The 1,119,091-nt window shown below is 62.8% G+C and overlaps 14 protein-coding genes and 1 pseudogene across 21 annotated transcripts in view; 9 read left to right on the forward strand and 6 right to left on the reverse strand.

Moving 5' to 3' along the window:
• Positions 1 to 42,123: 42,123 nt before the first annotated feature.
• On the forward strand, positions 42,124 to 549,197 carry DPP6 (dipeptidyl peptidase like 6). Of its 4 annotated transcripts, none has more exons than XM_056134830.1 (27): positions 42,124 to 42,258; positions 237,522 to 237,636; positions 254,457 to 254,555; positions 267,284 to 267,378; positions 269,164 to 269,238; positions 279,130 to 279,182; positions 287,231 to 287,312; positions 293,725 to 293,845; positions 294,700 to 294,854; positions 296,013 to 296,110; positions 299,491 to 299,614; positions 300,642 to 300,680; positions 303,972 to 304,079; positions 304,955 to 305,046; positions 305,579 to 305,626; positions 306,285 to 306,403; positions 309,235 to 309,282; positions 310,987 to 311,085; positions 312,368 to 312,437; positions 314,093 to 314,287; positions 316,858 to 316,912; positions 317,377 to 317,488; positions 317,787 to 317,845; positions 318,572 to 318,644; positions 318,768 to 318,841; positions 319,091 to 319,238; positions 549,187 to 549,197. In XM_056134830.1, exons 1-26 carry the CDS (start codon positions 42,199 to 42,201, stop codon positions 319,235 to 319,237), a joined length of 2,415 nt encoding a protein of 804 aa, XP_055990805.1. In that variant the 5' UTR covers positions 42,124 to 42,198; the 3' UTR covers position 319,238; positions 549,187 to 549,197. The 4 variants fall into 4 exon arrangements, with proteins under 4 accessions (XP_055990805.1, XP_055990808.1, XP_055990804.1 ...); XM_056134833.1 differs by lacking the exon at positions 42,124 to 42,258 and adding an exon at positions 87,824 to 87,945; XM_056134829.1 differs by lacking the exon at positions 42,124 to 42,258 and adding an exon at positions 130,308 to 130,592.
• PAXIP1 (PAX interacting protein 1) lies at positions 324,936 to 340,057 on the reverse strand. Its single transcript, XM_056134816.1, is given in 22 exon segments — positions 324,936 to 325,349; positions 326,027 to 326,087; positions 326,164 to 326,239; positions 326,309 to 326,443; positions 326,916 to 327,016; positions 328,204 to 328,372; positions 328,742 to 328,844; positions 329,222 to 329,292; positions 329,446 to 329,489; positions 329,665 to 329,849; positions 329,976 to 330,097; positions 330,275 to 330,412; positions 330,508 to 330,603; positions 331,169 to 331,263; positions 331,360 to 331,603; positions 331,606 to 331,845; positions 331,985 to 332,623; positions 333,118 to 333,231; positions 335,328 to 335,391; positions 337,017 to 337,060; positions 338,855 to 338,989; positions 339,927 to 340,057. Coding segments are annotated over 22 exon segments (2,967 nt in total). The 5' UTR covers positions 340,002 to 340,057; the 3' UTR covers positions 324,936 to 325,333.
• Positions 364,838 to 370,701, forward strand: HTR5A (5-hydroxytryptamine receptor 5A). The gene is made up of 2 exons (XM_056134817.1): positions 364,838 to 365,599; positions 370,360 to 370,701. The coding sequence occupies exons 1-2, from the start codon at positions 364,838 to 364,840 to the stop codon at positions 370,696 to 370,698; spliced, it is 1,101 nt and encodes a 366-aa protein (XP_055990792.1). The 3' UTR covers positions 370,699 to 370,701.
• On the forward strand, positions 408,023 to 412,315 carry INSIG1 (insulin induced gene 1). 2 transcript variants are annotated; one of them, XM_056134837.1, is made up of 5 exons: positions 408,023 to 408,382; positions 409,802 to 409,926; positions 410,333 to 410,499; positions 410,638 to 410,737; positions 411,324 to 411,487. In XM_056134837.1, the coding sequence occupies exons 1-5, from the start codon at positions 408,070 to 408,072 to the stop codon at positions 411,351 to 411,353; spliced, it is 735 nt and encodes a 244-aa protein (XP_055990812.1). In that variant the 5' UTR covers positions 408,023 to 408,069; the 3' UTR covers positions 411,354 to 411,487. The 2 variants fall into 2 exon arrangements, with proteins under 2 accessions (XP_055990812.1, XP_055990811.1); XM_056134836.1 differs by lacking the exon at positions 411,324 to 411,487 and adding an exon at positions 411,495 to 412,315 and having other exon boundaries at positions 408,026 to 408,382.
• On the forward strand, positions 440,332 to 443,009 carry EN2 (engrailed homeobox 2). The gene is made up of 2 exons (XM_056134835.1): positions 440,332 to 440,941; positions 442,693 to 443,009. Exons 1-2 carry the CDS (start codon positions 440,380 to 440,382, stop codon positions 443,007 to 443,009), a joined length of 879 nt encoding a protein of 292 aa, XP_055990810.1. The 5' UTR covers positions 440,332 to 440,379.
• On the forward strand, positions 491,078 to 544,927 carry RBM33 (RNA binding motif protein 33). The gene is made up of 18 exons (XM_056134828.1): positions 491,078 to 491,140; positions 503,171 to 503,249; positions 504,129 to 504,177; positions 508,646 to 508,722; positions 510,428 to 510,737; positions 518,010 to 518,181; positions 521,690 to 521,898; positions 522,961 to 523,231; positions 523,681 to 523,739; positions 530,349 to 530,481; positions 530,568 to 530,899; positions 532,127 to 532,426; positions 533,785 to 534,072; positions 537,694 to 538,356; positions 543,558 to 543,743; positions 543,976 to 544,164; positions 544,325 to 544,413; positions 544,498 to 544,927. The coding sequence occupies exons 1-18, from the start codon at positions 491,098 to 491,100 to the stop codon at positions 544,544 to 544,546; spliced, it is 3,498 nt and encodes a 1,165-aa protein (XP_055990803.1). The 5' UTR covers positions 491,078 to 491,097; the 3' UTR covers positions 544,547 to 544,927.
• LOC130042687 (40S ribosomal protein S20-like) lies at positions 494,966 to 495,384 on the reverse strand (annotated as a pseudogene).
• A 3,690-nt stretch (positions 549,198 to 552,887) lies between the features above and the next one.
• On the reverse strand, positions 552,888 to 559,077 carry SHH (sonic hedgehog signaling molecule). Its single transcript, XM_056134834.1, is given in 4 exon segments — positions 552,888 to 553,331; positions 553,334 to 553,617; positions 555,741 to 556,002; positions 558,771 to 559,077. Coding segments are annotated over 4 exon segments (1,287 nt in total). The 5' UTR covers position 559,077; the 3' UTR covers positions 552,888 to 552,896.
• Positions 559,078 to 732,946: 173,869 nt separating this feature from the next.
• Positions 732,947 to 760,982, forward strand: RNF32 (ring finger protein 32). Its single transcript, XM_056134818.1, has 10 exons — positions 732,947 to 733,049; positions 751,971 to 752,294; positions 754,765 to 754,841; positions 754,916 to 755,192; positions 756,066 to 756,208; positions 756,614 to 756,646; positions 756,746 to 756,870; positions 757,338 to 757,446; positions 760,478 to 760,645; positions 760,767 to 760,982. The coding sequence occupies exons 1-10, from the start codon at positions 732,947 to 732,949 to the stop codon at positions 760,980 to 760,982; spliced, it is 1,575 nt and encodes a 524-aa protein (XP_055990793.1).
• LMBR1 (limb development membrane protein 1) lies at positions 746,243 to 978,924 on the reverse strand. Of its 3 annotated transcripts, XM_056134845.1 has the most exons (18): positions 978,918 to 978,924; positions 819,677 to 819,743; positions 813,504 to 813,576; positions 812,448 to 812,487; positions 811,099 to 811,238; positions 799,238 to 799,341; positions 789,588 to 789,714; positions 789,389 to 789,457; positions 788,765 to 788,829; positions 787,073 to 787,145; positions 778,775 to 778,855; positions 776,117 to 776,193; positions 775,743 to 775,820; positions 774,681 to 774,754; positions 774,526 to 774,616; positions 774,066 to 774,132; positions 765,630 to 765,791; positions 764,184 to 764,319 (listed from the first exon to the last, which is right to left on the reverse strand). In XM_056134845.1, the coding sequence occupies exons 2-18, from the start codon at positions 819,740 to 819,742 to the stop codon at positions 764,234 to 764,236; spliced, it is 1,473 nt and encodes a 490-aa protein (XP_055990820.1). In that variant the 5' UTR covers position 819,743; positions 978,918 to 978,924; the 3' UTR covers positions 764,184 to 764,233. The 3 variants fall into 3 exon arrangements, with proteins under 3 accessions (XP_055990818.1, XP_055990820.1, XP_055990819.1); XM_056134843.1 differs by lacking the exons at positions 813,504 to 813,576; positions 819,677 to 819,743; positions 978,918 to 978,924 and adding an exon at positions 746,243 to 746,252 and having other exon boundaries at positions 764,214 to 764,319; positions 812,448 to 812,484; XM_056134844.1 differs by lacking the exons at positions 811,099 to 811,238; positions 812,448 to 812,487; positions 813,504 to 813,576; positions 978,918 to 978,924 and having other exon boundaries at positions 819,677 to 819,742.
• NOM1 (nucleolar protein with MIF4G domain 1) lies at positions 832,534 to 840,183 on the forward strand. The gene is made up of 12 exons (XM_056134819.1): positions 832,534 to 832,618; positions 834,274 to 835,271; positions 835,501 to 835,625; positions 836,025 to 836,220; positions 836,312 to 836,635; positions 836,705 to 836,815; positions 836,899 to 837,060; positions 837,758 to 837,879; positions 838,694 to 838,826; positions 838,904 to 839,035; positions 839,738 to 839,847; positions 839,922 to 840,183. Exons 1-12 carry the CDS (start codon positions 832,534 to 832,536, stop codon positions 840,091 to 840,093), a joined length of 2,670 nt encoding a protein of 889 aa, XP_055990794.1. The 3' UTR covers positions 840,094 to 840,183.
• MNX1 (motor neuron and pancreas homeobox 1) lies at positions 846,596 to 849,519 on the reverse strand. Its single transcript, XM_056134820.1, has 3 exons — positions 849,021 to 849,519; positions 847,430 to 847,590; positions 846,596 to 846,937 (listed from the first exon to the last, which is right to left on the reverse strand). Exons 1-3 carry the CDS (start codon positions 849,517 to 849,519, stop codon positions 846,596 to 846,598), a joined length of 1,002 nt encoding a protein of 333 aa, XP_055990795.1.
• On the forward strand, positions 877,832 to 915,747 carry UBE3C (ubiquitin protein ligase E3C). Of its 2 annotated transcripts, none has more exons than XM_056134840.1 (23): positions 877,832 to 877,940; positions 883,279 to 883,332; positions 884,377 to 884,451; positions 884,723 to 884,869; positions 885,983 to 886,098; positions 888,419 to 888,576; positions 890,888 to 891,041; positions 891,114 to 891,334; positions 891,412 to 891,566; positions 891,742 to 891,926; positions 892,006 to 892,092; positions 894,116 to 894,273; positions 894,366 to 894,598; positions 898,188 to 898,292; positions 898,995 to 899,082; positions 900,052 to 900,149; positions 901,246 to 901,378; positions 902,998 to 903,245; positions 909,827 to 910,039; positions 910,632 to 910,820; positions 910,909 to 910,975; positions 911,550 to 911,680; positions 914,975 to 915,747. In XM_056134840.1, exons 1-23 carry the CDS (start codon positions 877,875 to 877,877, stop codon positions 915,143 to 915,145), a joined length of 3,252 nt encoding a protein of 1,083 aa, XP_055990815.1. In that variant the 5' UTR covers positions 877,832 to 877,874; the 3' UTR covers positions 915,146 to 915,747. The 2 variants fall into 2 exon arrangements, with proteins under 2 accessions (XP_055990815.1, XP_055990814.1); XM_056134839.1 differs by having other exon boundaries at positions 877,839 to 877,940; positions 891,739 to 891,926.
• DNAJB6 (DnaJ heat shock protein family (Hsp40) member B6) lies at positions 930,052 to 966,402 on the forward strand. The gene is made up of 10 exons (XM_056134841.1): positions 930,052 to 930,125; positions 940,216 to 940,302; positions 943,903 to 944,012; positions 945,959 to 946,018; positions 946,482 to 946,592; positions 952,973 to 953,104; positions 953,960 to 954,101; positions 954,489 to 954,559; positions 963,774 to 963,965; positions 966,274 to 966,402. Exons 2-10 carry the CDS (start codon positions 940,238 to 940,240, stop codon positions 966,354 to 966,356), a joined length of 966 nt encoding a protein of 321 aa, XP_055990816.1. The 5' UTR covers positions 930,052 to 930,125; positions 940,216 to 940,237; the 3' UTR covers positions 966,357 to 966,402.
• PTPRN2 (protein tyrosine phosphatase receptor type N2) overlaps positions 978,298 to 1,119,091 on the reverse strand; it is a 174,951-nt gene continuing 34,157 nt past the window's right edge. Inside the window, exons 3-20 of the mRNA XM_056134846.1 lie at positions 1,107,541 to 1,107,657; positions 1,080,173 to 1,080,370; positions 1,078,781 to 1,078,821; positions 1,078,271 to 1,078,455; positions 1,075,924 to 1,076,010; positions 1,071,654 to 1,071,733; positions 1,053,271 to 1,053,335; positions 1,017,355 to 1,017,558; positions 1,011,467 to 1,011,661; positions 997,554 to 997,701; positions 993,126 to 993,199; positions 992,298 to 992,375; positions 989,816 to 989,935; positions 989,144 to 989,310; positions 986,480 to 986,533; positions 984,896 to 984,960; positions 978,936 to 979,009; positions 978,298 to 978,375 (exon numbers count right to left, since the gene is read on the reverse strand). Of these exons, the coding sequence (XP_055990821.1) occupies positions 978,304 to 978,375; positions 978,936 to 979,009; positions 984,896 to 984,960; positions 986,480 to 986,533; positions 989,144 to 989,310; positions 989,816 to 989,935; positions 992,298 to 992,375; positions 993,126 to 993,199; positions 997,554 to 997,701; positions 1,011,467 to 1,011,661; positions 1,017,355 to 1,017,558; positions 1,053,271 to 1,053,335; positions 1,071,654 to 1,071,733; positions 1,075,924 to 1,076,010; positions 1,078,271 to 1,078,455; positions 1,078,781 to 1,078,821; positions 1,080,173 to 1,080,370; positions 1,107,541 to 1,107,657 (2,024 nt within the window). The 3' untranslated portion in view covers positions 978,298 to 978,303. The remainder of the gene's footprint in view (positions 978,376 to 978,935; positions 979,010 to 984,895; positions 984,961 to 986,479; positions 986,534 to 989,143; positions 989,311 to 989,815; positions 989,936 to 992,297; positions 992,376 to 993,125; positions 993,200 to 997,553; positions 997,702 to 1,011,466; positions 1,011,662 to 1,017,354; positions 1,017,559 to 1,053,270; positions 1,053,336 to 1,071,653; positions 1,071,734 to 1,075,923; positions 1,076,011 to 1,078,270; positions 1,078,456 to 1,078,780; positions 1,078,822 to 1,080,172; positions 1,080,371 to 1,107,540; positions 1,107,658 to 1,119,091) is intronic.

Below are 1,119,091 nucleotides of genomic sequence, written 5' to 3' on the forward strand. Positions count from 1 at the left end.
GAAAACAAAATCTAGCCCTCCATGGCCTTGCTGTTCTTCAGAGCCTGGGTCACTGTTCCAGGGTCCTGAGCTCTGGGGCAGGCAGGACGTGTGGACCCTAACCGAGGTCTATACACACACCTACATATCCCCCACGCACCATCTGGCCATCCCTGCTAACATGAGCTCACTTCGAGGTCCCCAATTCCGGTTCCCTTGAAAGAATCCATATTAGGGCATCAGATTTTTGTGTACTTTAGCTAACTTGCAACATTGCTTTCTGTAAAACTGCTTGGCTGCTTTGCACCTGGGGGAGAGGGGACTTGGAAAGTGATTTACTGTCCCTGAAATGTATTGTCTCAGTAAAGCACCCTGCAGATTTGGGTAAAGGCTAACTCAGGATGCTGGTGGTTGGGGGAAATTGCCCTTTCCTGGAATGTATTGTCTCACTAAAGCACCCTGCAGACTTGGGTAACACAAAACGAGGATGGTCAAGGGAGATTACCTAAGGCTTAATGATTCCCGCTATAACCTTGCTTGTGCTGACAATCGATGTACTTAAATGCTGATCTTTGAATCTATAGGCTAAGGAGTGAGGTACTTTTGAATGGATTGGTTGGGAAAGTATATGTTGTTACAAATCTATTGGCTATGAGGTGCGTGGGCTTTGCTGTAACGGCCAGTGAAGGCCTATATAAGACCCCCTTTGAAGAAGTTCGGGGCTTTCAGCCACTGCCCATTTTGGGGTATGCTGCGGAGCCCCAGCATGCTGGTCTAATAAACCCCGTTTTTACTCCTGCAGGAATTGTGTCTATCTGGTCTCTCCGCGCCTCCCAGGGCTAGGGAACTCCCGATCCCAACACCCTGTCTCGTGGATCATTTTAATGTGGGGGGAGGGATTTGAAAATGAGATCGGGAGATTAATGCTCCCCACGGCCACAAGAAATTACTTTGTCATGGTTACAGAGAATGATTAGGTCGTGTCACAAATCTCTCGACATCTGACATTATAGACTTTTCTCTGAGCTACACTCATTTGCCTCAGTCAGGAGAGGCTTGTTATTTTTAAATTTTTATTTTCACAAGGTTGCTCACATTAATTGATTGCACTCAATATTTCAACACCAATCCCGCCACCATGACACCTTCCCATCACCATCCTTTCAAATTTTCCCACCACCACTCAAGCCTGCCTGCCAGGGGCAGATGCTAGATCATTTATTTTCTATTGCTTAGTGTGAATATTCTGGGAGGTCGTGTGGCCTCTGGAATTCTAACATTGTGAATGGTTGGGGCCCAGAGGCATCTCTGAAGGGAGCTCATCCCCTCGAGATTCCTTTGAGAGTCTCTGGATCGAGGCAGTGGCGGCTGGAGGCAGATGGCGGGTGTGACAGCCAGGACCCCGAGCATGTGGGGAGATGGGAAGGGCCGGCCCGTGTCCGCTGGCACCATGTGGCCTAGATAGTCTTAGACCCTGAACCCGTGTACCTGGGTTCTCCTTCTGGAAGCTCATGGCTGCCGGCGTTTCATCAGGAGTGGGCGGAGAGGCACACCCACTCCATCTGAGCTCAGGAGCACTGTAGCACTGTCCTCCCGTTGCTCATTGATTTGCTCGAGCGGGCCCAGTAACGTCTCCATTGTGAGACTTGTTGTTACTGTGTTAGGCATATCAAATATGCTACGAGGAGCTTGCCAGGCTTTGCCTTGATGGCGCGATACTCTCGGTAGCTTGCCGGGATCTCCGAGAGGGGCGGAGGAATCGAACCCGGGTTGGCCGGAGCACGAGGAGAGGTTAGTTTTATTGCAAGGTAAGACTGATCTGTACATCCCAACGGCTTCCTATGTCAGTTCTTCTTTATCACGAGACCTGCATCCCCCTTCCCCACTGAGGCTCTGATCACGGACAGTGGAGCCGGGACACGGCAGAGTCACGAAGATATGACCAATCAAAAAAGCAAGAAAAAAAGGTCTGGCCTAAGTCCGAGAAACATCTGGAAGGTTTTATAACAATACCAGAAAGAGCAAAAGCAGTTGGTTTTTTTTGTCAATGGCTTTAATAATTACCAAATGAAGGCGAAGACCCTCTGTTTCAAAATGATTAAAATAGTTTTGATTTATAACGCCGTATGGCTGGAGCGATAGCACAGTGGGTAGGGCGTTTGCCTTGCGTGCGGCCAACCCGGGTTCAATTCCTCCGGCCCTTTCAGAGAGCCCGGCAATTTACCGAGAGTATCTCGCCCGCACAGCAGAGCCTGGCAAGCTACCCATGACATATTCGTTGTGCCAAACACAGTCACAACAAGTCTCACGATGGAGACGTTACTGGTGCCCGCTTGAGCAAATCGATGAACAACAGGAGGACCATGATATAACGCCGTATCGGATTTGAGAGTCCAGCATTAGAGTTCGCACCTAATTGCTGTCTGAAGTCCAGCTCACGCACCTCCATGCAGCTGACCCCTCACCTCTCACGGCGCCCCCCCATCCCACCCCCGTCCCATCCCTCTGTGCCCTCTGCTCTGCGCTCAGAGTCCAGGGGACCCTTCGTGCCTTTGCTCTGTCTCGTCCTATTTCACATCAGATCAAAATCACGGGGGTGAATTTTCTCTAACACTCACTTTGTCTTGCATAAATTACTGAAATAATTCATGTCCACGTCTGTCCAGGCTGTCACACAGAGCAAGGTTTCATCTGCTTCCCCAGCCGGGTGTTCTATCGGATACGCAAACCCCAACTTCTTCGCCACGGCCCCCATATAATCCCCATACCTTGACTATTTTGGGGACTATTGCTATGAGTGTAGGGTTATATATATTTCTTCGAATAGTGTTTTTATTTCGCTTCCAGAGCGGATGGCTGGGTCATAGGACGTGTCTGTTGGTAATTTTCCTAGAACTCTCCATGCCGTTCGCACTGTGGCCAAACCAACAACAGACCGCAAGTGTCCCTGTCACCGACGTCCTCGGCGATTCTCTTGGTTCCTTGTCTTTCCTCACTGGTGTGAGGTTGAGATTTCACACCAGCTTATGTGAAATAACAAATTTATTAAAACTACGGGCAGCCAAGTCAATATACAAAGTCCCATGGCTCTGTACAAATATGTTTCTGCATGAGAAAGAAAACTATCAGAAAGAGAAAGAAGAAAATAGTGCCACTTAAAATCATGCCAAAAATAATAAGGTGCCTGGACATTTAGGTAATCAAGGAGATAACATGCTCGTGCACAGAAAACTGATATTGTTGGAAAATGTTGAAACTGCCTGAAACCAGAACAACATTCTATGCTCATGGGTTAGAAGAACTAAAAATGGTAAAAATGAAACATAGTGAAAAGGATCATTTTACTTTAGGTCACACGCAGATTCAGTGCAATTGTACCAAGGTGCTGCGATTCTTCATCCAAACGGAACAGAAAGTTCTTGATTTTGTGTGGAGCCGTAATAGTTGATGAGTTAAAGGTATCTTGAGAGAGCACAGGTGGAGGCATCACGCTCCCTGGCCTCCAAGCCTCGCAGAGCTACGGTAATAAACCACCCTGCCTCTGGGATGGAAGAAGACGCACAAAAGGAACAGCAGGGGGACAGACCTGAGACCCGAGAACTAAACCCACACGTGTACAGACAAGTGAGAAGGGAGCGAGAAGCCACCAGGGAACAAAGGATGTTTGTAGAATAACTGTGCTGGGACACGATGCAGGCGGCAGCAAGGGAACATGCCCAGCCCACTTCTACACCCATGGAGGACGGGGGTCCAAACGGAGGCAGATTGGACAGGACGGCCCACACCCACGGGCAGAGTGGCTGGGTCAGCGTCGTGGAGTCTAGGGGAGTTTGACTCCAGCAGCGAGAAGTAAAAGGCAGGGGCTGGAGTGATAGCACAGCGGGGAGGGCGTTTGCCTGGCACGCGGCTGACCTGGGTTCGATTCCCAGCATCCCACAGGGTCCCCTGAGCACCGCCAGGAGTCATTCCTGAGTGCAGAGCCAGGAGGAACCCCTGAGCATCACCAGGTGGGACCCAAAATCCTAAATAAATAAATAAGTAAAAGGCAAACGGGGCAAACTCTGACCACCAGCTTCCGTCCAGGAAAGGTGCCAACGTGAAAAGGGCACTTAGGGGGGGAAAAGGAGCTTACAACCACCCCCCAGGTGAGACGGGCGCCCCCGATGTGCCCGTAACACGCATGACTCCCCCCTCAGAAAGCACCTGATTCAGGTGAGGGCACAGGATCAAAGACACATTTGTCCGAGGAGACTTGCAGGCGACCAACAAGCCCATGGAAGGTGACGCTGCCCGTCACCTTGGGAGGCACGAGGGCCTCCTTCCCTGGGGCCGCAGGCTGGAAAGCAGACCGCTCGAGACCCTCAGAGCGGCGCCACACACGGACGGCTGGGGGCTTGGTTGGACCCTCAGAGCGGGTCCCGCACACGGACGGCTGGACCTAGAGCCAGGACACCCAATTGTCCAGTGATGAGCCGTCTCCGCAGGAGGGAAAGAGAGCAAACATTTGTTCTTGCCGTCCTGAGGACTTCCTGGCCAGGCATTAAAAATGCAAAATGAAATTGCTGCAGTCATTTCAGGCTCTCACATGTCGCTCCCTAAGTGGATCTTGGAACGGGACCACCGTGGCTTTTATCTCCTGGCGGTTGTCCGGAAGCGCCGCCCCTCGCCACTCCAGCCCAACCGGTCCAGGCACGGGCACAGGGTCCTGCCACCTCGCTACAATGACCATGGTCCCGGGTCAGGGTGGGGTGACCGTCCTAGGGCCTCAGGGTCCAGGGCACGGCGAGGTGGCCGTCCGAGGGCCTTAGGGTCCCAGAGACTGTAGGGTGAGGGTCAGGGTTAGATTGGAGAGGCTGGCACTAGGCCTGCCACAGAGAGGGGTGCGGGTGGCCATGAGGAACCCAGCAGGTCTCTATACTGAGCACGCGGATTGTCACCTTCACACAACAGGACACGGTGTCCGGGAAGTGGGTCTCAGGGTCCAGCCTGCGCCCCCACCCCTGCCTGGGGAGAAGGGAGACAGACTGGGCTGCAGCGACCTTGCCACGGCTGTTTGGGCCCTGACGGCCGTGTTCTGGAGGGCCTCACTTCCTTCCTTCCTTCCTTCCTTCCTTCCTTCCTTCCTTCCTTCCTCTTTCCCTCCCTCTCTCATTCCTCTCTCCCTCCCTCCCTCCCTCCCTCCCTCCCTCCCTCCCTCCCTCCCTTCCTTCCTTCCTTCCTTCCTTTCTCCCTCCCTCCCTCCCTCTCTCCCTCTCTCCCTCTCTCCCTCCCTCCCTCCCTCCCTCCCTCCCTCCCTCCTTCCTTCCTTCATTCCTTCCTTCCTTCCTTCCTCCTTCCTCCTTCCCTCCCTCCCTCCCTCCTTCCTTCCCTCCCTCATTCCTCCATCCCTTCCTTTCTTCCTTCCTTCCTCTTTCCCTCCCTCTCTCATTCCTCCCTCCCTCCCTTCCTCCCTCCCTCCCTCTCTTCCTTCCTTCCTTCTTTCCTCCCTCCCTCCCTTCCTTCCTTCCTTCCTTCCTTCCTTCCTTCCTTCTTTCCTCCCTCCCTCCCTTCCTTCCTTCCTTCCTTCCTTCCTCCCTCCCTCCCTCCCTCCCTCCCTCCCTGCCCCAGAAGAGATCACGGATCTTTCCTCTTGTTCATAAACTGCTTTTCTAGTTTCCACTCCCAGGGGTTTGGAAGTTGCCTCCTGCGGGGTTTCTCCGAGGGGAGCGTGTCTCTGCCTCTTGGGGGCACGTATGTGTTTTCCCCACCCTGGGATGAGTCGGACACTGACTCCCCAGTGACTAGGCGGCAACTCCGCGTTTGGTCTCTAGTCTGGCTCCCTGTGATGGCGGGGGTTAGCAAGGCCCCTTCCTCTCTCTGAGAGCGGTTCCACAGGGTCTCTGCGCACTGGGCCCGGCAAGTTGGCTGGCCCTGGGCCTGGGAGGGCCTGAGAGACCTGAGTCACCTCTGGAAAGTGGAGGATAAGCCTCTGGGGGCGGGAGGTCAGCCCGGGTCGGGGCAGCGCTTTGAGACCTGTGGGTGGGAAAAGACCCTATTGGGAGGGACCTTGGGGGGGTGCAGGCCTCCTGGGCATCGGGAGGGGCGGCCCAGCGTGTCTGCAGAGGCTCCTGGATGGAGCTTCCCAGGCGGAGAAGTCGGCATCTCCTCTGCGTGGGGCCAGGGCAGGGGCGGGGGAGATTCCTGCTGTGTTTCAGCACATGAGGCAGTGCCGGCCACCTTGGGGCGCCTGGGGCCCACCCAAGGAGACAGGTGTGAGTCTGGGCCAGGCTCATGCAACCCCGCAGCCCCGTGCAGTGGGGAGGAGAGATGGATGTGGCCTGTGTCCACCTGTCGCTGTGACCTGTGCGAGTCTTGTGTGGTGGACCCAGGCCTGGTCTCTGCGTAAGCTCCGGCCGCCGCATGCCGGGCCCCAGGCGTCCTCCCGAGGCAAGGACGTGACCTCCTTGGGAACTCCCGTTCCACATGGACGGTCCCGCCTCAGCCTTTTGGGTCAGTGCCAACTCAGAGCTGTTCCCGGAGTGCCCGTGTTTGTGGTTCTGTCTCCAGCCTGTCTCCCCCATGGACGCCCACAGCCATCGCCCCCGAGTTACTTCACACCCACTGACCCTCGGGGTTTCCTGTCCTACCTCAGCACACCCCCAAGTGCACAGGCACCGACTGGCCTGGCAGCATCCACAGGGATGGGCGGGCACTGGCCCAGCCCCAAGTAAGCGTGTTGACCCAGGCAGCGCCTGCCCTGCCCAGATCAAACTGCGGTTTATTTACCCAAACGAGGAAATTCCATGACTAAAGTATAGAGTCAGGGGTTGCTCTTGTTTCCAGAAAACTGATGGGACACACTTTTTTTTTTAATTTATTTTTTTTAAATGAATCACCGTGAGGTACAGTTAGACTTGCAAACTTTCATGCTTACTTTTCAGTTATACAATGGTCAAGTACCCGTCCCTCTACCAGTGCCCATTCGCCACCACCAATGGTCCCAGTATCCCTCCCAACCCCCAACCCCCCATCTCCTATCCCCCGCCTCTGTGGCAGGGCATTCCCTTTTGCTCTCTCTCTCCTTTAGGGTGTTATGATTTACAATGGAGGTATTGAGTGACCATCATTTGGTCTATAGTCTACTTTCAGCACTCATCTCCCATCCCGAGCTGGCCCTCCAAGCACCCTACACTTGGTGGTCTTTTCTCTGTCTGAGCTGCCTTTTCCCCCAGCATGTGAGGCCGGCTTCTAAGCTGTGGAGCAATCCTTGTGGTACTCATCTCTACTATTCTCGGGTCTTAGTTTCCCATTCTGTTACTTTATATTCCCCAGATGAGTGCAATCTTTCTATGTCTGTCCCTCTCTTTCTGAATCATTTCACTTAGCACAATACTCTGCATGTTGATCCACTTATATGCAAATTTCATGACTTCATCCTTTCTGACAGCTGCATAGTATTCCACTGTGTAGATGTATCAAAGTTTCTTTAACCAGTCATCTGTTCTCAGGCACTCAGTTTTTTTCCAGATTCTGGATATTGCAAATAATGCTGCAATGAGCATACAAGTGCAGATGTCATTTCTACTATACTTTTTTTTGCATCTCCGGGATATATTCCCAGCAGTGGTATTGCTGGGTCAAATGGGAGCTCAGTTTCTAATTTTTTGAGAAACGTCCATACTGTTTTCCAAAAGGGCTGAACCTGTCGGCATTCCCACCAGCAATGAAGGAGGGTCCCTTTCTCCCCACATCTGTGCCAACACCAGTTGCTTTTGTTCTTTTGGATGTGTGGCCAGTCTCTATGGTATGGGTGATATCTCATTGTTGTTTTGATTTGAATCTCCCTGATGATTAGTGACGAAGAGCATTTTTTCATGTGCCTTTGGCCATTTGAATTTCTTCTTTGAGAAAGTTTCTGTTCATTTTATTGCCCCATTTTCTAATGGGGTTGGATGTTTTCTTCTTGTAGAGTTCAACCAGTGCCTTGTATATCCTTGATATCAGCCCCTTATCAAGTGGGTATTGGGTAAATATCCTTTCCCATTCTGTGGATTGCTTTTGAATTCTGGTCACTGTATCTTTTGAGGTGCAGAAAGAAGCGCCTTAGTTTAAAGTAGTCCCATTTGTTTATCTCTGTTTTCACTTGCTTGGTCAGTGGTGTGTCATTTTTGAAGATACCTTTCAATGTCATGGAGGGTTTTGCCAACCTTGTCTTCAATGTTCCTTATGAATTCTGGTCTGATGTTGAGGTCTTTAATCCATTTTGATCTGACTTTTGTGCATGGTCTTAGGTAGAGGTCTGCACCCATTTTTTTGCATGTAGCCGTCCAGTTTTGCCAGCACCATTTGTTAAAGAGGCTTTCCTTGCTCCACTTCACATTTCTTGCTCCCTTATCAAAGATTAAATGATCATATATTTGAGGGTGTGTGTAAGGATATTCAACCCTGTTCCAGTCGTCTGCGGCTCTGCCTTTGTTCCAGTACCATGTTGTTTTAATTATTACCACTTTGTAGTAGAGTTTGAGGTTGGGGAAGGTGATGTGTCCCATGTTATTTTTCCCAAGAATTGCTTTAGCTATTCGTGGGGGTTGTTGTTCCATATGGATTTCAGGAGTGTTTGATCCATCTTTGAAGAATGTCCTGGGTATCCTAGGTGGGACATACTTGTCTTGGTCTATCTTTGTAGTATTTTTTACCCAAGCTCTGATAACCTGCTTGGGTTAAAGCAGGTTATCAAACAAGACTGACCTCGTGTCAATCAAGAGAATTCTATTCTCTTCCCATATTTCTGAGGGACCAGGATCCTGATAGGAACAGATGGGCGTTGCAAGGAGTGCACAGGGTCCTCTGCCAAGAGCAGCTCATGCCGAGAACATTAGCATTCGGATCATTAAGAAGTCTGCTCAAATATTTATAATGTTCCTTATGTTTAATGGAGGTGAATGGATTCACAATAACCAAGACCATTTCCTCTCTGACGCCAAGAAATATGTGGGCTTCGATATGAAAATAATTCAAAAAGTCCCTTTATAATTACTTTATGCGTGTAGACCTTCTGTTGGTCCTCCTGGCCCAGCTGTGGGACCCACCGCACAGTATGGCCTGTCCTTGGAGTTGGCTGTCGGGGAGATGGGGCCAGAGTCATGAGTGACCAGATCCTGGGGCCAAAGTATCTCCTGTGACCCAGACGTCACCCTCCCAGAACATCTGTCCTAAGACCAATGTCCTTCCCAGCTGTCCTGAGGTTAAGTGGCTTCAGGGTCCAATACATCACCTCTGCACGGTGGGTCTGCAGCGCTGAAGAGGGCAAAAGAGATGCGTCTGGGGGGGAGTGGGGTTGGGGTCCACCAGGCGGGAAGGACTCTGTTGAGCCTGTGGAAGGCTACTGCAGAGAGTAGACGCACCTGGGAACTGTGTTTTGTAGGAAGATGACTGGAGCTCAGTGGAGGTGGACACGAGGGCAGGGGTCATCCTGGGAGAGAGCGGTCAGGGTCAGCAACAGGGAGGCCTATTGAAAGAAGGATGTGGGGGTGGAGCTGAGAGGGAAGGTGTGTAAACTCACACAAGAGGGGGCACGCGGCACTCACACGGCGGCTGTGGCTCTATCTCTCCCACCGCCCGCGTTCGGTAGTCTCACCCTTCTCCCACCCCGGAGAGGTCGATGGCGATGGTCAGGCAGAGGAAGGAACGAGGGCCAGGCTGGTAGGCATTAGTCGTAGTTTATTCTGATTCTCTCTTCATCTGTCTCTGCTCCTGTCTCTCTCTGTCTCTCCTCCTCTTCTCCTTCTGTCTCCTTCTGTCTCTGCCCCCCCCCCCCCGCCCCGCCCAGTCTCCTTATATCTTTCTCCAAGAGGAATTGGGGAAACAATTACAGATAGGTGTGGTCACAATCAATAGGGGTAGAAATCTTAGCCTCAGGGAAGGCCGCTCCTAGGACAGATCCTTCCTCAGCAGGAGGACCCACCCTAGAGCAGAATCCCACGGGCGTGCCTCTCCTCTCCTTGTCTGACAAGCATATAAGAATAATATAAATCATTTTGTATGGATACAGTAAGAAATATCTTAAACTTATAGAATTGCTCTCCTAGGGCCATCTCGATCTCAGACTACGGTGCTCAGGCCAGATAGTCTTTCCCACCCCTAGCAGGATCCTAGTCTCGTCGTTACCTTTGGATCATGACAGCATTTGTCTATGATCAAACTCTTAACTTATAGTTAAGAATCGTGGCACTTTGGCCTGGCCCATTTCGCTGCCAGGGTAGCTCACTGCTTGCCCTGGGTCCATTCAGTCCCTCGTCGGGACCCTGCTTTTGGGGTGTTAGGAACTATGGGCAACTGAGGCTTAAGTCGAGAAAGCAGATGCCCGGGAGTGAATAATATTCAAGGCCAATCAAATCCTAAGTTACAAAGCATAATGTTAACGGTCTTCCTGTAGCTATACAAAAAGGATATTACTTTAAGGTAAACTGTTCATAAGGCATAAGGAGAGGAGAAAAGCAATATTTCACTCATACATATAAAATCATATACCCTCGACCGAAGACCGGTTCGTCTCTACCGACCCGAGTTCGATTCCTCCGCCCCTCTCGGAGAGCCCGGTAAGCTACCGAGAGTATTCGATATGCCAGACACAGTAACAACAAAGTCTCCAACGGAGACGTTACTGGGCCCGCTCGAGCAAATCGACGATCAACGGGAGGGCCTTTACCTTTTACCTTTACATATAAAATCATAGATTTCTGGGAAACTGATCTTATAAATTAACAAAGTCTGATTAAGGGGAAAGCTGATTAACTGGGTGGAAAGGAGAGCATAGGGAAGACTGCTTACAGATAAACACAATGGAAGTGGAAGTGCTTCAGGAGCACTGTGATGGGTGTAACCAGATAAACCTAAGCTTCTTGTAGAAGGACAAAGCAATGTTACCCAACAGGAAGGGGCTTTGAGAAACTGAGTCTAGAGTTTTATTATGACTAAGAATCTGGAGAAATGCTGGAGCAGTTCGGGTGTAGAAAGGGAAGGAGAATTCAGCAAAAGACTATTAGATCTGCAATTAGATCTATAATTCATTGATTGTACCTGAAAAACCTACAGCATCCAATGTAGTCATCAATACATATTACATCTTCATCCCGTGAAAATATGGCAGCGTGTGCACAGTTGGGTAGAGTTCAGACTTGTAGAGGCATCACTGCAGCCAGATCACGAACACGCCGTCATTTGCTGGTGGAATCCCAAGGGTCCCGTTGCTCCTCTGGGGCCCTCTAACTCGTCTCCCCACTTCTCCACGACGCCTTCCCAACTATACGCCCAAAAGGCCCCTGTGGGAAGCCAAGAGCCCTCTCACAGACCCTGGCCGTGGTTCCCATGTTAGGAACTGCTTGGGACAGACATTGGTGACAGTCTCCCAGGACTTCCTGACCTCAGCGGATGCCTGATCTATAGCCACACATCAGGCTGACAGTTATCTTATCTGGCCTCATCTATAGTGACCTCCAGGATGGACCTACTGCCATAAGACCCTTTGATGTACAGATGTTTACCTTGAAAGCTAGGTAAAGCTCTTGTTGCTGACCTTACCATGTATGGTGACATTGCTTCTGCTCCTGACTGGGCTGCCCTGACCCTATATAAACAGCCTGTAGCCCTCAATAAAGTTCTGTCCCTTTTTCTCTCTGTTTCTAAACTGCACTCTGTCTCTTGTGTCTTGTGTTCATTCGGTTGGTCCCTCCTTGCACCAACGGATCAATCCCTAGGGCCACCTCCGCGGGCCGGAGAGTGGTTAAGCGGGTCCCCCCGCAGGCCCCTTTGTGTTTCTGGAGTCAGAAGACAAACACAGTCTCTCTGCGCTTACCGTCATCTGGGGCGGCATCCATGCCATCCTATACAGCAACGTTATTTTCCTAATATTTATGAGGTTTCCATATGCATGTGTCCCAGGTTTGGCCCCGATAGGAGGGTGTTCCTCTGTCTCTCCCAGAGGCGTCTGTCTCTCCATTCCCTTAACCCGCCTACTGAAGGGCAGAGGATTGCGTGTCTAGTGTTGACGGATTGAGCAAAGCTTTAGATACAGATTATGTTGTCGTCTCTGAGAGATCTGTGCCCAGTTGGCTACACAAAGACTGTCTCTGATCGTTCCTTCTTGGATGTCATAATTTAGGAAGTGTGCCAGTGATTTTCTTCTAGGTATTTTTCGTGTGGGAAGAGGCATGGGTGGAAACATATTGCGTTTTCACAAGTGGATAAGTGGATAAATAGTCACGTCGGAAGGATTTATTAGAAAGAACAAAGGCCACCAATGAGTCTATTCTCCCGTGAATTACCCTGACGCCATCAGAAGCCGAAAGGGGCACGGGCCCAGTGACAGACATGTGACAGTCTTCAGAGAACAGGGCGCTGGGGGCATGAGGGTCGGCACCACCCTCCCTCACTGTCCCCCACCTCATCAAGTGACACCCAAGCCGCTGTGTCTGGGAGACTGGGAGCCGAAACAAAGTGTGTCATTCCCAGTACCCACAACCACGCGTCAGCGTCACCCAGGGGTGCACACACCCATCCTAGAGCAGCAGAAATGAAGGGGAGGAAATACCCAGGACCTTCATTCTAAAGAAAGGTCAAACTGGGGAGCCTGGAAACTGCCATTTCTCTGTGGAATGTAAGAATTTTCACTTCTTGCTTTTGAAGTTACTCGCTTTTGAAGTTAGCTACAGAAATGTTTAGAATATAAATCCCTTTGATAAATCAATACCTTTGCCATTTTTGAATCAATTCCGTTACTGTTATAAAATTACCCATGTTATTATTCACAGTACTCTTAGATCTGAACGCTATTTTGTTTATTATCAATATGGGCACTTCAGTTCAGCTTGTAAAGCCCTCACAAAACCCGACAGCCACAACAAAGCCACTGACTCCAAACACAAAATGGGGTGAGGAGGTGAGCACTTTCCCCAAGAAGGGGGATAGATGCGAGAGGCATCTAAAAAGTGCTCATTGTCACTCACAGTTAGAGAAATGAAAACGAAAACGGCAATGAGATATCCTCTCCCACCTGGCACATGTCATAAGACTGGGGACAGTAGAGCCCTCAGCCTCTGTGGGCGGGAATGTCGTCTGTTCAGCCTCTGTGGAAAGCAGTATGGAGATCTCTACAAAAATGGGACGAAATCCCATAAGACCCTGCAGTACCCTCTTCTTGGCATCAAGCCCCCAAACACAAAAGCATTAGCTGAAAAGGGCCTACACACACTATGCTCAGCACTGCACTCAGCACAATAGTCCAGATATGGAAACAACCCAGACGCCTAGTCATGGGCAAAGGGATCAAGAAGTTGTGGTCTATCTACACAGTGGAATACTATGCAGCTCCGAAAAAGAACAAGATCGTGCAAGTTGCAGTGACAGGCATAGAGCTAGCGGAGAGCACACTGAGTGAGGTCAGTCAGGAGCAAAGGGGCAGAGAGAGAACAATCTCTCTCACCTGTGGGACTTATGGACACAGCCAGGGAGCAACAAAGGGCCAAAGGCAACACAATGAGAGAACTAATTCAGACGGGTGAGTTGGGGGAGGTGGGTCCCTGGGAATGGGGGTGCTGGTGGAATCACGTGCGTGATGAACCACTATAAACAATATTGTTGACCACAAAATCTCAGATCAACATTTTTTCTTACAGTTTAGCTTGCTGTGTACTTGTACTCGTAGTATTTTCACTCTAGGGTTCTCCTCTGAACCCAGCATGGCAGCTCTTGGCCTGGCCTTCTGCCCCTGTGACTGCCTGTGCTGTCGTCAGTTGCGTGCCTCATTTAGACGGTGGGATTAAACCACATCCTTCTGCTCTTGGTTCTTTGATTTCCTGAGGTTTCTGTGTTCGATTGCTTTATTTCTCTCTCGTTGTTTGCCTTCTTTGAGGAGGAAATCAGTGTCTTTTGTAGCGCCATTTCACTGCATTGGTTGACTTAGCAGCTGATGTTTTTGTTGTGTTAATTTTGTAGCAACTGCAGGGCCTTTGGTAAACGTCTCAACAGGCCTGGTCGGTGGGCACGGAAGCGCCACGTCCCTCGCCACACCCCGCCCGCCGACGGCACCTCTGGTTCCTCTCTCCTCCTCACGTACCTCACGTCTGCAAGATGACAGAACTGCAAATACACAGCGAGCGTTAGTTTACCTCCAGCGGCGTCCCGAGAGTGTGCAGTGACAGAACACAGAGCGGCCCCCTCGCTGCACAGCCGCCGCCGCTGGGGACCCTCGTTCCTTCGCAGAGACTGAAATGTTTCTGTTGGTCCCTGCAGAGTTTCCTTTCACATTTCTTATTAAAGAAGCAGTTCTCCTGGGGCTGCGGTGTTCACACTTTGGATCTGAAAATCTTTATCTTTGATGTGGGAGTAAAATTCCATCTAAAATTCTGGGGAGTTTCAGCTTTCCGGGCCGACTAATATGTCGAGAGCTTTTCTCTCTCTTTGTGACTGCGCTCTCTCTCCCGGACACATGCCTCCACGTCTTCCTGCTGTCATTAGCCTGTCTTTTATGTCTTGCAGCTCAGGCTGGTCAGACTCACGTAACCTCCTCTGTCACGGTTCCTTTAGGGGGTTGTGGCCCAAATTCCTTGAGAATCTCGTCTCTGTTGTTTCTTGGCTTTTTCAGTAAAAATTTGATAATGTGGGGAGCGTTTAAGGGCTACACTTGGCAGTTCTCAGGACTTACTCCTGTCTCTGCAATCAGGGGTCACTCCTGGCGGTGCTCAGGGGACCATACGCAGTGCCAGGGATCAAACCCAGCTGGCCACAAGCAAAGCCCACCCCCTACCCCTGGAACTGTCTCTCCAGCCCAGAATGGTGTGATTTTTTTTTCACGTTGCTCCTGACCCAGATTCGTGACTCTGGCTGTAGGCGTGTTTTTTCTCCCCCACGGCTCCATTTCCTTCCCCGGCTTCATCTGGGACCGCATGTCAAGTCCCTTCCAAACACCCGTCTTTCCTTCCGCAACATCTGCCCTCGGCCGAGTGCACATTTCAGGTCAAGCATCTTAGTTACTGGTTTCAATGCTTGCTTTGGGTTTTTGTGTCTCTCCACGCCTCTCCTCAGAACGCACCGTGCTTGCCTCTGCTTCGTGAGCTCCTTCCTGGGTTCACAGCAGAAATCAAGCAACTGGGGGCAGCTTGGATGGCACCGGGGAATGGGGGGGGGTCACATGAAGCCAAGTAAGCCAGAAGAAGAGAGACAAAGGCCGGAGGGTCCCACTGACCCCCGGGACACAGATGTCCCCGAAGTTGACTTAGAGTGGAGACCATTTAGGTGTGAGCAAAAAGGGAAAAGAGGGAATTGTGCTGCGTGAACTTTCTAGAAATCTCCCATCATCGAGGAAGGATCATGTCTGATACAGGGCAAGTGGTACAGGACAGAGCAAAGCCGGGAGGTGGAGACCAGCCAGGGGGCAGAAACGGAACTGGTGCTTGGGTCTGAGTTGTTCTTAAGTGCGTGAGTGAGGTTTCAGCGGTCCCGGAAGAGACACCAAAGCTGTGAGTTGATTTTCTGACAACGTCAGCGTTTGACCCTTCCGGGTGCAACCTTGGTCAAGTGTCTCAGGAGCTGCGTGACCTCAATGGCTTTGTGTCCCCGGGGAAGTGGCTTCGTCTATAGAGGAAAAGGTCGTCACTCCTTCCAGAACACTCTGGTCTGTTTCCGACATGTCCCTGGTGCCACCCGAGGGGTCGTCTCCACAGGGTCTCAGCTCAGAATGGTCTGACCTTGGCTCTGGTGGCTCACAGCCCCAGGTGGCCCCAGGCGTCCTGGGGGGTGTCAGAGCCAGGACCCCACCCCAGCCCTGCACACCAAGCCTGCCCCTGCCCTGTGCTGTCTCCAGGCCTCACCGTAACCTGGGCGCAGGCGTGGTCAGGCCCAGAGAGGGGATGGGACCCTCCCACTGGACCGTTTCCTCGGTGCCACCTCTGAGACTGCAGAGCCTGGGGGAGCCTCCTCCCTAGGGACCCGGGGGCACCCATGACGAGTGAGCAGGGGATGCCTGACGCTCTCCACACAGCAGAGCAGGAGCAGAGAAGAAGATCTGAAGTCACGTGCCCACCCTCAGGACCTGCCACTTTCCCCATGGGCTGTCAGACAGACACACAGAGACAGAGAGACAGAGAGAGACATATAGACAGAGAGACAGAGAGAGACAGACAGAGAGACAGAGAAACAGAGAGACAGAGAGAGACAGAGAAACAGAGACAGAGACAGAGAGACAGACAGACAGAGAAACAGAGACAGACAGACAGACAGACAGCGGCTGGCCTGGAGCTGCTCACCCTGCCTGGAGCAGGTGCAGGAATTTGTGTCACAAAATTCTCAAGGAACATTGGTCACGATGGACAGAGAAATGCTGGGATCTCTTCAGCAGGGTCGGGGACAGGCAAGGACAGCAGGGCTGGCCACGGGTGGGCAGGGGCAGGTAGGGAAGGGTGGGGTGGGTAGGGCTGGGCAGGGCGGGCAGGGCAGGCAGGCCTCTTCCAGAAGGACCTGCCCCTCGGGCTGCAGGGAGGACGGTGCTCGCCGACCCCCTCCTGCTGCTCATTTCGCTTTGGTGGCGCATGGGGGGTACCCGGTGTCCAGCCAGGTCGCAGGGGCCTTGATGGCTCAGACTGTTCAGTCTGATCCCCAGGTACTAGCCACGGGCAGCCGCAATGTGAAAAGTGGAAAACCAGCGTGGAGCGTGGATTTGACCACGTGGCCAGAACACAGCCCGAGTCTGTCCGCTAAAAATGATCGGATCGTTGAGAGAAACGGCAGGATCCTACATGAATGTAGATATCCAGCCCCTGTGGATGAAAACAGCTCAACACCCTGAAGGTGCTGACTCTCTTGTTTTCGTTTGGGGCCCACGCCTGGTGGTGCTCAGGGGTCACTCCTGGCTCTGCACTCAGGAATCACTCCTGGGACCCTAGGGGCTGCGGGGGTCGAACCTGGGTTGACCGCGTGAGGGGCCAATGCCCTCCCTGCTTACTATTGGCCCCTAGTACATTAAACCCCGCCGTCCACCCCGGCTGATGGCCGCACACAAGCAAGCCCGCCCACAGCGCTGGCCCTTTCTTCTCTCTGGGTACTGTGGTTCTTGCCGTCACTGCTGCTGGCCTCTGCCCGGAGGCGCTGGGGGACCTGCCTGGCCACACCAGCCAGGCAGGTTCCCACGCACAGGCTTGGCGCTCTCACACCCACGCTGTGCGCCTGGCCTGGCCTCTGAGTGTCTCAGGGAAAATGGAAGACAAAAGTCAAGGTCAAGTATAAAACAACCTAACATGAGGCTGACACCTCAGGACAGTAGATACCCGGGACAGGAGGATCGCTCCACAGCCGGAAGCCTGCCTCATGATCAGAGGGGAGAAGGCAGCTGGAATAGAGAAGGGATCGCTAAGAAAAAGAGGCTGGAGGAATCGTCGGGATGGGAGGTGAGTTCAGAAAGTGGATAAAGGACCCAACGTGATAAACTCTCGGTGTCTGTATTGCAAAACATAATGCCCAAAAGCAGAGAGAGATTATGGGGAATCATGTCCGTCATGGAGGCAGGGGGAGGGTGGGAAGGGGGGTATACCGGGGATATTGGTGGTGGGGAACGTGCACTGGTAGAGGGATGGATGTTTGATCATTGTGTGACTGTAACCCAAACATGAAAGCTTGCAACTATCTCACAGTGATTCAATAAAATTAAAAAATAAATGAATTAAAAATAAAGTCAAGGGCCAAAGAGCAAGTTCCACAGGCCAGAGCCGCCAGCGTCCTTTCTGGTCACACCAGGGCCACTGGCTTCTTTCCTGGTCACACCAGAACTGCCGGCGTCCTTCCACACTCTCTCACCCGCTGGCCAGCCCCTGTGCTGTGTGCAGGCCCACAGACTGGCAGTGATAGCCGCGGTGTAGACCAGAGGTCTTGACCCTTGCTACATCCGTGGGCCAGCAGATTGAAGACAACTGCGCTAGAATACACGCTTTGCATGCAGCAGACCCCGTTTGACCCCCGGTTTGATCCCCTGAGCATGACCAAGGGACCCCCAACACTCGGGTGCAGCCCCCAAGCACTGCTGACAGAGACCCCCACATGAAAGGGAAGAGAAAGGACGGTCAACTTTTGGGCCGGAGCAACAGTGCAGCAGATAGGGCATTTGCCTTGCATGTGGCCAGTCTGAATTCGATCCCCGGCATCCCATAGGGTCCCCCGAGCACTGCCAGGAGTAATTCCTGAGTGCGTGAGCCAGGAGTCAGCGCTGAGCATCTCCAGGTGTGACCCAAAAAGAAAAAAAAAAGAACGGTCAACCTCATTATAGGGAAAATGAGATTGCAGGGAACGTGGGTGGCCCGAACACACCCGCAAAGGACCCGCAGGGAGACTCATGCCTCTGTCTATTCTTTTTTTTTTTTTTTGCTTTTTGGGTCACACCTGGCGATGCTCAGGGCTGACTTCTGGCTCTGCACTCAGGAATGACTCCTGGCGGTGCTCAGGGGACCATATGGGGTGCTGGGAATCGAACCTGGGTCGGCCACATGCAAGGCAAACACCCCACCCACTGTGCTGTCGCTCCAGCCCCCATGCCTCTGGTTTTAAGGCTCGCTGTGTACCGAGACACAAAGACTGGGCAACATTTGCATATGCCACAGAGATGGCACCGCATAAATCCGGATGTGTGCTGGGCGGAAGAGTCAAGATGCGTCTCACTCAGGAAATCAGCTAGTTCTGACAGAGTCCCGAAGGGGAAGATTGTCTTCAGCAAATTCTGCAGCATGAGTGAATGGATAAGCATGTGCATAAAAATTAGCCCCAATATTTACTTGGCAACATTAAAGTGACCTTGACCTGCTTCGTCAATCTAATTGTCGGACCTGAAACACGGAGCTTCAAGATGAAAGCACGGGAAACGTCCTTTGGACTTGAGGGAGGCAGAGAGTTCTCAAAGATAGCCCTGAATTATAATACCCCTGACCACGAGCCATTCCTGCTGCCCAAAAAGGAGATGGAATTAGGCTTTACCAACTGTCACCCTCAGTCACATTTGGACAGTATCGGGGGAAGGGAGGGTCAGTGCGACTCCACTGCTGGACACGGAGCCTTTATTCTGGGGGACGCACACACGCTGCTGTTCCCTGAGGCACTGAGCACAGTCGTCCAGTGACAGTCGATCCAGTAGCAAAGTTGGCAAGTATACCCAGTGGGGCACGACACTGTTCGAGAACCACAGCAGAAATCAAGCAACTGGCTGCAGTTTGGATGGCACGGGGAGGGGGGGGTCACATGAAGCCAGAAGAAGACAAAGGCCGGAGGGTCTCACTGACCCATGGGACACAGAGTGACAGGCAGAAGACACAAAAATCAAAGGCAGTAGAGAGCGGAGAAGGACAGGGAAGGGAAGGGAAGGAAAGAGGAGGGAAGGGGTGGGGAGGGGAGGGGAGGGAAGGGAAGGGAAAGGCATGAAATAAAAAAAAGGGTCTGGGGGCTGGGCCACAGGGGAAGGGAGCAGGGCCTTGGGCACAGTGGTGATGCAGAGCTGTGGTATATCCACGTATCCGAGCCACAGAACCAACAACTCTGAAATGAGAACAGAACCACAAACACCAAACTTCAAAAACGTGCCTGTCCAGGAGGCGGGCGTGGCCGGGGGAAGTGGACACTCACGTGGGGCTGTTGCTGGAGCTTTGTAGCCTGAACTCGACTGTGGGTAACTTTGTAATACGATCATGATCACGATCACAATCATCCTGTTGTTTGTCGATTGCCTCGAGCAGGCCCCAGTAACGTCTCCTTCGCCCTAGCCCTGAGATTCTAAAAAGTGCCACATTCAAGGCTCTTTCAGGGTTAGGAGAATGAGACCCATCACCGTTAGTGGTATTTGGTATATAAAACCCAGGAGCTGGGTTTTATAGTCTCTGGGTCTTGGCCGTTGATGGGATTACATGGTGCTGGGGGCCAGTTGGTGGGTGTGACCCCTGCCTACTGGAAGGTGGAGGATCTGGGTGGAGGATGCTCAGCCCCGATCCGAGCAGGCTTGGAGATCTCAGCCCCGGGACCCACATGCCTTTGTTCCTCTGCCGGTACCTTCATGCATGTGGAGAGTAATAGAGGGGGCCTTAATAAAAATGACATTTTTTTAAAAAGGGAGAATTAAGCCATGAACTGGGCAGCACTTGGAAAACCCCCAGGCTAGAGGCCTCACCCAGACACAGTCCCGGAAGAAGAAAATTAACAGTCTATTAAAATAAATAAAACTAGGAAAATCAAAGGAACTCTTGGGCAAAGTAGCTATGGTTACCAAAACATGCTGATTGTTTAAGACATGTGGGAAAATGTTCGTTCCAAAGGCGCTCGTGACCTCGAGGAAGTCTGGAGTTCCCAAGACCTACAAGGCCGGCAGAGACTCAGACTAAGCAGGACTCTGACCCCCTGGCGCGGCCGCTCTGGAAGACAGAGGGTTTCTTACAGAGCTGATGGACACAGGACCCACAGCCCGAGGAGTCCACTCTGATTAGCCCTGCCACGGAAGTGGAAACACCCAAGCAAATACTCAACACTCATCATACAAATACTCAACACTCAGCTGTACTCACTTGATCACTTGATCACTTGACTTCCCATTAATCATCGATTTGCTCGAGCGGGTGCCAGTAACGCCTCCATTTGTCCCTGTCGCGTGCTAGTGTAGCCCAATGGCATCTGTTCGCTCCAGGAACATGAAGAGCCCCAAACCGATCGTTCATGATCTTCATGAAGAAGTCTGACCATCTGGTAGGTGGGCGGCCACGCGGTCTTTTGACATCCCGTGGAATCCAGTCGGTAATAGCTCTAGTCCAGCGGTCGTCTTTAAATCTCATTACGTGACCAGCCCATCTGATTTTCGACACCTTGGCAAACGAGACAGCGTCCCTGATTCTTGATCGTCGACAGAGGTCGGAACTCCGGATTCTTTCTCTCTTTTGAGTGAAACGTGATACTCAAAGCTGTACTCATCTTAGCCCAGAGGAAGCACGGCCACAAGCCTCCCACCTGGTAAGTAGTGAAAGTGTAGAGGTCCGTAAAACAGACCAATCAAATTACAGAAACGATTTTGGGGTAGGGCTGGGGCCACACCGAACAGTGCTCAGGGCTTACTCCTGTTCCCAGCTCAGGAATCACTCCTGGCAGGACTTGGGGACCCTATGGGGTGCTGGGGGTCCAACCACGCTCGGTGCCATGCAAGACCGGCGTCTCCCTCCCTGCCCTTGTCCCCAGCCCTCACGGCGGCTGCAGACCCCAGCGGTCATGGGGCCAGAGGCTTCACTCTCCCTGGACGCGGAGGAAGCGGATGGCAGACTTCCCCCGAGAGCAGACACAGACGCCCAGGAGCGGTTTGCAGGGACGGACCACAATTGTGTCCCTGCCACAATTCTGCTGATGGTCCTGATGTGCCCATTCACCAAGGTCGCCAAAGGGGACCTTCAAAGGGGCGTTTCAGTTCCGAGCCGCGTCATGGCGCTAAGCCTGTGTTGAGCTGCACGATGGTGAGGAGGCCAATTAGCTGCAGGCGACTCTCAGGCCCCGCGGAACGTTGTTCTCTCAGAGAGCCGGAGCGAATCTTCCCAGCACAAACAGTTACAATTCCTATAAATAAACAGAGCCAAGGAGCCAGCTCTCAGCAGGGCAGAGGGCGCTTGGGGACAGCTGGTGGTGGCCCCTGGTGCTGGGTGGGGGAACACGGTGACACCAATACAGGGGCCGTGATGGTGACCGGCCCCGGAGCCCCCCTGTGCAGCACTGAGCGCAGGCTCTGTGTAGCCATCAGGCCGGGGAGAGGGGGTCCCGCCTCCGGGTACCGTCAGCAGTCACTGTTCCAGCCTCCTGCCCTCCTGCTTGGTCACAGGTCCTCCTGTCCTGGCCTCAGGGGGACGTTGCCCTGAACTCAGGGTCAACACCCTACTCATGCCCGCCAGGAGGCCCTAGGGGTGGCCAGCCCATCCCTGCCCCCTCTGCTGGGCAGTCCCGGCCGCTGAGCCCATGTCTGGGTGCCCAGGACTTGGGGCCCTCACTGCATCCGTGTGTCCTGTGTGTGCTTTTTCCCTGCAGTGTCTCCCAACCCCCCTCCAGCCCTTCCTCTGGTGGCCTGACCCCCGGAAGAGTGACGCTCGCTCTAATTAGGAGACAGTTGGTGTCCCCACGGTGCTGGTCCTGCCACAGTGCCAGGATACCACACATGCATGTGCAGCAGTGCTGGCGCCAACACCCAGCACACTGAGTGTACATGTGTGCACGCCAACACATTTGTGTCTGTGCATATGTTGTGTGTGTGTGTGTGTGTGTGTGTGTGTGTCTGCCTAGCCCCTGTGCCTGCAGCTAACGGCTCTCTTCAGCAGATCACTCTCCAGAGCTGGTGTTCTAGACGCGATACGGGTGACGCCTGAGCAACCGGAAGGGAGAGTGACCCAGGCGGGCGCGTCTTCCCCTCTGCCCCTGAGACCCGGGGCACAGAGGAGGAGACAGGGGCTGGCATCTGTGCGGGGACGGGTGTGGAGGCACTTGGGGACTCTGTGTCAGGCTGCGGAACCCGTGGGGAGCACAAGCCCAGGCAGGCTGTGACAAGACTCCACCCTGCACCGGCACTCCACCTTCCTCCCCACTGCTGCCCTGGCAACAGCCCATGGTCCCCACCCTAGGCTCCCCGGGAGCCACTCGGGGTCCTGCTCTCCAGCATGGGACGGGCGTGCCCTGCCCCAGGCTCCCCCAAGCGGGGCAGGAATAAGTAACCACATCGTGTGGCTCCAAGGGAGTGACCGGCAGGGACTGAGGGGGCAGGCTGGGCCTCCGTCCTCTGCCCTGCACCCAGGGGCAGCAGAGTCCAAGCCGTGTTGGGTCACCAGGTCCCTTGCGGGCCCTCAGCCTTGCTCTGCAGGGACGCAGGGTTAGGACACGCTGCAACAACAAAGCTGCTCGGTGTGGCTCAGGTGACAGAGAGGAAGTAACTGTGTGTGTGTGTGTGTGTCTGTGTGCGCGCGCGCGCGCGTGCGAGTGTGTGTGTGCATGTGTGTGCGTACGCATGTGTGGACATGCGTGTGTGTGCGTCCGTGAGTGCATGTGTGTGTGTGTGTGCACGTGTGTGTGTGCGTGTGTGTTGTGTGCGTGCGTGTGCCCATGACCTCTTGGCCCGGAGGCAGGAAGTGCTCTGAGCTGGGAGGGGGGCGCGTGCCGGCCCCTGCTCTGGGGTGGCCTTGTCAGGGGCCACAGGACTGGATGGCCCCCGGCTTCCCTCGGGGACGGCACCCCTCCCCGAGGAGGCGGAAAGCACACGCTCAGGGCTGACCCCCGCCGTGACCCTTTCCTTGTGACCCTCTGACGGCTTTTAGAAGAGGTCGGGCAGCAAAGGGAATGAGAAGAAATGAATTTGTCAGAAGCACATCCGGTTCCCGTTATAAAAAAGCCGGTAAATACTCATTCGCGACTCGAGGTCCTCATCTGGCAGCAATTAGATAAGGGATTTGTCTGTGCTTCGGGGACTGACTGATAAGGGCCACCGGGCGCTCGAGAACATCATTCTGGGGCTCGTCTGCAGCAGGCCTGAGGCGGGGAACCCGGGAACAGCCAGAGCCAAGGAGGCGCCCACCCGCGCTGAGGGGGACACGCCTGCCGGGGACGAGAGGCTCCCCCAGGATCTCACATGCAGCACTGATGCGTGTGCACGTGTGTGCTTGCAGCCCAGCTCGGATCTGTGTGTGTGTGTATGTGTGTGCGTGTGCTTATATGCTCACACACGGGGGTGTTCCACGCCAGCCTTCACTCTGTGTGCGCGTGGATGGCATCACCCTTTGCTCTGAGTGTGTGTGCATGTGTGTATGTGTGTGTGTGTGTGTGTGTGCATGTGTGTGAGCAGCTGAGAGATGGACAGACAGGCAGAGACTCCTTCCCGCAGGCTGCTGTTGAACGGACAATGTTCCCCGTCTCCCGCCAGCGTCTGCAGGTCCTGGCCCACCTCACGGTTCCCACAGAGCTGGGTGGCTGCTCCCAGCACAGTGCTCAGAGCTCACTTCCTGTGATACCGAGGAACAAACTCTGGGTTCCCCTGCAGAACATGTGCCCCAGTCCTCCGGCCCATGAAGTTGAGTCTTCGTACGAGATCCACTCGCGGCTCTCCAAGAGTCCCCAGAGGGCGTCACATCCAGGCATGAGTCCCAGGACTCAGTGGCGCCCAGGCTGGTGGGCAGTGCTCGTGGGGGGTGGGCGTAAGCAGCCCCGGCCACGGTCACCCGAACCCCACCTGAGCTGTGAAACAACAAGGACGGCAAAGAAACGGTGTATGTGGATCATGAGGGTGAAGGCAGGAGCACAGGCTGGGAAGGAGCCCCGTGGCCCTGATTGGGGCAGGCCACCATGGCGCGCCCCCCGCGGGTCAGCCTCTTGAGACCCACCAGCAGGGGGACACTGACTCCATCTTCCTCCCCACTGCTGCCCTGGCAACAGCCCATGGTCCCCACCCCAGGCTCCCCGGGAGCCACTCGGGGTCCTGCTCTCCAGCATGGGACGGGCGTGCCCTGCCCCAGGCTCCCCCAAGCGGGGCAGGAATCAGTAACCACGCAGGTGCGTGTGCAGAAACCCAGGCCGGGGCCAGCCCCGAGCTGCGGTGTGGGAGAAGCTTCTAGAAGTGAGGAGCAGCTCCCATGACAGAGCAGATGCTACGAGCCTTGTCGGCTCGGGACACTGCCTGGCCCTAAGAGAGGAGGGTCACGCGGTCAGCTCCACAGAGGGGCCAGTGGCGGACAGGGAGCGTCTCACTGTCGGGGATCTCAGAGCACGGCTGGGAGCTAAGTGAGCGGGAAGGCGGTGGGGACCGGCACCCGGAAACCCGCGCCCAAAGCGGGCAGCCGCCCCTGTGGTGCTGAAATCAGCTCAGAACCGACCACAAATCCCCCAGAAGGGAAACCTACAAATAACTTGTGTGTAATTAGCTTTAAGGAGCTTTGTGCAAGTCTCGGGAACGTCCTCGAAGTGTCTCGAAGCTCCAGACTCATTATTCCGGGATTATCTGGGACTGGAGAGGCCCGACGCCCCGGCCAGGCAGCCCTGAGCACCGGCACCAAACTGGCGTCTGAGGCTTCCAGAGAAACGCTTTGCCCCAGACCGTGATCCATCTCACTGGGGTTCGAATAGTCCCCAGTTTCCACTCTCACGGCAGCTGCGGATCACAAGCGTCACTTGCTTTAATCCTGGGAGATCATCTACGCCAGATGCGAATGACGAACTTCGTGCAAAGGACGACTTCCTGTTTCCTGGCTGAGTTCTGGGCCTGACCGTCCACTCCGACCCTGCATTCCGATTCTGCTTCTTGTCCCTGCTGAGAGCCGCCCTGTCACCCTCCACACGTGATGCCCAGCCCCCAGGAGTGCTGGTGACGGGGAATGGGGGGGGGTGTTGAGCAGCTTGGCTGCAGTTACTGGGGGTTTGCAGAGGGGATGCTGCCCCACCATGTTCAAGACAGCTGTGTGTGCCTGTGTGTGCCTGCATGCTAACACGCGTGCATATTAGGCTTGCATGTGCCTAGAGGTGTGTGTGTTTCCGCACATGCCTGAATGTGCACATTTGTGCATGCACACACATGTGTCGCTGAATGTGCATGCGTGTGCCTCCCATGTGCTCATATGCATAGAGGACGTGTGCGAGCTCGTGTGTGAGCCCGTGTCTGCATGTGTCTAAGTGTGTGCTCGTCTGTGTGTGTGTGGCTGTGATACTTGCACCTTGGAATCTCTGCAATGCTCACACACGTGTGTGCTCGTGTGCACGTGTGTGCAGGTGTGCCAGCAGACGAGGCAGAGACCACTGTCTGCCTGGGGAGCCTCAGCCTCAGTCCCGACTCAGTCCCACCTCTCAGGCAGGGCTGGGCGCACCTCGGGGTGTGGGGGGGCGGCAGACACTTTCCCCAGAGGCCTCTGAGGAGGGCGGCTGCTCTGAGGGGCTTCTGTGAGGCAGCAAGTGTGGGCAGCTGTGAAGAGGGGAAGGGTCCCTAGGTGGGGAAGTCTCTCCCAGGGGTCCCCTCCCACCGGCAGGAAGTGGGAACTGAGTCCGGCTAAGGAGCAGCTTCACGGCCGTGCAGCCGCCATCCGGCTACTCTGCGCTCTTGGCCCCGCCGTCCTTCTTCCCTGCCCTGCCCGTCTCGTGCCCAAGACGCAGGAGGCCAGTGGGTCATTAGACCTATGCTGGCTTTTCTAAGTCCTTCTGTCATGGCATCAGTGGGGAGGTCAGACGGGAAACAAGGAGAGGAGATGGAGGCTGCGCTCTCTCCCGCAGGGTCAGAGCCCGAGGGTCACACAGAGCACTGCCGTCTGGACCGCTTTCCGAGGGAGCAGATAAGGATGAGGGGGTGAGACCCTCTTGCTCCCTACGACTCACCAGGGGTCCAAGCACTGGGGGGTTGGGCTGCCTCATGGCCGAGTTCCCCAAAGCAGCTCCTCTGTGCAGGGCAGGGCTTCCAAGTGACCATCAGCCCATGGTCACCTCCTCTGTGCAGGGCAGGGGCTTTCTCACTGGACATCTGAGTGGGCCAGTGGGTGATATGCAGAGAAACGATCCTGTCACAGCCTGGATACCACCAATGTGCAAAAAATGCCAGAATCAGATCATCCGTGGGGCACTGGGCATCATGGTCACATGCGCCCAGGGGTTTCAGTCACCAATTATCCTTTCTTGACTTCAGATGGGTGGATGGGTGGATGGATGGAAAATGGGTGGATGGGTGGATGAGTGGATGGGTGGGTGGATGGATGGGTGGGTGGATGGATGGATGGATGGATGGGTGGATGGGTGGATGGATGAATTGGTGGGTGGATGGGTGGATGGATGGATAGATGGAAAATGGGTGGATGGGTGGATGGATGGGTGGATAGATGGATGGGTGGATGGGTGGATGGATAGATGGGTGGAGGGATGGGTATAGGTGACAGCTTAGCTGCTTCTGTGTTGAGCTGGTTCCTACCTTCTGTTCATGGCTAGTGCCCAGGTCACAGGCACAGGCATGCATAACTGATTCAGAGGCTGAGCATTTGAGAGATAAGGGCTGCACGTGATAGTAGCCTCATGGGAGCAGCTAAGAGAAAAAGTGGGCATTGAAGCGACTTTCTCATATTTCTATAGAGCTGCCGCAGTGCTGCCCTCGATCTTTTCTCCCGGGTCCTCACCTTAAATAAGATTTCAGGGTGGCCAGGAGGCCATCATTGTCACACACGTCAGCAGCCCAGTGAGTTCATTTATATTTACTGCCGTCATATCGGCAAAGCCCTATTAGGCTGCAGCTAAGAGACGTTTTTCTCATTGTTTGTTTCTTCCCTCCATCTAATTGGCATGTTGTGTTCAGTTCTGAATCATCTTTTGGTGCTTTAAGGAAAAACACCCGCATTTCTCACTCAGCTGTTGCCAGGTGCTTCTTGTGGCCCAGACACAAACACAATGACCCTTTCACGAGAAGAGGAACCACCGCGGCTCCCTAGACATGCGTGTCCTTCCCCATGCCGGGCCCCTCCTCAGAGGGCTCTCAGAGGTGACTGGTGATGGCCAGTATCATATCACTGTATCTCTGTCATCCTGTTGTTCATCGATTGCCTCGAGCAGGCCCCAGGAACGTCTCCTTCATCCTAGCCCTGCGATTTTTTTTAAAAAGTGCCATATTCAAGGCTCTTTCAGGGTTAGGAGAATGAGACCCATCATTGTTACTGGTTTTTGGCATATTGGGTACGCCACGGGGAGTTTGCCAGACTCTGCCGTGCAGGCAGGATACTTTTGGTAGCCTGCCGGGTTCTCTAGAGTAAGAACTAGATAATAAGTTGTCTTTCGGAAGCTGGGTTTTATAGTCTCTGGGTCTTGGTTGTTGATGGCATTACACGGCACGGGGTGGGGGGGCAGTTGGTGGGTGTAACGCCTACATACTGGAAGATGAGGGGTCTGGGTGGAGAGGCCCAGTCCCGATCCTAGCAGGCTTGCAGATCTCAGCCCCGGGTCCCGCATGCCTGGGTTCCTCTGCCGGTTCCTTCATGTATGAGGCTCATCCAAACGTGTGGAGAGTGGTCTTAAGCACGGCTGTGGCCGGAACCAGAGGTCTTCAGCTGCCGGGGCTCTGCTCAGGGCGGGGAGGGAAACTCAACCCAGAGGGAAACTCGACCCACCCTCCTCCAAGGGGCCCAGTGAGGACAGCCAGGTGTGGAGGCAGGAGACTCTGCACTGTTCTCTTCTGGGATCAGGGCTTTATAGGTTTTATAGTTCTCTTCTGGGAGCAGGGGCCTCCTCCACCCAGATCCCCCACCTTCCAGTATGTAGGCGTTACACCCACCAACTGCCCTCGGCGCCATGTAATCCCATCAACGGCCAAGACCCAGCGACTATAAAACCCTGCTCCCAGTGATGGCCGGTAAAACTACAAAAGAAACTGGGTGAACTGGGACTCAATCCCGGGGAAGCCAGGGAGACCCTCGCCAGGTAGAAATGGGCGAACAGCCCATCTTAGTCAGACTAGGACACGCACATCGGCAGGTATATTAGAATTTAAGCAACACCCCTGGAATTATTTCTAAATAAATCCCAACAGCCCCTCTTGTTGAAATTCAGACGCTTTGTCATCCGATCATGGACTTTCCAAGCCAGGGGGTCAGCAGGGAGGGGTGGGCTCCACCAGCCTTCGGGGAACCGACCGAGTGGCATTTCTCCATGATGTGGAACGAACACAGGTCCTGTCCTGGCACCTGGACCCAAGTCTGCACCCCAAACACCACCTCTGCTCATGAGGAGGACTCCGAAGGGGTTCGGGTCCCTGAAGCAAGAGGACCGCGCTCGGGGGACCCTGGAGTGGGAGGAAGGAGCCCCTCCAGGCGGGAAGGGGCGAGTGCCCAGCTGACACCTTCCTGCCCCACGGACGCCTTGTGCTGGGGCTCGCAGGCTGGTCTCCACACGCCTCCCTCAGCTGCTGCCGGGACAGCTCTGTGTAGCGGAGCTAGAGCTGGCCTCGCTCTCTGGAAATGCAGGGGTCTCCGGGCGGAACTTGGGGTTGACTCTCGTCCTCTCGTCTCTCTGCGCAGGGGTCCCTCCTAGCACTTAGGTGTTACCTGGAGCCAGCAGGTGCAAGGTCAGGGTGTCAACCCATTGTGCTATCCTTCCACCTCCTAAAATGTTCAGCTGTATGTAGATGGTTCCTATGGAGGGGAGAAGGGGGCTCGGGCCATATTTGGTGGGTGTTCAGGGGTCTTTCCTGGACTTCTGCTCAGGAGTGACCCCGGCAGTGCTTGGGAAATCATACGGGGCACTGGGGGGATTGAACCGGGGCTGACTGTGACCAAGGCAAGGGCCTTACCTCCTGCACTAGCTCTCTGCCTGTATATGTACACACACACACACACACACACACTCACACACATATATAACACATAATACACACGTATGTATTTTGTATGTATGCATAATGTACATATAATCATAGAGGGGTGTGCTATTTTGGGGTGGGGGTGGACCACACCTGACCCTTGGCTCTGCTCTCAGGGATCATTCCTATCGGTGCTTGGGGAACCCTAAGGGATGGCAGGGATGGGACCCAGGTTGACCGTGTAGAGGTGAGTACTCTCTCCTCAGTGCTCTCTCTCGCCCGGATGCACACTGGGTTTTTCAGTTCAAACATTGATTTATAATCGGTTAAAAAGCTTCACATGCTGGTAACACTGCACTGCTTTGTTTATTTTTTTTACGAAAAATAATTGGCTTGAAATATGCGATGATTATGGGGTGGCGTATAGCCCAACTAAAGCTGTGGCATCTTGGTAGAACGTCACCCGACAACACAGATTCCAGGTAACTTTCTGCCCTTAACAAGACACGCCCCTTAGAGCCCGTGTTTCTCTGAGGTAACAGAGCTTCACAGCCGCGTGCTTTATTCGCTTTTCCTAAAACACAGCCTCTCTCGGTCTGGCGCGCCTCTAGACCACGGATCCTGCAGCTGTGGCCAGCCCGGGCGCCGGGTCTCGGGTGCGAGGCTGCCCGTGTCTCCCATGGACTCTTTCGGCTCATGCTGTGGTGTTCTTGGGGTCGATGCCAAGAGGCAGCACGGCTGGCTTGTGTGGAAGTTTTGACTCTTTGGGGCATCTCCACGCCAGTTCCCACAGAGGCGGAGGCAGGGGCCGTCCCCCTGCACAGGGGAGGGGTCACTTCTCGCCGTGTCCACGCGGCTCTGGCTGCTGGCTGTCCGCTGGTGCGAGAGGGTGCCTCGCGGCTCAGGCTTGCCGTCTCCCTGGCCGTGAATGGCGAGGAGCGTGTGTCCACAGAGTTGGTGGCCGCCAGATGTTTTTAGGGAAGCGCCTCTTCAGCAACTCTCTCCATTTCCCCCTGGGGTTGTTTGTTGTTGAGCTTCATGAGGGGCAGTGGCCCACCCGACAGTACCCAGGGCTGACTCCTGGCTCTGTGCTCAGGGATCACGCCTGGCAGGGCTCCGGGGACCTTATGTGGTGCCGGGGATTGAACCTGGGCAGGCCACATGCACGGCCAGAGCCCGCCCTGCTCCTATGGTGGAAAAATCTTACAGATTAGCCTTGTCAGTCAAATGCTGGAGCGATAGCACAGCGGGTAGGGCGTTCGCCTTACAAGCGGCCAACATGGCCGACCCGAGTTCGATTCCTCCGCCCCTCTCGGAGAGCCCGGCACGCTACCGAGAGTACTCGATATGCCAGACACAGTAACAACAAAGTCTCCAATGGAGACGTTACTGGGCCCGCTCGAGCACATCGACGATCAACGGGAGGGCCTTTACCTTTACAGGGCAGAGTCTGGCAATCTCCCCGTGGCGCACCAAATATGCCAAATACCAGTAACAATGATGGGTCTCATTCTCCTAAAGAGCCTTGAATATAATCTCAGGGCTAGGATGAAGGAGACGTTACTGGGGCCTGCTTGAGGCAATCGACGAATAACAGGATGATGAATGAATGAATGAATGAATGGAAGCCTTGTTAGCCGGCGACCAGGGAACTCTCACTCACTCACTCACTCACACACTCACTATTTTTATCTCAGGGATAGCTCCTCTCTCAGTGTAGATTTTGGGGGTTTGAGTTCCATTCGTTCACCTGCGTTTCTGTTTTCTTTGCCAATGAAATCAACGCCTGCCTCTGAAGTCAGTTTCTGGAGAGTTCTGCCTATGTTTTCGGTGTCTTTTATGGATTCTGGTCTAGTACCAAGGTCTTGAATTTATTTTGAACTATCTTTGGTGTTTGCTGTGCGATGTACCACTCCAATTGTTTTTTGGGGGGTGGTACACCCAACAGTGCTCAGGGCTTACTCTTGGCTCAGTGCTCAGAGGCTACTCTTGGCTCAGTGCTCAGGGATCACTTCTGGCAGTGGTCAGGGGACCAAATGCAGTTCCAGGAACCAGACGTGAGTCAGCTGCGTGCAAGGCCAGCACCCTGCCTGCTGTGGATAAAGCACCTTTGGGTGCTTATTTGTTTTGTGAGGTTGAGAACCCTGACGCTCATAGCACATCTGCGTCGCCTTAAAGGAACTGTTGATTCGGGCTCAGTCTGTGGGTCTCGGGGGATCTCGTGAGACCCGCTCACCGATATCCATCCAGATCACAGACCCGTGCGCGTTCAGGAGCCTGGAAGTCTTCGCTTGGGAAAAAGGGAAGGTGCAAAGAACAAGGAGGAGGAGGAGGAGGACAGGGAACAGGCAGCCAGGGCCCGTGGCCTCACTGGGGCCTCCAGAGTCACTGTGAGCGCAGGGAGAAGGCAGCCCGGGTTCTAGCTCCAGTCCCCGCCCCGCCCCACCGGGACTCTGCCGGGTGCTGTCTGAGGCGGCCGTGGTGGAGGCGGATCCGCAGAGCCCCACGACCTGTTGGTTTCTGCTCATTAATAATTCCGAGCTTGCATCTCCCGCTGAGTCTTACTGCAGAGGTGGAACGGCAGGAACTGGCAATTTGTGCCTTTAATTTTCCTGTGCGAACAAAGTGAGGGGGCAGAGAGAAGTGCAAGTGACCCCCAGGATCATGACTGTTGTATCAAAGCCATGGTCCCACGATACGTGTCCCCAGAGCCAGCGGGGCGGCCACGTGGAGGACAGGGGCCCGGCGGGTCGCCGGCTCTGGCTGGCGCGGCCAAGCAGGTTTATGGCAAAGTGTGTGGAGTTTGCATCAGAGAGTCTGTTCTCAGTTTGATGCAGGAGCCCAGATCTCGGAGCAGTGGCTGCAGATTCCTGTCCAGAGCAAATACGATCGCTTATGTGCTTAAGGGGTAAACACTGACTCCCAGCCAGGGCGAAAGCGCCAGCCTGAGATGCTGGCGTGAGGGAGGGTGCCGTGGCAGCCTCGGGCGCCACTGGAGGCACAGGCTGTTCTCTTAAAGAGAGTCGATTTGTGGGGGAAGGGAGCGTGGCGTGGGGGGGACAGGCCAAGTAAGGGAGCCTGGGATTGGAGCAACCCCAAGGTTAGGGTCCGGAAGGTGGGGGTGCTTCCTGAGGAGGAGCGGGGAGAAGGTGCCGGGCCCTTGTGCCTGAACAGGAGGGGGTTGGTGAGAGGATGAGGGACCTGCCCCTTCCTCCCCGCTGCCATCGCTGACTGAACCTTAGCTCCTCCCATCACAGACACCCGCCATGGGCTGTGAGCCACACGGGCCGCCTTACCCCTGTGCCACAGCCTGGATATTTTCAAGCATCACATCAATAAAAAGGCCCTCCCGTTGATCGTCGATGTGCTCGAGCGGGCCCAGTAACGTCTCCATTGGAGACTTTGTTGTTACTGTGTCTGGCATATCGAATACTCTCGGTAGCTTGCCGGGCTCTCCGAGAGGGGCGGAGGAATCGAACTCGGGTCGGCCATGTTGGCCGCGTGTAAGGCGAACGCCCTACCCGCTGTGCTATAGCATCACATCAATAATGGCAAATATCTCCAAGTGTGGGCAGGAGCGAGAGCATAGCGGGGAGGGCGTTTGCCTTGCATGCAGCCGACCCGGGTTCGATTCCTCCGTCCCTCTCGGAGAGCCCAGCAAGCTACCGAGAGTATCCCGCCCACACAGCAAAGCCTGGCGAGCTCCCCGTGGCATATTCGATAGGCCAAACACAGTCACAACAAGTCTCACGATGGAGACGTTACTGGTGCCTGCTCAAGCCAATCGATGAGCAACGGGAGGACAGTGCACAGACAATTGCGGTGTTTACTCCCAGCGGGACTTTGAAATTCCCTTCCCTAATATTTTGACAGTCACGTTATTATTATATCAACATTGATGTAAGTTCTCATCACCGAAATTTCAGTATAATGGATTTCCCTGGTAAGCTTGTGGGTTGGTCTTTATTTTCTGTCTTCTCCCTTGTCTCCACCCTTAGGTGAGTCGACAGGCTTCCCCGGTCGGCCAGTGGGTTCCCTGCAAGGCCAGGAGCCCGGTGGCAAAGGTCGGGAAGAAAGAAAAGCCAGAATTCGTGCGGGCCAAGTTCTGCAACCTCACGGTTTTGTTCTTGGCAATCAAGACTCCCTGTTGAGTCCACTAATGACAGCTGGAAAATCGATTTCTGGGGAATGGTGAGTGTGAGCTCCGAACAGAACTCCCGTGTCACCAGCCAGGGCCAGTGGCCCCACCCGGAGCGGCCGCAGCGTCACAGGGTCTCGCCCCTCTGAAGGCGGCAGGAGCATCTCCCCCAGGGATTCCCAGTGGTGACGAGGGGCAGCAAAGAGCCTGGAAGGCGCCGCGTCACCCGCTCTCGGCTCCCTTGGGGCCCTGCCCCTGCAGCCGCAGTGAGCCACGCTCTGGGCCGGTTCCGTGGCAGACACGCCATGCAGGGGCCACCTCAGGCCTCCCTGCCCTCGTTCCAGAACCCACAGGGCTCAGTCACCATGGCCATTGCTGCCAGGATGAGCCCAGGACTAGAGATGGCTTGGGCAGACCCCGGGGCCAGCAGGACCTGGCCGGGGTTGCGTGTCCTTCTGGGGCCCCTCCTAGAGCTTACCTTGGTCTGGGGCCAAGTGGGAACATGCTCCCCCCACCCCAGGGCCACACGCCCACGGCCCCCTGTGGCTCCCACGCAGAGCCCCAGCCCTGCCCGAGCCTCCTCGTCACACATGTGCACACCTGCCCCACAACACGGCTTCTCTTCTGAGCTGCCAAGGGGCGGCTGACGCTGTCACGACGTTTCACATGCAACGGCCGAGGCTGTGCACACACAGTGACAGGGACACGTGTCAAGGCGTGTGGCAGCTCCGGCAGCTCCCACACCTCCTGAGTGTGTGGAGGGCACGCACGGGAGTATACACGTGCAGTAGGGTAGACATGGGAGCACACGTGTGTGTGGGAAGGTGTGCAAGGGAGTGCGCACGCATGACCGGGCATGCTGGGAAGTCCACATGTGTGGGAGGACATGCATGGTATGCACGTGATCATACATGGGGGCTGCGCAGGGGCACACATGCATGCGTGTGGGAGGGTACACTGGAGCACACGTGTGTGCACGCATGTGGGTGCATCCACGGGCAGCGTGTACACCTGCATGCATGTCTGAGTGTGCACAGACAGAAATGTGAGCACGGGGTCAGGGTCACTGGGATGGGGTCAGGGTCACTGGGGCAGGGGCAGGGTCACTGGGATGGGGTCGGGGGTCACTGGGATATGGGTCAGGGTCACTGGGATGGGGTCGAGGGTCACTGGGATATGGGTCAGGATCGGAGCAATTGCCTGGCGTGTGTGGGTCCTGGGTTCAATTCCCCGCACAGCCCATAGAGGGAAACTCCAGGGCTGGTGACCCCTGCCTCAGTGTCCCAGGAGGACCAGCAGATCCCACCTGATGATGGCACCTGGGGTGGGGGCAGGGGCTGCCCCTGGCGGGCACAGAGCAGCTGCCACACTCCCAGGTACGGTGAGGGGGGGACACAGGCCCGTGACAATACTGCCTGATCCAAAATGCATGTCCTCAAAGGGACCCTTCACTAGGCGTGTCCCGCTGGGGGGGGGGGGCCCGGGGGGGAGGTCCAGGTGTCCAGGCACAGCTCCGAAGCTGCAGAGAAGGGGCAGGGGGACTCTGGCTGGCACACGCCTGGCACAGGCCCGTGTGTGTAGCGGGTGAGCACTGGGACCGCCCCACCAGGGTGAGCCCCCGCGTCCATGCACACGCCCCTCCCCGGCCTCCAGGGCCTCTCCCCGTGCTGCCCTCTCCTGGGGGGAGGGCTCCCCGGGGCGTGGAGCTGCCAGGGTGGGAGGGCCGGGCTGCGACACTGGCCACCCCCACGGGCTGTGGGGCGGGTGGCCAGAGGTCTGGTGAGCAGAGTGTCAGGGCCAGGCTGATCGTTCCCCACCTCAATGCCTGGAAATGGACAGAGGCAGAAGCCCCGCCCCCCCCATACCCGCTCCGGGCAGCGCGCCAGCCGCGGGCACAGCTCCAGCCTGGTGCGGGACGAGCCTCTTCCTGGGCCGAGACTCTGGCAGCATCTGACTTTTGTTCTAGTTGCTCTCGATTTTTTCTGAAAGAGAAACGAAGCCCCAGGGCTTCAGACCACACGTTACAGCATTAGGAGCACTCGGGAGCCTGTGACTGGGCCCAAAGCCCACTGACTAACTGTGCTGTAAGCCAGCTCACCCATGCGGCAATGCAAGGGTCCGCCTCCCGGCCTTGGCCCAGAACACAGGCAACGTGCCCAGAGACACGGAACCCCAAGTCCAAGAGGGAGAGCATGGCTGCTTGCTCGAGGCATGATTGCAGAAGCTGCACGCTGGGAAGGGCCCGTCTGCAGGTGGGGGGGAAGGAAGCCTCACCACTGAGGCAAGATGGAATACTACTCAGCCGTGAAAAAGACAGAACCTGCCTTGGTGACAGAGGGCGGGCTCAGGGCCCCATGGGGGTGACAGAGGTCATCTGGAGAAACCCACACCCACCTGGTTTCACTCCTCCGGGCCAGAGATGGAAAAAGCAAATGAGCAGAAACAAAGCCAAACCCAAATGAACTGCTGGACTCTGAGACCCCGGAGTGGCCACTGCAGCAACAGTGAGGGGCGGGCCGGGGAAATGCCACCGGGCAGAAACCAGAATCTCAGCTGCCCCCAACAGACCCACTCGCATGGCAGCGCCCAGGGCAGAGTCTGTGGAGGGCGGCGGCAGCCAGGGCCTAAAGGTGTGGCACACGCAGGGATGGGAGAAGCCAAGGGAGCATCATGGACACCGTGACGGGGACTTCAGCATGAATGACGGGGCTGAGAGATGGCCCAGCGGGCAGGGCGTTGCCTGGCACACGGCCGACCCGGGCTCCATCCCTGGCATCCTGTGTGGTCTCCTGAGCCCCACCAGGAGTGACCCCTGATGCAGAGTCAGGAGTTTGCCCTGGGCACAGCTGGGTGTGGCCCCCAGACAGAAGCCTAAAAAAGAAAAAGAAAACTTCATGCTGGACACAAATAACATGCCAGGAGACAGAGACATTTGTAAGCTGACGGACAAGCAACTGAAGCCGCTACCTCTGTTTACACTGCAGGAAACGTGGGGTGGGGGAGGGCTCAAAGGGTCCAACACAGGCTTGGTGAGGGAGGCCCTGAGGATGACCAGCACCGCCCGGTCCCCGAGCACTGCACTGGGAGCAGCGCCTGAACTCGGCCAATGTGCCCTCCCGTCAGCCCCAAGTACTAAATGCCTAGGAACAAAGACAAAAAAGGAAAACGTGAAACAAGGCTTGTTTCCACGCCATCAAGGATAAGAACTGCAGCAAATTTCTCACCAGAAGCGATGGAAGAAATCGAATAAGATACCTAAAGTGTTCAGAAGAAATCCCCACGGACTTGAGAACTGAAGCCTTTTTTGAGACAAAGGCTGAGGGCGCGGAGCTTAAAGCCAGACCAAAAATGAGAAAGAAAATCAATGAAATCAGATGTTCTTTGAAAATATCAATAAAATATATTTTTAAAAGTATCTAAGGGGGGAAAAATGTGTGCAATTCACGATATCTGGGACTCAAACACGGTCATTACAATCGATGCCGCCGTCCTAAGGAGGACAGGGAAGCAATCTAGGAAAACTCAATATTCAAGAACGGGACGTCGGAGTTGAAATGAACCGGCTGCTCTGAAGACTCAAACCCACGTGTCCCCGGGAGAGCGTTGACAGGCGGCTCTTGTTAGCAGCCACCATCCCGGGAGGCAGGGGCTGAGGCGGGGACGGGCTGAGGCTGGGACTCACGGGGCTTTCCAGAGCGGAATGACTGAGTACTGCCTTGCTCATGTGCGTGTGTGCCCGTGACCGAGCACTGTGCCCTGCCCTGTCGTATGCAGTGAGGTCCATGTGACACTCACTGCAACGTGCAGAGTGCCACAGGCGTACCTGGAGAAGCCGCCGATGGGAAGAGCAGGATGAGAAGAATGACGGGCTGGAGGGACCTTTTCCAGGCCAGGAGACAGGGCTGCAGGACGACGTTGGTTTGTCCTTCCTCCCTGGCCGCAGGGAGCTTAGGTTTACGGGGCTACTCCCATCACAGTGCTCCCGAGGCACTCCCATTCCACTGTGCTTATCTGTTACCCCTTCTCGGTGCTCTTCTTCCCCTGTCGGTCAATCACCCACATCCCCAAATCAGACCCTGTGACTTGTAAGGTCAGACAAAACGACGAGAAAGCTTACGAAGAAGTGCATCTGCGATGATGGCTTATGGACCAGGGGAAGGAGAAGCATGTCCTTGCGTGGACCTCCTAGTCGGAGATCTTTGTCTTAGCAGAGCCTCCCCGGAAGGAAGGGAAGGGCTCTCCTGCGTGGGCTGCGCTCTCTTTCCTGGGCGTAGCTGCTACCCCCGGCCCTTGGCGACTGTTCTCTGTGTCTGGGCTGAGGGAGAGAGCTGAGGAGAAGGATCTGGGCCGTGGGTGAGACTGGAAGGAGGCAGAGGAAGAATAAACGGCAGCTGGTCACCAACCAGCCTGGCCCCCGTTTCCTCCACCTTTCGTCCATCGCCATCGGCCATCCAGGGTGGGAAAACGGCCTGACCACCGAACGCACGTGGGGAGAGAGCACCGCATTTATTTTTGTGATGACACACACCGGGGGGGGGGGGGGGGGTGAAAACAGTACAAGTACTGAAAACGCTTCCTAACCAGAGTGCTGGAGTGAAAGGCGAGATGTGGTGTCGCTGTCTGGAGGGGCCCGAGGCGGTGTCCTTGGGGGTGGACGTCACTCCCTGGTCTCTGAGCGTGGCTGCCTGTCCAGCTTCCTTCCCACAGTGTGCAGCTAAGAAGACTCGCGTGTCTCTGTGCGGGGACACTGGGCGGAGGCTCCACGCCGTGATGACGGGCAGCAGTGCCTGTGTCCTGTCGCCCTTCTCGGACGCAGGGGCAGCTCTCTGGGCACGTGGCTGGAGGTTGGTGGCTGGTGAGCGGCTGCTTGGGGCTGGACCTTCGCAGACCTGGGATGGGAAGAGCAGCGCTGCCTCTGTGCTCACGGTGTCACCGCACCTGGCTGACTCCCAAACTCTAGATTCTGAGCGAACGTGTCTCTGGGCTGTGGGTGCCATGGGAGAGAGACAGCAACGTGCCGTGTGCAGGGCAGGATGCTCATCCTCACCTGGCCGTTGGTGCCTCTGAGCCAGCTCCCTTCTCCTGACTCTTGTCCACGGGGGACCCTCCTGCCTCCAGTGTGGCCGGGCCTGATGACTCACGTCTCGCCGGAACATTCGAGGAAACGTCCTTCCAGAGACCACAACATGACGAACCATCATGACCTTCCCACTTGTTTAGGCCCCGCCTGACCCCTCCTTAAGTAACTGTCATAGTGAGACAACGCCAAGTCTGCAAGAAGATGAAGGGCCCCCTGGTCATGCCAGGATGTGGATAAAATCAGCCCTTCCTCAGAGCCTCCCCATGAGACAGCCAGTGAGACCGTTACTGCTACAGGGCCATACCTGCAAGCAGAAGGCAGAGCTCATGATCACGATCACGATCATCCTGTTGTTCGTCGATTGCCTCGAGCAGGCCCCAGTAACGTCTCCTTCATCCTAGCCCTGAGATTTTAAAGTGCCCTATTCAAGGCTCTTTCAGGGTTAGGAGAATGAGACCCATCATTGTTACTGGTATTTGGCATATTGGGTACGCCATGGGGAGTTTGCCAGACTCTGCCGTGTAGGCAGGTTACATTCGGTAGCCTGCCAGGTTGTTCAAAGTAAGAAGGAGATAATAAGATGTCTTCCAGGAGCTGGGTTTTATTGTCTCTGGGTCTTGGCCATTGATGGGATTACACGGTTCCAGGGGGCCAGTTGGTGGGTGTGACCCTCGCCTACTGGAATTTGGAGGATCTGGGTGGAGGATGCTCGGCCCCGATCCGAACAGGCTTGGAGATCTCAGCCCCGGGACCCGCATGCCTCTGTTCCTCTGCCGGTACCTTCATGTGTGCGGAGAGTGGTCTCAGCATGGTGGTGGCTGGTTCTGGAGGTCTTCAGCTGCTGGAGCTCTGCTCGGGGCGGGGAGGGAAACTCAACCCACCCCCTGCAAGGGGCCCCAGTGAGGACAGCCAGGCGCGGGGGCAGCAGACTCTGTGCTGTTCTGCAAGCAGAAGGCAAAGTTAACTTGTTGTTTTTGGGTCACACCCAGTGGTGCTCATAGCTTACTCCTGGCTCCGAGCTCAGGGATCACTCCCGGCAGTGTTCCAGGGACCATATTCAGGTCAGGGAATCAAACCCAGGTTGGCTGTGTGCAAGGAAAGAACTTTAACCCTTGTGCTATCTCTCTGGGCCCACCAAGGAGAGAGCTGGCCCAGACTAGCTTGGAAAACTCGGAAATTGTGGGATAAGAACCATGTTTTGTTTGGAACTATATTTTTGGGTAATTCGCTATGTAACAACAGTTGGGGAAGGAGTTTTAAGTGGCATAAACACTTTGGAATATCACTTGGGTGTTTCTTCAAACGGCCAAACGTTCCAAAGCAATCCCAGAAACGATTCCAGTTCTAGATATTTAGACATGAGGATGAAGAACAAACGTGGATGCCGGATCCGGCTACGAGTGCTTAGAACAGTTGCATTCATGACCGGCCAAAACTAGAAATGACGCGTTGGTCATTAGTGAGCGCGACAGAACGCGCACTGTGTCCAGGCGGGAAACGCCACTCAGCCATAGGAGTGAGTCTTCACCGAACACGCAGTTCATCACGCGGTTCACACACTGTGTTCAGTGGAGGCATGCATAAATGTGTGATTACATGTCTATAGAAATTCTGAACAAAGCCAGTCCATATCTAGTGATTATTTTTTTTAAAGCAAACAGTTGTTGCTTTGGGGTGACTGGGAAGCAAAGGAACCAACAGTTTTTTAGGGTGACGGGAAGATTACATATAAATACAGGTTATGTGTAGATGTTTTCTATATATAATCAGGAAAACTGAAGTAACTATGACAAAATGTTAAGGGTAGCCACGGAGGAGGCACACAGAGCAGATGGTGGGATCAGCTGAGACGGGAAAGTGCTAGAAACCAAACACGCCCACCCATGTAGTAATGGGGCCGTTGCTGTTAAGCACGTAAAGCTCAGGTCAACATAGGACAGCCATCTGGGCCCAGGCGTGGCACACAGCGACCGGGGTTCCATTCCGGGCCCCACAAGGTCTCTGGAGGCCCCCGGCACTGGCCCAGGGACCCCCACACTGCAGGCCCAGAGCAACACACAGCCCCGACCCTGGCTGTCCCCAGCCCTGCAAACACCCCAATTACAGCAAATGGCTGTTAATAGCTGCGCATTTCACTCTCGTCAATTACTCCTCAGCGACAAGATACAAGAACAACAAACAAAGAACAAAAGAGGAAAATGGAGAGTCAAACCCCACTACTCAGGAATCTTTAGGACGAAAAGCTCCAGTTTCTTAATACACAACTTAAGACACACCACCGTTATTTCCAACCCAAAATCCAGTGGACGACAACAGTGAATTTCATTTAGTGGGGGGAGGGTGTGTGTAATTACCCTGCCAGCTGCATTAACGAAGTGTAATTCCGACCAGGGCGCCCCCTGTGCTCTCCCCCCCCCCTCCCTGCTGCCAGAGGGCTCACGGCAGAGAGGACAGAGGGCAGTCTCTGGGCAGATGGAGGCGTGGGGTCCCCGCGGCCGGGAGTGACCACCACGCCCAGTGAAGCTCCCCAGCCCGCCGTATCTGAGCCATTTCTCCAGCCGGCCACTCTCTGCTGAAGAACCCTGCAAGGACATCAGTGGCCCCCGGAACAGCCAAGCCCAGAGCACAGGGCACCCCTGCCAGCCAAGCGTCCACTCCAGCCCCTGCCCGGCCACATGCCCCAACTGCTTCTACCTCGTCCACACACAAGTGACCCAAGTGTCTCCAAACTTCTTTAGCCAAAGGCCATTGGACTTGGTCTGGGTCTGGGTCTGTGCGTCTCTTTCCCTCTGTCTCTCCCTCTGTCTCCCTCTGTCTCCCTCCATCTCTCTCTCCCTCCGTTCCTCTCTCTCTCTCTCTCTCTCTCTCTCTCTCTCTCTCTCTCTCTCTCTCTCAGGGACACCCCTTCCGCACTCTGCACATGATGGCCCGAAATGCCCGGCACGGGCTGGTGCAAACCCCTTGCTGAGCCTGGATCTTCCATCTGGAATATTCTAGCTCCAGTTCTCTCCCGGGGACAGGCAGGCGTGGAGCCGGGGCTAAGCGTGCGGGCAGGGAGTGGGCAGCTTACGTGGCCGTTCTAGAACGTTGCAATGCGGCCTTCCCGGGGCTGGCGTGGTCCCCGGGGGCCACTCTGCCAGCTCCATGTGGACGGCGCCTAATTAGAAGGCGGTTCCCGAGGCGCCGAGAGGGGAAGGAGCGACAAAGCCCGCGGGAGATGCACCGCCGCGGCTGAGAAGGGTGGGCGCGCCTCTCGCCCCCCGCCCCGCGCCGGGGAGGCTGCGCGCGCCCTCGGGAGCCGAGTGGGCGGCGTGGCGGGGGCGCACGGGGCCCACGCGCGGGAGGCAGCCGCCCCCCACCCCCACCCCGCCCCTGCAGCCCGGGCCGGCCCGCGGGCTCCGGCGGGACTGGGGCGCCGCGCGCATCCCCGCGCGCACTCGGCCTGGACCGGTTCCCGGGCGGGCAGCGGGCAGCGGGCAGCGCGCCCCGGGAAGCTGGCGCCGGCGCGGGCGCCCTCGGCTCCTCGGCAGCTGCCTCTCCGCGCGCTCCGCCCGCCCGCCCGGCCTCGGGGCCCCCCGGCGCCCCCCGCCGCCCGCCCCGCGCCCCCCGCGCCGCAGAGGGAGCCCCGCGCGCGCCCGCCCCGGGAAGTTTCCAGCCCGCAGAGCCGGACCCGCAGCCGCCTCCGACATGAACCAGACGGCCGGAGCCTCCAACAACGTCAGGTGTCCCCCCGGGAAGGGCCACAAGGTAAGGCGCCGGGCCGGCTGGAGAGACGCGGGACCCCCGGGCGTGCGTCCCCCGGGGCGGCGGGGGCCGGGGTTCCCCACTTCCCACCGGGGCTTGTGGGAACAGGTGGCGGCTCACGTCGCAGCCAGTGCCCCCTTCCCCGCCGCCGGCGACCCTGGGGGCGCCCACCCGCGCCAGGACCCCCCGCCGGCCTCTGCACCACGTGCTCCGTTAACTTCGGCGCCTCGCTCGCCCCGCGCTGGGTTTGCGGGACGGAACGTCCCTCTGGGCCAGGTGGGCAGCCGGGCGCGACCGCTGTCCCGGGAGCAGGAGCGCGCGGGCATCCGGTGTGGTCCCAGGCGCCCACCTGCCTTCCTCCTGGTGATTTTGTGCAGAATTGTCTTGCCTGGCGCAGAGGGAGCTCGGGGCTGTGCTTGTGTCAGTTGAAAAGAGTTTTGGGGATCTGTAGTGTTTAAACAACAACAAAAAAAATTGGACGGAAAGGCAGGAACTCCCGGCCGGGCAGGGTGCAACCCGCACCTGAATCCTGTTTCCAGATTCTGCCTGGTTGGGCACGCCCTGAGCGTGTTCCGGGACACTGGCTGGTCGTCGCTGACCCCGGGACCTTTGCGTGGCTGGTGGATGCAGGCGTCTGTGTGGCCGGTGGGTTATGCAAGAGGAGAGTCCGTCAGCCCGTGCTCCCTGCGTTTTCTTGCTTCGCAGGTGGGTGGGAATGTCTGAATCAGCGAAATCTGCCTCTGTTCTCATTAAGTGCCCGGGCACTCCTCACGTCTGCCTTATTCAAGGTCCCCAGGAGGTGATTTTGTGTGTGGGTAGCTGATGGGACCAGACCTGCATTAGGATAATCAAGTACCCGTCACTGATGACGGAGCCAGACACCGTGGGGGTCGCGGCTGCCCCCTCCCCCATGAGCCTGAGCCCAGCGGTGTGGAGGGCAGTGGGTGGGCGCTAGAGGCGGGTCCCCAGAGGGACCCCTGACTAACAGGGCCCTGCCTATGCTTGAGGCCCAGAACCCGGCAGCTCTGGCCTGTGGGTTCCCAGGCTGGACTGAAGGGTTGGGGCCGGCCAGGCTCCCAGCTGGGGGCTCCGCAGGGCAGACCCTGGGCCAGAGAGAACCTGGGCCAGGCAGTCGATGGACGTACTTGGGCCTGACCAGCTGCTGCCTTGTGGCATCTGCACCGTAGCTTGATAGACGGTTCTTGGGTGGACGTTTCTCGGAAAACGTCCCCTTCTTGCTCCTTCCTTCCTTTTTCCCTCCCCCTTTCCTTCTGTGCTTGACAGGGGGGCAGGGGGAAGCCCCCAAAGCAATGCCTGTGGGCAGGAGCCACCCCAAGCCCCCTGGCAGGTCCAGAGTAACTGCAGGTGACACTGCCCAGAGCCCAGGTGCCATGTTCCCAGGGCGCTGTCTCTCTCACTCACTCTCTCTTTCTGTTTGTGTCTCTCTGTCCACCTCTGTCTGTCTCCCTCTCTCCCTCCCTCTCTCCCTTCTTCCATCTCTCTCTTTCTGTCTCTCTCTCCCTTTCTCTCCCTGTCTTTCTCTGTCTCTGTCTCCCTCTCTCTGTCTCTGTCTCTCTCTGTCTCTCCTTCTCTGTCTCTCTGGCTCTCTCCCTCTCTCTGCCTGTCTCTGTCTCTCTCGCTTTCCCTCTCTCTCTATCTCTGTCTTTCTTTCTCTGTCTGTCTCTCTGTCTCCCTCCCTCCATCTCTCTGTCTCTTTCTGTCTCTCTCCCTTTCTCTCTCTGTCTCTCTCTGTCTCTGTCTCCCTCTCTCTCTGTCTCTCTCGCTCTCCCTCTCTCTCTAGCTCTTTCTCTGTCTCTGTCTCTCTGTCTGTCTCCCTCCCTTCATCTCTGTCTCTTTCTGTCTCTTTCTGTCTCTCTCTCCCTTTCTCTCTCTCTGTCTCTCTCTGTCTCTCTCGCTCTCCCCCTCTCTCTGTCTCTCTCTCTCGCCATGCCAGCTTCAGTGTGCACCCCACCCAGCTCATCCAGACACTGCCCCCTCCATTGGGCACTGCGCCTGAGTTTGCTATTATGCGCTGATGTTGGACGGTAGCCAGCCCCGCCGTCCAGGGGGTCTCGAAATTCCACTCCAGGGGGACGGGGCTCGGTGGTCAGTCCTGTCAGGTCCTCACTGAGTGGCCAACAGTGGGACGGGTGGTCGCCGAGGCCGGCAGGGGCCTGTAGGTGGCTGGAGCAGCCCCGGGCAGCCTCACTGCGGGGTCCCCCTCAGAGCCCACTTGGGTGTGCGGCCCCGGGAAGTCGCGGGGCCACCTCAGCTTCCCAGGCCCAGGCCGGTGCCTGCTCTGCACCCGGGACACATGGAGAGAAGGACAGGGGACAGACCCACCACCAGTGGGCACCCGGCTAGCCTGGTCAGGCTCCACGCTGGAGCTCGGACCTGGGAGTAGCCCTGAGCCTGTGGGCACGGTCCAGCCCCCTCTTAACACGGGTGGGTCACTACTCAGATGAGCACTAACCCAGGTGGGTCATTACTTAGTTGAGCACTAACACGGGTGGGTTACTACTTAGTCAAGCACTAACACGGGTAGATCATTACTTAGACGAGCACCAACCCAGGTGGGTCATTACTTAGACAAGCACTGACATGGGTGGGTCATTACGTAGCCCAGCACTGAGGCGGGTGGGTTATTACTTAGTCAAGCACTCACATGGGTGGGTGATTACTTAGTCGAGCACTGACAGGGTAGGTCATTATTCAGACGAGCGCTGACACAGGTGGGCTATTCCTTAGTCGAGCACTGCACTCCTGTCCTTGTGCTCGGCCGCCAGTGGCCATTCTCTCGGCAACGCGGGTCAGTCCCTGCTGCTCCCTGGGCCCTCGCCAAGGGTTGGTGCCGCCCCGGCTCTCACCATGGTTGCTCACTTGGGCCCCACTGGCACCAGCCGCTGCCCCGTTGCTCTCTGGGCCGTGAAGAGGCTTGCTGCGAGGTGGCGCGACCAGGCAGGGGTGGCTTTGCGTCCGGGTTTTCGGCTCACCGTCAGATCATCATGCAGTGAAAGGTAGAGGAAAGCGAAAAACAACAACACGCGTGACTTCATGTGTCGCACACTTATAAACCGCGTGCAGCACTGTTCAGGCTCTTGTTCTGATTAATTTGGATACTTGGCACTTTTTTTTTTGGCTCTTTGGGTCACACCAGGCGATGCTCAGGGGTTACTCCTGGCCCTGCACTCAGGAATCACTCCTGGCAGTGCTCAGGGGACCATATGGAATGCTGGGAATCGAACCCGGGTTGGCCGCGTGCAAGGCAAACGCCCTACCCGCTGTGCTATCACTCCAGCCCCCCTGGGTACTTGGCACTTTTACAATTCAACAATTTTAAGTCCTTTGCAATGAAATTTCGGGTCCTGCTCTTCCATCAGCATCTACCCTGGTCAGGAACACAGAAACGGTCCATCAGCTTCAGACTTCTTAAAAAAAAAAACGTTGCCAAGTGAACCCTATCTGGCTTTAAAGGCAAGATCGGGGGCGCAAGTTGAGCTTGGAATAAAAGCCTGTGATTTCTCTTGGTCCTTGTTCACTGAGAGTTGTCTGATGAGCTGTGGGATTCTGGGCTGGTCAGATTTGGGCTTCCTGGAGCTCAGACCTCCCGTCTTCCTCCTGACGAGCAAAAATGGGGCTCACTTGGGTTGGAGCAATAGCACAGTGGGGAGGGCGTTTGCCTTGCACGTGGCCGACCTGGGTTCGATTCCCAGCATCCTATATGATCCTCCGACCACCGCCAGGAGTAATTCCTGAGTGCAGAGCCAGGAGGAACTCCTGAGCATTGCCGGGTGTGACCCAAAAAGAAAAAAAATGGGGCGCCCAGAGCCTGGGTGTCTCCCCTTGAGCTCCTCGGGAAGGTTTCTCGCACCTTTGGTGCCCCACGTTGGGGGTCACGTGCGTGGCTTCCTCTGTGTTCCGGCCACAGAACCGCAGAGCCACAGAGACTCAGAGGCACCACTGTGGCGAGTTTGGGGTCCTTTGGGGGCTTTTGTTTTATTTGGGGGGAGGAGGCCTGGGGCTCCACTGGTGGTGCTGGGGATCGAACTGCTGGTACTGACTATATGAGGCAAGTCTCTGGCTCCTGTGTTGACTCTCTGGCTCCTTCTTTTACCTTATTTTTGTGCCCTGGCCTTCACCAGCTGTCCACATGACACCCCCACACTGCCCCGGCCACGCCTGCTCCCAGCTGTCCTCCTCTCACCTGCAGAGGGGATGCCCACGGTTCTCCGGGCCCAGCAGGGATGGCACCTCCCACCTCCGTCCTCCCGCCCCCGTTGCCATGGTGAGTCCAGAGCATCCTCGTGGTGCCCTGCTGGACATTCCCGTCCCTGTGTGCTCCGGGACCCTCACCTCGCACCCGTCGGTGTCACTGGGGTGTTCCCATTGGTGCCGTTCCCAGGACGACCCTGCTGGAGGTTCTCAGCACCTGGAGCCTCTGTGTCCTGGGCACTGCGCATGTCGGGGGTCACGCTCTACTTGGCAGGGACCCCCCAAGCGTGGCCGTGGCATGACGCAGCTTCCTGTCTCTCCTGATCTGGACGCCCGGGACTCTGCAGAGCCTGTGGTGCGGGGTCAGGGGCACTCGCTGGAGGAGGGCTGCCTGTGGACTGCCCACCCTCCTGGGTCCCTGAGGGCTGACCCCTCCCCGTGTCCCTGTGGACTCTCCCCCTCCCCGTGTCTCTCTCCTACGGCGGCGCTCTGTGGCCCTGCTGTCCTTGGCATGGCCCGTAGCCCCGCTGCCCCACCCCCGTGGCTGCCCTGCGTCATCACCGAGAGCCGGACCACACGTCCCCGCCCGGCCTCTGCTCTCGTCCGTCAGGAGTTTGGGGGGGTCTGAGCATTGACGACACCTCGGGCTTGGCTTTCCTGCCCAGTTCTGCGGCTCTGCCCGCCCCTCCCAGAGACGCCTCTCGTCCACTCTCTGAACTGCCCCGCCTCTGGATTGCTGGAGTCAGTGCCCTCTCGCCTTCCCACGGGGCCTCGGGTGGGGCCCGGCAGGGTCAGGTCAGCCTCAGTCTCCCTGCTGTGGTGCAGGGCCCACACGGCTGCAGTGCGGGGAGTGAGCACATGGGAGCACCTGGGGTGGGCGCGAGTGACCAGGGCAGCGGGAGCGCCAGGGGCAGACAGCCTAGCCAGTGGGCCGGCCCTGAGCAGAGCCTGGTGTGAGAGGGCCGGGTATGAGAGGGGCCATCTGGGAGGAGACCGTCTGCAGGCAGAGCTGGGCAGGGCAGGCCCAGCGGTGAGGACCGGGCAGCACGCGGGGAGCAGGACCTGCCAGGAGCGTCAGGTAACGCAGAGTAGGGGCCGCGGGTCTGGACGCCCGTCCTCGCCTTGGCCGCTCTCGGCTCTCCCCCAGCTCTGCCGGGGGACACACCAGCGCTGCCCTAGTGCCGGGTCCCCTCGCAGGGGGCCCCCAGCCCTGACACGGCAACTGTGGGGGAGAATCGAGCCCCAGAGGGATTCTGGTCCCACCCATCTGCCTCGCCCCTCAGAGTACAGTGGGGGTGACAGGGAGGTGACCAGCAGGAGGGGCGGGGCGCGGAGCTCACGGGTCTCTGGGGTCTGTGTCTGGCTGCACCTGGGCTGGTCCCTGTGGGCAGAGCTCTCGTCTGCTCTGCACTTGGGCTTGGGGGCTTATGAACCGGCCCACAAGCCCTTCCCCCCATCCCGGGGGGCCGATCCACCCCCTGAACCCCCCCCCCCACCAGGACTGCATTTGTGTGGCTGGAGGTTTCTGAAAGTGAGGGGAGAGGGATCCCCCGACACCCACAACACCAGAGCTGCCCCTCTCAGCCCGACTCTCCACCACGCCCAAGCGTTTGGGAGGTTTAATGTCAGGCCTCGAACATCAATTTCTTTAACGACTTCCAGAGTATTAGTGAAAATCTATGCCAGTTATTTTCATGTTCCATCCTGTGGCTTGAACGTGTCCTCGTTGTCCTGCTCGGTCAGTGAGACTCATGGAGCAAGAGAACCACCCCATGCCGCGAACTGCTAGGAATCTGCTCGTTGAGGCCGTGGTTGCTTTTCTCCTGAACTCGCAGGTGCATTTTTAAAAAAATTTTTACTAGTGAGACACCATGAGGTACAGTTGTAGACTTACAAATTTTGTGCTTGGGTTTCAGTTATACAATGATCAAACACCCATCCCTCCACCAGGGCCCATTTCCCACCACCACGGATCCCAGTATCCCTCCCACCCCCCATCCCCCCGCCCCCCATCCCACCCTGTCTCTGTGGCAGGGCATTCCCCTCTGCTCTCTCTCTCCTTTTGGGTGTTGTGGTTTGCAAAAGAAACATTGAGTGGCAATCATGTTTGGTCTGTAGTCTACTTTCAGCATGCTCCTCCCATCCTGGAAGGATCCTCCCAACACCCTTTATTTAGTGCTCCCTTCCCTATCTGAGCTTAGTACCAGGAATTTTACTCCATGGCTTGGAGGCCAACCACACATGCTAGGATAAAAGGGAGCTCAGATAGAGAAGTGGATGCATTTTTAAAGTCACAGAGCTGGTCTGCTCTGGGCCCGTCTCATCTCGCACCTTGGGAAGGAGACAGCAGAACCCCAGCGACCTGGACTCGGGGTGTCAGGCCAGGGGTTGGCAAGTCTGCGTCTTGGTGACAGCAGCACAGAGCAGGCAGAGTGCTCGTGGCTGGGCCATCCCATCCTGGGGGAGAGTGACCATCCCGCTGACCCCGGCCAGCGCATCTGGCAAGCCCATCTCCCGTTATTCATAGAGTAAGGTGGCCGCAGAGTTCTGGGCACTCCCTTGTGGGAACCGGGGGCCCACTCAGTGGACAGTGCCACCCCCTGAGCTGGTGCCAGGACAGTGTCCAGCGCCCACTGCCCTCTGGGCGAGTCCAGGGCCACCCCTGCCTGCCGGGGAGAAGCCCGAGGCCTCCAGCAGTCCAGCAGGGTTGAGCAGGAGCCCTGGGTGGCCGCGGCCATGGCCAAGGAGTCCCACAGGCTCCATCCAGCACACAGGACTGCCCGCCCCCCCCCCCAGGTTGGGAAAGAGGGTGTCAGGACGGGGCGACCTCTCGAGGTATGCTGTGCTCCAAGGGGCTGGCTGAGCCCCAGGATGAGAGCACCCCCGATGCCCTCCCTTGCTCTGGAAAGGGCATCACCTATCTGCAGGGTCCCAAGTACTGGGGGAGGACGGGCCACCCCTGGACAGTGAAGGGGCCTGCGGGGCCCCGGCTTCTCTCACTGAGTGTCGGCGTGCTCCCGGCGTGCTCCCGGCTGGGGGCATGCCAAGGCCCTGATGCCGCTCTGCTCTAGTCCGGGTGGCCCAGCCCAGCTGACCGTGCTCACTGAGCCTGGCCGTTGGAGAAGTTTCCCCAGCTGCGGGGTCCAAGATGCCGCCGTCCTCGTGGCTAGAGACCAAGTCGCAGAGCTGAGAGGCAGCGCGTGAGGCCTCAGAGCGGACCCTGGGCCCGGAGCTGTGTGAGAAGCTGCCGAGCTGTCCTGGAAGTTTCTGGAACATGATCTTCCCACCAGCCTGGAAGAGGGGGGCCCAGCCCCTCTGTCCCACCAGGCTCCCTGTCGGGCAGGCTCTGCAGTGCCACATGATGTCCAGCGTCTGGGGTGTGGGCAACCCCTTGCGCCCCTTCATGGAGACTGGGTATAAACCTCGATATCATCCCCCCCGCCCCGACTTCCCATGGACCTGGCAGTTCTCTGTAAATCCCTTTCCCGTGGCTGCAACTTGAGACCTTTGCCCGTCTCTGGCTCAATCTGACACCCCCACCCGCGTGCCCCAGAACCCCCATGGCCGGTGTGTCTCGGGGTCTCACTTGTGCCCCCTTGCTGGGCTCACACTCTGGCACTGGTCCTTGTTGGCTGGGTGGGGCTGGTGGTTGTGCAACCCTGTGCTTCCAGGGATCCCAGCTGTAGCACTACCGTGAGGCTAGGCCAGGTCCCCTCGATGCCACCAAGCTCTCCCAGGGCCCCCTTCAAAGGCCCTTCACAGGGGGTCAGGGCAGTCCCGAGGGGAAGGCACCTGCCTTGCACGCAGCCAGGCTGGAGGTCCCACGTGCTCCCCTGCCCCCTGCAAGATAGAGTCAAGAGTAAACCCGAACACATGAGGGTGTGTGGACCAAACCCAAACAGTAAACAACAAATAAAACAAAACATTCCCTTACCATGAATTTCAAAGAGCCAGTTTCCTTATTTTGGTGAACTTGAATATACATTTATTTCTTCTGTCGCAGATAGAACTTGGTATTTAAGAAATCTTTGCCTAACCCCATGTCACAAAGGCATTCTGTGTTTCCATCTAGATTTTTCATTGTATTAGAGTTACCATGGGTGCCAGTGACCTATTTGGAGTGGACATCTTCATAGAGTGTTAACCGTACATCAGAACTATTATCATCAACTATTATCATCATCATGATTTTTGCATGTGTCATCCAAGAGTTCAGCATTCATTTGTTGCCAAAATCATCAGCTTTCCTATCCCTGTTGGCAACTTCCAAAGACTTGATGTTCGTGTCTTGTGGGTTTGTTTCTGAAGGTCATTTTCTGGCCCAAAGAATTGTTTGGGTGCAAATAACACGCCCAGTCCTCATTTCTGCAGCTCAGGGGAAGTCTGGATAGCAGTTTCATATTTCTAATTTTATTATTCTTTTCTTCCCTTCATTTAAACACCGGTTTACAAAGTTCTTCATAGTACAGTCGTTCCTGGCCTTCAGCCTTCCAGCCCCAATCCCAATGCCAGTGTGACCCTCCCACCATCGTTGTTCCGATTTTCCCAACCACCCCACAAATCTGCACCCTGAGCAGGCACAAAATAATGTATTTTATATTGTTTGTTACAACTAAGAAGAAGCTGCTAAAATCTCAGAGCTGGGAGGAATAGAGATGTTACTGGTATCCGCTGGAGTAAATCCACGACGAAACTGGATACAGTTACAACTGGATACAGTGACACAGTTACAACTAAAGGGCTAATGGAGTTATAAGATAAATACTCCAGTCAAAGAAACTTTGTGACAGTGGCTAGTTGCTAGCTGAGCCTCCGCCTTATTGTTCGTGTTTACTCTGAATCTGTGTTCTCCCCTCTGTCAGCTCCTGCTGGATGTCAGTGCTGGAGCATTTGCAGGGCTGCAGATGTGGCCGCTGGCCCCAGGAACTCCAGCATATGTAACTGAGCCATGAGTCTTCACGGGGTGGCTTGGGATGTGGGCGTGACTGCTGGGGCGTCCAGAAGTACAGGAGGTGGAGGTGGACGCTGCCCCAACCTGGAAATTAGCGCGCCTGAAATCTGCAGCACATTGGCGTCTCTGCAGAGATCATCGTGAAGCAGTGGAGTTGGGCCATGGGCGTGGCAACGGCTGTGGGTGTGGGTGTGGGTGCAGGTGTGGGTGAGGCTGCTCCCGGCGAGGGACCCCCAGGCTTCAGCCAGGAGACGGCTGGACCATGGATTCTTCTTTTTTTTTCTTTTTGGGTCATTCTTGGTGATGCACAGGGGTTCCCCCTGGCTCTGCATTCAGGAATCACTCCTGGCGGTGTTCAGGGAACCCAATGGGATGCTGGGAATTGAACCCAGGTTGGCCATGTGCAAGGCAAACGCCCTCCCCGCTGTGCTATCGCTCCAGCCCCTGTCCCCATGGATTTTTGTGGCATTATTAGCTTCTCCTTAGAGCCCACCGTGAGCCTGTACAGAAGGGCCATGGTGACATGTGGCAGTTGTGAGTGTCTAACTTCATTGTTCTCTTACAAAGTTGTTTTAGGAACTTTGTCTTTTAGCTTTTCCATATGAAATTTAGAATTAATTTAACAAGAAAGGAGGGAAGAAAGGAAAAAGAGGCAATGATAAGCAAATTCACTAGAAGTTAGACTGAAACTACATTAAATCCATACATCATATTGAGGATAATTAACATGCTAACCATATTGAAATGACTGATAAATGATCATAATTAATCTCTATTTTGGGCTTTATTCTTCTCAGAATTGTTTTTGTCAATCTTTGCTATATAAATATTTTACATATTTAGGCAACTTTATCTCTGTTTCATATTTTTATGCTATTAAAAGTGGTATTTTTTAATTTTGTAAAGTAGTTCACAATATTTGATTTCATTTAATATTCAAACATCAATCCCACCACCATGACACCTTCCTACCACCATATTTAAGATGTTTCCATCCTGAACCCCAACCCCTGCCCCAAACAGAACCGAAATAGTTCATATTTTATATTATTTATTATTAAAAACTGCTGAAAAAGTTACAAAAAAGTTTCCTTACAGGGAAGAGTATGAAGAGTGTCATATTCACCCAGAGGCCATTAAGTTCTTGTGTGCTTATATATATATATGAAAAAAATTTCCCTCTAAGATTGGTTGCCTCCTACTTTGAACCCCATCAGGTGTGGTGTGCTACTCTTGGAGTAGGGGTCGTGTGAGGTACGAGATGTCCAGGAATAGGTTCACTCGTGGGTGAGACTCTGCTCGAGCATGTGGAAAGTGGCCGTGAGCATGATGGCGGTTAAGTTCTGGAGGTTTTCAGTTGCTGAGGTTGGGTCCTTGGGGCAGGGAGGGGTCTCACCTGCCCCCATCTGGGGCACCCCAAGTGAAACAGCCTGGCACGGGGTCCGGTGTCATATTATGCTCCCTTTCAGGACAATGAAGCCTAAAAGTGGTATTTTCAAGTTCAATATTTTTCGGTGATTATTCTAAGACCATGTGGCTGGTATGGAGACAGTGTTTCCTAGTTTAAAACAATTGGAAACTTCCAGAGCTTCTGCTTGTTTTTCTTTCCACTTTCCTTGGGACCAGAGAGCATGCTTTGCATTAAATGAATATTTTCTAATTTTTGAAACTTCTAGCATGATTCAGAATATGATGCCGGGGCAAACGTTTATGTGCGCATAAAGATACACACTCCCTGGTATTGAAATAACGTATCACGTGAATTATATTTTGCTAGTGCTGTTCAGTCTTCAGTATTTGTGTAAACTCCCTTTTTACTTGTTCTATCAAAGATTGGAAGGAGGACATTGAAATCTCAGCTCCAAAGGTGAATTATTCTCCTGGACTTTCATAGTTACACTTTAGGCTTTCACTAGGGGTCACATTCGTAAAGGCAAGCTATCTTCAACTTGTGATACATTAATAATCTCTTTATTGTGAAAATCACTTTGTTTACCACTGATCATAGTCCTTGCTTTGAGATCGATCTGCTATTAATCCCCACCCCCTAGCAATGAGCGGTCGGCCAGGGTCATCAAGCTGGGTTATTTATTATTCTGTCATCAGGCTTGTGAATATTGAATGTGCGTTTTTTGGTTTTTGGCTTTTGTCCACCCCTGGCCGTGCTCAGGGCTTGTTCCTGACGGAGCTCGGGGCCATCTGTGGCACTAGGTGGACGGGGTCAGCCACCTCCAGCCCCAGGATCTGGGTCCTGCTGACCTGCTGTAGCTGCCTGCCTGGGCTGTCCGACCCCTGCGTCCCGTGCAGTTCCGGCGTGATTCTGGTCACATCTGCGCCCCCTGCTCCACGCCCCTTTCCTCACCTCACCTGCTCTTTGTCCCCAGGTGTCCCTCCCTGCCCAGCTGTGACTGAGCCTGTCCCGGCTCCCGTTACCTCCCTCTCGGGCTTGGGAGTCACAGATCCTGGAGGACTCGGGCAGTTGCTGCGAGGGTCATAGCACTGCGGACTCACCCCTCTACCTAGTCAGCGCTGGTTCCACGGACAGTGTAGGCAGCCGGCGACGGGGCATTGTCCATTTTGATTTGGGCCCTGCCCTGGGTGGGCTCTCTGTGTCTTACTCAGGACAGGAGGCAAACGCGGCCAGCTCTCGCAGGGACGAGCCCCAGAGGAAAAGCATCCCTGCTCCCCGGGGGTGACCGTGCTTCAACCGTGGCAGAGCCGGGCTCCTTAACCGGTGCTCCCGACATGTGGGGTCACAAGCCACATCCCTGTGTGCACGCTGTGGCCACTGGAGGGCAGGAGATGTCGCACCCCAACCTCTGTCCACTGTATCCTTGCTTCCAAGGTGGCTCCCCAGCCTTTGGGGGCTGGAACGCATCCTGGGCGCCAGGAGCCTCGGGGGTGGTCGCTCCTGCAGGGGAGGAACATGGCAGGGGCGGTGGGCCCGGAATAGTCTGTTTCTGAAAACGGGGCAAAGCCCAGGAAGGCTGGAGCCCTCTTCCGGACGGGATGCTGGGACCCCCAGGCGTGACAGCTGAGGCTCCTCCTGGCATTGCCAGATGCAGCGTGTGAGTGTGTGTGAGTGTGTGTGTGTGTGTACGCGCAATTGTCTATGTGTGATGCGTGTATGTGTCCACATGCACGTGTGTGTACACGCACGTGTGTATGTGTGATGAATGTGTGTGTGCAGCCACATGTGTGCATGTGAGCCTACGTGTGTGCATGTGTGTATGTGTGTGTGCGTATGTGCATGTGCATGTGTGCCTGTGTTCATGTGTGTGCGTGTGTGTGCATGTGCATGTGTGTGTGTGTATGTGTGCACATGTGTATGTGTGCATGTGTTTGTGAGTGTGTGGGTGTATGTGGGTGCATGTGTGTGCATGTGTGTGTGTGTGTGTGTGTGTGTTGCAGGTCAGCCTCTGCAGAGAGCCCTCACTGGTGGCCTCTGGTTCGAGTGGCTCCGTTTCCGCCTTCTTTCCACACGGGAGCCTGGGATTGTCCCTGTGCCTCGGTGCTCCTGGCCTTCTGGGTTGGGGCCCCCCTGGCCCACTGGGTTTGGGACATCCCCTGGCCCGCAGGGTTCAGGGCATTCTCTGGCCTTCCGGCTTCGGGGAGCCCCACCCCCCGCCCAGGAGGCGGCGGCCCCGCGGTGTTGGCTGCTGTCCGCGGCAGCTCTTGCTCTGTATTGCGCTCACGCCCTGGGCACCCGCTGATCTGGGTGCTGGGGCAGTCCCTGGCTGCTCTGCGGTTCCCACAGGCCGCGGACTGTGGCCGCCTTGTTCTCTCCTGCTGCCCGGGAGGGGGGAGGAGCCCCAGCGCTTCCCGCCCGACCCGAGCTGCAGCCTGGCCGGATGCCCGTGTGTGGACACGCGGTGATTCCAGCCCTGGCCGTGGGCGTCACTGGGATTAATGTGTCCTGCTGTGCCTTGGAAATCAGGGTTTTAAACGGAAAAGGGGCCTCAGACACGGGAAATGTGCAACTGGAAGCAGGTCTGAGGGGCATAAACTCACATGGGGCCGTCCTGGGCGCCCCACAGGCCTCCACGGTCAGGGCTGCCCAGGCATTGCCGGGGTGTCCCTGGCTGTCCCTGGACATTGCTGGGATTTCCCTGGGTGTCCTGGGCATTGCCGGGGTGTCCCTGGGTGTCGCTGACACAACAGGGCCCAACCCCCATCCTCGGGCCCTTGCACTGGACTGTCCCTGATGAGCAGAGTCTCCTGCCATGAGCCGAGTGGCCCCTGGGCCCCTGAGCGCATGTTGGGGCCCCGCTCCCCAACTTAAGTTTCTCCTGAGGACGCAGTTGCCCCTGGCTTGGGCACGTGCATGCATGTCTGACCCCAGGTGGTGTCGGGGGATGACGGCGCCCTTCCGGGTCCTTCCCAGCAGCCGGCTGTGGCGTCTGACTCCCTCGGCACTCTGCACTGGGCAGTGGACCTGCGTGGTCACACACAGGTCACTTTCCCCAGAGCTGGGGAAGCCCAGAGGTGTCTTGAAGCCGGGAGTGTGCAAATGGCCCACGGAGCCGCCCCTTTGATCTGTGTCACCCGGCGGCTCTCAGCCCACGCTGTCTGCGTCCTCGACCCCGCAATCAGGATGGATGGTCCAGCCCAGCGCCGCCCCTAGGGATGGACGTCCAGCCCAGCACCTTGATCTCTCCCCTTCCTTCCCTGTTCCTGGGTTGCTCAGCCACTGCCCAGGGGCCCTCCAGGCTCTGCACCCGGGGCTGAGCCCAGCAGTGCCGGGGGCTGTGGGGGGCTGTGGGGGGCTGGCATCAGACTCGGCTCTCCCTGCTCCTACATGTGCTCTGAGCTGTCTCTGTGCTCTGCTTCTGGTGCTCAAGGTGGACTCCCGGGTCTGTGCTCAGGCATCACTCCTGTCAGGGGCCATATAGGGGCTGAGGATTGGCTGCAGGTCAGGTGCCAGGCTGGTGCCCCGCGGGCTGTGCTGTGGCTCCTACCCACTTTCTGGTTCCTGCCCGTGGGTGTGGGCGTCGGATATCTGATGGGACAGGCAGCGGGGCCAGGGGCCACCTTGCAGGTTTGTGCCGGGCACAGGGAGGACCCACTGGCCACCGATCCCATGCTGCCACCCCACGTCCACCCACGTCCTCCCCATTTCACCCCGGCACATGATTGAGAAGGCCCAGGCATGTAGGTGACCCAGCGCCGGGCCTGGCTCTGCCCTGTGACTGCAGCTGTGACCCGTGTATGGTCACCACCGGGCAGTGGCCCCGCCCTGCGTCCTCGCCACAGTCCTGCTCTGGGAGGCCATCAGGGACAGACGGAGTGGAGCCGTCGGCCTCAGCCCCCCTCCACCGCTCAGCCGCCCCGTGCCATGTCCCCCATCCCACTCCTGGTCGGGCCACTCGTCGGGGGGCAGGACTCCATCTCCCATGCCCCAGGGACCACCTGTCCACAGAGCACTGGCTCAGGAGCCCAGCCCAGACGCTCCTTCAGAGATCTGAGCCGAGGGATTGGGACCCAAACCCGAGACCTGGGCTCTAGATGAAAGGACACAGTGTCCTGGGCCCTGGGATGGACACGTAGGCTGGCACTGAGACCACAGAGCGGGGCCCTGACACGCAGGCCGGCAGTGCTCCAGGGTGGCAGACAGGCAGTTCTCCAGGGTCACAGACAGGCGGTGCTCCAGATAACAGACAGCAGTGCTCCAGGGTCACAGACGGGCAGTGCTCCGGGGTCACAGGCCGGCAGTGCTCCAGGGTCACAGACGGGCAGTGCTCCAGGGTCACAGACAGGCAGTGCTCTGAGATCACAGATGGTCAGTGCTCCAGATAACAGCAGTGCTCCGGGGTCACAGATGGGCAGTGCTCCGGGGTCACAGGCCGGCAGTGCTCCAGGGTCGCTGGTGTCCGCCCGGTCCTCAGAGCTGCTCCCTTTGCCGTGTTTCTCGGCAGGTGCGGGAACGAATGCCCTCCCCCTCCGTCTCTGCTCACACCCCTGCCCCACCCACCCCTCAAACAGCCTTTGGTCTGGCTGACTTGCGGGCGTCCCCACCTTCTAGCTCGGTGGCCCCAGAGAGACGGGGCGGTGGGTGGGGGGGGCGGACAGAGGGGCCGGCTGGAGCAGGGCTCCGACTCCTTTCAGGCTCCTCTCACAGTGCTCGCCAGGCCAGATTATCAAGAAGAAGGGAATGTCTGAGGCCATCTGGGGGCAGGAGGGCAGGAGCCCTGGGGCCTGCTGGCAGCCAGACGCCTGCAGGGGCATGGGGCTGCGGGGCCACCTGCCGCCTCCAGAGACGTGGGACTAGAGGCTTCGGGGTGTCACTCTGCCGGGCGTGATGGTCAGGGGTCCCGATGGGGGTGCGGCAGCGCCACAGCCCACTCTGCCCCGCGGCTCCCGGCCACCTCCCGTGGAGCAGAACCCAAGCGTGTCGCGAGCAACACAAAGGGCCCGGGACGCAGTCGTGATGGGGCCGTCTCCTGTCCCTCCTGAGCCCGGGACAGGAGACAGCCGCTCAGTGCTCGGGAGCACAGTGGGTGAGTCTCCCTCGCTCTCTGGGGCTGGAGTGCGGCTTTCTGATTAAGACACACCAACAGACAAATACAATAAACAGCGTCAGAGTTTTGCAAGAACATTGTCACCACATAATCCAGCCTGTTTTGCGAAGCCGAGTTCATCTATCCGGAAACAAAAAAGAAAAGGCAGTCCCTGTTCTGAGCACAATTTAATTATCGAAGAGGAGGTTCTGAGTTTGTAATTACGTGATAGTAAAATGGGCTGGAGCGATAGTACAGCAGAAAGGGCGTTTGCCCTGCACGCGGCCGATTCCGGGTTCAATTCCTCCGCCCTTCTCGGAGAGCGCGGCAAGCTACCGAGAGTATCCCGCCCACACGGCAGAGCCTGGCAAGCTCCCTGTGACGTACTGGATATGCCAAAAAACAGTAACAACAAGTCTCACAATGGAGACGTTACTGGGCCCGCCCGAGCAAATCGATGAACAACGGGAGGACAGTGACACAATGCTACAGATAGTAAAATGATAAAGGATGTTATGTCTTGATTCCCAGCATCAATTCTGCCGTGTTCCTGAATACTAAGCATCCAGCCGTGGTCCTTCTCTGCAGCAGGGCACAGCAGGAGTGTTTGGGAGGCGGGCGCGTGGGCTGTCTCTGAGGAGGGTCGCCTTTGGTCGAGAGAGAGGCGCAGACAGCTGATTTCAGAGAAGGACGTGCCTGGTGACTTTCACTTACATCTTAAACTGCCGCAGCCCTAACTCACTTATTCTTAACAATCTATAACTGATAAGACACTGTCATTCATTCCAAGGGCCCCAGGAGGGGGAACAGAGCCGTGGTCAGTATTAGGTCTCCCCCAAAGCCCAGGCTGCCCCCGGTAGGGAGAGAACGGGGGAAGGGCAGCACAGTCGTGTTTATACTCAGCAGATTTGGCTAAAATGGTCTTTCCTGTCAACTTCCAGACCAAGATCAGGGACTGAAAGAGCACCCTTCATCATGGAGAGGGCTGAGTCTTAGACATGGGTACTGATGGGCTCGTTCTCAGTACCTAGGTACTTGTGGGCTCATTCTCAGTACCCCAGGTGCCGGGTGGGCTCACTCCCCTTTCGATGGGGGAAGAACTTTGACTTCCAGTTTCCGAAGCGGCCTGCCGCCTCTCCCGGGAGCGGCCTTGCCCTGCCTGCCTGGCCGGTTCTCTCGAGTGCGGCCGCCTGGTTCTCCCCCTATGGGAGCAGCCAGCAGGCAGGCGCTGTGAGACGTCCAGAGGCCGGACCAGGACTCGGCGTCATCCACGGCTAATGCACGCTGCCAACAGCAAGGCCATCGTCTGTGCAGTGTGAGAGGCCGGCGTGGCTGTCCGGGCTGCAGCCACAGCTCACATGCTTGTTCCTGCATTCTCCGTTGCTGCTCACTTCCTCTTCGTGGCATGGGGATGTCGGTCTTTCTGGTTACTTCTCCCTTGGTAGAGGGAGAGCACAGGACTGGCCACGCTGGCTGAAACATTGATCTAAGGGAGTGAGTAGTTGCACAGCAAACGGAAGGCCGAGAAGCAGCTGTTCCTGTAAGGGACTGAAACTAGTCTGGAATCTAACATTGGAGCAGAAATCACTATGAGAGCTCGTGTCCTGGCCGTGCAGGCGGGATCATGGGGTCACTGTGAAGACTCGCGCTGTTAGCCCAGTGGAGAGCGGCCCCGGGACTGCCAGGCCGTCCCCCAGTGAGACTGGCCAGTGGGAGGCATGGGGCGGGCTGTGTGGATGGCACCCACGCTGGTCAGATGCCACCTCCTCCCCCCAGGCTGGAGGAAGATGCCGACTGTACCAGACCCGGGTGAGGGGCAGCAGAGGACACGTGCCCACTCCCTCCTGCCCGAGACGGCGGGAACCAAGGAGGAGTGGCAGTGGGAGCACCCGGGGCGGGGCCGGCTCAGTCATATCACCTCTGTCGTGCCCCGAGGAGAGACGGTGACAGCCATCCCAGAACCCAGAAGCCCAGGGCCGCACCCAGGGGAGGCTGTCCTAGGCACAGGTGGGGGCAGGGCTGTGGGCCCCCCCAAAGCAGAGAGGAAGGGGAGGGGCGGGGAGGGCGAATGGGGGAGCACCTCCTGGGTCCTTCCTCGGGGCAAGCAGCTTGCTGGACAGAGGGGAGAGGTGCTCCCAGCTGCCACCTCAGCCTGGGGAGCCCCGGTGGGTGGACAGGAAGCCTCTGCCCAGCTCCCACTGCCCAGCCTGGCCTGTGTTGGTGCTCTGGAGCCCGCGGTGGCCCCTGCAGGCACCTCCTGCAGCTGCTCACACCAACCCCTCTCCTCCCCCCACACCTGTGGGGCTCAGGGCTCACTCCGGGCTCTGTGCTCAGAGGCTGGGGGACGCACACGGGTGCCGGGACCCACCCAGGTCGGCTATGTGCCAGGCAGGTGCCCTCCCCACTCTGCGACGGCTCCAGCCCGCTCTCCTCCCCGCTACCTGACCCCCACCTCTCCCTGGGGCCTGGCCCAGGCGGGGCAGGCAACTATTTTTGGGAGCCATCTGGGTCTGCTCAAGATCACCGCCAGGAATGCCGTGCTTACAGACCAGCATCAGGACATCCGTCCACGACAAAACGAACCGTGACCTAATTTATTACAAGGCAATTGTGTTTATTACAAAATTAATAGTGTCGTTTATTGAAAATGTATTACCACATATATTCCTATCCTATTACCCCAAGATTTAAGTAAGTAGAGACACCTAAAAGTGGTAACAGTGCACTAAAAAAAAAAAACTAAGAAAATGAGGATTTAAAAGTTACCTAAAAAAAGAAGAACACTCTGAGAATAAAGATAAATGACAAAATGGCTCCCCCGGGAAGTGTTTTCTGGGATTTTTAGTATCTGATAAGCGCTCTTACCCTGTGTTTCGATTGGCAGCAGGAAAGGGGAACCAGGATGGGTCAGTACGTTCCAGCAGCTTCCAGCGTGAATGTACTTAATAGATTAAGAGATCAAATACATTCATTAGGCTAATTGGGCAAAATGTACAGTCAAGATGTTCTTAAAAATAGAAACAAATGGGAACTCATTTACAATTAGTGCTGTTATCTATAATCCCGAGAAACGGGGGAACGTTTTTTTCCTGGAATGAAGATGGATGGTGGTCGGCAAATTCTAATTAATCCGCGTGGCGCTGAGCCAGAGGACAAAGCTCCGACCGTCAGAGCTTCTCTCCCCAGAGCGGGAAGCCCGAGGGGAGGAGAGAGGGAGGAACAGGTGCGCCGGCCTCAGAGGCTCAGAGAGACGCTGCCTCAGACCCCAGACAAGAGTCACCTCCCGAGGACACACAATGCCTCAGCCCACAGAGGGAGATGCTTCCCGCGGACATACAACACCTCAGACCACAGAGGGAGACGCTTCCCTAGGACACACAACTCCTCAGACCACAGACAAGAGTCACCTCTCGAGGACACACAACTCCTCAGACCACAGAGGGAGATGCTTCCCACAGACACACAATGCCTCAGACCAGAGAGGGAGACACTTCCCTAAGACAGACAACACCTCAGACCACAGACAAGAGTCACCTCCTGAGGACACACAATGCCTCAGACCACAGAGGGAGACACTTTCTGCGAATATACAACGCCTCAGACCAGAGAGAGACACTTCCCTCAGACACACAACACCTCGGACTACAGAGGGAGACACTTCCCTAGGACACACAACGCCTCAGCCCACAGAGGGAGATGCTTTCCGCGGACATACAACACCTCAGACCACAGAGGGAGACACTTCCCTAGGACACACAACACCTCAGACCAGAGGGAGACGCTTCCTAAGGATACACAACACCTCAGACCACAGACAAGAGTCACCTCCCAAGGACACACAACTCCTAAGACCATAGACAAGAGTCACCTCCCGAGGACACACAACTCCTCAGATCACAGAGGGAGATGCTTCCCGCGGACATACAACGCCTCAGACCAGAGGGAAACGCTTCCCAAACACCTCAGACCACAGAGGGAGACACTTCCCTAGGACACATGACACCTCAGACCACAGAGGGAGCCGCTTCCCAAGGACACACAACGCCTCAGACCAGAGAGGGAGACGCTTTCCTAAGACACACAACACCTCAGACCACAGACAAGAGTCACCTCCCAAGGACACACAACGCCTCAGACCACAGAGGGAGACGCTTCCTGCAGACACACAACGCCTCAGACCAGAGGGAGACGCTTCCCGCGGACACACAATGCCTCAGACCAGAGAGGGAGACACTTCCCTAAGACACACAATGCTTCAGACCACAGACAAGAGTCACCTCCCGAGGACACACAACTCCTCAGACCACAGACAAGAGTCACCTCCCGAGGACACACAACTCCTCAGACCACAGAGGGAGACGCTTCCCGTGGACACACAACACCTCAGACCAGAGGGAGACGCTTCCCAAGGACACATACCCCGTCAGACCACAAACAGGAGCTGCTTCCTGAGGACACACAACGCCTCAGACGAGAGGGAGATGCTTCCCTAGGTCACACAACACCTCAGACCACAAACAGGAGATGCTTCCCGAGGACAAGTGCCACCTCAGACTTCAGACAGAATGAGAGGGAGCATATGGATGTGAGTGCCAATGAGGGTGAGTGTGAGCGAGTGTGTGTGGGTCTGAGTGTGGGAGTGTGAATGTGAGTTTGTGTGAGAGTGGGTGTGAGTATATAGATGTGTGTGAAGGTGTGTGGATGTATGCATGTGTTTGAGTGTGTGTGGGTGTGGGTGTGTGGATGAGAGCGAGCATAAGGGTGTGAGTGTGAATGAGTGTGAGCGAGTGTGAGTGTGAATATGAGACACTCACACTCAGACCACAGGAGAGCTGGGGTCCCAGGGAGCAGAGAGGCCCAGGAGCACCCAGACCTGCGCTTCCCGCAGGCGAAGGGCCGCTCTGCCTGCCGAGGGCTGAGGGCGCCCCTGCCCCCAGCTGCCCGGCCGGGCCACGCGGTCCTGCGCCAAGGGGCGGGCTTGTCCCGGGCTGCCCGACGGTCTCACGCTGCGTCCTTATCCCCTCCCGGCCCTCTCAGCTCTGCTCGGCCAGGGCTGGCCTGGCGGTGGGTTTCTCTGCCGCCCGCGTGTCGCTCTGTGGGACACGGGCCGCACCGTTTGGAGCGAGAACCCACCTGGCCTCCGCGCGAGAACATTCCCTCCAGGTGGCGCAAGGTCAGTGGGTCCGACTTCCATCTGCCGCAGCCTTGGTCGGCCCCACTCGGTCCTGCCCAGGGGATACGCCACAGCCCTGACATTTATCATGTTCTCGATTCATCTGGAGTCTCTGGGCGTACGGGGAGACGTCACCGCACAGCCCCGCAGTGGGAGGCCCAGGCTCACCCCGCACCCCGCGAGGTCGGGTGTGCTGCAGGGCGTGGGAAACTGTGACTCGGATCCTGAGCTGGCACTGAAGCCCCGTTTCTCCCTCAGCATCTGGTGATGGCGCCTCTGAAGGCGGGGGGTTCCGGGCGGGGAGGGGCCTGGCCTTGCCCGTGGGGCCCCCTCCGCTCTGCCCTCACTTGGGGGGGACAAGGAGCCGCAAGGTCTCGGGGTCCCCGCCTGAGTAGCCCCATCCCTGAGCTCCCTGTGTCCACCCAGTGGGGACAGGCGGGGGCGGGTGGGCAGGGGCGGGAATGGGCTCAGCTCAGTGATGAGGGGTGCGGCAGGGGGTAGGGGGACACGGACGACGGGATGAGAAGGTACGGGCGAGGAGATGAGGGGGCAAGGGGCATGGGTGAAGGGGTGAGGGGCATGGATGGGTGAGGGGTGAGGGCTGAGGGGTGACGGGGTGAGGGGTGAGGGGGCGGGGGGGTGTAGGCAGGATGCCTCTTTTCCAGCTGTCCAGCCACGGAAGGTTCTGGCTGGTGTGGGCACCCATTGCTGCCCCCAGGAGACCCCGTCGAGGCCCCGCAGAGGTGCTGGCGCAGGGTGAGCTGGCTGGAGGCGGGTCACCAGCCGGGACCCTCCCAGCAGGGTCCAGGAAGCCGCGGCTCCTCTCAGCAGCCCAGGGCTTGTCCTGCTCCAGCCTCCATTGCCGTGTCCACCGGAGCCTGGTGCTCCCACCCAGTGCCGCCCTCCTGTCACCCCTTCAGCACCACTCGGGTGTCAGGACCACGAGCCTGGGGAGGGGCTGGTTCTCGTCAGCCCCCAACAGTGGCTTGCAAGTGGTCACTGAGGGCTGCGACCACGGCAGAGATGCTCTGGAATACAGGGGAACTGGGGCGAGGAACGGAATGTTCTGGAATACGGAGGAACTGGGGCAGGTGATGGATGTTCTGGAATACAGAGGAACCAGGGTGAGGAATGGAATGTTCTGGAATACGGAGGAACTGGGGCAGGTGATGGATGTTCTGGAATACAGAGGAACCAGGGTGAGGAATGGAATGTTCTGGAATACGGAGGAACTGGGGCAGGTGATGGATGTTCTGGAATACAGAGGAACCAGGGTGAGGAATGGAATGTTCTGGAATACGGAGGAACTGGGGCAGGTGATGGATGTTCTGGAATACAGAGGAACCAGGGGGAGGAATGGAATGTTCTGGAATACGGAGGAACTGGGGCAGGTGATGGATGTTCTGGAATACAGAGGAACCAGGGTGAGGAATGGAATGTTCTGGAATACGGAGGAACTGGGGCAGGTGATGGATGTTCTGGAATACAGAGGAACCAGGGTGAGGAATGGAATGTTCTGGAATACGGAGGAACTGGGGCAGGTGATGGATGTTCTGGAATACAGAGGAACCAGGGGGAGGAATAGAATGTTCTGGAGTACAGAGGAACTGGAGGAGGGGTATGGAATGTTCTGGAATACAGAGAAACGGGGGGGAGAGGAACAGAATGTTCTGGAATACAGAGGAACCGGGGCGAGGGATGAAATGTTCTGGAATACGGAGGAACTGGGGTGAGGAACGGGATGTTTTAACAGTGTTCGTCACTGCGTAACTATGAAGGGGCACGAGGACCCCAGATCAGGGGTAAATACCGTCTCTCGCATTGCTGCCCCCCAGCAAAGAGACCTGGTATCTCGGCACTTGCCTTGGTGTCCACGGTCACTCCCTGCTCCCGCCTGAGGTCACCTGTCATCTCTCTGCTTTCGTGTTGGATCTTGTGGCCATCTCGTGCTCCTGAGGTGCTTGTCACTGTGGCCGGTCACCCAGGGCGGGTCAACCCCTTCTCAGACCTTCCCTTTGTCAGGGGACTCGCCAGCCCCGCAGGGAGGGGCGGGATGTGGCGTCCCTGCTCTAAGGACCGGGGGGTCCTCGGCTTGCACCCACGCTGCCTCTCCCCGCACCGTGGCCCAGAGCCTCAGCTCTGCCTCATCTGAGGCGGCCGGTGTGTCCTGCGCGACCGATGGGAGCGGCTTGGCGCCCACTCACTCGCCACAGAGAGAGACAGTGGGGGGAGGAGGCGGCCTGGCGGCCACGCGGTCACAGCTATTCCCGCCTGTGTCCCTCTGTGGCCCCGTGGCTGTGGCCTCCCTCATGCTCCGTTGTGCTCCCCACGTGGGCTCTTGGTCAGCCTGCGGATGGCTCCAGGAGGCTTCACCCTAGGGCGTCGGCCCTGATGAAAGGGACCCCAGGGCGCCCCCGCCCCAGAGGTGACACAGTTAACACAAACTGCAGCAGCTCGGGAAGTCACTGGCCAGGGAGAGGCCCTGTGGGACAAGCCCCTACCCCACCCCACTCCTGCCCCTCGGTTTCCGTGCGGGTGGGCCGTGCCACACCAACGCCTGCCCAGCCACCCACCCCGCCGGGCCCCGGGTCACGGGGCAGCAGGTGGCCCCACCCTGGCTTTGTCCCTCCCTAGCTCCTGCCAGTCACTGCTGTGGGGTGAGCACGGACTAGAGGGGGCGACAGTCTCCTCAGTGTGCAGGGACTCCCTCCCGAGAGACGGGGCGTGGGCCGGGAATCCGAGAGGAGAGAGGAAAACCCAAGGTCTCAGGGGACGGGATCAGAGGGGCTGGGGGCAGAGGGGAGCTGACACACTGGCCTGGGTCCCCGGGGGCGCTGCGGTTCTGGCTCCTGGTTCGGCCCCCGTGGGCAGCCCCCGTGGAGCAGGTGCAGGGACCACGTGCACACCAGGACCAAGGCCAAGTTCCTCCTGGACACAGTCTCCCAGCACTCCAGGTCACCCTGGTCTCCTTGGGAAGGGCTCGGAGCCCAGGGCCCTGCTGTGATTTTCTGACTCTGCAGTTAATTCTCAGTGGAAATGCTTCTTAAAGGCCTGTGCAGAAGTGCAGGCATGGAGAGAGGAGAATAGAGCTGGCATGGATGGGTCACTGCATGTGACTCAGGAGCACTGTGAACTGTGGATGGGTGGATGGGTCACTGCACAAGACTCAGGAGCTCTGTGAGCTGGCGTGTGATGGATGGGTGACTGCATGAGACTTGGGAGCTCTCTGAGCTGGCATGGATGAGTCACTGCACAAGACTCAGGAGCACTGTGAGCTGGCGTGGATGGGTCACTGCATGTGACTCGGGAGCACTGTCCATCAGGGAAGAATGGCGTCTCCCATCTGCGAGTGTTGCAGAAGCCCAAGTGGAACCCGGGTTTGTGTCTCTGTGGAAAGTTTCCAGAAGAATACCCAGCCTGGGGTGGGCAGTCCTTGGGGAAGGTCTGGGGACTGGCGTCGCCTGCTTTGCCTCTCTGACGTTATTTGGCCCAGACCTGCTCGTCGCAGCGCGGGGAAGCGCTGACGGCTAAGAGACCATCAGAGACCCAGCCCAGGGCTGCAACTCAAACGTACGCTCTGACACAGGGCGGGGCATTTCCGTGCCAACAAGTCGCATGCCGTCTTGAATCGCCGAGGACCTCGGGCCCTGGTAGCCTGGTGGTGCCCCCAGAGCCCCCCAGCTTGGGAACACCCACAGGTGAGGGATGGGGGGCCGGCCCGGGCAGGACCCCGTCCCGTGGCCATTCCCACAGCTGCCCCCTCTCGGGCTGTGGCTTGGGGCGTGGAGCTGGCGGGTCTGCGGTGAGAACTTTCCCTCCTCTCCGTCACGGGGGAAACGCCGGCCCAGGACTCGTCTTTATGAGTCTGGGCCCTGGAGCTGGGGCCGAGGAGAGGCTGTAAATTATTTCGTTAAATCCCGCCCGTTTTACTCCTGCGAAATAGAGGATTGATTAGCGGCTTCCGCGTGAGAGGCTCTGCCCCGCGCGATTCACTCAGGGTCCATAAATACAAATAATTGAGATTTAACCTCCCCTCCGCGTCTCTGCGGGTCGCATTAGGGAGAGGGAACGTTTCCAAGGGATGAACTAACTGAAAGGAACGTGGCCGGGTGGTGGGAGCCGGGAATGGGGTGGGCCACGGCGGGCGTGGGCGGGGGAATATGGCCCGTTGAGGCTGAGCTCTCGTGCCCAGTGGGCAGAGCCGTGGATTCTGTCTGTCGAGGCTCGCAGGCCAGACCCGCCTGGACGTGAAGGGCCCCTGTCAGCCCACAGTACCCGGCCGCCCCTGCCCCCTCCAGGGACACAGCGAAGGCCGAGAGCAAGGGCGGCTTCCCGGGAGCCTGTCCCAGGGTCCTTCTCCCGAAGGCCTGGGGACACGGGCGCGCTCAGGGCCCGGGTGCTCCTCCCTCCCCCCATGCCCCCTGAAGGGCGCCCATGCACGGAGAAGCCCAGCTTCCTGCCACTGCCCTGCACGGTGCTCTCCCAGGGCTCCTGGTGCTTGTGGCCAGTGCTGAGCCCACTGTGTCCCGACACGCTGCCACCCAGCTTTGCTTTGGCCGGGCAGGAGCATGACCGAAGGTGGGCTCTGGATTCCAGGGGGTCACCGGGTGGGACACCCCAAAGAATAGGGTCCCCCTCCCCGGACACCCTCCTGCACACTTGAGCTCTGTCTGTCTTGTGAGGGTCAGGCCTCCGCCCAGTCCCCTGAGACCACCCTGAAAGCCCCTGCACTGGACGGAGCCTGCAGTGCCCCCGCTGCCCGCCAGCTGCAAGTCTCCTCTGGACAGCTGGACATCAGACCAGGGGCTGCTTGCGAGGACCCGGCAGGCACCCTTGAGCTTGTGTCCAGGCAGCTGGCCGACCCCACCACAGTGTGATTCGGGGGTCCGGGTCCGAGCTGACCCTCGGGCGTTTCCTGCATCCAGGAGAGGGTCCTGCAGCTGGGGGCCAGGTTCTGGCTATTGGAGTCGCGGATGGGCTCGCTTCCTGTTCCCGCAGCAGCTCTGCTGATGTGGCCCCGGGTCGCAGTGGCTGTGTCCGTGCAGGCCAGGCTGACCGTCTCTCCCTCCACCTGCTTCAGCTCGCTTTCCTTGCACAGACGTGCCAGCGGGGGTCACGTCCACTCAGGGCAGAGAACCCCACTGCCGGGACTCCTGGCCCACCAGAGATCCCCTGGCCATGAAGGCGACCCTCTGAAAAGGCTCCTGCACCCGGGACGCAGCCTGTCCCCTGAGTGGGTCGCCCACCTGCATCGTTTCAGTATCGCAAGAGAACACGAGGCCTTCATGCCCGAGACGCATCACTGCCGTGGAGTGAGATGCTCTCATGGCTCTGCGCAGCCGTCCCCGACTTCAGACCTCAGACCTCAGACCAGAACCAGCCCCCGCTCGCCACCCACTCGGTTTCTGGCACTGACCGAGGCTCTAATCCCATGTCCTCGAAGGTCAGGGCGCCTCCGTGTGACAGGGAGGTCGGGGTCTTGGTGGCGAGTCTGCCGGCGCCGCTCACGCCAGATCCGGGGACCTCGTTGCAGACTCTCCCGAGTTCACTGATAGATTCCACGCGAAGGCGTCATCTGAGAGCAACCAGCGTCAGCTGAAAATTTAAGTGTTGTAAGCATTTACGGTGAATGAAAGATATTTGGGAAAGTGGGCTGGGGGAGGGGGGAGGGGGGAGGCCCAGCGGGCGCCCAGTGAGCAGGAGGGAGGGGAGGGGGCAGTCACGGGCTCGCACTCCCTCCCCATCCCCTCCCCTCCCCTCCCCTCCTCTCTCTCTCTCTCTCTCTCTCTCTCTCTCTCCCCCCCTCTGTCTCTCCCTCTCCTTCTCGTTCCCTCTCCTCCGCCCCCCCTCCCCCCTCGCGGAAACCCTCTTGCTAAAGGAGTTCCCAAGTGAGAGCAGCTTCCACTGCCCTGGTCAGCCTCGCTCCTGGTGGTGCCTGACTGTTCACACCTCACTGACGCCCAGTGGCCCCAGAAGGAGGGACCCCTGTGAGCTGTCAGGAGATGCTACCGGCACCGCCAGAGAGGAGTGGGGCCCACAGGCATGGCCAGATGCCTGCCCTCGTCATGCTCAAGCTGCTGGCCACGCTGCGGGGGCTCACACAGACTCACACAGATTCACGCAACTCACACAGGCTCACACAGACTCACACAACTCACACAGACTCACACAGGCTCACACAGACTGACATGGACTCACACGGACTCACATGGACTCACACAGACTCACACAACTCACACCGACTCACACAGATTCACACAGACTCACACCGACTCACACCGACTCACACAGACTGACACAGACTCACATGGACTCACACAGACTCACACGGACTCATACAGACTCACACAGATTCACACAGACTCACACAGATTCACGCAACTCACACAGGCTCACACAGACTCACACAGACTGACACAGACTCACATGGACTCACACAGACTCACACCTCTCACACCAGCTCCAGACCAAGGAGCAAGCCCAGAGTCCCGTCCTCACACCACACCCACGTGCAGGCAAGTCTGGTCTTGAGGGCTGGTTCGTTTTCGAGGTTTATGAGTCAATGAATTATTTCCCCGGCGAGCGTCTAGTTGTATTTTTCTTTCGAACTTCCTGTGCCGATTTTCGCCTTTGGTGGCCCTTTGGATATCAGCCGTGAATATGTCAGCCCTTATCAGTGTTGCGGATATGTCAGCCCTTGCTCAACGCTCTTGAGCTCAAACTCGATTATTTGCCTTAGAGTTTTCCGCCGTTTCCAGCCAGTGGTTCCTTTTTCTTTTCTCCCTTCCTTTTATGCCACTATTTTTCCTTTATGATTTATGCCTGTTTATTTGGCTCAAAATGCCTCCCTTGGAGCCAGAGTGATAGGACAGCGGTCACGGTGTTCGCCTTGCGATGTGGCTGATCCGGGTTCGGTCCCTGGCACCCCATATGGCCCCAGAGCCCAGGCGGGAGTGATTGTCTGATACCTGGTGTGATGGGGTTGATATCTGAAATCGGGTACACATGGAATTTGGTCATGGCTGATTGTAAGGTTGTCATGCTCAAGCTGTAAGGTTGGGCGCCATGAATAACTTTGTAACTTACAGTACCTCAATTTAAAAAAATATTTGAAAAAATGCCTCCCTTCCCCCAGATTAAGTGGCTGTTTATCATTTATAACTTCCTCGTTTGTTTCAACCTTCAAAGCGCTTGGGTCTTACTTTCCAGAGGCGAGGGAGGAAGTTATCCTTTCCACTTGCTCCGGCAGTGGTCAGTCCTTGTCTCTGAGCTCTTGGGATAGCGCTGACTTTGCTGACTGGGGGTCCACTTTAACCGCACATCACTATCATAGTCATGGACTCAGGGACACGTTTTTATTCTGAAACAAAGTCGAGTGTTAGGAGACAGCTTACGGCAAGCTTGGTGTGCTAGCGATGACCAAATCTCTATAGTTTCTTCACAAACATCAGAAGTTTGAGGATTCCCGAGACGCCAACAGTGAGTTCCTTTCATTAAAAACTAAAACTGGGGCTGGAGCAATAGCACAGAGGGCAGGGCGTTTGCCTTGCACGTGGCCGACCCAGGTTCGATTCCCAACATCCAATAGGGTCCCCTGAGCACCACCAGGGGTAATTCCTGAGCGCAGAGCCAGGAGTAACCCCTGTGCATCGCCGGGTTGTGACCCAAAAAGCAAAAAAAAAAAGAAAACCTAAAACTGACTGTTCCGTACTACACACACACTCACATAGGTATGACCACACCTCGCAGACACATACACACAGATACACATGCGTCACAGACACACATACACACACAGACATGGCCATGCACACATCAGACACGTATGCACACACTCAAATATCTATGACCTAGCACACATCACAGACACAGACGCACACTCACACAGACACACACACAGATGTTACCATGTACATATCACAGACACACACAGAGGTGACCACACCCATCACAGGCACACGCATACGGACACACACAGACACACACTCTCATCCACAGACACACAGGCACACCCACAATCCTCTCCCCACTTGGCCGTGTGCCTACACTGCCTGACCCCCACCCCCCACCCCTGGCTGTCACGACACCTGAACCAATGGAACGGGCGTCTGACTCGCATCTTTCTGCCAAAGTGGGTTCCCTTCTGTGCATGACCAGGTAGCGCAGGAAGGTTGGGAGAAGGACGTGGCTTTGGTGCCCGGTTCTCGTGGGGGCACTTTCAGGGGAACAGGCGCTGCCATGTGGACTTTTTGCTGTACAATCACGATCACGACCATTCTGTTATTCGTCGATTGCCTCGAGCAGGCCCCAGTAACGTCTCCTTCGTCCTAGCCCTGAGATTCTAAAAAGTGCCATATTCAAGGCTCTTTCAGGGTTAGGAGAATGAGACCCTTCATTGTTACTGGTGTTTGGCATATTGGGTAACCCACGGGGAGTTTGCCAGACTCTGCGCGTGGGCAGGTTACATTCGGTAGCCTGCCAGTTTGTCCAAAGTAGGAATGGGATGATAAGATGTTGTACTGCGTGAATCTTCCGGGAGCTGGGTTTTATAGTCTCTGGATCTTGGCCGCTGATGGGATTACACGGCGCCTGGGGGCCAGTTGGTGGGTGTGACCCCTGCCTACTGGAATTTGGAGGATCTGGGTGGAGGATGCTCGACTCCAATTCGAGTAGGCTTGGAGGTCTCGGCCCCGGAACCCGCGTGGCTTTGTCCCTCTGCCAGTACCTTCATGCGTGTGGAAAGTGGTCTCAGCATGGTGGTGGCTGGTCCTGGAGGTCTTCGGCTGCCGGAGCCCTGGTCGGGGTGGGGAGGGAAACTCAACCCGCTCCCCTCCAAGGGGCCCCGGCAAGGACAGCCAGGCGTGGGGGCAGGAGACTCCACAACTGCACAACTTTTTTAAACGATATTAGGAACGCTGGGACTCATACCCATAAGAGAGAGCTGAAGTCACTCACAGGAATTCCCTGGGACCTGCTGGGGCTATGATGTCAGCACTGAGGGCTGGGAGGTGGGGGTGGCTGAGCCTTCCTCTGACCGCTGACCTGGCCACCCGCCCGCCCAGCTCATCCATCTCTGCATGCTCCTGCCGTCCATTGGTCTCTACCGACAGGAAAAGGCGCCCTCTAACGGGGGCCCGCTGGACCTTGTCCCTCCTTCGTCCCTCCTTTTGCAGCATGCTCTGACCGCTGGTCTGTCCAGTGGTCACTGCTGGACGCTGCCTCCTCTCTCCTCCACAGGCTGCCTGGCCATCCCGCCCGCCCTCTAGTGACCCTCACAGCGGCCAGGCAGGAGTGGCCGCCACTGTCCCCTGGCCCCTGCCTGGGTTTCAAGCCCACGTCGCGTGCTGGTTGTTCTGGCTGCTGGAGACCGTGACCCGCCACACCTTGGCCGCCCTCGAGTGCTCGGTCCCACTCGCCCCTCTCATGTTCTGGCCCTGACGGCCCACTCACGGTCCCGTTCCTCCCATGCTCTGGGCCAGCAAGCGCCTCCTCCCGGGGTTTGCTGTCCACTCCCCGTGTCCACCCAGCCTGCGTGCCCGCCGCTGGGAGCTGGGGTGGACGGCGGGTCCCACCCACTGGGCATCGCTGCCGCTCCCTGGACCCTCCTTGCTCTCTGCTGCCCCCCTGTCCTCCCCGTCTCCCCTCTCCCTTCTGCCTGTGAGTCTGTGGCGTGGGGACTGGCCGGCTCTGCCGTGTCCCTGTCCCCGCTGGTGCACAGCCGGTCACCGAAGAAGTGGCCAACCTCCAAGACAGGCCTTGGGTGTCTGGGAACGTCCCTGCATTTTGCTGTAGTGTGGCGTCATCTGGGGGTGCCTGACACCAGGCCGGGCTCCCCAAGACACGCACTGAACGGGTCATGCAAAGCCCGGAAGAGCTGCCAGGAAGTGGGCAGAACCGCAGTCCTGTTGTAAGGGAGTGCGTCCCTGGGACAGAGACTCTGTGTGTGTGCGTGAGTGCGTGCGTGTGTGTGTGCGTGTGTGTGAGAGAGAGAGAGAGAGACAGAGTGTATGAGGGAGAGAGTGTGTGTGTGTGTATGGTGTGTGTGAGAGAAAGAGTTGTGTATGGTGTGTGTGTATATGAGAGAGAGTGTGTGTATGTGTGTGTGAGTGTGTATGGTGTGGTGTGTGTGTGCGTGCACATGAGAGAGAGAGAGAGAGAGAGTGTGTGTGTGTGTGTGTGTGTGTGTGTGTGTGTGTTTCCCTCCAGCCTGCACGCAGAGCGCTGGGCCCCACGTCTCCTTCTGTCGGGCCGGGCTGTTTGTCCCCCGGGCCCGGCTCTGTCCCTGCTCATCCCACTGCTGCTTCTCGGGGGCTGTCAGGGCTCGGGTCCGAGTGCGAAGTCTCAGGCTGAGGAGGCTCTGGCGCCCATCAATTCTCGAGGGGAGGGGGCGCGCCCTGGCGGGTGGGTGGGGCTCTGTGCGGGGCAGCCCCCTCCCGCCCCCACTTGCTCCCCCCCGCCCAGCCGAAGCCCCTGGGCCCAGAGACATGCACGCCTGCAGCCAGCAGACAGTCAGGGGCGGGAGTGGACCTGAGTAGGGCGAGGGTCCCTCTGCCCCTGAGCCAGACACCCGCTCCAGCCCCGACTGGGCCTGACGCAGGACGGGGCAGGGACAGGGACGGGACGGGGACAGGGTCTCCCCCTCTCCTCCTCTCTCTCCTCAGCCTCTCTCCCCCCCTCAGCCCCCCTCTGCCCACCTGTGGGGTCTCCGGCTTAGCCTTCAGCGTCACACCCCCACCCACCTGTGGAGCAGGGAGCCATGAGTCAGTGCTCCGGCGTGTCCCTCTTTTAATTACGGGCATATGTGAATTTTGAGACGCATTCCTGAGCCGCTTCGTGGCGTCGCAGGGGTTTCAGAATCGCGTTTTTATCATCCCTCCCGTACCCAGCCCGGAGCGACGGTCGGTCTCTCCGACTCTCCGACGCCCCCCTGCCCCCAAGTCTTCCTCTCCAGTCATCGGCGAGTAGGTTAGTCTTTCACCTTCTGTAGACAATGAGCGACTTTTGGCTTCATTAAATCCCCATATTAGCAGACGGGCTTTCTAGAAGCGCAGGGCAGCGGGTTTAGACTTATTAATAATCACTTCCTGGAAAGCACGCGGATATTTATAATGTGCGCGTACAGAAAGGAAGTCTCAGTTACCGTGGTTTGCGGTGCCAGAATTAAAACTTTCTGCCCAATTACACTCTTTAATTAGGCGCTGTCTGGCCACCGCTTACTATCAATAAGGCGTGGTAGCCGCGCACCCGGCACCGTCACTCGGGGACGCCTGCCTCGGTGACTCCCTGAGCCACGCTCCACCCAGGCGGTCTGCAGATGGGACAGGTGAGAGGCCAGGCTGGCCGCCCACGGGTGCAGTTCCCTCGCCGCCCACCAGGGGGACACACACCTGCCGCCTCTGCAGAGTGGACACCCAGGGAAGCTTCCCGGAGGAGGGGGTCTGGGCAGAGCCAGGCTGCGCTCCCGGGATGGTCCTCACCTTGCCTGCTACCGGGGAGCCCGGATACCCAATGGAAGGTTCTCGGGGAGGTTTGTCCTCCCTCCCCCCTCTCTGCACACAGAGCGGCCGGGCAGCTGGTGTGTGGGTTCCTGGCCGCGTGCGGCTCTCTGCCATGACAGACACTCTCCTCTTTCTTTCCCTTTTCTCTCTGGGGGTCACGCCCAGCAGTGCCCAGGACTCCCTCCTGTCTGTGCTCAGAGATCACCCCTGGCCGTGCTCAGGGACCCTGTGGGAGGCCAGGGATCAAACCCGGACCGGCCGCATGTAAGGCCAGAGTCCTGCCCACTGGGCCATCTCTCCAGCCCGTGTTGTTCGGGAAGCTGCAACCCAAGCGGGCAGGTTCCCGGAGAAAATCAGACACAAACGCCGGCTGCGCCCCTGGACAGACGCCGAGTGGCCTCAGGCCAGAGTCACTCAGGCGAAGGACAGCGACCCTGCAGGGGGGAGGTGGGTTGCGAGTGGCCGTGAGCACGTGCGGGACGGAGACGGGGTGAACGTGGGAAGAGGCTTAATAAGGCTGAGGAAGATCGTCTCCTAACTTTCTCTCCACGCAAGATGCAGAAACGTGCCCGAGAGCGTGGCGCCTCCTGCCAATCCGCGTGTCCCAAAAAGGATGCAGGGCACGGGTGGAAACCTCATCGGGGGCCTCGGGGCCAGGCTGGGGCAGAGCCCAGAGGGAAACAGGACAGATGCCACCTGGGGAAGGCCCAGCCGGCCAGTGTCTGAGGGCAGACTCCCCCCAAGAGACACTGACCCTCCCCCCCGAGAGTCTCCTCAGAGACACTGACCCTCCCCCCCGAGAGTCTCCTCAGAGACACTGACCCTCCCCCCCGAGAGTCTCCTCAGAGACACTGACCCTCCCCCCCCGAGAGTCTCCTCAGAGACACTGACCCTCCCCCCCGAGAGTCTCCTCAGAGACACTGACCCTCCCCCTCCGAGAGTCTCCTCAGAGACACTGACCCTCCCCCCCGAGAGTCTCCTCAGAGACACTGACCCTCCCCCCCGAGAGTCTCCTCAGAGACACTGACCCTCCCCCATGAGAGTCTCCTCAGAGACACTGGCCCTCCTCCCCCCCGAGAGTCTCCTCAGAGACACTGACCCTCCCCCAAAGAGTCTCCTCAGAGACACTGACCCTCCCCCCCGAGAGTCTCCTCAGAGACACTGACCCTCCCCAACGAGAGTCTCCTCAGAGACACTGAACCTCCCCCCCCAGAGTCTCCTCAGAGACACTGGCCCTCCTCCCCCCCGAGAGTCTCCTCAGAGACACTGACCCTCCCCCCCCGAGAGTCTCCTCAGAGACACTGACCCTCCCCCCCGAGAGTCTCCTCAGAGACACTGACCCTCCCCCCCCCCGAGAGTCTCCTCAGAGACACTGACCCTCCCCCCCCAGAGTCTCCTCAGAGACACTGAACCTCCCCCATGAGAGTCTCCTCAGAGACACTGGCCCTCCCCCCCCGAGAGTCTCCTCAGAGACACTGACCCTCCCCCCCCGAGAGTCTCCTCAGAGACACTGACCCTCCCCCCCCCGAGAGTCTCCTCAGAGACACTGAACCTCCCCCATGAGAGTCTCCACAGAAACACTGACCCCTGAGAGTCTCCTCAGAGACACTGACCCTCCCCCCCAGAGTCTCCTCAGAGACACTGACCCCTCCTCCCCTGAGAGTCTCCTCAGAGACACTGACCCTCCCCCCCGAGAGTCTCCTCAGAGACACTGAACCTCCCCCATGAGAGTCTTCACAGAAACACTGACCCCTGAGAGTCTCCTCAGAGACACTGAACCTCCCCCCCAAGAGTCTCCTCAGAGACACTGACCCCTCCCCCCCTGAGAGTCTCCTCAGAGACACTGGCCCTCCCCCCCAAGAGTCTCCAAAGAGATTGGTTCCCTCCCTCTCCGATAGTCTCCACAGAAGCGACCACAGTGCAGCTGGGAGCCCGCCACAGTGTCTGCACTGCTCAGCACAATCTAATGGCAGCGTCTCAGCCCCTCCGTGGAGACGCCTCTGTCCCAGCGGCCCTGGTTTCTGTCTCGGGCAGCCCCTGGGGTCATCGTCCACTCAGTCCTCAGCGACTGGGTCCTGTCACTGAGCGTCTGCTGTTGGCCCCTCCTCACGGCCGCCTGGGTGGACACTGTCCCTCCACAGCCCCAGCCCCCCTGATGGGCAGAGCTGTCACTGACGTTCTCCAGTGGGTGACATGTGGGGCGTCCCCACAGCCCGCCTGAGCCCAGGACCCAGATCTTTGGGGCCCGCACCCCCGAGTTCTCTCGGCGCAGCTGGGTCGGGGTGTCTGCTGAACGCAGCTCTGCCGCCCCAGCGGCGTCCTGTCGCCCGTCTCCATGTCCGTCCGAGACGCCAGCTATGATCTCGTTTTCTCATTAGGGCAGTTTCAGCCGGGTGACACGGCGGCTCGTTGTGTCTTGAATATTATTTTGTAGAAAAACAAGCGTCTAAATCAGCTCTGGGAAAGCACGAGCCTGCACTTGGGTGCCAGGGAGCGCGGGACGTGTGTCTCTGTGTGTGCGCACGTGTGTACACGCACGTATGTGTGTGCCCGTGCCTGTCGATGTGCGTGCATGTGTGTGTGTGAGGTGTGGGCCACAGCGGGCCAGCGTGGCGATGAGTCCCAGCGGGGCACGTGGCCTTGCGCTCAGGGCCCTGGGGACGGCTGGGAAGGACGCTCCCCCAGGAGCACAGTGGGGGTCACAGTGACACCAGTTTCCACACAGGCTTGTGTCTCCCTGCTGGGTCCACGGGTGTGCATACGTGTGCATCTGTGCACTGACCTGTCAGCCTGCACAGAGGAACCCGCAGGGGCCAGAGGGAGAGTCCAGGGCTTTGGCGTTGCACACTGCCGACCCGGCTTCGACCCCCGGCACCCCATACGGTCCTCCAAGCACTGCCAGCATCGCACGCCCTGCGCCCACACCCCACCCCACAACCTACGCCACATGCATCCCTCTAACACTGCGCCCGCACCCCTGCACCCCACCCCACGCCGCGCCCACTCCGACACTCTGGGCCCTGCCCGGTGCCCCTCCCCGCGCAGACTCTTCGTCTCCTTCTCTGCTGTCCTTCCTCCTCTCGCCAACTCTGTCTTCCCTGTGTCCGTGGGTCGCGGCAGCTTCAGGGCCCCGGGCCGTGTGCTCGTGGCCATCCTGGGGGCCAGATCGCAGCCTGCCGGCTTGCACACACGCTCGGGGCCCTGTGCTCCCACATGAGAAGGAGCTGGGCTCTGCGTCCACTGGAGCGGAGTGGGGATGCCGCCGTGTGGGCCAGGCAGAGGCAGGGCGTGTCGGGCTCCGTCCCGGGTGCGAGAGCGTGGCTCGGGCAGGGCACGTGTGGGCATCGGGAGCGAGCGTGCATGCCACAGGGCGGAGGGTCACGGGCGGGGCACTGCCGCAATGAGCCTCTCTCGGGTTCGGAGCTTCATCCACCAGATTCTGTTCTCAGTGAACCAGCATCTACGTGAGCATTTTACAATGGATCACTCAAATGTCATCACAAACCCATAAAATGTTATTTTTATCATGGGGGGCATCGGGCCACACCTGGTGGTGCTCAAGACATATTCCGGTCTTGGTGCTCAGGGATCCCTCCAGTTGGGGTGCTGGGGGTCAGGCCAGGGTTGGCAGTGTGCCAGGCCAGCGCCCTCCCCCACAGCCACAGACAAGGTGCGTGTCGCTGACCACTGGGCCATCTACCTGGCCCCCACGAGACCTTTTTGAGTATTTTCTCTAAAGACGAGAGAATAGACAAACGCATCCGACTGCCCAGAGGACTGGAATCAAGCTCATGGCTGATTCTGGCAGCCGAGGCCGGAGCTGGTGCTCTGGCAGGGCAGACGCAGACGGGGCTGAATGCCGCCTGGATCTACCCCAGGGGCCGCTCGGGGGGTTCTGCGGGGAATCAGGGTGTCTGGAAGGCAGGAGCCTGGAAGCCGTCTCTGAGCAAGCTCCCCTCATGGGCCCTTCACCCACGGAGAAACCACGGCTGCTGGACAGAGAAGGGACCCCCCCCCCCCGAGTAACAGCACGGAGCAGACCCAGGCAGCGGCGGGTGGAGTGGGAGACACGTTCCTCAGAACAGCCAACAGCCAACAGCCAAGCAACCTCGGACACAGCCTAAAACGTCCTCAGCCAGATGGCGTGAGGGGACAGACGGCTGACGGGCGTGGGCTTGGTCAATGCACTCTCACAGGGGCCAAAGAACCGTTCACACTGATACAGCGACTGTATTAATTAAATCTGCATTTAATTGTATTAATGTACATCAATTGTATTAATTAAATGTACATTTTCACTCCTGGGGTAGCCACTAAAGGAACAGTGGTAATAATTGATTAGACGCTAACTAATCGAATGGTGATTCATCAATAGAAAAATACTTGATCCAGAAAAGAGAAACGGGACTAACATGCAGTTAATAAGATGGTTTTGAAATACCAACATAGCAGTAATTGCGTGAATACAAAATTGTTAGACTGAATGAACACTGTTTAAAAAATAACAGTTTATTAAAAAGCTGAAAATAAAATGATGTAAATTATATATAAACACTAATAGACACAACAAAATTGGTGCAGGTATGATCTTAAACTAGCACAAGTAAGAAATAACCTCTTTCTATATGCAGATAAATATACGATTTCCTAAGGACTAAAAAAACCCTAAATTAGCATGATTCTCATAAATAAGGCAAAAATGAATGGAATCCAAAGGGAAATAAACGTAGCTATAATCATAGCTTTTACCACACTTTTCTCAGCAAATTGATTCAGTTCAAACAGGTTAAAGTTACTTTTTCAAGCCCAAAAATTATTTCATTGAAAAGTTTCAAAGGAAATATGAGAACGCATGAATGTCAATTTAGTGAAGACGGTATTCAGGAAAATTATTAAGTGACAACAAATTCACGCATCCACTGTCTTCTGATAGGTGACAGCACACACCAGGCACAGCCATGGCCAGACTCACGGAGGCATCTCACCGGAACTGGCGCCGGCTGGCTGAGAGCTACAGAGTTCCCCTTGCCGCGTAGTTGGTTCTGGGGGAAGCAAAGGGTCACTTGGAGCAAGAGGAAGCCAACCCTAAGCCACCTGCCCGGTCAGGGGGCAGCCGGCCGGGCAGCTCCTTCCTGGGCGCCCGGGGAACTTGGTGCCACCGATGCTTCCTTAGACCCTGCCAGCACGAACCACACCTGCCGGCCGGCCGTGCCCGGTGCTGGCTGAGCTGCCTCACACAGACCCCAGCGCCAGCCCGTGTCACACTGGGAACCGGATGGCCGGCACATCCTTGGTGCCTTGTGCTGGCAGTGACCGTGCCACAACATGTCACCCAGCTCCCAGTCGGAGAGAGTGAAGGAAGGGAGACCCCACACCTCAGGCCGCTCCATGGCAGGAGGCCAGGACCTACACGGCGACACACAGCACTAGTGTCAGGAGCCAGCGCCCACGGCGCCCCCTGGGGCAGGCCAGGCGGCCCCTTGGACGGCCCCTTGGTCCCTACCCCCAGCACCCTCTAGAAGCCCCCAAGAGGCTCCCAGGGTCAGGAGGCAGGTGGGCAGGGCATCTCTCCAAGGTCCTGAAACACGCCCGCCCCAGGCGGCAGGGAAAGCTGTGGAGAGAGGGAGGCCAAGCTTCCCACTCCGTGTGTGCGTGCGTGTTTGTGTGCGTGCGTGTTTGTGTGTGTGTGTCTTTGTGTGTGTGCATGTGCGTGTATGTGTGTGTATGTGTGTGCATGTGTGTGTGGGTTTTTCTTTGTGTGTGTGCACATGTGTGTGTTTTGTGTGTGTGTGTGTGTGTGTGTGTGTGCAGGAAAGGCACTCAGTGAGTGCAGCACGGTGCGGTAGTGAGGGGAGGAAGGTGCCCCGGGCCCCAGAGGGGGCAGACCTGAGTGTGGGGGGGTGCAGCTGGCATTTAGGGGAGTAGTGGCTGGAGTGACAGGACAGTGGCCAGGCACACACTGACCCGGGTTCAAGTCCCCATACCCCATGTGTCATCCCTCCCCCAAGCACTGCCAGAAGCGATACCTGGGCACAGAGCCAGGAGTCAGTCCTGGACACCAAGGTCACCAGGTGTGGCCCAAAACAAAAGCAGAACAAATTTCTTGCCTATCTTGAGCAGGGAAGACGTTTTATCTTGGTAATGTTGGTCCGTGGATTGTTTCCTTAGGGCTGCTCCTCTCTCCTCCCCCCTCTCTATATATGTATATATCTATTCACATATATATGTTTTATATATAGTGTATTTGTATTTAATATATCAAGCTCTTCGTGATGTATTCAATATGCCAAACACAGTAACAACAAGTTTCACAATGGAGACGTTACTGGGCCCACTCGAGCAAATCGATGGCCAATGGGAGGACAGTGCTACAGTTTGATATTTTAATATATTATATTTAAATAGGGAAGGGGCTGGAGCAACAGCACAGCAGGGAGGGCGTTTGCCTTGCACGTGGCGGCCAACCCAGTTTCGATTCCCAGCATCCCATAAGGTCCCCTGAGCACCGCCAGGGGTGATTCCTGATCGCAGAACCAGGAGTAATCCCTGTGCGTCACCGGGTGTGACCCAAAAAGCAAAAATAAATAAATAAATAAATTTTTCTAATGTATCATAGAGATGTTTTATGCAAACACTTTCTATGTTTTCCAAAGGTAACATACACAGGTCCCTAACTCAAGTCTAACTGCATCACCCGGTGGCCGAGTCAACAGGGTAGCTTCTAGGATGTCTCTCAAATGTCTCTTGAACCCTTTTGCTCCCGTCCTGTGCCCTCCCAGTGTCACGGCTGAGGCCAGAGGTGAGTGCCTGTCACACCATCTCTGGGGAAAGCCCATGCTCGCAGCAGACCCACCTTTGCCCAGACGGCACAGAATACCACCTCTTTCTCTTCTCTGGAGGCTTCCAAGGCACGCTGGGAAATGCACTGAGCACCCGAGCCCTGGGAATGGGGACAGGGAGGGTCTGAACGCGGCTGGCAGGTCACAGAACTCTCCGCACGCTGCTGAATCCTCAACATTTTCTTATTTCTGGAGCTTCTCGATAAAGCCAGTGTCACCTCTAAGGGAGCAAGCAACATTTCCCCCTTAGACATCCTTAAGCGGTACTTCACGCCAATAGAGTACCGCATGGCAGTAAGAGTCTGAGCTGGAGGAAGTGTGTCTGGGAGGCTGGGAGAACGGTGGCTTATTCTAGATCACGGCGGGTGTGGCAGGGCTTGGCTATGCCCTGGGTTCTGTTTTCCTTCCTTCACAGACGGGAAGTCCCGGGACACACTCGGTGGCGTTCCGAGGAGAGGGTGAGGGGACAGGCCACACACCAGTGTCTTTCGGCCAGCAGAAGCCTCTCTTGCGTCGCTCTGAACAGAAGGATTGAGTCAGAATGATCTCATTCCCGAGATGCGTGTGCTCTCGTTGGATCAAGGAAATCTCTGTGCTAGACTGAGCAGGAGCAGAGAGAAGCTAATTTCCTGGGCCCTCGGCGGGCGGTGAGTGCGCCTGGTGGGAAGGAAGGTCTCGGTTAGATTCCGAGGCTCCAGGGCTCCGGCTGGGACAGCGCAGGGCGCGTGCTGTGTGTCAGCCCCAGGCGCAGTGCCGCATACGGTCCCTGAGTCTGAGCCCAGAGCCCCGAGGAGGCCCGAGAGGAGACGCAGCCAGGTGTGACCCTCCAGAAAGAGGAGTTTGGAAGGTTGTTTCTGGATCTCCTGGGGGAGCTGATGGCATCTGTCTCTAACGGGGCTGGAGCAGGAACACCGCCACAAGCATGCGGGCGCTCGCCTCACCTGCGGATGGCGCAGTTGGATCCCTGCTCCCTGTAGGACCCTTCAGGCCCCTCGGGACTCCTGACCCAGAGCCAGGAGTAGGCCCTGAGCACCGTCAGGCACCATCCCAAACCAGACACACGAAAGAGTAAAAGTAAATCTTAAAAATTATAGCGAGGTGGCCAGCAGTGACGAAACTTTGTTGGGCCTCACAGGATGGGGGTGGAGCCGGTCCTGGTCTCCCTGTCCCAATGAGACCCCAAGTCATCACCCACGAATGGCCTCTCTGGCTCCTGATCAAGCTGCTCAACGGCCATGATCCCAGAGACTCAGGAGCAAATCTCGAAACCCAGTGGCTTTTGGCAGAAATCCCTCCAGATTTAAGTGTTGAGTTTTGGAATTTCAAAACCACATGGCCCTACTGCAGCCACGCGACATCATATGTTATTCGTAACCAGCAATAGAACACAAATTGTCTATTGTTGCCTTTTCAGCAGATCTGAGTGTTGGGGTAAAATCTCAAATAATAATGGTGGGTCTGGTTACAAAATATTGAATGTGATCAAAGTAGAGAGAGAGTAATGTGGAAATCATCTGCCCCACAGGTAGGGGGAGGGTGTGGGATGGGGGTATACTGGGGTTTTTGGTGGTGGAGAATGGGCACTGGTGAAGGGACGGGTGTTTCATTGTATGACCGAGACTTAGACCCGAAAGGTTTGTAACTGCTCTCATGGTGATTCAATAAATAAAATTATAGAAAAATGAAAAAAAAGTAAGGTGGAGTTCATGCACAATTCAATCAGCTAATCAGTGGCTGAATGAATAGCAGTACTAGTACATTAAAAAAAAATTATAGCAAGGTGGATGGAAAATGTGTGGACTTTGGGCAGAGCGCGGTGGGGGAGGGCCCTTCCCCCGCGGCTCCACAGGTGTGGCCCTCCACTGCCAGGACCCTCGGGGGAGGGTGGCCACCACCAGCTCCACGCGGAGCTGCCCCGCACCTGGGGGGAGGCGCTCTGGTCAGTACCTCTCTCGGGAAGATGGCGCCACTGTGGCCACCGTGGTAAGAGAAGGGGCGGCCAGCAGAGGGCAGTGAGCCGGCCACAGGCATGGTCACTGGAGACACCATGGGTGATGGAGCGCTGACCTTTACACGGGTGGTCCCGTGGATGCCCACCACTCAGCTACCCAGCCCCAGACCCATTTCCTGGCTATTGGCACCTGCGATGGTTCACACTCTAGCCCTTGGCAGGCAGGACAGAGGAAGCGCACCCCTTGGAAAGCGGGGATCTGGGGGACCCTTCATCCTCGGGGCATCAGCTTCCTGCTTCCTGCAGCCATTGCCTGTCTCTGCCCTGTCCTGCGCCAGCTGACCGGGCTCTCTCGTGAGCGTCCCCTGGTACTCCTTCCGTCCCTGGGCCATGTGGCAGGATTTGACCTGCTGAGCCTCCGAGGGCCCCCACTGCCCAGGTGTGGTCGCCCTCGGGCACCCCTCCCCCCCCAGCCTCCTATGGCCCCTGCCACCTTCCTGGCTCACGCTGGCGGGGGTGGGGGGGAGGAGGGTGGGCGTGGTGCTGGGCGTCCCGGCGCCCCCACATAGCGATGCCCACTCTGTAACCCCCACAGCGCGTCTCCCCAAGCCTGTGGCACACACACCCAGAGGCTGTGGCAGTGGCATTCTCCTGGAACTCAGGGAAACTGCCCCCGAGCGGCTGCGAAGAAGGACGGCTTCCTTCTCCCCCCCGCTGAGGCTGATGGTGGACGTCAGCCCGGGTAGCACCACGACCACGGTTCTGGAAGCGACGCACACCTCGGGTCCCTGCTCTGAGCAGGGCTGCCCCCCAAAGGGAAGACCCCCGGGGGCTGGCATTGTGGAGAGGTCCCCTGCTTGGTCCCGCCATGGTGCTGGGGGGGGGGGGCTTTGCCCTTTATGATTTCGAGTGTTGACTTTGGGACTGGACCGGCCCGTGTCTCCCAGTCCCGTGGCCGGCACTAACCGGGACTTGCCAGGCTCTGCCTCCCGGGATGCGTGGGTGGTGCGTGCTCACCGTGTTCTGAGCCACCGGCCCAGACGGTGCAGACCCCTGCAGTCCCGCGCGTGGTCTCCTGGGAGTTAGCCCCACCTAGCTAGAAAGGCCAGGACATCGAGGCACGAGCATCTCTGCCGTGGCCGGGAGGGCCAGATGGCAAAGGCGAGACCGCCCACCCTCCCCCAAACGTCTCTCTCCCTGCTGCAGTTCCCAAGTGGACTCTGAAGCTGACAGCATGTTCAGGGTAAAAAATGGTGTCTCGGGGTGGAGAAGGAGGCTTCCTTGGGGGGCTCGCACTCTGGGTGTGGCCCCCGCCGGCCTGCCAGCTGGGCCCGGGTACCCCAAGGCTCTGCCCCACCCGTCCCTGTATGCCCCAGACCTTTCACCATGCCCCCACTAGGCAGCTCTCAGGGGTGCAGGCCCAAGAGGATGACAGGACCTGAGACCACCTGGGTTATGTGGTGAAACCCTGAGTCCCCCACACCACCCCCCCACACACACAGCAACTCAACTTCTGGGTGGGCCCAGAGCACTGTGGGAGGAGCTTTCCCCACCCGTTAGCATGCTCCCCTCCAGCTGGGTGGCCGCTGTCTGCTCTGCCTCACAGGACCCGGTGCCAGGTTCTACCTGTGCACCCCCAGGTCGAGCAGAGGTGCTAGCTTGCTTTCTTTCTTTCTTTCTTTCTTTTTTTCATTTTTTTCAATTGAATCACCACGAGATGCAGTTACAAGCTTTCATGTTTGAGTTTCAGTCATACAATGACGGAGCCCCCATCCCTCCACCAGTGCACATTCCCCACCACCAATATCCCCAGTATCCCCCCATCCCAACCCCTCCCCCTGCCTCCATGGCAGACAATTTCCCCCATACTCTCTCTCTCTCTACTTTTGGGCATTATGGATTGCAATACAGACACTGACAGGCCATACTGTTTGGTCCTTTATCCACTTTCTGCACACATCTCCCACCCCGAACGATTCCTCCAACCCTCACTGACACGGTGATCCCTTCTCTATCCCAGCTGCCTTCTCCCCAGCTCTTGAGGCAGCTTCCAACCATGGGGCAATCTTCCTGGCCCTTGTCTCTACTGTCCTTGGGTGTCAGTCTCATATTATGCTATTTCCTCTTCCACAAATGAGTGCGGTCCTTCTATGTCTGTCCCTCTCTTTCTGACTCATTTCACTTAGCGTGATTCTTTCCATGACCATCCACTTATAAGCAAATTTCATGACTTCATCTTTCCTAACAGCTGCGTAGTATTCCACTGTGTAGATGTGCCAGAGAGAAACCTGCTTCCACAAGCATGCGTTGTTTCTGTTTCTGTGCTCAAAGGTTACAAAGGATTTAGAACCTGCAAACCTGGGACCCAAATCTTTGGAGGACGAGGTGGGGAAAGGACGTTCCTCTCTCATACATTCCTGCCCCCAAATCCTCGTAAAACTCATCCCCACACCCTGCTGCCGCGTTAGCTGTTCCCTTAGTCCACTCTCCTGCTTTCTTTCTTCTGTGTCCGATTTTCTGTCTCCCTTCTTGCTCTGCCCAGCACCCAGCACCCCCAAAGCCGCACCGTGGGGCCGCTGGGCATGGCTTTGCTCTCGGCCAACCTCCCGTCCCTCCTTCTTGTGCTGGGCCAGGTAGCGGGTAGACATGGAGAAGGGGGCAGGGTCTTGGTGACCCGACCAGGTGCGTGTTGAGGAAACGCATTCTATTCACAGATGTATTCGTAACCTGAAACTTTACCATGTGACTCCACTTTCTCCAGGAGAGAGGCGACCGAAAGGGAGTTATCAACACAAGAGGCTAAGTTTGATCCTGCTTGCTTGAAGCTCCTGGTCCCCCAATTCCGTGGCAGTGGGTGGGGGCAATTGGGTTGTACAGATCTGGTTTGGGGGAGAAGAGAGCACAGAGGGGCCCCCAGGAGCCTGGAGAAAGAACGTTCTTGGTGCTGTTGCAGGCAGAACAGAAAAGGCAGCGCGCGCTGTCCAGACGGGGCTAAGGGTCTAACAACAAGCTTCAGGGTACAAAGGCCGCTCTGGGCTGCTCGCTGCCAGAGAAAGTTTCCCTTCAGAGTCCAGACTGCGGGAGAGTCCTTCCCCAGGCAGCCCAGGAGCCACCTCCAGGCGTTCCAGCCCCGCTCCTGTGGGTGCCAGCTCTGCGCCCCCTTCCTCACCCCTAAGGGTTCCTTCGCATGGACCTGACCCTGGGCTCAGAGTCCTGGGTCTGCGCCTCTGGGCTGCCGGCTTGCGCACACCCGGGAAGGCAGAGGAACCCTGTTTATGATGTGTAATCTGGGCTGTGCAAAAGCATTGTGGGTAATATACATACAATCTGCTCCCGTGGCCCAGAATTTTCTGCCTTAGCCTGGGACTTGCCACCGGCTCCTCCCAGCTTCTCCTCCCCAGCCCCCTCCCCCACTGTCCCCTGCTGCCCTGCTGAGGACCAGACCCCAGGGAGTACAAGCCATGGGGCCTGTTGGGCACTCATGCTAGCCGCCTGCCTGGCGCCCCAGAGCCGGACTCAGCCCCTCCTGACCCAGGAATCGACCCCCTCTGTTTGGGGGTGCTGGGAGCGCCCTCTGCGCGTGTGGTTCGTGCTGGAAGCGCCCAGGGCCGGCGGCCTGGGGACCAGGGCGGGCCAGGCGGCGGGATGGAGCCGGGAGCGTGGCGGGAGGCGGCGCCGCTCGGGTCTGCTTCCCCGGCGCAAAGATGCCCAGGGCGTGCCGCGGGCTCGGGGGGCAGCGGCGATGCCAGCAGCCGTCCCTGCCCAGCTGACCACCCTCTGCCGCCCGCCCGGGGTGGCCGCCTGCAGGCCGCGGGGTCCGGCGGCCGCGTGCGCCCCAGGCCCCCCTCCCCGCGCCCCGTCCCCGCCTGCGCCTTGGCACCTGGTCTCGGCGGGGCGCGCGGGGCTGCGGCCACCCGAGGGCACGTTTGCGGGAGCCGCGCGGGCGAGCGCTCGGGCCGGACCCCCTAACCTTGTTGTCGCGCCGCTGCGGGGTCCGACCGGGTCCTGCCCAGCGGCGGGCGGCGGCGTGGCCGGGCTCGTGCGCGCGCGCGGACACACACACACACACACACGCACACGCACACACACTCACGCGCACACACGCGCGCGCGCACACACGCGCACACACGCTCCCGCCCCTGGCGCCGCCGCCTCCGCGCCGGGACCCGCGCCCCCGCGGCCCCGCGCCCCACGCGCCGCCCAGGCCCGGCCGAGTGGACACGCGGTGCCTCCTCCGCGCCCGCCCGGCTTTTGTTTGAAGCCGCAGCGCGCCCCGCGCCGCCCGCGCGCCGTTTCCTGCGGGCACCGAGCGAGGGAACCCATCGCGGGCGTGTGCGCCGGGAGGCGGCCGAGGGCACCGGACCGGACCGGACCGAGCGCCGGGACCCAGGCCGCCCAGAGACGGTTCCTCTCCTCCGAGGCCAACTCCGCCCCGTGCCGCGGGTCCCCGCGGCGCTGCCCGGACAATGGATTAAGTTTCTCCTCCCGGGGCGAGCGGTCGGGTCACACCTGCGCAAAATGAAGGAAAAGGCGATGATCAAGACGGCCAAGATGCAGGGCAACGTGATGGTGAGTCCCGCGAGGGCGCGGGGGCTCGCCGGGGGTCCCGTCCTGGGAGCCCGCCCGCCCGCTCAGTGACCTCTCCCGGTGCCCGCGCCCCCGCTCCCCGCGGCCACCGGCCCCCGCGTGCCACGCTGTTCCCGGGGGTGCTGGCGAGCATTGAGCATCGGTGCCTGCCACAACTTTGGGGGTTCTGGGCCCTCTGCCCGGGGCTTTGTAGCTGTGGGCAGGGGGAAGGTGAGGAAAAGGTTTGGGGGGCGGTTCCAAGCTGATCCCCCACCCCCTGGTGTTCTGGAGGAACCACCAACAGGAGCCAGCCCTGGCGGGGGTCGGGAGCTGGACTCCCCCCGTCGGCTCTGAGCTTCTGGGGTCCTCTCGGCCCCTGCAGTGCGCGCCCCCTGCACTGAGGTGGCGGGCAGAGAAGTGGCTCAGCCCCCTGAAAGTGAGCACAGCCCGCCAAAGCTAGCACTCCCGCGCCTGCCTCTCGGGGCTGGAGTCTCTGCTGGACGACTTTGCAACTTGGACCCCCCCACACCGTCTCTGGGGTCCAGCACCCCTTCTCCGGTCAGAGGTCAGGGCCAGCCGTCTTGCTCTGGAGAGTGTGGGGTCCTCCGTTTCTGTGGCGACTGGGCACCCCGGGCGCTGGTGCGGGGTCTGTGCTGGCTCTGCAGGCGGGCTGGGAGTCTGCGGGGGCCTGTTCGGGGGTCCGGAGCAGTCCCAGAGCCCCTTCAGGTGCCCTCCAGAGTCGGGTGCGTTTGGGGGAGCCCGGCCAGGGCCTCCTTCCGACAGCTCTGAGCAGAGAGGGGGAGTCGACAAGGACGTCCCAGGGACCAAGCCCCCAGCTTGGCCACACCCCCAGCAGCAGGACACCTGTTGGCCGCTGGGCTGGACTCTGGGCCGTGTCCCTGGGGCTTTGCCGTAGGATCCCTCGCCCACCCACCGTGGCATCAGCCCTGCTCCCCTCACTTGCCCGCTCGCCGTCGTGCAGTTCACCGTGATTTTCCGTGCAGAGGGAACCCACAGGCCCCGCGCTAATGAGACCCACTCGGAGGGCTCCGGCCACGCAGACGCCGTGCCGTGGCCGCACTCGTGGGAGCGAGACGCGTCTTTGGCTCGGACCCGAGCTGTGCTGTCCCATGCTCTCAGGCTCCTTGGTGACTCTGGAGCTCTTCCCTCGGAAGCACAGAGCCGCCTCCCCCAGGAAGTTCCAAAAGAAGGGGAGAGTCCCAGGCTCTCCCTGACGCAAACCCGGAGGAGGGTCAAGGGTCGTGAGGGTCAGCAGGAGTGAGACTCAGCTGAGCAGACGCCAGGTCCGGGGCCTCAGGATCACCGAGCAGGCAGGCTGCGACTGGCCAGGGCGGTTACGCAGGACCCCGATTTGTCCCTGTCCGGCTGAGCCCCTGCAGTGGCACCGGGTGAACAGTGCCTGCGGCAACCCGCCTGCAGGAAGTGGTGACCCCCAAGGTCTGGCAGTGGTGGTCCCGCTGGCCTCTCTCGTGGCTGGGTGACAGGTCCCAGCTGTCTGGGCCTCAGGTGACGGCACGTGCCCCATGAGGAGGGGTGGCTCCGTCCTGAGTGCAGCTGGGACACAGTGTGGGTGCCTGGTGCCCCAGGAAGGCCCGTCCTGACCGTGGCCCTGTGCCCGGGAGATTGGCCCACCCTCAGGCCTACTCTCCAGCCCACGGGAGACGTTGGTGTGGCCCAGGTTGTCCGGAAGCACCAGGCCGGTGACAGCCGTGACGCAGCCTGTTGTAGCGGGTGCCTCCCCCCCCCCCATGTGCTCGCGTCCTGCACCCCCGTGGGCCACCGCCTGCGCCCAGAAGCCTCAGTAAACACTTGGTCTGTCGTGCCGAGCTGCCTGGCTCTCTTGCACTGACAGATGATTAAGAAAAGGCAAGTTGATTGGAACCGGCCCGAATCTCGTTTGGGGGCTGATAAATGAGGTAAAGAAACCACTTGTGCGTGCGGGGAGGGGGGCGAGCGGGTAAGTAGGGGTCCCTCCACTGCCTTTCTCTGAGTTCTTGGCCAGAGCCTGTTTCATAAACTTCGCTTCAAGCAAGGCGAGAATTTCCAGACAAAACAAACCCTGTTCCAGATGCACTCTGATGCGCAGGGAAGGAAATCAAGACCGTTCTTGACTTGCTGAGACAAAAATAGTGCCTCTGTAGGGCTGGAGATAGGACAAGTGTGTAAAGCACTTGCTTGGCACGTGGCCAACTGGATTTGACCCGCAGCACCCCCGTTGGTCCCTGAGCACCAGCAGGATTGAGCCCTGAGCACAGAGCCAGGAGTCAGCCCTGAGCACAGAGCAATAAACCAGCCCTGAGCACCCCCAGGAGTCGGCCCTGAGTGCAGAGCCATAAGTCAGCCCGAGCACAGAGCCAGGAGTGATCCCTGAGCACAGAGTCGGGAGTCAGCCCTGAGCACAGAGCCGGGAGTCAGCCCTGAGCACAGAGCAGGGAGTCAGCCCCGAGCACAGAGCCGGGAGTCAGCCCTGAGCACAGAGCCGGGAGTCAGCCCTGAGCACAGAGCCGGGAGTCAGCCTTGAGCACAGAGTCAGAAGTGAGCCCTGAGCATAGAGCCAGGAGTCAGCCTGAGCACAGAGCCAGGAGTCAGCCCTGAGCACAGAGCCGGGAGTCAGCCCTGAGCACAGAGCCGGGAGTCAGCCCTGAGCACAGAGTCAGAAGTGAGCCCTGAGCACAGAGCCAGGAATCAGCCTGAGCACGGAGCCAGGAGTCAGCCCTGAGCACAGAGCCGGGAGCCATTCCTGAGAACCTTGGGGTTTTTCTGTTGGCCCAACTCTGAGGGCTGAAAAGCAAGTGCGTTTTCATGGTTCTACCTGGGAAACCTCCGCACCCGCCTCCGTCCAGCCGGCCCTGCTGCCTGGCCCCTTCCACAGCGTCTGGGGGCGCCTGGCGGCTCTCACTGAAGGACGCGGCTTCCTCTCCCGCCCTGTCCTGTCCGCGGGAGCTTTTCCCGCACAGCGAGCTGCTCCGTGGAGACTGAGGGAGGGCGGGAAGAAACCAGCTCAGGGACTGTCCTCACCGTGGACACTGCCCGCTGCTCCCTCGCGACTCGGTGGCAGACACGGGGTAGGACCGAGTCCTGGAGAGGAGCCGTGTGCAGGAGGGGGAATGCTCCCTGTTTGCTTGGGGGGCGCCTGGCGATCACCTTGATGGAAAGGGACAGGCCCACATCCTCTGGGGGGCCTCTGGGTCACAGAGACCGAGGGGTGCCGGGGCGGGTTCTGCCGGGGGGCAGGGTCGGCTGCTGGCACCCGGGAGCAGGCTTGGGGTGTGAGAGCTGCGGGCTGGTAGGGTCTCTCTGCACCCCGGTCGCCTCGGAACCCCCAGAGGGCAGAGCCCCGGCTGGAACACCCCAGGCCGAGAGGCTCTGGGCCCGCAGGCAGGGTGGTAAGAGGTCGCTGGAGTGGCGTGGCCACTAGGGACAGGGGGTGGCCCCCGGACAGGCATTGTCGCCACTCCAGCCCGTCGCTGTGAACGCAGGTGCCAGGGGGTCAGTGGGCCGGGAGCTTGCTCTGCAGGCAGCAACCCCGGGCTGAGCCCACCTGCGGGTGTGTCAAAGACTTGTAATGGAGATAGGAAAGAAGTGGGTGCACATGAGGGGGCTTCCGAAACGCGCGCACGTGTGTGGGGGCATCTGAGATGGGTCCCAGCGACTCCCAGGTCTGGTCCCAGGAACTGCCGTGGGTCCGTCCGGAGTTCCCACCGGCTCACTGACTACTTGTAAGTCACTGAGCTGCCCCCGGCCTCCTGCTGGAACATCGCGGGATCCCAGCGGGCAGGTCACGGGACGGGCAGGTCCCTGCCACACCCCTGACACGTTGGCAGGCAACAGCTGCTCCATGATGAACACAGTTGCTGAGACGAGGCCCGAGAGACAGCCCGGCCGGAAGGCGCTGGAAGATCCCCAGCAGCGCATAAGGCCCCAACTCCCACCAGGAGTGACCCCCGAGCTCCGCCAGGTGAAAAAGAAAAGAAACACACACACGCAAACACACACACAAACACACGGCACCAAACTTCCAGCAAGGCCTGGCCAGACTCAGATGGCGGCCATGAGAGTTACAAACCGTCTCTAGGGGAGCCTGCTACCTGGGCCGCCCAGCCCCGCCCAGCCCTGCCCCCTACACTCTGCACCCCCCACTCCCGCCCTGCCCCCACTCCATCATGCAGCGTCTTGGACTTTCACCGCATCTCCTTGGGCTTCTGTGACGTGCTCCCAACTGTCCACGGCCGTCCCTGGGCTCTGCATCTCCACGTTTCTAAGTGCCCGCCTGGGTGCTCCTCAGGCTCGGCTGTGCCCGCAGACCCCGAGGGGAGGCCCGGGCCGAGAGGGGCTCGTTCGGGCTGGGCCCGCCGTCTCCCCTTCTCTGGGGAACCTTCACCTCCAGTGCCTGGCTCAGAGTCCGCAGTCAGACGGAAGCGTCTGCTCCCTTCAGGGTCACCCTCCGGGTTCCCGACACACGGGAGCCTCCCCGACCCGGCTGGCGTCCTGCAGTCTCACGCGGCTCCTTCTCGCCTGGGCCGGAAACTGCGAGAACAAGCCCGCCCCAGCCTCGGGGACACGGAACACGCCAAGCCCAGGTCCTGCGGGACATGGGACACGCGGAGCCCAGGGTCCGAGGGGCAGGGCCAAGTGGTACCCCTTGTGCTCCCTGCGAGGGGCCGGCGGACCCGGCAGGTGGACTTCAGGCCCAGGGTGGCAAGGGCCCAGCAGGCTGCCCCAGGGGGACGCACGCACTGCCCAAGGCCCTCTGGCCACCAGGCTGTCGGCACTGAGGGTCCCACTGGCCCTGGAGGGACCCTGGCTCCGGGTGACCCACTTCCCAGTGTGCTGCCCGTGGATCACGATACAGCACGCGTGCTCACACGTGCACACACACATGAGTGCAAGCCTGCGCCCATGTTGACACGTGCGTGACATGAAGCACGCCGCAGCAAACACATCTGATCCACACATGCGTGCACAACACGCACACACACCACATTTGCACACGTGCACCTGTGCAAACAGACACGCCAGGCACGTAAACATGCAGACACACAGTACGGTGTACAGCAGAGCACATGTAGTACACGCGTGTGCCTGTACAACACGTAGTTGCACACGTGCCCTTGTGTAAACAGCCACACAGTGCCCACCTACACACGCAGATGCACATGGCACCGTGCGGACTTACATACGTGCACGTGCACACCGCATCATGTACACATGCACACTTACACACATACACACACGGCACGTGCACACAGCACCGTGCCCAGCACTCATCTGACACATCCCCACGCATGTGCGTCACTTGTGTGTGTGTGTGCGTTCTCCGATCCTGCTGCCGTGCCCGCAGCCCGGGCATGCGTCTGCCTCTCAAGCTCTGCCTTGCAGCTGTTGGGGCGCGGGCGGGCGGGGAGACACGCTGGGCGGGGATGGGTTCAAGATCCGCATTTGCTGTCCAGCCCCTGGAAACCGGAGCGGCTTCTCTGCAGCGCTCGGCGTGGCTTGCGGGTGTGGGGAGGAGCAGAGAACGGTCTGGAGCGGGCAGAGACAGCAGGGAGCGGCAGAGAGGCAGGCGGAGAGGCAGGGAGCGGCAGGGGAGAGGTAGGGAGAGGCAGGAAGTGGCAGGAGAGAAGCAGGGGAGAGGCAGGGAGCAGCAGGGGTGAGGTAAGGAGAGGCAGGGGAGAGGCGGGAAGTGGCAGGAGAGAGGCAGGGGAGAGGCAGGGAGCGACGGGAGAGGCAGGGGAGAGGGCAGGGAGTGGCAGGGGAGAGGCAGGGAGCGACAGGAGAGGCAGGGAAAGGCAGGGGAGAAGCAGGGAGCAGCAGGGGAGACAGGCCGAGGGCCGGGAGCAGAGAGGCCCAGCATGGGGTGGGCGCAGGGTGCAGAGGGGTGCAGAGGGGACAGCACCTGTGGGCTCTCCGCAGAGCTGAGCCGAGACGGGGCTGGCACACAGGAGGCAGAAGGAAGCCAGCAGGGTCCCTGGGCCTCCCAGCTGAGGAGGAGACGGGCCTGGTCCTCTCGGCTGGCCTGTGGGGAGCGGCAGTTGCCGAGCAGCCGAGCCCGCTGCCAGCCCCGACCCCGCACCACCGCGGGCAGCTCCCCAGCCGGTTCCTCGTGTGTACACTAATGGCCATTTTCTCGTGTGTGCTCTGATGACCTTGGGTGGGCGCCGCGCCGAAGCCTGCCCCTCCCCCATGCCAGCCCCTGTGCAGGCGCTGTTGTTCCCGCCTGCAGGGGGCGCTGCCCTCAGGGCCAGAAAGCAGGTGCCCAGTGGGGATGCCAGGACAGGCCCGACTCGGGCAGCCGTGCCCAGCCTCCCGCCTCTGGGCGAGCACACTCGTGTGTGTGCCCGTGCGAATACCACTCACAAGTGTCTGCACGTGCAAATGCTGCTCACAAGGGTGTGCACGTGTGAATGCTGCTCACAGCCATGTGTGCACACCTCCCACGAGTGTGTGCACGTGCAAATGCCGCTCACGAGGGCTTGTATGTGCCAAGTGCCCTCTGGGGACCCTGGGCCAAGGGATCGTCCCGCCCCTCTGGGGACCCGTGGCTGTCATGTCTGATCACCACCCATGACGTGGACAAGCCGGGTCTCCATGGGGCAGGGGCTGACTGCAAGGCCTGTGGGCCTTCCTGTGCCGTGTGGGTGCGCCCCCCCACTGGTTTCAACGAGAGAGGAGGGGAGCAGTGGTCCGGGGGTCCGCCCAGAGCAGCCTGCCCCTCCCCCAGGCGCCCACACTGGGACGGCTGTACCTGACGGCGGCCTTAAGTCGGGGACAAGCCCCCAGCTTTGATGCTCTGGGTCGGCGAGAGCGTGACGATGTTTCTCAGGTGCGGGCGGGGCTTGGTGAGCTTTTGGGCCGGACCCCACGACCCACCTTTCCCTGCACCCAGACCCCCAGCCCTGGTTTGACTCCCCAGCGAGACTGTTTGCGGCTCCACTTGGGGTGACGGGGGCCCGGGTCAGAGGCACCGAGCTTTGCCCGTACTACTAAGGAAGAGCAGCGTTACCGCCCCGCGCCTCTCCAACGTTTATTTTTGGCTCTGATTATTTTAAATAAATGACTCACTTTTTTTTAAACATCTAGGAAATGTTAATTACTGCAGAGAAGTCTCTATTACAGGGCCCGCCACAAAGGGTTCCTTCCTCCCTCCGCGCGAGAAAGGAGATCACGCAGAAGCGTTCTTCTGCAGCTCGTTCAGGCTCCTGTTAGATTAACAATGCCGGTGACAGCCGGCGCGTTCCCAGAGCTCTTCTGGTGCCATCCAGAATGTTCCAAGCCCAGAGTGGTTTCGGGACAAGGGAGTGTCCGTGGAGGTGAGCTCTGGGAACAGAGAGGGCAGGAGGGGAGGGCCGGCAGTCCTGGGCTCTGCAGGGCTGGCCAGGGGGCGGCACTGACCCCCGCCTGGTGGGGGCGGGGGCGATGCCTGGCCCAGCGGGTCCTGGGGAAAAGCCCAGGGCAGAGAGAGAGGACAGGGAGGCGTCCAGAGGCAGGTCCGATGGCAGGAGGGGACACCGGGTACCGTCACCACTCCCCCCCCCCCCCCACAGCTCCTCTGGACAAGGAGGGTCCCTGTTCCGCTCAGGGGCGCTCAGACCCCCAAGGAAGCCGGCTGGGCCTTGCTCAGGGTTTTCCTTCCCTGCACTGGAGAGGAAGATTTCCCCGACTCCTGTGCCTGAGATAGTCAGGCCGTGGGCAGGTTGGGATGCCGACTCCTTCCCTCCTGCTGCCCGCCCGCCCGCACCCCTCCCTCTCTCCCTTCCTCCTTCCATTCTTCTTCTCTCCTCCCTCTCCTTATTCCATCACTCCCCTCCCCTCCCCTCCCCTCCCCTCCCTTCCCCTCCCCTCCCCTCCCCTTCTCACTCTTTCTCTTCCTTCCCTTCCTTGGCCACAGCGGCGCTCCTCCTGGCCCGGTGCTCAGAGCCCTTTTGTGGTTCTGGAGGTGTTCGGGGCCCTGAGATGCCGGGCCGGGGCCGGTGTTCGGCCTTGGTGCCTGGCCAGGCTGTGCTGCTCCCGGGTGACTGGCAGGTGGTCACTGCTTCCGTGCTGGGCACGTGCTCTGAGCCCTCGGTCCACACCTCCTGCCAATGGCGAGTTTGGCAGCCAGTTCGGGGTGTTTTCCAGAAAGGAAAGAGCTGAGGGGAATCCTTCCTTCCGGAACATTCTCCCAGTAGGCCCTTGCACCCTTCCTGACCAGTAAGGCACCCCTCCCAGGTCACCATCTGCAGAATCCAGAAGTTTCCTTGATGCCTGTTTTCGGGGGCGGGTTGACCTTTCCCTCAGGTCATCCCATGCGTCCGGCCCGGTTCTGACGTGGCCTCGGGGGTGCTCTGGGTGGCCTCGGGCTGGCTCCGAGCAGGAGTTTGGTTTGTTTTTTGCTCTGGCGGCCACACCCTGCAGTGCTCAGGGCTGACTCCTGCCTCTGTGCTCAGGCACCACCCCTGGGGCTCCGGGGTGCAAGCCTTCCCCGGCCGACCCGTCTGAGCCGTCGCTGAGGCTTGGGGCGGTCGACCGAGAAGCCGAGAACATTCTTGGGAGTCGCCGTGAGGGAGGCAGGGGCACAGCAGAAGGCCAGGCTGGTCGGCGAGGGGTCAGCGAGCACCGTTAGGACACGTGGACTCACAGACTAAAGTCCCAGGGTCCCTTCTGCGAGGACGGGGCGCGGTCCCAGTCCCCCTGCAGCGAGGGCTCCCTGGGCGGCTGCCCCCCCCCCCGCCCCCGGCTCTGCTCTGGCATCGTCAGTCCCCGTGTCTCTGTGCCTCGAGCCTGGGGACCTGGGAGGCTCTGAGGGGTCGTCCGCACGCCCCAGCCCCCACCCAGGTCTTCCCTGCAGCCTCAGTGCGATGAGGATTCTGGGCTTTTCCAGGGCAAGGAGCCAGCCTGGGGGGCCCACAGGACAGTGGCCACTGCTCTGAGTCGGGGAAGGGAGGGTCGAGAGTTACTGTCAGTCCCGACGGGGACAAGGCAGGACAGGCTGACTCCACTTGCATCCCCAGGGCTGTCGGGGCCGTGGGCCTGGGGCCCCTTACGCTGGAACTGGCTGAGGGCGCAGGGACCCCGGGCCCGGCCCCTGGGCTCCCAGGAGCGACGGACCCTCCGGAGCGTCCTTCTCCCGGCCCGGATCCAGATTCACTTTCCTGTTACATTTCAGGGGCCAAAATAGCTCTTTGAATTCGGTGCTTAGAAGGGTTTAGAGATACTAAAAATTGCAGCACTTCCAGCAGCGTGTTCTGAAAGAGAGAGACGGGGAGGGCGAGGGCTGCGGAGAATAACGGGGTGAGGCGGGAAGGGGGGGACGGGGCTCTGGAACGGGGCAGTCTCCCTCGGGGCGGGGGGGTCGCACACCCCGCGTTCTCCGAGGACCTGCAGTCTCATCTTCGTTAGGGACCAGAAAATCAAACTGAAAGCAAGACGCGCGGTGCAGGAGGAACCACTCACTAGCCCGCGTCCTGCCTCCGGGGCCCGGGGCCACCCCTTCACGCTGCAGGTCTCCCCTCTGGCCACCACCGATTCCAGGCCAGAGCTGCCCTCTGCCGCCAGCTGACCAGAGAGGAGCGGGGACCTGCCCGCGGCGGACGCCTCGTGGTGTGCAGTGGAAATGGTCGCCCTGCGAGAGGCTGAGGTCAGTAGTCTGCGGAGAGCCGGGCTTGGGGTCATCTCGCCTGCACCGGGCTGTGGAGACCACGGTCTGTCTCGTGCCAACCCCCAGGTCCGTTTGGCGCGGCGTCTGTCGGAGCCGTGCTGTGGGGTCTGTCCGGCGACCTGAGTGTCGCCTGCTTTGTGCTGTGGCGCCGTGGCCGTCCGTGGGTGGATGGTGAAGGGAATCGACCCTCATCCCATGCAGGGGTGCAGAGCTGCGAGCCGGGCAGGCAGGCCCGGGGGTCTGGAAGCCGTCGACCTTGGCCTGGGAGGGAGGGGGCCCAGGCAGGGGCAGGGCCTGTGCTGGTGGCTCGGAGAGTCCCGTGTGACCTTCACGAGGCCCTTTGGTCTCGCCCGCGCTGATTTGGGGTCACTCCTGCTGAGTGGCCACAGGGCCGTGCCTTGCAGGTATCTCAGCCCCGAGACCCCGAGCTGCCTCCAGCTTGGTCAGTGCTGCGCCCAGCCCTGACCTTCACTGTGGCCTGCAGCCCTGTGCCCTGAGCCAGCGTCCAGCCACCGGGCCTCGGGGTCTCTCTGACCAGAGCTTCTTTGCCGCTACACAGTTAGTCCAGGCTGAGAAACACGGGGGTGGACCTTCCCCGGGGCACTTCCTGCCGTTCCGAGCCAGAGTGGACCCTCGTCTTGGCCACTGGGAAGGCCCCAGTTCCCTGCCGTGTGGGGGCCCTGGAGCCGGCCCTTGGCCGACCTGTGGCTCCTTTGACCATGAATTATTGCTCGTGGGGTCCCGTCCCATGTCACACCGAGGTTCTCGGCATCATTGAACAGTTGCGTTAGCCGTCACGGGTGTGAGGCTACAGGGAGTGATTGTGGGCGTCCGCACGGAGCTGGCCACCTGCCATGGTCACTGGGAACATCCCTGGTGCCGGCCCGGCCTGCGGACACGAGGCTCAAAGCCCAGCCTCCTCCCTCAGCCCAGAGGTCCCAGAGGCAGGGGTGGCCTTTGGGCCCCTTCCCGCCCACTGGCCTGCCCGGGCAGCCTCACGGGGTCTGGATGCTCCTATCCATGAGTGCAAGTGTCTTCTCGTCCCTCGGGTCTGACTGACTTTTGGTATGGGTCAGCAGAGGCCTTCCCGTCTGGGTGGCAGGAACGCATTTGTCATCAGCCGCTGGGGCGTGCCCGACCGAGTCCAGAGCTCAAGCAGAGACCCTCTGCCCGGCGAGTGAAGACCCCCTTCCCGCCCGCCTCACCCTGCCCCGCGGGGGCACCTCCAGGACCTGCAGGCTGGCTCAGACCCAGCGCGCCTCGGGTCCTGGCCTGCCCTGTAACAGGCCCCGCTCGGGGACCCCGCGTGAACAAGCCCACAGGGGGGCCGTCGGGCCGGTGCTGGGCTGGCCGCTCAGCGTCAGGGCAGAGACCAGCACCCCCCGTGCCCCCTCTGCCCTGCTGTGATCCGTGTCCTCTCCTGCATCCCAGGGCTGAGGTGGCAGAAACCCGAAGACCAAATTGAGGTGGGAGTTACAGAGGGGGGTGTGCTGGGTGCTGGGGGGGGGGTCTCTCGGGCAAGCTTGGGCAACGGGTACGGGCAGGACAGGCGACCCCCCAAGGCCTGGGGGGCACAGAGCTGTGGGACAGGCAGCCCGGTGGTCTGCAGGCCACTGCCCCCGGCCTGAGAGGGAGGGGCCAGCCAGGAACCAGGCCTGTGCTGGGGGATAGGAGGGTCCCGTCCGACCTTGGGCGAGGGTCCCTAGCGCTCTGTGGCATGCAGAGGCATCTGTGGAGGTTTGTCCTTGCACTCAGAGGGGGAAAGTGGCCCCAGCTTCTCCCCTCCCAGGCAAACTCTCGGGCCCCGGGGCTCCTCCTGGGGGCAGGATGGGGGCACTGAGTCTGCCCCAGGCAGTGCCGGGAGCCCGCGGGTGCCAGGGCTGCGTCTCTGCTCCTGCCTCGAGTTCTCGTCCCAGCTTGGGGCAGCTTCCGCCCACCCAGCCCGGCGGCACCGCTATAAAAAGGAATGAACGTGTTTACCTTTTCCGGAATAAACAGCGCAGGAAGCTTCCCCGAGGGCCTTCCTCCGCCTGCGCAGCTGTGGTCGTCGGGACTGGGGCGTCCCCTGTCACCAGGGCCTGGGTGCCCTGATGTGGGCTTGTCCCTGCGTGGGGATCCCGGGAACCCAGAGAAGGTGGAGGGTCTCCAGGGAGGGATGGGCGGGGGCCTGGCCGCGATTCCCCTCAGAGTGGGCCAGCCGGGGACCCCAAGAGCCGGCTGCAGGAGTCAGGACGGGCAGGGGCCAGCAGTTGCGAGCGGGCCAGTTTGGGGTCCTCTGGGGGGGTGGGTCACTCACGCCCCAAGCCCAAGTCCCTCTGGCCTGCACCCCTGTCCAGTGCTCTCCCTGGCCCCGAGTTTCTGGGCTGAAACACCGTCAGCAGGTGGCCCCGGCCCTGTCCCCTCGACACCCCTGCTCTCTCCATGACTTGGGGGTTTGGAAAGTCGGGTCCCGGGCCTGTGCCTGGTGTTGGAGTCCCACAGCCGGGATGAGAGGGGACCTCCGTCTCCTGCCTTCGCACTGACCAGGAGGGAGGAGAAAGAGGGAGCACTGGCCTGGAGGACCAGAACGAAGGGAGCACTGTCTGGAGGACTAGACTGGAGGGAGCACTGGCCTGGAGGACCAAGCAGAGGGAGCACTGGCCTGGAGGACTCAGCGGAGGGAGCACTGGCCTGAAGGACTCAGAGCGCCCTTCCTCAGGGCCTCTGGGTCGAGCAGTCCCTGTCCATAGTGCTGACCTAGAGGTCCGACCCTGTGGACAGACCCTGTGGGCAGAGCGTCGATGCCCAGAGCAGGAGTCACGGGTCTCGGGGGTCCGCAGGGTGGAGCCTCCTGGCCGTGGCCGGCTGCTGACTGCAGAGGGGACGGTGCAGCCTCCTGGGTCTTCTGCCCCCTCTGGCTCCCTCGGTCAGTGGGGCCTGCGTGGGCATGGGCTGTCCTCCGTCCATGCAGTGCAGCTCCTCCTCGGGCTCAGGGGTATCTGGTGGTCTCCGGGGGCCCTGGCGCCTGGTGGGTCCGGACCGGTGTGAGCGGCAGGGAAGTGGCTATGCCAGCCGGACCTGCCCTCCGTGTCCCCCTCACGGGCGTCGTCCAACAAGGCCCTGGCCTACTCGCCGCCCACGGTCCCCTCGGGCTCCACCTGCACGATGTGGATGCTCCCACGGGAGAGACCCGGGGCGGGTGCCCAGCTGTGCTTGTGTCCTCACAGCATGCCAGGCGGGAGCCATGTGGAAACTGGCTGGAAGGGAGAGCTCGGGACCCTCCGACGCCGCCAGCCTGCCAGGCACCGGCTGCGCCTTCGCCGCGGCCCCTCCTGCCGCTTCCCTGCTCACACATCCCAGAGGCCAGCGGCGAGCTCTGCCGCCGAGCCTCTGGGACGGGCCCCGACCTGTGACTGGAGATTTTCGGCTGCCGGGGCTGCGTCCCTTGGGGCGGGGAGGGGCCTCGCCCACCCCCATCTGGGGTGCCCGAGTGAAACAGCCGGGTGCAGATCAGGGTTCGGGATGGTTATGGCAAGCGTCATGTTGCTCCTTCCCGTTCCAGGAGAGTCTCAGGGGTCAGATTTCGTAGAGCTGGGCTCACGGGCAGACCCCCTGTGTCAGCCCCTGTTGGCGGCGTGGTCTCTGTTATTACGACAGGGAGACGCCAACAGCCGCTTATTCCCTTGGCAGTTACGGGGAAACCCTTTGGGTCTTTGCCTACTTGGGAGCTATTTTGAATCGAGCTATAAACATTCGCTTACAGGTATCCTGCGAGCCTGCGTTTTCATTTCTTTGGGGAAAATGCCCACGAGTGCCGCTGCCCGTCCTCTGCTAGGCGTCCATCTCACTCGGCAGGAACCTGGCACCTTCCGGTGAATGGGGTACGCCGGGGATTTATTTGCCATCTCTGGTATCTCTTGGGGGACCGGGCAAACCCTTCGCTAATTTATTAGTAGGTGACGCGCCCTCTTAGGGCTGAATGGTAGCACCTCTAAATAGCTATTGTTAAATAAATATTTTGCAAATACTCTCTTCAACCATGCATCTTGGCTTAATTTTCCTAATGACCTGATTAGTGTTATTGGGAGCGCAGGGCTGTTTGCCGTTTCGCCGCAGTCTAATTCATCATTGATTTTTCTCCCGTGATTTCGCTTTTCCTACAAGGCGTCTGATCTCCTCCCAAGGTCAGAAGCTTTGCCCCACACCCACCAGCACCAGACCACCGCGACCCCCACCACTGCCGTGGGACCCGTCTGCAGAGACTGAGTTCCAGGCCCACACGCGAGTGGGGTCACCGGGGCGCATCCTCCTCCCTCTGGTTCTGTCTCTGGGCCTGACCCCGGGGGTCCCCACAGGTGGGGGCAAGGGGTAAGCGCCCATCTGGCCATGACCGAATCCTGCTCATGTGTGTCTGGGCCACGTGCCCAGCTGTGCACTCGGGTCAGGCCCAGATCTCGGCTCTTCTAAATGGCACAGCGGTGCAGGCGCAAACCCCCTCGCAGGGGACGGCCTTTCTGCCCTCTGTGCAGGCCGGGCCACGGGGCTGGTCTGTTCCATCTTCTGTGGCACCGTCCTGGGTTGGAGCCCCTGGGGGCCACGCGAGAGACACGGATGTTGTTCAGGTGCCGGCTTGTCCCGTCCCCCGTGTGTCAGTGGTTCTGTCTGTGTTGCCTTCTGAGACTCAGTGACACTCAGCGAATCGGGGAGAAACCTTGAAGAATGATCAGAGCCGGGAAGTGGCGGCGTCTGGGGCGTTTGGGGGCTCCTCGATGCAACGGGGCGATTTATCCAGGAAATGGCAAGAGGATGGTGCCACATTTGGTTCAGCCCCAGAAACCGGTTGACATTGAAGGCGAATTGGCTGCGTCACTGTTTCAGAGGCTTGTTCTGTAAATGAAGAGGTTGTGCAGAGACGCGGCGGCGGCAAGGCAGGGATGTGTGTCCCCTTGAGGGTGTCGGCCGAACTTGACTCTCCCCTCGCCGCCCCTCCCTGCCCGATAGTCCCTGCCACTTGCATTGGGGTCTGGCTCCTGGGTCTGGGGTCCCGTGGCACGGGGCGCTTCCAGTAAGACCACCGCAGCCTTGCCCCTCTCAGGCGTGGCTCCCCGTCTGCTCAGAGAATCAGGTCGGGGGGAGGTGCTCCAGCTCACCGTGGTGGCTGGGTTGAACTGCCACCCACCGGCTGGCCCGAGCTCTGTGTGGGCGCAGCGGGTAGGGGACAGGCCGGCTCTCTCCTATCTCCTCGTGCCTATGGGCTTGTCCAGTTTGAATTGAGCCCAGACCAGCAGGTCTGCGGGTATAAACCCCGGGGCCACCTGGAAACAGGACTCTCTCTCCCCCACAGGAGCAGGTCAGGTGCACGGGAGCTAGGGTCATGTCACTGAACGTCCTCTGTCACGGGCCAGTGTGGGGCGTGCTAGCAGGGGCGAGGGCGAGAGTGAGTGGGGTCAGGCGCTGGACGGAGCTCCTTGGAAGCTGGCCTGTGGGTCTGTGAGAGCCACCAGTGACCGTCCACCCTCGCGTAGACCCCGAGTGTCCGGAATCAGGAGGAGATTCTCAGAGACCCCAGCTGGACTGGGCAGTTTCTCCCACCCTCCTTGTCTGGCGGGCATGGCAAGACGGTCCATCCAAGGGCAGTGACGGTGCTGCCGGCTCTGTTCCATCCTGGCCACCAGCTCAGGTGTACAGGGACCAGGCCGCCATGGCCCTCCTCATCTCAGCCCCTCCGAGAACAGATGGTGGAGAGAGGTTGCAGGGGTGAGACGGGCAGGGCCCCCGACCTTGGCCTGTCCTCCAGGCATGGGCAGGCTCAGGAGGGGACAGCTTCCGGAAGAGGCAAGAACCCAGGGAACGGGCCGTTCCGGAGACACCAGGCTGTTGTGAATGGCTGTGCAGTGGCCGTTGGCTGCTCCCAAGTGAATCTCTGACTGAAATTGCGCTGCCGTCCCCAAGAGGAAAGCAAGGGGTCAGCAAAGTGTCTGAGCGATGACTGAGCACTAGGGGTGCGCCGGGCACAGCAGGGAGCACGTGTTGGCTTATTCAGCAGGGAATCCTTCGCATGGAAAAGTCAGGGCAGCCGTGAAAAGTCACTCCCTGAGACACACCCCCGCCCCTTCCCGTGGGGTCCAGCACCAAGGGGACGCCATGCACAGAATTCGGGTGCGGACGGCAGCCCGTGGGCTGAGTGCTGGAAGGGTGCGGTGTATGGGCAGGTCTGAGCACACGCGTGTGCCCATGAGGGGGAGTCAGTGAGTGTCTGAACATGTGAGTGTGTGTACGTGTGAGCGGTGTGAAGGTAAGTGCGTGTGTGCATGTGTGAGCACATGTGACGGTGTGTGTGTACATACGTGTGAGCATGTGAGTGTGCATGAGTGAAAGTGTGTGTGTACTCAGTGCTCACGGACCTGCTTGTGAGAAGTCCGTGACCCCACTCACGGCCTGACCACCAGAGTCGCTAATGGACAGCCTTGCTGGGACAGCCCCCCACCCATGAGAGGCCCCGCCCACCCAGAGGCCACGCCCACCAGAGGCCACGCCCACCTGGTCCATCAGGCCCCGCCCAACCCACCAAGCCCTGCCCTGGAAGGCCACATCCACCCATGGGGCCCACCCGGGAGGCCACGCCCCCACCTGCCCCTCTGCCCAGGTCCAGCGTCCTGCGGGGTGACTGGGTGACTCCTGCACCCAGAGGAGCCGCTTGGGCAACTGGTAGCAAGGCATTACCTTCCTCCTCCTCTTCCAGTGTCAGGGAAAGGGCAGCGGGAACCCGCGGCCCTGGGCTGGCCAGGGTCAGCCTCTGGTGCCGCTGCTGGCGCTCCTCACTGCCCGCCCTGGGGACCTTCAGAGACTGGCCGCCCGCCCGCCTCGCCGTGCAAGGACAGGAAGATTCCATGCTCTCGCCGAGCTTTGCTTGACAGTGGACGCTGGCCACCCCAGGGCTGTCCCCGGACTCTGCCTTTAGACTGTGGGCTTCCCCTTGGCTCACACTTTACTCTGCAGGGGAGTGTGACGTTCCCCTCTTCCAACTTCCTCAGGACACAGAAGCTACATCGTGTGTCCGGGAGCATGACCCGGTGACGTGTGACCGTGTGATGCCACCTGGTGTGACCGGCATCCATACAGCCACCTGGTGTGACCACGCCCAGACAGACTCTGACTCCGGCAGATTAAAAGACACTTTAAAAATAGAAAGGGAAACCCTCTCGGGGTGCAGGGCCGGCGGGCCCCGGGCCGCGTCCTGACCAGAGCACGCCGGCCGCTCTGGCCTGCGCGGGGCGCCACGTGAGCGGGTCTGGACTGGCAGCGCCTGCTGGGAGCACAAATACGTTTCCTGATTGTCAGAACCAGCAGGGAAAATTACTGGAGAACCTAAACATTGTTTTGCCGGCACAAAATATTTTGACATTTTCATTTCCGATTGAGGCGCTGGAACGGATTTCCCCAGGGAGCTGCGGAGCGGAGCAGACGCTCTCGGAGATGGTGTCCCCCAGGCCGAGCGCTGAGCAGCCCCTGGCTGTGGCCCCGCAGGGTCAGCCTCGGTCCTGCCTCACATCAGAGACTGGCCTGGCCCGGGAGGCGGCTGCTGCACCCTCAGTGTCTGGACCCAGTCAAGGGGGGCTCGGGGTAAGAGAGCCACAGTCAGCGCGAAGGTCCCTGGGCACTGAGGGGCGCCCGGGGCCTCGGCAGAAGGTGACCGTCCACTCAGAGCCACCCCTACCCTCCGGGGCCCTCAACGGCCTCCGCTGGCCCCACCCCACCCTGAGTGACTCTGGGGGCTGGGGACCCCTGCTCCTGTGGGCTGCACAGGGGTACGGGTGGGGCCTGAGGGGAGCCCAGGAGTCTGTGTCTGGGTCCTGCCTGGGAAGATGCCCTCCCCGAGGACAGGCTCAGGGGTCTCAGCCCGCCCTCCTGTCTGGGCCGTGTCCTTCACTTCGAGTCCCCGCAGAGCCCAGAGAGTTGAGTGTCTCGCCAGCTGGCCAGAGTTGCCCTGTGGCCCCTCACAGCATCCCGCCCTCTGCCCTGGGATGTGGGTGCCACGGAGCACGTGCTCGGGCTGATTTCTGGCCCATGGGGCTGTCGGTGGCCAGGAGCAGCTGGGCCCAGATGGTGCGGTTGGGCGGAGGGCGTTGGGGGCTGGGCCCAGCAGGAAGCCCCGTTCTCCACCCCTCCTCCCCAGGACCCCCAGAGCCCCTTTTACAGCAGCTGCGGGTCCTACGGGAATGGTTCTCTGCCCACCTCTCTGCTGCCAACAGGGCTGCCCGGGGGTCCACAAGGAGCTGGCCGCCCTGAGCCGGCTCCCCACGGCAGGGACCCACATGCTTCTGCTAGGCGGCCGCGAAGCCGCCAGCTGCCCCAGCAGATGGCCCTGGGCACCCGCCTGCCGGCCCTCGCTTCCGCTGGGAGCCTTCTGGGTGCTGCCAGAGGAGAAGGGCTCGTGGGTGCAGCCAGACTGGGCACAGTTTTGGCACCCCGGTGCCCCCACACCCAGCCCCCCGCGACCCTCAGCCTCAGACACTGTCCGGCCCCCAACGCTGTCCTTGGAGCCTGAGGTGATTCACAATGCGAGTGACGCCCACCCCCAGCCCGGACCCCTGAGTGTGCTCCATGGGATGGCACAGACGCCCACGTTTTCCCTCCATGGGCAGCCCGCGGCACGCCAGAAAGATGCTGCCCCCAGGGCACCTCCCAGTCCTGCCCCTCCCCTGGCCCCCTTCCTACTGGGGGTGTCAGGAGCTTCTAAGCGGGCATCTCTGTGAGCATCAGGCAGCTGTCGCCCTGCAGATCTTTCCAGAACCCCGCATGGAGTCGGGGGCAATCCCCCCCCACCCCGTCTCCATCGTTTCCTGTTTCGTTGACCAGGGCAGCGGCCATGCCTCAGAAAGCTCCTCTCTTTAATCCATCATTGTATGTTTTCCCCAAACGGGCTGTTATTTTTATCGGTGATGAATGCGGAGTTCTTGGCCCCGGGGACACTCAGGCTGAGGTCATCCAGGCGTCCCAGGGTTCGGGGATCTTTATAAAACCCAGTTGCGCCTTTGGACGGAAGCCGCCCTGCGGCCTGGCCAGCCCGGTGCCCAGTTTTGTTCTGCTTCCTGGCACACGACGCTGGGAGAATGGCATTTGGTTTCGTCTCGCTGGCATTTCAGACGGCGGCCCATCTGGCTTCTGTCCAGGGAGCAAGCACCAGAACCGGAAGACGGACCTTCGGGGGTGGCCCAGGGCCACCCTGGCCAGGGCAGTGCCCGCTGCCTGCAGCATCTCTGCAGCCTTTCCTGGCCGGCTGGACACTGGGCATCCGCCCTCGGGCCAGTCCAGCCACCCCCTAGCAGAGGCCTGACCGTGTCCCCTGGGCAGCCGTGCCCCGCCCCCACGGCTGGAGGCGCACACACTCCTCTGTGGCCTGCGCTGAGGGGCTGAGCAGACGCGGGGACAGAGGCCAGGGCGGCAGGGAACACGGCCCCGGGGGCTGCAGCATCCTGCTGGGGGCGGGGAGCACCCTGGGAAGGAGGGAGCTGGCATTGCCCCGCCCAGACCTCAGGGTGGGGGCTCCCTGGTTCCCAGGAGGACACGGCGGCTCCTCCCACCCCGCCCACCAGGGGTCAGTAAAGCCGGGCCACCCCCAGGGCTCCCCTGCAGTCAAGCGGCTCTGCCCCCTCTATGCCCCACACCCAGAGCTCCCGGCGGACCCGAGCAGAACCTACTACATGAGTGTGTGTGTGCTAGTACCCGGGGTGTGAGTGTATGAGTGTGTGTAGGTACTCAGGGTGTGAGTCTGCCAGTCCCTGGGGCATGTGTGCCAGTACGAGGGGCATGAGTGTGTACCATACTCGGGGTGTGAGTGTGTGAGTGTGTGCAGAACAGCTTCTCGGGTGGCCCAAGGTGCGTGCTCCTTACTGGGCACCTGGGCTCTCTCTCCACAGCCTCAGAGCTGTGTGCCCGACTGGCCAACTGGGGTCTAGCTCAGGGAGGACTGACTTGGCCTGAATCCCCTCTGGAAATGGTTTTGCATACACATACTCACACGTGCACACATGCACACCAACACACATACACACACCAACATACACACACCTGCACACACAGCCGAACACGTGCACACGTGTGTGCGCTCACTTTCCAGCACTAATGCACACACTCATACACATGCATCTGCAAACACACGCACATGCATGAAAAGCCTGTGTACACTCACACACGCATGAAAAGCCTGTGTACACTCGCACCTGCAGGCACCGACCAACGCATGTGCACACACGTCCATGCCAGCAGACTCACACACTGACATGCATGCAGTCACATGCACACACGCACACACAGCACACACTCACACCTGGCCATGCACACGCACACACATCCATGCCCACACATGCCATGCACATCCACCAGCCCCGAGGTACTCACACAAACATGCCTGTCCATGCATTCACGCAGACGCACACACACGTGTTCAGGCACATGCCTTTCTGTGTCTCCGCTCCCCAGATGATCTCGGGGCCTGTTTTCTCCGCCGCCGCCACCCGCGTCCCTGCCAGCCCAGGGCTGCGCCATTTGGCCGAGTGATCCGCACAGCTGAAGCCTCCGGTCTTCGCCACAGATGGTGGCACTGCAAGGCGGAAACCTCCCGAAATATTTTCGAGTTTTAATTACTCGTAGAGGGAAACTAGTATGAAAGATGTGTCTCTCCTTCAAAAACCTCCCCGAGCGGTGACTGAGAGTTCGAATTGCACAAACATCGCACCTGGCATGTGTTGAGGCTGAGTTCCACCTTGAAACGCTCCCCCGTGACCTGTGGTGCCCCGGCGTAGTTCTGGGGGCTTCTGGGGCTTATTTCACTCTTTCTGCCAAGAAAGGATGTCAGACCACCAGGATGACACCACCAGGGGTGACACCACCGCTCCAAGCCTTCACTGGAGACCGCGGCCAGTTTTCTGGTTGCCCGTGTTTGGAAAGAAGTGTCCCAATGGACACCACATTAAAATATTTCTCTTTTTAAAAGCATAAAGGAATTATGGGAACAAACACGTGTTTATCATTCGAATTGAAAGACTAACTGGCCAACGGTTTCCCTGGCTACCAATCCCAGCAGCGTCTTGGAGAGGCGCCCTTCAGTGTCTGACACTGACGTATTGATAGGTGAGCGGAGCGGCCATCAAGGCCACTTTTCCGTGTATTACTTTTCCTGTCACCCACAAATCACAGAGCAAAGAGATTGATGGTAATTGAATAAATTGCTATGTGTACTTAAAGACGGGCCTTGTTGGACGCAGGGCAGATTTATTAGGCGATCGATTGAGTGTTTTTCTTTCCCGCCCGTGTTCGTTGGAACACTTTTCCCAAACGTGGGCAACCAGAAAAACTGGCCGCAGTCCCCAGCGATGGCTTGGAAAGGTGACGTCATCCCCGGGAGCACAGCAAGCTGGAAGTCAGACTCCGAGTTCGCGCGTTCTCAGGGCCCTTTAACCCCTGCCCTCCGCGCTTCTTGCTGGGAGGCTCGCGGGCTTACTCTGGTGCCTGTGTGCGGATGCCCAGAGAGGATGCTGGCCATCTTCTGCGTGTCATCTAGGATTCTGCTCTAAGACTATCACTCGGGAGTATTTCCTAGGACAGCCCAGGTGGAGTATTCTCTGGATGTGTGCACTGGAAGTATTCTCTGGGAGTATTCCCTGTAAGTATTCTCTGGTAGCATCCCCCATAAGTATTCCCTGTGAGTATCCCCCAGGAGTACCCCTCGTAAGTGTCCTCGGAGACCATCCCTCGTGAGTATTCCCTAAAAGTGTCCTGTAGGCACCCCCGTGACTGTTTCCTGTGAATTCCTCCTGTGACTCTCCTCCAAAGTATCCTGTGTGTACACATCTGGTGAGTATTCACCAGAGTACACCTGTGAGCATCACCTGTGTGTTTCCCCCTGAGTATTCCCTGTGGGTACCCTCTGTACCAAGAGTCCCTGTGAGTATCTTCCCCTCTGTACCAAGTGTCCCTGTGGGCATCTTCCCTGAGGATACCCTCTGTGCCCGAGTACCCCTGTGGGCATCTTCCCTGAGGATACCCTCTGTGCCTGTGTATCCCAGAGCTTCCACGGGCTGCAGAGCTGTGGCTTCCCGAGCACCTCCCTGATGCTGCCCCCAGAGCTCTGCAGGCTCATACATGAGGGGTGAAGAAGGACCGGGAAGGGGGGCTGTCTGGGGGGAGGGGCGGGGCTGCTGGCTCGGACCCCCGTGCTGGTCAGGCGTCCTCGCTCCCGCCGCTGCCCCTGCTCCCTGGGCAGGGCCGCTCGGTGCTCTGCACGCCTCTCCTCCTCTGCTCTGGCCCGTTTCTCCCGTCACACTGAGGCTGTGACACTTTCCGTCTTGGGGTGCGCTCAGCGGTCCTGATGGTCGTCTCACGAGCCCACCGCGGGGGAGGGCAGTGCAGCCTGGTGGTGTGCGCACGGCAGCTCCCACGGTGCCTTTCTCTCATCAGCAGCAGCGCTGGGAGACTCGGGCTCTCTGAGCCTGTCAGAGGGTGCCTTACAGGGCAGGGGCGCTGGTGTCCTCAGGCTGGCAGGGGGGGACACACTCGGCTCAGGGCTGGTCCCTTAGAAGGGACCCCAGCTCCAGAAGCTTCCACACCCGGAGTATTCTCTGTGTTGGGGGCCTCCTGCCCGTGAGACGCATGGCCGAGCCCCGCTCTCTCCGGGCCCGAGTGGCTGGGGTCGGATCCTGGGCTCCTGCCCCCTGAACCTCTGCACCCAGGGACTGGGGCCGTGAGCCGTGTCACAGGCTGAGGAGACCCAGCATTTACCGCCCTGCCTGAAAAGGTGTGCAGGGGTTCTACCTACTTCCTCTGTGCCTGTCCCAGCCGTATCCTGCTCCGGATTCTGTTCCTTCAGTGCCTCAGGGACCCGACAGGGAGGGGGCAGATGGGGGAGTCAGCCCCACCGCAGGATGGACGGGTGGTAGGTCTGTGGGCACGGCCCTCCCACGAGCCTTGGGTGTGGCCCAGCTATCGGCTGTCTGTCAGGTGGGCTCATTCTGTGGCCTCCAGCCCTCGGGGCGGGTTAATGGTCTGAGGTGCTGGGGCGCTGCCAGCCACGCTCCGTGGACTCCCCAAGGACGCAGCCTGACAGGTGCCGGAATCCAGGCCACGGAAACGCCTCCCCGGTGCCGAGTGCCCGGGCCATGCTGCCAGCCAGGGCGGGCACTCAGCTTGCCTTGTTTCCTCGGGAAAAATAATGCCGAGATTAGTAGTAAAAGCTTTGAAATGTAATTACGATGAGGGAGTTCTAAAGGAAATCAGACAAAGCGTGATTATTTAAACATATATATAAATGTAATACTGCATTTTAGCAAATAATCCTTCCCAGGCCGTTAGCTCATTTCCCATCAGGAGGGGAGAGAGTGTCTGAGTGAGGCTCTCTCTTGGCGGGTAGCCGGGTCTGGGCTCTCAGGGCGCTTTCCCTCTGCCCTCCCAGGGACTCTGGGCTGGCCCCGCCGCGCAGTCAGCCTGCTCATTCCCCCACACCCATGGTGGCCGGCAGACGTCCACACCCCCCCGCCCTCTGCTTCGGGAGGGTCTAGGCTCGCGTGCATGAGGGTCCTGACCACGCGCCCTCTCCTGCAGCCGCAGGGCAGTCAGAAGATGCAAGAACAACCCCACGGGCAGCCTTCATGTGGCGCAGGGAGCACCGGGCCTGAGTCCTTGCTGGGGGGTGCTGGGGTGTACGTCCACCCAACCCTGGAAAACCTCTCCTGCTCTCTCAGGGCTCTGCTCCTCCTCCTGTGGAACTTTCAGCCCACCAATCCCCCGACCACAGGCTTCGCCCCTGCAACCCGCCCCCCGCTGACCTCTGGCCCCAGGGCTCCCAGGCACCCTCCAGCCTCCTTCCGCACCCTGCCAGGACACCAGTGGGCCTCGCGCCTTCCTGCTCACCCCACACAGACCCCAAGCCGCGTCCCCTTCTGAAGCCGGGGAAGGGCCTTTCTTCGGGGGGAACCAACCTTCCCGCTCAAACCCCTGCACGACCTGCTCAGAGTGAGAAGGGCTCTCCCGTGACCCCACCCGGCAGTTGGGGACCAGAGAGCGTCTTAAGTTCATGTTTAATGGCGGCTTCCTCCACGGGGACAGCACCCAGCCAGCCCCTCTGCGGGGACAGTGCCCAGTCACTCCGCAGTCTCCCGCCCAGACCTCTCAGCTCAGCAGGCGCCTTTGTCCCCAAGCCTGAGGGGCCCCTGGGCACACACACATGCACGTGCTCACACACACAGCAGCAACATTCACACACACACATGTGTCTCCCTTCTCCCTGCACCCACCTTGCAGTTCACATGCAGTTCACATGCAGTTCACATGCAGTTCACACGCAGTTCACATGCAGTTCACATGCAGTTCACATGCAGTTCTCCACCAACACTCCAGCTGCCTGCTGCACCCCTGCCCAGACTCCCTGCTCCCAGCCTCCCTGCCTCCAGCATGGACTCACTCGTTCTTCCCTCCCGCCAACTCTCCTGAGGAGGGAGGATGCAGGGAAGAGTGTCTGGTCACACTGGCCAGTGTCTTCAGCTGCTGACCACAGCCTTTCCCAGGTTTCACACACACACACACACACACGCTGCATGCATATACCCATGTGTATATGCTCACAGATACTCATCCATACACATATATTCACACATACACTCACCCGTGCACACACACACCCTCATGCATGGATAGTCACCCACACGCACACCCAGGCATGTTCACTCACTCAGGTCTCTGCAGTCACACATGCACACACACGTATTCATGCATATACAATCACTCATGCACAGTCATTCATGCACTCACCCATGCACACACTCACCCATGCACACACTCACACATGCACACATACTCATGCACGAATAGGCGTTGACACACATACTCAGGAGTGTTCACTCACGCAGGTGTATACAGGCACACATGCACACACTCACTCATGCACACACACCCTTGCACACACTCCCCATACACATATACCCAAGTACACACACTCACCCATGCATACACCCATGCACACACTCACCCATGCACACACCTACCCATGTACACACACCCATGCACACAGACACCTATGCACATACTCACCCATGCACACACACTAACCCATGCACACGCCACCTATGCACACACTCACCCATGCACACACACCCATGCACATACACTCAGACACAGAGATGCGCACCCATGCTTGTACATTCACACACGGCTTACAAACTTATGTGCGTGCGTTTCTTCAGAAGCACCTCCAGAGAGCTGCAGTGGCCAAACTGTCTTCCTTTGCGACATGAAAACTGTTCTCATAATCACCAGAGAAAAGAACAGATTGAGCAATCCGCTAGCAGGGGCAGCCCTGCGGTCACCTCTGACCCGCGCAGAACCCACCACATGCCAGAATGCCACCACCGACGCTGACCCCCCTCACCGGCCCCGAGGGGCCCGGTGGGCCAGCGGCCAGAGCTCCATCTCCTGTTCTGTAGCGCCATCACTGTGCCTCCCAAGAAATCGTTTTCTTTGTGGTCAGATGCGTTTTCAACAACCTATTTAAATAAAAGATGCTTCAGCCTCACCGATTCTCCAAGGGAACCTTCATTCTTGAGGGCTGAGGGTTCTCTTCTCGAGTCTGTAGAGACCATGGTGCCTGATTGCCCTGGGCAGAGGCGTTTCCGGCCCTCTCTTCCCGGGCTCACTCCCCCTCCCTGAGCGCACCCCTGCCTCTCTGACCGTATCATTACGAACCTCTCAGAGACCTCTTTTGGCCACAAACACTCCTTTTCTGAGGCCTTTCCAGGCTGACCTGTGGCATTGCTACGTGCACAGCAACTTCCACAGAGCACCCACCTAGGAAGGAACTTACCCAGACCCCACAGAGCCCATCTGAACCCTGGTCCTGGCCCTAGGATCCAGGCATGGGTTCCGGCTGCGTGAAGTCCCTTTTGATATCAATGCACGCGTACTTGTTTTCCTGTTGTGGAGACTCGAAAACCGAGAGCTGGGCCCTGAGTGACAACATGAGGGGTCCGGGGCACCAACCCCCTCCTCCCCACCCCTTCCTGCGCGGTCAAAGCTCCCCCAAAGGGTGCAGCTTAGAGTCCCTCCAAACTTAGTTGCTGATAGGGAGCTGTTGGCCACAAGTCGATTGATGCGTTTTGTATGCGACACATATTCCACGGCGTGGGGAGCCAGGGAAGCAGAAATTATATGCAAGGAGAAGACACGTTGTCAGTGCCACGCTGTGTTTGGTTAATACTATAAAGTCTTCATTGTGGGTTTCTAGAAAAATCCCCGTAGAGATGCCCCCGCACCACTGAAACCCTAGCGCCCAGGGTCAGCTTTATGCCCTGTGGGTTCTGGAAGACCAATTCCTGCCGCCTTTGGTCACTCTCCACCATCTTTCCCACGGCTCCCTGTGCCCTGGAGCGGGATTCTGTGGAGCACCTCCATATTCTGGGCGCCTTTCCTGATCACCCTCTCAGGGCCCACGCCAGCTCCCCTGGACTCCACCTGCCAGGACAGGCTCCAGAATATTCTCTCTTCACGGCCACCCGGGTGAGTATTAAGCCTCTGGGTTTACTGTAGGGTCTGGGCCTGGCTGGGACCCTATAAATCTCTCCCCTGAGGAGGTGGCCTTGGGCCGGAAGCCACTTCATCCTCCTGTGTCTTTGGCATGTGAAGTATTTGTCACCTTGAATGATTCCATCATTTGAAACAGCAGTTGCCCGTGGTCCGTGGTTGGTTGACTTTCCAGAGAAGAGTCTGTGTGTGGTGGCGACTGTTTGGTGAGCCAACAGGACCTTGACGCCCCCTGGCCTCCTGCGTAACGTCTCGTTGGGCTGGTGTCTGTCCCCGTGCAGAGCACGAACAAGCAGTATGTGTGACGAATGGGGCCTCTTCGATTCGTTCTGGATGAGATGCTTTCCAGACCCTTTGCAATTTGAATGCGATTAATGAGCTGGTCACTTATAGAAACCAAACAGCACAGGTTCACAAAAACACAAAGTCTGTGACGGGGGTAGGCAGCTCCATGAGAGGGTTGCCGTAAATGATGTGAGCTCGACAGTTCTCATAACGGCGTTTATAGTCGTATCCAACCATGACTGACCAGGCACGGGGCCATCGCGGCACCCAGCCTCTCCCCTGGCCGAGCGTTGTCCTGCCCGGTCATCTGTGGTCTGTGCTTCTCATCTGAGGCAGAGACGGGCTGCTTGGATGAGTTCAGAGCAAGAAGGGCGTTGGGTTGCAACGGCACGTTCCGTAAAGACCCCGGATAAAGGACCCTCGCGAGGGGCTTGTTCTGCCCCCTGCCTTCACGGCTGAGGCAGCTGAAGTTCAGGGACAGCAGGGGGCTTGTGTGAGGTCGGAGTCCTGCCTTGCATATACTGGACCCTCACCAATCCTCAGACCCCCGCCCACTGCAGACGGCATCCCACCTGCTCCCTGTGGGCCGTGGTCTCAAGAGCTGATGTGTGGGCATCCGTCCTTCCCCTCCTCCCTCACTCTGTGTGTGTGTGCAGTATGTGTCTGTGACTGTGTGTCTGCGTATGTGTGTGAATGTGTGTCTGTATGTGAGTGTCATGTGTCCATGTGAATGCATGTCTATGTGAATGTGTGTATGTATGTGTGTGAATGTGTCTGTCTGTGTTATGTGTCCGTGTGAATGTGTGTCTGTGTATGAGTATGTGTGTCTGTGTGGGTGCATGTCTGCAGAGTGTGTCTGTGTGTCTTTGTGTGTGTGTGTTTGCATTTCTGTGTGGGAGTGTACGTCTGTGTGTATCTGTGTGAGTGTTTCTGTGTGTTTCTCTGCAAGTGTCTGTGTGTGAGTGTGTGTGTCTGTGAGGGTGCATGTCTGCAGAGTGTGTCTGTGTGTCTTTGTGTGTGTGTGTGTTTGCATCTCTGTGTGGGAGTGTACGCCTGTGTGTATCTGTGTGAGTATTTCTGTATGTTTCTCTGCAAGTGTCTGTGTGTGAGTGTGTGTGTCTGTGAGGGTGCATGTCTGCAGAGTGTGTCTGTGTGTCTTTGTGTGTGTGTGTGTTTGCACCTCTGTGTGGGAGTGTACGCCTGTGTGTATCTATGTGAGTGTTTCTGTGTGTGTGTCTCTGCAAGTGTGTGTGTGTCTGTGTATGAGTGAGTATCCTTGTGTGTCCGTGGCATGTGATCTTGCGATGGAGGAATTTTCCATTGTTCTACCTTGACTTAAAGGAAGCTCTCCCTGCCTGGGAGCTTGGCATGTCCTGCTCCCTGTGCCTCTGCCAGGAAGAAGTACCAATCGCCGGGGCTTGTTGTTCCATCTTCAAATGGCCTAGAACCCTCAAGCCAGTCGAGCACAACAGAGTGACGCTCCCAAGTGCCGTCCTGGCCCGGGTCTCTCTTTGCCGGTCTTGGCGCCCGAGCACTGTTGCTGCTCCGCTTTGGTTTTGGTTTCTATTTTCCTCTCCCCTTTCTGTTGCCTTGAAGGTGGCTCCTATTCCTTAAAGCCTGTCACTGTCACTGTCATCCTGTTGTTCATCGATTTGCTCGAGCGGGCCCAGTAACGTCTCCTTTGGAGACTTTGTTGTTACTGTGTCTGGCATATCGAATACGTCACGGGGAGCTTGCCAGGCTCTGCCGTGCGGGCGAGATCCTCTCGGTAGCTTGCCGGGCTCTCCGAGAGGGGCGGAGGAATTAACCCGGGTTGGCCAGGTCGGCTGCGTGCAAGACAAACGCCCTACCCACTGTGCTATCGCTCCAGCCCAAAGCCCATGTATTTCCGCCCGGAAACACTTGCCAGTTTCCCTAGTGAAGTGGTTATCACGTTCGCCTCCCACGGAAAGGTCCCCGGTTCCTTCAAGTCTAAACCAAAGAATCCTGGGAGCGCCGGTGAGTCCCTTTGTGTGGACTTGCTGGTCCCCGGTTGGGTTCATGGCCCCGAGCGAGGGAACCCGGGGGCGGCAGCTTTGGCTTTGACCCACCACGGGCCTGAGCTCGATCCCGCCCAGCTCCCAGCGCCTGGACCGAGAACACTTGGTGCCCCACAGCTTGTCAACCAAGAAGTTTCCCTAAAGACACTCGTCGAGGTTGAATATCTTTCCTTTGTGGAGAAGTTGCTCTCAGCCACTCTTGAGGCGTCAGTGACTGAAGGTGTCCTTCGAAGCCCCCTCTGAGTGGGAGTTAAAAGGCTTCATTGAGGAATCACGGTGTGGCCAAGCCATTGATGTCGCTTGGAGACTCGAAGACAAGTGAGGAAGTTACACTCCAGGCTCAGTCGCTTTCATACCTAGCAGCGATGCACTAAAACAATAATTACTTTCCCTTCCAATGTTAAATGATGTGGATCATTTCATTCATTACAGATAATGAAGCACTAACACGATTTCCCCTTAAACGAGGGATTTACCTTCCCCTTTCCCGCCGCGTTACCTCAAGCAAGGCAGCCCCTGTCTTTTGCTCCTTCTCGGGAATGACTCGTGATAAGAGGGGAACGCTGGAAGGTTCAGACCTCCGGCATCTGATACACAAATTCCAACTGTGTGTCCTGATATCATAGCGCGATGCTTTGATCCGGCGGGGCATTCGTCAACTTAAACACACCTCGGAAGGCCATCCGGAGGACATAAAAGCATCAAGAAGCTAGAAATTATAGCGGAGATACAGACTGAAAGGGTTGGATCTCGACGCATTCACGGGAGCCACAAAAATTATCCCCATTGATCATTTGGGTCCATTTGCCCCTTTTTCACGTCGTTGGTAGCGTGTATTTATTGACCATAGGATGGGAACAAGCGGAAACACACCTGATGGGAAGACCTTGGCCGCCCTCAGCACTTCCAGAGAACAAGCTCCCAAGTAGCCGCGACCCCGGACCAAGCCACACAGTGAGAGGGGCCAGGCCAGGGCCCCGCGACTGATACTCTGGGTGTGGCAGGGGTGTTGACGAATGCCCCTCCGGATCAAAGCATCGCGCTATGATAACAGAGCAACGACGGCTGCCATCCAGGCAGCCCACAGAGCCACTGCAACACCGATAGTGCTGTGCGCTCTCTCGGCCCACGTGTCCGTGAAAAGGGCCGTGTCCTCTCAGTCCCGCGTGTCCGTGGAAGCAGCCGGACACTCTTGGCCCGAATGTCCATGGAAGGGGCCAGATGCTCTCTCGGCCCGTGTGTCCGGGGAAGGGGCCGTGTGTGGCGACAGGCAGGCATGTGTGGACTCCAGTGCTGCCCATGTGCACCTGCTCCTCTGCAGAGCCCGGAGTGGGGACCGCCTGAGAGCCGCAGGCACTCTGGAGAGAGGGGACATGTCATCACCTCAGCAGGGAGCCAGGCGGCAGGTTCTGGGGTACTGAGGCGTCAGAGCGGCCGTGGCTCCCGCCTGGCCTGCCAAGGTCACCTTAGACACAGCACTTGGCTCTCCTGGGGCTGCCGAGCATCACATCAGTCACAGGGTAAGTGCCAGCCACACCGAGACAGCCTGGGAGCAGGCCACTGGGGGCGGGGCCCTGGGGAGGGTCTCCGTCTGCCCACACCGAGGCCTCTGCTCCCTGTCCCGGGGCAGATGGTCCGAAACCAAGAGAGGACACTCCCAGGGCACCCAGACGAGCCTCTTGGCCAATATTTATAGTTTCTAAAGCCACGTGTGGCCTTCCCTGGTGACTGGGCAGGTGAACGAATGGCTGAGTAACTCACTTAAGCCTTTGACTCCACGGCGTGTATGGCGGGTTGTTCTCCTCGTGGGGAATCTGCCCCAGCGCTCGTGTCCGGGGCATTAGTGCTGCGTGGGCTGAAGGACCCCACCCCACCCCGCCAGGCAGTTCCAAGTGCCACCAGCCTTGCTAGGACACACCAGAAGTGGGTCAGAGATGATGACTCCGTGGCCACACCGAAGTCCAACCCCCCCCCAATGGAAGCCTGTGAAACCCGCCTGGGTGGGTGCTGGTGCCCAGAGTGTCCGGAAACAACAGGCTGAGGCCCCAACTCGAGGCTCTGCCTCTCCCTGAGGGGTCCCGGTGGATCTTCCAGCCCCTCAGCTGCTGGAAGACGCACCCAGGCCTTTGATTTTACCCCCCCATCCTGAGAGACCGGCAAGGCAGTCATGCCTCCGTGTCGCCGGGACACGTTACTGGGTGTGGGGGACCCCGGCGAGCCTCGTGGGCCCCTCTGGGAACCACGCCAGGCACCGCCTCTGAACCACAAGGGCAGGAAGCAGAGTGGGTCCCTGGAGCTGCTCCGGGCGGGGACCCCTGGGGACACGGGGTCTGAGGGCCGACACACGCATGCCGTGGCCCCTGATCTGCCCTTTCCCGCCGTGCTCTGGGCTGGCTTCCTTCCTTGAGTGCGGGGGAGAGAGGGAGGCTGGCGCGGGCTGGGACTGGGCCCAGGCCCTGTCGTGGCCACACACGTGGCCCCTTCCCTGCTGTCCCCAGGCCGGTCTCCCCAGGAGGGTGCACGGAGGCCCAACCTTCCTGGCTCGAGGGCCGCATCCGATGCTGGACGCCACGGCTCCGCGTCCCCCACCCCTCCCCCAGGACAATGGAAACAGAGTCTGTTCTTGGCCTCTCCCCGCTGCCCTTTCTGGAACATTCCGCAAGTCAGGGACCAAACTCGCGCTTGCCTTCCCGGCTCGGTGGTGCTGCGCTGCTGGGAGCTCCTGAGAGCGGCAGCTTCCTTGTCCTGGGGGGCCTCTGCAGCGTCCGGGTTCCGCTGTGGTGGGCCGGATGCGGGGGTGTCCCCGGCGGGCGGGGACAGCGGCCCTGGTCCAGGTTGCGTCTCTGAATCCCGGAGCTCCCCCTGGTGGCAGTGTCAGCCCAAACGGCTCCCCTCGCTCCCGCAGGCTTGCTGGGAGACACCTCATCTCGGCCGCTGTGGATGCTGCTGGTTGCTGTTCGTTGTTGTTTGCAGTCCCAAGGACCCTCGGGGGCAGAGTCCAGCTCTCCGTGGACAGCTGGGGCAGGCCTGGAGGACAGGGCCGCATGGGGAGGGCAGGGCACTGAGGGCCGATTAGCGGCCACAGGGACAGGATCCTCTGTTTCCTCCTGTTGCTTCCCCCCAACGGAGGCAGAGAGCCGAGGGCCAACAGCACGCAGGGCAGAGCAGCCCCTGGAGCCGTGGAGTCGCGGCAGGAGCCGGTTCCCCTGCTTCTCCCGCTCCGAGTTCTGCCTGGGATCGTCGGGGACGCCACGGGCTCTCGCCTTCACAGACGAGACCAGCAGGCCCAGTGGACGGTCGGATTCACGACCACAGTCAGGCCCTAGAGGCCCAGCCAGGGGTCAGGGCATCGGGCTAGGGGACGGCTCGGAGGGCCCTGCACACCACCAGGTGCCCCCGCGAGGAGTCTGGCCTCCCCCACCCGCACACAGCGGCTCCCAAGCTCCCAATGCACCTGGGCTGTGAGAGTGAGCACTAAGGCTGAGCCTCGGGCATCCGGGTGGGCCCTTCCCTGCCCCTCACAGCCGCCTGCCCGGTCCTGGTCACGCGGGCACAGGGCCACCAGCCTGCTGCTCTCACGCCAGCACCCCAGGGCGACTCCCCGAGCCTGAGGCACTTCAGTCTCCCCGGCCCCTGGGTGTGGTTGGTCCCACAGCCAGTGGTGCTCAGGGCTTGCTGTGGCCTGTGTGTGGGTCCGGGCTGGGGCCCAGGACCCCCGCGTGCAGACCTCCCTGCAGAGTCCTGGACCAGAGACGTGTTCCAGGCAGTCACACACATGTTCACTCACACTCACACACACACTCACACACAAGCACACACATAGTCGCACATACGCACGCACTCCCACAAACTCCCACAAGCATACACACATACATAGTCACACACATACACACATGCACACACATGCATACATACTTTCGTGTGCACACACTCATGTACACACACATAGTTATACACATGTACATGCACACACACTCTCATGTATACACACATACACAGTCACACATACAAACATATGCAGTCACACATGCGCACACACATGCATGCATGTCCATGCATACACTCTCATGCACGCACACTCATGCACACACATACACAAGCACATACTCACATGCGCGCACACGTGTGCACACTCCCCTGCTGCACACAGCCCAGCGCTCTGCACACACAGCCCGTGGTCCTGCTCCTCCGCTCAGGGCCCGTGAGAGCAGAGGGGTTGCTCTGCCCTGTCCAGGGCAAGGCCGCCGTCCCCCTCGGGCCACCGAACAGCAGCAGGGAGGCAGGAGAGAAGCCCGCTGGGGGTGTCCCCGATGCCCCCTACTGGCGACTTCCGGCACCGGCACCAGCCCTGGAGCACCCTCTCCTGAGGCCCGAGCACTTGGCGGGGAGCAGGCGGGAATTCCGAAAGGGCGCTGGGAATTACCATCCTGCGGGAGCTGAGACCGTTCCAGCGAGTTCTGCAGGAAATGGCACGTGCACCCACCTCCTTCTGAGCACCGAGCCCAGAGCGTTGGAGCCTCAGTGGGGCTGACCACCAGGGGCCTCAGCCCAACTGCATGAGGGGCTGACCACCAGCTGACCACCAGGGCCTGACCCCGCCTGCAGCTCGGAGCTGACCACCCGCACTCAGCATGTCCAGGAAGAGGAGAGACCTCCCTGGGGTGTGCTCCCTGCCCTGAGCGTCCCGAGGCGAGGCGGGGGGCAGGGGAGCCTCAGAGCTGGGCGGGGTGGGGTCTGCCCCCGCCCAAGGCTTCCGGGGGCTGCTCCCGGCTCGGTGGCCGTGAACATGGTTCCCTCCCACCATGGCCCCCGGGAGAGTTGAGGATGCCTGCCCACACGAGCTTCTCTTCCTGCCCCGGGGACCCCGGGGTCCCCCCGCAGCCGGGATCAGGCTCAGGGCCGCTGTGGCTTCCTAGGAAGCCGCCAGCCAGGTGACCGTCCCTCCCAGCGGGGACAAACCCAACCAGGCAGTTCCCCAGGGCCGCAGGTGCTGAGCCTCAACCACTGTGGACATCGCAAGGTGACAGCCACCTGCCAGCTGCCAGCCTGGGCTGAGGGGGGTCCCGCTGTGCCTGCTCGTGGCCCCGTGAGGCTCCGGGTCCCTGGGGCCCACATGCTTCACTGGAGCCTTCACACGAGTCTGGGTTCCACCCCACGGGGTGTACCCTGATCTCGTCACTGTGTCACTCGCATCCTCACCATCCGCCCTGTGTCAGTGACATTGTCAGGGAAGGGATCTGAGCATCTGCACCCGGGACTCAGGACTCGTTTCCTCCTGCTCAGCCGTTTGCGCCTCCTTGAGTGGCCCCTGGGAGGGGCGGGGGTGTGTGAGCAGAGCCCGGGAACTGCGAGCAGGAGACAGCCCGGCTCAGACCAGGGGCCTCCCTCCTTCCAGAGCATTTGTTTGTCCAGCTCCCCTCAGGAGGGGAGATGCTTCTGGGGGAACGACGCCATTTGGGGGTTGTTGGGGTGTGAATTCGGTTAAGCTGCGGCTGCGAGCAGGGTGGGGTAACGGGGGCTGCAGGGACCCAGAGCGAGGCCGGCCCGGCCCCTCCTTCCCGGCAGACCGGGGTCAATCGGGGTTTCCCTGCGAGTGAGGCGGGAACGGTGCAAATTGCAGGCGTCTGTGACTAATGGGTTCACTTCGCCAACAGGCCATCCCCGCTTACCTGTCGAGTAAAAATATAAATATAAATCATTGTCAGGGGAGCGACTTTCTGGACCTGCAAATCACAGTGATGCGGAAAGCAATTAGCGGGAGAGACAAACCGACTCCCCCCGCACGTCCCCCCTCGGAAGGAAACGCTTCAGGAGCGGGTGGGCAGCGTGGAATCAAATCACGCCCGGAAGGAAGCGGCGAGCGGCTGGCGGGCCCCAGGCCTCCTGGCCTGATTTCATTAAGGAGGCCAGTCTGCCTGCACACCCGCATCTCGGAGATGCCTGGAGCTGTGCTGAGGGCTCGGCTGGGCTCTGGGCTCCGGACAGACGTGGCGCGGGTGGACAGGCCGGGCGCAGGTGGACATGTGGCCGCTGCCGCAAGACCTGGGTTCAATTCAAGGGAAATGTTGGCGCCCCCAAAATGCCTCCCACCCCCACCCCCGCTCTTTAAATTGCATCCCGTGCCCGTGGGCACCCGGGGGACTGACCAGATGGCAGAAAACGGAAATGGGTTTTACTGAAGGCGTGTGTCGGCCTCGGGAGCAAACCCAGGAACGCGCAGCTCAGGAATGTCTGTTCCAACGTGGATGTGTTCATTCACTTCACTGAGTTTTAATTCACGGCAAAGTGGGTATTTTTAAATGATTTCTTCTTACATGAAAGCAGCAGTGAGCTGAAACGCGACACACCGAGGGGTTTTGAATGAAGCCAGCTTCTGAGAGGAAGGCGCTTCCCTCGCGTCTCTCGGCCCTCGCAAACCCTCCCTGTCGGGAGCCCCTCACCTCCCACTTCCCGGCGGGCGGCAGGTGACTCCAAGGCTGAGGTGAGCCCCACCCTGGGGCCGAGCCTCCGCTCTGGGAGCCGCTCGCTGGTGACTGCTTGGCATCAGCCTTTACCATCTCCTAAGACGAGCCTTCCGCGTCTCATGGATGGGAGAAGTGTGTTCCAGAAAGTTCCCCGGGCACCAGCTGTGCCATTCCACTTGCAGTGAACTACGCAGATGATGGTCCGGGAAACCCGCCGTCTCCAGAGAACCCTCAGCTCCTTCACCCGGGGAAGCCACTCCTGAGGAGATGCCCCGCCGGGCGTCGTGGCCGGTTCTGGGGGGGCCACGTCAGTGCATGTGAGTGACCTGCCCCTCACCACAGCGCAGGGCCCAGGACCTCCCAGGTTTCAGGCTCCGAAGCTTTGAGGCCGGGCCTGGGTTCTGATGGGTGCTGGGGCCGGTAGTGCTCAGGGGGCCACACGCCACACTGGGGACTGAACGAAGCCAGCCGTGTGCCAGGCAGGCGCCCTGCCCACTGTGCCATCGCTCCGGCCCCCTGCGAACTTTATTCTAACCGATTCCCAGGCGGTGTTCATGCTGCCGACCTCGGGACACTCTGACAGCCGCCCCTTAGTGAGAAAGGGTTCACACCCCGTAGCAGGGTGCCCGAGGGTCCCCTGGTGACCCCTGACCTGCTGAGGCTGGCCAGCCTCTGACGGTGCCCTTGTTGGCCCGGGCTTGCTCCAACGTGGCCCGCTCACAGGGAGGCTTTGTGAGTCGGCCCAGGGCGGGCGTGTTGGGCCAGACAGCACCAGGCGCCTGCCGTGGGGGGTAGGGGGGAGGCCGCGTTGGTTTCACCTCATCTTTCTGCCCCAGAGCACAGCCCAGGGCTGTCCGTGGTCACATGGGGACAGTGTGGGTACCCCCTCCCCGCCCCGTCCACCCCTGAGGCCCGGGACCATGAGAACAGACCAGCAGCGCATAGCAGCCGACACACCCAAGGTGGTTTCCAGACCGGGTTCCCTAAAGCTGTGTGATGTGTGACTATGGGCTTGTGGGGTTGTGCAAGTTCATGATTGTGGGTTGCATAATTGTGCAGATGCACGATTGTGTGATTGTGTGGTTGTGTGGTTGCCTAGTTGTGTGATTGCCTGACCACGTGACTCTGAGTGGGACTGTGTGATCGTGTGACTCCGCGGGTGTGTGATTGTGTGTTGATGTGAACCCTCAGACAGTCGACTTCCCTCTTCCAAGGTGGGTGCTCTCATCTCTCCGGCGGTGCCGGGACCCCAAGGTCACATGGCGCAATCGCCCCAGGCCACCGGAGAGTGGGCACTGGACAGGCCACGGGCTTCTGTTCCGGGCAGCCCCTGCCACGGCCATCGCTGCCGCCACTGTGAGCTTCGCCTGGGCAGAGATGCAGGCAGCCCACACCCACACGGCTCGCGGGAGCCAGGGTTGGTTCTAAGCTGGGTCTCCGGGACCCGACTCGGGAGCAGGCCGTGTAGCCCGGGCCGGGCGAGGCTCAGAGACGGGGCTGTCCCGGCTGCTGCTGAGTCAGCACCAGCGTCCCTTCCTCGGCTCGGCCTGAATGCGGTCACTAAGGAGAGCAGAATCCTGGCGTCTGCACGCGTCGCCCAGCTGAGGTCAGCCCGGGCTTCTCTGGACAGGCTGTCCAGTGGGGCTGAGGGGAGGCGCGCTCTCCTGGCACCTCTCAGCGAGCACCCGGCCCTGGTCCTCCTCCTGGGCGCAGGCCTGTCCCAGAGAGGCTGCGTCTCTCTTCCTGCCGGCCCAGCACGCAGCTGCCGGCGCCCGGCTCGAGACCCGCCCTGGGCCTGCGCGTGTTCGTTTCTTCCCAGGAGGATAGAAACAACCGCCAGTGCTCCTCGGGGAGGCTTTATTCACACTCAGCCCCCTAGCAGTAGCCGGGAGCACTCCCAGAGGCACCCCCGGGCCTTTGACTCTATGGTCCGCTCAGAGGCCGTTTCTCTCCTGGCCTGCAGGGGGCAGCATGATGGTGAGACGCGCAGATGGCTCCTGTGTCCCCACCCGCCTTTCTCTCCTCCACTGGGTCTTGCAGGCGAAGCCCTAAGACCCCCACGGGGTGACATGGCCTTGCCCAGAACAAAACAAACCCTAACTAAGTGCTTGAGCCCTACTGTGTGCCCTGGCCTGCCGTGGCGGCTTGTGCCGGAGCCAGCCTGCTCCTAACCTCCACCCGGGGCCAAGGAGAAGCAGCTGGACCCCCCACACCCCACCCCACCCTGCCCTGTCGCCACTGCTGTGCGGAAAGCGACCTGCTGAACTGGAGGGGCTCGTGTGCTCCCCCGATGGGAGGTGGGTTCAGCGTAGTTCACTGGACAGTGTGTGCTTTGAGGAGGGCGAGGGGTCTGGGGAACCGGAAGGAAGTCGCATGTCTCAGCGGAACATCTGGTACGTGAATGGAGACGTTTCAGATTTCGACCTGGTTATGTTCGAAGGGTCCCCAGGGACACCTGGAAACAGCGCCAGCCCCAGCCACCTCGGTCTCCTGCAGAGCCTGGAAAACCTCCAGCGCTGTGTGTGATCAGAAAGTTGGAGAAGACAGCGGGCAGGGCTCCGTGCGGGAGGCAGAGCACTGGACCGGGTCACTCGGCGCAGAGAGGAAGACCATGTGCAGCACGGAAGGCGACAGGAAGCACCCTCCCTCCCGCTGGGGCCGGCCCAGAGCGGGGTCCGGGCCGTAGGCCATGAGCAAGCAAGTGGCGTCTCCTGGCAGGGCTGGCATCCGGCGGCGTCTCCTGCGATGCTCTCATGACGGTGCCTGGGTGTGCGAGCAAGGCTGTTTCTTGGGGGTTAGGGGTGTGGGGGGGGCGGAGCTCGTGTAGCACGAGAAGAGAGGGGCGAGAGGGAACCGTGTTCAAGAAGGAACACGGGTTTCTGCAGAGTGGAAGTAAGAAGCCAGGAAACAGGGAGGCAGGCAGGCGAGATGCCCGTCGCGGGACATCGCGCGGCGTGAACTGGTGTTTATAAAGCATAGAAGGAGAGAGGGAGCAGCAGAGAGAAGGAGGGAGAGAAGAGGAAGTGGGAGGAGGAGGAACAGGAAGTGGTGGAGGGAAGTCGCGGCAGAGCGAGAAGGAAGGGGCTGGCGGGGAAGAGGAAGCGGTAGTGGCTGGCGGGCAGGGGGGCCCAGGGCGGGATCCCTGGGGGAAGGCAGGCTTTGGGGTGAAGGACAGAGCTCTCGGAGTCACGACCCGCTTGTGTCATCAGTTGGAGGCTACTACGAGGCGTTGGTTCCTTGTTTTCATCAGTGATACGGGAGATCAGACGTTAGCCCGTGACTGACACCCAGCCTGTGTGTGGGGTGAAGGTTCCCCCCGTCGGCAACATTCCGTTAGGCTGCAGAGCTGTGACGGGTTAAGGCTTCTGCCTTGCACGTTGCCGGTTCCGGTTCAGCCCCCAGCACGGCCAGGAGTGGACCCTGAGCACTGCCATGAGCAAGGAAGGGACCAAAGACAGAAAAAAAAAAATACATGGAACTGTGTATTGACATGGTTTTCTTTGGCTTTGAGCGAGGCCGCGATACTTTCCGTGATCTCCTCTTTCGAGAGAGAAATGACTCAGTGCCCCCCCCCGAGAAACTCTCCTTCTTTAAGCAAACGAAGGCCCCCGATCGCACTCAGGGTTCCTGAGCCCCGGGATCTCTCCAGCGCCCCAACTTTGGGAAGCAGGGTCTCGCACATTGTGGGAATTCAGGAGGGGGTAGCCTCACGCCCCTCCGTGGGCACTCCCACCCCCAAATCTCCCTCTCACCCTGAGAGGCCCTTCCCCACCTTCCTCCCCGTCCCCTCCTCTCTCGGCACAGTTTGTACTGAGACGAGGGTTGGTTTTGCTACAGCGGATTCATATTTAAATAGAAATTCAGAAAGCTCAAAATGAACTCGTCACACTTTCGTCACCTGATGATCCTTAGAAGCCGGCACTAGCGAATCCTGTTTGTCTGCCGGCCCTGCCCGAGATGTCAGGTTCTCTCCCGGTTGACAGAGCCACACGCCCTCGGAGGCGTCTTGGTGTTGCTCGTGTCACGCTGGGCCGGATGTTACCGTTTTCCCCTCCTCATTTGCACGAAGACGCGGGGGTGGGTGATGGAGGTGCAGGCTGAGTGTCCGCCCTCTCCTAGCTCCGGAGAGGAATAAAACCCTTATGCCTGGCTCTGCCCTCTGCTCCCTCCTCCGGGGACAGGGGCAGTGAACCACAGCACCGACTTCTCTTCCAGACGTAAGGAGCTCCCTCTGCTAATAAAAATCATGCTTAGGCTGCTGAACTCGATATACTTCGGGGCTTCCTGCGTGCTTAGCTTGCATGCGGGCCCACGGTGCCTTTCACTGTCACTGAAAAATGACTGTCCCTGCATTTCTGCCGCCGTTGCCAAACTCCGATGACCTGGCATATTGGTCTCAAAAATGGATCGCAGGAAGAAGAAGCATACACTCACACCGTCAGTAAATAGATAAGAAACAAATAAATAGGAAATAGATGAATGGCGAATAAATGAATCGTCTCCTAAAGAGATGAGGGTTACTTCTAGAACACAAGATGGAAGATTAGGGTATGGTGGGCGTGGTTTTCAGTCGGAATGAGGGCTTAAAACCTGGGTCTGCGACAATGATGCACGAGATGTTTTCATAGGAGCGTTTCCGGTCCCTCCCCACGAGGTGGGGGGGGGGGACATTATTCAGCAGGGGATCCAGGACCCACAGAGGCACAGGGAGAGGCCTGGACAGGCCCTTAGGTCACCCACATTAGCATGTCAGCATCCTGTAACAGAAACAGTTGCTACTTTTCTCTTCTTTTTTCCCTACTTGGGAAATGGGGTTCTGGAAAAGTTATGGGAGGCAATAAGTGAATGGATTCTGGGCCATGAACATCAAACGCCGGCACTGGCGGTTCCCTGCAACGCCATCACCTCACTCTCCTGAAATATTAACCACTTTGCCCTTTTGCTGCTGGGACTTTGGGGTCCCGACACGCTGTGCAGGGATTTCTGGAACTGTGTTGAAGAGGAATCCAGGCATGTTTGCAGAGTCCAGCGGACTCCTGGCGGCTACCTTTGCTGGGTGTCCCCCCCACCCCCCCAAGGGCGCCCAACCCCCTTCCCCTCCTCCCTCGGGGCTTGCTCCTCCTCCCCCATCCCCCTTCCTCCCCATTTAATCTTCAGGTTTTGATTGTCTCTGCACAAAAGTGTGCCTCGATTTCACCTCCAATAGAGCCAGGAGGCGTTTTCACTTACTAATTCGACATAGAAATCGCTTACCACGCCGTTTCTCTCATGCTTTCTAGTGTGGGTGGGCCTTGGCGGGGACCCCAGCAGCTCGCGTGGGAACACGGTCTAAGGAGGCAGGTCACGGCGCCCCTCAGCCGGCAAGCACGGCACCACGACATCCGCCAAGTATTTCACACACCATAAAAGCCTTTCTCTGTAGCTGTTTTGTCTAAAGTCGGCGGAACAGACTTGGGGTGCTTGGCGCTGGGGCCAGCACGTCCGGCTTGGAGGGGCGCGCGCACGTCATGCGTGTATTCACGCGTGTCTGCGCGTTCTGCATTTGTGCTGGGACGTGCACGCTTCGTGCAGGCCGGGCCGAATTTGGGTTGCATAAGCCGCCCATTGCATAAGCAGACCCCGGGCGGCGGAGCTGGCAAAGGTCAGGTTGGGGTGCTGTGAGCAGCAGGGCCCCGCTCCCAGGCTTGGCACAGGCCGCCGGGCGCTTCCTGCCATCAAAGCGCAGCTGGGCGGGGGCGGGCTGGAGCCAGCTCGTTAGCTAAGCGCGATGCCTTTGGAAGTTGCGTGTCTGCGCTCTAATTGTCGCCTCTGTCGTGGTCTGGCGGGGCGGGAGCTCCGGGCGCGGGGCAGGCCGCGCGGTGCGCGCGGTTGGAGGCGGCCGTGAGGGAAAGGCGCCTTCCAACGCCCACCAGGAGCACGCGCCGGTCACAGGGCAAGGACAGCGCCCAGAGAAGCCCCTGTGTGCCAGCGAGTCTTAATTAAAACATGGAACTGGGGCCGCAGCGAGAGCGCACAGTGGGTGGCGCTGGCCTTGCACCCGACTGGCCGGAGTGTGACCCCTGGCACCACATGTGGCCCGAGCGCGGCCAGGAGTGGTCGCTGGGGGCAGAGCCATCAGCGCGCCCTGAGCACGCCCAGTGGCCCGAAACGCAAAAGAGAAGAAAAACATTACAGCAGCGCAGCCCCTGGGCCGAGCGGGGAGCCGGGGCTGGGGCGGGGGCGAGGGCAGGGCCAGCCCCGGGGTGTCCGCGGGTTTTCAGGGAGTCTGGGTATGTGCCCCAAGACCCAGGGGAGCTGGTGCACCCGCTGGGTGCCCCGTACCCGCCCCCCAGACCTGGAGCTGCCGCCAGAGACGAGGGTGGGTGGGGGCGCGCCGCCGGCCTGCCAGTGCCCGTGGAACCCCCCAGGGGCGCCGAAGGGGGGCTGTCCAGGCGCCGAGGGCTTGGGCGGTGCGGGGGGCGCAGGGGGTCCCGGAGGGGCTCCGGCGCCGGCTCCGCTCGGAGCGCGCGTCCGTCTGTCCACAGCGCGGCGCTGGAGCGCGTCGGAGCGCGCGGGCCGGCGGGCACCGGGCAGCAGGCGGCGCCGTCTCCGCGCCGGGGTGGCCGGGCCGGGGGCGGGCGGGCCCGCGGCGCCCCGGGAAAGTTGGCGGCGTCGCGGGCGGCCGCGTGCCCGGGCCCGGGGGCTGGCGGAGCGCGGCGTGGACGGGCGCCCCGTGCCCGCGCCCGTCCCCGGGGGCTTGGGGGGACAGAGGCCGGGCCGGGCGCGGGGCTCGGGGGCGCCCACCGGCCGCCCCCCGCCCCGCCCGAGCGCTCCCGCCCCCCAGCCCCGGCCGTCGCACGCTGGGTCCGAACCGAACCGCCGCGAGCGAGGGCAAGGGCGCGGGGCGGCCGCCGAGGGGGCGCGCCGGGGGGTCTCGGCCCCGCCGCCCCCGCCCCCGCCCCGTCTCCGCGCGGCCCGCGCCCCGGGAGCCGCCCCCTCCTCGCCGCCAGCCCCCAGCCGCCCGGGCGCCGTCACGGGGAGGGGGAGGAGGAGCCGAGCGCGGCCGGGCGCGGGGAGCGGAGATGCGCCCTGGATGCTGCCGGGCTCGGGGCGGCGCTGAATCCCGGGCCTAGGCTGGCGCCCTCCGCGCGCGTCTCCGGGGGCCTCTGCCCGCCTCGGGCCCCTCCGCGCCGGCCGGGACCCGGGACGAGCGAGGGGCGAGGGGGCGCGGACCCTCCGCCCCCGGCCCCCGCCGCCAGCCGCGGGGAGGGGGCGGCGCGGCCGTGAGCGCGGCGGGCGCCCCGGGAGCGGCGAGGCCCGAGCGCGCGCGGCGGCCCCCGGCCCGGCCGCGGCCGCGACCCCCGGCCCGCCCGCCCGCGCGGGTGGGCAGCAGCCGCCGACACGAGCGCCCCAGCCGCGGCGGCGCGGACGCGCGCGGGCCCCATGGCTTCGCTGTACCAGCGCTTCACGGGCAAGATCAACACCTCGCGCTCCTTCCCCGCGCCCCCCGAGGCCAGCCGCCTGCTGGGGGGGCCCGGGCCCGACGACGACGCGGCCCCCAGGCCCCCGGGAGCGCCGGCGGCGGCGGGGGCGCCCCGGGAGCGCGGCGGCGGCGTTGGCGCGGGGGGCCGGCCGCGGTTCCAGTACCAGGCGCGGAGCGACGCTGACGACGAGGACGTAAGAGCCGCGGCGGTGGGGGGCGGCGGGCCCGGCGGGGCCGGCGGGTCGGGGGGCGCCTCCTCCTCCCCGCGGCCCCGGGCCGACCCTCTCCCGCCCGCCGTCCCGAGCCGGCCGCCGCCGAGGCCACGAGTTGGGAGCGCAGCGCCGGGCGCGCGCGGGCGGCGGGGCCGGCCGGGCCGGGCGGGGAGGTGGGGCGGCCCGCGCGGGGGGCTGGATCCCGGCGCCGGCCCCCCGACTGGATCCCACCCCCTACACACACACACACACCCCTGTTTTCCTGGAGAGCCGGGAGGGGACTGTCCCGGGCCGCTCCAGGCCCCTCCCACCTGTCACGACTCTGCCCTTGAATCCCCCTGCCCGCCCCCGCTGCCCTTCAGCCCCGCGACTTCTCACTTCTCCGCGACACTTGCCCCCGCCGAGCGGGCGTCATTCTCGCCCACCCCCACGGGAAAAAAAAACACCACCGGAGCCCAGCGCCCAGGCCCGCTGCTGGGACTCGGGCCCTGCGCAGCGCCGGGACCCCCGGGCGGCCGCTCCCCTCCCTCCCTGCCTTGTTGGCTGAAAACTTCTCGGTGCCACGCTCTACTCCGGCCGGGTGCAAAGGTTGGATTTGCATATCGCCTTAGTAACGGATGACTCAGACGGCACCTCAGCAGTGCTCAGACACCCAGGCGGGGACAAAACCGGGGCCAGGTCCGAGAAGGCCCCGGCGGCGCCGCGCGCGGCCAGCAGCGGTGGGTACGCGGAGGTGGGTGCCCGGACACAGGTGCTCACGGGAGCCCCAGGTGCCGCCGCCCCTGTTCGCCTGAGCCCCAGGTGAGGGCATTAATAGGTTTCCGGGTCTCCGCGACCCCACTGAGGGGCCTTCAAGGGGCCAAGAAAAGCCCCCAAGGCTCTGCGATGCTTCCTGCCTCGTTTTCTTTGGTGTTTTTCTTTGAACACAATAGAAGTGACAGGCCACGCGGTGGTCTGCACGCCACGCACCCCTGTGTATGCATGATCGCATGCACACACACGCACACGCACAGACGCACGCATGCATGCACACGCGCGCGCTGCCTTCTGCCTCTCCGGGCGCGAGGCTTCCCCTGGCACCTGCTCTCTGCCCAACAGGGTCACAGGGCTTGTCCCTGACACCTTCCGAGCAGGTGGCCGCGCTCCCCTGCTCTGCTTCCGGGCCCTGAGGCCTGGGCAGGGCTCCCACGGGGCTTGCGGGAGGATTCCGGAGGCCTAGGGAGCACTCGGGGAGGACAGTGTGCTGCATTGCAGAGCAGCAGTGCTGCACCTCCTTGCCTTAAACCTGACTAAACCCAATCGGGTTGTGCCCGGGCTCGAGGCGTGTGCAGTTCCCCTCGTGGGCTCTGGGTGGCGCCCGCGGGCAGGGCTGGCGGTGCTGAGTTTCGCGCGTGGCGTCTCCACCCATTCTTTTCCTCTCCATGTAAACACGGACCATACATCGCCTCCTCCCCGGGCTGGCGAGGCCGGGGCCTCTCACGGGCAGGAGGACTGGACGGAGGCGCAGACCGGCGCCTGGCGGGCGTCGATCCTTTCCGCTGATACGGCTGTCACAGGCTCTCTGCCCAAGGCTCATTAAGTCATGACATCAGATTTTTTTTTTTCCTGGAAAAATACAAAGGGGAGAGATAAGAGAGATAAAGACAGAGAAGCAGCTTATCCAGTATGTGTGTGTGTGTTTTTAGTACATGACAAAACCGATGCCTCGGTGTTGAACGGAGCAGCCTTTGCTCAGCAGTGTTTGTGTGCCATCTCAGAATTTATTAGGGACAGGAAACGTCTTATCTAAAACGCTGCTGAAAGACAGCTGCTCCTATTCAGCCAGTCACTTCCTCCTGGAGAAAACCCAGTCGCAGTTTGCTTAATTTAAGAGGGAAAAACTTACGGGAGTAGATTTGAAAGCTTTTTTTTGGATCCCGGCCCTTATTGATATTAAAGGGTTTGGGGGTGATGGTCTTGCCGCTCACGCACAAACCCCAAAGCCTGCGACCGAATAGGACACATGACACACAGCTAGGCACTGAAGCTACTGCAGGAAACAGGCTCAAGGCCCGCTGGTAGCCGGGCGCTGTCCGAGGTGCTGGCCGCCCGCTCCTCTCTGCTCCCAGGGGCCAGGCACTTCCGAGCCAGTGTCCTCCGCCCTGGACACAGCTGCTGGACATGGCGTGTCTTACAATCCAACAGGCTTCGACCCTCCTGGGGGAAAATAAATGAAGTTAGCTCCTGGCTGCTGTGTTGGAAGGCGCAGATGCTGAGCGGAATGAGGATGGCTGATTCGCCCAAAATATATCTGGAGATAGTTGCAGTGTTCCAAACAGAAACAGTCCGGTGATGATGTGGCCATGAGTAACCGGGGAGCGGCTGGGAACCTTGCCGGCACCAAACACCCGCGGTGAAAGCTTCTGCCGGCGGTGGCGGGCGGGACAGGGCTTGGGGTGGGATGCGGCTGTTCTAAGGGTTCAAATTTAGCTTTGGGTAGAAATAAAACGCTCGTGTCTTTTCTACCATAGTTTCTCCATCAATCTTACACATTTATCGAAACATGGAATTAATTATGCGAGCACTCCCTCTGAGAAATCAGTAAGTTGTTGATTTAAAATACGTTTTGAGAGTTTAGAAAGTTGACTTTTCTAGGAAATATTGCCGGAAGTAGCTTTTAATGGGGTTTATGAGTTATGGTGGCTGTCAGCCAGGGCTCATGGCTAAGTGGGAAGTCTGTCTGTCCTCCAAGTCAATATTCCTTTTCACCTTCTGGATCTGGGGGGCCTGGGCTGCCCGCGAAGCCCCGTCGAGTCCGTATCAGTCTCTTCCCGTATTTCTCCATCTCGACGCCACATGGATTCCCACCTACAGTGTTTGGAAACAGCAGTGCCGCCCCCACCGGGGAAGAATGAGGCATCGCTGCTTGGGGTGCGGGGCGGGGTGGGACACCGCCACCCTGTCTGTCTCGGACGCCGGTCACTGCCCCCAGCTCGGCCGTCCAGCTGTTGGGGTGTGAGGCCGGCCCACCCCGCTCATCTGTCCTGGGGGATTAGCAGCTTCTCTCACTTGCCCTGCGATGGTCCCACACCGACTGTTCTCTTTGGTTCCAATTATGAATATCAACATTTTCCATTGTTTTAACTCACAGTTTCTTCTCCTATGAGAGAACTCAGCGCCGAGCCTCCGCCTGAGGCTGCCCTGTGCCCCCTGTGGCCCTCACTCACCCGACAGAGGGTCTCATCCTATGCCATCACCCCCAGGATCGGTGGGCACCCACGGGGCTGTGTGACATTCACTGGGGACATCAACGGTCGCGCCTCTTGCAGGCACGGAGGGCTGGGGGGGACACAGGCCCTGGGCGGTCCCCCTCTCTGGCCGGGCCCTACCTCTCCTCCAGGTCCTTCCTCTGCCTAGAGACACGCCGAGGCCTGTCCCTGGCCCCTGCCGGCCCTGCGAGCTCCTGTTTCTCTTCTCTGACTCCCACAGCCTCAGGCACCTGGCCAGCGGCCAGTTCCACTCACTTGTGTTACTGACCCGCTTTCCCGTGCCCGGCTTGGCGCAGAGGCCGTCCCCCAGTCTGCTCTGGAGAGCCACACAAATGCCACCGTGTCCTCGGCACTGTGCCTTCCTCCCTGCCTCCCCTGGGGCAGCATGGCTTGGAGGTCACACCTGACTCCAGATGTTTGCATCACAGCTCTGCATGCTGCTCTGTGAAGCCAGGCCCCCTCCTCTCCCCGCCCCCCGGGGTTCTCCGATGGTTCGTGTGGGAGGGGAGAGAGCCGCGTGCCAGGCGCCGCCACCGTCGTCCCCCCAGTTCCCCTCCGCTTGTCCTTGTCGCTGATCATAAAGTCAGATCCAGCTCGGCCGTGTGGCGAGATTAGACTGGGGCGTTTCGTCTCCTCATGTTTTTGCCTTCAGGTCATTTGCTTTTCGGCTTTTCCAGCAGTGGGGGTTGGGGGTGGGAGAGGCATGGGGGGGCCTGGCTTCCCGTCTTGGTCGCTCCCGGGGGCTCATACCCAGCTCTCGGAGCCCACCGCAGCACCACATGCACAGGCCGGCCGTCGGGTTCCCTGATCAGGGCTGGGTCTCTGCCATGCCCTGCGCGCTTCCCTGGGGGTTAGTGTCCTGCTGGAGAGTCCAGTTCCCCGGCCGCTGTACCCCGACCCTCTAGGGATTTGCACTTCAGAGCATGCCCCCTGGAGGTGTTCCTGCCCCGGGACCCCTTGTGAGTGAGTTTCTCAGCGATTCATTATTTAATGTTTCCAAAGCCCCTTCAACGTCAGACGGAGTGACTGCCTCACCCTGGAGCCCAGTGACATGCTGTCCCACCTCGGGTCTCAGCAGGGACGGTGCCGGCGTTGTGGGAGTTGTCTGGCTAGAGACGGGAGAGGGTTGCTCACAGCCAGTGCTCGCCAATGGGGGGGAGCCGGAGCACGCCCTTGGGAACCTCCTCCACGTCGCCTCCTTGCAGTCGCCAGAGCCCCGCTCTCTGCATCCCAGCTCACCTCGGACTTCCCTTGCCATGGCGGAAACCAGCAGCAGCCCCCGCTGGCCGGCCTCATGCCCCTCTGGGTGGGTTCACTGTCAGCTGCGAATCCCAGCTCCGTGCAGTGACACCCTGAGCCAGCCCCAAACTCGAGAATGAACCGACCCTTCCCAGCAGGGTGAGGCGACTCGAGGGGTCCCTCCTTACATGGCAGGCTCGTGTGTCGCTGTGGGGGCCCCTCCCTTGATGTCTGGCGGCTGCCCCTGCAGATTTAAGGCACTCGGGAGCATTAGAGTAACCGGATGTTAATCTATTTATTTGATAGTGAAGCAGCTCATTTTCCCGCGGAAGATTAATATTCTGGTATCACTCTGCAGGCAGGAATTTCTTCCGGTGTTGACTTGGGACCTTTTCTTTCTTCATAAATTAGAGCTTTTCTCTTTCTTCCCGAAAGCTTTTCGTCCTTTAAGTCCGGATGATTAATGAGTTAAATTTTTGCAAGCAACTGGCAGAGCTGCTGAGTAAGATGTTCACATTGAGTGGGACTCTGTTCCTTTTAATTACTCTGATGATAACAATGCATTCATCAACTACTTCTCTGCAGTGCTCAGTATTGATCCCTCTCGCCGACACAGCCTATAAAATCAAATGTACAGTAATCCTTTTAAAATTAAAGTCTGCCTCGGAAATTTAGTGCTAAGGGTGCTGAGTGGTCATACTCCCTCTTATAATTTGTTTCTACTTTTAAGCCCATTGGTTTGATTTTTATATACATGTTTAAAATAATCCACGCTTGCTGGCGAACAGCTTTTGAAAATTGCTTCATTAAAAGGATCCGGCATTGTGAAATTGTCTGAAATAGGGCGTCTTACAGACGGTGACACTTCGGGCCAGAGCGACAGCACAGTGGGGCGGGCGCTGGCTCTGCACGCAGCCGCCAGGGGTCGATCCCAACAGCCCATACGATTCCTCCAGCGCCTCCAGGAGCGTTTCTGAACGCAGCACCAGGAGTGAGCCCCGAGCAATGCTGAGTGTGGCCCCCAAAACAATAAAAACGGGTCCCCCCTCATTTCCTAAGTGCCGTGGCTGGGAGTCGGTGACAAGTCGGTGCCAAGCAAACCATTTTGTCTTTGGTCATCGGAGAAACTTCGTCTCATTTGCGCCTCCCGCCTCTCACTGTGCTCCCCAGGCGGGTAATTGAGTGGAAGAGTCACTTAATTACACCATGGTGGTGGAAAGGAGTGAGCATTCTGAAACGCTACAGTCTGGGTAATTTTGGACCTGAGAGAAAACCGGCGCTCCAAGGGAAAAGCCTTTGGCCGAGGAGTGGCAGGTTCTGCTGTGGGCTCGTTTCTCCCTGTGCCCGGGCTGCAGGGATGGCAGTGGCGCCTCACGGGGACACAGCACAGGGCTATTCTAGTGGGCTCTGGTGGACTCTGGCTTCATCTTCAGGGAGATGCACCGACTCACGCCTGGGCCCCAGTCTGCAGGCCAGGGTCGGAAGGCGTTTCCGTGCTGTGCTCACTCTGTCCTGGGGACTGGGGGCCAGGGGATCTTGAGATGCCCTTCCGCTCCGTGACCACATCAGCACACTCTAGACACGCCTATGGGTACACACGTAACAGTGTGTGCACACACTGTAAGTCCACATGTGTTCTGTATAGCTTACACACCCTGGTAAATACACACACGTGTACACAAACCCTCTAATATTCATCCTTCGACACAACCCTTATAAACACACACTGTATAGCCGTGTGCCCTATACACACGCTACACACACCTTTATCAATAGCCATATACCCTATACACACATGCTACACACGTATTTATAAACGCAGTATAGCCGTGTATTGGATCCACACACATTGCACACACCCCCTTATAAACACATACTGTATAGCCGTGTGCCCTATACACACACTACACATATCCTCATAAGTACATAAATACCATGTAGCTATGTATCCCACACACACACACACCCTTACATGCACATGCACCACATGGATAGACACAGGGTATGCAACTACATCCTGTAGACACACATGCACCCTAATATATGCACATACTGTCTACACACGTGCCCCTCTCTATGCACATACATCCTCACACATGCACTCTGTATGCATGCACGAGACCCGTATACCAGGCACACCCTTTCATAAGCATGACACACTCAATGGAAACACATACACCCTGTACACGCATACATGCAGTGTGCGAACATGTGCCCTATATCCACACCTATCTGGGATATACACATGTGCCCACGTATATGTGTGTATGCCCTGGGATACGCAGGCACTCGTGTGCACACACACTCTTTATGTGTACACGCACTCTGTGTGCATGGATCCATGCCCTGCTAGGAGACTCTCTACGTAGACACTATACACGTGCTGCATAAACACACACACTCCCCATCGCAGACACTACGCAGACACATGCTCTATGTCTGTGCGTGTACACCCAGTGTAACACACACATCCTAACTAGACACGTGCACCCTTTACGTGCTGGGTATGTGCACGGGCCATGTACACAGACTCTACACACACTATGCCGCTCCATGTGTGCACACATGCCCTGTGTAACACGCATGCCCTGCGTAGACACACGCACCCTGTATGTACTCAGACTCTGTGCATAGACACACTGGACACACACGCTATGTGCACAATCTCTGTATGTGCACATATACCCAGTTTATACATAGTATATAACATACCCGGAGTGATAACACAGCGGCAGGGTGTTTGCCTTGCGCGCAGCCAGCCCGGCCGAACCGGGTTCGATTCCTCTGCCCCTCTCGGAGAGCCTGGCAAGCTACTGAGAGTATTCAGCATGCCAAACCCAGTAACAACAAGTCTCACAATGGAGACGTTACTGGAGCAAATCGATGAACAACGGGAGGACAGTGTGTGTGTGTGTTTGTTTGTGTAACGTACCATAGACGCTCTCTATATAAATATGCACACGGTGCATGTGTGCACTGTGTTCGTGTGTACTCTGGATATGCACAGATGCCCAGTTTATGTATAGCACAGCCTGTGTATCCACATCCCACACACACATCCCCCACACTACACACTGTGTACACACGTACGCACTGTGTACACACGTACGCACTGTGTACACACACACACACACCTGAGGTGCAGACTCCAGGTATTTTGGGGTGAGCTGCCCAGCAGTGCTTGGTGGCCGGGGCAAGGTGGGCTCAGCGTTCGGTGCGAGGCGGAGGGAGCAGGCAGGGCTGGGACTGCCGGGCTGGGTGTTGCCTGTGCCCTCAGCATGCCCCCCCCCCCACCCATGGCTTATTTACAGAAGCTCTTGGACCTCTCCGGGCACCCGTCATTGTGACCATCACTGTGGGGGGCGTTGGGTGCCACCTTCCACTTTCGGTGGTTTTGATCAGTTTTAAGATAATGTTTGCACTCAAGAAAATCAGCCAACAATAAAGATAAAGATATAAAGTTGTAGAGATAAAGGCTTCGTCCCCCGTTTGGAGCTGAGATGCAGAGCTGAGCCGACAGCCGCACCTCCGAGGACCACGCGGGTCTGTGCCTCTTCCTGCGTGGCCTGGAGGGGTGTCTGGGGACGCTCGGGACACCTGTGAGTCGTGACGGATCACACGGTCGTGGCGGTCACCACCCGCTGGCCTGTGCGGGTGCTGGCGGGAGTCCAGCTGCTGTGGGCGCCCTCATCCCCCCACCACCGTGTCTTGCACGGAGGCCCAGGAGGGTCCTGTCCCCAGGGCCAGCGCAGGAGCCGGGCTGCCGGGACCCCGCGTGGGGTGGCACCTGCCGAGCGTCTGGGAGGGCCGGGGGCCCCAAGGCTGTGTCCTTGCTCGGACTGGCCCGTGGCTGCAGCGGGAGAGGGCGGCGTCCACGCAGCTGTCCCATGGCCGGCAGAGACACATGCAGACATGCACTGCACACGCATGCAGACGCACACGTGTGCATGCAGACATGTACACATATCCACACACGTGAACATACGCATACAGATGATGCCCACATGGATCCATATGCACATGCATGCAGATACACATACATGAAAACACACATGCACGCTCAGACAGGATTATGGACATATGAGCTACAAGAGGATACACACATACAGGCGCACACGCGTGTACTCGCACACGGTCTAGCAGTGAAGAGGCCTCAGGTGGGGAAGGTGGGAGGGCCGTGGGCACCCCCACGCGTGTGCCCTGTCCCGACAGGTGCGGGGCTGGACACGGGGTGGGCGGGACACGGGCCCCAGGACCCACTGGGCCGGCCCGGTCCATCTCGTGCACAGCCAGGGCCAGTGTCTCTCCATGGTGGGGTTCCCAGGGGCACAGAGTGGGCCCCTGCCCGTCCCAGGGTGGGGGTGCCTGGGGGCCGTAGGGCTCAGAGTGCCCCCCATGGGCTTGCCTGCTGTCCCTGTCCCATGGGCGCCCGCCCTGCGGCTCTGTGGGCGCCTCTTCCCGGCAGCCTCTCGGGGTGTCCCCCTGACCCCTGCAGGGCCTGGCTCCCCTCTCCCCTCCCCCGCAGCAGGGAGGGTCCTTGGGACCCCTAGACCCCACGGCAGGGAGGGGGTGGGTGGCAGCGAGGCTCCCCCAGGGTCGGGGGCCGCCATGGAGAGGAGCCCCCCAGAGCTGACATTGCCCCATTATTCAGCAGCCGGAGCCTCAGAGCCGCCCTCCCCCTCCCCCTCCCCTTCCCCTCCCATCCCCTCTTCCTTCCTCCCTCCTCCCCTCCCTCCTCCCTCTCCCGTCCTCTCCCCCTCCCATCCCCTCCTCCCTCCCCCTCTCCCTCCTCCCTCTCCCCTCCCTCTGATTCCTCCCCTCCCTCCTCCCTCTCCCCCTCCCACCCCCTCCTTCCTCCCCTCCTCCCCCTCCCTCTCTCCTCTCCTCCTCTCTCCCCTGCTTTCCAGGGGCAGTGGGGTGCAGTGGGCAGCGAGGGAAGGGCAGACGGACAGTGGAAGGTCAGGACCCCCGGCTCGCCCAGCCCCCCTCGAGTTCTGCCGGGAGCTCCTGTCCCCCTGGGCCCTCCCTTGCTGGCCGCCCGTCCATCATTCCCTCTCCTGCCTTGGAGCACGCTGGCCCCTCAGCCCTGCCTGTCTGGAATCTTCCAGCCAGTCTTGGTGGAGCCCCGGAGAGCCAGGCTGGCCCTGGGGGGTTGGGGACACGGCCTTGGGTCTGTCTGTCTGTCTGTCTCTGGGCCTCGTACTGTCGCTGGCCGGCTCTCCGGCGTGGGGGACAACCCCGGGCAAGACACAGGCAAGGTGGCCAGCTGAGGTGGGGGGGGAGAGCCCAGGCCGAGGGTCCCGGAGGGCTGCCGCGAGCCCCCACCCCCATCTGGAGATCTCCACAACACACGCTCTGTCAAGCAGGAACCAGAGTCGCCACCAGCACATCGCGGGTGGGGTTGGGCTGACGGCGGGTCTGGGCGTGGGCTGTGTGGCCGCGTTTTCTTGTTGGTGACTGTCATGCTGGGAGGACCCCGCATCCCTTCGTGTTGTGAGACGGCGGTGTCCGTGCGGGGCGGCGTGTGAGAGGTGCGGGAACGCCAGGTCTGACCCGTCCAGCTCCCGCCCGTGGCTGTGGCCGTGCTGGGCAGTGACCTCCAGGTCAGCCTGGTCCTGTGGGCTGAGGCAGCAGCGTCTGGCCGCCGGGCGGTGACTCATCCGTCTGGCCGTCAGTGTGCCTGGGGCTGCCGCGAACTGGCTGGGCTGGGGGCCGCCTGGCTCTGCCGCTGCCGTGCCTCTACCTCCCCCGTCCTCAGCCTGAGGCGGGCCTGGGAGCCCCCCCCACCCACGCCAGGCCTCTGGGAGGAGACGCCCACTCACTGCGGATGCCTGTGTGGGCTGGGCAGTGCCCCCAGGCGCATCCAGGGGCCCCTGAGGCTGTTTCCTCGTCCTGTGGCTCTCCGGGTGCCACCCCCCCCACCCACTCAGGTGTTTCTGTCTCCTGGTGGAGCTGGCGGTTGGGGAGATGAGGCGTTTTCTTCTCTTCTCGGCTCCCTTGCAAGGAAAGTCCGGCCAGCGAAGCCCATCAGGACTCCAGCTGGGCGCAGAGACACTGAAAGGGAATTGAAATGAGAAGCCAGAGACGTGTGGGCAGGACGCCCCCTTGCACACGGCCAACTCAGGTTTAATCCCGTGAAACCCCCACCTGAACCCTGCCGGGGTGTTCCCTGAGCACAGCCGGGGGCGGGGGCGAACCCTCCCACCCGCACCCCCGCAAAAAAAACGGGGAGACAGGAAAAAAAAAGGCAAATGCTGAATAGGGAACGGGACTTTTGCTGTTCCGGGGTGCGGCCAGCAGAGGGCAGCACGCGCCGCCGGGATCCTGAGGGGCCCACAGGAGCGTCTGGGCTGAGGAGGGAGACGGACCAAGGTCAAGGGCGCAGCGCTGAGCCTGGCAGCCCGCAGCTCTGCCTGTCTGTCGCCTTGTCTCTTCTTTGGAGCATAAACGCGGCTCAGGGCTCAGTGTTGATTCTGCGATGAGCACCCCGTCCTGGAGCCTGGCCCCGGGGCGTGCGCAGTTGGCCAAGAGGTGCTCAGGGAGCCAAGAGGAAACAGATTCTGAGAGGATTTCTGAGAGGTTCTGAGAGGAAACTGAGAGATTCTTAGAGCAAATTCAGCAAGGAGATTGAGAGATCCTGAGAGATCCTGAGAGCTAATTCTGAGAGATTCTGAGAGTTTCTGGGAGGAGATTCAGCAAGGAAATGAAGAATTCTGAGAGGATTTCTGAGAGATTCTGAGAGGAGATTCTGAGAGATTCTGAGGGGAAATTCTGAGAGGAGATTCAGCAAGGATATTGAGAATTCTGAGAGAATTTCTGAGAGATTCTGAGGGGAAATTCTGAAAGGAGATCCGACAAGGATACTGAGAATTCAGAGAGGATTTCTGAGAGATTCTGTGAGATTCTAAGAGAGGAAAAGGCGGTGCCCGAGACAGACCCAGCAGAGGTGGGGTCAGTGGGCAGACCCGCACCCGCAGTGCATGGCCCCCGCGACCCCTGCTCGCTCCTGCCCTGCAGTGAGCCACTGACTGGGTGGCCACAGAGCCGGGCCACATCCACTGTCCAGCCGATGGCCCTCCTGCTCCGCGGTGCCCCTGCTGGTGGAACCGCCGTCTGGCCACCCCGCACCCAGTTTCCCCGCTGCCCCACCTGGAGTCAATGTTCTCATGGAAGATTGGTCATGTGGCTGTTGGGCTGCAACCCTGCAAACTCTGGGCTGCAGCCTACTCCGGGTGGCCAGAGCCCTGGGCCGCCACGAGATGAGGATGAGCACCTCCTGTCCACGGGAGCAGGGATGAGCACTTCCTGTCCGTGGGAGGAGGGATGAGCACTTCCTGTCCATGGCAGCAAGATGAGCACTTTCTGTTTGTGGCACCGGGATAAGCACTTCCTGTCTGTGGGAGCAGGGATGAGCACTTCCTATCACTCGCTGAGTTTTTCTCAGACAAAGCCCAGTGTGGGTCCCTGTGAGATGGGGTCTCTGGGGGTCCCTGCACGCCTGCCGAGAGCCCAGTACAGGGCCCCAAGCTCCAGGGTGCCCCCTTCTGGCCGCCCCATGCCTCCTGCGGTGGGGGGGGGCAGGGCTGTGGAGAGGGGGAGGGGTTCCATCTGGGCCCATGCTGGGCGCACCCCGAGCGTGTCCAGGGACGCCTCTGACCCATCACATCAGCACGACTGTGACCTGGCCTCCCCAGTCACACCCCCAGTGGGGGGAGGCTGGACGTGTCCCCCATCTCCTCACCCCTGCAGAAGTGCTGGCGCTGTGCTGAGAGAGACAAACCCACCCGAAGTCACACCCAGATCCAGTGACCCGACGCTCGGCTCTTTTCGCCTTAGCGTGCGTCTGCGTCTGTCTCGCCTCTGATACACGCGTGGACACTCACATCCACACACGCTCACACAGGCACATCTGTGCATATGTGTCACTGCACACACACACACACACACACACGTGCACGCACACACAGGCCTACATCCCTTTTCCCGGCCTCGTGAAGCCTGCGTCTGTCTCCCACCCAGGAGGTAAAGCCAGATTCCAAGATGTCAGGATTTAAAATTCCCTTCAATACAGAGAAAAGTCGCGCCTCGGAGTCGGTCCCCAGAGCTCGTTCAGGGGCAGTTGGGGCCGGCCTGGGGCTGAGTGAGCGGCAGCCTAGTGCTTAGTCAAGGGGGTGGGAAATTAGAGACCCCTGTCGGGTATAAAGCAGGACTGTCGGGAGGCCAGAAAGGTTTGCGGGTCTCTCCCTCTCCCTCTCTCTCCCTCTCTCTCCTTCTCTCTTCCTCCCTCTCTCCCTTTCTCCCTCTTTCTCTTCCTCTCTCTCCCTTTCTCTCTCTCCTTCTCTCTCTCCTTCTCTCTCTCACCTTCTCTCTCTCTCCTTCTCTCTCCCCCGCCCCCCCCCCCCGTTGGGGTATCAGCCAACTCCTGAGAGATAATGAGTGGTTGCCATGGCAACCGGCTTCCGGAGGCTGCGGTGGGCCTGAGACCGAGTCAGAACAAACCACCTGGCTGGAATCCTTCATTTTGCAGAATCAAATTTCACCCAAAATGATTGATAAAATGTTTTCGTGTTTTTCCTCTCAAAATGAGAGCAGATAAAAATGTGAAGGTTTTCTTGAACCGGCGAAGCCCCGAGGGAAGTCCCGAGGAAAAGGCAGGGGCCCTCCCACACCCCCGCCCCGCCCCTCGGGGACTCAGTGCTCAGTGTGCAGGGGGCGGGCACTCGGGGGAGGGGGCGGGCTGGGGTGCTGGGGGGGGACCCACCTGGCCCCACCTGCCCGGAGCTTCCCGGGAACTGGCTGTGCCTGGAAGCTGGACACGATGTTGCAGGCCCCACGGCCAGGGCGGCTTCGGGCAGAGACTGGCCAACGGGAGCCTGTCCCCAGCGACCCTGAGGGCTGGCGAGGGCCTGCCGGAGTGGGAGGACTTGGAAGCTTCTGGAGAAGATCGGCGTGATGGCAGGGGCACCAAGGCCAGGCAGGGCACTGAGCTGGGTGTAGCGGTGTGGGCAGCTGCAGGTGGGAGAGGTAGGACAGGTGGACAGACGGACAGGGGGACAGGCAGACGGACAGGTGGAAAGACGGGACAGACAGGTGGACAGGCAGACAGGTGGATAGACGGACAGGCGAACAGACGGACAGGAGGATGGGGGGACAAATGGACAGGCAGACAGGGGGACAGATAAACAGGTGGACAGATGGACAGGTGGACAGTCAGACAGGTGGACAAATGGACAGGCGGACACGTGGACAGGCAGACAGATGGACAGGCGGACAGGTGAGCAAGAAGCCCTGACCTTTGCAGTGGGGCTGCACTAGCGTGTCCCGTGGACGTTTGCTGTGCGTCACGGGAAATGGATTTTCACCCTGGTACCACCCGTGCCCTGTAGTCCCTCCCCTGGCACACTCCAGGCTTCACCATGAAGGTCACCTCAGGGGGGCCTTGGCTGGAAAAGCCGTAGCAACTCCGGACCCCATGTCTGGGGACTTGAGCCTTCTGGAGCTGCCCCTGCCCAGGACGCGCCAGGAGCACAGAATGCTGCTGGGGGTGTTGGAAGGAGCCCAGCCCCCCAAAGGGCTGCAGTCTCTTAGCCACGGACAGGGATGGAGGCAGGGATGGGCTAGTGGATGGATGGACGGACGGATGGATGGATGGATGGATGGATGGATGGGTGAGTGGGTGGATGGGTGATGGATGGGTAGATGAGTGGGTGGATGGGTGATGGATGGGTGGATGGGTGGGTGAGAGGGTGGATGGATGGATTGGCTAGCTGGCTGGCTGGGTGGGTGGATAGATGGGTGGATGGGTCGGTGGATGGGTGTATGGGTGGATGGCTGGGTGCGTGGATGAATGGATGGATGGATGGATGGATGAGTGAGTGGGTGGATGGGTGATGGATGGGTAGATGACTGGGTGGATGGGTGATGGATGGGTGGGTGGGTGGGTGAGAGGGTGGATGGATGGATTGGCTAGCTGGCTGGCTGGCTGGGTGGATAGATGGGTGGATGGGTCGGTGGATGGGTATATGGGTGGATGGCTGGGTGCATGGATGAATGGATGGATGGATGGGTGAATGGATTGATGGTGAGTAGGATGAATGGAGGATAGATGGGCAGATGGAGTGTGTGTGGATAAAGAGATAAATAAAAGTATGAATAAATCTGCTCTGGGCCCTGGCTCTGCCGGAACTCAGTCAAGGTCTTTTCCGTTCCTTGCGCGGTCACTTCACAACAGTGTTTGCCAGATGGAGGTTTTGGCGGCTTCCACATTTGTAGAAGACAAGACTGTGTGCCGGGGCCTGGGCTGCCGCTCTGGTGCTGAGTGTGAGTCCCTGGGGGTCTGTAGGTCAGGCCCTGCAGCTGGGAGCCCCGCGTTTCGGCCAGCGAAGGCCTCTCTGCTCCCCGCCGTCTCTCTCTCCTCGTCCGTGTCCTTTTTAAGGCTTTGTCCAAAGGGCCCTTCGCAGGCATCTGGACGCTTGGTCTAACTCAGCTCACGCCGAGCTGTTGTGGTTTTCCCTCTGAAACCTCTTTGGTGGTTGTTTCGTTTGGGGGCCACACCCAGCAGTGCTCGGGGCCGACTCCTGGAGGGCTCAGGGAACCGCATGCAGGGCCGAGGATAAAACCTGGGTGGGCGCCTGCGGGGCCAGCGCCCACGGTGCTCCCCTCCACCTTGTGTCTCATTCCCTCGCAGAAATCCACCCTCCGCTCTGAGGCCAGCCCAGCCTCCCGCGGCTCTGCTCGTCTGAGCGTCCTGTCCCCCCCCACCCCTCCGTCCCCCCCCCACCCCCTTCGTCTCTCCCTCTGTCTGTCTCTTTGCTCGGTGGTCTTCAGGGCAGCACTTGGACATCTCCCACGGAGGCGTTCACTGGAGTATTGGGACTGTGTGTCGCCTCCCCCCACCCTCCGTGATCGGGGGCTATTCCCCGCGCTGTGCTCACAGGTTGCTGGGCATTGAACCTCAGGCTGCAGGGTCGGGGCCAGGCGTGGCCACCCACAAGGCCAGTGGCCGCCTCACTCCCCCGCTGTGTCCTGCAACCGCTTGGCCAGACTCTGGGCCCGGCGCCTCCTCTCTGAGCTGCTCCTGTTTGCAGACGCGCAGCCGTCGGGCCCTGCTGGACGTGCTCCTGCCCCGCGCTCAGGGCTGGGCCTCCAGGAGCCCCAAGGCCTGAGGCTTTGGCCCGACCCCGTCTCTGACTTGCCTCAGCCCCAAGCTTCCTCCAGACACCCCGATACCCCAGCACAGGCGCCAGGCCCAGCGGCAAGTGCGCAGGGTGGGCACACGTGGACAGGCTCTGGAAGGTTCGTCTGCCCGGCGTGGGAGGCGTGCGAGGCGGGGGGTGGGGGGTGGTGATGGCCGGGCCGAGTGGCGCGTCTCTGCTCTGAGGCTTCCCCGGGCCGGTCCCACTGTCCACTCTTGGGGTCCAGGCTCACACCCTCCCCAAGGAGGAGCTTTCCCAGGGACAGTGATGACCATGCGGCTGGTGGCTGTGCGTGTCCACGGCGAGTGCCCAGGGCGCATCCACGGTAGGTGCCGACTGAGTGTCCACAGCGAGGGTCGACCATGAACATCCACAGCGAATGTGTGTTCATGGCGAGTGTCCACCGCGAGACACACAGTGTCCATGGTGCGCTGAGGCGGTGTGTGGGAGCTCAGGTACCAAGACCAGCTTCCCTGACAGGACACGGTCTGTGGGGACACACAGCCTGTGTGTGCATGTGTAGTGAGTGTGTAAGGGGTGGCAAGTGTATGAGGTGTGATGAGTGTGTGAGGTGTGGTGAGTTTGTGAGGTGTGTGTGTGTGAGTGTGGTATATGTGTGAGGTGTGTGTGAGGTGTGATGAATGTGTGAGGTGTAGTGAGTTTGTAAGGTATTGTGCGTGCATGTGTGGTGTGTGTTAGGTGTGATGTGTGTGAAGTGTGGTGTGTGTGAGATGTGTGTGAGGTGTGCTGAGTGTGTGAGGATGGTGAGTGTGTGTGCACATGTGGTGTGTGAGGTATGGTGTGTATGAGGTGTGTGAGGTGTGGTGAGTGTGAGATGTGGTGTGTGTGCATGTGTGGTGTGTGTGAGGTGTGGTATGAGGTGTGCGAGGTGTGTGTGAGATATGGTGAGTGTGTGAGGTGTAGTGTGTGTGAGATGTGGTGAGCGTCTGAGAAGTGGTGAGTGTTGCACAAGTGGTGTGTGAGGTGTGTGTGTGAGGTGTGTGTATGAGGTGTGAGTGTGAGGTGTGTGTGCACATGTGGTGTGTATGAGGTGTGTGAGGTGTGGTGAGTGTGTGAGTGTGGTATGAGTGTGTGTGGTGAATGAGTGTGTAAAGGTGTGTGTGTGTGAGGAGTGAGTGTGCAGTAGTGTGTGTGTGTGTGTGTGTGCAGGGGGGCACAGGACACTGTGTCTCTGGCTCTTGGACACAGGGCGGGCCTGGTCAGGGCGCCCCAGCCCACGCGCCTCCCTCTCGCCCTGCAGCCCCCTCCTGTGGGTCCCAGTAGAGCCTGGGGCGCGGTGGGGGGGCTCCAACTTGCCGGTGGGTCCCTGGAGAAACACGAGCCGCGTTGCTGGCCATTGCGTGTGGTGTTGTGGAGTGTCGCGCTCAAGCGAATGACAAGTTTGCTCACGGCAGCACGGCAGAGGCTGCTGACCCGGCTCCAGACCCTCAGAAGGCAGCCGGCAGCGACCAAGGCCCTGGGGCAGCCTCTATGGCTCCGGCATGCCCACGTCGGGTGAGAGGTTGACGTCCCCGTGTGGCCAGCTGGGCCCCCGTGGCCCTGCAGCCAGAGTCAGGGGGGTCCAGGCTGGGAAGCCGCCACGGCCGTCCCTTTCCTCTGCTGCTCGTCAGCCTTTGCCTCCTGCCACGTTTGCGGCTTGGCCTGTGCAGAGACCCCGGCCCCTCCTCTCCTGCTCCCCCCAGAGGGTCTGCGGTGCTCAGAGGGGAGGCTGCATCTCTGCCGGGCGGCCGCTCCCGGGGGCGTCTCCCCCTCAGCTCCGGGCAGGCGTGTCACCACGAAATACGTAAGTGAGTCGTGACGTGGGCTCTCTCTCGCCCGCCACATGTGTTCGGTGGCCGTGAGGGGCTTCCCCGCCTGGCCCGCAGCACCGGCGGACGCGGGAAGGAGGGAACCGGGCGCCAGGCTGGCTGGGGACCAGTCGCCGCTTATTCCGTCCTCCCCACGCGCTTGGTCCAGTCTCACTGAGCTCCCCGGTCCCACCTCACGCTGCCCTTCATTCCGTCGCCTCCTGTCCCCCTTGCTCGTCTCTCCGCACCCCGTCTCGTGGCCTCTGTCCCGCCCCAACCTCCCAGCACGGGGGAAGCAAGTACACCAGGTCGGGTAGCACCCCAACCTCCGAAGCCCTCCCGAGAGCGCGAAGATCTCCTACGGCCCGAGATCCGCTCAGGGGCAAAATACCCCCGCGGGTGCGTCTCCCCTTTCCTGAGTCCAACAGCCGTTCAGACATTCATCTTCATTCGGCTTCTTAATCTTAGTCATGGTGGGAACTGGAGTGATAGCACAGCGGGGAGGGCGTTTGCCTTGCACGTGGCCGACCCGGGTTCAACTGCCAGCATCCCATAGGGTCCCCGAGCACCGCCGGGGGTAATTCCTGAGTGCATGAGCCAGGAGCAACCCCTGTGCATTGCCGGGTGTGACCCAAAAAGCAAAAAAATAATTAGTCATTGTGTACGGGCACAGTAAGAGATCCATCAGGCTTGTAGGGTGGCTCTCCTGGGGGGCTCTCACAGTAGACCCCCAGACAACAGTGCCCAGGCCAGATTAGTCCTTCCTAGCCCTAGCAGGGTCCTTATCCGGGTGTTACTCTGAGTCATGACAGACTGTGTCCATGACCGTGCCCTTAACTTAGAGTTAAGTATTCTGGCGCTTGGCCTGACCCGTTGGATGGTAGTGGACGCCGTCCCGGAAGGGATCCCGGGCGTTTCCTCAGGCACTAGGGAAAGACGAGACGCTCAGGGACAGAGACCCGGGTCTGCACAGGGCCCGCGGGGCTCAGGCGGCAGACAGAGGGACGGGCCGGAACGAGAGCACCACGAGGAGGGCTCCGGCCTTGCACGCCTCCCACCTGGGCTCTGTCCCCGGCATCCTGGGGGTCCCTGAGCCCTGAGCACGGCAGGTGTGGCCCCCACAGAGCAGGGAAGGCGTCTCCCACCCGTGTGTAGCTGAGCGAAGGGAAGGGAACGGAATCCCCCGGCCCAGGAGTGGACGGGGCAGAACTCACGATGACACCCCCGCCCGAGCGCCCTCTTCCCTGCGGCTTATCGCCAGAGAGCATGAAGGTCAGCAGGAAAATGGGCGAGGACGGCCCCGTCCCTCACGCAGCCGCGTTCCTGTTGGTGAAGCGGCTTCGCTGATGTTAGAAGCTGCTTTTTACAAGCACTTGCGGCCGGCTGGCAGGGCAGTGAGACACACGCACTGTGCCGAGAGGCACGGCTGCTGGGTGCCCACCATGGACAGGGGCACAGCTGCCGGGTGTCCACCATGGACAGCGACCAACTGGTCTGTGTCCCCCGCCCCTTGTGTGGCCGCACCGTGGATGTGCAGCTGTCCCATAAGCACATGGCAGGGTCACTGTGGTACCCAGAAGCTGACGCTCTCGAGTGGGCCCAAGGGGGGCGGTGATGCTGGAGGAAGTGGCCGACCATGGAAGAAGGTTCCGGATGGATGGACAGACACCCAGGCGCCGGCAGGATGGCTCACTCTGTGGGAAGCCCCTGCCCAGGAGCAAGTGTGGGTTCAAGGGACCCTTGAGGCTCGCGATTTCCCCGAGAAAGAGACACTCCTTTCCTCCTGCGTCTCCATGACAGTTGTCCCTGGTGGGAGGTCATCCGGGTTAGCCAGGATGGCCTGGTGTCCGCAGTACTAAGCGCTGGATACTGCCGACAGCAAGGGCCACATGCAGACAAAGGGGCTGAGTACTAGTTGTGGTACTGCAGTGGGAGGGCCGATGGTACGATGGGGTGATTGCTGGGTAGATACTATGGGATGAGTACCAAGTGTAGTGGTCTAGGATGAATACGGGGTGATACTGTGGGATGAGTATCAGGTGGAGCACTATAGGGATAGTACCAGGTGTATTACTCAGGGTTAGCACCAGGCATAGTAATATAGAGTGAGTACCACATATAGTACTCCAGGATGGGTACGAGGTGTCGTGTTACAGGGTGAGTATCAGTATAAGTACTCTAGGGTGAGTACCAGGTGTAGTGCTTCTGGGTGAGTACCAGGTATGGTGCTCAAGGGTGAGTACCCGGTATGGTGCTCAAGGGTGAGTACCCGGTATAGTACTTCCGGGTGAGTACCAGTTGTCGTACTCTAGGGTGAGTACCAGGTATAGTGCTCTAGGGTTAGTACCAGGTGTAGTGCTTCCGGGTGAGTACCAGGTATAGTACTCTAGGGTGAGTACTAGGTGTAGTACTCTAGGGTGAGTACCAGGCACCGTGCTAAGGGCTTATACAGGCCCACTGTGAAACTGCTGTTTGAGCAAATCGAGGCCCAGCGTGGCCCACTTGCACCCGTGTCTTGCTTCTTGGCGCTGCAGCCGCCCGGCGCCTGTGCCCGCACGGCAGTGGGGTCGCAAGTTCCACTGTGAGTCTGTCCCCAGGTTGTTGCTGGCGGGAAGCGCAGCTCCGGAGGGGGCAGCCACGTCGCTGCAGGGTCGCCCCTGCCCAGGGCAGGAAGCAAAGGGGTGTGGGCCACACTAAGCCCCGCGGAGGGCCGCCTGCTGGCCCCGGGTTTCATCTGCTTTCCCTCGGCCCAGAGCGTCCACCCCTGACCCGAAGCCAGAGCCACAGGACGGCACAGGCACAAGCTTCAGGCCGCCCTTCAGGAAGATGAGGGGCGCAGTGAGGGGCCGCCCAGAACTCCAAGTTTCTACTCGGCCCAGCCCAGTGGAGGCCACACGCCCAACCCCAACCCGGCACACTCAGTGCCGACTCCAACACGCCCGTGTCCTCTTGCATGGCTGGGTGCGGGATGGTCAGCCAGCCAGGGGTTCAGGACCTCGGAGCCACCAAGGGGACCCCTCCCCGCCTCCACCGTCCCGCCTCCCCGGCCCCGCCCACATCACTGACCACCCCGTGTCCATTCCAGCCTCCTTCCCCCGCCACCCCACTCGTGGCTGAGTCCTGCCACGCTTTGCCGCCTCCATTGCTTCACTCCACGTCCAAGCTGCCTCCAGACCACCCACTGCCCCAGACAGCAGAGACAAGCCCCTGTCGTACTCCTGGAGGGTGCCACAGGTGTGGGGTAGGGCTTGGTTTCGGGAATCTGAGCGTGAGGAGCAGCTTGGAGGTGCCGTGCCCAGGACTGACCCGGCCAGGCAGGGTGGGAAGGCCCGTGTGCCTGCCCCCACAGAGACTGTCCCTGGCCCGTCCTGCTGGGGTGGCCGGTCTCTGTCCTGCCGATGCTCCGTCCCCACACTGAGTGGCTCCTTCTGGAGGGAGACATGGACGGGACATCAGCGCCGGCTACCCGGCTGCAGAGCCCACAGGCACACGCTGTCCACGCAGAAGTGACCGCAGAGTGTGAGTGTGGGACGGGTGTGTCCTCTGGGAGCAGTGTGGCTCCCAGGGGAACTTTGTGGACGTCAGTGCCTGCCAGGGGCCAGCCCCGCCCTCAAAAGCCTCCTTGCCCCCAGACCCCCGTTTCTGTACCAGCTGCCAGCCCTGGCACGTGCCCCTCCCCCCCAGTGGCCTGAGGCCCCAGCTTGGCGTGGCTGCAGCGTGCGGGGGTCCTGGCATAGCTGAGCGTCGGGGTCTGGGGCGAACAGCCCTGCAGAGCTGCATAGGCGAGCAGGCACTAGCACTCGCCATGTGTGGGGAGCAGCTCTGGACCCGCCTGGCCCTCCCTCGCCACCCCCCCCCCCCACGTCCATCAGCTTGCAGCGGCGTCCTCTCCCGTCCCCCGGGCCCGGCCTGTGCAGACTATTGGCTGCCGCCTGCGGAACGGCCGCTCGGCTCTGTGGTCGCGCGGGAGGCGCCGGAGCCGGAGTCTGTTTGCCGGAGTCCCGGGCACGCCTGGGCGTTCCTGCCAGGGCAATCGGCGGGGCCCGGGGCTGCTGTCTCCACGGCCAGCAGGGATGGACTCCCGCAGACTGCCGGGCGTGGACAGAGTGAAACGGCTCTGGAGGGTGAGTAGGGGGCAGGCACCGGCCCACGTGCTGGGGACAGAGTTTCCTTTCTGAAGGGGCCCCGGCGCCCGCAGCCCCCACTGCTGACTCCCGCGGTCCCCAACCCCTCCCCCCCGGGCTCCCTGCGCTGTGAGGTCCCCCCAAACGCGTGGGCAGCGGCTGTGGGCAGAGGCGTGGGGCCAGACACGGCCAGCCTGCCTCCGGCGCTTTCCCAGGGCAAACGTCCACAGACAGGGCGCCCGCACCCCTCGGTGTGGGTCTCCACCAAGCCCGTGGCCTGTGCCCACTGATGTGGCATTCCTGAGGCGCTGGGCAGGGTGGAGCATGGGCAGCGGGGGGAATCCCAGCTGCAGCCAGTTTCCCCAGGCTGGGAGGTGCTCACACAGAGTCAGGACGGCGGGGCAGGGGCTTCCTGAACAGGGCGGGTGGTCCTGGGCGGGGCCAGCAGCAGACTGGAGCTGACCATGTCCAGCTGCCCCAGGCTGGCACAGACTCAGCCACACTCAGGTGAAGCCTCAGCCTTGCTCTGTGGGCGGGTCTGAGGCCAGTCAAGCCCGGGAGCGTGTAGGACCCGGAATCGGGGAGACGCCCCTCCGGGGAGCACCCAGGGCGTCCCCTGCCACCCCCTCCTGCTTGGGCTGCGTGTGTGCCCGGTTGAGCGGGTTCCTGTCTGTGTGCCCGTGAGCCATGTGCTGTCAGTTACCGAGTCGTGGGTCTCCGTGTGGCTTCAGGGGGCTCATGGGACTTTGCCTGCCACGGGAGTCACTTCTCGGACAAGTGTCCCCACCCAGCCAGCTGAGGCCCAGCATTTGCCTCACAGAAACGGCCCAAAGAGCCTGGCCCATGCCGGGCCCCAGGGCCACAGATGCCGCTGTTCCACATCTGAGATCCAGCCCACCCTCACCCTGAGGCCGCCAGGAATCAGCCTCATCTTGGTCAGCTGGCTTCCTGCCCCGTGTTTCCCAACTGGAGGGACGGTCCACCCATGCTGAGGGGCTCTGAGCACCCCACATGGAGCACCCTCCCCACTCAGCAAGTGGGCAGGTGCTGGATGCCACGGGTGCGAGGCCCATAGCAACGCACCCTGAGGTCTAGGGCTGCCTGGGCTGGCCTGCCTCGAGCAGCGCCCACTGCGCACGTCTGCCGCTGCCCAGGGCCCTGGGTGTCCCGAAGCCACGTGGGGCAGCAGGGAGCCGCACACGAGCCCCATCCAGGCTGGCCCTGCCCCCCGGCCCTTCTCCTGGCTCTCCGGCCTCCCGGCCAGGAGCACTGCCCAGAGAGCCCTTATTAGTGTCCACCCTGAATCATTCATCCCTGTCCTGGGCTTTCGTGCTGGTAACTCTGGACTGTCGCCAATGAAGGTCTGAGGAGACCGTGGGGTGAGGGGCAAAGCAGCTCCAGAGACAGTTTCAGGGCCGCGTCCTGGGGCAGCTGAGGCCGAACACGGGCAGGTTCTCATGACTCAAGGTCGGCCCGAGAGTGACCCCTGAGAGGGACCCCACCCTGAGAGTGACCCCAAGAGTGACCCCACCTCGAGAGTGACTCCAAGAGTGACCCCACCCTGAGAGTGATCTGAGAGTGACCCCACCCTGAGACTGACCCTACCCCAAGAGTGACCCCACCCCGAGAGTGACCCCACCCGCCCCCCTTAGGGACCACCTCTCCCGGGCCCCTATGGCCTCCTCTGAAGTGAGGATGCTCGGAGTCACACCCCAGGATTCTGTTGCTTGAGACTGTGACCGTAAGTGCTGTGCAGATGGGCCAGAGGTGCCATGGACCCCCAGGTCAGGTTGGCCACGTGAGAGAGATGGTCGGGACACACCTCCATCCTTGCCTCTGCAGTGGCCACAGGCTCGGTGGCCTTGATGCTGGCCTGGTCCCCAGAAGGGCCCGTCTCCTGGCGGCCGCGGGGGCCTGACTCGCAACCTCTCGGGTAGGAGGGCCCGTCGACGCGCTGGGCAGGGGGCCCGGACAGCGGGGAGGGGCCTGGAGAAGGGGCGTGTGCTGCACGGAGGGCCCCAGCCCTGAACAGAGACCATGCGGCCCCCCAAAAATTAAAAATCTAGTCCAAGCTGACCAGACGAGGAAAAAGAGTTTCTCCATCCCGGGTCCCTTGCCCCACCCATGGCAACCCCAGTTCAGGGGAGAGCAGAAACAGGGGCCCCCCGAGGCGGCCTCAGTGCCCACCTTCCCCTTCCGGGGAGCATGGCTGGGGGCAGGCGGGGCCTGAGTGTGGGGGAGGGGCTGTCCCCCTTAGAGCTTTATCTGAGTTCCTGCCTGACTCAGCACCCGCTGGGTGGGGGCCTGGGGGTCCGAGCCCCCAGGACTGCAGGAGGATGATGCCTCCAGGCCCAGCCGCCTGGGGGCCCCCATGCCTCCTCTCTGGGGCAACCACAGGGGGGTCTGTCTGTCAGTCTGTCGCCCCTCGGCCCCACGCAGAGCTGAGGGTCGAGGCTGGCCGGACCCCCGGGGAATGGGGCCTCCCCAGGGGCTGGGAGGCGGGGGCGGGCGTCCCACGGGCAGCTGTATCTTTCATCTCCCAGGGAGACACCGCTGGTCCCGGCAGTGAGCTCTCGATTCAAGGGGCCGAAACGCTCAGTGGGAAATGATCCTTTCCAAGGAGGGGAGCCCGGGCCCACCAGAGAGTGCGGGGTTGGGGGGGTCTGTGCCTCACCGCTACCCTGTGGGGGGTAGGGCACGGCGATGGTGGCGGCAGCTCTGGAGGGCCGTGTGCAGGGCTGGGCCCATGTGCAGTGCAGGGCGGGTGTGTGTACAGGCAGAGGCGTGTACAGGGAGGGGTCATGTGCAGACAGGGCCGTGTGCAGGGCGGGTGCGCGCTTTCACAAGACAAACAACTGCCCCCACAAACATGGGCACTGACAGCCCGGTGCCTCGGAGCAGCAAGGCTGCATGTCCCCTGAAAGGAGGCAGCTCAGTGACTTGGGGCGCGCTCAGGACACAGATGCCCGCCTGCCCCTGCCCGGCCCCTGCAACTCCTGGGGCCCGGTAGAGGCCGCGCCCTGTCCCGCCCCCCCGGGGCATGTGGGGCTCACCTGCAGGGCTCCCCCGACCTGGTCACTGCAGGGCCCCGAAGAGGATGGTGGGAGCCATACCTGTCCCCAGGGCCCAGGGCAGGGAAAGTGTGGACAATACTGCCCAGCCCCCATGGCTGTTGGTGGGTGCCGGTCCTACCCGCTCCTGGGACGGGCCGTGGTGTCACCCCAGCTCAGCCTGGGCGTGGCTCCCACGGTGATGCGTGACGTGGGGCTGCCCCTGGCCTGACGCTCCTCCCAGCCTCTCGGGGGACCATGACACAGGCGATGGCGTTTGGGCCTTACCCAGGGGTCTCTCCCACACGCCCGACACCCACTTTCTGCTCCTGAAAGAAGCTGAGCCGACCCAGAGTCCCCCGTCTCCCCTGTGGAGCCCAGCCTGGGCCCAGCAGGCCCGACCGGCACCCCCTGTGGCCTTTCACACAAGGCCCTTCGTTCCCTTCTAATCCACACTCAGAGTGGATTAATTTCACTCTATTCATGAACATTAAAAGCTGGAAGCTAATAGATCCCACAAGACCCGAGCTCAGATGCTGACGTGATGAATGGATGGTGAGGGGACGGCCCCAGGCGGGCCGGGCCTCCCCCATCGGACCTGCTTGGGGAGTGCCCCCGGCCTGCTGGGGGTCGGGCACTGGCCGGAGGCCTCTGAGGGGACCCCGGGGGGCCCTGGGACTCCTCCAGGCTTCTGCTGTCCTGGCTTTCTCCTCGTCCGGGCAAGCTTCTTGGGGGGTGGAAATAGTCTCTCCCATCCAGTCAAGACTTCAGAGCTGGCGGCCCTTCCCGCAAGCCCAGGGGCTCCCTCAGCTGGAAGCTATTTTTGACGCTGAACTGTGGGGTCGGGAGAGGCCTGGCTTCCTGCCCCGCCCGGCCGCGGCCCGAGCGCTTAAGTACACTTTAGCTTATGCTGAATAATTTTTTTCCGCAAGCATGTTCAGGAACTGAGTTGCAGTATCGGTTTTCTCTAAAGATTTCCCCACCCCCCAGTGAACCAGAGCGGTTCTCCGGGTTTGCTATCGATTAGACACTCGGCCGGACGAAGCAAGGGGCGGAAGGAGCAGGAGACACGGACCCTGTAGTTTGCAGAGGCCCGAGGTGCGGGTGTGGGCAAGAGCCGCTGCCCAGAAAGACGCTTTCAGGGGGGGACTCGCTTTTCCGTGGGAGGGTTCAGGTGAGACTCGCTTTTCCGTGGGAGGGTCTTTCGTGGAGAGGCTCTTCGCCAAGACAGCTGGAAGAAGCCGGCCTGCGGGGAATGCTGAAAGCTGTTCTCAGTAGGCGTCTTCTTTTCCTTTTCTTTTTTGGTTTGGGAACCACCCCCGGCAGTTCTCAGGGCTTTACTCCTGACTCTGTGCTCAGAGATCACTCCCGGCTGTGCAGGGATACAGCCAGAGTTGGCCACATGCCAGGCGAGTGTCTCAACCCTGCTCTGTGTCTGAGTGTCTCAGCCCCGTCAGGGGTTTTCAGAGGAACATGCCGGGTGCTCTGTATGGGGAGACTCGTGGCTGAGGGTGATTCCCAGGCTGCTTGTTCCAGAGTCAATAATTGGGACAGGTGGTGTTGGCTGCTGGGAGGGGTGGGTGGCCAGGTTAGGGACGCATCTGCTCATGGGGATGGTGGGCTCTGTGCTTTCTGCGGTCACCGGCAGGAAAGATGAGCGGGTGGAGAATACAGAGTTGCAGTTTCCTAAGTAGAACAAACCAAGCCCGGTCCCTGACCTCTTCATGAAGAAGGCTGACTGCCAGCCTGGACAGTGAGTTTCTCCCAAGCCCTCTCTCGGGCACGGGGAGGCGTGAGTAGGCCTTTGACCACTCTGTCTTGTTGCTCTGCCATGATGTGACTTATCTGTAAGATCTCGTGTAAACAAAGGAGATCACAAATGCAATGCCCAAGGGGAGGGCCGGCCGCTTCTCAACAAATGCTAGGTTCTTGGTGCTTCTGGGGTGCCCTGCCCACGTTTCCTCTTCGGCTCCAACGTGGAACTGAGAGTGGGTTGCTCGACAATACCAGTGTGTAGATGAATGGGTGGATGGATGGATGGATGGATGGATGGATGGATGGATGATTGGTGGGTGGGTGGATGGGTGGGTGGATGGATGTATGGATGGGTAGATGGGTGGATGGATGGGTGGGTGGATGGGTGGGTGGATGGGTGGGTGGATGGATGGATGGATGGATGGATGGATGGATGGATGATTGGTGGGTGGGTGGATGGGTGGGTGGATAGATGTACGGATGGATAGATGGGTGGATGGATGGGTGGATGGATGGGTGGGTGGGTGGATGGGTGGATGGATGGGTGGATGGGTAGGTGGGTGGATGTATGGGTGGGTAGGTGGGTGGATGGATGGATGGATGGGTAGATGGGTGGATGGATGGGTGGGTGGATGGGTGGGTGGGTGGGTGGATGGATGGATGGATGGTAGGGTGGGTGGGTGGATGGGTGGGTGGATGGATGTATGGATGGGTAGATGGGTGGATGGATGGGTGGGTGGATGGGTGGGTGGGTGGGTGGGTGGATGGATGGATGGATGGATGGATGGATGGATGGATGGATGGATGGTAGGGTGGGTGGGTGGATGGGTGGGTGGATGGATGTATGGATGGGTAGATGGCTGGATGGATGGGTGGATGGATGGGTGGGTGGGTGGATGGATGTATGGATGGGTAGGTGGGTGGATGTATGTGTGGGTAGGTGGGTGGATGGATGGATGGATGGATGGATGGATGGATGGTAGGGTGGGTGGATGGTTGGGTGAATGGATGGTTGGGCAGATGGGTGGATGGATGGATGGGTGGTTGGATGGATGGATGGATGGGTGGTTGATGGATGGATGGATGGGTGGTTGGATGGATGGAATGATGGGTGGACAGATGGGTGAGTGGGTTGGTGGATGGATGGATGGATGGATGATTGGTGGGTGGGTGGATGGGTGGGTGGATAGATGTATGGATGGATAGATGGGTGGATGGATGGGTGGATGGATGGGTGGGTGGGTGGATGGGTGGATGGATGGGTGGATGGGTAGGTGGGTGGATGTATGGGTGGGTAGGTGGGTGGATGGATGGATGGATGGATGGATGGGTAGATGGATGTGTGGATGGATGGGTGGGTGGGTGGATGGATGGATGGATGGATGTATTGGTGGGTGGGTGGATGGGTGGGTGGATGGATGTATGGATGGGTAGATGGCTGGATGGATGGGTGGATGGATGGGTGGGTGGGTGGATGGATGTATGGATGGGTAGGTGGGTGGATGTATGTGTGGGTAGGTGGATGGATGGATGGATGGATGGATGGATGGATGGATGGATGGTAGGGTGGGTGGATGGTTGGGTGAGTGGATGGTTGGGCGGATGGGTGGATGGATGGATGGGTGGTTGGATGGATGGATGGGTGGTTGGATGGATGGATGGGTGGTTGGATGGATGGAATGATGGGTGGACAGATGGGTGAGTGGGTTGGTGGATGGTTGGATGGATCGATGAATGGATGGGTGGATGGGTGGGTGGTTTGGTGTATGTATGTATGTATGTATGGATGGATGGATGGATTGATGGATAGAGGGATGGGTAGGTAGGTGGGTGGGTGGATGGTTGGGTGGATGGTTGGGTGGGTGGTGGATGAGTGGATAGATGGGTGGGTTGGTGGGTGGATGGATTGTTCATTCATATGGATGAACAGGTGGGTGGGTGGACAGATGGACAGGTGAATGGTGTAGGGATAAGTGGGTGGGTGTTAGATAAAAGGATGCACAGAGAGATGAATGAAGGGGTTGGTGGCTGACTGGGTGGGCAGTTGCCTGGGGCATGGATCCAGCTAGCTTGCACTCAGTCCCACTACCCACCTTCAAACGTATGATTGCATGTAGGTCACTTATGTCCGTCCAGCCGGCATCCCATCCATGTCCGTGTGGTCAGTCTCATGGTCGGTACCAGTGTTTCCAGACTACCAGGGGCCTCAGGGATGATTCCTCACCCCCACCCACCACCCAGCCTCTTGCTGCTTCTCTGTAGGAGTAAGGACGCGACCAGATGTTGCCAACCTTTGTGCAGAGGCATTCCACAGGTGTTCTTTGTTGTTATTCTGCCATTTATTTGCCTGAGGTTTTTGATTCTGCAGTGGTCCAATTAGGAAAAGAGAACAGGGCAGATGTGCAGATGCTTCAAATAAGCCACTTAGGGGACAGACGTGGGTAGCCTTTGAATGTGCCCGGACCTCTCCCACGGCCGGGAGTGCAGAGACTGGCTTTGAGGATGTGCTTACAAAGCCTTGTGTGTGCTGAGACGTTCTATGGTAAGATGGACCGTCCAGCCTGGCGGGAGCCAAGGGCGTGTCCTTCCTGCCCCCGAATTTCGCCCTCTCTTTAGCGCCTGGCGTGTGTCGGGTTCAGGGCTGAGATTCTCACCTCCCCTTTGAGCCCCTCCTGGAGTAACAAACTCCTCCGAGCTTTCAAATTTGCCCCTTCCCCAGTCCGATCCCCGTAAGAGTCAGCGTCGTGCCGAGTGCCCTTCAGCCCGGTGGGCACTTCCGGTCCTGCTGGTGGTGACCGTGGCCGGTGCTGGGGCAGGGCCTGGAGTGAGGCAGAAGGAAGGTCCTCCTTGGATTCGTGGGCTGCACGGCGGCCTCAGACAGCACGCGAGACGAGATGGAGGACCGTCGGGCGGTTGACTGAGCCTGGCAGGCAGGGTCAGGCAGGCCGCAGGGAGGGGATGTTTCAGTCAGACGCTCAGGAAAAAGAGGGGCAAGAAAACCCACATGGCCGCACGGGGTCCCGGCGGGGGCGCCTCACCTCAGAGGAGAGAGAGCAGTCTCAGGCAGGAAGTTTTGTCTGCAGCTAATGGGGGCTGTCCGTGGGGGTCCGGGGCATCGTCTGGGCCAGGCTGTCCACACAGCGCAGAGGAGCCGGCCTCCACGTGAACTCTTGGAATAATCAACCCAGAAACGCGTGTGTTTTCATCTTTGCATGTCTGAGAGTTCACCCTGGAGATAAATCTTCCAAGCTGAGAAATCGGTGGATTTGGGGGAGGAGAACGAAGAGGTCGGGGCCCTTGTCCTCTCGCTGGCGTGAAGAGCCGGCGGCTCATGGCCAGGGGTGGGCAGAGTCCTTGTTCATGGCCATTTACATGCAAATTTCAACACCAGATTGAAAATGTTCAAATGATTTTGCAATAAAAGGCCCATTATGCGTTAGTTTTTCTTCAAGGTCCGCTGTTGAACGTTGCCTACCTGTGTTGGAAATCTGTGGAGACGGATGCCAGCCGGGCAAAGGGCATCGCCTGGGCCATAAACAGATTCTGTTCTACACACAGTTCCCCGAGCCTTGACCGGTGGGTGTCACTCCCCTGCGTGGCTCCCGGCGAGTCGGGAGCTGGAGGTCAGAGGGAGGCACTTCTCTTCGCTAGGTGGTGGGAAGGGGGTGGGAAGGACAGACGGAAGCCCGACCTGCCAGGAGCGTTCCAGTAACCGGGTTTGTTGGGGGACAAGGAGCAGCTTAAGAAGATGAGTGGACACAGAGGTCGCTGAACGTGTAGCCACAGCAGACTGTGGGGTCAGCGGGTGGGATGGGCCGCTGGGTGGGGTGTGGGCGTGGGGTTCTGTCAACTGCTTCCTGGTGGGGAACCAGCCCTGGGTCAGGTACCATGCATGGACTCAGGCCAGAGGTGCCAGAGAGACAGCAGGGCAGGGCTGCAGCCTCCCCCCTGCTCACCCCAGACTCGCTCTCTCAAGCAGCCACTGCAGGGCAGGGCCACCCCTGCACACGTGGCCAGTCCACACTGGGTGGGCAGGCGTCACCAAGTGGGATAGACCCAGAGGAACCTTCTCTGAGAGCACTTAGGGGCGTCTGGGAAGTGAAGGCCCCGGCCACTCGCCGCAGGCCTCTCCCACCTCTGCCTGGCCCTGTCTGCGAGTTGCCCGTTGCCAGCACCTGCCCCAGCCAGATCTCCCATGGTCAGAGATGGCGACATCCGTAAAGAGTGGGAAGGACAGGGCAGCACCGTCAGATATGAGGAGCAGGGCTGGGGCCACAGCACAGCGGGGAGGGCGCTTGCCTGGCACGCGGCCGACCCGGGTTCAATCCCCGGCATCCCATGGGGTCCCCCGAGCACCGCCAGGAGTGATTGCTGAGTGCAGAGCCAGGAGGAACCCCTGAGCATCGCCGGGTGTGACCCAAAAATACAGAAGAGACAGAGAAAGAGAGGGAGGAGGGAGAGGGAGGAGCACAGCGTGGTTCCCGCCCCAGCCCCTCTGAGAAGCCGTCATCCCACTCCCCTCCACCACTCGTGTGCACGCAGAGGGTGGCAGCCTCGGGGGGTCTGCAGTGTGACCACAGTGCAGTGTGATACACACAACAGTGCAGTGTGTTACGCATACAGCAGTGCAGTGTGGCTCGCAGCACAGGCATGGAGAGCCACGCTGAGGCAGCCTCCCAGCTGATGAAGTCAGCGTGAGTCCCCACGCTGGCTCGTGCCCCGAGCATCACTCTCACGCCTGCGTCAGCAGGGCCGGCATTTGGGCCACGAGGGTTTGGCTGTTCCCGTCGTGTGGTGATCCATTTGCCTGATTCCCGAAATGAGCATCTATGTTTAACGTGTATTCTGATTTCCACATGCAACTGAATTGCTCCGATTAGAAGCTAGTTTGGCTTTTTTGCTTGTTTGCTGTTTTGCTGTGCTCAGGGGTCACTCCCGCTGTGCTCAGGGGATCGCAGGGGGTACTGGCTCCAAACCCAGGTTGGCCCCAGTCAGCAAGTGCCTTACCCGCTGTGCTATTGCCCTGGCCCTAGTTTTGCTTTTTTTAAATCTCAGAGGGGTGGCACAGAGAACAGGCCACGGCGAAGGTTTCTCAGGACTGACTTTGTCCCATCTTTGGGGCCATATGTCGTGACCTCGGGGTGCCCTGGCACTGTGTGCAGGGGAAGCCCGTGGTGATGCTTGGGGGCCCTGCCTGGTGCCAGGGATTGACAGGGCTCAAGTCTTCAGTAAGCCCTGGACTCTCCTACAATGGCCCCTTCTCAGGATTCCAGTAAGATAAGGAGCATCAGTCATCATTCCACATAAGCTGTGGTGGCACCGCCAGGCCCCCTGATGGTCAGCAGATGGCCAGTGCACGGCGCAGACCAAAACAGCACCGGCTGCAGCATCTCCCGGCATCAGGAGAGTCCGGGAATGGAGGTGACCCCCAAGCACACCGTCAGTTGGGGCAGTCGAAGGGGTTCCTTGAACAAGAATCCTTGTTCCTTGAAACAGAATCGAGCTCTGTTCGCTGCGGCCCGAGATCTCGCTGCCCGTTTATCCCCCGGCATCCGAAGAGCCCCCCATAACCAAATATATCCAGGGCTTTGCGCCACCCTGCTGGCCCGGCTGATTCATCCCATCTGGGATGTGTTTGTGCTGTTTATCTCGGCGCTAGTCATACTCCGCTCTGCCCGGCATAATAGATATGAAGCAAGTGCTATGTACTTACATAATTTGCAGAATTGATCGGCTCACTTAAAAGCTTGATTCTCCAACAAAAGGAAACGCGGTGCTTGGAGCAGAGGTTAAATGCACGGTTTAATCGGCAGTTGTGCATTAGAAACCCACTGTAGGACGGTCGCAGGCTGAGGGGACATTCCAGATGACGCAGTCGGGAAGTAAGTTTGCATTTTAGCCCATTAAACTCTCAGGCCCTCGGATTGAAGGGACGCAGAAATAGGGCAGGCCCGCCTTGGCACCTCGCCCCCAGCCTGAGTCTCTCTCCCACACTCCGCCCTACCTCCCCGCCCGGATTTAGAACATGTTCTATATGGAGGCTTGTAAGCCTTTTCTTGCCTAAATAATTCATCTATATATAGCCATCGCGAAGCGTAGAGAAGCACACTCGCTCACACCCTAGCTAGACGCGTTGGGTATTTGCACCTCGCTGAAGGAAACTGCAAGCCCAGCGACGTGGGAACAGGAGCGTCGTAAGGGTGATTCCCTAAGGTGATTCCCTGCACGGACCTGGGGCTGCACTCAACCTGGCCAACAGCTTAGAAAATCAGGGCAGGGGTCTCCCAGTGGGGCTCCTGAGTCCCCTGGGGGCTGCTAGTGGGCAGGCTGGGGTGGACGGAAGCACCAGCTCCAACGGGACCCACGAGGGGTCTCGCACTCAGTGTGCCTGTCTGAGAGAGGAGGAAATGGCACCCAGTCTGAGGGTGGAGGAGCCCAGCTGCCTGTCTGAGGGAGGAAGACACTGGGTGTCCAAGGGCAAAGGCCCAGCCACCTCTCTGCGTGGAGGAGTCTCACGCGTGTCTGAGGGTGGAGGACCCCGTCCTGGTCTGAGGGTGGAGTCCTGCCCTTGGCCTTCTGCACCCTTCGCTGTCCCGGGGGTCTCCTGCGCGGGAGGGGAGGTGAAAACTGGCCTGCCCACCCCTCCCTCCTGCCGCTCGCCCTGCCGCCCGTGACTCGTGACACGTGGTGACTGGACCCGGGTCTCCTCACGCCCGTCTCTGGTGCCGGCGCTGTGGGGGAAGCATGCCTCACTGCACCCCGGGGCCCAGCCTTTTGTCCTGGCACTGGTTCATTGCGGCTTCACAACCCTCCTGCAGGGAAAGATGGCAGAGCCGGGAGACTGCGAGGGGGACCCTGGGCGTGCGTGCCCAGTTCCTGCCCAGTGGGGGTCAGGACAGCCCCCGAGACTCCCTGGCCTGACCCCAACCTCGGGGCAGCAGGCAGGGTCCTGAGTGGAGGCCCATTCTGCTGGCACCCGCCTCTGTGCTCAGGGGCTCCAGCCTGACTCCCAGGGGTGCCCCGAGGCCCTGCCCGCTGCCACTGGCTCACCCACAGGTGCCCTGGGATCTCTGCCTCCTGCACACCTAAGGCTGGTGGGTCCCCGAGGCAGGCGCTGGGCCAGGTGACTTGCCATTTAGAGAGGAAATGCGTGTAGGCCCGTCCCCTCGCCCACCCAACAGAGACACCCCTCCCCAGTCCAGGTGCCTCTGGCCTGTTCCCGTTCTCTGCCTGTTCTCCTGCGACTGTTGGAGAAACACCAGCTGTGTTGTGGGTGCAGTTGCAACATTCCCCAAGGGAGGAGTGAGGCTGGTGGGGACTGGGGGGACGTCCTCCACCCCGGACGAGCCCCAGATGCCCCCAAGCCGGATGCTCTTGGCCTTCACAGAGATTCATGTCAGGAATATCCCCGACCCATTTTCCCCACGGTTCTAGCAGTCTAGGAAGCAGGGACCCACGGACACACATATGTGGTGCGTAGGTGCAGGGCGCATACAGGGACCCAGAACCAGCAAGGGGCCCACCCGGAGTCCAGTCTCAGAACTGGACTCCACACAGTCGGCCCCAAGGCCCTGAGCTGAGCAGTGGCACATGGTGGGCCCGGCCAGGACCTTTGGGCGCTGCCAGGCACGGGGTCAGCCTTTGTCGTAGAAGTTCCCGAGATGAGCCTGGAGCGTGGTTCTGACCCACGATGGCGGCTGTGGCGTCAGGTGAGAACCAGCAGGGAAGGAGCTTCCCCCAGAGCCATCCCTGAGCCCAGGCCCGGGTGGTCAGCGCAGGGCAGAGGTGGCTGGACGTGGCTGGAGGAGCAGCAGCCGACAGGAAGGAAATTGGTGACTGGAGGGAAGGGCGTGTTTGGAGGACCCATCAGGGCCTGGGCAGGCCCGTCAGGACGCTACAGCGTCCAGTTCCAGAGTTCCCAGTTCATCCTCCACTACTGTGTCAACCTCCATTCAGGGTTACCACACTATCACCCAAACCACAGCACCACCCACCGCGCAGCGTCAAACTCCACTACAGCGTCACCCCTGCTACAGCGTCACCCTCCACTACAGTGTCACCCTCCACTATAGTGTCACCCCCACTACAGCGTCACCCTCCACTAAAGCGTCACCCTCCACTATAGTGTCACCCTCCACTACAGCATCACCCTCCACTATAGTGTCACCCTCCACTACAGCATCACCCTCCACTATAGTGTCACCCTCCACTACAGCATCACCCTCCACTATAGTGTCACCCTCCACTAAAGCGTCACCCTCCACTATAGTGTCACCCTCCACTAAAGCGTCACCCTCCACTATAGTGTCACCCTCCACTACAGCGTCACCCTCCACTATAGTGTCACCCTCCACTACAGCATCACCCTCCACTATAGTGTCACCCTCCACTAAAGCGTCACCCTCCACTACAGTGTCACCCTCCACTACAGTGTCACTCTCCACTACAGTGTCACCCCCACTACAGTGTCACCCTCCACTAAAGCGTCACCCTCCACTATAGTGTCACCCTCCACTAAAGCGTCACCCTCCACTATAGTGTCACCCTCCACTACAGCGTCACCCTCCACTATAGTGTCACCCTCCACTAACGCGTCACCCTCCACTATAGTGTCACCCCCACTACAGCGTCACCCTCCACTAAAGCGTCACCCTCCACTATAGTGTCACCCTCCACTACAGCGTCACCCTCCACTACAGCATCGCCCTCCACTGCAGTGTCACCCCTGCTACAGTGTCATCCCCACTACAGTGTCACCCTCCACTACAGTGTCACCCCCACTACAGCGTCACCCTCCACTACAGTGTCACCCTCCACTACAGTGTCACCCTCCACTACAGTGTCACCCCCACTACAGTGTCACCCTCCACTTCTGTGTCACCCTCTACCACAGCATCACTCCCACTGCGTCATCACTCTCCACTCTGTTGCCACCCTCCACTACAACATCACCTCTCACTATAGCGTCGGCCTCCACTACAGTGTCACCCCCACTACATTGTCACCCTCCACTACAGTGTCACCCCCACTGCAACACCATCTTTCACTGCTGTGCTCCCTGTCATGATGTGTCGGCCTCCACTACAGCATTGCCCTTCACGATGCATCGCCCTTCGCCACAGTGTCCTCACACCCTGTCACTGCAACACCCTTTCCTGCAGCGTCATCTTCCCTCTGTGGCCACTGTGCTCCTGAGCCAACCCGGCAGTGTCCAGGATGCTGCTCCACTCCCAGGACTCGCGGCCCCTGGCACACCGTCACACGCACTAAGCCGGCACGTTTGTGGTGGGCGTTCCCAGCCGTCCCTCAAGGATCTGTCCTGCAGCTTGGCTGGCCCCGAGGACCAAGCGCCCAGGCCCTGACAGGCCCCCGCTCCTCACAGCTCCGCCTCCCAAGGGCCTGTGAGGACCCTGCACCCTCCTCAGAGTGGGTGACACTCACCCTGGGCTCTTCTGCTTTGCTGGAGTCACCAGGAGTGTCGGGGTCCTCTCACGCTCACTGGGGTCTCGTTCCTGGAGCACCCCCGGCACATCCCTCGCCATTGAGGCTCTTGGCGCCTTCAGCACGGAGGGGGCACTGCGGTGGAGTGGACGGGTGGCAATGGACAGGCCCTCCATGGCCAGAAGGGCAGGAAACGTTTCTCTGAGCGCACCCCCCAATATAACTGCTACTTCGGAAACAGAAAAAGAAATCAAGTCAGGGTGAAGTCCTTGCCCATTTCCAAGCCGCCCAGCATGGGGTTCCGTCTTGTCCACAGGAAACAGTGACCAAGTGTGTGTGCTGAGATGGCTTCCACAGCACTGGGCCCTGGGCTCTGGGGCCAGTAGGGGAAGACTGATGAGAGAGGGTGGGGGAGGGGGGGATGACGGGGAGGGGGGAGGGGGAGAGGGAGAGACGGGGAGAGAAAAGGGTGGGTGGCAGGAGCGATAGCACAGCGGGGAGGGCATTTGCCTTGCATGTAACCGACCTGGGTTCGACCCCCAACATTCCATAGGGTCCCCCCAGCACTGCCAGGAGTAATTCTTGAGTGCAGAGCCAGGAGGAACCCCTGAGCATTGCCAGGTATGACCCAAAAAGCAAAAAAAATAAAAGAAAGACAGGAAGGAAGGAAGGAAGGAAGGAAGGAAGGAAGGAAGGAAGAGAAAGAAAGAAAGAAAGAAAGAAAGAGAAAGAAAGGAAGGAAGGAAAGAAGAAAGAGAAAGAAAGAAAGAGAGAAAGAAAGAAAGAAAGAAAGAGAAAGAAAGGAAGGAAGGAAAGAAGAAAGAGAAAGAAAGAAAGAAAGAAAGAAAGAAAGAAAGAGAAAGGAAGGAAGGAAGGAAGGAAGGAAAGAAGAAAGAGAAAGAAAGAAAGAAAGGAAGGAAGGAAGGAAAGAAGAAAGAGAAAGAAAGAAAGAAAGAGAGAGAGAAAGAAAGAAAGAAAGAAAAAGAAAGAAAGAAAGAAAGAAAGAACAGAGAGGGGGAAGAGAGAGGGCGGGAGGGAGAGGGCAGCCCTCCTAGGTCCCGCTTCCCCCAGCACTCAGCATCTCCCCCCCCCCCGCCTGCGGAGCCCCCCTCAGTGTCTCTGACACCCACAGAGAGGGAGGCGGTGGGGGGGGGGGCGGCTGTATCTTCCCGGGCCACTGGAATCTCATATCGACATGAAATTATTTAGCTGATTTATCCCTTTTTCTCCACTCCAGAATTCAGGGCACCGCATCTGCATTCACCTTTGGGTGGCCTGATGCAGGGCTGCGAATTATTCATGGGCTCTGTGGGCTTGGGCGCCTTCATCTAGCTTTTGTTCCTTAATGTCTTGAGACTCGCGTGCGATCGCAGTTAAGTTCGGTGTTATCTAGTCTGCGTTTGCGAGGAGCTGGAGGACGAGTCACGGCTCCCTCGTCTTCCTGTTGACACGCACTCACACACGGCGTGCTCGGAACCCATCTCGCAGCCCATCTGAGACGCCCCACCACCCCGCCACGGCCTGTCTCTGCCAATCTGGAGTTATAAATCACTTTCCTATTAAGCAGCAGGGCTAAAAATGCAGGCTACATCCTTTGAATACACGGAGCCGCTTCTCATTCCCGGCAGATGAGCCGCAATTAAAGCCCCGTCACAAAGACAGAACGGCAAGTGCCAGACGGGCTTCCCGACGCGCTCTGGCTTTGGGAGTCAGTGCGGGCTGGAAATATCTGTGTATTTCCCGTCTGGGCACGGCTCTGGGCACTGTGTATGTGGCGGAATCGGGGATCCACCGAATCGCGATGATCCTGGGTTTTCCCTCCGCAAGGCAGAGCTGGGAGGCGGCTGGCGGGTGTGACCCCAAGTGTCTGCTCCCATTTTACCCTCTTTTCCTTGTCGGCTTTGTTCGGGGCCACACCCGGTGCTCGGGGCTGCTCCTGACTCTGTGCTCAGGAATCACTCCTAGTGGGGTTCCGGGAACCATACAGGGTGCTGGACTTTGAACCCAGACTGGCCACGTGCCAGGCGAGCGCCTACCACTGTGCTGTCCTATCGCTCCGGTCCCATGCTCGGGGTTGGGAAGTCCTTGTCTGCCCCCGTGACCTTATGACCTGCTGGGGCCATCAGCTAGGCCCTTGGCTAACCAGCCCCGGCCGGGCTCGGGCTGTTCCCAGCCCCTCCCCTCGTTCTTCCTCCAGAACCACCAGCTTCTAATCTCGGCCTGGTAGCAGACCTGGTCCTGGATGCTGCTCTGGGAACCTTGGGGCTCGGGGCCGTGGGGAGGGACACACGCATACATGGGTCCCAGAACTTCCTGTCTGCTGTTCCCGAGGAAGGGATATGCCACCTGTCAGTGCAGAGAGCCGTGAGGGTCCTGGCTGTTCCTGAGGAAGAGTCGCATCACCTGTGGGTGCAGAGTGCCAGAAGATCCGTGCAGTTCCCGAGGAGGGGCCGCATCACCTGTGGGTGCAGAGAGAGACGTGAGGGTCCATGCAGTTCCTGAGAAGGGGCCATGTCACCTATGGGTGCAAAGAGAGCCATGAGGGTCCGTGCAGTTCCCAAGGAAGGGCCACATCACCTGTGGGTGCAGAGTGCCAGAAGGTCTGTGCAGTTCCTGAGGAGGGGCCGCATCACCTGTGGGTGCAGAGAGAGACGTGAGGGTCCATGCAGTTCCTGAAAAGGGGCCATGTCACCTATGGGTGCAGAGAGAGCCGGAGGGTCCGTGCAGTTCCCAAGGAAGGGCCGCATCACCTGTGGGTGCAAAGAGAGCCATGAGGGTCCGTGCAGTTCCCAAGGAAGGGCCGCATCACCTGTGGGTGCAGAGTGCCAGAAGGTCTGTGCAGTTCCTGAGGAGGGGCCACATCACCTGTTGGTGCAGAGAGAGACATGAGGGTCCATGCAGTTCCTGAGAAGGGGCCATGTCTCCTATGGGTGCAGAGAGAGCCAGAGGGTTCGTGCAGTTCCTGAGAAGGGGCTGCGTCACCTGTGGGTGCAAAGAGAGCCATGAGGGCCCATGCAGTTCCCAAGGAAGGGCCCCGTCACCTGTGGGTGCAGAGAGCGACGTGAGGGTCCGTGTTTAGCCCCGCTGTCACAGGCTCCTTCCAGATGGGACTGGCTTCCAGTCCAGTCAAAGGAGAGACGTGGTTCCCTGCGGGGGTCTGCTGGGGTTGTCACACTTCCCCACGGTGCCCCCGGATGCCATTGTGTGCCCCCTTTGTAATGCCCCTGAGGTCGGACGGGCCGACGGCACAGAGGCAGGAGCTGCACCCGAGATTGCCGAGACTCTCGTACCCGTCAGCCTGTGATGGTGCTGGCAGGCCAGGCGGGTGGCCGAGCCCTGGGACTTACTGCACTAAAGTGTGGCCACTGTGTGGCCGCTGAGTGAACATCCCGGCCACCGCCACCGCCGGCCATCCTTAACGAGGAGCAAACCGTGCCGCCTGTCTGGCCGGGGTCCGGGTGCGAGCAGAGAGCGTGTTCCACAGCGCTGACTTGTCCCATCGTCCAGGGCTGTCGAGGCGAGCTTGCAGCTGGACAAGCCGCCGTGTCCATCTGTCTCTTTGCTACTGACCCCGCTGGACAGAGGCCAAAGGTGCCAACCCAACTCTCTCGTGGTCAGTCACCCCACTGCAGAATGTTCTGGAAGCAGCTTAGCAGGAGGGAGGGGCTGCTGACCCTGAAGAACGACCTCAGGGGGTCAAGAACAGTCTGAGCGAGTCTTGGCCGTTCAGTGACGAGGCCTCTGTGGGGGAGGGGTGGCCTTCTGTGGCTTTCGTGCTGGTCAGTCACGTCCTGTGGGGCAGAGGGGACAGGTCTCAGCTGAGTGCGGGTTCGAGGAGCTCAGCCCCCACGGGCGGGCCCTGATTCCCCTCCGTTCCTCCTTCCCATCCACCTTCTCCTTAATTTATTCTGCCAAACAGCCAATTCTGGAGCTGGAGCGATAGCACAGCGGTAGGGCGTTTGCCTTGCACGCAGCCAACATGGCCCACCCAAGTCCGATTCCTCCGCCCCTCTCGGAGAGCCCGGCAAGCTACCGAGAGGATCTCGCCCGCACGGCAGAGCCTGGCAAGCTCCCTGTGACGTATTCGATATGCCAAACACAGTAACAACAAGTCTCACAATGGAGACGTTACTGGGCCCGCTGGAGAAAATCGATGGACAACGGGAGGACAGTGACAGTGACAGCCAATTCCATGGCCTTGTTGGTCTGTGTTTTGGCAACTATTATTTATTTATTTATTTTGCTTTTTGGGTCCCACCTGGCAATGCACAGGGGTTACTCCTGGCTCTGCACTCAGGAATAACTCCTAGTGGTGCTCGGGAGGCCATATGGGATGCTGGGAATCGAACCGGGCTTGGCCGCGTGCAAGGCCAATGCCCTCCCCACTGTGCTATCACTCCAGCCCCTCGGCAACTATTTTTCTGAACAACTGCAGAAGGTGGCTTGAAATTGGAGAACGTCTTGCGATGGTTCTGACGATGCCTTCCTGAGTCTCCGAGGTTTCCAGATCCCCTCCTGGCTCCGGGGCAGCCGGCCCTGCGCGGGCGTCCGAGACCCGCTATTAACCCCGCTGAATTCAAGACGGATGGTGAGCCGGCTGGAGGCAGGCCAATCCCTTCCCGAGATAATGGCCGTACTACAGCCGCCCCGGTTTAAATAGAAGTCTTTTGCATTATTAAAAAAAGCATATTAATTCGTGGTAAACCGAGAATTCAATTTAATTTCTTCCGAATTAGTCACACGCCAAAAAAAGAGAAGACTTTTTTGCTACATTGCACGCGGCACCTCAGGGACAGAAAACTCTTCTCTGGAGAACTGAGGGTTTGTCTCCCCGCACACCCGCCCCGACCCTGTACCCCTGCACCCCGCTGCACCCCACAGCTCAGCTGCCATGTCGCCCCTCAGGGCTTTCCCCGCTGCCTTCCCCGCCTCTAGCTGCCTTGTCCCTCCACACACTTTTGCCTCAGAGCTGTTGTCCACACCTCGACTTCCTCCCACAGAGCCCCCGCAGGGGCTGCGGACTCTCCCGCCCACACCCCAGGCCTGCCCAGCATGACTCGCTCCTGCAAGTCGGGCTGGGTATGAAAGACCCAAGCGGGGTCGAACATCGCTGCTGGGAGCCACACCCGGGGCCAGCGGGTCTGTCCAGGTCAGGGCAGCTTCCCAAACGCCACCGTGGTCTTGGAGCGTCACCCCACCCTGGGCCTGGGGGTGAGCAGACGTGTCCCCCCGGGGCCTGGGGGGCTCCATCACCTCCAGCCCCACGTCCCTCCTGCCCATGGCCCCGCCGGGCTCCTTCCTCTCCCTCAGGAGCCGGTGCAGCCGGGCAGACACTCAGGAGTAGCCGTTCTTGCAAGACAGGACTCGGCTCCTGGCTGGGCCCTGGCAGGCTGGGGAGGGGCCCACCTGGCGCAGACGCTCTGGGGCAGGACTGACCACAAGGGGCAGCATGAGGCCGGGGGCCACGCTCCGAATGGCTCCACTTCACTCGTGCCTCCTCTCCGTGAACCTTCCACAAAGATTCCCGCTCTGCCCCGTGCAGGGTTGAGGAGACAGACACGGGCCGGGAAGCAGGTGACACACTGCGTGCCCGACCCGAGGCTGCCAGGGAGGGCAGGGCCCCGCCCCCGGGGCCACATCCCGGAGGGGCCAGGAGCCGGCAAGACCTGAGAGTCTGGGAGGAATGTTCCAGATGGCAGGAGGAGCACAGCTCCGTGGGGAGCACCTGCCAGCGCATCTCTCTTTGCCCGGCCCTGGAGGGGCCACACCACACCCCCCATCCCTCCCCCATCCCCATCTGGGCTGGCTCATCTCCCTGCGTGGAACCTCTCGAGGACGCTCCCGGGGGACTGATTCTCAGGCCTCGTAGCTGCAGGCTCAGCCGCGAGCCCTCCCAAGATTGGTGTCAAACGGGCTCTTCCGGTGGTGGGTCCCCAGCTGCTCATTCCTGCCCCCGCGGCTCTAGGCCCTGGTTGGGGGAGGCTGGTGCCCACGCGAGGCCAGACCCTGACCTGCTCGCAGACACTTTCAGTCCCCCGGGGGTTGCTGCCCGCCTGTCATGCCCTCACAGGGCCCGTGAGCTCCCGGCAGCTCCATTCCCAGGAGACCTGCACACGCGAGGCTCAGAGCTTCCTCCAGGCTCCAGGCGGGGACAAAGGCCGCTGGGAAGGCCAACGAACCGGGTCATGACTTTATTAGGGCAGGTGGAGCAGAGACACCTCGGGCTCGTGCGGGACGCAGGTCAGCTGCGGCCACAGGGCAGCTGTTCGTCCATCGAGCAGCTTCTGCAGACAGACACTGCGCAGCCTCCTAAAGACCCGTGAGAGTTTGGGCTCCCAGATGGGTCCGCCACGCCGTGCTGCTTCCAGCCGTTAAAAGGGCAGTTTTGCATTATTCTCAAGCCCGTCTTTAACGTCACGTGTATTTGAAGCTGTGACGCTCTTTGGCCGGGACGTGGCTCGGTGGCAGCGCCCTGTGTCCCACAGAGCGCTCTGGGCTTGATCCCCACAAAAATAGACCAAAGCCTTCGGGGCGGGGAACTGAAGGTCAGGAAGGAAATTATAAGAGTTGCAAGCTCTTACCGGCACCCTGAGAGGCTCACACGCTCGTGGACTTACACGCGTGTTCACACACGCGGACACGAGATATGGCAAGAGCCAAGCTGCTTCCTGCAGTTCCGCGACCCCCATCTGCGGTTCCTGCCACTCGGTTCCCGCCACTGGGCCAGTTCTCTCTGCATCTCCATGTGGGCCTGCATGCTGCCAAGGGCGGCCCAGCAGAGGGTAGGGGGTGGGGACCCAATGGTGGAAGTTTCTAGAAAACCCAGGGCCGCTGGGTGGGTCTCTGGTTCCCAGCACCTCCCACTGTTCACACGGCAGCTCCCCAGGACACCCCCCACCTCTTGTCCACCCTTGGGCAGCCGCAGCTACTGGGGTCGGGGAAGGAGCCGAGCCCAGGAGCCCGGGGTGGGAGGGTACAGCTCGGCTCCCGCTCTGTGGGTTCCTGTTGGTGGGCAACAGTGTGTGGCGCCCATGCCTGAGGCCATGCGTGGACAGCGGGTCCTTGCAGGGGACATCGGGTAGAAAGTGGCCTCGGCGTGCCCTCAGTCAAGACAGCCGTCCCTGGGGTCCCCGGGCAGGCGTCACCTCTAGAGCTCCTCTAGGGAGGGGTCTGAGCACCGAGCAGGTCGCGAGCCATGGGCGGGGGCACCCGCCGTGGGCACAGCCTCAGCGCAGGGAGTGCGTGACCGAGACCCAAGTGGCCTTGGCCTTGGCTTCCCGCCTTCACAGCCAGGGCGCCCCGCATGGTGCTGGTCTGAGCTTGTGTGGATGGAGCAGCTAGGGCCCGCCCCTCGCTGGGACCCCTGTGCCGGCCACCCTGGGCTCAGCTGCTCCGGCCACTTGGCAACCCGACCCCAGTCACTCTGTTCCCTCCTCTGCTCAGAGCCTCTGGCCAGGACCCCCTTGCCACCAGCAGGGCCAGTGTGGTCCTGTCCACGGGGGTTTGGGGGCTCAGCGGGTCCTCTGAGTAAGTCCCAGCACAGGCGGAGCTGGCGCGTGGTCACAGAGAAGTGTCCCCCCAGGCTAAGGACACACTGGGCAGTTCTTAGCTGAAGGGGTCGGGTGGGAGCGTGTCCGGGTGCCCCAACAGGGCGTGCAGGAAGCCGGGATCCCTCTGCCCAGAGCCGGTGTGCCGGTGTCACGAGGGGACGCTCTGACTTGCAGTTCCAATCTTGTCACTCTGGCGAGGGTCTGATATCAGGATCACAAATGCCATTTCCGCCTGCCGTGTGCCTGAGTCCCGGTCGTGTCTGCCGGCTGAGCCCCGCCAAGCCCTCCCCAGCGGCTCTGGGGACTCCCTGCCCTGAGCGCCATTCTAACATGGGCTCGGCCCGTGGGCATGGGGTGAACGGGAGGGACAGGCGGCCGCCCGCTCACTCGCCGACCAGCTGCCGAGTCGCCCGGGGTCCGGCTGCAGGCAGTTGGCACCTGGACACAGGCTCAGCTCTTCCTTCCAGGTGGGCAGCAGTGGACATGGACCCCGGGACTGTGCAGCAGAGGATGAAGCCGTCCCACTGGCCGGGGTGCCGTTCCTAGCACCCCTGCTGGTCACCCACCCTGTGGCTTGTACAGTTCCCACCCTTCATCCCATCTCCCGCCTGTTGTCTCGGGGGTCTCCTGCACCCCCGTCTCTGAGCCTGCTCATCTGTTCACGATTATCCCGATGCCCCGTTAGTGGGTCGGCGGGGCCGAGTCACTGCCGTAAGCACCCACACATCTCGCGAGAAGCCACGTTCTTTCGTCCCTGGGAAACGAGCAGTACCCCCTCCCCCCAATGCCTCCGGAGCCTGGTGGTGCCCGCAGTACTGGCTCCATGCGCTGGGGTCCCGGCTGGTCTCTGAACGCGTCCAGGACCAGAGCCGCTGGCTGCCTTGCCCGGGTACTGGGCTTCCTCTGGTGCTGTGAGTGGACGCTCCTCCTCCTCCGGCGTCTCAGGCACGGCCGGGCTGCTCCGGCACAGCAAGTGTCTCTGGGTGCATCCTGGGCCACCACAGCCAGTTGCCCGGAACCATGGGAGCCTGGAGTCTCTGCACCCGAAGACCCGGCCCCAGGGTCCTGCCCAGCCCTGCCCTGGCCTTGGGGTCATAGGGCCCAGCTGCAGGGCCCGGCTCCCCCCTCTCCATGCAGGGCTGGCCGGAGGGCAGCAGAGGGCACAGGCCCGACAACCTCCCTCACTGCGCGTCCCCGTCTGGGGAGACTCAGGCATGTGTGAGACCCGGAACCTTCCGGCTCTGGTTCCGTCCGAGCACGGAAACGGGACTGTGGGAAGGAGGAAATGGGCCGCTCAGGCAGGCTTGGGCAGCGTTGGCCCCAGAGCCTGGGGGAGTGACTCCCTCTGGGTGCGGCTGGCATCCAGTGGCCATCGAGGAGGGGGAGGCCCGAGGGGCGGGGGCTGGGGGGGGCCTCTCGGACTCCCAGCCACGCCCGTTTCCTGCCTCTCTGCCTCACAGCCAAGCAAGTTCTCCATTGCTAGAAACCAAATCCAAGTTTCTTGTAAGAAGCAGCTTTAATCTGGTGGAGAACAAAAGATTATCAATTAACCTATTAGCTCAGAGACTCTAGGACATCGTCCAATCGCTTTCTAGAAGATTCCCTGGCAGCGGAAGCCGCCCTGAGAACCACCCCCTCCCCCTCCCCTTGTGGGGCTGGTGGGACTTCCCTGTCTCCGGAATCCGGGTTCTCCGGAGTCTTTTCTCCAAGATGAAGAAACTCCCATGACTGGGGTCTCAGCCGGGAGGAGCCCCCGGGCCAGACCAGCAGAGCCAGAGACAGGGGCACCTGCGCCCCCAAGTCTCAAGTTTGTGGGGGACAGGGATGGTGTCTGCACCCACAGGGGCCCCTTCTCTGGGGTCAGGGCGGGTGCCCGTACCCACGGGGGTCCTGAAGGTGGGTGAGACCCGCTCCCTGCTGCTCACAGACCCTGTGCCCGGGTCCCAAGCCCTGCGGCCACGCAGACAGGCTGTCCGGGAGGAACTGCACACCCCTCCACCCGGCGTGCAGCACCGCGAGGGGTCCCGAGGCACTTCCATCGGACAATGAGGTCATCGGGTGACAGTGCTCAGAGGATCATGACAGAGATGGTGCTGGGGCCAACGTGTGCACGGTGTGACGGTGACGGTGGGCTGAGGAATGACAGACTCCGTGGGGAGGGAGAGAAAGGCGGGCCTGGGGGGACAGGAGAGGACAGCGGCACCCGGGCGAGGGGTGGTGAGCGGGGCACCGCGAGGAAGGTGGGCAGAGAGGCGGCTTCTTCCCGCAGCCGGGGTGGGGGTCTCAGTTCCTCGTGGTACGCCCGTGTGGTGTTCGCGCCCAGACTGAGGCTTACCCCAGCCAGCACCCAGCTATGTGACCCCGGCCTTAGGGCGCAGGCCGCGTCCTTTGAAAGCTCCCCGTGTGCTGGCGGGTTGGGCGTGATGGCGTTTCTCTGCGGTTCAGGTTGGCATGGGAGGCTGGGAGACCAGGCCCACAGGGGCGATCTCCTCCCTGGGAGGTGGGGCCTGACCGTGGGCTATTGGGTCCAGTGGCAGAGGGAGGCCCATCCCTCCGAGCCACGCTGGGTCCCACCGTCTCCTCGAGTCTCCTGTGACCGTCCTCTGTTCCTGGAGGCACCCTGGGGAGACGGCTGATTAAATTCCCTGACTCTAGACCTAGATCACTGTCACCTGGCAGAGGGACACTGAGGAGTCGTCTGCCCGCACACGCGACTCTTACCTGCTGGAGTTCTCAGGAAATTCGGCAGGGAGAGCTGAGTGTCACGGCCAGGCCCGTGCCCACCTGCCCCGCCAGTCCCGGTGAGACCCTCTGGGTTTGGCCGCAGAGAACCACGCAGCACGTCTGCCCAGTGCCCCTTCCTGTCCAGCTGCCGCTGATTCCTGCTCCTTGACTCATCCCCTGGCCATCCCCTGGGCCCCCGGGCTCTTGCTGCTTTGAGCGTGCGTCTTTGGACAAGCCGCAGTAAGACCACTAAGAGCCGGATCACTAAGAGCTAATGATTTAATGGCTAATTTAGTGGCTAATGATTTAATGAACTTCGTGGTGCCCCCAAATATCCTAACCTGGGTGTCAAATGCTCCCCCACCCCAGAGGTGCAGATGGGTCCACGTCAGTTAAGGATGTTGACGAAATGCACGAACCAGCCTGCTTCTTTGTAGCTGCTCAGCCCTGATTTAAAAGTGAGGCTGTGGAAAAGGTTTTTTTCTCCTCATTATTCAGACCCCAATTAGGAAAAACAATGCCAAGGAAATGGGTTCCCTTAGTGAAAAAAAAAAAGTGAAAAGGCCAGAGAGACTATGCTGAGGCGGGAGGTAGCCGACCCAGGTTTGATCCCAGCACCACGTGTGGCCCCTGAGCACAGAGCCAGGAGCAATCCCTGAGCACAGAGCTAGGAGTCAGCCCTGAGCACCACTGGGTGAGGCTCCAGCCCCCAGAGCAGACAGCGGCAGGCCCAGGACACAGGCGTGGTGTCTCCCAGGAGCAGAAGGTGAAGGTCTCATCCGGCCAAGCAAGGCTGGGATGGGGTGTCCCAGCCAGAGGCCCTGAGGCGTCCGTGGCCACCTCGGTTACCAGGACGTGGGGGGGTGCTGGTGCGGGCTGGACTGTGGCTACAGGGTGTCCACTCCGGGTGGGCACTGGAGGGACTCTGGAGCGCAGCCTGGCTGCAGGGCTCACAGCCTGTGGAACGGCGGGGGGCCCACCCGCGGGTCAGGTGCCCCCCCCCCCGCACAGCCCTGCCCTCCCTGCTGAGCCTCCACCGTGAGACGAGCTGGGGGGTCTAGGAAGTGTGGGGGGACGGGGCGTCCCCCGCTTCTGGCAGTGCTGCCCCTGTGAGGTGGGGGCGGGGCCAGGGGTCCCACTCAGGCCAGCACGTGCTCTGACCACTGAGCTACCGCCCAGCCCAGCACAAGCACAGGGACCAGATGTGAACCCGAGGAACTGCAAATACACGTGCACTGTGAGGGGGGCCAAGGCAGGGCGGTCAGAGGCCCAGCAGCCGCGGCCATGACCCCGCGATGCCCAGCGGAGGGCAGATGGGGCGGCGCTGCGGGGACTCAGGCAGTGTTGGGCCGGGGCTGAGTGGGTTGCCACCCGGCTCTGACTCCCGGCCAGACACCCTCTGGGCAGTGGCTGCAGAGCTGAAGCCCAGGACACCCCCCAGCCGCCCGCCAGTCACATGCACTGCTCTGGGGAGATGCCGCACAGAGCGGGTGCTGGGTGCAGGGTGCTAGATGCAGGGTTCTAGTGCTGGGTGCAGGGTGTTGGGTGCAGGGTGCTGGGAGCTGGGTGCAGGGTCCTGGGTGTAGGGTGCTGGAGGCTGGGTGCTGGGTACAGGGTGCTGAGTGCTGGGTGCAGGGGGCTGGGTGTGGGGTGCTGGTGCTGGGTACAGGGTACAGGGTGCTGGGTGCAGGGTGCTGGGTGCTGGGGGATGGGTACAGGGTGCTGGGTGCTGGGTGCAGGGTGCTGGGAGCTGGGTGCAGGGTGCTGGGTGCTGGGTGCAGGGTTCTAGTGCTGGGTGCAGGGTGCTGGAGGCTGGGTGCTGGGTGTGGGGTGCCGGGTGCAGGGGGCTGGGTGCTGGGTGCTGGGGGATGGGTGCAGGGGACTGGGGGCTGGGGGATGGGTGCAGGGTTCTAGTGCTGGGTGCAGGGTGCTGGGTGCTGGGTGCTGGGTGCTGGGGGATGGGTGCAGGGGGCTGGGTGCTGGATGTGGGGTGTTGGGTGCTGGGTACAGAGTGCAGGGTGCTGGGTGCAGGGGGCTGGGTGCTGGGTGTGGGGTGCCGGGTGCTGGGAGCTGGGTGCAGGGTGTTGAGTGCTGGGGGCTGGGTGCTGGGTGTGGGGTGCTGGGTGCAGGGTTCTAGTGCTGGGTGCAGGGTGCTGGGGTCTGGGTGCTGGGTGCTGGGCACAGGGTGCTAGGTGTGGGGTGCTGGATGCAGGATGCTGGGTGCTGGGTGCTGGGTGTGGGGTGCCAGATGCGGGGTGCTGGGTGTGGGGTGCTCGGTGCAGGGTGCAGCGTGCTGGGTGCTGGGCGCAAGGTGCTGGGTGCTGGGTGCTGGAGTCGGGATGCAGCGGGTGAGGGGACGGTGGGGCAGGAACAATCAGGGGGAGCAGGTGTGGCCGCCCCCACGGCCCCCTTGGCCCGCTCCTGCCCTCCTCCCGCTGTGGCAGAAGCGGGACAGCAGTGAGCAGCGCAGACCCCAGCGGCCCCGGGGCTGGGCCCTCAGCCGAAAGGGACGTCCAGCTGCCCCTCGAGGAGGAGGAGGCGTGCAGGGGTCAGGCTGTGGCCTGACCCGAGGGAGGCCTGAGCGGGGGCAGACGCAGCCCCTCAGAGCTGCTCCCGCCAAAGGCTGCAGGGCCCCCCCCTGGGAACCCAGGAGCGGGCCAGAGGGGTTAAGGCCAGAGGGTGGGTGACGGGGCGGCTGGCTCTGCGCGAGGACGGTCCGGCCTGAGCCGCTGACCCTCGGGCTGCCGGGGCTCTCCCTGGGGGACGGGGTCCTGGGGCTCAAACGTAGCTCCGGGCTGCAGAGTTGAGATGGTTCAGGGCTCGCCTGCACCCCAGTTCATCCCGACACCCCTAGGGGCTCCAGCCCCAAGAGTGACTCCTGGGCACACCCCCTAGGGGCCCCAGCCCCCAGCGTGGTCCCTGGGAACACCCCTAGGGTCCCCCAGCTCCCAGAGCCATCCCTGAGCACAGAGCCAGGAGTGACTGCCCGGAGCGGGCAGGAGAGGGGCGGGGAGGCCGGTGCGGCTGTGCTCACCGTGCGTGGGCCGGGCTCATTCCCCGTCGCTTGTGGTCACCCGGCGCGGCCCTGTGTGGCCGTGGGACTAAGTGGAGACTGGAAGAAAGGCTCATTTCTTTCCTTTAAGTGTGTGCCCGCCCGGTGATGTCCACAGAGACTCCCCAAGGCCCCTCAGTCTGTCAGCAGCCAGCCGGGGGCCACCGGCCACCCCGAGTGCGGATTCAAGCACGGCTCAGCTCGACGAGGGGGGGCGGGCGTGTGGAACGGCCACACTGCCCTGGAGCGAGGCAGCAGCTGGCCAGCGAAGGCCCCGGCCCCTCTCCTGGTGGCCTCGGGTGCTCCTCAAAGACGCTGCTCCCTCGATCCCGCGTGCTGGGAGGACGCGGGCAGGGGGCGGCAAGCACGCATGTCCCCTCCGTCTGCTCAAGGTGGGCGGCCACACGCAGTGCCCTGCCTGCCTGCGTCCAGGCCAAGACGCCAGACCCGCGCCCCCCCACATGTCCCGCGGTTGGCCAATGGCCCATCATGTGGAGATGGCCAGTGGCGTTAGTTGGGTTCTCGAATCCCAGAGCGGCTCCTGGCAAAGGCTCCAGCGGTGGCCATTGAAGGGGATGTGTGGGACACGGCGGCCCTGGGGGGAGGGAGCAGACCCTCCTGTAGGGGGCCCCGCCCTCAGGGGTCACGGAGGGGCGGTGGGCTTCTTATGGAAGGGGGGTCAGTCACAGCTGGCCTCTGTGCCAAGATGCTGCTGTCCCTTGGCTTCAAAACGTTTCAGGAAAAGACGTGTGTGTGTATGTGTGTGAGCATGCATGCAGGTGTGTGTTTATGAACACACGTGTGCACGTTGTACATGCCTTGTGTACCCGACGTGCACGCTCTCAGCCGTGTGTGCGTGTCGTGAGTATTCGGATGTGTGCACACACAGCATGTTTGTTGTGTGTGAGACCAGATCATTTGGTGGCAACTTGAGAATTCCCGGGCGGCCCAGCCCGCCAGAGCCCAGAAACGGAGATGCGTGGGAGAGTCTGAGGCGATTCCGCGTGTCCAGACCAGCGCTGGCTGGGGTGCCCCTGCGAGGCCTCTGAGGACCTTTGCTGTCGTGGTAGTGTCTGGCCAGCGACGTCCCCTGAGCGCTGTCCCTGGTGCCCATCATGTGGAGATGGCCAATGGCGTTAGTTGGGTTCTCGAATCCCAGACCACCTCCTAGGAAACGGTCCCAGCGGTGGCCGTCGAAGTGGATGTGTGGGACACGGCGGCCCCGGGAGGACGGACCCTCCCATAGGTGAGGGGCAGCAGGCATGTAGGGACAAGAGCTGTGACCGGTCCCAACTGTTGGGTGGAGGAGCATGGGGGAGTGTCCACCTGCGCCTCTGCAGGGCTGGGCCTGGCACTGGCCCCGGTCTCTGGGGCGGGAACCCACACACGGGCCTCGCTGTGGGCTCAGAGCTCTGAGGGGCAGCATAGCCGCAGGACACCGCAGTGAGCACTGACCAAAGCCCCAGTCCGGCGGGCCCCGCGTGGCAGGCTCTGCCCTGGAGACGGACACTTGTCACTCACAGTGCTGGCCACTGCAGGTTCTAGAAGTGCCTATGGCAGGGCCCTGGGCAGGGTGATGGGAGTGCCCGTGTACCGGGTCCCCCGAGGGTGGACATGCAGTGGGGGTGCCCGTGTGCTGGTCCCCCGAGAATGGACATGCAGTGGGGGTGCCCGTGTACTGGGCGCTTCACAGAGACACACTTAGAAGCTTTCTGGAATCTTCTCTCCCCAGCCCTACAGGGCTGGGCTCTCTCTGGGGGGCAGGGCTGGGCTCTGTCCAGGGGGCAGGTGCACATCTGGGCTTTATGGGGGGAGGGGGCTGGGCTCTGTCAGGGCCAGGGCTGGGTGCTGGCCGTGTCCTCCGCGGGGCGCCCAGCCCTCCCGGACCCGGCGTGCTGTCAGCTCACAGCGGCTGCTTGATCTGAGACAGCTGTGATGATGCCTGCTAATGATTAATCAGAGTTTAATTCAATTTGCATCTGGCGTGATTAATAAGGGAGGTGCCACCCCGCCCCCCTCAGCAGGGCAGCACCCTGGCGGGGGGAGGTGGGGCCGGGCTGCAGGCACGCGGTGGGTGACCAGGAGACGGTCATCAGTGCCCAGGGCAGCGGTGGCCGCAGAGGAGCAGGGGTGGGCCTGACCTCAGCCACGCGCCCGTCCAGCCCGGGGGAGGGGCTGGCAAGTGTGTGCGGGGTGGCAGTGCCAGACGGAACCCAGCACCCCAGGAGCAGCGGGGTTAGAGCCGGGGGGGCCGGCCCAGGGCGGGAAGCGGACACGGGGCGCAGCCCCTGCGTCTTGACCCACCGCGGCCGCGGGTCGTGCGTTCCTCGTCAGAGCGTCCTGGGTGAAGCCCCTGCCGAGAGGAGGCCCAGGTTCTGGGGTCACACCTGGACCCAGGGTGTGGGGGCCAGAGTCCAGCTCAGTGGGGTGGGGGAGACAGACGGAGGGAGCCATTTCCATGCCTGCAGCTGGCCTGGCTCAACCCCAGCTCCTCAGATGCTCCCTTGAGCTCTACCAAGAGTGACCCCTGAGCGCAGAGCCGGGAGTGAGTCCTGAGCACAGAGATAGGAATCAGACTGAGCAACGGGCTGGGAGTGAGCCAGGAGTCAGCCCTGAGCACAGAGCCGGGAGTCAGCCCTGAGCACAGAGCCGGGAGTCAGCCCTGAGCACAGAGCCAGGAGTCAACCCTGAGCACAGAGCCAGGAGTCAGCCCTGAGCACAGAGCTGGGAGTCAGCCCTGAGCACAGAGCCGGGAGTCAGCCCTGAGCACAGAGCCAGGAGTCAGCCTTGAGCACAGAGCCAGGAGTCAACCCTGAGCACAGAGCCGGGAGTCAGCGCTGAGTGCCGCGACTGTGACGGGGTCTCTGGCTCTGCTGAGCGGGTGGGGTGAGGGCAGCCTCGGGGGTCGGGGTCCCCGAGAGAGCTCTGACCTTGCCCCCTTCCCAGTTGCCGTCCTCTGCCTGCCTCCCAGGCTGGCCAGGTGCTTGGTGTCCCGCCGTCCCCGGGGTGCCGGTGGGGGTGTCCCTGGGCCGGGCTTTCCTCACCCCCCAGGGCCAGTGCACACGGGGTCCGCCCTCCTCACGGGCCCCTCCCCTGGGGATGGGGGCTGAGGCCATCGGGGCCAGCTGCAGGCCCCGTGTGGATGCGTGTCCTGGCGAATCGGGAACCGGCCCCACAGAGGCTCCTGGGAGCTGGCGGCCCTCAGAGGCCCCGGGCGTGCGGGGAAGTACAGGCTGCCAGGCAGCTGCTGGGCCCAGCGCGTCCTCGCGGGGCTGAGCCACCACATCCTGGCCTGTGCCGGCAGCCGCCCGTGTCCACACCTGTGCCGGGGACAGGCCTCTGCTGGTCAGGCACCGGGGTCGGAGGATGGGGGACTGTGCCCGCCAGCAAGCCTCTCCCACAACGGAGTCAGCGGCAGTGCCCAGAGTTGAACAGGGCACCGGCCCACCTGCAGGGCTAGCAGGCGACACGACAGCCCCCAGGCTCGCTGGATGCAGGAGAGGCAGCACGGAGACCCCCGCCCGCGGGGGCACCTACCGGGGTCCTGCTGCTCCCCAGAGGCCCTGCCGCAAGCTAGTGGCTCACTCGCACACTCACCCCTGCACACTCACACTCTTTTAGACTACTCACACTCACACACACTCACCCCTACACGTACTCTTCCACACTCACACTCACACACTCTCTCTTCCATACTCACACTCACACACCCACACTCTTACACACACTCACATACCCACTCACTCTTCCATACTCACACACTCAGACTCTTACACCACTCACATGCCCTTGCATACTCTCACACACTCACTCTAACATACTCACACTCCTACACAATTGCTGTTGTACAGTCACACACTCACACTCACAGCTACACACACACTGTGCGCACAATACACATATTCACTCATTCTCACGCTCACTCTCATTGACACACTCACATACGCACACACTCACAGTATGTACACATACGCTCACGTGCACACATAGTGCACACACTCTCACACACCCACACGCATACTCCAGCCTCCACAGCCCTCACACATACGCACCCCAAAACCTGCAGCCCAGGCGGGCGCTGCCGTAACGCCTCGCCTCCTGACGCGGCTGTTCTGAGGTAGATTCTGCTCGTCGCATGTTCAGAAACTGTCTCCTCGCCGAGTCCTTCGCAAACCGCACGAATCTCTCTGCACTGTGGGGGTCCCGTCTGCATGCTGGCCCCAGCTCTCGCCAGGGGTCACAGCGCAGGGCTGGAGCGCAGAGTCACCCAGGTGTGTGTGTGTGTGTGTGTGTGTGTGTGTATGTGTGTGTGTGCGTGCGTGCGCACCATGCAGGTCTCGAGTTAGGACAGTGCCCGCACCCACCTGAGTGCCCAGACAGCCCTCCTCCTACAGACCAGGGGCCGTCGTTCTTGTGCGGCCGTGAGGAAAAGGCCTGATTCCATAGCACACGGCTGCTTGTGGCCGGCTGTTAGCCTGGGCATCACTGCGTGTGTCCTGGCCAACCCTGCCCTGTGTCCTGGTCATCACTGCCCTGCGTCCTGGTCATCACCGTGTGTGTCCAGGCCGTCACTGCCCTGTGTCCTGGCCGTCACTGCCAGCTGCCATCCTGCGATCCAGTGGCCCCAATCCGATGGCCAGCACAGAGATGGGTGTGGGCACCCAGCTGGACGTGGAGCTGGGCGGAGAGCACCAGGCCTTCTCCTCCTGCCCGGCATCTCTGCAGGGCGCATGCCTGCCTGGCACCCCGGTTGGCTCCGTCCTCCCGGGCTGCACTGGCCTGAGCCGCATCTCACAGGTCATGTGGCTGCCTGTGCCGCGGCCAGCCTTGGCCGGCCATTCTCCAGGAGTCTTGGTGGGCTTCCGCTGGGCTTCCTGGCTGGAAGAGAGGGGCTGTGTCCAGGGGTGAGGGGGCGCTCTGCACCCCACCTGGGCGGGAAAGGTGCTGCGTGCAGGACCTCCCCCCCCCCAGCCCATGCTCAGATGAGCTGGGGGTCCCACAAGGCAGAGGGGCAGCCCGGGGCCTTGGGGGGGTCTCTGATGGGACAGCCCTGAGCCCAGCGACCCAGGGACATGTGGAGGCCACACAGAGGCGGAGGACACAGGCACCTTCTGTGTAGTCTGGAAGGTCCATGGGGCCATCAGATCCTCTGTCCAGAGGCACCACCGAGACTCCCGCGGGGCAGGGACATTCCAGACGCACTTCCAGGAGGCAGGTGACGTGGGCATCACTGGCAGAGATGCTGCTGTGCCTGCCGTATTGGCACTGGACAGTCAGAAGGGCCTGGCTGTGGGGTCCCGGGCAGCTGGGGGAGGAAGGGCCTGGCTGCACCCCCAAACACACCCAGCGGAAGGGGGTCTGCTGAGACCTGGAGCACCCCCGGGACACCGGGTGGGAGAGCACCTCCCCCAGGGCCTGGCCCCGTCAGGGTCGCTGTGGGCTGTGGTCACAGTTTCCACGGGCACCCACAGTGCCCAGGACAGAGGAGTCCTCAGGAATGCAGGAGCGTGGGGGGAGCACTTAGCTGGGGGTCCTGGCCAGGGGCCGGGTCCCTGGAGAGCGACGTGTTACCTTCTTGTGAGGGCTCTGGCGGGGAGGCAGTGGCCCTCTCCCACCCTCCCGAGTCCCATGGAATCCTGTGTGCTGCCGTCAGTTCATCCATGTGACAAATGTTCCATCTGGCGGGGGCGGAGTGCGGGGACGCTGGCGTGAGGGCGAGGTGGGGGATCGCTCTGTTCCTACCCCCGGTTCTACTGCGCCTAAAACTGTTGCCCCCAAATTGTTGGATTGAAACAATAAGGTTCAGACTTGGTGGCCCACATGGCTCTGCATTGCCGAGTGAAGTCGTTCAGAAAGGGAAGGGCGGGGGCGGGTGCCAGAAGACGCCCGCGTTCCTCAGACCAAACACGTTCAGACTCAAACTTTAAAAGTGTGTTTCTCAGGGCTGGATCGATAGCACAGCGGGTAGTGCGTTTGCCTTGCATGTGGCTGACCCGGGTTCGATTCCCAGCATCCCATGTGGTCCCCCGAGCACTGCCAGGAGTATTCCTGAGCATCGCCAGGTGTGACCCAAAAAGCAAAAAAAATGTATTTCTCACAGCTCTGGAGATCAGACGTTCCAAAGCAACACGCCCCCTGTCGTATCACTCGTGGGGAGACGCCCCTGCCCCTGCCCCCACCTCCTCCCGGAGACCTGTGTGTGTGTGTGCGTGCGTTGGATTGACACGGGCCATGCCAAGGGGCAATTACAAGTGTGTGTGAGAGTATACGTGAGTGTGGGTGTGTGTGTGTGGGAGTGTCTGTGAGTTTGAGTGTGAGTGTATGAATGTGAGTGTGTGCATGAGTGTGTAAATATATGTATGTGTGAGTATATGTGAATATGTGTGAGCATGAGAGTGTATAGTGTATATGTGTGGCTGAGAGTAGGTGAGTGTGTTTGCGTGGGGTGTGTGTGAGTGTATGTATGTAAGAGTGTAAGTGTGTGGCGGGGGTGAATGTGAATGTTTATAAGTGTGTGTGAGTTTGTGTTATACGTGAATGTATTTGAGTATGTGTGTTTGTGAGTGTGTGGGTGCATATGATTATGTGAATGTGTGTTTGTGTGCGTCTACGTAATTGTGTGAGTGGGTGGGTAGGGTGTGTGTGACTCTGACTTGAGTGTGTGTATGTGAAAGCATGTGTATGTGTGAGTGTGTGTGGTGTGTGTTTGTATGGGTGTTTGTGAGCACATGTGAGTGTGAGTTTGGTGTGTGTGAGTGTCTGTGAGATGCCCCTGCTCCCCATCTCCTCTTGGGGTCCCGCGTGCGAGTGTGTGTGTTGGATGCACTCCAGGCCATGCCAATGGCAATTAGAAGTATGAGTGTGCAGGAGTGTATGTGAGTATGTGAGGATGAGTGTGAGCACAAGAGTGTGTGTGTTGGTGAGTGTGTGGTGTGTGAGCATATACGAGTGTGTTTGTGAGTGTGTTAGTGGATTTGTGTGAGTGTGGGGTGAGTGCATGAGCAGATATGAGTGTGATGGTGTGTGTGACTGTGAGTGTGCGTGGTGTGTGACTCTGTGAGAGACTGTATGAGTGCGTGTTTGTGAGAGGACGTGACTGTGAGTGCGGGTGAGTGTGCGTGAGCAGATAGGAGTATGATGGTGTGTGTGACTGTGAGTCTGAGTGTGTGTGTGTGTGGTGTGTGACTGTGAGAGCCTGTGTGAGTGCGTGTTTGTGAGAGCACGTGACCGGGTGTGGCATGAGTGTGTCTCTCCCACATGACGTCAGGGACTCGTGTCAACCACCTCTTGTGCCGTCACCTTCAACGCTCTGCCCCCACCCCGACAGCCGGGTGTGTGCCCTGTGCCCTGCGTGGGAAGAGGCATCGCTCAGCCCAGGCACCTTCCGAGTCCCAACCAGGATGGGGCCGAGGAGGCGTGTCTGCGTCGCCGCCGCCAGGAACTGCCAGGCCGGAGCTCGGGGCTGGTCTGCTGGAGCCGAATCCTCAACACACTGTTGAAATGCGCCCACAGAGGCACGCAGCATGCACAGGCACATGTGCACACAGAGAGGGACACAGCACACGTGTGCATCTATATGCTCACGAGCACAGATGTGTATGCAGTCCGTGTACGCAGAGCACACGCAGATGCTCGTGGACACAGATGTGCACACCGCTGATACACGCACAGTGTACGCGTGCTCATGAATACAGATGCGCATGCGACCCATACATGGATCCAGTACACACGATATGCTCAGGAACCAGATGTGCACGCAGTCCAGACATGCACACCGTAGACACGTATGTTCGTGAACACAGATGTGCTCGCAGGCCTTGTATGCACATGGGGACGCACACAGACATGCACACGGCACACACATCTATATGACAGTGCATGTGTGCACATGTGTGTACACAGCACATGCATGTGCTCATGCACATACCATCACAGGTACACATGTGTGCACATGACACGAGCGCAGGATCACATACGTGTGCATTCACAGACTGTGCTCGCACACTGGCATACTCCCATGCAGAGATACAGACGTGCGTGTGTGCATATGCCCACTCAGAGGCGTGCACGCCAGCACGTACAGGAACACAGGTGTGCACAGAAGAAACACCTTCCAAGGAGGGCACAAACACACACACACAACCACACAGATATGCCCAGGAACACAGGCACGCACAGACCCACGTGTTCGTAGAGTCACACAGTATGCACCCAGATGACAGATAAGCACGCAAACACGTTTCACGCACGTAGACACGCTTCATGCCCATGAACATCCACGGGCCAGAATACATGAGTACACACGCTGTACGAACATGCATAATAGCACGCGTATGGGTCGGAGCACGTGAGCACACAGGCTCGCACCGATTCATTGGGAACCTGGGTGCACCATCCCAGACACCTGCAAATGCTTGCACAAGAGATTCTTGCCGGGTCCCTGGGGCGAGCACAGGGTGCGTGGCGGGAGCCCCCCACCAAGAGACGACACCCGCCCCTGCAACAGGCGTCTAAGGCCGCCGGCCTCATGGTGCTTGCAGGCCCGCGTGTGTCTGGTAGATGCCTGCATGCAAGTGTACATATGTGTGTGCCTGTGTAGGCCTGTGTGTGCCCTCATCCACGTCCGGGGTGCTGTGTGTCTGCGCACGTGTGCTTACGGCTGCGTGTGTGTGTGTGTGTGTGTGTGTGCGCGCGCGCGCGCACCTCCTCACACTTCTCTCTGCGCCCTTCCAGCTTTGGGCTGTGACCTCTGCTCCCTCGTAGCAGTGGACGGTGTCACTGTCCTGTCACTGGCCTCCCTCTGCCCCTGGGCCCTGTCAGAGAGCCCCGCCTTGCCCTTGGGGACACGCTCAGGCCCCGGACACAGGGCCTGGTGCAAGACGAACCTTGTTCCCCAATCTGGGAGGCGGGGGGCCCCGGCTGCCAGGGACCCAGGAGCGGGCTGGTGCATGGGGTTCCGTGGGGGGCCAGTGTCCGGGTTCCTTCGAAGGTGGGGAGCAGCGCGCGGGCTCAGAGCTGCTGCTCACGCCCCTTCCTGGGGGCTGGACACAGACCACTTGGGAAGGGCCCAGCAGTGGGGACGTGGGAAGGGCTGACACATCTCCTCGTGCCCCCCACAGCCTCCACGCTGTACCCTCGGGGCACTAAGAGGTTGAGACCGGGGAAGAGCAGGACCGGCCTTCTCTCCTGCCCTGGCCTCTAACCTGAGCTTGGCCCCAGCCTGGGCCTGGCCTCGGGGGTGCAGTCGGGACGCTCTCGGTAATGAACACAGATGGGGTTTGGCACGTACCCCGGGGCGCACACTCGGTGTCCATAGACAGACTGAACTCCCGAACAGGCAGACGGCTGATTAAACTGGTCAATTTACTTATTGATAACTTCATCTTTTAAATTCACATTTGTTGAAAAAAAGGATTTATGTCATAATGCTGCTAGATGGTGAGAAGCAAAATTGTAGCAGCAGCATCCAGGGCTCAGGGCAGAGGCCCCGGAACTCTGCCTCGAGGGGAACCCGGGCCCCAGACGGCCCAGGGTAGAGACAGCAGAGACCGGACAAGATGGCCCAGGGCAGAGATAGCAGAGACCAGAGACGGTCCAGGGCAGAGACAGCCCAGGGCAGAGACAGCAGAGACCAGAGATGGCCCAGGGCAGAGACGGCAGAGACCGGGCAAGAGATGGCCCAGGGCAGAGAGGGCAGAGAAAAGAAACAGCCCAGGGCAGACACGGCTCAGGGCAGAGAAACGGCCCAGGGCAGACACGGCTCCCAGGATGGAGATGGTTCATGGGCGGGACCCTACATGGGTTTGATCCCAGCACCGCCTGGTCTCAGAGCACTGCAGGGAGCAGCCCCTGAGCACTGGACACAGTAGCCGTGGACATCACGTGTGACTCCCAAGTAGCACCCAAACCCAGGCCAACACTGGAGCCTGGACCCGGGCTGAGATGCTGCGGAGAGTATATGACAGACGCGTGTGCTCCACGAGGGGCGTCTGGACCCTGTCCCCGAGGCCCTCCGTGTGACTGAGACCCAGGCGTGGAAGGAGAGTGACTCGCCCTGCTGCCCAGGCCCTCCCCCAGGTCTTTGGATTGGGGGGGGGGGGGGACCGGGCGGGGATGTGCACACTCAGCCAAGCATGGAGACTCCTGGCTCAGTGCTCAAAGTGCCCAATAGGGCTAAGAACTGAGGCTGGCCCCCACGTGCAAACATCGGCCCTTTGGGCACCCCCTGGGTTTGTTGCCCGCTGGGCCGTGGTGCCAGATGGTGCCGCCTGTCTGCCCAGGGACCCAAGTGATCCCTTTAGACATCCCCCGTGGTCCGCATTCCCCAATCTGGGAGGCGGGACCACAAAGGCGGCCCACCCAGAACTGCCCACACTGCCGGAAGCATGACAGAAAGCAAACGGATCAGAACCCTCCCCCTTCCGCCACCCACCAGCATCTGACAGAAACAGGGGGTTGTCCACCCTCGCTCTTCTGCTCTGGACCACCCCAGCACACTCGAGCATCGGTGTCCAGTGTCCAGGCAGCGCTGGGGCAAGACGAATCCTGGCTGTAGCCACGTGGCCAGACAGCTGGCACCGTCCACGGCCTTCTGCCCACGCTGAAGAAGATAAGGGACTTGCTGTGTGTGCGTGAAATGGGTGGGAAGGCGCCCTGGGGAACTGCGGTCCCACGAACCCCTTGAACACGCAGCCATCTGCCCTGTCCCTCCCGCTGGGCGCCGTGGGGACCCCATCCTAGCCGCGCCCACTCCCCAGGCCTGGCCTGCAGCTGAGGGAGACTCAGAGACCCCCTGTGGCCGGCAGCAGGCCGGGCAGCAGGCAGGACCGGCGGGACTCGTGGGCACCTTCCCAGAAGGTCACCTCCTGCTCCCCCGCACCCCGAACGTCCCAGGGTGGTTTCCAAAGAGAAAGGGGGTTCTCTGGTGGTCAGCACCGGAAGAGAGGAAGTTTTCTGCATTTCAGGGACAATAAAGGCCTCGATTCCCACCGCCAGGCTCCCTCCAAGGCCTCCGGGCCGGTCGGGGGCGCACACCAAGCCCCTTCCCCGGGGCCCGCGGGGCGCGCGGGATCCAGCACCCGCAGCGCCGCGCCCCGGGCCCCCCGCCCTCCCCCGGCACCGTCCGTCTCCCCGCGACCCCCACCCCAGGCCCCTCCTCCTCCTCCCGCGCCCCTCCCCCTCCCGGGCCGGCGCGCCGCCGAGCATGCGCAGTGCGCGGGAGGCGGCGGGCGCGCACCCCGGGGCTCCTCGCGCGCCGGGCGCCGCCGCCACCTGCGCGTTGCTAAGCGGTGACCATCGTCGCGGCGGGGCCTTGCGGCGCCCCGAAGCCTTGCGGGAGGAGCCCGGGCGGGGCCGCGGCGTCTGGCAGCATGGACTAGGGCCCCGCGCCCCCGCCGCCCGCCTCGCCGCCCAGCGCCGCCGGGAGCCACCATGACCACCGCCAAGGAGCCCAGCGCCGCGGGGAAGTCGGCGCAGCAGCAGGAGCAGGTAGCGGGGCCCGGGCGCGCGTGTGCACGCGTGTGCACGCGTGTGCACGGGAGTGTGCCCGGGCGTGCGCCCCAGCTGTGCGTGCGCTCGGCAGTGCGCCCCGGAGGCCGCGCGTGTGCACGGGGGTGCGCGCCAGCTGCGCGTGGGCACGGGGGTGCGCCCGGGCTGAGTGTGCACGGGAATGCGTCCCGCTGCGCGTGTGCACCGGGTGCCCGCGAGTGCGCCCAGGCCGAGTGCAGGCGTGTGCACCCCAGCGTGCCCCCGCGCAGGGTGGAGGGACCCGAGCGGGGTGGAGCAGGGGCGCGCGCCCCGGTGCCGCGAGGACCCGACCGCCCCCTCCCGCCTGGACCTCCCCCCTGCGCCTCCGCCGGGTGGGGGTGAACTTGACCGGAGGGACCCGCGCCTTAGCGCCTCTGAGCATGCGCCCCGGAAGGGTGCCAGCCACTCTGCGATTGGGGTCTGGCGAAGGAGAAGGTGCCCCCGTGGAAGAGGCTTTTCTGGGCCCCCTGCAGGACTCTGCCCCACCTGTGTCCTGCGTGGGCGGGCTCCCCACCCTCTGCCTGGGAGAGCTGGGGGCAGGGGACGGGGCGGGGAGGCAGGGGGCACCCTGCGCCCCTCTGCCGTCCAGGGGGCGGGAGGCCGGCCGAGGTCTATGCCGGGGAGGCCTGGGGGCTGCACCTCATTTCCTCCTAGCGCGGTTTCCCTGGGCAGCGTGTTCAGAGGTGGGGGGGATCCGTCAGCGCCCGCTGCGTTTCCCTGTGGGTTTGGGGGTGCTGTTGACGCTCTCTGGCTGAGACCGGATGGAGTTCAGGAACCTCGTGACCTTCTGTGACCCCAGGAAGCACTTTAGGTTTAAATTTAGTATCGGCTGCCTTGCCAATGGGTCCCACGGAGGAGCAGATCAGCTTTGCAGTGTCCTCCTCCTCCTCCTGTTCCTCCTCCACCTGCTCTTCATCCTGCTGTTCCTCTTCCTCCTTCTCCTCCTCCTCCTCCCCCTCCTCCTCCTCCTCCTCCACCTGCTCCTCTTCCCCTTCCTCCTCCTGCTCCCCCTGGATGTTCTCATGTTTTTGTTCTGGAAAGTTCTGAGGCCGGTGGGCATCTCCGTGGCTTCTCCCGGGCTGTGGGCGCCCGCCGAGCGCTGGTGCTCCAAGGACAGAGGGCGGCTTCTCCGCGGCCCCAGGCGGGCTCACTGAATGCGGTTTGGAGATCGTGTTCAATAATGGACAAGTCCTCACCAAACCAACGTCTGGAGCTGGGACCCGGGGTTCGCCCCGCGCCTGGGTCACCACTCCAGGAAGAAAAGCTGCTTCTGCCAGGGCAGGGCTGGGCCAGGCCTCGCCGCCTGGGAGGGTGTGACGGGAGCAGGGAGCCTGGAGCGTTCTGACGGCCAGGGGGGCGGACAGGACCCTGGCCACGGCCCCACCCGCAGCCCAGCACGGACGCCCACGCTCCATGGCAGGCTGTGTTCTGGACCCTGAGCTGGAACCCCAGGCTCAGGGCAGTGCCAGGCAGGAGGAGGACCCGGGTCCCCCCAGACTCATGTCGAGGGGGTGGGCTGATGTCGTAGCCACTTCAGGGGGTTTGCTAAGGCTGCGTCCTCTTCGCGCTGTGTCCGGCCACGACTGGTGCCCTCCGTCACGCCTCGCTGCAGCCTCCAGGTGACCCCAGCCCTTCCCTTCTCTTGTTGCTTGCGAGGCCCCGGTGAGATCCCTGGATAGCCCGACCAGGAGGGGTTTCAGGGGAGGCTTTGGGGAGAGAGAGAGACGCTGAGATGCCGGCCATGGTGGGTGTTGGGGGAAGCTTCCTGTGCACTTGTCTCTGCTGGCGCTTGGTCAGTCCCTGCGGGACGGCCTGGTCAGGGTTGGTTGCACGTGGCCGAGACGCATGTCCAATGCTGTGTCTCCCTGACAAACCTCTCCTGGCTGGTGCAGGCAGGTGAGCGAGTGAAGTTGGGAAGAACTTCCCTGTCTTTGGGGGTTGGAGCTTCACCCCGAGGTGCAGGGGGACCATGTGGTGTTGGGGCGGGAGCCCCCAGTTCCTGCACACGGACTCGTGCCTCGGTTCCGGGACAGAACTTCCTGCCGGAGACCTCTGCCGCTTAGGAGGCAGGATGCCGAGGGAAGCCCGATGGGTTTGGTTTGTTGGTGCTCAGGGCTTCCTCCTGGCTCAGTGCTCAGGGATCACTCGGGGATAACCTGGTGGTTCTCAGGGCTTCCTCCTGGCTCAGTGCTCAGGGATCACCTAGTGGTGCTCAAGGCTTCCTCCTGGCCCAGTGCTCAGGGATCACTCAGAGATCACCCAGTGGTGCTCAGGGCTTCCTCCTGGCTCAGTGCTCAAGAATCACTCCTGGCAGGGCTTTAGGGACCATATGGGGTCCTGGGGATCGAACCTGGGCCATCTGCAGGCAAACGCCCTTCTCGACTATGTCTGCCGCCCTGTGCCAGGAGATTTTGCCTGTTAGCAACTGTGTTCGCTTGCAGAAATATGTACGAGACTGGCTGGACGCATGGAAAGTGTTTCTGTTCTGAGAATACTATGTGAGCACCTCGGAACCCAGGAGATGGTATGTCTGGAGAGGAGTTCTCTGTCTCTCTGGAGAGGCGCACATTTATTTTTGAAAGGAGCATCTGGAGCCTGGAAATGTCTGGAAACAACCTATCCTTTAGGCTGAATGAATTGGACGGGGGGTTTGGCGCTGCAGCCAATCAGACGCCGTGGCTTCCCGGGTGCAGCTCAGCGCCCCCCCCCCCACGTGTGGGGGCAGGGGTGGGGGGAAGCTGCGGCTGATTTTGGTTTAAATTTAGTGCATTCTCACAGACGAAATCCTTCCTTGGAGACCCAAATTAGGAGACTTGTTTTCCTTCAAATAAATAGAAGTCCAAATACGTTTTGAAATACACCGTGCGCCTTTCAGACGCCGCAGAAGCGGGCGGCAGGGCCGGAGCCTGCTCTCCCTGCGGCGTCCAGCCCCCAGGGGCGCAGGGTCCAGGCAGGGTCCAGGTAGGGTCTGCACAGGCACGGGCCAGCCCCGGCTTCTCCCACTTGTGGCCCAGAGGACACGGTGACTTGCAAGCACCCGGAGTTCACCTGCCCCGGCTGTGTGAGACTGAGGACAGGCTGGCCACAGGCTCTGTGTTCTTGGTTGTTCTTCTCTGCATTCTCCTGGGTCTGGGCCTCGGGCTGGCTGGGGGCTGAGCTCCTAGTCGGACACGAGTAAGTGGACATTGAGATGCTCCCAGCCCACAGCCCGAGGTGGGCGTCGCCCTCCCGGGGAGGCAGAGCAGAAGCTGCAGAGCAGACGTGACTTTGGCCACTGCGAGTCCCACCATCCTTCAGTGAGGAGGCTGGGGAGGGGTCCGGGTGGGGCAGGGTTCAGGTCAAAGGAAGGACCCGGGGGAGGAAACCCAAGGAACAGGCTTCAGTGCTGGGAAGAAGGCTCGAGGCATCACTGGGGTTCCCATGGGTGGCTTCCTTTCAGGGTGTAGACCAGCGGCCACAGAAGCAGTGTATTGGAGTGTGAATTGTGTTTGTGTGAATTGTACCCATGTGAATTGTACTGTGTAGAGCAGGGCGACGGGCACTGGAGCAGACGAGACCCGACCTCGCAGAGCAGTCCTGAAGCAGGGCCCCGTGGAAGGAGCATCTGGGCACGGTTGGCAAGGACAGGGGTCAGCACGGGGTGTCTGGCCTTGAGCCTCACTCAGCCCCCTAGTCACGGGCGCCCAAGACACAGAAACTGTCACGTGCGCTTAGCAGGTCAGCCTGACCGCAGCATCTAGCCTTGACTGAGACTGGACCGGGCAGAGCAGAGTGGGAGAGGTGAGAGGCCAGTAATGCTGGACTTGATGTGACTGGACCTTCCTGTAAGCTGAGACCCTCTAGAAAACGTTTGTATCTGGCAATGAAGTGAACAGTCATCGGCTGCTCCCGGAAGGGGGTTTCCCCGCGCGCCCATGTCATCTTCCCCACGTCTGCCCAGACCCAGTACCAATGTGCCTGGGCACCTGGGGGTGGGGGAAATCTTCCCCAACAGTACTGTGTGAGTTGTATCAGTGTGAATTGTATCCTTGGGAATTGTATCCTTGTGAATTGTGTCAGTGTGAGTTGTCTCCCTATGGATTGTATCGGTGTGAATTGTACTGTGTGAGTTGTATCCCTGTAAATTGTATCAATGTGAATTGTATCAGTGTGAATTGTATCCCTGCAAATTGTATCAGTGTGAATTATATCCCTGTGGATTGTATCAGTGTGAACTGTACTGTGTGAATCGTATCCCTGGGAATTGTACGGGTGTGAATTGTATTCGTGGGAATTATATCCCTGTGAATTGTGTAGGTGTGAATTGTATCTGTGTGAATTGTACTGTGTGAGTTGTCTCCCTGGGAATTGTACGGGTGTGAACTGTACAGGCGTGAATTCTATGGGCGACATTGCGTGGGTGTGGACTGCATGAGTGTGCGTGGGTTGGTGTGAACTGTAATATGTGTGTGAATTGTGTGTGGGGGGGTGCACGAATGGGTGTGAACTGTGCCCCTGGGGAACAGTGTGGTCTGTCCAAGTGAACCTCTGTCCTCCTCCTGCTTGTCCTCAGAGCTGTCATGACTCTCCGGGTAGTAAGTGCCTTGGAGGACGGGGGAGGGAAGCCCGGGTATCCAGGGGCCGTGCTCAGGTCCATCCGAGACCCGAGACCTTTCCAGAACAGGCGGGAGGAGAGAACTGGGCTGTGCTGGGGGCTGATGAGAGGGAGTGGCTGGCATGAACGGCTGCGAGCCTGTGGTCCGGGCGTAGAGGTAGGGGCCGTCTCCTGGGGTCTTGGGGAGGCATGCAGAGGAGCACTGTCCTCAGGGGCGGGACCCGGCGTACCATCCCAGGAGAGCGGGGCAGGGAGAGGCAGCCTTCAGCCTGAAGAGGCCACCTGTGTGCTGGGGAGTCCCCAAGTTGTCCCTGGGGCCCAAGTGACACCGTGTTTGAAAGGCCCGAATGAGTCCCCAGACTGACCAGTGAAAACCCAGATCACCACAGATGAGCTGCAAGCAGAGCCCACGCTCAAAATAAATAGAAAGTGGGCGCGTTCTCTCAGGCAGAAACGCTTCCCGGGGGTTGGACGCGTGTTCTCGGCCACACTGGTGCTCCATGAACGCAGTGGCGCCCGTCACTTCTGACTCCAAGCTCCCTGGGGAAGCTGAGCTCAGACCTTCAAATGCTCCACTGAGGAAACCCCAGGGCTTTGCGGGTTGAGAGCTCCCCATTAACCTTCGCCGGAACGCTCTTAGCTGCCGCGCACACGTCGAAAATGTTAAGATGCTAATCACTTACAGGAACGAACAGTCACCGCTCTCGGCCTCGCCGGGAATGGCAGCGTTATTATCCCGCACGGAATGAGCCGTGCCTGGCTTTGGCGCTCACCGATGGGGGGTCGCAGTCGACATCCCGCATCCTCTCCCGAGACGAGGCTGTGGGTTCAGGGCTTGGGAAGTGGGAGGAAAGACTCCAACGCGGGCTTTGCTTCTCTGCCAGGAGAGACAGTGCGCGTTGGAAGGGCGCGTTCTCACGGAGATCAGACCAGAGCAGGTTGTGTTTCCTGTGGCAGGAGGCGCCTTTGGGAGGGCCTGGGATGTTCCGATGCTGAGTTTGGGGCTTGTCACTTGGTTTAGACCACCACGGGGGGCCTTTCAACTTGGCCCCTGTTTGTGGCAGCTCAGCGGGGGACTTGACGGACTTTGAGGATCTGTGTTCTTTGAAGTGGATAAACAGACAGGGGTGGAGGCGTGTGTCCAGAACAGCAGCACCTACTTTGAGCCCACGTGGTGCCCTGCTGCTCCCGGGTGCAGCCTGAGCTCCGGGGACTCCCAGCATTGGCCCCGTTCCCCAAGGATCCTCGGGTGGGGCCCCAGACCCCCAGAGCACCCCTCCGCGGAGCCCAGGAGAGCTCAGTAAGGCCGAATTTGAAAGAGGTGCCAGGCCTCCCTGCTGGGGTTCATGTTCTCACAAGGCCACGTCCCGAGTTCTCCCGGTCACCCCACACACCAGGCTCCAAGCCACCCCGCGGCGCAGTTGGCAGAACGGTGAGTGCCGTGGTTGGCGTCGGGGGTGCTCCTGCAGAGATCTTGTGACGGCGGGTTCTCCAGCAGAGCATTTTGGGGCCAAAATGATGGTAGGACCGATGGACACGAAGGCGAGTGGATGGTGCCCAGGGGCGAGTGTCGGTGAGTTGGGGCCGCGGGCGCTCTGAGGCACCGGTTAGGGTTCACTTCGGACCCTCGCTGCCGGTTATGTATTGGGCCTGGCTTTGATCGGGGCGTCACCAAGGACAGACGCGGCTCTGGGTTTCCAGTTCCGGAAGCACTTGATGATGAGGGGCTTGAGTTTGCCAGCCGCCCCCTGTCCGGCGGGCGTCTGAGCCCCGGCACCCCCGAGCCAGCCGTCTAATTTTAGCAGCGGTGCTGGATGCCGCAGAATCCACCAACAGCTTTCCAGAGCACTTTGCTGATAGCGTTGGTCCGGAGACGCCAGCAGCCTCCCGCCTGCTGAGCGGGTGATTCGGAACAAAGGCTTCGAAAACTCTGTGTGTGAGGGGTGGGAGGTGGCACCCAAGCGCCCACCTGGTGTGCTGATGAAAACGGGAACATGACTGGGGCCATCAGGGCGCGTTCAGACGCAGCTGGAGGTCAGGAGCGGCTGGCCCGGAGGAGAGTCAGTCTTGAGGTTCTGACTCACGATCAGATGAAAATTCACACCCCAAACCGGAACCAGGGCCCCACTTTTCTCTCCTGCAGAAATGAGTGCCACAGAGGCCACGGTGGCGGGTGACGGGCACGCGAGAGAGAGCTCGTGGGCCAGTCGCCCTTTCCCGCGGCCGGGCAGCCTCCTGTCTGAGCACCCGGGGCTCTGCATTCATGCAGGGATTCGTGCTGGGCCGTGCCCAGTGGACTGAGGGGCTCTTCCTGGCTCTGTGCTTGGGAGTGGCCCCCGGAGGTGCTCAGAGGGACATAGGTGGCGCCAGGGGGTTCGAGCTGGGGTCCCAGTCAGGTCTGCTGTGATGAGCCCGCACCTGACCTCATGTGCTGTCCCCATGGGGCCTCGAGCACCCACCCCGTCTCCAGTCGTGCCTTTGAATGGTGGCGACGAACCAAGATGTCTTTGATCTGAACACATGGCCCAGGCCCCTTGCCTTACAGAACCGTGCTGGGTCAGGGCAGAGGGTTTTGGGAGGAGAGGGAGAGAGAGGGTGGGAGGGAGGGAGGGAGGAGGGAGGGAGAGAGAGAGGGAGGGAGAGGGAAAAAGAGAGAGAGAGGAAGAGAGGGAGGGAGGGAGGGAGGGAGGGAGGGAGGGAGGGAAGAAGGGGGAGAGAGGGAAAGAGAGGAGAGAGGGAGGAGAGAGAGAGTAGAGGAGAAACGGAGAGAAAAGTAGAAAGAGAGGGAGAGAGAAGGGAAGAGAGAGGGAGAGAAAGAGAGCGAAGGAGAGAGAGGAGAGAGACAGTTCCCCAGAAGCCCCGATAAGAGAGAGCAGAGCGCACCCCCAACCCGCAGGCCAGACCCGGCCTCTGGAGACCTGTGGAGAGGACTCGGGAGCCAGTGCTCCCACATACTGTGCCCCAGCCCCATAGTGGGCACTTAGTGGGGTCGGGAAGGGCTTGTGACCCGCGAGCTCTGGGGCGGTCAGTGGCCCGACAGAAACCGCCCCCCACCAACAGAGATTCCCGTGCAGAGACGTCAGCATCCTGGGGGAACGCGAGGGAATTTTAAAACACATACAAGAAGGTTCGAGGCTGTCGGGATTTCTGGCCGTGGTTTTGAAAATCGAAATAAGCACTTCCGGTCCCTGAGAACCAGCCGGCGTGGTCCAGAGTTAAAGAAGGGGATAAGCCAGGGGGCAGAGACAGAGAGCAGGGTGGGCGCCAGGTGCCCCCCCCCCTGCCGGGTGTGACCCCACCCCTCAGAAACAGGATAAATCAGCAGTGAGAGTGCACGGGTCAGCCCCTTCATGCCGAAATACCAGGCTCTGTGCGAGCTCGGCTCCTTCCGGGTGTCTCCGGGCCCCTGCCACCTGCCCGGTGCCCTGTCCTGGCCCGTGAGGCCGCGTGCTGCCCGGCTGGCGGCTCAGACTCGCCCTGCTCGGGGGCGTCCCGTAGCCCCTCCCGCCCAGTGATGTGAGGGCTAAGCTTTCAGAACAGGGACCTTCCCCCTAACATGAGCCCCCCCAACCCTGCAGGGGCTCCAGCAGACGTGGGCTCCGGCCACAGCCCACAGAGTATGTGTGCACGGGCCCGAGCTGACCATCCTTCCCTCGTTCCCGCCGTGGCCTGAGCCCATCCACGAGCGCCTACAGGACGTGGCGGCCTCGTAGCCAGGACCCGGGAGCGAGTGGACGCCTGAGATGGCCGCGGCCTCCCGCTCGGAGTCCTCCCAGCGAGGGGCAAACCAGGGTGCTGTGTGCTTCCGTGATTTCCGAGTAAGCAATTAATGAGGTCTGCGTGGGAGGGGCGGGAGGCAGCCGGCTTCCTCCTCTCACACTCGAGTAGCCTCCAAAGTGGTAGTTACCCGGCAGGTGTGCGGCGGGGAGGGGCCCGAGTCATCCCGCAGGTGCTCCTGCCCGACTCTGCACGCACCCGCGTTTCCGAGCCGCTTCAGAGCCAACAGCCCGGGGAGCATCTGGGAATCCCACCCGCAGGGCAGAGACGCCCCGACCCATGGCGGGTGCAGGACAAGCGCACCTCTGGGTGCGGGCGGGGCGTGGCTGGGAAGGCAGGGAGCCTGTGGCCCGGGTGGCCGGGATGGGGAGTGCGTGTCCAGCTCAGGGGCGGCCAGGCCCACTGAGGGAGAGACGGCTGGTCCCCCGGACCCCGCCTTCCCAGCTGTGGCATGCAGACAGACTTGTCCCCTCCCGGCCTGGGCACTCCGGGAACGGCCTGGTGCCCCGTGCAGGGCTGCCTGCCGCCTCCCAAGGGCCCCCCCTCCGCCTCTCCGCCACCCGGCACGGCCGCGGGGTCGGTCCCTGCAAGATGAGCCCAGGAGTCCCTGAGCGCGTGGACCACAGCCTGTCACAGCAGGGGCACAGCTCGCTTCCTTCCTTGGATGTGTGTGTGTGTGTGTGTGTGCATCTGTTTGCACACACGTGCGCCTGCGTGCGTGCATATGTGTGCTTGTACGTATGTGCACATGTGTGTGTGCGTGTGTGCATGCATGTGTGTGAGCATGTGTGCATGTGTGTGTATGTGAGCATGGGCACGCACTGCTGGCGGGACGTGCCTTGTCAGCTGCAGACTCCACCTGGCTCACAGCAGTCGGCGCCTTTGGACCGGGTTCGATTCACTTCGGCACCAGCTGAGCAAGTGCAGGGACTCTTGGAGCTGACGGTGCTGCTCGTTCGTGCTGCTGCGGGAAGACCCGTCCCGAGGCCCGTCCCGAGGCCCGCGTCCCGGGCAGCCTCCCGGCCGAGCCCAGCTCAGGGGCACACGTGTGTGTCTCCAGGCCCAGCACACACGAGCGTCTCACAGCCCTCCCGGGCTCACGGCGGCTGCACTTCACGGCCGAAGTGCCGGGGTTGTGATGAGCAGGCTGCCATCGGGACTTGAGGTTCATTCCTGCGGGAATTTGCAGATTTGTGTAATTGTGTTGTCATTGCTCGAACGAGGAAATTCTGCCGCGGGAACAGTCGTTGAACCTGAGAAGAGCAGTGAAGGAACGCAGCCCCCAGTGCCCAGGCCGCAGTGGTGGCGACTGGCGCCCCTCAGGAGGGTGGACGCGTCGGACGCTGCTGACCAGAGCCTCCCTCTCAGCTGATTCCTGTGGAGGGAACTGAAAATCTCTTTAGCTTCTGTGCACGCTTCCGAGCTCGCACACTGTCTTCACATCTAGGACTCACCGGGGAGTTTAGGGGAACTGCAGTTTCACAAGGCTCACAGGTGAGCGTTTTTGGGTTTGGGCCACACCTTCGATGCTCAGGGCTGACTCCTGACTCAGTGCTCAGGGCTCATTCCTGGCTCTGTGCTCAGGGCTGACTCCTGACTCTCTGCTCAGGGCTGACTCCTGACTGTGCTCAGGGCTCATTCCTAGCTCTGTGCTCAGGGCTGACTCCTGGCTCTGTGCTCAGGGCTGACTCCTGGCTCTGTGCTCAGGGCTGACTCCTGACTCTGTGCTCAGGGCTGACTCCTGAGTCTGTGCTCAGGGCTCACTCCTGGCTCTGTGCTCAGGGATCACTCCTAGCTCTGTGCTCAGGGCTCACTCCTAGCTCTGTGCTCAGGGCTCACTCCTGGCTCTGTGCTCAGGGCTCACTCCTGGCTCTGTGCTCAGGGCTGACTCCTGACTCTGTGCTCAGGGCTCACTCCTGACTCAGTGCTCAGGGCTCATTCCTGGCTCTGTGCTCAGGGCTGACTCCTGACTCTCTGCTCAGGGCTGACTCCTGACTGTGCTCAGGGCTCATTTCTAGCTCTGTGCTCAGGGCTCACTCCTGGCTCTGTGCTCAGGGCTGACTCCTGGCTGTGTGCTCAGGGCTGACTCCTGACTCTGTGCTCAGGGCTGACTCCTGAGTCTGTGCTCAGGGCTCACTCCTGACTCTGTGCCCAGGGCTCACTCCTGACTCTGTACTCAGGGCTCACTCCTGACTCTGTGCTCAGGGCTCACTCCTAGCTCTGTGCTCAGGGCTCACTCCTGACTCTGTGCCCAGGGCTCACTCCTGACTCTGTACTCAGGGCTCACTCCTGGCTCTGTACTCAGGGCTCACTCCTGGCTCTGTGCTCAGGGCTCACTCCTGAGTCTGTGCTCAGGGCTTGGGGGACCTTGTGTGGTGTTAGGTATTGAACTCAGTTTGGTTGTGTGCATAGCAAGCACCTCACCCCTGTCCTATCGCTCCAGCCCCCCAAATGTTTCCTTGGGAAGCATCCTCAGGACATTCCCCAGGGCACCCCACCCTGGTCTGAGCCGTGAGTGACCACTGAGCCCGAGGATGGCTGCCAAGCACCCATCTTACCTGAGTGTTGGACACGGCATGTTTCTCTCGGAGTCAGTGGCTTTGGGGAGTCCAGTGTGTGTGTGTGTGTGTGTGTGTGTGTGTGTGTGTGTGTGTGTGTGTGTGATGAGGAACTGTCTGCAGTGAAGCACAGGGGCTCTGACGTGAGGCCAAGGGCAGCTGGTCTGCGCTCGCCTGAGCCAGTGAAGCTTTGTCCAGGGACGGATGCAAGTCCCGGTGCTCCCCTGCAGGGACTGGGCTAATAATACTGACTTAGGTCGGACACGGTCCTAACACATACTAACAAAGGCCACACATGCAACTGAAAAATTGTAGTCGTTGGGGCCAGAGAGATGGCACAGTGGGTAGGACACTAGCCTTGCGGGCAGCAGACCCAGGTACTACCCAGGACGGCACAGGGTCCCCAAGCACGGCCAGGAGTGAGCCCTGAGCACAGAGCCAGGAGTCAGCTTTGAGCACTGCCAGGCGTGGCCCCCAAACAAAACAAACAAGCTTTAGTAGCTGTATTCAAAAATCAAAAAAGGGGGGGCTGGAGCAATAGCACAGCGGGGAGGGAGTTTGCCTTGCACGCGGCCGACCCGGGTTCGATTCCCAGCATCCCATAGGGTCCCCCGAGCACTGCCAGGAGTAATTCCTGAGTGCAGAGCCAGGAGTAACCCCTGTGCATCGCCAGATGTGACCCAAAAAGAAAAAAAAAAAGATGAAATCCATTTTACTTAACACAGTGCATTAGAACCTCCCAACTGTCATGTTAAACTGATGTGGACAATATCTGTGGACGTTAAACCAATGTGAAAAATATCTACGGGCGTGAAGCCCTCGTGGACAGTGTCTGGACGCTAAGCCCATGTGGACAGTGTCCGTGGACGTGGGGCTCCTCCATCCCGCTGTCGCTGGCCTCGCTCAGGTGTGGCCCGAAGGAGCCTCCCCAGGGCTGCGTCTGCGCAAGACACTGGCCCCGTGGCACCGACCACTCAGCCTTGGGCTCGTGCTCCGACACCTCCGTGTCCTCGGCTGCTTTCAGTGTGCGTGAGAGGGAGGCTCAGCTCAGGCACAGACTGACGCAGAGGCCTCGCGGGCAGTGGACGCCGTCCCTGGTGCCTGGTGGAACCCCGCAGGCTGCCACTCTGCCCCGACCCCACCCAGAAGGCGGCCACTCTCCACCGAGAGCAGGAGACCGAGCGCCACTTGGGCCCACGCAGGGATGCAGAAAAAGTGAGGAGGAGCGGGTGGGCTCCTCCAGGCTCCGCCGTGTCCCCTGCCTGCCGAGACCACCCGCGGGGTGCCGTTCCCCCCTCGCCAGCCTTGGCTTCTGGGATGCTGGTGCAGGGGGCCGTGCCCATGGGGGCCAGCTCATGGGCAGTGAGTGTCAGCCCCTGCTTGTCCTGGGGTCAAACACAAAAGCTCCTGGCCGGCTCGGCTCGGGGCAGGTCCGAGCTCATGGGAGGGGGAAGCTGCCTCCGAGTCGAGAGCTCCCCCTGGCCCGTCCGGGGAAATGGTGCCATCATGTCCGTGAGTTCAAGCCCCGCCGTGCCGTCCCGGGTGCTAGGTGGCGTTTCTGAGTCTCCTGCTGGCTCCTTTGTGGGCTCCCGCGAGCACTGTGTGGAAAGTGGGCCGCGATCTCGCACCCACGCGGCACAGCGCCTTGGGTGGGTGGCCTGCCCACCGGGTCAGGGGTCCGGCAGTGTTGGACGGGGCGAGTGCTAATCCTGTGACGGATGGTTTCGCCAGACCCGACGGGACCGGCCCCGTGGGCTTCTCTCGGCAGCTGGTGCCTCCGGGCGGGCACGTGGGCGCTGGCGGGGTTTGGTGGCAGGGCCAGAAGCCCCAGCAAGTGACTCCTACGCCAAGTGCCGGAACCACCATGGCATCGGCCACTGCTCAGCTGCTCCCGGAAGGGCTGCAGAGGGTGCGGGTGGGTACTCACCTCACATGCGGTCCAGCCTGCTCCGAATGGTGGTGCCGCAGAGCACCCCAGCCCCCCTGGGAGGTACCCGAGCACAGACGCCCTCCACAGCCGCCTGCCGCGCTGCCTGGAGCCGCAGGCCACAGGGCTGGGGTGACTCTGACCTGGGCATGGCCCTGCCGCGTGCCCGCATGGCTGGCCGGGCTGAGCTCTGTGGTCACAGGGGCCTGTTCCACCTTGGTCCCAGGCGTGTGTCTGCTGGAGGTGACAGTCCCGTCATGAGCTCACTGCAGACCGGGCCCGGGGTTAGACAGGACATGCACCCCTGCAGGCCCGGTTTGTGCGTGGCCTGTGGGCAGGGGAGGCTGCTGTGAGGACGGAGCAGGGCCCATGGTCCTGCCACCTTCCTCTCGTCCTGGCATCTCAGGGGCCGTCGCCCTTGCTGGGCATGACCTGGTTCCAGCTTTGGCGGCGGGGGGGGGGGGGGGGGGGGGGGGGGCGGGGGGTTGTTCTGGAAGCCTCGTCCCCACCAACTCCCCCTACAGCCCAGACACGGGTCAGTCCTGGCCGCGTCCCCTTCCCCTCCCACCTTCTCGTCTCTCGGTCCCCATCAGAGTCCTGCTCAACTTCCTGTCCAGGCCTCTGGCCGCGTCCCCCTGTGGGGACGACCGGAAGCACCCCCGAGTCGGATGCCTGCCTGGGCCGTGGTCCCAGCCAGCTCCCGAGGTTTGGGGCTCCCGCGGGGGGCTCCTTCCCACCCACAGGATGCTGCATCTCATAGGAAGAGCTGGCGTCCTGTGTGCTGGACACGGAGGTGTTGGGGTGTCCCCCCCTAAAGGCACCGGTGCAGCTCAAGCCACCGTCTTCCACTTGAGGGCCTGGCCAGAGTGGACCCCCCCCCCCCCCCACACACACACAGCCTGTTCTGCTCGGGGAGGTTCAAGATCCGTGTTGCAGAAACCTGTTTTCCAGGCAACAGCTGTACAGCGAAAGGCGTTTTGGCGTCCGGAATATGGGGTCACGGGCCCCAGCCGCCCTGCCCAGGGCTGTGTGATAAGTGGATCCCAAACACCCAGGGGCTCTCGTCTCCCCCATCAGGGTTGCCCGCCCGCTCCGGCCGCCTCATCGGGGTCTCCTCTGAGATGGCGAGTCTGTGCCAGGGAGACGCATTCCTGCTTCCTGCTCTCCTCACGCCGAGGGGTCCGGAGCTGCTGGGCCCATCTGCTCTGTTCCGAGGCGTCAGGGCTGTGGACAGCATCCACATGCAGGACCGAGCGACACCAGGGCCCTGGGCCTTCAATAAATATTCTTAATAATCGGGGAAAGACACTTCTGCCTTCCATCATTTGCACCTCTCTGTGTGTTTAGGCCGAGGGCACAATTTAAATGGATTTCAAAAACAAATATCAATTTTGCCTCCCTGGCATCTGAATGGCATACCTGTTGGGAGGTTTTCTTGTCAGGAGCTTTCGATCACAGGCATGCATCATTGTAATTGAGCCTGTATTGGAAAAAAATGCATTTCCAGTGATTTTTTCATCCATACAGGCTGTGCGGGCCCACGTGGCGGCTCAGGTGCCCGGGGGGACAGTCTGTGTCCTTGGCCTGCAGCCTTGGGGGTTGGCAGAAAGGAGCCAGTTAACTCTTCAAAGATCTCAACGGTCCCTGGCTGTCGGGAATGAAGCAGATTGAGTCATGTCCAGATGGGCTCACAGAACAGGTGCGGCCCGAGCAGAGCTGCCCGGGGCCTTTGAGCCGTGCTTCTATTTATAGGTGTGGCCCTTCTGTGGCAGGTCCCCATCTAAACTCGATGTTCCACCTGTTCTCCATCCACCCCGGAGGAGACAGGTTAGAGCACAGCATCCCAATAAGGATGCAGTTCCTGTGCGGAAGACCCGAAAACTGCAGTTAGGTCTGGAAACCCCGCCTGGCCCCAGAGAGATCTTCGGCCTCTCTGTTGTCATGGTGATGACGACCACGGCTCCAGTGGACCCATCGTGGCTGCTCCGAGCCCAGAGTGTGCGCTACTGGCACTGCCTCTGATAGCAGTCTGCATGTCCAGACCCCCGTGCCGTCCCCACAGCCGAGTGCATGTGTGTGCATCTCCCCGGGAGGAAGATGGGGGAGGGGGGGTGGCAGGGGAGCTCAGAGGGCAGAAGCTGCTCCTCGTCACAGGAGACCACGTTCCTCAGGCTATTTAGGAGCAAAGAAGCGCCTGGATCTCATGTCTAGATCCCGTGTCTAGATTCCATGTTAGATCCTGTGTCTGGATCCCATGTTAAATCTGGAATCTAGATCCCATGTCTAGATCCCATGTTAGATTCCACGTCTGTATCCCATGTTAGATCCTGTGTCTGGATCCCATGTTAAATCTGGAATCTAGATCCCGTGTCTAGATCCCATGTTAGATTCCATGTCTGGATCCCGTGTTAGATCTCGTGTCTGGAACCCGTGTCTGGGCTGGCGGCTTAGTAAGAGCACCTGAGGGTGTGGTGCTGCCTGGGGTCCCCCCGACTGCACCCAGCGATGCTTGGACGACCAGGTGGTGGGCGCCACCCCCCTAGAGCTCTGGGGCCCGCTTGCCTCTGAGCGTCAGGCCGCAGCTAACGCAGTGTTTGTTTTACATTCTTAGTTGGTTTTTGTTGCGGGGACACTGGGTCGGGAGAGGCCAAGGCTCCCCCGAGGCTGCGTTTCTGATCCCCTGCGGGCCAGTATGGCCCCTGGGCAGAGCCGAGGTGTCTGCAGCGTGTAGATGTATCCCAGGGGCACACGGAGAAGTGGGGAGGGCGCCGCTGGCACGGCGGCACCAGCTCCGGGCCGCTCCAGGAGTGGGCTGGACATGACTGACGCCCGAGTGGCTCGGTGCTGACCGTGGGCTTGGGGCGACCACTGGCCTCGGCTGTGGTCCCGTGGCCTCGGCTGCTCCTGCGCCCGCCTGTCCACAGCCCTGTGGTCAAGAGCCCCTCCTGGGAAGCCTCTGGGCCCAGAGCCTGAGTCAGGCCTGCGACCCGAGGAGCGAAGACTCGGTCGCGGGCCAGGAGGGGTCCGAGCTCAGAGGAACCCAGAGGTTGCTCGGAGTCAAGGTGTGCATGGTGGAACGGGCAGTGCTCAGGGCGCCCTGAGGGTCCAGCAAGGGGGATAGGGCCAGAGGCGAGGCAAGGGGGCGCGGGCCCTGCCCACTGCCCGGGCACCTCTCTGGAGGCTTGTGCCCGTCCTGGCAGCCCGTGTCTGGCGAGTGTGTGCCCGTCTCCGCAGCACCATCCCGGGGCTCCAGGACGCCCTGAAGGAACAGACCCGCCATTGAGCCCTCCCAACTGCCACACTGGGCTCTTTCACGCTGCAGCCGAGGCTTCTGCAGGACGTGCCGGGAAAGGCAACGGGCAGGCAGGGCTGCCCCCTCCCCCCTCCCCCTGCCCTTCCCGCCTCACCCAGACAGGGCTGGGCCCAGACAGTGAGGAGCGGTGACCAGGGTTCTGGGTCCCTGGGGACAGCGCTGGGCTTCTCCAGGGAGGCGGAGGCTGGTTCCACACACAGAGGCGGCCCTAGCCCTGCCACCGGCTGGGGTGCCCTTGGCAGGCCATGGTGCCACTCAAGAGACCACAGCCGGATGAGTGTCCCGGAGCCCTGCTGTTGGCAGAGACGCCACTGCCATGCTTTCTTCCTTGGTGAGACCCCTTGACTCTGTCCCCACTCACCTGGCGCCTGGTGCCGCAGCCTCTCAGGCAGGGGCTCTCTGCTCCCTCTCCTGCGGCGCTCACCCTGCCGGCTACTCCCCGAGGGTCACCCATCTGTGGGTCCTGCAGCAGGACTAGGGACCGTAAGAACTGGAGAGTCACGATCCATGATCAGTGTCGGGTCCGCATGACTTCCAGGCGAGGGTCCTGCAGGAGGTTCTGGGGGCAGTGGAGAGCTCCGGCCTCCTTGCTGCCCGCACCCGCCCCTCTTGCCCCTCCCCTGTGTCCTCCACACCACAGGGGGCTCCTGACGCATGTCGGTGGACTCCGTGTCTGTGGGTGTGACCCAACCAGCCAGTGTCCTGGGTGCAGGGCACCAGCGTTGGGCCTCCCAGCAGACCCCGTCTGGGGACACGTCCGGCGCGACTCAGCCAGCCCAGGGCTGCAGTCGGCACCCCAACACCTGCAAGGGGTCCCTGACCCCAGTGGTCATTTCTTTTGACGCCAAATAGCTGGTGTATCTTGGGGTCCCTTAGGCAGTGACGCTTGAAACATTGGCCCTGGAGTTTCGCCCGCTGAAGGTCTCCTCGCCAGGGAAACGTGTTCTGCTCGGTCCCTGCCCGGCTCTTCCTCCAAGACCCTCCCAGCCCTCCACAAAGCCCACGGGAACCACAGGGGCCACTTGCACGTATGCACACGACGCTGCGTCTGTCAGGAGCGTGGCCATGGCCGCCTCCCATCCTCTGTGACCCCAGGGCCACGGACGCTTCTGGTCTTGTCTTGGGCTGACAGCCCATTCAGACTGTCAGCTCGGAAGGTTTCAAAGTGTTAGGACTCCGCTGGTTGGTGTTAAATGAAAAAGGCCCAACAGATCATCCCTAACCTTGAGTCACACTGTTTGTGTACGGAGTGCTGTCGGGGGCAGAAAGGAGTTTTCGGAACAGTAAAAAGATCCCAGGGATAATATTTGAAAATCCTTTCACATGCATGAAAAAATAGCAACTAATTCTGGCCATTAAAGCATAATCTTCATTTGACCAAAGCAGGATATAAAAATGGAATAAACTGTAATTTATCTTAGCTGACAGCCAATTACCTGCAAGTCTGATTAAGGGGAAACGAAATTCACTTAATTAGTGTTTTGAGTCGAGTCTGTACACATATAAACAGACCCGTCTCTTCTTCCACAGGAACACTGCTAGAAATAAATTACCATTTTTATGTTGTCCCATTCAAATGTTGCCAAACTGAGGGAAATGGGGATTTGGGAACAATGGTAACAGGTGTTGGTGGACTGTGAGCCTGAGAGAGGGGCCGCGTGTGTTGGGGAGAATAACGCCGCGCTGACCACACTGTCCTTCCCCCCGGCCAGCCGGTGATTGTCAGTGCTGGAGCACTGAGGGCGAGTACCTCCCGCCAAGCCCGCCAGCCTGCCGCAGGCCCCGGTCGGTGCCTTTCATGACGCCTCAGACCACGGCTTCCCCGGCTTCCTCGGGAAGCCTCAGAGTCTCTGGCTGTTAAGCTATGGGGGGGGGGGGCAGGGGGTGCCCCTTTATCTAACAGCCTGCAGGAGGCTCAGCAGAAGGGGTGGAGGGTCTCTGGAACATTCTGTCGCGTCTCACCCACACGCCTTCTCTGGCCGCTGAGCTCCCCACAGGAGCAGGACACTCGGGACACAGCCCAGCCGGCCCGTTGGAATCTGCCTTCTCTGGAGCTGAGGGACGCGCCTTCCGATGCGGCCACGGTTCATAGGCAGAGAGGCCGTCCTTGCCACAGAGCGCGTTCCCCAGGGACGGGCCGGCCAAGGGTTCCGCGCTGCATGTTCCCTCAGGGACAGGCCTAGCAAGAGTTGTGCTGTGTGTTCCCTCAGGGACAGGCCGGCCAAGGTTCTGTTTGGGGCGTTCCCCCAGTGACAGGCCGGCCGAGCGTTCCGCTGTGCGCGGGTCCACGGTGGTACCAAGTTGCTGTTCTTGAAAAGCGCAGTGAACGTTTCATCGAAACCCCTGGGGAAATGCACGTCTGCATTAGACCTGAGGCTGCTGCTGCCCCCGGGCTGTCCGATATTGTTTCCCTTGTCCCCAAAGACCCCGGACGGGGTCTCAGTGGGGGGCGCGGGCCACTTGCTGAAGGGCTCAGAGACCTGCCATGTCCAGCCAGGCTCCGGCATGGGAAGATGGAAGCGTCACACAGTGCCTGGTCCCTGCCGCCAGCCCGCCCCGGAGCCTTCCCGCCCTCCCACCGCACCCCCCCCCCCCCCCCGCCCGGCAGGTCACCTGACATGCTGGACAGTCTCCAAAGTCACTGCCCCTGACAGTCTTTCTAAAATTGTAGCAGATTTAAAAGAGGAAAAATGCCCTTAATGGTTTGTCCAAGATTGCAGCTGCCGCCCGGAAGGCTCCTCCCTCCGCACCTGGCTCCTTGACCTCCTTCCACGCCCCCGTCCTCCCACTGCTCCTCCCCACTGCCATCCTCCTCCCATCCCCCATCCCATCCCTCCCTCCTCTCTTCCCTCCTCCCCTCCCTCCTCCCATCCTCCATCCTCCCCTCCCTCCCTCCTCCCCTCCCTCCTCCCATCCCTCCCTCCTCCCCTCCCTCCTCCCATCCCTCTCTCCTCCCATCCCTCCTTCCATCCCTCCCTCCTCCCCTCCCTCCTCCCATCCCTCCCTCCTCTCATCCCTCCCTCCTCCCATCCCTCCTCCCCTCCCTCCTCTCACCCCTATCCCTCCCTCCCTCCTCCCATCCCTCCATCCTCCTCCCCTCCTTCCATCCCTCCCTCTTCCATCCCTCCCTCCTCCCATCCATCTGTCCTTCCCTCCTCCCTCCTCCCATCCCTCCATCTATCCTCTTCTGTCCTCCCTATCTCCCACCTGTCCCTCCTCCCTGCTCTCCTCCCCCTCCTCCCCAGCAGTGGACACCACGTCAGGGGGGCCACGTTACCTAGCTGGCCCTTTGGTATTTGGACACTCTGTGTGTCAGTGGGGGGCCAGGGAGAGTCGAGGCTGAATAGGGGGTGGGGGGAGCCGACCCGAGAGAGGGAGAGAGAGACGCCCCTCGCCCTGGCGGTGCTGTGTGGGGAGGGACGAGCCCTGCTGGGTGTAGGCACTGAGGGCCCGTGGACACTGAGGTCTTGTGGACACTGAGGTCCCGTCAGCCTCCCCGAGGCAGCTCTTGGCCGCACCTGCACAGCCGGGCGTTGGCCGGGCCCTGGGTGTGGGGCCTGTGTTCCCAGGCCGGGCAGGGCTATGCACTTTGCAGGGAAAGTGTCACCTCGGCCCGGAACCAGGTTCCGTGTCTCTCCTCCCAGGAAAGCGTTTGCAGAGAAAACAAACACCCCAGAGAGCCGGGCTCCTCTGGAGAAAGAGTGTGCCCCATGGAAAGGAGGGAGATGCGGGGGTCCACTCGGGTGGCTGCCAGGGCATGTGTGGGGCTGTTGGGGTCCACAGCCTGGGGGTCTCCAGTCTCTCCTGGGCCTTTGTCTCTGCCCACGGTGCGCCCCCACAGACCCCTCTGAGCGGGCTCTCGGGCCAGACATCACGGACACTGGCTCCTTGAACCCATCGCCTGCGTTCCCCGGGACCCCTGACTGCTGGGCCGCCTGCCCTTGCCTGGTGTGTCGGGGCTCTAGAGACAGGCGCGGTCTCGTTAGTGATGTTTGGGGGGACAGCGTTGGGGGGTTGGTCGTTGGCAGGGAGGGCTAAGTCCAGGACAGAGAAGTGGCCACTGACACGCCTGCCGGGCTTGGGGTGGGGGGAGGCGGTGCCTGAGGGCCAGGTGGGGGGAGGACCCAGCACTCAGCACCCCCTTCCCAGTTGGGGAACAGCAAGTCCAGGAGCCCCTGCCGCGGGTGCGAGGCCCTCCTGGGTGGACAGCCCGCGGTGCGTGGCAGGTATCCAGGAGATGGCCGTGAGAGATAAGGCCAGCGTCCCAGCCCGGCCTCGGCACGGGTCACTGCTGTCCCAGGACCTGCGCCTCCCGCTGCCCCTTATATGGCCACGGTTCCTACAAGAGTCCTGGCCAGGACGGGCGGCCCAGACGGGTGAAGTCTGTGGAGGCCAGAGGCGCATCCCAGCTCGGGCGGGAACTGCGGCCATGGGGCGTGCCCGCAGGGTCCTGCAGGGGGTCCCGGCCGAGAGGAGCCCCTCAGAGCGTTTGGCTGCAGGCCAGGCTGGTGCTCCGGTGGGACCCCAGTCCTCCTCCGTGTGCTCACGTCCACTTGGCCCTGCCCAGTCCCTGGTCTGGTCGCCCCCTCGGGTGCCTTTTCGGGGGGCAGTGGGCAGGGAGGCCTGGCCAGCACTTGGCGGCTCAGGGACCTTGGCGGGGCACCAGGGTAGCCCCGGCCCCATCTACAGCCAGAGCTGACTGGCCACTGCCGTGGGCCTGGGCTTGGTGTGAGGAAACGGGGGGCGGGGGGGGGGGACAATGAGGGTCTTCGTCCTCCCGTGCCCCTGGGCATGTGTGGGGGCTTCCCTGCCTGGCTGTGTTTGCTCCTGTCTGGAGACTCACCTCTCTGGCCTCCATGTAAACCTACACGTGGCTGCGTGGCCGCCCACGGTCAGGGCACCAGCCCAGTAGGTGACCGCTCACCCTCAGCCCGTCCCAGGGGCACCAGCCCTGTGGCTGCGTGACAGACCCCTGGGTCAGAGGCTGTTTCCCTCCCGGGGCCCAGGGTGGGGGTCCCCAAGAGCAGGCAGCTCTGAGTTGGGGGCGCCTTGGAGACGCTTCTTCTGGCGTGACCAGAGGCCGGCAGCAAGCCAGGCCTGGCAGGAAGCCGAGCTGGGATGCCGAGGGGAGGGCCGCGTCCAGGCAGGAGCCTGCATCTGGATGGGGGTCCACCGTGACAAGCAGGGCCCTCAGCGGGTCCCCTCGTGGCCAGGGCAGGAACATCCCAGACTCTGTGCGGCCACGTGAGGGGGTTCTCAGATACCCAGCATGCTGGTCCCACCTGCGGGGACAGCCCCGGCCTGAGCTGGCTCAGGGTGTGAGGCCGCAGCCCCCGGGAGCCGCCCTGATGCCCTGGGGTGCGGCAGCCACTTCTGGGCGCACTGCCGGCTGCAGACCCTGGCGGGAAGGGGCTGGACAGTGACGCCACCACCTAATTCTGTTTTCCGGCCTCACCCACTTTGGGTGGCCCAGGGTGACCCCCGGTCCCGGGGCTGGCCCTCAGGGTTTTCCTTCTCACACACCAACGCCAAGTGCGCCGCCCCCGGACAGGGTCCGAGTACTCGTGGCCGTGGCCTCTGGCACTCAGTAAAGACCCGTCGCCCCTGGCATTGTGGCATCCTGCCCCCTGCTGCCACCAGCCCTGCACCCCGCGTTCTGTTCTCTGCCCACCATGGAGAGCAGCACGTTTGCAGATAAATGGGACCCCGAGTTGTTCTCGCCACCGTCCCCTTCCAGGGCAATAATCTCCACGGTCAGCAGCAGGGTCTTACATAATGGACTATGTAGTTGCACAGTGAAAAGGTGCAGTTGTGATTCCTGACTGCCGTGTAGCGGGCTCTGCTCGGTGCCGGGACTGTGTGTTATCCGGGGCAGGGCCGGGAGCCTCGTGCCGCCTATGCTCGCCATGCCCGGAGTCGTCCGCTCTCCGGTTTCACATCAGTGGCGTTGGCTGATCTGAACATCTTCGTGCCAGCTTGTAACGGGCCCACTCCCAGGTGTCCGGCCGACTCCCCATGGATGGGAGCAGCATCTTGGCTCTGCGTTGCTTGCGGGCTGCCTCTTCCCCCAGTGCGCGTCTCCGTGGGGGAGAGTCTGCCAGGGATCCCCAGGGCAGCTCACCACACAGTGCTCCACCAGCGGGGAGGGGGGAGCATTGCGCTTCCTGCTCACCGTCCCCTCCATGTGCCCTACCTGACTGGGTGGGCCGAGTGCTGAGGCTGCCAGACCGAGGGGTGCATCCTGTCAGCCCGTCTCTCTCTCTCTCTCTCTCTCTCTCTCTCAGCTTGTGCCTCTCTCATCCGGTCTCTCTGGTACCTCCTCAGGCATCCTTGAGCGTCTTGCCCCACGTGGCTCAGCCTGGTTCCTGCACCCGCTGTTGAGATGCTGAGCTGGTGGCAACGTCCCCGCTGCTCTGACCCTCGTCCCCCTGCAGCTGTCCCCCCCCCCACTTGCCTCCAACCCAGGCATTTTCACAACAGGGTCCTTTGAAGAACAAAACTGTTCATTTTTGATGAAATTAATTTGTTTTTGTTTTTTTGCTTAGTATTTTAAAAAATACTTTGGACAACCTGGCAGGCTACCGAATGTAGCCTGCCCACAGGGCAGAGTCTGGCAAACTCCCCGTGGGGTACCAAATATGCCAAATACCAGGAACAATGATGGATCTCATTCTCCTAACTCTGAAAGAGCCTTGAGTACGGCACTTTTTAAAATCTCAGGGCTAGGGTGAAGGAGACGTTACTGGGGCCTGCTCGAGGCAATCGACGAACAACAGGATGATCGTGATCGTGATTTAAAAAAAACGAATTTCCTGCGCTGCCTGCCTCATCAGGACCAGCGTTTCCTTTGCTCCTCTGGGTAGAGAACTTCGCTTCCCCAAGTGTGAGTTGAGTTTGGTGTGAGGCTGGCGCCGGGACTCGATTTTCATGTGGCCATTGGCTGTGCCGTTCCCTATCACATGGACATTGTCCCCTTCTAGGCCCGCGGTGGCCCCAGCTCGCCGGAAGTCCCCTCCTTAGGGTCACCCAGGTCCCCACACCCCTCAGCTCAGTCGCTCGAAGCACCGTGAAGTGCCGGGACTGTCCTGGCCAGTCAACACGTTTCCCCAAAACCTGCGTTCACACCCATTTCTGTAGGAACTCCAGCTCTGACTGTCAGGCATGCACGTGTGTTCGGTCGCTGAAGTTCCCGTTGAAATCCAGTTCCAGCCATGGAAGATCAAACCCACGAGGTTCTGTGTTCACAGTCTGAGGTGTCCCCGTGCTGCGCCCCGCCCTGCACGGCCGTCGTTTCTCTGACGGTCTCCGTTTTTTCCACCCTCACGTGTTCCTGGAGGTGGAGTCCCAAGCAGCTGGGGCTCTTCCAGCTGATAAAGTGCTTTTGCGACTTGTTTCTGTGTCCGTCTTGTTTCTCTGTCTTTCTCCCCAACCCTCTTCATGCATTTTATTCCTTTCGGTTTTGTAATTCTGTCTTTCATTATGGTAAGAGCCTCTAATGAGCATTTTTCTTCCTCTCAAGCACTTAGCTGAACATTATCCAAATCAATGCGTAACTGATTCCTGATTTGTTGGCAGCTGATTTGTCTTGGAACCTGAGTCGTTTCTAGTTCCTTTATAAGGGATAAGTCACTCGACCAATTCTTCAATGGTCGGACGTCCCCGCTAAATATAAGAAATTAAATGTGATTAAATTTCACGGCCTTCCCGTCTTTGTTAATTACAGCTGTTAGAACCGATCCATAACCTGCTTCTCAGCGAGATCCGTGTTCCTCCACCTGTCTCCGGCCGCGTCTCGTCTTGCTGACAGCCATTTTGGTTGAATAATACACAACAGAGTGTGTGAAGGAAATAGAAGTGATGAAGCATTAAAAAGAAAACTGTGAAGGGCGCTTTTCAAAGCAGCATCTACAACATTAGCAGCTCCAAAGAATATATGGGGGTACACCCGGCCGTGCTCATTCCTGGCAGTGTTTGGGGGACCCTGTGGGCGGCCAGGGATCAAATCAGGCTTGGCCACATGAAGCAAGAGTTTTATCTCTCCACGGCCCCATCTCTATTTTTTTTTAATAACGTAGGAGTCCTGCTATTTGTTCAGCCATTGATTATGCTGATTAAATTGGGCATGAACTCCACGTTGCTTTTTTTTTTAATCGTATCACTGTGAGATGGAGTCACGAAGCTTTCATGTTTGAAATTCAGCCACACGATGATGGAACACCCATCCCTCCACCAGTGCCCACCTTCCACCACCCACATCCCAGTCCTCACCCTGCCTCCATCTAAAGCCGCAGAAAAGCTCGAACCCGTGCATGGCTGATCAGACCGGGGTAAGTTGGAGGGGGCGGGTTGACCTATGCTCACATGGCCATGATTGTAACTGTAAATTTCTAGATTGTAAATGGTTGGGTTCCAGAGACATCTCTGTATGGCACTAATCCGTGTTGGGATTCAGTTGGGAGTCTCTGGGCCAGGGCTGTTGGTGTGCTAAGATGGTGTCCGGAGGCAGATTGTGGGTGTGACAGCCAGTCTTCTGGGTGGGTGGGGACCCGGGCAGGGACAGCGTAGGTCCTCTGCCACCGTGTGGCCTGGAGATTCAGTCCTGGCACCCGCATACCTGGGCCTGGCTTGTGGAAGCTCTTGGTCACCGGGATCCCATCTGGGGTGCCCCGGAGATATTGGCCCAGTATGGGGCCCGGAGCGATCTCCAGTTCTGTGGTGTCTTCCGGGACTCGCTGCTGTGTCTCTGGGTCAGGACTGTTGGTGCGCTAAAATCCATATTACACAATTTTCAGCAGATTATATTTTGATGAGGTCCATCCTGAGACAGTGAAGTCAGGCTGGGGGTATGGTGGTGATTTTGGATTGTGGAAGCAAGTGGTCACTGGAGGCTCTGCTTGGGCGGGCATAAGTCAACCCGCCCCCCTCCAACTTACCCCGCTCTGTTCAGCCATGCAGGGTTCTAGCTTTTCTGCGGCTTTTGATCTCTTTTGAGATTTATTTAGGGGTCTCTGAAGCAAGGCCGGTAGTAGAGCTTACACTGGAGTTGGTTTGTGGGGGTGACTGCCAGTGCTTCCATGTGTATTGGGAAGTGGGGGGAGGTAGCCCACCCCAGCTCTGAGAAAGCCTGGAGATTTCAGTCACAGAACCTGCATACCCAGATTTTCAGCAGTCTATACCTTGGTGATGTCCGTCCTGAGACGGTGGCATCAGTGGGGATAAAGTGGCAATTTTGGATTGTGGAAGCAAGCGGCTGCTGGGGGCTCTGCTTGGGCGGGCCACCAGGCCAACCCCCCCTCTCTGATTTACCCCAGTCTGTTCAGCCATGTGCAGGTCTGAGATTAAATGTGGCTTTTGGTCTCTTTCGAGATTTATCTATGGGTCTCTGAAATAGGCCAGTAAATGAGCTTATATAGCTGAACCAGAGGTGGTTTGTGGGTGTGGCTCCCACATACCTAACTTTTGGCCATTTAATTTCTTGGGAAACTTGGTCCCAAGTTGTTGCAGTCCAGACGAAGGCACAGTGGCAATTTTGTGGTGTCAGGAAGCCTGAAGGCACGTTCAGGCTGCGATGCACTCACCCCGCAGGTAGAGGTCGACCTGCTGGCGGCACCATACCCCTCCCCATCTGTATTTTTAACTAGTTTGGAGGGGAGGGTGAAGGTTTGGGGCAGACTGGCCCATCCCAGCAGCTTCCAGGGGGGCCTAGACGGAGTGCTGGGGATCAACCCTGGGCTGGCAGCATGCCAGGCGAGCACCCTCCCCGCTGGACTGTCTCTCCAGCGCCCACAGCTCAAATTTTATGAAGTTCCAGGTTTACCCTCTAGAAAAATATTTTCTTGCTTTTTAAGAGGGATTTACCAGATTATTTTTGGAGAAAAGTTTCGAGCCTGTCGGCTAACGGGAAGGCTCAGTAAAGTGGAAGAATCGTGGTTCTGCGTTCCGTCACCTTCTCAGCATACTTTGGGTGTGAACAATGTGCATCTGACCTGGATGTGGCGAGACAGAGGCGGGGGAAAGGGCGCTGCTCTGGGGTGGGAATGAAGCCGCCACGGCCATCCCCGAGCACGCGGGTACACACTCGCGATGGCCTTGTCCTCAGGAAGGAGCAGGGCCGTGTCAGAATTGGAACAAGATTCATGGGCTCAGCTCTCGGGCTGCCTCTGCCCAATTACAGCAGTCCGCTCTCCATTCGCACAATAATCTTCAGACTAATGAAGGAGGGTTAATTGATGCGGCTCTATTCTAGCCAAGTAATTGTTAATTGCATCGAAGGCCTGGGCTGGGGGGGGGGGGGGTCAGTAACTGTTGCATGTGTGAGGCTTCTCCTGAAGTGGCGGGAATGAGGCCTTTTCCTCAGGCATGCGAGCAAGCATGGGAGGAGGGCCAGCCTCTCCTCGCTTGACTTAAAGCAGCTCATTTCTGAGAACCGTGCAGGGCGGCTGGGAGGGCAGCTGGCCCACAGCCCCAGACCCCCAGCCGGGTGGCCGGCCCTGGGTGGGGACGTGCCCAGCCTCAGCTGCCCCACGCCTCCACGCCCAACAGCTCGTGTTTGCAGGGCGAGGTGCTCCCTCGGGCACCCGGGCAGGACAGTCACCAGCTGGGACTCAGGGCTGCCCTGCTCGGAGGACCTGACCAGGCCTCTCTGCTCATGGGCTCCACACTGTGTGAGTGTGTGTGAGTGTATGTGAGTGCAAGTGTGGGTGTGATTGTGTGTGAGTGCGTGGATATGTATAGGTGTGTCTGCATGTGGTCGTGAGTGCGTGTGTATGTGTGTGTGCACAGGAGAGTGTGCCCGGCTCCCAAGGGCCCTGGCATGGATGCAGAGACCCCCATGTATGCAGCGATGCCACCCACGGGTGCCCGGTGACGGCACAGGACGAGTGTTTCTGACGCGGTGCTGAGCCCAGGGCCACTCTCCTGTCTGCCTGCTGCCCGCTTAGGTGGTTCTCAGACCAAGAGACGTGTCTTCCCCTGAGCTCGGTGTGTCTAAGGTCACAGGAGGGAGGGCACGTTTGTAAGCGCCCATCTTCAGCCCAGGGGACTGAGCCCAGGGACAGGCCTGTAGTGGGTGACTGGAACCAGCATCCCACCAGTGCTGCAGCCTGGCTGGCTCCAAGAGGCCTCCAGGGCCCCGCCCCGCCCCCGCCCCTGGCCCTGCCCTGCCCTGGCTCCCGGCCCTGCCCACAGCCCAACCTGTCCTCTCCCGCCCCCCCCCCCCCGTCCTCTCCTGTCCTGTCCCTGATCCTCTCCTGTCCTCTCCTGTCCTTCTGTCCTGTCTGCTCCTGGCCGTCTGGAGCAGCGTGGGCACGAGGTGAGGACCTTCCCTGGACAGGAGCCCATCCTTGCTGGCCTGCCTCGGGCCCTGCCCTGCGGGTGAGGCTGTGGGACCCACCTGGCGCTGTCCCTGCCCACTTGCCTGTTTCTCTGGGGCGGGTGCAGAGGTTTAGCCCTGGAAGCAGCTGGCGCAGCCGCCTCAGGTCTGCCCGGTCGCCCTGGTCCCACTCGGCCCAGGTCCTTCTCCCGGGTCCACTGGTGAGGCGGCCTTGCCCAGCCCATTCCCAGCCGCTTGGTCTCCACGTACTGGGTGCAGGGGCCAGAGTGGGCAAGGCGCTGGCCTTGCACCCCACTGACCCAGGTTCAGTCCTCGGCCCTGCAGAGGGTCCCCAAGCCCCACCAGGAGTGACCCCCGAGCATAGCCGGCTGTGGCCCAAAAGCCCAAAATAATATTTGATTCGTATCAATGTTGATTAACTAACGGCTTCCCAGCCAGCTGGGACCTAATTACTGCTGGTTCGCGGGTGGGGACTTGGAAAAGGCTCGTGGGGGGCGGCTCATTTGGGCCCCCATAGTTTAAAGGTGCAGAAGCGGCTGTTACTCTGCTGGGATTCAGAGTGGGGGAGGAAGTCGGTGGCCTCCTAGTGGCCTTCCTCAACTCACTTCCAGAATGTTCTGCTGTGCTGGACAGCCATGTGATTCCGGGGCAGCACTGACTCTGAGCAGCTTTGTCTACACGAGACGCCGGGAGAGGGAGCTGGGGGCGCACGGTGAGCAGTGCCTGAGTGGGAGCCCAGGAACCTCACAGACCCCCAGAGCAGCCCCATGGACTTCTGCGAGCCCCAAGTGTCAGAAGAACCATGCCCGCCTGTGGCGGGTGGTCCTGGACCCAATGTGGAGGGGCAGGGCCGCCCTGAGTCCCAGGCCCCCACTCCAGTGTTCTGGAGAGAACAGATCCGGGCCAGCCCACGGGATGCCTGGCCCATGTGCACACAGCCCACTGGACAGTGTGCTGTCCACCGGCCCCGCCCCTCGTGCTCTAGGGAGCTAACCCGAGGCAGCCCACTGAACAGCACAGCCCCCTAAGCGGCACAGCCCACTGAAAGATGATCTGACCCGCTGGATGGCGCAGCTCATTGAACGACACAGCCCACTGGACAACACAGTGCGCCAAATAGCACAGCCCTCTGGACAGCATAGGCTGCTGAGACAATACAGGTCACCGAACAGCACAGCCTGGAGAAGGGCACATGTCACTGAACAGCACAGCCCACTGAAACAGCACAGCCTACTGAACAGCATCCTGCCAGAGATGAGGCCAGGCCCACTCCACCCCGAGGACTCAGGTCTGGGTCTCCTCCCCTCGCTGTCCGTGGGAGACCCCAGGCCTCAGAGCGTTCCCATCATACAGGCGGTTCCCTTTAGGGCCAAGGCTGAAAGCCTGTTTCCTAGGGAGGGCCACTGCCCGTGTCTCTTGGGACTCACTCCTGGCTCTGCTCTGGGAGGAGCCCTGGCAGGCCTGGGGTCCTGGTATGGTGCTGGGCACTAACCTGGGGCCAGCCTGCAGGGAAGCCCGCTCCCGCTGTGCTGTTACTCCATCCCCAAGTCCAAATCCCGGAGGGGGCGAGGGGCGGCCGGGGATGCTCTGTGCGTCGACCCACTGGGCTCTGTTTGGTTCCGTTAGGCCGCCCCTCAGCAGGGGGAGGACATGTGTGTATGCGACCCACATGGCTAGGGGCTGTGGCCGCCTGTGCAGGGTTCTCGGCACCCACGGCTCCTCTGGGCGCAACTCTGTGTGTGTAGGGATGTGGGAACACGGGGACCGCACGTCACGAGAGGCCCTTCCCGTGTGGCCAGGGGCTGCAGAGATGTCTGCTCAGGTGTCGGGGTGCAGCCCAGCTGCGAGCGAGAACCTCAGGTCCCAGCCTGAGGTAGAGGCAAGGGGGGTCATTTCTCCTCTGCCCACGTCCCCTCCCCCACCTGCACCCCCCATCCCTGCACTGGGAACTGTCGCCTTGCTGTGAAGGCCAGCGCTGTCGCCAGGGAACCGCCTTCTTGTAAGACTCTGCTGTTGCCCATTTGCTACTGAAAAAGCTTCCATTTTCGCTTCAGCCTTGGTGAACACGGGCTCTTATTTTCATTTAAACTAGTTTTGCCACCGTTACTGAAAAACTATTAGATCACATCTCTTTTAGGCTGTTTATTACTGATTTTAAATGCAGCTATTTTGGGACCTTCTTTGGGGCATTTTAACTGCTTGACTCAAATAGTATAAAATGTGGTTCATTTAGGGTGATTTGTGGGCTGGGGGGGAAACCACCGTGTCTGCTGCCTGCGGTAGCAGCTCAGCCCTTTGCCACGGACCTGGGTGGCCTGTGGGCTTCCCAGCGACCCCCAGGGCTGGTGCATAGGAAGGTGCTCCCAGGTCCAGTCCTGCCCCCACATATGTTTCCCTTGCACACCACTAGGGGTCGCTCCTGAGCACAGTCCCAGCGGCCCAACTTCCTCCCCTACAGGGCAAACGTCGTGACCGTCCACTCTGCAATCACTTGTCCCCTCCCAGAGAGGGACCCTCTCACCCATGGCCACGCTCTTTGTTCCACGCGGTCAGCCTCAGGGACAGGGGAACGCGCAGACACTGTGTCCAGGTGCCTAGCACACAGGGGAGCTGTCCAGCGCCGAGGCACCAAGAAACAAGCCCCGAGCCCTGAGCTCGGCATCTGGAGAAGGGCCAGCTCATGCCAGTGTCCACCATCACCCAGTGCTCAGGGTCCATCCCCACTCAGCGTTCCCAGGGCCCACTCAGTGCCGAGGGAGCCACTGCCACACTGGCCCCGCCACGGGCTGGCCAATAGGCAAACAACCGTGCGTGGGTCTGGTCACGTCCAGTCTCGGACCAAGCGAAAGGAGGAGGCAAGTGTGAGCTGGGCAGGGACGGTCCAGCATTGAGCAGGGCCTGAGGAGGCAGCGGCTGGCCTGGGACCCTCACTCACTCCCCACCCCCAGGAGACAGTGGGGCCCAGGGAGCGTTGGTTGAGGACAGTGTGGAGGTGGCCGGTCACTCACACCAGCTGCTGCCCCCTCTGCACAATTGTCCCCTCCTGAGCATACTCCAGGACGCTACTGCTGACCAGGGTGGACCAGGGTGGACACTGTGAGGAGACGCTCCCAGTGACCTGCTGGTGCAGGTGCAGTCACCGGGCCTGGCCACCTCTGAGCAGTGAGAGGACAGGACTGGGCGGTCACTCTGCTTCCCTTTGGCCCCTGGAGGCATCTTGTCCCTCCATGACTGGGTCCCAGCTTAAACTCACTGTCCCCCCGGATGTGACCGCCTGTTTCCAGCCACCATGCTTGGCCCTTCCTGGTGCTGCCCAGACCCTGTCCTGGAGGAGCACTGGTCGCAAAGCTCCCACCTCAAGGTGCAGGAGAGAGCATCAGCTGGGGGCACGCGCCCATCCCAGCAGGCCGGCAGCCTCAGGGGGAGCCCTGGGCCCAGCAGGGTCCCGGCCCCCATGCAGGGGAGAGACAGCGTCAGGAAGGGACTCAGGGCGCGTGGCGGCTGGTGAGGGGCAGAAGCTGAGAAGTTGTGGGACCGCGGGCGCCTCCCGCTTCCTGCCCCTTGGGCAGGTCTGAGTTCTGACCGTTTCTCCTCGATTGTCCTTGTCTCGGGTGCGTGAGAAATGACCGTTGTGCCTGGGCTTCACGTCAGGCGGTCACATATTTTATAATAGGTGCATGTTGGTGTTTTTTTTTCCCCCGGTTCCTAACTGTTTGGAAAACCAGATTTGTGAGCGAGACGGTCTTTATTCTCGGGTTTCCCAGCCTGGCAGACACTGGAGCTGCCCAGCGCAGCCCGTCCATCTTCCTTGCGTTCTGCCATTCTGCAAGCTCTTGATTGGCCAAGTTTCCTCTCAGGTAAAATCCACTGAACCCAAGAGCTCGTGGTGGCTTTCCTATGGAGAAATTATTTTTTCTCTGAAGGGCTTAAGTATCTAGACTTTCCGAGCAGATAGTGGCCGTTACCAAGGCGAGGGGCCGGTGGGGCCACTGTCTTCGCAGGGACTGGGAGGAGCCCGCGGCGGAGTCCCTGTCCCCGTGTGCCCTCGTGCCCTGCCGGGCGCAGGCCGTCTGTGGCAAGCTTCACTGTCACGCTGTGTGGGAAAGGAGCTGGAGACTCTCACCCAGTCACTCACTTGTCTCTCATCTCCTGGGAGTCAGTGGCAGAGCCGCCAGGACCCGAGTAGGACGATTCAGGTGAAGGAGGAGCACTGAGCGCTGAGCACTGAGCAGGGCAGTGCCTGGCTTGGCCGTGACCTCCTGAGCAGAATCCTTCCCTCCTCATCTCCGCGCTGATTCCTAGTGAGAAGCAGGGGAGGATAAGGCAGAGCACCAGGCAGCAGGAGGGGCCGCGCCCATGTGCCCCCGTGTCTCAGCCGGACCCAACATCAGGGGCCAGCGACAGCAGCCTCAGGGCCACAAGACCACCAGCCCACCCACCCCGTGGCCTCCTTCCTCTGCCTCCAGAGGGGACTGGGCCAGACCCCAGGGCTCGGCACCCCTTTCTGTGTATGGGTGGGGGCGTGGAAGGCCCCAGGGCTTCGCCAGGAACTTGAGAAGGGGCAGAGGGAGGAATTGGAGAGCATGTGCCAAGGGCCTGGGGACAGTTCTCCCAGGGGCCTTTGTGCGAGCACTGCCTGGTGGGGGCAAGGGAGAGGAGGGGGGTGGAGGGGAGGGGTGAGGAGTAGGAGTGATGAGCTGAAGGGTGAGGAGGTGAGGGATGAGGGCTAGGCGTGAAGAGGTGAAGGGGTGAGGCGGTGAGGAGTGATGAGACGAGGGTGAGCAGTGATGAAGGGAGGAGTGAGGAGTGGGCATGAAGGGATGAAGGGGGGAGGAGTAAAGAGGTGAGGGGTGAGGAGTCGGCGTGAGGTGAGGAGAGAGGCGGCCCTCAGGCAGGTCTGTCCTCACAGGCCTGGGAAGATGCAGGCAGGGCACGTGCTTCACCCCTGCAGCTCGGTACCCGGATGCTGAGTCAGCGTCAGGAAGCCGGGCTTCTCCTGCCGTGCTGTCCGTCTTCAGAGGTGGACCCTTGTGTGGCCACTGTGGCCACTGGAGCTGGGAGGATGGCAGCAGAGGGGCAGGGCCCCACCCTGGTGACACCTTGGCGAGCTCAGGGCCCGTGGATGCCTTTGCGGGGGGGAGCCCATTCGTGACCAGCTCGAGCAGGTGGCCCTGAGCCCACCCGCCCCTCCCTGCCAGCAGGTGGGACGAGGCCTCGTGGACGTGATCACTGCAGACTTTCTGGGAGCCCCCAAGACGCTGCCCCTGCAGGGGTGAGACTGTCTTCCTTGTCCCGAAGTCCCGGCCCCTGGTGTCCCCTACGTGCCCGGGAGGAGGGAGGCGGCACCGTGAAACCACCCAGGTGTCTGGACCCCCGTGAGCTGCCGCTATCTCTGGCACTGGGTCCTGCAGAGGACGGGGGTGGGGGGCCCTCCCGGGCAGGGAAGGGCGGGGGCCAGTCCAGTCCGGCCTACCTTCTCGCTCAGAAGGAGCGTTCAGATCATGCGTTTCCCGCGGAAGATGACCCGGCTCGCAGGCTGACACACGGGGAGCGGCCGAACATCTCCCCGGTCAGACACGGTTTCCCCTGGGGCCCGCTGGCTGCACAGATGGAGGCTGGAGTTCTCCGGGCTCTGTGCTGGGGTGGGGCTTGTGCCGGGGTCCCCAGCCGTCTCGCCCGCGTCTTCCCTCCGTGCCCATCTCTGGGAGTTGGACTAAGACGCAGCACCGGCTCTAATTAAATAACCGAGCCTTCCTTCTCGCTGAAGGCGCCTTAATCGCCGGATATTAAGGACCAAGTGGCTCCGGCATCATCACAGCCGCGGGTTTTTAATTTCGCTGCTAATAAGCATCACGGTGCCACGGTGCGGGGTGGTTTCGCTCCCTTAAGAGCACTTGGTGCTTTTGCTGAGCGTCTCACGCCTTTGCTAGATTCAAAAGCGTTTCGAGTCGTCATTTACCAGGCGGGGCGGGTGCTGGCCGGGGTGCCTGGCAGAGACCACCCACGTGGGGCTTCTGAGGGGCTTCTGAGGGGCGCGCAGGGCAAGTTCAGGACGCGTCGTGTGCGTCCATCCCTGAAGGAAGATGTTTGCCCTGGGAACCCTTCACCACCCCAGAGTCGAACCCTGGGTCGACACAGCGAGGCCTGAGTGCCCCTCACCCGCTGCCCTCTGGGGAGTGTCTGGACCTTCCTCTCCATGCGCTGCCCAGGGTGGTCCGTGCACCCCAGGGTGCCCAGCTCAGCCTACAGGGCACTTGGGACGAGTTTCTGCTCCTCTGTTGGGGACCAGGATTTGGGGTGGCCAGCCTTCCTGGGAGCACCCCTGGTTCCTGGGAGCACCCCTGCCTTCCTGCGAGCACCCCGGTTCCTGAGAGCACCCTAGTTCCTGGGAGCACCCTGGTTCCTGGGAGCACCCTGGTTCCTGGGAGCACCCCTGCCTTCCTGGGAGCACCCCCAATAACCCAGTCTCACCCCAGCCGCCCCCAGGAGCTCACCCCAGCCCTCGCCTGTTGTGTCCAGGGGGACTCTGGGCCCCTCCCTCGGGTCAGTCACTTACTGCATGGCTTCGTTCAGGGCCATTCCGGCGGGGCCCTTACTCAGGGTTACTCCTGCCCCAGTGCTCGGGGATCATTCCCGGCTGAGTGTAGCAGGTGGGGCGCAGGGCTCGCTCACTGCCTGCTGTGCTGTCGCCCACCGTGGAGAGTCTCGGTCTGCCTCGAACCCTTTTATCTCAGCGCCTGGGTTTACATGCCCCCGCTCCCAGTGGCCTCCGCAGGGTCCCCCTGGCTCCTGGGCCCGTGTGACCAGCCGCCCCCCCCAGCCCCTGCACACCACGTCTCTTCTCTCCCCTTCCCTGACCCCCCTGTTTCCGCCCCGGCCCTTGTCCTGATCCTGCCCCCATGGGTGGCGACCCCGCTGCCGTCCTCCTTCACGGGACACATGTGCAGAAATGGCACCAGCTGGGCGGTGGGTTCCACCCTCCCGCGTCCAGGGGTCCGGCAGGTGCTGGGGGCTGAGTGATGCGGCCCGGCCTGGGGGCTTGTCCCTGGCTCAGGGGCGCAGACACACCTGCCCCGGCATCATCATTGGTCCTGCCAACGCCCACAGACGTGCCACCCACCCCCCGTCAAGGGTCCCCATCGGGCACGAGTGGGCGCCCTGAGTCGCAGCCCCTGGCCCTGCCTCCCAGCCCAGACTGACACCCACCTCCCATCTGGAGCGGGTGGACAAGGGTGCAGCCTGGACTGTGTCTACATGCCCTGGCCCAGTCCCTCACAGACCCCCTCGCTGTGGTTTTGTCGGGGGCTGTCCACGGCTCCGTGCTCAGTGCTCGGGGACCAGGCCATGCTGGGGTTGGCACTGGGCGGCACAGTCTGTGCTCGGGGCATCTGACTCTGGCCCGAGCCCTCACGCACAGCCCCTGGGCCTCCTTTCAGCCTCTCCGTCAGCCCCTCTCTCCCTCATGTCCCGAATTCCCCGTGGTGACACCCCCGGCCTCCGTGGCCCCGCTGTCCCACGCTGTCCCCTGCTGTCCCTGGCCCCTTGCTCGGCTCCGTGACCCTCAGCGCATCTCTGTGGCACCACCGTGAATGTCAGTGACTCTGGTGACACCTTTGATTGGGTCCCCGGGAGCAGGCGGGTGGGGGGAGCGTTATTAGGGTCCCTTCACCCAGACACACTTGAGAGTCTCAGCTGAGACCCGCCTGCGTCAGACACAGAGACGGGCTGCGTCCGCGGCCGCCAGGTGACCCGGCCGGCCCCCGTTCCTCTTTCTCCTCCCCGACTTCTCCCGAGAAGGACTGAGCCACGGAATCCGGGCGCTCCCTGCACCTGCAGAGGAAACATCAAAACCTATTATTCAAGATAATTGAAAAATAAGTGGAATTCAAAATCAGTCTGAAGCAGGTTTTCTTTTTTTCCCTCCCAAGAATACATGCCTGGAGGCAAATAAAAATAGCTGCTTTCTCATGGAAATGGATGCAGATTGCCTGGGCAGCCGGGCTGTGCCTTTGGCTTGATGACAGTAAGGAACTGCAGAAGGGTCTCGGAGAAAATCACTGAAGCCAGCCGTGAGGAGTCTGGGTGTCCGGGCCATTGTGTCCGCTATTCCTCCCGAGGGGGAACGTTCTAGTCTCTTGCCTGGCATCTGGTCTGCACGCCAGATTCCTGCCGCTTCGAGAGGAGCGGAGGGGCCGCCTTCCGTTGGCCACCTCTGAGCACTGTGCGCCGAGCACTGCATTCCGGCACTGCAGCGGGGTGAATCCAGGGCTTGCGGTTTACACGTCCGACTCACCGTTCGGATGCAGCACCCCTGGAGGAGGAAGTCTCCGTACGCAAGGCGAGCTTCGAGGCCGGGAGCTTCTCCCGTGCCAGTTAGGAAATCATTTAGTCACGATGAAAAGGAAGCGCTCCTTCAGGGGCTGCGGTCTGTCTCCTCAGAGGCTTCTGCTCACCAGGATGGGGCTAATGCAGGCGTCGGGCGTCCCCCCGGGCTCTGCCCACGCGGAGGGCGGGGAGGGCGGGGTTGGCAGATTCTGGGGCGGAGCAAAGCACGTTGCCAAAGCTTGCTGCCAGGGCCCAGAGATCGCCCAGGAGGAGGCTCAAGCCGGGATGCCATAGGCCCCGGGTTCAATCCCCGCCCTCTCTCTCCCTCTCTCTCCTCTCTTTCTGTCTCTCTCTGTCTCTGTCTCTCTCTGTCTCTGTCTCTGTCTCTCCCCACCAGCCCCCCTGACAAGGTGCTGACTCCGCGTCCTTCCGCGTGGGAGGTGACACTGAGTGGTCTCACGGTCTCCGCTGGCCCGTGGAGGGTGGGGAAGCCCCTTCTGCCAGTGCTCAGCGGCCGCTTTCCGAATGCCGCTCCGGGCCCCGTCTCGGGTGAAGTCTCTTTCGCTCGCTCGAGCACGCGCCAGGCTGGTGAGGGGATGAGCGGGCACGGCGGGCCCAGTCTCCTGAGAGCGGTGCCTTGTGCCAGTCTCGGCTAGGGACTGGGGCCGGGTGGGCCGGCCAAAAGGGGGGAGCCACCCTCGAGGCCTGCCGGGACCCCTCAGCCAGCCCTCCCGATGAAGCGGCCGCGTGTCCGTCCCCATGTACTGCCGCTTCCGTCTGGGAACTGGATCTTTTCAGGATTATAAACACGCGGGCCAGAGAGCCACCATGGTGGGGAGGGCGCTCGCCCCGCGTCTGCCCCTGACACCCCTGTGACCCCCGACCCCTGCCAGGAGTGACGTGAGCTCTGAGTGCAGAGCACCCTGACCCCTTCACCCACCACCAGGTGTGGCCCAAAAGTCAGAAGGAGAAAAAGGGGAAATTACTGGGTTTTTAAGAGTATTTTTTTACTGCCCAGAGTATAAACATCGGCCCGGGATAGCACGGCAGCTTGTGCCCGTGTCTTGCCTCAAGGAAAGAGTTTCGGGAGGAGGCCAGAGGGTGAGGCTGGATTGTTTTCGTTGGGATTTATTTAGAAAGATGTGTGCTAAGGGGGCAGGGGAGAGGGAGGGAGGGAGAAAGAGAGAGGAGGGGAGAAAGAGGGAGAGAGAGAGGGAGGGAGTGTGTGTGTTCGAGAGAGACCCAGGGCTTCTCCAGAGCAGACGGGCCGGCGCAGGCAGCAGCCAGTGAGCCGGTGAGATGCCTGAAGCAGCCCGTTTCTTGTCTCTGCGCAGAGACCCCCGCCCCTTGTCCCTCGCACCCTGGCCGGTGCCCGTCTTCCCTCTCTCCAGCCGCACGCTCTGCGCACTCCAGAGAGAACTCTGGGGCATGTGGCTCGTGGGTTCGGCTGCGGGGTGGGGGGTGGCATCCTGGCTCTGCGGGGGAGGACAAGCCGAGGGTCCCAGGCAGTCCCACTCCCTGCCGGGGGTGTGTGTGTGCCGCCTCTGCCCCACATGCTCGCTGGGCGCCGGAGGACAGGGCTGGCGGGTGCAGGTGCCGGCCCGGTCCCCGAGGCCGCTGGAACCGCAGGGAACCGTGGAAATGCGATCGGTTTGCCACGGCACCGGCCACTCGTGGTGCGTGTGGGAGGAGCAGAGGGAGGCTGGGGAGTGGGACCCTGTTGTTGCCTGCACTGGGCGTGAGACAGACTCACGGGGGTTCCGCCCCCTCCCCCAGTCCTGACCGCCGCCTCCTCCCCCCCGCGACCGCTTTATTTAGACCTCCGCATCGGAGGCTTGTTTTAATAAATCCTTTCGATAAGAACCTCTCGGCACATAAAAATAGCAACCAAGACCATTAGTGTCTGGGCCGTTTACCTTTTATGAGTGTTCACGAGTGGCGTTACTTGGTCCGGGTTTGGGTCACACCCAGCAGAGCCTACGGCCGGCTCTAGGGGTGGCTCGTGGCAGGCTCAGGGCAATATCGGGGTGCTGAGGATTGAACCCGGGTCTGCCGCGTGCAGAGCAAGTTCCCACCTGCTGTGCTGTCTCTGTGATCGGGTATTTTTCCCGGCCTCCCTCCCCAAAATGGGTGCGTCAAGAAAAATGCAGACATCGTTGTCCTTGTTGCCCGGGACTTGGGGACAAGGACATGCAGTGCTCTTTGGGGCTCAGACGGTGGTTTGGGACTCCGGCTGTGAGTGGATTTGCTGTTTCTAAACGGCTTTGGGCGAGACGTTGACGCTTAACCTTTAGCTCTTCAGAGCTGAGCTGCCAAGAGGCGTGTCCTTATTACTCTGTTTTTTTTCTCCTTAGAAATAAAATCCCTTTTAGATGCTTAATCGTATTTTTCTCCACCGCCTAATAGTCCACCAGGCAGCCGGGAACCCTCGGGAGCCAGCAGCAGAGCTGCCGTGTCGCTGGTGTCTGGAGACAGCTCCTCACGCCCGCCGCAGGTGGCACTGAGCGCAGGGCCAGGGTATCTTGTTCCTCCTGGTGCTTCTAGAACGTTCCTCTGTGTCCACCCCCTCGGAATCCGCCCTGGAGGGGCCCAGAGCGGCCCCTGATGCCCACTCGGGCTTACCTGGAGTTGGCCCAGGAGCTGTTAATGCCCAGAGAGAGTCTGCTGTGTGCAGCGTCACCAGGCCAGAGCAGCAGGGCCTGACACCTCACGCGCGGGAGTGAGTGAATGAGCCGGGCGCTCCCACGGCTTCCCGGAGGCGGCGGCCTGGCCAGGGAGGCCGCACTGGGCCAAGAGGCGAGGAGGAGCTCTGGGGGGTCCACAGGATGGTTAGAGTCCTGTCGAGGGAGTTGAGAGCGGGGCGCACATGGCAGGCCGGACCCACCGGCACTCGCTGACCTGTCAGGAGGGAGGGAGGTGGGTGCTGCCCACGGCGTGTCTCGGGGCTGGAAGGAGCTGCCTGGCATCGTGGGCTGGCCCAGTGCTCCCTCTGCCCGCTGTGTGGCTTCCAGCACGTGACGTGACCTCTCGGGGTGCCAGTTCAGGGCCTGTAAGGGAAGGACATTCGCCTCGCCGCTAAGTCACACGGTGAGCCGCCTTCTGTGAACTCCACCTGGGTGGTGGGGAGTCCCAGCCCCGTCTCTGCCCACTTCCTGGGGTGAGCTGGGACGCCCAGAGAGGGAGACTCAGCCGCCTCGACGTTTCCAGGACGTCAAGGGGTCCCAGGACGCTTCTCCCCAAGTTAAGTTTCCTTTTTCCACCCAGGAGGCCAGACCGTGCGTCTGACTGGTCGCCGTGTGCTGTGACCGGGTCCTGGCACGCGGCCTCCTTCCGGGCACGAGAAGATGAAGTCACGCGACTGCCGAGGCGGGGACAGGTCTGGCGAGTGTCACGCGGAGGGAATGAGTCAGAGTGAGGGTGGCAGGTGCAGAGTGGCCACAGGCAGAGGCCGGAGCAGAGGAAGCGGCGGCGGGGGACAACACGCCTCGGGGCGGGCGGATGGGGCGCGGCAGAGCTGGTCCCCAGCGGGAACCTGCCCCTGGGCGCGGGGACTGGGAAGTGCCCGTCGTGACAGTGGCAGAGGGCCGCGGTCACCCTGGACCCGGACGGGGAAGGGCCAGGCGTGATGCCCTCTCAGTCACAGCACTGTGACTGCGGCATCTGACGGGGAGGGAGAGGAACACAGAGTCGGCCAGAGAGGCAGGCAGGAGGCCGGAGGGACGCTAAGGACACTGGGGGACGGAAGTAGCCGCTGGTGAGGGGCTTGGTGCTCAGACGTCCTGTGCCTGAAACTCAGTCACGAGTGACTGTAACTTTATCATTCGTGGCGATTCTATTTAAAAAAAAAAAGGTTTTGAGAAAAATAAGAAGACAGAGCACATGACACATGACCCCAGCGCTGGAGGGAGGTCGCGGCGGGGAGGCCAGGCACGGGCACAAGGACACTTTGCCGGGAGGGGGTTACTGCGTGCGCAATGCCTTAGGAACCGTGGTCTGTCCCTTGCAGGCGGGCACTGGGGCGGGTGTTGGCACGGGGGCTGAGGGTGCCGGCCAGCGTGTCTGAGCCTGGGGGCCTCCGCGCTCCGTCGGGCAGAGGACCCGCGCGTGCTGAGAGGCTGTTGCAGACCCTCGGCTTCTCCCACTGCCCAGCAGGGCTAGGGACAGAGATTTGCGGTGTGCGTGTCCTCCCCAGGACGGGCACCCTGAAGAGGTGGAACGTTCACGCCTCGGACAGTCCAAGGCTCTGAGCAGGAAGGCAATTTTCCCGGAAATGTCCTTGTTGGAGAGTCTGCATCCACATTGCAGCCAAGAGCCTGACCGTGGCCAGCTGGACATCCCAGCACAGAAACAAGGGCCCCGAGCTTCAGGCCGACGGGAGGGCATGCGTGTGTGTGTGTGTGTGTGTGCGTGTGTGTGCGTGTGTGTGCGTGTGTGCCTGTGTGTATGTGTGTGTGTGTGCCTGCATGTGTATGTGTGTGTGCATGCATGCGTGAACATGTGTGTGCGTGTGTATGTGTGCGTGTGCACCTGTTTGTGTGTGCATGCATGCGTGCGCACGTGTGTGTGTGCCTGTTTGTGTGTGCATGTATGTGTGTATGCCTGCGTGTGTGTGTGTGTGTGTGTGTGTGTGTGTGTGTGTGTGGCCAGGGCACCCATCACGCACCATCTGCCCGGGACTCGCTCATGATTCCGGCCCGAGACTTTGCACTGCAGTGCCCGCGGCTCTGCTCGGGGTGCGTCAGCTAATCACCTTGGCATCTGCCTCCTGCCCAGTTTCGGGCAGTGCCCGTTGTTTGCTCTCTCACAGGCCCCTGCGTGGGCCGGAGGAAACAGATTTCCTGTCGCTGCGCGCGTCTTGTTGGGATCATTTATTGTCATCCTAAAAACCCAGCTGTACCTGCAGCCAGAGGGCGGGCTTTGGAACTGTGATACTGAATACCAAGGACGTCAGCTCTCCAAACAGGCCCCACCTGAGGCGAGGGGCCGCGGGAGCAAAGACCCCACACACAAGCCGAGCTGCCCGTGCGGCCCCCCCGCGTCCATCTCTGGTCCATCAGATGGAAAGGTGGGGCGGGGGCGCCACCCTCTGCCCGGCCTGTCCCTGCACCCCCAGCCGGCCGCTGTCTGAGCTCAGAGGGGTCCCAGCCCTGACAGCCCCTTGTCTCTGCTCCCTCCCCAGCCCTGTCGCTTTGTTCTGAGCTGCCCTCCCGAGGAGGGTCTGCACTCCCCAGAGCCTGCACCTTGGGCTGCCGTGGTCGGGGCCTCACAGATCCCCGAGGGAGGTGGGCACTGCCTCAGACCGCGTGGGAGGGTCTGGGCTCTGCCAGGTGCTAGTCTGGGGCAGAGTTCCTTGAAGTTCTGGACTCCGGGGATGGACTCAAGTGGTCCTGGTGCCTCTAGGGCTTCGTCCCACCTGTGAGGCCACACACCTGTGCTGATGGGTACTGACAGGTATTGGTGGGTATCAGTAGGTACTGATGGGTATCAATGAATGCTGGGGGTAATTGATGGATACGAATGGGTGCCGGTGCATATCGGTGGGTACTGATGGATGCTGGTGGGTATTGGTGGAGATCGGTGGGTTCTGGTGAGTATTGGTGGGTATCAGTGGGTACTGATGGGTATTGATGGGTACTGATAGGTATTGGTGAGTGCTGATGGATATTTATAGATGTTAATGGGTGTTGTATCACGTTTTACTCAAATGAGAGAAAGAATCCGGAGTTCCGACCTCCGTCGATGATCAAGATTCAGGGACGCTGTCTCGTTTGCCAAGGTGTCAAAAATCAGATGGGCTGGTCAGTAATGAGATTTAGAGACAACCGCTGGGTTAGAGCAGTTACCAATTGGATTCCACGGGATGTCAAAAGACCGCATGGCCGCCCACCTACCAGATGGTCAGACTTCTTCGTCAAGATCATGAACGATCGGTTTGAGGCCCTTCATGTTCCCGGAGCGAACAGACGCCATTGGGCTACACTAGCACGCGACAGGGACGAATGGAGACTTTACTGGCGCCCGCTCGAGCAAATCGACGATTAATGGGAAGTCAAGTGATCAAGTGGGTGTTGTTGGGTACTGATTAGTATTGATAGATATTGGTAGGTGCTGATGAGTGATAAGGGATGCTTATGGGCATTGATAGGCATGACGGTACTGATGGATGCTGTGGGTATTGATAGACAAGGTCGGTGGCCCAGGGCTGCTGCAGGCCCGCTCACCCCCCAGAGGGCCGTCTGGTGTCCTGTGACGTGAGAAGGCAGTGATTAGCGTGGCTTGACCCGCTGACGTGCAGGCATCATTGATCTGGTAATTTGTCGCTATCTTCTACTTAGAGTAAATGGCCCATGAAGAAATTTATGTCAGCGTGTTTCGCAGCGAATCAATATTCGAAAGGAAATCCATGTGGACAGCAGGTGACTGGGCTCGGTGGGCAGGCGTGCGGCTCTTCCCCGATGGATGCGTGTGGCCTTGCCTTGCGGTATTTTATTCCTGGGAGGTGGCGTCTCACCGGCAAACGTCAGTGAGCGCTGGCTCACGCCGGACTAACCTCCAGGCGGGGGAAGGCGCTTGGGAACCTTCCTGGCCCCCCATGGGGTTCCGGCCTCTCGCAGGCCGACTGCCCCTCCCAGTGTCCGCTGGCGTCGGGACGTCCCTCTGCCCATTACCGCGTGTGTGGGCTGCAGTGGGCCCAGGCTGTGCTCCTGCCAGGGAACCATCCCAGCTGCCGGCCCTCAGCCCTGCTCAGGATTGTCCCCCCGTCACCATGGCCCAAGCACATGCGACCTGCCTGCTGCACTGCTCTCGCCCTCAGTGCTCCGGGCCCGCAGCCTTGGCCTGACCCTGGACACCTCAGCGTGTCCCCTTCCCCAACCTCTCCCCCATCCTGCCTCAGTGCGAGCTCCCTGCTGAGCCCAGTTCCGTGCTCGTCCTTCCTGCGCCTCTGGGCATCAGCTGTTCCCCTGTGAGGTTCCTTATGTCCCGCATATAAGAGGGTCATTGTGGCTGTTTCTCCCCCTGGCTGGCTCCACCCGGCCCTCTCCAGATCCACCCTCCTTGCGGCAGATTGTGTGATTTTGTCTTTGCTCACGGCTGCGTGGTATTCCGCTGTGTCTGTGTACAGGACTCGGAAGGAGCGAACAGCGGTGCTGAGTTCCCTGGCGGTGAGGCAGCAGCCGGGGGGCAGCGGCCTTCCCCGGGGCTCCGGACGTTCCTGCAGGGGCTGCCTCCCTGCGTGCCCACCGCAGGGCCGTGCTCTGGTGCTCGAGGCATCCTACAGCAAGAGCAACGTTTCGCTCAGTTTCCCAGAAAGGTCACTGCAAGCGGGGGTGCAGCTGGCCTCCACCACGGAAACGCCGGGTCGAGGAGCACTGTGCTGCTGTGACATTGCATGAGTCACATGTTCTCGGGTTCCAGGCGTCTGGCGGAGTGCGTCTAGAAGCAGAAGGGTGTGATGTCCCTCTGGGGCACGGAGCGAGTGGCCGGCCGCACAATTCTCTGTCCTGTTTCAGACTCGGGGGTCCCGGTAAATACAGCGTCGACGTGGGGGTGTCTCACCGGCCCTCGGAGACCCGCCTCGGGCACAGTGACGGCCTCTCCCGCCTTCTGCTGTGGCGCCGGTTGCTCCTGGTCCCAGCTCTGGTGGGCAGCAGAGGAAACGGGCCTGTGGGACCCTCCCTAGTGCCCAGATGGGCCCGTCCTGGGCTGGGGCGTGAGGGGGCTCCCGGCGTGCAGGGGGAAGGGGGGCTGAGGGCCGTGACGTTGGTGCTGGTTCCCGACGGATGTGCCGTTTCCTGCAGAACACGCTCGGTTCTTTCTGTCCCCACGACCCACTGTTGGTTCTTGCTGGGGACGTGTGTGTGTGTGTGTGTGTGTGTGTGTGTGTGTGTGTGTTGTTTCATGTTGCCGAGCTGCCTGCAGGGGTGTCTGACGTTGGCGCTGAGCCGCCTTCCCTCCAGCGCCGGGACTTAGGCCAAGACTGTCGGGTCTGAGGCTGCTTTGGGGCGTGGGTGTGGAAGGTGCAGCTGCTGCCTGAGACTCTGCAGCTCCCTACACAGTGCTCCACCCCGACAGTGCTTCCTTCCGACCGTGACCTGCACCGTTGACCCAGGCGACTTGGGAACCCGCCTTTGAGCATCAGAACAGATCCCGCTGGGGGCTGGCAGCCCGGCAGGTCTGGGCGGGCGCTGGGTTCATGCCTGGCAGCACCACCACGAGTGACCCCTGAGTGCAGAGCCGGGAGTCAGCCCTGAGCACTGCTGGGTGTGGCCCTGAAACAAACGAAAGAATAGATCCCGGTTGGTTGCGCTGAGGAGAATGTGCTTATTGAATTAACTTCCCTGGAGCCGCTGTCCAGCAGACCGTGGAACGGAAATGCCCAGGGTGACGTGAGCTCGGGCCGGGCCTACGTCGAGAGCGATGGCTGAGAGTTCGGGCGACAGCGCCGGGGGCTCCCGGGTTCCCCTTTGCTCTCGGGAAGAATTGCTCGAACAGGCGCGGCACCCCACACAGTGCCACTGCAGGCGGGCAGGGATGGGGGGGCTTCGGGGGCCACCACGGCGGTGACAGGAGGCCGGTTCTGAGAGGGGCGGATTCACAGGAGGAAGCACGTCAGCCCCGACCCGTTGACGGGGGCGGGTGGGAATCTGGGGGCAGGCGACTGATGGGGGGTGGGGGTCTGCCCGCAGACAGGTGGGGGCCCCTGAAGGAGAGCCCAGCCCGGGACCGGCCGGAAGGGCCTCCAGGTCGCTTCATCCCTCCCCAGTGAGTGACCATCTGCTTGAGCCCTCCCGCCTGGCGCCTGTGGGGCCGTGCGCCGTGGCCAACTGTCGTGGCAAGGCGAGCCAGGTCCAGACTTTGGCTGGCACCGTGGCTCTGGGCTGCCGGGGGAGGGGCCAGGGACCTGAACCGCCTCCTCCCCGCGGCAGCCCACCAGGGTGTGAGGTTCTGCTCTGTGGGGCAGGCAAGGGCTTCCGGAACATTCTCTGTGTCAGGCCGTTGTGTGGGGCTGCAGGGGCCACGGCCTGGACGCCAGGGTCTCAGCCTGGATCCCAGACCTTGCGCGTACTCGGGGATCGGCAACTCACGAGGTGGAGTCGCTGCGCCCTTGGGTGGCTTCGGGGGCTCCGCCGGGCAGGGACTTGGCCCGCTGCCCACTCTGGGCACTCGGGGTTTGCAGCTGCAGAGACCAGGGCGTCCGGCTGCTCGCTGTGCGTCTGCCAGGAAGTGGGGGCGTCGGGGGCCGCTGAAACGCACTTAAAAAGCATCACTGCACTCCCAAGGTCGCTCGTGGCCGGGTTCAGTCACGTGACGTCCCCACAGCCGCCCCTTCTCCAGGGCACATTCCCAGTTTCCCTCCCGCCCGTCCCCCACACACAACCTGCCTCTGTGGCACTTTTCTTCTTTCTCTCTCTGAAACACCGTTTTATTCATCACTGTATCACTGTCGTCCTGTTGTTCATGGATTTCCTCAAGCAGGCCCCAGTAACGTCTCCTTCGTCCTAGCCCTGAGATCTTAGCAAGTGCCACATTCGAGGCTCCTTCAGTTTCAGGGGAATGAGACCCATCATTGTTACTGGTGTTTGGCATATCGAATACGCCATGGGGAGTTTGCCAGACCCTGCCGTGCGGGCAGGATACTCTCAGTAGCCTGCCGGGTTCTCCAAGAGTAAGAACTAGATAATAAGATGTCGCGGCCGCATGATTCTGGGAGCTGGGTAGTTTCTGGGTCTTGGCTGTTGATGGCATAACACGGCGCCGGGGGCAGTTGGCGGGTGTAATGCCTAGATACTGGAAGATGGGGGATCTGGGTGGAGGAGGCCCCAGTCCCGATCCGAGCAGGCTTGGAGATCTCAGCCCCGGATCCCACATGCCTGGGTTCCTCTGCCAGTTTCTTCATGCACGAGCCTCGTTCGAACGTGTGGAGAGTAGTTTTTTTTTTTTTAATCATCACTGTCCTCCCGTTGTTCATCGATTTGCTCGAGCGGGCCCAGTAACGTCTCCATTGGAGACTTTGTTGTTACTGTGTCTGGCATATCGAATATGTCACGGGGAGCTTGCCAGGCTCTGCCGTGCGGGCGAGATACTCTCGGTAGCTTGCCGGGCTCAGGAAGGTAGTAAGACTGGGAAAAAAATTCTCAGTTCTAGAATCTTCTCCTGCTGAGACTATGATGTGGGCCTGGGGAGAACAGAGAGGAGGAGGAGGGGGAGGAGGAGGAGGAGGAGGAGGGGGAGAAGGAGGAGGAATGGAAGGGGGAGGGGGAGGAGGAGGAGGAGGAACGGGAGGGGGAGGAGGGGGAGGAGAAGGGGAGAGGAGGGGAGGGCAGGGGCGAGGGGGCGCGGGCGCCTGGTCACCGGCCTCCCCTGTGCTGCAGGAGCTGGTTGGCAGCAACCCCCCGCAGAGGAACTGGAAGGGCATCGCCATCGCGCTGCTGGTGATCCTGGTCATCTGCTCGCTCATCGTCACCTCCGTCATCCTGCTGACGCCAGGTAGGCGGGCTCGGGAGGGGAGGGAGGCGCCCCCGCTCCCCGCCTCTGCGCCAGCGTCCCCCGTCCTGCCCCGGGTCAGCTGGCGCCAGAGAATCTCGCCTTCTTGGCTCGGGGCTTGTCCCTGCCGCCGCCGCCGCCGCCACCACCACCACCGCCGGCAGGTGGCTTGCGACAAATCCTTCACGCCTGTGAGCCCGAGGCAGCTGCTGTGCGTGATGACTTCACACGTCCTGGGGCCTGGGGTTAGCTCAAGGGCAGAGGGAGGAAACGTTCCCACACATCAGACAGCTTGTCGGGCCGGGGCGCCGCCAGGAGGGACCCCTTGGCACAGCCCACCAGGGTCCGATCATGGGAGGAAGACACAGAGGGCCATCGCAGGGGGGGCACCGCGCAACTATTCCAGGGTTCAGTCCCCGGCACCCCACTTGGTTCCCCGAGCACTGAGCCAGGAGTAGGCCTCAAGAACCACCATGCCTGCCCTGCCCCAAACAGTTACCTAAAAACCTAGAGCCAACGCATGTGTCAACAAGCAAATTGAGTTCTTGTAGACCCAAGTGCTCTGAGCGCCCCCGGGCCCTATGGAGAGTCTGGAGGGAGTAAAGGGGTGAGCCACGCCAAGGACAGAGCACTGTCCCTAAGCACTTCCCTGAGCACTGTCTCTGAGCGCTCACTGAGCACTGTCTCTGAGCACTGTTCCTGAGCACTGTCCCTGAGCACAGCCCCCCGCAGAGCTAGCGGCCAGGGTGGGATAACCCAACAGAAATGGGCACATGGCCAAGGAGCAGGGCTGTCACTCCCACCCACTCTCACGGTTTCGGGGCCTGTTTGTGGCATTAGAGTCCAGCACCCTAAAGTAGAAAACTTAGGACTCAAACTGGGGGAAATACACTGTCAGCTTCTTTACAGAGGTGCAGACCCTGCTGTGAGTATTCGTTCTTCAGCGGCTCTGGGCGCCAGGCCCCGGGCTCAGGGGTCGTTCCTGCCAGCCCTGGAGCGTCTGTAGCAGCGGGACTAGGCCAGGCCATCTCTGTGCCAGGCAGACAGCGGAACCCTGCGTTGTCTCTCGGGCCTGTGAGGGATTTCCAAACTATTGCCACAGACTTAAATAAAGGAGTATTGGGGTGCTGAAAGGGAGTATCGATTACCTCTCGGTACTGTACTGTACTGCAAACCATGATGCCAAAGAGAGAGAGAGAGAGAGAGAGAGAGAGAGAGAGAGAGAGAGAGAGGCAGACTGAGGAGGGGTGATGGGAGGGAACCCGGGGACCTTGGTGGTGGGAAATGTCCACTGGTGAAGTGACGGGTGTTGGAACATTGTATGACTGAAACCCGACCATGAACAGCTTTGTAATGGCCTGTCTCATGATAATCCCATTAAAAAATAAACCAAGATAAATAAATGGAGGAATATTCTATACCCTTGAATCCACACTTATCCAAAGAAAAGAGGACTGCAAACCAGAACCTTGAATGAATATAGACGCAACTCTCCGAGAAATACCCCCAGACCCGACCGGCCGCTTACCAAAGGCCACATACCTCGGCCACGTGGAATTGGTCCCAGAAAAGAAAATCCAGGGCGCATAGGAGGATGAATCCAACAGCCCCGCATTTTCGGGAAAAAGGCAGTCACAGAAAGAAAGGGAAGCAGCATATTATTTCAGTACAGAATAAATGTTTCACAAAACCTGAAATTCTTTCATAAGAAAACACTCAGACATCTAAGAATGGAAAGAAGTATACTCAACCTGATAACGAGAATCTGTGTAAAACCCACAACTGATGAAATATTTAAAGGTGAAATAGGCATATATTCCTCCCAAAATGAGGAATGAAACAAGATGTTCACCTGTTATTAATATTTTATTGAATGTTCTAACCAAGACTATCAGGCTTGAGGCTGGAGGATGGGACGGCGGGGCGGGCACTTGCTCTGCTTGTGGCCGACCTGGGCTCAGTCCCTGGCACTGCCTAGGGTGCCCTGAGCACAGAGCCAGGAGGAAGCCCTGAACATCGCCAGGTGTGGCCCCAGAACAAAAAAATAGATAAGTAAATAAAATACTGTTAGGCTAGGAGAAAAAAGAAAAACAGGAAAGAAGTAAAAACTGTCTCTCGTACGTGGTGTGAGCCTACATTTAGATAATTATACGGAACTCCATGCAGACTCTATTATAAAAAATAAAATTGCTATTAGTTTATTGCTGGAAGGCACACGATCATTATACAAAAACTATTTCCTTTTCTGTGCAAAATGGAACTGAAAAATGATTCTACTTACAGTAGAGAGAATAGAATATTTGGGGCTGGAGCAATAGCACAGCGGGGAGGGCGTTTGCCTTGCATGCGGGTGACCCGGGTTCGATTCCCAGCATCCCATAGGGTCCCCTGAGCACTGCCAGGAGTAATTTCTGAGTGCAGAGCCAGGAGGAACCCCTGAGTATTGCCGGGTGTGACCCAAAAAGAATAGAGAGAGAGAGAGAGAGAATAGAATATTTAAGGAATAGGTAACAGAAGAATAGAAGACTAAGCCTGACTGGAGCGACAGTGCCTGGCTAATGTGCTTGCTGGCCTCGCACGAGTTTGGTCCCCAGCACCCGAGTGGTCCCTGAGCCCCCAGGAGTGATCCCTGAGCACAGAGCCGGGAGTCAGCCCTGAGCACCGTGGGTGCAGCCCCAAACAAACCAACAGCAAAGCTATAACGCGCAAACCAGGCAGCATGATTGGAAGGGATCAAGACCCTCACGGACACCGCCGGAGCGTGGCGGGCGCCTTGTTAACACGGCCACAGCCCCCCGCCCACTCGGACGGAGCCCACTGGGTCAGCCTTTACTTTCAGCGACTCGAATCATATTGATGGACACGGTGGTGCTCGACCTCATGAGAAGATCGGAGCTCAGACTGGCCGGAAGCCGTGTGGGAAGGACACGTCTCAGGAACCGTGACGACCAGGAGCGAGACAGGGAAGCCCGACCGGGAGAGGCAGAGCTGCCCCAGAGACACGTCCGCTCAGCCTTGAGGGCGGCCAGGGGGACGGGGAGGACGCCAGCCCTGGCCTCGCTGTGTCCACGCCCAGATGGGCAGCAACTGGCGCAAGGCCGGGAGCGGCGACTCCTCCAGCTCTGCTGCCAGCCCCGGGCCCGGACGCCCCACCCCGCCCTTGGCTCTGCGGCGAGTCCCGCGCCCCCTCCCACCCAGGCTGGGCATCCCTGCCCGGCCTCCAGTGGCTTCGTGCTGACCCTCGGGGCGGAGGTGGAGGCCTGGTTATGCCACTCGTTCTGGAACTTTCTCCCATGCTCACCCCAGCGGGAGGCCTGTGCCGGGCCAGATGCAGGGTGCGCGGGCCAGAGCTGCTGCCGGCTGAGTGGATGGGACCCACCCAGCAGCGACTCCAGGGGCTCCTGCCTCCACGCTGTGACGTGCAACCGACCCGCTGACCTGACGGAGCAGGGCGTGAGGGAGGAGGGTGCCGACGGCCTCCAGCAGGGGCCCCGTGGGGGTGGCCCCCAGCACGCAGTGTCTGGGCATGACCTCGGGTTGCCCCAGCCTGGGTTCTGCTGCCTGAGCTTCCAGCAGGGTCGTCCTGTTCCCGTGGGCCGAGCTCAGGGTGTATTTTTTTTTTTTTTTTTGCTTTTTGGGTCATACGCGGCAATGCACAGCGGTTACTCCTGGTTCATGCACTCAGGAATCACTCCTGGCAGTGCTCGGGGGGCCCTATGGGATGCTGGGAATCGAACCCGGGTCAGCTGCGTGCAAGGCAAACGCCCTCCCCGCTGTGCTATTGCTCCAGCCCCTCACAGTGTATTCTTACACCCAGGAAGCGTGTGGAGTAGCTCACACTGATGAAGTGGGGGTTGGTCCACACCACGACACGTGGGCAGTGTCAGGGAGTCCCACCCATGAGCCTCTGCTCAGCTGTTGGTCTGGCGAAGGCTTCCTGGGGCCGCGGTTATTGTGTGAGCTGGAAAACACGGCCCCTTTGTGCGTGAAAACACCCCGCGTGGGCCTTGGTGCACTGTCGCATCCAAGAAAGCAGGGTGGTGTGCGATGGAAGCCACCAGAACCCCCTCGGGCGTCCGAGCAGGGCAGGCCATGTAGGTCGGCCTTTGGGGGAGGCAGCCAGGCCGCGTGTGTGGAGTTGAAATTTCACCCCTGCCCGGCTCGAACCCGACATCTGAATCTCGCGGAGAACTCCCAGCGTGTCTGTTGGATTTGCGATTGGTCTCGGAGGCTTTCTTGAGAGAGAGAAAAAGAGAACAAGTGGGCAGTTACGGCTCATCATCAGCTTCTCCTGCGGACGATGTGGAGGCCGCATGCAGGACACTCAGCCGCTCTGAGTTAACACGGCGCCAAGGGCAGATGGCGCTTGTGCTCCTGACCTCGGCTGGGCCCCCGACCCCACTCAAGCCCTGGTGCCCTCGGCCCCTCGCTCTGGATTCGGGCCAGAGTCGCCCTCACCGGCTCTCCCCGCGCGAGGCTCTCCTTCCGGGCGCTGCGACCCCCAAGTCCACATCAGTCCAGCTGCCGCTAGGGTTCCCGCGGGTGACACAGCCTGGGGGTCTCGCTGCCCTCCCCCGCTCCACCTGCCTTCCTCACCACAGAGGAGAGAGAGAGAGAGAGAGAGAGAGAGAGAGAGAGAGAGAGAGCGCTTCTGTCTCTTCTTAACTCACTCGCTCGTTTTGCACTTTCTCGAATGGCCCTTCAGACTAGGCGTCTCCCGGCTGCGCTCGGCCTCTCCGTGCCTCTCCCGGCTGTCAGCTCCTTCTCTGCAGCCGAGCAGAGCATCGCTGGGCGGCGGGAATCACAGTTACCTGTTACCCCACCGAAGGACACGTGTGCTTCCGTGTTCCGGACACTGTGGAGGAAGCGGCTCTGCACTTCTCTGGGCCGATTATAATGTGGACTTAACGTTTTCAGCTATTTGGGGGAAAATATCTTTTAAAACTGCAGTGAGCAGGGCCAAGGCAATAGTATAGCGGGGAGGGCGTTTGCCTTGCACACGGCTGACCCGGGTTCGATTCCCAGCATCCCGTAGGGTCCCCCTGCACCGCCAGGGGTGATTCCTGAGTGCATGAGCCAGGAGGAACTCCTGAGCATCGCTGGATGTGACCAAAACTTAAAAAAAAAATGCATAGCACAGAGGGTAGGGCGTTTGCCTTGCACGCAGCCAACTTGGCCGACCCGAGTTCGATTCCTCCGCCCCTCTCGGAGAGCCCGGCAAGCTACCGAGAGGATCTCGCCCGCACGGCAAAGCCTGGCAAGCTACCCATGACGTATTCGATATGCCAGACACAGTAACCACAAGTCTCACAATTTGTTGTGAGACGTTACTGGTGCCCGCTCGAGCAAATCGCTGAACAGCAGGAGGACAGTGCTACAGTGCGGTGAGCACATTCTGAGTTTTTGCACAAAATCACGGCCCTGTCATGCAAAGAGGCCACCCCGATCCACACGTTCCCTCTGCATTTGGGGATGCCGGTTATGTGTTTCGCCAGTCGAGTAGGTATGTGGTGTCTCTTATGTTCTGTGTGTTGTCGAGCTAGACGGTGGCCGTGAGCCCCCAGCCTAAACGTGGCCCCGAGACGGCGCCCTCCACAGCTGCTTCCTTGCCACTCCCCTGCGGGGCGGTCCGGGCCTCACAACCTTCCACAGCGCAGGGCAGTGTGGGTGGGCCTGGACCCTCACGCACGGTTCTTCGGTTCCTGAGTTCTGGGGATTCATCGTTGAATTTTCGGTGGTGTCGGTGCCCGGGTTTCAATCTCTGGCGAATTAGTTACCGTGAGGTTTCCCAGAACCCCTGTGGGATTTGCAGTTTGCTCTCTGACGAGAGAGCCTCTCGTAAGGGCTGGGAAGAGCATCCTTCCGCCCCTGACGCCGCTCAGGAGAGGTGGTGTGCCCAGTTCCTCGGGGTGCTTTTGGCTGCAACTGCCCCCATCAGTGTGGGGATTGTCGCTGTTACCGGTTGTGCAGAGGGTCTGACTAGCTTCAGGTTCTGGTGGAGGTGAGTCAGAAGAGCAACCCACTGCCCGGATGTTGGCCTATGTATTACACCCTGCAGTCTCTCGGAGCTGACCGAGGCTGGCTCGGCACCAGTACTTGCCGGAATGACACCAGCCCCCCCAGGGACCCAGACTTCTGTGCACTCCCTAACCCTGCCCTCTCTTTCTGCTGTCTGCTGACTGCGCCCTGTTTCGAGGTGGCTTTGTGCATGTGGAAATGGGGAACAGATCATCGAAATCTTACAAAAGCATGTTTTTTCTATTTTGCTCGAAAAAAAAAAAGGCCCTCCCGTTGATCGTCGATTTGCTCGAGCGGGCCCAGTAACATCTCCATTGGAGACTTTATTGTTACTGTGTCTGGCATATCAAATACTCTCGGTAGCTTGCCGGGCTCTCCGAGAGGGGCGGAGGAATCGAACTCGGGTCGGCCGTGTTGGCTGCTTGTAAGGCGAACGCCCTACCCGCTGTGCTATCGCTCCAGCCCTTTTCTATTTTAACGCATAAAAAAACACAACTGTGTATACAGTTCTGCAGTCGAAATAGATCGAGGTAACAAAGCTCCAATCTTAAAATCAGTAAGTATAAAAATCAGTTTTTAGGGCCTGGAGCGGTAGCACAGCGGGTAGGGCATTTGCCTTGCACGCGGCTCACCTGGGTTCGATTCCCAGCATCCCATATGGTCCCCTGAGCACCGCCAGGAGTAATTCCTGAGTGCAAAGCCAGGAGGAACCCCTGAGCATCGCCGGGTGTAACCCAAAAAGCAAAAAAAAAAATATATAGTTTCAATGTGAGCATTGTTACACCTGACCTCGGGGTTCAGCCCATAGTTGAGGGTTTGCTCCGCTCTTTGCTGCGGGTGGGGCCTCTGGTCCCTGCTCTGCCTGTGGGCGGAGTCTGTAGGCGTCTCCGTTCCTTCCCATCCAGCTGGCCCTGTGCCTTGCTGGAATTTCAGTTCTGGGGAAGTGGGGGATGTCCAGAGGCTTCAGGATCCAGGCTCTGGGCCCGTGCGGCCACACAGCATGGTCGGGGGAGGCAGCTCTCCACCCGACTCCCCGAAGACCCCCATTCCTCAGCAGGCACTGGGGTACCTGAAATTAGTCGCGGTTTGGTGTCTCCACAGAGTGTTGGTGGATTCATGGGGTTGAGCCCTTGGCAAGGCTGCCGTGGAGGGTGGGCGCGTCCTGGGAGGCAGGGCAGTTCCTCGTCAGCCCGCCACCTCTACAGCCGTGGGGACACACGTGTCCCTGGATTTCCCGCTTGGCGGCCCTCACCCTCCCTCCTGCTCCCCGCCTGACTCAGGGACGGGGCGAGAGCTGCCACATAGACACGTCTCTGCATCCAGGCTCCAACTGTGTGTGGGCGGGTGTGGTGCCCCCATGGGCAGGGGCTGCAGACCCTCTGGCTTCAGCGGGCAGCAAGGGCGCACTTGGCAGCCAGGACACCGACGGCCCGGGCACAAGGATGGGGCAGCGACTCCGCCCACCGCCTGCCTGAGGGCAGAGGAAGCCTTCGAGGCTGTACAGGCAGCATGGGGGGCCAAGCTCAGGCTGGGGGTGAGGGTGCAGCTTGGGAGGGCCAGTCACTGCATGCTGGTGGGGCTTCAGCACACTTCCTGGTCTCGGTTCTTCTTTTATCCCTTGATCACTTGACATCCCGTTAATCATCGAATTGCTCGAGCGGACGCCAGTAACGTCTCCATTCATCCTTGTTGCGTTCCAAGCCCAATGGCATCTGCTCGCTCCAGGAACACAAAGAGCTTCAAACCGATCAGGGTCTTGACGAAGAAGTCTGACCATCTCATAGGTGGGCGGCCACGTGATCTTTTTTTTTTCTTTTTGGGTCACACTCAGCAATGCACAGGGGTTACTCCTGGCTCTGTACTCAGGAGTTACTCCTGGCGGTACTCAGGGGACCATATGGGATACTGGGAATCGAACCCGGGTTGACGGCATGCAAGGCAACTGCCCTCCCTACTGTGCTATCGCTCCAGTCCCCCACGCGATCTTTTGATGTCCTATGGAATCCAGTCAGTAACAGCTCTAGTCCAGCGGTCGTCTCCAAATCACATTACGTGTCCAGCCCATCTGATTTTCGACACCTTGGCAAACGAGACAGCGTCCCTGACTCTCGATTGTTGATGGAGGTCAGACCTCTGGATTTTTTCTCTCACTTGAGTGAAGCGTGATACTCCAAGCATAGCTCTTTTGATTCTCTTTGGGATGCCCAAATAGTGTTCTCATACTGTTTTTATAGGGCACAGGTCTCTGAAGCATATGTTATTGCAGGAAGAATAGCGGAATCGAAGAGATGCGCCTAGAGCCGGAGGTTCTTCATCCTTTTAGCTATTTCTTCTATGCTCTTGAAGGCGTTTCAAGCCGCTCTCTTCTTCCTGCGCAACTCAGGTGCCAGGTCATACATCATGTTGAGTTCTCGACCTAGATACGCATAACTGTTGCATTCGGAGATGTTTGTTCCGGTGAGAGCGAATGGAACGTCAGGAACAGGTCCGTTTCTCATAAACATTGTCTTTGTGAAATTCAGCTGTAGTCCAACCTTTCCACACTCACGGTTGAAGTCGGCCAGCATTTGTGCCACTTGGCTAATGTTTGGTGTTATTAGTTATAAAAACAGTAAATACAATGGGTCTCATTCTTCTTTTATATTTTTTTAATTTTTATTTACTTATTTATGGGCTGGAGTGATAGCACAGCAGGTAGGGCGCTTACCTTACACGCAGCTGACCCAGGCTGACTCCAGTTTGATTCCTCCGCCCCTCTCAGAGAGCCCAGCGAGCTACCGAGAGTATAGTGCTCCCACAGCAAAGCCTGGCAAGCTAACTGTGACATATTCAATATGCCAAAAAAAAAAAGGCCAATAACAAGTCTCACGATGCGAGAAGACGTTACTGGTGCCCGCTCGAACAAATCGATGAACAACGGGAGGACAGTGCTACAGTGCTATTTATTTGTTGCTTTTTGGGTCACACCCGGTGGTGATGCTCAGGGGTTATTCCTGGCTCATACACTCAGGAGTTACTCCTGGCGGTGCTTGGGGGCCCCTATGGGATGCTGGGAATCGAACCCGAATTGGCCACGTGCAAGGCAAATGCCCTACCTGCTGTGCTGTCGCTCCAGCCCCTCTTCTTCTTTTTTAACTGAATCACCGTGAGATGCTCAGTTCCAAAGCTGCTCCTGGATGGGTTTCAGTCCTAGAATCCAGCTCCCGCCATACGGGGTTCGAGAAAGCATCTTCTCAGAGCCAGCCTCTGCCTGATTGGAGAGTGTGCTGGCTTTGTGGGGGCCTATGACAGCCACGGGTCCCCGGATTGATGGGCTGCGTTAGGGGTGTCTGCCGCATCCCTCCACCTGAACAGGGAGTCTCCCCGCCCCCTAAATTGAAAGAGATCTTCGGAGTGGGAATACCAACAGACTCTCACGAGAGCGAATTTATTCACACTCCTAACCTTACTGTGAGCTGCAGACGTCGGAAGTTGTGAGAAGTGGTCCCTCCGCGAACCCTAACAGTCTCCTTTTTGACTCTTCATCGTTAGTTCTAGAAGGATGGGAGGTGCATCTACTTACGGAACCCTTGCCCTGGAGAACCATTCATGGGAACAGAGGCAGCACTCACCGTTACTCTCGCTTGCACGAAGGCCGTAAGCTGGCAAGCACGCCTTCGGATTTTTCTGGAAGGAGCCCTTTTCAAAGCTTGGCTGGTGTGTGCACCCTGTTTCACGGGCACAGACGTAGAAAAGGCACGGCGAGGAGAAGACCTTTTCCTGCGCCTGTTTCCCTCTCGTCTCTTGCCTGGGTAGATCGCGGGTGAATTTCAGAGGCTTTGCGGGCTGTTGGAGAGGTTGGTGGGCCCAGGGGCTTCTGTCCGAGGGGAGGCTGGGCCGAGGCACTAATTCAAGTTAAAGGACCTACCGGGTCAGGGCCAGAGCATATTCAATATGCAAAAAAAAAAAAAAGCCAGTAATAAGTCTCACATTGTGAGACGTTACTGGTGCCCACTCGAGCAAATCGATGAACAATGGGAGGACAGTGCTACAGTGCTATTTATTTATTGCTTTTTGGGTCACACCCGGTGATGCTCAGGGGTTACTCCTGGCGGTGCTCGGGGGACCCTGTGATCTCAGAAAATCAGAGAACTGGCGGGAAGTGTCCAGAATGAAGTGGGCTGGGGAGAGGCGGGGAGGGAGGAGCCCCATTGCCCACCACGCTCACGTCCCTCTGAGCAGACTCTCTGGAGACCCCCGCCTGGTTCCCTCGCCTCCCGTCTCTCCTGCTTCTCTCTGGTCACCCGGGTTGGGGGGGGGGTGCAGCGTCCACATGACCGGACGCCCCCAGACTCCCCCTGCGCCCTAATCCAGGTGCTTGTTTGTGTCTGTTCTTAAACAGGCTGATCCATGCGTGGCGAGAGCGTCTTCAGAAGATGCTTCTACACCGCTGGGTTTGCAGGGAGTGGGGGGGCTGGCACGGCTCCCCCAAAGGTCCCCATGGCCCCCTAGTGAGGATCCACACATCCCCTTAAATGGCAGGAAAGGGGCCAAGGCCCTTCGCGACCTGAGTGGTCGGGAACTTTGCTGGGTTGACCAGTGGGGCCCGGGTGCGTCTTCTAGAAGGAGCAGAGGGAGACGAGCCAGCGGTGGCATTGCTGGGGTCTAAAGTCCACGCAAGGCCGCCACTAGCCAGGGAAGGACCCCCGCAACCCCCAGGGACCCCAGCCTTCCCGGAAGCACCGATGACGGCTTGAATTTGACGCTGGGAAATTGACCCTGACCGGGGAGGGTAAGTCTCTGTTGGTTCCTGCCACCAGCCTGGGGATCTTGTACTGCAGCAAGAGGCAGCGGACAGGCCCGGGGCAGGGGGAGCCTTTGCCAGCAGCAGGGGGCAGCGGCGGAAGGACAGGCTCTGGGCACTAGACATCTGGGCACGTCACATTCTTGCTTCTCGTATCCACCCCCAGAGGGAACCCACCCAACTCTGACCCGGCTGCCTCGACCCCACTCCAGAGAAAAACAAAATCCTTTTCGCACAAAAGTGACCATAGTGTGTTTGCAAATTTGGGGGCAGGGAGGCGGGCTCACGGCAGGCCCCTGTGCTCAGTGACGTTTCTGAGCTTGACTTTCCTCCGTGCCGTGGGCAAAGCTGTCTCCCCGGTCAGCCCGAGGGACTAAACCAGCTCTGAGTCCTGAAGATCACTTCCGGACAGTCAGTCTAACAGTTGTAAACATTTCCGCCTCCCCCGCCCCCCCCCCCCACCCAGCAGCAAGGTGGCCACCGCCTGAGGGCTTATTGGAAAGCCAGGTATGAGCCGGTGGTGACGGGGCAACTGCAGTCTCATGGGAAGGGGGGTGGTACCGGCTCGTTCACGTCCTACCGAGGTCACGAGTTGCCCCCCACGAGCAGCTCTCTGGCACGGCCATAACACCAGATGCACAGAAACCAATTTTGTAATTATCTGGCTCTTGGCAGAAATCCCTCCAGACTTTTTTTTTTTTAATTTGTTGAATCACTGTGGGAAAAGTTACAAAGCTTTCAGGTTTAGGTCTCAGTCACACAATCATCAAACACATTTCCCTTCACCAGTACCCATTTTTCACCACCAAGAACCCCAATATACCCCCCCTCCCAACCCTCCCAATGCCTGTGAAGCAGATGAATTCTAGTTAACACTCTCTCTACTTTGATTAGATTCATTGCTTCGACAAAAGACGCACCATTATTATTCAGAGTCTATACCCCCAAATCAGACCTGCTGAAAAGGCATTGTGAAATAATTTGTTTTCTACAGCTGGTTACAAGAACCAAATGTTGTCACGCGGCCGATTGCAGCCACGTGATTTTGGATTTCTGGTATTTTACTTATTAAGCCTGGAAGTATTTCTGCCGAGAGCCAGATAATTATGGGATTGGTTTCTGTGGCTCTGAAGCCATGGCCGTGCCAGAGAGTCGCTCGTGGTGGGCAACTCTTGACCTCGGTAGGGCGTGAAGGACGAGCCGGGAATGCCCCCCTTCCCATGAGGTTTCAGTCGCCCCGTCATGAAAGGCTCATACCTGGCTTTCCACAAAGCTCTGAGGCGGCTGCCATCTTGCTTTCCAGAGGGAAAAAGGCAGAAGGGAGCCAGAAGTCCCTCCAGACTTACCTAGTAAAATATCAGAAATCCAAAATCGCGCCACATCATATGGTTCTCATAACCAGCTAGAGAAAACAGATTATTTCACAGTGCCTTTTCAGCAATTCTGATTGTTGGGGGGGGGGGGGGGAATTCTAAACAAGAATGGTGCATCTTTTGTCGAAATAATGTAATCAAAGTAGAGAGAGAGTTAAGTAGAAATCATCTGCCTCACAGGCATTGGGAGGGGTGGGAGGGGGGTATATTGGGGTTCTTGGTGGTGAAAAATAAGTACTGGTGAAGGGAAAGGGGTTGATTGTTGTATGACCGAGACTTTATCTTGAAAGCTTTGTAACTTTTCCCACAGTGATTCAATAAATAAATAAAACAAACAAAAAAATGAAGTCAAACACAGAATCAATAGTTGCAGGGAATTTTTCACCCAGTTGGACAAATTCCATGGATTTTTTTAGGGGGGGTCACACCTGGTGTTGCACAAGGGTCACTCCTGGCTCTGCACTCAGGAATCACTCCTGGCAGTGCTCAGGGGACCACATAAGATGCTGGGAATCGAACCTGGATCGGCCGCGTGCAAGGCAAAGGCCCTACCCGCTGTGCTATTGCTCCAGCCCCTCCATGGATTTTAAAATCTTGCAAACAGTGCTCTGCAGCAAAAAAAAAAAAAATATGAGAGCAACCAGTGCTGGCGCAGATGCAGGGAGACTCGTTCATTGCCGGTGGAATGCTGACTGGCCCAGCACTTTGGAAAACTGTGTGGGCATTCCTTAAGAAACTAGAAATTGAGCTTCAATGCAACCTGGCAGTACCACTTCTGGGAATATATCCTGGGGGCCCAGAAACACACCGCAGGAACACCGTCTGCACTCCTGTGTTCACTGCAGCACTGTCACCGTAGCCCGAATCTGGAAACAACCTGAGTGCCCGAGAACAGACGGCTGGGTAAAGAAACTACGGCACATCTACACAGTGGAATACTATGCAGCCACTAACTAGGGAAAAGGAAGCTATGAGGTTTACCTATACAAGGATGGACATGGAATATATATATATATATATGTATATATATATATATATATGTTACCCTAGGACAGCAGAGACAAGGACTGGCCTCCTATGGTCGGAAACCTGAGAGAGCACTGAGAGGCGTTCCCCGAAGTGTGTGTGTGGGGGAAGCCGCCATGTCTGTGAGCAGCATCGGGTCCTGAGGGCCCAGACAGTGCAATGGCCGGGGTGGGCATGAACCAGCCTGGAGTTGCCCAGGGGGTCCCCGATGCCCCCTTCCCGTTTTAGTGCTTCTCCGGGCTGCATAACCCATGGGGGACGGTCATGTCGTTCACGTGTTGCTTTAAGTGAGAAAAATCCCACAGTGTTTGACTTCGTCATATCAAGATGCTCCAAGCAGGAAGGCATCCCCAGCGTGAATGAAAGAGCGGCCTGGACACGCTCAGGGAAGTGGGTCCGGTGGGGCTGGACATAGCCAGGGTGATTAGAGCACGCACCCAGCCGCCCCTCGGGGCCCCAGTACCACACCGGGGTCCATCACTCCCACCTCCAGCCCGTGTGCAATGTGGTGGGAAGGAGTGATGGTGGCGGGTGGCAGGATGTTAAATGTCATAAACAATTGTGACCAACTTTATAAAAGCACCGTCGCACTGTCCTCCCGTTGTTCATCAGTTTGCTCGAGCGGGCCCAGTAACGTCTCTATTGTGAGTCTTGTTGTTACTGTGTCTGGCGTATTGAATACGTCTCGGGGAGCTTGCCAAGCTTTGCCATGTGGGTGAGATGCTCTCGGTAGCTTGCCGGGCTCTCCGAGAGGGGCGGAGGAATCGAACCTGGCTCTGCCGGGCCAGCCGTGTGCAAGGCAAACGCTCTACTGCTGTGCTATTAGAAAACAAGATACTGTCCTCCCGTTGTTCGATTTGCTCTATCGAGCGGGCCCAGTAACGTCTCCATTTTGAGACTTCTTGTTACTGTGTTTGGCATTGCCGCACAGGCGAGATACTCTCGGTAGCTTGCCGGGCTCTCCGAGAGGGGCGGAGGAATTGAACCCAGCTCAGTAAGGCTGGCTGCGCACAGAAAACAAGATAAATTTTTAAAAATTAAAAAAATTAAAAATCTAAGAAAGAGAGAGTGAAAGAAAGGAAGCAAAGAAAGAAAGAAAGAAAGAAAGAAAGAAAGAAAGAAAGAAAGAAAGAAAAGGGGCACATGGATGTTGGCAGGATCACCACAGCAGGGGAGGGGCAGGTGAGGGAGGGGCAGGAACTGGTAACCCGAGAGGTTCTGCTGTGGAGGGGCGTGCTTGCAGGGGTGAGTGTGGTGGGGTCTTTGTGGGCCTCTGGGAGGGCCTGGCCTCCCCCTGGCCTTGCGGGCTCACGCTGCGCCTCGAGGGAAGGTTCCGCCCCCCCCCCCCCATCCTGGGCCCCGGGGCCGTGCCTTTGGTGTTGGCTGCCACGTCTTCCTCTGGAGTTTATTCCGGAAGGAGGCTGGGAAGGGGGGCCCAGTGTGCTCCCCGGGTGGGCCGAGAAGGGGTCTGAGTCTATACAGCTCACAAAGCCTCCCCCAAAACTGTTGCATGTAGCACCCTGCTAAGCTTCAGGGTGTCTTTGAGTAACAAAATCATGCTTTGCTTTGCTTTTTTTTTTTTCCTTGATTTTTGGGTCACACCCGGCGATGCTCAGGGGTTACTCCTGGCTCACGCACTCAGGAATTACTCCTGGCGGTGCTCAGGGGACCCTATGGGATGCTGGGAATCGAACCCGGGTCAGCCAGGTGCAAGGCAAACGCCCTACCCGCTGTGCTGTTGCTCCATGCTTTTATTTTAAAAAGGAAAACAGTGTTGGATGAATAGAACAGTCATTTGCAGAAAGCAGAATTTCGGAGAGTGAGTAAATTGTCTCTCCGTTATTTTCTCGACGCTTAACTGGCGAGCTGGAAGCGGTGTCATGCTTCATTCAGTGCCGGGAATGATGAGCATTGATTAGTAATAAATCCCTGATAATAAACGGTGCTGCCTGGCCCTGACCAGACACAAGGGTACCTCCAGGGTCGTCTTAGAATAGTCACACCAAGGTTAGACTTGGCTTGAATATAATCATTTCCACACATTTCTCTATGCTTTTGGCTTTGTGGCCGTGTATTTGATTGACGTCTGTCTGGCCGGAAACGCGGCGTAAGTCTAAGACAGACACATTGGTCCCACGCGTCTCTCTGTTCCTAGCTTGGATGATGAGGGTCCGAGAAGGCCTGGGGTGTGGTGAGTGCTCGCCACCCGCCTGGTGTCTCCTTAACAGGTTGATGCCACGTGACCATCGTGCTCCAGCCATCACAGACACGGTGTCTCTCCATGAACCACCCCGTGGCCCAGTGGCGGGTGGGCCCAGATCCACAGACGTCACGAGGGGCCTCGGCGTGCCCACCCGTCACTGCCACAGACGTGTTCTCGGCCATCCCGGGGGCTGAGGGCCCATCCATGCTCAGGGGATCATGATGTCCCAACCACGGCCACCCCCAGGGATGCCCAAAGCTCCGGCTGCCTTGGGGACTCCCGAAGGCTCGGATCTGACGGGAGTCCTGGTCGTTTTCCCAACTTGTCCCAGATTTGGAGACAAAAGTCTGACGGGGGCCAAGCTCAGCTGCTCAGGGGAAGCTGGACAGGACCCGGAAATGAAGTGACCACGACCCATCACTCCGGTGCACCCAGCCCCGAAGGCAGAGGGGCCTCAGCCTCCTGGCTGGGGCGCATGTGGGTGGATGTGGGGTGTGGGCGTCTCCACCGCGGGGACAGCCGAGTGGCCGTTTGTCCAGCCAGCACAGAGATGCTTGCCTCTCTAGCGGGAGGAGGTGGGGACCCCGGGCCGGGATGGCGCCCCCACCAGGAGGTCCCTGGAGAGGGCGGCGACAGGGACCGGGTGGGTGAGCCAGGCTGAGCACCCTGGGGTGCTGCCTGCTGTCGGGTGCTCGCCGAGTCCAGCTCTCCCTCTGCTGACCGTTCCTGCTGTGAGCTCAGGGTCGGTCTGGGACCTGAGGACAGTCCACAGCATGGCCAGTGTGGGTTGTGAACAGCAGCAGGGCCGGGACGGTGGCACAGCGGGAGGGCCTGGGCCTTGCACGTGGCGACCCGGGTTCGATCCCCAGCACCCATATGGTCCGGAGCCCTGTCAGGAGTGACCCCTGAGAGCACAGGGTCAGGAGTCAGCCCTGAGCACTGCCAGATGTGGCCCAAGAACCAGAAACTAAAAGAGTAGATTGGGGCTGGAGAGAGAGCACAGCGGGGAGGGCGTTTGCCTGGCACGCGGCCGACCCGGGTTCGATTCCCAGCATCCCATGTGGTCCCCCAAGCACCGCCAGGAGTGATTCCTGAGTGCATGAGCCAGGAGCAAGCCCTGAGCATCACTGGGTGTGACCCGAAAAAGCCAAAAAAGGAAAAAGAGTAAATAAATAACAGCAGATGCCCGTGGGCCGGCTGGGTCCTCTGATTGGCTTCCGGGGCTCCCAGGCCGTGGACAGGCCCCTCCCTCGGGGACACACCCCTGGGGCCTCAGCTAACCGGGCTGGGGAGTTCAATGGTCAGAACAGGCATGTGGGAGTCGGGCCTGCGGGGGCTCAGCTGGGTCCCGGGGACTGACCCGCCCCCGCCCGTCCCAGCCCCGGTGGCAGCTGTTCTCTGACTCTGCTTTCTCTCCTAGCGGAAGACAACAGCCTGTCTCAGAAGAAGAAGGTCACAGTGGAGGACCTCTTCAGCGGCGACTTCAAGGTCCACGACCCCGAGGCCCAGTGGATCAGCGGTGAGTCACTGGGGGTCAGCTGGGGTCCCACCCCCTCACCATCCTCCCCCCACTTCTTTCTCCCCTTTTCTCCTCTTGGCGAGCACAGAAGTGCCCACCAGGATCCTTCTAGAACGCCGCCAGACGGACAGCGGGAGCCAGGGCACCGCGGCAGAAAGATCCGTTTTCCCTCCTGAGCTTCAGGCTGGAGAAGTCTGGTGGTGCTTTTGCGGGGAGGAAGGGGCATTTTTTTTCCCAACCTGCCGTGGATCGATTGACAGCCGCTCTGAGCCTCTGTGTTCTGATCAGCTGCACACGGTGGCGATGTCGGAGTCCCTGTCACGGTCACTGTGCTCTCACGTAAGCTCTGCTCAGCTCCCTTAATCTCCATAGGCCTGAGCCACACTGAAAAAAAGAGCTTCAAGAAATTTCTAAAAAGGGGCGATTCCCCTCGGAGGGGGGACCATGGTTCTGTTCGTGCACATTCGGCGCGAAGCTGAACAGATGCGTTTTGTGTTGAATGTCGGAGTCAGCAGCCTAGAGCTGATATTCGTTATCAGGGGGAAGTGCTTGAGAGAAGCTGAAAGTCTCTGCCCGTTTTCACAGTAGAGACGTCACTGGTAGCAGGTGCCACCAATTTCTGAGGGGTTGAGGCTGGCCTCCCTGGCTCCTGGGAGCACACGACCCTCCTGCCCCCGCTCCCGTCAGTGCTCACACACGCACACACGCACACACGTACACATGCATACATGCACACAAACACTTGTGTGCACACGTGTACACACATGTACACACACTTCAAGAGCATCGAAGAAATAGCTAAGAGGATGAAGAACCTCCGGCTCCAGGCACATCTCTTTGATTCCACTGTTCTTCCTGCATTAACATATGCCTCAGAGACCTGGGCCCTACACAAACAGGATGAGAACGCTATTCAGGTCTCCCAAAGAAGAATAGAAAGAACTATGCTTGGAATATCACGTTTCACTCAAATGAGAGAACGAATCCGGAGTTCTGACATCCGTCGACGATCAAGGATCAGGGACGCTGTCTCATTTGCCAAGGTGTCGAAAATCAGATGGGCTGGTCACGTAATGAGATTTAAAGACGACCGCTGGACTAGAGCTGTTACAGACTGGATTCCACGGGATGTCAAAAGGCCGCGTGGCCGCCCACCTACCAGATGGTCAGACTTCTTCGTCAAGATCATGAACGATCGGTTTGAGGCTCTTCATGTTCCTAGAGCGAACAGATGCCATTGGGCTACACTAGCACGCGACAGGGACGAATGGAGACGTTACTGGTGCCCGCTCGAGCAAATCGACGATTAACGGGAAGTCAAGTGATCACATACATGCACGCTTGAGGACGCAAACACTCATCAGAGCAAACCCAGGCGCACTAGAGACAACAGGGGTGCCCACAGCCTCCATATTGGGCAGCAGAGGTGCCGGGGGAGGGGGAGACCCCAGGATACGCTGCCCCCCTTCCAGGACCTGCTGTCCCTGGGGGCCTGGGCTGATGGCCGGAGGAGCTTGTGGCCTGGTCCCGCCAGGGCTCGTCCTGCAGCTGCCCCCACTCTCCCGGGGGGGCTGGCGGACGGGGAAGGACCCTGCTGGCCCCAGGGCCCCCTGGGTGCCCCCTGTGTGGCCGTGCCCGCCCCATCAGCCTGTCCTGTGAGCCCAGAAACACCCGTCAGTGGGTTGAGTGCTCGCTCGTCATCCAGATTGTTGGGTTTTCACCTTAACTTGGGGTGGAGACCCCCCCCATGCGCAGCCAGGCGTGTTTGCTGGCCGCGGGCGTCAGGAGGGGCGTCACTCCGCTCCCTCCGCTGCCAGCCCCGCCCACATTGCCTGCAGAGCTCGTGTTGGAGTGACGGCGGCCCCACTGGCAGCTCTCAGGCCATTCCACGCAAAGCCTGAGGACACGGTGGGGGGTCCTCCAGCCTGTACTTGCTGCCTGGGGAGGGGGGGGGGTCCTGCTGGGCGGCAGCAGGGGCGGCCCTCAGCACAGCACTAGCTCTGCCCGCCCACCCCAACCCTGCAGGATGTTCTCCCAGTCACCACCAGTTCCCACCCGGCCTCCTGCCCCAGGGCATGGGGGCCAGAGGCCAGCACACCCCACCTGCACGGCCAGGCCGGCTCACCCACAGTCTCGCACCCACCTCCCGGTTCGCCGTGCCACACCGTTAGTGTGTGGGCAGTCGCTTCCTTCATGCCGGGCCCTTGGAGGGCTGCCGTGCTGGGCGCTGCCCTCCCCTGGGAGCCAGGAGCTGACGGGGAGGGGAGAGGAAGGCGTACCCCGCCGTGTGCCGGGGTCTCTCTGGGAAGCCCCGTGTGGGCAGAGCCCGCCCGGCCCGCAGGAGCACCAAGGCCGAGCACTGCACCAGGAGTTCCGGGCTAAGGCAGGTGTTTTCCAGAGGGAGAATCCCTGGAGGGTCACAGACTCCACAAACATTCCGTACCGGCCCCGCGTGATCCGCCCAGGATGGTTCTGGACATTGTTTTTCTCTGAAATCCACCCTGGCGAACTTAACTTCTCTTCGGGGAAAAAGACCAGGAGGTGGGCCTCTGAACGGCCCTGCACAGAGTCCTTGTTCTCAGAATCTGAGCCGGCCAATCTCCCGTCTGGAAGGAAATGAATTAACTTCTGAGAAGCCGCGTGAGGATGTTCAGAACATTAAAGCTGCGAGAATTCACTCAATCTAATTAGCCTGACCCAAAAGGAGGCGCGCTTCCGCCCCGGGGACGCGGCCCGTTACCAGGAGTCACGGGTTGGTCCCGTGATTTCAGCATCTTCTCCGGCGGGACCCCTTGGGGCACATGGCCCGGCCTGACTGCGGAGTGACCCGCCCGCCTCACAGAGGGCAGGGGCTGAAGCTCGGGTCGTACCCACGCGGTCCCTGCGGTCACTGTAGAGCGGAGGGCGGACCTTCAGGCAGGACAGACTGAAAGAGGCCACGGCCACTCTGCTCTTCCCAGCGCCCAGACTGCGCTCCCCGGAGAGCTGCTGACCCCCACGCCCAGCGGCCCCCGGACAGCAGCCAAGCCCTCAGCATAGGCGATGGCGCCCAGAGACGACCAGGCCCATTTTCACTGGGGCCACATGTGTGAGGGCAGCGGGCAGGACCGCATCCCCCTTCCCAAGGCTGCGGGTGGTTGGGCCGACAGCATGGGCCGGTTGCCGCAGGCACGCCAGGAGCCTGCTGGCTGAGGGCGGCCCCCCTTGGACCCAGAAAGACCCCAGTGTGGCTTGTGGGCGAGGTTTAGCGCTCTGGGGTCCACCCACAGGGGAGACGCCCGGGGTCCCTCCTGGGAACAGGGTGAGGTGTGCAGACTCCTGCAGAGGGTCCGCCTGCCCGGGAGGGTGCGTGGCGGAGAACAGGAAGGCGGGGCGCTGCATTTCCACATGTCGCCCAGAGCAGGACCCTGAGTGGAGCCCCCTTGACTCTGCGTCCTGCTCTCACCCTCTCGTCCTGCACCCTGGCATAGCTGCCCCGGGGCCAGCAGGCAGCGGGCCGTGGCGGCGGGTCTCTGGGGCCGGGCTCATGGAAGGGTTTCCCGGCTCGGCTCAGAACTGATTTTTGCACAGTCCATGGCCAGGGCGTAGAGGACTTGGAGGAATGAGGAGGAGTCACTGTGCTGATTCCGCTGAAGGAGACCAGCCCCCGGGCCCAGGGCCTCACCTGCCAAGGAAGGGACATTCCCACCTGGCCACTTGGGCCCTGGGACCCTGCTCAGCACAGTGGGCCTTGGGGACCTGTCAGCCCAGTGAGCCCTGGGACCCTGGTCAGCACTCCGTCTCCTGCCCGGGGCACCCAGAGAGCAGCTTCCTCTCCCCCCTACCCCCCCCCTCCGTGTTGGCCCTGTGGCGGGCGGCTCTGTGGGAGCGGCCAGGCCCTGGGCCTCTCTGCACTCCAGGTCTGAGCTGAGGGCCTGATCCTGGCCCTGCCGTCCTCCCTGTGTCTCAGTGTCTCTGACAGCCCCACGGCCACCTCCTCCTGGCTGACCGCCTGGCTTCCAGGCCACTGGACACCCAGTTCCTGCCCCTGGTGCTACCCCACCACAAGGGGGCTTGATTTGTCAGCAAGGGGGACAGGTGGGTGCGGGGGTCTCCGTGGGAACCACGAGCCAAACCCGCATCCGAGGGCCAGGCTTTGCTGGGCAGGGAGCCCGAGCCGCCTGGGCTGGTGTCCCCAGCGTCTGAGAGGCCCGGACACGGGGCCCAGAGCACCTGCGGTTTCCGTCGGGCAGCGGGGGGCTGGCTCGGGGTTGGTTCTGCCCAAGGCCCCGGGAACTCCCCTCCCCTCTTCCTGCTCCGTGGGGGGACCCCACCCCGCCCTGGCCTGCCTGAGGTGGGTGTCTGCGCCTCTGCAGCTGCCCCGTCTAGCCGTCTCCCATGTGACCAGCGCTGCGGGCTGGAGTCGGGGACACGGCGGGACGGACGCCCCCTCTCGAGGCCCTGCCCGTGGCTCGTGGGGGGTGGGGGGGGACACATTCAGCGCGGCAATGTGAGCCGTCTGGTCAGGAGCAGCCCCAGAGCGTGGGCACAGCAAGAGTCCCACCCTCCTGCCCGGGTCCGGCCCCGCAGGCGGTCAGCACAGCCCCTGGGCATCCTTGGAAGAGCCACCCGGGTGCGGGCGTCAGTAGGGGAGCAGCGCCCCCTGGTGGCCACAGGTGCACACGGCAGCCACTGTGGGTGCAGACGGGGGTTCTGGCCGTCAGGCTGACCCATGGAGTGTGGACACAGACGATCAGCCCGCTAGCTGCAATCTCGTCCGCGGCTCCCGGCCCTGCTGCTCGGCACACGGGTGCCCGGCGTGGCCATGAGTGGGACTGAGCCGCCCTGCGGGGACGCAGCCACCCACCCCAGCCGGACGTCTGGGAAGGGCCTCCTGGAGTGGACGGGCCAGGGGACCTTTCAGGGAAGCCCAGGGAGGTCGTCAGAGCCTGCCCGCGGCCTCGCCTCCACCCTGACCCCACGTCCTGCCACCCCCGGCTGGCAGTGCCGCATTTCGGAAATGAACATTAAGCACTTCTCCCCAAAATAGCCCTTCCTAACTAAAAATAGCCAGACTCGTTGTGGAGGCTTTTTTTGGGTTTACAAAGATAAAACAGGGGCTCTGGTTTTTGATGTGGAAATTTATTAAGATTAGATGAGCTATCTGGGTTTGGAGGGGACCCTGGGGCCCGCACCTGGGAAATGGGTTTGGCCGTGGGGGTTCGGGGTTTGGACCTGGGGGGCTGGGGGGCCCGGGCTAGGCCTGGAGCCTCACGCGGCCTCAGAGGCTACAGTTCCTGGTTCCCTGCCGGGCTGGGGCAGAGGCGTGTTGGTGGGACCAGGGAGCCCAGGAAGGGCGGTGGGGCTGAGCTGACTGGACGCACCCAGGTCTGGCCCTGCCCTGCTCGCGCTCCGTCTCTGAGGTGCCTGGTCTGAGCCCTCGGCCTCCCATGTCCCCTGCCTTCCCTGGACGCCACTGGGCCTGCAGGATACTCAGGCCCCGGCCTGCCCCCTCCCAGCTCCCATCTCTTTGAGGACCTGAGCCAGGGTCAGGGCCGGTGTTGGGGGGGGAGGGTTGTCCTCAGTCTCCCAGAAGGCTCCTGGGGGCTTATGCCAGGGTCCTGGGGTGGGGCTGCAGGCGCAAGGATGAGGCCCAGAGCTTATGGGCCCACGGAACCAGGACCTGGCGGGCGGGGCCCTGCACCCACAGGGGAGGGGCCGTATGGGCCTGCCTGGCCGAGCTGGGGCACTGCTGGTCCCGCGGCACTGTGCCCATCACCCCCCCTTCCCGCACACCCCGGGGTGCTGTAGGTCCCGCTGGTGCTGCCCTGTGTCCTGCCTTGTCCCTCCTGCCGGTCCCGCCCGGGCCTACAGCCGTCTCATCTCCGTCTGTCTGCCTGGCGGTTGCTCTCACCGTTTCTTTCTGGCTCACTGTGTCACTGCTCTGCTGCACGGGTGTTTCCTTTGTAAGATGTTGGTCCCCCAAGGCCAGTTCCTCAAATGGCTCCAGCTTCATCCACGGGGCCCCAGACCCTCCTGCCGGGACAGGCTGCCTGCGTGGCTCGGCCCTGCCCGCCCTCACCCACCCCTCGCTGTCCCACTTTCTTCCTTTAGGCTCGGATCGGTACTTTCTGCTCCCACAAGGTGCTCCAAGCTCATCAGCTAGCCCCCCCACACACATACACACACCCCAGAGCCGCTGCCTCCGCAGTGACCCTGGGTTTAAGCATCATTGTAACGGTAATGGCAACAATGATCAGAGTGACGGTGATCATATTGATGACAATATTGGCGTCAATACTGGTGACAATTATGGTGATGGTTATGGTAACAATTACAGTGAAAATGATGGTAATGTTGTAAATTATTATAATGACGGTGGTCATCTTTGTGGTAATATAATGGTGATAATGGCAGAAATAACCATAGTAACATTGCTCATCGTCATCATGCCACTAGGATGATGGTAAGACTATGGTAATAATTTTGGTGATGGTATCGGAGACAGTTACGGTGATGATCGTGATGATGCTAATGGGCTGATTGTGGTGTTGGCAGTAATTGTGGTGGTGACTGTGGTGACAGTGATGGTGTTGGGTGCAGGGATCTGCTTGCTGGTACTAAGTTCTCCTGTGCCTGGACCCTGGCCGCTGACCACGCTGGAAATCCGTGTGTGCCCGCGAGCGCTTCAGCCAAACCTGAGGGGAGGCCAGGAAGGAGAAGCAGGAGCCTCTGCAGGGAGAGCTTGTCTCCGGCCAGAAGGATGCCCCCGGCCAGGTTAAGACAGACCCCAGCCGGAAGCCCCCGGGGACACGCGCCTGCAGCCCCAGCCCCCACGTCCCCAGAGCAGGGGGCTCTGTTGGGGCTCTGGGTTCACACAGCCTGTGGTCCCCCCTCCTCCATACAAAACGCACAGCAGGAAACGACGATGGAGTTCTCACGGTGGGAGGACGGCAGGGAAGATGGCAGCCCTGAGCTCAGCCACGCACGTCTGTCAACCCCCTGAGGTCTGGCGAGAGGAAGTGCCAGGGATGCGTCGGCAGCAGAAGAAGCGGAGAACAGACGGCCCAGCGCAAAGGGCATGAGAGCAGAAACGAGGAACTGCAGAGAGCAGTGCCAAGACTAACGGACCTGGCAGGTGACGTGAAAACTCCCTGGACGGCTGCGGCGGCAGAGGGACACGGCTGAGGGCAGACGCGGAGCTCGACGGGCTGCAGACAGACTCCCGCCCACGAGGACAGAGTAGGGAAACGCAGAATAGAAGCGAACGCGGGGATGAATCCCGGGGACATGAGAGCACAGGAAGGGATTTCCCACGAAGACGCGCCAGCCGAAAAGATCATCCCGGAGAAGTTTCTAGAGGCGGAGAGAGCATGCATCCAGCATCAGGAGACCGAAGGCTCCCCGCTCAGAGATCCAGGTGAGGACCCCAAGATACACCCTAATCAGAATGGCGAGAGCCAGAGAGAGGGAATGCTAAAAGCAGCAAGGCCGACGAAATTACACACAAAAAGAGCACCCTTAAGATTTACAGCAGGTTTATCAAATGAGACAGTGGTAAGATATAGTTTAAAAGAAAAAAATTAAGAACAAACGGAGGCTGGAGTGATAGCATAGCGGGTAGGGCATTTGCTTTGTAAGCGGCCAACCCGGGTTCAATTCCCAGCATCCCATAGGGTCCCCTGAGCACCGCCAGGAGTAATTCCTGAGTGCAGAGCCAGGAATAACCCCTGTGCATCGCCGGGTATGACTCAAAAAGAAAAAAGAAATTAAGAACAATGAAATGAACACGTTACATACTGTACTCATCCAGACTCATTCATATTTGAAGGAACATTACAGAACTTCACAGGTAAGGAGCAGCTTAGGACCTTCAGAGATTTGAAACCAACTTTGCAGGAACTGAAAAGGCCACGTTAAGGAAAGGTGAAATTTCACAGGCACGCCAAATTCTTACAGAAAGATGGCCCAAAACTCCATGATGATAATCTCACTCACTGTCAATGGACTAAATGTACCAATTAAGGAAGACAGAGTGGCAGGCTGGATTAGATCATTGAACGCAACCTTCTGCCTACAAGAAATACATTTGAACAATAAGGGCAAATGCAGACTCAGAGTCAAAGATTGAAAGACAATATTTCAAGCCAACAACCACCCCCGCCCCCAAAATAAAATGCTGGGGTGGCCGTGCTTGGGGCTTATAGAAGCTGTAAGAGACCGAGAGGTCATTTCTAATGACCAGGGTCATGGACACCAGGAAGAACTCATACTCCCAAATACGTACGCACTTAATGAGGGGCCAGCAAAATGCTTAAAATAAGCACTGGTCGTTCTGAAGGAGACATTCTAGCACAGGAGAGCTGGGGACGGCAGCAGGTGCCCGTCACCTCCCAGTGGGCAACTCAGCAAGGAAGAGCTGGCCGTGAAGGAAGAGCTGGGAGAGAGGGGTGTGTGCGTGCACGTGCATGTATACATGTGTGTATATGTGTGCGTTTGTGTGTGTGTGCATGTGTTTGTGTGTGTGCATTTGCACGTGCATATGGGCATGTCCTTGCGTGTGTGTGTGTGTGTGTGTGTGTGCGTGTGTGGGTGTGCTTTAATCCCCAAAAAACCTAATACACGTTCCTTACTGCACAAGGAACACAGATCAAACAGCAAGTGTCGCTTCACCCCAGAGACTGGCCCTTGTCAGAGAGAACGAGCCCTAGTGCTGGGCAGGGCGCGGCCCTCGTTCACCCCTGGGCCCCACCTGTGTGGAGGCCACATGGGCATCCCTCAGAGACAGGAAGTGAGCCCCATATGCCCCAGCAGCTCCGCCCCTGGGAAGGTACCCCAGGCCCAAAGGCACAATATGGGGGATGAGTCCAGCACCGTTACAGCAGCCAGCCTGCAGACCCGGTGCCCGCAGGCAGGCGAGAGGATGGGCTGGGCCAGTGTCCACAGTGGGACAGGACTTGGCATACGGGACGTGCATTCATGCAGCTTGTGCAGATGGTTGGACAGAGCCGGACCCCTGCAGTAACACCCCCCAACAGCCGGACCCCTGCAGTCAAACCCCCACCGGCAAGTGGACTTCTGCATAGTCAGACCTCGCCCAACCCGACTGTGCTCAGTCCTGCCCGCACCTCTCTGCCTGAAGGTTCTGGCAGTGCCAACACTGCGCTCCGCGCCCACACACCCAGGTTGGGGTGTCTCTGGGGGGTGGGCAACTGGCGTGAGGCCCAGGATCCCCTGAGCTGGGTGTCCAACTGGGCTGGCCAGGAGGCCCCTCAGTGCAGCTGTGTGTGATGAAGCGACACGTTCCTCAGCGGCAGGACCTGCCCACCCCCGAGGTCGGCACTCTGGGGGCCTGCACCAAGGGCCGGGCTTCGAGGGAGCAGTTTGCCTGCAGAGCACCATGGATGCCGCCGTCCCTGGACTCTGGGCTCTGCCTCGCCGACACTTGCCTCCCTCCCCACTGCCCCAGTGCCCGAGTCCGTCCCCTCGGACCCTCGAGGGGCTCGTTGGGCCATTTGCCGGCAGTCGCTCTCCCATCTTCAGCCCTGTCCACTCATCTGTGTGGCCCAGCACGCTGCGCCTTGGTGATCGGTGTCTGCCCGGCCCCGCGGGCCTGTCCAGCACGCAAGGGGTCCCTGAGCAGACACTGCCGCAGTCGGGCTCGAGCGTCTGCTTTGGGTCCCCTGAAAGGTCTCGGTCTTTCACAGAGGCGGGAAGCGCCTCTCAGGTGATGTTGTGACCTTCCTCCTGGACTCAGCAGTGGGCCGGCCGTCAGAAGCTGTGGGCGAGGGGGCCACTTCTCGGCAGAGGACCCCCCCCCCGGGAGGGAGCCCCGAGGCACAGGAGGCCTTTGGCAGGGGCGCAGAGCTGCGGGTGGGGGTGGCACCTGCTCTGTCCACGCCGTGCTGCTGGCCATGGCCGAGCGGGAAGGCCAGCGTTTGGGGAGACCCCACACCCCCCTTCCAGCCGAAATCGCCTCCCTCGGGCCGTTCCCCTGATGTAAACCAGAAAAAAATAACCCGAGTTCAGGTTTTGTTTGTCATTGTTTTGCGACCTTCTGTGCCTCCTGAGAGCTGTGCTCAGGGCTGGGCGCCTCTGTTGGACCCTGCATGGGGTCCCCTTGAGGCACTGAGAGGTCCCAGGAAGGGCGAGACAGAGACCAGGATGGGAGCACGGGTGGGTGGTCAGGGAAGACGCGGAGGCTGGCGGGGAGGGGCCTGCGGTGACGTGGAAGCTGGCCTGGGAGTGGCCAAGGCCAGCCTGCAGACCAGCGGCTGCCCATGTTACGCACACGCCAGCTCACGGAGCAACGCAGGGCATCCCCGGACAGGGCAGCAGGCACCGCTGTTACAGACACACCCTTGGGACCAGGCATGCATCGCTCACAGAAGCTGATCTCTGCAGGAGGACGAGAACATTCTAGGGTCCGGGGAGATCGCGGGGAGGTGGGGAGAGTGTCGGTCAGCCTGGCACTGAGCCAACTTGTGTCCCGCGGGCATGGCCGGGACTGACCCCTGAGCACCCTCAGAGGTGACCCAAGAACAACCAAGAAAGAAAAGGTTCTAAATTGGTGTTGACTGAATGAAACTGACACAACCGTGGGCCCAAAGGAGCGTGAGTGAGTCCTTCACGGAACTAGGAAACCCCAGCGGGGATTGGCCTGCTGTCCGGCCAGGGGCATCAAGAAAGGGCAGTGCCAAGGAGGCCGTTCAGGGGCCGGAGTGATAGCACAGCGGGTAGGGTGTTTGCTTTGCATGCGGCCAACCCGGGTTCGACTCCCAGCATCCCATAGGGTCCCCTGAGCACCGCCAGGAGTGATTCCTGAGTAGTGCGGAGCCAGGAGGAACCCCTGTGCATCGCCGGGTGTGACCCAAAAAGCAAACAGAAAAGGAGGCGGTTCAACAGCGGCCTACCCAGTGGGGCAGAACCTAAGAGCAGCCGGTGGCAGCCCCGACCCCTCAGACCCCCCCGTGGAACGAGCAGATGCGGCCCGAGACCCCAGCACGTTGCAGAGAATTAAGAGTTGGAGCTTCTCTGCAGTAGAGACAAATTACATGTCAATAAGAGGGAAAAAGATAAATCTTTATTTTCCATACATTTGCAAATTGAAATTACTCGACAACTCATAAATTAAAAAAAAAGACATTGTAACAGAAACTAAAAATGTGCAGAACTAAACAATAATGAAAATACTGCTCATTAAAACTTGTGTGCTCAAGCAAGGAAACAATTAAAGAGATTTATAGCACCAGTCGTCATTATAGCAGAGAAGAAAGGCTGAAAATAAGCCAAGTGCCAAACTTAAGGGTAGACAAAAAGATGATAAGATAGCGTAAATGAGTAAAATTGGAAGGAAGAGGAATTCGCGAAACCAAAAGTCATTATTTGAAAAGGCCAAATTAATTAGATATCTTTGTTTGGAGATGATGATGGAAGCACAGAGAACGTACAAATAAAAGTCGTTCAAATGAAGCGAGAAATTCGAAATGTAATAGAGAGGAGGAATAAAGCTCGTGGGTCCCCGAGAGACGGGACAGCAGGGGACGCCTGCCTTGCACGCAGCCAGCCCTGGTATAACCCTGGCACCACACGTGGTCCCCAGGCCCTGCCAGGAGTGATGCCGGGTGCAGAGCCGGAGTCAGCCCTGAGCACTGCTGGGTGAGTCACCCAGACAAGCAGTGAATAGAGTCCTGAACAGACTGGCATCGCGATGAGACTGGAGCAGAACACTCTGTTCCGGGAGCTGGCACAGGGGTTAGGGTGCTGGCCTTGTAACCCAGCATCCTGGGCTTGGTCCCCAGCACCCCGTGTGCCCCGCGGGATGCTGGGAGAGCAACCGGAAAGATTCACACGCAGACTAACACGCTGACGTTCCTGAAAACCACACACCAAGCAGTCACAGTCACGGTCCTCCCGTTGTTGATCGATTTGCTCGAGCGGGCCCAGTGGCGTCTCCATTGTGAGACTTCTTGCTACTGTGTTTGGCACCAGCCATTCATTCTCGGGCAAAGGATGGAAGGCCACGGGCAGTGGGCAGTGGTCACAATCACGACCATCCTGTTGTTCGTCGATCACCTCGAGCAGGCCCCAGTAACGTCTCCTTCGTCCTTGCCCTGAGATTTTTTAAAAAGTGCCATATTCAAGGCTCTTTCAGGGTTAGGAGAACGAGACCCATCATTGTTACTGGTATTTGGCATATTGGGTAACCCACGGGGAGTTTGCCAGACTCTGCCCTGTGGGCAGGTAACATTCGGTAGCCTGCCAGGTTGTCCAAAGTAGGAATGAGATGATAAGATGCTTTCAGGAGCTGGGTTTTATGGTCTCTGAGTCTTGGCCGTTGATGGGATTACACGGCGCCAGGGGGCCAGTTGGTGGGTGTGACCCCCGCCTACTGGAATTTGGAGGATCTGGGTGGAGGATGCTCAGCCCTGATCCGAGCAGGCTTGGAGATCTCAGTGGGCAGTGGTGAGAGGCGTTTACTCCCTTTCGCCTTAGTTCCCGTGGAAGTCACGTGACAGAGAGAAATCCTGACAGTCTGGGCGCCACGCAGTCCCTGGAAGGCTGCAGTGATCGAGGCTGGGGGAGTCAGCCCTGAGCATCGCCGGGTGCTCCCCAAAAAGCAAAAAAAAAAAGATGAAGAGAGAAGCTCCAAGCACCCTACATGAGACTCGAGGCCCATGGCTCTTTTCAGAACTGGCTCGTCCGTGCGCGCGCGCCCGGGTGTTGATGTCTCTGTTCTCTCTCCGCAGATAAAGAGTTCATCTACCGGGAGCAGAAGGGCGATGTGCTCCTCCACAACGTCGAGACCAACGTCTCCTCCGTGCTCATCGAGGGCAAGCGGATCGTAAGTGCTCCCTCTAGCCGCCGCTGCCGCGGGCGTCGGCTCCCCTCGGCGAGCCGGCAAAGCAGTAAATGACTCCGGCTCGCGGTTCCCGTGGCACGGCCCAGGCAGGACGCCCGGACGCGCACAGCTGCGCAACCGGAGATAATGCAGAATTGGGGCCTCGCTAATTTAATAAGAGGAGCGCGTTTTCCTCCCGTGTTCGGGAAACTTCGCGGCAGGTGTTGGCGCCAAGTGTTGCATGTCATATGTAATTGGAAGATAACGTCCCGAGGCTTTACACAGCCGCAGAACAATTGCAATAATGCGGAGGCTCCTTCAAGGAGGACTTGCGCCGCGCCTTATCGAAACCACTCACCCCGCTGCACGGGGAATGTTAATGGAGGCTGCGGCTCTTACCCTAATGACATTAAATGATGCTTCGAGTTCAGACGAGCTCTGAGACGCCAGGCAGCCGAGGCTTAGGGTCCCCGGAGCTCGGTGATGCTGGGATTTGGAGTTTGTGTATGGTTTAAAATTGGTTAATCGCCAGACATGAAGGAGGGAGGGAGGGAGGAGGAAGGGAGGAAGGGAGGGAGGGAGGAAGGGAGGAAGGAAGGAAGGAAGGAAGGAAGGAGGAGGAGGAAGGGAGGGAGGGAGGGAGGAAGAAGGAAGGAGGAAGGGAGGGATGAAGAAGGGAGGGAGGAAGAAGAGAGGGAGGGAGGAAGGAAGAGAGGAAAGGGAAGGAAGGAAGGAAGGAAGGAAGGAAGGAAGGAAGGAAGGAAGAGGAGGAGGAAGGGAGGGAGGGAGGAAGGAAGGAAGGAAGGAAGGACAGAAAGAAGGAAGGAAGGGAGGGAGGGAAGGAAGGAAGGAAGGACGGAAAGAAGGAAGGAAGGGAGGGAGGGAAGGAAGGAAGGAAGGAAGGAAGGAAGGAAGGAAGGAAGGAAGGACGGACTAAGGGAGGAAGGAAGGGAAGGAGGAGGGGGAAAGGAGGGAGGAAGGAAGAGAGGAAGGAAGGAGGGAGGGAGGAAGGAAGAAAGGAAGGAGGGAGGAAGGGGGAGGACATGTTCGAGACTAGAGCCCTGAGGGGAGGTGCCGCAGGTGCAGGCCCTGAGCACTGTGCCAGGTGCCCGTCTCCTACCGCATGAGCACAGGAAGCGCAGCCTCTGCCCCACGCTGCCGTGGAGCTGAGAAGGTCGGGACAGGAACGTACCTTGTCTCGGTCCCGGCATCCCGGCGTCTCAGCGCGTGTCCCTGTCCCGCCCGCCAGTGCTCCACCCCACTGTCCCCCCCCCAACTCACCAGCCTTAATGACTCATTTGCATCCTGGAATTAACCTTTAAATCAAGTCCTTAGTTTCCCCCACTCGTCCTCCCCCTTTGCTTTGATCCGATCACCAGACGGAGCATCGGGTCTTTATCCATCTCTGGCATTAATGGACCCCGACCCCCCCCCCCCAGTGACTCCATGGGGCCTCCTGAGCCAGAGGGCAAAAGGCACCTTGCTGCTGGGGCCACAGCGTCCAGTGTCCAGCACCTCTGCCACACCGGAGGCCCCACTGCGGGAGAAGCCACCCCCACCCTCCCCTCAGCACCCCCAGATCATCCCCCCGGCACCCCCGAGCACAGGCGCATTGTGACTCCGGGGACGGGGTCCCCCGAGTGTGCCCACGGGCTCCCGGGCACCCCCAGACCCTCAGGGGCGTGGGGGCAGGCGCCCACATCGGCCCCACCGCCCGCTGGCCCTGCCCAGCAGTCCCGGGAGGAGGTGGGGGCGCTGCCCGTGCCCACGCTCGGCTTGTCCTTGCAGGAGTCGCTGCGAGCCCTCCGCTACGCCATCTCCCCGGACCGCGAGTACGCGCTCTTCTCCTACAGCGAGGAGCCGGTGAGTGGGCAGGCCGCGCGGGTCAGGTCGGGAGGGCGTGTCCTGGGTGCTCACGGGCGGGTTCTTTCTTGGGCTTGGGGCCAGGCCCTGTGGGCTCGGCGACTCGGGGGTCTCACACTCTGTGCTTGGGGGTCACTCTCGACGTGCCCCTGCGGGAGGACGGCGGAGCCCAGTCGGCTGCGTGTCGGCCCCCGTCAGTGAGGGTGTTCGGGCCGTTGCTTCCTGCCTCTGTCTTCACCACGCCATGGATTATTCTGGAGCCCAGAGCAACACGGCGGCGTTGCCCCAAACTGATCCTGCTCACCGTTTCCCCCTGCGTGTTGCGGGAGTGAATGGGATTGAACGATCGTCTTCATTACAGAAGTGGCTATATTTAGCCCTTCTCCGATACATCTCCCATAAAATTTCACCAGAATTCCCTCTAAACTCTCACTCGGGGCTGTAAAGGCAGCCTAAAATTGGGTCTCTCTTTTTTCCCCCTTTAATATGCTTATATTTAAAATTTTCATTTGGCTCTTTAATTTTAAATGAGCTCGGAGGTGAAATTTATTTTCTAAGTGGAGCAGCTGTTCAGCTTAGAAGGGATTAGCAACCTTAGAGATGGGCCTTTGCAGGCCTTTAATCTCCGGCAAATAACACCCGGACCCCAGCGGCTCGCGGCCCCTCCGAGACCCTCCCCCGGCCCGGCTGAGTCCTCACCCCATCTGACACAGGACCTGCTTTCCTGGGGGCGCCCGGCGGTGAGGCCGTGTTTGCTGTAGTGTGTCAGCGGGGAGCAGCAGATCTAGATCTGAGTCAGGTGAACCTCTTACAGCTCCTGAGGCCTCGGGCCGGCCTGGGGGCATCTCCGTGACTCTGGTTTTCTCTGGAACTGTGCACATGAGCGAATCAGCTACTTTTTCTACTAACTAAACACTCCTCGTGCTACTGGATCTTGTACTTGGTTAAAATCCGTAAACTCCCAAAGCCATAGCATAGCAGGGAGGGGATTCCCTGCACACAGCCGCCCCAGGTTCGATCCCCGGCATCCCTTAGGGTCCCCCAAGCCCCACTGGGAGTGATTCCTGAGTGCAGAGCCAGGAGTCAACCCTGAGCAGGTGTGTCCCCAAAACAAACAAAAATATCCTGAACAGCTTAGCTTGTGTGACGCATCTCAGTGCCCAGTTTGACTTCTGGTTTCAGTTGCAGCCTTTTTTTTTTATCATTTATTTTTTGGTTTTTGGGTCACATCCGGTGATGCCCAGGGGTTCCTCCTGGCTCTGCCCTCAGGAATCACTCCTGGCGGTGCTCGGGGGACCCTAGGGGATGCTGGGGATCAAACCTGGGTCAGCCACATGCAAGGCAAACGCCCTACCCACTGTGCTATCACTCCAGCCCTGAGATGCAGCCGTTTTTAAAGTGTACAGAGTAACTAAGTTTGGCCTGGAGGTGCCCCAGGTCCGTTTTTCCAGTCCAAGCACGTTGATCGCCTTAATCCTGCCCAAGGAGAAGACTGTGGTGCCCTGTTCACTTACGTGGTGCCAGCCGTGGAGTTGGCAGGATGCGCCACTGCCATCAGCTCGTTTCTCTGAGGACCATCTCCTCCGAGGAACCAGCATCTCCTGTCTGGGCGATCCATGTCTTATTGAGAGAGCTTACTAGCACGTCGGGCTGGAGCGATAGAACACCGGCCGCCAGCCGGCCGACCCGGGTTCGATTCCTCCGCCCCTCTCGGAGAGCCCGGCAAGCCACCGAGAGTATCTCGCCCGCACAGCAAAGCCTGGCAAGCTCCCCGTGACGTATTCGAGATGCCAGACACAGTAACAAGTCTCAATGTCACTGGGCCCGCTCGAGCAAATCTATGAGCGACGGGAGGACAGTGCTACAGTGCTCCTGGCACATCTTGCACAGCTTCTGAAGGGCTTCCCAGAACCACACGAGGGACAGTCACTCCTTATTTTTCACTTCAAAACTCGCTTGGTACCACCTGGACGACACCAGTCGAGCATGTTGCTTTCCGGCAACTTTTGAGGCTCAAGCTGCCCGTCCCTTTGTTCCGACGTCTCTGACACGTGTGCAGAGTTCTAGAGACAACTCTTGGGGGAGGATAAAATCAAATTTTACGTGCATTATCTTAGATTACTTTAAAATACTGAGGTATTGTGTGCCTTTCAAGGAGTAAACAGATTAGAAAATAATCTTCCTTGGAAAACCATTTTTCTTCTGAAAGAGCTTAGTGACCTCTGAGCACTGGGCACAGCTGTTAGCCCTGAGCACCGCCCGGCATGGCCCAAAAGCCAACGTCAAGTAAAGTGAGATAAAAATCTCACGGAGCGGGGCTGGAGTGATAGCACAGTGGGTAGGATGTCTGCCTTGCACGTGGCCGATCCGGGTTCGATCCGCGACATCCCACGTGGTCCCCCGATGCACCACCAGGAGTAGTTCCTGAGTGCAGAGCCAGGAGGAACCCCCTGAGCATCACTGGGTATGACCCAAAAAAGAAGCAAAAAAAATCTCCCAGAGTGCTGTGGGCAAGGACTGTGTGTGAGGGCATTTGCTGGGGTTGGCCTTCGGGCTTGGTGGAATCTCGTTCTGAATAAAATCTGGCTGAAATCTGGCTAGGGCAGACCCTGGTTGGTTAGTGCTGGAGTCAGCCCAATGGTCCTGCCGCTCACAGGGTTGACCCGGTACCCCAAAACTCAGTGGTGACTCGAGGATCATCACACAGGGCTCAGGCGAGCTTGACCATCAGAGTTGGGGTCTCACGGGCCCTCTAGGGAGGTGTGAGCTCAGGCGAGCTCGTCCCTCAGCGTTGGGGTCTCACGGCTCTGGGGACCTGGCTTGCAGCAGGCGCCCCCATCCCAGCAGCACAGCACTGCCCTCGGACAGCCGAGCCGTGGGGGGCCCCAGCGAGTGTCCCTGCTGCCCTGGCCTGGGCCATCCTCTCTATTTTTTTTCCTTTTTGGGTCACACCTGGAGATGCTCAGGGCTGACTCCTGACTCATGCACTCAGGAATCACTCCTGGCGGTGCTCGGGGGACCATATGGGATGCCAGGGATCGAACCCAGGTCAGTCACGTGCAAGGCAAACGCCCTACCCGTTGTGCTATCGCTCCAGCCCCAGGGCTACCCTCTCTTGCTCTTTCTGCTTCATTTGGAGGGACTGGCCGTGGGCGTGGGGCCCCTGGGTGTGGCCGTCGCAGACACCCCATCTCCCACCTCAGGGCCGGAAGCGTCTGCTGGCAAGCTGGGTGTGTGCCTTGTGCATGGCCAGCTCCCAGCTGGGTCCCCAGCACTGCCTGTTGTCCCAAGCCTGCTAGGTGCGAGCACAGAGCCAGGAGTAAGATCTGAGCACCTCATGCGTGCCCCAGAAACCAGGGAAGCAAACAAACCCAGACAGGATACGTCTGTCAGCTGGAGCTCAGCACCTTGGGGGCCTCCCCCAGCCACTCACAGCTCTCGGGCTGAGAGGTGGACCCCAGCGCGCCCTGTGACGGCCTGACAGGCCCCTGCATGGCGAGTCCCCGGGTCGGCCTTCTCGTCACCCCCCTTCATAGTCTCTATCGAGGAGAGAAGCCGCAGTGCGGACGCCCCGGGGGTGGGTCGCCAGGATTCTCCCGGGCCCGGAGAAACCGAGTCTTGCTCCAGCACTGACAGTTCCTGGGGTCCATCTCCCCAGAGTCACAGGCGGTGAGTGAGGGTGATTCCTCCGGATGGTGAACCCATGCTTTGTGTGGGAGCGGGGGAGCCCACAGTGCCGTCCCGTCCCTCGCCTGCCGAGGGGCCCCTGGGCCGCGTCTGGCCCCACAGCCCCTTGGATAGGGAGATGCCTTCTCTGCCAGGCAGCTTGGCAGGAGTGAGGCCGCCAGGGGCAGCACTGTGCTGGGTGGGTGCGGGTGACGGCGCTGCTGATGGCGATGAATGTGGTGACAGTGATGGTGATGATGGCGGTGAAGATAGTGGCGATAATGATGGTGATAGGTGACGGTGATGGCAGTGGTGGTGGTGACAGTGATGATGGTGATGGTGGTGATGGTGGTAATGGTGGTGGTGGGGGGATGGTGATGGTGGGGGTGGGTGGTGATGGTGATGACGGTGCTGAGGACACTGGCACAGCAGCCCTGCCTGCTCTGTGGGGTGCTGGCACCACGTGACGGTGTGTGCTGAGTGATAAGGACAGTGCTCAGAGGAAGCCTTGCTGTCCTATCCCGGGGCTCCCTCGGGGCTGTGAGATCATGAGGCCCGTGAGGAGGGAACCGGGCCATCGGCCTGTCCGGCTTCCCGACTGGATCGACGTGGCATCCTCAGCACAGGGGCTGCGGCTGGCCGTGGGCCACACCAGGTTGGGCCACGCTAGGGTCCCATCTGTCCCATGCTCGAGCAGATTCCCCCCGTACACTCGGCAGAGAGTCGACACCGGCCGCCCAGCCCAGCCCTTACAGCTCCCTGACCTCCCCCTGCCCCCCTCACCCGTCTCAGTGATGTCCGGTGTGTGGCCGCGCAAATGAGGCTGAAAACCGTGGGGTCTCAGGAGAACAGGGGTTGGAAGCCGTGGGGACCAGGACACTGAGCTGCCGGGAGAGGAAAGGCAGGTCACATGCCCACAGAGAGGCAGCTGTGCTGGGCCCCGGGGGGCACCTCCCCTGCCGCAGGGCCGGTGGCAGCTTCCTGAGGCCCTGGTGTGCGGGCTCTGCTGTTCCCATCTGCGTCTAGCGTCTCCCTCTCTGGTCCACTTTGAGTCTGATTCTGCAGCGTGTGGCCGCTCCCGCCTGTGACAGGCCGTGTCCCCGCACCCTCTGGCACGAGGCCTCCTGTTCTTGTTCCCTGCTTTGGCCCCGTTGTTACAAATTAATGTCCGTGGCCCCTGAGGATTTGTGTCTGGGCTCGGTTCTCTGGAGTCGGTCTGCGTGTCTACCTGTGTTTATTCCGATGTATGCTGTTTAGACTGCTGCATTTGTAACAGTTGAAAGTGGGCCCGCGGGGCCGCCCACCCACATTCTTTCTCCTCGGGATTTGTTTTGGCTGTCTGCGGGGAGGGGTTGTGGTGCCACATAGCCGTGTTTGTTTCTGTTCTTGAAGAATGTCACTGGGGTCAGGTGGGGAGTACACTGCATCTGGGTGAGAGTCTGGGTGAGGTCACCACTTGTCACAGTGTTCAAGCTTACAATTCATGAGCATGGAGGATTTTTCCATTTCCCCTTGTCTTCTTCTGTTTCCTTCGATATATATAAATCTCTAACTTCCTCTGTTTACTCATTTCCTAGATACGTGTGTGTGTGTGAGAGAGAGAGTGTGTGGTGCATGTGTACACCTGTATGTGTGCAGTTAGAATGAGTGGTTTTTTTTCCCTTTCTTTCTTTACTAGATCATTGTAGCACAGCGGGTAGGGCATTTGCCGTTGACCCGGGTTCGATTCCTCCGCCCCTGTCGGAGAGCCCGAAGCTACCAAGAGTATCTCGCCCACATGGCAGAGCCTGGCAAGCTCCCCGTGACGTATTCGATATGCCAAACACAGTAACAACAAGTCTCACAAATTTGTTGTGAGACGTTACCGGTGCCCGCTCGAGCAAATCGATGTGAGGACAGTGCCACAGTGCAGTGCAGGGTTCAAAGAATAAATGATCAGGAGCCCGCGGGGCTCTCTCACCATCTGTGTCTGTGTCCTTGGGCCGCTTCCCTCACCCCAGACGGCTGATGGCGGTGGGCAGTCGGTGGGCAGTCGAAGGAGAAAATGAGGGCCAGGCTGGCCGGCGACCCGGTGTGGTTCATTCCCGTCTCGTCTCCCTCTGCTTCCTCCCAGTCTCGCCCACTCCTGCATGTCACCCATCTCACAGCCTTGGTTACGGCCCCAACTCATGAGGGGTTGGGGTAGCAGTTCCACATAGTTGTGGTCATAAAATCCAACAAATGTGAAGTCCTTTCCTCAAGGGAAGCTTCTTTTAGAAAAGATTCTCATCCAGCAGGGTGACCTGCCTAAGGGCGAAATGCCACCCAGGGGTGCCTTTCTCCTTTCCTCACTCCAACAACCATTTAAGCATTCATCTTCGTTCTGCTTCTTAATAATATTAGTCATTCTGTATGGACACTGTAAGAGATACATCCAGCTTTTAGGGTGGTCTCCTGGGGGCATCTCGCTATAGACCCCAGACTGCAGTGCTCAGGCCAGATGAGTCCTTCCTAATCCTAGAAGGCCCTTGTCCAGTTACTTCTCTTTGGGTCATGACAGAATTCGTCCACATCTGTGCTCTTAGAGTTAAGAATCGTGGCACTTTGGCCCGCCCCATTTCGATGCCAGGGTAGCTCACAGCTTGCCCTGGGTCCATTCAGTCCCTTGTCGGGACCCTGCTTTTGGGGTACTAGAAACTAAGGGCAACTGAGGTTTAAGTCAAAAAATGGATACCCAGGAGTCAGTAATTTTTTTTTTTGCTTTTGGGGTCACACCCGGCGTTGCACAGGGGTTACTCCTGGCTCTGCACTACTCAGGAATTACTCCTGGAGGTGCTCAGGGGACCAAATGGGATGCTGGGAATTGAACTTGGGTTAGCTGCGTACAAGGTGAACGCCCTACCTGCTCTATCGCTCCAGGCCCAAGAGTCAGTATTATTCAGTCAGTTAACTCCCAAGTTACAAGAGCGTAGCATTAACTGTCTTCCTGTGTCTATACAAAAAGAACTTTGCCCTGAAGTAAACCACGCAGAGGACATAAGGGAAGGAGAAAAGCAGTATTTCACTTACAAATACAAAATCCAGAGTCCTTAGAAGGATCTGACCCCACAGGTCACAGGATCTGATTTGGGGATGTGGGTGATTGACCGATAGGGGAAGAAGAGCCCAGAGGAGAGGTTACAGACAAGCACAGTAGAATGGGAGTGCCTCGGGAGCACTGTGATGGGAGTAGCCCCATAAAACTAAGCTCCTGGCGGCAGGGCGGAGGAGAGAGGGCAGACTAGTGTGAAGCCCAGAATGTTTCAAGCTCTATTCCAACAGTATCTAGAGATTTTTGTGTATTTTATTTTGCAGCCTGCCACCTTGCTATATTATAGGTTTCCTTAGTGGAAATAAACCACAAAATTATAAATTATAAAATCCTTAATAAGATTTTCCCCGTATAATAGGTGACCTGCTAATAGCGGTAGTGTAACTTCTTTCTGACTTGGGTCCTTTTAATCTCTTCTCGTTACCTGGTGACTGTGGGCAGGGCTTCCAGTACGTGTTGAGGAACAATGGGGAAAGCGAACGTCTCGTCTGGCCTCTTCCCAGGGGGAGACCTTCCCGCCTCTCACCCTCGAGGATGCTGTGAGCTGTGGGTTTGCTTTATGTGGCCTTTCCTGTGTGGGGTGAGTCCCACCCAACCCCAATTGGTGCAGTTTTACTCATAAACGAGGGTCCAGTCTGGTCAGAGTTCGCCTGCATCTGTTCACCTGATTCTGTGAGGTTTGTCCCCTTTCCTGAGGGGGTGTGTGCTGAGTCACCCTTGGTCCCTGGACCCCCCTTGGCCGTGCTGTCCTGTTTTCGGTGACCTGAGCATGGTGGTTTGCCCATCTTTGTGGGTGTGTTTGCCTCTGTTTACGGGGCGCTGGAGTCTGTTGTTCCCTTCTCTATGGTGTCTTCGTGGGTCCTGCCTGACTCGGCTCCCTCCTCTGCCCTCAGAGTGTCTGCTGCCCCCACAGACTCTGGGGGGGCGGCTGCAGGCTCAGGGGGTCAAGGCACCCCTGTGGGAGGCCCTGGGTGAATCTGCGGGGTCTGTAGGCCCTTGGAAAGGCCGTGTGTCCCTGCGGGGGGCCAGCAGACATGCAGGGCCTCGGCCGTGTGATGGGAAGAACAGCCCGTGGGGGCCCCTGAGTGTGATGATGGAACCGGGGGGTGCCAGGCTGCCCCTGGCCCTTTGAGCGTATCCCAACCTGAATTTCTTGCCCTAATGAGCCCCCAGCCAAGTTCCGTGGGAGACGTTTCGTTATTCTGCCGGCTGCAGGCTGGGTGGTGAGAGCCAGGCCTGGCTTGGGGTGGGGGACGCAGTCCAGAGAGGAGGTCAGTGCCCTTCTCCCGGGTCCTGAGTGGTCCCACCCTTTCCTCTCACTGACCCGGCCACGCTGGGGGCCGATGCATGGTTCCCCGCTGCCCAGAGACTGCCCAGGCAGGTGTCGGGGATTTTGGGGCGCCTGGTCGGGACATGTGCAGGAGAGCAGCTCGGGCCGGGGCTGGAGCCGAGCGTTGCCAGAACCACGCTGCCGCCCCGCCCCGAGGCCCAGCTGCCCACCAGGCGCCCCGTGGGACTGTGGAACGAAGGAGCCCGCAAAGCCTGCAGCCAGCCCACCCCCGCCCTGGGCCTACCCATCACCACGCCCGGACTTGCAGCTCAGGGCGGCAAGCAGCCCAGACACGGCTCTCAGCTGGGTTCAGCGGCGGCCATGGGCAGAATCATGTGTGCGCCTGAGCCCACGCAGAAACACGAGTGGGATGGAGGCACGGCGCCCGGGCTGGGGGTGCCGGCCTTGCATGTTCTCACCCGTCACCACACACATCCCCGGAGCCCCACCAGAGTCACTCCTGAGCACTGGGCCAGGAGTCTGAGGCCTGAGCTCCACCCGTGTAGCCAAAGAAACGGAGTGGACGGTCAACACAAAGACCTTCAGGAAAACAGCAGCAAAGAGTAACACAGCGAGGGGCTTTCAGAGCCCTGAAGATACACACCGGGGGCTTTTCCATCAATTTATCAAATTAGAAGCCCGCAGAGCTTCTCTGGTTGAGGCGAATTCGCTCAGCTGGAGCCTTGGCCCCAGGCACTCACCTTAAAAAGCGTGTTTGGAACCCTCCGAGGAGACTGTCTCAGACAGACAGACAGACAGACAGAAGGTCTTCCTGTGGGTAGAGGCAGAGGGGGCCTGGCCCCCAGCTCCACCGTGCGGCCCAGACTATCCACTCTCACGGGTGCCCAGCCTGCAGGAGGAGCTGGTCCACCCCCTGGCAGCATTTGTGGTGTCCACTCGAAAAGTGGGGGCCCTCCAGAGCGGGAGGTGCGGCATCCCCACCCCCGCCCCAACCGGCCAGTCTCCCCCTGGCGGCTGTGCTTGTGGCTCTGTGTGACGTCGCCCCTGACCCAGCACGTCCTGCAGACACAGACATCGCCTTGCCCACCCGTGGTCCACCCTCTCCTCTGCCAGAGTTCGGAGGGGTCAGTCCGCAGGTCGGGGGCACCTGGAGAGAGTTGAGGACACGCCATGGCTTGTAGGGGGCGGCCTCCTGACGCTCCGGCTCCTGAGGGCAGGTCGGTGGCCCCAAGGCCTTCCCTGCAGTGTGGACTCGGGTGCGGGTCCCCACACCCCTTTCCCCACGGAGAAGCAGGGACACGCGCCAGACCCTCCCCTGCTCCCCAGGGCCCTCCCACAGTCACTGGCCTCCTCCGGGCTCTAGTGGCTGGCCGGGCTGGGGCTGCCGTGTCCCCCGGCCCTGCTGGGACGTGATAGGGCAGAGGCCGCCCCTCTCCCCCTGGCCCACTCAGCCCCTGCTGCAGTGCTGTCCCCCAGGGTGGTGATACGCCTCGAGGGCCTGCAGAGTGACGCGTCCACTGCACACAGGCAGGGCCGTCACTGCCACCTGCCGGGGTCCCTCCCTCATGTGTGGGGACGGCAGCGCGGCCCCGGGTCAACTGAGGCTCAGGGCTGACGAGTCTGGAAGGTGCCACCACGGGGTCATGTCATCGCTGGGGTCGACAGATGTAGCTGGCCCAGGGAAGTGTCCCGGCACTGGTGTGGCTGTTCCCAGGGACCCCTGCGGGAAAGCCACACACCCTGGGCACTCGCAGGCCAGGCTGTCCTGGTGGGGGGCTCTGCGTCCGTGTTGGGGTGCCCGGGGCGGAAAGGGCAGGGGTACGGCCGCTACCACACCTCAACCTCCCCGTTTCGTGTCTTTCAGATCTACCGGCACTCCTACACCGGCTACTACGTCCTGAGCAAGATCCCTCACGGGTAAGAAGGTTCTTCCATCCTCCATCAGAGCTCGGCCGAGCAGGCGCACAGTAGGGCTAGTGACCATCACGGGGGTGTTAGAGAGACAGGCTGGACAGTACCAGGACCCTGGGCCCACCCTCAGGGCCACGGGACTACAGAGCCTGTCTCCCGGGCTCTCCGCTGCCCCTGCCGGGCCCGGACCCTCGCACGAGGGGGACCCCCCCGCATCTGTCTGGAGGGGCTCGTCTGGCTGCTGCTCACCCTGACCCCACACGGGAACTGTCCCGCCTCAGGGGGCCTGGCCACGCCATCGGAGGCGAGGGGGACGCAGACAGCCCTGGCAGACTCTCTCCCTGCTTCCGTTCTTACTCTGCCTCCTCCTGTGTCTCCTCCACCCCCGCTGCCCCCTCGTCCCCCACCCGTGGGGAGAGGTGGGGCCTGCGGCGTGGCCAGCTGCCGGGACATGCTGCATTTTCCCTGGGAAATGGAAACCAGCAGCAGGTGCTGTGGACTGTCCCCCGGGGGTGGGGGCATCACCCTGGCTGGCATGGGCTGGAGACAGATGGGAGATAATTTCATCTGGATTCACACAGATGTACCACGCGTGGAACAACCGCGACCAATCGCTGCTTCTCTCGGACTCTTAGGAAAATCGATCCCAAGGGACCGGGGGTGACCCATGGCATGAGGACGCGGCACCCACGGCAACCCCCCCACCCACCCACCCAAGCGTGTCTCAAACAGAAACACGAATGCTTCCCACTCGGGGATGATTCTGGGATTCTCCAAGCAGACGTGCATCCTCAAAGGTCACACGAGAGTGTAGTTATGGCACTCGGTTTCCCCAGTCCTGGGAACTGTGTGACTCGTGGTCGGCGGTGGAATGTTTCCTTTCATTCACATTTTTAAGACTCTGACCTCTAAGAGGATTCCGTGCTTTAACACACACTGTTGGTCCTCGACGCATCAGACAGAACGTGGAGCGTTCCAGGAACCTGGAAAAGAGTTTGGGGAAACTGTGGTGAGCCGGAGCAGGGTGCGGAGGGTTTGCTGCCCACCTGCCCGTGGCGGGCTGAGCTGCCCTTGGCGCTGGGTGAGGGTCTCCTGGCTGCCGGCCGAGCTGGCTCAGACATCAGCTCGCGCCCTGCTCGGGGCAGGGCTGGCTTTGCCTCTGTAACACAGAGGATCACAAGGTCCCATCCCCTGCCGGTGGACACCCAATAGCCCTGAGCACCCCCTGGACAGCCCATCACCCCAGAGCAATGACAGTAGTGAAGGTGGCCATTGCTGGGTTAGTGTCACAACACTATGTTTTTTTTTTTGGTTTTCTTTTTTTTGTTTGTTTGTTTGGTTTTTTTTTTTTGCTTTTTGAGTCACACCCAGCGATGCACAGGAGTTACTCCTGGTTCATGCACTCAGGAATTACTCCTGGCGGTGCTTGGGGGACCCTATGGGATGCTGGGAATCGAACCTGGATCGGCCATGTTGGCTGCGTGCAAGGCAAACGCCCTCCCCGCTGTACTATCGCTCTGGCCCCTCCACAATTTTTAAAATTGGTTCACATACCTCTTTACTCTCGCAAAACAATCCTGCAAGAGAAGCATTTTGTTGTTTTGTTTTTGGGTGGTGGGTTGGAGTGATAGCATGGCGGGTAGAGCGTTTGCCTTGCACGCGGCTCACTGGGCTGACCCGGGTTCAGTTCCTCCACCCCTCTCGGAGAGCCCAGCAAGCTACCGAGAGTATCTCGCCTGCACAGCACGTATTCGATATGCCAAAAACAGTAACAATAACGGGTCTCATTCCCCTGACCCTGAAAGAGGCTCCAATATGGCAGCATTGGGAAAGACGAGTAAGGACAGGCTGCTAAAATCTCAGGGCTGGGGCGAATGGAGACGTTACTGGTGCCCGCTCGAGTAAATCGATGAACGGTGGGACGTCAGTGACGCAGTGATTTGTCTGTCATTAGGATTTTTCTTCTCTGTCAGAGTCATCCTGGAAGTTTCCTGGACTAGATAAATTCCTTCCACACAGAAACTGGTTTTGAGAAAGATGGGGCTGAGTCGTGTGGTATTGGCACCTGGCGGGCCGTGAAGCTGGAGGTCTTTCTGTTCCACTCCAGGCCAGTTTCTGGGGCTGTGGGTGACCCAGCCTCGCTCACTTGACACAGTTTCATAGGCACCAAGAAAATCTGTACAGAAATAGACTTCCTCTGGCTTCATCCCCTGGCCTCTGCAGCGTGTTCCCTGCTGTGGGGATTACAGCGGAGATGTGACGTCCAGCCTGGAAATGCCCCCGGCTTCACGGCGCGTCACGGCCACCCCCTTACCTGGGCAGTGGGTCTCTGAGGGTGACGTCACACACAGCACCCAGCCCGGGGCCAGCAGCGATGCAGAGTTAGTTAGGCCCTGAAGCCTGAGACTCGGGCCCGCTGCCCACCTGCCCCGCGGCCTCGAGGTGACGGTCACGCGTCTACAGACTCTTGGAAAGGTGCTCGGTGGAGCAGGAATACAACAGAGTCACATGAGGCCCCAGCAGGATGCTCAGCCCACACGGGCCCAGCAGCGCTGGGGATAGCCTGGGTGGCCCCAAGTTCCGCCCAGTGTGGCCTCGATTTAAAAAGCAAGAAAGCCAGGAGGCCAGACTGACTGCCCGCGGGGAGGGTGCTGGCCTTGCGCATGGCTGACCCGAGTTCGACTCCTGGCACCCCGTACGATTCCTCGAGCTCATCCTACGTGACCCCTGAGTGCAGAGCCAGGAGCCAGCCCTGAGCACCCTGGGAACGGAACTAAAACAACAACAAAAAAAAAAAACCAGAACAGTGAGAAAAATGAGACGTTCTGAACAGTGAGCGCCTCAAGGCTGGGCACAGAACCACACGGAACGTGGCAGAGAATTTGGTTCACGCGTGGCAATGTTATTTCCTAATATTCCAGCTTGTGCCCCAATGTATTGTAGTCTCACAATTAAATATTGTCAGACTTTGCTTTCTAGCCAGCTCCAATCCTGCCAGTTACAAGGAGAGGAATCATAAAATCCTCCAATGATAAAAAAGTTCCCTTTAATCAAGCTCAGAGCTCACGCCAGGACCCCGAGGTGACTACAGCGTCCGCATAGGTTCAAAGTTCCTCTTAAAAGAGCCTCACTGAGCACTCAGTGAGCGATCACTCCTCAGCTGACCTACTGCAGCTCAATTCAGGCTCTCTTTGTTTCTCGAGTGGGAACAGATGGGAAGCCGGCGCGTGTTTCTAGAAATTCAGTGGAGAAAGTCAATAATGGCTTTGAACTTAAGGATGAACTTAAGGATGGCTGAGTTCAAACTCTGGATTCGGGGAAAATGTTAAGACTTCCAAAACCTGTCACTTCATGTCCCAGTTGAGTTTGTTTGGGGGTGGAGGTACTCAGCCGTGCTCAGGGATCACTCCTGGCAGTGCTCCAGGGACTGAAAGCAGTGTCACAGATCAAAACGGGGTCAGCTGGGGTGCAAATCCAGCGTCTTGCCCCTGTGCAGTCTCTCAACCCTCGGCTGAGTCTGTTAAAACACCGGGCAGCATAGAGGACAGAGTTCTGGGCATCGGGAATCACAAAAAAAGACATTTGCTTGACCTGCGCCTTGGAGTTTCTCAAGCTTTCTTCCTGGGAGGAGACAGAGGGACGATACCTAAGCCCAAGAGTCCTTGGACAGACTTGGCCGCGGGTTCGCATCTTGGCGTGGCCCGTGCCGCGCCCACAGCTGGAGTGGGGACGTTCTCCTGGACCTTAGGCTGGACAGTGATCATGCTGGGCTTTAGGAGATGCCCGGCCTCGTGCCACAGACATTGCCCCGGTTTGGGGACCTTCACCCTAGGAACAGGCTCAGCACGCGGAGGGCTGTGCTGGGCATGGTGGGTTCCGTTTCTTTCCCTGCTTGTGTGTAGAATAGACCAGAAGGAAGGAGGAGCAGAAGCTGGGGGGGGGGGGGGGTTGCAGTGGAGGGGGTCATGCATTCGGCCAGGCAGGACCCGCCCATCGGTGAGGCTCTGGTCACTGCCGCCTGGGAATGGAGAGACGGCAAGTGGCCCAGAGGCCACGTTGTCGCCGTGAGCCTCAGCAGCCACGCCAGGCATGAGCTGAGCCTGTTCGTGCCAAGGCGTGGAGGAGCTGGCGCCCGAGGATGTTCCGTGTCGGCGCCCGTCTTCACTCATGCCCTTCCTGGACTTTCCATTCTGTGGGCCAGTCCACAGGCCCTGCCTCGGGCCTGGGCCCAGAACATGCTGACTCTGCAGCGCGAGTGACCCTCCCAGCTGCCGGGAGCGGCATGAGTGGGGGTCTGAGCACCCCAGGGGAACGAGTGACGTGAAGCAAGAATGCACAAGCACGCGTTCTTCCAGTGGCATGGCGGCGTCTCGGTGGCAGGAGGCGGTTCCTGGGGGTGGTTGTTTCAGCACCCGGACAGCTCCCGGCCCTGCAGGACTCCAGCCCACCCCTTCCTGCTCGGCCTTCCTCCCTCTGGAGCCCCGCCTCTGAGCAGCTTGACCAGAGAGCACTGGCTGCGGAGCCCAGCCCGTCTGGGAGTAAATTCCCAGAAGCCTCTGCCATGCTCTGAGCAGTGAGGGGCCAGCTCTTAAGGGTCCTGCCCAGGTTCTGGGACACGTCAGCAGACTCAGCGGGAGGCCTGGCTGGCGTGGTAGACACCTCCCAGCTGCCCCCAAAGGTCCCTGGGGGCCGGGAACGGGAGCTGGAGCCGAGGGCCAGCTCCCCGCTGTGTGGAGCCAGGGGTGGACCCGGGGCCCGACACCAGCACCCCGATTGCCCACAAGCCACGGGCAGGTACAGCCAAGACGTAGCCAGTCAGCAGGGGAGGGGAACCACCCGCACCAGCTGGGCCCTCGCTGCCCGCCTTGCCCTGCTGGGGCTCCCTCTGCCCTCCCTGGGCGCACCCTGCCCTGTCCTGACCCCGGGCGCCCCCCACCCCACCCTACCCTGACCTCAGGCGCTTCTCACCCTCCCTGCCCTGACTCCTGGTGCTCCGCATCCTCCCTGCCCTGACCCCGGGTGCTCCCACCCTCCCTCCCCTGACACCTGGTGCTCTCCGTCCTCCCTGCCCTGACCCTGGATGCTCCCATCCTCCCTGCCCTGACTCTAGGTGCTCCCGTCCTCCCTCCCCTGACCCCTGGTGCTCCCTGCCCTCTCTGCCCTGACCCCCAGGTGCTCCCCATCCTCCCTCCCCTGACCCCAGGTGCTCCTCGTCCTCCCTGTCCTGACTCCCCCCCCGGGTGCTCCCCGTCCTCCCTGCCCCGACCCTGGGTGCTCCCGCCCTCCCTGCCCTGACCCCCCGGGTGCTCTCCGTCCTCCCTCCCCTGACCCCCCCCAGGTGCTCCCCGTCCTCCCTGCTCTGACCCCCCCGGGTACTTCCTGTCCTCCCTGTCCTGACCCCAGGTGCTCCCTCCTCCCTGCCCTGACCCCAGGTGCTCCCATCCTCCCTGCATTCTGCCCCACAAGCTCCAGCCTGACTTGGGCGCCACCTAGTGGGCCGGGCCGGAGGCTCCTGCTGGTGGGTTGGGGGCGTTGCCACGAGGGGCTCCGGTCGGCTGAGACTGTCCCTAGCAGAGGCCTCCGAGGCAGGCGCCCTGCAGGGTGAACATGAGCATGGCGACTGGGGCTAGCGGTCGTCACCCCAGAAGGTCCCCGAGTGTCCTGCTCTGGCTGGACCGGGAACGAGGGGCGCCCCAGGGCAGCAGACAGACGCACGACTCCCGGCCGCACTGGCCACACACCGTGTGCCCGCCACAGCCAGCACACCCTCTGCACAGGCACACACAGCACACGGGTGCTCACACACGTGCACACAGTCACATGTACGTGTGTACATACACTCACGTTTACATACAAACACGCCCGGTGCACGCATGCTCACACGCAGACACATTCCCACAAGCACACTCAGGCCCACATGGTAGGCACCTGCACACACACCCTCGCGGACACACACGCATCCACCCCCCACAACCACACACTCGCACACCCCCACTCACACCTGCAGCAGGGACACCGGCTCCTCACGGGCATGACCCCGACACCCAGCAACAGCCACGAGCAAACAGAGTCCCCAGGGCCACAGCCTTTCACCCCGGCCTGGGCGTGAGCCCTGCGAACAGGAGGCCACGGGCAGCACAGCTGTAGGAGACGGAGCTCACGGGTGTCCTGTGGTGGGGAGCACAGCACGCCTGCGGAGACGGGGCCAGAGCACACGTGGAGGTTGAACCTGCCCGGAGTGAGCCCCGAGCCCAGAGCTGGGGGTCAGCCCTGAGCACAGAGCTGGGGGTCAGCCCCGAGCACAGAGCCGGGAGTCAGCCCCAAGCACTGCCAGGTGTGACCCAAAAATAATAAAGAAAAGGGCACCTGGGAGGGACAGTCCCACTGGCACGCCGCCCCACCCAGCCAAGTGTCCCCACGGCCCGGGCAGAGCCATGGTCAGCAGAGCATGTCCAGAAGGGTCCAGCCTGTAGAGTCCCTGAGTCCCTGCCCTGAGGGTGGACAGACATGTCCGTCGGCCACTGACTCACTCACAGTCACCACCCAGCGCCTGTTCTGATGGTGGACGCCCCCCTGCCCGAGCAGCGGGAGGACTCAGACACGTCCCTTCGCCTTGGAAATGCTGTTGACGTCTCTAGCTTAGGGACCAAAAAAGCTGTTTTAGCTTTTATTTCCCCCCCAATCACTGATTTGTTGGGAAGCTCTTCAGCTCATTAGCCAACTTTCAGGAGATGAACGAATCAACTTTGCTGCACTGATTGCTCTTCCGAATTCAGCCTGGTTTAGGCCTGCCCTGTTGATTGCTCGAAGAAGCCAAACCCGGGTGGAGCGCACCGGGATTCTGGGGTAAAGCAAGGCCCTTCTCGTTCTTCCTCACCTGCACCCGGGGGGGGGGGAGGTGCCCCACAAAGTTTACCCCAGTTCCTTAGAGAAATCAATAAAAAATAAGGACAGAAAAGTGGGAAACACTAAAAGATAAGGCGATGGATTCTGTCTGTCTGTCTGTCTGTCTGTCTCTCTCTCTCTCTCTCTCTCTCACACACACACACACACACACACTACAGTGCTCAGAATCTCATAGTCCTAATGTTCTGATCCAGAGTGTATTAGCCCCACCGTGGAAGCCCCGTGCAGTCACGTGCTGGGTGCTGGGGTGGGCACGGCCCAACGTGGAGCTGAGGGCACAGAGTGAGCGGGCAGGCAGTGGGGGGCCTGCCCCGCTGACCACTGGGGGGATCCGCCTCGGGCGGGCGTGAGAATGAAGCTGACCGCTGTGTGTTCGAGGCCACGTGGGACTCGGTTTACCAGGCCGTGCGGGTGCACGTGTTCCCGGCTGCGGAGTGACTCTGCGCCCCGTGGCTCGTTCTCTGTTCCACGCCAGGAGGAAGTGGGTCAGCGTCAGGCTGGCTGTGCGGCCGTGCAGAGGGCCGCGTGGTCTGAGGTGCCGGGGCAAGGCCTCGGCTGCACCTGTGGGCCCCAGGCTGGGTCAGTGGCTCGTGGGGACCGTCTGCACAGCCCACCTCCCAGTGCTCAGAAGCGGGTCCCCCCGGGGCCCGGTCCCAGTGCTGAGCAGTCACTAGAATTTTCCGTGGGTTTCCATCGTGAACCAGCTCACCCTTCCCCGTCCCTCCCTCCCGACCTCACCTCCCGCTTTCAGGCACCCCAGCCCCTCCCGGAAGCTCCCGGCCCCCAAAACACGCCACAGTCTCTCGGTGGGGTGAGCCCCGTGGAGCTGTGCCCTCGTGAGCACACGGCCACCGGGGGGCACCTGAGAAGTGGGGGTGGGTCTCTGCACTGGGACAGCGCCAGCCTGGCAGAGGGGCTGGGCTGGGGCAGGGTCGTGTCACGCCCCTCGCTCAGTTGGGGGGAGCGTGAGGGATGCCGGGAGGGCCAGCTTCCCCTCCCCCAACTCGAGCCGGGCTGAGGGGCTCAGCTGGCCGCTGCCCCGTGGACACTGCGTGGGGAGGACCGGGCAGCCGTCCTGGGGGTGGGGGGCCGGGGGCAGGGGCACGCCTGCTTCTTGATTCCCACGCTTGGCTTCTCTTCTCTTCCAGGGACCCCCAGAGCCTGGACCCCCCGGAAGTGAGCAATGCAAAGCTCCAGTACGCAGGGTGGGGCCCGAAGGGTCAGCAGCTGGTAAGCGCGGCGGGCTCCTGGCCTCGGTCCAACCGGGCCTGTGCTTGGGACACCCAGTCCTGGGTCCCTGCGGCCGGAACCGGGCGGGGCTGGCAGGACATTTGCATATGTAAATAGGAAGTCTGAATTTGCATGTGTAAATCCCTGGGGCGTGTTCAGCTGTGGGGGACATTTGCATATGTAAATAGGCGGTCTGGATTTGCATATGTAAATCCGGGGCGTGTTTGTGTGAGTAGGCCCCGTGGGCAGTCTGCTTGTGCGTCCTGGGTTCCGAGCGTGGGTGCCAGCGCCTGTCCTAGGTGGCCAAGAGCCGCCCCCCACCCCGGCCTGCCAGTAGCAATGGGCGAACGAAGGAGGGAAGGGGCCACGGGGCTCGCTGGTCATCAGCCGCCCGTTATTCAAGTCTCGCAGTGTCGGTTACAGAGAAATCGTGCAGGGCTGGGGCCACGCTGACACGGATGTGGCCAAACTGTCGTGAACAGGAGCAGTCGCGAAGCCCTCCCCTGGGGGAAGCGCTTCCAGGAGACACTCAAGGACGGAATCTCACCCAGCAGGGAAATAGCACAGCGGTAGGACGTTTGCCTTGCGCGCAGCCAGCCTGGCCGAGCCGGGTTCGACTCCTCCGCCCCTCTCGGAGAGCCCGGCAAGCTACCGAGAGTCTCTCGCCCGCACGGCAGAGCCTGGCAAGCTCCCCGCGACGTACTCGATATGCCAGACACAGTAACAACAAGTCTCACGATGGAGACATTACTGGGCCCCGAAAGAGCAAATCAATGAACAATGGGAGGACAGTACCAGAAAAAGAAAAAAAACACAGCAAAGTACACACTAAGGAAATGATACAATTTAGGGGCATTTTGTAATTATTCAGACAGGTAAAATAAAGAATTAAATTATGTTGGGGCTGGAACGATAGCACAGCAGGCAGGGCGTTTGCCTTGCACGCAGCCAACCCAGGTTCGATTCCCAGCAGCCCATAGGGTCCCCTGAGCACCACCAGGAGTGATCCCTGAGTGCAGAGCCAGGAGTAACCCCTGAGCACCACTTGGTGGGACCCAAAAAGCAAAATATAAATAAATTATATCATGGAAGATAGAAAAAGGAAAAAAAAAGATCTGCCTCAGGCATTGAGAGGAGTGGAAGGGGGGTATATTGGGGTTTTTGGTGGTGAAAAATCAGTACTGGCGAACGGAAAGGTGTTTGATCATTGTATGACCAAGACTTAAACCTGAAAGCTTTGTAACTTCCCCCCCTCCCCCCAGTGATTCAATAAATAAATATAACAAAAAAAAAAAAAAGAAGATCTGCCCAAGGGCCGGATTCCATCCAGGGTGTATTGCCTCCTCCTTAGCCAGTGTCCACTTAAACTGTCATCTTAAATTTACTTCTTAGGTATGTCTAGTCATTCCGTATAAACACAGTAAGAGATACGTTAAGCTTAAAGAGTCGCTCTCCCTGGGGACATCTCGCTCTCTCCCAGACGAGTCCTCAGGCCAGGTTGGTCTTTCCCAGCCCCAGCAGGGTCCTTCTTCAGCTACTTCTAGTTGGGTCACGACAGAGCCTGTTTCATGACCGTGCTCTTAACGTATTACATGTCTTGTGGTTAGTGTGTGCTGTGAGATTAGCAGGTGCTGTGAGATATGTGTGTGTCTGTGCTGTGAGGTTGGCACGTGCTGGGAGGTGAGCATGTACCATGAGGTTAGTGTGTGTTTGTGCTACAGGGTTAGCGTATGCTATGAGGTTAGCGTGTGCTCGTGCTGTGAGGGTCGTGTGTGCGTGTGCTCTGCTGTTAGCGTGTACAGAGGGTAGCGTGTGCTGTGAAGTCCGCGTGTACTCATGCTGTGAGTTAGCGTGCTGGCCCTCTGCCAGACCCCATGCCCACACACCTTCCCTCAGCCTGACCCCAGCGGCTCCCATCTGAGGGGGCTGACGGTCAGGCCTGACCCTGGGCTGACCCTGGCTGACCCCAGCCCCCCTTATCCAACCCACAGCGCGTGGCTAGTTGGTGCCAGTTGCCAGCCCCTTCATCTCGGGGTGGTGGATCGCCCCAGGATACCCCCACCGGAGGCTCCCCACCCCTGCCGCCTCCTCAGCCTGGCACTGTGTGGGACGTGGGGGTGCGCTCTGGGGTAGAGTTTGAGGTTTCCTGGAACGGAACTGGGCCTTGCTGGAGGCACGGCCCGATAGGGAAACCTGCCCTCCTCTGCCTCAGTTTCCCCTCTCTGATGTTGGGGCAGAGCACGGGATAAAGTGCTGGGTGGTGTGGCTTTGGCCGACTCAGGGTGGTGCTGTGAGGAGGAGGAAGAGGAGGAGCCTTTGCCTGTTGGCATCCGTGCGAGGGTGGGGGTGAGTCAGGCTGCACCTGGGGGTGCCGCAGGGCCGGGGCATCTGGGGGGCTCCAGATGGTCAGTGCCGGACTCCGCTTCCCCCCCCCCCCCCGCAGCCGGCCCCTCCCACTGCGGACGAGGTTCCCTGAGCCTCAGGCCAGCACGCGAGTCTCTAGAACAGGCACCAGCAGAGACCCCAAGTCCAGCCTGCAAGCCGGAGCCTGCGCCTTGGGGAGGTGGGTGGGGGCCCGTGGAGGGTCGCTGATCCGCGGCAGGGTCGGCCCTGGGACGGGGAGGCTGGAGGAAGCGACAACCCCCGTAACGGCCAGTCTCAGAGGCCAGACACGGCTGTGCCCCGTTCCCAGGGCAGGAGACAGAGACCCTGGCACTGTGGACCATGGGCTGGACCCACGATGTGCCGAGACGGCCAGCTCCTCTCCCAGGCAGCGCCGGGTCACTGCCTGCTCTGCCTGGGACCCTCCTTCGCATCTCCCTGAGACCCTCCCCTTTGGGTCCACTCGCGTTCATGAGAACGTGGCATTTGGGGTGAGCCCTGAGCAGGGCCGCATCCCTGAGCTTCCAAACAGAAAAGCAGGCACCAGGCCGGCCGGACTGGAGAGAGGAAAATGGCGGGAAGTGAATTTCCGAGTATCCAAGGATCAGTGTCCAGTCCAGCCATCCGGTAGGCGGGAGAGAAGTCCCTCCTCACAGCAGTCGGGAAGCCCAGGGGCGCCTGCACTGCGGGAAGAATTCCTCTCCAGGGAATCTGGCAGCGCCGCCCAGAGCTGCTGGGACCCTCTGCGGGGCGTGCCGGGGCCTGGGGTTGCGGTGGCAGAGGGGTGTGGGCACGCAGCCACCACGGGACTGCGGCTCCCAGCAGGGACATCAGTTTGCCGCTCAGCGTCTGCAGAGCGCCAAGATCTTAGGGCCCGGCCAGCCTCTTGCCCACGGCTGCGAGGCCCCAGCCCGCCACAGTGACCCTTTTCTTTCCCCGAAAGGCAGTGGCCGGGGAGTGGCCACAGCCCGGCACAGAGCCATCCATGAGCACGGCATGTCCCGAGGTTCCTCAGTTTCCCTTCTCTGGCTCTGGGCCAGCAGCGGCCCCAGAGAGCACGGGTGCACAGTCTCATCCTCCTTCAGAATCGCAGTCACGGGAAGGAGCCACCAGGCGCTCTGCAGGCCGAGGTCTCCGAGACCTCAGGCAGCGGAGGAGACGGTGGCCCTCGGAGAGGGAGAGTGAAGGCTGAGTGCAGCTTCGCGAGCAGGATGCCCGGGTCCACCTCCGGCCACCACATGGTCCCCAAGAGCTGCTGGGCGCAACCCCACGCACTGAGTGACCCCAGAGCGGCACTGGTTTGGCCCCACCGCACCAAGAAATAAGGAAGAAAACGTTTTGTTACGCCCGAGATCTGAGGATCGCACTGAACAGAAGCAGGTCTGGGGCGGCGGGAGGGCCCAGCCTTGGAACGCGGCCCCTTCCCCTCCCCGCTGCGGCCCTGCTGCGTGTCCTTCTCCCGGGGTCTGCCGCAAGCCCCCCGACCCGCCTATGTGCTGAAATGAAATTACGAGAAAGGTCGCTGAGGGCTGGAGCCCAGGGGGTCGAGCTCATCCATCTCCAGACTAACCGCCCCCCAACCCCGGCCAAGTTTCCCTAATGCTGGAGGCCGGGCCAGATTAGCTCCAGGGAGGAATCTAATTTGGGGCCCCCACGAGAGCCTGGGGAGTATTGAGTTAGAGAATTTGGGGCCCATCCATCACATGGACGCCAAGCGCAGAGCCCGGGCGTGACACGAGGAAAGTGCTTTTAACGAGCCCCCGGGTCTGTGATGAGGCTGTCGGGAAGGAATTCTCCCTTCCGGGCAGCGGCCGGGGGAGGCGACCCCCAGTCTGCCATCGAGGGTGAGCGTGTCTTCTCCGCTGGACACGGGGGGGGGGGGGGGGGGTGTTTGCACCTGCCCAGGCCGGTCCCTGTGACAGGGTCGTGGCCGAGTCCCTGCATGAGCCTGCAGGACTTCGTGATGGCCCCTGAGGGCCCCAAAGCTGGAAACACTGACGGGGCTTCACGGGAGACCCTGAGGGCCAGCCTGGCCCTGCATGCAGCCTCGAGGCAAGGGAGTCTGGCCCGATGGAGTGACCCCAGCACGGGCAGGAGGCGGGTCCTGGGGACCGTGGAGAGAGGCAGGGGAAGGGGCTCTAAGGGGCACCGAGGCAGCTCCGGGCCCCTCCGCACCCACGGACGAGCCGTGGGAGCTGAGGAGATGCAGCGTCTCCTCAGACCATGCTTATTGCCACGGGCATTGTGACTGAAGTTCTGCTCAGCCGTGGCTGCTGCTGACAGCACCCAGGGGACTTTTATTTTATTTTATTTTATTTTTGCTTTTTGGGTCACACCCGGCGATGCTCAGGGCTTCCTCCTGGCTCTGCACTCAGGAATGACTCCTGGCGGTGCTCGGGGGACCCTATGGGATGCCGGGAATCGAACCTGGGCCGGCTGCATGCAAGGCAAATGCCCTCCCCGCTGTGCTATCGCTCCAGCCCTGTGCTGGAGGTTTCAGCTCACACTTTCTTTAGAACTTTGGCGTCTGTGTCCATGGTGGATGCTCCGCTGATGTGCTAAATCACAGGACTGAGTTTGACGCAAATTGCTTTGCGAAAAAGCCGCTTAAATAAAGACAAGCACAAAAGTGGGTCTAATTATAGCAAACACACAGAGCCCGGCGCGAGCTGGCACATGAGTCTGGGCACAGGAGGAGCAGATTAAGGAGTCTGGGTCGATGGCGAAGGAAGTGACTCGGGACTCAGTGCTCTCTGAGCTGGGCGTCTGCGTCTGCCCTCACCCCTTCCCTTGTTAGTGACTAAGGAGAAACCTCGGGCCCAGGGCTCGCTCGTCTGTCCGGAATCAGTGATGATGGGGGTCAGTTTGGGTATTTCCGCTTCGCCACTTCTATGCTGAGAACATAGATGTTCTGTTGCAACTGAAAAATATCTCAACAGAGTTTATACTGAGGGAGGAGGAAGAGAAGGCGGAAAAATGAATAACTGATTGAGAAAAAAAGTAACTCCTAGCACGGGGCTTCACAGCAAGTCTTCAGAGGGTTGGGGTAGGGTCCCTCGGGGGCGCTCCCCCACCGTGGAGGGGACCCAAGGCCAGTATCAGCCTGTGTGGACTGACACCCAGCCTGCCATACCCAGGACTGGACATTTGGGGGGCCGAGTGGTGCTCAGAAGGCCCTATGGCCACTCACAAAATTCTTGCCAGCCGGATCATTTGGCTGATGCAAAGTTCCACGGATGCAGAAACTGCCCCTCCAGGGCTGGACCTCCAGGCTGTTCTCCAGGGCACCCAGCTGTTCTCAGGGATTGATCCTGGGCCAGCCCTGTGCTTGACCTGGGCCTCAGTTTCCCCCGCCGTGGGTGGGCCTGAAGGACCCGCAGGGCAGTAGAGGCTGGGTCGTTCACATACAGCTCCCAGACTGCAGTGGCCGCCAGCCCTTCCCTGGACGTCTCGGGTCTGGGCCACGAATTGGCTCAAACGGTGAGAAAATGCCAGGCCAGGGAAGGGACTTTGCAGACGACGGGCCTGGGTGCTTCTTCCTCGGAGTTTGGGCCAGTGTCTCCGTCATGCTATGGGGTACCCAGGCTGGTGGCTCGAGAGGGCGGGACCGTGGGGGCCCACGTGAGCCCCCAGGGTTCCCTCCTGCTGCGGTGACGCTTCTGGGAAGCAACATGAGCGTCCCCCAGAGCCTCAGGGGTTGGCGCCAGCCGGGGTCAGGCCCCAGCACACGTGGGGGGTGCCAGGAGCCGGGGGGGGCGGTCAGGCTTAGAGCAGAGACCCCCCCTCTGTGGTTTGAGGAACGGGGAGTCAGTGAAGGACACTGCCGGCCACCTACTCCGGCCACGAACACGGAGACCACAACCAGGGGATGGACAGTGCTGACCCGGCACAGAGCCTGGGGGCCAAGTGGCGGGGGAGGGAGGGACGGGCCAAGGCGACGGGCAGCGGGCGGGACCGGGGACGGCCACGGCGACGTCTTCCCGTTCCCCGGCAACCACAGGAAGCTGACGGCGTCTCTCTCCCGCTTCAGATCTTCATCTTCGAGAACAACATCTACTACTGCGCCCACGTGGGCAAGCAGGCCATCCGCGTGGTGTCCACGGGGAAGGAGGGCGTGATCTTCAACGGCCTCAGCGACTGGCTGTACGAAGGTGAGGTCCAGGGGCCACCGTCTGGGAGCTGGGCTGTGCCCTTAGGGCACGGGGCACTGTCCCTGGGTGTGCCAGAGGCCGGGGGCCACCCGGGGGTGATCAGGGTGGCAGCCCAGCACCTCTGCCCGGCCACCCCCAGGGGCCCTCTATGCCCACGGCCGCCCTGGTGCAGTTACGTAGCTACCCATCAGTCAGAGATTCAGTAACTGCCCATCAGCAGCTCGGGAGGGAAGTTCTCATCTGTGTCACTGACTCCTGGGGCCATCAAGGGGCTGCATGTCCACTACGGTGAGGCCCATGCCCATGCTGAGCTCTGGCCGTCCAGCCCTGTGTCCACTGCCATGAGGCCGTCAGCTGCAGGGCAGACAGGGCGTCACAGTGGCTGGAGGCCCCGAGTCCAGAGGCCCCGTGCCCGGTCGACATCCCTCGCCCGGCTGCACACGGCCAAGATGCCCTGCATGGACTCGTCCCCCAGGGGGGCCCCGAGTCCCACCATCGAGCACAGTGACAGCGGGTGGAGGCCTGGGTGGGAATCGGGCTCCCTTTGCACCTGCCAGGCCGGTTCCCTACTGCCCTTCCCTCCCGCTGACCAGAGCCCCACTGTGGGCCGGTGCCCACCTCAGGAATGCCGTAAGAGCCACTCGGCCTGTGCAGGAGACGAAGGTGCCCCGATGGCCAGCGTCTGGGGGGACTTGGGGGGGCACTATGGTGGGAGCACTGTGCTGGGAGCACCGTAGGGCACAGGGCTCTGGGGAACGGGCCGTGGTGCAGGCTCTCCTGTGGGTGTGCCTGGTGCGGGTGCTCTGCTGCCGGCCCCCGGGACCCGCCCGCTGACCCCTGCCCCGTGTCCCCAGAGGAGATCCTGAAGAGCCACATCGCCCACTGGTGGTCCCCGGACGGCACGCGGCTCGCCTACGCCACCATCAACGACTCCCGCGTGCCGCTCATGGAGCTGCCCAGCTACACGGGCTCCGCGTACCCCACGGCCAAGACCTACCACTACCCCAAGGTAGGCGGGCCCGGCCCGGGGGCTGCCCCACCCGCCCTCAGCTCCCACCCCCCACCACCCCCCAGCAACTTGCCCTCCCTGAGCGTGGCCCTTCGTCTGGTCTCGCCAGGCCCGTGGGAACCCGCGTCCACCCACCCTCGAAGCTGCAGGGTGACAGGCGCCCCCCCCCCCCCCGGACATGCTCCCCCTGCTGGTGGCTTCTGGGAGGGCAGCGGCCAGACGGGCTGGGGGGGGGACGGGGAGGGGAAGGGGCTGAGGGGGGAGGGGCTCCCCGCCCACCCTTCACGCCTTGCCTGCTGGCCTTGCTGGGACGTGTGTCTTTGTCACCCCCTGCCGTCACTCAGCAGGTCCCCCCCTCCCGCGCCTGCTCCCACCTGGCCCCTCCACAGCCCTTCCCCAGGGAGAGAGCCCCCCGCCTGCCTCCCCCCTGCACCCCCACAGAACACTGACACCAGGCGTTGCACGCACCACACGTCTCACACACACACACACACACACACACACACACACACCACATGATGCAACATTCACGTCACACGGTACACACAGCACACAGTACACATGGCGTGCCACACACGTCACATCTGACACAGCACACACTGCATACATGCGCCCTGCACCTCACACACAGCATAACGTGCGTGTCATACAGACCACACGTCACGCACATGTACACACATCCCCAGGTACCCTCTGTACACACAAACCATCCCCATACACACCCATACCCCACATACGTTATACACAGGTGTGACACACGGTCACACAACACATCACACACGTGATCCCATGCACCTCGTGACCTGCACACATGTGACACATACCAAGCACATACACGCGTGGCCCTGACCCTCCTCCAACTCCCAGGTTTGAGGTTTTTCCCTCTGAAATGCCCTTTCCTGGCCGTCCCCCCCTTGAGGCCGAGCAGTCTGGGCCGCGGATCCCGGTGGACAGTCCAGCAGCCCTGGGAGCCTCCCGGGCGCCCCGTCCCCTGCAGTACAGGGGGTCCCGCCTGGAGCAGCCTCCGTGCCCCTGGGAGGGGCCAGCATGGAGCCCCACACCCGGTCACAACGCTGATTCCTCGAGGGCCCCCGTGGTGTGTCACCCACCCTGGGGACGGGACGGCGGCCCCCATGCTGACCCTCCCGCCCCGCCCAGGCTGGCTGCGAGAACCCCAGCATCTCCCTGCATGTCATCGGCCTGAACGGACCCACCCACGACCTGGAGATGACGCCCCCCGACGACCCCCGCATGAGGTGGGTGACGGCAGCAGGGCGCGACGCTCTCCTGCGGGTGGCTGTCGCGTGACGTCCTGCCTGGGGCTGTGTGGCCCCCTTCCCACCCCCCCCCCCGTGGGCTGTGTAGCATCACATCCCTCTCATGGTCTGTGTGGCGTGATGTCCCTCCGTGGTCTGCGGTGCGAAGTCCCCTGTGTGACCGTGCCACGTGACCATGTCCACTCTGGCGAGACATCCAGGCCATGGCTCCGTGCCCAAAGCTGCCCGTGGTGGGCACAGGCTCCAGGCAGGGCCAGAGGGGCTGGCGCTGGAGTTGGCTGCGGGGACGGAACACCCGGTCGGACCCTGATGGCCAAGGAGACCTCAGGTGAAGGAAGTGACTGGGGCAGAGGGGGAGGTGGCTGCCACAGGGCTCCCAGCCTGTGTCCCCGAGGGCCACCTGCTGCTCTCGGCCTCGGGCGTCGGTGGCCACTGCTTCTCCTCCCGGGGCCGCGGTACTCGGTGGTCCCAGCGTTCCCCACCCGCGTCCACTCCGGGGGGGACTCGGCCAGCGAGTCCACCTGCTCTGCCCTCCCAAAGCTTCCAGCCCGCCCGGCCCCTCGCTCCGCCACCCCCCCCCCCCCCAGCCGCCGGGCGGAATTAATGAGCAAAGTCACCTGGAAAATTGAAGCCATCTGTCTGAGTTAATTGAAAATCTCGTTGAGTCAATTTGGTGATCCTGTTTCCGCGGGCTTGATCGGCTTCAAGGACAATGACAAATTAGCCCCAGCCGGGCGGGGAGGGGCACCGGGCGCCTTGCCCCGAGCAGCCCCCTGCTCCACATGCCCTGGAGGGTTTGCGACTGTCCTGGGCACCCACGAGGCTCCTGAGCCTGGAGAGGGGCTCTCGCAGGTGGGGCCACAGCTCGGGTCACTGATGGCCCCGGGGGCCCTGGGGAGGGATGGTCCCTGTGGGAAGTGCCCCAGGCCAGGCCCTGCGGGAAGGGCGTGGAGGGTCACCTGCAGGGGGGGGGGTTGTCCCTTGTGAGGCTGGCCGTGCGCTAGGCACTGTCCTGCAAAGCCCAGCCTGGGGCAGCTGCTTTTCTGGGGTGGCCGGGCCGGCAGGGACCAGCACCCGGGGGTGCTTCCCGCAGAGAGTGTCCAGGGCTGTGCCTTACGGTGCATCTGCCCGGGGTTCCAGGGTCTCTGAGGCCCCCCCGCCCCATCCAGCGGGGCCGCTGGCCTGACGGTCATCCTGCTCCAGGCTGGCCCGGGCCCTCACTGCTGGGCCATCTCCCCTGTGCCGCCTGAACTGTCCCCTCCTGGCCACCGATGTCCAAGTTGCGCCTCCTTGGGGATGACGGAGCATCTGAGCGCGAGACCCCCAGTGCCCTCATGTGGGGAGCACCGGGCATCAGCTCACCGGCCTCCCCGTGGTGCCTCTTGGGGCGTCGGGGGCAGCAAATCCCTCCCTCCTCATCAGGTGGGTCGGGCTGGGGGTCGCAGGTGTGGGGAGAGCTCGTGCCCGCTGTGCCCCCGTCGGGGCCCGAAGCGACCTCGCTCTGCGAATCTGAGCCCAGATCTGGGAGCCCGGACAAGGCTCGGCCGCCCCACGGCCGGGCTCAGAGGTGTCGGGGGTGCCCCTGTGCCGAGTGGGTGGGGCCGCGGCATGTCCGCTCAGGACCTCCAGTCTCTGCGTGCCGGAAGCTTCTCGGCCCCTTCAGCTCCTCAGCCACGGAGGGAGGAAGCAGCCGGGCCACAGCCACCTCAGATCTGGGGACCGCCCCCCGGCCGCAGCCCCACTTCCGCCCGCCCACAGCGAGCCAGGGAGGTTCTACGCGGGTCAGGGTGGGACTCGGCCCCCACGACAGACACGGGGGGCCCCGGCCCCCTCTGGGCGCTGGCCCGGACCAGGCCCGGGAGGACCCTACTCGCCGTCACGCCCAAGTCAGGAGGGAGGGGACAGGCTGAGGGACAGCACAGACAGACGAATGGACAGAGAGAGGGTGCGGGACGGGGCGGGCGCTGACACAGGCGGGGAGGGGTATAGTGCGTGCCGGGACAGACCGAAGGCAGGTGGGTGGGGCGCCTCTCTCGCTCTCGGACCCGGGCGTGCCGCTCCTCCCCCCTCCCTGCTGGGAGGAGCCCAGGTCCAGCCGGGGAGTCCTGAGCTGACAGCTGGCGGCGACTCCCTGCCCAGGCCCGTGCAGAGCCGGCGTGTGGCCTCTGGTCACCACAGCCGCTGTCACTCCCTCCCGCCCCCGCAGGGTCCGAGCTGGCCCAGACTCTGCCGGCTTTGTTCTCCGTCCTGCTGCTGCTCGGCTCGGCTGTCACGGCCTCTGCCGCATCTGCGCCAGGAAATGACATGGCCCCGCCTCCGGGACAGAGCCGCGGGCCGCGGTTAATATTTCATGCCCAACAAATGGGCTGATAAAAAATTCATGGCCGGCGCCCCGGGCAGCGTCTCAGCTCTGAGTCGGGCCCCGTGGCCGGAGCGCGGAGACTTGGCACGTTTCCCGCCAAGCTGCGCCCTCCCGTGTGCCCAGGCTCCGTCACCCCGGGCAAGGGGCGTGTTGCAGAAGGGCTCGCACTCGCGGGGGCCGTGGCTCTCGTGGCCTCTGCCCGAAGCCTCCTCGCTGCCCCCTCAGCCCCAGACGCCCCCCCGCCGGCCTGCGGGGCCGGCCAGGCAGCAAGTGGCCAGCACAGCCCACCCCGTTCTCCCCTGGGGTCCCACCTCGGGGTTTCTGCTCAGGAGTGCTCCTCGCTCCTCATGCCGCCCAGACCCCTGCCCACCCTCTCGGCCACCTGTTTGCTGACACCCCTCCCCAGCCCTCCTTCACTTCTGAGCCCAGCGCCGAGACCCAGCGAGCCGGCCTCGGGGTCAGCATGTGTGTGTGTGTGTGGGGGCGGGGGGGGGGTTCTGGCCGCGTCTGTGGTGGTTCGGGCTGAATCCGGGCATTGTGCGGCTGCATGGAGGAAGCGTGTTCCCACCGAGGGGACCCGACTCCAGAGGGACGCAGCCCGCCCGGCACGTGAGCTGCTCCCGCTCATTCTCCGGGTGGGCCCTGTCCTAGGAGGCTGCCTGTGACCAGGTGGCCCACTGGGGGGGCCTGGGCATGCCCTGTGCCCCGGAGGAACCACGGCTTCTGCCTCTGAGCTGCGCCCCTGCTCCAGTTGGCCAGGGGTGGGTGGGGACCGGCTTCACCCCTGCCGGTGCCCGGGAGGCCACTGCGGAGTCCGTCGCAGGAAAGGAGGCGTGCCCTCTCGCTCCTTTGCCCGCTCCTGTGCCCAGTCAGGAGGATCTGTGGGGCCTGAGGGTGCCAGGCTCACCCTCCCGCCCCGCCCTGCCCTTGGGCTTTGCCACAACCCCCCCCACCCGCCTGACCGTCCGCTCCTCGGCTCACCCCGCCTTCCCGCCAGGGAGCACTACATCACCATGGTGAAGTGGGCCACCAGCACCAAGGTCGCCGTGAACTGGCTGAGCCGCGCGCAGAACGTGTCCATCCTGACGCTGTGCGACGCCACCACGGGAGTCTGCACCAAGGTAGGCGGGCGCGGCGCCACCTGGCGGGGGGACCGAGGACTGCAGCCAGACTCGCTCGGGTCCCCGGAGGACACCGCGGGCTGGCCGCCACGACCACCCCCTGCATGGCCGGCCGAGCCCCCTCGTCCCCCAGCTGACACTGAGACCGCGGGGCAGGGAAGCCGGCCCCTCTCCACCCCTCCCCCACCCACTCCCCGCAGAGTCCCTGCAGGGGGTGGGGGTGAGAGGGCCCCAGAGCAGCAGAGGGCACGTCCCACCCTGCCCCAGGGCTCCCCAGGGGACGCCCTCGGGCTCCATAGATGGGCACGTTTCTCCCACTCAAGCCCCAGGGACTCAGGCAAGACCACCGGCTGCACCCGGGTGTCACCAGGACCCCTGCTCTAAGGGGAGGAAGGAAGGAGGGGCTGAGCTGGGCGCCGGCCAGGAGGGAGGATGCAGAGAACCTGTGTGGGGGTCAGCACCGCGGACAGTCCCTGCGGTGACCTGGTCAGCACCACGGACAGATCCCTGCTCCCCTCTCGCCTTCAGGGGCGTCCTGTTCCTTGGGGATAGTGACGTGGTGCTGAGACCATTTCCTTTTTAAAAAGTTAATTTTTATTTATGGTTTCAGGCACTGTGACTTATAGTAGTGCTAATAGGGTTCCATGCATGCACCATTCAAACCACCCCCCAGCATCCGAGCCCCTCCCCAGCCTGTGTCCCCCTCCCCGCCCCCCCAACTCCTCTCCAGGGCAGCCTGCAGGTTCTGGAGCCTCCGGCCGTGTGGTTTCTGTGTCGCTGGGACCGCACGCTCTGCCTGTGTCCCTCTGACCCAGCATGGTCATCCAAACCCACCCGTGGCCAGCGGGACTCAGGATTCCATGAAGTTTCTGTGTGTCTCCGCGCAGGCTGTGCTGTGCTGGGCTGGTCCGGCTCCGACCTGGAAACCCTGTGGCTCCGGGAGCCAGACTCAGTTCCACCACTCGCAGGGCAACTGCCCAGCCCAGCGCTGCCCCCTGCACGCCTCTGACACTCTCTCTCCTTCCAGAAACACGAGGACGAGAGCGACGCCTGGCTGCACAGACAGGTAATGACCCGCTAGCCGCTCCTTCCGGACGGGGAGGGCACCTGCCTGCGCGCAGCCGACGCGGGTCCAACTCCTGCACCCACGTGGTCCCCTGTCACCGCCAGGAGTGATTCCTGAGTGCAGAGTCAGGAGCAGCGCTGGGTGTGACCCCAAAAGAGCCCCCCTTCTCCGCCCACACCAGCACAGCAGTCCAGCTGTGGGTACAGAAGCGAGCCCCCCGCCCTGGGCATCTGTGTCGGTGGGGGTGGGGTCGGGGGTGCTCAGCCCTGACCAGCCGCCACTTCGGCTCGGCCCGAGACCCGCAGCTGTGCGGAAGAGCTTTTGCCCCGCTGCCCAGAGCGTGCCCCGCCCAGGTGACGTCCTGCTGGCGGATTGAAATGGTGAGCACGTCGGCCCGCCAGAGACGCCTGACGCCATCAAAGGGGCTGAGACAGGCTTGTGCCCGCTTCTCAGCGTGGCCCCTGTGGCTGCCTCTTAGAAGTGGACCCACTGCCGTGCGGCTGAACCTTCCTGGGGAAACTGGCTTCAGAACCGTCCCGCGGAAGCGCGCGGGAGACGGATGAGAGGCTCTGAGGCCGGCAGGGCTGCCCGCCACACACGGCCTCCACTTTCCAGAGAAGAGCAGGCTATCATCAGTAAATCCTTTCGTGACTTTTGTCTCCCTCCACATCCTGACACTGCAAAGAACAGGTGGGCAGATTGGAAACGTCCTTCCTTCTTCCCCTTACCTAGTGGGATAAAAATTCCCGAAAAATCAAACCAGATTCGAGTTTCAAACGTCGAGTAGAGGCTGCAGGCGTGTCCTTCCACGACGTCAAAGTGTCCTTTGTGTCAAAGACAGAGGTGGACGTGCAGCAGTGATGACTCTTCCAGAATGTTCTAGCAACTCTGAATGAAACGCACTTTCTTTGTCTGTGGGTGGAGCCACGTGGCCATTCTCCTGGGGCCCATGGCCTCCCCCGTCGCGATGTGATGCTTCCTCTCAGCTCTGCCAGTCACACCCACATTCCCACAGTTGGTTTTCCTGTCCAAGTTTGGTATCAGATCCGAGCTGAGGCCAGGTCGTGTGTGAGAGGGGCTTGGGACTCTGAGGTGCCCCCTGGAAGCCAGGCCGAGTGGTGCCAAGCACAGCTGAGAAGCTCTACACGGTGCCTGGCCCGGCGTCTCAGGATGGACCCAGTGGGACGATGCTCGGGCAGAGGGTCTGAGAAAGCCCTGAGCTGTCACCCAAGGTTCAGCCCCTCCGTGAGCCAGGCCAGACTCCCTCCCACTGGGGGCGCAGGAGAGGGTGAGCCAGTGCCGGTACACGTCACAGCGTGTCCAGACTCAGGCCCTGTGCAGTTGGCGGGTGCTGGCTTGGATCCACCCTCAGGCGATGGTGAGCCGACTGCTAAGGACCCCCAGAGGGGAAGGGGCCCTTCTCAAGGGTCTACCCTTGTCCAGGCCAGAATGGATGTCCCCACTGCAGAGCTGCTGAGACCCTGCAGGCCGGGGGCTTCCGGGTCTGCGCAGGAAGTGAGGAAAACGGGCATCATGGGGAATGAACCTCTCATCCCTGCGGGACCCTGCTCCAAATTCCTGGCGCCTTTTCACTGCAGACGCCTCGAGGGGAGAAGCCTGTCTCGGAAGGGGTCATGTGGTGCTCACCAGCTGCGTGGAGACGACGGAGACAGACCAAGGCTCCTCCGCAGTGCTCCGGATAGAAGCACCTGTTACACTCACTGAGGAGCTTTCTCGTGGTCGGAGCGATCGTGCAATGGGGAGGGTGTTTGCCCTGCACGTGGTCGACCTTGGTTCACTCCCCGACATCACGTATGGACCCCCGATTCCCACCAGGAGTGACCCCTGAGCACTGCTGGGTGTGGCCCCAATATAAGAAGGAAAAAAAGAAGATTTTCCTATCTTTTAGGAGTATTTTTCTCTGCCTAAGGTGCAAACACTTGCCCAGAAGAACAAGACAATCTGTACCGGTGTGTCGGCGCTACTGCGGGCAAGAGAAGCGCCTTTAAAAGCCAAGCATGGCCTGGCCTCCCCCCGCTCCTCCCAAATGCCGTGCTCCCGGCTCTAAATAGGAAAATAAATGTTTGCAGATTAAAGGTCTCATTTTATCGCAAATATTCATGAAGGTTGAATGTCGCTTTAATCCCGTGTCAGCGCTGCTCTGGGCACATCCTATTTGCATGTGTTCCCGCGCTGCGTTGATTTACTGCGGGTTCTCCTTCCCCGCACCAGCACGCAGCACGGGGAGTGACAAAGCGTCTCGAGTCAGCTGGTCGGTGTTCGGGGACGGGGACTTTCCAGCTGGAACTTCAGAGGCACCGAAGCTGCCCACGCTGCGACGGAGCAAAACGCCCCTTCTACAGTGTCAAGGCGTGAGGGGCTGCGGGCAGCTGAGCAGGAGCGTGGCTGTCAGGATCAGGCTGAGGTGGAGCAGCTGCCTCCAGCCTAGAGACGTGCACAGTCCTGCCTGCAGGGAGCAGCTCCTGCCCAGGCGCTGCAGGGCCCCCTGGGCAGCCTCCTTTCCGCCCCAGCCGGACTCTGCTGCACCTACTCCCTGCATCCACGTGGGGGCAGCACCGAGCACAACCTGGGGCACTGCCTCACTGTATCCACATGGGGGCAGCACCAAGCCAGCCTGGGGCACCATCTCCCTGCATCCACGTGGGGGCAGTACCAAGCACAGCCAGCCTGGGGCACTGCCTCACTGCATCCACATGGGGGCAGCACTGAGCACAGCCTGGGGCACCATCTCACTGCATCCACATGGGGGCACCACCAAACATAGCCTGGGGCACCGTCTCCCTGCATCCAAATGGGGGCAGCACTGAGCACAGCCCCAGAAGCCTCACTGCATCCACCTGGCGACAGCACCGAGCACAGCCTGGGGTACCATCTCACTGCATCCACATGGGGGCAGCACCGAGCACAGCCCCAGAAGCCTTCTCACTGCATACACCTGGGAGCAGCACCAAGCACAGCCTGGGGCACCGTCTCACTGCATCCACCTGGGGGCAGCACCGAGCACAGCCTGGGGCACCGTCTCACTGCATCCACATGGGGGCAGCACTGAGCACATCCCAGGCTCCCTCTTCCTGTGCCATCAGGGGCAGCACCAAGCCCCAGCTGACTGTCCCCTGCTACTCAGGCCCCACCTCCAACCCTCAACCTTCCTCTTCCCCAGGAACCGGAGCCTGAGGGCTGACACCCCACCCACCATCCCCGAGAGAGCTGCCCCTGGCACCGGGCCGCCTGGCTGTCTGGGCGCTCCCTGACCAACCCTCTTGCCCGCAGAACGAGGAGCCCGTGTTCTCCAGGGACGGACGCACCTTCTTCTTCGTCCGCGCCATCCCGCAGGGCGGCCAGGGCAAGTTCTACCACATCACCGTGTCCTCATCCCAGGTAAGCTGCCCCGGGGCCCCGCCCCGTGCTGGCATCTGGGGTTCCCGCCTGAGCCCGGCGGCAGGGGCGGGCAGTGCTGGGGACCCTCACTTGTCCCTGCAGTGTCCTGCGCTGGGGGCCCCCCAGTCCTGCGTCTGACCTGTTGAGACCCGTGCCATGAGGACCCACAGTCCTCTCACAGCATCCACAGTCACTACTGGGCCCGCCAGGGTGGATGCAAAGCCCTGCTGGCCATGGCCAAGGCTGGACACAGCCGTGCTGAGGAGGAGGACGGGCCAAGTCCCACGGAGCTCGGAACCCTGAGTTTCCCAGGAACTGAGACCCAGAGCACGTGGTCTGGGGGTGCTGCTCCTGCAAGACCCCCACCCAGAGCCCCCACAGCCCCTCCTGTCTCCTCTAAGGTCCTTTGGGTTTGATCATCAAAGCCACAGGCCAGGTGGACCAGCCGGAGCTTTGGGCGGTGCCAGGGCCCCACCTGGCCAGGGTCCAGCTGCCTTGGCTGCTCCTCGGGGCTCCAGCCTGGCTGAGCCCCTTTCATGACCTGCAGACCCCCTGCACCCCCCCAGACCTGTGCCAGCAGTGTTTTGGACTGTGGCACCCGCCAGGGCCGCCTGCACCCAGGGTCCAGGTCTAAAGCATTTCCCTTCACCTGCCTGGTCAGCCTCGCTGAGACCCTCCCGGACCATGCACCCGTCCTCTGCAGTCCCTGGCCCCTCTCCTCCCAGTCCCTCCGTCCCCAGAGCTCCAGCCCTGCTCAGAGGTCCTGTGAGGTCCCCGTGGCTGGCGGTCATGTCCTCTTCAGCCAGCAGGAGGGCAGAGGGGGCAGCCGGACCCTCCTCAGCCCGGCTCACTGCCCTGTGTCCTGTCTGTTCCAGCCCAACAGCAGCAACGACAACATCCAGTCCATCACCTCCGGGGACTGGGACGTCACCAAGATCCTGTCCTACGACGAGAAGCGCAACAAGATGTGAGGGGGGAGGGGCCGGGGGGGAGGGCGGGGGGCAGCCCTGGCCACACTGTCCCCCCCGGGCTGCGGCGCCAGACGGGTCTGGGATGCCTGTGTGGGCCCTGCGCCCCTTCCCTCGCTTTCTGTGGAAGATGAGGACGGGCCTTTGTCCACTCACAGAGGCCCAGCCGGGATGCCAGGGACGGACAAGAGATGGCCCGTGGGCGGGTGTGGAGGCCTCCGAGGGTGCCTGGCTGGTGGCTCTGCTCATCCAGGCCATGTCGTGAGAGCTGGGCACCACCCCGCCCCAACACCCAGGCCAGAGGCAACGCCTCCATTCCCGTCCTAGAGGCAGAGGGACTCGGGCAGAGGCGGGAGACTCCAAAGTCCTGGCCCAGGGTCCCCCCACACCCAGAGCCCAAGTGCCAGCCCCAAGTCCGCCCAGCCGCGAGCTGGGCCTGGAGCGGGCACGCAAGTCTCAGCCCGTCAGGGACCCCGGAGCCGGGATGGGCGCGATGGGCTGCACCGTGAGACCCGCCCCTCCCGCCCGCAGCTACTTCCTCAGCACCGAGGACCTCCCGCGGCGCCGGCAGCTCTACAGGTGCGTCCCGGGTACCATCTCTGTCCCTCTCCTGAGTAGCTGGCGGGAGGGGGGCGGCCAGCACCTGAGGCTCCTGTGGTGAGTGGACTTGAGCAGACCGACCCCCCACTCCCGAGTGCACCCCCAGGTGTGAGCTCCTGGCCCTGTGGGGGGCCGGCGACTGGGCTCCTCATCTGGGGCCCGAGGAGGACCCACACGGGTGCGGTGGGCCGCGTGCCAAAAGTCACCACGGGAGGGAAGGTGACCTCCTGTGGGGCAGAAGGCTCGGGAGCACCTACAGCCTCCACTTCCTGGGAGCACTCACAGCCTCCACTCCCCGGGAGCACTCACACCTCTACTCCCTGGGAGCATTCATGACCTCTGTTCTCCTGGGAGCACTCATACCCCCCCACTTCCCGGGAGCATTCATGGCCTCCGCTCCCGGGAGCACTCACAGCCCCCACTCCCTGGGAGCACTCACAGCCTCTGCTCCCTGGGAGCACTCAGAGCCCCCACTTCCTGGGAGCACTCACGGCCTCTGCTCCCTGGGAGCACTCACAGCCCCCACTCCCTAGGAGCACTCATGACCCCCACTCCTTGGGAGCACTCATGGCCTCTGCTCCCTGGGATCACTCACGGCCTCTGACCCCGGGAGCACTCACGGCCCCCACTCCCCCAGTGCCAGCACCGTGGGCAGCTTCAACCGGCAGTGCCTGTCCTGTGACCTGGTGGACAACTGCACCTACTTCAGCGCCTCCTTCAGCCACGGCCATGACTTCTTCCTGCTCAAGTGTGAGGGTGAGTCGCACCCGTGCGGCCCTGGGTGGGGGGCGCCGGCTTGCGCCGAAGCTTCTCGGGGGCAGAGACTTACCTGAGTTGCTTCCAGGCCCCAGTGCTGTCGGGGTTTTGGGCTCCCGGCCGAGTGTCCCTGAAGTCGAGAGCCCGCTGGCCCCGTCAGCAGAGACCAGGCGCGCCGCACCCTACGGGGCAATGTCTGTGTTTGTTTTTCCTTTTGGCATTTGGGCCCATCTTGGCAGTGCCCAGGTCTCTTCTGGTGGTGCTCGGGGGATTTTATGGGGTGCTGGGGATGGGACCCCCCACCTGTTTGCTCCTTGGTCACGAGGGTGCTCGGGCCGCTGTGCTCACCACGAGGCACAGCCTTCATTACTGGCTCCGACTCACCCTCTGCGCTCGGAAACCCCCATTAGCGTCGGAAACGGGTAATTGGCAACGTGGAAGCCATTTAAAGGAACGTTGCGACTCCTCAGGCCACTGCCCCTATGGTCCCCAGGCACGTGCCCGGCCCGCCAGGCACGTGCCCGGCCCGCCAGCCTGGCCTCCTCGTCCCACTAATAAGACCCCAGTGTTACCTGTGCGGGCCCTGAGCCGGATAAATTGGTTTCTCTGTGCTTCCTGGCTGTGCCGGGGCTCAGCCTGTCACTAGTCTCCCGGGACAGTGACTCAGGGTCTGGAAACTGCCTGCAACTTCTGGAAGGCAGCGCAGGCATAAAAGACCAGCAGCGGGGCGGCGGGCAAAAGGGGAGCTGGGGGTGGTGGGAGGGACCTGGAACGACTCTGACACACACAGTGCAGGCATGAGACGCGCACACACATGCTTGCACACACGCATGCATGGACACACATGCACAGACACGTGTGCATACCGCAGAGCGAGCGCCGGAGGCCTGCAGCCCTCTCTGCAGATCCTGGGTGCAGCCCGCCTCGCGGGGGTGTCCCACCTCCGCCTGCAGCACCCCCTGCCCTCGGCAGAGGCCCCAGTGGCCCCTCTGGCCAGGCCCCAGCACCAGCAGGCGCTCCAAGGGGGCGGGAAGCACGTGGGAGTGGACACTTGTTTGCCTCGCGGGGAGTCGGCGTCAAAACTCCTCCAGGCAGGGATGTCGCTGGCCGCGTCTGGGCCTGGGCAGGGGGGCGTGTGCCGGGTTTCCTTCCATACCATCCCGCCCCACAGACGGGAAAGGATGCGGGAACTAGGCCCAGCTCTGGATGCCCGTGTGTTGGGCGCGCCCTCACATCGCTGCCCCACACAATCCCTCATGACGGTGCTCCGCGGGCAGTGGGGCCACTCCCGCCTGGCCGCATCTCGCTTCCTCAGCCCGGGCCGCGCTCGGCTACATGAGGAGACCCACGGGCAGTGCCGTGCAGTGGGCTGTGCTCGGGGGAGTGTCTGTCGCCTGCCGGGCCAGCCCTGCAGGAGCAGATGAACAGAGCGCTGCACATCTGCACGTCAGGTTGTTCGTTCCAGAAGGAACCACAGCTGCGTGCTGCGCCGTGAAGGGTCTGCAGAGCCACAAACACGCCCGTGGGCTTCACCCGCATGCCCGGGGAGCACTTCCAGGGAGCAGAATGGGGAGACTGTGCCCTCGACTCTGCCGCACCCATCAGGCTGGGTCGTTAGTGTCCACGTGTGTGGGCAGGAGAGACTAACCGGCTCGGCTCCCTCTGCACGCTGGGACCACCTGTTTGGCTGGCGTTGCTCGTCGAACCCAGACAGACCTTCTCCACAGGATCCGCTATGTGAACAGCCTGACAAGGCTGGCCCTGCCACTCTCCTGGCCACTGGACTTGCATCCAGACACCTTAGCTGGTCATGTCCATCCACAACCCGTGCTCCCAGCTCAGTGCTCTCTGCGAAGTCTGTACTGAGTGTTCCCACTAGCCTCAGTGCTCCCACTGAGTCAACTTGCCTGAGCCTGCTGCCCCCGCTCCCCTACCTCACCCCTCCACCTACTCCCCGACCTCACCCCTCCTGGCCCCCCACCTCACCCCTCCTGCTCTCCAACCTCACCCCTCCACCTGCTCCATCTCCCCCCTCCTGTTCCTCCACCTCATTCCTCTCGCTCCCCCACCTCATCCCTCCCGCTCCCCCTCCTCACCCCTCCACCTGCTCCCCAACCTCACCCCTCCTGCCTCTCCTCTCCCTCAATCCCTCAGCTCCCACTGGGCCCCGTGCCCCTGCCTCCCCCGCCATGGCACCCACCACCAGAAGCCGCTGCCCGCTGCTGCTCGTGGCAACTGTGGTCTGAGATCCAGCCTGACGCGTCTGCAGAGGCTGGTCAGGGTGCTGGGGCGGGCAGTGAGCTGGGCACCCAGGGCCTTGCCGCCCGGAGCTGCCACGGGTTCTGAGCAACGGAAAGGAGGGACTGAGCCACGCGCTGGGGTCCCCGGGCACGGAGGGGAGGGGTGCCGGGTGCTTGATGGGCTCTCAGGCAGGAGCTTGTGGGACGCTGAGCAGAGGGCAGAGACGGTGCCCTGCGGGGCTGGCAGCAGTGCTCCCGTGGGCGCTGCAGGGGGGAGACGGCAGGGGCGGGCGGGACGCAGTTGAGGGCTGCAGTGACGTCTCCGTGCCAGGTCGCACAGCGTGGGGAGGGCCCCGACAGCGGAGACCCCTGGGACTCATGGAGGGAGGCTGTGAGGGAGCAAGAGGGTGACAGTGGGATGTGGGGGGACGGCGAGGGGCACGTGCCACATCGGTCACGTATTGATGTCGGCTCCTGACGCACTGCATGACATACTGCACACACGCTCCGACACGGTTCCTCACATGCGCCTTCTCTCCTGGCAGCGTGACTAGGGCACTGACGCTCTCCCTCCTCTCTCCCTTTCCCCAGGCCCTGGTGTCCCCATGGTGACCGTGCACAGCACCGTGGATAACAGAAGTAAGTGTTGGGCGCTGGAGGCCAGCCCGGCTCTTGGCAGAGGGTCAGCCCCGGCAGACGTGTCACCCAGCACCCCAGGCCTCATCGGCCAGTGCCGGGCTGACAGCCCAAGCTCTCAGGCAGGCAAGGATGAGCTCGTGGCCGGCTGCCCACAGTGTCCACCCGCCATCAGCACCCTGAGGCGCATCTCGGTTGGGGCATCACAACCAAGGCCATGGTGCCACTCAGTAACGGGTGTCTGCTGGCCACGGAGCAGAGCCCACAGCTCCCACTGTCCCTCAGCCCAGCCCCGCAGCAGGACTGTCCCTCCTCCCCATCCACTGAGTCAGACTGTCCACACCCGGCCCACTCCCGAGGACGAGCCTGTGGCCAAGGACACATGTTCAATCTGGACAAGACACCGTCGGGGCCCGCAGGGCATTGAGCCCAGGACAGTAGAGGGTGTCAGAAACGGGCAGGCAACAGAGGCCGGGCAGTGGTGCAGGGTGCAGGCTGCAGCTTCTGAGGGCCGGTCAGTGTCCAGTAGCAGAGCGGAGGCCCTTGGTCGCCCTGCCTGTGTGCGCTCAGTGCTGTGGTTGTGGGCTGCCTGCAGGACAGGGGCACCCGGACGGGCCTGAGGGGCGGGTGTCCTGCCCCTTCCCAGGGGCTCGGCCCAGAGCCAGGCCTGGGCGTGACCATCTGAGCCCCGTGTGCGGGCCCTGCCGGGAGGGGACTCCTATGCCAGGGATCACTAGGGAAGCGCCTGTCCACTCCCCCAAGAAGCCTCTTCGCTCCTGAAACCTGGAACCCCCAGGCCACTGACCACATGACTGGGGCGAATGTACACTGCCAGGACCCCCCGGGAAGCCAACCCCGGCGACATCTGTCTCCCGACCTCCCCGCACCCACATGTGATAATCGCTAATTCCACCGATATTCGCGGCTCACTTTTAATTAAGGAGTGGCCATGTGCCTCCGAGTGCGGGCCCTTGGGGGGCGCCTTGCCAATCTCCCCTTATCCCCCCCCCCCCCGCCCCCTTTGAATGCAATTACGGGAACAAATAAACGGCTTAAGGCCGCTCCCCGCGCCAGGCAGCCCCGCTGATAAGAGCAGTCGCGTGGGCAGTCATTAAATGAGGGATCTAATATTTAACTAACTTTAATCGTCTTACTCTGGCGCCTGTGCAGGGTGGGATTTCAGGGGGCTAGGGGGGCTGTTCGGACGGGCGCAGCAGCCGGCTTCCAGCCCCTCCCGGAGTCTCCAGGGCCTGCCGTGCGCAGCAGACGGGCAGAAGTGACACGTCCCAACCCCGGCCCTCCAGGGCCCGGAGTCCAGCTGCAGCCCTGTTCCCGCAGGCACTTGATTCTCTGGTCTGACCCTGACTCACCCCTGCGCTCACCTGCCCCCCCCTCACAGGTGGGAGATGTGGTTGGGGTGCCCTGGGGCGTGGTGTTGTTCGGGGCCACACTGCTCCGAGCTCGGGGTTCACTCCTGGCAGGGCTCGGGGCACCGTCCTGTGCCAGGGATCGCTAGGGAAGCGCCTGCCCACGGCACTGGCCCTCCGGCCACGGTTTTGAACCTTCTCACAGCTGTGAGCCGCCAGCCTCGATGCACAGGCCGGCAAGAAGCGTCGGGTCTCCACCCCACCCGCTGCATGGGGCCACTGGAAGTCGTGGGGCTGCGTGCATGGGAAGGGTCTGAGCCTGTCCGTGTTGCTCTTGCAGAGCTGTTCGACCTGGAGACCAACGAGCACGTGCAGAGGGCGGTCAGCGAGCGGCAGATGCCCAGAGTGGACTACGGGAGGATCGAGGTGGCCGACTACAGTGAGTGCCCAGAGGGTTCCCGCCCCCTGCTCGGGAGCTCGGTAGCTGGGAATTGAAAGCCGGGCCTGCTCCTGTCTCTACCTCTGGCAGGCTGCTTGTGGGGGCGTCCTGCGGTCAGAGAACTGTGGGCAACCCCCCGGCCCTGTCCCCAGCCCGTGCCCTCCAGCAGGTAAGGGCAGCTGGCCCGCCCACTGCTCCGGGGCCCTCGGAGAACCCTGTGGGCATCCCCAGGGACTCTGGCGCAGAGCCCAGCACAGGAGATGCTAGGTGCCCAGGAGAGGTGACCGTGGCTAGGCCAGCACCACCCAGAGCCCATCCACCACCCACAGAGCCAGGCCTGTGGCCTCATAGGAACAGGATTCCCATGTTAGTGCTCTCCTGTTTAAGGGATTTTAGATGGAGTTTGGGGATAGATGGATGAACAGACGGACGAATGGACTGATGCGGAGGTGGAGGGAGGGAGGGCCTTGCAGATGAACAGATGGGTTAACGGGGGGTTGGAGGGGTGGGTTAATGGGCTGAAGGTGGGCGCAGGAGGGAAAGGAGCTGGAGAGGGGGCGAGGCAAGGCGGGGCGTGTTGGAGGAATTGGGCGGCCCTGGATGCCGGAATGTCCCGTTCCGCTGAGGGAGGAGTCAAGGACCCAGTTCCAGGAGAGCTGGGCAGGGCCGAGATCGGGAGCAAGAGGCAGAGGCCGAGCCCCGGGCGCCCCGCCTGCCCCCGCACCCCCACCCCACAGCCAGGTTCGACTGTGCCCAGCACTGCGCCCCACAGCGGCCTCGGGCAGCTTCCAGCATCCGCCCACAGAGACGGCTGAGGTCGGGGGTCGCCTCTGGACTAGCAGCGGGGAAGGGCCCACCCCCAGCCCAGGCCAGCCCATGTTTATGGATGTTTTGGGCCCAAGCAGTGCCCTGGGCCAGGGGTCCAATTTGCGAGCCATCAGCATTCAGTGACCATAGGAGATTCCAATGTAATTGCTAATCCAGGTGGTGGTTCTAATGTGGCAGGGCACTGCATCTTGAAGGGAGCACTGAGGCACCGCCTGTAGGTGCTGGCCCGGCCCTAGGGGTCACTCTCCCCATGCTGCCTGGAGACGCCCCCACACCCCATCTGCTCTGTGCTCCCCTTTACCAGGTAGGGTTTGCCCGCGTGGGCCTTCAGAGACTCTCCGAGGTCGCACAGCTCAGATGGACAGTGGGGCAGCCACTGCGGGACCAGCCAGCCCCCGCCCCACGCTGTCCCCTGCTCCCTCCCGGCCTCATGCTCCCCGTGTTCTCTCCGCAGGCCTGCCCCTGCAGATCATCAAGCCGGCCACCTTCAGCGACACGAACCACTACCCCCTGCTCCTGGTGGTGTGAGTGTGTCCCTACGTCTCGGGGGGCCGCGGGGGGACAGACATGTGGGCAGGGCAGCCGGCCTTCTCATGACCAATCACCCCCCATGCTGCAACAGGGACCCGTGATCCCCTCCCCACCCCCCATTCCCAGCAAAGTGGAGCTCAGGGTGGCGCCAGCAGCCCAGCCCCCCCCCCAGCCCCCAGAAGCAGAGGCAGCAGGTCCTTGTCCGAGCACCCCACGACTGAGCCGCAGCCCCGTGTCAGTCCCCAGCCGGCACAGCAGGGAGGCAGCCCCCAGCAACCAGCACAGGCCAAGACTCCCGTCCCCCGCTCAGTGGCCACGCCCAGCCCTAGTGCCCCACAATGCACTGGGACCAGCACTGTCCCTGACCTGCCTGCCTGGTGACCCCCACACTGACCCCCCCTTCCTCCCCACCCAGGAGGCTCAGCTGCACGTACCCCAGGTCCTCCGATTCGGGGACCTGCAGGACCTCTCGGGGCAGTCTGTAGGGTGACCCCGTTGGTGCGTGATGATGGCAGTTACCAGGGAACCTCAGGACATGATGGGGCCCATGGGAAGAGTGTCTAGAACCAGGCCCAGCACACACAGATGCACAAGCAGCATCTCAGCGTGACAGCACCACACGCCCAGCACTCATTGATGTCTCACATGTGACAGCACACCCCATATGTATGCTGTATAACATCACTCATGTAGTAGCACGACATACATGACATTACATGTGGCACACCACATTTGTGTGACTCCACACCCTCACATATATCACATTACCAGTCTCACATGTTCATGTGAAATCTCACACAGGACATACATGGATGTGACATGCCATGTGACCACATGCATGTTCCAAGATACCATCACGTGACATAGACCAATCACATGTGATACACCACATGCTCATGTGACATCACGATACAGCAACATGTATCGTCTCACTTGTGCCATTACACCTTCACATGTGACCCTATCACATGCCACAGGGTCAGCTGTAATACGTGACATCTTAGAAAGTACCCCACATGTGTGACATCATGCAATTATACATGTGACACCTTTACACCCTTTCACAGTGATACAATAACACGGCACCACACAAACAGCACTATCACATGACACTGCACACGTATACTATCACAACACTGCACATGTATGAATCACACTACACACGACACTATCATATGACACTGCACATGCAGGACATTATCACATAGCACTGCACATATGACAACGCTGCATGGGCATGACACTATTATAGACCACTGCACATGACACATTATGCTGCACACATGTGATGTCACATGATGCTGTGCATATCACATGACATTGCACATTTATGACACTCACATGACATTGAACACATATAACACATGATGCTGCACACACATGACAATCCCATAACATTGCACACTATCCCATGATAGTGCCATGACACTGGCACTCAGCACTCGCCTCTCACGCGTGCCCCCAGAGTGCAGAATCCTATCACAGGGCATTGCCGGCACACATGGCCCATGGGCCACAGTGACCAAGGCCTGGATGGTGGCAGTGGTGGTCACTTAGGAGGGGACATCCTCACTGGTCAGCCCAGAGTGGGCCTGGCCTGGCCTGGCCTGGCGCGGCCACAGCTGGATCAGGGGCTCCTCCTTGGCAGGGACGGCACCCCCGGGAGCCAGAGCGTGGCCGAGAAGTTCGAGGTGACATGGGAGACGGTGCTGGTGAGCAGCCACGGGGCCGTGGTGGTCAAGTGTGACGGCCGGGGCAGCGGCTTCCAGGGGACGAAGCTCCTGCACGAAGTGAGGCGCAGGCTGGGCTTCCTGGAGGAGAGGGACCAGATGGAGGCCGTGCGGTGAGCCCCGCGCGGGGACAGGGGTGGGGGCCAGCGGGAAGGGCGGAAGTAGTGGGAGGGGCGGGGGCAGCAGAGGGCGCCCCATGTCCTCCTGCCCCGCCTCTGCAGCTCGGAGGGCCTGCGGCATGCTGGACAGCTGGGTGACCAGTGGGTGCGTGGGGACAGACAGCTCGTGAGGCTACAAGGGTGGTCTGGGGGTGGGGTTCGGGGCCCCCCAGATCCCAAGTGCCTTAGCGAGCTTTTGGCAGCTGTGATGCCCACATGACTGTTGGCGACTAACCCCCAGCCGGCGTCTCTGCCCTGTGAAGTAGGGCTCTGCGGCTCCCCAGTGGGGCCTTGGCCAGTGCAGGTACCCCCTGGCTGAGGTGCCCAGGGGCCGTGTGGAGGGACACACCCCGCAGGCTCCCAGCTCTGTGCCCGGGTGGCCGCACTGTGCCTCCTGGCGGCGCGCAGTGCACCCATGGGCGCGAGGCCAGGGTTGGCCAAGCCTTGGCAGCTGCTCCTTGTCAGGGGCCCTTGGCAGGAATGTGCATTTTCGGACATGTGAGTGTGCGGACACTTGTGCATGCGTGGACATGCGAGTGTGCAGGTGGAGCCTCTGCGGGCTTCTTGTGCATGCAGACACATGGTGTGCACACGTGTCTCCAAGTAGTCCTGAGCCTGCCAGAAGACATGTGAAATGTGTCAAGGTCCTGTGCTCCTGTCACACGCTTGTTAAGAACAAAGGCAGTAAAGTGCTGTGTCAGTTTCCTGTGGGCAAGGATGTCCAGTGCTCCCCGCATGCAGGGGACCCTGCCCCCACTGAGTCCTCTTCCTGCTTCATCCTTTATTTTTGGGCCACGCTCAGCGATATTCAGGGGTCACTCCTGGCAGGCTCGGGGGACCTTAGGGATGCTGGGATGGAAGCTAGGCGAGCCGCATGCAAGGCTGGCACCTTCCCTCGTCCTGTCGCTCTGGCCGCCGTCACTGGAGTCAGTGCTTGTGTTCCTCTTGACACTCCGTCTTTCTACACTGCTCCCAGGGGAGGTGGCACCTACCCTGAGAAGTCTGAGCCATTTTGTCTGCTACTCCGCAGTGGCCATGTGGAAACAGCTTGTGCCCAGACAGCCTCCGAGACTGTCCCCGGCCGCCCCTCGGGGTTCGGCCTGGTTCCGTTTCTCCCCACGAAGGTTTTGTGGACTTCTCTCGCCAACGCCTTCCTGGGATCCGGGCTGTGTTGCCACCGGGGTGTGGCTCCTACCCCGGCCGCCCCTTCTTGCCGCTCTGCAGCTTCCGCTCAGTATCCCGGCCCTGCCACTATGGGTTCTGTGGCTCACACCAGCCGCCGCCTCCCTGGCCGCAGGCCTCGGTGCTGGTCTGGTTCAGAGCCGCTCTGATTCCCGTGTCTGCTGCCTTAGCTGGGGCCCTGCTGAGGGTTCGGGTGCGCCCGACCTGCCCCTCCGAGGGTGGAGCCACTCATCTCCCTGCGACGGGCCACCTCAGTGTCCTGGCACCTTCTCAGACATGATGCTATGACGTGAGTTTAGTGACATGTCAGGAGGCCGGGGCCTAACTGGAGCCCAGCTGTTGAGTCTGTCTGTGAGAATGGAAGTTTCTAGAAGGCAGGGCCATCTGTCTCAGGGCCTTGCTGATGGCACCTTGTCCTGGAGGGAGGCCCCTGAGCGTGCTCTGTGCCACTAGACTTCATGTGAGCCACCTGCGATGCTCGCCAGAAACAACCCCACTGTGGCCCAGACAGGAGCTTGGGGCACTTCTGCTGCCAGCAACCCCGCCTCCAGGAAGCCACGTGACAGCGCCAGCACAGCCGCTCCCGAGTCCAGGATGACAGGATGCCCCAGGGGCCCAGTGCGCAGAGGCTGGCCCTTCAGCCCGAGAGGCATCCTAACAAGGGGTGTCCACGGCCACCTCACTGGGAGCGCCCTTCGCCCAGAGGAGCAGGAAGCCGAGTGGAAGGACAGGGTGCAGGCGGGGCCCCCGGGAGATTCAGAGACAGCCAGTCACTGCTGCCAGCTGGTGTGAGGCCATGACAGCCAACCCTGGGTTCAGAAAGACTCAGTGCAGTCCCTGTGGGGAAGACAGGGAACCACCAGGCGTGGGGATGGGGGCGGGGGTGCTGGCAGAGACCAAGGGACCCAGCGACACCAGCCGAGAGCTGGGCTGCTCCTCCCAGCACAGACAGGGCTATGGAGCCTGGGCTGGTGGCCAGAGCCCAGAACTCGGGCCCAGCTGTTGGCCCATGTGGCTAGGAAGCTGCAGGCAGGGACCCCGGCAGGGCCTGGAAGTCTCTGGCCCCTGGCACGGCTGGCAGACTGATGTCGGGGTCACTGCAGGCTTCACCACCCCCGGGGGTGTTTTTACATTTTGCTGTGCAGCACTGAACTCTCCAAGAGCGATCTGATCAGAAAAACGAGCTTTCCAGATAGCGGACTCTCTGTTACCGGCCCTGGAGAAACCAGAGCCATAAGCAGCCCCCTTAGAATTCCACCTGAACTTTGATTTTCCACGCGGCGAGGCTGTGGCCTTGGGGACAGACCCTGCCCCGGGCCTGAAGCTCTTCCTTGCTCTTGCAGGACCATGCTGCGGGAGCCGTACATCGACCAGACGCGGGTGGGCGTGTTTGGGAAGGTGAGTCTGACCCCGTCTGTCCCGCCCTTGGAACATGCTGGGGTTAGCGCCTCGCCAGTACCCCAGGCTTCCCAGCCCTGCCCTGTGCTTCTGCGGATGGGAAGCTGTGGCGGTCCCCAAGGCCCTGTGCTCTGGCTGGCACCTGCAGACTTGCCCAGGTCCCTCTCTGTGCCCGGGGCTATGCTCTCTGGTCTTGGGGGAGACGGTAGCATCTGAGCTGGCCAGCTTGGACGCACACCAGCAGGACCACCGGGGCAGCCCGCAGTGACGCGGGGTCTGCCCGGAACCTGAGTGGGCCACGCAGGCTCAGGACATGCCCACGGGGGCCAGCCCTCAGCGACCCCAGCGACAGCTCGGGCTCAGCATCTGCTCTAGGAAGAGCCTTTACTCCTGGCCCCTGGCGTTGTCCTCTGTGGGCCACGGTGGCCGAAGCCCGGAGTGACGGGCCGCCCTGTCCCCTCCAGGACTATGGGGGGTACCTGAGCACCTACATCCTCCCGGCGAGGGGCGAGAACCAGGACCAGGTGTTCGCCTGTGGCGCCGCCCTGTCCCCCATCACAGACTTCAAGCTCTACGGTAAGGCCCGGTGACCCCCGGGAGCACGACCCTCCGGGGGCTGTGGGTCATCTCACCCCTGCGAATGCTGAGGGGCTTGTCCAGTCTCAGGGGCCACTAACCCCCCCCAGGGGGCTATCCCCAGGTGAAGTCTGAGATGGGCGGGTGGGCAGCGGGCTTGCTGCAGAGCTCAGAGGAGACCCGGGGCAGCCTGTCACCTCCCACGGTCTCCTTCCTGGGCCGGCCGCCCTTTCTCGAAGGAACCTGGGGGAAAGGGCCCGGGCCCGACTCGGCACACAGCCCGTCTCTGTCTCCGCAGCATCCGCCTTTTCCGAGCGGTACCTGGGTCTCCACGGCCTGGACAACCGCGCCTACGAGGTATGGGGCCTGCTGTCCCCTCCCCGCCCCCTCCATCCCTCATCCCTTTTCCTCCCCCCAACTTCTCCCCTTGTCCCCACCGCCTCTCTTCACCCCGTTCTCTCTCCCCTGTCCTCACTCCCCGCCCCTCGTGGCCTGGTCCTCGGTTCTGGAACTGGGGTTCCAGGGAGACAGAGCAGCTTTGCTGGCCACCGTATCTGGCTCGCCGGCAGTAGGCCGGTGGCCTGTCCTGCGACTCTTACTGGGGGTCTGGAGCGGGAAGCCCCTTGCGTGACCCCATGTGGTTGGGTGGGGTCTTTGGGGGCTGAGTGACAGTTCAAAAGTCAGGGGGCCACCTGCAGCTGGGGTGGGGGCCTGTTGGGAGGGGACAGGCAGGGTCCGGGCCTCCTTGTGCCGCTTCCTGAGGAAGTTGGTAGAGGGGAGTGTCGTCCTTGTAGGCGGTGGTAGAGCAGACAGGAAGTGTCCCTGCACCCGCCCTGCCGCGGTCACTCACTGCCCCTCATCCTCGCTGTCCCCAGGCACCGCCAGGCACCCTCCCCTGTGGTCACTCGCTGCCCCTCATCTCCTCTGTCCCCGGGCACCACCCGCCCCGCAGTCACTCGCTGCCCCTCATCCCCACTGTCCCTGGGCACCCCCCTCCGGCCACTCACTGCCCCTCAGCTCTGCTGTCCCCACGCACCACCTGCCTCCCCCGCGGTCACTCACTGCCCCTCGTCTCGTGTGCAGATGACTAAGGTGTCCCATCGCGTCTCTGCTCTGGGAGAGCAGCAGTTCCTGATCATCCACGCCACTGCCGACGGTGAGTGCCCAGGGCCACCCGGGGCCACCTGATCCCGGCCAGGTCGGGGTGGGAGCAGGCCGTCCCCCCCCCCCCCCCCCGTGGCGCGCTGCAGCCCACCCACACTCTCCTCTGCCCCCACAGAGAAAATCCACTTCCAGCACACGGCAGAGCTGATCACGCAGCTGATCAGAGGAAAGGCCAACTACAGCTTACAGGTACCGCGGTGGGGGACAGACCCGCACACTCCGCGAGTGACCCTCACACTGGGTCGGCACCCCTGAGCACACATGCACGGGAACACAGGTGCATGCCCGCCGCACCTGTCTCCCAGGTGGTGTGTGTGTGGGGGGGGGGGGGGTCTCGGGGGCCAGCGTCCCCCACGCCCTGACCCTGGAGCCCCGGGGGCCGCTGCCGTGTCCCGGGGCGCTGCCTTCCGGGGTGCTGACCGCGCCGTGGCCCCGCAGATCTACCCCGACGAAAGCCATTACCTGCACGGCAGCCCGCTGCGGCAGCACCTGTTCCGGGCGCTCATCGGCTTCTTCGTGGAGTGCTTCCGGGTCCAGGACAGGCTCCCCGCGGCGGCGGCCAGAGAGGACGAGGAGGAGGACTGAGGCGGCCTCAAGCACAAGGCGGCTGTCCCCGGGTGGACGAGGGAGGGCGCCGCCGCCGAGGGCCACGTCCTTAGCATGTCTCGGGGACCGCCGGCGGGCAGGAAGGACGGACGGACGGACGGGGCGGCGTCCCCCGGGCCGCGCTCGCCTCGAGTGGCCGCGCCGGGACGGACGCAGGACAGCCGGACTCCCGGCCGCGGGGCGCCTCGCCCTCGGCCCCCTCCCTCCACGGCCCCCACGAGAGCACAAAGACCGGCCAGGGCCCTCGTCCCCGCCCGGCCGCCCGCCGCGTGTCCCCGTCGCTGTGCTCACGGCCCGCCGTTCCGGATCGATTCGTATTTTTCTATGGTTTTTACCGGCCACCGGGCCGGCCTCGCGGCTGCGCTTGGCCCCGCCCGCCCCTTCTGTTCGGCTTCTCTCCCGTCCGCTCCGTAGGCCCCGCTCGTTTGTACAAAGGCCCGTGAGAGCCACTAACTGCTCGACCCCCGGGCTGCCCGCCGGCCCCAGGCTCGGGACGCGCGGGGGCGCAATGCTAGTCGCTAAGAGTATATCAATAAAGCCTCTGTCCGTCCCAACGCCGCGGCCCCTGCCGCCTGGCCGACCACGCCGGGTTCCACCCACCCACCCACGCTGACACCGCGCCCCGGGGCGCCCCGAGCCACCCCGATGGCCTCGGCGGGTGGTGCCAGCCTCGTCGGATGCCCCTGGCCAGCAGCACCCTGCGTCGGGACGGCAGCAAGACGTGTGTCCCGCTGCACGGCCGCCCGGTGCCCAGCTCAGCTGCAGCCTGCACGCTGGCACCGAGCTGCACTGGGTCAAAACCAGTCGCCCGCCGACCCCGGCCAATCACCAGCAGCCCCGCCCAGTCACCCGCCAATTCCGTCCAATCACCTGGCAGCCCCGCCCAGTCGCCCGGCAGTCTCGTCCAGTCACCCTGCAGCCCCGCCCAATCACCCTGCAGCCCCCGCCCAATCACCTCGGCAGCCCCGCCCAATCATCCTGGTAGCCCCTCCAATCACCCAGTAGCCCCGCCCAATCACCTGTCAGTCCTGTCCAATCACCCAGCAGCCCCGCCCAGTCGCCCGGCAGTCCCGTCCAATCACCCAGCAGCTCCGCCCAGTCGCCCCGGCAGTCCCGTCCAATCACCCAGCAGCTCCGCCCAGTCGCCCGGCAGTCCCGTCCAATCATCCAGCAGCCCCTTCCAATCACCTGCCAGTCCCGTCCAATCACCCTGCAGCCCCGCCCAGTCACCCGGCAGTCCCGTCCAATCACCCAGCAGCCCCTTCCAATCACCCGGCAGTCCTGTCCAATCACCCAGCAGCCCCGCCCAGTCGCCCGGCAGTCCCGTCCAAGCACCCGGCAGTCCCGTCCAAGCACCCTGCAGCCCCGCCCAATCACCTGCCAGTCCCGTCCAATCACCCTGCAGCCCCGCCCAGTCACCTCACAGTTCCGTCCAATCAAAATCGATCTCGTCAAAAACCTGTCCGTTCCAGACCCGTCAGCTGCCTATCAATTCCATCCAATTACCTGTCAACTCCAGCCTGTCTGTCCTGTCGCCTACCAGTCCCCCCTTCCTCTGCCAGGGGCCTCGCGCTGTGGTTCCGACTCGGAGGGCCAGCAGCTGGCGAGTCCCGTGTGGGCAGCCGGGTGCGGGGGTCAGCCCTGCGGGGCCGCATCGGGGCAGAGCAGGGGGCGGCTTCCCCTCACCGCTTCCCCCCGGGCCGCGGGGCTGGTCCGAGGAGAGGCGGCAGCCGAGGTGCCCGGGAAGAAAGCATCACCTTACCACCGGGCTGCTCTTGTCTCGGTGCTCCCCCACCTCGGTGCGCACTTTCTAGAAGTTTCCAGGCGCCCTCTGGGCCCTGGCGAGGCTGAGTCGCTGAGCGAGCGGACTCAGCGGTGGTCGAGGTGGCTCAGGGTGACCGGGCCGAGGCCCCGGGGCAGGAGGCCGGTGGCCGCGAGCGGGGTGCGCGGCACGGGAGCCTGCGTGCCGGTGGGGTTGCAACCGCCCTGGGGTTGCAGCTCCTGGGAGTCGCCCCCAAGGACGCCCTGACTGAGATAAAGCTCACATGGGACACACAGGACACGAAAGGCACGCGCCCCCCCCCCCATGGTTGAGACCCAGCATCCATGGCACGCGCGCGCGCGCACACACACACACACACACACACACACACACACACACACGTGCACGCAGCATCTGGGGCCAAAGGATTCCTGGCGTCTGGACGGCGGCTCGCACCCCAGCCCTGCGCTGCCCGTGGGTCCTGCTAAGGCAGAGCCCAAATCTGTCAGAGAAAGAACTGGACCGCGTGGCCTTCATGCTCCGGGGTGGACGCGGGGCGACCCCAGCAGAACGCAGGCAGCTCTGCAGGGGCTCCCGCGGGGTCAGTGCTGCAGCGCCCGGGAGTCCCCCACGCGCCGCTGACACTCGCCCCGCCTGTCAGGACGCAGCGCTCCCCACTTCCGGTGGCCCAGAACCCAGGTAAGGGAGACCCGGGAGACCCAGGACCCGGCGGGGGCTGGGTCTGGGCCACCTGTGGGCGGAGGCTGGGCCACGTGTGGGCGTGGCCAGAAATGTGGGCGGAGCCTTCAGTGCCTCGGGCTGGCAGGTCAGCCAGGGTGGAACCAGCGTGGGGTGGGTGGGGTTGGTGTGGGGGCGGGGCCTGTCATGTGGGGCGGGGTCAGTGTGGGGGTGGAGCCAGCGCCGGGCGGGGCCTAACCAGGGCGGGGCCAACGTGGAGAGGGGCGGGGCCTGTGGTGTGGGTGGAGCCGGCGCTGGGCAGGGCCTTGCTGCAGGGCGGAGCCAGGGTGGGGCGGGGCCTCCTGGGTGGGGCTGCTTGGGGTGTCGGATATTGGGGCGGCCCAACAGGTGAGGGGTTGGGAAGATGGAGGATGAGGGCGCTTGCTGGGGCGGGGCTGCACTGTCCCTGGGGGTGTGGGGGAGCCCTTGTGACGCGGGGCGGGGCAGAGGACTTCCATCTGGGAACAGCTGGGGGCACCCCGTGGGAAAGACAAGCGGGCGGGGCAGGGGTGGCTGGGCACGGTCCGCCGGAAGCTGCAGAGCCACAGCCCGTGTTCCTGGCTCTTTGGAGACAGCCCCGCCCCTGTGCCCTCGGTGCCACCCCAGTGCGTCTCCCCGCAGAGCTGCGGGCGCAGGAGGACCCAGACCCAGGCCCTAGGATGGAGCCTGCCCTGAGCGGGGCGTCTCCTGCCAACTGCCCCAGGCTGCCAGCAAGTCTCACCTGTCATGTGGGGCGGGGTCAGTGTGGGGGTGGAGCCAGCGCCAGGCGGGGCCTAACCAGGGCGGAGCCAGCGTGGAGAGGGGCGGGGCCTTGCTGCGGGGCGGAGCCAGCGTGGGGTGGGGCAGGGCCCGCCACACTCTGAGCTTCAGCCCTCCAGTGCCCCTGCTCCTCCCCCCAACCAAGACAGCGTGATGGAGGACCGAGGTGCAGGGGCGGAGGAGGGACCCAGGAGTGTGTGGGGGGAGCACGTGAAGGTGAGGGGACTCAGGTGCAGGGGGCAGAGGAGGGGACCCAGGGAGAGGACGCAGGTGGGGGACCGCTTGCGGGCCACAGAGGCGCCAGCCCCAGCTGCTCTAGCCTGGGGGCGCGTCTCCCACACCACCACCTGCCGGGCCTTTGTTCTGCTGTTCTGTGGCCTGGCAGTGCGCCCTCAGCCCCGAGGCTGGAGCCTGAAACCTCCCCAGGCCCTGAAGGTGGCCGGCTCTGCTCAGGAGTAGCAAGAACGGGACAGTGTGTGTCCCCAGAGCAGGCAGTCAGGGGGAGTTGTCACCCCGGGCGAGTCCCCGTCTGTCGGGCCTGTCCTGGTGGCTCTCAGAGAGCAGCAGGCAGGCACCAGGCTGGCCGGGGAAGGCACCTGCTGGGTCACTGGCCTGAGCCACCACATGGCTGGACTCACCCGACAACATGCACCTGGGCCCGCACATGCACACGTGCACACGCACACGGGGACGTGGGCATATGCATGCCTGCAGCTCCCTGGGGAGCTGGTGTGTCCCTCCCCGCCCTGTTCCTCTCCAGCTCTGGCCCAATGCCCTGAAGCCCAGAGCAGGGCTCTTAGACATGCACTGTCCCAGCCTGGCCCCGGTGACACCCCACACCTGGCGGGGGGCGGGGGGGAGGAATGGGGGGGCGCCCTCACTGAAAGCGGAAGCAGCCCCCTGGCCACTGTCCCAGATTCCAGTCTCGTCTTCTCTGAGCCGCCGGGAGAGGGCAGCAGAGGGCAGCGCTGGGCCCAAGGTCCACCAGGTTGCAGGTCCGCAGGAGGCCACCAGGGGCCGGGGTGCCCGGCCTCAAGGTGAGTAGCTGGGAGACGCAGGCAGATGTGCAGCTTTCCGGCTCCCTCGAGGAGGGTCTGGACTGAAAGCTTGTTCCGGGCAGCCGCCTGCCACCGTCCCACCACCACAGGCCATTCCCTGGCTGACGCTCTGCATCAGGGTCCAAAGGCCAACACAATGTTGAGCACGAATCCACAGCGGTCACGTGATGGGGTGAGCACAGAAACAGGAGTGAGCCCTGAGCACGGAGCCAGGAGTGAGCTCCAAGCACAGAGCGGGAGTGACCCTGAGCAGAGCTGGGAGTGGCCCTGCCGCCGCCAGGCACAGCTCAGAGCAGTCGACTGGAGTGAGGGAGAAGAGTCAGACCAAGGGCTTTGGGAGAGGCACGGGGTCTGGAGGGTCTCCGGGACACTTCCCTGAGCTGCGTGAGGGTCCTGCCTTCGGGGGGTCAGAATCCCACCCCAGCAGGAAGCTGAGTGGGGACCCGGCAGGTGCTGCTCTGGGCTGTTGTGAGCAGCGGCTGTCGGAGCTCACGGGCGCAGATGCAGAGCCGGAGCGTCACTTGGCTCTCGGCGAGTGATGCCGGGCCGATGCTGCCCATCAGTGGACGGCAGACGTCGCGTGTCTGTGGCAGCCATGGCTGACCCGTGAAGACGTCACAGCCGTGTGTTGTGCTGGCGTGTGTGTGGCAGGGCGGAGAGGGGCACCCTGGGGACCGGGCCAGGCGTTTACCACGGAGCTGGCCCGGCTCTGCCCTTCCCACGGCCATCAAGCTCCGTTGTTTGGGGAAAACGTTAGTAGAGATGTTCTGCCTTCAAATGTGGTCGCGCCACCTAGGCCGCAGCTGGGCCGACCCAGGTGAGCCGGATCCCCGGGCCCGGCCCGCTGCCCAGCCTCCAGCCGCCTCCCGACCTCAGCTTCCCACAGCCAGGAGCACTGCAGCGAGCTGCGCAGACGCCCCCGGGTCAGAGCTAACAGCACAGAAGCAAGTGGCCCCATCAGCCCAGGGAGCCACAAGGACCAGTGACACCGTCGACATGTGTTCTGACAAGCAGCGGGCTGGCACATGTGTGGGCCCTGGGAACAGGCTTACGAGGGGACAGGCTTGGGAGTGGGTGGGTAACTGGAGACAGCGGCGGAGGGGAGCCCACGGTGGTGGCGGGCTTGGCGCTGGGACACTCAATGCCTGAAGCAACGACTGTGAATGATAACTGTGAGTCACGTGTTTCAATAAAGTACCACGCATTTAAAAAAAGCCGTCGGGGACATGGCTCGGGAGTTAAGAGCATCTCGTGCCAAGACCTGCACTCGATTAATCACACACACTTAAAAGGTGATGAACTTTTGATGCAAAAGCTCATGTAAAATACACCTAAAACATGAAATAAAAAGATCATTCAGTTCTAAGTTCAAAAGTACATTTATTTCAAATGTGGGCAAGATATCAATATAAAAGAAAAGTGTGTCAGAAATAAAAATAAAGTACAAAACGTTTCGAAATTTCACATCCATAATTTATAGAGATATCAGGCCTTTATTTACATATTTCATTTGTAGCTAAAGTTCCTTTAACAGTGTCGTGAAAACATTGAAAAACCCGGCAAATGAATCATAAAACCGAACGTGGGCTCGTCCGGTCCTATCGTACAAAACATAATTTATGTTTCTCATATTAAAATCACACCTCTTCAGATGTAGCCTATGGTTAGTCGTTCTCCTGCTCCCGTGCTCGTCATCCGAGACAGCGGCGGGAAAACTCTGCTGCACGGGCGCCAGGGCTGCCCGCGCGACGCCACCCGTCAGTGGAATTTATACGTGGGCGCGTCAAGGAATCAAGGCTCGCGGCTCTATCCCGGACCCACGCAGCGCCCGGCACAGAGCCCTGAGGGTGCCCGCTGCAGCCAGGCTGGCTTGGCACTGTCCGGCCATGCCACAGCCGTTGCCAGCCATGACCCCTGCCAGCTACCACCACGACCCCTACCAGCCACCACGACCACTGCCCAAACCACCATGACCACTGCGAACGACCACTGCCAAATAATCACTGTTCCACTCACCACTACAACCAACCTGACCGCCATCTCAGCCACGACCACGGCCCTAACCAGTCACAATCATGACACGCTGCCCTAACCTCAACTTCCGCAGCCACACTCAAGGCCAGGATTCCTGCCCTGCCCTCCCAATACGACCAGAACCCTAACCACGTCCTAGCCACCTCTGCAAAACAAACAGTCCCACTGCCCTGAGCTCGCAGGAGCACCCTGTGAGGAGTCCAGGGGCACTGTGTGGAATCTTCTAGCAGTGCTGAGGTTCCAGTGACAGTGGGAACGAAGGACACTTTCCCCATTGATGCCTGAAATACAAAACCTTCTGGGCTAGCGGGACAGCGCAGCCGACGGGCAGCTGACTGTGGACGCCCCACGGCCAACCCCGCAGTCCCCAGGGCCCGACCCCCAGGGAGGGCGCAGAGTCCCCCGCCCAAAGGATATGAGTCGTAGTCCAGTGTCTGCGTGAGCACCCCCGTGAGCACGAACTCGGCGTTGTGCACGTCTGAAAGACAGGCGTGGGCGGGCACGCGTCAGCCGGGGCCGGGCGGGGGCGCGCGCGCGGGGAGGGCGGCGCGTACCTATTCCCCGGGCGAAGTACTCCCTGCACAGGTGCAGGTCATTCTCGCAGGAGATCAGGATGATTTCCGACAGGCTCTGCGGACACAAAGGGCGTCTCTCGCCACTGGCCGCCGCTGGGGCCGCCCGCCGGCCGCCGTCACCCACCTTGTTGTGCTTGTGCTCCACCAGCTTCCGGAAGGACGGCTGCCGGGGCAGGACCTTGCCCCCCGCACACTCCACGATGGCCTTCATGGTGGACAGGCTCGGGCAGATGCCGGGGGTGATGTAGAAGTACTTGGCCTGCGCGGGAGGAAGCACCGTCACCCTGGGCCTGCCACCCTGGGGGTGCCGGGCACTTCCGAGTCGGTCTGCTCGGCAAGGGAGCACAGGCTCTGCGCGGGCACTGGCCCACCCTCCCATGCCCACGAGTGTCTGGGTATCGAGGCGTTACTTCGAGGGCCAGCCTGTCTTTCTAGGGATCCTGCTAAGGGGAGCACCACTGCCCCCCAGACCATCTGCAGGGGGAGCGCTTCCGTGACCCCCCGGCCAGCTGTCGGGAGCAGTGCCGCACTGGACATCCCTTCTCAGTCAGCGTCGGTCACGGCCCCTGTGTCGCAGAGACACTTGCCAGCCGAGCAGGATGCGTCCAAATACCCCCGAGTCCGTCAGGCACACGCGTACTGGCACCCGATTCTCACTGCCCGGGGAATCACTGGCTTAAATGGGACCAAGCCTGTCCGGCACTGAATGGGGGGCGGCAGGGAGGGCCTACCTTGAAGAGGGGGGCCATGTGCGCCCTCTTCAGGGACTCTTCCAGGCTGAAGGAGAAGAGCACCTCGGCCTCGGCGTCCCGGAGAAGGTAGCTCTGTTCGTCTGCAAGAGAGGCCGGTCGGGAGGGGCCGGGCAGGGCAGGGGGCAGGGTGGTCTGGGACGCGGGCCCGCGGGAGACAGGAAGCCAGGCATGGAGGACCTGTCCAGCCTCACCCCTTCCTCTGCACAGTATAAATGCTCCTGAGCAGTGTGCCTGTCCCCGAGTGCCCCTGCCATCGGGCAGGGAGACGGCCAAGCGCCGCCTTCAGCCATGAAACAGGCTAAGGGGCAGCCCCAGGCCAATCCCCAGTACCACAAATGGTCCCTTGAGCACCAGCAAGGCCGGCCCAGACGCTCCCCCCATCCCCCACCCAGAACCCAGCAGGGCCGGCCCAGACACCCCCCCACACCCCAGCAGGGTCAGCCCAGACTCCCGCACCCGGGGCACACACCACCTCAGCCCTCTGCTCTTCACAGTCACCGAGTCCAGCCCTGGACGACCCTGGATTTTCCCTGAGGCTGTCTAGGCCGCTGCCCCGTCCCTCCCCATGGAACCAGCCCGTGTGGGGCCCAGGGAGGCCTGCCACATGGAGCCGCCAAGTCCTCTCCCGCCAGCGCCACGGGACCTGCCCCACATCCCGCAGCCGCCAGACAGCTGAGCCCCCGGGGTCCAGGAAGCCCAGCTTGGCCGCGGCTCTGCACCCACCCGTGGATCAGTGCTCAGGCCTGCACCAGGCCCACGGCCCGCCTAGGGCAGCCACGTGGCCCCACCCATTGTGGGAGGGCAAGGTTGCAGCCTGAGGGACGTGGGCGGGAAGACTCGATCGAGTCTGCAGGGAAGCCAGGCCCCAAAAGCACGGCAAGAACATGCTGAGATCACGCCAAGAACATGTGGCAAAGCACAGATGCTGGGGGGCCTGACCATGTGCTGGACAGGACAGAAGCCAGGGGCCAGAGGCACAGGCCAGGGGTGGGGCTCCTGCCTTGCACAACGCCAGCCAGCCTGGGTTCGATACCCTGATTCAGTCCCCTGAGCACATCCAGGTGTGGCCCAAAGAAAATCGGAACAAAACCGAGGACGTTTCCGGGATCATGCAGCAGGTGAGAGGGGACAGGAGGGGCCAACCTGCGGGGAGCCCCCACACCCATCTCGCCACAGCTCCTGGCCTGGCCGCACCGTGGGAGGGACTGGGCAGCTGAGAGCGAGCGTGGGGGATGGAGGGGGGGTCGCCACGGGAGCCGCCACTCACCGATGAACTTCTGGCACCTGAAACACTCCTCCAGCCACTCCGGGGTGACGATGTGCTTCACCACGGACACGGCCGTCAGGAACTTGACCGTGCGTGTCACCTTGCTGGCCACCAGGTGTGTGCACTTGTGCACGGACTCAGCCACCTCACCCCCCAGGGTGTACAGCTTCTGCGGGCCGCAGGGAGAAGCGAGAGCAGGCGTGTCATGGGAGCACCCCGCTGGCCACCGCAGCTTCCCCATAAACTCGGGTCACATGCACAGCCGGGCCCGGCCGGCCCAGCCCAGGGGCCGGTCACCCGCACCACAGCCCCGCATCTGTGCCAGGGGACAGCCTGTCTGAAGCCCCGGCAGAGCAGGGACCCCTGCAAGGGCACAGGAAGACCAGGAAGAGCGCACACGGCACGCGGCATCACACACGCACGCACACGGCACACACCCGCACATGCACGCATGCAAGCACACATGTGCATCCACATGCACCCACACGCACGCAGGCACAGAAGAGGCTGGAACCCCGGAGGCCGGACGCCGCGTCACCTTCATGTACTGCTGCACCTGGCCAGGCTCGAAGCCAGTGAAGAGCACGAAAGGGGTCAGCTCCGGGGTCAGCTTCTTCGTGGGTGCCGGGACGTCCTCGACCCTGCAGGAGGCAGAGCAGGGCACACCTCACCCCAGCGCCCACCGGGCGTCCGGAGCCCGCCGTCCTCTCCCCGAGGCCCAGAAGCCCCGACCACATCCAGCCCAGCCTCCTCACGGCTCCTGGACCAGGGGCGGTGTTGATTGGGGCACAGCTCGTGTCGCCGAACCCCAGCTCTGTGACACGAGCCAGAGAGACCTGGGGCCCCAAGGCATGGCAGGTGGAGCTTTCTGGAAGCCCTGCGGGGCCAGGACACGCGGGTGGGTGGTGTGCAGCACCCAGGGGACGGGCCAGCCCACGCCGTACCATGAAGGGGTCTCGGGGAGGGGGGGGTCCCTGACGTGCCGAGGACAGAGCCCGCCCTCCCGCTGCGCCCGCACCTGGCTCTCTTGGACGAGGGCTGCAGGGCCGTGCCTTCGTTCTGCTTCAGGCGCGGGGGGACTCTCAGGCCCTGGGCAGAGAGGGCGGTCAGGCAGCCCCGCGTGCCCCGCACCCACACCCCTCAGAACCATCAGCCCGGCCCGCGTCATCTCTGCCCGAGGCGGGTCCCCTCCCACGCCCAGGAGCCCCGACTCCCTGCTGTGGCTGCCGGTCTGGGACGCACCATCAGCAGCTCCGCCGACACCTTCACGGGAACCCGCCAGGCGTCTGCAGAAAGAAGCCAATCGTCACCCGGAGGTCCGGGCGTCCCTCTGCCAAGACCCTTGGTTCCTCTGGACACCCCGAGGCCGGCACGCAGGGGACCCCGTCCAGCGGCCCCGCCTCTGGGCACCCCCAGGGCTGGCTGGCTGGCCGGGCATGTGGGTGGGTGCAGGCGGCTCACCCAGCAGGTTGAAGACGAGCGCCGGCGCAGGCGCGAAGGGGTCGGCCAGGCCGAAGGCCGTGTAGCGGCCACCCTGCACCTGCCGCAGGGCATCCAGGTTGCCCAGGAGGATGTCGCTGAGCCACTGCACGTTCACGCACGGGATCCGCCACTCCCGCGCCTTCTCGTACTTCGGGCCGGCTGGTCTGCGGGCGGGACCACGGCATTCAGGGGCCCGCAGCGCCCCCTCAGCCCGAGGGCGGGCAGGCGCCCCGCCCAGGACGCCCCCGCACTCCGCCTCCCCCAGGACGCTGCCCCGCCCCCGCGCTCACTCCTTGCAGATGAGGACCGTGTTGTTCCGACACAGGTAGCCCGTGTACTTGGCACCTGCCAGGTACGCCATGAGCTTCAGGTCATCCCTGTCACTGTCCACGAAGCCCGTCACGGAGATGATCTACAGGGTGGGCGGGCAGTGAGGCCAGGCAGGGCCAGGCAGGGCGGGAGGGGGCTGGGCAGGGGCGGGAGGGCCAGTCAGGGCCAGTGCGGGCCGCCCAGCCCCGGGAGCAGGCAGTGACAGGGCTCCTAAAGTGTCAGAACCAGAACCCAGCCCGTGGCCGGCGGGGACACTCACATGCTGGGCGCAGGGCTTGCCCCCGGGCGGGAAGGCCACCGGGAAGTGCAGGGCCCGGTGTGGCGGCAGTAGCCGCCGGCGCTTCAGCACCGTGTTCAGCCAGTGCGCCGTGACGCAGCGTTTCCGCTCCCGGATGGCCTGCGGACAGGGCGGCACGGGGCAAGACTCAGCCGTGGGGGCCGCCTGGGAGCCCCTCTCGGAGGGACGCACGGCGCGGAGGGGCGGGCACTCACCTGGGCGTAGGTGCCGCTGACCTGGCTCTCGCACAGCAGGTGGGTGCAGCGGCTGGACAGCGCGGGGTCCACCATGCCGCCGTGGGCCTGGATGATCTGCACAGACAGAGCCCCGTGAGCCGCCGGTCCTGCCTCACCGGGGCCGCCAGGCCCTCGGTAATGGGTCGACCCAGGTGTCCCGTGCGTGGCCACTCCCCCCTCTCCAGTCAGAAGCTCCATCCCTGCTGGCGTCTGTCCCAGGTCCTGAGAGCAGCCAGGCCTGACCCCCCAGCTGCCCTCGCTGCTCGGAACAAGGCTCAGGCTGCGTGCCAGGGCGGGGCTGGTCACCCCACCCGGCCTCACTGCGGCCGGCCGCACTAGGGCCCCTCCCAAGATGCGTGGTCACACCGGGGGCCCTGAACACGCCTCGCAGGGGAAGCTCTAGAACGTGGGGAGGAAGCGGAAGCCTCTCAGCTGCCATCGAGATGAGCTACTGACCCGCCCAGCTCCTGGCCTGAGCCCTGTCGTGCGGAGCGGGCCTGCCTTCCTGTGTGTGGCCCCCATGCACTCTCACGCCGGACCGCACACACACGCACGCACACACACGCATACATGCACATGCACGCGCACACACACGCACACACGCACGCACGGTCAGCCCCAGGCCTGCCCGGGGCCTCACCCTTTTCCAGGTGGCCAGCAGCTGTTTGTCCGACATCTGCTCGGGGTAGTCGGCGATGGCGAACACGCAGCCCAGCAGGAAGCCCTCCTCCGGAACTGGGCGCCGGGGAGAGGCGTGAGTGGCCGGGAGGGCGGCAGAGACCCGACCCGACCCGACCCGCCCCGCCCCGCCCCGCCCCTGCCCGCACTCACTCTCCACCGAGGGGTCGTGGCCGAAGAGCTGGTGCGGCTGGGGCGGGTGCGGGGGCAGCGGCTGGGCGGGCGGGCCCGGGGGCTGCGTGCTGGGCATGGGGTGCGGGTGCGGATGTGGGTGCAGGTGCGGGTGCGGGTGTGGGTGCGGGTGCGGGCGCTGCTGCTGCTGCTGCTGCTGCTGCAGCGGGTGGAACTGCTGCATCGGGTGGAGCTGCGGCTGCAGCGGGCGGTGCAGGGGCTGCGGCGGGAAGGCGTGGGCCTGCGGCGGGGCGAAGGGCGGCGGCGGCTGCAGGTGCAGGAGCTGCTGGGGGGGGCAGGCGCAGCACGGGGGGCTGCGGGGGGCGGCAGGGCGGGCGGGGCGGGGCGCGGCTCCGGGGCGCCCCTGGGCGGGCTGAAGAGGGCGGCGCTGGCGCTGCCCGGCCCGGGCTGGCTGTGGTTCAGCGGCTGCTCCAGACTCTTGGGCGGCGCCGACAGGGACTGCAGGATCTGGGGGACGGGCGGCTCCTGCGTCTCCGGGAGGCTGAGCCGCCCCCACCTGCTCCCGCCCCGGGGCAGCCGCAGCCATCCCCGGGCCCATCGCCCCCCCCCCCGCCCCCGCTCGGGCAGCCCGTCCGGCCCCGCTCACCTGCGCCACGTTGGGGGGCCGGCCGGGGGGCTGCATGTCGGCGCTGTTGGTGATGTTGCGCAGCGTGCGCACGGCCGGGCTCCAGGCCACCATCTCGGGGCGCTCGCCGCCGTGCAGGGCCAGGCCGGGCCGGGCCTCGGGGGCCAGGGCGCTCCCGGGCACGGGCGGCACGTTGGCGCACAGGTTGATGAGCCCCGGCTCCTTCCCCGGGGCCAGGCGGCGCTGGGCGGCGGCGGCCACCGGCGGGACCTCGGCGGGCGTCCAGTTCAGGTTCCGCTCCTGCTTCTCGGGGGACGAGTCCGAGGAGTCGTCGAACATCAGCTCCCCCCGGGCCTGCGCGGGCCGCGCCGAGGGGGAGAAGCGCCCGCCCCCCGGGGACGCCCCCTGGGAGCTGGGCGCGCTCGACTTCTCATCCGTGCTCCCCTCGTTCTGCGAGTCCTGCTCCTCGTGCTCCGCCGCCTCCTCCTCCTCCTCCTCCTCCTCCTCCTCTTCCTCCTCCTCCTCCTCCTCCTCGTAGACTATGAGGCGAGGGTGGTAGGCCGCCTCGTCCTTCCGGGTCTTCTCAGAAACGCAGTCCAGGACCCAGTCGGGAGTGACGACCCTCACGCTCGCCCTCTTCACAGCACAGGCGTACTTCTCCTGCGGGGGTCAGTCGGAGGCCTCAGCCCAGCTCCCCGACGGGCGGGGACGGGGGGCCAGGCGGAGCCCCCCAGCCCTGCTCCCCTATGGCGGGGACGGCAGGTGGTGCGGCCCAGCGCTGCAAAAGCGGAGGATCCCGAGGGGGGCGGGGGGAGGGCCCCGAGGAAGCGCCTTCCCTGCAGCCTCTGACAATCCCGCCCAGCGGGGGAGACCAGCAGCCCCCAGCCGGCCCCCACTGCGGGGACTCGGGCGGGGACTTGGACAGGGAGAAACAAAACCCAGGAGGATGCAGGGCCCGCTAGGCCGGCACGGACTCTCCAGAAAGACTCACGCCACAGAAGGGATGGGCAGGGGCCGCCCAGTCTCATCCCCAGACCCTGGGCCCCCAAGAAACCCCCCAAGCACGGCACCCTCGGCAGGGTGGCCCAGGGGCCCCAGGCCTCGAGCCCACTCGGGAGCCGCCCTAGGGACACGGCGGCGGGCGGCGCACTCACCCCCTTGGGCTCGGGGACCACCAGGTGCGTACATCTCTTGGTGAGCGCCAGCTGGCAGGCGCCCCCGTAGAAGGTGAGCAGAGCCCACAGGGCACTTCTGTCCTCAGACGACACCTGCGAGGAAGCAGCGGTCAGCACGCGGGGACAGGCCGGCACAGCACTCGCTGCCTCGACTGCGCCAGGAGTCAACGAAAGCAGCAGAGTGGGAGAGGGGACGCGTCCGCACCGCGCCCATGCCCGGGCCCTCCGCCACCCGAGTCCCCCCGCCCAGAGCCCACCCCTCGGCCCGCACGGCCGCCCTGCGCCAGCTGCAAGGACACGAGGCTGAAAGGCGGAGGGACAGGACCGCGGCTGCCTGCGCTCCCGGACGCCGAGCCCTGCCCCGCGCAGCTCCCGAGTCGGCTAAGGGGTGTCCAACACCTGCCGCGCCTCAGCCTGGCCGACACCCCGAGTCCCCTGTGACCCTCCACGCCCCTCCCCTGGTCCCTTCACGGAAGCAGCTTCTGCCTCTCCCCCATCAGGGGGCCATGCCCAGGGGTGCTCGGGGCTCACTCCGGGCCACTGCTCAGGGCCACACGGGAAGCCGGGGATGGAGCCGGGGCTGAGTGCGTGCAGGGCAAGCGTCCTCCCTGCTGCCCCGGCGTCCGGTCCTGCGGCCAGTAGCTCCGACCGGCACTTTCAGCAGAGCCGCTGTGGTGGAGCGGAGCCCAGACACTGGCGGCGCCGGGGGCTCTTCCCTACCGAGCCGGAAACCCAAAGGCCAGACCCCAAGAAGCCTCCTGACCCCAGGGCCCACGCTGGCTCAGGGCCCCGAGGAGGGCAGTGTCGCGGACAGGCCCCGGGCCGGCACCCACCCGAGCAGAGGCTGGTGCCCGTGGCCGGGATGGTTCCTTCTGCCTCTCGCAGACCTTCAGGGACACTAAGCCCAGAGCTGGGGACAGTCTCCCCACGGCCCCCCAGCCCCCGGGGAATCTCCATCAGGCTCCAGCCCAGGGCTACTCAGACCCCAGCGCACCCCTTCCCAGACCCCTACGGTGGCGCCACGTCCTCCCACGGCATAGGGCTGTTTCGAGTCCGGGGTCCTCGAGCCCACTTAGCCCACCCAGCCTGAGCTCGCCCGGGCTCGCACGCCCCTCCTGCCACTCCCGAGCCCGTCTCAGTGCTGACCCTTCCCCCCTCTCCCCTCCTAAACACGGACAACCGGGACAGAACCCAGAAATCCAACCCGCACACAGAATAAAGGGCAGCACTCGCCCTCAGCCAACTACACGGAGTCCATGCATAGAGAGTAAAGGAATGATCAAGTATTTCCATTTTTAAAACTTTTCTGGGTCTGGGGCAATAGTCCTTGCACACGGCCAGCCCGGGTTCAATCCCCGGTGCCCCGCAGGGTCCCCACGCTCCACCAGGAGGGAGCCCGGAGCACCGCCAGGTGTGGGCCAAAATCCAAAACATAAAGTTTTCTGGTGTTTACTGAATCTGGAGCACACGGACAAGCGTCAGACAAGAACCACAAGCGATCTTAGCAGCCGCCAACTTTCATTCCTGCCAACCACACGTCACCAGAGCACGGCTCCACACCAACACCCGGCCGCCGAGACACGGACAGACAGTCACGACGTGAGAACCGGGGAGCTGACAGGTGCCACGTCACGGGAGGGAAAGTCCATTTCTAACCATCGCTCGCAACTGAAGCAAAAACCGAAGCTCCGGTTTTGAAGAACTACAGGATGCACCGGCCGACCACAGGCTGCCTACAGAGCGGCCCAAGTCACCCCCAGCCCGGCTGGGACCCCTCCCAAGGCCCCACACTGATAGGCTAGGGGCCCTGACGCAGGACACGGGGCGCGTGGGGGCCGCGACTCAGGACACGGGGAGCCGGGCCGGCTCTGGGAAGAGCAGGGATGTAGCGAGGCCGGCTGCCATCGGCCTCCTCCCCAGCCCTGACCCCCGGCACACACCACTCCACGCCCCCCACGACCCCTACCTTTTCTCTGCGACTCAGCCAGGTCTGGTCTGCAAACCCACTGGCGCGGGTCCCCAGGGGGGTGCCCGTCAGCTCTAGGCGGGGGCCCCCACACAGTGCCCCCCCCCGCCGTGCCCACGACCCAACCGAAACCCGGCTGTGGGCGAGTCCGTGGTGAAGAAGGGCTCTGGCGACGGCCTGCTCGCCCCGCACCCCCTCCACGCGCGGCGCTGCCCGTGCTTACCTGAGAGAGGCAGGCAGCGACTCCAGAGAAGACCTGGCCGGACTCTGGGGAGAAGCCGCTCGCTCTGTGGGTCTCATTAAGATTCCATGCGCCAGGCTGGTGCCCCGGCCGCCCTCTGCCCTGCCCTCAGCGCCCAGGAGAGAAGCGGATGGCGGAGAGAGCAGGGGGCGCCGGAGCCTGTCCCAGCCCACACGCGCGCGCCCACCCACCCAGGCAGCGGGAAATGGGCAGCATCTGCGGGACGGAGGGGCGCACAGACGCTCACACTCACACACCCCAAGTACGCTGGAACACGCTCGCTCACACGGGTAAACACTCAGGAACACACACACATGCACACAGTAACTCAGGAGCACGCACGCACACATGCACACACACACACACACACACATAAACACTAATACCCAGGAACACACACACATCGTATGTACAGAAGGTAAATACTCAGGAACACAGGCACACAGATACTCAGGAACACACATGCACACGTGTACTCAGAACACACGCATGCACACACCCGTGTTCAGGATCACACGTACACACACACGAGTACACAGCAACACAGATGTACACTCACAACTCACCCCTAAACATTCAGCACACACATCCCTATTACACAAACACCGACCGCACACACTCACCTGAATATTCAGGAATGTTCTCGCACAGGTTACACACCCAGCCCTGAACACGGACCCCAGGATCACACGCACGTGCACGCACACAGCACCCGCCCCAGGAGTCCCCTCAAGGCCCCGCCAGCCACCAGCTCCGTGAGCCTGCAAGTGAGCTCGGTGCTGGAACGAGAAGCGACCAGCTCACTCCCAGGCCCCGCCAGAAAGCTCCGGCTGACACTCCGACACCCTGACGCGCCAAGCAAGCACCCGGGCGACGCACGCCCTGCGCAGGGGCCCAGACACTCCGCTCCGCTCAAAGCAGAACGAGGCCTTTTGTCAAGACTGACTGGAGGGCGTCCAAGACTGGAACTGGGTCAAAGCACCGCTTCCTCCCCACGGACACACCCACAGACCCACCCTGCACGGCGATGCCCGCTTCTCGGCCGCCTGAGGAGCCCCTCGCACCCAGGGAGAAGACAAACAGGACTCCCGGCAGCAGCGGGCTGGGGAGCACCGCCCACCCACAAGGACCACTCAAGGGGAGCACTGCCCACAACAGGGGCTGCTCGAGGGGGTCCTGCCTGCAATCCTTCGAGGGGAGCCCCCAGCAGCTGTGAGGCGAGGCACACAGGGTCCCCCTTGACAGGCCAAGACCTCGTGTGAGAAGTGAGAGGACCCAGTCTCACCCCCAAGCCTGGGGTGAGCCCACTGCTCCCAGCAAAGCAAGAGCCCCCGGAAATACAGCACCCGGCACGGAAGCGGAGCCACGGCGGGGCCGGCTCGGTGCGGCGTCCTGAGCCTGCGCCGGCAGAACGGAATAAAGGCCACCAAGTGCCATGCCCGGGTCTGGGGGCTTCTCCCTCCTCTGGGCCTGGAGCTCAGAGTCTAGACACCACGGCCGACACACGCCAAGGACGCCAACGGTCTCCAAGACCAGACACTGAGGTCCTGAAACACCGCCACAGGCCACAGACTGCCGAGGGGTCCCCAGCAAGCCGGACGCCGAAAGCCGCCCTGCACTGGCGCCCAGACCCGTGCTCCGGCCTCCTTCCTTCCTTGCCACAAAGGATACGGCAGCAGGGTTCCACACTGGACAGAGAGAGTCACCCACGAAGGCTGCAAAGGAAACAAAATTAAACAGCGTTCAGTGTGATCAACAGGACGGCCCAGCACTCAGCCCCTCAGCGCCCGCGCAGACACGGCCCGGGCACCGGCCACCGGCCACCGCGGAGGAGGAGAAGGAGCAGGGCCGCAAGGGAGCCGACCCGGCAGGTGGCCCCCCGGCCCCAACACAGCTGGGCAGCGCCCAGACTCCTGCTCGTACAGAGACTAAGTTCCCGGTCGACACACATCAGCCGCCAGCACCTCCCACGGGAACCCCGAGTCCCCCAGGTCTGGGGCGGGTCGAGGGAGGCCACGCTCGCCCATGCGGCAAGGCCAGCCCAGCCCACAGCCTGGGGGCGTCATGAAACCTGGACTGTGACTCCCAGTCCTGGGGCTGTCGCAAGGGCTGGGCACACGCCTGGCGGGCACACGTGGTGGCGCACATGACGGGCACACTCATGGTGAATGCGTGTGCGGAGTACACGCACAATGATCGCACAATGGTGAGCACACGAGGGGCACACGCAGTGTAGCGGGCACGCGTGTGAGCACACACAACTGGGCACGCGCTCCTCAACCCGGGACTGCAGGGAGTGGTCCCGGGAGAAAGACCCTCCTGGGCCATGAAGCCCCTCGGGTGGGGAATGTGTGTTTCCCGCATCTCCGCACTCAGCACTGAACCTTCTGCTGGCCGCCCGCACCAGAGCCAGGGCCTGCCCCGTGCGCAGCTGAGTGGGCCTCCCCGTGGCAGAAGTGGCCCGAGATCGCACAGGTGGCGTGGCTGTGCCACGGAGTCGGGGCGGGCACTGCCAGGCGCAGGACCATGACAAGTCTGTGCAGCCAGATGGAGGCTCCCAAGCGCGTCGTCCTCCCAGCACTTTTTTGTTGCTCTCACATCGACCTTTGTCCACTGGACTTGGGGGCCATGCCCAATTCCGGCCCTGGGACCCCCCGTGGGGATGAGCCTGGGCTGGCCGCTGTGTGCGAGCGAGCCCCTTCCTGCTGTGCCACCGCCCTGGGTGCCTCAGAGGGGCCTGAGGCCACGCCAGCCGTCGCGGTGCTGGGGACGACAGGCCCCTGCCGGCTCAGGGCTGCGACCGCGTGGGTCCATCCAGACTGACCCCCTCACTGTGGACCCGCCAGGGCCCCGGGACCTGCCCACATCAGGGAAAGGCCAGCATCCTCCTACACCGGGTGCCCAGGCTGCACGCCGGGGCCTGGATGTCTGGGGGACGGGGCAGCTCCTAAAACCAGTATTTCTACCCGGCCTGTCTCCAGGCCAGCGGAGTGGCCCCGCCTGGCCACAGCCCAACTCCAGCACAGCTGGGAGGGCTGCGAGAGCCCCGGCTGGCACAAGGGTTCTCGGGGGACTGGGGGCAGCGTGTGTGTGGGCCCCAGCACAGCAGCTGACCTGAGGGTCACTGCATCCGGGAACCAGCGCAGAAGCAGGAAGCCGGCACAGCCCTGAAGGCTGGTCATTGAAGTCCCCGCTACTGCCCGGCAACCAGGACCCCATGTCCAGTAAAGAGGGAAACGAGGGCCCCCTCCCACTGCTTCCCAGCAAGACTCCGCCGGGATGCGAGGGGTAAACGGGCCTGGCCCAGGGCGCTTGCCTCGCCCGGGGCTGATTCCTGAGGGCAGAGCCAGGAGCATCCCCGGGGCATGCCCGGGGCTGGCCCCCAAACAAAACCCAACAAAGAAAACGCCTCCAGCCCCTGGAGCTGGGCAAAGGCTAAAGCCCGCGTGCCAGCAGCTGAACTCCCACACGAAGACCCCCGCAGGCACCCCCAGGCGGGCGCGACCCACCTTCACGACGGGCAGGTCGAAGACCTCCCGGGCCTCGCCGACCTCAGGGTTGTCCCCGTCCTCGGAGATGATGTGCGAGGCCAACGCGTTGTAGGACACCTCCTTGGCCTTCCCCGCTTTCAGGAGCCGCAGCACCTGGAATGCAGCCCGCGGTCAGCGCTGCCCCGAGCACCGCGGGGCACAGCTGCCAACTGCCCCTGGGAGGGCCGAGCTCAAGGGGGCGCATCGTCCCCACCCAGCACACACACAGAACACACACACACACACACTCTCTCTCTCTCTCTCTCTCTCTCTCTCTGCAGGAAGGCGACCAGGCATGGGGGACCTTGCCCAGGGGCAGGCTGCCAGGGAAGGCTGGGTCCGATGGGGGTCGTGCCCGGGTGCAGCTACGGTGCCCCCACCCCGGGTGGAGGTGAAGGGGCAGCAGCAGCAGGGCTGTGGGGGTGCAGGGCCCAGAGCACTGGCCGCCAAGCGCGGGGTCAGCGCCGCTGCCCGCACCCCCGGGCCACCCCAGTAGCCTGCGGCGCCCGGCAGCCTGGAGACTTTGCAGGGCACGGAGGCGTTTTGGAGACGGGGTTGCGGGCCCCTCACGCCCGGGCAGAGCCGGGGGCAACGTGCAGCCTTCGCGGGGGACACCCCAGTCCCCAGCCCGGCCCGGGGAGCTGCCGGGGCGCGGGGGGGGGGGGGGGGGGGGGGCTCAGGGGCACGGGGCCTGCGGGCGGAGTGGGGGGCGCGGCCACCCGGGCTGGGCTCGGAGTCGGGGGAGAGCGCGGAGTCCCCAAGCCCACCCGGCGCGCGCGTGGCTGGCGACGCTGCCCAGGGGGCGGGGCAGGGCCCGGGACAGCCGCGTCCGGGCGCTTCCGGGTGGCAACGGCGGTGACAGCTCGGGGCGCGAGCCACGTGCCCGCGCGCCCCCAGCGCCCGACCCCCGGCCCCGCGCGCCCCCGCGCCCCCAGGCCTGCCCCGGCCCGCGCGGGACCCCGCGCCCCGGCCAGTCCCCGGCCCGCGCCCCCGGCCCGGCCGCGTCCCCCCGCGCCCCGGCCCGCGCCCCCGGCCCGGCCCCCCGCGGCACCTGCGGGTCCAGGTCGCCCACCGCGTAGTACTTGACGTCGCGGAACAGGTCGGCGGGCACGGCCGGCTCGGACATGCTGGCGGCCGCCCGGCCCGGCCCGGCCCGCGGGGCTCGCTGGCCAACGGCGCCCGCCCCGCCCGCCCGAGCGCGGGAGCCGCGCGCCCCCGGCCCGCACCATCGCGGCAACGGGGGGGACGCGCCGCCCGCCGCCCCGCGCGCCCCGCGCCCCGCGCGCCCCCGCCCGCGCGCCCCGCCCGCCGCGCGCCGCGCGCCGCCCGCCGCCCGCCGCGCCCGCCGCGCCGCCCCCCGCGCCGCGCCCCGCGCCCCGCCGCCCGCGCCCCGCGCCCCCCGCCCCCCCGCGCAGTGCGCCGCTCCGCGCCCGCCGCTCCCGTCGGCCCCCGCGGCGCCGCGCAGCCGGCCGGAAGGGGCGGGGCCCGGCCGAGGGGCGGGGCCGGCCCGGAAGGGGCGGGGCTGCGGGCCGGGCGGGAGGGGCCTCGGGCGGAAGGGGCGGGGCCGGCGCGGGGTCGCCCGGGACTCCGGCGCGGGGCGCGGGGGAGGGCGGGGGTGGCGCGTGGCGGCGATTCGCCGCGGCCCGGGAACTCGGGGCTCCGCACCCCGGGACCCCGGGACTCACGCACCTTGTGGCCCTCGCACCCCGGGACCCCTCACTGCGGGGCCCCGGGACCCTCGCAGCCCCGGGACTCGCGCACCTCGTGACCCCGCGACCCGGGACCCCTCACTCCGGGACCCCGCGACCCTCACACCCCGGGACCCCGCGCCCCTCGCAGCCCCGGGACTCACGCACCTCGTGACCCCGCGACCCCTCACTCCGGGACCCCGCGACGCATCACCCCGGGACTCATGCACCCCGGAACCACACGACCCCCGGGACCCCGCGACCCTCGCATCCCGGGACCCCTCGACGTCCTGGGCACGAGCTTTGGGGAAGTAGCAAAGCGCAGGAGAAAACTGGGGTCGGAGCCGACGCGGGTTCGACCCGGGCACCGCCGGGCGTGACCCAGGAGAGCAGGAAGGTGGGGAGGGGGTTGGGCGCGCTGGCCACAGAGCCCAGGCCGGGGCGGGAGGACCCCCTCTCCCTCTCTCCCCCTCCCTCCCTCCCTCCCTCCCAGACGCAGAGCCTGAGCCCCACCTGGCAGCGGGGACCTGGGAGAAGCCCAAGGCCCGGGGACGCTGCAGGAGGGCGGCCGCTGGCCCTGGGGGACGCCTCCCCGACTAGCCAAGCCCTTCTGCAGGCTGGCTGCGGCTAGGTCGCCTTCTCTGCCCCCCACCACTCAGTGTCACGGACTTTTTTTTTTTTTGGCTTTTTGGGTCACACCCAGAGATGCACAGGGGTTCCTCCTGGCTCATGCACTCAGGAATTCCTGGCGGTGCTGGGGGGACCCTACGGGATGCTGGGAATCCAACCCGGGTCAGCCTTGTACAAGCCAAACGCCCTACCCGCTGTGCCATCTGCTCCAGCTCTGCCCCAGACTCTTAACGGTGTATTCCTGGGGCCAGAGACAGTCCTGCGGGGAGGAGGACCCTTGCTTGCACGGGGCCAGCTGGGTTCGATCCCTGGCATCCCATAGACTTCCCCGAGCAGCGTGTGGCCCCAAAACAAAACACATTTTTCTCCGTCCTGTCTTCCTAAATTTCTTTGAATAAAGATGACTTTGCTTCACTATTTCTCCTGGAATTCTATTCTGCGAGGGTGCAGAGGGCAGGGCTGACTCGCCCTTCCTGCAAGGGGCACTCCCAGCTCCCGCCCAAGCCCCTGAAAGGGGACAGCATCTCCCACCTGAGCAGGACAAGCGGATCCTGGGAGCGGCGTTAGCGGCAACGGCTGAGCTGTTCAGGAGCTGCTGGGCTCTCCACTGCAGACCTCGCCAGGCAGGCGGCATTCAGCGGGCACCTGGGGGGGAAGGGGGCAGAGGTGGAGGTTCCGCCCTCACGGCCTCCTCCCTGGCTTCCCACTTGACCAGCCCCCAGTGGCACTGGCACCGGCATCCCCCACATGCAGGGCAAGCGGCTGCCCCTTGTCCGATCTCTGTGGCCCCAACTAGAATTTGTATTTTGGGTTTTGACGAGACCCCGGGAGCGGCCTGAGAGTACAGCCGACAGGGCGCTTGCCTTGCATTCAGCGACCCACGTCTCACCCTTGGCCAATACATCAGAGTCTAGAAAGCCAAAAACATCTGGAGCTGTTGGCTCAGTCCAGATCCTTACCGATGTCAGTGGCACCTGCTCGGGTGGTGGCCCCGTCTCCTGTGGGGGCTGCACCTGGGGGGCTCCAGTCCGCGGACAGCTGCCAGGACAAGCTCACCGGGAAGAAGGTCCAGGCACCCCAGCTGCTCGCACTGCCTCGTCTGCTGGCTCCCAGGTGAGCCCTGAAGGACAAAATCAAAGCTGCCTCAGCTCAGCTAGAGAAGGGAGCACCAAAGAAAGGGTGCTGGGAGGATCCTCCCAGGATGGGAGAAGCATGCTGAAAGTAGACTCTAGACCGAACATGATTGCCACTCAATGTCTCTTTTGCAAACCACAGCACCCACAAGGAGAGAGAACAAAAGGGAATGCCCTGCCACAGAGGCAGGGTGGGATGGGGGGTGTGGGGGATGGGAGGGCTACTGGGATCAGTGGTGGTGGAGAATGGGCACTGGTGGAGGGATGGGTACTCCATCATTGTATAACTGAAACCCAAGCACAAAAACTTGTAAGTCTGCAACTGTATTTCAAGGTATTTCACTAATAAAAATTAAAAAAAAATAGCTGCCTCTTCCCCCCAGAGGCAGCGTTTCTTACGAATCCTATTGGAGCCACGCCAGGTGTGGAGACGGGCACAGGGGAGCCCGGAACCCCACAGGCAGGCTTGCACCATGCAAGGCGAACCCCATCATTTTTGCAAGTGCCTAAGAGCTTGCCTGAGGAGGCCCTTCGTGTCTTCCCGAGGACTGAGCCAGCATCAGTTTTTGGGGTCAGGCTTAGTTGGCCGAGTAAGAAACAGGAGGAGGAAACCTCAGTTTCCCCTTGCCAGTGAGGGAGGGACCACAGCTTCCTCACACGATGTTGCATCTCTCCCCATACCCGACACACATTCCGACACGCGTTCCGCCCCTAAGGTCTGTCTCAGCGTTCCGTGCTTCCCAGGAACGGCCAACTCTGCCTGAAGCCTCCTCCACTGACCTGAGGGAAACTCAGGAAATGGGCAATGATCCCTGAGAGTCAGCCGGCGCTAAGGCCGGAGCATCTTTCCTTGCTTGAAAATATTGAAGAACCTGGGACTCAAAACCTGGCTCCTGCCTCGGCCGCACCAGCGTCCGCCCGGCCCCCTCCCACGCCGCTGGGCAATCTTCCTCTGCACTTGTTTCCTCGGTCAGACACAAGCTAAGCATACAGTTACACGTCAGACTAAACACTTTCCCCACGGGTATGTCACGGGTTTTTGGTTTGGGGAGGGTTACTTTCTTTCAATGAAAGTTTTTTGTTGTTGTTGTTTTTTGGAGTTTTTTTGCTTTTTGGGTCACACCCAGCGATGCACAGGCGTTACTACTGGCTCTGTACTCAGGAATTACTCCAGGCAATGCTCGGGGGACCATATGGTGTGCTGGGAATCGAACCCGGGTAGGCCATGTGCAAGACGAGCGCCCTACTCGCTGTGCTATCGCTCTGGCCCCAAGAACAATATTTTAAAATATTAAGCCCCGGAGCAGAAAAAATTATAAAAGCTTTCCCTGCCCCAAGCAGGACAGGGACGAGAAAATCCTGGCCGCAGCTTAAGTTTTTGTTTCTCCTGCGTTCGGACGGGCGGGTTGTGAGAGAAATGTCTGTTCCCGTGTCTGTTCTGCGCAATGTCTGTTCTGCGCAAAGGCAGAAATGTCTGTTCTGCGCAAAGGCACCCTCACAGGAAAGGGGTGCTGCTTTGTTTGGGGGGAGGGGGTTGGTTTGGGAGTTTTGGCATTTCTGTTTTGGGGCCACACCTGATGATCTCAGGGGTTACTCCTGGCAGTGCTCAGGGGACTCAATAGGATGCCGGGGATCCAACGCAGGTCGGTCACCCCAGGCAACTGCCCTACCCACTGAACTATCTTTCTGGCCCTGTGTTATTTTTTTAGCAGATAAGATTAAGGCCCTATCTTTCTGGCCCTGTTTTTAGCAGATAAGATTAAGGTTTAATTTTTTTTTTTCTTAAAAGGAGCTTTAAGCGCTCAATGAGTTCCCAGGAATGTGTCCGCCCATGCAGTCTGGTCATTAGTCGAGGAAGAGGGGGCCGATTTTATCACGGAGAGACGAACCCAGCTAGAAATTCCGGTAAGTTTTATATAACTGTGGGGAGTTGAAGATGACTTGATAGACTCCCTTCTGTGTAAGCGGCGGCTGTTCTGCAGGGAATTCAGTTTCCCAGGGTTTTCATAGGACCTAACTATCAGGCTGAATGCGCGATTTAATTTTTCACATTAAAGAAGCTTGAGGCGCGAGTGACAGTACAGCAAGTAGCCATTTACCTTGATCCTGGAACCCCGCGTGGTCCCCCAAGCACTGTCAGGAGTGATCTCTGAGGGCAGAGCCAGGAGTAAGCCCTGAGCACTGCAGGGTGTGGCCCAAAACCAAAGAAAGCAAGAAAGCGGGTGGGGGGAAGAGTAAGGGAGGGAGGGAGGGAGGGAGGGAAGGTGGGAGGGAGGGAGTGAGGCAGGAAGGAAGGAAGGAAGGAAGGAAGGGAGGAAGGGAGGAAGGAAGGAAGTAAGGGAGGGAGGGAGGGAGGGAGGGAGGGAGGGAGGAAGGAAGGAAGGAAGGAAGGAAGAAGGAAGGAGAGAGAAAGAAGGCAGGCAGGCAGAAGGAAGGCAGAGGGGAGGGAGGGGCGGAGGGAGGAAGGGAGGGAGGAAGGGAGGGAGGGAGGAAGGAAGGAGGGAGGAAGGGAGGAAAGGGAGGGAGGGAGGAAGGGAGGGAGGGGAGGAAAGGGAGGGAGGGAGGAAGGGAGGGAAGGTGGGAGGGAGGGAGTGAGGCAGGAAGGAAGGAAGGAAGGAAGGAAGGAAGGAAGGAAGGAAGGAAGGAGGAAGGAAGGAAAGTGTAAGGCACTGGAGGCCGTTCAGATGGCCGAGCACAGGCCTCGCTTGGATCGGTTCAGAGCCGAAGCCCCCAGTTCCGATCCCTGGAGGGCACAGCCTGGAGGCACGTGCCCTCCCCACACCCCAAGCACAGGTCTGTGGGCCCATGGGAATAACTAAGAGGTGAAAACAGTGTGGAGCGTCAGGACAGGTGTGACCGTCTGCCTGAGTGCGCGGAGCTCCCGTGGAACACTGCCGGGGTCGAGAGCAGAGGCCACGGGCCACGGCAAGTGGGCGGGTAGACAGGGACGGGCGCCGTGGCCGTGGGGCTCCTGGGGTGTAATAAAACCACGGAGCCTCAGGGCCCACCTGTGAGCAGGGAACTAAGGCCCAGTGAGACCCTCACCTGGGCCAGCAAGAGGCCCGGAGCAGGCTGGACCCCCGCCCCCACCCCCCGAGAGAAGCTCCAACAGGAACAAAGGCCCAGAAAGGAATTTCCAAGAAGGCCATCGACCACTCCCAACTCGACCCCCTGGGCAACCACCTTAGCAACGGACTCTTAGCTAGCTAGAAAGCCCCGTGCGGGTGCAGGCTGGAGAAACCCTATGGAGGCCACCTGGAACCAGGGGAGGGAGCACCCGCTGCCCAAGCCCACGTGCTGCTGTGCCCATGCGGCCGAGCACATGTGGCGCCCAAGCACGTGTGGCGCCCACGTCCCCCCTCTGGAGAGGAGGACTTCCATGCTCCCATATCTAATGCTGGGGTGTCGGGGGCTCTCGGAGCAGCCCGTGTTCTCTCCTGAGCGCGTTACTCTCACTTTCTCCCCCTCCTTCCCTTTCCTAAGACCCTCCACATAAAATTTGTTTTACTTCACTGCTTGTCTACTCTGAAATTCTTTTCTGTGAGTCGAGACAAGAAGCCCGAAAACCCTGGGGAAGGCCTGGGACTGGTTTCTCCTTTCCTGCAAAGAGCAAATCCTCACTCCAGCCCGAGTCCGCGGCTCCCCAAGAAATCGGGTGGCCGGGATCAATCCCCGTGCCGAGAAGCTCAAGCGGACGTCAGGTGGGGCTCGATGGCCACCTGTGGGACTGGTCAGCTCTGGCCAGTGCTAACCTTCCCAGACGGCCTTGGGGTGGAGAGGTGGATGGGGAGAAAGTGACCTCCTCTCTCCTCTTCTAAGCCAACAGAGCGCGGCGCTCACCACTGCGAGAGGTCACGCCGGGACGTGGGTTGCAGAGGGGACGTCCTCACCGTGAGTGGCTTCCGTCCACCGGAAGCTGAAGGCAGAAGGCAGCAGCAATGCAGCGTTCTGTTTGTTTATGCTCTTTGGGGATATATCCGGCAATGCTCATGGAGCACTCCTGGCCAGTTCGAGGACCATGGGGTACCGGGGATCGAACCCGAGTCAGCCGTGTGCGAGGTCGGGGGCTCAGGCCTCACAAGGCGGTTTTGAAACCCACGAAGCGCTTAAGAGCACAGGTCACTGGAGGCCGTGCCGGGCTTTGCCTGGACGAGACTGCAGTGAGCCCGGGCCACTCCCGAGTGACGTTCGGACGACCCAGTCACCTGCACAGGCTTCGTGCCTCTGAGACGCGTCTGCGCGCCCAGACGGGAGGGTTCACTTGGCATCCTCTCCCGACTAAGTTCATTTTGTTGCCGGCCCTTCTGAGAGACATGAGTGGGGGTGGGGGCATTTCTCTGAGCTGCAGCCCCCCAACCCACCCCCAGGCTGAGATGCTGGTGAAGGGGGGGCGGCACTGATTGGCTCCGCCAGGAAGTGAAGCGCAACCTGCCCCTCCACGGGGGCATCTTGGCTTCTGACTCCCGGTGGGAGACCAGGAGAGTGTCAGCCGCTGGCTGGCGGGGGTAGGGCAGCTCGTGCCCCCTGGCCAGAGCCTGGCTCGGGGGCCCAACCTGAGCTGCAGGGAAGGCTGGGAAGTCCACCCCGGGAAGCAGAGGTGCGGCACAGTGCGGTCTTCAAGCAATGCAGGCAGAGAAGGCGTCTAGAGGCGCAAACGCCCCTAAAGGCGGCTCCCCCACCCTGCTGGTGCAAAGCTGTGCTGGCCTCGGGGCCCAGGTTAGGACACTGTCAGGCATTTTCTGCAGGCGACCGGCGCTCCGGCCGGCTCTGTCTCCCCCTCCTGCCTTTGCTCTCGCACCCAATGTGGGCCAGGCTGGATTAGCCACCACCCCTGTACTCTGGCCTCCAGCTGACTTCGGGAGGGGGCAGCCCGCAGGGAGGAGGAGGAGGAGGAGGTGCTCCCAGTCCCGTCCTCCTGCTCAGCCCTCACCCCCCTGCATCCGCCTGCATCTTCGTCAGGGGCCCCTTGGGGACCTGCTGTCTCCAGTGATGCCCATTTCCTGCCAGCTTTACTCAGAAACTACCTGACATAATGGGAACAGAAGCCCTATACAGACACGGACAAGTCTTTCCTTCGGGCAAAAGACTGTCTGCCCACAGGCGCTGGAGCCAGAGACACGGGGTGTGCTGGCCCTGCATGAGGCTGACCTGGGCTCAGTCCCTGGCACCCCATGGGGTCCCCCGAACTCCACCAGGACTGAGCCCTGAGCACAGCTGAGCATAACCCAAAAATCGAATGACAAAAACAACAACAAAAATATTGTCTTCCCTCAAAAAAAAAAAAATCCACAGGTAAGCTTAGATAGCAGCCTAGCACTCGAGGGTCTCACCAAGTGCTGGAGGCTACTGAGGTCCCCGTGCCGGGACTTCGGGGGCATCTGTGGGGGGGGAGTGGGCATGGCCAGGCGGAGCTCACTGCCAGCCTGTGGGGGCCAAAACTGCTGTGGGCCAGCAGGCAGAGAGCCCAGGGGCATGCACATCCCGCGTGGACAAGGCCAGGAGGAGCCATCTGGGGGGAGCTCACGCCACCTTGGGCCCTCCTGACCTGGCTCGCACGGCCCAGGAGACCCAGAGCTCAATGCCAGCCTACCTCCCGGTAAAGCCTTGATTGCCACGAAACCTTTTCATGAACCAAGTCAGTTACGCATGTCCTCACAGCAAACGCCTTGGTAACGGATAATGTCAGGCTTTCCTCGAGAAAACCAGCGCACCTGTCCCGACAATACAGAAGTAGGTCCCTCCCCAGGGGAAAACAGCTGATTGGAACCCCCGACACTCTCTCACTCTCTCTCTCTCTCTCTCTCTCTCTCTCTCTCTGATTTGCTTCCTCGGCAGTCCTCGGCTCACACTCTGAAAACTAAAGTTTCTGCCTTGCTTACACGGTGTTGATTACACACACACACACACACACACACACACACACACACACACACACACTTCTGTTCACTTACAATAGCCAAAATCTAGAAACCAGCCAAGTGTCCACTGACAGACGGGTGAGGGCCCGGAGAGCGACAGTGCAGTGGGGAGGGCATCTGCCTGGCTGACCCGGGTTCGAGCCCCAGAACCCCAAAGGGCCTTCAAAGCCCACCGGGAGTGATCCCTGGGCACAGAGCCAGGACTGACTCCTGAGCACTGCCAGGTGTGGCCCCCAAAACAAAACAACCACAAAGTGTGGCCTGTAAGTGGGGAATCCCCCTGGAGACGAGAAACCTGGGCCCCTTGGCACGGAGGCACCATTGCAGGTCTGGCCCAGCGGTGAGCCCCGTGGGAAGGACAAATACTGGATTAATTTACTCATGTGCGACGTGGAGAAACGGACAAAACCTCAGCTGTGGAGATCCTGATCCCCGAGCACTGCCAGGCGTGGGCCAGGAGTAAGCCCTGAGCAGCGTTGGGTGCGCCCCGCCCCGAACAAACAAAAAAAACAAACCAAAAGAAAAGGACAAAACTAGATCACAAGCCCTTGGGTCCTGACCACCAGAGACTCCGTGGGCAGGCCGGGGCTGAGGGCACTCAGCGCACAGGGCCGAGGAGGCTTGGGCGTTTGTCGCGGGTGTAAAGTGGGAAGAATCTGTACAGAACAGACGCAGTCTCAGGACCAGAGCGCTAGCACGGTGGGTACGGTGCTTGCCTTGCCCGCGGCTGACTCCGTTTCGATCCCGGCATCCCATAGGGTGCCCTGAGCACCCCCAAGTGTGGCCCCCAAAAGTGGAATCAAAAAAAACAAAACGCTCCTGCTTACTCCTGGCTCTGCACTCAGGAATTACTTCTGGTGGTGCTCAGAGGACGGGGCGGGATCGAACCCGGGTCGGCCGCGGGCAAGGCAAACGCTCTCCCTGCTGTACTGTTGCTCCAGCCCCCAAACACACCTAGTCGTGTGAACCAGCGTTACCGTGGGGCCGTGTCTGGCCAAAGCCTGTGGGAAGCAAAATTGCTGCTTCTACAGGAAAAACGGTGACAGCGTTGGCGGGACCTGCGGAAAACTAGGCGGGGAAAAACGCATCTGATGTTTCTTGTTTGGGTCCTTCAGAGGACGCTGGTTCCAATGGCACACCCGTGGCTGCCACACCTTTGAAGTCCACAGACGCAGACTCAGTGCTCGGAGCCTTTCACTGTGGCAAGCACTGTGGGAGCAAGCACTGCTCGGTGAGTTCTGGAAACAGCCCTGAGCGTCCGTGGGCCAGTGGCAGGGACCTTGCATTTGCCGGTCACGGAATCATCTGTGTATGCCTGAGAGACCTTTCACCCTTAAGTCACGCCCTGCGACTCAAAACGCCCAAAAACATACACGCTCAGGAAATAGGGAAATATCCTCCCAGCCCGCGGGGGCAACTGAGGACCACCGAGGCTGTGTCGGTGCCCTCGGAAGTGTGGGGCAGCTGTGTCGTCACCCGGACCTGCGTGAGAACCCAGTAACACCGACACGAGCGGGACGTGTGTTCCAGAGCTAAAGCCTCGTGTCGGGCGGAGTCGCTTGTGCCCTAGTCTCGGCACCTCTTCACTCAGGGGCCTGCGTCTCAGGACGAGGAGCGGGGTGTCACCGGCAGGTTGGCACCATCCTTCTCTGGGGGTCAAGCGTCTGTCGCATCTCCCTTTTGCCTACACAATGCTGGCTTCCGGCTTCTGGAACTCCCCCGACGGCCTCCCCAGAGGGCTCCCACCGGGCACAGCGGTCAACAGCAGGAGGGCAAAAATGACAGGGACAGGACAAGAAACCCAGGGTTGGGGCCCAGAGTTTATCAGCTTAGAAACTCCTTTACCTGGGGCACCAAACTCTGGAATTTTTTTGTTGTTGTTGTTCGTTTGCTTTTTTGGGGGGGTCACACCCCGCGATGCTCAGGGGTTATTCCTGGCTCTGCACTCAGGAATTACTCCTGGTGGTGCTCGGGGAACCAGAAGGGATACCGAGGATTGAACCTGGGTCGACCGCGTGCAAGGCAGATGCCCTACCCGCTGTACTATCGCTCCGGCCCACACTGGAATTTTCCTGTCCACTCTCCGTTCTGGTGTCCCTTGGGTGTGAGAGGGCCAGAGAGACTGGACAGCAGGCAGGGCATTCCTAGCACGTGGCTGACCACACGGTCAGGAATAAGCCCTGAACACCATTGGGTGTGGCATCTCCCCAAAAAACAAGGTTTAATCCCATGTGCAACCTCATTTGTAATAGCACATACACTATTTAATCTCATAGAAGTAGAATGAAAGCCAGCTCTAAGGATATTTTTCCTAAGGAAAATCTTATTCTATGTAGGCGGGAGAGCCCTGATGGATATTTTTGTGGCTAATAAACATTCCTCTCGTGGACTCAGTCGAGATGAAAAGACGATTGTTAGACACAGATTCCGAACTTCCTGCTTTTAATGTCTTGTGTCAATTTTAATTTTCTGATTTAATTAGTTTCCTAATTAGAAGGGGTTAAAATAATTAACCTCCTTATTTACTATATATTTAATGATTTCTCCTCCAGAGGGAGTTACTTCATTTTCCATCGTTGCAAAGTTTACAACGGGAGGGAATATTGCCAGGCTTGACGCAGGACTCGTGCTCAGCGGCCGAGCGGACGATGGCGTGAGTCCACACGAGGGGGACGCACACGGAGAGCCTGTTGCCCACCCTCGTGCCAACGGCGACCCTGCAAACACTTGGGCTGGGACTCAACAGTTTCTACCTGCTCAGAGTTCTCTGTGACTGCGTCCTCTGGGGTGAAACCCTGGCCTAGGACAGAGACTGAACACAATCTCAGAAAAAATGACATCACCAGGAAGCTAATGTTACAATGAAACGCTCTTTTGATTATCACCTCGAGGGGCCGGAGAGGTAGGACAGTGGGTAGGGGGCTTGCCTTGCGCGCAGCTGACCTGGGTTCGATCCCCACCATCCTGTGTGATTCCGTATGGGATGCCAGAGACCCCAGAGCACAGGGCGAGGAGTCAGCCCTGAGCACTGCTGGGTGTGGCCCCAAAACCAACAGAAGAAAGAACATGGCCCTGCGGAATGGGTGGGCAGAGAGCTGGGCTGGTGGTCCCCCCGGAACAGGCGCTGCCTGCTCTCACTCGGCAGACACGTCTTTGCAGACGGACCTTGTTCAGCTCTGGAGTTGCAGCCACGGAGGGTCTCGGGCATGGGGGAGGCCACGCCTTGGCACAGCGGCGGGGGCTAACTGGGCTGCTTCCCTGGAGCGGAGTGCGGAGGGAGAGTTGTGAGGGGAGGGGGCTGGCGAGTAACGGCGGGGGAGGGACGCGTTCCTGCCAGACCCAGCTCTGCGGGGAGGGCGCTGGCCTTGCACGTAGCTGACCCGGGTTCAAGCCCCGCCACCCATAGGGTCCCCTGAGCACAGAGCCAGGACTAACCCTTGTGCACTGCTGGGGATGGCCCACCAGGGGGAAAAAAAAACAAAGGATCGCAGGTAACGGGAGCAGGAACAGACGCCAAGGTGGTGGGCGTGGGGCCTGGGCTGCGGCCACTGAGGTGTGGGCCAAAGGCCTTCGGGGAAAGTTAAGGGTCAGTTCGACCACAGAGAATCTGTCACACATTTCTGCCAAAAGCCAGAGACGGGCAAGAGAACTAGTGTGGCCTCAAAACAAAGAAAAGGCCAGGCATTAAATGAAGACACCAGGACTGAAGACGATTTTGCGACGGGTGGGGCCTGGCATGTGGCCAACTCGGGCTCCAACCCGGGCACCCTGTAGGGTCCCCCGAGACCACTCAAGCGTAAGCCCTGAGCGTAAGCCCTGAGCACTGCTGGGTGCGACTCAGAAAACAAAAAACAAAGAATGTTATTTACAATCTACAGTAAAATCTTGCCGATGGTTGTCAAGAGCTAAGAAGGCCAGTCAGTGCAAAGCCGACGGGCATCGAGAAAGGCCAGCAGCCCTCAGTCCCCGGCTTGCAGCCGTGTCCCCTGAGTTGCGGGCAGCAACCCAGCTGGGAGGAGCCCCCAAGCACCCCGAGGTGACCAAGAAAGCACCAATGGCTTGGGACGTACCAGCCGCTCTTTCGGAAGTGCAGCCTCTGGCCAGGCAGGCCTCACACACACTGGCCAGGGCCAGATGGACACCGGGGTAAGTGAGGCTTGGCCTACCATGCTGCAGGTCGGTTCTATCCCCATGGTCAGAGCATCTGGGGGTGTCAGTCCCCGTGGACACTGCCCGGGCCCTCTGGGTGCTGCCCTGTTGACTCCCCACGCAGGGCCGTGGTTCCCCGTGGCCTGAGGTCAGCGCTCCTCTCTCGGCGGCTTGGCTGTCCCCTGGCTAGGAGTTGTACTAACTGGGCTCCCACCACCCTTTGTCGCTCCCGGTGCAGTGCTCGTGGCCCCTGACACCCAGGAGGCTCCCAGTCCCCGGCCCGTGCGAAATCCCCCTCTGGGCTGTGCATCCCCTGCTTTGCTCCCCAGACTGTCACTGACCCCCCAGGCCGCCCTCCCCTGAGACCCTTCTGCAGAGCTGGGAATAAAGGCAGTTGGTTATTGCCTGGTGAGCCGCTGAGGGCGTCCATGGGCCCCAATGCTCTGGGGACCCCGTCACCGTGGGATGGCGACTCTTAGTTGGTGAGTCCTGGAGGCCCCTGAGCACCTGTCCTGGTGACCCACGACACTCAGTTTTCAGCTCCTGCTTGCGGAGGGTGGGGGGAGCCTGGGGTCCGGGAAGCGCCACCTCCCAGCCCGGCTCCGCGCCCCTCGGTCCCTGTTCTTTCCCTGCACACACAGGTGGCCCTCCTTCCCTCCGCCTGGTTCGGCTGCATCTGCCTGCTCGAGAGAGCTCCTCTCCTCTCCCCCTGCAACCATGCCCAGAGCAGGTCCCGCGGTGCCACGACAGTGCCTGGCCCTCCACTACGCCTAAAAATAAAGCGTGTGCCTGCGGGCTCTTTGGCACGGGTCCGGGCTCGAATGAGTGTCCAGTCTGCAGTGGCCCACGGGCACCAGCCTGGCGCCCCGAGAGTGTGCAGACCAAGAGGCCAGGCGGGACGGCCGCCTTCACCAGCACTATGGACACAAACACAAAGACATTGGGGGTCGAGCTGACTCCTGGCTCTGCACTCAGGGCTCACTCCCAGTGGGCTCTGAGGACCCCAGGGGGGACAGGCGTGGCCCCCAAGGTGGCCAAGCACGTCCCCACCCAAGGTCTCTTAAAATTCTTTTTCAACTCAGGGCCCGGAGCAACAGTACCAGTTTGATTTCCTGTGAAATCGAACAGCTCGGTTGTTGCTGAGGACGAGATGTTTGTCACGGACTGCCACCCCTACCTCCAGGGTCTCAGAGCGGCAAGCAGGAGGAGAAACCCAGCCGGGACCCTCCCCCACTTCCTGGGATAAGTCTGTGGCCTGGGTGGGGGATCCGAGAGGTTTGACCATCAGGGCGCCTGGGGAATCGGGGCTAATTAGTGAGTCCAGGCGCGGAAGCCCGGAGAGAAAAGGGCGTCTTGGCCGGCGCTCACCCCAGTAATAGCTCTGGGGCGTTCCATCCCACTTCCTCTCGGTTCTTGGAAAGTGTGTCTCTCCTGGCTGCCGACACTCTCGGCTTGCTATAATTATGAAGTCTCCCCAAATAATCATCGTTCAGCCTGCGAGGCTCCAAGGGGTGCAGAGCCAGCTGCCGAGACGTGTGTGTGTGTATGTGTGTGGGGGGGGTTCAGTCTGAGATGCTGCTGAGATGCTCGGGCGTCAAAGACGCTCATGGAACAGCCAGCGCGGAACGGGCCTGGAAGGAACCTCTCCAGCCAGTGTCCATCAAGATAAACATCTGGCTCCCAGGGACACGGCCCCGAGGATGCCACACGTGCTGGTGGCTTCAGAACAGAACGTTCACGGAGAGAAAGCGCAGCGGCAGTTAGGAAATGAATCCGCGCCCTGCCCCCACCGGACCAGGAGCAGCAAAGCGGCAGAGAAACGGCTCTGCTCTGGAGAACCCCACTCCCGGGACACTCTGAGTCGGGGTCTGAGATAGGGAGGGGCGAGGATTCTCTTCCTGGGGGCTGGGGAGCTCGGAGAGGGAGGCGGATGCTCACACTCCACGTGGTCGCCAACCTGGGTTCGATCCCCGCTCCGTCTCCCAAGTCCTTCCAGGAGTAACGGCCCAGCGAGAGCCCAGCCTACGCCCTGAGCACCGCAGGGTGCGGCCCCCAAATCACACCACAGAATTCTCTTCCCGGCTGTCCGTGAGTAGTTCGCAGCCTTGAAAACGCCCTTTCCACGCCTGAGAAAGACAAAGGCAGCATGGCGGGCCCGGGGATTAGGGGGCTGGGGTGCAGAGGCAGGACCAGAAGAACCAGAACGGAGCCAGCCGTGCGCTGCCAGCCGGGCTCCTCTGTGCGGCCTCCACAGACCAGAGGGTCCCCAGCCTCTGAGGCCCTCTGGGCCTTTCTTTTTCAGAAATAAAAAATCAGCCAGCGCATCCCGGGAACCTCCGTCTTTAGGGAACACGGGAAGCTCCCGGGATGCTGCCCAAGGCAAGGCCCACCCCGAGCCCTGCAGCGCCCTGGGGGTGGGGGGCACCCGCGCTTGGAAACCCTGATCCAGGCCTTCATCACATCCCTTGGAAGCCGCCAGCCTGGCTTTTCCCACCGGCCTCCCCCTCCTCCTCTCCCCTCGCTCAGCCTCGCATCCTGAGAGGCACCGGGGACCAACCTCCTCCAGGCGGCCCCTGCTCACACCCAGCTTGCTCTCCCACCACGATGCCTGTCACAGCAGCTCCAGGAGGGGAGACCCACTCGATGACGTTGCCTGTGGGTGAGGGTCCTGCCCCTGCACGGGGAGTGAGCTCCGAGCATCGCACCCGCTCCCGGGCTCTACTGCCCTCCCTGGGGGGGTTTGAAGCAGGGGAGCTGGGTGGGGGGGACAGTCGATGCAGCCCCACCCACATGGAAATGGCCAAGCCCGGCTGCCTCCCTGACGGCCGCCCCCTGGCGGAGGGGCAGAAGCACCTGACCACCACGCGGGGCTGGGCCCAGGGAGGCCCATCCTGGAGTGCGGCCAGGCCAGGGCGCTCTGGGAGGCTGGGGGTGGGGGCAGGAGCAAGGGCGGGACAGAGACCACAGTTGGCCTCTCCACACCGGGGCCCTCTACGTGCTTTGGGTGGTCTCCAGACGCCCGTGTCAAAGTCCCCAGAGGCTGAGGACAGCCCCCGTGACCTGCTGAGAGTCCGTGTCCTTCTCAGGAGAGACCGCTGGCAGCCGTGACCACCGCCGGGCCGCCTGGACTCCCACTCATGGAGCTGGGGGAGGCTTCAGCCCGGAATGCAAAGGGCCCCTGCCAGCCGGCGCTTCCAAAGTCACAATTTAAGAAAAAGTCCTGAGGGACTGGAGAGATGGTATTTGGATAAGGTGGTTTGTCTTGCACGCAGCTTCCTGGTTTTGATCCCTGGGACCACACAGGGTTCCCTGAGGAGTGGCAGGAGTGACCCTGAGCACAGAGCCAGGAGTCAGCCTTGAACATAGAGTCAGAAGTGATCCCTGAGCACTGAATCGGGAGTGATCCCTGAGCGCTGAGTTGGGAGTGATCCCTGAGCGCTGAGTCGGGAGTGATCCCTGAGCACTGAGTCGGCAGTGATCCCTGAGCACTGAGTCGGGAGTGATCCCTGAGCACTGAGTCGGCAGTGATCCCTGAGCACTGAGTCGGCAGTGATCCCTGAGCACTGAGTCGGCAGTGATCCCTGAGCACTGAGTCGGCAGTGATCCCTGAGCACTGCTGGGCATGACAACAAAGCGAAAACAAAGCATCATCGAGGGCCGTGGCCACAGCCGTCCCGTGTTTGCGCTTTGGGCGCAGACGGGCCCACGGCACAGCTCTCGTCCTCACCCCGCCCCCTGCAGTCTGTCCCCTCCCCGCGGGATCTGTCCTCATTCATGTTGTCCTTCCCTTCCCCACAGTTCAGATGGCGCCAGTGCAAACCTCTTGCATAAAAAGCCTCTTTCTTGGTTTGCTTATTTTAGTGTTTCTCCGCACCCAGCTGTGCTCAGGGCTAAGTCCTGGAGGTGCTCAGGGCACAGTACAGGGTGCCTGGGATCAAAGTCAGGTCTGCAGCGTGCGGGAGACACCCTGCCTGCCGCACTAACGCTCTGGTCCCAGAAGCCAGTGTCTTACAAGACGGCTCTGTGGCGCTGACTTTTGTGACTGGAGTCTCTGCGTTCGTTGTTTCCCGTGGAGCGCCAGTTTCCCCAGCACCACTGGAAGAGATTTTCCCCTCCCCACACTTCAGATCGTTTGCTCCTTGATCAAAGACTAAACGATCACATATATGAAGGCCTGTGTCCAGATATTCTCTCTGCTTCGTTGACCTGCGGGTCTGTCTTTATTCCACGCCAGGCTGTTTTACTGACTACGGCTTGGAAGTAGAATTCGAAGTTGGGGCAGGTGATGCCGCCCATCTTCTTTTTCCCAAGGATCGCTTTAGCCATTCGTGGCTGTTTGTCGTTCCATATGCGTTTCAGGAGAAGCGCTGCGCCGTAGCACCGTCCTCCCGTTGTTCATCGATTTGCTCGAGCAGGCACCAGTAACGTCTCACAACAAATTGTGAGACCTGTGGTTACTGTTTTTGGCATATAGAATACGTCACAGATAGCTTGCCAGATTTTGCCATGTGGGGGAGATACTCTCAGTAGCTTGCTGGGCTCTCCAAGAGGAGTGGAGAAATCGAACACGGGTCAGGAGTATTTAATCTATTTCTTTGAAAAATGTCGTGGGTGTCTTTACAGGGACCACAGTGAATCCATAATGCTGCGGAGAGTACTGCCATTTGGACCGTGTTTGTCCTCCCGATCCATGAGCAGGGGACGTGCCTCCATTTCCTCGTGTCTTCTCTCATCTCTAAGTAGATTTTTTTTTTTTTGCTTTCTGGGTCACACCCAGCGATGCACAGGGGTTCCTCCTGGCTCTGCACTCAGGAATCACTCCTGGCGGTGCTCAGGGGACCACATGGGATGCTGGGAATCGAACCCGGGTCAGCTGTGTGCAAGGCAAACGCCCTACCCGCTGTGCTATCTCTCCAGCCCCATCTCTAAGTAGTTTTGTAGTTTTTTTGCACAGGTCCTTCACCTCTTCAGTTAAGCTGATTCCAAGGTGCTGGATCTTCTGAGACACAATCATGAACGGGATTGTTTTTCTATCATCTCTTCCCGTTCATTATGGAGCTGAAACGGGCATAGGGTCTGCGGTGTTGGGGACTGGCTCAGCCCCTCAGCAGGCCCCAAGGGGGACTATGGACGATCTCTCGCAGGAACAGGCGCGGCTGGACTGCAGCCTGACCCTCTGAGGGTCACCCCCAGCTGTGCTCAGAGTTTACTCCTGGTGGCACCCGGCTTGGTGACATGTCAGGAGAGACTTGTGCTTCACGGCATCGGATGAGGCCTGGCTTCCTCGGGAGCTGACCTACCGCATCACGGGAGGCTGGGGGCAGCTGCCTCTCACGCCGTCTCCTGTGGAGCCTGCGCCCGCCCCCCGCGTCACCCGGAGTCCTTGGGGGTCGCTCCTTCTCTTTTGGGGCTCTGGGATATTCCCTACCAGGAAGGAAAAGACATCAGTGGTTGCTCGAGGAATACTATCCCCAACGCGATGTTTTGGTTCAAGCTGTTAAAAAGGGCTTTTAGTTATATCCATACCAATCTCTGCTCAAATATCATTTTGTTGAAGATTATACCTTTCAAGCAAAGTGCTTTTCCAGAGTCCATGTATTTCTGCCCTTTCCAATTAATCACAGTCCGAGTCCGGTGGGGAATGGCCAGGCGCTGGGAACGCCTGCTCTGCCCAGGACGGGCTCCCGGAAACTGCCTTCTCCCGGGGAGCACGTCCAGCCCTGGATACAGAGCAACTCTGGCAACTGCCAATATCTCCCCTGTGAGCACTGCACTTCTGCAAAGCTAACGGAAAAGATCAGTCCTTTATTTCGTTGACTTTGGAGATACCTCATGCCAAATAGCCCAAAATACCGTTTCTTGAATATTCTGCACGTGTTTGCACAGAACTGCACTCACTAGGACTCATTCCCACACGAGCAGCATTGACTCAGCTCGTAGACGCCCTGTGTCCCCGGGGCCCCTAATGTCCAGTGAGCGCAAGGCGCCCCCCACCCCTCAGCGGGAGCTGGGTCCTGTGAGAACCGCGTGGGGAAGGGCTCCTGTGGCTGACCACTGGGGGCCCGTGGGGGAAGCCCCAAGCTTGCTCGGACCCAGACCACACGGCGAGAAGGACGGACGAGTGAAAGCCCAAACCTCACGCCCAGCTCCGTGCCCTGGGCTAAGTGGTGTCAGCCGTGAGCGTTGGGCATTCACCTCACCTGGCACGGTCACAGGCTCCTCGTTAGAGGAGCAGCAGAAATGGAACCACGTGTCCAGCGGGACCAGGCAGGCATCCCCTCACCCACCCCAGGAGTGCCAGGACCCTCCCTGGGCTCCTGAGGCCCAGCTGGGCAGAGAGAGGGGCTGCCCAGGGAGGTGGTGGCCACACTCAGAGCCGTGCTCACTTGGGCCCAGGGTCCTGACCCTGGCCACGTGGAGATTCTCCTGCTCTTGTCCAGCCACACAGCAGAGCCGGGGCGCCTGGCACACCCACTGCCTACGTTGTTGGCGGCTCATGCCCCTTTATTTATATTTTGGGGCCATACCTGGTAATGCTCGGGAATCACCCCCGGTGGTGCTCAGGGAACCATATGGAATACAGGGATCGAACCCAGGTTGGCCACATGTAAGGCAAGCGCTTTTTTTTTTTTTTTGCTTTTTTGGGTCACACCCGGCGATGCACAGGAGTTACTCCTGGTTCATGCACTCAGGAATCACTCCTGGCAGTGCTCGGGGGAGCACATGGGATGCTGGGACTCAAACCTGGGTCGGCCGCATGCGAGGCAAACGCCCTCCCCGCTGTGCTATTGCTCCAGCCTCAAGGCAAATGCTTTACCAGCTGTGCTATCAGGGCCCTCCCACCCTCCTTGAAAGCCCCCTACCCCTTCGCATGGAGTTCGGGGAAGTCTCATTCCTGTCTCCAGGACCCTCACTGCCCGCCAGGGTCCCTGCCTCTAGTTCTGATCCGCGTGGGGAGTCGACCAACTTTGTTGGAATCCAAGCCCAGTACGCCGGGGAGGCTATTGGTTCTGATGCCGTCTTGGCCTGAGTCAGAAGACAAGGGCGGGACCCAACACACGCAGACCCACCACAGGTGCCAGGGGCATCCTGCTCGGACCCAGACCACGCGGCAAGAGGGACTGAGTGAAACCCAGCACAGGTTTCAGGGACCATGTGTGGTTCCAGGATTTGAACGGAGGCCGCCCGCATGCGAGGCACCAACACTGTAACCCCTGTTCTCTCTCTCCAGCTCTGGAGACACCAGACCGAAGAGAACCAGCGCAAGGCTCACGCGTGCTGAGTGGCTAGCAGGAAGTTGGGGGCCGGGGGGAAGGTGCTGTGTCCGGGGTGTCACCTTGGGCCATGGGTTCCTGCTTCTCGGCGCTGTCATGCCCCCATCCAACATTGAGCGAGTCACCATCTTCTGACCCTAACTGGGGAGGAGGGAGGAGCCAGGCAGAAGTGGGTCTCCCCGACCCCCAACTAGGAGGACCCTCGGGCAGAGGCAGTTTGCGGGGCCAGGCAGGGAGAAGGGCAGCACGAAGTGGGCGCCCAAAGGGGCCGTGCCGGCCAGCTCCTATTCATGAACTGGCCCAGCGCCCTGCTGGGAGTGACCCACTCAGCCCGTGGTCCCCGGGGTGCTGTTAGTGAGAAAGCCGGCTGCAATGGAGACCCAGACGGTGCAGAGAGCGACACCCGGCGGTCCCGGAGGCACGGCTGCGTGAACCCCGCCAGAGTCTTCACCAGGCATTTTACCAGGGAGCAAGCGCCAGACCCTGAGCAGGTCTCCGAGGGAACCTGCTGAGACGTCCACGGTGCAGGCTAGCGGTCACCCCAAAAGCAGTTACTCCTGTTTGCAACCTGGAGAGCAGTAAGGGACCAGAGACTCCTGACGCCCGGGAAAGGCCATGCACAGCTAAGGGAGAACCAGGAAGACTGACCCGCAGGCCGACCGGGCCTCCTCTAAGGGCTGGGAAGACAGGACTGAACTCCGCTCAGTCAATTAACGTCAGTATCAGCACTCCTCAGTATCAGAGTCTCCTGCCCCTGCGTGCCTGGCTGTCCTCACCGGGGCCCCTTGGAGGGGGGAGGGTTGAGTTTCTCTCTCCCCCACCCCCCCCAGCCCCGAGCAGAGCCCCAGCAGCTGAGGACCTCCGGAGCCAGCCACGGCCATGCTGGGACCACTCTCCACACGTCCGGTCGGGCCTCATGCATGAAAGAACTGGCAGAGGAACCCAGGCATGCGGGTCCCGGGGCTGAGGTCTCCAAGCCTACTCGGATTGGGACTGGGCCCTCTCCACCCAGACCCCCCATCTTCCAGTAGGTAGGCGTCACACCCACCAGCTGCCGCCAGCGCCAGGTTGGTCCCATCAACGGCCAAGACGCAGAGACTATAAAACCCAGCTCCCGGAAGCGCGCGGCCACGTTCATGGCCGCACGACATCTTATTCTCTTATTTCTCCTTTGGAGAACCTGGCAGGCTACCAAAAGTATCCTGCCCGCACGGCAGAGTCTGGCAAACTTCCCGTGTCGTACTCAATATGCCAAATACCAGTAACAATGATGGGTCTCATCCTCCTAATCCCGAAAGAGCATTGAAATGGCCCTTTTAAAATCTCAGGGCTAGGAAGAAGGAGACGTTACTGGTGCCTGCTCGAGGAAATCGACGAACAACAGGATGATCGTGATCAGCACCCCGAGAAGGAACCCATCAGTATCTGATCAACCCCACGGGAGGCGGCACCTGTGGGCCGGCCGGGCCACCATCAGCACCATCAGCTAAATGGAGCGCACGTGGTTCCCGCCTTGGCGAGGGACCAGGGCTGTCTCGGCCGCCCCTCCCACCCAGACAGCCAGGCAGGAAGGCCAGGCCCAGCCCTGCCCACCAGGAGCAAGCGCTGCGTTCTAAGGAGACCCCCAAGACGCTCAGCCCGCACCCTGGAGCTCGGGGGCGCTGCAGTGTCCGACAGGGGGCGGCGTGGCCGTTACTGAGGTTTCGGAGGCATCAGCAGGCGCAACAGGTGAGCCCCGGCGGGGCCCTGATTTCCACGACCCCCACTACAGACAAGAGGACAAGGGCATGGGCAAGGGGACGGCGGGCAGGGCGCTGCCGGGCACGTGGCCGGTCAAGCCCGGCTCGCGGGGCCACGGGCTTTCGAGATCCCAGCGTGTGGCGGCCAGCGGGTCGAGGGTGGCCAGCACGCAACTGGCTTCCCCTGCACTAGCCTGAGGGGGCCTGGGGCCCGCCCTCCGCCTGCTCAGGCCAATCGGCGAGCGCGGCCCTGGATGTCCGGCCTCTCATTGGCCACCGCCCCATATGGTCCCGCCCCCTCGTACCACTTCCCGTCCGTGTCCGCAGGGCTGGCTGCGGCCACGTGGCAGGTGAGATGGGCTGGGGGTGGGGCGGGCCCGGGCGGGAGGGGGGTTTCTAGAAGCGGCTGAGAGCCAGCGTGGACCCCCTGTGCCCGGCCCAGCCTTGGGCGTGGCCTGCGGGGATCCATGGGCTCTACCCGGGGAGCTGCCTCTTGTGTCCACGCCTGGGCTCTGGGCCAGTACCGCACATGAGAGGCTGACCCCACGGCTCCCCCCTCCCATGGTGGTGCCCGCCCTGCACCCCCGGGTCCCTCGTGCCCTGTTCTGGCCTGTCCAGGGCCAGGCGTGGGGGCCGAACTGTGGCCACACTGCCCTGCACCCCCACCCGGGGTCCATCCAACTACCGGGCTGTGCTCAGCCGCGGGGTCCGCGGGAGGGGCTGCATCTGGGGGGCGCCTACGTGACTGCAGGGGACCCAGCCCCTTTTCAGTGGGGGACAGAGCTGGACCCGCCCAGACCGAGACCCCACAAGTGGGACGCAGCCTGTGTCCTCACAGTGCTTCTGCTCATGTTTGGAGAAGTGCCTGCGTGGTCACTCAAGGGTCCCAGCTGGAGTCTCACCTCCCCCATACTCAGTGCCACATCCTGGCCAACCACCTGGTCCGGAGTCCTGGCTGCAGTGGCCACTGAGGGCTGCCCAGCCCCCATCAGGGACCTAGGCTGACACTGGTAGGTCCTGCTCTGGGGTCAGCCTGACTGCCGCCTTGGCCCTCACGTCCAGCCCCCTGCTTGGCCACTCCCCCTTCCTCAGCTGCACCCCTGGGGCTTGCTCCGGGATCCTAGCCAGGGTGCAGTGCAGCCTGAATCTACAGCCCTGGTCTAGAGTCACCTCCTGGGCCCCTGACCCCGGAAAACCTGCCACTTGTCACAAAACCTGCCACTTCTCACGGGGAGGTCCCCATTGGGTTTCAGGCAGCAGCCCTGGGGCAGGCGCTAAAATACAGCCCAGTGCTCTCCTGGGAGTCGGGACACCCAGAAAATAAGAAAGGAAATTGTGTAGTGAGTCATTAACTGCAGCAAACCCAGGGGCGGGAGACCCTCAGCTCCCCGGGTGGAGCTGGGACAGGAGGGGCAGATATTGCTCCTTTGGTCTGGGCTTGGACCATTCTGGGCCACTCCTAGCTCTGCTCTCTGGAATCCCTCCCTGACGGCTCTGGGAAGCTCTTTGGAGCCGGGGTGGAATCCAGATGGGCGGTGTGCGTGAGGATACGCTTCCCGCCGTAGTATCCAGCCCACGTTTACATGAGTGACTTTCTACAAAAAACAAACACTGTATCTTCCAAAACAAAGACCGAAGTGATGGTAACATGTTTGCAGAATCTCCCGGATAGCTGGCTCTCCTATTTCCGAGTGCCATCTGGCGGGATATGTTAATTTGGGTTAAGCGTGTGAAGGAAATGTGGCCTCACGGAATATAGCTGAAAAATGAAGTATTTCTTAGCGTTTTTTTTTCATTGTCATGGGGCCCAGTTCTGATGGTTCTTGAGAGGGTGTGTGGGGGGTGTGTGTTGGGAGTGTGGGTGTGCGCTGTGTATATCAGGAGTGTGTCGGGTGTGAGTGCATGTGTGGTGTGTGTATGTGGGGTGTGTAGTGCAGAGCTGGGGATGAAGCCAGGCCTAAAACCAGCAAGGCATCTGCCCCACGCCCAGCCCTCACACCTAGCCCCGATTTACGTGATCCTGCTGTATCATGCATCCGCGAGGGGCCTGAAATAGGAACTTCTATTCTACGTAGGAGCTTCTGCTATTCCTGTTGTCACTTTGTGTGTGTGCTTACGTGAACGTGTGTGGGGAAATAATTACATGTCTCTCTTTTAGGGCGATGACACTTTAGAGTAACTATGGAGTTTTCCTTTCACAGAGAGCAAATTGAACCGCGCCTGTGAACGAGGGTGCAGCTTCTCTGATCTCCGGATGGCAGAAACACCACCTAGCCTCAGAGCGGGCCGCTTCACCCCTGCCAGGGGTAGCTGGGCTCCCCTCTACCCACCCCAGCCGGGGGTAGGTCTCCTCCTCCTGCCCACCCCAGCCAGGGGTATAGCTCGCCTCTCCCCTACCCACCCCAGCCAGGGGTAAGTCGCCTCCCCCTACCCGCCCCAGCCAGAGGTAGCTCCTCCCCCCTACCTACCCCAGCCAGGGGTATAGCTCGCCTCCCCCCTACCCACCCCAGCAGGGGTAGCTCGCCTTTTCCCCTTATGGGAAGATGCGTCTTAAGGGAGGGGGGAGCCGGCGGGAAGGATGCAGCCGCGCGTTATCGTCCTGGGGAGGGAATCGCCTCCCGCGGAATCGCCTTGTGACCCTTAGCTGGGAACCCGCGTGCAACAGGCGAGCGCCTTCACGGGGGGCCACCGAAGCCCCTAGCACGGGCAGGCGGGGGCACGGCTAGGGTGCGCCTCAAAGTTCCTTGGAAAACTTGTTCCAGCCAGGGAACCCCTGTCGGGGCGCGGCGCTGCGGCAGCACCGCGGACAGCGCCGGGCACAGGGACCCGCTCGGAGCAAGAGTGGGGGCGGCAGCACCGCGGACAGCGCCGGTCCCGCTGCCCAGCACCCCGGGGTGGGTGTCCCCTCCACCTTCCACGGTGCCCGCGCTCCGCGCCCCCCCCCCCCCGCCCCGCACTCTGCAGCCTGATTGCTCCGCTCCGCACCTCTGCTGCGCCCCCGCGCCGCGCGCCCCCCGCCCCGTCCCCCAGCTCGCGGGGGTCTCCAGGCCGGGAGGGGGCGGGGCGAGCCGCGGGAGGCGCAGGGGCGGGCCGAGGGGAGGCCGCGGCGGTGGCGGCGGAGAGGGGCGGGCAGGGGGGCGGGGAGAAGTCCTGCTCTGACGCACCGGCCCCTCTCGGTGCGCCCACACTCGCCGGCTGGCGCTCGGCTGGCGCGGGAGGCGGGGGGCCGCGGGCCGCTGCCTCCTCCGCAGAGGGAAGACCCGCGCCCCCGCCCACCCGGCGCCGGGCTCCTCCGCGGCCAGTGCCGCGGGCATGTCCCTGAGTCCCCGCCGCCGCCGGCCAGAGCTCGCCAGCACCTCGGGGGGTCCGGGGGGCCGGGCCGCGTCGCGTCGTGGGCGCTGCTGGGGACCCAGCGCGCGCGCGGCCCCGAGATGGACCTGCCCCTGAACCTGTCCCTGAACCTGTCCGCCCCCTTCCCCAGCCCCTTCCCCAGCCCCTCCCCGCCGGAGAGCAATGGCACCCTGGGCCCGGGGGACCCCCCGCCCGGCCCGCCCGGCCCCTCGACCTTCCAGGAGCTGGCGCTCGTCTTCCTGGGGGTCCTGGGCGCCGCGACGTTCGCCTGGAACCTGTTGGTCCTGGCCACCATCCTCCGCGTGCGCACCTTCCACCGCGTCCCGCACAACCTGGTGGCGTCCATGGCCGCGGCCGACGTGCTGGTGGCGCTGCTGGTCATGCCGCTGAGCCTGGTGCACGAGCGCGCCGGCGGGCGCTGGCGCCTGGGCCGCCGCCTGTGCCAGCTGTGGGTGGCGTGTGACGTGCTGTGCTGCACGGCGAGCATCTGGAGCGTCACGGCCATCGCGCTGGACCGCTACTGGTCCATCACGCGCCACCTGCGCTACACGCTGCGCCTGCGCCGGCGCGCCTCCAACGCCCTGATCGCGCTGGCCTGGGCGCTGTCCGCGGTCATCTCGCTGGCGCCGCTGCTCTTCGGCTGGGGCGAGACGTACTCGGAGCGGCGCGAGCGCTGCCAGGTGAGCCGCGCGCCCTCCTACGCCGTCTTCTCCACCGTGGGCGCCTTCTACCTGCCGCTCGGCGTGGTCCTCTTCGTGTACTGCCGCATCTACCGGGCCGCCAAGTTCCGCCTGGCGCTTCGCCGGAGCCGCCGCGTCACGCCCATCCCCGGCGCCTTGGAGGTGGGTGCGCGCCGCCTGGGGGGCGGCGGGTGGGAGGGCTCCTTCCGTCCGGCGCGGGACCGACGGGGACCCCGAGAGGAGGCCAAAGGCTCGGGGCAGCCCGTGGTCGGAGCCGTGGCACGGACGGCCCCGGTGGGTGGTTTCTCTGGCACGCCAGGGCCCCCGGGACAGCCCGTGCCGCAGGGCCCCGCGCGCGCGGGCTCTGCACTGCCCCGGGGTCCCGGGCCGGGCGGGGGTCGGGGCGGTGGCTGGGACACCCACACACGTCATGGGAGCCCACTCCTCTCTCAGGTGGGCTCATTTCCCATCCCCCCCTTGGAAATCACAGCAGCAAATCGTGTACAATATGGTGTCTGGGGGTCTGGGCTGGTCTGCCCGGGCCTGGTCCATCCCCGCGGCCCCCTGCGCCTTGTCGTGACTCAGGACCACGTCCCCTCCCCCCAGGGAGCAGATTAGGAGCCAGGCTGAGGCTGCCGCAGCCTGCCCGCCCCCTCTCCCCTCCCTTAACTCTTAGTGATCTGCCCTGCGGGAGACCCAGCCCACAGAGGCAGACCCCGGGAGCTCGTTTCTTTCGGACTCAACGCACCCACTGATCCTGCTTCTGGGACCAGCTGTTCCACTCGGTTAAGCTCCGGCCTGGAAGATTGGCCGGGGAGGGGAGGGGGGTGGCAGGAGATGTGTTTGCCCCGAAACAGACATGGTGGTCGCCTGCCTTAGCCCTCTGGGATCTCCAGGGCGGGGCACAGCCACTGAGACTGAGCAGAGCCAGGGGCATCAAGGGGCACCTTCTCCCGTGCTAGAGAGGAGAAGGCAGAGAGGCTGAGTTTTGTCTAGAACAAACTCGTCGGTTCAGCCTTGGCTGGTTCAGCCCAGAGAGCCTGAGGCCTCTCTGGGGACACAGTGAGCATATGCGGGGTCTGATCTGCTCGGCGGAGCAGGACACGCTGCGGGCGGCCCAGTGCCCAGGGGGACAAGAGGTCCCGCCCCAGTGCCCATGGGGGGCTACCAGGCCTGCCCCAGTGCTGTGTGTGTGTGTGGGGGGGGTAACAGATCTGCCCCAGGGGTGTGGGGGGTGCGATAGGGCCTGGCCCAGTGCCCTTGAGGGGCTATCGGGCCTGTCCTAGTGCTCTGGGGGGTAACGGGCCTGCCCCAGTGCCCATGGGGAGAAGAGGTCCTGCCCCAGTGCCATGGGGGGATATCAGGCCTTTCCCAGTGCTATGGGGGTGACAGGGCCTGTCCCAGTGCTGTGGGGGGTGACAGGGCCTGTCCCAGTGCTGTGGGGGGTGATAGGGCCTGTCCCAGTGCTGCGGGGGGCTATCGGGTCTGCCTCAGCCATAGGGGGCTATGGGGTCTGCTCCAGTGCCCATGGGAGGGCTCGGGTCCTCCTTGCAGGGGTCCTGTGAAGGGAAATGCAGCATCCGTCAGTGCCCACAGAGAGGGGTCACAGGGCCTCCCACGGGGTGAGGCCTCCCACGAGGGTGAGGCTCCACCCCGCCCCCGCCCCACACACAGTGTATGTAATAAATAAGCTAAAGTGGAAAGCGAAGAAACTGGGGTCCACCCTGCCTCGGCTTATGGTGAAGGCTGGGGACTTGCTGTTTCTGGGCAGGATGGGGGGCCCTAAGACACAGTCAAGGGGCCCTGGAGGCCACTGTGAGGAGGCCGGGCTCGAGCAGAGGCACAGAGGGCCCGTCCGAGCACTGCTGCGTGCGCTTTCCCCAGGGCTGGGCCGGCCTTCCCTCTGCCTGCGGGGTCCCGCGAAGGCCCGGCCAGGCTGTGTCTGAGCAGCTGCTCCGAGACAGGCACGTCCCCCCCCCCCCCCCCCCCCCCGCCTCCCCTGGGGCGAGCGCATCTCACGACCAGGCCTGGGTCTGGGACAGCCTGACGTCACTCGCGCAGCGGGTGACTCAGACAGAGCAAGTGGGTCTCTCGGATTAGCCGGCTCGGGGAGGCCGGTGCTGATTGGCTGTCGGGCTGCAGTGGCCTGCGTCAGCGCCAGGCTCTGCACAGTTTGGGGCCGTCTCTGCCTCTCCCCTGGCTCCAGCAGCCCCGTCCACCCCCACGTCTGACACAGGCCCGGTCTGACCCGCTGGCCCTCGACCCTCCTGCCCTGTGTCTAGGCTGGTGGGACTGCAGCCCGCACAGGACGGGCCGCAGCATGTGAGCCTGGGGCACACAGGGACACAGGGTGCAGCGGTCACTGAGGTCCTGAGGCCATCAACTTTGACCTGGGTGCGGGCGGCGCGTTCTGACCCGACGCTGCGTTGGTGCGGCTCTGCCAATGAGTCGGGGGACAGAGCCTGGTCTCGGGGTCCCCAGGGGCTTCATTGCATCACTGCGTGGCAGAGACCAAAGGTCCCGGTCATGCCATGAGGGCGCACCTGCACCACAGGCAGCCGACAGCCGGGCTCCACAGGGCCCTCGCAGCCACGGGGGTCAGCCCAGGAGCACTGCTGGGGGAGGCCCGTGCAGGGGGGCCGGGAATGTGCACTCAGAGCCCCCTGATGCCCCCTGGCCTGTGAACAGGCTGGGCTGGAGACTACTCACGGGGCAGGTAGGGAAGGGCCCGGGCTGATCTAGGATCCCTGCAGTGCCCGGCCCCGGAGGTCCCCAGCACCACCAGCCCTGCACCCTGGCTGCCGGCAGGGCCCCAACTAAAAAGGCAATCATGGAGAAGAAGGACTCGGGAAGGTCCTCGGGGGGACCCCGGGCCACACCCCAAGGGGTGTTAGGGGCCCCACTGATCACGAAGAGATCACGGATCTTTGCTTGCAAGGGGCCTGGTGGATGGGGACCCCCAGCCCCCTGCGCTGAGAACGACGCTCTGAAGAGTCCAGCCCGCCCGGGGTCCTCCCGCTGCCCCCGGTTGTGGCTTTTGACTCGGTTCCCCGTTTGTGCTGGACCGTGAAGCCGCTCTTTCTGTCAGCAGCCCTGGAGATGGGGTGGCAACTTCACTTTGTTAAAATGGCATTAGGTGACACATTTCCATTAATCTCTTGTTTGGGGGCCACACCCAGCAGTGCGTAAGGGCTGACTCCTGACTCTGTGCTCAGGGATCTCTCCCAGCGGGCCTCAGGGAACCATACGGGGTGCCAGGGATCAAATCCCGGTCAGCCGCATGCGAAGCAAGTGCCCTGCCCATGGCACTGTCACGCCGACCCTGGCTAGTCAGAGTATTTGATTCAGAAGTTTTCTCTTAACTGCAATCCTTGGTGCTTCCCGGTTTTTTCATTCATCTTGTTTTCCAAAATTAAAACTCAGAGGTGGAAAGACCGTCCAAGATAAGGTGCTTGCTTTGCATGTGGTCCATTCTGGACAACCCCAGTCCTGTCCCCAGTACCACTGGGGTCCCCTCAGAACACAGAGCCAAAAATAGCCTCTCAGCACTGCCAGCGAGGCCCAGCAGACGATCACACTTCCTCCCCATGTCCCTCCCAGCCCCCCAGCCCTGGCCTCTGCTTTGCCTCTGGCCGGCTCGTACCCTCACACTCTGCCCCAAAGTGGCCTCACCCGGTGCTTGTCTTCTCTGCCTGGCTTGTTCCACTCCCCAAAGTCCCCTTAAGTCACTTCCATTGTGCTACAGATGGGAAAAATGTCATCTTTTTTTTTTTAAATAGCCAAATAGTTTATCCGGGACTTTTTTTTCTTTTGGCCACCCCTGTCGATGTTCAGGGCTGACTCCTGGCTCTGTGCTCAGGGATCCCTCCTGGTGGGGCTCAGGGGATCGTCATAGATCAAACCTGGGTCTGCATGGCGGGCCAGTGCCCTCCCCGCTGCCCTGTCCAGCCCCTGGTTTTTCCATTAGAAGTGTCACATCTTTCTCCTCCCGCCATCAGCGCTGAGCCTGGGGCCCCCAGGGGCTCGCTGCTTCTGTGCCATCTCTGGGCTGGTGGACGCTTCGCTGGGCATCGGGCAGATGCTCTGAGCCCCAGAGCGGGCGGCAGGGCCAGCGACGGCTCCCAGAGTGGCTCCACTCCCTGCCCCCATCCCGGGGAACTGGCAGGAAGCCCCTTGCTGGGCGCTGGTCTTCATTCTGCATCACGGCACCCTGCCTCATATGCCTGCTGCCGTCACATGTGTGACGTGGGCTGCTCCCTCTGTCTCTCCAGGGCAGTGCCATGGCGCGAGGGGGGACCCTGACGCCAGCCCCTGCTCCCTCGGAGCCCTCATGCCACCCAAGGGTGGGAGGTGACAGGCGGTGCCCTCCCTGCAGCTGTTAGCGCAGCCGTTGCGTCCCGTGGCTCTGTGGCAGCCGAGCCTGAGACCCACTGCAGTGACCCCCAAGTCAGAGGGGGGTACAGGACCCGGAGACCGAGTCGCCAGCACCTTTGGCTTTGGGGGTTTCTGCTCCCCATCACTGTGCGAGCCCTGAGTGAGCCCCGAGTCCCCGGGGCGTGAGGGGCCCCGCGTGGCCGCATTCTGAGAGCAAAGAAGCCCTGAACAACTGCCCCCTCTGACGGGATCTCGGGTGCCAGGCACTGGGGGGCCGTGAAGTGTGCAGAGGTGGGCGCCCCTCACGCCCCTGGCACTGCCACGCATGAGTCCCCAGCACCCCAGGAGTCGGGACTCAGTTCTCCTGCCCTGGGGCGCACCCCCAGGCCCGTCTCCACTCGCCTCTCTCACCTCGGGGGTAAGGCGACGCCCACCCAGGGGGCAGCCGGCAGTGGACTCCGGACGGACGTGGTGCTTGTGCCTCGGTCCAGCCGGCCGTGGAGCGTGGCCAGCAGGGCCGCCGCCGTGAGCTCTGCCCTCTCTTGCAGATGAAGACCTCGACCCCGAAGCCCCAGCCGCCGGCCACCTCGCGCCACGCCCCCGGGCCGCCGCCGCCCCCGGGGGACGCCTGGCGGGAGCAGAAGGAGCAGAAAGCCGCCCTGATGGTGGGCACGCTCATCGGGGTGTTCGCCTTCTGCTGGTTCCCGTTCTTCACCGCCGAGCTCGTCGGGCCGCTGTGCTCCTGCGAGCTGCCGCCCGTCTGGAAGAGCATCTTCCTGTGGCTCGGCTACTCCAACTCCTTCTTCAACCCCCTCATCTACACGGCCTTCAACAAGACCTACACCAGCGCCTTCCGGAGCTGCTTCTGCAAGCAGGCGGCGGCCTAGGCCGCCCCCGCCCCCCGCAGAGGGTCCCAAGGGCTACACGGGCTCCCGCCCCGGCCACAGTGCCACCCACCCCGTGCTGGAAGGTGAGTGCCTCCGGGCAGCGGGGGCCTCCCCCGCCGCCTCCGTGCTACCCCGTCCACGCCACGGACTCCCGCCAAGTGCCCTTCCCTCCCCACAGCCCACCCCCGCCACCGGAAGAGTCAGATCAGGCCCAGGAGAACGTCCAGGTGGGCAGCCGGAGAACGAGCGAGAAAGGAGTTGCCTGGGACGTGGTGGAGGGACCCCAGTACCGCCTTTTCTGGGCTGCCCCTGTTTCCGTTACTTATTCTGCTGTCTCAGTGTCTAGCTGTGCGACACTGTCTCCCACCCACTCAGCTACATCCCCCGGGGGCCAGGGCCACAGCACAGCGGGGAGGCCGCTTGCCTTGCTGGCCGGGTTTGACCCCGGCACCCCGTAGGGTTCCCCGAGCGCTGCCAGGTGTGATTCCTGAGTGCAGAGCCAGGAGTGACCCCTGAGCACCGCCGGGTGTGACCCCAAAAGCTTACATGATTAAGGGCTATGTTTGCAGCAACACACACACACACACATGCACATACACAATACATATACGTATATATGCACATCTATGGCAGAATCACAGATCAGCAAGTTTACCCTAAAAGGCAGCCCTCCACTTGGAGTAAGAACTGAGAGGGGGACGAGAGGGCGAAAGCGGGGTTCGAGGCCCTGCCTTACACACCGGCCTCGGTTCAACCCCAGCACAGACCATGGACTCCTGAGCACTGCCACAGGGGAACTCAGCCCCGCTGGCTGGGACCCAGAACAAAAGCAAAAAGGTCTCAAAACAAAACAAAACGCTAAGGGGCCAGAGAGATCGTACGGCTGGTCAGGCACGTGCTCTGCTTACGGCGACCCAGGTTTGATCCCCGGCAGGGTCCCCTGAGCACCGCCAGGGGCGATTCCTGAGTGCAGAGCTGGGAGTCAGCCCTGAGCACTGCCGGGTGTGACCCCAAACAAAACAGAGTCCAGCCACCCACTTTATTCCAGTGACCTCTCTCCTCCACGAGCCGCAGGCCCCAGCTTAGAGCCGAGAAGGGCTTCCCACGTCATGCAGTGACGGGAGCGAGATGGGGGTCAGGAGAGAGCAGGGGCCGAGGGGGAGACGCTCCGTCCACCCGACCCCAGGCCATGTGGACCTGGCCTTGTGCAGTTCCGTCGCTCGCGCGAGGGAAGAGGCGTCTTCTCCCCGCTTCCTGGCAGAGTGAAGCTCTGTATGGACTGGCCAGCTGTCAGCCTGGGACGCACACGCTCCCCCTGCCGGGACTCGAACCCGCGCCGGGCAGGGAACCCTTCCATTTGACTCGATGGCGACCGGGTCTGTCACCGTGTCACGAGACGGAGCGTCCTCTCACCGACCCCCAAGTCACCCTGACGTGCTGGCCTGCCGCCTGCCCCCGCCCGCCGGGAGGAGGGACAGGACACTCGACTTCCGCTTCAGAACCCGGCATTGTCCAGGGCGTGGGAAGCAGTCCTCCCCGGGCCAGGCGGCTGGACAGCGCAGACACTGCAAGGACACTCATCCGCTGTGGCTGCCGCTGCTGTGAAAAGCGCCGTGAGCCGTCCAAGGGGCTGAGCGTCCCAGCCGTGGGGACCGAGGGCCTCTTGTGGACACTGATTCCTGCAAGCCCGACATTTCCCTCCTTCCTGAAGGCACGGGGTGAGGGGGGGCTTCCCAGGCACCACCAGGAGGGCCTCCCCACACCGCCCCGTCGCAGAATGTGGCCCCCGACACAGAAGTGGAGGAAGGGGAGTGTGGGACCTCTCGCCCTCCTCGTTGGCCGCGGGAGGACGAGCCCCGCGGTTTGCTGATACCAGTTTGAAGCCGAGGAGGTGAGGAGGCCGGGGCGGCACCCAGGCCCAGCGGGAACCTCTATGGCACTGCTGGGTCATGCTGGGACCTGTGACCTTGGCCACCCTTCCCGTAGCCCGGCCCTCTGGGCGGCCCTGGCCCCCATCCCCCGCAAGCAGGACAGGCCGGCCCGGAAGGGCTCCGTGGAGGTGGGTCGGTTCTGCCCCTGCCTTGGGGGGTCTCTGCTGTGCCCACGTCTCCTCGGATGGAGCCGGCTGTTCTCTCGCCAGAGCTCACCGCCCTCACAACACGCCCCGCTCCCGGGTCAGGCGGGAGAGGGTGAAAGAGGCGGGTTGGGCCAGGCCAGAGCTGTCGTCAGCGTCCCTGTCACCACGGGCCCCACCAGGCACTGGGCCCCGCGGCCCCAGCTCCCAGGCCTGCCCACTTGGGCGGGTCACCGAGGCCTGCCACGGCCGGTAGTCCTGTCGAGGACGAGCAGCGGCCGTTCCCCCTCAGCACCGGGGCGGCCCTGGCCGATGTCCAGAAGCCTCAGAGGGGGGCAGAGGCCAGCAAGGGCCCTGGGACATGCAGGGGCCAGCTGCTCAGTGTGACCCCGCCCTGAGGCTCCCTCTGTCCCCGGGTGGCCCCAAGCGCCTTCTCCTGCCCCACAGCCTTGGGAGCTCCATCCAGAGGGCTCGTCTCATGCTATCCGGGGCTCCGTCCAGTCGCTTGTCCGTCCCCCCTAACTGGCCTCCACTGCCCCCTCCTGCTGTCCCCCTCCTGGCTGTCCCACACGCGGATGGACGGCATCCTCCAGGACACGTGTCGTTTTCTAGGTGGGACACGTGCGTCTCCGTGGGGGCTTTGGCAGGAAGCGTGACAGTTGCCACGGCAGCCGCAACGTCACTCGCTCGCAGCTGAAAACACACCGTCCCTGGGTTCCCAGCAGGCGAGTTCCCAGAAATCGACCCCGCTTACAGCCCAGGGCCTGTAAAGCGGAGACACTTGTGCCCACGGGATCAGGTGGCCCCGAGTGACACATACCACCTCGAGCAGAACCCCCGGGCACGCACACAGGTGGTGCCGCTCAAACCCAGGACCTGGGCCAGCAGTCGCCTCCGGGGACGGGTTACTCGTTGTCCTGTGTCCTCAGTGCCTGGCCACAGAAGCCCCTCAGGCCGGGACAAGCTCATGCCCAGCTCAGCAGAGCAGACGTGCCAGGGGCCCCGGACCGAGGTGGACATGGTCACCCTCTGTCCCCGAGCCTGCAGCTCCCGGGAGGGGCCAGTGTGCTGAGCTGGGATGAGGGGGCAAGGGTCTCTGAGAGGCCTGGCCTGGGGACCTGCACGCAGGTGACAGGAGGGGCTGAGGGCGGGTGCGTGGGGGCCAGCAGACCCTCTCCTGCCGGCCTGCCCCAGGGAGCGGCTGTGCGTGTCAGGACACGCAGAAGGCTGCGGCACGTGGCTCACCCTGCCGTTCCCCAATGCTCCCTGCAGCCTGGGGGTTTGGTGTCACCTCTGCTCCCACCGCAGTCTGGGGCTGGGGCGGGCATTCCGCTGGGAGTGGGGTCAGCACCTCCTCTCTGCGGCCCGTGCCCGGCTGCTGCGGAGGCAGTGTACATGCTTCTCTGCTTTCCTTGGTAAGTTTGCAACAGAACGACACATTCCCGGGTCCTGGAGGTGTCCAGACAGCTTATAAGAGAAATGGCTGCAGGAGGCCTGGCCAGACCCCTGGGGGACAGCCGGAGGGCATGGGGGCTCTGAATGCCCAGAGCTCCGTCCCTGCTGCGCTGAGATGCTGAGTCAGCTCCCAGAGGCCACATCCCTTGGGGGCCAGAGCGGAAGTCCAGAGGGGAGGGGTTTGCCTGACACCCCATAGGTTTGCCTAAGTAGAGCCAGGAGTAACCCCTGAGCATCACCAAAGGTGACCTGAAAAGCCCAAACAAAACAGCCACGTTCCTCGGCCACGGCCACGCCAGCCAGCACTGCAACCTTAGCTGGTAACCGGAGGCCGTGGCCCGGTGCTGAAGTCCTGGCGCCACCCGGACGCCGGTGAACCAGACTCTCGTGGTCGGTCACTGCCAGCTGAGAGGAGCATCCCGGGAGGAGCTTTGGTCCAGCCCCCAAGTAGCCCGAGGGCATGAGGCCCACATCCCTTCGAGATGCAGAGACAGAGCTCTTGGGAGGAGAAACGCGGAGCCCCAAGAAAAGGAGGCACGTACATGACGCCCTCGAACCCTGTACTGCAGCCCACATGCCCAGCAGGAGGGGGGGTGTCCACCCTGAGGACAGGCTGGGGCAGGCAGGAGGGAAACGGGGACCTTGGTGAGGGACAGGAGTTGGAACATCGTGTGACTCAAGTTCAGTCAGAAACAAATTGTAACGGTGTATCTCGTGGTAATTAATCTTAAAAAGAAGATGAAAAACTTGACCAAAACCCAGGGCTCTCTCCGGGCACGTGTGCCCAGGACACGGGCTGTCCCAGGACCAGTGCATCGAGGTGGCCGGCAGCGTCCCCCCCACCCCGCCCCCGCTCCAGCCAGGATGTGCGAATCTTTGCCTCCTGGGCCACGCTTGGAGGTGCTCAGGGCCTGCTCCCGCTGCACTCGGGGGTCCCTCCTGGCGGGCTCAGGGAACCACACGGGGGCGAAGGGCGACCTGCGCTGGGCGATTCTTTCACCTTCTGGCTGTCGGGTCCCGCGGGCGCTGCCCGGGCCCTCTGGGTGCTGCCCTGTTGACTCCCCACGCAGGGCCGAGGTGCCCCCTGGCCTGAGGCCAGCGCTCCTCTCTCGGCAGCTCGGCTGTCCCCTGGCAAGGAGTTGTGCTAACTGGGCTCCCGCCACCCTTTGTCGCTCCCGGTGCAGTGCTCATGGCCCCTGACGCCCGGGAGGCCCCCAGTCCCTGGCCCGTGCGAAATCCCCCTCTGGGCTGCGCGTCCCCTGCTTTGCTCCCCAGACTGTCACTGACCCCCAGGCTGCGCTCCCCTACGCTTAATCTGTGGAGTTTGGAATAAATTACTGTCTGGTGATCTGTCTGCAGCCCGTCGTTGCTCCTTTTTGGCCCGGGACCGTCTCTGGGTCCAAACACACCACGGACCCGCTGACGTGACGCCAGTTCACTCGCCCTGCACCTCTGGCCGGGACGTGTAGCCCCGGCTTCTCCCCTCAGAAGCCCGTGTCCGCTCACGCACACACGCTTCTCCCCGGCATCTCCAGGAGAATGATTCCCAAGTCCCAGAGCAGCGGCACCGCCAACGTCCAGACCATGGCTGCCGACTCAGCACCACCTGGCAGGGGGCAGGCTGGGGGCGGGGCCCCGGACACTGCTGGGGTCACCCGGGGACACTGGTGGGGACACCTAGGAACTCTGGTCCTGGCACCCGGAGACACTGGAGGCACCTGGGGACGCTAGTGGGAACCCTCGAGGACACTGAGCGTCACCCGGGGACACTGCTGGGGACACTGTTGGGGACACTGAAGGTCACCTGGGGGCATTTGGGGACATTGGTGGGGACACTGAGGGTCACCCGGGTACACTGGCGGGGGCACTCGGGGACACTGGTGGGGTCACCCGGGGACACTGGTGGGGTCACCCGGGGACACTGAGGGTCACCTGGGGACACTGGTGGGAACACCTAGGAACTCTGGTCCTGGCACCCGGAGACACTGGAAGCACCTGGGGACACTCGGGGACACTGAGCATCACCTGGGGACACTCGAGGACACTGGTGGGGACACCTGGGGACACTGGTGGGAACACCTAGGAACTCTGGTCCTGGCACCCGGAGACACTGGAAGCACCTGGGGACACTCGGGGACACTGAGCATCACCTGGGGACACTTGAGGACACTGGTGGGGACACCCGGGGACACTGGTGGGGACGCTCGGGGACACTGGTGGGGAAACTGGTGGGGACACCCAGGGACATTAGTGGGGACAGTCGGGGACACAATGTCACCTGGGGACACTTGAGGACACTGGTGGGGACACTTAGGGACATTGGTGGGGACACCCGGGGACACTGAGGATCACCCGGGGACACTGGTGGGGGCACCCGGGGACACTGGTGGGGGCACTCGGGGACACTGGTGGGGGCACCCGGGGACACTGGTGGGGGCACCTGGGGACACTGGTGGGGGCACCCAGGGACACTGGTGGGGGCACCCAGGGACACTGGTGGGGGCACTCGGGGACACTGGTGGGGTCACCTGGGGACACTGAGGGTCACCCGGGGACATTGGTGGGGTCACCCAGAGACACTGGTGGGGACACCTAGGAACTCTGGTCAGGGCACCCGGGGACACTGGGGGTACCTGGGGAAACTGGTGAGGGTAAGGGACATGGGGTGGGAGTCGGACCCACTGGGTTGGGGGGTGGGCGTTGGTGGGGGCGGTGCTCAACATTGTATCCTAAAACTGCACCACAAATAACTTTGTGAAAACCGCAGCCCTTGGCCCTGGTGCCAGCCCCGCTGGGAGGGCGGTTTCCTGCAGGGCGACCCGGGCTCTATCCCCACATCCCACCTGGCTCCCGAACGCCACCAGGAGTGACCCCGCTGGGTGCGGCCCCAAACGCAAAACAGACACCACGACATCTTAGTTAGAACACTTTTTTGCAGCCCCGTGGATTAAAACAAAACCTCTCTTTGCCTCGCTTCTCTCTTTTGTCCCCTGGAACTTTCTGCGGGTCGGCGTGTCCTCCCGGGCCACCTCTGCGGGTCCCAGCAGTGGCCAACGGCACACAGCCGTGCTTTCCCCGGGGCTCCCAGAGGAAGTGTTTTCCGGGCCCACTGGGTCCGGGCAGCGTCAGCCAGGCCCACGCTCAGGCCCGTTGTCCCCCGTGCTGGGAAGGAGCCCCAGGAGGAGAGGGGAAGGTGAGGAAAACGCCATCTCGGGCCGCCTGGCCTCGTGGCTCTTTAAGGACGGTTCTACCTCCGCCACGTTTTCTGATGCAGTTGCACGTGCTTGTCACGCTCTGGGCTGTGCGGGGCTTGGCTATTAACCTTCACTGCATAAGCGTCAGGCAGAGCGTTTCTCCCGCTCTGAGGGGGGTCTCGAAACCTCACCGGGGTGGCGAGTGCCCAGAGGCACTGGAAAAGAGAAAGAGCTGGGCTCAGTGGGAGGCCGGCACTGGGCAGGGGTGGGGCCTCGAGGACGGTGGGCGGGCGGGTGGGCAAGGGGGGCAGTGCCCCACAGGAGAGGGAAGCCGGGGACCCTGGGGAAGGGATTGGTCGTGGGCCATTAGGTTGGCCTGAAACTTAATTGGGAGCAATTTTGTGGTGTTGTGACTCGTGGTGACTCAATAAGAGAAAACGCCCACGGCGGCTGCGGCTGCCGCGGCTTCGCTGAAGAAAGACACTTCGAGCGAGCGGGTTCTTGGAGCTGCACAGGACGCTCGGCTCTGGACCGTCCCCCGTCCCTGCCCCCGGGCGCACCCAGAACTGACAGGGCTGATGAGGCCCAGAGGACGGGCGGGCCTGGGACTCCTGCTTGTCTCCGGAAGCCAGACAGGGGCTGCGAGAGGTCGGGGGGAGGGGGGCGCAGTGCCCCCCTCTCTCCAACCCCGCTGGGCCAGCTGCGAGCCGTCCCACCAGCCCTGCGAGGCTGTGTCGGAAGGTGGGGGGGGCCTCCCTCCCTCGCTGATTGGCCCTTTCTAGGTGGGCCGTGGGTGGCCAGGGACCTGTGTCTCTGAACCATCTCTCTCACCCCTCCCCCTGCCCGCTGACCCCCATTCGCTCCCCCTACCTGCTGACTCTTCCCACCCCTCCCCCTACCTGCTGACTCCCCCCAGGGCTTCCTGCCTTGTGGAGAATGAGGATGTCAGTAGCAGCCCCAGTGCTGACCCAGAGGCAGGCGCTGTTTGTCTGAGGACTGTGTCACCAGCTCCTGAAGTGGGCGAAGGCCCTGGCAGGGTCGAGGGGTCGGGGTGGGCGGAAGCGCCAAGCTTCCCTCCCGCGACCTGTCTGACGCGCTCTAGCTTTGAGTTTACTTGCTTTAAACTCTGGGGCTCTTGGATCACTGAATATCCCTTTTTTCTCTATTTTCTCGGCATTCTTATTTTTCCCTGTGTGTTCCTTTTGTGCTGGGTTGGATTTCCCTTCTCTCCGAGTTTAGCGTTGCTTTGAGCGGACTTTCTCTTTCCCTCTGCACTGGGGCTGGCGTGACGGCACAGCGGTCAGGCCCCACCCGCGGGCAGGCCAGCCTTCAGCCCTGAGTTTGGCCTCTTCTCGGTGTTGTCTTAATATTTCCGTTTTGCCTCTGAGCTGTTGAGCCTAAGCTTTGACTTCATCACGAGTTTATTTGCCCAGTTACAGTCTCCAGTGGGTCCTGGTTTTCATGCCGTCAGTTAAACGCCCCATGGAAGAGAACGCCCAGAAGACACTCAGGGCGTGCCCGGCCTGGGGTGAAGTCACGGGCTTTTATTGCTTATTATAACAACAGAACATGCTATTAGGCTGTCATGCCGCCTCTTCATTACGGGCCCTGAGAGATAAGCCAACAGATAAGACACTTGCCTTGCACGTGGCCAACTCGGGTTCGATCCCTGACACCCCATAGATTTGATCCCTCGAGCCATGAGTGATCCCTGAACACAGAGCCAGGAGTCAGCCTTGAGCACTGCTCGGTGTGGTAAATAAATAAATAAATAAATAAAAAAGAAACGAATCCACTTTTTTTTTTTTTTGCTTTTGTTCTTTTATTTTGGGCCACACCACCCAGTGCTCAGAGGTCACTCCTGGCGGTGCTCAGGAGACCGTGTGGGGTGCCGGGGCTTGAACCCGAGTCGCTCAGGTGTTAGGCGACTGCCCTGTCTGGCCCCAGCGAATCATTTTTCAACACTAGTGGGGAGGAAAAGCCACATGGATTCGGTGCCAGTCCCTGGGATTGGGCGTGGCAGTGACCGTGCCGTGAACCCACGTGGTTGCGGGGCCCCCGCTGGGCTGGGCTGGGCCTTGGCTCCCCCTGAGGGAGGGCGCCACCAAGAGCGTGCTCCTGCTCACAGTGCTCCTGTCTTGTGCTCCTGCTCACAGTGCTCCTGTCTTGTGCTCTTGCTCACAGTGCTCCTGTCTTGTGCTCCTGCTCACAGTGCTCCTGTCTCGTGCCCCTGCTCACGGTGCTCCTGCCTCGTGCCCCTGCTCACGGTGCTCCTGCCTCGTGCCCCTGCTCACGGTGCTCCTGCCTCGTGCCCCTGCTCACGGTGCTCCTGGCTCGTGCCCCTGCTCACGGTGCTCCTGGCTCGTGCCCCTGCTCACGGTGCTCCTGCCTCGTGCCCCTGCTCACGGTGCTCCTGCCTCGTGCCCCTGCTCACGGTGCTCCTGCCTCGTGCCCCTGCTCACGGTGCTCCTGCCTCGTGCCCCTGCTCACGGTGCTCCTGCCTTGTGCTCCTGCTCACGGTGCTCCTGCCTTGTGCTCCTGCTCACGGTGCTCCTGGCTCGTGCTCCTGCTCACGGTGCTCCTGGCTCGTGTCCCTGCTCACGGTGCTCCTGGCTCGTGCTCCTGCTCACGGTGCTCCTGGCTCGTGCTCCTGCTCACAGTGCTCCTGTCTTGTGCTCTTGCTCACAGTGCTCCTGTCTTGTGCTCCTGCTCACAGTGCTCCTGTCTCGTGCCCCTGCTCACGGTGCTCCTGTCTTGTGCTCCTGCTCACGGTGCTCCTGGCTTGTGCCCCTGCTCACGGTGCTCCTGTCTTGTGCTCCTGCTCACGGTGCTCCTGGCTTGTGCTCCTGCTCACGGTGCTCCTGGCTTGGCGCTGCAGCCCGGCGTCGTCTGCGGGCTTGGTGCGTCCGGAGAGGCGGGTGCGAGCGCCCGGCCCAGCTCTGCGGGAGGCCGCGGCTGGCTCATCGCAGTTTCTCAGACTCACTCACGTTTTTTGCAAAACGCCAGTTTCGGAGCCGAAACAAAGGCACGAGGCGTGCAGACGGCTCCCGGGCTGTGGGAGGGGGGACGCGAGGAGGGTCCTGGGGCGAGTCAGACGGACTCGGTGGGACGCGCCGCAGCACAGAGGGGCAGCTGCCGGCCCGACCGCGGGCGGCACGCTCATCCTGGCGCTCGCCGGGTGGCTTGTCAGAGTGACAAAGGCTCGTTGGAGAAGTTCCAGCGCGGGGCTGATCAGAGGTGACGGTCCAGCACGCGGCCCCCATCTGCCTGCGGCGTGAGCGTCCAGATGCAGGTGTGGCGCCCGCGGTGCGTTGCTCAGGGCGAGGCGGGACGGGAGAGTCACAGGGACACGTCTGGCTCTCCCGGACACATCTGGCTCTCCCCGAGAAGCACATCTAGGCCGAGTGCCCCCTCCGCCCGCCTGGCGCCCCCGGGCACAGGGCAGGCTCTGACATCTCTCCGAGGCCCCTGGGACCGGTCTGCAGCCTGTCTCTTGCGCCCGGGGTTCTGGGTGGGGTCTGGCCTCCCAGGCGGGCCGCTCTCTTGCCGGCATGGGCTGTGCACTCCCCGGGAAGAGGGCAGAGGAGTCTCACCACACGCACCTATGCCAGCATTTTCTCTGCCTGCAGAGAAGCTTCCAGAAGGTTTTCTGGGGACCTCTTCGAGAGTGCTGATTATTTGGTCTTCTGTTGAAACGCAGGAGGGGATTGTTTGGGGGTCCCTGCTCTCTCCTTTCCTTGGGAGCTCTGGGAGAGCACGGCACTCCGTGCTTGGTGCTCAGTGGGCTCCCCCCTCACCCCTACACCCTCAGACCCTCCCGCCTCACCCCTACACCCGCAGAGGCCTGGCAGACACAGACCCTCCCCCACACCCCTACACCCGCAGAGGCCTAGGCAGGCACAGACCCTCCCCCACACCCCTATACCTGCAGAGGCATGACACAGACCCTCCCACCTCACCCCTACACCCGCAGAGGCCTAGGCAGACACAGACCCTCCCGCCTCACCCCTACACCCGCAGAGGCCTAGGCAGACACAGACCCTCCCGCCTCACCCCTACACCCGCAGAGGCCTAGGCAGACACAGACCCTCCCGCCTCACCCCTACACCCGCAGAGGCCTAGGCAGACACAGACCCTCCCGCCTCACCCCTACACCCGCAGAGGCCTAGGCAGACACAGACCCTCCCGCCTCACCCCTACACCCGCAGAGGCCTAGGCAGACACAGACCCTCCCACCTCACCCCTACACCCGCAGAGGAATGGCAGGCAGAGACCCTCCCCCCACCCCTACACCCACAGAGGAATGGCAGACACAGACCCACCCCTACACCCTTACACCCTCAGAGGCATGACAGAGACCCTCCTGCCTCACCCTTACACCCTCAGAGGCATGGCAGACACAGACCCTCCCACCTTACCCCTACCCAGCACACAGTGCTCCCCAGGCACACCTCTGGGACCAGCTCTGTCCCCCTTGGCCTGTTCCCCGGGGCACCTGTGGGTGCTCCCCACACCTGCTCATCCCTCCTCGGCTCACAGTGAAACAGTGAGAAGCAGGACGGAGCAGGTGGTCCTGGAGGCACCTCGTGGAGTCCGGCTGGTGCCCCGGGGTGGGGAGGAGACCCCAACTCAACTGCACAAGACTCAGAACGGGCTGAAGAGCAGCGCCCGGAGCCTGAGCCAGGCAGGCAGTGGGGGAGGCGTGGGGGGTCTGTGCCTCTCCCAGAGTCGCCCGCCCACGGGGGTTCAGAGTCTGGGATTTCTCCTGGCGTTTTGGTGAAGCGGGAGGCAGCGCCCCTTCCCCCAAGGCCTGCCCAGCTCCCCCGTGCTGGACACTCCTGTCTGCCTGGGGGCAGCCGAGCTTCCCCCGAGTGGGCCCAGAGGCTGCGGCCCTTGGGTTCCCTCTGGTGGTCCGGGAAGGGTCTGCCAAGCGCTGCCTGTCAGCACACGTGCAAGGAGGAGCCCCACCAGCCCCCTTACCCCAGGGCCTGCCGACACCCGCGCTGACCCTCACAGAGTGACCGCCGCATGGAACTCGGCAGCCCCTGGGGTCTGGGGGGGAATTTCCTGCCTCTGGAGACACGGCCACCCTGCGTCACCCGACAGGCACTGCCCGGGCCCTGCGGCTGGCTCTGGGCTTTCTGTCCGCCTGCAACATCCACCTAAGCCTGGACTGGGCGGGGCCAGCCTCACCCCTGGACAGCTGCCTCCTCCAGGTGCCTGTGATCCTGCCGAATCTCCACTGGATCCGAGAGAACCGGCACAGGGTCCCTGGGAGGACAGAGCTCGTGGGCACCCAGCAGGAAGAGGGTGAAGGCGGCGCCCGGCCGGCCTCCCCGCGGCAGCTGGGCCCTCTGTGCCTGGGGGGTGCTGGTGGCCGTGCCCTCTGCCCGGGCTCTGAGGATGGGCGACCGTCCTCTGGGCTTGGGGGTCCTTGTGTTCCCTCAAGCCCCACCCTCGCCTGCCCACCTGGCCGAAGCTCCAGCTGCCGTGGCTGCTCTGTGCCACCAGGCTGGGCACCTTGGGCTAGTGTGTGGCTGGGGGCTTCAAGGGCACCTGCGAGTCCAGGGAGTCGCCTCTGCTGTCCCCACACGCGGGGCTGGGGCCTGTCCCGAGAGGCTGACCGTCCGGGAGGCCACGGACCAGCCAGAGCTGTGGTCCAGCGGGCACAGGTGGGCAAAGAGGACTGAAGGGCCAGCCGGGCCGAAGGCCTGAAGACACAGCCCCTGCCCAGAGAAGGCCCCTGTGGTCACAGCAGGGGACCCCAGCCCACCCCGCCCCAGGGGACGTCCAGGGCCAGAGGAGGGTCTGGTTCCCGGGTGCCCCCCAGAGCCAGGACAGGAGGGGGTTTCCCAACACCAGAGGGCAAAGGGCAGAGCAGGGGCTAGAGGGCAGGCAGGAAGAGGGTGCAGCCCCCCCCCACACACCCTCGGGGGAAAGACGACAGCTTCCAGAAAGTTCCTGGAAAGGAGACGCTGTTCACTGCCTCCTTGTGTCCCCCAGGAGGGGCATGGGTGGTGGGCGTGCTGACCCTGGCAGGACAGGGCAGGTGACATCCACCGGCAGGACAGGCTAGTGGTGTCCACTGGCAGAGGGACAGGCAGACGGCGTCCTCAGGCCAGTGCTGCCCTCACCTCCCAAGGCATCTTGCATCTCACACAGGGGCAGAAGATGTGTTCAGGGGCCTGGGCCGCACTGGCCTCCCCAAGACGCGGTGGACGCGTCCACACAGCACACTCCATTCAGAGGGTCAGTCGGGGTCAGTGAACTGGCACACCGGGCCTGGCTGCACCCACAGCGCCCCAGGGCTAGAGACCGTCCCGCTCCCACGGAAGAGACGGTGATTTTAGGTCATGGGGGTTGGGGTCATGTGCCGAGACCCCAAGTTCAGTCCCCAGGCCCCCTGAGCAGCACCGATGGGGCCTCATTGGCTCCTGGCACTGTCGTTGCCGGGCTGGACACCGGACAGTCGGGCCCAGGAGGCTGAGTGTCCCCAGCAGCGGCCCTGGGACCCCCAGAGACAGTGTGCGCTGCGCAGAGCAGGAAACGGTCCTTCAACAACACCCTGGCCTGGCCCCTCCGGGAGCCAAGTCCCCTCCCCTGTGGCTGGACAGGGGCTGCTCTGACCCCGTGACCCAGGGCGACTCAACTCAAGCCGCCTCCCGCCCCTCCCGCCGCTCGGTGACCCCAGCTCACCGCGTCCTGCGGCTTGCAGTGAGTGGCAAACTGGCCCCCTCCCTGAGCTGGAAATGAACCTGCAGGGGTGACGTCAGCAGATGGCCGGCGCGGCTGGAGGCGACAGATGGAGGCGGGAGAGAGGCAGAGCGGCCGGGCAGGGGCCGCCCGGGCCCAGCCCCCGCGGGCTGCGTGTCGCCGGCAGGACACAGCCTGGCACGCGCCAGCCTCGCCCGCCCGCGACCTTGAGGAGCTGCCTGTGTCCGCCGGCGGCCAGGATGCCCAACCTACGTGCGTGGGAGCCACAGCCCACGCAGGGGCCTGGTGGGGGGGCCTTCTGCGTGGAGGTCCCGAGACACCCCCCCACCGTGGGTCGCCCAGGGCTTCGTGGGGACAAAGCCCAGAGTGCCAGGCTCCGACCCCCAAGCCCCGCCCAGGCGCCCCTTTCTCCAGGGCTGAGCCCCTAAATCAACAAACCCCGTCCCCCCCTCGATGGCCGGGGGCTCCAAGCTCTGCCCTGGACGCCTCGGCTGTGACTTTACTTGGTTGGGGGGGCTACGCTTGGTGGTACACGGGGCTCACTCCTGGTGGAGCCCCACCACTCACCACTGCGCCAGCCCCGGGAGACCGGCGGGCTGGCGGGCAGGACCCCCTCACTCTGCGCGGGAGCACTCACGCCTGGGGCTCGCCACACGGCCACGCGTTCGGGCCACTGCAGGCAGGCGCGGGCGAGGCGGCGGGCACACCTGGCAGGCACGTGCAGAAGCCACACAGGGCCACTGCCACCGCCGGCACGTGGACGGCGCCCGCCACAGCAACTGCAGCCAAGAGTGAGCGCCGGGCACACAAGACAGACGGATGTGGCACCAGTCAGACCGGCCCAAAGGGACAGAGCTGAGCCTGGGGACGAGCGGGCAGCATGCCCATGGGGACACCCCCCGCTCGTCGGTCCTCGGGGCCCCTCGTGTGTTTCAGGCCCGCCAGGGGGCCCAGGGGCTCCTGGGGGCGCTGACAGGCCCAGCGTCTCCCCACGGAGAGATGCAAATTAAAAGCAGCAAGGACACAGCACGCCCGGCGGAGCACAGATGACGAGGCCGCAGGCGGGCGATGGCCAAGCCGTGATTGCGATGGGTAGGGGGAGCAGGCGGGATTGTTCTAGAAGGAGGGATCTCCCCGACACCACAGCCTCAGATCCAGGCCCATGTGAGGGGGCTCAGGTGCCCTGGGGGGGGGGGGGAGTCAGCGCATGCAGGTGGGGCCCCCACAGCCCTGTCAGGACCATGGCCCCCCGGGGACAGTTCTCTGATCTGACCTCAGTCACAGCCAATGATCAGGGCCTCAGGGCCCACATGGCGTCTGCAGATGGACCCCAAGTTCTGCCTGTAGCACCTGGGCCCCCAGAACCAGCTGGAGTGGCCCCAGCCACACCGCTAGGTGTGACCCCAGGGGCCTCATCACTCTCAGGAGGGGCCCAGCTCCACAACGCAGGTGGCGGAGATGCCGTGGGGTCCTCTGGTGACCGGGGGTCACTACTGAGCCGTGAGCTTGGAGCATGCGAGCTTCTCCGGGGTTGACCCTGAGTCCTGCGGGTGAGGGGGTGTCTGCATCCCCCTCTGTACAGGCCCGGAGGGACGGAGCCAGCCAGGGAGACAGCAGGGCCCCGTGGGCACTTGTCCTGGGCTCAGCCGTGAGGACAGAAGAGGACGGCCTCCACGGCCGCCCGTGGCTTCGTTTCCCCTCGGCACGGCCCCGTGGCTTTTTCCCTTCCTGTGAAGGTTCCAACCTCCCACGGGACAATGGTCCCCTTTGCAGCACTCCTGCACCAGAGAGCAGCACCTAGGGTGGGGTGGGCACCTGCGCCCAGGAAGAACTTTCCAGAGAGAGGGGCGGGACAGGCTGCGCCTAGGAGACACGCGCTGGGGTTCGGGCCCCAGAGCCTCGCCTGCGAAGGAAACCCCCGTCCACACAAGCCTGTCCCTGCTCTGCCGGCGGTCCCGGGGCCGGGCACAGGCCGACCACAGTGGGTGTGGACAGGGGTTCACGGCTAGCGGCAGTGTCCCCTGGGGAGTGTCCAGCTGGGAACTGCCCATGGGACACCGGACACCGACGCAGCCTGCGAGGGAGGCCGGAGCACAGGGGCCACCATGAACATCGTGTGGCGCTGGGCAGGGCAGGGCTGGGCCGGTCATGGTGGGGGTGGGGGGCAGACCAGCCCCCAGCACTGCCCGGAAGCTGCCAAGCAGACCCTGGTGCCCGGCATGAGGCCTCCCCACCCCTGCGGCACACTGTATGGCGCCAAGAAGAGGTCAGCTGTGGGCAGTGTCCGCTGAGCGTCCGCAGAGGGGGCTGGAGGCTGGACCCGCTTCCTGGGGGCCTCCCCTCAACGCTCCCCAGAGGCCGGGCTCCAAACCCGGGACCCTGCACTTCCGGCTGCGGCCACTGGGTGTCGCCCCACACGGGCCCTGCTGGAGGGCCGTGGTCACTCAGCAGAGGCAGGAAGGCCAGTTGATGGTCAGGCCCAGACAGAGGCTGGCTGGGGAAGGAAGCGTCCCTCCCCGAAGCCCCAGATGTCCCCACACCCAGAGAGGCCAAGAGCCCTGGGTGCGGTCCAGGGGCTGTGGGGCCCAAGATGGGCCCCGAGGCTGCATGGCTCCTGGCCTGAGCTGACCCAAGAGGCAGAACCATCCCCCTGCGGCGGGCAGGGGCGCAGCCAAGGGGCCGGTGAGGCTGGGCTGCAGGGAGGCCCAGGGAATAGAGACCCCCCACCCCAGATACAGACCCCTGTGGGTCCAGCCGGCCCTTCTCACCCCGGCGCTCACTGCAGAGATCCAGAAGCGTCCCCGGCAAGGCTGGGGTCAGTGGCCGGTCAGCTCCAGGCACCGATGTGGGTGCCGGGGGCGGAGGCTGGGGGCAGGGCCGCTGCCCAGGGCCGGGAAACCCGGGACCGTCAGCTTAGGTCGCCCTGGGCTTGGCGGCTTCCACAGCCAAGCCCGTCCCCGGGAGCCTCTGCCAGGTGGAGACCAACACTAGCCCCGTCCAGAAACACGCGGTGCCTGTGGGCGCACACATGTGTCACACATGGGCAAGCACACACAGCAGACCCCGGGGACTGGCTGGCCGTGAGGAGCACCGAGTGCTCACGCCACACTCAGCCCTGCGCTGCAGGACCCCCAGCCCACATCACCCGCGTCCCAGCCCCCTGCCCCGAGGGGGAGTGGCCCGAGCAGGACGGGCACCTGTGGGGCCAGTGAGACACCAGGACCACGGGCTCTGCCCCCGAGTCGTGGTTCCTGTCGGGCCTCTCGCGGCAGTGCTCGGGACGGGTGGGGTGCCGGGGATCACCAAGGCCAGCGTCCTGCCGCTGCGCCACGCCCCTGAAAGCAGGATTCTGGCGAAACTGGGACAAGCAAGAAAGCAACCGAGAACCAGGGCATGCGGCGGGGTCCTGGTTTCAGGGAGCACCCGGACAAGGGAGCACCCGGGACACTGGGAGCACCCAGACAAGGAAACACCCGGACAAGGGAGCACCCGGACAAGGGAGCACTCAGACAAGGGAACACCTGGACAGGGGAGCACCTGGGACACTGGGAGCACCCAGACAAGGAAACACCCGGACAAAGGAGTATCTGGACAAGGGAGCACCCGGACAAGGGAGCACCCAGGACACTGGAGCATTGGGACAAGAGAGCACCCGGGACACTGGGAGCACCTGGATAAGGGAGCACCCGAGACAAGGGAGCACCCGGAGCACTGGGAGCACTGGAGGCCCCTTGGCCCTCACACTGGCTTCATGGTCCCCTGGGACCCTCGGGCCTCCCTCTGCAGCACAGTGGGTGCCTTGGCCCTGAGCCTGGCACCCGTGGGGAGGGAGGGACGCAGGCCCGGGGGGGCAGCACGAGCCCCCGCCCAGCCCCCCGACTCCCTGGACACGCTGATCAGGCCCCACCCTGCCCAGTCCTGCCCGGAGGACAGAGAGCTCCGTCCTTCCGCTTCCAGGAATTGCTGAGGCCGTGTAAACATCACGTCATCGCGCTACTCGGTCACCCTGCGGGGCGGGCCGCCACCCCCGCCTTGTTTACAGAGGCGCCTGCCGCGGGCACGGCACCGGGACACATGCAGGGCACGGGGGCGGGCGGCGGGGGGTGGCCCCTGGCCCGCTCCTGAGCACCCCAGGCCACATGAGTCACGCTGGGCCCGTCCTGTGCCTGCCCTGCCACGCGCCGCACGGAGCCGTCCCGGGTGGCCTGAGGGTGGCCAGGCGGGCTGCGCCTGCTCCGCTGCTGGACACGGCTGCACTGGGAACCAGACGCCCCCTTGAGTGCCCCGAGCCCCCATCGGGCATGGGCCCCGCCGGGCACTCTGCGCCCTGACCCAAGCCCCTGGCCAAGGCCTCGTCCCGGTGGGCTCATGGCGTGTGACCGGCGGCGGCCGCACGTCCCTGCAGGGCGAGTGGAGACGAGGGTCTCCCAGGCAGGGCTCGGCACGCCCAGCACCCAGCACAGTCCCGCAGGGGACGGCACGGGGGTCTGGGCCGCAGTGCTCGGGGAGAAGCTTCACTCGCCCCGAGCCAGGGCAGGGCCCGGCCGCTCTCCCCGACGCCGCGGGCCTGAGGGTCCCCCAGGCTGCGTGTCCGCCCACCACCCCCCCAGCCCCCAGAGGCCGAGGGACAGTCAGCCCTGCCCAGCCCGGCGCCCTCTCACCACGGCTCCCTGGGCCACAGCCTGTGGGATTCTCCAGCCACAGCCCACGCCGGCCCCTCTGCCTCGGACCCCTCCTGACTGTCCACTCTGGGCAGTGCGGCTCCGGGTGTGGCGAGGCAGGAGGGGACTCTGCTCTGACCTGCACGTGGCGGGACCCTTAGGGCGCAGCCCCTCACCACGCGTGAGCACCTCAGGGGGCCGCAGGGGCCGGGCCTGGGCTCTGTCCTCACTCAACGTCACAGCCCTGGGACAGGCAACCCTCGGGGCTCCGGGAAAAGTGCTCGTGGGCGGGAAGGAAACGCGGGAGATGCTCTGAGAGGTGAGAGGCTGAGGGTGTGCCTACCTCCCACCTGCTGGCGTGTCGGGGGCTTCCCGGGCAGGGCCCCGGGCAGAGTGGGCAGGAGCCCGGCGCAGAAGCGGCTCCCTGCCTGCGCAGACTCGCTTTCCCGGCCCCCAGTCCACAGGCCTCTCCTGCGTACCCACGCAGCTCAGGGTTCCCACCCCAAGGAGATGGGGCGCAAGTGCGTGTGAGTGTGTGTGCGTGTGTGTGTGCGTGTGTGAATGTGTGTGTGATAAGGAGAACATTCCAGAGCCCTGTCAGGGCCATCGGGACCCTCCTGGGCGGAGCCCTCCTGACGTCCACTCCAGGCTGGCCCCTCCCCCACCGTGTGTGTTTGGAGGAGGGGAGAGGATCTATATCTTTTTTGTTGTTTTTTTTTTTGGGTCACACCTGGCGATGCACAGGGGTTACTTCTGGCTCATGCACTCAGGAATTACCCCTGGCAGTGCTCAGGGGACCATATGGGATGCTGGGAATCGAACCCGGGTCGGCCACATGCAAGGCACTCGCCCTACCCGCTGTGACATCGCTCCAGCCCCCAGGGTCTGCATCTTTGAGAGCTTCGCTCACCCTCCCCAGAGGGGCCCAGCGCCCAGCTCTGACGCGGGGGTTGGGGGGAGGGGCTGCAGGCCCCAGCCGGCATCTAAGGGGCAGGACCCCCAACCCAGCCCCCACGACAGCGGCTCCCACCAACACGGCCTGTCTGCTCTGAAGTTTGGAGGCTCTGGCACAAAGCCCTGAAACATCAGATTCCAGGGCAGGGAGGGACGACATCCCGGCTCGTGCCCTGACCGGGGGTCCCGCCTACATCAGAGCGGCCACGGAAGGCGTGGGTGCGAGCCTGTCAGGGCCCAGCCTGTGCCCCAAGGTCCTGCTCACCAGGGGGGGCTTCAGGGATGGGGGGTACAAGGGGCAGGAGGCAGAGGGGGCGTGAGGGACACGGGGACATGGGACGACGCAGGGGCTGGGGTCACAGCACGGACCACAGGACAGGGGGAGGCACCCTGGCCGCAGAGAGCACTGTCCCGGGGAGCTGCACTTCCTGCTCCTGCCCGCTGTGGTCAGCTGCTCGCTCCCTGCTGACCCCTGCTGGCCTCTCCCTGGCCGCCTGCCAGCAGGAAGCCTGATGTCCAGGAGGGCCCGTGGCACCGGGAAGGCTTCCGGCTGCTTCTGAGAAGGTTCTGGAAGCAGGACTCAGGGAGACACCCTCCCACGTGCAGCCCCGGCCTGTAGACACGCGTGTGTGCCAGGCTCTGTTCTCTGTCCCGTCCCGGGACCAGCAGGGCGTGCCCGTGGGTGTAGGGTTGGGGTTCCTGGAGCCAAGGCCACCCGTCCTGCTGTCCACTGCCTGGCCAGGGCCTTTCCTGCTCCCCAGGGGGCCCGCAGGCATCTTGGGCTGGAACAGGCCTTTGGTGTCAGCGAGGGCAGGGCCCCCTGCTCCGAGACCCCACCTCAGGGCCTCAACACAGGGCACAGGGAGCACGGGCCAGCCCGCGTAGGGGCCCTGCAGCCAGGAGCCACCCCACCCGCGTAGGGGCCGACCTGCACCCCACACCCAGGAGCCGCCCTGCCACTTAGGGGCCCAGCACCCCAGCTGCCCCCACGGCTCCGTGAGAAAGTCACTTGAGGGGCTGGAGAGGTAGCACAGCAGATGGGGCGTTTGCCTTGCACGCGGCCGACCCGGGTTCGATTCCCAGCATCCCATATGATCCCCCGGGCACCGCCAGGAGTAATTCCTGAGTGCAGAGCCAGGAGTGACCCCTGTGCATCACCGGGTGTGACCCAAAAAGAAAAAAAAAAGTCACTTGAAATACTGCGGCCCCTCCAAGACGGCGAGACACCACCCGTCCCTCTCTGGCCTGTTTCCACGCTGAGCTCCCGGCTGGGCCGAGCCTGCCCCGGGCCCCAGAAGGTCCAAGCGCCTGCAGCCAGCACCCCGGCAGGGCTGTCCTGCCTGACCCCCGGGTCAGTGCCGTGTCCTCGGGGACAGTCAGCTGCGGGGTCACGGCCCCACCTGACTGACGTGTGTGCCCGCGATGTGGGCAGCAAAGGAGCCTGTCCGGAGGCACGTGCGAGGCGGGCATGGTCCGTGCTGGGCGCTCGGGCGAGCAGGACGTGGTTAATGAGTAAGCGAGGGCAGCGGTGCTCGCTGATGGCAGCCAGCCAGGCGGGCACGCGGGGAGCACGGGGGCCGGCTCGGTGACATGCGGGTGCCCCCGGAGGGATGCAGTTCCGCTCCGCCCGCAGCGAGCAGAGGCCACCGTCCTCTCACCAAGAACGTGTCCCCAAGTCCCAGGAGGGCCTCGGCCGCTGAGCTTTTATTTTCCTGGTCCCAGAGCTCCGGGGGGTTGTTGAGGGGGGGACTTGCCGGCTCCTGTCCCAGCTCCCCCAGTGGTCACTAACATGACCAGACTCTCAGGCCCACCTCTGGGGCCATGTCCACACCCAGGCCAAAGCTGGACTGCACGCCAGGGTGCTGGGTACCAGGGAGGGCCCCGCTGTGGGGCCCCTGCATCCAGCTGGGATGCAGGTGTGATTGCCGGGGCTCTGGCAGCCCTCTTATGCTTAGAAGCGTTCTTGGGAGTGGGGCCCTCTGCAGGCTGACCAGTGGGCAGGGAAGAAGCCCAGTTCCCAGAGCGAGGCGGCTCATGGCAGCTGTGAGCTTGTCCCCAGTCTGCGGCCAAGAGACTGTGGCGGCCTCCAGCTTTGAGCAACCCCTCGACGGCTGGAGCGTGCTGGGCTGGCTTGCGGGAGGCACGCTGTCCAGCACACCTGCTGCCCCTCCCTTCTCGGTCGCGGGGGGTGGGGGTGCAGGGGAGAATCACTCCTGGCAACATTTCCTCTTTTTTTTTTTTTTTGGCTTTTTGGGTTACTCCTGGTTCTGCACTCAGGAGTTACTCCTGGCGGTGCTCGGGGGACCATATGGGATGCTGGGAATCGAACCCGGGTCGGCCGCGTGCAAGGCAAATGCCCTACCCACTGTGCTATCTCTCCAGCCCTGAGATTTCCTCTTTTGAGAGGAAGTCGGGCACGCTTGGCGGTGCTCAGGACGTGCTCCCAGCTCTGTGCTCTCGAGACCAGATGGGGTGCCGGGGACTGAAGCCAGGTCAGCTGTGACAAGGCTCGTGCCCTCCCCGCTGCATGCCCCCCCCCCCCCCGAGTCCAGGCCCTTTAAAGCCTGAAGTGCCGGTGAGTGACCCGTCCTATCTACAGCAGGGACCCGGTGCCCGTCGAGGACCCTGACGAGAGCTTTCTCGGGCCCGGGGCTGCCTCTGTCTTCCTCAGGCCTGGCGAAGGGACGAGAGACGGACCCTGGGGGTCCGCGTGTGCTCCTGGATCCCAGCACCTGCCCCAGAGGAGGGGCCCAGCCACCGTGTCCGCGCCTGGGGCATGTGGCCAGTGCAGGTGGGAGACCGCGGTGTCTCACATTTGCAGCCGGCGGGGGGAGATCAGGAAGAGGATTCCTCAGTCCTGCAGGCTGGCCTCCTCCCGGGCCCAGGCTCACGGGGGCCTGAGGTCCTGACGGGGCAGGAGTCAGGCCGGGCTACCCCAGACACTGCTCCATGTGCAGGCAGCTGACCACAGGCCGGGAGACCTCTCTGGCTGAGAAGCACTGGAGCTGGAGCACTGGGCATTCAGGGGACCGGAAGGGTCCTGGGTGCAGCGCAGGTGGGGTGCAGGGCACCCTGTCCAGCAGACCTTGGGGGAGGCCAGAATGTTCCAGATCTGATGTCCAGAGGCAACCACCGTCCAGGTGTGGACTGAGCACATGGCAGAGACAGGGGCAGCAGAGTCCCCGAGGGCCAGCAGGGCTGTGTGTGGCCACCGGACACGGCCGGGCCGCACTGTCCAGCCTGCCTACCGGGCAGCGGTGGTGCCTGCTCCGGCCACGGAAGGGACTGGCAACCGCACCGATGTGACACAGCTCTGCCAGGATGCCACCGTGCCTCTGTCCAGCAGAGAGGCCCGGGGACACAAGGCTGGGCTGGCACCTGGTCTGCACAGCCGACCGGCTCCCTGACAGTGCTCCCGAGCACCACAGGGTCTGGTCCTGCTCCCCCAGGGGAGGGAGCAGGAGCGATGGCCTGATCCCTGCAGCCGCCCGGGCAGTCCTGGACTCAGGGGCAGGCGCCCGCCCCCCCAAGGGAGGACACGCAGGCCTGGGCGGCTTCTCACCGTTGTCCAGGACTTCCTGGGGGGGGGGGCTGGGCTCCGGGGGCCTCGTACACGCGGGGCCAGAGCACAGCCTAGGGGCGCGAGCACTGTGCAGGAGTCCCAAGCCACCCCCGCCCAGCCCCGCCCCCCCAGAGGAGGCGGAACTCTGAGGGAGGGAGAAAGGCTTCTGGGCCAAAGGCCTGGGGAAGCCGAGAACGAGGCGGGACAGTCCAGGAGGGCTGCCAAGAGGCGGCCTCAGGAATTCATCTGGCCACAGGGCGGCCGCTGGGAGAACGGGTCGGGCTGCCTGTGCACTTCCCGCTTGGGGCCGCCTGCGCCCTCCCCCTGGGGCCCAGGGCACCGCCAGACCTCTCTGTGGGGGGGCTTCATACGCCCCCAGGGTGCTGCCTCCCTTCCTGCCTCAGGCACAGACTCAGCCCTCGCTGTGAGGACTGAAGACGGGGGCCAGATGGGCGCATGCCTGGCCCTTGTCACCGCCCAGCTGTCCAGCCCGAGGGTGCCACACAGGACTATGGGACCCTGGGCCGGCCCCCTCCCACACCCGGCCCCCTCGGCCCCAGCAACCCCCCAAATCCACGCACGGACTCACGGACACTGGGCTGACCCCGCCTCTGGCCCAGGGTCCGGGTGAAAGGGTCCCGCCCCCACGCCTCTGCTCCATCCCACACCCAGAGAGGGGAGAGCCCGGCCCCCCAGACGCCCAGCCCCCCCAGACACCCAGCCCCCCAGACATTCAACCACCCAGACACCCAGCCCCCCAGACGCTCGCCCCCCCCCAACGCCCGGCCCCCCAGACGCCTGCCCTTTGCCAGCGCCTGGCCTGAGCCCTGAGCAGGCAGCCTTGGCCCCTGTAAGGTTTCCTCGAGGGCGCACACGGCCTCCCCCAGCAGTTCCCCCCACAGACCCCGGAGTGAGGCCGCTCCCTAGGAAACCCCCCATCTGCCCCCTAAATCTCCAAGTGCCCCCACACCACATGGCCAAGCCTGGCCTCTGGGAGGGCCCTGGAGGCCGTGCGGAGCAGCTGGGGTCAGTGTGTGGACATGAGGGGGCAGAGAGGCAGCTGAGGAGGGCGACCTCGCCCTCGTGGGCCCCAGGCTGGGGAGGGGCCACGGCTTCAGTGCACCCCCAACCCCCACAAGGATCCCTGGCAGCAGCTGGGGCGACAGTGCTGTGGGGGCCCAGCCCACAGGCCCGGCCAGCTGACAGGAGCCGTGGAGACCCCTGCCCGGCCAGCGAGCAGACCCCACTGCTGACCCGGGTGACCCTCCCTTTTATCCATGTCTCTCCCAGGGCTGGGTGTGTACACGCAGCTGCAGGCACATGCGTGCACACAACATCACCTATGTGCCTGTGTGCCTGTGTGTGTGTCCCCTGCAGACGTGTGTACTCATGTGTACATGGTTGTGCCTATGTGCACACATGTCTGCGTGCATGTCCACGGCCCTGCAGTCATATGTACTCATGTGTACATGGTGTGTACTTGTGTGCACGCACGCCAGAGCACATGGCCCCTGCAGTCGTGTGTACTCACGTGTACATGGCCTATGCCTGTGTGCACGCATGTCTGCGTGCATGGCCCCTGCAGTCAAATGTACTCATATGTACATGGTATGTACTTGTATAAACGCATGTCAGTGCACATGGTCCCTTCAGCCACGTGTACTCACGAGTACATGGCCTATGCCTGTGTGCGTGACCCCTGCAGCCATGTGTACTCACTTTTACATGGCCGTGCCTAGTGTGTGGCCCCTGCAGAGGCCAGAGGTAGCTGACATGGGGAGCAGTGTCGAGACAGGCCAAGTGGTGGTAGTGCCCGTCCCCCACCTGGCCGGGACAAAGGTGGACCGACCATGCATCAGTGTCTGCAGCTTTGGTCTGTGCTCTGCGGCTTGGCCGCCCGAGCACTGTGGAGGCCCCCGCTCACTGCCCCGAGCACAGAGCCCACCTGAGCCCGCCTTGACCCTTTCCTTCCTCCCGTGGCTCCCGGGCGGGCACTGCTGTGGAGACAGATGGGCCCACGGGTGGCCTCGGCAGTTTCTGCACAGCATTGGACCCGGGGTCAGTGGACATGGCCCGGCCCCGGCACAGTCCAAGCCCAAGGCATCTGTGCTCTGCCCGGCGCATCTCTGTGGGTTGCCAGCCCATGTCCGGGGGCCGGAGCTGCCCCTGCGCAGACAAGGGCACAACTCCTCAGCCAGGTTGCTGGGACTACCCGTCCCCCCGGTCACGCCTCCTGCCTGCCCACACGTCTACCGTTCCCAGGAGCCTCCACTCTTGAACGCTGGTTCAGGCCAGCTGCTGCCCCGTGACCGTGTGGGCTCCGGCAGACGGTCTGGGGGGCGGGGGGGGGTGATGCTCACACCGCAGGGTGGCCAAGGGCCCCAGGGGGGAGAGACCGAGCTCACTTCTTCCCCGTCACTGACTTAGCATGTCCACGCTGGAAGAGGGGCCCCGGTGGCCCTGTGTGTCACGGTTGCCGTGGACCGTGGGCATGGCCAGGCCTGCCCAGGATGCTCCTGGAGACCCCACCCGCAGGGGCACTGGCTGGCCCACAGGTTGGCAGTTGAGGGGTGGACAGAGGCAGAGGTCAAAGTTTGCCCTGGGTAGATTCCTGCATCGTTCCGGGCAAGACGCCGTGGGTGGGGGTGAGGGGGCCTGAGTGACAGCACAGCAGGGAGGGTGTCTGCCTGGCATGCGGTCGACCCGGGTTCAATCCCAGCGTCCCTTAGGGTCCCCCGAGCAATGCCAGGAGTGACCCCTGAGCATCGCTGGGTGTGACCCCCCCCAAAAAAAACAGAAAACAAACAAAAACCCAAGATAGGGACAGAGGACCTTCCTGTGGTCATGGTCTGCACCCACTGGCCTGCAAGTGTGGATGGGCTGGAGGCCACTGGTCTGCAGTGAACATCACTGCCATCCCTGGGCTGGTCAGGACCTGGTCAGGACAGGGCATCACGTGGCCTGTGTCCCTGCGTGGTCTGACCCTGGTCCACGTGCATCGAGGCTGCGCCTGTTGGCTCAGACCGTCCTCCCGGTGCGTGAGGAAGCACAGAATGTTCTTCATGTGTCAGACTCTGGTCTCCAGCCCGGCTGGGGGTGGAGGTGAGGACAGCACTGGCCGCCCCTGCCCGGTGGGGAGCAGTCGGTGGGGGGGGGGGGGGAGGGGGGAGTGAGCTGGGGACCAGGGAAGCGCTCAGGATGCGAGCTGAGGACCTTGTCCCAAGGGTCCTCGGTTCAGAAATTGACCACTAGGGAGAAGGACCCCAGGGTCGCCTCTCGCTTTCAGCCTGACCCCCAAGGCCTGGCGTCAGCTTCCGGGGGGCCACGCTGAGGTGTGCAGGGAACCAGACCCGGCCCTGAGCCTGCTCGGCCAGGCCTTCTCCTCCTCTTCCAGGGCCCGCAAGTGGCTCCTGCCCCCAAGGGCCTGGGACTCAGCCAGCACCCTCAGGCCTCAGGACACACCCCCAGCAAGCAGAGGGTCAGGACAGGTTCTGCACTGAGCAGCCCCGCCACACCCCTGCAGGGCCGGAGCACCAACCGGCCTAGTTAGCCGGCACTGCGGGGCGGGGGTGGGGGGCTGGGCCCCCCAAATAAACTGGGGGGGCAGAGAGATGGTATAGTGGGCGGGGGCCTGGCCGTGCACGCAGCCCACCCCCAGTTTGCATGCAGTCCCCGTGCCTTCAGGGCAGCAGAGCGTAGGCCCCATGCAGCGTCAGCTGCGGGCTCTCTCTGCAGTGCTCAGGAGTCACGACCCGGCCTGGCGCAGCTGGGGCCGGTGCTGCCACAGAGCAGGACCCCCATCTCCAGGAGCTCCGAGAAGGGCCGCAGGGGTGGAGGGTGGGGGCAGCCCCGCTGGGGACCGACCGAGCTCAGCGCAGGTTCTGGCCCAGGGCCCTGCCCGGGCCGGGTGCCTCAGGAGGGGCTGGCAGGGAGCGGAGATGCTTCGTCGCTTCATCGGCGCGTGAGGAGGGACGCCGCGGGAGAGCCCTCCGCAGAGGGAGAGGCGAGGGCAGCCCTGAAAGCGAGAGAAGGGAGCGGCCCGAGGAGGGGTGCCCACCGCTGGGCTCTGCAGAGTGGACGCCGCGCAGGGCCGAGCAGGCGGGGAAGGGCTGCAGTCAGGTCCCTCGCCTCTCACGATGACCTTCTGTGCGGCTTCTCGGGGGTCAGCCCCTGGCCCCGTCAGAGCCCAGCTCCGAGTCCTCGCCGAGGGCGTCGACAGAATGACCCTCAGGACCCAGCTTGGTTCTGCTACTTTCTGGCCCACCTGCCGGCTTCAGTCCATTCCGAACTGTCCCGCAGATCTGAGTGCTGACCCGTGGGGCCTGCATGGTCACCTAGTGCTGTGGGCAGTGACCCAGAGCCCCTGGGCACGGCCTAGAGCCTCCCAGTTCTGGCAAAGATTCAGGCCTTGAAGGGGGGGCAGCTCCGAAACCTCCCGGAGAAGGCGGCCGGAGGGCAGGGGACAGGCGTTCCTGGGCAGCGGTGTCCCTGGTGACAGGTGTTTGCGGTGACGGTGTTCCCAGGTGGTGGGTGTTCATGAATGACAGGTATTCACTATTCACGGGTGAGACATGTTTGCAGGTGATGGTGTTTGTGGCTGATGGTGTTTGTGGGTGACACATGTTTGTGGGTGATGGTGTTTGTGGCTGATGGTGTTTGTGGCTGACGGTGTTTGTGGTGACACATGTTTGTGGGTGATGGTGTTTGTGGGTGATGGTGTTTGCAGGTGATACATGTTTGTGGGTGATGGTGTTTGCCGGTGATGGGTGTGGGTGATGGGTGTTTGTGTGTGATACATGTTGTGTGTGGGTGATGGTGTTTGCGGATGGTGGGTGTTTGTAGGTGACGGGTGTTTGTGGGCGATGGTGTTTGTGGCTGATGGTGTTTGTGGCTGATGCTGTTTGTGGCTGATGGTGTTTGTGGCTGATGGTGTTTGTGGGTGACACATGTTTGTGGGTGATGGTGTTTGTGGGTGATGGTGTTTGTGGCTGATGCTGTTTGTGGCTGATGGTGTTTGTGGCTGATGGTGTTTGTGATGACACATGTTTGTGGGTGATGGTGTTTGGGGTGATGGTGTTTGTGGGTGATGGTGTTTGCAGGTGATGGGTGTGGGTGATGGGTGTTTGTGTGTGATACATGTTGTGTGTGGGTGATGGTGTGGTGTGATGGTGTGGGTGATGGTGTGTGATACATGTTGTGTGTGGGTGATGGTGTTTGCGGATGGTGGGTGTTTGTAGGTGACGGGTGTTTGTGGGCGATGGTGTTTGTGGGCGATGGTGTTTGTGGGTGATGGTGTTTGTGGCTGATGGTGTTTGTGGTGACACATGTTTGTGGGTGATGGTGTTTGGGGTGATGGTGTTTGTGGGTGATGGTGTTTGCAGGTGATGGGTGTGGGTGATGGGTGTTTGTGTGTGATACATGTTGTGTGTGGGTGATGGTGTGGTGTGATGGTGTGGGTGATGGTGTGTGATACATGTTGTGTGTGGGTGATGGTGTTTGCGGATGGTGGGTGTTTGTAGGTGACGGGTGTTTGTGGGCGATGGTGTTTGTGGGCGATGGTGTTTGTGGGTGATGGTGTTTGTGGCTGATGGTGTTTGTGGTGACACATGTTTGTGGGTGATGGTGTTTGGGGTGATGGTGTTTGTGGGTGATGGTGTTTGCAGGTGATGGGTGTGGGTGATGGGTGTTTGTGTGTGATACATGTTGTGTGTGGGTGATGGTGTTTGCGGATGGTGGGTGTTTGTAGGTGACGGGTGTTTGTGGGTGATGGTGTTTGTGGCTGATGGTGTTTGTGGCTGATGCTGTTTGTGGCTGATGGTGTTTGTGGCTGATGGTGTTTGTGGGTGACACATGTTTGTGGGTGATGGTGTTTGTGGGTGATGGTGTTTGTGGCTGATGGTGTTTGTGATGACACATGTTTGTGGGTGATGGTGTTTGGGGTGATGGTGTTTGTGGGTGATGGTGTTTGCAGGTGATGGGTGTGGGTGATGGGTGTTTGTGTGTGATACATGTTGTGTGTGGGTGATGGTGTGGTGTGATGGTGTGGGTGATGGTGTGTGATACATGTTGTGTGTGGGTGATGGTGTTTGCGGATGGTGGGTGTTTGTAGGTGACGGGTGTTTGTGGGCGATGGTGTTTGTGGGCGATGGTGTTTGTGGGTGATGGTGTTTGTGGCTGATGGTGTTTGTGGTGACACATGTTTGTGGGTAATGGTGTTTGGGGTGATGGTGTTTGTGGGTGATGGTGTTTGCAGGTGATACATGTTTGTGGGTGATGGTGTTTGCTGGTGATGGGTGTGGGTGATGGGTGTTTGTGTGTGATACATGTTGTGTGTGGGTGATGGTGTTTGCGGATGGTGGGTGTTTGTAGGTGATGGGTGTTTGTGGGCGATGGTGTTTACGGGTGATGGTGTTTGTGAGTGACACATGTTTGGTGATGTGCTTGTGGGTGATGGGTGTTTGTGGGTGATGGGTGTTTGTGGGTGATGGTGTTTACGGGTAATGGTGTTTGTGTGTGATGGTGTTTGTGGGTGACGGGTGTTTGTGGGTGACGGGTGTTTGCGGGTGACGGGTGTTTACAGGTATCTGGAGTTTAGCTAAACCAGTTGATAATCCCCAAACTGATTTACCAGTTTATGGAGCAGGGCAGCATTAGGGGCCCTTGGCACCCCTGGGAGGACCAGAGAGGTGACTGCTCTAGCAAGTGGGCTCCGTTCCGGGGAGGGAGAGGGTCTGAGAGGGGCGTGGGCGGGGCTGCCTGCTCTGCTGTCCTGAGGGGAAGGAGCCGGGGGAGGGTCTCCTGCAGCCTCTCCTCGAATGGCACGGACTGGGGGCCAGCGTGGGGGCCGTCCAGCGGGGCTGAGGGAGGGCAGCCTCAGGCACTGTCCAGGAGGCCATTTGGTCATTTACTTCCAGGCAGGGGTCCAATGCTGCGGCTCACACTGTTGGGTCACCCGGAACCTTCTCGGCGGCCCAGGAGGTTTCTTCAGGGAAAGGGGAGGACCCAGCCCAGAAGCCCAGGAGTCCTGCCAGGCCGTGGGCCGGAGCCACATCCTCCCCCGCCCTCCAGAGGAGCTCGAGTGTGTGGAAGTCCTCGGGCCCTGCCAAGAACGCCCCGCGGGCCAGAACACGCGATATCGGGTTCCTCGAAGCCCAAGAGGCCTCTGCCCAGCCGGGCACAACTGCACCCCCCCAGACGCCCACACACAGCCATGGGGGAACACCCAGACCCCCGAGCCAGACGTGCCACCTACATGGTCCCCCTGCCCGGGAGGGCTCAGGCCAGGCCCAGTGTCACCTCAGAACCCCTGCAGGGCCAGAAACTGGGTGAGACCCCAGGGACAGGAGGTACCAGGGAAAGGAGGGACCAGAGATGGGGGACCTGGCATAAGAGTGACCCCGGGAGAGGGGGACCCCTGCTCTGACCCTCCTGGGCCCCCCGCTTCAGAGGGGCTTTGCCGCCTGGAGGTGTTACAGTGGGGGGCCAGGTGGGCGCGGGGCAGGGGGCGTCCCTCTTCCCTCTGCCCGAGGCTCCGTCCTTCTCTGGCCACGCAGCCCCTTCCCACAGCAGATGCGGGACCCACCGCCTCCTGTTCCGTTCGGGTCAAGCCACCACGCATTGAGGGCGTCTACACAGCGCGAGGCCACAGCCTGTCGCTCACACACTCAGCCACAAACCTGACCGCTCTCGTGTTCACGGTGCCGAGCCCCCTGGAAACCCTCGGGCCCAGCAGGCGGGTGTGGGGGGCGCCGGGGAGACGCAGGCAGGCCACAGGCGGGTACTGGACGCTGGCCTGGCGCTTCCCACTCATCAGAGAAGACCCGGCAGCTCCGGGGAGGTGCTTTAGCCGTCAGCAGCGGGAAACGATTCTGCTTCTTTGGACTTGAGTAAAGCAAGACAGAGTTTAGTGACCGAGAGAAACTTACTCAGATGGGAGGGGAGAGGGACAACGGAGACGTTCACCGGAGAACATGAGCGAGCGGCCGTCGACGACAGAGACCGGGCAAGGCTCTCGCTGGGCTGGGACAGGAGCCAGCGAGATGCACGCCGGCAGCGGTAAAGGCAGAGACGGCAGCGAGACTCGCCTGGCGGAGAACCTGGCTGGAAGACGAAGCGTTTCTTCTGTCTCAGTTCCGCAGGGAGCTGTTCTTCCCGGGTCCTGTGGCCGTGGGGTGCCAGGGGCGTGGCATGGGGGAAGGGCCCCCTTCTAGTTCATCCCTCTGACGGGGACATTGCTCTTGGCACCCTTCATCTGCCTGCCTGCGGGTGACAGATGTCACTGAGGGGCCACAGGAGGGTCTGGAGAGAAGGAAGAGGGGAGGGAGCAGCGGGAGGGGGGAGGGACAGCGAGAGAGGTGGCTCAGACCCTCTTTGGTGGGCAGCCAGAGGGGCCCCCCCGGGCGGTGTGCCCAGAGGGGCTGCTGAGCCCCCCAAAGAGGCAGGGACACAGCTGTGTCCTCAGGACACCGGGCACGGGGCCCTGGAGATGAAGGGAGGAAGCCAGGCCACACCGCCCCGGAGCATGGCAGAACGAAGCCTGAGGTCCGCCCGGGCACGTCCACTCTGACAGTCGGGCGGGGCACTCAGGCCCCAGGACGCCAGGGCATGGGTCAGCTCCCATGGCCAGCTCCCACAGGCTGCCCCTCAGGGCTGGACCCCAGGATGCAGAGAGCCCCCCACCCCACGAACCAAGAATCCGCCCCCCACTCTCCTCACTGCCCAGAGGAGCCCTCGGCTGTGCCCGAGCAGAGCGGCCCCCCACGCCGCTGTCCGCCCGGCATCCTCTGCTCAGATGACCAGCTGGGCATCTGATCCGCAGAGGGCAAGGAGGGAGCAGGCGGGCAGAGCTGGGGGTGACTCCAGATCGGCTCTGATTAAGACATGGGAAAACAGGAAATCGCTGTGCAGGGAACCAGCAGGGCCGCCCCGGTGACGGACAGGTGATTATGGACGCGCAGATCAGCGCCGATAAGGCCAGGCGGGGCGGCCCAGTCGTGGGGTCAGCCCGGCTGCCAGGGGATTATTATTTCGGAAGGCGGTGCTGGCACGTACCCCGAGGGAAAGGACTTAGTGCGGCAGGTGCTTATGCAAGTGTGTTATGATACGGGGAAAATAATCAGGCTCTGTGCAGAGCTTGGACGGCCAAGAAGCCTCTTCCGGCACCCTGCAGGGAGGGCCCTGGCCTCGCGTGGGCCCACCCTCACCCGGGTTCAGTCTCCAACCCCGCACAGTAAGTAAATCAGTCTATGTCATGAAGCTTTATTTCCTTTATTTACTTATTTTTTGCTTTTTGGATCACATCCGGCGATGCTCAGGGTTCCTCCTGGCCCTGCACTCAGGAATTACTCCTGGCGGTGCTCGAGGGACCTTATGGGAGGCTGGGAATTGAACCGGGTCGGCGGCGTGCAAGGCAAACGCCCTCCCCGCTGTGCTATCGGTCCAGCCCGATGAAGCCTCATTTCCTCCCTGTGGGGCTGGGTGGAAGTGAGCCTCCCTCCCCGGCCCCCTCCCCGCTGAGCCGGGTGATTTTTCACCCTCCAATGCTCTCTGCTCAACAGCCTGGTGAAGAGGAAGCTGGGGACGGGGCCTGCTGACGGGGCCTGGCGCACTCCCAAGACAGAGCCCCCTCCCCCGCGTCCTGGGACTCCAAGGGGCCGGTTTCCTGTTTCTATTCTGAGCTTCCCACATGAATCTGAACGGCACGATTTTAAAGAAAACCACCGTTGCTTTCTGTGTGCTTGGTTGTGTTTTAGTGAAACAAAATGGTTTTCGTTTAAAGAAATTGCCCTCAGGGGGGCTGGAGCGATAGCACAGCTTGGAGGGCATTTGCCTGGCACATGGGCGACCCAGGTTCGATTCCCAGCATCCCGTAGGGTCCCCCGAGCACCGCCAGGAGTAATTCCTGAGTGCAGAGCTAAGAGTAACCCCTGAGCATCGCCGAGTGTGACCCAAAAAGGAAAAAAATAAAAAAAATTGACCTTTTTAGAGAACTGGGAGGAGAAAGAGAGAAATACGTGTTTGAGAAAGACGCAGTTTTTCCAGAGCGGAAAAAGCAGAAAAAAAAACCACCGAGGGACCCGTTTCCTGCTGCTGTCCACACTTCCTTATTCCACTGAAAGTCCAAACGCCCCTTACAGCTGCTAAGAGGCCTGTCAGCTGGAGGCGGCCCAGCAGCACAAGCTGCTCCAGGCGATCCTGGGCCCTCGCGGTCTGGAGTGACCCCAGAGCCGCTGGGTGTGGCCCCAGTAAAACAAAACAAAGTCAGAGGGAGGTGGGCAGGGCGTCTGGCCTCGCACGTGGCTGCCCGGGTTCAAGTCTTGCGCACGGCACTGCCGGGTGTGGCATCAAAACAAACCACTGGAAGCCGAGATTCGAGATTCCGTTCTCTGGACCCCGCTCACGGCTCCCTGCCGCTCCGAGGCAGGGCCACACTCAGCGCTGCAGGGGTCTCGGGCCTCCCCCCCGGGGACCGCTCGGCCTGAGGCCTCAGGGAGACCTACTGGGCCGGGGTGAGCCGGCTGGGCCAGTGTGTGCTGACTGGGGGCCACCGCCGCCCCGCGACGCCTCGGGTGGCGTCAGACGTGGCCACCCCAGAGGCATCCAGAGTTGCTCACTCTCCCCCAGAAATTTCCGGAAGCCTCTGGCAGGGAGAAGGGCACAGGCAGACCAGGCTTGAGAGGTGCCTGGCCAGGGCTGGGGGCCACAGGGGACGTGACCAAGGAGGGGGGAGGGGCCTTGCTCCCTGCCCCGCCCCCACGGCCCTGCTGGTGGCGCTTCTGGGCCCCTAGAAAAGGAGTAAAGGGGGCAGAGTCCGTCTTCCCTCGTCAGGGGCAGAAGCAGGAGTGCACTGGGGGACACTCGCCTCACACACGGCCACCCTCGTTCAATCCTCGACACTCCATAGGGTCCCCCGAGTCCTGCCAGAAGTAACCCCTGAGCACAGAGCCGGGAGTCAGCCCTGAGCACAGAGCCGGGAGTCGGCCCTGAGCCCAGAGCCAGGAGTCAGCCCCTGAGCACAGAGTCTGGAGTCAGCCCTGAGCACAGAGCCGGGAGTCAGCCCTGAGCACAGAGCCGGGAGTTAGCCCTGAGCCCAGAGCCGGGAGTCATCCCTGAGCATAGAGCTAGAGGTCATCTCTGAGCACAGAGTTAGGAGTGAGCCCTGAGCACAGAGCCAGGAGTCAGCCCGAGCACAGAGCCGGGAGTCACCCTGAGCACAGCCAGGCTGTGCTCCCCTCACTGACACACCGAGCCACGCCATCTTTCTGCTGTGGCCGGCTGCGGGCACACGGGACTCCGGGTGTCACTTGCTGGGCGGTTTCTGCTGCCCACAGGCCCGGTGGCCTCCCGGGAGGGGACAGCCCAGCCTCGGGTCATGCCCCTATCCAGTCCCTCCCTTTGGCCTGGGGGTGTGCGGGAACCACAGCCCAGTGCCGGGGGAGTGGGGATGGGGGTGGCCCCTGGCGCCTGCGTGGGGGAGGGGCGCGGCATGCCCGTGCTCCCTGGGACTGTGTTCCTCCGCAGTGCTACGCACGCCTCTCCCGGGTGGCAGCACCCGCCCCCTCCAGCCGCACCTCAGCAGGGGTGGCCCCGTCTGTGGCTCACAGGAGCCTAATGATGTAGCCAGAGACCCCTGGTGATGCGGAGAATCAAGGACCCCGGGCCACCGGATCAGCCCCATGCAGGGGAGACGCAAGGGCCGGAACTGTGACCAGATGCTCCTGGGCAGTGCCCTGAGCCCGACACTGTCCCCACTCCCTCCCAGGCCGCGTCCTTCCCCGTCGGACCTCACAGTGCCCAGGCTGGCGGTGCAAGGGCCCAGTCCAGCAGGGGGACAGCGCCACGGAGAGGCCTGGACAAACCAGGTGCGGCCAGTTCCCATCCCTACCCCCCCCCCTCCGGGACCTGGAATGCAGCACAGTCAACCCGGCAAGCCTCGATTATCTGGGCTGAAGAACTGCACCGGGAGTGATGGTCAGGGATGGGGCGGGTGGGGAGGGGGGGTGGCATGGCTGAGACAGGACCGCACGCAGCAAAGGGGTCTTGGGCTGGGGGCACCGCTGGGTGCGTGCACGAATCCAACACTGCCGGGGCGGAGAGCTGTGGATCACGGCGGCTAAAATAAAACTGGAGGGGCTGGAGCGAGAGCAGAGCGGGGAGGGCGTTGGCCTTGCACGCACTGAGCCGGGTTCGATTCCCAGCATCCCGTATGGTCCCCCGAGCACCGCCAGGAGTGATTCCTGAATGCAGAGCCAGGAGGAACCCCTGAGTACCGGGTGTGACCCAAAAAGCAAAAATAAAATAAAATAAAACTGGAAAATAAAAAAAGCAAAGCCGGACCCTGACCCAAAGCAGGGCGCGGAGGCCTGAAGAGAACAGATGAGGGGGACCGAGGAGAGGGCCCAGGGCCTCTCGGATGCCGCCGGTTCCTGAGTCCCCTCACCTGCCGTACCGGCCCTCGAGGTCCAGGAGCCCGCGAAGAGCGGACACCTGCGCCCAGTCGAAAGGCTTCCCAAGACCCCGCCACTCCTTTCCCCTGCACACGGTCTCTCACGCAAGCCTGCCCTGTGGGTTCTGTGGCCCCAAGGCTCTGAGGCTGGCCCTTGGAGTCCTGCCCGCGGAGGCCCCTGGTTGTGTCTGGTGGTCCTGGTCGGACCCACTGCCTTCACCTGCCTGACACCGCAGCCCCCGGGGCGGGTGGGGCTGGCCGGGCGCTGCCCGTGCAGGGTGACTGCAGACCCGGGCAGTGCGGGGCTGGGTGAGGCCGGCTGCTGACCGTGGGGCACAGAGCACAGGGGCGGGGCGGGGCGAGGCAGGCCAGGGCAGAGGAGTCAGTCTGAGGGCTGGCCGGCCTGGGAAGAAGGCGCAGTGAGGCTGGAGGGACGAGCCAGTGAGGGGCACATGCCACGCTCACCGCGGCTAGGCTCACATCCGGGCACTCAGATGGTCCCCAAGCTGCCGAGGGTGGCCCCTGGGCACTGCGCCAGGAGTAGCGCCGAGCCACCGGCGTAGCACAAAGCCCCAAACTGAAGGTGCCCGTCCTTCGCAGCCACTGTGCTAGAGGCTTCCGGGTCAGAGAGTGGCCGCCCATCCCGGCCACCTCTAAGCCGGGCCTCCCCAGGGCGCTCCTGCAAACCCTTAGGGTCTGAGGGGCAATTGGGAGGCACCAGAAGAGAACAGACTTCCTGGGGCGGGCACCACAAAGGGGCTCGGGGGTCTTTGTCCTGAGCCGGTTCATTTGGGGGTGACTGGGATGTTCGTGCCCCACGCAGAGAGAGTGTACCCCCTACCCCCGGGCGCCCCAGTTCCAAAGTCCGGCAGGGCAGGGAATGAGGTGATGAGGGCCCAGCCTGGCACCCAGGGGCTACTGCAGCTGGCAGCCGGCCACCAAGGGGCTGGCCTTGGGAGTGCGCCACCTGCGGGGGTCTCTGCTCGAGTCCGGGACAGGGGATTTGCCAACTGACCGCTGTCCTGGCACCGACCCACGGGGGACTGGGAGGAGTTCAGATCTGGCAGCCCGGCCCCCCCCACAGCAGGTCGCCTCTGCCCCAGGGCAGGGGGCAGCAGGGGCCTCGTGGCCCACCCACTCTCGTCCCTTTCCTCCCTGGGGGCTTGTGCCGGCCTAGCCGCGAGGATCCCGGGAGGGTGCCAGCTGTTCCTTCGCGGCTGGCCTTTCCCGGCGCAGTCCAGAGGCGCCTGCCACGCTGGAGCGCCGGGCATCCCCGCCAGCCACACGGGCGGGTCAAGGGCGCGGATCAGGTGAGCACGGGGGGGGGGGGGGGGGGGGGGCCGGGCGGAGGGCGTGGGCACGCAGGGCTGCAGGGGTGGGGGGGCGCGGGGGTCTGCAGGGGGGGGGGTTGGGGGGGTGGAATTGCACGGGCAGGTGGGGGTCTGCACGGGCAGGTGGGGGTCGGCACGGGCAGATGGAGGTCTGTCTGCTGGGGGGTGGGGGTCTGCACGGGGACGTGGGGGTCTGCACGGGGGGGGGGGCGGGGGAATTGCACGGGCAGGTGGGGGTCTGCACGGGCAGATAGAGGTCTGTCTGCTGGGGGGTGGGGGTCTGCACGGGGACGTGGGGGTCTGCACGGGGGGGGGCGGGGGATTGCACGGGCAGGTGGGGGTCTGCACGGGCAGGTGGGGGGGCTGCTCGGGGAGGGGGCGGGGTCTGCGCGGGCAGGTGGGGGGCTGCTCGGGGAGGGGGCGGGGTCTGCGCGGGCAGGTGGGGGTCTGCACGGGCAGGTGGGGGTCTGCACGGGGGGGCGGGGGATTGCACAAGCAGGTGGGGGTCTGCACAGGCAGGTGGGGGTCTGCGCGGGCAGGTGGGGGGCTGCTCGGGGAGGGGGCGGGGTCTGCGCGGGCAGGTGGGGGGCTGCTCGGGGAGGGGGCGGGGTCTGCGCGGGCAGGTGGGGGGCTGCTCGGGGAGGGGGCCGGCTCTCCGCGGAGGGGCCCGCGCGCCCGAGCGGGCAGGGCCGGCGGCGGCCGCGGCGTCCGAGCGCCGGTGCGCGCGAGCGGCGGTGGCGTGTGCTGACGTCATATGGGCCGCCGGCCCCCCATTGGCCGCCGCCGCCTCACCAGACCGCGGGCGCCGGGGCGCGCGGGCGGGGCGGGGCGCGCGCGGGCCACGCCCCGGGGCGGGGCCTCCGTCACGTGACGCGCCCCCGCGCGCGCCTTATAAGCCGCGCGCGCGCCGGCCGCCGCGGGCCCCTGCAGGCGGTCCTGCTGCCCCCGCCCGGCCCCGCGCCCGCCCCGCGCCCCCGCCCGATGCCCCGGCTGGACGAGCCGCGCCGGGCCCGCGCCCGTGCGCCGGGCGCCGCGCTGGCCGCGCGCGTCGGGGAGGTGCTGGCCCAGTCGGTGGCCGCGCCCGAGCCGGCCCCGGGGCGCCCGCGACCCCCGCCGCGGGGGCCGCCGCGCGTGCTGCAGCGCGGCCTGGTGCTCTTCTCGGTGGGCGCGCTGCTGGCGCTCGTGCTGAACCTGCTGCAGGTGCAGCGCTCCGTCACGCTCTTCCCCGACGAGCCGCTGGCCGCCGTCCTCGCCTCGGCCTGGTGGGTGCCGCCCTGCTGCGGCACGGCCGCGGGTGAGTGTCCGCGCGTCCGCGGGCCCGGGGCGGGCGGTCACGTGGGCGCGGGGGGGCGGCGCCGCCGCGCCGGCCGGGGGACCCCCGTCCGCGCGGGCTCGGCCGGGGGCTTTCCTGTCCGCTGGGGGTCAGCTGGGGGGTCCCCCGTCCGCTCGGGGTCAGCTGGAGGGACCCTCCCGTCTGCTCGGGGTCAGCTGGGGGATCCCCCGTCCGCTCGGGGTCAGCTGGGGGACCCCCGTCCGCGCGGGTTCGGCCGGGGGGCTTTCCTGTCCGCGCGGGGTCAGCTGGGGGATCCCCCGTCCGCTCGGGGTCAGCTGGGGGATCCCCCGTCCGCTCGGGGTCAGCTGGGGGATCCCCCGTCCGCTCGGGGTCAGCTGGGGGACCCCCGTCCGCTCGGGGTCAGCTGGGGGATCCCCCGTCCGCTCGGGGTCAGCTGGGGGACCCTCTATCCGCTCTGGGTCGCCCGGGGGACCCCCGTTCGCTTGGGGTCAGCTGGGGAACCCCCTGTCCACTTGGGGTCAGCCGGGGGAACACCTGTCCGCTCGGGGTCAGCTGGGGGAACCCTAACCCCTCCAGGCCAACCAGGGGACCCCCTGTCCGCTCAGGTTTGGCCAGGGGACCCCACTGTATGCTCCGGGTCAGCAGGGGCAACCCCACTGTCCACTGTGGGTCAGCCAGGGAACCCCGCCATCCACTCTGGGCCAGCCCTGGAGACCCCAGTTTCCCCTCCGGGTCAGCAGGGGGGACCCCCCTCTCTGCCCAGGACGGTGGGAGCCAGGGGACCCCCCTCTGCCCAGGTCCATGTGGGAGCGGGGGGCTCCACTCTGCTCCATCTGTGAGTCGTGTTGGCGGGACGCTGCCGGCTGTCCCTCCCTCCCCTTGCTGTCCCCACGTGACTGGCGTGTCCCCACGTGTGGACGCTCAGCCCGGAGCAGGAGGCCCAGGTTGGGGGGCTGGTAGGGCCCACGTGGACACGCCTATGTTCCAGGCAGGCCCCACGCGCACATGTGTCTGTGCCCGGTCCTTGGGAAAGTGTCCCGGCCAGGGCACCGGCACCCGTGTTCCCCTGACCCAGAACTCAATGCCAGACGCGAGCCGCTTTGAGGTTCCCCGGGGGTCTCCGAGGCAAGCTTCCACCCCACCCCCCAGAATCTCCCCGGCCCTAAAGGGTTAGGGCTCAAGTGGTGGCCCTGAGCGCCACCTGGCCCACGGGTTTCCTGGACCCCGAGAGGGTTCCGGGAAACCGAAAGTGAGTCCTGGCCTGGCCTGGCCTGGTGACCCCTCACGGCCCCGCCCTGCACGCCTCCACGTCTCGCCGGCTCTGGGAACCTTCACCCCCGTGCTCCTGGGGCTCCCCAGCCCGCTCTCGGGGGGGTGCAGCCCTGGCCCCCCCCTCCTGACCTCTCCCTCCCCCCGCAGCTGTGGTGGGCCTGCTGTACCCCTGCATCGACAGCCACCTGGGTGAGCCGCACAAGTTCAAGCGGGAGTGGGCCAGCGTCATGCGCTGCGTGGCCGTGTTCGTGGGCATCAACCACGCCAGCGCCGTATCCTTCAGGCGGGGGGGGGGGGCGTCCGGGCACCCGGGTCCAGGCTGAGCTCCTGTGTGGTGGCCTCCGCTGGCCGCCCCGCTGCCTGAAGTCCCGGGACAGGGACAGGGAGGGACGGGGGGTGGGGGGGGGGAGGGCTGTGGGCTGTGTCCTCCCGCGGGAAGGCCCGGCCCCCGGTGTAGCGGGCGCTCCTCCAGGCCTTGGGTTTTCCTGCACAGGGATGTTTCCCCCCTTTGGACTTTGGGCCACACCTGGCTGTGCCCAGGGGTGTCCCCCGGAGGGCCCAGAGGACCATCTGGGCTGCGGGGGGCCCGGGGGGTCAGGCCCAGTGCCTCCCCGCCCCTGCAGCTGGGGCTCTGCCTCTGCCCATCACTTCGTCTTCTCCTTAACCTCTTGCCTCCAGAAGTTGGATTTTGCCAACAACGTGCAGCTCTCGCTGACCCTGGCAGCCCTGTCCCTGGGCCTCTGGTGGACATTTGACCGTTCCCGGAGTGGCCTCGGCCTCGGGATCACCATTGCCTTCCTGGCCACACTCATCACGCAGCTGCTGGTGTACAACGGCGTGTACCAGTAAGTGCTGCCCCAGCCCCTCCCCCCGCGTGGCTGTCACCTGCTGGAGGCTCAGCCCTGGCCGAGGGGACAGTGGCCCCGTGCACGCCCAGAGCCACACCCGGGGGCGGCGGGCGCTGAGCTCCCCCTGTCCCACAGGTACACGTCCCCAGACTTCCTGTACATCCGCTCCTGGCTGCCTTGCATCTTCTTTTCGGGGGGCGTGACGGTGGGCAACATCGGGCGCCAGCTGGCCATGGTGAGTGTCCGCGCCCCTCTGACCCTCGTGTGTGCGCGCCAGTGCCCACTTTGCCTGATCGGAAAGTGGGGTCTGTGCCCCCTCGGCAGGCCGGGGGACTCTTTCCCACCACCGATCCCCCTCCCTGGGCTCCCGTTTGCCTCCGTCGGGGGACGCCTGCCCAGGTGGGCTGACCCCGCCTCTCGGCCAGAGCCCGGGCGGGTGTCCCCTGGCCAGCTCCAGAAGGCCTGGGGGTGGTGCCCAGCGGGGAGGAGCTGGCGCTTGGGGCCTGCCTGGCCCCGCAGGACAGGACCCTGATGCCCGGCCAGGGAGCAGAGACCCACGGAGGGTGCCACCCCCGCAGTCCCGGGCTCTCGATCCCGCCCTCCCTCTCTGGCCCTGGCCCTGGGCACTGCTGTGCATGGAAGTGTCCAGCGCCCGGGTTTGTGGCGGCGACAGGCACGTCTGGACCACCCTGTTGGCCCCTGCACACATGGGACATTCTGGGGGTGGTGGAACCATGGGGACTAGGGGCCACAGCTGCCCCCGGCCCCGCTGTGGAACATGGGTCTGCTGTCCTCACACCCGCCCCCTCACCCCCCAGCAGCAGAGCATGAGTGACCGGCCGGAGAGATGACCAGCCGGGAAAGCACTGGCCGTGCACTTGGCCAGCCTGCGCATGACCCCTGCCCCCGAAGGGTCCTCGAGCACACCCCGAGGTGCTGAGACGGGCTCCTGGCTGGTGCGGCTCACGCCCTTGTCCTCTCCTGCCCCCCAGGGTAGCCCCGAGAAGCCGCACAGTGACTGACCCCTGCCGCCCACCCAGGGCGCCTCTGGACCCTGCCACGAGAGGGTCTCCCCGCAGACCGCCCGTGGGCCGACGGGGCTCGCCCGGCCGCCGCTGCTTCTCGAGGACCCGCCGTTTGCCGCGGAGCCCGTTGCCATACTTGAGAGCCGTAGGCTGACTCGGCTCACCGGCCTTTGGCCTCTCATCAGAGCCCACGGGGGACGCCGGTGGTGCTTCAGTCGATAGAGAAGGTTCTGGGACGGGCCGTGCTCCTGCCTGGGACCCACTGCCAGGAGCCGGTGCAGACAATCGCGCGGGTAGGGCAGGAGGACTCCACGGTGCCCCAGCCTGGCCGCTCGGCTGGCCCCGGGCTTGCAGCCCTGCGGGACCTGCAATCTCTTGATTGCCAGTGGAGAGGCGTGTCCCCACATGGCCGTGGGGCCCCCTGACCTCCGGGCCCGCCCCCGCACACAGCGTGGCCAGTGGCCGCAGGCTCCTCGCTTCAAGTGCAATGTACCGAGAACCACCCTGAGCCTTGGACTCTCCAGATATTTATTTTTGTGACCCGTTAGCACGAGGTTCTTCATTTCAGCGCCCGGCACCCGGGCCCGGTCCCCAAAGCCCTCCAGCTCTGGAGGGTGCGGAAGTGTGTGACTTTCACGACCAGTTTACCGTTTTGTATTCTGCCATCGAGATGTTTCTGGTTTCTTTGGATTTGGTGGGGGGGGGGGTGATGGAGACCCTCCCTTGTGGGGGGCGGGGCAGGCCGCGCCCCCCCGGGGGCTATTGAGAGCCCGACCGGTCCCACTGAATAAATTCGAGCTTTCTGTAGCTTTTTTTTAAAAATAGGGATTTCGTTTCAAAGCTGGGATTGTGGCCGATTTGGGAGTGGTGGGGCTTCCTCTGGAGGTGGAGTGGCTGGCTGGCATGTGGGGGGCCAGGACCGTGGCAGGGACACACACGACCAGAAGCCTCCAGGGTACTTGCCCTTGTTCCGTGGAAGGACTCCTCGCTCGTCTGAAGTGACGCAGCCCAAGCCCAAGCCCGCGAACCGGAGAGCTTCCTGCCCAGGCTGCAGCAAGACTGAACCAGACTGAACCAAACTGAGGAGTCTCTGGCCCCATGGGGAGCCCCACCTTCGTCTACTCTCATTAAAGTGCCCAGCAAAGGGAGTGGTCGGAGGGGAGCTAGGAGGAGCCCCCACGGCTGCCCCTCCGGAGCCGTCCCAGGCACCCGCATCACTGCGTCTTCAGTAGGGACCGGGGCTGGGGCTCCCAAGTATGCGGTCAGGGATGCTCCAGCCACATCCACAGGGCCTGGGCAGGACTTAGCACACAGAGGCGTGAGCGCTCGCATATGGAGGACCGTGAGTGAACACTCGAAGGAGACCACCCCTGAGCGTTCGCCGCCAGCCCACAGTCCCAGGACACACAAAATGGGCTCCGTGCAGCTGTGCCACACGTGGCCGAGCGTGACCATGGCGGAGATGCCCCTGGCCCTCAGCCCAGCGCCTGGCAGTCAGCAAGACCAGCGGGTGTCTGCGGGCGCCCATGTCGTCTGAGTGCTGGCACACGTCTGTGCACGTGTGTTCATGTGTCTCTGATGTCACCCCTGCAGACCCCCAGGTGCTCAGGGAGCCTCCGAGCAGGGCTGTGTCACTGCGGTCCCCGGGGTCCGGGCTGCTGGGGCCCCTCGCCTGCTGCCAGCCTGTGCTAAGTGAGCCCAGGGTGCCTCCTCTCAGGTCATGGTCAAAGCTGCCTCCTGGACACTCAGGACCTACCAGCCCCGCCCACACCCCCAGCTCTGTGTCCGGGAAGGAGGCGCCACCCACTGGGCTTCACGTCTCCCCGTTGGTCCATGGTGTCCGGGCAGCTGTCCAGGTGCTGAAGGATCTCCGAGGAAGAGGAGGGAGACAGGCTAGACCCAGGAGCGCCCTCTGACCCTGGCTGCCCGCCCACTCCAGGACGGCCTTGGGCCAGGGAGGAGGAATCCCCAGGGTCCGGCTCGCCAGAGGGCACCAAGTTTCCTTCGAACCTTAGATGGACGCCCCCCTCAGTCTGAGGGACTGGCCCTGGCTGACCAGCCCCTGCTGGGACAGACCCTAGCAGGCAGGGCTCCCCTGAGCGCCCCCTGGCGGCCGTGGCGCCCGGCAGGCTCCCACCCAAGGAGAGGAGGGGTCCGGGCCCCCTGGGACCAGAGGGCCCCCGCTGAGTTGGCCACAGGTGGGGCTGCAGTGAGGGGGCAGGGCTTGGCTCCAGGTGTCCCTGATCCTGGGCTGCAGAGGGGCAAGGATGCCCGGGAGGTCACAGCAGAGTCCCGGGTAGGGTCAGGTGCTGCCAGTGACCTTTCACACTAGAGCGGAGACGCCAAGGGTTAGAAGCCCGGAGGGGGGGAGCGGCCCGGGGGGGGGAAAGCAGGGGGGGGTGTCCAGCAGACCCGCAGGATACAGCAAGAACTCAGGGTGGCCAGTCCTCCCGCAGGGCTGGCATCCAGCTTTGCACTGTGGCCAGATGGGGTCTGACGGGCGTGACACAGAAGTGACGGGTGCTGGGGACACAGCCTCAGCAGGGCTCTGGGGGCGGGCAGGGACCCCCACCCCCACCCTGCTGCCAGGGCCTTGTTCAGGGTCTGCCGCAGAGGGTCCAGAAGGACCCCGCACCGTGGCCTGTGCCACTGGCGTCCCCCAGCAGGCCAGGGTGCTGAGGCCCCAGGGAAAGGCGCATCCCCCATCACCCCCCCACCCCCACTCCCCCCCCAGGCTGAGGGAGAGCAGGTGGGGCTGGCCTGTGGACTCCCCCCACACCCTGGTAGCCACTCCCGGAGGGGCGCTCCCTGGGAGGGGGCGTGGGTGAAGTTGCAGCTCCATGGCAATATTGTTTCCTCTTCGGATTTTTCCACCCCCAGGCAGTCCAGAAGCAGTAGCCTCTCCCCACCCTGCCCTGCAGGAGCCCGGGACACCCCACCCCCACCCCCTGCAGTCGGGGCACATTCCCTGTCCATCCCACCCCTGACCCGCAGTCCTCCCCCCATGCTCCCAGAAGCTCCCACAGAGCAGGCGGGTCTCTCGGACCCACCGGGCCCAGCGTGGCCACACACGAACGCCTACATGCAGGAGCTGTGTGTGCATGTGTGTCTGTGAGCACCCACGAGCACACGTGTGTACACATCTGTGACATGCCAGAGGCACGGAGGCTCTCGTACAGGGGTCTCTCTGCAGCCGGGTGGACGGGCAGTCCCTGGGCTCCAGCATCTGTGTGGGGACAGGCTGGGGTGTGCGGGGGGGCTCACGTGGGTGGGCGGCAGCGCCCAGGATGTGGACAGCCGCTGTCCCGTGTCCTCTCGCTGTCCAGGCCCCTTGGGCTATGTGCTTTTCTCCAAGAAAAGTCACTTGTGCCCCCGTGGAGACAAACAGGCGAGGCGTCTCCGTGCCCCCCCAGGGCCCCTGGGGTCAGGGCTGGCCTGAGTCACGAGACATTCATTCTGCACAGCAGACCGAGCTTCCCGGAGAGAGGCAGGGCCGGGGTCCCTGCGCCAGACCTGGGGCCAGGTCTGCCGCTGCCGGAGGAGCCCGGCAAGAGAGAGGCACCGGGGCTGGTTCAGGCCGGCCTGCTGCGGGCCGTCAGGCAGTGCTCCAGCCCTGACCACCGCCGGGGTGACCCCTTAGCGCGTCCCACCCAGGGCTTCCTTCCCAGCCGTCTGGAGGCCTGGAGGCCCACGGCCAGGAAGGAGAGTGCAAGGCTCGACCCCGGGAATCTGGGCTGTAGAGTGACTTTGGGGTCACTTTCCCAGCAGATGTGGACGAGGATTCGAACCACATACCCCGATCCAGGAGGGTCTTAGGGGAGCAGGGGTGGGGCCCGTCCCAGGAACGCAGACAGTGGGGCCAGCCGGGGCCCATGTCCGTGGACAGAGGCCCGTGTCCCCCGCATGTCCTCGGCTCTGCCCCCGGCGTCCTGCTCCCTGGTGGTGAGGAAAGGGGCAGTACTGAGCCCAGCCTGGGCCAGGGCTGAGGTGGCCAGGACAGTGCCCCGAGGGACCTGGCAAGGCCCCACCACAGCGACCCCTGCAGGTAGGAGAGTGGAAGTGCGGGAGCAGGAGGCAGGCCCATGCTCAGGTTGGATGGACTGACGAACGCCTTGAACTGGGGACGTCCAGGAGCCCGCATCTTCACAGAGGCTGCCCCGGCCACTGCACCCTGGCCCAGACCGTAGCCCGCAGCCGCGTCTGTGTGGGGAGCTGCTCCTGAGATGTGCCCCAGGCAACACAACAACAACACTGTCCTCCCGTTGTTCATCGATTTGCTCGAGCGGGTCCAGGAACGCCTCCATCATGAGACTTGTTACTGTGTTTGGTTTGGCATATCAAATATACCAAACACTCGCGGGGAGCTTGCCAGGCTTTGCCGTGCAGGCGAGATACTCTCGGTAGATCTCGGTAGCTTGCCGGGCTCTCCGAGAGGGGCGGAGGAATCGAACCCAGCTTGGCCGGGTTGGCTGCGCACAAGGCAAACGCCCTACCACTGTGCTATCGCTCCAGCCCCCGGACACAGGCCTCGCTTTCCCCCCGGTGTCCTTCTGGCTTGTTCTGGAAGGTTCCAGGGAGTCCCCGCGGTGACCGTCTCAGGCCAGTCAGATGGGCGCCACCAGGAGAGCAGGTCTCAGGCTGCAGGGCGGCAGGGGTGGGGGCACGGGCGGCGAGGACCCCAGCTTCCTCCCTGGGCTGGGCCTCCAGCTCCCAGCTTGTCCCTCGGACAATCCCCCGCCACTCGGTGCCTCTGAGCCCCCGTCTGCCAAGTGCCAGACCCAGCGCCTCCGGGCACACACCAGCCCGCTCCTGCAGGCTGAGACCTCGGCTAGCTGTCCCCCCACGGCAGGAGCACGCCTGACCCTAAGGTCCCCTTTCAGCCGGTCAGAGCCCCTGCGCAGACCACCGGGCAGCGAGTTCAGGACTTCTGGGACAGCCCCCCGCAAAAGGCTCTGTCTCCCCTCAGCTTCTGGAGAGTGGGTGCGTGATGCCCTGTGTCCTGTCCCTTCAGCCGGGTCCTGGTGGTGAGTCTCTCTAGCAGCCCGCAGTGTCCAGCAGGGGGCGGGGCAGGCACTGCCGTGGGGTCACGGCTGCGCCCCAGCTCACCGATTTCAATTCCAATTCCGTCCGTCTGTCTGCAAGGCTGAGGCCGGGGCCGGGGCCAGGTCAGCGGGGAAGGTGCCCCACTTGGTCCACCCCACCCCGAGTAGGTCAGGGGTCACTTCTGAGCAGTGCTGCTGGGGGTGGCCTCCCAAACCCCAAAAGAACAAATCCAGCGGGTGCAAAGTGCTGGCCACAGCCTCCCATTCCCCCGGAGGGAGAGGGCGTGCCTGGGCTGGAGCTCAGGGCCTGAGGGGACCGCGGGGACCCCATTGTCAGCAGGACCCCTTTGTTCTAGGACGGGCTCTCCCCAGAATCACCCCCGGAAGGAGCTGGGCACAGCTGGATTTGATTTGGCAAAGCCCCCTGAGGCCGGCCCGAGGCTGTCAGGCCTGGCCCAGAGGGCAGGGCTACTCCTGCACCCAGGCCCACCCAGGCCACCCACTGCCCCAGAACGCCTGCTGTGACCGCCATAAAAAATGGCTACGCAAAGGCCCTCCGCCCCCGCCTCAGTTTCCCCCAGGGCCCCACGGAGGTGATGAGCGTTCCTAAACCCTGTGTGCTCAGAGGGTCCCATCAGGCCCTCACTGGGCCCCACCTGCAGGGACAAGGATTGTTTTTTCTTACTCTGTCGTGGGTAAGGATTTTGCAGTGCTTCCTCCAGACCTAAGAAAAGGGGGACCCAGGGGGCCCCCAGAGAACACGCACGCACCGAGAAGGCGCACACCGGCGGACGCTGCGTGGCCCCACAGCGGGACCAGCCGACACCTGCGATCCGCTCCGGCTGGGGAACCTTCCGGCCTCTGTCGCCGGACAAAGGCGACTGGGCTGGACCGGATTGCGCCGAGGCGGGTCCCTGCCGGGAGACGACCGGGATTGCGGGACCGACTCGCCCGCGGAGCTTCTCGAAGACCCTGCGCCCTTGCGCGCCGGGCCCCCAGCTGGCGCGCGTCTTTGTGGTGCCCACGAGGGCGGGCAAGGCCGGAGAGGGCGAACGGCGGGTCCCTACCCTGGGCGCTCCCGAGCCCAGTTTACCTGCCCGGCCGGGACAGCGGGATGGAGAGCGCGGGGCGAGCGCGCCAGGCCCTGCGCGAGGCGGCGGCGGCGTCTTGAAACAGCAACGTGGTTCCGAACGAAATCTCCGCCCCGCGGACCCCCAAAGCCGGCTGGGCGCGATCCTGGGCACCGCGCGGCCCCCGGGGTTCCTGGGGCGCAGCTCCCAGCCCTTAGCCCGGCGTGGGTCCTTCTTTGTCCCCCGCCCGCGACCCCAGGGTCCCACGCGCGCAGACGCGGGTCCAGGGCGCCCTGCTCCGCACCCAGACGCGGGGCGGGGGCCGGACCGGGCCGAGCCGGGCGCGGGGTCGGGGGCGACCGCCCGCACCGGGCGCGGGGCAGCGGGCACCCGCGTCTCCCTCCCGGCCCGGCCGCTCACGTCCTCCGACTCATTTATTTATATGTTTTAACGTCGTAAACGGGCCGCTAAATGAATTGCAATTTGTAATTTTTATGGTTAATTTGGAATCTCGCGCCCGTGGGCTAATCCTGTTAGTTGGTGGCAAACCGAGGACGCGGGCGGCCGCGGCGCTGTTTCTAATCGGCCTGTACGTGCCATGACCGGTCCGGCCAGAACAAAAGGGCGCGGGGCTCCCGGCTGCCGTCTGCGCCCCAGCCCCGCGCCCCGAGCCCCGCGCCGGCGCTCCGGGACCCCCGGCCCAGGGCGCGCCCGCGTCCGCGCCGCCCTCCCCGCGCCTGTTCCCGGTCCCCGCGCCCCGGCCCGCCCGCGCCCCGGCTCGCTCCCCGGTCCCCGGTCCCCGCGCCCGCCCGGCCGTGCGGCGACTTCGGCTGAGACGCGGGGCGGGCGCAGGCGCGCGTCCTGGCGCGTCCCCGCCGCGCTGCCCTGGGACTGCTATTTTGAAACCGGGCGACTGTCCCCTCCGGGGCGCAGGATGCCGGGGTCAAATGTCACTTCCTCTGGCAGTCAATCTCCAATATTCCTTGTAATGTGGCTAAACGGACGAATTCATTACGCGGGGCCGGGGGCGGCGGGCGCGCGGGCTCGGAGCGTCGGCCGAGGGTCCGGGGCGCTGGGGCCGGCGGGGAGCCGGTCGGTGCAGGTTCCCGCGCTCCCCGCCGCGCCCCCTTGGGTGCTCCCGGGCTCCCCTCCCCCACCCTTTGCGTCTCGGCGCCCCAACCCGCCTCGCACGCGCAGTGCGCGCGAGAAACGGGCTGGTCGGGGACGCGCGTGCCCCGCCGACGTGCTGGCCGCGGGGGCGCCTCCCGGCCCAGCGGCGTAGGGGCAGAACCGTGTCCTTCTCAGATAGGGGGGTCCTTCTGGCTCTGGGTCCGCCGCCAGCGGCCACCCTCGGGCCTTGCAGACTTTCTGGGGGCGCCACGTGTCTCGGGACCTCCCTGCGCAGTGGGGCGCCCCGCTGGCATCCCCAAGGCCTCCCGGGAGCGGGAAGAGCGCGCTGGAAACGCCTCCTCCTAGCGGGAAAGTGGGGCGGCCCCATCCTCCTCTCGGGGCCCCAGGGCGGGGAAGGAATGGCTTTGTCCTCTGAAATCCGGTCCCTGAGCTGGGAAACTGAGTCCCCAACGGTCGGTTTCACGCCAGTCCCGGGACTGGGGAAGGGGTGACGGTGAGCAGGTCCCCGCAGGAGCACATTCCCAGAGAACCAGAATCCCCAGGCTCTGGGAGAGGAGCGGGCGGTCTGGGAGGAGGAAGCGAGCTGCGGACAGGGAAGTGCAAGACCCTCCAGAAGACAGACCTGGTCGCTGGTGCCGCCTTCACCCGGTGTCCAGGCGGCCAGTCCCTCCAGCTGCAGAAAGGGACCCACAGCAAGAGCGAGCGAGTGAGCTGTGGGGTTTCCTTCTCCGCCCTGCGGCTGGGCAGGTGTTTCCACCTCCCCCTGCCACAGCGGCTGAGCTGGAAGCAGGTTTTCACCCTCCACACTTCACGGCCTTCAAGATCTTCTCCAGTGCTGAGAAGATTCGAAATGTGTTAGGGAAAGTTGATTGGAGGGAAACGGGACGGGACGGAAAAGCCAACCCAGCGGGTGAAGCTCCGTGTTTGGAGGAAGAAACCTTGAAAATTCTTTACAAGATTCAGTGGACTCGACTGTGGTATTTAAAAGCTAACATGGAGGCCTTTGCCACCCACACTTTCTACAAAGCGTTTCGCAGTCTCCCTCGAAAGTCCGTTCTGCGACTGAAAATCTCTGCGACCCGGCTGCTCAGGGCGCTTCCTCCTGCCTCGCTTACACGTGGAACAGCCGAGAAGCACTCGCTTCCCACACAGGGAAATCTCCCCACGGACCCGCTCCTGACGATGCAGTGCCAGGCGGGAGCGACGGTTGCTCCCCAGACTCCCAACAGCAGCACCTGAGACTAGAGAGAAGCAGCTCCGCGAGTTCACAGTTTTGAGCCAGAAAATTAAAAACAAATATTTAACTGCCCAATTTGGAATTCGAGCTGGCATTTCGGGGAAACCGTTGGCGATGCAGAGCCAGCGTGACCGCCCCACGCCCCCCCTCGCCTGGCAGAGCTGCCTGCCTGTGGCCCCAGGAACTTGGAATAAGCCGGAAGAGAACGTGCGCGAGGCCCTGCCCGGTGGGGGCAGGGCTGGGAGTGTGGACTTGGCCCCGGGAAGAGAAGCCCAGCAAGGAGGAGACTCACAGCTGGCCCCTTTGTCCGACCCGGGCCCCAGCAGCTGGACACGAACCCCCTCTCCCACAGGGCTTCCTGGGGCCCGTGGCCAGAGGGCCAGCGGCTGCGGCCAGGGACCCAGTGAGGATCCCGCGTTCCCACCCCAAGGCCCTGCAGATGTGGCACCGCATCCCGGCTCCCTCCCAAGTCTGCCGGGGTGGGCTTCACAGACCTGGGGCTGCATTCAGCTAACGCCCCCTAAAGCCTGGCTCTGCGCTCAAAGCAGCACCCACAAGAACAGAACCTCAAGGAGGCTGCCTGCCGCCCCGCCGTGCCTGCTCCCTCGTAGATCTGAGCCAGGAAGCAGGGTCCACCTCGAGCAAGCAGGACCCAAGAAGTGAGGCCCTGTACGGTGGAGACTGGGGTGTGTGGGGATATTGCCTGGGAGTCTGGGGAGGGGGCCGGGCTGTAGGCAGAGCACCTGGCTCCAGAGGAACTGGGACCCACGTGTGTGCGGGGAAGCGGTCACCTTCTCCACCTCGGTCCCAACTTTACGGGAGGGTTCACTGGACGGGACTCGTTAGCACGCACAGACGCGCTCAGATGCGCCCCGAACAGGGGTGATGCACACGGTTCCCTGGACAGTGGGCATCCCGGCCACGGAGCCCTCCCCATGGGCACAGAGTCTCCTAGACGCAGCTCTTGGCGGGAACCGGGTGACTGGGTGCCCAGTTCCAGGCCTGGAACTGCAGCTTGGAGAGTTCAAACTGTGGGCCCCATCTTTTCAGGGATGTGGTCTCTGCGAAGTGCAGAGAGGAGGGGAAGGGGGTCAGACCACGGCCTCCTCAGGAGACGAGATCCTCAAGGACACCCTGACCGGCCTAACCCACCTGAGCAGGCAGCAGGGGCTGAGCCCTTAGAGCTGCAGTGACTTTGTGGGGAGACCAGGCCAGGCCAGGCGCCCCTCAGCCGGGGGCCCCTCAGCGGGGTGGGGGGGACTACAGGGAGAAAGGCCGTGAAAGTGAGACCCAGCGCTCTTCCCGGCCGATTAATCGCGATGGAACGATTTCTCCCGAGTCTACCGTGAGCCAGGGAACGCTCTAGAAACGCTCTTGGAACGCCAACCAGACCTGCTCGTCCTCGGGCGGAGAAGAACAAGGCCGGGAAGCAGCCCCCGGAAACCTCTGTCCGGCGGGCATCACAGCGGAGTTTGGGGACAGCCACGTCTAGCTGTGGGAACCGATGCTCAAAAACCAACCTCCCCCCCCCCCCCCCCCCCGCCCCACCACGGAGTCTGGAGAAGAACAAAGTCGTCGGGGCCCAGCCTCCCCCCGCCGGCTCACTCGCTGCACCAGAACCTCAGCAACATTTTGGTTGCATCCTGCCTGGTCCCCCTCCACACACACACACACACACACACACACACACACACACACACTCACACTCACACGCTCTGCCCAGTGGAGTGAGCGGGTGCAGCCCCCTGCCTGCCCGTGGCTATATGAGCCGCAAACACAGCCGCTCTAAAGGCTCCGGGCCTCGCCCCAGGAGCTGGTGAGCGGCAGGGCCGTCCCTCCGCAGGTGACTGAACGCACACAAACATGTGTTCTCAGCCGTACCACGAACAGCAGGATTTTCCCATCAAGGCTTCTCGGTCTTGAGGGAGCGAGCGTGAGCGATCGCAGGCCCCTCCCGGGCTGGCAGGGGGGTGTTCGCCGCCTGGGCCGCCTGGGGTGCCCTTCCGTCAAAGCGACGCCAGGGGGCAAGAGGCGGTCACCAACCCCAGCCCAGCCCCACAGCCCCGCGGCACACTTCCACACGGCAAAAAGTCATTTTGGCAGATTATACGTTTAGAATTCCACGCAGCGCCGTATCACGCTCACCGGCCACCTCGGGGCCCAACGAACGGCCTCTCTGGACAAAGCAGAGGCGCAAACGCGGGCCTGGGTCCAGCCCGCGGCTCCGAGGGGGCGGGCGTAATCCGCCTTACCTGGCTCACACTTTTGGCCTCATCCTATCTCCTCCCGGTCTGACGACGCTTCCTCTGGCGGGCGTGACAAAGGCCCAGCGTTGTTCTCGGACGGCGGCTGGGTGACCGGGCCCCAGCGGCTGGGCAGGGACAGAAGCCCCCCTGGCTGCTCAAGGTGGGGCTTGCCTGCCCGCGGGAGGGTCCGAGGAGGCCTGCTTGGCCAGACAGAAAGCAAACGAAGTCACTCCCGGGAGCACTGGCCCGAGACAAAACACGCAGTTTCCTGCCTCCTCGGGGTCTCGCCACAAGTATTTGCTTTTGCAGGGACACAATCAACAAATTAAATGGAGCCTCTTTTCCCCCACGCTGGGGAGATCTTCCCCCTTCAAGGCTGTGGCCGCAGCAGTAGATAAGGCGAAGGGGAACAACAACAAGCGGGTTTAAGATAAAATAAACCCGCGGAGCTGGAGGGCGCCCGGCCAGCCGGTGGCGTCTCTGCCCCCTTCACCTCACAGTGCGGCCCGGTGACCCCCACCCCCCACCCCGCTCCCCCGTCCAGGAGTGGCTGGGTGCGAGTGGGTTGACTGCTCGAGTGAGGGCGCTCCTGGGGTCTCCAGCTCACCCCTCCCCCGGACAGTTCCTCTTTGAGATGTCATGAACTTGGGCTTCCAGACCCCCTGGCCGCCCGGCACAGACAAAGGCCCGTCCCCGGCTGCGGCTTCCCGTAAGCCTGTCACAAAGGCTGCTCTGACCGACAAAAGCCGCCCGTCTTCCTGGCGAGGAGAGTGGGCTGGGGGGGTCCTCACCCCGCTGCCCAGGCCTGGGGGCGGCTTCCCGCAGTGGGTTCTCAGAGGGAAGGAGGCAGTGGGCTTCTGGGGCGGTACCCGCTGGCCCCTCTCGGGGTCTCCCGCCCCCCAGCCTCGGGCTGCGGGCTGGTGGCGCCCGGCCAAGGGCGCCCAAGGGCAGCTGAGAGCGGTGAGGGGCGGCAGGGCCTGGCTCAGGGCTTCCCAGTGCCCCCTCTGCAGGGGTCCCCAGGTCCCCGCTGTGCGGGGCAGGAGCAGGGAGGGGTCGGGACACAGCCCCACCCTGGGCGGGAGAAGGGTGCACAGGGCTGGGGAACCAGCCCACCACACACCCTTTGTCATTACAATGGCCGGAGCCGCTGCCTGGGGCTCTCCCGACATCGGGACTGGTGGACACTGACCGCCTCTGTCCAACCTCACGGCCACACGCATGGCACAGTGACCACCCTCCGGGATGGGGGACGGAGGGGCCGCTCCGGCGGGCAGGATGGCTGCAGGTGTGGGACACCGGGACTGCCCGAGCCCCTGCGTCCCCGAGTCCCAGGCACAGAGGCCACAGGCCCAGCCGGCTCCGAGGGCCATGGGCTCTGCTCCCAGGAGCCCCTGAGCCCCTCTGCTGTCCCTGAGGCGCAGCCCAGAGCCACAGCTGCCCCCACTTGAGGTGCTGGGGGTCTGGGGGTCCCCCAAGGCTCCGGGTCTCCTGGTGCAGTCAAATCCCACCGAGCCGGCCTCTGCTCAGAAACGCTTCCTCCAGGCGGGAGAGGGCGGAGCGTGGGGGGAGGGCTTCTGCTGCCTCAGAGTTAGGGCGCAGAATGTGGGGTGTGGGGCACAGGGTGGGGTGTGTGTGCTGGGAGGAGGATGTGTGGCGTGAGGTGTGGGGTACAGACTTCGAGGAACGGAGGGGTGCGGGCGTGGGTGGACCCCGGCTCTGCACGTGGACCCTGGAGGCTTCTCAGCCTGAAGGGCAGGTGTTGGGCCCCCCCAAGGGCCAGCACAGAAGCACAGCCCCCTAAGTGTGGGACCCGGGGTCTCTGTCTCCTTCCACCTCCCGCAGTCCTGGTGCCAGGGGCCCTGGGCATTCCAAGGTGCTCACTCCCCCCAATCCCCCTTAGGGGTGCCCTGAATTAGTATCTCCCGCCAGGGCTCATCACCTGGGACTCGGGTCTTGCCCACCCGGCAAGGTCCTCCGGAGGCCAGCAGGGTGGGGGCTTCCGGCAGGGACAGTCTGGACACTTGGGGACACGTGGACACTCAGGCCTGGGAGCAGTGACCCCCTGCACCCCACAGCAGGGCCACCTGGAGGGTCTGCGCAGTCGGGCCTGTGGGGGCTGCTCTGCCCGGGTCCCACCTGTCAGCTGTGAAGGTCAAGGTGTGGTTGGAGCGACAGGCCTGTCCACAGCTGCCGGCCTGGAGGGGAGCTAGGGGAGGACCCTCTGCCCAGCCTAGTCCCGGCCTCACTGGGACAGGCCTGGGGACGTGGTGCACTGAGGAAGAGGAGGAACAGACATCCGCCTGCTCCTTCACACAGTGCTCACGGGGCTCGGGGCCAAGGTGCTGTTACACGCAGAGGATCACACGCTCACACACTTACGTGTGCACACACTCACACTCAGATACACACTCACACACACTAATAAACATGCTCACACACTCACGTGTGCACACACGCATATACATTCAGATACACACACACGCACTCACACTCAGACACACACTCACACACACTCACATGCTCACTCACACACATTCTCACACACTCACAAACATGCTCACACACACATGCACATTCACACTCACACCAACCCACACACACACATGCTCACACACACGCTTGCACACACTCACACATGCTCACATATGACACATGCTCACACTTGTGCTCACACATGCACACTCTCACACACATTCACACCCACCCACATTCATGTGCTCACACACTCACACTCATGCTCACACTCCGTGGCTGCGGGATCACCCAGTCCTCTGGCCACCTCCTCCGAGCAGTCCTCACAGCCCAGCTCCCTAAACCCTTGGCCCTCCCTGGCTCTGCTGCCTTTGCGTGGCCCAAGGGAGCACTGTGCCAGGGGCCGTGACTACGTGGCCACCTACACTCCATGGGCCACCTGCACTTGGCCATGTGCTGGTCCACCCTGGGCTGAGGCCCCGGGGCCAAGTGACTCCCGCCCGCCCCAGGCCCTGCATCTCCATCAGGGCCGAAGGTGGCACCTTCCGCCCCAGGGAGCGTGTCTCGCCCCATCCCTGTGTGGGGCCAGATGAGAGGTGGCTGCACAGGGAGCCCCGAGGCCGCGGCCTGCGGAGGGACCCCCACACGCAGCCCCAGGGCCTCCGAGATCACTCTCAGGGGCTCCCAGGGGGAACACGCCCTCTCCCTGAGGACATGAATCCCGCTCTGCCAGGTGCCCTGAGCCTCGGAACCGCACACGGTGCAGGGAGGTCAGGGATCCACCAGCCGCTGCGCAGAGGGAGTCGGAGAACACCCAGGGGTGCGGGAGGCCCCGATTCAGTCTCCAGGGACCCACGACCTGGCGCTTCCACACAGGGCCGCTGGGGGGGTGGGGGGCAGCCTGCGACAAGACACGCAGCCTCCAGCCTTCCAGCTGGGCCAGATCCTCTGCCCACCCTCCCCAGGGGCACCCGGTCGCCCTGTAACTCCCTGGGGCCCCGTGAGCCTTCCTGTGGCTCCCTGTCGCTCCTTGTGACACCCAACACTCCAGTGGCTCCCCAGGGCTGCCCTGCCTGTCACTGCCATAGCCCCCCACCCTGCTCCCGGAGGGTCCCAGCCCCTGTGGGCTCAGCCGGAGAGGCTGGGGCTGGGCTGGAGCAGCCACCCTCTCCGCCCTCCGACACAGACCCCCCCCCCGCACCACGCTACCCCCCCTCGTGTCCCCACCTCCCCATGCCCAGGGCCCAGCCCTTTGTGATTGTTCTAGCCTGTTCCAGAAGCCTTGGGGGTCGCACCCCGGAGGGGGCCCAGGCCCCGAGCGAGTGGTCATTTCCCTCACAGGGTGCTCCCGGCCAGCCCCCGCGGTCCTCTCCTCTGCTGCCAGCTGACCCCGCAGTGCCCGGGTCCTTCGTGCTGGAGAGGTAGAAGCCGCCAGGGAGCTGTGGATGGTCCCGGGCTCACCCCCCACCCCGCCCCTGGGGCGCCCGAGGCTCCTGGACTGCGGGCACTGGCCAGCCTGAGCCCAAAGCCTCCCTGGACGCAGGTCGCGGTGCCCACGGGGGTCCGCAGCTTGGGAAGGGAGACAGGGACGGGGCAGGGAGGCCCCCCTCCACCCCCGCTGGGCCAACACCTGCACAGCAGCCAGCACGTGGCCTTTGTCTGTGACACAGCGCTTAGGCCCTGCCACACCGACTCTGGGAACAGGTGTCGGAGATGTCAGCATCCAAGCGGATCAAAGCCCAGCCCGAGGCTGCCGTCAGCCGGAGTCACGGCTTCATCCTCCCAGGCAGCCGGCTCGGGTAGGGGGGTGGGAGGAGGAGAGGACTGGAGGGAAGGATGGGGAGGAGGGGGGAGGGCAGGGGAGGGGTGGGGGGGGAGGGGGAGGCCCACTCGCCCACTCGGGCACCTCAGGACCAGGCCGGAAGTGAAGCCGCGGTGCCTGGCCCTCCCCAGGTGGAGTGCGGGCGGGGCGGGCGGGAGCGAGCCCTGGTGTGCTCTGGGCACCCACACGTGTTTGTGTAGGGGTGAGGGTGCACGTGGGTGTTTGGCCTGAGCGGGGTGTGGAGAGTGTGAGCTTGTGTGCGCAAGAGGGCCACTGGGTGTGTCAGTCAGTGTGACTGGGAAACTGTGTGCACGTGTGTGGGGGGTGCGGGCAAGTGTGCATATACACATGCGAATGAGGGTGTGTGCACACGCCTGTGATTGTATGAGCATGAGTGTGTATGTGTGTGCCTGTGAGTGTACGAAGGTGAGTATTGTGAGTGTGAGCGTGCTCACAGGTGTGTGTGTGTACACATGCATGAGGGTCCGTGTGCGTGTGTGAGTTTGAGGGCGAGTGTGTGCACGCGAGTGTATGAGTGTGAGTTTACGAGGGTGAGTGTGCACACGTGTGTGAATTTGGGGGTGAGTGTGTGCGCGTAGTGTGTGTGTATGAGGGTGTGTGCACGGGAGAGTGTGTGTACGCACGTATGAGGGGGCGTGTGCACGCACCCTCATTTTTGAGTGCCCGTGTGTGCCCCTCCCGTGTGTGCCCGACGCCTCCCCCCTAGGAAGGCCCATGTGCCCTGTGGCAGTGCCCTCGCACTGGCTGCCTGGGCAGGTGAACCCTTCCAGCTCACCGTCACCACCACGCGTGGCTTTGCCGGGACGGGCTGGGGACACAGCAGGGCGACCACCCGGGAGCAGTTTCCACCTTGGTGCCCGGGACACGGCGGCTTTCCAGGCAGGGATCCGGAGGGTGGAAGCCGCGGAGGCCCGAACCCAAGGCCTGAGGGGTGCCTGGGCCCGTCCACCCCCGGCCCTCTGGGCTCTGCCTCACGTGCCCAGAGCCCGGCCGGCCGGCCGCGCCCCTCGCCGTGCTCACATTTGCCCGAGCCAGATCACAGCCACCCAGCCGGGCCTCCGTGCCCGAGATGGAAAATTAATTAAATTTAAGGCTGCAGGTGATGTAAAGCAAATTAGGTCTGTGCTTCATCAACTGAAGGCCCCAAACCTTGACTCCGCGTTGGCTCCGGCGGCGGCTCTTGAGAGCGGCTGCGGGAAGGCGCTCACCTCTAGGAACTAGGTCAGGCCCGCCCGCCCGGGCTCAGACCCGCACGCAACCGCTGCCCCCGCTGCCTGCCAGGCGGGCAGTGGACGCAGGCGCGGGCGGAAGGTCACAGATGCCCAGGAGAAATGCAAATGGCTCTTCCCGGCTTTAATTGTCGGAGCCGACTCAGCCCCTAGTGGGAAGGAAACGGAGCAGCCTCTGCCTCTCCGGGGGCTCCTGTCAGGGGCAGCGGCCAGGGTCCCGAGCCCCGGCTGCATGGGTGAGGCAGGAAATTGCGGGGCGGCCGCTATTCCGAGCGAGCAGCCCCTGCCTGCAGCCGGCTCCCCGAGGATGCTGCCACCTGTGGCGGGGGCCTGGCTCAGCAGGGACCCGCCCCCGACTCTTGAGGCCCCCTGGCTTTGCCGTAGTAGCTCAGAGCTCAGCCGGGAGGGCGGGAACCGGGACTCCTGGCAGGGGCTGGTGGGGAACCCAGAAGCTCAGTCAAGTCGGGGAGCACCGCCCGGCCCCCACCCGGGGACGCTGGCGTGATGACGACTGCGGGTTTCTTTCCCGAACAGGAGTGGAGGTTTGGGGTGCCCGGTGGGCGCCAGAACCACAATGCACTCCTCCCCTGCAGAGCTTGGGGTCCCGGGGGGGCCCCCACCTGACTCCTTGCTTGGCCAGGCCAGAGGCAATGTGGGTGCTGGACTGGGCGGCTGGGCCGGGGCTCTCCCAGGAGACCAGCACGACCCTCCCTGAAGGTCCCCACAGGTGACTCAGGACACGTGGGGGCAGAGTCCCCGGGAACACAGCGCTGGATGCGGTCACTCAGAGCGCCCGAGGAGGCTGTGGGACTGAGCCCATGTCCCCGAAGCCCCAGCGGGGACCCCGGCCCACCCACAGGATGCAGAGCTTGGGAGGAAGGGCCTCGGGGAGGACACAGGACACGGGGCAGGTTGTGGACCGGGAAGCTGCAACCGGGACTTAGAACCCCCCTGGCCCTGAACTGCAGATGTGACACCCGAGAGCTCAGGGGGCACCTGTGAGCCAGCTGTGCCCGGGCTCTTCCCTGGAACCAGACACCGCGGTACTTCCCTACCACGACAGACAGCGGGCTCTGCGGTTCCTAGCATTGTCTGGAACCCTGTGCACTCTGCATCTCTGAAAGAGGAAGCAGAGATCAGAGTCACAGAGCCAGAGACAGAGAGACACAGACAGAGAGACAGAGACCCAGAGACAGAGAGACCCAGAGGCAGAGAGACCCAGAGACAGAGACACAGAGCCACAGAGAGACACAGAGACAGAGACCCAGAGACAGAGACACACAGAGACACAGAGAGACAGAGACAGAGAGACACAAAGAGAGACAGAGACAGAGAGAGAAACAGAGACACTAAGACAGAGAGACACTGAGATGCAGAGACACAGAGACAAAGATGCAGAGACACAGGGATGCAGAGACACTGAGACATAGAACCACAAGTGCACAGAACCACAGAGCCTCGAGCCCTGAGCCCCTGGGCTAGTGAGTCGGGGCCCAGGGCCGTCCTAGGGGCAGTTGTGGGTGAGCCGTGGGCGCCCCGAGGAGCCAGCAAAGACTAGGAGGTGGAGACCATCCTGGGGCCTCCAGAAGGAACCAGCCTGCCCACGCCCGGTCTCCGCCTGGCAGTGAGGCCCGGTGGCCGCCCAGGGACAGAGGGCGGGGTCGCATGTGGGGGCCGCCCTGTGCCTGTCTCAGAGCAGGTCTCGTGGTGGCACCAGGAGCAGCCCGGCTCGCAGGCAAGCCCCCGTGGAGCCGCCGTCCTGGGAACATGCCGTGTCCACTGGGCGTCAGGGCACCCCGCTCTGCGTCACCCAGGCCCCAGGTGTCCTCTGGCCTGCTGGACGCGCTTCTCTGCCCAAGAGGCCACACGGCTGAGAGCTGGGCTGGCAGCGGTCGCCTCTTTCTGCGGCCACCATGCGGTCATCGTGCTTGTGGACGCCGTGGCCTCTGCGCTCGTGGCCCTGGGCCATAGCTGCGGTGTCCATGGGTCGGACTGTCCCTGGCCTCCTCGTCCACCCCCTCACTGGGGCACTTGCTGCATCTCAGCACCCTGGGCAGGTGAGTCCAGCGTCTGTCCCTTATGAGAAGGGGCCTGACTGCCCGTAGGGGGTCTCTGGGGTCTCCTGGGCCATGGGGCACCAAGAGCCGCCCCTGCTCCCACACCGCCCCTGCCCAGGTCCTGGCTCCCGCCGTCGCTGTGGGCAGAGGGTGCTACACTGCGGGCTGATGTTGGCGGGATGTCACCCCTGCAGGAGATCCGGAGAGACCCCCGGTGGGACCCCAGGCAGGCGCCTCACCCTGCTCTGTCCCAGCCCAATGCCCACTACAGACGTGGTTCAGCTTCTAAAAGCTGCCACAGGTCCTGGAAGAGACCAGAAGCAGGTGACCAATCCTCATGGAAAACATTGGCAACAGAGTCCAATTTCCACATGACCCAGATATTGGAATTACCCTGGAAACATTTTTCAAGCAGTTATTTCTAACTTCCATGAGTTTTAAGTAAAATTTTTTTGGCTTTTTGGGTCACACCCGGTGATGCTCAGGGGTTACTCTTGGCTCATGCACTCAGGAATTGCTCCTGGTGGTGCTCAGGGGACCCTCGGGAGGCTGGGAATCGAACCCGGGTCGGCCATGTTGGCTGCGTGCAAGGCAAACGCCCTACCCGCTGTGCTATTGCTCCAGTCCCGTAAAATGGTGTTTTTTTTTTTTTGCTTTTTGGGTCACACCTGGCGATGCTCAGGGGTCACTCCTAGCTCTGCACTGAAGAATGCCTCCTGGGCGTGCTCAGGGGACCCTATGGGATGCCGGGGATTGAACCCAGGTTGCCGCCTGCAAGGCAAATGCCCTACCTGCTGTACTATCACTCCAGCCCTGAATTCAAAGTAATTGTATTCACAACAACACAGAGAGAAGGTTCTCAGCAGAGAAATGCAGCTGTAATAGCTGGCAACCCTGTGGAAAGTTCTGGAATCAGAAAATACAACACCTGTAAAAACGTGTTGGATGTCTGCAGTAGCAGAATGGGAGCGCCAGAGAATCAATGAACCGGGAGTGAGATCATTAGAAAGCCCGCAGCTAGAAAGTCTTATTTGAAACCCTTCAGACCAAAGAACTGAGAAAAAAATGACAGACAAAAGAAGAGAATCCCTAGACGCACCTAGATTGTACATTAAAAGTCACATTCATGTCACTGGGGCCCTAGAAGGAGAGAAACAGTCGGATGCAGGGGGGCGGAGCAAAGTACAGCAGATAGGGTCGGTCCCAAGCACCGCCAGGAGTGATCCCTGAGTGCAGAGCCTGGAGCAGCCCCTGAGCATTGCTGGGTATGACCCAAAAAGAAAAAAAAAAGGACTGATGCAGAAAGCGGAACCATTAAAAAAATAATGAACAAAAACTTTCTAAATTGGGGCTGGCGAGATAGCACAGCGGGTAGGGCGTTTGCCTTGCACGCGGCCGACCCGGGTTCGATTCCCAGCATCCCATATGGTCCCCTGAGCACCGCCAGGAGTAACTACTGAGTGCAGAGCCAGAAGTAACCCCTGTGCATCGCCGGGTGTGACCCAAAAAGAAAAAAAAACTTCCTAAAATTGTTAGCAGACATAACGCCAGAGATTTCAAAACTTCAGCAAATCGCACATAAGGTAAAGTCAAAGAAACCTTGGTCCGATTCATTATTCGAAGAAGATTTAAAGAATCTTGAAAGCAGCTAAAAAGAAACAACCCCTCACATAGGGTAAACTCTATCGGGAGTCAGGAGTCGAAAAAACTGCTCAGAAATGACAGTCACCAGCCCCGAAGTCCAGCCCAGAAGACGCTTCCTTCAGAAATAAAGGCATGGGGCCGAGCGGTAGCACAGCAGGGATGGCGTTCGCCCTGCACGTGGCAGACCTGACCCGGTTCGCTCCCCCACATCCTGTGTGATCCCTGAGCACTGCCAGCAGTCATTCCTGAGCGCCGAGCCAGGAATAAGCCCTGAGCATGGCCAGGTGTGACCCAAAAGCCAGAAAAAAAATCAGCTAACTAGGAACGCGTCCCAGCGGCAGGCTTGGGCATTCTGTGGTTGCCCTGGCGCTGAGGTGCAGGACCCCCAGCATGGCAGGAAAGAGCCCAAGACCCTGTCGGGAGGAAGCTCCTGTCAGCACAGAGGGAGAGGAGGCGGGTGGGTGAGAGGAGACACCCCCTTGGGGAGCACGGACATTGGACGAAGAAGCAGCCCACGGGAGTGTCGGGGAATCTCTCTGTTTGCTTTTCCCTTGATTTTTGGACCATCCCTAAAGGTACTTGGACTGTTCCCCACGTGGTTCTCAGGAGTTGCCCCTGGCAATGCTCTGGGGCCCGTGCTCCAGCGTGGTGCCCCTAGCCTCTCCCTAAGCTCTGCAGAGCAGAGCAGTGCAGCACATGGCCAGGTAGCCGCCTCTGCCCAGCCGGGCTCTCCCTGGACTCCCACGTACTGGGAATCACGGTCTTACCCTGCACGTGGCAGTGTCTGCAGGAGACGTTCTCCCTGGCAGGAAGAACTTCACCCTGACTTCAGGCCTCCAGCTGGCCTTGAGCTGTGCTCACACAGTTGGTGCAGTTCCTTCCAAATACACTGAAACCACCTCTCTCCCCATCCGATGAAAGAAATCGGCCAAGACACATGAGGCACAAAACGGACAGCATCGGAAAGCATGGCATGCCGGCTATCAAATCATGGAAACGGGAAACAGGGCAGTGGGACCGGGAAGGGCGGGGGGGGGGGGGCGCTGTCCACCCCCCACCTGCGATGAGATGGTCATGTCTGTGCCGCCTGGGGCTGGCTGTGAGCCCGCTGACCATGGTGGAGTAAAGGTCAAGGCAGAGACGCAGCCCCCAGCCAGCTCTGCCAGGACCACAAATTGCTCCTGGGCTTGATCCCGGTCCATAAGGAAATCGCCCACACAAGGACGCGTGTTCCAGGCTCTCTCCTACCGCCCGCGTTCTGGTGCTCTCAAGCCGCTGTGTATGGACAGATCGGGACAGCTGTCAGCGATGGACAGGCGAAGGAAAAACGAGGACCAGGCTAGTTGCTGACTAGCGACCATTCATTCAATCTCTCTCCTCTCCCATCTCGCACATTTTTCCTTCCCTCCCCCCATTCCCCCATCCCCCCCTCACCTCCCCCCTGGGCCCGCTCCCCTCTAGAGTCTGACCCTGCACCCCTAGATTCTGACTCTGATCCTACTTATGGCTCTCCACCTTGCCTCTGGGCCCATGCTCCACCTGGTCTGGAAGCTTAAAGGACATTAGGAAGCCCTTCCTGACAGCCCAGGGGCAAAATGCCTCTTAAGGTGTTTTTCTCCTTTAGTTACTTTGTATGGACACATAAGAGATACATTGAAGCTTGTTGGGCTGCTCTGCCCGGAACATCTTGCCACAGACAGCTGGGCGGAAATCTAGCTGTTACTTTTTGGACCATGACAGCATCTGTCCATGACCAAGCACTTCAGGTAGAGTTCAGCATTATGGCACTTTGGCCAGGCCCATCTCGATGCCAGGGTAGCACACAGCTCACCGCTTGCCCTGGGTCCATCCAGTCCCTTGTCGGGACCCTGCTTTGGGGGGCGCAAGGAAGAAAGGGCAGCGGAGGCGTAGGTGAGACAACAGATGACGCCCAGGAGGAAATGACCGTTCAGAGTCAAAAAGCTCCCACGCAGCAAAAGCATAGCATTTATAACCGTCTTCCTGTGCCCGTACAAAAAGGACATTGCTCCGATTAAACTATGCAAAGGACTTTAGGAGCTGGTAAAGGCAAAGGTAAAGGCCCTCCCGTTGATCGTCGATTTGCTCGAGCGGGCCCAGTAACATCTCCATTGGAGACTTTGTTGTTACTGTGTCTGGCATATCGAATACTCTCGGTAGCTTGCCGGGCTCTCCGAGAGGGGCGGAGGAATCGAACTCGGGTCGGCCATGCTGGCCGCTTGTAAGGCGAACGCCCTACCCGCTGTGCTATCCCTCCTGCCCCCTCCCCTCAGGACAGTCGCAGGACCCCTGCACTGTCCCCCCCTGGGGCCACAGAACTCTGAGGAGGGAGTGTGGGGCAGATCAGGGGCAGAGCCAGGGCTGTGCTCCCACTGGGCTCTCAGCTCTGTGCTCCCTCTGGGCTCTCAGCTCCGTGCTCCCACGGGCTCTCAGCTGTGCTCCCCATTTCCTGTGCCTTGGAGCCCGTGAGCCCCTTGCAGCACTGCTGAGCAGAGGGACCTGGGCACCTCATACCATGCCAGGGTCTGGCCCCAGCTGGACTCCGGCCAGTCTTGGTCAGCACCGACCTTCAGTTCACAGTGAGGCGAGGGGCTAGAAGTGAGTCCCCACTGCTGGACTCCGAGGCTGGGAACAAAGCCCTTTTCTTTACTGTGTATGTTTTCAGACTCACACAGGTGGGCTCTGTGTCTACCACTGAGCCCCTGGGCGCTGGACACCGAGGCCCGGTGCTGCCGGAGGGCAGTGGGGACCAAGGTCACCCTGCCCCAGCCACAGCCCAGCCCTGCCATGTCCAGGAGAAGCTGCAGAAGATGGGTGAGCGGGCAGGGAACTGGCCTGGATCCGACCAAGGACCCCACTCCTTGGGGCCAGGGATGCCTGCGGCCACCAGAACGGAGCCTGGGTGGGCAGGATGTGGGCGAGGGACCTGCCTGCAGGAGTGACTCAGGCATCCGAGCAGGCCCGGGACACCGGGACACCAGCCAGCAGGGCCTCCTCCGGCCTCAGGGTGGACGCTCCTCCCAGCCCCCTCTACTCTCGCCCCTCCTCAGGCCTCTTCCTACTTGGGTTTATTAAAAAATGTCGGGGACCCCTGCTTCAGTGACTGCCCCCTGGGGCCGCTGAGGATGAGAGGGGTCACCGAGCCATAATCCCCCTGACCCCTGACCTCTCTCCCCTCCGCTAAGCTGCCTCCCCGCCTCCCACCGGAAAGCAGAGGAGAAGGGGGCGGGAGGGTGGGTGGGAAGGGATCGTGCAGACGCCCCCCAGGAGGCCCCGTCTGCCCCCTCGTCTCTCAGGAGGGGCCTGGGCTGCCCCCAGGACCGGGGGAGCCTTGGGCCTGCCAGGCCCGGTGCCAGCCCCAAGCCCACCCTTTCAGGAACCCGCGGCCTTTGAAGTCGCAGCTTGGGCTCCCCCAGGCCAGCGGCCCCCTTTGTGGCTGACCAGGACTGCTCGGCTCAGTGGACCACGTCGTGGGGGGCGGCGGCGGCCTCTGGTCTGAGCAGCAACCCGGCCTGGCCCCCAGGGCATCAAGCGGGTGTGGACGGTCCGGTCCCGCCCTCCAGCCCTTGGGCGGCCTCAGTTCCCTGATCACCCGAGGGGGAGCAGCGGACACGGGCCAGGTGGCTGCCGTCACAGTGGCCCCTTGTCCAGCCCACTGCTGCCGGCCCAGGACCAGTGGCCTTGGCTGCGGAGGGAGGGGCCAAAGGACCCCCTCGCGTGCCCGCTCCCCTCGCGCCTGTCCCAGACCCCACCAGGCTCTCTGCAGGAGGCTGCACCCCGCCTCTCGGGCGCTGGGCTTGGCAGGGCAGAAGCTGGGGTCCCCGTTCTGAAGCTCTGGGTTCCGAGGGGTTCTGTTCCCCTGGCCCAGGCTCCGCCTCACGCCTTCCAGATCCTTTCCAGGGACGCTGCCCTGCCCAGGCCCAGGAGAGAGCGCGTATTTCCCAGAACACTGGACCTGCCAGTGCAAACCCGCCTTGGGGCCTCCCGGCTCCCCAGGCCCGGACCTCCCCACCTGGAGACTGACTGTGTCTCCCACCCCAGGAGCGCAGTTAATGAGGGAGGCGGGAGCTGTAAATCCCCCGGAATGCGAGGCCGCCCTCCTGGGGGCCTGGTGCTGAGAACCCCTTGCTGGCTGCCCCAGCTGTTGTGTCTTGCTGGCTGTCTGCTATGCCACACGAAAGCCCAGAAACTCCATAACATAAGCACCCAGGGACCCCACCTGCAGAGGCTGGCGGACCTGGGGTACTCGCAGGCAGCAGGTGGGAAGGAGCCGGGAACATTCAACATTCGGAGCAGAGGGGCAGGGCTGGGCCTCCACCAAGCAGATCGCTGCGGGCACCTGGGGGCCGGGAAGGGGCTGCCCCTGGCCCTGCCCCCCAGCCCAGCGGGATCTCAGAGCCCGGCTCCCCACAGGCGGTGAAGGAGAAGCTGGCGTTGAGCAGTTCCACCCCCCATGAGCTTCCAGAAGGATCCGCTTTAGATCATCCTGGTAATAGTGGACTCTGTTCAATTCGGTGGAGTTGGGCGACAGTTTTATCAAGACGCCCAAAGTTTAGTTTCCGCCTTTGACGTCCAACTCTGCATCCTAACTTATTTGATCAAAGAATTAGTCCCTGACTCACTGGAACATACGCTAAAAAAAATAATAACCCTCCTGGGTGCGCAGTTTGGTGCTCCCACCTTCCGGAGTGCCGCCCACATCTCTGCTGCTGATGACCGAGTCGGTTCCGACCGAACTCCCGGGCTGGAGTCCTGAGTCCTCGTGAGTGTGAGTGCTTGGGTTGGGTCGGGTCCCAGTGGTTTTTTGTTTTTATATTTAACATCCGAACCTACCTAAAATTTCCAAACACAGGGAGCCTTCGCCAGCAGGCGGAGGGTGGGGGGGCTGCATCCCTGTCTTACCCCTGGAACACAGGGGCCTTTCTGGGGTTCGAGGAATGTGATGCGGAACCTCCTGCAGCCCAGGTCTCACAGGGCCCCAGGACCCCTGCGCCCACCGCCCCACACCCCACCCGAGCCAGAGGCTCTTCCAGCTCCCAACCCCACCCCAGCATCCTGGGGCTGATTCTCAGGGTACTTCCTCATGCCCCGGGACTGGTCTTGGGAGTGTTGCCTCGATCCACACCTAGCAAGGCTGACGGAGAGGGGCTGCCCACAAGAGGCACCCCCAGAAGGTCCCCCAATAAGGCAGCCAAGTAAGCACCCCCAAATGCAGTCACCCTAATGCCAGTCTTGCATCTGGGTCTGGGGAAAAGGAGGAGAGGCCCCCAGTGGACAGGAGGGGGCCCCACAGTCCTGAGGTCCAGCTGCATCCAGCAAGCTGGGAGATAGAGGGGAGACCCTCCCCCAGCAGCACAGCGAGCTCTGTCTGTGGGGGCTCACTCGGGGCTCCAAAGGGAGGGCCGGTCCCTGGGGAGGGGGTCCTCTTCCAGCCCCGCCCATTTCCAGGCCCCCAAGGCTGGCATTGGGGCCACACTGAGGAGGGCACGCTGGGTGGCCCCACTTCTGGCTCCTCCTTGCCAGTCTGTGTCCCACCTGTCCTGCCCAGTCTGGCGGGCTCTGGGGTGAGTCTGGGAAGGGGGCCACACAGCGAGCTACCTACCCCTCCTGTAACTTCCCTTCCAGGTACTCGCCCGTGGGCACTGATCAGGCCCCAGGTTCCAGGACTGGGATGCGCGGGTCACGGGAAGGAGTTGGGCCAGCACAGACCGGCTCCCGGCCCAGCCTTCGGGCCTTTGTCTGCGGCGGGCGGCGGGCGGCGGGCAGCGGGCGGCGGGACTCGGCCGGACTCTAGTCGCTCTGCGGGCGGAGGACTCCGCGAGCTCACGCGGCCGGCACCGCGCCCGTTTTCCCTGAGACTTGAGGGGAGCGGGGCAGGGTGTGTGTGGGGGGCGCCGGGAAGCCCCTCCCCTGCCGAAGCCACAGTTCTGGGGCCCCGCGGCCGCTCCCCGCTCGGCGCCAGGCCGGGCGCTTCTCCCGACGCGGGTGGCGCTTCGGGCCGAGGGCGCGCGCGCTCCGCTCGGCAGCAACCGGTCTGGGGCCGGCCGGCGGGGCGCAGGGCGCGGGCAGCGGGTCCGAGGGCGCGGGCTGCGGGTCCGAGGGTGCGGGGACTGGGTCCGAGGGCGCGGGGAGCGGGTCCGAAGGCGCGGGCAGAGGTTCCAAGGGCGCAGGGAGCGGGTCCGAGGGCGCGGGCAGCGGGTCCGAGGGCGCGAGGGTGGGTGGGTGGGTCCGGGTCCGAGGGCCGTGGACTACTACGCGCGAGGCGGGGCCGGAGCTGGCGGGGTCGCGCCCGCGTCTCTGCGGCCTGAGCGCCTTCTGCAGCATCGAACTGGAGGGGTCCTCCAGCCTCCCGCGTCCGCTGGGCCTGGGGGGGGGCTGACGTCCTCTCGGGATCTCTCCCTTCCCTTGCCCTTCTCGTCGAGCACCTGTCCCTCACGTTCCTGAGTCCCAGAACGCTGGAACCCCGGTGCTCCTCGCGGGCCGCGGATCTTGGGGCATGCCGAAGCCGGGACAGCCAAGGCTCCAGGTCCAGGGAGCTGGCCACCGTCTGGAGGAGCCCTGGCTGCTTCTGGGGCAGGCAGAGAACCAATTAGGGAAGGTTTGCCCTCTGGCAGGGGCTGGCCTGTCCCCGCTGCAGAGACACCCCTTTCCAGGAGCCAACAGGCCAGTCCCACAGATCTGCCAGCCCAGCCCTAAGTTCCTGGGCAGGTTTCACTGATGAGGACCCAGGGAGGCCCAGGGATGTGTGGACCGTGTAGCCCCGACCCCTGGAGGGGCAGGAAGAGAGATGTGCCTACCCGGCAGACACAGGGTGGGGCCTCTGGGAACTAGCCCGGCTACCTGTGGCCAGGTGACTCAGAGGCACCTGCTCCTCCCCCTCCCCTAAATGTAGGTGGCCTTGGGGGACTGCGCCCATACCCTGCCACCTCCCTGCCTATCTGTCTCTCGCTCACCTCCTCGGCATCTCCTAGAAGGTGTCTCCCACCCGGGGCCTGGCACGCCTTCCCCCTCCCAAACCCACAGCTGCTTTTTGGGATGCTTTTCCAATTTCCATTTCCAATTCTGGGGCCAGAGCAGCAGTACAGCAGGAAGGGCGCTTGCCCTGCACAAAGCTGACCCAGACTCCATCCCCAGCACTCCGGATGGTTCCTTGAGCCCTGCCAGGAGGAATTTGAGTGCAGAGCCAGGAGTAAGCACTGCTGGGGGGTGGCCCCGGGACCAGAAACAAACAAAACGAAATGTTATTTAAAGGGCAGGGGGTGCAGGAGAGATAAAGCAATTTCATGCAGTAGCTCCCCCACTCCCCGGGGTTGAGCCCTGGCCACACACGGTTCCCCGAGCACTACCAGGAGTGACCCCTGAGCACAGAACTAGGGATAAGCCCTGAGCACAGAGCCAGGAGTGAGCTCTGAGCACCCCCCCAGAGTGTGAACAACGAAGTGTTTTATGGGGAAGGTGCCTCTCCTGCACCCCCAAGGCTCCCCGGGCCCACTAGAAAGGACTCCTGAGCACAGGGCGGTAGGCCCCATCCTAGCTGGGTGTGGCCCCAAAGCAGACACAGGAGACAGCCGAGGTGTGAGGTGGGCTGTCTGCGCTGGCCAGGGAAAAGAGCACGTGGGCCAGGTGGGGAGCAGAAGTTCAAGCCGGCTCTCCGCTTAGGGAGGAGGGGACCGGGCTGCATTCTCACTTTTGGGTCCAATTGCCGCCCCCCACCCCTAGAGCCCTGCTCTCCGGGGGAAACTAACACCAGCAAGACAAAGAGATTGAGGTGAGCGCCCGTGGGGTGCCGCGCGGGGCGCAGAGAGCCTGGCGGGGCTTCTCTCGGGCTGAGCCCGGCTCCCTTCTCGGGAATAAACGCCGTCGCGCCGTCGCCGGGCCGGGCCCTCGGTTCCGCTCCGCGCCGGGGCCGCCGAGCGAGCGAGCGCGGGGCTCTCCGCAGGGGCCCGCGCCCCGCACGCCGCCCGCGCGCGCGGGGCCGGTCCGACGCGAGCGGCCCCGGCGCCCCCGCTCCGGCCGCGGACGCGGGCACGGCGCCCCCTTTGTATCTCGCCGGCTCGGTTCCGACCGGCGACGCGTTTCTGTGCGAGGAATTGTGGGATTCTCGCCCACGGCCCCCGACGCGGGGGCGCCCCGAACCCGCGCTCGCGCGGCGCGGCGCCGGCCGGCACCCCCGGCGCGGGGCGCCCCCCGCGCCCCGCCACGCGGGGACGTGGCCGGGCCCGCGCGCGGCCGCTTTAAGGGGGGGAGGGGCGCGCGGCTGTCACCGGGCGGCGGCGGCGCGTCACGTGGGCGCGCGGCGGCGCGGTCATTGGCCCGAGGCACGTGTCCCCGAGACCGGCCCGCGACGTCACTCGAGGGGGCTCGGTTAAAATAAGAACAAAAATCCGGAGCGCGAGAGCGTCCGCGGCGCCGAGCGGCGGAGTCGCAGCCCGCGCGCAGACGGCTCGCAGCGCGGGTCCCGGCCCGGCGCGCGCCCCCCATGCGCCAGGGGCCGCGGGGCGCGGCGGGGCTCGGCGGGGGCGCCCCGGCCCCCATGTGCGTGCGGGCGGCGGCGGGCGCCCCGCACCCTCGAGGCCCGGCCGGGGCGCGCAGGCGAGGGCGGCGGGGGGGCGCGAGCGGCCCGGAGGGGGCGGCCTGCATGCGCCGGCGCCGGCCCCGCGCGGCCCCCGCCGGACCCCCGTGACCGCCCGGCGCCGGCCGGACCCCCCGGCGCGCGCCGCGGGGCGCCCCCCGCTCTCGGCCGCGCGGCGGGGGCTCGGGGCGCGCCCGCCCTGGCCGCGGCCGCCGCGCCGCGCTCGCTCGGAGGACGCGGGAGCACTCGGCTGGCCGCGGGGGTGCGGGGTCCCCGGGGCGCGCGCGCGGGATGGAGGAGGATGAGCCGCAGCCCGGCGAGGCGGCGGCGGCGGCGGCGGCGCCCGAGCCCGGCGGGGACGCGGACACCGGCCGCCGGCGCGCTCGGATGCTGCCCGCGGCGCCGCCCGCGCCGGGCAACCACCAGCTCCCGCACCGCGTCACCAACTTCTTCATCGACAACATCCTGCGGCCCGAGTTCGGCCGGCGCAAGGACGCGGGGCCGGGGGGCGCGGGCCCGGGGGGCGCTCGCGGCGGCGGCGGCGGCGTCGCCGAGCAGCTCCGGGGCTCGGCCCGGGAGCCGCGGCTGAACGCGCCCTGCGCGCCCGGGGCCGGCGGCCCGCTCCCGGCCGGCGAGGGCGACGCTCCGGCCGACGGCGACGGCGGCGCCAAGAAGGCCGGCGACCCCGCGGGCGCGCTGGACGGGGCGCTCGGGGCCCGCGGCGCGGGCGCCGGGGACGTGTCGCTGAGCTCCGACTCCGACAGCTCCCAGCCCGGCGCCAACCTGGGCGCGCAGCCCATGCTCTGGCCCGCCTGGGTCTACTGCACGCGCTACTCCGACCGGCCTTCGTCGGGTGAGTCTGGGCCCGCGGGAACTTCTCCGGAGCCGGGGACCCCGGGGCGCCCCCGTCCCCAGCACACAAAGGCGCCGGCCGGCTGCCCGGCCGGCCTGGGAGCGCGCCCGGGCGGAAGGGCCGCCGCGCGCTCCGCAGCGCCCGACTTGCCGCGCTCGCTCGCTCGCTCGCTCGGGGGTCTGACCGACCGCGCGTGTCCCCGGCGGGAGCCGCGTCCCACCCCAGCGGGGCCGCCCGGGCCCCACTGCCCTGACTCGCTCCCAGGGACCCCGGAAGGAAAGTGCGGGGTCCCCTGGGCGGCCCGGAGGATGGAGGGGACCCCGCCTCCGCGCAGCGCCCACCCGGCGGGCCTGGGGGTCCCTGCCGCAGAGAGGCGCGCAGCCCCCGGCTTCCCCCGAGCTGGGCAACTCCTGGGGCAGCGGCTGCGGCCGAGAACCGCCGTGAGCGCGGGGTCCCGGCACCCCGCAGTCCTGCCGGGCCCGCGGGTCCGCACGCAGCGCCCCGCAGCCGCCCGGCCCCCTCGGCCGCGTGCGTTCCTCCGAGGAAACCAAATTTCTGCAGCTAGATCTGAAATTTGCTCCATTGTTCTGCCGCGTCCTTTGTTAATATTTAATTAACATAGAGGCCCACAATGGGCTTTGTGTGTCCAGGCGGGAGGATCCCGGCCCGCTGCCCGCCGCCCCGCGCGGTCCCTGCCTCCCCGTGCCGCTCCGTCGTCGGTCGCGGGGACGGTTCGGCGCGGTTTGCCTTTTGAAAGAAAAGGACCTAAAATTTCTGATGGGCGCGAGATCTCTTTTCTGTGAAAACGGGTCTTTTTGGAGGCCAGTTCGCGGGGCTCAGCGAGAGCGCGCGAGGAGTTTGGGGGCCGCGGCGCGCTGCCCGGGAGTGAGAGGCTGGCGGAGAGGCCGCAGGGCTGCGGCATCCCCGGCTCCGAGGCTTCCTGCACGCCTCTCCCTCCCGGGCCCCCTAAGACCAGGCTCCTCACCCCCAGATCTGCACCCGCTAAGTTCGCGCCAGGTGCCTGCCCCGCGCTGGTGACGCTCTGCGGTGAGGCCTGGGCCCAGGGCCCTGTCCCCGCCGGGAGCACAGTTTGCAAGGCGAGTCCCAGCCCCACCATTCTTTGCTTTGGGATTGGACCGCCTGCAAGGAAGGGCAGGGGGAGACCTGGGGTCTGTCCCCCACCCCCCTCACGCTCGGCCTGGCCTTGGCCCTGCTGCTTCTCCAGACACCCAGAAAACAGACTCCCCCCAGTCCGGAGCCTTAGCAAGGGCCATGTGGGGGGGGGGGACGCAAGTGTGAGCCCTGGAGGGGGGAGGGCCTCGGGAGGTCGTGAACCCTTTGCCCAAGGTCACTGGGCCCCGTGAGACCTCCCTGAGGCGCCCCAGCTGGAGGCAGCTGGAGTTGGGGCCTTGACCGGGGTGTTTGGTGGCCGTGGGGGGGGGGGCTTCTTTCACCCAGGAAGGTCGTGGCCAGGCTGGAAGGAACAATGAACTTGAGAGGCAGGCGTGGGGGGACTCCAGCCTTGTCTCTAAGCCCCCCCCCCACCCATCAGCCAGATCCCAAAGGCGGAGCCAGATGGGGGGTTCTCCCGCCAGGATTGTCCTTCCAACCCAAGACGAGACCCAGTTGGGGTGTTCCCTCCCTGGGGCCCAGCTGGACCCCCAAGCACAGCCGGGCCGAGCCCCTCCCCCAGGGCTGCGGTGACGGGAGCCCCGCGACCTTCCGCTCAGCCTCTGCCGCTCTGCCCCCAGGCCCCAGGTCCCGCAAACCAAAGAAGAAGAACCCCAACAAGGAGGACAAGCGTCCACGCACGGCCTTCACGGCCGAGCAGCTGCAGCGGCTCAAGGCCGAGTTCCAGACCAACAGGTACCTGACGGAACAGCGGCGCCAGAGCCTGGCCCAGGAGCTCAGCCTCAACGAGTCCCAGATCAAGATCTGGTTCCAGAACAAGCGGGCCAAGATCAAGAAGGCCACGGGCAGCAAGAACACGCTGGCGGTGCACCTGATGGCCCAGGGCCTCTACAACCACTCCACCACGGCCCGCGAGGGCAAGTCCGACAGCGAGTAGGCGGCAGGAGCCCCGCCAGGCACCGGGTTCGGTTCTCCAGGTGGTCTTTTGTTTGTTTACGACTACGACGGGATGATGCTGTTGAAGGTTTTCTTTCTTTTCCTTTCTTTTCTTTTTCCTTTTTTTTTTTTTGGAGGGGCTGCTGAAAGTTTGATCTTTTTAACCCCCCTGATCTTCATGATGGGACATCGAACATTTGTTTTGTTTTAATTTCAAAAGAAGAAAAAGTTAAAACAACTTGCTGAAGTCCAAAGATTTTATTGCTGCATTTCACACGACTGTGAACAGAAGAAATAGCTCCTACTTGCTCTCCGAATTCGGCCACTTTGTCTCTGCGTGTGCTAAGGGCTGCGTCGTCAGGCCCTGCCCCCAGGCCCAGCAGCGACCGGACCAGCGGACTGTGGGGTGCCCCCAGGAGTGGCCCCGCTGCCAGCCCACCCCTCGCTGCCAGCCCACCCCTCCGGGCTCTCCCCCTGCCCGGGCCTGCCCTGCCCTGTGTGCTCCGTCCTCCTCTGTTCGTCTAGTCCACCAGCGCCGACTCTCCTCCCCAGACCCGCTTTGGGTGAAGGGGCGGCCCAGGGCCCTGCTGGGACAACCATTCTCTGCCCGGTGCCCGCCCGCTCGCAGGGGTGCGGGGGCACCCCGGGACCTGCCCCGTCTTCCTCCTGCGACCGTGGCCTTTCAGAGCGGCCGCGCGTGCGTGTCCGCTGCCCAGAACACAGGCAACCTGGACTTTGAAAAGAACTCAGAAGCCTCTGGAACCTGGAGGGAGGAAGAAAAAACGTGTAAATAACCATTTCTAATCACTTTTTTTGTCTTTTCTTGTTTTTTTTAAAATATACATTTTATTTTTTGAAGGTGTGGTACAGTGTAAATTAAATATATCCAATATATCCCCTCCAAGTACATATATATATATAAGCAGACCATCTCTCTTACGTCCATGCATCCTCCGTTTGTGTGAAAGAACGGGTCCCTCTGGCCGGCCGGGCAGCCCTGGGCGCCCCGTGGCGGCAGCAGCCCCGGCCGGCTGCGATTGAGGGGACCCTCTCTTTGCCTTAAACCGCTTTATTTCCCTGCCATGAGTTTTACTTTGTACATACTAGTCTAAACCTCTTCCAGAAGGAAACTATGAAAACGAAAGCTGTAATTTAAGTTTCTGTGAGTGACCATCTGCTGCTGAGGTATGCGATGAGATACGCCTTTTTAGCAGGAAGCAAAAGGGTTTTTTTTTTCTGTTTATTTTTTTAATTTTTTTTGTTTATAAAACGTGCATTTTACAGTTCCAGTATCAAATATTTATAATCTTATAAGAAATGAATGTTTCTATTTACAACTGTGTTTATCAAAATTGTGAGCACTTCCCCTGCAGTTTTGTGTGTTTGAATTCTCCAAGATTACCTTAAATAAAAAAAGGAAAAAAAGAACTTTTTGTAAACTAGCGACTGCGGGACGTAGAGTGCCAGGACGTGTGTCTGCATCTCCCTTCTGGCCTCCGCCTGGCCCCGTCTGCGTCTCAGGGCGTGGGCAGTCCTGAGTGCTAGCGCAGGGCTGGGAGCCTCGTGCCGATGCATCTCCAAATGCCAGTCTTCCAGTGAAGAATTCCTAAATCCTAATGGTCCGCCCCAGAGGTCTCACTTCAGGAAGTGTCATGGGGGTGGGGGCCGCAGAGGAGGTCACGGGCAAGGGACTGGGAGGACAGGCAGGCGGTGGGGAAGAACCCGAGTTGCCTGACTGGAGAAATCTGGAGCCCTGGAAGTGCTGGGGTCTCGAGGTGTCAGGCCTCAGCCCCACCTGGGTGGGCATCAGCCTCTGGGCATCTTCAGGGCAGACTTTGGAGAGCTTCAAGAACTGACCCTGGAGGACCTCCGCGGCACCCACGCAGTGCAGACCAGAGGCCACAGCTGTGCCCAACAGTGGCCGCGCGCTGCTACAAACTCACCAGCGGCAGAGTCACCCCGCTGAGAGCCCTCAGGTGCGACACTGGCTGAGCTCCTGGGCCAGCTGGGTGTGAGCAGACAGTGGCGGTCCCTGCCCTCCGCCTGGGCGCTCCGGCCCACCCCAGCCTCGCAGCGAGTGGGGACAGCCAGCTTCCTGAAGAAGTATCCGCCCGCAGTTTTACGAGTTTCCCAGCGGGCTGCAGGGGCAGCCAGGCAGAGGGGCAGCTGTGCCCAGCCCCGCCGTCCTGGGCCCAGAGAGGGTCCCCTATGCCTGCCCCCGTAGGCGCCGTGGCCAGCCCAGTGCGGGCAGCGGACACCCGCTCTGGCAGGGGCCCCTTTTGTCCTTCCCGTGGCCGAAGACGGAAGGCGACGGCCTTCCAGGCAGCGAGGGACGGCGCGGCGCGGCGGACACTGGCCAGGCCCGCGGGGTTCCCGCGCACCCGGGCCAGCGGGTCGCGGCTCGGGGACGAGGCGGCGCGCGTCGTGCGGGCGCCCAGGCCTGGCCTGCGCGTCCCGCCGAGCTGGGCGGCGGCTCGGCCCGAGGCCCCGACCGTCCCGCCTCTGCCGAAAACGGCCGCCGAGCGAGCGCGCGGCCCCGGAACCCGCGCCCCGCGCCCACGTGGGACCCCCGCAGCCCCCGCGGCCGGGACGCGCGTCGGCGCGGGACTGTCACGCCGCTCGTCACCCGATGATGAGGCTTAATCAGGCGGAGTCGCCTGCGCGCGCCCGGGTGGGCGCTCCCCGGCCCCCAGCCCCCAGCCCCGGGTAGAGGGGGAACCGTTGGGCCGGGCCCTGCACCTCCTCGCCGCCTCCGGGGGGCTGAGCCCGCCTTGCCCGCAGCGCTAACGGTCACGGGCAGCGCCCGGCCTGGGCGCGGGAAGTACGGCCTGCGCGCGGCCCCTCTCCATCCCGCCCGCGCGCCCTGCTCCGCCCTTCTGTCCAGACGGGCAACTTGGCAGCGGCCGGGCCAGCGGGCACTGGCCTGGGCTTGGCGTTTGAGCGGGCGTCGGGTTCTCTCCTCCCGCCAAGTCCTTTGTCTGGAGAGGACTGTCCGGCGTCCCCCACCTCTAGCCCGCGCTGACTTCCCTTCCTCTCTCTCCTCCCCTTTCTCTGCTCTCTGGATGGGTGAGCACAGGCTGCAGCGGCCAGGGGCTTCTGTGTCGCTGTCCTTCCACCGGGGGCCCACCGGACCCACCGCTTCCCCCAACTTGGCCGGAAAGCCCTGCCCGCCCCCTCGCCTGGCCCCGGCAGGCCCCAACTCTGTCCAGGTCCGGCTACACAGCAAAGGCCCTGCAGGCCGCCCAGAGGACGGTCCCAGCCTACACCCCCAGGGGGCAGGGATCTGGGTGGAAACTGGAGAGATCTGGAGTTTCTAACTTCCATCCCATGCAGACAGAGGGGACCGCTCCCAGTGTCCCCTCCTCCCAGACTCCGGAAGTTTGCCTGGGGGGGTTACAGCTCCTTACCCAAGCGCTCCTGCAAGGGAGTTTTGCTGGGCCATGGGCCCCTGCTCCCCAGCAGATACCTCACAAGGTCACAACCTCCTGCAACACGCCCCCCCCCCCCCCCGAGTGTGCCAGTATTGGGGGCCTCCCTTTGCTCCTGGTGACCACGGTGGCCCTCAGCAGCTGCGCAGGGTGTGGGTAGGGAGGGGGCCGGGCCAAGGAGGAGCCGGCGTGTCCGGTACTAGGCCCCGGAGTGGCGTCTTTGGTTTTGATTTTTGTCTTTTGGGCCCCACCCGGTGGTGCTCAGGGCTCACTCCTGGGGATGGAACGCTCTGTCCGAGATTGAACCCGGGTTCACTGTGTGCCAGATACTGCCTCTGGGACAGCCTTGGCCTGCGTGGGCGCAGGCCAAGGCCTGGTTCTTCTGCCCAGCTAGATCCCTGTACAAGCCAGTCTCTCTGCCCTGGCCACAGTCTCTGCCACCCTCGGCTCCCAGGGCCGGTGGGAGTGTGGGGAGACAGGGCAGCTGCCCCAGACACCCCCCCATGCCCTCCCCTGGGAACAAGGGGCATTCTGAGCCTGGGTGTGGCGTGCCCCTTTGTCTGGGGGACTCTGAAGCCAGTTGCTCCCCGGGCTGAGAGCATCGCGGGTTTGATTCCATGCTAACCGGAATGAAAACTAATCCTGAGTTAATTACGTGGAGATAATTTTATAATTGTATCATTCAATTTAAGGAGCTCTGTGCTGCGAACCTCCCCTTTCCCTGGACGTCTGGAGCCTCACCCTAGGACAGTGCTCAGGGCCGTCCCTTTATTGTGGGGGGGCGGAGCTGGGCTCAGCTGTTGCCCTTACCTGGCCTCCCCCCACCCCTCCAAGGGGGGCAGCCCCGACAATCCGGAACAAAGGCGCTGGTCAGGGAGAGCCTTTCCCAGCCGGCACTCTCAGAGTAAAGGAAGCCATCTGCATTTCGATTCTGCCTGTACATGGGAGCGACACCCTGGTTGGCACTAGAGCCCCCGGGGAGAACACCACCAGGGACTTGCTGCAGGGGCTGGCCTGGGGTCCCGTTCTGTGCAGCCCCATCCCGGCACCCCCTGCACAGCCCCCACCCTTCCCAAAGGCCCCGGGAACTTCAGGAGGCGTCCGTGATGGTCACCGGGGCCCACTCTGGGGTGTTCTGGGGGACTTGCAGGGCCTGGGAGGCCGGGATATGGGGCCCGAGTGAGGAGGTCAGTTGACTGGTTCTTCCAAGGGGTCTGTCAGAGATCAGCAGGACACGTTCCCTTTGGGCACTGACCGCGCCCCCCTTTCCCATGAATGGGGCTCTTGGGGGGACCTCACCCCGTGGATCCCCAGTCTGAGGGCGAGGGCGTCCCCGCCAGCAGAGCCCGACACCCAAAGGCCCCAGCGCTGCGTGGGCGGACCCCGCAAGCCGACTTTCCATACAGGTGAGACCCGAGGGCCCCTCCCCCACCCCGGCTGCATCCACACCTTTCTCTTCTGTAAATGCTTCCTCGTCCGACTGGAATACGGAATGAGACGCCAGAGCTTTGTGGCGGAAATATAATTAAACTGGGGGAAGATGTAAAAGATGAAGGAAAGGGATGACATCAGGCCGATTTCACACTTGGCAGTCGCGGAGCTGGGCCCGGCCGGGCCTTGCCACGCACGGCAGATCAAAGTGCCCGGCACCGCTCAAAAGGCAAAAGGGGACTTAAGTATGCTAATCCCCAGGACAAATATATTTTAATCTTGTTAGAATACAAGTTAATGCTGCAGCTCGGTGGCGGAGCGTCGGACAGTAGAGACGCATTTTGATTTTAGCTATGAATGAGGAAGACCTCCTGGCTTATTCCTAGGTAGCAGAGTCAGGGTAAAAAGGGGACCCTCGACGGGCCGGAGCTCGGCTGGGCAGTGCCCGCACGCCCCTCAGCACTGCCCTGCCGGCCGAGCCCTGCCAAGACGGGGAAGCGCATCTGGCGGTGAGGAGCAGAGAAACTCGGAAATTAATTAAAGATTCTCCGAAGCAGCCGGTTCCCTTTAGGGCTGAGGTCTGACAACCACACCAATTCCTTCCCTCTCCCTCTCACTTTGATTTCTACAATGTCAATTTTCATTACTATTAATTATTTGCTGAGCACCAAGTGTGCGTTCAGTCTTGGCCAGATGAGTGAGTGGATGCACAAAACTCCCTCCCTCCTGGACGCGAGTGTGTGAGCAAGTCTGTGTGCAGTGGAGAGGGCTACGTGTGTCTGTACACAGTGGTGGGTATTATGTGTCTGCACACAGTAGAAGTCGTTAGATGTGTCGTCATGCAATGGTGGCTAGTATGTGTCTGTGCACAGTGAGTTTATTAGGTGTGTCTGTATGCAGTGGAGGTGTTCTGGGTGTGATAGTGGAGGTGTTCTGTGTGTATGTAGTGGAGGGTGTTCTGTATATATGCAGTGGAGGTGTTCTGTGTGTGTACAGTGGAGGGTGTTCTGTGTGTGTACATAGTGGAGAGTGTCCTCTGTGTGTGTGCAGTGGAGGTGTTCTGTGTGTAGCAGTGGAGGTGTTCTGTGTGTGTGTACAATGAGATGTTATGTATGTGTATACAGTGGAGGGTGTTCTGTATGTGTACAGTAGAGGGTGTTCTGTGTGTGTACAGTGGAGCGTGTTCTGTGTGTATGCAGTGGAGGTATTCTGTGTGTGTAAACAGTGGAGGTGTTCTGTGTGCGTATGCGGTGGAGGTGTTCTGGTATGTGTGTTCAGTGAAGGTGTTCTGTATTTGTACAGTGGAGGGTGTTCTCTGTGTGTATGCAGTGGAGGGTGCTCTGTGTGTGTATATGCAGTGGAGGTATTCTGTGTATGCAGTGGAAGGTGTTCTTTGTGTATACAGTGGAGGTGTTCTGTGTGTGTATGCGGTGGAGGGTGTTCTGTGAGTATACAGTGGAGTGTGTTCTCCTGTGTGTACACAGTGGAGAGTGTCCTCTGTGTGTGTATATTCAGTGGAGGGTATTCTGTGTGTTTACAGTGGAGGGTTTTCTGTGTTTGAGTACAGGGGAGATGTTCTGTGTGTGTATGCAGTGAAGGGTGTTCTGTTTGTGTATACAGTAGAGGGTGTTCTCAGTGTGTATGTAGTGGAGGGTGTTCTATGTGTGTACGGTGGATGTGTTCTTATATGCAGTGGAGGGTGTTCTGTGTGTATACATTGCAGTGTGTTCTGTGTGTGTACAGTGGAGGTGTTCTGTGTGTGTATACAGTGGAGGGTATTCTGTGTGTTTACAGTGGGGGGTTTTCTGTGTTTGTGTGCAGTGGAGGTATTCTGTGTGTACAGTGGATGGTGTTCTGTGTGTATACAGTGGAGGTGTTCTGTGCGTGTGTACACATTGGAGGTATTCTGTGTGTATACAGTTGAGTGTGTTCTCTGTGTATACAGTGGATGTGTTCTGTGTGTGTATATGCAGTGAAGAGTGTTCTGTGTGTATACACTGCAGTGTGTTCTGTGTGTATACAGTGGAAGTGTTCTGTGTGTGTATGCAGTGGAGGGTGTTCTGTGTGTGTGTATACGGTGGAGGGTATTCTCTGTGTGTATACAGTCAAGGTGTTCTCTGTGTGTATACAGTTGAGTGTGTTCTGTGTGTATGCAGTGGAGGCTGTTAGGTGCACAGAGAGTCTTGTCTGTCTGCATGCGGCCCCTGGCCTGTAGCACGGGAGTCAGAGCCACCCGCCCCTGTGGTCATCCTGGTCTGACTACAGCAGGTCCAGCTGCCCTGCGGACACCTGCCCAGCCCCCCGCAGCTGCCCCAGGGCCCGTGGCTGCCCTCAGGGGCCTCAGCCGCCCTCCTTCCGCAGGAGTGGGTGGCTCTGTGTGTGTGTGTGTGTGTGTGTGTGTGTGTGTGTGTGTGCATGTGTGTGTGCTGTGTGGATGTGCGTCCCTGGCGCAGGGGGCAGAGAGGACTGGCCGCCGTCCCCTCCTCCATGAGTGTCTGAGCCCATGTGAACTCAGGGGGGGCTCCGGGGGCCGGTTCCCCCAGGCCCAGCCCCGGCTCTCACGGATGGCCAGCTTGGCTGCTCTCGGGGTGCCGTGAGGGGCTGGCTTGGACAGCGTCGCCTGGCCGTGGTCTCCTGCTGCTGCCCCTCGGCTCCCTCTGTGCGGGGGTCCAGCCACCACGGTGCCGCTCAGGCTCGGGGGTCTGGCAGGTCACACAGCTCCTCAGGCTTGGGGTCAGAGTGGGGCACCTCAGGCCGCCCCTGGTCTGTGAACCCCCGACCCTGGTCGGCCTCACTTCTCCAGAGCAGACCAGGGCCCTGGGCCTGTCCCCCAGCTGGGGAGAAGCTTGGACTGTCCCCGTAAACATGGAGCCCCGTGTGGCTCCAGGCCCGGCCACTGGTCGAGGTCTCAGAGGGGCCTCCGACAGGGACCCTGGCCCCTAGAGCCCCCCAGGCGCTCACACAGGGTCCAGGACACGTAGTTGAGAGCGCTGGGCACAGGCAAGGGACAGGAGTCAGACACCGCCCACTGCCCGCACAGAGCTGGCCACAGGGCCACAGGCCCACAGTAGCCGCGACGGCAAGGGGAGCCCCAGTGCAGGGCACTGAGCCCTGGCCCTGGCCCTGACTGTCCCTGTCCCGGACACTGACCATCCCTGGCCCCAGCCCTGATCATCCCTGTCCCGGACACTGACTGTCCCTGTCCCCAGTCCTGACCCTCCCTGTCCTGGGCCCTGTCCTGGACACAGGCCTCCCATCCCTGGGCCACGTCCCCTGTCCATCTGTCTGTCTGGCCTGTGTGTGATGGTGAGTCAGGACAGGCCACTGCAGGGGGGAGGCGTGTGGGGTCCCGCTGTCCAGGGCGGGGTGGGCCAAGGCTGCTGTGGGCCTCTGAGGGGTGCGGGGAAGGGGTCCTGTGGGTGGATGTGGCCTCGCCCACCTGGGACCCGCATCTCCTGGGAGCTGCAAGGTGGCCGCCCCGCCACACCCCGGGTGACCGGCACAGCACTGCACCCCTGGGCCCTCCCGTCGCCGCCCAGGGCCGCGTGGCCGCAGGGAACGGTCAGTAGGGCGTGAAGGGTGCATCCAGCAGGGAGCTCGCCGGCTGTGGCCAGCGCCCCCGGTCACGCCTCAGGCCCGGGAGCCAGGCAGGACAATCCCCCGCCAGGGCCCAGCCCCATGCGAGGGGGAGGCCCGGAGGGGGCCGGGCTGCACGCATGGCTGCGTCCACCCGGCGAGGGACACTGCTCGGGAGGGGGGTGGCCTCTGATCAGGCGCCAGGGCTGGCCGGGGGACAAGGCGGCTCCCACCCGGGGAAAGCGAGGGAGATTCACACGCGGGCTCCAGGCCGGGCCGGGCACTGGCGGGGAAGGGCAGAGGCCTGGCAAGGGGGTCTCTGTTCGCCAAGCATCGCAGGGGGCTGGCGCTCCTCGCGGGGGCACGATGGAGCCCGCCACTCCCAGCCACACTCCAGCCAGCCACGTCGCCAGCGGGCGGGGAGCTGTTGGCACGCACGCTGGCACTCGCGTTCGCCCGACGACGTCCCGGCATCTGCCGGATCCCGTCCCGGGCTGCTCTCCCAGCCCTCTCCCTGGACGGCGGGGCTGGGCGGGAGCCGCCTCCCCCGCCCGTTGCCATGGTTAGGGCCAAGCATCCTCAGTAGGGACAGGAAACTCGGCCGTGGGACTCGGTGGAGGCAGAGAATGGGCCGGCGTGGAAGGCGGAAGGTTTTTTTAATGTGCAAACAGTTTAGAGAACCTCACCGAGACAAAAGGAGAAAATGAAGACAGTCCCACAAAGGCCGGAAGAGCAGGAGAATCGGCAACAAGACGCAGCTAATCGGATGAGGAGAGGAAGAGTGACAGAGGGCTGCGCAGGGCTTCCCGGGGGCGGGCAGAAATGTCACCGAACAAGGAGAAGGGAAGAGATGGGGGTGGGGTGAGGACAGCAGCGGTTATGGAGACCGAGCGAGCGAGCGAGAGAGAGAGAGAGAGAGAGGATGGTGATAGAGAGATCTTCGATGGATGAATAGGCAGATGAGGAAATAGATGGAGGAGGACAAACGGACGGACAGATAACAGACAGAGATGAAGGATGCCTGGATGGACAGATGATGGAGGGCGGAGGGAGACACAGATGTGAGAGGCGATGAACAGACAGAGAAGTCAGTGGGCAGAGATGATGGGTGGGGAGGATGGGTAGATGGGTTGGTGGATGGGTGGGTGGGTGGGTGGATGGATGGGTTGATGAGTGGACGGATGGATGGGTGGGTGGATGCATGGATGTGTAGTGGGTGAATGGATCGGTGGGTGGATGGGTGGGTGGATGGGTTGATGAGTGGGTGGATGGATGGATTAATGGGTGGATGCATGGATGTGTGGGTGAGTGGATGGATGGGTGAATGGATGGTGGATGGATGGATGGGTGGATGGATGGATGGAATGATGGATGGATGGGTAGGTGGGTGGATGTATGGGTGGGTGGGTGGACGAATGGATGGATAGATGGATGGATGGATGAATGGATGGATGGGTGGATGCATGGATGGATGGATGGATGGTTGGGTGGGTGGATGGATGGGTGGGTGGATGGATGGATGGGTGGGTGGATGGATGGATGGATGGATGGGTGGATGGATGGGTGGATGGATGGATGGATGGATGGATGGATGAATGGATGGATGGGTGGATGCATGGATGGATGGATGGATGGTAGGGTGGGTGGATGGTTGGGTGGGTGGATGGATGGGTGGATGGATGGATGGGTGGATGGATGGATGGATGGATGGATGAGTGGATGGATGGGTGGATGCATGGATGGGTGGATGGGTGGGTGGATGGATGGATGGATGAATGGATGGATGGGTGGATTAATGGGTGGATGAATAGATGGATGGGTGTATGCATGGATGTGTAGGTGGGTGGATGGATGAGTGGATGGATGGATGGGTGAATGGATGGGTGGATGGATGGTGGATGGATGGATGGGTGGATGGATGGGTGGATGCATGGATGTGTGGGTGGGTGGATGGATGGGTGGATGGATGGATGGGTGAATGTGTGTGTGGGTAGATGACGGGTGGATGGATGAAGGGTGGGTGGATGGACTGACAGTGGCTGGGTGATGGATAGATGGTAGATGGGTGGTGATGGTGGGTGGCTGATGGGTGTGGATGGAAGGACAAGGGGGTCTGTGGGGGCCCTGGAACAGGAGGCAGGTGGGCTTGGGGCAGTGTCACTTCAAAGGTTCAGAAGCTAAGATGGGACTTGGGGTGCCTGGGAGGGCAGGGAGGTGCTCTCGAGGGTGATGTTAGGGGCCTCCTGAAAGGTCACACTGGGTCCCCTGCGTCCAGGTGGATGGGCATCCCCAGGGCCTGCTGAGCTTGACTCCATCAGGCTGTTGGCCCAGTGTAGCCCCCCCCCACCCACCCCTGTCTGGTCTCTCTGAGCCCAATCTTGAGAGGAGAATGTGCTCAGTCTATCTCTGGGGTCCAAGGCCGCAGAGACCTCACGGCCCACCACCACGCAGAGTCCCGGGCGTCAATGCGCGTTCACCTCCTTTCCACGCAGACCACGGTCCCCACCCAGCTGAGCAGGATGGTTGGGCTACGAGGATTTTCCTGCCGGGTGGTGAGGATGTGGTTTGGGGTGCGTGCATACCACCTGTATGCGCCTGGGTCCCGTTCCCAGACCCCCACACAGGTGTGTGTTTGGGTGGGTTCTGGGCCACCAGGACTGGGCTGGGTGGGCGCCTCCTCCCGGGACTGCCTTTGTGGCCAGAGTCTGCTTATAGCATGGCAGCCCCCCTCCAGGTGGGCTGTGGGGGTCCCACCTCAGGCCCTGTGCCTCCCCAACGTGGGGGAGTACGGAGTCTCTGGCCGCAGTGCTGCTCGAAGCAGACATGCTTGGGCCAGACGGTCGCTGCGTCTCTGTCCATGGTGGAGCCCACCTACCGCCCTGCCTGCCTGGCCCCAGCTGGGCTCTGTCTACCTCACCTGTGGCCCCTCTGCTCCCTCACATCTGTACCTCCCCCGCGCCCATTCACACCCCCTCTGCCCCGCCTGTCCCCACCCTCGTGCCTGTGTGCCATGTGCAAGCGTGTCCCTTGGGCAAGGGCTGCTGTCTGGGCTCCACACAGGTGGGCAGGAAGGTCTATCCTGGTCCTTCAGGCTGAATGGACACGTCCCCACACGTGCTGGAGGCATGAGAGGGGCCAGACGACCCAGTGTGTGTCCAGGCTTCCACACGCACTGGCCCTTGGCCTTTCTGAAATGGGGCCTGGGACGACGGCCGTCCCCTGCGCCAGGCTCTGCTTTCCAGGGGACGAGAAGCCAAGGGACACGCACCAGGGCACTCTCTTGGTGACGAGCAGGGGACAGGCCCGACTCCGGACAGGCTCAGCTGGGGCTGGACGTTGAGCCCCCAGTGACACCCAGAGTGTGGGCTGTTGGGTGCTGTGGCCACCTGCGGGGCCGTGGGGACAGTCCGTCTGTCCAGCCCCCGTGCTCAGGGGCTCCCTCAGTCTGGGGTCCCATTCATGCCTCCTTCAGGGCCCTGATGCAGACCACTCCGTGGCCTGTGCTATCTGCAGCCCAGAGGCTTCTGTGGCCAGTGGAGCAAGAGTGGGCTTCCGGCCAGCCGGCCAGGGCCAGCAGGTGCTGGGGAGGGGCGCCTCGGCGCAGGGCAGCCCGGGGCCAGGCAGCTCCTGACGTGCGTCTGTGTCCCCACTGCCGGAATCAGCCGCCCTGGGGCCTGGCTCGGAATGGGCCCCTCCGCCGCCCACCAGCACTGCTGTGAATGGACTCAAGCAAGGCCGATCTGCATTCACTGAAGAGTCAGCCCAGGGCTGGAGGGGAGAGAGATGGCCCTCACACGTGGCCGGCCTGGAGCCCATCTCTGGCACCCCATAGGGTCCCGTGAGCCCAGCAGGAGTGAGCCCTGAGCACAGAGCTGGGAGTGATCCCAAAGCACAGAGCCGGGAGTCAGCTCTGAGCACAGAGCCAGGAGTGAGCCCCGAGCACAGAGCTGGGAGTCAGCCCTGGGCCCAGAGCCAGGAGTGATCCCAGAGCACAGAGCTGGGAGTGATCCCAGAGCACAGAGCCGGGAGTGAGCCCTGAGCACAGAGCCAAGAGTGAGCCCTGAGCACAGAGCCAGGAGTCAGCTCTGAGCACAGAGCCAGGAGTCAGCCCCGAGCACAGAGCTTGGACTCAGCCCTGAGCACAGAGGCAGGATTGAGCCCCAAACACAGAGCCAGGAGTCAGCTCTGAGCACAGAGCCAGGAGTGAGCCCCAAACACAGGGCCGGGAGTGAGCCTTGAGCACAGAGCCAGGAGTCAGCTCTGAGCACAGAACCAGGAGTGTGCCCCGAGCAGAGAGTTGGAAGACAGCCCTGAGCACAGAGCTGGGAGTCAGCCCTGAGCACAGAGCCAGGAGTGAGCCCCAAACACAGGGCTGGGAGTGAGCCCTGAGCACAGAGCCAGGAGTCAGCTCTGAGCACAGAGCCAGGAGTGTGCCCCGAGCAGAGAGTTGGAAGACAGCCCTGAGCACAGAGCTGGGAGTCAGCCCTGAGCACTACTGGGTATGGCCCCCAAACCAACACGTGAAGGACTCAGCCAAGAATCCGTGTCTGCACTGCTCAGTCAAGGGGGACGGGCGACGGCCAGTGCCCTGACCTGGAGAGGGCGCGAGTGAGCAGGACAGCTGTGAGAAGAACGTCGAGCCCAGGAAGAGACTCGCCCCCGAGAGGAAGGGCGGCGAGAGCCCTGGAGGGGGGGGAGTCCACACATATGACCACACGGGACACACCTGTGGGCCACACACGTGGTATGGAGCCGTACACACAGAGACGGAGTGCTGTAGCCATGCTGCGTAATACACACGTATGGACACAGACGCATGACGCGCATATGCTTAGACACACACATGAAGTACCCACGCTTGGTATGTGCATGTATGTGTGCGAACACGGCCGATACATGCATTGATGGCATAGGGAGATGAATAACAGAGCCAGCCGTAGACAAGCCATACACACGTCAGGACACGCACACACGTACGCATCACCCAAGGCACACCTAGGGATCTACATGCAGAGTTGAATGCACACATGTTGTGACTGTGAGTGTGTGTGCCAGGTCCGTCAGGGCCCTCTGGGGAGCGTCCCCGAGTTGGAGGCTCATCCCGGGGGGCAGGGGCAGCTGTACCCTCAGACGGCAGCAGGGTCCCTCTCCGTGCCCAGCCCCCGAGGGAGGGAGAAGGACCTGGAAGCCTCAGTTCCTGGGGGGAGTCACACTCGCCCCTGCCTGTGACGGCCACGGCTGACGGCCCTGGAAGGCTGGTTCACGCTCGACAACTCTGACCTGTTCCCAAGGAGTCGCCGAGCGTTTCCCTTCTTTGCAAGGGCGTTTCGTGAAGGGTCGGCTCTTGGGCAGAAGGGGAGAGGGTTTCCATGGGCAGGAACTCAAGGCCTTTTTTCCTCTCGAGAGAACCTTGAAAACAAAGCGCGTGGGTACCCCCTGCACTGCCTTTAAGGAAACGCATAGTTCTAGATTTTTCTTCTGCACTCTTCACGCTGGGCAAGCCTGGCTCTAACCGATCTCTCCAAGTCCTGACCTTATTCTCTGTGGGGTTTTTGTTTCTGAGCCACACCAATAGCCTCGTGCGGCCCTGGAACGTACCCTGGAGCATACGGCAACGCGCTGTCTTAATTTCAGGGTCAAGGAAGTGTCTAAAACCAGAGAAGGCGTGTGTGGATTGGGCGCGGCCACGTCTCTGCCATCAGCGGGAGCCCTGGGTGACGGCGCCCCTAGACCCTTCCTCTTCTCTCCCTCACGCTTTGCCGCTGGCCTGTCGGGTCACGGCGCCCAGCACAGACTCCCCTCTGCACTCCCCACGTCCACCGAGAATCAGGGCTCGCCGAGACACCAAACAACCATTTTTGCCCACTGCATAACACGGGTGACAACACGGTAACATGGTACGAACAGAGCAACTTTGTTCCCTGGCAGGATGGTGCAGCAGAAAGGCAGGGCAGGGTCCTCGGGCCGGGCCCACTGCCCGAGAGCCCCGTCAGCCGTCAGCCTAGAAGTGCTGTCACAGGCCTGGAAAGGCAAGTCAGAGGGTGTCCCTGTTACCACGCGGCCTGACTCACCGCACTGCGCTCAAATGCGCGCGGAAGCCTGTTTGAAGCTGTCCCCATCAGACCTCTGCAGGCACCGTGCTCACAGCGGGACCCACACAGCCCAGTCGGCTCAGCCGGCGTGTGCCGCCACCTGAAGCCTTGGGGGACAGGCTCAGAACAGCGCCAGGTCACCGGTGGCCGAGAGGAGCCTTGAACTGGAAGAGCTCATGCCTGGGGGTGGCGACCCAGGGCCACTTCTACGACCAGACGTGGTTGCTGCCACTAGCTTCACACCGGCCGTGGGTTATCTGGCTCTGCGATTTGTTTTAAATGGGAAACACACGTGCCCTTGCGTGCAATTATTCTGTGACGGAAAGGAATGCCACCCTTAGGTGCTGGGGAGCCGTGCGATTTGGTGAAAGCACGGTCTCGGACCCCCGGTCTCCCTCCCGGCCGCGAGGCGTGGCATCGGGACCCGAGAGGAGGCGGCACGAGTGTGGGCTGCACAGGCGGCTTTGTCTGCGCCCACATGGCCCTAATGAGGCGCCGCCATGCCAGCCCTGCCCTGTGCCCACGGCTCAGGCATCTGCCCAGACCCTCACCGGGAATCCGCCGCACGTGAAGATTTCAAGGCATCATTTTGACTTCACGACACGGAAACGAGACACTCGGAGCAGCCGAGTTACGTGGCACAAGATATTCCAGCAGGAGGATCTGATGGACTCGCTTTTATTAGTTGCCGGGGAAAAGGGAGATTACGCGAGGCCTCGCCCGCCCCCTCGTCTGGCACCCAGAACCCGGGCCCTGGTGACGGCCCCTCTGGCAGAGAGGAGCCGATGACGCCCACAGAGCCATCTGCTCTCCTGGCGCCCGCTGGGCGGCTTCCACGAGGACAATGAGGCGCTTCCCAACCCCCCCCCCACACACGCCTGAGAGCCCACCGGGCCAGCCTTCCCCACGAGCCCCCGGTCGGTTTTCGTGTGGGGTGACCTGAGACTTCAAAATGCCACGAGGAGTCCATGAACCATTTCCCCGGGGATCGTCTCGCGGTTCCGTGTGCGTCAGCCCACCACCACGCACATCTCCGATGTCCACAGTTCCGTGTCAACGACGGTTCGATAAAGCCGCCATCTCTGAACCGTTTTCCACGCTCCCTCACCAGGTCCCTGGGCAGCAGAAAGAGAAAAACGGGCTACATTAAACAGGAAAAAGGCAAAACTTGTTACCAACATGATATCAGATGCCCATAACTTAGGGAAAGCAACAAACCTTCCCATGAAGCCTCAGAAATACCCATTTCTCAAACATCGCGAGAAGCAGCGTGTCGGCAACACACAGCAGGTGTGGGGCAGTTTGGGGACAATCATTCTGACACACACACAATATACTCACGGTTGCAAACACACACCTATGCACGCACACAGTCACACGCATTCTCACAATACAGTCAGAAGCATACACACACACAGTCATACACAACTCTCTCACAGTCACACACACACAGACATGCTCTTACAGTCGCACACTCACGTGATATGCTCAGTCGCAAACACACTCACACACATACACTTACAGTTACACACACTCTCACAATACAATTCACAATCACACACACGCACACTCACACGTACACTTACAGTCGCACACACTCACATCACCCTCAAGAGTTATAAACACACACATTCATGCACAGCGACACGCTCACGCGTACACTCAGTCACAACAGCCTCACACACAGCCACACACTCTCACGATACACTCACACACGCACACAGTTCCGCGTTCACACTCCCTCAGTCAGACACGCAGAGCACCCCCCACGCGGGACAGGGGCCTGGCCTTCCGGCGCGGTCACCCCAGGTGTGTGCTTTAAGAGCCCTTCAGAGCTTCTGGACTGTTCTAGCTGGAGCCTCCCTGCCCCCACCAAGCCCTCTCTGCCACTGCACCCTGCCCTGCCATCTTCCTCGGTGGCACAGTTTCCACTTGGTGGCGGAGCAGAGCCTGGTGGCACGTCTGCAGGGCCACGGGGCAGCGGTGGGGGACTGTGGGAGGGCGCGTCTCGTCTGTGGTTGAGGACCAAGCCGTGCGGGCTGACTCACCCCCGGCTCCATGTGGCCGGCCGGGCGGCAGGCGGTGGATCCTGGCAGAGGCCGCGGGAGGGCATCTCTGTCACCCACGTTCCTGCCTGGCCAACGCCACGGACAGCTGCTCCGGCCTGAGCGGTGCTGGACACTGCCCAGGGGTTCCCTGCCCCTGCCATGGTGGTCAGCGAGTCCACGCCCATGGCAGTGGGGGATGAGGAGCCCCGTCCTCTCCGAGCTACTCTCGGCGCCAGCCCAGGTCTCTGGGGTGTCCCGGCCTCACCAGGCCCCCCTTCTCGGGAAGTCTGGGCTGGGCTCGCTCCGGGACACGGCGAGCCTCTCACCCGATGCCAGCGCTGCCCCGGTCAGGCACCCCGGCCTTCAAGCTCCCACCAGATGGGATTCCTCACAGCAAACTGCCCCCTTGGACCCGAGAAAGCCGGGCTCCTCCGTGGGGCTTGCGGCCCTTGCTCCTGAAGTTCCGGTGCCAGGACGTCTACTGGCCAAGGCGCATTCGGCGTTCTCCTCAGGACTCGGCCCCGGGTCCAGACGGCCTTTTTGGATCAGGGTTTTAGACTGCTGCCTTGGGCAGCCGTGGCTGCGTTTCCCGAAGCTCCCTGAGAAGGATGTGCAGCTCCGCTCTCAAGAAGTCCAGGAGAGCCACGCCAGGACGGCGCAAGTTCACGGCACCACGGCCCCCGCTCGGGCAGCAAGCAGGTTCTGAGGGTGTGTGGTGTGTGTGTGTGTGAGAGAGAGAGAGAGAGAGAGACAGACAGATAGACAGAGGGGGAGAGAGAGAGAGGCAACTATCATTTGAGTCAAATATTATTTTCTACACTCGGCCAAAATAAAGATAAATCAAAGAAGATCATCTGAGAAGCGAACTTGAAACAATGACCCAGCCTCTCCCAAAGGAGCAGGCCCAAGCACAGCGTACACTTCCAGGGGAGAAGCCCCTTCTTCTGGGTCTCTGAGAACCCCTGGAGCCCCCCTTCTGTGGGCAAGGAGGAGCCAGCCCGAAGCTTCTCCAGAGAAAGTGCCCAAGGCCAGGCCAAGCCCCAGCCCAGCCCCCAAGCCTGTTCCTGGTTTCGGTTTCTGTGAGTTCCCCCCGGAATGGCTGGAAGCCCCGGGTGTGTGGGGGGCGCCCAGAGCTCGGGGCTGCAGCTCAGACACTTTGAAGGGAGAGCCCCAATTGGGAGGGGTCCCATGACGCCCATCACGGTACCTGACTTGTGCACACGCGTCTCGTCGGCACAGGCAGGGCCAGAGTTGCTTCTTGTGCTGCTCAGGACGGTGCAAACGCAGGCCAGCACCTGCGGGGAACCCGGGAGGAAGGACAGGGAAGGACACAGAGTGCCCGCCGCCAGGCAAGGCCCTTTCCGTGCTGGTGTGGTGGCCGCAGTGCCCGCCTGGCGTTGGGATGGTGGGGTGAGGAAGGAGGACCCCTTCCTCCCCACACCAGGCAGGGGGCAGGAAGTAACGTCTGCGGCAGAGCAGAAAGGCTGGGGTTTTGTTCTGTTGTTTTTAGGACACCGTGAAAAATTCAGCTCCTAGAAACGGTGAAGCAGTGTCCTTCAGAGTTCACAAAATAATCCATGTTGGGGTTTTAAGGGCAGAGGACTAGGAAACAACCACGCTTTGTCGGCAATCAGAAGAAACGCACCGGTGGGGAAGTCGCTCTAAGGCCCCTCCCCCAAATGTGTTCATGTATCTGGGAACTGCAGCCGGGAACCTCGCGCCCAACTTTCAGGGGCCCAGAAGTTGGGGAGAGGCGTCCATCTGCGACTTGTAAAACCACTTGCCAGAGCTCCTGACTCAAGACTGGAATTTTACACAGCACTTAACAATGTATCACTGCACCGAACCTGAGCACACGCCCCACTCACTGCAGGCCCTCAGGCATCACCCCAGTCTTAGTGGAAAGTTTGTCTTCAAGGGCCAGTGAAAGGCTCCTTGCAGACTCCCAGCACCCGCAGGAGGGTTCGCTGCACACAGCACAGAGAAGCTGCTGGTTTTGGACAGAACACTCCAGCCGTTGGAGGCCAGCAGTCAAGCAAAATACACACACGGCTGGGTAGCCGGGCACACTCTGCGCCCGCTTCGCCGGCCCGCAGGGTTGACTGGGTGCTGAAACACCAGAGTGGACGCTGGAGAGAGCCGGTGCAGCCCCGCAAGTGGGGCCCGCTGAGCCCCTCCCGGTCCACAGACGCACACGCTGCCCGCCCGGGTCTCTTACTGCCTCCCGGGAAGCGCCCTCTCCCGCCAGGCCGGACCTCTCGCAGGGGCCGCAGGAGCAAACCTTGAGCCTGCCCTGCAGTAGGAAGGTCTGCGGGGCCGCGTCGCTGGCACTGCCCACCCCCTCCCCCGACCCCGACCCCTGAAAGGGCACAGCGGACCCAGCGGGACGCGACGCCGCCGCGCACCCAGGCTCGCTCACCGCGTCCGTGCGCCCCGGCTCCGCGCGGCGGCTCCTCCGACTCGGGGTCCTGCCGGCTTTCCGCGGTCCTGCGGGCGTCTGCGGGGACACACCGCGAGCCGGTCCCCGTGTGGCACGTCCCCGGGGCTGACGGACACCGGCCCTTCTCGGGGAGACGGCGCGCGGGTCGGCGGCGGTCGGAGGAGCCGCCCCAGCGGGGTCTCCAAGGCGCTCGGGCAGCGGCGCCAGAAACCCGCCTGCCCAGGGGCGCGCGGACAGCGCCGGCCGGGCAGGGGCCAGGCTCGGGCGAGGCTCGGACCCGGGGCCCGAGACGGGGACCCCGCGCAGCGCTCTCGGAAGTGCCCGCGCCCCGCGTCCTCCGGCGGGGACCCCGCGCGCCGCTCGGGGGTCAGGGAGCCCCCCTCGCCCTTGGTAACCGAGACAAAAACTTCGGGGCCGTCTAGACGGGTCAAGGTGCCGGGGGCGGCGTCCCGCGGCCCTTCCGGAAGGGGCGGGCACCCGCCAAGGGCGCGGGGACGCGGGGGGCCGCGGGGGCCGCGGGGGGCGCGGGCGGCGGGCCCGGCTCGCCACCGTCCGCTGATCAAAGCCGCGACTTTGCATGACAAGCGCTCAAAGGGGCTGCATCGCAAATGCGCCGGGTCCTGCGCCTTTGTCCGCCGCGGCCGCCGCGGGGTGACGCTTCCGGGGCCCGCGGCCGCCGCTCACGCGCGCTCCGGGCGCACAAAGGCCCCGCGCCCTCGCCATGTGCGCACAAAGCGCCACGGGCCGCGCGCGGGCCCCGCGCCGGGGCTCGGACCCGGACCCGCCCCCGGCCCGCAACCGCGCCCCCGGCCCGCACCCCGCCCGCGCCCGGGCCCGCGGCGAGGGGCGGCCCGACTCCCCCGCCGCTGCGCGCATCCCTCGGTCCGCGTTGGAGCGCGTGGGGCCGCCGCACCGCGACCTCTAAGGGAGACTCTGCGGAGGTCGCGGCTGCCCGCGCCCCGGCCGAGCCTTCCTTCAGGGGCTCCCACGTGCGAGCCCACTTTGCGCGCTGCTCTGCGCGCTCGGGCACCCGGTCAGACGCGGAGACGCTTCTCCGAGCGCCCAGGCGCTGCTGAGCCCAGGAGTGCCTGGGGACTGGGAAGGTTTCGAACCCCGGGATTTGTGCACTCACAGCCCGGCAGGGCGGGTGCAGGGGCCTCGCCCCAGCCAGCTGCCCTCTGCCGTGGGGTCCGGCGGGGGGCACCTCCCGGAACGTGGGCGCAGGGGACGGCACCGCAGGCGTCAAACCCCAGAAACTCCCTCCTCACCCTCCCCACAGTCAGAAAACAAACTCAGTGGGGGGAGGGGGCCTTGTCAGCCTCATCACCTCAACTAGGGTCTGGGGACCTTGTGGTCTAGAGGACTGTCCTGGCGGGTGCTGGACGCTGGGAGCTGTGGGTGAGTGGGCACCAAGGAGCAGGAAGTTTCCCTGCTGTCAGGAGGCTGCCCGGGTCCACCTGCCCCTCGGCTCTCTGTGTCTCCAACCTCCTGCAGAGACTCGGGGCTGCTCCACGAAGGACCCCCACGTGCTCGGGGCCTGTCTACACCACGAAGGCGAGAAGGCGAGTGTCTTTGTGACGTAGCTGCCCGCTTTCCTGATGGCAGAAAATGTCAGCTGACAGATGCAAAAAGGCCCCTTTCAAACCATCCCGAGAAGCGGGAAGGAAGAATCCCACCCCGAGGGGCTTGTGGCAGTTCACCTTGACGAGAGATCCCTCCCAGGGTGGATCCGAAAGTTCCCGTGGAAACATCTGCTTTCGCGAGAAGATCTGAAAGGCGGAGGCAGATGCGAGGCCCTGTGTATGCATCCCAACGGAGGCAGTGAAATGAGGCTCCGTAGCAGAACCGCCGCTGCGAGTGCAGAGGCCGCTCCTAGAGCGATCACGCCCGTTCTCCCTCAAAGTGCTTTCTGGTTCTAACTAAGCACCGGCCGCCCTGGGACCAGAGGAACGAAGTCAGCCTTTCTCCCCGCACTGTGATGGCAGCGGTGAATAGTGCTTGTCGCCAAGCTGCTCCCTTTGTCGTCCCTGGGCCTCGGCAAGGTTGGCCGGTCTCGGAGATACGGAGCTCATTAAAATATGAATGAGCCGGGCGCCATCTCTGCCCGGCAGCCCCGGCTCGAGCCGTCCACACGGGCCCACCAGCGCGGCCGCCCCTCAGAGCCTATCCGTGTGCAGCGTCTCTGGGCGGCCGCTGGACCCCGGCTGCTTCCGACCACGTTTCCGTGTGAGCAGGGACTTGGCTGGGGTGGGAGGGTCCCCCACACCCCGACTGAGAGCTGCAGGAGAGTCTTGCAGACCCCATCAGGTTTCCCTGGGAGTGCAGGGCCGTCTCCGCAGAACCCACCCCGGCCCGGCACGGAGCCCCCACAAGCGTCCTCCGGGCCCTCAGCCCTGGCACTCTGGTCCCCTTGTCGCGCACGCTTTGCTCGCTAGTGAGCCCGGGCAGGAGCGCGGCTATGCCCAGCGCGCCAGTGGACATGGGCCCGGCCGGGGGCTGGCCTCGCCATCCCGCTTGGAGGGTCCTTCAGACAGGAAAGCAGGCATAGCCACCAAGACTTAATTTTGTGTCATCGTAGCAAAGAGGGTCTTTCTGGGGGTCAGTCTTCGGTTGCAAGATAAAGAGCATTACTGCCCGAGTTGAATCACAAACTTTTCGTCCATAAAAATATTGGAATCACTTCTGATATTAGTTAAAAGTCAATATTTAGACGTGAAAGTACCAACCTCCGTGGCTCTAGGCTACACCCAGGGAAGCACGAATTCAGAAACTCTGGTAAGTTGATGAGATTATATAATTAGCTTTTATGTTAATTGACTGCTATGAGTTTGTCCTATAACATTTCTTCATATAATATGCAAATAGCATCAACTGTTTAGTTTTATTAGACAATATAATTAGAAATCTAAAGGACTCATTTCGACTAGGAGTAATAAAGGTTGATAAGTGTTGCATGCTCTGTCTATATAAAAAACAAATTTCATCTGGGATAGTCAACACAAGAAATTTTAAACAGCTTTTGTTTAGAGATCCAAAACCAGCCAACTTACAACAGAATCAAAATTATTTTTTCCAGTTACTGTAACTTTGATATTAAAACAGGTGAATTTGTGCTGACAGTAATAACTTGGGGGCAAAAAGGCAAAGATTTCAGCACAAACAACTGGGCTTTTAAAAACGTCAAGTTTTTACCTCCTAAATTTGACTAATGAAATTACTTTAAATGTTTTGCAAACGTCTCCTATTTTTATTATTCAAGGGCATTTTATAGAAATAACAAACTTCATGCACAGATTGTTAAAAAGATATTAACTAATAAAATGAAAAATCATCTGGTTGGAGGAACTTTCCTAGAATTCAGGATTATTCGTGTTTAAATATTTATATTTCAATATTAAACATCAATCACATTTTTAATTTTAGAGCCTATTTTCAACTTAACAGACACAACAGAATGAAAGGGAAATCACACCCTGGATCGCCATCGTGACCCCAGCTGGGGCGCGGAGCTTAATTTGGCTTTTTCCTAAAATTAGAAAAACACACTTTACTTTCGCTATTAGGTACGTTATTGAACATTACTAAAATTCAGCACCGCCATTTAATTTTCCTTTTTAAAAACTGCTATCTTCAGAAAAAAAATCTAAACTGCAAACTACCTTGGATTTTCAAACATTTTAGGTAAAATGAGAAGCAAGGCAAACATGCCCACGAAAGGTCCCAATCTCTGGGCCATTGTTCAGACCTGCCTGTTCTCAGGGCCTCCAGCGTCCGTTCCCGGGCATGGCTGGCCCTGGGCGGGCCCTTAGCTGGCACCCCGGGACACCGCCTGCCCAGGGGCAGTAGAGTGGAGGCCAGGCCGGCCTGCGGGGGCTGTGGGTAGCCAGCCAGCAGGTTTGCTGGGCCCTTGCGAGGACACACAAGAAACCTCTCTGAGTCAGACTTTTTTTTCCTTTTTTTTTCTTTTTGGGTCACACCCATTGATGCACAGGGGTTACTCCTGGCTCGTGCACTCAGGAATTACCCCTGGCGGTGCCCGGGGAACCATATGGGATGCTGGAAATCGAACCCGGGTCCGCCACATGCAAGGCAAACGCCCTACCCGCTGTGCTATCACTCCCGCTCCAGAGTCAGACTTTTTTTTTTTTTTTTTTTGCTTTTTGGGTCATACCTGGCAATGCACAGGGGTTCCTCCTGGCTCTGCACTCAGGAATTACTCCTGGCGGTGCTCAGGGGACCATATGGGATGCTGGGAATCGAACCCGGGTCGGGCCGCATGCAAGGCAAACGCCCCACCCGCTGTGCTATCACTCCAGCTCCCCCAGAGTCAGACTTTTTAAACGGGATTTGCTGAGATTCTGAATCAAAATTAAACATAAATACTGGGGAAAAAAAGCCTCTCCCTCTGCCGGTGGGTGGGTACTGGAGATAGCGGCCTCCTTGTTCCTTAGAGGTGACATGACTCAGGCCCAGTGGAGGCCCGTGTCCACCAGCACGCGGCCCGGGCACCTTCCAGAACCCGCAGCCCGAGCGCAGGCCCTCGTAGGGCAGACGCGGAGTCCCCATCACACCTTAGTGGCCGCCGGACGGCGAGGGACAGGGACCAGGGACAGTGGCAGCGGGGGAAGCTAGACACGCGGGCTCCCCTCCTCACCACGTGGGACACGCGCCTCGAGGCGTGCGATTGTGCACTCTCCCACGCAAGGCCACGCACACACGGGCCTGCTGCAGGCAGAACTCGCCCGTCACACGCTTGCGCACCCGTGTGTGGTCGGGCGCTCTCCTCCGCGTGGGATGCTCTCCAAGGCCAAGGATGCTACGCTCATGGAGGCCACGCCCACAAAGGCCACAGATGCTGCACCCATGCCCACGGAAGCCCACGGAGGCCACGCTCGCAGAGCCAGGCTCAAGACCACCACAGTGGCCACAGCCACAAAGACCACCCCCATGCCCAGAGGCCTACTCAGGCACTGGCTGGCCTCTGGCCCCTGTGGAGGCCCTTGAGGGCCTGCTGCAGCCTGCCGTCTGCAGATGTCCACGCACAAGCCGAGCCAGGGGGCCACAGAGCAGTCCAGCTTCCGGAGTCCTCCCCCCCCAAACGCCTCTGCCCTGAGCCCCACTGCCCCACGTCTCTCCCTGCAGGTTCCTAGCGGCCAGCTGACCCCAGGGCACTGGCACCGGAGCTCCCGGCCGGCTGGGGGCTCGGCAGGCTGAGGCCTGGAGGGACCCGAGCTCCAGGCGCTGCCTGATTGAGAGAGAGAGACAGTGAAGGAACAACCTTTGGACCTGGCCTCCTCTCAGGCCTAGCCTCGGTCTGAAGCTTCTGGAACCTTCCTAGAGAGGCTGCTGCTCTCTCTCCAGGACTTCCTGTCATTTGTCTTCGCTTCGGCCTCTGTTCTACTGGAGGCCGGGCCAGCGGTGCTCAGGGCTACCCAGGGCCTGAGTTGGGCCTTACTCAGGCACACGGCCCTCAACCCCGTTCCTGGCCCTGCCCCGGCCCCTAAAGCAGACGATGGGGAGAGAAAAGCTTCCCGTTCCTCCGTTCCTCCGACTAAGTCACCTTTTCTGTTTGGAAATGAGGAATCTCAGGAGACTAGACGGAGTTAATCTCCTCATTGTGTAGGCGCGGATAACTGCCGTCCTGACCTTGGTCCCAGGCCTCGAGGGGGCGGCCAGCCTGCCTGGGGTAGGAGCAAGTGCCCAGGGCTCGGGGAGAGGAGAGACCAGACCGCTCGGCACTGCCTCTGCAGCCCACGGCAGCCCATGGCAGCCAGAACTCCACACGCAGGGAGGCCCAGGGGGCAGGGTACAGCCCCGGGTCGGACCCCAGAGCCCCTGCACAAGGGCTCAAGAGAAGGACCCAGCGCTGAGGATGAGGGCCACGGCGACGGGCCACGGGCCATGCGCTGAGCACCACGTTGGCCACAGGGGCAGAGAGCGAATCACACGTCTGTGGCCCTGGGGGAGCACTGTGCCACAGGGAGACCCCCTCCAGGGCTGGACCCCCCTCCACGGACAGCCCGGCGCCCTGGAGAATGACTCAAGGCGATCCGTGGCTGTAAGACTGGGAAGATAGTGACCGGGAGAGCAGGGAGGAATTCAGATGTCGGGGTCCGCGCCAGGGGGGCGGTAGCAGCCTCCATCCCTGCCCAGAGCTGGGGACGGGCCTGGAGGCCCCTGGGAGACGCAGCCCCGCCCACCCACCAGGCCCTGTCCAGGCAGCCCCCTGGCCCTGCCCCTCTGTCCACCCCGCCCGTCGCCCCTCCCTCCCCGAGCAGGCAACAGCAGCGCCCCTAGGTGTGCGAGGAGTGCATGCATGCCTGCTCACACACAGACACACAAACACACGTGTGGGTGCAATGGGCACGCGCGTGTGCACGTAGTGAGCGGAGGGCCCGTGGCCAGGCCAGAGCAGAGCTGACCCCCAGCCCGCCCCCCACCACAGCCCGGACACTGCCTCACCTCAGGCCCCGGCTGTGGCCCTTCCTCTCCCTTGGTGAGGGAGACCCGAGCCCTGGGCCCAGGCAGCTGCCACATGCCAAGTGGGGGCCTGTCCCGTGTGGGCCTCGGGGGGGGGGACACTGAGGGGCCAGGGGACACAAGTTCCTCCAGGCCATGGGTCCCCTTCTGCGTGGGACTCGCCCCGGAACCCCGACCGCCACGTGAGGCCACTCAGCCTAGTGCTGCCCCCGGAGGCCCCGGACGCCGATGCAGGACTGCCCGGCAGGAGGGTCACAGAGCAGAGCTCCCAGGCAGAGGACGGTCGGGTCTGTCGCCAGAGACTGTCCCCGAGGTGACATCACCCACCCTGGTGCATGCAGCCCTGCTGCGAGTGTCTACGCTGCCGTCTGCACACTGGCCCCTGTGCGTGTCTAACAGCTGTTGTGCGTGTCTCCACTGCCATGTCTGTGTGTCTCCACTGCGGGGTCTGCGTGTCTACACTGCCATGTCTGCGTGTCTCACTACTGTGTTTGTGTGTCTACACAGCTGTCGTGCATGTCTCCACTGCCGTGTCTGCATGTCTCAGTACCGTGTCTGCGTGTCTCCACTGCCGTGTCTGCAAGTCTACACAGCTGTTGTGCGTGTCTCCACTGCGGGGTCTGCATGTCTCACTACCGTGTTTGTGTGTCTACACAGCTGTCGTGCGTGTCTCCACTGCCGTGTCTACGTGTCTACACTGTTGTGTCTGCATATCTCCACTGCCGTGTCTGCGTGTCCCCACTGCCGCGTCTGCGTGTCTCACTGCTGTGTTTGCGTGTCTACACAGCAGTCGTGCGTGTCTCCACCGCGGGGTCTGCGTGTCTGCGCTGTGTTCGTGTGCATGCAGTGCGTGTGTCTACACTGCCATCTGTAGGTGTCTGTGTGGCTGCCACGCGTGTGGGCCGCACGGCTGTCGTCTCGGGCCCGGCAGCCCCCAGAGCCGGGCTCCCGGAGTCCGCCCTGCAGGTGGGTCCGCTCCTGCCACGGTCCCGCAGAGCCTCGTCAGGGTCCCCGGAGGTCTCAGCCGCAGAAGCACCGGCAGTGAGCGGCAGCTCCTGGGCGCGTGCAGCAGCTCCACGCGAGGCTGCCTGGCCCCGGCACCCCCAGGCAGCCCTGCCGCGTGCACTGAGGGACAATTAGGAGGACGAGGGATTTATGCAGGCTCAGTGGTGCCAGACTGTCGGCACAGCTTGTTCTGAGCGCGGCAGATTACGGATCCGCGCGAGCTGCATTATGTGTTCAGACTTTTGTGCAGGGTCTAATACCCACTTTGTGAGATTATTCCTGCCAAGCGGTCTGGAGCAGCCGGGAGGGGGGGGCTGTCACACCTGGAGGGGGCAGAGACGCCAGGCAGGGCGCTGAGAGGGGCTGGGTGCTGGATCAGAGGCCTGGAGGTCTCCGCGGCTGCTTCCTGGGGCACAGCACTCATGAGCAGGGGAGAGGCCACCCGGGCTCCCACCTGCCCCAGAGCAGCCCAGGGTGGCGGGACCATCACCCAGCCCCCAGCACCCTGGGACCTGTCACCCAGCCCCCAGTACCTCGGGACCTGTCGCCCAGCCCCCAGCACCCTGGGGACCGTCACCCAGCCCCCAGCACCCTGGGACCTGTCACCCAACCCCCAGCACCCTGGGACCTGTCACCCAGCCCCCAGCACCCTGGGGACCTGTCACCCAGCCCCCAGCACCCTTTCCACCAGCTGAAATAGGTGGGTGAGCTGAGCTGCACACGCCCTCCCCCTGCACACCTGCATTCCTGAAGGCCAGAGCTCCTCACAGGGGTGAGGCTGGGAACTCAGGGAAGTGACTCCTAACCTGGGCAGAGAGGAAGGAGATCGGAGGCCAGGTGGGAGGGGAGCAGCGGGGAAGGGGGTCGAGGTGGGGTGCAGGGGTGCAGGTGAGGTGGGGTGCAGGGGACAGGCAGGGTGCAGGGTGTAGGCAAGGAGGGGTGCAGGGGTGCAGAGGTGCAGTGCCCGCCCTGGGAGCAGAGTGGCCCACCAGGGCGCTGTCTGGCCTGGTGCTCTCCGAGGGCGAGGGCGGGCCGAGGAGGCGAGGGCGGGGCGGGAGGGGTGGTCCCCGCCCGGGATCCCAATTGGCCCCCAAACCCGGCCCCGGGAGGAGCAGGGAGGTGCAGGGCCTGTCGCTGCGCCCACACCAGAGGGACACCCCCGTGGGCCCCGAGCTGAGCTGCACTGTCTCTCTGAGGGAGGGTCCCAGCGGGCCCAGGGCGGCCCCCTCTCTGCTCGGGCGTCCACAGGCCAGGGGAGGGGGTTGGAGCCTGCCCGGCTCCTCTCACCCCTGTCTGCTAGGGGGAGGCCTGTGCGGAGCCGAGCAGGGTCGGACTGGGCCGGGTGGCCCATCTCCGCTCCCTGGGGGTTCGGGCCCACCCAGTGTGCTCAGGGATCCGACCTGGGCGCCTGCGGGTGAGCCCCTCAGCCTTGGCGCTTCCTGGCCCAAGCTTTGCTCGGTGAATTGGGGGTGTTCGGGTCCCCCAGCGGTGCTCAGGGGTCACTCCTGGTGGCACTCGCGGGACCCTGTGCAGTGTGGGGGAGGCACTGGTCCCGCCAGCCGGTGCCCGGCTCTGCAGTGAAAGCCCAGAGGGAGCGGAGGGTCGCACGTTCCGCAGAACTGAGCGCGGGAAAGAAGGACCTGGGGGAGGGGGGGCTAGGGACAGGCTTTGCGTGCAGGAGAGTTTGGTGCAGGGTCCTCAGCACTGAGCAGGGAGCAACCTGCCCCCAGGAGCCCCCCCCCCCCGAACACACACACACACACACACACACACACACACACACGGCACACTGGGACCCGAGCAGCAACCAGCTGATCGTGGAGAGGTTTGCTGGGCCCAGCCTCAGGCCTTAGCCTGCACGGCCCCCCTCCTTCTGGTCCCTGGACGGCCCTGCCTGTCTGACGGAGGAGGCTGGTGATGACACGGGCACTGAGTGTGTCTCCACGGCTCACCCACCGCTCTCCACTGCGGGCTTCACGTGGGCAGACCACAGCAGGGCCCCGGCGGGCAGCAGGCTCGTGAGCACCGTGGGAGGAGCTGCTGGGAGGGCCCACAGGGAGCTGGGAACTGGGGCCTTGTGTCCCCAGGGCCCCGGAGTCCTCCCGACGGCCCAGTTGAAGGTGTGGCGCCGTGAAGGGGCGGGATTGCAGGTGAGGGTGGCCATGGAGTACGTGGACACCAGGCGTGACCGCTGTGGCTGGCAGGTGCCCCGTGCTCCGCCCCGGCCCCAGAGACCACCTGTCCCCTGTCCGGCGCAGACCCTCTTGGTGTCCCATGCCCCAGGCAGAGGGGGTGCGGGCGCCCTCACAGCCTCCAGCTGACCCATGTCCAGCTTGGGCTGGGCAGGCCAGTGGGGGGCAGACGGTGGCCCAAGCTGCCCCCGCCAGGGAGATGTGAGCCTGCGTGGGGGCATCCTGGCCACTCAGTGTCTCCTGGCCAGCTGCAAAGCCCCCAGGCCATGAGGTCAGACGCCAGAGGCTGACGGTCCCGTGGGGGCCCCACTGTGGGGGTGGGTGGGTGTACGCAGGGGGGTGTGGGCAGGGGTGTGGCTATGTGCAGGGGAGTGTGTAGGGGGGTGTGGCGGGTGTGTGGGTGTGTGCAGGGGTTTGGGTGTGGGGAAGGGTGGGGGTGTAGGCTGCAGGTGCAGTGAGGAATTGTAGGGGTGGGGCAGGGTGGGGCGGGGTGGGCCCCCAGCTCTCCCCTCCGCCCCCAGCACTGAGTAGCCAGGAGGTCTCTGTGGGGCTGCAGAGCGTCCATCCTGCGGAGGCCCCGTCCCTCCGGAAGCCCTCCTGCATCCAGGGTTTCGTCAGCTGGACATGGGCATCTGGGAGGGGCCGGCCAGGGCTCAGCTCTGGGGAAGGTCCCCCTGCCGGCCACCGCGCAGGGCACAGGGTCCCCGCCAAGGGCCCCCGAGTCAGGGCAGGGCTCCCACCCAGCGCTCCACACGCCCGCATCGTGACTCCAGGGACACCAGGACACGGTCACGCTCTGCTTGGTGACAGACCACGCCTGCTTATGCACACATGTAAGCACGCCTGCACATGCCTACGCATGAGTTCACCCTCCTGCACACACGTACACACGTGTTCACCCAATACCCACACCCCTGAACACATGAACACTCCTGCACATGCACACGTGTTCACCCAACACCCACACACGCACAACCCCGGCGCGTGCTTGGTCACACCCCCGCGCGTGGGTACATATCTGCAGCACACATCTGTACACACGTGCACACACTCCTCCAACAGACCCACGCCCCGTTCCACCCAACATGTGCTTGCCCACACAAACGTACATTTATGTACACGTGTGTCCACCCCACACCTGCACACATGCACTCAAGCCCACATGCAAATCTCATGCACACGTGTGTCCGCATAGCATGTACACATCTACACACGTGTAAACACTCCCGCACACACATGCTGACCCAACATCCACACGTCTGCACACATGCACTTGCCTGTGCACTGCATTCTGCACACACACCCGTGTGTTCCATACTGCACGCGCAACCCTGCACGTCCACACCTGCACACACATATTTGCTGTGTGTTGCCTCTTACACACACCTGCACACACACACACACACACACACACATGCCTGTGTGTTATGTCCCGCACAGACCCACTTACAACACTCCCAGCATGCACATGCTGCCCCCACACCTGTGTCTCTCCTCAGTTTTCAGGGAGCTCAAGGCTGCAAGGTGACAGCACCTGCAAGGTCCCGGGTGGGGTGAGGATGCAACTGCAGGTCCCAGGTGGGTCCCTCTCAAGAGTCTCAGGATTCCAGGACTCTGCAGTCAGAAGGGATGGAGTCGAGGCTGATGCTCCCGGGATGGGGCTGGGGGCTGAGAGGACTCTGCAGCCTGAGGGGAGGGAGGGGGTGCCCCCGGGGGCTAGAGCCTCCTCCCACAGGCCGTAGTTGGAGCGGGTCTCCAGCACAGGCCAAAGCAGCTGGTGTGGCCTCAGAGAGTCCTCTGGGGAGAGGCGAGGGTGCCCCGGCGCGTAGGGGGAAGCACCCTTGTGCCTCTGGACCCAAGGGACTGGGACCAAGGCCCATTGTCGTGGCCACTATCCCTGAGCCCCCCAGGGATTTGTGGGCAGGCTCAGCTGCCCTGCCGGTCACTTCCCCCTCAGCCCTGCGAGGCAGGACGTGATGCCGGGCAGCGTGTGGGTCATTACTGGAACGCCCCCCCCCCAGGCCCTGCTGGGGGCTGGGCGGGCTCTGTGCAGGGCAGGGCCGGGGGTTCTGGGCTCAGTGGAAGCAGTGCCGCCCTCAGGCGGGAGAGGGAGGCCCTGATGCTCCCCAGGGAAAGGCCAAGCAGCAGCGGTCAGAGGCCGGGCCCACGCGGGCCCTGTCCGCTCGGGCACGTCTGGGACTGCCACTGTCGCCCGCTTCTGCGGAAGGGCCTGGAGGTTCCCACTGGGCCCCTTGACCCTGCAGCCCAGAGGCAGCGGTCGGTGGGCCGTCCCCGGGTGCTGGGGCTGCCCAGGGCAGAGCCAGCCACGGTCGCTGGACTCCCCTGCCCACACCCACCTCCCCGCTGCCCACAGCCGGAGCCGGCCAGGGTTCCCCAGGACCCCACGTGCAGAACAGCCGGCCTGACCTCAGGGGCCTGTTGGCCGGCGGTGGGGGCAGGCTGGGTGGAGAGTGGACAGCCGTGGGGGTCAGGTGGAGTGGGCGGGGCCGGGGGGGTCAGGTGGAGTGAGCTGGGGGTGGGTTCGCCCCAGAATACCCCTGGCTCTGGCTGGCTTCCCCAAGGGGTCACACTCCGAGGTCCTCGGGGTCACACGTTGAGAGGCTCAGGGTCCACTCTGAAGGTCCCTGGGGTCCACTCTGAGCCTCGATGCCTGGGAAAGGGAAACGTAAAATTCATTTTTTTGATAAAGTTGTTCTCAGTTGACAGAAAAAGGTGTGTTTTTAATCGAAGAAAGGGTGCCGGGGCAGGGTGAGCGATTGGAGCACCGGCTGGGCCTGCAGGGGTGACCCCTGGATGCCTCGACCAGCAGCCCGGGGTGCTGCAGTGGACAAGCAACAGGCCGGCCTCTGTCCCTCCTGCCTGGCGCCCCGCAGGCGTCCTGGTTCCTTAGCCCCGGCCCTCAGGCCTGTGGGCGTCCAGGAGGATGCGTCTGCCCCGGGTGACCCTAGTGGCCCCGGAGACTCCTGGCTGGACTCTGCCGAGCTGGGGGTGGCCGCTGTGGTCCGAGGCCCCTCAGCGCCGCTGGCCTGTCTCAGCGCCACCGGGCGCTATTTTTATCCTGACGAACAATAGTGCCGAAACAGCTCCCGACTTGCCGAGACACAAAATTTAGGTGCTGGGAGAGACACTTCAATTCCAAGCGTAAAGATTACTTTGGGTCCCCCAGGATTCGGAAGCAATTTAGAGCTGATACCAGGAACAAGAGAAAGGTTAGGAGATTAGGACCAACCGCTGTTTGGGTAAATGGTTGGTAATTGCCCGCATCCGCAATTATACACTGCCACATAATTTCTCTCCGCTACCTTGCTCCCGCGTCCCGCCAGGCCCGCTCCGAAGGTGCCCACAGCCCCTGCCCTCCCGGGCCTGGTGACGTCGGGCTGCATCTCGCCGTCAGGGCCCGCGAGCTGCCGGCACAGACCATCTGTCAGCTCTGCGCACGCATGCACACGCCGAGGGCCCGAACGTGTCCCTGCAGCCCGTTTGCGGCATGGGGTTCCTGGTCTGCAGCGGGAAGGCCACAGGCCGAGACACCAGCCCATTCTCCCGTTCTCCATGTGCTGATGCTCCCCTGGGGGGATGTCACTGGGCGGCCCTCGAGGACCTGCTGTGGGGTCTGGTGCTCGCTGGTCCTGGCCCCGCTGTGGTGGTTGTTTGAACCATATCAGGGGTTCCCCTTGGCTGTCTGGAGACCAGACGGGCCCACGGGAGACTCACAGGGACAGAAGTCAAGGCATCGCCTCTCACGCTCTCGGCCGCCGCAGAGGGTCCCTGAGACCACCTGGAGCGAGCCCTGAGCGCTGCCAGTGTGGCCCCCAGACCAGATGGGAGAACAGTCTTGGGGGGCTGGGGGTCTCATAGCGCTGGCAAAGGCAGGCACAGAGCCGGGCAGCCTGGCCTCCTCCCTGGGGCCCACCTGCCTGCGGGGCCAAACACGGGGGCAGCCCTGTTGTCAGGACAGCTCTGGGCCTGGCACCCCCGGCAAGTGGCCCTGCTGTCCCCGTCGGGAGCCATGGACACTCCCTGGGCCCGTACTGCCCGGCCGTCTCTCTCCAGGGCCCAGGACAGATGCGCCTTGCTGGTGTGGCGGGCACCACAGAGCAGCCCGCATGCTGGCAGAGCGGGCGTGGCCCTGGCACTCGGCTCCAGAGCATTCTCCGGAAGCTTCTAGAAGAGCGAGTGGCCACTGGCCTGGCCTGGCCCCTGTTGGATGGACGGAGGGGTGGGGTGAAGTTCTGTGTGGACGCAGATGTGGGCAGCCAGGACATTGCCCAGTGCTGTGCCCGCCAGCCCCAGGACGACCTGAGCACTCGGTGCGGGGCCAGAGACAGCCCGGCCGGGAGCCTGGCACTGGGCGCCCAGAGCCCGTTTCCTGAGGGGCAGCGACTGGGAGGACGGTTGGGGCTGGGGGAGTCTGGGAGAGGCAGGGGGGCAGCGGGGAGGTGGGATGTCCCCCGGTGATGCCCGCTGACGCCTGCTGGCCATGGGGTTGGCAGAGCCGCCCTGCCCTGTCCTCTTCTTGCAGGGCCTGGGGCCTGGTCTGTGAGGAGCGGCCGGAGTCGGGGTGTCCAACCCCTTCAGGGAAGTCGGGTTCGGGGTCCCCCCGCCTGAGACTCTGCCCTGGACTACGGCTGTTTTCTGCGTCCCCCGAGCTCCAGGTTGTCCAGGGCCTGCAGGTGGTCAGGTGGGCCCAGCCCCGCCCCTCAGCCCCCGGCCGGCAGCACAGACAACGTACGGGATGCCGGGACTGTCCAGCAGAGAGTGTTCGGGGCCCTCCAGGGGCCTGTGGCCAGGAAGGGTCCCTGCAGAATGTGAGGTGGCCGCACAGACCTGGGGCCACCATGACTGTCGCTGCCCGACGTCCCTCCCTCGCGGGCAGCCTCACAGTGCCCACGGCTGAGCTGCAGCGTGGACATGAGGGTGGACGGCGGGAGGGCACTGAGCCTGCCATGCCCTGCACGAGGGGTCCATGGCGATGTCCCCACGGCGAGTGCGGGTCCTGGGGCCGCTGGGGGCAGGGCGGGTCCCCCAGGGCACAGGGAGCAGTGCGAGACCTGCCCGTGGCATCGGGCGCTCATCTAAATGTTAATCTGGTCTGGAGTCTCCAGCCCAGCGTCAGGGTTATTAGAGCAGGGCAGGGCGGCCTCTGGGGGCCGGACCCGTCCCCAGCCTGCCCACAGCCAACCCCCCCTTCCTGGGCCCTCCCCCTCCTCGCCCTCCCTCCCCTCCCCCTCCCCTCTCTCCTCTCCTCTTTCCTCCTCCCCTCTTTCACCATTTCTCCTGCTCCCTCCCTCTCTCTCTCTTTCCCTCTCTCTCCCTCTCTCCTCCCCTCTCCCTCCATCTCTCTCCATCTTTCCCTCTCTCTCTCTCTTTCTCTCTGTCCCTCCCTCTCTCCTCCCCTCCCTCCTTCTCTCAACCTCTCTCTCCCTCTCTCTCTCTCTCCCTCTCTCTCTCTTCCTCCCTCCCTCCCCGCTCTCTGTGACACTGACCACCCCTGACATGGTGGTCTGGCCGGGAGGGACAAGGGTGCTGGACTGGGGGCTAGCGGCAGAGGCGGGAGAGAACAGGGGTGGTGGTCAGCGGGGCTGGGCCTGGGACAGCCCATGCGGGAGACGGGCACCCTGAGTGTGAGGGGCCAGCTGGGAGGGGAGCCGGTGGCTGGGGTGTCTGCAGGGACCTGAAGGGGCCCGCGCGGACCTGGGGCCCATGCTCCCTCCGCTGGCTCCAAGCAGCCCGGTTCTGGCTCTCCTGTAGGTGGGACCCCAGAGAGGTGGTGAGGGGAGGCGGGGCGGAGACCGGCGTGGAGGCCAGGCCTGCCCAGGGTGTCAGCGGCACAGCTCTACGGTGCCCCCTAGCGGGCCCGGGGCTCAGGGTGCCGGGTGTGGGGGCCAGAGGCCCTCCGCCTGCCCCCACCCTGAGACCCCCACTCTGGCCCCCACCCTGCGCGCCCGGGTGCCCGTCCTCTCCGCTCACTCTGGCCCCTGGGCGGGTCTGGGTCCCACCGGCTTGGGCCCCGATCAGCCCAGAGGGACAGAGGGGCGGAAGGAGGCCCCACCTGGGCAGGCAGACGAGGCACCCCTACCCACAGGTGCCTCCAACCTACAGCTGCCCCCCCCCCCAGATGAGTCAGGTGAGGTGGGGAGTGGGGGGGCGGGCGGGTGTGCATGTAGCCTCTGGCCACTGGGGGCGCTGCTACGCACAGGGCTGCCCCCACCTCTGCCTCAGTTTCCCTCTTCAACTGGCCCTTCCTGCTCCCACAGCTCCTTCCTGGGCTTTCCACCACCAGCGCGGCCGGCTGTGCCCCAGAGACAGGGCTGACTCCTGGCTCTGTGCTCAGGGGCCAGGTGGGGAGCCAGAGTGGGCCTGGGCGGACTCCCTGCGGCCCTGAGGCTCGGCCACGGCCTTGGGGGTCTGCTCCTGGCAGTGGCCGGGATGCCAGCGTGGGGCTGGAGGTCTCACACGCAGAGCCGGGTCCCGGCTTCTCCTGCCACACTCACCGATTGTCAGCCCCGGGCACAGGCATGGTGGTGCCACTGTGAGGGGTCAGGGCCCAGGGCTCACACCACACGGGTACCGTCAGGGTCAGCGCAGACTGTCCCTGGGCCTGGCTGCCTGGCCCCAAGCCACACCCCCACCCGGGCCACAGCCAGGAGGTCCCTCCAGAGTGACCTCCAGGTGGCCAGAGTGACCGTTTGCAGAATGACCATCCCCATTCGTGGCAACCAACCCGAGTGACCATCCCCAGTGACCATCCCAAGTGACTGCCCCCAGAGTGACCATCCCGAGTGACCTCCCCCAGAGTGACCATTTCTAATGACTGTCCCTGAGTGACCATCCCAAGTGGCCACCCAGAGTGACCATCCCAAGTGGCCACCCAGAGTGACCATCCCGAGTGACCACCCCAGAGTGACCATCTCAAGTGACCGCCCCAGAGTGACCATCCTGAGTGACCATCCCCAGCAGCCTCTAGCTTGTGCGCCCGGCCTGGCAGCTCCACACAGGCAGGGCCTGAGAGACGCGGCTGAGGCTGTGGCTGAACCCACTCCCCTTGCCCCCTGCGCCCAGGCCACCCCGTCCTGTCGGGGCTGAGACCCCAGGGCACCGCACTCTCCCCACAGGCGCACGGCCGGGCAGGGCACCTCTCACTGCCCCCTGCCCCGCTCTGGGCACAGGCCACGGGCACTGCAGACCCCGGTCCTGGAGGCTTCTGGGAAATGCCCTTTGGGGTTCTGGAAACTTCCTGGCCATGCCTCCCCTGCCAGGGCCCCCTGGGTGGACGCCTGCCCTCGCCCCTGCACCAGCTCCCCACAAGGCCCCGCACCCCATTTCCTACCTGCATGGGTGGGGGCCCCTGTGGGTGCTCTCAGGATACCCAGCTTCTCAAGGCGCTCAGGGTTGGCCCCTCCTGGGGCCGCCGGGGCAGCAGGTGACTTTTGGGGGCCCCCAGGGGGCAGCAGGGTGACTCATGCCGTGGGGACAGTGGGTGGCTCTCGGGGGCACCCGGAGGGCAGTGAGTCACTCTTGTGCCGTGGGGACACGTCTTCAGGTTCCTCCGTTATTGGGACCTGCCCGCAAACTCCCCAGTTGCCTCTTTTCCGAGCCCCCCGGGTCTCCCCGCCCGTCCCTTTGGCACGGAGGAGGCCATGCGGGAGGAGGCAGGCAAGGGGGAGAGGAAAAGGGGAGGGGGGGGTGAATGCTGGGGTGTGGGGGGTGCCTCGCACACGCACCTCTGGCCGTCACTAATGCGAATGGCCCCACCTGCCTGGGCAGCCTCCCGTGGCCCTGATGGCCAGTCCCAGGGCCTGCTGGGCCAGATGTGCCGGGTCGGGCGGCGACCTGGGTGAGGCTGCCGGGGCGGGGGGAGGGCAGGCATGGAGCCAGAGCGGGCGGGGCAGACCCTGCTCCCATCCTCCCGGCCTCTGCCTCCACCCGGGTGCCCCCCAGGGCTATTTCCAGAGGCCAGAGGTGACCACGATGTAAACAGGGCCTGGCGTGAGACTGGGGGCGGCCAGCCAGCAGGACGAGGGGCCACAGGAAGGAAGAGGGCGAGGGAGGGAGGCTGAGGGTGCCGGATGGTTGCCAGGGCCAGCGCTGGCATCGTGCCCACTGGGCAGCCCCAGCCCCGTCCGTCCCCCCGCTCCGCGGCTGCCCCGTCCATCCCGCGAGCAGAAGGGTGGTCCTTCTTCCTTCCCCCGTGCTGCTGCTGTGGTTTGGCCCCGCGGGTCCTCCCGACGGCTCTCAGGAATTACTCCTGGCTTGGCCCAGGGGCCTCGGGGTGCTGGGGGCTGAACCTGGGTGGGCCGCCCGGAAGCCGCTTCCAGGTGCCGCCTGCCTGGGTGGCGTGGGGCCGGGCTGAACGCATGGCTGGCTCCAGGCGTTCCCATTCAGCCCCAGAGGGTTCGACTTATTTCCAGTGTTTTGAAGAGATTCCCAGGCCGCTCTGCTGCCGGCCAATAGCCTGGTGGGGCCCCTCCCCCCACACCTGTGGCACCCCAGCAGCCGGGAAGGGGGTGCCCCCGACGGCCCCACACACTGGATGGGCGCGGAGAGGCACGGCCGCTCGCTGCTCACAGACCCCTTCGGAGGTGACCGGGGGTCTGGGGGGTCCTGGGCCCTGCACTTTGCAGGTGAGACGCGCGAGCCCTCCCCCGTCCTGTGGGCCCCGTTACCCCAGTTCCCTCCAGCCAGATGCATCTCACGGGCCTAGAGCCACCCTGGTCAGCACCGGCGCGGGGGCGTCCCACCCAAGGCCCCGTCTTGGGGTCCCGCCAGCCGCATGGGTGGGCAGGCACTGCACGGAGGCCACAGAAACATGCCGTGGGTAGTGGGCAGCGCCGGGCAAACAGGACAGGAGCACAGTCGGGAGTGAGCCCTGGGCACTGGGTGGGGGCCAAAACAGGGGGGGAGGAGAGGGGGGGGAGGGGGGAGGGAGGAGGGGGAGGGATGGAGATGGAGGGGCGGGGGGAGAGATGAGAGGGAGAGGAGGGGGTAGAAACAGGGGGAGGGGAGAGGGGAGAGAGATGCTTCCAGACCCTCGCACTGTCGGGACTAGGAGCCAGGCTGGGCGGCTCGGGGCCAGTCTGGGTGGTCGCGGGCAGTGGGCAGTGGGCAGTGGGCAGCGGCTTGCCCCCTCCAGGCCAGGCTGTCAGACTCGCGGCATCAATCACAGGCAAGACGCTCCCGCCAGGGCAAGTGTTTATGTCTTAATTGTCTCAAAAGCTGGAAAATCCAAAGGTCAATAATTCTACTTTGTTTTTCTTATTTTTCAAGAAATCAAGAGGCGGGCGTCCCGAAGATTGATAGAAATACGTTTTTCTTGTCTGTTCTGCGTGTGCTGCCCCCGTGCGCCCCTGACCAGCGCGGGTCCCACAGCACCGGGGGGCACCATGGGGGCCCACGGGGAGACGGACGCGGAGGCCACCTGCAGCCAGGTGCTGAGGCTGACAGGTCAGGCGAAGCCCGGACCCTCCCCCGTGGAGAGGGACACTGAGGCCGGCGGCAGAGCCGGCAGAGACGTGGGGCATCAGGAAGCCGGAACCTTCGGACACCATGGAAGGAGGCCTGGACGCCAGCCCGGGAGGAGAGGACACGACACGACACGCAGACGCCGGGCAGGGATGGACGCTGCGTGTGAGCTCATCCTTCGGTCAGGCCGGGCAGAGACTCGCAGTGGCGGGAGTGCGGCCTGGTGGTGAGGGCCTAGCTCCACGCCGGGCGGCTGAGACAGGAGCCAAGGGCTGCAGCACCGGGCCGGGGGGAGGCCCAGGGGACCCCAGTGGGCTGGGAAGGGGCCCCGCACACACAGGGTCTGTCTTCCATGGACGCGTCCAGTCTTCCAGGCTCTTCCCACAGCCAGAACTTCCCGAGTCTTTTCAAAAATCTCCCTCGAGAAGAGGCATTTCCCCGTTATGGACACAGGGAAAGGAAGACGAGGAGGGAGAGAGCGGGGCAGGGCCAAAGGTGTCAGTGCCCTGGACCCCCCCAGACCCTGAGCTCAAAGGAGGAGAGTCAGAGACGGGGGCCCACGCCTGCCACCAGGCTCCCGTGGCACCTTGCAGCGTGTTGGGAAAGCCCCTCGCGCCCCCCACAGAAGCTGAACCTGGCACTTCAGTTCACCCCGGAGAGCCCCAGCTAGTGTGGCATGATCGGGGCACCTGCACGGCCCCCTGGGCTGGGCCCCGAGTCCTGGGGCTGGTGGGGGAGGGGCTGGCGGGAGGCACAGTCCAGACCTGTGCTGAGGCCGCCTGTGATCTGCGCGCTCCAGCCTTCCCCCCGGCTGGTCATGCCCACAGTGGCACAGGGGGCTGGACTGGCCACTGGGGGAAGGAGCGGCCGTCTCACCCCTGCAGGCCGGGCAGGGGTGCCCCAGGGCGTCTGTGCTGGAATTATGCTGGAATGAGGTGCCCCAGGGGTGCCTATATGGGAAGGGGTGCCCCAGGGGTCTGAGCTGGAGTCGGGGGTGCCTATGCTGGGGTGGCAGCAGTGAGGCTCTGGTCTCTCTGGCCACTGGTTATCGGGGAGCAGGACGCGGCAGGTCTGCCCCCAGTGCTCCGTCCTCCCGGAGTCGGGACTGGCCCGTCACCGGCTCCTCTGGGCACAGTTTTAGCTTTGCTTCCCACCAGTCGAAGTTTGTCCCCTAAGAACTCGAGGGGAGGGCAGGGGGCGAGTGGGCAGGCAGGGGAGGGGCAGTGGGCAGGGTGGGGACGGTAAGTGAGGGTGGGGGAGGACAGGGTGAGTGGGAGGGCAGGAGGCAGGACTTCTCAGGGGCTCTCTGCCTCCCCCCAGCTCCCACGAGGGGTCCTCTGAGGACCGTCCTGTCACCAGCCCATGGGGACAGCCTGCAGGGGCCCTGGGCCCAGCCCACACGGTTGGTCTCTGGGCGTGCCGTAAGCGTTTCCGCTGACCCCCCAGCTCTCCTGGGCAGGGCGTCTCCCTCGCTGCACAGCAACCTGCCTCGTGGAGATGCCAGGGCTTCCCCGGGGTGGGGTTGGGAGGGGAGGGGGGAAATGTTCTTTTTTTTTTTTTTTTTTTATTTATTGAATCACTGTGGGAAAGGTTACAAAGCTTTCAGGTTTATGTCTCAGTCATGCAAATATCAAACACAGGAAATGTTCTTTTCAGCCTCGACACGTCTGAGGTCAAAGTGGAAAGTTTCCTGGCTGGAGTGATAGCACAGCAGGGAGGACGTTTGCCTTGCACGCAGCCCACCCCGGTTCGATTCCCAGCATCTCACAGGGTCCCCTGTGCGCCGCCAGGAGCGATTCCTGAGTGCAGAACCAGGAGTCACCCCTGTGCATCGCCGGGTGTGACCCAAAAAGCAGGGAAAAAAAAGCGGGAAGTGGAAAGTTTTCATGCGTGTTCGTTCCCTCAACCTTTTATTTCAGACGTCGTCTTCACGTCAGAAAGCTTCGTTCGCCGTCTTCGATGTGCTTCGTGGTTGGATCATGCCCTCCAGCGTCTGTACCGATCATTCGAAGTCCCGGCCTGCTCTATGTCATCTCCCTGTTCCTGTTTCTTGTCATTCCTGCCTCGTTAGTGTGTGCCATGGAGGGCTGGGCTTCACAGGCGTAGCTTTGCGGGAGCGAAGTTGGTCTTTCTTGGAGAACATCGCTCCTTGTCCCGCAGCCCCCGGGAGGGCTGCCCCAAGGTTGCCAGAGGTTCCAGGGTGGCCTTTGTTTCTTCCACGTGACTCTCAGCTCCTGCAGTGCCCAGGGCTGCGTCAGATCACCCGCTCTGGATGGTTGAACCCAGGTGCTCCCAAGCCCAGGCGTTCAACTCACAGGTTTGGGGGTTGCACCTTCCGGTTCTTGTGAGGTCCCAGCCTACCCTCAAGGCGCCCCAGACCCAGTCCTGGGGGGTCTCTGCCCGGGACGGTCCAGAGGCAAGTGGGTGATCAGGAAAGTTTTACTCAGCAACACGCCAGCCGGCCAGAAGATGGACGCGCGTCCCCAAGGACCCAGCGGGACCCTGCTGGCACACACACAGTTCCCTGAGGAAAGACAGAGGCGTGATTCCGGATACGGGGTGGGGGGGGGCTGGCCGAGCCTCACTCCCTAAGACTCCTGCTGAGGACACCCACAGCCCTGCCTGTCAGGACGGAGGGAGGCAGGGGTGCGGCTGGCTCTCACTGAGCAACAGCTCCAGATGTCTGGGCCGCCTTCCCCGCCTCCGAAGCCCTGACCCAGTTCCTGCTCAGCAGAGCGGCCCAGGAAGTGCTGAGTGCTGCTGGAGGCACGGGCCGTGGGGCCTCCCTTGGGACCAGCCTCTGCTGCCGTGTCCAGGGACAGGGACAAATCAAATCGGCCACGTTTCCTGCTCAAGTTACAGCGTGAGGCTGTTCGTCCCCACGACCGTGTTGTGACCGGAGCTGGCGGTTTCTTCCACTGCTGTGAAGATTCCTTTCGGGGAATCTCGAACCTTCCTTCCCGCACGCACCGCGCAGCCGTGCCCCGTTTTTCTTCCTCGCTCCAAGCGCCTCATGCTGTGGATGTGTCTCTCCTCTGTTTCTGAGTTCTTAGGAATCCTCTTTCCCGCGGGGGCTCTCCCGTGTCAGCCTGTGGGTCGCCGTCACACCGGCCCACTCTTCCTTGTACCCCCCAGGGGCGCTCTCTCCCTGTTCACCTCCAAATCCCCGGTTCTCTCCGCGGGCAGGCCTCTGTTTAGTTGGTCAATTCAACCCCGTGTTTTCTACAGCTTGACTGAGACATGCAAGAAACCTTCACAGTGGGGACTGGAGAGATAGCACAGCGGGTAGGGCGTTTGCCTTGCACACAGCCAACCCGGGTTTGATTCCCAGCATCCCATAGGGTCCCCTGAGCACCGCCAGGAGTGACTCCTGAGTGCAGAGCCAGGAGCAAGCCCTGAGCATCGCCAGGTGTGATCCAAAGAGAGAGAAAAAAAAAACTTCACAGAATCAACACGCACAATTTGATGGGCTTCGACAGAGAAGGAGCCCCATGATATCATCACCACAGTTGACGTGCAAGTAGTTATTTAAAAAAATTTGCATCTATTCTATTTGGTCTATCTTGTCTTTGCTTTCATAGTCCTTTGTTGTTTTGAAGCTATAAAGAGCTCAGAACCTTGATGGAGAGTAAAATAGCCCCCCTTTTTTGGGTATCCCCCACGCCCCGGCCGTGTTCAGGGGACTGCATTGCCCTCTGTACACAAAGCGTGTGCCCCAGTCTGGTGAGCTGTGGGAACTCCCAAACCCTTCTTGGGACCCCCTGGGAGCAAGCCCACCGCGCGCCTCTCTCCTGGCTGTGCATGTCCCCGACTACCCCACCCACACCCCAGCACCTCCCTGCCACGCGTCAAACCAGGACACTGGCTGTGCCCCACCCCTGGCTCGCCACACTTCCGGCTCTCCCAGGAACACTCACAGCAGGGCGCCCCTTCCCGAGCCTGCCAGGTAGGACCCCACCCTGGCAAATCTTTCTCTTCTTTGCTTTCTGGGGTTACACCTAGAGCTGCTCAGGGCTGGCTCCTGGCTGCTTTCAGGGAGCACTCCTGGCGGGACTCAGGGACCATATATGGTGCCAAGAATCGGACTTGGGTCAGCTGTGTGCCAGGGAAGCGCTCTTTCTGCTGTGCTGTCGCTCCAGCCCCATGTCTTTCTTTTCTGGATCCGTCTGAAACTCTCGCACAGTTTTCCCTTGACTTTCTTGACTGGCTCTTTGGAAGATGAAAGGCCAATTATTTCACCACACATTCCTCAGATTATTGGGGGGGGTCTTGGGGATTGAACCCAAGCTTCATGCAAGTGAGACCTGTGCTTTATTCTTATTTATTTATTTACATGGCCGACCCGAGTTCGATTCCTCCGCCCCTCTCGGAGAGCCCGGCAAGCTACCGAGAGTATTCGATATGCCAGACACAGTAACAACAAAGTCTCCAATGGAGACGTTACTGGGCCCGCTCGAGCAAATCGACGATCAACGGGAGGGCCTCTACCTTACCTTTACCTTTTATTGATTGATTGATTGATTGATTGCTGTTTGACTCACACCCAGCTGTGTTCAGTGGTTACTCCTAGCTCTGCACTCAGGAATTACTCCTGGCAGTGCTTGGGGGACCGTAAGGGATTGAACCCAGGTCGGCAGCGTGCAAGGCAAACGCCCCACCCGCTGTGCTATTGCTCCGGTCCCGAGACGTGTGCTTGATTGCTGAGCACACTGTGACCCAGCTTCATGTCTGGGTTCTGTTTGTCAGGGTCAGAGCCATTTGTTCTCTGTGACTCCTGTCACAGAGAGTATGTGATGACTTCTTTCTGTAACCTATGGCGGCACCCAGTCATCATTACGAAACCCCACTGGTGACTCCTTGCCTACTAGGTAATGAGCGAGGATTGTCGCCTCTCGCTGTGCTGTTTGTCTCCGTGTTTCTGTGTCTAGACACGTTTCCTGTCTCAGGGGAAAAGCCACTGCCGTTTGCTGTCCTTGGGCTCCCTGGAAGATGCTCCCAGCTCATCTCCTGCGCTCACGAGCCCGGACATCTCCTGTCTTTCAGAGGACCGCCTCTTGGGCGGGATTTAGAAGCAGGGTCTAGGAATCAATGCTCAGGAATCCTTCCTGGCAACGCTCAGGGGACCAGATGGGCCCAAGGTGTCCCCAGGCTTTCTGGGTGGCACAAGCCCTTCTTTGACCGCAACAGGTTGGGAGCAAGAGAGCCGACTCCCTCTGTCCAATCCAAGACCAGCTTACCTCTGCTCTCGTCACACGACTCACTTCCGTCCTGACTGTGACAAACCCAGCTCCCGAGTGTGTGCATTTGCTGACACATGTCCTTGTCTCTGACAAGGGCTTCTCGCCCCCTCCCCCGGCCCCTCGGGATCCAGGGCTCTGCCTCTGACCAGAGTGGACGGTCAGAGTTGTGCTGGTGCCCAGCTCCCTCATCCTGTGGTGAGTCCCACCCCGGGTGAGGTGCCCACCGAGCTGGGTGAGGTGGGTGCCCTCCCCACTCTCCCCAAGTCCTGCCGACCCGCAGCGAAGTGCCCTGGCTGTCCTGAGCCCGGCGTCTTACACCAAGCAGCCCTCTCACAGGGCTTGGGCTCTAACAGTGCTCCGGCCAGCGCCGTGCTCCCGACTTCCCCCGCCAGTCCCGAGGGAGACGTGAGCTTGTGGGAGGGAAGGGCAGGGAGAGGCTGTCCGAGAGGGCGGAGGCAGGAGGAGGGGGCCTCACTGCTGCCCAGGCGCCTCTTCCGGATCCCGCTTTCTTTCAGGTCTTAAAGTTTTTCTACCCGTTTCTGATATTTCCAGGTCCTGGGACCATTGGGACATCGGTGTGTAGCTTCGTTTGGGGGCCACAATCAGCGGTGCTCAGGGTGACTCCTGGCTCTGAGCTCAGGAACCATCCCTGGCAATGCTCAGGGGACCAGGTGGGAGCAAACCGAGCATCGAACCTGGATCAGCCACATGCAAGGCAAATGCCTTATTCGCTTACTATCTCTCTGGCCTCCTACTTTTATTAAAAATGAAAAAATGTGTACATATATACATACATATACATATATCTCACTGTATCACTGTCATCCCATTGTTCGTCGATTTACTCGAATGGGCGCCAGTAACGTTTCTAACTGTCCCAGCCCTGAGATTTTAGCAGCCTCTCCTTAATCATCTTTCCCAACAACTGGAGGCTCTTTCAGGGTCAGGGGAATGAGACCTATTATAGTTACTGTTTTTGGCACATCGAATATGCCACAGGGAGCTTGCCAGGCTCTGCCGTGTGGGCGGGATATTCTCGGTAGCCTGCCAGGTTCTCTGAGAGCGAGAACTAGACAATAAGAGGTCAAGAGAGGCGTGTGTGTGTGTGTGTGTGTGTGTGTGTGTGTGTGTGTGTATGTATGTATGTTATTACACTTTTTGTTTGGGCCACATCCAGCAGTGCTCAGGGGTTATTCCTGGCTCTGCACTCAGTAATCACTCCTGGCGGTGCTCAGGGGACCAGATGGGACCTGGCAATCGAACCCAGGATGGCCGAGTGCAAGGCAAATGCCCTCCCCGTTGTACTTCTCCTCTGGCCCTGTATTTTTGACTCGCGGGTGTGGCGGCCTCCTCCTGTGCGTGCTGTGATCGTGCTAGTTGGTGGCACTAAGCGACACATGTGCAGTGAGCCAGGATGAGACCTTCTGAGTTCTGGCTTCACCAGGGAGCCGCGTGCTCGTGTCCTGCTGAAACAGAGACCAGGACTCGCCCCCCAATAGCAGTGGTGGTAGGGTCCCCACGACGCCCTGCCTGTCCTGTGTGTGTGGAGCTCGGACTCGCCCCCTTCTGCCATCCCGCAATATGACGACGTCACGGGTTCCCGCGACTGGTTTTGCGGGAGGGCCCCTCGCGTCCCTAGCCCATCCTCTGGACCCACTTGTAACTAAGCACAAAGGTGAGTTTCTAGCATCTCCAGCGGGCGACAGCTGACGTCTGAGCACTCATTAGACCTCATCTCTCACACTGTCACACAGACACGAGCAGGGAACGCAGGAGGCTGACAGCGTGGGGTCGGTGGCATTTCAAGCAGCCCCGGCGGGGCTGCCCTACTTAGGGGAGGGAAATAAGGGTACGGGAGCTATCTCGGCTTAGCAGCAGCCCATGAAAACCAACCCTCCCAACAGCCAACCAAGCTTTCCGCCCAGACCTTCCTGCAAGGTGGCTTGGAGCAGCTAAGGAGCCTTTGTTTGGGGGTGGGGTGGGGTGGAGTGGGGTACACCTGGGGGAACTCAGGGCTGACTTTTGACCTTTGGTTCTGTGCTCAGGGATCATTTCTGGTAGGGACTGGGGAACCACATGTGGTGCCAGGGGTCAAGCCTGGGTTAGCTGCATGCCGGGCAAACGCCTCAACCCCTGTGCCTTCCCGTCTGCAGAGGCTTGGCTTTTTTTTTTTTTTGTAGTAACCACAGAGGGCTGGGATAAACCGTGGGATCTTGCATGTGCCACACATTTTTACCACTTGGGCTGTCTCCCGAGAGGCATTTTGAAACTCCGCATGTTTGTATAAAACCAACGTCTTCGACCACTGGTCCTCAGCCTGATGCTGCCACAGCTGTGGAACGGCTGGGAGCCACTGGCGTCCTGCCATGGTTTAACTGCTGCTCTGTGGACTGGTGTGCAAGACGGGCGCGAAAACGCCGAAAACCAGTGTTTTATACCTTTGTTGCTAGGACAATATTAATCCGTAGTTGAGGGATCCAGACAGGTCAGGCTCAATTTGTTAAGCGCTTCAAGTACTTGGTGTCCATGCTGAAAGGCTTCCCAGAAGGTGTCTGATGAAAGCAATTGAGTTCTTGTCCTAGAGAAATCTCTTTTTGGTGATTCATAGTCTAGAGATGTCTTTCTATTTATTTATTTATTTTTTGCTTTTTGGGTCACACCCGGCGATGCACAGGGGTTACTCCTGGCTTTGCACTCAGGAGTTACTCCTGGCGGTGCTCAGGGGACCATACGGGATGCTGGGAACCGAACCCGGGTTGGCCGCGTGCAAGGCAAACGCCCTACCCGCTGTGCTCTCTCTCCAGCCCCAAGAGATGTCTTTTTAAAGGTGTAACTGGGTGAGTGTTTCCAAGAGATTGCTTCCTATTTGTGAGTTTTGGAGGAAGTGTCCTTAAGATCTCCACAGAAAATGCCCTGGAAAATGTATCTGGCTTAGGAATTCCCTTCACGAGCTCACAAGACGGTGAGGGGTTAAGGGCCCAAGCGGCTTCAAAGCTGGATGTGCTAACGTGCCTTCTGATGGAGACTTGGTTATTCCAGGCTGTTACATATATAAGTCAGAACCGAGTTAAAGGCTTCCTGTTTCTCGGTTTCCAACAAGTGTTACGTGAGTCATTAACTCAGGAATGTTTACTTCTGCGGGGAAAAAAAAAAAAGACAGAAATGTGTTCTTTTTTTTTTTTTTTCTTTTTTGCTTTTTGGGTCACACCTGGCGATGCATAGGGATTACTCCTGGCTCTGCACTCAGGAATTACTCCTGGCAGTGTTCGGGGAACCATATGGGAGGCTGGGAATCGAACCCGGGTTGGCCGCGTGCAAAGCAAACGCCCTACCCGCTGTGCTATTGCTCCAGCCCCGAAATGTGTTCTAACATACATGAAGCATCTATGGATCTATGGGAGCGGACTCCTTCCAGCCACCAGGACCACGCTGCTCCCAGGCAGATGTGGGTGTGCAGCCCTCGCCTCCCCTGTTCCATCTTCCCCAAACACCCATCCCACCAGCACCAGCGTCCAGAGAGATTCCTGAGGCCGCAATGATCAACGGCCCTTGCCTAACCCCCAGGAAGGTCCTGGAGACTGCAGCTCAGAAGTCAAGGCTTGAGACAAGGGGGGGTGCAAAAGAGAGGCTTTATTCGGGAGCGAGCTGTCCCCCCAACCGCCACCTTGCGAGCACTGTCACAGGGAGCAGCTCCACCAGGCGAAGAACCAAGCGGGGAAACTCAGCTGAACGGCTGAGTTCACTTGCTGCAGCCTTTGCACATGAGGGCGCACACCCGCGCCAGGCTCCGTGGCTGACGGGGGTGGGGGGTGGTGACAGTGGCAGGTGCTGGATGGCCCGCCCGGGGCGGTGCGCACTCTCCACCCTGACGAGGCTGTGCGCGTGCCTGGTGGTCACCTCACCGGGTGTGCGAGCGCTTGACTGCCACCTCGGAGGGTGAGTGCATGCCTGATGGTGGCCTCATTGGGTGTGCTCTCAGAGGGTGAGCCCGTGCCCACTGGCAGCCCGAGAGGGTGCTCATCCACCTGACGACCTCCTCAAAGAGTGTGCTCCTCAGAGGCAGTGCTCCCAGGAAGCGCTCTCAGAGGCAGTGTTCTCAGGCAATGCTCTCGGGGTGTGCTCACAGGCAGTGCTCAGAGGCAGTGCTCTCAGGCAATGCTCTCAAGAGGCAGTGCTCCCAGGCTGTGCTCTCAGGCAATGCACTCAGGGTGTGCTCAAAGGCAGTGCTCTCAGGCAATGCTCTCAGAGGCAGTGCTCCCAGAGGCAGCGTTCTCAGGCACTGCTCTCAGGGTGTGCTCAGAGGCGGTGCTCCCAGGCGGTGCTCTCAGAGGCGGTGCCCCCGGGCTCCTCGGCGGGTGCGCGCGCACGTCCGCCTCGCCTCGCCTCGCCTCTTCCCGCCTCGGCCGGCGCCGTCCGCGGGCCGCTCCCCGCTCCGGCCGGGCGGCCGTAAAGCTGGGCGGGCGCGGCCGCAAAGCGCGTCGCGACGGGCCGCGGGGCCGCCCCTCCAGGCCCCGCCCCCGCCCCGCCGGCCCCGCCCCTCCCGCCGGCCCCGCCCCCGGCCGCGGCGGCGTCAGCGCGGGCGCCGCCATCTTCCCGTGGGGCCGCGCGCGGCCGCCATGTTGCGCTGAGCCGCGCGTCGCTGCGAGCCCACCCGCGCCGGCCGCCCCGCAGGCCATGGCGGCCGCCCTGGGAGCGGGCGGCGGGCCGGGCGCCGGAGGTGGGTCTGGGCCGGCGGGCGGGCGGGCGGGCGGGCCGGGCCGCGTCCTGCGGGGCGCCGCGTCCTCCGGGGCCGCGGGCCGGGCCGGCTCCCGCGTCGGGGCCGGGCCGGGCCGGGGCGCGTCGCGTCGCGTCAGGGCCGGCTCGGCCCGGTTCGGCCCGGTTCGGCTCGGCCCGGTTCGGCCCGGTTCGGCGCGGCTCGGCTCGGGCCGGCTGTGGCTCCGCCCCCGGGCCGGGCGGGCGGGCGGCGGGTGCGGCGGCGGCGCCGACGTTCGCTTTGTCCCGGCGCCCGCGGTCGGCGGGTGGGCCGCGGCGCGCGGGGCCCCTTTGTCCGGCCGCGCGGGCCGGGGGTCGCGTCGGACGGGCCCCGGGCGGACCCCCGGGCGGACCCCGGGCAGCGCCGGCCGCGGGGCAGGGAAGGTGGCGGGGGCCGCGGGGTCGCCTCGCCCGAGCGGGGTCTGCGCGCCCCCGCCCCCGCCCCGGCCACGCCCCCGGCCGCGCTCGCTCGGGGTCAGCTCGGGGTCGGCCCGGCCGCTCGGGACCCTGCGGGGGTCGCGGGGGTCGCGCGGCGGAGCGGCCCCGGCCCGGCGCCTCCTCGAACTTCCTCTTCCTCGGGCGCTTCCCCCCCTTTTTTTCTTTTTGATTTTAATCTATTTTGAAGTCGTGCTGGGGGTGCCGGGCCGGACCTGGGGCCGGACCGGGGGCTGGACCTGGGGCTGGACCTCGGGCTGGACCTGGGGCTGGACCGGGGCTGGACCGGGGCTGGACCGGGGCTGGACCGGGGCTCACGCGCGCCAGGACCGTGGCTGCTGGGGGCGCGTGTGCGTCTTCGTGGGCTTTTGTGTTTGTTTTCATTTCTCATCTGTGTGTGTGTGTGTGTGTGTGTGTGGCCTTTGTGTCTGTTTCCGTTGCCCACCTCGCCCGTCCGTCGCTGACCGTCCCGGAAGTGGCCGCGGGTCCCCTTGCTGGCTGTCGGTCCGTCCCTTTAGGGTCAGGCCAGCGGGCTCGCCCGGAGTGAGTCAGTCGTGGGGGTGCCTGTTGTTTTTGTTTTGGTTTTTTTGCATCGAGAAACAAATCTCCTGGAGGCTTGAGTGACTTTTGTTGCCGGCCCCTTGGACCCGGCCCCTCCGTAAGTCCCTGTCCAGTTTCGACCCTGGTTACTGGTAGTTTCTGAGTCCGCAGATGCTTTCGATCGTTTGGAAATTTCGTGTCCTTCTTAGATCTCAGACTGGGAGCCCGAGAGCTGATGCGGGCTGGTGAAGGTGTTCCCCGTGTCCGCGGCCGACCGGTCCTGCCCATCCCTGCACCACCGGGAGTGGGCCCTGGGCTCTCGGTCACCCCAAGTCTCCCCGTCCCTCTCAGAAAACAGATGGATTTAGATGAGATGCTGCAGCTTCCCGGGAACGGGCGTGTGGAAGGCAGGTCTTTTGAGACCCCTCCTCGGTGAACAGACTCTGTGTTGCTTTTGGGCCGCGCCTGGCGATACTCTGGGGCTGCACCTGGGTTCGTGCTCAGGTAACCCTCCTGGCGGGGGTTGGATCCGGGTTGGCTGCATGCAAGGGAACCACCCGCCCCCCTGCCCCGTTGCTCCGGCCGCACCCGCACAGACGCTAGTTCTGTTTCCTCTGGGGTGGACGCCGGCTAGGCCCCACCTAACTGAGCGAGAAAGGTGACTTGTTTTCCTTTCCGGTTTTGCCTCGTTCTTTTCTGGCCTCCAGTTCTGATGTCTGATGCCGTTGGTTGCTGTTCCCCCATCACCTGCCCTCCCCTGACTAGCTGGACTGTCCAGGCCCTGGGCTGGCTGTGCAGCGCAGCTGGTGGACGCGGCCTGTGGGGCCTGGAGTTTCGGGGTCCCAAGTTCCCTTTCGTTGCTTCGCTCTCACCTCCTGAGACGACCCAGGATTTTGGTGCTTGGCCTCTGGCTGAGTTGTAAGAAGGGGAGGTCTCCTTCGGGTGCTCTGCATCTGCACTGTGCGGGCTCCGTGCAGGACCCGGGCTCTGGGGACCCACCTGTTCCTCGGGGCACTTGTTGCACGCTTCAGAGCTGGGGCCAGTGGCCTGGCACTGCTCGGACCCGGCCACACCTGGGAGGACTTTGGGCACCTTCAGGACAGTGCGAGGGACCGCACTTGGGCCTCATTGAGGGCTCCGCGCGTGCGGCTGGCTGCAGGGCCCGCCCGGGCGAAGCTCGGGGAGGATGGGGCGTGGGGAGACTGCCGACCCCTCGGACAGGAGGAGGCTGGGCGTGGGGCTCGCTCGCCAAGCCCTGCGGCTGCTGCTGCTGCTGCTGCTGGTCACTTGGCTTCCAGGACTCCGGTGCTTTGTTCAAAATAAACACTGTGGTTTACAAAGTTGTTCATAACACAGTTATTTTAGGCATTTTATGTCCCAGCACCAATCCCACCCGCAGTGTGACCTTCCCTCCACGTTGTCCCAGCGTTCCCCTCCCTCCCAAGGCTGCCCTCTAAGCAGGCACAAGGTGATTGAACTATCAAAAAATAGTTCGGTGCAAGAAACTCTGTGACTGGAGAGATGGCAGGGTGGGGGGGCACTTGCCTTGCATGTGGCCCACCTGGGCTCGGTCCCCGGCATCCCATAGGGTCCCCCAAGCACCGCCAGGAGTGATTCCTGAGTGCAGAACCAGGAGGAACCCCTGGGCATTGCCGGTGTGACCCAAACCTAAAACTAAGTGAAAAGAAACTTGGAAAAGGGTTCTGTCCCGGTGGGGTCATTCAAGGGGATTCTGGGCTGGTGTTTGTTCACTGAGCCTCCCGTGTTCCCTTGTTGTCTGTGGGCTCAGGGGGCTTCTGTGCCACTGTCCCAGCTAATTCGCTCCTCCTGGGCTCTCATGTTGCAGAATGAGGTGTTGTGCTCCAGGAACTGTTTTCTCTTGAGCGTAGCCCGAAGCCCGGCCTGGGAGAGGCCGCCTCACCTCGCTCCGAGAGGGCCCTGGAGTTGGCCCGAGACCCTCGGACCTGGGAGCTCAGGGATTGGGGTCTCAAGTCGTGGGTTCTTGCTGGGTGGGTGCGAGGCACCTGGCCGGGGGACAGACCTTTCGCCCTGTCTCCCTCTTTCTGAGAGAAGATAGAATTCTGCTACTTAGGACTCGATTTTTAACTCGACTTTGATGTCTGGGCCTGTCTGGCTGTGCTCAGGGGTCGCGCCTGGTGCTGCAGTGGCGCCATCTGGTCTGCTGGGGTTTGAACCAGAGTTGACTGCACCCACGACAGGTCCCTTATCCCTCCACCATCTTGCCGGCCCCTGCTTCCGATTTTCAAATTGACACCACTGGTAGCTAGTCCAGTGTTCCCAGTTGCAGCAGTAAGATGATTTGGAGAAGAGGGCCTGGTTCAGAGAGTGCGTCTTGCAGGCCTGCTGTTGTGGAAGGAAAGGATGTTAGTCCGGAAGGCTCTGCTTGCTTTCTCAGATGGGTCACTCTCCTGGAGTCCCAGAATCTCCTGCTTTCGTGAGAACCTGGCACACTTGAGCGTGATTCTGGCCACACGGTGCAGTGGGTGCTGGGAGTGATCTTGTTCCTTGCTCCAACAAGTCGTGATCGTGCTGTAGCATTTTATTTTTTTAAAAATAATTTATTTTTTATTTATTTGTTCTTGTTGGGTCCCACCCAGCGATGCTCAGGGGTTCCTCCCGACTCTGCACTCAGAAATTACTCCTGGCGGTGCTGGGGGAACCGCATGGGATGCTGGGGGTCGATCCTGGGTCTGCTGAGTGCAAGGCAAACGCCCCACCCGCTGTACTATTGCTCTGGCCCCATGATTTTTTTTTTTTGAGAAAAATTGGGTATTTTTACTAGAAAAAAGCGACTCTAGGCATCGGCGATGGTGACCTCCACGCCAGGCTCGATGCGGATGGACGTGATCTGCTCCACGATCTCTGACGGGCTGTGCAGGTCGATGAGGCGCTTGTGGACGCCCATCTGGGAGTGGTCCCAGGTCTTGAGCCTTTGCCGCGCGGTGTCTTCTGGGCGGTGAGGCGCAGCGTCCTGGTGGCGTGTGCCCCGAGCCCTTCACCTTCAGGTCCTTCTCCGTGCCGCCGCGGATGAGGTCGGCGCACACCTTCTCCAGTGACTTCACGTTGCGGTGGATGGCCACCTCGGGCTCCACCGGCGTCGTGCCCGTGTCCTTGAAGGCCATGGCTGCGCTGCGGCCTCCTGACCGACTTGTCCCTCGGCGCGAGAGAACAGCAGTCAGTCAGGAGCGGCACCGGTGCGTGCCTTGTCTTCCGCCGAAAAGGCCCATGATTTATTTTTCATTCTTATTATTTTTGGTGTTGAGGCCACTATTGGCAGTGCTCAGTGCTGACTCCTGGCTCTGTGCTCAGGGCTGACTCCCGGCTCTGTGCTCAGGAATCTCTCCTGGTGTGCACCCTCCTCCCGGTTCTGTCAGTCCAGCCTGTGCCCCAGTGTTTTAGATTAGGGACCTTTCCTTCCTCCGCTCGGGAGTCTCCTTCAGTGGTCTGAGTTCTTGTCGATCAGGCCTCCCGTTGACGTTGACGGGTCGCATGGAGCCAGGGCTCGCTGTTGGGATGGGCGGTGCCCTGCCGGCTCTTGCAGGGGCCAGCTCTGTGGCGCTCACACGGGTGAGGGGCCCCGTGGCCGGGCAGGCAGGAGCTGGCCTGGAAGCCATGAAGACTCCTGAGCTGTGGGAAGGGTGTGGGGTTGCTGCCTCAGTGTCCCCCCTGGTTTTCTTGAGCTCCCCTCAGCTCCTCCCTGGGAGCCTCCCACCGCCTCTGCCTCTGGGAGCATTGCAGACACTCGCTGCGGGTTTGGTTTCCTGCCGCTGCCTGGGTCCTGGGGTCTCTGCTCCCTGCAGGGAGAGCGTGGGGGGGGTCATCATCGGTGGCCAGGAGAGAGCTTGGCCAACTCGCGCTCTTTCTGGTGTGTCTCCCCTCCCACACTTACGGAACAGGGTGGGGGCGGGAGGAGACTGGGGGGAGCGGACACTGGTGAGGGGCGGGTGTCCAAACACCGCATGCCGGAACCTACTCTTGAATGACTTTGTAATTTCGTGGTGATTGGATAGAAATAAAAACACTAATGAAGAGCGTCTAGAAGTTCGGGAGAAAGAACCGAGGTGTCGGGCCGGAGGCGTAGGGCAGGGGCAGGCGCTTGCCTCGCGTGTGGCTCGCAGGGGCTCAGTCCCCACCTTGCGTGGGTCCCCTCCCACCCCCAAAAGAGGCATAAGGTGTCATTGCCTCTAGATTCTTCGTCACGATGGCAGTCGTGGTGGGGACGTTGAGTCGGTCCGATTTAGACGGCTGGCGGCCTGGGACAGGAGAGTCCCGACCCCTCTCCGTGTTGTCTTGGCAACGGGCTCGCTTAGGGACAGTCTCCGGTTGCTTGCTTACATTTGTGCTTCAGTTTCTGGGGCCACACCTGGCAGTGCTCAGGGGCGAGTGAGTCATTCCTGGCAGTGCTTGGGGGAGCATCTGGGATGCCAGGAATGGGACCCGGGTCATCCGTGTGCCCGATCCGCTGAGCTGTCGCTCCGGCCCGCGTACGAGTTTGAAAACAGCGCCTGCTCTGTGCGGATTTCTCCCGCAACAGGGCTGCTTTCTGGGCGCTCTCTGTGCTGTGGAGCTGGCTGAGCTCTTGGACATTACCAGGGGTCTTTTTGTAATTTTTCTTTCTTCTCACTTTTTTCAAGGGTATGTTCTTTTCCGTTCTTTCCCCCTTAATTCCATTTTTTTTTCAATCTCTGCTGTTTCTGATGTTGTTTCCACTCGCTTTAAATAAGGGATTTGTGCTTCCTCATCCAGCGGGTAGGGCGTTTGCCTTTCACGTGGCCTATCTGGCCGACCCGAGTTCGATTCCGCCGCCCCCCTCGGAGAGCCCGGCAAGCTACCAAGAGTAGCTCTCCCGCATGGCAAGGCCTGGCAAGCTCCCTGTGACCTATTCGATACGCCAAACACAGTAACACCAAGTCTCACAATGCAGATGTTACTGGGCCCGCTCGAGCAAATCGATGACCAGCAGGACAGTGCTACAGTGACCGTGCTACGGTGCATCCAGACAAGAATGGGACGAGTCCTCAGAATACGGGCCTACTTGCACAACAGGCCAAAGGCAGCAGGGGCTCGGGGCCTTGGGCTAGAGCCCTGACTGGCTTCCTCCGAAGAGCCACAGGGAAATGTTCTGGGCTCGGCAGACCAGCCAAGCTTTGTCCTGTAGCTCACAGGACAGTCTGTGGTTTTCTTGGTTGAGGTGCGTGTAGGCAGCGCTCGGCCCTCACACGCGCAGGGCAAGTACTGTAGCGCCGAGCTACACATCTCACCGCAAGGAAAACTTTGTGTAAGTGGCATGACCGGATTTGGCCCAGGGCTTGGCAGACCCTCCTGGCCTGCGGTCTGTCATTTGAAAACTTTGAATCCTGAATGCCCTTTGCTAGTGCCTTGGTACAAACTGATACTCTAGAGTTTCTGCCGGATTTCCATGTTCCTGAGGCTGGAGCGGGGGTGCAGTGGGGAGGGTGTTGGCCCTGTGCGGGCCATCCGGGTTAGATCCCTGGCACCCCAGGAGTGATCCCAAGCCCTCAAACAACAAAACAAGTTTCCATGTTCCTGGGGGAGGGGGGATGGAGAATGCTAAGGTGACTTGCTGCAAAATTGAGGAGCAGAAATTGTAGCAGAGGGGCCAGAGCCTGTTGCGGCAGGTCGGGGAGGGCCTGCGCCTTGCAGGAGGACCTGGTTCCCAGCATCCTCCCCAGGCCGGCAGGAGTGCTCCCTGAGTGCAGAGCCGGGAGTGACTCCTGAGCACCTCTGGGTGAGGAAGAACTCCCCCCCCCCCGCACACCCCCCTCCCAGTAAAATTCTAGTAGATGTTCTCAGCCTGGCTTTTGAAGACATCGACCCCTGGAGAAGGCTAGTTTCGGAGGGTTGAGCCTTGGAAGGGGGTCCCCAGGGAGGCTGCGCGCCTGCCGGTCTGTCCGGTGAGCTGGTCTTGCTGCCTTCCGCAGGCCCTGCTGCACCCGGCAGGGCTGCCCGCTCCTCCTGCAGAGCCCAGGGCGGTGGCGGGCACACAGGCAGCGCTGCGCGGTCAGAGGCGGCCCTGCCCCAGCCCCCGGCACTGCCTGGCAAGTCCCCCGCCCCCTCGCTTGTCTTACTCGGGGCCTCCGTTGCCCCACGCAGGCCGTGCTCGGTGTTGTTCAGGGTGTCTGTCCTGGTACCAGGGATGGGCCCAGGTCAGTAAGGGCCCTGCCTGCTCTCCTGCCCCTCACCGTTTTGAAGAAAATCAGAGTGTCAGGGACTATCGTTTTCTTTCAGTGTTTCTGCCCGTCTCAGACGAACGAGCGCTCACAGCATCCTGCCGGAAGGAAGGCCTGGCGCGCTTTAGATTTCTCTCACTTGAAGCGTGGATCCATGTTGTGCTTATGCAGTGTTGAGTTTCCGTCGCTCCCTTTGTGTCCATTCTTGATGTTCTTTGGTTTGTCTGGTGGCGGTGCGCGTGTGTCGTGTGTGTGTGTGTGTGTGCGCCTGTGCACGCGAGCACTGGGATGGCCACACGGCCCCTGCTGTGGTGCCACTTAGCCCCTTGGTTGAGTTGCTGGTGTGGGAAAGCCCCCCCTCCCCGGTGGTGGCGGGGGCAGGGCCGCTGCCGTGTGGCCCAGCGAGCACGCGCTAAAAGGTGGGGTGGGCCTGCCTGGGCTGGACGTTGGGGTCTCGCCTGCCTCCGGCGTGTGCCCTGCCCATGACTTGACCTGCCTTGCCAGCTGCTTCCCTGGTGCCGTTCTTGCATTCAGCTTAAGGCATTAAGCCATCCCGGCTCTTGCACGCGTGTGTTCCTGGTACTCATGTGTGTCTGTTGGCCCGGCCGTGTCCACGTCTCCTGCAGCCCCTCCTCGCTCCTCTGGGCAAGCTGTGTCTGACTGGGGGCCACAGGTACCGTCCTTTTGAGACTGGCCCGTCTCCCTCAACGACGGCACGTCCTCGCGTTCCATCCTTGCTAGGTGGGAGCCTGCTGATGGGCACGCAGGTGCCCACCCTCCCTCTGACTTGTGACGGATGTTGGCAGGGTGTACACAGGCCGGGCCTGGAACGTGGCAGGAATGTGGGTGCACAGATGCAGTGTCAGGAACACGGACGTATGGATGGATTTAGCGCGTGTCAGGCATGTGCAGTGCCAGGGTGTGCAGATGGCCTGTTAGCGTAGTGTCGGGCGTGTGGGCTCGCACCCGGGTCGGCTGCGTGCAGGCGCCTTGCCCCCTCGCTGTCCTTCCGCCCGGCCCACTCAGCCTCCCAGCCCTCCTGCAGGGTGCTGTTCTCACGGGGCCATGTTCTGCGTCTGGTGACAGGTTCCCGGCCCGTTGGCACAGAGCTGCCGCACAGCGTGGGCTCGGGAGCCTCGGGGCCCCTGGCACATGCCTGCCCTGTGGCTCAGTGCTGAGTCCAGCTCTCCCAAGTGGCTGAGCCTCCTCCTGACCCAGCTCGAGGGGTGGGCCTCCTGCTCCTGTGCCGCGCCCCGGCTGGGGTCGGCAAGTTCTGGTGCTCCGAGTTCTTCGCTTTGTTTTTGGTTTGTCAGTTCTCGGAGTGTGCTGGGGGAACGGAGCGCTGGGGCTGGAGCCCGGGCCTGGGTGCAAACGCTGCCGCGCCCTCTCCTTCCTTGTTCCGGGAAGGGCAGCGAGAGTGTACCGTCTGGCTGGGACACGTCTGGCCCGGACTCGGGCGGACCCTTGGAGAAGCGCCCCAAGGCCTTTACGAAAAACTTTGTCGGCTGCTTTGCCTCCAGGGCAGCGTTTCTCCTCTAGCACGCGCAGTGGCTACTGACGTGGACAAGCAGTGACCAAGGCCCGTACAGAGTATCTGATGGCTTCAGCAGCCCCTTCCTGCTAAGCAGCCTCCCCAGATTTGCCTCTGCTCCGTTCTGGTCGTGCCATTTTGGCTCGTTACCTGTTGGTCTTTGCCCAGCTCCCAGAGCGCTCCTCTCGGGGTCCTACCTCGAGTTTCCACTTCAGTCGGAGCCCCGGGGTTTAGAGTGGGTTGTCCTGGGTACCCACTGCATTAGCTGGCATCTGATCGGGGTTGTCTCATGGCCCAGCGGGGACTTACTCAGGTCAGGGTGGTGTCTGGGACCTGTGCCCCAACCTGCATCAGTCAGACATGCTTCGACAGCAGTGGCGTGTGATAAAAGAGATGGGACCTTTAAATACATGTTTTGCTTATTGGGCCGCATTTGGCAGTGCTCAGAGGCTCCTTCTGACTTTGCACTCGGGGATCACTACTGGAGGGCTTGAGGGATCAGATGGGATGCGGGGAGTCGAACCCGGCTGGCAGTGTGGAAGGCAAGTGACCTCCCCGCTGTTCTGTTGCTCCGGCCCTAGATGCAGCCTCTTATTGTTATTTAATTTTTAAAGTTTGCTTTTTTTGTGGGGGGGTCACAGTAGTGATACTCAGGGTCACTCCTGGCTCTGCACTAAGGAGTCACTCCTGGCAGGGCTTAGGGAACCACATGGGATGCCGGGGATCGAACCCAGGTCGGCCGTGTGCCAGGCAAATGCCCTCCCCACGGTGCTGCCTCTTTGGCAGCCCTGGATGCGGCCTTTCAAAGCTGGGTCTCACGCCCATGCACTGCAGCCCACACTGGGACTCAAGTGTCCGGACCCCAGACTCTGGAGCTGCTGGGCCCCTGGTAGAAGCCGGGCTGGGGCCTGCATGTAGGTGTGCTACACATCTCCAGACTCTTTGCCGTTCCTGACAGCACAGTTGCTCTAACCGACTGTTTAGCGTGTAGTGAGAAACAGTCGGGTTGGGGAGATGAATGGGGGTGGGTGCATTCCCCCTGGTTCCGTCCCCAGCATCACAGCCCTTCACTCCCTCACAGCATCGCTCGAGTGTCGGGAGCCCAGTAGGCCCTGGACCCCACCTGGTGTGGCTCTGGTGGTCCTTGACCCTCGAGGCCCAAGTGGCATCTCCTGAGCCTTCACGGTAAACGGTTGCCGAGCATCAACGGGAGTGGCCTGGCCTGAGTACCATGCGGGAGCACCCCTGTCCCCCAAAGGAAAAGGAATGCGGAAAGGGTGCGTGTTCACCTGGACACGGTCATTCTTGCAGGGACCACCTGGTGGGGGATGTTGGATGTGGCTGAGGAGGCCGACCGCCTCCACCATTCAGAATCACAGCTGGGATTCTTTCTGACTTCTCTGCCCTCTGGGGTCAGTCAGTGGACGTGCTTGGAGCCTTACTCTCCCCGTTCTTCCCTGCCGTGCCTGGCAGGGACATGATGCAGTGCCTGGGAACCGGGCTTTAGTCGGCTTCCTTGAGGCAAGCTTCTCGCTCTGCTCCTCTCCCTGCCTTCTAAACTTCTTCCGTGCCTTCGCCTCTGAAGATCCGGGGGTTTCCCTGGGAGGGAGCAGTCTCTCCTTTGAACTGAAGATGCTGAGTGGGAGGGAGTTGGCCGCTCCATTGGCCAGGGAGGGGAGCGGTTGCCGGGCGTCTGAGGGCTGTGCCCGTTTTATAGGGGACCTTGCCGGGCTCAGTGTTTTATTGGTGTAGCGGGTCGGAGTGAGAGTCCAGCAGGTGGAGTGCGCGCCTTGCACGTGGCTGACCCGGGTTCAATCCCCGACTCCCCACAGGGTCCCCTGAGCCCCGGCAGGAGTGATCCCCGAGTGCGGAGCCCTGAGCAGTGCTGAGTGCAGCTCAAAAACGAGAAAACAAACAGGATCTTGTTCTAACCATCACTCACTTCCTTGTGCTCTCCTTTGATGTTTTTTGCTTACCTAGTTCCTCAAGTTGCTGATCTCAGATCTTCACTGGATCTTTTTTCTGTTCACCGCGTTATGTCTCCCTCTAGATAGGCTTTTGCCACGTCCCGTCCGTGCCCGCATCTGCCGGCCTCCGCCTGGATGGCCCTGCACTGCCCCCTCTTTAAGTCGCTTCGCTTGTAGCAGAATCTCACCATTGTTTGTACTGAGCGTGTCTCTTTCCCTTTGGGTCACATTCACGGGCACAGCCGCGAGCAGGACACGCGTGTGCCTTTTGGGGGCGCACCTTTCTGCCAGCCGCAGCAGCCTCTCCCGCTTGCCCGGGAAGCCCCTGCTTCTGTCCGCTGGACTTGCTGGCCCAGAGCTGGGGCTTGGAGCGCCCGTCTCGGCTCCAGGGTGGCTGCTCCCCTCCTCCTCCCGCTTGCCGGGGCCTCTCGGCTCAGTCAGGTCCGCCGGTCTTGTGGGGGTCAGGTATGACTCTGCTTTTGGGCAGCATGTGGTGGGCGCCCCTGCTGCCCTGGGCGCTGCCGAGCTCACTGGCCAGCCCTTGTTGAATCCTGCTGTTCCACGTGATTCTTTCCTTTTCCTTTCTACAAAATAATCCCCAGCTCCCCTCCCCTCCCCCCCCCGCTGGACTGCAGGGCCAGCAGCAGCCATGGGCAGTTGGCGCTGGGCCCCCCTCAGCCTCTGCCCGTTCACTCTCTGCGGCTGGAAGATGCAGAGCTACCACGAGGCGCGCGCTGTCTCACGATTCCTTTTGTCCCTGAGTAGGGATCCTTTTTTCCATCATAGTTGGGAAGAACGTAATGATCACAAAATGTATTTTTAAAATCTTAGTCTTTTCTTTTTATGTATGTACATTTAAAAAAAATCACGTTCGCAAAGCACTATCTTATAAAATATTTCCTGGAATGAATGCACATTTTCGTTTTTGGGCCGCAGAGCCTGCCCTCAGGGCTCGGAAGACCCTCTGGGGTGCTGGGGACTAACCCTGGGTCGGCCACGTACACGGCAAATGCCCTGACCCTCTGCGCTGTCTCTGACCCTGAAATGAATGTGGTTTTGGTCTTTTGGCCACAGCTGGCGGTTCTCCGGGCTCACGGCTCTGCTCAGGGCTCACTCCTGACAGACGTGGCGGGGGCGGGGAGGGGTGCCTGCGATCGAACCCGTGATGCTGCCCCACTTCTCCATTCCCTCATGGAGTTCTCGGGGGTTGTATTTCTGGGACGTCGTCCGGACCAGTGAAGCCTCGCGGGGGTTGGCCGTGCCGGCCCCGGGCACCGCGTACCCGACTCACTGTCGTGTCTCCCTCGCAGATGATGACTTCGACCAGCTGGACAAGCCGGGTGCCGAGCGGTCTTGGAGAAGGCGAGCTGCAGACGAGGACTGGGACAGGTACAGCCCGGAGGCGGCACGCACTGGAGCTTCGGGCTCTGTTTTGGGCTGGTTCGGGGCCACCCCGGAGGCGCTCAGGGCTCAGGATTCTGGCTCTGCTCTTAGGGATCACCCCGGTGGGGCTCAGGGGACCACCTGGGATGTCGGGGATCGGACTCGAGGCAGCCCCATGCAAGGCCAGGTGCCTTAGGTGCCGTCCTGTGTCTGTGCTTGTCTCTGGCTGCTGAGAGCCAGGGCCGCGTGCAGACCTAAGGGTGAGAGGGAAGGGGAAAGTGAGTCGGAGCCCGAGGCGCCTTTTTGTTTGTGGCTGTGCGGGACCCTGACGCCCATAAACGGGCCTGCTTCTCGGCGCCACGCCCAGCTCCCTCCGCGCGGCTTCCCTGCCTCCCAAGCAGGGCAGTGTGGGAAGGCCGCTCTGTTGCCCCGTCTCGTCACCAGAGCGGGCTTTGCCCACTCCCGGAGACTTGAGTGACGGTCTGTGTGCGCCGGCGGCTGTTCTAGCAGGGAGACCTTGGCTGTAGCTCCCTGTACGCCTGGTTCCCTCCTTGTACGCCTGGTTCCCTCCGTGTACGCCTGGTTCCGCAGAGCTGCAGCTTAAGGGAAAGAGGTCTCCCCTCCGTGCTCCTCGGGTGCCCTGTCCCAGCTCGCCCGCCGTGCTCCTGGGGGTGCCTCTACAGGCTCACACATGCGTTCGCTCTTGTTGAGTCATATCCTGGGTCTGGTTCCCTAAATGTTTCATCATTGTGTTGTTAATAAGGGAAAATCAGAACAGCAAAGATTCCCATGACAGTATTAAACCCTGCAAGCCTGGGGAGCCCCCAGTGGCCTGCAGAATCCTTGTGCCGTGACTCACGCCCGCTGTCTTCTCTGCACCTGCAGTGAGCTCGAGGACGACTTACTCGGAGAAGATCTGCTCTCGGGCAAAAAGGTGAGCAGGTCGGGGTTGCCGGGAGGGCCCCGCATCCCGGCTCCGGGGACGCGGGCACAGTCCGGGCGTGTGGTGCAGGGGAATGTGCTGGACGTTGAGTTGCTGACTCGACTCGTAGATTTTCCAGTAACACGTAACCCGGCACTGACCTCTGAGGCAGACGTTCTGCTTCCCCTCCGCTGGTCTGACGTTCAGTTAATGTTCCGCGTGCTGGATGAGAGGAGGCTTCCTTTTGGGGAGTCGCGAGATAGACTCAGTGGCAACAAGATCGGGAGAACATTCAGATAAATACAGATGAGAGCCTAGAACCTCATACTTGCTTAACTGAAAGTTGTGGCTCTAATCCGCAGATTTATAAGTCTGTATCCTAAGTCTGTGTCTAGCTGTGTTTTAGACACATTAAACAGGAAATGCATTGAAAATAGGAATGAAAAGCCAAAGACTTGCGTGAAATACTTTTGTTAACAGTTAAAAAAAAGTGGTTGTTAAATGTTAGAGCTCTCATTACATAACATTATGCACATAATAAATACACAATAAATAGTATGCTATTTACATAATAAACAGTGTATTAATGTGCATCCTTTACATTTCGGTATTTAGTATTGTTGCCGAGCGTCAGGGTTATCTTACCATTTTTTTTCCTTCTGTTTTGTTTTTGGACCACACCCGGCAGTGCTCAGGGATCACTCCTGGCAGCTCAGGGGATCCTGTGGGGTGCTGGGGTGAACCGGGGTCGCGCGTGCACAGAGTGAGCTGCTTCTCCCCGGGATCCTTTGTGCGGCTTGCTCTCCGAGGGGTCCGAGGAGGCTGCTCTGACCCAGAGCTGCGCCTAGGCTCGGGGTTCAGGAAGCCTCTTTCCTTTCCGTGTCTCCTTGTTTGTGGCATCGTTGGCTGGACTCTGCCCACCCTTGCTGCCAGCTCCGGGGTTCCTGGGCATCACTTGGCCCCAAGGCGGGAAGGGAAGGCCGGGTGCTGCCTGTGCCCTGCGTCCTACTGCGAGCCGGGCCTCTGGCTGCATGGGGGCAGGCTGAGTCCAGTGGAGGCGCCAGGGCCCAGTGCTCGCTGCCTGGGGGTTTTGACTTGGGCCCAGGAAGCTTGGGCTGGACTACCGGAGTAAGCGGGGACAGCGGGGGCGGGGGCTGGTGGCAGCAGTGTCTCGCTGCCTGGTGAGGCCGGGCAGCTCTTGCTGTGGTTCCCCTCCTGTGGAATCAAGGGTCACGATGCCCAAGGCAGGGCTTGGCAGGGGCTTCCTGCCCCCAACCCCTTTCTGGGCGTGAAAGAATGAATTGCATGGTGCTTGTAGGGGGCAGTTCAGGTAGATGAGAAAAGAGCGACAAAAAAGGGGCATCTCTCCTGCTGAGTTCTGTGTGGCCTGAAGTACCACCTGCAAGGACACGCATGGACACCCCGTGGCTTCAGGATTGTTCCCTGGCGTTGAATGTCACGCAGTAACGCGCGGCATCTCTGCGACTGCCCTGTGTGGGCGCCTCTGCCCTCCTCCCCGTCCCGTTGGTCATGACAGTTACCTAAAGGCCCACAGCAGTCTTGGGAATGGCAAACGTTGAGTGTGTGCACGAGAGGGTGTGAGTTCAAAGAGCATGGCGCGCTGGATGCATGCGTTTGGTGGCCAGGAGCCGTTCCCCGGCTGGCCCATGGTGACAGACGACAGAGGAATGGAGGAAGGGGAATGGAGGAGCAGGGCCCCAGGCTGCTTGGTGATCAGTGACCGTTTATTTCATTCTCACCCTTGCCGCTCCATTCTCCTACGGCATAGACGTTTCTTCCTCGTAGTTATTAAACTCGTAGCACTGTAGTACTGTCCCCCCGTTGTTCATCGATTTGCTGGAGCGGGCACCAGTAACGTCTTCATTGTGAGACTTGTTACTGTTTTTGGCATATCGAACACACCACGGAGAGCTTGCTAGGCTCTGCCGTGCGGGCAGGATACTCTTCAATACGCTCTCTGAGGGGGTGGAGGAATTGAACTTGGGTCAGCCGCGTGCAAGGCAAATGCCCTGCCCGCTGTGCTATTGCTCCAGCCCATATTGTTAAAGGTTTCAGATGTCCTCTTCCTGGGGACATCTCGCTCTGTATTCCAGACCCCAGTCCTCAGGCCAGATTAGTCTCTCCTAGCCCCAGCAGGGTCCTTATTCAGTTACTTTTTGGGTCACGACAATTTGTTCTGTGACCGTGCTCTTAACTTATTTCTACTTCTCCTGGCGCTTAGCTTGTCCCTTTTCAATGCCAGGGCACCTTACCGCTTGCCCTGGGTCCATCTTTGTCCCTTGCTGGAACCCTCCTTTTGGGGCTGTGAAGAAGTAAGGGCAACTGAGGCTTAAGTCAGGTAAATATGGTGGATGTCCAGGAGTAAATGTACTATTTCCGAGTCAGCTAAGTCCCATATTACAAAAGCAAAGAATCAGCTGTCTTCTGGTCACGGTCACGGTCACGGTCCTCCCGTTGTTCATTGATTTGCTTGAGCGGGCCCAGTAACATCTCCATCATGAGACTTTGTTGTTACTGTGTCTGGCATATCGAATACATCACGGGGAGCTTGCCAGGCTCTGCCGTGCGGGCGAGAGACTCTCGGTAGCTTGCCGGGCTCTCCGAGAGGGGCGGAGGAATCGAACTCGGGTCGGCCCTGTTGGCTGCGTGCAAGGCAAACGCCCTACCTGCTGTGCAATCGTTCCAGCCCCTGCTATCGCTCCAGCGGTCTTCCTGAGTCCATACAAAGAGGACATTGCTAAACCACGCAGAGGACATAAAGGAAAGAGAAAAGCAGTATAGTATTAGGAGTGCTTGATGGAATTGGGTGTGCCTCAGGAGCACTGTGGTGGGAGTACCGTAATAAACCTACGCTCCCTGCGGGTCCAGCAGAGGGGAGCAGTGCGTGTCCCCTCAGCCGTGTGCTCGCCCTGCACCCACCGTTGCTGCAGCTGCCTCCGGGTAGTGGAGCCGATCTCAGCACATCACTGTGGTAGAGTGACGCCCGGACGCACGAGCTAGTGGAGGGTTTCCTGTGGGCGGTTCAGAATGGGCAGCTTTGGGCCTCGGGGTGAGGCACAAACACTGTTCGTGTTGTCAGAGTGCGTCGCTCTTTAGTTTGCTCGCGTGTGTGTGCATGCGTGGGTGTGCACGTGTGTGCTCGCACATTATGCCTTTATGTGTGTGCAAGTGCACGTGTGTGGGGGTGTCTGCATTCATGTATGTGCACGTGCATGGGTGTGCTTGAGCGTGTGTGTGGGTTTCTCTGCACGCATGTGTGTGCGGGCGCGTGTGTAAATGCACAGCCAGGCTCTCCTGTTGCGTGTCCCTGGGCCCTGACCACCTTCCCTGAGTGTCTCCTGATCCACATTCCTGGTCTTCTGACTTTGCCGGTCCTCCTGTCCACGTCACATTTGTGGTCACTGTCAGAGGCTGATCTTGCTGTCTTCCTGGTCACTTTTGTGGTCATTGCCAGTCAGAGGCCGATCCCACTGACCAGGTCACCTTTGTGGTCATTGTTGGTCAGAGACTGACCTTCTCACTGTCCAGGTCACCTTTGTGGTCACGGCTGCTGCAGGTCACCTTGGTGGTCACTGCTGGTCAGACTGATCTTGCTGTCCATGTCACCTCTGTGGTCACTGATGGTCAGAGAGTGATGTCGCTGTCCGGGTCACCTTTGTGGTCATCGTTGATCCGAAGCAGATCTCGCTGTCCAGGTCACCTTTGTGGTCACTGATGGTCTGAGGCAGATCTCAATGTCCAGGTCACCTTTACATAAGGTCATTGTCAGTCAGAGGCTGATATTGCTGTACAGGTCACTTTTGTGGTCATGACTGGTCAGAGGCTGGTTCCGCTGACCAGGGTCATCTTTACCATCATTTCCAGTCACGGGCTGGTGCTGCTGACCAGGTCACCTGTTTAAGATGGAAGTTTGACTCGGGGCCTTACAGTGTCAAGGTGGGGTCTAGTTCTCTAAAATCCACTAATTTCTAAAAATCTGTATATTTTTCTTTTTCCGATCTGTATATTTTTCCAAGTACTTTGGGATGCTGTTGAATTTACTCAGGTCTTAAAACAGTTTTTGTGCTTGATGAAAGTTGGGCACTCGGAAAGGACTCTTCTGTTTTTCCCTTTTATCTGTTTTCCTTTATTTGTAATTGTTCTGGGGACTCCGTGGTGGTACTAAGGGCCTGGTCCCCCACACCCCCGCAGGGCCTCCGGGGGTAGTCCTGTGCTCTGCCACTCAGGCCATATCCCAGCCCCTGTCCATTCCTGGTGGATCAGGTAAATCTGGTCATCAGCTCCTGCACTGGACCTGGTGGTTGTAGGTCCACCAGTTGGTGTAGCCACAGAAAATTACGGAGTGGTCAGTGTTCCGTGACATCAGGCTTGAGGCTGTCGGGCGATGGTGATTTTGCACTCTTGTAAGTCTTCATGGAGTGACGTGCGTTAATTTGATGTTGTTTTTTTTTTTCATTAGAATCAGTCGGATTTGTCAGATGAAGAACTCAATGATGATCTTTTGCAGAGTGATAATGAAGATGAAGAGAATTTCAGGTACTCGCTGCTGGCTGATGAAACTGTGCGCTTCAGCCGAATCACTCGGCACTGCTCAGGAGGGATTGGGGTGGGCTGTCGTCGTCCTTCTGGGTACCCTGCCCGGGAGTCGACTCTGAGCGGGGCTGTGGGGAGAGCGTGTTCTCTGTAGAGCTGGGCGGGGTCAGGGTCGGTGCCTGCCGGGAGCCAGAGGCTGCGGACTGACGCGCTCGCTTCCCGCGCCTCCCGCCGCTTCTGCACAGCCTGTGCTGGCGTCCCGGCCCCTTCCTGACAGGTCTCCCAGGAGGCTGCCGGGGCCACTCTGCAGGACACTGGTCCCGTCCTGGGACTCTGGTCCCTCCTGCACCTGCTACGCTTTGGGCGCAGCTACTCCAGCTGCAGTGCCCCTCCCCGCCCCCGTTCCTTCCTGTCTGCACTCTGCAGCTGGGAAGAATTCGCCGTTTTGTGAGGAAGCCTTGTGAAAATACAGGAGACGCCACTTGGTTATAAATGTAATGATATCTTGGTTACAAACAAATACGGTTACAGATACGATTCTTGGTTACAAACATGCTTCTATTGAACGGTATTTGTAGTAGTTTCTAACGTTAGGTAAGTGTGTTTGCAAAACTCTAGTTTAGACGAGTAAATTTTACCATGTACTTAAGCTTCTCGTTTCCATTCTTTGATACCATTATTGCATCTTGATCAAAGAATGCAAACAAGAAGCTTAAGTACATGGTAAAATGTTAGGTAAGGCCTTGGAAGATGATCTTTAGACTTTTATTTGTCTTTTTGGGTCACGCCTGGCGATACTCAGGGGTCACTTCTGGCTCAGCACTGAGAAATGACTCCTGGTGTTGTTGGGGAGGATCATATGGAATACTGGGGATTGAACCTGGGTTGACCGTGTGCAAGGCAAACACCCTTCCCGCTGTACTGTCACTCTGGCCCCAAGCTTTGGACTTTTGGACTTTTTTTTTTTTGGCTTTTTGGGTCCCACCTGGCGATGCACAGGGGTTCCTCCTGGCTCATGCACTCAGGAATCACTCCTGGCGGTGCTCAGGGGACCCTGTGGGATGCTGGGAATCGAACCCGGGTCAGCCGCGTGCAAGGCAAACGCCCTCCCCGCTGTGCTATCGCTCTGGCCCCTCTTTAAACTTTTTAAGAGTCACAGTATGTCTTGAGACCACGTGGCATATTCAGATTTTTATTATGATTTAATAGAATGTGTAAACACAGATTTATTATCCAAGTTTTGTCTTTGAAATTGTTAAATTCTTTTTGGGGACTGGGGAGAGTGCTGGAAGGATTTGGGCCTCAGTTGTGCTCAGGGCTCACCCCTGAACCCACATCAGGGGTCACTCCTGGAGGACTCGGGATACCAAGGCTGTATGTGGTGCCAGGGTTCAAACCCAGGCTCTCTGTGTGCAGGGCAGGTGCCTTCCCCGCTCTCCTGTCTCTGGCGCCTCTGAAGTTCTTGAATCTTGTAACTGTTTGGTATCTGACTGTTGTGACTTAATGAGCAGAATCTAAATTTTCAGTAGTTTCAAAACCCTCCTATTTCCTTCAGCTGTTAGGACCTTGTAAGAGGTGATGGTTGGTATCTATTCATTCTGCTGTCAACGTTGAAATGGTTTCAAGTGAGTCTTGCGTGTTCTTCATAGAGAGGAGTTGGTAGTCTGCATCATTAGAACCTATGTGTCTTGCGCTCTTGTCCTCGCAGTTCCCAGAGTGTCTCGATCGGTCTCAATGCCACGTCAGGCCTGGTCACCTCCTTCGAGCTGTCCGACAACACGAACGACCCTTCTGGAGAACAGGAGTCCGAGTATGAGCAGGGCGAGGACGAACTGGCGTACCACAAAAGCGACGACGTCTCTGAGCTGTACGAGTACCCCGAGGGAGCACAGTACGAGGGCCCGGAAGCCGAGCTGACGGACGAGCACGGCGAGTACGTGGAGGAGCCCGAGGAGGAGCAGCTGTACAATGACGAAGTGCTGGACCTCGAGATCAATGAGCCTCTGGATGAATTCGCAGTGAGTCTCCTTTGTACGCCGGCTCCCGGGCACGGGTCTCCAGGCGGATGGCAGCTCGGCCTCCCTCGGGAGCAGGGGAAATTAGACCTTATTATCACTGCCTGCCAGTTTCTTTATCGGAGCGATGACAAAGTTTGTGCTGACAGCTTGTTTGGCCAGAGGTAATGCTCCTTTGTCATTCCGGAAGGCTGCACAGAACTGTGACCTTGAGGCGTGCACCCTCAGGAAGAAAACCGCTTTGTGTGGTGGAGAGACCCTGTCAATGGCGAGGAGTACTTAATGCGGAGCTTTTATCCAGGCCCTAGACCAGATCTGATAAAGTCCTTCCTAGGTGAAAAGATTATTGACCTGCTAAAGACATCTTTAAGGGGCAGTGATTGATGTCCTGCGCAGGCATCCCTGTTCGTAACTGAGAACTGTCTCGACGTGAATAAAGAGGTTGGAGCTTAGCTTGGGAAATGTCACACATAATTGGCTACTGATAATCGGAAGGAGAGATGGTACTGATTTATATTTCCCAAAGATTTTGCTGGGTAGGTGGTTTTTTCAGTCTGTTTGGAAAGAAGGTGCTCATCTTTGTTAGAGGTTCATTATTAAAAGAGTCGTTTTAAACGGTCAAGTGAAGGGAAGTATGCCTAGTTCTGCATAGCAGTGATAGATTCTTGGGGACCCTGGGGGCGCCCTGGGGGCCATGGTGGGGTGACAGTGACAGTGGCCGAGGGTGGGTGGACCAGCCAGTTGAGGACTTCCGAGCAGCTTCCCAGGGGGAGCGGCCCTGAGGGTTAGAGATGGTGACTGGGCAGAGTGCGAGTGTGAGCGAGAGTGTGATGTGCACATGGAAGTGTGAGAGTGGAGAGCTCGTGTGTCGGCGTGAATGCGAGTGCCTGTGAGAATGAGTGGGTCCGAGTGAATGTGCGTGGTTGTATTGAGTCTGCATGTGAATGTGTGAGAGTGAGTGAATGAGTGTGTCGGTTGTATTGAGTCCGTGCCTGTGTGTGGGAAGGTTGCATGTGTGTGTTAAGTGTACAGGTTGTATTGAATCTGTAAGTATGTGAGAGTTGTGTTGAGTCTATGTGTATGGATAGGTTGTGTGTGGTTGCTTGTGTGTGTGTGACTGTAGGTTGTTTTGAATCTGTAACTGTATGTGTGAGAGTGTGTTGGTTGTGAGTATAAGGTGTGTATGAATGCGGGAGTGTGTAGGTTAACTGAGCTTTTGTGAGTGTCTGAGAGTCTGTAGGTTGTATTTGAGTGTGTACGTTGTGTGCGAGTTTGTATAGGTTGTGTGGTTGTGTAAGTGTGGCTATGTGTATAGGTCACGTGTGTGAAGTGCAGGTGTGTGTAGGTTATTTGTGAGTGTGTAGGTTGTGTGTGAGTGTGTATGTAATTGTGTGAATGTAGGCTGTGTGAGTGTGTCGGTTGTATGTGAGTGTACGTTGTGTGTAGGTTGTGTGTAGTTACGGGTGGGTCATGTGTGAGTAGGTTGTAAGAGTGTAGATTGTGTGAATGTGTAGGTTATGTATGCAGCTTGTGTGTATATGTGTTGTATACGTGGGTGAGTTGTGTGTGAGTGTGTAGGTTAATATATAAGTGTAGTTGTGTGTATAGGTTGTGAGAATAGCACGTGAGTGTAGGTTGTGTGTGTGGGTTGTACGAGAGTGTAGGTTGTGAGTAGGTCATGTGTGAGTGTGTCGGTTGCAGTGAGAGTGCGCAGTGTATGTAGGTTGTGTGTGAGTGTAGGTTGTGTAGTGTCAAGTTCTCTGTACGTTGTGTTTCATTGTATAGGTTTTGTGTGTGTGGGTTGTGAGGGAGTAGTGTGTGTGGGGGTTATGTGTGAGCATGTGTAGGTTGTGTAAGAATGTATGTCGTGAGAGTGTACTTCGTGTGAGTGTAGGTTCTGTGTGTCGGCTGTGTGTGTGTAGGTTGTGAGAGTGTGTGCTTCTTGGGAGTGAGCTTGTGCTGGAGTGTGGGCTCAGGACAGGCTCACAGGTCTGTGTGAGTGTGAGTGTCGGCTTTTCTGCAGGCACGGACGAGTCGTCCGTGTGTCAGCTAGGGGTGCTTGTGGGAAGCGCCGCAGGCTCCTGGCCGTGATCCGTGGTCCTGGGCTGGCGGTTCTCTCTGGGTGTCGCCCTCCAGTGCAGGGAAGAAGGTCTGGGTGGTTCTGGCGGGCCGTGCGATGTGAAGACGTGTCGGTGCTGTTCTCCGATGCTCAGTGGGTTGCTTGGGCAGTGGCCCTGTCCTCAGGCTCTCGGGTCGGGCCTGCTGGGCCCTTGCCCGCTTACCTGGGTCACTCTCTGGCTGTGCCAGGTGCTGCCGGGAGGGTCGTGCCCTTTCAGGCTGTGTCCCGCACACTCGGTGGCAGGGTTGCTCCCCTGCAAGCAGTGCCCACGGCGCGGGCTCGCAGACACTTGGCGCAGCAGGGCGGGTGTGGGAGACGGACGTGCTGAGTCCCCACACCCTCCTCGGGTGCCTCCGGGAGCTCTGAGTTCCCGGGAAACGCCGTCTTCGTTGCTGCTGACCCTGTTGGTGCCTGACGAAGCCTGGGTGCCCTTTGCTGGGCCAGTGCCGGTGCCTGTCGCCCTGCGGGCCCGGCCCTGTCCTCCGCCTGGCAGCCTGATGAGCCTGAGAGGCGGGCGGCTTATTTTTGTTTTCTGTAGCCCTCAGAGATTATTTTTGGAAACTGTAGATGGGTATTGGGTTTTGTCAGTTTTATGCATCGAGATAATCACGTAGCTTTATCTGTTTCTTACTAATGTGAATTAAACCGAGAAAACTATAGACTTGGTTTCCATTCCTTTTCCGCCCTCCCTGCCGGTTCGTCCTCTCTGCTCTGTCCTCCCTGCTCCATCCTCCCCAGTGTCTCTGCTCCATCCTCCCCGTCCTCCCTGCTTTGTCCTCCCCAGCTTCTCTGCTCAGTCCTCTCTGCCCCGTTCTCTCTGCTTAATCCTCCCTGTGCTCTCTGCCCCGCTCTCTGCTCCGTCCTCCCTGTCCTCTCTGCCCCGTCCTCCCTGCCCTGGTGTCCTTTTGTGTGTGGTGCCTTGTTGGCCCTCCTGTAGTCCTGTGCTCGGGACAGGAAGCGCGTGCAGGACCCTGTAGGGCCTTCTTGTCTGAGCCTGTCTGCTTTTCTGGTGTTTGGGAAGCAACGGGGCGGTGCCACACTCCTCGCCTTCACCGGGGAGAGGTGGCACCTCCTGCAGGTCCCTCGGGACACACGCAGGCTGGAGTCAGCAGATGTCCTTTTCCTGTGACTGGAAGGTCAGTGTTTCATGCCGGAAAGAATTCCCGCGAGCCTCACAGATTGGAGGGGTATTTTGGGCCACACCTGGTGGTGTTGAGGGTTACGCCCAGCTCTGCTCGGGGTCACTCCTGGTGGTGCTTGTGAGGCCACGCCGGGACCGGACTGGAGTTGGCCACCACAACTCCTGGACTCCCTGTCATGGACCTCTTGAGAGAGTGTTTAGTTTTTTTGGGCCACCCGGGCAGTACGCAGGGCCTGCCTGCTTGTGGCTCTGCACTTAGGGATCACACTGGCAGGACTTGGGATCATGGGATGCCTGGATTGAACCTGGGTCGGCCGTGTTAAGGCGTGCTCCTTATTTGCCGTACTGTCTCTCTGCCCCCCACACCCTGGAAGTTTTCTTTTCCTTTTTGGGTCCCACCCGGCAACGCGCAGGGGTTACTCCTGGCTCTGCACTCAGGAATTATCCCTGGCGGTGCTCCGAGGACCATATGGGACGATGGGAATCGAACCCGGGATGGCTGCGTGCAAGGCAAACGCGCTACCCGCTGTGCTATGGCTCCAGCCCCACCCTGGAAGTTCTTTAATTAAGAAATTGTTTTTGGCTTTGGCCACACCAGCTATGCTTGGTGCTTACTCTTGGCCTTGCACGCAGGAGTTTCTCTGGTGGTGTGCCGGGGATCGTGTGGGATGCCGGAGATTGAGCCCAGGTTGGCCGTGTGCATGGCATGTGCCTCCCCACTGTACCATCTCTCTGGTCCCCCAAAAGATTTTTAAAATCTTTGTTTGCTATGTTTATTTTGCTTTTTCCCCATTTCAGGAGTCAATCCATTTTCCCCCCTTGAATTTAGAATAGAGGACTATTTTTTCTCCCCCAAAACCCTGAGGATACTGGTCCATTTCAGAGCTGTGGGCCCTGTGGCCTCCCGGCTACCCTGGCGTGTAGGACTCGGCAGTACTGGCATCAAACCGGAAGCACCTCTTTTGGTTTTGTAGAGACGCAGCTACGGTCCAACCTTTGGATATTTTTGGCAGTCTAGAATGAGAAACATCATTTACGATCATACTTAAGGTTTTGCATAAATAAACAGCATAGTTTTATTTTTGTGTTACTCAGTAGCACCTTTCCCCTCAGTACCAGTGGAGTTTTTCTCGTGACTTAAATCCCAGGTACATTTGTTAAAACCTTCAGAGGCAGTATTTTCAGGGCCAGAGAGAGAGAGTCCAGTTTTGCGTGCTGTGGACCCTGCTTGTGCGCCTCATCCCTGGCTGGTGTCCAGGCCTGGCCAGCACGGCCCCGCAGGCTCTCGCGGTGACCTGTAGCCTGTTGGCCAGAACCGCTGGGCGGGACCCCAAACGGAAAAGAAAGCCCGTCTTTTGGCAGCGAGATTAGTCTTGTCGCGACCAAAGAAGATGCATGTTCGGGGCGAGTGGGTGTTTGTTTCGGGGGCTCCTCCTGGCAGGAGAGCTGGTGTTTGGGGTGACGGATGGTCTGACTCTGGGGCCTGCAGTCTTGGTTGGGATGCGTGAGGCCCGGTGTGTGTCCAGTTCTCGTGAGCACTGGGGCCTGAGACCAGAGCTGGCCTCGGGGACATCTTTGTGCCGCTCGCTCCAGCCGGGACGGCCGTCTTGCAGCTCTGCCCGCCTCTCCCGGGTCCGTCCCAGACTGGGGTCTGCGGACTGGGCCTGCAGGTCTCCTGGGAAGCCGAGTGGCCGTCGGCTCGACACGGGCGAGATGCCTTTCTCGCTGACTCCCCTGTTTGCTTCGGAGAAACAGTTTTCGGCTCAGCCTGTCTTTAGGTTTCTGACAGGGAGCTTTGGATGCAGACGAAACGATATTAATTCTCATACTGTCATGTTTTACACTGAGCTTGTTTGGGAAGTCTCTGGGCCGTAATTGCTGTTGGTGGCGGAATTAGAAATGACGGTCGTGATAGAGTCTTTGTGCTCCTGGTGGTCGTTTCTTCTCTGGCCTCGCTGCCAAGTGGCCTGTGGCCCGCAGGCTCTGGCTCCCCCTGGAGGAGCGAGGCTGAAGGCGAGTCTGCCTGGATGGCCGGACAGAGCCCCGGGACTAGTCAGTGCGGCTGCCCACGGGCCTCTGATGCCGCTCCTGTGACACACTCCTGGCCGACTCCCCGAATGTCAGGGACCGGGGATACCGCTGGCGGGGCGGTGTTGCTGTGTGTGGGGTACAGCTGGGGGGGCAGTGTCACTGTGTGTGTGGGGATAGAGCTGGGGGCAGTGTCACTGTGTGTGTGGGGATACAGCTGGGGCGGGGACAGTGTCACTGTGTGTGTGGGGTACAGCTGGGGGCGCAGTGTCACTGTGTGGGGATAGAGCTGGGGCGGGGGCAGTGTCACTGTGTGGGGATACAGCTGGGGGGCAGTGTCACTGTGTGTGTGGGGATAGAGCTGGGGGCAGTGTCACTGTGTGTGGGGATAGAGCTCAGGCGGGGACAGTGTCACTGTGTGTGGGTACAGCTGGGGGGCACAGTGTCACTGTGTGTGGGGTACAGCTGGGGGCAGTGTCACTGTGTGTGTGGGGTACAGCTGGGGGGGCAGTGTCACTGTGTGTGTGGGGATAGAGCTGGGGGCAGTGTCACTGTGTGTGTGGGGATAGAGCTGGGGGCAGTGTCACTGTGTTTGTGGGGATACAGCTGGGGCGGGGACAGTGTCACTGTGTGTGTGGGGTACAGCTGGGGGGGACAGTGTCACTGTGTGTGTGTGGGGTACAGCTGGGGGCGCAGTGTCACTGTGTGGGGATAGAGCTGGGGCGGGGGCAGTGTCACTGTGTGGGGATAGAGCTGGGGGCAGTGTCACTGTGTATGTGGGGAGGCAGCGGGGTGGGGGCAGTGCCGCTGTGGGTGTGTGAGGTCCTGGGTGTACCTCCCTCCTGCAGACCTGTAAAGACTGTGGTGCTTTAAAATTCAGGTGTTGTGAGCGACAGGCCCGAAGCAGTCCTCAGGGCTAAAAGCTAAAGGAGCATCCGCACTCAGCACGGGGCTGAGGGCCACAGCAGTGGGAGCGCCCATCCCTGGTTGGTGGCCGTGCCCAGGAGACACGGGCAGAGGGTGCTGCGCCACCCTCTGCCCGTGGATCGTGTCACTCTTGCGCGTTCGCTCATGAACCGGCTCGGTTTTGTTTGTCCCACAGCCTTTCCCAAATCCTGAGTCCGAGGTCTGGGGGTTGTTGGTCGCCTCAGTTTACAGGCGCTGCTGGTGGTCGCTCTCGCAGGGTACGGAGACGGGAGCGGGGGCAGCACGGGCCACCGACCCTGCAGAAACCTGTGTGCCACGGTCGCTGGCGAACGCTGCAGTGTGGGGAAGAGACGGTCGCTTCCTCACCGTCCGGACCTTGGGCCGGGAGGCGGCAGTGGAGGCCGGTGCAGTGCTCAGGGGTCTCCAGCCTGGTCTCAGGAGAGCTCAGACACTGCGGGGGCAACTTAGTTTAAAAGCTTCGAATTTCTTTCGCTTTTAGGCCGCACCCCGCGATGCTCAGGGGTCACTCCTGGCAGGGCTTGGGACACCTTATGGGGTACCAGAGAGCGAAACAGGGGCCCTCCCACTGTACTGTTGCCCGGCCCCTAATCTGGGTTGCTTTACCAGATTGGATTTTCAGAAAATCAGCATTAGCTAGAGGTCAGCAGGGGGGTTTAGAACGCTCTGTTCTTCACAAGTACGCGTAGCCACGAGGGCTGTGGAGTGTTTGCGCACGCGCATTTGGGGGTTCTTCTGAGCGGTGTTCCCAGCGGTTGTCGTCCGATTGGTCCGGCGGTCGTGTGTGCCACCTGGGAAGCCGCGTGCCCGGGTGGGCTTGTGCCTCTGTGCGCTTCCGGCCCTGAGCTTCCCTGTCCGCAGAGGTGAGAACTTTTGCCCACGTCGGCTTAGCTTTTAATGCAGAGATTCCCGCCTGCACTGGGCTCGGCGGCTCGCGTGACCTTCCAGAAGGACACTGGGCAGGGTGGGCGCCCCCACTGCGAGCAGCCTTGATTAGAGGCGGACACTCATTCCCCCTTTGTGTTCTGTGTCTGCATTGTAGGGAAGCATGGAAACTTTGGAACTACAGAAGGACATAAAAGAGGAATCAGATGAAGAAGATGACGAAGATGAAGAGTCTGGACGATTACGTTTCAAAACTGAAAGGAAAGAAGGAACCATTATTAGACTCTCAGACGTAACTAGAGAGAGAAGGAACATTCCAGAAACTTTGGGTAACTTTCTTGCCTGTCTCCGTCCTCCTTCGCTTCCATTTCACTCTCTGCACGGTTTGGAGGGATCGGATAGGTGACAGGGGACTTCTCTCGGTCGTGGTGCCGCCGGCACGGGGCAGTCTGTCTGCGCATTCAAGATGTTTGGATGGAGTGTCGGGGCTTTGTTTTCCTGCTAGTCTGTGGCCGGGCCCGCGTGCCATGCTCTCCGCGTTCCTGCACTGGGGGGCCCAGGGCGCCGGGTTTCTTGAGCCCCGTGAGTGGCCGTCCTGTTGTGACTTGTCATGTCGATTTGTCGAGCCCCTTCAGCTGCTCGGACCCCGTCAGTGCAGGAACGGGGCGTCTTGTCTTGGTCCTTGAGCGGCGCCTGTGGCCCGGGTCTCCCGCAGAGACTCTCTGCGCCCAGCATGTCTACAGGCCGAGGGAGGGGTGGGGAGAGCCGGGGTCGCGCCTGCTCTGCCCCTCCGACTGAGGCCGGGACACTGCGACTGACCTTCCCCTTCCAGCCCTGTGGTGTCACTGGGAAACGAGCTCTGGATCCCGTCTCCAGCCCTCGCACGGGCTGCAAGCAGGCACGCGGTCGGGCGCTGCCCTGGACTCTCTGGGGAGGCTCCCGGAGAGAGCGGTCGTGGCCCCACCCGGCTTCCCTCGGGTCTCGATACCCACTTGCCCAGGTCTGGCGCGGGCTGTGTGTTTCCAGGAAGACTGCGAGGTGGATGTCGGGGTCCAGGGGATCTGCAGGGACACGGGTGGCGGCCGGAGGGCCGCCTGCTGTCTGAACGGGCCACCTGGCATTTCAGGCACCTCCCCCGCGAGCGGGGCCTTCCTCTGCAGCCAGCCCCCTGCAGGCCAGCCCGGCTCCTCGGGTCTCTGTTCCCCCCTCCCTCCTCCTCAGGCCACTTGCCTTCCTTTCGAAGCGCTCAGGGCCAGTGCTGTCTGGGAAAGAGCCTCTGGCTGCAGGCGTGCTGGGGAGGCTTGGGGTCCCTGGGGGCACCTTAACCGGTTTGTCAGTTGACCGTCCTCCCAGACATCCCGACCGGCTGAGCTCTTCCTGCAGGCTGGTGCTCCGCGCTCTGCCCTTAGGCCTGACCTCCAGAAATGTGAGATGCTCTTGGTCAAGACTATCCTGTCCGTTCGGAGATGGGTTTCCCCAAACCCTGAATGCTGTGGAGGCTTCCCCTCGTAGCAGAAGCAGTTGATTAGTTTTTGGGTCACGCCCGGTGGGGGGGCTGTGCACCCCGTGATGCTGTGTCTGTGGCAGCGGCAGCTACGTTCGGTGCTCCTGGGCACGGTCAGACCAGCAGCTCCCCAGCCAGCCTGGGGGCCGTGTCCGCTGCTGCTGGGAGGCTGCTCCGTGCCGCGGGGCCTCTGAGCACTGATCAGACCACGAGCGTGTGATCTGTGTGCTCACTGTGGAGAGCGCCCACTCTGGAAAGGAAGAGTGAAGTGACCTGGCCGCCTTCCTGTCCTCGATTCTGCGTGTGGCGTGGGCCTCCCCCCGCGATCTCGAGGATGTGCACGTGCCACCCCAGAGCTGAAGGATGCCGCTTGCCAGCCCGGCCGCGTACTCAGGGCTAGAGCGCGGGGGCTTTCCGTCTGGGCCAGGGGCTGCAGCCGGGTTCGAGAAGAACCGAGTTGCAGTTGGGAGGGACGTCGGTAAGAGCCGGCTGAGTTCACTTCGCCTGCAGGGCCCTCGAGCAGCGCAGGAGCGGGGCGTTCCTTCTGTGGTGGCCGTGGACACTCGCGGGGAGTGGTCAGCCTGCCACGCGCCCCTGCGCAGAGTTGCGAGCGTCTCGGTGGGGGTCCCCTGGTGGGCTCTCCGGGTGGCCCCGGGGTGAACAGGAGGCTGCCCTGGCCCGAGGCAGGCTCAGTGTCGTTGGTGGGCTGGGGATTGTGAGTATCCAGCCCTTGTTTCGTGGGCACGTCAGGTGCGGAATTGCGTCTTACTGCCTTAGGTTCAAGAGCCGCCTGGTCGCCCCCACATCCTGAGGGGTGGGGGCAGGGCAAAAGGCCTGTGGGAATAAAGGTTTTCATCTCATAATAGATTTCTATTGTCAGCAACCTTATAAACTTACAAACTTTATGTTTGTAAGGTTTTTACAGATCTCGTGATTCAGTTATCGTGCAGTTATCATGTACCCAAGCTCATGCTTTTGTTATGTTTGTTTGCCAGATAAACTGTTTCTGTATTCATTCATTGCCTATTCCTCACAACTATTATAAAATTATTTGCATGCAAATATGTTTTTCATAAGCACATTAAGGAGGAACGATACAGTGTAAAACTGTGGTATTCCGCGATATCTCTTTACTTTAGACTCTGGACAGAGTTCAGAAAACACTTAAAGGGAAATTAACATTTCAGTTGAAGTTACAAATGTAATTTCCATCCTGTCATATTTTGGTGACCTTTCGTGACAGCTTGTCTCAATTGGAGGAAAGCATTTTTACTTGCTGATTAAAGATGTCAGTTGAAACCATTTTATTACTGGGGATAGTGAAATTGATCTTGACACTTAGAACCACTAGGAAAATAATTGCTGATTCACCGCATAAAATGTGTGTGCGAACCAATCATGTAGTGAAGATTAGAATAAAAGTCTCTGCTTGTTAAGAGGAGATTAAGTTTTCTTTGGAGTGGGGTCCAGGTTCGTTTCAAGGGGGAGGGCAGTGCCTGGAAACAGTTCCAAGAAAATGAAGCGTGGCGTAGAGGTTCCGGGGGCGCTCGGGGGTGACCGCGGGGGGCCTGGTGTTGGTCACGGCTGCTCCGGGCACCCCTTCAGGGCGCACGGTCAGTTGCAGCCCCGCGAGCCCACGTGCGGACAGTGTCCTGGGTCTGCTCTGAGGGTGGCAGCTGGTTGCAGTTGCTCATTTCTCGTCACCCCACGCCGGTGGTCAGTGAGGGCGGGATGCCCACGCGACCCCGGGCCCTCTGCTCTGTTGTGTGCTGCCGTGGGGCCAGATCCTGCGCTCTCCGTTCCCCGATGACCCTGCCAAGGCTCGTAGCCTTGGCACCACCGTCCCTTCGCATGTCTTCACTCGAGTGCTTTTAGTCACGGCTTCGGTGGGGTGTTTGGGGTTGGTTGATTTTGCTTGGGGCCACACCCAGTGGTACTCGGGTTACTCCCGGCTCAGCTCAGGCCACTCCTGGCGGGCTCGGGGCACCGTGTGGGATGCTGGGGATCAAGTCCGTGTTGGCCGAGGAGAGGGCAGAGGCCCTCCCCGCTGTCCTGCCGCGAGGCCCTGCGGGTTTGTCTTCGAATCCGGCGGTTGGTTGTCTCTGTCGTGTCTGTGTCGGTGGCCGGAACAGTCCGCGGGGACCCTGGAGGAGCTGTGGGCAAGGGTGGCCGGGTGCGCGGCCCACACCACGCTCACGGCCCCGATGGCAGCGCCCGAACCCCTTCGGGTCCCGCACCGGGCAGCTCTCGGGCCTCGTCTTTCTTGCCTGCCTCTCCCTGCCAGCGGCTGAGACAGCTTGCCGGCGCCTGACGCGTCTGCGTCTCTCCCACAGAGCTGTCCGCGGAGGCCAAGGCCGCGCTGCTCGAGTTCGAGGAGCGGGAGCGCCAGCACAAGCAGGGCCGCTACGGCTCGCGGCGGGGCGGGCGGCGCGGAGGAGCCGTGATGTGCCGCGGAGTGGGCGACCAGAGACGCGACGCCGGCGAGCGGGCGAGGCTCAAAGAGCAGAGGCCGGCGCTGCTCCCCACGCAGCCCCCCGTGGTGGTGAGTCTCCGCCCGTCCCTGGGAACGTGGTCTCCGGGCGCGGAGGGGGCGCTTGGCGGGGGGAGACCCGGCCTGACCCCTCGTCCCCTGAGCTCCGCCCAGTGCACCCCCAAACAGAAACAGATCCAGAAGATGGAGCTTTCTTGCTCTGTGCCGGTTTTTCCTGACGCGGGGTGGGGGGGAAGCCATTTGCACACGATTTCCGTCTCCTGCCAGGCAGCCCGGGGTCCTTTCCCTTCAGATCCTTCAGGGTTTTCACGGCCTCAGGAGTCGGAGGCTTTGCCGACCAGGTGACGCCTGCTTTGAGGGAAGCGGGAAGTGACCCAGCCCGCTCGCCCCTGCACCCCTCCCTCCCCCTCCGCGGGGGACCGGCCGTGGCAGTGCCTCTGCGGCCCTGGCTCCCTGCCCACACTGGCCTGACATCTCGCTCCCGATTGTGCCTCCCGCTGCCCCCCGCGTTGGGTGGCCGGAGCGTGTCCTCCCTCTGGCGGGCCGTGGGTCCCACCGTCCTCTTCCCAGGCTGTCGTCTCTGCATCTCTCCTGGGTGTCCCGTGGCCCTGGTGACTGCATTTTGTTTTGAGGCCACGCCTGGTGGAGCTCAGGACTGACTTCTGACTCCATGCTCAGGGGTCCCTCGGGGACTGGGGGGTGGGGGGTGGTGTTCGGGGTCCCCTTGTGGAACCCGGGCCGGCCACAGGCAAAGGTGAGCGCCTCCTGTTGTTCTGGCCTGTCCCGCCCCTCGGCTCCTGGTGTCGCCCTCCTGGCATGCCTGGGAGCCTAGACGGCCGTGGGACGCGAGATCTTTGGGAAAGGCCTTTTTTGGTCTGGGCCACACCGAGAGATGCTCGGGTCCGTCCTGGTGGTGCTCGGCGGCCCACGTGGGATGCTGGGATCCAGCGGGTTGGCAGGCGCCCTCCCCGCTGCGGCCTGGCTGCGGCCCCCGGGAGGCCTCTGTGAGGAGGGCCAGGGTGCGCTCCCGCTCCGCCCTGGGCGTCTGTCCCTTCACCCCGGCCCGGGTCCCCCGCTCGCGGGCTGGGCCGAGCCTGTCCGTGTGTCTTTCAGGCCCACTCCCCGAGGCTGATCCCCCCACCGCAGCCGCCGCCACAGCCGCCGCCGCCGCCGCCGCAGCAGCCGATCCGGAGCCTGTTCCAGCAGCCGCCGCTGCTCCCGCTGCAGCACCCGCACCTGCCGTCCCCGCCACAGGCCCTGCACCTGCCGCCCCAGATGGACACCCCGCGGGTGATGATGACCCCTCCCCCCGTGACCCCGCAGCAGCCCAAGAACATCCACATCAACCCGCACTTCAAGGGGGCCGTGGTGACGCCGGTGCAAGGTGTGTCCCCGTCCCGCCCGGCCCCCCTGCCCTGGGGACTGCGCCTTGTCGTGTGGCCAGGTGCCTCTCCCCGCCCCGGGGGCTGCTGTCAAGGTCTGGCCGCTCGCGCTTCTGCCGTGAGGGGAGCTGCGCCTGCTCAGAGACCAGCCGGTTCCGCTCGCGCGGCCGCTGTCCGGCCCGGAGAGTGAGGCGGCAGGCCCAGGGCTCTGGGTCACCGCCGGCCGTCGGGTCAGTGGTCCGAGGTGCCAGGGGCATAGCTTGCATCCCAGCCCACGCGTTTGCTTTTTCTAAGAGGATCCCTCTCTTTCTGCGTTTCTTGTAGCTGCCCGTCACCCATGAGGGGATCCCGACTCTTGCCGCTCTGAGCCCGCTCGGGCTTCCTTCCCACCGCGCGGGCTCCTGGGCCGGCGTCTGCAGGCGCCTGATTAACCCGAGTCTTCTCCTTGCAGTGCCCCTGCTGCCCCTCCCGAGCCAGCCGAGACCCGCCGTGGGCCCCCAGAGATTCCCCGTGAGTAGCAGCTGGTGCACGGTGGAAACGTTTGCTCAGAGCTTCCGGCCGGTGGATTCTGGAGCAGAGAAATCATCGCACTTGGCTGTGAAGTTGTTGCTTGAGGATGATGAGTGGCTTGTCTTTTAAAGCGCGTGCATTGTCCTTCCTGTCTTAGTGAGAAAGAGCCTTGCTTTGCGAAGGGACCGAGGGAGAGAGTTTGTGGGCACGAAGTGTGGGTGTGACCTTGCGTGGAGTAAGAGTGGGTCTCGTTTTCCCCATCCGGCCTCCAGAGTCTTGATGAGTTGGGGGCTTTATAGTTGAAACAAAGTTTGGTCTTGTACCCGGGTGCGCACACGCACTCTTGGAGGGCTGGGGCGGGGGCACACCTGGCGGGGCTCGCGGCTCACTCCTTGCTCCGTGCTCAGGAATCACTCCTGGGGGCTTAGTGGACCCTACAGGATGGTGGGCATTGAACCTGGGGCGGCTGTGTGCGAGCAAACGCCCTCCCTGTTGTGCTTATCAGCCTTGCCTGTGACACCCCCCAGCCTGCAGCCTTCTTTTAGTAATCCTTCTTTGACGTATTGTACTAGGGTCGTTTAAAAGCTGGTTTCCTTTAAATGTTATTTGAATTTTTGGTTCAAGTTACAATTTGTGGTCTTGATCAGTGAGGACATGCCCTTTTTAAAAAACCTGAAAGATGAACCAGACCATAAAATTATTCTTTATTAAATTTGTGTTTGGTGCCAGGTATTAGCTAGGGACTCTCCATTCAGTCTGTCCCTGTCTAAAGTCTCCGTATGAGCGGCTGAAACAGCTGTGCTGCTCGCATCAGGCTTGGCTCCAGGGCCGTCTGCGTTGGGCCCTTTAACTGAGGGTTCAGTAGATCCCATCTGTATACCACTAGGAAAAGGACTTAAAGGGATGATTTAGTCAGATGTCATGAGGGTTATATCACGATCACGACCATCCTGTTGTTCGTCGATTGCCTCGAGCAGGCCCCAGTAATGTCTCCTTCGTCCAAGCCCTGAGATTTTTAAAAAAGTGCCATATTCAAGGCTCTTTCAGGCTTAGGAGAATGAGACCCATCATTGTTACTGGCATTTGGCATATTGGCTACACCACGGGGAGTTTGCCAGACTCTGCCCTGTGGGCAGATTACATTCGGTAGCCCGCCGGATTTGTCCAAAGAATGAGATAAGATGCCATGAATGCGGCTGCATGCTTCTGGGGGCTGGGTTTTATAGTCTCTGGATCCTGGCTGTTGATGGGATTACACGGCTCCAGGGGCCCGGTTGGTGGGTGTGACCCCTGCCTACTGGAAAGGTGGGGGGTCTGGGTGGAGGATGCTCAGCCCTGGTCCGAGCAGGCTTGGAGATCTCAGCCCCGGGACCTGCATGCCTTTGTTCCTCTGCCGGTACCTTCATGCGTGTGGAGAGGGTCATATAGTGAAAAGATTATCCAAGATTTCATGGTGAACTTGTTCGATGTGCCAGACACGTAACAGCAAGCCTCACAATTTGCTCCGAGACGTTCCTGGTGCCCGCTCGAGCAAATCGACGAACAACGGGAGGACGGTGCATGATGAGCTTATTCTTGAGCGGATGTGCTTTAGCTTGTAGCTACTTTCTGAATTGTGGGGTTTTCTCACTGTTGTCATTTCTCCTATTGCGATCGTACTTTTCTTTAAACGATTTACAAGTTCTAAAAATGTGTGTTGAAAAAATCAGCCGGAGTGCAGTTCCCAGTTCCAGGCTCTTCTCTCTGAGCCCCCCAAGGCCCAGTGGGGGTTCGTCCCCCCTCCCCCAGGAAGACACGCTTGCTGGAGTCCGCAGCCGTCCTGCGTAGCGGCTCAGGCGGGAGGCTCCCGTGGTCAGGCAGTGTGTTCAGTGACGGCTTCTGAGTCTGTGGTCCGCTGTGATGCATCTCGGAGCTGGAGCAGTTGCGTGGAGTTGCCGCTGCTTGTGACTCTTTCCTCTTGGTGGGCCACACCCTGCCGCCTCTGCTCAGGGCTGACTCCTGGCAGGACTTGGGGGCATAGCGGGCCGGGATGGAGCCAGGCGGCCTCACGAGGCCTGCCTCCCCACCCCGGTCGCTCTGGCCCTGCGTGTGGTTTTCAGTTGTGCTGATGCTGAGTCTGAGGAAGCCTCATGGTACCGAGGATGTCACGGGAGCGTAGTGAAGGAACATTCCCGTTTCCTTAAGAGCAGTGTCGCTTTGGGCTGGTCGGCAGCGTGAGTGTCGCACCTGGTATGGGGTGGCCGCAGCCCTGGTGGAGGCCGTGGCCCTCTTCTTCCTTCTCAGGAAATGGGCAGGTGGGGACTTTGGTTCTTGCTTTGTTTGGGGTTGCAAGGTGACACCCGGTGGTGCTCGGGGGCCCAGGGATGGCGAGGGGGGCGAGGGGTCTCAGGATGGGTGACCAGGCCAGGGGGATCGGGGGGGGGCTCAGGGATAGGTGAGAGGGGTGAGGGATGGTGAGGGGGCTCCAGGACGGGAGGGGTGAGGGGGGTGAGGGGTCTCAGGGATTGAACCCAGTATGATCACATGCAAGCTAACGCCCAGCTACTATGCTGTTGGCTGTGGCCCCTGGTGCCCAGTTTCGAATTTAAGCTCACGCAGAGGATTGGGGAGTACAGGGGTTATGGTGCTACGCCATGGCTGGCCCGTTCCCTCCCTCGCACAGCCGTGTCCACCCTGGTGCCCATGCACTGACCGCTGGCCTGGCTGGCCACGAGCTGTGAAAGCCTCTTGGGAGACCCCCAGAACGAACGAATTCCACAGAGAACTCTTAAGAGGGAACATGGTTTTTTCTATGATTATTTGAGTTTTTTTAAAAAATTTAAGACTGCAGGTGAGGGCAGATAGTACAGCGGGGAGGGCACTTGCCTTGTAGCTGACCCGGGTTCGATCCCGGCATCCCATACGGTCGCCCGAGCTCTACCCAGGGTGACAGCTGAGCACTGCCGGGTGTGCCCCAAGAGCAAGACCAAACGAAGGCCGAAGTTGAACTCGGGTGCTCTAGACTCTGCGTTTCTTTCCGCGCGCGTGTTCAGGTGGGGTCCGCAGCGCTGGTGTTGTGGGCTGGGCCTGTCCCCAGGACGGGCTCCCCCTCGGGCCCTTGGCCAGCCAGGCGCCTGCCTGGGCTTCAGCTTTCTGTTCGCGGCTCTCGCTGAGCTCTCCGGGCCGTTGTGCCGTCTCGCTGGGATTCCCGCTCAGGGAGCGCCCGCGGGTGTCGGCTGGGTCGGGCCCTTCCTGGGACCCTCGCGCCCCATCGCCGCCCTCTGCTCCTTTTCGCCACCTGCCAGATGGAGAAGAGGTGAGTCGGGAGCAGCCGTCGGGGGAGCGGCAGGTGCCCCTCGACTCCGGGGGTGCCGCCCTGTGCCCCCCCACCCCCGCCGCCAGCTCGAGGCGCGGAGCCGGTCCGAGCGTCTGGGCAGGAGGCTGCTCCCCATGGCAGTTGCTCTTTCGGGCTCGCGGCGCCTCTTCAGGGCCTGGTCACTTTCCTGGTCACGTCCTTACTGTTTCCGAAGTTTCCCTAAAAGGCAGCATTCGCCCGTTGGCCCGTGATATCGTTTGGATCGTGGCTTCTGAGGTTCCGCCAGTCGGCACAGTTGCTGCCCGAAGGCCGGGTCGCTCCGCAGGCAGAAGGCCTCGGCCTTGGGGGCTCGCCCAGACTCGGCCATCGCTCGGCGACCTTGTTCGAGGCAGAACACACGCGACCAGCAGCCACCACTCTTTCAGGTGGACTTGGGAGTCCGTCCTGGGTGCTGGGGACTGACCCCTCTGACTGGGCTCCCACGGCCTCGGCGTAGACCGTTGCTGCTGGGCGAGCTGCCGCGGCTAGTCCCGGGTCCTTCCCTGCCGCCACACCGCGCCTCGGGATCAGCTGCACTCACGGAGGGGCGGGATGCTGGGCGTGTCCTAGCGGGCGCTTGGGGATGGGACCTTCCAGCTGTCACAGTGTCAGGCTTGCGAGGAGATGCGGGGGACGTGTCGCCCAGCCTCCTCCGCTTGCGCGTGGATTTCTGATTAATCGCGATTACCATGCATTAGCATACCATCAAGTCTGATCACATCAGTGCAGGAAGCTCACGGGCCCCGCTGTCCTGCTGCGGACAGGGCCGAGGGCTTTCCTCACGGCTGCCCCGGGGAAGGCGTGGATTGCCGTGTGCTGGGCTGCGTTGCCGTGTCCGCGCCTCTGTCCTTCGGGGGCCGGTGGGCCTGCGCCGCTGCGTCCACTCCTCCCTGTCCTCTGAGGAGCGTCCAGTGGCGCAGCCTTGTCTTCTGTCTCCGGTGCCACTGTCATGCCCTGGGTGGTGGGTGGGCGCGTGATGCCAGTGTTGGCTGGGTGCCTTGCCATGGCCTGCCCACTGCTTTGGCGCTCACAGTGAGTGCTTCCTGCTGTTTCCCCAACGGTTTGGAGTTCGAAGAGGCTTTATTCGGCGTGATTCACCTCATTTAGATTGGGGGAGCCTGTGTAGGGAGAAGCCACTGCCATGACTCAGAAAATCAGTGGCCTCTTGGGGCGTCAGGGATCTCTTCAGAGGCTTTTGTTGTGCCGTTTCCTGGGGGCACACCTGGCGCTGCTCAGGGCTTATTCCTGGCTCTGCTCAGAGTCGCTCCTGGGGGTGCGCTGGAGACACTGAGGAGGGGCTGCGGGTTGAAGCCGGGTCGACAGGGTGAGGCAGACCCCCCCCCTCGTGGGGCCCCCGGAGAGCAGCGCCTTCCCCTGCGCAGACATCCTTCCGTTCACGCTGAGGGGCCCGTGGCGTCCGTTGTCCCCCCCTTGCACGCGCGCTGCCCCCTTTCTTGGCCACCATGCTGTGCTGTCTCTGACCGTGGTGCCTGCTGGGCAGGGGCTTTGGTCAGCGCGTGCACAGGCGTGCTCCAGTCGTGTTGTTCGGGTGCGTGGGGACACTTGTCCACAGGCCCTGAGTCGGGGCCGGCACGCCGATCTCCTTTTTGGGAGGGAGGGGGATGCTGTGTCCCTGGTGGGCACCGCCACCGCGAGGGACAGTGCTGGCAGGCATCTGTGTGGCTGTGCCGTCCCTCAGGCCTGGGGAGACAGAGGTCGCGTTGAGTGAAAGAAGGTTCCTGATCGCTCGAGTGGGCCCCAGCCACCGTGTTCCCTCGGGGGGCGGGGGTGGAGGGCGTTTTGCAGTCAAGTCAGCTATTCGGGGACCACCAAGGGCCTCTCGGGGCTGCAGTGTCCAGAGCAGATCCCAACCCTTCTGCATGCAAGCTGCACATGCGTGCGCACACAGACACACAGCAGCGCTCAGTGTGGTCGGGCCTGTCGCATCTCTTCTCCCGGTTGTGAAGTGACTCAGCGTGGGGCCACGGCAGGTGCATGACCCTCTGCTGAAAGCCCCTTCTGCAGCAGCGTGTGGAGGGGTGCGGGAGGCAGAGCCCCGCTGCGGGGTCACGTGTGGCTCTTCCCTGGCACTTAACCCGGATCAGGAGGATTAACCCAGGTGTTGGTGGTGTGGACTGGCTCTCGCGCTGGAAGTGGGATTAGGCGAGCACGTGGGCAGGGCACTGGGTGCGCGGGAGACTGGTGGCGCCCGACATTGTGCGCGTATTCAATTAGCCTCATGGAAACCTGCCGCCTGACCTCCCAGGGGAGCTGATAACTCCCAGAATGGCTCTTAGCGCCCCTTTATTCTCGGCATTATATGATTAACTTTGTGCTAAGCAATTTATGCAAAGTTCTCGTCCCGTTTTTCGTGACTGGAGTTATCAGTTCTTCCTGAATAGGATTAATGCAGATAACATCACATCATTAACAAGGGATGCGGAGAGTGAAAGGACAATTTGTATGAGAATTAGGAGGGAGAATGATAATTTCTTGCCTCAGACTGTTCAGTGAACATAAAGAAAAGCAAAATAGAGCACTTATTTGAAAGGACCAGAGTAGCCTTTTCTCTCGGGAGGCAGAATCACATCGGTACCGAGCACTGTTAAGTGAGGTGTCGGCAACTCTTAAAGGAATTCTGGTTTTTGTGAGGAACTCGGCCGTTTGCGCTCTCTGCGGCCGCAGTGTGGGTGCTCTTGGCTCAGTGCTCGTTGGAACCCTGGCAGGACCGGCAGCCGGGCCTGTGATTCACATCCTGTTAGTGCCCGTGGCTCACGGCTGGGGTCCAGGCCCCAGCCCCAGCGCGGGTGTCTGCCTGGCCCCGTGTGTGCGGGGCAGGCCACGGTGGGCCGACTCTGGGCTCGGGGTGTTCCCCAGCCCATCACCCACTTTCTGCCCAGCGGGGCTGGCGTCCGCCTGGGCTCCGACACGGCCCTGGGTCTGCGGGTCCCTGGGACCATTGTTGCCGTTGTGGGCTTGGGGCGTCCTCCCGGGGATAAGGCTGGCACCTCTGGCTCTGCCCAGGGACGTCTTCCGTGCCCGGGGGTCTGCGTGTCCCTGTGTCAGTCTGCAGGTCAGTCCTGTCTGTCTGTCCCCTCTGAGGGCCTGTGAGGAGCGTGAGGTGCCCGGTGCAAACCTGGGCAAGGTCGGGGGGCAGCGCGTCCGCTAGCCCTGCTGGAGCGCGGTTCGGGAGGGAAGCGGCTTGAGGTGGGGGTGGGGACGGGGGCCGCCGGGGGCGCGCCCTGACTTCCGGCTCTGCACCTGTTTCTCTCCAGGGACCCCCAGAGTTCCCGCAGCACAGCCCCGGCCCTGGACCCTCCAGCTTCCCCCAGCCCCCAAGACTGCCTCTGCAGGACCAGTGGAGAGCGCCCCCGCCCCCCCAGGACCGGGACCCGTTCTTCCTGGGAGGTAAACGCAGGGCGGGGGGCCTGGTGTCCGGGCCCGGAGGCCCGGCGCGGCTCCTGACGCCCTGCCTGTGCGCCCTTCGGTTTCAGGCGAGCCCCGGTTCCCGAGCCACCTCTTCCTGGAGCAGCGCAGCCCGCCGCCTCCGCCCCCCGCCCTCCTGGGCAGCAGCCACCCGGTGCCCTCGCCCACTCCCCTGCCCTTCACGCAGCCCGGCCCCGCCTTCAGCCAGCAGGGCCAGCAGCCCGTGTTCCCCCGGGAGCGGCCCGTGAGGCCTGCGCTGCAGCCGCCCGGCCCCGTGGGGCTCCTCCATTACAGCCAGCCCAGCTCCGCCGCCACGAGGCCCTTCATCCCGCCCAGACAGCCCTTCCTGCCCGGCCCTGGACAGCCCTTCCTGCCCACGCACGCGCAGCCCAGCCTGCAGGTACGCGCGGGCGTCTGTGTCGCGGGCCCCTGGGCGGCAGTGGGAGGCGACTGCGGAGAGATGCTCGGGGCCCCCGACACGGAGGCTCACGGACCCGATCCCGTCCCGGCACCCCCGAGGAAGGCAGCCGGAGAGGCCTGGAGGCCCCGAGCACTGCTTGGAGTCCCTCCCCTCTGCCGCTGATCACGTCGGGACGCACATCCGTGCGTTCCCCCCCCTTGTGCCCTGGGTCCCATCAGTCACTCTGTTTCCCTCGTCACGCCCCTGGTTACGTTGGTCACTCTGACTGTTGCCCCCTCATGTCCCTGGTCACTGGTCACTCTGTTTACCCATCGTGTCCTTGGTCACGTTGGTCTCTCTGACCACCTGGTTACCCCCACTGTGCGACCAGTCGCGTGACCCTCATCGTACCATCCCTTAGCAGCGGATGAGGGGACAGCCGTCCGTCGCCTTGTCTCCTGCAGTAGATGGCGGGAAGAGCCTGGCATGGAGGGAGCTGGCTTTGCCGGCCACTGGCGTTGTTCGCTGCCCGCATGCCTCCGGGGCTGCCCTCGCCCTCACTTCTCCCCGACTAGTGCGAGGGCCTTGGGCGGAAAGGGCTCGCGCTGCCCGTTCCCACCGGGGGAGGTGAGACCTCCCGGTGCTGGTGTCAGGCAGTGACGTGTGACACGTAGGACCCGAGACACGCTCAGAGCACAGCGCAGAGAGCCAGGACATTTCTGGGTGTTGGCACTGTTTCAGCGATCGGAGAAGGGAAAAGAAAGGCAGGGTCCTGCAGAAATGCTCCGCTGGAGAGGCGCGCTAAGAGCCAGACGCCGAGGGTCCCGAGCGCCCTCCGTGCGCGCTTGTGGCTCTTGCACTTGGCCTGCCCTGGAGCCGCTGCTTCATGGGCAGCCTGTGACTTCCGTGGGGGGGTCGTCTTGTCTCGTTTTGGGCCCTACCTGGCGGCGGTCCGGATTGGCCCCGTCTCCCTCTGCAGAGCTCAGGAATCCCTCCTGGCGGTGCTTGGCAGCCCCCTCCGCTCTGCTCTCCGAGGCCCCGCCCGCCCAGCGCCCCTCGCTGTCCCGCCGCGGGAGAGAGGGCGGGAGGGCGTCCTGGCAGCTGCTTGGGGCCGGCCGGGTCGCAGTCCCGGGCAGCTTCCCGCCTGCCTCCGCGGGTCTCTCGGGCTCTTGAGCTTTGTGGGGGCGCCACCTGACTCGGGCTCTGGTCTCTCTCTCCGGCACGAAGGGGCCCCTGCATCCCCCTCTGCCTCCCCCCCACCAGCCGCAGCCGCAGCCGCAGCTCCAGCCGCCGCCGCAGCACCCGCCGCCGCCGCAGCACCCGCCGCAGCCGCCGCCGCCGCAGCTCCAGCCGCCGCCGCACCCGCCGCCCCACGCGCCGCAGCCGCTCCAGCACCAGCACCAGCTCTCGGTGCCGCCCCCGCCTCTGCTGCCCATGGCGCAGCCCCCCTTCCGGCCGCACCTGCAGACGCCGCCGCCGCAGGCCGCCAGCCGCACGCAGTGCCCCCCGCGACAGGGGCTGAGACACGTGAGTGCCAGCCGGGCGCGGCCGGGCCCCGGGGAGGCGCTTGCCTGGCGCGGGGCCAGGCTCCGGAGCGAGCCCCGAGCACCTCTGGGCGTGGCCAGAAACTGGACGGGAAACGAGCTTCGGGACAGTGGACCTTCTTGCCGTGAAGCGGCGGTCGGCCTTTCCTGCAGCAGACGCTGCAGAGAGTGCGGGCTGCTCCAGGACGGCCAGTCCGCGCAGGCCAGAGGCTCCTGTTCCCCTGCCCTCATTTGCCCCCAGAGGAACTTGGGGGTCGCCTCTGTGTGCGGCTGTGCCATGCGTCCTGGGTCCACGCCCCGCGTGGCCTCGCTGTGCCCCAGAGCCTGTTCCTCTGAGACGGTCAGAGGCTGGACTCCACCACCGCGAGGCCGTGTCTGTGGCTTTACGGGGGACGCCCTGCCCCGGGACTGCCCTGAGCTCTGCAGAGTTAAGCCCCGGGGGTGCAGGTGGCTTTTGTTGCTGTCTCTTGTCATCACCGTGGGCACACACCTAGCCGTGTTCAGGGCACACTCCTGGCTGCGCTCAGAACTTGTGGGGTGCCTGGGGTCCAGCCTGGCTTGGGCGTGGGCGAGCCAGATGCTTGGCTGCTGTGCTGCCACTCTCCCGTGTGTCCCGTCCCCCGATGTTTCCTGCTGCTCTCTGGAGGTGGCATCAAGGGCCAGGGATCCCTAAACCTGGGAAGGTGCCTGTGTGACCGAGGCGCATCTGGGTCACCCGGTGTGCCCTAGGGCTTTGTGGCCTCCAGTACTGACGGAGTCATCTCCACTCCCCCCCACACGCTGTCAACCGGAGGGACACATACCCTCGCACACCACCTTCTGGAGGCGCACACCTGCACACACACACACATCTGCTGTAGTCACACACACATCCCTGTTAACTGGAGTCACTCGTGCGTTTCATCTGCTGGAGTCTCTCTCTCTCTCTCACACACACACAGTTTACTGGAGTGACACACACACACCCTGTCTGCTGGAGTCACACACACACACACACACACACACACACACACACACACACACACACACACCTGTCTTCACTCCTGCAAGTTGTGGACAAGACTGTCCTCGGGCCAGACTGGGGGTCAGGGCGCAGCAGGGCCTCCTGCGCCGACGACACTGCCGCGTCAGGTCTGATGGACAGGCGCCTGGGGTCCAGAGGGCAGGGAGAGGCCCGTGAGCAGAGCTGGGGTCTGGGGGGTTTTCCCAAGGACAGTCGCGCCTAAAATGCAGCCCTGGTCTGAGCGCCGGCTTCCTGGAGTCGGTCCCCTGCCCCTGAAGAGCCTCTTGGTCGCGACGCGGTTCTGGTCGTGACCAGCTTGTTCTTCCCGCTCGTGGCAGAACTCCACGGCCCAGAACCTGAGCAAACGGCCCCTGCAGCAGATGCCGCCCACCGCGCCCCGCAACAGCAACCTCCGCGAGCTGCCCATCGCCCCGTCGCACGTCCTGGAGATGACCGCCAGCCGCTGCTCGGCCGCCTCCGCCGCCCCAGGGAAGGCTGCTGCTGGCACGTCCCCGCCCACGAGGCCAGCGGTGGGGACCAGAAGCACCCAGGGGAAGGCCGACGCGAGGAGCCAGCCGGCGAGCCCTGGGGCGCAGTCGAAGGGAGAAGCAAAGGCAGAACTGGAGGTACGAGGCGACTCGGGGCAGCCACGGCATTTCCTGCGGCTGTGGCTCTGCAGTGCTCTGAGCAGCCGCTTCCCACGGTGCTCTGGGGGTGCCCGCGAGAGCCCAGACAGTTCCTCCGCAAGGGCAAATGAGAGCCCCAAAAAACCCTGAGTAGGGTCTGAGTGCCCAGAGTCCACCCCACAAGGGTCAGTGAGAACCCAGTCTCCCCACAGGATCTAAGAGAGCCCGGACAGTCTCCCCACAGAGTCAGTGAGTGAGAACCCAGACTGTCTCCCCACGGAGTCAGTTATTGAAGACCACAGTCTCCCCACAGTCAGTCAGTGAGAGCCCACAGTCTCCCCACAGAGTCAGTGAGAGCCCAGGCAGTCTCCCCAGAGTCAGTCAGTGAGAACCCAGGCAGTTTCCCCACAGAGTCAGTCAGTGAGAGCCCAGACGGTCTCTCCAGAGTCAGTCAGCGCGAGCCCAGGCAGTCTTCTGCACAATGTTAGTGAGAGCTCAGTCTCCTCACATGGTCAGTAAGACTAGACAGTCTCCCCGCAGGGTCAGTGAGACCCCATAGTGTCTTCCCACAGGGTTAATCAGTGAGAGCCCAGTCTCCTCACAGGGTCAGTCAGTGAGAACCCAGTCTCCTCACAAGTTCAGTGAGAGCCCAGACAGTCTCTCCATAGAGTCAGTGAGATCCCAGACAGTTTCTCCCCAGTGAGTGAGCCCAGACAGCCTCTCCGCAGAGTCGGTGAGAGCCCAGACAAACTCCCTACAGGATGAGTTGGAGCCCAGTCTCCCCACAGGGTCAGTCAGTCAGAGCCCAGTTTCCCCACGGGGTTAGTGAGTCTGAGCCCAGAGATTCTGCCCACAAGGTCAGCGAGTGAAATTCCAGATAGTCTCCCATCAGAGTCAGCCAGTGAGAGCCCAGTCTCCTCACAGGGTAATTGAGAGCCCAGACAGGCTACTGAGAGAGTCAGTCACTGAGAGCCTCGATACTCTCCTCATAGCTCTTTTGAGAGCCCAGTCAGTCTCCCGAGAGAGTCAGTCAGTGAGAGACCGGATAGTTTCCTCACAGGTCATTGAGAGCCCAGACAGTTTCCCTACCGGGTCAGCGAGAGCCCAGTGAGTTGACTGCCCATGGGATAAGTCAGTGAGAGCCCAGACAGTCTCACCACAGGTCACTGAGTTAGAGCCCAGTCAGTCTCTCCACAGGGTCAGTCACTGAGAGCCCAGACAGTCTCCACAGGGCCAGCCGACCCTGCTCCTCTCTCAGCTTAGCCACGAGACGGTTCTTACTCCAGGCCTTTGGCGCTGTCCTCATTCCTCCAGAATCGAGGTCAGCCAGGGCGGCCTGTGGTGTCTGCTTAGCTCCCTTCGGGCTACGTGGATCCACTTCGGTGGCTCATCTTTACGACACTGTCCGCTCGACCTGCACCGGCGCTGCAGGGTGCCCACAGCCCACTCTCACCTTAGCCGCCCCACCTCACCCGGAGCTGTTAGGTGTGGCCCCGTGGCCGCTGTTCAGAGATTGAGGTGGACTGGGGCTTGTTCCTTTTGCTCTAGCTCGAGGTTGCTCACAGAATTCTAGGAACAGAACAGTGCTCGGGTTTTTTTGGTTTTTTTTTACGTTATTTTAGGACAAACTTGCAGGCTATCGAATGTAGCCTGCCCACAGGGCAGAGTCTGGCAAACTCCCCGTGGCGTACCCAATATGCCAAATACCAGTAACAATGATGGGTCTCATTCTCCTAAAGAGCCGTGAATATAATCTCAGGGCTAGGATGAAGGAGACGTTACTGGGGCCTGCTCGAGGCAATCGACGAATCGACGAATTTTAGGGTTGGGTTTGGGTTTTGTTCTGGGCCGCACGGCGATGCCCAGGCGCCACTTGTGACTCTTGCTGGTGCTCAGGGGACCAGAACCAGGTCTGCCACGTGCAAGGCAAACGGCTCCTGCTGTGTTGCTGCTCCAGCCGCAGACTGTCCTGCCAGTTGCCGTTGTGTGATGCGGGCATGGGGCTGAACTACCGAGCTCTCACTCTGTCCCCCGTGCTCCTCCTGGGGAGCACCCTGGCATGGTCAGAGGCTCTGTCCCTGGGGAAGGAGCGCGCCATCCGTGCCGAGGGGCCAGTGAGGGGGTTCGCAGATGTGGGGGTACCGTGCGGGCAACCCAGCCCAGGCCCTTGTGCCTGCGAGGACTGCGCTCGGGCCCAGAGAGACCCTCATGCCAGAGTAGCCTGTCCTGCTCTCCAAATCACAGACACCAGCTGGCTCTGGGTCTGTCTGTCCGTCAGCGGGGGGCATGTTCTGTCCGTGATGGTGGCCAAAACACCTACCCCACCTTGCCCGAGGGAGGCATGTTCTGTGAAAGCCCGGAGGCCCCGCGTGTGAGGGCTGAGGCCACCGTTGGCCCCTGTCCACAGAAGGCAGGAGTGAGGGGCGTTGCCTCTGGTGGTGTGTGTGCTGGACAGGGGGTCGTGGGGCCCTAGGATTCAGACCAGGTTTGCTCTGCTCGGGTCAGCGTGGACTGTGTTGTCAGGCCCGCTGGTGGAGAGCGCGGCAGAGGACTCAGCCCTGGGCACCTGCTTCAGCTCTTTGATGAGTGGTGTCACACCTTCAGGCTGTCACTGCCCTGGGAGCCGGGAACAGCGCCGTTTGTCACTGTCCCCTGGCCTCCAGCCGTGTCCACGTCACTATTCTGACCCGCTGGGACTCGTTGCTTCCGTTGCTCGAGGCGTCACCGCTCGGTGACAGAGCGGCCAGAGGGCTGCTGCAGTCGCGGACCTGGGACGCCAGGGGCCTAACTGCCCACACCTGACCCAGGCACAGTGACCGGGCGCCAACCCTGCTGTGCCACCAGGACCACTGGGGGGCGGGGGGCGGCTCATGCTGTCTGTCCACATGGTGCCTGATGCTTGCCCATTGGCCACTTTTTGTATGTTCGGTTTTGTTTTGGCGCCACCCGGCGGTGCTCCAAGCTTCTGGTTTTGTACTCCGGGATCACGCCTGATGGGGTTGGACACCATATGTGGTTCCAGCGACCAGACCGGTCAGCTCTGTGCCGGGCGGATGCCCTCCCTGCTGTACTGTGGCTCTGAGCCGCCCCTAGGACCAGCCCTGGGTGAGGCGCTACCCGCTCGTGATGGAGCACTTTGGGTGGTGCTCCAGGCGGTGCTCTTGGAGGCGCTGGGCTTGCACCAAGGTTTTCCGGATGCTCGGAGGGCCTGCCTCAGCCCTGTCTTCCGCACCATTACTATTCCAGTGTTGCCCTGGGGCCTCTGCGGTCCAAGGGGAGGGCTGAGTTCAAGGTCACAGGGATTGGCTCGGGCGTTCGTTAGAGCCAATTATTCCGTGATAAATGAGTTTGAGATCAGGCTGAAAATTCTGTACGAAAAATCAATAGTTCTAATCAGGCGCTTTCAGGTCATCGCCGCACCTTTTGTCGGTCCATCAGAGGAAGCCCTGTGGGCGCGGCCTTCCCTGTGCCCTTGGAACCGGCTGCGGCGGGGAGTGAGCGGCGACTGACAGGCCTCGCTTGTGCTGCTCCGGCCAGGCCTCCCGCGCGGGGACGGAGCCGCTGGGCAGGGGAGGGTCTGCCGGCCTTGCGCTCGGCTGACCTGTGCTCTTCTTGCCCCAGTTTCCAGAGGAGGATGAGGAGACGCGGCTGTACCGCCTGAAGATCGAGGAGCAGAAGCGCCTGCGTGAGGAGATCCTGAAGCAGAAGGAGCTGCGGCGGCAGCAGCAGGCGGGCGCCCGCAAGAAGGAGCTGCTCGAGCGCCTGGCGCAGCAGCAGCAGCAGCAGCAGCAGCAGCAGCAGCAGCAGCCGCCGCCGCCGCCGGGCCCCGCCCCCGCACCCACGGAGCAGGAGGAGCCAGCGGCGGCCGCAGCGCCGTCCCCGCCCAACGGCAACCCCCTCCTGCCCTTCCCCGGCGCCCCGGTCAGGCCAAACGTGAAGAACAGACTCCTGGCGAAGGCCCCCGAGGGCCCCGGCGCCGCGCCCAGACCCGCGCCCTCCGGGCCGCCCGGGGCTCCCTCACCGCTGCAGGGACAGCCGGCGAAGCCGCTCAAGCACGTGCGGCCCGCCCGGGCCCCCCCACTGAGTCCGGCCCAGCACAGGGTCCCTCCGGCCAAGCCCGCCGAGGGGGAGGGCCCGCCCCCCACGCAGGCCCCGCGCTTGGCGGGCCGGCCCCCAGACAGCAAGCTCGGCACCAAGAGGACTGTCATGCACCGGGCCAACAGTGGCGGTGGGGACGGGCCGCACGTCGGCTCCAAAGTCAGGGTCATCAAGCTGTCCGGAGGGGTAAGTCGCCCCGGGCTCGTGTCCCCGTGTGCCGGTGCCCGGGGTCCGCCTACCGGGGGCCCTGGCGGCCGGCACGGGTGGTGTAGTGGGAGCCGAGCGTGTTGGCTGCTGTCCCCGCTCTCCCTCGCCTTACCAGAAAGCCGGGCGCTTGCCCGAACTCGGCCCTGCTAGCGCTGGGGGGGACGTTGTAGAAAACCTGCACGAGCGCCAAGCGCCCCTCTGGTCCGGCACGCCTTCTCCCACGAGGGCAGGTGACGGCTGAGGGTGGGCCGGTGCCTGCTGAGAGCACAGCACTACCCCAGGGCCGGTCTCCGCCTCCGCTTCCGCCTGGCACCTGCACTGCAAGAGCAGGAGCCCTCAGAGCTGCAGGGTGGGGCGGCAGGGTGGGCGGACCCCTGGGGAGGCAGAGAAGCCAGTCTCCAGGCAGCTGCCCGAGGAAGACGGGCACTGGGGCAACCTCGGGAGCCACAGAGAAGCTGCCGGTGCCGGGCGCAGGAGCCACTTGGGCCCGCTGGGCACCTGGCCAAGTCTGAGGTGCTCAGCACCTCTGCCCACTTCATGGGGTGCCGGCGTCTGTTCTGGCGGCTCACGCTGGCCCTGGTGTGTGTTCCAGGACCGCGGGCTGCGGTGGCAGGGTGGCGTGGCACGGGGCAAATGGTCCCTCCCTTCCTCTCCCCCCCACCCCCCGGCAGGCACCATCTTCCTTTTCTCCTTCTCTGCATTATGGTTTGCAATACCAAGAGGTCACTGTATTTGTAGGGCGTTCAGTATTTTTATCGGGATGGTAGTAGCCGTTTTATCTTTTTGGTGAAACTGGGTGGCAGCTTTGGGGTGTGGACGTGGCTGCCTGGGCTTCTGGAAGTACAGGGAGGTGGGGGGCGGTAGCCCATCCCGACCCCAAGAAAGTCTGGAGATTTCAGTCGCAAAACCTGCATACCCAAATATTCAGCAGATTGATAATCTCGGTGAGGTTTGTCCCAAGACTAGAGAGTCTAGCCGGGGGCAGGGCAGCAATTTTGGGTTGTGGAAGCAAGTGGCTGCCAGGGGCTCTGCTTGGGCGGTCACCAGGCTGATCCGCCATCCTTCAGTTTACCCCAGTCTGTTCAGCTTTGTGCGGGTCCAAGATGAACTGTGGGTTTTGATCTCTTTTGAGATTGACTTACGGGTCGCTGAAGAGGAGAGGCCAGTAGTTGGGAGAGCTTATGTGGTGGCGCTGGAGTTGGTTTGTGGGGGTGACTGCCAGCGCTTCCGGTAGGGTAGGGAAGTGGGGGGAGGTAGCCCATCATGACCCGGAGAAAGGCTCGAGGTTTCAGTCACAAAGCCCGCATACCCAAATTCTCAGCAGGTTCTTGTCCCGATGAGGTCTGTCACAAGGTGGTGGAGTCTGGCCAGGGGCATGGTGGCGGTTTTGGATTGTGGGAGTGGATGGCGCTGGGCACTCCGTTGGGCGGGCCCCAGGCTCACTCGACCCCCCTCTGATTTCCCCCGCCTGTTCAGCCTTGCATGGGTCTGAGATTAACTACGGTTCTTGATCTCTTTCGAGATTTGTTTGTGGGTCTCTGAAGCAAGGCTGGTGAATGAGCTTGTGTAGCTGAGCCGGAGGTGGTGTGTGGGCGTGACTCGCACATACCTCACTTTTGGCCATTTAATTTCTTGGGAAACTTGATCCTGAGCTGTTGGGGTCTGGCCAGAGGCACAGGGGTGCATTTGGGGTACTAGGAAGGCTGAAGGCAGCGTCAGGCTGCTGATGCCCTCGCCCCACTGGGACAGGGTGACCTGCTGGTGCTCCACGCCCGCTGGGCATGGTGGGTGGCTACAAACACTGGTCCAGCAGAGCCTGGGGGGCCCATCCCCCCACCCCGGGTCTCTAGACGGTCAGCGAGCTGCGGGTGGCGCGGGCTGTCCTGGGGAGAGAGGGCGGTGGCGCTCAGTCCTGGCGTGGCGTCCGGAGCAGAGCAGGTGCCCTGGGCGTCCCAGCAGGGCTGGCGTGGAAATGGGCCTTGGAAGGAGCTGACGCTTCCCGTCATCCCGTGAAGTTGTGGGGAGTTTCTGTCCATTCCGAGAGGCCGCTGCCATTGGGCTCCTTCGCCCCTCTGTCCCTCTGTCCCTTGCAGGCGGAGCGCCAAGGCAGTCCTGTCGGGAAGACAGAGCCAGAAGTTGCGCGGGGCTGGAGGTTTTTGTTCGTGTCCTGTTTTGCTTTGGGGCCCCACGGCGCCCTCCACCCGCATCTCCCTTCTCGCCTGCCCTCTGGCTGCGGCCTGAGCTGCCCCGTCCCCTGGTCTTCTGGGTCCCCCCGACCGGGATCTGACTCTGCATTCTGGCGTGTAATCATCAGTGGGCGTGCAGGCAGGAGGGCTCCCAAGGCTGTCCCCGGCAGCTGTTCCCTTCGCACGTGGGCCCTGGCGTGGGAGGCCCGCCCGGCTTTTCGTGCTGAGTGCGGGGCTGTTGTGCTGAGAGGTGGACGAGCCGGAGTCTCCTGGGGGCGGGCGGCGGGCGCACTTGCCGTGCCTCTGGACAGCCCCCCATGGCACAGGGCCGGCCAGGAGGTGCGCGCCCCCACCCCACAGGCTCCCGGGCACCTGCTGGCTGCCGTTCCCCTCCAGCCCCCAGCCCCCCAAAACAGTTCTGGCTCCACCGTCTCTGGGGCGGGTGCAGTCGAGAGGGATCTTTTGCATTCGGACTTCTCAAACCTGTGAATGAGGTTGGTTCCCCCCCTCCCACCCCACAGTTTTATTGTCCAGGTTTGTTGGGTAAAATAACGAAGAAGCCGCTTCAGGCTATTGGGTGTGGGCAGACATTTCTGGAATCCCATTTGCCTTCCTGCATACTATTCAGTGAGGTGCCCTATGTGGTGATACTTCCTTTTCGAGGTGAAGTATGGAGAAAGCCTTGCTTGCTCGTTTCTCAGAAAGCGGTTCTGTGTGTGTGTGTGTGTGTGTGTGTGTGTGTGTGTGTGTGTGTGTGTGGTGGGGGGAGTGCTTTCCGTTTTGGATCACACCTGGCCGTACTCAGGGATCACTCCTGGTGATGCTTGGGGAACCATGTGGGGTCTGGGGATTGAACGCGGGGCAGCCGTGTGCCAGGCAGACCAGCGCTTTCCCCCTGTCCCGTCGCTCTGGCCCCTGGCTTAGTTTTTGAGGCATCGTCTGGCTCTGGGATGCCGGGGATTGAGCCCAGTCGGCCGGGTGCAAGGCCAGAGCCCTCTGAGCTCACCGTCTGGCCCTCCAGGCCCTCGGCTCCGTGGAAGGATCTAGTTCCAGAACCCAAAGAGGCGCCCACTTCAGACTCTCGGAGCCTCCAGCCCAGGGCAGATGCTGTGTGTTCTCTGGTGGACGTGGGGCGCCTCGGCCCTCCCCTGCCGCACCGTCTGGGTGCCCGCTGAAGCGACCCCGTGTCCCCTCCCGCCCAGGTGGTGGCCAGGATGAGCCGAGCAGGCGGCAGCTCCGCGGGGCTTCTTTCCTTCCGGGGAGGAGGAAGCCGCTCCTCAGGCTGCCGGCGTGTTTGAGAGGTGTCTGACCCGCCCGAGCTGGCTGGTTCTGTCTGCTGTGGGCCTCAGCTCGGCCGGGGCCGGTGCGCTGTGCCCAGTGCTGGTGGGCGTCTGTCCAGGCTGGAGGAGGGGCAGGGCCCCAGCAGGAGCCGGCCTGGTGCCCGGCTCTGCAGCCCAGGTTCCGAGGCTCCTGTGTGTGCAGTTACGGGGAGGGGGCCCGAGCCTGCCCCCGGACCCCACGCTGTCCTCTGGGCGCCTGACAATGTTATCTGTCCGCGGCTCCGAGCATCAGATGTCTGTCACGAGCCCAGAAATTAATTTGATGTCACCTGAAGACACGCAATTAATCTTTCCGAGGGCTTCATAATACCTTTGCAGAGAGAGTTGCCAGTTTGGCGGATTTGGATTTTGGGGTTTAGACGGAGATAAGGAAAATTAATTTTTCATCAGGGTTAATACAAGCTAGCAGGGCCACAAAGGCTGCGAAAAATGGTTTGGGAATTTGTCAAGTGTTGTCACTCCAGAATAATGCCGCTTAGCGTCTGATAGGTCTAATCAAGAGTTGAGATTTCTATAGGGAGGGATTAATCAATTCGCTCACTAGTGAATGCACGTCAGTGATACCACTCCTTCGCGGGCTTTCAGAATGGAAATAAGATTTGATCTGTCAGAATGCAGGACGCCTCGGCAGTATCAATGGGCATTTTTATCTATATATTTAAACCATTTGTTATAAATGAATTTGTCCTGCCTGTTGGTGCCTGGACGCCTCCTTTTTGTAATGATTAAGCTGATGATATTCCCTTGGCTGGATCCAGGCAGAGCCGTTCACATAAATACATGCAACAAACACATAGAAATGAGTTTGTCCTGCCTGTCGGTGCCTGTGGGCCTCCTTTTGTAGTGATCAGGCTGAGAAAATAGTTCCTGAAGGCACTGCTGTCCGTGTAAATGCAGATCCGTGTCATCTGCACAAATAGGAATAGGTCCCAGCATCTGTCGTGCCCGCGGGTGTCTGTGGGCCCTGCGCCTCCGGCCCGCGGGTCTCCCTCGGAGATCGCCTGTGTGTGGGCCGAGGGAGATGAGGCGTCACCCTCCGCCCTGGTGGTGAGGAAAGGAGTGAAGGGGCGCTGTGCGGGGAGGGTGGCCACGTGGAGCGGAGGGACTGGCTCGCTCCTTAGTGCTCCGTTCCGGGCCTCCCGATGGCAGTGCTCCTCCCGGGTCCGTGCCTGGTCCCTGTGGTGGCCAGATCCACCCGGGCTTCCCTGGGGCCCTCTGTGACGTCCCCTCTCCTGCCGAACTGCGCCCTGTCCCTGCCGCTGTCCTGGACTCGCCCCCCACGCGCCGCGCCGTCCCGCCCACCCGCCTTCTGTTCCTTTCTCTCGGGCCAGAATGTCTGGTGGGTGTTGGGGCCCTGGCGGTCAGCGGCCGCTCACAGCAGGCCCGGCGGGCCGTGTGGAACTGGGCCCTCGTGGGCCCGTCTGGGGCTGCTGGTCTCCGGAGCCTTGGTCTGTCCACACCCCTGAGCTCCAGCGTGTCCTTTCCTGTGGGGACCACCCACTGGGGTGGGGGTCAGGGCACCTGAGGGGGGCATGAGGGAGCGCGCGTGCCCCGTCCACCCCACTTCCTGAGGCTGCGGGGGGAGTGGCGCCCCTTCCTCGGGGCCAGGGGCTCTGAGCCCACCCAGCCTGAGGCCTCTCCTGTCTCCCAGCAGGGCGGCGAGAGCGACGGCTTCTTCCACACCGAGGCCGCGCCCCAGCGGCTCCCCCCACCGGCCCGCAAGGTGACGCTGACCAAGGGGGTGCTCCAGCCGCCGCCCCACCCGCCCGTGGGCGCGCACATGCACCCTGCCGGGCCCCCAGGCATCAGGAGTATCCAGGGCATCCACCCGGCCAAGAAGGTACTGCCCACCTGGCACCCCTGCACGGCTGCTGTGGGAGCAGAGCCTGTGGCCACCCCCCCCCCCCATTCCTCCCCCTGCCCCCTTCTCCCTCCTCCCTCTGCTCCTCCCTGCACCATCCCCGTGCGCGCGGGGCTGGGCCTGGCCATGCAGGAGGCGGCTCTGACCTGCTGCCCTGGGCACCCTCCCTGCCCGCCCTCTGGCGCCGGGCACTGAGTGTCTGTGGTTGCAGGTGGTCCTGCACGGACGAGGCCGCGGCGTGGCCGGCAGCCTGGGCCGGGGCCGCCTCATGCCCAACAAGCAGAACCTGCGGGTGGTCGAGTGCAAGCCGCAGTCGTGCGTGGTCTCCGTGGAGGGGCTGTCCCTGTCCACCACGGACGTGCAGCTCCGGAGCCTGCTGGTGTCCGTGGGGCCCATCCAGGTGGGTGCGTGCTTGGGCGCGAGGCCTCCGCACGCCCCGGGGCCGTCTCTGGGTCTTGGGCGCCGGGCGGACACGGGTGGGGCAGGGCAGCCCGGCGGGCGGGAGCCTCGTGGGGCAGCGGCGGAACGGCAGGGGCGGGACTGAGCGCCTCTCCCCGCAGAGCCTGCAGATGCTGCCGCAGCAGCGGAAGGCCATCGCCACGTTCAAGGAGCCGGCCCACGCGCTCGCCTTCCAGCAGAAGTTCCACAGGTACCGGGCGCCCGCGGGAGCCGCCGCGCCGCCCCGCGGCCCCGCAGGCCCTCACCCCCTCACCCTGTCCCGCCCGCCCCGCAGGCACATGATCGATCTGTCCCACATCAACGTGGCCCTGATCGTGGAGTGACCGCTTCCCAGAGGCCGACCCGGCGCTGCCCTGCGACGCAGACGGAGGCCCCCGAGCGCAGCCCCGCGCCTCTCGAGGCCCGCGGGCCCGTTGCCCGCCGCAGCCGGCCTGGCCTGGCCTGGACTCAGGAGACGGAACTTGCGGGACGCGCGGCCTGGCGTGGGGTCGGCTAGCTTCTGAGTGTGTGGGCGCCGCAGAGAACTCGGGCTTCTGTTTCCTGTCCCACGTCCTCCCGCATGTGGACAGTGTCCTCGGGTCCCTCCCCGCGCCACTGAGCAGTGCCCAGAGCAGGGACAGCGGCAGCGCACGGCCGCTCGCAGAAAGAACACTTGATAATGGTTGCACTCACCTTCCGCGCAGGCAGTGAGACTTTCTCACGCCCTCACCTGCCCTGACTGCCCGAGGCCCCGGGGCGGGCGGGAGCGGGGGGTCCCCCTTGCAGCATGCGCCTCCCGCGGGCGGCGTCCTTCTCCGACTTCCTTTTGGAGCAGGGCTGGGGTCCCTCGGCGGGTTAGCTTGGGGTCCGGGGGGGAGCAGGCCCAGGCAGAGCAGTGGGGACAGGCGCTTCCGGGGTTCCAGCAGCGGCCCAGGGCCTCCCCGATACTCTAGACACTCTGGAGACCCGATGGAGACCCGACCCGGGCATCCAGCTGGGGCCAGCAGCGAGGGGACGTGGGTGGTCAGGGGTGAACGTGGGAGCCGGACGCCGTGTGCCCTTCCAGACAGGACCGGGGGGAGTCTGCCGGACTCCCCTCCTCCCTCAGCCCAGGTGCTCAGCCCTGTCGTCCAGAAGGCCCAGCCAGCCTGTGGACCGTGGGGGCGAGGGGGCGGCCCGAACGCTGGCGCCTCAGTGTGGCTGCCCCCGGCATCCGTTGCAGTCCAGGGCTCCTGACGGGTGGTCCCGTCCCGGGAGGAGAAGGTAGGAGCGGGAGAGCTCGCTCGGGGAGCCGGCGTAGCGGCGCTGGCCCCCTCTGGGGTCCACCTGGGCCTGCGGGCGTGCGAGCAGCTTCTTCCCGGGTAGCGAGTGCCCCGGGCGCGGTGCTCGGAGGGGCGCTGGCCAGTGCGACAGGCTGGGGTGGGGCGCGGCCGCTGCGCCCGCGGGAGTCAGGGCACCGAGCCCAGCCTCCGGAAGATCCGCTGCAACCATTATCTTTGTTCTTTCTCTATCATGCATTGGAGCGAGATGCAGAGACACCATCCGTGTAAATATGGACCTTTTAAAATTAAAACGTTCTTGAACACGCTTCCCAGTCAGCAGCACCCTAGGTATGTTAGTTCTCTTGTGTTGTCTTGCCGAAGTGGAAGGGATCCAGTTCCTAATTGTTGGCGTGTGTGTGTGCGTGTACATCGATTTTTATAAAGATGCTAGTAAGTCATACGTTCGCCCTGCCCCGTGTATTTTTTGCTCACGAACCAGCAGCCCGAGCCAGTGACCCGCTCTAGCCGCGAGGTAACCACGAGCGTGCGTGTGTGGCGCCAGGTTCTGTTTTCTTTCCGATTTTGTTTTGATTTTGTGCTGTAATGTAAGCTCCCTAGCTGCCTCGGGGCGTCCTGGGACCCTGGTCTGCCCGCCTGTGAAACTCGGACTGATGACCCGGAAGGGAAAGGCGCAGCCCCTGTGATGAGCAGGGGCGCCCCCAGGAGGTCCCGGGCCTGGGGGAGGGGGGGGGGCTGCCCACGATCTGTAAATGTCCTGGTTCCGCAGCGTTCCAGGAGAGACGGCGTCGGCCTGCACGGGACTCGCAGCTGCTGCTTCTTCTGCTGACCGGAGTCTGTTGCTGGGGGGCGGGGGGCGCCCGTGTCAATAACCCACTTTCTTCTAACACTGACTCCTCAGGGCCGGCGGACGGAGAGGGAGAGGCCTGTGGGCACCGTGGTCTGGGCAGCCCTGCTGGGCTCTGGTAGGAGGACAGAGCGGGCCGGGGACCCCTCGCTCCCGGTGTTGTTTGTGTGGGTCAGTGGTTTGCTCAGGAAGGTAAGCGTGCTGCGCCCCCACCCCCCTAGCCTGTGTCTGCGGGCCATGTGGCAGCCAGTGGCTGCCGGGCGGGCCTGGGGCCCCGCCGTGTCCTGTCCGGAGGGCAGGCGGAGACGGTCTCCCGGAACCGACCGCGTGTGTCCTCCGGGCTCTGAATCCTAAGGATTCTGCGTGAGGTGCTGTGCACCTGTCCCCGTGCTCCGGGCACGGGCCGCCAGGCCTGCGGGCCTGGCCCCAACTCCCGATCCATATTGGATCCCAGGTAGGCGCCCGTGGCGCTGCTGGCAGAGCCGGCCTCCGGGCAGCCAGGGTGGGCTCTCGCGGGGCTTGGCTCGCTTGCTGCACTCGCTTCCAGGTGCCCGAGGCCCGGGCGGGGGGCTCGGGGCTTCTCGGCACTTTCAGGTCCGGACCGCGGCGTGGACGACGGCGGCGCTGCCTCACGCGCCACCTGCTTCTCCCTCCCCGGCTTTGCCTCCACAGCGCAGGGTCCTCGGCTGTCGGGAGCCGCTCGCCCCGGGCCCCGCCCCTTTGGTTTCCAGGTGCAGCCTCGGAGCGGCCCTCGCCCTCTGCGCCCCTCACCCCTTTGCTCCCGCAGGTGGCGGACTCGCTTCCTCCCGCAGGTGGGGGCGGGAGTAACCGGCTTTCGATTCGCAGGGGACGCCGAGGTGCCGTGGCGGGGTGGGGGGGCGGCACTAACGTCCCTCTCTGTCCCTCTACTTTGCAGGACCTTTGCATGAGCTCAGGTAGAGGTAGTCTCCCCCGAGTGCTGGGAGCCGCCCGCCCTAGTTGTGCCACGGGCCGCCCCGGAGAGAAGCTGTGTAGCGAGCGGCCTCGACCTCCCCTCGCGCACGGGGCCCCCGGCTGGCCCTTGTGTTGGGCCCGCCCGCTCGCCATGTGTGTGTCTCTGGAGCACTTGCACGTGCCGCCATGTTCATTGTACTGTAACCACAGACGTGTGTCAATAAAGCGACGTTCGCTCTGGCTCTGGCCTCTCCTTGTCTCACGCCGCCCTCGCCCCTCCCCCAGGGACAGAACCTCTCGGCCCTGATGGCCTGGGGCCCGTCCAGCCCGGGGCACGGCCACATGAGGCCCTGCGGGGACCCAGGCGCACGCTCCCCCCATCTGCCGCCTCCAGCTGCCTGGGGGTTCCAGGCTAACTCCTGGCCTTGTGCTCAGGGCCCTGGGGTGTCTCGTCAGCCATGTGCTGTCCGCAGGAAGAGCTGGACCCTGTGTGTGGGGGGGGGGGTGCTGCCTCCACCCACCTGCCCGTGACCCGCTGCTGCCCCATCCAGAACTCATCTGGGACCTGTGGTGGCACAGGTGAGGGGGCAGAGGGGCTGAGCTGGGGCTGGCAGGGGGTGAGGAGCAGTGGATGGACTGGGACCAGCAAGGGTGAGTCAGGGCTGGCAGAGGTGAGGGGTGGAAGGTGGTCAGGGGCCAGCAGGGCTAAGGAGCAGAGCAGGTGGGCTGGGGCTGCCAGGGGAGAGGGGCAGTGAGCGGGTGGGCCGGCAGGGGTGAGGGGCAGAGGGGCTGGGCTGTGGGGGCTGGGCTGGCAGCTTCTGAGAGTGAGTGCGTGGTGCGGCCGGGAAGGACCAGCTGGACCCATCCTCCCCACACGCTGCTCCGGCACCGTCACAGTGGTGCGGGGGAGGACCCCTGGGTGGTGTTGGCGTACTCACTGCCCAGACCCTCGACGACTCCGCCCCTCCCCCATCTGCTTACAACTGGCCTCTGCCCACACCCCGTCAAATCACCGTCTGCCTGACACGGTACAGGGTACGCGGGGCACATCCGTGCAGGACCAGAACCTGCACCCCCCCATGCGCAGACACGCATGTGTGTGCACGTGCAACAGCACAGCCCTGCACCTGTGCTTGTGCCCCGTCCGCTCCCCTCGCACTCGTGCTCATGTCCCTGCCTGCTCCCCTCCTGGACTCACCAACTTGGCATTCGGGCACTGGTGGCGACATAGGACCACACACATGTTCTTGACATGTTCACACCCGTACCACGCACGTGGTTGGCACGCTCACGCATGGCCACACTTTGTCACAGCAGGTTGTGATCTGCTCGGGGTTCTTGTGGCTTGGTGGACAGTGGGTCGGTCCCACACGTGAGGGCTGGAAGTCTTTTCCAAACCAAGACATCAAGGGATGCGCCCACTCTTGGTCGTTGCTGCCTGATTGGTCACGGCCCGCGAGGATTCTAATCGAAACAGCCCGCCTGGTCGCACATGCCAGTGAGGTGGGCCGTGGCCTGGCTCCGAGTGCGTAGAAGGGCCACTCGGATGGATTCCGTGCCTGTCGTCGCGTGGGATCTGCTCTCACCCACCTGGAGCAGGTTGGACTCAGCCTGGCCCCCACCCTCCTCCTTGGCACACAGCGCTGTCACTGCCTGGCCTGTGGGGCCTGGAGGGGAGCTGGGCACGGGGGCACCAGGAGGCTGTCCCCTGGTCGCGGGCCTTGATGCCCCATCTGGCTCCAGTCCCGCTCACGGCCGGGCCGACTGCCCCCAACCCCAGACCCTTCGCCCGCCTGTCAGCCGGCTGTGCGGCCCCGGGTGTCCCAGGGGGAGAGCTGCCCTTACCGTCTCCTGAGGGTGCCGCCCACCTCGAGGCCCTGGCAAGTCAGGACCCTTCCCTGTAGGGGGGGGGGGGCACTGGCCATCCCGGACGGCATCAGTGCCTGGACCTGGGGGACGCCCACCCCCCTCTGTCCCAGGCCAGGGCAGCTGCATGAGGGGACTTTGAAAGTGGCCCCCAGCCCGGAAGGCAGGAGACAGGGGCGCGGGGGCTGACAGCTTGCCAGAGGCTCGGCGCGGCACAGCAGGCTTCCTGGAGGCAGACGGGACATGCGTGGTGACAGGGAGGCAGGTGACACAGGTGACAGGGCGTGCCGGGAACCCAGGGAGGTGACGTGAACTGACGTGCAGGCGAGGGTCAGGCTGCCGGCGGCTACTGCTTCCTTCAGAGACAGGGTGGTCCCCGTCCCCCCCAAGGCTCCGGAGGCAGTGGCCACGGGGTCCTGTCCCGAGGGGTGCTGGGGGCAGGAATGTGGTCGGGGCCGGGCCCTCGGGACCCACCACTCAACAGGCGCATCCTCGGGGCCGCTGTCCCTCCCAGCCAGGCTCTGTCCTGTTCCCTGCTCTTCCCTTTCTCCCCTTGTCCTTGCTGTCCCAGAGAAAAGCCGTCTAGAGCAGGCGGCCAGGCCTGGCGCCCCCCCTGGTGTTGCTGGCCTATGCCCGGCTCCCCCGCTGGAGGGCGGCCAGTGGCCACTCCGGACGGCTGCGGCCTGCGAGCAGCCTGCACTGTCTCCCCGCGGCCAGCAGGCGGCGCGCAAGCCACACAGAGCCGCACACAGCGCCCGGCCCCCTCCCCTCCCCTCCCCTCCCCTGGCCCCCTGCACGCAGCCACTCCCCCTCCCGAGGGACGGGGAGAGTTCACCAGCAGGGGCAGTGTCCAGGGGGGCCCAGGGGCGCCCGGACACGTCCCAGGTGGGTCTGCCCGGCACCGCAGGCCCCTTCCTTGGGCCCCTTCGTGGGGGGTGCCCGCAGCCTCGTTTGTTGGGGAGGGGAGCCGGGGCCTCGTGGGGGGAGATGGCACTTCTGCCCTTCAGGGCAGTGCGCTGGGCACTCCCCGCTGCTGCCTGTGTCCAGCCAGGGCATCCGGGGGCTGACAGGAGGCCCGCACCAGAACCAGCTCCGTGTCCTCAAGCCTCGCCGTGGGGGGTTGAGGGGCAGCTCAGGGCTCACTGGGGCTCAGAGAGCACAGGGGGTTCCAGAGAGCAATGGGCCCCCTGCCGTGCCGCCCTGGCCTGAGGATCTCCTCCCCTTGCGGAAGCAGGTTCCCTCTGCTGTGCTGCTCGGCCCCCAGTCTCAGTGGCCTGCTGCACCCTCCCCCCACCCCCGGGTGCCGCTCTTCCATCTGTGAGAACTCCGCGAGGGACAGGAAGGACAATCCCTGAGTCCTGGTGGCTTTCAGGGTCACCCCAAGCAGGGTCTTGGCTCTGACCTGGGGCAGCAAGGACAGGGGCTCAGTGCATACACACACGTGAGCACATGTGCAAACACACACGTGCAAAAACACAAACTCAGGGAACACTCATACATGTGCCCTCGTGGGCACACATCACACTCAAGCGGGCACACGGCATGCACTCAAATGCGCACATGTACACACATGCAGATGCACGCCGACGTGCACACACGCACACTCGTGCACACGGACATGCACACGTGCAGACAAGATCATGTGCACACGCCGGCACTCATGCACGCACAGTCACACACACACGGGCACACACGCTCCTACACAGGTGCACTCGTGTGTGCACACACACTCACGGGCACACATCTGCACACACAGACACATACTCGTGCACACATTCACAGTCAGGCACGTGCACACAAGTGCATGCTCCCGCACACGCACACGCAGACACTCATGCTCACATGGTCATGTGTGTACATGCGGGGGCACACTCGTGCGCACACACACGGATGCAGAGCCTCTGGCTCAACTTTATTGATTCCAACAAGGAAGCACAAGAGGAGGGTCAAGTACATTCTGAGACATTTCGGGCAGGGGTGCGCCGACGATCGGGGCGAGGGGCTGTGTGGTGGGGGTGGCCAGGCCACGTCCAGCTTCTCCTCACGCGGTCGTGGGAGCTGCAGCTGGCTGGACCCTGGGGAAGCGTCTGTCCGAGCAGCCTGGAGAAGACTGGGGGCGGGTGGGCACGCCCGGAGCTGCTGGGTGGGACCCTGTTCACCAGGGTGCCACGGGCCGGCCACGGGAGCAGAGCCCTGCCTGGGGCATCCAAAGCCGTGGGCCACATCCCACACACGACGGCGGACCCTTGCTCCGGTCAGTCCGCCTGCCATCTGGGCCCGGGTCCTGGGTTCCGCTGGAGACCACCGCCGACCTACCCAGGCCCTGGGTCCATCCTGCCCCCTTCATCGGGGCCGGCTGCAGTGACATGGAACTTTGCCACACTTTGGGCGGCAGAGGTCCGGGACCCAGCAACGTCCACAGCCCACCACACACTGGGGACGCGGACCACAGCGCGCCCCTCGGCAGGCAGGGCTGTCCGGAGGCCAGCAGGCAGAGTGGACTCGGAGCCATCTCTAGGGCAGAGACAGAAGTGGGGCCAAGCCCCGACCCGCAGCAGGGCCGGGTTATGGGGGACGAGGGCGGGAGGGCCAGAGGTCGGCCCCTTCCTGCAGAGCACTGAGCCCAGGCACGCGGGGTCCGCGGCCCCTCCAGAGCAGCGGGCGGGGGCGGGGCGGCGGGCGGCTCCTCGGGATTCACAGTATCAGCACGTCTGTCTGCGCAAGCTCCAGGGAGGTTCCCCGCCGCGAGGCCCAGCGGGCAGCCTCGCCACACACTGACGTCTGCGCGACACTTTATTTCTATAAAACTGTTACAAAATAGTCAAAAATACATTTTAGTAAATTTACAGCAGTTATTTCTCGATTTATTAATGCAAAACAGCCTTTGTTTTTCTCTGTACAAACTACAGGCTCCGACCGTGTGGGCTCATTACTATGTGTGCTTCGTAAAAAATAGTATTTTCTAGTAAAGTCTTTGAAGTTAAAAATAACAGTTCTTCCAGCCTGTCCAAAAAAAAAAAATGTACTCGCATGTAAGCACATGTGTTCATGAGTGCCTTGTATGTGCGTGTGTGCGTGTGTGTGCGTGCAATGGTCCTGACTTGGGAGGTGGCGGGGCTGATCCGAGCGAACGGGCCACCACGAAGCCGTCCAGGGCCTGGCTTCACCAGTGGCAGACACTAGTTAAATTAAAATAATATATCTTTATATCTTACACTATTTCAAAAATGAAATGTCATTCAGTTACGTAGTGAACTCTCAAAAAATCTAATTTACAATTCTGTGTATAAAAATAGAATCTGCGGACTCCCCGAGCTCGCCTGGGTTCACGCGTGGCCTGGAGGGGAGCCCCGAGGGCGGCGCGCGGCTCTCTGGAAGCCCGGGCGAGGGGTGTGTAGAAAAATATAGACTCTGAGCAGGTGGCCCGGCCTCGCGGACGGCTCTCCCGCCCGCCCGGGAGCACAGTTCGTGTGGTAGCAATAAATTATCCAAGAAACAAACTAGTTAAGGCTTTTGAAGGTCCTGTTCATATTATTTAAAACATCTATTCATACCAAACAAATAAATAGCCAGGAGAGGTGAAAAAACAACCAAAAATAAAACAACAACCGAAAACTTCAAAAAAACAGCCAAAAAAAAGACGTGTCGACTCCTCCCCGCGCGGGAGCTGGGGCCGCGCGTCCTCGCGGGCGGCTCCCGCCGGCCGTCGCCGCGCCCGGCCCCGCGCCCGCCCGTCGTCCAGTCTCGGTGCGCGCGCGCGCGGGGCCTTCAGCTGGGCGCCACGGCCATGCCCAGGGGGTGCAGCGCGTCGCCGTCCAAGAGCCACGTGCCCAGGCGGTAGAGCAGCCGCGAGTACCAGTGGACGCCGGGGGCCCCCGCGGCGGCGCGGTCCGTGCGCGCGGGCGCCAGCGCCTGGAGCAGCGCGTGCGCCAGGCGGAAGGGCGCGAAGGCGCGGTGCGCCCAGCCGTGCTCGTCGATGACGGCGTAGCACGACGCCAGCACCCGGTCGATGAGGATGGTGCCCTGCGCCGTGAGCGGCGCGTACGCGCCCGCCGCCTCCTCGCGCAGCCACACGCGGTGCACGGCGGCCGGCAGCAGCCGCGGGGCCCCGCCGCGCTCGGCCACCACGTACACGCGCTGGCCCGGCCGCACGCGGCTGGCGAAGAGCGCGCGGCGCTCGGGCGCGGCCCCCCGACGGCGCCCCCCGCGGCCGTGGCGTTGGGCGGCGCCACGAAGAGCAGGTGCGCGGCCGTGAGCAGCAGGCGCTCGCGCGGCTCCCGCGTCTCGATCACGTAGAAGACCTTCCTGGCGCCGTCGTCGCGGTCCAGGAAGGCGAGGAAGTCGCTGTAGAGCAGCCGGCCCTGCTCGTCGGCCGCCAGCACGCGGTCCCCGGGCCGCAGGTCCTTCACGCGCTTGGTGCCGCCCTGCTCCAGGCGCACGGTGGCCGAGCCGGGGAAGCAGCCGCCGGACTTGGCCGCCACCGAGTTCTCTGCGGGCGGAAGGGGGGAAGAGAGAGGGCGGGCGGTGAGTGCCGAGGGGACGCGCGGGCCCCGCGCTGGGGGTCGCCGGGGGACGCGCGGGCGCGGGGCCGAGGGCGCAGGGGCCGCTGGGGGTCGCCGGGGGACGCGCGGGCGCAGGGCCGAGGGCGCAGGGGCCGCTGGGGGTCGCCGGGGGACGCGCGGGCGCTAGGCCGAGGGCGCAGGGGCGCGCTGGGGGTCCCCGGGGGACGCGCGGGCGCAGGGCCGGGGACTCTGGGGCGCGCTGGGGGTCCCCGCGGGACGCGCGGGTGCAGAGCAGGGGCGCAGGGGCGGGCCGGGGGTACCCAGAGGACGCGCGGGCGCAGGGCCGGGGACTCAGGGGCGCGCTGGGGGTCCCCGCGGGACGCGCGGGTGCAGGGCAGGGGCGCAGGGGCGGGCCGGGGGTACCCAGAGGACGCGCGGGCCAAGGGCCGGGGACTCAGGGGCGCGCTGGGGGTCCCCGCGGGACGCGCGGGTGCAGGGCAGGGGCGCAGGGGCGGGCCGGGGGTACCCAGAGGACGCGCGGGCCAAGGGCCCCAGGCTCAGGGGCGTGCTCGGGGTCTCCAGGGGACGCGCAGGCCCGAACCAGGGGCGCGCTGGGGTCCCCAGGGGCCGGGGTGGGGTGCGGTGTCCCGAGAGGACGCGCGGGCGCAGGGCCGGGGTGGCGTGCGGTGGGGTGTCCCGAGAGGACGCCCGTCGCAGGGACGAACGCGGAGCGCACGCTCGGACCCCGCCCGGGCCGGCTCGCGGGCGGCCGCATTCCTGGGCGACTCCCTCTGCACCCGGCGGGGGCCGACGGCGAGGGCGGCGACTTCCTGCGGGCCCCCTCCCCGGCCGCGAATGCAGCGGGTGTTTGCCCTGCACTTGGCGCCGTCACCAAGCCTCCTTGAGCTCCTCGGGGCGCCGGGCGCACCCAGCTTCTCCGCCCCCCCACCCCACCCCGACGTCGGGCGCGGCTCTCCCGGCGCCCTCGGGGGTCCCCTCGCCAGACCAGCCCCGGACCCGGGGGGGAGGGGGGTGCCAAATCGCTGCTGTCCTTGCAGCGACTGGACAGACAGCGGGGGAACGGCCGGCGCGGCCCGCGAGGAGCGGGCGCAGCTTCTCCGACGTGGAGAGGGGGGGACACTTCCACCTCGGGCCGCCCGCCCTCCCCCTCGCTCTCCAGCGCCGCCCCCCCCCCCCCTATTTGCTCAGGTGCGGCCCCGCCCCTGCGCCCTCGGCCCGCGGAGGCCCCGGCCCCCAGGACTGTTTGCACAGCCCCGCTCCGGGCACTCGAGACGCGTATTTGCATTTTAAATGGCGAGGCCCGCGCCGTCCCGAGCGGGGAGCGCCGGGTTCTCAAGGCCCCTCGGCTGCGCGCTTTCTCGCGCTGGCCCTCGGGGCCCCGGGCCGCAGGACAATGCCCCGCGCGGGGCGGGCGGCCCAGTGTTCTCCGCATTCCAGGCCCCGGGATCAGGCCGTGCGCAAACACAGCCCGCGAGAGGCTCCTCCCGGGGCACCCCCGGGCTTAATCTTCTCATCGGCTTCTCGGGCATGGAGCGCGCGCCCGGCCGCTGCCCGGCCCGAGTCGCCGAGTCGCACGACCCCGCGTGACACGCCGGGCCCGGCGCCCCGGCCCGTGTGCGCAGAATGCCAATGAGGGGCTCGGCGCCCGCCTCCCGCGCCCGCACCTCGCCCGCCCCGCCACTTCGGGGCGGGGTGTCCCGGCATCTGCTGCTACAGCCGCCGCGCACGGCGACACCCGCGAACGGCGCCGCGAGACGCGCCCCTGGGCGCCCGCGCCGCGCCGCGCCGCGCGCTTCCTCGCCGCGGCGGCAGGTGGCGCTGCGCGCACGGGCACGGCGTGCGCGCCCGCGGCCTGCAGACGCTGGACGCTGGACGCGGGGGGCGGCCGGGCCCTCCCCAGAGACCTGGCCGAGCCGGCCGGTCGCCCTGAAACCCGGGAACCCTCGGGGGGGTTGGAGAGACGGGCGCGCCGCCCGGGGCTGGGGACCCCCGAGACGGGCTGAGGATGCGGCCCCTCGGCAGGCCCCGCGGGAACACGGGGAACACGTGGGTGCGGGTGCGGACACCACCCTGCGTCCGGCCGCCTCACCTGCTTTCACCGAGCAGTGGACGTGCGCCTTGGACTCGTAGTACACCCAGTCGAAGCCGGCCTCCACGGCCAGGCGCGCCAGCATGCCGTACTTGCTGCGGTCGCGGTCCGACGTGGTGATGTCCACGGCGCGGCCCTCGTAGTGCAGCGACTCCTCCGAGTGGTGGCCGTCCTCGTCCCAGCCCTCGGTCACCCGCAGCTTCACGCCGGGCCACTGGTTCATCACGGAGATGGCCAGGGCGTTGAGCTTGTCCTTGCACCTCTGCGGAGAGAGGAGGTGGCCGTGGGCACCTGGGCGCGCGGGGCACGGCCGGCCGGTCTGAGCGGGGGGACAGGGCCTCCCACCCCGTGGACGTGCGGGTCTCCGCACGGGAGCTGCCCACCCCACTCTGCCCCGGTGTCTGCGGGGCAGCGGCCCCACTCCCGCGCGCATCCGCGGAGAGGCCCGCGGGCCGCCCGACGCGAAGCGCGGCGGCCTCTTCTCCCCGGGCCAGAGCCCGGCGTGCGCGGGACCCTCCCGGCCCCCCGCGCTGGGCGAGGCGCGAGTGCGGGGCGCGGGGCGCGGGGCCCAGGTGAGGGCGGGTCCGCGCGCAGCACAAACATTCCTTATCTGCACGCACATTCCTTCCCGCGGAGTCCGCGCCGGCGCTCGGCCCTGCGCGCCGATTGTGTCTTGTTTTCCCTCACCTGCTCCCCTCCCTGCCCCCTCTTGTTCCTTGGCCCGGGCGGAGCCGAAGGGTGTCCGGCGAGTTGGGAGAGCAAACTTCGGTGGGGGAGGGGAGCGGCGGGCCAGCCCTGCGCCCCGGCGGCGCGGGGGTGGGGGGGCGCGCCCCCGCGGGAGAAGGACGCGGCCCGGGGCGGCGGGGCGCGAGGCGCGGGGCCGCGGGAGGGCCGGGCCCGGCTCGGAACTCCCAGCCGACCCCGGGTGGGGGTGTGCGCGCGGGCCCCCCGCCCCGGTCCTGCGAGGGGGCGCGCGCCGGGCCGCGGCGTTGCGCAACAGGAAGAGCCCGTGGGTCTGGCGGCCGCAGAGGCGGCGGCGCGGTTGCAGGGTGAACGCACGACACGCGGGGGGCAGCGGGCCGGGGCGGCCCGGGACCGTCCGCGCGCGCAGGCGGGGAGGGGCGCAGGCGCTCGGCCGCGGGACGACGACGGGAGCAACGGCGCAGCCCCGACAGCGGGGCCGGCGGCGCGCGAGGTCACCCCCGCCACGGAACGCGCCTTCCCGGGAAGCCGCCCGCGGAGCCGCCGCGCTCCGGGCCGCGCCGCCGTTGCGCACGCGCACGCGCACGCACGCGCACGCACGGCCCCGCGCGGCCCCGCACCCCGAGCCCGCGGCCCCGCCGCCCCCCGCCCGCGGCGGCGCCCCCGGGGCCCGCGGCCGAGCCCCGCGCCCGCGGCCTCCCGCGCGCCCCGCCCGGGCCGCTCGCGCGCGGCGGGGCCGGGAGGCGGCGCGGGGCCGCGGGTCCCCGGGTGGCCGCGCGCCCTGCCCGCCGGGTGCCGCCGCCGGGAAGCCCCGCGGGGCCGCGGGCCGCGCTTTGTGTCGGTGCCCCCGCCCGAGCCCGCGCCGGCGAGCTGCCCGTGCGGGGCAGGGTCCCAACTTCCAGGGGTCCCGGCGCGCGCGTCCAGAACGCCCCCCTCGGACGGGCAGGGCCCCTCCCCCAGGCACGTCCGCGGCGTGGGCGCGGGTCTCCCCTCCCGGCGCCCCGCCGCCCGCACCCGCTGGCACTGCGGCCTGCGCGGGCAGCGCGCGTCTGCTCTCCGGTTAATATTAACCAGCCCCTCCCTCCAGCGTTCCAGAGCGGCCCCAAGTTCCAGCGCGGACGCTCGGCCATGGTTGAGGGGCTCGGGCGGCAGGTCCGGGCGCCGGGCGCGCGGAGAGCGGGGTCCGGGGCGGCGGGCGCGGGCCGCGGGGCGCGCGGGGACAGGCGCGGCCGGGCGCGCCGGGCCGCCCCGCCCCCGGCTCGCGGGACCCGGGCGCGCAGGTGGGGTGCGCCCCGCGGCCCCCAGCCCGCCCGCCGCCCCTCCCCCCGCCTTTTGTGCTCCTCGCGGGGAGCAGCCCCGGCCCGGGGAAAAGTATTTGTTTTCGTTCCTGCATGGGGGAAGTTGACGGAAGGTCAGAAGTTCAAACGCCGCGGCCCGCGCGCGGGGCCGGGGCGCGGGTGGGACCGGCCGGCCGGGGGGCTGCGCCGCGGCCCGGCCTCGTCGCGGGGGTTCCGGGCCGCCGCCCCCGCAGGCCGCTCGGGGCGCCGCCCGGACGGGTGCCCGCGAGCCGCTGCCAGGCTCGCTCGCGGCCCCGGGGGGCGCGGGCCCGGGCCGTCGGGGGCGCCGGCGCGCGCGGCCCGGGGCTGCCCCTCTCCCTTCCCCCAGCCCTGCACTTGCGCCCCAGCGGCGCAGCTCGGCAGCTCCGGGGCGCTCCGAGCCCTCAAGGTACGACTTGAATATTTTAATAGGCCAATAAAAAAGATGTTGACCTATATTTGCGCGGAAATCCATTTCTGGCTTCAGTTGCGCGAGTTGCAGAAAGTCTGGCCTCGGCGGGCGCGGGGCGGGGAGGCCGGGCGCGGGGGGCGGCTGCCCGGCCGGCCCAGGTGCGCGGGTCGGACCGGACCCCGGCGCGGCGCGGCGCCCTCAAGGTCTCGGTCCCTCCCCTCCGGCCCGGCCCGGGGACCAGCATCAGGAAGGGGACTCAGGCGCGTGCCCCTGGGCCCCAGCGGCCGCCGCGGTGAGTCCGACGCTGGCCCGCGCCCCTGGCCCGCCCCGCCTTTTGTCAGACCCGGTGCGGGCTTCTCCCCGTGGGGTCCGCGTCGGGGGGCTGCAGGTGGTGGGGGCGGCCGGGTCGCTCTCCGTCTCCAGAGAGGCTCCGGAGCGGGGGAGGTCTCCGAGTTGGCAGGCCGGCCGGTCCAGCGGCAAGTGGACCGACAAAAGAGCTGCCCGCCCGTCCCGCGCCGCACCCCCCGCCCCGAACTTCTGCCCCGGCAGGCGAGAGCCCCCTCGGCCGCCGCCGGGCCGCGGAGCGAGTCCGGGGCTCACCTGAGTCATCAGCCGGTCGGCCCCCGTGTTCTCCTCATCCTTAAAGATGATGTCGGGGTTGTAATTGGGCGTGAGCTCCTTGAAGCGCTCCGAGTTCCTGGAGATCTTGCCCTCGTACCTCCCGCTGGCGCCCAGGGTCTTCTCGGCCACGTTGGGGATGAACTGCTTGTAGGCGAGCGGGGTGAGCTTCTTGGGGTGCCGCCTCTTGCCGAAGCCCCTGCCGGGCCCGCACGCCAGCCCGGGGCGCGCCAGCAGCCAGCAGCCCAGCAGCAGCAGCAGGAGGCACCGCAGCGGCGGCAGCAGCATCGCGCCGCCCGCCCGCGCCCGCCCAGCCGGGCGCCCTGGCCGAGCACGCGGGCGCCGAGCGCAGGCTCCGGCCGCTCCTCTCGCCGCGCCGCGCCGCGCCTTTCTCTGCCTACGCGCCCGGGGCCCGCGCCGCGGCCGCGCGGTGGTCTGCGCTCCCCACCCAGGCAGGGGCTGCGGCGGCAGGCTGCTGCGCGCTGATAACGGAACACATCGGAGTTCGGCGGCAGACAGCAATCAAGAGACAAAAAGAGTCTGATTTTCAATGGTAGCAAGGCTGGAGCCTGGGAGAGGGAGACCGTCAGTGCGATATTATAGCTGGCAGGGCCGGATCTGATTGGCCACTACAGCGCAAGCCTGTCTTATGATGTTTAACCCTAAAAAAGACTCATTTTTTTCCCCCGTGGCTGCCGGGGCTCCGTTTTCACCTGCAGCCTCCGAGTTCAGGGGAAAAAAATGATTCCCGAGACAAAGGTGGGCGGGCAGGGGGGAGGAGGCCGGCTCCCCGGCTACTCGGGCTCAGTGGCCATCTCTGGGTCCCCCTTTGCTTCCTCCAGAATGGTAGGTGCTCCCGCGAAGACCAACTTAAGTTTGCAGAGGACCCGCTGGGTCTCTGCTCTGCACCCCCCGACCCACGCCCCTGCTCCCACCAGCATGCAAATGTTCTCTCCATCTGGGGGGGGTGCGGGCTGCGGGCTCGGGACTTTTCCAGGTGGGGCCTCTGCATTTTACAGACAGTGGGGTGCGGGTGTCTGTGACCCCAACTTCACACACAGGTTTCTAGGACCTGTAGAGCCCCTTAAGCTCCTGCCACCCTCTGCAGGGCATCAGGGAGCCGCAGGGAATGAGGGTCTGGGAGACCAGGGCCAGGGCTGTCCCCTGCAGGGGGCCGGGGCAGCCCCAACTGGGCCAGGGCCAAGTGAGCTGGTGGCACTTGGGCCCCTGGTGCGCTGGGCAGGGAGTGGACAGGGAGGCCAGCGGATGGGGGGGCGTCTGTCGGGGTCTCTCCTGACCTGCAGACCCCGGTACAGCTTCCAGCCCACCCCCAGGTCAGAACAACAGGAGACCCCCCCACCGTGCTGCCAAGTCCTCTCCAGAGTGCAGGGGTCTGTCCTGGGGCACCCCAGCTCCCGCTGCCCAGGTGGGCCCACGCCCTGACCACACAGCTTCCTGTCCAGGAGACCCCCTTAATTTTCTGAGGGTGCTGGAGGGGACATCCTGAGAGTCCCCCAGACCGACTGGCTCCAACCCCCTCAGATCTCTGGTGAGAGGGATCCCAACTCCCGGGAAAGGGCTGGGGGGTCTTCCTGCCCCAGCCCGTGCTGAGGCCTGGAGAAGCGACCCCCGCTAGTACCCGCGTATGGCCTTACCGGGGGGCGCCGGCTTGGAGGTAGGGCAGACGCCCTGCGCCCACCTGGGGGTCCCCAGGCCCCCTCCCTGCCCCTTCCCCGGGGCTGCACCCAGACCTGGGTTGGGCGCAGGGAGAAATCACCCCTTCTCGCAGTCGCCTTAGAAACCAGAGTCGGGGTCGGGTGGGGGACCCGCGCCTCGCCCCCTCCCCACTGCCCGCGCCCCCGACAGCGGGCGTCCCCGCGGCGCAGCGCCCCGCCCCGCCGCTAGATGGCGCCCCCGCCCTGCCGTGGCGTCCGCGCCCCGCGCCCGCCGCCCGCCGCCCGCGCCCCTCTCTGCGCGGCCACTGCGCGTCTGCCCGCCGTGGACTGCCCGGGACCCCCTTCCGCCCGGGGCGCTGGGGCCTGGCCTGGGGTGTAGGGCCTTTGTTCACCCCGTTCTCGGCGCCCTGTGCGGGGAGCAGGCGGGGCGGAGGGTGAGGGGCAGGGCGGGACAGGGACGGACCCCCAGGCTCGCCCCTTCCCGCAGCCAGGGCTCCCCGTCTCCGGGTCCTCTGGGGCGTCCTGGGGTCTCCTGGGCTGTCCTGGGACCTCCTGGGGTCTCCTGGGACCTTCTGGGTCTCCTGGGACCTCCTGGGACCTCTTGAGGTCTCCTGGGGTCTCCCGAGACTTCCTGGGGTCTCCTGGGCTGTCCTGGGACCTCCTGGGGTCTCCTGGGGTCCCCTGGGGCCTCCCTGGGTGGCCTCGTGGTGCCCCCTGCCCGGAGGAGCAGAGCGGAATGGGGGCGGTCCTCGGGGAGCATCGAGGCCAGCCCCCTGCCTGCCTTGCCTGACGCTGCCCTGCTCCCTCCAGGGCCTCTGGGTGCGTCCTGGGAGTTGGGACTGTGATGACAGCCCTGAGTGGGGCCACCATCAGCGGAACCAGTGGCCCACGGGCCAGAGCCTTTGCTGGGCCTCGGCCCCAGAGGGGACCCCAGCACCCAGCCTCCTCGGGCCTGTCGGGGTCACGGCGGAGGGGCTGGTGAGGGAGTGTGAGGGTGTGTGTGAGAGTAGGTGTGCGTATGAGTGTGTGTGTGTGTATGAGTGAGTGTGTGAGCATGCGTGTGTATGAGTGTGTGTGAGAATGTGTGAATGTGAGGGTACATGAGGGTGCGTGAGTGTGAGTGTGAGTGTGAAGGAGCATGTGTGTGAGTGAGGGAGCGTGTGTGTATGGGGTGTGTGTGTGAAGGTGCATGTGTGTGAGAGTGAGTGCGAGTGTGTGTGTGCATGTGAGCGTGAGTCAGCATGTGTGTTGGCGTGTTTCGTGGACACGTGTAACGTGCATGTGTGTGTCAGCTGTGGTGTGAGTGTGCATGTGTGAGTGAGTGAGCGTGAGTGTGAGTGCTCAGTGAGGCTTTGTGGAGGGGTGGGGCTGTGTGGAGCAAGTGTGACTGCAGGTGTCACCCCTCTGCAGGCCGAGGTCCTGAAGCTCCGCGGTGGGCCCCGGGCCATTGCTGGGCTCTGCCGGACCCAAGTGGCCTGTGTGGGTCTGGGTGGTCCCAGGTTCCTGGGATTCTGCGTGGATCTGGGGGGTCTTGGGGGTCTCTGTGTGGATCTGGGTGGTCCTGGGGTCTCTGTGTGGATCAGGGTGGTCCTGGGGTCTCTTTGTGGATCTGAGGGGTCTTGGGGGTCTCTGTGTGGATCTGGGGGTCCTGGGGTCTCTGTGAGGGCCTGCCACCCTTCCAGTGGGTCCCAGCCACGTCCTCTGTCCCCTCTGGGTGTCCCTTGGCTCCTGGCAGCACCCAGAGGAAGTGGCTCACATGGCTCACAGTGGCCAGGCAGACCTGGGGGTGCAGACCCCTCCCACCCTTGCCCCTCCCCCACTCCAAGCCCTCAGCACCCCGCGCCTTGTCCCACACAGGGCGACTGGGAGACACTGCTGGGTGAGGGTCTGGCCTCGGGGCCCCTGACCTGGTCAGCCAGTGCTGCCTCCAGCGACCAGCCCGGGGACTGCGCGTGCCCATGGAGGGAGCCTGTGCCCGGCCCAGCACCTCCTCGGGCTGACCACTGACGCCGCCCTTCCCCTTCCAGCCAGGAGTAGTAGACGGCAGGCAAGAGGTGGAAGTGGTGCAAAGGGGAAACTGAGGCTGTGGGCACCCATTTTAGCGCATGCCACAGGCACCTCACTCCCCACATGCCAGCTGGCACTCGGGCAGAAAGCCTGAGCTGGGCTGGGGGCTCAGTGGGCCAGGGCCAGGGTGCTGGGTGCTCAGTGGGCTGGTGGGAGAGGGTGCTGGGTGCTCAGTGGGACAGGAACAAGATGGTGGATGCTCAGTGGGCCAGGACAGGGTGCTGGGTGCTCAGTGGGCCGGGGGCAAGGTACTGGGTGCTCAGTCGGCTGAGAGCTTTCAGGGTGGGAGGCAGTGGGTGCTGCTTTTGGGGGCTCGTAGGTGGTCTGAGGGGCAGAGGGACACAGGCTCATGGCGGATCACATGGGGTCATGAAGGGCAGCAGCTCTGTGCAGATGAGGAAACCGAGGCACAGAGCTGGACGCCAGGTCTGCCTGGGCCTCTGCTTCCCTGCTGCCGGCCATGTTCTGGAAGGTTCCTCACGCTTTGCCTCCTGTGAGGACTGTGGGGGACAGTCACCGTGCAGTGTCTGGGGCTGGAGTCTGCGGAGGGCGCGTGTGTGCGGGGACGCGGCTGCGAGTCTCAGCCTCCGCCCAGGGGCCGTGACTGTCCCTGGGGCCTGGCAGGGGCCTCCTTGGGCTGGGTCATGTGCCTTCCCGCCCCCGGCCGTGGCCGCCCACAGCCCAGAGCCACATCACAGCCTGTGTCCAAGTCCCACCTGGGCCGCAGCAGGACCTGACGCGCCTCCCATCCAGGCCCGTTTCCGGGATCCCAGCCCGCGGGCGGGAAGGTGTGGGCATCCGTGAGAAGGTCGTGGCTCGGGGCTGGGCGACAGGCCCCTGAGTGGGAAGGGGCTGGTCAGCTGCCCCGGAAGCCCAGGACAAGCCGTGGAAGAGAATCTTCCCCTGTCTCAGGAGGTGTCTCCTCGGTGGCCTCTGAGCGTGTCTCCTCTGTGGGACCTTTGGGCCGTGTCTCCTCTGTGGCCTGGGCCGTGTCTCCTCAGTGGGCCCATCGTGGAGCAGAGCCTGCCCTCAGCGCTGAGGGGTTTCAGGAGTCAGGTGTGACCGTATCTGGGCTCCACATTCTGCGCCCGAGGACGGCATGTGGGCGCCACAGCCGTGGACGGGGCAGCGTGGCCCTGGCACCCCGAGAGCCCTGGGCTGCTGGTGGGGCCTCACAGGGGGAGGAGCTTGCAGGGCGCCGGACCCCTCTGTGGGATCAGCGGGACGGGGCTCTCTCGGCGCCCACAGACTTCCTCCTGCCACGTGGCTGCAGGTTCCTGGAGGGTCGGACCCTCTTCCCAGTCTGGGGTGTCCTGCAGGTGTGCTGGCGTGAGGGGTCACCTCTGGGGCTGCGGGCAGCCTGGCGTGCCCTGGTGGGCTTGCCAAGCGCCCACTCGATGGGCCTGATGGGGGCGGGTCTGTGGCACCACTGACCGTGGCCCGCGGGCTCTGCCCCTGCTCGCCCGCTCTGCCTCCCGGGGGCCTGGCCAGCCCTGGCCACCCGCCAGCTTCTCTCGCTGGGCCAGGCCAAGGCCGCTTGGAGTCGTGAGCCGCAGGGACCCTGTGTCCGGTGGCGGGGCGGGCGCGTCTGGCTGAGGGGCAGTCCGCGGGGGCAGCACCAGTGGTGGCTTGCGTCTCCGGGCTGCCCAGAGCTGGACTCTGGTGACAAGGCCAGTGGGTGCTGGACAGAGGCTCCGCGCCTGTGTCCGAGGGCCGCGTCACACCTGCTCTGCCTTGCCTGGTGCCCGGGACGGAGCCCCCTGGCCTGGGGTCTCCCCCGGGGATTCTGACAGGAAACTCCTGCGTGGCCGGCCCGGAGGCTGCAGGTTCCCATGTCGCTCAGAGACACATGGTCGTGTGGCCTGCCGCAGCCCACTCGCCTAGGTGGGCCTCTGCTCTCCCGGGTCCCGGGCCCCGGCCGCCCGTTCTCGTGCCCCCTTCCTGCCTCAGGTGCTGCGTGTGGCCTGTGCGGGCGTGTGATCTGTACACCTGTGGGCACGTGCACAGAAGCACACGCACATACATACCCGGACAGGCGTGTGCCTGTGCCCATGTGCCCTGTGTCCTAGCTTGGGACTCTGGCGTGCGCCTCATGGGCCTGTCTCGGCCCGGCCCAGCCTCTGGACCATGGCCGACGAGAGGAACTTTGGTCTCAGCGTGGGTGCGCGGCGCTGGGACCCTCCCTCGCTCCCACGACGGGGGCCGGAACGGGTGGGGGCGGGGAGGTGCCCGGAGACACAGAGGCATGAGCCGGGGCCTCCCCAGAGTACACAGAGCGCAGACGGGCCCCCTCTGTTTGAGCAGCCCGGGCCCTGCCATGGAAACCGCCCCCGGCCGTGGGAGCCGGCGAGTGTGTGTGTGCTTGTCAGGTGCCCAACGCTCTCCCGCCACTGCCCTGGATGGCCGCGGCCCGGCCGGCTGAGGGGGTCAGGAGAGGGGTCAGGCGGCCGGGCAGAGGCCAGCAGAGGGACGGGCAACCGCCGCTCAGCACCCACGGGCCGGACAGGGAGGCCAGCGTCCAGGTCACCAGGCCTGGCCCCATCGGGGGGTCCCGGGGGTCTTAGCCTGGTGCAGACTCCTGGGGCTGGGTGTGGCCCCCCAGCCACCCCCTCCCCGTCTGTGAAGCCCTGCGGGCTGTGGCCTGCGGCTGATCAATCCAATCAGTAATGGCTTCTGGGCAGTGGTTCAATTGTGCCGTCAGCCCCGGGGCGGCTCAAGGCCACCACGTCCTCCCCGTGTCCCCGCGGGCCCGTGCAGTCCAGTTGTCCCCATGTTCCCCACCGGACCTCTGTGGTGGGGCCCACAGGGAGGTCGCCAGATGGACCCAGGCTGGGGCGGGAACGACTCGGGGGGGACGGCATGCGGTGGCCGAGCAGACGCCCACCCCGGCGCGGGTTCCTCGGCGCCCCCTGACCATAGACCCGGTCTCTGGAGGCCCCTCACACAGCCTGTCCTGTCCCTCAGGGGCGGAGCACAGTGACCTCCAGGTGTCCTTCCGGGTGCGGGTCCGGGGGACACGGGCCTTGGAGACGTGGCCACTTCCTTCCCCGAGCGGCGCCGTGGGCAGCAGCCCCCAGCCCCCAGCACCGGCCCCTGCCGAGGGTTTCCAAGACATTTTCCACAAAGGGATCAGCCCTGCTGAAATATTCATCGGCCGAACAGCCCAGAAGCCACACACCAGGCCTCTCAGCGTCCGCCCCGAAAGCGATAAATCACGGTCGGGAGTGGGAGGAGGACAGGGAACAGAAAGTGCTCGGTGGCCAGGGAGGACACCCGCCCCGTGGCCACAAGGACACCCACCCCCGTGGCCCGTGAGGACACCCGCCCTGTGGCCCGCGAGACTCCGCCCGTCTCCATGGCCCACGTGTGCACAGCCCGTCAGCAACCTTTTAAGTTCCTTTCTTGGGGTGGGGCTCACCCGACAGTGCCCGGGGGTCTCTCCTGGCGGGCTACAGGGCCCCTGTAGGACGCTGGGGATCAGACCGGGGGCCTCCCCGCTGTACTGTCTCCGGCCTGACTCTCCAGACCCGAGGTGCCTGGGTGGCTACAGTGTGGGGAAACTGAGGCCCACCCTGCCTGATGCTTCGGGCCACCGGCGCCTCTCGGGGCCCGGCTGACCTGCAGGGGAGCCCCGCGGCGTCCTGCTCGCCCGGGACTCCTCGCCGCCGTGTTTGAGGGCGCGGAAATACCTTCTGGTCTCAGTCAGTCCCACCAGCCATGTCCGTGGGGAGCAGTGCCACCCCCGCAGCCCCCCAGGAGGGCAGCACGGAGCACTCCTGCCACGGCCCCGAGTCCCGGCAGCGGCCGTCCATGGAGCCTGCGTGGGGCACCCGGGCCCCATCCCGTTGCCACCTCAGCTTCCCTGCCACGCCGTCACCGCTGCAGCCGAGATGCCCCCCTGCCCCGGCCAGGGCGGCTGCCAAGTGGACAGTGTCCCTGGCATGCCCAGGCCACCTGGCCCCGTGGGTGCGGGAGCACCAGGCATCTGCCCACTTTGGCCTGGGCCACGGGTGGGCCGGTCCGGGTGAGCCCAAGGTGCCGCTGGGGCTCGGAAATGGCCGCGGAGGCCGAGAGGGGCCGAGCCTGTTTCGGGGACCCTTGGGAGGGCCCAGGGCCCGGCGGGAAGGCCAGCAGGCCCGGCCCTGGGCAGCGCGTGAGGCCGAGGCCCCGGGCAGGGAGGGCGGAGGAGCCCCCGGCGCGGCCAGAGCCAATCCCTGACACCCAGCGCCCAGCACCCAGGGGCGCCAGCCACGAGGCCCTGTCCCTTGGCTCGGCCATGAGCCAGGCAGGGTCTCAGGGCCACGCGGCAGGTGCTGCTGGTGTGAGGCTGCCCGCACACGTGTGCTCGGCATGTGACTGTCGCACGCGTGTGCTAGGCATGTGATTGTGGCACACGTGTGCTGGGCGTGACTGTCACACGTATGTGATGGGTATGTGACTGTTGCACGCGTGTGCTAAGCGTGTGCTGCTGTCGTATGTGCTGGGAGTGGCCAGCGGGGGAGGGGCGGCAGCGGCAGGTTCCAGACCCGCTTGTCCTCTCCCGGGCAGCTGGCGCCCCTGGGTGGGCCCGGCCTTGCAGTGTGGCCTCTGCCATGCTCTCCGGCCTCGCACGGGGTCCGGCTCGGAGAGACCGCGGGATGGAGGGGCAGCGGGGTCTGGGCTGGGACTGGACTCTGCTCACCTGGTGACCAGCAGCACCTGCGTGTGTCGTGCCCCTTTCCAGGCAGCGTCCCCTCCATGACCCCCAGCCAGCCTTGGATGCCGCAGTGATGGATTCAAAGTGGGCGTCCCGGGGCCGGGGCTGGGGGGTGCAGGTGGGAGGGCCGGGGTCCCAGGGGTGGTCAGTGTCGCTCGGCCCAGGCGGGGGCTCGGGGTCCCAGGGGTGCATGTGGGGGCCAGGCCTGTAGTGTCTCTGGGCGACCCTGGGCAGTGTCCAGGGCCAGTGTGTGTCCAGCCAAGGCCCCGGGTCTCCCTCCCTCGCGGTGGGCGATGGGGACCAGGCGTGGGGGCGGGGAGGCTGCGGCGACCTCCGCGGGCTGCGCCGTCTCGAGGAGGCTGACGTCAGCTCCTATTTGCAATCATTTCCCCTCCTTCCCTCTCTCCTTCTCCAGGACGGCGTTTGGCAGCCGGCCCTGCGTGGGGCGCCGCGCCCGCTCCGTAGCCCAGAGGCTTCTCCAGAGCCCCTCAGCAGCGCCGCAGGACCCCCACCCCGTGGGTGTCCCCTCCAGGCCAGCCCCGAGGGCACCTGCTGGGCCTCCGTGAAGGGCCGGAAGCCCCCCTACCTGGGCTCTGGGGAGAGGCGGGGTCAGGGCAGCCTCGGAGACTGGCCAGTGGCCTTGGGTGTCCAGGCGGGACTCTGGGTCTGGGGCTGCCCCCAGGGCGGCAGGGACGGGGCCACTCACTGGTGCTGAGTCTGCACCTTCCACGTCCCGGAAGCCATGAGCCGGGTCCCGTGTGGGGGGTGGGGCAGGTCCAGGTGGACACAGGGTGGCTGCCCCACTGCCCGGCAATGGCCAGCCGGAGGCACTGCGGCCCTGCCAGGCCCTGTCAGGCCCCAGGCGCCATCTGCAGGCCCAGGGGCTCTGGGCATATCCATGGGGTCCCTGTGCGCCCACGTCACACGGCATCAGGCATGTGAGGTAACGCGGGACCCCCCCACCCCCACCCCGCGGCCCTCCCTTTACTGTCAAGGTTCTCTTTGCTTTGGGCTACTCCGGGCCATGCTCGGGGGTCACTTCTGGCTCTGCTCAGGGGTCACTCCTGGCTCTGCACTCAGCAGAACTCTTGGCGGTGCTTGTGGAGAGCGTGTGGTGTCGGGGAGTGAGCCGGGGTGGGCTACGTGCTGGGAACCCCTCCGCCCCCCCCCCCCCCCGCCCCCGGCCTCTTGTCATCAGGTTTTTATCCTGTTTGGTTCTCAGTCTACACCCGGCGGTGCTTGGGGCTGACCCCAGGCGGGTGGTACGCGGGCCCAGCGCCCTCCCTGCTGTCCCTCGGGGGCCCGGTGGGTCCCAGCCCCCACGGCCCGAGACCCTCTGCAGGGCCGGCCCAGCGGGAGGTGGAGGCTGGCCTCGCCCTCCCCAGCCAGGAGAGCTGCAGCGATCGATCCGCTCATACTTTATAAATGAGATGCTATTCTCGACGAACGCCAACACCCGCCCGGCCGCATTGTCTCGGCCCCGCCCTCGGCTCCCGCATCGATTATCGTCCTTGTCATTGTTCCACGCGGGGCTGGGGGGGCTGGGTGGGCGAGCGTCTGGCTGGGGAGGGGGCGGGGCCCTTCCTGGGGCTGGGGCTGCCTCGTCCTGTGAGGCCGGCCTGGGACAGTCCTTCCTGGGTGCTGGGACCTGACCCCCCCCCGCCTGGGTGCTACCCCCAGGGGTGACTGTGCCTGTGTTGTGGCCCCCGCAGCCCTGCAGGGCCTGGACAGACGTGACGGCTGCAGGTCTGCGGGAGCAGGGCCGGTCCGGGTCACTGGGGCCTCGGCACGGGGGTCTGCGTTTCCCCCCCAGGACCCCTCGGTACCTGGTTGGTGACTTGGGTGACCTCAGAAGGACACGCACCCTGGCCCTCTGACCTCCCTTGAGTCAGCCCCCAGCTCAGATCCGGCCTGTGGCCCCGGGGCACCGGGAGCTGGGGGGCAGGTTGGGGCCCAATGCCACCTGACTTTGGGGCCTGGGGACGGGGCAGTCCCGCCTCCAGCTGGGCAGCTTCCATCCCCGTCCCTGTCCCTGTCCCGTCTGTTCTGCCCCAGCTCCTCCAAGCCCTTCCGCCCCCGACTGCCTGGGGCCGCACGAGTGGCTGCTGGTGGGTGCACTCGGGGGACCCCAATGTCAGGCCCAACTTCTCGGGGCTCCTCAGCTGCCAGGCAGGGCAGGGCCCCCCACATCGTGTCATCGCTTGCCTGCGCCCAGACTCTGCTCCAGGTACTGCCAACCTAGACCACCTGGGAGTGCTCCCTGCCCACACTACCTGGGAGTGAGTGCTCCCACCCACCCACACCACCCTGGGAGTGAGTGCTCCCCACCCACGCCACCCGGGGAGTTGTTGCTCCTTACCCAGATCATCCCAGGAGTGAGTGCTCTACACCCACGGCACCCTGGGAGCTCTCCCCACTCCCTTTGTCCTGGGAGTGCTCCCCACCCATGCCATCCTGGGAGTGCTTCCTACTCACACCGTCCCTGGAGTGCTCTGCATTCGTGCCATCCTGGAGTGCTCCTCTCCCACGGCACCCTGGGAGTTCTCCCCACTCCCTTTGTCCTGGGAGTGCTCCCCACCCATGCCATCCTGGGAGTGCTTCCTACTCACACCGTCCCTGGAGTGCTCTGCATTCGTGCCATCCTGGAGTGCTCCTCTCCCACGCCACCCCGGCAGTGAGTGCTCTTCAGTCAGGACATCCCAGGAGCGAGTGCTCCCACCCGTGCCACCCTGGGAGTGAGTGCTCCCACCCGCGCCATTCTGGGAGTACTCCCCACATAAGCCAACCTGGGGGCCAGTGCTCCCACGTCCAGGTCAGCGCCTACGGTCTGTGAGCCAGGACCTGGGGGCCCTGTGCAGACAGCTCAGGCCTGGGCGTCTGGCCCCGGGGTCTGGTCGGGGGTGACCCTCGTCCTCGCCACCCTGGCAGTGGGGGCCGGTGGCGAGACCAGGCGGCCTTCAGTGCCCCAGCACACCGCCCCCGTGCACGGCTGCCCGGGTGCCCAGTTCGCGGTCAGCAGCCCCGGGGGCCGACGGCCGCGTTTGTCCCCTCCGCAGGGGACGGCGGCCGGGAGCAAGGCGAGAGGCCCCGTCCCCGCCCAGCGTCTCGCTCTCCTTGCAGCTCCGCATTTCCTGCCTCCAGCGCCGTGTTATTTTCGTCCTGAAAATTCAGCCTTCCTATTAATACCAGGCGAGGCCCCGGGCCGCATCCTGCCGCGGTCGATGGCGGAACCGGCTGTGCTGCGTGGCTCCGACCTCGGGACCTTCACCCCGGGGGCTGCGACCCCCCCCCCCATGACTGCTGCTGTTCGGGTCATGGGACGCCGCGTCCTGGGTCTCCTGGGCACAGATGGGCCTTCCCCGGGCCTGGAGTGGCACTGGGCGTCCCCACTGTGAGTCTCGCCCCCTCTGCCTGGGGGACCCACTCCGGCCCAAACGACCACTGGCCGGTGAGGGACCGTCTCCCGCCCACCGCCCCCTGCCTGGCTCAAGTCCACCTCTCTCTGCCTCAGGAGGCTTGGACCCAGCCGGGTGCCTGCCCCTCCCACCCCAGTCCCGGCCCACCCCCGCCAGGTGCAGGGTCCTCCCATGTGTCCTGCAGGGCCCCCTGGAGCTCTCCCTCCATTCCCAGCCTGCGGTCCCCCCTCCCCGGAGCTCTTAGGAGTTGACCACTCTACCCAGCGTGGGGCTGTGAGAACGGGGGTCCCACAGGAAGCAGTCCTCACCGGGCAGCGCCAGCGTGCAGGGCGGGCACAGGCCAGGCTCCGGCGTAGGCGCCTTTGGGCGTGAGGCGGGGCAGGGAGGGCCGTGGGCAGAAGCTCCTGGCGAATGCCCGAACTCCCGGCACAGAGCTGGCGGCCCGGGGACCCGCCCTGGGGGCTGTGTCTTGTGCCCCTGTCCCTGGCCGTGGCCTGAGTCCCACAGGCCGTACTCGGGCGCAGAACCAAGTGCTGTGACCCAGCCAGGCCGGGGGCTCCTGCCCTCTGTTTAAGGAGCAGGCATCCTGCTCCTTGCCTGTCAGTGGCTCCGTCCTTGCCACGCAGAGCTCTGCCTGTCTTCCTCCGACGGCCTTACGGGTTCAGGCCCAACACCGAGGTCTTTCATCCACTGAGACTTGACTTTTGTGCCTGGCGTGAGAAAGAGGTTTGAGTCCATCTTTTTGCATGTGGTCAACCAATTTTCCCAGCACCACTTGTTGAAGAGGTTTTCCCTGCTCTACTTTGTAGTTTTAGCTGTTTTTTTTTTTTTGTATTTTTTTTCTTGAAGATTAACTGATCAGATACCTGCTAACTTCTAGAAGACCCGGCAGTTCCGCTCCGGCAAATATACACCCAGGGCCCCCAAGACGTCCTCACTCCTCTGCTCACTGTTGCACTAACGCAATAGCCAGAAGATGGAAATAACTGGGATGCCCATGAGCAGATTGCCGGGTAAAGAAATGGTGCAGAGACACAGCAGACGGAATACTACGCAGCCATGAGAAAAGATAAAGTCCTGCAACTTACTGCAACGAGGGTGGATCTGGAGAGGGTCACGCTGAGGGCGAGGAACAGACTCAGAATGATCCTCTAATCCGCGGGACATAAAGGAACCTTGTAGGGGAAGTCAGTGCCCAAGGGCATAGAAAGGAAGAACAGGGAACTGCTCTCAGCAGGGAGCTCGGCACTGGCACAGACTGGGAGTGGGAGGGGCACTGGGGCACTGGTGAAGAGGTTGGCTTTGGAACAGTATACCCTGACACTCACCCAAACTATCTTTGCAACTTTGTAATTCCTGAAGATTGAGTTACAAAGAAAACAGAAGCAGATCTTCAGGGGCCTGAGGTGGTTTCCTGAAGGCAGAACTGGACACCCCCGTGTGGGAAGCCCCGGCCAGGTGGACAGAGGCTACAGCCAGTCCTCAGGCCAGCTGGGCTCTGGGCCCGTCCACCAGCAGGCTCGGACCCTCTTCCCGACCGAGACGCCAGCCCCGCGCCAAGCCCTTCGGAGCTGAGGGATGGCAGAGGGGGTGAGATCAACACCGAGCCGGGGAGGCAGGGGTGTTGGTCACGTCGGCGTCCAGACACGCCTGGACAAGCACCGGGCTCTCGGGAGGGCAGCAGGTGGGCACAGCCTCTGCGGGACGAGGCCCCGCCTCCAAGTGCTCCCCTGAGCAACGCCAGGAGCAGCCCCGCCCCACCGGGTGTGGCCCGACGGCAGCATACGAACACTGACCCCAGAATAGGGGGGCACAGCTACCTCCGAGTCCCCAGGCCTGTCACTGCGGAGGCCTTGCCGCTCCCTGCGCCTGGCCAGGCCCTGTCGCCTGCCCCGCACTGCCCGGGGTGTCCGGCCGGAGCTTAGAAACGTTCTTTTTTTCTGGCGCACCCGGCGATGCTCAGGGCTTCCTCCCGGCTCGGTGCTCAGGGATCACGCCTGCCTGGTGCTGCCTGTGGCTGTCCCACGGCTCAGACACCGTGAGGGAAGCTGCTGCCTGTCCTTGGGCGGGTTTGGAGGTGCGTGCGGGTGCCCGCCGCGTGTGCTGCCTGGCTCTTGTCTGGGGACCGGCCGACTTCGACGTGGCTGCCTCAGGCGAGTCCCTGCACAGCCAAGAGCTTCAGCAGGTCAGCGAGAGATGGTGTGTCCTGACTTTTTTGGGTCACACCCAGCGATGCTCAGGGGTTACTCCTGGCTCTGCACTCGGGAATTACTTCTGGCGGTGCTTGAGGGACCATATGGGATGCCGGGGATCGAACCCAGGTCGGCCGCAGGCAAGGCAAACGCCCTTCCTGCTGTGCTATCGCTCCGGCCCGTGTCCTGACTTTTAGCCTCAAGTTTGGCTCCAGGCTCCAGGGGAGGACCCACGCCAGGACTTGACCTTGGGCAGACAGATTCCCCCACAGACCCCGGGCAACACAGATGCAAGTGGCAAGAAGACAGTGAGCACTGCATGTCCAGAGGCAGAGAAAGAAGCTCTAAGTCGGTGGGCATGACGGTGCCCCTGGAAAGCCCTCGGGGACCCAGTGAGCACCAGGGCCGGCACGGCAGAGACCTGCAGCCTGGCCCGCGGGGGTGGGACCCGGGTTCAGCCTGGAAGGAGGGAGCTTGTCATCGCTGTAGCGTCTCTGGTGAACTCCAGAAGTGCCGTGCGGTGAGCAGATACAATGAGGCATTGTCACGTCGCTGGGAGGGTCTGTGTCCCAGGTGTGATCCCGTAATTAGCCCAGTGCTGGAACACAGCCCCAACCAGAATCATGTCAAGGTATTTTGGGAACTTACCAGGTGATTCTAAATTAGAGAACCAGCAAGGAGCTAGAGACAGGCAGTGCTCGGGAAGAGACGGGCCGCCGCGCTGGCTTTTACCAAGTCAAAAGTTTGAGGAGGGGCCGGGGACTCAGAACCTCAGGCAGGGAGCTCGACTCAGCCCACAGCACCCTTGGTCCTGCCTGGGGGCACTAGCGGGAGGAAGCCCTGAGCATCTCTGGGTGTGGCCCCCGCAAAAAAAAAAAATCCAAATATAAAGAAATAGTAAATGAAACAGTGTGAAAAGGTCAGCTGGTACCTGCCCCCATCCCTATGTGTGTGTGTGTGTGTGTGTGTGTGTGTGTGTGTTAAACATAAAAATACTCTTCATTGAGATTGCTGGGTCCAGGAGGGAGAAACCAGGAACCGGGGGTTCGTTCGGGTCTGTCTGGGAACAGAACCAGCGGCGGGCAGAGCTCGCCTGGCAGTGGGCTTGTGCATCTGAACGGGGCCAGCCTGGAACACCGTGGGTCTGCTTGAGGGGCCTCGCACCCCGGGCTTGGCATCACGGGGACCCCAGGTTCCACTCCTGCTTCGTGGAACCCAGGGTGCAGGGCCTGTGGGGGTCGTGAGCAGAACTGGGGGGGGGGCGCATCCGTGGGGGGCAGAGCTGACCTTCTGGAATGTCCTGTGGATTCCAGGAGAAGTGGCTGGCTTGGGGGAGCCAGAAGTTGTCCCTGGATTTTCCAGCATGCAGGGGTGGGGGCAGGTACCAGCTGACCTTGATCAAGGTCAAGTGTGTCTCTGAGCCGGGAAAGTGCTGAGGGCTGAGCTGCAGATGGGGTCTACTGGGAGACAGTCACATACGACAGGTGGCCGGGGTGTGTGTGCGTGTGTGTGCGTGTGTGTGTCTTAAATATAAAAATACTCTCCAGATCAATAAGAAAAACTCGAACATCCAAGGGGAAAAAGGAGCTAATGGCCGATGGATCAGTCAGCTGTTCGGCTCGGCTAATAATTACATAATTCACAGGAAAACAAAAATAGTTTTCAAGATCAGATTGGCAGAAATAAAAATAATTTGATAACAGCCAGCCCTGGCCGGCCAGGGGCGGGGGCCCAGACGCTCCCACAGCTGCGAGGCAGCCTCTGGGATGATTTCATTACTCTTGTCAAGTCTTCCCCCCATTTTCAATTTCATTTTTTTTATGATTTAAAAATGTCTCTTGGTGACGTGGTTCGCAAATCTCACTTCTTTTGATTTATCTGGGCTCCACGAAGCCGGTTTCCCTGCACCCCTCTCCAGGGTCCCAGCCCCCAGCCCCCGGGTGCGATGGCGGGGCTCACCTCCTTGGGGACATCCTCCCTCTGAGTGAGATCGTCTGGGAACTATTTCCTTCTCACTCACTTCACTTATCCTGACCCCGTCCAGCTCTCCGGGAGCTGTAGAGTTTCATCTTTGTCAGAGCTGCGTGGTATTCCGCTGTGTCTGCCCACGGCTGCTCTGGTGAGCCCTCGGGTAGTCCTCAGAGTCCTTGTGAGGAAGGCTGTGATGAATGCAGGGGTGAGGGGTGCACATTTCCTTGTGGATTCACACTTTAGGGTTCTTGGGGTATTAAGTGCTTCTACCATTGGAACCAGCGATGAGCCTCTCTGAGGACTTAATCCAGAGGAAAGAAATAATAACAGTACGCACCATGATTTCTGTTCCTGCGGGGTCTGTAACACCAGGCGGGGCGACGACATCAGTGGCCCATGCGGTGCCTGGCCAATCCATGTGCTGACAGAGGACGCAGGTGACGGAGCTGAGGAGAGAACATCCCGGGGACGGGAGGCCCCGTGAGGGCCGTGGGGCCCGTGGAGCTCAGCGCGGCGCTGGCGGCAGGCCAGGACTCGGGGACTCGTGGGTCCTCGGTGTGCTCCAGGGCTCGTGCGCAGAGCAGAGGACGCAGCGCGGGGGCAGGCACAAAAGGGGAGCGAGGTGGGGCCTCGCTGTCGCCTGGGGGGACGCCCTGCCCCGTGACCCGCGGCTTCAGCTGGCCTTTCACCCCAGCTCAGTTCCCCCACTGAAGTGACCGGCCAGAGCATTCCCGGCTGCCAGGGCCAGTGCTGGCGGCCTGTGGGTCCGTCCCGCAGCCGCCCCGGGCCCACTCCTGTCCGCAGCGCCTGCGCCCTGGCTGACCGTCTTCCTCAAAAGTGGCTTTTGCTTCAGCAAGTCCTTCCGGGGCCTATGCCTGGTGCCTGGCCACCCCGAGAGACTGAGAGGGCCTGGCCCCAGGGCTTCACTCAGCACTAACTGGGCAGTACCCAGGACACCGGCACTCCCTGAGAAGTACCCAGGACACTGGCACTCACGGAGCGGTACCCAGGACACCCGGCAATCACCGGGCAGTACCCAGGACACCGGCACTCACCTGGCAGTACCCAGGACACTGGCACTCACCTGGAAGTACCCAGGACACTGACACTCACCAGGCAGTACCCAGGGCACTGGCACTCACCGGGCAGTACCCAGGACACCGGCACTCCCTGAGAAGTACCCAGGACACTGGCACTCACGGAGCGGTACCCAGGACACCTGGCACTCACCGGGCAGTACCCAGGACACCGGCACTCACCTGGCAGTACCCAGGACACTGGCACTCACCTGGCAGTACCCAGGACACTGGCACTCACTGGGCAGTACCCAGGACACTGGCACTCACCGGGCAGTACCCTGGACACTGGCACTCACCGGGCAGTACCCAGGACACTGGCACTCACCGGGCAGTACCCAGGACACTGGCACTCACCGGGCAGCACCCAGGACACCCAGTACTTACAGCAGCATCCAGGCACTCAGCACTCACTGCCCGGTCATGGCAGCTGTGCCGGGAAAACCTTCTGAGGCAGTACCAGGGCTGCCTGGGCCTGAGCCCTCAGCCTGGCAGGGTCCTGGGCCCTGTGTGCTGGTGGACACGGGGGCCCACACTCCCAGGCGGGTCCCGCACCCCATCTTCTCTAGCAGTGGCCCTGGCCGTGGGCATCGGTGGCCAGAGCTGGAGCACTGCCCAGGGAGTGGGAGGGGCTCTGTCCCTCCAGGACACCGGACCGTGGTGGGGAGGCTGGCCATGCTGGGAGGGGCTGCCCCGGCCCCCAGGCCCAGTGTCCTGCATCCCCTCCTGTCCTCTGTGGCCCCAAGCTGGCCACCCCCTGGGGTGCGCGGGCTGGTGGCTGGGCCGCTTCCTGGGGACAGCGCTGACCTTCCGGCCCCCACAGGCCTCTTGTTCCCGACGCGGCGTGGGCCCTGGCGTCTGCCCTGGGCAGAGCCCTCGGCCCTGCTGACTGACCCCTGGGGGGGCGGGGGCTGTCTCCAGCCCGTCGCTGCCCGGGGTGGGGGGAAGCAGTGTCTCCGGAAACCCCCGCGGATGTTGGGGCGTCTGACCCCTGGGTCAACAGCAGGGCGGTGCGTAAGCTGGCACCCTCGTGCTGGAATGTGCCGGCCCGGGAGGAATGTGGCAGGTCCCGGCGGGCAGCGGGCAGTCTGTGTCCATCTGTCCAAACACAGGCCCGCCCGCCCTCCGGAGCCGGACGCTGTGGGGTCACTCCCGTGACCGCTGTTGTCACAGAGAGGCCAGGGAGCCGTGTGCCCTGCCCGGGCCTCTGCCCAGCAGCACCCAAGGGTCCTCGTGGGCAGGGACGGTCGTGGCCGATGACATGCTCGAGGCCCCTCGAGGGGGCAGGGCCGGCACCTGTGAGGCTGAGGGCAGCCTGAGCACGCGGGACCGGCCTGAGCCGCCCAAGATGGGGCGAGGGGATGGGGCCCAGCTGCTCCCGGATCTGAGCCCCCAGACCCAGCAACAGACAGGGCCAGGGGACACGTGGGTCAGCCAAGTTCCTGATTCTCTGGGGACAGGTCAGGTCAGAGAGGGGGACAGAGATGGGTCAGGACAGCAGCGACCAGCACCTGGAACTGCAGGCCGGGGAGAGACAGGGCAGGAGGGTCTGTGGGCGTGGTTCGGGGGATGGTACTGGGGGGCCCGTGTGGACGTGGTCTCAGAGGGCCCCACCTGCCCAGCCTGCCCTGGACCACCTGCTGCGGGGACTGGCTGCCTGGACTCTTGTCCCTGTGCTGCCATGGGCCCCTCTCGACTGTGACGTGGTCTCTGGGCCAGGGGCTGTTCATGGGTGGGGTCACAGTCGGAGCTCAGGCGGGGCTGTCGGAAGCTGGGTCAGGGGGACCCGGCCCATTCACCCCTCCAGGTGCTGGCCCAGTCTGAGAGGGACATGGGGCTGGAGGTGGACAGGGGGAGGGCGGGGCATGCAGGAGCAGCATCTGCGGTCTTATTGGGGGGCCATGAACCCCATCTTCGAGCTAGCCCCGGCCTGCTGGGCGTCCATGCCTCCCCTCAGCCCTGATGGCCGTGTGCAGACCGCCCCTCCAGCATGTGGTCCAGGAGGGCCAGGGCGTCTGCAGGGCCTGGGGCTGTTTCCAGTCTTGGGCTCAGGCTGGATCGGGGCTGGACGGGGCAGCCCTGGGCGGGGCCGCCTGAGCTGCGGCCCCTTTCTCTGCTGGGCCTGCCACAGGGGCACACACTTGGGGTCCCAGCCTCACTCCTTCACAGTGTGTGTGCCCGTGTGCATGCGTGTCAAGATGCATGTGTCTGCGTGCACACATGTGAGGATGTGTGTGCCCATGTACATGCGTGTGAGGATGTGTATGTGCGTGTGCACACGTGTGAGGATGCATGTGCCCGTGTGCATGCGTGTGCCTGTGTGCATGCATGTGAGGATGTGTGTGCCTGTGCATGCATGCGTGTGCCTATGTACGTGTGCATGGCATGTGTGAATGTATGCATGTGTACATGTGTGTAGCATGTCCTGTGCTGTCACAGCTTGGGCAGGAACCCAGAGGTGAGCACGGGCTCGGGTGTGACGGGCTGGAGAGAGGCTGCCCCCACTGTGCAAACCCCTGAGCCTCCCTCTCGGACCCCGACTCCTGCTGGGGGGAGACCTGTGGGCAGTGGGTGGGGACTCGGCCTGGGCCTCGGGGCTTTAGCACAGCCCTGCTCCTGGACACTCCGGCCCTGGGCAGACTTTGGGGTCTCAGCAGGGCGAGGCCCAGGCTCAGCCCCCTCTGCCCTCAGCCCCGGGGAAGACTTTGCCATCAGTCACTGGCACCCAGACTCTCAGCCCAGAGCTCTCAAAGGGCCTTGCATGTCCCCAAGGCCACAGGTCACCCTGTTCTCTCTCCCATCCCCCAGAGACAAGAGTACTCAGTCACACAGTATCCAGAACTTGAGAGAGTATTGAGCCAAAATCCCAAGACAGGGAGTACTGAGCACCAAGTACCCACTCAGGAGAGTATCGCGTACTGAGCACCGGCCTGGAAGCACTAAGCTCGGACCCCCAAGTGGGTGCTCCCTTCCTGCAGAGCAAACAGCGCCAGGCCTGGCCATGTCTCAGTCCCTGTGGCAGGGCTAGCGCCCCTCCCGGGCGTAGGGCCTGGCCTTGAGAATGGGCCGGGCCGGGCCTGGGAAGAACCATCAGGGGTGAGTGGGGGCCGGAGGCGGCTTTGGGGTGGCCACAGCGTTCTGGGACCTGCTGCCGGTGACGACTCCGCGGAGGATGGAGGGTGCAGTGGGTGACAGGGCTCTGGGCTGGGACACGCCTCCCGGCTGGTGGCCGTGATGTGGCCTGTGCACGCTCTGGGCCCGTCACGCGTGTCCGAGGAGCGGGCTGGGCAGTGGGAAGCCTTGACCCCTCAGGGCCCAGGACTCGAGCGTCCCTGCAGAGAAAGCACGGGGGGGGGGGGGCACCTGCCCAGCCTCATTCGTTCCCCTTCCTGCAGGGTCCCGCCAGCCAGGGGCGTGTCAGGGCGTGTCCGGGCAGGGAGACAGGTGCGCAGGGCCATGGTGGGTGCGAGTGTGCCGGGCTGCCCGGAGGACAGAGCCTGCCCCTTCCGGCGTGGCCGTGGGTTTGGGCTGCCCGGAGCTGGCCGGGCCCCCCCCCCCCCGTGTGACAGACTGGGACCTCGCGGGTCCCCGGCCAGCCGGGCACAGGGGTGCAGGGACGGCAGTGCCAAGGCTGACGACGTGGTGTGGGGCCGGGCCGGGGAGAAGCTCGGACCCGCTGGGGCTGTCTCGGGCGGCGCTGCCCCCGGCCATCTGCTCCCTGGTGACCATTGCCGGCTGCCGTGGCCATCTGGCCGGCAGAACTGCCCGGGGGGGGGGGGACGGCCCCTCGCCGCCGTCGGCACACTGAGACCTGGGCGCTGCCCCGTCACTCCGGGCTCCTCCCGCCCCAGGGCTGGTGCGTCCCCTCCTGCCAGCCTCCCGGGCGGGGCAGCGCTGGGCAGACCCGCTGCCCGTCTCCGCCTCCGGGCCGTGGGCCGCTGGGCAGGGCTGCGGCCGGGGGCTGGGAGGGCCCGGGAATTCGCGGCCCACGAGCGCGGCGGCGATTGGGCAGGCGTGAGAGCAGGAATCTTGATTCCTTAATGGGCCGCGATTAAACTTTAATGACCAGTGACCTCATGGCACTGCCTGCCTGTCCCCCCGGCCCGCGCGTCCCTGCTGGGTATTAGAAAATTATATAATTAAGGATGGGTTCCCATGGCGTGTCGTTACACATTTCCTAATTCCCCGGAGACTTAATAGTCGTGCTTGTGCTTATAAGCTTTTCATCAGCTCATCCCCAATCACGACAAATATTATCTCATTAATCCTTTGCCACAGTTTCGTGAAATTCCCTATTTAATGGATTAAAAAACCGCAACCTGCAGCGGTTCCGGGCTCCGCCCCACACACGCCGCCCGCCCCCTTCCTCCGCTGGGGCGGCCGGGCCGGCCCCCTCTGGGGTGGGGAGGGTTTGTCTGTGCACGCGAGGGCAGAGCCCAGCCGGGCTGAGGGACAGGAGGGACGGTTGTGCCGGGTGTGGGGACGGGTGAGCCCCTCCGTGCTCTGTCCCCGCGGGGCACATGCGTGTGGTGGCCAAGACAAGGCCGTGGGGGTCAGGCTGGGTGAGATAGGGTCTAACATCCGCCCGAAAACCCGCATGCGTGGAATCTTCCGGAACATGCCTGTCCTGGAGGGGGCATTGCTCTGAGGGTTCCGGGTGGTGGGTGGGCCGGGAGCTGTGCAGACCCCCAACCCCTCCACCCAGACTCGGCACCGAGACTGAGGGGGCTGCGTCCCCCGACTGGGAGGGCTAGAGCAGCGCTGTGTGCGTGGGTCCTGCCCCGGGGCCCCAGAGCTGCTCTCAGGGCGCCCAGCCCCGCTGGCCTCTCCCACCCGCGTCCCGGGCATCTCCTGCCCTGAGCGTGAGGATGGACGGAAGTGCATCTGATCCTCACTGGGGGGGGGGGGGAATTCCCCCCCACCAGGCGGGGTGGCGGCCTGGGCTGGAGGGACCTTCCAGGGTGGCCATGGCCCCCCGGCTGCCCGCACGGGGGTGGGCTCCAGCGCCCATGGCCTTGGACGCCCTGCGGGTGGCAAGAGTGGGCACAGCCGAGGGACCCGCCGCTTACTGCGGAGAGGAGGGGACAGTTGGCGCGGTGGCCAGAGAGGACGTCCCCAGCTCCCAGCAGGCCCTTGCTGGATGAGACACGTGTCCGGCTGCGGGGCTGGTCACCATGCGGGCTCTGGCCCAGGGTCCAGGCTCGAGTGGCCTGAGCTCCTGCAGCTCCAGCGTGTGAGGATGGATCCTCCGGGCCGGGCCCGTGGCAGCCACCCGCCCTGTGCCTGCTGTGCCCACTGCCGCCCTCCCCACCGGGCCCGCTGCCGCCTCTGCCGCCCTCCCCTGGGGCGCAGCGCTGCCCTCGGACGGTCTCCTCATGCTGTCCCGGCAGACGCCGTGTCCCCGCACACCTCCGTCCCTCCCTCCCACGCCTGCTCAGTTCTGCAGGTGGTGCAGGCATCTGGGAGTGCCAAGCACGGTGCCAGCACGGGGCAGCAGGGCGAGGGGCCGGCCATGCCCCCTCCCCTGCCCAGTACTGGCCCTGCACCCCCGCCCCCCTCCCGCCCCAGGGAGAGCTGTCGGCATGCTGTGGCCTGCATGCCTGGGAGACTGACCCGTCTGTTCCTCGGGGGACGGCCAAGCCCCTCAGTCTGCAGCCACGGGAGGGGCCCTGGCCCACACGTCCCTCCAGGGGCGGCTGCTCCTGTGTCCGTGGGCACAGCCGGGGGGGAGACTGGGGGTGCCCTGGCCGCAGTGCTGGGCCGGTCAGCGGCACTGGGCCTCGTGCGGGCGCTGGGAAGGAGCCAGCGACGTCCATCTGCTGCAGTCCGGGCGGCCGTCCACGCCGCCTGCCCTTCTCCGGGGCTGGCTGAGGGGTCCCCACAGCCCTGCTGCGCCCCTGGGGGCAGGGACTGGCCCTGGCTCACATGAGCAGGAGAGCCTGCCCATGCATTTGCACGAACGCCGTCTGCACGCCTGTGCACATACATGTATGCTCACTTGTCTGCATGTCTGTGCACACGTGTGTGTTTGCAGGTCTGTGTGTTGTACACGCATGTGTGTACACCTATCTGCACACATGCCGTATGCATACCTGCTACATATCTGTGCATGTACACTTGCCGGAGTGTCTGTGCACACATGTTGCGTGCTTGATGGCCTGCATGTGTGTGCACACATGCTATCTATGCTGCATCTTATGCACATGTGTTGCGTATATGCCTGTGTGCATCTTGGTACACATGTCGTATGTCTGTATGCATGTCTGTGCATACATGTTGCATGTCCGTGTGCATGTCTGTGCATACATGTTGCATGTCTGTGTGCATGTCTGTGCATACGTGTTGCATCTGTATGTACAAGTCGGTGCACATGTGTTTGCATGTATGTCTGTGCATGTTGGCAGTGCCGCCCTTTGTGTCTGGGCCGTTTCTCTTCTGCGCGCAGTGGAAGGCTTTGCCCTTCCTCTGCCCCCCTCTGTGGCCTGGCCTGGCCCCGGTTGTCCCAGCTCGGCCAAGAGGCCGCAGCCCGCTCGTCCTTTGGCTTCAGCCGTTTTCTTTGCTCCCAGACGCGCTGACTGGTGGCCACGCACAGCGTGTGCTCCCAAGAGGAGACAGCTGCGTGGCAAAGAGCCCGGGACAGGTGCGTCCTCTGACCCCCCCCCCCCCCACCGTCCAGAGGGGCAGCAGGTCAGGGACGGGGCCAGAGCGCCCTCCTGACTCCTGTGGCCCAAGTCCGCAGTCCCCAACGGCCTCATTGTCTCCAGCCCACCCAGCACCTTAGCGCCCCCGCCCCGCCCTCACGGTGCCCTCTGCATCCTCGGCGCCCAGCCTGGCAAGGACAGTGGGTCCCACTCCGGGGTCTTGGAGCAGGGCCGTTCCGGCTGCCCCCTGGCCACTTGGCACTGCCCCCCCACCCTTTTCGGCAGCCAGCAGGGTGTTTGTGAGTGACCGGGGGCTCGGTCATAGAGGGGAGGCCAGGGACAGAAGCCAGCTGGAACGCGGGGCCAGGGACGGTGGGCGGGGGGGAGGTCAGGTCTCGTGTGGGCCCCTGTGGGCCCAGAGTTTGGGCTGATGTGGGACTTTCCTTTGGGAGCTGCAGTGTTTCTGGGGGGCCGAGGGGCTTGGGGGAGTGAGGGTGGAGGTTGGGGGACAGCACTGACCACTGAGGTGCCAGAGTCCCAGGACGCCTCCTGGACACAGCCTCACCCCTCCCCTCGGACACTGCCCATGTGGCCCCTGCCCGGGCCCCTCTCTGAGTGTGAGGCCGACGTGGGGTCCTGCTGGGTTCCCAGCTCTGCGCAGACCGGGGTGGGCATGAGCGAGACCTGTCCAGGTCCCGGGCCGTGGAGGGCCGCCTGGTCTGGCACCTTCTGGGCCACTTGCCTACTTTGTTGACTGAGAATAGGGATAGGCTTAAGCCACTTAGAACACGATTTGTCACACACACACACACGCAGTGTTTCCGCCTGCAAACTCCGACTCCCGGGCTCGGGGCCGGGGGCTGGGCGGCCTCGGGGGTCCGCTGGGCTTCACCGAGGCTCCTCTCCGCACTGAAGCCTGAGCCCCTTCAGCGGGCGCGGAAGAGGGTCTTGGGTACGGATATTCTTCATTATCTACAAGCGTGCACGTTCCTTTTCGTTAGACACGTTGGAAAATAAATTATCAGCAATCTCTCGAAGATAAGAGCAGTGCCGCTTGATTGCCTGGGCTAAGTGGCTTTGCCTCTGCCAGCTCGTAAACGCCCTGACATCAGCCTGCGGGGGCCGGGGGCAGAGCTGCGTCTGTCGTTGGGGGACGGGGAGGGCGGGGGTCCCTGCCTGGTCGGACACACGAAACCCCCAGCCCAGACCTGGCGCGCTCAGGGGCACACGGGGCGGGAGGCTGCCTGGTGGCGGCTCTGGCGTCCGTCTGTCTGTCCATCCTCCATCCTCCGTCCAATCGCCCACCTGCTCATCCAGCCGTCCACCCGCCCATCATTCGTGTATCATCCACCCTTCATTCAGCCCCACCGTCATTCATTCGCCATCCCACCCACCCACCCACCGGTTATCTGTCTGTCTGTCTGTCTGTCTGTCTGTCTATCCACCAAGCAATGCTAAGGTGGCCAGGGCCCATCTGGTGGTTCTTGGCCAAACACACCGTTGGTTCAGCGTGTGTGTGTGTGTGGGGTCTAGGCTTCAGTGGCTCGGTCCCGGGTGGTTCCGGGGGCCCGGCTGTCTGTGGAGACATCAGGGCACATGGTGCCGGACAGGCCGCTCTGACCCTCGTTCCCTTCAGCGCAGATGAGCATCAGTTTCCTTCTCGGACAACCAGCCCCGAACTCTGCCCAGCCGGACCTGCCCCCTTCCCTTCACAGGGGACAGGCCCCAGCCCCGAGGACATACTTCACCCTCCAGCACTGAGGGTCCAGGGGATCCCAAGGCTCTGGGGGCTCAGGGCAGGGGCTCAGGGGCTCAGTGGCTGCACCAGGGCACGTCACTCACCTCAGCTGGTCACTTGCTCTTCAATACACTAGACAGAGGGCAGAGGCCTCAGGGCTGGGGCGGAGTGAGGGCCCAACTCCTCTCATGGGGACCCCAGGGACAGAGGAAGGAGCTGTCTGCTCATGGGGGGGGGTCGGACATCTCCTCCGTGGGGTCCCCGTCCCTTCCTTTCCGGGGTGCGGCTGTGGCTCTCAGAGGGGCAGCCCAGGGACACCCCAGGGCTCCGTCCATCCCTGTGGCTCTTGAACCCTGAGCGTAAACACTGGGGTCAGGACAGGGCACCGGCCGTCTGCTCGGCCAAGGCTGGTCTTCCCGGGACGGGGGAGCCCCGGAAGCAGCTGGCGGGGGCTTGGCTGCAGTGCCCGCGGGGTCCACTCCTCCTTGCTCTGACCTGGTCAGAACCGGGAGCCCGCAGGAAGAATGGTTTCCAGGTTTCCAGGTGCCCAGTCTCTGCCTGCCGAGAAGGCATAGGGGTCCCGCGACCCTCCCGCGACCCCCGGCAAGGCCCTCCAGGGGCCCGAAGGCTCTGGAACGCCTGTGAGGGGCTGGGAGGCGGCCTGGGCGTGTGGGCGCGGGGTCGCGCCCGGCTGGCAGCTCTCCACGTGCCCTGGCACCCCGGGTCCGAGCGGCGCTGCTCCCGCCTCTGCTTCCCGGAGTTCGGCCCAGCGTTCCCGACGGCAGGCACGGCCACGCAAGGTGCCCGCAGAGAGGGCGTGGGTGGGACCGGCCGACTGATGTCAGCCTGAGTCACTGTTTACTCCTCGCCAACAATGCAGCCCCTTCTCGTCACGCGGGGTGAGCCGGACACGGCAGCCCCACAAACCCCCACTCACAGCTGCCTGCCGGGAAGGGGCTGTGGCCCTGCGCACACTCGGGGTGGAGGGCGGGGCGTCCCTGTGCGTCTCTGCAGAGGGCGCCGGGATGGCTGTGGACCGGCTCTGTGGCGGCCTGCTCGGGCCCCCACGTCACACGCTTTCCTCTCTGAGCGCTGCTCCGTGGCCCGGTCTGTTCATCGGGTCTGGCGTTTCCTCGGGCACTTCAGGCTGGATCGTGGCCTTGGTGGCCGAGAATGGGGGCTGGGAGTCGCGGTGTGGACAGGGCTCTGTGCCCCAGCGGGTGCTGCTGGGACCCCTGGCAAGTGGTGGGGTGCCTGTCCCCCCTACCACCCAAGGACCCCCTGACAGGCAGTCGCGCTCCTTGTGGGCAAGTTTCGCCTGAGCTGCTTTGGGGTGTGGATTTCTGCCACTTTGAGAAGCTTTTGGCACATGTCAGCCGAGGCCTGCAGCTCTGCCTCGGGTCCTTGGGGTGAGATTCTGCGGAATGCGCGGCTGGAGGGGCCACCCTGGGTGCTGGTGGGGGGCCGCTCTGGGTACTTGTGTGTTCACAGAAGTGTGGGCACACACCATGTGCGTTCGGTGGCCCCGGGCTGCTTCCCGACCCTGGCTGCTGCCGCCAACAGACCCCCGAAGGAGGGAACGGCCGCCAGGCTGGGTGGGGATCAGTTGCAGTTTATTCCAGGCTTGTCTCCGTTCCAGACTCACGCTGCCTCTCACCCTGGCCTCCCACTGTCCCTCTGCTAGTCTCCCGTGCCCAGGCTCACAGCCTTAGTCTTAGAGAACAACCCCAAGGTTGGGGGCTGCAGCTTCCCCGGCCAGACAGCACAGTGGCCTATGAAAGCCCTTCCTTCCTTCCCGGAAGCTCGCCTAGGACAAGGATCTCCACCTGCTAGGAGACCCCTCAAGGGCGGAATTTCAGCCCAGGACCTTTTTCTCCTCTCCTTAGTCCATAACCATTTAAACAGTCAGAACCTGCTTCTTAATAACCTTTCCAGTCATTGTGTATGGGCACAGTAAGAGATACATTAAGCTTAAAGGGTGGATCTCCTGGGGGCGTCTCGCTATAGCTCTCATGCGACAGTGCTCAGGCCAGATTAGTCCTTCCTAACCCCAGCACTGTGAGTACTGATCCCAGGGAGCCCCAACACAGCCACGCTGTGACGCCATCAGCCTCCATCAATCCCTGGGGGCCCTCCGCCCAGCAGGGTCCTTGTCAGGTTGTTTCTCTTTGGGTAGTGACAGAATTTGTCCATGACCGTGCTCGTAACTTATTATAAAAGTTTTATCGCACTTGGCCCGTCCCGTTTTGATGCCAGGGTAGCTCATAGCTTGCCCTGGGTCCATCCAGTCCCTTCGTTGGGACCCTGTTTCTGGGGTGCTAGGAACTACGGGCAACTGAGGCTTAAGTTGAGAAAACAGATGCCCAGGAGTGACTGTTACTTGGAGCCAACTAACTCCCATGCTGCAAAAGCATCAGCTGTCTCCCTCGGTCCACAACCACTCGAACAGTCAGAATACACAGGAGGGACTTTGCTCTAGAGTAGACGAGGCGGAGGGCATAAGGAGAAGAGGAAGGCAGTATTTCACTTACAAAGTAGAATCCAGAGTCCTTGGAAGGATCTGACCCGACAAGTCGCAGGGTCTGACGTGGGGGTGTAGGTGACTGACAGGTTGGGGAGGCAGAGCACAGAGGAGAGGTTACAGATAGGCACAGCGGAATGGGAGTGCCTTGGGAGCACTGTGATGGGAGGAGCCCCGTAAAGCTAAGCTCCCTGTGTCCAGGGAGAAAGGACAAACCAGTGTCATCCTACAGGTTCAGGAGGGGCCTCGTTGGGTGCCGCAGGGGCAGCTCTGGGTGCCGGCGAGGGCCCTGCTGGGGCTTGCTGCCTGGTGAGGGCTCGTGCGTGGCCAGGTGGGAGGGGGCGGGGCGGGGGGCGCTGGCTCTCGCTCTCGCGGCCTCTCCTGCTGTTTGCGTTTGTTTTGGGCTGCACCCGCCGGCTGTGCTCGGCGACTCCTGGCTCTGCGCTCAGGGATCCCTCTGGCTGGGGCCAGGGACTGTTTGCAGCGGGGTTGGGCCCTCGCTGCTACTGTGCTTCCCGTGAACCAGCACGTTCACTGCTGCCTGTGGCCACACGGGACAATGCCTGGGGGCTTCTCGGCAGAGCGCGTGGCCTGGCCCCCTGGCGGCCCTCCCTGACCCTAGCAAGCACACGACGGGGTCTTTCCACGTCCTTCAGGCTGCCTGGCCGAGAGGCGGTGTGTCCTGGGCGTTTGGTCCGTTGCGTCCCTGGACAGACCCACGGGGGTCCACTGATGTTCCGGCCCTGGGCTGCGTGAGTCCGGACCTCGAGGGCTCGTCTGGGAGCAGGGTCCGAGCTGCTTGGATGGAACGTGACGGGGCCGGACAGTGCTCGGGTCCCCCACGCCGCAGAGCCATGGACGCCAATCCTGCGTTTGTTTGGTGATGGACTGCGGAGAGAGACACCCATGGGTGCTGGGTCCCGGAGCTGCTCCTGCCGGTTCCCCGGGCTGCAGGCACCTTCGTGCTCAGCTTGAGGCCCTGAGCGTTGGGCCTTGTCCCATTCCTTTCCCTGCGGAGCCAGGAGAGCCGAGTGTGAGTGCGTGCGTGCGTGTGTGTGTGTGTGTGTGTGCATGTGTACAAGGGTGCGTGCATGACTGATTTGTATATGTGCATGTGTGCATGTGTGTGTATTTGAATGCATGTGTGTGTGAGTGTGCACCTGTGTGAGTGTGTGCACATCATGAGTGCACGTGTGTGTGTCTATTGGTGTGTGCATGTCAGTGTGCGTGTGTGTGAGTGTGAGTGTGTGCTTCAGTGTGTGTGCCCTGAGTGTGCATGTGTGTGCGTGTGTATGGGTGTGATGAGTGTGTGTGTGTGTGTGCGCGCGTGCGCACCAGGCTGAAGGGGAGAGGTGTGTTTTGTTTCTTTGACCAGGACTCTCTGCTCTCCTCACAGGACGCCCTCTGCTCCCCCCTGTGCCTCCCCTGTTTTGCTCTGGCGCCAAGCAGCCTCATTCTGGAAGGGTCTTGGGGCAGGGGGGAGCAGAATGTGGCTCCCCGTGGGCCCGGGGCTGCAGACCCCATCACGGCAGGCCAAGAGCACAGGCTCCAAGCAGGCCCTGGGCAGTCGTGGCCGTCTGCCCGGCATGGACACCCCCCAGACGCGAGGGTCCCTGTTCGCAGGCTGGGATGGCACCTCCGTCCCGCAGGCACGGAGCCCTCACGGGTTGGCCGAGAGGCGGGCCCAGGCGCGGGAGAGGCGGTGCTGGTGGCCGGGTCACTCGGCCTCGCGCTGCCACTCTTCCCCGAATACCACACGCGTGAGTCAGGGGGCTGGAGGTGACTCAGACCCGGCCGGCCCGAGGCCCGGCTCCCTCCCAGCAGGCCTGGGCCTGACCCATCTGCCGGCGACGCCAGGCCAGGAATCTTGTTTGCTTCCTGCACCCACCCAGGCCGCTCCCGGTGCAGTCAGGGCCGCAGGTGGGCACAGCCCCCGTGCCCTCACGCCAGCCCTGCAAGCCTGGGGGCTCCCGGGGACCCCCGCTGCTCTCTGCTCCCCGGAGTCCCAGACACCCCCGCCGGGAGTGAGTCACCAGGGTCGGAAGGTCAGGGCTAGGGGCATTGTGAGGCTCCGTGGCAGAGCCGGGAAGAAGGCGTCCCCCCACGGCGTCCCCCACCACAGCTGCTCACGCTGTGGGCTAAGCGTTCCCTTGCCTCGTCCTCCACTGTGCGGTGGGGTGACCCTGGGTGACTCCCACTGTGCGGTGGGGTGACCCCGGTGATGCTCGCTGTGAGGTGGGTGACCCGCCCCACTGTGGTGGCACCTGTGGCTTAGATGCTGCCCGGCCGGTCTGTGTGGGGACACCTGCCCCTCCCTTCCCCACCCTCAGTGCCGATGGGCTCGGCCTGGCACTCGTGGCCCCGAGATGCTCCCAGGAGCCCAAGTCCCAGCATGGTCTCTACACCTTGCCCAGAACCTTCTGTTCCCAGCACCCAGCCCCCTGAGCTTAGACCCAGCACCCTGCACTCAGCACCCAGCACCCGGGACCCAGCACCTTGCACCCAGCACCCTGCACCCTGAACCCAGCACCCTGCACCCAGCACCTTGCACCCAGCACCCAGCACCCTGAGCCCAGCACCCTGCACCCAGCACCCTGCACCTTGCACCTAGTACCCAGCACCCAGTACCCTGCACCCAGCAGCCCAGGAACAGGGCTGCCTGCCCCGGCCCTGAGCGTGTTTGCCGGGTCGGAGGGGTCGGGGCTGAGAAGCCCCACGTGGATCTGGGACGCTTGTCATGTGCGCATCTCAGTGTAAAGCCCATGGCCCTGCCCACCGTCTTCTGCTCCTGCCATGCCTCCTGTGCCTGTCACCGGCCACCCCGCCCCAGGCCCCTCGAACCGACTCCTGCTGCCAACGGTGAGGCAGGGACGTTTCCCAGGACCACGGGGCTCAAGGCCGAGTGCCTGAGCCTTTCCACGAGGCATCTGGCAGTGGCCACCGCCTGCCCGTGTGCACGTGCTCGGCCAAGCTGGCGTGGGGCATTTCCCGCGGGCCAATGCTCTGCTCCTGCCTGGGCCCTCGCTCCTGCTGGCCCTTGGCTCTGCGGTTCGGCCCACACTGGCCGGAATCTGTGCTGTGGGGACAGGCCGGCCTCAGTGCCACGGGGTCCCCGAAGCCGCGGGAAGAGGCGTGGCCAGACCTCTGGCAGCTGTCTCTGGGGAGACGGCACACTGCCCGCCATGCAGCTTTCCTGGGTGAGACTGGGCATCTCGGGGCCGCCCAGTCCTGGGCATTTGTCAGGTTGACACGGGTGAGGTGGATGAGGTCTGCTGCTGGAACTTTCCTATCCAGAAACACGAGATGGACACGCCTGGCTGTAAGGAACTGAGGTGGGGACAGCGACAGAGAGGCTGTTGTGTCCATCCCTGGCATTAGTGTCCGTCCGTCCATCCATCCATTAGTCTGTCCATCCACTCATCCATGCATCACCTGTCCATGCAGGCATCCGTCTTCCAACCCCCTTCCATCTCCATCCATCGTTCACCGCCACTCCCTCATCCTTCCCTCCATCCACCCACCCATCCGTCCACTCTCCCCCCTTCAGTCATCTGTCATCCATTGAAGCTCATCCATCCATCCATCCACCCATCCATCCATCCATCCATCCATCCATCCACCCACCCACCCACCCACCCACCCACCCACCCTTCCACCTACCCATTCATCCATTGGTCCTGGCCATCCTTCGGCTGCCCATGTCCCATCCTCCATCACCATTCACTCCCCCTGCCCCACTTCTCCCATCCCCCCACCAGCCCATTCATTCACCCACCCGGCCACCTCCCATCCCTCTTTCCTTCTGTCCATCATCGTGTCCACCCACTCCTCTGGCCACCCGTCCTGAGTGCTTGTGAGTCTGTTCCTTTTACCATCTGCTTGGTGAGGGGTCTAATGGCCCTCGCAGAGCCCAAGGCCAGGCCCTCCCAGACCCTCGGGAGCCCACCCTGTGGCCCCCTTCGGCTTCCTCGCACCCCTGCTGGCCCCCGGGTCCCCGAGTCCCGGGCATCCACGCTGCTCTGCAGCCTCTGCCAGAGCGTGCCAACTTCCTACAGCCCTCACTTCCGAGGCCTTCTAGAAAGCTGTGCGGAGTGGGGTGCTGAGGCCTGGGACGCGGTGATGGAGATCAGGCGTGCAGTGGCAGAGGCACGAGCTGCGTGGCTGCCACAGAATGTTCCAGCACAGAGTCACGCACGGCTCCCCGCATTTCCTCACTCTTTACCCCTTTAATTCAGTTTCCAGCCACAATCTGTGATGCCACAGAGTCCTTCCTGTCAGCCTTTCCAAACGTGGCAACATCTCAGGAGCCCGTGAGGCCTGTGGGGGGCCCACGGTGCAGGGAGGGCACTGTGCAGGGGGCCGCAGGGTGGGGTCCCACAGTGCAGGGGGCTGCAGGGGCCCACGGTGCACAGTCCGTGTGCCAAGTCCAGTTGCAGTGACACTGCACTGCAGTTGCAGTTGAGGGCAGTGTCTTTCGGCAGGATGCAGCATGTGCAGTGCCGTGGAGAGCTGGGCTGACCCTGGCCCCCTCACCAGCTCCACAGACTCTGCTCTGAGCTCGTGGCCCACCCGTGAGGGCAGGCGGGGAGCTGTGTGCAGGGTCCGCCCGCCTCCCCATGGTCCCCAAGGTCTCGGGCTCTTGCTACCAGCCCAGTCAGTGGCATCCTCCTTGCCCCGAGGCTTCTGTCTTGTTTCTCTCTGGGCGCTGTGCCTGCCCCCAACATTCTCCCCTGCGGGGTCTGATGCTCCCTCCGCAGTGCTCCCAGGTCCGTCTGCAGGAGCAGTCCGGGGCCCGGGGCCACAGGGAGACAGCTGTGGTTCCACAGAGCAACCGTGGCTTCTCGGCCATGTGTGTCCTCACTTCTGGGCAGGTTGTGGAATCCTGGATGGGCAGGGTATGTGTGTGTGTGTGTGTGTGTGTGTGTGTGTGTGTGCGTGTTTAGAGCAGAGAGGGCCCGGCCCCGAGGTTGAGAGGCTGCGGAAAGGCTGCCGGAAAAGCCACAATTAGGTGCCACTTTGCAGCTGTTTGCATTGGCCGGAGGCGGGAGTGGGTGGGAAGGAAGAAGCAGCCCTTCCCACAGGCTGGGGTGGGAGCCAGTGAGTCACACTGCCTGCCTCAGTTTCCCCACCCTCGCACCCGCCACACGCGTGTCGTCCTGGCGCGGGGCCCGCGGGCATTCTCCTTCCTTCCGATTTTAGTGTTCGTTGCTCTGTGGGCAGAAGGCGTGTGTGTGTGTGTGTGTGTGTGTGTGTGTGTGTGTGTGTGTGTGTGTGAATGACCCTTTGGAAAATAAACTGACGAGGTAAAAGATGTTCTCGGGAGCATCATGCCAGCTGAGACCACCCACCCAGCGGGCACAGGCTGCAGCGGGAAGCCCTGCCTGACCCCACTCAGGCCCCACCGGGCGGAGACCCCAGCCCCGCTGGGGAGCGCAACACGGGTCCCAGCCTTGGCCAGAGAAGACCCTTCCCTGAACAAAGGCATGGGGAAAGCGGGCACCCCCACACAGCCGACGCGGTAGCAGGGAGGGATCCAGATGACCGAGCGCCAGGGCCAACCGCCAGGATCTCCCTCAGCAGGCCAGGACGCGCCATGCACGCCACCATACAGTGTCGTCTGGCTGTGAGGGACAGAGCGCCCGGCGAGGCAGACCTGCACCATCTCCCACCCCATGAGGAACTGAGGCAGGAGGGCACGGCTGCCCAGTGCCTGCCCCCATGGCTGGGAGGAGAGAGAATGTCCCAACGCTGCGGAGAAGCCGCGGGCAGGGTCTGGGTCAGACTGTGGAACAGTGCTGTGCCCGGCTAGTCTGAGGCAAAAGGCCCTGGAGGCCCCTAACGCCAGAGCTGGACACTGGGCACGGCAGAGACGGTCAGTGTGACAAGCTTCCCGAGGTGGGCTATCCGAGGGAAAACCCAAGATGCTCCAGACCCCAAGTGCGGCCTCAACACACAAAAACCATGGCAACGGGAAGGGGGGTCTGGAGGCTGGAGAGCGTTTAGGCCAGGAGCTGTGCACAGAAGGAGTGTGTCGTGGCCACACACAGATGCCAATGTGTGCACACGCTCACAGACATGCTCACACAGACATGCTCACACAGACACACAGATACATGATCACAGACACTCACACAGATGCATGATCACGGACACGCTCACACACACACTCACGCATACACATGCTCAGTCATACTCACGTAGACATGCTCACACGCAGACACTTACACATATACATGATCGGTCACGCTAGCACATGCTCAGACACAGGTGCATACACAGACTTACACTCATACACACAGACGCTCACATACAGACACGCTCAAACAAACTCACGCAGACTCACACACACTCACACACAGACACTCACGCATACTCACAAATGCACTCACCCACGTACACACATCCACACACAGAGATGCTCACACAGCTCACAGAGGCACCCCCAGGACACCCTCCCCTCACTCCTACCCCACACTCAGGGACACACAGTCACATCCGCACACACTCACTGCCCTGGGGAGCCCAGAGCACGCAGGCTCCTGGGGCTGAGCCGGAGCCCCCTGCGGCTGGGCGGGAAGCTGTGGTGTGGGCCAGCCCAGCTGTCCCACCAGTCGGAGCAGGGGCTGGGGTTGGGCGGACCCCTCAGGGGAGCCCCGGGTGCTGCATGCCAGGAGGGCCTGGAGGGAGGCCTGGGGGGGTTCGAGGTGACGCTGACTGTGCCTGTGCCGACAGCCCATCTCTTGTGCCTGCCCCTGCGGGTCTCAGAGGGCCGGGCCGGAACCGCAGCCGGGCAGTGGGTCTCCTGCCCCCCGGAAAGTGGGCAGCTGCTGGTGGCCACTGTCTGGCTTGGGCACCCGTGGGGCTGCTCGTTCTGTGTCCCAGGACCCTGCTGGGGTCCCAGAGACGGTTTCTGAAGTGGCCGCATCCAAGTCTCTCCGGAACTCCTGGCTCGCCCAACCATCCATGGGGGCAGCGTGTTCCTGCAGGAAAGTGCCGGCCAGCCAGGGGCACTGGCCCCACACACGCGGGACACGCTGGACTCCAGCCCCAAGTCCTGCTTCTGTGGCAGAAGCATCAGATGCAGAGACCGGGGGCCAGGCGCCAGTGGCCCCTCTCTGCCCGAGGCCCGCGTGGGTGTCCCTGGGTCCCAGCCCGGAACTCCACGGCAGGTTCTGAGCCCACGGCCACGGGCTCTGTCCCGTCACCTCAGCGGCAGCCAGCTGGCACCAGCCCGGCCGTCAGCACCAGAACAGGGACAGGCGTCTCAGACTCCTGGAAAGCCGGGCCCCAGGGGGCCTGCGGGGAGTCACGGCCGGAGAAGGGAGCCTGGATCCCGGGAGGGGACAGGCCGCAGGGCTGTGCTTGACCCCCACGCACGGGGAGCTGCCTCCCGTCCACGCCTGCCCAGCTGTGCACGGGCATCCCAGGCTGGCCCTGGCCTCTCTCCACGGGGCAGCGGCTGACAGAGGGCCCAGGGTCGGGGCACTGGGCGCGGGGCCTTGCTGTCCTCTCTGCTCCGCGAGGCTGTGCAACATTGTTCTCGAAGGATCTTTGACATGGGGATGGTCGGGCGCAAGCGGGGGCTGCGGCAGAGCAGGTGCCCGCACACGGGGCCAGCGGCCTCAAGCCTACACCCGCAGGGAAATTTCTCTTGTTCTGCTGGCCAGTGGCTCTCCGGGCGGCTCTGATTGGGTCTTCCTAATTGAGACGAGGTGCTGATTGGTTCTTTGAGACCTCCTGTATCTCAGGGAGAGTCTGATTGGTTCTTTGAGACCGCCTGTATTTTAGGGAAGTTTGATTGGTTCGTTGAGACCCCCGTGTATCTCAGGGAGACTCTGATTGGTTTGTTGAAACCCCACTGTATCTTAGGGAGACTTTGATTGGTTCTTTGAGACCCCCGTGTATCTCAGGGAGACTCTGATTGGTCCTTTGAGACCCCTTGTATTTTAGGGAAAGTCTGATTGGTTCTTTGAGACCCCCCCCTCTATCTCAGGAAGAGTCTGATTGGTTCTTTGAAACCCCCTGTATTCCAGGAAGACTCTGATTGGTTCTTCCTATTTGAGACGAGGTGCTGATTGGTTCTTTAGACCCCCTGTATCTCAGGGAGAGTCTGACTGGTTCTTTGAGACCGCCTGTATTTTGGGGAAGTTTGATTGGTTCGTTGAGACCCCTTCTATCTCAGGAAGAGTCTGATTGGTTTGTTGAAACCCCCCTGTATCTCAGGGAGACTCTGATTGGTTCTTTGAGACCCCCTTTATTTTAAGGAGAGTCTGATTGGTCCTTTGAGACCCCTTGTATTTTAGGGAAAGTCTGATTGGTTCTTTGAGACCCCCCCCTCTATCTCAGGAAGAGTCTGATTGGTTTTTTGAAACCCCCCCTGTATTCCAGGAAGACTCTGATTGGTTCTTCCTATTTGAGACGAGGTGCTGATTGGTTCTTTGAGACCCCCCCCCCGTATCTCAGGGAAAGTCTGATTGGTTCTTTGAGATCCCTTGTATCTTAGGAAGACTCTGATTGGTTCTTTGAGACCCCCTGTATCTTAGGGAAACTTTGATTGGTTCTTTGAGACCCCTGTATCTGAGGGAGACTCTGATTGGTTCTTCCAGGCCCGGCTTGTCAGTGAAGCTTGACTGGTACCACAGGTCCAGCGTGTCGACCCTGGGGCGGGACCGAGGTCCGGCTGCTCGGGCCCAGCTGGCGGCGAGTGCGCAGGCCGGGAGGGGCTGCAGGCCCGGCACTGGCGGCAGCCGCATGCGCTCGCGCTGCCGGCTGGGACCCCCGGCGGATCGGCCGCGTCGTCATGCCCGGGCCCGACGGGGTCTGTCCAGGGTGCGGCCGTGGCTTTGGACTCGCCGGCCGGGCAGGCGTGGGGGGACCCTGGGCGCCCCTCAGCCCGGGAGCAGCAGGGTGGGGCCCTTCCCTGTGGCCCTGGGGAGCCCCCCGGTTCCCGCCTGTGGGGTCTGCACCGTGGGGTCTTAACCGGGGGGTCTGCGCCAGTGGGGTCTGCAGCGGGGCAGCGGTGGCATCCGCACTGTGGGGTCTGCACCAGGGGTCTGCACCGTGAGGTCTGCACCGTGAGGTCTGCGCCGTGGGGCCTGCACCGTGGGGTCTGCAGTGGGGCAGACTGTGGGGTCTGCACCCGGGGTCTGCACCGTGGGGCCTGCACCGTGGGGTCTGCGCTGTGGGGTCTGCAGTGGGGCAGCGGGCCTGAGCTCCGCGAGGGTCAGTTGGGCCCCGTCCTTTCTCGGCTTGCAGGGGAAGGATGAACTCCGCTCCCCCACGTTGCTGGGGGTCATTCGCCCTTGTCCGGGGCCACACCAGGCCTCGGACTCGCCTGGAGCTGGACAGGCCACGCCGTGAGTGGCCGCAGTGCTGGTTGCTGTGTCTTCTGTGCGGAAGTAGAGCGTCCACATTTGGGGGGGCGTGAGACAGAGACCCCGAGGGACTCCCAGGTGCCAACATCACCCTGGGTCACCTGCCGCCCGCCCCGTGGGGACTGACTGGTGGACGGACGCGGGACCCCAACTGTCCCCAGGTCCTGGTGGCTTGAGCAGGAGGTGCAGCGCTGGCCCGGCACAAGCATGGCTCCATGGACCCTGGAGAATAAGACCTTGGGGACCCCCAACTGGCACTGCCACTTCCAGGCTGGGACCAGGGGTGGCCAGGGGCAGTGTCTGTCCTGGCGGCTGCTCTGTGAGCGCTGCTGGCTGTGTGGCCCTTCTGGGGGCCCCGTGAAGCTCACGGTGCTTTGGGGTCTGGAACCTTCTTCCCGCCCATCCACCTGCTCTGAGCCCGCCTTGGCTGAGCTGCTGGGCTTCCTGGTTCCTGGCCGCCCTCGCCCTGGCGGCCCTGCAGAGCCCCCGGGGGTCTCACCGCCCAACTCTCCTTCCGCCTGCGGGGCAGCGGGGGAGGGAGAAGAGAGGCAAAGCTGCCGGGACCCCCGGCTTCCAGGCCGGGAGGGGTCTGCGGGGAGGTGAGCAGCCCCTTGGGTTTGCTGGCCGGGCGGATGAGGCTTCTCCGGGGGCTCCCAGATGCGCCTTCCTCCAGCTGCCTGCAAGTGCGCAACCCCGGGGGCCTCCTGGGAGAGGCCGCTCCTCCCCAGGCAGTGCTGGGGTCCCCAAGTCCCGCTTCTCAGGGGTGCTGGCCTGCGGGAGAGGAAAGGCTGAGCCCAGCGGCCCCTGGCAGCAGGCGGTGGAGGGCCCAAGGGTGCAGGTAAGGGGGGGGCCGGAGACGGGAGCGGGGGTGTCGCGGGCTGGGCTGTGGTCAGGCTGGTGAGCTGGGCCAGGGAGGGCAGTGTCCAGCACTGGCCAGCAGCTGCTGAGCCCAGAGCACGGGACAGGGTGGCCCTGGGAGGGGACATCTCTGCAGGGGGACTCAGACCTGAGAGGGGATTCAGTGCTGAGGGGGTTCTTATTCCTAAGTACTCAGTACTCCCAGGGTACTCAGTCTTCAGCACTCAGTGCTGTGGAGGTTCCTGGTCTTGAGCACTCGGTTCCAACACGCCTCTGGGAGCGTGTGGCGTCTGAGCCCGTCCAAGTCCGTCTGTCCCCTATGCCCACCCCTCCGCCTCCTCTCCTCCCGGGCAGGTGTTCGAGCTCGGTGCAGCCACGCCTGCCGCCCGGCGCCCGCGTTCGACTCACCAGGGCACGTGATTCGATCGTTCCAACAGGGCAGGACCCTCGCTGAACCACGAGACATATTTGTGACTGTCAACAATTATTTTCCTATTAATGTAATTAAATATCTCATTCTTTCCTCCCGAGTAGCTTGGGAGAGATAAATCTTCCAATTATCTTCACTTTCCAGCCGTTTTTTTCCCCTTCAAAATATCTCTAATTATCACTCTTGCTACGTCTAATCGGCTCGCATAAATTAGGTTCTATTCTTAGCCTCCTTCCCAGCCCGTCTCTTTCTAGCACTTTGTATGTTATGGTGACAAGTTCTAAGCTCACACATCCTTTCCGCAAACAGCCCGAATGGGAAGGACCCGGCGAGAACCGTGTGTTGACACAGAAGCTGCCTCTGAAGAGTCTAAACACAGAACAAAGCGCCAGTCCCGGCCCTCGCCCTGCTCCGTGGAATTTCTCACCCTTGCGCGGCTGACCCCCAAGTCGGAGCCTCCGTCCCCCCCCACCGCCCCGGGCCTCCCTGCCCCGCTCCAGGTGGGCTGTGGGGGACGGGGGCCTGGGAGGGGTCAGGCCGGGCCTTTGCGAGGGGCCTGGGAGGGGGAGAACCCGTCCTGGATGGAGTCTGGGCCTGGGGCCACTACAGAGACCCTCCCACCCCGGTGTCCCCAGGCAGTGGAAGCCCCTAGCCCTGGGTTCGGGCCGGCCTCCCGGTGCCACGGGGTCCCTGCGGGTGCTAGTAGGGGTGGCCCCACAGTGTGGCCCCTGAGGCAGGGCAGGGCCTGCTCTGGGCACGCGCCAGGCCAGCGGACACTCGGGAGGTTCCTGCGGACCCAGACCCAGCCTTGGATTGTGCGGGCAGCTTCAGGGCTGGGCAGGGGGCCCCCAGGCAGCATCCATGAGGGGAGTGAGTGAGACCCCCGCCCCCGCGGTGGCGCCCTTAGCTGTGGAGTCCCCTTGGGACCACCCCACTCTGTCCCTCCGTCCTCACCGCCGGGGTGGGCGGCCCAGTGTCTGGGGTCTCTGCTGGGTGTCCGGCAGCTCTGGGGCAGGCGTGTGGCTCCCCGAGGCCCTCAGCGGCCAGGAGCCCTGCAGAGGAGCCGGGGTGCATGTCTGGGCCCCCGTGAGGTCACAGCCCCGTGTCCTGGGCCTCGGAAGGATGCCGGGGGTTTCCTGGGACCCGCTCTCGGCTCCTGTCCGCCCCTCCCGGGGCAGACCTGAGCTGTGCCCCGCGGGCAGCTGTGTCCAGACCAGGGGCCGGTCCTGGGGTTGGGGGGCAGTGGGCCCAAGGCTGTTCCAGCCCCTGTGCGGTCCCCACTGGACCCCCACTCCGTGTCCCAGAGCAGACCCCCGCCTCTCTCCCCATCCCTTGCTCCCCCACGGCCCCCTGCCCTGCCATGATCCCCACCTGGCCCGGGACCTGAGCCTACGGGCACCCTGGACGCCCCGAGTCTCTCAGCCTAGGTCGCCTGCACCTCGCTGCGTCCTTCAGCCCAGTGCCCGCCCTGCCCGCCTCGGGGACCCCTCCCCCCCAGCACACCAAATGCCACGGCCACGGGGCACAGTTCCTGCTACTCGTGCACACACACACTCCCACTCACAGATCCACACACAGGCACACCACTCATACAGGCAGACACACCACACAGACACACACACCACACTCATACAGATCCACACTCCCACAGACACTCACCACACACCCACACATGCAGACACACCACACACACACACACCACACTTATACACAGATTCACACTCACAGACACACACCACACACTCATACAGGCAGACACACCGCACACACACCACACTCATACATAGATTCACTCACACAAACACACACCACATACTCACACACGCAGTTACACAACGCACACATGCAGACACACCACACTCATACACAGATTCACACTCACACACACCACACACTCATACATGCAGACAACACCACACACTCAGACACACACACCACACATAGATTCACACTCACACAGATACACACCACATACACATGCAGTCACACACTGCACACTCACACACAGACACACACCACACACTCATACACACAGACACACACCCACACACCACACACTCAGACACACACACCACACTCTCATACAGATTCACACTCACACAGACACACACCACACACTCATACACAGACACACACGCTCTCATACTCACACAGATTCACACTGGCACCGATACACATCACACAGTCAAACACGCTCACACACTCATAATTCACACGCAGACACATGCACACACACACACTCTCACATACTCGTTTTCACACACACATTACACTCACACTGATACATGCACACACACACACACACTGCCCGGTGTCGCCCTGCAGCCCCGAGGGCCAGCTTGGGGCAGTTCCTGCCAGGCTCTGAGCGACTGCACGGCTGGCCCGTCTCTGCCCCGTGAGGCGCTGGCTGGGGCTGGGGCCGGGCTGGGCCGGACCGGGGCGGGAGGGGCCGGGCTGGGGCAGGCCCAAGAGCGGCCGCGGCCTCCCCCCTCTCCGGAAGCGTCGGGGCTCCAGGCCCAGGTGCTCGCTTCCTCTTGGCCCGGGAGGAGGCTGGCTGGGGTGGGGCTTTGGGAAAATGCTCTCACTGGCAGGTGGAGTGACGCCCAGGAGTCGAATTCATGTCCCAGGGTCCCCTCTCGTGCCCACTGCAGCCGTGGGCTGCACCCCCCGGGCGCCTGCTCCCCCCGGACGCGCCGCTCAGCCTCACGGCTGCCGCGGGACTGGGCGCCCTTTGTCGTCGAGACGGCGCCCGACCCGCGGGGCCATGGCAGCGAGCAGATGACTCAGGACAGCGTGCTCGGAGAATGCCCTTTTATTTGGAAACGGGCAAACAGAGAAGGAATTACTTCTATTTGCTTTTTCTGTTGAATATTTTAAGGGCTGCTCTGTCTGAGAAAACCTGCTGTTTACTGGCAGTTGACAGAAATCACAAGTGGACGTGTCAAAACAAGCGGGAGGAGGTTACTTTTGATGTGTCTCTCGGAGCGCTGTGGTGCTTTCCGACGGGCGGCTGCCAAGAAAGGGCCCCTTCACGAGGAGCGTCTGCAGAGCCGTGCGGCGGCCGGCATGGGCCCGGGGCAGCGGGCGCCTGGGTCCACGTGAGCCCCCGGCCCCTGGCCTGTGCACACGGGGGTCCGGTGCCCGGTGGGACTCGCAGATGGGCTCAGGGACGCCCCCGGAACCAGGGTCCCCAGCAAGACACAGGAAGTGGCTCCCAGCACTGGGCGGGGGGGGAGGGCAGGTGACCTCACAGTAGGGGGACAAGTGACCTCACAGTGGGGGGGACAAGTAACCTCACAGTGGGGGTCAGCCCAGGTGGTCTCACAGTGAGGGCAGCTGACCTGTTCTCTGTCCCGTTGCTTGCACCGTGGCAGCTGCTGTGTCATGGCCCCCCCCTTGGGGACTTCTCCGGTCTTCTCTGCTGGCCCGTGGGTGGCTCTGCCTGACCCCGGCGCTCCACAGGGCCTGGCCTTCCGGAGTGTTTCTCCTCACCGGATGGATGTCCTGCTCGTGTGTCCTGCCCGCTCTGGGGCCAGCGGGTCAGCTCCTGCCCAAAGCCCAGCCGCCTCCCTGCCAAGGGAGGGACATTTCTCAGTCCACTAGAACCCGAACACCTCAGGTAGGTTCAATAAAAGCCGTGTCCAGCCCCCGACAGGGCCAGGTGAAGGACGTCACCTGCAGCCCAGCTCCCGGCTCTGCTGGCCCCCAGGCCACACAGGAGCGAGGCAGAGCCCCCCAGAGCTGGGAGCCCGGAGCGCCAGGCGGTGCCGCTCCAGATTCCCAAGCCCGAGAAGGCCCTGGTCCTCCCGGCCAGCACGGAGGCGCTGCCAGCCCGTGGCTGGTTGTGGACGGGCGGGAGAGGTGCCCAGGACGCTCCAGCCTGGCCCCGCCGCCCTCCCCGGCGCTCTCTTGGCTCGGTTCTGCCTGTTTGGGCTTCTTACATTGGGGGGCTTTGCTGTTATGTGCAGGAAACAATGTTATATTCTGTACTTTCATGTTGCAAAATGTGTGCTAATTGTGTTATTTCCTGCGAACCGTCACTCACGGCATGAAGCATCGCTATTTATATCAACTCACATCTTCTCGTTTATTTGACGTGATGTTTGTAAAGACACTGGGACTTTATGATCCTTGTCAGTGTGATTTATGTAATTTCTTGCTCCACTTTCAACCTGTTTGTATCTTTGCATCTGTCAGGCATGCGTCTCCCGCAGATAAAACAGTTAAATCTTTTTTTAAAGTTCTGCTTGACAGCCGTGTTTGATTAGACGCTCAGCCACGACGCGGGGCCTTGACGAGGTGGGTCTGCGTCTGCCCTCTGCGTTTTCCCCGCGTGCCGTGGAAGCTTCTCCCCGCGTCCGAGCCTCCTCTGCAGCTCCTCTGTGGCACGGAGATGACCTAGGAGCGTGGACTCTCTGCCACGACTTCTCACCAAATGGGATAGAATCGCTCGTCTCTGCAGTGGCTGCTCCTGGATCGATGCTCTTGCCTCCGACGGTCCTCTGGGGCTTCGCGGCTTCTGGGTACAAAAACCGCCACGGGCCAGGATGCTTCAGGCGATGAGCATCTCACACGATGGCTTGTGTTTGGGGGAGGCCGGGACGCCCCTGCTCAGGGCTGACTCCCGGCTCTGTGCTCAGGGCCGGCGCCTCCCCTGACAGCCGGGTCTCTGGAGGGCCTGCGTGTGCTCCGGCGTGTGCCGGACGAGCAGGCCTCTCTCTGTGTCTCATTCTCGCACTTTTTCGTGCCCCCACCCAACTGTTTTCTTTCTCGAATCTGTTTCTGCAGTGACTCACCCACCTGCTGTCCGTGTCAGAGGAGCCGTGTGTGTGCGCGTTACACAATCGGCGGCATCATCACAGCCTATTATTGTCTGTAATTGCTTTGTAAATTGGTTGAGAGGAGGAGGAAAATGCACGTGATTGTCCCGTCTGACGTGCGGGACTCCCTTTCGTGGCACTGTGTGTGCATGTGTGCGTGCATGTGTGCGTAGTGTGCTTGTGTGCATGTGTGCGTGCATGTGTATACGTGCCTGTACGTGCCTGCACGTGTGTATGCATGCACGGATGTGCATGTGCGCACGTGTGTGCATGTGTGGTGTATGTGTGTGCATGCATGCGTGCATGTGTGTACATGTGTATGTGTGTGCATGCATGTGTGTGCACAAAGGCGTGTACATGTGCGTGCATGTGTGCTTGCATGTGTGTGCACGTGTGTATGTGTGTGCGTGTGTGTGCATGCACAAAGGTGTGTGTACATGTGTGTGCATGTGCGTGTGTGCTTGAGTGTGAATCGGCCACCAATAGAATCACTTTCTTTCAATCTGAAGCTCTTTCTTCAGGACCCGTGGGTGGCAAGTCCACCAGCAGCTGCTGCTTCTGACACGTTCTTCCGGAAGTGTGGAGGTCGCCTCCGTTTCTCAGATGTAGTTCTGCTAGATCAATACCAGCGTGGCTTGGTCCCTTTTCCTTCTGGGCTTCGAGGGGTCACCCAGTGCCTTCTCACTTCCATTGTTCCGATGAGAAGTCTGCAGTCACGGTTCCTGGTTCCGGGCGTGTGGGCGCACGTATGAGTGTGCATGTGTGAGCGTGCGGTGTGTGTGACTGTGAGCACATGTACGAGTGTGACTGAGGGTCGTGAGAGGGCCACGGTGGGGGTTATTTTCCTCCAGCTGACGACGTGATTTTTATTGTGATCGTCGTTTTCCTGTGGTGTTTCTGTGAATATTCTTCTGTATCTCCTCTTTGGAAAACCTTGAGGTTTCATTAATACGTGGATTATTTCCGAGTCAGACCTGAGTGTTTCCAGCCATTACTCTGGGACGCTGGCTCTGGCCCTCTCCCCCGGGAGCGGTGGGTCCCAAGGGCCTGTGTCCTCACGGTGCTGCTCCCTCCTCCCCTCTGCCGGCACCCCTGAAACTGTCCCACCTGGGCCACTGTCCCTCTCTGTCCAGAATTCCCTTTGTCTCTCGTTCCCTTCGTAATCTCCGATTCTTTGATGAGACATTGTCATTGTGCCTTTCTTTACTTTTTTCAGTCTGGTTTCCTGGGGCCCTTTGAACACACTCAGAAGAGCTTCTTTGAAGCCTTTGTGAACCCTGACATCTGAGTCTTTTCTTTTTTCGGTATATTTCTTTGCGTGTCTTTTAATTTTTTGTTGGGACCCAGACACGTTAGCTGATGCACCTGGGCCGCGGGTGCCGGCTTCTCCGTCGGAGGCTGTGGCTGTCTGCTCCCTCCTTAGCTGCCTGGAGACCCTCCGCCGTCCCCCATCCCACAGCCTCTGCCTTGGGGGACAGTGTCCCTCAGGGACTCCCCAGCCTCCCTGTCTGCTGTGACTCAGGCTTCCTCGTTGACCAACTGTCAGCTCCAGTCACCCAGCTCCTGGGCCACTGTTCGTGCCGTGTCCCTGGAGTGTGTGGCTCCTTTTCATGCCGTGGCCCTGGCCTTGAGGAAGGATTTCCTCGCCGTCTGTGCTGCTTCTCCTGAGAACTGAGATGCTGCTGAGTGCCCAGCGGGTTTCATTCATGGGCCGGCCACCCTCTGAGTAGCACCCGGCAGCCCTGTCCAGAGACACCCAGTGACACCCTTCCCAGGCCCAGGAGCTCAGGCCCAGCTGCCGGCCAGGTACCTCTCCAGGACTCAGCACCCGTGGCTCTCCTGGGGGTGTGGGCGTCCGCCCGCCTCCCCCCAGAGTGTCGGGTGATGCTGAGTGGCACAGAGCAGAGTCTCTGGGGACACGTGGGACCCACAACAGCCACTGCCACCGCTGCTGGGTCCTGGAGGCGTGAGGGGACAGGGAGCAGGGGGCAGGCAGGGGCAGGGACCGAGGGCAGAGGGCAGGAGGCTGGACAGGGGCCTGGGCAGGGCAGAGGGTGCCCTCGCTCTCCACTGGGCCTGTCCACTGTTGCCTTCAGTATCTGAGACTTTGCTTCCCTCCTTCCCGCTGTCCACGCCGGCCCCTGGGAAAGGGTCTGGACTGCCCCTTGGTGGTCTGCTCTCCTGGGCCTCCTGCAGGAAGGGGCATGCAGGAGGGGGCATCTGTCCCACCCCCCGCGTTCTCTCCCTTGGCACCGGCTGCCCTTGCCCCTGGGGTTCTGCCCTGGTTGGGCTGCGTGGCTGCCATGGCCACTCCCATCACTCGGGTCCCTCAGGAGGCTCGGCGTGGCCCCCCTCGACGGGCACCTCCGCCCCCACAATGAGGCTCACGTGCCACCCCCTGGCTGCCTTGGGGCCCTGGGGTCCATCCCTCAGGCACCCGGAAAGTTCCCTCGGGCCCTGACTGCCATCACCCATCACACTGAGGGACTGACGGCCACTTCCAGTGTGAGGTCATGGCGCCCAGTGGCCAGTCTGCAGGGTCCCGGCTCACACACAGGACATGCCAACACACACACACGGGACACTCCAACATGCGCACACATGGGACACGCCAACACACATGGGACATGCCAACATGTGCACACATGGGACACACCAACACGCGCACACATGGAACATGCCAACACACACACACGGGACATGCCAACACACACGGGACACGCCAACACGCGCACACATGACATGCCAACACACACACAGGACACGCCAACATGCGCACACACGGGACACACCAACACACACATGGGACATGCCAACACGCACCCTCCCAGCTGGGGTTGCCGAACGTCCTCGTCAGTGTCTGTCGGAAACTCGCTCACTCAGGGCGTGTCCTGCCATGGCATGAGCTGGGCTCGGGGCCTCGCCTGGGCTTCCGCCTGCCTCCATGTCTCTGTGTCTCTGTCCGTGTCTCTGTCCCATCCCATCCTATCCCCGTTCCATCCCCGTCCCCGTCCCTGTCCCGTGTCTGTCTCCTGGCCTCTGTCTCTGCACTTTCTCCCGTCACACCGAGTCACACAGCCACAGGCACCCCGGGAAGTGGCTCTTGGTGCTGGTGGTGTTTCCTGCAGCGGGTGAGCTGCTGAGTCCCCGGCTTCCGCTGCCTGCTGGTGCCCCCACACCCAGAGTGCCGAGCTCACGGGGCTGCAGGCGGGGCCTATGGGTGACGCTTGGTCCTCTGCTCCTTCCTGAGCACCGGGGGGCTCCCGTGCCCCCTCCCAAATTGATGGCTGGGGGTGTGCTGACCAGCCAGGCCCTCCTCTCTCCATCACACGAGCCCAGTTGTGGGCCTTGCCCGGGCGCCCCTATGCTCCGAAGGGTCCGCAGACCCCCGGCATCGCACACTGGACTCGCTGCTCTGCCCATGGCTGTGGGTTCGTGCGTGCCACGCTGCTGGGGAAGAGAAGCCTCTTCGCCGAACGAGCCAGCGCCGCATCCCACCCTAGACGCTTGATTCATTGAGTCTCATGGTCAGGAACCCCCGCACCCCCCTCCCCCGCTCCTGCCGTCCCCCTCAAGGACGCCCGGGTCCTGCAGCCAGAGGAGCAGAGAAGCCGCCTCTGGAGGCCAGGCCAGGCGGGAGAGCGGGCGTGCCAGGCAGGGAAGTGTGTCTTGGACCCGAATGAATGAAGCAGCTAATTAATGGCAACGCCTACCAGAGGCAGTGAAGGTGTGATGTGGCTTTGGCGTCCTGGCGGATTCTGCAATGCTGAGCTATCGCCCGCGGGGCAGGGAGGGCGGGCAGAGGCCGCTCCCACGTGGGGAGGCCTGCACAGCTCTGGGGTGCCCAGTGCCTGCGGGGCAGGGGAGACCCAAGCGCTCCCTCTTTCCGGCACCATCCGGGCTCTGAGAGGAAGAGTTGGTCTGAAGGAACGAAATGCCCGGCCAGCGCCCCCAGGGCCTGGGTGCTCTCCGCTGGAGGGTCAGGGGTGGTGTCTGGGCAGGCGACTTCGGCCACGTCAGAGGCAGCTCTGTACGGGCATCCTGAGGGGACGCGCTGGGGTTCAGCTGCCCACGGGGGCCTGGGCACCCTGGACTCCCTCCAGAGTCGCAGAGACAGACAAGGGTAGTGCAGGGGCCTCTGCGGCACCCCAGGGTCGGGCCTCTGAACCCCAGTACCCAACTCGGCCACAGTGGCCACCCTGCCCAGGACCAGGCGATTTTCAGACTATGTGGGTGGGAGGAGTCTCTGATGGGTGGAGTTTGTGATGGGCGGAGACTTGTGGTGGGAGGAGTCTTGGTGGGCGGGGTCTGTGATGGGAGAGGTTTGTGGTGGGCGGAGTCTGTGGTGGGCGGAGTCTGATGAGCAGAGTCTGGTGGGAGGAATCTGTGATGGGGTGGAGTCTGTGAAGGGCAGAGCCTGTGATGGGTGTGGTCTGATGGGCGGAGTCTTAGGAGGAGGAGTCTGTGGTGGGCGGAGTCTTGATAGGCGGTGCTTGTGATGGGCGGGGTCTGTGGCAGGAGGAGTCTGGTGGGTATAGCCTGTGATGGGAGGGGCTTGTGTGATGGGAGGAGTTTGTGATGGGCGGGGTCTGTGGTGGGCGGGGCTTGTGATGGGCGGGGTCTGGTGGGAGGAGTCTGTGGTGGGCAGAGTCTGTGGTGGGCGGAGTTTGTGGTGGGAGGAATCTGATGGGCGGAATCTCTGATAGGTGGAGTCTTTGATGGGCGGAGTCTGTGATGAGCAGAGCCTTGATGGGTGTGGTCTGATGGGTGGAGTCTGTAGTAGGAGGAGTCTGTGGTGGGCGGAGTCTTGATAGGCGGTGCTTGTGATGGGCGGGGTCTGTGGCGGGAGGAGTCTGGTGGGTATAGCCTGTGATGGGAGGGGCTTGTGTGATGGGAGGAGTTTGTGATGGGCGGGGCCTGTGGTGGGCGGGGCTTGTGATGGGGGGTCTGGATCTCTGATAGGTCGAGTCTTTGATGGGCGGAGTCTGATGAGCAGAGCCTTGATGGGTGTGGTCTGATGGGTGGAGTCTGTAGTAGGAGGAGTCTGTGGCGGCCGAGTCTTGATGGGCGGGGCTTGTGATGGGCGGAGTCTTTGATGGGCGGAGTCTTCTGGGAGGAGTCTGTGACGGGAGGAGGCTCCTTTCTTCAGCGGACGGGCCATGTGCCTGTATCTTCTCCAAGCACCCAGCACAGCCCAGTGTGCCCCACACCCCCGGTTTTATTGGGGAGCTCCTGCTTCCCTGTGGGGTCTCCTAGGAGCTGTGTGCTGGGGCTGCAGTGGGAGATGGGCAGGCAGCCTCCTGGGTGTGGCCGAGGCTCCTCTGGTGACCGGAGGAAGAAGGAAGCACGGGGCAATGTGCCCGCTGCTCCTGAGTTTGGGGTTTTGTTGTATTGGGACTGCAGACAGCTGTGGTCAGGGGCTTCTCCTGGCTCTGCGCCCAGGCATCACTCCTGGTGGGCTCTGGGGACCACATGGGGTGCTGGGATTGAGCCCAGGTCGGCTCCATGCAAGGTCAGAGCCCTCCCCCTTTAGTGTCTCTCTCTCTCTCTCTCTCTCTCTCTCTGGCCCATTGTTTTATCTTTTGTCTTCTGGGTGACACCTGGCTCAGCTCCAAGGCACCTGTGACCCAGGGCTCTGTGTGCGTCCAGTGATCCCTCTGTGTGGTTTAGTCTCGCTGTGATGCCGGCTGCGTCTGACAGGGCACCAGTGGTGACCTGAAATCAAACTTTCTCCTGGAGCATGTCCTCAAGTGAATTCTTTGCCAACGGAATGATGAACACCTCAGATCTGTCATACCAAAGCAATGCAAGTATGTGTGTGAGTGTGTGCACATGTGTGCATATATGTGTGTAGGCGTGCCTACAGCATGCATACATGTGGGCGTATGCCTCCACATGTGGTGTGAAAATGCATGTGTATGAACACTTGTGTATACCTACCCCCAAATACATGTAGATTATTATTGAAACACATGGGTGTGCATACATGTGCCTACATGAGTGATGCACATGTGTTTACATGCATGTGCAATGTGCACGAATATGCATGTGTGCAGTGTGAGCAGAGATGTGTGTACACGTATGATGCATGCATGCATGCACAGATTCTGTAAGTGTGCACATGTGTATGTTTGGCATACATGTGCATGCAGGCTGAGTGTGCATGTAGGTGGTATCCACACACAGGTATGTGCCTGCACAATCCTGTGAGTATACACACATGCATGCATGTGATTTGCATGTATGTGCTGGATGTGCTGTGAGTCTCTGTGGGCTACTTACATGTGACACGTGTGCATATATGCATGCAGGTATGTTGTGACTTTGCATTCGTGTGGTGAATGCACACAGTCCTTCCACCTATGCTGAAAGTGTGTACATGCAAGTGGCAATTTACATACACTCCAATAAGCATGCAGAGGTACATACATGTGATGTGTCCCTATTCCTGAACTATGCTTTAGATATGCGTGTGTGAATGCATGTGGTATGTTCACACATGTGCTTGCACATACAACAGGAGTGTGCACGCATGTGGTATGTGAGAGCACAGGTCTGTGCATGTGCTGTAAGCATGCACATGGCATGTACACACATGTATACTGGGACTCTGCATGTGTCCATGGATACATGTGCCTACGATGCTTGCATGTGTGCTGGAAAAGGGCACGTAGGCACGCACATGTGCCATGGAGGCACGCAATGCCTTCTTGTATTGTGTGGAGTCATGTGGCATGTGTACACATATATGTACACCTGCAGTCAGTGTACATGCATGCGGGATGCGCATGTACCCACACGCATGCTAGGGTGTGCATAGGCACACTTGCAGTGTGTGCCTACACGTGAATACACGTGTTTTTGGAGTGCTTGTGATACACATGCAAGGTGTGCACAACCGCCTGTCTGCATGCTGGGCCTGTGTGTAGATCACTTGGTCACTTGATCACTTGACTTCCCATTAATCGTCGATTTGCTCAAGCGGGCACCAGTAACGTCTCCATTTGTCCCTGTCGCGTGCTAGTGTAGCCCAATGGCATCTGTTCGCTCCGGGAACATGAAGGGCCTCAAACCGATCGTTCATGATCTTGACGAAGAAGTCTGACCATCTGGTAGGTGGGCGGCCACGCGGTCTCTTGACATCCCATGGAATCCAATCAGTAACAGCTCTGGTCCAACGGTCGTCTTTAAATCTCATGACGTGACCAGCCCATCTGATTTTCGACACCTTGGCAAATGAGACAGCGTCCCTGATCCTTGATCGTCGACGGATGTCAGAACTCCGGATTCGTTCTCTCATTTGAGTGAAACGTGTTATTCCAAGCATAGCTCTTTCTATTCTTCTTTGGGAGACCTGAATGGCGTTCTCATCTTGTTTGCGTAGGGCCCAGATCTCTGAGGCATATGTTAATGCAGGAAGAACAGTGGAATCAAAGAGATGTGCCCGGAGCCGGAGGTTCTTCGTCCTCTTAGCTATTTCTTCGACGTTCTTGAAGGCGTTCCAAGCTGCTCTCTTCCTCCTGCGCAGCTCGGGTGCCAGGTCATTTGTCATGTTGACAAATGTCATGTGTATACCAGTATCTGTGAATGGTGTGAATATGCACGTGGGCATGCATGCATGTGCCTGCCTATATGACTGAAGTAGGCATGCACGTGGCACGCACATCCGTGTGCCTACATGCAGGCTGAGAGCTTCCCTGAGGTGAAGCAGTGCCTCCCTCTTGTGCCCGCTGGTGCAGAGCAACACCTCTCTCCCGTGCCCGCTGGTGTGGAGGGGGCATCCCCTTGTGCCTGCTGCTTGGAGCTACCTTCCCCCGTGCCCCGGTTCCCTGGCGGTTGTGCAGGTCCTGACTGGGGCTCAGTGAGAGGCCGCATTCACCGGCTGCTGTGCCCTGTGTCCGGATGGGCGTGGAGTCTGCTGCCCCCTGCTCTGCTGGTGTGTCCTGGGGGTGACTGGCCCTCCCACAGGCTTGTCCCTGCACCAGTCCCCGTCCATCTCTGGGCCTTGGAGGGCTGGGGTCCCGCCGCCCTGAGCGCTGTCCAGGCTTGCACGGTGGGTAAGAGCAGGTGGCTGGACCTGGGGGAGATCTGTGAAGTCTGCCCGGCTCTGGGCCCTGAGGCCCGAGGATGGTCTCTGGGGACAGGGAGAGAGTGGGGACATGGCAGGAGCCGCTCCAGCTGGGGCGGGTGAGGGTGGTGGCAGGGACCCCGGAAGGCCGGCTGGGAGCAGCACCAGAGGGCCGGGCTTGGTGGCATGTTTGGTGTGGCTGAGCGGGATGAGGAGGCCAGGCAGAGCCAAGGAGGCATCTGGGCGCTGCTGAGCAGAGAAGCTCACGGTATGTGTGCGTGTGTGTGCGTGTGCGTGTGAGTGCATGCATGTGTGTGGGTGTGTGCATGCGTGTGGGGGGTATGTGCATGTGTGCGTGTGTGCATGTGTGTGTACGTGTGTGTGCGTGTGTGTGTTTAGGGGGCCCTGGCAATACAGGTGGGTGCAGCTGAGGCAGCGACCCTCATAGCAGTTATTTCCAGAAAGATCCTATGTGGCCGCGGCCCTTCCCCAGTCCCAGAGCGGCCCGGGGGGAGGGTATGCTCTCCTCGCTCCTGCTTCCGGCACACGCCGAGGCCCCTTGGGGACAGCAGGGCGGCTCGTGTGGAGGGACGGGCGACTGCACCTGTGCAAGAGCCCCAACGGCCTCCCATGCAGGTGGACACTGGGGACATCGGGCGTGGGCTGGTCTCAGTATGCAGTGGCAGGACCAGCACAGGAGCTGCCACGGCCGGGCTCCCGCCGGGCACCGTCCCTGCTTGGCGGGTTCTGAACGCCTGCCGGTGCCCAAGTCCAAGTCGGGTGGCCCCTCGGCCCTCACCGCCTTGCTCTGCTCCTGGGAAACTGGCTCTGGGTGTGGGTGGAGGAGCGCGAGTTCTGCCCTGGGTCCTTCCTGGAGCACGGAGGGGGGCGCTGCGTGCTCCCACCAGGCCGGGGTCCCCAGTGGTGAGCGGCTCCGGCATGGCTGATGCTGGGCCAGCTGACTGGTGTGTGGCCTGCTCTGAGCCCTGAGCATGGCCCGGCCTTATGACCTGCAGCTGCCCACCTGCCCCATCCAGCCTGGGCCCAGCCGGAGTGGGACAGAGAGATGGACAGGGCTGGCTGGCTCTGGGGAGGGTCCCCACTACTCATGGGGGCTGTGTCTGCCGCTGGCAGGGCCCTGGCCTCCTCCTGCCCCTCCGCGCCCCGACCTCGTGGCTCTCGTCCCCCAACGTCCAGCAGCTGCTTCTCCATCTCTCCACGTCCCTCCTGGGGCTGCTGCTTGAGGCCCCTGTGCCGGGTTGGCTGTGGGCCCCTCCCTGCCTGGGCACGGGCCTGGCTAGGACCTCGCCTCTTAGCGGCTCTGGGGTCAGGGCTGACAGCAGGCGGGAGAGGGTTTGGGCTGCGCCAGCCTTTGAGGTCCGTGTCCTGGAGGGCAGTGCTGTGTGGGAGTGGGCCCGGGCTCTGGGCTTGCCGGCTGAGCAGGGCACGGGGGCAACGGGTTGGGGAGGCCAGTCCTGCTCCGGGGCAGGGCATGAGGAGACCCAAACTGGAGCGAAGACGTGCCCGGCCCTTTCGGCCCCCAGAGAGGCGTGCGTCCGTGTCCCACTGGCCCTCAGAGCAGGGACTGTGGGTGAGTGGCGGTGCCCCTCCTTTCTGGACTCGGCCTCCTGGGCCGGGGTCCCTGTGGAGAGGCCGTGGGGCTGCATCCAGGGTGCGAGGAGAGTGACCGAGCAGGACATGTCCAGGCTCTCGTGACCCAGAACCCAGGGCTTGATGCCCACCCCCAGGTGCAAAGACATTGATGCAGGAAGGTCAGCGTCCAGCACCCCTGACCGGTCAGCAGGTGTGAGTGACAAGCGGGTGTCCAGCGGGGAGAGGCTGGGCAGGACCAGGCATGGACACTGAGATCCGTAGGAGAAGGGAGAGTGGCCACGTCTCGCCTCCAGGGGACAGAGACAGGAGTCACCTTGGGTACAGCTCAGATGGTGGGGGCTGGGTGGGCTCGTGGTCAAGGGCAGCGTGTGCTGAGCTGTGACCCCCGGGTGAGGGACGGGAGGGGCAGAACCTCCCACTGCAGCGAAGGACCCGGCAGCGCAGGGCCTGCAAACCAGGCTCCTGACTGGGAATTGAGGGTTGCTGTCTTCCGTCCCTCTGCGGGTCCAGCCCAGGGTCATGCATCCTCCTCCTGCCCGGCCCCCAGGGACCTGTGTGGCCACCGCGGCCAGGTTCCATCTCCCAGCTGGCTCCTGTCCTTCAGGCGAACGGACGACTGCCCAGCCGAGCCCAGATCGTCCCATGACACACCCAGAGGGCTCAGCGTGCCCTCGGACAGGACCCTGCCCACCCAGGCGGGCCGCCCGTCTCCGTGGGTGCTGCTGGGACTGAAAGAACTGCCGACAGAAACAGGAGGACGCTGGACGGGGACGGAGGTGCAGGCGGGGAGCCTGGGGCTCACAGGAGCTTGGGTGCACCCAGGGGCACCAGGTGCCACATCAGCGGGGGCAGAGCCTTCACCCAGGGGGCCTGGGGGGGATGGGGAGGCCCCGGAGGGGAACCAGGAGAGCTGCGAGCGCCCATGGGTATGTATACGTTCAGGATGCCTGTCTTCATGTGTGTGGGAGGATGTGTGCACACAGGGCGTGAGGGGTCATGCGTGTGGAGGCATGTGCACATGTGTGCAGGCTGTGTGTAGACCCCCACGCAGAGTGCCGCATCATACGTGCGCACGGGTGTGTGGATGGGTGAGCAGGTGGGACGCATCCGGTGGTCATGTCCCCCATGGGACAGCCTCTCTCTGGCGGCCCCGGGAGGCCCCCAAGAAGCCCCGTGCACCCCGGGGAACCCCACTCTGGGTGCTGCTTGCGGGGCTTTCCCGCTGCGCCCCGCCCCGGCCGCACTCCCGGGAAATCCCGGGGCCCTTTGAAGTGGAGCCCCGGGCTGCTGGGCTTCCCGCTGCGGCTTCAAAGGCCGGAGAGGTGGGACCGACTGGGCAGGGTGCGAGGGCGTGGGTGTGGCGGTGGGTGAGGCCAGGGGAGCCTGCGAGCAGCCGCTCCCCCGCCTCACCCCTCCAGGAGGGGACCCTCACTCCCCTCACTCATCACTCACCCCTGAGTGCACCAGCCGACCCGCGGCACACGCACCCTCCATCTACTCCGCCATTCATTCACGCACATGCTCATTCACCAATTCACTCATTCATGCGCACACCCTCATTCATTCTCCCTTCATCCCCTCCCCCCGCCCACGCATCTGTCAGCTCGTGTCTCCACCCTCCTGCACTCCCTCGTCTGCACGGCCCCCTCCTCACCCCTGCACGAACGCCCTCATCCATGCCCTGACTCACCCCTGTGTGTGCTCATCAGTCCCTCCACAGTGCTCACGAGCAGAAATCTGGTTCCCCCCAGCCTCTCCCGGCCTCACACTCAGCCCTGCCCGCATCCGCCTGATGCATCCCTCGCTGTCCTGCCCTGGGGGATGCTTGTCTGTGCCCTGGCCGCACAGCGGGGTGTCCTGAGCCTGAGCGAGTCTCTGACCCCTGGGGCTCCCTTGTGGTCACCAGCAGCCTCGCCGGGTCTCCCTGGAGCTAAGGCGTGACCGGCCCCTAGGCCTGCATCCCCTTCCCTGCCGGGACGCCCACACTGAGCAGAGCTGCAGAGGCCGCCGTGGCGGCGAGTGACCAGCAGAGAAGGTCCTGCTTTGGCCACCTGGTGTCCGGCTCTGCGGGAGCTGCCGGGTCCATCCTGTGGGAACCGGCGTCAGCTGTGCTGGGGATGGCGGGAGACGAGGGACTGGCCCTCGGCGCTCAGAGAGGTGGCCACTGGCAGCCGCGTCCAGCTCAGCCCTGAGGGTCAGTGCCCCGTGTCCCCATTCCTGCCCTGAGCCTCTCGGTGGCCGCGGGGGTCTCTGCATGTGCTGGAGGCGAGAGGCACAGCTGTAGAGGCTTCCGGAGCCCGGGCTGTGCTGGCTGAGGTGACACTGGCCCCGAGTGTCCCTGAAATGGTTCCTGGGCACAGCCAGGAGCGGCCCCAGACCCTTCCTGGGCCTGTGTGCAGGGACACGAGTGCAGTGGTGTCTGCATGCATGTGCTCACGTGAGTCACACACACCTGTGTGTGCCTGTGCGTGCATCTACGAGTCGTCCACGTACATCTGAGCACGTGTGCTCGTGTGTGTCTGCACGTGTGCGTGGACGAGTGTGTGTGTTGGGTGCGTGTCGCCGAGTGGGACCCTCAGCCTGGTGGGGGTGGCCAGTGTCCCCCGCCCCATGGAGCGGGGCAGCTGTGCTGTCCCTCCAGGCCAGCTCTGCCCACCCCGTGTCAGCTGGGTCGCGCCCTCCTGCCCCCTCCCGACCATGAACCCGCCTTGAGGTGGGCCCCAGGGACCCGGACAACCCCTCAGCCCCCCCCCAGAGGTGCTGTGACTCTCCCCAGGGGCCCCTGGCGTGGGGATCACAGCACCCTGCCCCCTGGCCCCCATCCTCGTCCCTGTGCTGGGTGGGTCCTGCCGTGCCCCTGATGCCCCCACCAGGGCACCAGGTCTCCACCGAGATGACCCCTTTCCCGCTGCCGTCCTGAGCTGCCCCCTGGGATGGCCTCCGCGCCGAATGACAGGGGCAGGCACCTCGGGTGGTGCTGGGACAGGGGGAATGGGTGCAGGGAGGGGGAGGGGCAGGGAGAGGGAGGGGCAAGGGAGGGAGGGCGGGGTGGGCGTGCAAGGAGGGGGAGGGGAGGGGCATGTTGGGGGGCTGAGTGTAGTGCCCTGCCCAGGTCACACCCCCTGACCCCGACAGTGGCCTGTGGTCCCACTTGCTCTGGACCCTGGGGGTCCCGTACTCAGGCCTGGGTGGGCTCCAGCTGGGCTGTGTGTCTCTGCCTTGTCCCCCGGGGGCCCAGCCTGTGCCCACTGTCCCGCTGTGACCCCTGCAGCTTGCCCTGGCAACGGGGACATCCAGGCTCCCCTGAGCTGCCCTTTGGCCGTGGCCGGGGCAGCAGGCGGGCACCTGCCTTCTAGGCGGCCGACCCCGGCCCATCCCTGACCCTTGGGTGACCGAGCCCCCGGAGTGATCCCTGGGCAGAGCCAGGAGGAAGCCTTGAGCAGAAACAAGCCCAAACACCCACAGACACGCGCGCACGTGGGCCCGGGCCGTCCTGCTCTCGGGGCGCGGCCTGGCAGTCCGAGCCTCGTGGACGGGGAGCGGGGAGCGCCGGGCGGGACAGCCACGGGCACGAACGCTCCTTGGCACGCCTGAAAAGGAAGCGAGAGACTTTGAAAATATTAAAGGTTATTACCACATGTCAAGTGGCCGTCAGGGAGAGCTCCGGGTTCTCAGCACACTGGGACTAATTTAATTTATTTAAATGTCTTTGTTAGCTGGAGGAGCTCTGGGCCGGGCTTGTCACTCCCCCAATCAATCGCCTGCAGGCGCCCCCCCCCCAGGAGGGCGCACTCACCCCTCGGAGCGGGGATCAAAGCCGTGGCTTGGCTCCAACAGGGGGGCTGTTTACTTCAAAGGGGGGGCGCAGCCTTTCAACCCGCCCTCCTCGCCTCGGCCCTGCGTCGGCTCCTGGGGAGGGCGGCGCGCGCGCGCGTGCGTGTGCGTGCGTGTGCGTGCGCGTGCGTGCCGTCCCGGGTCCTGAGCGCTCCAAGCCGCGTCCCGAGGCCGTCCTGGGCGTCCCCCTGCCCGGACGTCCCCTACCGCCCCGCCCTCGCCCCCGACAGCCCCTGGCCCCGGCTCTTCTCCCCGGCCAGGGCCGGGAGCGCGCTGAGCACTGGGCCGGGAGCACCGAGAGGGGCCGCCGGCCGCGTGCCGTGGGGCGCCTCCCACCAGCACCCGTCACGAATACTTTCATGTCTGACTCACTTAAGCCCGAGTCGCAGCCCGGCCTCGGCGTGAATTATTGAAGTTTAAAGGCATTCCTTTCAAAGCCCAGCGCCTGGCGCGGGATGAAAGGGCGCGCGGCTTACCAGCTACATTCGGTAATTACTAAGTAACCCTTTAGACACTCGATATGCAAATAGGGGCCGGTCCCGCCCCCACCGACCCTGGCGGGGCTTGATCCAACCCCGAGATGCCGATCCGTGTTTGTGCAGGGCATCAGCCGCAGGGCGTCGGGGCCGTGGGCAGGGCGCCGTGGCCGCTCTCCCCCGTGGCCCGTCCACGCGCTGCGAGTCGGGCTGCGGTTCCTGGCGCCGAGCGGGGCGGGTGCAGAGGGGGCGCTCCTGGGCGCGGAGAGCGGCCGTGGGAGGGACCCGAGAGAGGCAGGGCGAGGCCGGGGCCACCGTGGGCCCCAGGGTGCCGTGGCCTCCGCCCGCCCGGGGCTCCTTGTCCCCCACGCAGCGGCCTTGCTCCTGCCTCTCCTGGCCACTCCCAGGCCGGGACCCCTCGGCCAGGCTGCCCGCCACGACATGCCCTGCAGCGGTCAGCGAGGCTGCCAGGGCAGAGCGGAGGGTCCCAGGAGTGACCTGGGTGGGCGTGGTGGGGCTGCTGACCCCCCAGGTGTGAGGTGACCCTGGGCTTCCTGCACGCCCGGGTGGGTCTGTCCAGAGCGCACAGAGGCTGCATGGGGCCAGTGTGGGGCACCCGCCCAGGCTCGGGCTCATGAGGACAGGGTGTCCCTGGCCCCTCTCTGCTGCTTTGGGCTCTGAGGGGAGCATGTCGGGCACGTGCCCAGGGCCCTCTGTCGGCCCGGCCCCACCCACCTCTGTCTGTGGTCTCTGGGTTGGGTGCTGCATGGGGTGGGGGGGGGTCTGCGGTTCCTGAGACCCCCAGAGCACGCCGGGCCCTCCAGGGGCTGAGCCACATATGGACAGCTGAGCTGTGTGGGGCCTGTCCAGGGCATCTGTCTGTCCAGAGCATCCGTCTGTCCAGGGTTTCTGTCTATCCCAGGGGTGTCCCTGCTCTGTGGCCATGTCAGCCCCATGCAGTCTGTCTTCCTGGAGGCCACGGACCTAATTCTCAAATGTCCCTCCCGTGGCCCTGAGAACGGGCGCTGCAGGCTGATGCCTGGTCCCCGGGCTCTGCAGGGAGTGGAGCTGGTGGTCCGCACGCGGGACGTGGCATGGAGCTGGTGGTCCGTACGGGGACACGGTGTGGTGCTGGTGGTCTGCACATGGGGTGCGGTGTGGAGCTGGTGGTCCGCATGTGACACGTGGTGCGGTGTGGGGGAGCTGGACGTCTGTCACCGCAGCCGGAGTGGCAGTTCACGGATCTCACCGCCCATCCATCCGCGTCTGTGGCTGTGGGCGCCCAGGCTGTTCAGACACGCCCAGGGTGGGGGCGGGAGCGCCAGGGCCCTTTCTGTCCGCCGCCGCCCTCCCGGACGTTCCTCAGCACCCTCCATGCGCCAAACAGAGGTTTCGGGGCTGAGTCTCTTGGAGTGACCCCAGCGTGGCTAGTGGGTGCTGGGGGGGCCGTGGCAGCAGGAAACTGCTCTCGGGCCTCTCGAAGGTCAGGGCTGCCGGACAGCGCAGAAGCCCCGAAGCCTGTGTGTGAGAGTGTGCTAGTGTGAGTAAGTGTGTGCAAGCACAAGTGTGCGAGGGTGCCGTGTGTGTGCAGACACGAGCGTGTGCTTTATGAGTGAGTGCAAATAACAGCTGTGTGAGCATGCAGAGCGAGTGTGAACACAGACATGTGAGTGTGCTGTGTGCAAGCATAAGTCTGAGTGTGATTGCTCATGTGAGCGCGAGTGTGCGAGTGTGCCGTGAGTGTGCTGCACGTGGATTTTCTGTGTATCCACTTGGGCGTACCAGTTGCAAATGCGTGAGAGTGCTGTGTCCATACACCTGAGTGGTACGTGCCTGTGTGTGCATGCGTGTGTGTGCATGTGTGCACGTGCAGATGTGTGTGTACATGTGTGTATGCACATGCATGTGTGTTTGCGTGTGTTTGCATGTGTGTTCATGTGTATGCACATGCATGTGTGTTTGCATGTATGTGTGTGTGCATTTCCACGTGTGTGTGGGTATGCATGTGTGCATGTATGTGCATGTGTGCACATGTGTGCGTGTGCATGCGTGTACACACGTGTGTGCGTGTGCGTGCACCATTGTGGCTCCAGCAGGGCGTTAACTCCAGGTGTTCTCATGCTGAGTGGAGGGAGACAGTCTGACTTCACTCTGCACTGGTCATGAGGACAGAGGATTGATCACTGGTACAGAGAACTGATCATTAGTACAGAGGATTGATCGATCTTGAGTACTGAGAATCAATGATTCGTGCGGAGGACTGATGCTTCGTACCAGACACTGCTCATTGGCCAGGGACTCCGTCAGGGTGCCGAGGACAAGTGTGAGGAGCTGCCGTGGAGGAGAGGCCCACGGCGAGGATCCTGCCAGTCCCCCTAACGGGAGCCCGTGGGCTGGAGCTCCCCAGGTCCAGCTCACGAACCTGGTCGACTCCCTGCTGGCCCGGGGTCTCTGGCCTGCCGCCTCCTGGGTCACTCCTGACGAGCCGGGGACCAAGCAGGGCCCGCTGCGTGCCAAGTCAGCCCTCTCTGCCGTGTTTTGCCTCCTCCCTGTGTCTCTGAGATTCCCCCACCCCCCCCGAAGGGGACCCTGGTTAGGGCGAAGCATCGGCCCCTGGCCCTGGTCCGTCCCTCTGTGTCTCACGGTGTGCCTGTGTCCTGTGAGACGCTGAACCTCACTATGGACATAAACAGCCTTGCATGGCCGCGGGTGTGTGCTGTTTGTGAATATTGCAGTCGGCCCCTTTCGGGGTCCACCTTGTTCTCTGGGCACAGACCTTCCCTCTTCCCTCTGACTCCACAAACCACGCGTGGTCTGAGCGCAGTTTCCAGGTTCCAGGAATGGGTCGTCTCTGCCGCTTCCTGCCCGTGGCTGGCCCCGTGGAGTGGTGGACCCCACGTGTGAGGAAAGTGGGTGGGTGGGCTGGGAGCAGGGGGTGACCCGGCCTCTTGGCCCCTTGTCTCCGCCCAGAACCTCGTCCGGCTTCCTGGGGCGCGTCTGGGCAGGGGGAGGGAGTTCCAGAACACTCCCTGGGGGACAGTGACCCTACCTGTGGCGGCCTATGCGTCTCTGGTCACTCCTGATGGCTGAGCTTAGGAGGCAGGACTCCTAGGGCAGCCAAGCAGCTGGGCCCCTGGAAGAGCGACCCGCACTGTCCCCTGTCCCTGAGCCAGGCCCGGTCTGGTCCCCTGGCACCGCCGATCCTGGCACCTGGACCCCCAAGGCCCTGGGTCAGGGGATGGGGCAGGGCCTGGCTGGGGGACAGAGGCAGCTTCTGGAGGAGGGGGCATCCAGCCAGGGCCTTAGTGCCCCCCTGGACCCTGGACTCTGGCTGGAAGTGAGCAGTTATGGCCCCAGTGGGGGCAGGTGTGGCCTGGCCTGGGGGGTCTCTGGGATGTGGGGGACGGTGAGGCTGCCTCTGTCCCCTCTGCCCTCCCACCTCGAGCCCCCACAGGGTCGCCTGGTCACCCCACACACACGGGGCCCCAGCAGGGGGAGGGCTTCGGGGAGGAGCCCTGGGCAGGGGCAGGTGTGAAGGGGCAGCGCTGCAGCCTCTGGGTCTGTATGGGATGAGGCCGACAGGAGAGAACATTCTGGAAAGCCCAAGGAACGAAGGCGCCCGTCCCGCTGCCCTTCAGTCTTGCGTCCAGCGGGAGGCGCCTTGTCCAGCAGGAGTGGCCGGCGGAGAGGCGATCGCAACGCATCTGGACCATGCTTCTGTGTGGATGGGAGGCAGCTCGCGGGGGGCCTGGGCATGGCCCCCTGCCCCCCATAGGAAGGTCCCCCGCCCGCCCTGGGGACGGGGAGAGCAGCGGAGAGCCAAGCGCTGGGCAGCAGCTCCGGGTCTCACAGAGGGAGTGAAGGCGTGACCCGGGCGGGAGGCCTGGGAACACCCTCAGGACAGCTGCAATGTCCCTCAGCCCAGAGACGGAAACGGGCCTGCACGGGCCAATGACTAACAGCTTGGTTTCTGCCGTGGGCACGGGCTGGGTGTGCGGGGCTGTGCTGGTAGGGGCCGTGGGGTCTCCCATGTCTGCTGTCCTGTGGGGTCTCCCGTGTCCCACGTGGTTTCCTGTGTCTGCGCGTCCCGCGTGGTTTCCGTGTGCTCTGCATGTCCCCGGGGGTCTCATGTACCCTGTGGCTCAGTCCCGTTGGCCCCGCGGCTCTTTTGTCGTGTTTGGTTCAGAGTATGAGTAAGCCCCTGGCTCCAGTTCCCAGAGCTGGGCTCCGCTCTGAGCAGCCCCCACAGGGCCGAGGGCCTGGGCCCGCGAGGTACCGCCTGGTGGGTGGCTGGGCCCTGTGGGGCCCCCGTGAAGAGCCCAGGGCCCCACCACAGCCCAAGACACTCCCCCAAGCCCTGTTGAGGAAGCCTGGCATGGTGGTGGGCACTGGCTGAGACGAAGGGGCTTGGGGGGCCCAGGAGACCCCACTCAACATGGGCGAGGGGTGCAGGGGATCTGAGGCTTCTAGAAGCATCCGGAGGGATGCCCGGCCCCAGGTTGGATAACAGAGTCACTGTTTGCTCCGCCTCGGCCCCAGCATGTGGAGGAGACCCTGGGTGGGGACAGTGAGAGGGGTTGGTGGGCCCACCGCTCCCCTGGCATCTGCAGGCTTGAGGGGCCCAGTGTCCACCAGCTCACGGCCCGCAGGCAGTGTCCACAAGGACCCTCAGCCTGGACGGGGCCCAGGGAGCGAGTCCCGAGGCCTGGGGCTGCCTCTGGCGTGGACCCCCTGGCCACTTCCTTCCTGCTTGGCCTCATGTACCCCACCCCTCCACTGCCGACCTGTGAGGGCAGCAGCGATGCCCTTTGTGTGTGTGTGGAGGACAGTGCAGCCACTCATGGCCACGCCATGGGCCGCAGCCGCACCAGTCTCCGCAAAAGGACGGCTCAGCCCGAGGGGCCAGTGCAGGAGGACCCAGGGGGACGCAGGGGAAATGCAGGGGAACACACAAGGACCTGGGGGGGGATGTGGAGGGACACAGGGGGCACTGGGGGGTCCTTCCCCTCCTTCTGCGAGCCGGGCCAGGACTGTCCAGGGTCTCCGGGAGCCCAGCCTCAAGCTCTGCGGCAGAGATGGGGGCCACACTCGGCCCACCCCCCACCCGCCCAGCCACATCCGTCCACTCTTGGAAGGAATCCCGCTGAGAGCTTTCTCGAGACATTTCAACGTGATAGGTTTCTCTAATTTAGAGGCTGGAAGGCAGGTCCTGCAGTTGCATCATCTCCCGGGGCCTCCCGAGACCAGACCCCGCCAGCTGGGGATGGTGCCCTGGCCGGGACCCGCCTGCCCCGTTCCCTCTGCTCCTGGACACTTGTGCTGACAAGTCTGCGGTCCAGAGGCCCACGGGACCCTACGGGCCTGGAGAAGGACCAAATCCTGCAGTTTGCTGCTCTCGGATGCAGCCTGCGTGCGTCGCGGGGCAAGCCGGGAGAGGGACAGACCCTGAGTGACCCAGAGATGGAGAGAGACCCAGAGACAGCAGAGCCTGGAGCCCATCTCGGCGGGCAGCGCCTCCCCGTGGCCGGCGGGGTGGAGGGGCCGGGTCGGGCGTTTCTGCATGAAACCTGCCATTAAATATAGGAGATCACAGTGCTTAAAGAAAATCTTAAAAAATGAATTAAACACACACACACGACCGAACCCGCTATCTGGCTCTTTATCTTTCCTGGTGGCCCGGAACGTTCTGTCCCTTCACGTCCTCCATCCGTCAGAGCAGGGATGACGCCGGCTTCAAAGGCTGGCCTTGGGGCTGGCGTGTGCAGCTGCGAGGGGCCTTGAGAGCTGGCACGAAAGCGGATCTGCAAGGGACTGACCGCGTGAGGTCAGGGGCACCATGGCCACCTCCCGCACCCCACCCCGCCCGCGGCCCCCAGGCCTCTTCTGCCACTCGCAAATGTTCCCAACATGGGCCTGGGGGTCCTGCCCAACACCAGGCGCCAATGCCAGGAGGCCTTTCCTGGCCCGGGGGACGGGTGCTGGCGGGGAATGGGCACTGGGGGGATGGGCGCTGGTGGGGAGGGACGGACACTTGGGGGGGCAGAGATGTGGAGGGTGAGGCGGAGGCAGCAGGTGCAGGACTCTGGGGTATGTCACTGACCGCAGAGCCTGCCCACAACCAGCCCGGTGCCCGTCTGCCCCCTCCTGCCCAACTCCCAAGAAAAAGCAAATGGTTTTTTTATTTGAAGCACTTTTTAATTAAAAAATGGGGCTACCCCTCCCCGCCCCAAGGGGTCAGGCCCCGGCAGCCAAGACCCTCCAGAACTGAACAGCTGCCAAGCTCACGGCTGCTCCCCCACACTCGGGCTGAGCCATGAGTGAATCCCCAGAAAGCCCAGGTCTGTGGGACTTGACTGACAACTCCAGGTTCTACAGAACCAGGAATGGGTGACCTCCCCCGTGTCCTCCTGCTTCTGGTGACTCGGCAGTCCTGCCACAAGCCACCTCTGGCTGGCGCCAGATAATCTCATCAACGGCCACGATCCAGAGACTCGTGGTCCTTCTCTCTCAGAAGGGAGCACAAAATGACACAAAAAGAGAGGAGAGCACAAAGTGGCCTAGCCATGCCTCCGGACCCTGCGCCAGGCTGTTTCATGCAGGGCACCCCAGAAGGGGGTGGGTGAGGCCCTTCCCCGCCCCCACGGGACCTAGGCCCAGCAGCCAAAAACCTCCAGAACTCAACTGCCACCGTGCTCACAGCTACTCTCCACATGCCTGGACCGAGCCTCACCCATGAGTGAACCTATTCCTGGACATCTCCTACCTCACACCACCCATAGTCCAAGAGTAGCACGCCACACTTGATGGGGTTCAAAGTAGTCGTCAACCAATCTTAAAAAAGGTAAAAGGTAAAAGCCCTCCCGTTGTTCATTGATTTGCTCGAGCGGGCCCAGTAACGTCTCCATTGGAGACTTTGTTGTTACTGTGTCTGGCATATCGAATACTCTCGGTAGCTTGCCGGGCTCTCCGAGAGGGGCGGAGGAATCGAACTCGGGTCGGCCACGTTGGCTGCGTGCAAGGCAAACGCCCTACCGCTGTGCTATCGCTCCAGCCTAACTAATCTTAGAGGGAAATAATTTGTTTACATATTGGGCTGGAGCGATAGCACAGCGAGTAGGGCGTTTGCCTTACAAGCGGCCAACATGGCCGACCCGAGTTCGATTCCTCCGCCCCTCTCGGAGAGCCCGGCAAGCTACCGAGAGTATTCGATATGCCAGACACAGTAACAACAAAGTCTCCAATGGAGACGTTACTGGGCCCGCTCGAGCAAATCGATGATCAACGGGAGGGCCTTTAAAAATTAAAAAATTTTTAAAAATACATACATACATACATATATATGTATATACAAGCACACAAGGCTCAACCTTTAGCAGCTTGTGATCTCTTATAGGAGGACTTAATGGCCCCTGGGTGAAATACAATAATCTTCACACACTTTCCTCCAAGGAAACTTTTTTTTGGAGCATTTCCAGCAGCTTTTCATAACAAACAATGCAACATAAATTATTCCGGTTCTACTTTGGGGCAGGGGTTGGGGTTTAGGATGGAAACACCCAAAATATGGTGGTGGGATTGGTGTTTGAATATCAACTGTAATGAAATATTGTGAACTGCTTTACAGAAATAAAATTAGCACCGCACTGTAACTGTCCTCCCGTTGTACATGGATTTGCTTGAGCGGGCACCAGTACCGTCTCCATTGTGAGACTTGCTGTTACTGCTTTTGGCATAAGGAATACACCACGGGGAGCTTGCCAGGCTCTGCCATGTGGGCGGGATACTTTCGGTAGCTTGCCGGACCCGAGAGGGGTGGAGGAATCGAACCCGGGTGGGATACGTGCAAGACAAATGCCCTACCTGCTGTGCTATCACTCCGGCCCAAAAAAACAGGTGGTGGATATGAAAAATAAAATCGAATTTTAAAAATTGGGATAAAGTTTGGGCCACAGCTGATAGTGCTCTGCTTGGGTGTGCTCCTGGCGGGGGCGGCAGAACCAGGCCAGCTGGGACTTGCCCCCGGGGCACGGCAGCATCCAACCCTGTGACCTCATGTTGTATAACACTGGGTAGTCCTTGCTCCTCCCTGAGCTACTCCCGCAACAGTGCCCCCGAGGCACACCCAATTCCATCAGGCACTGATAATCCTGTATTGCTTTTCTCTTTCCTTTATGTCACTTGCATGGTTTATTTAGCAATGTCCTTTTCGTATCGACACAGGAGGACAGTTCATGCTATGCTTTGTAACGTGGGAGTTAATTTTTCCGAACTAATATTTATTCCTGGGCACCCATATTGACTTGACCTAAGCCTCAGTTGTCTTTAGTTCCTAGTGCTCCAAGAGCAGGGTCCCGACGAGGGACTGGAAGGACCCAGGGAAAAAGGAGACAAACTCAGTGCCTCAGGAAGTGTAACAAGTTAACGCCTGGTCATGGAACAAACTCTGTCATGACCCCAAAAGAAGGACTGGACAAGGACCCTGCTGGGGTTCGGAAAGACTAACCTGGCCTGAGGACGGTGGTCTGGGATCACAGCGAGACGTCCCCGGGAAAGCCGCCCTTTAAGCTCAATCTGTCTCTTGCTGTGTCCATACAAAATGACTAGAAATATTATGAGAAGTAGATTTGCTCTGATCGGTGAAACGGATTGCTAGCTGAGGAACGGAGAAAGCAACGCACCCTGGATGGAATCCCGCCTTGAGCGGTCTCCTAGCAATCTGGAGTGCTGACCCCTGATGAGATCTGGTCCCGAGTTAATCCCCCAGACTCCCCCTGAAGGAGGGGCTTTACCTCTGCTTGTTGTTATGACATGTCCAACCCCGCCCATGTGTCCCCCACGCTTCATGGCTTCTGTGTAACTGTGCTGTAAGGGTAAGAGGGGGCCGGATGACGGCGATGGCTGGAAGTGGAGGACTTTGAGGTCCACGAGGGGACGAGGCTGGTGGAACATGCTGACTGGGACTACGGCCAAAACTCCGACTACGATTGCGCTGTGAGGGAGAGATCGGACTGCGCTGGGGAGGAGAGAGAAGTAACCCGACTACCGACCAGCCTGGGCCCAGTTCCCGCCTCTCCGTTCCCTCTGTCCTTTGTCCGTCTGTCGCCGTGGGCCGGCCAGGGGAACGGCTCTCAGCCACCGAATGCTAGAGTCCCACGCGTGCCCACCACTCTTCCTTCTCTTTCTGCTGTGGAAGCTCACGCCCTCCCTGTCCAGATGCCTCTGTCCAGGGGCCGCCTGGCCACCTCAGTTTGGGGGTGGAGGGGGATGGAGGCCAGGCCGTGGCCGCTGGGTGCTCCCTGGCGTCTCCGCCCCGAGGCGCGGGGTGCTACATGCCACTCTGACGAGCAGGTGGCCAGCTGCCCGCACTGCTCAGTCCCAGGGCCACTCCCCCGCCCCCGGGAGACCAGGAGACCACGGGACACGCTCGGGAAGATGCATGGTCCCAGCAGGGGCCCAGCCAGGATGGGTGGATGAGGGTCGGGTGGCGCTGCTGGGAGGGCGGCCCTGTGAGGAGGCTGGGCGGGAGGGGTCAGTGCGGCAGGGGTCAGGGCCCAGCCCCAGAAAGCCCTTCGGCTGAGTCACACCCTGGGTCCCTCGGGTGGGGCCCTGTCCTCATTCCGATGGGGACACAGTCCAGCTTCCTCCTCCGCCCTCACGCTGGTCTCTGGGCAGCGGCCAGTACCCCCACCCTGCCCTGCTGCTGGGCAGCTGCACAAAGGCACGTGTGCGACTCAGCAGTGCAGAGGCCTGGGCCAGTGCGTGGTCAGTGATGGACTGGGCAGGTGTGGTCAGCGGTGAACTGGGCAGGTGTGGTTGGTGTTACTGGGCAGGTGTGGTCAGCGGTGGACTGGGGGCAGGTGTGGTCGGTGTTGGACTGGGCAGGTGTGGTCAGTGGTAGACTGGGGGCAGGTGTAGTTGGTGGTGGACTGGGGGCAGGTGTGGTGGTCAGTGTTGGACTGGGCAGGTGTGGTCAGCGGTGGACTGGGGGCAAGTGTAGCTGGTGGTGGACTGGGGGCAGGTGTGGTGGTCAGTGTTGGACTGGGCAGGTGTGGTCAGCGGTGGACTGGGGGCAGGTGTGGTCGGTGTTGGACTGGGCAGGTGTGGTCAGTGTTGGACTGGGCAGGTGTGGTCGGTGTTGGACTGGGCAGGTGTGGTCAGTGTTGGACTGGGCAGGTGTGGTCGGTGTTGGACTGGGCAGGTGTGGTCAGTGTTGGACTGGGCAGGTGCGGCCTGGTTCCTCGGTTTCCTCCTCCTCTGCCTCACTCCCAACGCTCCCAGGTGAGTGGGAGTCAGGAGCCGCGTTTGGTGTCTTCAGGCTCTTGGCGTGACACGTGATGCGGGCGCTGGAGGACACGGGGAAGCGCCTCCTTTCCGTGTTGCTGACTCGGGGTTCACCCAGCACTGCACGTGACCCGGGACCCTGCCGGGAGTGACCCTGAGCACCATGCCAGGCTTAAGCGCTGGGCATCGCCAGTTGTGGTCCAAAAACCAAAAGAAAAAAAATGTTGTCTGTGCTCTCGCCTCCTGTGGGTCTATTTGGCAAGTAGAGGAATACCCTCACTCCTCTTTTCTGAAAGTCTAGTCAAAAAAAATTTTTTTTAATTGAATAGCAGTAAGATACACAGTTACAAAGTTGCTCATGATCCGTTTCAGTCATACAATGTTCCAACACTGTCCCTTCACCAGTGGCATTTCCTGCCGCCAGAGTCCCCAGTTCCCTCCCGCTACACCCCTACCCCTGCTTCTGTGGCAGGCACCTCTCTCTCCCTCTCTCCCTCCCTCCCTCCCTCCGTCTCTCTCTCCCCCTCTCCCTTTCTTTCTCTCTCCTCCCTCCATCTCTCCCTCCATCCTCTCTCCCTCTCTCCCTTCCTCCATATCTCTCTCTCCATCCTCTCTCCATCTCTCCCTCCCTCCCTCTCTCCTCCCTCCTCTCTTTTTGGGCCTTATGGTTTGCAGTTTGCAATACAGATGCTGAAAACTATCAGGTATATCCCTCCTGAAAGTCTGACTTTTTCATCGCGAGGGGTATTGAATCTTGTGCGAGGCTTCGCGGATGGCGATTTTCCTCTAGTCTGGATGATGCCGCTCACGTCTCAAACCCGAGTCCCTGCATCCCTGCAGTCACTTCTGCTCCATCTCACTGTGAGGTTATTTCTGTGGAGTCCAACAGCCGCCTGGGGCGCCGGGGGGAGCCTGGAGCCAGGGCGCCCCTCAGGGCCTCTCGCTGCCTGCAGAGACTCTCAGGCTCCAGCACTGGCCAGTCTGCACCAGGAACCACAACGATGTTGCAGCTGTGGGGCAGAGGGTCCCAACCGCACGTCTGCCGCGCCTGTCCCAGCCCCGGCTGCTGCCTCACCTGTGATTCTGGCACTCAGGGCCAGGGAAACGCCTCCCTAAGGCTCCGAGCGCCCTCGTCTCGGATGCAGCTGACCTCAGGGCAAGGAGCCTGCGGCAGAGCCCAGGTATCTCCCCTGCTTCTCTCTGGGTCAGCTGGGGACCCCGACAAATCCAAGCCCATGGGGAGAGGGCGTGTGGGTCGGGACCCCCCTGCGAAGCGTGAGTGCTGGGGTCCGGGGGGCCTGGACTCAGATTCGGGATTTAATCCCCAGAGGTTCCTTGCCGGGTGCCTGCAGGGGACCGACGGGGCGGGAGGGAAGGGTGGTCCTGCCCTCAGGGGTCAGGGTAGCTGTGCCACTTGAAGAAGCCCCAGGGCTGAAGCAACAGCACAGCCCGGAGGGCGTGTGCCTTGCACGCAGCCTGGGTTCGATTCCCAGCATCCCACAGGGTCCCCCAAGCACCGCCAGGAGTAATTCCTGAGTGCAGAGCCAGGAGGAACCTCTGAGCATCACTGGGTGGGACCCAAAATGCAAAAAAAAAGAAAAAAGAAGAAGCCCCAAGTTCAGCCTTCCGGAGCCCCAGATCAGGAGCCCAGAGAATGCAGCAGGGGACGTGGCACAGTGGGCAGCGAGGGTGGGCTGCCGGACCCTCACGTCAGGCTCTGCTGAGTCCCCCGTTGTCCACGTCTCGGTAAGCTGCTCAGACCGCGCAGACCCGCACTCCGGCCCTGCAGTTCCACTTCCTTCCCGGTGGGAGGACCCCATCGGTCCTGGGCCCCCACGTTCAACTTGGGCCTGCTCTGAGACTCCATGGGGGACGCGGTGCCCCGGCTCCGGCTCTCATTTGCGGCTTCTGCCTGTTCTCGGAAATGGCCGCGTCTGATCCTGCTGCCGAGTCCGTCAGACACACCACTTCTCTGTCCGGCACAGGCACACGTGTGTGCATGAGTGCGTGCACACATGAGCAGAGGTGTGCACGCACACGTCTGTGCATGTGTGTATATCTTCGCGCAGTGTGTGGTCACATGTTTGCGTGTGCACGCTCACATGCTTGTACGTGCACCACGTGCACACTTACATTCATGTGCATACTCATGTTCATGTGTGTGTATACTAACAAGTTGGTGTGTTTGCTCATATGTTCATGTTCACATGTGACCATGTGTTTGTGCATACATTCATGTTCATATGCACGTGTGTTCATTCACGTGCGAATACATAGGTTTGTGTCCATGTGCATACGTGCACACTCACACATTCACGTGTATACTCGTCACGTCCCTATGTGTATCCTTGCATGTTTGTGTGCACGTGCATGGGCACACGCACGTGTTGGTGTGTTACTCACATGTTTTTGTGTGTTTTTGCAAGCTCGCGAGTGTGCACTTGCGTATTTGTGGGCATGGGCATGTGCACACGTTCGTGTGTGTCTGTATATTTACACATTTGCTCATATACTCTCGTGTTCGTGTGTGCAAGGTCACATGCTCACACTCGGGTTTGTGTATACACACACATGTCCGTACGTGCATGTGTGTATACACACATGTTTCTGTGTGCGTGCACGTGTGCAGACTCACACATTCATGTGTGTTCTCAGATGTTCGTGTGTGCACTCACCTGCACGTGTGTGTACATGCACGTGTGTCTTCGTGTGCTGGGGGGTGCCTGCCGCCCCCTCTCCTCACACAGGTTCCCCCTGGTCCTGCCAGGCCCCCGGGCGGCCTCCTCATCCCTGAATCTTCCCTCCCTGCCCCATCCCCACGGCCCCGCTGAGCTCCCAGGCAGATGCCGCTTGGGCGTGTTTTTCTCTCATGCTTCCGCAAAGGCTGGAAACGGGAAATGAATGCAGATCACCAACTTGATCGAGTGCCTTCAAGGGTCGAGAGAGTCGGGAGCAGACAAAGGGCCATTGAGGCCACGGAAGCTCCATCACCCGGCCCGCCGCCACGACAGTTGACGGCCACTTCTGATTTGTGTTGGTGGCGTCGCGGTTTTTCTTGCAAGCAGAGAAAAGGCCCTTAATTTGTCACCAGGGCTGGTTTCCTTTCTCCGGCTGCACAGACGCCCTGCCAATTAGGTCCTAATGAAGTTCATTTCAGAGCCTCACCCTGCAGCGGAACCTCCCCAGAAACATTCGGGGCTCTCTGCAGCCTGCTCGGCCTTCATTGTGCTAATAAAAATTCGGCCGGCAGGCTTCGGAGGGTCAGTCCGGCAGGCCTGCCAATCAAGGAGCACCCAGGCCGGCAGAGCGGGGCCACTGGCCCCTCGCGGGGAGCCACCGCAAGGCCGAGTTGCCCAGAAGATTAAATCTTTAATTTCACATTATTTCCAGCCATGCCTGCGGAACAAAGTGGGCTTTACCTGTTGAATCCGAAGCTTATACAATCTGAAGGACTCTTGAGACAGTAAGAGGCGGCCGTGAGCAGGCTCTGAGGTTTAAGCGGAGGAGAATTCTAAAGGGATTACCGCCGCATTTTCCATAAAACGAGAAATAAAAACAGACTTAGGCGAGCGCGGCCATGGAAGCGTTCCCGCGCTGGTGGAGGGCCCTCGCCGCCACTCAGGCTGAGGGGACAGTCGTGAAAGCCCAGAGCCGCTCCCTAATGAATGAAGCGACTGTGAATGCTCGGGCCGTTTCGGAGAAGAAAGATAGTGCGAAGGTGAGAGCCCCGCATTCCGGCACCGTTCACATGGCCTTTGTCGCGCCCGACCTGCTCGCGCGGGGACGGGCAATTCTCTCTCTGAATAACGGCCGAACAAAACTCCTGATTAGCGGTGGCCGGGGAAGAATGTGATGGTTCTCCCAGGGCCCGGCCGGGGACCCCAATTAAAACCCCCACCCCCTCGCTAATCAGCTTAGAGGCGCCTGAAACAAAGGCCTTGCGTGGGCTTCAGCGCGGACACCCAGCCTGCGGCTGCCCTGGCTGAGACGCCCGAGGAGGCGGCGGCCCAGGGTCGCAGCGTACGTGCGGGCAGAGGGTTCCACGGCTCCGACGGCCTTTCCTGCAGGCGGGGCAGGACCAGGAAGGCCTCCCCACGCCTGGCTGAGCTGTGCCGCCGGCACCCCAGGGGCACACCCGCCCCCCCCCCATGGCTGACCGCGGCCTCTCGTGAGGCCCTACCCCAGCTCCAGGACCCTCACACCCAGGCAGGCGGGGGACATCAGCGATGCTGCCCCAGAGCCCGGCTCCTCACTGCCCAGAGATGACCACTGCCCAGCGCTGACCCCGTCCCTGCCCAGAGCCCAGCCCCTCACTGCCCAGAGCTGACCCTGTCCCTGCCCAGAGCTGACCCCTCACTGCCCAGAGCTTAACACTGCCTAGAGCTGACCCCTCCCTGCCCAAAGCTGACCCCCTCACTGCCCAGAGCTGACCACTGCCCAGAGCTGACCCCTCCCTGCCCAGAGCTGACCCCCTCACTGCCCAGAGCTGACCACTGCCCAGAGCTGACCCCTCCCTGCCCAGAGCTGACCACTGCCTAGAGCTGACCCCTCCCTGCCCAGAGCTGACCACTGCCTAGAGCTGACCCCTCCCTGCCCAGAGCTGACCACTGCCTAGAGCTGACCCCCTCCCTGCCCAGAGCTGACTACTGCCTAGAGCTGAACCCTCACTGCCCAGAGCTGACCCCTGCAGTGCCCAGGGCCTGGCCTCGCGGCGTCCACAGTTGTGAAGCTCGGGGTCCGGCGCCCCATACTTAGGGGCCTCAGGCTGCCCCGGGCTGGGCAGACGGTGGCCGTGGGCACCTCCTCAGAGGCTCCTGGGTGGGTGGGGGCCCCATCCTGGCCCCGCTCAGCCCTCCATGCTCAGCCCTGCCCCGAGCAAGGCCCTGGGGTCTGGGGACAGCGGGGGCTGGCGCAGACGGACTCTGCCTGTCCCAGGCCAGGCAGGGCGACCCGGATGCCGGGAGCGGGGGGTTCCCAGACGGGACTCTGGGAGGGAGACGGCCCCCTGCCTCCTTGCCTTCTCACATGGCCAGGGTGCTGCTGCCCCACCCGACAGGCCCCTTCCTCTCGACTTTCTGGAACCTTCTCTGCCGTCCTCCCCCACCCCCGTGGGCCTGCAGCAACTCAGGCAGTTAGACCCACTGTCCTGAGAGGAGTGGCCCGTCCACTCGAGCCCTGCCCACTGCCCAGTGCTGGCCTGGGGCTGCCCCTGGTCCCCCTGCTGGGCCCTCCTCATCCCACTGTCCACTGCCCAGGGGGGGGGCTCACCTCCCGGCCCGGACACGCTGCCCCCTGCCTGTTGGCTCCGGCCGAGCCGCGAGGTGCCGACTGGCTATGAGGGACTCCAGGCCGCGGGGACCGCCTCTGAGAAGGGCGTGGGCTCCGCCTGCGGCTGGGGGCAGGGGTCCCCACGGGCGGGCCGGTGTCCCCCACCTGCTGGGCATTTATCTCGCTGCACGGGCAGCCAGCCCAGGTGATGGCCATTTCGTAGATGAAAGACATTTTTGTCATTTTTAATGTCTTACTACTAGTACTCTATAAAACGTATTTGCGGATCTGGGCCGTGTGCCGTGCGGCTGCAGCCGGGCGGTTTCATGGGTGACAGATTAGGGAGGGGGCACTCCCCCTGCGGGCGGGCAGCCCCGGGCAGGACCAGGGGCGGGGATCGCTGGCCGAGGCTCCCGTGGCCGCACGAGGTGGCCTGTGGTGTGGTCCACACACATCCCGTCCCCTGGGACATGCTGGCTCCCGAGGGTGGGAGATTCCGGCCAGACGCCATGTCTGTCCCTGCATGGTGTCCGTCCCCGCGACGCTGATGACCCGGAGTCTGACCCGCCCGTGGGGAGGCCCAGGTGCTCCCCTCGGGGTCGCAGCGCGTGGGTCAGCTTGTGGGTGCGGCTCTCTAGCCATGACTGCGGGCCAGGAGCTGCCTGCTGCCCCCAGGCAAGACCCCATGGGAGGTGGGGTGGCCAGTGGCCTCGCCCCCAGGCTCTGCTCCCCTGGGGGTCTCGGCAGAAAGGGCCGTCGGGGGACGCCTGGGCATCCCTGGACACCAGCCAGCTCAGCAGCCGACCCAGACTGGCTGAAGTCTCATGTGCAGACATGTTACCGACCGCACAGGCATGTGTCACGTGTGCCTATGCTGGTCAGTCAGATGTGGGGCATGTGTCATGCACAGGCACACTGTGTGTGCAAGAATCATGCATGTGTGCTCCACGGCCACCCCATACACCCACCAGCCCCTTGACCAATGGTGTTTACCCTATGTGGACGCGTCCTGCCACATGGACATGCGTGTGTCCTGAGACCCCGTGTCCCTGTCATATGCACCCCGAGTGCATGCACAGACCCAGGTACACGCCATGTCCTGCCCCCACCCACGTGCTGCACCTGTGCGAACATACCTGCATTTCATGTGCGCTTTCACATGTGTAACATGTGCATCCCATGTGCACGCACATACCCCTGTGTGTACAGCCCAGGTCCACCTTATTTTGTGTGTGCCCTGTGTGCATCACACATGTCCAGCCACGCAATCCTTGCATGTATACGTGGGAATCACCATCTGTCATGAAGGCACCACAGGTGCAAACCCCACCTGCAGATGGCGTGTGCGACCCATGTGGCCCCCGTGAACGGCGCCTGCACACGCATGACACACACCCTGCGCGGGAGGGAGGGTTACATCTCAGAACCCCATGGGTTAGACAATGTCCAGGACACGTGTGGAATGTCCCTAGCGTGGCCGTGGGCTGGCGCCATGCCCACACTCGTGGGTACTGACTGTGAGCCAGACTCAGCTGCTCCCAGGGGGACGCCTGGCAGCAGTGGAGGGCATGGCTCCTGCCCCGGGTCGACACATGAGTGAGTGCCCGGTCTCTCCTAGCCTCCCCGCTGCCCCAGGGCCTGTCTCACGCTGGCCAGAGCTCTCCTGCCCCTTGCCAGCCTCTGCCGTGGGTGGCGAGAAGGCCCAGTTAGCAGTGGGCAGTGGGGCCCGGGGGTAGAAAGGGCCCAGGGAGGGGAGGACAGTCACCCCCAAACCAGGGAGGGGCCTGGGCTGACCCGTCTCCTGGGCACCCAGGTGCAGCCCAGGCCGCCTGTGCCTAGCGCCTAGGAAGTGGCCTCCGGCTCGAGCCCGGGGCCTCCGCGGCCCCCTCAGTCCAGCGGGCCAGCGCCAGGCAGGGGCACGGGCCCACCCCACCCTGGGAACCACGGCCGCTCCCCGCCGGAGCCGGGTTCAAAGCCAGCTGGGCCTTATCTGAGCAGGCGCAGAGACCCCGCCCGCCCTGCTGATAAACAACAGGAAGCTGGGGGGGGGGGGGGGCGCTCGGCAGCCCGGGTCAGGGTTCAAGGATGAAGTGGGAAGGCAGCGCGGCCTCTGATGAGGACGATTATTGGCGTAATCATCATTTTGGTGAACGGCGGCAATAACCCTAATGATAGATTCACGAGTGTTGATGACGCTTCGCTCCCTCGCTTGCTTTCATCTCGGGATATCAAAGCGCCTCGCAGATATTAATTAAGCCTGGGAAACAAATGTCATAATGGCCACGTTCGGAGAGGAAGCTGGACTGCGTGCGGTCCGGTGCTCGCGGGACCACCCAGCAGCAGGGCACCCCGACGGGGTCTCCCCAAGGCTGCTGCTCCGCACGGGTCTGTGTGCGCCCCCCACCGTGCCGCGGTCCCGCCGAAGGTGCGCTCAGAGGCGCGGGCTGGTGCTCGGGGCCCGCACGGGGCGGAGCCTGAGACAGCCGCGCTGAGCCGGGGTGGGGGGGCAGTGAGTCCGGGGGACACGGGTCTGGGGCCCGGCGCTCCCGGTGTCTGCAGAGAAATGGCCTGTGGGGCCTTCTGGGCGGGGCTGGGGTCTGGGGGGCAGGGGGGCAGCTGGACGTGGGCCCAGGACAGACCGGGGACTGGGCATCGGGAGGGGAGGCTGTGGCTGCTGGCCCGGCCAGCGTTGGGCAGGCGCTGTCCTTCCAGGGAGGGAAAGACTCTCCTAGGAAGGACCTTGGTCCCCGCTCATGGAGGGGGGTGGCTTCGCCGATGCCCGTGGCAGCCGTGACAGCGCTGGCTCCCGCGGGGCAGGGGTCCAGGCAGCACCCGCCCCATGTGCACGGCACCCGCGTCCGGGTTCAGAGAGGAGCGTTTGGGGTCGGATGCCGACCTGAGCCGCGCCCGCGGGTGCCAGGCTTCTCCCGTTTGACCCTGGCACTGCCGCGGTGGCTGGCTGTTGACCAAACTGCCGCCCAGACAGCAACCAGCGGCAAGATCCATCTCCCTCCCGACGTTGCCCGGGCGGGGAAGCCGGGGTGGGGGCTCACCTGGCAGCCCCCCACCCTCTAGCCAGCACTTGGGGCCCACATTGTGGGCGGGGCTGCCCCTTGTGGGGCGGGGCTGGTGGGTCCAATGTTTGAGTACTGCGGGGAGCGGGTGCTGACAGGGTGGCCCGGGGGAGCCCCAAACGCAGGGTCTCTGCCTCCCCCACCGGAGTGGGCAGCCCGGGCTGTGGACGCCGCCTCACGCTGGCCGGGGCACGGGGGGTTTCAGGGGAAAGTGACAGGCCTGGGAGCAAGAACATGTGTCCAAGTCTGAACTCGGGATCTCGACAGCTCCGCACAGGGCCAGGAGGTGCTGACCTGGGGGCCGGTCCAGTGGCCTTTCTCCCCGGACGGCAGCGGTGCATGAATGACCTCCCTGTCCCCCCGCAGGCTCAGGGCATTGGGACGGCAGCAGGACGGCTGCTCCGTGAGCACTGGGTAGAGAGCACCTGGACATGGTGCTCATGGTGTTCCGCCCCAGGCAGGGTGGAGTGCTCCCACAGGTGCTTCGAGGACACAGCAGGGGCCCACCGTGGTCACTGCACTCTGGACTGCACACAGAGCCCACGGTCTCAGCAGGACGTGGCCTTGTCCAGGCTCTGGAGGGTCCGAGCTGTCCCTGTGCTCCTGGCCCCTGTGCCGGGCTTGGGCTCTGGAGGGACATAGGGGTCCTGGTGGGGCAGGTTGCCCCCAAAATGTGCCTCGGACCCTGGGCCCTTGTTGGCCGGCAGGTGGGTCCCGCTGGTCCCCCGTCACTGACAAGAGCTGATGTGCTCATGGAGTCCCAACCAGGGGTCTGTGCCGACCCCCACAAACCTGCCAGCCCGTGGCCACCATGGACCCCCACACCTCCCCGCAAGGGGCCCCGGTTCTCCCCCTTGGCAGTGACCCTCACAGCCCCGCTGCTGCCCACTGGCTGTCTGTGGGGGGATGCTGGTGCGAGGGGCTGGGGGTTCCCAGGGCCTCCTAAACGTGCACCCGGCCTCGAGCTCCGAGCAGGGCTGGGGCAGCCCCACGAGTCCTGCTGGAAAACGGCATGAGGGGCTCGCGGGTGCCCTGAGCTCCAGGGTGGCCCTTCACGGCTCACCGCGACCTTGTGCAGTGACCGGCTTCGCTGACTGTGCAGGCAGTGGACACCCGCCCGGGAAGGCGTCAGCACCTCCTGACGGCCCCTCGGTCTCCAGGTCTTGGGGGGCTTGGGGGTGTCGGGACCAGGGGCCGCGTTGGGCTGCCCGCCCCCTCCCCCGCAGACCCTGCGGGCCTCTGCTCTGACCCCAGATCGGGTGAAGCCCCGGGGGGGCAGCGGGGGGTTGGGGCTCGTGGGAAGGCCCCCCCGCCCCGTGCATCTCCACCACCGAGCACGGGTTGTTTCAAGTCGGGAACAGGATTTTCGAGTCTCTGAGGAGGCAAAAGCCCCAAATTGCCCCATCCGGGAGTGTCTGTGGGGCGCGGCTGTGAGCGTGGCGGAGGGCAGCCGGCAGCCGGCACGAGCGGCGCCCCCCGCAGCTGGAGGGCCTGGCCCCCGGATCTGTCCCCCCACCGGCCAGCAGGAGGGAAGCACTCGGCTCTGAGGCCCCCGGACGGCCCCTCGGCGCCATATGCTGCCTCGACGGTGTGTCCTCCGGTGCCAGGCAACGGTGGGACAAAGTGTAGGGCGGCTCCCCACTGCCCGTGGCCTCGATGCCAGGACGGCCTGGCCCGCAGCTGCAGGACCCCGATGGCCTCCGCCTAAAGGGGCCTCCTCCCCCACTCACACACACACACACACACACACACACATGCACATCATCATATACAGGTACACACACATGCATTACCGATATGTGCAAGGACTCGCACACACACATGCCCAGGCAACATACTCGCACTCATCCACGCATGAACATGCACACACGCCTTCATACGAGTACACACACATGCACACACACACACACGTGACTCACACACACTGGTGGCCACGTTCGCATTCGACCCCGCGGGCTGAAGGCATGGAAGGGGTGAGGCAGAGCCCTGAGAAGAGTCGGGCTGGGCTAAGGCTGGGAACGCCCCCCCAGGGGGAATGCCCACGTGTGAGAGAAAATGCAGCAGCCCAAAGCCAGAGGTGCGGGGGCGTCTCAGACGGGTGACGGGTCGGAACCGAGACCTTCGCCCCTCACACCAGCCAGCGCCAGGGAGACGCGATACAGCGTGACACGAATTCTGGATAAGGATATATTTTCAAAGTCGGAGTTGGGGCTGGAGAGATGGCACCGCGGGGAGGGCGCTTGCTCTGCGTGCAGAGGACCCGGGTTTGATCCCTGAGCACTGCCACGACGAGTCCCTGAGCATCACCGGGTGTGGCCAGAGAGAGAACACCCTGGGGGCGCTGGCCCAGCATGTGGCCAGCCCCGGTGAGAGCTCTGGCACCACCCATGGCCCCTGAGCACTGCGGGGAGTGAGTCTGAGTGCAGAGCCGGGGTCGGCCATGAGCACTGCCAGGCGTGGCCCCGAGCAGCAGTGCAGACGGGGAAGGGGTAGAGGTCGGGTGGAGGCTGAGGCCCTGGGTCTGGGCGCCCACCGGGTCTGATCTCGGGACTGAACCAACCCTCTGAGCACTGTCAGGGGCACTGAGCCAGGGGCAGCCCCCGAGCACCTCCAGGTGTGACCCACACGCCCACCACGAAGCCAAGCACCCACGAACCGGAAAGACGCTGAAGGTCTCGAGCCGCCAATTGGCGGTCAAGAGTATGACGGTGTGTCCAGATTTACTAAGGGATTGCTCGAATGACGCTAAGAAACCCTTCACGCCCGGGAGCAGTGCTCACGGGCCCGGCCCACTCCACAGCCAGCTGTCCTGTGTGTGTGTGTGGGGGCATTTGTGTATGTGCATACACATGTGTGTGCGTGTGTGTGTGTGTGCAGGTGGGCACATATGCGTGAGTGTGTGCATATCTGCGTGCGTTCCTGTGCGTGCATGCATGCAGGTATATCTGCATGTTGGCATGTATGTGAGCATGTGTGTGTGTGTGCGCATGCGTGCATGCATGTGTGTGCACATGCGTGTGTGTGTGTGCCACAGCTGGCGGTGCTCAGGGCTCGCTCCTGGCTCTCTGCTCAGGGGCCACCCCTGCTGGTCCTTGAGGGGCGTGTGTGGTGGTGGGGAGGGGGGACTGAGCTTTGTCTTGACTGGGTTTCCGTGTTCTAAGCGATGCCTCCCTCCGTGGCTCTCCGCTGCGTGGGCCGTCTGGTCAACGGGCAAGTGCGCGTGGGGGGTTCCAGGCTGCAGGGCCACACCTGTCCAGTTGAAGGCGCACTTCCACGCACACCTGAGGCTCCCCGGGAAGCCGGCCACTGGACAGTACCTCTGTGGGACCGCCGCTAGGACGCCGATCGCGGGGGACTTCTGAGACGCCCGCCCGTGAGAAGGGCATCAGGAGGGCACGTGCCCAGAGGAAGAGGAAGTGAAGTCGCAGGCGTGGGGGGGCGGCACGGAGGCCGCAAGGGGAAAGTACCTCGGAGATAATCACCTTTCTGAATGGACAGGTTTAAATTGTGAGCATCTGTATAATTAAATAGAGATTAAAATGCACGAAAATAATTGCGAGATCTAAATTGAGATCTCGGGGCCCGACAGCCGTCACTCTCAGTGGTTGCAGCCGAAACTCGAGGAACCTGCCTGCCGCCCTCAGCCCTGACGGCCCTCGCCTGCCCCCCCCCCCCCCCGACTCCGGGCCTCGCCTGCCGCCCCCTCCCCCTCCTCTGCTGCCCACCTGTCCCAGCGCGGCATGTTCTCCTGCACGTGGGAACAGGCCATTCCACACGGACTCTGCCATCAGCTCGAGGAGCCACCAGCAACGCTCCCTTTCAGGGACCCCGTTCTGCTCCCGGACTCTCCCGACCGGCACCAGCCACGGGCCTGCCCCACTGGAGTCACGGCGCGGGCCCAGCTCACTGCCCCCAGGAACCAGCCTTCCGCTGCCCCAGGCGTCTGCTCCGTCAGCCTTCTGGGGTCGAGGCCATTCCCCTGGGCTGGCGGGTCCTGGGGTGGGCAGGGGGCTGCTGGTCCCGCCCACTGTGTTGTTGGTTTGAAGCTCTTCAGTCCCAATCCCCAGCGTCCATGGTGAGAGGGTGGCCCACCTGCCCAGCACCCCGGGCCTGGAGTCGACCCCCACAGCGAGGGGCTGTCCAGCTCACGGTAGGGATGTCCCCCACAGGCCCTGGGGCTGGGGGCCTGGGAGCCTGAGTGAGCTAGAGAGACGCCCCCCGAGGCCGGAGGGGCCTTGGTCCTGGCCCGCACACCCGGCCTTAGGGTGCTTCCCCGGGCCTGTCTCCAGGAGCCTTGTCCTGGGGGAGACAAGCTGGGATCTCACGGCCCCTGGGGTCAGCGCACAGAGGCTCACCCTGGGCTCTGCAGCTGGGACACTTGCTCATGGCACACGCTCAGGACACGCCAGCACACAGCACGCACTCAGCACACACTCGGCACATGTGTGGCACACACGTGCATAAACTTGGCACATGCGTGGCACACGCAGAAACCATGTGCTGGGCCCTCCCTCCCCTGGCCAAGCCAGTGCCACCTGCCTGTGTTCTGTGCGTGTGACAGGCATGGCCCACCTGCTCCCACTGAGGGTGGATCTTGGGGCAACTCCCTCTGGGTGTGTGAGGGGGCCCCTGAGGGACACGCAGGCCACAGGCCACAACAGTGCCCGGGCCGCTGACCACAGGCTGGAGCCATAGCCCTGAAGGACCCGCCCCTGTTCTTCTGATGGGGGCCCCTCCACGGAGCTGCCTGCACAGCACTATGCTGGGGGTGCCCGGCGAGGTCAGGGTCAGGGTCATGTCGGGGACATCAGGGGGTGCCTGGGGCCTCCCACCCTCTCCTGGGCCAGGGCTCTGAGTCCCGGACACTGCAGGGGCCACCCTGGCCGCCACCATAGCCCGCCTCAGCCTTGCAGCCCTGCACACGGCCCCGTGTCTAGCCTCGATCAGGCTCAGCGCCTGTCACAGCATCGCCCCCGTGAGGGCCCAGCACACACTCATCATACACGGCGCACGCCATCACACGCTGTCACATGCCAGCACAAACCAGCACACGTCATCACATGCCAGCACATGCCAGCACAGGCTGTCACATGCCAACACGCTCATCATACATGTGGACACACGCCATCACACGCTGTCACACGCCAGCACACACCAGCACACTGTCACATGCCAACACACTCATACATTTGTACACACGCCATCACATGCTGCCACATGCCAGCACACGTCAGCACACGCCAGCACATGCTGTCACATGCCAACACACTCATCATACATGTGAACACACACCATCACACACCGTCACACGCTGTCACACGCCAGCACACGCTGTCCAGGCCCAGCGCTGAGGCGCTGTCCCTTGTCGTGACTCCCTGGGGCCGGCCCTGCTTCTGTGTCCCCCAGCTCTGAGCTCACGGGCCCATTTATCCTGGGCACCACGCGGGCCCCTCGTCCCAGGTCGCTCTTCCTGGGGTCCCCCTGGGCCAAGAACAGGCTCCTCCCCTCTGCCCCCTCCTCCAGGTTGCCCCGGTGCTCAGCGCCTCCTGCACGCCGGCCAGGCCTTGCCGCGGGCCCCAAGGAGCTGGTCCCGGCCTTTTGGGCCTCGTGCGAGTCCCCTGAGGCCCAGTGCCCGCTGGGGTGGGCTCCCGCCCGGCCCCTTCTCCCTGCAGCCTGGGCTCTGCTGTGGCACCGGCACCTGTCCTGCCCAGGGCCAGGCCCTCATCAAGCCGCGTGGACAAGCTTGGGGGCTCCTAGTCGGGCCCCTTGGCCCCCCACCCCTCCCCAGGTGGCTGCAGGATGAGCGGAGACTTGGGGCCCTCAGAGACCCTGGGACAGCCCCCCTTGGGGGGGGAGGGGAGCTGGCAGGACCTCCCGGGGCTGAGGGAGATGCTGGGGGGGGGGTCTGTCCCTCTGCTGGGCATGCTGGGGGCAGTGGACAGCCCCACCCCCCTCTCCACAGGTCGCTGCAGGGAGGGTCCTGGGGCCGCAGCCCTGTCTGTCCCTGAAGAGACCCCCAGGCAGGGTGGGTCACTGTGGACGAGAACCCTGAGGACTCGGCCCCCCACACCACACCAGGGTCAAGGGTGCCGGGGACAGTCAGGGGACACTGGGCTCAGCGTCAGAGACATGAGGCCGGGCACAGGGAGGGGACGGAGGGGCAAGGACAGGACGGAGGGCTGGACACGGGGGCTGGACCCGGGACAGGATGGGGAGGGACATGAGCAGACATGGGGTGGGACATTCAGGCACGATGTGGGGTGGACACGGGGCCCAGCACGTGGCGGCACACACCCGGCCCTGAGGTCTGAGGCTTCGTGTCAAGCTCCCACCCACGGCCCTGACCAGCTGGACACGCCGCCCCGCTCTGTCAGACCAGACAGCCGCGTGCTCGGGCTAATCCACTGCTGCCCGGCGGGATAACGGCCCCTTGGTGCCAGGGGATTGTTTGCGAGTCGCCGTGCTCAGGTGAGCAGAGGAAAAGAGGCGTCCTACAGAGACATTTTCTGAACAAAATTAATATCATAAAACCTTATTATTAAATTCTGCCAAAGCGTATTAATGCCGTCACTCTGGCGCGGAAGCTCAGCCCGCAGAACCCTGGGTCCCGGCAAACCTCCCCTTCCCCGGCTTCCTGAGGCCAGCGGCAGCAGCCTGGACTGGAGAGGGTGGAGGGCAGCACGGGACCCCCCACACAAACACGTGTGCGTACACAGACTCACACGTGTACAGATCCACACGCAGACTCGTACATGTTAGCGCATATACACAGATCCACACATACATGCACGGACACCTGTTAACACAGGCACACAGACATGTTCACACAAGGCGCACACATACATACAAGACTCATACATGCTAATACATGCTACAGTCAAAAGGCTCACACACGTGCACAAGCGGACAAATCGGACATACACATGTGCCCAAACGCACATTTGCAGGCAGATCACATTACACATGCATACACAGACTCACGCGCAGTAACACACAGAGACTCACACCCGTACAGACACGTGTACATCCCATGCAACAGTGTAGACAGTCAACCTACGTCAACATGCATGCGATCAGTGTTCACCGTTCCTGTGTACCCACACGTGTACAAACACTGCAGAGACCCACGTAGTTTGCATAGACTGACATGCACACGTGAACAGAATCACGCAGCATGCGCACACACAGACATGCAGACACGGGCATGTGGACTCAGACTGAGGTGCACACGTGCACCCACAGCCACCCTGAGCCACCCCAGACAGGACCCGCCTGCCCCGTCCCGGGCTCTGCCCACCTGCAAGCAGACCTCCCAGGGCAGCCCGGCCATGGCAAGGTTTCCGGTCACTCGCGCACCCCCATGGCCAGTCAGGCCCCCAGGCCCAAGGGCGCAAGTGATGTGGCAGGACTGAGCAGGAGCGGGGCCGAGCGCTGGCTAAGAGGGTCCCGGGCGAAGGCCTCAGGGCCTGAGGGCGTGGGGCCAGCCGCCCTGACCCCTCCCACTGCCCCGTGACCCAGAGTCCGGCCAGTGGGGACCCCCACTCACAGCCCAGCCTCTGGGGCAGGCAGGGGCTCCCGGGCAGGGCCCTGACCTCCGCCCCCTGGCCGGAGACCCTTCTGGAATGGTCCCACCTGCCCCCGGGTCCCAGGCGCTGGCTCCCGCCTAATGACTGTTTTCCCGGCCCTGCCACCCCCCCCACCGGCCTGGCCGGCTCTCGGGGCAGGAAAATGATTGTTTTTGTTGACTCGCGCCTGCGCGGCTTCCCCAAAAGGCTCAGCCCGGAACGTTCTCCTGGCCGGGCTCGGGGACCCGGTGCTCCTGTTCCGGCAAATCACTGTTTACTGGGATTACGCGCTCTGTGGCTGCCCCGCCGCGCAGGAAGGGGAAGCGGGGCCGCCGTCCCCCGACGAGAGCGCCGCCTCACCCTCGCCTGCTGCCTGCTCACCCCGACGGCTCCTCCGGCTCCCGCGGTGTTGGGGTGGGGGGTCCCTGCCCTCCCAGCCCCACCAGCCCACGGTGGATGCAGCACCTCTGCTGCAAAGCACAGCACGCCCGTGGGGGTGTCAGTGTGGTGCTCCCCACATCCCAGGCAGGATATCCCCAGGTAGGACGCTCCCAGGTAGCAGTTCTCTCAGGCGTGGTGCTCTGAGGCAACCGTGCTCCCCAGGGGCGGTGCTCTGCAGGGGACGGTTCTCCCTTGGTGGGCAGCAGCTGGGGTGGCAGGACAGCTGCATCACTGCCCAGCATGGCCCTCCTTGGGGTTGGTCAGCCGGGACTGAGGAGGACGGCGGCATTCCTGGACCTCAGCCAGAGCTGGACTCGGGGCCTGTGGGGGGCCGCAGGGAGCCCCGGGGAGCTCCGAGACTCAGGTCCTGGCCAGGGCTCGGGCCCCCGGCTGCTTCCGTTCAGACGGGCTCAGGACACGCGTTCCCTCGGGACTCGGAGACAGACGGGGCCACGCTGGCGGTGCCAGGACTAGGTCGCTGCCCCGTGCCACTCCGTCCCTGCTCACGGCCGCCGGGGGACAGGGACGAGCGTCTCTGCCCGGCAGACGCAGCCCAGAGCCCCCTCACCAGCCCCCGTCTGTGTGACCGTCATCCCCCCGCCCATCGGGCGGGTCTGGGGGCCTTGGGGTGCGCCCCCAGTGGCCTCCTGCTGACAGACCCAGGCTGTGGATCGCGCTGACGGCCCGAGGGCCACTCCACGGGGACCCATGCGTGCGGCAGGGAGGAGCGGCTGGCTGGGCTCACGGGCTGGAAGAGCCTTGAGTTCTCCAGAGAGACGCTCCTGGGGGCCAGGGGCCCTGGAACCTGCCGGGGTGCAGCTCCACCCCCACCAGGCTGTGGCAGGGGGCCAGGCCGCAGCAGCTCTGGGGGTTCCCACCCGCTGAAGAGCGTCGCAGTCAAGGGGCTGCAGACAGGGCTCAGCAGCTACAACGGGCCTGACCCTGCATGACGATGGTGAACACGTGACGGCGACGGTGACGATGGCGAGTGTGTGGTGACATGACTGCTGTGATTGCGAGAATGTGATGATGGCCAGTGTGTGACAATGGAGTGTGGTGATGGTGTGGTGATGGCGAGTGTGTGGTGACGGTGACTGTCGTGATTGTGAGAACACATGGTGATGGTGAGTGTGTGGTGATGGTATGTGGTGATGGTGTGTGGCGATGGCGAGTGTGTGGTGATGGTGAGTGTGTGGTGTGGTGATGTGACTGCTATGATTGCGAGAACATGGTGATGGCGAGTGTGTGACAATGGTGTGTGTGTGATGATGGTGTGTGGTGTGTGGTGATGGTGACTGTCGTGACTGTGAGAACACATGGTGATGGTGAGTGTGTGGTGATGGTATGTGGTGATGGTGTGTGGCGATGGCGAGTGTGTGGTGATGGTGAGTGTGTGGTGTGTGGTGACGTGACTGCTATGATTGCGAGAACATGGTGATGGCGAGTGTGTGACAATGGTGTGTGTGTGACGATGGTGTGTGGTGTGTGGTGATGGTGACTGTCGTGACTGTGAGAACACATGGTGATGGTGAGTGTGTGGTGATGGTATGTGGTGATGGTGTGTGGCGATGGCGAGTGTGTGGTGATGGTGAGTGTGTGGTGTGTGGTGACGTGACTGCTATGATTGCGAGAACATGGTGATGGTGAGTGTGTGACAATGGTGTGTGTGTGACGATGGTGTGTGGTGTGTGGTGATGGTGACTGTCGTGACTGTGAGAACACATGGTGATGGTGAGTGTGTGGTGATGGTATGTGGTGATGGTGTGTGGCGATGGCGAGTGTGTGGTGATGGTGAGTGTGTGGTGTGTGGTGACGTGACTGCTATGATTGCGAGAACATGGTGATGGCTAGTGTGTGACAATGGTGTGTGTGTGACGATGGTGTGTGGTGTGTGGTGATGGTGTGTGGTGATGGTGACTGTCGTGACGGTGAGAACACATGGTGATGGTGAGTGTGTGGTGATGGTGAGTGTGTGGTGATGGTGAGTGTGTGGTGTGGTGATGTGACTGCTATGATTGTGAGAACATGGTGATGGCGAGTGTGTGACAATGGTGTGTGTGTGACGATGGTGTGTGGTATGTGGTGATGGTGAGTGTGTGGTGATGGCGAGTGTGTGGTGATGGTGTGTGGTGATGGCGAGTGTGTGGTGTGTGGTGACGTGACTGCTATGATTGCGAGAACATGGTGATGGCAAGTGTGTGACAATGGTGTGTGTGACGATGGTGTGTGGTGTGTGGTGATGGTGTGTGGTGATGGTGACTGTCGTGACTGTGAGAACACATGGTGATGGTGAGTGTGTGGTGATGGTATGTGGTGATGGTGTGTGGCGATGGCGAGTGTGTGGTGTGGTGATGTGACTGCTATGATTGCGAGAACATGGTGATGGCGAGTGTGTGACAATGGTGTGTGTGTGATGATGGTGTGTGGTGTGTGGTGATGGTGAGTGTGTGGTGATGGTGACTATTGTGATTGTGAGAACACATGGTAATGGTGTGTGATGATGGTGTGTAGTGATGGCAAGTGTGTGGTGATGGCGTGTGGTGTGGTGTGTGCTGATGGTGACCGTGGTGATGGCGAGTGTGGTGACAGTGTGGAGGAGTGTCCAGACCTGCTGGTCACTCCTCCCCAGGCTACCCTGCCCGGCCCGGGAGCAGCCCTTGCCGTCCCCCGGGGAGCGGCAGGTGGGACTGTGCCGTGGAGAGCACGGGGCCTCGGGGCCAGCGCCCAGAACCCGAAGGAAGGTCCTGGCGGGTGTGGACGCGCGGCTGGCGGGCGGAGGGCGCGGCGAGGGGCGCGGGGGTCTGCGGGGGCCTCTGGGGAGCCGAGTGGAGCCGGGCGGGGCCGGGCGGCCGCGTGATGGGTATTGATTTTCCGCGTCCTACAGGGCGTCCTCTGCGCGACGCCCGCGGCTTCCGCGAGGGTGCGAAGGTCACGGCTCCGGCGAGCAGATGGGCTGGTCCCTAATGGGAGGCGCATTAGGGCAGATACCATCTCGGCCGCGCAGGCCTAATGGACGCCCGCTCGGAGGGACGGGCCCGGGCAGGGCGGCCGGGAGGGGCTCCCAGGTGCCCGGCCCGCGCCCCTCGGAACCGGGCGCCGCGCTAATGCGACCCGACAGCTGGAGATTTTCCGCCTTCCCGGAGCCCCGCGGAGTGCACTCGGGAGCAGCCGCATCATTTATTCATGGCCCGGGAGCTCGGGGCGGCAGGCGGGTGTGCGGTCTCGGAGGACAGGGCTCCAGGATGCGGGGGGTGACGGGTGCCCGGGCCAGCGCTGGCCGTGCCCCCTCCCCGGCATGGCCTCGCACCCCGGCCCAGCCTCCCACGACAGCCTCGGAGGCACCTGCCAGCCGACACCCGGGCATCCCGGCCCTGAGGCAGCGACAGTGACAGGTGCCCGTGGTCGTCCCCAGGCTCTGCCCTCACGCCACACTGCCCCGGGGTCCCACCCCCAGCTGGGCCTCGCCGCCCCAACATGGCACCTCCCGCTGCGCCCCCACATACGTGACCCCGAGTCCCCCCTCCCGGCCATCCTGGGACCCGGCCCATTGGGAGGGCCGGAAGGAGCGGTGTGCCGGGCCCCCTGGGTGGTGGGGGGCAGGACAGAGCCTCTCTGAGTGAGGGCTGGGGTCCTGGGTCCCTCCCACGGCGGGCCAGCCTGGCCTGGACCTCAGAACATCCCCCCAGGCCCCTCGAAGCTCACTCTTGTTTGGGGTTCAGGCCTGGGGGTACCTCCAGCCAAGAGGTGACGAGGGCTGGACGAGAGCAGTGGAGGTGTCCAGCCGGACGGAGAGGGGACGTGTCCGGGATGCAGGGGGCGGGAGGGGTAGGATAGAGAGGGCAGGGGGCCCCGGGATGGAGGTGGGCCATGTCCCCCTGGCGTCTGGGCTCCAGCCCCACCCAGGCCAACGCATAGCTCGCAGCTGTTTCGGTCTGTCTCGCACCTGTGCAGACCTTCCCCCCAGTCTGGTTGTGGGTGGCTCCCATGGGCGCACCCGGCCCACCCTGTCCTGCCCCTGGGCCCGGCTCTGCTGCTACTCAGGCCCTGGACAGAGCAGCTCGCCGTCCTCTCTGTGGACGTCCAGGCCCAGTCCTGCCCCCCGCCCTGCCCAGAGCTCTGTGGGCCCCGGGGGCGACGGACCCCCCCCCACTGCAGAGGGTCCCGGCAGCCCCAGGCAGGTGCGCCAACACCCGGGCATCCCTGAGCTCGGCCAGTTTTAGAGAATGAATTTCCCCCTAAACGTGGGTGTTTGTATGAGTGTATGTTTATGGGTGTGTGTGTGTGAGTGTGTCTTTCTGTCACTTTTTGCATAGAATTGGCCCCGACTACAGTCCTGTCACCTCGCTGGGAGCTGGGAAGCCGAGGCAGAGAAGGCCCGCGAGGGGCAGCCACTCCCCCAGGTGACGGACGCAGCGGCCAGCCCCAGGTCCTCTCCTCGTTCTCCTTTCACACACGCACACACACACACACAACACACTTATACACTCTTACACACTCACACACTCACACAGACTCTTAGAGTTTCACACACTCACACATACTTATATACCCTCAACATATTCACGCACACATGCACACTCACACTCATACACACAATACAGTCACATACACACACTCGCACTCACACGGCACTCATACAGACACACTCATACACACACACCCATAAACATACACTCATACAAACACCCACGTACACACATTCAGACATATTCAGACACACAAACTCATAGACACTCACATGCAATCACACAATGCTCACACACACACACAATCAACACTCTCACACACACATACACACAATATGCATTCACACCTATATACTCACACACGAACATACACATTCACACACACCAAAACGCACGCGAGACGTACATCCAGGTCACACACCCACATAGACGTGTTTGCACACTATCATAAAGACACATGCATACAAGATCATATCGTCACACGCTGACAGGCTCTGACGCCACATGCCACTCTCGTACATCTCCACACACGACACACACACACTCACATACGGAGAGATTCTTGTACGCACAAACTCTCAGACACACGGATTCTTGCACACAGACTCTCAGACGCAGACTCTTGTACACACTCTGATCCACACGCACACACAGAAATTCTCATGCAGACTCACACACGCGCACAGACGGGTTTCCTACATGATCACACTCCCCGATGTGGCTTGTCGCACACTCCTTTTGCCCCCCTGCCTGCATGAGAGAGCAGGGACGCGGGGGTCCTGTGTGTCCTCGGTGCCTGTCCCCAGTGGCTTGAGGCAGTGGGCTGGGGTGCGGCCCCCTGTGCGGCCAGCGTCTTCTGGGACCTGTTGGCGTAACCCAGTTCCAGCAGGCGCTGCGCTGTGCCGGCTCGGGGCCCCTCTGAGCCCGGCCGCCCGGGCCTGGGTGTCGGCTCCACTTTCACTCTCTGTTTTCCGTTCAGCTGCCCCGGGTCCCGGGGGCCGCCCGGCTCACATGCTCCCCCGAGGATGCCTCAGCTGCGACTCCCCGCGCCGGCCCCGGGCGAGGGCACAGACAGGGCACCAGGCACCCCTCGCACTGGGTGGGGCTGCAGCTGCCGTGCTGTCCCCGAGACCCGTCCACCCCACAGTGCAGCCGGAGTGCCCAGGGCGGGGCTTGGCAGCTGCGACGATACCGGGTCCCCCAGCAGGGGCGGCCGGGCCTCTGCGCCTGGAGAGCCCCCCCGGGGCCCTTGTCCCGCTTCAGGCTGCCATGGCCTTGGACCTGGAACCACCACGGAGCCCGTGCTGATGGCCCAGGCCACACTTGCCCGCATTCCTGCAGCACGGCCCGGTGCCCCACGTGAGCCCAGCTCCTCTCCTGGGGGGCTGAGCCCAGGCTGGGTCGGAGGGGGCCCTGCTCCCACCCACCACGTGCTGTCGCAGCCCAGCCTGCTGCCCGTCCCACTGCCCTTTGTCACGAGCACAGACTGCGCCTGCCCTGTGGCCTCCGGCCTCATCTGCCCATCAGGGCAGCCGCCACTCAGACCAGCTGCACCCCACCTGGGCACACACGTGTACACATATATGTACACAAGAGAACACATGTGCTTACATGTGCACACACATACGCGTGCATGTGATCATACATGCCCACACAGACACATGTATCTGCAGGCATACACATGCAAGAGACACGTACACAAGCCCACAGATGCACCGCAGGACATGTATACACCTGCACACCTACAGGCACAGTCATGCACACACAGAAATACAAATGCACACACACGGGTACACATGCACACATATACACGTGCACACACGGACATATGCACACACGAATATACACGCGCGCACACACAAACATACACATGCACACACACATGCACGCATGCACACAAAGGTACACCCGATATCCACCTGTGCACACGCATGCACACACAGAGCCCCGCTCTGGAGCACAGGCCACGCGGCCTCCCTCCTGCCAGCGACAGTGGGTCAGAAAGGGCACCCGGGCCTGGGGTCGCCCCTGGCCGCACGGTGGGGGGCGTCCCTCGGAGTGGCCCCGCCGCCCCTGGGTGTGTCGGAAGCAGGAGATTCCCAGCCAGGGATTAGCAGGCGGCCCCCGTGCCAGCCGAGACCGGCCCCGTCCTCGCCAGCCCCACGCCTAATGAGCAGCTTGCGCGGAAGGTCATTAATTATCCGCAGCTACTCATCCATTTTAAGAGTTTCTGTGGGCTGGATAATTAAAGATACGGGTTTATGGGGATTACTGGAGTACATAACCCACCGCGTGCCAGGGCCGCTCACACAGGCCCGCTGACCGCGGCCGGACAGCCACCGGCCTTCTGGGAGCGATCCCCCGTCTCCCACTGACCCCCAGCCTGCAAACGGCGCAGGCGGGCAGAGCCTGGCCAAGGGTCTCTGTTCTGCGGGGTCACCATGTCTGTCCGGGCCAGATGGAGGCAGCTCCTGAGGACGTCTCGAGGACCCCGGGTCCCCCGAGGCCCCTGGCCAGGCACTGCTGCCTCCCTGCAGAGGGTCCCCTGAGTGCTGCCTCGAGTGGTCTCAGGAGGGCCCCACGGAGAACAGAGGCCTGAGGGGGCTTGTCTGACACCCGTTGTCGGGGTGGCCTCCATGGGGCTGGCCCTGCCCGCTGGCCCCCGCCTGCCTGCCAACTGCTGACCGGAGCTCTGGGTCCTGAGTGGCCGCAGCCCTCCAGACCTCACCGGCCCAGCCCCGCCTCGAGACCCCGAGGGCTCTCCGCATCGGCCACGCGGCACCGAGGCCCATGGACAGCAGCTGACGCCGACACAGGCCTGGACGTCCCTTCCTGCCCAGCTCCGACGCGACACTTGCAGGCCATCCCCGCTCACCTGCCCCCTCTGTCCCGGAGTCCAGGGAAGGGCGGCCGCGCCCTCCAGGCGAGAACTGGACGTCCCTGCCGATGTGAAGGCCCGTCCGAGGGGTACGCCAGGGGCTGCCATGAGCCAGGGGGCTGTGGGGGGGGGCTGATCTCCAGAATCTTCCTGGGCGGCCGAGGTGGCAGAGCGCAGGGGCAGGGGTGTTGGTGGGGACGTGGGGGGCAGCAACTAGGACCCCCAAAAACCCTCGGCGGAGGACAACAAGGCACATGGACATGTCTGGCAGGGGTGAGAAGCCTGTGGGTCACGGTGCTCCCAGGGTAGTGGACGGTGGGCACTGAGTGGGGCCTCCCCCCCGCACTCGGCAGACCCTGCCCGCTGGCCTGTGAGGAGTAGGAGGGTGGGGTGAGCCGAGGAGCTGGTGTGAGGGCACAAAGGAGGGCAGCCTGATGGCAGGGGTGCAGGCGTGAGGCCACACCTCCCCACAGTGCCCAGAGCCCAACGGGTGGCGAAGGGGGCCGGGCAGGAGGCAGCGAGGCCCCCACTCTGGGAGGAGCAGATGGATATGGTGTTGGGCTCAGGGCTACAGCCACAGGGACGGGCCTGGGGCCCCGGGCCCTTCTGCAGGGCAGGGACGTGTGGGGTCCTGCCGCCTGCAGGAAGCTCAGGGGCCAAGGGCAGGACCAGACAGCCGGGCAGGGAGGAGGGCAGGGGTGGAAGGAGGGAGGGAGGGAAGAGGCAGCGCTGTGCTCCCGGCCCGGCCCCCTGCCCGGCTCTCAGCAGCCCACTGTCTGGGCCCCCTGGCAGCAGTGAGCACTTGGTAACGCACCTGGCCAAGCCCACAGTGGCAGCAGAGCGGGCCCGACGGGCTGGAGTACCCAAGCCGCCCACTGCAGGACCTGCAGGCAGCCGGACCATCGGAGCCGACACCCGGCCTGGACCAAGACGCCCACACCCATGGCCAGGAGGCGTTTCTGAACACGGCAAAGACTCAAGCAACTCGGAAACCCAACGAGCACCTTGGACAAGTGGGGGCTGTTAGGACAGAAAAGGGACCTCCCTGACCGTGACAGTCGGAAACGACCACACGGACAAGAACTGAGTGCTGAAGGGACATGAAGGGAGACGCGATCATCTGTGGGTGACCGGTACCGCAGGCCACGATGGCCAGAAAGGGGGGTGGGGGAGAGGGAGAGGCAGAGAGGGAGAGAGGGAGGGAGGGAGGGAGAAGGAGCTAGGGCAAGAGAAAGAGGGAGAGAGAGGGACAGGGAGAGGGAGAGAAAGTGTCCTCCACAGAGGCAGGCTGGGGTGTGGGGAGGGACACTGGGGCCCAGGGACAGTGCGGGGTTGGCAGCAGCTGGGAAGGCACACCGGGGAGGGAAGGGGCGGTGTTGGAACACTGCAGGACTGAAACCCGACCAGAAGCAACTTTGTAGCCATGCATCTCCCACCAGCAACTTTGTAGCCGTGCATCTACGGGGATGCAGTCACTGTTTTCAAAAAGGCCTCAATAAGGAAAGCGGCAGTAAACAGAGGCAGAGGCAGCGCCCCGCGTGGGGGTGGGGCGGCATCCCCACCCACAGGTGCTCACGGGTTCCTCACAGCCCCCAGCGTGTCGGGAAGAAGGGACCCTCCTTTGCCCCAGCGGGGCCAGGACGCAGGCGGGGCTGGTCCCACTGGACGGAGGGTCCTCCCTGCGAAGTGTGGGGGAGTCACACTCAGGAAGGGGGGGTCGGTCATGTCTGCGCCCCCCAGGCCCAGGGAGGCACCAGTGATCGTGAAGAGCTGGGCTGGGCCAGGTCCTGGGGGCTGAGACACTGTGCCAGCCCAGTGCCACCGCGTGCAAGTTTGTGCTCACCCCGCACTGGCCCTTGGGCTCCAGCGTGTCAGCCTGAGTGCCCGGGAACATACGACGGGGTGAGGGCACTGTGGCGCACAGATGCAGTGAATACTGCGCAGCTTTAGGAAGATGGAGCTGTGAGGTTGGTTCATAGATGGGTGGCCGTGGAGAGCATTGCGCTGGGTGAAATGGGTCAGGACGAGAGGCACAGACGGACACAGGATGGCTGCACTCGCTTGTGGGGTATAAAAAAACCATATGAGACTAATTTCCAAGGCCGGGGAAAAAAGGGGCCAGGAGGACTGGTCAGTGGTTGGTTGGAAGCCTGCCATGAGCATGTGGGCTGAAGAGAAGTTAGGACAGAGACGGGACCAGTGTGACAGTAATAGTTGAAAATTTCGACCGCTCTGGACAAGAACCGAGTGTTGAAAGCAGCAAAGGGATAAAGGGAGGCACGTGACAGCTTTTCTATATCTGTATTGCAAACCATAATGCCCAAAAGGGGAGAAAGAGAGATGGAGAGAGAGGGAGAGAGAGAGGGTGAGGGAGAGAGAGAAGGAGAGAGGGAGAGGGAGAAAGAGAGAAAGGGGGAGAGGGAGCGGGAGAGGGAGGAAGGGGGGGGAGAGAAGCCCTGCCATAGAGGCAGGCTGGGGGTGGGGAGTGACGGGAGGGACCCTGGGGACCCTGGTGCTGGGAAATGTGCCCTGGTGGGGGGACGGGGTTGGAACATTGTATGACTGAAACCCAATCATGAACAACCTTGTAACTGTGTGTCTCACTGTGGTTCAATAAAATATTAAATTAAATTCCCCCCCGCCCCTGCCCTGCTCCCTGCCGGGTGGTGAGGCCCCTCCTCACCCCAAGGGTCCCAGCCCTGGCAGCCGAAAACTTCCAGAACTTAACTGCCACCACGCTCACGGCCACTCTCCACACGCTTGGACCGAGCCTCACCCACGAGTGAACCTATTCCTGGACATCTCGTACCTCACACGACCCCTACTCCAAGAGTAGCACACCACACCTGATGGGGTTCAAAGTAGGAGGCAACCAATCTTAGGGAAATTTTCTTCAGATATATATATATAAAAGCACACAAAGCTCAACCTTGAACAGCATGTTAGTGATCTCTTATGATGAGCTTAATGGCCCCGGGTGGAATGACAAGCAATACGAGATAAATGATTTTGGTTCTGCTTTGGGGGTGGATACACCCGAAATATGGTGGTGGGAAGGTGTGATGGTGGTGGGGTTGGTGTTTGAATATTAAATGTAATCAAATATTGTGAGCTACTTTGAAAAAATAAATTTAAAAAAATTCAAAAATAAATTAACAATTACCCCCCCCTCCCCCAAACCTTCCTTACTGCTTTTTCTCCCAAAACATTTCTTTCATTCCAGTTTTATTGGACATTTACAATGAGCTTTATTGTAATTGTTCTTTTCCCCTTAAGAGTCTGGTGGTGACATGTGGGGCACATGAGGTTCTAGAAGCTTCCACAGGAGTGGCGTCAGTCTGGGGCATCAGCCCCTTCCTGGAGCATCGGCCCCGAGGCATGTATAGGATACAGAGTCACAGGTGGCCATGGCGAGTACCTTACCCCTTACTCCATGATTTAAACCCAAGCACATGTCCACACCGTGGCATATGCCGCTTTAGAAAGTCACGATCCTATAGAACTCCCGGGAGCTGGAGGGGAGGGTTCCGAGGCCCGGCCACCCGGAGCACGCGTGACGGAACAGGGTCCGTGCCCCACGCCCAGCACTCATGCGATGGTGACACTAGTGCTAATACTAACACAAATGCAAGCCGGGTGTGAGTGCAGCACTGACGCAAGTGCCCGTGGCACTCCACTGTCACTCCTAGTGCCCCTCCGGTCTCCATCCGTCAGGCTCCTACAGCGCTAAGGTGACGAGGGTCCCAGTGCTGCAGGGACTCTCTCCGGCTATCGCCAATCCCGGCTACGGCAGACGCCTGGAGCCAGTGCAGGGCCAGCACCACTGCCAACCGCCAGGCTGGCCACGTCTCCTGCGCCAACACGGACACACACTGGCTTGAGTCTTGCTCCTGCGTGTGCTGTGCGTGCTGTATGCAATGTGTTGTGTGTGTGCACTGTGAGCTGCGTGTGCTGTGTGCGCTGTAACATGATGCTGTGTGATGAGTGTGATGTGTGGCTGTTGTGCTGCGTGTGCTCTCTGTGTGCAGTGTGTGATGTGTGCTGTGTGCTCTGCACGTGCAGTGTGTGCTCTGTGCTTTCTGCAGTTGTGCATTCTGTGTGTGCGTTGTGTGTTGTATGCATATGATGTGCATAACATGTGTGTGCATGTGCATATATGTGGTTTGTATATGATGCGTGTGCAGCAATGTGGTGCATGCAGTGCGCACGTAGCATGTGGGGTGTCCTGTACATGTGGGCTGTGTGAAGAATATGTACGCATATGTGGTGGTGCTTAGGATGTGTGGTGTGTCATGTACGTTTGGTATAGGTGTGACGCGTGTATGCAGTATGTATTACCTGACGTACATGGTGTACACAATGTGTAGTGTGTGCTGTGTAGCATTGTGGTGTGCAGTGTGTAACGCGTATTGTGCATGTGTATGATGTATGGCATGCTATGTGGCATGTCACATGTGTGGCCTATAGCATGTGTGCCGTGTGGCATGTGCAGTGTGTGCATGACAAGTATGGTGTGGCAGGTAGCATGTGCGGTGTGTGGCAGGTAGCATGTGCGGTGTGTGGCATGCAGCATATATAGGGAGTGGCTTGCAGCACGTGTGGTATGATACAGCTCTGTGGTGTGTAGCATTGTGATGTGTGGTGTGGAGCACTGTGGCGTGTGCCATGTAGCATGTGCGGTGTGTGTCCTATCCCGTGTGTGTGGCATGTCGTGTGTGGTGCGTGGCATGTTATGTTGCGTGTGGCATGTTGCATGTCATGTGTGGTGCGTGGCATGTGGCATGTAGCATGTGTGGTATGTGGCGTGTTGCGTGTGCAGTGTGGGCCATGCCTGTCCACAGTGTCAGCCCGATGCTGCAGGAGCTGGCGCCCGCCCGGCCTGGCTGCCCCTACCACCGCTGGGACTGGAAGTTTCCACGGGAGACGCCGTCCCCTTGCTGAGGTGGCGAGTTCATGTGAGGTGAGGCGCTGCCTGCCGGCTGCGGGAGGCGCCAGCGGCGGTGACACGCAGAGGGACCGATTCCCGTCGTGATTCAGGTCACAGCGCCTCAGATTGGCTGTCGCCATGGCAACCAGAGCTGCTTGGCGCAGAGCCTGGTCTCGGCTCCTTGGGAGGGGGCCGGCCCCCCGCAGAGCGCACCTGACACAGGCGGGGGGCCGGGGCCTCGAGGGCCCTCGGCAGAGGACAAGGACGCGGCGCAGCTTCTGGGGTGGGTGGGGATGGCCTGGGGCTCTGCCGGCCTGTGGGCATGTCCCCCCCACAGGGCTTCAGGAGTTCGGGTGGCAAGACCCCCAGGGCCCCTGAGCCCGCCCCCCAGCAGTGTGGGATGAGCTTCCGTGGAGGGGTCCGGGCGGGGGTTCCACGCCCCAGACACGGAAGAGAACAACAAAGGAGCAGTGACCGCGTCTTGCAATGCCAGGACATGCCAGGGCGGGGGGTGGGGCGGCCCCAGAGGCCGTGTGGGCGCAGCCACCGCCAGGACCCCAACCGTGGCAGGCAGCGCCGTCAGGGGAGTCACGCCTGCACTGCTGAGCCCTGGGTCTGCTTCCAGGGGCGGCTGGAAACCGGAGGAGGGACTGGGGACAGACACAGAGGGACACAGCGTGGGCACCTGCAAAAGGGAGATGAAGGGGACAGTCCGGCTCACAGTGGCACAAAAAGAGTGAAATGCCGAGGGATAAATTCACAAAGGCGGGCAAAGAGCTCTGCGGTGAAAACGGCCAGAACTGTTGAAAATCCAGAGCGAGCGGCAGCGAGAGTGTGGTCCCCTCCACACCCCCCCGCACCCCTCCCCCGGGGCCGGGCGCTGGGAGCGGCCAAAGCAACGGAGCCTCCTCCCAGGCTGCAAGAGCTTCTGACGGTCTTTGTCAAGAAACGGGAAATGTTGGCGGGGGAAGATGCGGCTCCGGCGGTCTGGGGAGCGCAGGAGGAGCCCAGTCCGGAGCAGGGACGGAGGGCCCGGACCGGACCCCCACTGCAGCGCAGAGTGGACAAGGAGGGTCCCTTCCTGGGAGGTTTGGGGACGGTCACAGGAACCAGCTCGTTGCAGGGGAGTCGTCAGGAGAGGCGCTGGCACGGACGGGGTGTTTACACGAGTGTCCCAGGCACAGGAGGACACTGGCAGTCCTACAACCATCACCGAAGTGACCAGAGAACAGATGTGCCTCCCCACTCACCTGGCCGAGAGGAATACAGGAGACACGTGTCACCGTCCTGCCTGGGACACGCGAGACAGAGTTGGCATGGATGGACAGGGCAGCTGCCCCCAAGGGTCTGAGCTCTCTGCCGGCCACTGCACGCGGGGGCCTAGGGGCAGGGCAGAGACTCCCCAACACCCTCCAAGCAGCAGCCAGGGGGCCAGACTCTCCCTCGGGCGACCCATGGGGACAAGGCAGACACTGGGGGGGGGGGGGGGGCGCATCTGGTGCGGGAACTGGAGGTGGTGGGTGCAGGTCCAGCATCACTGCAGACACGTCTGAGGGCCTTGCAAACGGCCAGCCCACTCCTATCCCGCACCCATGGGGCCTCTGAGCCTGCCAGGAGGGATCCCTGAGTGCAGAGCCCGGAGTCAGCCCTGAGCCCTGGGGTGGCCCCAATACAGAGACGAACGCAAGGGAGCCGCTTCCGTGTCTGAGCTAAAGAAGGGAGAGGCCAGGCGGGCACGACGGTCCCCTCGGGCTTCCAGGAACACTGCGATCCACTCAGGGTACAGCAAAGCCCCCAGACAGTTCTAGAAGCCCCACGGAAGTATTGGGGAAGGTGCTGGGACCCTCCTTCATGAGCACAGAGCTTTGGGAGGGGATTTTTTCACTTTTTCCCGTGCAATTGACCGACCCTACCGTTAGATAAACCCAGGAGAGGACAGAAGCTGGAAGTGAGGCCCCCTCGGCCCCCACACACCCACTGAACTGTCCCGAGCACCTCCTGGATCCCCGGGCAGGTCCACGCGTCTATGTGTGTGAACATGTGTTCACATACCTGTTTGCAAGCATGTGTTTGCAGGCACATGGTACACAACGTGTTCACATGTGCGCACACAGGTGTACATGTGTGGCTGCCCGTGTGCTCAAGGGCATTTGTGCACATGTGAATGTGTTCCCGCCCACCACGCTTCTGTGTGTGACCCCTGGCTCTGTCCCACGCCCCCACGCCTGCCGCCCGCTGCAGGACCCAGAGGCCTTTCTCCCGACTGGCTTGTCTCTGTGTGTCTCCCGCGGGCCTGGACGGGTCTGACGCGGCTCTGGGCTGTGCTCGTGCCCAGCTGAGTCTGGAGCCGGCCACGGCGTCCATCTGGCCTCTCCCTTCTTCAGCACAGACACGGAAGCGGCTCCCTTGCGTTCGTCTCTGTATTGGGGCCACCCCAGGGCTCAGGGCTGACTCCGGGCTCTGCACTCAGGGATCCCTCCTGGCGGGCTCGGGAGGCCCCGTGGGTGTGGGGATGGGAGTGGGCTGGTCACGTGCAAGGCCCGCCGGCTGTGTCTGCCGGCCCCTGCGCCCACCACCCTCATTCGCACTCTCACGGTGGCCCACTCCCCCCAACACTCTCACACCCTCGTGATCACTGTCACACTCATGCTCGCTCACACTCACACTCACCCTCACTCTGGCTGTCTCGCGTGTGTCCACACTCACGTTTGCTCTGACCGCGTCTCTCGTGCTTGCCCACACTGGTCTCACACTCGCTCTAAGTGCAGGAACCCTCCCGGACCCTGCTTCAGGCCGAAGGCCCCCAGGGACCCCGCGGCGGGCTGCAGGGACAGGCTCTGCCTCAGGGCTCACTTCTGGGGCTGGGGCGCTCCTGCCCTGGCCACACAGTCCCCAAAGCCCCCGCTGTGCTGAGGGGAGTGATGGGGCGAGTCAGGGCGTTGCCATTCACGGCACCCCTCCTGTGAGGGTGCCAGGGCGTAGACCCCTCCTGGCAGGGCCGTCCGGGAAGGGCACCAGTGTGCCACGTGGGTCCACCTTGGCACTTGGGCTTGACCTGCAGCCTGGGCAGAACAACGGCGGGCGGTGCCGGCCCCTCCCCCACACCGACCAGAAGCCACCAAACCATGGACTGGCCCCACCCGGGACCTGGGCCTCACGGGGACCCGCCGCCCCGCGACCGTGGGCCGGGCCTTGGGGTGGCGCGTCCGTGGCTGGTTGGTTCTTGCTTCCCTTTGTTCTTGTTTCTCCTCTCGTGTCTCGTGGCAAACCAGATAGCGAGGAAATCGCCAATGGGAACGGAGCGTCGTTCTGATTATTGTGGCTAATTAAATAACACTCTCGGTGACGCGCCACGGTAATTAGCTCCTTCCCCTCACTCAGCTTTGCCTGTTAATTTAGTTCCTAAATTTATTTCTGAACTATGGACTTAATAGATGGTGACTTTAATGAGGTTTGAAAAATGCACCAGTTGTTGATCAGCTGGCTCTTAGGAGTCGTTCTGAATGTGACATAGATTTCAGGTAATTTGAAGGCGATTTCGAGAAAGGCTGGCCATTTCTTGGGAAATAATCGAGAAAGTAATGGAGAGGCGTTTGCTATTTGTGACAGGCGCCCGGTGGCCGGGACGCTGCTTTCTGTTCTCCTGCCGTCTTCCCTGATTCGACTTCTTCCCTGGCCTCCTCCGAGGCTCCAGCGATGCTGCAGAGCGTGAATTTGTGTGCCAGTGGGTGTGTGTGCAAGCATGCGTGTATGTGCACGTGCACGTCTGTGTGAACGTGAACATGAGTGTGCGCAACTCTGCGTGCATGTATGTGTGTGAGTCTGCACGCATGTGCATGCGTGTCCATGAGTCCGCACAACTGTGTGTGCATGCGTGTAGCAGTGTGCATGCAACTACGTGTGTGTGCATGCATGTGCGTGAATGTGTGTGCATGAGTGCGTACATGCGTGTGAGTGCATGTCCAGCGATGCTGGCAGGGGCGAGTGACTGACCGCGATACGGCCATGGGAGGCAAACAGCTCATACCCCGACTCCCGCTCGGCTGTGTGGACACTGCACCGGAACCTGCCTCAGAGGTGCCGGGGTCCGGTGCCCACTCAGCCAGCATGCGTGCCGTGGGGTTGATGCCAGACCACCACTGGCATCTCCAGTGTCACTGTGTCCCGGGAGACAGGGCTCCATCCCCTTCCGCTCCACTTCTGCCTGCTGTGTCCTGTAGCACGACACACAGAGACCCCTGCCCCCTGCCCCACCCCACCCCCAGGCCGGGCACCATACACCACGAGGGGCACCGAGGTCCAGTCCTGGAGCCCCAGATGAGGGAGCACGCCAAGGACCCAAGAGGGGGGGGAGCAGACGGGCCCTGTGCCCGGCAGGCTCACCGCGGGGCCCCGGCGCTGTGGGGCCGGTCCTGCCTCCGAGTCCCACCTCAGCGCCCTGGCCCGTCTGCCTCCCTCCTGGCCCTGGGCAGCGCGGAGCAGCACTTGGACGTTCTTGCCGGGCATTCAGCGCCGTGTTTGGAAGCAATTAATGGGGAAGCTTTCTTGTCCCGCTGCATCAATTGGTCTTGAGGCGAGCAGCCGCCGGGAGGGGTGGGGGTGGGAGCCGGGGTGGGGGGTGGGGGGCGGCTGTGCTTTTCCCGTTCCCACGCGAGCGTTTCCCCGCCGGCGGTTCTGCAGCGGCTCGAGGGCCAATTACCTCGGGGCACTGCCGCGGGGCCGCTCGGGCCTTTCTTCACTGGGAGCGATGCGGGGACAGCCCAACGAGGCCTCCACAAATATGTGAAGTGGCTGGAGAGCCTTCGGGGTACCTGTGAGGAGGGTCCTCCAGGCGGCTTAGGGAACAATGGCCGGGGGCAGCCGGCCCGGCTTTATTTTGTCCACACGATCCATTTCACACGCACCCGGGCAACTGCTGAATGGTGGATTAACGCGGACTCACCTTATTAAAATGGGGGTCCAGGGCAAACAAGGGGGGTCGGGGGGCTCGAATCTGGAGTGGAGGATTCCTGAGACCCTTTGTGGCCGGCATGTCACATTCAGCCCCGCTGGGAAACAGGCAGTGATTCCCGGGACTGTCCCCATCGGCAGACCCCGGCAGGGCTGACGCTGTGACCGCCGGGCACCCGCCGCAGGTCCCCTCACGGCCCGCCGATGTCGGGCAAAGGACCCCTGCTCTGAGGGGGGTTCTGTCCCTGCTCGGGGGGATATTCTGTCTCAGTGCCAAGCCCCAGCTTTTAACCATTCCCAGCACACAAAGTCGGGCACACACCCTCACGCCCAATACCCAGTCATGCCAGCCACGCAGCCTCCTGGTCCACACTGCAGCAGCCACAGGAATCCTGCTGATTATTGAAGTGTCTAATGCAGCTTATCAGGGCGTGGTATCACGACAAGGGTCCAGGAACGCGCGTGCGCACACACACACACACACACACACACACACACACACATTTCTGCCACCAGAAACTACATACAGACACAGACACAGACACAGACACACACACAGACACAGACACACACACACCAAATTTCTACCACCAGAAACCCCATCCACGGCTCGTGCTGGCTTTGGACAGATCTGCAGGCAGCCCGGGAAGTGGCCGGCTTGACCAGGCTTCACTTCCCGTCGCCGGCTCTGTGGCCACAGCCACATCTGCTCCTGATAACGCAAATAAGCTCGTCCCTGAGCAGACGCCTGGGCCTGACCAGAACCCCGTCTGTTTCCTCGCCCAGTTCGGGATTATGGAACATTATTGTATCAGAAGAAAACACACTCTGAAGGCAAAATGGACACGGTCTGGCAAAGTGGAGACTCAGTTACCAAAAGGGCGTTCTCGGATGCACATGTGATTTCCAGGCGCCGGCACGAACAACAAGCAATGACAGGGGACACGAAAGCCAAGGACACCAGGCCGAGAGCCAGCAGGCGGAGCCCAGGGGACAGGGAGCCCAGCCGAGGGCCCGGAGTGCGGAGAGCAGGGCCAGGCGTTGCTGGGGCAGAGGCCGCACAGGGGACCGTGTCGCCCCATGAGTCCGGAGGCTGGGATGTGCTCCCGGGGCCATCAGACTCTGTGAGGCAGGCGAGGGTCTGGGCCCCGGAACTCAGCCCCAAATCCTGGGTCTGGGGGCAGAGGGAGGGCGAAGACAGAGCCTGGACAGTGACACTGCTGAAAGCGGGGGCAGCAGGATGGAGGCTGGGGCTAGGGGTCAGTGCTGGGCCAGGGCACGTGGACGAGGACATCAGCCCCGCATGAGCTGGAAAGCACCTGACGTCAGCTCCTGTGGGACCCAGGGCCTGTCCCCTCGCCAGAGCAGAGGGCCCACGTGTGTGTGTGTGGGGGGGGGGGGGGGGGCGGGACAGAGAATGCCACCGGGACCACATGTCTGTGTGTGTGTGGGGGGGAGGAGTCAGTGTGGCCCTCGCTGGTGGGACCAGCCCCAGGAAGGCTGATGTCACCTGCTGTGGCCAGGACAGCCTCTGGATGGTCGATGTCACCTTGACAGGAACAGCCCCCGTGAGGTGGCTGTCTCAGAGAGCCCTGCGCCTGTCCTCCGGAACATCCCCAGGTGCAGCAGGCAGGAAGGACCCTGGGTGACGCCGAGCGAGTGGAGACGCCTTCCCTGGAACGCCTCCTCGGGCGGGGACGGCAGCGTGGACAACGTCACCTGCAAGCGGAGAAGATGCGGAGTGAAATCTCTCTCGCTGTCCACCCTAAACCACGGTGGTCTCTGCTGTGTCCATCAAGGAAGGGGTTGAGATTTTTATCTCCAGTAGAGAAACGTAAGGAAACCCCGAGAGAAAACACGAATGAATCCCTAAGTGCGCACCCCCCGCCAGGCTGCCGTCTCCAGGCAGGCGTCAGCACCGGGCGCGTTGCGGTTGTCTCGGGACTCGCTCAGGTTCGCGGCAGCTGCCCTGGCTCAGTGGTGTCACCAAGCCAGTCTCCCTAGAGGGACAGGACACGGCCCTGGGTGGGCTCCAGACCGCCACACCCTGTCCTGGGCGCGGGCACACACAGGTGATGGTTCCCAGTGGACTTCAGGGGACGGTGGGTGTGGATGGTCGAGGCTGATGTCCATTGAGTGCCCGCAGCTGGGCAGGAGCACTTGGGGTCGGCTGGCGCTCTGGGGGGGAGTGGGGACCCTGAGACTGCCCTGCTCCATCTCAGGCTCTGCTGGTGGCTCTGAGGCTGCAGCATGTGCTGTGGGGCGAGCCGCCGGTGACCTGAGGCCCGGGGAGCCCCTGGGGTGCCGCAGGGTGCCGCAGGGGCACAGAGGGTCCCCACACCGCCACCGGCCCACACAGCCCCTTCTTGATGCCTGGCCTCAGTCACCCCTTGGCCTGCCGCCCTCTGGGTTCCGCGCCGGCCCGAGGTGCCCCCGTTCTGCCCATCCCTCCCACCCATGGGCTCTTGGGGCCGAGACTGACAAGGCACCCAGAGAAGGAGGCCCCGGGGTGCCAGATCCGAGGAGAGTAGTGGGTGCAGCCCCCCCCCGCCCACACACACACACACCAGCAGTGCTACAGCTTTCTTGACAGGGAGCTGAAGTGGGCAAACGTGTCTCTCAAAAGCAACATGTATGACAGGGCTTGCGCATGCCACCGCCTCTCCGAAAGAGAATCTAAAAGCGGTACATCCCCGTGTGCACTAGCCATCAGACAGCATCCTAAAATGGACGGACGTATTACTTATCTTAAGCACGGCCGACCTGCTCTCACTCAAACCTGTCCTCTCCAGTCCCAGGACATGCAGCCCCTGAGGAGCAGAGCATCAATCCGGACTCTGGAAGCTTCTTCCCCGGTGACGTCTCGCGGCAAGGTCACACGCGGTGGCCCGAGGCGGAGATAAATAATAGGAAATGGACCTTGAGCTTGACGGGGGGAAATGCAGCTCTCAGCCCCGGCCCGGAAATGACCCTTGAATTAGTGCAAGCCCATGAGCGCCTCTGAAAGCACCGGGGGAGCCTTTCCCACCCGGCCAACCTTCGCCTTTCCCGCCGGGCCAACCTTGCCCTTTCCGCCCAAACCAACGCTTTGGCACCGACCTGGCACCACTTCCCGGGCATCCGCCTGTTTTGCTGTCCTGTCCTGTGCACAGTCGGCTTTGTACAGTGTGAGTCAGTATAAAACGCTTTCCCTCCGCGATAAGGACCTAGTTCTTTCTTCCTGCCGCTTCTGCACTGGCGCCGGGGCCTGGAGTGGGCGGGGCTGCCCCTGGGGTGCTCAGGGGGCAGGAGTTGCTGGGGGGCTCCCTCGAGCACAGCCTGTCCTCAGCCCATGCTGAGTCGGCCTGACCCAAGCCCATTCCCCCAGCACTGCCACTGGCGGAGCGCTGAGCAAAGGCCGAGTGGGCCAGGAGGTGCCCAGGGCAGCTGCCGAGGGCCGTGGTGCTGGGGCGGGCCTGTCCCTTCCTCTGCCCCAGCCAGGCCCTTCCGGCTCCCTCGTTTGGTTGCTGTGTAAGATTCTGCTTGGAGGGAAACGCTCCCCCGTGAGAACCCTGGGGCCATGAGCACGCCACCCCCATCACACAGCCGGCGGCAGCTGCAGGGCACTCAGAGACTCGGCAGGACACAGCACAGCCTTCTAAAGGCACAGCTGACACCCACACAGGCACCCTGCGGGCCCTGGCTAGAAGCTGTGCCTCACCCCAAGAAAATCAGGGCCCCTACGGTGCTGAGACGATCTGTGGGGTCCATTACTGGCGGATCCTGTGAGACATGAAAGAAGAAACTGGGCGAGGGCAGACTGGGCCCAGGTGAGGTAAGGAGGTCTGAGCGTGAAGCGCAGAAGAGGCCGAGCAGGTTCCTGGGGCTGACACTGAGGGGCCTTGGACACACAATGCCACCGGGGGCCAAGGGACAGAGCAGGGACAAGAATGCACCACTCGCCTCTCTCCTAGGACAGGGCTTGCTCCTGAACTTAACCAGAGCCCAACCAGACTCAACAGAGACAGGAACCTAGCCAGTGGCAAACTAGAATCCAACCAGAGTCCGACCAGAGTTCAATCAGAGCCCACCAGAACCCAACTAGAACCCAACTAGAATCCAACCGGAGCCCAACCAGAATCCAACCAGAGTCCAACAAGAATCCAATCGGAATCCAATAAAAAACCAAAGTCCAACCAGAACTTAACCAGAAACCATCCAGAGTCCAACCAGAACCTAACAAGAAACGAATCAGAATCCAACCAGAACCTATCAAGACACCAACCAAAATCCAACCAGAACCCAACTAGAGTCCAACCAGAATCTAACCAGAATCCAAGAGAGTCCAACCAGAACTCACTCAGAGTCCCACCAGAATCTAATCAGCATACAGGAAGCTCTGGTTCTGTCCAGGGTGTCGACCCCCAAGGAGAGTAGAGGGCGGGTGAGGGGCAGTGGACCAGGGGGTGTGATGTTGGGGAGACTGGCTGGGAGCACTCCCCTACTGGCAGCAGGGACATCTGACTCAGTGCGGAGAGATTTTCTCCTCCTGGAAGTTTAGTCAGAGGCTTGTCGTCTTGTGGCAAGGACATTCAAACGCGCACTTCATGCTCGATCACCCCGGGTCCCAACAGTGCCATGTGCCGTGATCCAGAGGCCCTTGGCCAAGACCTTCCCTGGGCCCATGCTGGCCTGCTGCTCCTGTGTCCATGGTTCTCCGGGGCTCTTCAAGAACCATGCTCCTGAGGAAGAAAGTCAGCCTCGGACAGGGTGCTCAGCTGGCCCCAGTGCACAGACACTACCACAGAACAGTCAGCCCGACTGTGACCACCTTTGGAGCGCACGGCACTTTGATAAAGCTTGGGAAGAATATATAGGCCAGTCAGTTAACAACACAGCCACCTTCCACTGGGCACACAGCCTGGAGACTGCAGAAACAGCATCAACTGACACCATCACAACCCAGGGGGCCATTTTAAGAACTTGTTCTGGGGTCGCACCAGGTGGTGCTCAGGGATCACTCCTGCCGGGGCTCAGGAAACCATAGGGGGTGCTGGGGCTTGAGCCCGGGGTGGCACGTGCAGGGCGAACACCTTTTCTGCTGTCCCCTCTCTTTGGACCTGATGGGACCATTCTCATCACCTCCGTTTTTCCAGGGAGAGAATCGGTTTGAAAACACGGTTTGACAACTTACTGTGATAGGGCCATGGAAACGGGACAACACATGTCCAGGTTTCCTTCTGTGCCTGGCAGTGCCTGAGTCGACTCTGAGGCCCTCCTCCGTCCTGCACAAGGCTTCACGCTGACGTCTGTCCATCTGCAAGCTCACTCTACTGTGTTGTCTTTACTCCTGACCAAGTTTCATTCTGTCTCATTTTCATGAGGTGAGGAATTTTAATTTTTTCCTCAGTCTTTAAAGCCACTGGCCACGGCCTTACCCTGGGCACCGTCCGCAGCCAGAGATCTCGCCAGCCACGCCTCTTTTCTCTCTTTCTAAAAGATTATGATCACTTACTGCACTGAGCAACTCGACTGATGTGCCTCTTGGTCATACTCGGTGTGCTTGGGGTCTGCTTGGAGTGATAGCACAGCGGTAGGGCGTTTGCCTTGCATGCAGCCAGCCCAGCCGAGCCAGGTTCGATTCCTCTGCCCCTCTCAGAGAGCCCGGCAAGCTACCGAGAGTATCTCGCCCGCACGGCAGAGGCTGGCAAGCTACCAATCGATGAACAACGGAGGATAGCGTTTGTAGTTTGGACAGGAAATGTGTCAAGGTTTTCCGTCTTTCTTCAAATATAGTTTTTCTTCCATCCCACCTCCCTTCTGACAGCCAAGTGTGTGACTGCTGAAGTGATCCGAGTCGTATGTCTTCATTCTATCTGGGGATCCCCCAAGCAGTGCTCAGTGGGCCCCAGGATCCTCACAGTTCTGGGGGATCCTGAGGCCAGACCCCAGCAAGGTTGGGGAGGGGCCATGTGGCGCTAGGGCCAAATGTTGTGGCCTTTTACGTTCAAGACCCACCCTGAGCTTTCTCCCTGATCACTCTCCAGGTGTTTTTTATTTGCTCTGTATTTCACTGTTGGCAATCCACTGCTATGTCTTCAAGTTCACGCAGCTTTTCTTCTGCACTGTCTGACCTGCTGTTTTTCTCTCCCTGCGTACTTCCCATCTGAGGCATGTGTTTTTACTTCTAAATACGTATTTTGTATATTTTCATATTCCCAGCTCTACCTGATTTCTTGAGCAGGGGGAATACAGTCACAATGGTCATTTTATATAGTTTTAATTGGAAAATCTGTACCAGCATGGGCCCATTTCTGACTGCTTGCTCATTGACTCCTTTCACTGTGGACTGTGTTTCCTTGCTTCTTTGTCAACCTGGTAGTTCTGACTGGAAGCCGAAAACTGGTTTTGCCTGGCTGACGGTATTTGTCTGGGACATGGTTAAGCTTGGAGAATGCTTATCTTCCTCTTACATATATTTATACGCTGGAGCCATAACAGTGCTCCGACTGGAGCTGGTCATTCCCTCTCAGCTGGGCAAACCTACTCACCGTGCCCCAGGGCTCCAGCTCACGGACTTTGGTCTCGCTGCACACTGCTCCCTCTGGATGGGACCAGGCCTGTCTCCGTCCCTCTGTCCCCGGGGACTGTTCTGGTCTGGCCCCAGAGAGCTCCTGCACGCCATCTGCCTGCACACTCGCTCTCACTCATCCCTCCACACCCTCCACACAGCTCCGCATGCTGCAATATTTAGTACCAAGAACTCAAGGAAACTGGAGTGTAAGATTTTCGACTCCACCTCCCCAAGTCAGGTGAGGACCTGACTCTGCTACTGGGGCTGACTGCCGGGCCTCACGCTTGGGGGTACTCCAGCTCCGTGGCTGCTTGGAGGGTCGCGTCTGGCAGTGCTCGGCGGGTTGTGAGGTAACAGGGACAGTTGGCCTCCCTCATGCAGAGCCTGTGCACGTCTCTCCCCACAGTGAGATGGGGTGACCACAGAGCTCACCTTCCTTCCTCTCCACTTCTTAAGGATTGCTATCTTTGTGCTTGGCTCCGTTACTTTGAAAACTATTGATCTTTTGCATATGGGTATCTTCTATATATATTTATCCCATTTGGAAACGCACTCAAGCGTAAAAATGCACATATTCACACTAAAATGTACACACAAGTGCTTCTGGCAGGCCACTCTGTTTGTAACACCTGAGAACTGAAAAAACCCTAAAGTGATTCAAAAAATCAATCAATTGTGGAATACAGGAGTAAACCGTTAATCCAAACACCAACATGGCAGACTCTCGGAACGATTAGGCTGAGCCCAGGAAGAGAGATGAAAAAATTTACTGCCCAACTTTTTCTGCATAAATTCTAAATAACAGAGTAGGGGCCGGAGAGAGAGTACAGTGGGCGGGGTATTTGTCTGGCACGTGGATGTGGACGGCCTGGACTTGAACCCTGGCCTCCCACATGGTCCCACGCACACCACCAGAGCTAGGAGTAAGCCCTGAGCACCACTGGGCGTGGGCCCAAAACAAACCAACCAAACCAAAACAGAAAGAAAAACACAGAGTTAACCAGGATGAAGGGGTGTTATCCTGTCATCACCCAGCATGACACACGCGCACAGCGGTGAGTTGCAAAGCGCCCAGGGAGCTTCCAGGGCGAAGGGTTCCTTCACGATCACGACTGTGCTGATGACCTGCTGGTTTCTGCGTGACTCAAACTTGCCGGAACGTAATGAAACACGCTGAGCTTTCCCTGCTGACTGAAGCGTGCGCAGTAAAGGCAGGAGCGAAGCTACTGGTGAAGTCGAACTGGAACAGCCACTGAGGGGAACGGCGCGTGACAGGGTCTGGTCACTGAGGGGGACAGCACCCCCCAAGTAAAACACCCAACATGAAGCGAAGAGGGAGAGCACGGCGATGTCTGATGGGAAGTCAGCAAGAAGCCAATACTAAAACCCGCAGAAACCCGTTTCTAGCACCCTGAGGGATGGAGACGTACACACCTGCCCCTCTCCGGCGCTTGAAGCGCGGTACAAATAGCAGAGTCGCTCTCCGAACAGACAGAGGAGAACATTTCAAGATGGCCAGTTGGTAAAGTCATCAAGAAGAGGAAATTCCCTATACGTATGCACTGAATCAAAGAGGTTTCATGCCACGGCTCAACAGAACGTGAGTCTGGAAAAGGAAGACTTAAACAATCCAATGAACCATTCTCACCTAACGCAGCTGATATTCTCTGCCCAATAATAACAGAACATCACCTTAGCATATACAGAATGTTGAACAAAAAGGCAGCGTTATGGGAAATGAAGCACCATAAATTTAACCAATTAATGCAAATTTCTCCGAATCAAAGATTAGGTGCCATCAGCAGATTTGGGCTCATCAGAAATACGACAACTAAACAACCTACTTCTAAATAACATGTATCAAAAATTGCTCGAGCAGGCCCAGTAACGTCTCCATTGGAGACTTTGTTGTTACTGTGTCTGGCATATCGAATACTCTCGGTAGCTTGCCGGGCTCTCCGAGAGGGGCGGAGGAATCGAACTCGGGTCGGCCATGTTGGCCGTGTGTAAGGCGAACGCCGCATAGAAATAATAACATCCCCTATTAAAATGGGAGGGCTGGAGCGATAGCACAGTGGTAGGGCGTTCGCCTTACAAGCGGCCAACATGGCTGACCCGAGTTCGATTCCTCCGCCCCTCTCGGAGAGCCCGGCAAGCTACCGAGAGTATTCGATATGCCAGACACAGTAACAACAAAGTCTCCAATGGAGACGTTACTGGGCCCGCTCGAGCAAATCGACGATCAACGGGAGGGCCTTTACCTTTTTACCTTTATTAAAATGGTGGGTTAAAGCAGCGATTGAAAGAAAACGTATCTTTCTTTTTTGTTTTTTTGCTTTTTGGGTCACACCAAGCGATGCACAGGGGTTACTCCTGGCTCCGCACTCAGGAATTACTCCTGGCGGTGCTCAGGGGACCATCTGGGATGCCGGGAATTGAACCCGGTCAGCCGCATGCAAGGCACACCCTACCCGCTGTGCTATCGCTCCAGCCCCAAGAAAACATGTATCTTTAAGTGTTACGGTAACTAACAGCTATAACAGTAAAAGGCAAAAATATGAGAGCTTGTAATACAACTACCCTTGTCGCTCCTATTGAAATTGTGTTTTAGAATCTAGCCAAAGCAGTGCAGCAAGACAAAAGGCTTGTGCTGGGAAAGGAAAAGGAAAATCATCTTTATTCGAAGATGACATGATTCTTTATGTCGGACATCTGAAGGCATTTACATTCGATTCTAAGTGAATTCACGATTTAGGCAAGTTTGTAGGATTCAAATATATAATAACTCACTAATGAACAATGCAAAACTGACATTTAAAACCACTCTAAGAACATAAACCGGGGCTGAGTGTGTGCGCATGTGAAACAAGACATGGACACTGGGCTAAAGACCACTGAGAGAGTCCTCGATAGACAGAACTGGGGACGTGTAAGTCACAGCTTCAACGGTCAGTTCCTCCCCCGAAACCATTCTGCAGATTTCACAGACCCCAGTCAAAACGCCTGCACACTTCACGCTGGCATCGGACACACTGGCCCTGAAATCTCGGCAGACTTGAGATGGCACAAACACGTCCGAAAACCAGCTCCGGGGGTCCCAGAGGTGCCCAACCCCAAGGCGGTGCTGTGGGGCCCAGCCCTGGCATCAGACACAGTGACACAAACAGGGTGAAGCCATGCGGACGTGACCAAGCTTTTCTACACAGAGCGTCCAGGGTTCAACGAGGGCAACAGCAGCATTTTCAACGAGTGATACCCGGTATCGAATGCAACACACAGAGACACACATAAACACAGACACACCGACACACACAGACATACAGACACACACAGACATGGCGACTTTAAGACTCCCCTCCCAGGATAGACAAAAACCAGGCCAGGGATGAGTGTGGCTGAAACTGACTTGCACATGTGAAGTCACACATCTGAACCCGGAGCTGCTACACGTATGAGGAGGGTCTTGCTGCCACTGAACGGCATGCCTGTACATGGGCAGCACCGTGTCATGTCCGTGTGTGATGTGCGGCATGCACGCATACAATTGCATGTACACTGTGTGCACACGTCTGCAGGCATGCACGGGTTGTGTCTGCACAAGTGTTGTCTGTGTGCACCCGTATTTTGTCTGCACACGTGTCTTCTCTCACCGTTCTCCACATACCAGGACCCCAGGCTTGCCTCATGCCAATCTCAGAGGTGCCATCTGTCCCCCTGCTCTGCTTCCCTCTGCAGCCTTCCCTGCCCCTCGGAGGCCAGCCCAGCCCAGCCCACGCGGCCAGGAGCCAGAGCCGAAGGCGCGTCTATCTTTGTTCTCTCCACATTTCCATTAAGCTCTCCCTGATGCAGACCTGAAACGACTTCCTTTATTTCCACATTTCTGGGGTATAGATCATCTCCGCTAGCTGTGTTTCAGCCTTTTGTGACTCTTCTGAATGTAAATCTTGCTAATGATGTATTTCTGGGGTCTCATTTGTTGGTGTTAGGGAAAAAAGAGTCTTTTCTCTCTTGATCAATGATTTTAAACCATTTTCATCTACGGCGCTGCGGAGCTGTGGGCAGTTCATCCCATCCGGGCGCCGCTCTCCATTTTAAAACCACCTTGTGGTTCTTTCTCCGTCTCGCTGCAGAGAGAGTCATTCTTCCCACTGGTGTGAAAGTTATTCCGTTTTTCTGACTTTGCCACTGAGAACAGCTGGGCCATAGGCCTGCTTGTCTCTCCGGGGTGCAGCTGACCCTGTCCGCGTCACTCTCCACCCCTACACGACAAAAGCAGCGCACCATTTTCCAGGCTGAGGTCCAGCGCCGGGCGATGGGCAGCGTCCATCTCGGTCCACTGGGCTCTGCTGGGACTCGGTGTGTCGTCCAGGCACTGGGCTCTCCCTCACGGGGTGACAGACCCAGGTCCCTCAGGAGAAGCAGCTCCCCCCCCCACACACACATACTCAGCAGGCAACCGGGGTGAGTGGGGAGCCGGGGCCCCCGGGGTCCACAAACCAGCACTCCTGCCTGATGTCCACAGGAGGCGGCCTCGGGGTCCATGTCCTAGGGAGTGTCAGCGTGCGGGACCCTGCTCCGGTGCCCGCTGCTGGCAGCACTCCTCCTCCCCGCCTGCTTCTGCCGCTCAGTGGCTGTGCCAATGCCGTGGGCCCTCTCTGCACTGGCCCCAGCGGGCTCTCCCACCAGCAGTGCTGCCTTGCAGACCCGTGGGGCATGTCCCACCTGCCTTCCTCGGCGTGTCTGGTGCCACACTCAGACCCATTATGGTTCCGGTGTAGACTGAGAGTTCTCTAATACCAAATAAAATCTAGCAGACACTCTTGCAAATTTATCTCCCGATCGGTGGCATACTTTACATCTTTTTTTTTTCTTTTGGGTTTTTGGATCACACCTGGGTGCTCAGGGCTTACTCCCGGCTCTGCACTCGGCAATTACTGCTGGCGATGCTCGGGGCTGGATGGGGTGCCGGGGATGGATCCCGTCACACGCTCTCCCACCCCACCTCTGTGTCTTCTGAAGAGCAGACTTTGACTGTCACACTGCCCACGCTTTCCAAGTCTTTCGTCTAGGGCTCCGTCTCTGATTTCGAGGATCTTCCCCATCACACGCGTTGGCTGTGAGGATGCTTTTCACGCGCTTCACACACCCCCGGCTCTGCTGATGTCGACCGCCTGGGTCCCGGACTCCCAGACCCACTCCGAATTGGTCTCCCTCCACCGGTTCGTGATCTTTGCTTCTTGTTTTAGGTCTGTTCCGTACAAACCCAAACTGTCCCGACGCCTGTTCCGGAAGGCCTGCTCGCTTTCTTTGCAGGCCACAGTGAATCTTCAGATCAATCTGGGGAAGCTGCATCGTAACAGGTCCCTGACTGATGCTGATACCGATAGGACAATGATGCTGCTGAAGATCTCTCCACCCAACACCCTTCTCTGTCTCCACAGCTCATTGTTTCCCCCCTTGGGCTGGCTCTGAGGACGTGAGCACACGGGGCTTCCCTGGAACTTGGGCCTGGAAGTGTGGCGCCGTTTCTCCACACCCTCGCTCTGCCCCTGGGGTCCCGAGTGCCTGTCACTCAGCTCTGCCCCCTCCAGTGGCCTTTTCAGCTCAAAAATACTGTTCCCGGCACGCACCTGCAAGACGAGACTTCGCTTCGCTGCTGGCCAGGCCCTCCGCCACCTGCTCACGGGTCACTTTTATCTCCAGAAATTCTATTTCACTGGGAAATTTTGAAATCTTCCGTGTCCCTACGTCTTCACTGAGTAATTCTAGTTTCCAAAAGTGTAACTGTTCATGGTTTTTTTTTTTCAATTTCTTTTTTTTTTTATTAGTGAAACACCATGAGGTACAGTTGTTGACTTACAAATTTTTGTGCTTGGATTTTGGTCATACCATGATCGAATACCCATCCCTCCACCAGTGCCCATTTTCCACCACCAGGATAATATCCCTCCCCCCCATCCCCCATCCCCCCCTGCCACTGTGGCAGGGCAATCCCCTGTGTTCTCTCTCTCCTTTTGGGTGTTGTGATCAGCAAAGGAGGCATTGAGTGCAAACATGTTCAGTCCAGTCTACTTTCAACCTGCATCTCCCCTCCTGGGAGGATCCTCCAAACACCCTCCATTTGGTGCTCCCTTCTCCATCTGAACTGTCCTTTCCCCTAGAATACCCGGCTGGCCTCTAAGCTATGGAGTAATCCTCCTGGTGCTGATCTCGTAACTGTTCGTGTTTTAGGCACAGTGTCACTACACCCATCCCCGAGGTCACACTGTCCCCGCCTTCCCAACTGCACCTTTCACCCTAACTTCAGTTCTGGGCTCAGAGTCCCGACGCTTGTTTCCTGGCCGCCGTCTGTCCTGTGGTTTCTTCACATTCCACCCGTGAGGAAGGTCCTTCAGCACTTACCTTCCTACCTCTGACTTGCCTCACTCACGACCCCAGCCCCATCCACGCATTAGAGAACAAAGAGCCCCCCTTCCTGTGGAGGACAGGAGTCCTCTGAGCTGAGTCCTCCTGCTCCAGTGCTCCACACTTGGCCACTAGATGGCTTTCGCCTCGGGCTGCCCCGGAACACACAGGCGTGTGCTCCGTGCCCACAGGAGGTGAGTGCCCAGCCAGGGCCATACCTGGTGTTTCAAGTGCTCTCCGGGCTGTTTCAGTCCAGGTGACAGTGAACGAGGGTCCTTCCCACCTCACTGATGCTTCTGGCCTTGGTCTGGGTCATGCCAGCCATCACAACCTTCCCGAAGGATCCCACTGGATCCCTTCACTTCTCTCCCGGGCTGGTCGTGCTGGGGAACCCGACATGCGGATGTACACGCCTCGTGCTGGACACCAGGGGAAGGCCCAAGTGTGCACCCGAGTGTCTACCTGGAGGGCGTCTCTGCCTCGCAAGCTTCTCTCCACCCACATTTCGCTGCGCTTTTCTGCCAGGAACTCGCGTCCAACTTGGTGTGAATCGTCCATGACGCTGGCCCGCGAGCAGCTTTCCTGAGACCATCGATCCAGCGGTGGGCTCCATGCTCCCCTCCAACAGGCCTCAGGGAAGTGAAGCACGGCTTTTTTTTTAAATTGAATCACCATAAGCCACAGTTACAAAGCTTCCGTGTGTGTCAGTCATACAATGATCTTACACCCATCCCCACCACCAATGTCCCCAGTGTCCCCCTCCCCCAGCCCTCCCCCTGCCTCTGCGGCAGACAATTCCCCACGTGCTCTCTACCCCTGGAGCCGCGGCATTCTTAGGAAGGAACGGCTGTTACCCAGCCCGTTGCTTCCCGGAGGCCGGCACGCTCGAAGGCAGGGCAGGGCGCTACCCGCACCCCCAGAAGTACAGCAGCGGGGGGGGGGCTCTCCTGAGGTGCCCGTCCTTCTCCTGGCAGCTCTGGTCCAGTCTCCTGGTGGGTCCGGGCCAGGGCAGATGTGGGGACAGAAAACAGGATGGGGGGGGATGGATGAAGGTCGCAGGGACAGGAGACAGGGCACATGGGGACGGGATATGGGATGGACGATGGGGGGAGGGGAGCCTAAGGGGAACGAGACGGGCACTGGGACACAAGGACCAGGAAACGGGGACAGGCCATAGGAGCCGAGGAAGAGAACACAGGGGGCAAGGAAACTGGGGACAAAGGACATATCGGACAGGAGATAGGGGGTGGGGGACACTAGGGGACAGGAGATGAAGGACACAGGGGGATGGGGACAGGAGATTGGGGTGTGGGGGCTGGGGAGAGGAGACATACTAGTAGGGGTGGGGGTAGGACTGGGAGATGTGGGGTGGCGGGCAGGAACAGGGCCTGTCGGCCCTCCCTGCCCTCTTCCCCCAACTTCTCCCAAGGCTTCGGGGCAGGGTGTCTCAGTACTGCCACAGCGGAGAACAAGAAGAGGAGCAAGAAGAGGAGTTCACCTCATGGCCATGGAGGGAGGGGGTGGAGGCATGGGGGGGGGGGGAGGGGAGCGCGCATGGCCGCAGGATGAAGCGTGAGAAGCTCGGAAGAGCCCGCACGGAGGGACGCGGCACCTGCCCGCCTGCTCCGAGCAGCCCGGCTTGGACCAGTGTCAGCATCAGCCTTGGAGGCAGCCAAGAGATTTCTCAACCCCGGAGAGTCCGCAGCTCGCGGTGGTAAAGCAGCCGCAGAGAAGGCTCCAGGCTCTGGGCACCGGCCCAGCACGCAGGGCTGGCAGCGGGCACGGGCCGAGCGGTCCAAGACCCTGTTCCCGTGGCCTCATGCTCCCCACCCCGGCTCTGTGGAACATGGGCCGGGGGCCCTTTGTCCCCCCACCCCACCTCCCTCATTCCCACTCTCCGGGGGGTCGAGGGGCCTGGGCGTTTCCACATCGCTGCCTCCTGTGGGCTCTCAGCCCCATGGGGGGGCCTGTCCCTGACACCCCTCGGACGCCACTTGCTCTCTGAGCACCTGTGCCTCTCAGCAGCTGCTTCTGCTGCAGTGGGTGCCCCCCCAGGGGCACTCCGGACCCAACCCTGGAATCTCCGGCAATGAGGGGAACATGGGAGCAGGGGTCTCAAGCTGGGATCAGAGAGACGTTTCTGGGGCGTGTGGGGAGACCCCAGGCCAGGGACGGGCATCACTCCCCCAGGGGAGACGCGGCGGCCGGCTCCTGCCTGGTGCTCCTGAGGGAAGTGAGGGGGAGGGAGTAGCCCCCTCCCCGTGCCCCGGCCCAGCCACAAGCAGCGTCATGGACACGGGGTGCCCGGTGGCCACACCTGAGGCTTCTGGACGGGAAGGTCGCTCCAGCTGGCCAGGAGAGCTCAGCGGTGAGGGAGGGCTGTGCCGTGCACGGAAGAGCCAACAGTGGGTTCTCTCAACCCATGAGAGAAGCTTCTGGAAGCCAGGATCTGGCCGTGATCTGGCAGATACGGAGCGGCAGCGATAAGCACCATAATGAATTGGCTCCACTGATATCAAAGACGCTCCTGCATCAAAGGGCTCGGAGGGGCCACACACCCCGCAGGTCGAGCGTGTGACTCACCCTGATCCGGGATGGAATCTCCAGCAGATAAGAACCTTTCCACCGCGCGCTGGAAACACTCATTAGAGACGCAGAGACGGGTCTGGAACCAGACACTGCCCCCAGCAACACGGACAGCCTGGAAGAGGGGACAGACCCTCGGAGGCCCCAGGCCAGCCCGGGCAATGGGAATCGTGAGTGAGGAGCCTGAGAAGCCGGCGGAGCGGAGGGCAGGGCTGCCTGGGAAAACATCCATGGAACCGAGACGCCGTGAGCACACACTCCAAGGGCAGGAGAGGCGGACACTCTCGTCTGCAGTCAGACCCCAGCACCAAAGCCAGCGACAACAGTCTTGGAAAAGGGACCACACGGTTGGCCCCACGGGGTCTGGCTGCAGAGAGGCTCGAGGGAGCACAAGTGTGAGGCCTCCCCGGGGGTCAGGTTGACCTAATGGACAAAAGTGAGCAGACGTAAAAGGCCACGTGAGAGCACAGCAGCGAGGAACCTGCCTGCATACAGCTGGGCCGGGTTCAAGCCCCAGCCCCACACAGGGTCTGCACACAGAGCCAGGAGGCAGCTCTGGGCATCACCAGGTGTGGCCCCAAAACAACAGCAACAACCACCACAACAAGGGTGCCCCAGAAATAGGAGAAGAAAAGACAAGACTCACTGACTCTGGAAAAGCATAAAGTGTAAACAAGCCCAGTGTGTGTGTGTGTGTGTGTGTGTGTGTGTCCTAGAATAGTTATATGGTTTGGTTTGACATTAGTTAGAACTGTTTATTTGTACATATATATATAAAACTGTACAAATAACTGTTTGTTATTTGTGTATATATATATACAAATAACTGTTTTTTATTTATGTGTATATATATATACATATATATATGCCAAACACAGTAGCAAGAAGTCTCACAATGGAGACGTTACTGGGCCCACTCGAGCAAATCGATGAACAACGGGAGGGCCTTTATTATTTTATTATATATATATATATATATATCCTATGTGGTGGGATCATGGGACACGTCTGGAGTTCTGCTTTTTGTTTTATAACGACCAGTTGCCTCTTGGCAAATCTCTTCCTCATTTCAATAAAAACTGAATAGACCTTTGAAAAAAAATATCCATGTTTGACTTCTGTTCATGATAAATATGCACAAATCAGGCATGAAGAAGAAACCTTCGCAGCACTGGCCGTAACAAAAGCACAGCTGATCCCTACTCCACACTGGGGGCCGATGGCACCCACTCAGAAGCAGGACAGAGTGTACACACCGACCAGAAAGTGTGTAACCAAGAAACAAGCCTCACACTGAAAACCAAGACACTGAGCAGACCAGACACAGATACTCCCAAAGGCATCCGCGCCCGTGGACGAGAAGCATCAGTTACTTGATGTCCAGATTGTACACAGGCATCTACAAACTTAGTGGAACATCTACCAAGATGTTAGTAGTACGATTCTGTAGAGACAGAATAAAATTCTAAAATTCATGTAGAAACACAAAAATCCTAACTAAAGCAATTCGGTAAAAAAGAACCATGTGAGAAGCGTCACCTTGCCAATAAAGCTGCGACCATTCACACAGCACGGCTGCAGATTTGGGTACACAGATGGTGGGCGAGAATAGCCAAGAGTGCAGACATACCCACGGGGCAACCGGGACCCCACAGGGGGCAAGAACACTCAATGGCCACGAGACTGTCTTTGCTTTTTTTTTTCTTTTTTGGGTCACAAAAAAGGAATGCACAGGGGTTCCTCCTGGCTCTGCACTCAGGAATTACTCCTGGCGGTGCTCAAGGGACCAGATGGAATGCTGGGAATCGAACCTGGGTCGGCCACATGCAAGGCAAATACCCCTATTCACTGTGCTATTGCTCCAGACCCCAGAGACTGTCTTTGCTTTGAAAAAATTCACAATCACACGGAAGTGAATGAAACTGGACCCTTATCTCTTGCCTCTCACAGTATGAACTAGAAATGAATTAAAGACTTAAATGTAAGAATGGAAACCCCAAAACTCCTAGAAGAAGAGGGGAAAAAAATCCCTCGACAATGACTCTTGGCAGGAACTTTCTGGATTCAATCCGTAAAGCACAGCAACAAAGTGAAAAGCCTGTCAGTGGGACCACATGCAACACAAAAGCAGTGTCTGCAGGCGGAGAGAACACCCTCGGGACGTATGCGGGCATGAGGCGCCAAGGGCACAGGGGGCACGGGGGGCATGGAAATACATCTGGGCGCTCAAGTCACAGGGGCTGATGCCCAGCCAAGTGCAGGCCCAGACGCAGCTCTCTCCCGGTGAATAGAACGGGGTCAGTGGGTGTATGAGGAAGCGCCAGCACCGCTGGCCCTGGCTCTGGAGGGAAAGCACAGGCGACACCTCCCGGCATGCCCCCGGGCACGGCAGTCAGGCTGTGCTGGCGAGCTCAAGGGTGGATGAGGGGGCACTAGCCACAAGCAGGAGGGCCTCCAACCCTGGCAGGCCAGCCCTCTTGGAGAGCCTCCTGCACACCCGGGGAGGGGGGCAGGACTCCAGGGTTTGACTCAAGTGAGCGAAGAGGTCGCCCCAGCCACATGCAGGGCCCTCGACGGCACGGACGCCCAACAACGTGACCCCACAAAGACACAGAGCCACCAGGACTGGCATCACGGAACCCAATTTTAGAAATACTCAGAACACGGAGAGTTCCAGAAGCTGGGGACAGAGGGAGACGCACCAGGGGAAGTTGGCCCAAGACGCAAACTTGCGGCAAGAAAACGCATGGCCCCTCGGAGTAGCCACAGACAGAGGACAACAGTGAGCGCTGCCCTCCTGGGCCGTGGCGGACCCTCGGTCCTGCCCTGGTCTGGACACCACAGCCCCTCATCTGTTCGCTAGCTCGTGGCCACTGTGGCTCTCACCTCAGCAGGGTCCACGTGCTCCACATGCTGTGCCACAGGCCAAGGGCAGGCAACAGATGGGGAGTTGCAGTGGGGAGGAAACGGGCAGCGCTGCTGCCTTGGAGAGCAGGACCCCGGCCCTCAAGTGGCCTTGGGCCTGCAAGGGGCCTGCTCTAAGCCTGAGGACCTGCAACCAGCACTCCTACACGCACGGCGCTCCGGCCTCGCCTGGCACTGAGACATCAAGGCTCGGGAGGCGGCTCCCACTGGGGTCCTGGCGACTGCACCACCCGCGCCGGCTGGCTGACCCAGTTCTCCTCCCCAGACTTTGCCCCATGGCGGATCATTCTACCTGCTTGAGCAATCTGTCCCAAGCACGGTTCTGCGTCCCTCTCTGCAGGACGGGAGCAGGTGACTGGGCTGGGTATCTCTCGGGATGTCACAGGCTGCGGACAGGTGGTGGCCAGTGGGCATGGTGGCATGTGCTCAGTGGGAGAGCGGCCACCTGAGTCTTGCTGCTGGCCAGCACCAGCCCTCGTGCTGGAAGTTACTGCAGACAGGAGGGAGAGCGCCCCCCTCTGAGCCGCCACCGTGCGCGAGCACCCTCGGAGAGATGCTCAGGGAGGCCCCCACAGGCCCACCCCCACCGGGCCCAAGAGACGAACAGATGCAGAGGCTCGCTCACAGCCAGCACCCAGGGGCCACCCACACTGGCCCTCCATCCCGAAGATGCTGTTCCAGCTCCCACCACCCCCCGCTTCCCGGAGCCCCCAAACAGAGCAGAGCCTGGCCACACACAAGGACGGACGGACGAACAGGCGGGGCCAGGGCAGGGCCCAGACCTCAGTGACCACCTGCGGTGAGGGGACACGGAGCAGGGGCTGGAGACGGGGTGCGGCCGCCTCCGCCCGCCCACCCCAGCACAATGCGCACTTTCTCTGCTTCCTGAACCCTGGCCAAGGCGGGCTGTCTGCTGGACCACAAAACAGATCTAAACAACTCAAAAAAGATTCTGATCCTAGAAGGCGTGTTCTCTGACCACAACAAAATTAAATTCGAAATTAATAACAGAGATCTCTGGAAAATTCCCAAATGTTTGAAAGCTAAATAACGTATTTATTGTTCTTTCTGTACATAAGTCCAGAGAAGAAATCAAAAGAGGAATTTAAAAATATTCTGAAGTGATCGAAAGAGAAAGGCAGCATGTTCCACGTTTGCTTGCGCCCAATGTCACATGATGTCTCTCGGCCAGGAGTGTCCCCAGAGTCCCAGGAGAGGGGTCCTGGTCAGGGAGCTGAGCGCTGGGGCCAGGAGAGGAGTTCAGCCCCCAGGACCTGGGCCCCCTCGGGATTCAGCACCACCAGGACAAGCCCAAGGGACTCCCCCAGACGGACACTTGGAGCCACAAGGCCAGCGACTTGCAGGGTCAACACCAAAGCCAACATTCACTACGATTCCCAAACTCCCCATCCCAGGGCTCTTCCCGAGCCGCACAAGGACCCGTGGCAGCTGCCCCGAAACACACCAGAGGCAGGTGGGGCACCATGCAGGACAGCGTCACATGTCTGCAGACACGCCAACTCCAGACGCCGGGTGCCGGCCACTGTGGGCAGAGAATGAAAACAGAACAGGGGTCAGTGCCTGCCAGCAGCTGCCTTCGCCATCCGTGTGGACACCCACCTCGGCAGAACTGCTTCCCCAGGCACGAGTCCGGGGCTGTGAGGAGCTGTGCTCCCCAAGTCCATGCGTGTCCTCCTCCCAAGGCCTCGGGGTGCCACCACATCTGCTCCTGGGAGGACAGAGTCTGGGTAGATGCAGAGGGGAAGCACCGTGACCTCCGAGGGACTGAGGCCAAGGAGTCCCTGGTGAGGCCACCTGGCCCTGGGCCATAAGGCAGCCTGGCTCTTGTGGAAATTCCGAGCGGCAGCCTTTGGCTCAGAAGGTGTGGAAAACGGACAGACAGGAAGTAGAGCCAAGACCCAGAGAACGGCCAGGGGTGAGGAGCAGCCGCCAAGCAAACAGCTGCTACCAGGGGCAAGGGCAGTCTGGGAAGGGAGCACCATGCAGGCGGCAGCAGGGGTGTGCCTGCGAGTGCAACACAGGGGTGTATGCGGGAGGCCGAGAGGTGCTGGGTCGCACCTTCGTGACGCCAGCTCTCGTGGCCTCAGAATCTGGTCGGGCTTCGCATCCCCACGGCAGTGAGCGGCCGCGGCTCTGGCTCAGGCCCCTCTGCGGGGTCAGGCTCAGACCACGCTAGACATCTCAGGAGCCAGCGCTGGCCGCCAGAGGCTACTCCTAGGTGCCAGGAAAGACCGGGGGGCTGCAGCAGGCACTGGCCTGCGTGAGCAGTGCCCGCCAGGGAGCCTATGGCCTGGTGAGGGCACGGCCCGGAGGAACGGAGTGCGGGGACCACTAGGAGCCCCCTGTGGGAGGGCTCGGCCGGGAGTGCTTGTGTCACTGTATTTTCCGAACGGGCTTCAAGAGTCCCCACTGCTGAGGCCGCTGCCGACCTACGTGGGGTCAGTCTCGTAGCCTCTCCCCTCTTTCCCGGGGCTGCTGGCACCTCACCAGCGGGCTCTGGGCACGGCGCCTTTTGGGGGCTTACTGGCCAGTTGCTGATCGTCTCCAAACAAGTGTCTTTCATTTTCAGAGGTTTTGCACGTTCTGCGATCAGCGTCTGAGCGCTCTGGATGGTACTTACCGGCCATCGTTTGCAAACATCTCCCAGGATGCGATTTATACTTTCGTTCTCTTAACAGTGTGCTTTGAAAAGCAGATGTTTTCCATTTCGATGAAGGCCAATTTGTCACCACGTATTTTGTGGGTTGTGCCTTGTTCAGTCTCCCGCTCTGGATTTCTGCATCTCCAGAGGAGTCATGGACAGTTTTTCTGTTCCTACAACCAATTTTAAAAAGAAACTACAATAGGTTTTAGTCTTCCTAAAGGTTTCACTCTTTCTGTTTCGGCCCGTGCCTGGTGGCGTCTGGGTGCATGGCCGGGGACGGAGCCGGAGTGTCCTGCGCGCACCGAGCATGCTCTGCCCTGTGGCACATTTCTGCTCTGAATCTACAGAGCCGTCAGCTGAGGAGGATGCAGTGAGCATCTTCACTTCCAGAGTTCCGCATGACTGTTTTCTTAAGCAATCAGTAGAATCCACACATCCGAAAAGAAAAAGTCATTCTGGGGTCCCAAGAGGGCAAGTGGCATGGGGAGCTGGAGCAGACGGGAGCGGAAAACCCGAGGAGGAGCAGCTCAGTACGCACAAAACCACAGGGGCCACTGTGGGGGACCCACAGGCCTGGGGCTCCCACCGCAGGAGAATCTCTGCACCTCCAGGAGGGGCCGAGGCCTGCAGGGCTGTGTCCACCTCAGCGTCCGCCCAGACCTGGCGGCACCCTCGCCATCCCGCTCACCCGTGCAGGGCACTCCAAGACATGCCTAGTGTCACCGCCGTGACGCGCCCCGTGGCGCTCCCGTGACGTCCCTTGTGGTGCTCCTGTGGCACTCCCGTGGTGCTCCCTGCGGCATTCTTAGCAGATGGCACAGAAAACAGGAGGTCGGACACAGAGTCACAGAGGTTTCACCCTGAGGGCATTCTGGGCGAGAGGAGTCTGGGTGAGCAAACGGACAGACTGCCCGGGGGCGGGGCCACGGCTGACAGGAGGCTGAGACCTCCCCCATTCCCAGCCTCTGTGGCTAGAGGGCCCCCCGCAGGTGTCCTGCCTCTACTGCAGCTCAGGGCACAGGACAAGCCTCAGGCCAGGCTCAGCCCAGCTCTAACTGCCCTCAGGCTGCAGGACAGGGCCTGGGGTGCACAGGGAGCGAGGGGTGCTGGCCAACAGCTAGGGAGCAGGTCTGAGGGGAGGAAGGGAGGAGAGAAAGCGTGGGGGGGGCAGAGCTGGGGGCAGGACCAAGAGGGGCACCACAGACTGGGGAGTGGCAGAGAGCAGACAGCTGGAAAGAGTCGGGTGGGGGGCAGGGAGGCACCAGGACAGCCCGGGGTCCCCATGCCTGTGGACACTCAGATCTGCCCGAGTCGGGGCTGCAGCTGGAATCCCATGGCACAGCCTCTGCCCACCGCTGGCTCCAGGGGCCCACTGTAGGGTTGGGGTGCTCCAGGTGCCTCCACTACGCCTACGGGAGCCGTTCTGGGGGGGCACCCAGACTCCCACAGGCCACAAACCCGAGTCTGGAGACCAGGAGGGAGGCAGGGCACTCGCGGGAGGCCACTCTGCCGGGGATAAGGGCAGGGGCTGCCCACCGCAAGCTTGGAGGGGGCTCTGGGGGGAGTGAAAATGCAAACCCACCCGGAAACAGCCTTGGCTGGACCAGGCCTGCGGTCAGCGCTGGCCCTCTGCAATCAGAGCCGAGGACGTGGCCCCACAGGGAGAAGCCACGGGGCCCTGGGCCCTGGGTCAGCCGGCTGTGGACCCACGAGATCATTACTGCCCAGAGGGGCTGTCGCTCCGCTCCGGGGAGCCAGGGGGTGGCAATCACGGCAGCCGAGCATGGAGGCGGCTGGGCCCAGCGCAATCAGCATAATTTATTTCCAAATCAGCCAGGAGCAGGCTGGCGGCCGGGCTCTCTACACGACGGGTAATGAGCGCTGATTGCCGGGCTGCAGCGCCCTTTGTTCCGCACAGCCAGGGGCCCACCCTGTGCAGGGGTCCTCAGCCCCCACCCCGGGGCCGGGCGAGCCCCACCAGCCCTGCAAAGGGAAGACCTCGAGGGGCAGAGCTAGGGCTCTGCGTGGGACTCAGCCTCTGCTCCCCTCCAGCCTCTCCCTCCGCCCGGGACCCCCACTCCGACGCCAGGGGCACCCCCGCCCCGCTCCCGGGACCCCCACCTCCTCCCCAGGGACACCCCTCCACAGGGGCGCCCCCGCGCGAGACCCCCACCTCCTCCCCAGTGGCACCTCCTCCCCAGAGGCCCCCCACCCCCGCCCTGCCCCTGGGACCTCCACTCCCTCCCCAGAGACCCCCACCCATGGGACCTCCACCCCTACCAGCAGCCCCCACCCCTGCCCCAGGACCTCCGCTCCCGGGACCCCCGTGCACTCATCCCAACCCCCACCCCGGGACCCATGCCCCCGGGACCCGCGTGCACTCTCCCCAACCCCTCCGCGCCCCGGGACCCCCGCCCCCGGGACCCCCGTGTCCCCTCCCCAACCCTCCCCCGCCCGGCCTCCCTGCTCACAGCCTCTGCGCGGGGGTCTCTGCCGCACGGTGGGGGCTTCCAGGAAGGCGCGGCATCACCACGGCCGCTCACGACCGCACCGCCCATCCCGGGGGCTCCCGTGCGGGGCAGCAGGCCGCACCCACCCAAGTCCAGCGCCGGGGGACACTCGGCGGCTGCACGGGCCGGCACGTGGTCAGGGAGAGCGGGAAGGGCGCATGCGCGGGTGGGAGGCGGGAAGCAGGGCGCAGGCGCAGATCTGGAGGCGGGAAGGGCGCATGCGCAGGCCTGAGTCTGGTAGCAGGACGCATGCGCAGACCTGGAAGCGGGCGGCAGGATGCCTGCGCAGATCTGAGGCGGGAACACGGCGCGTGCGCGAGTCTGGAGGCGAGCTGCAGAACGCATGCGCAGGTCTAAACGGGCAGCAGGACGCATGCGCGGGTCTTGCGTCGGGAAGCAGGGCGCATGCGCAGATCTGGAGGCGGGAAGAGCGCGGGCACGTGGCTTGCACTGGGCAGCGCGTCCACGTCTCGCGTGGGTCCGGGCAGTGTGCGAGCAGGACGCGTCCTCCCGGGAAGGGCCCCCGCGCTAGGACCCCGTGTGCGGGCCGGGTGGCTGCTCGCTTTCCTGTCCCCGGAGAGGCCCGCGAAGGTTCTAGAAGAGGCCGCTCCCCGCCAGCCCAGGGCGAGGCTCGGACAGCGTGTCCGTCCCTCTGTCCCCCGGCCAGTCTCTGCGGGCTTGGACCCCCCCACGTTGCTCCCACTCCCCGCGCGCTGGCGGCCGAGCTCCCCGACCCAGGAAGCAGCGCCCCGCTTGCAGGCCACGTGGGGCGGGGTCCCCGCACTGCAGGGGCCGGGGGTCTCTGCAGTGCAGGGGTTGGGGGTCCCCGCGGTGCAGGGGCCAGAGGTCTCTGCAGTGCAGGGGTTGGGGGTCCCCGCGGTGCAGGGGCCGGGGGTCTCTGCAGTGCAGGGGTTGGGGGTCCCCGCGGTGCAGGGGCCGGGGGTCTCCGCGGTGCAGGGGTTGGGGGGTCCCCGCGGTGCAGGGGCCGGGGGTCTCCGCGGTGCAGGGGCCGGGGGTCTCTGCGGTGCAGGGGTTGGGGGGTCCCCGCGGTGCAGGGGCCGGGGGTCTCCGCGGTGCAGGGGCCGGGGGTCTCTGCGGTGCAGGGGTTGGGGGTCCCCGCGGTGCAGGGGCCGGGGGTCTCTGCAGTGCAGGGGTTGGGGGTCCCCGCGGTGCAGGGGCCGGGGGTCTCCGCAGTGCAGGGGTTGGGGGTCCCCGCGGTGCAGGGGGCGGGGGTCTCCGCGGTGCAGGGGTTGGGGGTCCCCGCGGTGCAGGGCCAAGGGTCTCCGCAGTGCAGGGGTTGGGGGTCCCCGCGGTGCAGGGGGCGGGGGTCTCTGCGGTGCAGGGGTTGGGGGTCCCCGTGGTGCAGGGCCAGGGGTCTCCGCAGTGCAGGGCCAGGGGCCCGTGGTGCAGGCCCCAGGTCTGTTCAGGCCTACGCTGCAGTCTAGCTAAAGGAAACAAAGCACCTGCAGACAACCAAAGTCTCCGAGGCCGATGGCATCAGAACAGACGGGGCAGGTGCTGTGGGCGCGACTTTGATCTCGGGGACCCTTTAAAGGCGTCGGAAGCAGAGTGCGCATTTGCGGAGAGAGAAGCCCCCACCTTGTTCCCTGGAAACTGGCGGGGCCTGCTCTGATGCCCTGTTTCACAGGTGACACCTGAAAAGGCAAAGTCCAAGGGAATCCGCGCTGTTCTCGGCGCCTGGTCAGCCTCTGCACCCGAGTGCAGGCCTCCAGGGAGCGGTTGGGGAGGGGCTCCGGGTAGGGGGTTCCCTCCGCAGGTCACTGGGGGGGTCAGCCCCACCCCTCCTAGGGAAGGGTAGGCCCTGTGCGGAGGACAGCTGCTCCTGGATGACCAGGAGAGTTCCCGGAGCCTCTACACCGGCCAGGCGGGTGGCACCATGCTGGGCAGTGTCACTCGTCGTGTCCACTGGGGAGCAGCATCCCTGCCAACACACTGGATGGATGCGGGTCCTTCCACGCATTCACGTGTCTTGTTATCCGTCCTCTGAATAACAGTCTTTGGACAAGTTTCATGTGCGAGACAGATGGTCACGTCCAGTGTCAGCCGCAGACCCTGACCCCTGAGACCTGTAGTGTTGGTGTTTGCCACAGACCCCTGAGACCTGCTGTGTCAGTGTCATTGTGTTGGTGTTAGCCACAGACCCCGAGCCCTTTGGGACCCTGCTTCAAGCTAACAGGCAGGTGCTTCTGGATGGGGTTCCACAGGACTAAAAAGGGGTTCTCTGGGGTGACTGGGCTCCCACAGGGCCAGACAGGGCTTCCACAGCTGAGGGGGTTCTACAGGTTTGGGGGTTCCATGGGCTGGATGAGGTACCATGGCAAAAGGGGTTCCACAGGGCTGGGCTTTCTTCACATAAGGAAACATTTATTTGAGGTTTACCATGAAATCATACAAATAAAATTTGTATAAACAGAAATCCACACAGAGTCATAACATAGATAGCAAAGGACAAAGTGTTGGAGTACACGGAGCTTAGGTTTATCAGATTGTACCCATCACAGTGCTCCCGAGTCACTCCCATTACTTTGTCTGCCTGTAACCTCTTCTATGCTCTCTTCCCCAACCAATTTGTAAGGTCTCATCCTTCTTAGACACTGAAGCTGTACTGTAAGTTAATATTGTCTTTCTCCTCTCCTTATGTCTTTTGAGCAGTTTACTTTAATGCAATGTCCTTTTGTATAGATACAGGAAGGCAATTAATTAATATGCTCCGTAACTTAGGAATTGATTGGCTTTGAATATTAGTAAAACCAAAACTAACTGGCGGCCGTATCGGGTCGGACACAGTTGTATCTCGTGCACTAGAAGGTCTTGACAAAATAAGCATCTGCCATCACGGAGCTGAACAGGGCCCCGCAGGCTGAGGGTTCCACGGGACTGGGGTTTCCACAGAACTGGGGGCCCCACGGGTTTGGGTGGGTTCCACGGCTGGGGGAGGGCTCTATGGTGCTGGATGGTGGGTCCAAGAAGCCGGGGGTTTCCACGGCACTGAGAGGGGCTCCATGGGGCTCTCAGGTGGGCACAGCCCAGCCTCAGGCACCCGCTGCAGCCAGCTGAACTCCCGCACGGACAGGGGAGGGAAGCTCCTGAGCCTTCCGGGGACAATCCCTGAATCACAACCCCACCCTCCCTTGCATCACACCCCCCACCGCCTGTTGGCCCCTGGCCGGCCCCTGTGTCCTACGAAAGCCAGCAGACACCAGAGCTTCCAGCTGTCACTACAGACACAGCAGAGCCAACAGCGCCAACAGACATGAGCAGGTCTAATCCGCTATTTTAATTGCTACAAAGTAGCAGCATCAGACTGTGACACACTGACTACACCATCGGCTGACACACCTACCCCGCCATCAGACTGTGACACACTGACTGCACCATTAGACTGTGACACACCAACCACACCATCAGACTGACATACCGACCATGTCATCGTATTGACCATGCCATCAAACTGACACACCGACCATGTCATCAGACTGACCGACCACACCATCAGACTGACATGACCATGCCATCAGATTGACACACCAAACCACACCATCAGACTGTGACACACTGACTACACCATTAGACTGTGACACACTGACCACGCCATCAGACTGACACACTGACCATGCCATCAGACTGTGAAACACCAGACAGAAACATCAGGCTGACACTGACCACACCATCAGACTGACACACTGACCCTGCCATCAAGACTGACACACCGACTATGCTATCAGATTGACACCACCAACCATCAGATTGACATACCAAACCACACCATCAGACTGACACACTGACTACACCATTAGACTGTGACACACTGACCACGCCATCAGACTGACACACTGACCCTGCCATCAAGACTGACACACCGACTATGCTATCAGATTGACACCACCAACCATCAGATTGACATACCAAACCACACCATCAGACTGACACACTGACTACACCATTAGACTGTGACACACTGACCACGCCATCAGACTGACACACTGACCATGCCATCAGACTGTGAAACACCACGTCATCAGACTGACACTGACCACACCAACAGACTGACACCAACTGTGCCTCTAAATACCCCTGGATGTGCTCACCCAGGCGTGGCCCTAGTCGAGTACCTGACCCCAGGGCCAGCAGGCTCCCCCCATCCCTGGCCCCCAGAGGATCTGGGGCAGCGGCAGGATTTCCAGGCCGGCTGCCCGCTGGTGCGGCCCGTGGAGAAAGCAAGTCGAGACAGGGCTGGCAGCCCCCGGAATGCTGGCCTGCGACCCCGCCGGCCTCTCCCAGCGCTGGGTCATGGTTTCCCGCCAGGCCCCGTTCTTGGGGATCCCCGTGTTGACCCGGCCGCATTGTGAAGCTAATCCCCAGCAACAAGCGTCGGACTCCCCGGCCGGACAAAGCTGGACTTCCACCAGCCCCAGCGCAGAGCTGCTCGGACGGCCACATTCCCCGGGCGCCTGTGAAAACACCCAGAAGCTTAGTGGGCACTTTGCTTGCAAAAAGGTTTGTCTCCAGCCTCACGTCTGCAGTAAAAAAGCATTCAGCCTCTCGGCTTACGGGGGCCGCGCTTAGCGCCCCCGAGTCTAAGATTTCAGGCCAGGCGGAGGGGCCGATTTTCACCTAAGCCCTGAGCCTCCCTTCAGCAAACAAAAGCTAAAGAAACAAGCGGCGAGTGGGGAAGCTCAAAGCAGGCAGCGCCTTCCCGAGGCCGCGGGAGCAGCGCCGACCCCTCCCCTCGAGGCCCGCTGGGGGCAGGGCAGGTGCAGGCGGCCACGCTGGCCACCCCAGGCCCGCGCTCCGCCTTCCTTCAGGCCAGAGGACAGAGCTCAGTCGGCTGCTGCTTTGTCGGTTCAGGTCGGGCTTCCCGTGCCTGGCCCTTGCCGCTCACTGTCACTTCTTTGTGCTTTCACACCACGTGAGCGCGGGGGACAGTGTGCGCGGAGACACGCGAGAGCCTCGGCCACTCTGCAGACGGGCTCCCAGGCAGGCACTGCCCCGGAGAGGAGCCTAGCTTGTTTCTGCACCTGCAGGGAAGGGGCTCGGGCCTGAGCTGGGACTCCCGTGCTGCGGGCACTGGGGGGCAAGGGAGCTAGGGCGTGTGCCCCCGGCGCCCCGACTCAGTCCTCCTGCAGCTGAGGGGTCTGTGTCTACCAGTGTCGGCGTCCAGCCACAGGCTGGCAGAAACCCCTTGTGTCTGCCCAGTAAGTGCGCCCTACCCCCGCCCATAGGGCGAGGCTCACCGGGTCTCAGAGAGCAACCCCTGGCCCCCCACGTCACCCGCCAGAGGCATTCCCACTAACTCCATAGGTGTTCCCCACCTGCAGTGACAGCCTGTCCGGGTGTCCCCCTTCACCCCACCTGCAGTGACGGCCTGTCCGGGTGTCCCCCTTCACCCCACCTGCAGTGACGGCCTGTCCAGGTGTCCCCCCTTCACCCCACCTGCAGTGACGGCCTGTCCGGGTGTCCCCCCTTCACCCCACCTGCAGTGACGGCCTGTCCGGGTGCCCCCCCCTTCACCCCACCTGCAGTGACGGCCTGTCCGGGTGTCCCCCCCCCTTCACCCCACCTGCAGTGACGGCCTGTCTGGGTGTCCCCCTTCACCCCACCTGCAGTGACGGCCTGTCCGGGTGTCCCCCTTCACCCCACCTGCAGTGACGGCCTGTCCGGGTGTCCCCTCTTCACCCCACCTGCAGTGACGGCCTGTCCGGGTGTCCCCCCTTCACCCCACCTGCAGTGACGGCCTGTCCGGGTGTCCCCCCCCCTTCACCCCACCTGCAGTGACGGCCTATCCGGGTGTCCCCCCTTCACCCCACCTGCAGTGACGGCCTGTCCGGGTGTCCCCCTTCACCCCACCTGCAGTGACGGCCTGTCCGGGTGTCCCCCTTCACCCCACCTGCAGTGACGGCCTGTCCGGGTGTCCCCCTTCACCCCACCTGCAGTGATGGCCTGTCTGGGTGTCTCCCCCCTTCACCCCATTTGCAGTGATGGCCTGTCCGGGTGCCCCCCCTTCACCCCACCAGCAGTGACGGCCTGTCCGGGTGTCCCCCTTCACCCCACCTGCAGTGACGGCCTGTCCGGGTGTCCCCCCTTCACCCCACCTGCGTTGAGGGCAGGGAAGGGTATGGATGAGCCAGCAGGAGCCAGGGAAGGCCAGGAGGAACCCGAACGGGCTCTGAAATATTCTCAAATGACTGACGCAGTGTCACAGGCCTGGGGGATGCCAGTCAGGGCCTGGTGGCCCCACTGCACTGCAAGAGAGTCAGGGACACGCACACTCGCACACTGAGACACACACACACACCCAGATGCACTCACACACACACATACTCATAAACACTCACACATGCTCAAATTCTCACAACCCCTCCACACTCCCATATCCATAACTCAGAGACACACTTGCACACCCACATTCACACGCTCACACTCACACTCACACACATACCGTCTCCCAGTCACGTCCACATGCACACACTCGCCTGCTTTGTCATGTTCGGTCACAGCCACACGCGGAAACACCATGTCCCACTCACCCGCACCCACACGCACTCAGACTTCCTCACACGTTCCAGACACATTCACACACGTACACCTTCTCACACACACGCCCCACAGCCCCAGCAAAGGCCCCGCCTCGGCCAGGCAGCTCAGTCGCCACGCGTGTCCGGCTCCCCCTTGGGAGCCGAGGGCCCATCAGAGCCCGGCAGGCACGGGGACCCCCGAGGCCCGCAGCGCCTCTGCTGGTGGTGGCCGCCCCCCCCAGCCTGTCCCGTGTGGGGGACCCTGCGCTGTGTGAGCACGTCCCAGGGTCTGACACGGCTGAGCCCCCCTGCAGTGGCTGGAGCGAGCCCTGGGTGGGGCGTGGGGTGCAGGGTCTGGAGCGGGCAGAGGGTGCTGCCCGCCCACCTGTCCCCCGGGGACGCTGTCCTTCCATGCGCCACTCGAGCTGTGAGGGGATTTTCGCTCAGCCTGAGTGGGCGCGCCCGAGGGACCCACTCGAGCGCCCCTGGAGCACCGGGCTCACCTACCTCAAAGGCTGCGGGCTTCATTAATTACCGTCTCGCGGATGAAAGGCCTCGCGAAGTGCAGCGTGTTATTATTAGGAAAACGCGCTGGGGCCGGGCCAGGTGCCGAGCAGATAGGCCGCCGATAAAAGACGGGCCACAGAAGACAGTTAATAGGACGTTCCGGCCGCTAATGGTCCCGCTGAAATTACTCCTCTCTCCCTAATGAGGATTTCCAACCGAGATAACATCTTAACTGCTCGCAGAACCAAAGGGTATTTCCACGGCGGCTTTTCCAGGCCCAGAGAGGGACAAAACCGCCGTGTGCCCACGGGCCTCGGCCCGCCCTGGCCCACGAGGCCACCGGCCCCTGGGAGCTGCCTCTGGCCTCTCGCACGGCCGGCCGGGCCGAGGGGAGCGACGGGAGGCGTGCAAGGCAGGACCGAGGCGCCGGGACGCCGGCTAGCGGGGGCCAGCAAGTCTGAGCACGCGGCCGCCGCCACCGAGCCTGCGCGGGCACAGGGCTGCCCCGGCCGAGGGGGCCGAAAGGCGTCCGTCCCGGGCACCATCTCAGGCGGGACGGCCACCCCGCGTCGCGGGACAGTCCCTACAGCAACCAGCCAGGACTCGGAGCCTTCCAGAGGCTGCCCCAGTGCTGCGGGACTGACCACTGCCTGCCCCTCCCGTCCGTCCTGCGTCTGCCTCTGACGCCCGGAGAGAGGCGCCTCTACAAGACCCAGCTCTGCCCTGGGCACAGACCCACGGGGAGTGGCTGAGACAGTGGGAGGGGAGGGGGCAGAAGTGGGGACCAGCTGGTCAGAGCCTCCTCCCAGAGTGGGGCCAGGTGGGCGGGGGATGGAGGCCGGTGGGCAGGGGGAGGCCGCAGTGTCGGAGGGTGGTGGGAGCATTATCGGAGGGTGGTGGGAACACTGTTGGAGGAAGGTGGGAGCACTGTCAGAGGATGGTGGGAGCACTGTCAGAGGATGGTGGGAGCACTGTCGGTGGGTAGAGAGAGCACTGCTGGAGGGTGGTGGGAGCATTATGAAGAGTGGTGGGAGCACTGTCAGAGGGTAGTGGGAGCACAGCAGGCTGCAGCCAGGACCCTTCAGGCACGAGAGTGCGGCTGAGGTGTGGCCACCATCCAGGCTTGTGCTGGGCTCCGTGGACACAGGCTCTGAGGCCTTCGGCACCCCCAGCCCCAGCACTGCCCCTGCTCAGGGACATGCCACGCTGCCCACGCATGTGCCCAGCAGCGAGAATGGGCCGTGTGGCCAGGCTGACCCGGAGGGGTGTTGGATGGCAGTGACTGTCTCGGTCACTCCCCAACTCGGACCCCAGTCCTGCTGAAGGCGGTGGGCAGGCCCGACCCGCCCTGACAGACCTGCCCAGCCACGCCCCCACACCCTCAGACTCGCTTGTCTCTGCTCTTGGCCGGATTTGGGCCGATCCATTGATTGACGGGAAGTGACGGGCTGATTGGACACGCTGACCAGACATGCTGACCAGACACGCTGACCGGACAAGCTGACCGGACACGCTGCCCTCTCTGGCTCTTCACTCTACAAGGACAACTGTGAGGGCCAGAGCCACAGCACAGCGCGGAGGGTGTTTGTCTCGCACACAGCTGACCCAGGTTCGATCCCCGGCATCCCATAGGGTCCCCCAAGCAACACCAGGAGTGATTCCGGAGCACAGAGCCAGGAGTGACCCCTGAGCATCGCTGGGTGTAACCCAAAACTCAAAATCCGAAAGTCAAAGGACAACTGTGATGTCCGATGAGATGACATGAGTCACGGACAGACTCTGTGAACAGGAGGGAAACCCAGACAGCCGCGATTCTGGCCCAGGACACAGGAAACCTGACTTGAAGTAAATGAATGTTTTAACCAAAAAAAAAAAAAAACTGTGCTTTAGCTCATCTGACTTAAAAGCCTCATCATTTCTAAAACAGTAAACTGAACTTCTAAATTCATCCTCATTTATCTCTAAACTTGTCAATAATCAAAAATGCTTGATTTGCATTAAATTAATTCTGATGTTGAATTAAAATAGCATCAGATGATGAATTAGCAATTGCTCGATATTTAATATTCTTGATTAATGCTTATCTAATCATTAACTTGCCCAGTTAGCTGAACTTGGGGATCAATATTACCTCCCTGCATTCATTATTCCAGCCCAAGTCTGCGCCAATCTCCGAAACAGTCGCACGTGACCCCCGCGTCGCCGAGCGCCTTACCCGTGGCTTCTGCTTCGCTGGGTCCCCACTCACCTCCCGACAAAGGGGCAGGGTCCGAGACAGTCCAGTGCGTGGCCCCTGCCCCAGCGCCTGGTGGGGAGGGGGCCTTTCCCAGACAGGCCAACATCTGCCATATGGCGCCCCGAGGGGCAGTGGCCGCCCCTTCAGCTCTTCCCTGGGGTGTCCTGCAGGGACAAGGGGCTGAGAGGAGCCGCGTCCGTGGGTGGGCCTCCCTCAGGCCCTCAGAGCGGAGCCCCCGGCCAGGTCCCGGGCAGGCACTCCCCAGACCTGCCTCTCCCCAGCACGACGAGGTGGTGGGCTTCCCCAGGGCCTCCCCTCTGGGTCCTTCTAGAAATCAGCTGCTCGCCTCTCTGGGGAAGCTGCACCTCACGCAGAGCCGGCCTGGCTTCAGGCTGCGCTCCAGGGTCAAGGGCCTAAGCTTGGTCCTGCGCTCTGTGGGGCCTTGTCACGTGGGGGGCGCAGGGGGCCGTGGGGTTGTGTGGGGTGTGTGTGTGGGGGTGTGGTGCATGGAGGCCAGGGAGGGGTGTGTGGGCCATGGGGGGCCGTGGAGGCCATGCTGAAGAGTGTTTTGGGGCGTGTCAGGAGCATGGCCGGCAGTGTCCCTGTGCAGTCCCGCCCCGCCTGTGTGACCCCAGGCCATCCCTCAGGCTCCAGGCCTGGCCCCGAGCACTGGCCGCAAGTGAGGCGGCGGGGACAGCTCGCGAGTGTGGCCCCCACGGCACTGGCAGCTCCTGTCCCCTGGGAGAGGCCTCGGCTGCTCCTCTGTGGCGAGGTGGATGGCGGGAGGCCGTGGCCACGGTGGTCCCTGCCCTCTGCCTGTCCCCTCTGCTCTGGGGCTACTTGAGCACTGGGTCCGGGTCCCTCCAGCAGGGCCGAGGGTGGGGCTGGCGCCCTCAAGAGATGCTTCCCCAGCGGCTCCTCACACTCGTACCCCCAGACCCCAGGGCTGCAGACGGGGAGGACGCAGGGTCCACTGGCGCCACGGGTGACCAGAGCGTGGTCTCACCTGGGCCGCTCCATCACCCTGTGGGACCTGCGCTTTGCGTCACTATGTTCTAGTACTCTGGGTCCCACTCGACCCCTTGCCCCCCACCCACCCCCACACCCCTACCCGCCCCGCACACCCCCATCTGTCCTGCAAGCCCTCTGCTCACCGGTTCGTCCTCCGTCCATCCCCCTGCCCTCACCTGTCCCGCACATCCTCCACCCTCCCCATGTGCCCCCAGGCCCTCCAGCTGCCCCCTGCGCCCTCTGCCCACCTGCCCACGTGGGCCTGCCGTACCGCTGCCTGTGCCAGTGGCCGCCCTCCCGCAGGGGTGCACTGCCACCAACCAGTGTCCTCTCGCGGCCGCAGACACCCTCGCCCCGCTCCCCCGAGCCCTGTGCCCAGGCCCAGCACAGCCCCGAGTCCCCGCACTGCCTGGGAGCCCCCTCCCCTGGGACCTGCGGGCGCAGACGGCCCCAGGCATGGACCGTGGGGCTGGCGGCTGCACCGCCCTGACCAGCCTCCTCCCGCCGCCCCCAGCCCGGGTTAATGCTGCGCTCACGCCGCAGGTTCCCAGAACGCGGGCGCCCTGGCAGCCTGCAATTCGAGCTGCCCGGGACAGCCCCGCTAAGTGCTCCCTAAATGGACGTCTTGGCTGGGAAACGCCCGTGTCAGCAGCCGCTGCTCCTGGGTAATGAAGGACAATGAGCCGGAGGGGCCCGCTGGACGCCTGTCCCCGGACCCGCCTCGCCGGGGTCGCGTGCAGCCGCCTGTCCGCCCGCACTCGCCACACTTTCCCGTAAGCCCACGTCGCCTCCGTCCTGGCAATGACAACTATTTAAGGAATTTCCAGAAAAGCCCCCTCGCCACTGGCTGAGCCCACTTGGCATTCCTCGCGATAAAAGCCAGCCCGTTTGAGGGCTTAAGTTCGCGCGCCGCGTGGGGGCGGGGCTCGGGTTTCCATGAGAAACCGGCCGCTGAGGCTGGGCCAGTGAGTCCTGGGGTCTCTGCAGAACCCACTCTGGGCGTGGGCCGGCCCGGTTCTGCAGCTGCCGGGGGCAACGCGGGGGGTCTGTGGGCCCCCACAGGGCAGCCGGGGGGCGCACGCATGGCCTGACGTGTGCAGCTGTGCACAAGCTGTGGTCTGTGCTGGCCTATGCAGGCGTGAGTAGCTACGTACGTGCCCCAGCCGCTCCGAGGGCTCACCCGGTCGTAATGAAGGTGCGACTGGTCAGGTGCGTGTGAGCATGTGACGGCGTGTGTGAGCCTTCTCAGGGGTGTGTGAGCATGAGAAGGGTGTGCAGGCACATGCAGGCTTATTCAGGTGTGCGGGCATGCGCAGGGCTGAGTAGGCATGTATGTTTTTCCGGGGAGCACAGGCACATGCAGGGCTGTGCATGTTCAGGCAAGCGTGTGCAGGTCACGTGTTTGTGCAGGCGTGTGCAGGGTGTGTTTATGCAGGTATGGGCAGGCATGTGCAGGGGTGCGAGTGTTTATGCAGGCGTGTGCAGGGGTGTGTGTGCAGATGTGTATAGAGGTGTGTAGGCTGGTGCAGACGTGAGCAGGGGAGTGCGTTCTTATGCATGTGTGCGCAGGGGTGAACATTTACGCAGGTGTGTGCAGGGGTATATGTGTTTATGCAGGCATGTGCAGGTGTGTGAAGAGGTGTTCAGGCATGTGCAGGCGTGAGCAGGGAGTGTGTGTTTATGCATGTGTGTGCAGGGGTGTATTTATGCAGTCATGTTCAGGTGTGTGCTGGGTGTGTTTATGCAGGTATGGGCAGGCGTGTGCAGGCGTGTGCAGGGGTGTGCGTGTTTATGCAGGCATGTGCAGGTGTGTGCAGGGGGGTGTGTGCAGATGTGTATGGAGGTGTGTAGGCTGGTGCAGACGTGAGCAGGGGAGTACGTTCTTATGCATGTGTGTGCAGGGGTGAACATTTATGCAGGTGTGTGCAGGCATGTGCAGGGGTATGTGTGTTCATGCAGGTGTGTTCAGGGGTGTATTTATGCGTCATGTTCAGGCATGTGCAGGGGTGTGGTCATGCAGGTATGGGCAGGAATGTGCAGGCGTGTGCAGGGGTGTGCGTGTTTATACTGGTATGTGCAGGCGTGAGCAGGGGAGTGCGTGTTTATGCAGGCTGTGCAGGTGTGTGCAGGTGTGCACAGGAATGTGTGTTTATGCAGGCATGTGCAAGGGCGTGTGTGTTTATGCAGGCGTGTGCAGGCGTGTGCAGCATTGCAGGCATGGGGGCGTCTCACTCACTCACCTGCGTATCCCAGTGCTGGGCTCAGGCGTTTCCGTGAGGGACTGGCAGAGCCAGAGATGGGGCCTCCGAGCCAGACACCTGGGGGGGGCTGAGCCTGCAGGAAGGAACCGGGCGACCTGCTCGGCAGGCCAGAGCCCGTGGGGGGCTGGAGCTCGGTCCCACGCAGCCCCGTGCGCCAGGCCCCTGACCGTCCCTGCCCTGGGCGTGACCGCCTGGCGCAGCGGGGCCAGCCAGGCTCCTTCCAGAAGCCTCCGCGCGCCCGAGCTGCTTTCCGGCACCGCGGCCTCTGCAGCTTGTTAATTACTTGTAGCAGCGCCAGGCAGAGCCTTAATGTGCTCACGGCTGCCGCTGATTGAAAATCAATCGGGAATCAGGCTCGCGCTTCCTCCGCCCGCTGATTACATCCATCAATCGGGAAGCGGCTCAGGTGAAGGCCGGCTCCAGCTGAGGACCGCGGTGACGTCATTTCCATGAAGTCGACCCTGAGTCATGAAATCGCTAAAAATAGAAACTTCCTCACCAGCCTCCCTCCTGGGTTCCGGCATCGTCCCCAGGACAGGAAGTGCTCAAGGTGACTGTCGGGGAAGCACAGGCCAAGGGGTGGCAGCAGTGTCACACGCAGCAGGGACGCTCGGGCCAGGCCGGGCGGGCAGGAGCCTCCCCGCAGGGCCAGGCCACGGGCAGGACAGTCAGGCCACGGCCAGGCCACCGCTGGGGCACAGTCCGGGCACAGTGGCCGCGCAGGTGGTGCCACTGCCGGCAGGCTGCCCGCCCCCCAGCGTTCCCACCAGGACGGGCAGAGCTCACGACACCCCCCACCCCGTGCAGCCCAGCCCCGCCTCCCGCCACGGCCTCGCCTGGAGTGGTCAGAGGCTGCGGTCAGCACAGGGCGGGGGTCCCTTGCTGTCACGGCGGTAGCTGGAGACGCTCCCCGCCCTGCTCTCTCAAAGCTCTCATCGTCTCCCCCCAAGGCCAGGGTGCAGCGTGGGCCCCCTGGTGCCCGCAAGAGCCGGGATGGCTTGGGGAGATCAGGACTCAGCGCCTGGCACCGGCTGGGAGCAGAGGGGAGGCTTGGTCTGTGTGAAAGCGCTCACCCATCCGGCCTCGGGTTCCACGGCACTCACGGCACGAAATCACGGGCACAGACACACTGTCCCTCCTACATGCAAGCGGTGCACACACGTGAAACATGGACCCAGACACGCACACACAGGCATCAGAGCATCACGTGTGAATGTGTGTGTGGGCATGACATAGATGTGCACGTTTGGGTTCATACATACACATAGCACATGTGTGAATATGTGGACATGGTCAGTGTAGGCAGCACAGATGTGCAGAGTACGCATGGACATGTGCGGGTAGAGTCACATGGGTGTGTTGTTGCATGTGTGTATCCAGGCATACATACACACGTGCTCACTAAACTGTCTGCATAGAGCCGCACATGGGCACACACATATGTGCCCTCAGCACACACAGTTCACCCAGGACACAGTTCACACAGCTTATGCACAGAAATCACACACAGCACACACAGTTCACAGAAAACACACACATGCACACAGCACACATAGCACACACTGTGTCACGGCTCACACAGAACAGACACAGCACACACAGCTCACCGAGCACACACAGTAAAGACACAGCACACTCACTACACACACACACACACACACACACACACCTCACACAGCACACTGCTCACACCGCACATACACAGCAGGACCACCCTGGGCCGCAGCAGTGGGTGCCGGGCTCTGGGGTGGGCGCACGTCTCCGGCCCCCCCACCCCGCGGCACAGAGGTGGGCTCCATCTGCCCCTCCCCCCAAGCCCGAGGCTGTGTGGCGCCCACGACCCTCATCGCCCTCCCGCCTCGGGGGCGGTGCGGGGCAGTGGTGGGGCCGTGATTGGGGTGTCGGGGCTCCCTGGCGGCACAGCGGGGGCTCGAGGGCGCCGCTGATTAGCAGGGCTCAGCCTGAAAGCCTCTCGGGGCGCGCACCCTCGAGTGGCCGATTAGCCCGTCTGCGCCCGGCTGATGGGGTATTGTGACGGCCAGGCGGCAATCAGCAGCCCACAGGGTCTCCGAGGGGCGCCCCGCCCCGAGCCTGCTAACGAGGCTGGAGCGGAGACCCCAGCGCCCAGCTGGGCCACGGGCACACGACCTGCGCTGCTGCCTCCAGCAAGGAGGCGGGGAGGAAGGAAGCGGGGCCACCAGCCCCCCGCTCCTGTGACTCCGTCTCTCTGCAAGCCCGGCCGGGGTCATCCGGGCTCAGCCCTTCACCCGGAAATCCCACCAGTCCAACTCCACGTGACAGCGGGACCCTCGCCACCTGCAAGCCCCTGGTCCGGCTGGGTGCCACCGTGTCCCCCGGCTTGAGGAGACGCTGCGGAGATGCGCAGGGCCGAGCAGAGCCTGCAGCGCCAGCGGGCCTGCCCCGGTCCTGCCCCACCGCAGGCCTCACTGCTCGCCCCTGCCAGGGCACCGGCCGAGCCCGGCACCTGCGCTTTCAGAAACGCGGCACTGTCTGGCCAGAGTTAGGAGCCGGGGCCGGGTGGGCAGGGACGCCGGGGGGACGGAGCAGAGACGCCCGGCCAGTCTCCCGCTGGCTCCGCAGCGCGGGCACCCGCGCGCCCACAACCGGCTCCCACCTTCGCACTGGCGCAGATAAGATCGTGGTGTCTGGGCTGGGGTGTCACTCAGCCCCTATCACGACATCAAAGGCACGCAGATGAAAGGACAGCTCTCTGTTTGCATCGTAAACAAGGTTTACATACGGTGATACTCCAAGCATCTTTCATTTTTACAGGTGGAGCGCAGAGCCGCCGTGGAGGACACGGAAGCTGGCTTGTGGTCTGCGTTCCGTTTGCTCAGCTTTGATAGAAGCACTGCAATTAGGGCGGCGATGAGCAGGGACTTGTCCGGCGCTGCGCAGAGTACACGCTGTTTACTAATCCCGGGTCTAGGCGATAAATCCGTCATCGTGCCCGCACAGCTGCAGACGCATCGTTAAAGGGACAGTCCTGCCTCTCAGCACAGCTCAGGCTGGGCCGGCCGGGCCGTGTGGGCCTCTGTGCTCAGGGAGGGGGGCCGGGTAGCCCCCAGCTCTGCCAGGGAGGGGGAGGGGCGGCGGGTCGGGGGAGGCGCGCCCTCCAGCCGCAGCCAGGTGTGGGGGGCGGGCCGTCTGGCGCGCCCCCTCGAAGCAGAGCAGAGACACCTCGCTTTAATCAGGCCCGGGTTACGAGCAAATTAGCCGTCGTCTAATTGTGCTGGAACCTTTGAAAGATGCCCTCGCAGATCTGATTCTTAATTACGGAAACGCCGCGGAAGCACTCGGCCTTTCCAGCTGAGCGTGCCGTGGACGGGCGAGGGGTCAGCAGGGAGCATGGTGCGGTGGCCTGGCCCGTGGGCAGCCCCAGGGACGTGGGACGGGCAGGGGCAAGGAGGCTCGGAGAGGCGGCCGGGCCCAGAGGGCAGCTCCGAGCTCGGCCACGCACCGGGTGGGCCGCGCATGGGGACTCCAGGGGCTCCAGAGACCTTCACTGGGACGCACGAGGCAGCAGGGTGCAGGGGACTTGCCGCAGGGGGAGGCGGCGAGAGCCCCTGCCCAGAGGGGTGAGTCCTGTCCAGCAGGGAGCCCCTGCCCAGCGGCCAGAGTCCTTCAGGGGGCAGGGAGTAGCCGCCAGGCAGGTGAGCGCAGGCAGATGCAGGCCTGGAGGGCGTCTGGGCCCGGCCACACCCCTGAGGGCCGCCTCTGGCTGCACCCAACCCCTCCCTGTGGCCCCCTGGGGCACCCCAGGGCCAGGTCCCCAACTGTGTCTGAGGGGCCACTGTTGCCAGGCTTGGGGCCCGTGTGGGATCAGTCTGGTAAGTGCTCCTCGCAGCGGTCAGTGACGGGCTTGAGGGACGCGCCCATGGCTGCAACCTGGCCCAGCTGCCCGCGTGCCCAGCAGCTACGAGTCGCGACAAGAGTCGCGGGAAGAGCCCCCAGCACTGTGGGGAGCACACGCCCGGCCACTGGGGCCACTCTGCAGGATCCACAGGCGGCTCAAACGCCCTGGTCGGGGCTGAGGGCGCAGGGCAGGCTGTGGACAGGAGAGGGACGCTGGGAGCCAGGCCCGGGCACCCAGCTCGTCACCCAGGAAAAGGCACCCGAGCACTCACCCCAGCACACCCCCAGCCTCACTCCACCTCCCTGCGGGCAGTGACCCCTACCCTTCGGCCTGCACGCCCCTTCCTGGGGGTCCCAGCCCCCTCTGCTCACGCAGGCCGGCACTGGGGCAGCCCGACAGAAACGTGACCCCTCGGGGCTGCCCAGCGGTGACAGCGAGCAGGCAGTGTCCTGTCCCTGACCACCGTGGGCCCCCGCAACAGCTGGGCCCACGCAGGCCGCAGCCAAGGGCCAGCGGGAGGGGCTGCCCCCTGGGGCCAACCCTGACACACGCCAACTGGCAGCCACTGAAAGAGCCGCATCCACACTGGCCAATCAGAATACGTGAACGCGGCGGAGGGTCTGAGGTGGCCAATCAGAATGCAAGGACGAGGTGCCGAGGGCGAGGCGTGGCCAATCAGAATGCTAGAGCAGAACCACGCCCCCGGAGGCCAGCCAATCAAGAGGAGGTCTGGCTGCTCCGCCCGGGCGGGCGTGAGACCTAACGGTTCTGCCGCCCGCCCGGGCCAAGAGCCCAGCAGGGCCGGGACAGGAGGCGGCGGCCCAGGTCTGGGACACGGACCATCTCTGTGGCCGCGGCCATGTGTCTGCCTGTCCCCGGACAGCGTTCGGCATCAAGGGACCATCAGCACATGCTGACCCCTCCCGTCCAGCCCCTGACCCGGCCAGCACCTGTTCCACGCCCCTCTGAGCTGAGCTGGCATCTCTAACTGGACTTTGAGTAATTTGGGCTCAACACATTTTTTTTTTGTCCTTCTGGCAGTGCACAGGGATGACCCCTGGCTCTGCACTCAGGAATCACTCCCAGCGGGCTTAGGGGACCCTGTGGGATGCCGGGGATGGAACCTGGCTCAGCCGTGTGCAAGGCAGACACTCTCCTCGTTGTGCTATTGCTCCAGCTGGAGGCTGGACCTGTTTGTTATTTTGTGTGTGTGTGTGTGTGTGTGTGTGTGTGTGTGTGTGTGTGTGTTTGGGGCCTCGCCTGGCAGTGCTTAGGGGTCACTCCGAGCAGGGCTCAGGGGATCAGACTGGGATCGGCCACTGCCAGGAAAGACCTTGAGCCTGCTCTGGGCCCGGACGCTGAGGCAGTGTCCTGGAAGTTGTGAGCAGAGCCCGAGGCGCCCGCTCCAGCCAGGGCCGGGACGTGCTGTGATGCCTGTGAGTGTCATGGTGACCAGCTCCTGGTCCTGTCGAGGCCAGCGTCTGAGGGACCTCTCGCCACACACACTCGGGGTGGTCTCGAGCCCTCAACTTCCTGCCTCCGGCCTGGGGTTGCGGGCACAGACACCGTCCTCAGAGATGGCAGGAAGAGGCATCGTGGACTCCTGGCCGCAGACTCCGAAGCAGCCCCTGGCCAGAGACTGAGCAGGGGACCCACCTACTGGGGCCGCAGTGACCCGCAGCCACGCCTCACGCCCAGAGCACTGCTCCCTGCGCACTGCCCGGCCCGACTCAAGTCCTGGTCATCGAGGGCCGAGTCACAGCACAGCAGGGAGGGCACTGGCCCTGCACACAGCCAACCTGCGGGCCATCTCAGCACCCGATATGGACGCCCCAGCCCCACTGGGGTGATCCCTGAGCACTGCTGGGTGTGCCCCCACCACACACATCCCCCTAGACACACACACATGCACATGCACACACAGGCACACTCACACACACAGACACACACATGCACACAGACACACAGGCACACAGACACACAGGCACACACAGGCACATGCATACACAGGCACATACACACACAGACACACACGCACACAGACGCACAGGCACACACAGGCACACGCACACATACACTCACTTGTGCGCGCACAAGCACACAATGAAAGACAATTCCTCGGCCCAGAGCAGGAGCAACCAGAGACCCTCCAGGACCGGGTCTGGCCACCGTGGCGACTTCTCATTGTGGCTTTCATTTATTTTTTTAAATTTTATTATCACTTTTTTGCTTTGGGGTCACACCTGACAATGCACAGGGGTTCCTCCTGGCTCTGCACTCAGGAATCACTCCTGGCGGTGCTCAGGGGGACCCTATGGGATGCTGGGACTCGAACCCGGGTCGGCCGTGTGCAAGGCAAACGCCTTCCCCGCTGTGCCCTCGCTCCGCTCCGACCCCCATCGTCACAGTTTTTAATGAACAGAAAGTCTTGTCCCTTTTCTCTCACATGTGAGGGGCATGTGAGGGGCTCTGCGGGGCATGTGAGGCAGTGCGTGGGGGGGTGCAGGCGTGAGGGGTGCTGAGAGACATGTGAGGGGGTGTGCGAGGGGCGGTTGGGGGTGTGAGGGGCGCGTGAGGGGCATGTGAGGAGGAGCATGAGGGGGTGTGGGAGGTGAGGGGCGCCGGAGGGGGCGCAGGAGGGTGAGGGTGAGGATGAGGGGATTGTGAGGGGATTGTGAGGGGTGTAGGGGCGCGTGAGATGAGCGGGAGGGGGCCGGGAGGGCTGTGGGGTGCGAGGGCATGCAGGGCTTCCGGCTGCTTCTCTTCCCGACGCTTCCGATCAGAGCCTCATGCGGGCGGGCGGCCTGAGCTGCTTCAGGTGAGGAAGGGCCCCCCTCCAGCCGCAGGCAGAGGGGGCCTCACTGTCCCGCTCCAGCCCAGTCCTGAGGGAGAGGAGGGGAGGGGAGGGGAGGGGAGGGGAGGGGAGGGGAGGGGAGGGGAGGCGACGGTGCCCCGGGGGCAGAACAAGCAGTGAGGGCCAGGGAGCCGGAGCCCGTGGCCGGCCTGGAGGTAACACGGGCCTCTGGTGAAAGACGGCCGCGAGGAGGGCAAGGCCACTGCCGCCCGCTCGGGCGCGACAGGCCACGCTGACGGAGGAGGAGACGCCGGCCCACGTCCACCCAGCAGCGGGCGGCCCCGGGGAGACCCCCGGAGATGCTCACGGGCGGCCCACAGACGGGAGAGGACGCGAACGGCCAGTGCCGAGGCGGGGCCTGCGTGGAGCGGCGGGGACAAGGACAGGCGCTCCGCCAAGATGCGGGTGCCGCCCACGGGCGGGGGACCCCTGGGGCCGAGAGCTCACAGGCCACGGGAATTTGTGCTCGGCATTTCCCGTGCTTCCAGAAACTTCTCGAGCCCCAGCGACCAGTGCCCCTGCCATGCCTCAACCCAGACACGTGTACACCCGAGCCCCGGGGACTGTCGAGGGCAGGACCCCACCGTCCCAGGTCACACACCAGCCACGGCCACGCACACCAGCCATGGACACACACACACACACACACCAGCCATGAACACACACATACACACACCAGCCATGGATACACACACACACACACTAGCCGGGCCACACACACCAGCCACAAACACACAAACCAGCCATGGACACACACATACACAAACCAGCCATGGATACACACACACACACACACCAGCCGGGCCACACATACCAGCTACAGACACACAAACCAGCCATGGACACACACACACACACACACACACCAGCCAGGCCACACGCACCAGACACAGACACACACACCAGCCATGAACACACACATACACACACCAGCCATGGATACACACACACACACACCAGCCGGGCCACACACACCAGCCACAGACACACAAACCAGCCATGGACACACACACACACACACACACATCAGCCAGGTCACACACACACCAGCCGGGCCACACACACCAGCCACAGACACACAAACCAGCCATGGACACACACACACACATCAGCCAGGTCACACACACACCAGCCGGGCCACACACACCAGCCGCAGACACACAAACCAGCCATGGACACACACACACACACACATCAGCCAGGTCACACACACACCAGCCGGGCCACACACACCAGCCACAGACACACAAACCAGCCATGGACACACACACACACATCAGCCAGGTCACACACACACCAGCCGGGCCACACACACCAGCCTGAGACACACAAACCAGCCATGAACACACACACACACACACACACACACATCAGCCGTGGCCACACACCAGCCGGGCCACACAGGAGCAGAACTTGCAGAGTTCCCTGCCAGGGAAGCCTTGCAGCCGCCAGCAACGTTGACGTGGCAAATATGGGCAGAGTGGCCCCAGGCCCCTCCTCACCCCTGCTCCCTGATGCACCCCGGATCGGGCGTGGCCCCTCCCTGCGGAACCCGCCTCTGCTCCCGAGGCCTCTCTGACCCCGGCTGGGCCTCCCGCCCCTCGGAGCCGCATGCACACGAACCGGCAAGCAGACAGGACTAGGACGCGCCACACCACCGTGACCTGCCCACCCCCGGTGCTCCGGGACCGTATGTCAGCCGTGTGCCAGGCAGGTCCGTCCCATGTGCTCCAGCCCCGGGAGCCTCCAACTTCCTAGCCAGCTCTCAACCGCTGTCCAGGACCAGCCCCCAGCGTCGGGCGATAGGCAGGACCCCCGTAAGCAAACTGCAGCAGCACAGGCACACACGTGTACACATGGCACCGGCACCCACCAAGTTGACTCACGCGTGTACACACCGTTCTTGCGTCCACCGAGCTGACTCACACATGTACACACGGTTCCTGCATCCACCCTGCTGATTCACACGTGTATACACAGTTCCTGTATCCCCCGAGCTGACACGCACATACACACGGTTCCTGCATTCACTGAGCTGACTCATGTGTGTACACACGGCCCTACACCCACTGAGCTGACTCACACGTGTACACATGGCACCAGCACACACTGGGGAGACTTGTGTATACACATGGCCGCTGCATCCACCGAGCACAGACTCACACACATGTACACATGACTTCTGCAACCGCTGGGCAGACTCACATGCATGTACACACAGCCCCTGCACCCACTGAGCACAGACACACATGCATGTACATATGGCCCCTGTACCCGCTGGGCAGACTCACATGTGTACACATGACTTCTGCACCCATTGAGCACAGAGGCACATGTACCCCTGCACCTACCGGGCAGACTCACACATGTGTACACACAGCCCCTGCCTCCACTGAGCATGTTATGTCCCGGCACGGGAGTTTTGCTCGCACATTGACCAGAACAGACGCGAGGATGCCAACGCAAGGCCCCTTTATTGCCAGCTCGAGCTAGGGTTCGAGTCTCATCCAACACAGTGGAGTCTTGACGAGGACCCAGACTCCGAGTTCTAAGCAGTTTATATAGGGTTTGGCTACGTAACCGCATTTTTCTAGGAGCTGGAAATATGGCTCCAATTCGTGGTCCCTCTCGGTCCCGTGACTCCACTCCCTGGGCCCCCTCTGCTTGGCTGGTGCCCCTGCCCATGCCCTCTATTCTGATAGGCTGTTGCCACGTAGCGGTTTATCTGGCCAGGGTCATATTGATCTCTGAGGTGTAGAGACTTTCTGATGGGGGAAACAGGGACTTGGGCCTGTTGAGTTTCGGTCTTCAGCCTCACAAGCTCACAGGCACGTAAACGTGACTTCTGCGCCCACTGAACAGATTCATCCGTGCACACAGCACCCCCATCCCTCTGCTCACAGGCGCACACATGCACTCACATATGGACACCCACGGCAGCCGGGTCCCACCGAGCATGCCATTAGCGGCCCCCCACGTGCTGTGTGGGTCGGGCAGTGCAGGTCAGGGGTGCCCCTATGTGAGCTCCAGGCTTACCCCCTCTCTGGCCAGAACCCAGATACAAAGGGGGTTTGATGTGTCCCCTGGATCTGCTAGTCGGAGATTCGCACCTCCCAGATCCAGGGGGACCCCACAGCAGGGCCGTGGGCGGGACCCGTGCACCCCCTAGGTGCTCAATACCTGCTTGTCAGCCCATCCCGAGGGTGCTCTGGGCACTCCCAGGGTGGGCCCCACCCCGTCCAGTTCTGCTGGGAGCCAACACACCTGAAGGTGAACCTTCCAGGTCCCCTGGCCTGCCCCGGGGATGGCCCTCCTGAGGTGGTGTCCAGCACAAACACCTGAAGGGCCACGGTCCATCCAGTGCAAATCCACGCTCAGAAGTCCAGCCGCTCTCCCACCCGGGCTGAGCCTGTGTGAGCAAGAGCCCCGCCCAGCTCTGCAGAGGTGAGCAGGGAGAGATCAGACCTTGCGCACAGGGGAGACGGGCCGGGCAGGGGAACCACAGGCCGAGGGGGGCCCTTCCCGTCCCAGGTCAGCACGGAGATGCCCGAGACCATGTCCACGAGTTCCCGGCACAGGCTGGTCCCCGAACCACGAGGCAAAGGCCAAAGGGCAGCGAAGGCCATATCCACCCTGCGCAGCCACGACATGTGCCCCCTGGGGCCTGGAGACATGGGGTAGGTCGCCCTGCCTGCAAGCTCAGAGCTGGTGGACATGGCTGTGTCCACTGGCATTGTGGCCAACTGGCGCAGACAGGCAGGTGGCCAGTGTCTGGTCCAAGAGTCCAGCAAGTACAAACCAGCTGCTGAGAAGTCAGTCAGGCAACCACCGCAGACCCCCACAGCCCGGCCACCGCAGACCCCCGTGATGCGCTGGCACTGTGGGACAGAGAGCCTGGGTGCCATGGGCGTGGCTGTGGGTGCGGGAGGACGCAGCCCACACTTCTCACTGCTACCTGGGAGGCAGCGCCGGGTTGCTCGTGGTCTCTTGCTGCCATCCCCCACCAGCTCCATATCATCTCCGCACCCACCCCTCAGCCCCTGCTGTGCCACCTTGGACACGCTCCCTCCTGCCATGCAGGGGGGCTGTGGGCACAGCCCACCATGTCTGTGTCTCACGGCGTTCACGGCCACAACCGGCCCAGGCCCCTTGGGGCTCATGGGCTGCCCACTGCAACAGGTCCAGGGGTCTCACGATGGGGGCTCGCCAGCTCAGACACCGGAGCCCCAAGTTGTGCTGCCTGACAGATGTCGGTGTTTGTGATCAAAGTGGTAAAACTGGGTCCAGCTGTCTGTGCATGTCCTGGCTTGGTGAACAGTCCGGCCCGACCCTCTCCCACCTCACACCCTCAGCGCCACAGTCACACGGGCCGGGGCGGCCCCAGAGCCCGGCAAGGCCATCAGAGGTCAGGGCTTCACGGGGCCCGTGCGGACCCCACTGACCTCTCTCAGGGTGGTCGGCGCCGGGAACACGCTTGTTTCTTGTGAGGAGAGTATCTGCCGTCCTCCGTTCTCAAAGTGGCCGGGGGTGTCCCTCGCGCTGACCGGTCCCCTGCAGGAGGTGCACAGACTCGCCTGTAGGCTGAGTGGCTCAGGCTCGGTGGCCCCAGCTCCCCTTCAGTGCCCCTTGTCTCGCACCCTGCATCCTCACCCAAGCCCCGCACGGGAGGAGAGGAAGAGCCGAGGGTCGGCCCCCTTCAGCCGGAACCCGAGACTGTCCGCAGCCGCACTGCCCCCAGCTCTGCCGCAGCCCGCTCGTCTGGGTCGGCCCCCAGCGCCCCGACACACACTTGCTCCCTCCCCCGCTGAGCCTGGACCATTCTCCAGACTCACCCACTGGCCTCACCCCTCAGAGGAGCAAGAGGAGCACCCAGGAGCCACGGCAGGGAAGCGGGTGCCCCAGCCCCGAGACCGCGAGCTAAGCCCACGGGTGTGCTGCAGAGAACCTTCCAGAATGAACGCTGGAATCCAAACTGAACACACGCTCCCTGGTCTGCGCTGAGGGAAGGTTCGGCTGTGGTCACTCTCCAGGCTACAGCAGGATGGCTACTCACGTCCTGTGATCAGTGTCCACACTGCAAGGCCAATATCTGCTGCTGGGTAAACATCCACTATGTAATGATCAATATCTATAGCATGATCAATATCCACGCACTATCATAGATACCCGTGCCCTGTAATCAATATCCATACTCGGGATCAATAGCCATGCCCTATCATCAATATTTATGCTCCGTAATCAATATATACAGGATCAATTCCATGCCCTGTTATCAATATCCATGTCTTGTGATCAATAGCCATGCCCTATCACCAATATTCCTATGACCGATATCCATACCTGGGATCCATATCCATGGTTCATGATCAATATCCATGTCATGTCCTATGATCAATAGTTACACCCTATTATCAATATTCATCACTTGATCACTTGACATCTTGTTACTTATAGATTTGCTCAAGTGGGCACCAGTAACATCTCCATTTGTCCCTGTCGTGTGCTAGTGTAGCCTAATGGCATCTGCTCATTCTAGAAACACGAAGAGCCTCAAATGGATTGTTCAGGGCCTTGACGAAGAAGTCTGACCATCTTGTAGGTGGGCGGCCACACAGACTTTTGATGTCCCATGGAATCCAGTTGGTAACGGCTCTAGTCCAGCAGTCATCTCCAAATCTCATTATGTGTCCAGCCCATCTGATTTTCAACGCTTTGATAAACAAGACGGTGTCCCTGATTCTTGACCGTCGACGGAGGTCGGAACTCCAGATTCTTTCTCTCATTTGAGTGAAACGTGATACTCCAAGCATAGCTCTTTCAATTCTTCTTTGGGAGACCAAATAGTGTTCTCATCCCTTTTTTGTAGGGCCCAGGTCTCTGAGGCATATGTTAATGCAGGAAGAACAGTGGAATCGAACAGATGTGCCCGGAGCTGGAGGTTCTTCATCCTTTTAGCTATTTGTTCGACACTCTTGAAGGCATTCCAAGCCGCTCTCTTCCTCCTGTGCAACTCAGGTGCCAGGTCATTTGTCATGTTGACTTCTCGACCTAGGTACACATAACATTGCATTCGGAGATGTCCGTTCCGTTGAGAGCGAATGGAACATCAGGAACGAGTCCGTTCCTCATAAACATTGTCTTCGTGAGATTCAGCTGTAGTCTAACCTTTCCACACTCATGGTCAAAGTAAGCCAACATTTGGGCCGCCTGGCTAATGTTTGGTGTTATTAGAATAATGTCATCAGTGAAATGGAGGCGGTGTAGTTGCTGGCCATCTATCTTCACTCCCATTCCTTCCCATTCAGTTGTTGCATGACGTTCTTGAGGGTGGGACTGAAGAGTTTTGGTGAAATGGTATCACCCTGCCAAACCCCTCTCTTGACATGGGTGATCACTTCCTTGTAGAATGGTGAGATCCTGGTCGTGAATCCGCAATACAGCTCACGATGGATCTTGATGTATTGGGCTTGAATGCCCTGTTTGGCTAGAGCTTCAATGACTGCTTCCATCTCAACAGAATCGAAGGCCTTCTTTAAATCAATGAACAATAGACAGAGCAGCATCTTGAACTCACGAGATACCTCAATGAGCTTGGTTATCGTGTGGATATGGTCGGTCAGTCTGAATCCTTTTCGGAACCCAGCTTGCTCGCATGGTTGTCCTTCATCTAGTCTTCTGCCAATCCTATTCAGGATGACTCGAGTGAACAGCTTGTAGACGACAGACAACAGGGAGATTGGGCGATAGTTGCCAATGTCATGGATGTCTCCCTTCTTGTACAGTAGTACAGTTCTGCTGGTTTTCCACTGGGACGGAATCTTGCATTCAGACAGGTAACATGTGAAGAGCAGAGCCAGTGTATTGATGAGTACTGACGGCAGGTTCTTTAGGTGTTCGGATCTGATCTTGTCTGGGCCAGATGCTGTTCACTTCTTTACTGACAAAATGGCGTGTCGGATTTCGGAAGAGAGAATGTTGGGAATGACATCTATCCTGCAGAATTTGGTAGGTGGGCAGGTGGACATGGCTATCAAAGAGATCCAAGTAGAAGTCATGGATAATCTTCTCCATTGACCTTCTGGAAGATGTGATAGATCCATCAGGACCTTGGAGGTCAGTCATCTTGGTCTTGTAGTTGGCAAAGGACAGGCGGGTGTTGCAAATGCTTTTCCCAGCTTCTGCCGCATCTGCCAGCACTGCTGCTCTTCTCTCTTTGAGGTCTTCCTTGATTGCTTCTCTGTACTGCTTTGCGAGCTTAGACATTTGCTTGCGGTTGCCTGAGGCTTGCGCCAAGCCACGTTGGCAAATGAGCTCAAGAGTTTTTGAAGACAGGCATTTTTTTTGTGGCTATCTCTCTCTTGGCATTCCTTGCACAATCATGGAGGTACTGAACCAGTCGATCGTATTCCTCATCAATGTTTTCAATGGCGGCATCTTCCCATGTTGCCACAATAGTGCCAAAGAGCTCCCAGTTGGTGGTCGTTCTGGGAGTTCTCTTCTAAAAATTTGCAGCCCTTTCTCCCCGCTCCATGAAGTAGAATTTTGCATGAAGGCGAGAGTGGTTTGATCCTGTTTGGAATTTTGGGACAACAGCGACATCAGTCAGGCAAAACCGTTGATTGAATATGATGTGGTCAATTTCATTGTGGAACCGACTCCCATGTCCAATGTGTAGATACGGCCTTCTGGAACTGTGAGTTACCATGGATTGTCTTGATCGATACGATGAACTCAGATAGTCTCTCACCCTGTTCGTTCTATTCTAGGCCATGGGTCCCAATGTGGAGTTCTTCGGCTGATCTTCTAGGTCCTATCTTGGCATTAAAATCACCAACAATGATCTTCTCGGTCCGACTTTGTCATTAAAATCACCAACAATGATCTTGTAGAAGGTGTGGTCTTCTTTATAGAACTTCTCCAGCTCCATGTAGAACTTCTCGATTTCTCTTTCATCATAATGAGATGTTGGTGCGTAGACAACGAAGATAGAAACTGCTGACAGTGAGCCACATCTATTCAAGTGTAATTGTCCGATTCGGGTTGTTAGGCAGTCGATCAGAGTTCATGGCCAAGTTCGTGTTGACAAGGACACCAACTCCACCAATGACTCTTTTGTTGCGTGTTCTGAGGAACAATTCTTCTCCAGTGTTGAAAGGCATGATGTGATTGATGCTTTCTCGTCTTGGTCAGACCAATGATGTTGTACTTGTTTTTTCGCGCTTGTACCATCAGGTCCTCGATGGATGCATCCGATGCCAGCATACCTGCATTGAAAGTATAGACAGTCATTTTCGACTACCTCCACTATCAGTAGCCACCACGCTCCAGGCTGCTTTGCAGCCACACGACACATCATCAATATTCATACCTGGGAGCAATCCCCATGCTCTGCGGTCACTATTCACATCCTGTGACCACCGGTCATTCTTGTGACCACCAGCCATTCCTGTGACCATCGACCACTCTCTGTGTTCACTGGCATGCCCTGTGAACACTGGCCACGCCCTGTGACCACCGGCCATTCCTGTTACCACCGGCCATGCCCTATGACCACTGGCCACGCCCTGTGACCATGGGACACACCCTGTGACCAATGGCCACACCCTGTGACCACTGGCCATTCCTGTGACCATTGACCATGCCCTGTATCTACTGGCCATGCCCTGTAACCACTTGCCATGCCCTGTGACCACAGGTCATGCCCTGTGACCACTGGCCACACCCTGTGACCTCCGGCCATGCCCTGTGACATCAGCCATCCCTGTGAACACCGGCCATGCCCTATGACCTTTGGCCATGCCCTGTGACCATCAGCCATGCCCTGTGACCACTGACCGCACCCTGTGACCTAGGGCCACGCCCTGTGACCACTGGCCATGCCCCTGACCACTGGCCAGGCTCTGTGACCATGACCAGGCCCCGGCTCAGGGCCTGCCTGTTGGCCAAGACGCTTCTCTCTGCTGACCCAGCAGAGGGTGATGTCACCATGGGCACCGTGCCAGCGTCCATCCCTTTCGCGACTGCAGTGCTTGGGGCTCTGCCTTCCCCTGCAAAGATGGGCTGCGGCCGCTGGGGGATGCATGTCCCCTGTGACATGGCGGCCCCATCCCCCACCACTGGCAGCAGACACCTGAGAGGAGCAGGCAGGCGGGGGGGGGGAGGGGTAAGCAGAGTGATCAGAGATGCAGATGGGGCTCCCGGGGGCTCCTGGGCGCAGGGCTGTGGCCGCAGCCCTGCCCACCACTCGCTCAAATCCCAGAGGGGGATGGGCCCTCCCGCTCCGGTTCTGCAGTGAGGAGGGACAGACACCAGGCGGGCGCAGGACCTGAGTGAAGGCGACCCGAGGGGGCAGCCTCAAGTCAGCCTGGGTCCCAGCCACACTGGCCCTCAGCCTCCTCCTCATCGGGTCTGGAAGCAGCCCGGACAGCCGGGGACCCCGATGGGACAGAATCGGGAGGGGACGTGCTCTCCAGCTGGGGCGCTCTCCATCCCCGCTGAAGGGGGGTGGTGCTTCCCACCCTGCCGCTGTGTCCCAGGCCACAGCGCTGAGCCTGTCCTGTCACCGTGTCCCTGTCTTGTCACCCGTATCCCTGCCCTATTCGAGTCTGTCCTGTCCAAGCCTGCCCTGCCACCTGTCACCCAGTCCTGATCATCTGTGACCTGTCACCTGTCACCTACAGCCCTGTTCTGTTCACCTGTAACCTGTCCTAATGACAGTGACCCTGACCTGCCACTTGTTCCCAGGTGAGTCTCTGAGGCTCCAGCAGCCCCTGCTGAGTCGGGCCAGGATGGCTTCAGTAGCTGAGCCCCTGCTGCCCCGAAACCATGGGCAGGGCGGATTCCCCCCCCCCTCGGCTGTCTCAGTTCTTTCCTGAACACCCCAACCCCAACCCCCTCCTCCTATTTCTCTAAATTTCTTTCAGTAATAAAACTATTTGGTTTTTGGAAAACAAAAGAGGAGGAAGGGGGGAGGAGAGGAGTTATGATAAAGAGGAGGAGGAGGAGGAAGATGAGGAGGATGAAGAAAGGAACTGAAGGATGAGGGTGGAAGAGCAGGAGGAGGAGGAGCAGAAGGAGGAGGAGCAGAAGGAGGAGGAGCAGGAGCAAAAGGAGGAGGAGCAGAAGAAGGAGGAGGAGCGGGAGGAGGAGAAGGAGGAGCAGAAGGAGAAGGAAGAGCAAGAGGAGGAGAAGGAAGAGGAGCAGGAGGAGAAGCAGGAGGAGGAGCAAGAGGAGGAGCAGGAGGAGGAGGAGGAGTGGGAGGAGGGCAGAGAAGGAGCAGGCGAGGGGGGCGTCCAGGGCAGCTCAACCCCTGCATGGACACAGTTTCCGGGGGCAGTTCCTGGGGGCGGCGCAGCTCCTGCCCCACCGCCGTGAGCCTGGAGGGGATGGGAGGGCCGGAGCCGCCCTCCTGGACACGGTGCCTCCCCCTCCTCCCCTGCACTCCCGCCCACGGGAACAGACCCCTGACCCTTGGACATGCCTCGTCTGCCGCAGCCCCACGGGGCGACCCCACGGAGGGCAGACGCCATGGGAGACGCCATGAGGCCAGCCCGGGAGACGGGTGTCCCAGTGTGTGGTGTGTGTATAGTGTGTGTGATGTGTGGGGGTGTGAAGATGTGTGGGCCTGGTGTATGTGTGTGGTGTGTATGTGGTGTGAGGGTGGTTGTGTGCCGTGTGCATGGTGTGTGGGGGTGTGGGTGGTGTGTGGTATGGGTGGGTGTGGTGTATGAGTGTGTCTATGGTGTGAGGGTGGTGTGTGTGGGGTGTGTGTCTAGAGTGTGTGGGCATGGTGTGGGCGTGTGGGGGAGTGGTGTGCATGTGGAGTGTGAGGGGGGTGCATGTGGTGTGTGCATGGTGTGTGACTGTGGTATGTGGGTGAGTGGTGTGTGTGTTGTGTGTGGTGTGAGGGTGCTGTGTGCAGTGTGCATGTGGGGGGTGTGTGGTGGGTGCATGGTGTGTGGCTGTGGTATACGGGTGAGTGGTGTGTGTGGTGTGAGGGTGGTGTGTAGTGTGCACGTGGGTGTGTGTGGTGTGTGTGGGGTGTGTGTGGGGTGTGCATGTGCCATGTGCATGGCGTGGGTGTGGTGTATGCGTGTGCTGTGGGTGTGAGGTGTGGGTGTAGTGTGTATGTGTATGTGTGTGGTGTGTATGTGTGTGTATGGTGTGTGTAGGGTGCGTGCGAGTGTGTGTGTGTGTGGTGGGCGCTGAGGCCGCGTATCCGCCTGGCCTCCAGCCCATGCCTCCCTGTTGCCATGCCCTGGGCCATGTCCTGGGGTGCAGGTGGGGAGCCGAAGGCACCTGGATTCTTCCTCCTGCTCTGGGTGCCGGGAGGGAACTAGAGCCTGGCGGGAGGCGCCGGCCGTGAAGAGGGGCCCTGGAGGCGGAGGCAACCCCGAGACTGCTCGGGTGCGAGCGCTGGGCCGGTCGGGCGGGCGGGCGGGCAAGAGACAGTCTGGAAGCGCTTCCGAGGAGAGCAGAGACGCGACGGTCTGCAGGGCCCGGCTCCAGGGCCGGTTCGGGGAGCGAGATTAAGGACGCTCATGCGCGCGGCGGGGCTAATCAGGGACTCAGCGAAGACAAGACAGACATCGTCGGCTGTTTAAAGGGGAGCGGCGGTGCCGAGAGACGGGATTACCCAGACGAGAGTCTCAATTGCCGCAACACATTGTAAACTGTCACGCAGAGCCGGGGGATAAGGACGGGCTCAGGCGACTGGGGAGGCAGCGCGGGGTTGGCGCGCGGCACGCGCTGACTGCTCGCGGCGCCCGGGCTGGCTTGGGAGAGGAGGGCACAGGGCTCCCCCGGTCCCAGGAAGCAGAGCCGGGCTCTGACACGCCGCTGCCCGTTGCCTGGCCGGAGCTGGCCCTTGTCCGGTCCTCGCTCGGGCCGCTTCTCCTGGCCTGCCCATGCACCCGCAGCCCAGTCACCGGGACAGCCCACGGGTCTCTTGGACTTTCCGCTGCGGCCTGTGCTCACCTTTCGTGGCGCTTTGTGCTGCGGGTGGTGGCGGGGATTGACGGGGATGACGGGGATGACGGGCACAGTGACCGGGGTGCCACAGCCATGGCACTGGCTGGGTAGTGGCGATGGTGGTGGTGGTCATGGAGAGATGACACTGGCTGTGTGACAGTGGTGGTGACGGTGATGGAGTGACGGCATCAGCAGGTGATGGTGGTGGAGATGGGGCGATGAGGGGGGGGAGAGGGAGGGAGGACGATGGGGGAGTAATTTTACAAACCCTCTGGGAGATTTGCTGAGTCGGTGCTGGGTAGAGATCCGAAAGGGACACGGGATAGCTAAACTCAGAAGTTCCTCTACGGGAAAGAAACACACTGAGCGGGGAAGTTCAGCAGAGCTGCCACTACCGCGAGGGTTCGGACTTGTGCGCCCCAAACCCCGGGAGGTGGCACTGAGCAGAAGCTCCGTCTGCCCACACCCAGGCCCGGGAGACGCTCACTGTGTCTCACTGCGGACAAATATGACTGTCCGGCACATTCCACTCAGTAGGAACGAACAACCCAGCCCAGAGCCACGGCTGGCACTTCCGGGGACCTTGCCAAGACGGGACGATGCCCACCTCTGCCCCCGGTAGGCCCCCGCCCGACTGGGCCTGCAGCGCAGTGAGCACCCACACACGGCGAGCCCTGAAATCCGAGTGTCCGCTCACAGCGGCAGCGGGAGCCACCCGAGAGGACCGTGGTGAGACGGGGGCCCTGGGGAGCCCACGCAGGTCAGCCCCACGCCAGCATGCAGCACCCAGCCACCCGGAGCCCCAGCTTGACCAGGGCTCACAGTGGCATTTAAGTTGACCAGAGTCAGCCTCAAGTTGCTCACAGAATCCCGCAGAGCCAGACTCCCCTCAGCCCCCGCCCCACCGGCATTTTGGGGAGACCCGGAGACAAAAACTGCCCTTCAGTTGCTGGAAAACTGGATAGCCACACGAGGAAAACATGGGTTGGCTCCGTAGCTCACACAGAAGTCAAGTCAGCGTGGGTCAGAGACCCGGTGATCAGAACCAAATTCCTGTCGTGCCCTGAGGACCGCGCAGGGGAGCACTCCAGGATGTGGGCCGCAAAGGTGTCTCCAAATATGATTCCCCTGACAAAGGGACAGAAACGAACAAGCGGCACTGTGTCCGATTAAAAAGGCCCTGCATGGCAAGGAAACACAGCCTGAAGCTGAGACACCCAAGTCAGTGGGAGAGAACGTTTTCATCCAACACCAGAGAAAACACCCATCCTTTTTATTCGCACACGGGAAAAATGCCTAACGGAAAGTCTGTCATGAACAATTTTGTAGCTGTTACATGGCCATTCAATCACAAATTTAGAAAGAAAATATGGGTGAGGGCAGCGCCAACGAGGACGGACGGGCACGGAGGCAGGACGCCAGGCCTTTCGCCAGCGCACAGAAAAGACTGGGTAGTAGCCTGGGCGCTGCGCGACAGGCCAGAGTGCTGACCAGCTCACAAGATGCCAAGTCGATGCCACCCTCTTGGAAAGGAACAGCTAGAGCGCCAACACACCATCAAGCAAAGGGGGAGTGCGGGATGGAATACCATGGTTTTGCTGAATGTTTCGGCAGAAAACAAAAGAAGAGTGAGCAGTGGCCGAGCCGCATTGGGTACAGAGGTCATGGAACCTGGCAGGGCTGGCTTTGACTGAGAGGTTCTCTGTACAGAGTCGTCGCCTAAACGCCATCAGGAACCAGCCGGAGAAGCTCAGGAAGGAAGGAAAGAAGATTCCCCCACCTCACTCTGGCCGCGAGCAGAGCCGCTGAGACCGCGTTGGGGAACCCTGATCTCCCCACTGGAGAGCTTGGCCCTGAGAAGCTTCTTTGTGGAACTGTCTGAAAATAAAAATATGCTGCACCCTTAAAAAAATTTAGATGATTAAGAGCCCGCACGACTGCACTGGGCCCAGTCTGTCCACCGGGGCCCACACCTGTCTACCTGGGTTCACACCCGACTATCAGGACCCACAGCTGTCCTTCGGGGCCCACACTGTGCACAGACCCACACTTAGTAGGGCCCACGCCTGCCACTAAGCCCACATCTGCCTATTAAGTCCACACCTGTGCACTGACCTGGCTCCCGAGGGTGGAGCCTGTGGGTGCTTGCAGGGAAACGCCGCAGCAGGAGGAAGCAGCACCCGGCAGCGGAAGGAGCCGCGTGGTGCCGAGGCCCCTCTGCGTGTGGCCCTGGGCTGCTCCGAGGCCCCAGCCGCACCCCTGCTGCACTGAGGCGGCGGCCTCGGCCGTGGGTGTCGGGTCCAAGACAGGAGCCCGAGAAGCCCAGGGAGGCCCCCTCTGTGTCAGGCCACACTGCCCTGCCTGCGGGGCACACACAGACGTCACGGTCAGCACTGCCCACGGGCACTCTCCCCGGAAGGACCCCTGCCCCCGCCCGCCATCCTGACGCTGCCGGGCTCCTGCTCCCAGTCCCTTCCACAGTGGCACCAGAGCCACCCAGCGCCTGGTGCCGGCCGCCACGGCAGACTGGCAGGACCAGCGGGCACAGGGGGCAGGGCCTGGCGGGGAAAGGGCCCCTTTGTCCTGTGCCATAAGGGACCTCGCGAGGGCCCCCGCCCTGCCCATCCTACCGCATTCCATGCACGATGGCCGCGTCTCCCGCAGCCCAGCACTCTGGTTCTACGAGTTGCGCTTCTTGGAAGCACATGTCTGACCCGCGCGGGAAAACGCGTCCCCTCAGCCGACGTGGGGCGGCCCTGGGCTCTGAGGACACATGGGGCAGCACCAGTGGCCGGGGCTGGGGCCCACCCAACCGTGCTTGCACCTGCATGTGACAAACACCCTCGGATCTGAGCTCCCCGGGAACACTTGGTCCCCGTCCCGCTGAGTTCCTGCCTCCCCCGCCATCCGTGGCACGTCTGCCTGGGACAAATGGCCTCTCGAGAGCCAGAGCCTGGTGCGGCCTGGCTGGGGCCGTCCCGTCCACTCACCCCAAAACACGGCGCCGAGGCCTCAACCCCAGAGCAGCCCTCCCAGCGGGACGAGCGCAGCTGCCCCTCGCAGAGTCCACCCTGGCGGGGCAGCCCCAGAGCCCTGAGGACAGGCCAGCGAGGGAGTCCAAGCTCGGGGTGAGAGGCCCCACAGCAGGCAGTGTAGACGGGTGTGCGGCTGCACAGGGGCCCGGCGAGCACGGCCGCCCAGTAGGAAAGGCCCCAAGAGGGGGCTTCAGACCTGAGTGTGGACCACAGCCTAGAAGGCCCTGAGGCCAGGGATGGGCAGGGGCTCCACCCTCCTCCACCGTCACACACTCACACACGCTGTCCAGTCTCCCAGCGTCCACCGAGGGCCCCCACTGTCCAGCCTCCCGGCGCCCCATGGGCCTCCCACGGGCAGCGCTGTGAGAGGGCACTGGTCGCTGTGGGCATGGGCTCTTGATGACGGGGGGGGGGGGGCTGTTTTTCCTTTGCGGTGAGAGTTCTTGAGGCTTCGTACACACCCCAGAGCAGAGTAGGAAAGGGCGAAAAGCCCCCCGGAAACCTCCGCCCTGGGATTCTCACAGCAAAGGCCCCTACCCCGCCCCACGCGCCCCCACCCCCCGGAAATGCGCCTGCTGCTTGGGAAGTCAGAGACGCAGCCGCGACCCCTCCCGGGCTGAGGCCTCGGATCTGGACGATCACAGAGGAAGCGGGTGGGGAGCAGCTTCTGGGGCACAGGGAGGGTCCCGGGGCCGGGGGTCTGCCAGTCCCGCGACACCCTCTGCTCCCACTGCAGCAGGAGGTCTTCCACACACCCGAGGACAGAGGTGTGCGACCCGGGACGCGCCACCCCCAGGCGGGCAAGGGCGGTGGAGGACAGCCAGCCAGAGGCTCCTCACTCAGCCCCGGGGGGACACGTGGGGGGGCTCGGAAGGAGAGGGGACGGGGCGCGGCTCTCATGCAGGGGGAGGCTGGAGGGCGCAGGGGGAGGGCCAGGGGGGGTGCAGAGTGCAGGGGAGGGGGTGCAGGGTGCAGAGTGCAGGGCGTGCCCCGTGCCAGGTCCCGGATGGGCTCTGCAGTCCTGTGACAGCCCCAGGCCCGGGTGCTGGTGCGGCCGCATCACAGGCCCCAGCCTTTGGGCGTCTGCCTGGTCCGGCTGTGGCCCGGCTCTGGCCTCTGCACAGCATTTGCCGGGGCAGGTTCCTGGTTCTGCTCTCTCTTTGAGAGGGTGAAAAGCAGCTCTTTGGGCAGGACTGCTCAGTGGGTGGCGCAGGGCTGCCTCCCCCAACACCCCCCCTTCCCCGTCCGGTGGCCGTCCTGCCCGGCCGGGGCCCAGGCAGAAGTTCCCCTCGGGAGAGCTGACAGCCCTGTCAGGGGGCACGCTGCCCGGCCAATCCCGTTCACAGCGACTTGGCTGGGCGCCTGGTCCACTCTGCGTCCGGGGGGCAGGGCCGCCCTGCCCATCCCACCGCACACACATTCCCGCCCCCCACCACCCTGCGGGGAAGCAGAGCTAAGCCGGGGGTCGGGGGGGGGGGGCAAGACACCACAGAGACGCCGCTGCCCAGTTGACCTTCCCGCAGGACGCCCAGGCCTCTGCAGGTGGACGCCCGTGTCCACCATGTGGACGGGGGGCGGGGGTTTCTCTCCTAGGCTGCTGTTCTAGCATCTTCTGTGTGTGCTGCCCTCCTGCCAGACATGCTGGCCAGCGTCCAGCACGGCCTGGCCAGGGCGTGTGCGCACAAAACAGGTGCTCGTGTCACATGTGCATATGTGCTCACACACGTGACTGTGTGTGCATGTGTGTGTACGCATGTGCTCCGGGCGTTTGCACCTGTCTATGCACACGTGTGTGTGCCCCTATGCTTACACGTGTATCTCTGGTGTACACACATGTTCACACGTGTGTCCCCCGGGGACGGAGCCCCTCTGAGTCGTCCCTGCAGGACACTGGGGAGCCCGTGTGAGCACATCAGGCGTCCACTGCTGACCTCGGCCCCTCCGTGGCTGGAGCTGCCCCGCCTGCCTGTTCTCGGCCTCGTGGGCCACCGAGACCCGTCCCCACGAGGCAAGCACCGGCCCACCGAGCCACAGCCACAGCTGCGGCTTCTCCAGATGCCACCGGCAGAGCGACCCCGCCCGCGTGGTGATGGCGGCTGGCTCCACCTTCTCTGGGTCCCCACTAAAGTGGGTGTTTCTCAAGCTCGTTGTCACGTCGTTAACGCTTCCCTCGGAGATCACACGTCTCCGTCTGAGTCTGGGCACTCGAGCGAGCGTGTGCACCGAGCGAGCGTGTGCACCCCGTCTTGCTGACCCCACTCACAAACACCTCCGACAGCTCAGCCCACGTCTGAGTGATCGCTGGTCACGTGGCCTCGCTCTCCAAACCCTTCTCCACGCTGCTAATTATCTGCGCTGCACGGGAGGGGCCGGCCCGCACGCCCCTTAATTGCAGAACGCGCTCCCGCCCCTCGCCTTCGCCTTCGATGAGAGATTGGCTATTATTAGCTCAGAGCCGCTCTCGCGTCTCAAGGTCAGGCTGCTGGTTGCCTCATTTAAATCGATAAACACTAAAAGATAATTGGACAATTATCCGAGCGGCTCGTCGGGGAGTCCTGGCACCTGAGCGGCTCTGCTCCGGGGAGCGGGGGGGGGGCTGCGGTGGGTGGGGCCTGGGCACTGACCCCCCCAGGCCACGGCATCTGTTCGACCCAGCAACAACTCCGGGGCCACGCAGGGCAGGAACCACCGGGCACCGACCCCGAGCCCGGCTCCCCCTCCACACCCTGCGCCCTCGTGGAGACGTGCCAGGTGGGCTCTGGCTCGCGTCTGCGGTGGGTCTGGGGGTGGCTGCTGGGGGCATGAGGTGGGCATCCCCCCAGGCCCTCGCCCACCGCCTTCACGTCCACTCACCTGTGCTCTCTTCTGGGGACTGGGGCGGACGGTGTGGCCACCACGGCCTTCTCCCCGTCCAGAAAACGTCAGGGTTTCTGAGAAAAAAAAAATTACGGCAAGTACAGAAAGCTCATCTTTGTAAAAATTATTACACCTTTAGTTCGCTTCCTGAGGAGAGGTCAGAGGGCCTGGATCCAATTAATGGGGCGGCTGTGCTGTGGCTGACATGATTCAGGGGGATGCCTGGGTGTCCCTGCCCCCACGACGCCCCTGAGCTGCAAGGCTGGTCAGAGCGAGGAGGCACCAGCATGGGCACGGCCGTGGGTGGAGGCCCAGGAAGGGGCCCAACCTGCCAATCGCCCAGGATGATGTGGCCGCGGGGGCCGCAGGGCTGGACCGTCCTTGGCCGTCCTCCCATAGCTGAGGCCCGGCTGTGGGGTGCTGGGGAGCTTGGCAGGAGGCCGCCAGGCCAGGCTCACGCAGAGTGAGCGACCCCGGAGCCGGGTCCCTGTGGCACGGACAACCCCCCCAGCCAGGTGGGCCCCGGTGGTAGGAGGGGGTGAGCGCGGCTCGGGGCAGGGCGGGAAGGGGCTCAGGCTGCTGGGACAGGGAGGCAGCAGCCCCAGCGTGCGGGTGCCAGGGCGTGCCCGCGGGGAGGGCCCAGCCCGATCCTCCTGTCTGCAGCTCCCCGGGCGCTCCCCACCCGCACGTGCCCAGCCCCTGGCCTGGCCGCGGCCTGACCGGCCCAGTCCTGCACGCGGGCGCCTCTCTGAAGCTCCCGTCTGGGCGGGGGTGGGGATCCTCTTCCCGGGGAAAGAAAAGACTCCTCTTAATCTCAAAATATATGTTCTGCGGGAGGGATATTTTCATAAAAATAAAGGATAGCCTGAAAGAATGCAGGATGGAGGCTGTAATTTCGAGGCTGATCTTCCCGGCGCGTTTGAAGAGGCCTCGCCACCCAGCGCTCCGCATTAGCGACGCCGATAAACAGTGTTTTAGGCTGGAATGTCTCAATTACAGGAGGGACCGACGGACGGCTCTTCCTGTCCCACTCCGCGCCGGCCCGCGCCCGCGTCAAGGCGAAGCCCACGGTGCCGGCGGGTTCGTGGCAGCTGCGCCTAGATCCACTCGGCGCCGGGCCACGCCGGAGCGCAGCGCTTCCCCGCAGCCCCAGGAAGGAAGGGCAGCGGGGAGGATCTGCTCAGGCCCCCAGCGGGATGGTGGCCCCTTGGCGCCAGGTGGAGCGCGGCCTGCAGATGAGATGCTCCCTCGGCAGTTCTGCCCGCGGCCTGGCCAGCCTGAGGACCAGCAGCCATGGTGCCCACGATCTTTTTTTTTTTTTGCAAAGCGTCAGTGCTTGTAAGAAGCTGCGGTGGCGCCACCTGCTGCCTGCCCTGGGGAAGGCGCCCAAACCCGAACCCTCAGGGCGACCAACAAAGGGGCCGCCCAGGCCGACACGCAGGCCCGGGATGGGGCCCTGGGGGACAAGGGGGTGCTCTCCCCGGCTGGCGGGCACCAGCCATGGCCGGTCACTGCCCCCACCCGCTTCCTTCCCCTCGAGTCAGCAACAGGCAGCGGGAAGCGCCCACAACCTCCTGCTCCGAGACACCCTCCGGGCACTGTTCCGGGCCAGCACCCGGGCCCACGTGTGAACAGCCCAGCCGGCCCTGTGCATGCCGCCCCTGCCCACCTGCTCGTGCCAAGCCCCTGGCACCCCGTTGCCCCTGGGGCCCACAGCCTCCCGGCCCGGCCGAGCCTTCGGGGTCAGGCGGGACCTGTCGAGACCGGCCGTGCACTGCACTGGGGATCTCACCGGCAGCTGCGTTGAGAGATGAGAAAACGGAGGCCCAGAAGGGCAAGTCCCTCCCTCGTCCTGGCCTCAAGCTCACCACCTGCCAGCCCACCTTCAAGGGCAGAGGCCCCACGTGGCACAGAGCCAAGGTGGGGGCAGGTGCAGAGTCTGCATGGGCACAGGGGCTGGCAGCTCCATCGCTGCCCACTGTGTCCTGCTCGGCCCACAGGGCAGGTCACGGCCAGGCAGGACCAGGGCATGCAGGAGAGCAGCCAGCAGAGGGAGGCAGGACAGGGTGCAGGGAAGGACACAGAGACCACAGGCCTTATACACTGACCACACACTGGCCACATGTCTGACCACACCTGACCACACACCTGACCACACCTGACCACACACCTGACCGCATTTGACCACACACCTGATCGCATTTGACCACACACCTGACCACACGTAACCACATGCCTGACCACACCTGACCACACACCTGATCACACCTGGCCACACACCTGACCACACCTGACCACACACCTGGACATATACCTGACCATACACCTGTCTGCACACCTGACCACATGCCTGACACACACCTGCTCATATGCCTCCTCACACATCTGACGACACACCTGCTGTGACACGTCATTGGGGGCCACTCTGGGGTCCTGTCGATGACTCTCAGGGGTCTGCCCTGAGCTAGCCCCCAGGCCAGCAGGCGGTGCCCCGGGTCCCCCTGGGAAGGAGCTCGGCGTGAAGGCACACGGGGTGGCCCTGAGGGAGGGGAGGGGGCGAGTCCGGGGTCCACTGCCCTGCGGAGGGTCGCGCACTCACTCTCCTGTCACCCGCATGGTCACTCTCGAGGCCCCAGCCCCCGCAGGACACACGCCAGGAAGCACGCACAGCTCCAGCCAGAGAGGGGGCCATGCTGACTGCCCCGAGTGACATGTGTCACTGTCACCACCAAGTGTCACACCGAGTGACGCAGGACGCTGTCACAGGCGACCGTGTCACAATGGCCACTGAAGTGACCCGTGACACTCACAGTCTTCCTGAGCGCCACGTGAGATGCGCCCCAAGAGCGGGCGTCACACTGACTCGGCTCCCCTGGTGTACGGGGTGGCAGCATCCGCCCTCGCCACGGCGCTGGATAATCAGGCACTGGCAGTCTTTCCTCCTTGCCCACGTGTGCCACTGGCATGCAGAAGCGTGAGCAGACACCGGGGCCTGCGGGGAGCAGGTCTGACTCTAAGGGGGATGGCCAGCTCACCTGCTCCTCGGGAGGAGAGAGAGAGCGAGCGACGGGGCGACGAGGGAAGGGAGCGAGGCGGAGCAGAGCTGGACTAGGCAGGGTGTCCACGCGCGTGTCCGTGCGCACAGACATGTGAGTGCAAACATGTGTGACTGTGTACAGCGTGCGCATACGTATTGTTTGCATACGTGTATATAGGTATTTGAGATTGTACGTGGGCATACGCATTCTGTCAGTATATGTATGTGCATGTAACGTGCATGTGTGTACGTGGGTTACTGGGTATGTACTGTGTGGGTGAATGATGTTTGTACACGGGTTTCTGTGAGTGGTCACCTCTGTGCATGTATGTACATGAGATGTGTTACCGTGACTTGTGTGCATGTATGAGATTTACATGTGTTATGTATGACTTGTGTGCATGTATGCACATAGAATGTGTGCGTGCAGGTGTGTGAAGGCATACATGCATGTGAGTGTATGCGCAGATATCTGGGTCATAGGCGAGTGTATTGAGTGGGAACATAGGTCAGTGTGCACGTGTGTGAGAGCACACAGGTGTGTACATGGGTTGAGTGGTCACTTGAGTGCATGTATGTGTATATGCAAGAGATTTGTGTATGCATGTGTGTAACCTGTGTGCATATATGTATGTGAAACGTGTATGTGATTATGTATGTGTGTACATGGGTTTTGTGTGTGAACATGATGAGTCTGAACATGGGTTTTATGTATGAATGTATATGTATGCTGATACCTGTGTATATGCATGACTGCAGATATGTGCACAAGGGCTGTGTGTGAGTGGGCCTTGAGTGCATGTTTGTGGGTACATCTGAGGTGTGTAAGAGATCGCATGAGCACATGCTGTGTGCATGTGTGACCAGGGTGTAACCTAAAAGCCAGAGGTGGGAAACCCCCCCCCCCCCAGCAGTGCTGGCCAGCCCACCCAGGCCAGAGCACAGTCCCAGCACCTGTTTCCATGCGGCCCGACTCACGGCAGGAAACTGCCCGTCTGAGCCATAGTGTCTGCCACGGAGGAGAAACCGGGCAGTGCTGCCCGGGCACCTCCCTCGAGCCCTTCCATCTGCTGGCCAGACAGCCAAGCCAGGGGCCGAGGTGTCCCGAGGCAGCTACTGAAGTCCCGCGTCTGGGCGTCCGCACACCCTCCTGACAGGCCGAGAGGCACCGAGGCTGAAATGACTCAGGGTCCGTGTGTGGCGGGGTCAGACGTGTGGCTCCTTCCAACACAGCAACCAGCATGGAAGGCCACGGAGGCGGCTCTCAGAGGGCCTGGCCTGCAGCGGGGAGGCCCTGGGCTCCACCCTGCGCCCAGTGAGGTACACGCGGATGGTTCTGGAAGCTGCTCTCTGTTGAGGGAACTTCCAGCACCACCCCCGCCCACCGTGAGCCCCACCCTGCCCCTCTCCCTGCCCGGCGTCAGCCCCCACCCTGCCCCTCTGCCCTAGTCCACACCCCCTTCTCCCTCGGGACAAGCTTCCCACCAGAGGCTGTGCCAACGCCATCCACATCATGGGACCTGACGGCCTGACCTTAGGGCCACTCTGGGCCTCTGGTGTCCTGACTGGCCTCTTAGCACGACTGCCCACTCCCTCCACCAGCAGTGATGCGCGTGGTGTCATCTCCCCTGACCTTGGGGCAGTGCCCGGAGTGCCCACGTGCCAGCGTCTCCGTCGGGCCTCCAGTCTTGGACACGCCTCGCTCTAGCTTTGGGCTACTCGGCCTTCTGAAGGCGGTTCACACCAACACAGCCCTGAGGAGTCTGCCGGGCGCTGGTGCGGATGCGGGAACGGACCCTCCCGCCCTCCTGCTCTGAGTCCCAGAATCAGCAAATCAGTTTGTACAAGACCCACCTCACCGGGAATCCGGACCCCAGAGGCTACAGCCTGAGCCACAGCCCAGCAGTGACCAAGGGCCAAAAGGGATGGCTCCAGGCCCAAGCCAGCGCCTATGAGAAGTGCAACAGCACTGAGTACCACCGGTCACTGATCCACAGCCCCACAGCCCCACAGTCTCACAGCCCCACAGACCCACAGTCCCCACAGACCCACAGCACCCAAAGACCCACAGCAGACGTGAGTCTCTGTGTCACCCAAGGGGAGGAGCGAGACTCACGTGCCCCCAGTGGGGACACCCCAAAGCTTGGCATGCAGAACAGGCTTGTGTGGCCCCTCGTCAGCTCTGTGCGTGACGTCTGTCACTGATGCCTTCAGAGTTCAGCAGCAGCGGGAGGCTGGCGACTGTCCCCGTTCACGCAGCGCCCCGGTGTGGCCACGTGGTGCCTGCTGGCCAAGGAAGCCCCTCTTGGTCCTGCAGGCCGCAACCTGGGATCTGCTTTCCTTGAACACTCACCGCTTTGGAGTTTTAGGGAAACCCAAGGTGAGCCCCATGGTCGGCGGGGTGAGGGTGGGAAACAGACAGAGAGAGGCAGAGAAGGCCCAGGCATGGCTCCTGGCTTCCCCGACCCCAGCCCAGTCCCCAAGGCCCCAGCCCTGCCCTTCCCCTGGGCCAGGCTCGCGGCCCAGCACTGCTGGCCACACCCCGGCCAGCAGCGCCCAGGACCCAGGTCCTCTCCACGGGCCTGCAGGGCTGGGGCACAGGAGCTGGGAGAGCTGGTGGGGTTGAGGCCAGGGTGTGAAGACACCCAGGCCAGAGCCTGGCTTGCCCCAACCCCCCGCCCGGGCCAGGCTTCTCTCGCAGAAGCTGAACTCAGAGGCGGTTTCAGGCTGAGCGTCTCCACTGTCTCCTGTCTGGCCACCTGGAGTCTCATCCTGCCACTGATGACCCTAAATGGGGCTGAGAGACGGCGACAGGGCAGGGACTGGCCGGACGCACCGCAGATCCGGGTTCAAGCCCTGGCACCCGGGCCGTCCCGGAGCCCTGCCAGGAGTCAGCCCTGAGCACCCCGGGTGTGGGCCCCAAACAGGTACCCAGCCCTGTGCCCGGAAGGCACCGTCGGACCCTGCTCCCAAGGCATCACCCACCGTCTACCCTTGAGCCTGAAATTCCCAGCATGAAGCGATCGTCAGGATTTAACTCATCAAAAGCTTCTGCTAAAATTCAAATGTGTGTCAGCCTGTCACCCCATTAGCACCTTCCCCATTCAGCACTAAGGTTCTTTTGCACATGGAGGCTATGTCCAAATGGGGCTGCAGATGGTTTACACAACGGAGATGTAATAATGCCAAAAAGCAACCGACACTGATGAAAATATGCAGTGACAGCTGACAGTAGGCTCTACAGATGTGACTCGGTTGCTATCGGACCACATCAGAGTCGCAGCCGGGGGGAGGGGCTGGAAGAAGAGCCCTTGGATGGAAGGAGGGAGGGAGGGAGGGAGGGAGGGAGGGAGGGAGGGAGGGAGGATGGACGGATGGAGGGACGGCTGGATGGAGGGATGGGTGGATGGATGGATGGGTGGATGAGTGGATGGATGGGTGGGTGGATGGATGGATGGATGGATGGATGGATGGGTGGGTGGATGGATGGATAGAAGGAAAATGGTGGATGAGTGGATGGGTAGATGGGTGGATGGGGTTGGTGGATGGATGGGTGAATGTGAGGGTGGATGGATGGATGGATGGATGGATGGATGGACGATGGATAAGCAGAGGGATGGATGGATGGACAATGGACAGAGGATGAACAGACAGATGGAAGGATAGATGGAAGAATAAGGCACAGATGGGTGAGTGGAGGATGATGGATGGATGGGTGGATGGAGGGACAATGAACGGACAGACTAAGACAAATGGATAGAGAGGTGCGTCCTGGCAGTCAGGACAGGCCAGTTAGATGGTAGCTCCTGGACTTGACTCCCCAGAACTCATGAATCTGCTGCCTTGCCTGAACAGCAGGAGGGACGCGGATGGAGTGGCCGGTGAGAAGGTGCCTCAGGGAAGCTCCATGCCCACGCGAGAAGACGGGCTACGTGGGGGCACAGATGGACCAGATCTGCCCGTCGGTGGCTGTGGGGCTGGAGAGGGAGTGAAAGGGGCACGCACAGGTCATGCCCCGCTGCGCCGGCCCCCCAGGGAACCCAGAACATCTGGGACGCAGATGGCAGAGATGTGTCATGGGAAAGGCACAGGCTCGCACTGCAAAGGGGCCCTCGGAGACGGGGACGGACCCAGGGCCAGTGTGGAGCAACCCAGAGCTCCCTGCGGCTGACGTGGGTTCCTGCCTCGCAGCAGGCTCTCAGCACCCTGAACACGGTACGGTGACTGATGAGAGCCGGCAGGAGTGACCGAGCACCACTTCCGCCAGAAGTCTCTGCCACCAGAGTGCAAAGAAACCGCCCTAAGGGCTGAGCCCAGAGTTGGGGCCCAGACACACCCGACCCCGTGCGCTGAATCAAGGGCTCAAACTCACCCAGACACGCCGGAGCAGCGAGGCGTGAGCAGGACTGGACTCGGCGCAGCTTCTGCCGTGGACAGAGGAGCCTACGAGTCAGGGTCCACGCCACTCTCGAGAACGCCGAGATAAAAGACGTGAAATTCCATTTCCAGGCGCAGATCCATGTTAAGATCACTCGAATCATCCAATTAGCAAACCTCAGTCCGTTGATGTGAATGTGAAAGCGACACATCTAGAGGCAGTCGTGAACATCGGGCTTCGAGTCAAGGTGACACAAGGACAGACTCAGCATCGGAGAGCCGGGGGACAAGAGACACACAGCGGCCAGAGGGACCCGCACTGCCCAGTGCTGCCTGCACCGAGTGTCCCTGTGATCACTGCCCCACTGTCCCCGCACGTCCCTGAGGTCACTGCCCTCCATCTCTGTGTGTCCCCTCGGCACGATGGAGCCCTGTTCCTATTCTGAGTTGCATCCCAATCTCATGCCTATCCACTCAGCAGCCCCCCCAAGAAAATCACATTTTCAGGAATCAGAAAAGCTTGGCTGCTGCTCCTTAGGGAATCTGGGACCAAAGTGGCAAGAAAGGTCCCCTGAGCGGACATCCTAACTCTGCTCAGTCGACTGTGTGCTGGCCACTGACTGGCCCCTAAGGCAGTGACCACTAACTAGTCCCTTTCAGGCAATGATCACTAACTAGTCCCTAAGGCAGTGACCACTAACTAGTCCCTTTCAGGCAATGATCACTAACTAGTCCCTAAGGCAGTGACCATTAACTAGTCCCTTTTAGGCAATGATCACTAACTAGTCCCTAAGGCAGCGATTACTAACTAGTTCCTAAGCAACAACCACTAAGTAGTCCCTAAGGCAGAGACCACTAACTAGCCCCTAGGCAGTGATCACTAACTAGTCTCTTACAGGCAGTAATCACTAACAGGCAGTTATCACTAACTAGTCCCTAAGACAGCGATTACTAACTAGCCCCTAAGGCAGAGATCACTAACTAGTCTCTAAGGCGGCGATCACTAACTAAACCCTAAGGCAGCGGTCACTAACTAGTCCCTTACAGGCAGTCATCACTAACAGGCAATGATCACTAACTAGTCCCTAAGGCAGTGACCTCTAACTAGCCCTAAGGCAGCGCTGGCTGACTAGCTGGGTGCTCTCCCATGACGGGTGCTCCCCTGGGCTGCCCTCCTGGCTGGGGTCCGGCCCTGGCGCAGCCCCAGTGCTCACTCCCATTGCCCGGAAGCTCAGCGTGGGCTGGGGGGCACGAGCCCTTCCCAGCTAAAGCCTCTAGCCCCTGGGCTCATCCCTGTCCCTCAGCCCAGCCCCTTCCAGAAGGAGTCACAGGGACCCCCGCAGGGCCCGTGGCCTCGCCCGCAGCCCTGGGCCCAAGAGCACAGCAGGGTGCAGGGGGTGTCCCCGTCAGTCTGTCTCCGTCCGTCTGTCCTCCAGCCCCTCCCGGCCCACTGGGGCCGGCAGTGAGGGCAAGGGGCCTCCTCCCCCTGCGGGCACCAGCTCTGCCCACAGCCCCCCAGACCCCTGCTCCAAAGCCGGCTCTAAGACACGGGGCCAGTGGCACCTGAGCCAGGACTGTGGGCATCACACCAACCAGCATGGCCCAGACGCAAAGCCTGGCGGGCCGAGTGCGAGCAGCCCCTAAAGCCTGCAGGGCCCAGCGTCACCCTCCGCCCCCCCCAGGGCCTCTCGGGAAGACACAGACAGAACCTGTGTGGCCGCAGCCGTCAGCAGGGAGAGGCCTGGGCTGATGGGAGTGAGGACAGGCAGGAGACGGGACCAAAGGGCAAGCGGAGATCGTGGCTAATGCTTCCTCCCTACACGCCCAAGGGAACGCGTCAACACATCTGCCAACGGTACACACACACACGTGTGCACATGCATGGGTCACATGAACATACACGTGTGCACATGTGTACGCATAAAGCTTCCTATACATATGGGTACACGTGCTGCAGTATATGATGCATGTGCATGTGTTGATGTCCATTTGTGTACACGCGTGTGCACACGGGTTTCCCTGCACACCTGTGTGTTCACACACGTGTGCACATAAAAAGATGCACATGTGTGGACATGCACGCATGTGCGTGAACGCATGTGTGCTGTGAATATGCACATAGATGTCCTTGTGCATAGGCCAGTGCACATGTGTGTGCGTGTGTACATGTGTGGCACCTGCTGGATAACAACGCTGGGCTCCTTCCGGCCCTCTGAGGAGTGGCAAAGAAACAAACCGGGAGAGACGGTCCAGCAGAGGCGCGCGGGGAGGGACCACCCGTGCCGGAGGCGGGGGCTGCGCGGGCCAGAGAAGCCCAGACCCTCCCGTCCTGCAGGAGCCAGGCCCGAGCCCACCGCCGGCTCGACTGCGACTTTAAACACCTCCCAGGGCTCAGCGAGGTGGATTTAAGCGATTAGCAGAGAAACAGGAACACAGTAATATTTGTAATATCAAAGCCCAGCCCAGTCAATTACAAATCTGAGCACGGGAGGAGACGGCTCTGCGGCTCTTAGCTGATAAAAGAATAACAAATACAAAAAATCTGCCCAACAACAAAGCTTCAATTTATTCTACACGCTCATCAATTTAACCCTCCAAAACCCTTAAAAGCCTGCGGGTGACCCCGCCCCTTAATACCCAGCCCTAAGCACGCCACACATCAAGGCCCGGCCCCAGCCGCTTTGTCTCGGAAGATGAAAGCCAGGTGAGAACAGGTGAAGCCTTCTCTGAATCACCACCTGCAACCACGGAGACGCAGCGGGAGGAGGAGGGGAATCCGCTCGCTCGGAGGGCGCCCGCGCGGGCGGATGCTGGCTCAGCCGCCCAGATGCCCTGCTGGCAGCACCGAGGGGGATGGGGCGCCTTCTGTCACGGACATGTGTGTGCACACGGACCAGCTCACAGACACACGTGTGCACAGACATACTCAGACACACACAGGTGTACAGACATATGTGTGCGCAGACATAACCTCATAGGCTCACACGTGGACAGACACAATCTCTCAGCCACAGCCACACATGCGCAGCCAGACACACAGACACATGCTCACAGCTACAGACATGATGGTGCACAAACACACGTATGTACACACATGCTCACAGCCAGGCACATGTGTACACACATGCAGACAGATGCTCACAGCTCTAGAAACATATGGGTGCAGACACACACGAGCACGTGCACATGCTCACAAACACACTTGTGTACACATACACATGCAGATACATGCTCACAGCTCCAGACACACATGTGTACCCACAGACACACACATACACAGATGCAAGCTCAGAAACACACACATGTGCAGACACGTATGAACACAAACACACATTCTCACTGATGCATGTGTGTGCACACTGGCAGGGACACACACGTGCCAAGGACACTCACCACAACGTGTATAAGTGCACACAGACACATACAACCACAAACGTGTGCAGACACATGAGCACTCAGACACACATGTGCACACATTCTCATTGATGTGTGTACACGCACACAGACACGCATACTCGAAGCCAGATATGCATGTTTGTGCATTTTCAGACCTGTGCATGCACACAGAAACAAATGCTCAGACACACATGTGTGCACACCAACATTCAGCCACGGATACACATATGTGTATACATATAGACATGCTCAAAGACATACACGTGTGTATGTGTGCATGCAGAACACTCTTACATGCTCACTTAAGACACACAGGCATACGCACACACTCATACTCACAAGTGTGTGCTGAGCACAAAGATGCAAAAATACAGTGTCACAGACAGAATCATACACACACAATCACGCACAACTGCGCCGAGACACACACTTGCGCCAGACAAACAACTGCACACAAGAACACAACTGCAGGCATGCAACTGCAGGCACAGACCCACAGGCACGGCACAGCTGCACTCGCAGACCCGCAGAAGCACGCCCTGCCCTGTCTGCGGGAGCTGGTGCTGGGCACGGACGGGTCTCTGCCCCAGGGGCCAGGCTGTGTGACGGCAGCGCAGGCTGAGGGGTCCAGCACGCCAAACCTCAGCTGGAAATGCCCCCGCGTCAGTCGGACTGAGCAAAGGCTGAGAAAACTGTTATTGACAGGTGAGAGGGTGAAAGGGGGAGGCCCCAGACCTGCCCACGTGCGCTGTGGCGGGAAGGACACGGCCTGAGCAGCAGCAGCCCGGGATGGGGGCACGGGGCGTGCAGGGGGAGCCCGGGAACGGAGGCACAGGGCGCGCAGACAGGGCGGGCCAGGGCGTACCGTGGAGCCCCCTGCAGGTGCAGGGGCCGGAGATGGTGCGTGCATCAGGTGGAACCCGGGCTGCTCAGGTCAGGAGCAGGAGCTAAAAGTGGGAGCCTGTGGGCGGGCAACCCTGCCACAGCTGCACGAACTTCCCAGTCCCGCAGAAACCATCCTCTCAGCTCTCCAAGAGGGTCCCCCAAACAGGCCCGGTCACCTGAAAACACCCACCAGGCCTGGACCCTGGCATTCCAACCGCCACGGGCCCCACCCCGCCCTGACGAACCCCGTCCAACACCATGGGGGAGCACTCCTGGACCGAGAGGGGACAGGCGCAGGGCGGCCCCGTCCCCACAAAGCCCAGTCAGGGGTGACAGAGGGGCCACCCCGTGCGGGAGGATGGAGACCCACTCGCAGCTGCACCATCTCCCGAGGCAGGACCGGACGTGGCTACTGACCAAACGGGAGAGAATTCCCAGCTCCGGGGGCAGCAGCGCGGATGGTGAGTCTGGGGCGAAGGGAATGGCCCCAGAGAGTGACTCGGTGGCATATTCACCCGGGACTCTCCGCACCCTCCCTCACCTCCACCTCCTCCAAGCGGGAGCAGGGTAGAGGGACCGACTTCATTCCATGCTCATCCACAGCTGCTGCGCACACGTACCCTCCCATACACACATGCACGCACGCACGCACACACAGGCACATGCACATGCACGCACGTGCACACATGCATGCACACGCACGCACACGCATGCACACACGTGCATGCACACATGCACACGCACACATGTACACACACGTGCACACACATGCACGCATACACATGCATGCACACACATGCACACATGTGCACATGCATGCACACACATGTACACATGAACACACACACACGCACGCACACATCATCCACATTGCCAGTGTGTGCAGCCAGCATGGAGCTGCCCAGCGCCGTATCCCCGTGCGGAGACGGAGAGGAGACACCAGGCGGGTGTTTGCCAGTGGGGGGCGACCTTGCACACGGCTGACCTGGATTTGAATCCCAAGCTCCCCACAGTGATCCCTGAGCGCAGAGCCAGGAGTGTGAGCACAGCCCGAGAGGCCCAGAAACCAACAGATCCCAGCGCCCCCGAGGCAGCCACAGAGCAGCCGGGCCACGGTTGGCATGGAAGGCGGAAGAGGAAAGTCAGAGATGGGACTCGCCCGTACCCACAAGGGTCAGTCAGTGTGGATTCCTGACCACGCCAACGAGAGGCCGACCTCCTCAGCTGGACTGACAAGTGACCATCCAGTCCACAGGACACGTACCTTGGCTAAAAGCGCAAGGCGGGGAGGCCTTCCCGAGCGCTGCCGTGGCTGGCGCAGTACCCAGCCGAGCTTCCTCCAGGAGGGGGCTCAGGAGGTGGCCCCTGTCCCAGGGATGAGCTACTTACTGAGACAGCAGGACAGCAGGACTCTGAGTGCATGTCAGCCCAGAGAACTCCAAGATCCACACAGCACACACGCCGGCCTCGGGGGCACACGCACACCAGGCAGACAGCCACCATAGGACCAAGCCGAAATGACGAGCACTGTGAAACGCTAGGTGGCAAACAAAGCAACGAGGTTCATGCGTCCTGCTAAAACGTATGAGGCCTTTTCCAAACAGAGCGTCAGCTGGATCATAAAGCAAGGCTCAAAGATCCTGACGGGCAGGCCCACGTTCAAGCCCGGGTTCTCCCTGGAACACGCATCTTGACCGCTTGTCCCCAGCTGTCTCTGCTCATCTTGCCCGCCCGGAGAAGCCCGTGTTCTTGCTTGAACAACTTCTCCCTCTCTCTCTGTCTTTCTAACATGCTTCAGTGAAAACTATCTTGCTACACACACACAAAATGTGTACATATGTATTTTATATATAATTATACATGTATATCAAAGGACGAATCATGGAAAGTGTGTTTTGACCACCGAAGAACTGAGTTCTAAATTAATAAAAATATTCTAGAAAGTCCCCGGGTTTCTTGAAATACACGATGCTCAGAAGCACTGGGCAAGCCCAAGGAGAAATCACAAGGAACGTGTCCGCGGGGCAACAGAACGGCCACAGGAGAGCACGAAGGGAAACTCCTCAGAAGAACTCTGGAAGTCTATATGCGGTGATACAAAATTCCACTTGAAGAAGCTGGACAAAGAATCCATTAGAGCGAAGGTGAGGGGGCCCCCGAAATGGTGCTGGGATCAATGGAATGGAAACCGTCGGCTACAGGTAGGGGTCGATGGGGCCGAGATGGCTCTCTGTTAAGATCAATAGCCGTTAGGAACTTTCGCTGAGCTGATGAGGTAACACACATCCATTACTGCGGGCGTGGGGCAGGGGAGCGCCGACCGGCCCATCAAACCGCTTCTAGGCACCTGCCCAAGGAGAGTGCAGGACGCGGCCACGAGACCATCCCCGGAGCGCCCGGAACAGCGCGGCGCAGAGGCCCACCACGGGGGGGGGGGGGGGGGAGGAGGAAGCAGATGGAGCCTCTCCGGTGAAGCATGAGCAGCAGCAAAGCAACACGGCAGTTCCCGGTGCGACGTGGGCAGCCCAACACGCCAGGGCCCCACGGGCCAGACACGCCAGGGCCCCACGGGCCAGACACGCCAGGGCCCCATGGGCCAGACACGCCAGGGCCCCACGGGCCAGACACACCACCATCCCCAGAGCAGCCGGGTAGGGGTGTCCGAGACAGGATGGGGCTGAGCAGGGAGGGCTTGGACGTGTCCGTCCAAGGGATGCACACAGGGACAGAACCCTTGCAACAAGGGCCACTGCTCGTGTGAACACAGCACCGTCAGGATGGGGTATGCGTGCGTGGGACGGAGTGTGTGGTGAGTGACCATGAGTGTCTGTGAGGATAGGTGGCTCGGAGGTCTGCGTGAGTGGATGTGTGTGTCTGCACGCATGGCTGCGTGGCCGCGGGGTGCTCATGAGGGCCGGAGCGCACTGGACACGGGCCCACAGTCAGGCACAGAAATTCCCTCCCTCGGGTTTGGGGACTTCCCTCCTCAGGCCTGGGAACTTCTCCCCCCTCGGGAACTTCCTCCTGTGGCCTTCTCCCCCAGGCACGGGACCGGCGTCCCTCGGGCACAAGGACCCGGACCGCCAGCGGGCACCTACCCGCGGGCCTTCCCCGCCGCCCCAGGCCGCGTGGCCGCTGCCCCTCGGAAGCCGGGGATGCGGGGCGCGAGCGCTTCTCCCTCTCCGGGCCGTGCGGCTCCCGTGTCCACGCACACGCGGTCCAGTGCAGAGCGGGACCGGCCGCCGGGGCCCAGGGGAGGCGGAGTCGCGGACGCCGTGGCCGAGGGCCGCGTCGGGGCGTGGAGCCGGTCGCGGGGCCGCGGGACGGGGGCGCCGGGAGGGCCTGCGGGCGCCCTGGGAGGACAGCGCTGGCCCCCGCGGCGTGGCCTCGCGGGAGCCGAGTGACCAGCCGGCCCGGAGAGACGCCCACCCCGGCTGCGGGGCCCGAGCCCAGACAGCCCTCCGGAGGGGCCCCGCAGGAGAGGCCCCAAGGGTGCCCGATGGGGGCGGGGGACACCAGAACCCCCTCCCGGCCTGCACGGGGGAGGGGCCGGAGGAGGGGCAGCACGGGGAGGGCGGGGCCAGTGTGGGGCGGGGCCAGAATGAAGGGGCGGGGCCAGTGTATGGGGCGGGGCCAGAGTATGGGGGCCAGGCCGCGTGGGGGGGCGGGAAGAGTGTATAAGGGGAGCCAGCGTGGGGCGGGGCCAGTGGGGGCGGGGCCAGCGTGTGGAGGCGGGACCAGTATATGGGGCGGGACGAGCATGAAAGGGGCGGGGCCAGTGTATGGGGGCCAGCATGGAGAGGGCGGGGCTAGTGTGGGGGCGGGAAAAGCAGGAAGGGGGCGGGATCAGTGTGTGGGGCCGGCGTGGGGCAGGGCCAGTGTGTGGAGGCGGGGCCAGTGTGTGGGGGCGAGACGAGAATGGAAGGGGCGGGGCCAGTGAATGGGGGCCAGCATGGAGAGGGCGGGGCCAGTGTGTGGAGGCGGGGCCAGTATGTGGAGGCAGGGCCAATGTGTGGGGGCGAGACGAGAATGGAAGGGGCGGGGCCAGTGTGTGGAGGCGGGGCCAGTGTGGGGGGCGAGACAGAAATGAAGGGGCGGGGCCAGTGTGGGGTGGGGCCAGTGTATGGGGCGGGGCCAGCGTGGGGCAGGGCCAGTGTGTGGAGGCGGGGCCAATGTGCGGGGCCGAGACGAGAATGGAAGGGGCGGGGCCAGTGTATGGGGCGGGGCCAGCGTGTGGGGGCGGGGCCAATGTGCGGGGGCGAGACGAGAATGGAAGGGGCGGGGCCAGTGTATGGGGCCAGCATGAAAATGGCAGGGCCAGTATGGGGGCGGGGCCAGCATGAGGGCCAGCATGGAGAGGGCGGGGCCAGAATGGGGGCGGGGCCAGCGTATGGGGGCCAGCATGAAGAGGGCGGGGCCAGCGTGGGGCGGGGCCAGCGCGGGGGCGGGGCCAGCATGGAGAGGGCGGGGCTGGCATGGGGCGGGCAAGCAGGGTGGGGCGAGTGCAGAGAGGGCGGGGCCAGCGTGGGGGCGGGGCCAGCGTGGGGCAGGGCCGCTCGCCTCCGTCCAGCACGGGTGGTGGTCACTAGTGCCCGCCTCCTCGGCGCTGTCAGGCGTGCCCCTGCACGTGGGCCCCGCTCGGACCACACTGGTCCGTCTCACCCGCAGGGCCCACAGCGTGTTCGGCACGTGACCAGGAAGAGGGGCCGAGCCCCCCGGAGGCTGGCGCGGTGACGGATGTCCCCCCGGCGGGTGAAGGGCCCTTCCAGGCTGGACTGGCCGGGGGACACGCGGCGCTGGGGGCGCGTGCTGCGTTCGGAGCCGAGTGCCACCCCGAGGGGGCCCCCGCCACGGACCGGCCCGAGAGCGGCCGGGCCGGAGCCACCGGACGCGCAGGGTCCCGGGCTGCTGCTCTGCTCGGGGAGGCGCGGGCTGACGGGCCGGGGGCCAGCGCCCTCGCGCCCCAGCCCCGGGGAGGAGCCCGAAGAGCTCGGGGTGACGCGGCGCCTGAGGGAGCCCCGGGCGAGCCAGCCCCCTGGAGCCTCCCCAGGAGACTTGTGCCCCGAGCGCCCAGGGCGTTTCTGTGTCCCCAGGGACCGAGTTCCCGGAGGGCGTCTGTCTCGCGCGCACAGCAACGGGCCGGAGTGACCGGAAGCCACGAAGCCGGAGCAGCAGGCAGGAGTCCAGACAGACAGCCCGAAGTGGCCACACGCTCACGCGAGGGACGCGGCCGACCCGCCTCAGATCGTGGCGCCGAGGCTCATCACGAAAGTGCTCCGGGGGCAGGAGGTGCCGAGCACGGCTCGGTCCAGCGAGACCAGCACCAGGAGGGTCGGTTCTCCGCCCACTGCAGCTGAGGGGACGCCTCAGGGCTGTGGAAGTGACTCTGCACTCCGGGGGCATGAGCGGAGCGCGGCTGGCGTCCAGCAGAGGCCCCGGCCGCCTGGGGCCCCCAAGTGCCTGGACGGTCACGGGCGCAGCTCCCAGGGCTGCCTGAGAACCGACGTCTGCTCCGAGCTGCACTTGCCCCTGCGGGAGGCGGAGGGAAGATCTGAGGTGCACAGCAGGTGACGAACGTTGTCTGTCCCCTGGGCGTGGGATTGCCACGTGGGAGGCCACTCGGAAGCATCCACAGGCCATGGCCGCGGGGTGTCTGACCTCAGACGGGGACAGCACGGCGGGGCGAGGGGACAGGAGCCACAGACGCCCTGTGCGCCGCGTGGAGCGGGCATGGGAAGGCAGCCGTGCCCCTGAGACCCGGGACAGCCCTGGCGGGTGGCACTGCCCGAGCCGCTCTGGCTCCTGGGCCTGTTCTCCTAAGTGATGCCCTGAAGGGCGAATCTTCTGGGTAATAAATCCCGATCAATTACTGTCCATTAGCGGCAGGCGAGCACTGAGGCCGCCCGCTGCCGGGGGTGGGGCCCTGGCGAAGGCACCTGGGGGACACCCACCCCTGTGGTCTCGGGGTGCACCGCCCTTGCGCCCCTTCCTGCCCTCACGCACACCGCGCCCAGACACGCACGAGCTGGCTGTGGGCAGGGGTGGGGGCCCCGATCGCAGCACTCCGGGCCAAGCCCCTCAGTGGCCAGGTCAGCGTCACTGGGGTCTCTAGGGTGCCGCCCCCCAAATCCGGTGGCAGCTCAGAACAGGAATGTGCTGGGCCAGAGGGCTGCGCACCCCAGGAAGATGCAGAAAACCTCAGTTTTCTGGCAGGGATGATGGGTCCTGAGCACGCAGTGGGGCCCCGGGGTCCCACTCCGCAGCTGCTCCCGCCACGCCCCACCCTAGACTTCAGGGTGACAGCAGCTCAGTGCTCACAGGATGGGGGTCCGGCTGGCCCCTTGGACGGGTCTCGGGTGTTCCTCACAGGCTTGTCTCTTCTCCTCACCCTGGAGGCATCCAAGCTGGGCTCTGCGGGCCATTGTGCCGTGGGCTCAGGACAGGCCAGCCCTCCCCACCCCTCGGCACCCGGCCCCGGGTCCCTCTGGGTCCCAGACTCAGGCCTGTGGTGAGGATGGGCGGGACCCAGACTGTCCCCCATGCCCACCCCCCTGGGCACCATCAGGAGAGATGCACATTCCCGCTGACAGGTCGGAGGTGTGGGCAGGCACTGGGCCCCTCCCAGGTTTGTCCCGGGCCCTGGCTACTGTACTTACAACAGCTGCTGGGTCTGGGGCCTCTGGCTGTGAGGCCCTGAGGGCCTCTGAGCCCTGTCCGGGCCCACAGAAGCGCCCGCCAGGCCCTAGGGATGCTGTGGAGGCTCCGCTGGCGGGAGGGAGTGGACGGGGCCTCAGGAGCCATGGGGCAGCCAGTGGCAGGGCAGCGTCAGTGATGACGCTGGTGGCAGTGGAGGCTGAGACTCAGGATGGAACTGGGGCCTTGCCCTGCCACCGGCCCACAGCCTGGCACTCGCTCCCCAAACTCCCACGGAGGGAGAAGAGGGACTGTGCACTCGCTGCCAGCAGGGCGGGGTCCCAGGCTGGTGGGAGGGGGTGCGGGGTCTTGGGGCGCTGAGGGCAGGACTGTCGGGGTGACAGGCTGTGGTGGCCAACACGTCCTCAGCAGCCCAAGGGAGGGAGGGAGGGAGGGAGAAGGAGCCAGTCTGAAGGGTGCTGGGCGCCAGCACTCTCGGGGGAGAAGCACAGGGTGTCCCGGGACAGGCTGTGAGCGGGGACAGCGGACACTTCTCTGCAGGGGTGCAGCGGGCCGGGCGGACTCAGCCTCACAGCCTGGAGAGCAGCCTGTGGAGGAGGCTGAGGCGGCTCCCCCAAGGATGAAGGGCCGAGCGAGTCCTTCCCCCTTCCTGCCTCGAGGGGCGCCTGCACCCATCCCAACACTGGGCAGGGCACGAGGGCCACAGAGCACCGGCAGCTCCCTGGCCAGCCGCACCACCCCCTGCGGCTCAGAGGCAGGAGGGGCCGGGGGACCCTCTTCGCGTCGGCTGCCTGGGAAGCCCCTGCTGACTGCCTACAAACAGCCCCCGCAGGCCCGGAGCGGGCGTCAGGAGGACCAGGGCCCACGCCTGAGCTGGCAAGGGCGCCTGTCCCAGCCTCACGACACGTCTCTCTGGCCTCCATTCCCCCCTCTCACATGCGCAGAGATGAGGAGGGGCAAGCAGGTGGGTGAGCAGGGGTGAGAAGGGGCAATCGGGGGTGGGCAGAGGTGAGCAGAGGTTAGCTGAGACAGGCAGAGCTGAGCAGGAGTTGACAGAGGGAGGCAGAGGTGAGTGGGAATGAGAGGTGAGGGGGGAGAGGTGAACAGGAGCAAGAAGAGATGAGGGGGTCAGCAGCAGAGGTAAGCAGGGAGGAATGGGTGAGCAGGGGTGAGTGGAGGTGAGGAAGGGTGGGCAGGGGTGAGGTGAGGAGGGGTGGGCAGGGGTGAGGTGAGGAGGGGTGGGCAGGGGTGAGGTGAGGAGGGTGGGCAAGGGGTGAAGTGAGGAAGGTTGGGCAGGGGTGAGGTGAGGAGGGGTGGGCAGGGGTGAGGTGAGGAGGGGTGGGCAGGGGTGAGGTGAGGAGGGGTGGGCAGGGGTGAGGTGAGGAGGGTGGGCAAGGGGTGAAGTGAGGAAGGTTGGGCAGGGGTGAGGTGAGGAGGGGTGGGCAGGGGTGAGGAGGCGTGGGTAGGGGTGAGGTGAGGAGAGGTGGGCAGGGGTGAGGTGAGGAGGGGTGGGCAGGGGTGAGGTGAGGAGGGTGGGCGAGGGGTGAAGTGAGGAAGGTTGGGCAGGGGTGAGGTGAGGAGGGTGGGCGAGGGGTGAAGTGAGGAAGGTTGGGCAGGGGTGAGGTGGGCAGGGGTGAGGAGGGGTGGGCAGGGGTGAGGTGAGGAGGAATGGGCAGGGGTGAGGCGAGATGGCAGGGGTGAGGTGAGATGGGCAGGGGTGATGAGGGGTGGGCAGGAGTGAGGTGAGGAGGGTGGGCGAGGGGTGAGGTGAGGTGAGCAGGGGTGAGGAGGGGTGGGCGGTGCTGCAAGCTTCTGACCTGAGACGGGCACAGCCACGGCAGAGGGCTGCGTCCCCTCATGCCACAGCGGAACCTGTGAGTGTGCCCAGAGGTGGCCCAGCCCCTGGCTCCTGTGAACACGCCAGGTGGGTGGGCAGCCCTGGGGTGATGCGGGCGCAGCGCCTCAGCAGACCCGTCCCACGCCGCACTGCTTCCCTTCACCCCGACCCCGTGTCTTGGCCCGACACAGCAGTCGCAGCACCACTGGTCACTCCCAGCCCGCACACCCACGCATCACGCGTCCACACGGACAGCGGGGAAGTCGCCCCTTTCGGCCACGCAGACTCGGCCGGGCCCCGACTAGCCACGGCTCTGACCCCAGGCCTCCGCCCGCCCCCAACTCGCCAGCGGCAGGTTCCCCTTCCTGGACACTAAGAGCCACGCCCAGAAGACTCGGGGGCCCCAGCCCACCTCCGCCATGTCCACGAGGGCGCGGCTTCACGGCCAGCCAAGCCGCCGAAACCCACCCCCGCGCTGCAGGAGTTCCTGAGTGTGTGGCCGCCCCCACGCCACCTCCCGCCTCGGTCCTGACCCGCAGGAGCACGGAAGCCACCTGGGCGCGAAGAGCAGAAACACGGACACAGAGGCCCGGCCGGCAGCGCGGCCCAGGAACCCACGCACGAGGACCAGCGCCCCACGGGGAGGGAGGGCAGCTGCCACACGTCTCTCTTCCTGGAGTGTCTTTTGGTAGCTCCATTCGCCATTTGACTGTAACAGCAATAGGAAATAAATGATTGTGTGCCTGCTGGGGGTGGGGGTGGAATGGGAAGAGAAGGTCACGTGGCCGGAGGAGTCGGTGCCGGAACACGCGTGCCCAAAACTGCTGTGTCATGGATGACTTTGCAAACCACAGTGTTAAAAGATTAAAAAAAAATGTAAAGGGGCTGGAGTGACAGCACAGCGGGTAGGGCGCTTGCCTTGCACGCGGCCAACCTGGGTTCTATTCCCAGCATCCCACATGGTCCCCTAAACACCGCCAGGGGTAATCCCTGAGTGCAGAGCCAGGAGGAACCCCTGAGCAACGCTGGGTGTGACCCCAAAAGAAAAAAAAATTAAAGCTCACAGCAAGATATGGAATGGGGTGATAGCACAGTGGTAGAGCGTTTGCCTTGCACACAGTTGGCCTGACCGACCCGAGTTCGATTCCTCCGCCCCTCTCAGAGAGCCCGGCAAGCTACTGAGGGTATCTTGCCCGCACGGCAAAGCCTGGCAAGCTCCCCGTGACGTATTCGATATGCCAAACACAGTAACAACTGCCACAATGGAGACGTTACTGGGCCCACTCAAGCAAATCGATGAACAACGGGAGGACAGTGACAGTGACAGCCAGATATGATTATATTGGCTGGAATTTTGTTGATCCTGAATACCACGGTTCTTGTAAAATATTGTGATTTTGTGAATTTTTCCAAAATATTGCTGTCTCAGTACCAGATGTGACATGTGGCACCCAAGTATCTGTTTCCAAGTGCCTCTGGGTGTGTGGCAGAAGCCGGGCTGCGCCTCACTTGGCTCTCCGCTTCCTCCTTTCTCTGCTTGGCCCTCCTGGCGTGGCGCGGCCCACACTCGGGCTGGGACCCCATCACCAGGCAGGAGCTAGACAAGGGCGGGGCTGACCCAGGCGCAGCGCCAGCCGCCCGCAGCTCAGGTCACGGCCAAGTCCACCAGGCTCAGCAGGCCAGAGCCCACGGCCATGGGCGCCAGCCCCAGCCCTCCCGCGGGCCCACACGGCCGTGGTCACCAGCCCCGTGTCGCTTGTCCAGAAAGGATCTTTCACAGGCTGATTCGCCGCTTGGCCAAATGCCACGCTCCGTCCAGAGGTCCCGTGCACGGCCCTCTGCTCACCCTGGCGCTCTGGAGGCCAGACCCCGGCCGACTGCCCTGGCATTGCTTAGGCACCAAGAAGACTGCAGCTGGGGTGTTGGTCTCCCGTCCTGAGCACTGGTGTTGACACAGACGGCGCCCGCCCGGCTGGGGGCTGCTGGCCCGTTCCCCAGGGTCCCGCAAGGCACCCTGAGGTGTGGGAGGTTCGACTCTAGCCACAGCCGAACCAGCATCGGGACTGGACAGGCGGCCCGAGGCAGGCAGGAGCCGGGGGCCTGGCAGGCCTAATTCGGGGGCTCCCGTGGGCGCCCTCTGGGCTGGCACCGTCCTGGGCGCGCCTCTGCCGGCCGCCGCGGCCTGTGCCAAGGGCCCTCCTGAATAATAGATGGCCGGGGTGCTGAGTAATCTATTAACACCGCTATTAATGCCTGAGATGTTTTCGTCAAGTTTTGCAGAAAGGGCATAAATATTGACGAGGCCCCGCGCAGCCCCTGCCAGGAAGGCGCGGGCGCATGGAATATTGATAAGGCCCCGCGCCACACAGCGCCAGGCGGGCTGCCAGCGTGCGCGGCGGCAGCTGATCGCCTTAGAGTTTAAGCTTCTTAGGGAAACCAAGGGCAGAGCCACGGCAGCGCGTGACCCGCGTTGGGGACGCGGAGTCCTCTCCCGAGCGAGGCTGGGGTCCTGCGCGGCGCTGCCCCAGGACTCAGAGCCGTCTGTGACAGCGGAGCGGCCTTCACGCCGGGGCAGCCGACCCCGGCTCCACAACACCCCTGCTGGCTCCAGGCCTTTCCCTTTGGCCAGACCTCTGAGGGGAGCGGGGGCCACCGAGAGCTCCGTCAGCGTCGGAGGAGAGCAAGCAGCCACTGAGGAGGAGGAGGAGCAGGAGGGGGAAACTGAGTCACAGAGAAACAGAAGAGCAGGCAGGAGAGTGGCGCAAGGCCGAGACCACAGGAGTCAGAGAGACGCCGGCAGCCCACAGGGCCCCCACGGCAACATCCAGCCAGACCAGACAGGCAGAGAGCTCTCGCCAGGCCCAGCCAGACTTAACACATCCCCACGCACAATCACACACACACACATAGTCACACCCCCACACAGTCACACCCACACACAGTCACACCCCCACACAGTCACACCCACACATAGTCACACCCACACACAGTCACACCCACACCAACCACACCCACACACAGTCACACCCACACCAACCACACCCACGCAGTCACTCCCAAGTCACACCCACGCACAATCACACAATCACACACAGTCACACCCACACACAGTCACACCCACGCAGTCACTCCCACAGTCACACCCACACACAATCACACAATCACACAGTCACACCCCCACAAGCCATACACACTCACAGTCACACCCACCCATGCACAATCACACCCACACACAGTCACACCCCCACACAGTCACACCCACACACAGTCACTCCCACACCAACCACACCCACGCAGTCACTCCCACAGTCACACCCACGCACAACCACACCCACACAGTCACACCCACACAAGTCATACCCACTCACAGTCACACCCACCCATGCACAATCACACCCACACACAGTCACACCCACGTACAACCAGACCCACAGTCACACCCACACACAATCACACCCACAGGCACACTCACACACAATCACACCCACACAGTCACACCCACACAATCACAGGCACAACCACACCCACACAGTCACACCCACACAGTCACACCCACACAAGTCATACCCACTCAGTCACACCCACCCATGCACAATCACATCCATGCAGTCACTCCACACACAACCAAATCCCCACAATCACACCCACACACAATCATACCCATGCACAATCACACCCACAGGCACACTCACGCACAATCACACCCAGTCACACCCACACAATCACACGCACAACTTCACCCACACAGTCACACCCACTCACAGTCACACCCACCCATGCACAATCACATTCATGCAGTCACTCCACACACAACCACACCCCCACACTCACACCCCCACAATCACACCCATACAATCACACCCATGCAGTCACACCCACTCACAATCACACCTACACAATCACACCCACACAATCATACATACCCACAATCATACACACCCACGCACACTCACGCACAATCACACCCACGCACAATTATAGACACTCACACCCACATGCGCACGCACAAACTCTCGGTAGACGCACATCACACATTCTGCACACAAAGTACAACCACACACTCTCACATAGGCACACATTCACACCCTCCCACATACAGACACAGAAACACATTCACAGGCACACGTGTAGCCACACAGCACAGCCGCACGTCACACACATTCACGTGCACTCACGCCCACACGAGCACACGCTCTCGCACGTAGCCGCGTGTCTTTCCACTCTGGGATTCTCCCGCAGGGCTGGCAGGGAGGTGCCGCACCCCTCGGCCGTGCCCGCCCAGCGCCCCGTGCCCTGGCTGGGCCGGGAGGGGCATCGTCCGCCCCGACTCCTCCGGCGCTGAAGGCGCCGGGCACCCTGGGCAGCACCCCCGGGGCCCCTGAGAGCCGCATTCCTGCGGCTGTTTGCTCCGGCTGCGCGGGAAGGCTGAAAGGACGCTGGGATTCCATCCCCCATTAGGGACGGGCCCGGCCGCCAGACGGCCTCTGCGGGACAGGCCCTTTGTCCGCGGCGCATTTAGAGGGACATGTTTACTAACAGCTTACTCTATTCAGCACCAAGACGCGCCGACATTCTTTGCGCCACGGAAAACAAAACAACAAATCCCTCAGCCCGCTCCTGGAGACCCCGGGCCCGGGGGGTCCCGGCACGGAGGGGCACATCCCTTTGTGAGGGTCTGGGCGGCAGCCCCCCTCCGGGGGCTCCGGGCTGCCCTGTGGAGTGGCCGGGCCGCCGGGCCAGCTCACTTTGATCCGGAGGCGGAGGCCAGCTGAAAGGAAACGACTTTTATGTCCCGCATTAAATGGACGTCAGCTTAATTAGACGCGATACGTTTAATCAGCAAACAAGTTCCTGTCATTTCCCACAGGGGCGCGCTGGATGGCGGCCGCAGCCCGGGCCCATGGCTCTCCCACGGGCCTCGCCCTGTCCTGGGAGAAGGCGCCGCCTCCCCGAGCCCGTCGGCCTGGACCAAACGCTCATGCCAGTGGAGCTTCTCCGCGCTCGCGTGAGGGCCCGGCCGGGGCTCCACGGCAGGGTGGGGGCAACGGAGGCGGACGCTCATGCCCAGCCGTGGATGTGGCCTTCACGTGTGTGACCCTGCACGGCCCACGGGGGACCCCCAGGGAGGCACAGACACGGACGCATGCCTGGGGCCTCTCAGGCGCGGCCCCCCATGGTCACTGTCGACCCGTCTCTCCGGCCTCCCCAGGCCCCCAGCCTCTCACCGTGGCCCCCACCCCCTCCCAGGGACACTCGCGGGCAGTGTGCCCGCACCTCTGAACTCCCCGAGGGGGTGGCCGGCTTCCTACGCTCTCCTGAGAAGCCCCAGGCCGACCTGGCCCCCACCCTGCCCAGGGTCAGCCCCAGGCCCGAGGGACCCCCCCAGGCACGCCCCCCACCTGGAGGGAGACTCGGTGTCACCCCGCAAAGGGATGCCTTCACTTTCCGGGAAGAGACGTGAAGACGGGCCACAGAGACGTGCGGACCTGTCGCCAGCCCTGCCCATCCCCCAGTTAGCTGCCCCCCGGGTGTCTCTGGGTGCCGCACTGGAGGCCCCGAGCACACAGGGCTGGGCGGCACCATGTTCTCACTCTTGCACGGAACCTCTGGCTGGTTATCACACAACCACGGGGGCAGGGAGGGAGGGAGGGGGGAAGAGGGCGGTGGGGGAGAGAGGGGAGGGAGGGGAGGGAGGAGCAACCGCCTCGGGGCTGAACTTCTCAGGGAAGGACAAGCCCCCTGTGCCCGTGTCTGTGGGGTCTGCACGCTGCTGACACCCACCTGTGGTCAACACCAGCTGGGCTCGAACAAGGGAAACACTCAGGCAGCGCAGGGTCCCGAGACATTCCTGTCAGCCAACCATTTCCCGAGGGGCCGAGATGCCCGGACAAGGGAGAGACGGGCGGAACCGAAACCCGCGGGACCCAGCGGCACATGCACGAGGCCAGAGCAAAATCGGGAAAACTATGAGAAGAAAAGCAGAGTCCCTGGGACAGCAGTCACCATCATAGCGGGCCTTCTGCACGCTGGGCGGGCCATCAGCACAGGGGACAGCGGGCACCGGGACGGGCAGGGTCAGCAGCCGTCCACGGGGGTCGGACGGGCAGGGGACAGTGACTCTCCGCGGGGGCGGCCAGCTTGCTCTGTGTGCGCTGGGTGACCCATAACGGTCCAGGGTCTGAACCCGGGTGACAGTTTAGCTCACGGCATGTCCTGCCTCTGGATCAGCCCGAGCACGGCGCCAGGCTGCCACACTGGAGCTGAGAAGGCCCCAAGGGAAACAGAGAGAGTCGAGGAAACGGGGTGGGGGGCACCTGCTGGGGAGCGGGTCTGGGCTCTGGGCCGGCCACGTCCTCACACCTCTGAGACCCGGGGCGGGGGCAGCCTGTCTCCACCACAGGCAGCCGCACCCCCAAAAGGCAGAAAATGCAAAACCGATGGAAAGACCCCAAGAAAACCCAACTGAGCAGCTGCCGGAAGGAATGAGGCAGAGCCCAAGTGAAGCACTGCCGAGAGCGCCTCACTGTCCGCCTGCCGACAGGCCACAGGCAGGGGACACACGCATGCACACGCACACACGCACATGTACACGCACACACGCGCACACACGCACACACACGCACGCGGGGTCCTGGCGGTAGCCGTGCCCATGGGGACCCAAGACCCCTCCCCAAGAATCCAGTAGAGGCCTCCAGTGTGCAGAGTGGGGGCCGGGAGCAGCCGAGAGGCGGCGTCTCGGGGAGGGCCGGAGCCTGGGCAGCCCCGAGCAGGGCCGAGCCTCGCCACAGCCGTGCCCGGGCCCAGACGCGGGGCACGTGCAGTGCCCGGCCGGGCGGGGCCCGCAGCTGCTGGCCGCGTCTCAGGGCCTCTGAGCGCAGCCGCCGCCCCAAGCCGTCTCGAACCTTTTATTGATCTCGGAGCTTGTTTGTGAAAACCGGGGAGGAAATGGAGGCGCAGGACAATCTCGAAAACAAGCGATTCGGCTCCCAGAATGATCAGCCCAGGCGCAGTGAAAAGAATCTGAAACCCAATGTTCAGAGGGAGATTACCCGCCTTTGTCTCCCGGTTTACGGTGTTTGAACAAGGATCTTTTCTGCCTAAGCTCCGACTTTCGCAAGGTCGTCGGCGCTGCCTTTCCTCCGTCCCGTCTCGCCCCCGAGGTGGGTTTCTCCCCTTAATGCGCCGCACCACCGGTAAAAGGCATGCCGAGGAGAAAGTCAAATAAAGAGGTTTCTAAAAGGCAAACACCACGCCGGGAAGTATTAAAAGCACGTTCCAAAACCCACCCTGATGACAGGTGAAGAAAAGCCGCCTTTATGTGGGGCGCTCGCCGGCCTTTCAAATGCGCCTGTTTGCCGAGAGAGCCAGGGCCAGAGCCCGGCCTTGAAGAGGCGCCTTTGATTGCTCACACAGAGGCTCGCTCCCACTCATAAATCGCCCACACCTTTGTCTGCCCCGAGAGGCAGAGGCCGCGCTCCCACAAGAACCTACAAGCCTCTTTCAAGTCACCCGGTTCCTCCCGCGGCTCCGACTTGTTGGTTCAGAGCCCGGGAGTGCCTCCGCGGGCCTGTCAGCTGCTACTGCCCCTGCTTTCTCTCAGATCAAAGCGGGAGCTTCCCGAGGACACACAAGCCCGAGACAGCAAATCTGCAGGGCTGACCCGGCCGCGCCAGCCGGGAAGGGCCCTCGTGCGGGGCCGAGGGGGCCCCGGCCCCGGCCCCGGCCCCTCCCTCCCTCCCTCCCGCCACCGGCGCCCCCGCACAGGCCCCGGCCACGTCCACTGTCGGGCGTCCGGGCGGTCCCCGCCGAGCCCCATCGGTGCGGTCACCAGGAACACGCGCGGCACAGCGGACACGTGCCTCTCCGGTCCGTCCCCCTCGGCCTCCCAGCCTCCTCGGGAAGCGGCCCAGGGCAGCTCACGCTGGCGGGGAAGCACAGCGAGAACTGCGCAGAGCTGGGCGTCCGCTGAGGCCTCCGCCTGCTCCCAGCACTCTGCCAGCACCACCCGACCCGCCGGAGACTGAGCGACAGGGAGACAGGGAGACAGCTGCTGCAGAGACCCAGGAACACCGAGAGGCAGCTCCGGGGGGCCGCAGACACCCTGCGTGTGACCCCCCCTGCCCTCCCCAGTGCCTTCCAGAACGGTCTTTCCAGGGTGCCACTGCCCCACCTCTGTCTTTGCCCACGTCTGCTGGGACCCCGGATCCTTCCAGAATCCTCCCTGGATCCGGACACTCTCCCCATGTCCCGCCGGTGCCTCCCCCGCCCAGCTTTGGGGACGGTGCCCGGTCCCTGGGCCGGACCTGTCCCCTTCTGCCCAGAGCAGAGGCGCAAGGGCCAGACCCCACAGTGACCCACAGGGAGGCCCAGACCCTACAGTGACCCACGGGGAGGCCCAGACCCTACAGTGACCCACGGGGAGGCCCAGACCCCACGGTGACCACAGACAGACCCAGACCCCAGGGTGACCCACAGAGATGCCCAGACCCCACGGTGACCCACGGGGAGGCCCAGACCCCAGGGTGACCCACGGGGAGGCCCAGACCCTACAGTGACCCACGGGGAGGCCTAGACCCCATGGTGACCACAGGCAGGCCCAGACCCCAGGGTGACCCACAGGGATGCCCAGACCCCACAGTGACCCACGGGGAGGCCCAGACCCCCCAGTGACCCCATAGGAAGGCCCAGACCCCACAGTGACCCACGGGGAGGCCCAGACCCCACGGTGACCACAGACAGACCCAGACCCCAGGGTGACCCACAGAGATGCCCAGACCTCACGGTGACCCACGGGGAGGCCCAGACCCCAGGGTGACCCACGGGGAGGCCCAGACCCTACAGTGACCCACGGGGAGGCCTAGACTCCATGGTGACCACAGGCAGGCCCAGACCCCAGGGTGACCCACGGGCAAGCCCAGACCCCAGGGTGACCCACGGGAAGGCCCAGACCCCACGGTGACCACAGGCAGGCCTAGACCCCAGGGTGACCACAGGCAGGCCCAGACCCCAGGGTGACCCACGGCAAGGCCCAGACCCCAGGGTGACCCACGGCAAGGCCCAGACCCCAGGGTGACCCACAGGAAGGCCCAGACCCCACAGTGACCACAGGCAGACCCAGACCCCAGGGTGACATGGGCAGGCCCAGACTCCACAGTGACCCACGGGGATACCCTGACCCCACAGTGACCCACAGGGAGGCCCAGATCCCATGGTGACCACAGGCAGGCCTAGACCCCAGGGTGACCAGACGCAGACCCAGACCCCAGGTGACCACGGGCAGGCTCAGACCCTACGGTAACCCACGAGCAGGCCTAGACCCCACAGAGACCCACAGGGAGTGGTAATGGCGCTGGGTGGGTGCACGGGACTGGCCGGAGCCTCCATGACAGTGTGTTCTGCCACCCCATGAGGTGTGTGGGTGCTGGCCCACAGGTTCTGCCGTTTCTTTGAGGCACAAAAAGACAGAGTTCAGCACTGACTGTGAGCGGTCAGGAGAGTCAGGCCGCGGGAAGGGGAGGGGCTGCTCGGGCCCCAGACCTCTGCCTGCCACTGGCCACGGGACAGGGGAGTCCCGGGGCCCTGACCCTGAAGATGCTTTACCAGCCACACTGAAGGTGAAGCCCAAGTCTTCTCTGGCACCAAAACCTCCGTCCGCAGGGGATGAGAGTGGCCACCACGGCCCCGGTCACCCTATCGTGAACTCGGCCCACACACGCCGAGCCGCCAGGCAGCAAGAGGACCCGCCTGCTGTCGGCCAGTCAGCCGCGGGCCTGGGGTCTGCTCGGCCTGGGCCCCTGACCTGCGCCAGGGCTGCCCATGGGCACACTCTCTGTGCGTGTGGGGGCAGGGCCCAGGGGCAACGCCTGCTGGGTTCTCACAAGGCAGCACCAGCCTCCACGCCATGGGCGGCCACACACACGAGGGGGCAGCTGCTGTCCACACCGTGGCTCGTACATGGACACCCGAACCTGGGGCAGCCGCGCTGAGGAGACGCAGGGACCACACCAGGGGATGATGACACCCACTGCCGTTGGGCCAGAGGGCAGGGTGACAGACATCAGGATGCGAGTGGACAGACGCTTCCCCAAGACCGCCGGGAAGCCCCAGGACAGAGTGGCGTCACGGCAGTGGCTTTGTCCAGCTGTGGGGTGCAGCCGGGGGCATCACTGCCAACTGCCTCGACTGTCCCTGGACCAGCACCTGCTTATGTGAAAGCCTGTGGGTTCGGGGGGCCGGGGAGCGGGCAGGGCCTGTGCCGTCACGCAGCTGCCCCGGGCCACAGCCGAGTGGGCCCTGGGCACTGCTAGGTGTCCCCAGCAGAAGGCAGGGGCCGTCCTGTGGGCCTGGGCTCTGCTTCCCACCCCTCATAGGCATGCAGGAGTTTTTCCAACAGCGGAGGCCCGGCTCGGGCGGGGCACAGGCCAGAGACAGAAGCTGAGGAAGGCCGCCCTGGCGGGTGGACACTCAGGTCAGGGTGCCGCAGCACATGGACCAGGACCTGACCCTAGCAGGGGCACGTGTCCTGCGGGTGCCTCCCGCCCCAGCTGGCTCTCACTGCTGGACCAGCTTCCCTAGGTGGGAGTGACCCCCCGGCTGTCCAGGGGCGCACCGTGCTCCTTCTCTAAGCACCGGGCTGGGCAAAGGGGCAGCTGGCTCTCAGGTCGGGGGTCCGGGCCCTCCGTCTGCAAACAGCGTCGTGGGCCGAGGGGAGCTCGGGGGTCCTCCTGCCCCTGCATCCGGTCACTCGGACGCGCCTGACGCAGCTCCACAAAAGCCGGCCTTCCCCGAGTCGAGGCCCGAATATTCCAGCGGCCACACCCCGCGCGCTAAGGCGTGTGCCCAGAATCGCCCGTCCCCGGTGTGCGTGCCGGCTGCTGCCACGCGTGCCCAGGGCCCGGGGCCGGTGTCCCGGGCTCCTGCGCCGGACGGAGTCGCTGGGCGCTCGGCTCTGCGCGCCGGCAGGTGACCCCGACCGACGCGCGAGGCAGTTCCCACGGCCCCGCGCGGAGAGACGGCACCGGCCCGGCCCTGCCCGCGCCCGCCTGCAGCCCCGGCCGCGCCCCCGGCCCGGACCCAGACCCGGAGCCGGCCCGGACCGCGCCGCAGCGGGGCGAGGCGGCCCGTGACGTCACGCCGACCCGGCCGGGCTCAGGGCGCGTGCGCGGGGCGGGGCCGCGGGCGGCGTTGCTAGGCAACGGGAGCCGGCGGCCACGCGGTGGGTGCCGGAGGCTGGGCGGCCGGCGGGGTGGGGGCGCCGGCGGCTGGACGCGGGGAGAGGCGGGCGGGCAGGGGGACGAGGGGGTCGCGCGGTGCTCACTGTGTCCCGCGGGCTTCCGGGCCGTGCGCGGGGCGGGGCGGGCTCCGCTGTGGCCTTGCCAGCCCCTGGGTGGGGGCTTCATGGTGGGCGTGTCCTGGGGGGCTCCACTCTATGATGGGCGTGTCCTGGGCGGGGCTCGGCTATGGGCGGGGCTCGACCGTGGGCGTGTCCGAGACTCCGGGGGCGGGGCTCGACCGTGGGCGTGTCCGAGACTCCGGGGGCGGGGCTCGGCTGTGGGCGTGTCCGAGACTCTGGGGGCGGGGCTCGGCTGTGGGCGTGTCCGAGGCTCCGGGGGCGGGCTCGGCTGTGGGCGTGTCCGAGACTCCGGGGGCGGGGCTCGGCTGTGGGCGTGTCCGAGACTCTGGGGGCGGGGCTCGGCTGTGGGCGTGTCCGAGGCTCCGGGGGCGGGCTCGGCTGTGGGCGTGTCCAAGACTCTGGGGGCGGGACTCGGCTGTGGGTGTGTCAGAGACTCCAGGGGCGGAGCTCGGCTGTGGGTGTGTTCGAGACTCCGGGGGGTGGGGCTCGGGTGTGGGCGTGTCCGAGACTCCAGGGGCGGGGCTCGGGTGTGGGCGTGTCCGAGACTCCAGGGGCGGGGCTCGGCTGTGGGCGTGTCCAAGACTCCAGGGGCGGGGCTCGGCTGTGGGTGTGTTCGAGACTGGGGGTGGGGTGGGGCTCGGCTGTGGGTGTGTTCGAGACTGGGGGTGGGGTGGGGCTCGGGTGTGGGCGTGTCCGAGACTCCGGGGCGGGGCTAGGCTGTGGGCGTGTCCGAGACTCCAGGGGCGGAGCTCGGCTGTGGGCGTGTCCAAGGCTCCGGGGGCGGGACTCGACTGGGCGTGTCCGAGGCTCCGGGGGCGGGGCTCGGCTGTGGGCGTGTCCGAGGCTCCGGGGGTGGTCTCGGCTGTGGGCGTGTCCGAGACTCTTGGGGGCGGGGCTCGGCTGTGGGCGTGTCCGAGGCTCCGGGGGTGGTCTCGGCTGTGGGCGTGTCCAAGACTCTTGGGGGCGGGGCTCGGCTGTGGGCGTGTCCAGGCAGAGCCTTGGAATTGGCCTCCCATGACGTGGCTGCACCCCTGATGCCCGTTGGTGCGAGGTTCCTTGGGATGTGGCCTAAAAACGTTGGGAGCGCAGAGGAGGCTGGAAGGGTCAAGGCCAGGGGCGGTGGGCGTGAGACGGGACCCTAGGGTGCGAGTCAGGACGGCCAGTCGGCCTCACCCGCCCTGCCTAGACTGCGCTCGCTGCCGGACTGGCCTAGTGCTGGCCGGGGCTGGCCGCGGTCTTGCCTTTGGCCTCAGGCTGGGGGTCCCGAGAGCCAGGAATGGGAGCGGGGGTTGGTTGCTCACGTGGGGAGCAGCTGCGCCAAGTGTTTGCAGCACGGTCACTCTGAAAGCCCAGGGTGCTAGGGCAGAGGGCAGTCCTGGGAAGGTCTGTCCCGGACGCCACAGCCGGGACACCCGGCAGGGACACGAGGCCCCTCTGGACTGCAGATACGGTTGTGGGTAGGTGGGGGCTTGATTCTGTCTCTTGCTGTCACTTCGGAAGCTGATGGTGATGGTGATGGTGATCCCGCTGAGTGCCGCTGCCTGTCGGGGGGTGGGGAAGGGGGGGCTGGGCTGCTGGGCCTGTGGCCCGCGGGGACCCCCTTTCTGCCCTGTGGGTGCGGAGCCTGAGGGAGAAGGCACAGGGGCATGTGACACCCCCCAGCCTGAACCCAGATGGGTCTGGGCGGCAAAGCACACGCCTTGCTGGCGGAGACCCGAGTCCAGTGTCACGGTCACCGTGGGGAGCGGAGGGTGTGGGCGCCGCCCGCAGCTGTGGACAGCGGAGCCCCAGGACGGGCCGGAGGAGACCCTGCTCCTGCCCTGGGCCTTCCCACCCATCTGCAGGGGACACCCCTGCGTCACTGCCGCTTCCTTTCTGGGCCCCTCTGGACGCCTGACCTGATTCCCCCACCAGCGGGAGGGCACTGAGGCAGGAACAGTTTCCCGACAGTGCTCCAGCGAGGGGGTGTGGAGGCACGTGTGCTCACTCCTGTCCTCGGGCCCAGCCCTCTGTGCTCCATCCGGTCATGCTGTGGGCCCCAGGCAGTCCCCGAGGCCCTCTGCCTGCCTGGAAGGCCGCCCTGAGGACCCCTCCTCCTGCCCTCGAGGCACGGGCTCTGAGCCACCCACCCCAGCCCGCAGCGTTCCTGGCTCCCCACTGGTCAGCGTGGGGTCGCCCACTTCCCCTGACCCCGCAGGCCAGCCTGGTCGGCACTGACCTTGCACTCTCTTGGCAGGAAGAGAGGAGAGTACGGGGAGCTCTGAAGGCCAGTCAGCGGCCCTGGGATGTCCAGGAACAAGGTGGGCAGCACGCGCCCCGGCTATACCGGCAGGGTCCGACCCGGACTCCGCTGAGGGGCTGGCCGCCGTGGTCTGCTCTGCGTCCAGGCCCGGGGCCACGTCCCGCACTGTGAGATTCTCTCCCACCTCACGGCTCCTGGCCCGTCCCGGCGGCTGCAGGCTGCTCGGCCTTTCTGCTCGCAGGGCCCTGCGCCGAAGCTGGACGTCTCGGCGGTGACGGCAGCTGCCCTGCAGGACCACATCCTCCGGGACCGGCAGCTGCGGGGCCTCTCGGCGGCCCACGGCACCCCGGCCCGGGCACAGCTGCGGCAGGAGCGAGCCGCCCTCCGCGCCCTGCGGAGCAACGCCAAGGCGGTGGTGGACACGGGGCTGCGGAGAAGGGCCCGGCCCCCGCGCGCCGCCCTCCCTGGGACGGAGGAAGAGGCCGTGCTGGACCCCCGGCCACCACCGCTGTCGCTGGGTACTAGCTGAGTGTGCAGGAGGCGGGCGCGTCCCCTCGGGGTTGCCCCACCTTCCCAGGGTGCCGAGTGTCCCTGGGTGCATGCTGAGTGTGTGACTGTGTGGCTGTGTGTCACTACGGCTGTGTGTGTGACTGTGTGTGTGGCTGAGTGTGTGACTGTGTGGTGTGTGTGGCTGTGACTGTGTGACTGTGTGTGACTGGCTGTGTGGGTGACTGTGCATGGCTGTGTGTGACTATATGACTGTGTGACTATGGTTGTGTGGGTGACTGTGTGTCACTGTGTGTGGCTGTCTGAGTGGCTGTGTGTGACTGTGTGGCTGAGTGTTGACTGCGTGTATGGCTGTGTGAGTGGCTTGTGGCTGTGTGTGACTGTATGACCGTATGTGACTGTGTGTATGGCCGTGTGTGACTGTGTGCAACTGTGTGTGTGACTGTGTGACTGTGTGTGTGACTGTGTGTGTGACTGTGCGAGAGGAGGCCCGGGGTGAGGGAGGGAGGGACACACTCACGTCTCCCTGCAGTCCCCAGGTGTGGCCTGGGAAGTTCCGTGTTCCACCCTACAGCTTCCTGGGTGCAGCTTGCCCTAACCCTGACCCTGACCCTGACCGTCGGGGAGCTGTGGCGGTCCTCCAGGGCCGTCTCTGCAGGAGTGTCGGCTCCCCCCCCCCCCCCGACCTGCTGGGTGGTGCTGAGGCGGGGCGGGGAGGGGACGTGCGGCCGGTCCCTCCTTCCTCCCGGGAGGCCGGCTGAGGCTGGAGTTTCTCCCACGGGCCCGGGTTCTCGGGACCAGCCCGGGTCCCAGCCAGCCTCCAGCAGTGCGCAGGGTGGCCAGGGGGTCGGGGCTGGAGACGCTGACCACCCGGCCCACGACAGCGCAGAAGCTGGGCCTGGTGCCCCCGCCGCCCCCGCCGCTGTCCCCCGCCGGCTGGGAGCGGGCGAAGCAGAGATCGGTGGCGGAGGGCGACTCGGGCCGGCCGTGCCCCATCTGCAGGGAGGAGTTCGAGCTGAAGCCGCAGGTGCGAGCGGCCCGGGGCACGGAGGGGTGGGGCCACCCGCCGCAGGGGCCCAGTGGAAGCGCAGGGGTCCCGAGTCCCAGCATCGGCAGGTCTAGGGCGTCAGCCGCACGCTGACCCCAACAGGCTCTTGACCCTCGGCTGCCCCAGAGCAGGGACTCGGCCCCCGCTGGCTCGGAGCCAAGAGCCTCTGGCCAGAGCGTCTCTGCGGTCGGCGCTGGGGGCGTGGGCCGAGGCCCCAGTTTCGCAGTGGAAGGGGCGCGCCCAGGCGCCTGCCCGGCTCTCCGGGGCCTTCTGCTGGGGTCCGAGGGGAGCCTGGGAGCCTGCGCCGCCCCGCAGCCACAGCGCGGTCACACCACGGCCTCCCCTCGCCGTCCCCCTCGCAGCGTCCTCCTCCCTGTCCTGCAGGTGCTGCTGTCCTGCTCACACGTGTTCCACAGGGTGAGGCTCCTGCGCTCGGGGGGCGGCGGACGACGCCCGAACCCGCTGGGCCGGCCGGGCGGGGCGGCGAGGGGCGCCTGGACACCTGTCCCCCCGCAGGCGTGCCTCCAGTCTTTGGAGAGGTTCACCGGCAGGAAGCGCTGCCCCCTGTGCCGCCAGAGCCAGTACGAGACGCGCCTCATTCACGACGGGGCCCAGCTCTTCAGGGCCAGGTGCGCGACCAGGTGTGTGACCCGCGTGCACACGGGTGTGACGAGCCGCCTCCAACCCGGTGTCGGACGGACGCGGCCACGCTGTGCGGCCAGATGTGAGCAGGCGTGTGAGCAGGCGTGTGAGCTGGTGTGTGACATGTTTGAGCAGGTGTGTGGGCAGGTGTGTACGAGCAGGTGTGTCAGATGTGTGAGCAGGTGTGTGAAGTGTGTGAACAGGTGTGTGAAACACGTGAGCAGGTGCGTGAGCAGGTGTGAGGTGTGAGCAGGGGTGTGAGAGCAGGTGTGTGTTTACAGGTGTGTGAAGTTGTGAGCAGGTGTGTGAGCAGGTATGAGCAGGTGTGTGACGTGTGTGAGCGGGCGTGTGAGCAGGCGTGAGGCCGCTCGGGCACTGCAGCACCTGCAGCCGCCGGCCCGGCCCGTCTCTCCCCGCGCAGCCGGCCAGCGGGGTCGGGCTGCAGGGTCAGGGCTGTCCCCCGCAGGGTCCAGGCGTGCTGGCGCGGGCACGTGGTGAGGAGGTGGTACCGGCACCTGAGGAGCACCGTGCCGCCCTCGGACCCAAAGCTGCGCAGGAAGTTCTTTGAAGACAAGGTAGGCCTGAGGCCCCGGCAGGGGCGGGGGACAGGGTTCGCCGCTGGTTGGCAGCAGCGGGGCCGGCGCGGGGCACGAGCGAGTGGAGACGGGGTGCGGCCCCTCTGCCCCTACCGTCGTTCGCCACGGCAGGCGGGTGTGGAGGGGAAACAAGGGCTGCCCTGGCCCCGCGCCCTGGAGAGCGCCCGGCTGAGGGGCGGTCACTCTGGGGCCTGGCAGGCTTCACCTTCCCACCCGGCGATGTCACACGGGCACACACCCGAGGGGACAGGGTGCTTGCCGGGAAGACGGCCGGGAGCCGTGGACACCGTCGGCGGCTGTGTCGCAGGAGAGGGCCCGTGCCCTCCCACGCCTGGCACCACCCCAGGCACCCATGGCAGCGGGCGCGAGCTGCTCACGGCCTTCCCCTCGGAACTGGGGTAGCGTGCGTGCCTGGAGCGGTGCCAGCCGTGCCCACAGCCCGCCGAGGCCACGGGGCAGCCCCTCCTGACAGCTGTGCCCCGGCCGGGGCTGGCTAGCCCTCACTTCCGACCAGTCACGGGGACGGTCTCACAGCAAACCGGGCAGCGCCCAATGCCACCGGCCCCGCCCCCGCTCCCTGCAAGCGACAGGGCCCTGACCTGGGGCGACCGGCCTGGGGCCACGCGAGGTCCCATGGCTACTGCCACTGCATCCACGACCTCCAGCGGGCTGAGCTGCCCCTGTCCCGGACTGGGCCCTGCCGCCTGAGCCCCCCAGAGCCGCCGCCAGGAGAGGGTGGGGCGTGAAGGGCTCCAGGGAGCAGCAGCGGCAGGGGTGCCCCCCGAGACAGCCGTGCGGGGCGCGGGTGCCGCTCCAGCCTCACGGGCCGGCTGTCCCGCCACGCCCGCCCGGTGGCACCAGGACACGTGGCCACGGCGTCAGGTCTGCCCTGCCCCTCGGTGCCCGCGGTGGAAGCTCGGGACCCGGGGCCTCTCCGCGGACTCAGACGGGCCCGGTCTCGGGACTGAGATCAAAGGCGCCGGCAGAGGTCACTGGAAGTGCCACCGCCTCGAAGCCCGGGGTCCCCAGCGGGCAGCGGGGCCCTCCAGCGCCTTTGATCCTTATCGAGCGGGAGTGGCGGCCCCTCTCCCCAGCGGAGTCCCGGGGGGCGACCCCCCCCCCGCGGGGCTCCCCTGCATTTACGTCTCCTCAAACAGCGCTGGCCGCAGAGTTTGCTCAGCGCTCGACTTCCTTTATCACATGGAGATGGCAAACATTCTGTTGCCAGCGTCAAGGGGCTCCGAGCACTGAGACGGGAAGGACAGTAAACCCGTAAAAGCTTATCAACGGATCCGATTGATACGCCGTAAATTCCAGGCTTTTCACTGGCCCGCAGAGGCGGCCGTAAGTCAACACATTAGTAAACGATTTGCTGCCATCGAGACGGAGACGGGCCTCCGGGCGGGGCGCGGGCACTCAGAGTTCACAGGCGAGGGGTGTCCCGGGGCGTGTCCGGGCTGCGGCCGCTGCCGTGCGCGGGGGACGGGTCTGAGGGACGCCCAAGGAACGCGGCCGGGCCGTCTGGGTCCTCGGGGGCTCGGGGACTGCCCCGCCGTCCGCGGGCAGAGCGAGCACCGCGTCCCTTTAGAAGGTGCTGTGCAGGGTCCCCCACGCTCCTCGCCCGGGCTGGCTCCGGCACGGGGCAGCCGGCACCTGCCCGCACAGGCCTGGCCGCTCCACCAAGCCTCCTCCGTGCCCGGGCCTGCCGGCCGCGGCCTCATAACGCCCGCCAGCGGCATCTGCCCCCACCGCGCCGGACGCTCGGGGCTGGGCCCGTCTGACCAGAGAGCCCAGCGCTGTCCGGGAGGGCCGGGAGTGGGTCTCTGCATGGACGCCAGACCAGGCCATGACACCGTGAAGGCCCTCGGGAGGCCTGTTGGCATCCAGCCCGCCCCCGCAGGAGCCCCGTGCAGCCCGACTGTCCCCGTTCTGGAGCCTGTTTGCAGTCCGACTGTCCCCCCGGGAGCTGTTTGCAGTCTGTGTCCCCTGGGGGGCCTGTTTCTAGTCCGGCTGTCGCCCGCTTCCAGTCCAGCTGCCGCCTTGGGGGCCGGTTTAGTCTGACTCTGCCCCCTCAGGGTTTGGTTCACAGTCTGACTCTGCCCCCTCCCGAACCGGTGTGCGGTCTGCCCGTGCCCCCAGGACTGGTGTGAGTCTGTGCCCAACAGGGAAGTGGCGTACGTCGGACTGTGCTTCCTTGAGAGTCACTCGATGTTCTGACTGTGCCCCCTGGAAGCGCATTTACAGTCCGACTGACTCTGCCCCCTCAGAAGCAGCTCGCAGGGTGACGGTGGCCGTGTGTAGGAACGGCACAGGCAGGCGAGCAGGGGCTACTGGGCACGGCTGACAGGGGAGCAGGGACTTGTGCGTGACAGACGGACAGTTGCACAGGACTGACTGGCGAGCAGGGGCGGTTGTGACAGGTAAGCGGGAACCGGCGTGTGCACCTGACGGGAGCAGGGGCTGCGGCACATGGGTGAGGGGCATCATGGAGACAGGGAATCGGGGGCAGGACAGGGTCGGGGAGAGGGAACCATGGAGAGGCGGCCCAGGCCCCGACCGGCTGTTCCACACGCTGCTGTCCAGGAGGATCCATCCTACGGGGCGGTGTGGGCAGGGTCTGGACGGGTGACCATCGAGGGGGCGTCTCTGGAGGGGCGGTCACGTCTCCGAGGTGCCCGAGGCCGAGGCAGCAGGCCGACCCGGGGACCGAGCACGGTTTAAGGCAGGGACGGTCTCTTAGCAACAGGCTCCACCAGGCTGGAGCAGAGTCGGCGCTGTGCAGGGCTGGGGGGCGGCGGTCCTGGCTCTGCTGTGGGTGGGCGCCAGCCAGGCCCTGGCCCGGGCCAACCCAGAGATGGTGCCACGGCGGTGAACACCCTTCTCCGCCCACGGTCAGCGGCAATGACCCAACGAGCTGCGGCCGGCCGGGACAGCCCGGGAGCCTGGAGTGGACGCCGAGGCCCGGGGCCCGCCTGGTGTCTGCACGGCGGCTCACGCGTGCCCACCCCAGTTCACAGAGATCAGCCAGCGCCTGCTGTGTTCCTACCGCACGGACGTGGACGCGCTGCTCTCGGAGGTGGAGCGCTGCCTGGCCGTCAACCGCGGCGTCCTGCGGCAGCTGGAGGAGGCCAGGGGCTGCGGGCTTTCGGCGCAGGACTGGGAGAAGATCCAGGCGCAGGTGGGCCGGGACCGCCGGGGTCGGGAGGGGGCAGCCCCGTGGGCCAGAGGCTCGAGAGCCGCCGGCTGCCCCCGAAGCCGCTGACCACGCCGACTGACCATCACGTCCAATGAGCTTGCAGGCGCTGCAGCGGGAGGGCGCCGACTGTCCCATCTGCCTCGGCCCGCTGTGGGCGCCGGGGGCCAGCCGCCGCGCCACCGCCCTGCTGTCCTGCTCACACCTGTTCCACCACACCTGCCTGCTGGCCCTGGAGGAGTTCTCCCTGGGGGACGCGTCCCCCTTCCATGCTTGTCCCCTCTGCCGCTCCTGTTACCAAAAGAAAATTCTGGAAGGTTGACTCCACAGTCGGAATGATGGAACCCGGGGGCCGGGGCCGCTCCTCGGGACGCCTGTGACTCGCGCCGTCATGCTCGGGGCCCACGCAGGCCCGCCACTCCCCACCAGGCCCGCCCCAGGAGTTGCTGTCACTGGGGTCCCACTGCCCTGAGCCACGGGGCGCCACCACTGCCAAGGGCCCCCGTGGCAGGTCCCCAAAGTGCGCTCGTGGGCAAGGAGGTGCTCAGTCGCGTGACCGTGTCAAGCTGCGGATCTGGAGACTTCCTGGAGAGCGAGCAGGCGGCTGCCGGCTCTGGGCGGGGAACCGGCACAGGGACGCTGGACCTGCCTGTCCCCACGGCAGCCTCGGGGGCCAGTGCTCCTGAGGGCCTGGCCCTAGGCACACCGCGGTCACACGCCAGGGCTGGTGCCATGGGGCCAGCCTCCATCCCTGACACACATGGGCAGGGGTGTGTATGTGTGTGTGTATGCGTGTGTGTGTACGCGTGTGTGTACGTGTGCGTGCGCGCGCCCTTCAGGCTCTGGAGCAGCCCATGGGCCAAGGCAGTGTCCCTCACCCCACTGGTGGTCACACAGAGACTCAGGCTGCCAGGACCTCGGCACCGTGGGCGCTCATTCTGGAGAAACCTGAAGACACGGACCCGCAGCCCACACTCACCCCTGCGGGCGGCACCCACACTTCACACACACACACGCACACACACACCATGGCAGCAGGCAGGTGCACGCTAGGGACCCCTGGCCGGGTCTACCCCACCACACGGCCAGCACAGCCCACCGAGCCTCAGTGGGCCATCACACTCAAGGCAGCCGGCAGGGCAGCTCCAAGCCGGAGAGTGGCCAGACGGGCACCAGGGCAGAGAAGGGGGGCTCAGAACCCCCATGGGCCGGGCCTGGAGGTCGACCACGCCGACTGACCATCACGTCCAATGAGCTTTAATGGGCGCTTGCATGGCCCTTCCTGTCCGCCAAGCTGAGCGGGCGTGCGCTCTAAGTGACCTTCCTGTCCGCTGAGCTGAGGGGCATGCACTCTGACCTTCGTGTCTGTGTCCACTGGGCTCTGAGGGGCGTCCACGTAGACTGTGTCTGCTGAGCCGTGGTCTCCAGCATGCTCCAGGCTGCCACGGGAGGCGGCAGCAGCTTCTGGCTCCCGGAGCGCGAGCAAACGCCTCCGTCCCGGCGGGCACGACCCCACTGAGGGCACAGCAGCTCTGAGCTGAGGCGGCGGTGCGGCCGGCGGGCACCACTCTGGCTGTGGTTTCCTCGTGCAGGCCTGCTTGTGAGGGTGCCCAGGGAAGCAGCAGGCCCGTGCCGGCCAGTGCGGGAAGGCCCCTCACCTGCTCCGTCTCCCCGGCCCCGGCCACCCAAGACGGAAAACACAAAACACGAGAATTGTTCCCACAACGTGAAATCACTTTTTGCAAAACTTTAATGTCGGAGACATTGAAAAGGTCACACTTGGAAGTGTCCCTGGGAAACGAGCAAACGCAACACTGGAACGGACAGCGCTATGGGCGAGGGGCCCACAGCACGTCCCTGTGGCTCAGTGACAGGCCCGGAGGGGCCACGGGCGAGGCCGCCCTCAGTGCATCCGCGTGGCTGGCGCGGCAGTGCGGCTGCTCCTGCCAGGGGCCCGCCACGGCTGTCTGGGCGGTGGGCAGCAGGGCCCAGGGAGGCACCACCCGAGCAGAACCAGGGGCCTGGCACAAGGGCCACCGCCTGCCACGGACCCTCTGCATGTGGCCTGAGAGCCGCAGCCGGGCCCCTCACAACCTCTGCTGAGCCGCGCGGCCCAAACCGAGCCCGGACGGGGAGCAGAAGCCTCAGGCAGGGCCACGTCTCTGAAAGTGGCAGCAGTGCACGGCCTGTGGCCAGTCCCCCGAGATGTGTGGAAGGGCAGCAGCGATGGCGACGTCCACTGCGTCACCGTCGTCCTGCCGCGGGGGCCTGGGGCTGGCCCCAGCCATGGAAGGGCCTTCCTCCCCCCACACCCGTGTCGAGGAAGTCCTCCCCCCTCCCTTCCCCCACCAGGAAGCGGCACGTGCACGTGGGCAGGAATGTTCCAGCTTAGAGTCTGGCTGAGCCCTGCGGCCATGGGCATTGCTGCCCCCAACCATCCCAGGGAGCCCTGGAGCCCGTGGGCACAGCCCACCCCACCCCCACCAGCCCGTGCCTGACGGGGTTCCAGGACCCCCAGCCAGCCTCCTCGGTGGGAAGCTCGCGGGAGGAGCAGTCGCCACAGGGAGCCCGAGCCCCTCTCAGGGCCCAGGGACCGGACCCCCCCCAGGGGCAGCAGCCCTGTTCTGATGAGGCATCCAGGCCGGGCCCCTCCGCTCCCCTCGTCAGTGCTCACCCAGCAAGTTCCCGGCCCGACGGCTCCCATCTGCAGTCCTGATGCCAAGGAGCTCAGTCCAGACACGGGCAGTTCTGATGCAGTTCTGAGACACGAGGGACGTCCCTCGCTCCGTCAGGAGCAAGACACAGGCGCCCATGCCCCCTCGCTGGGCGGAAGGGGTCTGTGTCGAGTCCACTCAGCCGGCCACTGCCCCACAGACGGCCACGAGCCACGTGTCCCCGCAGTGTCCCGCAGTGACCGCCCGCAGGCTTGTGCACGGAGCCCACCAGCTCCTCACAGTGAGGACTCGGAGGCCACCTGGCAGGCCGCTGCCCCCAGACACTGCCGCACAGCCTGGCGAGTCAGCCTGGAGCGCCTGTGAGCCTGAGGCTGCGCCAGGCAGTGAAAAGCCGGAAGGACGTGACAGGGAATGAGGCTCAGGACCGAGTGACGGACATGGCGCCTGGGGGTGCCCGGCTGCCAGGAGGGGCGACGCGTCACCCGCTCGGACAGTCACAGGGCCACGGGCCGCCTGGGCGTGGACACACCTTCCCGGGCCTCGGGCAAGGCTCAGGCTCATGCAATCATCCCGCTGGACTCCACGGTCAGCGGGCAGGGGAGTCAGGGGACTTGAGGCCGGGCCTCGGGTTCTCGGCAAGAAACGGGCCACTGCCTCAGGGACTGGCCGCTCACCGCCAGGTCTCCGAGCGGGCGGGGACTCCGGTGTCCTCCTTGACACGGCCGCGTGTGCGCTGGGACCACTGCACAGCAGATGCGGCCCCCGGCAGCCCCCGAGACACGGGGTCCTCCCACGGCTGAGAAGACGGGCCTGGCCACGCCCTCGGCAGGGAGGCCCCAGAGGGAGCAGGGAGGTGACGCGGACGGAGGCCTCCGTCTGCCTGGGGCACGGGGCCACCTCACAAGGCCTTCTGGTGCCCATTGGCTGCAGGCTTGGAGCCGTCCGAGTCCCGGGCAGGGTTCGAGAACTGCAGTTTGTGAAGGCCTGCAAAGGAAGGAGAAGTGCTCAGACAGGGCACAGCGGAGACAAGCCTGGGGCAGAGGACCGGCGTGGGGCAGGGAACGGTCAGGTGGAAAAGACACAGGCCTGCCCAGCCACATCGCGCGTCGCCTCAGGGCCACATGGGCCCTCCCGGCCATATGACGCGTCACCTCAGGGCCACGAGGCTTCTGACACCAGGGAGGAGCCACAGAGCTGCAGCTGGCACCACGTGTTGGGACATGCCTCCCGCACAGCCCCGGGGGCTGAGGAATTCATTGCCGTGAGGTGCCGATCTCCCTCCTGTCACCCCGGAACCTCAGACGAGGAATTTCTCCCACGAAGCCCCAGGAACCAGGTGGCTGCTGTCCCACGGCACGTCACTTGGCACCAGTGTGTCTGCGCCTCCCTTCTCCGAACGTGCCCCCCCACCCCCGTGCGTGCCACTCCTGCGGCCCATCTTGCTACGGTCCCTGTTTGCTGATTTGGGCCCCCGAGAAGCTCTAACCACCCAGGGACCCAGTTTCCCTGTTTCCACCCCTCACAGCCTCACTGGGCCTGCGGGAAGGGGCTGAGGCAGGAGGAAGGCGCCCAGCCCTGGCCGCGCCCGCTGGGGGGACGGTCCAGGTCCTCAGGACAACGCTTCCGCCCAGGGCTGCCGGACTGTCAGGCACTGCAGGAGGCCACAGAGGGGAGGGACGAGCACCACAGCCAGGGCCATGAGGGGCCACGGGAGCTGGCCTGCCCGGAGGCACCGAGCCTCAGCCCTCCTGGGACAAGACGCGGGAGACTCCTAGAGGGGCAGCTCCGCCCCAGAGGCTCGGGCCCAGGCCCACTCCGGCCTCGTCCTGCGGGCTCTGAGTCACAGACAGGCACAGCTCACTGACTCTGTGGGGGTCACTGCAGCGCCAAGGGAGTCGGCCACGCTGGCTCAGCCTCGGTCTGCAGCTTTCAGGCTGGCCTGGACGAAGGGCCACATGGAAGCTCGGGCACTGCGGCGGGGACGGGACACTCGGGACCGGGCGTGCCCGGGGAGAGAACGGCACACCAGGCAGGAGAGCCAAGCGTGTGGGAGGAAGGGGGACAGACAACAGCGAGTCCGAGGGGACGAGACAGCGGGGACGGACACAGGGCAGGGGTCAGGGACAGGGACACCAGGACCGGCCAAGGGAGACACTGCGAGCAGCGGAGAGCAGACGCCGGACAGTGGCGGGGAGGGTGGGCGGCCACGAGGAGGCGAAGGTGGCGTCCCGCAAGCCCACCCTGGGGAGCAAGGAGGGGCGGGGCGGGGCGGGGCGGGGGCCGCCACCACCTACCCAGGGCGCGGAGCAGCTCCTCGCGCACGGCCGAGGTGAACTTGCGCACGAGGCAGAGGGTGGTGACCACGGCGAAGAGCAGGTTGTAGGCCAGCACGATGTGGAAGTTCCCCAGCCAGTTGAACCTCCCGAAGTCGCCCAGCAGGTCGAAGCGCGTGATGCCTGCAGGAGGGCGGGCGGGAGAGGCTGAGCCAGCGCCTGCCCGGGCCGCCCTCCCCAGCCCCGCTCGGCCCCCCACCAGGGACACAGCCTGGGCAGCCCGGCCTCGGGAGTGGCCTGCAGACACTGCTCTGAGGGCCGTCCTCGGCCGGCAGGGATGTGCCAGGCGGGGCCCCGCCTCCCCCGGGCCGCAGGAAAGGGCCAAACAACATGGAACCGTGTCACCGAGACGCGCCAAGGGACACATGCCTCACGCCAGCGCCTGAACCCGGCCCGGCCTGCGAGCACTGCAAGGCATCACCCTGAGGAGTGGGACGCACGTGTGAGTCCACAGGAAACTGCCCGCTGCCCTGCCCTGGGGGCGGGAGGAACCCGAGCGCAGCCAGTGGGGACGCACCTCTGCACGGCCTCGCGAACGCTCCCTGCAGCCGGAAGGCGCCCCCAACAGGCGGCCTGAGCCAGAGACCTCGGGGCTCCCTGCCCACGGGGCCCAGGGAAGTTCAGGGGTGCCGGGCCTCACACATGGGCAGCCACATCCCTGGCCGGAGGCTCCTTACACACACACACACACACACACACACACACACACACACAGCTGTATGTCACAAAGGTCGCTGGCGGAGAAACTGACGAGCGTCCGTCCGAGGGGAAGGCTTCCCCAGGTCTATCAAAGTCCCAACTGACACTCTGGGCACCGTCCAGCCCCGCACAGTGCATGCGGGCAGCGCAGGGGCAGGCCCACCTTCCAGAGCAATGTCCCCCCGGCCCTGTGAAGGGGCCCTTTCCCTGCGACGGACTCGGCGCATGTGCCCCTCGCCAGCCCCGGGGGCCCGGAAGGTGCCGTGTGTGCTCCAGCCGGGAGGAGGCCAGACCCGCGGTGGGCCAGGGCGCGAGGGGAGTGAGCGCTGGCCTCCCCACGCCGTCCTCACCTCGGGGCTCCACCCGGCACCTGCCGTGGGCACCGTCCTGGCTGACAGCCACCTCGGAAACCAGCACGGGAACAGGCGGGCCTGAGACGGGTCGCAGCAAGGGAGTTTTCCGAGCCTAAACTCCCTTCGGAACAGCACTGGTGCGGAGAGTCGGCTGACCGGTCACTAGCTGCTCTACGCCCGGCACACCAAAGCCCTCGGGAGGCCACAGCGGGGAGACAGGCCGAGGCTCCGGTCAGGCTCTGCGGGCAGGCGCGGTTCCAGCGGCCACCAGGCCCCTGAGTGGGGTCGCTGGAGGGGGCAGGGGCGAGGCGGGGATGAGGAGAGGGGGGCGGGCGGGGGCAGAGCTGAGTGGGACGGGGGCGGACGGCAGGCCAGGCTTAGCCACGGGCCAGCCCTGCCGTGGCAGCAAAAGGGTCCCCCAGGGGTTCGTCCAGCGGCGCTGCCCCCGGGCCCAGACGACGTTCACAGGGTCACGGGCCCTCAACCCGACACCTGACCGCCCAGGGAGAGGGGACAGCAAGACGGAGCCGGCAGGCGTTCAGTGTATCCCGCCACAGCTCGACAGCACGGCCGTGGCCGAGGCCACACGGGCCACAGGAGGCCCAGAAAGCAGGCGGGGACAGGAGGGACACAGCACAGCAGGGTGCGAAGGGAGAACGCCAGGAAACGTCCCCGACTCGGTGAAGCTACAGACCGCAGGTTGAGGAGGGCGAGGGACAGCGGCAAGGAGAGCCACGGGAGGGACCCGGCCACGCCTCCGGGAGCCGCTCGGAGACGGCGCTCAGGAGGCTGAGAGCGACCGGAGACCGGGCCGGGGCAGCGCCCGCTCTCGGCCCAAACCACACAGCTGAGGCTGAGGCAGCAGCTGCGGACGCACGGACGCGTCTCCGCAGGCCCACGGCCAGCCCGGACCGGGGCTCGCCCGGAGCCACGGGGCCTCGGACACACCCGCCTGCCGCAGGCGCAGCTCCCCGGGAGGGAGGAGAAGAGCAACGGGTGCGAGGCAGGGCAGGGCAGCCGCGCAGGGGCGAGTAAGGGCGACAGCTCTGCGACCCGGCAGGGAAGCGACCCGGGCCGGCAGCAAGGCAGGGGTGAGGAGGGGAGCAGGGGTGAGGGGAGCGCGAGCAGGAACGGCAGGGCCAAAGAGGCGGAGGCAGGATCGACGGCGAGCCCCGAGGGAGACGGGACCCCGAGACCAGCGGGAGGGGACGTGGGCAGAGACACCGCACCCCAGGGAGCCACAGGCATGACGAGGCATGACCCAGCCCCGCCCACAGCGACCGCTACACCCAGACCTGGGACCGAGGGCGTTCGAGTCGGGGCCACGGACGCCAACACGCTAACGGCACGCAGCAGGGCCGACACAGCCTCCTCGCGGGGCTCAGCCTGGGTCTCGGACACACCCATGGGAGGCGACGGCTGCAGAGGCTGGAATAACACGTGCGCCAACGAGCTGGTGTTTCCTGACTAGGATGAACTGCAGGAGCACTGTCCCTGGAGTAGGGCCAGTCTGTTTCCCGCGTCTAATCTACACTCTCCTTAGAGACGTCAGGTCCCCTGGCAGCAGCTGCAGCCCAGAGGGGTCCAGGTCTCCCCACAGGCCAGCGACCTCCAGTGAAGGGCCGCACCCCGATGAAGAAGCGCCCGCTTTCAGACACAGAATTCCCAGGGCTGAGGCGGGCGCCCGGACCACGAGGCCGAGGGTCCGGTGAGGACAGGCCCCAGAAACACCCCAGCGGCATCAGCCCCGAGCGACAAGAGCCGAAGCCAGAGACCGAGTTCTGAAAGCAGCAAACTCCAGCCAGGACTCGCCCCCCGGGGGAGCCCAGTGCACCCCCGCAGAGGTGCAGCGGGACGCAGGCAGAGGTCCGCAGGAGGCGGCGGCAGGGGAAGGGCGGGAAGGGGAGGGGAGCTGCCTCTGAAGCCAGCTTTGCTCGAAGCCTGAAAGGAGCTTCTCCAAGGCCAGAGACTCCCGGACCCTGGGTGTGGCCTGACGCATGGAGGAGCTGGTACAATTCAAGCTCTTAAATAATTATTTAAATAACAGTATCAAAGGTTCTTTCTGCACCTACTCAGGGGCTTTTTTTTGGTAGAGATTTTTTTCCTTACTGATGCAGACACTTAAGCATTATGCACAACGTTTTCTAGCACAAAACCAACATTACCTTTTCAGGATGGGACATAGTTTTATACTTTTTAGAGGTCTGTCCAGATGTTCCTTTAAATTTCTCAAAGCATCCTCATTCTATTTTGTGTAAATTTTTAAATGAATTAGCCTAGAATTATTCACTATATTGTTTAATTAGATATATAATTTATAGATATATTAACATTTATATTAATTTAATTTATAGAGATTGTTTTAATTTATAAAAGATCGTCTTTGAAAAACTCCCATTACCTTACCCGTGACACCAATGTTGCGGAATTTCAGGAGTTCAGCTTCCGCATGTTGTCACCACCTCCGAGACAAGAAGATAAAGGCCTCTCTCGGGTGTGGGTGTGAAGACCCCAGCAAGGGCACAGAACTGGCAACAGGCATCGTACAGAGGTGGGCTCACTGGGGGCAGGGCAGGGCGGGAGCGCCCCTCGGGGAGAGGGTACTGGAACAATGGATGCACGAAAGGAGCACTAACGGGAGTATGAAACAGTAAAAAGGGACAATTTATAATGCCCTAAAAATAACCCGATCTAAAATTCTATACCCAGCAAATGTATCTGAGGACAAAGAACAATAAGGTAAAATCCAGACATTTTCTACCAACAAGGGGAATGAGAACAGGGGACACACACACACACACACACACACACACACACACACACACACAGAGGCTCAACCTGTAACGGCATGACAGTGATCTCTTACACAAGGGCCTAATGGTGTTCGGGCGAGAGACCACTCTCTCCACACTCTTTCTTCTAAGAAAACTTTTCTGGATCATTTTAGCAGATCATTCATCACAAGCAACACAAAATACATTCTTCAGGTCCTGCTTTGGGGGCAGGCCTGGGGGGAGTGAAAATATTCTAAATATGGTGGTGGGCACTGTAATGGGGTGGGGTTGGTGCTGGAGCACTCGATGCGATGAATCATCGTGAGCTGCACGTGAGACTCACCCCGGCCCGCAGGAAGCCACGGTGGCTGCGTGGGAAGGGCCCCTGGGGTCCGAGACACGGGGGCTGTGGGTCGGGGGCTCCCGTGAAAGGCTTGCGGGCACCTGCCCAGGGCGCGAGGACAGCCGGGCGCCGGGTGGGTGGTGACAGTCCCAGGCTCACCTGCCATAGTGCGGGGGCAGGGGACATGGTGCCGGTGTGGGCCGGGGCCCGGGGCCCGGGCAGCCCATGGGCCAGTGAGCAGCCGTCAGGTGAGCGGGGCCATCCCTGCACTCCTGCCGCTGCCTGTGCACACATGGGCAGAAGGAGGGGTCAGGGGCCGAGGGGCTCGGACCAGCGGCAAGCAGACCCATGGGGTGGGCACGTGGGGCTCCAACCCCCCCCACTCAGGAAACCGAGGCCCCACCTGCCCCCTGCAGCCGTGCTGAGCCCCACGGCACCTGCACATGCCCACGTCCCTCTGCTGCCCACCAGGGGCCAGGAGCTGGGAGAGCGAGGGGAGGGCACTGCCAGCCACCAGGCCGGCTCCTGGCAGGGCCGCAGCAGGGCGCAAGCGGGGTGCAGCCACCCCAGACACCTCACGGGCAGCTTGGTTTGGTCTCTGGGTCACACCGGCGATGCTCAGGGGTTGCTCCCGGCTCTGTGCTCAGGAATCCCTCCCGGTGGGACTCAGGGGACCCAATGGGATGCCGGGGATTGAACCCAGGTAAGCCACCCAGAGCTGGGGCTCCCTGTAGGGTGCACACGCACACACAAAGGCACACACACACACACACACACACAGGCAGGACCGGGCAAGGCAGGCACAGGGCAGGAGGGAAGAGGCAACTGTGGGACACCAGCCACTCCTGGGCCACAGTGGGCTGACACGAGGGTGGCCGGACACTTGCGCTGGACGCCCTTCCCTGGCTCTGCTCTGCACAGGAAGGAGGGGAGGGGCGGGCAGGAGCAGACACAGGGAGCCCCGTGCACCCCTCGGCCGGGAAGGTGGCCCAGTTGGTAAGGAGCACAGGGCACGCATCTACACTCACCTGTCGACGCCCGCCTGTATAGACCCACCTGGTCTACACCCACCTCATCTACCCACCTCCTCTACACCCACCTGGTCGACAGAACTGCACGGCCCGTGAGGTACACACCTGCCCAAGTCCCGCGGGCCGCTGGGAGGAACCGTTGTTCCTTTCCTTTACTGGTAAGTGACTCAGGGGGGCACGCAGTGCAGTGCGAACCCCAGCCGTCCCAAAGCACCGCCAGGGTGACCCCGGGGACAGAGCCAGCAGTGACCCCCTGAGCCCTCTCCTCACCAGACACAGTCACTGCTCGGGACAGGCGTCACTTCACCCCTCGGTGACTTCGTCACCGCACGTCTTTGCTGTGGGGTGTCCGGTCTGGACTTTGAGTACCCTGACACACTGTGAAGCACACATGCCCACCCCCCTCCCACGCCCGGTCCTGACGCGGAACTAGACTGTGACGCGTCTTCTCCAACGCCACTGGCGTGCGTCTGGCAGGGCAGGGCGGGGGCACGAGAGAGCCGGCGAGAGCGCTCCCTAAAGCGGACCCCTCCTCGGACCGGAGACAGAGACCCACTTCACCTCCGGGAGGTGGCTGGGAGGCGGGTGGCAGATGACATGGGAGGGTCGGACGAGGAGAAGTTCTGGCTCGTCGGAAGAACAAGCGGTCTGAACGCTCAAGGCACTTTAGAATCTGCATTTGGGTCCTGTGTGACTTATAATTCACAGAAGAATTTGGGGATAAAAAAGCAACCAAAAAGAGAGAAAATTTAGGGCTGGAGCGACAGAGAGCAAGCGGGTAGGGTAGGGTGTTTGCCTCGCATGAGGTTGACCGGGTTCGATTCCCAGCTTCCCATAGGGCCCCTGAGCACCACCAGGAGTAATTCCTGAGTGCAGAGCCAGGAGTATCCCCTGTGCGTCACCGGGTGTGACCCAAAAAGAAAGAAAAATTTAAGTGCAAATTGTGTTGCCAGAGACCTAGTCACACGTGACACAGGAAGCTCCTGGGAGCTACCAGGGCCCAGACACGGGCAGGTCCAGGGTGAGTCCTGGCGTGGAGAAGTCACCACACCATCTCACTGCACCACCCCCAGCTCGGCGCAGAGGCCAGACCAGCCCCGCTGTGACGTCACCAACCTGGCTCCCACTCAGCCCCGGTGCCACCCACTCCACGGCTCTGGGCTCAGGGGGATGCTCAGGCCACTCGGCCTGGCCTGGTACGTGCGTAGGCACCGGGGCCCCGTGGACGGGTGTGGGCCTTCGACTCCTTGTGCAGGAAGCAAACCCGCGTCCAACACAGCTGATGCCAGCCCCGGGGTGTCCAGAACAGAGGTCCCGTGTGCCTGAGAGAATGCGCTGGCTGCCGGGCCCCTCCAGGTGGCGTCTGGAAAGCCGTGGGAAGGGACACGAGGAGAGGGGAGCTGCACGAGGCATGTTCAGTGGCCGAGCCCCAGGGAGAAGGAAGGTAGTGCCGGAGCGCCGAGCGAGAGGGGACCCTGGGGTGGGCGGGGGTCCCAGAGCTGGAGCACCGGACCTGACACCCAGCCACGAATACTCTCATTCGGCAACTCTCGGTGGTTCGATTTGAAAAGCATCTTCAAATGGCACTTAGGAAGGAGCCAGCAGAGCTTGTGCAGGAGACACGGCCGGCAGGGAGCGAGGCCCCAGGAGCCTCCCCGAGCCCAGGGGGGCCCCCGCCCACGCAGGGCGGCTGCAGCCAGCGCCTGCCTGGGAGGACCCCGGGGCACGCCCTGGGCCCATCCCCGAGCCCTCTGCCGGGGCGTCCGGACCCACATTCCCAGGGTCCGGCTCAGGACCGTTCTCTGTCCTCGGCCGTCTTGAAATCAAAGGCTCCATTCGAAAGAGTCAACAGAGGCGCCACCAGCAACTCGACCGTCTGCATGTCCCATAATACCGAACGGCAGCTTTTCTTTCGGTCCAGAAATGTGCTTTTTCAAGACTGTGAAAGGCCTCTATGAATCTGTTTAGCGTTCTTCTTTCTTTTCATCTATTCAGCGCCGCTGGGCAGAACACGGCACGCAGGGCGTGTGGGCGCTGGCGAGGCCCCGAGGTCCACTGTACCCTAATGCGCCCCGTAATCCTGTTTGAACAGCTGGGCCCAAGCATTTGTTCGCCGCATTCTAATTGTTCATCTTGCTTTTTTCTTCTCCTCGGTTATCTCTATGGCAAACTGCTCGGGAATTTAATTTGTTGATCTTCAAAAAGTAAATTTTGACATTAATGTTTTCTTTGTATTAAAACTATACTCAGCATGTAATTTTCTTTCAGAAAATCGGCATCTCACGCTAGTGACGACTAATCTTCGCAGCGCGCACGGAGGCCCAGAGATGAGAAAGGGACGGCCGAGCGTCTGCATCTTAGGGAAATCCCTTCTCGCTGTCCTAATGCCGAGGAAACACTTAGCTGCACATCAGGCCGGCAAAGGGTCTGCCTGGGGCCGCCCAGCTTAGCGCCCGCTGCAGCTGCGGGGACAATGGGGCGGGCGCACAAAGGGGAGACCCGCGCGGCGGCGCCGGGATCGCCCACCGGCACGGGGACGCGCGTCTCCCTGCGGCCTGGGCTTCTCGGGAGAGCGGCCGGGAAGGCCCCGCCCGCGGCCCGGCTGGCTGGCCGACTCCTGGCCAGGAGGGACTCAGGGCGTCTTGTCGGGAGCGGCCCGGCCAGCCGAGCATGCCGGGAGCCACGTCTGAGAGAGCACCGGCCAACGCACGGAGCACTGACCAATAGCAGCCGTGCCCTCGCGCGCGGGAAGGCCCAGACCCGCGCCTGTGACGGTGAAGAGATGATCGAATGTGCCTCCAGCTGAAGTGCTCAGACAAGGGGACACAGAGGAAGGGAAAAGCAGATGTCCCCCCTGGGCTGCAGGACTCGGCGCCAACGGGGCCCCGGTGGGGGTCCCGGGTGGGGCATCTCAACAGTGGGGACCCCTTTCAGAAGGCAAAGTGGCTTCGCAGAAGGCTCAGACTTTCAGGTTTTGACCCACATTCTAAACCGTATCGCTAAAAACGTTTATACTCCAAGAGTCGGTTCTACTTTCTTCAGACATTTCGCTAGTTTGTGCCAGCAGTTTCCTGCCCGGAGGCCGGGCAGCTCCGAGGGTGGTTTGGGGGCCTCTGCCCTGCAGGCTCAGCCCGCGGCTCCCGAGAGCCGGACAGTGACAGGAGGCCCCAGGCGGGCAGCGGCCCGTCGTGACTCACCCAGGGTCCTGGACATCACGGGCAGCGCAGAGCTGAGCACCAGGATGGACACGCAGTTCCCGATGATCTGCGGGGAGCAGGGGGACAGGGCGGTCACCCCGTGGGAAGGCGGGGACACGAGTGCCGCCGTGCCGGCTCCCCCTCGGGATGGTGCTCATGAGCGCCGAGTCTCGTGGGAGCCTCGAGGCAGCGCCTCACCCCCACGCGGCGTCCGCACCGTGGGAGCGGCCGCCTGAACCCCGCGCGGGCGAGCGGCAGGGCAGCCACTCGGGTCCCTCCACGCAAGGCCAGACTCGGCTCGAGCGACACCCCGACCCTCCGGGTCAGGACAGCGTCCGGCACCTACTGCTCTTCGCCGGACGAGGGGCGCCAGGAGACCCCCTGCCCGCCCCCACGAGGAGCCGAATTCCCCGAGCCCCCCCCGACTCGCGTGCGGCCAGGACACGGCGGAGGCCCTCACCTTGGTCATGGTCGTGTCGTCCTTCCTGGGCATGAAGCTCCCGAAGACGCGGAGGCTGTAGAAGCCGACCACCGAGGACACCATCAGGTAGCCGCCAGCGTCAAGGGCCACGGCGAGAGCAGGCCCGGCCCCGCCCACACGCCCCCAAAGGATACAAAATCAAGATGATCTCCAGCGCGGCCCCCACGAAACCGAAGGCAGAAAGAGACGCACGTCCGATCCCCGGGCCCTGTGGGGGACACGCTTCAGCACACGCTGTGCACGCGTGGCATCCCTAGTGGCCTCGGGCTGGGGGCAGGCGCCCCGACTCCTCCCGCTGCCCACCTGGGATCAGCCCTCCCCCGGGATCTCAGAGGCGTCTCAGAACCACGTGTGTGCTGGGGGCCCCCCCCCCCCCGGGGCCAGAGGACAGGAGGGACCCGCACACGCCTCCCCCACCGGGCCTGGGAGCCGAGTCCCACGGTGGGGCCTGACGGGCCTCCTAAGGCAGCGCGGACGTGGCCCCAGCACCAGCTTGGTCAAGACCCAGCCATGCCCACCACCCAGGGAACGGGAGCCCAGAGGGGCGTGCCTGTGACAGGGCGAAGGGCCTCCCTCCTGCAGGGGCCAGACCGAGCCCGGGACTGACAGGTCCACGCCACACTGGGCTCGGGGCCGGGCTGGCAGAAGCACAGCTGTGCGCATCCCGGGCCGCCGTGGGCAAGGACGGGGCACGGAGGAGGGGCAGTGCCCACCGGGGCCAGCCCCCACGTGGGTCCCACTGGACAGCTCTCGGGACAGGGACATGGACATGGAGACGTCTCTGGAGACGCCCCTCCCCGGGGCTAGACTCGGGACAAGGGCCCCAGAGGCCCCAGGCCCGAGTCTCCGGACACTCAGGTGCACGGGGAGGGCTGCCCACACAGGCATGCCGAAGGGGGTCTCCGTGGACCAGCGCAGCCCACGTGAGGGGGCTCCTGGGCCCATGGAACAGACCCTGCATGCGTGTGCGCTCCTGCCCACACAGACACACATGCACGAAACGTTCACACATGCACGTGCTCATGCCTGCGTGAGAACACATGCACTAACACGCGTGCACAGTCACACAGACGTGCACTCAGAGGCACACAGACATGCGTGCACACGCGTGCACTCCCTTGCGGGCACACAGGCACACACGTGACACGGCACAGGTGACACTGCCCTCGGGGGAGCGCGGGTGCCGCCCCTCTTACCCGGGACCCCTTGGGCATGGCGGTCTCGTCCACCAGCAGGCACAGGATGTTGCAGGCCACCAGCAGGACCGAAATGGCCTGCAAGGCAAACGGGCATCAGCTCTGCCCCGGACAGACGGGCGCTCAGCCCCCCGGGCAGGAGGGAAGACCACACTGCAGGAAAGGGAGGACCGCAGAGGAGGGAGGACCGCGCCGCAGAGGGAGACCGCGCTGCAGGGGCCGCTCGCTGGCTTGCTGGGCCGGCCCTGAGTGGACGCCAGGGTGGCCCCGGCCCTGAGTGGACGCCAGGGTGGCCCCGGCCCTGCTCTCCCTTCCCGGTGGCCCCGAGACGGGTCCAGGCACTCGGGGGGCCGCGGCAGCGGGCGGGCGCTCACCGTCTCGATGAGCAGCAGCACCATGACGGCGGGGTACACCAGGTTCCTCTCCCAGGCCGACGCCTTCTTCCGCCGCTCTGCCGGGGCCAGACAGGCAGGGGTTGAGGCCCGCTCGGCGCAGTCGGGCCGTCTCTCTCGGGGGCTCCGCGCCACCCCGGGGGCCACAGGGCTCACTCGGCCAGCACCCGGGTCAGTCCTGGCCAACCCTCTGTGGTGCCGGGGACCGTGCCCGGGCCACCCCGTGCCAGCCAAGCGGCCCGCCCACTCGGAGCTGCATGCCCCGGCCGCAGAGTCTGCCGAGAGCTGGGATCTGGTTTTAGAATCGAGGGTTCAATTCTCTCTCTCAGCATGAAAGTCAGCTTTGAAACGGGCCGGCACTGTCGCAGCAGCTTTGAACGCCCGCTCTGCCCACTCTCACCTGAACCCCGCAGAGACAGCCGCCTGCTCCGACTCTCCAGGGCCCAGCGAGGCAGCTCGGGAGCCTGCAACAGGGCCCAGCCAGACGCGGGTGGTACCAGCCCACGCGGGAGCCCAGAGGGGACGGCGGGGCGGGAACGGCTGCCGGGACCACCGACCTTCCTCCCACTCCCCACCAGCCTCTGCCTCCTGCCTCGGGCTCCTGACAGCGATGGCTCCGCCCGCGTCCAGGCGTGTGCAGCCGAGGCACCGGGTCCCCGGGGCTGGCCCTGGCCTCACACAGCAGAGGGCAGCAGTGGCCGCTCGGAGAGGGAAGGGCCGCCCTGCCAGAGGGAACTTGGGCTGAGGCCGCAGAGAAGGTGGACTGGCAGGGGGCAGGCCTGCCCGCCCTAAGGGCCCGTCCACGGGGGAGCGAAGGGGACACCACCCGAAGGTTGGCGTCTGCGCCGCCACGGCCAGATGCCCGCCACAGCCCCGGGAAGGCAGACGGGGTGCGGCACAGAGAGAAAGGAGGCAGGAGGCACCAGGCGGGTGCAGACAAACAATCGGGTGGAAACCCCGAGACCGGGAACCACCACAGAAATCTCAGAGTTTTCGTTTGTTTCCGTTTTTGTGTTTATTTTGATCCATTAGGTCAGACCCAACCGTGCTCAGGGCTTACTCCTGTCTCCGTGCCCAGGGGTCGCTCCTGGCGGGGCTTGGGGGGCTGATTGTGGTGCCAGGGATCAACCCTGGTCAGTCGCATGCAAGGCAAGTGCCCTCCCTGCTGTCCCATCGCTCTGGCCCCCTTAAAAATGGTATTTAATTTCCCCTTCAAAATGGTATTTCTGAGATGCCGTGATTCACGAAGACGCTCCAGGCAAGGCCGGGCCTGTGCCTCAGCTGACGGGGGGCCAGGACTCACACCCCCAAAGGAGGAGGGCAGCACACGGGGTGAAAGGTGAAAGGCCACAGGGGGCCCTGAGTGCCCTGGGCCAGGCCGCCAGAACGCCCCTCCCCCCAGACAGCACTCTGATAACGCCCCGGTGAAGAGCAACGGTCTCCACACGCTTCCCTCTAAGGAAACTTGTTTGGAGCACTTTCAGCGGCTTTTCATAACAAACAACACAAAATGGATTATTCAGTTCTGCTTTGGGGCGGGGGTTGGGGTTCCGGATGGAAACAACTGAAATACAGTGGTGGGACTGGTGGTGGGTTCGAGTATTAAATGTAACCAGATACTGTGAACTGCTTTATAAAAGTAAAATAAAAAAAAAAAGAAAAGACAGAGCTCTGAATTCTGCAACAGAGGTTTCCAGCTGGACGCGAGTGTCCGAGGCCACGGGCCGGCGTGGAGTCGCCGAAACGCAGCCAAGCGCAGGCTGAGCAGGGTGAGGGGGCTGTCGCTGCGGGCCCAGGCCCCAGCCCCAACCGTGACAGCCACGGGAAGGTGAGATGTGGGAGGGGGAGGGGGAGGGGACCGAGGAAGAGGATGGAGGGCAGCAGTGGGAGCGTCCCACCTCTCCAGGGCCGGGCCACTGGAGGACCCAGCCTTGGGCTGTTTAAGAGCCGCAAGTCCTGGAGGTGTCCAGCAGGGGCAGGACCGGTCAGAGCCCAGTGCAGCCCGCACCGCCCGCCTGTCCCAAAGAGGCGCCGTGGGCTGTGGAGGGGGCCGGGAGGGGAGAGTCAGGTACAAGAGACCAAGCACTGGACAGGGAGGTGGCCGAGAGCCTGGTGCTGGGCACGGGCCACTCACAGGGACACGGGGGAGCAGGGCTGAGACGGACAGACCCCACAGCGCTAGGAGCTGATGAGACGGGGAGGGCACGGGCGGGCACGGCCACACACGGCGTGCCCACAGCCAAGGTGCCCACATCCAGCTGAGCCCAGCGGGACGGGCCCGGGCAGGGCTTGAGGAGCAGAGCCGGGCCCGGCCACCGACAAAGCACCCGCCGAGACTGCCTTCCGAAAAGTGGATGGTCACACGAGGTACACGAGGCGGCCGTCACAGAGAGACGGGAGGGCGGGCGGGGCCAGCTGCCCGAGGTGGAGGGAGGGCAGGAAGAGACGTTCCCCGAGCAGGAGACCGGGGTCCGAGGCCCAGGATAGCGAGACCCTCCCCCCAAATGCAGAGTGTCGGGGCTTTCCAGTGAAGCTGGTGGGAACAGCAGCATCTCTTAACCTTTTCGATATTTCAGGCCAAGAAAAGTCCCCAAGGAGAAACCAGGGCCGACACACGTGCCCAGCAAAGAGACACGGTACCTAGTTTTGTCTTCAGCGTCTTTACGTTTTCAAGCTCTTGTTCCAGCTCCGCTACACTGTATCCCACGGACGAGGACAGTCCTGTGGAAAAGAGGAATCTGAGAGGGACCGAACAGGAGGGGGGACCCTCACATCCCACGGACATGCGGAACCGCCCTCCGGCCCTGACCGCCGTGAGAGAGTCCACCACCTCAGAACCTGGCGCGTGCTTGGTTGACCCCGACCACCGGCTCCCGCTGACCAGACACAGCGGCTGGACATTCCGACCCCAGAGCGAGGGCGGGGGGCGAGAGAGCAGTTCCTGCCATCGAGGCAGACTGGGGGCTGGAGCACTGCAGGGCTGAGGCCCGGGTGCGCGCAGCTCCGTGACCGAGCATCTCACCGTGACCCCGTTCAAAGAAACGGATCCCACGAAGACCCCTCCTGACACACCTCGCACTCCACTCGCCAGGCGGCGCCCAGCCCGGCCTCCACGTCCCCACGCTGACACCTCGCCTGCACGGCAGAGGGGCTCACGGCTCAGGGCGCTCTGCCCGCCGTCAGGAGATTCGTTTTGAACGTGCACAACGCACACAGTCCTGTTACTCCTGCCGACAGTGCTCCAAACGCACACCGCTGGGCGTGGGCCTTGCGCCTGACGCCCACAGGGCAGTGAAAGGCCACTCCTCGTCCAGCAGCCCGCCGGAGAGGACCGCCACCACCCACACTCCACCGGCTCATGTTCTCAGCACCCCCGGACTCCGGGCCGTGCGTCCCCGGGGCTGGGCACCTGGCCTGCTGCTCTGCCCCACGGACCTTCCCTATCTGCAGTGTCCACGTACTCCTGGCGGGCACAATCCCTGCGGCACTGCCCGTGTGTCCTCACTCCTCCTGCGCTCAGTGCCGTCCACTCGGTTTCCCCCTGCGGCTCTGGGCCCCCCTTCGCCTCTCCGCTGTCTTCACAGGGTGGAGCGTGTGTCTGACCAGCACCTACCAGGGGTTTAAGCTGCACACACCCCTCACCACTCTGAACATTGGGTACCAACTCTGCCGGGCCGGCGACCGAGAAGGAATCCCACATAGGACCCAGCCGGCAGTGTCCGGCCAGAGAGGGAAGGAGCGAGTGGCCGGGGCCCAAGTCAGGCAGGAGACACGGTGGCCAGAGCGGAGGGGCCACGTCCCCCCGGGAGAGCGGAGGGCTATGAGGGGGCCCAGCAGCTGCATCCCACCAGCCTGAGAGGAGTCCAGGAGGGGTGGGTGGCTGTACTCCAGCGCACAGCAGGAAGAGGGCCAGCAGCCATGGGGAGACGCCCTCCTGCCTCTCTGAGAATGCGGCTCAGGCCCCCTGCCCATGGGTGCCACCAGGTTCCTGCCCCGCTGTGCCCTGGAGGGCGGCTTGGGAAACCAGCCCGGATCACAGCTCCCTCCCTGCCCCAGAGTGACAAGGGGTCCGGCACCTGGCAGACCCCAGAGCAGCTCATGGCACGGGCAACAGCCTCTGGCCAGACCCTGGTCCCAGAGGCGTCCAGGGAAGCCCAGTCCCACCCCTCCTCCCCACCGGAGACGCCTCCTCAGACTGCCCAGTGCACTGGCCAGACAGTGGACACGCGTCGTGCCTCCTGGTGAGACGCACCCACGTGGACTCCGCCGGGTGCCCTGGCGGGGGACAGCGCTGGTCACGGGTCCCAGACCCCTCTCGGCTGTGGAGGGCAGCCGGGTGCCCCGGCCTCTGCCCCGGCCCGAGGCCACACACCTGCCCACGCCCACTGCCCCACGTGGCCCCCAACCGGGCACCCCTGCGTCTGCTCTGCCGGCCGCCGGGGTTCCCTGCCCGCTCGAACATCTGTCTCGGGCTGGGGACAGGCTCCGACTCTGCCTGCAGGACTGGGTGTCCCCGGACAGGGAGAGCTGGACACCTCACTGCCCAGCTCGGGCCTCTGGGGGAGGTGAGTCCAGTGCCCGTCTCAGGACGTCCATGCGTGCCTGAGCCCACACTGTGGGGAGAGCGGGAGGCCACGCGCGGGCCTGTCGAGGGTGTTGCCGCGGGGAGGGGGCACCCGGGGGTGCGGGGCTCAGCACCGAGGCCAGTCTTCCAGCCAAAGTCCACACCAGGCACCCGGGACTGGCCCTGCATCCCCCCACGAGTGTGGCCGAGGGCTAGCCCCACGGCCTCTCAGCTCTGGGCCGCGACTCCCAGGCCAAGCTCACTGGCCCTGTCCACCTGTGAGCAAGTCAGGCCCCAAGGCCCTGCCCACGGCCTGCAGGGCGCAGAGAGCACGGCAGGACCCTGACTCCAGAGACATCCCGGAGAAGCGTCTCCTCGCGGCCCTACTGCAAGCTGCATCTGGAACATTCCATGGCGGCATGTCTAGTCACCAAGTCAAATCTGTAGACAAAACCTGTTCGGGCTAGTTGTGAAAAATGGAAAGGGATTCTCCAAGAAAACCACAAAGCAGCTCATTTAAGGTCAATTTAACGGTATTATTCTGTTTTTCTTCCAGCTTCGACATAAGATTTCGCTACCTCAAAGGAAATGGAAAGAGTATCTATTTGCACTCCCCTGGGTGATTGGCAGCTCAGGGGCAATTAGTCCAGAATTACACTGTCACTAGCGCGCAATAAAAACACCTCCTTTCATCTCGCAGCGCGGCGGGAATACCTTCAGAGCGGCCACTTTGATCACCTAAGTATTTTTGATCCTGCCCCACCCGTCTCTGTGGATTCAGGAAAACTCATGGCTGGAGGCAACTCTTCCCGGCTTTATTCTTACACCGAAAGCCAGCGCGGCCGAGCAGCCCGCTCCCGGGAGAGCAGGCCTTCCCAGGGCCCGGTCCCCCGCCACGGCCGGGAGAGCCAGATGCGCGGCACCTGGCCCGGCTCCGCACGCGGCAGGCCCGGGAGCCACGTGTCGGCGGGAGACACCCAGCTGGCGAGGGCGTGGGACCCGGTTTCGCCCAGCGCCTGTGGCGAGGAGACGCCGGTGTAAACACGGCTGGCTTTCATGGGCCCGGTTAGCAGGAGCCCCGTGGCTGCGGGCTGCGATGCCCTCACGCGCCCGGCCCCCGGGGGCGCTGTCCCACGGTCAGGGGCTGGGCGGGTCCTGACGGTCTGTGGGGCCACGCCCGGGGCCAGAGCCCGGGCAACACCCCCAGCCCCACCGAGTGCCCGCAGCACACAGACGCACAGGAGCGAGGGGCCAGGGCCAGGACCCCCTCAGCCAGGCCTGCGACGCGGCTGAGCGTGGACGGGAGAAACCCACCAACACCCACCCCGAGTAACCCCAGCCGGCAGAAGACACAGTCAGCATGAGGTGCAGGGTATGAAGGTCCAATTCGGCTTCTTTTTCTCTTTTAGATGCAAGTCATCAGTGAAGCTTAAGCTAAAGGCATTTGTAAGACCATTCCCCAAGGGGCTGGAGTGATAGCACCGGGGGGAGGGTGTTTGCCTTGCACGCGGCCGACCCGGGTTCGATTCCCAGCATCCCATAGGGTCCCAGGAGTAACCCAAAAAGCAAAAAAAAAAAAAACCCATTTCCCGAACTTTCTGTCCCTTCCCACCACAGCGCCAGCCTGGCAAGGAGGCCGCCCACGGTTCTGACTCGGTCTCTGCAGGCAGAGTCCGCTGTTGGCTGAGCCCCCCGACTGCAGACACGCGATTTGCGGCCCGTCCCTCTGCTCTCTGGAGCCCCCGTCCTCTGGGCGGCGGGAAGCGTCGCCCCAGGCCCCGCTGCCCTGCCAGGGCCCGAGTCACGGTCAGAGACTCCTCGGGTCGGCTCGGGAGGCCAGAGCGCGGCACCTGCGGGCAAGTGGGCGCCAGGCCAAGAGGCCCACCCGGGACTCGAGTGGCCCAGGCCCCCACCCACCCGGGACGTCCCTTCAGCCACACCCACGGCGAGCAGTGCTCTGGAGCAAGGCGCCGCGGGGAAACGACGCGGAGCTGAGCCGAGCCCGCAGGAGGCGGCCAGGGGCACCGGGCCCTCGTGCCCAGCGCCGCGCCAACCCCCGGCCCGGACAGCTCCCCGGGGGCCCGGCCGCCCACCGCCCAGGGCTGACAGGACAAGGGCCGTGGCGGCCACCCCGCGGCGCACACGTGTGGACCGGCCCACCCTCCGCCCCAGAGCTGCGCATCCCCGAGCCCCTGGAAAGGCTCCTGTGGGAGATTAGGATCAAGTGGGGAAGTAATTGCTGCCCAAAGTGATACGCGCCTTATCGCAGAGATGAAAATACCACCTAACAAAACTGAATGGAATCATTAAGTTCAAAGCCGGCAATATTCTAAAATAAATTACATTCAAAGAACTGTGAAGGTTTTGAACTTAAACAACAAAAAATAATTCCTATTCATTATGGCACTTCTAAAGGCACCCAGTACCCCCATGGGCTATACACACAAGAAAGCTAATTATTTCAATTAATGCTGCTGCATTACTTAAACATTTAAACATGCTAATGACCTGCAGCCCTCCTCACCCTGGGAAGGGATTACAAAAGGCTTTCTGCCACAATTAAAGTAATGGGACTTTCTGTTGGACAGAGCTTCGGGAGGGAGGAGGAGGAGGAGGAAGAGGAGGAGGAAGAAGGGGAGAAGGAAGAGGAAGAGGAGGAAGGGGAGAAGGAAAAGGAGGAGGAGGAGGAAGAGGAGGAGGAGGAGGAAGAAGGGGAGAAGGAGGGAGAGGAGGAGGAGGAGGAAAAGGAGGAAGAGGAGGAGGAGGAAGAGGAGGAGGAGGAGGAAGATGAGGAGGAGGAGGAAAAGGAGGAAGAGGAGGAGGAAGAAGGGGAGAAGGAAGAGGAAGAGGAGGAAGGGGAGAAGGAAGAGGAGGAGGAGGAGGAGGAGGAGGAGGAAGGGGAGAAGGAGGGAGAGGAGGGAGGAAGAGGAGGAGGAGGAGGAAGAAGGGGAGAAGGAAGAGGAAGAGGAGGAGGAGGAAGAGGAGGAGGAGGAAGAGGAGGAAGGGGGGAGGAGGAAGAGGAGGAGGAGGAGGAGGAAGGGGAGGAGAAGAGAAGGAGGAAGAAGAGGAGGAGGAGGGGGAGGAGGAAGAGGAAGAGGAGGAGGAGGAGGGGGGAGGAGGAAGAGGAGGAGGAGGAGGGGGGAGGAGGTGGAGGAAGGAGAGAAGGAGGAAGAGGAGGAGGAAGAGGAAGAGGAGGAGGAGGAAAAGGGGGAGGAGAAGGAGGAGGAGGAAGAAGAAGGGGAGAGGGAGGAGGGGGAGCAGGAGGAGAAGGGGGAGGAGGACGAGGAGGACGAGGAGGACGAGGAGGACGCCTGCGTGCCTTCGGCCGCGGGGACGCCGGCCTGACCCCTGCCACGGCAGCTGCAGCCCGACTTCGTCCTCGGGGCCTTCCTGCACGCTCACCTCAGCACTGCCGCTTCCCTCCACGCATCCCCACCTCCCGCGTGAACTCGGACACGGCCCAGTCCCCGCCACACCTGCTTCCGCGCCCACAGCGTCCGCCCCCACGCAGGGGGACACGCGGCTCGACCCACGGGGCTGTGCTCGGGCCCGGGTGCTCGCTCGGCGGGGGCGCCGTGGCAGCCGGACTCTGCCTTCGCATCCACAGGACGCATGCTCCCCCCTGCTCGTGGGCCGAGGGGACAGTGGGCAGCCCACAGCCCCGCACGGCCCTGCTCCACCACGGACGGCAGCACCCACAGGCCTCACGGGACGGCACAGACCTGCCACGGGATGGTACCAGGCAGACCTACAGGACTGGAGGCCCCACCGCCAGCTCCGCTGCAGGGGCCACCAACTCGGGCTCGGGTGAAGTTCTCGGAGGGCCGGGAGACAGGACGAGGGGAGGGGGGCACCGGGCGGGTCAGCAGCACACGGGAGGCCCCGAGCGACCAGCCAGACCTTAGGAGAGGCCTCTGTGGCTGGCGCAGTGGCCGGCAGAGGGGCAGTGGGCAGAGGCACGCGGCAAACAGGGCCAGGGCTGCAGAGCTGCTGGCGGGGAGCTGACAGCTGGCGAGGGGGGGGGGTGCGCTGAGGCGCTGCCGAGGGCAGGAAGCCCGGCCCCTGGCCGCCCCGGGCACCTCACCAAGTGGGCACGGGGACCGCAGCCTCGAGCAGGGGGGAGGGGCAGGGCGGGGTCAGAAGTCGGGGCTGGGCTGGGGTCCGGGAGGTGAGGGCAGGGCGATGCCCGGGCCCGGGAGGGGACGTGAGGTGGCCAGAGCCCCTCGCCGGGTCTCCTGAGGACGCGGTCCAGAGCCGCTGGTCAGCCCAGGCAAGGCGGGTCACCCTGCCCGGGGAGGGAAGGGGCAGGAGGGGGCGGCCGGCAGAGGGGCCCCGCCAGGGAACTGCCCACGTGTTGCTGCGTCCTTCTGAAGGTCACCGCTGGAGACCCCTGAGAACAGGAAGGACTGGGGAGGAAGCCCCTGACGCCTCCCTGGCCAGGACCCTGGGCACCCAGGCCGGCGACCTCTGGCCAAGTCTGTGTGGCCAGAGCACAGCAGGGGGCCCAGAGCCGCCAGGCACGCAGCAGCCCACGGGTCTCGGGTCCTGCCGACAGCCAGGGGGCTGGGCTGCCTCACACAAGACCCAGCTTCCTTGCAGGTGCTTTCCCAGCTCCTCGGGGAGCCTCTCTCGGGGCTCCCAGGGCTTCTCTGCCCGCCCTGCCCGGGGGCCTCCTGCCTGTCACACGGCAGCCCCCACCGAGCAGGCAGCGACTCTGGACGCCACGTCCCCGGCCAGTGGGATGTGACGTGGCTAAGGCCACGGGCTCGGGGCTCCAACTCCGAGACCCGTCAGCCTCGGTGCCAACTAAGGCAGCTCTGCGCGTGGGTCCTGGGCCGCCCTGGCGCTGCTCCGGGCGCCGGATGCGGTGCAGGAGTCGGGGCTGAGCGCGGCCACAGCTGCACGCCAGGCAACGCCAAACCTCTGCCGTCTCTCCAGCCCAGAGGCGCTTTGAAGAGGGAGACAGACGCGGGACGCGCCGCCCCAGCCCGGACGACCTGCGGGAGGCACCGCGGCCCACAGGGGCTCCGCGGGTCCGGCCCGCACCGTCTCACACCCGATGCCAGGTTTCTGAAAGTGGGTGTGGCCACCATGGGAATTTTTTAAGTTGTGCTGTTTTTCACGAAAACAGGTTGCAACAATTACTTAGTGAAAAATAGTAGATAAAATCTAAAATTCTTTGATCTGAGAACAAGGCCTAAACGTTTTCAACCCTTCGGAGGGATGATTTAAATGCAGCTTAACTGGGCAGAGGGGGCCAGCCGCCCCCAGGGCCACGCCCCGCCCCTCCACTTCGGGCAGCCCTGGCCGCGCAGGCTGGGCGGTCAGCACACAGTGGGCAGCGTCCAGCCACCGTGCCGCGGTCACGTCGGGAGAGAGGACGAATGTGGCAACCACAGGTGCCGGCACCCGCGCCCTCCACCTGCCCCCAGGACACGAGAGCGGGACCGTACACGTCTCCTCCTCCAACACGCCACACCAAGGAGCCCGTCGTCTACACCCACTACTGAACCGGGACTCTGAAGGATCGGCTCTTCTTCAAACGCTTCCTGGGAGAAAGGCGCAGGGCTGAGAGTCACCTCAGGAAGTAGAAACAGCAACACTGACCTGTCCCAACGGTGCCACTTCCCGCTAATCATCCCACCCCTCCCGCCTCCCTCCCTTCCTCCCTCCGTCTCGAGACCAGAACCAAGACTCGAACCCCAGAGCGCCCTTCGTGGTTCTTGGGAGCTAGTGACCAGCGCAGAGATGACACAGATGCCAAAGCCCACTCAGTGAGGCGGCCTGACCCTCCGCCCGGCCCCTACAGGGCACAGAAGGCCAGGAAGACGTGTCCGCTGCAGGCAGAAGGCACACACTCTCACACGCGTGCGGCCACATGACACACAGCTATGCACACACGCTCACACAATGCACACGCGGTCACTGTACACACACGTGCACTTACATGCACGGGGCTACACTACACACATGCACACACTCAGTCACGGCACACACATGCACTTGCATGCATGCGATCACACTACACACATGCACACAGTCATGACACACACGTGCTGACATGCATACAGTCACACATACGTGGGCGTGCGTCCAGTCACCATACACACACATGCACTAACACATGCAGTGCAGTCACACGACACACACGTACTACACACACACGCACTCCGTGGGTGGGACGGAGTCGCCCTGGGGGCCTCGCCCACAGCTGCCAGCAGGGGGCAGCGCCAGGAGCCGCTGCTCGCAGGACTCCCGCTGCCCAGGTGGTCCCCAGGGACGAGACGCGGGTCCCTCCTCTCTGCCACTGTCTCGCTCGTGGCCCTCCGCGCGTGGGCACCCCCAGGGCCGTCGCGGGCCACCCCCGCACGTACCGTTCAGCCGCCGCTGCAGCGCCTCCTCCTCGAGGCCGATGATGTATGTCTGCTCGTCCAGGTCTTCGAGAATCTGGGGGGAAAGTGAGCTCCTGAGACGCCCCGACGCGAGCCCCTCCGAGACCGCCGGGCGCCGGGCCTGAGTCCGCGTGGCCGCTCGAGGGAGCTAAGCTCACAGGCCACGCGAAGCACGCGTCTGCGTGCACGCGAGGGTGACGACGGTCCCCGCCGAAGGACCGCACAGATGCGACTCCCAGGTTCGAGGGCGGAGACCCAGCACTTGAAGTGGCACACCCGGAAGAGGTCGGCACAGCGACGGCCGCGGAAGGAGGGAACAGCCAGGCGGGGCTGCCTGCACTTGCCTGCGTGAACGAGGCACCTGCCGGCCGCCTCTCTCCACCAAGACACGCGAGAACACTCTGCTTCCACTCAGGCCCCGTCGGGGGGCCACCAGCACCAGCAATGCACAGTGACCGCAGAAAACGGCCCCTCAATCGTCACATCTGCCGACCACACTGGCCCTCCCCTCACTGTCCTGACACACAACAGCCTCGGGACGCCCGGGCCAGCCCAGCGCTCCGGCCCCTCATCCCAGCCTGCGGGGTCCAGGCTGTCAGGAGACCCTCTCTGCTCCCCGGGAGGGATTTTCGGAGGAAAAATGGTCCCGATCACCGAGCCCTATCAGGACCGTCCAAAACTCCCCCCCAGCACCCAACGCGGGTCTCCTCCTATCACCCACCGCTGCTCTAAGAGAGCGAGACAGCGGGGGAGAGACCTCGGCTAAGTGGTTCGGAGACACCGGCTGCCCTGGCGAGAGCATGTGCAGCCCCTCAGGGGCCTGGCGGCGGGCACACAGACTGAGGGCTGGCAGGGCAGTGCTCTTGCCGAGGTCTCCGGGCACCTGATCTGCTGTCTGTCCTCGGGAGGCAGACCCTCCCAAGCCAAATTAAATGCAAAGCCACGCGCTAAGCTGAAGAAAACCGCTGCAGACTGGAGACGAAGAAAGAGCTGGGCCCGGGACGGACAGCTGGCTCGGTCCGAGGGAGGAGGCAGGCGGAGGCGGGCGTGAGGGAGGTGCAGAGAGCAGGGTGGGGACCCTGCTACCGCCCAGGCTGGGGGTAGCCGGAGCGCCAGTCACAGGGCTCCCAACACAGGCGACGGCAGCGTGCGCCCAGGCCCCAGCCCTGCACACCTGGGACAGAGCTCAAGGGTCGCTCCCGGCCTGCACTCGGGGCCATACGGGGCCAGGAACCGAACCCAGGTGGGCCGGGCGCCAGGCAAGCACCGACCCACTGTGCCACCTCCCCAGCCCGACAACGGAAAAGGGCGATTCGATGAATCGTGATACAACTTGCACGCACATTCCCTGACCGTTCCAGAAACAGGGGCTTCGCAAATCGAAGTGAGCAGGTGATTGACCCGGGGAGCGAAGTGACACGTGGCCCCGCGTGGACAGACGCAGAACGCAGCCGTCACCGCATGCGATGCGCACTCCTGTCTGACCACTTGCCGCGGGTCCCCGCAGCCGGGACTGAGGTGCAGAGCGCCCTGCCGCCGCCACAAGAGGGCCAGGACGCAGCACTGGCATCTGTGTGGCCCCACAGACCCTGGCTCTTGGGCTCGTGGCGCGACTCGCCAGGACGGAGCATAGCGACCTGCCCTGGCAGCAGAGGCCGGGCCGGGGACACTCACCGTGGGCTTCACCAGCAGCTGCCCCATCACCGTGAACATGCGCGACAGGCCGACCGGCGTGCACACTGCGGAGAGAGCAGAGGGACCGTCAGGGCACTGAGGGCGGGACAGGTCCAGGCGCCGTGGGGACACGTCCGGGCACTGGCGGGGGACCCCTGGCCACAGGCAGCAGCACTGCCCACCAAGGGCATACGCTGAGCCCGGGGAGTTTGGGGTCGGCCCTTGTGAGGGAGGAAGCAGCGCGTCCTGTCCCTGACCCCGAGGGGCCTGAATGCGCGTGAGCCTGGCCTGGGGACCCACATCCCAGTGCTCGCAAGCAAGGGGAAACCAGCCAGAGAACAGAGGGCGCGGTGGGACGCCAGGCGGCTGTGGACAGCCACTCCGGGCCCCCTCCAACACCGAACAGCCTGGAGCGGACGCCGGGGTCCCGGGCGTGGCCCCAGAGCCACCGGGACCATCGGGAGTCGCCTCCACAGGGGCTGGGGCTGAGCCGCTGCTCGCGCACACGGGTGCGTGGGTGTGTGGGCGTGCGCGCGTGGGTGGGGGGGGAGGCGTGTGCACACGTCCGGCCGGGGGAGGAGGCTCCCGGCCGGGCCGAGGCGCCTGGGCGGGAAACGTACTTACGGAGGAGCAGCAGGCAGCCCAGCAGCGAGATGCCGGAGTACAGGTAGGGCAGGTAGAACTCCCAGAGGTCTGCGGACAGGCGGGGGAGCTGAGCCCGCGGGCGCAGGAGCCGGCCCCGCCCCCGAGCCGCACCACCACGCAGGGAGGTCCCAGGGAAGGCCCCGCGACCCCCACCCAACCCCCCCAGCCGAGAACGCACCGTACAGGGACTCCATGCTGGCCGCGTCCTGGCCCAGCAGCGCCGAGGCCACCCACACGATGCCCAGCGTGAGCAGGGCCAGCAGCAGCAGCATGACGAGCGTCTCCAGGATGCGGGCGCGCAGCCCCTGCAACGGGCACACTCACTCGCCGTCGTCCCCAGCACAGGGCCCCGGCCCCACCGGCTGCAGGACTCCGCGCCCCAGTGCCCGGCCAGGAGGGGCTGCCGCGGGCGGAGACAGAGCCGGACACGCGCTCGGGCTGATCCTCACCACACTGACACCGAAGGGCCCGTGGACGCCCACCGGGAGCCCAGAGACGGGCAGCCACGACCTCGGCTCCCCGGCGGGCCTGCGCCCCACAGCAGCCCAGGCCGGGTTCCGCCCCCTGCTCCCCCGCCCCGCCCACCACCCCCACTAACGGCCTCACACTCTGCCACCAACCGCGACCCAGGAGAAGCGGTGGTCAGGACAGACAGGGCTCCGGGGTCACAGACCCCCGCCCCCCCCACCCCCGCCAAGACCCCAGCCTGGCCACGTCCCCGTCCCGGCCACAGTCCCCGGCCAGGAAACAGCCCGTCCTGATCATTCCTGCCACTGTCCCTGTCCCCATCCTGGTCCGTCCCTAGCCGGCTTTCCTGTCCGAGTCCGTCCCCGTCGCACCCTTGTCTGGACAGAGTGGACAGGCCCCAGCGGCTCCTCCCTGGCCACCTGGGCCACCTGCATGCGGGAAGCAAAGACATGGGCTCGGGCACTGCTGTGGGGTCAGACACTGTCCACGGGGCCTGAACGTGCCCAGCTGGGGTCAGGTGGGGTTAGACCTGGTCTCTGGGCCCTCTGCATGCCGGGGGTCAGGCTAGGATCAGGTCAGGTCAGGCACTGCCCACTGGCCCCTGCACACCAAGGGCTCAGGGACACACGATGTCTGTCAAGTGTCCACTGAGGGCGTCAGAACCGCATGGGCGCGATCTCTCTGACAGCCCGGCTGGAGTCTCGCTCCGGGCCCCCGGCACGGCGAGTGTGCCACCCGCCAGCTCCCAGCGGGTGAGATGCCACGGGTTCTCCTGGCCGGCAGTAGTGCTGGGCAGGGCTCGGCCACGCTGCAGAGCGCCCTTCTGGAGAGGCGTGGTCACGCCTTCAGAGGCAGCTTCTCTGGGGCAGGCAGATGTGGGCACCTGCGCCCACCTCCCCCGGGAGAGGTCACACACCTCAGACCACGGCCGCAGGGCAGCCCCGCGGAGAGGGTGTCCACGGGCACCCGAGGACAGCATGGAGAGGGGACAGAGAAGGGACAGAGAGGACAACGGCGGTAGGGGAGGGGATGAGCCCGGGCGGGGCTTGGCCTGTGCACCCACGGCCCACCCCAGTGCCCACTCCCAGGCGGTACCAAGGCTGCCCATCCGCGAGCCCTGACCAGAGCGGAGTTGCACTGCCCTCACCAGCAGGACAGGCCCCGAGCAGGCGGCGCCCGGCAGCCGGGCAGGGCCCACACGGCCCTGCACCACCCGTGGGCACCCTCGGACAGGGGCTCTCAGCAACCCCGGCCCCAGGCCCCGACCTCCCCAGCACACATGAGGACGGCGCCCCCCACTGCTCCGACAGCCACAAGACCACCCGCGGGTCCCTGCCAGCATCACTCTGGCCTTCATGAGCCCCCATCGAGGCGATGCGTCGACCCGGCGGGACGCCAGAGATGAGAGAGAAAGCTTCTCCCTGGAGATGAGAGAGCTTCTCCCCAGACCTGACCGGACAAGGAGGGTCCAGGGCGGACACACACTGCCCTCGAGACCCCATGCTGGCCTCCGCACTTCCTGTCGCTCTGAGCCGAGGCGAACGAGGGAGCTGCAGCTCACGTGTTTCTGGACACGCCGACCCCTCGGACGCGCGCCAACACTTCGTTCCAGACGGTCCCCCACCCCCGCCCGCCGAGAGAGCCTGGGAAACCGCCTGTTCACAGGACGTTTAAATAAATATCAAGCCATTGTTCCTGTGGAACAAAAAGGGTCCCCTGGTCACATCAGGGTAAGGTTTGCCCAGCGGCCACGTGACAGAGGTCGATAGGAGGCCCGAGAAGAGACAGAAAGGAAACACAGGTATGCTTCTTCGCCGCGAAACTCGGAGGCGGCCAGACTCTCCCTGCCCTGCTCCAGCCAGTTCCAGCGCGAGAGTCAGGCGGAGAAAACACAGACCCGCTTCACCAAACGCTTTGCTGCACTCTATGGCAAAACGTTTCCACGTTAATATTTTACGTGACCTATTCTATGTGCTCGGGCTGGAGCAGTAGCACAGCGGGGAGGGCGTCTGCCTTGCACACATCCAACCCGGGTTCGATTCCTCCGCCCCTCTTGGAGAGCCCAGCAAGCTACCGAGAGTATCTCGCCCACACAGCAAGGCCTGGCAAGCTCCCCGTGGCGTATTCGAGATGCCAGACACAGTAACAAGTCTCACAGTGGAGATGTCACTGGTGCCTGCGCGAGCAAATCGACGAACAACGGGAGCACGATGCTACGGTGCTATTCTATGTGCTTGATATAGTAACGTGCTACGAACATACTCAAGTTTCTAGTCAAATTGTTTAAGGCTGACCAAGAGGAACTGGTCTGGGAGCAGCGGGGAGGGCCTTTGCCGTGCACGACCCCCAGCATCCCAGATGGTCCCCCGAGCACCGCCAGGAGTGACCCCTGAGCCCAGAGCGTGTCCCCCACCCATGAGAAGTTAACCCTGCGGTTCATGAACGGAAAGGTCCCGGCATCCGACTTCTAGCAGCAGACGCACCTCACGGGACGTGACGGGCAAACCCTCCCTTCACAGGCACCGCAGCCCCTGGAGTGAAGGCGGCGCTCGCGCGTGGCGGGGCCGCTCCACGGACTCCCCAACACGGCTGGGCGCCACCACCGGGTACCCGTGTGGTCCCCACTGCACCAGCACGAAGCCCAACAGGCCGCGGTTCCCGGCTGCACCGCAGGCCAGAGAGCCCGGTATTGAGGGCAGAGGGCACGGCTCAGGGCGGGCCCTGGCAGAGCAGAGCACAGACCATGGAGCACGATGGGCCCCGGGGACGGCGCTGATGAGCACAGGGCATGAGCCCCTCTGCCGGGGTCCCGCCCGCCCTCCCCAGCCCCTTGCAGGTGCTGTGGGCGCCTCCTCCCGGCAGGGCCCTGACCTCTGGCCAGGCAGGCCCTAAACCAGCGGGCGGCTATCTCCCTCCGTGCAGGCAGGAGAGTGCGTGCACTGGCCGGGCCCGCCGCGACAGAGAACGCCGTCCCGGCACTGAGGAGACGCGGCAGACGGCCGGTCTCGGTCCCGGCGCAGGAAGAGCTTCCACCTTCCGGCCCTCGCCTGCACCCGGGCCGGCACGTTTGTGCGGGTGGCCGCGTGCCCTACCCCCTCTCACAGGGCGGGGTCTGTCCTGGGACTAGCCACACCCGCTTGGCGATCGGGTCCAAGAATTCAAGAATTCGCTGTCAGGGGCAGAGAGACAGCTCAGAGGAAGGGCAGGCGAGGGGCGGGACAGCCTTGCACAGCCAAGGGGGTGCGACCCCGGCAGCCCAGACGGTCCCTGGACACCCCACAGAGGGACCCTGAGCACAAAGCCCTGAGTGGCCCAGGCACAGCCGGGCATGTCCCGAAAACACCGACCAGGCAGGGGCGAGCTGGGGTGTGAGCGACGTGGGGGCAGGGTGGGAGGACCCCCACACTGGACGGGGCTCGGCCCTGCGTGTGCCAGAAGCCCGATCAACAGCATCACAAATCACAAACCGTCCTCACTCAAGATCCAGCTGGAGGGGCCGGAGCGACAGCACAGCGGGGAGGGCGCTTGCCCTGCACACAGCCCACCCGGGCTCTCCCCCCAGCAACCCAGATAGTCCCCCGACACCACCAGGAGTAACACTAGATGCGCACCGAAAGAGCCAAAAATTATAAACATCAAATTTTAAAAAAACGAGATCTAGCTTGGAAACTGATAGACTTCCCACACGAGAAGTCAGCATGGATCCGTAGGTTTAGGTCTTTTTTTTTTTAATCTTTCAGAGAGATTTTGTTTCCCTCCGTGATTTCCAGAAAGATCTTAGGTATCACTGGTTGGATGTGTTTCCACACACTTAGAGTGTCTCGCTGCCATCAATGGTGTTTTAATCAGATCTTGTTTGCTGTCGTCATTTGACTTCTGTGGGTCACCTGGTCTCCAGTCTCCCTGCTACATTGCCTTCCGTCAGTCAGTTTTTCTTCAGATTCCTGGGACTTTCAGGATCTAAGCCTGCCTCCCAATGACGGCGATGTGTTCTCGCTTTCACTTCCGCCCACAGCCCATGTGCCACTGAGGGCCTGGGTGTGACCTCCACACCCTGCCAGGCCCCCGGACAGGCCCCTGCCCCATCCACGGGTTCCCAGAGGATGTCCTGCCACATGGGGCCCACGGCTCGGCCTCCCGCCGTCCGGGGCAGTGTGAGGGTGAGGGGTCACGCTGGACGTCACCAGCCGCAGCTGTCTGCTCTGCTCGCTTCAGCCCTCACTTGGGCCCCCGTTGCCTGGCCTGGCGAGCGCTCCCCAGGCAGGAGGGGGCGGGGGGAGCCCTTGTCCCACAACGCCCTGGGCTCTGGCGGCACTGGCTGAACCTGGGGCCCAGGCTCGGCTCGGCGCACACGCACAGAGCCCGGGGCCCACCGGAGTGACACCCGTGGGCTCTCCCTGTCCAGCCGCTGCTTGGCGACTACCCCTGGCACCAGAAATAGATTGATTATTGAACGTCGACGTGGATCACAGTGACCCGGGATGCTGGGGCCGGAAATCTGGAATCACACAGGCTAGAGAGGGGCTCACTGACTTCCTGTGGAATTGCTTAAACAACCAGGATATTGATGAAAAAGACAAGCAGGAACACAGGAGAATCTCCAAGAGCCCTGGCCGATGGACTTAGCCTGTGTGCTGGGAGAGAGCCGTTGAGTGTGTGTGTATCCGTGTGTGTCTGTGTGTGGACAGTGGGTATGACTGTGTGGACAGGTGGCGTGTGTGGCTGTGTGTATCTGTGTGTGGACAGTGTGTGTGTGGCCGTGTGTGGACAGTGTGTGTGGCTGTGTGTACACAGGAGCACCGTGTGCAGGACGGACTGTGTGGCTCTGCCCCTGCTCCCAGTGGCCCTCAGTCCCTGCTGCCGCCTGTGTCCACTCCCTCCTGAGACACTGCTGGAGCCTTGTGCCCTGCTGGGCTGGCTCCATGGAGGGTGCTCTTGGGTCACGGCGACGCCATCGGCCGGTTGTCTGGTGACGGAGAGCAGGGATGTGGAGACGGCGTTCTTTAAACTGAACAAACGGCAGCTGGTCTCAGACGTTGCGTAATCAGACCCCAAAATTCTCCCATTACGCGTGGGGCCGGGACCACAGTCCAACAGGCCGGGGACTGTCCGCATGTGGCCGAGCGGGTCTGAACCCGCCCCCCGCCCCACACACACCAAGACGTGCGGGAGGCAGCGGGCGTGGGTGCGGGAGCAGACCACCTGCACCGGCCCACCACGAGTCCCCGCGGAAGAGGCAGGGTCCCCTGTGTCCGCCCAGCTCGGCCACTCGACCCTTCTCTGCTGGTCTTCACCCTGTTTTCCAGTCTGGGGCTCCTGGCCTCTGGGGCACACGCCCAGCAGCGCCCCGGGATCACTCCTGGCGGGCTCTGGGACCCTCCTCTGGTGGTGCCAGGACTGAGCAGGGCGGCCGCAGGAGGCAGGAGCTTCAGCCCCTGACCCGTGTCGTCCCCGACCTTACACGTGAGTCACTGGACGGAGACACAGTTTCTTTCACCACCACTGAGTCGTTCTGAAATTCAGTGACTCCAAACCCATTCCGAGCTTGTCGGTCTGTCGCGAGTTGCTCGCTGAGCCGGGCCCGTGTCTCGCCCTCCAGCGCCCCGAGTACACGCTGACTGGGAGGAGGCAGCACAGGACAAGTGGGAACGGTCGGCGGCGGCGCGTGTCAGAGGACCGGCCCAGAGCCCGGCCTCTCGGGGCACCAGCAGGCCCCTGGTCAGCGTTACCCTGACATCCAGCTTCACCCCAACCATGCTGGGCCATTTGCAACGCCCGCGGAAAAGGCTCAGGAAAAGAAACTAATGACAAGGACCACGGCTCGAGAATCGTTTGATGAATATGGGAAGTATGAGGGCAGGCTTAATTAACGTATAATTAAAATCTGAAGCCAGTCGTTTTAAATTTCCTCCCTACCAAACCTTTTCCTCTTCTAACAGAGTGCCGGATTATGAGACATCACTTAATCATTTGCCCATCATATAAAATAAAGTTTGAAGTTTAGTTACCTAGTAAACAGAGTGCCTTTTTTTTACAGCCTAGACTACTTTAAAACAAACTCTCCTTGGAGAAGTAAATGAGAAAGCTGTGCGGCCGCCACTGGCCTGGCCGAGAGCTGGCGACTGAGACGGAGACTCTCCTGCGGCTGTGGGCCCGGCACCCAGAGGGCCGGACGGCCGGGCCGACGCCCTCAGGAGAGGGAGAGCAGCTGGGCGAGCGCCCATTGCCCGGGACCCCTGGCCCGGCTCGGCTTAGCGGGGGGAGAGTCCGGGGCCCTGGCCAGGGTCACGTCGTCACACGGCCACACCGGCCGAGAGCCGGGCCCTGGCGGAAGCAGACGCGCACACCGGGGGCCACTCGGGCCACCCGGTGACCGTGCGACCCTCCACGGGCCCCGTAGCCGGGCCCCGAGCTGAAGGACGCGGGGGCGAGTGACCCACCCGGCAATCTGCCTCTGCCCAGCCAAGACTGGCCCCGCGGCAGAGGGGGACACCCCAGCGCCGTCCGGCCGCCCCCCCCGAACCGAACCTCCCGAAAGCCATCCCCGGTGCCGGACGCTCTCAGGAGAACCGGCCCCGGCCGGGCGCGGCGACATTAATAACTGGCCGAGCGGAGCTTGTCCTCGAAGGTGTGGGGAAACTCACATTGACACAGACCAACGCTCGGCGAGCCCAGCCTGCGTCCCGGTAATCACCGAGATCAAACCCGGCCGCAGGTACAGCTCCTGGAAGGCACCCAGCGGGGGCTTCCTCTGTGCCTGCGACTTCCGCTCACACGCGGAACCCGCCAAATCCGCGCAGGTGCCGCTGACGCTGAGCAGCCCTTCCGCCCTCGTGTCCAGCAATTTATGGATGCGCGGGCGCGAGTAATGAAAGCCGCCGTGCGCCGGCCCCGGCCTGCGGGCTCTGGGAGAGGCCTGATCCGAATTAGCCCCCGGGAGGAAAGTCATCTGCTCATAAAATACAGTACAAGGTCACTTTTATGTAAGTTTGCCAAGAGGGACATAAACCAGGACGGTTTCAAACTGCGACCCAGGACAGCAGCCCACGAGGCGACCTTTGTCCCCGCGCGGGGCGGTGGCGGGCACAGTTTATGGGCCGGCCCTCGCCCTCCACCTGGCCCGCCCGACTCATTAAGGAAGGAAGTCACCTCGCGTTCTGTCCTTCGTTTTATTGTCAGGCTCCGCGTTTGAAGTCCTCGGAATCCCCCCCTAATCCCGCAGGCCGGGCGCTGCTCTGGCCTGGGCCGCGGGTCTGGGTAATTGGCCAGGACGCAGCGTGGCACGGCGCGGCGATGGGTGGCCTCCACCCCCAGGGCGCCCGGCCACCTGCCGGACTGTCTCCTCACGGCGGTCCACAGGACCAGGGACCAGGACTCCCCACGGTCGGCCTCAGAGCCGTGGCTGCCATGGCAGCTCTGGACACGCGACTCTTGGTCCAGCGGGTGGGAGATGCCACCTGCACCCCCAAACCAGCAGCGCGAGCTGCAGGCTGGGGCAGGGTCTGCCCCCTCAGGGCTCAGCGGAGGGGCCAGCCGACCACCAACAGCTGGAACTCAGGAGCTCTGAGGAGGGCGCTGTGTCCCCTGCCCCAGACAGCAGGCCAGGCAGAACTCCTGGCCTGGCTGGGGGCACCAAGGCAGGGCTGTCCCGGGCCTCTGGGGCTCGAGGGCCGAGGGGGGAAGGGGGTGGCCGGCGAGTCCGCAGGCGAGTCCGTCCTGCGGCTCTGAGGACAGGAGGCACGGGCTCATGCCGCAGTGCTCAGGACTCAGGCGGGTGGTGGTGGTCCTGAGAATCCCCTCAGGAGCAGGGGAAGACGCGGGCAGCCTCCCCCAACCGCGCTGCAGACCCAGGCTGAGCCCTGGGCAGGGGTGGGCCATGCCGGCCGGCCCTAGAACCCGGGTTTCTATTCACAGTGAAAGCCCCAGGAGCCAAGAGGGCAAGTTCCCCAGGAGCCAAGAGGGCAAGTTGAGGCAGCCGCCCCGGGGTCCCCGGCCCCACCCCACCCCCCGTGCTGAGCCCCAGCACAGCCACCCCCGGCTGCCAGCCTGCCCCGTCCCACGCTGGACAGGCGCCGCCTGGGGGCCAGGGGAGGCTCCTTCCCGCTGCGGCTCCCACATCTCCCCGCGCCCCGTGCCCAGCACCACGGTGAGTCTCAAGCCCGGCACTGGCACACGGTCACCCTGCCCACAGGGACACTGCCTCAGGCCTGCTGGGCCCTGCCTGGCCCCGCCGGCCCGACCCTCACCTCAGGGCCCCACCATCCCAGGACACCTCCCCACACTGGCGACGACACTCCCGGACCCCTGGAGAAATGACAAGGGAGCTGTAGGAAGCAGGAGAGGCTGGGTGACTCCGTCCGAACAGCGAGACCGGCCGCCTGCCGAGGCGGCCACACGGCCTTCCTCTGCGCTCAGTGGCCGGACACGCGTGGGCAGGAGTCTGGAACACTCCAGAGAACAGAGGCGCGTTCCTCAGACAGCCGCACACGGTGTCGCCACCAAGTCCACCCCCACACGGAGTCCACACGCACACGCACGCCCCAGCGCCCCTCACAGAGCAGCGGCTAGTCAGCGCCCTCCAGGGACCCCAGAGCCGCTTCCTGCGCCCCCGTCCTGTCCCCCACATAGGCTACTTCTTATCCCTACTCCTCGGCTCTTGCTGTTTGTTTTGGGGCCACCCTCGGCAGTGCTCAGGGGCTGACTCCTGGGTCTGTGCTCAGGGATCACCCCTGGTGGTGCTCAGGGGATTCTCCAGGGTTCCAGGGACCAAACCCAGGTCAGCCAGACGCAAGGCAAGTGCCCCGCCTGCTGTGTCATCACTCTGGTCCCACCCCCGTCCTGTCCCTCAGGACCCCACAGAGGCCACGTCCCGTCCCCCCGTCCTGTCCCGCAGGGCCCCAGAGGCAGCAGTGTGCAGTGCAGTGAGCAGCTCCATCTGCCACCTCAGACGAGCTGCCTCCACCCCCGCTGGGCTTCCCACAACCCTGCAGTTGCCGCGCGGCAGGGCCTGTGGCCAGCTGCCTGCTGCCCACTGCTCACCCCGAGCCAAGTTCCCCGCCCCGAGGAGCCGGTATCCGTGGGTGTGGTGCTCAGCGGCACCGTGACTCCCGACACGCCTCACCCCTGCACTTCCCGTGTGCTGGCTCATGGAAGGTGGATCTCCGGCCACCCCGACGACCTTCTCTGACAGGGCAGTAGGCCCAGGGGGCGCGGAGGCCGTGCCAGAGTCGGCCGAGCCACCGGGCGCCTCCGCCCTCAGCCCCGTTCGACGGCCGCCCACGCGGACCCTCTCCAGCACCAAACGGGCTCCTCCCCGCGTCCTCGTGCAACACACGCGATTCCAAAGTCCGACACACTCACCTTCTTCAGGCCGGCGAAACCTTCCGACTCCAGGAAGAAGAAGGCGAAGGGCATCAGCACAAACAAGCAGAGGTTGGAGAGGAGCGACGCGAGGTTCCACAGCCCTGCGGAGAGCGGGAGGGGGGTCACGCCGCAGCCCTGGGGCCGCCCACTCGGCTCTGCGTGGGACCCCCGCCCGGGGCCCAGGCCAAGGGCCGACACCTGGAAGGAGGTGCTGACCGTGTCTCCGAAGCCTCTGCGAGTGACCGGCCCCCCGCAGCGAAGGGGTCCTCAGTCTTTAGACGGACGCCCAGGTCTCGGTGGAGGCGCTTGGCCACGAGCAGAGCTGAGGCTGGAGGAGCCGTTCGGCATGGGGGGGGCCGTCTCCTGAGCCCCCGCCGGGGCGATCAGCTCCACCCCTGTGCCAGCCACCCCACCCGCCTCTGCCCTGCACCGCCCAGCCCCGTCCCGCGTCCCCCAGAAATCCTACACCGAGGCTCCTTCCCCCCAGCCCGCACAGCACAGCGGGACAGAGCTGCCTGCAGAACTTTCTAGACGGCAGACGAGCCAACACAGAGAGGTCCCCTCCCGGGAAGGAGAGAGGGTCGTGAGGGCCACGCCACCCTCCCCGGGCACGGGCTCTGGGAAAAACACACAGGTCAGCCGAGACCGACAGCAAAGAAAGCGGAGAGACTTGGGCCCACCAGGACCACCTGGCCCAACCCCACACGTGCAACGGCCACGGCTGAGAGCTCGGGCCCAACAGACGGCCGCCGCGGCGCCCAAGAGCCTCTTACCAGGCCCGTTTCCGGCACAAGGAGTCCGAGGAGCGGCCGCGTGCCACGTGCGGCTGTCTGCAGTCACCGGGACCCGCAGCACGCACCGTCTCTTGCTCAGGATCGAGACGGAGTCAGACCTGACCGTGCAGTTCCCTTGGGGTAACGCGTTAAGACTGGAGGAAAACAAGGTTCTCTGGCCACTGGGTGAGACCGTTTGAGGTGACGGTGGTTCTGAAAGGCTCCTCCCCTCCCCAGCATAAGGAGAAAGGTGTCACCCGCTGCATCCCGTTTCTTCACCTCTAGGAATCCGCCTGCCAGCGGCCACCTGCCCAGGAGCTACCAGCAGGTCCCTGTGGCTGTGCCGCCCCGGCCAGCAGGTGCAGACACCCCGAGTGGGTGTTGGGCACGGAGCCTGTTGGGTATGGAGCGGGAGAAGACGGACTCCGTAGCAGACTCCGTTTTTATAGCCCCTGCTCCATACCCCTGTTTTGGCTTTCTCGGAATTCTGCTCCCGTCCCCCCCACCCCCGGCCACCTGCAAAAAAAGGACATCTGGGCCGAAAACTCGGTCTTGGTTCTCAGAATCCTGCTTCTTCCCCCGCGCTGATAGCTCGGCCCTGGTTCCCAGAAACCGCCCGGATGGGAGCAGGGGAGGAGGGAGCAGCTGCCAGAATGGCCGGGAAATTATCAGGATAAGACGGCCTGTCCGTAACGGCTCCCACTGTACTGTTTGAAAGCAGGCTGGATCTTGTATTTTCACTCTCTCTCTCTTTGAAACTGTAAGCGTGGGCTATGGCGCACACACGGACTGTAAAATCGCAGCTTCTCCCTTGCTCGGGGTCTTGCTTCGTGGCCTGGGTGCCTAGGAGCTTGACCCCAGCTAGATGGCTTGAATAGACTCCGCTCGTGTTTTGCTTTACTGGCTGGACTCTGTGTGTGGTTGGGAGAGGGGAGATTATCAATCGCGGACCCTAACAGCGCCCAGGCTGCTCCAGGTGGGGGCGGGTGACCGCCGGTCTGCCGGTGTCCACTCCCCCGGCCCTCCCTGCAGAGCGGCAGCACCTGCGTGAGTGCCCCAGAGCCCACTCAGGCCGGCGGCATCAGGCAGCTCTGCGTGTCTCAGGACGGAGGGAGGGCTTCCCGGGGCACCGCTGCCCACTGGCAACAGACCCCAGGCCGCGTGCCGCTCTCTGACGTGCAGCAGGACAGGACACTGCCCGCGACAGAGAGTTTGTGTTTAAGAAAAGCATAAACTCAGCAAAAAAATTCGTTTGTGCATCTGGCTTTGGTCCCCTCAAACACGTCCCAGCACGGGAAGAGCATACTTGGAGCAAGACCCCCGCCGGCCGCCTCATGAACACCCACAGAGGGCGCTAGACACCGGCCCCCCGCGGGAGGCGGCCAGGACAGGAGCAGGCGAGCTGCTCAGGAGCCGCGTCTCTGCAGTGCTCGCCCGAGCCCTGCGAAGCCCGTCCGGACGGGCCGGGGAAAGGGGAGTCTCAGGTCTCTGCCGCCGACACTGAGCCGACGGGAAGTCAGACGCACCCTGTCAGCAGCTCCGCGGAGCCGCACGTCGGCCGGCCTGCAGCAGCGCGGGCTCAGGGCACTGCCCCCACCCAGGGCCCGGGTCCCCCACCCGGCCGCCAGCATAGCAGCTGCCGTGCCCACCGAGCACCGCGCCCGGGCACTCTCCCCTGGGCCAACCCTGCCGCTGGTCACGGGGCTGGAGGCCGTCAGCCACTGTCGGGAGCTGCCAGGGTGATGCTCGACGCTCTGAAGCATCTCAGCAGGTTCCGACGGGTCTGACTCGCCGCCTTTTGCTGGGCACTGCGGTGATCCCGGGGGTCTGCCACCCTCGGGGCTGTTTCGGCTGCTCCGGGACACGCGACTCGGGGCCCAGGGCTGTGGCGGCTCCCACTCCACTCCCGCCCGCTCCTCCCGGGGTACGTAGGACGCGACGTCTCCCACAGCCTCCGCACCCACAGCTCCCACAGGGGCCACCATGGCCGCCCGCCCTCCTGCTCTCCCACGCCCCCCGGGGTTTGGCCTCTCCTGCCCCTAACTGCGACCCCTTCGGAGCAAAGAATCCGACTCTGGGTCACGTGCTAGACGCCGCACATCTTGACCAGCTCAGAGCAGGCCCAGTCCTTGGCCTGCTGTGTCCACACGGCCCGCCCTAGAACCTTCCTTCGGGCGGCGGCACCGCGGGGAGGGCACCTGCCTGCACGCAGCCCACCCGGGCGCAATCCCGGCACCCCACGTGGTCCCCTGACACGGCCAAGTGGGGCCCAAGAGCAAACAAACGAACCAAACCAGAACTTCCCCTCGGGCCGCTGCCCCGCGGCCCCCTCCCCGCGAATGGTGTCAGCAGGCCTTGCGTCTCTGTGCCGCTGCCCCTCCACGCCATGGACGCCTCCTGTCCGTGCTGCATGGCCACGGGCCGTGCACACCGGCCCCGCCGCTCCGTGTCCCGCGCTGGGCTTCGGTTCCCACGCGTGCGCCTCCTCTGCTGTCTCCTGGACACCAAGGAACGTTCCGTGGGCCCAGCTGAGGACACGGCCTCGGGACTCCCGCGGCTGCTGCGGGTCAGCCCAGTGCCAGCAGACGGCGGACGGCTGGCCCAGCACGCGGACCTGGCGACTCACTGGTTCAAAGTGGCTTTTCCGCAAAACACCGCCCCCGACTCCCGTGGAGACGAGGCTCTGGCTGTGACGGAAGCCCCAGCCTGCTCCTCGCCTGGGGCTCTCACCCCTCTGAGGAGGCCGGGAGGGAAGCGTCCAGCCTCCCCCGTGCCGGGATGCCACCTGCGGGTGGCGGTAGCTGCGTTCTCAGGCGGTCTGCTTCGCTCAGGGCTGGCTCCTGACAGGCACACGGGGAACCGGGTGGGCCGTGGGCCAGGCAAGCGCCAACCCAGGCTCCATCTCTCGGGCCCGTGGAAGGTCTTCCTCTGGCTTCGCCGCACGCAGAGACGGTCAGGGATGGGCCCCTCCTGGGTCGTTCCCAAAGGCTGCGTCTCCCTCCCAAAGCAGCGTGGGCTCTGCTGAAACGCGAGGAGAGTCAGCAGGGTCGGGCCCTGCTGGCCACCAGGCAGGCCCCGGGATGCCGCCATTTCCCCCTCACACTCTTGGTGCCTCCGACAACCAAGTCCCATGACCTGACCGGCTGGTGACACGTTCCCGGGGGCCTCGGACACTGGTGACTTCCGCAGTGTTCCCCATTTCTCTGAGCTGGTCAGCAGGTGGCCACGAGGCAGCCAGCCCTGCCCGGCCCTGCTCTCCTCACCGGTCATCAGGCTCCTGTGCGGACCATCAGGCCAACTGCAGGCCAGCTCTGGTCTGGTGCGTTTGTTTGCTGTTCCACTGACTCCGTCCCTGCCGACACAGACTCGGCCGCCCATGGTGGGCAGTGGGAAGCTAACAGACCCGCTCCCTGCTCTCCAGACAACTGAGACCCTCACAGACCTCACTCAGCAGCAGCAGCCGGCACATGGGTTGGTTAATGTTTTATTTTCCGCTCGGTTCACAGGGCTTCCAGTTTCCCTTCTGGGGTTTCTCAACTCCTGAATTACTAGAAAGTGCGTACTCTGTCATCAAACGCTCAAGGGACTTTCCGGCTGTGAGTCTGTCGCCGGTTTCCACTTCATCTCACTGTCGTCTGGAAACCTGTGCTTCGAATCCTCCTGAAGACCCAGCCTGGCTGAAGGCGCTCTGGGCAAGCCTTCCCGGGTGCCTGAGAGAAGCCCGTTCCGCTCCGGCGGGCAGACCCAGGGCCCCCCGAGTCCAGCCGCACGCCTGCCCCGTCCACCCCCCACCGATCGCCGGCAAGGGCTGCTGATACGTCCGAATGCGGCTCGGATTCGGGCTCTTAACCCTTCTGTGCCCGCCAGGTTCTGCTTCACGCTCGTGACAGGCCTGCTGTGCTCTGCGGGGTGTTCGGTTGATCTGTGTTTGCTTTGGGTGGGGGGGACTCGGTTTCTGGGCCACACCCGGCAGCGCCCGGGGGTTACTCTTGGCTCTGCTCCCAGGGACCTTCCAGAGCTCAGAGGGCCCTTGGGGGGGCCACGTGCAGGGCAAACCCTCCCCACTGTGCTCTCGCTCTGGTCCGCACGTCACTGTGTGTGTGTGTGCACGTGTGTGACCAATCACGTTTCCCTTTATCAGACTCGACCATCTTCTCTGGTCGCATCTCAGCTCTGCGGGCACCCAGCCATCCTCTCACCCCAGGCCCGTCTGCGCGCAGGGAGGCTCCACACGGAGCCCCTGGGCCACGCTGAGCCTGTGCCTTTGGGTCAGGGTCACGGGCCATTTGCGTTCACGGACACTATCAGGCGGCAGAAGTCTGCTCCCTGCTCTGCTTTCCACTGACCCCGTTCTCGTCCCTTTCTCTTCTTTTTCTCTGGGCTCTGGGATCCACTACGACTTCATGAATCTATTTTATTTCTCTGGTGCACCCGTTACCTCTAGGCGTGCGGTGTCAGGGTCACTTCTGAGGTGACCACACGCCCTAGCCGGCCCCGTCTGCCTGCAGGTGCCCATCGGCAGGTCCAGCCTTCCTGGGAGGTCAGCATGCTGACCCCGAGAACGCCGACTGACATGACACCGGAAAGCCACCGCCGTCCACGGGGGCTGCCCAAACTCTCCCTGCTGCTTTGGAGAGTAAGATCCCCTTGGCCGGCGGGTGCACACTGCCGAGTGGGCGATCAGCGACTGTGTCTGCGTTGCCTCGTCTGGGGGACACTGGCACAGCGTCCGGGTCTGCCCGGGGGCCCGTCCTCCCGCGAGGGTCCGAGTCTTTTCTCATTTCCTGCCTACGCCTCTCTCCCCCAGTTCTGGGTACACAGAGCCAAGAGCCGATGTCAGCAGCCGCCCTGGGCTATGAGCCATGGCGCTGACCTCTGACTGAGACCCCAGCACATCACCGACCCCTGCTCCTCTGGACACAGGCCACTGCAGAGGCCGTGCCGGGAGCAAGGACACCTGCGAAGGCCACGTCCGAGAGTCCTGCGCGAGGGTGCTGGGGCATTCTCTGGCCAGTGCTCGCGGGAGGAAGAACTCCGCAAGGACAGCCGAGTCCTGGCCCTGGCCGGGGCCAGCGTCCCGCATGGGCCCTGGACACACCAGCTCCTCCATTGAAAGCCAAGTCTAAGGCCAGAGAATTCTCTGGGAAGCGGAGCCTTTTCCTGAGCAAAGGCAGCGCGGGAGCAGAGCTGGACACCTGCACGAGCCCCTCTCCCTCCCCGGTCCCGCCAGCTCCTCCCTCCCTGCAGGGACAGCCGCTGGCCCCTCCTGCAGACACTTCCCGAGGTCCCTGACCACACGGCCCAGCAGGACCAACCGCAGCCGGGACCCCACCTGGCCCTCCTGCTGTCCTCCCAGCTGGGACTGTGGGACGGGGTGCCCGCCACAGCACGCGCTGACCCTCCGACCCTCTCTCCCACCCCCGCACCGTTTCCACTCACTTATTTTGTTGTTGCTCTTGGGGGGGGGGTCTTGGGGGATTTTTTTTTTTTGGTTTTCTGGGGTTTGTTGTAGGGTTTGATTTTTTCTGAGTTTGGGGTCTGGGTTTGGGGCCACGGCGGGCGACGCTCCAGGCTGAGTCCCGGCTCTGCACTCAGGGAACTGGAGGCCTGTCAGTCGGGGTCAGACCTGAGACCACGTGTGGGGCTGGGGGCAGGCGCGCTCCTCACTCTGTGCTCAGGGCCGCCCTGCGTGAGGTCTAGGCTTAGACCTGGCGGGCCATGTGCACGGCCACTGCCTGCCCCTCCGGACCCCCCGGCTTCGCGCAGACCGCAAGGAAGGTGGGGTCAGTGGAAAGAGGGTCCCGCGTCTCCTCCAGAGACCCACACACTGGACAAAGAGCCGAGCAGAACAGCTGAAATGGCCCCAAGGCACCAGCGTCTCTCCACACTGAGGCCTAGGGGGTAGCGTCTCTGTCCTCGACCCCATGTGCAGACGGCGCCCCCTCCCCACGACTACCAAGCCCAACGGGGAGGCCGCAAGGGCAGGAACACCCCCCAGCAGTGAGGTGTGGCTACAGCCCTTCAGAGAAGCCACGTGAGACACTTGGGGCAGGGCCCTCCAGAAGTGCCCCTGGGTGACCGCCCCCGAGGCCGGGGAGGAACACGGTGGCTGCCACCCGGTGAGCGTGTGTGTCCCCTCGCCTCCGCCCTAGGGGAGAACGGGGGCTCAGTCTATTTCCCTGCAGATGCCCCCCCCCCAGAGCGACACCCGAGCACAGAGCAGGAGAAGCCCCGAAGCCCAGTGGCCGGACGTGGCCACGGGAACAGCCACATGAGGGAGCAGCCCCAGGACGGCCTTCCCCGTGCCACCGAGGCGAGAGCCACAGACAGGCCAAGAGTCAGCCCCTTCGCAAACCCCAACGCTCTGCCTCCCCGTGCGCCACGACCTGTCCCGAGACCCTCGCGAAGGCTCCACAGAGGCCAGAGCCGCTGGAGACAGAGCGGGGCGCCAAGTCCAGCTCAGGGGACAGGGGGCTCCCTGGGGCAGCTGCTGGGGACGCCTCTCCCAAGCACTCTGTCCCCCCGACACGACAGTGGGGCGGGTCCCTCAGCACCCGGCCCCCGACTCTGGCCGTGGGGCGGGGTCCCTCGGCTCTCGTGACCGGGGCCCGGGACGCCTTTCCGCCGCGCGGCCCCCAGGCTGCTCCCGGCACACGGGCCCCTTTCCGGCAGCGCGAGCCGCAAACTCTCGTCCAGAGGCGGGGAGTCCTGCCCAGCCCCGGGAAGGCCACGCGCCGGCAGAGAGAACCGGCTCGGACAGAGCACCGGCCCGCGAGGAACATCACGGCCGCGCCACAGAGCCGGTGTCGGGTGCCCGCGGCCCCGTGCCCTGAAGCTTAGGGGACCCTCGCTGAGGTGCATCTCTCAGTATGAACACCCAGGGGTCCGTTCAGGTACTCGGAGTTTCATCCGTGATGTGGTTTAAATGGCGGGCAGCGCCAGGGGCACTCTCGGGGCGCAGGCCAGCAGTGCGGGGGCGGCCTGCGGCCTTGGGGTCAAACCCAGGACCTCTGCATGCTGGACACGTGGACTCCGGCCTCTGACAGGAGTCACCTGAGCCTCCGCACCCCCCCTCGTCCAGGAGCCTGGTCTGCTTGTGGGTCCGACGGCCACAGGGCGGGAGACAGAGTGACCGAGAGCCGCCAGTCTGCTCTGCCAACGGTCACCTGTGGGCCGGAACCAAATACAGCAGGGCGGGCGCTCACCCACACGCGGCTCACCTGGGTTCCAACCCCGCACCCCAGACGGTCCCCCAAGCCCCACCAGGAGTGACCCCTGAGAGCAGAGCCAGGACTGACCCCTGAGCACGGCCGGGTGTGGCCCCAAAACAAAACGAAACGCCCACTTGACACCAAGACCTGAGAGCGACAGTCACACCCTCCGAGCGGGTCAAACATCTCCGTCAGAATCTAAGAGATCAATGCCAAGGGCAGGAGACCCGGTCCTAGCAGGGAGCTCGCCCGGGAGGGGGCCCCGGGCACACGGGGGGGGGGGGGGGGGGTGATGGAACTGGCACCCTGCTGTAAGTCAAGGTGATTCGATGTTTTAAATAAACTTTGAACGTCATTTTTACAGATATCTAATCTCTGATCTCTCTCTCTCTCTCTCTCTCTCTCTGCCCCACTCTCCCTCCCTCTCTGTTTCTGGGCCACGCTCAGCAATGCTCGAGGCTCACTCCTGGGTCTGCACTCGGGAATCACCCTGACGGGCCTGGGGGACCATCTGGGGTGCCCAGATCAGCTACACGCAGACAAGAGCCTTACCTACTGCACTCTCTCTCCAGCCCCTAGAAATATTTTTTAAGTTGAAGCTTCGCAGCCAGAGAGATGGCACAGCAGGTAGGGGTCTGCCTTGCACACGGCCCCCTGGGCTCGGTCCCCGGCACCCCATACGGCCCCCAACTGCCAGGAGACCCCCAAGTGCAGACCCAGGAGTCAGCTCTGAGCACAGCCGGGTGTAGCCCAAAACCAAAAAAAAAAAAAATTTAAGTCAGATATTATGAAAGCGAAAGTTTCAGACTTGAGCTACTAATGATCTCATTTGCAATAAACAAAAAGTTCACGTTACAAGAAGAACGTCAAACATGCCACTGTCACAAACAAGTCCCATTGTTCATCGATTTGCTCGAGTGGCCCAGTAACATTGTGAGACTTGTTACTGTGTTTGGCATCTTGAATACTTCACGGGGAGCTTGCCAGGCTTTGCTGTGTGGGCGAGATACTCTCGGTAGCTTGCCGGGCTCTCCCAGAGGGGCGGAGGAATCGAACCCGGGTCGGCCACGTGCAAGGCAAACGCCCTACCCGCTGTGCTATCGCTCCAGCCCATGTGAGGAAAGAAAAAAAAGAAAGAGAAAAAACGAGAAAAACAACAATGGAAGGAGACAAATGGGGCTTCGGGGGCTTGTCTGGCGCCCACCAGCCCAGCTCCACCCCCAGGTCCCTGAGCACAAGGTCGGGTCTCGGCCCTGAGACCTCTGGGCGTGGACTGGACTCAGAACGGTGACAAATAACTTACCAAATGTACCTTCCCAAGGAGTAATCATATCCGCAATTTTGCGAAACAAACGGCCGACTTTAGTGCCAAAATATCTTGGTTTTGGGGCTGGAGCGATAGCGCAGTGGGGAGGGTGCTTTCCTTGCACGCGGCCCAACTGAGTTCGATTCCCAGCACCCCATAGGGTCCCCTGAGCACCGCCAGGAGTCATTCCTGAGTGCAGAGCCAGGAGGAACCCCTGGGCATCGCCGGGTGTAACCCAAAAAGAAAAAAAAATTTTGGTTTTGCCTTTAACATGATCATATACGTGCTGGAGCGATAGCACAGCGGGGAGGGCATTTGCCCTGCACGTGGCCGACCCGGGTTCGATTCCTCCATCCCTCTCGGAGAGCCCGGCAAGCTACTGAGATTATCCCGCCCGCACGGCAGAGCCTGGCAAGCTCCCCATGGCGTATTCGATGTGCCGAGAACAGTAACAAGAAGCCTCACAATGGAGATGCTGCTGGTGCCCACTCGAGCAAGTCGATAACAGGAGGACAGTGACAGACAGTGGATGTACGTGCATCTAATTATCCCTTAACATAACTAACTGTTATTCTGATTTAGGATTTTCTGAATTAAAAATGAGAACACGGCTAACTCTTAAATATTCACACACACGAACATTGTATTGTGTATTTTTACGTGCTCATCTGCAAAATACTAGATTTCTCTGCTTCATTCAGAAAGCTACAAGAACCAGCTGCGATAAAGCAGCAGAACCCTAGGAATCCAGGGACTTCGGGGCTTCCAAAACCCGCTGACCGCGGCGACCTTCAGGACAGGAGGCCTCTGGGGCCGAGCTAGCGGCGAAGACGCCTGAAGCCAGGTGAGCCTGCGCGCGGGAAGGCTGGCGTCTGGCTCCACCTGCTGGGGCGCCGCGACATCCCCAACCGCCGCACCAGTGCCGAGAGGCTGGCGAGGGCTTCACCACACAAAGAACTCAGGAGTCGCCTGCTGCGGGCACGGCCGCTCCCTCTGCGGGCACCATCCATCCGTCCCGGCACAGGACCGGCCCCAACGGGCACAGGACGACCATCCACAGAAGGAAAGGGAAACAGCTGGGCCACATTCGGCGACTGTCAAAGCGACAGAATTGGTTCAGGACCCGCTGGCACTCCGGGGCCGCAAGGAGCTGCCGCTCTGACCCGAGCCGAGAGGGACTCAGCTCGCGCAGAGCCCGGCGGGAGGGGCCCAGACAGGCTCTGCGGCAGCGAGCGCCGAGTGCAGAATCAGAATCACTCGGGTCGCCTGCCCCCTAGAGAGAGAAGCACAGAAAAGCTTCACCGGCAGGTTGTGGGGTCTTTGATGTCACGCAACGGTTGGCTTGTATAACGCAACACGTGTGTCACTGCAGAACTGGCACAGGCGCGAAACATGAACGTGAGGGGGAACCCTCCTCCCAGCCAGGGAGCTGCACATCCCAGCCTCCCGCCTCAGCGGGCACACGGCGGAGCCCAGCAGAGCCCCACCAAGCAGCCCCATGGTCTTGCCACCACCTGAGACGACAACCTGTCTGCACAGCCCAGGATGAACGATGGAACACGGAGATCAGGGAGTCCACAGTGGCTGGGAGACCAGGACAGCACTACCTGAAGGCCGGACACGGCAGAGCCACGGGGAACTTACATCAGGGACCGCATGAGGGTCCACAGGAAACACGACCACAGGGGGCTCACGAGGGTCCACGGGAAACAGCATGTGATGCGGGAATGCCCTGGGGTCCCCTGCAGGCAACCCCATCACGTCCCCAAAGCACACCCAAGAGAGCAACACTCTGGCCAATGTGGGTCCCAGGAGTTCACGGCTCAAACACTGCATATAATACTGATCTTATTTCTCAAACCCACAGAAAACTTACATTTCTTTAGCTATACACCAGGGAGAAGAATAAATGTAGTTACCTACATTCCAGATGGGCGGGACAGTCAGGCATAAACAAAAGAGCCTTAAAAACGAGGGGAAAAAGAGCACTGTAAAACCTGGGGCCGGAGAGATAGTACAGCAGACAGGGCATATGCCTTGCACACGGCCCGCCCGGGTTCAACCCCTGACAGCCCATTTGATCCCCAACACCGCCACAAGCGGTCTCTGAGCACAGACCCAGGAGTGATCCCCGGGCACCTCTGGGTGTGGCCCAAACGCAAACAAACAAAGAAAAAGAGAAAAAAGAAAAAGGAATGTAGAACCTGATCACAGAAGCAGTCAGAGAGAGAGGGGCTGGAGCGACAGCACAGCGGGGAGGGCGTCTGCCTTGTACAAGGCCGACCCGGGTTCGATTCCCAGCATCCCACAGGGTCCCCCCCGAGTACCACCAGGGGTGATCCCTGAGTGCAGAGCCAGGAGGAACCCCTGAGCATCGCCGGGTGTGACCCAAAAAGCAAAATAAATAAATAAATCGTTTAAAAAAAAAAAACAGAGAGAGACATAACAGCCGTCGCGTAAACGATCGGGTGCCGGAATCACAGAACGAACCCAAGAGCCGAGAGCACCAAGTGACCGCCAGCTCGGGCAGAAGAAAAGGCACCTGGGCGGGCGAGCGCGGGCACTGACCGTGGATCAGGGAGCCGTTGAGCCACTGCATGTAGTAGTTCTGCGGGAAGCACAGCAGCACCTCGTTGCTGATGATGGAGAACGGCAGCAGCAGGACCGCGCCCGCCGACACCGCCAGCGTGAAGGTGCAGAGGAACAGCCTGCGGGGGGCAGGGGGGAGGGCGTCACGGGCAGCCTGGGCGGGGGCAGGTGAGAGAGGACAGGCAGGCAGGCCTGGTGTGGGGTGTGTGGGGTGGCTCCCCACCCTCCGCCACCCCGCAGAGGCGCCCGGGGAGGGAGGGGGGCGGCACCCTGGGGAGCTGAGGACCCGGCTGGAGCTGTGGGCAGCCTCGGGCCACGAGGGGCCCGTGGCCTGCACCAGACCCGAGCATGGCAGGCGCCCCCTCAGGCCAGGGGGGATGTGGGTGGCCGTGGTCCAGCTCCAGGCGAGTTCCCCTGAGGGGAAGGGGTCCCTGAGGGCGCCCCTGGGCCGGGAACCTGGCGCCTTCCCGCCTGGGGGCCGGCGCCCTCTTGTGGCAGCTGGCGGAAGTGCGGCCTGGGCGTCAGCCCTACCCCAGCTCAGTGGGGAGCAGTTTCTGGGGCAACTGTGGGGGGTGGGGGGCACCCAGGCAGCAGCCCCGGCACAGGACAGTGCTCCAGAAGGAAAGGCTCAAAGACGCCGTGTGGGGAAGGGACGGGCTGCTCCCAGCCTCTCACCGGCAGCAAGGCCCGGCCTGCCACCCACGGGACGCCCAAGGCCTAGAGATGTGGCCAGGGTCCCCGCCGTCAGCCCCACTGGGGACTCCTGCAAGGACGAGCGGGGGCGGGAAGGAGCCACGGATGCCCAGGAAGGGGCGGGGTGGGGGGAGCAGGCGGCCAGGCCAGGGCAGGGCTCCGGCCTCCTCGAGGTGGGTCACACGACGCCCAGGGAGCGCCTGGTGCCATGGCGGTCCTGCTCTGGAACACCCGGCACGTGGCCCGTCCCCCAGCACCCGTCGAGCAGATCTCAGGGTCCCCCTGGACACTCCGCATCGTGGGGCACCGCGCCCAGCTCCTCGGGGCATCCTGCCCGGGCTCCCGAGGGCTGTGTGGGAACAGGGTCCCCGCGGCCTGACTGCACGCTCCCAGGAGGAGCGTCCACACTGTCACGAGCAGACGCGACAGAGGGAAAACAAGCAAGCAAACACCTGAGCCCTAAGACACGTTCCAAGTCCAGGGCCAGAGCGAGCACCGCAGGAAGGGGTGGGGAGGGGTGTGCCTTGCCTGCATTCAATCCCGTGTCCCGTGTGGCCCAAACCCGCCAGGAGTGACCCCTCGGTCAGCCCTGAGCACCAGGGCTGCAGCCCCCACGACAACACGATAATACATACGAGATCCTGTTGACTATGGCGTCTTCATCTTCGTGTTCATCTGCAAAAATGTTACATGTTAATATTTTTATCATGAAACAAAATACTGACGTCTGAGAATAAAAATTTCAAGGAGCAACGCACAGAAAAGATTTTAAGAGCGTTTACTTCGGCACAAACCCAAATTTATTTTTTTTTCTTTTTTGCTTTTTGGGTCACACCCGGCAATGCTCAGGGGTTACTCCTGGCTCTGCACTCAGGAATTACCCCTGGCAGTGCTCGGGGGACCCTATGAGGTGCTGGGAATCGAACCCGGGTCAGCCGCGTGCAAGGCAAACGCCCTACCCGCCGTGCTATCGCTCCAGCCCCACAAACCCAAATTTAAATCAGACAGGACATAATAAGCTGTTCTGGTTAACGAGTCAACCTGATTCTTTTGTGAAAACTTCCATCGTAAATTAAAATCTTCCAAACGTCCATGGAGAAAGCGAGCAGGCCCGAGGGTGCCCTCCAGCAGGCTAGCTCACCGGGGGTGTCGCAGGGAACGGCCGAGAGGGCCCCTGGGCCGCCCTGCCCGGCAGAGGTGAGTGGAGCTTTCTGGGTCCTTCTGAGCTGCTGCAGCCCCTCATGTGGTCACGCCCACTGCAGGGGGCAGCTGGGCCGCCCGGGCGATATTCGGGATTACTGGCCTGTGACCGTCGTGACCGCCCGCTGCCCAGCAGCGTCTCAGCCGGAGGGTCGGCAGAGAACTGAGGCCCCAGGGGTCGGCCGTCAGCCCGAGGGAGCTTCGTGCCTCCACGTCCCTGTGTGCCCCGACACGGTGGGCCAGAGCAGCCCCCGCGCTCACTCCTGACTGTCCCGCCCTCGTCCCCGTTTCCCTACGAGGCCCGTCTGCGGGTCTGTCCCTGGGTAGCAACCGTCTGAAAAGACACGTGCCGCCCCCCCAGCCGGGGCGCCTGTGGGGGGGGGGGGTGTCTGCAGCCCCCAGACGAGGGCCTGGGGGAGCCCCTGCCGCAGGACCGGCCGGGAGGGCGAGAGGAGAGGGGCGGGCAGGCCCAGCCCGAGGTGGCCACTTGCCTGATTTCCGCTTGTACCGCGTGATGATGAAGTAGGAGATGACGTAGAGGACGGCGAAGAGCAGGAAGCAGATCTGCAGGGAGAGCACAGCCTCGCACGCGGCCCCTCCCCGCCCGGCCCGTGCCACCCGCGGCCCGACAGCCACGCTCGCCCACCAGAGGCAGAACGGCCCCGCGCCACCACCGCCCACTGTCCCCGCGGCCTGGGGCCCACCCTGCAGCCTTTCGAAAAACACGGGCCCAGCCCAGGGCGGGCACTGCTCTCACTGGGGAGCCCAGAAACCCCCACGCGCCAGGGCCATTGCGGGCCCCTTGGGCGGTCATCAGAGGCCCCGGCACCCGCATCCACGGGCCACAGCGCAGGCGATGAACACCTCACTCAGGGGAGCCGCCCCGAGTGCCCGATAAATAGTTTAAAAATAAAACGTGTAAATCCCTTTCCTGCCACCTTGGCCGGGCAGACAGGGCAGAGGGGACACGGGGAAGAGGGTGAAAGGTGGAAGTCTGGACGGTCAGCGGGAGGGAGACGGCGCTGGGCTGAGCCCAAGGACCTGGCGGTGGGGGGGGGGACTGCACGGCCACCACCAAGCCCCCAGGACATGGGCTGCCCCGAGCATCTCTCCTCCCCGCCCCGACACGCCCGGTCACTTTGCATCCCCGCGTGCTGGAGACATCGTGACGAGACACCGTCCCCAGCACGCTGGACGTGCAGCCACGACTGTCCCGTCTGTCGCACTGCCCCGGTGGGCCATGACCGCCTTCAGACGGTGCTGACAGAGAAACAAGAGCCTCGTGGGCCGCGGCTCCTAGAAACACGCGTCCACTGGCCTCAGGCGCCTGCCGTCCTGGCCACGAGGTTCCGACCTCCAGAAGCACCGGGACCCGGGATGGACAGTCCAGCCGCCTCCCCAGCCCGCACCTGGTTCCGGGCCTGGCTGGGGTGCGAGTGCTGCCCCCCGAGTGAGGATGCCCCCCCAGCCAGTGTGCCGGGGGCTTCAGCCCAGGCACCGCGTGGCTCCCCCACCAGTCAGTCATCCCGGCACTGAGGACCACCCTGCCGGACATCAAGGAACGTCCTCGCTACTCCCCCGGGGAGGGGGGGGGGCACCGTCCCAGCTGTCCCGGTGCAGACCGCGGAGACGAGCAGCCAGGTGGGCTGGCGCCGGGTGCCCCGGTGAGAGCAGGACGTTCTCGTTCGCCCACCCCGGGGAGTGCTCTGCTTCGTGACGACAAACGACACTCCCTGCTGGAACCCCAGCGGACCGGGACCAGCGCGGGAGCCAAGGGCCCGAGAAAGGGACCCCGCGGCCAGCCCCCCTCTCCGCAGCCACCGCAGGGCAGACGCGGCCTCCAGTGCTCCCTCCACGTCCCTCCCCACGCCACGCCCACCGCCAGGCAGAGGCGCTCGGGACAGGGCCAGCCGCTGCCCCCGGGCTCCATGTCCCGCCCAGCCCCGTCCCGGCACCTTCACGGAGCTTCTCCCAGGGGGAGGCCTGGGCAGCAGAGTGACTGGGTGGCCACTGCCACGGCTGCTCTCCACAGACCAAGCAGGGCGACCTTCCCGGTCATGACACGCGCCTTCGAGCCTCACTGCCAGCGGCCCAGGGAGAGCCCGGGCAGGGGGAGGGGAAGGGGGAAGAGGGGCGGGCACCAGAAGCGACAAGAGCTTCGGGCTTCCAGCTCCCCGTGCTGAGCCCCATCACCCCCTTTCCACCAGCCCACAGGACGTCAGGTCTCAGTCGCCAAGTGGCTTCCGCTCGGAAAGTTCTCTGTGGCTCCTTCGAGCAGATCTGACTTCTCGCGCGGAAGCGTTCCGGACAAACTCCCGCAAGCGATGACCGACGAAGACGGACACAAGCAGCTTCCGGAGGGGAAGGGCGGGGGCCGCCGCCTGGCCACAGGGCGAGGGCACGAGACACGGACCCCACGCACCCGCCGCACCCCACGGCGGCCACAGCCACTGTGCCCTGACGGAACCAGAAGGCTGCCAGGGGAGGCTGCGGTGGGGGGGCCCCCATGAACCTGTCACCCCGTGAAGGGGCGTCCCCACCCGTCGCCCCATGAGGGGGGACCCCCTGCGCCCACCTCTCTCCCGCACAGCACGGCTGCTTCCTGCCTCCCACGAGCTGAGTGGGGCTCTGGGCGGGCGCCCCCATGCACACGGGCAGCGGCCCCAGCTGGGCCGCACACTCTCCGCTCCCTGGCGTAGACCCTCATGGGGGGTGACAAGGCCATCCCCGCAGGCCCACCCGCACGGCCAGGCACACGCTGATGGGCCCAGGGGCGCCTGCTGGCTATGGGGTCTCTGGGGAGCCTCCGTCTTAGCCCCCAAACTTGCTTCCTGCCCAACGATCCCCTTCCAAAAAATGATTGGCACCCCTGGAACTCGACCTCCTTTAAGCACGCATGCAGGAAGTGCCCCAGTACCCCCTCTCGACTGTGTCAGCGGGCCCAGGCAGAGGAACCCTCTGGACGGCCCTGCCCCCGGACGGCCCCAGCCCCTGGACTGTCTCAGCCCCCGGACTGTCCCAGCCCCCAGGCTGTCCCAGCTCCCGGGCTGTCCATGCCCTGTGGGACCCCCTGGAAAGCCCAAGCACACGCTGCCCATGGCCAGCAGGCGCCTGGGGGCACGGCCCTCCGTGCCCAGCTGGAGGGACGTGGTGAGTGACACCCCGCCAGGCCCCCAGCGTCGTCTCTGGCCCCCTGACCAGGGCAGCAGTGGGTGCGGCTGTGGGAGTGGACGGTGGCCTACGGTGGGCTTCCCACCCCCACACGCTACAACTAGTGCTACGTCTCGGAGCACCAAGGCTCTCTGGGCTCGGGGGACAGGGCGGCGGTCACGGCCCTCACGGCCCAGCACGGGCCGAGCGAGGCAGGAACCGCCCACGTCACGTCTTGCAGAAGCACGAGGGGTCGAAACTCAGAAAAGACTCAAACCACCACAAAGCTCTTCCCCCCGGAGCCTCCACCAAGCTCCTGTTCTGCGGCGTCCACGCCACTGGCCCACACGGGGCAGCGTGCAGCTCTGCGGCCTTGCTCCGTCCCGTCCCCAGCCCGCAGCGACTCGAGACAGTGCTCGGCCACACGACCGGGCTTCCCGCTGTAGGGTTCCTTCAGCTCCGCTCCGCTCGGGAATGTTCCTGAGGGACTGGGGGGCGGGGCGGGGCGGGGACCCCCTCAGCATCACCCACAAACCACAAAGGCCTTGGCCGGTGACCCGCAGGCCAGGCCAGGGGGCTGGACGGGAAGCACTGGCGGCTGCCAAGTGAACGGCAAGGGGCGTTCCTGAGGAGACGAGACCTGAGCTTCTATTTCCACATACTCCACGGGGAACCGGAGTTCGCTGTGACCGCGGGGCGGGGCCCGGAGTGGCCGGGAGGCCTGCATGGAGAGCCGGGGTGCAGGGGGACACGACCCAGCAGCTCCGGGCCCTGTGGACGCGGCCGAGCCGCAGCGGGAGCCAAAGGGATCCGTGAGCGTCCGACATAAGCTCTACGCCCCTGAGAGGGAAGGGGAAAAAGCAGTTCCGGTTAAAACGCCTTCAAAAAGCAGCAATTTGGGGCTGGAGCGATAGCACAGCGGGTAGAGCGTTGGCCTTGCACGCAGCCGACCCGGGTTCGATTCCCAGCATCCCATATGGTCCCCCGAGCACCGCCGTGGTAATTCCTGAGTGCAGAGCCAGGAGTGGCCCCTGAGCATCGCCGGGTGTGACCCAGAAAGAAAAAAAAAGCAGCAACGTAACAGCAGAGGACCAAAACTCGCGCTCTGAAAGCTACACGATGCTGGGGGCTGGAGCAAGAGCACAGCGGGGAAGGCGCTTGCCTTGCAGGCAGGCGACCCGGGTTCCATCCCCGCATCCCATAGGGTCCCCGAGCACCACCAGGAGGAGTTCCTGAGTGCAGAGCCAGGAGGAACCCCTGGGCATCCCGGGTGTGACCCACAAAGGCTACAAGACGCTGTTGAGAGAAACTACGGCCAGCGTGTGGAAGGAGCCGCCGTCTGCTGCCCAGTGCTGAGCGCCGTGGAACAAGCGCACACCCGTGGGCCAGGGAGGGGCACAGCCGTCAGAACGTGCCCGAGGCCCGGATCTGGGCCTGACACACGCAGTCCACACACGTGCACAGTGTGTAGCGGGAAGGAAAAGGTGAAGCCAAGATCACGGCATCCGGTGGGCAAGCCACGCGGCCCGGAGGACTCAGCGAGCACCAAGCCCGAGAGAGAGTCACACTCATGGCCCAGGCCAGAGGTGGCACGAGGGGCCAGGCCCTGGGGCCAATGGCACGCTGGACCCCTCCCCCCCCGGGCACGGCCCTGGGGAGTTCGGGGAGCTCAGGGGTTCTGAGTCGGCTTCTGGGGTGACGGAGCAGAACCCGGGTGAGTCCGGAGGGTCCGACGGACCACAAGCGGGGCCCACACCCCACGACGGAGCCCTCCAATCTGAGACAAAGGTCCAGCGTGTTGCTTCGGTGGCAGGGGCCGGTGGGTGACACCGTGCAGGTGACGCTCAGAGGGCAGAAGAGGCCCCCACAGATTCCAGAGGAAGCCACAGAGGGGCCAGGCTGCGGCTCAGGGAGCACAGGCCTCGCATGCAACGGTCCCGTCAGGCGCCACGACACAGGCCACTTCACAGACGTTCCACGGTCGAGCCGGGAGCACCCAGCGATGCCCGGAGCCGCTCCGCCCCAGAGGAAGGCAGACGCCGTCTTCCGCAGAGCCAGCCGTGCCCCACCCAGACACAGAACTGTTACTGCGACTCAGGGCACGGAAGCGCGAGTGCTGGAAAGACGCGAAACACGCACCCGCTCAGAGGGTGCAGGCGGGGACCCGTGTCTAGGCAGCACCTCCTCGCCCGGTCACCCCGCGCCTGCGCCCACACGGACGCACTCACCAGCCCGCCCAAGGGACGGCCGAGGCGAGCAAGGCGGGGAAGGTCAGCCCCGCACAGCCTCCCCTCAGTGTCAGCCGCACAGCGTCACCTGCAAGCGTCACCTGACAGCCTCCCCACACAGTCTCACCCATACTGTCACCCGCTCAGTGTCACCTTTAAGCATCACCCGACAGCCTCTCCCACCCACACAGCCTCACCCGCACAGCCTCACCCACACTGTGTCACCCACGAGGCAGAACCGGCACAACCTCACCTGCACGATGTCACCTGCACAGCGCCACCCCACAGCCTCATTCGACAGCCTCACCGCACGGCGTCACCCACACTGTATCACCCGCACAGCGTCACCTGCAGCGTCACCCGCACTCAGGGTCCCCTGCAGCAGGGACGAGAGCAGACGGGGGTTCCTGTGGTCCCAGTACCCCACCCCCCGCAGCACGAAGCGAAAAGCGAGTGTGGAGCCAGGTCAGTGGCCCCTGCGTGGTCCTCTGGGCGCTGGTCACCACTTTCCCGGGGACATGACCCGGGACATCTCCGAGCGGGTGCAGGGGACGCCCTCACTCGGCCACAACGAAGCTGGCTGGACTGGCCAAGGGCTGATGGCTCGGACCCTGCCGCCCGAACCTCAATGGCCACCGGGCTCCCGCCCCTCAGTGACCACTGGGCTCCCCGCCCCTCAATGACACCAGAGCACACGGGGCAGAGGTGCACAGCGGCGGGAAGCCGGGAGTGGCAGATCCGGGGTGCAAGCCAGGGTGGGGCACCTGGGAGCCACTTCCCACCGCAGCAGTGACCCCCCGCAAGGAGTGACCCTGATGGGCCGGGAAGGCTGCCCAGGCTGCGCTGCCACCAGCTCCCAGGCACCCGGTTCGGGGGCAGGGGGTCTGGAATCGGGACGCCCACAGGCTGCAGGGCGGCTGGCACAGACCCCCACCCCCAAGCCACGGGCCAGCCCACAGGCGCGCCCGGCGGGCACCGGGGCTGGGAGGCGAGGGGCGAGGGACACCAGCAGCGGGCGGCCGGCGCCCGGCCCTTGGGGCGCCCAGCAGCGCAGGGACCGGACGCGGGCGGAGAGGAGCCGGCCAGGGGCCACGCGGGCCGAAGGGGCAGCGCGGGGCGGAGGCGGCGGCGGCAGGAGGGCGCGGGGCCGGGGGGCTGCAGGGACGGGCCTGGGACGGGGACGGGGGCGGGGGCGGGGCCGGGGGCCGGGGGACGGGGCCGGGGGCGACGGGGGGGCGCGGGCGCCAGGACAGGGCCGGGGCCGGACAGCAGCCGGGCGGGCTCACCGTGGACTCCCGGACCTGGCTGTGGAAGAGCTGCTCGCGCGCCGACACCTCGTCCAGCGCGTCCATCCTCCCCGCCGGGCCGCGCCTGGGCCGCCTCCGGAAGCCGCGCGGGGGGCGGGGCCGGGCGCGCGCGTCAGCAGGGAGCGCCGGCGCGCGCGAGTGGCGTCACGGCCCGCCGGCCGGCCGGCGCTCGGGAGGGGTGGGGCGGGGGCGGGGCGGGGCTATGATGGGGCGGGGCCGGGGCGGGGCGGAGCTTGCGAGGGGCGGGGCTACGACGGGGCAAAGCTGGGGCGGGGCGGGGCGGGGCTAGGGCTGGGGCGGGACTAGTGTGGGGCGGAGCTAGGGCAGGTGCAGCTCCAGAGGGGCGGAGCTAGAACGGAGCGGCGCTAGGACGGGGCGGAGCTAGGGCAGGTGCAGCTCGGGAGGGCGGGGCTAGGGTGGGGCGGGGCTAGGGCTGGGGCGGGGCTAGTATGGGAAGGAGCTAGGGCGGGCGCAGCTCCAGAGGGGCGGAGCTAGAACGGAGCGGCGCTAGGACGGGGCGGAGCTAGGGCAGGTGCAGCTCCGGAGGGGCGGAGCTAGAACGGAGCGGCGCTAGGACGGGGCGGAGCTAGGGCAGGTGCAGCTCCGGAGGGGCGGAGCTAGAAAGGAGGGGCGCTAGGACGGGCGGAGCTAGGGTAGGTGCGGCTCGAGAGGGCGGGGCTAGAAAGGGGCGGGGCTAGGACGGGGCGGGGCTAGGGCGGGCAGAGCGGAGCTAGGGCAGGAGCAGCTAGGTAGGGAGGAGCTAGGGAGGAGCGAGGTTAGGACAAGGCGGGGCCAGTGGGCGGGGCCAGGGCAGGCGCAGCTCGGGCACGGGGCTAGGGCGGGGCGGGGATGTGGGCGGGACCCGGGCGGGGGCGGAGTCGGGCAGGGTCGGCGTCCAGCTGGGGGGCGTGTGGGAAGGGCGAGCCTGGATGGTCTCAGCGTGTGACCAGCGGGACTGTGCGCTCTCGGGCCAGGCGGCAGGGAAGCCCTTACTGCAGCCCCAGTTAGTGCCCCCTCCCGCTGTCGGCTGCCCACACCCGGTGCTCCACTGAGCACCCGCCGGGCACTGCGCCGGGCAAGGGCAAGCGGAGCTGTCCACGGGGCTGGAGCAATAGCACAGCGGGGAGGGCGTTTGTCTTGCACGCGGCCAACCCGGGTTCGAATCCCAGCATCCCATATGGTCCCCTGAGCATCGCCAGGTGTGACAACCCCCCCAAAAAAAAACAGCAGAGCTGTCCACTGCAAGGCTCGCTCTGGGGCCAGTGACAGGCAGCGGGCAAGGAACTGACCCGGACTCGATCTCCAGTATCCCATAAGGTCCTCGGAGCATGGTCAGTGATGATCCCAGAGTGACCATGAGCATGGCAGAGTGTGGCAAAAAAAAAAGAAAGAAAAAGGAAAGGAAGAAAGCGGAGGAAGGGAAAGAAGGAGGGAGGGAGGGAGGGCCAAGCGGCCCAAGTAGATACAAGGTCAGCCAGGGTTATTGCGGGGTGCACGCTGGCTAGACCCCCAGAGCCCCGGCTTCTCTGGGTCTGATTAGGAGAGGTGCCCCCTGGAAAGCAGAGATAGCCTGGAGCAAGGCATGAGTGGCTGGTTCCGGGCGGCATGAAGACCCTGCAAGGGCCCTTGTGGCCAGCCAGAGCCCGGGCCCTTCCTCCACAGCCCAGTCAGTGACTCAGTCCCTTCCCGCGTTGAATTTATTTTACTGCTGCTGCTACGAAACGGAACCCGAGGGGCCGGAGAGATGCTCAAGAGACAGCCCGGTCTGCCCTCTGGGACCACGTGGGCCCCTGGCGCTGCTGGGAGTGACCCCCAAGCACAGAGCCAGGAGCAGGCCCTAACACTGCTGGGTGTGGTCCAAAAAGCACGAAAAACGAAATTCACAAATTTTGTTACTTTATTTTTGGACATATTTGGGCTATAAGAAAGTCATTTCAATTTCCATCTGCTGTGCTTCTTGGCATCTCTAGTTGAGAATTCCTTGAAAGCAAGAAAACCTACAAATTGCTTTCAAGTGATTTTTATGATATATATTAATTTAGATTTCCTGTATCTCTGCAATTTTGAGTTGCTGTTTTTCTTCTCACGACTCGGGCATTGCTGATGGTGCCTGAAGCCTCTGGGTGCCCACGTGCCTGCAGGTGTGCTAGCCTCACATCGCGAGGAGGGGCTGTTGGGGGGGCTTGCCTGAGCAACAGCCCCTACAGACCGGAACCAGGAGGCTCCGCGTCAGAGAGAGCCCCGGCACGCCCCCGCATTGCTGGGTCAGTCCTGAGCACAGAGTCAGGAGTCGCCCTTGAGCACTGCAGGGCGTGGCCTCAGAAACTAAAGAGCCTAAGGAACCGGGAGGAACTGGGAGGAACCGGGCAGCCTGCAGGGACGCCCAGGTCCTGAGCTGGGCACACCCCTGCTGCTGCTGGCCTGGCTCTGGCCACCTCCCCAGGGACCAGCCGGTCAGTGCCCTGCATCAGAGAGCAGAGCGGTTGCTCTCGCCGCCTCAAGAGCACACGTGGTCCAGGCGCCCTGCAGAACAGGAGCACTGGGGCACAGCCCCATGGGGCTGAGGGGACCTGGTACCACCGCCTGGAGGGGCGCCTGGTCCCCTAGCACTGCCCAGGAGACCCAGGCAGGTCAGCCGAAGAGCAGGAGTGCCCACGCAGTCTCGCTTACTCTCCTCCCCACTCCCTCTAATCCTCCCTCTCTCCCCCATATTTCTCCCCCTCCCCCTCCCCCCTCTCCCTCTCCCCCTCTCTCTCCTCCTCCCTCCCACCTCCTCCCTCACACCCGCTTCTGCCTACAGGTTGCCCTGGCAAAGCTGCCTGTCTCTGGCTGCCAGCCCATGCGTGGGCAGTCCCTGCCCAAGTCTGTCCTGGGGCTCTGGGCATCCCCTGCCACCCACGGCCTCTCCTCCCTGCAGACTTGCATCCTAAGAGGCCCGCAGGCCTGCCCCTCGTCTCCTCCCATGCAGTCAGACGCCTGGATGGATGGCGCCGCCACTGATTCCCTCCCGGCCCCTCTCGGGAGGCTCTCACTGCCGTCGCCACTGCCACCACCCTCCTCGCCACGCTCCTCTCCAGCACGCCACCCTGTTCATTACCACCATCATAGCGTTACCGTCACCACCTTCGCTGACAGTCTCACCGTCGCCAAATCCTAACGGGACCCTCGCCACCGTTTATAATCACACCATCGCCGAGCGCTCACCGCACCCTGGCCACCCTCTCCCTCTTCACCGCCACCTCATGGTCACCTGTCACCTCTGTCACCTTGCCACCACCGCCCACCGGTCCGGCTGGGTCCCACTCGTAGGCCCGCCTGCCTTTACCCTTCGGGTCTGTCTTGGAAGAGCTCGCACATGTCGAAGAAATTCGCAGCCAACTTGCAACTTTCACAGAGAATTTAAACGACAGAGATGCTTTACACGGAAGGGGGGAGCTTAAATTGGTCGAGAAAGTGTGTGTGAAGTAGCCTTAGAGCTGAGACTTGGCAGCGGCTGGAGCAAGCCTGGATTCGCCAGCAGAATTGAGGAAAGTTCTGGAAACTGAGACCCACTGCTCACGTAATAGCCCCATCCCACTTCTAACCTGAGGGGGTGGGTGGGGCCAGGATTCTGCTTACCCGCTGCGCCTTTGGCTTGGCATGACACGGAGGACCGTCTGCACACTTAAGTGTGGTGTGTGCATGTGTGTCCCTGTGTGTGGTGTTTGTGTGTCTACTGCGTGTGTCCACGTGTATTTGTGTGTTGGTGCCTTGTGTGTTTCTCCGGGTGGTGATTGTGTTGTGCTTGTGTTACGAGTGTGAGCCATGTTGTATATGCAGTTCTGAGTACATGCGTGTGTGCCTGTGCGTGCATCCCGTGTGGGTCTGACCTGGTCTTGCCCAGTGCTCTAGGCTGTGCCCTGGGGGCCAGGTCCCACACAGACGCGTGTGTGCCTGTGTGTCCATGCGTGCCTTTGCCCATGTGCGTGATGAGTGTGTACATGAGTATTCGTGTGTGCGTGTATGCCCAGGAGTGGGATTTGTGCTTGCATGTGGTGAGTGGAGCGTGTGTGTGCGTGAGTGTGCGGCCCCAGGCCCTTGGCCCTGAGGTCATGCTGGACCCTCCCTGCTCTAGCGCCTGTCCGGGCGCTGACGCGGCAGATGATGCCACCGGGAGGCAGAGGCAGGAGCAAACCAGGGCCAAACCCTGCCCCCGATGCCGCGAGCCGCCTGGAGCGGGCAGCAGAGGGCACGGCCGGGGCCACTCTGACATGTTTCTTGTGTCAGGCCACACTTCAGGGAGAGGGTCCGTCTCTGACGGCAGCGCTCGGCAGCGGAGGAATTATTCTAATTCTGCCATAATTTACTATTTGGCCAAATTAACTAATAAAATAAACACACGCTGCTGGTGCCCAGCTGCCCCGTGTGACCTGTGCAGAAATAAAGCACGCGCGGGGCTGGAGATGCCACGCGCAGTCACGCTCGCGACAGAGCCCGCGGCGGCCGCGATGGCAGCAACGTGGTGATTTACTGGGTTCTTAGCTCAGAATCGCCATGAGAGGCTTTCTGCAGCCCGAGAGAAATGAGGACGCGCCTGTCTGAGCCGCCAGGAGAGGGTGGCGATATTTCTGATGCTCCTGGCAGAGTGACACCCTCGTCCATCTCGCTCGGCAGTTATTAAGCGCGGGGCCTGCTCCGCCCGCCTTCATCGATTAACCTGTGGCTCCGAGAGGCTTCGCAGCCTGGTGCCAGGTTAGAGCCCGGCCCAGTCTGTCAGCCAGGGAACCGCGAGGCCAGCAGTGACCCCTGTGCTGGCCTAGAGAAAGGGTGTGGAAGCCTCATGCCCCCCACCCCTCTGGCTTTGCAGCAGGGCACTGGACACAAAACGCACTCGCCGCTGTCTAGGGCTGCCCTGCTGCTCAGAAGGATGCCTCGGTACTGGGGGAGACTCACAGGGTGGGCGCCTGCTCTGCCTTCTGCCTGCAGGGGCCCGGCCACTGTCAGGAGTGGTCGTGGGGCCAAGAGCGGAAAGAAGGGAGGAAGAATTGGAAGGAAGGGTTGCAAGGAGGGGGGAGGGAGGAGAGAGAGAGAGAGAGAGAGAGAGGAAGGAAGGAAGGAAGGAAGGAAGGAAGGTAGGAAGGAAGGAAGGAAAGAGGGAGGGAGGGAGGAAGGAAGGAGGAAGGAAGGAAGGAAGGAAGGAAGGAAGGAAGGAAGGAAGGAAAGAAGGAAGGAAGGAAGGAGGGAGGGAGGGAGGGAGGGAAGGAGGGCGGGAGGGAGGAAGGAAGGAAGGAAGGAAGGAAGGAAGGAAGGAAGGAAGGAGAAAGAAGGCAGGCAGGCAGAAGGGAAGGCAGAGGGGAGGGAGGGGCGGAGGGAGGAAGGGAGGGGAGCACACGGCTTCAGAGGCAGGTCTCTGTGCAAAGGAGACCAGAGCTGAGTCGGAGGCAGTGGACGTGCAGCTGGGGGTGGGCGGGGGGGCCAGCACTCAGCCTGGCCGCTAGTGACTTCCTGCGGACCTGGCGGCTCCAGCCTGATCGCCTCAAAGCTGAACCTACCGGGTTTCTGCACACACACGGCAGCCCGGGGCCCCCACGGGAGAGAAGCTCTGTCAGACTCACAGACGGTGCTGAGCACTCTGTCACCTGAGAAAGCCCTCTCTGAGGTGACTGGCAGCCGAGATCGAGCACAGTCAGAGAAGAGCGTCAGAGAACGGTCACCCTCACAGTCAGAGAGACGGTCTCCCCTCCACTCACGGAGGAGAGTAGCCCCACAGCCAGAGACACAGGCACGCAGGGAGACAGTCACCTCCACAGTCAGAGACAGTCACGCTAAGTCAGTCGGAGGGAGCGGAGCGGCCAGGGCAGGGGGTCTCTCCCGCACCGGATGTCAGGAAACAGTGAAGAGCAAATGCCCGAGGGCGTGGGGGGCACAGTGACGGAAGCCAGCCCTGTCACGCCTAGTGTACCTCACCACCATACCAGAGAATTATGATTAAAATTTGAAAATAATTTCTTTAACCTTTTTGATTTAGGGGTTGCACGTGCTGGCTCTGCCCCCAGAATTATCCCCGGGGTGCTCAGGGGACCAGATGGTGTTCGAACGGGAGCAGACTGTCCTGCACGGGGGTCTTGAGAATTGTCTGAAGGATTCGCATACAAACTCAAAGAGGGAAATTGTCTGCCACAGAGACAGAGGCGGGGGTGACGTGGGGGCATGGGGGCATGGGGGGGTACAGGGGACGTGGGTGGTGGGCGACGTGCCCTGGGGGAGGGACGGGTGTTCCATCAGTGTATGGCGGAAACTCAAACACGAAAGCTTTTTGTCTCCACAGTGATTCGATTAAAAAAAGAAAATATATATAGACAAGACTCAGAAGATGGAAAGTCAGAGTTTATGGTAGAGTTGGGGTGGCTGGGTGCTCCCCACACCCCCAGGCCTCTCCCTGCCCCAAGGGACGGCCTGGATCTTGTCCCTGCCCCCGGTTTGTCTCCCTGGACGAAGGCCAGGTCCCCCCCTGCATTCTCTCTGTCCCGAGGACACTCCCTCGGCCTCCAGTCACGGCCACCTGCGGGGCGGACCCCTGTGCTCTGCACCCGTCCCTGTCCCAGTGTCCCATCCTGGCTTCCCCGGCCCGCCCGGCTCTGAGCAGTCTGGGACAGCAAGTCCTGTCCATGCTGTGGCCAGCCCTCGGCCCCTCTCTGGGCATGCAGCCCTGCCTGGCCCTGCCGTCGGCGGTGAGCGTGCCTGACGGTCTGAAGGAGAAAGGGGGAGGGCGCCTGCCTGGCGCGCGGCTGGAGTGGGAACTGTCATCGTCAGCATCAGGGGGTGCCCCCCCCCCAAAGAAGAAAGAGAGAGAAGACGGGTCTGGGGCCTCCTTTAACCTGAGCCACATCCTGTCCTCACCACTCCGTTCTCAATTCTGACCGGCACCTTTCCGTCGGCAAGATTTCAGGTGACTAACTGAGTTCATCTGCACGCCACACACTCGCTGTGTCAGTGGGCTCAAACCCAGGACAGCCGGGTGCAAGGCAAGTGTCCTGTCCGCTCTACTCTCGCTTTGGCCCTAAATTTAAAAATGTTTCACTATAAAGTGAAAGACCAGAGCGATAACACTGCGGGGAGGGCACCTGCCTTGCATGCAGTCAACCCGGGTTCTGTCCCCGGCACCCCAGATGGTCCCCAGACCCCATAAGGAGTGACCTCTGATGCAGAGCCAGAAGCGAGCCCCGTGAGCACCTCCAGGCATGGCCCCAAACAGAAACAAGCTGTCGAGTGGGAAGCTCGGAGCGGCAGGTCTGTGCCCCTGTCACTGGGGGTGCCCCGGGCCTCCAGCCTCACTGGATTGGCCCGAGAACTCGAAGCCCCGAGCACTGGGGGAGGACCAGTCAGGCTGCCAGCACCTGCATGGTCTCCTGAGTGCCCCTGGGTGGGGCCCAAAGGAAGCAAACACAGGGGCCAGGGGTAGTAGAGCCCCTCGACGCCCCTGGGCACCAATGGGGGATTGGGGGTCGGTCCCCGAAAAGCAGCCCAGGGCGGAGCCAACCCCCACCTGGTGGGCTAAGAATTCCCAGGGCTGTCCCTCGCCTCACAGACAAACCTGCTGGTAAGAGCAGAGCCCGGGGCAGCATCGCACCCACGAGCCAGGAGGAGGCCCGGCCCTCCGTCCACGTCTCGCTCCCCTCGGGGCACCCCCTGGGCTGGGACAGGCCACGGCCACGTGGCTCCAGGTCCCACACTGTCAGCTGCGCAGGGACTCTGGCAGGAAGGAGACGGGCGCCCCTGTGCTGTGCCGGCCCCCCACGGGTGCCATGGATCTGCTTGGGGGGCCTGCCTGGCCAAATCCCGGGTTCGAGGCTCCAAGGCGCCTTTCCCTGCCCCGCTGAGCAGAAGGAGACAGACTCTCGGCCCCAGCGTCCCTCAAGTGTCTGTCCATTCGCCCATCGCTGTCACAGCCGCAGGCTTCGCGAGAGTGGCCAGAGCCCGTGATCCTGGCCGCAGAGGGTCACAGGGGCCACACCTGTCACGGGGATCACCACCCGGGTGATGCGAGCGGTGATTTAAGCGGCTCCTGATTCACGGCCGGGGGCGTAGACCGTCTGTTTCCGGCAGCTGACTTGAGACACAATGCGTCCGACACAGAGATTTACTCCGAGGACGCCGTGCCAGACACACAACTCCAGGCCCCGACCCCGGCGCGGCCCCTAATAAAGCTGCTGTCAGCCGGCCGCCTCGGTCATCTGGGCGGTCAGCAGTCCCGCGTGGTTTGAGTGGCCGGGGGCTGTGGGACAGTGGGGCCAGGCAGGCAGCACCGGCTGGGTCTGAGGAGCAGGCAAGGGCTTGGCATGGGCCTGGGCACATGAGCCTCTCCGTGAGGACCCACAGGCGTGCTGTGGATGGGACCCCACACCCAGACGCCCTGGCCGCCGGCCCCCACAGATGCCACCGTCAGCCCCAAGGGGGCGTCTCCCTGTCCTGGAGAAAGGGTGAGAGGACCCACTCAAGTCCCGAGGAGTGCCACGCAGACCCCCTGGACCCAGGGTGGCCCGGCCAACCCTGCCCTGCGGTCCACAGGCCACAGGTCCCCTCGGGCACTGCCAGGGGCCCCCGAGACCTGGAAGGTGACCCTGGGGGCTGTGAGGAGCAAGTGGGGGTGCGAAGGGCTGGCTGGCGGCTGGGGCAGGGGTGGGAAGGGGAAACCAGGAAGTGGGGTGATTCCCAGCAGGCCCAGAGCCCCCAGAACTCCGCCAGGCGTGGGGAGGGCTCTCGCCTTGCACACGGCAACTCAGGTTTGATCCCAACACCCCAAGTGCCCCCAAGCCCGCCAGGAGTGACCTGAGCACAGAGCCAGGAGTCAACCCTGAGCATCGCCAGTCGTGGCCCAAAAGCCAAAACCAATAAGTCGAACTTCTCCTGGCCCCACAATTCACACTCTGCTCCCGAGAGGGCCTCCCTGGCGCAGTGAGAGATGGCCCCCTGAGGTTACTGCCTGTCTGTCTGTCCAAAGACTCAGCCAGTGACAAACAGCTCAGGAACCCTCCGAGACTCTGGCGACCTCATCGTGATAGAACGACTTCCCAAAATTTCTTTTACAACCAAAATGGTCACTTCACTTTCTACTTGGGTGTGACAAGCAACATAAAATAAATTATTATTATTTTTGCTTTTTTTTATTGAATCACTGTGGGGAAAGTTACAAAGCTTTCAGGTTTAAGTCTCGGTCATGCAATGCTCAAACACATTTCCCTTCACCAGTACTTATTTTTCACCACCAAGAACCCCAAGATGCCACTCTGTTTAACGTTCATTGATTTAGAGAAGGCCTTTGATTCTGTTGAGACGGAAGCGGTCATTGAAGCCCTAGCCAATCAGGGCATTCAAGCCCAATACATCAGGATCCTCCGTGAGCTGTATTGCGGATTCACTACCAGGATCTCACCATTCTACAAAGAAGTGATTGTTGATGTCAAGAGAGGGGTGCGGCAGGGTGATACCATTTCACCAAAACTCTTCGGTGCCACCCTCGAGAACATCATGTGACGACTGGAATGGGAAGGAATGGGAGTGAAGATAGATGGTCGGCAACTACACCACCTCCGCTTTGCTGATGACTTTGTTTTAATAACACCAAACATCAGCCAAGCAGCACAAATGCTGGCCGACTTTGACCGTGAGTGTGGAAAGGTAGGACTACAGCTGAATCTTACGAAGACAATGTTTATGAGAAACAGCCTCGTTCCTGATGCCCCATTCGCTCTCAATGGAACGACCATATCCGAATGCAACAGCTATGTGTACCTAGGTCGAGAAGTCAACATGACAAATGACCTGGCACCTGAGCTGCGCAGGAGGAAGAGAGCGACTTGGAACGCCTTCAAGAAAGTCGAAGAAACAGCTAAGAGGACGAAGAACCTCCGGCTCCGGGCACATCTCTTTGATTCCACTGTTCTTCCTGCATTAACATATGCCTCAGAGACCTGGGCCCTACACAAACAGGATGAGAAGGCTATTCAGGTCTCCCAAAGAAGAATAGAAAGAGCCATGCTTGGAATATCACGTTTCACTCAAATGAGAGAACGAATCTGGAGTTCTGACATCCGTCGACGATCAAGAATCAGGGACACTGTCTCGTTTGCCAAGGTGTCAAAAATCAGATGGGCTGGTCGCATAATGAGATTTAAGATGACCGCTGGACTAGAGCCGTTAATGACTGGATTCCACGGGATGTCAAAAGACTGCGTGGCCGCCCACCTACCAGATGGTCAGACTTCTTCATCAAGATCATGAACAATCGATTTGAGGCTCTTCGTGTTCCTAGAACGAACAGGAGCCATTGGGCTACACTAGCACGCGACAGGGACAAATGGAGACATTACTGGCGCCGCTCAAGCAAATCGACGATTAAAGGGAAGTCAAGTGATCAAGTGAGAGAGACTATAAAATCCAGCTCCCGGAACCGCGCGGCCGCATTTGCAGCCACGCAACATCTTATCAGGACATCTTTTTATGACATCTTATTATCTCATTCCTGGACACAGCGGGTAGGGCGTTCGCCTTACAAGCGGCCAACATGGCTGACCCGAGTTCGATTCCTCCGCCCCTCTCGGAGAGCCCGGCAAGCTACCGAGAGTATTCGATATGCCAGACACAGTAACAACAAAGTCTCCAATGGAGATGTTACTGGGCCCGCTCGAGCAAATCGACGATCAACGGGAGGGCCTTATTATCTCATTCCTACTTTGGACAAATTTGCAGGCTATCGAATGTAGCCTGCCCACAGGGCAGAGTCTGGCAAACTCCCCGTGGCGTACCCAATATGCCAAATACCAGTAACAATGATGGGTCTCATTCTCCTAAAGAGCCTTGAATATAATCTCAGGGCTAGGATGAAAGAGACGTTACTGGGGCCTGCTCGAGGCAATCGACGAATAACAGGATGATGAATGAATGAATGAAAAAGTGATCAAGTGATTAAGAACCCCAATATACCCCCCTCCGACCCCTCCCAATGCCTGTGAGGCAGATGAATTCTAGTTAACACTCTATCTACTTTGATTAGATTCATTGTTTCGACAAAAGATGCACCATTATTATTTAGAGTTTATACCCCCAAATCAGACATGCTGAAAAGGCATTGTGAAACAATTTGTTTTCTACAGCTGGTTACAAGAATCAAATGATGTCGTGCAGCCACTATTGCGGCCGCGCGATTTTGGATTTCTTAATTTTTTTTTTCTTTTTGGGTCATGCCCGGGGATGCACAGGGGTTCCTCCTGGCTCTGCACTCAGGAGTTACTCCTGGTGGTGCTCAGGGGACCATATGGGATGCTGGGAATCGAACTTGGGTTGGCCGCCTGCAAGGCAAAAGCCCTACCTGCTGTGCTATCTCTCAGCCCCTACAATAAATTATTTTGTGCCCACCAAGGGGACAGATGGGGGGGAACGGGGGACAACAGTAGTGGGAAGGTCACCTGATAGTGGGATTTGTGTGGGAACATGGGACATTGGAACAATGAAACAACTGAGTATGAACAACTTTGTAAACCAGGTTTTTATTATTTTTTTTTCTTTTTGGGTCATACCCGGCAATGCGCAGGGGTTACTCCTGGCTCTGTGCTCAGGAATCACCCCTGGCGGTGCTCAGGGGACCACATGGGATGCTGGGAATCAAACCCAGATTTGCCGCGTGCAAGGCAAATGCCCTACCCACTGTGCTGTTGCTCCAGCCCCGTAAACCCGGTTTTTAAAAAAAATCAGGAAAAACAATGAAGCGAATAAATGAAAAGTGCTGTGTGTGAGTACGCTGTGTGTGTGTCTGAGTAAGGTTTGGGGTACATGTGGGGTGCATGTGCGGGCTGTGCATGTATGTTGTGTGTCTGTGTCTCTGTTGTGTGTCTGTTGGTCTGAGGTATGTGTGGGGTGCATACATGGGTCATATACATGTGTGTGGCTGGTTCATACACACTGTGTATGGTGTGTGTGCATGTTACGGTGTGTGTGTGTATGTGTGTGTGTGAGGGGGAACTCTGGGCCCAGAGGGGGGAGCCACGTTGAGCTTGGGAGGGTCCCACGGACTCCACAGATTGTCTCCCGTCCCTCCCTTTTGTGTGTTTGGGGGCCACCCCGGTGCTCAGGCGTGCTCCTGGCTCAGTGCTCGGGGACAGTATCGGGTGCTGGGGCTGTACTTGCTGGACGCCTGACTCTCCGCGTCGTTTCCCGCCCCCCGCTTGGACACCGACGTCCCGGCTGTGTTTCTTGTTTTCGGCGTCTGGCCCACACCCGGTGCCCAGGGCTGGCTCCCGGCCATGCTGGGGCCCCGCGGGACGAGTTCCTGCCTCTTATCTGTCCAGCCCAGCTGCTCCCGTCCTAACGCCCGTGCTGATCTGGAACCTTCCAGACCGGCTTGTGGGGTGGGCCTGAGGGCATGGAGGCCCAGGCTGGGGCCAGTGGGGTGTGGAGGCACGGACCTGCGAAACGGGCCCCGGGGCCGAGAAAGGACACTCGCCCACAGACATGTGTCCTGCGGCCTCTTCTCTCCTCTCCGGGCTGAGGGTCACAAGCCCACAGCCCACGCCACACTCAGCCCGGCCAGGAGCACGTGTGGAGGAGCCCGTGTCACATGTGGAGTGGTCTGTGTCCTGGGTGGGGTGCCCTGAGTAATGAGTGGAACAGCCTGTCTCACATGTGGAACAGCCTGTGTCGTGTGTGTAACGGCCTGTGTCCGTGTGGAGTAGCCCGTGTCTGCGTTGCATGCCCCCGTATCCCGTGTGGCATGCCCGTATCTGTGTGGTATGTCCTGTGTCTGTGTGGGGTGCTCGTGTCTGTGTGGCGTGTTCGTGTCTGTGTGGCGTGCCCTGTATCCCATGTGGCATGCCCATGTCCATGTGGTGTGCCTGGCGTGGTCCGAGGCCATCAGCATGAGCTGCCCTGGACATGAGGAACACAGGGGTGCGACTCGCTCCCGCCTCAGACCATTGCCTCAGTGCCCAGCGGGGGCTGCGCTCACTAATTCATGTGTCAGCTCCGCGCCAGGGACTCGCCTGCACGCAGGAAGCCGCTGCCAAGGCCCCCTTCCCTCCCTGCCAGCCCACGCCGAGTCCCCGGGAAGGGAAGGGCGTATGTGCTGCCCTGTGGCAGCGTCTCGGGACCTGGACGCCAAGTCCTGTGCCCAGCCCAGCCAAGACACCAGCTTGGGGTAGGGGTGGGCCTGGCACTGTTATCTCTCTACAATGGTGATGCCTTCCTGAGGAAGAGTCTAGAATGATGACCCTGGGAAGCACTTGTGCGGTCCTGCACACACGCCTGCACACACACGTACGCATCTATGTGTATAAGTGTGTCACGGGTCTACCCACATGTGCATACACATGTGCTTTGCACATCTGCCCACGTGTACATGCGCATGTGTGTGTGTGTGTGCACGCAGATGTGTGTCCACACGGACACGCACACACATGTCTGTCTTTGCTCTGTGTGTGGTGGTGTGCAGTGTGCAAACGTGCATGTTCCTGTGTGTACCCCGGGGCGTTTGCTGCAGTGCTGAATCCAGTGGGCAGATTCGGGGGTTTCGCATCGACCCAAACGCTGCCCGTTCGACAGAGGGAAGCCCACAGGGCTGAGACAAGGCAGCTTCCTCCCTGAGACCCACACACACGTCTGCCGGAGCCCGGCTCTGACCCAGACAGACCCAAGGCTGGTGCTGCAGACACATCATGGCAGGCAGAGAAGGGCAGAGGCCGACTGTCTGTTCGCGGGGAGAGCCCCGTGGCTGCTGCCTTTCACAAGGCACCTATGGAAACTTCCCCGTTTTATGACGGGCCACGTTAGTTCTGTCTGGGAAAGACAGTGTCTGAAATTAATAAGGCACCAGGGGGAAAAACGTCTGTGAACCCAGACTGGAGAGGCAACACCGGGACACCGCACTTGCCTTGTGCCGCTGACCCCGCTCTGAGTCCTGGCACCCCGGGGCCCCCAGCACCTCCAGCGACGGGCCCTGAGCACAGAGCGGGGAGTCAGCTGAGCACTGCAGGCGCGGGGAGCCCTGGGGGCCGGTGACAGCCAGCGCGCCTTCAAGGCGTTGGAGGAGGCGAGCACGGGAACGAGGTCCTGAGCCCGGGGTGGACCCCAGAGCTGCTGCCCACCCAGGGGCAGCGTCCACCGCTGCGGGCCGGGCTGGGCTGCGCTCCCACAGCCGCGACCAGCAGCCCCAGACCGCACGCCCGGTTCAGCCCAGTCCGGTCCCGTCCAGCCCCCAGGACACCTGCAGAGCCGGTGTCCAGGCAAGGCCAGGCTGGGCTCGGATGCGGCTGCACCGCCGCCCTCCCGCCGGCAGGGGGAGCCCGCGCCGCGCCGCGCCGCCGCCGCCCGCCCGCGCGCCCGCGCCGCCGCCCTCCGGCCGGCAGGGGGAGCCCGCGCCGCGCTGCCCCGGAAGTCCCGCCCCGCCCCGCCCCGCCCCGGAAGTGGGCGCGCGGCGATGGCGGCGCCCAGGGGCGCACGGGGCCGGGGCGGCGGGGCGCGGCGGCGGCGGGGCGCGGGCGCGGGCGCGGGGCCGCCGGGCCGGCTGCGGCTGGCGGTGCGGGAGCTCGTGCGGGCCGCCCCGCAAGGCGGCGGCGCGGGGGCGCGGCGGGAGGCGCGGGGGCGGCCGCGCGGGAGGGACCGGCGCGCGCTGCGGAGGGAGAAGCGGCGCCTGCGGAAGGCGCGGCGGGCCGGGGGCGCGGGGGGCGGCGCGGGGACCCCCGGGGGCGCCGGGGGCACCGAGGGCGCCGGGAGCACGGGGACTCCCAAGAGCGGAAGGAGCGCCGGGAGCATCGCGAGCACCGGGAGCACCGGCACCCCCGGGAGCACCAAGACCGCCCCCAGCGGCAGGACCCCCGGGAGCGCCGGGAGCAAGAAGACTCCCAGGAGCGGCGGCGCGACCCCCGCGACCCCCGCGACCCGCGCGACCCCCGCGACGGCCGCCGCCCGCAAGCGGGCCCTGCTGGCGGCCAACGCGGAGGAGGAGCGCGAGATCCGCAGGCTGGAGCGCCGCCTCGGGCTGGCCAAGCGCCGCAGGAGGGACGCCCCCCAGGCGGTGCCCCCCGGCTTCGCCCGCGACGGGCTCGACTACGTCCTGGGGGTCCTGGGGCCCGGCCCGGGCTGCGGCCTCTACGGGGACAGCGAGGACGAGGAGGAGAAGGGGCGGCAGGGGGGCGCCCACCGCGCGCTCCTGGACGGCGGCCCCGAAGACAGCGGGGACGGAGGGGAGGACAGCGACCACGAGGACAGCCGGGAGGACAGTGGGGAGGACAGCGGGCAGGAGGACAGCGACCACGAGGACAGCGGGGAGGACAGCGGGCAGGAGGACAGTGGGGAGGACAGCGACCACGAGGACAGCGGGGATGGAGGGGAGGACAGTGGGCAGGAGGACAGCGACCCCGAGGACAGCGACCACGAGGACAGCAAGCTGGACACTGGCCCAGGGCCCGGGGCCCAGAGCCAGAAGCTGCAGAAGGAACCCCACGGAAACCCCGGGGAAGCCCCCCGGCCCCGGCCCGCCCGGAGAGTTCGTTTTGCAGACGAAGACCAGGGGAACAGCTTGGAGGACGGGGCCCCCAAAGACCAGGTACCCTGGGGGACCTGACGTGTGGGGTGACTGCCAGCTGCCGGCGCGGGGAGGGGTCGGTCCTGGAGGGAGGCTGTGACCTCAGCCTGGGCATGGTGGGGTAGGGGTGGGGGAGGTTCTGCTGAGAGGCGCCGAGGGCTGCTTCATGCTTGACGCTGATGGGGGGAGGGGGTGCCCCTGGAGGACGGTCCTGCCGGTGGCTGAATGACTGACCGGGTCCTTCCCGCAGACTCTCTCTGGGAATGACGAAAAGTACGTCCCGCCCGCCGTGAGACGGGCAGCAGAGAGGGCGGATGCCCAGAAGCAGGAGGAGCTGGACAGGCTGCGGAAGCGGGTCACGGGCCTCGTTAACAGGTGAGCAGCCGGCGGCAGAGGCAGCACCAGGGGGTGACTCCCGAGGGCAGGCCACGGAAGCCTCTGAGCATCACAGGTGTGATCCCAGACAGAACCAGACGAGCTGCAGAGGGGCCAGTGGGCATCGGCGGGTGTCCCTGGGGATGGGCACTCCTGGCACCCGCCTGCAGGTCTCCGAGGGGCTCACCTCCAAGGCTTTCAGCCTGGCCAGCCCTGGGCTGCCCTCGCTCCTGCTCGCCAGAGCGACACTTCCCGGGAGGCCCCGTGCAGCGTCACAGACACCTTTTCCCGGGGGAAGGGAGAAGCTCCTGTGGCAGCAGACAGAGCGGGCGGTCTCCCGGAGGCGAGCCCCCATGGCGGTCGGCTGACCTGGGCTGTGTCTGTCCCGCCGGCCCCTAGGCTCAGCGAACCCAACGTGGCGTCCATCAGCGCGCAGCTCGAGGAGCTGTACATGGCCCACAGCAGGAGGGACGTGAGCGCCACGCTGACCGAGGCCCTGCTGCGCGTGTGCGCCCCCGACACCGCCGCGCCCAGCCGCCTGCTGCTGGAGCACGTCCTCCTGGTCAGCGTCCTCCACTGCACCGTGGGCATCGAGGTGCGCGCCCCGCCCCTCCCCGCGCGCTGCCCGCCGGCCCACCCGCCGCGCACGCAGCCTGCGGGACCCGCCGTCCGTCCGTCCCCCCCAGGTGGGCGCGCACTTCCTGGAGGCCGTGGTGCGGAGGTTCGACGCCGCGTACCGGGCGCGCACGCCGGGCAAGGAGTGCGCCAACCTGCTGAGCCTCGTGGCGCACCTCTACAACTTCCGCGTGGTGCACGCGCGCCTGGTCTTCGACGTGCTGCGCCGGCTCTTGGACGCGTTCTCGGAGCAGGACGTGGAGCTGGTGCTGCTGGTGCTTCGGGCCGCGGGCTTTGCGCTGCGCCGCGACGACGCCCTGGCGCTGAAGGAGCTCATCGCGGAGGCCCAGCGCAAGGCCGGCGGCGCCGACGCGCGGCTGCAGGAGCAGAGCCGGGTGAGGCAGGCGCGGCGGGGTGGGCAGTGGGCTTGGGGACGTGGCCCGGGCTGACGCCGCCCCCCCCAGGTGCGCTTCATGCTGGAGGCCATGCTGGCCCTGAAGAACAACGACGTGCGCAAGGTCCCGGGCTACGACCCCGAGCCGGTGGAGCGGCTGCGGAAGCTGCAGAGGACCTTGGTGAGTCCGCGGGGCCTGGCCGAGCCGGACACGAGCCTGGGGCGGGGGAACCCTCGGCCTCACGCCCCGCCCGCACCCGGCAGGTGCGCAGCACCGGCTCGGACACGCAGCTGCGTGTCTCCTGGGACAACATCCTCCACGCCGAGCAGACCGGGCGCTGGTGGATTGTGGGGTCTGCGTGGAGCGGGGCCCCCATGATCGAGGACAACGCCCGGGAGAGCCCCCAGAAGCCACAGGCAGGAACGGTAGGACCCTGGCACGTTCACTCCTACACGGAGTAGGCACGGACACACACAGAGACACGCGTATAGACACACAGACGTACACACGGATGCACACACACAGATATACACACACACACAGGCTTCTGTGGAAACCTTAGCTTGGCCGTGTCTGCCCGTGATCTGGCCAGCTCAGTGTTTTGGGGGCTGTGTCTCAGTGGTGTCGGGGTACACGCAGTGCCCGGGGCTGACCCCGGCCTCCCAGCCCACAGCTCTTCTCTCCGTCCTAGAAGGATCCCTTCTTTGGGAGTTTTGTTTGTTTTCGATGTGGGGGCCACACCCGGCAGTGCTCAAGGGTTGCTCCTGGTGGGCTCCGGGGACCACACAGGGTTGGTTGCATGCGAGGCAAATGCCCTTGCCGCTGTCGCAACGCCCTGGCGCCCCTAGAGGATTCTCAGAGCGCCTGGACAAGGGCCACATGGCCCCGAAGTGAGGGAGCGTCGCGTGGGCTCTGCAGGGCCCAGCGCCCGCCCCTCCACGAGGCTGCATTTAGCGGGGCGGTGGCCAGTCCACAGCGGGTTCTGCGTTTCTGGTCGTGGGGCCGTCACAGTCACTGCTGGGGGTGGGGGGCCCATCGTGTCCCGCCCCTGAGTTCTCCCAGGAGCCCCCCTGGCCCCGGGGCTCAGTGCTGGGGCCGTGTGTCCAACGCCCCCCGCCGCAGGTCAGCGCGGCCATGCTGGAGCTGGCCCGGAAGCAGAGGATGAACACGGACGTCCGGAGAAGCATCTTCTGCACCCTGATGGCCAGCGAGGACTTCCTGGACGCCTTTGAGAAGCTGCTCAGGTGAGTGGGCGCCGCCTCTCTGTTGTGGCACTGGGCCAGCGCCCCATCCTGCTGGGCACCCTGGCCCGGCAGGTGGGCGGTGGCCAGTGACCGGCTGGGGGCCGTTGTGTTGGCGCCCAACCTCCAGGCAACGGCTGGCGGGGGCTGGGGGCCACGTGCTTTGCCCGGCCGGGTGCCCCTGCTGACCACCTCCCTGTGGTGCTGCTCTGCCCTCCTCAGCCCTGGGGCAGCGCAGCCAGGCGTGGGGGCCTGCAGGAGGCTCGCGGCCACCCTGAGCGCCAGACCGAGGGACCCCAGGCCTCCCACGCAACTGAAAAGGAGCTTGAGTGTTCCCTGTGCTCAGTTCTGGGCATTCCCGCCTGCCTGGCCACTCCTTGTGGGCTCCTGTCCCCGAAGGAGCTGGCCCTCCCCACTGCCTGCCCGCTGTCTCCCCGCCCTCCTGGGGCCCTGTACCTGTGCCAGAGTCTTCCTGGCCTGAGCACCTCTTGTTACCAGGACTGTGCCCCCGGGGGGGTCTCCCCTCTCCCCCGCTCCCTCCCCCCCAGGTCTTGGTGCTCAGGACTGGGGGCCCTGCTGGGCAGAGCTGCCGCCAAGGACACCCCCACGTGCCACAGACCGGCGGCTGCACCTCGCCTCAGTGCAGGAATCGGAGGGGCTGCTGGGGCTCCCTCGTGTCCACACATGCGCACGTTCACACATGCACATACACACGCTCACGGTCACGTACTCTCACCTGTCCCTTCACATGCACGCGCACACACGTGTCACATGCGCACGCCCCCGCCCGCTGCATGCTGAGCTGCGCGTGTTGCAGGCTGGGCCTGAGGGAGCAGCAGCTGCGGGAGGTGGCGCACGTGCTGCTGGACTGCTGCCTGCAGGAGCGCACCTACAACCCCTTCTACGCCCTCCTGGCCGCCAAGCTCTGCGCCCACGAGAGGCGCCTGCAGGTGACCACCCCCCCGGCCGCGGGCACGGGCTCCCCGGCGGGCCCCCGCCTCACTCCCTCTCCCTCCCGCCCCCCCAGATCACTTTCCAGTTCAGCCTCTGGGACAAGTTCCGGGACTTGGAGAATTTGCCGGCCACCAACGTGTCTAATTTGGTCCAGCTGGTGGCCCACCTCTTGAAGACCAAGTCGCTCCCGCTCTCCATCCTGAAGGTGGGTCTCCGGCGGACGTCAGCCGTGCCGTGGAACACGGTGTGACGCCTGACTGACCGGCCCTGGGCGGTTCCCCTGGGGCTTCCAGCGCCCTTGGGTGCTGCCCTGTGCGCACCGTCCTCGCCTGGATCGGGCAGCACCTGCCTCTGCGTGCCCTGTCCAGCCGCTTCCTCCCAGAGTCCTGTGGCCATCTGCTCCCATTCAGGGTCTGTGTGACTCTGCACACCCCCGTCAGCTCCCTGTGTGGTCACTGGGAAGTCACGACCTGTTTTTGTGTTTTGGGTCACACCCGGCGATGCACAGGGGTTCCTCCTGGCTCTTCACTCAGGAGTTACTCCTGGCGGTGCTCAGGGGACCATATGGGCTGCTGGGAATCGAACCCAGTTCGGCCGTGTGCCAGGCAAGCTCCCTACCCGCCGTGCTATCGCTCCAGCCCCAGTCCCGGCCTTATAGCCTGGAGAGCGTTTGGTCTCATCCTAGAGTGTTCCGGGGTGGGGGCTTTGCGGGGCAGGGTTGTCCCTGCCAACACCGTGCCCTGAAACGGGAGGAACGGGGCCAGGCACAGTCCCAGCACTGGGGACACAGCCTGAGGACAAAACCGAAACGGTCTGCGCAACGTGGGCAGGGGCCACGCCGGACATGGGGCGGCGCTTAGAGCTCGCCGGAAAGGGTCCCGCCAGGACCTCTGCCCGCCCCCCACAGGTGGTCGAGTTCAGCGAGCTGGACAAGCCCAGGGTGCACTTCCTGCGGAAGCTGCTGTCCATGCTGCTGGTGGACACGGAGCCCGAGGACCTGGCGGCCATCTTTACCAGGTGAGTGCCCACCGGGGCAGCGGGGGCGTGGACGCGCCCGCCGGCCCCGCCTGACCGGGTGCTGCCCCCTCCAGGCTGTCGGACAACCCGAAGCTGGGGGTCCTGCGCGAGGGCCTGAAGCTCTTCATCGGCCACTTCCTGCTGCGGCCCGGGAGGGCGCTGCCGCCCCAGGAGGCCGCGCTGCTGCGGGAGAGAGCCGAGCTCAGCACGCGGGCGCTGCAGGGCCGGGCGGCGCTGAGGATGTAGCGGGCAGCCCGTGCCCTCTGGTGCCCGGGAGGAGGATGGGCGCCACGCCCCCAGACGCCGCATCTGTGGACTGCGAGTGTCGGCCCCAGCCCCGGGCCGGCAGCTGGAGGTGCCCGGGGTCTGGGCGCCCGAGGCCCAGCAATAAAGCCCCTTGGCCCCGCCCCGCTCTGCTGCTCCTGTCTGGCACTCTGAGCTCCACGGGCGGCTGTGCATGTCCTGGGGCGGGCGTTGGCTTGTGGGGAATGTGCACCCTCGTGCCGGGCTCTCCCCTGTGGAGGCGGCAGGGTCGGCGGCTCCCAGGCGATGTTAGGGAATGGGCCGGAGCGACAGTAGGTGGGGAGGGCAGGCGACTGACCTGGGTTCAGTCCTGTGTGGTCCCGAGGGCAGAGCTGGAGTGAGCCTTGAGTGTCTCCCAACGTAACCCAGGACCCCCCCCCACCCCCGAGCATCCCAGCCGCTGAGCTCAGCAGCTGACCTGGAGCAGGGGGCTCTGGCCTGAGCTCTGACAGGGGTCGACCCCCAGCACCCAGAGGGTCTCCCAAGCCCACAGAGTGACCCAAGCACAGCTGGGTGTGACCTGAGGACCCAAAAGCTGTTCAAAGGCCGACACTGTTCCGGTGAGCTCGGCCCCGTCAGAAGGCGGCAACAGTCTTGAGCAAACAGCGAACGTCGCTGAGACGTGGGGGCCACGGGGCCAGGGGCTCCCACTCAGGCTCCCGTGGGTGACTCGAGCCCCCAGCGGCCCCTGCAGGCGGGGACGGCCAGGGGAGGCACGAAGGGGCACCGCGGAGATGCGGGTCCCGGGGCCAGGTGGGAGGAGGGCAGGCCAGGCCCACCCGCCGGCCTCGGAAGGGTTTCGAGGGACCCACAACTCAGCGAGGGTCCCACTGCCAGGATGCCCCAGCCACTGCCCAGCCGCCCTCCGCGTCCACAATGGCTCTGTCCTGTGTCCTGCGAGCCCCGGGCCGAGGGAGGCTGGTGAGTGCTGTGGAGTCTGGGTTTGAGAAGGTTCTAGACCGCCTGAGGCAGCCTCGGGGCGAGAAGCGCCTTCGGAATGTGGAGGTGCCCCCCGGGGGCCCCCTCCCGTCACAGGCCCTGGGGCGGGTTCCCAGGGGTGACCTTGGCCCTGTGAAAAATGCTGTTTGCCCAGGGCTGATGAAAGGGCTGGCGCCTGACAGGACTGGCCCTGGGCCCCGTCAGCCCCTGCGGACCCTCTCCCCCCTCCCCCGCAGCCTCCCGGCCCTCCGTGGGGGCTTCACACAGGCACAGGACGCCCAGGTGTGAGGTGCCCCCAGACAGTGACCAGCACCCACTCCCAGACACCCCCTGGGCTTGGAGCATCTCCAGCTGTCAGTGCCCCAGGGCCGCAGGCCACACCCAGCCCTTGGGGGGGCGAGACCCCAGGAAGCTCGGGGAGGCTGCCCGGGCCCCCCACTCACCACTACTAGCGCGTTCGGGGTCTCTTCCCCAGGGCTTCTCTGCAAAGCCCACCGCACACGGGGCTCAGTGCAGAGCGGGCACCTTCTCCCACCCCCCTGTGGGGGTACAGCCCAGCCGCCCCCTTCGTGGGGGGACGAGCCGCAGGACCCTTCAAACAGCCTCTCCTGGGGTCATTGTTGGCTGGACCCCAACTCTGACCAGGTGTCTGCTCTGTGGGGCCCTGAGGTTTTCATGGGCGTGGGTGATCTGTCGGGGGCCCAGGACCATGGGGGTCCAGTCAGGGTGATGGAATCCACCGGGGGGACCTGAGACTGTGGGAGCCTTTTAGGACGACAGGGTCCCCCCGCACTCGGGGAGCCACCCGGGGACCCGGGACTGTGACACCCCCCCCCCCCCCCCCCCCCCCCGTGCTGGGCTGTCTCTGCTCTGGGCAGTGCCACTGTCACTGTCCCCACAGCCCCTCCTCGGGCCCAGCGGCTCCCCAGACTCCTAAACTTTGGGGGCCTCCGTGTCCCGGGCCTGGCCCCCCGGGAGGCCCGGCCTAGCTGCTCCCCCGCGGCCCCGGTGGAATAATGTAGCGCTTTGTTGGCTGATGAAGGCAGAACTGCCGCATCACCTGAGATTAGGGGGCAGCTGGGCGCTGGCGACATTTATGAGTAAATAGAATTTGTCTCTGTTCTCAGATTAGGAGGGTCAGGTGGTTTAACCCGCGGGGCGCTCAGGGGCCTGGAGGCTGGGAAAGAAAACACCGGCACCATTAAAAGCAAATTACTGCTTCCTGAAGATGCCGGCCCGCCCAGGTCGGGGGCGCCCGTGGCCCCGGCTCCCGGCCGGCCCGCACAGCTAAGAAAAAGGGGCCTGGGCAGCGAGGACCGGCCTTTCTGATGGGCCGAGGGTCAGTGTAGGTGCTGGAGAGAGAGTGTGTGTGTGTGTGTGTGGGGGGGGGGGGGGATCTGAAGAATGTTTGTGGAGAGTGGGGTGTGTATGTCACCTGGTGTGTGTTGTGTGTGTGTGTGTGTGTGTGTGCGTGCTGCAGTGTGTTGCCTGCAGAGTGAGTGTGCGTGACCAGTGAGTGTGTGTGTGCCCTGCTGAGTGGGTGTGTCACCTACGGAGTGGGTGTGTGTCACCCGGTGTGTGTGTGTGTGAGACCTGGAGAGAGGTGTGTATGTCACCTGGTGTGTGTGTGTGCTGCAGTGTGTCACCTGCAGAGTGAGTGTGCGTCACCAGTAAGTGTGTATGTGTGTGCCCTGCCGAGTGGGTGTGTCACCTACAGAGTGGGTGTGCGTCACCCGGTGTGTGTGGGGGGAGGGGGTTCTGAAGAATGTGTGTGTGTGACCCGGAGAGTGGGGTGTGTGTGTGTATGCGCGTGCTGCCAAGTAGGTATGTCACCCTGAGGGGGCATCTGGCCTGCAGGAGACCCAGCGCGTGATGATGATGAGCTCACGAGAGTGCCGGAACCCAGGGCTGCACCCCTGCTCTGTGCGCCCACGGCAGTGCGCAGTGGCCCCAGCTGTGCGGTTTGTCCTTCCCGATGCCACAGCCGAGTGCTGCTCACAGCAGAGCAGAGAGGCCGGAGTCCCGGGCCCCCTGCCAGGAGGGGGAGGGATCCCCTGGGTTGCCAGACCGGGTGCGGGGTGAGGCTGGGGGTCCCGGCACGGATGTGTGAGAACCAGGCAGCTGAGACCTGAGCTCCTGCCCACGGTGCAGGCGAGGGAACTCCCCGCTGTTCCCGAGGCCGGGCACGGGCGCCAGCGACTCCTGGGGCACCTGGCAGAGGGCGGGCAGCAGCAGCAGGACTGACCCCAGCCTCAGAGCAGGGGGGCACCCAGGACCCAAGCACTCCCTGCGCTGTGGGGGAGGGGCGGGGTTGGACGCCGAGGCCCGGTCACTGGTCCCCGGGGCACCCACAGGCAGCCCCGCATTGGACCTCCCCTGGGCGGCCAGTGCCGGGGTCCCAGGCTGGGGCCGGGGGATGCCGGGGAGGCCCCTGCCTGGCAGAGGTGGCCTGTGTCTGTCTGCCAGGCGGGACTGTTCCCCAGCAATGACTTTATTTCTAAAACAGGGAGCCCAGGCCTGTGTGAGCCGGGCCTGTCGGCTCCTCCTGCTGCCCCGCCCCTCGCACCCCTGCGACCCTCCTCCTCACGGCGGGGTGCCCCAGCTGCCCCCTCAGCTGCGGAACCTGCCTCTGGGGTCTGCCTGTGTGAAGCGGGGACAGACTCCCTGGGGCCTGGAACCTGCCGGCTCTTGGCAGGAGGCAGCTAAGCCTGTGCGGGCGTCCGGCCAGCGGCCAGCGGCTGCTGCCCCTGGTGTCTGCGAGCAGCGCCCACCCCGCCGTCCCTCGCGCCTCCCGCCCTGCCCCCACCCTCCCCCCGGGTCCCGAGGGCACTGCGCCTGGGGGCGGGGCTCAGGGGCCCGGGGAGCCGACGGGTCACCGCGTCCCCACGGGGGTCCCACCTGAGGGGCTGCCCTGGCCTGCGCCCCCCACCTGACCCCACAGGAGATAAGGCGGCACTTTGTTCTCCCCAGCTGGGTAAACGGGCCCTTTGTGCGGCCTCGGGGACAATGGCCGCGGCAGAGTACACACCAGGTGCGCGACCGGCCGGCGGAATGCAGGGTCCACGGCGGCCGCCCACCCGCCCCAGCCTCCGGGCCTGGAGGGCCACTGGGGGGGCAAGGACGCGGCCCGCTCGGCCCGGTGAGGTCCGAGACCCCAGCCCGGGCAGGTCTGGCGCCCAGGGCGGCTGGCAGGCTGGCACGGCAGCAGGGGGTGGGCACGGCTTCTTGAGGCCACCAGTTGGGGCCACACCTGGCACATCATAAAGTGATTTAAGAAGTGAAAGTGTGAGGGAGACCTGGGCTCTCTGAGTTTTATTGGGTGCCCTGTTAGGGAAATAAACTTTAATCGACGAGACAGAACTGCGGCCAGGCTGCCCTGCTGGCTGCGGGCTCGGGTCACACCTCCGGAGATTAGGGCTGCGGGGGCCACGCCCAGGGGAGCCGCCCCACCAGGCCTCTCGTTTCTATGGATCTGCTGCTTGTGTGGGCAACAGAGCAGGGGTGAGGCCAGCTGTTGGGCCAGCAGTTAACACAGCCCTGGGGAAGGAGGATGCCGCCTCTGGAGAGAGGAGGGGGGAGGGAGGGAGGGAGGGAGGAGAAAGAAACGAAGGAAAGAGAAAGAGAGAGAAAGGAGGGAGGGAGGGAGGAAAGAGAAAAAAGGGAAGAAAGGAAGGAAGGAAAGAGGGAAGGGAGTGGGGGAAAGGAAGGGAAGGAAGGAAGGAGAAAGAAGAAAGAGAAAGGGGAGGAAGGAAGAAAGGAAAAAGGGAGGGAGGAAAGAAAATAGGAAGGAAGGAAGGGAGGGAGGGAGGGAGGGAGGGCAGTGGGGGCTGGAGGACTCACTTTCGGCTCCCGCCTGCTCCCGCCTGGCGTCCCTTCAGCAGTTCTCAGGGTGTTGGGGTGCAGAGGCCCCGCTTGGCTTGCGGCAGCTGCCTGGGGCCTGGCGCACCCTCTGCGTGTGTGTCCGCCGGCCGACTCTGCCTGTCTCGAAGCCCGGCCTTCTGCTGGGCGTGAGCCCCCTTCTGTGGGTGGGTGTCCTGTTCTGCGGTCCCCTTCGCCCTTTCAGCCGACCTTCCGAGCCGACTCCAGGGTCTGGAGGCCGGGAAGTCCCGGCTGCTCCTGCTCCCAGGCTCCGCCGTGGTGCCCGCTCGGTCACCCACAGCCCTGGCCTCTAGGCCCGCGGGGCTGTGCAGGGTCCCGGGGAGGGGTGCAGGGCAGGGCCTGGGGGCCGTGAGTGGCTGAGGGGCCCCTGGGCTTGGGGCTGGGCCCCCAGGGAGGCAGCGAGGGACCTGGCGGCCAGCCGGCCACTCCTTCAGTGGAATGAATTGTTCGCTGTGCCCGCCCGCCTGCCCGCCTGGGCGGTGAGCACGAGCAGTGATTATATTTAAATTTGCTATAATTGATTTGGGGAAGCGCTCCAGCGACAAGAACGAATTGATCATTAAATTTATTAGCGAGATAAATTCCGCCGCGATTAAGCGTCTGGCTGGATCCCTGCTCGCCTCGGATCCCAGCGCCAAGCCCCGGGTGCCGGGGGCCTGGGCCCGGGGCACCAGCTGCCCCCAGCCTTGTCCGCCCCGCAGACACAGCCCTGTCCCGGGGCGCAGGGCTGGGGGCACCCCCAACCCGGGAGCCCTCCCAGCCCGAGGCGGAAGGACACACCCTCACGCCTGGGACCCCATGGAAGTGCCGCCCCACCTGCCTTCCCGTCGCACCCTCGGAGCTCGCCCGGCCCCCAAGGGCCTCTTTCTCGCCAGCTGCAAACCCACCCCGGGGCCCAGAGGCACCTTTGAACCCGGCCAGGCCTGCGCCCAGAAGCCGCGCCCCCCTGGCCTTGGCTGAGGCCGCTTTATGAGGGAGCAGGTGATAATGAGCTGCCAATGAGGGGATTAATCTCACCGGGTAATCACCCGAGAGGACCGGTCGTCGCTGGAACGCACTTCTCGGCAGGCAGGGAGGGAGCCGACCCGTGCGGGGAGGGCCGGGCACCCTCGCCTCGGCTCAGGGACGCCTTTGAGGCTGCGGGGTGGGCGAGGGGCGCCCCGGGCTTCGGCTCCACGAGCTCAAGTGGGGACCCGCAAAAACCGAATGGAAACGCATTGTGGGCACGCGGCAGGCCGCGGGGCCGGGCGCGAGGTCGGCGGAGGGGCCGGGCCACCGCTCGGCCGCCCTCACCGTGGGCATGGATGGTCGCGGCTGGCTCGCGGGCCCAGCGCTCACAGTCGCCAGTGAAAAAATAAAAATAAAAAAACCCAAAACGATTTATTCCACATTCCACCGCGGGCGATGGGAGAAGCTAAATAACTTAGCATGCATGGCAGCGGTCTTTATATATACATATAAATACAGTGTACAAAAATAAAAGCAGGTTCTGGGGCGCGCGCGTCCCGGGTCCCGCGTCGGCCGCGGGGCGCGTAACACTGTCGGGTCGCGGGCGCGGGGGACGCCCGGGTCGCGGTCCGCTCCGCTCGCCGGCCCGGTGACACCGAGACCGAGGCCCGGCCGGGCCCTACTGCGCGGACGGCGGCGGCGGCGGCGAGTCGGAGCCCGAGGAGCCGTCGGAGGCGGCGCGCGCGCCGGCGGCCCCGTGCGCATAGGGGAAACCGTCCTCGTCGTCGTCGTCGTCCTCGTCGTCCTCGTCGGGGTCACTGTCCCTGAGGTCCCGCAGGCGGCGGCCGCTGCCCTTGTCCCCGAGGGGCGCCGGCGGCCCCAGCAGCTCCGCGTCGCCCTTGTCCTCGGCGCCCGCCTTGCCCGCGCCCGCCTTCTGCTTCTCGGCGTCCTGCGCCGCCTGCTCCTTGGCCTTCTTGCTGCGCTTCCACTTCATGCGCCGGTTCTGGAACCAGATCTTGACCTGCAGCAGGAGGGAACGAGCAGCGGCGCCTGAGACGGGGCGCACCCAGACGGACGGACGCGCCCCCTCTCCACCGCAGCCCGGCCTCCACCTCCCGCCCGGCCACGGGGACTTCTGGGCTCTGGTTGGGGCTGGTTCGGTGTTTTTTCGTTTGCTTCCTTCCTGGGCCACACCCGGGATGCTCAGGGTTTGACTCCTGGCCGGGTTCTGGGAACCACAGGAGGTGCCGGGATGGAGCCCAGTTGCAAGGCCAGCGCCCTCCCCAGGTGGGGTGCTGGGGTTCGTGCCCCCTGCTTTGTGTTGGTTCGGTTTGGTTTTTGGGTTTCGGGTGTCCGGGTGTGGGTTGAGCCTGGGCCCCATGTCCCGGCTCTCCTTAGGGCACATTCTGGATGTGGTGGGAGGGCCCCAGCAGCCCAGGGTGCAGACTCCCAGGCCCACCCACCCAACCCCTGGGACACTCCAAGGCCGGGAGGGGCGGGCGCGGGCCGGCACCTGCGTCTCCGTGAGCATCAGCGACGTGGCCACCTCGAAGCGCTTGGGCCGAGACAGGTATTTGTTGAGCTTGAACTGGTGCTCCAGCTCCAGCAGCTGCTGGCTGGTGAAGGCCGTGCGCGGCCGGCGGCATTTCCCCAGCAGGTTGGACTGCGCCTGGGCTGTGGACAGACACAGGACTGAGCCCCAGCCTGGCCGTGGCACAGGGCATGCGCCCCTCCCAGGGGACCAAAGGCCCTAGCCACGGTGGACAGCATCTAAGGACACAGAGAGGGTGGGGGAGAGGAAGAGCGAGGAGAGAGGGAGAAAGGGAGAGGGAGAGAGGGAGCCAGAGGATGAGAGAGAGGGGAGAGGAAGAGAGAGGTAGAGAGAGAAGGAGAGAGGGAGTGAGAGAGGAAGACAGAGGGAGGGGGAGAGAGGGAAGGAGTAAGAGAGGGAGAGGAGAGGAGAGAGACGGAGAGGGGGAGAGCGAGAGAGTGAGAGGGAGAAAGAGGGATAGAGGGTGAGGGAGAGGGAGAAAGAGGGGGAGAGAGAGAGAGAAGGAGAGGAGAGGAGAGAAAGAGAGAGAGACCTCCTGCCCCAGCCACGCCCCCGACGACGGCAGGAAGGAAGCCGGAACAGAAGCGGAGAAGGCTGGCTTCAGGGCGAAGCCCAGCACCACCCCAGGCCTCCTAGCAGAGCCCCAAATCCAAACAGCACCCACCAGTACTGCTGCACAAAACAGAGGCGGATGGGTGCTGGGTCCTCGAGGCTGAGGAGGAAGGGCGGGCAGAAGAAGGGAAGAGACGAAAGAAGAAAGGGAGGAGAGGAGGGGAAGGAGGAGGAAGGAAGGATGGAAGGAGAAGGAAAGAGGGAGAGAAAGAAGGAGGGCAGGAGGGCGGAGGCCGGAGTAGCCGGCTTTCCTTGGAGACCCACGTTAAACTGCAGCTGACAGGCTGCGGGGCTGAGCCCGGCTCGGACCCTTCTCAGCCGGTTCGCACTTGGCAAATTAAAGGCCGGCCGAGGGGTGGGTGGTCCCTGTGTCCAGGGAGGGGCCTGCTCTTTTGCCACCTCCGGGCTCACATCAGAGAATTTTATGGCCTCCAGAGGAGACTTGCCTTGATTTCCCAGGAGCCCGACAAGAGTTAGACAATAAAGGGAAGAAAGGAGCGGGCGAAGCCCCCCCTGGGACGGGCAATTCGCTGGCCGGGAAGATCCACGCCCCCCGCTTTAGTTAAACAAGGCCCGAGTTCCCACCTCGCCGATCCATTAGAGCGCTAATGAAAACGCCGACCCCCGAGCGGGCCCTGGGGTGCCCCGCGGCGCCCTCGGGTGCGGCTGCCCGGCGGGGGGGGGGGGCTCCGGGCCAACGCGGGGCGACGGAGCGGAGCGCGCGCGAGCGGACCGGGGGGCGCGGGGTCCGGCGGCGCGGCGGGCCCTGGTTCGGCCCGCGGGGTCGGTGCGCCCGCGCCCGGGGAGGCCGCGCGGCGACCCCGGCCGTCCCCCCGGGTCCCGCTTCTGCGTCCCGCCCGCCGCCCCTCCCTCCGGCCGCGGGGTCGGGGCTTTGTCCGGCGCGCGGCGGGGCCCTCCTTCGCCCCAGCCGGGCACTCACAGTTGAAGTCGGGCATCTTGGGCAGGATCATGCCCGCCGTGGACGCGCGCAGCCACTGGTCCAGCTGGAAGGTGCCGGCGCCCAGCTTGAGGGGGTCGGCGGGGTGCGCGCCCGGCACCTGCGGGTACGGGTAGGCGAGCGCCGGGTGCGGGCCGGCCAGCGCGGCGGCGGCGGCCGAGTAGCCGTAGACCGGGTGTCCGTAGAGCGCGGGCTGCGCGCCCCCCGGGTGCAGCCCGAGCGCCAGGCCCCCCGCGGGCCCCCCGCCGCCCGCGAAGCCGGCCTTGGGCAGCAGCGCGCAGGGCGCGGGCAGCAGGCGCGGCGGGGACGGGCTCCGCGCGCGCGGGCGCTCGGCGGGCGGCGCGGGGGGCGGCTCGGGGGCCGCGGGGCTGCCGGCCGGCCCGGACGTGACCAGGGCCAGCGGCGCGCTCTGCGCCGGGGCCGCGCGCGGGGCGTCCACGGCCAGCAGCGCGTCGATGCGGAAATTCTTGGATTTTTCCATGGGCGCGTCGGGGCGACTGCGGCGGCCGCCCGGCTCCGGGACCGGCCTGGAGCTGCGGCCGCCGGGCCCTGCGCGCACTTGAAGCGCAGCGCGGCCGCCCATTGGCGCGCGGCCGGGAGGGGCGCGCTGGCCATTGGCCGCGCCCGTGACAGGTGCGCCGCCCCCTGCGCCGCGGGGTCCTAACGGCCGCGGGGGGCGGGGGGGGGGCGGGCCGGACGCGGCGGCCCAGGTGGGCACCCGCGCGGGGCTCGCCCCTGCGCGCCCGTTCCGGCCCGGGGGCTCCCGCACGCGCGCAGGGCCGTGGGGACAGCCCCGCTCGACGGCTGGCCCCGGACGGCCGCGCGAGGTGGCTCCCGAGACCCGGTCGCCTTCCCGCTCGACGGGCGTCGGTCCCGCTCTCCGCCCCGGGGGGCCACAGCGCAGCGGGGACCCCCAGGCCGAGTCCCCCAGCCCCGCTCCTACCAGAAGGGCGAACGGGGACCCTCCCGCGCAGCGCTGGTCAGGGGAGGGGCCCGCCGCGCTAAGATGCGAAGGTCACAGAGCGCTAGTGGAAAGGAGGACCCCTCCCTCCCTGCAGAGTCCGAGGTCGCAGTACTGGACAATACTGGACAGAGCTAGCTACGGAGGAGCCGCGTCCTGGCTGACCGTGGAGGCCTCCCGGCACTCTCCGCAGGACACAGTCCTGGTCAGCTAGGCGAGGCCACCGTCCCGCTGGGCAGAGGGGATCAGCTCCCAGAAAGTCTCCGTCCCTCCCCGGTTTTGGCTCAGCCGGTCAGAGCGGTCCTGACCCGGGGCCTGGAGTGAGAAGAGGGAGCTGCCCGCTTCTCTCGCTCTTTGGGGAGCTGGTGCAGCGAGCCGCAGGCTTTGTGGCCAGAGCTTTCTAGAATTTTCTTCCTGCCCTGGAAGGGTCTCCTGGCTTTTGAGAGCGCGGTTCGATGAGGGTCAGACCCACCAAAACCGAGCCTGAATTCTGGAGCAGGTGCCCCTCGCGGGGACAGCCCGTGGGCCCTTTCCTGCCCCAGCTTGGCTATGGAGGCGGGCAGGGGGAACCTCCCCCCACTCGCCGGTGGAAACTGTTCACCTGGGCCCAGGGGTGCAGGCTTGGCACAGCGGCCCCTGCCCTGGGGCTGCCCCTCTGCCCCTCTGTCAGTGGGGGCCACCTGCTGGGGGGGGGCAGCAGAGGGCTGGCCGCCTGTCGGGTCTGAGCGAGCTCTGGCTGGACTCCGAGCCTGGTGCTCCACATTTCGTTCCCTGTGGGGTGGGGGGGACAGGCGCCCTTCTCTGGGGGTGTTTGGAGGCTCAGCCACGTGCCCACCCCGTTCCCCGTGGCTTTGGCGGTTTGGAGGAGGAGGTTCCTGTGGCCGCATCCTGAGCTGGGGTCTTCCCTGGGCTCACCCCCCCATCCCACCTCTGCTCTCACTTCACACCTGGAACTTGCACTGGCTCGTTCTGACTGTCTCCCCTCCCCACTGGCCGGGCCTCGGCCTCACTCCTTTGCTGCAGGGTGCAGCCTCTGCCCCTCTGCCCACTGTCCTTCACTGGTGGCTGGATTCCGGCTTCCCGGAGCCCGGTGGGCTCTTCGTCCCCCCCCCATACACACACACACCTGCCCAGCTCCGGTGTGGGTGTCGGAGTGGAAAGCCTGGCCACTGGGCGGCACAGGCAAGACCCCAAGCTAGGCATCAGGTCTGGGTTGGGCTTCAGTTCCTGGGGGGTCTTGGAGCTGGCCACGTGCTGGGGGAGGGTCAGTTTCCACCCTCCCCCTCCCCAGGCGGGACCTCAGCACTGCCCTTTGATCTCTGACCTGCGGAGCCAAAACCAGGGAGGGAAGGGGGTTCAAGCTCCTGTGTGCGTATTCTGAGGCTCCCGATGGCTAAGGAAGGAAGGTCCTCCCAGGAAATCCAGGGGTAGGTGGGGGCCCCTTAACCGGTAGGTTCCTGCGGGTGGCAGGAAGGAGTGACCATCTCCACACCCAGAGGCTCCTTCCTGCAGAGACCCAGCGCCAGGTCACTGCTGTGGGTGGCCAGTGGGGTAGGGCCTCCCTGAGCCTGAGGGCGGGAAGGCAGCCTGGCCATGCTGAGCTAGCAGAGGATATGAGTGGGGGTGATGGCTCAGAGTGGGGGTGATGGGGTGGAAAGAGGAGGGGACAGGCAGGGGGACCCCACGAGGGAGTGAAGGAATGAGGGGGTGCAGGTAGGGACAGGGACCCCTGGTGGGCCCCACTCAAAGCCCTGGAGGCGGGGGCTGTGTGCAGGTGTCCCCACACCTCTCCCTCCCTGGGGCCCTGGGGCTGGAGGGACCCCATCCTGGCACCCAGGGGGGCGGCCCAGGGGATGGCCCGGATTTACAGGGGCCTCTGACAACCCAAACCCTTAGTGCCCCCATGACTGCCGGCTCTGGGGCCTCCCGTCCCAGTGGCTCTGGGAAGGGGCTTCCGCAGCTCTCCACACCCCTGCCCCTCCCCGGGTGTTCCACACCCCCACCCCTCCCTGGGAGTCTGCAGAGGCCCTGCCCAACGACCCCCCTCCTCCTCGGAGATAATTTGGCTAATGAACTCATTAAAGGGCCCCTGACGGCCACTGCCGCCCTCCCCGCAGCCATCTGGGAAATCCCGTGAAAAGCACAGCCCGGGCATCTGTCGCAGGGGGCTCTGGGTGCCCGGCCCCTGCATTACAGTGATTGCCCCCAACAGGTGGCCCTGGGCCGAGCAGGGAGGGCACTGGGGAGGGCCGTCCCCGCCTGGCCTTGGGGAGGGAGGGAGCCGGGCCGGGCGGGCGTGCTCCCTGCCTGCTCCCAGCCTGAGCCCTCTGCACCCCACTTGGGGCCCCGGCCTGAGCAGCGCAGCCGCCGGGGCGCCCGGCCAAGCCGATTGCCAAAAGCACAGATTACACTGCGACATTCTGTAAATGAGATAATGATACATAAAGCCCGTGATGGATGGGCCGCGCCCGCGATGCCTTCTCTAAATTAGCCGCCCGCATCGACTGCTAATAACGGCGACTTTATGAAAGCAATTTCAGTGCGGGGACGGCGCGAGGGGCCCCTTCCCCTAATCAGCCCGCCGGTTAATGGATGAGAGGGTCAGGCTGAGAATTATTGACACGCCGGTGCCCTTAACCTGTTTCCCAATAAAGCTGATTAGTTTTTGTCAATTCATCAGCGACCCACTCTTGCTGGAACTGCATCAAAGCCTTATTTGCTCAGGGGAAATCAACAAGTCACACGTCAGCTGTGGGCCAGGAGGGTCTGGGGCCCCGGGGCACCCCCGGGCTTCACCCCCCCCAGAGGGCTCTAGACGCTGACAGGGGGGAATCCCCAGTGGGTGGGCGAGGGGGGTGTGGTGGGTCCGAGACCCCTCTCGGGAACTCTGGGGCCTTGAGCAGACTGAGTGGGGGGGGGGGTCTGTGGGGTCCGCATCTCTGGGTGCACAGAGGGTGTCCCCAAAGTGCCTGGTCCAAGACCACCAGCCCTCTGAGATGGAAGGGGGGTCCGGGCAGAGAGCATGGGGTGCTGGCACCTACAGGTGGGGTGTTCAGTCCCTCTGCACCCCAGGGTCCCTGGGGGCGGGGGCCAGGCCCAGGGGTACGCCCTGGGGGGCCACCTAGCTCTGTCCCTTTAAGGCCTGGCCACTGGACCTGTGGGCCCATCCCCCCTCAATTTAATTTCATTAAAACAGAGCATGAATATTTCTATTAAACCTAAAATGAAATATGAAGCCATTTAGACTCTGCCTGTACCAATCACCCAGATTTATGACTTTTATTCATCACATCAAGAGCTTGGAAAAATGAATTTTCTTCACCCAGGAAGGAAATAAAACCTCAAGCGTGGTCATTTCCAGAAAGCTGTTAATTTGACCGTGTGGTAATTACTTTCACAATTAACTAAAATACAAATCAACTTGACAAATTGGGCTAGTTTATATATTAATTAGTCTGCTTAAATTTATTCATTATGAAAAGACAATTTAAGGGGACCCGCGGTGTCTGTTTTATTGCAATAAATTATTGAAAATAAGAAATGGGCCTAATAAAATATCTGAATATTTAGGAATATCGGATTCGCAGGGGGGGGTCCCTTAGCCACAGTCTCATTTTCCGATTAGCAATTTGTTGGGACGTATCAGGGAACCCCGGGCCCTGGCTATGCAGAATTCCCTGACCCGGCCGGCCGGGCGGCCGGGGAGGCGGGTTTGGGGGCCGAGCCGGCAGGGCCTGGTCTGCGCCCCCCGCGCCCCGCCGGGCTGATTTAATAGAATGTCGATAGAGCCATCGGGCGCCTTTTAGCTTGTGATCTTTATAAATGTCCCTCTATTAAATTAGAAAATGATTCTCTCCTCGTTTAATTGTATTCTTTCGTTTCTTATTTCCAATTAATTAGTCCTATCGACGTTGCAATATTTTAAGTGACTGGAGTCGGTTTCCAGTTAGAATATATGGGTCAGCACCGGCGCTTCCAGCCGCGAGCGGGCCGGGCCGGCGGCTTTTAACGCGCGCGCCTCATCCGTCTTCGCGGGGCCCCTGCGCCCGCCCGGGTCCCCCCCCCTCACGGTCCCCGCGCCCACCCGTCCTCCTGGGGTCGGTCCCGCGACCTTCTACCCCCCCCTTGGGGTTCTCAGGGCCTTCCACCCCCCACCCCCCCCCCGCGGATGATGGTGGTCCCCCGGACCAGACCCCTCCTTGCCCTGCTCCTTGAGGGGTCCCTCTCCGTGGGGACCTGGGCTGCGGGGAGGGAGCCTCAGGCCCCAGCTAAGGGTGGGCTCATTCCGGAGGGAAGTTGATGGACACAGGGCCTCCCTGGGGACAGCAGCTGGTGAGGACCTCAGGGCTGGGCCTTGGGGTGGGGACACTGAGCGGGACCTTCGGCTTGGGGGCACCACACACCCCCGCGACCCCCCCTCCAGTCCCCAACCTTGCCCCCCACTTCCTCCTGAAAGTCTCTGAGCAAAAGGGAAGTGGAGACCTGGGGGGCCTCACTGCATGGGGCAGAGGTGGGGCTTTCTGGCATGGGAGAGGGGGGTGGGGCTGGGGGTCCCAGGCAGGCCCCCAGGGGGGTGAGGGGCTGAGAACTGTGGTCCCCCAGACCCCTCCTCCAAGTCCTTCCTGCTGAATCCACCCCTCCCACACACCCCTGCCTCACCCCACACACCCCTGCCTCATCCCTCCCCCCACACCCGTCTCATCTCTTCCCCACACACCCCTGCCTCATCCCTCCCACACACACCCCTGCCTCATCCCTCCCACACACACCCCTGCCTCACCCCACACACCCCTGCCTCATCCCTTCCACACACCCCTGCCTAGTCCCTTCCCCACACACCCCTGCCTCACCCCTCCCACACACACCCCTGCTTCCTCCCTCCCCCACACACCCCTGCCTCATCCCTCCTCTCACTGCACTGTTCTCCCGCCTGGCCTGCCCAGGACCACCTCTGACATGGTCCCCTGCTGGAGGCTGGGGTGCTGGGGTACTCAGAACTGGCCCCTCCTGGAAGAGAAACTCCCCTCCTAAACCGGCCATGAAGCCGTGGAGCTTGAGCACCTGCCAGAGGCCACCCACAGGGAGGAGGAGCGCAGCCACAGGGGCTCCCCGGGCCTCAGTGTCCCCACGCACGCTGGGGCCTGGGCTCAGTGACTCAGCGGCCCCAGAGGAGCCCTCCCGCCCCCCGGCCGGCAGACGCATGCTCGGCCGTGCACGCACCCCTGGCTGTTTGCTCCATCTCCCAGAGACTCAATTTCCCCTCCGTGAAAAATGTGTTCTTGCCATTCTCACCGTTATTAGGAGGCTCGTAAAATAGCCCAACGTAAGGGAGTTTTAGAATGGAGGCATAATTGACATGGAACATGATGTTAGTGTCTGGTGTCCCACGTAATGGTTTGGTATTTGTATATAATATGAAATTATCACCTCAATAACTCTAGTTAATATCTGCCACCAGCAGTTATCATTTTTTCTTGGGAGCACTTTTAAGACCTACTCTCTACAAACTTTCAGAAGCACATTCCAAGGGCTTCGGAGATGGTACTGGGCACCGAGGCAGAGACGGCCCAACGGCCGCAGGCACTTCCCCGCACATGGCCAGTCCCAGGCGGCAACTCAGGCCCCAACGTGGTCCTACAGGGCCCACCCGGAGTGATTCCTAAATCTGCCAGATGTGTCCTGAGCACCCCTGGGTCCCCCCAAACCAAGGCCAAACAGAAATACACCAAACACAGTGAACGAATTGTGTGGAATTCAAATTGTCTACTGTTGCCTTTTCAGCAGATCTGAGTGTTGGGGTAAAATCCCAAATAATAATGGTGGGTCTGGTGTCAAAATACTGAATGTGATCAAAGTAGAGAGAGAGTAATGTGGAGATCATCCACCCCACAGGTAGGGGGGGGGTGTGGGAGGGGGGTCTACTGGGACTTTTGGTGGTGGAGAATGGGCACTGGTGAAGGTACGGGTGTTTCATTGTATGACCGAGACTTAGACCCGAAAGCTTTGTAACTGCTCTCATGGTGATTCAATAAATAAAATTATAAAACAGTCACGGTCACGGTCCTCCCGTTGTTCATCGATTTGCTCGAGCGGGCCCAGTAACATTGTGAGACTTGTTACTGTGTCTGGCATATCGAATACGTCACGGGGAGCTTGCCAGGCTTTACAGTGCGGGCGAGATGCTCTCGGTAGCTTGCCGGGCTCTCCGAGCGGGGCGGAGGAATCGAACTCGGGTCGGCCATCTTGGCTGAGTGTAAGGCAAACGCCCTACCCGCTGTGCTATCACTCCAGTCCTAAAATTATAAAAAAAAAAAAAATACAAAAAAAAAGTAAGGTGGAGTTCATGCCCAATTCAATCAGCTAAACAGTGGCTGAATAAATAGCAGTACTCCTACATTAAAAAAAAAAGAATTGTGTGTAATTCAGTCATATTGACTTTTTATCTTTTTATCTGCTTGTTTGGGGACCACACCCAGAGATGCTCAGGGCTTAGACCTGGCTCTGCTCAGGGGTCATTTCTGGTGGGGCTTGGGGGACCACATGGGCGTGCGTCCGCCTCGTGCAAGGCAAGTGCAGGACCGCCCTCCGGTCCCCAGCTTCACTCTGCCAGAGCAGGGACTGGGCAGTCGGAAGGGGACAGAGAGCACCAAGAGGCCCTCGAGGGGGACCACTCAGTGGAAATCGAAAGGATCCAGCCACGCCCAGGGAGGACAAGTGAGCCGGGGACAGGGATGGAGCAGCCTCCTGGCTGGCCCGGCTGGCCTGGGCGGGGGCTGGGGGGGTGCCGAGCAGGTGGGGGGGTGGGGCCCCGCTTTCTCTCCGTGGAATGCTGCCAGCGCAGACGGGCTCGCGTTTGCTGGTGTGCATTAAAGTACCGTGAATCATTGACAAGAAACCAAACAACGCTGGGTCTGTAGGATAATTTGAACCCATATTGCTCCAAGTAAAATCAAATTAGAAGGTTTCCCCCAATTAGATAGTGCAAACGCTCACACGAGCCCGGCCAGCCAGGTGGGGGGTGTGCGGAGGGCCCCGCCTGACACCTCGCCCGCAAGGAGACGCCCCGCACGCAGCTCAGCCCCCGGGTTGCGTCAACATTCCCCTCCAGATAATAAATATGAGCGCAGCACACACACTGCTTTTAATTGCATCGATAAACTGGGATTAACCCCCAAGCCAGCCTTCACTATTGCAATTAAATGTCCTCAAATAAATTGTTTCCTCAATAAACAAATGGAAGGGGCTGTGTTTGCCCTGAATAATAACAGGTGTAATATTTTACCGGCGAAAGTTAAGCATTAAGTGGAATCACTTGCTGGCTCTGATTTATTCCCTGAGATCGGAAAGTCATTTTTCATCCGTCAGGTGCCGCTTTGGTACTGTATAAACAGCTAATAATGCACTAAATCAACCTCACACGACCTTGCGTTTCACCCAGAGCCACTGGAGCCCAGACACCTGACTTGGGGGTTCTGGGGTGCGTCTTGGGCTGCCTTTGCCTCTGGGTGTGAAACTTAGAAGCTGCGAATGCCCAGGAGCCGTCAAACAGCCCGGGGAGCCTGGAGGCCGGTGGGGGGAGGCCTGCCCCTGGCTCTGGGCACCCGCTGGCCTCTCCCCCTCAGGAGGGGCCCTGCTACTGCACTCCACACCCCCGACAGCCCCGGGCCCCATCCCTGTCGCGGGTCCCCGGGGAGACTCGTGTGTGGGGGGCTAGTGGCTCTTTCACTACTGGTGGGGTGGGGTTGGCACGTGCACACACACACGTACATGCAGGCACAAGTGCACGCACACGGCACATACGGGCGCTCATGCTCACAAATGCACACACCACACTCACATGCAGGCATCCATAGACGTGCTCGCGTGCACACGTTCACACACACATTCACATACATGTGTGAACACACACACACCTGTGCACACACACCACACCCATGCACACACACACACCAAACTTGCATGCAGATACGTACCTTCACACCATACGCACGCACACCACACTCACTGCACATACGCGCACACACCGTGCTCACATGAACACCGCCCTGGCATGTACACACAGATACACCACACTCGCACACACACATACACAGACATGAACACACCACACTGGCCCACACCCCCCCCACACACACACACCGTGCCGGCCCGTCCAGTGCCCTGGCCTCAAGAGGAAGCAGCATTTATGGTCGTTGTTCTCACTCGGGCCACACCCGGCGGTGCCCGGGGTTAGTTATGGCGGTGCTCAGGGATGAGTCTCGGCCGTGCCCCAGGGCCTTAGGCCGTGCCCCAGGGCCTTAGATGGGTTGTGGGGTCCAGTCAGGCTCGACCGCATGTGAGTGTCACCTTAGCCCTGTACTCTCTCTGACCCACAAACTAGTATGGAAAACAGGAAAACGAGGCGTTGCTTTTGGGAAAGGAGCTGCCAACGCGGGCTGCACCCCCTGGCCGGACTGAGGCGATGCCCCTCGGACCCCCGGGCGGCTGCGGGTTGGGAAACTCCTCAGTGCACTGCAGCCCCACACCTGGCTCCCAGGTCCCACGCCCAGAGAAGGGATGTGGCGTGCGGAGTGGCCCGCAGTGCCCCTGGCCTGGCGCCCGCCCCGGCCACCCTGGTGTGGCTCTGGGGGGGGGGGGCTGCAGAGGTGCAACCTGGCCTCGCACACTCGGAGCTGTTGAGCCCGGCATTCTCAGCCACGAGCCTGGCTCCGAGGGCTGGATGGAAAGGGGTGGTCAGGCCTGCGGATTGGGCTAAATAATTAAATTAGTAGCGATGATTTAGTTTGATCACAGGCCTTCTGATGATTTACAGCGCTGATACCATCTGTTTTGCCAGCTGACAGGGTCTGAGAAGACCCCGGGCCCAGCAACTCCTCCGCCCTCGCTCACCCCTGCATCTCAGATTTATGCGTGATCTCTACAGCGTTAGAGAAGGAAAAGGAAAAAAAAAGATGCAAACAGCCTCATTTACTGATGTGCAAGAAAACCTTACGCAATGTTCCCCAAAGCATGAATTTTCCTTGATGAGTCCCTCCGCCAGGCGGAGATGGATCAGCAGTGTGTCGTGGCCTTGTATAAGCCACGCAGACGGCGGCACCGGGCCGGGACAGCCTGCCCTGGGGACAGCACGGCCAGGTCAGCGGACTGAATGAATTTGCTTGTGCTCTCAGCCAGGGTCCTTATCTTATCTGGAAGAGGGGGGAACACCTGTCCCCTTAACAAGAATGTGGGAACTTGGATAAAAGTCACATCCGGAGAATGTGCAGAAGGACATGCTGATGTGCGGTGTTGGGGGGGGGGGTCAGTACACACACACACACGGACAGACAGGGTGTGTGGGTCTAGGACACACACACACAGACATGACACAGGGGGTGTGCGCGTCTAGGAAACACACACACACGGACACATGGGGTGTGCTGGCTTAGGACACACACACATGGGTCTAGGACACACATACACACACAAGAACACACAGCCACCTAAGCCACACACACACACACACACACAGACGGCACATGGGGTGTGCAGGTCTAGGAAATACACACACACTGCAGGTGCACTGGGATTGTGGGTTTAGGACACACACACACACACACTTGCACAGGGTGTGTGGGATAGGACACACCTGAGTCCTGCGTCTCTGCAGCCCAGGAGCCTTGGGGCTCCGAAGGATTTGGTGTCGCTGCCTTAGACACCAGAGGAGCCCGGCAGGGACTGACCTGTGGCCCCAGAGGCTGGGAGCGGACTGTGGGGGGACACTGAGGCAGGGAGACCCCTGGGCAGCAGGGATCCTGAGGGGTCGCTCTGCACACAGGCAGGGAGACGCTGGGTCTGGTGACCAGGCCGAGCAGAGTCCTGGCCCTGGGCAAACCCTTAAGGCCCTCCTGCCAGCCGCCCTTGGCCAATCGGGCCTCAGCCAGCTCTCAGCACGTGCCCAGAGTCCTGCCACAGGGACTGTCCCGCTGGCCCTGCTGCGGCCAACCTCCGGCTGGCTGGCCGAGGGGCCTGCAGACCTCAGCCTCCTGGCCGGCAGGGCCCAGGCTGGGGGCAGGCCAGACCGGGCCTCCCTAGAGGGGTTCCTCTGCGCCAACTGCAACGGACTCAACGGTGTCTGTGAAAACTTGATTCCCAGAGATTCCTCTGTTCCCTCTCCCTGCTTTTCTTTGACTGACTCGTTTTTCAAATAATAGTTTATGAAAACAAAACCGAAAAGCCCCTTCGAAGCTCTCGATGGGGATGCAGCCTCAGAGAGCTTTGCAATTCCTGCATCCTGCATCTGGATTTATATATTACCTTCTGTTGACACTACTTTTTGATTAATATTGTGTATAACGTTCCTTAATGCATCAGCAGAATTAATTATGCAGGAACATTCAGGCGCACGAACATTATATTGATGAAATGACGTTTTATTGACAAAATGACAGTTTAATACTGAGCTTTCCTGAAGTTGTATATCTAATCCGTGGCCTCTGTGCTGGGCACGGGGGCTGCGTGTGCCCCTGGGGGGAGCGGGGCTGGGGCTGGCGTGCGAGGGGGCTGACCAACACGGCCCGGAGCCACGCGGCCCCAGCAGGACGGTGGTCTGGGCAGGCGGACGGGCGAGTGCCGGGCAGCACTGAGCGTCCCTCTGTCCTCCTCACACCGCACCTCTGCCACAGAGCCCGGCCCGGCCTGCGTCTCCGCTTCCGCCCTCACTCACCCCTGTTCTGGACAGATGGGACCCAGCCCCGGGGTGGGAGGTGGGGATGGAGAACATCGACGAGATGGGCTGGGGCGACCACGTGGCAGCACGGCGGGTGTGGACGCAAAGGAGGGGCGCCATGTCCACAGGCTGGCTGGGCAGTGCAAGCACCATCTGCACCTGAAACCCAGCGCCCCGGAGCGGGGAGCCTTACGAGCCGCGAGCAGACCGAAATGGGGGTGCGGGTCCTGAGCCTCTTCGGAAAGACTCACGGTGGATATTGGGACTCAGGGCGTGTGTCTGGGAGCATGAATGTGAGTGTGTTAGTGTGGATGTGAGTGTGAGCACGTGTGGGTGTGGTGTGGGTCTGTGTGAGTATGGGTGTGAATGTGAGTGTGGGTCTGAGAGTGGGAGAATGTGAGTGTGGGTCTGGGAGTCCGACTGTGAATACGAGTGTTGATGTGTGTGAATGACCGCGTAAGGGTGCGATGGTGAGTGTGACTCAATCTGTGTGAAGCTGAGCGTCAGTGTGTGTGAATGATGGTGTGAGGTGTGTTAGTGTGAGTGTGTGAATGTGACCATGTGAATGAGTGTGACTGTGTGCCAGCGTGTGAACATGTGATTTGTGACTGTGTCAATGTGTGACTGCGTGACTGTGTTAGTGTGTGACTGAGTGTGACGGTGTCAGTGTGAGTGCATGAGTGTGACTGTGAATGTGACTGTGTGGCTGAGTGTGACTGTGTCTGTGTGTAGCTGTGTTGCGTGTGACTTTGTCGGTGTGTCAGTGTGACTGCAGGATGAGCGTTAGTGTGTGAGCCTCTCCCAGGCACAGTTCTGACCCTCCCGCCCATGGTCGTACCCGCGTGTCCCTCCCTGGGGAGCCCCTTTTGCCCCTCAGCTCTCTCGAGTGCTGCCCAGAGACGAGGAGGCGGGAAGGCTGCTCTGGGTGGTGGGTGCTCAGATGGGGGGCTCAGCCAAGTCACCGGGCTCCAAGGAAAGTCAGGAGCAGGGGGACATGCGGTCACTCCAGTTGCTCAGGAAGAGGATCCCTCTCCCATGTCCCTGCCCTGTCTGCTGGGGACCCCCAGCATGGACCCCAGAGCTCACAGTGGGTGCAGTTCCCAGGGCTCTGGCCCCAGACCTTGTTTCAGAGTCATATTGAGTGTGAGAGACCGGGGAGCCTGTGCCACCTGTCACTGGACGGAGTCACCAGACCCTGCTCCCGGGCACCTTCCCTAGGCCCCGGGGGACTCAGCCCCCATCAGGTCCCTGAGAAGCAACTGGAAGGTACCCCCAGCCCCCACGCCGCACGATGCCAGAAGGCTTCCTGCTCCCAGAGGGGGCGGCCTGAGCTGCCTGCCAGCCTCCAAGGTCAGCCGCTCCAGGACACGCACTTGGAAGGGAAACCGCTGATGCACTGGCCTCCTCGTCTCCATTTGCAAATGAACAGGAGTGATTTCTCCACTTACCCTTGGTGGGACGTTCTGTCAACACGAAAGCTGCCCCAATTTCAGCTCCATCAGGCCAACATGAGAAATGGCCGCGGAGACTTCTGGGTGGGCGCCCAGGCCAGAGTCCTCCGGGCGCTGGCACGGGGAGGGTTTGGGGGGCAGCACGCTGTGGTGCCCTGGGCTGGGCACTCTCACGGCTTCCCTGTCTGCGCAGACACTCGGGGAGACGCCGTGGAGCCCTGGGGCTGGACACACCAGGGGAAATCTGGCCTCAAGAGGCCCCGAACTTCAATCACTGCCTCGGCTGGGACCCCCACAAGGGAGTTCCAGGACAAACACATGGTCCGAGGACATGGGTCAGAGATGAGATGTCTTGGCCCTGGCAGACGCAGGTCCAGAAGCGTCCAGCAGAAAGCCAGGCCCCGTCCCTGGTCCCCTCCCTCTCACGCTGGCCCGGTCCCGGCTGGCCTTCTTTCAGTCCAGGGCACCGGGCTGCCCTCCTGAGCACGGCCAGGCAGATCAGGGCCTCCCCCTCCCTCGCCTCCTCTCCAGGAACCCCATGGCCACAGCTCCACTTGGGGTTCACCCCAAAACAGCTTCCTTTTTCCTCTGCTCATTGTCTTTTATACGCTTTTTCCTAGGAAATTTCTTCATTTTCAAGCTTCTTGTTTTTGCTTTTTCCTTCCATTCTCAATATCGAAGAGCACTTTGGGGGGAGGGCAGGGCACAGCCTGCAGTGCCCAGGGCTCACTCTTGGCTCTGCACTCAGGGATCACTCCTGGTGGGCTCAGGAGACCATATGGGGCACCCAGGATCGAACCCAGGGAGGTGAATGTCCATCCTCCCTGCTGTACTATCCCTTTGGCTCCTTAGACTACTTTCTTATCCGTGAGTTGGTCCTTGCTTTGAAAGAATCTGCGAGGCAGAGACAGCCCAGCAGAAAAGGCGTTTGCCTTGCACACAGCCAAGCACCTTCAAGCCTGAGTCCTGCACAGACGCTCCCTGAGCACCAAGCCCGGAGTATGCCCTGAGCACCGCTGGGTGTGGCTCCTCCATCCCCCCAGAAATCCCCATTCCGCTGTCTCAGGAAAACTGTGTATTTCCTTACCATTTGCTGCAGATGTTGCTGACGCGGGGTTTTCTTCTGTTTTTCCTCCTGTGACATCCCAGTTCCTGCACGTCGATCCAGCCTGTGCTCGGTGGTGGGATCTTCCCTCAGGTGCTGTGCCCTCTCTGCCACATTCGAGAATGAGGGTCTGGATTTGGGGGGGGGGTGTTGCAGCCTGTGTGTGGGCTGCGGGGCAGGGGGGAGGGATGAAGTGGGTGGAGCAAGGGTAGACTCGCGTGAAGCGAAGGGGGGCGACAGTAAGAACGGAGTAAGAGTGCCTTAAGATGGAGTAAGGATGGGCATGGGGAAGGGTGGGCTGTTGATGGAACAAAGGCAGATTCAGGGAGCAAGAAGGGCAAAGAAGGACAGGAAAGCCCAAGCAAGGATGAAGGGAAACCGAGAACAAATGAGGTAGCGATGGCGTAAAGAAGAGCGGGAATGAATGGGATAAGGAGCATCAAGGCGGAGGAGGGGCGGAGTGAGGATGCAATAAAGACAGAATGAGGATGAAGTGGTGATGAAATACCGGAGTAAAGGTGGGGTAGGGTGGAGTCAAGGAGGAGGGTGGCATGAAGGAGTACGGAGAGCGCAAAGGGGGGACACAGTGAAAGTGGCCTCACGGTGGGGCAATGAAATACAGTGGAACGAACACGGATAAGGACGGAGTAAGTGGAGACGATGGCGCAGGATGGAGCAAGGGCGGAGTAAGGCGTAGTGCCAAGGTGCACCATAGTACCATGGATGCAGCGAGGGAGGAAGGAGCTGGCAGTGCAGAGCGGCACAGGCTCTTCCTGCGCTGGACAAAGGGGTTGAGTCGCCCACGGAGGCGGGCACAGAAGTCAGTGTCGGGAAGGGTTAACGGGGAAAGCCGGGACACCCAGTGGGAAGGCCTCCCGGGAGCCTGGAAGGGTCCTCTCCCAAGCCCTCTCCCAGCCCAGCAGCCGTCTGACTGTCCACGCTCTGAGGGCAGGGCCTGGGCACGCGTGAGGGGCCTCTTCCAGGTCAGCAAGAAGGGAAGCTGCTGGGGACCGAGAGGGCAGCCGACCAGGGCATCCTGGCACCCTGCTGAGGACGTGGGGCGCAGGGAAGCCCGACCTCAGGTCCCCACGCTGGGGCCCCAGGTTTCAGTTGAGCTCCCCCTTCCCTCCCCACCTCACCATCCTCTGCTAGTCCTGGCACCCCACCCCCACCCTGTAGGCGGCGGGCCAGCAGGAGGAAGGTGGGCCCCAAGGATGCAGCCCCTAGAACCATCAGGCCCCCAAGCCTGAAAGCAGGCGCCGCCCCCGGCGCTCCCAGGAGGCTCTCGTCCCGCCCCTGCACTTCCGGGGAGGTAAGTGAACCTTGGTTCAACCTTGCGCGCAGCTCCTAAGTGGCCGTTTCATTTCAGACATTGAACTAAAAGCTCTTTCCCCAGAACCGACTCCTGCAGGCAGGCTGCCAGCAATTAATGAAAGATGATCAAATAATAAAAGAAGTAATACATTAACTCTACTATCCGGGCACATTTGGGCAGTGCTTGCCACGAGAGCCTCTTTCTGGGCAGCGGGGGAGGAGCTGCTCCAGGCCCCGCTTGCAGCGCCTCTGTGTAGACGCCCCCAGTTGAGCACCCGAGCCCCCTGCCGGGGTGGGAGCTGGTGCAGCGCTCTGGGTGCGGCGGCCGCCCTCGGCTGGTCCGGAGGGTGCTGGAGGGGAGCAATCCCCCTCCCTGCCCTTCCCCGCCAGGCCACACGGCCAGCCTTGCTCTGACGGGACAGGCACGCCCCGTCCAGGTCCCCTCGTCGGGGAACAGCGGGCGCTGGCCACGCTGTGGCCGCCGAGCAACCCCAACCAAGGGGAAGCGACAGAGGCTCGGAAATAAACGACCCGGGGACACCTGTGTGCCACGAGACACTGCACCGGCCAATGGGATGAGAGTGGAAGGATGGAGGGACCCCTGGGAAAAACCTGCGTGTCATGTGACACAGTCCTGGCCAATGGGATGTGAGCTGAAATGTGGTGGCGCCTCCTGGGAAAGTTTCTGTGCCATGTGACACAGTCCTGACCAATGAGATGTGAGGAGTACTATGGTGGAGACTCCTGGGAAAGTTTCTCTGCCACGTGACACAGTCCAGACCAATGGGATGTGAATAGACATATAGAACTCGTGGGAAAGTTTCTGTGCCACGTGACACAGTCCTGACCAATGAGATGTGAGCAGTACTATGGTGGAGACTCCTGGGAAAGTTTCTCTGCCACGTGACACAGTCCAGACCAATGGGATGTGAATAGAAATATAGAACTCGTGGGAAAGTTTCTGTGCCATGTGACAAAGTCTTGACCAATGGGATGTAAATAAAAGCATGAAAACGCATGGGATAGTTTCTGTGCCATGAGACACAATCCTGACCAATGGGATGTGAGGAGGATACGGTAGGGCTCCTGGGAAAGTTTCTGTGCCATGTGACACTGTCTTGACCAATGGGATGTGAATAGAAGTATAAAACTCGTGGGAACGTTCCTGTGCCATGTGACACAGTCCTGACCAATGGGGTGTGAGGAGGATACAGTAGGGCTCCTGGGAACGTTTCTGTGCCAGGTGACACAGCCTTGACCAATGGGATGTTTCTATGCCACGTGACAGTCCTGACCAACGGGACGTGAGTGAAAGTATCAAGGCTCTACCGGGTGAGTCAGCCCTGCTCGGTGGGCGCGAATGGTAGTAGGGGCCCCTTGTCCAGGTTTCATGTGAAAATTGCGATCCGTTACCTAACCAAGGGAAGCCTGAAGCTGATTTCTGGCATATCTGAATAACAGAGGCAGTAGCAAAATGGCCGCGTTCTGGAAAAGTCCAGCCATCCGTGCTGCAGCGGGGCTGGGGGCGGGGCTCACTCCTCTGGGGATTGGCGGCAGATATTGGCAGGGAGGGTCCTCCGTCTCTGCCGGTGGACGCCACGGGCCAGGGCAGAGCTGTGGGTTAAGGGACAGTGGGAGGAAGGAAAAGGACTCAAGAGCTGGGTGGGTCTTGTCCAAGCCTTGGCCACCCCAGGGAGCAGGTTCAGCCGCCTGGGATCTTTCTGGCTCTCTTCTCAGGTATCCTCAGTCCCGGCTTGTTGTGCCTTCGCCCCGCTGCCCTGGGCCAGGTGCTGCTCTCAGGCCTTCTTGCCTCTTGCTCCGGCCTCTGGGCTTAAAGAGCTGCTCTGGGCCAACTCGGCTTCTTCTCTGCAGCTTCCCTTCTCACCTCGGGGCCTCTCGTCTGGTCAAGAGCAAAAGCAGGTCTGGGCGTGGAGAGGTGGAGGCTGGTAGAGAGGAGAGGTGCCCCCCCCCAGGTCAAGGTCAGGTGCCTGCAGGTCAGAGTCTCCTGAGCAGGCCTGGGAGCAAGAGCAGTCACTGATAGAAGGCTCTAGAAGGACCTGGCAAGAAAGCAAAGACCGGGGCTGGAGTGGTAGCACAGTGGGGAGGGCGTTTGCCTTGCACATGGCCAACCTGGGTTCAATCCCCAGCATCCCATATGGTCCCTCGAGCACCACCAGGAATAATTCCTGAGTTCAGAGCCAGGAGTAACCCCTGAGCACTGCCAGGTGTGACCCAAAAAGAAAAAAAAGCAAAGATCTTTGCAAATTCCAGAGGTCCTGTTACTCCTCCTGCTCCTCCTCCTCCAGGACCCTCTGGAAAGTTCTCTGCCTGTCTGCTGAGACCCAGGCTGGTCGCTAGCCCTGTGTTCCTGCCCCCCCTCTTGGCTCAGAACCCCACCGAGTCCCCTGGGGGCTGCGGAGGTAGTGAAATGGGCCGGGGGTAGGCTGTGTGCATCTATGGCCTTCCCTGACTCCAGGGAAGACGGGGTGCAGGAGAGAGCCGCAGTCTAAGTGGGGAAGCCCCGGGACAGTCCCTGGCCTGCACTCTGGTCTAGGCCGCAGGGAGCTTCTGTAGAGCCAGTGGCACCTGTGAGGGATTGGCGTTGCCCAGAGGATCAGCTGTGGGGCAGAGCAGTAGCACAGCAGGGACGGCACTTGCCTTCTGCGTGGCCGACTCTGGTTCAATCCCTGGCGCCACATACAGTCCCCGAGCCTGCCATGAATGATCCCTGAGCATAGAGGCAGGGATAAACCCTCAGCACCTCCGGGTGTGGCCCCCAAACAAACCAAAACAAGAATCAGCAGGCCTGGGGACTGGGGGTAGCTCAGTGGTGAGCGTTCGTCTTGCAAACATGGGGCCGCAAGTTCGATCCCGAGCACCACCCCAAAGAGCTGGGTGCAAGCCCAGAGGTGCAGCAGCGTAGTGTGTTCACTGCACTCAGGGCGGGGGCCTGAGTCCTAGTGTCCTCGTGGCAAGTAAGCGGAGGGGGGACGGGAGGGGGCGTGTGGACAGCGCTGACGCGTCCCCTCCAAGGAACCGTCTTCCCTTCTGTGGCGCCTCGCTGCCCGAATGTGCGTGCTGGTCCGACGCTCTAGGTTTCGCCTTAGACTTTTGCGAGGAGTTTTTCTTACGTATCCTTTCCTTTCTCTCTCATTTTGATCTTGGCGGAAACCCTCATAACCTTGTAATTTAAAGATTTCCTATTACTATGGAAATCAAGGAGCTTTGCCAGATTGGAACTGGAATGTCAATTAATTGTCAATTCATCACATTGGGTAATTGATTAATTGGCACAGTGTTAATCTCTAAATCAGTGGTAATAAATTACTTGGTTTTTAATCTTGACCTTCAGAGTGCTGGGACTCTCCAAATTGCCGCTGTTCCTGCAGGAAAATGACTAATGAGGCTACTTTCCTCTCATAATTTTTGTGGCTCCTAAAATTTTCACCTAATTGAGAATCCCAGGGTGCCGGGGGGGCAGCTTCCAAGTGCCCTGCGGCCCCCTGAGACGTGCGGGCGCGTCACTGCCTGGCTGGCACAGGAACCCGTTTCGGCTGGTCGTTTCCTTTTTTTTTTGGCAAACCTAATCACTTTAATATCACATAGGATTGATTTCATAGGTGTCCTGTTCATCATGAGATTTATAACTGAACTGGAAAGTATGTTTTCTTGCTGTGTCCCCACGTGGCAGGAGGCAGAGGGAGGGCGGGACTGTTCTTTTGGCTGTTCTGTTCTCCTGGGGTTCAACTCCCCGGATCCTGTCTTCTCCGGAGCGAGGTCACCTGGTGAGTGGGCACTCACGGCCCGCAGGGTGCAGGGATTCCCACCTCTGCTCACCTGTCTGCCCCCATGGGCTCGCAGTGAGTCCCCTGGCCCAGCCCTGACTGAGAGACGCGAGGCTTTGGGGACGTGGGTGTCGGGACTGGGACCTGCGTCCTGCCCAGTGACTCAGCACACACGGGCCACCAGCCTCCGCGGCATCAGCTGGCATTTCCACCCGTGTCCCACTCTCAATCGTGTTGACACGTTGCTCTAGAATTTTGCTGCCTCTTCCATTGCCAGAGGGCCCTAAAAACACCAAAGAAAAGGTTTTCTCTGCACATCAAGCACTTTCCAAACTTCTAGAAACTTTTGAAAGTTCTGGAATCGGTCCGGAGACCAAGGCTGTCAGAATAAAAGAAGGTTCGTGTTGGCCCTGAGCGCGGCACTGCATTGCCCGCGTGCTTCAGCCTCACGCAACGTGAGTGTCCCGGCCCGGGTCCGCCGTTCTGGTTCCAGTTCTGGTCCCGGAGGGTGAGGGTATGGGGCTTCTCTCCCTGGCGCTCAGGCTGGGCCTCTGGCTGCTGCTGGGGGCTTCTGTGGAGTTAATCGCCCTCCTGTGCTTCCCAGCCTTTCAGAGATGATCTCTTGAGACCCAGTGTCATGCACGCTGGAAGAATGTGCCGGAACATTCTTAACATCTTCACGTCTGATTCTTCCCTGGGTGTCAGGGAGGTCCTCGGGCGGCAGAGCGCGTGCTGGCGTCTTGTCCCTCGCCACCCTCTGTATGGGGCAGGGCCAGAGAGAGGCCTTCGCCCCTGTGCCATCAGCCAGCACTGAGGGTGGCTGGTAAGGCCGGACTGAGTTTGAACTCAGGACAGGCGGGTCCGATTGGGAATGGAGAGGTCCACTTGAGGACAGACGGGTCTGCTTGTCCCTCTGGGCATGGGCTTCTGAGTGGGCTCTTCTTGGTGTGCTCCCTGGCCCCGTCTCTGGTCACGCCCCGTGGGCAGACAGAGCTGGCAGCCGGGCTCCGGGGCCTCTGTCTGTCCCGTGACCATCCGTGGTCAGGGCGTTGCTGACGGTACTTTCCTTGCCTGGGGGCGGGGGGTGCCTCTGCTCACCAGGCCAGGCCTGGGAGTCACAGTTGGGAATCCCCCCACGGGAGCCAGCTGGCTGGATTCCGGGCCCCTCTCCAGGACCGAGCAGGCCCGAGTCTCTCTACCCTCGCAGACACTTCTGGGCCTGGAACCACGAGGGCGCGAGGAGGGAGGAGACGCGTAGGTGCTGGTGTGACGATGCAGGGCTCCCCGTGGGGCTTGAAGTTGGGGTCCAGAAGGAAGGGCAGCGAGGGGCACCCACGGCCCTGGAAAAGGGCAGGAAGCATTTGAGCTAAATCTGTCTTTTTACACCCAAAAATATAAAGCTGTCAATTTTCATTAAGAATGAAGCAAATGAAATCTAGTTGGTGCCAAATAATTAATGATGTTTAATAACCCTAATAAATTTGGATTTCATCAAAATCATGTTGCTTATCACTAGCGGTCACCAGCGAGCAGGGGGGTGGTGTGGGGGACCCCAGTGTGGGGGCCGTCGCTGGCGCCTTGCCAGCTCATCAGTCATCAGGAGCCCACGTGCCCCTGTGGCAGGCGGGTCCCGACAGCCGCTGCCCGTGCTGCGCGCGGTCCCCGAGCGGAGATGCTTCCTCGGGGGACTCAGCCTGGACTGGACGAAGGAGGCCGCCCTGGCTACTGGGCCCGGGGCTCGAGAGGGCACCCACAGCCATGTGTCTCAGCAGCAGGCTCAGCAGTGAGCACCTATTCTGGGAGCACCCAGGGTGATAGGGGTCATGGGGGGGCAGCTGTGATGTGGGGCAGGGTGAGTGGCCCAGGAGACAAGGCCGGCCTTGAGGGGGTGTGGAGACAGTCAGTGAGGCAGGGAAGGGAGGGGTCGCTGGCAGTCTCTTGGGGACAGCTGGGCCGAGATCTGGCGAGCGTGGCCGCCCATCCAGAGAGATGCCTCCGCCCTGCGCCACGCTCCAGCCCCAAGGAGTGTCCGAGTGGGGGGCTGGACCAGGGCACCCCCACCGTCCTCTCCACACACAACACGTGCTTCCTAAGGGGGGAGGAAGGGACAGACGCCCCTCGCAGCCTCCTGCGCTCAGAGGCTGGTCTGCGGGGCTGGGGGTCACAGCGGGATCCATGGCCCAGCGGAGGCATGGGGTCGGTCCTGGCATGTCAGGCAGCGTGCTGTGTGCAGTGTGTGTGTCGCGCGTTCTGTGTGCCGCATCATGTGTCAAGTGTGTCTTGCGCCATTTGTCTTGTATGCCACGTGTCGAGTGTCTCGTCATGTCAAGAGTTGTGTCTTGTGTCATCTACGCCGCAAGTGGTGTCTGTCGTGTGTTCGCAGTGCGTTGTGTGTATGTGCAGTGTGGTGTGTGTATTTGCAAGTATGTGCATGTGTGTGCATGTGCATGTTGTGTGCGTGTGTGTGCGCATGTGTGTGTGCAGTGTTGTGTGTGTGTGTGTGTGCGTGTGTGTGCTGTGCCTGGCTCGTGGTGGCAGGACCGGAGTGGCAGGCCTTGGCGGTGGGTGCTCGCTGCTGTCTGCAGGCAGCTGGGTGCACTGGAGATGAGAGGCTGTTTCAGCTCCCTGCGCGGCCGGGGCTGGTTTATGGGCTCTCACAAGGGCGTGATGGATGTGGTGGGGCTCCCGGAGAAGCTGGCGGTCTGGAGAATAATTCCTGAAAATGAAATTCTTTCCAGGGCCAGTGACCTGGGGGGCAGTGTGGACTCTACAGCCCTCTGCCTGCCATAGCTGCGGACACAATCCCTCCCCTCAGGGCACCGTGTTGGCGCTGGTGAAACCCTGCAGAGAGCTGCAGGAACTGCACAGAGCGAGTGGAGTCTGGCTTGCGCCGGCCAGGCCCTGACATCTCCTCATCTGGGGGACACTGGCCTTGGGGCTACAATGGCTGGAGCTGCCCAGAGACCTCAGGTGATGGAGGGACAACAGGCCCATAATGCTAGGCTGAGAGGTGCTGCATGCATAGTGACACCACCAGCACCATCACCACCATCACCATCACCGTCACCAGTCACCATTTGCAGTCGTCATGGGGGATGGTGACAGACCCTCCCAGGAAGTGTCAGGTACCGCCCCTACGGCTCGTGGGTCGTGGGCTCTCCCCGCACTTTGTGCAGCTTGTCTGTGAGCCGAGCTGACTCTACCTCACAGGCCTCATCCTGAACCCACCGCCCTCGCCTCCATGCTGGTTGGACGCTGCGCGATCAGCCTGGGGGCCACAGAAGTGAGGGCATGCCTCACTCCCCTCCCGGTCTTGCGCATAAGCCAACTCCCTGGCTCTGGGGGATCAAGGTCCCCTGCCCTTCCCTGACCCGACCCTGGGAGCCATGCTGCAGGGACTGCGGGGAGGCCAGGGAGCTCTGAACTTCCGTGTCCTCTGGAGAAGACCGGCAGGGGCTGCAGAGGCCAGGCTTGTTCTGTTTGCCAGGCGGAGGTGCCCGGCGACTGTGTGTTTTCACGGCCCTGATGGGCCTGTCCCTTTTCGCAGTGACCAGTCCAGATGTCAGGCTCATCAGGCTCACGGGCCCAGATGGGATGCAGGGATGGAACCAAGGTCGGCCACGTGCCAGGCAAACGCCCTCCCTGCTGTGCTCTCGCGGCGGGCCCTGTTTAGCTACAGCCCTGGAGAAGCTGCCCAGGACACGGCAGCCAGGAAGTCAGGCCCGCGGAGGCACAGGGGTTCAAGAAGGACACCCAGTGACGCTCAGGTACTCCTGGCTCTGCACTCAGAGGCCACCCCTGTGGGTTTGGGGAGTGTCCATGTAGGTGCCGGCGTCTCACCCAGCGCTCCCTCTCCTGTGTGCGTGGCCAAGTGTCTCCGATCTTCCGCATGAGGCTGTCTTGGAAGCAAGCTTAGAGATCGTGCAGGGGTTAAGGCACTTGCCTTGCCTGCAGCTCACCCTGGCTTGATCCCTGAGCACCGTTGGGGATGAGCCAAACCCCCACCTCCTCGAAAGAAACACGTTCGAGATCATCTGGGGTAATAAACAAGGCATTAAGGTATTAATGTAAAGGATGAGACTTGGAAAAGGGTCCACTGGGTAATTTTCTTGACTTTGCTGAGTTCAGATTTTCCGATCTGTGAGATGAGCAGTTGGACAAGATCCACGGTGCTCAACCAGAGTTCTCCTCAAATCCATCTCTTTAATATCTGTGTGTCAGTCTTTGTGCCTCGAAAAATACATCAAATATTCTAAAGTAATCACATTTACTCAGGAAAAATAGGATCATAAACCTACTTTCAAATTTAATTTGAAGGGTGAGCCACAGGTGCTCAAAGACGGTTGGTTGCTAGAGCAATATTCAGCAATCGCTCTGTCGTTGGAATTTTTTGGGGGAGGGAAGTTTCTCCATGCCAGGGTCCTGGGACCACCGGTGACTCAGCCCAGCTGCGAGGGCTGGTGGTCCAGCTGGAGCATATGAAACCGTCAGGCGTCCTGGCGTGTGTGGGGAGGGTGGGGTCCATGGGACCGAAACCGGGCCTGTGTCCTAGCTGCAGCCGTCTCCCAAACCTGCGTTTCGTGTGTGTGTGTGTGTGTGTGTGTGTGCAGGAGGGACTATAATGTCTAGATTCTAGGAGATGATTGCTTGTCGTTGGGAACCTTAAAGCTTAAATCTCCACTGCACATTAATTCTATCATTTTTTTATGACCAGGTCCCAAGGTTTACGCTCTCAGATAGATTGTAAAATTCAGTGTTGGTTTCAGTTTCTGGGGCCACCTCCCCACACGGGGATCTCCCTGCCCCTTACCCAGGGACTCATCCCGCCTTCCTCCTCGGAGAAGATGTTTTTGGGTGAAGTGACTGAGTCCGGCTTTGTTGATATGTACTTGCTAGATTTCAAGTTTTCTCTTTGTGGTAACAGATCGCAAGAGCAGAGAAGCAATTCTGCCCTAAAAGTTTACCTTAGATAGGGATCAGAAAGACAGTACAGTGGTAGGGCACTTGCCGTGCACACAACTGACCTGGGTTTGATTCCCAGCATCCCATATAGTCCTCCGAGCCCATCAGGAGTGATCCCTAAGTTCACAGCCAGGAGTAAGCCCTGAGCATCACTGGGTGTGAGCTCCTCACAAGAGTTTGCCTTAGGCGGGAGAGTACAGAGTTAAGGTGTCTGCCCATGTGTGGCAGCGTCTGACTCATCCCTGGCACCGTATCAGATCTCCCAAATCTGTACCATAGAAGCACCACCGGGAGGGATCCCTGAGTACTGGGGTGAACCCTGAGTACTGTCAGGTGTGACCCAAACATCCAAACCGAACCAAACAAAACCAAAAGCAGCTCCGAGCTGCCCCTCAAGAGACCGTCTTGCCCTCGGGGTGACTCCCCGTGTGTGGAGAGGGGTTCACTCTTTCAAAGGGCGTGGGGTGGCTAGGGCCACAGTGCCCTGAGGGCCCGGGGAGGGAGTGACCAGGCTGTGGACGGGCAGAGCCCCCACCGGCAGCTGAGCCCAGTGGCCTGGTGACCCTCTCACAGACTCGACTTGCACCCGGGCTGGTGGCTGATGGGCCGTGAGCACCCGCCTGGGGGCTCTGCGAGGTACAGCTCTGTGGCTCTGTGGCAGGGCCAGCCGGGCTTTGCTTTCCAGCTTGGACTGGGTCTCAGTGACCCAGCAGAGGCCTAACGGGGCTTTTCCAGGTCCTTCTGGATCTTTCTGAGCCTTCTCAGGCTCCCTGTACCCCAAACCCTGCTCCTCAGAGACCCCCCTGGAGGCAGAAGAGGCTCTTGGTGGGGTCAGGGTGTGTCTGCACTTCGGAAAGCGTGGGAACCCTGCCACGGTTTCCACGGGGAGGGCTGCTGCGGACAGGGTCCGAGGGCCTGAGGCGGCTGCGCGTGCCGAGGCCTGCCCTCCGTTCCTCTCAGGTGACTTTGAGCCCTCGACCAACCAAGTGCGTCCGGCCCTAACGTGGCGGCTGGAGATTCAGTGCTGGGCCCGGTGGGGGGGTGGGGTGGGGGGGGCGTCTCCTTGACCCTCCTGGCAGCGAAGCGCTGGCCGCGGAGCTCGGGACAGTCTGCAGCCCGGCCTCCCAGCCGCCCAGACTGCCTGCCAAGCCCGCCCTTAATTGCCTAACCTCTTTAAGTGATTAAAACGATGATGAGGACGAGGCAGCGTGACGCTGGCAGCAGCGGACATTAGCAGCGTATTATCAGCCCCGGACTTCGATATTATTGTCCAACATTCCTCTTGGCCTGTGCACACAGCAAAATGCCCTTCAAGTACCGATGTTTCGAGCGAGTAACGGCGGCGTAAATGACCGAGTCCGTGTCAGTGTCGCTCACTGCGGCTTCCGGGAGACCACGTGCCTCTGCCTCTGCCTCAGCCCCGGGGTCCAGCACAGGCCGTGGTAGCCCCTGGGTCCAGCGTGCCGCAGGCCGGCTCCCAGGAGGCCCCTCTCGGCGCTTCCCTCCTGCTCTCTGCGGGCTGGACAGTCACGCCCGATGTCGCAGAGGACACGCGTGTTGGAGGGGCAGTGTGTGCGCTGGCTCACCCGGGCAGCCCCTCCGGGTCCTGGGCGGGGCCCTCGGCCCCTCCGTGAAGGTCTGCAAGGGCCAGGCTGGGAGGTACCCCAACTTGCACGGCCCTCGCTGCGTCTGGGGGAAGCCGGACACCCCTTCCCGAAGAGGGCACGTCTGGCCTCTATGAGACAGAGCAGGGCTACCACCCCTCATGCCCGGGCACCCTGCACCTGGTGCACCCGCGACTCACAGAAGGAGCAGAGGGCTTGGAAACGCGCACAGAAGGCAACTCAGGAAGGAATGGCAGGAGGACGGGAGGGGAGGATGGGGGGGGGACAGAGGGAAGGGTTGGGAAGGGGATGAGTTGGGAGTGACCCCTGGGCACTGAGCCAGGGAAGCAGCTGAGCACTGACCCCCAAGTGACACCTGAGCTTTGGTCCACGAGTGACCCCTGAGCACTGAGCTGGGAGTGAGCCCTGAGCACTGAGCTGGGATCGCGCCTGAGCGCCTCCTTGCCAGCGTCTGCCACTGTCACTCTCCTGGACCCTGGAGGTCTTACGGCATGAACCTCCCTCTCCGCCCCCTTGGAGCAGGTGTCCCTCCGTGGGCTTCCGGCTGTGGTCTTCCCCAGGTGTCTGTCTGGGCCAGAGCCGAGACCTCGACCAGTCGGGAAAATCCCTTTTGTAAGGTGACAACGACAGAGCTGCTTCCAGACCTGCTTTTGGGGCCTCCCTAGCAGGGCTGGTGTCAGTGAGAGGCCTGGGGCGCGGCTGGCTCAGGCCCCGGCGGTGCCAGGAGCCTGCAGGGCTACCCCTGGGGGTGTTGGGGGGCCACGTGGGGCCACGTGGCTAATTGGGGTTGGCCCCCACCAGGCATGTGTCTGCAGCCCCCGGTTCTCTCTCTCTGGCCCCCAAATCGCTTTCTGGAGTCTCATCAGGGGACGCTCAGGGCTGACTCCTGCCTCGGTGCTCAGGGATCATTCCCGGTGGTGCTGGGGGATTGTGCGTGGGCCAGGGATTGAACCCGTGTTGGCTGCATGCAAGGCAAGTGCCCTCCCTGCTGTACTGTCAAACCTGCCTCCTTTCGCTTTGGGGTCACATCCTGTGTGCTCTGTTTTCTTCTGGTTCTGCTCTGAGCGATCACTCCTGGCAGGCTTGGAGACCGCGTGGGGTGCTGGGGATGGGATGCAGGTCAGTCATGTGCCAGGCAAGTGCCTTACCTGCTGTACTAATACTCTGGCCCCACGTCTCTTTTTTAAAAAAGAATGATCGGGGGCTGGAGCGATAGCACAGCGGGTAGGGCGTTTGCCCTGCACGCAGCCAACACGGCTGACAAAGGTTCGATTCCCAGCACCCCATAGGGTCCCCCGAGCACTGCCAGGAGCGATTCCTGAGTGCATGAGCCAGGAGTAACCCCTGAGCATCGCCGGGTGTGACCCAAAAAGCAAAAAAATAAAAGAAAATAAAAAATAAAAAAGAATGACCAGTGATTTAATATTTATTATTCAGCAGCAACCAAAATAGGAACATCGGAGCTACCAATCTCTCGAACCGTTCTGCTAAACGGCTGCTTCAGAAATACACATACGTGATGAACTCAACTGTTCACTGCCAAATTTTTTTTTAAAGGCTGCAAGAGGAAATGACTCTGATCTATACTGTGCCCGAGCACTAGTCAACACACCTACTAAATTCCAGAGGAAAAGGAAGCCAGAGAAGCTTCGCTCTTATGCATGTCCCCTTATTGGACAGCTGCGCTTCTTAAAGCAACAGAAATAGGCAGCCTCCCGGGGTGCGTAACACGCATGTTAAAGGCACAAACACAGAGTCATCAACAACAGCGAAAGCGAAGTCCCGGGATCCCCGACTGCAAAGCTTGCAAGCTACAGAGCTAAAATCCAAGCTCCTTATCACGCTCTCGCCAAACAAATACTCAACATTAATTTTTCTGACTCTCGAAATGGAAAAGTCGACGTCAGAATCGCTGCCGAGAGCACCGGTGTGTGACGTTTCCCCGGTACGGCGCCTGGCCTAGAACGCTCAGTTAACGGGATTTTATTATTATTATTTTTTGGGGTCCCACCCGGCGATGCTCAGGGTTGCGCCTGGCTCCTGCACGCAGGAACCAGCCCTGGCGGTGCTCGGGGGACCCTCGGAGGCTGGAAATCGAGCTGGAAACCGAGGCAAGCGCCCTCCCCTCCCCGCCGTGCTGGCCCAGGACACTCGGCCGCGTCCGCAGAACGGCCCCGGCAGCACCCGCCTGCGGAGCCAAGGCCGGCAGAGCACCGTCGCCGGCGCCCAGCTCGGACCCGGGACCCCGCGCGGCTGAGCTACCCCCGGCCAGCCGGACCCCGCCCCGGGGAGCATCCCGGCCCGCAGCGCGGGGGAGCCCCGAGTGCGCGTGCGCGCGCCGCTCCCCCACCCCCCCCGCCGCGGCTGTGCGACGCCGCCCACGGCCGTGTGCACGTGACTCCGCCCCGCCCCGCCCGGCCCCTCCGCGCTCGGTCTGCGCCTGCGCGCGCGCGCTCGGCCGGCACCTGCCCGCCCCGACGTGGGGCGGCACGCGCACGCGCACGCAGGGGAGGTGCCGGAAGGAGCGGCGCGCGGGGGCGCGCACGCAGGGCCGCCTCGGGCCGGCGGGCGCGCGCACGCACGCGGGAGGGCGCCTCGGGTCGGCGGGCGCGCACGCGCACGCAGGGAACGGGCGGGGCCGCGCGGCGGGCGGGCACGCGCACGTACGCCCCGGGCGCCGCGGGTCGGCGGGCGGGCGCGCGCGCGCGGGGCCGGGCGGCGTCGCGGACGCGCGCGCGCACGCGGGGCCGCGCACGCAGCCGCGGCGGCGCCATCTTCCCTCCCGAGGCGGCGGCGGCGGCGGCGGCTCCGGTCCGGTTCGGGTCCGGCGCGGGCTCGGCCGGCGGCGGCGGCGGGAGGCGCGGTCCAGCCCGGGGCGGCCGCCGAGCCCGGCGCGGCCCGCCCATGGGCTGAGCGGCCGCCACGATGTTCAGCTTCGAGGGCGACTTCAAGACGCGGCCCAAGGTGTCCCTGGGCGGGGCCAGCAGGAAGGTGAGCGCGGCCGGACGCGACCCCCGCCCGACCCCCGGCCCCGGCCCCGCCCGCTCCCCCGCCGGACCCCTGCCTGGCCCCGGCCCCGCGGCGTCCGTCCTGCTGACCCGGCCCGGCCCCGAGGGCAGGCGGCGCTGACCCCGGCCCGGCCGGAGCTTCTGGAGGGCGCAGGTGGGGGCGCCTCCCCGCCGGCCTCCCTGGGGCCCGCCGGGTGGGCGCTGGGGGGGGCCCGGTGGGCGCTGGGGGGGGGCCGCGCGTCCGGCGTGGGGGCAGCAGCGGGGCCCGGGGCCCTCCTGCCTCCCGCCGTGTGCCGGGCCCCGTCCCGGGGCTCCCGGGGGGCAGGTGCAGGCGCAGGGCCGGGCGGGGGTCTCCAGGCTCGGCCGTCAGGGGCTGCCCGGCCCGGCCCCTGCTCCCCGCCCTGTCCAGCAGCTGCGCGGTTCCGGGGCGCGGGTCCCTCCCGGGCTGCGAGCGCCCGACCCCTGGCCTTGCAGACCCCGCGTCGCGCAGAGCGAGGTCGGCCGGGCACGAGGCCCTCGGAGGCGGGGGTCAGGCCCGGGGAGGGGCCGCCGTCCCCCCACCCGCCCCGGGGTGACCGGGGACGCCGAGCGCCGTCGGGAGGCCCCCGCGCCCCAGTCAAGCCGGCGAGTGCCCGGCGCCCGGCGGGTGCGGGTCCGAGGAGTGGGAATCCCGGTCTTGGCCAGCTGGCCCCGCTGACCCCTGCACTCAGCCAACCCCAGGGGCCCGGAGGGGTCACGGAGGGACCCACGGCCAGCAGGAGCCCGACGGCCCTCGCCCCTCCGCCTCCCGTTGCACAACGCTCTCGCCTCCGCCCGCCCTCGGGGCCTCGTGCCCGGGGTGAGTGCCCTGTCCGCCCGCCTCCGGGTGCCAGGTGGCCCGTCCCGCCCGTGAGCTCCGTTTCGCGGCCGGGTCTGGTCCTGCTTCTCGCGTGTCGGTCATCGAGGGCCAGAGCCACAGCACGGCCGTCGGGCACTTGCACCCGGCTGACCCGGACTGTCCCCAAGCCCTGCTGGCTGTGGCCCCCCACCCAGCCAGAGCTGGCGCAGGGCACAGGCGGCCGCAGCCTCTTTGCAGGCCTGGTCCCGGAGAGGCGGGACCCACCTCCGGCCCTGTGAGGGGACCCTCCGTGTGTCCCTGTGACGGGAGGGAGCTCTTGCCCTGCCCGTCACCGGGTCTGGCCTGGAGCCTGGCTGAGCCTGCCCTGCGCCTCTGCCCCTTCCCCTGCTGCTCACTGCCAACCCCGCTCTGTCCCGTGTGCCGGGAGGACAGGCCCTGGCGGGCAGTTGGGTGATGGCTCGCTCCTGCCTGGCCTGGCGCAGTTTCCCGCAGGCTCTGTGCCTGGGATCGAGCCGGCCGTGCCTGCCGACTGACCCTGTGTCTGGTGACGACTCTGTTTCCCAGGTGCTTTTGGCTTCCTGCTGGTGTGCGGTTGGGGTTCGTTTCCTTCTTTTTTCTTCTGTTGTTGTTGTTGGGGGCTTTGCGTTTCTGTTCGTGTCCTTCTTCCTTGTGGTGTTTGCCTGGCTCGGGGTGGGGAGCGGGCAGAGCCGCTTTCCCTGGAGACCCGCGTCCAAACCCTCGGGCCGGTGCGTCTTCCCTGGACCCTGGGCCAGCAGCTTCTTGTGTCTGGAGAGCGGGTGGGGCAGGGTGCTGCCGGCACCCGGGCCTCGGCCCTGCTGGGACGCAGGAAGAGCTGGGAGGGCAGCAGCAGCAGGGAGGGGGCTGGGCTGGGCGGCTCCTGTCCCCGCCGCGGGGACACCGGCACTGTGACTGTGACGTCGTCTGCTGTGTGTGACTCCGGCACTGTGGCACCGTGGCTCTGTCGAGCCGTGGTGCTGTGACACCCCGTGAAGCCACGATGGTGGCTGGTGCTGTGGGGACACTGAGGCACCAGGATGCCACGTGCACCGTGCTGGGCTCGGTGTGACTCTGGCTCTGTCGTGCTGTGGTGAGCCTGCCCCTGTTCCAGTGCTCACATCCTGGGGCCAGAGACGCGCCCCCACCCGCCCTCGTTAGACGGCTTGGCCTTCTGAGTGCCGCTCCAGAGGCCTCCCGTGGCCGGAGGCTTCATGCAGGCCTGCAGTCTGCGCCTCGGCTGGGCCAGGACAGGCCGCCGCGTCCCTGGGCGGCTGGTGGCTTCTTCTCTGCCCACGTGTCCAGGCTGCCGTTCCCTCAGGCACCGAGAGGGCAGTCAGGCTCAGCACTGCGGCTCGCCGTGTGTATCTGAGGAGGTTCAGCTCTGGACTCCCGAGGCCGACGGAGCGATCCCTGAGCACAGAGCCCTGAGTCGCCTCTGAGCGCCGTGGGGGTGGGGGGGTTCTCAGGCTCTGTCCAGGGTGTCAGCCCCCGAGTGTTTCCGGCTTCGTGTGCAGCTTGGGGGCTCTGAGGATCAAGCTGGGTTTTTTGGGGGGGCCACACCCAGCAGTGCTCAGGGATCACTCCTGGCGGGCTCAGGGGACCACCTGGGGAGCTGGGTATGAAACCTCCATCGTCGGCTGTGTGCGAGTACGCCCCCTCCTGCTATATTGTTGCTCCAGCCCCAGGGGGCAGCTGCTGTTCTAAAAAATTTATTTTTGTAAAGTTGTTTATGACAGTTTATTGTGTTCGATGTCGCAACACCCATCCCGGCCACCCGTCACACCTTTCCACCACCTTTTCTTGAATATTCCCGCGACCCCCAAAGCCTGCCCCTGGATAATTTGTTTTGTGTTGCTTATTATCAGTAGTCTGCTAGAAATGACCCAGAAAAGCTTCCTCAGAGGAAAGTGTGTGAAGATTGTATCTGCCCTGGAGCTGTTAAGCTCTTGCTTAAGAGATCATTAACTGTTGTTGTTACAGATTAAGCCCGTGTGCAACTTTCTTTCTTTCTTTCTTTCTTTCTTTCTGTATTTAGTTGCTTTCTACCTATGAGATGTTGCATGGCTGTGAATGTGGCTGCATGCTCCAGAAATTTCAGGTTTTTAAATAGGGTGCTACAGCTGGTGTTGAACTTTTGACTGGATGGTGACTTTGTGGTTGGGTGGCATCTCTGCAGCTTGCGGGCCCTTTGTTTGTGGGATCTGCTTGTGGGCCTCTGGATCGTGGCCGTTAGTGAGCTTACCTGGTGCCAAGGCAGTTGGTGGGCGTGACTGCCAGCCTCCTGGAGACACGGGGAGATGTGGGGCGTCGCCCATCCCACTCCCTGCGAGCCTGGAGAGTTCGGTCCCAGGTCCCACGCACCTGAGTTCTCCAGCAGATCCACTCGAGGAGGCTCGTCCGAGCCTGCGGCCATCGCCCTGAGCACGGCTGCAGTTGGGACCTGGAGACTGTCGGCTGCCGGGGTCTGCTGGGTCTTGGGATGAGACTCAGGCGTGGGGTCTGGGGGGTGCAGCTTCTTAAAGGGGCAGGCCGTGTGGCTGCGGGTGACCGCTGCCTGGCCAGGGGCTCCCATGGAGGGCGGCCACCAGCCAGGCTCTGGGCCGTCCAGGACATGTGTGTGGGTGAGACGTGCAAGGAGCATGTGGGTGTTCCGTGCTGTGGGGATGGAGGGCGTGGGGGGCTTCTCGGCCCAGAGCACTCGGTGCTGCCCACCTGCCCGGGGGCCCAGGGAGTTGGGTGGAGGGCAGCGGCCTGTCCTGCCCTCCCTCCCGGACCCTCCCTCGTGCCTGGGAAGGTCGGGTGCGTTCCCATTTCCGGCCTTCAGTTCAGCAGTCTTTGAAGAAGCCGCTTTCTTGTCTGGGGTCGGGGCCACACCCAGCGGTGACCACCAGGTTCGCCTGCGTGGAGAAAGTGTGTCCCCGTTCCAAGGCGTCTTTGTCAGACTCTTAGTGGAGCCTGGCCACGTGTGACCTCGGGCCGCGGGTGGGCTTGCTGCACGTGGCCTTCCATGCTGCGGGAGGTGCCAGGGCGCAGAGGGGCCCGGTCGGCCCACCCAGGTCGGCCTCCAAGGCTGCTCTTGCGCGCTTGTCGTGCTGAGAGCGCGGAGGGGGTTGGTGGATAAACGCGAACGGAGAGTGTGTGGAAAAGCGAAACCAGGCAGGGCTCGAGGCTTCCTTCGGGCCTTGTGGCGGGTCACCGCTGGGTGGATAAGGAACTATCGTTTCCTTCCCATTTTATCCTAAAACCGTGGGAAGTGGCACCTGCCCGTGGGGAGATCAGCTGGGCTGACACATCAGACTTGGGTCGGACATGTGGCCAGCAGCCAAGGGTGGTGTCTGGGCCCGGGGGTGAGGTGGCATTCGGCGGGGAAGGGGGCTTGGCCCTTGTCTGCTCTCTGCCCTGCCGGCCTGGCAGGTGGGGACTCGGGAAGACGGGGGGTCCCTCTTTAGCCTGGGGCTGAGGCTTGAGTCTGACTGGGCCTAGGGACGGGCTGGCTGCATGGCCGAGTCCAGCCGCGGGACCGGCCACGGCCATGGCCCAGGCTTGTGGCAGGGTGGCCGTCCTCGGCAGGGTCCGTGGGGAGCTGGCTCCTCAGGCTTGACTGGAGGCCGGGATGTGCCCTGTCGACCTCCCACGTGACGGGGTGTCCCAGTGCTCCCTGGTCCCTCCCGTGGACCCCCTGTGACTGAAAGGAAGCCGCCCCTGGTGTGCTCTGGCCGACGGTGGTGCCGCGTGGCCAGGGCAGAGAGGCCCTCCGAGCTGCGGCTTGCTGTGCATGGACCCCTGTTCTGAGGGAGCCGTGACTCGTTCCGGCCCCTCGCTCGCGGCCATCAGGCTCTCCCTCGGGCCTGGGGCCCGCGGAGACCGTCTCCCACGTGCGAGGTGGTGTGGACATTGGAGCTTTGCCCACTTAAGCTCCCCTCCCACCCCCACAGGGCCCCTCACGCGGCAGGTGAAGGCTCCTTATTTTAGACTTGAACTGGGGCTTCCTGGAGTGCCACGTCTTGAGACTCTCGGCCGCGCCGCAGTGGGTGATGTCTCCGGGCGCGCCTGGCTGTTGCTCTCTCCTTTGCTGTGCGCTGCGCAGTGTTCTGCGGGAGGTCGCGTTCCCCGTGACCCGCGGACAGGCTTGGGACGTGCCCGTAGGCTCCGGTGGGACCTGCAGCCCGAGCACGTGTGTGCTGCGTGGAGCAGGGCGTGCGCGGGCTCATCGGCCCTTGGCGCTCACAGGCAGAGTCCGGGTCCTGGCTCATCGGGCCGTGCTGGTGCCCGCACCCCGCTTCCTCGCGGGGATCATCGCGGCCTCGCAGGGGGTGGGACACAGGCTCATCCCATCCGGGAGCCTCCGGCCCTCGAGTCTCACGCTCGGACCGTGGGGGGTGCTCGGGGGCTGCCCCTGTCCGGTTTGGGTGGCCGTATTCAGCACTTGCCGTTCTGAGCTTTCTCTTTTCCTCTTGGGGTCTAGGAGGAAAAGGCTTCTCTTCTGCATCGAACTCAGGAAGAAAGAAGGAAGAGAGAGGTAAAAGCGGCCTTGTCGGAGTGTTTGATGTGTGCGAGTCGTGCAGTGTTCTCTGTGTGATCTGTGATGTGTGTGGCGGTGGCATGTATGACGTGTGTGGTAGTGTGGGTTGTGAGGCGTGTGACGTATGTGACTGTGATGCGTGATGATGACAACGTTGGCATTTCAGTGGCTGGCTGTTGGTGCGATGACGTTCTGTGAGGTGTGTGACGCGTCTGTGGGATTTGTATTCTCGTGTGATCTGCGTGATGTGTGATGTTCTGTGTGTGATATGTGATCTCTCTGTGTGATGTCTGTGTGGTGTATGATGTGTGATCCTTGGCGTGTCCCTTTGATGTGTGTGTGTGGTGTGACGTTCTGTGTGTGATGTGATCTGTGTGACATGGAGGTGTGTGATGAGTCGTGAGCGATGTGTGGTGTGTCTCTGACGTTTGGGTGCGTGTCATCTCTGTGATGTGACGTGTGTGGTGTGTGGGCTCGACTGTGCGCACAGCAGGAGGAGTGTCCCTGCACCCCTAGGTTGGCTTTCGGTGTGGTGGAGGCAGACTCTGGTGGCGGGGCGGACATTCAGTCACTTAGTGGCCGTGCTGTGTTCCGGAAGTTGCCAAAGGGCCGGCTGTGTGCGCTCTGTGGGGCTCACGGCTGGGCTGGCTGGGCACTGGGCGCGGGGGTGCTGGCTGGGGGGCCGCCACGGGGCAGGGAGGCAGGGACTGGTGCGTGAGGGCGTGTGGACGGCCTTGTCCGTGTGGGCACGGGCAGGAGGTCAGCTTCCCCTGGGCCGTCCTGGTCCTAGTGGTCAGGCGCACCCCGGGCTCCAGCAAGTCTCGGCCCACCTGGCGAGCCCCAGCCCCCCGGCTGGTTGCTGCGAAGGACCCAGGGAGGGTGCAAGCCACGGCCGCGCCCACCCGACTCGGGAGCCAGACTCGAGGCCTGGGCACCCGGCACCCTGGGCGGTGGCCACTGTGTTCTCTGGGAGAGAAGCCTGGGGGTCGGGGGTCCGGCCTCCCTGTTGCTGCCCACGGGCCCTGATGAGTCTCCCCGCAGGAGGAGCGGCGACGGCTGAAGAACGCGGTCATCATCCAGTCCTTCGTGCGCGGGTACCGGGACAGGAAGCGGCAGGTATGTCAGGCGGCCGGCCTGGGCTGGGCTCTGGGCGGGGACCCGTCCTGCGTGTGTGCGTCGTGTGCGTGCATGTGTTCGTGTGCGTGCGTGTGCGCGTGCGCGCCTGCTCGTCGGTGAAAGTGTTGGTGATGGTATTTCCCGGTGGCCGTCCCAGGTCGGTTACCGGGAGGTGGGGCTTGGGCGTTGAGAGCGAGAAGGGCAGACGGAGCTCGGGGCCTGCCGGGCCTCTCCTGGGCGCCCGTGAGCTCACGCGGCCCCCCTGTTGCAGTTCTCCCTCCAGAGAGACGCCTTCGACCGGGCCGCCAGCCTGGCGCAGTCGGGAGGGCCCTTGTCCACGGCGCACGCGCCCACCCTGACCCTGCTGGTGCGGCAGCTCCTGTTCTTCTACAAGCAGAGCGAGGACTCCAAGCGCCTGGTGAGTGCCCGCAGCCCTGCTCCGGGCGGCTCCTCCCCGTGGTGGCTGCTCCCCACGCAGTGCTGCTCTCGGGGGCCGGTGTGCCAGGGCCGGGTTGGCTCGGCCTCCCCGTGTCCGTGGGCTGGTTGGCAGGGGGCGCTGACGCACTGCTGGGGTCTCGCTCACCCCAAACCCCTCAAGTGGCACCACGGGAAGCTCAGTCCGGCTCTGCCGCCCGCCCCCGCCTCGCTCCTCCCCCCCCCCCGAGGCTGGTGGGGGTCACAGGGGCTCACACAGAGCCTTTGTGCCACGCGGGGCCACGGCCCTGGCCTTGGTGAGAAACCTGAGGGGCTGCTGAGGGGCCTTGTGTGTTCCTGGAGGCGGCTCAGCGTGGGCGAGAAGGACGAGGGTCCGTGCCCATGGGCCCCCTGGCAGCGCCTGGAGCCCTGGCCGCCTTCTCGGAGTTTGGGTCCCGTGCCCAGACCTTCGAGCGTGTTCTTGCGGGCAGTGTGCCTCAGTGCGGAGAAGCAGCACACGTGCTGCTTGTGTGTCTGTCTGTGTCTGTGTCTGTGTCTCTGTATCTGTGTGTGTCTCGTGTCTATGTGTTGCCTGCTGTGTCTGTGTGTGTGTATGTCTGTGTCTCTGTCTCTGTATCTGTCTGTGTGTGTCTGTGTCTCTGTGTCTTTCTGTGTGGCGGGCAGGCTGTCTGGGGCAGGGAGGCGGGTGTCGTGTCCGCCTCTGCCCCTACCATGCCTTGAGCTGGAGGCAGAGATGATGGGAGCAGGGTGCCGGGCAGAGGCGGGTGTGTGGCTGTCTGGCCTTGCCCAGTGACTGCATGCAAGGAGAGGAAGCGCCCCCCCAGAGCCAGCAGCCTCTGCCTCCGCCTGTGTCACGTCTGCCTTTTGGAGGGGACTCGGGGGGTGGGGGGGACTCTGGAGACCCCCGGAGGCACACGGAGAGGTGCATCCGCTGGCCGAGCCTGCTCAGGTGCCCTGAGTGTCAGTCGCACTCTCGCTCAGCCTCGCTGCGGGACCGGCGGGGCCTGAGTCCCGGCCCCGCCCTCCCGCGGCCTGCGCAGGGTCTGCTCCCTGAGCGGCTCTGAGGCTGAGGCTGCTGGTGTGCCGTGCGTTGCAGATCTGGATGTGCCAGAACCTGGTCCGACACAGCGCCCTGTTCGTCCAGCAGCTGGCCGGGGCGGATGGCCTCACGTGCTCCTACCAGATCAGGCGCCTCCTGGGCCTTTGCTGCAGGTAACGCCAGCGCCGGCGCCGCAGGAAGTAGATTTCTAGGGGCGCCGGGTGTCTCTTCTGCGGGAGGGTGAGTTGTGCGGGGGCTCTGGGCTGCGGGCGCCAGGCTGCGGGTGGGCTCAGCCCAGGCGTTGCTGCTGGCCGAGCCCCGAGAGCCCGCAGCCTCCTGCTCCCCGGCCTGTTTTCCGGCCCTGGGCTGAGTGGTCGCAGTGCGGAGGGTGTTGCCTGCACGTGGCTGACCCGGCTCTGCCCCTCACACCCCGTTTGGTCCCCTGAACCCCCTCAGAGTGACCCCTGGGTGCAGGGTCAGCCCCGAGCACTGCGGGGTGTGGCCCGAAACCACAGGGAGAAACAAACCCAAACGCTCTGTCTCTCAGGTGGGAGAGCAGCACTCCGGGTTAGTCCCCAGCACCCAGGGCTTCCCGTGCAGGGTTCCCGCCCGCCCTGGCCCGAGGGCTCCATGCAGGGTCTCTGTGCACCCAAGGGGCAGCCCTGCCTGTTCTGGCCCCCGGCCGCCCAGCTGCACCCAGTATGCGTGGGCAGCCACCCCAGAAGGGAGCCCTAGCCTTGCCCCCAGCCCACTCCAGTGTGCCAGGATGGTGCAGGGGCAGTCAGGACAGCAGCACTTCCACAGAGGAGGGTCTCGCCCTGAGCCCAGAGGCTCTGGGAGCAGAGTGTCTGCAGGGGGCTATGGGTAGACAGCCTTGCACACGGAGATTCTTGTAAAAAACTATGCACGCTGAAGGTTGTGTGTTCGCGGGCTCTCTGGACGACTGATGGCCAAGGGCAGACAAAGGAAGAGACGAGGGCCAGGCCGGTTGATCTTAGTGGCAGTTTATTACAAGGAAGTTTATCACATAGAAGAACCTTATGTTATGAAGGGCCTAGGTTCTCTCAAGCACACGTTCCCCTTGCTGGTCTCTCTTGGTAGTCCATCTTTCAGCCCTGCTCTCTCCTTCTCCAGCTCCCTTCTAGTCCGGGCTGACACTCCACCCAGTCAGGTAGCCAAATCAACATAAGAAAGCCCTTCCTGACTGCTCAAGGGCAAGATACCTCTTAAGGAACTATCAAATATCAACTATTCCTGAGGTTATGCAGGAAGGACAGAACAGTGTTATCTTACAGATTCTGATATTCAGAGTCGTCTCCAGAAGGGGCAGGATCAGGACACTGCATGTGTCTCAGCTCTCACTCAGGACACTGCATGTGTCTCAGCTTTCACTCAGGGCACTGCATGTGTCTCAGCTTTCACTCAGGACACTGCATGTGTCTCAGCTTTCACTCAGGACACTGCATGTGTCTCAGCTTTCACTCAGGACACTGCATGTGTCTCAGCTCTCACTCAGGACACTGCATGTGTCTCAGCTTTCACTCAGGACACTGCATGTGTCTCAGCTTTCACTCAGGACACTGCATGTGTCTCAGCTTTCACTCAGGACACTGCATGTGTCTCAGCTCTCACTCAGGACACTGCACGTGTCTCAGCTCTCACTCAGGACACTGCATGTTTCAGCTCTTACTCAGGGTCAGGACACTACACATGTCTCAGCTCTCATTCAGGACCAGGACACTGCACACATTTCAGCTCTTACTCAGGATCAGGACACTGCACTCATTTCGGCGCTCACTCAGGACACTGCACGTGTTTCATCTCTCACTCAGGACACTGCACGAATCTCAGCTCTCTCTCCTGGTCAGAGGAGAGGACAGGGCTGGGATGCCAGTGTTGTTCCGTATGTCTGCTTGGCCCTGGCTCTGCTCCCGCCCCTTGCCCTCTCGAACACAGCTCTTAGGCCCCAGCAGGTAACCAGGAACACACAACGAGCTCAGGATTCACCCTCAGGAAACTGACACTTCTCCCAACAAATCTCTGCTGCCTGCCCTGGCAGGAGGTGGGGGCCGGCAGCCCTGCTGCTCTCCTGCCCTCCTGGGGGTCAGCGCTGGTGGGGAGAGAGACCCGGGCTGATCTCCGGCCTGCTGTGCCAGCTGGGAGAGGTGCTCTGGGCTGGGCCGCAGCTGCCTCCCGGGCCCTGCTGTCGCCAGCACGCCCGTGGCCCCCGGCCCCCGTGTGCGTCCGGACGCTCCGCAGCGAGAGGCCTTTTTGGTGCCCGGGTGTGGGGAGGACGCGCCTGCACGCAGAGTCCGGGGGGCCCTGGGGTGCTGGCCGTGTCCGGGGCCCGGACTGGGGCCGTCCCCGGTGCTTCTGAGGCAGCGGCACCTGCCGTCCCCCGGGGCCTCTCTCCGAGCTGGCTGCCGCCCGGTCAGCACGCCGGTGTGCCTGGCCGGGAGCCTGACCGGAGGCCCGGCCGCTCTCCCCCCGCAGGTTGCTGCAGGACAGCGGGGACGAGAGCCCGAGCGCCGCGCTGCCCCTGCGCATGCTGGAGGTCTTCTCCTCCGAGAGCACCTACCTGCCCGCCCTGCAGGACGCCGCCCGCGTGCTGCCGGTCATCGAGCGCGTCTCCCACTCCATGGTGCAGAGCGGTGAGTCGGCTGGCCCAGGAGGAGGGGCTGCCGGGCCGCACCGTTGCCGCGTCCCTTGGGCAGACTCGGGCCCGTTGGCCGCGTTGGCTTGCGTTCCTGCGCAGGCCGGCTGGCTCCGCGCTGGGCTGGCCACTAGGGACGCGACAGAAAAGCGTTCCAAGGTCAGAGTTTCCGTGTTCTGCTGTCCCGGCGGAAAGTCTGGGGTTCCAGGTGATTCATCCGAGGGCGGGGAGCGATTAGTCGGCACGGGGAGTAGCCGTGTCACTGGTCAGACTGGTCCGGACCTGTTGCTGCTCAGCTGGTTGGAGATGGCACAGCCGGGAGGGCGCCGGCCTCGCGCCTGCCCGGCCCGATTTGACCCCAGCGCCCCACACGTCCTCTGGGCCCCCCAGGAGTCAGCCTGAGCACCGCTGAGAATGGCTCCAAGACCAAAAATAAAGACACGAAAGTCGCCAACCCTCAGGCCAACAGCCGGGAGCAGAGTTACATCCTTGGATGTCCCACCCCAGCGTTCGCGTTTAGTTCAAACCATTCGGGATGGGGCGAGTGTGGGGATCAAGGTGCTGCCTTGGGGAGGCTGACACTGGTGTGACCCCGGGCCTCATCCTATCCCCCGGCCCGTCGTGGGGGCATCTTCTGAGCACCACCAAGGGCAAACCCTCCACCCCCAAGGAAAAAGACTTCGCTTAGTGTGTTGGAGATTGTGCGGAAGTAACTCTTTGGTTCATTAGAAGAGAGAAATACGTATAATTTGATCTTTAAGAGAAGTGCTCTGGGGCTGGAGCGTTTGCCATGCATGCCGCCGACCCGGGTTCGATTCCCAGCATCCCTTGTGGTCCCCTGAGCACCGCCAGGGATAATTCCTGAGTGCAGAGCCAGGAGTAACCCCTGTGCATCGCCGGGTGTGACCCAAAAAAATAAAAATAAGAGAAGTGCCCTGACGCAGCCTATGGGGGACTTCTCGTCAGAGGAGCGTGCGCGCTCTCCTGTCCTCTGAGACAGAGGAGAGACCCCACAGACCTCCTGCCCTGTGAGGGTGAGGGAACAAGGGTGCGTCCCCTTCAGCACCTGAGCGCTTCCCGCTCTGAGCTGCTGCCCGTGTCGTCCAGGCCGCTGTCCCCGTCCCGGCTGTCATGAGGGTGCCGTGACACCTGGCCTGTGTACCTGCACTTTCCTGGCTCACGCCCTGTGTGGGCTGGCCAAGGGAAGGTCGCCTGGCGGCTGGTCCCGAGCCTGGGTGAAAGGCCGCACCCCAGGCCACTGGCATGACACTAGAAACCCCACCCAGGCCAAGAGGGTCACAGAGCTCGCCACAGGCGGGTACTCGCGTGCGGCTGGCCTGGGCTTTATCCCTGGAACCTCCGGGGGTCTCCTGGGCCCTGCCAGGTGTGGCCCAAAGCCCACTGACAACTAACACTGAGATCAGAGTATCGCTTCCTCCCCCCAGGAGAAGCAGGTTTCTGAGGAGGGTGGGGGGCGCAGAGACCCTGACCCCAGCTCTCTTAGGGAGCAGGGGTGTGAGTGAGGCCGCCGCTGTGGGCAACGCAGTCACCACCCTCCACCCAGACTCGCTGCCCCCGGGTGCGCGAGACGACGCACGCTGGGTAGTCCTTGGTCCAGAGACCCACTGCAGGTGCTGGGCCCAGCACCAGCTGCCTGTCTGCAGAAGCAGGATTTTCTCACCGTCCGTATAACTGTGATAATGGCACGGGTTTGACTTTTTTGTGTGTTTTTCCTTTTCCTTCTTGGGTCACACCTGCCGATGCCCGGGGTTTACTCCACACTCGGGAATCACTCCTGGTGGGCTTGGAGGAACCACGTGGGATGCCAGGGATCGGACCGGGGTCAGCCGCGCGCAAAACAAGCGCCCTACCTGTTGTACTATTGCTCCAGTCCTGATACCGACATTTTCCAGGGGGCAAAAACCCTCCTGCTTGACAGTTTGTTTAAGGAGTGGCTTCTTGGCTCTGTTGGCGGGGAGCGAGGGGAGGCCCTGGGCCGGGCGGTCCTTGCTGCCAGGGCCGTGGGCCGATCCTTCCAGCTTTCCTTGGGGAGGTGGAGAATTGCATGTTCAGGTGGAGGAGGCTTCGGTCTACGCCCGGTGGGTGGGACTCGGGGCCGTTTGGGATGTTCGCATCGAGCCCGGTCAGCCGTGTGCAGAGAAGGTCTCTGCGTGGTCCTGCTGCTCTGGCCCTGCAGGGGGGACGTTCACCAGTGGAGGTTTGTTCTGAAAAGTCAGTACAAACGCTTCAGGTTCGGCACCTTGCTCCTCAGAGTGGGTGCCGGCTTCTGAGCGCGCCTTCCCTTCCAGGGTACTACAAGGCCCTCTACTTGCTGATCCACAGCAAACTCCCATCGAGCATCGAGTATTCCGACCTGTCTCGCGTTCCCGTGGCGAAGACCTTGCTAGAGAACGTCCTCAAGCCGCTGCACTTCACCTACGACTCTTGTCCGCCGGGGGCCAGGTGAGAAGGGCCGGCCAGGGTTTCCGGGCCCCGGGGGCGGGCGGCCGGCTCACGGACCCCCGCCCCTCCCAGGCAGCAGGTCCTCACAGCCTTCACGGACGAGTTCCTGGCGGCGCCGTTCACAGAGCAGCTGCTCCACCTCGTCATCCCGGCCCTGGCGGACGCGCACGCCCGCTTCCCCTACGAGCCCTTCCTGAGCGCGCTCCTGCTCGCGGAGGGCAGAGGCCCCCGGAGGGGCGGCGCCGTGCCCTGGCTCTTCTACTTCGTGCTCACCGTGGGCGAGAACCACTTGGGTACGCGGGGGCCCGGGGGGGCGCGTGAGTCGGGGCCGCGGGGCCCGTGGTGAAGCCGCCTTGGTTGTCTCGCGAAGGGAGCCTCTCTGAGGAAGGACTGCTGGTGTACCTGAGAGTGCTCCAGGCCTTTCTCTCCCAGCTGTCGGTCGGCCCTGCCAGCGCCAGCCGCCAAGGCTCCGCCAGCGACTCGGAGGACGAGACGGAGGAGGCGGGGCAGCCGACGAGCACATCCGTAAGCCGCGGGGCCGACGCGGGACGGGCTGGGGGGCCTGTCTCGTGCTGGGGGGTGTCTTTCCCAGGGAGCCCTGGCCGATTCTTCCCTATAGGCCGTCAAGGGGCTGGTCACTGTGGAGCCCGGGGGCAGTGTGGCCGGGTGCGCGGCTGAGGGCTCCCGTGTCCTTCAGGAGGACGGCCGGCTCACGGCGCCGCACATCTCCGAGGAGTGTCTGAAGAAGCTGGACACGAAGCAGCAGACCAACACGCTGCTGAGCCTGGTGTGGCGGGACTCGGCCAGCGAGGAGGCCTTCACCCTGATGGCCTCCCTCTGCCACACGCTCATGGCGCAGCACCGCATGATGGTGCCCCGAGTCAGGCCAGTGCCCGGCGGGCGGGCGCGCGGGCGGGCGGCGGGCGGCGGCCGGTCCTCACCTGCTGTCCTGCCTCCTCTCCAGGCTGCTCTACAGTCTGGCCTTCAACGCCAGGTTCCTGAGGCACCTGTGGTCTCTCATCTCTAACATGACGACACGGATGATCACGGGGTACGTGGAAACGCGGCTCGAGGGGAGGGCGTCTGCCTGGCACACGGCCATCCCGGCATCCCACAGGGTCCCCGAGCACCGCCAGGAGGGACCCCTGAGCACCACCGAGCGTGGCCCAAACACTTTGAGAATAAGTGGCTGGAAGCCCACTAAAGTGCTGGGGGGTGTTCGCGGGCACTGCGCTGGCCTCACGTGTGTGCCTGCGGGGACGAAGGTTTCGCAGGTCTACGGAGAGGAGAGCTGCAGGCCGCAGTGACGGGACAGCGGGGAGGGCGCTCCCTTGATCCTGGCTCCCATATGCGCCCCCAAGCCCACCAGGAGTGACCCTGAGTGCAGGGCCGGGAGTCAACTCTGAGCACTGCTGGCCGGGAGCACGGGCCTGGTCAGCCCCGTGTCGGGGGCACCATCGCCGTGCCTGTCCAGCAGAGCGCCTGTCCAGGCGTCCAGCTCTGTGCGATGGAGGCCAGCACTGGCCTGGAGTCCCTGGCTGGCCCTGTCCGGATCTTTCTCTGAGTGACAGGAGCTTTCGTAGCTGGGCCCTCGGGCTGCGACCTCCACGTGTGTTAGCAGGCCCCACTCCCAGCCACGGCTCCGGGTCCTGGCCGGGAGCAGCCCCAGGTGTCCTTTGGGGGCAGGAAGTGGCAGATGTTCGTGGGGGAGCCCAGGGGTGCCCAGCTGCCGTGTGCGCCGTCGGCACCCCCGTGCGACTCCTGGAGACCAGGCTGGGGAGGCCTGCTCCCTCACCGGGGAGCAGCTCTGGGTCTCACTCGGAGAGTTTGGGTTTGTCTGGGGGCCACATGCGGCAGTGCTCAGGGATCAGTCCTGGAGGGGCCCTGGGGATCGACCCTGTGTCAGCCGCGTGCAGGCAAGCGCCCTCCCCGCTAGGCTGTGGCAGCTCCTTGATGGGGTTTGGCGTGTTTGAGACCCCGTGCTGTGCCCGCCTCAGGGTCACCAGGACTGCTTGCCTGTGGGAGGCCCTGGGGCGGCCCCGAGCGGGTGGGGGCCCTGGAGGTGGGGCCGTGAGCGGGCGCCTCGGGCCCAGCAGCAGTGTCAGGGTGGCCGCCAGCGGGTGAGGGCCCGGCGGCAATGTTGGACCTTCTCCCCCAGGCCTTTGCTGGTAGCAGCTGAAGGTCAGTTCTCACCTGCTTGAGTTCGTAGTGAAGCTTTGCAGGAAGCGGAGAGTCCCCCCGGCCGCCGTGTCCCCTCACAGGAGACCGAGCCCCGAGCTGACCCGGTGGGCTGCCCATTCCGCCCTGGTGCCCCTCCCGCTGGAGGGAGCATCCTGCCCCGGCCGCCAGTGCTGCCTCTCGGGCTCGTGTCCCGCCTTCCCTGCTCGGGGCATAGTCTCCCAGCCCCCTGCAGGGAGAGCGCAGAGCTGGGGGCGGGCACGTGCCTGGGCCTCTGGGCTCTGCAGGGGGCACGCCCTCCCCTGCGGAGTCTCCCAGCACGTCTACGGAGGGGCCCACTGAGCACAACCCCACGCGATGCCCGGCGGGAGGGGCGTGTCAGCGTTCAGATGCCTCGGGGCAGGTCCTTGCTGCTGGAGGGAGCCTCGGGCTCGCCTTCCTCTTCACTCCTGCTGTGGCGTGGCCGTTGGCGCAGGCCCCTGGGCAGCGTCTCACCTCTCTGCCCGCGCACGGGTGCAAGGGCCCCGCAGCTCGGCTCCGCGGAGGCGGTGCTGGGCCCGACTTGGGGAGGCGGGAGCCGTGAGCAGCTGGAGCCCAAACTCTTGTTCGTGTCTTCGTGGCTGGGGCCCTCAGAGGGCAGTGCTCAGGCTCCCGGGATGCAGAGTGTGGGGATGTCCGGTGTGGCCCTGGCAGGGCCCGCTTTGCTCATGGCATACTCAGCCAAGCGCGTCCGCCACCTTCCCCTGTGTGCCGTGTCCTGGGGCTGGCGTTGCTATGCCTGTGGGAACCCGGGTCCGTGTGGCGTCCGTGGCCTGTGCTGCCTCATGCTGACATCCCACGGGCCTCCGAGGCCCGTGTCCCACTAACCCGTCTCTCCTCCTCCCCTGCTGCCCCAGGTCCATGGTGCCCTTGCTCCAGGTGATCTCCAGGGGCTCCCCTATGTCCTTCGAAGATTCCAGTCGGATCATCCCCCTCTTCTACCTCTTCAGCTCCTTGTTCAGTCACTCGCTCATTTCTATCCATGACAACGAATTCTTCGGGGACCCCATAGAAGGTGGGAGCCTGGGGGTGCCGGGGCGGGAGGCTTTCCCGGGGCGCGGAGGGGCCAGAACGCGGTGACTGACGAGGGGCGACCCTGTGTTCCAGCCGTCGGCCAGAGACAGTCGTCGATGATGCCTTTCACCCTGGAGGAGCTGGTCGTGCTGTCCCGGTGCCTCCGGGACGCCTGCCTGGGGATCATCAAGCTGGCTTACCCGGAGACGAAGCCCGAGGTGCGAGAGGAGTACGTCCTCGCGTTCCAGAGCATCGGAGTCACCACCAGCTCCGAGATGCAGCGCTGTATCCAGATGCAGCAGGAGCGGTGGATCCAGTTGTTCAAGGTACGCGGTTCCGGGCGTTTGCCGGCCCCTCGCCTGGTTCCGGTCGAACCGAAGTGCGGGTTTGCGTCCCGTAGTATTTGATTCGCAAAACTCGAAAATGCAGAAGGGCCGTTTCCGTCACACAGCTGCGCACCCGAAGCCTCTTGGACGGTGCTTGTAGTCGGTCGGTCTGGGGGGTGTGAACACAAACTGGGTATTGCCACCTTCGCTTCCCCGGAAAGCAGGTTTCTTTTTTCTGTCTTGAGAGACTGCGGGGAAGGCGGAGTAAGGCCGCGGCAGGGTGAGCTGCGTGTCCGCGGTCATACGCAGGAGACCGCAGGCCCGTGCGACAGGCGTGGGAGCGCGCGGGGGCCGGGGCGGGGGTGGCGGGGAGGCGGCCGGGAGTGGGTGTGAGGCTCCCGTGGAGTCGCTGTGGCCGGCGGCGTCGGCAGCGGGCCGGGCGCAGGCCTGCTCCGAATCGCTCCCGAGATTTACAGTCGGCTCCGCACCCTGACCCCTCGCTCACTAATGTGGGCCTCGGTCACCAGCCGCCCCTCCAGGCCCTTCATCACGGCTTTTGTCAAGCTCTCTATTTAATTGAAAGAAGTTAATTGAATGAAAATGATCAACTAAGCTTGTATTAATATTGCTAATGGAACTTTCTTCTTGGCCATGTTTGGAGGAAGATGTCAAGCTCGACTTTAGGAAAGGCCCATTAATGCTTGCACTTAACCTGATGGACTAATTAAGGAGTGCTCGCTCACCCCCGCCGGACCCTCGCCTCCGCACACACTGCACTCCACTTAGCGCGCACACATTAGGAGCGCCGAGACGACCCATAACGTCTGGTAGCCCTGATGCCGTCCTGACGCATCGTCGGGTCTGTCGTCGCTGCAGATCGTAGCCCGTGTTTGCACGATGTATTCGAGTTGCTGATCTGTGGGGCTGGAACGATAACATAGTCATGGTTAAGGCGTTTGCCTTGCACCCGGCCGACCCGAGTTTGATTCCTCCGCCCTCTCAGAAAGTGGGACGGATTCGATCTGCCAAACACAGTAACGACAAGTCTCACGAAGGAGACGTTACTGGGCCCGCTGAGCAACTCGATGCACAATGGGAGGACAGTGCTGCCTATCTGTATTCCCGAGTAAACTTTAGCTTTTGGGGTCGCTCCTGGCGATGCTCAGGGCTTGCTCCTGGCTCTGCGCTCAGGACTTACCCCCGGTGGTGCTCAGGGGACCCAATGGGATGCTGGGAGTCGAACCAGGGTTGGCTGTGTGCAAGGCAAACGCCCTCCCCGCTGTGCTGTCGCTCCAGCCCCCCGAGTAAACCTTAGAGGTCACGTGTTGACCCCTCTGTCCATCTGTTTTGAAAGATCGACACTTTGCTGGTTTCCTGCCTTGAAACAAGCATTGCGCCCGTTGGAAGCTCTCGCTTCTTGCGCCGGCCTTTCCCGGACATGGTATCACAGCCGCATAGGCCAAGTACTTAATTAAACCCCGGGATCTGGGCTAATAAAACTTTCCATTATGTGGCATCCGGTTTGTGTACCGCTTCAGATAGCATCATCATTTTATAGCACCTGCTGAGAGTTCAGCGTTTCCAACAGCTTATCTCTCGGGCCCAGTAGTCTCTGGATTTAATAACCAGTATCGGGCATTTCCTTTTGCTTAATGAAAATCTCGTGCTTCGCTTTTCCGTCTGCCTCGCTGATGCTTTACTCGGGAATGAGGGTCTGGAAGCCTCATTTTGGAGAAACTTTCTCTCGTGCTCGAAGACTCTGGCCCGGAACGGCTCATCCCCAGATCTGACCCAGAGCCATCGTGGCGGTGCCTTTCGTGCCAGTCCTGGTGGTCTTTGGAATTTTTGAAGCTCCGTCTGCTGTCGAGCTGGGCCCTCAGTAGAGCCTGAGCAAGCAGGGCCTGAGAGTCTCGTCCCGGGCACTGTCCTGTGCCTTCCGGGTCTTATCGGTTCCCGTGATGGGACAATTTTGTGAGGAAGACACAGCGATTATCCCCATTTCAAGCTGTGTCTGGCTCGTGGAGCAGCTCTGAGCTCTGCTGCCGTTCTGAGCACCCCCTCTGGAAAGTTCGAGGGGAATCGTTTAGCGTTTTCCGTAAGCCTTGCTGATTTCCAGCTGGGGCCTTGGGGCAGAATCGACCCGCGCTGGTGAAACCCTCCTGGCAGCCGTTCCCTTCCTGCCGGCGCGCCTCCCCACTGGCCTCCGCCGGGCGCCCCGGGCATGGGCCTAAGTGGATCCGGTCATCCTTCTCTGTCACCGAGAGCCAGGGCGCGCGCTGACACTGCGAAACCGGCGGTGCATTTATCACGTTTATAAACTCCTTGAAGTGTGATTCCTGCCGCTGATTGCTCCTGCCCGGGAGAGCCTCGGAGGGGGTGGGCGCAGGGCTCTGCTCACGGCCACACCCACCGGCTTGGTGCCCGCTCATCCCCTCCGAGGGGGCAGAGGGCCCGCTCGCTCTCCGCAGTGCAGGCCTCAGGTTTGGTCTCGGCAGGGACCGTGTCCACCCCGGCAGTTTGGCTTGTTGGCCTCCCCCGGCAGGCCTGGGCTGGGCTCGGCCTCCTGCTGGCAGAGGCGCGTGCCGGCCCCTCCCTCTCACTCTGCCGACAGCCGCGCCCACGGACCACGCCGCTCCCCGCTCGGCACCTCGTCCTGGACGGGGGTCCTCCCTGACCGCGTCTCTGGGCTGATCGCGGTGGCATCCGCGTCGGCCCCTGAGCCGGGTTCAAACCCGCCCCCGTGGGGTCCCTCAGCCTCGTGACTGGTGTGGAGAGCCTGTGCTTTCAGAGTAGACCCGTGTCGGGCGGGAGGGAGGCACTTGGGACTCGTGAGGCCCAGAGCAGGGCTCAGGCCTCCGTCCCGCAGGGCAGAAGCTTGGCGGACGGTTCAGTTTGGGGATCTCCTTTCGGGGGCTTTGGTCACTCCTGGTGGTGCTCAGGGTGACCCTCTGTAGTGCCGCGGGGGGGACAGGTGCCCGGCCCAGGCCCTGACCCCTGACACTGACTGTCCTGCTGGGTCCCCCGGGGACCTGGTCCTCCGGCCTCTGTGATGAGGTGGGGCCCAGAGCCCGGCCTGCCGCCTCCCTCTCCCTCTTCTTCTCCGTGGGACGCTCATGCACGCTGTCCTTGTCCCTGAGTGTCCCTGTGGGTTCTGGGCCCTGTGCATCGTTAGGACTGACCAGAGAAGGGGGGGAGTTGCCATCAGCGTTCTCTCGGCCACACCTGCAGCCGTGTGTGTCCCCAAGGCCCGGGCACTGCTTGGGCCGTAACTTGAGATTTAACTGGAGTTCACGTCCCCAGCTTGTTGTCGGCCATCTCACGCGATGCTCCGTCCCTCCCTGGCCTGGCCACACCCCCAGGGCCGTGCGGCACTCGCACTCTGTCCTTGGGCCTCACACTCTGTCCCTGGGCCCGAGAAGCTGTGAGTCGTGATGTGCTGGCCTGGCCACGGCGCTCAAGCTTGTCTGCAGTGAGTCCGTGGGCTGGGCCGGGCCGTGCCTGAGGCCCGGCGTTGGTCCTGGTCCCTTGTGTCCCGCGGGCTCGGCCCTGGTGGCGGATGCTGGCGCTGAGGCCGTGCTCTCCTCCGCAGGTCATCACCAACCTGGTGAAGATGCTCAAGGCCAGAGACACGCGGAGAAGCTTCTGTCCCCCGAACCACTGGCTGTCGGAGCAGGAGGACATCCGAGCAGATAAGGTGCCCCGGGGCCTCGTGCCGTGGGACCGCCGGGGAACTGCGCGTGGACGTGAGGCGCAGGCCTGCGCACCGGCACTGCACACCCTGCTCGGGCTGCTGCTCTGCCGGCTGGAGGGGAAACGGCCCCTTGGGTGGCAGTCGCCTGTCCCCACGCCCATGTGCGCGACATGTGCTCCCCTCGGCATGGCGGGGAGGACAGTCGTTCCTGTCAGGAAGACACTCGACTGGCCTCATTCAGAACCCGGAGGTGGGCGGGAGAGAGCGGGCAGCGAGCCCACGCGGAGGAGCCCTGACTCGAGCACCGGCACCGCTCGGGCCGTAACTGAGGTTTCACTGGAGTTCACGTCCCACTGTGAACACACGGGCACCAGCACACGCATGCAGGCACATGCAAACACACCAGCACATAGCAGGCACATGCCAGCCACACTCAGACACAACAGCACACACGTGAAGGCACACAGACACGCCAGTAGACACACACCGGCACACGTCAGCCACACACAGACGCAGGCACGCGTCGGCCCCCGTCGTGCCATCGTCCCAGCTCCTGCTGTGCAGGCTGTGCTGAGGCAAACGCCTTCCTGGACTGCGGCTCCTTTTCCCAAAACAGGAGTAGCGGGGCGCCGTCAGCTTCAGGGCCTGTGGGGTCGGGGCGGGGCTGTGAGGTCGGGCCCACACCTGAGCCGGGTGTGCCTGCAGGTCACCCAGCTCTACGTGCCGGCATCCAGACACGTGTGGCGCTTCCGGCGGATGGGCCGCATCGGGCCCCTGCAGTCCACCCTGGACGGTGAGTGCCCGGCCCTGCCGTGGGGGTGGGTCTGTGGGGGATCTGGGCACTGCCTTGATGACCGGCCAGTGGCCACGGGTGCGGGAGTCAGTCGGTCTAGCAGTCCGTAGGTGGTCGGTCCGGATCGAAGGATCAGTCTCTGTCCCCGGGACGCAGACCCTGTGCACGAGCAGGCGGGACTGGGGAAGCACACGCAGGGCCTGAGGGACAGGCCGGGCACAGCGCCTGAGGCCCTTGTCCGCCAGCAGGGAGCCCTGACGCTGCCCACGGTGGCCCAGAGACAAACGGCAGAACTTGCTGGAGGGAGAGTTGGGGGGGGACACACTTTCGTGGCCCAGGCAACAGCAGTGTGATCCCCAGCACCGCCTCGAGGGCTCCACTCCCAAGTTAGAATTTCCTTCAGGATACAGCATCAAGGTTGAGTCCAAACCAGGAAGTCTCGCGTTTATTCCTCTTCCCGCGGCTTCCTGCTCTGGGTGGGTCAGTCAGTGCACACAGCCGGGCTCTCCTGGGGCGCACCACTCCGTGTCGGCCCCGGCCGTCAGCTGCGCGCCTACCCACGGGGAGATCCCCCCTAGTGGGCTGGCAGCGGAGGCGCCGGCTGTGTCTCCCGTGTCTGCACTCCCGCCTCCGGCCGCCTCGTGGCCTGTGGTGACACTGGATGTGTTTCCTGGCCTGTGAGCCCTTGTCAGCCGGGGGCGCCCCGTTCGCCTGGTCTGGTTTGGGGCGTTGCTGGGGACTGAGCCAGAACTCAGAGCAGCGAGGCAGGCGCTTGGCACTGAGCCGTGTTCCCGGCCCGGATGCCGAGCTGGGGCCCCATCTCAGACCCCCGTGCGGGGCAGAGGCCGAGCTCCTGGGGCCTCACGTGGCTCAGCCCTTGGCGTCGGGGCGTGTCCCTGTGCCACGCCCGGCCCTCCGCTGTGCCCTCCGGGGCACCTCCCCCCGACTGACGAGGCCCCTGTGTCCTAGTGGGCCTGGACTCCCCGCCGCTGTCCGTGTCCGAGGAGCGGCAGCTCGCCGTCCTGACGGAGCTGCCCTTCGTGGTCCCCTTTGAGGAGCGAGTGAAGGTAGGAGCAGGGCAGGGGCGAGGCCCGCGGTCTCCTCCCGCTGCCCGCGACCTCTTCTCTTCCTTCCCTTGTCCTTTGCTCCGGCTGGTGGGATCTCTGCGGCGGGGTCCCGGCCCGCGCAGGCCGACGCCTTCCCCCCCTGCCTGCGGCCCCCGACAAGAGCCGAAGTCAGACCGGAGGACGCGGACGCGAGCGACGTCACGATGTAGTCTGTGACCCTCGCACGTTTGTGCTTCTGAATGTGGCTGAGGGGCGTTTGCTCACACTCGCCAGCCCCAGCTTGTTTCTCGAACCCTGGGCTGTGGTCCGGGGTTCTTCTGGCTCTCCCGGTCCTAGGCCCGCCGGTCCGCAGGCGCCAGTCCCCGCAACACAGGCCCTGCGGCGCCCTCTGCTGGACCTCGGCGCCAGTGGCGAGCTGAGCCTCGCTTCATCGGCCGAGGGCCCTGCGAGTCGCAGCTGCGCCCACTCTGGAGCGTGGGAGATGCTGAGCTGCCCGGAGAGGCGGGGCAGGAGGGCGGGTGCCGAGCCCCGAGTGGGTGTCACCCCAAATCAGATGAACAGGAGAATGGAGTAAAATACCGGACTAGACTCCCGCAGTCTTACAAGTGCATTGCACACGTGCTGAGACGGTCTGCAATTGAACCGATGTCTGTCACCGTCACCGTTAAGACCGCTGTCTCGGGGGGCTGGAGCGATAGCACAGCGGGGAGGGCGTTTGCCTTGCATGCGGCCGACCCGGGTTCGATTCCCAGCATCCCATAGGGTCCCCTGAGCACCGCCAGGAGTGACTCCCGAGTGCATGAACCAGGAGTAACTCCTGTGCATCGCCGGGTGTGACCCCAAAAGCAAAAAAAAAAAGACGTGTCTTGGAAGTTGCAGGGATACGGGGGTGAGCCTTCCAGAGCATTAGTGCAGCAGGAGACGGCTCAGGTTCGAGCCCAGCATCCCAGATGGCCCTGAGCCCACCAGAGTGACCCCTGGGTGTGGCCCTAGAACGGTGACCATCGATCCAGCTTTCCCTTTCGGTTGCACGCGTCCACGGTAATAAAGATCTGTTGTTTCTAGTGCCCTGACACCGCCTCTTCCTGTCGGGCAGATCTTTCAAAGGTTGATTTACGCGGATAAACAAGAAGTTCAAGGAGATGGTCCGTTTCTGGATGGGATCAATGTCACAATAAGGAGAAATTACATTTATGAAGACGCGTATGACAAACTCTCCCCCGAAAACGGTACGTGAGCTCCGCGTGCGTGGTGGCAGCTCGGGAGGCCGTTGGGTCAGACGCCCCACCCGAGTGACCCCGGGCAGCGCCGTCCCCTCTCGGTGTCCCCGGGGGCCATGCGCTGCCCTGCTCAGGGCCGTCGTGGTGCTGTGCCCATGGCAGGCCTGCGTGTCACGCCGCTGCTCCCTCTGGGGCTGCGCGTGCCGAGCTCTGGGCAAGGGGGCTCGTGCCTCCGAGGGACAGAGGGGCAGGAGGCTGGGCGTGGCCGAGCAGTCAGCTTTGCAGCCATGCTGGGGACTGGCTGAGGAGCTGTTGGTGCACACACACCCGTCAGGGCCGGTTTAAACTGGGACGTGGGCTCACAGGAGCCTGTCTGACTCGGGCACCAGCCTCTCGGGCCCAGATCTCACAGTGGCCAGGGCCCTGCAGCCAGCACCCAACCGCAGGTGCGGCTCTCGGCAGGGCAGCCGAGTCTCCCGGGCCACTCACTGGACATGACACCTGTGCCCGGTGACAGACGCGTGGACACAGGGGTCAGGGCACAGGGCAGAGACGGGGGAGGGTGTCCGCCTGGCATGCGGCCGACCTGGGTTCCATTCCAGCCACTCATAGTCCCCCGAGCGAAACGCCAGGAGTGACCCCTGAGCACCACCTGATTTGGCCTGATTTGGCTTGAAAACAAGAAATTGGGGCATGTTTGCACTGTGGAACACTAGGCAACTGTGAGAGGAGATGGGAGCTTTGCTCCTCTTCTCAGAGCCTTGTTCATAAGAACTTTCTCAGCCGGGAAAATGGTTTTGTCAAACGTTGTTAAGCAAATCATGACCAAGTCAGTCACCCCAGGGTGTTTCCTTTGGGAAGAAGACTCAGGCCTTTGCTGGGTGATTGTCACAGCAGCCGGTGGGCACCCGTCACCGGCCACGAGAACAGACCCTGGTCTCCGCCCCACAGCCCCTGTGCTCTGGCCCGCTCGGAGCCGGACTCGGGACTCCTGCCGGAGAAGCCGCACCAGAGCTGCCGGGGCGGGGGGCTTTTCCCTGCCCGCCCTTGTCTGGGTGTAGGGCACAAAGTGGGCGCGCTGGGCCCCAGTCAACTGCTGGGTTCTCGGGCACTTTCCCTGGAATCGGGCAGTGAATGCCCACTCGAGACCCCTGGCCTGGTGATCCTCCTGATGAGAAGCTGTGTCTGTGGAGGCGGAGGTGAGGCCCGGGGGCCGAGCTCCACCTCGCCCCGCCTCCAGTCTGCTGTCCCGGTCTGGGCGCCCTCCTGGGTTCCCGGGCCCACAGGGCTGTCCCTGCAGGAGCGTGGGCCCTCGTGGCAGAATCCCGCGTTGGCTAAGCCGCCCCACCACCCACTTCTCCGCTTATCGGTGAAGCATTGGAAGAACGTTCTTGGGGGTTGGCTCCCAGAGACACTGTCCCTCAGAGCCTGTCCAGGCCCCTTGGTGTCACGCTGTTGCTCGTGGCCCGGAGGTTTTGCCATCTTCCACATTTCCAGTCTATGCACAGTAAGACGGCAGCTGTGGGCTCCGGGCCGGCGCCATGCCCTCCATTCCTGGTGACGTCTGTCCCGGGACATCCTTGGTTCCACGCCCCTTCTCGACAGTCCCCTCCTCTGTTTCCCCCCAGAGCCTGACCTGAAGAAGCGGGTCCGAGTCCACCTGCTCAATGCCCACGGCCTGGACGAGGCGGGCATCGACGGCGGCGGCATCTTCCGCGAGTTCCTGAACGAGCTGCTCAAGTCCGGCTTCAACCCCAACCAGGGCTTCTTCAAGACGACCAACGAGGGGCTGCTCTACCCCAACCCGGCCGCCCACATGCTGGTGGGGGACTCGTTCGCCCGACATTACTACTTCCTGGGCAGGATGCTTGGAAAGGTAACGGCCCAGGCTGGGGTCCTGCTCGCGCACCGAGCTCTGTGCCACCGGGGCCGCCCCAGGACACTGACGGGGTGGGAGGGTGCCACGGTCGCGTCTCACCTGGGGTGGGTGCCCCGACCAGACCACGCCTCACGCCAGGGGTCCAGCCTGTTGGGACCAGGGGCAGCTCCCCACATAGCGCTCTGCCCTGTTTGACCGAACGTGGCTGTTTGTTTATTTTTTGGTTTTGGGGGGGGTCACACACAGGGATGCTCAGACATTACTCCGGCAGTGCTCGGGGGGACCATATGGGATGCCGGGGATCGAACCCAGGTGGACTGCATACAAGGCAGACACCCTGCCTGCTGTGCGATCACTCTGGCCTTTTTTTTTTTTTTTTTTTTTTTAGTGTGGCTTGTTTAAGATGTACCTGTGGGGGCTGGAGCGATAGTACAGTGGGCAGCGCGTTTGCCTTGCAAATGGCCGACCCGGGTTTGATTCCCAGCGTCCCTTGAGCATCGACAGATGTGACCCAAAAGCAAACAAAAAAAGAAAAAAGTAGATTTACCTGTGGATACCTATTCCTGTGTGCTTCTGTCCACCGCTTCTTTGTGCTCTGAGTGAGTGTCAGCCACTGCTGGAGGCTGGAGCAAACACCCTCATCAGATCTGTGGCTGCTGTGGGAAGGGCGCGACCCCCTACTGCTGTAGGCTCCGGGAAGAGCCCCCCAGTGCTCAGACATTCACCAGGCAGAGACCCCCAGTGCTTAGATACTCAGGGGCCAGAGCCCCCCAGTGCTCAGACACTCTCGGGACAGAGACCTCCTCCCTCAGTGCTCAGAGACACTTGCTGTCCTGACCTCTAGGCTTCCCCCAGGCTGTGGCTAGCCTGAAGCCCCTGTTCAGGTCGTGCCCCTGGGAGGGAACGGTCAGTGGTGCCTCTGTTGCCTCTGGGCTCCCGGCCCAGCTTCTGCCCCAGGCCGTGGGGGCCACTGCCTGGGTCTGGCCTCACCGAGCCCTCCGTGCAGAGGCCAGGGGCTGTGCTCAGGAGCGACCCTGCTGCCAGACCCAGCACAGCCCCAGACCAGAAGGAAACAAACACGATTGCGCCGGGCCGACCGGCCCGTTTCTGCCTCCTGCACCGGCAGGCCCAGGCTGGCCGCTCCCGAGGGCTGTCCCAGGGTGGCCGCTCCCGAGGGCTGTCCCAGGCTGGCCATTCCGACGGCTGTCCTCGGCCTCTGCCCACGCCGGAGTCCAGGGTCTGCGCGTGGCCAGGCCGGCTCCCTTGTCTCCTGTCTGCTGGGAGAAAGGGACGGGGACGGACTCTGGGCTCCTGTCGGGGCCACGGGGAGGGGCTCTCATGCGGCCTGCAGGGACCTAGGGGAAGCCCACTCCTGGGCCCGCGTGTTCCCTGGCCAGAGGGGAGGGGGAGTCAGGGGGAGTCAGCGGCCGCTCGGACCAAGAGCGGGGCCTCTGCCGGCTGGGGAGTGGCGGGGCTGCCCCTCCTCCAGGCACACGGCCCGACTTAGGGGTCCCTCGCGCTCACGGAGGGTGTGGCCCTGCTCAGCTGACCCGTTCCGTCCTGGGCACCCCTACGGTCCCCCGAGTCCCGCCAGGAGGGACCCCTGAGCTCAGAGCCAGGAGTCAGCCCTGGCCGCGCCTGGTGTGGCCCAGAAAACACCGAAAGGGAGAGGACATGCTTACATGGGTGCTGTACAGGTGTGAGTACATGGGTGCTGTTGGGCCCTTTTCTTTGGCAGGAGTTCCCTGTTCCCTTGGGCCACCCGTGGCTGCGCTCAGGGCTTCCCCTATGTCCAGGCCTCAGTCCTGGCAGGGCCGAGGATTTCCGGCGCCAGGGACCAGCAACCCGGCCATCCTTCCCCTGCAAAGCAAGGCCGAGTATATTTTTGTTACCTCTGTTAAGTTTATAAGGATGTCCCTTTGTTGGATACGAAATGTCTTAGAAATAGGATTCCTCCTGTTGGTTCTAGGGAACCTCTTCCTGTGCTTGTCTGCTTAGCAGCTAGTGACATTAGCCTTTGCAAGGTGTGTGTGGGGTTTGGGTTTTCACGCAGGTGCTCACACAGCGCTGCTATCCCAGGAGACCCTGTGCCCTGGGCTACGCTGGGCTCCTGGCACCCCTGAGCCCTGTGTCTGCCCCCCGGAATCCCCTGAGCCCTGCGTCTACCCCTCAACCCCACCCCTGCACTCCCTGGAGTTTGCCGTGGGCCGAGGCGCCCCTGCAGGAGGCTGTCCTTGGGCCCAGGCCAGTGCCCCTGCGCCTTCCGCCCTGCCCTGCCTTTCGCCGGTGTCAGAGGCAGGCTGGGGCCCAAAACCTCCCCCCAAGTTAGGACCACACACCTTCGTCTCAGTGACCGTCCGGGGTCACACACCACCTCGCCCGGCCGCACACCAGCAGAGGGTGTCGTCCTCCACACAGCGCCGCCCCGGCCTTGAGCCCCGAACACTGCTGGCAGAACCGGGCATCGCCTCTGAGCACTGCCGGGCGGCGCCCGAGAACAACCCCATTGTCTTCCCTGAAGCGGCAGCGTTGCTCCTACCCTGTGCGGGTCCCTCGGGGAGTAATCGCTCCCCCAGGGGGTCTGATTACCTCTGATTACAAATGGTCGACTTTGTACAACAAGTGAAAACGTGTCCCGCTGAGTGTGCGCGCTGCGAGGCGCTGATGGTGCGGCCCGGACCCTAAATCTTCAGGGGGAGAAAATTTCTATTGATTGATGGTGGTATTTATTGGGTCATAATGTATTCAAATTTTCTCTAATGCACGTGTGAGTGATGTTGGCTGCACTTGGTGTGGGGTCTCGCCCACGCCCCCCGGAGGCTGTGCATTAGTGGGGCCCTCGCCCGCTGCAGCCGGCGCTTTTACCCCCCGTAAATCAGCCCCCGACGGGGAATAAATAAACAGCCGGGCGGTGACATCACCGTGAACTTTTTCCCAGCGATAGAAGCACCTGGGTCCATTTAAGCCAATTAAGTTCAGGATATTTATCGAAGGAAATCTTCTATCACACTTGAATTCTCTTCGAAGTGGCTTTTCCCCCTTGCTTGGGAATATTGATTTCATTGGAACAGAATACCTATAAATCAGATTATTGGATAATGCGGTGGTCATATATTTCAGACTTTAATCAACAACGTGAGGCTCGAGTGTGGTTTGTAACGCTGCGTTAGTGGGACTCGGCGCACCCGCTCTTGGTTCCCTCACCCCTCGGAGTCGGGGTTGGTTGGTTTGCGCGTGTGTTCTCTGGGCTGGGTCTCCTCCCTCCCGGGGATGCTCAGGGGTTTCTCCTGGTGCGCTCGGGGAACCACGCAGGCTGCCGGCGACCGGAAGGCAAGTGCCTTCCCGCCGTGCGGTCACTCAGCCCACCTGGGGGACTGAAGCCTGCCTGCAGCCGCCTCTCTCCAGCACCCACCTCTCGGGGTGCTCGGGCCCCCGTGTCCACAGGTGCTGTCAGGTGGATGGCGGCGGGAACGGGTGACGTCCCCTTATCTGGGCAGACCTGCCCCCTCAAGCATTGGTGTCCTCTGGGCCATATGGTCCCCTGAGCCCAGCAGGAGCAATCCCTGAGGGCAGAGCCGGGAGCATCTTGGGTGTGCCCCGCCCACCCAGGATAAGATGCTGTCTCAGAGACAGATGGCCCCGTGGGGGGTGGGGGGAGTGTCTCCGCAGCTCAGCAGTACTGACGCCGCCCACCAGTGCCCGGGGGACCATGCATGGTGCTGCCGGCCATTTGCTGGTGGGCAGTGCAGTAGGTTCCCGTCCCTGGACGTAGTTCTTGCTCCAGCTGCTCTGAGAGTCACAGCTGCCCAGGGGCAGGGCGGCGCCCTCTGCTGGGTCTTGCTCCGACCCTCTCTGGCCACTCGGCCACGTCCACACAGGAGGCCAGAGCGCGAGGCACAGCTGAGGAGGAGGAAGTGGCTGAGTGTCCCGTGGGGCAGGCACGGGTGGGATTGTGGGTGGAGTGAGGTCACACGCCTGCATCTCACTGTGTTCCCACGATGCCCCACAGTCACCGGGCAGTGCCGGCCTTCGCCCTGGAGCCACGCGCACGGCCGCCAGGACCACTCGGGGCCCGCCTGTGGGGCCCGGGATGTGACCGGCCCCGACGTGCCCCGATGCGCAGCTCTGAGCTGCCTGGGACCATGAGGCCCCGGCTGCCCTGTCCCCTCGCCCCTCCCCAGGGGGTCCCTGCGGTGAGTGTGGGACCTCCTTGGCCACTCTGCCCCGAGACCCCACAGACCAAGGCACTCAGCCGCCGGGGCTCTGACCAGGGGTGCTTGGTGCCGTGTCTTGGCCGCCCCTTGGCTCCGGGGCACCAGGCTCATGCCCCGTGGAGACGCTGACCAAGTCCTTGCAGGACGCGCGCCCCCGGGCCTCGGTGCGCCCCCGGACGGTGCTGGGCGCTGGGCTCAGGTGGCCGTGGTCGCTGGCATGATGCGCTGCTTCTCTGTCAGGGCGGTTTTAAAACAAGCCGTGTCCGATATAGTTTTTAGATTAAGTTATAAATGTTCACTTTAGAACTACCTGGAGATTGATAGAGATGCATTTGAAAAGCATTATTTTTTTTATTGATTCTTAATGTAGTAAATTACTGGAGTTATTTGGCAGCAAACAGAAGTGGCCTGGGACGCGGATCGCATTTATTCTCCTGATAGCACCGCAATCTGCATTAATTGCATCGCGACTGCACTCACTTATATTAAAAGGCTTCTTCCATAATTAATCCTTTTTATTTCAAATCATTTTGGCACAATTTCTAGCTATAAACACTCATAAAAGAGCGACAGTTGAAAAACACGTCCCAGGTTCTCCATCTACCTCTTGCCCTTGCTCCTTGACAGGTGGTTATTGATGTGTTTCTAGGAACAAGAGTGGGCGGCTGGCGGAGGAGCAGGCCAGTGTGAGAAATGCTAAGTGGATTATTTTGCATAAAAAATAGGCAGTTTCTGAAGTTGTGTAATTAACCTGTGTTTAGAAAATACCTTGATTTATGCCTGCATTTGTATCTCGGTTGCATACATTATGGAAATTTAATTTACAATCCATTTAGCTGATGCCATCGCAGTCTTTAGTGCCATCATTTATTGGTGCTTGTATATTAAATGCTCTGAAGGTATCAACCTGCCTTATGTAAAAAATTACGTGCCTGCATTTCCATTTAACGAGTCACAGGGGGTCAGTTTAAAATTCAGGTAGCCCGGGCCTGGCGAGCGAACTTCACGGCCTCGCGGTCACTGGCGCCGAGTGGCCAGCGGTGACCTTCTCTGTGGGACGCCGAGTGATCTACTCCTGCTCCCACTCTCCCTCGGCCCCTGGCAGGGTCTGCAGGAGTCGCCGTCCGAGGCCGAGTCTCGGGCTCCCCGAGTGCAGGGCTTCCTCCGTCTTCGCTCTTCCCGGCGACGCCAGCGGCACTTTCCCAAACCGCCGCGCGCCCGCCGCCAGCACCGCTAAGTGCTGGTCTTGCGTTTATCACCCGCGGCCTCATTAACAAGTCCTCTTTTGCCATCTTTTCAAAATTAATTGGGTCATCACGAGTCTCTAAATCAGAAATCAGCGCCGCGGGGGAGAGCACTTCGGCTTCCCGGCAGAGCGCTAGCTCGGTGGTCCCGGTTGCACGGGGGTCACCCAGGTGTGGCTGGGCTCCCCAACGCGGCGGCCTCGCGGCCGACCAGTGCGTGCAAGGTCCCCTGGGCTGCGCGGGGGGGGGGGGGGGGGGGGGGGAGGAGGGAAGGGTCCCAGCCTGTGTGCCTGTGTGTGCGTGTTGCCCGTGTGTCTGTCCCCTTGTGTGTGCGTGTGCACCTGTGTGTGTACGTATCTGCACCTGTGTGTGTGCATGTGTCTGTACCGGTACATACGTGTCTGCCTGAGTGTGTGTCTTCTCCCATGTGCCTGTGTGCTGCCTGTGTGTGCGTGTCTGTCTCTGCCTGTGCGTCCATGTCTGCCTGCGTATCTGCGCCTGTGTGTGTGGGTAGGGGGCACTGGGCACAGGCCCCCGGGGGCAGTGCCTCTGGCCCACTTGCCCATACCTTGACACACGGCCAGGCCCCCAGCCCAGCCTTGGGACTCGGCCCACCTCGGGGCTACCAGCTGTCTCCGGCCCGGTCTCCACGGCCTGGGCCTCCCTTGGCACTGGACCTGATCCACAACCCGGCCTCGCCTGTGCGCCCTCCACCCCTCCCTGTCCTCTGGGTCCCCCCACGGCCACCCTGGCCCTTGTGTCATCTGCTCCTGTGGCCGCAGAGGCAGCGGGTGGGGGGAGCCTGGCCACAGCAGTGGGCCTGGGTCTGGGTTCAGGAGGGTCCCACGCCGGCGCAGGTGAGCCACGGCTGAGCCAGAGTCGGGCACCTGCTGTGTGCAGCCCTCGGCAGGGCAGGGAAGGGCATCCAGCCTCGCTCTGGCCCCTGCCTGCGTCCCCCCAGGGAAGGCAGGAACTGTGGAGCTCAGAGTCTCCCTCAGTTGGCCAGGGAAGCCGGCCCTGAGCACAGAGTCAGGAGTCAGCCCTGAGCGCAGAGCCGGGAGGGAGCCCTGAGCACAGAGCCGGGAGTCAGCCCTGAGCGGGTTCTGGCCGTCCTCCGCAGGCCTTGTACGAGAACATGCTGGTGGAGCTGCCGTTCGCCGGCTTCTTCCTGTCCAAGCTGCTGGGCACGAGTGCCGACGTGGACATCCACCATCTGGCCTCCCTGGACCCCGAGGTGTACCGGAACCTGCTTTTCCTCAAGAGCTACGAGGGCGACGTGGACGAGCTGGGCCTGAACTTCACTGTGGTGAACAACGAACTGGGGGAGGCGCAGGTGAGGCGGAGGCCTCGGGTGGGGGGGGTGTCCGGGTGCGGGTCTGGGTGTGTGTGTCTGGGTGCCCCATCCCAGCTGTGCTGGGCCTGCTGGAGAGGCCAGCTCTCATTGGCTGCTCCGGTGCCTCACTGGGCCCGGCCACCGAGCACCGCCCAGACCCTCCCATGAAAGGGAACGGAGCTGTTGGCCCTCACTGAGGCCCCTCGAAGTGCTCGAGGCCCTCCGCTCCGGTGGCTGCAGCAGGCGTGGACGGGCCGGCCCTCCGCCAGGCCGCCCTGCCCAGAGCCTGAGCCCAGGTCCCGCTAAGCAGAGGGGAAGAGTGTGACGCGTGGGGCCTGGCCTTGGGGACGAACGGGGAGGGCTGAAAAGTCACTGGTCTGGCGCCTGACCGCAGGGAGGGAGGCCTTCCGGGCGGCAGCCGAGAGAAAAGCCCCTGGGCCCGGATCGAGACTCCGTGACTAAAGCTGTCATGGACCCGCACGGTGGGCGGGGCTAGGGCCTCCCGCTGAGTGGTGGCCCTGCGTCTGCGAGCCTCGCGTCATCCACGGGACCCGCCTGGCTGCCTGCTGCCCACCGCCCGTCTGTCCCACAGGTGGTGGAGCTGAAGGCGGGCGGCAAGGACATCCCGGTCACCAGCGCCAACCGCATCGCCTACATCCACCTGGTGGCCGACTACAGGCTCAACCGGCAGATCCGCCCGCACTGCCTGGCCTTCCGCCAGGGCCTGGCCAACGTGGTGAACCTGGAGTGGCTGCGCATGTTCGACCAGCAGGAGATCCAGGTGCGCCTGGCGGGCGGGTGGGCAGGCGCAGCCGGCCAGGAGGGAGGGTCCCGCGGCCCCCACACTCGGGCCCGCCTTGCTCTTGCAGGTGCTGATTTCCGGTGCCCAAGTCCCCATAAGCCTGGAGGACCTGAAGTCCTTCACCAACTACTCAGGTACGGCTGCGGCCAGCACTGCCATGGCGCCCGCCGGGGGCGTGCCCGGCAGTGGCGGTCACCCACAGCCAGGAGGGGCTCGCGGGCGGTCTGTCTGCAGAGCAGGGCTCAGGTGTGCGCTGGTCCTCTGGGCTCTGGTCCTATGCTTGACCACGGCCACCCGCACACACCCGCACATCCACACCTGCACACACACACACCTACACACATCCACACCTGGACACACATTTGCACGTAGCAACCACTCCTGCCCACACCTTCACCTAGCAACCGGACCTGAACACACACCTGCACACAAACATACCTGCACGCACACTCACCAGCAGACACACCTGCACATAGAAACATACCTGCACACACACACCTGTGCATACCTGCACACATCCACACCTATACACGCGCACCTGCACATAGCAAACACAACCTGCACACACACGCACACACACATGCACACCTGCAGGCACCATTGTGACTGGGCGTCCCCACTCCCTCGCAGCACCGCGGCCCTGCCCTGCCCTGGAGCGCTCCCTGCTCTGGGCTGTGGGCAGTCGTGTGACGAGTCCTTCTCTCCCAGGGGGCTACTCTGCGGAACACCCGGTCATCAAGGGCTTCTGGAGGGTCGTGGAGGGCTTCACCGACGGGGAGAAGCGCAAACTGCTCAAGTTCGTCACCAGCTGCTCGCGGCCCCCGCTCCTGGGCTTCAAGGTAGGCGCGGGGCCGTGGCGGGAGCCCCTGGCCGTCCGGCACGTGAGCTCGCCCACACGCAGCCGCTCCACACGCGCCCGGGCGTCCTGGTGGTGCCAGGGCCGGAGCTCGGCCTCCCGGGGCCCCACAGTGCCGGCTGCTGGCCACGGCCGGTGTGTGCTGGGTACTGACCCCTGCCATTGTGTCCCGAGTACTGACCCCAGCCGGTGTGTGCAGGATACTGACCCCGGAAGGTGTCTCCTGGGTACTGACCCTGGCTGGCCACGATGCCACTCGTATCCTTGCTGGCCTACTTAGTGCTTCAGCAGCTGACCTGGGCAGGGGGCAGGAGCGTTCGGGGCTCGGGCAGGGGTGGGGTTGGGCCACACCCAGTAGTATCAGGGCTCTTGTCGCAGTGCTCAGAGGACCCTGGGGTGTCAGCGGAACCCAGGTGCCCACCTGCAGCCACTCGGTCCCTTCCCTCCTGCCCTCGGCGGCTGAAGTGGAGCCTTCTCAGCTGGGGACATCGCGTGCCAAGGGCCTGTGCCCACACACTTGCCCGGGGTCACTGGCCTCTGGGGCTTCGGCCCTGCCTTTCCCCAGTCCACCCTGGCTGCCACCAGCGCCGCATTCCCCTGGGCCCCAGGCCCGTGCAGGGACACAGGACAGGCCCTCCCTGCCGGGTGTGGTCTCCCCTGAGCTCTGCGGCCAGTGACTGGACCGGCCAGGCGCTCGCTGCCCGTAGCACATGCCGCAGTGAGCTTTCCTCTTTGGAAAGAAATTCCGGGGCCGGCCCCAGAGCACTGCCGGGAGTCCAAAGCTGGGCGGGCTCCGGGAGGCTGAGGGTATGGGCCGTCCCGCTGGGCCCTGGCGTTGGAGTGTCTCAGCCAGACCCCGGCCAAACCCCAGCCCCAGTGTCTCAAGACCCCAGGTTTGCGGGCACCCCGCACCCCTGCTTCCCGCCTGCTCGGAGCTGCAGCCTCCCTCCTTTCAGGTCACCTGAGGCGGCGGCGTGAGCCTGTGACCCTCGCCCACCGTCTTGAGCCTCGCTGTGCTCTGGCCACGGGTGCACGGGGCAGCCGTCCCCGCGGTTCGGGTCCTGGGGGGATCAGGTTGCGTCTGGGGGCGGCTCTCCCTCCCCGCCTCATGGCTGCTTCTCCGTCCTCCTGTCAGGAAATGTCACCTTTTCCCTTTACGTGAGCCACGCTGGGGGTGGCCGTGGGGAGACCCTCCTGTGCCCTGGACACTGCTGCCTGGGTCCAACCGGACGTGTGGCCACGGATGCAAAGGCCCAAGCGGCTCTGTGGCATTCACGGTTGTGCTGGACCTCACAGAACTGCACCCCATTCGCCAGAGGGGCTAGACAAGGGCCACCCGAGGGCGATGTGGCCACTGGCTCTGGGCACGCAGGCCCAGGCCAGCTGGGCAGAGAGAGGTGTCCATGCCAGCCTGTCTTCACGGCCCCGCACCCCACACACAGCTGCCGCTGCTGCTTTAGCTGGTAGGAAGAGGCATCCCGGGCCCTCGGTGTCCAGTGCCTGGACCCTGGGTGTAAACTTCCAAACGAAAATGCGTGGTGCAGTGGGCTGCGGAGGGTTCGAGCACTCGGGATCCGAGAGCTAACCCCCAGGCCGGTCCACGGCAGCGGTGGACAGTGGGCAAAGGGCCGGGGGACGGGGGAACAGGAACCGGGCCAGGCTGGTTGGTTATCGGCTCCTTTCTCTCTCCTCCCCAGTGTTGTCCGGTCTCTCCCTTTATGACCCAGTCGTGGTTGTAGTTTTGGCCATAGTCCTGGTCATCAGAGTTCCATCATCCTGGTCTCCTCGCAGACCTGTAGGTCCCCTGCTCCCAGCCACATCGTCATCTCGTCCTTCTAGTCCCCAGGTCCCAAAGCACCGTCTTTCTAGTCTGCAACATCTAGTCCCCTCTGACCCCTCACAGCACAATTCTCTAGGAACCGTGGAGGGTGCGGATACAAGGGTGGGGTTGAACGCTACGTAACAACAGAGAGGTGTAAGGCCTCTCCTTCAGGAGATTGACTCAAGGACAAAATCTCATCTGAGGGGCGGGAGCCATAGCACAGCGGGGAGGGCGTTGGCCTTGCACTCGGCCGACCGACCGGGTTGATGCCCAGCATCCCATGTGGTCCCCTGAGCACCGCCCGGAGTAACTCCTGAGTGCAGAGCCAGGAGGAAGCCCTGAGCATCATCGGGTGGGACCCAAAAAGAAAAAAGTCCCATCTGAGGGTTCAGCACTCCAGATTACTAGGAGGCTCAAGGGCAAGATTCCATCCAGGCTGTTCTGTTTAGCCTTTCCTCAGCTAGTAATCCATTTAAACAGTCATAGTGAATTGACTTTTTTTTTTCCTTTTTGGGTCACACCCGGCAATGCACAAGGGTTACTCGTGGCTCTGCACTCAGGAATTACTCCTGGCAGTGCTCGGGGACCATATGGGATGCTGGGAATCGAACCCGGGTGGGCTGCGTGCAAGGCAAATGCCCTCCCCGCTGTGCTATGGCTCCAGCCCCCTACTTCTTAAAATATTTCTAGCAGTGTCAATTCTATCTGAACACAAGATTGTCTCTTCCTTGGGGACATCTCGCTATATATTCCAGACCCCAGTCCTCAGGCCGGGTGAGTCTTTCCGAACCTCAGCAGGGTCCTTGTCCAGTTACTTCTTTTTGGGTCAGGACAGACTCTGTTCCATGACCAAGCTCTTAGCTTATAGTTAAGTATTGTGGTGCTTGGCCTGGCCCACTTTGATGCCAGAGTAGCTCACAGCTTGCCTTGGGTCCATCCGGTCCCTCGTCGTACTAACGGCAACTGAGGCTTAAGTCAAGCCAAGATGAATGCCCAGAAGTAAAAATTATTTTGGAGTCAGTTACCTCGCGTGTTACAAAGCATCGCATGAACTGTCTTCCTGTGTTTACACAAAAGGGACATGGCAAATGGCGAGAGGAAGGAGAAAAGCTAAATGGGATCATCAGTGCCTGGTGGAATTGGGTGTGCCTGGGGGCACCGTTGTGGGAGTAGCTTGTAAACCTCAGCCCCCTGCGGGAGGAGCAGAGACACAGCCCGGTGTTACCCAGCGCCTGGGCAGGGTCACCGCCAGGCCCCCTGGTGCCCAGAACCTGGGCCTGGGCAGGGCTCTCTCTCGAGGCAGCGTTGCCAGGTGGAGGTGTCCACCGCGTCCCTGGTCAGCCTGCGGGGCCAGCCCAGGTGGCCGCGGGACCCTTCCGTGGGGATGGCGCCGTGCCTCCGTGCCGGCCCGGGTCCTGGGCCGCCCCTCACGCCCCGCGCGGCCCCGTCCTCCAGGAGCTGTACCCCGCCTTCTGCATCCACAACGGGGGCCCGGACCTGGAGCGGCTGCCCACGGCCAGCACCTGCATGAACCTGCTGAAGCTGCCCGAGTTCCACGACGAGGCCCTGCTGCGGAGCAAGCTGCTCTACGCCATCGAGTGCGCGGCCGGCTTCGAGCTGAGCTGAGCCCCGCCCCGGGCAGGCCGCCAGCTCGGACCCCAACCAAAGAGGGAGCCTGGCGCGCTCCGGGCCGGCCCTGGCAGGCCTCGGAGCCCGCCCCCGGGCGAGCACCTTGGGCCCCTTGGCCCTGGCCCGGGCGGCCCACGGGCGTCTGCGTCTGCACAGGCAGCAGCTGCGAGGCAGGAGTGCCCCCCCCCCCTTGTCCCCTCCGCCTGGGTGGGCGGAGCTGTGGGGGGGAGGGTGGCACCCAGGCCCCAGCCCTCCCCGCCCGCCTCCTGGACTGCAGGGAGTGTCCCCACCCAACCGCACTTTATCGGGCTCCCGGACTGGCTTTCTGAGCAGTGCCCCCACGGTGGGGCTGGGCAGGGTAGGGCAGGGCAGGGCCCGGCCCGGCTTGCCCCTGCCCCCGCCCCCGCCCCCTGCCCCCGAGCCCGCACCCCCGGCGCTGGCCGGAGCAGAAGGCACTGTCCTGACCGACGCGGGGCTCCGGACGACACTTTGAAGACAATGACCATTATCAAAATGAAATGTATAATTTCTTAACTTGAATAATAAATTCCGTGTTCAGTGCTCTTTGTAGATACCAGAAATAAAAAGGTCGGGGTGTCTTTGTTTCCGGCTTCCTCGGGGCTCTGCGCTGGTCGTCATTGTCTCGGCCGTGGTTGGCCTGTTACCGGCCGTTCGCAGAGACCGGCTGGGCCTGAGCCTGACAGCCGGTCACGCTTTCCTGGCTTCTCTGGCCTTGTTTATTTCTGTGTTCTCGCAGCTGAGAACCTGCATTCAATCTTTGCAGGGTTGTGTCACTCCCTGCCATGGCCCTCACAGCTGGCCTGCGCGCCCCTGCGACCCCCGGGGCCGGTGGGTGGACCCTCCTCACGCCACGCTTCTCAGGCTGTGGTGATTTGGGGGTCGTGGGCTCCCCGGGGCTCGTGCCAGTTGTGTGCCGGGCAGGCATCCTCCCCCTGGGCTCTCCGACGTGGCCGTGACCTCTCTGTGCTCTGGCTGGGAGGTGTAGGCTCTGGGGTCTGTGGGCCCCCAGGCGTTGCCCCCCCAAGTCCTTCATCTTCTCAAGAGGACATTCACCGACCCCCACAAAGCCCAGGTGGGCCCTCAGCTGCAGGGGTGGGGGCCTGACCGGGAGCTGACCCCCGCGTGACTGTGGCGACTGAGGACACGAAGCTAGGGAGGGAGGGGCCTGCCCGGGGCCCCTGGGACGGAGGCTGCAGACACATCTTCCACACTCCCTGCCCGCCAGCCCTGCCCGGCTGTGGAGCTCCCGGGAGGCAGGACGCGCACGTGGGGCAGGCCCCGGCTCTCACGGGCCCTTCCTGCAGCCATGGGACAGGGGCGGGAGCAAGAGGCCCTGGGGACCCACCCGGAGTGGCCAGGAAAGCTCACGGGCCGAGTGTGGACGCCCTCCTGCCTCCGCCCCTGAGCCTGGCAGGAAGTGCAGACTCCCCCAGGGCCTGGCCGCTCTCAGCAGGGTCCTTCGGCACGTGGATCGGCGTGGTCCACTGAGGTTCCAGCCTGGCCACCGGCTTCGGCGAACGTCCCCGTGCCAGACACCACAGCCCCCACTGGCCACCTGCCCCCAGAGGCTGCGGCAGACAGCGGCCCAGGGGCACTGTGCAACCCAGCATGGGGACAGGCCCGCAGGGGTCTGGGAGCCGTGCCAGCCGTCCTGCTTTGCACTGTGGTGTCTTGGGGCTCCCAGAGCACGGTGTGCGGACACGAGTGAGCGCCTGTGTGGACACGTGTGCGTGTGCTGCTGGGCTGTGGCTTCGGTCCTGGCTGTTCCGGATGGAAGGTGAGCTCACCCCTTTCCAGAGGATCTCCTGGCTGACGCCTTGGCTGGCTGCTCCTGGGCCGGTGCCCTGCTGCCCGCCTGCCCAGGCCACAGCGACAGCCCTCCGCCCACCGCTGCCAACCTCCTGCACTGGAAGCACGGGGAGACTCAGGCTGATGGATTCAGAAGTCCAGGGAGCGGCCAGAGATGGCCACAGCCGGCACTGACCAGACCTCCTCCCTCCCGCGTGAGTCGGAGGCCAGGCAGCTTCCGGGGGAGGTCGGGAATCGGGTGTGTTCCTCCTTGACCCTCTCCTGCAGGATCCTGGCCCCCAGGGTGGGGGGCAGAGGCGGGAATGCTGGCCGCGAGCTGTGCGTGCAGCTCCCACTGGAGAAGGGGCTCACTGCGTGGGCGTGGTCAGGTCAGACGGGCGGGGCGCCCCCACACCGCTGCTTCTTGGGTGGTTTGGGGTCCTGGTCTCCAGAGCCCGTGGTGGGTGCGGGTCCCATCCTGCGATGGGCAGAGGTAGTTCTCAGCTTGCCAAGCTAGTGAGGGTCTTGGCCCCCCGGCTCCAGGCATCTGACCGCCGGTGCCAGAGCTGGCCGTCTCGGCCGACTTCTGCCTTCACGACTGGCCCGGTGCAGCCCAGATTATCCTGTCATTCCTAGCGTGGCAAATGCCCCTTGGGTCCTGACCGTCTGCCCATCGGAGCCCTCCGGGTGTTGCTGCTGTACCGGCTTTCCATGGTTTGGCCGGTCCCGGTCCCTGTGGCGCTGTGTTCTGAGAATATGGGCCTGGGCTTCTCCAACCGTGTCTAGCACCTCCTGGGAATAGCCACACCACACCCCCACCCCCACCCCCAGCGCGTGTCGGCCGGCGCGATTAGAGTGTGGGAAGGGTGCTGCTTTGCACTCGGCCCACCAGGTCTGATCCCCGGCACCCCAGGTGGTCCCCGAGGCCCACCAGGAGTGAGTCCTGAGCACCACCAGGTGTGGCCCCAAGTCAGTAAATGAACAAATCACAGTCATCTGCTCCTGCCTGTTACGCTGCTTCTGCAGCCGTGGGCCTGCTGAGGGCGAGCTGGTCCCTTGCAGCCCGTAGGGACTGACCGGCCGGCCCCACCCTCTGCAGCAGCTCGGGCCTAGAACTTTCTGTGCATTGGTCAGGCAGGCCCAGGCAACGCTGCTGAGACCGTTATCAGTGACCATGGCGATGGACAGACCGTCCTGGAGGACCAGTGACCCCCATCGCAGGGGACATGTCAGCTCTGCTTCAGAAGGCTCTCAGGGTGGCCTAGGCTAAAGGCACAGGGAGGAAACGGGGGTGCGGGCACAGAGGTGAGAGGGGTGAGGGCAGAGGGGCGGGGGTGAGGGGCGAGGGGTGCGGGCACAGGGGGAGGGCCAGCATGCAGCACTGGAGACCTCCGCTCTGCGCTCTGCGGGGTGGGCCGGAGACGGAGACGGCAAGGGTCTCGGTGGAGCAGCGCTGACTGGCCGGAGGGAAGGGCAGGAAAGGGCCTCCGCACCCTTGGAGTGGGCGGCTGCTCTGGGCAGGAGCCTGGGGCTCCCCCTCACTCCCACCCCCGCTTAGCCCCCCTCCCCACGCCCCACCCCGGAATGAAAATGGGCCAAGTGTGCCTTCCAGGAGCCCCATCGCCAGCCCTGCCCTGCCGGCCCAGCTGCTGGGGCTAGTTCTCACCTCAGAACTGTGCTCACACCTAGAGTATTCCCCTGCCCTCCCCCCACCCATGCAGATGAAATCTCCCTCGATCAACCTGGCAGCTGGGAATTTCCAGGGGCCCAGAGAAGAGAATCTCTTCCTCCTTCACTTGGGTCCAGTCACGCCAAACGCGAAGTCAGTGGGTGTCAGCCACCAGGAAGGCACAGCAGGGGAAGGCCTGGCTCTCGCTTAGCACAGTGGGGAATTCCGGGGCTGCAGGGACACTTCTGCCTCCTTCCTTGTTGGGGCACAGCCCACCTGGCAGGCAGAGCCGACTCCTGGCCCTGCACTCACTCAGGGACCACTCCTGGCAGTGCTCAGGAGACTATATAGGATGCTGGGAATCAAACCTGGGTCAACGGTGTGCAAGGCAAATGCCCGCCCCGCTGTGCTATCGCCCCAGCCTTAGGGACTGTCGCCCCACTTCTGGGGTTGCTCAGTGGGCCCTGGGGGATGCTGGGGATTGAACCGAGGTCTGGAACGCGGCACGTGCCGTCCCAGTGTACCACGGTACTCTCTCCAGCTGCAATTCCTCCTCTTTAACCCCAAACAGCAGTGATGCTCTGGGTCCGTGATCGGAGGTCCAAGGCCCCGGGGGTCAGTGACCCATGGTCCATTCCCGTCCCTGAAGCAGTGTCCAGCCCCTCCAGACTCAGCCCCAGCTTCTCTCTGGTCGACACCAGGCTCGGGTTTGAGATACGCCTGGTGTTGGGGCAGAGCACAGCAGGTAAGGTGCCCGCCTTGCACACGGCCAACCCAGGTTTGACCCAGCACCCCATATGGTACCCAAACCCCACCAGGAGTAATTCCTGAATGCAAAAGTGATAATCCCTGAGCACCTTTGGGTGTGGCCGAAAAGACAAAAAATAAAACCCCGGGGGCTGGAGGGGTAGCCCAGTGGGTAGGGCGTCTGCCGTGCACATGGAAGACCTGGGTTCGATTCCCAGCATCCCATAGAGTCCTCTGAGTACCACCAGGAGTAATTTCTGAGTGCAGAGCCAGGAGTAACTGTGTTTTCAAAAGTCCTCCTGCGCTCAATCTCTCCCACCACCCGTGTTCGGGAGTCTTGAGCTGTTTCCCCCACCCCGGGGAGGTCGATGGCCATGGACAGCGAAGGAACAAACGAGGGCCAGGCTGGTCGGTATCAGTTGTAGTTTATTCCAATCTTCATTCCCCTTCTGCTTCTCTCTCTCAAGCCTGACTCTGCCCTCTGGAGCCCAAGTCCCAGCCCCAGCCCCAGCCCCAGCCCCAGCCTCAGCCTCAGCCTCAGCCTCTGCCTGCCTGCCTGGGCCTTCTCACTCCTCCGAGTTTACAGTCTTAGTTTATATAGCAATCACGTAGGGTGGTGACACAAAGGTGGGTTGAACATTAACAAATCAGCAAAGAGAGGTAAGACCACTCCTTCAGGAGATGAACTCAAGGATAAAATCTCATCTAAAGAGATTATTCCAGATTACTAGGAGATCTGCTCAAGGGTGGGAGCCCAACAAGGGTGTGTTCTTTCCTCAGCTAGTAATCTACTTAAACAGTTGTAGTAAGTTTACTTCTAATATTTCAAGCAATGTCATTCTGTATGAGCACAGTAAGAGATAAACTTACAGTTTGGTTCTTCCTGAGGACGTCTCACTATATATTCCGCAGTCCTCAGGCCAGGTTAGTCTTCCTAGCCCCAGCAGGGTAGCTAGTCTCGTCGTTACTTACTTTTGGATCATGACAGCATTAGTCCATGATCATGCCTTAACCTATAGTTGAGTATCGTGGTGCGTTGGCCTGGCCCATTTCGATGCCAGGGTAGCTCACAGCTTGTCCATTCAGTCCCTCGTCGGGACCCTGCTTTTGGGGTGCTAGGAACTAAGGGCAGCTGAGTCAATAAAGCAGATGCCCAGGAGTGAATATTATTCGGGGTCAATCAACTCCCATGTTACAAAGCATAATACTAACTGTTTCCCTGTGTCCACACAGAAAGGACATTGCTTAAGGTAAACTATGCAAAGGACATAACTTACAAGTCCAGTGTCCTTAGAAGGATCTGATCTTACGAGCTAACAGAATCTGATTAGGGAGAAAAGGTGATTAGCTGGCTGGGCAGGAGAGCACAGAGAAGAGTTTACAGATAAAGAGAGGAAAGGGAGTGACTCTGGAGCACTGTGACCCGATGAACCTAAGCTCCCTGTGGCAAGGGACAAAGGACAAAGCAATGTTAGCTTACAGTGACCCCTGTCCTTGCTGGGTGTGACCCAAAAAAACAAAAATATATTAGTTAATTAATAAAACCTGAGGGGTGTTGGGGCCGGAGCCATAGCACAGTGGGTAGGGCGTTTGCCTTGCACGACCTGGGTTCGATCCCCGGCATCCCATATGATCCCCCAAGCACCACCAGGAGTAATTCTTGAGTGCAGAGCCAGGAATAACCCCTGAGCATCGCTGGGTGTGACCCAAAAAGCAAAAAAGTTAAAAAACAAAAACCCTGAGGGGTGTGGAGCTGCCAATAGGTCAGCCTGGACCCATGGGACGAGGGCGTCCGCAGCCTGATGGCGCCTCATGGCTTCCTGGGCCTCTGGCCAGACCCCAACAACTCGGGACTAAGTTTCCCAAGAAACAGCCAAAAGTTGGGTACGTGGGAGTCACGCCCACAAACCACGTCTAGCTTAGCCATTTAAGGTCGTTTATTGGCCTTGCTTCAGGGGAATGCTGACTGACTTCGATCGTGAGTGTGGAAAGGTCGGACTACAGCTGAATCTTACGAAGACAATGTTATGAGAAACAGCCTCGTTCCTGATGCCCCATTCGCTCTCAATGGAACGACCATCTCCGAATGCAACAGCTATGTCTACCTAGGTCGAGAGGTCAACATGACAAATGACCTGGCACCCGAGCTGCGCAGGAGGAAGAGAGCAGCTTGGAACGCCTTCAAGAGCGTTGAAGAAATAACTAAGAGGACAAAGAACCTCCAGCTACGAGCACATCTCTTCAATTCCACTGTTCTTCCTGCATTAACATATGCCTCAGAGACCTGGACCCTACGAAAACAGGATGAGAACGATATTCGGGTCTCTCAAAGGGGAATCGAAAGAGCTATGCTTGGAGTATCACGATTCACTCAAATGAGAGATAGAATCCGGAGTTCTGATCTTCATCAACGCTCAAGAATCAGGGACGCTGTCTCATTTGCCAAGACATCAAAAATCAGATGGGCTGGACATGTAATGAGGTTTATAGACGACCGCTGGACTAGAGCCATTACTGACTGGATTCCACGGAACGTCAAAAGATCGCGTGGACGCCCACCTACAAGATGGTCAGACTTCTTCGTCAAGACCCTGAATGATCGGTTTGAGGCTCTGCATGTTCCTAGAACGAACAGATGCCATTGGGCGACGCTAGCACGCAACAGGGATGAATGGAGACGTTACTGGCACCCGCTCAAGTAAATCAATGAATAACGGGGGATCAAGTGATCAAGTGATTGGCCTTGCTTCAGAAATCCATAAATAAATCTTGAAAGAGATCAAAATCTGCAGTTAAGGGGCCGGAGCTATAGCACAGTAGGTAGGGCGTCTGCTTTGCACGTGGCTGACCCAGGTTCAATTCCCAGCATCCCATATGGTCCACTGAGCACTGCCAGGAGTAATCCTTGAGTCCAGAGCCAAGAGTAACCCTGTCCATCGCCGATCCAAAAAGGGAAAAAAAAGCTGCAGTTAATCTCAGACCCGTGGAAGGCTGAACAGGCTGGGCTAAATCGGAGGGAGGTGGGTCAGCCAGGTGCCCCTCCAAACAGAGTACCTGGCAGCCACTTGCTTCCACAATCCAAAATCACCTCCCCAGCCTGACTCCACCATCTCAGAATGGACCTCACTGAGATCTGATCTGCTGAAAAGTTGGGTATCAGGTTTGTGACTGAAATCTCTAGGCTTTCTCGGGGTCAGGATGGGCTACCTCCCCCCACCTCCCTGTACTTCCAGAAGCCTCGGCAGTCACATCCACACCCCAAAGCGGCCACCCACTTGAAAAGCTACTCCAGCCCTGCCATCCTGACAAAAATACTGAATGCCCTGAACAAACACCATGACTTCTTAGTACCTCCGTTGGAAACCCTAATGCACAAAAGAAAAGGAGAGGGGCTGGAGCGATAGCACAGGGGAGGGCGTTAGCCTTGCACACAGCTGTCCCGGGTCTGATTCCCAGCATCCCATAGGGCTCCCCAGACACCGCCAGGAGTCATTCCTGAGTGCAGAGCCAGGAGTAGCCCCTGAACATCACCGGGTGTGACCAAAAAACAAAAGAAAAGAAAAGGAGAGAGAAAGAGGAAAATTGCCTGCCCTAGACACAGGCTGGGGTGCGGGTGGGGGGGGGTGAGGTGTTGGGGGATGGTGGGAAGGGAATGGGGGACTTTGATGGGCGCTGGATCAGCGTATGCCTGAAACCCAATCGTGAACAGCTCTGTAAGGGTCTATCTCACGGATGTCCAATAACAAATTAAAAACCCAGCACTACAGTGGAGTTCGTGCCCGCTTCTGCCAGCTTGATCAGCGGCTGGGTAAATAGTAGTACTCCTACCTTAAAAATTAATAACTACAGGGGGCTGGAGAGCTAGCACAGTGGGGAGGGCGTTTGCCTTGCACGCAGTCGACCCGGGTTCAATTCCCAGCATCCCATACGGTCCCCTGAGCACCGCCAGGAGTGACTCCTGAGTGCAGAGCCAGGAGTAACCCCTGTGCAATGCCGGGTGTGACCCAAAAAGCAAAAATAAATAAATAAGTAACTACATAAACCACCTCTCGGAGAGCCCGGCAAGCTACCGAGAGTATCCCGCTCGTACGGCAGAGCCTGGCAAGCTCCCTGTGGTGTATTCGATATGCCAAAGTCGGTAGCAATAACGGGTCACATTCCCCTGAGCCTCCAGCGTTGGGAAAGACGAGAGGAAAGGCTGCTAAAATCTCGGGGCTGGGATGAATGGAGACGTTACTGGCACCCATCGAGCAAGTCAATGAACAAGGGGATGACAATGCTATAGTGCTACATAAGCCAAACCCACATGAGGGGCTGGCCTGCGTCTGATCCCTGGCACCTACAGAGCCGCCCCCTCCCCCAGCTCCCCAGGTCTGATCCCTGAGCAAGGTCAGGAGTAATCGCGGAAAACACCAGGTGCAGGATAATGTTGGTTTGTACTTTATTTTTTTTGCTTTTTGGGTCACACCCGGCGATGCTCAGGGGTTACTCCTGGCTCATGCACTCAGGAATTGCTCCTGGCAGTGCTCAGGGGACCATATGGGGTGCTGGGAATCGCCCTCCCCGCTGTGCTATCGCTCCAGCCCCGGTTTGTACTTTCTGCCTTGCCACAGGGAGCTTAGGTTTATGGGGCTACACCCATCACAGTGCTCCCGAGGCACGCCCATTCCTCTGTGCTGATCTGTAACCTCTTTCTTTGTGCTCTGCTTCCCCAGCCTGTCAATCACCTCTATCTCCTAATCAGACTCTGAGACTCTGTTAGGTCGTAAATGTTGCTTTTCTCCCCTCATGTCCTTCGCATAGTTTACTCCAGAGCAACGTCCCTTTGGTACAGACACAGGAAGACGGTTAGTGCTATGCTTTTGTAACTGGGGAGTTAATTGACTCCAAATAATATCCACTCCTGGGCATCTGTTCTCTCGACTTAAGCCTCAGTTGCCCTTACTTCCTAGCACCCCAAAGGCAGGGTCCTGACGAGGGACTGGATGGACCCAGGGCAAGCCGTGAGCTATCCTGGCATCAAAATGGGCCAGGTCAAAGCGCCATGATAATTATAAGTTAAGAGCATGGTCATGGACAAATTCTGTCATGATCCAAAAAGTAACAACTGGATTAGAACCCTGCTAGGCTTAGGAAAGACTAATCTGGCCTGAGCACTGTAGTCTGAGAGTTATAGCGAGATTCCCCCAGGAAAGCCATCCTGTAAACTTAATGTATCTTTGTGGGCTCTCCGCAGACGGGCCTGTCCAGCACCGAGGAAAGTGCCAACAGGACACAGGGCACTTGGGCACTTCCTGGACCTGCGCTGTCCTGCCGTCCTTCCCAGGTCCATGTGTGTTTCTGAGAGGGTGAATGAGAGTGTGTCTGTGTGTGAGGGCGAGAGTGTGTGTGTGAGATTATGTCTGTGTGTGAGACTGTGTCTGTGTGAGTGTGAGTATCTGTACGTGTCTGCATGTGAGTGTGAGAGTGTGAGTGTGTGTGTGAACGTGTCTGTGTATGTGTCTGTGTGTGCGAGAGTATGTGTCTGTGTAAGAATGTCTGTGTGATTATGTGTTAGTGTCTGTGTGTGTGTGAGAGTGTGTCGTGTGAGTGTTATTGTGTGCGAGAGTGTGTGTCTCTGTGAGTGTGTGTCTGTGAATGCGAGTGTCTGTGAGTGTGAGTGCGAGAGTGTGTGTCTGTGTGTTAATGTCTCTGTGTGAATGTGTGTGTCTGTGTGATGCAAGAGTGTGTGTGAGTGTGTGTGTCTGAGTGCAAGCGTGTTTGAGTCTGTGAGTGTGTGGGTGTGCTTCTGTGAATGTGTCAGTGTGAGTGTGTGTCCCTTTACCTCTGGGCCTGGGATAGAACAGGGTCCATTGCATGTAAGGCTAGTGCCTCAGGCCTTGTACACGGGTTAGTACAAGGGGATTCTGGCCAGAGGAAGGTGTTTGCCTGGCACGCGGCTGACCCAAGTTCGATCTCTGATACCCCGTACGGTGCCCTGAGCCCCACCAGGAGTGATCTCTGAGCACAGAGCCGGGAGTCAGCTTGAGCACCACTGGGTAAAAACCCACAACAAAAAAAATAAAAATAAGTCTTGCTGATGTGCTGTTTGGGTCTCACCGAAGGCTCCTGGGCTTCTAGAGATGCTGGCAAGGGTGTATGTGTGTGCGAGTGTGTGTGTGAGTGTATGTGTGTGTGAGTGTATGTGTGCGTATGAGTGTGTGTGTGACTGATTGTATGTGTGCATATGAGTGCGTGAGTGTGTGTGTATGTGTGTGTGAGTGTATGTATGTGTTGACTGTATGTGTGTATGTGTGAGTGTATGTATGTGCGAGTGTGTGTGAATGTATGTATGTGCGAGTATGTGTGTGTGTATGTGTGTGTATGAGTGTAAATGTGTGTATCTGTGTATATGTGTATATGTGAGCGTATGTATGTGTTGACTGTGAATATGTGTGTATGTGTGGGTCTATGTATGTGCAAGTGTGAGTGTACGTGTGTGAGTGTATGTGTGAGTGTATGTGTGTATGTGAATGGTGTGAGTGTATGGATGTGTGTGAATGGCGTGTGTGAGTGGTGTGTGTGTGTGTGTGTGTGTGTGTGCGCTCACGGTTCCTGGTGAGAAGCCCGAGGCTGGGGTTTGTGTGGCGATATTGAGTGGCGTCCGAGTCCCAAGGCCATGCGGGGCTTGGGTCAAGCCTGGGCTTCCGGAGCCGGGCTGGGCTCCGTCCTCGAGTGCCCCGGCACCAGCCCCGCCGTTGGCAGTTTCCCCCGGAGGCCTGAGCAGAAGAGCTGCGTCCGCGGGGGGGCGCCAGGCGAGGGCTGGCAGGCGTGTGGCGCCGTGCCATGTGCCAAGGGCCCCATCTGCCAGGCAGGAGAGCCGAGGTGGCCCCCGGAGTGCAGGGTGCCACCGCGTGGCCTCCCTAACGGCAGTGGCAGCTTCCTTCGCCTGTAGGTGTGTGTGGGGTGTCCTGCCCGCCCCCGCCCGCCTGCTGCCCTCCCCTGGGCCTCTCAACCGGCTGCCCCAGGTCCTTGACCCGGGAAAGTGACCTGCTTCCTCCCCAGCCTGCTGTCGTCCTTCCTGCCCGGCACCGTCCACCCCGCGGGCTGTCCTTGTTCCGTGTGAGGTGAATTCCCTCAACAGGACCGTCCGGTCCCACCACCTGCGCCAGCGTTTTAGGGCAAGTCCTTTTCTGTTCGTCTTTTTGTTTGGGGGCTACACCAGGGCAGTGCTCAGGGCGGACTCCTGGCTGTGCTCAGGGATCACTCCTGGAGGGGATCAGGGGACCATTCGGGGTGCCAGGAATCGAAGCTGGGCTGGCTATGTGCAAGGGGCGTGCCCTGCCTGCCTTACTGTCTCTCCAGCTCAGCAAGCTACTTGTGACTGATCCAACGTTTGCTATTTATTTGTTCTGGTTTTGGGGCTACTCCCAGCAATCCTCGGGGCTTACTCCTGGCCCTGCACTGAGGGTTACTCTTGGCCGTGCACGGGGGACCGTGTGGGATACCAGGGGTTGAACCGAGTCGGCTGCACGCAAGGCAAACGCCCTGCCCGCCGTACTATTGCTCCAGCCCCTAAATCTGGATTTTTTTTTTTGGCCAGTCCATACCTGACACTCAGGGTTTGCTCCTGGCTCTGTACTCAGGGATCACTCCTGGCAGGACCCAGGGAACCATATGGGGTGCCGGGGATGGAACCGGGTCAGCAGCAGGCAAGGGAAGCGCCTCCCCCCCCACCCCGTACTGCTGCTCTGACCCATTAAAATCATTTGGGGGGGGCCAGATTTGGCCGCACCCAGCACTTCTCAAGGGCTCACTCCTGGCTTGGTGCTCAGCATCACTCGGTGTTTGGGGACCATAGACAGTGCGGGATTGAACCTGGGGTGTGTGTGCGTGGCCGGTGCCTTCCTCCTGTCCTGCCTCTGGGTCCTTCTGATGTCGGTGGGCCCCATGGTGGCTTATGTGGTGCAGGGAGGAGAGAGGGAGAGACGGTCACTTTCTCCCCATCCGCCTCTTCTGCCACCCGGGACCCAGGGTTACTGGGTTCTTGTCTCGCCTCGCAGAAAAGAGTTTCAGGAGTAGACAAGCAGTGAAGTAAAACAGATTGTATTTGGGGGTTTTTGAAGGGGAGGAGGAAGAGAAAAGTGGGAGAGAGAGAGAAAGAGGACCGCGCTCGAGAGAGCACAGGCTTCCCCAGTGGCAAAGAACAAAGAAGGCCCAACACACAGCCCAGCAGAGGAAAGTCCACCCCTCAAGAGGGGAGATGTGGGCACCACATGTGCTCGGCCACGTGGGCACAAGCAGCACATGGGCTCGGGCAGCACATGCGTGCACTCCCTTTGTTCAAGGTGATTCGTAGGGTTTCTCCAAGCCCTTCACTTGGGGCTTTCTAGCTAGCCAAGGGTCTGTTGCTACCACAAGGCCCAAAGGCAGGGAGAGGGAGGGAGGGGGAAGAGGGAGAGAGGGAGGAGGAAAGGAGGAGAGGGAGAGAGAAGAGAGGAGAGAGGGGGAGAGAGAGGGAGAGGGAGAGAGAAGAGAGAGAGAAGGGGGGAGAGGTCCCGCTATAGAGGTAGGCAGGGGTGGGGGGGTGATGGGAGGGAACCTGGGGACACTTGGACTGGGAAATGTGCACTGGTGGACGGATGGGTGTTGGAACACTGTATGACTGAAATCCAGCTTTGTAATGGTCTACTTCACAGGGATTCAATAAAAAAGTCGAAAGGACACACACACACACACACACACACACACACGGAGTCTGTTGCCAGGGTTGCTGCTGAGTGTGTGGCCTTTGAAACTCCTTTTCTTGACCTTTGGTCCTGCTGAACTTCCCTCGGAGGATGGGTCCAGCATCCTCTGGTCGGACTAGCCGAGGGTTAATGGGATTAGAGGAAGGGATCAGGGCTCTGAGTAATTTGCTTCAAGCTCTTTCTGTAGGGAGGAGTCCAGTCTCCTCAGGGTCCTGGCAGGGGAAGGTCCTATCAGGTCTTGCTTTCAGTATCCACTGGGTGGGTCCGCTTAGGGCTAGTGACTTTCGGCTTCCCAGAAGTTTCCTTGTATGAGAAGTCGCAGTGCCATGGGGCCTCTCCCGCCCGTCGACCTGCCGCCAGGGCTTCTGCAAGCCGGCTCTTGCCAAACTCCTGCAACCTCCCTCCCCCACTGCCTCTGGCCGGCCCTGCTGGCTTCCCTCTGCTTACTGGTCTTCCGTTTAACTGGGAGGGGTGTTGTGGGTGGGGGTCAGGACCCCCAGAGCGAAGGAGCAGGTGTGGGGTGGAGGTGGGGCTCGTGTGAAGTGGGGACCGGAACCATCCGAGGCGGGACACTCAACACAGTCGGGTCAGGAGTCCGGAAAGCCATTGAGATGCAGAATTCCCCGGGAGGAGGCCGGAAGGGAATATCTAGACTCTCGGCCCTCGGGACTGGGGGGCAGCGCGGCCGAGTCTCCCTTCTGGAGTCACCCAGTCTGCCTCTGCTGCCCTTCCCTGGTCCACCCTGAATTCACCGCTGTGTCCCCCCCAAGCGCTGTGAGGGAAGGTGAGGAAACCCCAAGACCTGGGGAAGGTGAGGAGACCCCCTCTGTGGAGGGCGGACTCCCCATCCTGGACTCCCGGGCTCTTCCTTGGGGACAGCGGGTAGAGGACAGTGCTCCTCCCGCATCCCCCCCCCCCCTCGCCCAGAGCCCCCACTTGCCTGCCCGACCCCGAGGACGGCCAGGACCTGCCCAGAGGTGGAGCCAGGCTGGGCAAGGAGCTGCTCCTGGCAGCAGAGCCGGGCCTCGGGCTCACTCAGGGTGTCCCGCCTGCCCCGGCCCTCCCAGAAACAAGGCGGAGAAGAACCGGACCAAGGGGGCTGCGGGGGGGGGGGGGGGGGGGCGTTTCCCTGAGTGGAGGGAGCTGAGCCTCTTGGGGAAGGTTAAGTCTGGACGTTTCTCATCACGCCTCTGTCCCCAACTCTCGACCCGGTCGCCGTTAACGGGGCCTCCTCCTGGGAGCAGCCCCGAGCGGCCTGGGCCCTTTCCTGGGTCCAAGGCGGCCCTTGCCCCGGCCCCTGGCCTCAGCTCCGGGCCTGCAGTTGTGGAGCTCAACGGGACCCCCAGGTGGGTCTTTTCTCCCCACCGTGCACTTGGGGTGGTTCCCAGGTGCCACCACCTGCTGCAGGGGATGGGATGACCCACCTGCCCCGGCCCCCGCCCCCCCACCTGCAGAAGGGGAGGGGTGACTCACCTGCCCCGCCCCCACCTGAAGGAGGGGGAGGGGCGACCCACCTGCCCTATTCCCCCCCCCCCACCCCCCTTCGGCCCCCACCTGCAGCAGGGGACGGGAGGATCCACCTGCCCCGCCCCCACCAGCAGGAGGGGGAGGGGTGACTCACCTGCCCTGTCCCCCACCTGCCCCGGCCCCCCACCTGCAGCAGGGGACGGGAGGACCCACCTGCCCCGCCCCCACCTGCAGGAGGGGGAGGGGCGACCCACCTGCCCCGGCCCCCGCCCCCCACCTGCAGCAGGGGGAGGGTGACTCCGCCCCCGCGCCTCCGGCCGAGCACCCGGCCCGTCGCCCGGCAACGCCGCGTTCCCGCCCCCGCGGCTGCCCGGAAGCGCCGGGGCCGGGCAGCGGCGCGCGCACGCGCGGCGTCAGGGCCGGGCGGAAGTGGCGTCGGCGCGCGCCGCTGCCGCGTGACGCACTTCCTGTTTGTTGTGGAGAAAGGAGAGAAAGGAAAGCGCGAGGGGCCGCCGGGAGCGCCGCGACCGCCGAGACCGCCGGGACCCCGAGCCGGGTCAGCGGGCCGGGCCGGGGCGGGTTCGGGGCGCGGGCCGGGGCCGGGGCGGGGGCCGGGCTGGGCTCGGGGCGCGGGTGGAGGCCCGGGGCGGGTTCTGGGCCCGGGTCCAGGCCCGGGGCGGGTTCGGGGTCCGGGTCGAGGCCCGGGGCGGGTTCGGGGTCCGGGGCGGGGCCCGGGGCGGGTTCGGGGTCCGGGTCGAGGCCCGGGTCGGGGTCCGGGGCGGGTTCGGGGTCCGGGGCGGGATTCGGGCCGGGCTCTGGGCCGGGCTCTGGGCCGGGCTCTGGGCCCGGGTCGGGGTCGGGTGGTTCCGGGGTCCGGGCCGGCCGTTGCGGGCTCGTGCGGGCGCGGCCGTAACGGCGCCCGGGACTCCCGCCTCGACCCGGGGCCGGGCCGGGCCGAACCGAACCGAGCCGGACCGGGCCGTGTCCGGCCGCAGCTTGGGGCCCCGGGCGAGGGGCGCCTGCGTGGACCCCCGCCCCGCCCCCACCCGGCCCCGCGCGCCCGGCGGCCGTTGCGGGGCGGCGCTGGCCCGGCCCCGGGGCGCGTGGGGCAGAGACCCTCCGGGCTGGGGTCCCGCGGCCGGTGCCTCGCTGCCCCCGGGCGCTGCCCCGCGAGGGCGGTGGACGTGGCCCCCGGCCCCCGCCCCCGCCCCCGCGTCTGAGCCCCCGCCTGGGCGGGAACTCGGGGCTTTTGTTCTTCTGCTGGGGGGCGGGAGCCGTGGTCGCGTGGGCGCTCTGCTGGGGCGCCGGCCCGGGTGAGGTCCCGGCACCCCGCCTGGCCCCCGCCCGCCGGGGGTGACCCCTGAGCAGGGTGAGCGAGGGTTTGGGCCACCCACCCCGGCTCTGCCCGGGGCTTGCCCCGGTGGTCTGGGGCACCCCTTCTCCAGTGCTCGGGCGCCCTCTTGTCCAGTGCTTGGCCACCCGCTCCAGTGCAAGGGGAGCCCCCAGGCCCCGCGTTGTGCCTCCGCCCCTAGTTAAGGCGGTTGAGCCCAGCGTGGCTGTTTCCAGTTGAGCGGGAGAGAGAAGGTGGAGACCGAGTGAGGTGCTTGTCCGGGGGAGAACGCGGCCAGAAAGTCCAGCAGGCAGGTCCTCGTCCGTCTGTACCGGTAGTGCAGGCCGAGGTCAACCCCCAGTACCTACATGGTCCCCAGGTCTGCCCCGAATGGCCCCTGAGCTCTGCTGGGCTCGGTCCCCAACTTCCACCCCCCTGCCCTGGGCCACAGCGGTGGACAGTGGGTCAGTGGGTAGGGCACCTGCCTTGCACACGGCTGACCTGGGTTTGGTCTCTGACATCCCATATGCTCCCCTGAGCACGGCGGGGTGTGATTCCGCCCCCCCCCCAAAAAAAAGGCAAAGGTGCTTTCGTCTGGGGACTGGAGAGACTGCAGCAAGGGGGGTGCTTGCCTTGTACACAGCTGACCTGGGTTCAAACTCCAGCACCCCATATGGTCCCCCACCCCCGGGACTGCAAGCAGTGACCTCTGAGCACCTCGGGGTGGGCGTCATCCCCCTCCCCCCCATAAAAAATCTCCCAAGCCCTCAGGGCCAGAGATAGAGTGCAGCTGGTAAGCCACTTGTATGAGGTGAAGCCAGGTTCGATCCCCGGCATCTGTGTGGTTCCCTGAACACTGCCAGGACTGATTCCTGAACGCAGAGCCCAGGAGTCAGCCCTGAGCAGTGCCCATTGTGACCCCCCCCCCAAAAAAAAACCCCAAAACAAACCCCCAAATGTTGCATTTTAAATAGGCTGTTAGGATCAGAGGGGTCCACAGTGGGGTGTGGGGACACCCACGTTCAGTCTGCACCCGAGGGCCAGTAGGCAGCCTCCCAGCACCAGGCCAACCAGGCAGATAAAATGGGGGAAATAAGCAGCAAACCCAAAACCTTGATAACAAGAAATGTGATTTTTCTGGTTTTTGGGTCCCATGCAGTGATGCGCAGGGGTTCCTCCCGGCTCTGTGTTCGGGAATCACTCCGGGCAGGGGGACCATACGGGACGCACAGATGGAACCTGGGTCGGCCGCGTGCAAGGCACGACCTTGATCTTATCTGGGGAAAATTAACTTGAAAAAGAACATTTCTAAGGGTTGTAGCATATGGGAGAAGACACTCTCTTCCTTTCGTTTTGGACCATCCGGCGATGCTCTGGGCACTCCTGATGGCTCGGGAATCACCCCGTGGGCTTGGGGAACCCTACGGGACAAGCACCCTCCCGGCCTCACCGTCGCTCCCGCCCCAGGAGAAAATTTTCCGAAGTTCTTCAGACCCTCTTTCATGGTCTGGAAAAGCCCCTACGTAGCCGTGGTTTTCTGTTGGACCTTCTGAAGTAGGTGGGGACTGTGACCATTTGAAAGGAACGGCAGGGGGCTGGAGCGACAGCACAGTGGGTAGGGCGTTTGCCTTGTATGCCGCCAACATGGCCTACTCGGGTTCGATTCCCAGCGTCCCATATGGTCCCCCGAGTACCTCCAGGAGTAATTCCTGAGTGCCTGAGCCAGGAGTAACCCCTGAGCATCGCCGGGTGTGATCCAAAAAGCAAAAAAAAAAAAAAAGGAACAGCAGCCATTGTTGATGGATGGCGGAGCAGTTTGCCCGCACACTCCTCTGTTTGCTTTTCCTTGTTGAGCGAAGGCTCATTCCTTTGGAAGGGTGTTTCCCTAGGGGCTGGGGGGAGAGTACCGGGGGTTCACCTTGGTGCTCACTGAGCACACGGCTGGCCTGTTCAGGTTGCCCCCGCCTGGAGGGGGCCGTGAGCACAGCCCGGTGTGGTTCCCCGCAGCAGAGGGGAAAGCCGTGGGTCCTGCCTGAGCCCCACGTATGTCCCCGGCGCCCTGAGGAGTGAGGGAGGCGCCCGTGGGCATGCGAGGGCCGCCTGTGCCTTCGTCTGGAGCGCTGGCCCGGACCCAGCGTGCTCACAGACGGGCCCGAGTGAGCGAGTCTTCGTGGTTTCTGTGTGTCCCGATTTACCCCTTTTGTAGTGAATGGCGTCGAGTTTAGGAACGCTCGCTCGCGGGGCTGTTTTGTTTCGGGAAGGTGGTGGTCGTCCCCGGGAGGGTCGCCCCTTGGGGCGGGCGGGCGCTGGCCCAGCGGGAGCTGCTCTGGGACCAGCTCTGGGCCTCCGTGGTGGCAGCGCCTGCCGGGCACTGAGGACGGAAGTGCTTCTCCTCAGCTCCGCCTCCAGCCAGTCCCTTCTGTTCCTCGGGCCACACTTGACTGCTCAGGGACCACACGGGCTGCCGGGATTGAACCAGGATGGCCGCGTGCCTATGTGTCCCCTGCTTCCGCCTCCAGCTGACCCTGGTGCCCTAGAGAAGCTTCCTGGGGGTGTGTGTGGGGGAGGTGGCAGGGAGCCCCTCTGGACTCACCCGTTCGGTTCGCCTTGGTGGGTTTGTATTAACCAGGCACATTGTCTGTGTTCTCGGTAATGGTGGATTATTAGGATTTAGGAGATCTTTGTCTTTTGGGCCACACCTGGCGGTGCTCAGGGAGCAGCCCATCTGGTGCGAGGGAGACCATGTGGGCGCCAGGGATTGGGCCCGGGACATCCGTGTTCTAGGCAAGCGCCTTGCCTGCTGGACTGTCTCTCCAGCTGCGGGAAAGTCTTTCCGAAAATCATTAGAACCAGCATCTGGGATCCCAGCATCTCCGTGCTCGCGGGCGAGACTTGATTCCATCCTCTCCACTAAAGAACAGTGACAGTTCAAAACAGGCATAGAATCAGACTTTCACGGCCTCAAGGGACCAGCTAAGTTGTGTTTAAAACTTGGCTTTTTTGAGCTAACTCAGGGAGCACCTCGAGTCGCTGAACTTTCCTGTATTATTTATAGTCGGAGCTGATCGAGATAAGGTTTCAGGGACACAGGCAACACCGGGGCCTCTGGAGTCACACCCCTGCCCCGAGACAGCCCGAGGGAGCTGGGAGCCCCTCCTGGTCGGGGACCAGCTCTTGCCGCCCCCGCTCTGGGACACCCGCCTGCTCCCCGTGCCGCTCCGACAGGTGGACACATGCTGGACACATGCTCACGGTGCTGGGGACGGCGGCTCCCGGCCCTGTGCACCAGCCTGCGAGGAGCTGCCTTTGGAAAAGTTGGATTTCACTGTTTTATCGCTTGAAAGCTTATTGTGGCTAAGGGCTGTGTCCATAGTTGCCCCGACACGTGTCCCCTCCCTGCCGAAGTGCCCAGAGCCTCCAGGAGCAGTGTTGGTCACTCGAGGTGCGTGAACGCCCAGGGAGCTTCCGCACGATCAACGGGAGCATTTGGAGAAAACCCGGCGTCCAGGAGCCTTCGGTGCTTTTCTGTTTTTCTTTTGACGCGGCTGTCCCGGCTATGCTTGGGGGTCACCCCCGCTGCTCTTTGGGGGACTGCACCAGGGTCAGCTGCGTGCAGGGCAGGGGCCAGGCCTCTGTCCATCTCTCCAGAGGCGCCCCGGGACGGAGTCCGTAAAGGCGGCGTCCTTTGTCCGTCGCCTCAGTGAAGGGACGTCTCAGCCTTGGCGGAGATGACCAGAGATGAGCCTCGGGAACTGTCGCAGCAAGTTTGTCAATGCAGGCAGTGGCGTTGGTTGCGCTTGTGGAGGAACTGCACATTGGCTGGCCGGTGTAGCGCAGGGTTGCAGCTGTTCCCATGCAGGGTAACTGCAAGCCTCGGTAGAGGTACTTGAACTGCAGCCATCACCACGCGGCTGCTGGACACGCTCAGGCCAGGAAGTAGGAGTTTCCTCGGGCCTCAGTCAGTCCTGGTGCTCGGGACCACACGTGGGGGCTACACGTCATGATGCAGGTGCCTGACCTGCCGTGGGCGGAGGTGGGGAGAGCAGGAGGGGGGTGGGCTGCGTGGAGTCCTCCGAGTCAGGTGGACTGTCATCGCGCCTTGGAAGGACCCAGCCCGCTGGGCTCCGGTCGCCTCTGTCCCGGGGTCGTGTGGGGGCCCAGAGTAGCAGCCAGGGCAGGCCCCTGGCCCACCCTTGTCTCTCCCCGGCCCTTTACACGGTCCAGGACGAGGGTCCGCGGGTCGCCGTGTGGGGCTGGGCTCATGCCCAGGCGAGAGTCTCCAAGGAGGACGCGCTCGGCCCGGCGACAGGGGTGACAGGCACGGGCCCCGGACGCTGTTTGTGGAGGGCGTTTGCTGATTGTTGATTCGATTGGGTTTCCCATGTCATCCCAGGGAGTGGATTAGCAGCTTTAGTTTTTGATTTTTTGTGTTTGTTTTTTGGGGTCACGCCCGCTGTTGCTCAGGGCTTCCTCCTGGCTTTGCGGCCAGGGCCAGGGGGTCGGCAGGTGCTGTGCCCGCGCTCCGGCCCCTGGTCCTGCACGACCCGCCCCCCTGGCAGAACCTGGGTGGCCCCAACGAGCTTTCCCGTGGTGAGGGTTGGGCGACAGCAGGAGGCAGGAGTGACCCCGGCAAGGCCAGAGAGAGAGACGGGGAGCCCGCAGGGACTGCCGGGCCTCAGCGGGACGCAGGACGGCTGCGGTGTCACGAGTGCCGAGCTGGGGTGTCACCGAACAGCGCAGAAAGTGGGGCAGGTGCTTTGTCCAGAGGGAGCGGGGAGACGCTTCCTCGGAGTGGCCGGTGCTGGGAGGGCCACCCGTGCCCTCTGGGTCACACCACCTACCGCTTGCAAGGTGGCGAGTGCCTTCCCCTTGGGGTGGATATCCCTGCGGTGCTGTCCGGCTTCGTCCGCCCCACGCCAGGGTGTGGCAGGGGGGCTGGCGGGGCCGGCAGGGGCAAGGGTGTCTCCAGTGCCGGTGGCTGGGGTTCGGCGCCTGTACAGAGCTGGGCCTTGGAATTTCCCCCCAGAATTGCCCCACCTACCGGCTCATAAGCTGTTTAAAAGCTTGCTTTGTTGTTGTATTTCTTTTATTTTCAGTGTTTGGGTCACACCTGGTTCTGCGCTCAGGAATCACCCCTGGTGCTGGGGGCGGGACCTGTCCAGCCCCGTCTCCACTTTTATCTGTATGTATAATTTTGAATTTCGAATCTGTCCTGAGTTCTTGTCTTTATTTTGGGGGCCCCTGAGCAGTGCTCAGGGTCTGGGGGCCACTCCCCGCAGTGCTGCGGGTTGGGCCCCCCGCCCCCGTGGACCCCTTCCTTCCCTGTCGGCCACGGCCCTCTGAGCCTTTCTGGCCGTCGCTGGCTCCCGTTCCCGTCTCGGGTTCCAGCCTCACAGCGTGGCTGAGCACAGAAACCCGAGGGACCGTGAGCTGCCACGGGGTTTTGTTTCTTGCCTTCCTGTCCTGCGGCTTTTGTTTCTGGGCCACACGCAGCCGAGGGGCATATGTTCCTGCACCGCTTGGGAGCGCGCGCTGGCGAGTCTCACAGATGGGCCGGGCACCGTCCTTGCAAGAGCTGCTCTGGCAGAGCCCCGGCACCCAGGTGGGCCAGGAGCCAGCCTGAGCAGGGGGGTCGATGGCCTGGGCGGGCACAGCCGCCCCCCCGTACCCGATGTGCTTCCCGTTGAGAGTGAAGCCTTGACTGCACGCGGCCTTTTCAGGGTCACTGCTGCCCGCCGGAGCCCACTCCTGGGTGCCCATGAGCCACAGCAGACTGACCCTCAGCCCGAGTTGGTGCCCAGCTCAGCGGAATGCCTCTGTGACTCGGGGGGGGGGGGGGGTCGTGTAGGGAGGCGTCACAGCCGGTGGTGCTCAGGGCTCATGCCTGGCCTGGGCTCACGAGAGGCGAGCAGGACCCCCAGCGCCGGCTCTCGGGCCCCACCGGGACTTTTTGTTCTCTCGTGGTTTTGGGTCACACCTGGCGGTGCTTGGGGAAACCATGTGGGGTGTCGGATGGGACTTGGGTCGGCCACCTGCTGTCCCAGGGCCCCAGCTGACATGGGTCTTATTTAGGGCACCGGGAGACAGGAGGGACATTCAGAGAACACGCGGGTGGAAAGAGGGAAAGAGCCAGATTGTAGCCCCCTCCGGTCGCGTCCACCCCGGTGCCCATGTGCTGCGGGCCTTGCCACGCGCGCTCCTTGCAGGGGGCGAGGGTGTCCGGCCGGGCGCTGGTCTCTGGCCTGCTGCCTCCTCACCCACGGGGCCCGGAATTGCCTTTCGTTTGTTCATTGTTTAGTTACTAGCGTCGTGCTCCGACACTGCTCAGGGGTCGGGAGGCCCGATGGGACGCCAAGGCTCAAAACCAGGTTGGCCTGGCTCGGCCCGGTGTGGGGCCACGCTGTGCTGGGGACTCCGCTCTCGGGGCGTGGAGCTGGGCCCCTCATGGACGTGCCCTGTGGATGGGTTTTTTTTTTTAAAGGCTAAAGTTAAATTTTATGCACTATTTTCGATAGGAATATTTTGCTTTATTACCAGATTCCTTGGCTTGTTATTTATCTTGGGTTTGGGGCCACCCCCAGCTGTGCGGGGGACCGTTCCGGGTGCTGGGGAGAGACCTGTGTGCAGGGTCCTGCCGTGCTCCGCGCTCCGTCCCTTCTTTGAGCTGCCAGCTGAGCCTGGCGGCCTTCCTCGAGCTGCCCGCCTCGGGTCCCTCCGTGGGCTCGCGCCAGTTCTCCCGGCTGGCCCCTTTTCATGCCGCCTCCACTCGGTACAGCTGTGGCCGTTTTCCCCCGTGTGTTTTGGGCCACACCTGGCAGTGCTTGTTCACTCCCGGCAGTGCTCAGAGGACCGTGTGTGCTCGACTGTGTGCCAGGCTAGCGCCTTCCCTGCTGCCCTCTTTCTATGCCCCTGGGGCCACACCGAGCGTGGGTTTGACTCCTGGCAGGGCTTGGGGACCAGACCAGGGTCAGCCGCGTGCAGGGCAGGTGCCCCTCCTGCTGTGCTCTCTCCTCTCTGAGAATGATCTCTTGTGTTGGGTTACTTGATTGGGTTCCTGGGGAGGAAATGTAGATTTCTTCAGCCAGCGTGTGTTTTGGGTCACCCGTGGCGATGCTCAGGGGTTATTCCTGGCTCTGCACTCAGGAGTTACTCCGAGTGGTGCATGGGGGACCGTATGGGACCATATGGGGGTTGAACTTGGGTCGGCCCATGCCAGGCAAACACCCTGTACTATCACTCTGACCCTGCCTTTTTTTTTTTTTTTATGTTTGAAACTTCACTTAAACACTAACTTACAAAGTTGTTTAGGCATTGGGTGTTCCAGCCCAGTCCCACCCCCGGGTGACTGCCCTCCACATTGGCCCAGTTTCCCAGCTCCCTGGGTAGAAACCGAATACTGTGCCTTGTGGGGCTTGTTCTCAGTATTTCTCAGTGGTGGGGCCCAGCGGGCTGGTGCTCGTTGAGCCCTGGGCTTCTCTGCTGTCCGCACGGCGCGGCGTGGAGGGACCTTGGGAGCTGGGACCATTCAGCGGCGTGGCGTCTCTTCCACATGAGTCATGGAGTTGCGAAGCCGTTTACGTGCCCGCGAATGTTGGTGTGGGTGGATGCTGGGCCCATCAGTAGCTCCTGCTCAGGTCGGGACTCGTGACGGGGTGTTTTGGGGACCGCGTTTGCTTTTTGGGTCACACCTAGCGATGCTCAGGGGTTCCTCCTGGGTCTGCACTCAAAGATCACTCCTGGTGGTGCTGGGAATCGAACCTGGGTCGGCCGTGTGCAAGGCAAACGCCCTCCCCGCTGTGCTGTGGCTCTGGCCCTGTGCTATGGCTCCAGCCTTGGGGACCGTGTTTGGAGTCAGGGTGTGAACGAGGGTGGCTGGGACACAGAGGCCAGCGACAGGCCCTGTGCTGTCTCCGGCCCACAGCAGCCCTTGGGTACAAGTCGGAGTGTAGCGGGTGGGCATCTTGTTTGGAGAGGAGGAGTGACTTCTAGTTGTGACGTTTCATCTTGTCTTTGCTCAGTGAAACGAGTTTAAGACGTGGCCACATCCAGCGGTGCTCAGGGCTCTGGGGACCCTGTGGGATGCCGGGTCCAGCCTGGGCGGGCCGAACGCAGGGCAGATGCTATCCTGCTGTCCTAGCAAAGTGGCTCTGGGCGTGTGTGTTCTCTTCCCCGCCTGCCACGTGTGGTAGTTGTGCTGGCATGGGGCCGCACGGGAGGTTGTGGGTGCTGGTGTCTCCCGGCGGGGTTAGCTGGGGTGCGCTTTGCCCGGGACCCAACGTAGCAGACCACTCCGAGCATGCTGGGCGGCCCGCCGCACTTCATGGCAGGTGTCCTGAGCACTGAGCCAGCCGAGCACCCTGCCTGGCCCCAGGGCACCTGGTAGTAAAGTGGTTTAGATGGTTGGCACCATGCTTACTTTTTCTTTTTCTCCCTTTTTGGGTCACACCCAGCAATGCTTGGGTTACTCCTGGCTTTGCACTCAGGAATTACAGCAGTGCTCAGGGGACCGTATGGGATGCCGGGGATCGGACCCAGGTCAGCCGAGTGCAAGGCAAACGCCCTACCCGCTGTGCTGTCGCTCCCAGCCCCGCTTGTTTACTTTTGGAGCTGGGGGTTACACCCTGTCGGAGGTGGTGCGAACAGGATGCGTTTGATTTGAATTGGTTTCAGTTGGGGGTGTGGCTGGCCAACTCGACTGGAGAGCCCAGGGCCCTCCTGGTGGTACTGGGGCTGGTGGACAGTCTGGGGGTTTGGGGTTTGGGGTTTGGGCCAGCATGGTGGTGCTCCTCGGCCTGGGCTCCGCATTGGCCCCTGTGATATCGTGAGCCCGAGGCTTCTCGGGGTGTGGCCAGTCCCCTGCTGCTGCCTCCCTGGGCCCGTCCTCCTGCTGTGGCCGGCCACGGGTCCGCAGAGTACGCTGCTTGGTGACCGCTGCTTGGTGACCGGCCGCCTGACGGGTGGGTCTGGCCTCATGCTCCCAGGGGAGGGGCCGCTGCTTATCTTGGGTGGGGTGGGGGCAGTCCGCCCAGCGGGGGCGGGTCCAGGGGAGAAGAGTCCAGGAGAGAAGAGCCCGGCGCTGTCTCAGCTGTCCCGGGGACACGCAGGGCGCCTCGTGGCACCTGTCGGGTTTATTTAGATCGGGCTATTATTAGGTTCGCTTGGCCTGTTTTCTCCCCCCGCGAAGAGGGCGGGAGTTTGGACAGAGTCCCAGCCGAGAAGCTAGTGGTCAGAGCGGGGGGGAGGTGACCCCTCTCTGGCCCCGCGCCCCGCTGGCCCCAGCCCTGCCAGGGTTCTCTGACCGTGCCTTTAATTGCAGGACTCCGAGGACCTGTTCAAACATGGTGGATTACTATGAAGTTCTAGGCGTGCAGAGACATGCCTCAGCCGAGGACATTAAAAAGGCGTAAGTAACTGTTTGTGGCATAAGAAACCTGCGCTTGTCCTTGGTGGATAGGCAGCAGATCCTTATAACGCCTGTTAAAGTGGCTTTACGAAGTCAAGGGTAATATGCTGCAGGTTAATTTTAACTTCAGCAATTAACAAGCCACCTTTGGCCTCCCAGTTACGGCCCCGGCTCAAGTCAGTTGTCATGTGGGGACAAGAAGGTCACTCCGTATCCTCCTCAGCCGTCGTGGGGCAGCAGCTTCCACTTCTGTTGGAAGGAGACAGAAACTTGACTGACAGTTTGAAGTAATCCCCTCGAACCTTGACATTAGATTTCGAGTTAGGGCTGGGAAGTGAACTTGGGCGCCCATGCAGGTAGTGACCACTGAGTGACCTCCTGACCTCGGTCTTGGAGGTGGAGTTGACCAGTCCAGCCCCTACCAGCCTTGAGCCGGTGCTTCAGACGCTTCAGACGCTGGCAGCTGCCTCTCCACTTCAGACGCTGGCAGCTGCCTCTCCAGCCGACAGCCGCGTGGGAGCTGCTGTGGCCGGCTGCCCCGAGGGCTGCATGGCCCCTCTGTGCTCTGGCGTGCCGATGCTGGCCTGCACGTCCGAGTCCTGCCTTGGCCCCTCGGACGTGGGCAGGAAGCCTGGGTGTCTCTGCAGACGGAAGTAAGCACTTGGGAGCTCCAGGGGCGTTCCAGGCGCCCGATCAGCCGGGCTGCTCTGCTGCCATCCTGGGCCTGTTTGCAGGTGGAAAATCAGGTCGGGCGCTCGCCCAGGAGAAGCCCGCTCTGTGGCGGGCAGGCTGGGACGGTGGCCGTGAGCACTGCCACAGTGGGCTGCGGGCACTCCCAGCCGCAGCCTCTGGACCTCCGCGCACTGTCTGCTGTGTTAGGACTGATACATGCGTTTATTGTGGGAGGGAGACAGATGGGGGTAAGGTGATTGCCCTGCAGGCTGGCAGCCCTCGTTTCATGCTCCAGCTGCTGGGGCTGACCCCTGAGCATCACTGTGTGTCCCCAGACACCGCCCCCCCCCCCCCAAATTTGGCTGTTTAGGTCACATCCAGCAATACCCAAGCATTACTCCTGGCTCTGCACTCAGGAATTCCTCCTGGTGGTGCTTGGGGAACCGTATGGGGTGCTGAGGGTCAGGGCGGTCCTTCCCCAGTAGATCCTGTTCCCCTTTGGTTTCTGGGCCAGCTGGTGCGTGGGGACCATGCGGTGCCAGGACTTGGGCCCAGCTGGACAGACGGCCACGTACCGGGCCCAGCCCTCTGCCAGCTCCTGTTCCACTATGGAAAAGGGAGAAGCTTCTGACAGCACCCTGGGCCTGGCTCCTGCCCTGTGGCCAGCGCCGCCCCTGGCCGGCCTCCGCCACAGCGCAGCCCTTGTGCTCCGAGAGTGCCGTCGCCTGCCCTGGCCGGCCGTGGACGCTCCTCGGCCTTCCTTGCTCTTGGTTCTGGAGGAGTGGTATGGCTGGGGTCAGCCCTGAAGACTTTCTGGGACTTGTTCCTTGGGCCCCACCTGGCAGTGCTCGGTGCCGACTCCTGGCTCTGCGCTCGGCTCAGGAGCCCTTATGGGATGCTGGGGATCGGACCCAGGTTGGCCGAGTGCGAGGCGAACGCCGCCTTAGCCGCTGTCTGTCGCTCTGGCCCCAAAAGCTGTTTTTAGTCACATGTCATGTCCAAGCTTGAATTTTTAGAAAGAATGTGAGTTTGATGGGCTTCATGATTCGTGACTTCGTGGCTTTTCAAGATATTTTTTATTTTCTCGGTTATGATTTATAGTTTCACAGGACTGCCAGGGCTTCACGAACACAACCCTCCCAGCCGCCCTGCTCTGTCCCCCCACCGCCTTGGGTCTCCCGGGCTCCCCGGCCCCGCAGAGTGACCACTGAGACGCGGGCAGCACAGCCTCCTCTGGGGGACTCGGGCGCTTTTCCTGCGGTCTCGGCCTTGCAGCCCTGGGGAGGGCGCAGGAGCTGGTCGCCGTGAGCAGTCGTGTTGGAGCTTTGGGGTTCCTTGCTCCTTCATTTAGGTTTTTACTTCCAGGACGGCTTGAGATGCCGTGATTACAAAGTTGTTCATGTGGCGTCGCTACAGGGCTACAGGCGAGAGGTGTCCAGGCCCCCAGTGTCCCGGGGTGCCCCCACCGCCCTGGCAGGCATATAACATTCATTTCCTATTCCTTGGTCCAATGACACAGGAATGGCAAGGAGAATTCATCAGAAAATAAATCGGGGAAAGTCAGTTTGCGATGATAAATTGTGTGTTTTTAAACCTTAGTAGAGGACAATAGATGCACCAGCACTGAGTGCCACGCCCAGTGCCACATGCTGGGAACTTTCTCCTCTGCTTTAAAGGAGCTTCTTGCAAAACTGGCTCCAGGGCTCTGAGTTCCCTAAACTGTTGCCTCTCCCCGAAGCTCTGTGCAGTTCTTTCAAATCGGAACAATAATCAGGCTGGATGGAGTGTTCCGGTCAGGCATTCATCCCACGAGTTCTTGTTCTATCCCCTTCCATATTCTTCCGGCTCAGGGGTCTCATTTGATAGGTCCGCACATCTTCGGAGCTTTCCTTTGTGTGCAAGTTTTACATCTGGCTGCATTCAGTATTCGTTCTCTATCTTTGGATTTTGTCCTTTTTTTTGTTGTTTTGTTTTTTTGGGTCACACTGGCGATGCTCAGGGGTTTCTCCTGGCTCTGCACTTAGGAATTACTCCTGGTGGTGCTTGGGGGACCCCATGGGATGCTGGGAATCGAACCTGGGTCAGCCGTGTGCAAGGCGAACGCCCTCCCTGCTGTGCTATTGCTCCACCCCTGGTTTTGTCATTTCGAATACAGTGTGTCTTGGAGTTCTCCTAGTATTTTCACTGGAACCTTTTGGGCCTCTTAGATCTCGGTGCCTGTAATCTTCAGTTCTGGGAATTTTTTTTTTTTTCTTTTTGGGTCACACCTGGTGATGCTCAGGGGTTACTCCTGGCTCATGCACTCAGGAATTGCTCCTGGTGGTGCTCAGGGGACCATATGGGATGCTGGGGATCGAACCTGTGTCGGCCATGTTGGCTGCGTGCAAGGCAAACGCCCTCCCCGCTGTGCTATCGCTCCAGCCCCCTGGGAAGTTCTTAAGTCCTTCTAAAGTATTGTTTCTTCAGCCCTGGGACTATCAGGTCTGGTTTTACTCTCTGGCTCTGCACCCAGGAGTCACCCCTGGCACGCTTGAGAGACCGTATGGGATGTTGGTATCGAACCCGGTCAGCTGGCTTGCAGGTCAAATGCTGTACCCACTGTCTACGCCTCTGGCCCCCGACAGGATCTGGGAGGGGTGAGAAAGCCAGGGGACACTGGGACCCCCTGCCACGCTGGAAACCTCGGAGTGGGGGCTGGGGCCCTCTGGCTCAGTCAGCGGGGCCTCCCCCACCTGCTCTGGGGTTTCTCCGCTTCCCTCTTCCCGGGTGTTGGTTTGTGTTGCTTTTTGGATTAGAAGTTCATGGTCACGTGATGGGTCGCGGGAGGCTCCGGCTGATACCCCCTGGCGACTCCAGCCCTGCCCTTGCCCCTTCCTGCCGTCGGTCTCTGTGCTCGGGCGCGATGAACACCCTTCCGTTCTTCTCTAGGTACCGGAAACTGGCACTGAAGTGGCATCCAGATAAGAACCCTGAGAATAAAGAAGAGGCAGAGAGAAAGTTCAAACAGGTGGCCGAGGCCTATGAGGTGCTTTCAGATGGTGAGTGCCCCCCCTCCCCCGGGCTCCGGTGAGTGTCGGCCACACCTCCATGCCTGTGGCTGGGCCTGAGAAGGAGTTCCGGCTCTGCTGTTGCCCTGGCTGTTGGGTTCAATTCGTATCTGTGTTTGGCTTGTTTTTGTCTTTGGGCCTCACCTGGCGATGCCCAGGACTTGACTCCTGACCGCACTCAGGAATCTCCGGGGGTGCGCGGGAGGACCCTGTAGGGGGCCGGGATTGGACTGGGTCCGCTGAGCGCAAGGCAGATGTCCCACTTGCTGTACTGTCACTCTGGTCCCCGGCTTTAGATTTTACTTTGTGGCTTTTTGTTTTTTGGACCACCCCCCCAGTGCACGCTTGGGGTTCTGCTGGCACTCGGGACCCCTCCTGCAGTGCTGGGGGGGCGTGTGGGATGGCGGGGACCAGACGCCCCACCTGCTGTACTTTCGCTCCTGCCCCTGTTTCCTACTTTGATTTAGCTGTGAAATCACTCGTCTCATGAAGTCAAGGTACCTACGTATCACTTACAGTAATGGCGTATCTTCAGCGAGTGGCAGTGAGATGAGATTTCTTTCTGGAAGTTGTGCTTTATTTTCATTTCGATGATGTTTGTACTTTGGCCGCCCCCAGCGGTCCCAAGTGTGGCAGGTCACGGGCAGCCGAGCTCCTTGTTCGCTCTGGAAACGTGACGGCTCCTGTGTGAGGCGTCCTGATTCCCCGGGGGTGAGCAGGGGAGCCGTGCTCCTCCTGAGTGCTCCATGGGCCTGCTGGCCCAAAACGCCTGTGCTTTTTTTTTTTTTTTTTTTGCTTTTTGGGTCACACCCGGCGATGCTCAGGGGTTACTCCTGGCTCATGCACTCAGGAATCGCTCCTGGCGGTGCTCGGGGGACCATATGGGATGCTGGGAATCGAACCTGTGTCGGCCACGTTTGCTGCGTGCGAGGCAACCGCCCTGCCCGCTGTGCTGTCGCTCCAGCCCCCTGCCTGTGCTTTCTTTGTCGCTGTCTTGCCCGTGGTAGAGCAGCCCGGGCCGGCCGGGCCTTCTGCCGTGCCCAGACAGGAGAGCTTGTTGGCGGCTGAGAGCGTGCTCAGGGCCAGTGGCTGGGGTCCGTGGGCATCAGGCATCAGGCATCTCCTGCCTGGGGGGCCTGCAGGTGGCCAGTGACCACCCCTGGCCCAGACACACCCACGCTGCCCTGCAAGCACGCCTCGTGGGGCGTTAAGTCTGCAGCCTGGGAGCGCACTTCTGGTTTTGCCGCAGGAAGGGGATTGATCGGAGCAGGCTTTATGTGTTTGTTTATTGACTGACTGACTTACTGGCGTTCAGGTCCCACCCACTGTGCGCAGGGTCACCCTGGTGTGCTCGGGCACCATGACGGGGTGTTGGGATGAAGCCTGGGTTGTCCGCATGCAGGACAAGTGCCTCCCCACGGTTGGATCACTGTGACCCCTTTCAAAGCTCCACCTTCACCTGGTTTTGGGGTCTCACCTGCCCTCAGCCCCCTTGCGCAAGTGTAGTCGCCCAGTGGTCTGTGACGAGCTTCGGCGCTGGCCCCGCCTGGACCCCTCACGCGGGCGTGGCCCCAAGCTCGCATCCCTCTTTCCCTTTCACTTGGGACCAGGAGGGAGGGCTGGGCTGGTGGCTCGAGGCCGGGCCCCGCCAGCTGGGTGTGGCCCAACACCAAAAGGGCAGAGACTCAAGAGCCGGAGCTCTGAGTCCCCAGCGGGCACAGTGAAAAATCGGTACTTTCTTTGACTCGACCAGTTGGGAAGTAATTATTGAATTTTGAATAAGAAAAACTTGGTACTGGGTTGGAGAGACAGTACAGTGGGCCGAGCGCTCGCCTTGCATGCGGCTCACCTGGATTCAGTCTCTGGCATCTTAGAGGGTCCCCAGAACCAAGAAAAGAGAAGAGTTGGTCCTTTCTGACTTCTTTTTGTATTCACAGCAAAAAAACGGGACATCTACGACAAATATGGCAAAGAAGGATTAAATAGCGGAGGTGGAGGTAGGTACGGGCGGCCCCGCTGTGGTCTGAGACGGGCCAAGCCGGGGAGAGGAAGGACCAGTTCGCGTCCGCGAAGCCAGCTGAAGTGCCACTGTGCCCGAAGGCCGATGCGCCTCCTGTAGGGAAAGCGAAGAGAGGGCCTGGCGTAGCGTCCCCGTGGGGTTGCGTGCTTTAGCGCCCCGAGTTCTGTCAGGACGCGGGTTTCCCGGAGGACTCTGCCGTGGCCCTCCCTGAGCCCCGCTCGGCGAGGCCAGTGCCTTTCCCGGGGACGGTCAGCGGGAGGGGCCTGGGCTGGCCCCAGGGCGTCTGGGAGGGGCCACAGGGCCCGTGGACAGCGGGGGAGCCTGCGGGCCGTGCAGGGCTTCACGAGAAGAGAAGGGGCCAGGCCGGGGTCGTGCTGGGGCGGCTCCTGGGGCTCCCCCGGCCCGGCCGCTCCCTGAGGACGACTCTGCTTGCCCCGCAGGTGGGAGCCATTTTGACCGGCCTTTTGAGTACGGCTTCACATTCCGTAACCCGGAGGATGTCTTCAGGGAATTCTTCGGCGGACGGGACCCGTTTTCCTTCGACTTCTTCGGTGAGTCCAGGCTGTTCTGTTGAAGTTGGTGTCTTGGCCCGGCCGGCGTCTGGAAGCCTCCCGGCTCCGGGTCGGGCCTGAGTGTGCCGCGGAGACGTCGCCCGCTCTGCATGCCCGCCAGGAGCAGCTGCCCTGTGGCGTCTCAGGTGGCCGCTGAGGGCTCAGACGTGGGATCTGCCCAGCGAGCTTCGTGATGGTGCTGGGCCGGAGTCGGGTTCAGGTGACAGAAGGCCCTGGCCCAGTTGGGAAGACGTGGGTCTGAGCCGTCTCCTGCCCGGGCCTGGGCGCACTGCGCTGGTTTGGCCGTGAGGGGGCAGCTCTGCAGGGTGGGTGCTGCATGCTCTGACCAGAGCCGCCTGAGAGGCCGAGGGGCAGCGCGGCCTTCCCGGAGGCGAGATTGGAGCCCGTCTCCCCCCCCCCCCCCCCCCCCGCCCCCGGTTCCGGGGGCGAGCGCTGCATCAGTTTGTCCCCAGGGGGCTTCAGGGTGTCGGGATCACCCCCCTCCTTATGTTCTTGGGCCACACCCATGGTGCCCAGGGCTTGGTCCCGGCTGCTCAGGTCACTGCTGGGGCTGCTTAGAACGTGGGAGATGCCTGGGCTGGACTCCTCAGCTGTGCGCCCAGCAGATGGCCCTGGGCCGCCTCAGGCCTCAGCGTTGCCTTTCCTGTGTGTGGGTTTCCTTCTGGGGGGGTGGGGGGGGAAATTACAGCTGCGGTGCCCTGGGGATCGAATCTCACGTGGCTGCATTCCCAGTGAGCGCCGTAGTCCCTGTCCTGTCTCTGCAGCCTGCCTCAGCCGACTTGTAACGGAAGGAGTGGGTCGGGGGAGGCCCTTAAGGACCAGTCGAGCCGGATCTTGCTTCCCTGGGGTGAAACTGATGGGGAGCTCTGACACCAGCCCTGTCTCCTCGCGTGGACGGTGGGTGTGTGAGTGGGTGTCTGCTCCGGGCTTTTCAACCCGTCCTGCAGCGGGAGTTCTGTGGCGTCTGAGCACGGCGCCCGTTTCTGCCCCGGGTCGGCCCCATGGTCACTCGGCCTCCATGTGTCGGTGACAGCCCTGACGAGCGGTGTGGCAGTGACGCGTCTGTCCTTCCCGTAGGTGTCCTGGGGGACTTCCATTTTCAGGCCCTCAGGATTTGCACCCAGGAGAGGAAGCTGCCCCACGGCTACTACGTGTATGAGGTGACCGTGCAGCCCGCTGGCGGTGCGTCCAGCGTGGACCTGAGTGAGTCAGGGCGGTGGCACCCCAGCTCCGCCAGGACCCTGGGAACACGGGCTTCGGCAGGGCCAACTGAGGACCCCTCCCCCGGCGGGCCCCGCTTCCGAGACGAGCCCAGGGTCCGTTCTGCACCCAGGGGGTGGCACCCCAGTCTCGAGGCCACTGGCTATTTTTTTTTAATCTGGGGCCACACCTGGTGATGCTCGGGGGTGACTCCTGGCTCTGTGCTCAGGGGTGACTCCTGCTGGGGCTCAGGGGACCCCGTGGGGTCCGGGGTCAGCCCTGTCCTGGTCCCCAGGCCGCTGTTTCAGTCCTCCTCTCCCTGGAGGGACGCAGGGTAGGTGAGCTCTTCACAGCAGTGGCCGTGGGTCTGACTCTGGGTGATCTGGTTACTCGCGAGAGGGAAGAGTCAGCTGCTCACCGCCGGGGAGCCCGGGGCTGCCAGAGCCAGGCTTCTGGAAGCATTCTCTAGGTCCAGGTTTTTTCCCTTGAGCTTTTCGGGTCACAGCCGGCAGTGCTCAGGGCTTGCTTTCTCCTGGCCCTGTGCCCAGGGGGCAGTCCGGGATGCCGGGGGCCGAGCCCGGTCAGCTGCGCAAGGCAGACGCCCTCCCCTCCCCCCTGTGCTGTGGCTCTTGGAGGTCCGGCTTCCGAGGGAAGATGCGGGTCTCACGTTGGAAAGGCAAAGCCAGACTTAGTTTTGCTTCCAGAGTTCTGTTTCTGCTTTGGCCTGCCTTTCCCCTCGTGCCGGCTCACGGGAAGGGACCGGCGTGCAGCGCGGTGGGCGGCTGGGCGCCTGCCGCGCGGTGAGCCGCCCTTCTGCTCCCCAGGGTCCGAGGAGGTGGCCAGTGAGGACCTGGAGCCTAGCGAGGAGCTAGAGCAGCCCGGGTGTGAGGAGGCCCTGGAGGACGGCCCGAGTGACGCGGACAGTGAGGTGCTGGACGTGGTGTCCAGCGAGGAGCTCGATGTGTGTAGCGAGGAGCTGAGCGAGGGCTGTAGCCTGGGCTGGGCCGAGGAGCCGCCCAGCGAGGAGCTGGAGCTCGTCTCCAGCGAGGACGGGCTCAGCGAGGCCTGCGAGGAGCTGCCCAGCGAGGAGGAGCCCCCGGGCCCCCGGGCGGGCGTGCAATAAAGCGAATCCGCCGGCCTGGCCCTGCGCTTGCTGGACGCTTCTCTGGAGGACGGGCGGGTCCCGAGGGCAGCCAGGAGGCCGGCGAGGGGCGGGCGGCAGGCTTCCCTCGCGCCTGGGGGTGGGGGCTCGGGCGCGGCTCGGGGGGCACCAGCCTGCCTTCTGTCCTCGGGCCCGAGAGGGGCGCCAGCGGTTGGGAAGCCGCAGATTCCGAGGGGGACCTGAGAAACCCGTAAAGAGCAGCCGTCCTAGGAGGAAAGGACGGGGCGCAGAGCTGGGCGTGGGCCGGCCCAGGCCCCTCACGCCAGCTCCGCCCGGGAGCCCGGATGGACACGGATGTGTCCCTGTAGACGTCACTTCCTGTGCCTGCAGCCGCAGAGGCAGCCCTGGAGGGGGCGGGGCCGGTAAGTGTCCCCCACCTAGACAGGTGGGTTGAGTCCTTCCCACCTGAGCCCAGGTGCTGCCCCGCCACCCTCCGGGCGAGCAGGGTCCTTTCTGGAGAGAGAACAGAGTGCAGCCGGGCGAGCCCCTCCCTGGTCCGCCCGCTTCTGAGGGCCCCGTGGCGTGGGGCCGTTTCCCTGAGCCCGGCGGGTTCCCGCGGCGTCTCCCTGGGTGTGGAGGTCGAGCGGGAGCGGCGGCACGGGGCGACCAAGGGCGGGGTCGCCCAGTACCTGAGTCCATCTGTCTTCAGCCTCACGGAGGACCAGGCCCGTGACGGATCTGTGTTGTTGTGTTCTTCGCAGCCCTGCGGGGGGCTGGGGAACCCCCCCCGCCCCAGGCAGCAGGCCGTGTCTCCGGGTGTTCGCTCCACGCCCCTCCGGTTTCTGCTTGTGCGTGTCTGTGGCTGGGCGTGTAGTCGTTCAGTTCTTCACCTTTGGCTCGGGGGCCTCACCCTGGTTCTGAGCCCCAGGGGTCCCTCCTGGCAGGGCCTGGTGTCGGGGCTCAAACCCGGGCCGAGCGTGTGCGGGGCAGGTGCCCTCGGCTGCCCGCCATGTTCTCTCTGACCCGAGAACCGTCTGTGTTGGGGGTGGGCCATACCTGGTGGTGCTCGGGCCGATGGTGCCTCGTGGGGTTCGAACCGGGCTCGACTGCGAGTAGGGCGAGGACCCCAGCCTTGTGTTAGTCACCTCATGGTCCTCAGAAGAGAAGTGCCTGTGTGGCCACAGTTCTGTTCTGTTCTCAGAGGTGTCTGTCTGCTTTGGGGGTTCGGTTGGAGGGGGTGCGTACCCAGTGGTGCTCGGGACTGATCCTGGCTCTGTGCCCAGGGATCACTCCTGACGGGTCCAGAAGAGCCTCTGGGATGCCGGGGATCGAACCTGCTTGGTTGTGCGTGGCGAGTGCCTCCCGGCTGTGCTCTGCGGCCTGTCCTCTGGACACTGAGGGCTGCCCTGCGTGCGCTGGGCTTGAGTCCCCCCTTGGCCTGGTGCTCCCGGCTCCAGCCGGGGCAGCCGAGAGTCCAGGCAGAGGGAGCACCACCGTGCTGAGGCTTTTTGTGGACGGCCACAGAGTGCATTGGTGCTGCGTCCGACAGTCCCCCGGATGGATCCCTCGAGGGCTCCCTGCTCTGCCGGAAGCCTCCCCAGGGGCCCATCTGTCCTGGCCACGTGTGCCCGTGTGTCAGCTGACTCCACTCCTGGCACTGCGTGGGGCCCTTCTGTGTCCTGAGCGTGGCAGCGGGGGTGCCTGCCTCGCTCTCCAGCGCGGTGAGGGCGTCGTCTGGTGTCAGGTGGCCCGTAAGAGGGTGGTTCTTCTTTCCTCCTCTCTGTCGATGGCCCCTCTGGCCGGCCCCGCTGTCTGTTCTCCCGGAGCACGAGGAGGGCTCACTCCTGGCGCTGCCCGGGCCAGTCAGCCTGACCGCAGGCCAAGCGAGTCCGGGCCTCGAGGAGAGTTTTTGTTTTTGTTTTCTAAGTAAGAGTTCCGGATTCGGATTCTCAGGAAACGGTTCCTGCTCATTTGTTTCTGTTTCTGAAGCAAGTGTCAGAAATTGGATCACTTGATTTTGGAAACTGCCCACTCAGCAGAGCTTGGTCACGGAACTGTCCGACCAGTTGGCCACGTGGCCGTGGAGAGTCGGCTGTGCCGTCACCTCCTGCGCTCTGTCACTCTCCCCGTCTGTCAGTCTCCCCCTCTGTCTCCGCATCTGTCTGTCAGTGTCTGCTCTCAGTCAGTCGCACATCTGAGCCAGTTTGGTCCCTGGCATCCCTTCGGGCCCCCAGAATCCCACCAGGAGTCATCCCGGGGCACTTGCAGTGTTTGGCCCAAAAACACAGAAGAAATTGTGGTGGGGCTCATCTTTGTGGCCCTGACAGGAGAAACTCAGTAGCACCCGCAGGAACACAGTAGCTGCTCCCCAGAAACAGTAGCAGCACCTCAGGAACACAGTAGCGACATCCCAGGAACACGGTAGTAGCACTCCAGAAGGGCGGCAGACTCCGGGGTGGAGTGCTCGCAGCTCAGTGTAGGGTCGGCTCCACATCTGGCCGTGCTCGGGGCTGACTCCTGGCTCTGCTCCGGCATCGCTCCTGGTGGGGCCCCTCTGGTATGTGGGGGGTCAAGCCAGGCTGGAAGCGAGCTGCTTGTGACCGGTGAGGATCAGGCGCACGGATGTGTGGGGTGGGCCTGGACGCAGTGCCATGTGCGGGAAGCTCACTCACGCGAGCGTTAGAGAGTTTAGGGTCCCCCCTCGCGGCCTGGCACGTGTGAACACGGGCAGTCAGTCAGCCTGGTGATGAAACGCGTGCAGGTACTTTTCTTTGGTCTGGGGCTTGGGGGGAGCGAGGCAGGGGCCCTAGTCTTGGCCTGTTTCTCCAGCCTCTCGCCCAGTTTCCTTAGGGTTTTCCCTGCGGATCAGGCTGGCAGGGGAGAGCAAGGACCGGACTGCACGTTTGGGGGGCAAGGTCGTCTTTGCAGACACAGCCAGGGGCTTGCCGCCCCTCTCCGGCCAGAAGCGCTCTCAGCCCGCGCCTCCCTCAGAGCGGCTGCCGGGGCTGGCCAGGCCTTGCTCGGGTCACGCTTGACTCAGGGCAGCTGTGTGTGTGGCCAGTCTGCACTCCGTATCGGTTCTGCCGTGCCCGTGTTTGCTCTGGTGACGGTGGTGGCACTCTGTGGCAGTGCCAGGCGCATTCCCAGCACCCAGGAGTCTGCACTGCAGTGATTTCTCCGTCTCTTTGTTGGTGTGGTATTTGGGCCACACCCAGCAGCGCTCAGGGCTGGCTCCTGACTCTGCGGGCCAGGGTCAAGCCTGGGTCTGCGTCCTTCCCGCGACACGTAGTCCCTGCAGCCCCAGCGTGTCGCTTTGCGAGAGAGTTTGTGTGACGCTGTGTTCTTCGGAAGGGCTTGCTCGTCACCCTCCCTCCTCCTCCCACTGCCGCCTCCAAAAAAGAACTGCCCCTGAACGTGGGGATGGTGTTTTTGTGTTTCGGGAATCGTTCATCTTTTCGTAGGATGTGGACTGTGCAGACAGTTTTCTCTTACGTGCATAATTTTATGCAGTGGATATTTCTTTAGACTTGGTTTTGGTGGCCCCTTTGTACCACTTTTGAGATCTAGGCTCGCAGAGAAGTCGGGCGGATTCTTTCTTTCTCCCTCCCACGTTGGGGCCGCACCCAGCAGGGCTCAGGGCCTGCTCCCGCCTGTCCTCAGGGATCAGTATGTCCAGTCAAAGGGGACTCATGAAACACCCCTGGAGCAGAATCCACCTGTGAAGTCCTGGTGCTACTCACTGGGGGTAGGTGGGCTCTCCCGGCAGGCTTGGGCCCTACGGGGTGCTGGCAGTGGGTTGGGTGTGTGCCGGGCAGGAGCCCCCTCCACCGGGCTGCTGTTGACGCATTCTCGTCTCCGTTGGATAGAAGAGTCTGTTGAATCGGTTGGGGGTTTCTTCGTCTGGTTCTGTTGACACGCTCCGTCTCTTTGTGGAACTTGCTATTTCTTGTCTCTGGTGAAACACTGTTACGAGGCATCAACACGTCTTCCTTATTCCAGCTCTTTCTTCCGCAAAAGGAGGAGCTGGATTGAGCGTCTCGTGTGCTTGTCTTCACAGAGGACCCATTCGAGGATTTCTTCGGTGGTCGTCGAGGCCCTCGTGGGAGCCGGAGCCGAGGCACAGGATCGTTCTTCTCTGCGTTCGGTGGATTTCCATCCTTCGGAGGCGGATTCTCTTCTTTTGACACAGGTGCTGTCTCCCTGGCGGACCGCTCCAGTGTCTGCACAGAAGTCAGTGCCAGTCAGAAGGGTCGTTGGGGCCGTTTGCGTTTTGTTCCTTCGGACCGGACAGTCCGACCCGGGTGGCTCTGCCAGGACCCCTCCCGGCAGTGCCCGGGTGCCATGGGGGTGTGCGGGCTGGCCGTGTGCAGGCACGCCTGTCCGCCTGCCCCTGGCCAGAGGCCACGCCACGTGGCTGTTCTGGCTGCCGCTCGCAGGCCTTTGTGTGGGGCCTTCCTGGCTCTGCTCCGGGCACTGGCCCTGCATGGTGCCGGGGACTGAGCGGGGTCGGCCGGGTGCACGGCCAGCACTTTGACCCCCTTTGCTATTTTGCCTGCCGGTTTATTTTTTGAAAAGTCGTTCGGGTCATCCCTGGCGTGGCTCAGGGGTTCCTCCCGACCCCGCCCTCGGCAGTGACCCCTGGCGGTGCTTGGCAGACCATCGGGGGTGCAGGTCGAGCCCGGTCAGCATGTGCGGGGCCAGTGCTGGCCAGTGTGCGGCCCCCCAGCCCCGCCAGTTCCTTTCTAACGGGACAGCACGGCCCATGTCGGCGTTGGTGGAGCCCGGAGTCGGGAGTCCTTGTTTCTGCCCGCGCTCTGAGCGTGGACAGGTGGGAGCCTTTCCTCAAAGAGCCAGTGCTGACGTCAGGTTGGCTTGCTCGTCTGGGCATCAGGGTCCGACTGCTGGGACCCGCCTCGCCGCGGGCCTTCGGGGGCATCGCAGGGAGGGGGGAGCCCTGAGGGCGCGGGAGCCCCCCGGCTGCTGCCCCCGGGACGTGGCTCCGCGGGACTGGGATTGACAGCACTCCTGTCCCCTGTCCCTGCAGGGTTCACTTCCTTCGGGTCCCTCGGCCATGGGGGCCTCACGTCCTTTTCCTCCTCGGCCTTCGGAGGGAGTGGGACGGGCTCCTTCAAGTCGATATCGACCTCCACCAAGATAGTCAACGGCAGAAAAGTCACCACCAAGAGGTATGTGCCCGGAGGGGGTGGGTGGGGTGGGCTCGGGGCTCCTTCCCCTCTCCGAGCGAGCGCCTGGGCGGGTCTTCTTCCCGCTGCCCGTTAGTCTCCCGTACTCCTGGCCCGTGGGTCTGTGTGTCAGGAGAAACAGGCACGTGGGGTGGCGGTGATGTGCGCTCAGGGCCGGGGTGCGGTCGCGATGGCCAGGCGTTCCTCCCAGATGTCCAGGTGCCGGGACGCTCGCGGCCTTCGCTGGGTCCGTGCCTGGCCCTTGGAGACTAACCCCCCAGCAGGCTTTGGGGAAGGTTCCTTGCGGGCAGGCTGGCTCCGTGGGCGTGGCTGGTCTTGCTTGGGAGCGGGCCTCCCCTCCCCGGTGACCGACGCGACTCTCGCCCGCAGGATCGTGGAGAACGGTCAGGAGAGAGTCGAGGTGGAGGAGGACGGGCAGCTCAAGTCCCTGACGATCAATGGTAAGGAGCAGCTGCTGCGCTTGGATAGCAAGTAGCTGGACGCACGCGCTTGGCCGAGCGTTTTCGTAACGAGCACCGTGTCAGGAGTAACAGGAACCTTTTTTTGAAGATTTCAAACGGACTCGACTTTCCGTGTAACTGTCTAATCTAAAGTATTTATAAACAGCTCGTCGGAGCCCGATTCGTCGTAGACTTTTAAGTTGATTGATGGGACCACACGATAGAACTTTTTTTTTGTCTTTGAAATCGTTGTAAATCTCTGTATGCACTTTGCTTTTTTATTAAACGTGATCCAAGGTGGCCGTGACTTTCTCGTACACTAACACCAGCACGGACCTGCTTCCCATTGCGTCCCACGAGCCGAGTAGTCACCCTGCTGTGACGCTGACATTGCCGGGATGAATCGTCCACTCAGTAATTTCAGTTTTTCAGTATTTAGTAGTGAAAGATATTAATGCCTTGTCGGTAACACATTTCTGGTTTAATATAAATCGAGGATGTTTTTCTAGCTGTGCATGAATGCTGGCAACACAGTGAGTCTTGACCATTGTTTAAATATGTACTGTTAAGCCTGGGGTGAAGAAGTAAAGTTGGTAAACTGGGTCTTTGTCGTTTGCTTAAAAAAGGAAGAAAAGAAAAAAGAAAATAAATGCGAATGTGTTGGTGCATTCTTCCCGCGGGGCCCTGCGGTCTCCTGTGTCTGTGTGAGTTTGTGCCCGGGCCTCGGCTGCGGCTGGTCAGGACGGCGGCTGCTGGACTCGCCACCCAGTGCTCTGCAGGGAACGGTGGGCTGCTGACTGGATGTTTTCTTCCGGGGGGAGAAGCATCTACGCTTTGTCACACTGTGTGATCCTTCTGTAGCTGTTCCGGACGTGTGTGCTCGCGTCCCGGGGGCTTCCGCTTCTGCGGGCGCTGGGTGGGGGCCCTGGTGGAGCACGGCGGGAGGGACCGTCCGGGCACCGCGCCTGCTCTTGACGGAAGGGTGTGTTGTCAGAAGACGCGGTCTTGTCTGGGGGTCACCACACCACACCCACCGGTGCCTGTTCTGTGGCGCCCCTGCCTCGCCCTCCCGCCCTTGGAGCAGCCCCTTGGCCCAGAATCTGGGCGTGGTAGAAATCCGAGGAAGCCGCAGGAGGCGGCCTGCAGTCAGCGTGCGTGTTGGCCGTCAGAAGCGGGGGCGGCTTCGTGTGGCCCCGCGCCGGGCCCTGGGCGCAGTCCCGCGGGGCAGCTCTGCGGCTCCTGTCCCGGCACCTCTGCTTGAGCAGACATGGGCGTCCGTGTGTTCCGTGAGAAGCTCCAGAAAACAACTGGGGATTGTTGGGATCGCCTTTACTCATCCGTGGGCGGGTGAGTCACGGACAGGGCCCAGCCCCTCCGGCAGCGGGCAGGTAACCAACTCCTGCCTTGCGCGCGGACGCATCTGCGCCCAAGGACACGTTCCAAGGGAGGCCTCGGTGTCCGAGGAGGCTGGGGCGGTAGTGCCAGGAGACCGGTCTGAAACCTCAGGGCCTTTGCCTGAGTCAGAGAGCAGTCGAGGCCTTTACCCGAGACGGGGCCAGCCGGGGCCTCGAGGGGAGTGGGGTGTGGTCTGGGCCTCTCAGCCCCACCCCTCGAGACTTTAAGAACATCGATTCAGGCCCAGCTCTCATCTGTTTGTCCCATTCTATGTGCCTTGTAAAATCTTCGTTTTTTGGACTCTGCCCAGCAGTGCTCAGGGCTTCCTCCTGACGGGCTCAGGAGACCACCCCAGACACGGGAGAAGGGGCTCGAGCCCAGGTCAGCCATGCGCACAGTGAGAGCCCTCACAGCTGTGCTGTCTCTCTGGCCCCCTCTGTGCCTTTTTTTTTCCTTTTTGGGTCAACCTGGCCGTGCTCAGGGGTTCCTCCTGGCTCTGCACTCAGGAATCCCTCCTGGCGGTGCTCGGGGGACCCTCAGGGATGCCGGGGATGGAGCCCGGGTCTGCCTCCTGCAAGGCAGACGTCCTCCCGCTGTGCTGCTGTTCCAGCCCCTTTGTGCCTTTTTTAAGAAGAATTATGACATCGAGGTACAGAGTCGATGGTGGTGCAGTTGTTTCGGGCACCCTGTCCCGTGCTAGTCCCACGCGAGTGACCTCCTCCTCCCCACCCCACAAGCCTGGCCTGTCGCTGTCCCATAGCAGAGTCACAGGAAGTGGGCGACCAAGCCCGTTTGGATGCTCGTTCCGTCTGGTGTCCCTGAGTTCGGGGCTGCTGCTTGAACCTGTCTGTTCCCGTTTCCACTCTAGAACTTGGGGACTCCTGCGCACCGCCCGTCTAATGCTCTGGACTTGCTGACCCTCGGTCCTGAGGGGGGGCTGGCCCTTGACTATGCCGCGGGGAAGGTCGACCCGCCCCGCCTTGAGGAGGCCACGGAGCGTTAGCCTGAGGTTGTCTCACTGGCACAGTTTGGTGGTTTGTTCTTTGAGCCGTTCTGGAGACCTTTGATAAGAGGGCTCAGAGCTGGCGGGCGGCGGCCCCTGGCAAGTCGCTCTGCCTCTCTGGGTCCTGGCTGGGGTGCTCATGTCTCCGCCCACCCCCCAGAGCTGCGCCTTCATGGGAGCCCCTGTTCCATGCGGCGTGCGTGCTGGAGAAGCGGTGTGGTTGGCTCTGTTGGGCGTCTCTCAGCACGCGGGTGAAAGGGACCCACGCGTGACTGAGAAGGGCCCTGCTGGCCAGCCCAGGGGTTTCCAAGCACATCTGTGCCCTGGGGTACCTGGGGAGGGGGTCGGAGGGGCTGTGCAGGGGCCTGGGGTCCGTCAGGGCGGGTGCGGCCGGTCGCCCTGGCAGGTGAGAGGCCAGGGCTGCGGTTTCTGGTCTCCTGTTGGGCTTTCATTCCTTTTGTCACTTAGGGGATCGACAGCCTGGGCCTTGGAGGAGGGAGGGCGGGGAGGGGGCTGTGGGCAGGGCAGGGGTGGGGCGTCCTAGCCAGACCCTTGCACACGGGCACCTCCCTTGGGTGCTGTGAGCACTGTGCCCGCAGCTCAGCCTCGCCACGTCTGTCTGCGGTTCCTTCGCTGTCTGACCCGGCGCAGAGGGCGACGCTGGCTTCGGCCGGGTCCCGCTTTGCCCTCGATCCCTGGCCCGGCCAGAGACACTGCGTTTCCCGCCTGATGAACACCGCAGCTTGTTCTGAGTTGTTCTGAGTTTCTGTCCCAGAGGATTAATTTGCCTCTGGAAATAGAGCCGGGGCCGCGTGCGCCCTCCCGCCCCTCTCCGGGCAGTTGCCGTGTCCCCGACGCCACCCCTGGAGACAGACCAGCGCAGATAGCTGGCGTCCCGCCGGAGGCCCGGCCGGCCCGCGCGCCTGCGCCACCTCTGCCGGGGCCCGCTCCCGACTTGGCTGCCGTGGGTCGGCTCCCAGGCCTGGGCCCCTGTGCTGGCCATGAGGAGAGTGACCGTTTCCTCCGGCGGGTACCTGGCAGCCGCCCTACCCCCCATTCCCGCGTGAGTGTCTCACCGTGGACGTCCGTGTGCAGCATGGATGGGGCCGTGCGTGGACGGTCCCCGTGGAGGTTGGGCCCCCGCCCACAGCCTGGCCGGCTGGTTGGAAGCAGCCCTTGTGGGGCCTGGCTGCATCTGCCCTGCCCACCCAGCTGAGGGTCCGGCCCTCCCCGGGGCGCTGGCCCATGTCCTGCTCCCGGCTGCCGTGTGCCTGGTCTCCAAGGACGCGGGACGATGCTGGCGCGGTGCCCTCCCTGGCCACCCCCTGAGAACACCGTGCGTCCCGCCCTGCTCAGTCACGCCGCTGCCTGGGGTCGGGCAGAGTCCTGGCTCTGGCGCTGTGTGAGGCCTTCCCCGTCCTCTGTCCCCCCTCCCCGCACTCCCCAGAGTGTCCCCTGTGTGACCACTGTGGCAGGATCCCCTTACGGAAGACTCCAGGGGCCAGGGGTGGGTGTCACTGTGTGTCGCTGCAGACCTGCCCAGAGCCGTCTCCCTGGTCCTCCTGTCCAAAGAATGTTCTTGCCCCCCCCCCCCCCCCCCGTGCTGGACGCGAGCAGACACCTCCCCTCCCACACAGCACCGGCTCTCTCTCCAGTGCTCTGGCACGTGGGGGTGGGGGCCATTGGCTGGTAGCTCAGGGTCACTCCTGGCAGTGCTTGGGGGACCGTGCAGTGCTGGCCAGGACAGGGCGGGGCTTGAACTGTCGTTCCCCCCCCTCGCTCTGACCATCTCCCCTGGCCGTCCTCAGTCCCCAGGGGCCCTGGTACCCCCGCGGATTCCCAGGTCTGCAGCTCTGGCGGCTCCCCAGGGCCCCAGGTCGGCAGGGCCAAGGCTGGATGCGCCCACAGGAGCCCTGGCCTCAGCACGCCTTCCTCCCCACCCACCCGTCCGTCTGTCCTTCCTTCCCTGCCACTCTGCTTGGCTGGTCCTCCCCCACATGGCCCTGTCTTCGTAGCCCGTGTCCCCACACTCCGCGGAGAAACTGCCAAGTGACGCGCTCTCTCTCTCTCTCTCTCTCTCTCTCTCTCTCTCTCTCTCTCTCTCTCTCTCTCTCTCCTCTTTATTTTTAACTTGCTTTTTGGGTCACACCTGGCAATGCACAGGGGTTCCTCCTGGCTCTGCACTCAGGAATTACTCCTGGTGATGCTTGAGGGACCCTCTGGGATGCTGGGAATCGAACCCGGGTCAACCATGTGCAAGGCAAATGCCCTCCCCCCTGTGCTGTCGCTCCAGTCCAGCCAAGTGGCGCTTTAGTTTCTTGGGAACAGTTTTCTAAGACTCTTAATGAATATCCGAAACATTTTCTCTTTCTGTTAACCGTTTCTGTAAAATATTTGCAGCTTTTTTTTTTTTTTGTGGGCTCAGGGGACCATCCGTGGAGCTGGGAGTTGAGCCCCGACTGGCTGCCGCGGGTCACTCTGGACCCTGGGTGTACGCAGTCACGTCACATGGCGCCGTGGCTCCTTCAGGTGCCGGGCCTTGCTCCCTGGGTTCTGGGGGTGCACTGGTTCTGCTTGGGGCCCATTGGGGGCGCTGGGGGCGGCCATAGGGCTGTTAGGCATAGTGCCTTAGCCTTTGCAATACCCTTTTCTGGTTCCCACCAGTGTAAATCATTGAAACTACTTTTGAACCCAACTTTCAAAAAAATTCACTTTTTTTTTTTTAATTTTCCTTTTTTTTTTTTTTTTTTAATTTTTCTTTAAAAAGTGCCCGCTCAGTCTTGTTTCTTTTAACTTCAGCTCCTCTCTCCATAGACCACTTACGTGCTTTAGGTGCAGGTGAAGTTCCTGGGTGGGGGCCACACCCACACTGCTCAGGGCCCTCTCCTGGGCCCGCACTCAGGAATTCTCGAACCCCGGCCGGCTGTGTGCAAGGCGAGTGCCCTACCTGCTGTCCTGCGCTCTGGCCCGGGTCTGTGTTTCTGAACCGTGGGTTAGTCCGTTTCCAATAGGGCGTCGAGCGTGACATGGGACCCTGTCAGCACCCTCCTCCCGGTCGCTCTTCCCTCCACCACAGCCGCTGCCCGCCCTGCCCTGGCCCTGGGCCCTCAGTGCCCGGTGTCCCAGCGAAGGCCAGTTCCGTGTTCTTTGTTTCCACTGTCTTCATGACCCCCCATCGTGCGTCCGTGCACCCGCGTGTGGGAAACTGTGCCGCCCTCTCGGACCCGCTTCACTCTGTGGGGCAGCGCCCTGCCGACTGGCCCTCCCGGCGGTCCTGCCCACTGTGCGTCTGGCCCTGGCTGCTCTATCCTGTTGTCTGTGCTCAGACACTCGGGCTGTTTCCGGTTGTGGCACCGCGGGTGGTTGACAAGGACGCGGAGTGCGAAACTCAGGTCTCTGTTTTGATTTCGAATCTCCAGAAGAGGCGGGGCAGTTCCCAGGTTTCTTTGGGATGTCCAGTGGCGTTCCCACCAGCGTGCGGGGGGGACCTTTCTCCCGCATCCGGCCAGCACTGGTTGCTGCTCTGTGGGATGGCAGCGCACATCGCTCTGACCTGCCTCTCCCTGGTGGTTGGTGGCACGGCCTGTTTTCTTGTGCCTTTTGGCCTTTTGGATTTCTTTGAGGGAGCTTCTGGCGCCTCTCCTCCCCATTTTCAGGGCATTTTTGTATTTTTCACATTTCCGCTTGCCTCCAGAAGTCGGCCTTCGGAGCGGCGCCGTGCTGCGGATATTGCTCAGAGAAGCGGCTGTTTGCCGCTAGCTTGGGCTTCTCCACTCCTGGGGGGCTCCCCGGGGCCCCCGTGTGCCTGTCCACGGCCCATGGCTGGCTTTTGTGACTGCCCTTCCCCCGTGCCACCAGCCGTCCTCCTGGGCGTTCTGGCGTGAGTCCTGCTATGTGCCGAGCTGGGCTTGCAGGGGAACGCCCTGGGCTGCCTCCAGGATGGACATTGCGGGGTGGGGCCCCTCCCCAGCCGGGTGGCCTCTGTGGAAATGGCTGGCGCGTTCCTTGGGGCCTGTTACGGCTCAGCCCGAAACGGGCTTATTGAAAGTGTCCGGACACACAGCAGTGTTGAAAGACATCTGGAGAACTTGATGAAGCCGCTTGAATCCCTTATCTGGGGTTTTGCCGTGGGTTGAACGAGGTGTCAAGAAAAATGCGATTTTGTGACTGTGCTCCCCAAGTGAGAGAGTGTGGAATGGCTCCCGCCCAGGCCCCGTCCCCTCCTCAGCTCCGCCCCCTCGGGCCTGCCAGGACAGTGCCCACCTTAGCCCCTCCGCCCTGTGCCATCCAGCCGCGGTCTCTGCACCAGGTGTTCCCACACGCCCACTCAGCCAGGTCCAGGCAGCTGCCCCAGGACCCCGTGTGCATGGGCCAGGCGGGGGCACCGCAGCAGGACTGGGTCACATCAGGTGTGCCGGGCGGGCGAGTGAGTCAGGCTGGGAGACGCCCTGGGCTGCGCTGCCCGATTGTCCACGCACTCCCGGCCCCCTCCTTTCTGCCCTGGGCTCCGAGCAGGGGCCTGTGGCCTCGCCCTGCCTGCTCTGCTCTGCAGGTGCCCGTCAGCACGGTCGCTCAGAAGCAGAGCAGGCCGCTCGGGCGAGATTCCGGACCTTGTCCTTCTCAGGAGTTTCGGGGTCTGCACAGCTTCAGGCTGCACTAGTGGTTTCCGTGATTTGAGTGCAACCAAAAAAGAGAAGAAAAGAGAAAGAAAAGCCAGGACGAGACTTCTTGGATGCTGCATCTTTAGAGGAAGGGATTCGGTTGCTCTTTAAAAAAAGTTTTTTTGGTTGAATCACAGAAAGATCACAGTTACGGGGTGGCGCGTCATCGGATTCAATCCGTGATTCAGCTTTTGTCTCTGAAGTTCGTTCCGAGCATCAGCCAGACTCATGTCCACTGCATTTGGGGAACTCTGGAGCCCTGGGAGTCAGGGGCCCAGGAAGAGCTGCCCGAACATTCTTCTCATAGCTTCCTCCTGAGCGCCGGGTCCTGGCCACCGCGTTGTTTCTGAGTCTGACTTCCCTCGTGGCCGGGCTGTTTTCTGGTCTAATTGGCGACTCTCCTGCCACACCAGCTTGTTTCTGTTTTTGTTTGGGGCCACACCCCGCGGTGCTCAGGGCTGACTCCTGGCCCTGAGCTCAGGAGTCACTCCCGCGGGCTTGGGGCACCGTCAGGGGTGCTGGGGATAGAACCGGGTTGGCTGCATGCAAGGCAGGTGCCCTGCTCGCTGCGTCCCCTGGAACAGAGCGTGGACTGTCAGTGTGGACACTTGCTCTGGACGCACCGGAGACAGCCAGCGAGTGGCACTTGCTGTGGCTGTAGCAACAGACCTTCCCTCTGGCCACCCTCGGGTCTCGCTGGGCTGCGCTCGCCTAGGGGCTCGGTTTTCCGCGTTTCCCTCAGGCGAGCTCTTACCTGGAAGGTCTTACACAGCTGAGGGCATGTAGGCGCTGAAAATCGGCAGATGAGACAAACGCTTGCTGACAAAAGTCAGATTTGTCTCAAGGCACGTTTTTTTTGTTTTGTTTTTTTCTTTTTGGGTCACACCCGGCGATGCTCAGGGGTTACTCCTGGCTCATGCACTCAGAATTGCTCCTGGCGGTGCTCGGGGGACCATATGGGATGCTGGGAATCGAACCAGGGTCGGCCATGTTGGCTGCGTGCAAGGCAAACGCCCTCCCCGCAGTGCCATCACTCCAGCCCCTCAAGGCACGTTTTAAAGGCTGTTCAGGAGCCTGTGCTTGGACCGGAGGCGTTTGTCCAGAGAGAAGCGGGCGAGCCAGCGTGTGGCCGGGACCAGCACCCCAGCCCGGCCCGGCTCCATGGCCTGTGGCCTGTGCCCCCAGGCACCTTCAGTGTCTGCCGGTCCCCAAGGCGGAGCAGGAGGTGTCCCGGGGCCGTGCTCTGGTGCTCCCTTTCCACGGCCTTCCCTTGGCTGCAGCGGGCGCGGGGACGGGGGTCCTGGCGGCCACTCACTTGGGATGTGGCATGGGTGGGTGGGTCCTGTGGCCTTTGACCCTCGGCTGTGTCCTCAGAGCCAGAGCAGGGACCGTGGGCTGCGTGGGCAGGTTCTGGGGACCCGCTGTTCTGCCGTGCCGCCCGCCGTGGACAGTGCTGGGCACCGGGCATCAGACAGGAAGGTGTGTCCTGCCTCCAGCCCAGGCCCAGCCCGGCCCAGCTGCCCTTGTCCTTTGCCCTGACACGTCGTGGGGGGCTGCGGCCGGCAGTCCTGAAGGTGGGTGTGTGCCCACTGCCCTCTGGGCAAGGCGGAAGGGCTGGACCCACGTCCATTCCCTGCCTACTTTCCTGAATGCTGGGACCCCCCTTCCGGGCTCTGGGCCAGGCTGGAGCAGGCTGCAGGTCTGCCCCTCTCTGCCAGACCCCGCGTGGCTTCCCAGGCCACTGGCCACAGGCTGGGGCGGGACTTGGCCTCGGGGTGGGCGTCTCCGCTGAGCCGGCAAGTTGGAGCTTGGACTCACCTGGCGCTGCACGTGTCCCGGGGCCCCTGGCTGGCCCGCACCAGAGCCACCTGGACAGGAGAGGGCGGGGCCCAGCGCCCAGGGCTTCTCCCACACCCTGCCGGGCGTCTCTGCCGCCCTGCTGCCCCCGTCCCCTCCACCCTCCCCTCTTTCCCCCGAGCCCCCCCCCCCCCACCCCGGGTCCCCGTGCTCCTGACCGCTGGGGTCCAGGCCCTGAGAGCAGCACCGCGCGGATGCCGAGATGGTGGTGTGGCCCCGGGGATGGTCAGGGGGCCGTCTCGGCCAGCAGCCTGGGCCCGGCCCTGCCCTCTCCTCACCCTGTCCCGTCTGCTTGCAGGTGTGGTGGACCAGGAGGCCCTGGCTGAGGAGTGCCGGCGACGAGGCCAGAACATGTTGCCCGGCCAGCCCAGCGCCGGCCCCGTGCGGACGCAGAAGCCCAGGGCTGGGCAGCCGCCTGGCTGGGAGGACCAGGAGGAGCCAGGCCGACCCCGTGCACCCAGTGTCTGGGACCCCTTGGTGCTCCCAGCAGGTGCGCACAGGGAAACCGAGGCACAGCCCACCCAAGGGGAGACCTCCCGCAGCCAGAAGCCCACCGTGCCCTTGGCTGGTGCACGCAGGGAAACCGAGGCAGAGCCCACCCAAGGGGAGACCTCCCGCAGCCAGAAGCCCACCGTGCCCTCGGCTGGTGCACGCAGGGAAAGCAAGGCAGAGCCCACCCAAGGGGAGAACTCCCGCAGCCAGAAGCCCACCATGCCCTCGGCTGGCACACGCAGGGAATCTGAGGCAAAGCCCACCCTTGGTGAGACTCTCCGCACAATCTCCCACAGGCAGAAGCCCACCACCTCCGTGGCTGGTGCGTGCAGGGAAACTGAGGCAGAGCCCACCCGAGGGGCGGGCCAGCGGCGGCACAAGGCGGGGCTCCTGCCCTGTTGTGTGCTCATCTGAGGGGCGGGCGGCAGGAGCTCCGAGCCATTAAACGGGTCCTGTGTCTCCACGCGTGTTGTCTGGGCCGGAGCTGAGGGGCTTCCTCGGGCCGTGGCCTGTGTGTAGGGGGGCAGTGCTGTGTGTCCCCAGGGTGTCCTGGCTGGGTGTGCGGTGGCCCAGTGGTCCTGAGTCCCTGTGGCCCCGTGTGGCAGCTCAGCCGGGGAGTCTGACCACCCCTGCTGTCGGCCGCCTCCTGTGACCCCCGAGAGGTGGCCGGGCGTCCCGAGGGCGCTCGAGAACCAAAGAAGCCGTGTGGGTGGCCGACGTGAGACTCCCGGGCTCTCCTGCCCTGCGGGCAGCGCCCCAAGCCCTAAGGGCCCTGACCTCGAGCAATCCTGAGCCCTGACCCCGACCCCCGAGACCTCGACCCCTGAACCGCCCAACCCTAACCCCAACCCCCAAGCAACCCCGAACCCTGAACCCCTGACCCCTAGCGCCCCCAACCCTGAGCCCCTGACCAACCTCGAGTCCCTGGTCCCAAGCCCTGGACCCCTGACCCCCGAGCCCCGACCCTCAACCCCGGCCCCTGACCCCCAGCACCCCTGCCCGGAGATGGCACCTCCCGTGGGTGGCAGTGAGTGACTGCGCCTGGTCGGGAATCCGAGCCCCACGTTGGCCATGCTGCAGCCGGCAGTGCTCCCCTGTTCTGCGTCAGCGACTCGGGTGTGTGGGGCCCCTGGGGGCCCAGCTGCGGAGGCGGCACTGAGGAGGCCGCTGTCCGCTGTCTGCTGAGCATGGCGGATCTGCAGCTGCCCACGGCTCACACTGACCCTCAGCGTCACTGAGGCCCTTCATTCATTCATTCATTCATTCATTCCTTCATTGGGCCTGGGGACCGCACTGCTGGGGGCCCAGGGCCCCTTGGCTCGAGCAGGCCCTGCCTGTCCCCTCCCGCAGCCCACCCTGACCCCAGTCACAGTGAGGCCGCAGGACTGAGCCTGGGGCTCCCTGGGGAGCCGATTGTCCCCATCTGTCTGTCCCCATTCGTCTGTCCCCATCTGTCCCCATCTGTCTGTCCCTGTCCGTCTGTCCCTGTCTGTCGGTCCCTGTCCGTCTGTTCCTGTCCGTCTGTCGCATCTGTCTGTCCCAGTCCGTCTGTCCCCGTCCGTCTGTCCTTATCCATTCGTCTGTCCCAGTCCATCTATCCTCGTCCGTCTGTCCCCGTCCGTCACATCCGTCTGTCCCTGTCCGTCACGTCCGTCTGTCCCCGTCCATTCGTCTGTCCCTGTCTGTCCCAGTCCGTCTGTCCCCGTCCATCTGTCCCCGTCTGCCTGTCCCCATCTGTCTGTCCCCGTCTGCCCTGCCTGGCTGCCATCCTCAGCCCCCATCCTGCCCTGTGTGGGCTTCATTCTCTCCCCTCGTCCTGCCCAGTGTCCCCGCCCGAATAGGAGTGGGCGTGAGTGGCCCAGGTGTCACTGCCCAGGCGCCTGCTGGCAGCGTGACCGTGTGCCGCAGGTGACCCCCGAGAGGGCAGGGACCCGGTCTGTCAGGCTGAGCCCCGTCCCGCTGGGCTCCCAGGAGTCCTGCCGCGCGCGCGTGTGCGTGCGTGCGTGTGTGTGTGCGTGTGTGTGTGTGTGTGTGTGTGTGTGTGTGTGTGTGTAGGCATGCCGGGCCTGGTCTGGGGCGGCTTCCGGTCGGTGTGGGCCCCCGCAGAGGCTTCTCCGGCTGACACCAGCCCCCGAGTGAGGGGCGCGGGCAGAGGTCGCTTCCTGTCCCGCAGAAGCTCCTGAGCCCGGCCTTGCCGCTTGTCCCTGGTGGGCAGCGGGAGGGCAGGGGCGGGGCGGGGCCGCGGGGGAGTCGGGCGCCCGGCGGGGCCCCCCGCGGGGCTGACAGTGACTCCGGTGTCTCCGTAGGACTCAAAGAAGGCAGCAAGAGAAAGAAGCCCAAGCAGAAGGATGAGTCCAAGAAGAAGAAGCCGCCCAAGGGGGCCCGCTAGCCCGGCCCGCCCTCGCCCTGCCTCGGCCCCAGGTCCCGCGGGTGTGCGCCCACGCCCCCGCCCGCCGTCCCTCCCACACTAAACCCCGTGGCTTCCTCTCCAGCCTCAGCGCCTTCTGTCCCGGCGTGGGGCCGCGAGAGGGCGGGCGGGTGCCGGTCGCTCCTCGGGTCTGGGGCCGCCCGTTCCGTGGGGGGGCCGAGCCTCCGCTCCTGGAGACCCCGTCTGCTCTGGATCCTCGGCTTCCCGGAAGTCTTTGCATGATGTCTTGCTTTGCCCCCCTCGAGGGGGCGCTGTCCCCGCCCGGTGCCCCCGTGGTCGACCTCTCTCTACTGTCCGGGGGGAGGGGAGGGCAGCCTGGGCGAGTGCTGGTGCCCCGTGAGCGCCTTGCCCGGCTCGGGACCTGTGGAGTCCCACGAATAAAAGCGGCTTCATCACAGTGTCGGCCCTGGGCAGTGATGCGGGTTCGGGGCCAGCGGGCGCCCCCTGCGGCGTGCTGCCCACTGTGCCCAGGTGCTGGGGAGGGGGCGTGACAGGGACAGCCCAGCCCCTCTGCAGCGCTCCGGCTCCATGGTTGGGGTCCCAGCTCGTCCCCGTGCCCGTCTCGCCGGCACTGTCCCTGCCGGCTGCCCGGTGACCATCCCAGCCAGCGGCAGTGGCCACGGGTCCTGCACCCACCGCTCCCACTGTGGTCCAGCCTGGGCGCCGGTGCCCTGTGGACCGTGGACAGTGTTTGCTGGACCCATCGCCGAGGTCGCAGGGGACAGATGGGCCCGGCTGCCCGCCCGCCTGCAGGACGCCCCTGCCCCATCCTCCCACACGGCTGCCGGGGGCGTCTGTGCCCTCCCTCCTGCTGGGGGCCGTGTGGCCCTGAGCTGTGACCCCGCGGGCTTGGTGAGCCGAGCTCTGCCCCTCTGTGGGGCTGGACGCCGGCACCCGGCACGGAACCCCCTCATGGGCCCGCCCTCCTCGCCCTTTCCCCGGGGGACCTCAGGTGTGACGTTGCGCGCGTGACCTTCCCGTAGGTCCTTCCCAGGTGTGACCTTCCCTGTGAGGTCCCGTGTGAGTGACCTGCCCGCGTGCGTGACCTTCCCGTGTGACCTTCCGTGCCACGTTCCCTCAGAGCCCTCTGTGGGGGGACGGTCCCCTCCCCTCTGCCCCCCTCTGGCCCCTGAGTCCGTCCCCCCCCCCCCCCCCCCCCGTCGGGTCGGGTCCCGGCAGGAGGCCCCAGGCCTGCAGACCCGCGGGGACCGGTCCCTGCCGAGCATCCAGCACCCAGCACCTTCACACCCCACATGGGCCGGCCCGGGACACTCGGGCTTTGGGTCCACACGGGCGGTGCAGCGTATGGGCTTGTCCTGACCGCAGGACATTGTCCACCGCTCCCGAGGGCCAGTCGGGGTCTGCCCAGTCCTGCGGCTCTTGCAGAGGCAGCCCGGTGCAATCTCGCGCCTGGCCACAGGGGGGCGCCTTCATAAAAGGAAAGGAGCCGCGGCCGTGGCGCCCGCCTGGCACCCGCAGGGGCGCGGCAAGGCCCGTCCTCAGCATGGCCACGCGGGCACCGTGGGGTGGCACGCTCACAGGCCGGCTGAGCCCGCGGTGGGCGTGTGCCCCCCTGGGGGAGTGGGCGGGAGACGGGCTTGTCACCCACCGGCCGCGTCTCGGGAGGGGCTGGGCGGCGCGAGGGGGCATCCCTGGGGGAGCACTGGTGTCATGGCCCCTGGGCCCGGCCAGGCAGGGCTGAGGCTCAGTGGAGCAGCGCTGCCCCCGGGCCCCCAGAAAGGAAAATGAGGGGAAAGCGAGCGTGGTCCTGCGTGGGGGGGCGCGTGCAGCCGGCCGGGCGTGGGGGCGAGGCCACGGCTGAGCTGGGAAGGGGACGTTCGCCAGCTCCAAGTTCCCTGGGTGCCACCGACAGGGAGACCCCACGTGGCCGGGCTGATGGCAGGTGACATCCTCCACGTGCTCTGGAGGGCCCAGCAGGGGGCAGGCCCTGTCCAGAGCTACGGCGCACACACACACACACACACACATACACACACACACACACACCACACATGCACCACACACATGCACACGCACACACCAAACACACCGCACACCAAATGCACATATAACACGTGCACACCATCCACACAACCTGTGTGTGAGAGCTGACACGTGTGACCCATGTGCACATGAGCCAGCACACAGGTCCACGTAGGAGTCAGCACACGTGATTCACACACAGGATCCCGTGCCCGTGAGTGAGATGGCGCAGATGTGACCCCCATGCAGGCACCGTCCACCTATGGGCTGCCGTATGATTCGGGTCTGACCTGGAACACGACTGTCCCCTGGATTACACACACGATCCACAAGGAAGCGGATGAGCCAGTGCACACATGATTCACCACGCGTGTCCTCTGCCGGCACATGCTACACGTGACCCAGGGCCGGGGTCAGGGCTCAGGACTTGCAGGGGTGCCGGCGTCCTCGACCTGGTCTCCAGCCTCCCGGGCCCTGAGCAGCCCAGGGGGGGTTCGCGTCCAGCCTCATCTGCAGCCTGTTCCTGGGCCTCGGGCGGCCTGGGGGGGGGGGCTGCCCCGGCCCCCACCCCAGCCTCCTCCCGGGCTCCTTTCCTCTGGGCTGAGTTTCTCAGGGTGCAGGGGGTGGGCTTGCTGAGGGCCCTTCGATCCTCCCAGAACCTGCCGCCTTGCAGAGCTGCGGAGGCCGGAGGGTCCCCAGCGGGCCTGGCAGTGACTGCATGGGGGTCCCCTGGGCCCTTCGTGCGCCTTCGACAGCCCCCTCCTCTCCCCCCTGCCCGAGCAGACCACAGCCTGGGGGCAGTGGGGGAGATGTCCAGGTCGTGACCCTGCGGCGCATCCACGGAACTGCCTGGAACAGCCCCCAGCCGGGCACGGCCAGGCCGGCAGCTCGCGGGACTGGGGGTCCCCACAGCCCTCGCCGGCTTCGGGCTTTGCTCTGTCGGCTGCCCAGGCCACTTGCAGGGGTGAGTGGGGCAGCCCGGCTCCCCCCTCAAGGCTGCTGTAGCTCTGGGCCTCCCCCTACCCGCACTGGGGCCCGGCGACCCCACGTGGCACCTCAGCGTGGCCCGGGGCCTCTGGGGACGTGGGGAGCCCCAAGCGGACCCAGGAGAAGGCAGAGAAGCCACAGGGACAGCGCGGGGCGCAGAGGGGCCACACTGTGCCCGCCCCGCCCCCCTGCAGTCTCCCCCTCGCTCTCTCCCCTGCACCCTCCCTCCCCCCTCGCGGCAAGTCTGGGAAAAGTCCCCTCGGTTCCGGGGTCGGCGGGAGAAGAAACCTCGCTTTGCACGTGTGTGCATTGAGCACTTAAATGCATAAACAGCGTGCAAGGGGCACACGTGTGCACCATTCAAGCTCGTGCACTGTGCATGACCCGCCTCTGTCCACGCCTGTGTCTGCATGAGGTCTGCATGCATGTGGAGGCACACGCGAAGGGGCTTGCGTGTGTATGACCCACATGTCCATGAATATGCACGTGTGTGCCCGCACATGTATGTGCATGGGCGTCATAAGGCACGTGTGGGCGTGTACATATGCACAGCCTACGCATGTACACGACACGTGGACTGCATTTGAGTGCACGCATGTGCACGCGTGTGCAGACAGTGCAGATACGTATCTCGTCTATGCACCCCACATACCTGCTCTTGTGTGTACATGTGTGCCCGGGGGAGCCCGTGTGCAGAGCACGTGTGGGAGTGTGTATCCGTGTGCACCCCGGGAGGCGTGGGGCTGCTGCGTGGGTGTGAGCGCAGGCGCAGACGTGGAGAGCGGGCACGGTGTGAGGCCGGTGCCCGCAGGGGGAGCGTGGGGAGCCGTGTGTCCCTGCCGTGGGCCGCGGTCTGTGGTTGGGGACGTCCGGGGGTGTGGCCTTTGTCCCCCCACAGGGCCTCCTTCTCTAGGGCACCCAGACGCTGCTTGGGTCAGGCTTCAAGGCCCGTGTCAGGGGTGCTGGGAGCGGCCACACGAGGGAGGGCCCAGGCGCCCTTTTTTGTTCTGTTTTTTGGGGGGCACCCAGGAGTGCTCAGGAGGGGTCCTTCCTGGCTCTATACTCAGGGATCACTCCTGGCGGGCTCGGGGCATCGCAGGGGCTGCCGGGGGTGGAACCTGGTCAGGGTGTGCAGGGCAGCCCTGTCCACTTTGGCCAGGGGCGTGCTGGCACCGGGCTTGTGGAGACGTCGGTGTGAGGGCCCTGCCACTTCCTGAGCCGGGTGCTGGGGGTCTGCTGCGGCCACGCTCCCTCAACCGTGTCCCCTGGGACCTCCACCCCGACTGTGCTCCCGGCCTGCTCCCTGGGGCACTGGGGGGCAGGGACGGCACTCCCACCCCTGCGGGCAGGACGAGGGGGGCACACCGCGCAGACTGGGCTGGGGCCACCCTGTGTATGCAGGGATCCGGGTGCAGCGTCCTGCGGTGGGGCTGGGGCCTCTCCCCGGGGCACGGGACCATGCAGGAGCAGAAAGGTTCGGGTGCGCCGAACGCTGGGGGTCCCCATGCTCTGAGGGGTGGCAGCGACCTTGGAAAGTGTTCCTCTTCCTCGTGCCGATTCCTTCAGCCCACTGATGGTCAGCAGAGGCCAGTGCATGCCCGTTGGCTCTGTCACACACAACAGGACGGACAAAGGCCTCCAGGGGGCAGCCTGAGGGCGGTGCAGCCTCATGAAGGGCCCTGGGAAGCCCCGGGGGCAGCCCCGCCCCGACATGGGAGGGATGCAGGGGGTCGTGCAGTGACCCACACGGGAGTGGACGGAGCCTCGGGCCCCTGGCTGCTCCACCCCGCCCTGCCCCTGCCCTCCTGATCACCGAGGCCATGGTCGCCCTCTCGTAGCACTGGGGGTCAGGCGCAGAGTCAGGCCTCTTGGCAGCTGCGCCCTGGGGGTCTCACTCAAGCCTGCCCCCACCTCTGCTTGCCCCACGCCCGGGGCCACCGCCTCGGCTCTCCGGGAAAGACAGCGGGCGCCTGGCACCCACATAGGCCTGGGTGGAGCCGGACCCTCCGCTGCTCCATTCAGGGAGGGCAGGTGCCCGCCGACTTCCAGGGTCCGGAGTCTGGTGGGCGCACACAGTTTGAGGAGGGGGCCGAAGCGGGCACCGTGCAGGCCAGCAGGACACGGAGAGGGTGGCACCCAGACACTCCTGTGGGCGCATGGTACAGGCAGGTGCAGGCGGGCACACAGGTGGGCACACACGGGTGGGTGCTCCCTTTACCCCCTCCCAGGGCGAGGACTTGACCCTGGGCCCGGCAGGGTCTGGGTGCCCTGTCCCGTGTCCGGCCGTGTCCAGCCCGTGTCCAGCCCGCCGTGGCCATGGAGCTGGGTCCCGCCGGGCGTGGGCTTACGCTCGGAGGCTGCGTGCCGCCCCCCACGCCCTGCCTCTGCCTGCTCACACCAAGCAGCGGGCCTCCCCGTGGGCGCTGCGTTTCCAGGGCTCCGTGGCTGCGCCGACGTGTCTGCAGGAAACATGTGATGAATTATGGATGCTCGGTTTTCTCCCAGAGGCCTGATCTGTGATGCAGATGAGCTCGGAGCTCCCCCTCGGCCGCCAGCGTCTTGAGGAAGAAAATCCGAAGCTGCATTTCCCATCCCCCGGCCAGCGGCCGAGCGGGTAATTCTTATGCAAAGAGAGGGCCGGAGGTCACTGTCTGCTATTTGTTCTGGAAGGGCTTGTAGGGTTTTCGCGGCACCCCCTGACCCTGAAGGGCCGTCTCTCCCGTGTGTGATCAGAGACAAAGGCGGAGGAACACAGGAAGCGGAGTTTTGAGGATCAGGTGCTTGCCCGGGCCGGGGCGGGCGGGGAGGGCCCGTGCAGCAGTCCTGGGCGCCTTCGGGGGGCGGGGGGGGTCCTGCTGCCCTCCCTGCTTATCCTGCCCCGGCCGTGTCCCAGGGTCTCCTCATCCGGCGTCCCTGCCTGCGCCCACGGCCCAGCTCCCGGAGGCAGAGTGGACCCTCCCCGGGCGGGCCGTGGGCGCAGAGGTGCGGGTGGGAGGCGGCCCGGCCATGCCTGTCATTACCTGTCCCCAGCAGGCCCGGCTCTGGGCCTCATTTCACAGGGCAGCTCTGACCGTGGAGAAGCAGCTGAGGTGACAATTGCATTTGTCACAGCACCGCAGGGTGTCTATTGATGCGCCGTCCGGCTGGAGACTCCGGCCGGCTGGCTGCGGCGGGCGGGCGGGGCTGCCAGGGGGGCAGACTTCACTCAGGGTCGCCCCAGGCAGCTAAGCCATGGGGGCAGCAGCCGGGGGCAGCAATGGCCAGTGGAGGCCCAGGGCGGATCCGGGCCTGGGCAGCTGGGCGGCCGTGGGCGGCCGTGGACACGCGGCGGCTCAGACATGAGGCTGGCAGAGAGTGCTGGCCGGGGCTGCTCGTGGGAACACCCTGGCACCAGCCTCCTCGTCCACGCGTGTCAGAGCGTGCGTGCGAGTGCGTGCATGCACGAGCATGTGTGTGGCTGTTTGTGTTCACGTGTGTATGAATGTGCACTGTGTACAAGTGCGGGCTGCGCTCGAGTGTGTCCATGTGGGTAGGATGGCGTGCATGTATGTAGGAGAGCATGTGTGCGTGTGTTTGTGTGCATGTGAGTGTGTATGTGTATGAATATGAGCATGTCAGAATGTGCACCGCGTGTGTGTCCACACAGGCATGTGTGTGCGTGTGTGTCTATTTGTGTGCGTATCGCTTGAGTGTGCATGTGTGGCTGTTGGCACGCCTGTCTTGGAGCGCACGTGTGTTCAGCCGTGTGTCACGCATGTAGGAGTCCGGGTATGTGTGCTTGCAGGTGCCTTTCCTCCCTGACTCGGCCTCGTGAGTGAGGGGCAGGTGCTGGCCGTGTCCCCTCCGTCCCCAGAGCAGGGCCTGTGGCCGCCCCCCGGGTCCCCTGCCTGGCCCCTGTGCAGCTGCCTGTGGGCCCCACACCTCGCGCTCCTCCTGGCTCCTCCTCAGGCCTGTTGGGCCTCCCCCCACCCCCTTGGTCCCGCCTGCAGAGCCTGGGGTGTGCCCCGAGGGCCTCAGTGACTGCTGGACATGCCCTCGGGGCGAGCACTGGGGGGGAGCATGCGGGGATGGCCCCAGGCGACCCGCACCTGGCGACTGAGCATCAGGAATGAGCAGGGGGCGCCCCAGCACCTGTGCCAGGAGCCGTCCTGGGGTCCCTGGGGGGCCGTCTGGGGGCTGCTCCGGCCCCATCCCCATCCCCAGCAGGACCCAGTTATTCCCTCAGTCCTGCCTCCCGCCTGGCCCGAGAGTCCAGTGGCCCTGACCCCAGGCCCCTGTCACACCCCTCCTGGACACTCCCCGTGTGTGAGGCCAAAACCATCCCAGGTTGCGTCCCCTGAGACCCCCGTCCATGTCCATCTCGTCTGCCCCGAGACCCACCCCCAACGTGCCCCCATGCCCAGCTGCCCCTCCCCCTTCCTCTCTCCCCCTACCGCCCTGCCCCAGACCCCGTGGCGCCTCCACCCGGCGTGTGTCTGAGCTGCGGCTGCTGGACCTTGGCTGTCCGTCTGTGTGTCCACCCCTGACTGAGCTCCCGGCCTGCTCCCTGGGGCACTGGGGGGCAGGGACGGCACTCCCACCCCTGCAGGCAGGACGAGGGGGGCACACCGCGCAGACTGGGCTGGGACCCACCCTGTGTATGCAGGGATCCGGGTGCAGCGTCCTGCGGTGGGGCTGGGGCCTCTCCCCGGGGCTTGGACCCACATCCCGGCAGGGATGCCCACCTCCTCCACTTCCAGGTTCTGCAGGGCCTCAAGGGACATTGGCTTCCACACAAGGGCCAGAAGGCACCCCCTGCTGGCGACACCCCACAGCACCCACTGGACGGGGAGAGCAGCAGGAGGGAACGTGTGGGGTGGACGCTCATGTCCAGGGCTGCCTTGTGGGCACTCTGCATGCCCACAGGCCTTCCTCAGCTTTTAGCCACCCTGGGGGGGGTGCCCTGAGGCCGGAGGAATTAAGTCAGGAACCACAGGGTCAGGACCCCTCAGCCCAGCTCTGCACCCGAGAAACCTGCCATGGGGCTGGGACCCTGGCAACACCTGACCACAGGGGAGCCCGCCCGAGCCCCTCCTGCTTGGCCCCCAGCCCTGCGCCCGGAGACCGGACAAGCTCGGTTTTCTCTGTTCGCCAGGAGTCATTAGAAAGGCACCCTCAAGACTCTACTTTCAGGGATCATTTCTATAGTATCGTAGACCGTAGGGCTGGAGTGGTAGCACAGCGGCTAGGGCGTTTGCCTTGCAAGCGGCCAGCATGACTGACCCAAGTTCAATTCCTCCACCCCTCTTGGAGAGCCCAGCAAGCTACTGAGAGTATCTCACCAGCACGGCAAAGCCTGGCAAGCTCCCCGTGACGTATTCAATACGCCAAACACAGTAACAACAAGTCTCACAATGGAGACGTTACTGGGCCCGCTCGAGCAAATCAGTGAACAACAGGACAGTGCTACAGTGACAGTAGACTATAGGCCGAACATGATTGCCACCCCATTGCCTCTTTTGCAAACCACAGTACCCAAAAGAAGAGAGAGAGAACAAGGGGGAGTGCCCTGCCACAGAGGCAGGGTGGGACAGGGGGTGGGGGGTGGGGGGTGGGGGGATGCTGGGACCCGTGGTGGGGGATGATGGGCACTGGTGGAGGGATGGGTCCTCGATCATTGTATAACTGAAACCCAAGCACAAAAATTTGTAAGTCCTCAACTGTACCTCATGGTGTTTCACTAATGAAAAATGAAAAAAAAAAAGGCGCCCTTACTCAGGGTGTGCGTGTGTGTGCATGCATACCTCTTACACGAGCACACTGTGTACACACGCCCACACGTCTTTTCACTGTGCCGCAGAAAGCATGCGCCCATTCACGCACAGTGCACACACGTGTCCACACGGTGCGCAGCGTGGAAGCGTGCGTACGCACAAACCCGTACATGTCTGCAGCATGCGTGCCGGTGTGTATGCGCACGGATGCACGTGTGTGAACACTCTCAGGCAGTCGTCCTTGCCTTGCATCGTGAACACACATGTATCAGTGCCATGCCCACGTAGGCACACAGGCATGCAGACGTGTGCGAGCATCTGTCCACGTGCGCAGGCGTGTGCAGTGTTCAGGCCTTTGTGTGCGTCTGTGCGCGCGTGTGCCACTGAGAGTCTCTGAGACAGGCTGCCGTCCTCTTGCATTAAAATAATAGCCTAATTAATTTTAATATTTGCTGGCGGTGCATCCAAGCCAGCGAGACGTCACGGAGGACGGAGGACGCTCTAATAGGACCCGCGCCAATTTGCAGCTGAAGCCGCTGCCGCCAACCGCCAAGGCGTGGGGCGCGCTAATGGCACCGACAATGGGCCCGGTGCCGCCCAGCCATTGAAATTCCAGTCCGTCCTCAGCCAGGCCCACCTATCTAATTGTCAACTGGCCCTTATCATTATTTATTATGCAAAATTGAATTTTTTTGAAGCGTGAAGAATGAAGTCATTTCGTATGCAAACAGTTAAAGCTCTCCTGTGTATTCTGATTACGAACATGTTGATAAATTCACTTATGATGAGTGACAGTGTGAGATTCGGGGGTCGGCCGGTCACCCCGCGGAAGGCGCGGATGAAAATGATAAAGTAAATGCCAGAAGTGCCCCTGTGCTGGGAGGGGCGTGCTAATACCGGGATGACAGTGCGTGAGGCCCAGGCATTTCCATGGTGACTGGAGCCGGTTTCCGGGCCTTTCCAGATGCCGCCGCTCGGAACCCCTTGTGCTCCCCGGCTGATAAACGCGGAATGACCTTTTCGAACCTCTCCCGCGGAGCCTGCTGCCCTCGGCTCCTGCTAGGCGCCTTCTCCGCCCGCCTGGCCTTCGAGCACGCCCTTCCTCCCACTGGTCACTGCCGCGCCCCACCCTGCTCCATCAGGCCTCTTCCTGGGGCCCCTGAGGCCGGGATGTCTGTGGGCAGAGGGGCACGAGCACCGTGCTCAGAGTCCGCAAGCGGCCTGGCGCCGGGTGGGGGAGTGCAGGAGCCCCTGGGAGGGCCTATGTGTCTGCTGGGAAGCCCCTCAGAGGCTGGCGCTCACGCCTGGTGCGTGGGATCTGGGTTCCATCTGGCCCGCCCAGCCCCGGGCACCGCAGCTGTGAGTCCCCCCGTGCCCTGGGGCAGTCCCTGAGCAATGAGGCGGCACCCAGAAGGCCTGGGCTGGGGGGTCCAGTGCTGCCCCAGCTCACCACTGCTGTCCGGGTCTGCCAGCCGCCCCGCACAGGCTGACAACACACAGGACATACATGCAGGGGCACATGTGGTAAGAGACGGTCATTGCAGGAGGGATGTAGTCAGAGTGAGCACGACACACAGTCTAGACGGACAGTGTTGGGGACACATAGTGTAGACAGTCCGTGTGAGGGACACGCAGTGTGGACAGCCAGCGTGGGTGTGTCTGCACTCTGCCCTGCCTCCGTGGAGGCACGGGTGTGTGTTGTGCGAGGGCTGGTCCCCGTCCTGGTGGCCTCTGACCCATCTGCTGAGGCCTGTCCCCTCCCACCACCTCCGCCACCTCCCAGCATTGTGGCCGTCCCCTCCCTCACCCCAGGGTGCCCCTGCGGCTTCCGGGGGCTGCATTTCCCTGAGGCCGTCACCCGTGCTGTGGCTGGCAGGTCACGCGTGTCTGGGACACCTCCCCCCTCCCCCCTGCAGGCCTGGCGAGGGGCGGGTCGGCTGGGCAGGGGCTCCGCTGCAGGCTGCTGTCTTGGCCCTATGGGGGGAGCGGCGAGCAGGTTCTCTGCTGTCTCCCAGGGGTGCGCCTGGGTGTAGGAGCTGCCTCAGGGTGCCGGGGCCAGGGCTGCCCGACCCCCCTGTGCTCCCCTCTGCCCAGGGCAGGGCGGCATCCAGGCTGCTCACCTGGCTGTCAGGGGGCGCCCTGGGCCTTCCCGCGGGTGGGTGTGGCCTGGGTCCTGCCCCGGCTGCTCCCGCGGGACACTCAGCCCCCCTCAGGCTGGCGGCGTGGGGCCCTCCTGGTGGGGCAGGCCCCCAGCAGCCCCTCATGGTCTGTCCCGCTGGCTGTCTGCCGCAGCCCAGGGGCCTCACTCCGGGCGCTGTGCCCCACGCAGGTGGCCACCGGTGTGCACGGATGCTCTGTATGTGTGTGCATGCCACGTATGCGAACATGCCCATATGCGCACCCTGCACACCTGCATCGGTGGCATCCGTGTCCACGCATGCTGACGTGTGCGCCCAGGCGTGAGTGTAGAAGCCTGTGCACACGTCTGAAGGTACCCAGGTACGACTGCGTATTGACGGGAGGATGCAGGGGCGGGGTCATGGGGTCACGGGGGAGCTCGGGGTGAGGGCCGGGCGGGGGGGGGGCACCGCCTCCCCTTGTTCCTTCTCTGGGCAGGAGCCTGCCGGGAGGGGCTGGTCAAGCCCACGGGGGTTTCCTGCCGCTGGGACGTGGGCAGAGCCTGGCACTGGGTGGGCACCGAGCAGGTCTTGCCCCGAGCCCCCTCGGGGCAGGGGCACAGCGGGGAGGCCCCCGGCAACCCCTCATGCCCGGCCCCTCGTGAGCGCCCCGACTTCATCCCCGCGGGAGCCTCAGTGAGCAGCACGGCCAGGCCGACCCTGTGTCCCCTGCTGCCCCCTCCCCTTCCCGTGCCACCCCCGACTGCGGCCTCTCCCAGGACCGAGGGGCCAGCACATCCCCAGGTCAGGCTGGCTCTACCCGAGACGGTCTTAACTCAGCTGGACACTTAGGCCCGAGAGGGGAAGGGGCAGGAGGGGGCGGGTCCCCGCAGCTTCGGGTGGGCACCTTGGGGTCCACCCTCAGGCTGCCCCCCGAGCGTCCCCCGAAATCGATGCTCCCACAGATCTTTATTACTACTGGGTGGAATGGACACAGGTGGAGTGCAGGAAATCAGGAGGACGGCGGTGGTGGCCGCGGTCAGCGCGTGGACGCGTCCGGCTCGGCGGCTACTGGGGTAGGGCTTGAAGGATGGCGTTCACCTCCTCGGCCACGGCCGTCAGTGCAAACTCGAACTGCTCCTGCCAAGAGAGCGGTGGGGAGTGGGCACCGGCCCCCGCCCAGAGGGACCCCCGTGGCCCCCTGTGGCTCACAGTGCCAGCGGGGAACCCTACACCCAGTCGGCTGCGGGCTCCTGCGAGGACACGGCCTCTGCGGGCAGGGAACAGCAGCCGGGGTGGGCGGCACGGGGTCCGGCCCGGAGCCAGGGTCCATCCCATGCATCCTTCGTCCCTGGGGCCTCGCTCTCGTGGGCCTGCCATGGGCCCGCTGCCAAGGGCCAGGCGCTGCCCTGCAGCCTGGCCTGGCTCTTCCTCCTCAGGGCCTGGGCAGTGCCCCGAGACACACGAAGGCAGCTCGTGGCTGTGCTCAGCCCTACTGGGGCTTGGGGCCCATGGGTGCAGGATGGGACCAGCCGTGGCCAGGCGCAAGGCTCGTGTCTGTCCGGCCCGCGATGCCCCTGGTGCTCGGGCAGCCGCGACACCCCCGGGACATTCTCTGGCCCTGTCCAGCTCCCCTGAGTGCCGTGAGTCCTGAGCTGCCCCCAGCCCGAAGCCACCCCGACCCCCCGCGGCCGCGGTACCTTGGTCTGCACCATGCCAGGCCTCTGGTCCCGCAGGTGCTCCAGGGTGGCCGCGATGTCGATCTCCTTAGCGCCTGCACGGAGACAGGGGCGAGCTGTGGACGGGTGGGCCGGGGCAGCACCGGGGGAGCGGGGAGGGGAGGGAGCGGCACACGGCTCCCTGCCGGCAGGCCCGCCCACCCTGGCGAGCCGGCTGGAATCCTGATCCTCCGCCTAGGTGCCGTCACCGTGGCAACCGTCGCCATGGCAACGGAGCAGCGCCTCTGGGGTGGCGTCTTACAGGACGCCGAGAACACCGAGAGCAGCCGCGGGCTGTGGCTCCACGCACACGGGATTTTTCTATTTTAGGGCGATGACAAATTAGGCGGCTAATCTCATCGCCATGGTTCTAGGGCAGGCGTGGGGGTCCCGCCTCCCGGAGCCGCCGACCTCAGGGCGCCCCCGCCCTGCAGGGGTGAGGGGCCCCAAAGCGGGGGAGGGGGCTGCAGCCAGGGAGGGGCCTGAGCTTTGGTTCCACCGGCCAGCCTCGGTCCTGGTCCCGCAGGGTGCTGGGTCCGGGGTCACTCTGCCCGCTGGACAACAGCTCGGTGCCAGAGCCACTCTGGGGCCAGCCCAGCCCCGTTTCTCAGGGTCTGGGGGACACCCCGTGGGGTGGGGAGAATCACCCCGCGGCCCCAGACAAGCCCCATGTTGGAATGGGTTTTGGGGACCCCCACCCACTGGCAGGGGTGGGCCCATGCAGAGCTGGGGTGCAGGGGGCCCCCACCTGCCGCGGCCTTCCAGGTGGGTGCGGGGTGGGAACAGGGTGCCAGAGAACCTCGCACACGCCCGCAGCGCGGGGACCACCAGGACAGGCGCACGGCCAGCCAGCACCGGGGCAGCCGTGACCCGGCCCAGCACGCAGCCCCCCTGGGGGAGAGGGGCTGCTTCTCCCAGTCTCGTGCCTGGGGGCTGCGCGGGAGGCATGTGCCCAGCTGAGGGTCTCTGCAAGTTCCCGAGGGAGCAGGAGGCGCGCCTGGTCGCCAGCACTGAGCACTGCTTGCTGCGGACGGGGTCCAGGGGAGGGGGCCCAAGGGCGGCACCCCCACTGCGGCCTGCCCCAGGACTGCCCCTTTCCTGCAGTGTCCACCCAGGACACCTCAGAGGGCGCCCGGAGAAGCCTCGGGGCAGTGGCTTGAGAGAGCAGCAGACGGGTGACCTGTTGACAGGTGACCACGAGGCGACCCCCGTGAGGGAGCCTCGGCCCAAAAGCATCCAGCCACGTCCCAGGAGAGACCAGCCCGGCCCGGCCCTGGGGCCCTTGGGTCTGAGTTCACGGGCCTGGCCTTGGCCCGCGGGGCGGGAGCAGGTCCCTCCGGGCAGCTGGACACGGGGACCTCAGCTCCGTGTGTGTCCCCCAGGAGACGCCCGCCTCTCCTGCACACGTGGACGCCCCCACACCTGAAGGGAAGGGCCTGCCCACCCCCACGCACCCCTGCAGGCTGTGCCCACCCCACACAGCCTTGCCCTGCCTCTGTCCCACCTGTCTGCCCCTTCCCTGCCCTGCACGGCCCCACACACCCCTGCAGAGCCCTGCACAGCCCTGCCAACCCCTGCACAGCCTACCAAGCCCACACACCGCTGCTCAGCCTCCAACACCCCTGCACAGCCACGTCCAGCCCCACACACCCCTGCTCAGCCTCTAACACCTCTGCTCAGCCTCCAACACCCCTGCACAGCCTTGTCCCTGCGTAGCCCACCAAGCCCACACACCCCTGCGGAACCCACCCAGCCCCACGCATCCCTGCCCGTCTCCCACACACCCCTGCATAATCCCGCCCAAACCCATGCGTCCCTGCACAGCCCACCAAGCCCACACACCTCTGCTCAGCCTCCAACACCCCTGCACAGCCCCGCCCTCTACACCCCTGCACAGCCACGTCCAGCCCCAACACCCCTGCTCAGCCTCTAACACCCCTGCTCAGCCTCCAACACCCCTGCACAGCCTTGTCCCTGCGTAGCCCACCAAGCCCACACACCCCTGCGGAACCCACCCAGCCCCACGCACCCCTGCCCGTCTCCCACACACCCCTGCATAATCCCACCCAAACCCATGCGTCCCTGCACAGCCCACCAAGCCCACACACCTCTGCTCAGCCTCCAACACCCTTGCACAGCCCCGCCCCACACACCCCTGCACAGCCCTGTCCAGCCCCACACACCCCTGCACAGCTCCAACACCCCTGCATAGCCTTGTCCCTGCCTCTGTCCCACCTGTCTGCCCCTTCCCTGCCCTGCACGGCCCCACACACCCCTGCAGAGCCCACCCAGCCCCACGCACCCCTGCAAAGCCCCGCCCATCCCTGCACAGCCCACACACCCCTGTATAACCCCGCCCAGCCCCACGCATCCCTGCACAGCCCACCAAGCCCACACACCCTTGCCCAGCCTCCAACACCCCCGCTCAGCCCCACCCACCCCTGCACAGCTCCAACATCCCGGCTCAGCCTTGTCCCAGTCCTCACACCTGCCCACCCTGATACCCCGGCACCACCCCGTGCTCCAGCTCCTGCGGCACCACAGGAAGGACAGAACCAAACGGGGCGAGCCTGGAGGAGCACCCAGATGGCTGCGCACCTCTCTGCGGTGCCGTGGGCCAGCAGGACCCAGCTGGGGCCCGGGCCAGGCACGGCTTTCCCTGGTGCACTTGTGTGTCCAGAGGCCACTGCACGCTTACACACGCTCGCAGGCACACACAGCACCATGTGCACACGCGTGCGCGCAGGTCTCCACGTGCTCACTCACCCCTGGACCCCACAGCGCATCTGTGTCTCCGTGTCCCCGTCATGAACGCATGTGTCCATGTGCCCATGCTCCGCACACCACACGCGTGTCCCCTCCACACTCCCCACACACACACACACGCTCCCCTCGACACTCCTGGCACCGGTGGTGGGCCCCGGTGCCCGGCTACCCCCAGGTGGACTGTCGGGAAGGAGGCGCAAGTGGCTGCAAGTGACTGGACGTGGCCCGAGTGCCCGCCGGGCTGGGCAGTGGAGGGCGCGGTGGGCGCCTGTCTGCAGTGGCTGTGGGCGCCCGCGGTCCTGCTCTCCTGCTCAGGCAGGGGGACTCGAGCGTCTGGGACACGGGGACCCACAGTCTCGCGCTCCGGCCACACGTGGAGGGTGTGCCGGCCCCGCCTGGGCACCTCGAGTCCCTCTGCCTGTGCAGTCGTTCGCCACCCGTGCCACAGGACCACGGGCACACTGGGGCCACACAGCCTGGCCGAGGCTGGGCGCGACGGCACATTCCGAGGTAAGGGGCCAGTGGGTCCGTTTCCTGCTTGCTCTGGTCTTGGATCTGGGTGTGGATGAGGCTCTGCAGTGCGACCCCCACGCCCCAGGCCACGGCATATGGCGACCAGGCCAGCTGGGACCAGCCCAGCCCAGAGCCCAGCCCAGCCCAGCCCAGCCCAGAGCCCAGCCCAGAGCCCAACCCAGCCCAGCCCAGTCCAGAGCCCAACCCAGCCCAGCCCAGCCCAGAGCCCAGCCCAGCCCAGAGCCCAGCCCAGAGCCCAGCCCAGAGCCCAGCCCAGCCCAGCCCAGTCCAGAGCCCAGCCCAGCCCAGAGCCCAGCCCAGAGCCCAGCCCAGCCCAGCCCAGCCCAGCCCAGAGCCCAGCCCAGAGCCCAACCCAGCCCAGCCCAGTCCAGAGCCCAACCCAGCCCAGCCCAGTCCAGAGCCCAGCCCAGCCCAGAGCCCAGCCCAGAGCCCAGCCCAGCCCAGCCCAGTCCAGAGCCCAGCCCAGCCCAGAGCCCAGCCCAGAGCCCAGCCCAGAGCCCAGCCCAGTCCAGAGCCCAGCCCAGAGCCCAGCCCAGCACAGAGCCCAGCCCAGAGCCCAGCCCAGAGCCCAACCCAGCCCAGCCCAGTCCAGAGCCCAGCCCAGCCCAGAGCCCAGCCCAGAGCCCAGCCCAGAGCCCAACCCAGCCCAGCCCAGTCCAGAGCCCAGCCCAGCCCAGAGCCCAGCCCAGAGCCCAGCCCAGAGTCCAGCCCAGAGCCCAACCCAGCCCAGCCCAGTCCAGAGCCCAACCCAGCCCAGCCCAGTCCAGAGCCCAGCCCAGAGCCCAGCCCAGAGCCCAGCCCAGCCCAGCCCAGTCCAGAGTCCAGCCCAGCCCAGCCCAGAGCCCAGCCCAGAGCCCAGCCCAGCCCAGCCCAGTCCAGAGCCCAGCCCAGAGCCCAGCCCAGCCCAGAGCCCAGCCCAGAGCCCAGCCCAGAGCCCAACCCAGCCCAGCCCAGTCCAGAGCCCAGCCCAGCCCAGAGCCCAGCCCAGAGCCCAGCCCAGAGCCCAACCCAGCCCAGCCCAGCCCAGAGCCCAACCCAGCCCAGAGCCCAGCCCAGAGCCCAGCCCAGCTCAGAGCCCAGCCCAGCCCAGAGCCCAGCACAGAGCCCAGCCCAGCCCAGAGCCCAGCCCAGCCCAGCCCAGTCCAGAGCCCAGCCCAGAGCCCAGCCCAGCCCAGAGCCCAGCCCAGAGCCCAGCCCAGCCCAGCCAAGAGCCCAGCTCAGAGCCCAGCCCAGAGCCCAGCCCAGCCCAGCCCAGTCCAGAGCCCAGCCCAGCCCAGCCCAGAGCCCAGCCCAGAGCCCAGCCCAGAGCCCAGCCCAGCCCAGCCCAGCCCAGTCCAGAGCCCAGCCCAGAGCCCAGCCCAGAGCCCAGCCCAGAGCCCAACCCAGCCCAGCCCAGTCCAGAGCCCAGCCCAGCCCAGAGCCCAGCCCAGAGCCCAGCCCAGAGCCCAGCCCAGCCCAGAGCCCAGCCCAGAGCCCAGCCCAGAGCCCAGCCCAGCCCAGCCAAGAGCCCAGCTCAGAGCCCAGCCCAGAGCCCAGCCCAGAGCCCAGCCCAGCCCAGAGCCCAGCCCAGAGCCCAGCCCAGCCCAGCCCAGCCCAGAGCCCAGCCCAGAGCCCAGCCCAGCCCAGCCCAGAGCCCAGCCCAGAGCCCAGCCCAGCCCAGCCCAGAGCCCAGCCCAGAGCCCAGCCCAGCCCAGAGCCCAGCCCAGCCCAGAGCCCAGCCCAGCCCAGAGCCCAGCCCAGAGCCCAGCCCAGCCCAGCCCAGAGCCCAGCCCAGCCCAGCCCAGAGCCCAGCCCAGAGCCCAGCCCAGCCCAGCCCAGCCCAGAGCCCAGCCCAGCCCAGCCCCACAGCAGCTCTGGGTGTCAGCCAGAAGAGCCTTTGATCTGGGCTGCTGTAGCCAGGCCGGGGTCACAGTGAGTCCTGTAGCTGGTCCTCATGTCCAGCGGACACTCCAGTCACAGGGGACGCCTGGACGACGCAAGCCTGGTCCCTCCTGTGTGGGGACCCAGCAACTAGGAGGGCACAGAGACTCCCAGCTGTGACCAGTGCCTGCTGCCCCTGCAGCCACAGGACAGACCCGGGGTGGCCGGGTCACACGCAAGCACGCATGCACGGGTGTCGTGTGTGAGTGTGTGTGCAACCACGCATGTGGGTGTGCCTGTGTGAGTGCGGGTGTGTGAATGCATGTGAGTGCACACACATGGACGCGTGTGGTCACGTAAGAGCGTGAATGCATTGTGTGTAATGGATGCACGTGGGTGTGCATGTGAGTGCACACATGTACGTTGGAGTCTGTGCATTGTGTGACCATGCAGGCACACATGCGTGTGTGTGGCCACACAGACACACGTGTGTGAGAGGGAGCGTGCAAGCGTGCAGAGCCAGGTTCAGCCCCTCCCACGTTCCCGTCCCTGTGCGGCAGGTCCTGGCTCAGCCTGGCGAGTGGGGCTGGGCATGGGGCTCCCAGACGGTGCCTCAGAGGGCAGCACCCTGGGGACCTCGGCGGCCCTGCGCTGCAGGGACGTCACAGCACACCCTCACCATGCGGCGTTTGGACTTGGGGATGCCTGGCATGGGGCGCCCGCGGGGCGGGCACTCGCACCACAGGGGGGAGCTGGGGCCACCAGGCCGCAGCACGCCTCACCTTTGGCCATCTTATTCAGAACCATGTCGATCAGGACGTAAGTGCCGCTCCGGCCCGCACCGTCACTGCCGAGAAAGGAGAGAGGTGACAGGCCGTGGCCCGCCCAGGGTGTTCCGGGACAGGCTGGCGGCGTGGGGAGGGGAGGGCTCAGTGCCTGTTTTCACTCCTCGGTGCTCAGAGCTGCTCCTGGGTGTGGGGCCCGCGGGGCTGCCGGCAGGGGGGACCCCAGAGCCCAGCCGGGAGCGGCCCTGAGAAGGGGTCCCCCGCCTCTCCCTGCTGGGCTCAAACTTGAGCTGTGCCAGCGTGGCCCCCAGGACGTGTGTCTGTGCCTGTCCCTGGGGCTGGGCACCCCCGGGCCCCGTCTCTGTCGCCCGTGAGGGACCCTGGCCTGGTGGAGGAGCCGTCAGGGTGCCACACCCACTGCCCAAGCACAGCTCTGGGCCTGAGACTGCAAAGCCGGGGTCTGGCACCAGCAGCCACATGCCTCCCTCCACTGCGCTCTGCCCAAGCCGCGGCCCCGGGCACACGCCCCACCCCGGCCCGTCTCAGCCCCCGCGGTCCTCCCATGTGTGCCTGGCAGGTTGCGACCCTCCTGGCACGGCAGAGACAACCGTCCGGGCAGGAGGGTCTCGATGTGCTGTTGAGGGTCTCAACTCAGATCCTCTCCCACAGAGACACGGGCGGCACAGACACACACACACAGACACACTCACAGACACACGGATACTCAGACACACTGACACACACACACTCAAACACAGACACACACACACTCAGACACACAGAGACACACTCAGACACACAGACACACACTCAGACACAGACACACACACACTCAGACACACACAGACACACATAGACACACTCAGACACACACAGACACACACTCAGACACACATAGACACACACAGACACACACTCAGACACATACTGACGTACAGTGATACAGAGATACAGAGACACAGATACACTCATTCACACACAGTCACAGATACTCAGACACAGAACACTGATACAGAGAAACACTCATACACACATGGACACATTTATACACAGACACAAACACACTCATATACATACAGAGTCACACAACATACACACAGCCACACGAACACAGACACACACAGAGGCACAACGATACATAGACACACTCATACACAGAGACACAGAGACACACTCATATATATACCCAGATACACACACCCGCACACACGACACACTCAGACACACATGTAGTGTCTGGCCTGTGCAGAGCTCAGTACCCCGTCCCCGGCGGGAGGGGAGGACTCACCCACTGGGGACATGCCCTGCCCTCTCACCACTAGGCCAGCGCCCCGGGGTGATGGGTTTGCCCGCTAGGAAGAGGTCACACACATGGGCCATGTGGGCGTCCCTGGGCTGGGCACCGGGGCTCGAGGACGGGACGGGCACAGGTGCTGGGTGGTGCCGGGCCCTCGGGGCTGGCCTGGTGCGGCGCCCTGGCCTCCTTGGGCAGGGCCTTAGCTACGCGCCGGGCCTTGAGAATACCCCGGCGGGTGCGGGGACGCAGGGACCAGGCTTCACGGTCACGGGGGTGGTACTTGCCTGCAGTGGACAATTATTGGACAAGAACGGCCCCGGTAGCACTTGTTTACTTTTCTGAAACAGAAGAGACAGAGAGCCCGGTTACAGGCTGAGCGCAGTGGGGGCACACGCCTGGCGCGTCCTCTCGGGGCCGGACCGCGGCCGCCCCGCTGCCCTGGCTGTCACGCCGCGAGGAGCAGCTGGACTTTCCACCGGGATCGGGCGCAGGGGCGCATGCTGGCTCCAAGCTCCCGGCCAGGCACACACCCGACTGCTTCCCTTCTGCGGGAACCTAAGTGACTGCGATGTCGAGAACCCGCCCCTTCTCAGAAGGTGGCACCGACTTAGAGAACGCCCCGGCGACGACCGACCGTGAGGCTCGGCTGAACACATGGAGAACTTGGAGCTGCCCTTGGTGCGGCAAAATCAGCAGCTGGGCTGGGGGTGGGCTCTGGCGTGGGCGGGAGGACGGGCACACACCGGGGGAGTCTGTTCCCCAGGAGAGGGTCAGAGCAGGGGCTGCGGGGGGGAGGCAGGGCACCCCAGAAAGTGCTTCTCTGTCCCTGGGCGGCAGTGGGCGGGACGGGTGTGTCCTGCAGGTGACGCCCTCAGGGCTGTGGGACTCCCGGCAGCTCCAGGCGAGGTGCTCACGGGGGAGGAGTGGGAGCACCCAACCACTGCGCCCACACGAGGCGTTCTGCAGGTGGCAGGCGGGGCCCAGCCTCTGCAGGTGCTGCTGGGCAGAGGTGCCCAGAGCAGTGGACAGAGGCTGCCAGGCCTCAGGCTGCCACGGGGGTGGGATGCAGCCCACCGCTCAGCAGCGTGGACCCCTGTGGAGGAACACGCGTGCGCGGCGAATCAGACCGGCACGCGCGTCTGTGCACGGGGCCACACACCTCAATGTGCGTGTGTGCCCGTGTCTGTGCGTGTGTGCCGTGTGCTGCGTGTCAGGGCCCCCGCTCCTCCGGGGAGCGGCCTTCCCTGCCTCCTCACGGCACGTCAGCTGGTGCCTGAGCACCCTCAGGTGAGCTGTGGCCTCACCCCGGCCTCAGCAGCCTCCTGCCAGTGTCCGCCGCCTGCGGACCCACTCAAGCAATGGGGGGTGGTGGGTGCTCAGGTCGAGAGTCGTGTGACCAAGCCCATGGGCTGCGGGGCTCCCGGGAGCCCCAGGGAGGTGGAAGCGTTGCAAGGGTGGGGACGGTGGGGCGGGGGGAGCACCCTTCGGCCCGGGCGGGGCTGGTGACGACCCCAGGATGCAGCCTCCCTCGCGCGGGCGGACGTCAGGGCGAGAGGGAGCACACACTCGGAGCAGCAGAGGAGTGAATACAAACCGACCCTGGGTCACTGCAGAGAGCGGGAGCGTGCAAAGGTCAGAGGTCGTGAGAGCTGGGGCAAGGGCGGCCCACACTGTCCGTGCAGCAGCAGACACAGTTTCCAATGATCACTTTTGTGACTATGCAACTGGACTCATATTACTAGCTGCAACATCACAAAAATGACACCGGCCACCGCTAATTAGCTGGCAAAGTAAGGGTGTGTCCGTTTCTACGGGCAGCGTTAGAGGCCACCGTGACAGACAGCATGAGGGAGAGGCAGCGAGGGAGGGAGAGAGGGAGCGAGCGAGCGGGAGAGAGACTTGAAAGCAGAGCCCTCGCATGTGACGCTAATTATCTCTTTCTTGGCTTTAGCAGCTTCTCTTTAAAGTGTAAATGCGTTCCCTCTGGGCTCCAGAAATATTTAATTACACGTCTTGGTGGCTGGGGCTGACGCACAGACCAGCAGCCCGTGAGGAGGCCCTCCAGGCGGCTGCTGGCCGGGTCCTGGGGGCCGCCTGCCTTCCCACCCCCTCTGGGGCCCAGGCCAGCGTCCGTTCGCTCGCCCTCGGTCAGAACGGGAAGCCCCCACACCAGGCCGCGTCCAACACGGGACCTGAGACCCGTGTCTGGGCCCCGGAGCCCTCCCCAAGGCCAGGACCCGTGGCAGGTGGGCAGCCCGTGCTGAGCCCACTCGCGTGGACACCCAGGGCGCCGTGACTGGCCTCGGGAAGCAGCCGGGCAGATGGAGGGCGCGGCTGCACCGGCCAGAACGAGGGTGGGAAGGGGCGGGGCGCCAGGTCAGGCCCCCTCTGTTCCTCGTGGGCCTCGGCCGGGTGCCCGGACAGACGTGCGCTGGCCTCAGCCTGCCCCGGCCCCAGCTGGGCCTGGGCACTAAAAAGCGTCACCGCAGCCCTGGCCACGCTGAGGAGCGGGCGGGAGCCCTGGCCACCCTTGGGACGACTCCCCTGAAGCCTGGGAGGGCCCAGGAGGGTGAAGACACGTGGGGTGGGCCCCGTCCTCCCCGAGCCCCACTGGACACCCGTGTGCGACCCTCAGGGGCAGGCAGGGAGGGGCGGGCGCTGCCCAGCTCAGAGGCAGCGGCCCCCTTGTGTCAGGCCCCGCCGAGCAGGGCTGCCCTCTCCCAACCCGAAGCAGCCTCGTCAGGGGCCGTGTCCCTGCGGCTGGGCCTGCCCGGGGAGCCCGCCCTCATGAAGCTCAGCTTGGCCCAACGCCGCCTCCTCTGCACATCCGAGACCAGGACGTTTGTGACCCGCCCCCGGGGGGCTGTGACCGGCTGGGTCAGGCCCAGGCCGGCCGGGCCGCCCCTCCCCCCTTGCCCCCCAAGCCCAGCGGCCAGGGCGCCCCGTACCTGCGGAAGTCCAGGAGCGAGCGGGTGGACGCGGGCACGGCCCGGTCGTACCAGCTGACGAAGTGGAACTGGGTGACGGTGCGTGTCTCCTGGGTCCGCACGTTCTTCAGGTAGAAGCTTCGCACCAGGAAGTCCTCGCACCAGATGTGCTCCGACACCAGGTTCACCTGGGCAGCAGACACGGCCACTCAGCAGGGCCCGGGGCGGGGACTCGGGGGCCGCTCGGGGGCCCCCGCACCTCCACACCGTGCCAGGAGGCCCCGTCCAGCCGGAGACACGCAGGCCACGGGCCCACATGCCACGTCTGCCCCACACCCTGTCAGGTGCCCTGTGGGCATGCGAGCGGCTTGGACATGCAGCAGGATGTGCCACGGGTGAGGACCGGCAGTGGGAACTGGCATGGAAAGCTCTGCTGGGTCCCCGGAGACACACGGTGTGTGGGTGAAAGTGCAGCTGTGGAAACGTGCACCCCACGGAGGCTGGGTCCCGCCACAGGCCGCCCGGACCAGCAGCTGGAGGGTGCGGCGGCCTGGGGACGTGCCGTGACAGGGGACGCCGTCCTCGGCTGAGGCTGGGGCTGGGCCTGGCAGGACTGCTGTGCCCCTCCCCCCCGTGCCCTCATCCCCTCCCCCCCCACACCATGCCCGACTCCCACGGCGGCTGGGCTCGTACCTCGTAGATGTGGTACAGGCTGGAGCCTTCGTCGGGCCAGTAGTGGTGGCACTGCCGCACGCCACCCTCGGCCAGGGGCGTGAGCATGACCACGACCACACAGCCGCTCTCCCACACCATCTGTGGACATACAAGTGGCGTCACTGCCGTGGCCATGCCCTCCCAGGCCTCCGCTCCGGACAACACAGCCACCCACACGTGCTTGGCTCCCGCTCGGGGGAGCCGGTGCCCCTACCGGCTGTGCGGGGTGAAAAGCCCCCGGCCAAGCCATGTCGGCCGAGTGCCAGGCCCAGGGTGTGCGGTGAGCTGCCCCGCATGCAGTTCCTGCCCGCCGCCTGTGGGCTTCCCGACCCTGCAGTGCCTGGAGCCTCCCGTAGTCTGTCCTCACCCACCCGGAGTGGCCGCAGGTGCCCCGGGAGGTGGGGAAGCTCAGGGACGCGTCATGGAAGTGAGGAGACAGTGTGTGGGGCCACGAACACATGACATGACCAGGGCGGTGTGCACACTAGCTCTGCGTCCCAGTGGCCGAGTCTCACCCGCCTCCCCCGAGCCCACTGACCCCTGAGGATTCGGCTCGAATGAAACCCAAGAGGCAGGGGCTGTCCCGGGCCTCTCTCAGGCGCTGAGGGTGGCCAGGGCAGCTGTCCCGCACGGCTCCAAGTGCCGCCACGACAGAGCTGTGGGTCGGGGAGCTGGGCCCGGCCTGTGGGGCCCCACGCCATCTGGGTGGCGACTGCCAGGCCTCCAAACCCTCCCTGCCCAGAGGAGCAGGACCCTGGCCTCTCGGCAGGCAGCTCACTGGGGGAACAGTCCTTCCTTTCTAGCACATTCCACTGGAGTGCTCACGTGCCCCTCCTGCTACGGGACATTCCTCTTGCTGTGAGCCACCAAAGATGCAGCGCGTGGCTGGAGCGATAGCCCAGCGGGGAGGGCATTTGCCTTGCACGCGGCCGACCCGGGTTCGGTTCCCAGCATCCCATATGGTCCCCTGAGCACCGCCAGGAGTGACACCCCCGGCCACTGGGGACAGAGCCGCCATCACCGAGGGCCCCCACGGCAGCTATGTGGACCCTGAGCCTCTCACGAGGGGCAGCCCCCCGACTGGGCCTCCATCCGCACCCCACAGAGGGTCACCCCCAGGGGTGCCGCGTCCCTCTTCATGCCGGGACCCGAGGGGGTGCACAGGCAAGACAGCCAGGGGAGGGAAGGTGGGACGGGGAGGGAGGTGACAGGCTAGGCCGGGCCACCTCAGGGTCTGTGCACAGGACCCCGAGCACGGGGCCAGGCCTCAAAGGGCAGCATCAGGGAAAAGCTGCCAGTGACCGGAGGGCAGGTCTAGCTTCCCTGGGGAGGAGCCGGGCCAGCCACAGGACAGGCACCGGCCCCTGCCCGTGCCACAGCCCTGGCTCAGGACGGGGGACGCAGGGACACTGAGGCAGAGGCCTGATGCGGGTGCCACTGTCTCAGAGGTGGGCCCGGCTGGTCACACTGATGGGCTGTGGGGCATGACACAGCCAGAGGGATGGCTCAGGCCGGGCTCTGGGCCAGGATCACCATCAGCGGGAGGACAGCCTGACCAGAACAGGGGCTGTGGCACACGGACACCATGGCGCCCTCCCCCTTCTCAGGCTGGACATCACACACACCCGCCACCACACCCGGACAGTGTCACCACGTGTGGTATGAATGGGTGCCCACGAGGCACGGTTCACTGCTGTTTCCCATACTGTGTTTCTCAGGTATGCTCACACATGATTCAGGCGTGCTCACATGACTCAGATGATTTAGGCATGTTCACACGTGACTCACACCTATTCAGATATACCTCTCGCATGTTCATGACGACAACATGACTCAGACATGCTCAGATACGCTCACACACGACTCCCGTGTCTCCCTGGCTGCGGGTGCCCTCCGCCTCTGCCTGGAGCCGACCCAGCCCACTCCGAAGGAGCCGCGAGTGTCGCTTCCCTTCAGGGCTGCCAGGGAGAGGAAGAGGAATTGGGGCCGGCTCCTCAGCCCTGTCCGGGGACACCCACATGGACCCCATGAGACCCAGTTCCCCAGGCAGTCCATGTGTCGTGCCTGCCCATCCTGTGACACGCCACCGACCAGCCACCTGGCCAGCGACTGCCCCACCTCCTGGGGCCCTCGCCACCCCGCCCCGCCCTGTCCTCACCGTCCCGATCTCCCCTACCTCCCTGGGTTGGGCCCGGCCTGGTGTGTGGGGTTGTGGCGGGGTGAGCCTGCTGTGACGGAACCACCAGCTCCACAGTGGGGGTCCGCGAGCCCCTCGCTCCCTCCCCAGCCTAGAAGGGCGCAGCAGGTGAGCAGAGCCAGGAGTGGCCAGCAGTGAAGACCCTGGGGCCACAGCCCACACTCTGGAAAGGAAAGGGCCCGGGGGCCCGGGGCTGTCCACGGGGCATCTCGGCATGCCACGGCCATTCACCCCCCTCCGGAAACGGCCCGAGTGCGAAGAGACCTGCCAGAAGTCGGCCACGGTGGTGGGCAGCGGGCCCTGGGCAGCGATGTAGGCGGGGCTACGTGGGTCGTGGTCCATCTGCAGAGACAGGACGGGGGTCAGCTTTGCCGGAAGGGCCCTCCGCACGTCCGCGCCCCGCCCCCCTCACTCCAGCGCGTGAACGGAGGGACATCTGGGGGACCAGCCTGGAGCCGGGCAATGCCCCTAACAGCAGCAGGACCGCAGGACCCAAAGGACGAACACGAGCCCCTTGGCCTGGAGGGTCTGAGGACAAGGTGGGAACAAGCCGGGTGGGGGGACCCCCTACTAACACCGCCCGGCAATGGGCGGGCACCTCCACGCCACACGTTCCCCTGCTCACGTGACTCCTACACCCTGTGTCACAAGGACGGCCTCTGCGTGACCTCCGTGGCCAGCTGCACGGAAGGAGCCCGGAGCTCCCCACGCCCTGGGTGTCCACAGTGCTGTGTCTCACCCATGTGGGGTGTGGCTCAGCCGAGTCACCCACAGGCCTGTGCCTCGGGGCACCCTGGCACTCTTGGGCCCTGCTTGGTGCCCTGTTCTGGGCCGTCCCTCTCAGAGTAGACCGAGCACAGCACGTGTGGGGTGGATGGACAGGGATGCACCTCGCTCGTGGGACCTTAGTTCAACACCAACTCAGAGCCACGAGGGGCAGGAGAGGGAACACGGGAACAGCTGGCCGGGGACAAGGCCACAGTCCCTGAGTCTGTGAAGATGGGGCTGGACACTGGTCCACGTGTTTCTGAGCCCTGGGCACTCACGATGGGGCTGGACCCTGGCCCGTGTCCCTGCGCCCTGGGCACTCACGATGGGGCTGGCGTTGATGTAGTCCGACTGGCTGTGGCCGTTCTCCACCTTGAGCAGGACCCTGGAGTGGTCATCTGTGGGGAAGGAGGGCAGACTCAGGGGTGGGCCCGTGTGTGGCAGGAGCGCCATGCCCAGGGCATGCCGTGTCCCCATTGCCCTCTCCATTGGAGGTCCACGGAAGGGCGTGCAGAGCTGCCCCAGGCTCCAGGACAATCACAGGCGTGTGTGCCATAGCTGCCACCGTGGAATTGGCCCCTCAGAGCCCACGGCTGGCTCCCGGCGAGGCTGTGTGGACGCATGTGTGTGGACGATGTGTTGGAGGCAGCCGGACACAGCCCCGGGAGCGCGTGGCCCGAGAGAGCTCCCCTCCTGCCTGCTTCTCGGAACCTTCCAAGGATGACGGGGCCAGGTCAGAACAAGCCGTGGCAGTGGGTAGTGGGGGCGCCCGTGGGGAGCCTGGTGGGCACAGCTGGGGGTTCGGCAGAGTGGGGTCAGACCTCGTGGCCCCGGAGGGACAGTGAGGAGGGCAGGGCCGGCGGGGTGCTGGCTGCCCTCACTTCCCCATGTGCCCTGACATGCTTGAACAATTCTGGGGGTCAGGAGACTCGTGGGCCTACGGCGGCTGAGCTGGCTGGAGCTTGGGGCTGTCGCTTCCCACGGTTTCCGAGACCATCACGGTCTTCCCGGCAGAGGCAGGCACAGAGAACACGGCTGGCCTGGTCAGCAGCCCCAGTGCTGACACGTGGCTACAGGCTGACAAGGCCCCGTGGGGATGACCAGCTCTCATCTCCCATCTCTCCTCTCCGCTGCCCACATCTTCGGGGCCCCGGGACTGACCACACTTCAGGCTGGACAGCGGAGACCCAGGAGCAGCAGCGGATGACCCACAAGATATCTGTGTCACCTGGAATGTGGGCGACTTCTCTCAGAGGTGTGAGTGACCATACTCAATGGTGCAAGGACAGGGACCAAGTTCACCTACAGACAAACACCTGGACCCTCTGTCCTGGTCACTGTGTCAGTTGTGGCCCCAGAACCTTCTGCATCCCACCCCAGCAGCTCGTTGATGGGACATGGCATCCAACACTGGCCTGAGCCAGTGGGGCCAGTGAGGCTCACACCACGGCCTCCAGGGTCCCGGGTGGCCGCTGCCCTTGCACCGTCATTTGCCAGCTGCTGTGGCACTGTCATCTCCACCCGGGGCCCAGGCTGCTCCGCAGTGGTGGGCGCTGCCATGAGCACCGCGTCCTGCTCCCATGCTGGGGTGGAATGTGGCTGCATGGCGTGGCTGCTGGGGAAAAAGTGGCTGTGTGGCATTGCTATGGGGTGGAACGTGGCTGCGTTGCATTGCTGTGAGGTGGAACGTGGTTGCTGGGGTGGAATGTGGCTGTGTGGCATCGCTGTGGGGTGAAATATGGCTGCGTGGTGCTGCTGGTGTGGAATGTGGCTGCGTGGCATCACTGTGGGGTGGAACGTGGCTGCTGGGGTGGAATGTGTCTGTGTGGCGTGGCTGGTCTGCTCCTTAATGAGCCCCTGCCCGGCCACGCTGCCCGCGGCTCATCACTGGGCCCTGAGGCCCAGGAGTGTGCTGAGTTGGACCGAGTGACGCTCGCGCCGACTAGTCCCGTCCTTTCAGAGTCCGGAGGCCTTAAGTTGGATGTGCCTCCATGGAGACCGTGGCCAGGTTCACGGGGAGGGCAGTGGGTTTCCCCCCAGGGGAGTGGCCAATGCTGCTCTGGACCCGCCTCCGGGGCCCTGGCACGGATCCTGGCGCAGTGGAGTGACAGGTCCAGCGAGGAGTAGCTGCCCGATCCAGAGATGCAGAGATGCCCACCAGCAGGAGCCCACCACGGCCGGAGGCGGCTCTGAGGTGGCACCGGGGACCTCCAGCAGCTTGTCTTGGAGCTGTGGCCAGTCCTGATCGGTCAGGGCCCCATAAGCTCCTGGCTTATCTCACACTTTCCACCAGTGTCCCTCCGCATGGGCTCCCAGGGGAGGTGGGGTGGTGGCCTGGGGAACCATGTTCTGGAAGGTTCTCCGGTACCCTGTGCTGCCCGGCTCCAGCAGAAGGCAGGATCCACACCTGTGCACCTCAGGGGGCCCAGCAGCAGGGCCAATCCTGGTCCATCCACTTGCACTGGACCCCAGTGTCAAAGGTCAAGTGTGTCCCCAGATGGGCCCAGTGGAACTGGCCTTCTGCCCTGTGACCTTACTTGGAGAGAAGGGCAAGGAGACGGGCTTGGTGAGGGGCCCCGACCGTCACGGGCGATGTGGGGACGGGCATCAGTCATGGGGCAGGTGCCAGCGGGTCCTGCACATGGTCTGGGGGCTCCACAGCACCCCTGCCTCCCGTGTGCCAGCTCCTCCGAAGGCTGTGTCCCCTTCTCCCATGAGTCTCCAAGGACACGGTGCCGACATGGATAAGAGTCCCCAAAGGGTGGGGGGCACTTCCTGATGCTGGGGTGAGTCACTTTGCCCACAGGGACAGCCTGTGGTGGGGTGTGGAATACCAGGTTGTGTGCGGACCCGGGTGGGGGGCACATGGTCGTGTGCAGATCTGGGGTGCAGGGCACGTGGTCATGTGCAAACCAGGGTGCAGGGCATGGGGCACGTGGTGGTGTGTAGACCTGGGTTGGGGGCACGTGGTTGTGTGCAGATCTGGGGTGCGGGGCACGTGGTCATGTGAAGACCAGGGTGGGGGGCTTCCCCGACAGGACACGTGGGGAGACAGGGCCACACAACTAGGCTGCATCATCAAACATGCGGTGGCTGTGCTTGTGTCACAGGCTGTAGCACGGGTACAGGCGAGCACACCGTCTCACGCACACACACACAGCCTCACCGTAAGGCTGTAGGCACCGGATACAGGCGAGCACACGGTCTCTCACACACCCACACACACAGCCTCCGTCGTAAGGCTGTAGGCACAGATATTGGTGAGCACACAGTCTCATTTACACACAGCCTTGCCGTAAGGCTATAGGCATGGGTACAGGTGAGCACACGGTCTCACACGCACACACACAGCCTCCGTCATAAGGCTGTAGGCACAGGTACAGGCGAGCACACGGTCCCACGCACACACACACAGCCTCGCCATAAGGCTGTAGGCATGGGCACAGGTGAGCACACGGTCTCACACACACAGCCTCATCGTAAGGCTGTAGGCACAGATATTGGCGAGCACACGGCCTCACACACACACACACACACACACACACACAGCCTTGCCGTAAGGCTGTAGCATGGGTGCAGGTGAGCAAACGGTCTCACATGCACACACACAGCCTCACTGTAAGGCTGTAGGCACAGGTACAGGGGAGCACACACCCTCATGTGCACACACACATGCCCCGACATGACACACACATACATGTTCGTACAAAAGTGCAAATGTGTATACAGATCACATGAGTAAACCCATGCACACACTCATAAACATACGACCCTCATGTGCACATACATCCACATTTGCAGGCACACGGAGCCACACATGCACATGTCCTTGAGTGCATGCATATGTATGCACACACAAACACATGTACCTGGGTGGACACACACGCGCATATGCTAGAACGTACATGTACATGTGCCTGAATGCACACACACACACGTACTCTCATCTGCACACATGGCACACACAAGCACACAGGCTCACTGCACACATTTATCATGCAGCTCACAAGTGTGAGTCGGAGAACCGGGCCTCCCTCCTCTGTGGGTTCCCACTCGTCAGGGCCCAGCAGTGGCCTGAAACCTGCAGGAGCATCTGGGGCCCAAGTGAGAAGGACCCGGAGTTTGGGGACGCACACGAGGTTGTGAGGGGGCGGGTGCCACGCGGGGCGCATGTAACACACAGGCAGTGAGGACAGGTGCCATGTGCCATGCAGCCGTGGCAGAGGTGATATGTGACGCAGCCACGGGAGAGGAGGTGCCACGTGCCACGCAGCCACGGGAGAGGAGCCATGTGAGGCACACGTGGGACAGTTGTGTCCTGTACTCGGGTCGCTGCATTTAGCACAAGCTCTTTCGACAGCTGTAGTAGTACCCAGCGGGCATCTTGGCCAGTCCTCTGTGCCACGGTTGAGATCGTGCAAGTTTAAAAACAGCAACAGTGGCCGTGGCCACTCGGTGGTATTGACAGGGGCCCTGAGCTGACCACTGCACTGGGCTCACGGCTGCCAGTTGCTGGGCCCTGGTGAGTCTGGCCGCAGAAGGCATCCCCACAGCCCCCACGCCAGCTCCCCGAGGCAGTGGTGCCAGATCTAGTCACAGGCCACGAGGGAGACGAGCTTGGGGCTCACAATGGCCACGAGGTGAGAGTGTGCGGGCAGGGCACGGGGCGGGGGCACAGCACCCACTGCCCCAGGCAGCCCCGGCAGCCTGTGACCCACCCGCCTCCCGGACACCCACAGCCCCGATACCTACAGGGCAGCACCCCGGGACAGCGGTTCTTGGGGACGTTCTCCTCACGCTGGGCCACGAGCGAAATGCCGGGCTCCGCCTGGTAGGTGCACAGTGCCTGCCACTCCTCCTGCAGCCGGCCTTTGTTCCGCAGATGGTCCTCCATGTACGCCTGCAGCGGGCACACAGAACACAGTCAGGGCATGCGAGCTGTGGTCGGGGGACAGTTGGGGACAGTCAGGGTGGTGGTGAGGGCATGGCGGGGCGTGGGTCCCTGCGGGAGGCAGGACACCCTCGGGGGCTCCCGGTGCTGTCTGCTCCCCACCACTCCGGGATGGGCAGACTCCCCAGGAAGTGTGGCTGGCAGGGCCCGATTTTGGACACCGTCTCTGCCTGAACTTGGAACTGTACCGGGACGCAGGCTGGGCCCTGACCCAGCACCGGGCAACGCGTGGCCAGGCCAGGGACAGCCCAGGGCGGCTTCCCCACGAGCCTCGGCCACGTAGACGCTCTGTTACGAGTCGAGCAGGCCGAGTTGTTGCAGGGGGGTCCACAGGAGGCCTGAGAGCCAGGGCGACTGGGCCGCAAATGGACAGCGCCCCCACCCCCCGGACGGAACAGCACTGAACAGGGCAATGGGTTCACCTCTGCCCCGAGCCATCACTGCCCCCTGCCCCGCGGGGGCGTCTCAGCAGCCCAGACCCCTCGGCACAGCAGAGCCGGCAGCAAAGCCTCCGCAGGCTGCGGGGTGTCCAGGTGACCGCAGGGACGACCCGTCCTTCCCACCACGTGTGGCGATGACATGCGGCCTCTGAAACGCAGCTCATGGCTGACCTGCTACAGCGCCCAGGATGAAAGGACCAGCACACGCATGGGTCTCGCCACGCATACGCAAGCCAAACACTGGGCAACACGTGCTCACACACATGCTCATACGCACAAACAGGCTTGCGCACGCGTCTATTCTCACACGACACTCACTTGCAGACATGGCTCCACGTGCACATGACGCTCACACGTGCCTGCACACACCACCTTCTTGCACACGCCTACGTCTACATGCACACATGCGCAAACATGCTTGCACACGCACCCGCTCTCACACGCAGCCCGCACCTGCTCACGGCACTCACACACACACACACATACACGCCACACATTCTTACACATGCTCACCCCTGTGCTTGCACATGCCAACACATACGTGCTCACATGCTCTCACACATGCAGTGCTCAAACAGGCTTGCATGTGCACTCACATGCTCACGTGTACACACACGTTCACACACATGCACCTGCTTACACATGCCACACGCATGCCCACCAACACGCACATGCACACGTGCACACGGACGTGGTCTCCACGGGCCTTTTGAACCCACCAGCCCCTCACCCCACCCCGCTGCAGGCTGGCTGCTCTGGCCCGTGTCCCTGGGCAGTAGGGGGCAACACTGGGGGCCGGGAGCCGCTGCGGGTGAGGGTGGGCCCCTGTCCTGGGCCTCGTCTGGGCCAGCGGATTGGGCAGCTCAGGGCGCCCGCCCCAGCTCCCAGGCCAGCTCCTGCCCAACGCCTCCGACAGCTGGTGCCGTGTCAGCAGGGGCTGGGCTCTGGCCCGAGCAGGGGGAGGGGCCCCTATCCCGTGCATTCCAGCGTCCATGCCCAGCTGACCGCTCGCATGCTGGCAGGCACTTCCTGAGCTGGGGGGGGGGACTCGGAGCTGAGGCAACAGTAGGGGCGCGGGCCCCGAGGGGACAGTCGTGGGCCGTCACCAAGGTCGCAGGCTCGGGGCTTCCCAGACTGAGCGCGGCCGCCGTGAGACGCAGGGCCCAGGAAGCCATGGGGGGATGTCAGGGACTGAGTGCCCGAGGGGCCTCCCAGCTCCTCTGCACCCGCAGGTCACACCCTGCCGGGCCCCACTGCCTCCGGCCAGACTCACCTCTGCCGTCCTAAACTCAACCTGGGATGGACCCTCACGCCCACGAGATAGAACCCACCTTCTGGGAACTCATGCTGAATTGACCCTGCCACAGGCCTGACCTTCACTGACACGGGCTGACCTTCACTGAGATGGGCACGACCTTCACTAACATGGGTCTGACCTTCACTGACACGGGCTGACCTTCTCTGACATAGGCACGACCTTCACTAACACGGGTCTGACCTTCACTGACATGGCCTGACCTTCAGATTCACAGACTGGCCTTCGCTGTTGTGGGTCTTAGGGTTCACGGTCACTGTCACAGGCCTAAGCTGTCCACGGGGCTGACTGGTTGCTGGGCAGTGCTGGCCGCACCCCCTTGCTGCTGGGCAGCACAGGCCGCTGCCCCCCGCCCCCTCACTCTGACAGAATCACACCTCCTTGGGTCTGTGTAGCTCCCAAGTGGCCCCACGGGGCAGTGCCCACCTCACGCTGACCCCCGCCTGCCCTCGAGCCTGCTGCTCTACCCCACACCCCTGCAAACATGCACGGGCCCCGCCTCACAGGACCCAGGGCGGGGAACCTTCCGGAACCCGCCGACCCCCAGGGAACAAGCGGCCCTGGGTGCTCTCTCACTGACATCCCCATCCCCGATGTCATCGTGTTCTCCCGTCCCCCATCCCACCGTCCCCTGTCTCCCTCCCCCCCGCCCCCGCTCGGGGACAGTCCATCAGGGCCTCATGCCCCCCGTCCTTGCTGCGGGAAGTAGGAGGGAAACCCAGGTCAGCGGAATTCCTGGGAAGGGGAGTTCCAGGCTGAGCCACCGTGTGGGAACAGAAAGCGAGACCCGAGATGAGACCTTCGGCAGACCTGAGGAGGTCGGACCCCTGCCGCGGAGGAAGCCCCTCGCACACCCTCTCCCTGGATCCCATGGACTTCAGCGGTTCAGCCCAGAGAAGCGCAGGAAAAGGAGCTTCGAAGGCCGCCCCCAAATCCCCCCCTCAGCAAGAGACTCTGACCCAGGCAGGAGCCACACGGGGGCAGCTGGAGGAACCCTCTAGAGGCCGCCTTGGCCCAAGGGAGGCCGCGTGCTGCCCGAGCCCAGGTGCTGCTTGCGCCCACGTGGCCGAGCACGTGTGTCACCCGCATCTGCCCTCTCAATTGAGGTGTGGACTTTCATGCCTTCCTGCCTAATGCTGGGTGTGTGGGGGTCTCTCCGCCCTTGGAGAAGCTGCGTTCTGTTCTCCCTCGAGCGTGGTCCTCCCTCCCTCCCTCCCTCCCCCTCCACACCTCCAAAGGCCTCCCAATAAAACCCCTTTCGCTTTACCACTAGTCTGCTCCTGAAATTCTTTCCTGCGAGGAGAGACAAGAACCCCGAAAGCCCTGGGGAAGGCCTGGGGCCGACTCTCCCTTCCTGCAAAGACCACATCCTCGCTCCAGCCCGAGTCCGCGGCTCCCTGAGAAATTGGGTGGCGGGGACCAACTCCCTGCCTGGCAGACCAAGCAGACGTCAGGTGTGGCCTCGGCCACCTGGTGGGGCTGGCGGGGGCTCGACGCAGACCTCCCCAGTCCTGGTCTTCCCGGGGGCCCTGGGGGCAGAGGCGGAGTGGGAGAAGCCATCGCCCTTCTCTCCTTCCGACTTGACTCACGTGAGCCACCCGTGGGGTCCACCCACACTCTCCTGGCCACAGGACCAGGAGCCCCGCGATGCCATGCCGCTCTGAGCCGGATGCCCCTGAGGCAGGAGAGGGAGAAGCTCCCGGACCCAATAAACCCAGGGCCTCTCCCGTGCCCCCCCTCTCCCGGGCCGGCCAGCAGCGGCTGCACCCAGGGAGGGTCAGCGGGGCCCGCTGCCCAGCACCGCACCGATGGACCATGTCGGCCCCTCAGTCTCCCCTTCCCAGGCCGGGCGCTTTGGGGGCGCAGAAGCAGCTCCGTGGAGGAGAAACAACACCCCTGACTGGGTGGGGACCCGGGCCTGAGGGCTGGGGCGAGGGACCCCCGGGCCGTGACCCTGCTGAGGTCACAGCAGAGCCAGGGGACTGGGGAGCGGGGATGCAGCCCACCGCACGGGGCCACAGCCGCCACCCGGGGGGACGCTGCCCATAGGCCAGGCCTGGGCGGGAGTAGCTGGTCTGAGGCTGCACCGTGCCCAGGATGGGCAGCACACGGCGGTCAGGCGGGGACTCTGCACGCTCAGGGACTGGGCCGCCCCCTTAGAGCCCTGGCTGGCAGGCAGCAGGCCTGTCCTGCACCCAGGCCCGGGCTAGCTGGGCGCGGGAAGCCTCTCCCCGTCTGCCGCTTCTTAGCCCAGGAGAGTCTAAAGAAACTAGGCACGTCCAGCCGCAGCCGCCAAGCCCACCCGCTGACCAGTCCAGCACAGCAGGCCAGAGACTGCAGACAGGCCCCTCCCCTCTTGGTCCCACCCTTGCGCTATCCGCACCCTCACCTCCTCACCCCTGCCCTCCCCGCCCCCCCACGCTCTCACTCCTGCTGGGCTCCCGTCCTTGCCCAATCCCACCCTCACCCCCTCGCCCCTGCCGGCCCCACCCTCACAGCCTCACCCCTGCCTGGCATGCAGCCTCACACCCTCACCCCTGCTGGGCCCAGCCTCACCCCTGCCTGGCTCCTACCCCCGCCCTACCTCCACCCTTGTTCCCTCACCCTCACCCCCTCACCCCCTCACCCCCAGGCGGTCAGCTAAGAATGAAACACGCATGAGCTGGTACAGAGGTTCACGGCTCTGACCGGAACAAACACGATGGGAGACGTTCACTGCAAATCACGCTCTTTCCCAGGAATGTCTCCGCGAGAAAACGCTGGACTCCACGGCGCTGTCCTCACCACCCGCTCACCCGGACGGGCAGGCTGTCAGCCTCGACTGAAGTTTGCTGTACGCCAGGATCCGTGCACAGAACACAGGGCACGAGAGGGAGGGCGAGGAAGGCCCAGGGGGAGGGAGACAGGCCCTGGGAGCCGAGACAGCACCTGCACTGCCCCCGCGGCATGTCCCACACGCCCAGAACCCAAGGAGCAGCTCGGCCAAGCTCCTGACTGATGCGGACCGAGAAGAGAAACCAAGGTTCCATGAGATGGGGGAAGACCAGGATGGAGAGTGCAGAGTGAGGGGGAGTCACGGGCCACGGATGGAGAGTCACGGCACACGGCTGGAGTCACAACACACGGATGGAGAGTCACGGCACATGGACGGGAGAGTTACGGCACACGGATGGAGAGTCACGGCACACGGATGGAGAGTCACAACACACGGATGAAGAGTCATGGCCCAATGGAGAGTCACGGCCCATGGATGGAAAGTCACGGCCCACGGACGGGAGAGTTCCGTCCCATTTCCCACAGAAGCACCCCACTGAGCTGAATCTGGGGCCAAAGGCTGGCTTGCGGGTGAGTGGGTCCTGCCGAGTCTGCCCAGGGTGGGCTGCTTCTGGGTGAGCCGCTCGCCCGCGCTGAGGCTGGCCTCTGGGTTACCGGGACCCCACAGGCGCTGCAGGAGCCCGGGCCACTAGCTGGGACAGCCCGGGTCCTCGTGGACACCCCACAGGGGGACTGCTGTGGCGAGCACACAAACGCAGGGGTTTGCGGCCGGCGAGGCCGGTCCAGGGCCGGCCGGGGCACCATGGAGGGTGGGGGCTGGAGACGGCAGCGCAGAGGTGGCCACACTGGCCGGGACAGCGCCTGTTCCGAGGCGTGGCCTCTATCTGGACTCCCATCGCAGGAAGGAGCTTCTGGGGGAGGCCGGCACATCGCCGAGACCCTCAGCCATTCCAGAGGCTCTGACTGACCCTGCCCCTGCCCCAGCCCGGGCACTCTCCCACTCTCACTGCAGACAAGTGGACATCTGGGCACAGTCTGTGTCCCTGGGTCTGAGGAGTGAGTCTCAAAGAACCTCAGGACCCGGCCTCCAGGCTCGCGTCACTCCGCTGACCAGAGGGGGTCAAGAGCACCGGGCAGGCTGTGGGCGCTGGGCGGGTCGTGGGCACTGGGCTGGCTGTGGGCGCTGGCCCAGTCGTCCACTCAGGGGGAGGCTCAGGCAGGCCTTTCCCCATTGGGCTCTGCGCTCTGAAGGGGTCAGGGCCCTGCTGGGGTTCAGGGGTCTCGGCTCCTTGGGAGGCACCTGGCTGGTCTGGCAGGGGTCAGGCAGGGGCCGAGGGCACTTCTGGGCAACCTCTGGGCCTGAACATGCACCGGGCCCCGGGGCCTGCTCCCCACTGTGCCCACACAGGCTGGGGGCCAGCGGCCACGTGCCACCCAGCTCACACCAGCCAATTCAGATTCCTGCAGAGAATCGGAAAATGGCTTTTTCCACCGCGACGAGGCTGTGCTCAAACCACTCTTCCCACAGAAACATCCCCATCCCAATTATTTCCGTCAGAAAGATGAACAATTTCAACCTTAGCTGCTAATCCTGTTTCATTTAAAGCGCCGCTGATAAAATTCTTCGCTTGTCATTCAAATAGTGAGAAATAATTACGGATTTGCGTCTCCCATCTCCGGCCTCACTAATGGTGAATGCAGGAGTCTGAGTACGAGTCAGCCCGATACATCTCCACACGCAATTTCCATAGTTTCCCTGGGCTACGGACAATTAATTATACAGTTAATAAGGGAAATATGTTAATGAAAGACGCATTATTCATTCAGGCCGCCTGCCTTTACCAACTATCTTTTGTGTTTCTCTTCTGTTTGTAATTTTGTCTACAGACAGTGAAAAGAAAAAAAACACAACCTCCCACAAATGACAATGTGGTGATCTACATACCCGTCTGCCACAACGTCTTCAATTAACGTGGGTCAAAAGAAAAATTAATTCCATTTTGTGATATTCCTACCGATTTCTGCCTTTGGGAGGTTTAAAATATCTCCGTGTGGCATTTTAAGCTCCCAAAATAGCTATTTATCAAACAAAAAGTCACCACGGAGTGTCATTCTGCAGTGGCACGCTTCTCTCACAGATGGGAGATGAACCTGGGGACGGACAGGACTCTCCTAATTCTCTTCTCATCCATATTGAACCTCTGAGCGTAGCAATCATCAAACACATCATTCCACTTGGATAATGAGCGTCTGACTCTGGGTGCTTTAGTGCAGAAGCTAAGTGACCCTTCGCGGAGAGGGCGAGCCTTTCCGAGACTTGAGGGAAGACCGAGCGTAAGGGGAAGGGCAGCCTCCGCCCATCGAAGCTCAGACTGGGAACTGCACACGCGGGTGTTGGTGCAACCACAAACGTGCCGCGTGGATCACTGCCGCCTGCATGAAGTGGGAAAGGAGGGTCGGCACCAGCCTGAGTGGGGCCCGGCTACACACGGAGCACACTCTTGGCATGAGCTCGCTGAAACGGCCAGTGACAAGATTCTGCTGGAAACTGACCTGGATTCCTGAAAGGCTGATGGAAAGGCGGGAAGGAGTGAGGGAAAGAAAACACCGTGAGAACGTGGAAGCCTGCGAGAGATCGGGTGCAATAGGGACAGCAGGAGCACACAGGAGGGGCCAAGGACCACCCCCATCACAGCCGTCATCATCACCATCACCATCACCATCACCATCACCACTACCATCCACCACCATTACCATTATCACCCCCACCACCATCACCACCACCATCATCACCACCACCATCACCATCACCACCATCACAACTACCACCACCACCACCATCACCATCACCACCACCGTCACCACCACCACCATCACCACCACCACCACCATCACAACCACCACCATCACCACCAGCACCACCATCATCACCACCACCACCACCATCCCCAGCACCATCACCACCATCACCACCACCACCACCATCATCACCAGCACCACCATCACCACCACCACCACCATCACCATCACCACCACCATCATCACTATTATCACCCCCACCCCCACCACCACCATCATCACCACCACCATTGCCAACATCACCACCACCATCACCAGCACCATCACCACCACCATTGACAAAACAATCACCACCATCACCGGCACCATCACCATCATCACCATCACCACCATCACCGTCACATCACAACTACCATCCACCACCATCATGACCACCACCATCACCACCATCGTCACCACCACCACCACCATCACAACCACCACCATCACCACCATCACTATTATGACCCCCACCCCCACCACCATCATCACCATCACCATTGCCAACACCACCACCACCATCACCAGCACCATCACCACCACCACCATTGACAAAACAATCACCACCATCACCGGCACCATCACCATCATCACCACCACCATCACCATCATCACCGCGACCATCACCATCACCGTCACCACCACCATCACCATCATCACCACCGTCACCACCATCATCACCACCATCACCATCACATCACAACTACCATCCACCACCACCATCATCACCACCATCACCATCACCATCACCACCGTCACCACCACCACCATCACATCACAACTACCATCCACCACCACCAGCATCACTATCACCACCACCGTCACCACCGCCACTGCTGACACCCAGCCCCGAAGGGATGAAGGCCACCGTCACTCACGGGCAACGGCAGGCCTGGCCACTGTGCTCTGCCCTGCACAGTCCAGCAGCAAGTTCAGGGGCTTGTTCTGGTGCCAGGGGCTGGGCGGATCAAGCGGGGAGTTGGTGGGCTGTTGTGTTGTTTGGGGGTTTTGGGGGCGGGAGTGAGGGTCACACAGGGCAGGCGTGTGCTGTTCCCCGGGCCGCACCCAGCCCGAGCCCGGCCCGCCCTCGGGAAGTGACCCTCAGCATCTGAACAGTGACAGTCCTGGAGCCTCCTCTCCCTGAGACATGACACCCCAACGCTGCCTGTGGCAGGGACAAGCGCCGAGGAGCCGGCCTGCACGAGTGACGCAGAGAGGGGGGAGAGGGGAGCGGGAGGCGGTTGCTAGGTGACGCAGACAGCCTCTCGCCCGCCTGGGAGGCAGCGGGAGCCACAGAGCAGGGCAGGGCAGAGATGAGTGGGGCTGAGCCGAGCTGAGCAGGGCGGAAGAGACAAGCAGAGCAGGGCAGGGCAGGGCAGGGCAGGGCAGAGCCGAGCTGGGCTCCACATGGCCTGGTGGCCAGTGCCCTGCGGCTCATTCCGTGGGGCTCTCTGGGAGACGAGGACCCCGGGAGCCCCAGACGGAGCTGCCTCCTGCTCCCGCCGGGAGAGGCTGGCGCCCCGCACGCTTCTGGGAAGTTCTCCGAGGCGGGCACGCGTGTGCTGGAAGGTTCCGTCTGTGATCCCCGAGACCAGCCGGCGCCCGCCAGTCTTACGGGAGCGGAGGGGAAGGCCCAGCAGCCGGCCCCTACCACAGGGCCCCAGCCCACCAAGGGGAGGGGCAGCTGAGGGGGTTCCTGGGGGGAAACGGGTTGGTGGCCACCAGGTGAGCCGGAGCCCAGGCCCCTGCTGCCCTTACACAGTGCCCACTGCCACTGCGCTGCCCTGCGCATGAGGGTCCTCACCTGCCACGACCCGTGTCCCACCCCCCCACACGCACTTACACGCTCGGTGCATGCGTGTCCCCCACACTCCTACACGCTCGGGTACATGCGTGTCCCCCCATGCTCCTACACGCTCGGGTACACACGTGTCCCCCCCATGCTCCTACACGCTTGGGTACATGTGTGTCCCCCACATGCTCCTACATACTCGGGTGCATGCGTGTCCATCACATGCTCCTACGTGCTCAGGTACACGCGTGTCCTCCCACGCTCCTACACACTTGGTGCACGCGTGTCCCCCCACGCTCCTACATGCTCGGGTACACGCATGTCCCCCCCCCACTCCTACATGCTCAGGTACATGCATGTCCCCCTATGCTCCTACATGTTTGGTGAACGGGTGTCCCCCCACACACTCCTACACGCTCGATGCACGCGTGTCCCCCCCATGCTCCTACACGCTTGGGGTGGTTCTGCGGGTCCCTGTGGAGGCGGGGTGTGCCCCTGCTCCTGCCGCTCCCCCTGCCCCCACCCCCCTTCCCTGCAGACTCCAGTGCCCAGGGCATAGACCCCCAGCACACAGGTGCACGATGCCCCCGAAGGGTGAAGGGTGAAGGGTGGGGACGGACACCTGCCCCGGGGGTGCCCAGCAGGCAGCAGGGGGCCCCGGGAGAGCCACATTCCAGGCAGGGTTTGCTCAGGCCACGAGGAGACATTTGTGTCCGCGAGGCCTGGCAGGGAGGGGTGGGGCGGGGAGGGCGGGGCCCCAAACGTCCCAACGGAGCAGCCAACGCGCGAGGAGCGCGTCCAGGTGAGTCTGGGTGCGAGGCGGGTCCTGGCCAGTGGGAGGGCTGCGTCTGGCTTTCACGCTGAGCGGCCACAGGGGGTGCCTGCCCCACCCACGCTGCTCGAGCGCAGAGGGTCAGCCGCACTCAGGCAGGGACAGCGACTGTCCACGAGACAGGCCACGGGGTGCAGAGACGCAGCCCGAGTGACAGCCACGCAGAGAAAACTCACGCTGGGACAGACATGGGCCGTGGGTGCCCCGAGGGCCACAGGGGAGACTGCGGCAGGGAGGGTTGGCGGGGAAGCCCCGGGAGCAGCAGGATCTGGGCCGGGTGGAGTCAGGGGGACGGAGCGCGGGGCCCAGCGCCCAGCAAGGAAGATCTGCCGCCGGGCACGACGGCTCCCACTGCTGCTGCGCAGGGCAACAGTGTTCCTAGGTAATGAGAGGAAATTAGCTCGGGTGTGAACCCTGTCCAACGGGCTCTCCAAGTGTGAGGGTTAATTAACATTTAATTAACATTGGCAGAGACTGCCAGGCTCCAGCGAAAAGGCTGGAGTGCGAGTATTTTAGGAAAACAGGAAATCTCACCCCAAATAAAGACTGGAGAAGCCAGAGGACGGGGACGGGCCGGGACAGGCCGCATGCCACTGGAGGTCGGGGGCCGGGAAGGGCCCACAGAGGGATGAGCAAGGACGAGCCAGAGACGGGGGTGGCCCCGTGTCCAGGTACGGGAAGCAAGGCCAGGAAGTGGACACGGCACAGGCCTCCCCGAATACGAGCTGACAGACAGAAGCAGGGGCGGGCAGATGGGCACGGGGGGGGGGGTGAGCAGACGGTGCGGGGGGACAAGCAGACAGGGGTGCGGAGGACGGGCAGACAGGGGTGCGGGGGACGAGCAAACAGGGGTGCAGGGGGCGGGCAGACAGGGGTGAGGGGGCGAGAAGACGGGTGCGGGGGACGGGCAGACAGGGGTGCAGGGGATGAGCAAACAGGGGTGCAGGGGGCGGGCAGACAGGGGTGGGGGGGCGAGCAGACGGGTGCGGGGGGCGGGCAGACAGGGGTGCGGGTGGCGAACAGACAGGGGTGCGGGTGGGCGAGCAGACTGGTGCGGGGGGTGGGCAGACAGGGGTGCGGGGGGTGGGCAGACAGGGGTGCAGGGGGTGGGCAGACAGGGGTGTGGGTGGCGAACAGACAGGGGTGCGGGTGGGCGAGCAGACGGGTGCGGGGGGTGGGCAGACAGGGGTGCGGGTGGCGAACAGACAGGGGTGCGGGTGGGCGAGCAGACGGGTGCGGGGGGCGGGCAGACAGGGGTGGGGGGGCGAGCAGACGGGTGCGGGGGGCGGGCAGACAGGGGTGCGGGTGGCGAACAGACAGGGGTGCGGGTGGGCGAGCAGACTGGTGCGGGGGGTGGGCAGACAGGGGTGCGGGGGGTGGGCAGACAGGGGTGCAGGGGGTGGGCAGACAGGGGTGCGGGTGGCGAACAGACAGGGGTGCGGGTGGGCGAGCAGACGGGTGCGGGGGGTGGGCAGACAGGGGTGCGGGTGGCGAACAGACAGGGGTGCGGGTGGGCGAGCAGACGGGTGCGGGGGGCGGGCAGACAGGGGTGCGGGTGGCGAACAGACAGGGGTGCGGGTGGGCGAGCAGACGGGTGCGGGGGGCGGGCAGACAGGGGTGCAGGTGGCGAACAGACAGGGGTGCGGGTGGGCGAGCAGACGGGTGTGTGGGGCGGGCAGACAGGGGTGTGGGGGGTGGGCAGACAGGGGTGTGTGGGGCGGGCAGACAGGTACATGGCAGTGCCTTCACAGGTCCCTCAGCCGCTGAGACCCCGTCAGGCCCCCGGCCCCAGAGCAACCCCTGCCGGCCCCGGCCCACCCGCTCAGCCTCACTCCCAGGGCGGGGAGACCTGCAGCCTCTCACCCGGGGCAGCCGACAGCCGCGAGGGTGTCCAGCACGCAGACACGCACGCCCCTTGGGCCCGCGGCCACAGCTGCTGTCAGGCAACGGGCACCGAGTCCCAGAGTCCCCAAGGCCGTCAGGCTGGGCTCCGGCCCCCGGGAACACTGAAGCGCGCAGGAGCCATCCGCGGCCGGTGGCCGTCCCTCCTCTCCGCACCAGCAGGTGCAGAGCCCCATCCTGCAGAAAACCGAGTGAACCCTGAGGGTCAGTTGAATGACCAGGCCACCACTGCTCTGCTTTCGCCACAGCCACTGCCCAGCACCGTGCTCCCCATCCTCTTCTCAGCACCGAGTGCTCCCCCTGCCCAGCACCGAGTGCTCCCCGCCCATCATCCGGGTGGCGCAGGGCTGCGGCAGACTCCCTTGAGGCCAGGCTGACCCCATTCCTGGTCTCAGTGCTCTGCCCAGCCAGGAGCAAGACAGGCCAGGCTGGGGCACACGGGACAGCCCCTCGCTGGCCAAGGACGCCTGCCCGTCCCCGTGTCCTGCCTGTTCTCGGTCCCCTACTGGTCCCCATGCCCTGAGCTGCTGACCGGGGCCCATGGACAGGCTGAGACCCGACTCCCACACACACCCCAGCCAGGCAGCGGCGAGCAGCTGTGCTGGCTCACGGCTGGGCTGGTGCTCCCTGAACTCCTCCTCCTCCTTCTCCTCCTCACACGTGTCCCCCCCTGAGCTCCACACCCGCAGCCCGGGCCCTGCCCTGTCCCGTGTCCCGGCCACCTGCCGCCTGGGCTGGGCTCCTCCTGCTTCACGGTGCCCCGCCCGGTGCCCTGGGACCATGCGGTGGGCCCCTCTCTCGGCTTGTGCTGGGTCCCGGGGGTCTCCTGTGCTTCCCTGGTTTCGAGCTGAGCGTGTTCCCCCGGCCCCAGCCATGAGCGCCTGCCCCAGAGCGGGAGATTTTGGGATGCGCCCGAGGGTGCCGGGGGCCCCACGTGCAGGTCAGTGGCCACCCCGGGGGTCAGCCTTGTCGCTGGCATCTGGCTCCCCCTGCAGCTCCTTCCTGCACCCCTGCCCAGGACTGGGTGCCCGGGAGACATCGCCCACCTGGAGGGGCTTCACCTGTCCAGGGGTTTCCGGAAGAAACGCTCCTGCTCGAGGGAGTCCCCCCAGGCCTGGCTCCCAGTGGGCTGAGGTGGAGTCAGACACGGCAGTCCTGCCCCTCCTGCTGGATCTGAGGCCCAGGGGAAGGCACGGTCACGTGGGGGTCCGCTCCCTGCTGGGGGCTGTGCCCAGGGGTCTGGGGGTCAAGCTGGCCACTGGCAGACCAGGCCCCAGGTCAGCCCTCGCCCCACCCACGGGTGTGCGCAGGGCTGAGTCGCGCGGGCGTGGGGCTTTGGCTGGGGGCACACACACGGACACGCGCGCACACACACACGCGCGCGCGCAGCCACGCCTGCTCCAAACAGACTGGGTAGGGGTGCAAGGGGCCCGGGGTGGGGGGTGATGTGAAAGAAGGTCCCGGGCGGCTCCTGCCGGCACTGCAGCCCGCGCCCCTCACACAGGGCACAGACGCGGGGTCCGGGGGACGGGGCCTGTGCGCCTCTGCCCGCCTGCACCAGCACCGGGCCCTGCCCGGACACGAGCCCGCGTCTCAGGGAGCCCAGCCCTGAGGGCAGGAGGCGAGGGGTCCCCAGGGCCCTGCACCGAGGGCGGCAGCGGAGCAGCAGCAGCCGAAGCCCCACACGTGGGCATGTCCCGCCCACGGCAAGTGCCCGAGTGTCCCCGCCCACCGTGGGCGTGGGTGGCCGGACAGCGGCGGGTGAGCGGGAGCATGGGGGCGGGGCGGGGGCAAGCCCGTCCCCGGGGGCAGGCGCTTACCAGCACCATGTGGCCAGTGGAGATGTCCATGTTGGGCTGCACGGGCTCCTCGGACCAAGACGAGGTGCTGCTCCGCGCGGACGGGCTGGGCACGGGCCCATCGCTGAACTGTGACGAGACGCTGTTGACACGTGACGTGTGCGGGGCCTCGGGCCGCTCCGACGGGCGCCCGGACATGCGCTGCCGGCACAGCTCCTGCAAGACACACGCCGTCAGCATGGCCCAGGCCCAGCCAGGGCACACGGCAGACAGCAGCCCTGTGCCTGACACACACGCGCGCACACACATGCACACGCGTGCACACAGGCACACACACATGCACACACAGGCACACGTATACACACGCAGTGCCCAACACATAGGCACATGCACACACACACACACATGCACATACACACATAGGCACACATACACACACGCAGTGCCCAACACACAGGCACATGCACACACACGCACACACGCACCAATGCACACACACACATGCACACGTATACACACAGGCAGTGCCCAACACATAGCACATGCATACACAGTGCACACAGGCCCTGTGCCCGACACACACGCACACATGCACACACACATGCACACACAGGCCCTGTGCCCAACACACAGGCACACACATGCACATACATGCACACGTACACATGCACACATATGCAGTGCCCAACAAAGGAACATACACACACACATCACACACATGCACATACATATGCACACACAGGCCCCATGCCTGACAGGCACACACACATGCACACACAGGCACTCGTACACACATGCAGTGTCCAACAGACAAGCACATGCACACACAGACACACACAGGCACACGTACACACACATGCACACAAACGCACACACACAGGCACACATACATGCACGCACACACATGAAGTACGTAACACAAGCACACACATGCACATATAGGCACATGTACACACACGCACACACACGCAGTACCCAAAACGCAGGCACATGCACACACACACTTTGCCCGACACTCATATGCACACACACGCACCATGCCAAACACACATGCATACACAGATGCACCATGCTCAACGCACTCACACACATACATATGTGCACACACACTGCACAACGCATACATATGCACATGCCCTATGTGCACACACACGTGCACACTTGGGTGCATGCTCACACCTATATGCACACTCATACTTACACAGGCACCCACATGTACTCTCACCTCCACACCTGCACACTCACATGCACACAGTGTACTCACACATATGCATAATCACACCTACACACCCACACCTACCGGTGAACACGCTCACACCTACCCAGGCACGCATCAATACCTGTACACTCAGACACGCACACAACTGCACACACATGGCCACGGCACTCAGACACATGCACACAACACCCTGTCACTCACCAAACATGCAGCTCACACACAGTTACATACACACACTTACATACACACACGCCAACCAAAGCTTACACATCTCACACATAGCACACACATGTCCACACGTACCCACGCACAGCAAAACAGTCACGTCACCCACACTGACAGCTCACGCATGTCTACGGACTCCCCATCACCCCAAGTTCACGCTCACACCCCACCGGCCCCTGCCCTCACACAAGGCCGGCGGGAGAGGGGCCCACGACCGAGACCCCAGGCTGGCCGCCACCAGGTGCCGGAGGACCGGCCATGTGCCGCTTCTTCCTTTCCGCAAAACTCCCACAAGGAAAGAAGCAGGCGAGGAGGGAGAGGGGCTCCCAGGGGAAAGGGCAGGGGCCCTGCAGCCAGGACGGGCCTCAGCACCCAGTCAGGCTCATCCCCAGCTGCCGCTCTGGGGGGAAGGAGCTGTGAGGAGAGGAGAGGAAGGAGCTTGAGGACTTGAGGAGAGGAGAGGCAGGAGCTGTGAGGAGAGGAGAGGAAGGAGCTTGAGGAGGGGAGAGGAAGGAGCTTGAGGAGGGGAGAGGAAGGAGCTGTGAGGAGAGGAGAGGAAGGAGCTTGAGGAGAGGAAGGAGTTGTGAGGAGAGGAAGGAGTTGTGAGGAGAGGAGAGGCAGGAGCTGTGAGGAGAGAGCTGTGAGGAGAGAAGGGAGTTGTGGGGAGAGGAGAGGAAGGAGCTGTGAGGAGAGGAAGGAGCTGTGGGGAGAGGAAGGAGCAGTGAGGAGAGGAGAGGCAGGAGCTGTGAGGAGAGGAAGGAGCTGTGAGGAGAGGAGAGGCAGGAGCTGTGAGGAGAGAAGAGGAAGGAGCTGTGAGGAGAGGAGAGGAAGGAGCTGTGAGGAGAGGAAGGAGCTGTGGGGAGAGGAAGGAGCTGTGAGGAGAGGAAGGAGCTGTGGGGAGAGGAAGGAGCTGTGAGGAGAGGAAGGAGCTGTGAGGAGAGGAAGGAGCTGTGAGGAGAGGAGAGGCAGGAGCTGTGAGGAGAGAAGAGGAAGGAGCTGTGAGGAGAGGAAGAAGCTGTGAGGAGAGGAAGGAGCTGTGGGGAGAGGAGAGGAAGGAGCTGTGAGGAGAGGAAGAAGCTGTGAGGAGAGGAAGGAGCTGTGAGGAGAGGAGAGGCAGGAGCTGTGAGGAGAGAAGAGGAAGGAGCTGTGAGGAGAGGAGAGGAAGCAGCTGTGAGAAGAGGAAGAAGCTGTGGGAAGCGGAGAGGAAGAAGCTGTGAGGAGAGGAAGGAGCTGTGGGGAGAGGAAGAATATCTGCACGGGAGGCTGCAGGCAGGAAACTCCGCCAGGCCTTCAGGACGCCGCCAGCGTCCTCGGCTGCCCCCGCTGTCCCGGCCAGCCAAGGTGGCCAGACCCCGAGGTCCTCGGGCACGGTGTCCCAGGACACAGTCCGGCCCCTCGCCGTCCTCCCACACAGCCGCGTGTCCCCACAGTCAGTCCACGTGGCTGGTTCCTGCCTGGTCCGTTCCGGCAGGGGGTCGGTCTGGCGCGCCCTGCAGGGAACTGCGCGGTTCCGTGCAGGCGGGGGTCGCGGCCTGGGCCCTGTCAGACACAGCAGGAGCGAACGCCGTGTGGGCGGCTCAGGCACCCGGCCCGGGCCTGCTCACGGCCGCCCTTCTGGTGACCCCGGAGAGACGGGGCACACGGGCCAGAGAGCTTGGGTCCCCCGCCCGCCTGCTGAGGACGGACGCCTCCTCCCGGGAATACCCTCCAGAAAGTTCCACGCTCGTTCTAGGGTGAATCCCTTCCTCCAAGGAGCACTGTCTGCGTGTCCCCCTCATCCAAGGACAAGTGACGATGGGGCGGGCGTGTGGCGCTGGGGGCCGGGTACGGAGGGGCCCGCCCGGCTTCTGCCCCGGAGTCCGTCCCCCGACGCTCTGGCAGCGAGGAGGGCCCGAGTCTCCCACCCCAGGTGGACAAAAGGGGCCGTGGACGCGACACGGGGCGGGGCCCGGGCAGCTCTGCCATCGGGCCACAGCAGTGCCCACCTGGAGCCTCTGTCCAGTGTCCACGCTCCAGGCAGCTGCGGGCACAGCCCAGCCCCGACCTGCGGGGTCACTCGCTGAGAGCTCGGGTGGCTCCCGGGGGCTGCGGCTGCTGGTCACTCGGAGACGCACCACGGACACGCAAACACCCCAGGGCAGGGCACGGCCACCCGCTGGGAGGCTCCAGGGGGGCCTCTGGGTGGGTCAGCGGGGGCCACGGGGTGTTCCTGGTGGGCTGTGGGCCTGCTCCTGGCCGTGGGGTCCTGGGAGGACGCTGGGAGGGGAGGGGCTCACTCCGGGCCCCGGGGCTCCGAGACTCTCCCGAGGGACCCCCACGGCCGGCCTGGGGCCCGCGGAGGGTCTGGGGCCCCCAGAGCTGTCCTGAGAACGTGCCGGGCAGAGCCAGGCTGGCAGCCCGGGAGGCTGCAGGCAGGGAACGCCACCAGGCACTCAGATGGGAGGACAAGGTTCCCTGGACCCTGGGGATGACGCCAGCCAGGCTGAGGCCATGGGAAGGAAAAGCGAGAGGTGGGGGGGGTGGGCAGTGGGGTCTCCCCGTGGGGCTGGGGATGCAGCCTGCCACCCTCACATGAGCTCTGTGGCCCCCGTGGCGCCCAAGGGAGGCCGGGACAGGCGTCTGCAGGGCTCTCAGGCGGGCGGTGGGGGGGCCTCCCCCAGGCCACCTGCTGCCATCCCAGGTCGGACCCTCCCAGGCACCTGAGGGTCCCGTCCGGGCGTCAGCCCCAGAGCAGAGACCCTGAGTCTCTGGGGTCCTGCACCCGGGGGACAGGAGACCAGCGCGGGTGGGCACGTCGGGGCAGAGATGCGGGGGGAGGGGGTGTTGGTGTCTTCCCAGACCCCGGGTTGGTCTGGCTCAGAGCCACCTGGACCGGGACGGCGTTTTCAGAAAAGGAGCCAGAGTCCCACGTGCCGCCCACGTCACGGGAGGGGGCAGAGCAGCCGTGGGTGGGCGCCCGCCGGGTGACCGTCAGGGCGCGGTGGGGGCTCAGGAGGTTAAGCCCGCTGGGGGTGTCTGTGGGGACCTTCCTCCCCTTGGCTGAGGGGCCGAGGGAGCACCAGCCCATCCCGGGGAGCACGGCGGCCCTGCTGGGGACCACCTGATGCAGGACCCGGGCGGCCGCGGACCAGCCCCCGGGAGTCCCAGCCCTTCCCGGTCCCCCTTCCCCGAAGCTCCTCCCCCATTTCCAGGGCAACGCGGATCTGGGGGAACAATCCGTGAGGAGATGCAGCCCGGCCCCGCCCACCGCGGGGGCTTCCAGCTCCCTGGAAGGAGGCCCAGAAGGAATCGGGTCCACGTGCCGCAGCTGAGGCCCGGCCGGCCGGGGCCCCAGGAGCCCCCTCTGCACAGACGCTTGGCCCTGCTGGTCAGATGCTCACGGCAAAGTGCCCCTCTCCTGCCTTCCGTATTAATCTGGATTGAGGAAGGCACACACTGCATTTATTGTCTGGATTACAGATTCTTATTAAACAAACCAGAGCTCATTATAAAATCAATATCAACTTAACTGCCGTGCCCCAGGAGGAACGGAAAAAGGTCACTTCAAGAAATTCAGACAGTTTTCCTGCTGGAAGGGCGTGATTTTAATTACAGATACTATTAATTAGAGCTGTCACGGGAACTTTTTTCCCTGTTAATTATCGCAAACTCTACATATGCTTTTCCAACCTGCATTTTGGTCGGAATTCTCCATTTCCGCCCGAGAATCCCACCTCTCCACGCCATCAGCATTTTCTATCCGATTCTCAGAGTGGACCCGGGCGCCCGCCTGCCTCGGGCTCACCCGGGTCTGCCCAGGACTCTGCTGCAGGTGACATTTCCCCAGGCTTCTTCAAAGGCTCTTTCCGGGCTTTGAAGCTCAGCTCCGAGCCCGCGGGGGGCAAGGCCAGTTGCCTTTGCCTTCTCAGAGGGAGCCGGCGCTGCCCAGGCCACGGCCTCTGTGGGGTCAGCCCCAGCCGTGTCCCGGGGTCCCCCAGGCTGGGGACGCACACATTCATTCGCCCGCCGCCGGAGGGGGGGTGGGTGTGGGGGTCCGGCAGAAGTCTGGGGGAGCTTTTTAGAAAGCGCCTGTGCCCTGGTGGACGGCAGCGTCCACCTGCCCCCGACTTGCACGTGGCCCCTTCCGTGCCGACCAGAGGTCAGGGGGGAAACTCTCCCAGTGTCCACCCGCCCCGGGCAGCAACGTCCCCAGGCACCTGCCTCCCGCCCGCTGGACTGGGGCCAGGCGCTTCCTCCCGGGAGGGGGGCTTCCCGCGTGCAGGCGAGAGCGCTGGCCGCTGGCCGCAGGCGTGGTCCCCGCCCCTCGGGAAGGGGTGCCAGGCCGCGGCCCGAGTCTCTCCGGAACGGTGGCCGGAGCAAAGATAACGGATCATACATAATTCATGGCGGGCACTTTCCCTGCCGCCTTCGAGGGAGATCAATCCTGAGCAGGGAGACGCGCGCTGCCCATCAGGCCGGGTGGTACCTGGTAGGCGGCCGTGCAGTCGGGGCCGGGGGGCCGGCCCAGCTTCTCCCGGAGCCGGTGGCGGGAGCCGTGGCGCAGGCAGTAGGCGGCCCCCGAGGCCAGCAGCACGCCCACGATGGCCGCCACAGAGACCAGGGTGAGCACCGCGAACTTGGTGGAGTCCTCGGGGCGCCCGCGCTGAGGCCGCGGCTGCGGCTGGGTCCCCTGCGGAGAGAGGACGCGGGTGAGCGCGGGAGGGTCACCGGGGCCGGGCCGGCTCCAGGGGAGGGACCCCCGGCTCTCGCCTTTGCCCCTTTAAACCCGCAGATCCAGCCGGGCAGGGGCAGGACAAAGGCGGGGCGGAGGGGGCGCCCCCGCGTGTCTGTGGGCGGGGGCGGGGACCCCACACCTCACACAGCTCCAGGGCCCTCCCGGGAAGCCGCCAGGCGCCTGCTCCCTCCCCGGCTGCCGCCCTCCGGAGCATCTTCAAAGGGCACCGTGGCAGCACCCGGACACGGAGGTGGGGGGACCTCCAGCCTCCAGGGCCCCAGGACAGGGCAGGGACAGGCTCCGCCCTGCGCCCCCCGCCCGCCAGGGGTACTTGTGACCACCGAGGCCACCAAAGCAATTCTCAGCTCCCGCCGAGACCAGGCGGCTCATTAATTAGCCTCCTCTGCCTTTGGTGTGGGATTAGCTGTGTGGCCCAGTTAATGGAACCGCCTGGAGACAGAAAAGGTGACGGATTTTCTTGCCTGGATTTGCCACCGGGAGGGCCACGGGCGGGCGGAGGGGCGGGGTGGGGAGTCCCTGGTGAGGAGCCGGGATCCCGGAAGGAAAACGGTCAGAGAGGCACAGGAGCTGGGCGGGGGCGGAGGGGGCCCCACAGGGGTCAACGGACCAGCACTCCTCACCCTGCGCCCTGCCAGGCCCCCGCACCCCTCCAGGCCGGGGCACAGCGGGCACAGGGGGACAACAAAGGCAGCAGCATCACCGCGGGGCCAGTGCTGCCCACTCCCGCGGGGCTGAGAGCCCACCCACGCCCGGGAAGCGGAGCCCCGCGGTGCGCCAGGAGAGGGCAGGGGACGGCGACCCTGGCAGGGGGAGAGGCAGCAGCCCGACCTCACCAGCAGGGGCTGGGCGGTCCCGACCAAGTCCTTGGCCGTCCACCTGCCCCACAGCCAGCCCAAGCGTTCCCGGGAGAGGAGAGGAGGGGCCCTGCCAGCTTCTCACCTTGCTGCCCCCTCCCGCCATCACCCCCAGGACCTTCCTAAAGCCAGGGGAGGTGGGAGAGCCTGGTATGTGAGACCCTGGCCTGCAGCCCCACTGACCCTCTTCTCAGAGGCCCCCTCAGACCCTCCCTCAGGCCCTCCCCTCAGACCCTCCCCTCAGACCCTCCCTCAGACCCTCCCCTCAGACCTTCCCCACAGACCCTCTCCACAGACCCTCTCTCAGACTCTCCTTCAGACCCTCATTCAGACCCTCCCCTCAGACCTTCCCCACAGACCCTCTCTCAGACTCTCCCTATAGATGCTCTCTCAGATGCTCCCTCAGACCCTTCCCAGAGACCCTCCCTCAGACCCTCCCCACAGACCATCATTCAGAATCTTCCTCACAGACCCTCCCTTAGTAGAACCTCCCCGCAGACCTTCATTCAGATCCTTCTTCAGACCCTCTCCTGCAGACCCTTCCCTCAGACTCTCACAACGGATCCTCCCCTCAGACTCTCCCCGGAGACCCTCATAGAGACCCTCCTCACAGATCTTCCCCTGTAGACCCTCCCTCAGACCCTTCCCACAAAGCCTCATTCAGACTCTCCTCACAGACCTTCCCTGGACACCTACCAGCAGACCCTCCCCAGAGACCCTCATTCAGACCCTCCCTCTCCCTCGGGCCGTCCTCACAGACCTTCCCCTGGAGCCCATCCCAACAGGCCCTGACCCCCTCAGGCCCTCCCTGGAGACCCTGGCGCTCACCCTCCCAGCAGAACCTGGAGCCCCCTTTGGAAGACCCCTTCTCCGAGTGCCTGCGGGGGAAGGAGCCTACCTCAGGGAGACAGCTGGCTGCATCAGGCCTTAATCCCGCAAGGCACGAAATTTTACGAACCATGACGTTAGGGAGAGGTGACGAGCGTGTTCTCCGGGGACACTGGGTTTAAATGACTCACACTGACTTCCTCAGGGGGGTCTTCCCCAAAGACCTCCCCCTGCACCCCGGGGCTGGGAGTGGTAACACAGGGACCCCCAAGTGCGGTCTCGGGGCCCAGCCTGCAGGGCTGCCACTAATTAGAGGCATCTTGTCAATCCTGACTTGAAATGGAACGAAAATGATGTTTAAATATTTATGACTCTGACATTTACAGCAAAGCCGCTCCAAGAGCCGAACACCCCTCTGCACTGAGGCAGCTCCCCAACTCTGGAGCACGAGGGTAGGAGTGCGGCCTGGAGAGCCGGAGCCTCTGGGCCCCTCGCCGAGCCCTGCTCTGTGCCTGGGAAGCGGTTTAAGAACCGAGCAGGGGTGAGGGTCACGTGTGTGAGAGTGAACCGAAGCACCACACGTATCCGGCTCCCCCTGCCTGCAGGGCTCTGCCCCCGACCTGCCGGCTGCAGGATCCAGGCGTGCAGACACCATCCTGGTCCACTGCAGTTCCCATCTGGCGCTGCTGAAGCCAGGGCTGCCCTGCAGGCTGCCTTGGAGCCATTCAGGGAACAGTGTCCGCCAAGAGTCCTCTCCAGCGGCCCGTGGGGTTCCTTTCTCAAAACGAGAGAAAGCAAAAGGCCGTTCGGGGCCAAGACAAACTTTGTGGGAACGGTCCGACCGAGCAGAGGGCCGGCCTGGTGGCTGCAGCGACAAGCACTCAAGAGTCAGGGCCACGGCACGGGCCGCCCGTCACTCCACACCTCAGGACAGACAGACCTTCCCCGGGAAATTCAGAAACTGTTTCCAGGGACGAGTGCTTGGCTTGCACAGGCCTGTGCGTGGCTTCCTACACGCATGTCTGCGGGATATCTGGGAATCTCACGCTCCATCTACCCACTGAGACTCACTTTAATGTCGACGCGGTTGTTTCATAGCTGATCAATTAAAAGAGTTCCAGGTCATGAGAACGAGAAAAGTTAGAAATAAGTGTGTGTGTGTGTGTGGAGGGGGGTTCTTAAAATATTTTAAAAGTATTTTTTAAAGCTGTTAACTGAACTATTTTTAATTTGGAATTCGCCACAGAATTCTAATAAATGAGAGAAGTCAGGCGGAAATAATCATGTATTAATTCTCCGCATTACAAAATCTTTTCAGAAGCTATTATCAGAGCAAGAGGCATTTCGGGCTGAATTCAGGGTGGGAGACGGTCTTTGTGCAGCTGGAAGCCATTGTTCCTCTGAGCAGATGAAATTGTACTTGCAAATCTGCCATTCAAGTAGCCCAAAAAAAAAAAAAAAGAAAGAGAAGAAGGAAAAAGAAAGGGAAAAAAGAAAAAGAAAAAAGGAAAAAGAGGCATGGGCAAAAGAGGAGAATCTGCAAGAAATAATGATTCTTAAATAAAAACTTCAGTGAAAATAAGTTAAAATGGGCCACATCGAAACCGAGTGTTTCAGGCCGAAAAGTAAACAAAGAGACTGCCTGGGCAGTGCCCCCGCTGCGTCCCACCGTGGGTCCGGGGCGCCTGCTCTAGGGCGCGAGAGATTTATGAGTTCGTGTTGACGAGCTCGAGCCCCCTCGAGCCGGGCCTGGCGCACCGTGCGCGGCCGCGGGGACCAGCTGCGGGCTCGGAAGGGCCCAGGCACAACCGCGCCGGCCGCGCGCGGTCCAGGGTTTCTGCGCTCCAACCGGGCCAGTAGACGCGCCGGGTGGCCAGGGGCCGGCCGGCCTCCACGCGCGGTTGCCAGGAGCTGGTGCCCGAGAAGCGGCTCCTCCCGGCCGGAGGGTGAGCAGGCGGCCCTGGCTGGGCCGTGGGTGCGGGCGCGCGAGGCCGCCGGGAACCGGAGCGCGACGCCGTCCCCGGAACCCGTGCGCCAGGCTGCCCGGGAACCGGTAGGCAAGGCCGGCCCGGGGCGGGCGCGCGAGGCCGGCCCAGGAACCGGAGCGCGAGGCCGTTCCCGGGGCGGGCGCGCGGGGCTGCCCTGGGACCCGGTGCGCGAGGCTGTCCGGGAACCAGCGCGCGAGGCCGTCCCCAGTCCCCGGAGGGCCTGCCTGGAGAGGGGCGCGCCCGCCAAGGCGCTGCCTGGCTCAGCTCGGCGCCCCTTCCCAGGCCCCTTCCCCCAGTTACTCACAAGAGCCGGGCAGAGGTCGCGAAGATCAGAACCAGGCAGAGGACACAAAGGGTCCAGCGGCCTGGGGAGACTTTCACCGCCCCGAGCGAGCGGGGTTCCCGGCCCCCCTGCCCCGAGGGGACAATGACCAGGCCAGCCATCCCGCCACAAATCGCCTGGGCAGTGGGGCCTGGCCAGAGGCCTCCCACAGCCCCGTCCACGGACCACCCAGCCACTCACCGCCCCCTTCTGGGGGCTGGGGGCCTTGGAGGCCGCAGGTTGCTCCTGGCTCCGGAGCCGGCCACCGCTTCCTCTCCACACTGCTTAGGGAAGCCCGACCTGGCCAAGCCCCCTAGCCAGCAGTGCCCCGGGTCCCGGCGGGGAGCAGAGGACACAGGGCACTGGGGCCAGCAGAGGCAAGGCAGGAGCTCCTCTCTGCCAGACCCCTGGGTCTGGAGGGGCCTGGCCACGAAGACAGACCCCCAACATCTCCCTGGCGCCCCAGCGCGGGGCTCAGTGCGCCCAAGCACAAAGGGTGGCAGGCTCTGCACCCCATGTGCAGCAGAGGTGCCGGTCCTCGCGTGGGGTTCCCGTCGCCTCGCCAGACCCCCCGCCAACCGAGCACGCTGGGGGCTGAGCGGGGAAGCGAAGGCCCTGCCTGGCTCAGCGCTAACCGCTGCGCGCCACAAGTTTCTCTCTAGCCCATTGGGCGCCTCCCCAGGGGCGGGGGCGAGAACGCGCAGGTTCACTGGGTAGGTGGAGTGTGTGTGTCGGGGGGAGGATGCTGCCGCGTCCTGGCGTTTCCCCACCTTCGGGGGTCTCGGAGAGCCCCGCCCGCCCCCTTCCGCGCGCGCCCAGGCTACCGCGGGACATCCCGGAGGCGCAGCGGCGCGCTCCCAGCTCTAGCGGGAACGCAGAGGCGGCCCCGAAGCGGTCCCGGGGGCAGAGCGCCCCCCGCGCCCCGTCGGAGCCGGCTGCTCCCCCTCCTCCTCCCTGCGCCCCTCGCGCCCGTGGGAACCTCCGGGCGCGGCTCCGGGCAGGGCGACCGCGGGGCCAGACAGGGCGCGGGCGGAGGGCGCGGAGGAGCACGGGGTCTCCGAGGGCCCCCCGCCCCGTCTCCGCGCCCAGGAGAGGCGGCAGCCGCTTCCACCGCGAGACCGGCTCGGACTCGGACCTGCCCTCGCGGTGGCGCTGGGGACGGGCGCCAGGGTCCACTCTCGACCCCCAGGCGCCGCCTCCTCGCTCGCCCGCGCCCTCGGCGTGGAGGGTCCCCGTCCCTCCCCGCGGCGCCCCCGCTCCGCTCCCGCCACGCGCCTCTTACCTGCGGCGCGGCCCTCGCCGGGTGCCCGGGGTGGAGCGCGGGGCGTGGGCCGACCCCGAGGCTCCAGCAGCCCGGGCGGCCGCCGCCCCGCGCCACCGCCGCGGGGGTCCATCCTGCTCGGACCACAAACTTCACAGACGCCGGCGGAGACAAAGGTGCCGCGCGCCCAGGCGCCCCCGCCGCTCGGGCTCGGGGTCCCGCGGCTCCGGCGACGCGCGGCCCTCGGAGCGGGGCGCGCCCCGCCGCGCCTGGCCCCGGCCCCGGCCCCGGCGCGGGCGCGGGGCCGGGCGCGGGACGGTCCCCGCAGGGCCCTCGGCCGCGCGCGCAGCTCCATCCCGCGCGGCCGCCGCGCCCCGCCTTATATCCGGCCCGCGCGCGCCCGGCCGGCGGCGGCGCGACTCGCGGCCCGGCCACCGGTTGCTATAGCGATGCCCCCCCCCACGTGTTGCTGCCAGCAATTGGCTCAGGGGCGCGGCGCCCGGCGCACCCGCTCCCGCCCGGCAGCGGGAGTGGACACCGGCCTTGTCAGTCACGCCCGCGGCGCGGCCGGGGGCCCGGATCGCGCCCCGCGCTCCAGCCTTTTCTCCCCGCCGGGCGCCGGCGGGGAAGTTCGCGCAGCCCCGGGCCGGGCCGGCCGGGCGCGCGGCGGGAACCCGCGGCGGGGGCGGGGGCGGGGCGCCGCCGCTCCCACCTGCGCGGGACGGGCCGCCTGGGCCCCGCGGCGCGCGACCCCGCGGGAGAAGCGCCTCGGCCGCGCCGGGCGAGTGAGAACTTCGCCACGGACGACCCGGCCACCTGCGGCCGCGGCGCGGCGGCCAAGCGCGCGGAGCCGAGCCCGGCCGGGGCAGGGTCCCCGCCGCCACCCCCGCGCGGACCCCTGCCCGGGACCGCGCCCCCCGCCCTCCCCGGCCCGGGCCCCCGGAGAGGCCACAGGTGGGGGCAGCCCCGGCGCTCCGCGCCCCCGCCGGCAGCCGAGCGCGGCGCCGAAACGCAACATCTGTGCGCACAATGCGCGCCCGGGCCCACAGCTGCGGGAACAAGGGGAAGAAAGGCGGGGGCGAGCCCGTCGCGCCGCGACAGTCGCGGAGCGCTCGCCGACCCCCGCGCTGGAAGCCCCGCGCCCTCCTCCCGGCCCTCTCCCGCCGCCGCCCATTGTTCCCGGCGCTCGGGACAGCCGGAGAGGCAGCGCCCCCGCCGCGCCCCGCGCCCCGCCCCCACCCGCGGCCCCCGCGGGCCCGGGGCGACCCCCGTGCGCGCTCCCGCCGCCCCGCCCGCCCCCGCCCGCCAGCCCAGGGGCCCCGCGCCTCGGGCCGCCGCCCGCAGAGCCGCGCCCCGGCTCCACGCCCAGCGCGGAGGGGTAAGTCGCCGCAGGCCGCGGACCCGGGCCTCCCCGCACGCAGCCCGGCTCCCCGCTCGGGCCCCGCGGCGGGGCTCCTCCGACCGGGTCTCCGCGCCGCCCGCCGCACCCGCGGGCCGGGGGGGCGCCCCCGAGCGGGCCCCGCGCGGGGCTCGGGGCGGGGGAGGCCGGGAGCGGGCGGCGCAGGGGGGCGCGGGAGGGGGCGGGGCGGGCCGTGCGCGCTCGCCTGCCTGGGAACCCGCTTCTCCATGGCAACGGACCGAGCGCAGAGCGCGAGCGCGCGCGGGGCCGGGGGCGAGGGGGCGGCCGCGGCCAAGGCAGGTCCGTTCCTCGCGGGCGGGCGGGCGGCGGGGGGCTCCGCGGGAGCGTCCGGGCCGCGGCGGGGGCTTGGGCCGGGAGCGCCGCGCGGGTCCCGCGTCCCCGCGGCTCCCCCGGAGGCGGGGCGCGGGGGAGCGCACGGCGGGCGCGCGGCGGGGGGCGCGCGGGCCAGCGCCGCCGCCCCCGCGCCGTCCCTCGCGGGGCTTTGGCGGGCGCCGCCGGCAGCGCGGGGCGGCTCGGACCCACGCAGCCTCGGGCCGAGAACGCGCCCGCGGACGGGCCCGCAGCGCGCCGGGCGGCTCCTGCCCACCCGCGCCCCTGGCGCGCGGCTCCCTCTGCGCGCGCGGCGGCGGCGGCGCGGGAGCCTCGCGGTGTCCGGCCCGGCTGGCGCGCGCCGCCGCCGCCCTGGCCGCTCTCGGGGGAGGTCCCGAGGCTGTCCCCGCGGGTCACTTGCCCGATTCGGGGCCCGGGCGCGCGCCCCCGTCCCGCAGCTCAGAAGCGGGACCACGGGCCACCCAGCCCCGCGCCCGCGCCCGCGTCCGGGGCGCGAGAAACGGAGCTGCCTCCGAACCCGCGCTCCGATGATGATGATTCTGAGCAGGAATGAGTCTGGGGGCGTTCCTGGGTGATGAGTTCCCATCCATGATTTTCACGGCGGTTTCGGAGGAAACTTCCAAACACGAAGCCAATGATTTTGAGAAACACGCTGACCGGAACGATTTTATCTGTGACGGACGAGTGCGTTCCCTATTAGCTGGGACTGTTCGGTGGGCGAGTGAAAATGCAGCAAAATGCCCCAGTCCCGCTCAGTGTCCCAACACCGTGAAGGGTCCCTAACGATTTGTTGATACTGCTAATACCTCCTCTGGCTGCTCCCATCCGCGCTCTGTAAAGCCTAATGTTCTGTGGTGAGAATCTCATTTTCGATTCAGGGAGCTCCGAACTCTTAGAGATCACATACCCAAATGATTGGAATAAATTTCCAATGTGCTGTATTATCAAAGAAAGTGTTTTAAAAACAAAACAGAGGAAGATGGTTCTGGGAAAAACAATTATTATGGAGCAAAACACCAAGTCCAGGAATTTTAAATGAGATAAGGTAAAAATGATAAAACACTTTCTGAGATGCTTGTCTTCAGAAAGTCGAAGTGATTTTTTTTTTTCAGTTGAAATGAAAAAAGGCATGATAAAGGAGCACACTGTTCAATGTACTCTGGATGTGCGAGTCCCTCTCTAAGACTGCCCTGACGTTAGGGGACAGAAGCACAGGGATGGGCCAGTGATTCTGCTGGCCAGGGGCCCTGCTCCGTGGGGCAGTGTCAGCGGCCAGCGGCTGGGTGGGTGATGCCTCGCTCCAGGGCCATAAATCCATGTGGGAAGCTCCTGGGGTTTACTGCCCTCACTTAAGCGGGAAGGGACTGGGAGATTGCTGGGTCCACTGTAAATTCTTGAGATGAAACGCAAGTCACTTATGAGAACACAAGAATTGCCAACCTAATCGGGCTCCTGTTGGCGCTGTGCCAGCAGTGCTCAGGTTCACTGGAGATTCTGCAGCCCCCAAACAGGAGCATTAGGACGAGACAGAGTTGAGCTCCTGCCCCCCACCAGTGTCTTACGGTCACACACACACACACACACACACACACACACAGATTTTTTAAAACATTTTTTCAAAAAGGCATTTCAGGAGAAACATGTGCTTCGACTTTCTTTTTTAAACTTTGAAATTGCAATTATGGTAAGACAGGGAAAAAAACTGGGTCTTAGTTTTTCACTGAGGAACATCTGAAAACCAGGGTCTGGGCTAGCCCCAGTGCTGGGCTCCCCAGCTAGACCCCCGAGAGGACCCCAAAGGATCACTCTCCGGGACGCTGGGCAGAGACCAGGTTTGACTGCTTACAAAACCATGCCAGGAACATATAGACTACTTGGTGTTTAGCTTCGATATGTTGCTAAGTGTTTTGATATATATTAGGCAGATATTATTGCTAATGGCTAGATTTTATTCTTCTTTACCAAACTGAGCAGAAATTCCCTAAAGTGAATGTTTCATAAGAAAGACCCCTTACCTCTCGTGTGGGCAAGATTTTTTTTTAATGGCACACGGTGCAGCTGTCCTAAGCTTAAGGGACGAGGAGAGCTGGGAGGGGCTTGGGCACTTCAGGCCCCGCTGAGCTCACTCCTAGCCTCCCCCCCCCCCAGCCCTGCCAGGAGACTGCACCTCCTGCCACTTCTCTGGGCCGGTGTGGACCGAGCGGGAATGGAGGTCTGTGTGTTTCACACTGTGCGACCCACGCAGCCTCGCGGGCAGAGCCGTGTCTGCGCTCCTGGGACAGAGGCAACCACGGCCCCTCAGGCCTGGCTGCTGGGGAGGGCATGGGCTGACGGGCCTCCGGGCCGCACCTCTGCTAACGGGGACGCGTTCTGAACCAGCTCACTCTGAACCAGCTCACGCTTTCTCCCTCACACGGCTGCGGGCGGTTCAGTCTTTGCTTGTCACTCCCTGAAACGCCCGGTGGGTGATGGCACTTGAGAACTCAAATTCCCTGCCAGCTACGGAACAGTGAACTGGGCGCGGAGAGAGTCCACGCTCTGCAGAGCTGTGCCTCGGCGCCTGACCTTGCCCGTGACCGTGGCCAGGGAGTGCGGCCGGAGCAGATGGCTGCTGGCACGACCCCCTGTCCACGCCGGTAGCCCTGGAGCACGCCCCACGAGCCCCCCTTCCCCGCAGGACGCCCTATGCTCACGGCGGCCTCGCTCCCTGTCTCCCACCCACCCACCCCCGAAACCAACTCCCAGGTTTCCTCATCGCTCCACACCCCAGATCCCGCCCAGACGCCGTTTCTCACCCTGATCCGCCCTCACTCCATTGTCCGGGTCTCCAAACGGCCTTGAGTATTTAAAAAATGAAGTGCGGAGCACGCCGCACGGGTCACTTCTCGAGAGGGGCCCTGGCTCTCAGCGTGCTCAGAATCAAAGCAGCGGCTTCCTCCCGGCCTCCGTCTCCATGGCAACGCCGCCTGCTCCAAGGGTCTGTCTTTGGGTGAGGCTCGAGCTCCGGCCCCTGGGGCCTCCCATTCCGATACCCGTTTGCTCCCATGGTCCCCAAAGTGGAGATGAGCGCAGGAGGCCCTGGGGGACCTGGGGGGGCAGCGCTGAACGTGACTGGGGGTCACCCCCCCCCCCCGTCTGCTTCCAGGAGGCAGATCTCCGGGGCCCTTGGGGCTCTGCTCTCCTGAGACCACCAGGTCAACTTGGGGCCGCCTGGCATGGCCCGTGCTCTGTCCCACCTGGGTAGGGGTGCCGCCCCTGCAAGCACCCCGACGCTCAGTGCCCTCACATCAGTGCCGCAGCCCCGGTTGACCCCCACGGCAGAGCTTTGCAGCACGCCTCACACGGGCGGGCACCTTACCCTGCCCCCAGAGCACAGTGGGCAGAGGAGAGCACCCAGCCCTCTGCCCCCGAGTCCGGCAGGGGCGCCCGGGTTTCATTCAGCTCTGACGGCAGCCAGGAGCACCGGCAGGGAGTGGGGTTGACTCTGTGTGTGATTGACTCTGTCCTCGCAGGTCTCCATCCTTCATGCACACGCACGCAACTCACAATACATGCACATCGCACATGCACAAACCACACAACGCACAGACTTCACTCACATCTCACACATCACACAGCGCACACACCTCACACAACATACACACCTCAAACACATCCACACACACACCACAGCGCACACACCCCACATGCATACACACACCTCACAATGCACATGCCTCACACACACGAACACACTGCACACACCACACACACCACACACACGTGTACACACCGCACTCACATGCGTGCCCCATTTAATCCGTGTGAACACACCATCATGGAACACACCTCGTATGCATGTATGGCACACCACAGACACACACCTCACACACGTGTACACAGATGCTCACTCTCCTGCGTGCACACAAACCACGTGGACGTCCGTGCCGCTTCATGCACATACTATCTCGATACATACGACAGCCCACACACATCCACACACCAGCTTACACACAAAATCTCGCATCATGTCCGTCACTGCACACACACACCTCGTTGTCACACAGTCCCTATCCGCACGTGTGTGGTTTGGATGTCAGGGAAATGCTCTTTTGTTTCCTGGGCCCCACCTGGCAGTCCCCTGGGCTCCCTCCGGGCTCTGTGCTCAGGGATCACTCCTGTTTGGGCCCCAGGAGGCCATGTGGGGCGCCACAGATCAAACCAGGCCGGCCACACGCAACAAGTGCCTTGCTCGCTGCACTGGCTCTCTGGCCCAGGAGAAGTGCGTCTACGGGACGTGGCTTGGACACCTGTGCACGTCCCTGCCGGCCTCTCACAGCTCTCCCGGGAGCCGTCTGTGCGGCGAACTCTCAGTTTCCAGACGAGACACCGACGTCCTGAGGGACGAGTGAGTACTCCGAGAGGGTCAGTGCTGACACCTCAGTGAACACACACGTGCACAAATGTCTGCGTGACACACAAGCTCATGTGCACACCACAGCCACTGCACACACATCCATGTGCACACCCACACAAACGTGCACGTTCACGAACGTACGTTCACTCGTCCGTGTGCACGCACACCCACATGGACATGCATCCACACGCACACCCAGGGGCCACATCCACATACTTCCGTGTGCACACGCATCCACATGTACACGGGCACACGTCCACATGCACATGCATCCACACGCACACCCAGGGGCCACATCCACATACTTCCGTGTGCACACGCATCCACATGTACACGGGCACACGTCCACATGCACTTACACACATGTCCACAACGCACATCCACATGCCCACACACGGGCACACGATCTAGTGTGCGCAGTATCCGCATACATCCACGTGCACACACAGTCCATGCGCGCACCCATCCACGGGAACCCACAACCACGTGCACGCACACCCATCCACATGGATGCGGCCCGCGCCCACTTCCGTTCATGTGCGTGCACACCCACACGCACACACAGCCTTGTGTGTCAACCCGTGTGTCCGTGCACACATGTGGTCGTGCACACACAGGGAGCACGTGGGCTCTGGCGTCAGAGAGCAGGTGCTGGGACTTCTCCTGGGGCCGACAGTGGTTCTGACGGGGTCAGAAGCCCCTGGACGTGGCCGGGAGCCCCCGCGTGCTCTGCTCCTCCCCACACACGCCACCCAGACGAGGCCCTGCCGTGAGTCCCGCCAGGCGCCTCCCGGACAGCCCAGGGCCAGGCCCCGGCATGGTGGACCCTGCGGGCTGCACCCACGGCAGCCACCAGGGAACTGGGCGGCCGCCAGCAGGCCCCCAACACTGACCACATCCTGCCAGAAGTGCTGGTGCTGCTTTCCCAGCGGGTGCCATACCCCACCCCAGCACACACGGCTCTGCACTCCATCTCTGCACGCCCCACCCCGACACAACCCTGCACACCCCACCCAAATACACAGACCCCTGCATTCCATCCCTGCACGCCCCACACCTACACACACTCCCGCACTCCATCCCTGCATGCCCCAGCCCTACATACACCCCTGAACTCCATCTCTGCACGCCCACCCCAGCACACACACCCCTGCACTCCATCCTTGCACGCACAACCCCTACACAACCCTGCACTCCATCCCTGTGCAGTTCGTCCGAATACACCCCTGCACTCCGTCCCTGCACACCACACCCCTACACACACCCCTGCCCTCCACGCCTACACACCACACCCTACACAGACCCCTGTATTCCGTACCTGCACGCCCCACCCCTATAACACCCTGCCCTTCATTCCCGCACAACCTATCCTACACACACTCCCTCCACCCCTGCACACACCCCTCCATGCTCCCTCTGCCCTCACACCTCTTGGCCCCTTCACCTGCTGGCACGCTAAGGCCGTAATGCTTTTCCTTCCATCGCAGACGGAATACGGGTTGTATTCACATCACTTTCAGACCTCACGATCTCCCTGAGCGTGAAATCAGAGGCAGAAACCTTCTCCAGTGACCCTGCCGGCCCTGCGCCACACCGGCTGTCCTTCCCGGCGGAGGGCCCGTGTCTGTGCGCAGACGTGAGTGGACGAGAGCAGGGAGGGCCGCCCCTCCAGCTCGGCCCGCGTCTGCGTGTCACCCCAGGGCTGGGGCGCAGGGTCCCTGTGTCTCAGGCGCAGAGGCCAAGCCAGCCCTCTGTCCGAGGGCCACCTCGAGGGGCCGGACGAAGCTGCACAATGGTATCCCCAAGAAAAAAAGGAGCAGATTTTGCGGAGGCCTCTGGTCACTGTTCCCTTGCCGGGGGGAAGAAATCTTGTTCAGTCCTCCGTAGCGTGTTCCTCAGAGCAGAGACACAGAGACAGGAAATGGGGGGGGGGGTGACAGGGAGATACGACAGGGAGACACAGAGTGTGACAGGAAGACAGAATGTGACAGGAAGGTGTGACAGGAAGACAGAGAATGTGACACGGAGAACAGGGAGATGTGACGGGAAAACACGGGGAGTGCAACAGGAAGAACAGGAAAAGACAGGAAGGGTGACAGGAAGAACAGGGAGAAGTAAGTGACGGAGAGACCCAGGGAGAGGAAGCGGAAATCATAGGGGGAGGGGACAGGCCAACCAGGGAGGGGACAGGAAGACTCTGGGAGAGGGATGAGGCCCATAGGAGAGCGACGGGCGGGACGCAGAAGTGCTCAGGGGAGCGGACCCAGGGCCGGTGCGTGCGGGGACGGAGCCACGAGCGAGCGGCGCTGCTCAAGGCGGCTGAGCCAGCCTGAAATGCCCCGGAAACACCCGACAAGCCGGAGGAGCGTTCGCCGAGGCTCCCCGGCTCGGGGGGCCGCCACCCGGGTCGAGCCCAAGTCTCCACGCGTGTGGACCCATCCCACAGCAACGCGGCCTCACCGGCCGGCTTCCCTCTCGTGCGTCATGCTTTTTCTTCTCCAGCTAACGCAGACCCAAAGCATGGAGCCCACCGCGAGTGAGGCCAAGTCAGTGTCTGCCTTTCTACGGTGTCGATATTTAAAAGTACAGTCACGTGTGTTTTGCAATAAAACTTAAAGTACCAATGATATTCTCCCCCGTCTCTCTCTCTCTCTTTCCCTCTCTCCTTTTCTCCCTCTCCCTCTCTCCTCTCTCTCTCTCTCTCTCTCTCTCTCCCCCTCTCCTGGTGGGGCTCAGGGGGACCCTAGGCAGGTGGGCCGAGTGCAAGGGAACCAGCGGCCTTACCCTGAGCTGTCCCTCCGGCCCTAACACAACCACCTCCTGTCTCCTCACAGAATCCCGTCTCCCCCCATGAGCGGGACAAAGCCCTGCCCCCACTTCAGAGCCACCCGCAGCCGGGGTGGCGGGCGAAGGGATATGCCTGGCCCCTGCCTGCCCCACAGGGCCACATGCTCAGGGCAGCCAGGCAGAAGGAACTGTGGACGGAACCACAGTCATCACAGCTCCAACGCCGGCCACACTTTCCGGACGGGGCCCCAAGCTCAGGCCCTCACAGAAGGGCGACAGCTGGGCCGGGCGCCCCGAGCACTGGTGCCTTCTCAGCTGCAGGGAGAGTCCAGACAGCGGGACCCCCACAGGCAGCCCCTCCGGGCAAGAGCGGGGACGGATGCACGTCCCTGGGGTGCCAGGGAAATGTGGAGTCGAGCCCAGAGCCCCCGCCCCGGGCCCGTCAGGAGGAGACAAGGGTGGCAGACAGGAAGGGGCTAAGCTGCTGCCCTGACCCTGACCTGGTTCTAAGGATGGACACAGCAACGGAGACCAGCTGTGCCCCTGGCGGCCAGCTGCCCTCCCCCAGGCCACCCCTTCCCCACCCTCCCCCCTCCTCACTTGCCTCTTGGGGCGCCCGACTCTTCTCCCAGGAGAGGACACGCTCAGGAGGGCCTGGCGGCCCCGGGGCGGGGTGAGGGGCCGCCTCCCCTCGGGGCTCTCAGAGGCCTCGGGTCTGCCCGGGACCACCTGCAGCCCCCAGTCTCCAGCCTAGTCCAGCCAGCCTTTGAGTCCCGTCACCCTCTGAGCCACACCCTGTGCATGCAGGAACACACACAGGCACACACACACTGGTACACACAGACACGCTGACACACACACACACGCACACACACGCACAGGCACACCCCCGCGCCCTCCCTGCAGAATTTGGTGGCAGGAGGTGAGCCCAGGACGAGCTCACAGCCGCCCTACTCGGGCTCCCTCGGTGTCTGTCCCCAGACGCCCGACGGGACAGAGGGGCCAAGGCTCCGCACTGTCCCAGCCCCCAACGCGGGCACCCCCAACTCTCGGTCTCGCCTTCTGGGAAACAGGAGCAGAGGAGCTGAGAGTAGCCGGAGCCGCTCCAAGGGCAGAACCGCAGGCGCATGTCCAGCGCCCTCAGCCGAAGCCCCTCACAGCAGGGGGCTGTCAGCACCACGGGGCCTTCTCCATCACAGCCCTGTCACCACACAGTCCCCGTCCCCAGTCAATAGTCCCTGTCACCACCACACAGTCCCCATCATGGTCACACGTCCCTGTCACCAGTCACCAGTTCCTGTCACCATCACAGTCTCGTCACCATCATAGTCCCTGTCACCACCACAGTTCCTATCACCAACCCTCAGTCCTTGTCGCCGTCACACAGTCCCTGTCACCAGTCAATAGTCCCCGTCCCCATCACAGTCCCCGTCACCGTCACCGCCCCATCTGGGGCCGCTCAGAGAGCACCTCGTGGCACTGTGGGGCGTCAGCATCGTGCCTGGGGCAGGGCTGGCCGGGCCCCGTGCCACCCCGACGGACCACCCTGCCTGCGGCTGAATGCTCTCTTGTGCCACCCTGCGCGTGTCCCCCGTGCCAGCCAGGGCACGTGCCGTGATTTATCAGCCCCCCTGACAGCCGGGCTCCCAGGCGGCTGATTTCACAGTTGGCTGCTAACAGGGGGCGCGGCGCTGAAGGAGGCCCCGGGGGCAAACGTGCTTGCGGACCCCGACCCTCGGTCTCCGGGTGTGGAGACGGCCGGAAGTGCTGGGCAGCACCTGGCATGGGGAAACTCCTGCACTGTGGTCAGGGCAAAAAAAATATTCTTAAAACCTCTGAGCCTGGTTCTGCCTAAGCTGCCCCAGGGGGCAGAGGAGCAGCAGCAGGTCTGGGCCACACAGGAGCCCGTCTGCTGCCCGGAGCAGGCCAGGGCACGGCGCTCCGAGGTGAGTGCACCCCACCCTGCACCCTTACGACCCCTCCGACCTTTGGGTGCACACGGGGTCACGCGCCACTTCCTGGGGCTCCAGCTCAGCTTAGGAAAGGGCTTTGCTGGTGGGCAAAAGATCACAGAGGTGACGGGGTGACACGGGTCCCAGGGGTCACTGGGATCACAGGAGTCCCAGGCTTCACAGGGGTCAATGGGGCCACAGGGGTCACAGGGATCCCAGAGGTCACAGGGGTCACCGGGGTCACAAGGATCCCAGGGGTCCCAGGGGTCACTGGGGTCACAGGGATCCCGGGGTGATGGGGACCCCAGGGTCCCAGGGGTGATGGGGAGTGGGTAAGAGGGAGCGTGGCCTATGCCGGGTCCCTGAAGCACCCGGGTCCAACGGTGGCTGGACTCAGAGCGCCATGAGGCGAGGGAACGAGCTCACAGGCACAGCCTGGCTGTCGGAGGAAGGAACCTGATGAGCGGAGGGAACCCAGAACCTCAGCACCACCCACCGCACAGCCCGCACCCGTCCAAGCTCTGAGCAGGAGCATCACCGCCATCCACTGGCCAGCCCGTCTGTCCACCACCACCAACGTCCCTGTCCGTCCATCCACACCACCCAGCTGCCCACCCCGCACCCACCGTCACCACCCACTCATCACTGCCCGCTCGCCTTTCACTCACGCACCACCACCCGTCTGTGCACCACCCGCCCATCCACGACCAATCCACCCACCCTCTCATCTGCGCACCGCCCATTCTGATGTCCACTCCCCTGCCCGCCCAACTGCCCACCACTCTCACTGTCCACTCACCTACCCACCTAGTCAATCCAAGCAAACATCTACGGAGAAACCACGTTCTACAGAAACAAGAGTGTCAATACAAATTTAAAAAATAAGACCCAAATAATATCTGTCACTGTCACTGTCTTCCCATTGTTCATCGATTTGCTTAAGTGGGCTCAGGAACACTGTGAGACGTTTACTGTGCTTGGCATATCGTCACGGGTAGCTTGCCAGGCTTTCCCATGCGAGCAAGATGCTCTCGGTAGCTTGCCGGGCTCTCCGAGAGGGGCGGAGAAATCGAACTCGGGTTGGCCATGTTGGCCGCGTGCAAGGCAAACGCCCTACCGCTGTGCTATCGCTCCAGCCCAAATAATATCTGAATACATGAAATATAGAAGTCCGTCAAAACAAAATAAACAGCAGAATAAATTCCAGAAGTCCGAATCAATGTTCAGGAAATCACACCAGAATACTGGATGCTCCAGCCTCAGATTCAAGCCCAGGCAAGGTGCTACCCAGTCCCTGACAAGGGGCTCCGTGCCCACACTCTAACTCCCGGTGGCCACGAGCCAAGCTCCTCTCCCACAGAACAGTCAGGCTGCGCCACTCCAGCAGAAAGTCCCGGGGACCCCGGTGGCTCGGGGTGTTAGCTCTGGAAGCCGCATCTGAGCTCCGCCCAGCGAAGGCTGCAGGCAGCGGGGACTGCGAAGTTTCCAGCATCTTCAGTCACGGACGAGCGCTGACTAACCTTGACACCTTGCTCCCCTCAAGAGGTGGTGGCCCCACGTCCTGAGATTTGGGTTTGGAGCGTATCAGGAGCCCTCGGTTGCCTCGGTCCTCGGAGGGTCAGGGGCGCTGACACAAGCTTCTTCCCGGGGCCAGGGACGGGACAAGGCATGAACCCCAACACTTCTCCATCCCCTTCGCACTCAGGTGGTCGGACTGGAACTGAACACCGGTATGGGAGGGCCGGGAAGATCTGGGGTCTTTCACACCTGCCGGGAGCTGGGGTTGGGGCTCTGGGGGTACGGTCTGCAGGGGTCCCAGCACACAAGCAGCGGGGAGCAGGGTCCCAGGACACAGCCAACCCTACTTTCAGTGCAAGGCAGCTGGCCGGGGGCAAGAGAGGGCATCAGCTGCCCAGTGTGGGGACCCCCTTTGGAATGCAGGTCTACACCAGCTCATGGGTGCCCACGGGCTAAGGGAGTCTGTGTCCAGGCCTCTCTTCTCTGGCTACATGACCCATACCCAGGACTCTGGGAAGGAGTATGTCCCCACCCAGAGGACTCCCAGGTGGGAACACACTGCTCCTTTCAGCCCCAGCCTCCAGCTGGAAGGTCAGTGAGCGGCAGGTCCATGGAGCTGAGCCACCAGGGAGCGGCCTATGCTCAGGCAGCAACAACTGGAACCGCTTCCAGGCACCTCAAAGCAGAGTCCGTGGCTCACCCAGCTCACCTTATTCCCCACCCTCCTGAAAACACGCTTCTGGTCACTGGAGTCATCTTATTCAGATTCTTGGCTTGGAGATAGGTGTGTCTCCCAGTAAATGGATTATCAAGATGCCAAGTCCAGTCTACTCCCACTGGGAGTCTGTGTGTGTGGGCAACACTCCTCCGGGTCTTGGGGCCCTGGGACAGAGGAATGATGGCAAGTGGTGAACCACTGTGCCTCAGATCAGGCCGCTCCCCACCCCCACGACACCGTCTGGACCCCTGCAGCCAAGGGAGCCAATTTCTAGGTGTGGGAAGCAGAGACGGTGCCAATGTAAAGAGCTTAATATTGTCTGTGGCTGAGATACACACATTATTCAAGTGTATCCACAGTTCAGGTCCTTGGCTCAGGTATATCCATGACCCAGATTTATCTGTAACTCAGGTGGGCATATAGGGGCTCAATCCATAGCCCAGGTGTACCCGTGTCCCAGAACCCTATCTTTAGTTCAGGCATCTCAATCATGACTCAGGCATATACGTAGCTTAGGTGTATCTGTGGTCCAGACATATGAGTGAGTCAGACACATTCGTAACTCAGGCAGATCTGCGACTCAAGCTTATCTGCGATTCAGGCATATTTGTGGCTCGGATGTATCTGCAACTCAGGCAGGCGTATCAGTGGTTTAGGTATATGTGGCTCAATCTGTGGCTCGGGCATATCTGTGGCTCAGGTGTATCCGTGACATATGTGTGGCTCCATGGCTCAGGTGTACTTGTGGCTCAAACATATCCATTGGGCAACCATGGCTCAGGCATATCCGTGGTTCAATATGCGGCTCAATCTATGGCTCAGGTGTATTCGTGGCTCAATCTGTGGTTCAGGCATACTTACACATATCCATGGCTCAGTTGTTTCTGTGGCCCAGGTGTGTCTGTGGCTCAATCTGTGGTCCATCCGTATATGTGGCTGAGGCGTATCTGTGGCTCAATCCATGGCTCAGGTGTATCTGTGGCTCAGGCATATCCGTGGCTCAATCCGTAGCTCAACCCATGGCATATCCATGGCTTAGGTGTGTCCATGGCTCAGGTGTACCCTCAATTCATGGGCCAAGCATAGGCATAATTTAGGTGTGTTTGTGGCTCAGGCATATCCATTGCTCTTGGGTGTACCTGGGGGTCAGACGTATCTGTGGCTCAGGCATATCCGCGGCTCAGTTGTGGCTCGGGCATATCCATAGCTCAGGTGTATCCGTGCGTCAGACGTATCTGTGGCTCAGTCTGTGGCTTAACCCATGGCTCAGGCGTATCCATGACTTAGGTGTATCCGTGGCTCAATCCATGGCTTAACCAGTGGCTGAGGTTTACTTGAGGCTCAATCTGTGGCTCGGGTGTATCTGTGGCTCAAGCATATTTTTGTCTCAGGTGCTGTTCATGGCTTACTCAATCCACGGCGCAGGTCCATTTGTGGCTCAGGCATACCCATGACACAGGTGTATTTGATGCTCAGGCGTATCCATGTCTCAGGTGTAACTGTGGCTTAGATGGTTCTGGTGTATCCACGGCTTGGGTGTATCCATGGCTCAGGATGCCTCAGGTTCTCTGCAGCTGAGGCATATCCATGAATCAGCTGTATCCGTGGCTCAGGATGGCTCAGGCATGTCTGTGACTCAGGACGACTCTGGAGTATCCGTGGCTCAGTTATATCCACGGATGAGGTGGATCCGTGGGTCAGGTGCTTAGGCTCAGGTGTATACACGGCTCAGTATGCTTCAGGTGTTGTGGTTAGGATGGTTCAGATGCATTCGTGGCTCAGGATGGTTCCAGTGTATCCATGGTTCAGGACTGTCCCAGTGTATCTGTGGTTCAGGCATTTCTGTGGTTCAGTGTATGATAGGTGAGGCACATCTGTGGTTCAGCTGCATCCGTGGCCTAAGTGTATCTTAAGCCAGGTGCATCTGTGGTTCTGGCATATCCAGGGCTCGGTGTATCAATGGCTTAGGTGCATCCATGACTCGATGTGGGGCAGAGGTGGCTGAGGGGCACTCAGGTGCAACACAGCTTCAGAGAGGCTCCAGTTTGTCTGTGACAGGCCTGGGATCACATCTGGGCAAGGCGTCACCCTCCTGCCCAGCCATGCTGCCAAGGGCAGTCTTGCTCAAGACCCCTGTGGCCACTTCTGGTGATACCACAGAGATGCCGTGGACGCCATGGGCACTGAGGGGCTTCTGTCATCGGGGCTGGGCAGAAAGGGGCATTGCTGTTGGTCAAAGTCTGTTTCTGCATCCAACAGTCACGCCTTCTGCCGGGTCCCCTCTCCACCCCTCTTGCACACCTACTCACAGCTTGGCTGGTGGCACAGACCCCAGGATGCCTCTTGGTAAGGCAGGTCCAGGGGTCACCTTCAGGAGTGCTCAGGGCTCAGAACAGTCTCCCGCGGGGACACTGCTGCCCTCAGCTCCTCAGCCCTCCAGCATGGCACTGGGAATGGGGTGTGTGGATGGAGGCCATGGGGAGCAGGAGAGCCGTGACGTGAGCACCCTGAAGTTTGAGCAGTCAGGCTGAGGAAGCGGGTGTGGAGTGGCAGGTATGCACAGACATACAAGTGAAGACAGGTGTGTGGATGGACGTGATGAGAAGAGCATGCAGAGGTGGGTGTGCAGTGAGGGGTGTGCAAATGTGTCGTTATGGGTGTGCAGAGACAGGTGTGCAGATACAGATGTTCAGAGGCGGGTGTGCAGAGGTGGGAGTGCAGAGACAGTGTGTGGAGACGGTGTGCAGACGAGTGTGCAGAGACAGTGTGCAGAGGTGGGTGTGTAGTTACAGGTGTGCAGAGATGCGTGTATAGTTATGGGTGTGCAGAGATGGTATGCAGAGGTGGGTGTGCAGAGGCAGGTGTGCAGCCCCTGGTCCTTGGGCACATGTACGTGTTTGGGGCTTGGGAGCATCCAACAGTGAAGGGAGGCCCCGCGGGCCCAGCCCACACGGCCTGAGCTCTCCTTTTGGCCTGGACCACGGAGAGTGTGTGGGGACAGGTCACCAGCAACGCTGCCGACCCGGTCAAGAGGACCCTGCCCAGGCCCCCCTTGGGGGAGGGGCCCGCTGAGGGCAGCAGGTGCCCAGGGGATGGGCCAGGGCCCGGGGACCAGGGGGGCTGCTCAGAGCTCAGCACCTCTCACCGGCCACCTGCATGTCCTGAGCTGGTGTCACTGCCAGGGGGGAGGGGTGTGTGTGCCTGGGTGCGGGCGAGCCTCGGGCGTGGCCTGGCATGTGACAGTGTCTGGTGCTACTTCCCGGAGCTGCCCAAGGCGCAGGAGAGTCCCTCGCAGATGGTGGCCCTTCTCTCCACTGAGCAGCATGGCCTCCTGGGGGCCAGACCCAGCTGGGGGCTCGCGGCAGGGCCATCACTACAGCGACTTCTCCGGGTGGCACAGGGTAGGATCGTCCAGGGCCACGGGTACATTGCGCCCCCGTGGGCCGTGCTCCAACAGAAGGGGAGACCCCACAGCGGGTCTCTCTCGCTGAGGACAGGCACTGGACAGAGCCTCAGTGGGAGGGGACTCTCTGACCAGCCTTGCCACACCCCCAGGCAGGCCCCAGCATGTCTCTCGTCCTCTCCCCTCCTGGGATGACATCAGCGGGCAGCCGTGGGGGCCACGGCAGGCATGGGCCGGGGTCCTCTGCTCTGGACTCCCACCTGCCCACAGCCTCAGCAGCGTGGCCTCCTGGGGACCAGACCCAGTGACACGGCCTGACAGAGCACCCTGAGGTGCACCTGTGGCTCAGCCTGAGACCCTGCCGAGGTCTCGGAGCTGGGCATGGAGGTTGGCACCTGGCGACCTCACGGGATGACAGTATGCTGGGACTGAGCTGGGCCCTTCTGGTCCCTCAACCCCCCAGTTAGGGGCTCTGCCACCTGGGTCTGTGCCCACTTGCACCCCAGCCAGCCCCCGGTGGCCCCGTGCTTGTGCCCGTACAGAGCACAGATGCGGATGGTGAGAGAGGGTCTAGGGTAGATGCCAACACAGCGTGACAGAGAACACCCCAGCCACATGCAGGGCAGGGCTGGTCAGGGCAGCGGGCAGGACTGGTCAGGGCAGCGGGCAGGGGTGGTCAGGACAGTGGGCAGGGTTGATCTAGCACAAAGGCGGGTCTGATACAGAGCAACAGGCCTGGTGGATGGACCACATCTGGCACACGTGCTGAGAGCTCGCGGTCTGCCCTGCCTTGCACACAGCGGACAGGAGCATATGCTTCTTGCCAGCTGCCTCCGGCCCGTCTGCCCATGGATGACGCTCCAAGAGCCCTGGGCAGCAGCCGGGGGCCCCGCCCGCTCTGAAGTGCGTATCGCGTATGCGTTAGGAAAGAGAACTAGCAAAACATCCAGGTGATGGAATCATCGAGGATTTAAAAATTACCCAGCATTTTCTAGGCTTTCCTTGCAATATTTACTATAAAGCAGGAATTTTAACAAAAACGTGATTTGCTGCCTCAGGACATGTAGGTGGCTGCCTGTAGCCCATGTCGTGACACTCTGCTGGCTGAGACACTGTTTGCCAGAGTATTTGTGAAGTCTCTGCAAGTCCATGCTTACGTGTACGCTTCTGTGTGTGTCTATCCACCTCCATGACTACCCACCTGTCCACGTAGCTCCCTGTTAATCCACCCATCCGGTATAGATGCATTACCCCTGCACATCTGCTTCTGTCCATTCGTCCGTCCATCCATCCATCCATCCATCCACCCATCCATCCACCCTTCCACCTATCCACCCACCTATCCACCCACCCATCCATCCATCCATCCATCCATCCACCCATTCACTCATCCATCTGTCCATCCATCATCCATCCAACTATCATCCATCCATCCATCATCCATCCATCCATCCACCCATCCATCCACCCACCCATCCATCCATCATCCCATCCATCTATCCATCATCCATCCATCCACCCATCCACTCATCCATCTGTCTATCCATCCATCATCCATCCATCCATCCATCCATGCATCCACCCACCCACCCATCCATCCATCCACCCTTCCACCCATCCACCCGTCCACCCATCCATCATCCATCCACCCATCCATTCATCCATCCGTCCATCCACCCACCCACCCACCCACCCATCCATCCATCCATCCATCCACCCACCCATCCATCCATCCACCCATCCATTCATCCATCCGTCCATCCACCCACCCACCCACCCATCCATCCATCCATCCATAATCCATCCATCCACCCACCCATCCATCCATCCACCCACCCATACACCCATCCATAATCCATCCATCCACCCATCCATCCATCCACCCATCCATTCACCATCCATCCATCCATCCACCCACCCACCCTTTAATCTACCCACCCATCCATCCATCCATCCACCCACCCATCCACCTGTCCACCCATCCATCATCCATCCACCCATCCACTCACCCATCTGTCTATCCATTATCCATCCATCATCCATCCATCCATCCATCCACCCATCCATTCATCCATCCGTCCATCCACCCACCCACCCATCCACCCATCCATCCACCCATCCATCCATCCACCCACCCATCCACCCATTCATCCATCCATAACCCATCCATTCACTCATCCATCCATCCATCCATCCATCCATCCATCCATCCACCCATCCACCCATCTACCCAACCATCCAACCATCCATCCATCCATCCATCCATCCATCCATCCATCCATCATCCATCTGTCACCCACCCATCATCCCTGCACCCATCTACTCTGGAGAGTTGGCATGACCCTGCGGCTGTTGGCTTCAGGTCCTGTCTGAGAGCCGCCCCGCTGATAGGCCTGGCTCCTGCCCTACGTCCAGTCCTCAAAAGAAGTGTTGCCGACTGAATCCTCCTAAGAGGAATCTTTCCTTCTGGAAAGGGGGCAACCTGGAAGGCAGGCACCCCACCACAAGGGCAAGGGTGCAGTTGCCTGTTGCTGGGGGAGCAGGCCTGGTTCTGTTCTTGGGGCACTGCCACCCTGGTGTCTGTCCTTCCTGGGGCTCCAGCGGGGATCTGTGCAGTGGGGCAGAGACCCTCATCTTCTGGGTGTCCCGAGGACTTGGGGGCATCCTGCAGCAAGCGGGTCAGTGCGGCCCACCCTGAACCCATGCCTGCTCTGAGACAAGCCACTGGACAGGGCCCTGTGGAGGCCAGCCCTGGGGCGGGGGTCAGCAAGCAGGACCAGCTCTCTGCACTGGTATGAGGCCATGGTGCAGCACTGCAGGCTGGGCTGGCATCGGGGACCGGTCCTCCAGCATCCAGGCCACACCCCGAAGAGTGCGGCATGAGGGGGCCAGTCTCGGGGCTGGCGTGTGGTGAAAGGGGCCCCTTCTGGCGATCTCTGCCCATGGTGCTGCAGGTCTGGGGCCCCGCGAGCCCCCCAGCGCCCCAGAGCCTCGTGCATGCAGAGCCCGGGGCCTGCAGGGCCGCAGGTGGACGTGAGCTGGACGCCCCGACCCCCACCATGTTCTTATTCTCTGTAGGATAAAGCCAAGCTCTGTCTGCCAACCATGGCCAGCAGCAACTTTCTCCTGTGGCCACGTCCAATGCAGGGGTCCTGACCGCCCTGTACCCGCCTCTCACCTCCCCTGCCCAGTGCCGGCCAGCGTGGCTCTGGCCCCTCCTCGGTGCCGCCTTGATGCCGGGAGCAGACAGTCGAGAGCCCTGACCCTCTCTGGGGCAGGCCCCTGGCCACCCCCACTCCTGCATCCGGGTACCCTATCTGCCACAGCATCTCCTGAGGTGGGGGACTGCCCTTCTCCGGGACCCCAGGACTGCGCCATGAGCCAGAGGGCCCCGGCTCCCTGCAGACAATGGCCTGCCCGGCGGCTCAGGGCCCACAGGTGAAGGAGCACAGCTCAGCTGGCTGAGGTGGGAGATGTTCTCCCTGCTGGGGCGTCTGGGGGAGCAGGTCCTGGGAATCCTGCCCTGGGCTCCACACCCCGGCCCCACTGGCTGAGCAGACGGGGAGCAGACGCGGAGCAGGGACCCCTGCTAGGTGAGAGATTAGAAACTCAGCGTGGAGATCCTGACGGGACGCGGAAGACGAGGCCGGCAACTTGATGCGGAATCAGGAGAAACCATAAAACGAATCGTGCAGTTAATGTCTCCTGAAGCCGCTGCTGCACAGCCAGTGAGGCGGCAAGGGGTGTCTGTGGGCTGAGCCCGGAGCCACGTGCACCCACCCACCTGCGCCCTGCGCCTCTGCTCTGGAGAAGCCCCTGGACGCGGGCAGTGCCCCCTGCAGTACAGCGATTCTTGGGGAGGGGGCACAGGGCGTGGGGGCTAGGGCCAGGGACATCAAGGCTACTGGAAGGGTGGGAGGCCCAAGACCCCAACCTGTGAGGCAGCTGAACCCAGCACTGGGAGGAGAGGTATGGTATGGGTATTGGGTGTCAGAGAAAAGCTGTGTGGGGTGGGTGTGAGGGGAGACACTGTGTGTAGGTGTGAGGGGAGACACTGTGTGGGGATGTGAGGGGAGATGCTGTGTGTGTGGGGGGTGTGAGAGGGGGACACTGTGTGTGGGTGTGAGGGGAGATGCTGTGTGTGGGGTTTGAGGGGAGACACTGTGTGTGAGGGGAGATGCTGTATGTGGGGAGGTGTGAGGGGGGACACTGTGTGGGGGGGTGTGAGGGGAGACGCTGTGTGTGGGGTTTAAGGGGAGACACTGTGTGTGTGGGGATGTGAGGGGAGACACTGTATGTGGGTGTGAGGGGAGATGCTGTGTGTGTGGGCAAGGGGAAACAGTGAACGTGGGAATGTGGCAGGAGCAGCCCTGCCCTGGCTGGGAGGAGTGCCCGTGCCGACAGTGCTCCCAAGGCCCAGACAGGCTCAGGTGGCGCCTGGCCCAGGGCCTGCCCTGCAGCTGCCGCCTGCTGGTCCGGAGGCTGCACCCACACTCTCACCCCCAGTCGGAACTCCAGGCTGCAGGCGGTGACAGGCACTGCAGCCCATAGCCATGCAGAAGCAGCGCAGCCTGCCCGGACCTGGCGTCAGTGCAGGGACCTCGCGGGCCCGGGGCTAGGCAGCAGTGAGCACTGACCAGCTGCGACCCCAGGGACAACGAGTCCAGCCACACTGGGCGGGGGGCACTGGAGCCTCAGAGCCCGCCACCTGCCGTATCTGCGGGGGCAGCTCGGCGCCCTCCTCCCTGCGGCCTGGCCTTGAGGACACTGGGGTGGGCAGTGCCACGGCTCCCAGCTGCTTGTCCAGCCTCTTCCCGGTCGGCTCAGAACAGTGTTGGCTAAACCACTGCGTCTTCAGCATCAAGAGCCCAGAGTCACCCGTCTGCCGCCCCGGCCTGCCCCCACCCACCCTCCACCCGTCTGTCCACCCCTCGTCCGTCCGTCCACCCGTCATCATCCACGAGAGCTTGGCCGAGAGGGTCTCTTGAGCAGACACGGCTGGACGCGATGAGCAACGCGTAACAACGTACTCGAGGGAGCAAAGAACAGACACGGCCACGGGGGGACGGAACCCTGGCTCTTGCCTTGGCAGGAGGCATTTTCCAGAACCATCCTCCCGGCCCCCACCCCCAAAGGAAACAGGCCAGCAGCGGTCACCGGCTAGTCCAGAGCTGCCCAGGAAGTTCTGCCCACGGTGCCAAGGAGCTCACGTCTCCCTCGAAGAGCGGACAAGCCCGTCACGGTGTCGAGGCTTCCCTCGGTGCTGGCAAACGCAGGAGGGCCGCGGCACACACCGGACAGGCACCTGGCGGCATTCGGCCACAGACCCCACACAGAGGGCCGGAGGCCCCAGCCCCACCCACAGGCCCTTCTCAGTCCAGCGGCGCCCACGGTGGCCCCTGCTCCTGCAGACGCGTATGACAGGTTCCGGCTGGCAGCTGCTCTGTGCCAGGAGGTGCCACGCGGCACCACAGCCCATGAAGCGCCCTCGAGGGAGAGGCTTCGGACCCAGAGGAACCCAGAGTGGGGCGTCAGGCTGCAGGCGGCTCAGCTCCCAGTGAGGGGTGCTCTGGGTTTGGGGGAGCACAGGGCACCCCGGAGCTGGCCCGGCCTGTCCCCACCCTCCGGGCTGTCTTCACCTGCCTCACTGCTGAGTCTCCAGGCGACAACAGTACTCTGGGATCTTTCCGGCAAGACCAGGGTCAATGGTGAAGTTCACCCAGCACCAAGACTCAGCCTCCCCTTTCTCTCTCTCTCTCTCTCTCTCTCTCTCTCTCTCTCTCTCTCTCTCTCTCTTTCTCACACACACACACACACACACACGCACCCACACACACACACACCTCACATGCCTCACACCTCACAAATGCGTGTGTACACTTCACACATGCACCCATACCTCACCCAATGCACTCACACCTCATGCACCCACACCTCACCCATGCAATCACACCTCACACCTCACACATGTATCCATACCTCACACATGTACCCACACCTCACACAATGAACCCACACTCACACAATGATTCACACCTCACACATGCACCCACACCTCACACATGCAATCACACCTCACACCTCACACATGTACCCACACCTCACAATGCACCCACACCTCACACGTGCACCCACACCTCACACATGTACCCACACCCATACATGCACCAACACCTCCCACCTCCCACATGCACCTACAACTCACACCCTCTTTTAGACACACCCTCATACACAATCACGTGCACTTATACTTTCACACATACATTCACCTTCACACACATGCACCCACCTCAACCCTCTCAACACACACCCTAACACACACTCACACGCACTCACTGCCCCCACATGTGCACTAAGACCCTCTTACACCTGCACCCACTCTCTTATTCATGCACTCCCGTTCTCACACCCTCGCACTCACCCACCCCCACTCACACCCACACTGACTCACCCACACGCACCTGCACAGACTCACCCCACCACACGCTCTCCACACACCCACGCCCCCTCAGACTCTCGCACACACAGCCTCATACTCTCTCGTCTACATGCCCTTGCACAAACAAGCACACCTACAGTCTGTGTGAACATTCCGGACTTTCACTTCCGCTTCTACTCACGGACACCCACACACACACTCTTGTGCATGTAACACAGGTGGACAGAGAAGGAGGGTCCAATGGCACATCAGCTTCTTAGGAGGAACCCACACACCGTGGACAAGTGGACACATACGCCTGCAGACTCAGCACACGCCAGGTACAAACACATGCCCCTGTACGGACTCACACCTCACACACCACGCACAGATGGACACACACCTGCTCGGACTCTCACCTCACACAGAACCACAACATGAGTCATCGCTTTAAAGATCAGTTACTGTCATGCACCGTCATGCAGAGAATGTGCCTTCTGATTTACGGCTCCTGTCAGCAAACGCGTCACAAGGCTGACCCTAGCCCGGCACAGGCGTGGCACACGCAGGACACGCGTATGCTCTGATGTGGAGGAGGGTCCCTATGCTGCCACCAGAACAGGCTCTGGCTGGGGCCGAACAGCAGGACGTTCCCAGTGGCAGAGGCCACCGCCTGGAGAGTTCCAGAAGGTCACTGGAGTGGCCGAGCCCCCCGTGTGCCCGACGCCCGCCCCGCCCCGCCCTCCCCGACCCGGCCGCGGCGCCCGTGCTCCCTCCGGAGGACCCCAGGGAGACTGATTTCCATTTCAAACCCAATCGAGATGAAACCTCCTGGTGAAAAAAACAGCCGGTGCATGAATCGCCCTTGATTAGACTTTCATCTCCCGAGCTGGCGGACACACATGAATATTTATTACCGTGCGTGCAGACTCCTCTCTTCCCATTGCTCTGATCTTGAATATTATCCACGGCTAATTTTTATGAAAATTTGGGCAACATAATGTTTTCACATAAACTGACAGTTCTTGAGATAATCCTGTTATTGTCGGGCTGAACTGGCGGATTCCGCTTATTCATGTGTTAAGGAGGGATTAAATATTGTTTTTCACCCCTGTAATCTAGGATGGGCTGGAAATTAGAACCCCATGGCCCGGGCTGGCCGGAGGAACCGAGCTCCTGGGTACAGCGGGTCAGCGCGTGGGCCCTGCGGGAGGGGGCACCCCCTCCCCACCCCTCCCACGAGGGGCTCAGGCATGTCCATGTAGAGGCGGGTGACCCAGGCAGGCCGAGGGTCCTCCTCCCGCTGCCCCCCGGCCATCTGCTCTCCCAGTCTCGGCCCGTCACCCCCAAGTGCTGCCACTGGGTGTCCTCAGGACGTGAGGGTCACGGAGCCTGGAGGTGCCTCGGGCCAGGCACTGGCGGTCACTCTCCCACTGCCCTGTGGGGCTCCGACGGCCTCCAGATGCCCCGAGCCCTCCCTGTGGCCGTCCCATGTGCCCACCCCACCCTCAGCGGGGCCCTTCAGGGGTGATGGACTTGGGGGCCCAGAGTGGGACCCCACGGACTGTGTCCAAGGCACAGGGGAGAGGCTGTGGGGCCAGCTGGCGTCCCTGGGGAAGTCCTGCTTGTCCCTGCCATGGACGCCCTGTGCAGGAGTAAAGGAGCTGCCCACCTGCCACAGCCCCGGGTCCCCAGGACACCTCCTGCCGCAGCCGGGCCCGGGCCCAGCAGGCGAGAGGTCCTGGGTCCTGGCCAGGGCTCCACTGCAGAGCCCGCCAGTGCCCCCAAAGCTGACCCTGCGGCTGCCGGCCTGGGCGAGGGGGTGCCGTGCACTCAGCTTGAGGCTGCCCCCCCCCCCCATCTCAGCCGACATGGCCACAAAGGGTCACAACCCTGCAGACCCCACAGCCCCGCGGGGCACGCGGGTGGGATTGAGGATGGAGAGCTGTGGCTTCAGGTCTCACTGGGCCCAGCCTCCTCCCCCCCACCCCCCGCTGCCCGGCAGCCCGCCTCGTCCCGGGACTGTGGCCTCACAGGGAACGGCTCTGCTGGAGCCACTTGGGGTTAGGCGTCCTTTAGGGAGACACCCGGGGGCCAGACAGTGGCAGGAGGGTGTCGGGTCCTTGGGACACAGATGTGCAGGACACGGACGTGCCCCAAACCAGAGAGCAGACCTGGGCCTCCTGCCCACACGTGGCTGGGCACTGTCACAGAAGCCACCCGGGGAGGGGGCTGGAGTCACTCGGAGTGGGCAAGATCCCTCCTCTCAGGCATAGCACTGAGCCCCCAAGCATGGCTCAGTGATGACCTGCCCCATACCACTAAACTCAGCTCAGTGATGGGTGACCTGCCTGCACCCCCAAACTCAAAACAGCGATGACCCACTGTACCCCCAAACAGCTCCTGGTGACCCACCCACACCCCAAAACACAGCTCAGTGATGAACCAGCCCACACCCCCCAAAACAGCTTAGTGATGACCCACTGTGTACCCCAAACAGTTCATTGATCAGTCACCTGGGAGGAACATCCCCGAACACATGTGGAACAGGCCCTCACACAATGTGGGACACAGTCCCTCACACAGAAACTTACATGGGGAATTTTCTCTCACAGACACGCGGAACAACCCTTCATGCACACGTGGAGCAGCCCCTCAAGCACACATGTAACAGTGCCTCACAAGTGTGGGACATCCCTCCCACATGTGTGGGACATCCCTCACACATGGGTGGAACAGCTGTGGAACATGCCCTCACGCACATGTGAAACATCCCCTCACTCATGTGTAGAACAGCACCTCACACATGGGTGGAACTGACCCTCACACACGCATGGACTGTCACTTCACACGGGTGGAACAACCTCTTACACACGTATGGAACAGTTCCTCAACATACATGGAACAGCCCTTCAATATATGTGGAACAGCCTCTCATACAGGCAGAGAGTAAACCTTCACACATGGGTGGAGCAGGCCCTCACACACACTGGAATAACCCTTCACGTATGGGTGGAACAGCTCCTCATACACTGAACAACCTCGCACACAGGCATGGAAAATCCCCTCGAACATGGGTGGAATCCACTCACAAGGTGTGGAACATCCTCTTTCACACAGTGGAACATCCTCTCACAAATATGTTAGAACAACTCCTCCCACATGGGTGGAACAGACCATCACACATGCATGGAATAGTCCCGCACATGTGGGTGGAAAACCTTCTCACACATGGGTGGAAATAATCCCTCACACATGTGTGGAACAGCTCATCACAATGCCTGGAACATCCACTCATACACAGGAGGAACAACCCCTCACACACAAGTAGAACAGTCCCTCACACGCTCATGAACAACCTCTCACACAGGGTGGTACACCCCCTCACACATGGGTGGAACATCACATCACACCGTGGAAGTCCCTCAACACACATGGAACAGCTCCTCACACGAGAGTGAAACAGCCTCAAACATGTGTGAAGAATAGCACATCAGACACGTGAAATGGCCCCTGAAACACGAGTGGAACAGCCCTCACATAAATGGACACAAATCACATGTACAACAGTCCCTCACATGTGTATAAACAGGCCCTGATACGTGCATGAAAAATCCCCTTCATATGGGTGGAGCATCCCCTCACCCACAGGTGGAATAACCCATCACAATGTATAGAACAGCCCCTGACACATGTGTAGAACAGCTCCTTGTAGGCATGAAACTTCCTCATACACAGGTTGAACAAATCCCTCCCACACATATGAAACAGCCCCTCGCACATATGTGGACTCTGCCATCACATATGTGGAATATCCCCCCAACATGGGTGGAACATCCCCTCACACGTGCATACAACAGCCACTTAGACACTGGTGGGACACCCTCACACATGTGTAGAGCTGGCGGGGCATCTCCTCACCCATGCTTAGAAGGGCCCTACATACACGCGGAACAGTCATTACACATGAGTGAAACGTTCTCTCACAAATGGGTATAACACAATCCCTCATGCACATGTGGAACAACCCCTCACACATGGCTAGAACAGCCCCTCAGTCACGGGTGGGAGATCCCTTAACACATGTGGAACAGCCTTTCACATATGTGAAATAGTCCCTCACACAACAGTTGAAAGAGCCTCTCCCACATTCGTAGAACAGCCCCTCACAAAAGTGAAATATCCCCTCACGTATGCATGGAACAACCACTCACACCTGGTGAAATGGCCCCTTACACACACGGGTGAAACAGCCCCTCATAAGTGAGAGGAACAGCCACTCCTCTCACATGTATAGAACAGCCAGCTCCTCATATGCAAGAAATAGCCCTCACACATGGGTGGAACATCCCCTCACACACATGTGGAACATCCTGTCACATATGTGTGGAACAGCCTTTCACACATGTGCGAAACATCTCCTTACACAGGCATAGAACAGCCCCTCATACCATGCGTGGAATAGCTCTTCACACAGGAGTGGAATATTTCCTCACACATGTATAGAACAGCCCCCAGGCATGGGAGGAACAGTCCCTCACACACACGGAACAGCCTTCACACACAGGTGGAACAGCCCTTCACTCACTCATAAAATAGTCCTTCATGCACATGGAGCTGCTCCTTCACATGGAAGGAATATCCCTTCACACAAGGCTGGAACACAATCCCTCACACACCTCTGGAACAGCCCCTACACATGTGTGGTGCACCCACGCACACAAGTGTAAAGCAGTGCCTCACGCACAGATGGAACAGCTCCTCACACACACGTGGAACAGCCCTTCAGACACCAATGAAACAACCCTTCACACGTTTGTGGAACAGCCCTTCTGACGTGTGGAACTTCCCCTCAAACATGTGTAGAACAACCCTCACATGTGGTGCAATGGCTCCTCACACACATCAACAGCCCCTCACACAAGGGTGGAATATCCCCTCACACATGGGTGAAACAGCTCCTCACACACATATGACAACCCCTCACAGATGAGTGTTATATCCCCTCACACATGGTGCAGAATAGCCCTTTTATATATGTAGAAAATTGCTCACACATGGGGGAAACATTCCCTCACACATGTGTAGAAAAGAATCCCCTCACACAGAATCCCCTCACATAGGTAAAGAACAGCCCCTCACATATGGATGGAACAGCCCATATACAGGGGCAGAACAGCCCCTCACATGTGTATAGAATAGGTCCTAATACATGTGGAACAATCCCTTACACATATGAGTGGACTACCACTCACACACACACATGGAACAGCCTCTCACACATGGGTGGAACATCCCCTCACACACAAGTAGAACAGTTCCTCATACATGTGTAGAACAGTCCCTCATACACGTGTAACAGTCCCTTACAACAGTGGAACTTCTCCATATATCTGAAAGGAACACAATCATTCACATACATGTGGAACTTCCCCTCACACGAGCGGTACATCCCCTCACACATGTGTAAAACAGCCCCTCAGACAAGAGGGAACCATCACCTCACACATATGTGGAAATCCCCTCACACATGTAGAGCAGCCCGTCACACATATATGGAACAGCACCTCATACATGAGGGAAACATGCCCTCACACAGGCATAGAACAGCCCCTCAAACACAAGCGGAATATCCCCTCACACACGACTGGAACATCCCCTCTCACACGCCTGAAACATTCTCTCACGCAGGTGGAACATCACCTCACATAGGGAGAACAACTCCTCGCAGAGCATGGAACAGCTCCTCACCCACATGTGAGACAGTCCATCACACATGCACAGAATAACACCTGACACACCTTCAAGAGCCTCTCATAGATGAGTAGAACAGCCCCTCGTACATGTTGAACAGCCCCTCACACACAGGAAAAACAGTCCCTCACACATGGGTGGAACACAATCCCTTACACACATGTGAAACTGGCCCCCAAATACTCAGGAAACATCCTCTCACACATGCAATAACATCCCTTCACACACGCGTACAATAGCCACTCACATCAGTGGAAGATCCCCTCACACATGGGTGGAACATCCAGTCACACATGCCTAGAACAGCTCCTCTCCCACACGGAACATCTCCTCACACATGCATAGTATGTCCCCTCACAGATGGTGGAAAAGCCCCTCACACACGTGTAACAGCCTCCCCCAAATGCAGGTGGAACAGCCCCTAAAACACTAACATAGAACAGCCCCTCACACACACAACGAAATCATGTGTGGAACATCCAACACGTATGGGTGGAACAGTATCTCACACACACACGAAACAGCCCCTCACAACGGTGGAACATCCCCTCACACACACGGAACATCCCTTCACATGTGGGTGGAACTTCCCCTCAAAAATGTGTAAAATAGCCCTTCACAATGGGTGGGACAGAATTTCTCACACATGCGTGGAGCAGCCACTCTCTCACACGTATGGAGCATCCCCTCACAAATGCATAGAACAGCCCCTCACACACATGTGGAATGTACCCTCATAATACATAGAACATTCCCTCACACATATGGAACATCCCCTCATACACATGAAACAGCCCCTCACACATGCAGAACATCCCCTCACGTACGCACTGAAACAGCCTCTCACCTACATGTGTAACACAGCTCCTAACAAACGTGTGGAACATCCCCTCACACATGTGAAACAGCCCCTCACACGTGTGGAATAGCCTTTATACATGTGCGCCATGTCTCGCACATACATGAAACGACCCCTCACCTACGTGGAATATCCCCTCACACACGTGTGGAACATCCCTTCTCACACATGGAACAGCCCTTCACACATGTGTGGAACAGCCCCTCGCAGAGGCATGAGTCAGCCCCTCACGTGCGTGTGGAACAGCCCTTCACACTCTCCTGGTGCCAACAACACAAGCCTCCTTTTGGAGCAGGGGGCACCGTGGCATCCCCGCGATGGCTCTGGAGAAGTGCCCCTCTGCCGGGCGGCCCCCGTGAGCACCCTGAGATCCCCCCAATCAAGCCCCGCGAGCCCCCACAAGTCAGTTCCCTGCGTGAAGGCTCGGAGCGCTCTGGCGGGTGTGTGTCCCCGGCGGCAACGGGCTCCCACGTCGGGCTTGGAGGTGGCCCCGGGCGCCTGGCTTCACTGCCCGGGTGTTGGCCCCCTCCCAGCAGGGAGATGGGTCCGAGCCCCCCAGAAGCAAGGGGACGAGTTGGCCCTGTGCCCCCACCACAGCGGCGAGTGGGCGGGTCAGCCCCACCCCCACGGCGTTTCCCCTCCGCTGGGGTATGGCGCAGTACTGCATCCTCGGCGACACCTGGGAACTGGTGTCCCGGGGAGGGAGGGGCGGGGGTCCCTGTGTGGCTCCCGCTGAGAACGGGGGTGGTGGGGGTCTGTGTCTGCCCCGCGGGGCTCGGCACCCAGGTGTCTGAGCTGCCCCGGTCGACGTGCTCAGGAGGCCCCCGGCCGTACTCACCGACCCGACGCCAGCTCCAAGGACCTTGAGCCCCGTCGCGCTCTGCAGTCGGTCCTTGTTGTCAGCTGTGGGGAGAGGAGAGACGTGAGCCCCCGGGGCTTCCCTGGAAGCGGGACATCACGGGGGCACGTCCCATCAGCCGGCCCAGTCCCGCCAGCCTCACGCCGGGAGGCTCTACCCACAGGCTTCTGGGGGTCCCGCCCCACTGGCCCGGGGCCGGAGCCCTGTCAGCTTGGCACCCCTTCACCTGCCCCCAGGAGAGCTAGTGGCTGCCACAGCCCCCGCCGTGCCGCGCCCCCACCCTGGAGGTCCACACGGAACTGAGAGGCAGCGGCCGATTCTGGACTGACGCCCTCAGCCCAATCTGGCTGGGCGCCCGGGTCTCGGTTTCTGAAGGACCCTTACTCGCCCGTCACGAACCCAAACTGGAACCGCTCCGGAGAGCGACTCAGAAACGAGCACTGGGCGCCCCCCGGACCCCGCAGCCAGGCTGGAGGGAGCTGCTGCTCTCGAGCTGCCGCCGACCACCAGGGCAAGGATGGGGCGACACACACGTCGGGCAACGGAGGCCCAGAGGCTCCCACCCCCACGGGCCGCCTCCGCTCACAGCCGCAGTGGGGCGCGCGCTGTGTCCCAGGGCCTCGCGTGGGCAGGACTCACCAGCTTGGCGGCCGCAGTGAGCTGCCCTCACGGGTCAGAGCCCTGCCTGACACACGCACACACACACGCACACGCAGAGCTGGGAGGGGGGAGCCGCTGACCCCAGGCCAGGTGGGGGCCGCACAGAAATGTGGGTCCCTTGTCACCGGCAGCAGCTGCTCTGGGCTGGGGTCATCCACGCAGGGACTCTGGCAGGGCTCAGGTCTCAGTGGACACCCCCAGCATGTGGCAATGCCCCCTCAGGCTCTCGCAGGCCATGGAGGACAGCTCAGCCCACAAGGAGGCTCTGGGGGACGCTGGGCCGCAGCTCTGCATGGAGTATCCCTGGGTGTGGAGGCTGAGGGAATCCCTTGGGTGTGGAGGCTGAGGGGATCCCTGGGTGTGGAGGCTGAGGGGATCCCGGGTGGGGAGGCTGAGCAGAGTCCCCCGGGTGCTGGATACTAGACAAGGACCCCTCAAAAGACCAGCTTCCCGTACAGCAGTGCAGGACGGGCCCCCTACGGTCTCCTCAGTACCAGCTTCCACGGCTCAGCTCTGGCACCTGCGAAAACACTGGCCACCTCAGCAACAGGAAGGGCAGCGACGGGGACACGCTCTCAGTGGATGAGGGGTTCTGGCACGTGATGGAGCGAGGGGTGAGGGGGGATGGGCGGTGGGGTGACGGGTGGTGACGGGGTGATGACGGGTGACGGGGTGATGACGGGTGACGGGGTGATGACGGGGACCATCCAGGCGATGGCGACCTAAGCTTCCGTCCTATTCTAAGCTGTCCACCCGTGGGGGAACCCTTGGGCCCAGCAGAGGGCCCTCCCTGCAGACTTCTCCAGAGCGGGCGCGACCGTGGGCTTGGAGGGGTGCCGTGATCTCTCCAGAGGGCATCCATGTCCTGTGCCTGGCGGGGGCTCGTGCCCAGTGGCGAGGCTGGCAGACGTGAGCAGGGCAGGGCAGCACCCGCTTCCCAGGCCCCCCGGCTGTGAGCACCTGTCCGGCCCAGTGCCGGGCACTTGGGCCTTGTCCCTGCTGGTGGCAGGTCGCTGGGCCCTGGCACGAGACAAACCAGAACCGGGAGCTGCTGGGTCTCGAGTCACGGAAACTGAGACCCAACGTCTGACCCACGAGGCAGAACCTGGGTAACGGCCGCAGGGAATCCTACAGCCGGCCAGGGACTTTCCTTAACTGGTGGGAAGGTTCTAGACGTGCTGATCGCCTGGGGGGTGACCCCACTGCACGGACGCTCCAGGACCCATGGGGCAGACGCGGGTGACCAGAGGGCCCCTTGCCGAGCTGTTCAGGGGGCAGGATGGCGGCTCGGCTGTGGGCTCTGCTCCCCAGGACAGACAGGCTGCAGGGAGGCGGGTGCCCATGCTCGGCCGCCAGGGGACACTCTCGGCCGTCCCCTGCTGCCGGGCAGGACTCTGCAGTCACGGTTTCCTGACCCTCAGCTCCTTCGAGAGGGCGGACTTGAGATGCTGGTGCCAAGTGCACGTGGCCAGGAGGGCACAGGTGCCGTCTGTGGGGCCGCGGGCCTGCCCGAGGCCAGCCGCAGAGCCTCCAGGACTCTTCCAGAACATTCTGGTCGCTGGGGGAGCATGGTGTGGTGACAGCCTCGGATGCCGGGACGCTCAGGAGGGCCCGGAGAGCCATGCGGGGGCCAGGCGGGATGCAGGTCAGCTTGGATGAAGCCGTGACCTGGCCCGTCCCCAGCCAGTGACCGCAGCCCTCTGAGCATGCCGCAAGCCAGGCCCAGAGACGGGTTACCACCTGCGCTCGCCACCGGGCCACCGCAAGGACGCACAGCAGTGACTCTGAGCGCCCGGAGACCACACGGCCCCCGGGTCTGGGGAACTGAGTCCCCCACAGGGCAGCCAAGGCACGAGGACGGGCCCAGGCCGTCCTGCCGGGCAGCCAGCCCACACGACCCCAGCCCGCACGGCCTGCGCACACGCGTGTGTCCCTTTGCCCCCGTGACCTGCGTCTGCCCGCCCTACTGCTGCGCAGACGGCTCTCCCATGTGCTCCCTGACCCTGTGTGACCCCACCGTGCTCCCTGTCCCTCTATGACCCCACCGTGCTCCCTTGTCCCCGTGTGACCCCACCGTGCTCCCTGACCCCATGTGACTCCACTGTGCTCCCTTGTTCCTGTCTGACCCACCATGCTCCCTGACCCTGTGTGACCCCACCATGCTCCCTTGTCCCTGTGTGACCCCACCGTGCTCCCTGACCCCATGTGACTCCACCGTGCTCCCTTGTCCCTGTCTGACCCACCGTGCTCCCTGACCCCATGTGACCCCACCGTGCTCCCTGACCCCATGTGACCCCACCGTGCTCCCTGTCCCTCTATGACCCCACCATGCTCCCTTGTCTCCGTGTGACCCCACCGTGCTCCCTGACCCCATGTGACTCCACCGTGCTCCCTTGTCCCTGTCTGACCCACCGTGCTCCCTGACCCCATGTGACCCCACCGTGCTCCCTGACCCCATGTGACCCCACCGTGCTCCCTGTCCCTCTATGACCCCACCATGCTCCCTTGTCTCCGTGTGACCCCACCGTGCTCCCTGACCCCATGTGACTCCACCGTGCTCCCTTGTCCCTGTCTGACCCACCGTGCTCCCTGACCCCATGTGACCCCACTGTGCTCCCTGACCCCATGTGACCCCACCATGCTCCCTTGTCCCCATGTGACCCCACCGTGCTCCCTGACCCCTGCTTCGACCCTGGGGATGCAGCGCTGAAGCCTCTCCTGTGACGCGTGTCGCCCTCCCCGTGGCCCCAGTTCTCTGCCAGGAGCACGTGTAAACTCTCCCCTGGCCGCTGCACCAGCTGCTGGCGTGTCAGGAACCTCAGCGCAGGTGAGCGCGTCCCCGCCACGGCCGAGGGGCGGCCGGCCGCTCGTCCACGGCTCGGACACTCCAGCCCCGGCCCCAATGCTGAGCGAGAGATTCTGGGCACGGGGCCGGGCCTCCTCGGCAACTGCCGTGGAAAACAGCGTCAGACAGCGCCCAAGGTGACCTCGTTACCGGAATTGGTTCTAGCTGTCATTAGTCCCATCACACACGCCACTCAGAGGGGCAGGGGAGACGGGGACACCGCGCGAGGGGAGGGGCAGGGCAGGAGTGGGGAGGCGCAGGGGTGGGGGAGGGGACAGGAAGGGAGGGAAGAGGGACAACAGGGCTGGCCCTGAGCAGGGGAGGGGCAGACAGGGGAGGGAGGGACAGGCAGTGGAAGAGGGGTTGGCATGCAGGGGACGGGCGGGGGAGGGGAGGGGCCAGGCAGGGGAGCAGGAGTCGAGGACGGCAGTGCCCAGGCGGGCTGGCATCTGCCTACAGCCCCTCGCCGTCCCGTCGCGGCACTGTGTCCTCTGCTCCGGACGGTACCGACATGGGGACACTGAGTGTGGCAGGACGCTGGCAAGGCTCCGCCTGGAGCACATGTGTGGGCAGCGGCTGGCCCAGCACACTGGCGTGAAGCCATGGTGCCAGCTTCTGGGCCCCTCTGAGAGGTCCCGGCGGCCAAATGGGCGGGAACCTGTGGGCCGGGCAGCTCCTGGCAGCGCCCTCAGGAAGCGCCGAGGGGCCAGGTATGCCCAGGGCTCCTGGTGTCCATCCCTGCACCCTCCCCCCTCTGTGCTGTCTGGCACGCTCACGTCTGACGCACAGCCGGACACACATGAGCCTGACATCATCCGGCAGCCTGCCGTGCTCACAGCCTGACAAACAGCCTGGTGCAGTCTGACAGACACAGCCCTGCACAGTCGGACTCAGCCTGACGAACTCTGGCACAGTCTGACTACGCACAGCCTGACCCAGAGTGTACACAGCCTGTCATTAACAGCCCAACACAGCTGAACACACTCAGTTGACAAGCCTCACAGTCTGACACACACAAACCCCAACACACACAGCCAGACACAGTTCGACACACACCCAACCTGACATACACAGCCTGGCACCCTCGCGGTCTGACATACTCACAGTCTGACACACTCACAACCTGACACACACTGCCTGACGCACAAGCCTGACAGGCTCCAGTCTGACCCAGCTAAGCCACACAGCTGGATACTGTCTAACGTTCTCATAGCCGGACACACTCACAAGCCTGACAGACGCCCAGTCTGACACAGCCGGACACAGCCTGGCACACCCACAGGGACCACCTGGGCCCACGGGTGCCCCTGGCAGGCGCACAGACAGTCAGGGCCCTGCTGGCCAGCTGTACCAGGGCACAGGACCGAGGCACAGGCCCGGCTCTCGGCGGCCCTGCCGCACCCCTCTGCCTGCGCTCTGGAATGTTCTGGATTCCGAGGCACCCAGACTGAGCCTCCCAGACTCAGGTAAGGGCACCCGTGGGCGGCCGTGTGTGGGGCCTGCTCAGAAGGGCACAGGCAGGCCCGTGTCCGCCCAGCTGACAAGCCCCAAGCGGTGGGCCCCCTCCTCACACGGCAGCCCTGGCCCTGGCCCCTGACTGCGTGGCGGCCCCTCTGCGGCCCTCGCCAGCACCCTTGGATTGGGCATCGCTGACCCTGCCTCCGCCCCCTGCCCACTCGCCTTCCCTTCCCTGGACCCCGCCCTGCTGGGGTCATGAATCTGCTCACACGGAGGGGGAGGGCCCGGTGCTCACGGCCAGCGGCTAAACTGACCCTGCGAGGGCCTCCCCAGGAGTCTCTCCCCAAGAGCACCTCCCCACCTCCGAATCTCCCCCCCAAACCTCCCCTCCAAGTCCCCCCCAGTCTCCCCCCACCCCGAGCCTCCCCGGGGATGAGGCCCTGGGACGAGGGCAGCCCTCCCCTCCCTCCCCTCCCGTCCCAGGGGACCCAGCCCGCCTGCTGGTCTCTGCCACCACAGGGTCTCTGGAGGAGCGTGACCCCAGGGTGTCCCCTTGGGACACTGATTTGGGGGGAGGTCAGGCCTGAGCCCACTGCAGCCCGAGAGCATGGCCAATTCCATCCCCGGCACCCCCGGCTCTGCTGCCACCCCTCGGTGAGCCAGGGCCCTGAGGGCGGAGGCTCGAACCCCTGCAGGCAGCCCACATGCCCGCCCAGGGGGCAGCCCGAGCCAGACCACACCGGGTCCTTCCAAGTGCCAGAGGGGCTCCCCACCAGGCCCAGGATGCTCGGACCCAGACCCTGTGGTGGCAGAGACCACAGCGGGCAACACTGGGAACAGTGTGGGCCCTGCCCAGTCCGGGGGCCTCCTGTGAAGACGCAGTTCCAGGGAAGGAAGAAAGGGAGGGAGGGGGGAGGAGGGAAGGAGGAAGAAGAGCGGGGGAGCGAGAGGGGGAGGAAGGGAAGGAGGGAGGGAGGGTAGGAGTCGCATCTTGCGGATTGTGGTCTGGGACCTGCGCAGGCCTGTGGCCAGGGTGAGCGGCCCTGAGTGATCTGACTCGTCTCGCCGTCCCCTGCTCCCAGAGGCCTCCGGCAGGCCAGGACCCTGCCAGGACTGACGGCAGTGGGAGATGAGGGGTGCGGGAGCGGGCAGGACGCGTCCAGGAGGCCCCCGGACAGCAGGACACAGCCGGGAGGACACGGGGCAGCTGCCACCAGGACCCACTGCTGGACCCACCGAGCAGCCCGAGAGCCACGCTCTGGAGGAGTCCAGCTGGTTCCCTCGGCCGGCCTGGGCACCCTCCCAGCAAGGCGCCGGGTCCCCTCCCTCCATCCGCGGGAGGACACGCCTCCTCCCTCCCCGCCACCGGCCCGCCCCTCCCCACCTCCATCCCGCGTTTCTCACGCCTCCTGTGTTTCTTCACCCAGGGGTCTACCACCCACGTATCTCCCACCCATCACCCAGAGCTCGTCTCATCCATCGACCGTGGTCCTCCCATGCCTGCCCGCCTCGGCCCAGCTGCCACCCACGGGTGCACGCACCACCCACCACCAGCACCCTCCACGCGGCTGAGCGCTACCTCTGTTCATCTGTCCCTTCGTCAAAAGGACGTCAGCCTGTTCTCCCCACGGGGCCGTGTTCCAGGGCTGGGCAAGCTCAGAGGCCGCACACGGCAGGCTGCGAGCTCCAGGCCCCCACACACAACCAGGGGTATCCCAGTGACCCCGAGCACCCCCACCCCAGGGTGGTGCCCGGGCCCCTCACCCAGAAGGCCCTGACGTTGGGGGTCCAGACTCTCCTCTCCTCACCTTGCAAATCCTGAGGGCAAAGGCGGTTGCCGAGGGGAGGTGTGGCCAGAGCCGGAGCCCCTGCGGCCTGGCACCCCAGGCGGACAGCACGGCCCTGCCTGCTCCACCGCGTGGGGGCGGTGGGGGGCTTCGGCCAGCTCCTCCCCAGAGCTCCACTTCACTGGCCTTTGGCTGAAGGTGGGGCCGCCCTTACCACGACCACACACGAGCTCCTGGCCCCTTTCCCGCCACTAAGCAGACAGCTAACACCCGTGTCCACCATGTCCACCGCAGCTGACAGCCCGGCCGGCGGAACCTGGTAACTAGGCCAGGCCAGGCAGAAGCACGCTGCTGGGAGGGGCGCACCGAGAGCCCCGCCAGGCCTCCGTGCCCCCCGCTGTTCTCTCAGGAGGGGCTGGGCACGTGGGCCTCCGCCGGGGGCAGCACGCCAGGTGACCGAGGAGGACGGCCCCACCGGGCAGGGTCACCCGCAGCAGGGGCCCGGGGGGCTGGGGGGGCAGGAAGGGGCTTCTCTCCCGACCGCCCTCCCCAGGTCCCCAGAGACCTTCCCGAGCACACCCTGTAGATTAGCAGACACCCGGTTTCCCGGCAACGCGGCCAGGAGTGGCGGCAGGGGGTTGGGGGGCTGCAGCGTGGTGGACAGCGCCAGGCCCGTGCAGCAGCGGCTGGGCAGGGGCGAGGGGGGCAGAGCCAATTAGCGAGGGAGCGGCAGAGAGGGTGTTTACCAATCAGCTTCTTTATGATGCAAATACCCCAGCAATGAGGGAAGCCGCAGCCCGAGAAACCACTAATTGCCTTTTGGAGACGCGGCAACAAGGTGAAAGGAATCGGGCCCACAAAGGCGGCCTCCCACCCACGGCGCCGGCCGGCGGCACCTGCTCCAGCCCTGGCGGGCCCCGAGGGAGGGGCCTCGGGCGTGTGTGAATGCACGGGGGTCCCGCCTCTCTGCTCCGGCTGCAGGGGGCTTGTCAGTGCCCGCCGTGGAGGGGGTCCCCGTGGGTGTCCCGACCCCAGAGGGCAGGGCAGTGCAGTGGGCGCCTCACCGCTCACCGCTCAGGGACAGTCCGCTCACCCCGGCCCAGGAGGGTCTCCGAGGAGCCGGCCTCTGCCCTCCTGGGCCGCTGACGGGCCTCAGGGGGTCTGGGGTGGCCGGGGCCAGGCCTGCTGGTTCTATGCACAGGGAGCCCGGGGTGACCAGGAGAGCAGTGGGGGGGGGGGGCGGCCGGTGGTGCAATCTGCTGGCTGGGCCCATGGTGGGGCGGGACATCAGGGAGACCAGCTGGGGGAGGGGCGGCCACACTGGGCGCTGTGGTGCCAGCGGCTGCCCCTCCCCCGAGGCTCCTTCCCAGGTGCCCGCGGCTTCCTGTCAGCAGCCCAGAAGGAAGCCAGGCCTCAGCACAGAGACGGCCCCCACCCTCCCCTGGGACAGCCAAGGGGCCACAGACCCAGCCCGGGCCCAGATCCCGACACAGACCCTCATCCCAGCCCCAATATCTATCTGCCCTCGATGCTCACACCTCGGTACTCAGACCCCAACACTCAGATCCAATACTCAGATGCCAGTACTCAGACCCCAGAACTCAGACCCCAACACTGAGACCCCAGTACTCAGACCCCAGTACTCAAAACTTGATACTCAGACCCCAGTACTCAGACTCCAGCACTCAGATCCTGATATTCAGAACTTTGTTACTCAGACCCCAGTACTCAGACCCCAATACTTAGACCCTAGTACCCAGATCCCACTACTGAGACTCCAGTACTCAGACCCAATGCTCAGACCTCAGTACTCAGACCTCAATACTCAGACCCCAGTACTCAGACCTCAGTACTCAAAATTTGATACTCATATCCCAGTACTCAGACCCCAATGCTCAGACCTCAGTACTCAGACCCCAGTCCTCAGACCTCAGTACTCAAAACTGGATACTCAGACCCCAGTCCTCAGACCCCAATACTCAGACTCCAGCACTCAGATCCCGATACTCAGAACTCAGTACTCAGATCCCAGTCCTCAGAACTCAGTACTCAGACCCCAGCATGCAGATCCCGATACTCAGACCTCGATGCTTTGGGGCACACCTGATGAGCCCAGCTGGCACCCGCCCTCCTACCGCTGACCCCAGGCCCTTCGAGCTGCAACAACCCTCACGGCTGCAGCTGCCACTCTGTGCCCAGAGCCCAGCTTGGTCCAGCCTCTGTGACCGGCCACCCGGGTCGTCCCGGCCTGTGTGCTGGGCCCGAGCCCAGGTCTGCGTGTAGCTTCTCAACGGTGCTTTAGGTTCGAGGGGGCGTCAGGAGGGGGAGCTCGAAGCCACCCGGGGGCAGGTGCCCCCTTCCGGGGAGAGCGGCTGCAGGCCCCTTTGCCACCGGACTCGTGACCGTGGCCGCCGGGGGAGCGCGGCTTCGAGTGCCCGTGCGGGATCACCTGTGTGTCCGCTGTCTGCGGTGGGAGGCCCGGCCGGCTCACGTGCCCATGGGCAGACCGCGAGGCTTGGGGGCGTGTCGCTAGTCGCCTGTCCCCGCTCTGGACGGGGTGCTGAGCTGCAGGGGCTGAGGTCGGGGCGGCAACTCAGCGTGGCCACCCCCGAGGGAACTTGGTCCGAGCAGGCAGGCCGGAGCCTGTGCCGGCCACGACACGCCCGAGGGGGAAAGCGGGCAGTGAGTCTGTGGCCAGCAGAGGCCTGTGGCTTCTCTCTCTCCCCGGGAGGACTGGCTGGGGGTGCTCGGGGGTGCGGGGGCACCGGGACACCGGGGCTGGTGATGGAGGGGCCACGAGAGCCCGTGTCCCAGCGGAGCACACGCTGGCCCCGGCTCACATGGTCCCCAGCAGGCTCAGCTGCCCACACAGGCCACCTCCTCCATCTGCTCACACAGCAGCGACTCAGGCCCTGACCCTGACGCCCACCCCCACCACCGGGCCACCAGGCTGCCCAGCCTCGGAGTGTGAGTTATGGGGCCGGAGACACAGGAAGGACAGAGGCCACGGCGCCTGCCGGGTGCACAGCCTGGGCTTCCCTGGGCACTCTCCGTGGAGCCCCACACACTGCTGGGAGTGACCCCGAGCACCTCCCAGAGTGACCCCTGAGCACTGTCAGGAGTGGCCCCCGAGCACAGCCTGGTGGTTGCCGTGGTGGGTTTCTCTGGCACGTCCGTCGAGTCTGGGGAGCTTCTCTGGCACCTCCGTGTCCGACCACTTGCAGGAGAGTCCCTCCAGGTCCTAACATCCCCCCAGGGGCCAGCAGGGGTGTCCCCTTGGGTGCAAGAAGGCAGAGTCCCCGGGTGCTGAGTGTTCCTTGGGGGGTGCAGGCCTCCTGCCCCTCCAGAGGGCAGCTCTCAGCTCGCCGCTGGCCCCGGGGTCTGGGTCATGGCACGGACCCGTCTTCACCTTTGGTGTCCAGGCCTCAGCTCAAGGGCTGATTGTGCCCCCCCACACCAAGCCGCCGGGCACTGCAGAGGCCACTGAGGCTGGGTGCCCAGCACATGGCTCCTGGACAGACATCAGGGGCGGCCGTGAGAGCAAGGCGTGCGGTGGGCCCTGCCCTCCTGCGTGTCCTGTGACGGGGAGACGGGACCCGGGCTCAGCTCAGGGCTGCGCAAGGGACGGGAAGGGCCAAGGAGCTGGGGGTCTTCGAGCCCCTGTGGTGGTGAGCAGGAGTGTGCCTGGGAGCGGTCACTGACAGGGTGGCGGCTGGCAGGGCTCGCGGGCCACTCCTGACAGAGCTCAGGAATCACTCCTGGCAGTTCTCAGGGGTCACTCCTGACAGTGCTCAGAGATCAGTCCTGGCAGTGCTCGGGGGTCACCCTGACAGTGTTCGGGGCCACTCCTGACAGTGCTCGGGGATCACTCCTGGCAGTGCTCGGGGGTCACCCTGACAGTGCTTGGGGCCACTCTGACAGTGCTCAGAGATCAGTCCTGACAGAGCTCAGGGATCACTCCTGGCAGTGCTCAGGGGTCACTCTGGGGGGTGCTCGGGGTCACTCCCAGTGATTCGGGGTCACTCCCAGCAGTGTGTGGGGCTCCGTGGAGAGTGATGGCCTCTGTCCTGTGTCTCCGGCCCCATAACTCACACTCTGAGGCTGGGCAGCCTAGTGGCCAGGTAGGTGGTGGGGGTGGGCATCAGGGTCGGGGCCAGAGTCACTGTGCTGTGTGAGCAGATGTGAGGAGGTGACCTGTGTGGGCAGCTGAGCCCCAGTGAATGCCAGTGTCCGCAAAATGCGTCCATGGCCAACAAGACACCAGCAGTCAGCGGTCAGTGAGGTGTCGGCGGTCAGTGATCACTGAGGCATCGGCAGCCAGTGTTCAGTCAGGTTTCGTGGGTCATTGATCAGTGCAGCGTTGGTGGTCAGCGAGGCATCGGCGGTCAGTGGTCAATGAGCAGTCAGATCAGCGGTCAGTGAGGATTCGGTGGTTATGAGGTTGGCAGACAGCAAGGCATTGTTGGTCAATGTCCAGTATTCGTGGCCGGTGGTCAGTGAGCTGGTGGTGGTCAGTGAGCTGGTGGTGGTCAGCTCTCAGTGAGGCATCGGAGGTCAGGGGTTACTGATGTGTCGGTGGCACTCAGTGAGGCACTGGTGGTCAGCGGTTGGCGAGGCATCGTGGTTGGCTGTCTGCCATCAGAGCTGCCAAGCAAGCTACAGCTGCCCAGCGGCCACGGTGCCCGGCAAGAGGACGCGGTCTGAGAGGCGCCTGCACGGCAGAGCCAAGTGCAGCGGGACGTCCGTCCCATCTCCAAGGACAGGGAGTGACGTGCTGATCTCAACGGCCCCGTTGGCACAGCAGCTGCTGCCGACTCCCCACATGGAGCCGTGACCCGGAGGGTCCCCGCGACTCGCAGCTGGGAGCAGAGGCCACGCGCACGCACTCTGCGACAGAGTCGAGGACCCCAGCATGCCCCAGCCCGGTCGTGCGCTCGTCCCCCAGGTGCCCTTCCCCCTGGAGCCCTGCGGGTGCCCCGGCGCTGTCCAGGGAGTCAGTGCTGCCCGTGAGCCCGGGGACCGCAGGGCTGGAGCAAGCGGCCCGGCTCCTGCCCTCGGCCCTGGTTCCCCAGATTCCCAATTCGGACACAGCAGGAATGATTTTCCAGCATGTTCCGAGGTGGACAGGGAGCCCAGGGCAGGGGAGTGTCCCGGGTGCGGGCTGGCCTCTCGGTGCCCAGCCAGCCCTGTCTGTGCAGCCCGGCACGTCCACTAGAGCTCAGCGTCTGGGGAACGGCTGGGCTCAGTGCCCAAGAGCTGGGACATCCTCGCTGTGGTCCGGCTTTAGTGACCCCCTTCCTGCTGGCCGGGTACAGAGGACGCAGGGTGAGGCAGCGCCAGGCATCAGTCAGACGTTTCCCTTAAGACTGTGGCGCAGAAGACAACAACACTTCTTAAAGCATCCTTCCGGGGAGTGGAGCACTCACCCGTGAGAGCACCCTCAAGCCACAGCCCCAAAAAACCACGGCACCCAGTCACGGCACCCACAGTCACAGCACCCATAGGCCATGGCACCCACAGGCCACGGCACCCACAGGTCACAAGACCCACAGGTCAAGTTACCCACAGGCCACGGTACCCACAGGTCACGGCACCCACAGGTCCTCGCACCCACGGCCACGGCACCCACAGTCACAGCACCCATAGGCCATGGCACCCACAGGCCACGTCATCCACAGGTCACAAGACCCACAGGCCATGTCACCCACAGGCCACGGTACCCACAGGCCACGTTACCCAAAGGCCACGGCGCCCACAGGCCACGTCATCCACAGGTCACAAGACCCACAGGTCATGTCACCCACAGGCCACGGTACCCATAGGCCACGACACCCACAGGCCACATCATCCACAGGTCACAAGACCCACAGGCCATGTCACCCACAGGCCACGGTACCCACAGGCCACGGCACCCACAGGTCCTCGCACCCACGGCCACGGCACCCACAGTCACAGCACCCATAGGCCATGGCACCCACAGGCCACGTCATCCACAGGTCACAAGACCCACAGGTCATGTCACCCACAGGCCACGGTACCCATAGGCCACGACACCCACAGGCCACGGCACCCACAGTCACAGCACCCATAGGCCATGGCACCCACAGGCCACGTCATCCACAGGTCACAAGACCCACAGGTCATGTCACCCACAGGCCACGGTACCCATAGGCCACGACACCCACAGGCCACATCATCCACAGGTCACAAGACCCACAGGCCATGTCACCCACAGGCCACGGTACCCACAGGCCATGTCACCCACAGGCCACGGCACCCACAGGTCCTCGCACCCACGGCCACGGCACCCACAGTCACAGCACCCATAGGCCATGGCACCCACAGGCCACGTCATCCACAGGTCACAAGACCCACAGGCCATGTCACCCACAGGCCACGGTATCCACAGGCCACGGCACCCACAGGCCACGGCACCCACAGGTCCTCGCACCCACGGCCACGGCACCCACAGTCACAGAACCCACAGGCCACAGCACCCACACACCACAGCACCCCACTGTCAAGAGCCTCACATGACGCAGCCCCACAGCACACACACCCACGAAACTGATTTGCCCACAGAGCAGCTCCGGGATGCCTGGGATGAGGGAATTTGAATACTGACCCGAGCTCCCTGCTCTGATAGACCAACCGCCCACAGAATGTCCAGAGCCATCCCTGGAGGATAAAGAATGGCTGAGCGGTGGAAGGCAGGGGCGAGACGGTCAAGCTCGTGCATCTGGGAGCACGTCGCTGGAGGAGCGAACAGGGTGGGTGGGGGGCGGATCACTCTCCTGACCGCAGCTGTGTCGGGAAGATTCCAGGCGTGAGAAGCCGGTGCTCCCGAGCAGCCGCTGTCCCCTGCACCAGCAGGAGGTCAGTTCCTGGGGTCAGGATGGGGACAGGCAGGGGCAGAGAGTTCAGACCCCAGCAAATGCTGCTGGGCCGTGGGCAGTGGCCGACTCGGACCCTCGGGGCCTCACCCTCCACATGGGGTCAGCTTGCTCCTGGCTGGGGCCATGGCAGCTGGCGCGGCGGGTTTGCTACAGAGCACTGGGCAGAGGAGCAGCGGGGAGGGGGAGGAGCGAAGGGGGAGGAGCACCCCAGAGTGCAGAGGGAGGAGGGAGCAGCAGGGGAGAGGAGAGGATGGGGGAGGAGAGGGGCAAGGGGAGGAGGGGAGTGGGGGAGGGAGCAGGAGAGCGGAGGAGAGGGGGTGCAGGGGAGGGGGGAAGGGTCAGGGGAGGGGGAGGGGAGGGGGGGGAGGGAGTGGGGGAGGGGGGCGGGGAGCAGCGGCCGGGACGCTGGGTGTGGCTGTGCCTGCAGAGGTGGGGCGGGTCCTGGTGCCGTGGGAGGTTCTGGCAAGGCAGAAGGTTCTGGAGAAATCAAGGGTTTAGTGACGAAGTGAGTGACACCCAAGTGCCGTGGCTTTGGGTGTCAGGGAAGGGCTCGCGGCAGCGGGGGTCAGTACAGGTGGCAGCAGAGGGCCCGCGAGGCGCGCAGGGTGGGCCCGGTCTCCTGGGCGCTCACGTGCTCTTCCTGGCTCTGCCACAGGCGCCCTGAAGCCCCCGGGGTCCGTACGTGGCCTCCCACGGGGCCTGCAGACTGTCCCCCCATGGCGGCTCTGTCCCCGCCATCCCTTCGGCGCTGGCGTGGCCCCAGGAGCTGTTCTGCCTGTGCCACTCGCTGCTCACAGACGGTCCCTATGTGCAGGGTCAAGGTCAGGCCCTGGGGCCACGTGGCACGGGTGAGGGGCGACATGCTGTGTGGGTGTGTGTGGGTGATGCGCTGTGTGCATCTGGTGACATGTGTAGGGGCGACACGCATGAGTGTGCATGTGTGTGGTGCACACGTATGTGTGTGTGGCATGGTGTGTCTGGGTAATGTACATGTATGGGGTGACACGGTCTGGGAGACATGGTATGTGCACACGTGGGTGTCACAGCGTGTGGGTAATGTGGGACACGTGTGTGTGATGTGGTGTGCACTTGTGGGTGACATGATGTGCGTGATGTGATATGTGGTGTGTGGTGAGATGGTGTGTGCACATGTGTGTGACATGGCGTGTGTGACGTGGTGCATGTGTGGTGAGTCGGTGCACATGTGGGGGGCGGCCATGCTTGGACCCTCCGTACTGCCGGCCAGCTGGACGCACTCTGGAGCCGGGAGCTGGTTTCTGCCCACAGGGCTGGCGGGGCCCCTGGCCTGGGTTCCAGCAGGGAGGAGGGGCTGAGGGGGAGGACATGCGTGGGACTCCCACGGTGCCAACAGCTAAGCTGCCCCCTGGTCTGTGGGTGAGGGGCGCAGGCCCCTGGCACCAGGCAGCAGTGGACACGAAAGCTACCGGACTGGCGCCCACGCCCCAAACGACCCTCCTAGCCCCGGAGCCCGCCCCTCCCCCTGACTAGCTGACGGCGCTCCCCCGCTGCTGGCCCGGCCCAGCAATGTCTCTCCCGTCTCGCCTCCACTTGGTGGCCTCCTGCTCCCTCCACAGAGCTGTGACAGGCCCCGCTCAGCTCTGCTGCTGCCAGGCCCGGGCCCTGCACGCTTCCTCCCGCCAACCATGCCGACTCCCAGGCCCTGACACAGGACTCGGTGCCTACAGGCGTGTTCACGCCATCAGAGGAGTGGACACCTGCTCCACACCTGACCGGTGGTTAGACGCACCCTCATCTGCCCCGTGCAGTGCCAGGAACCGACAAGGCGCTGAGGATTGGCCTCATACCGGGCTTGGTGGCCTTGTCACCCCCGGGGAGGGGTCAGCACCACACCAGTCAGCCGGAGACGGCACCTCAGGGCAGACCCTGGTCACACAGTGGCTGTGGCCTCTGGCCCAGTTTCCTGGGAGGTGACTTCCCTCCGGAGAAGGGCACGCCTAGTTTTGATTTAAAGAAACGTCAGTGTCGTGGTCAGCACCGCTGAGTGGGCACTGCAGGCGTCCTCCCTCGGTGAGTGGTGCAAACTGACGGGCATCAATCGAAAGTGTTGGGGACGTCTGTGGGCCAGCTTCCCTGGGAGAAACCAGAAGGAGCAGGCAGAGACCCACCCTGCGAGGCAGGGTCCCGCTCTGCAAGGCCAGTCTCCCGTGTGCCCGGCACGTCTCTGACTCAGAGTCCCTGGTCTGTGAGGCCAAGGAGGGGAAGTCACGACTGGACAGGCATGGACACACACCAGCTCAGCCCGAGCCCCATCCAGCAGGCGCCGTGGTACCGCCTCGCCCTGGCTCTCTGCTCGGAACTGACTTTGAAGCTGCCAGACCCCAGGTGGCTCCCATGCCTCGTCGACTTTCCGTGCTCACGCCGTCTCCCACTGCAGCTACAGAATGCAGCAGGACCTGCACCCTGCTCAGAGCTGCGTGGGTGGGGAGGTGTCAGTGGGTGCTGCTGGGGCTGACGATAATGGCAGTGACGGGGACACAGTGGTCATAATGGTGTTGGCGAAGGTGACAGTGGTGATGGCAGTGGTGAAGGTGGTGGTGATGGTGATGGTGGTGGTGGTGTGATGGTGGTGATGTTGATAGTGGCGGTGGTGATGGTGGGGGTGGGGTGGTGATGGTGATGGTGATGGTGCTGGGGATGGTGGTGATGGTGGTGATGGTGATATGATGGTGGTGGTGGTGGTGGTGGTGGTGATGATGGAGATGGTGATAATATGACTGTGGGGGTGGTGGCAGTTTGGTGGTGTTGGTCAGAGCGATGACATAATGGTGGCAGTGGCGAAGGTGATGGTGTTCTGTGGTTCTCCAGGAGCGGCTACAGTAAGGCCCACGATGTGAATGGCTGAAGTGACACACATGGGCCCTCCTGAGTACGAGGATCCCCAGAAGCCATAGCTCCTGGTGCAGGCACGAACTCTCCCTGGGGGTGCTCACAGGCCAGTGCAGTGTCCACTGATGAGCCCACCTGGTGTGGCCTCCCTGGCCTGAGGCAGCAGAGCCTGCTGTGTCTGCTCAAGGCATCTTCCTTTCGACGTGATCAGCAGAAGGCAGAGGCGCCCATGAGTTAGACCTCATCTCACGTGCTCATGCGTGCGGGCCCCTGGACCCCACCCAGGCCACGCCAGGCCTCGGGACTTGCCAGGCTTTGGGGGCAGCATCCTGTCCTCCGTGAAGTGGGCAGGACGAGTCTGTGGATGCGACTGATCACCTTCACGTGCCGGAGCGGGGCGGCTCACGGGCATCCTGTGTGCACACGAGCCGCTCAGAGGGCGCTTGCTGTGGCACCGCCCTCCAGGGACTGTACTGGACACCAACATCCACTTTCACTCCAGAGAGAGTGCCCAGGAGACGGCCTGCCCGGTGCATGTTCCTTGAGGACAGGCCACCAGCCACTGCCCTGGCCAAGCTGGTCCTGGGAGCCCTTCGCTGTGGACCCCCAGAGACAGCAGGGCAGAGGTGGCCCGCCCCTCCCTGACCAGCTGCTCGTGGATCCCCCGCTCTGGTCACTGGCCCCGTCACATCTCTCCTGTTTCGCCTCCACTTGGCGACCGCCGGCTCCTCCCACACAGAGGCCAGGACAGGCCTCCACGTCCTGCATCTGTCCCTGTCCCACCCACAGCATCAGAGCAAAGGAGCAGCTGGACCTGAGTGACCTTCCCGTCAGGGGGCAGCGACTCTGGCATGGGGACACGCCCCCGAAGGGGCCCTGGGTGCAGCTCTTCTGCCCCACATGGGCGTGCCAGGCACTCAGGCACCCCCAGACGTCACGAGGCACATCTGAAACACTCAGCACTGGAGGGCATGGGAGGAAGAGCTGTGACCATGTGTGTGCCGGGCCGCGGCCAGCAGGAGGTGGCCGGTGCCGTCAGGGGGTCCAGGGAGCGCACTTTCCTGGAGGTGCCTCCCGGTTGGAGCCCAGAGCCCCGCAGCACAGGCACGTCCGAAACGACTTGGAGCAGGTTCGAGTCCCCACGTCCGCTTCCGCGCATGGGAACGCAGGAAGAGGGGCCGGTCACCCACGAGCCCCTCACAGCACCCACCCTGAGGCTCTGGGTCTCAGCCGAGGGGGCTGTGGGGACCCTCGCTCCGGCGTTCCTGTGCTACACACTGATGTGAGGATGCTCAGTAGCTGACCCTCAGCCGGCACACGCGAGGCTGCAAATCCTATCCCCTGTGCCACCCCAAAGGCGAGCACGGCCAGGCAGGCCGCCGGGGTGCCCACACCACCAGGCCTGTGCGCACCGGTCCGAAAATGCGTGCGTGTGCTGCAGCCAGCACCTACCACTCCTGCTGTGTCCGTGGCCCCCGTCCCCAGGGCCGTGGCTCAATACCAAGACTGAGCCCTTGTGTGTTCTCAGTGCACTGGAAACTGGGGCCGAGGAGAAAAGGCAGAGGACGACCCTCACCGTGGAGAGCCACAAGCACAGATGCCAGGGACGAGGCCGAGTGCGGGGGGACCGAGCTGTCCCTGAACCCAGAGCTGCCCTAGCCCACAGCCGGCTACGGATGACAGTCGAGGCCTCTCCCACCCTACGGCGTGGGTGCTGACCACAGTGGGTCCACAGGGCTCTCTGTCCCACCTACCCACCACACGTGCCAGCCGCAGGTGCTCGAGGGCTCACCCAGGTCACCCGGCCTTGCTCCATCTACCGGGAGACGGGCTGCACCAACAGCTTACCTGCCGCCTGGGCCACGTCTGCCTCTGTCAGGTTGTGGACTCCGGGGCTCACTCTGAAGGTCACCGTGGGCCCCTGCACCCTGGAAGAGACCGTGGAAGGGAAACTCAGAGCCTGCTCAGCCTCCACGCTGCTCCCTGAAAGCTGCACGGCCACATAAGGGACACACCACGCGTGACCTGCCACTGCCACGTCCCAAGTCCACGTGTGACCTACTGCCACATCCCAGCTCCATGCGTGACCGACCGCCATGTCCCCACTCCACATGTGACCTGCCACTGCCACATCCCAAGTCCACGTGTGACCTACGGCCACATCCCAGCTCCATGCGTGACCGACCGCCATGTCCCCACTCCACGTGTGACCAGCCACTGCCACGTCCCAGCTCCACACGTGACTACTGCCACATCCCAGCTCTACCCCGTGGCCACGCCCCAGGCCCACGTGGGACGTCTGGGTGCCGCCACATCCCCGCGACCGTACTGATGGGCCAGCTTGCCTCGAGCACACACTCACGCCCCATGGAAATCCACGCAGCCCCGTCGCCCAAGGCAACGAGCGGACACTGGTGGGCAAGGGCCCTGTCGGAGAAGCAGGGCGACTGGCCCAGGGGGGTGGGGACCCCGGAGCGGAAAGCGAGAGCCGCGTTTCCACCCTCACGGCGGGGCTACTCGAGCACGTCGGAGTCCCCGAGCAGGCGCTGCCAAGGCTTCACAGGCAGGCGCGACCGGCCCCCCGCCCAGGCGCCACACCTCTCACATCCGAGACGCTGATCCTCAGCGGCCAGACGGGGGCTCGGTGCAGGGCCCTGCAGACGCGGGCAGGGCTGGAAGCTGTGAGGCCCAGCCCTGAGTCCCAGCTCCCCAGCTCCCCGCACCCCTGCCACGGCAGCTGGGGGCCACGGGGCGGAGTCCCGATAGCAGAGCTGCATGAGGGGAGCGGCCCAGAGCCCACAGGCACGGCTGCTCCTGAGGGCCCCAGGGCCCACCCAGGAGTGACCCCTGCTGACCTGCTGCCCAGAGCTGCAGGCAGCATGGAGGTCCGGGTCGGGGTCACACATCGGTACAGCCTGGCCGTCACTGAGGCCCTGGGGTGGACGCTCAGCTCCCTGGCGGGTGCTCCTGCCTGTATTCGACCTGGGGCGATGGTGAATCCCACAGCCCTGACCCCACGGCAGCCCTGAGGGGGCAGACACGCCTCCTGTATCCCTGCACCCTCCCCAAACAGGGGCCTGTCCCGACCCCCACCTTCGGGGGGGGTGTGCAGCCCCAGGGCCTCTCGTGTCACTGGCCTTAGGGAGATAAGGGTGATGGGGGGGGTAGAACAAGAGGGTCCTAGGACTGGACCCCGGAGACTCCAGACATGAGCGAGTCCACACCTGGAGGGTGAGTCTGGACCCTGAGGGCGAGTCTAGACCCTGAGGGCGAGTTCGGAGCCCGAGGGAGAGTTTGCGCCCAAATTGCGAGTCGACCCCAAGCAAGTCCAGGCTGGCTGAGCACCTGCAGGGCCACCTGAGCCCCCGTGGGGACACGGAACCCCCTGCCCCTGGTCGCTGTGAGTCAGCCACGGTCATTTGCCCTGGACAGGTCACGGCCTCTGTTCTGAAGCCCCCACACCAGGTTGCCCAGTACTCTGGAATCATCTGGGCCATGGGGCAGGCCACGTGGCCAGCCCAGCCCTGTCCCACAAGTCAGAGACAGGAGGGCACATGGGAGGGGACTGGCTGGCACTGACAGCCCCATGCCCAGCACAGAGGCCCTGCTGCCCCGGGCACACCTGGATATGGGGGCTGGGCACAGACTCTGCTGCAGCTCGACAGCTGCACGTCAGCACGGGGCCCCCGTCTCTGACAGCCACCTCTGCTCGAGGCCACAGGACCTGGCATGCACAGCCCCACAGGCCTGGACAGGGCGGCAGGCCCGACCCACGCCTGCACCAAGCCAGGACCTCAAGGTCCTTGGCAGCCCCCAGCCCATCCGGGCCCCTCCCGTGGCAGAAGCCGCATCCATCATTCGTGGCCGCCATGGCTCACGCCCGCAGCATAATGACATCAGCCGCTAATGCCACCTTAATGGGCCCTAATGATGTAACAGGAATAATGGCACCGGCTTGACAGCTACACGACCATTAACAAAACATATTAAGCATAACTAGCTTCTCCACAGAAGGCAGAGAGCCGGGAAGGGCAGCTCCGTCCGCCCTGCCCTCCAGAGCCACAGGACACACCGCCGTGGCCAAGGTCCCCAGCACGGGCCCTGGGGGACACTCGGGACATGCACGGTGTCCTCCCTGAAACCTCCCCCCGGCACCCTCCAGCCCCACACCCGAACACCCTATGGGCCCTCCCCGCACAGCTATTGAGGGGCGAATCATGGCCTTGCCCCCGCCGCACGGCCTGCAGCCGGGGCCCCGGGAGTCACAGAGGCTGGAGCAGGCCTGCAGGAGGCCACGACGCCCGGGCCCAGAAAGGGGCCTGTTGCCCACCCCCCCCCCCCCAGCTGTCTGCTGCTGGGGCCTGCCACCACGGCTGCCTCAGGCCCCTCCTTCCCAGGAGTGGGCTGGACGCCCACAGGGGCCCCCAACGCTGCCTCCTTTCGGTCCCCACTACATGAAGGCCCCTGTGTGCCCCCACCCACACACAGACGCCACACAGACATGGGCCCCGGAGGGCCCCCTGCAGTGCCCCGACCCACAGAGCTGGCCAGGAGCCTCGCCACGCCCCCAGGGAGGACGCCACGCTCTGTGTCACACACCAGGCCACGTCCCTAGGTCATGCCCCCACGTCCTCACACCCGAGCCCACACCACGCTCCCACTATGTCCCACCTCACATCCCCGCCACACCCCCCTCCACATGCCACACCCCTGTGCTGCGCCCCCCCTGCAGGCTGCTCACTGCCCCGCCGTCCCCGCCACGGTCCTGCTCTTGCTCAGCTACTTCTCAGCCCACAGCTGCCCGCTCGCAGGCCCACGCCCCTCCCGGTGCTGGGGGACAGGGAGGTAGCCCAGGAGCGTGCCTCAGGAGTGGCTCAGGAGTGCGGCTCAGGTGCGCCCCAGCTGTGTCCCAGGTGTGCCCCAGGGGTGCCTCAGGTATGTGCCTAGGTGTGTCCCAGGTGTGTTTCAGGTGTGTGGCTAGGTGTGTCCCAGGTGTGTCCCAGGTAGGTAACAGGTGTGCCCTATATGTGTCCCAGGTGTGTCTCAGATGTGTGCCCAGGTGTGCCTCAGGTGTGTGCCTAGGTGTGTCCCAGATGTGCCCCATGTGTGTCCCAGGTATGTCTCAAATGTGTGCCCAGGTGCGCCTCAGGTGTGCCCCAGATATGCCCATGTGTGCCACAGATGTGTGTCCAGGTGTGTCCCAAGTGTGCTCCATGTGTGTTCCAGATATGCCTCTAGTGAGTGCCTAGGTATGTGCCCCAGGTGTGTGCTCAGGTGTGTGCCCAGCTGTGGTCCAAGTGTGGCTTAAGTATGTATCCCAGGTGTGTGCCCAGATGTGCCCCAGGTGTGTCCCAGGTGTATGCTCAGGTGTGTGCCCAGGTGTGTGCCCAGGTGTGGCTCAAGTATGTACCCCAGGTACGTCCCAAGTGTGTCCCAGGTGTGCCCAGTGTGTGCCTAGGTGTGGCCCGGGAGTCTCCCAGGTCAGGGCTGGGCTCAGCCCTTGTAGAGGCATCCTGAGCGGTTCAGGACGTGTCCCACCTGCTCATCCACACTGTGTGCCCAAGGGAGCCCACGGCAGGGTCCACCCCGTCCCCCTCCCCCTGTATCTATGGCTGTCCCCCTCCACCCCTTCTTCCACCCCATCCCCCTCCACCCCGTGTGTTCCCCCCTCCCCTGTCCCTGTGCTCCCAGCCTCTGGACGGCGACTGTGCCCGCGTCTATGCAGCCCCTCCATGCCCGGGCCCCGTGTTGCCCCCTCCTGGCCGCCCACTCGCATCCCTGCACACGAGCCCCCATGCCGGCCTCGCCTGCTTCCCAGGAGAGGACACACCCCGGGGCCCAGCGCACCAGCACAGGGGTCTGAGGCCCAGGGGGCCCCTCCAGGCCAGGGTGCGGCCACTGCCTCGCTGCCCACGGGGGGGGGCACACACACAGGCCCAGCCCCGCGCCCCCAGCCTCACACGACAGCCCGCAGGGCCGAGCGCGGCCTTCCTGGCAGAAGGTCCTCGCGATGGAACCGGGTGCCGCCATGCAGGCGACCCCAGCGCCCTGGGACTCTCGTCCCCCACAGCAGCGGCTCTGACGCAAACAGGCCCCGCCCTGCGGGTCCCGGACTCACCGGATGTCCCAGAAGACGCCAGCAGGCAGGTCCAGGAGGCGTGCCAGCTCCCCCACCAGCTCCGCACCCTGCGCCAGGCTCAGGGGGCTGTGGAGAGAACAGGGGTGGTGGGGTCATGGGGAACGCAGGGGGCGCGGCCGGGGGGGCCCAGGGAGCACGCACTGCTGGGACCAAACACAGCACAGGTGACACTGCGGGAGGAGAGAGGGGGCAGGTGGGAAGGCAGGGTGGGGGGGCAGGCGGGGAGGGGAGGGGGGCCGGGGCAAAGGCACCGTGAGGGGCCACACATGGGGACTCCACGGCTGCGTCAGGTGGGCGGAGGCAGGAGGGCCGGCCGGCCGCGTGGTGTCCACATGAGGGTCCATAGCTTGTGTCCACCGGTGGACCCGCCCCCACAGGGGCCCTGGAGTCCCCATGGGCTGCTGTGGACCCACTGGCCACAGTCACGGTCACGGCCAAGCCCCTGTGCCCAGCAGCCCTTGCTGGCCTGGTGTCCACCGTGCCTGTGACCTGGCTGACTTCAGCGTGGCCACCCAGAGTGGAGGCAGGCAGGGGGCATCTTGGGGAGTCGAGTCTCGGGGCAGGCTGGGCAGGGACATGGGGGGGCAATGGGATCCAGGGGGACGCCAAGGGAAGCCTGGGCCGGACAGACACACCAGGGCAGCAGGTCACGTCCCTCTGTGCAGGGAGGCCAGGATGGGTGCCCCCCCCACCAGCCAGGACGGACTCCCCGGGCCCTGCTCCCCCCCTCAACCCGGGACACGTGGGGGGCCTCTGTGGTGGGGTGCAGGGGCTGCAGAGGGCGGAGCCACTGACCCTGCCCACTGCCCAGGGGCCCGGAGTCAGCTCCGCAGGGGCTGGAGTGCGTCCACCCGGCTTCAGAGCTGGAGCTGAGGCCACTCCCGGGGCCAAGTCCCCTCCCCCGGGCTGCCACACCGCCTGCATCTGAGTCAGAAGGGGGTTCCTCCTGCCAGCGGCACTGGGGGCCTCTGCTCTCTGCAAGGTGGCCACGGCCACGGGCATAGAGCCACATAGCAACAGATCCTGTCAGAAACAGTGAGCACTGACGGGCAAGCACTGCAGGACACTGGCAGGCGGATGCAGCCATGCTAGGCGGGCGACCCGGAGACCTGAGTGGTGTCCAGACAACAGGCAGGTTCAGCAGAGGGCACAGAGCTGTCCCGAGGTCGACAGACACCCGAACAGTCCAGAGACCCAAGTGAGGCCCTGAACAGTCCCGAGGCCTTGAGATCTCAGAGTCCACGAGTGTCCTGAGACCGGGTGAGTCCACGGAACAGACCCATGGCCGTGGGCCACAGAGAGTTCCGTCCTGCCCGCTGCCCGCTGCCGTGTGCGGTGCCTCCTCAGGAGCCGACACCCCGGCTGGGGTCCAGTGTGGCCGGACGGACACCCACGACCCTCCTCCCCACTCGCAGCTGCTGGTCAGGATGGACAAGGGGCTGGCCGGCGTCCCTGGGGGCTTCATCCAGCCGGGCCCCCGTCAGTGGGGGCACCTGGGGCCCCAGTCGGCTCAGCGACGGCCCACAGCAGGCAGGGCTGGGTCTCCAGCCTCCACCCACACACTTACATCCCATCCTGCACACACACGTATTCCACACCGTGCACACGTGCTCCACCCCGCACACGTGTGCCCCTGCCCCACAAACGCATCTGCCCCGCCCTCCGACATACACGTGCCCCTGCCCTGCACACGTATCCCACCCTGCACACACGCGTGCCCGCCCTGTGAGAACACACGTCCACGTGTGCCCCACCCGCAAAACATAGGTGCACCACCATACACGCGTGCTGAAGTCCACACACGTGTGTGTTCCTGCACCTCACACACGCCCTGACACGTGTCTTGGTTCCCCTCCCCCCGCCACATGCACCATACACCGCACACACATGCCCCGTCCTGCACAGGCACGCCCCACCCCACACACCAGTCCCAGCCCCTACACACGCCCCCACTTGCATACATGTACCCCGACATACACACGCATGCCCCAGCCCCACACACGTCTACAGCCTTGCACACGTGTGCCCCAGCCTCGGGCCACTCTCATGCCTCGGGCCCACACATGCTCCCGCCACACGGCAGGGAGCACACCCCCAGGGCCACACCGCGGAGCTGCACCGAACCCGGCCCAGATGAGCTGCCCCCAGGTACAGCGGTCAGTGCCGCGGTGACCAGATCCCTGCACGGGGCCCGGCGTGCCGGGCGAGGAGCAGCAGGCACACGCACCCTCAGAGTGTGGCCCCGGGGCCCCGAGAGAAGAGCACATGTGGGGGGAGGGGAGAGGCGGGGGAGGGGAGGGGAGGGGGCGAGGCGGAGCCCACTCACTCTCTGTCGGTCACCACGTAGCCCGGCTCTGAGGGCGACTTGACCTCCAGCCGCAGGTCTGGGCCGGCGTGTCCCTGGGCCCCTGCCCCCGGGCTCTGGCCGTGCCGTCCACCTGCGGGGTCCCCGCCGGGCCCCAGCTCTCGGAAGTAGGTCTGGCTCCTCACGGTCTCCAGCCCCGCAGGCTCCTCCTCGGAGGACAGGGCAGCCTCCGGGGCCTCCGACTGCCTCACCTCTGTCCTGCGGGGGGCGCCCGGCCGGAGGCCAGGGCCGAGGTCTGGCTGGGCAGCGGCCAGGGAGCTGCTCGGGGCGTCCGCCTGGAGAGGGAGAGTGTGCGGTGGAGTCGGGGCCAGAGGGGACCCTGAGCTGCCCCGACCTGAGTGTGGGGCCGTGACAGACGTGCATGCTCTGACACACACGCCTCATGCTGGGGTCGAGGCGGGCGAGGGCTCCCACCCACCTCTCCAGGGAAACCCCGTCCACCCGCGACTCCAGCCCGCGGGGTCGCCTTACCTCCAGGTCAGCCTCGGCGCCCCCGCCTGGCCCGCCGTGACCTGCAGGAGACAGAGCCTCGTCAGGACCCAGGGGTGCTGGGGGCCCCCCGGCTGCCTGCCCAGAAGTACCCCACGCGCAGGAAGGCTGAATGTGCCAGGACCACGAGAGGGGCCACCAGGCGCTCTTGGCGGGGTCAGTGACACGGGGTCAGGGGTCAGTGTCCCTGTCCCACAATCCGGTGACTCCCAGAAGCCCGGCTACCCCGTGGCTCCTGGCCCTGCCAAGGACAGACGTGCCGTGTCCGGGCAACCCCTTCCCCGGCAGGCACTGGACTCCAGGCCTGTCCCCAGCAGACACGCGTGTGCTCTCGGAGCCTGTGAGGTGCACACCCTGCTACGCACAGCAGTGGGCGCCTGGCCGAGGGTCCGGGAGGGGCTCAGGGCACGTGTTCGCCTCCTCCTGGGGAGGGGCTGCTGGACATGCCCATGGGAGCATGTCTCAGAAGGCATGTGTGCACGGGTCAGCCTGTGTGTGTACACACGTGCACACACATGCAGGGGTCCACCTTGCGCACACACATGGGCACGGGTCTGCCTCTATGTGTACATGTGTGTGTACATGTGCACAGATCTGCTTCTCTGTGCGTACAGGTGTGCATGGGTCTGCCTCTGCATGGATGCACGCACGTGACCATGTGTGCATGGCTCCGTGTACATCTCCATGTGCATGTTCAGAACCTTGCACGGGCATGTGTGCATGTGAGCACTGCATACACATTTCTGTGTGTACAGGTATCTGCACATACAACTGTGCATACGTGTGTTTTTGTGTGTGTGCACATGTGTGTGCTCACACGTGTATGTGTGTGACTATACCATAAGTTCTGAATACACAGTGTTTGCACGCAAGGTAGACGTATCTGTACATGAATGCACTCACGTGTGAGTCTGCACATATGTGATCTGTTCAAGTGTGCATGTGAATTTGTACACCCATGTATATCTCTGTGTACCCACATGTGAGTGCGTTGTGTGTACCATACTTGTGTGTGCTGTTTTTCACAGAGGCATGTGTACGCATGCACGTAAGTACACACGTGTTTGGTGTGTGCACTGGGGCATGGGCTGCCTGCCCTCGAGTGGGGGTCTGGGCTCTGCAGACTCCGCCCTGACATCTGGGTGGTGCTCCCTGCACAGCCAGAAGCCTTCGCACACCTCAGCTTCTCTCTTGGAGTCGCACCCTGGACAGGACCCCCAAGAGAACCTAGACCTTCCTCATGGCCACTCGGGGCTTAGCCTGTGAGAAAGCATCTAGAAGCACGATTCAAACAGGACAACCCCATGTGCAAATGCCCCGTGGCATGCAGGTCCCGACAGTGGCCACGTCCCTCCTGTCCCGCCCACGGCTCACCTGGCCGGCTGTGGGCCCCGTGCACAGCTGCCGCGCCGTCCCCCTGCTCCCCAGACTGTCCCCCGGCGGCTCCCCCAAGCCCAGTCTTGTCTGGGCCTGAAAGCATGAGGACCACCTCGTCGAGGCGCACAGGGTCCCAGGTCCCGCCGTCAGCCCGGTGCTTCACTGGGTCCTTCAGGAGCTCACGGGTCCGGGCATCTGTGGGGGGGGCAGAGCACAGGTGAGTGGGTCACTCCCCACCCCACACTCAGGACAGCAGAGAGGGAACGAGGGGACGAGGGCTGGGGAGAGCCAGCAGGAAGAGCAGGGACCTCCCCAGGTGGGCTCCATGGGGCGTCCACTTTAGCCCCTCCGGGCAGTGTCATGGCCCAGGCCGCAGCCCTGTCCTCTCCACCCCACTGGACGGCGCCAAGCCTTGGCCACAGCCCTGTCCTCTCCTCTTTTCTCACTCCAGCCTTGAGGGGCTGTTGGCGCCCACACTGTGAGGGTTCAAAGCACCCAGAGGTGCTCGTCCTTCTTATCTCTGTCCACCGGCCCACCTGACCGACTTCAGACAGCCTCAACCCCAGACACCATGGAAGGGACAGCATGAAGCTGGACTCTGGGGAAGTCCGAGCAGGCTGGGCTCCTCTCGGCCACTCCGAGCCTCCAGCACTGACCTGCACCCAGTCACCCGCTGACCAGCAGGTATGGTCTTGGGGGTTACAGAAATGAGGCAGGAGGCGGGGGTTGACAGGTGTCCCTTGCTGGGTGACTTCCTCACAGTGAGCTCCAAGAGCTCCACCGGCCAGTGGAGTGTCCTGGGTGACAGGGTGTACATCAGGATGCAGAGGCGAGTCCCAGTCCTGCCGCAATGCCTGGGCCACCTCCATCACGGTGAGCTCTCCACAGACTCAGACACGCCCGCTGACAGGACACAGCTCTGACCACGACGGCGACGTCCCCACAGCAAGAGCCACACGACGAGAGCAGTGTGGCCGCCAGAGCTGCTCTGCTCGGAGGGGCTCTGTGTCCAGGGAGTCTGAACTGACCCAGAGGAGGACGCAGGGACAGGTGCAGGGACAGCCGGGGAGGATGCGGGGACTGGCAGAGGGGAACAGAAGGGCCAGGCCATCGCGGGCAGTGGTAGGAACCTGTGGGCATCAGCCTCAGAGGGAACGGCCAAGAAACTCAGAGACCCCCACCCCACGGTCAGGGCACAGGTGCTGACCCCCAGCCAGCCTACGGGACCTGGTTAAGGCCCCTGATAGCACATGGGAAAAATGAGAGCCAACACCCACAGAGAAAGACCCCATTGGCTCAAACACAGCACAGGCACGCACGCGCACACACACACACACACACACACACACACACACACACGAATAAAACCCAACGGGGTCAGAATCAGCTACACACACACTATCATACATAGTCTGACTGGGCCAGATTCAACTAAAGACACACACACACACACTATCAAATACACACACACACACACACACAGCCCAAAGGGGTCAGAATCAACTATACACACACACGACATCAAACAGCCTGATGGTGCCAGAATCAACCATACACTCATACACACAATATAAAACATGGCCCCAAAGTCAGAATCAACTGTGCACACAATATAACACATCTCAACGGTCATGATCAACCACACACACACACACACATACACACACACACATACACACACACACCATAAAGCACAGCCCAACGGGGATAGAATCAAAGGATCCCCCAAGCACGTGGCCGTGGCTTCTGGGCCCCCGGAGCCTCCTCCAGTTCCGTGTGTGCTGGAGTGAGGGCAGCAGAGAAACACGCCAGGTCGGGCAAAAAGTCACAGAGACAACAGCTGACAGGCCCCCTGGAGCCCGGGATGGGAGAGAGAGAGAAATGGGACCCCCGAAAACCGGAGGAAATCTGCAACTTCCCGAGCTGGGGCTGAGTAAGAGCTGGGAACTCATCTCTGAGACTCAGCATGAACCACGGGGGGCAAGAGCCACAGAAGAGCATCAGCCACACGGGAGCGCGAGCCACAGAGATGCATGAACCGAACAGGAGAGAGAACCACAGGGAGCACGAACCACTGAAGGACCACAGGAAAGCCTGGACCATGGGTGAGTCTGAACCACAGGAGAGCATGGACTGCAGGGGAGAGCGAACCACCGTGGAGAGCGAGCCACACGGGAGAGGGAGCCGCACAAGAGTGAACCACGGAAGAGCACGAACCACGGTGGGTGTGAACCACGGAAGAGCACGAACCACAGAACAACAGGAATCTCGGGGTGCGAAAACCACAAAAGAGCATGAGCCACGGGGGGTGTGAGCCACGGGTGGGTGGGTTCACCACAGCCTCCCGGGCAGCCCTTCCACTAGAGTGGGACAAGCAGTCTCTGCCTTTTAGACCGACGAAACATACTCTGCATATACTGTCTTAACGGGGTCCTTGTCTGGGACCTGAACTAAGTGGACACTGAATTTTCAGGGTGCCCTCCCGCTTCTCCCCACCAACAGCAGAGAAAGTTCTGGACATGGAAGCTACCACTCAGCGTCTGCAACTAGGCCCCCACCCAGGCAGAGACAGGGGTCCAGTCACTCCCATGTCTTGGGGGGTGTGGCCACATCACCCAGACGTGTCTCCTGCCTGCACAGCCCAGGAGGGCAGCGCCTTTGGGGACGGCGTCCAGGACCTGGGGCCACTGTGGCTGCGTCACCATGTCAAGGGCAGTGCAGGGTCCCCTGGTAATCCCCAGCACACGCCCCAGTCGATCCTGCCCCCAGCCCGGTTGTGTGCAGGGCCAGCTGCCACCAGCCACGGGCTCTCCCATCCTCTCTGCAGCTGCTCTGGGACACGCTCACGTGGCGTGGGCCGACCACAACCACACAGGTGACACCTGTGGTCAGGGGCTGGACGGGACATCAGCACTGTGCCCTTGTCAGGGGGCTGGACCCTCCCAACATGAGCTTGGAGAGCCGGCAGGCCTCAGTGAGACACCGACACACCCCAGGAGAGACCCCAACAAGCTTTAAGCAAGACTCCAACACGCCCCAGGTGAGACCCCAACACGCTTCAGATGAGACCCTGACATGCCCCAGGTGAGAGCCCAACAAGTTCCGGGTGAGACCCTTACATGCCTCAGATGAGACCCCAACGCAATTCAGGTGAGACCCCGACATGCCCCAGGTGAGACCCCGACATGCCCCAGGAGAGACCCCGACATGCCCCAGGTGAGACCTCAACACGCCCTAGGTGAGACCCCGACATGCCCCAGGTGAAACCTCGACATGCCCCACGTGAGACCCTGACATGGCCCAGGAGAGACCCCGACATGCTCCAGGTGAGAGCCCAACAAGTTCCGGGTGAGACCCTGACATGCCTCAGATGAGACCCCAACGCAATTCAGGTGAGACCCCGACATGCCCCAGGTGAGACCCCGACATGCCCCAGGAGAGACCCCGACATGCCCCAGGTGAGACCTCAACACGCCCTAGGTGAGACCCCAACATGCCCCAGGTGAAACCTCGACATGCCCCACGTGAGACCCTGACATGGCCCAGGAGAGACCCCGACATGCTCCAGGTGAGAGCCCAACAAGTTCCGGGTGAGACCCTGACATGCCTCAGATGAGACCCCAACACAATTCAGGTGAGACCCCGACATGCCCCAGGTGAGACCTCAACACGCCCTAGGTGAGACCCCAACATGCCCCAGGTGAGACCCTGACACACCTCAGGTGAGACCCCGACACATCTGGCCTGGAGACAGTGGACTCGGGTGAGACCCGCCAACCTGCGGCCCCCCCCAGGGCCCTCATGCACTGCCCCTCCTCAGAGCCAGGAGGCTCCCGAGACAACTTCCCGGTGCGACCTGCGGTCTGTGGCCATCCCAGGGACTACGCTTGCCCCTGCAAGAGGGACAGGGCCAGACAGGGCCATGGGGACAGCCTGTGGGGGACGGGCGGGGGACGTCTCTCCACCCCCGGCCACAGGGAGTGGCAGCCACACCACAGAGCCCACCTTGCCACGAGCTTGCAGTTCCGGTGGGCCCTGCCACCACCCGCTCTGTTCACACGGGGCCGAGGCGAGCCGGGGCCAGTCCGCCAGGACAGCCGAGTCTCTGCCCTGCAGCCCGACCAGCTGCCTCTCCCTGGGCCGGGCTTCACCGTGTGGACCAACACAAACTCCCAGAAAGGACGTGCCCAGGCTCCAGCTCTGACACACAACTGTGGGCTGGGAGATCGAGTGCGAGCACTTGTGGGCACGTGAGAATGTGTGTGCAATGAATGTGCAGCGTGTGTTAGCATGACTGAGAGTGTGTGGGAAGGGGATTGTGTGAATATGTGAATGGTGTGTGAGTGTGTGTGTGAGCATGAGCTGTGTGACTGCGAGAGCTACAATGTTGTGATAGTGTGCATTAGTCAGAATGTGTGAGTGTGTGTGAGGAAGAGTGCGTAAGTGTAACTGAGAGGGTGAGCAGAGGTGTGTGTGTGTGTGTGTGTGTGTACACGAGTGTGTGTCTGAATGAGAGAGACTGAGAGTATATGTCTGGCAGCGTATCAGAGGAGTGTGAGTGTGTGACTGTGCGAGTGTGACTGTGTTTGTGTGTGTGAGAGCAAGTGTGTGTGACTGTGGGTGAGTGTGATTGATATTGTGAGTGAGAGTATGTGTGTGACTGTATCTGTGTGTGAGGGTGCATATGTGAGTGTGACTGTGTGTGGGTGGGACTATGAGAGTGTGAGTGTGTGAGAGTGTGAGCATGGGAGCAGCTGGAGAGGTGCTGTTGTGGGGGTGAGTCCCGAGGGGACAGAGCCTGGAGCAGGACCATGGGGGGTGCGTGTGCGTGTGCGTACGCGTGTGTGTGTGCGTGTCCCAGGGCCCAGCCCTGCAGAGTGCCCAGGTGTGTCTGCTGCCCACACGCACAGGCGTGCAGAGAAGTCAGAGAGAAGCCCCCGAAGGGCTGGCCCAGACGCTGGGGTCCCGGCTGTCCGCTGGGGCGCCCATGTCAAACCCAGGCCAGGACGGCCCTGCAGCCCGGGAGGTGGGGGCGTCAACCGCCCCAGCTGGCACCACACCAGCCCGTCCCGACCGTGACTGACTCGGAAGCCCCACGGCCACCCCGTCTTCTCTCCTCACGCCCTCTCGCCCGTTCCCAGAGAGGCGGGAGGTGGCGCGATGGCGCCTGCGTCAGAGCGAAGCTCGTCACGGGCCTCTCAGAACCACGATCACGATTCCTCACCACGGAGGCCGAAGACGGAATCCCCGAACGCCTGCTCTCACCAGACGGGCGCCAGCGAGACTCAGTTCTCCGAGTGATATGCAGCAGGGACGGCAGGTCCCGGACAACCACAGGGGAAGCTGAGGTCCTGCTGCACACTCGCCCCACACACACACGCACGCACGCACGCACACACACGCACACACACATCACATACATGAGGAGGAACCAGGCACTCCTTGCTACACACTCGCACTCACACACACACGCACACGCGTACATACACACTCATGCACACGTGCACATACCCACGCACACACACGCACACACGAGGAGGATCCGGGCGCTCCTCAGAAACGCGGCAGCCCTGGTGGGCCGAAGCGGAAGCACGGCCGCACACAATCGGCGGCAGCACATCAAAGGGGCGTCCTTTGTTCCTGGCGCCGCCACGGAATCCGAGCCGGCCAGCCTGCAGTGGCATTTAAGCAGCGGCCAGCGCTCAAGACAGGAAGTGCCACGACATCAAATACGCAGGGCCTGGAGGAGAAGGTCGGCCGCGGGCACACGGCACAGGCCGGGCCTTCCGAGGGTCTGTGTCGTCACGGGGTCCCCAGACCGGCGGCGGGACCCTAGAGAACAAGCAACGCTGGCCACAGCTCGCCCTCAGAGAGAAGACGCCACCCCCACAGTCACTCTTCCTCGGGGCCTTTGCCGGCGCGTGTTTACCAGGTCCAAACTCATCCCCACCGTCAGATGCCCCCACCATCCCCCCGCCACCCACGCCACCTCCTCACCAGAGCCAACACCGTCACCACCCACGGTCACACCAGCCCCACACTCACACAGTCCCACCACCTCCACCCACCCCATCCTCACCATCCCACCATCTCCAACCACACCATCACCATCACCATCTCCAACCACACCATCACCATCATACAACGCTGACACTGTCTCCACACCAAAGCAATCAGTGCCACCGCCATACTCAGTCCAACGCTCCCTGGCACACGTGGTGATGAAACCAAGGACCACCAGATGCTGAGCAAGTGCGGGCAGGAACTGCACTCCTGTGGGCCCGTGGGCCACCACATCATGGACTGTTCTCTGTGACACGTGGCTCTGGCCACGTCCCGCGAGCCTGCACACCATGGCATCACTGACACGTGCGCCAGGGAAGGTCAGCTGTGGCACCACCTTTCCCAAGACGTAGCCGGGCAGACACTGAGCTGTCGGCTGCAGTTCTGTCCCGAGAAGCGAGTGCCCTGTGAGCCACGGGGATGACACTGGCCACGGGGGCAAGTCGCATGCGCCACGGCCGACCTGCACGCACAGCCGGGCCTCAGTCTGGGCCGGATCTGAGCTGGGTTCCATGCTGGGCACCATCACACGCTCACAGGTGGGCTCCGCATCCAGAGGGGGGTCTACACGAGCCCCCATTCCTCATGTGGATGTGATGGGTCGGCCCACACGCTGAAGCTCACACTGGCGCCCTACGCTCTCGGTGGGTGCGTTCAGCACCCGGACACAGTCGCCCCTGCTGGAGGCTGGCTCCAGGGATGCAGAAAGTGACAGGTCCCTCGGCAGCTGCCGGAGTGGACGTGGGGCTGTGTGACATGGGGAGGCCACTCTGATGCATCCCCCGGGACCCTGGCTCGTCTCCACAAGCTGCTCACTGGGACTGGCCGCCAGCTGCTATGGTTGGGCACAGGTGGGCAGCCGTGGCCCTGCAGGAGGAGGGACCAGCACTCAAGGAGACATGCACGCTGGGAATGGACGGGCCAATTGCTGCCTCCGGCTCATCCCAAGGACAGTGACACTGACCATGGATCCCAGAGGGAGGAGGAGTCAGGGCACGGACGGGGGCAGAGCCGGTCACAGCAGAGGGACAGACACAGAGATGCACCCAGGGCTTCCAGCCACGGACCAGAACCGCACGCGGAGCAAGGATGGTCTCTCTGACCAACGGTGTCAGCACTGGACAACACAGAGAGCAGAGACAGTCTGGACCGAGACCTCAGCACTGGCACGAACCTGACCCGCAAGTGGGTGACAGACAGAACCGTGAACCCTCCAGAAGGTCGCCTGGCAGGAAGCACAGTGCTCTGGCCACGGAGAGGCCTCTTCACACAGCTCCGAAGGCACTGTTCACGAAATGAGGCTGCTGAGCTGGACCCAGTGGGACACGATGCCCTGTGAGAGGCGGTGCCAGAAGAACGGGCTGACAGACCAGCCCAGGAGAAGGTAGCGGCACATCTGACGAAGGCCTGACCCGCACTGGGCACCCTGGGAACCAGCAGCGAGGACAGGAGCTCGAAGAAACTTGGGCCAAGGCCTCGACACACACCCACCACAGAGCAGCCCCAGGTGGACACTCCACCCTCTCCCACTGGACGGAAGCACATGAGAACAACCTGCGTCCCCCCTGCTCTTCTGCTGCCCGCTGACACTGGACACAGCAGGGCCGGTCACGGGCCCACCGCGGGCACCCATCGTGCTCCTGCACACCTCCCAAACCAGCCGAAGACACGCACCCCTGTCTGGGGTCAGCACAGACTGACCACCAGTCAGCTCACCGGTCAGCAGCAGCTTACCCAGACTGTCCCAGACTCGGAATCAGCGGGACAGCCTTGGGCAGGGGAACGGGAGAATTAATCGAGCCTGTCCGAGACAGAAGAGTCTGTTGTGGGAAACGAGCTCCCACGACATGCAGAGCCACGGAACCACGGAGCCACGGGGTGCAGAGGGACTGGGAGAAGCCAGTCTGGAAATGATGCCACCCAGGACTTCTGGCAAATGTGGATGACAGGAGGAAGGTCGGGGCCCTGGAGTTGCAGGGGGTGGGCAGAGGGTCTGCCCAGAGCCAGCAGGGCAGGGTCCCTGGCAGAGGTTTTCCTGGCAGATGCTGTGGCTGTACACCTGACCACTGTGGGCACAGCAGCGGCGAGACCACCGACTCTCTGTGGATCTGGGAAGTCTGAGGACTCTGCTGGGTATGGAGGAGACAGGCACCCCCAGGCAGGGTGGGGACTGGCATGGGGGGCCCTCATCTTCCCCTCAGTGCTGCCGTGACCTGCGCAATGCTGGCACCATCTGCTGAAGAAAGGAGAGAGTTCCCGCTCGCTCTCACCTGGGAGACCAGCATCCTGCTTCTGTGTCTGCAGCCGCGAGCAGCCAGGGGGGATGAACCGGCCCGAGTAGCAGGCGTGAAGCCGGTATGAACGCAGCGTGGTGTGCTTGGGCGATTGGCTGCTCAACGCCACCACCAACGGAACGAAAACGCAAAAGCTGAGCCTCGATGCACAGAACGGGGTGGCTGGAAGCTGCCGCGGCCACGCTGGAGAGGCCTGGGCGCCCACAGCCAGGCTCACCTCAACTCGAAGCAAGACCCGCCCTGCCACGGAGCGGGGCTGACGGCCCGTCCGACTCCTGCAGGCAGGCTGGGGGGAAGGTGGTCGGCATTAGCTATGGGAGGCTGTGGGGACTTCTCGGCTGGGACGCCACACGCTCAGCAATGCCGCTGCTGGGCAGCTACCCCCAGACACGAGAACGGTCCTCCCGAAGGACAGACGCCCACCACGGCCACCGCAGCACTCAGGATAGCAGCCAAGGTGTCTGGCGACCCGTGAGCGGTCACAAAGGTGGGGACACACAACGGAAATTGAAATCGGGCCCCTGGCGGAGGCGTGGTGGAACCGGAGGAGCTGGTGTGAGAGCCAGGAGGAGGACGGACGCTGGATCTGCCCCAGCTGTGGTACGAGGGATGGGAGGAGGGGGCGCCGTACGGACTGAGGGGGCAGCGGCAGAGGGCTGAGCCCAGACCAACACACCGGGAGCAGGAGACCCGAACCACAGCGCCGAACGGAAAGGCGGCCGGGCAGAGCCGGGACACGCGAGCTGGGCTCTCTGGCGTCTGTGCAGGGCACGGGCCACGCCCTGAGGAGCAGCAGCTGGAGCACCCAAGGGCCCGGGAGCGAGCAGACGGTGTGGCCCTCCGTGGGGGGTCCCGAGGACGAGGAGCCAAGTGAGACCAGGAGCTGAGACAGACAGGGACTGTGGGAAGGGCAGAGAGGGAAGGTCGGCAAGTGGAGGTCAGAGAGTGGAGGTCAGAGAGTGAGGTCAGAGGGTGAAGCTTGGAGAGTGAAGGGCAAAGTGTGAGGGTCAGAGAGTGAAGGGCAGAGAGTGAGGGTCGAAGTGTGAAGGTCAAAGTCTGAAGGGCAGAGAGTGGGGGGTCAGAGAGTGAGGGCAGGGTGTGGAGGGCAGAGTATGTGCAGGTTAGACCCCCTGAAGGCCACACCCTTGTGAAGGACAGTGTGAAGGTCAGACCCCCTGAGGTCGGGAGACTGACATGGGCCCTGTCTGAAGAGAGATAGTTCGGGATGCAGGGGTGGGGCAGGGAGCGCTATGTGGAGGGGAGGCGGGATGTCCCAGAAGAGGCGCAGAGCACGGTGGTCAGCGGACTCGGACCTGTCACAGCAGTGACCGGTGGCCAGAGAGCAGGGCGGTGAGCATGTGAGGAGGCGAGCACGTGGGAGGTGGGTACACGGGGAGGCGTGAGTGCTGGCAGCACCTGGCGGCAGTGTCGCTTGGTCAGGGTTCTGTCGGGCTCCATCAGGGATGGCCCTTCACGGACGCTGGGCAGCTCCCGTCAGGCCCGGAGTCCACGGAAGAGCCAGTCCGTGAGCACAGACAAGCGCTGACCCAGGATGGTGGGTGCTGAGAGTGGACACAGTCCTGGGCAGGTCCCAGGGCCAGCATCCAGGCAGGTGGGCACTGGGAAGTCATGAGGGGTCCCAAGAAGGAGACAAGATACATCTCGGGGGTGGGTGCCCGCCGAGTACCTGGGCCCACGCTGCACACAGGGCGGGGGGCCGCGGTGCCAAGACAGCTGCAGGCACCCAGGCGCGGCTCTCACCCGAAGGGTGCCCAGGGCGTGCAGGACAGAGCAGAGGACAGCCCAGCAGGCAGCGACCAGAGACCCGGGGAGCGGAAGGCTGTCAGGCTAAGAACCCTGCCCAGCCCGGGCCCTACAAGGCCCCAAGGGGGAGCAGAGCCAGCACAGCCACGGACGCCCAGAGTGATGAGGACTGCGGGTGTGGAAAGCAGATGCCAGTGGATGGCCTGGCAGGGCTGGGCGGGCACCTGGGGGGTCTGGCAGGGAAGGGTGGGCGGCCACAGCGGGAGTGACCCAGGGCGACCCACGGCACACGGCTCAGTAGGGCTGTGCAGACAGGCTCGAGCCCAAGGCCAGTGCCACCTGCCCCACCATAACTCCACCCTCCACCTGAGACAGTCCCGGAGGATGGGGGGAACAGCACAGGGCTGGGGGCATCGTCCAGCTCTCGCTGCCCCATGTGCCGGACACTCCTGCAGGACAGACTCAGCAAAGCCACCAAGCCCGGCAGCACTAAGGCGGCCTGACCCTCCAGCCCACTGCCACCCCGGCTCACCCACCCCCGTGGGGGCGACCAGCCCAGAAAGGGGTCTGCCGTCCACCCTGGGGCAACCAGCATGGGAAGGGTCTGCTGTCCACCCTCGGGGGGACCAGCCCAGGAAGGGCTCTGCCGACCACCCTTGGGGGACCATCCCGGGAAAGGTCTGCCGTCCACCCTGGGGCGTGGCAGCTGTCGGGTTCCTGCTGGCCGCAGCCGCAGCCCCAGGCACCCGGGAAGGGGCGACTCACCACTGCCAGGATCCAGGCGGTCTGCCGCAGAGGGCAGGTGCTTCTGGGGTGCCCCCCAGGGTCCTGGTAGGGAGCTGAGCCCGTCCGGGGGACCCCTCCTCGGGGCCAGGGCGGCACCCCGGGCCACGTAGGAGCCCAGGGCCGCCACCAAGCTTGGCCTGTCCACGCCGCCGTCTGCCTGGGGGCTGAGCTGGTCAGGCGGGGGCCAGCGGGGCTCGGGGGCGTAGGTGAGAGCAGGTGTCTGGGCAGCCCCCTGGGCCGGGGAGGGGTCTCCATCCTGCGGGAAGAAATGGCCGGTGAGAGCCTAACACAGCCAAAGCCGAGGGAGGGTCCCGGAGGGCACGACCCCCATGGGCGCTCCCGGCCCTGCTGCCCCTTCCACCTCGGCCGGGCGCCAGGTGGGCTCGGGGCAGCCGAGGTCCAGCTCAGGCCGTGTCCTCCCGGGAGACAAAGCAGCTGAGCTGTGCACCCAGGGTGGATGGGGCCAAAGGTCACAGGTGGCCTGTGGGCGTGGCCTTTGCGGTATGGGGTGTGGCTTCAGCAGATGTGGGTGTGGTCTTGTGCTCTGTGGGCGTGGCCTTGAGGTTCGGGGCGTGGCCTCGCCGTGTTGGGCGTGGGTGGGCTCCTGGGAAGTTGACTCCTTGAGCTGGTGCTGACCCGCTTTGCACGCCCACCTGCTCTGCTCTTCCACAGTCCCAGCACCGAGATCCTCCTCCCGGCTGGCAGCACCTGGGCCTCTGGTTACGGCAGAGGTCGCTCTCGGCTGCCTCCCCTCTGCAGTGCTCCCTCACTTCCTGCAGTGCTCTCTCGCCTCTTGCGATGCTCCCTCCTCTCTGCGGTGCTCCCTCCCCTCTGTGCTGCCAAGACCCAGGTCCGCCCAGTGAGCACTGGGGTCAACCCATCAGCTCTGCCTCCCACTGGACTGCCTCCCACGGGTGGGGCCATGCAGGAAGGATGCCCAGTCCCCGTGCTCCTGGCCACACCGGGCAGACGAGGGGTGCCGGCCCCCGGGTGAGCAGCCCTCTCCGCCCTAACCGCACGCCGGCCGGTCCTCTCAACAGGCTTCGGGAAACGCCGCCACCAGGAAACGGGGTTCTCGCGGCGTCTGCTGTGTGTGAACCGGCAAATCATTCAGCCTTTGGAGACTCAATTTCCTTCTGTCAAAGGAGATTAGACACTATCTCTAAGGCTGTTTTTATTCCTAAAATGATGTGATTTTAGCTGTCATCCAAATTGTTTAATTTCGTCCAAGCACTGGCTGAAATAAATTGCTTTTCCTTTAGCAGAGAGGCGTGAGGGGGTGGGGGGTGCAAGCAGCCCACGACCAGCGGCTGTGCCACACCCCCCTCACCCCCAGCTGCCGCCCCACCCTGGCAGTCACGCGGGAGGCCGTCCTCGTGTCTGAGGTGTCTTGCGGGAGGCTGCCACGGAACAGGGACAGGGACAGGGACAGGCAACGCGTCTGTGCGGGTTTGGCTCAGACTAAGGAAGCCGGCGGGGCCACGGAGCCCAGGCTCCCACGGGCGACGCCCTCAGTCTGAGCCCTGAGGTCGGGAGTCTGGGAGACGCGGCTGCTCCCAACCCCCCTCCTGGCCGCGGTCCCCCGGCTCCACGTGGTGTCCTGCTGCCCAGCCGGCACGGCACCACCTGGCCACTGAGAGGCTCCCGAAACGCAGCCAGAGCTGCCCAGTCCACACGAAGGACCTTGCGGCGGCAGCTGCAACCCAGGTGACCTGCCTCCTGCCAAGACAGTCCCACGAACGCTGGCACACCGGGTGGCCGTGGCCCTGCAAAGCCTGAAGGCCACTGACTCTGCGAGAGTGGGGCCAGCCGAGCTTGGGGCTGACTCGGGGCCTGCGAGGTTGCCACTTGGTGGCACCCACAGCCAGCGTGTCCTGCTTCCGCCACACCCGTCGCCCCTCAGTCACCATCAGCACCGCCGGCAGCATCACCATTGTCACCCCCTTCATCATCAGTGCCCCCATCATCATGGTCATCACCACCTTGCGGCCTTCACTGTCACCGTCACCGTCGTCACCGGGGGCACGGTCCCTGCCGAGGGGGCTGCTTTCCAGGGAGCGACAGGTTCCTGTGTGGGCGACAGGCGCGGTGGGGGACGTATGCCCACACTGTCCATACTCCGGCGGGGCGGCCGGGGCAGGGTTTGAGAGAGCCTCTGGAGGACAGAAGAGCTGGGGCGGGCCCGTAGGCAGAGCCCGGTGCTGGTTCCTTCCTGGGCGGCGACTGGCCCCTTGTTCAACACGAAGCAGTTCAAACCCACGGGTCTGAGCACGAGGGGGAGACGGAAGCCACGGAAGAGAGGGGCCCGGGAGGTCCGTGGGGAGGCAGATGCCATCCCTAAGCGACGCTGCCACGTCCGGCGGGGCTGGCCTCCTGCCGGGCACTCGGGAAGGCCCCTCTGCACCTTCCTACACGGCCGGCCACAGTTCCCTGTTGCTAACCAGGTGAGTCGCACAGATTCATCCTCGAGTGTGACCTTCTGCATCTGCAGGTCGCCTCCTGGGTGACGACGGCTCCTTCCCGCTGCACCGTCTTGGTTTGCTAACGCCTGTCCCGCGTGGCCCGTCCCTATTTTTAGGGGCTGCCGTTTTGCCGCTTTCTTTCTTTTCTGTGATCTCCTGTGCGCACAGTTTGGTCCCTCGGCATCCGTGGAGCCCTGACTCTGACACGGCCTCGGATCCGTCTTCGGACGCACACTCTGTTCCTGGAGAGAACGCGCACTCATCGGCCGTCAGACGAGGGGCTGGCCGAGCTGCTCAGAGGCCTTTCCTTGCAGAGCCGCTGTCCTCTGCTGCTCCTGTCACTCACGGGGAAGGAGCATTCAAGGCTCTAAGAACGACCGTGCCTAGGCAGTTCTCTCCCCGGAATCCTTCACGCAGCTGAAGCTCTAACATGAGGTTCATAAAAATGTTCTGTACCATCTTAGTTACAGGCGCCTTCCCACTGGAACGCCTGTCTCTGATGCTGGTCTGGGGGCCACACCCAGGGTGCTCAGGGGTCTTCCTGGCAGGGCTCAGACCGCAGAGGGGGTCGGGTCAGCCGGAGCCCCTGTGTGAAGCTTCTCGGCAGGGACGGTCAGAGCTGATCTCTCCGTGTCAGTTCCCACACTGTCACTCCCAACCTGCCTATTCCTTTCGGTCACTGTGATTCGGCTTTAGTACAAACTTGCTTTTTGTTTTTATTCAGACCAAGCATGTGTGGGATTTTTTTGTTTTGTTTTGTTCTGGTTTGGTTGCTTTAGTGTTTGGGCCACACCCGGTCGTGCTCGGGGCTTACTTCTGCCTCTGTGCTCAGGGGCCACTCCTGGGGGTGCTCGGGGACCCTATGCAGGGCTGGGGAGGAAATGAGTCAGGGCACGCTGTGTGCTACCAGCGGCTTATCCCCACAGCATGAACCAAGGCGAGCTCCCCGCAGTGATGGCTGGGGTGACCGGCCCCGGGGGTGGGGGGTGTTAGCTGGTGGAAGGAAACAAGAGAACAGTGCCAGGCAGTGCAGTGGGGTTGGGGTTGGGGTTGTGTGCGGGCTGCAGGCCCACGTCAGGGCCCTCGCCCAGGAGCTAGGCAAAGGTGTGAGGACAGGCAGCATCTGGTCCCAGGAGATCTCCAACAGAACCTCCCCTCCACGGGGCTACGGTGTCTGTCCAGGGATCCACCCCCAGTGTCTGTCCAGGGAAAGACCCCCCCTGCCTCCCCGGGGAAACACCTCCCATGTCTGTCCACGGACCCACCCACGGAGCCACCCATCAGGTCTGTCCCTGGAACCCACCCACAGAGCCATCCACGGCACCTGCTCATGGAGCCCCCACGCCACTGTGTGAGGAGCTGCCTGGCAGTGGCTGTGGGCGTAGACCAGCTGGCGGCAGGCCCAGCACTGCCCAGGGCACGTCCCTCACCAGCCCCGGACGTTCCCACTCCCCGCGGTGAGCGCACCCCAAGGCCAGTCAGGGGCCTCCCCCCGTCTGTGCTGGAGCGGCCTGCCGCCGCGACTCACCTGGGCTGCTGCCCCGGGCCTCCTCGACCAGCTGCGTCCGTCGGGGCCGGGGGCCTGGGACAGGGCCTCCAGGTAGGGCAGGAGGGCCGTGGCCAGGGCCAGGTCTCTGTCCAGTGGGCCGCTCCTCCCCGTCCCGGCTCTCCGCAGTGGTGGCCTGAAACGGGAGACCGCAGGTCGGCGAGCGGCCACTGCGACGGAGGCCACCTGTTGCCCACTGCTCACACACCGCCCACTGGCTGACCACTGACCACCCGCCTGTCTGCCTGCTGCCCACCTTCTGCCCACTGCCTGCTCATCTCGCCGTCTGCCCAGCACCAGGTGGGAGGCTGGACAGTCCCTCGAGGCCTTGCAGAGATGCCGCTGCCCGCCTCAGACCCAAGTCTCAGACCTCAAACAGGCACGGGGCCGGGGGTACTCAGAGTGACCCAGAAACGCCAGCCCTGGTCTCCCTCCACGGGCCCCGGGTTCTGGGCACAGCAGTCCCAGCCAGAAGCACCTGTGTCCCGTGTGCTCGAGACACGGCGACCCTCAGCCCTCCCAAGGGGGACAGGCAGGTCCGGGTGTTTCCACAGCAACCCTCAGCCCGCCCACAAGAGATGGACAGGTCCGGGTGTTTCCATGGCAACCCTTGGCAGCCTCTCCAGAGCACGGCCCTGAGGTGGGAGCTCCCAGTGCAGTGGTCTCCGAGGGGCCGCTCAGGGCCTCTCACAAAGTCAGGTCCCACAGAACCAAGTCGGGGACGGGGGCTGGACGGGGCTGGCTGGTGGAGGTGAGCAGGTGGGCGCCGCGTCCCCGAGCCACCTGGCCTCCTGCTGCACCTCTGAGGGTCTTGCCTGCCTCCCCGTGTCCAGCCCTCACCCTCCTGCGGGCCCGACACAGCTGGCCAGCATGGCGGTATGAGACACAGGGCCACACACGGGGCCCTGGGCTCCAAGACTAAGTGCCCGGGCAGGGAGAGGTGTGAGAGGCGGGGCTTGGCCCAGAGGGGCCGGCAGTGGGATGGGGGTGGAGGTGGGGCCCTGCCCTGAGCCCCACAGCAGGGTCTTTGGGGGCAGGCACCAGCAGACCAGAGCGCTGGGTGGGACCTGGCCACAGAGCTGCAGCACAGCACTGGCTACTGACCACCAGCTGCCTGGCCAAGGGCAGACAGGGCTTGGCCCAGCTCCTTCTGGGCACTGCGTGGCCTCCTGGTTCCGGCTCCCAGCTTCTAGAAGCTTCCTCCACTTCCAGGCAGGGAGCCTTTGTGGGCAGCACCTGCACCACCTCCTCTGGCTCCCACCCACAGACTGACCCCCGGAGCAGAGGAGGAGCGAGCAGAGGTGCTTGACGTCCACGTAAGGATTCCCCCAGGAGTCTGAACTGGGCCAATCACGCGGGAATCCAAGCTGACATCTGCAGAACATCTCGCGCCTCCCCTGCGTGAGGGGGTCGGGGCGGGGGGTCTCCCACCAGAGCAGCCCTTGCACCGCCGTGCACCTGAGCACATGGGCTCCACCCAGCTGGCCCAGCTCCAGTGCGGGGCGCGTGGTTTCTCTCCCTTTGCCTGGGGGCAGCCATCCCCGCTGACGGCCACACTCTGACATCCACACTGGGCACAGCCACTCTGGTGACAGCCTGGGCTCGTGACAGCCCGCTCTGTGGGAGCCTGCCGGGGCTGCCTGGGCCTTTCTGTCAGGTGGGGATGCCCCGACCTTGGGACTCTCCTCTCTGGAGAAGCCCACACTCACCCAGGTCAGCGCCGGCCCACAGAACCCCATCTTCTCCCGAGAATCTTTCCCGGGACAAAGAGAAGGGCCTGCGGGGCAGCAGAGACCGGACTGGCTGTCCCGTGTCTGCGGAGAGCATGGCACGCTGCTAGGAGACCCCAGTGACAGGACCCACCCCTGGGCAGGAACAGCAGGGAAGGCTGAGGACTCTGGAGGGCCACACACTCAGGGGACTGGCCTCACACCGTGCACGGCCACGGGACGGCCGGCTTCACAGACCACACCTCGCAGGACGCCAGGACGCCTGGCCACAGGACGCCTGGCCTCATGTACCACACCTGACCCCTGGCCACGGGTGCCCGGCAGGCCAGCGGACGCTCCCTCCCATTGCCGGGTCCCCAAGCATGTCATGAGCACTGGAGGCAGGAAGCATCAGCCCACCCCGCGCATGGGGAGCATGAACCCTCGGGACGAGCCTTCCGACCCAGCTGCCCTGGGCAGATCCGCAGTCACAGGCGAGCCCGACTGTCCGAAGGCTGTGCAGGCTCCACACACAGTGCTCTCGGGTGTGTGCCCCTCCCAGGCCCCGCTCACCTGCAGGGCAGTGCGCTCACCTGGCGGGGTGCCGAGGGGTCATCCTGAGCAGGTCAGCGAGCTCCCGGGCCACAGCGTGCTGGGCGTGGCCGTCGTCCTGCCATGAGAGGCCTGTGGGCACAGGATCCAAAGCCACATCACTGGCCAGTCGCAGCGGCTGCCCCCCAGAAACGCCCCGAGCCTCCCGCCCGCCACGTCCTGCTGCTCCAGGGGCCCCGGGGTGGGGGTGGGGTGGGGTGGGAGCGCAGGCCATTGGGCGCCCGCCACACCGGGTCCCAGACGTGTTGGGGATTCTGTCCACGGGAAGGCAACGGTCGCGGCAGCCAGCACCCGCGCCAAGTGACAGTCCGGCGCCCTGCCCGGCTGCCCCTGCCGCCATCCCTCCAGCCCATCCTGCCAGAGGGCCGTCGAGTGGCACGAAATAAGGGTATTGTTACTCCGAGAGCAATTACCACGGGGCTTAATGTACTGTATCGGAGGCTAATTACATTATATTTATACTCAAATGTTATGACAAAGAGCTTTATAACAAGGACGGCGTAGTTATGAAGGCAAAATCCATGTGATTATGCATTAATTACATGCACTGCAGATCACATGGTAATTATACCCGGAATCACCAAATAACTCCCAAGAATAATTATTATGCAATTTGTACATTTCAGATCTCATGGTAACACGGCAGCAGCCAGCAACCCCCCCCCCCAATTATCATTATCTAATCACCAGATACCATGTCACTGCAGAGATCGCTTTATGCCCTATAAAACCACGTCACCCAAGTCCTCAACTCGGGCCAGCAGTGCTCGTGGGTGAGTGCTCGTGGCGAGTGCTCGCGGGTGAGTGTTCATGGGTGAGTGTTTGCGGGTGAGCGCTCATGGGTGAGTGCTCATGGCAGGCTGGGGAAGACACAGAAGCGCTGCTGACACAGCCAGTCAGTGACAACTCCGAGTTCAGGTGCAACCCTCACGCCGACAGAGCTGAGCCTGGCAGACTACGAGAGGCTGCGGGTTCTCATCCCAGCTCTGGGCCCTCCCTGAGGCCACAGGCCCCGGGCAGAGCAGCGAGGGGCCAGCTCAGGCTCGCCCCGGGGGAGGGTCAGCACCAAATGCCCTGAAACACCCGCTGCCTTCTCGTGGCTGTGGTTGCCCCGGGCGCTTTTAACGGCAGACATGCACGGCATCTGCACAGCAGCCAGTACCGGGGCAGGGCAGGGCCGCCCACCCCCACCCGGGGGCCCCCAGCAGCCGTGTCTACCCGAGGCAGAAAACTGCGCACCAAGGGGGCCCTGAAAACGTTTCTCGGGACTGAAAGACCCCCAACAAGGCTTCTCACTGTGGGGGGTGGGGCTGAGAGGCGTGGTGGCCGCTGGGCTGAGGGGCATGAGGGACACGGGGGGCCAGTGGCCGCTGGACTGGAAGAGGCCCCGGGGCGTGGGCGCCAGCCCTGGGCGAGCTCCCCGGGAAGCAGGGGCTTGTTCAGACGTAACCAAGGGGCCGGAGCAACAGCACAGCAGGGAGCATTTGCCTTGCACGCAGCGACCCGGGTTCGATCCCTGGCACCCCACATGGTCCCAAAGCACCGCCAGGAGTGATCCAGAGTGCAGAGCCAGGAGTCAGCCCTGGGCATCACCGGGTCTGACAAGAAAAAAAAAAAAAGGCGTGAGGAGTGTCGGCTTAGCCCAGCACACCGACACAGCCCAGGGCCATGAGGCTGACCCCACAGCACCGGAGACCTCCCGCCAGGCGCGGGGGACCAGCGCCTGCTTTTATGGGGCACTCCTGTTGCCTGGCCTCATGCTCAGGGACGCGGGTGCACATGCGTGATGGCGTCCCGTCATGGTGACAGGAGTTCTTACTGGCGTTCAGCTTCAAGTGGAAACGTTCATCCCAAGAGCAGACAGGGTGGGCTTTCCACCCACAAGCTGGAGCAATAGCACAGTGGGTAGGACATTCGCCTTGCAAGCGGTCGACCTGGCCGACCCGGGTTCGATTCCTCCGCCCCTCTTGGGGAGCCCGGCAAGCTACTGAGAGTAACTCGCCCACATGGCAAAGCCTGGCAAGCTCCCTGGGGCATATTCGATATGCCAAACATGGGAACAAGTCTCACGATGGAGACGTTACTGGGCCCGCTCGAGCAAATCGATGAACAACGGGAGGACAGTGCTACAGACGGTGCTGTCCACAAGCTGAACCATCTTCAAAGCGCATTCGATAAGCCGATGGTAAAACCAAAGACGTAAATGATGAGCTTCCACTGTAGCCCTAAGGGGAAGGCCGCAGGCTGGCTGCGCCCGAGGCAGCGGTGTGGGCTGGACAGTCCGGACATGATCGGGCAGTGCAAGTGGACACGCGGGGACCTGGGCTGTGGCAACGGGGCGCGGAGTCGGGCAGGAACCCCCGTGAGCCCCTGCTGGGGTGTGGCAGGGGGCGGCCTGGCAGAGCGCCCCTTCCGGAAGATGTGGAGTGCTCTCTGACCCCCCAAAATGGGGCACAGGGGGCCCACAGGCCGACCCCTAACCCAGGTGGCCTCGTGGCCCTCAGACATGGGGCTCGGGGGGAGCCCAGTGGGCGGGGGCCCGGCTAGCCAGTCAGTGGCAACCGAGCCCTGTGCCCAGGAGACCCTGGGCCAGCAGGGTGCTGTGGGGCCTCCGCCCGCCTCACCCTCGGGCAGAGACCCCAAACCCATAGTCTCCACACTATTCCAGATGCCGTGTCCTGGCGGTGAACTCGAGTGGACGGAGCCAGAGTCCATGGCCAGTGGGTGAGGACAGCGACAAGCCTGAACCCCCAGGCAGAGTTAAAGCAAGACAGGCCTGGACGCTGCTGAGGGCAGCCCCTGCCGTCCCCATGAGGACACGAGGCCCCGACGGGGCTCGCTCCAGGGACGGGCCACAAAGGTCATGCCACGACCCAGGGGAGAAATCCCGGAGTCTGTGGGCCCGACACCCTGGGAGAGACGGGGACGTCCCTGGCCCTCCCCAGCAGAGACGGGCTGCAGGCCCCTCCTGCAGCACCCGCCAGGCAGGGCTGGGGCCCAGGAAGGACCCAGGTGGTGTCCGTGTGTCTGGCTCACAGCATCAAGCAGAAGGAACCCGGGACAGACTGAATCTCCCTGGCTGCTCCCAACTGCAAAGAAATGCCCTGCCCTGATGAGAACACAGGACGCCCAGGACGACGCCCAGGACACGGGACGGCTTGGAGAGGGGTCCAGGCAACAGGAAGGCCAAGCAGGAAGGGAGCAAAGGCAGGGGTGGGGTCAGCAGGCAGCTGGGCAGGGCGGGACGGACTCCTGGTCTCGGCCAGGCTCTTGGGTTGTCGTTCTCACAGGTCAGAACGTCCCCGGCCGGGCTTGGGGCAAACACGTCCTGTGGCACGAGTCGAGCCTAGACCAGAGAAGAGCTTCTCTCGATCCCGGCTACAGTGAGCGTCTCTACACCAACTACAGAGACAGGGAGAGTGAAAGCGTCTGATCGCTCATGTCGGGCGCACAGGGCCGGCCCCAGGAACAATCTAGGAACCGTGAGAGAGAACGGTTCAAACGACAGTGGGGTCAGGGCTGCACAGAGCCCGGCTCAGAACCAAGCACCCGAGCGGCTCTCGGGGGGCGCAGAGAGCGACAGCTGGACGGCGTTGCCCGCGGGAGGCCCACGCCGTCCCCTCCAGCACACACAGTCCCCTGAGCGCAGCTGCCTGCGGCCGCAAACAAAACAAAGGGAAAAAAAACAACCTCAAAGCAAGCAGAACAAAGGAAAAGCTGGAGATCAGGAATCAGGAAGACGGAAGCAAGAAGGAAACAGGGCAAACAGCCTGGTGCCACGAGAAGGCGCCCCACGGGAGGACGGCCAGGCGTCCCACACCGAGGCCACAGCACGGCCACGCCAGCCCGGCCGGCCGCTGAGAGGTGAGTGTTCTGTCCCAGACCCCCAGAGGCCCGAGGCTCCCAGGGGAAAGCCCACAGCACTGGAGGCAGAATCCAGACGGAATCCAGGCCACCCTCCGGACGCAGCGAACCAGGTTCCAGGCTGACTGAATGTGGTTCATCTCAGACTGATACCAAGCGAGAAAATCACCCAGGTTCCTGCACACACACGGGAGCGTGACCCAGCAGAGCTGACCAGGGCCTCCCTCCTAAGCCACAACTCTTTCTTTTAGAGAAAAATGACTGAGCGATAGCACAGCGGGGAGGGCGTTTGCCTTGCACGCGGCAGACCCAGGTTCGATTCCCAGCATCCCATATGGTCCCCTGAGTACAACCAGGGATGATTCCTGAGTGCAGAGCCAGGAGTAACCCCTGTGCATCGCCGGGTGTGACCCCAAAAGAAAAAAAAATTACTGAGGTCTTGTGGTTTCCAATGCTATTCGTAATGGTTCTTCCTGCGATGCCAACACATCACAACTTGTTCTGACATGCACCAATACATGTATTGTGACACGTGCCAACATGCACTAACACAGGCTGACACATGCCAACAGGCACCAGGACAGGCTGACACGTGCCAACTTGCACTAACACACATGCCAACACATTCTAGTGCTGACAGACATGCACCCACATATGGTGACTTACACTTCCTATGGGCTGACATCCACCATATGCTGACATGCTCCAAAGTACACAAACACATGCCAACACATTCTGACATATGTCAACACATGATAACATGATTCCATGTGCACCGACACGTGTCAACATGTCCCGACATGTGCTGATGAGCCACACGTGCTGACAAATAACAACCAACACACACAACCCCATACATGTGTCGCAACACACATGACACGCACCAATACATGTGTCAGCACACGGTGACATGGGTCAACACGTGTGACGACATGTTAACATGTGCCAGAAACGCTGACACCTGCTGACGTGTCAACCCCCGCTGGCACATGCCACCACATACATGGGGTATGCTGGCAGGTGCCAGGCGTCCCACGGGAGACAGTGAAGAGGCCCCGGGATCTGCTGTGGCCACGACTCAGTCCTGGGGTCTGGGCAGGGGCTGTGTCTGCTCTCTGCAGGGGAGGGGCTGTTCCATCACAGCCCCGCGCCCTGATCCGCCTCGGCTGCTCCGTGCAGTGTCAGGGACTCCTTCGCTGTGGGGCTCCTTGCTCTGTGCCCGATGGCTCCACTGCACTGACCCGATGCTCCCCTCCTGCCACCTTGGGGAGGCCGCCCCCCACCATGCCCGAGGGACGCGCGGAGAGGGACCGTGGTCGGTTGGAAGCCCTGTCCTGCCCTCCAGCCCCGGCGTGTCCTGATTCTACTTTGTCCACTTCTCATCTCCCGGGAGTGAGTCTCTGCCGTCGGGAGGCCGTGCCCATGCGCAGAGACCCAGAGGGGCTTCCGAACGTCACGCTAGGCTCTCCACGCAGGCCTGCTGGCCAGGCGTCTGCTCTACCCCTGCCCTGTTCCGGGAGACTCCGGAACCCGCGTCTGGGCCCCGCAGAGGGGTCGGGACCACAGCGCCCGGGGCATTCGGGAGCGTCCAGCCTGGCCAGAACCTGCAGCCGAGCATCTCCCGGGCTCCGAGGGGCCACGGTGCTCCCCGAGCCACGGGTCTGGCCTGATTCTCCTTCCGGGGCGGTGCTGGGCTCTCTCTCCCCAGCAGCGGGCTTCGCTGGTGTGTCAACCTCGACACGGGAGGCAGCACACGAAGCACAGGTGCTCTGGGCATGAGGAGCCCGGGGCCGGGGCAGGCACCACCGGGATGTGGCCTCATGGGATCCCCAGAGCCAGGGGAGCCCTGGGCACAGCCGGGGTGACACGGAAACACGGAACGGGAGGGGAGAGAGCTGGGACTGGGGCAGCCTGCCACGGGCCAGGCTCGGCGCGGCGTCCTGGGAGGGAGCGGCCGGGGAGGCTGCCCCTGGGCACAGTTCCGGTGCCTGACGCCTCGCTGTGGCCACGGAAGGGCCCCCGGAATGTGCTGTGGAGCTGGGCGCTGCCATGAAGGCCCGGGGCCCCCTCAGGACACGGAGTGGCCGCATCCACCCGCACCTGCACCCAAACCCTAGGGGTACGTCCTCCAGGGCAGGGGCCACGCTCAGCGTTTGGGTGCTCCAGCCCGGGGTCAGTCTGAGCTCTCCTCTGGGGGTGCCCACAGGGTGTTTCCTGCCTCGGGCCCCCACCATGGGGCCCACGAGCCACAGAGCTGGGGGAAGGGCCCGTGCAGGGCCGGGACAGCCTGGGGCAGGGTCTGACGGAGGCACGTGGGCCCCAGGCCTCTCACGCCGTGTTAGGAGACGCACCCGTGTCCACACCGCAGGAGGGCCGAAGCCTGGCCGCCCTGTGGAACGACACGGGTGAGGGTGGGGCGGGGACGGCCAGACTGAGACCCCCCTCCCCAGCGCTGTCCTGGCCCTGCCTGAGGCAGAGAGGGGCCAGGGCTGGGCCCTCCAACCCCTGGCTGGAGCTGTGGGCTCGGGGCAGGCACAGAGGGGCAGGAGCTCTTGGGAACAACCGGGCAGTGGCCGGTGCCCTGCCTGGGGTTGGTGGGGGGCTGCTGCAGCTCCTCCCACCACGACGAGGCACATCCCACACCCCCTCATGCCGGGCCAGGGACCCAGACCCCGACTGTCCCTATGGCCAGGCTATGTATGCCCAGGCAGTGCTGGACGTGTCCCCGAGGCCACCGCTGTCTGGCTTCAGGCACGGAGAGGGACAAGCCGTCCCCATGGGCACTCACCCAGGGAGAGAGACCCCAGGGACCCCCCTCCGGGCTCCACGGGGCGTGCGGGAGCCGCCCAGACCACCCACCTGCCGAGCCGGCCTCTCGCCCTCGTGGCCTCTCCAGGACTGCCCTGGTCACTGTGCCCGGACAGTCCTCGTGGTGCTGCCGCGCCCCGCCCTGGATGGCTGGAGCACAGGGACCCACAGCCGAACGTCCTCGGAGCTGGGCTGGCCCCCGCGACGGAGTCTCCACGCGAGCCTGCCCGCTGCTGCAGCCTGGCACGTGGGCTCCCGAGACCTGAGCCAGCCCGAGTGAGCACCAGACTCGGAGTAGCCTGTGGGCTGCAGAGCCCCCGGGCCCGGTTGGCCCCACAGTAGCACTGACGTCCCGGGCCCCTTGGCCCAGGAGGACGACAGGCAGCTCCGCGTCAAAGGGCGCAAGCGAGACCCTCCTCACCGCTGGGGGCCCGGGTGGGGCCCTTGCTCTCCGCCCACTCCTGCCCGCCTGAGCCAGGCTCTCCGGGCTCCGGTCCATCCCGCCATCAGCACAGAGAGGCCGGCGGTCACTCGCACTCAGGACACCGCTGCCCTGGGCACCAACGTCCAGGCTGACCCTTACACCTGCTCCTCCTAGGCCGAGGGCTGCCTCACCCGAGCTCCAGACAGGACTGCTTGTCCACGCGGCCACGGCGTCTGCCTGGCAATGGCCAGGGTCCTCACTGCGAGCAGAGGGAATGGGGCGTCAGGCGTCCACTGCTGACCCAGGCCAGCCTCAGCAAGGCCAGCAGGAAGGAGCGGGCAACGGATGCCGTGTCTGTCGGGAGCTCCTGGTCCTCACCGTGATCCAGGCGTGGCCTTGGGACGTGGGGACGGGGGATTCACAGGGCCCAGGGCCGCAGCGAGAGCTGACACACGGGCACTGCCCGCCCCTCAGGGCCCCGCGGGGACATGGGACACAGAACCAGACCCGACCACCCATGCGCCCACACCCAGGGAGCACTCTGGAAGTCTGGGCTGATGGGCACAGGGGTGGCGTGACAGCAGGTGAGTGAGGTTGGGGGCGTGGGCTCTCCCCCCGGAGCGATGGGTCTGCTGGTGGCACCCCGGGGCCTCCAACTTCCTGTGCCCAGACCCCCTCGAAGAAATGGGGGGAGGGGGCATTTCACAGAGCTCGTTCCCGGGACACAGAGCAGACGGAAGTCGGGGTCTACACTCTTCTCCAGTCGGTTCAACCGAGCACTGGGGCTGGGGTCTCAGGGGTCTTCCCCCAGCCCCTGCCTGTCTCACACTGAGCTGAGAGAGTGGCCGGGGGGTCAGAACCAGGCCGGTGTGAGCCACGCTGTGGTCTGGGAGACCGAAAGGACGGGGGGGGGGGGGGGCTTAGGATGCAGCTTGGGTGGCGGAGGTCAGGACCCGGCCTGCAAGAGGGGCCACGGGGCCCTGCCCCAGGGCGGGGGCTGTCCAGGAAGGGAGCAGGCGGCCCGGTCCCCGCCGCGGCCTGGGTGGGGGCTGGAGCGGGCTCAGTGCAGTGGAGCCTGCGGGGAAGGGAACATTCCAGAGAGGCCAGGCACCGTGTGCCTGGGAGCTGTCCTGTCCACAGCAAGCTGGTGGCAGTGACCACTTCGGGCAGCCCCGGGCCCCACCTGCCCTGCCCCTCCTGGGGTCCACGTGGTGGGGAGTGAGTGAGGCTGGACCGAGGGTCCCGGCACACGCCCCACCCCGGCCTTTGGGAGCGGGCTCTGTCCTGAGCTGGTGTGTCACTCGGGCCCTGGGTCTCTCGAGTTGCCTCACCCACCCTGCCCGGACAGCTTCACGGGACCCCTGAGGGGGAGCACCTGCCCGACGTCCTGCGGGCAGCACCCAGGTGGGGGCCGAGCAGCCAGACGTCACTTTTGACCAGCAGAGTCGGGCGGGCCACGGCGCAGGGACTCGCCACGTTCCTGGTCAGCAACGAGAAGAGGCTGACTGCCCGCCAGCGTGGGTGGGCAGGGCTCGTGATGGCACCCAGGAGGAGAGCTGCAGTCTGCTGGCCGGACAAGGGCTCGCGGGACAGGGGCCCCTCGGCCATCTCCTGATGTGGACCCAGCTGGCCCAGTGGCCCGGCCCCTCCTCAGGCCTGACAGCCACAGTTGAGGGACGGCAAGTGGGTGTCCTCTCTGAGTCCCCTAAACAGGGTGGCCACGGAGCAGGGGAGGGGGCAGGCAGTGACCACTGGGCGTGCCAGGTGGGTGGGTCAGGTTGGGTGTGTCGGGCGGGTGTGTCTCTGCACTGGGTCTCTCTGGGGCAGGCGTGGGGGTGGTCCAGACCTGGTCTGCGGCCCCCCAGCCTCTCTGCTCTGCCCTGTGTCGACTGCAGATGCCCAGGTCCATGGGCACAGCCAGGGTTACCTTACCTGGCCTGGAACCCCCAGCCAGCCAGTGCCAACGACACCGTGACCCAGAGGCCCTGCTGGGCGGCAGGAGGCTGACCCCAAGGGGGCCACAGTCGGACCCCAAGAAAAATGGTTGGTGCAACCCCAGCGCTAACCACAGAGCCCACTGCGGCCCAGGGCACACCCCTGCGGAGTGTGCAGAATGTGTGGTGTGTGGAGTGTGGGTGTGGGTGTGGTAGGGGCTCCCCAGGCCGCACACTGCCGGGCAGAGGGGTTGGCGCCCTCTGGCCTCTGGACACGCTAGTGAGCCCGCCCGGCTGGCTCCAGGAAGCTGGCTGGTCCTCACGACCTGAGAAATGGGTCCCTGGAGGCCTTTCGTTAGCGCACGATGGGCCAGGGTCCAAGGAGGCGGAGGGCGGCACGGCAAGGGGCGCCCCTCTAGTCGGCAGAGGGCACGGCAGGGAGGACACAGGTGCCGGTCAGGGAGTGGCCGCCCACAGCCTCAGCCCCCTCCCCCGCCCCCCGCTCCGCGCACACCAGCAGGACAGACGCTCTGGGCCAGAGGTCAGGCCGCCTCCCGCCGCCCACCCTGCGGAATCTCCAGGTCAGCTGCGCCCGTCCGCGCTGCCCTGTGACCACCAGAGCCAGAACGACCCGGCGGCCTGGGCAGGACAGCGTCAGCGCCCCAGTGCCGGGCCAGCAGTGGGACCCCGAGACCAGCTCAGCTCGGCTCGGCTCGGCCTGCCGGGACAGGTCTGCAGCGCAGGACGGGCGGGCGGCCACGGAGGCCAGGAAGGCCTGGAGGTGCATAGGAGGAGCCCCGCCCAGGCGGGGCCCGGTGGGAGCACGGACAGGGCCCCGGCAAAAGTCCACCTGCGCCCAGAACACAGAGGGAGGCGCCGCCCACTGAGCAGTCCAGCTCTGGCTTCTACACAGCCCTCCCCCAGCCCCTCCCCAGCTCCTCCTCCTCCCCGTTTGTGTGTCTGTGTGTGTCTGTGTGTCTGTGTCTGTGTATCTGTCTGTGTCTGCATTGCCTGTGTTTTTCTGTGTGTGTGTCTGTGTGTCTGTGTGTGTCTGTCTGTGTGTGTGTCTGTGTCTGTGTGTGGGTCGGGCCCACCCTACCTGTGTCTGAGTCGGGTGGCTGCTGCAAGCTGGCCCTCAGGCGCTGAGTCCCCAGGGACACTGGGTAGCCGGGCACGTCCATGGCGGGAAGCCACTGGCACCTTCCGAACGCTCCATCTGCGAGGGACAGAGATGAGGGCATAGTGAGGCCACTTCAGTGAGGAGGAGTCACTCCCACCCAGCAGCTCCAGGCTGGCCGGCGCGTGCACACGGCCCCGGAGTCCTCACTCCAAGCACCACAGCCACGAAGGCTCAGGAAGCAGTGCTCAGGAGACAGCCAGACCCGGGGAGCCCCGAGATGCCTCTCCCGCCCCCGCCCCGGGTGCCTCGCTGTCCGCACAACAGCCAGGATGGCAACAGAAAGCCAGCCGTGCTCGGGGCCAGCACACCCAGGAGCGCACGCACGTCGCGGGCCGGGGGCGCCGGCCTCCGTGGGGCGCTGGCAGAGGGGCAGAGAGAGCGCAGGGGGGCCCTTCAGCCGGGCATTCACGGCTCGACGCCGCCTCGGCTGCCTTCCAGCCACGCCTTCTAATTAATTTAGGCACCAATTAGTCTGCATTCAGCAAACTGTTCACTTTGAGACCAGCTTCCCGTGGGGGGTTCAAACATTCAAACGGCGCCTTTGGCACACAAAGAGCGGCCGAGGGCAGCGGGTGCGGGCGGCGGGCATCTGCACCCGGCCGCGGGCGGCTCCTCTCATTGTCCACAACAGTTTCATTTCCCTGAAGAAAGCCATTCAGGGGCAACAGGTTTAATGAGCGCCGCGATCCCGGCCTCTCCGGTAGTCAGCGGCAGCATCTTGAGGACCTCGGGCCTCTCCCGCGTGGGGCGGCCAGCCCAGCCCCGCGCCACCTGCCCAGCTGCCCCGGGGGACAATGGCCGGGCCCCTGCCACCGCAGCGTCCCCTGGTCGCGGGCACAGAGGTCCCAGGGGAGCAGGGCGGGGGGGGGACAGAGGAAGCCTGGGTGCAGGGAGCCGGCAAGCTCCCACGTTGATGGGGGGCGGAGAGAGGAGCAGGAGGGGCCCCCCGAGGGGGAAGCCAAGGCACCACCCCTGTCCCTCCTGGGCAGGACGTCGCCCTCCCCCAAGACAGTCAGCCCTTCCCTCGGCACACCCCAACGTGCTGCCAGTCTGGGGCGTGGCTCCTCCAGGCACCAGCCTTCGATCCCTTGTGTGGAGGACGGAGCCAGGAAGTGAAGCACACACACTCACACCCAAGCACCCACGCACACACCTACGCACACCACGCACTCAAGGCACCTGTGCACACCCACACACACACACACCCATGCATTCACATATGCACACCCATGCACTCATACAAGCACATCCACGCATGCACCCATGCGCGTCCATTCACTCACACATGCACATCCATGCATTCATCCATGCACATCCATGCACACACATGCACACCCATGTACACATGCACATCCATGCACACACATGCATATCCATGCACTCACATATGCACATCCATGCACACACGCGCACACCCACGTACACTCACATTCATGCACACATGTGCACATCCATGCACACCCTCACACGCACACACGTGCACACCCACGCACACATGTGCGCCTCTGCACAGGAGCCAGCACAGCCTGTTGACCTGCGGCAGGGCTGCAGCATCCCGGGCACAGGGAGGGGCTTCAGCAGCCTGGAGCAGCCCCCCTGGTGGGCTCAGCCGTCCCTCTGGGTCCTCCTGGCCTCCCGCCCGACACCCAACCAGCCTTTGGAGACGCGGCCACAGTGCCCCCTGGTGGGCCCTTCCCTGCACTGCAGGGTCCCCAGGAGGCCAGGTGACAGCAGCTCTGTGCAGGCTGACACAGACACACAGACACACACGCATGGGTGTGTACATGCACAGAAATGCACACGGGCACAGGCATGCACACAAGCCTACATAGGCACACATACACATGCATATGTACACGTGTATACACACATACACACGCCTCACGTGCATATGCACATATGTCCATTCACCATACACACAAACACCTACGCACACATATACACATACATACATACGCACAGACACAGATGCACATTCACATACAACCACACGTAAATACACACGTTCACACGTACGCCCCCACATACACACCCTTGCACACAGGCATTGGGCTTCCACCATGGGCGTCCACGCCAGCCGGGGCAGCTGAGGGGTCGGCTGAGCCCTGCACAGCCACCCACCCCAACGGTTCCAGGACAACCGCTGCTCCCTCATGGATGGGCGCTGGTGAGGGCAGCGGGAGCAGGACCGCCGGGCGGGGCTCAGGCCCTCGCGGTACCCATGTCGCCGACATGGGACAGCTATTTGGCCACGGGCCGCTGGTCTCTGGGGCCCGAGCAGCTGCAGCCGCCATGTCCCAGGTCCCCACAGAGGGGCCGTTGGGACAAAGCTGCAGGCAGGCGACTCTGCCGGGGTGGGGGCAGACCCACGGTCACACCAGTCCCCGAGGACGGCGGGGTCGCAGCAGTGAGCCCCCCCCCCGCAGCCCAGCCCACTGCCCGGGACGGCGGGGGGTGCTGCAGGACCCCCGCGGCACCCACCAGGCCCAGCACCCACGGGGCTGCCTCGGAGGGCCCCGGGCACCACCACAGGACAGCAAGGCCACGGCCGTCGGCATCACCCGCCCAGCGGCCGGGACGGCCCATGCCGAGGGCAAGGGACACGGCTCGGCAAGGAGCTGTCCATGCTGAGGGGGCGGGGGCAGCTGCCCAGGGCAGCAGCCGGGAGCCACTCGACCCAGTTCAGGGACAGGGCTGATTGGAGGGCGGCGCCGGTGGCCCACGAGAGTACCACCGTCAGGCCATGCAGGAACGGGCAGGGGGCCACCAGGACCGCCTACTTCCTACCATCTGGCCACCGGGAGCGTCCCCAGTGCCGGGTACAGAGCGGCCAGTGGTGACTCCAGATGACGGCCCTGGGGGGACACAGGCTGGGAGGAGACAGCAGAGTCACCGCCCGGGACCAGCCCGGCTCCTTGGGAAGGCCCAGGGCCGGCTCTGCTCACCACAGCGAGTCCGGAGGGGCCGGATCTGGGCCAGACCTGCAGAGGGATGACCGTTGGCCACGGTGGAAATGGCGGGGCAATGACACACCAGCCTACCTATCAGCCACCGGGGCCCGCTCAGCAGGGGCGGCCACGCAACACATGCGAGCACACATGCCCGACACAGTACACACACACCACAACACACACCCAACACAGTGCACACACACACATGCCACCACACACGCTCAGCACAGTACACCCACACACACCATACATGCTCAGCACAATACACCCACACACACCACCACACATGCCCAACACAGTACACACACACCACCACACATGCCCAACACAGTACACACACACCACCACACATGCCCAACACAGTACACACACACGCCATCACACATGCTCAACACAGTACACCCCCACACATACCATACACGCTCAAGACAGTACACCCACACAACCATATATGCTCAACACAATACACCCACACATACCACCATACACGTTCAACACAATACACCCACACATACCACCTACACACTCAAATCACAGTACACTCACACACACCACCATACGCACTCAACACACAGTACACTCACACATACCAGACTGCACACTCAACACAGTCCACTCACACACCACCATTCACACTCAACACACAACATGCACACCCCACCATACATGCTCAACACAATACACTTGCACGCGCCAACACAAACATGCTCAGCACACACAGACCACACTCATATACAACAGACAACCCCATACACAACACATAAAGACACGCCAACCATGCACAGAAACACACGGAACACACAGACGGCGCCTAGGCAGACACATGAGATGGGGCACATGCAAGGACACTGCGTGGGGCCCGGAGGCAGAACCCGTGGCAGAGGACAGGTCTGACCACGGCAGCCCGTCCCCCGCCCCCACAGGCGCCCGCGCCCTGGCACCCAGCAGACTGGCCGAGGCGCCCAGACAGGGACCGTCCCCGCGCCTGCTCTCGGCGCCACCCTCTGGGCTTGCCCCACTGGCCTTTCTGAGCCGCCACAGAGCCGGTGCCTGTCCCTGGGTCCGAGGGAGCCACTGGAAGACCCGGAGCAGAAGCCACAGGCTGCCAGGCCAGGGCTCATGCAGGGCTGCCCTTCCCTACGCCCCCCAACCCTGCCCCTCACACCCCGACCCCCGACCCCTGCCCCTCACACCCTATTCTCCACACCTCACACCCCGACCCCCGTACCCCTGCACCCTCACACCCCGCTCGCCACCCCCTGCCACCTCACACCCTGCTCCCCGCACCCCTGCTCCCCGCCCTTCTACAACCCTGCTCCCTCATTCCTGCTCCCCGTAGCCCCCACCCTCTGAATCCCTGCACCCTGCTCCCCCCACCCCTGCACCCACTCTGAGCGACAGACCCCGCCCCAGCCACGCAGACTGTGGCAAACATGCCAGAGCGCATGCCCAGCTCTGGAGGCGGACACTGGCCTCTCCTCCCACAGCCTGGCAGGAGCAAACACCCAGGGTCAGCACCCAGGGCCAGCAGCCACGTCCAGCACACAACGACCTGCACCCAGACCCCAGGACTAGGCCTCAGCACCCAGCACCCACTGACCACTCACTGATCAGCTCCCAGAACCAACACCCATGACTAGCACAAGATCTCAGCACCCAGACCCCAGCCCTCACGGACAACTCACTGACCAGCACCCACTGACCAGCAACCAGGGGCCAGCAGGAGCAGCAGCATTAGGAGAGGAAGAGGCTGCCTGGGGCTGAGCCGCACAGCAGGGAGTGAGGCGTCCACGTGTGTGTGTGTGTGTGTGTGTGTGTGTGTGTCTGTGGGGGGAGCTGGGGGGCGGCTTGAGGTGCCTCCTGGGACCCTCTGCTCTCTGGCCACTGAGCACAGCTCTGGGCTGGACCGCAGAGTGGGGCCCCTCCCAACCTGGGCTTGAGTCCAGCCCCTGAGGGAGAAGCCCCAGAGGCCCCTGGGAGACGCGCCCCCCCCTGGCCGAGGAGGGGGCCACAGGTCAGCCTCACACAGGTGCCCCAGGGGGACAGATGGGCCTGAGGGCAGGGGTGCAGGTTGGTCCTGCAGGGAGAGGCTGGGACAGTGACGCCAGGTCTAGGGACTGCAAGAGGTGGGGTCACCTGTGGGGAGTCAGGTGACACCTGTGGGAGTCAGGTCACACCTGCAGGGTGGGTCACACCTATGAGGTCAGGTCATACCTGTGAGATCAGTTTCAGCTGTGAGGTGGGTCACCTGTGGGGAGTCAGATCATACCTGTAGGGAGTCAGGTCACACCTGTAAGTCACGACTGTGGGGTGGGTCACACCCATAAAGTCAGGTCAGATCTGTGGGGTGGGTCACACTTGCAGGGTCGGGTCACACTGTGGGGAGTCAGGTCACACATGTGGGACTGGATCACCCCGTGAGGTGGGTCACACCTTTGGGGTCAGATCACACCGTGAGTCACACCTGCAGGGTCGATCACACCTGTGCCGCGTCATTCCTGGAGGCGGGAGGCTCTGGGGAGACTGGTCCAGGGCAGCGAGGGAGGGGCAGTGAGGCCAGTGTCACAGGACAGACAGACTGTGGGGCTGGAGCGACAGCACAGTGGGGAGGGCATTTGCCTGGCACACAGCCGACCTGGGTTCGATCCCCGGCATCCAATAGGGTCCCCCGAGCACCGCCAGGAGTCATTCCTGAGTGCAGAGCCAGGAGTCAGCCCTGAGCATCGCCGGGTGTGACCCCCCAAAAAAGCATAAAAAATACAGAGATAGACTGTCCCCTCCCTGGGGGACAGCACAGATATCCAGAGGTCAGAGCTGGGCAGAGGCAGGAGGGCTGGGACAGGGGCTGGGGGGTCAGCACTGGCATACGGCAGCCCTGGCACGCCGGTCAGAGGGGGGTTCCGACCTGCCGCCATGTCTCCCGGGGTCCCCCCGGACGCCTGGTGCTGAGGCTCATATCTCAGCCGGGGGGAGAGCCGTGGTGGGCTGCGGCCCAGGTGACCGGCCAGGCCCGGCCAGGCAGTGAGGGGCAGGACCACAACCTCCACGGGGCAGCACCACCAGGCGGCCTCTGCCCAGCACGGCTGCCCCTGTGGGGCGGGAAGGGGCCACCCTGACTCCAGCACTGCTGCCCCTCAGTGGGGGAGGGGCTGGGCTGTGGGGCCGACTGCCACCCAGACCCCAGGCAGCCCCGGGCTGTGGCCCCAGGGGGCAGCTTAGACGGCCACCACAGTGCCCTCCACGCAGGCCAGCCACGCCAGCAGGCCCACAAGCGTTGCAGAAATGACCCGGGGGGAGTGGGACAGGAAGGGGCCGCAGCAGGACAGGCTGGCACTGGGGGGGGGGCTCTCCCCGGGGGGAGTGGGACAGGAAGGGGCCGCAGCAGGACAGGCTGGCACTGGGGGGGGGGGGCTCTCCCCCGGTTCTCCCTGCAGGCACACAGCGGCCTCAGCCCCTTGTCGGAAGGTTCCTCACAGACCTCGTCGTCACGTCCTTTCTCGCGCGGCGTGGACTTCGTGGGTGCTGCTTTTCTCTCTTGCTCTAAAACGTTCATTTCCTCTGAAAATTAATCCCCCCAATTTCCTCTAGTTCTGGGGGAAATAATGGAACTACCACGCCACACTTGCAGCCGATTTCACGGGGACGGCCGGGAGCAGCAGCTGTGGGCCCCGAGGGTCCCGCGGTCGCCCGCACTAAGGCCCTCGTGGAAACGCCTTATTATCACACCCCACACGGCTGCGCGCGCCATTCCAGGCTCTGTTCTTCTCGCCCATCTGTCCGCCACCACCAGCACCTCGGGGCAGTGGCCCCTCCCGGCCGGGCGCCCAGGCCGGCCCCCCTGGAGCCGTCTGCTCACTGACAGGAGCCGCTGTGAGGGGGCAGCACTGCGGGCCCCCTGCCCTGCCCTGCCCTGCCCTGCGCCCCGCAGCCTCCCCCGCTGTCCGGCATCGCCTCAGCTCTGGGTGCCGTCCACCCTCGGCCAGCGGCTCTTCCATTCTGGGGCCGCGGCCATGCCCACCCCCTCTGGTCATCTGGGCTGTGGGAGGCAGACCCCAAGGGGGGTCTAGAGCGTGGGAGGGCCGCAGGCTCAGGCGGCATGCAAGGGGCCTCGGCCTGAGTCCACTGACCACCTGGACATAGGCCCTCGCCGCCCCTGCAGGCCTGGGCACGTCCTCCCTTGGGGTCCTGCCATGCCCCATAGCATGGGTACACCTGGGCAGGAGCCCCGATAATGGCAGCACAGACGTACCTCCACGGCCACGTGGGCCCCAAGGCCACAGCACCAACCCTGCATGGCCGTGACCTTCCTGCCGTGTGTGCCCTGTAACCTCCCTGCCATGTGTCCCATGACCTTCCTGCCATGTCCCATGACCTTCCTGCCGTGTGTGCCCTGTAACCTCCCTGCCACGTGTCCTGTGACCTTCCTGCCATGTGTCCCATGACCTTCCTGCTGTGTCTGTCTCGTGATCTTCCTGCCTTGTGTGTCCCATGATCTTCCCTGCCATGTCCACCCTGTGACCTTCCTGCCATGTGTCCCGTGACCTTGCTAGCGTGTCCCATGACCTTTCTATTCATGTGTGTCCCATGACTTTCCTGCCGTGTCTGTCCCGTGATCTTCCTGCCTTGTGTGTCCCATGATCTTCCCTGCCATGTCTGTCCTGTGACCTTCCTGCCATGTGTCCCATGACCTTCCTGCCGTGTCTGTCCCGTGATCTTCCTGCCTCGTGTGTCCCATGATCTTCCCTGCCATGTCTGTCCTGTGACCTTCCTGCCATGTGTCCCGTGACCTTGCTAGCGTGTCCCATGACCTTTCTATTCATGTGTGTCCCGTGACCTTCCTGCCGTGTCTGTCCCGTGATCTTCCTGCCTTGTGTGTCCCATGATCTTCCCTGCCATGTCCACCCTGTGACCTTCCTGCCATGTGTCCCATGACCTTGCTAGCATGTCCCATGACCTTTCTATTCATGTGTGTCCCGTGACCTTCCTGCCGTGTCTGTCCCGTGATCTTCCTGCCTTGTGTGTCCCATGATCTTCCCTGCCGTGTCTGTCCCGTGACCTTCCTGCCCATCTCGACCCCCGCGTAGGCAGACACAGAGCAGCCCTCTCTGCAGCTGGCAGTGCACCGGCAAGGACAGGCACCGAGGGCAGCGGCCTCCCCACGGCCCCTCCCTTCTCAATGCCCCATTTCTGGCGATTTCTCTGCACCAACACTGCAGGTCTAGGGTGGGGCTGGGGCCGGGGACACCAGGCAGCCCCCCCAGTGTCCCCACGTCTCAGCTCACACCCCACTGCCTTTACCCTGGCCCCAGGCCATGGGACCCGACCACTGACCACTGCACTGTGTCACGTGGCTAACGTCTCTGTGCTGCTCGCTCCCACGTCAGCCTGGCTCAGTTCCCGACCCAGAGCAGCGGCATGCCCACGGCCCTGGACGCCAGCTGCGCCCTTGCCACAGGCACGGTTCCCCACAGCTGCCCAGGGCCTCGGACCAGGTGCCGCTTAGACCGTGCACCTCAGCACACAGGTAGGCAAAGGCAGGGCCAGAGTTCAGGTAAGGCCATGATCTTCAACTACTCTCTCTGGTTTCCTCACTCTGGTCCCCATCACCACCATCATCTCCGCCATTACCATCACCATCATCTCCACCATCACCATCATCTCCACCACCATCATCTCCACCATCACCATCATCATCATCTCCACCATCACCATCATCTCCACCACCGTCATCTCCACCATCACCACCATCATCTCCACCATCACCATCATCATCATCTCCACCATCACCATCATCATCATCTCCACCATCACCATGAATGTGTGCCAGGGTCTTCTCTAAGTGTGTCCTGCTCATCAGCCTTCAAAGAAATAAAATCACCCCATCAGACCCAGTCCTGTGGATGTTCGGAGCAGTCAGGACCTTGGGTCGTGGAGCCCGTGTGTCATTCAGATCCTAGCCAGACACAGACCTGGCCGAGCCGCTCATGCACTGCCCTGGCCGCGTCCACTGCTGTTCCTCTCAGGCCCCTCCTCCCCCAGCGTGCTCTGCCCACCCCAGGATCAGGAGCTCACGGCAGGCTCAAGCCGGCACACGGGCCCGTGGGGGTCACGCTCAGTGTGGTCTGAAACACGCCATCTCGGCCCTCCAGAGACGCCCCGGGTGGGGCTGCGCTTCCCCCCACCCACGCAGGCGCTCTGCTGCGTGCACACCCGGCAGATGAGCACCTGGGCCCCTGTGAGTGCCCAGACTCCCCCCTCACTCCCCTGCTAAGCACCCACCTCACCCGCCCGCCGGGTACTGCTGCCCCAAATACGGGGGCCAGACCCTCATGAGACTCCACAAGGTGCAGGCCCACAGCAGGAGTGCGGATGGGACACACGGTCACTGCACATGAGCACTTGGCTGGGACACGCTTCGAGGCCCAGAGCCCAGACTCACGCCCCCACCCAGGGGTGATTCTCTCGTGACAGAAAGCGTCCTGCGGGCAGGCACACAGCCGTTTCCTCAAGAGGCGGGACGCCGGAGCCCTGGCCTCCAGACCTCTGAGAGGTGCGTGGTCTCTGCGCTGTGGACCATGGCACATGCTGCAGGCGTAGCGTGTCATGACGTGGCCTGGGCATCATGTGCTGTGGGTCTGTCGTGCGCTGCGTTGCCACATGGAGTGTTAGCTGTGTATACTCACTTGTGAGCTCTGTGCCCATGTGTGAGGGGAATGTCCTGGGGCTGGTGGACTCTCACTGTGGGTGGTGCTCCCATCCACGCGTGCCCTGGCACCTGTCCTGGTCCCTCTGACAGAGCCAGGGCAGCCAGGGTGACGCAGCTCAAAGCAGCACAGGGCAGGTACGAGGAATGACTCGGGGCATTCACACACCCGCCTGTCCCCGGCCGAGGTCCCAGGGAAGTGCCACGATACTTCACACATCCCTGGGGCACAGCCAAGGCTCTTCCTCACACAAGCTGCAGTGTCGGCGTGGCACACTGTCATTCACACTGATCTGCACGTCCACAGAGAAATCTCTCTGTGGCTGTGATGCTCTTGCGAACGATCTGGAGTCCCAACAAGGACGCTGGACCCGCCTGGCTTTGTTCACAGGCGCAGCTGCGAGCACGCCCAGACAGGATGGGTCTGGCGGGAGCAGCACCTCAGAGGCACATTCAGGACCGAGAGGAAGCAGGAAGCACCACCCCGCGGGCTCTGGGCCGCTCGCAGGCTAGGCCAGTCTCTGCACTGCCCAGCACCAGGGACCCTGGTTAGGGCCAATGACCAGCGGCACAGCGGGCAGCAGCCCCTCACTGCCCCCGAGGGACGAGTGACCCAAATATTTCATGGTGGTGGGCAGCCTGACCTGCAAGCACACAGATCCGACCATATGCATGTGGTCCACACGTGTGTCAACATGCACACATGGAGGGCACAAGACCTACATGTGAGCATGCATGCAGACACACATGCACACATGTGTGCACAGAACTACACGTGAACGTGCGTGTAGGCGCTCACTCATGTAAGAGACATGCAGGCACAGAGCTCTACATTTGAGCATCCTGTAGACACTCACGTAGATACACACGGGCACATGCAGACGCACAGACCTACATGAGAACATGCATGTAGATACACAGGCACATGCAGGCACACAAGCCATGCACACACAGTGCATATATACACACCCGGGCACATGCACGCACAGACCTGCAGATGAACATACATGTAGATACATGGATGTCCATGTGTCCTCAGCACACAATCACAGAGGACATGTGGATCCATTTGCATAGACAGGCAAATGCATGCATGCATGTGAAAGACCCACAAAATATGCACAAGGGCACATGTGAGCGTACACATGCAGGCTCACAAACACATGTCTACACGTACATACACACAACTTCACATGTACACATGGGACACATGTATGGACAGGGGAGGACACGTGCTGGCATACATGCATAAAACACACAAGCATGTTTTGAGAACACATGAAGGGCACACAAGTAGACTGTGTGTGGTGGGTGCTTGTGTGGCACACAACCGTACAAGGGAGCCTGTGTGGCCCACATGCATGTGGAGGGCATGTGTGCGGGCACACAGATAAGCATGTGTGGAGATGCATGTGCTTGATAAAGTCTCTTTACAGGCACACAAGCATGCACGTAAATGTGTGTTTGAATGCACACACATGAGGACACACATGCAGGCACGCACCACATGGACAAAGACAGACACACAGACCAGGCACTCGGCACACGGGCACACACACAGACACAGAACAAGGCGCTGGGCTCGACTGAGCGTGGAAACACAGAGTCGACCCAGATGCAAACAAGCCCCCGGACCCCAGACCCTGGGTCTCGCTGCCCTTTGTCCTGCCCTAGCGACGGCCACTGCAGTGTGGGCGACGAGCCCCAAGACGGGTCTGAGCCCGTGAGCCCAGCCCTGCCCCACCAGACCAGAGCACCAGAGGTGAGCCCGCGGCAGACACCCAGGCGGGCAGGGAGGAACGCGCGTCTGAGCGGA

Source organism: Sorex fumeus, unplaced genomic scaffold (assembly GCF_029834395.1).
Source record: "Sorex fumeus unplaced genomic scaffold, SorFum_2.1 ptg000107l, whole genome shotgun sequence".
Taxonomy (NCBI): domain Eukaryota; kingdom Metazoa; phylum Chordata; class Mammalia; order Eulipotyphla; family Soricidae; genus Sorex; species Sorex fumeus.

Coding starts and splice junctions, on each gene's coding strand:
- DPP6 (XM_056134829.1), top strand. CDS start 130,359: ATGGCTTCGCTGTACCAGCGCTTCACGGGCAAGATCAACACCTCGCGC. Junction 267,379..269,163: donor TCATCGAGGGCAAGCGGATC/GTAAGTGCTCCC, acceptor TTGTCCTTGCAG/GAGTCGCTGCGAGCCCTCCG. Junction 279,183..287,230: donor CTGAGCAAGATCCCTCACGG/GTAAGAAGGTTC, acceptor CTTCTCTTCCAG/GGACCCCCAGAGCCTGGACC.
- HTR5A (XM_056134817.1), top strand. CDS start 364,838: ATGGACCTGCCCCTGAACCTGTCCCTGAACCTGTCCGCCCCCTTCCCC. Junction 365,600..370,359: donor CCATCCCCGGCGCCTTGGAG/GTGGGTGCGCGC, acceptor CCTCTCTTGCAG/ATGAAGACCTCGACCCCGAA.
- INSIG1 (XM_056134837.1), top strand. CDS start 408,070: ATGCCCCGGCTGGACGAGCCGCGCCGGGCCCGCGCCCGTGCGCCGGGC. Junction 409,927..410,332: donor GCATCAACCACGCCAGCGCC/GTATCCTTCAGG, acceptor TCTTGCCTCCAG/AAGTTGGATTTTGCCAACAA. Junction 410,738..411,323: donor TCGGGCGCCAGCTGGCCATG/GTGAGTGTCCGC, acceptor ACCCCCCAGCAG/CAGAGCATGAGTGACCGGCC.
- EN2 (XM_056134835.1), top strand. CDS start 440,380: ATGGAGGAGGATGAGCCGCAGCCCGGCGAGGCGGCGGCGGCGGCGGCG. Junction 440,942..442,692: donor CTCCGACCGGCCTTCGTCGG/GTGAGTCTGGGC, acceptor CTCTGCCCCCAG/GCCCCAGGTCCCGCAAACCA.
- RBM33 (XM_056134828.1), top strand. CDS start 491,098: ATGGCGGCCGCCCTGGGAGCGGGCGGCGGGCCGGGCGCCGGAG. Junction 491,141..503,170: donor CGGCGGGCCGGGCGCCGGAG/GTGGGTCTGGGC, acceptor TCTCCCTCGCAG/ATGATGACTTCGACCAGCTG. Junction 510,738..518,009: donor AGCCTCTGGATGAATTCGCA/GTGAGTCTCCTT, acceptor TCTGCATTGTAG/GGAAGCATGGAAACTTTGGA.
- RNF32 (XM_056134818.1), top strand. CDS start 732,947: ATGGAGACCCACTCGCAGCTGCACCATCTCCCGAGGCAGGACCGGACG. Junction 755,193..756,065: donor GCCACCACCGCTGTCGCTGG/GTACTAGCTGAG, acceptor GGCCCACGACAG/CGCAGAAGCTGGGCCTGGTG. Junction 756,209..756,613: donor AGTTCGAGCTGAAGCCGCAG/GTGCGAGCGGCC, acceptor CCTGTCCTGCAG/GTGCTGCTGTCCTGCTCACA.
- LMBR1 (XM_056134845.1), bottom strand. CDS start 819,742: ATGGACGCGCTGGACGAGGTGTCGGCGCGCGAGCAGCTCTTCCACAGC. Junction 813,577..819,676: donor GCCAGGTCCGGGAGTCCACG/GTGAGCCCGCCC, acceptor CTCTCCCTGCAG/ATCTGCTTCCTGCTCTTCGC. Junction 774,133..774,525: donor ACGACACGACCATGACCAAG/GTGAGGGCCTCC, acceptor TGCTCCCCGCAG/ATCATCGGGAACTGCGTGTC.
- NOM1 (XM_056134819.1), top strand. CDS start 832,534: ATGTGGCATGCCCATGTCCATGTGGTGTGCCTGGCGTGGTCCGAGGCC. Junction 838,827..838,903: donor CCCACGAGAGGCGCCTGCAG/GTGACCACCCCC, acceptor CCGCCCCCCCAG/ATCACTTTCCAGTTCAGCCT. Junction 839,848..839,921: donor CTGGCGGCCATCTTTACCAG/GTGAGTGCCCAC, acceptor TGCCCCCTCCAG/GCTGTCGGACAACCCGAAGC.
- MNX1 (XM_056134820.1), bottom strand. CDS start 849,519: ATGGAAAAATCCAAGAATTTCCGCATCGACGCGCTGCTGGCCGTGGAC. Junction 847,591..849,020: donor CAAGATGCCCGACTTCAACT/GTGAGTGCCCGG, acceptor GTCTGTCCACAG/CCCAGGCGCAGTCCAACCTG. Junction 846,938..847,429: donor TGATGCTCACGGAGACGCAG/GTGCCGGCCCGC, acceptor CTCCTGCTGCAG/GTCAAGATCTGGTTCCAGAA.
- UBE3C (XM_056134839.1), top strand. CDS start 877,875: ATGTTCAGCTTCGAGGGCGACTTCAAGACGCGGCCCAAGGTGTCCCTG. Junction 892,093..894,115: donor ACGACACGGATGATCACGGG/GTACGTGGAAAC, acceptor CTGCTGCCCCAG/GTCCATGGTGCCCTTGCTCC. Junction 899,083..900,051: donor CCTGCAGTCCACCCTGGACG/GTGAGTGCCCGG, acceptor CCTGTGTCCTAG/TGGGCCTGGACTCCCCGCCG.
- DNAJB6 (XM_056134841.1), top strand. CDS start 940,238: ATGGTGGATTACTATGAAGTTCTAGGCGTGCAGAGACATGCCTCAGCC. Junction 954,102..954,488: donor AGAAAAGTCACCACCAAGAG/GTATGTGCCCGG, acceptor TCTCGCCCGCAG/GATCGTGGAGAACGGTCAGG. Junction 963,966..966,273: donor CCCCTTGGTGCTCCCAGCAG/GTGCGCACAGGG, acceptor GTGTCTCCGTAG/GACTCAAAGAAGGCAGCAAG.